The following is a 1,153,433-nucleotide window of genomic DNA, read 5'->3' on the forward strand; positions in this document are numbered from 1 at the left end:
AGAGCTTATCGTGAGAGCACGCAATGATGCCAATCAATGTATCTTGTTGGTTAAACAAACAATGCACGATATGGAACATTTCTGAGAATTAACCGGATGAAAGGGTGAAAGTTTTCCTCTCATACTCTCCCATCAATTACACCAAAGTTATTTACATCTATTATATAATTAAAGGATATTCAAATTGCACTACAATTTATTATCCTTTAATGAGAGTTCTATGTGATTGACAAATAGTTGAGCTAGAGACATGTTGCACCCACTAAAAATCAGAGGGATATTTTTATAAATTAGTATTTTCCGAAACAATAATCATTTCCTTACTTGCCTAGACACTATATATTTACTAACTATTTTTGGAATACAGTAGAGTCTCGCTATAGGCCATCGCTCTATAGTCCACAATTTATCGACCGTTGATTTCAAAACACTGATTTTAAGTTGGGTTATGTTTTTTAGTACGCGACATGAAATGTTGTCATAATTATTTTAATATTTTTGGCAAACTTTATTGAGTAGTTGTGATAATTGTAATCTATAATGAAGAGAGAAAGGACAAGTACCACAATCGCAAAGAAAGTGGAAGCCGTCGAGCAATTTCAATACTTAAAGTCGTTGATAATTTTAAAAAATGACATGGACTATAGTGCGACCCAAGTGTCTTATCTTGAACCAAATATGGACTATAGCGAGACTCTACTGTATTATCCAGATGTATACGGTAAAAACTTTTGTACACTGACCAAAATATTGGAACAAATTTTCTTAGGAACAAATTTGGACCTACAATAGACATTTATTTGTTCAAATTATTTTTTTCACTGTTTTGTTACGAAATATAAGTACTGTTGATCGACTAACAAATGATCAACAGCTGATCAACTTTAGATCAACTGTTGTTCGACTAACAGATAATCAAATTTTGATCAATTTTTAATCAACTGTCGATTAAAATGTGTGTCTATGTAAAGTTGGTCAAAAGTTGATAAAGGTCGATTAATCTGTTGATGATATCGAAAAAAAATATCAAAAAACCAACAGTTGATAGAATTAATCAACTTTTGACCAACTTTACATAAGCTCCGATATATTAACTTGGTAATCAATTTTATGTGAAAAATCAACTTTTTTATCAACTATTTTTCTCTGTGTAGTGAGAATTCCGTTGGAATTTTCTTTGGGAACCGTTTTGATACGGTGGAACCAGTGGAATATCTACAAATTTGAGTCGATTTCGTTTTATATAAATTTATTTCTAAAAGTTGGAATAGAATTTAGACATTTTGTTCCCATTGTCAGGAACAAATTTGAGTAATTTAAAAGACTTCACCCTTTCGTCCAACAGTTGAGGCAGTCAAGGTCTATACTTCAGTCGAGATGGATTTGGGTGCCAAAAGTTTATAAGGAACATCAAATAAAAGTCAACTTACAGTGTTTTATACAGAAGAGTGCATTACAAAATCATATGCGAGTGCTGCCAGTAGGAGGGGAAGGGGGATTCTCGAATTAAAAAAAAAGTGAAAAAAGTGATTTCGGAACAAATTCGTTACTAATCGCTCCGGCACACCTTTTAGATCAGGAAAATTACATGGAAACGAAATTCACATCCTTTTCTTTCTCACAGGCTTTGCATATATCTATCTCATTCCTTCGCACTCCAAATTCGACAGAGCTAAATTGAATTTGTTGTGATGTTTAGAAGAAGAAGAAGAAGAGTGCGAAATAATGAGATAGACATATGCAAATCCTGTGAGAAAGAAAAGGATTCAAATTTCGACTGCACGAAAATTTTCCTGATCTAATAGGTATGCTGAAGCCATAAAAATCAATTTTTAAATATGCCCCAATTGAAAGGTGCCTCACTTCCCCCTAAGTTGAATTAGTGGTACACGGTAAAAAATTTCGGTACATATTTGTTCCAAAAATTAGCTCGTCAACGGACATCCAAATTTTTGACACAAACTTGTTCCTTTTACGAGACTCTGAAAGATACTCAACATTAGTAACGAATTTGTTTCAAACATTTGGTCGTCCATGGACGCCGACAATTTTTGGAACAAGAAGGCACCCAATATTACGCCTGCAGCATATCTTCTGAATCAGGAAAATTTCATGAAATCGAAATTCACAGCAGTGTCCTTCTCAAACTTTTTGTAGTTATCTGTCCCACTCTTTCGCACTCTAAATTGGATTGATCTAAAATGATTTTATTGCGAAGTTTACAAGACTAAGAAAAGTAAGTATACGTATGAGAAAGAGACATATGAAGATTTTGGTTTGATGAAAACAAAATTCATATATCATTCTTTCTCAAAGATTGTCTATGCTTATCCCATTCTTTCGTACTATTTTTCTTTTGAATGTCAGAACAAATTCAATCTAGTTCAATCTAATTCTGAAGGCGAAAGAGTGAGATAAACAAGTGCAAAACGTTAAGGGATGCGAATTTTGATTTCATGAAATTGTCCTGATCCAAAAGCTGTCCTGGAGGTATTATGGCTATACCTAGCTCATTCTTTCGGACTCTTCTTCTTTTTAGAGTCACAATAAGTCTAATTTAATTCAATCCAATTTTATGTGCACAGGAGTGGGATTGACATAATGCAAAATAGATACCGATAAAAATCCCGAAGTCTAAAGCTGCAAATACTAAACTCCCGAAAGATCCACAATCCCTAATTCAACTGTCGTAGCTACACAGCTTTGGAGTTTTGGCTGTCAATGAAGCAAATGTTTGACAGAGTCAGGAATATGCGAATTTTGATTACAAGTAATTATCTTAATCCAAAATGTGTGCCGCGGCTATTTAAACACATTATTTTAATTACAATTGCGTTATGCCATATCCCGGCTTAAATCGTAAGTGAGTCCAGCACATTGTATTTATAGTTTTCTTTTCTTAAAACTAAAAAAAACGAAGATTCTAAGAAAAGCTATAAAGTATGCCAAATTTCGGCCACTTTGAGTGTAACTTCGGCTAAGCAACTAAAATAATTAAAATTATAGATTTCATTATAGAATAGTCAATGATTTTTTTAACCGTCAAATTTTGGGTATAATTTGGATTAAAATTGTGTTATAGGAACTTCGGTGTGGAAAGAGTCTTACAAGAAAAAATGTCACAGACCGCTTGTGTTGCTGGCAGTCTAGTAGTTTGTGGTAAAATGCAAATATTTTCCTTCGATGTTTTGCATTAAAATTGATTAGTCTTTATTAAAGATTGCTTTAGTTCATGTTAATATGGAATTTTTCTTTAGTTTCCGAGGGAAATTTCTCAGCAGGATCATGTATTTCTTGTCACAAAAAAAAGACATTTTGTGAATGTCTCTCCAGTGGGGTTATGTTTATTATTTCGGCCACATCTTTTGCTTCCCCGAAATGTGATTAAATAAAGTAAATTAAATATTAAGCTCGTTCCGTATGACGTTTTGCAATTTTCTATTCGTTGTTTTCTAAAAGGTGGTCACAAACAAGGCGCCCGAAATTCCACTCAAAGTGGCCGGAATACTAGCCAAATCAATGTCTTTATTTTTACTACTTTTTCAATATCTTAGGAACTGGTTTAAAGAAAACAAAAAAATGATAATCTACTTTTCAAGGTTCCAAGCAACCCTCATAAGAAAGATATAACAAAAAATCTTAATATGTATTAAAAATATTGTATTTTACAGGGGCCCATCAAGCTTAATAGTAAAACTGTTTTTCTTTTTTCCTTGTAAAAATGTTGCAGATATTGCACCGCGACTTAAACAAATTTGCTTGTAATTCTTGTATTATATCGGCGAATATTATGAAATATGTGTTTTTAGGTAGCTTTTAATGGACGATTTCGAAATATATCAGACTGATAAGTCAATTCTCTTTAGGAAAACACTTGCCAATAGTCTTCACTGCGTCTACGCAAAAACGTATGGAAAAATGAATTGTCGAGAGGTCCCTGGTATTTCAAATTTGGGACGTTGGTGCTTATTTGTAACTATGCCGAAATTTCGCAGATTTACCCTAAATCGATGTGCGAAAATATGAATGATCAACGACGAACAATAAAAGAAATAAACCTTAATAAACAATAAGCAATTAAAGCAAAATATTTAGCTAAATTTTTAGCTCTTTCTTTTTTTGTCGAAATATGAGAACTTTTCTGGTTTTTCAAAATTGTCAATAAAAATCACTAAATCGTATGAAAGCCTAAAAAAGTACAATTCTTTACAGGGGCATGACATTTGCTATGTTTCCCATGTTTCTAGCGAGCCGAAAAAACTTCTGATTTTATTAGCTGTTTTCTGTTATTGTAGAATGAATTCGCAAAAAATACTAATACAAAATAAAAGCCAATTTAATAACGAAGAAGCAACCGAAAACCCTAAATTGGCAATCAACGTAGTTTTGAAGATATCTCGTGAAATGTGTACGAAAACAGGGAAAAATTTACACTAATATCGGTCGCATTTTTCAGAGCTAATGCGATCGCTATGATGGGCCCTGTATTAAACTTCCCTGCACTTCCCTACACAAATTTTCCATTTGATCTAATAATTCCTCTTTTATTTGCTGTAAAGTCATACAGTGAATATTTTATAGGAAAAAAAACCAGCAGTGTGATGGATATGCCATTTAAATCATTAAACACACTCAAATGAACCTCAAAAGAGATTTATGCAAATTTGTCCCAACCACATGAAGATACAAATTGCAAATGATGTCGAATGCAACAACAAAAAAAAATAATTTTCTGAATGGAAAATAGCAACATTACATGGCATTTTGCATTAATCGGTATTCAAAGTAAGTCATTATTGTGATTGTGAAGGTGTATTTTTCCTTCAATTGTACCTCTTTATCTTTTTTTTCACCGCACAATCTGTCATGAGATACAACCAAGAAGTAGAATTGAAATGTATTTTCCTGAGCCAGCATGAAAAAAAAGGTGGATTCATGTGTTAAATGAAAATTTATGCGCTCACTCTCTTGAGTGTGACAAAATGTTGGCGTTCACTTCAAGATAAACCCACTGACTGGCTATGGATGAAATAATAGAAAAAAGTGCAATAAATTCCATGATAATTTATCAATAGATATAGATTAGCTATAAATGGAGTTAGTCAAGTGTGAAGAAAACCTCCAGAGACGAGCCCAAGTCTTGTGGAAATTACCATTTAGAATCATTTGCGATTGCGCACAGAGCTTTAATTCTCTTCTGAGGTCAATTTTTCCCAAGTCCTCCTACCATAAATAATTTAATAAGATAATTATATTGAGAAATCAATCTCACGTGCTTGGAATCTTCAAAAAGAAAGAATCAAAAAATGATTGAGAAGTTGGCACAAAACTTCTATTTTTTTTCGTATACAAGAAACTTCTCTTGAAAGATTGAACTTAAGAGGCAGGAAATCAATTGTTTAGAGTGATTTAATCGCCTGTGTTTACAAGACAATCTTCTGGCCTATCTAATCCACTCACACACATTCAAAACGAAAAGAAAAACATGTTAGTCATAATGCCAGTCGCTTCTCACGAGGTGGAAATATTCAGAATTTTTTTTTTCTTCGTAACATCCTACAATAATGTCCAATAAATTTGCCGTGGAAATTCGGCTTATTTCCCCACAAAAAGAAAATTATTCTCTATTTCCCCCCAAACTCCCACAAGGAAAAAATAATGCTATATCACTTTGAGGATTTTCTGATTATTTCGCGAAAAGAGAACACTCCGTGGGGAATTTTCACGCTTCTTCTTCTTTTTTTTGCCTTGATACAGAGAAATATTGTGTATGATAGAGGGTCAGAGTAACAAGAATTTAATGTGAAAATCGCGTATTTTTTCCCTTGCACAACACGTGAGGGAAAAAGCATCGTGTTTTGAATAACAGAAGAGCACAATACTCCAAGTGGATGGTAGAGGCAAAGAATGGGAAGCATGAGATTGAGAAATGTTTGCGGGGAGGGTTCTTGGGAGAGAATGTGAAAAGTGTTTCCAATTGGGAAAACTACTAATAAAGTCCTCCCTCAATGAGATAATGTGGTATTGAGTGGTGAAGTTTATCTATTGATGAAAATTTATGTAGCGAGACAGAGAATGTGCGTGGAGGGAAAAAAAAGTTAAGGCTCTGGTTATCGCGCGTCTTCCCAACACATCTGATAAAGTAGAGTTGAAAATATTCCAGATAAGAATCTATTAGAAGTCCTTTTTACCTGAATCATCGAAGTTTCGTTGATTTTGATCAACTGAAAGCATACGCGGTACATACTTCGGAAAGAGCTTTTGCACTTCGTAAGGGAAGTTGGGAAAGTTTCACACAGCTGACCTTTTCAAAGACTCATTTAGGGTAAGTGTGCCAAATTTCGGCATAATTGCATATAAGCACCGAAGTCCTAAGTTTGAAATGCAATATTTTTAATTCATATTGATATTTCTTGTTCCTTTCTTTTCAAGAGGGTTGTGTGGAACCTTGAAAACTAGTTTATCATCTTTGTTTTCTTTAAATTACTTCCTAAAATATTGAAAAATTAATAAAAATGTGGACTTTGCTTTGGGTAGTATTCCGGCCACTTTGAGTAAAATACCGGCCACCATTTTTCTGACCACCTTTTGTGACGCAACGGATAGAAAATTTCAAAACGTCATACGGTACGAGTTTAATATTTAGTTTAATACGTTTATATGACCCAAAAGCCCTGAGATCTTCCGTGTAATTTGTCCTGAAGACCTGAAGAGTAGCATTTCAAATTTACGCCCAGATTCCCGTAGCAGTTTGCCCTTCCTGAACTCTTTCAAGGCCTTTTCCACATAATCTTTTTCATAGAGGGGATGGTTTTTTTCTCTGGACATAGTATAACTCAGAAATTGAAAAAAAAAATAAAATGAATAAAAAATTTAGGAAAGAAAAAGATGTTGCCGGAATAGGCAACATTACATCACCGGAGAGACGCTCACAAAGTATCTACTTTTTTACGCGAAATACAGGATCCAGCTGGGAAATTTTACTAGAAATTTAAAGATTGATTCACTATTAACATAAACAGAGACAATCTTTAATGAAAACTAATAAATTTTCATGAAAAACACCGAAGAAAAACCCTCTGCACTTCACCACAAATCACAAGACTGCTAGAAATACAAGAGGATCTGTCATATTTTTTGTAAGACTCTTTCCACACTGTGTTTTTACAATACAATTTAAATTCCAATTATACCTTAAATTTAACGGTCTTTGTGTTTATACATCCTAAAATTAATAAATATTTAAAAGCAAAATGAATTCATTGACCTTTCGAAGATTACATACATAATTTTAATTAATTTATTTGCTTGGCCGAAATTACACTCAAAGTGGCCGAAATTAGAAGCTGGCCGAAATTTAGCACACTTACCCTAGAAATAGAATATAATTCAAACTTTCAAAATATTTCCAAGATCAAGATCTCAGCGTACACCAAATGCTAACCGACTTCAATTCAGCTGAAGACATATAGGGGAAAGTGCTCTCCCTTCGAACATTAATGCGTTCGAATAATGTGAATTTCTTTTGTTTTTCGTGAGAAAATTTCACTAAATTATCACGGAATTATCAAAAATTGATGATACGCCAACTAATATTTAATAGAAATGTCTAAGTCTCTTAAACTAAAAGAAAACTCACATTATTCGAAGGCATGAACGTTCGAAAGGAGAGTACTTTCCCCTATTAGCACAGGTTAGCACTTTCTGTTCGACAACTGCTAACTGGTCAGCATATTTTTGCTTATAGATTCTGCAGAAATTTGCTGAAAACGTTGCTTTTTTCTGCTAACTGTGTTCGCTGGTATTTCATATTCAAACACAAAGATTTTTAACACTTAACGAGATGTCACTTCTACCAAAAATATTTATTTCCATGCAGAATTTGTTGATATTTCAAGATAAACGAGATGGCAAAGCATCCCAGCTTTGCAGAGTGCTCGAACTCACTACAAAGAGCTCTTCGCGTTAAATATCTTTCCACATGGTTTTCGGGTATACACTGATTTACTACCTATTCTCGGTACTTGACCGATTCATTACCAATGAAGACCGATGCAGCTGGGTTCGAAATTTCAATACCTTTCCAAAAAATACAAATTTAACCAAATCGATTGAAAATTAGCCCCCCAAAGTGGTTGGTCTCTGACCTTCAATTCAAAATTTCGAATTTTTTGGTCATAGGGATGTAAAAAATCGATTGATTCGTTTTCGAAATAAGTTTTTGCAAAGCGTCCCAGCTTTGCGGAATGCTTAAACGATATGTTTGGACGAAATGTTCGCTTGAACTACCCCTAAAACATATTCGAAAATCATAGAAAAAGCTTGGGTCAATTTTGAGAAAACCGGAAAAACATAGTTTTTAAGGAATAGGGGAAAGAAGGGGATAGGGGAAAAAGGAGAAAAGATCTTCGGAGATCATGTCCACTTATGGGGGGATCATCGAAAATCGGAAGTCGATATCTTTTACCGTTTAAGCTCCAGGACGGTGGCAAGTTGAAAAAAATACGATTATATAACTGCTTTCTCTTTGAGTTCGAGCAGTAAAGTTAGAAAAATTTTAATTAAATAATTCATTAAGAAAGAGCAAATTAAAATTTGTAAGCTGTGAACAAACCCTGAAATGTTTGATTTTTTTTCCTTTTTTTAAGTATTGTCAGGGTGTAGTACTCCCAGTATCTCCGAGATGTCCTTTGCATTATTTCAAGAAAACAAGAAATTTGACGTGTTGAGATCGTGAAATATTGGTTACAGAATATCAAATCTTGAAATCCACGCGACCTACACGGTGTAGATCTTAGATTTCAAAATTTTCAAAGACACATTTGACAGATTTGTCATTTATGGATCTGGAGAACTGTGCTCTAATCTGCAATGATTCCTTCTAACTGCGACTTTTCTGAACCGTATGCATATTCAGGGACAATATTGATTCGAAAGGTAAGAACACACTTCACAAACTTTCTACGTAAACGAAAAAATAATTATGACGCTATTCCAATGAAAAATTAAAAGGAGAAACCTTTCTCATGAAAATATTTTTAGTACATAACTGTTCTCAAATACATCTGCATTATCGACTTTTCTTTGTATTGGCTCGCGTCACAACTGTTTTTCCCAGTCTTCTTCATGTTCTAAAACCAACCAATAGTCGTGACAGGAACCAGCCAAAAGAAAAATCGATTATGTAAAAGCGTTTGAACAAATCAAGTTTATTTTTAAAGTTATAAAACAGAGGTGAGCAAGAACAGTTTGTAACAGAACAAACGTCAAATGAAAATTATACGTCAATGGTCAAGTCAAAACGTTACCTTGACAAACTTATTTTGACGTTTATTCGGTTTCCAACGGTTCTTGCTCACCCTTGCTATAAAAGATATTTTTAAAGCATAAACGATTGCCCAGATTATCACACTAGGACAGTTTAGGATCCGGGATTACAGGATCACTTGCCCGTATCCGATCCTTTACTGCCAAATCTTAAGGACTAAATCTTCTCAAGGATCATGGTGAATCTTTTTAATCCCTGAGAGCCAACTTCACAATAAAGAAATATTTCCAATCTCTCTCACTAACTACCTAGAATTGAATGTACAAAACTGCCCCATTCGTGTCCAAATGTGTCCCACTACTAAGCAAATTTATTAAAGGTTTTATACGTTAACTTTAAGAATTGAATACATTTTAATCCTTTTCTAATCTGAACTACCCCGCCCTCCCCTACAGAATTAATAAAAAAATATTGTGTCTAACGATAGTTGATCACGTGAAGAACGAAGACAGATGTGAGAGTGAAAAAATAGCAGAAAATTACTCTCTTTTAGGTTTTTCTTCAGTATTTCTTTTTAGTCTCCGTTCAAGAGCCCCATACCCGTATTTTGTTGGCACCATAAATAATAAATGCCGAGGAACTGATCGATATGTGCCAAACTAGAAAAACGTTGGGATTTTTTTTACTCCACATTGAACCCCCCAAAAAAAAAGTCTCAACGGAGGGTTTTCAATTGATTTGAATTATAAATAGTCTCTTTTAGAGACATAAAAACGTCGTCAAATATTGAACAAGACGCAAAAGGAGAAAAGTCTACTTACATTTTGTGTTGGGATCCTGAACTGGTGGATTTCATGGGTATTCCCCAAGCGAGAATCGTCCTTCCTTCTTTCTCAGAAAATTCCCATGAATTCTGAAAAAGGAAGACAAAAAACAGGCAAGAAAATCAGTGAAAACATTCAAGTTCATTTGGGAACTTGACCAAGAACATGTGTCTAATGCAATTTTCAGCAAGTTCTTGGGTTTCTCAAAAGCCCTATCTAATAAAAAGGTACTGTTGTGTGTAGTAATGGAATAAATAAATTTTTACCTGAATCCTATCAAAGTAGAAAATTGTTTGAAAATGTCCCTCAATGAGGTTTCTAAAGTGAATTGAGTGGAAATTTTCAGTGCAATGCTATTGTGGGATTTCATTTCAATTACATAGTCCCTCCAGAGAAGGTCCTGGCAGGTGATGAAAATTCACATTCACTGCTTTCAATTTGAGCTTTGGAGAAGAATACCGCAAAGCATTGAATTTTGTGAAGAGTTTACTGCAAATTGAGATAATACTAGCTACTAAGAGAAGCAACAACAATTGTTGCTAAATGTTCCCAATTTTATTCTTTGTAGTTGATTTGGGAATTAATCTGATTCCAACGTTTCCAATAATAACGAACTCCAAGGGGGAGATATAACGATCAAAAATAGGGGAGTGCAACTGATAAGAAATGTGTAAAAGCCTTTGGTTGGAAAAGTGGGACCATTTCATGAATTAATTGACCAATTTTTAATAAAAGAAAAGTAAAATAAATTACAGTATTAAAAAGTATATTTGTAAAGTATTACAAGCGTTCGGGCGAACATCCAAAACTTTAAAGCGCAATTACTCCACTTTTCATTTTTACATTGTTACGAAATGACGGTTAAGATTGAGAAAATAAAATGAATAAAACATTATTTTCTTCAAAATTAAATTCTCTTCTAGTTGAACTTAAATGATCCTTGAAAAAAAATTTAATAACTTTTACAGTGTGTTAAAGTCAATATTTCTTTTCAAAATATGCATTTAAAAAAAAAACCCTAAATAAAGTTCTTATTTTACAATATTTTCCATTTTTTTTTTGTTTAAAATTGAAATATTCTTAAGAAAAATTGAAAATATTTTTAGTTTATTTTTTCATGGAGTGCTATGGCAAACTCTTCAGTAAACTACTCATTAGTCTATCATTTTGTAATATTTTTTCTCAAAAAAATAATTTAAGCACTTGAAATACGTATAAATACCGGCAATTTCATAAAGCTTGGTCTTTTCCTTCAGAGAAAATTACGAAAAAGTTTTGGCTTTCTGAATCAGGCTCTCCCTAAAAAAAATTCAATGGAGTCTAAGTCATTTTTTATTGGCTAAAACATTTTTGGTAGGTATTTTGATAAAAACGGTAAGTAAAAAATTTACTTGGTAAGTTAAACATCAAAATTGGTAAGTAAAAAATCAAATTGGTAAGTATAAAAATCAAAAATAGTAAGTAAAAAAATCAAAAATGGTAAGTGTAAAAATCAAAAATGGTCAGTAAAAAATCAAAAATAGTAAATAAGAAAATCAATAGTACAAATGGCACAAGTATATTTTATAACTTCCCAAAAATTCCCCTTCGCCCAGGAAATTTGCATTTGCCCCACAGAGGGTAAAACTAATAATTTCTTACAACACAGAAAATTTCCCTTTGTCCTAGCAGACGATATTGATAACTTACGGAAACATAAAAAATTTCCCTTTCCCGCAAAGGGCGAAACTCATAACTTTCTAAAACATAGAAAATTTCCCTTTGCCCCGAAGGGCACACAACTAATAACTTCCCAAATCACAGAAAATTTCCCTTTGCCCTAACTGGCGATGCTCATAACTTCCTAAAGCAGAGAAAATTTCCCTTTGCCACAGAGGACGAAACTCATAAATTCCCAAAACACAGAAAATTTTCCTTTACGCCAAAGACCGAAACTAATAAATTCCTAAAAGACAGAAAATTTCCTTTTTGCCCCAAAGGGCACAACTAATAATTTCCCAAAACACAGAAAATTTCCCTTTGCCCTAACTGGCGATGCTGATAACTTCCTAAAGCAGAGAAAATTTCCCTTTGCCACAGAGGACGAAACTCATAAATTCCTAAAACACAGAAAATTTTCCTTTACGCCAAAGAGCGAAACTAATAAATTCCTAAAACACAGAAAGTTTCCTTTTTGCCCCAAAGGGCACAACTAATAATTTCCCAAAACACAGAAAATTTCCCTTTGCCCTAACTGACGATGCTGATAACTTCCTAAAGCACAGAAAATTTCCCTTTGGCACAAAGGACGAAACTGAAATTCCCAAAACACTGAAAATTTCCCTTTACGCCAAAGAGCGAAACTAATAAATTCCTAAAACACAGAAAATTTCCCTTTGCCCCGAAGGGCGCACAACTAATAACTTCCCAAAACACAGAAAATATTTCTTTGCCCTAACTGGCGATGCTGATAACTTCCTAAATCACAGAAAATTTCCCTTTGCCTCAACAAGCGATGCAGATAACTTCCCAAAGCACAGAAAATTTCCCTTTGCGCCAACAGGCGATACTGATAAATTCCAAAACACGGAAAATTTTCCATTGTCCTAAGAGTGAAACATTTTACCATTTTTGGTTTTTCACCTACAAATTTTGTTTTTTTTTTATTTACCATTTTAGAATTTTTTACTTGTCAAATGTACATGTACAGTCTCACTATTGTACTAATCTATGTACAGGGACATGAATCAGAAATATATTATTATTATTATTATTATAAATTTGATTTATTTATTTACCAATTTTGATGTTTTACTTACCAGTTTTTATTTTTACATACTAAATTTGCATTTTTTACTTCACTTTTTTGATTTTTTATTTACCATTTTATTAAAATATTTACCATTCTGCTGCAACCCTTTTTATTAGAGCTTATCAACGAAAATGTACATAATCCAAAAAATATGCATTATCCCGGGACCCCCTGTACAAGAAGTCGCCCCAACTGACCTATGTTTTTTTCAGGTAATGTGTAATTTAATGCTAGTTATTAAAATATATTGCCATAGATCCGATTTATTAAAGGAATATGGGACAAATATAAAGTGTTCGAAGGCAAAATATGTGCGAAGCCTGAAAGCCTCTCCATATATCTCCCCCTTGATTAAATTCACTCTAGGAAAAACAGTTGGAATTTTCAAAAGATTGAAAAGGCAGAAAAATTTGGCGGGAAGCCGAGAAGTAGGCAATTTTGCAAAAACGCCCAACTGAACGACAAATTTATTTCGACAATAAAAGTGAGGTTAGGGAGAAACTCCGGTGTTGTGTAAATATTCCCTCTGTGAAAATGAGGATTCCTTCAGTCATCCTGCTTCAGAGGACACCACCACAGAATGAGAAAAAAGTACCCTTCAAGGAGGCTCTGCCGCTGAAGCTGAAAGATCATGTGAGTGGCAAAGGAGGAGCGCAGTCTGATGTTGCCTGCCTCCATGAGATGTCCATCCTCTTTGCCTGCCTCAAGGGAGCTGAATTCAATGAGAGTGCCTGTGTTAAGGAGATAACCAGCCTGAAAAAGTGCTACAAGACCTTCCTAGACACCAAAACTCAGAAAAAGGCAGAAGACAAGGCAGGCGGAATGGTAACAGGGAAGGATCTCAACTACAGACAACTCAATAAATACCTGAGGAACTACCCACAGCCCAAGTGATTTATCCGGATTAATAGTCAATAAATTTATAAATACAAAAAAAAATCTTTTCCTCCGGGGATTTTATTCCCAGTGTCCCTTGTTCCAGCAACCTAAAAAAAAATGTTGAAAATAAATTGCACCACATACCAGTTGAAAATGTTTCCGGAAGTTGCTTCCGGAAGGCTCAGAGCTTGGATTCTGTGAGCCAACCGAAGGTTTGTTGCTTCCTCACGGCACTTGGGCTGATGATCACGTTGATAATTGTTGGTCTGTCAGTCAGTGTGAGGGATTCCTGAACGGCTTTCTGGAGTTCAGGAATCTCCCGGACAAAGTAGCCCTTTTGATTGAACAGTGCCATCATGTTCTCGTACCGGGTTTCGACTGTGAGGGCTGACGGGGGAGTTCTGGAATAAAAATGGGGTTGTGGGATTCGGGAAAGGGTGGAAGCTGCCTTGGGATACTTACACTTGAGTCAAGTCTCCATCGCTGCGGATTGTGTCGTAGCTTTCCTGGTCAAATCCTCCGTAAATGCCTCCATTGTTGACCACAACAATGACAATGGGAAGTCTGTAGCGAACCATTGTCTCAATTTCCATTCCGGAGAACCCAAAAGCCGAATCCCCCTCGACGCAAATCACCTTTTTCCCGGGGAAGTAATCCCGGCAGAACAAAGCAGCTGCAATGGCGAATCCAGGGCCTACTCCCATCGTCCCAAAAGTTCCAGCATCGAGACGATGCCTGGCCAGGGAATTGTGAAGCATGGACCTTCCGATGTCCATGGTATTTGCCCCTTCGCTGACAATTATGGCATCCTTGGGAATGATTTGCTGCAGATGATGGAAGACTGCGTAGTAATTGAGAGGAGTACTAGTGTCCAGAGCCATCTGGGACACAGTCTTTTGATTTTTCATGCACTGTCCCTTGAGTTCCTTCCACCAATCCTTCTCCCCGTTGAAGATGAAGCGCTTCTGGGCCAGCTTCATAAAAAGCCCCTCAGCAAAGGGCAGGATATCCGACTGGACAGCTACCCTGCTGAGGATGCTGTTGTGCATCTCTTCAGGGCACAAATCCACCTGAATGACCTTCACATCGCCCGCAAAGCGAGGAGGTCTCCCAAAGTGCAAGATCCAGTTGAGACGAGCGCCCAGGAGAAGGATAACATCAGCCTTCTGGAGTGCCAGAGTCCTGGCAGAAGCCACACACTGAGGAGCAGTGTCCGGAACAACTCCCTTCCCCATTGGCGTGGCCAGGAATGGCAAATTGGAATTCTGAATGAGCTTCCGGATTGCCCCTTCGGCCCTGGCATAAGCAGCACCCTTCCCAATGATCACAAGAGGACGCTTGGCCAGAGCCAGAAGATTAGCCGCCTCTTGGATACTCTTGGGCTCTGGGTAGCTCAAAGGTGGAGCTGGATGGACATAATAATCCACAGCTGATGCATCAACTTTAGCCTGAAGAATATTCCCCGGGAAATCAAGGTAAGACACCCCCGGACGCCCATAACTGGCCAATCGAACAGCCTTCTCCACATGCTGCCCAATGAGACTTGCACTGTGTGGCCTGGCTGCGTACTTGCAGTACGGACGACTCAGTTCAATCTGTGGACACTCCTGGAATCCCCCAATCCCTTCGTGGTCCACAGAAGTCGACCCAGCAATAACCACCAATGGCCAGCAATTTATCTGGGCATTGGCCATGCCACCAGTGCAGTGCAGCAATCCCGGACCCGAAACAACTAAACACACCCCAGGCTTACCAGTCAAGTACCCAATGGCCTGGGCAGCATAGCAAGCAGACTGCTCATTTCGCATCCCAATGAACTTCAGTCCAGCCGCCTGCATGGCCATCGACAGCTCTATCACGGGAATCCCAATTATCCCAAAGACATACTCAATGCCCTGGAATGAGATTGTTTTATGACTTCCTTGACCTTTGCTCCGGAGAGATTAAGAAGTGAAAACTCATGGTATTTACCTGTTTCTTCAGGGATTCCGCAAGGATTGTATTTCCATCAACTTCCGTCATGACGCTGGAGAACTTTTTCACCTGTAGCAGTGGATGATCAGGCAACTTTTGGGGTTTTTTGGGGCAAAAAAGGGAAAATTTCCGCTTCGGAAGGAGAAAGTCTGACAAGAATGTTTGAATGGGCCGATAACGAGCCATGATGTATTTCTGGAAGATGGCGCCAGAAGTCTGAATCAGCTGACTAGAAAAATCGCTCAATTTTCGCGGGATTTCGCTCATTTGAATTTAAAAAAAGATATGGTGGTTCTTCCGTTACAATAATTTTCAATTTATTTATCCCATATTCTACAGAATTTCCATTTTTCCTTTTTTCTAAAATAGAATAGAAATATGATAATGAAAATATTGAAGTACATTTCAAACAAAATTCTTTAAAATAAAAGCTTTTTTTGATCAGAGCAATTTACAATGCTTTTTAGTTTAGAGTAAAATTGTGTTAAAAAAAGTCTAATAAAAAAGGAATTTATGATAATATAAATTGCTTTAATTGAATTAAATTGACTTCGCTAATCTATATTTTTGCGCTCTAGCATCTAGTCTAGTCGGTTGCTACAATGATAAATTTTATCGATAAGTCAAGAAATCAGTAATTGAAACACCTTGCATTTTAATTTTAAATTAAACATTTTGTAAAATCAGAGGAATATTTTAACTTTGGGAAAGTAAAAAATGTGTACTTCAGTAAACAGCCAAAATTTTTCTTAGATTTGTGAAGCAAAGAATAGTGATTTATATTTTGCAACTATTATTTCATAATTGTTTCTTTTTATCTTAAGGTTTTAGCCAAACCAAATATTAAACCACAGAGTACTAAATTTGGCTTAAAAAGCCTAAGATACACATCAATAAAGCTCTTTAATTATTTCTCACATAAACACCCTGAAGCAACACACAAAAATATCAAAAATATACTTAAAAGTACAGATTTTGTAAAAACTCATACTTAAAAGATTTCCTCATTATTTTGTATCGATTTTCTCCGCATTCAAGTTTTCTTGTCTGTTCTGATTCTGATTATTTTCATTTTTTGTAAATTGTTGTATATAGGGGAAAGTACGCTCCCTTCGAACGTTCATGCCTTCGAATAATATGAATTTACTTTTAGTTTTCCTAAGAGACTTATGTACATTATTAAATTTTATTTAGCTTATCATCAATTATTGATAATTCTGTGATAATCATGTGTAAATCTCTTATAAAAAGTAGAAGAAATTCACATTATTCGAAGGCATGAACGTTCGAAGGGAGAGTACTTTCCCCTAGTCTCTTAAATGTAAAATTGTTTGCTTGGGGCATTAATAAATGTTTTATTATTATTAGCTGAGTTTATTACTGTATTATTTGAATTTTTTTAAATGTTTAGATAAAAAAAATTATAATATTAAAAAAATATGCTAATTTTCTAGATTAAAAACATACTTAAAATATATAATTCATTTTTTAAGGAGTTACCAGGAATCCGTGTTACCCCGAATCTGTCAGGTGCTTATCAAAACTAAAGGAGAATTCTTCGATGAGAACTGAATTTTATGATTTTATTCATGTTTTTTTAAATAAAATAATGAAGTAATAGAAATGAAATTGCAACAATAATAAAAAGTAATTTGAAAAATAATAAAATATATTTGAAAAAGTAGAATTTGGGCTGAAAATTTCAATATTCAAAGAAGAAACCCCTTTCAGAACACATCACACCGGAAACCGACCACAATCCGTACCAAAAATATTCCCTCGGCATTATTTTCAGTTTTTCTGACTCTTAATAATATTTACTAATAGTATTAACTTCATATTAATTAAATGATTATTAAAAGCTTAGATCAGTTTTGGAATGTGCGGCTACTTTTGCATTTTTGCCCATAAAGCTAATTTTTGACTGATCCTCAAATTATAAATTTTTTAGCAAAGGTATTTTCTCATATTTTGTTTAAAACTGTACTTAGGTTTATATATGAAACTATTTCAGTCAATAGAAATGGATATACAGTAGACTCTCTCTCAATCGTGAATATGGGGCAAAATGTCATCCGGTTTAGCGATGGAATTTAGCGTCAAAGCCTTTGTAAATTCCACAAAAAGTGCTCAATTATAAAGAATCACGATAAAATAGGAAGAACTACAGCGAATTTGAGCAAATTAGCTTCATAATTAAGCGTGAAAACTGTCAACAAAATTTGACGCCCGATTGAGAAAGAGCCGATTGAGTGAGAGTCTACTGTAATAGCCAGCGTTTTCCCGGTCTAAACCAGGTGTATTTAAACTTACGAAGGGTGTATTTAATGTTTTGAACGTTAGTGTACCTTTGAAATTTCAATTTTTCACCAATTTATTAAATAAAATTGAGCCCATGAGCCTTATCGTGATAGGTACACAAACAGATTGAGAAACTAAAATATATCACGATAAGGCTCAATTTTATTGAAACATAGGTAAAAAATCCCAATTTCAAAGTTACCCCACTTCCACCTATATGAGAGCCAAAAATAAATATTAAAAATATGTTGTTTTTTTTTAATCTTTGGAACCAACGATCCTTAAGTATCCAAACTACACTACGTGCAGAAAAATAATCAATTAGTGCCATACGTATTCCTCATTCTTACGTTTCCATGATGCTTCCTCGAGAAATTTCTACGTTTTCTTGACGCAAATTATACCTTGAGGAAATTTCGTAGGATCGAAGTAAAAGAAACATCTGGTCGTTAGAGAACGCTTAGAAGGGAGTGCCTATGCTTCGTACGATCCATCGCAAGCTTCGTAATAACTAAATTTTCCTATGTTTCTGAATAAATGTAACTCCGCAATATATTTTAAAAACTAAACACTGTTCCTTAGTTTTTAAAATGCGATGAGTCAGATGTATTGAAAAACATGGGAAAAATTTAGTCTTTACGAGGCTTAGGAACGTACGACGCATAGGCTCCTTCCCTTATTGGCAGTTTCTTAAAAATATCTAAATTGTTTTTAATGTTTCTAATAGAATCCAAGTAATATAATTTTTTCATTAATCTACTTCTTCCGCTTCTTCCTATAAGGATAGGTGTTCAAATTTCATATCCCAAATGGTGCACAACGGGGTGCTAATAGTTCATGACACGATTTTATAAAGTGCGAATAGGTGTACCTTCGACCCTAAGTCCGCTGAGAAAAACTCTCCAAGATTGGCGTTATAATTTTTGTTTAATTCTGATCTTTTTGACGGTTCTGACTTTGGTATTTCAGGTAAAAATACCGTAATATCGAGGTAAGGGAGTAACTAAAGGTCAAAGTAATCCCAATTTTATTTGATGACTAATAACGTTTTTTTACCTAATTCCTACAATTCTGTAAAATATTACTACTCGGGATTTAGGGATAAATAGTCTGAAGGGCGAAAAATGTTGAACAAATTTCAAAAACTATATTTTTGTATAATAAATAAATTAAATAAGAAATAAAAAAATAGTTTAAAAAAATAAATGGGCTTACCGCCACGTGTAACGTGGTGTTCTAAAATTTTCTGCTAAAAAAAATATAACAGTTTTCTGGGGTTTTAGATTTATTTTAGAAATGTTATATACCATTTTTAAAAAATTTTAGGGATGAGAAAAATATATTTTGTAATCTGATCATAGTATCCCTGAATACCAAGTAAGCAGTATTTCCTCAACCGTTCTAGAGACCAAACGGTTAAAGACAGCGACTTATAATTGCAATATTCGGATGACCCCCCCAAAAAGTCAACCCAATAAGCTGGAATACTTTGCCACTTAATTTGTGATGTTCGTTAAATTTTGTTAAAATTCCTCACAATTTAAACAACAATTCGAAAACAAGTATTTCGACAAAAAGTATTAAAAACACTAACTATAATCGAATAAAATAATTTATGTAATGAATCCTATGACATTTAAAATAGCCCAATGAGTCCAATTTTTAAAATTCCTAATTTCTAAAAAAAAAAAACAATTAATTGCAGGAATTTTCAAAATCTGATAAATCAAATCAATTCAGAATAATTAAGCCATAGATAAACCTTAGATCTGAAGACCGTATTACTTGAAGATTTTACCACGAGCAATATTTTTGCACGAAAAATTTGGAAGGTTTGCAGACTGTTGAGGGCTTTTTGCAGCTTCTTAGACTAAGTAATAAAAAAGAATTTTCTTTTAAATATTTGGGAATGCCAGAAAAATAATATTTTTTTACAAACTTATTTTTACCTAATGGCGATAACTCTTTTCCGTCTTTTGAGACTCTGATGAGCACCCAAAGAAAAACATAAATATTTTGAGGAAAAAAAATTTTAGACTATATAATCAGAACTATTAAAAATCAAATTCTTTTGGAATGATAACAAAATATAAGGATGTCTGGGATATTTTTTAATTCTTTGATCTATTTCAATTAATTCTTTGATCAAAAAATTGTGACATTTACTCGCTAAATATGTTCTGGATGGAGTTAGGATTTAATGGACATAAAATAATTTTTTCTTTTGGATATAAAAGACATCTTAGGCACTAAAGTTTTAGTAACATTACCTAATTGATAACAAGTTTAATAAAGCATTATAGTTCAGCCGGAACTCTATAGTTACACTAAACTGAAATTCTTCTACAAAATCTACAAAATAATACTTTTTTAATATATTTTATTAAATTTTTGTTAAAGTCGCACACTGTTCCCAGGAACAATCAAGTGACTTGTGAAAAAATAAAACGGCTCAACTGAAAATTTTCTCCCAAAGTCATTCCTCAAAATTTAGCAGAAATAATGGGATCGAGTAAAGAAAACTGCTAAAAGTTCACGTTATATCTTCCTAAACTCTATTCTAATTTTTTTCAGAAATAAATCTACGTATTTTTATTGGACTTATGGTCTTCCTCATCAGCTTTTACCTGTACATGGTGCGTGTCAATCTCTCCATAGCCATTCTGGCCATGGTGCCGGCCAGAAATGATTCCACTACATCTGACTCGATAGAGGCCAACATTGATGTGAGTTAGCATGAATTTTTGGAAAAGAATTCTAGCTAAAAGTTCGTTTTTTTTGCTTTTTTTTTAGTATGGAGAAAAAATAGATTGGACTTTGAAACAGCAAGGATTGATCCTCGGAGCCTATTTCTGGGGCTACTTCTGCACATCCATGCCAGGAGGATTTCTTAGTCAGTACTTTGGACCAAAAAAAGTTGTTCTGGCAACGATGATCATCTCAATAACCATGACTGTTCTCACTCCCTATGCTGCCAAGTGGAACTTCTTCATTTGCTATGCTGCCCGATTTTTTATAGGATTCGTGGGAGCTCCTGTCTTGCCATGTCTTCACCATTTGATTGCCAATTGGATTCCACCGACGGAAAAAGGAAGGTATCTGACTCTGATTGAGGGTACAACTCTGGCTGTTGTGATAACTTGGCAAGTTGTGGGGGTTCTTATGAAGTACATTGGCTACACTTGGGGAGGATTTCACGTGCCAGCAATCTTTGCCATAATCATAGCTCTCATGTGGCAATACATTGTCTATGATTCTCCTGATCAGCATCCAAGAATCAGGCCAGATGAGAAGGCATTTATTGCAGAGGCACTGAAGGGAAAGGTTACCGGTGCTGGTGGGGTTCCTCCCTTCAAAGCAATTATGACATCCCTGCCATTCCTTGCCCTGATCGGTCTCCACTACGGAAGCCAGTGGACGTTCTTCTTCTACGTCACATCCATCCCAAAATTCATGAGTGAAGTACTGGGTTTCAGTTTATCCACAACTGGACTTCTCTCAGCCATTCCCACGCTAATGAAGGTGGTCTGGGGCATCGTCTTTGCAGCCATTGGAGATGTTTTACGCAAGAAACAGACCATTCCATTGGGGAGAATAAGGAAATACTTTACAATAGTATGTAAGTAAAATTTATTCCTGAATATCCTTTCAAAAATCTAACTCTTTGGGGTCGACTTATAGACAATTAATTCGACTTACGGCGTTATCACACTTGCACATTAAAATTTTAATGTGATTCACATTAATTGTCGCTTGTGAGCGTCGAAATATGTTATTTGTGTCATTGAGTCACTTAATATTTGGGGTTTTTCTATTTATTGATAAAGAAGTGGACTTGGCCTGCAAAAATAAGTTTAAATTTACCTAAAGCATAAATATTTTTCACATTAAAAAATTAAAGAGAAAATCGCACTAATTTTTCGCAATAATGCTATAAATCAATTTATAACAAATTTTGCGGGCCAAGTCTACCTTTTTATTAACAAATAGATCAAATTTTGAATATAAAACGATTCAAACACACAAATTACACATTTTGGACTCTCACCAGCGACAATTAATGTGAATCATATTAAAATTTTAATGTGCAAGTGTGATAACACAGTTAGAGGTAGAGAAATTAATGATTGAGATTTTTAAAATGAAAAATTATTTAAATTATTAAATTGAACTGAATTTATTTTTTTTTATACAAAATTCTTTTTAAAAAAAATCAGTTTTATCGATCACAGAAAGAATAATGCGATGGATCAGTGAAAAACAATTTTTTCTAACAAACTTTTTGATCACAAATGAAGAAAAAACTCCAGATGCAAAAATATGTTTAAATAAATAAAATAAGCTAAACATGACCAGTGAAGTGAAACCTTAATCAGGAGGGTTTATTGGATTCTAAGTACATTTATTTAATTTACAATAAAACCAGAAAAAAGAAATTAGAAGATTGTGCTAAATTAACATTTTTTAGCAATAAATTTTTTCAATTTTAGTTACTCAAAAAAAATATTCTATAAAACATTTTGTAAATATTAGTAAATTCCTGGAGACTTATGACCAGCGCACAATAACTTTTGTTTGTAAACATGTTTTCAAAATTTCCCATGAGAATGAGCGAGATGACTAGATCTATGTTTCATTCACTCTCATCGAAATGTCAAAAACATGTTTACTAAACAAAAGTTATTGTGCGTTAGGCATTACATTAAAAAACTGCTCATGAATAGTACAAGCCACTAAGAGGTTCGTAAAAATTCGTAGAAGTTCATAAAGTTTTGTCTGTACGTCTCTCCATAAACATTATTTAAAAATGAAACATTTTTCATAGAGTTTTCTTATAAGTTCGTAAATTTTAGTTTGTCTGGCAAAACGTTACAAACGAATCACAAAATATCACGTTTCATTTCTCTCTGTTTTCAAGTATTTACGAACAAATCTTTCCAAAAAAAAAAATAAACAAGAATGTATGTTAAGAAATCATTTTTCGAAAAGTACTTGTGAGAAAAGCGCAAACTTTTACGAACTTGTTAGTGGGTTACACGGTTTATGAACATTTTTTAAGTCCCCTCGTTAATAGAATAGAATGAGAACCTACGAATGCTCCTAAATCGTGTAAGCTACAGAAAAGTCTACAAAATTTTGTATTTTTTTCTAAAACTTTGTTCGTAAAATGATTATTTGATGAGCATTTTAAGAACTTTCACAAACATTTGTTCATAAATGTTTGTGAATACCAAGGGGTTACTCATTTTTGGAATACCGACACATTTTTCCGTTAGAATCCATGGAATCCACGGAATTAGAGCGTAAGATTCTGATAGAATATGAAATGATATTCCTTCAAGAATCACTGGATTCAAATGGAATCACAGAATCATTCTTTCCTAAAACTCTGCGACAGATAACGATAAGCTAAAGTAAATACATTACAGATTTCTATGATTTTTTTTTCCAAAGAAGATTAGACATTTTCAAGTAAAACAACAATCGTAGAATATGTCTCATTCGAAAAGAAATACGATTTCTCCCATGGCGGATACAAGATAAAAGACCCAGTTAGCAAATGCGGTTAAAACGGACCCCCAAAATACCAAGAACAAAATTGTGATCGATAAGAAGAGGAGGCTCTCTACGAAGCAGAAATTGTTTTTCGAACGCAAAGAATATGAATTTCTCGAAAATTTGCAAAAATAAGCTTAATTATTAGACTTCGAGATTTCTAAAAATTAAAAAAAAAAAGGAAAAGGAATCCACTTACGACCTGTTTTTCGAGGAAATCACTATGCCGATTTATATGGTTTTGTCGAATTTAGACAGAGGGTACAAAGGCGTTTTCATGGATCTTAGTAGGTTACCAGAAATTGTTTTTTAAAACCTAAGGATCCCAAAACGATATTCTTAGAAACCATAAAGGCTGCTTTTGGATTTTATAAACTTTATATGCTTGAGAAATCAGAATAAATCTTATTTTAATCCGATTTTGATAATTTTAAGTGGTTCAGTTTTAAAAAAAGGAAATTAAAAGCATCTTCCGTTTCTTTTTTTTTACTTTCTTAGGAAGATTTCGACAAGCTTTTTGTTTAAAATTCACATCGTGTTTTCTGATGATATCAAATTATTTTCAAAAGCAAAAACACAAAAAAAAATCGAGTAGAAATTCTGATAAAGAAAAATTATTTTTTAAATGTTTAAAATCAAGAATATAATTTAAATTCAGCAATTTCGAAAGCTGAAAATTTCCTAAAGCCACCAAAAAGACTTTTCCTTGAAGAACATTGCGGGAAATGTTGATCAAAAGTGGACTGAAAAATGTTGTTTTTTAGAATCTTAAATACCTTTTTTTTTTCAAAAATTGAACTCTAATCCCATTTTGATTATTTTGAGGCCTGGTGTGAAAATCTTTATAGCCAGATATTACCTAAAACCTGTTCCATGGTGATATTGTAACTTTTTCTATTATTAAAAAAAAATCTTTCAGGTTCAGAATCACAGAAGAATGGAATAATTGAGAATCACGGAATACCGAATTGAATTATTAAGAGAATCACACATTTAGAATCATTAGAATCACATTGGAATCCCATGGAATAAACGGAATATGGACACAAATTTTCGATCTTGAGTAACCCCTTGGTGAATACACAAAAGTGTTCGTAAAATTTTGTCATTTGTTCGTAAAGTTTTGACAGACTAACAATAACGTACGAACAAATGTTCGTAAGAAAACAAAAAAAGCTCGTAAAGTACTCAAGTTACGAGGAGTATTTGTGGGAAAGGCACAAACTTTTACGAACTTTTTAGTGGGTTATACAATTTAAGAAAATTTCGTAAGTCCCCATTAGGAATTCACAAATGTTTACGAACAATTTTATGAAATATTTGTTTGTGTGATAAAGAATCATACCTGTTTGTAAATAATAACTTAAAATTGACCATTAATTACTTTAAACTTTAAAATAAATCTGAGATTACTAAAAGGGTTCTTTTCATTTTTCTTTTATAAAAAATATATTTCACTATTTTTGGGCATTAAAAAAATAATGAATTCCATTAAGTTGATTTACCTTATCAATTATTATAGTCACTTTCTCATCGCTTTTGGCTTGATATATTATATCAAGCCAAAAGCGATTCTTTCTGACCAAATTTATTAATTTAAAAATAGCCAATCAAAAATCCGATTTATATCAATTACTTAAAGTTTCCATAGAGTTTCTCGCAATGGACATTTGATGCTTACTACCCTTTAATGTTGTCCTGCTCCTAAAATTAACACGAAAATTTGTCATATGACATTGTCATGATGTTACAGAATTCCCCTACTGAACTACTTCCAAGACATATCCAAAAGTAAAAGCAGTCGTAAGACCTGTTTTCGAAAGAAACCAAAAAATGTTTTTTCCTTGGTTGGAGAGGGAAACGGAAAAACGTCTGAAGATAATGTTTTTTATTAGGGGTCACCGAAGACCTGAAGTTGATATCTCTTACCGTTTAAGCTCTAGATTGGTGATAATTTGAAGAAAAAGCGGATTATATAATACATATTGCACTTTCTTTGGGTTCGAGCAGTAAAAAATGAATTCTTTAATGTTTAGATTTTTTTCCTATTAGTAAAATTAACAAAAAAAAAATTTAATTGTTCTTGTTTTATAAAAAAAAATTAACAACAAAAAAATTAAATGCACTTTCTGAATTTGATTAACCCTTTTGCTGACATGGCAGATTCGCTTTACATTAATATTCCTTAACGTACCTTTAGCTTATTTTACTGTTCTTTTTACCAGAATTATATTATTTAAACATTCTTTTTGTTATTACAAATATAATGAGGAACATTTTTATATAAGGAAACAGTGATTTCCAAGACCTCTCCAGCGGTACAAGATTTTCTTTAATCGGTTAAATCATTTAGCAAAAATGGAAAATAATTCAAAAAAAAACGAAACCGACATTTTGATTTTATTAACTCTTTAAGGACGATAGGGTCAAATATTGGGGATCAAAAATATCACTTTTTTTACTTCTTTGAGCAATAAATAACTTTAGAAGGCCGTAGAAATAGAAATCGGTACACAGGTGTTCCGATCGTTTTTAAAGGGTTAAGAGTGATAAAATATCGGAAGCCAATGCGTTTGTTAAGGACAAAGAATAACAATGCCAGGTGTTGTAGAGATGCTTTAGAAGACCTCTTATAATAATTAACACTTTTAAATTTAGGAAGCATTAAAAAAAGTGTAAATTTTATTTAATTTTTTTTCTTTCAGCTCATATTGTACCAGGAACTCTTTTGCTAGTTGTGGGTTTAATTAGCAATCCTGCCCTTTCTGTCACAGTGTGGTCAATCCTTTGTGGATTTGCAGGAGCTTCAACTATGACAAATCTTCAGAATAATCACGATTTAGCACCAAATTATGCTGGAACTCTCTATGGAATAATGAATTCTGTAACAATTACAGCAGGATTCATTTCTCCTCTTGTTGTAACGTACTTTACTGAAGAAGAGGTAAGAGGTATTCCTTTCTTAAACCTAGGCTTGTAACTAACACAGTGCAATTTTTGTATAGAATACTCTGGGAAATTGGATGAAAGTGTTCACAGTTGCTTCTGTTTTATACTATATCACTGCAATAATTTATTTTATCTTTGGATCTGGAGAAATTCAACCGTGGAACGATATTAAGAAAAAAGACGAAACATCCAAGGCTGAAGAAATAGAGAAAATCTCACCTCAAAATTAGGAAACTATTTCAAGGTTTCTGACTCACAGAATTTGCCTCAGAACATCTTTCAATATTACCTATATTGCTTAAATTGAAATCAAGTGTAGAAAACATACTTTATTTATTTGTGGATCTTTTTAAATATGCCACGATAATGGGATTTACACCACATGTGCAAATATTGACATCTTCCAGAGAATATACATAATAATGGTTAAAAAAAAATTCTTCATGGGAAATTCATTATCATTTTTTGTGAATATTCCTTCTTATTCTTATTGCTCGAACTCTAAAAGAGAATAATTAAGTCATCTATCGTTGATGATCCATATGAGCGTTGTCGCTTCTAAAAGCCAAGCGGTTAGAGATAGAGACTTAGGAATATCAAGTACCCCCCTCATAAATCGATCGTACAAAACAAACCATGAGTTTCATTTTGCCCTCACTTACCCTTTGTTTTCATTCTAAGACACATTGTAATCTTGAAAAGCCTAAAGATTTTTTTATTAATTTTTTTTACGATTCTGTTTCCAAAATTCGGGTAATTTTGGTATTTAATAAGATTGTTTTTTTTTAACTTGGTTAAATGCTTGAAAAAAATTTAATTTATCTAAAAATGTCATGAAAATCATGGACAGCTTACTCTGTCTAAATCTTCATTTGAAAGAAAAAAATCAAAATTTTCTTATGGAGACTGCTTCGAAGTATTCTGTCGAATTAAATAGCCCCTATGACTCTATTGTGGTACAAAATAAAAGAAAATGTTAATAAATAAATTCTTTATCTATCTACCCAAGTAGCAAAAATGAATGACCACAAAGTAAATTCTAGTAAGCCTTACGTAATGACTTAGTCATACCTAAGGTCCTTGAAAATGTTGAAAATAGTATTACTGTAAGTTGAAAATCGTAATGAAGAAACGACAATAGTCGTATACCTCTTAGCACTAGAAACTACAATAACAAATACGTAGTTTTTTTTTCATAAAAACGAAAATTATCATACATTGTTTTGTATTGATACACCCCCCCCCCCCGCCCCTTACCCATGATATAGGTCTGAAGCCTATCGATCATTCATTCATAAAAGGCAAAATATACACCGAATCAGACTCTGTTGGACTTTCCAAGGTTAAATGTAAAACGTTTCACAAATTTTGTTTAACGGTTTAATTTTTATTGTTCATTTTCGGTCCGTAAAAAGTGTCTCGTCCTTAAAAAGTTAACCACGTGAAGTTAGCTTACCTTGCACTCGCGATCTTATACTTTCGGTCATTATCCAAATCTCAAGTAGGGGAGAGTAGAAATGAACACAGATTTAAAAACCGATAATTTAGCAGAACGACTAAGCTCGGCCTTCCTCACCACGTTTCTGCTAAGTTCCTTCATTACCGCTAAAACCGGATTGTTGACCGATCCACGACGAGAATTCTGCGTCCATATCGCCATCACTCGTGAATAACACCCGAGATACTTGAACTTCTCAACCAGTTTCATTGACATCCCACTAACATATAGTTAGAGTGCACTTTACAGGCATCGGGAGATCACTATTACTTCCGACTTGACCACGTTCGAAGGTAATGGTTATCTCCCGGCAGCCTGTACAACGCACTCTATCTAAGGCTCTCCATACTGAAACCATGCAGTGATTACGTATGGTTTGGCAACAGCATCGTTGATACGCACAGATTAAAGGAAGCTGTTAATCCTAGAGAGAAGGGTTTTACAGAGGGTCTCGGGATTATGCATATTTTCGGGACCGACAAAAGCGCGCGAAACGGCTTTATGCATATAGAAAATTTACATACTTTCAGGAGACTTCTTTTGAATAAATTACAGAAATGCCATAAAATATGCAAAATATTATTGACGCCAATTTCTTGGGCTATTTTCAGTGCCAACGGTTAATAAGTCACGCATTTAAAATTTTACAACCTCGAAAAAATTGCATACATTTAGGGAACTTTTAAAAATGATTTCACAAATGAACTCCTAGTGATGGACAAAAATGCATAGATGTGTTTGCATAATCCCGATATGCATATCCCGGGTCCCCCTGTACGATGAATTTTTGGACCTCGTTATGATGCAACTACATATCGTCGGTTGCCTCAGCAACTGTGCTAACTGCATTTTGACAACTTTTCAGGAGACCATTTTTTTACTTTAATCACATTTTAATAAAAATCTAACCCCGATTGAGTTATTTTATATTACAAATATCGAAAGACCATCAAGTAATCTGTCTATTAATGCAAAGAAATTGGAAAATAGTAGATTTTGCACACTAAAAATTAAGCATTTCCTAAAAGAATACACAATATGCAATTGTGCTAACTAACATCGTTGTTCAAAAGTCTATCTGCAATGTATGGAATTTTTGCAGATAGCACAATTGTTTATCACAGTCAAAACCTAACAAGGAAAGAATTTTCTTTTTTTTTATTTTATTGACTCCGTGTAGAGCAACATTTTATTGTCATTTAAAATTTACTCCAAAATTTATCTTCCGAGTGTGTTTTCTTTTTATCAACACTATTTTGCTCTCATGGATCTCTACAAAGTCTACAAACGGTTCCTCCTAAAAGTGTTACGTTAATCTGAAAGTGAAATATTTAAGAAAAAACGATCTCTGATATATAAAGAAGAAAGGGGATACTTTCACAAAGCTTAAGGATCACATGAGAATAAGCATGGAAAAAGGAAATTGGCACCAGATATGTGACAGGAATTTATAAAATTGTTCTGGCCATATTGAAAAAAAATATGGCAATTAAAAGTTTATTATTATTATTATTATTATTTATTTTAATCAAAGCTGATAGGGTCCGTTCTAAATGATTATATTAAAAGAATACTTGATTATGAGATATCAATTTTATTTCTGACTTTTCATTTTGTTTATTTTATCCATTTTCAATTTCTGCAAGTAGTATCATCATTTTTTTTTCTTTTGAAAATTCATATAGGGGAGACTGGGGCACATGTAACCATTTTCGATAGATGCGAATTTGAGGTGATTTTCCAAAGACACCGTGATTTTTTGGAAAATCTTTTTTAGCTAATGTTTTACCCTTGGGTATAGGCAATACATCGAAGGTAATGCAGATGCTGGAAAACAATTGAGTTTTCCATAAAAATAAAATTTGTGTCACTGTCGTCACTGTGCATTTTTCTCTTTTCACAAAATACCTGGGGTAGAAGTAAACACTTTCTGGGGAGGATGTAAACACCCTTTTTTCCACCCTTGTAATTAACTTTGCACCACTTTCGATTATTATAATTACTTAAGAGATATATAAAAACTGTATATTTTTCAAAAAATCACGACACTTTTTACAAAGAATAATTAAAATAGCAAAAAAAACTAAAAGCATGCAAATCAAAGACATTTTTCAATGGATTTTCCCCATATTTTGACATCATGTGACTTTTTATTGAACACAGTGCCACCAATTTTTTTCGTAATCTATGAATTATAGATATTTCGCATGAAGGTCAATTTCCCGCTCTTTTACCTACTCATTTTGTGTAATTGAAATTGCCTGTTTACATCTACCCCAAATGCTGTTTTCTGACCAATTATTAATTCTTTTGAAATAATGAGAATCTCAATTTGTCTAGTAAATTCATAAATATAATCCTAAAAGATGTAGGAAAGAACTGGTATTGCTACATTTCGATTATTTTACACAGTTTTTAATTTCCAGGTGGAAATCCAAATGACCAAAATAATTGAAATATCCACATTTTCGGGAAAAATGATTTTTATTTTTAAAGTATTAGGATTTTATTGACCAATTCATCTGTGGACATACATCCCCATGGTATCTATCAATGCTTATGGGTTTTATCCTCTGGAGTCTTAAAATTAATGAAAAAAATCACAGTGTTTACAACTACCCCAGTTTACTACTGCCCCAGTTCCCCCTACACAGAAAAATGAAAAATTCTTAAACAGAAACACCCAGGAATTTAATTTTAAATCCCATTCAATGAATGCCAATGCCCTAATTCTAAATTCTTGATCATTTAGTTTTAGTTGCAATTTGCAAATCTGTAGACATTTTTCATTTTCCAGCTAATGCTGAACATAAGTTCCCGGTGTCTAAGAGCTAGGGATTCTAGCCCATTTCTCTCACTCAGAGCTTCTAAACTTAAACGTCTCGCGGATTCACGTCCAATTTAAGTTCCCAGGTTCTCAAATAAGTTAAGTTCCCAGGTCCTAGTTCATAAATTTAGAGTCAAAATTTTTCTGTGTGTATGAAAATTTTATTTTCCTTCTCCGTTAGCTGTTATTATATTACATTCCAGTTTTCGTGTACTTTATGCGTCGATTTTGGACCCACGATTCTGGACGAGATCTCTTTTTTACACGCTATGTCAAGATTTTCTAAAATAAAAATACTGAAAAAGATCAGAAACAACAGAATGTGATTAGAAATTAAAAAAAAACGCCTGTTTTATTGAAAATTTAATAATAAAAAATCATAGTCATATTCTTACCTTCGGTTAATAAAACATCTGCTGTGAAAATTTCTGCTCCAGGGTGACTATTCAGAGAATTTTGTGATCTATCGTTTAAAATATGTGGCTCATTTTTGACTTCAGGCTGGTCAGATGAACCCTGTTCACTCGTGAACATCTCTTGCGAATTATCGACTACATGAATGAGAGTATGAGGAGATGAATCTGGTTCATCCTGATTATTATTATTAATCGTATCGGGATATGTTTATTACAATTCAGCCAGGTTATCGTATACCCTGTGTTGGAAGAATCTGCCGATCGTAGATCGCCCAAGAACGCCTTCCCCGCAATGTAGATACTTCTTCCATTCCTTCTTGCATTCTTTTGGACGTGGATCAGCTGCTTTATGATTTTTCTTCCTGCGTAACATTTTTCCTGTTTTTTTTTTCTCACAAAATCCGAATTTAGTAAGTAAATTAATAAGCATTTTTACAAAGAAACAAATGAAACGAAGACTTACAATTCCGAAATCACTAATTTGCTTTCACCTGCACAACAATCGCGAAAAACTCAATCACAAATCGCAAACGTTTACCTTGTTTTGATGGAGAGTCGTGATGGATAGAAATGACAAACTGCAAATAGAACAGTTGCTGACAAAAAAAAATTGCGCCTTTTTTCAGTGTATTTTTATGCTAACTGCAGAAAAATTGGTAGATAGCGCAGTTGCAGAGAAATTTTTGTGACTATAGTACAGTTAGAACATTTTCACGGAAAAATATCTCTGTATAGAGAAAATTCCAAACTTTTTAAATAACGTAGTTTAATAGAGAAAATTCAGTAATATCAGAATATGCAAAAACCTGAAAATCGCAAAAATGCAGTTAGCACAGTTGCTGAGGCAACCGACGATATGTAAGAATCCCAAACAAACACAAATTATGACCTATCGTAGCTTTATAGTTAGACCGACATTACTGCTTTCATCCGGTTAAGCATACAGTAGACTCTCTCTCAATAGGGCATTTGGGGCAAAATGTCATCCGGTTTATCGATAGATTTGGGCGTCAAAGCCTTTGTAAATTCCACAAAAAGCGCTCAATTATGTAGAATCACGATAAAATAGGAAGAACTACAGCGAATTTGAGCAAATTAGCTTCATAATTAAACGTGAAAATTGTCAACAAAATTTTTCGCCCGATTGAAAAAGAGCCGATTGAACGAGAGTCTACTGTACTAAGCTGAATCGGTCATATCTCCCATATACCATAGGAAAAGATGCTCACGCAGTCCAGGAAAATCTATAAGCGAAATCCGAATGAAACGGGCAGTAAGGGTCGTCTTCAGACCAGACGGAAAAATAAACTCGGAAAACGCTAGGGTCACTGCTATGCTGATGGCCACTACCGTTGGATTGTGTGGAATGACAAGGCTTCGCTCATAAGACATTATCTCTAAAAATGGACGTAATGACTACTCAGTAAGTATCTAATGTCAAAATTAAAGATTTCTTTTCCCTAGTTGAAGGTTGCCTTGCCTAATCCAATCTTTCCAAAAAATCTTCCGTATTTAAAGATTTAGTTCTTAAAGTGTCAATAGATGTCCCTTTTCGATCTTCTGGTATTTCAATTACTGTCGAACATAGTAAAATATTGGTCAAAATTTGGTAAAAACTACGTCTTCATGACCAAAATGATGTACTTCTTGTCATGGCATGTTTTTTGGGTACAAGAACATAAAAATAGCACTGACCTGTCTTCAACTGCTCGAAATCTACCGAGAAAGCAGTGTTATGTTAGGTAATATATAGATCAATGAATTTGACCATTCCGCGAAGTCTTTTCTCTCTGTCTATTTAGCTATCATCAATTGACTTTGAAGAGGCGTATTGCGATGAGCTTTTTATCATACACCAATTTCTCTGCGGTTGTTCTTGTGTCCCATAACAAATGAATGAAGAGATTAGAGACTATTCAAAAAGCCAATCATATCGGTGGATTGCCGTAAAATTTATACACTAGAATTTTTTATGTCACCTGAACAAGTATTTGGTGCGGGGAAAGGCATAAAAAGTGAAGCAGATCATCATTTTTTCGCAGTGTCTTTTATCATTTGGTTGTGAACGCGGGTGAAGATGGAAAAAAGCCGTGGATTGTTATCATTTATCGCGTAATCAGCGCAATAATGTGGATCATTATTAAGCTCAAAATTTATTATTACTATCTGTTGACTGCCGTTTCATTCAGTCCATCACGGTAATTCGTGCTAATTGTGTCTTGTGTCTGGTATTTCTGCTTTTCCACGTATTTTCCATACACCTGTGGGAGTTTACATAGCATAAATTTCCATAGAAGAATTGAAAAAAAGAAAACCTCTGGAAAATTTCCAGGGGATGTGATTTTCAAATTTTTTAAAGGACAATTAGGTGCATTTAATAAGGAATTTGGATTTAAGTGATAGTATTGAACAATGGTTGAAATCAATGCTTTTCTTGCAAGAGTTTTTAGTGAGTATTATTTTAAAAATAATTGGTTTTTTGTCTTTTAAAATATGCTATAGAAAGTAAAATAAAATTAAGTTAAATCCTCATAAATGACGCAGTTGTGGAAAATTTATTTATCCAAATAGAAACATTCTGAAAGTGAAATATGTTGCTATAGTTTATGAATTAGTGAATAGTTCTACTTTGTGCTTTTGTTATCGGGTGAATTGGTTTATTTGGTGGATCGGTGGAATAGTTGAATTTTCATGGACAGATTGTTGATAACACGATTTAAAAAAAAATCACCCGTTTATTTTAGGACGAGTCCCAGCCCGATTAAACATTGGGTTTATGCTCTTCCTGGGATGCTTCATTACGTACATGGTCCGCGTGAATATGTCCATCAATATCCTGGCCATGGTGGAGCCTCGTGACAATGAAACGCTCCCTGACTATGGAGATCGATATCCCTGGGATGCAGATGATCAGGGACTCCTCCTGGGAGCCTATTTCTGGGGATATCTATTCACATCAATTCCTGGGGCCTATCTGGCTGAGAAATTTGGACCAAAGATCGTGACAGAAGTGGTATTCATTGCAATTGCTGCAATAACTGCCCTCAGTCCTCTGGCAGCAGCTGGAGGATTTGGCACGATGTACGCAGCAAGATTTGTCACTGGAGTCTTCTCCGGACCACTCTATCCCTGCTTCCACAATCTCATCTCCCGCTGGGCACCACCAGATGAGAAGGGGAAGTATGTGGCTAGTCTTCAGGGAGGCACTTTGGGAACTATCTTCACCTGGCAGATGATTGGATTCCTCGTGGAGGCAATTGGATGGGCCTGGGGAGGATTCTATGTACCAACATTTATTATAGTTCTAGCTGTTATCATTTGGTTCGTCCTAACAGCTGATCGTCCAGATACTCATCCTAGGATAACGCCTGAAGAACGGACATACATTGAGAACAGCCTGGGAGACGCAGTGTCCAATGAAAAGGTGTGTTGCATTTCAATCCTTATCAATGTCTAATCTCAAGAGCCTCTCGATAATCGTATCTGTTCTTGAGGTCTTATCATCTTGTCGGATTTCTAATTAAGCTGTCTACACATATGAGCATTTTTTAAAAAAATTCTTTAAAAAAATTTTTAAAAAATAAGAATAGGTAGGTTTTTTTTACAAAATTGCTTACATACTAGGCAAATTTCTGTAAAAAATCCATTTTTTTACAAAAATTTTCACTAGTGTAGAGCCGATTCTTTTTAAAAACCTTTTTAGGGTTATTTTTTAAAGAATTTTTTTAAAAAATGCTCATAGTGTGTAGACAGCCTTAGTGTCTTTCAGTGAATTTTTACGAAAATTTATCACAATTTAATTCATTACTGGACTTAATTTTTTTATTGCTCGATTGCTTAAGATCGTTCACCTAATCTTCTGAAGTGGTTATAGGTTCATTAGGGCAAAACATACTCCATATTTTGCATCCGGTATCGACAATACTCAATTCAGATTCTTAAACATAATCAGATAAAATTTTGGATGATTATGTCACTCTGAGAAAGTGTCTCTGATTAATGAAAAATGGTGTGCTGTCTGAGATAATTGATTATGTCCATGGCTAATTTAGTTTTTTAACTGCTTTTGAACAAATCTTTTTAAAAGCAGGCTTAGGGCAACTGGGGCATCACCGAACATGGGGTAGCTAGGACCTTGATTTTTACTTCTAAACTACTTGGACTATGTCGAACATTTCTTCAGTGGACAAGCATCCCTTACTGCCTATGAATTCATTCAGGCTTCATCTTCGGACGTATAATTACTTAATTGTCTAATAACTCTAAAAAAAATCGCAGTGTTCAGTGATACCCCGTGTTCGGTGATACCCCACTTTCCCCTAACTATGCGTACTTTTAGGTTACGCCCTAGACAGAGACACACTTATGACTTAAGCCGAGAGACAACTTAGTGAAAAATTATGGAAATGAAGTTTAATCATTATGTCGAATATAATTACGTTAAGCCTTCTCTTGGATAATCCTCAGGTCTGTAAAGGCTCTTAGAAAGCAATATTAGCGTCCATCGCTGTCTTAACTCATGAGACAAATATGAAAAACAAAAATTCTGAATATTGTTACAATTCTAGGAGTTGTGTAAAACTTTTTAACATTTCGCAACCACCACAAATTGACTAATGATCTAAGGGACAGCAAAACGAGGTCCCAGATCCAAGAAAAACACCTGATTTTCTCTTATAGACTTCTATTTAACTTCTAATACATTTTACTTTAATTTCCGGAGGCCGGATGGGCCACTTTAGAGACCGAAGATAAGGGAATTCTCTTCCAGAAGATCACCCTCGGACCCCAGAGACTATTATATTATTATTATAATATAATTGAATATGAATTGCTCTCCAGAATTATAGCCTAAAGCGAAAAATGGCTTTGAAACGAAAAATTGCTTTCAAGTGAAAAATTGCATACAAAATCTCGACAATATTATCAGGTAATCAATAAGGAAAACAGTGATAAGTAGATAATTTTGCCTCGATACGTTTTGTAAATTTGTTATCAGGATTCATTTATAAAATATTATTAAGCATTATCAATGTGTTTATTAAATATTAAACCACATAAAATATCTTTGTCACATTGAGTTTTATATTTATCTGGATCAAATAATTTAAAACACTTAAAGCTACTTATAGCTTAAACCCAGACTAATCAAAATTTAATAATACATTCTTTTGAAAGGAAATGAGTAAAAAAAAATGTTAAAGCTTTAGATGATTAAACTTTTCTGATTTTTTCCTATATTTTTTTAAATGAATTAGACACATGTGCGTTTTCAGGAAATGTAAGATTTGGCTTATGTTAAAATATAATACAATTTAATTGAATTTTGAATAAATATTAAAATTATGGATTCATGACCCATTCTTGATTCCTGATTCAATACCGAATCATAACCGATTGGGATTTTTTCAGATTTATTGCAGATTCGAAGACCTTTCCAATGACCCCTAATTTGGTTAAATTGAGTACAATATAAACTATCGATACCCTTTTTAACCTTTAACCTTGAAAAAGGGCTCTTACTAATTAATTGTCAAATCTCAAGTCGTTATCTCTTGGTGAAAAACTGCATACGCTCTAGTGAAAAGCTTCAAAAGTAGGGGAAATTGCCTATGCTTTACATGGTCCCAAGCTTTATAATGACTAAATTTTTCATATATTTTTCAATAAATGTGACTTATCTTTTCTATATTTTAAAATCTAGGAGAAAGTGTCTTGTTTTTGAAATATATTGCGGAATCGTATTTATTCAGAAACATAGAAAAAATTTAGTTATTGTAAAGCTTGGGACCGTGCAAAGCATGGGCACTTCCCCCTACCAATTTTTAGAACTAGATTTTTTAGTACTAAAAATTGTCAATTTGTCAAGTCCTTCAAGGCTTTCGCGCGACATTAAACTAAAATGGGAGTTTAAAAATCTGAATTTATCTAGGGGAGACGGGGTAGAATTAGACGGCCAAAACTTGTTTAAATTAAACTGATAAATATTTCAATAGGAAGTTAGTACTCTAGAAGTTATTACTCTGAATAAACAGTAGTTTGCTCAATATTCTTTTGTATAAACTTATAGAACCCTACTAATTCTATAGGGGGAAGTGGGGCACCTTTGAAATTAAGATTTTCCACCTATTTTTAAATAAAATTGAGCCTTATCGTGATATAATTTAGCTTCTCAATCTGTATGTGTAGCTAAATTATATCACGAAAGGGCCCAATTTTATTTAATAATAGGTAAAAAATTCCAATTTCAAAGGTGCCCCACTTTCAAAGGTGCCCCACTTCCCCCTATATGGCTAACTATGCCCCGGTCTCCCTTTTCAAATTTATTAACCATAAAACTATTCCCTCTTCACCAGATTAAGATTAATCCTCAGTATACATTTAAATATTTAAAAAATATGCTGTATCTTCTTTCCTTATTTTTTTATTTTTATATTTTTTTATTTCTGAAAAACGAATCAGAAGTTAATTTTCTTAAAGATCATTCAAGATTCTATTGCTAGAAGTTTTTCAAAAGAACATCCTTTCAGATAAAATGTAAATAAGCTTTGTCAAATTTTTGAATGCACAGCGTCACAATTTTATTTAGAGTGTTAAACCTTTAGGGTAAGTGTGCCAAATTTCGGCATAGTTGCATGCAAGCGCCAAAGTCTCAAGTTTGAAATGTAATATCTTTAATAGAAATTGATTTTTTTAATTCCTTCTACTTTAGGAGTATTTCTTAGAACCTTGTAGACAGTATATCGTCTTTATTTACTTTAAAATCGGTCTTAATACATTTTAAAATGAATAAAAATGTAGACATAGCTTTGGTGCCCTATTTCGGCCACCTTCATTCCCGTAGTTCCTTGCCCTTCAGGAATTCTTCCAATGCCTTTTTCACGTCATCTCGTTTGTCGAAGCTACATTTTTGGTATTCTTTTGCATTGTATAATATCTAGAGTATGTAAAAACTAAAAATTCATGGAAATTCTAGGAACAAAAAAGGTGGCCGAAATTGCAAGCTGGCCGGAATTTGGCACACTTACCCTATTATTTTTTCAAAGTCATTAAAAATCTTATCTTAAAATTTAATCAGTAAACATTCCGCCATACTAAAAATAGACGTTTTCTATTGGTTGATTTATTTTAATCTGTTTAAAGCACCTAAAAGTTTTAGCTTCAGTTGAATGGAACATAAAATAAATCATTTTAAAATTATGGTTGTACATCAAGGAAGGTTATAAAAATGAAGCACCATCACGTCTCATTTTTTCTATCAGCTTTTATGGTCCAGTGCAAAAAGTCAGGAATTGTTAGCATTATCACGTAATCACAGCACTTTGCATGGTAAGCTGTATTGAAATTTGAAACTATAATTTAAAACACTAGACTTGTTGCTGGATTCAGTTCAAAACAGTAATTCACGCTAAATAGTATCTCTTTTAGTTTCCAAGTAATTTTCAGACGATCGGAAGTCGGAAGTCTTTGTGGTAGCAATTCGTACAAGAAAAAAACCTCTGGAAAAATTCCAGGGGATGTGATATGTTTAATTATTTGAAAATTAGACATCTATTTATTTTCCCATTTAGATTTTAGCGATAGCATTGAACAATGATTGAAATTAATGCTTTTCTTGTGAGAGCTTTTAGTGAGTATTTTTTTTTGTATTTCTGGATATTTACCTAAATTATTATCGGCAAATTAGAAATGTGAGGTGAAATTCACGGGAATGACGCAAGAATTTATTAAAATTCATTTTGCCAAAAAAAAAAACATTCTAAAAGTGAAAAAAATATTGTTAGTTTATGAATGAAGTGAATCTATATTATTGCTATCGTGTGAATAAGTTTATCCGGTGAATTAGTGGAAATTTCGTGAGCAAATTGTTACGATGAAGAGATATCGTGATGCTAAATAAAAATCTTCCCATAATTATTTAATTTTCTTTTTCAAAGCTGTACTGAAGCGTTGTTAAATCCGGTTATTAATTGAATTTTAGGAAGAATACCAGCTCGACTGAATATCGGGTTTATGCTCTTCCTGGGATGCCTTACTACGTACATTGTCCGCGTAAATATATCAATCAGTATTCTGGCCATGGTGCAGCCTAAAAATGCTAATGAGACTCTCCCGGACTTTGGGAAGCGGTATCCATGGAATGCTAGTGAGCAGGGAACTATCATAGGAGCTTTCTTTTGGGGTTACTCAATTATGTCAATTCCTGGAGCCTACCTGGCCGAAAGATTTGGCCCAAAGATCTTGACTATGGTCAGTTTCATAGCAATCATTGTGCTCACAGTCCTTACTCCTCTGGCAGCTGCTGGAGGATTTGTCACAATGTGCGTTGTCAGGTTCCTAACTGGTACCGTCTCAGGACCACACTTTCCCTGCTACCACATTCTCATCTCTCGTTGGGCACCACCAGATGAAAAAGGGAAGTTCATGTCCAGTTTACAGGGAGGAGCATTGGGGACAATTGTTGCATGGCAGATGAGTGGGTTCCTCATTGAGGCTATTGGATGGCCCTGGGGAGGATTCTATGTACCCGCAATTGTCACAATTGTAACTACTTTGCTATGGTTCGTTCTGATATACGATCGTCCAGATACTCATCCCAGGATAACTCCTGAAGAACGGACACATATTGAGAATAGCCTAGGAGACACCGTGTCCAATGAGAAGGTTCGTTGCATTTTAAACTCAATTCTTCCCAATCTTGAGGGCCTTGAGGGCCTCTCAATACTCTCAAGAGTTATCTTTTCGGAATGTTTTATCTCAGATGGATTCCCAATTAATGTTTTTTTCTTGAGAGTGATTAAGCTCAGTACAAGTGGTACTCATTTTGTTTTCGTGCATTAAGTGCGAATCTGAGTGATAAGCTTATAGAAGAAATCCAGATAGGGATTAAAGAGAAGTTTTCTTACCGGTTAAGCAATTTTGATGGAACATAGAACGGTCCGAACGGTCAGACTGAAGTAATTTAAATCAAAAGGCTTCTATTTAAATTCATAATTTGCCAAAATAATTTGATTTTTATTCATATGCGGCAAAATGTACTAAAATCAATTAATTTATGGAAAGAAGAAATAAGCTGTAAGAAGTTAAAAGTGGTCAGCAAAAGATTAAATTTGATCAGGAAATAATTCAAAATGATTAGTAAAAATATTCAATTTTGTCAGTAAAAAGTAAAATTTGGTCAGTATTCGAATCGTTCAGTAGAAATATACGAGTTGATCAGTAAAAAAATTAAAATGATCAGCAAAAAAAAATAAAAATGGTCAGTGACAAGAAAATATGGTCAATATAAAATTGAAAATTAGCAGTAAAAAATAAAAAGTGGTCAGTGAAACATTAAGTCTGATCAGTAGAAATATTTGAATTGATAAGTCAAAAATAAAAGAGCTCAGCAAAAAATTAAAAATAAGCAGTAAAAAATAAAGTGGTCTAGAAAAAATAAAAATTGGTGACTATTTTTTTTTGAATTTTTACTGATCATTTAGAATTTTTTGCTAACTTTGACTCTTTCCCAAAATCCAAAAATCTAATATATCCCGAAAGCCAAAATCCCAAGAAACCAAAATCCCAAACGCTGAAATACCAATGAGTCGTATTCCGAATAGCCAAATACCCGAATGGGTCAAAATCTCAAAAAGTCAAAATTCGAAAAGCCAAAATCTTGAAAGGAAAATTCTGAAAGACGAAATCCTGAATACCAAAATCCCTAAGAAACAAAATCCCGAAAACCCAAAATTCCGAACACAAAAATTCAGAAAGCCAAAATCCGCGAAATCCCGAAAGCCAAAATCCAAAAAAAAACTAATATCCTGAAAGCCAAAATTTCTAAGAGAAAATGCCGAATGGATCATAATCCGAAAAGCCAAAATTTTGAATGGGCCAAAATCTCGGAAATCAAAAATACCGAAAACCAAAATCCAGAAAACCGAAATCCTTGAGAGACGAAATCCCGAATGAGCCGAAATCCCAAATAGCCAAAATTTCGAATGGGTTAAAATCTCGAAAAGCCAAAATCCCGAAAACCAAAATCCTGAAAGTCAAAATCCCAAAAGCCAAAATCGCGAAAGCCAAAATCCCGGAGAGAAAAAAATCCGAATGGGCCACATTTTCCGAAGGCCAAAATCCCAAAGGGGCAGAATTCCGAATGAGACAAAATTTACAAAAGCTAAAATCCGAAAGCCAAAATCCCGAAGGGAAAAAAACCTGAACTTATCAAAACGTCATAGCTACTCCCACGACTGTCCGCGCTTGCTGGAGGCTAAGAGAAATTTACTATATTTTGGGAAAGTATTCTACATTATTATCTTCCATAAGGTTTCATTTCTTTCAGGGAATTTGACAATTCAGAATTTTGGCTTTCCGGATTTCTGTGTTCGAGCTTTTGGCTTTCGGAATTTTAGCATTTAGAATTTTCCCCCATTCGCGATTTTGATCCATTCGGGATTTCGATCCATTTTTTATTTTGACTTTCGGGATTTTGGTCGGCACTGTTTTGGAAATAGCCCAGGCGGAATTTTTCAAATTTAAATCTAAATAACTAAAGAGCAAAAGGGGGAATATTTCACAGTCGGTCAATCTTTAGTAATCCAAATGTGTTGAAAAGACTAACAGGACTTCAACCGATAAAATTTGTCGATAAACTTTCTAAACTTTGTTTTGGCAAACTCACCCTAAGGAAAATTACATTATTAATTGGCATTTATTACGTAAAAGTTACGTTTTTCTATAATACGATAATATTCAATTTACTTGCAAAATGTGTTAAAAAAAAATATGTGTAATTAAATTTTTGTCCAAAAAAATTAAAATTTGATTTTCAGATGATAATTATTATGATTTATGAAGCAGTTTAAAATTATGGAATATCGGTATATAGTCCAAAAAGCCATGGAAAAGGTAGCTGGGACGCTTTGTCATATATATTTTCACTAATTATCGCAATATCATGTAATATATATATTTTTTAAGGTTCGAGATAATAAAAAGTTGCACAGAATTTCTCCTGGCAATTTTCTCCGCGTGAGGGCGCTGTTTTTACTCCCGAATGGCGCTAGCATCTGTTTACAATTTTTATACAGTAGACCAGAGGAGTGCAAGAACCGTTGAAACCGAATAAACGTCAAATGAAACATATACGTCAATGGTCAAAGCGCTACTTGAGCAAACTTATTTTGACGTTAATTCGGTTTCAACGGTTTTTTGCACACCTCTGCAATAGACTCTCGCTCAATCGGTTCTTTTTCAATCGGGCGCAAAATTTTGTTGACAATTTTCACGTTTAATTATGAAGCTAATTTGCTCAAATTCGCTGTATTTCTTCCTATTTTATAGTGATTCTTTATAATTGAGCGCTTTTTGTGGAATTTACAAAGACTTTGACGCCCAAATCTATCGATAAACCGGATGACATTTTGCCTGAAATGTCCAATTGAGAGAGAGTCTACTGTATCTCAAGCTTTCAGTCAAAAGCTTCTGCCAAATTGAACTTTACAATTTTTATATGAATTTAAAAAAAAAATGAATAATAAATAAATCAAAGACTAATTCAAAGTATCTTGTTTTCTTCATGAAGAGAGGACTGACCTTTAGAATTCGAGCAATAAATACTCAACTAAAGGAGAGATTAGAAAGACACCTTTTTTAATCGACTTTTAAAAATGCGCAAAAAATTAGTACAATGTAAGACTTAATTGATTCATGCTCTTAGAAATAATTTAGAAAGAGAGACAATAACTTGAAATTATGCTTTTATTGCGATCTAATTGGCAGATTATTATCTCTAATTAGCTCGTAGAGTGTCTAATTTGATGAAACCCGTTTGCAATGAGCAAAATTCCAATTGTGACCTTTAGGTGAATTCCTTGATCTCCACAGAGAGTGCCACCGTATCTCCAGATGCTCAAATCCGTACCCTTCCTGACCCTAATGGTGCTGCACTATGGGAATCTCTGGGGTCTGTACTTCCTCCTTACAGCCACTCCGAAATTCATGAGTGAGATTCTGGGCTTCAATCTCGGAACAACTGGTGTGCTGTCTTCTCTGCCTCACATCGCCAGGATGCTGTTCAGCTTCGTGTTCGGAAGCATTGGGGATCTGATTAAGAGACGGGGCTGGATGCAAGTGACAGTGATGAGAAAATTCTTCTGTATATTCTGTGAGTTCGGTGACACCGTAAGTTGATTGAGTAACTTTTTATGATACTTTATTGTCTCACCAAACAGCTCACATTGTCCCTGGACTCTTTTTAATTGGCCTCTGTTTCGTTCATGAGCCATACACATGCGTTGCATTGATAACGCTATCGTTGGGCTTCAATGGGGCCTCAGTGCTCACCAATTTGCAGAATAGTCAGGATTTGGCGCCAAATTTTGCAGGAACACTCTACGGCACCATGAATGCCATTGGTACCACCACGGGCTTTCTCACGCCTCTTCTAGTGGCCCATTTTACACGATATGAGGTAAATCAATCAATCTCCCATCCATCCATCCAGCTTCAGCGATTAATTCTGATAAATTTCTATTGATAGAATACTTTCGAAAATTGGCGATATGTCTTCATGATTGGGGCTGGAGCCTACATTGCTCCAGCAATTCTGTACTTCTTCTTTGGCTCTGGTAAAGTTCAGCCATGGAATGCGCTGCCGAAGCCCGCCAAAAGTGAGGAGGAGAGCAAATAGGGCCAGAACATTAAACTAATGTAAACCAAGACAGGTGTGGAGTGTGATTACTGTGAGAACAAAGTCAAATGGAAAAAACGTTCCCGATAAAAAATACCCAGAAATATCGATAGTTAAAATATTTGCAATCACTGCGGGCTTTTTTTCTGGGTCTCTTTCCTCTCTTGTTGTCTTTTCTTAGCCACAAGGCAAATACACTCGGAATTTTTGGCTTGGGGCTATGGAAAAATACGCGCTGCAGAATTGCTAACATTTTCAGCTACTCAAAATTCACATTTCCCATCTATAAATTGCCCAAAAAAAATGCCACTGGAGTTAGGTCTTTGAAACTTTCAGACATTTCGCTGCATCCGAGAGGGAAGAGATTGAATTGAGCTTTTCTCAAATTTATTAATTCAACGGGCAAAAAGCCTAAATTTGTTTTGAAGGTTTGGTTTTTCCGGTGAACTATGAAGTTTCAGCTAGCTGAAACATTTCTCTAGTAATTCTTTGGGATGTTTAAAATTTAATTGAAATTGAACTTTAAAAATATGTTAGTTTTAAGAATATTAGTTTTTTTAATTAATAAATTTTAAATTCTTAAATGTTGTTTTTTTTAGAAAATTGTTGTGTAATCAGAAGATAGATGGATAAAAAGACGTAATTTTAATCATCAAAAATGCTTATGTACGTGAGTTTCAGTTTTTAGCGTCCACCGCTGTCTTATCGTTGATAACATTCTCCAGAGTGGAACGATGGGAACGACATAAAAAGTTCTTTCACAGATTTAACATTCCTAATTCCTTACTGTTCAAATCCAATCAAAAACTAATTTTCTTCTTTGTCTCCGCTTTTACCTAACGCCCTATGCCCTCACCAAGATCTTTGGTTTTATAACGTTCTGAGTATTACATCATGTTGGTAAGACATCATTCTATCATTGAGACAAATCCGAAAAAGTTAAAATAACATTCCGGAAATGTTTATTTTAGCCTGCAGTATTGATCCGAAAACGGTGTAAATATTACGCATTTTAGGTGTCTTTTAGGTTAAAGTTACCCTTCTTTCATTTTGATTTTACCCCTAAAAAGATGTAAAATTAACATTAAAAAATGTTGATATATTTTTACACCTAAAAAGTGTTAAAGTTATGAGGAAAAAATATTTATCGCACCCCCGTTTTTCTCTCAGTGATTAAATTACAGACATATCATATCAATAATGATATCCCAATGTTTATATCGTCCTGATACCACAGAACATTCAGAACTATTCATAACGATTGGCTTCCTAAAATCTTGCAGTATGTTCAATCCTGCAATCAGCATTATAAAACTGAAAATAAATGCATAATTTAGATTTTTTCAAAACCTTTCCAATGATACCAAATTTATCGCAAACGGTTAAGACGTTTTTGCACAAAATTGAAATAGAAAAAAAAAACAAATTTCCTGCTATACCGCCATTTTGATTTGATTTAAAGAAATATAGTCAAGGTACTTTAAGGAAAGGTGGAGTAGTTTCACGTATGTAACTTTCGAAAATAAACATGTTGCTGCTGGAACTCAAATAGAGAGAGCAGTTATCCACTTTTTTTTCAACTTGTGGAATAGCTAGAAGCCAAACGGTAAGAGATATCGACTTCCGGTCTTTGACGACCCACTCATAAGTCAACATTATCTAGGGGCCTTGACAGACCTGAGGATTAGCCGAGAGACGGCTTAGCGTAATTATATTAGAAATAATAATTAAACTAAATTTCCATCATTTTCCACAAAGTCGTCTCTCGGCTTAAGTCGTAAGTGTGTCTAGGGCATAGGACAGTCTTTTTCTCCCCCCCCCCTTCTTCCCCTCCAAAAGCATGTTTTTTGATTCATTTTGAAAACGGCTCCTGCGATTTCTTTCATTTTCTAATATGTTTTAGAGGTAGTGAACATTTCGTCCTTGAACAGCTATGTTCGGAAACCATTTCGATATCGAATTTTCGAACATTTTCTTTGCTTTGCATTAGCAATACGACAAGGTATCGGATCAGAGATACGACAGCATGAAGAATCTTTTTGGTGCCAAATTGACGACCATCTTTTTTCACGAGTTTATCTATTCATTTCCAGAAGTATTATGGGCCTTCTGGGTCCCATTTCTACGATGAAGCATCAGACCACCTAACATCAAAGTTAACCACTTTAGACGGCCTATTTTTCAACCGGTTTGCTTAAATTTGGATTTTTTGAAAGATCTTGAAATTTGCAACCCGACCGCATCGGACTTAATCGGTAGTGAATCGGTAATATACCTATAAAATATTTGCCTTTCTCGGACTTACGTTTTTATTTGTTCGTATGCATGTTACTCGTGCTAAAATATTCTAAAATCAACTTTTCTTAAGCAATTTCTTATTTCGGAATGGTTTTTGAAATTTATCAATCAATTTAATCAGTATAAACACAATAAATTTTGTTTGGAAATATTTTTGTGACATTTCTATGAGAGCGAGTGAGACCTAGATCTATAATCATCTTGCTCATTCTCATAGGATATTTATAAAAATATATTTACAAACAAAAATTATTATGATTATGATCAGTTATCACAATAACTTTTGTTATGTAAATATGTTTTCGGAATTACCTATAAGCTTGAGCGAGATGACTTGATCTAGGTCCCGGGAATATCGACAACATGTTTACAAAATAAAAGTTCTTGTTGGTTGGGCATAAGTCATATTTGGAGTTCAGTTAGATGTGATGTTGTGAGTAATAAGTTTATGATAAAAGATATTCTATCGTGATTATTATTAATCGTATCGGAATACTATATTATGATGTAGTCATCTTTATATTGCTGTGTATTCCGTGATGGAAGAATCCGCTAAGTCCATGTGTAGACCGTCCAGGAGGAGCGCCTTCCCGCAATGTGGATACTTCTTCCATGTCTTTTCCTGACATTCGGTTGCTTGCACCGGACGGGACTTGAACTCACAACTTTGCGAGTCGAGTTAGAGATCTCATCCGCCCAAGACCCAACGGTCTTGCCTATTGTGCCACTGAGATCCCTGTGATAAATATTATGATAAATATGCATAGAAAGTTCCAAAATACATTGTTGCACCTTTCAAAAACGATCAAATGTGATCCAACTATGATTCTTTTATTTTTCCAGTGAATTGGTCGAACTCAAAAGAAGGCATTATGCTCAATGCACAGTAACTTTTGTTTGTAAACATGTTTTCAAAATTTTATATAAGAGAGAAGGAGATGACTAGATCTTTGTTTCATTCACTCTCATTGAAATGTCAAACACATGTTTACAAAACAAAAGTTATTGTGCGTTGGGCATTATGCCTAACGCACAACGACTTTTGTTTGCGAACATGTTTTCAAAATTTCCTATGAAAGAGAGCGAGATAACTAGATCTCGGTTTCATTCACTCTCATTGAAATGTCAAAAACATGTTTACAAAACAAAGGTTATAGTGCATATTGGGCATTATACTCGTTTACAATTAAAAAACATATTTTTCCTGCTCTACAGGTTCAACGGTAAGAGAAATCAACTTTTGATCCCCACTGACCCCTCCCCCCACAAGTGAACATTATCATATCCAGTCTCTAGATCTAAACAGTTTCTTCTTTTTCTTAAGTTCTTTTCCTAAAATTAAATTTTTCATTTTTTATTTTAATTATGATTTACTTTTATTTTTTTATTTTATTTTTTTAACTTATTCTTGATAAGTGAAACATTATTTGAAATAATTGCAATTATTTGTGGTTATTTTTGTTTGAGTTAAGATTTCCAAATATTTTCTTTTTTTTAATCAGATGGATTCCTTTTTGAAATACTTTTTTAAACGAAAAGAAACTTGAATAATTCCCTTCTGGGAAGACCTAGTTTCTTCATGGAATATTGTGCCGGCATTAGTATTATTATTTTTTTTAATTTAATTTAGAATTTGTAGATTTCCATCCCCTTATTTAAACTCAAACTTTAATCGTTCACAAACAACATTATTTTTAATAAAATTATTAGAAAAACTTATATTTAAAAAAACGCACAAAACAGCTTATTTATTTGCTGTAAAAAATACTCCTTTGGGAATTTTTATTGAATTTTGTGTGGAAATATTGCAAGACGCCAATTATTAGAGTTTCCTTAAATTAATTAAAATTACTTTTACAACCATTCTAATTATAAATATACTAGATAGATAAATAGATAATAATGTTTATTTCATGTCATAAGAATTATAATTCTCTAGCTGACCATAATTACTATAGAATGCAACTTTTATCATTTACAAGTTATTCAGATCTATTATTTTATTTTCAATTTTGAGAATTTTATTATTTTCCACGCTTAATTAAATGAGTTATTATGAAATGTCTATAAAAAAAATTTCGCGTGTTTCTGAAGTGACCATGAATTTTATGCTTGAATTTTTCTATGTTAATAGCTCTGAGACTCTGGTATCTTTTTTTTTTTGAAAAAAAAATAAAACTATTTTAAGAGCAAACCGAAAAAATGTCGAGTCATTTAAATAGTCATTCAACTTTTTACGAAGATGAGAGACCGCAAAGAAATTCCATATGCGAAAATTTCCATCCATCTAATGGGGTTTTCCGTATTTGCCATGCTCAAAAAAACTTAAAAAAAAAAACATTCTCGTTTATGTGCGAGCTCAAGAAGCGTTTTATGGCTGAATCAATGCTGCTAAAGTATTCTGAGTCTATCTGTGCCAGCGTTGTTTTGAAATTTATTCTGAAAATTTCACTTTCTTTTAAATCTAACGCGACACTCTCTCGTTTCATGGGCATTTCATGGCATTTTATTTGGTTTTCCTGGAAATTTTTGGCGTGCAAAAATAGCATTTTAATAAATGCCAAAAAGTCAGCTGATTTCGATGGCCAAATTGACGATAAACAGAGCCATTCAATTTCTCTTATCATTCGGTATTCTAATCACAGAGCCATGTATGCTAGAAAAAAAACTATTGGCCATGGTCAGGGTTATTGTGGGTGAGCATAACTGTGGGCACACGCTGCTGGATTTATTGTCATTGACGTGATGTACGATGGAAAAATTCTTACATATCGCCTAGTGAACAATTAATAATGAACAAGTTTTTCAGGTGAAAACACCTCCCGTGAAGCAATCTTCCCATGAAGTGGCGGTCATTCACATCTCCATGAATCTTGCAAAAATAGTCAATTAGAATCATTTTACATTCTGAATAGTTTTGCCACTATGTTTTGCTCTTTTAGCTCTTTTTAATGACACCATACAGCATATTAACATTTTTGGCCATCAAGGGGTTTGTCATATGGAGAAATGGGTGACAATTTTTTGAGAAGGTTTACAGAAACTCGAGAAACTTTAAAATTTATTAGCGAAACACAAGAATACTTTAAAAACGTTTCCTAAAATCTGAGAAAATGTCTGAGGAACATTATGGAAGATGTCGTACTCTTGAAAACTTTGCTCAGGAAGCCAAAGAAGGGGCTTGTGCTGAGTCATTGGCCTTTACGAGGGGTAACTCATTTCGGGGAACTCGAGCCAATCTGGCTGGGGAACCCATACATTTTTTTCAGGAAACCCGGGGAACCCATACATTTTTTTGGGAACCCGAGCCAATCTGATTGTTTATGAATTACCCCTTGGGCCTTTACAGGTTCCTAATTCACCTAACTTTATTTTACATGCGGATGTTCTAGTAAAGAGGACAGTTTGTCCTATTTTGAATTAAATATTTTGAATTAAAATTGAATTGATGATTTCAAAAAGATTTACGAAACCTAAAAACGAAAATAATATTTAGAGAAATCAGAGAAACCATGAAACCGAAAATGGACGGAAAACACTATACCTCTCTTGATTCTCGCAATTTCATTCTTTACGACATTCCAGGGATAAATATCCTCTTCATCAGGTATCGAATTTTCTTGGGAAAGACATGTACAGTGGGGAAATGGTTACACTTTTTGTAAACCATGAAAGTATTTCATGAAACTTTAAAAAAAAACTTCGCTAAGCTCTCAAAATCTTTTCAAAAAATCCCAGAAATTCAAAGTACATTTAAAAAGTTTTCTAAAACCCAGAGAAAATTGGAAAAAACTGCGAAACATGAAACACAATTTCCGTAACAATTTTTCACTATCACAATTTCCTGGACTCTTCAAGAGACTTTCGAAAAAATCCAGAAATTCGAGAAATTTTCAAAAAGTTTTACGAAACACAAAAAACTGAAAAATACATTACAAAATTCTGGAATCTGTGAAAGAAATTATAAAAATAATGAAAACTTATAGTAAAATTGTTATTTAGAATGAAATATTGAGAGCGACCAGTGAAATTTTCACCTCAAATTGCCATTTTGACCAAATTGTGACATTTGCATTTAAGGCTTCTACACAATGTGAGAAATTTTCATCAAAAACTGCATTTTTGACAGAATCTTGATATTTCCGCCTACAGAAATGCAATCGATTTCCTTAAAAAAGCGATATTTAACAAAGATTGTTTCCAATGTGTAGAGACCTTTGTAAGCAATTTCCTTGAAGAAAGATTTTTGTTACGAAAATCTAAAAACCTTTGAAAAGTCAAGGCGTAACTCATAAGCAACCAGAATGGCTCGAGTTCTCGGATTCCCAAAATAAGTCAGTAGACGCTCGCTTATCCGTGGACTCTTCCTCCGGGTGATGTAAAATAATCCGTAAGGCAGTTGAATTTTCAAAATTTTGTTGACATAGTTCACGTTTTGCAGGTTTTGTTAAAGTAAGTGTAATCTAATCTACGATGAATTTTTTTCATTTCTTCTGTTCGGGACCAAGTCCCCTGGGTCAATCAAATTCAAGAGTTAGTGGACTATATTTATTTTTATCAATGGATTACACGCGTGGCGGTCTGAAAGGAATTGATTAAGTATAGCGGACGACAAAATGGCTGATTATTCAATAAATAATTGTCTAATTCAATGCGTTGATGGTCTCTAAAACATATAATCTACATTTTAATTCATTTTTTTAAACAAGATAATTCAGTTCTTACTTTAGCTCAAACGATCTCCGTTTGTTTCCATCAACTTCAAGCTATTTCACGAGTTTAAAACCTGTAATTTAATTAATAAGCTTCATACTATCACCATATTGAATTTCTCTCAATTTTCTACTGACCTACCAAGTTATATAACCCTCTATTCTGACTCAGGACTTAGCTTGATTGTGTTCCAAGGAGTTCAGCCAAACCTATACAACAAATATTACTAAATTAAATAGGCTTTTAACATGAGAAAGTATCCTAACTTACGCAAATTCCTTCCCTAAAAGAATTCTACAATTGCACGTCACGACACGCTTTCTATAAAAAGACTGACAAATGGAAGGGTTTACATAATATATTTTCAAATATATATATCTGACCTTTTTGAACGTATGCAGCCCATTAATTTACTATGTAAACAGAAAAAATCATTGGATTTAAAAAGATTTTATGTTAATCAATCCTAAATCCGTGGGACACTTCAATCCTGTTTTGATGGATAAGCGAAAGTTTACTGTAGGGGGAAGTGGGGCTACTTTAAGCTGTGGGGCAACATTGTTATACAATTTTATTGCACATTTCTAAAGGAAACTTGGTTATAACATGATGCAATTTGGATAGACAAAACAATTGTGGATCTAAATAAAATAATTGTAAAGATTAGCATAACTTAGAACCAGGCGAAAAAATCATATATCAATGTAGCCCCACAGCTCAAAGTAGCCCCACCTCCCCCTATATGGGTTCCCAGAATTCCATTGGGATCCCTGGAAAAAATGTGGGTTCTCCGAGTTTCTTAAAAAATAATACGATTTTTCTGGTTCCCTTGAAAAATGTATGGGTTCCTCGAGAGTTCCCTGAAAAATATATGGATTCCCCGTTGTGAGTTCCTGGTTAGTTTCCTGAAAAATGTATGGGTTTGCCGAATTCCTAGAATTTCTTCGGTTCGTTCCTTGAAAACTATATTCCCCAGGATCCCTGAAAAACGTATAGGTTCCCCGGGTTTCCCATGGGTTCCCTGGATTCCTCGTGGTTTCCCCATGGGTTCCCTATATGGGTTCCTTAGCCACGATAGCTCAAGTTCCCTGAAATGAGTTACCCCTTCTAAAAAGTTGAGTGAAACCCTAGAAACCAGAAGCCGTACTTGACCGTGAAATTTTGAAATGAATAACCCCTTCTTATTGGCCATTAACTTTCAAAGTATGTCAATTTTCCGTGGATCACTGGGAAGAGTTCGAGCCACCTTGGCCGATTTTTATTTCACATTAATTCTATCGTGCATATTTACCCAAATGATTAACAGAAATTGTCTTTCAAAACACATTTCAATTAAATATTTCCATACAACGCGTGGAGGGCAAAAAGTATCTCTTGCTCACATCAAAAGAAGACCCCTTTTGTATTTGTACAAAGTGAAATTTTATTTTTTTAAACAGAAATTTTTTGCATGCGAAAAAAATTTAACCAATTTTGGCGGCAAAATTGATGAATAATCTCTCACATCAGAAAACGCACCTTGGTGCTAAGTTTATTTGCGATGGAGAATCATCGCTTAACTCACGATAAATACCTGATAATGAGATGATGAACAAGGTGATAAGGAAGCTCTCAAGCATGTGCGAAACTCCAAATGGAAAATATGGGAATGGTGTGCGGAAATCTCGGTGAATTTTCCGCCCTCTTTGCTAAGCCAGAAGCTTTGCAATTTCCTAGCATAAAATCCAACGTCACGGGGCAGAAGAAAAGCCACAATTATTGCATTGTCGAAAGATTGCATGTGCCATTGATACTATTGTGTGACAGTAATTGCATCTCTTATTCAAACACCACTTTACCAATCTTGTGCATTTTATATTGAGGAAAATGCAAGCACTAGTCATTTTTTTTTTCAATTCAATTTTCCATTAAGCGTGCAATGCGGGATGGAATTTGAGGGAGAAATTTCAATCAGTTGACTCTTCAGCAATGCTTTAAGTTGTATTATTTTCCATCTACTGCAAATTTTCCACGTGGTATTTAATTGCTTAATTATTTGATGTATATTCTGAAAATCAATGGGGTTCGATACAGAAAAGCAGTGCAAGGTGATTCTGAGAATTATGCATTGCAGAACATGCATGTAATGAATTTAAAGAGAAAAAAAGTATGATTGAAATTTCCCTGTTTATTTTAAAAATTATTTTATTATTAGAAGAGAATGCAACAATGTGTTGTGAATCAAAACAAAATGCACTGCAAGAAATCGTATGATTTGTGAATACGAAATCCAGTAAAATTCTTTGTTTATTAAGTTTAAGTGTTAACTGTCAATGCTGTTACGAATGTTACGTCAAATGGGCCAAATAATTCCCTTTGGCTTTACTTTCTCGCAAATTTTAAGAATTCCATCACTATGTAATAATTTTCACATCTTCAACTTTCAATTTTATTCGGTTGCTTCATAAGTTTTGCTGTCATTTTATCATAAAATTTTTGAAAAAAAAATATCTTAGTTTCAATTAACCCATTCAATCGATGTTCTTGAAATACTTGAGATAGAATGTTTATGTTTTAGAATTAATTAGAAGAAGAATAATGCGAACGAGTTGGATTAAAGGCGTCTACACATTGGGAGCAATTTTCGTCAAAAATTGTGTTTTTGACAGAAATTTGACGTTTCCCCCTACAAAGCTGCAGGGAATTTCCTTCAAAAAAGCAATTTTTGACAAAAATTGCTCCCAGTGTGTAGAGGCCATAATAAATGAATTTTTTGAAAAGAAATGTTTTTATCTATTATGAGGGCGCAAGGAGCCGCTACCAAACACACGTCTTAACGGTCGCTGAATTTAAATTCTGCACATTAATTCATTGCAAACTCTAGTGATTTAGATAGAGTAACTATCCAAGAAAACAAATTAGCAACTAGAATACAAATCAGGAAAGTGAATAATGAAAATTATTATCAAAATCGATGCAATGTCGAACTTTCCGTCCGTCACTTTGAGTAAAAATTCTTGATGACTTTCTGCAAAGCGAAAAAGGAACAATGAATTGTATTTCCAACTCTGTCGGGCTATTTTTTCCAAGTAATTGAAGGACTATAGTTATTGAAAAACCTATTCCCAACAAGAATTCGGATATGAATTACCCAGAAATAAGTCATCAAAAATCACTCAATTGTGATTACCATAGGATGTGTAATCATATGGTAAGGAATGGGTTAAGATATCTAAACCCTTATTTGCAGAAAATTAATAATAATAGTTAAATATCAATTACTAAATGATATTAAGAGAATTTTAGACAAAAAAAGCGCACAATAAAAATATGGAAATAATAGGACTGTCAGATTCTAAACAAACAATTTCAGATAATTTTGCCTATTTAGAAATTGAAAACTGTTGCTAAGAGACTTTATTTTCAATATCTAAGCTAACTGCTTTAAATGAATTAAGTTTTTTACTGAGTTAAATAAAAAATCATATGTGGAAACATTTTTTTAATTTCAAAATGTGAAACCATTCACATGCTTTAAAGTTTAAAGGATCTTTCAATGTGATATTAGCTGAAAATAAAGCATAATACATCAAAAATGTTTACAACGTTTTTACAAAAAATACAAAAATACTGTTGAATCCTTTCTAATAACGATTTTTCAAGGCAAAAGCTTAAAATGACTCTCAAAAGCGTATTTTCCAAACGAAGAGTATAATATTTGGGCTCGTTAGAAAGGTTTTATCAGTCAGAAATCTTGTCCACCCAAGAGCCAACGGTCTTGCCTATTGCGCCACTGAGATCCCCTGTGTTTCAGTTTTAGAAATAAAACAATTATTTTAAATTAAGAAAATGATTTTTACAATTAGTATAACTACTTGAAAATAAACACTTTTTAAGTATTTATTAAAAATGCTTTGGAAATCCTTAATGCAAACTACCTATTTTAGGACTTTTACAAATGCCTTAATTAAGTACTTATTGTTAGGGCTTAGTCATGCCATATTCGTTTCGCTATTTGACACAAGACGCTGACCGCTGACATTTGTCTCATTTTCATATATATTTTTAAGTATTTGGCTTTAAGTTTTACGGTCGTTTACCACCTCATGCCAATTTAGTAACCTTTATCTGAATGACTTTGAGGCTATCTGTTGGTAAGTAAAATATTTGCTCTGTCGCACACTACCCTTTTATGACAACCTAACCATTGTCGTAAATCTTCATCCGCCGAAGTCTGAGAAAAGTAGTCCAGATCGCTAATACAAATACAAAGTCTCCTCTTCCGTCAGACTCTAACTGAAAATTTCGATTAGAGTCCAACAGGGCTCACCGCGTGGAGGTGGAACGTGGAAGTAAAGAATGGCATAGTATTAATAAATACTCTGTCTGAACCCTTAAAGCCACATTTGGATGTTCTACAGCTCTTTAAAATTACACGATTGATTAATTACTTATTATTAAGTACTTGATAGGTACTTAATGTGTTAGCCGGAATGGTAATATTTTAGTCATGATATGGTATTATGTGTGATTCTCAACAATATCACCTACTATTTCTATATGTACATTCTTCATATTACTTATAACGCAATCAAGTTAATAAGTAGAGAAAAATAAATAGGGGAAGGCTTCCAGGCTTCGCACATACTCTGGCCTCGAACACTTCTTATTTTTCCCAGAATCCTTTTATGAATCTGTAAGGGGATTTTGTAATAATATTACAATCCCATATGACAAATTTTAATGATAAATTCAGAAGCAGAATAAGTCATGTGAGCATCGAATAGCCGTTGAAAAACTACTTTAACTACTTAAAAAAAAATTTAAATTTGCCATATGACATTGTCATACTGTTACAGAATTCCCCTACAGGCTCTTTGACAAAATTTATGTCCAGAAGAGAATATGGCAAAAAAATGTGAAGTGTTCGAAGTCAGAGTATACGCAAAGTCTGAAAGCTTTCCCCTGATGGAAAAAATAGTATACTTACCATATGGTAATTTTAAGGTAATTATTACAATAAAGGCATAAAGACCTTATTTTTTTATTTACTTTTACTGCTTTTATCGTGATTTAATTGATACAAACTAAATACTAGTTGGTCACGCACTGTAAATCGTATAACTTCGCTCAAATTTGATATAGTACCCAAGTAGCAAAATTAAGTCAGCATTACTTTTTTTATCCTACAGTCATAGTAATTTTTCAAGGATCCTTGCGTCATTCTAATAATACTTCAACCAAACGATAAAATAACGTTCTGCTGACCACATTTTGCTACTTGGGTACTGTGTATAGGTAAACTGAAACGATTTACAAAATATGAGTTTTTTTTCAATTTCAACTTCAAAATAAATAAAAATCTACCAAAAGTGCATTAAAGGATTGTGCTTACGTCTTATTTTTTCGATATTGCGTTTTATGTTCAACAGGTTTCTACAAATTTATGAGATACTCTGAAGCCCCTGAAGCAATCTCATATTGTGACATTGCTCTAAAATTTAATATTTCTCGGAAACTTGATGATAACGTACAATTAATTTTTTTTTAAATATTTTAAATGACATGTAGAAAAGTTAATTGAACATTACTATAAATTTTTAAAATAAAAAAAATCAGAAATGTAAATAAAAACTTCCTTGATATTTGATCAAGAAATTGAGAGTTGAAGAAAACCCAAACTTGCTAGAATCTTCAATTCTTGTTCTTTTGCATATCATTATGATAATATCGGACTGGAAACATATTATCAAATTAGAAGTTGCAAGTTTCTGTGCTAGAGGTGTAGTGAATCAGTGCAAAAAGTGCGCACGATAAGCAACTATAAGACCTGTTTGCCATGGCATTGAGTGATACAAAATCACTAGTTTGCCGCCTAATCCAACTCCAGGGGTCATGCTTAATGTCTCCCACGAGTAGGAAGACTTTTTGGCACGTTTTTGACCAAAGGTATAGCAGCCGGGGAGGGGGAACGATGGTGATCCCAAAATGCGTCAGAGAGGAAACAATACCACCAGCGCGAGACTTTCTGACCACAACTGATCTCCACCAGCTTCAGGTGAAAAAGCCCATCTCCCAGCACAAAATCCCCCAATCTGTGCACAAAGTCGCACGAGAGAAGGTGTCTGTAGGAACTTTTCCGACTGCACGGCAGTTGCTCGCGGACGGTGCTTTGATCAACATGCTTTCTAAAGCTCAATAGCCATCGAGCATTAAAGTTTATAGTCAGAGAGAAATAATCTGTGCAATTAAAAAAGGTTTTTTTGATATTCACTGAATTAGTAAATTGAATTTTCTGTACAAAGTGAAAAATGGGAAAATTTCGGGCATGATCGCAATGTGCGTCATTTGTGGAAAATGTGAAGAATCAGGAGGAGGAACTCTCCGTCGATTGTGAGAAAAATTTAGCTCAAGTTGGAAAGAAAATTTGTGTGTTGCGTGTCAGTAGACAAAAAGTGCAGATATTTGTGAGAAAAAAAAACGCATCACAATAGGAAAGATAGCATCAATTTGCAAGTGAATTAGCTTTTCTGCGTTTTGAAAAGTCTCAATTTTGTTTTTATTTTACTATTAAAATATTTATTTTTTTTAAGTTTTTTTAGAGTGATTTTTTGTGGTTGGTGCAATTTACAAAGAAAAATCCCACAATGGTGTCCCAAGTGGTGGCAAAAGCCATGGGCAAGATTCTAGGTGAGAAAAGACAGTGTTCTAGGAAATTCATTTTACGACACTTTCAAGAATTTTGCATTAAGAAATATTTCCCACCGAAAGCTTCATTGAAAAATTTAATAAAACATTAATTAAAAATACCTTTATGAGTGCAAAGGTTTTCCAAAGCTATTACCACAATTCTATTTTTTTTTAATTCAATTTTATTAAATTATTTGCACATTTGTTGAGATTCGTTCCGCAAAGCTCTTCATTGTTTGATCAATCTGAACACATTTATTAAAAGCACTAATAGAAAAAAAGAGTTTCCTTTGGAATCATATGTTTTCTAAATCACTTTAAATTGGTTTTCATGTCAAGAATTTTTTACGTGATCGTTGCGGTAGCTTTTTGTAATTAATTTATATAAATTAAATAGCTCACAATCAATTCCAAAATCTATTTGCAATTCATTAGAATTTTTATTGGGCTATTTGAGTGAGTTAGCAGCTAGAGAATACTAAAATCTTATGCATGGGTAAAAACGGGTAAGCGGATAAAACAATAAGGGAAAGTGTCTGAGAGGAAAGCTCAATTTCACACAATTTAATAAAGCTTTGGATGACGGAAGTTCCGTATTTATTCGTATATGCTTCTGTGGGAACTAGATACTACTTTCATGTAAATCTGGGATTTTAAAGTGTCTTAATAACCTCATAAGGACGTTACTGTTACTTGTTTTCTGACTTCCTTGAGCCCGATTAGTAGAAATACTTATATTTGGACAAAAGTCGTTTTTACGTTTTCACGTTTTTTTTGCATTGCAGGGTAAAGTGATATAATTTGGAATTAGTTTTACAAGTTGTACAATTCGCCGGTACAAGTTGGATATGGTTTTTTTCTTGATAAATACAGTACAAAATTTGTTTTTAAGCACCAGGAAGCAAATTATAAAACTAAAGCATTAAAAATATACAAATAAAAATTAAATACTAAAAAAATTATCAAGACAAAAAGCCCTGTCCAAATTGTACCATTGTCCAACTTGTACCACTGTCCAACGTGTACCACTTTACCCTATAATCTTTAGTATATGCAAAAGCTAAAAATTCATGGAAATTTGAGCAACAGAAGACGTGGCCGAAATTGCAAGGTGTCCGAAATTTAGTACAGCTATCCTATCAGAAGGCCTTCGTTCAGTCTTCGGAATTCAGTCTTCGAAGGCCTTCTGATAAGGTAGCTGTACCAAATTTCGGACACCTTGCAATTTCGGCCACGTCTTCTGTTGCTCAATTTTCCATGAATTTTCGCTTTTGCATACACTAAAGATTATACAATGCAGAAAAAAACTTAAAATCTCGCTTCAACGAACAAGATGATGTACAAGAGACTTTGGAAGAATTCTGGAAGGGCGATACCATGAAAATGAAGGTGGCCGAAATATCATCCAAAGCTATGTCTATATTTTTATAAATTTTAAAATATATTGAAAACGGTTTTAGAGAAAACAAAAACGATATACTATCTACAAGGTTCCGAAAAACATTCCTTAAAAAGAAATAACAAAAAATTCAATTTATATCAAAACTATTTCATTACAAACTAAAGGCTTTTTGGCATTTGCATGCAACCATGCCGAAATTTTATGTACTTATTCTACGCACTTTTTGATATGGCTTTGAGCTATTCCGGCGATGCGATCTTTGTCTCCTAAATCATGTCAAAACGTCAGCTTTTCACGGAGGTTTTCAGTTCTAAAAACAGGACAAATTCTATTTCCTGCCACAAAGTTTGCTGCCACACGTTTCATGTCCAAAACATATAAAAATAATTGCATGACATAAGCCATCCATTCAATATAACGAGGACTTTTAAAAAGCTTCTTTAAGTGTAATTCGATAATTTCCAATAAAAAATTTCTTCAGTCTTTTAACGTTTCCATCGGTCTTTAACGAGGATCTCAGTGGCGCAATAGGCAAGACCGTTGGATCTTGGGCGGATGAGATCTCTGACTCGACTCTAACTGCTGTGAGTTCGATTCCCGCCCCGTGCCAGCAACTGAATATGCAGAAAAAACACATATTCAAATGTGATAAAACTGCCCAAAAATTTTGCTTTTAATTCTTTCTTGTTATCACAATTGTAAGAAGGGTGACCCTATTTTTGTGATTAAATAAACTAATAATAATAGGGACGTGTTTGCTGGTTGCATTTACCGTCTTTCCTTCAAATACGTTCTCTGCTCTTTCTGCATCGCTTAGTGATAACAGGATTACCTGGTTACCTGGCCACTCAGTTAACGAGCAGGGTTCGGCTAGGGTTCAGGGATTTCTAGTGCATAGGGCAGAGCAAAACCTTTTTTATAGCACTCTTTTTGTTAAAAAAGTTACCTCGTATAACTCATTTCCCCGTGAGACACGTAGCTCTCTACGGGGAATTCGAAAACATTTCCAATCTGGGCTTTGCTAATTTAGTTTTTTTTAAATGTTTTTTTCTCTAATTTTCTTTGTAATTCTCTAACTTTCTGTGAATTTTTGAAATTAATTAAATTAAATAACCCTGTTGAACCACAAAAGTGAAAAGATTTTTCCCTACTCATAACTAAATACACATTCTTGTAAAATCTTGTTAAAGTATTGTTAAAATCGTATTTTATTTATCACAAATTTCCAATTTTTGAGAGAAAGACATAAAAATGAAAAAGAAAAATATAGGTTTTCAGCTCTATTTATTGGGAAATTCCTTATAAAAATCAGATTTTCACAAAATTTTGACAATAATCTTCAAGATAATCTTGTATAAACATTTATAAAGAAAAATGTATCTGACGATTTCGGTTATTGTTAAATAACGGAAAATCTTGTTACTTTTCCATACTAATTTTGCAGAATAAAGCAGAATAATGAAATGAGCAGCAAAAGTCCAAAATTGAGCAATATTTTATTAAACACGGTCAGTAAAAAATTTAAAATCAGAGCAGTAGATAATTAAAGTGATCAGTAAAATATTGAAAAAATGAGCAGTAAAAATATTCAATTTAATCAGAGAAATAATAATTAAAAATTTCTACAAAACTTATTAATTTGAGGCATTTGGAAAATTTCATGAATATTTCGAAAATGTCCAAAATTTCAAGAAACTTTTCTTGATATTTTAAATCTATTTCCTGTTTGTTGGTTGTTTTTTTGGTAAGATAAGCTAACCCGGTTCTTATTTTTATTAACTGTTTTTTTTTAATTTTTCACTTACCAAATTGAGTATATTTTTACTATTCATCTTTTTTTTTAAATATTATTACTGTTTTTGAATTTTTTCTACTCATTTATTACTTTTACTGCTCATTTTTAGTTTTTTCGTGACAAAATTTTATTTTATTTATTTTTTATTTATTTATATTTATAACAATTGGTTTGACTTCGCTGGTTTTTAGTGATTGAGAATCTTATTTTATCTTACGGACGAACTTTCACTTTTTTGGAAATCTGACCAGTATCAGACCGATATCCGCCCAAGTTCTAAGTCTTCATGTCGATCTAATTCGGTTACATGGTATTGCCATGGATCGTATTCATTAAAGAAAAATACTTGAAAAATAAGAAAAAGTCGAGTAATACGAAACCTCTGTTGTCCGAAGCTTCAAAACCTTCTTCTACTAACTGTCTTTTCCTAATATTTCCCATGCTAATGCAAAATCGCTATCCACAGGACGACTTCCTGTCCGGCTCAATGTAGGAGTAATGATATTTCTATCCTGCATGACCTCCTACATGCTGAGAGTAAATTTCTCCATTGCCATCCTGGCTATGGTAGTACCATCATCACCATCTCTATTGAACGGAACGGATATCACTGGGGTTCTTACAGTGAAAGATGTGAGTTTCCTGAAAAAGCTTCTATTATCTCTGTGATTTCTTTAATGTTTTCTCCCTTAAGTATGGACCCCGCTATCATTGGAGTTCCAGCCAACAAGGATTGCTCCTTGGCTCCTATTTCTGGGGCTATCTCATATCAGCCCTCCCTGGAACATGGTTAGTGGAAAAGTATGGAGGGAAAATTTTAATCACAACAAGTTTTGCACTGAGCGTTGTAGTTACCGCTCTTGCCCCACTTTTTGCCAGCTGGGGTTTCTATGCCATGTACATTTCCCGATTCATCACGGGATTTCTATCGGTGAGTAAATGCCAAGTCATATCTCAATAAGTTTTTTATTAAAAAAAACTAATAATACTCCTATTCCTATAAAAACTATTTGAAGAGTAACTAGCCAATCACTTGCGGATCTTTAGACATAATTTTGTGAAACAGAACTCAGATTAAGCCAAGACGTGCTTAGAGTAAAGTAAATCGAGGTAATGATAAGACTTATATTTTTCTAAAATATTTCTAAAAGTACATAAATAAACTAAAATTACGACAAAAAACATATTTTTAATACAATTATAGAAAGAAAAGAATAAGATTGATTAATTCAATCGATCAGAGATATAAAGGATTAAAGGAAAAATATCCAGTTAGGAGTGTGGCCTATTTATTGAAAACTAAACCCAAGACGCAAAATAGCTGCCTTATAGAACCAAGTATTAGACAAGTCTTTTAGTGTACTTTTAAAAGACTTAAAGTGAAAATTTTCTGTTGAAATTCCCATAGCAGCTCTTAAGATCCTTAAGAGTGCGCCACTTTACTCATAGTAATCTCAGTGATGGAACCAAGAGCGTTATAAGTAAATAAATAGATTTTTGGTTCTATAGTGCCTTTCTTAGGGAATTCTACAAGACTATTTTAAGAAAAAATTGCTGCTTGGGAAGTGATGTGAATTTTGATTTCATCAAGTTCTCCTTATCTAAAAGGAGTGCCGAAGCCATAAAGAGTGTCCACGATAAAATTGTTCCAAATGATTTGTCATTTTTATGACAGATGTCACTAGCTCCACATTTTTACCTTTCTTTTGATGAAACTCTCATCAAATTCTGTTCATTTTTCACTGAGACACGAAATAATAATGGAAAAGAGAAGAGAACTGATCGTGTACACGTATCTAAAAAAAATCCTGGAATCAATTACGCGGACCTTAGAAAACTCTTTCACTCTAATTAAACACTCTAATTGAAATGTCAAAAACGTGTTTAAAAAACAAAAGTTATTGTGCGCTGGCCATAACATTAATAGATCAATTATTTAATAAATAAATAAGAATCAGTGACAATTTTATAGAAATTCACTATCAAACATTCAAATATTGACCACCGGTCGAGTCGAGAAACCGGTCGACTCGAGGGCACTTTACCTTACTTTTCAGATCGGTATAATGTAAAATTTCATAAAATGTGAAGCAAAAAACCGACGTGAGGATAACTATATTGATGAGGAAACCGATAATCGTCTGGAAATGAGATCTCTTAAGCAAAACTCATCAACTTTTCCCAAAGCTTTCGGCTCAGGCTCCGAGCCTTCATCAGTGGTCAAGTCTAGTATTTCTATCTTGACATTCCTTCATAATGGTCAACACTATAAGTACAGTGCATATGGACAATGTGAAGGCACGCTTTTACAATTTTACAACAATTTTTCACGATTTTAGCAACAAATTTACAATTGTTGGGAATGTTAAAGGCTTCTGGGATTTCTCCTTGTTCGCACTGCGAACAGAGTGACCATTATGCTGGCTTGAGACTGGAGGTTTAGCCCATTTCTCGAAGGTCTCAAAAATCTAAATAACTATAGGAATTTTATTGATTTTTGAAAATCTAATGGATCATTTGCGCTTAATATCCAATTCCAAACAACATTTTCCTAAAAAATCATACCTGATAAGGAATTAGAGGAGTTAAGCCAGATGGCTAAAACTTAGGTCTGAAGCCCATATTATGAACGACTCTCAGGGGAGAAATACTAAGTTTGACCACTAATGAAGGCCCGGAGCCTGAGCCGAAAGCTTTGGGAAAAGTTGATGAATTTTCCTTGCGAGATCCCATTTCCCGACGATTTCCGGTTTCTCCATCAAAACATGAAAGCAAAATTCGCGTCCCTTTTCTTCTAAAAATATTTGAATAAGTCTATCTCACTCTTTCGGAATTGAAATTGGACTGAACTAAATTGAAATTGGTGTGATAGTCAAAAGAAGAAGAAGAAGAGTGTGAAAGAGCAGGATAGACATATGCAAAACTTTCAAGAAAAAAAGAAATGGGAATTTAGACTATGAAATTTTCCTGATCTAAAAGATCTGTAGGAGCGTTTACTGACCATTTTGAATTACTTACTGCAGACTTACTAATCAAAAAGGTTTAGTCCGTTTAGCGATGCACTTTTAGAAGCTTTTTTTCAGAAATTTAAGCTCAGTGAAAAGTTAAAGCAAAAGAAAATCCTCAGATCTGACGAAACCATAATTTTATAATGCACTAATTTCGCAGTTTTGGTTCCGATCCCTATAAGCATGAATTATTGAAATTAGGTGCAACATGCAATGGATTTTGCGCAGGAATTTTACAGTGTTTGAGCATTCCAAAGGGGCGTGATAGCAGTAATTTAAATGTTAGGCTTCTGCACATGAAGAATAGCCAATATCTTGTAAGATTTCCCGCGTTTCCCGCACTTGTTTGAGCAAGAAATAAACTCAAAGTCGCTAAATAATAATAGTTGGGATGATGAATAAGCTATTAACTGGAATTTGTCAATCATGACTCTCACTATGTTCAATGTCTTCCCCTCAGGAGTTGTGAAAAAAACGTGTTACAAAAAAATATAGTTATGACTCAGCCCTTACAAAATAAATATTTTAAGTGGGGTTATTGAAAATTGTATAATATTGAATAACTTAGAAATTATGCTACGATCCTCAGTTCGAAGTTGAGTGAGATTCTATACCGATTTCATGAGAATCCGCTTAGAATTTAGATTTATTTACCAGGCAATTATGCAGCAATTGACCTGAATTTCTTCAGCAAGTTTAGCTTAATTGAGATTGAACCAGATTTCAACTGACTTTGTGGAAAATTGAGGAAAATTTTATTGGCTCTTTCAGGGTCCACATTATGCTGCTTTTCACAATATCATTTCCAAATGGGCTCCACCAGAGGAAAAAGGAAAATTTATGGGGAGCCTTATGGGTGGAACTTTCGGCACGGTGAGTGTTGAAGGCAAAAGAACTTTTCACGACGTCCTAACTAATTTTTGTTAATTTGTTTTAGGTGATTACCTTGCCGATTGTTGGTCTTTTGATTGAGAATGTCAGCTGGGCAACTGGTAAGTTTGATAAAAAACGGTCTAATGGCGTTATCACACTTGCACATTAAAATTTTAATGTGATTCAAATTAATTGTCGCTTGTGAGCGTCCAAATATGTTATTTGTGTCTTTGAGTCACTTAATATTTGGGGTTTTTCTATTTATTGATAAAGAACTGGACTTGGCCTGCAAAAATAAGTTTAAATTTACCTAAAGCATAAATATTTTTCACATTAAAAAATTAAAGAGAAAATCGCATTAATTTTTTGCATTAATGCTTCAAATCAATTTATATCAAATTTTGCGGGCCAAGTCTACCTTTTTATCAACAAATAGATCAAATTTTGAATATAAAATGATTGAAACACAAAAAATTACGCATTTGGACTCTCACCAGCGACAATTAATGTGAATCATATTAAAATTTTAATGTGCAAGTGTGATAACACAGTAATAGATCTAATTGAGAAATGACTAACCCCAAACTTCTCTCCCATCAGGCTTCTACATTCCGGCTGTGGTAACCGGGATCATTTGTCTGTTGTGGCATTTAATTGTGGCTGATAAACCCAATGTGCACTCATTCATAAAGCCCGAGGAGAAAGACTATATTGAGAAAGCCCTGGGAACTAGTGTATCCAAGGAAAAGCCCAAACCACCCATTCGACAGATCCTCACATCCATTCCCTTCATAGCTCTTGTCATACTGCATTTCAGCAATCTCTGGGGACTGTTCTTCCTAATGACTGCAGCTCCCAAATTCATGAACGTGGTCCTCAACTTCAACCTCTCCCAGTCTGGATTTCTCTCAGCACTGCCCTACTTGGCTCGTCTCACCTGTGGCATTCTCTTTGGTTACATAGGGGATTTTGTGAGAAACCGGAAATGGCTGAGTGTCACAAACATCCGGAAAGTCTTTACCATTTTCTGTGAGTGTCAAATTCTCATCAAAAAACATTCCTCTAATTCCAAAATATTCTCCTTCCAGCTCACATCCTACCAGGACTCTTTTTGGCTCTCCTGTGCTTCATTACTGAACCCTATGCCTGTGTGGCTGTTATCACAGCTTCTCTGGGCTTCAATGGTGCAGTTTCAATAACAAATTTGCAAAATTCACACGATTTGGCGCCAAATTTCGCGGGTCTTTTGTATGGCATTATGAACTTCGTTGGAACGACACCGGGCTTCATATCACCAATTATTGTATCCTATTTCACAGAAGACGGGGTAAGTGTTAAGAGATTACTGTAACACTTTCTTTCGGTTAATGTTTAATATTAAAATTAGCAGGAAAGAAAATATTTCTCTGTCGGCAAAATTAAACAGATTTTGCGATGTCAATCAATTTGCAATTTGAATTTGCAAGTTTGGCGTGAAGGAAAAACGTTCACAGAAAAAGCATATCTTTTTGTAGGGTGAAAGGAACACCTATTGACACTATAAGAACTCGTGTTAGGACAAATTTGAACATTTACCCTTATCGAAAGACGTAGATTAATGAAAAAATGCCATATTACTTACATTTTATTAGATAGGGTAAGTGTGCTAAATTTCGGCATAGTTGCACACAAGTGCCAAAGTCTTAATTTTGAAATGCAATATTTTTATTACAGTTTTTTTGTTAGTTCTTTTTAAGGAGTGTTGCTTGGAACCTTGTAGACAGTTTATCATCTTTATTTTCTCTAAAATCATTCTTAATACATTTTAAAATGAATAAAAATGTAGACATAGCTTTGGTGGCCTATTTCGGCTACCTTCATTCTCATAGTTCCTTGCCCTTCCGGAATTCTTCCAAAGCCTTTTTCAGATCATCTTGCTCGTCGAAGCTATATTTTTATGTTAGTTTTTTTACATTGTATAATCTCTAGCTAGAGTATGCAAAAACTAAAAATTCATGGGAATTTGAGGAACAAAAAATGTGACCGGAATTGCAAGCTGGCCGGAATTTGGTGCTTTTACCCTACATTAAATAAATTTCAACATTTTGGCAAAAGTGTCAATAGGGGTTCCCTGTCGAAGAGACCCTACAGTACGTCAGGGGCAATTCAATTTATAATCTAGTAAAGATTTAGACAACGTCATCAATATCATAACTAATCGCGTTTATACTGGAATTGAGCCGCTAACGTGAGAGCAAAAGCGGTCTATCGTATCATCATTTTCCTATTTTAACAGCTCACTTTTGCTCTTATCTACACAATTACAACACTCTGTAAATTATTCCCTAAATTTGAGCAAATATTTTAAGCAGAAGTGCATACCCAAGAAACAAAATAGGGCACCTTTGGATTGGATCGGCTTTGAAATTGAGCTTTTGTCTCCTATTTTTAAATTATATGAAGTTAAATTACATTATAATAAGGTCATATTTCATTTAAAAATAGGAGAAAAAGCCCCATTTCCAAGCTGCACCAATTCAAAGGTGCCGCACTTCCCCTAACTACCTTAAAGAACTCCGACTTTGTGTAGTTTTTTAATGTACTTTTTAAAGGCCATTAAAAGGTCATGAAGACGTTATGCGTATACAACTGAATTTGTTTAAAGTAGGCTTGAGCTCTAGCCACTCTCTTACCTCAATACAGTAGACTCTCTCAAATTCGGGCATTTGGGACGGGACCGAAATGTCAACCGAAGTAGAGAGAAATTCGGGCGACAAACTTTTTGAAATGCAACGATTTTTTATTCATCTACATTCACATATTGAGTTTACACACTCATAATATCGTAAATTGCATGAAAATCCCTTAATAATGCAAAATTACATCAAAACTATGACAAAACCATGCCAAATTTGAGCATATTTGATTCATTTGATAATTATAATCAAACTTGAAAAATGACAACAAACTTTTTTCAAATGTAACATGCTGCCCGAATTAAAAAGTAGCCCGATCTTAAAAGAGCCGAATTAGCGAGAGTCTACTGTATTACTTTATTTTGACCTCAAATACTTATGTCAGAATTACCAAAGTCAGTCTCTCGAAAATTTTGCTTAAACTCACGTAACTTCCTCGGTATAAGATTGACTTCAGTAAAACGTTAATTTATTTTTTGGCTATATATTTACCTTCAATCTTTGAGCTTCCTAATTTTTCTTAGAATTAACGATAATCAAAAACATCGTCTGTTTTTCGAAAATATTTCTTAGAGAGCAGACGTAATTTTCTTAAGAAAATATTTAGATTTGAACACGAAACATCGTGGAGCAAGTCAAAAAAGTATGTTCGCTCAGTAAATGACTTTTCTATACATCAAAATGGCTGTTTGGGTATAACTTTATGCTGACTTCAATTTGCTGCTTGGGTATCTTTGTATAATTTTCAAAATGTCAGTTTCTTAAAGACCATGATCTATTTTTTGAGTTTAAGCAATGCTTAAAGTTTTATAAATATGCTGATTTCATGATAAATTTATTATGAAAGAGTAAAATTTGGAAGTCCGGACTACGCGGAATACCGAACAAACGAATTTACAGGCTGGAAAACTCCCTTAAAACTTGAAAAATTAATAATCTTAAAAATAATCTAAAATTGTATTATTACTTCGGCACACTTTTTAGATCAGGAGAATTTCATGAAATAAAAATTCCCCATAGCTTTCTTTCTCACACGTTTCGCATGTGTCTATCTCATTCTTTTGCACTTTAAATTCGATTGATCTAAATTGAACTTGTTGTGATGTTTAAAAGAAGAAGAAGAGTGCGAAAGAGTGAGATAAACATATACAATAGGTTTGAAACAGAAAGAGATACGAATTTCGTCTTCAAGAAATTTTCCTAATCTAAAAGGTGTACTGGAGCCATTCGGAATTCAAAATTTTACCCTAATGCCTCCGACACAGTTTTTAGCTTGGTATAATTTCATTAAATCAAAGTTCGCTTCCTTTTCTTTCTCAAAAGATTTGCATAAGTCTATCCCACTTCTTCGCTCTCAAAATTGGACTGAGCTAAATTGAATTTGTTGTGATATTTAACAGAAGAACAAGAAGAATGAGAAAAAATAAAATAGAGATATGCAAAGCATGTGAGGAAAAAAAGAAATTAAATTTCGACTTCATGAAATATTCCTAATCTAAAAGATGTACCGGAGCCATTATCCTATAAAAACAAAAACATTTTGTAATTTTAATTTTAATCCTTTCGATTGTTCCTTCAAAAATGACCGAAATGAACATATGCCTCTGTGATACTAAATGAGTGATATTCTGTTTTAAAAAATAATTTTTTGCTGACATCTTTTGAATCAGGAAAATTTCATTGAATCAAAATTCACATCTCTTTCTTTCTCAAACGTCTTGCATATATCTATCCTACTGTTTGGGACTGTTCTTCTTCTTTTAAATATCACAACAGATTCAATTTAGTTTAACCCATTCAGTCAATGTACCAGAAATACTTGAGATAGAATGTTCATATTTTGGGATTAGTTTCCTACAGGTTAATAGATGATTTTTTTGAAAAGAAATCATTTTAATCCGCCCTCAAACACGCGTCTTAACGGTCACTGAATTTAAATTCTGTACATTAATTCATTACAAACTCTATTGATTTAGATAGATTAACGATCCAAGAAAACACATTGGCAACCAGAATTCAAATCAGGAAAGAGGATGAAGGTCAATTTTAACAAATTCCACGGGATGTCGCATTTTCCGTCCGCCATTTTGAGTAAAATTTTTGCACGACTTCACGTGAAGCGAGAAAAGAACAACAAAATCTATTCCCATCTCTGTCGGGCTATTTTTTCCAAGTAATTGAAGGACTAAAGTAACTAAAAATCCATTCACGACAGAAACTCGAATATCAATTGCTCTGGAATAAATCATCTAAAATCACTCAATTTGCGTTTGATGTATAATACCATGGTAAGGAATGGGTTAATCTAATTCTGAGTGAAAGGAAGGGCTGTGAATTTTGATTTTATGAAATTTTCATGAAATTTAACATGATCCTATTTTTTTTAAACATTCCAGAACACAATGGCAGAGTGGAGCAATGTCTTTATCGTGGGATGTGTGATCTATGTCCTGCCGGCATTGATATACATGATGTTGGGATCTGGCGAGACACAGCCCTGGAATGAGCCACTTCCTGAGGGAGAGAAGAACAAAGACAAGCAGCAAAACAGCTCAGAAAAGACTGCTTGATGAGGATATCACCTCGATGATCACATGTGATAAAAGGCTTAAGCAAAAACAAAAGTTACCATCCAGCAATTCCATCCCAAAATTCAGGTTGAGATTCCTGCAAACTGCGTCTTGTCTGCATGAATTTCAAATAAATTATTAATGTTAGAACATTTCCTCTTTTACTGCAAAAACTTTGTCATGAGAAATATTTATAGACTTCCATAAGGTATTCCCTTGATCACGCCTCTGTTGCTATTTCGTGCCTTGGGTATCACGGATTCCACGTTAAAAATACCACCAACAACCAAGTAAATGACTTTTTTGAGATTCACCTGAAATTTTTATTACAAAATACAAAATTTACAATCGTCTTCCCATTTATCAATTTTGCAAAAGTATTTCCGTGTCTCTAGGACTGTTTTTTTCTATTTCTTTCAACTTCTGAGAAAATCTAAATCAGAAATTGTTACTGTCTTTTCCTTTGTACAAATGCATTTTCATTAAATACCGTGGGAAAAATACACACCGTTGTTGGGATGGGGTTCGTGCGTGGGAAAAGGAACACCGCGATAGGAAGGATTTCTCACATGGAAAATGGGAATTTCATCAGAAAATGTTGCTTTAGGGGCTGCAACTCTCTCCTTTGTCCCATTTTCCACGAGGAGGTTCCTCAAATGTGCCCTTTCTGAGGAGGGTTTTCGTACGGGTCTCAGATGTGGAACTTCCTGAACAATCTGAGTATTGGGTTGCCTCTGGGAGGTTTGAGGGATAAATTGGGCAGTTTGATAGGGAAGATAGTTGCTGGAAGGGGGATACTGAGAAGTCTGAGGAGGATGGAGGGAATAGGGATAAGTTACAGGAGGATTTCTGGGTTTTTCTGCCTGACGAGGTCGATAGATCACGGAAGATTGGGGTAGGTAGTGAAGTTGACCAGGAGGATACTGGACATAAGAGGCAGCCTGAGATCGTGAGAGAGGATTTCTTCCATCCAAAACGGACATTTGTGGGGCTTGAAGGACATTTTGGGGAATAGATTTCCTAATCTGAACAGCCTCAGGATGCCTTTCATAGTACCTAGCAGGAATGGGATAGTAAGTCACAGGCACCCCCCTGTCAATGTCGTTATTTTAGCAAATTCTCTATAGAGAATTCAAAAATCGAGCGTGAGGGCGGCGCGAGCGGTTGCGCGAAGAACTAGTAGCGAACTACTAGCGAATCTGGCGGAAAAACAATCAAAACCTCTTCTGACAGTTCCCACGCGAAGCAATTTCCTCGAATTAACTTGCGCAGTTCTTGTGGAAAAATCGGGAAAATATTGAAGAAAGTCCCGTAAAACCCAGTGAAAAGGTGTGTAAAAACTCTTGAATATATTTCTTTGTGCTGCAAAGTGAGAAAAAATAGGTGTATTTGTGAAAAATTGCATCAACGGCGACCAGCGAAATTCTCTGGAGGTGTCATTCCACAGGTATTGTGCCAATATGTTTTTTATTAATACGTGCTTACCCTAATGATTTGGCTCATAATACGTCAGATAAATAGGGCTTTTATTGGTATAAGAATTGTAAATGTACACAAAAAATATAGTGAGAGAGAACATGGGAAACTTGGTCAAATTTTGCGAAATCGGCAAAAAGTTTTTTGTGCCCAGAGACGAATTAGGGGTCGCAAGAAGTCTGTTGTATTTTTTAATAGTGATAAACTTTCCTTAATTCATTTTGTGACATTCTTCATTTGTTTCTATTCAGCTTACGTGTAACTTCGATTTAGTCGGGAGCGTGGGGGGGGGGCAAGCAATTCAATTCAAACCCTCGTTAATCAATTTTTTTTCTTTTGCCACTTAAATTACAAATTTATTCATAAACCTTATACGTGAGTTTGTAATATTCAAAATATTAGAAGAGCAAGATTAAAAATCATTTACAGAAATCTGCTTCACAAATAATTAAAGTGTTGTTTTTAGTGATTAGAGAAAAACTACTGGACTAAGATATTAAAAAAATTAAATAATATTAATTCGCCTCAATGTGGATCAAATTAATTAACTCAAAATTAAATTTTTTAGTTTTTCATATATAACAAAAAACATCGATCGACGAAAACATTTTTTCTAAATGTTTTTAGTTCATATTCACTGAAGAGTTTTTATAGTATTTCAAATGGTTTTGTAAGCAACTCGATCGATCAATTAGTTTTTTTTTCTTTTGAGCTTTTCTAGGGCCATACTGAGTTTCTCAGAAGCGTAATTTTGAAAAAATATATAGATATTACTTTAAAATTTGTGATGTACAATTCTAAAGGAAACTATTATCAGTAAGGCCAATAAAATATCGATTTTTGAGCCCTCTCAATCAGGATCTCATCTTTAAGTTTATATATAACGAAGAGTTTTAGTTTTAAAACAAGACTGCTAATTCTTTTGTGAGATAAGTAAGTTTTTAGAAACATTTCGCTTTTACTGAAATTTATTTCTTAAAAATCAATGTTATTGATATTTGTCAAAAATAGACCGTTTGAGTACTTTTTTATATATCCATTCATTTAAAGTGGTAAATTTCTAAATATATATTTAGTAATAGGTGTGATTCCTTCTAATCACACCTATTTTTTATTACAAGAAATAAAAACAATTCGGGTTAAAGAAACTATAAAGAAAAAGGCCGGATTTTTACAAGTTTTTGATTTTTTTTTTTTTTGAAAATTTTCTCTTAGATCTCAGATGCGAGAAGTGTAAGCAAGTCGCCTGAAGCTCTCAGCTTCACTTTTGAACAAAAATAAAGCTATATGCAGCCTCGACGTCTGGCCAGAAGATATTATTTAGGAAAGTGACTCTAAAGTGAAGCCCTCGAAGTACAAGCGTTAAAATTTTCGGTCCTGCTTTTTTAAATAATTACTATCAATCGTCACAGAAGATATAATTTTTACTCCATAATCTTCTCAAATTCATACAATATATATTTAGGTTTGTTTCCGAAAACTATCCACTCAACATGATTGCTTTGTCTCTTTTAAGAATTCCCGAATATAGAAATAGTAGGTGAGATTGTTAAGAACCTCAATTAGACACACCTTTTTCGAACTCCACAGAGAGAAAAGTAAAAACCTGTCCCGCGGGCCATTTTTTCAGACGATTTCCAAGATCAAAGGTCTAAATGGCTCCAGAGAGCATATTTCCCAACCAAAGGGGTTCATGTGAGGGCTCGTTGAAAGTCTTTCAATTTCTGACAAAAAAAACCGGTATCAATTGGTTACATATCGGTAGTACGTAAACCGGTTATGAACCAATAACTCAATAATAACCAATACCCACCAATAACCAATAACACAATTTTATTCGAAATTGTATTGTGTCTCTGTAATTTTTTTTGGGCGACTCTAGGTGCATAATAAATCGGTTGGTTGTAAACTGGTAAATGATCTCAAAGTACTTTTGAGGAATTAGAATCTTAGTCACAAGTTCGAGCTTTTCAGCACTGGAAACTTTGCCACTTTTCTAAAAAGCATTTGGCTTGGAAGTGGTTTTTCTTCTCTCTCAATTATGTCTGGCTTATTTCCAATGCAGCTTTAACAATGACATTGTTGTTTAGTCCTGGAAGCTGGAATAAACGCTAAGACGGCGATGGACGCATGGGAAGGGTAGTAAAAAGACGAAATGAGATGAAATTAAATTGACTTGAATTTAAAAAAAAAAATAAATTGAAAATTGGATAATTCATTATTTTTGGATACTGATTGGAAAATTATTGTAAACAATCTTAAGTTTCCAGGTATGAAACCGCAGCAAAAATTGCTACGGGTCCACACCAGAACATGCTAGAGCACCCTTCATCGCTTATCTCCGGAAGTGAACCCCCATTGCCCATTCAAAAAGAGCCACGAATCTGGCGTCCTCCCCACTTCACTGGTGAAGACCGACTGAGCGATATCGTCACTTGAAGTTAGCTGTGGTTACAACACCTCTCAAAGTTACACCCCAACTGGACAATGATTGGTACTGTTGGCTTAGAAGAGTCTTTGTCGAGACGGGCTTTCTCCCCAACTCCTCTAGGCTCAACAGTCCTACTACAATACATTGGTACCACATCTTTTGATGGAAAGCAATACGCACCACTAATTAAGTGTGATCGTTTCTTTCCTCAGATGTCACGATGAACAGCATCTTTTTATTTCAAGTGGTAACAGACCATCAGAATGGATTGTATGCAATATCATACGGTATAAGAGATCCTGGTAAAAGGCATATGAATATATCATTTGTGTTTTGCTGATTTGTGTTATAGAAACAAATTCTATTAGATGGACTTAAGCTTGAAAGGCATTCAATTGTTCAGAATAATTATAAAAAGCAATGTATTTATTAAAATCTATTTTTAAAATAAATTTACTGTCTATTAGAAAGTCTCTTTTATACCCTACTCAAACCTAATTTTCAAGTTTTTGACAAAATATTTAAATTCTGTGTCATGCTGGATCCACATAATGATTCGTGCTTCAGATTCGCCTAGGTTTTTGCAATTTGACAAAACTTCTGGGTAAATGTAAGTATTTTGATAAACAAACAAACTATGATTCTATCTATCGATTATAATATCACTGATTTTGTACTTCGTTAGCATTACAGTAAACGTAACACTTCATGCTGATATTTAAACTTTGGTTAAAAAGCAATGCCCTATTTTTGTAATTTCATATGCGTTCCATAATAATTTATCGCCACTTTAACCCTCTAACTGGTAAGACCTCTCGAGACGATCTTCACAAAAATCACATTTACTGCGATTACAATTTATTTAAAAGTGCTATAATGTCCTCGGTATACTAACATCTTTTGAAAGTTTGATCTCATTTTGACTTCGTTTAGTTGCTATCCCCAGTTTTGTGTGACACGTCAGAGAAAAGCAACAAAAAATATTTGTACAGAACAAACTCATTTCTAATTCCAAGAAAAATACCGGTTTAAAGTTATCTGAGTAAAATAAATTTATTTTTTACTTAACTCTTTCCGAACCACAACATATCCAGCGAACGAATTTCAGTAAAACTCACTGTATTGTAAGTCTTAGTGATCAAATATGATACTTTTGTAGAGAAAGAATTTTGTCCGCCTCTGGGAAATTGGAAAACTCATGGGTACTCTCGTCCCCAAAAGAGCGAAAAGGAGACAAACTTCAATTTTCCAAAAGCCAATAATATCAATTTTGTGAATTGTTTTTGCGTGTTAAATGACTCCTTTACAATGTTGATCACTAAAACAAGAAGAATTATTGACCAGTATCTTGTGGGATGTCCAGGAAGTGGTCAAGAAGACACCAAGTTTCTGCTTGCCAACAGATTCCTCAAAATATTTCACATAATAACACTTTAAAACACATTTCCTTCAACACGAAGTTATTGTAGACATATTAAGCTTTCTCAAGAGCCAAAAAAACACTTCTTGGACAAACAGAATTCACCAAAATCCGGAAGAATAGGAGAAACTTCCCCGAAAGCAATCTGCCTCGCTGCCAAATGTCAAAATTATCAGCCATATTGGCAAAAAAGTAGTTCCCGCTTGGAATTTTGATAAAAGGTTGGTGTCAAAAAGCAAATGGCAGGCATTGGCGGGATAACCTTACATTTGACCTCTAGAGTTTTGTGGACGAGAGTACCCATAAAGTTTGAACAAGTTTTTTGAAAATTTAAGAAAGAAATATTTTTCGAATTTATGCAATCTGTAATTGCTAGTTATCATACTTATTGGCCCCGAGAGGTTTTTCCTTATTCTGGTCTAGAAATATCAAAAAAGTCACAATATCTGCAAGGAAGCAGAAAATCGAAAATTCACGATTTTTGACCAAAAATATCTAAGCTCAGGAGTTAATTAGGATCCTGCAAAAAATATCCTAGATTTGGACATCTTTATAGTTTGTAATTATCCAGAAGAATCAGATTTTTATCGATTCTAGATAGTCTAAAAAAATTGTTGCTTCCATGGGTACCCATAGTCCCGAAGGAGACGAAAGAGTTAAAGATATGTCATTCTACATTGTATATTTTATTTGAAAAATTTTGAAAAAAGTAAAAATGTGAATTTTAAAAGCAAAAAGAGTTTCATTTTTTTTTTAAATATTTCCTCACCTAGCGTCTAAACTAAAAGAGATAATAAAGAATGGATGATTTTTTTTACTTTATTGGCTCATAAATATCCTAGAAAACATTTCCTTACAACTTTTTTTCGCATATTAAGGATAACACTGTTAGAGGGTTAATAATCCTAAACGAAACAAAGAAAGTGGGAAAATATTCCTAGCAAAATGGAGTCATTTTAGGTTATATTCTAACATAATTCTAATAAACTAAAAACACTGAGTAAAAAAAATTAAGTAAAATTAAATACAAAAATATTTTACCCCTAATTACAACTCTGTTAAAGCGCCATCTCTGATGAATAAGGGGGTACCTTACAGGTACTTAAAAAATAACGAAAATATTTGAAATAAGATTAAAGAAGAACTCACACTGAAACTTCTAAGTCTCGGGGGGGTGGTCACAGGCTTTGGATAGGTGTTGGATTGAACAATAGGAGGATAGGAATAGGATGGGGTATTAGGTGGATTCACAATCCTCGGAATTCCGTTAATTCCGGAAATTGGAGGAGGATAAAATATCGGGACTTCCGATGATTCTTCAGAATTTCTAACTTGAGGATATTGCACGAGGTATCTCAGAGGGATGGGATGATGAAGAGGTTGAGGAGGCTGAAAAGGAGCCTCTTGAGCAGGAATTTCAATTACTCTGGAAATCTCTGTTGGCTTGGATGAGATTTTCTGAGAAGTCTCCCGACGAGAGTAGCGTGATAGGTCAAGAGGGACATCATCACTTACTTCAGTCCTCCTGCTAGGAGCCCTTATGACTTTCGATTTGCTCTTCTGAAGCATGTCTTTCAGGATATTCTTGTTGCGGGTCTTTCGCCTGGATTTCTCGTACTTCAATAGATCTTCCTGGAACGCCTGGTATCTCTTCTTCAGAGGTAGTGATCGGTCTCCAGAAGAACTCTCCTGATAATTCGATATTTCAGGAAGGGACGACACTGCTATAGGGATATTAAAGTGCTTGAGAATCCTACCGTCATCCCTCAGGGCATCCACGGATATCATTAAGGTCTCATCACCAGTCATATTTGGATTGTTTCTTAACACTTCCTGTTTCTGAAATTAATCTTAAATCAGAGTTCTTTTTTGGTAAATATGTATAGTAATTTTACGAAATGCCGTAACTTTTCGTAAGCATCCTTGTGCAGAGAGAAATATAAAACGCCTTTAAAAAAATGTAGTCAATAGGGCAATGTTTGGAATTTCGGACAAACGAATTTAGAGTTCTTTAAACTTGATAAAATCAATCACAATAATCTTTAAAGTTGAACTACCAAATTGATCTGTCCGGAATTCTATATTGTCCGGACGGAGGTAGCCAAAATCCCGAAGGCCAAGATCCCGAAAGCCAAAATCTTGAATTTCGAAATTCAAAATCCTGAAAGATATGAAATTATATGGAGGATAATATGTAGAATAATTTCCCAAGACACTGAAGATTTCCCTTTGCCTCCAGTAACCGCGGATGCTAAAGTGAGAGTAGGTATGACACTTTTAAGAATTTGGGATTTTTACTTTCAGGATTTTGGCTTTCGGAATTTTTGCTTTCGGTATTTTGACCGGGACCTTGTCCGGAATTTCAAATTTTACTCCGAATTGATTTATCTTGAAGAGTACCTACTGTAAAATTTGAAATGTTGGGCAAAATGGAATTTCGAATAACAAGGAATTCCGAACAAACGAATTTAAAGTTCTAACTACTCCTTTAAAACTTGATGAAAATCGGTCACAACAATCTGCAAAGTATTTTGTGAAAGCAAATACTAAATTTTAGAAATAAAATGATCAAAATTGGTTTATCCGAAATTCTGCTACTGTCCGGAATTACAAATTTTACCCTATATTGTTAGGATAATTTTGTATTTTTCCAAATAATTTTCATTTTCTTAATTTTGAGTAGAATTTTAAGTCCTACTTAAAATTGAGTCCTGCTACAAAATTTGGAATATTGAACAAAACAAAATTTTCAACCTTTTTAGAAAAAAAAACAATTTAGATAGAAAGTCAAAAAAAGCTTGAAATTACAAAAGGGAAGCATAACGAAATACAATTATTAAAAATTTATGATAAAAATTAGAATTAAGGTAAAATGCCCTCGCAGGAAATTCACCTCGTCCAACTATATCCAAAAACTCTCATCCGACTTTTAAAAATAGCTATTTTATAATTTGTACCAAATCAAATTAAGAAATTACGAAAAAAATATGCGAAATAAATAAAAATGAAATCCAACAAAGCTTTCCCAAAGTAAAGAGATAAAATATACGGCATTTCGTCATCTTAAAGAGCTGTAATCACATTGACTGTGACTTTTTTCACATTGACTGTGATGATTTTTTTTTTTAATTTAATCTTAACAGTTTTAGACTATTTTAAATATTTTATTTAGATTATTACAAATAATTTTCAAGATATTAAATGTAATTTTGTTAGTGATTCGTAATAACAAATTTATAAAATTGAGAAAAACTGTCACGCTGTAACGATAATGGTAAAAATTCAACGGTCAATGTGATTCAGCCTTAAATTTTCTTCCAATCTCACCTCATTTTCTTTCTGTCTCAGTGTAGTAATTTTCTCAATGAAGCTTTTGGGGTTCTCTTGTTTCTTCTGTGATAAATGAAATTCCTGATAAAAATGTGCAAAATATTAGAAAAACAGTTAAGCTTTAATGCCAGAGCTTAAGACCATAGGAAGGGTTTTAATAAGAGGCGGACTAAATGTGAAATTTTTTAACAAAAGTCCAATTTTAAAAAATCAATAAAACCCTTTAGGACATCAAATATTTGAATATCTTGGGAAAAAAAAACACTTTGGAATAGTTTTATTTATCCATTTCTCCATAGTTTTTGACATTTCTACGAAATTAGACAGATACCTAATAACGTTCTTGTGGATCTGAATAGCTTTTTTTATTTTTTTTATTTCTTAGTTTATTTATTAATTCCATAATTGTACTGCAGACTACTTGATTGTATGAGTAGCATATACACAGCCTATTGAACCAGGGTTTCGGCCGCTTACCTGGGGAGGCCGGTAATGGTAAGGCGGCAGCAGACGCAACCAGGTTACAGAGTGGGAATAAAAATTATCTATCTATCTATCTTTTCTTCGAGGAAATTGCATTTTTGATTAAAAAATAAAGTTTAAAATTAGTCGTAAATCCATTTTCAATATCAGTTTTTATGGCTCAGGCACACCTTTTAGATCAGGAAAATTTCATTAAGTATAATTAAGTATAATAATTTATAAACCGGTAATAAACCTTTTATAAACCGAGTAATAGTAACTTTTGCCCTACAACCAATTTTATTACTCTTAAAACTATTTTGGGGGATCTTTTGAGTGATTTATGAATCGGTTTATATCGGTTGAGAACCGGTAAACGAGGTCGAGCACTTCGCAAAGCCTGGGACGCTTTTACACTGCTTTGATTTATGCTTTTGCTTGTCACTCATGCAAAAACATCCTAAAATGCACTCTTAAGCAATTTTCTATTTTAGTATGAATAAATCGGTATGCACCTAAACTAGGAGAAATATTTCACGGAGAGTTCTTTATCGTGGCCTTGCAACCTTTGCCACCTGTTTTTAATATTACATTTTGTGGATTGTTTCCAAAAGAAAAAATATATATAAATCCATTTTTAATCCAAAGTGAATGATTTTGAACTGAATAAGAAATCTTTATGCCAGTAATAGCGCATTTCTGGGTAATGTCTCTACACTCAGTCCCGGCATTAAGTCCTTCGGGATTATGCACCTGACGGAATTATGCACATACAATTATGCAAGATTGCCTACCATTGGGAATCAATTTATGAAATCATTTTTGAAATACGACTAAATGTATACTATTTTGCGATGCGGGAAATTTGAAAACATTTTGCTACTCTTTTAGAATAAACTTTTAATTTCTTTTATTAGGGTAAATTTTTTTAAAATATTCTATCCATTTATTGCAGAACTCTGGCCAAAAAGTACTGTTCGTTAATGCATATCTATTAAACAGTTTAATCTTTTTTTAACTACTTTTACTCCGCACGAAATTCGTTATATCGATACGTTCTCGGTGCGTAATGCCATTTCGCGCGTTTTTTTTCGGTCCCGTAAATGTGCATAATACCGGGATTGAGTGTAAGTTGAGCTAAATCTTTGCGGTCTTACATCATTTTTAGTTTTTATTATTATTATTTTTAGTTTAACGGCTCCTTCTTGCCTGTCTCCCGCTACGCCCTCGGTGACGTTAATGATTTGACGGTCAATGTGACACTGCCCTAAATGGTTTTTGAATCTTACCTCATTTTCTTTCTGCCTCAGTGTGGATATTTTCTCAAGGATGCTTTTGAGTCTCTTTTGTTTCTTCTGTCTTTGGTTTGATGCATCTTCTTTGGGTATCTTTGGGCAGTTTGTCTTGGAATTCTCAGCATCTGCAGGTGGTTCTTCTGTAGATTTCTCCGGGACAGGAGAAAATGTTGCCCTCAGAGGACTTTCTTCATCTGAATAGATGTCTTCTTCACCTTTAAGATTTTAGGAAAAATGTAGTAAAGAACTCTTTTGGAACCTTGAATAAAATTTTTAAACTCACTTTGAGGTAATTCCGGAGGAGATACTGGCGAAGGAGTTGAAATGAATTCCTCACTTGTATCACTCAAGGATTTCGGTGTCCTAGTTCCTTCAAAATTAAAAAGTCCACTAAATGATCGAAAGGTTTCACATGAATTTTCAGCACTGTCTAGAAAAGTTCTCTCAGAATGTGTCTCTTGGCCAAAGGCACCAGGAAGTGGAAGGTTGTAGTCTTTTTCTGCTTCGAGAACTTCGTCACAGTCTGCATTAAAAAGCAATATATATCGTGCATGAGGCATAAAAATAAAATAATAAAATTAGTAATTTTAGCAAAACGTGCTAATTGTGCATTGGGAAACGTACAAAAAGATATGGGTGATGCGATAAGTGAGGGATATACGTAGTCTGGATTGAGGTGTAGTGTCTGTCGTATGATATCTGGGGATTTCTTCCCAGAAAACGGACACACAACTTCCTGGATATTGCATCGTTCAAAGGCTTGGCGTGCTATATCAAAAGGATCAATGTGCTTCATGCTAAAAAAAAATCGAAAGAAAAAATAAAAAAAAAACAGCAAAGTAAAAAATGGGGAAAAAATCAATTAATCTAATATGTATGATGATTGATAAAAAGCTTTTTAAAGATGCTTTTAATACTGACACAAAAATTACTATTTTGCCCAATGGAGGTGATGATAGATAAAATCACATTTCACATAACAATAAATTATTCACTGAGTTAATATCCAACTCATATTTTCATCACGCGCGTTTTAAACTCCGAATACTGCAGTTTTTATCACTTGATAAAAAGACAAAACAAATAAATAATTCTCCTTAGCCATCAGAACTTTTGTATAAACAAACACTCGCGTTGATCGAAATTTTGTTGAAAGATAATTTAATGCTCCACAGGAAAAATTCCTCTGCAAAAAATAATCTCCAAGTGTTCCCAGAAATTCAGCTCGAGAATTGTGGACAACCGTCCTGTTCAGCAATTTCCCTACAACTGTCTCAATGTGAAAAGTGAGGGATATGTAGTGACCACAATTCATTGGTGCAACTCGCCTTTCGCGGCAGGACTAGTTAGTGATTCCCTCAATCAATCGATATTTACTTGGAAAATATTTATATCACTTAGTTCTATGCAAATTCAGTAAAGGTATTTTGTATTGAATTCTTTATGATGCTTGCATAAAATATTGCAATGGAAATACAATAAATAAAATACACAAATTCATAATATTTACATTAAATATGCCATAGTGAAAGCTTAGTGTGTATTTATTTAGAAAACTATTGCATTTCTAGAACACAAAAAGCAAATAGGGTAACTGTGCCAAATTTCGGCATAGTTGCGTGCCAGCGCCAAAGCCTCAAGTTTGAAATGTAATATTTTTAATACAAATTGATTTTTTTATTCTTTCTTTTTAAGGAGTGTTGCTTGGGACTTTATACGCAGTTTATCATCTTCATTTTCACTCAAATAATTCTTATTCTATTTTAAAATAAATAAAAATGTAGACACAGCTTTGGTGGCCTATTTCGGTCACCTTCAATCTTAAAGTTCCTTGCCTTCCTAGAATTTTTCCAGTGTCATTTTCACATTATCTCGTGTGTCGAAACGACATTTTTGTTATGTTTTTGCATTGTATGATCTCTGAAGTACGCTAAAACTAAAATTCATCGAAATTCGAGGAACAAAAAAAGTGGCCGAAATTGCAAGCCGGCCGGAATTTGGCACACTTACCCTATACTTTGGTTTTATGCTTTGACATTTTTTGGCGAAGTGCATCAGCCAATAGAAATAATCATAAAAAACTGTTACCATTTAAAAATAGGTGGCTTCCTATGGGCTGAAAATTTAACTTCAACAAGAAAATTTTATTGAAATATTTTCATGCTTTTTAAACTAATAAAACACTAAGCTCTGCTAACGAATTTTCCATCGCTTTACTTTGGGAGTTCTACACCAACGCTAAGACGGCGGTGCCCGTAAATAACGAACACCAGGGGAAAGCACGCTACCTTCGGATGACTCAAGCTTCGGACAAATCAATCTAAAAAAAAATGAGTTGTTTGAAGCTTGAATCGTCCGAAGGTAGCGTTCAAGGAGTGAATATGTGACTCTTAGAGTGAATCGTGAGCGGCAAATGGCAAAATTGTGTCGATCTGAAGAAAAAATATTGACAGATTGGCACTATTTTGCTGAAAAATCCACACATTGGCACATTTTGTCTAGAAATCGGCAAATCGGCATGTTGAACGTGCTATGTTCATTCACGAAAATAGGCAAACCGGCACGATTTTACCGAAGAATTGTCGAATTTAAATGTCAGTTCGCTCTTATGAAGTATAACGTTCGTTTAAGCTCATGTAACATTGTAAATTTTTATGTACTGTCAGGTCATGTAAGTGCGACTATTGCAAAACTCGGATGCCGCGACCGATTCAACTCCGATAAATCCACTTAAAATATAATTTATATTTTTATTTCCATAATTAATCACTGCAGTAACATAATATAACTATTCTACATTAAGAAAAATCAAAAATTATATTTTTATCGGTTTAATAAGTGGATGAAACAAATATTTTTCAAACTCGTACCAGCTGGGTTGTGTACTAAAAATTTCATTTCTGAGAAAACGTTCAGTGGTTTTTATTTATTATGAAATATTATTTTCAATCAAAATTATTAATAAAAGTGAAGCTTAGTTATTGATCTACAAGGTGAGTAAGAGTATATTAATGATATATTAATAATTCATACAGAAATAAGTGAATTTGTGAATGTTTACATTTCGACCTAAGTTGGATGCTGTGAATATCATTGTTTTGGTTCAGAAATTGCATTTTTCAGGACTCTTTTTCTGTTTCATATGCCAAAAGGAACAAAAGAAAAGACCCATAAGGACAAGCCCTACTCTAAGGAAGGTCTTAGGAATTCCTTGCGGTGTGTACGAGATGGTTCTACCATAGCATATGCATTCAAAACATTTATTGTCGTAATTTTATTATCGTACTTTTATTAATTTTGTTCAATATATTGCTAAAATACTTTTCTATCATGATTCTAAATGAAACAAAGAATAATTTTATTGATTTGAAATGGGGAAAAAATTTTTCATCAGTCTAAAAACATGCGTTAAAGTCGCACTATGAAAAGCATCGGGATTACCTCTCTTTACTACACTGTACTGGAAACACTAATCTTTTAAACTTACTTCCGGCAGACCGGAACGAGATCGACAGATCGAAACTCTATATTATCTTGTACAATTTTCTTGCTACATGTTTTTCCCTTTATTTTCACAGCGTCCTTGTTACTATTCACAAATTATGCTGACAATTTAAAAAAAATACTTTGAAATTACCTTAATAATTGCCCTAAAAAAAGATAATATGACAACATCTTTGTTAATGTATAATTGTCTTGTATATAAGGGTACTGTGTTAAATTTCGGACAACTTGCAATATCGGACACTTTTTATTTTTCTCAAAATTCCATACATCTGTTCTAGAAAGAGATTCTGTGGAAAAAGTCTTTCAAGAAGGGCAAAAATTTCGAAAAACTTCGCGTCCGATATATCACACAAAGCTTTATTTGTATTTTTATACAATTTAAAAATTTTAGGGATTATTTAATAGATAATTAAGTTTCCAAAAGGTTCTCCTGGAATGGAAGCAAGGAAAATTTTAAATTTATATTAAAAATATGACTTTCAAACTCAGAATATTGATGCTTATGTATTCAAACTGTCCGAAATTTGATACAAATGCCAAAAAGCTTCTTGAAAAATCCAATTTGATTGTAAGATAACGACTTCTTTTTTTATTTAATCAAGTTATTAGAAAATTAGTAATTATAACTTTAGAAATTATATGTTTTATTTAATTGATTTTTGCACAGTTTTAAGGAAACTATCCGAATTTCCAAATTGATTTGTCTGCAATTCCGTATCGTCCGATATTCCAAACTTTACCTTATCCATTTCTATGGGTACTTTTCGTATTTTTATATTTATAAACACGATTAATCTTTTAACATTATTTATCTTCATTGAATATTTTAGTGTCTTTGAGTTTTCTCATTTGAAACTTTGGCCAATCAGAGGACGGGATAGGACTGAAATTTTTTATGGGATTGAATATTTAATTCAATATGTAAGTAATATCTTTTCCAATAGAATTTCAATAAGGAAACCGAGGAAACCTATCCTAACAAAATCGAACACTCACTCAATTCTCTTAGCCTTTGATCTCAATTTTCAATCACTTAAACTCTGTAGTTATGAGTCCGGAGAGTCATTAAAATTTACGCGTATATTTTCACGGAACGCATGGAAACGAAGGAGAAGAAAGAGTGTTAAGAAAAGGAGTAACTTTTAATTGCAATAAATCACATTCTGGTCAAAACAATTCTCCGATACAGCTGAGAATTTAGTTCACAACATTTAAAAGACTCAATCACCTACACCCCCATCGCGATGGGTATGGGTTTCTCTAACCCAGGAATTGCAGATGCAAAGTGTGAATAATTTCAGCAGAAATATAATCCAGTAACATACATAGTGCAATAAAGAGTAGTGTAAATTATAAATAGACATCAACTGGAACGGGAATATTAAATATTCTTTCAATAAAATTTCCTTGCTGATGAAATCAGTGATGGATATTGCGTTCAGGCCAGGAGTCAGCCTTTATTGATTTCCTAGATAAGCGAACCTTAATGCATTACACTCACCTGCATCAATTGAAATTAAACCACTAAATTGCACCTCTTTTTCCAGACGTTTCCTTTTTAAATGAGCCTTTTCATGGTAAAACACAAGTAGTAAATTATAGAGATTATAGTGAAAATTCATGAAAAATTTATGACATAGGAAAGTTTAAGGTAAAGATTGATTAAAATTTAATAGTTTGAAAAAGAAATTAGGATATATTACTCTATTATTTGTTTTATTTTTCAATTATTTAGGAAAAGTTTTTTTTGTCTTTTTAAGAGTTGGATGAATAACTTATTATCAATTTTCATAAATTTCTGGCCTTCAATCAATATGGGTTTCTAAGACGTTACATTTCAAATGTCCAAAAATAATTTTTAAAATACTTTTACAACAATCTTACGGACAACATTTATCTTAAATTATCCATATTTAATTTTTTTTAATGCTAATGAAGTATTCGTGTAAATTACATTAAACACTAACGCACAAAATAAATAATGTTTAATCTATTTATAAAATTGAAATATTTATAATAATATCGAATATTAAATTGACATTTATAAAGTGTCATGATAATCATGACCAACCCTAATTCTAGTAAAAAGCTTCAACTGTATTCGTATTCATATTCTGAGCTTTTGTACTTTCAATGCAATGTAAAATTAATGAATATTAAATTTAGTAAATAAGACCTTTATTAAATGAGGCTATTGGTTTTCTAAATTTTCCTGTATAAAACTTACTGCAGGCCTTAATTGCAAGAAATAGGGTTACACCCGATGAATCCTAGTCAATTCAATATGCATTTTTGTACATAACACAAGTACACAAATTAAATCTTTTTTGAGATCTTACATTTAGATGAAAAGATTATTACAATTTTATAAAAAAAAATAAAAAGAAAATAAAGATTGAGAAAAAGGAAAGTCTTTAATATACGAATTAGTTAGAATATAAGCAAAAAGTATTTTATTTAATTCTTATAACAGTTTTAACCTTTTTAGCTATTAAAAATGTGATTAAAGGAAATACGATAATATTCAAAAATGTTTACGTAACTTTTCTTTGGTAAAATAATCCTTAAATTTATTTTAGTTTAAAAACAAGTAAATCCGCCTTTATCTGTTTTAAAAGTTATCAATAAAACTTGGCTAGCTTCAAGGATAGCGCAATAATAAAATTTTAAACATATTCTTTGTATTTTAGAAACGGTTTTATATCTTTAGCAAAGTTTTCTTCTTATAAACTTTTAAAACGGTTAATTTGATTAATTTAACCCTTTTAAACACAATGATAAAAAATAAATTACATTATAATTTAAAATATAAAATAATTATTAGAAACTTGTCTTTTTATTTTACATAATTTTTTTATAGTTCCTTGATTTCCTATTAGCAATTGTTTAATCCGGTATAAGAACTATAAGGAATATTTATTTATTTTATTTATTTATTTTCAAATACTGCTTTTGAGCTAGAGCTCTTGAAAGCAAAATTTTGGCAGATTACAAAGAATTCAATATTTGTGTGAAAGCGGCTACCGCCGTCTTAGCGTTCGTAACCAACCACCTAAATTTATCTACGTTTTCAGTCCATCCTCTAATTAAATTTAATTAGTAAATTATTAAAATTAAAAGTCTAGTAAATTAATTCATTCATTTAATGACTTTTAGCCATTTTTTCTGTATTAATATGATAGAAGACCTAAAAGGTCCAGACTAGGACTCTATGGATACTTTTCCATGCTTCATTGTCCTTCGCCACTCCAAGAAGGTGTAGAAAAGTTGAGCAGAGATCTAAAAAAAACATTAAAATATTGTTTTTTGCATTAACAATTTGATCTATTTGATAAGCAATATTGATTTAATTTTTTACTTTATTCTTTGATATGAGGTTTATTTAAGATTATAATTTTGTAATAAAAGAAGAATTGTTTAGTTTCCTTAGTTTTTCAAATTTAAGTCATTAAAAAATCCCTTCAAGCTGCATTTTGCAATTTTGAAGTAGAAAAACGATAAAAACAATAGGTTTCTAGTTCTGAAATTATATAGTTCTTATAGACTTACAATTTAAAAGTATGAAATGATTTAAACAGTAAATTAATTATTAAATAATTTAAGATGATTTATAAAATATTCAATTTTTTGTCAGTAAATGACTAAATAAGTGAATAAAATCTCTTTAATTTAATTTAGGGAATCGACGAAAATTACTAATACTACATCAATTATTTATTAAAACTTATTAAAACGATTGTCTTAATAATTTATTGAAAATTCATTAAGAGTTGTGAAATAAATTCTCGGAATTATTGAAACTCCAACTCTCCAACTCTCGAATAAGAACACTCAATTTCCCATTTTAGATCTACCAAATTATTTATAATAATATTTTGATCTAAAATAATTAGATATCAATTTTATTATTATTGTTCCAATGATTTATTAAAATTATTTTATTTATTTGGTAGTTCAATAAATAGGAATAATAGACGAGAAAATCGATTCTATGTATGCCTATTTATTAAATAAAAAGTAATGCAATTGCATTTTATAAAAACTATTTGATAAAAAGGCGAATAATTTTAAAAATTTATTGTATTTTGAAGTTATATAATCCCCCTTGCACTTCTTCATGAAAAGAAACAGAAATGACAAAAGCATATCTAGGCTTTGTAGAATGCTCAACAAAGTCTTGTGCATGCGACTTCAAGCTTTCAGCAAAGTTCTTTTCCATTTCACCATTTTTGTTTATTGGTTTTTACAGAATATAGGTTTTAAGAATAAGAAATAATTACACTATGCAACAATTTTGATCTTTTTTTTTACCTTACATCCGAAGTTTTGAAAGTTTTCTTGAATAATATCCTAAAATTTCTTGAATCTAGGGGAAATGAAATTGGTTTTTACAAACACTGTGATTGATTTTTATAAAACCCATTAGGAACTAATTGGATTGTTTGTATAGCATTTTGAATTTGTATTTATCCGATTGTAGGATGGTTTTTATCCCAGAATGCGATTAAAATTATTCCAAAATGTGATTGATTATATCATATTTTTTGAAATTATTTTTATTCTATTATGAGATGATTTTTATCTCATTTTGGGATTGTTTTATCCCATTTTAGAATTGTTTTTATCCCATTTTGGAATTGTTAATATTGCATTATAGGATTGTCTTTTTTTAATCCAATTTTGGGATTCTTTTTAGCTTACAACACGATTTAATTTATCCAAAAATTTAACTGATTAGACTGCACACAGAAAAATGGAAAATTCTTAAACAAAAACACCCAGGAATTTAATTTCAAATCCCATCCAAATAATGCCAATGCCCTAATTTTAAGTTTTTGATCTTTTAGTTTTAGTTGCAATTTGCAAATCCGTAGACATTTTTCATTTTACAGCTAATGCTGAACTTAAGTTCCCGATCTCTTGACTTGAAAGAGCTAGGGATTCTAGCCCATTTCTTTTGCTCAGAGCTTCTAAACTTAAACGCCTCTGGGATTCACGTCCAATTTAAGTTCCCAGGATCCTATATATATTCTTAAATTTAGAGTCAAAATTTTTCTGTGTGTGTTTTTGTCCCTCAATGCAACAGAATCATTAGCATTTATGGCATAGATTGAATCGTATTATGGGATAATAGTATCAATCGGAAAATGCGATAAAGACAATCACAATATTTTCGAAAAATCTATCTCAAAAACTGGATAAAATCAATCACAAAATGTTCTAAAACTATAGTAAAAAACATGTTTTTATTTTTGGAACACCGGTGTCCCACTCGTCCTTAAAGGGTTAGAGGTGTGCAAAAAACCGTTGAAACCGAATTAACGTCAAAATAAGTTTGTTATACAGTGCTGTCTCGCTATATGCACAGTTTGGGTATTTTTTTGATAGTTCTCTCTCTGAATATGCACAACTTTTTTTGAAATTCCCAACGGTTTTTCTCCTTCTTTTAATAAATTATTATTTTTTTATTATTCTAGAATTTCCCGTGTTATTTTAACTATAATATGAGGCAGAAAAAATAAAATTAAGATAATTAAAAACGAGAAAAATTAATTACCAAGAAAATAATTTTCTTTATTGCTTTGTCAAAATGTAAACAAATTGATTTTGAATGCAACCGACACAAAAGCTGTGCATATAGAGAGTGTGCATATAGAGAGACAGAACTGTAGTAGCGTTTTGACCATTGACTTACATGTTTCATTTGACGTTTATTCGGTTTCAACGGTTCTTGCACGCTTCTGGGTTAAAGGGTTAAGCTGTAATACGGGCTTCAGACTTAAGGGCCTTGACAGACCTGAGGATTAGCCGAGAGACGGCTTAGCGTAATTATATTCGAAATAATGGTTAAACTTCATTTCCATCATTTTCCACTAAGTCGTCTCTCGGCTTAAGTTGTAAGTCTGTCTAGGGCATAAGGCTTAGTCATATGACTTAACTGCTCTAATTTTTTATCACAAACGATTTTTTGGAAAAATCTACCTGACGTTTGGATTATTAAAGGTAAACGACCTATCACTGAGAAAAAAAGAGGGTGCGATTAATTTTTTTTCCTCAGAACTTTAACACTTTTTAGGTGTAAAAGTATATCAACATTTTTTAAAGTTAATTTTACACCTTTTAAAGGGTAAAATTAACATGAAAAATTGTAACTTTAACCCCTAATATACCTGAATATATACCCTAATATACTGCAAGGTAAAATTAACATTTGCAGAATGTTATTTTAACTTTTCGGATTTCTCTCAGTGATGAGGCTATCAAAAAGGAATAAAATTGCTCGCTATTTAAGATTGTGAGATCTTCGGGAACGGGTTAAGCCTTTAGTTTGAGGACCGCTTAACTCTTTCGTGTCATTAGGGTCATATATGACCCGGGGAAAAAACAATTTTTTTGACTATTTACATTAATTGAAATCTATTGGTTTGTGCACGACATCATAATAGAGGGATGTAAGATTCTTGGCTAATTTTCTCAAGACTCCAGATATTCAGGAAAAGAAAATATTTGAGATCAAAAATCACAAATTTCGAACTTTGTGAAATGACTTTTCTTTTTCAAAATTTTTTATATTAATTTATTTTTTTCAGCAAAAAGTTCTTTAGAAACACAAAATAGAATATCCAAAGTTTGTATATTGCATATTTTGATTTAATAAACTAATCTCAATTTTCCAGAAAAGCGTGTAGAATTTTCCGGGTCATATACGACCCTATTGTCCCCAAGGGTAACAGTGTTTTCGTCCCAAACCTATAGCGAAATGTAGTTGGGACATTGTTTTTCTTTGTGAAATGCAGGTGGGACATCTTGCTCCTGGACATTTCATCTTATATCTGATGAATTATAACATATTTTGCAATATTTTAGAGTATTCTGCAAGCGTCTCATATTGTGCAATTTTATTGTGTGTGAATAAATATGTGGATAAGTTTATTTTTGCCAAATACCACTCAAAATATTGTGACAGTGACTGTTCAAGGGATTTCCAGGAAGATTCCTTGAACACCAGGAGTACAGTGTTCATCAAGACAATCCAGTTTGGCATGGTTTTGGCCAAATTACTAACTTCAAGCAAAAAAACTCTTAGAAAGCCCGTGATATAGATTTTGAAAATGGTATGTACACTTCCCTTGAGGACAATAGGGTCATATATAACCCGGGGTTTTTCCGAGTTTTCACGCAATGGAAAATTTTTTTCCTCTCTGAACTATTATATTTGATCATAAAGCATTAGGAAAAACTCTATTTTACATGAATTCATCTGCTGAATAAAAGTGGGACGCGAAAGAGTTAAGAGCCTTGACAGACCTAAGGATTAGCCGAGAGACGGCTTAGCGTAATTATATTTGAAATAATGTTCAAACCATATTTCCATAATTTTCCACTAAGTCGTCTCTCGGCTTAAGTCGTAAGTGTGTTTAGGGCATAAGACTTAGTCATATGGCTTAACTGCTCTAATTTTTTATCACTCACGATTTTTTGGAAAATCTACCTGAAGATTGGATTATTAAAGGTAAATGACCTATTAGGCTATCGAAAAGGAATAAAATTGCTCGCTAATTTTGAGACCTTCGGGAACTGGGTTAAACCTCTCGTCTGAAGATCGCTTAATACCCTGCCCTACATTACAGGCTTACGGCTTAAGCCGAGAGACGACTTAGTGGGAAACTGATGGGAATATAGTCTAATCCTAATCATTTTGACTATAATTGCATTAAGTCGTCTCTCGGCTTAAGCCATAAGTCTGCCTAGGGCATTAGGTTACCCTGGAGTAAGCAAAAGTAAAAGAGAAAGAATTTTCTTCACTCTTATCACGATATTTTATTGAAAATGAAAATATAAAATCTAATTTGTCCGCTTGCATTCAAAGATCCGTGTCCATTGCAAAATTGTTGAGATCAACAGCTGAAGAGTTATTGTTGTCAGCCTCTTCCTCATCCTCCGTGCTGTTGTCCTGTGGAAGCTCCTTCTGGGGCACAATTAGCCTCTGCAGGATCGTTGGTGGCTGCCAGAGAACGAGGGCAGTGCAGGGATTTTCAATTTTGTCGAGGAGAACCTTAGGGATGATTGAGTCAGTCTTCTCGAGATTCTTCACTTGATCACAAATTGTGATCCTCTGAGCATTCCTCAATTTCTGCTCCAGATCCCACTGAGTCATGTTCACCAGATACTGCGACGGCTGTTCACTCTCCAGCTGCATCTCTGCCTCCAGATCGAAGTCTGAGGAATTGCTGTGGGATGTGAAGTCACTGCTTATGTGAAGATTATTGAGATGTGCTGCCATTTTCTCCTCTGTCAGAACCCTCTTGGCTGGCCTGCAATTTTCAAAGGCAATATGAATTCTCCGTGGGGAAGCTGCATTTCCCTGCAAACACTTACACCGTTGGCTCAATATCCGAACGACGTTTCTGTGTCTTCGGAGGAGTTGGAATCACTGGAGTCCCTCTGAATTCCATCAAACTGGGATGAGCAGCATATGTCCATGGATTTGTCCAGGCACCACTCCTTGGCATCCCATAGGGAAAGCCCAAAACTGATCTCCTGTGAAAATTACCAAGGATTTCAGGAGATTCAGGAGAGGAAACATCTAGAATCATCTGGAAACTGTCATCCCTCAACTTACTTTTCTCTGGCATTTTCTGGATTTGTCGAATCATCTGGATACATGATGTTTTCGTAAAATGACATTATCTGCATTCATACACAATACAATAAAATATTTTTGTAAAATTCTCCCTTGCAAATGAGGAAAAATTAAATTTTCCTGCAGCAACAACTTTCTCCGACTTCTTTGTTTATGTTTTGGTGCAACTTTGAGGTTAAATCCGCTCAAAATGTTTCCTGTGCTCACCGGTAAGGGCGCGGAAAATTCAACCGATTGGAATTTCGAAATTGGAGTTCAAAAAATCGGCAGTTGTTTGTTTACAAAAGTGTCAGAGCAAGCGAGGGTGTTTTTGGAGGATTTTTGTCAAGATCCTGCCTGGTTTTCCATGAAAATTCTCTCAATCCATGGAGGAGAATCAATTGGAGTCTCCACGGAAAATACTCGAACGACTGAAAGAGCTGCGAAAGTGGCAGGAAGAACAGGAAAAACTTCTAATAGCTAAGCAATCGCATCAGAGGAAGCTTCTGGCCCAGGAACAGAGTAAATTGTATGAAATGCTGGGATGTCTGTCGCCCAGGAACTCTCAGGTAACTTCCCAGGAGGGCCTGAAGAACAGGGTAAGTGGAGATGGAGAATTCATTGAAAGACTGAGCAGTGATTCGTTGAAAAAGTCTTCTCTGATGGCTAAGCCAAGTCAGGAGGCTCCTAAAAAATCCCCCGTTAACAAGAAACCCTTCCTGAGACGCGGAGAGGGTCTAACTAGTAGATTTCGTGTCAATCCTGACCATTTTAATCTCAAGAATGTCCCTAAGTACAAATATTCCCTTGCTAATAAAAGAGCGATGAAACAGAATAAAGAGAACGTTGAGAAGGTTCCGGAAGACCTTCCTGCGAAGAAAAATGACCGGAAGAGTCCGAAAAAGGATGAATCTTCGGAAGTTCTGAGTAGTAAATCTCCTCAGGCTGAAGGTCCCTCAGAGAGATCTTGGGCAAATTTGCTGGAAGCAATGAATCTCGATCCTGGAAAAGCTTCAGAGCTTTTTCAGGACTTTGTAAAGATGAGACTCAATACTTCCCTGGAGAGCTTCAACAAGGGAAGATGCAATGGCCTGGATGACTTGAGTATCTTTGAATTGTTGGAGGAGAAGCTCCAGAATTCGAGTTTCTCCTCAAATTCCAGCACAGTCCGGAGGCTTCTGAAATACGATGAAGCCAGGACAGAGGAGATCCCTCCCGAAGAGGATCCCAAGCCGATCCCAGAGTCCTCAGATGAGGAATCTGAGGAAGAAATCCCACCCAGGAAGCATCAAGTGAGATTTTGTGAAAAAGTGGAAGTCAATCAGTTCAGTGATTCCTCATCCGAAGATGAAGATCAAGAGGGAAATATGGTGTCCACTCCGCAAAAGGCTGATGATGAATTCTTGGATTTCAAAGTGAATCTCGAGAGGAAACTGGGAAAATTCCCAGACAGTGCCTCAGAAGGGGATTCAAGGGAAGAATTGCTGACCAAGCGAAGCGAAGAGATCAAGGAACGCCTCAGAGAGTTAGAGGAGGAAATTGAGAAGTTCCGGAACCAAAACATTGCCCTGACGAAGGAGAAGCAAGTCCATGAGCTGTCAAAAGTCGATCTGGAAAATCGTCGACTGGAACTGGAGGATCAGATGAATGATGAGCGTATCAAGATGGAGCTCTACTTCCACGATGAACGCATGAAGATAGCCAATGACAAAGCCAGATACGAGAAGCTCCTCAAGGACTTCAAAGTGCCGACAAAGAAGGAGCGCGAGGAGATCAAAAGGCTCAAAGAAAAAGTCGAGGAACTAGAAAAAGAGCTCAAGGATAAGGTAGCCAAGCATGGAGCTGCCCAGAGTCGTCACAGATCCCAAATCCGGGGCCTGGAAAAAGAGATCAAGGAGCAAGGACAAGAAATTGAGCAGCTCAAGAAGGAGAATCGCAAGCTAGAAGCCGAGAACGTGAGACTAAGGAGACAGAGCAACAATAAAACTCTCCAGGAGATCAAGAGAAATATCGCCAAACTAGCTCCTGCAGCAACTTCCAGTCCTCCTGTCCAGGAAACCTCAGAACAGCGCAAGAAAAAATCCTCTCCGGCCAATCAGGCCAAAGGAAAGCGATTGGAAGCTCAAAAAACCATTCACCTGGACGATGATCTCTATTCCTCCGATCTGTCCAGTGAATCCGAGGAGGAGGATGACACCCCAAGAAATGAACTTCCTCCAGAAAAGAGGCTCAGCGGTGGATCTCAAGATTCTGCCCAGAAAATGGATCTCAAAGATCTCAAGCGAGAAATTGTGAATTCTGACGGAAGTCGAGACATTTGGTACCCAAATGGGAATCTCAAGAAGATCTCGTCTGACGGGATGCTGATCAGGATGCTGTACTTCAACAAGGACATCAAGGAGACGGATTTCAATGGCGGAACAGTGAAATATTACTACGCAGAGAGCAATACTTGGCACACGAGCTATCTGGACGGATTGGAGATTTACGAGTATCCCAAGTAAGTTTTTTTCCCCTTTCCCTTTTTTTCCTTTTTTTCAGTGCAAAGTGAAAAGTAAAATGCAAAGTGCAAATTTTTAGTTCGAAAAGAATTTACGCGCTAAAATAGTTCGCGTCGCTTGAATCAACAATTGACCTAACTTAAAATATTTAAAATGAAAACTTTGCAATTTTAGAAACTGAATGCAAATTGCAAAATTCCGAGTAAAAAATTATAAAATTCCAAACGGGTAAGACGATGGACTTAATACCGGATGATTAAGTGTTTTTAAAATACTTCTCAAAATAATTTTTGCTTTCAGTCATCAAAAAACAAAAAATTAATTTATTTTTAAAAGTTGAAAACACACAAAGACTCAAACATTCAAATTTGCAATGCTTTGTTTAAGAATATTTTTTTATTAGTAAATTTTTTAAATAATTTTTTTTTAAATAAAAATGACTCATTGATCAAAATAAAAAAAATACCCAAAAGCTTTTTAAATAAAAGAGACAATCTGAATTTTAAAATTGACCCTTTCTAATTTGAAAAAAAAAAGAGTAAAGCACGTTAGAACAGAATAAGAAAAAAATGACGCTAACTAGAATTGAACCCGCGACTTTGATTAAGTAATCTTAGACGAGCTTTAGACTTCAGATACCTTAGGGCCCAAATACATTCAGGCTGATCCTTGAGAATATTTAGCCTGTAAAATTTGGCAGTATATAAGGAATTAGTGATAGAATCAGTAGAGTACTCGTTCTTGATGCAACTGTCTCGGGTTCGAATCCCCTTAGGTCACTAGGATTTTTTCTGACGTTAAAAGTGTTCGGATTGCCTCCAGTGGGCTTCCACTGAGAGAAATCCGAAAAAGTTAAAATAACATTTCGGAAAAGTTAATTTTACCCTGCAATATTGATCCGAAATCGATATAAATATTATGTTTTTTAGATGTATTATGGGTTAAAGTTACCCTTTTCCATATTAATTTTACCTTTAAAAAGGTGTAAACTTAATATTAAAAAATGTTGATATATTTTTACACCTAAAAAGTGTTAAATTTATGAGGAAAAAAAAATTAATCACACCTCAGTATTTTTCTGTGTCACCGTACTTGATTCCATCCGGAGTGGAGGTAGGAAAAATTCCTGCCTTCTCGTTAACTAGACGAGTTCTCACCAACTGAGCTATAAAAGTCCTTGCTACATGACCCTAAACAATTGCATTGTGCACTTCAATCGTTCACTCTCGAAATTGCGAAATTTGGAAATGGTTATCGTGCATACAATTGCACCAGTAAGCCCCCTACAAAAAAAATTGCGCCATTCCATAGGAAAATCCCCAAGAAGTGTCATCACTTCCTCAGCAACAATTCTCCAACGGGTATGTACTTAGGGAAAAGTAGAGGGAGACCAAGACCAAGTAACAAAGTTGAATTCACATGTAACACAACTTTCCATGGAATGTTCCCCACTTCAGGGAGAAAATTCATAAGGCTCTCCTTGAGAAATCCCCGGTAACATAGCACAGAAAAACGGGGATTTTTTTTATGGAAATCCCAGGGAACTTCCCGAGATTTACTCACTGAGGAAAACTAAGAGATTTTGCCAGAGATATATCCGTGAATTCCCCTGAGAAAATCAGAAATCGGAAAAACTAAGGGACTTTTCTCAAAGAAATCCCCGGGAAGTCTGCGGGAAAGATCGGAAAAACTTGAGGATAATTCTCAGAAAAATTCTTGGGAAAAGCCATTAAAAAATCCTCACATTTTTTCTTTCCTTTTTATTATTTCTTGTCTTTGTATTTCTTTTTTCTTTTAGGTCTTTTCAATTTTTCACCTTTTGCTTAACGTTTTTGTTACTCTGTAAGTATGGTGTTCTTTCACGCGGCTGATTGAATTCCTCTATTCATTTATAAAGTATTCGGTATTCTATATAAACTTTGCAACCAAAAACCATCTCGCCCGAAGTATAAGCTTAACTTTTACAGAATTTTCCCAGGATTTCCCTTGAACTCACCAGGGAATTTTCATGTATCTCCGGAATTAATTTTCCTCTTCCGGGGAGAATTTTCCCCTCGATTTCCCAGGGAAATCTTCGAGAATGGTCTGGAAAATTCGAAGACTTTTCCTCGGGAAATTTATAGGAATCCTCTAGGAATGGACAGGGTCTTTTTCTAATTACTAGGAGGAAATTTCACCTTTAAATTCTGCTCATTCCGTTTTTCGGTGACTGATATAATCTGATTCTAACAAACAGTGTTAGAACCAGATAAGTGTTATGTTCTTATACGAAATAGCCGTTGAATCATTCCTAATAATGGTTTTTCAAAGTCAAAAGATAAAAGGGCTCCAGGGGCTCCAGAGAACGTATTTCTCAACCGAACGGTATCACATTTGGGCTTATTGGAATGGTCTTGGAATTTCCGACAAGACTGAACCGGTTCCAATCGGTTGTAAACTAATTCACAACCGATAAGATTTTAATCGGAAGATCAATTGTATTTACCCCTTAAGCTATTTTGGGTGTTCTTTTGAATGATTCAATGTTCAATAAATCGGTTGTAAACCGGTAGCGGTAAATTATGCGAAAATACTTTTAAAGTATAATCGTATAGTGTCTAAAACTCATGAGTTCGAGCATTCCACGAAGCCTGAAACATTTTGCCACCCCTTTTAAGTATGATTTCAATTAATTTGATAATCTTACCCATTTTATCATTTTAAAACACTGCAATTTTTTTAATTCTTTGTGCTTTGCAAAAAAATTGCAATTTTTTTTTGATTTCTTATTTATTTTTTTAACGGAATTTTTTACATCGATTGAGGATTCCTGAAGAGATTTTTTGGTCTGTTCTTTCAGCGGTGAGACGAAGCACATCCAGAAGGACGGAACTGTTGAGATTCACTTTCCCAATGGAGCTGTGCTGACGAAGAAGCCGCAGCCCGATGGGAGTTTCCAGGAGGAGTGGCAGTATGTGGATGGGACTCAGATCAGCCGGAAGAATGGCGAGAAGATCTTCACGTTTCCCAATGGGCAGCGAGAGATCCACAGCACTGACCACAAGAGGAGAGAGTACCCCGACGGAACAGTGAAGATTGTGTACAACGACGGGAGTCAGGAAACACGATACTCAAATGGCAGGGTGAGACTCAAGGATCCCACCGGGAAGCTCATCATGGATTCAGAGACAAAGTCTTACAAATGTGATAGCTGAGGCCTTTTATTCTACTTTTTCGCCGGGAATTGTATAAATACAGAAAAAAAACAGTTTCTAATGGGAAGGAGTTTTGGTTTGAGGGAGTTTCTGATGGAAGTCAATGGGTTGTCTCCAAGTCTGTGTGTTGAAAATGTCCCTCAAGGAATCTTTTGCTGCCTCTTCTATCGCTATATCTACGTTTTCCCCGAATCCTGTGCCCAGGAGCTTCCGATTGCAATAGATGCCCACGTGATAGGCGGCCAGGATTGTATTCTTGCCGCATTCGCCAATGAGCCTCGGTTCAACTTCCCCGAGATTGTTCCTGGAGCAGTAATCTTGGAGGTACTGCAGGGGATTTTGCACCACCCAAATCTCATCGAGATCCTTCTGATTGAGCTGAGTGAAGACAAAATCCCTCACAAATAAATTCGCCCTCTCGGAATCTGTGGCTTCCAGAGCTGCAACGACAGCTTTGAAGGTATCCGAGAGGGTGGATTGTGTGACGGGAAATTCAGCTGACAGAATGAGATCCTTCGTGCCGATGTAACTGGAGATGTGAGCGAGATTCTCTTCACTCATCAAATACTTCCTCACCGCGATTCTCCCATCGAGAGGGACTTTTGGCAAGAACGTCTCCACGTACTGATCGAGATACTTAGCTATCAGTTCCTCACCTACCTGCACCATCTCCCTATTGTCCAACAGAGCCACATCCGGCTGTTCAATGCCCACTTCCTTCTGCTTCAGCTCTTCCTGAATTATGTAAGAGCGATGCGTGAAAGCCTGCCGGAGGACCTTTTCGTCGAATTTCTCATTCAAACGACTCCCAAAGGCAAACACCTCAGCCTTGTAGTTCCATTCCAAGTGGGATGAACGTGGCCGAAGGGGCTCCGGACCGACTTTTTGCCTCCTTCGACGGAGTTCCTTGAGAGTTGGAGACACCCAGCGTTTCACATCCCTGCCTTTTTTGAGGTTAGATCCCATTAATCTCTCATTTCCTCCGCAATTACTCAATGATTCCCAACTTACTGAACACTTTATTGCTCTCTGTCGATGCCTGAAGGATTTTCACCGGCAATTTCAATGCATTTCTCACCAAAAACATATTAAAAACCGATTTGTTTCCCAAAATGTTTTTATTTTCCGCACGACTATGGCGCCACTGTCTACCGGAAGAACGAAGAAACTCATCCGAATTGAATCGGAAAAGAACCGGTAGAGAATATTTTGTTTCAAACGCCGGCGTTTTATCATCTTTTTATCGTGTTGAAAAGAATCTTGAAAAATCATGGAGATATACAGTGAACTTTATCAGGAAGAGTATGAAACCAAAGCGACTTTTCTAGAGCTCTACAGCCGTTTGATTAGTAAGTATATATTTCATAGAATATATAGGTTTTCATTACATTTTATCTTCGTTGTCTTTCATGGAAATTTATAGTAATTCGTCATTTCCTGGAGGAAGAGGATAATAAGAATATTCCTGCAGACGAAAAAAAAGTCGCAGAATTGGAGGTGGATGCGAATAATTTGGCCGAGAATCTTGAGGCAATTAATCTGGACAGGGAAGAGTAAGTATACTTTTTCGGTTTTAAGAAATTAACCCAAGAAACATTATTTTTTTTAGAAAAAAAATTAAATTAAAAAAAATATATTTTTCTTCATATCAGAATGGTTTTTATTTGAAAATAACTTGCATTACTTTGAAAAAAAAGAACTAGAGAAAAAGTCAGGGGTGGAATGATAACTTTTCGACACTATCGAATCGATAGTATCGATAAATCTGTATCTGTTAGATTAAGTGAATGTCGACTTTTTACGGATTGTTGGGCCATTTATTGTGACATTCTTAAAAGAATGAGACTGTTGATAGACCTCTATATTAGTTACAGAAAGTGCAGTTATCTTTTAAATTTTTCAGAATCGACAGTCGATAATATCGAAAATACAGTGCCCGCTCTCTAATCCGGATCGGCTTAATCCGGACGAGTTATCGACGGTTACATTTAAAATAACTTTGAGGTTATGTATGCATGTGTGTTCAGCAATGAAAATGAATTATCCTGCGATGTTTTTGTTTAATAAATGAAGTATAATAGCATAAAATTCTCTTTATGTCTCTTTAAGCTTCTTTAAAACTTTTATTCTATTTCTACAAAAAGAACCTTGTATATTATATTTTCGAGACGTTGAACAAATTCAAAAAATCCATCCGGATTACGAAGCGGACATCTGTCATTTTGTCTCCCAATCATCCGGATTACAAAGCGGGCACTGTAAGTTATCGTATCACCCCAGGTTTGGTCACAAACCCTTACCCATTCGCAAATTCATATTCAAACTAGACAATGTTGGATAATTTCTTCAATAAAGTGAGAAAAATAGTCCGACAGAAGTACTAATTCATTTTGTTGTCTTTTTCTCGTTTCGCAGAAGTCGTAAAATTTTAGCTCAAAATGACGCAAAGAAAGTTTGACATCGCATCATTTTTGATAATATTTTCTTTTATCCTCTTTCCTGATTTGAATTCTGGTTGACAAATTCTAACCTTAGTTAGATACATTATCTAAATAAATGGAGTTTGTTATTAATTAATGCAAAAAAGTGGTGCTAAAGGGTTTCAGGCTATATACCCCTTAGATGCTATACGTCAAAAGTACTTTCTCATCATTTACCGTTTACTTAAAATTACTCAAAAGATTGCCCAAAATAGCTTATGAGTAATACAATTCGACGGTTCCATTCTACACTATTCTATCTCAGAATGATAACTTTTCAGGAGAGCCATTTAAAGTTGGCGATTTCCTATGCTACCCGTGTAATTTTTTTTCGAAAAAAATTGAATATCTCGTTACCCGAACGCGGGATAACCACCAAATTTTCAACAATTGTTGATCTCGGTTCAAGGAACAACATATCTCTCGGAGTAATATAATTCAAAGTCGACTTAGAATAGTATGGAATGGAGCCGCCGAATTGATCTAATGAAAAAAAACTTATTGGTTATGATTCGGTTTATAACCAATTGGATTTAATCCAAGACCTTTCCAACGAGCTCAAATACGATACCATTCAGTTGAGAAATACGTTCTCTGGATTCCTTTTAACTTTTGACCTTGAAACACTATACATTTGCCCTCCCTGTAGCCGATCGGCCGCAGTTTCACAGTAACAGAAAAGTCCATGGAATTTTTCTCCTATTTTTCCGCGTGAGATTTCGGGGAAATAATCGCTAATATTCCGCTTGGAATTCTGCGGAGTTTTCAGCTTTTTTCGCGTGGATTTCCTTGAAAAAAATTCCGAAGTATTTTCTTGCAATTATCTAAGAAAATTCCCTGGAAATTTTAACAAAATTTCCCTTGAATATTCCGAGTATATTTTTTGATATCTTTCCTGCCAAGACTCCATGGAAGTAAACGCGAAAATTCTTACGAGCTAGACCGACTCAAATGAACGATATGGTAGCAATATTTTCAACTCAAAAGTAGAACAACTGAGTGTTCGTCTGATAGATGAATACTCTCCAAGTTCCAAGTTGCCAATTAGCACTGATCGTCCATTTATTTGTGGAAATTCTATATGAAAATTTAATCAATTTTTGGAATTATTTTGAAGAAAAATATTAAAAAAAATCCACTGGAAAAGTCGTGGAATTCCGTAATATGAAACCACGGAAACCTCTAAGGCCGTTGCATGGCAATTCCAACGGATAATTTCGTGGAAATATAGAGGATTTTTCCGAATTTTTAAAGGGCTGACTGCCGATTATACCGCTAATAATCCATAGTAAATGACGTGGAAATATTCGTGCAAGAAAAGTCCATGGAAACTCGCGGACATTTCTTATTAGACGGTCCTATACGGAGTTCCGCAAACGTCCATGGAACGCTAGGAAGAAATTTAGCGTCAAATTCCATCTCGGAAGCTTACGCGGATTTTGAGCGGTAAAATCCAGGAAACTCCACGCATATTTAAAGCGGTAAAATCAGCGGACATGGCAGAAAAGGCTGCTGGAAATCCAAGTCAACTCGCTCTAGCACCTGTCAATTATGCGTGCTAGCTAGCTCATTCACTCACATTATCAATCTTGGTTTCCTTAGATGCTTCGAGAAATACTCGCTCTAATGAACTCACCTCTCTCCCCTACAAGCTGCGGAACAGCGTGTTTTACTCAGCAAATTATTCAAACTTGTAAAAATCTCTAACCGTTGTGCCTAATTTACAAATAAAAAGCCTACAAATTATAAAAAAAGTGTTATTAGGTCTTTTTTGGAATTTTCGTATACAGAAAAAATGCCCGCCTGAACAACCTTTCATAAATTCCAAAAACGAACAAAAATCGCTCGATGCGTTTTCGGGAAGGAAAGGTGGGGAGAGGCATGTTAATGGTCCCAAGGTTAACTAATGGGAGGATCCCTCGAAGGTCCCAAGTCTGTATCCCAAGGTCCCAAGTTTAAGTTAAATTTTCCAAATTATCTTGACACATAAGGAATTATAAGAGTTAAGCCATATGGTTAGGCCTTAGGACTGAAGCCCGTATTACCGTCCTATAGAAGCTAGCCGCTAAGAACATTGATCTCCTGTCTTCTGGTCTTCTTCACTATAATCGTGATTTTGGTTGGTCCAAAGCGATTTCAATCATTTTCGAATATGTCTAATAAAGTAGTTCATACGGACATTTCGATCATATCTGCGTCAGCGTTAGTATCAGCTATTGTCGTAACTTACTAGTTATTAGTCGTGTAAGTTGTAAGGCATTAAGGAAAGTTGCGGTTCTATTGCAACAGCTACTTCAGCTAATGTTTTGTTTGTGTGGCCGCTGTGTTTGATTTTCAGACGAGAAGATTTGAAGGAGAAAAATAAGATATTAGGCAGAGTGCATAAAGATGAGACTAACATTGCAGCAACTACACAGAAGTTGCAAAGGAATCTTAAAGTGCAGCTAAGTGAGTTGCAGAATGAATTTGAAACGTCTGAAGTTGGGCAAGAACATGTAGTTCGTCGTACCCAATCTTCTCAGACGGACTCGCAAATTTTCACGTTGATGCAAGAGAATTCAGAACTGGAGAACCAGGTCAATACAATCCAAAATGATACTGGTTCTTGCGATGAAAAGTGTCATAGAGAAGGTCATAAATTAGAGCAGGAAATTCAGTTAAAGGAGATTACTATGAAGTCTCTGGTTAAGGAAATGAATTCAACGGATGATACTCTCGTGAATCTTCAGAAAGAGTGCCACAATAAAATGGTACAATTGATGGAAAGGAAGATAGGGACTTCCATTCAATCCAAGGATGAGTCTTATTCGCTAATGGGGTTTTCTAACCCCAATACTATCTCCAAGGGATTGGAAATCAAGAAAAAGGACTATGTACTTTCTGAACTTTTCACAAAGACGCCAATAACAGAGACAAAAGACACAAAGGGTAAGAGGAAGTCATACCCGGAAATCAAGAAGCCTGGTGAAGCAGTTCAAGGAAGTACAAAAGCGGTCTCAGAACCACAAAAACCTCCGAAAAGGCAGAAGAATGAGTCTGCTCGGAAGATTGTTCAGGAAGAGCCTGTTAAAGATGTGAAGGCAGACAAAATGGAGGTGGACTTGAATGAAATGCGTTCAGCATCAAAGACCTCCGCTCAGGTCCCTTCCAATCAACAAAAAACTGTGGCGAAAGAAGAGAAAAAGAAAGCAGAAGAGAAGAAATGTCCAAGGAAGCGTTTGACTTTTGCTGATTTCACGGAATTGGCAGAAAGCAAGAAGGGTGAAGCGAAAAAAATGAAGTCAGAGAAGAAATTCTCCCAGGAAGCTGTAGCTTCTTCCCAGGAAAAGAAGAACGTATCACAGGCAGAAGTTAAGAATGCATCAAAGGAGAAAGTGAAGGCAACTGAGAAGCAGCAGGTTCAAGAGAAGCAAAAACCTTCCGAAAAGCCAAAACCGGAAACAAAGGCTCAAAAGAAGATGAATTTCATGGAGATGGAAGAATCTAAGAAGATATCGGAAGCCAAGAGAGTTAAGGTGCTTGAAAATATTGTGATTAAACCAGCAGTGAATACTCCGGCCAAGTCCCCACCATCTCCATCTGGATCATCTTTCAAGGAGTTCAGTGAGCTAAATTCAATCATGGACATGGGCGATTTGGGTGACTTCGGAACTGACGCTTGCAGCGGCGATTTCAATATTGAATCCGACAATGGGGACTTCAACTTCCAAGATGCTTCCTCTGACAACGCTGAAAAGAATAACTTCGGTTGGTAAATATTTCTTTCGGTATTTATTTCTTTTTAATCATTTTTTAAAACAATTGTAAAATGAATTTATCGTGAGCTTTTCACCACAATGAAATACAGAATAATGAAGTTTTTTAATGAAATTAGAAGTCGTTACATTTAGTTTGTGAGGTACTTCTTGAAGGCTTTGTCTGACTCCAACTTGGGGTCGAGATCATTGATGATCTGTGGAAGTTTGCTGTTCTCCAGCATGGAGATGTGATTGCCCTCGATGAATTTGAGATTCACAGGGCCAGTTGTGTACTTAGATAGCTCGTAGTCCTCATCGATGTCCACAATGGACACTTCGGTGGGACGAACGAGGGTTATGGGACATTTGAGAGGCACAATGTTGGTAATATCTGCTTCCAGGATGACCTTGAGTCTCATGAGCAAGGCATCGGCCATTAATCGTAGGTAGCCCTCGGAATAGACATGCTGATGTTTGCTCAATTCCACCAACTTGTTCACACGATCCTCCCATGTTTTCAGTTCAGATATCCTGGCAAAGAGATCCTCAGCATTCTCGTCGGGGAAGATTATGCGAATGATACCAGAAATCAAGACAATCTGAATTGTTTCGTCGGTGTAGTCTTCGGTCATTTGACCAATGGCAAGACGCTTGAGGAAGGCAGGAGCTCCGTCTATCAAAAGAATTTGTCCAGACATTCCTGATTCCTCGAGCAGTCGGGCAATCTCAAGTGTGATGAAAGCCCCAAAGGAGTATCCGACGAGGTAGAAGAATTCAGATGTTTTCATCACTTCATTCTTGATGTCCTGCAAGAGAAATGAAAGATTTTTTATGTTTCAAGCTAGTTACATTCAGGTGCCGCTAGAGACCCCTGTATCAGTTTAAAACTGATGTAAAAAGTAGAACCGATCAACTTGTTCAGTTTAAAGACTGTTCCTTGAGTTGTTCTGGTTGGTAGCAAAGCTAAGCCAACGGTAGAACTATAGTGAATCAGTTGGTAGAGTAGTGTCTCTATAACTGAGCTTTTAGGTTCGAGACTTGGCAGCTGCAGACTTTGCAACTGTTGTATCAGTCTTGATTTCGTTCAGTGAATGAATGAAAAGTAATGGAAATGACAGTACTACCATTGAACAGACTGTTCGTTCAGTTGTTATAGAGGTTGGTAGCAAAGCTGAGATGGCGATAGAACCTCTGTGTATCAATTGGTAGAGTAGTGTCTCTATGACTGAGGTTTCAGGTTCGAATGTTAACAGTTGCAGGTTTTTAGCAGCAGAAGAATAAATTGTCTAAACAGGAGAGGCTTAGTACAGAAATGAGTTTCGACATGCAGAGTTCTGTAGATACAAATACACATTCACTGCAACTGATCCAGCCAAGGCTGGTTTCCCGTGAAATATAGAAACGGCATTGTGTGTGTACCCTGGCACGCAGAAGCCGAGATATACATTTGGAGGACCTCCTTTGTGGTTAAGATAGAAAGGAGAAATGGGAAATCCCGGAAATCCACAATGGACCCGAATTAGTGGCCATAAAGATTCAGTCGAACTATAGACAAATCTTACTCTTTGTGAAAAGAAACCGAAATATTTCTCAGGTCTACCTGACCTCTTAGGGTCTCCCGGACTATCTCTTTAACTATCTTAAAAAGTTCTCCACGTAATCTTGAGTCACGATTAAAGCTGCTCCTCCTACTAAACTTTACTGTTACTTGAAAGGGACTAATCTGAAACTAAACTGAAAATTGGAAAAAGAACAAGATATCTCTTGTTGGTTAGACTTCCGTGGTAGGGTACCGCAACGATAATAGTCGAACATGGTAGTTAATGTTAAATCACGGAAAGGCGTACACTAGTTTGAGGACCAGTGTATGTTCCGGATCATTCCCAGATGTAAACTGAGAGCTACCCGGTTTTCAAAGTTATTATTTTAAGTTCCACATGATCGTTTTTATTGTGGAACTCGTTTCAAGTATTGAACCCCAGATTTGACATCTTTGACTCTGACTAAGAACTTTGCATGATCGGAACAGTTGCATGGCATTACAAAATTCTAACTTAGCAAAACGCAGACGTATTCAAAAGTCACTTACTTCAATAACTGCTTTTGCGATCTCGGGAATCGATTGGATTCTGATGGTATGGGTGAGTTGCAGAACAAATGCCGGTAGAGAGATATTTGCACTGATGGCATAGAAAGCATTTCCAGCAACACCCTCAATGCCAGGGATCATGAGTGCGCAGGAAACATACTTGACGTTCTCATCGCGACTCTTGACGCGTAAGATTGTCTTCTCGCTGTTCGTTTCATCTCCCAAATTTCGCAAAAGCATCGCCATTCCAACGGGTTTGTCATCATTGGCCAGCTTGAGCTTAACATTCTCACTACCATCTTTATCGCGACTGTCCGCCAATTCTTGGAGCTTCATGAAGGTGAGCGATCGAAGGTCTTGGGGTGTTAGGAACAGTTCAAATTCTCTCTCTAGTGTCTGTTTAATTTCAACAGCCATGAGAGAGTCCATTCCCAGTTCTGACAATGTAGCGTCCATGGAGATGGACTTGATATCGCGAATACTCATTATGTTCATCACGGTTTCAATGATGTTGCCCTTTCCACCACTTCCGGCTCGTTTTTCAGCCACAACCATACTCGCCACGATGGGATCGTCAGTTGTGAGGAGATTGTCGAGTTCTGTGAGGCAGGACGAAATCCTCTGTTGTAGTGTTCCTCCGATCTCCATATCAATCTTGTCTTCCTGCATGTCTGCTACCAATCCTACTTCTCCCACTGCACCCCACTGGATTGCTTTTCCTGGCAATCCATCGGCTACACGCTTCTCTATGATCCTCTCCATAACAGAATTAGCCATTCCGTAGTTACACTGCCCGGCATTTCCTCTGCCACAGGAGACACTCGAGAAGACAACGAATTGTTGAAGATGTGGACACATGGTGCGTGTTAGTTCGTCCAGGTACTTTGTAGCTATAGCTTTGGGTGCCATTGATTCGGTAAATTTCTCTTCATTTTGATTCTCAAGAATGCTATCTCGGAGAACTACAGCCAAGTTGAAGATTCCACCAACGGGACCCAGTTTTGCTGCTTGCTGAATCAACTGCTGGCATCCTTCGCGTGTTGCAATGTTGGCTGTACTGACGACGATTTTGGCACCGTATGTTTCCCAGATCCTGTGTAGAGAATTTTCGGTAGGTCAGAAAAGTATTTTTACAGGGAAGAGAGGTAAGAACTAAATGTGTAAAACGCTAGTGAATGATTTACAGATTTGATGGATTCGAAAGAGTGAAGTGAAAAGTGAAAAATGTGTATAAGAAGGACAACTGACTGAAGCTGACGTCTTATTAATAATGGTAAGTCCGCTTAATGGTTCTTCTTTTTAAAATTCCAAGACTGAACAGTTATAAGAACTCACGAAGAATCTGGTACGACCTCTGGTTCAAGAGTCAAGTTCCTGAAGAACCAGAAGGCCTTCTTCAATGATCTGAACGTAAATGGTTAAAAACGGTCTAAAAGGTCTATAACCCATCCCCAGATGTTAATTGGTCGTTTCGATAAACAATTTACCTTATTCTGTATGCTTGGTACTGCTTTGTAATTCCTCGGCTTGAGCTGAGAACAAGTTTTCTTGCTCCTCTAATAACCAACCAATCTGCCAATTCGAGTCCAAATCCTCCCAAACCTCCCGGAATGATATAAGAGAATTCAAAGTCACAATTAACTCGAGGAGTGATTGTGATAGGATAAGTTAGTTTGTCTTTCTCATTTTCTCGTATCTTCAGCAAAACTTTTCCCATATGCTTTCCACTGGCCAAGAATCTGAAAGCCTTCTCAACGTCTTGAGCTTCGAAAACAGTCGATGGAAGAGGTATAATAATTCCTGAATCGATATCACGACGGATGAGATTGAAGAGGTACTGAAAATAGGTTTCTTTGTTAGTACGAGGTGTATCAGAGAGAAGGGTTTAAAGACCTACCTCTTTGTAATCCGAAGTGGTTTTGAAAAGATTATCTGCGAGAACTGCACAGAAGGAGATTTCTCTGAGAAAGACTCCAAGTCCGAGTTTTGTATCGTTTGCCATGTCAAATTTGCCGATTTCAAGGAATTTTCCACCAATTCCTAAACACCTTACTGAAGCATGAAGTTTGTCATCGGAGAGGGAATTGAGTACGTAGTCAACACCCTTGCCCTTTGTCTGCAACATGATCATCTTTTCGAAAGTAGTGTTACGTGAATTGCCGATGTGACTTTCCTTGAGTTTGGGGAATTTCTCCAGCAGGAACTTTTTCTTCTCTGGTGTGCTTACTGTCGTGTAGACATCCAAACCATATTCAAATGCGGTACGAATGGCTGCCATTCCGACGCCACCAGTTCCAGCGTGGATCAAAATAGATTTGCCCTTTTTAATTGTGGTACTAATGAAGAAAGCAATGTAGACAGTTAGATAAACCACGGGTACTGTGGCGGCTTCTTGAAGAGTCCAGTGATCAGGTACGTTGAATGTGAGCTTCTCGTCGGAAATTAGGTGAGTTCCCAATGCTCCGCAATTTACCATTCCCATAACCCGACGACCTCGATTGTCGATCCCAGAATACTCAAAGCCTAGGACACATTCTTGCTCCAAACGAGTTGATCCAACAACTTCTACGGCTAGTTTTCCAGTAGCCAGCATGATATCGCGGAAATTGAGAGAAGAGTACATGACATGAACGACACCCTCTTCGTCAAAGTAGCGCTCTGAAAGTCCACCATGGAGCCAAGATAACGAGGTGAGGTCTCCACGTGTGAGGACGTTGGCGAAACAATGCTGCTTTGTAGGTGCAGAAGTATGAACTTGTTCAAGCTTCAAATGCCGGTAACTTCCCCAACGACCTCCGCGGCAGACATTGATAGCCAGAGAAAGCTTGAGATGAGCTTTGAAGTAAGGATTGTCGAAGTCAAACGGAGGAGCACTTGAATCGTCCACAAAGACACAACTGATAAGGTATCCATCGGGTTCTTTTCTCAAACAATTCACCAAGCCGATGATTCCGGACGTGGGTTCTCCCTCAGATACCAAAGTTACAGGACCAGTCTTCATTGCAGCTCGGATTTTGTTTAGCCATTCGTACTTAGTATCCTCCATAGAAATCTTAACCACAGTGGGATTTCCAATTAGTTTGCGACGCAAACGATGACACATAACAATAGTCTCATCTTCAGTTGGAATTGACAGAATCAATTGGAAGCCTGGTGGAATTTTAATATCCTCCACATGAAGATCTTTAGACTCTCGAGTTACGAGATATGCGTTTTCTGTTAGACTCACTACAGACTTCTCTACGAAATCAGGATTTGCCAAGCAATCCGAAGCTATAACAAACATACAGTTGGTCTGAGTGGAGAGTTTTCCATTTTCAACATGAACTTCCTGCAGCTCAATTTCCCTTGCTGTTAGGTACATGAGATCTGTGGAAACCAGAGGTAGATCACCCAAAGCTTCTTGGAAAAAGGTGATAATGGGCTCAGTGGACTCATTTGTGTCCACTTCCACTACTTTCACTTTGAAATTGGGATTATTCTCAAGGGCGAGCTGAACACATGTTCGAATAGCATCGATTTTGGACATTTCGGGAGTTGGGAGATGGGGAATGAACTTATATGTCTCGAGAACTGGAACACCAGGTGGACGACGTCGAGCTACAGGACTTGCGTGTAAGCCTACAATCTCAACTCCTCCAGAACTGATTATGTTGAGCTCTTTTGAAACCTTGACGTCAAAATAGGGATTTTCCTCATTGAACATGTTCATGTGGTCTCGTCCGTTGATACGCATCCTCTGAATTCGAGTAGGAAGCATAAGAGATCGAGAATCCTGACCAACTATATGAACCTGCAGAAGACAATCGAGGAAAGGTACCCAGTTCTTCTCGAACTTAACCTTTCCCACCAATCCATCTCCCCTGGCTTCATGTACCGCCCTGAAGAAGCCATTGTATTGATATCCACGCAGACGGAGCTCCTTGTAGAAGTCCTTAGCTTGCAACATGGGATACTTCGATGGGGCAGGATCGGGGAAGCTAATTAAGGATGTTCCTGGTTCCAATTGCTTTATAAGGCCCGTCACAACAGCCGATGATCCCTCTGTAATTTCAAATCGACCAGTTCCCGGTTGGATCATGATGAGAAATTCGATTTCTGTATCCTTGGTCATATTTGTGGCTCTGAGGAAACGCACGTCGGTAAATTCAATTTCCATGTCGAAGAACAAATCTCCCTTCATCATTCCGTAAGTTTCCCAAACAAGATGGAGGTATCCAGTAGCTGGGAAAAGGATTCTTCCTACGAAAAAAAATTCAGAGAGTTTACTAGATACCATGCAACAACTACAATCTTTAATATCTTACCATCAATCGTGTGCCCAGAGATATATTCATAATCGTCCATTGTGAGCTGGACTTTACAACGACGTTCTCCAGATTTAAGGATCTTCAGGGCTTCAAACTTTGTCACATACCAATCCTCACTGTGATCCCATTTGATCAGAGGAGAGATCATGGGAGTTCCCCGAGAAACTGGGAATTGAACTGGAGGATACATTCGATCAATGGGAATATCAACGCCATTCATGTAAATCCTAGACAAGAGAATACAGTTAGCATTTCATTGCTTGAAAAGGAAGGGAGTAAGTGATCGCAAGAGCAATCGTTACTGAACCACTTAGAAACTTACTTTCCAAGAGCTGTGAACAAGAACTGAATATTGTCCTTATTTCCTCGCTGGGCGAGCCCGGTGTGTACAGCATTGGGCATTGATTTCTTAAGGATAGCCTGAAGAAGTCCATGTGGAGCAACTTCAATGGTGATTGCATTGTTGGGCAGCATAGCTGAGGTTTCTTCAAAAAGTACAGAGTTAAGTAGATTGTTGGTGTGATACTGAGCTGAACTGTAGTGATTCTCAGTGTAATCCCATCTCTGCTTAGGAACACTTGTACTGAGCCATCGGGGAGAACGTTTCTTGGGCTCAGGGATCACTTCAGTGAGCAGAGCTTTCAATTTTGGACCCATATCAGCGATGTATCGAGAGTGGTAGGCGATATTGGAGCAAGGAACTTCCTTGGCAAATATCCCCTGACTCTTGAGTTCTGCCACAAACTTCTCAATAGCGTCGGCAGGGCCTGAGATTGTACAAGAATCTGGGCTGTTGTGACAAGCAACTTCAATGCCAGGTGGCAGAAGACTCCGGATTTTCCGGAAACCTAGACCTACAGCGGCCATTGATCCGAAGATCTTTTCAGTCTCTACGCTAACTTTTCCACGACAGTAAGCTGCTAAGATCATTTCTTCAGCTGTAAAGCATCCATCAGCATAAGCACAACCCAATTCTCCCACAGAGTGTCCAATAATGTAATCAGGCTCCAGATCTAGGGACTTTAGAATGTCCACGAGAGCTATTTGAATGGCAGCGATTCCGACAAACGAATGAAGAATGTTGTCGTAGGTTGTGGGATCAGTGGATGTAAGGATACCAATGAGATCGAGTTTTTTCGGCTTCAAGATCTCATGACAGCGTTCGATTGACTTTCTGAACATTGGCATGTTCATGAGGGATGTTCCCATCTCACACCACTGACTGCCCATTCCACTAAATACCCAGACAGCTGGTCTCTTAACTCCAGTATAATGTTGAGCTTCTCGACTCAAGCAAATTGCATTTCCGCCATTAGGATCCTTCCGATAGAGCCCGTAGCTTCGGAAAACATTCCCAGATACACTATCCATTTGGGTACTGTGCAGCAATCCTACGAATTCAGCATCGAGTGGACGCGTTACCATAAAATCGAGCACTTCATTGACAGCTTCTTCTGTTCTTCCTGACCAAATCACCAACCTGGGAAGATCATCTTGTGGCTCGCCATGATTAACTTTGCTTTTGGGATTCGCTTCGAGGAGAGCATGGGCATTAGCACCACCGAATCCAAAGGAATTTACTCCTATCAGTGGTCCATCTAGTTTTGTAGGCTCAGTGACCACTTCCAAACGCCCTTCCAAGAGAGCAGGAATTCCAGGTCGAACAGCCGTAAAGTTAATATTTGGCGGAATGAGATCATTCTCCATCGCGATGATCACTTTAGCAATGCTGCAAGTTCCCGATGCAGACTCCGAATGTCCGATGTTACTCTTCACAGATCCCACGGGTAGAGGTTTTTCCCTGCCGGTGCAGAAGACAGCATCGAGGGCAGAACACTCTTCAGGATCTCCAGCAAGAGTACCAGTACTGTGAGCCTCCATAAAATCAACTTTTCGCGGATCAATACCCACTTCCTGGTAGAATTCCGTAAGGAGTTTTCTCTGCATCTGACCAGATGGGTAGGTGATACCTTCCTCCTTGTACCCATCACAGTTGATTTTGGAGTAGATGATCTTGGCGTAAATTCGCTTGGCGTCTTTGGCCTGTTGCAGAAAGATGCAACAGATAGCCTCGGATCGGGTATATCCCTTACCATCTTTGTCGAAAGGTCGACAGTAGCCATCCATTGAAAGTACACCCAGGCGAGCGAACTGGAGAGTAACGTAAGGATGAAGTAAGAGATTAGCTCCACCGACAATGGCAGCATCACACTCGCCGTTCCTCATGGCACTGAAAGCTATATCGAGGGCTGTCATGGAGCTACTGCAGGCCGTATCAGAGAGCAAAGATGGTCCTTGGAGACCCAATGAATATGAGATCCTGTTGGCCATCATGGCACGACTGCATCTGTTAGTTTCAAAGGAATCATGCAAGAGATTAGATAGAGAACAAAATAGGATACTGGTTTTGTTTGCCTCACTTTCTCACGTACAAGTCTTAGACTTATAACTTATATGTGAACAAGATTATCTTCATTGGAAAAAAAATTTGAATACACAGTCGGCCATAATTTTAAATACGTAAGTTTCGAAGAGGATGCAAATGGAATCGCATATAGTAGAGACCTTACAGAAATATACAAACAGTGCAATTTGAATAAATGAATTAAGTATGAAGACATTTAACTTTCATTCTCTTTTGCGGAAAACAGAAATTTCCCGCTGTAGAGACAATTGAACTTTACGTAAACGAGTTTACTGGAAATTGAAGTTCATAGGCTAAGCCGTTCGACCTCATGATTTCTATTGCTCGAAGTTAAAGAGGAAAAGCAATACAGAGTATCGATATTAATTTTTATAAGGACTTTCTACCCTACAGTGCAGCATTCAGAGGCAAAACGATTAAGACCTTCGGAGCGATACTGAGATTTAGCCTTCCAAACCTTTTCCAACTAACCTTCCCGCCCTTGTTGAAGTTGAATAATGAAATACGGTCATAAAATAAAGGATCTTTCCAACAGATTGTGAGAGAAGTACAAGTTGTGGTGGCACAACAAGATTACTCTTGTTAAGGGTGTGTTGATGTACTCGTAGCTCAGGATAAACTGATGTTCTGTTGAGAGCGTACTAGCGTAAGGCACATAAGCTCTCTGCCTATGACAAGGCACACTGTGTACCCAATTAGTCTTTACGGATTCAGAAGAATGGCAGATACCTTAGCCGCGGAACCGATAAGTCTTACAGGATGGTGTTCCATCCGGCAAATTCAGTACAGGTTCAAGGTGCGACATCGTTCGCGAGTTCCAGGCCTTCCGATAAACCTAAATGTAGGCCTTGTGTTTGAAAGTGTGTGCTAATCAGAAGAGTTAATGAGTTTAAATATCTCGGAGTTTGGTTTCTGCTCGCAAGCTGGGTACTAATAATATCATGGTGTTTTGCTGAGAGCAAGGAAGGAACCTCCACGCGTATTTAGGACTTTTTCGGAACTAAGTCGGTGCTCCTGGACAGTCTCCGGGGACTGACTGATCCTTCCACCAAAAGGCTTAAATTGAGTGTCGAAAAACACGTGAATACCTCAATCACAAAGCTAGTGAATACTCACGGATTCTATCTTTCGGTAATGACTACACTGGTAAAAATAAAAGGATCAAATTGATCCAAATTTGATCCTTTTGCAAAGGATGGATTAAATTTCGAACTCTGAATGCACATTTTGCATAATGGAACTCGTTAATTTGATCCATCCTTTGCAAAAGGATCAATTTGATCCTTTTATTTTTACCAGTGTACACTTAACACAAAAAGGTCCTTTTCAGGACCGGCCCTTACTATCATTTCAATGAATATTGAGGGCCTGTCGACGAGCAAAGAAGATCTTCTTTGTGATGTTTATGTAAAATGTAAATGTGATGTTCTTTGTATTGAGGAGACCCATAGGGGCCCTACGCAACTTCGACCAAGGATTAATGCCATTTGAATTGACATCATAGATGTCTCTCGGAGCGGCGTCGATTTCTCCTAAGAGCGTTCCTAGTTTAAGCCTGTGAGTTGCCCCTTCGAGAGGGGTATCGTAGAGAGGATCAGTATTGTGAGAGTTATTTCATGTCGGATCATCATAGGGAATAGATCATTAGGAGGAACGCTGAAGGGTCTAGTGAAGCCTCTGGCGGCCAAGGCGCTCATCCACGCAATTGCCTTGAACCGCCCTTACAGATTCCATGACGGATCTAACGTTGATTTTTCGGAGGTTTTATCTGTACTTAGAGAACGCAATAGCCTTTTAACTGTGAACTAATTCTAAAAGTACAACGCACACAACATTTTGTAGTTGTTTTTACTGCAAACAGAGTCGAGTAGAGTCGTTCTCTGCAACTTCACTGTGCCAATATCCGTTATATTCGAACCATTCGAACCATAATGGTTCCTTCCGGCCAGCCGCTCCACCACCACCAATGTGCGCTGTAAGTGCCTCTTTTAAGGGGATTTTCGCGGGTCCGGGAATCCGGGAAGGAATGAGGCGCTTCAATCTGTATCACCGGTATCACCGTTCTAAAATCGTTATGCGTAGAAAAATTAGTTGCAGGACAGACTTGCAACTTTGAATGCTGAAAGTTTAAGTGTGAGTCGACGAGTCGAACGATTTTAGCTATTTCTTTCAGAAAATTTCATGAAATCAAAATTCCTATCCCTTTCTTTCTCAAACGTATTACACAGTACTGACTTTTTCGCACTCAAATCTAAATTGAGTTTGTAATGATTAGTACAAAAAGAAAAAGAGTACGAAACAGTGATAGTACATCTAACTTTAAGAAAGACAAGAAAGTAAATTTTTGATTTTACGAAATTTTCCTGATCTTAAGATGTCAAGAGAGTCTATTGTTTCTTTCAATTTTTATTCGCTACAACGTTTCGGGAATAAAATGCCCCCTGATCAGGTCTACAAAAAATTTTGAAACAAAAAAAAACTTACCCCGTGATACCAAATCCTCCAGTTGAGACCTTTTCGTAAAACCAGGTCTTTTCGGATTCTGAGAAACAGGCACCTATGAAGACTCCCGTTCGACTCCCACGGAGTGATTTAGGGTTGATTCCGGCATCGAGAACGGCCTCGTAGGCTCTCTCGACTAGTAGACGTGATTGGGGGTCCATTGTGTGAGCCTGCTTAAAGTGGACACCGAAAAAGGTGGCATCGAATTTCTCAAGATGATTGATCTTTCCCGATCTTTTGGGGATTTCGGCATAAGTATGACGCCAACGTCTCTCATCGTCATCAATGAGATCCACCTTGTTGTACAGATTCTTGGCGAATTCGCTGATATTGTCTGAATTTGGAAATCGTCCGGAAATTCCGGAGATCACAATTTCTTCTTCAGGACACCTTGCATGGGTCCGAGAACGCAAAACCGGAGTTACGTCTTTGTAACTCATTTTTCAATCAACTTTGTTTTCTGTTCCTAAGCAAACACACGTAAGAGACTTTTCTTGAGCACTGGAAAAATCCACAAAAGCCTCTTGTGATCGTTGATCGAGTAGGAAAGAGGTTCACTTAGGGAAATAATTCACTAAATTATTACACCAATAATCCTGATATATAGGGAGTAGAATAATCCAAGGTACACCAAAATAATCCAAAGAATATAATCCAGAGGTGATATCCAGAGTGCACAAAAATCACTGTCACACTAAATTATCTTCCTCAATAAAATAGCACTAATTGTAGGCACAAAAATAGTCCATAAAAAGTAGCACTAGTAAGATGGTAATCCAACAGAGAGATTGTGAATTGTAGCAACTGTTAAAGCACAATTGACCAGAAGTCCAGGGAGTGTTCCTTTTTATAGTGTTAGCCTGGAATAGGCATTAGCATTTGTAATAGGATATGGAAATTTGGTATCACCTGAAGGGGTTACGCCTGATATTAAACTTGGTAATTAAGTCTGACTTCTTAACGGAATACAATTGTACAAGTGCGCGAAATTTAAATATACCATCCAATTGCGTAAGTGAGAAAGAGAGAAGACCTAACCTTCCCATGGATTTTCAACGCTTTTCCCAGCCCTGTGTTTTTTTTTTTAGAATCCCGGGCAGTAGATAATCTCCGGGTGAGTTTTGGTGGTTTCCAAAACATCAATGAAAGCCTTTCAATCTGAATCAAATGATTTTGAGCGATTAGCAATTGAGCATTGAGGGGTTCTCCGTGGGAACAATTGAGAGACCTCTGAGGTCAGAAATTTTCCTAGTGTCGGAAGACGAGAAATAATGCGGTAAGGTATATTCATTTCTTGTGGGGTAAAGTGACCTCATTGGATTAATTGGATCACCTTACTGCATCAATAATGCACAATTAGGGGAAATATTTTTATAAAGCAGTATACAATGCGGAAGAAGGAATTATGGTATTTTTTCTTTTGATTCTTTGATTTTTCATGATAGATGGTACAAGTGTCAAAATACAAAATACATTTAATATACCTTTGATACACTATTTAGATCAGGAAAATTTCATAAAGTCAAAATTCACATCCTTTTTCTTTCTTAAAAACTTTGAATATGTCTATCCTACTCTTTCGCACTCTTCTTCTTCTTTTGAGCATCACATCAAATTAAATTTAGTTCAGTCGTTTTAAAACCGAAAGAGTGGAAAAGACTTATGCAAATTCTATGAGAAAGATCTTATGAGAAACTTGCGTAATCAGATAGAAGAGAATGGGGCAGATTCGGGCAGTTCAAACTTTTTTTATGACTCGTTTATTTAACGTTCATAAACGTTTAACCGTTTAAGGACGACTGGAACATCAATGTCCGAGAGAGAAAAGGATTTTTTCTGAATTCCTAAATTTTTTTTCAAATGTTTGTTCGAATGTTTAATCACAAAATAGGAGGTAGCGTCTACCGCCGGCTTATCATTACCGACCTCACCAGATAAGCGGCAGAAACCCTGGATCATTGACTATAATGGCGATTTTATACGTTTCTGATTACATGCATCAAATTTTACACGCTGCGGAATATTTACCACTTTTTAAGTGACACTGTTCCACTTGAATAGTGGTAAACATTACATGCGGGGCAATCATCTTCCAGATGAACCCCTAATAAAAAAAATACATATTTGAATTACACGCTGAAAATTTTTACACAAAATTTACCATTTTTATAGTGGTAAAAATCAAACTTTACAAATTTTTTAGTGGTAATTTGGAAATTACACGTTATTTTTTTTACACGATTTTTTACTGTGTATATTTACCACTCATATTTTCGATCAAGTAGTTTGATAAATACAAAATTTAAGCAATAAATTTATAAGTATTATCTGATAATCGGATACGGTAGACAGACATAAAGAATCAGATTTGACCTGAAGAGGTATCGGACTAATGAGGAGCACGTATATTGTTGCTATTAAGCACAGCCTAGAAATCAGAGCAGAAAGGAGAGCTACAAAAACGAAAAATGCTACTGTCCAGCATCAAACGGTAATTGATTTCAATTGAACTGAATTAATTAAACCTTAAAATGACACTCGCGAGACAGTGCCATTTCCATATATTTGGCTTGCACTTTTTGTTCGAGAACTGCTGACCGGTCAGCATATTTTTGCTGATGTGTCAATAGGGGTTCCCTGTCGAAAAGACGTTCCTCCGACCCTACATGCAAAATCGATTTGGAATTAAAGATGAGAGATATTACACAGCAATTTGGAATAAAATTACTGAAAAATTGCAAACTTTTTATTTAAATCAAAATATCTAGGTGAAACATATCATGTTGATAAAACTGTTAAAAGCCCTTTTTGTAATAATTTTTAGTTTTCATGCGATGATAACCCAAGTTCACTTACGAATGCGATTTTGGGACAAAACCATCAGGACATAACCAGACTAAACAATAAACATTGTTTTACAATCAAATTTCGGTGGAAAAATCAGTTTTTCCACTGAAAAGCAACACTGTTAGAGGCATAAAGTTCGTTTGGCCTCTAACAACAGAAGAATTTCGACTCTTGGAGTACCTTAAGTGGCAAGTATTGCGGATATATTGACAAATTTGACAATTATCTGAAAGGACCTAGTCATTTTTCTTAGTTTCTAAGATCCATCGCCATCAAAACCTTAATTTTTCCTTTATTTTCGTTGGGGAAACATTTTCCTCACGATATTTGAACAAAAATTAATGTAAAAGTTTATAATATGAAATTTATTTTATTAATTATTATTAAAAATAAAATTAATAAAAGATATTAACTTTTAATTGGTCAAAAGTAATACTCTAGCGCAGAGGTGTGCAAGAACCGTTTGAAACCGAAAAAACGTCAAAAGAAACTTGTACGTCAATGGTCAAAACGCTACTTGAACAAATTTATTCTGGCTATATGGACTATGGACCCGAGTGAGTCCGACAGCCTTACATAAAATAGAAGAAGAAGAAGAACATATTTATTTTGACGTTTATTCGGTTTCAACGGTTCTTGCACACCTCTGCTCTAGCGCTAAATTTATCGAGTGGAATTATACTTATTTCCAGCCTAAAAAACAAAATTCAATTATAAATCTAATCTAAATATACTTATAATAAAAAATCAAAATGTCGATTTTTTATGTTGGCATGAAAGGACGTTATGATACGTATGACTTTTTTTTCGAGACTTCTTTTTTGCTGAGTTTCTTTAAGGATAATGGGGTGGAATTATACTTATTTCCATCACTGTATTCGTGATTAGGAAGTGGCGAAACACACTTTGACCAAGTTTGGGCCCGATCAGCATGTGTGAGTAATAATGAATGTGTGAATCTGCCTCACCCTCCCCTATTTGTTAAAATATTTGCTGAATCCAAATCATTAATTACAAGTTTTATCTGACACATTCGTGAATTTGACCTCAGGTCTGAAGGGGCCTTAATGCCTTATCAGCCTTATCATTATATCACCTTTATCACGCTTTAAGAAATCTTTCTACTTTTTTTCGTAGATGGAACTGTAAGGTGTAGGGTGGACTAACCGCTTATCGCCATGTTTAGGAAGAAGAGGGATTCATTTTATTATAACTTATGAACCCTTCTTATTACAAGATAACTCAAATTTGACATAAAGTTACTTAGATGTATTAGCTCTAGATACGTGAAAACAATAGTCTTACAATTTAATGCTGAACTACTTAAAAAAATAATTTTTATTAACAATGCAAAAATAACCACTTCGTCGCCACTTTTTACCACTTTTCGCCAGTTTTGTAACCACTTCTCGCCACCCACTTGAAAAGGCCCGAAATCGATTTTTTTTAGGCAATGTTATGAAAGGAATATATTCAGCATTTCTTTTTCCTCATGATCACCTTATTATTACTGACTAAATGATTTTTCTTAACTTTTATTTGAGAAATCAAATTATAGGTCTATTGTAAAAGGTAAACAATGCAGATTTGACAACTGAGAATCTGCGAAGTGAAGTTAGCGTCGCCTATTGAAAAGAGATGGCGACAGGTGGTAAAATCAACTCCAGAATATTACCACTTTTCGCCATGCCTCATTTTTATATAAAAATAATGTAAAATGAAATATTAATTAACTTAATACAAATTTCATGTATTCCACAAGTGTAATTAAATATTCAATAGTCAAATTATTTATCCAAAAAGGTATATTTTGCTTGATAAAAATTTGATGATACTTAATATATTATTTGGTAAGTAGTATTGGATTCGATGCATTATTTGCTTAAAATATTGCTCTTAAAAATGCTCAAAATCGTAAATTCAAAACGAATTAATTATTATTTTTCGACTTTATACGTAGCAGCAGTAAAAATACAAATAACTTTGCGGCTCATTTATTTCATAAATCGCGAAAAATAGCGATTTCAATTTAAGTGGTGAAAAGTGGGGCACTGGCGAGAAGTGGTGATTCCACCCTAAGGTAAATTGAGACGCTCAGAGCAAGAATGGTCTCCTTAGTATGCATTTCCCTATTAAAACGGTTCACTCTTGCTCTGAGCGTCTCAATTATGCTCGATTTTTTAACAGTTTTCCTGTTTTTTGATTTTTTTAATATCAGAAAGTTATCTCTGAATATTAATAAGAAAAAAACTTGAAATAAATATTTGCTCAGCTTTATTTATTGTTTTTTTATAAAGTGGCAGAGCTTAATGTTCAATGTGATTCTTATTGGACGACATCGAGCGTCTTATTGGGATTCTGCCTCAAGACTTAAGACCTACCTGTGTACTTGGCATTATTCAAAGTGTTTTAGAATCAGACCCAAATCTCCTCTTCGTGTTCTAGATTTTGCAAACAATTTATAGATTCACAGACGTCCTAAATTGATGAGTTCATCGTCGAAGAGGCTTTCAAGAGAGCGACGAGAGAATGCGTATACGAGCCGAACCAGGCAGAAAAACAAGTCCCATCAATGGAAAGAAATTATTGAGATAAGAAGGCAGAGATAAAGAGCGAAAATACGCTTTTCGATCGGAACTGGAAAGTTTTAGCAGAGTCAAAATAAACCAGGCAGATTTTGTCGTCTCAATTCTTATTCTTTATTCCCTTTCACGGAGATTTACACAAAATTGGGATTAATCAAAAATCAACAAATGAAATTAATAATAATTTCTTGCAATCGAGGAAGGATTTTGGTTGAGAAAATGTGTCTGATGTGGTTTTTTTTTACTTGACGAATTCCTCGCCCTTTTTGATGTTAGCATTGAGCTCAGGGATGGCTTTTTCTAGGAGTTTCTTCTCGTAGTCATTGAGTTTGGGAAGTCCCAGGTTCTTCTCGATTCCATTGCGTCCTAGAACGAGCGGAGTGGAGAAGTACTTGGCCTCTGTCACGTCGGATCTCACGTAGGAGCATTCGACGACATTCTGCTCTCCATTGAGGCCACGGATGAGCGACAGGGCGAATCGGGCACCGGCGTAGGCCATTGAGAGTGTGGCAGATCCAGCGCCAGCTTTAGCCTTGACCACTTCTGTTCCGGCTTCCTGAATCCTGACGGTCAGGGCGTCAATTTTGTCCTGCGGGAAAGTGACTGAGGGCTTTACGGCAGAGAGCACGGGGATGATGGTGACACCGGAATGGCCTCCAATGACGGGGATTTCCACCTTTTGGGGATCAACTCCTGCAGCTTCCCCGATAAAAGCACGGGCACGGACAATGTCCAAGGTGGAGACGCCAAAGACGCGTTTGGGATCATAAGTTCCGGCTTTCTTGAGCACTTCACTGGCAATGGGGACAGCAGAGTTGACGGGATTCGTGATGATGGCCAGGAAGGCTTTTGGGCAGACTTTAGCGGCTGCCTGGGCAAGATCTCTCACGATTCCCGCATTTGTATTGAACAAATCATCGCGAGTCATTCCCTAAAAGTGCGTCCGGATTAGCACGAAGGCTGATAGCACCTTTATGTAATCACTGGGGGATTTAGATCACGAGATTACTTACCGGTTTGCGTGGAACTCCGGCTGGGATGACAACCACGTCAACTCCTGCGACCAAAATTCCAATCCATTAGGAAAACCCTCACAATTCTCCCCGGAATTCACAATCTCACCTGCAAGAATCTCCTCCACATGCTCTGGCCCATTTTTCCCAACGACCTTCGAAGCTGTGTCGATGTGGGACAAATCAGCTGCCACTCCCGGAGTATGAACGATATCATACAGCCGGAGCTCGGTGACGAGGGGGCTCTGCTTCAGTAGCAGCGACAGGGGCTGTCCAATTCCGCCGGAAGCACCACAAACAGCCACTTTGGCATTACACTGTCCATTCCCCAGCAAATACGTGCAAAGGTCAAAGGGGAAAATTGATGAAAAACCTTCCCAGAGAACGTTACGTAAATGGAGAAAATTATCTAAAGTACTCACTTGCGATGTTGTGGATAAATTGCGGGTTGTCTGCTGGAGGGCAACCCTCGCTACACGGAACAACATCTTCAGCTAATTTTCCTCACCACGTCAGATCGCGAGGAGCTGGAGAACAGAGATGAACGAAGCGAAAAAACTCGTCTCAAGTTTCTAGCACACGAAGAAGTGCTAATCCGTCGACCTTCAAATGACAATTCCAATGCTGTCTCGAATGTGGTACTAGATTCAGCAGCGGGAAATAAAAATTCTGCGAAAAATGGAGAAAATCAGGGAAAAAAATTTGTCTTTTCCAAGAGAATCATTTTGAAAGAATAAATGAACCTCACATGATAAATTTTGTAAGTTTTGTGCTTTGTTTTTCCACCAAAAACAATTTCGAAATTTACCGATTCACCCGATTCGTCATTTTTTTTTTCGAATTCCCTCCAAGTTCCGGCAAATTCGTCGTTTTTCAAACGAACGTGGCCGTGTAAACAAAATTTTGAGTGACGCTCTGTGAAAAATCCGTGATTCCTTAGGAATTCTTACTTATTCTCAAGTGATAACTATTAGAAAACATTGTGCTTATTCTCGTGAATAACAAAATCATGTAATATCATAAAGATTGTGTTGGCAATTACCTTTATTTCGTGGAAAAGTGAAGTATGAAGAGAAAAAGTGCTCCTTCTAAATTTTCAAATTTCCTCATTTTCTGATAGTTTCCAAATCTCTGTGAATGTTCTTAGGGAAAAGTGTTTAAACAGCAAGTGATAAGGTGTGAAAATATCTGAAAATCATTGTATAAGAGAGTCTACAAGAGATTTTCCGGTAAGTAATGTTCTTCCAATATGGCTTCCTCCGAATAAGGCGAGAAAAGCGAGAAACTTTGACTCCTATTTGACTTATTTCTTTTTTTTTACATTTTCTGGTTTTCCTATTGTTTTAAATAATTCCTTTAAATAATCTACTTATGCAACTTTTGAAAATGATGATAAGTTTGTTTTATCAAAAAACAGATTTTTCTTCGGTTGCGAGTTTTTTTTTTTGAGTTGTACTTTATTATGCTGCATATGTTTTGCAGCATAAAGCAAAAAAAAATAACTCTTTCCGGACCGCAGCATATGCTGCAAGCCAATTACACATTTTTTTTAATCAAAAATATCTAAGCTCAGGAATTAATTGAGGTCCTACAAAAAATATCTTATATTTGGACATCCTTATAGTTTGTAATCATCCACAAGAATAGGATTTTTATCAGTTCTAAATAATTAAAAACAAATATTTTTCACAGAACATTCATATGCTCCTTTGGGTACTCAGTGTCCCAAAAGAGACGAAAGAGATAAAAAGGCATAAAACAGATTTTTCTCCGGTTGCGAGTTTTTTTTTAGTTATACTTATTATGCTGCATATGCTTTCCAGCATAAAGTAAAGAAATAACTGTAAAATTTGTTCTCACAGATATTGAGAAGCAAACAATAATCTTTACCAGAATTAAGGTTTAATTCCTATTCTCCTTAGAAATCGGATTTTATTTTAAAATGTTTATTTTTAATGCTAAAATATTGGCAAATATTTTCTTATGTTCTGTACACTCAGTCCCGGCATTGAGTCCTTCGGGATTAGGGGAAACTGGGGCACCACCAAACACGGGGTACCACCAAAGAATGCGATTTTTTAATAGGATATTCGACTTCAGAGGATAAGACCTATAGGAATTTATAGGCACTATGGGGATGCTTGTCCACTGAAGGAATGGTCGAGATAGTCCAAGTAGTTTAGAAATAAAAATGAGTGTTTGGTGGTACCCCGTGTTTGGTGGTGCCCCAGTTTCCCCTATGCCCCTGACAAAATTATGCACATAAAATTATGCAAGTTTGCCTACTTTTAGGAGTCAATTTATGAAATCATTTTTGAAATACGCCTAAATACTATGTTGCGACGCGGGAAATTTGAAAATATTGTGCTACTTTTTCAGAATAAAACTTTAATTTCCTTTATAAAGGTAAAAATTTTAAATATTCTAACCATTTATTGAAGAATTTTGGATAAAAAAAACTGTTTGTTAATGCATTTCTATTAAACAGTTGAATCTTTTTTTGAACTACTTTTACTACGCGCGAAATTCGTTCTACAGAGATTTACTCAAAAGAAAGCCTCTGCAGATATGCAAATTTTGTAGTGTATTTTTTGAGTGTATAGACTTTAAGCTCCAAATAGGCTAAGGGCATTGACAGATCTAAGGATTAGCCGAGAGACGGCTTAACATAATTATATTTGAAATAATGGTTAAACTACATTTTCATCATTTTACACTAAGTCGTCTCTCGGCTTAAGTCGTAAGGCTGTCTTGGGCATAAGGCTGATCCTCTAAGTTATTTAGCCTATTTGTTATTTATATTTAGAAATTAGAGAAATTTGAGATCTTAACGAAGCTATATCTCCAAAGCGGTCTTCGGACTAAAGTTTTATACGGGTTTCAGACCTGAGGTTTAGCCATATGGCCTAACTTCAAAATTTTTTATCAGTCCAGAGATTCTCCAGATCTTTGGAAAAGTTTGGCTTAAGATTGGATAGGCAAATCTATTATACCTATATACATTTGATAAAAAAAAAATCTTTATAATGGTTACTTGAAATTTTGAGGCCTTCGGGAACTGTGGTAAACCTTAAAGGGTTAAGGCCGAGAGGATCAAAAATTGAGGGTCAGAAAAAAATATTTTTTTCTGACTTTGTAGAGTAAAACACAACTTTATATGGCCGATTTTTTTTAAATCTTTATCATAGCGTTTTGCAATGCTTCTATCTCTGTATCAAATTATGTCTCGAAACACGAAAAATTTAATTAATGGAAATGTTGAAGGGCTCTAACGTTAAACACTTGAGCATATTTCGTCAAATGTAGCGTAGTCATGCCATTAAGTTTAAGCTCCAATACTGATAAAAAAAATTTCAAAAAATGTTTACAAATGCTTTTATGGGCTTTAAGCTAATGAAATAAACCATCATTATGCACAATATGAGCATAGTGTCACGAGCGGTTTTAAAATTATAGCGATCAGAATTTAGTTGCAATTTAATTAACTCACCCTGTATAATTAATGGTAAATTGCTACAAAAAATTTTAATTTTAAAGTAATAAATTTCTATCGGGCTTTTCTACATAGGTTATACGAGTTTCGGACTTGAAGTTTAGCTCAGTTTTCGAAGATCTAGGTTTTTTAAATAACAAGCAATTAAAAAAAATCAAAATCTAATGGAAGTTTTGTTTTTGTTCTTTAATCCTTCCTATTTTTTTTAAATCCACCTGATAAGAACTTAATCCTTTAAAGATGAGAAAGTCAAACATTGGGATCAGAAAAATGATTTGTTCTGTCTTCTTAGAGAAAAGCATAAAGAAGACCGTAGGAAGAAATTTGTTTTGGCGTCACCGATGACCTAAACCCCTGAGTTGAAGTTGGTGAACAAATGTTATCAAACCTAAGTTTGAAGACTGTCAATTTCTTCTTCGAAAAATAAGAACTTTTTTTAAAGAGCCAAATTTAAGTGTTATTTTGATTCAAAATTCATTTAAGTTTATTTAAATATTTAAATAAAGTGGTGTTTGTTGAAAAGATTTGAAATCAGAATATCTGGCTAAATTTTGTATCTGAAGATGTCTTTATAAGGGTTTCTAGTCATCTCGCTCACTCTCATGGGAAACTTTGAAAACATATTTATAAACAAAAGTTATTGTACGCTGGGCATAATGCCCAAAGTACAATAAATTTTGTTTTGTCAACATGCTTTTGACATTTCAGTGAGAGTGAATGAAATGTAGATCAAGTCATCTCGCTCGCTCTCATAGAAAATTTAGAAAACATGTTTAGAAACAAAAGTTAGTGTGCGCTGGGCGTAAAGAATTGAGAAGTTTATTTGTAAATCCCTTATTTGCTCTTGGAAATATGCTATTCTGCTTCAATAGGGGAAAGTGCCCATGCTTTGTACGGTCTCAAAATTCGTAATGACTAAATTTTTCCTATGTTTCTCAATAAATGTGACTCCGCATTATATTTTAAAAACTGGGCACTTTCCCTAGTTTTAAAATATAAGTGCGACGAGTCCCATTATTGAGAATCATAGAAAAATTTTAGTCATTACGAAGCTTGGTGTCGTACGAAGCATGAGCACTTTCCCCTACTTCTCTGAATAAATGATATATTTTTGCTGAAAATTAAAAATTAAAGACAAACAACAAATAAAATGCAATGCTATTGTTTTATTTTTATGTATATATCATGAATACATTAATAATATTTTAATCCTAATGTTATTTCACTACAAGATAAGTTTAAATTCTCTCTCTTTTTGCTAACTTTACACAAAAATAAAATAAAATAGTTTAACTAAAAGAGTTTTACTTCACATCTAAGTTATTATTTTTTTTTCACAATAAATTACATCACTGAATGAGAAAATATATTCAAATTTACCTAAAAGAGTTTTTTTCCTGTGATTTTATTTATTAAAAATTATAGAGGAAAGCAAAGAATTTTCCTTTGAACGTTAAATAACTTCAGTTTTTTTTATTCACTCTATATCACGGCGGAATGTAAAATTCATTTCCAACTTCCATCAAAAATATTCATTTCATGGTGTAAGAGTATTTTTTTAAGAGAATATTTTTTGTAGTTCTTAACTATTAAATCACTACGATTTTTTTTCTCTGAAATTGGTGCTTTTTTATCTACTTTTCCTACGGTTGTTTTTCTTTTTTTTCGCTACAATGTGCATTTTCTTTATGAATGATTCTCATTTTCAAAATTTTCATTTTTGTTTATTATCATAAATGAAATATTTATATGATTTTATCATAGTCTTATGATTTATTATGAAATAATTAGAATATAACACACATCTAAAAGATGGAATAATTATTCTCAGGGACGATTTGGAATGCATTTATTAAAAAAAGGGAGGATATTTTATTAAAATATTTTTTTTATAAGAGCTAGAGAGAGAGGAAGGGCAGGGAAAATTGTGATTCAATAGCAAGTATTTTTCATTTATTTATATTTGTTTTTTTTTTAGAAAATAAGATCTTATATTGAGAATTATATTATGGACACAAACAGACACTTTTTTAATACCCTAACAAGGTAAATTGTTTTCATTTTATTTAACACTTTTACTTCTTTTCTCTATCTCCACATAGTTTTTTGTTTAATCTTCTCTTTTTTTAAATATATATAAATCACAAATTCAATAATAGTTTTTTTTTCTTTAATATACTCGATAGAATGTCAGATGCAACAATTTTCATGACTCTTTAACGCAGATACTTAGAACTTTTTTTTCTTTTTTCTTTTAAATGTTCTTTGTAATTCATTTAACAAACAAGTTAAAGAGTGTGTACAAAGTGTTTTCATTTTTTTTCTCATTTCATATACAATAATAAAAAAATATATTATAAGTATGAATAAGAATTACTATTAGATTTTACTTCCATTTTTTTTTTACTTGACGTGTTTTCGGGGTGTACTTATCGAGAAATGTACAATCTTCAGTGATTTTTTTTTGTTATTGCCTCTAAGTTGTTACTTTTGTGACAAAAAATTCCAAAGAAAAAGTCTTTATCAATTTTTATAAATAGTTTTAGAATGTTTTAATATGTGTTCTATCGCTTTGCTTTTTGTTTTGTTGTCTCTCTCAAATTAGATTATCATTTTCTGATAATTTTCTTGGACAGTTTTTCATTTTTTTTTTTAAATTTTCTTTTTATTTTCGTGTCTGCAATTATTTGTTAATCTGTGATAAGAAGAATTTAGATAGAAATTTTCACACTAAATTGCAGGTAAATTTGTTTTTTTTTGTTTTAATCATTTAATTGCTACATGTACAATTTCTCTATAGATAGGTGTTTAGGGAAATTTTCATCATCCATTGTTGAAACTGCGTAATGTTGCTTTTTTTTGTGAGCTTTTGTTGTAGGCAAAAAGTCTCAAAATTCTCTATTTTTGTCATTATTGCTAATCACCCGTGTCATCCCACTTTCTTTCCTCCATTATTCGATCGAAACAGTCCGCCAAGAAGGCATGCTGCCATGGGAAATTGAAAAAAAAAAGAAAAGTCATTAGAGTGTTAAGTGATAGGGAATGTATTTGTGTCTCTTTTGCTATGTTGTAATTTATTTTAACACTTAAAAGACTAACAGAAAAATCGGAGTTTTTCGCTGTACTAAAATATAAGATTGGTCTTTCTTAATAAACTCCGCTGCTACTGTTACAAATCTATTTAGAGGCGGGGTTAAAAATTCCCCGCCCTTTAGGCAATAAGCCAGTGTTTTTTCAGAATTTGTTCTTTCAGATGAACCTTCCACGAGGAACAATAGGCCACGCCCCTATAGTATTGGTTATTAAAAAGTCAAAAGTAATTAAGAAACGTCAAGTTTCTTGCAAGTACAGAGAAATGCATGAAATATTCTTACGCATATTTCTAATTTTAACCGGTACATTTTCGTATAGGATACAGAAAATTTTCGAATTTTGGACAGTCTAATTTAAAAGTACAAACTCAGGGGTGCAATTTTGTATATATTGCACCGCGACTTAAACAAATTTGCTCATAGGTCTTGTATTATTTCGACGAACATTATAAAATACGTATTTTAGATAGCTTTTGATGCACAAATTCAAAATATATCAGAGATGAAAGTCAATTCTTTTTTAGAGAAAACTTGCCATTGGGTTTCAGTGTTTCTATGCAAAAACGTATGGAAAAAATAAATATCGAGAGGTCCTTGAACAGACTATTGTAGTAGGACTGTTGATGGCGGTTATCTATTGATAACCTAAATAGTTCCGAAGCAAACTTTCGGACAAATGAAAATAAAATATTTAAGAAAGAGAAGTTAATGTAGCCGGATTGAAAATTTCAACAGTTTTTAAAAAAAGAAAATTAACCAAATCGGTTGCAAAATGGGTTCTACACAATGTTTAAACTTTGACTTTCGAAAATTCGATATGCAAAATTTTTTTCGAAAATTAAAGAGATAAGAGGCATTTTCGAAATTAATCTAGAAAAATATGGTTTTAGAGGGAAGGGAATGGGGTGTGGGAAAAAGAAATAAAACGTCAGGAAATGTTTTTTTTGTTATTAGAAGTCACCGAAGAACGAAAATTACTTTTCGAAAAAAGAAATTCGAAAAGAGTAGATTCCCAAAGAGCACAGTTTCTTGAAAAAGGTAGCGTTTTCAGCATATTTTTGCTGAGTCGATCAGTAAAAATATGCTGACCGGTTAGCAGTTTTCGAACAAAAAGTGCTAACCAATATGGAAAAGATTCTGCCTCGAGAGTTTTAATGTTAGCACGATCCAGCTGAAAATACATATGTTTTCAGATGTTTTTACATATGCTTAAAAGCTGTCAAACGAGGTACTCAGCGTCAGTGAGGAGATTTTATAATGGGAAAGGCATATTATGAGATTCGTTGCTATGATTTTCATCACAGAAAAGTAAAAATTGCACATGCCAACACTCGAAACATTTCTACGAAATTAAAACGTCTATTATTTGGATTTCAAAACCGATCTTCGAATGTCTTCTCTTGGGGAAGTTCTGGCTGTGACTACACGGATACTCACATATTATTTTGTTTTTTTTTATCCGTCTTATTGAGGGCGTGGTCTATTTTTATTTAGGCGGAGCCATTATGGCCCGGTCCACAATTTCAATGGAAAATTAAGAAAAATCTTCAAATTCAAGTGTATCTTATCGCAGAATCGAAGCCCTCACCGTTTTTTCTTCATTTACGTATTTTCATTGGAATTCTTACGAAAATTTTCAATTACCGTATTACCTTGTCTTATACTATGTGGCACTAGATGAAAATAGTAGAAGAAAATTGAAGAAATAAAACGAAAATGCGATAAACGGTGAGCTAAAAAAACTGTACGAGTGATTAATTTTCGTTTTAATTCTTCAATTTTCTTATATTATTTCCATCTAGTGTTACCTAATGTGTGATAAGGTAATACGGTAATTGAGATAAGGTAATATGGTAAGAATTGCAATGAAAATGCCTAAATTAACACTAAACCTACCAACCGTTTTTGGTCGTTTTACGGTCAAATGAAAAACCGCGGTAGGGTAGGATACACAACAAATTTGTGTTGAAAAAGAGCAAAAAAATTAAAATTTAAACACTGAAAAATATGTTATGAGCATATTTTAAGAAATTCATAAAGCTTAATAGTGACATTGTACTGCTTAAATATGTGTTAATTTTAAACCGGTCAATTTGACCGGGTCTTGGTAGGTTTAGTGTTAAGGAAAAACGGTGAGCATTTGAGTGTCAATGTGATTCTGTCCTTAATTCAAATTAAGTCCGTTATAAGTGGTTAGTATCAAAGATAACTTAATTATGCCACGCCCTCTTAGAAGTCACTCCCATTAATGTTAATTGTCACTCTGCAGAAGCTCCACCATGGTCTCTAATTCATATCCATTTTCTCCTTGTCGAAACGTCGAGAAAAGGATAAAGTTAAAAAAATTGAAATTAGTGACTTTATTTTTCCGTCTCTTACCGTGAAATTGATTCATTCGGTGATAAAAAAGTGGACTCGGGTCACAAAAATTGGTTTAAATAAATTAAAATAGGATAAATACGATTGATAATTAATGAGCAAAATAATGAGCAAAATTTGCTCATTAAATTTTCATCGTGTAACACTTTATTGCAGAAGTTTTCGGGTGGTTTCTGCGCCACAATTTTCCCACCAGTTTATTCCTGATTAAATTTTTATAAAAAGTAGTTCCAATACCTATTATTTATCGCGAACGAGATAGAGAAAGAACAAAACGCACGACATAAAAGTAGCGTACAGGAGAACTTCCTCTTCTTCATTGAAATTACTAATTTTCACTCAAATGACCAAAATGCTTCAAAAAAAAATCATTCATTTGACAACCCGCGTGCCATCGTGACATTGAGCAATTCGAGCAATGTGTCCTGACTAAATCAGCAATTTCGAGTGATTCTAGAAGTTTTAATGAGCAACTTTTCATTTTAACTTTAATGTGAAATTTTCTAGTGTGATAACTCCGTTATACTAGAGTTATTAAGGGCGTGGCTTATTTTTCATGAAGTTTATATACCGAATTGTAGTGACATTTTAAAATGATTGTATTAAACATCGAAAATTTTAAAACTTTAAATATGGTAAGTCATAACTTCTTAATGAAACGTTATATAAAATTCGTTTTGGGCGGAGCCTATTCAGAACACACTGATGACTTAAGCTGAGAGACGACTTAACGTAATTATAATCAAAATAATGATTTGACTAAATTCCTATCAGTTTCCGACTGACTAAGCTGTTTCTCAGCTTAAGCCGAGAGACGGTTAAACGGGCTTCTGACCTAAGGCTTAGCCATAAGGCTTAACTTCTCTAGATCTTATCACTCGAAAATTTTGGAAAATTTGAACTTAGAAATGAACTATTAAGAGGAATTAATATATTTGAATCAGAAGAATTATTTAAATTTGTTGTTATTTTGGATTTTGAGACCTTCGGAAACTAGGTTAAACCTCGTGTCTGAAGACGGTCTTAGGTTAAGCCGTCTCGGCTTAAGTCGTAAGTGTATCTAGAGCATTATATTCCATTCTTGTGAAATATGGATTTAAAGAACAATATTGATACTTACATATGGCGTGAATACTTTGACCCACCGCAATGGTTTATCATTGCGACTGTACTGAAAGCAAAATGCCATTGATTCCTCATCACTCTCCCAGCGAGTGATTGTGTCCCATGTGAGTTCTACTGTCTGAGTCTCAAGAGAACCATCTTCCCGACATGCATGCAGTCGGAAGCTCTTCATTCCTGCAGGAATAGAAATTAAATTGTAAAATTCGCTTTGAATTATTAGAATATCCTCTATACGAAGCAACAAATTTATCTTCTTGCTTCATTTCTCTTCCCACGAATTTTATAGAATTTTGTACTCTTGTACCCAAAACCATTGAGTTAATTACCGAAGAGATTAGCCTATGGGGAGTTTACGCAAATCCCTTATCAGCATATTTGACCATCAACAGAAAAACAGGCAATATATAAATATTTTCCAATTTCGTGCCTCAGAGTTTCTTATCGCAATTTTAATTGGCTTTTACCATTCTCCATTGTTAAAATTGTTTTGCCTTTAAGATTCTCATTTAAATAAAATGTGATCTAAAAAAAATATTGGGAAAATTGTCATATTTACTCACCAACGGATGGCACAACATGCCCATCTTTGCGACTGTCACAGGCGCAATGGGGAAAGACAACGTCTCCGTATCCGGGAAGAGTTCTCGCCAGAGCTAGATACTCGGGCGCTCTCTTGGAATCCTGTAGGGCTTTCAGCTCATACAGACGCCCATCGGCGCGAATATTGCCACGATTAACCTCGTCCACGGCCTGATAGAAGATAAACTTGGTGGCTAGCTCCCCAGCGGGAAGGGTGAGCTCGCGATTAATAGAGAACAGCCATCTCCGGACGCACAGACACGTGCTGGAGGCTGTGCTGTAGTTTTGTACATAAAGCTGATGTGGAATTTCATGTGGCTGCAGTTTTCGTTCTGAATGAAAGAAATATAACTCAATGAATCAAACGTGATCTGAGTAATTCAAGATGTTTCTAGCTAAATATCCAATCGTCAAAAAGCTTGGAAATTAATTAGGAATTGAATTAGGAGGAAGTGGGCCGTTTTGAATTGCCGCAGCTTTGAAATTTGGCTTTTTACTCCTACATATTTTTGAGTGGAACTGAGCCTTATCATAATGTAATTTAGCTTCCTAATTGGTTTGTGAAGCTAAGTCATATCATGGTAATATATCAGTCCCGTTGGAAGTTCGTGAATCTAAACCCGCAAATAATCATGAAGAGGACATAAATTTTAAATAAAATTGTATTTCAAACGTTTTGCAATTCTGAAAGTCCATAAAACTACATAAAAATTCATTTGTTTGTAGCAAACGTATACTGTTATTGTTATTATTGGCGGTTGAAGTGTCAAGAATACCGAAAATTCGAAATGGAAAAACAGCCAGCGCTAAAGCGGCGAATATGGGAACTTGCAATTTAGATTTCCGGTTGAATTTCGAATAGGTATGGCTTGGTTCTTGAGTACATTTGTTTCTTCGAAAGGTTATTAATGACGAGAGCCAATCGGTTTGCTTAGTTCACAGCCGAAGTTTTAAAAATTCGAAGATCGGTTTCGAAAATGAAAGCAAAAATGTTTTTAACAGAAAGACATTTTTACTTTGTAGTGGCTTGTCTTTTCAAAAGGTTATTACTGAACATAGTCATTCATTCATACATACAATGTCCGCTTTGTAATCCGGATGGATTTTTTGAATTTATCGTCTCGAAAATATAATACAAGATTTTTTTTGCAAAATTAGAATAAAACTTTTAAAGAAGATTAAAAAGACATAATTGGAGAAGTCTATTCTATTATACTTCATTTATTAAACAAAAACATCACAGGATAGTTCATTTTCATTGCTGAACACGCACGCATACATAACCTCAAAAGTATTTTAAATGTAACTGTCGAGAACTTGTCCGGATTACGGCGATCCGGATTAGAAAGCGGACACTGTATTATTCATTCGAATCTGGAAGTATGAGAAGACCCATCAGAGCTTTGAGTCAATGCAATGGCGTAGCCAGAATTTTAGGAAGAAAGGGACAAAATTTGCAATTACGTCAGCATTTAAAAACAATATTTTTGGATATTATCCCCCAAAGAAAAGTTTTTCATAACGTTTTAAAGAACGCCAAAGAACAAGTTCTCTTGAAAAATCACACAGAAAATTAATTTTTCTAGGATTTGAAATCTTTACATAATCACTTACAAACTGGTTTTTGAGGAAATTCTTTTAATTTTTTATATATTTTTGCACCGATTTTGATTTTTTGACAGATCTAGACAATTGCACAAAAACGTTCTTATGGATGCGAAAAGCTTTTCTTTGAGGAAATTCCGTTTTCAGCTTGGGATTAATAACACAATAATAACAAATTTCAGTTCGATTTTGATAGTTTTAAGTGATTTGACTAGCTATTAAAAGCTTAAATTGCTTTTTCAAAGGGTAAATAGTAGCTTTTTTCTAGTTTCAGGAAAAGGTAGGGAAAGAGCACTTTGGATCGGAATGTTAAGAGTGTAGTGCCGTGGTTTTTTGAAAATTGAAAATTTTTCTCCAAGTACACGTCCACCTCAGGAAATCCTCCAGTCGGATCGGTCCAGCGAATAGTGAATAACACAGGGTGTTGGCACCAAAAGTATTTATTTCACTTATTGAATTACAACCAGTGATCTCAAGAGAAGTCACTGGCAACTGAACAATTATACTAATTTCGGCAGCCCTTTTATACCATAATCTCAGCTATATAAGACACTGTTCTCCAATCATTGAACCCTATTTTTCTTACTGTTGTTTGCGATATGCCCTTTTTTTATTTTACTATTGGTTGTGTGCTATTTTTGTCTCTATTTTTTGTACTGCACCTGCACCCACGAAATGTGGACATCTCATAAACTATGATCGTAAATTATCTCTGCGCGATGGTCTCTTATTTTTTTTGTCATTCTCCAAGTGAGAATTCCTCCATCGAACTCTTTTTATTTCTCTTTGGGTTTGATCTTCGTCAACTCCCATAAATTATCTTCGCAGAGTGATCCATAGAATATGGATCATTACAAATCATCTTAAATTCCGCCCAATATTCTTACAGAGTGATCCATAAGATTTGGATCACTACATTCCTTTCCCCTTAGAAGAAGGAGGTTCAGGTGTTTCTCTGTTTTCTGTTTTAGGGAAAAGTGTCTTTTACATTACAAATATATCCGAGATTACATAATTGTGTTTACAGTTTATATATTTATGGTTGCTGTTACAATCATTTGGTTTACTTTTTTTTATTATTTATATAGAGGTGTTAGTATAATATATTGAAAATGTTGAATATAAAATTTGGTTAGCATATGATTATGTATTTTTGAAGTATAATGTCTTGAAATTAATGTGTCTCTTTTTATAACTGATTATAAGAGTATGGTTTTCCCTGATACATATATTTTATTAGAAGTATGTGATACTATGTAATATGTATCTAAGGAATTTTATGTAGTTACTGCTTTGTAGTTGCAGCAGAGAACTCGTTTCTTTTCGAATTGAAAGACTTTGAATTTCTACCAAAACTTTCGACTATTGGTTTGGGTCTTCCTCGCTGGCAATTACAGTCATCTTACAATTTGAAATTTTGTCTTTAATCTGCTAACAATACACTTTGCTACTTTAACATTTATTTGAGACTTTTTCATTAATTTTAAATTATTTCATAACAAATTTTCACTCTTCGTTATAATGTTTTTGTATAACTGATATTTGATAGTAATATGTGATAATTTGTTTATAATTTGAAATAATATTTAATTATAAAATTTTTGATTATACATTCTTGTGATAAAAATTTTCCTTTATAATTTGTATATATATATATATAAATATGTCCCGGGGGACCTCCTCCCCCCATAAGAAAAGCATTTATGCTTTCACATATCTATATATATATTTACATTTATGTAAATATTACTCCTGTATACTAATGATTTCAACTATCTCCTTTAATTATATTGAGATTTTGTTTTTCTTTTTTCTCTTTTTTGGTCCGAATTTGGGCAGTTTATAGCGCGTCCATGATTAATCCAGATTATATAGAAACAAAATTAAGCGAATACATCGGATAATTAAGCGATTCTTATTTAAAATTATTGAATTTTGAATTTGCGTACAAACAAGCTTTCATTATATTGTTAAGCTGCGTAGCACTACTTTTCTAAGTAGCATTTCTATTGTAATTCTTTTCGAAAATTGTTTTGAAAACTGTTCCCTAGAGATGCTGATTAGTATGTTTACAGTTATTTAACCCTCACGCATCTTTTGGGATTCTGGGTGCCACTGAGTAATAGTGGGAAAATATAGATGTTCTGGGAAAAACATTTTTTCTAATTATTTAGAAATAATTAAATTCTTGTGGATGATTACAAAAGGACGCGCTTAAATTTAAGACCTTTTTTCTAGAATCCGATTAAATTCTGGGCTAAAATAATCTTGATAAAATGATGAAATGGGCATGCAGGATATAACTGCGATCGAGAAGAGTTTAAGCAGCATATAACTGCGAAGAGTTTAAGGAGGATTTAGTGAATTTTATTTCATTTAAGTGTTGGAGAATAATAATAATAATAATAATATATAATGCTGGCACAATATTCCATGAAGGATCTAGGCCTTGCCATAAGGAGATTTATAGACACTTTTATTTTTTTTTTATACGGGTCAGTCTCATGCCCCATGAAATCAAGTGCAGTGTAGCTTACTGGATGCAATTCGAACATTTAATGCCAAGAAAATTCCTGGTGACCTAGGGGACTCGAACCCGGAACACTAGCATCATAGAGTGAGTGCTCTACCACTTGACCCATTGAGTGCCCATTGAAGGTGTGGGAGAATATATGAAGTTAAATGCTATGTTTGAGTTAATATTTTTCGTAGTCAGGGAATTCAGGGGTAGGTTTTGTTTTTTTTTTGTTTAGCAGAAACATTTTTTAAGAACACAAATGACTCGGATAAGCATGTGAGCAATATTCCGATAATGGAAACGACAATAGTTTTATTATTTTTTTTTCTTGGAGGCTTCCATACTTTTGAAAATTCAAAAAGTATTTGGTAAACTTCTTAAGTCGTCAATTTGTTTCTTTAAGATTTTGAGATGCTTTTCTTTTTTACTAAAAGTTATTAGTATCCTTTTATAGGAAAGTCCATGCAGAAGGCTTGTAATCATTTATTTGTTAAATGGTGTAGAAAACGTTAACAGAATTTACAGGGAACAGATGTTAGCGATGGACGTTATCATTAACTGCTTGGCATCTATTTTATGCAGGAATTCTTTACTGGATATGCAATAAGTTTTGTTTTCTGACTGCAGGAATATTGAATTAAAGTATCATCTTTTACGATACACTAAATCTATATCTTGCATCTGAGTCCAGTAATTTCTTTCAAAAGTGTTGAATACACTATCATGGTCATTGGTTAGTTATTATTTCACGAAAGGGTGCGTGACGTGGGTAAACTTTTTTAAATTGTATATACGGGTTTTCTCCAATACAGTACGTTAATTGAACTGTTCTGTCTTCAAGGTAAAAAATAGTAATATTTTCGGGTAACTGATTTCATTTATTAGTTATTGATTAAGATTGAAGCAAAAATTCTTATGTGTTATGTTTTACTGAAATTTTTATATAATTTAAGAATTTTTGTTACATTGTATAATTGCAAACTTAGCTCTTGATCTTGATAGTTTTGAATATTTTCGCAAATATGAGAAATATTTCTGTATAAATGTATTTTTTTTTAGCTTCAGATACGAATCCGGACTTTATATTGAAAATCTTTAATTTTTATATGACTTCATATAATATATGAAAATGAATTTAAAAAGCATTGTACCTTACAGTACTTCCGGTTTTTAAAACAAATAAAAGAAGATGACAAATATTTTCAAATAAAGCTTCACTTTTACAGGTGAACTTTTTTACTGCAATTCAATTTAATATTTTATTATTATTGTTGGAAACGAGAGCGCTAACTGGCGAATGAATTTAAAAGTTTGTTATTGTAATTGTCAGGAGGCGTCGACCTCGATGCAGACCCAGGACAAGGTGGCTGAATTAAATTCAGAATCTTGCTCTGGAGCGCCTTTGGATCGAACCTAAACATCTTCCTGAAGTGGCGCAGGGTCAATTAGTGTGGGCTGCTAAATTGGATGTCATGGACTCGCGACCATAATAGGGATAAGCGGTTGAACATGATGATGTTGATGATTATTATTATTAATTTTTGGATAGGTTTAACTGTTGCTTGGGAGAAGATCTAGCTAAGTCTTTAGTCAGGAAAAAGAGTTATTTGACTTCGTAGGTTAATTTGAAGAATTTCAGTATGGCGATAGAATGAATTTTGTTAACTAAATTACAAGTTGTAAACTCGTAAAATAGCTTGAGATTTGTGGAAGTAAACGGTGTCCATTTGAGATTTAAGTATAAGAATTGAATTATCTAGTCTGAAGAAATGAATTGAAATGTGGGTTTATGTTGTAGTGACAATCAACGCGCAAACTAGTTACTCAGTCATTGAGTCAGTCGCCATTCTGTTTCAAGTCATCGGAGTTCATCACGAGTGAATCCAATAAATCCCTTGATAAAAAAACAAATATAGCTCACTAACTCTTGAATTTATTTGACCCAGAGGACTTGGTCCTTAATAATTTTTATTATTGAAAGAAATGTCACACTTTAGATTTGAAAATACATTTGATCTTAGAACTCTTCTCACAAGAGAGAAATTAAAACGGTATTACTTAAATCTGAAATTCGAATATAAGTTAGCTATAAATAGGAAATTTCTTTTTTTTTTTAAATATACTTTATTAAAATAAAGTGATTGAAGACTTGTGAAGTATCAATTCTTACTCACGGATTGCAAGAGTCTTCGCAACATCCGGACATTTTTGAATGCTTTAATAGTTTTGCTAGTGTTGCTAAAATCTTTGGGAGAGATTTTTTAAAAGTATATTTATTTCAGTTAGAATTAAATAGAGTTCTCGGAAAGGTAAAATGTCTTTAAGTTTTCTGTAACAAGAAGAGGTTTTCAAATGTGAAACTTCTTGAGAGGGTTAGTGTTAAAAATATTGCTTTGGTATTGTTTGATTCCTGATTTGTTCTTAAAATGTTCACTACACCATTGGAAATTATCAATTCTTCCATTTGCGACGGCGGAATTTCCATTTTTCAGACCCGAAACTATCTTTAAAATTCATATTTTTGTAAGGCTTGAGTATTTCTTTTTGATTTTGGCTGTAGAGTTGTTCATGATTATAAGATTTTAATTGATGTGGATTTTTTTGAAAATTTGAATTGGGGTGATCGTAAGAGGACATGTTTAAGTCCTTATTAATTGCATGAATATTGGAAGCTTTAGGTATCTGTTTGAAATTTTCAGTTATGAAAGCATCTTTCATGTGGTTTTCAACCTTTTCAACAAACAAGTTTCTTATGTTTTCAATTGTTTCATTTTCTTCAATTTGTTCCTCTAAGAAATTCTTGTCAAATATTTTCGTAAATGCATTGAATTCTTCGTTATACGTTCTTATTTGCTTAATATTATTCTGTTTTTCTATTTTACGGAGTTTTTCATCAATATTCATTTCATTTTGGATATTAGTTTTCATTTTATTTTTATATTTTGTTTCATAGTTTTCATCTGATAAGAATATCTCAGGTATTTTAAAATTGTCGTTAAACTTAACAATGGTGTTTAAATTTCTGAAGAAAACTTGTCTGTCGTCCATATCTACAATTGCATTTAATTGAGATAGGACATCATACCCAATTATACCATCATATATAATGTTGTGTCCAAAAGGTAGAATATTCACTGTTATATTAAAATCAGGCGAATGATCGTTAAACCACATTGAAAGGTTAGCTGAACCGATTGTTTCAATAGATCCTTCGGTAATTCCAATATATGGAAGTAATCTGGTATTTTCATTTAAACAATCTGCTTTTATAAGAGAAGATCGAGTACCAAGATCAATTAATAAGGTTAGGGGTGCATAATTTCTTGAATCTGTACAATAGACTTCGATGAGTGGTACAGTTTCTGCATTGTTGACTGAAGAGATGGAATTATTAATAAATTTTTCTGGCCGTTCATTTATTCTTGGGCTGTCAACGCTTTCCCAAGCGGCCGGGATGTGTTTAAAGACATCTCTCATTGTAAGGAATAAAGGAAGAATGACAATGATCGTCTTCGAAATATTTTGGTGGGTAATATTCTTCACTCAGATGTTCGAAAGCCATATAAGCCCCTATTGTATTTCTTTTGGGGTTGCTTGGATAGAACGGTGTGTGACACCGTGTTGGGTCTACCTGGCTACTTCTTGGTTGATCATTGTTATAGGGGGATACTCGTTGATTAGAGAGATGGTTTGAAATATTTCTGAACGGAGTTTGTGGAACGAAAGCATGATTGTTTATATTCCCGCTTCTGTAATTGGGTTGATATTGGGACTCAATATTGTTCCCCGTCATTCTTGGTAGGAATGACCTTGGATACATACTTTCAGCGATGTGTGGGTAAGAATTCCGAGTGTAGTTATTATTGTAACGGGTGACTCCAAAATTTGGGGACATATTCTGCCGCGGAATTTCGTTACTTTTGTCAATCTCGTTAATTGAATAACCCGCTCTTCTAAGACGATTCTCAGTTAAAACAATCGCGTGTTGTAAATTATCCGTCTTTTCAGCACGTATTAAAATTCGTATCTCTGGGTCAGCTATTGCATTTGTCAATGTTTCAACTGCAAGAGCATTGAGAGACGTTTTAATTTTCTCCGGGATGTTTTGTTGCCCAAATTCAGACGCATATGCATTGATGGCAATATTGAGACTTTTTTGAATTCGTTGCGTGAATTGCTTGAATGTCTCTTGGGATTCCTTCTTACATGTGTATAAGTTTTCCCTTGCCTCATCTATCCCTATACTTCTATAAATAGTATTCAATATGTAACCTTTGAGTTGGTCATATTTGTCTAACACACTATTATCATTGATTTCATCATATATTTCTACACTCATTTTACTAAGTAATAATGACGTGAAATATTGATCCATTTTTGGATCTTTTTCTATATTGTATAGGGAATAGGTAATGTCCGCGTTCTTAAAGAATAATTGTATCGACTTACGCGTGAGCTCTGGAAAGGCTGCCACACGTTGATCCAGCCGCATGAAGGGTGCTCCGTTCTTGAAGTCTTCCTGCATGTTGGGGCTTGGTGTATGGAACTCTTCTTGAAGAATATCAGTTGTCTGCTTCGACTCTGTAGTTTCTTCAGGAAGAGGGCTCACTGGTTCTTCCAAAGATGACGTTGGAGACTGACAATGTAGCTCTGGCTCTTTCTTTGGAATGGGGGTGCGATACATGCTTCGTCCGGGCTGAATCTCGGAGTATTCCCAGAAGGCGAGTTTTTCAGGAGTTTTTAGTCTCTCCTCCTCAGATTCCTTCTGGTCAGAGGGATTTTCCGCTGGAAGGCTTATCTGGCTGGGAAGTAATTCCTTCTCAGTGCTTCTCTTTCGGTTTTCCTCTGCAAGTTCCTGCTCTTGAACGACGTCACACTCAATATTTCTATTGCGAAGTTCAAGAATTTTTGGCTCAGTGGGCATCTACGTGCTGATGGGCCCTTGGGAGCCTCTGGTCTTCCTGTCTATCGGTTCGTTGTCCTCACGGGAGCGATAAGGTATTTTAATCACTTTAATCACTTCCCGGGCGAAAACACCAATGTAGTGCCGTGGTTTTTTGAAAATTGAAAATTTTTCTCCAAGTACACGTCCACCTCAGGAAATCCTCCAGTCGGATCGGTCCAGCGAATAGTGAATAACACAGGGTGTTGGCACCAAAAGTATTTATTTCACTTATTGAATTACAACCAGTGATCTCAAGAGAAGTCACTGGCAACTGAACAATTATACTAATTTCGGCAGCCCTTTTATACCATAATCTCAGCTATATAAGACACTGTTCTCCAATCATTGAACCCTATTTTTCTTACTGTTGTTTGCGATATGCCCTTTTTTTATTTTACTATTGGTTGTGTGCTATTTTTGTCTCTATTTTTTGTACTGCACCTGCACCCACGAAATGTGGACATCTCATAAACTATGATCGTAAATTATCTCTGCGCGATGGTCTCTTATTTTTTTTGTCATTCTCCAAGTGAGAATTCCTCCATCGAACTCTTTTTATTTCTCTTTGGGTTTGATCTTCGTCAACTCCCATAAATTATCTTCGCAGAGTGATCCATAGAATATGGATCATTACAAATCATCTTAAATTCCGCCCAATATTCTTACAGAGTGATCCATAAGATTTGGATCACTACAAGAGATGTGTTCGATATTTAGTTGAAAGTATAAGCCTCAAAATATTATTTGGTATTTTTGTGTATGCTAATACATTAGTGATCCATTTTACTATATTTGTGCATTTGAGTTTTAAGTTTTTTCAATAAATTAATAAAAAAGTAGATGTAATTGCAACTATGTGCACTTTACCTCGGATCGTCACGAATTCAATCAGGTGTTTCACGGAAAATTGGTTTTATAAATTAAATTTGAACTAATGCACTGCTTTCTTGTAACAGTTAAATGGTAAAAAGTAGCTAATATTTTTTTTAAAATTAATTTGAATTGGTGCAATAATATGATAGTACCCTGACGATCCGAGGAGCACTGCCAATTGCTGGTGCTCTTCCCTTATGCCAAAAGATGCTTGAATTTTCCTGTGAAACTTTCTTCTGAAGGAAAATTACAAGTTTTCGATTTAGTGTCATGCTTTTGTTCCTTAATTTTTTTTAATGTCGTCTAGAGTAGATAGGGTAGCGGCCCCTCCCTAACGCTTCTTCTCTACGTCCTTTATCTAACTTTCCTTTACTAAATCATTGAGTAACTACTGTGGTATCTTTTCAATGTGGTATTTTCTAAGTTCTTAAAATTTCTCGCCAGATTTTTTTCAGTATTCGAAATTAAATTTGATTTTTCGAACATCAATTATAGTTTTTCGAAATAAGAAGCTATGTTTATCCGAAACAATTTAAGATAAGAAAGGAGTAATCACTAGGGGAATTCTGTAATAGTACGACAATGTCATGACAAATATAAAAATTTTCATGGGATAAAGTAGGAAAAAAATGATCGAAAATCAGATTCATATCAGTTAGGTTAAGATGGGGTAATTCGGAATCAAGTCTATTTTGGAATTTTGTGATTTTCTGACTGTTTCGGATGGGAAAAGAGGAAAAGAAAACCACGAAGAAGTACAAGACTTTGTTAGGAAATCTTAAAAGTCCTACCCCGTTTTACTTTTACTAGGAGATTCATAGAGCTCCTTGTGATGAGCATTCGAAATTCGAAAATCACTGGGCTTCATTGAACAGATTAACTCAGTAATATTCATAAACTAAAATGAATGGTGTATTCTTACCAAAATTGTACTCGACAATTTCGAAGAGATAGAAATACTGCTGAATGTAGGATGTGAAGTGAGCTCGTTGCACTAAAATGTCCCAAACAGTCTGTGCATTGGCGGATTTTCTAACGGATACCGTCACCACTTCATGATCTGGCAGCATGACTTTGATGTCGACTGGTGATGCTGACAGATCATCTTCGTTGTCCGTTAGAAATTCCTGAACAGCCTCACTCTCTGCAATCACCCGTACAGCACAAACTTTCTCAAGATACTGCTCCAGGCCACGTCTTCGGGCATCCAATTGTTGTTCACTGAGCTGAAATGGCCATTTACTGGGCAACTTAGGAAAATTGAAGCCTGTGAATTCCTTCTTGAGTGATGTGTGCAAATTCGAAAATTCCCGGTAACGCCGTGAACACAGTTGCCTTCCGGCCATGTGAATGTTGAACACGACAAAGCGTTCACCATTGCGTGTTACCACATTGTAGTCAGGAATACTAATTGGCAGAGAGCGCTTCTCCGAGTAGTCAATATAGGAATATCCACCCGGATCTTCCTGCGGTTCTAGCCTTTCCGCCTCCTGCTGTGTCACCGAAATCACCGTGAGTGTGAGACAGTCTCCTCCTGATTTTATCAGATCCACCACTTGCTTATGTGTTGCTCCCTCAACATTCACATTATTCCTGGTGGAGAAGAGAGAATTTATTAATTTCCTTTCATCCCGAACAGTAGTGTACCTATTGAGGTGCAGGGTGTAATATTGAAAATTTTCTCAACTCATTTTCCTCCTCTTTCTCGTCTTCTATCTCAATCTCCTCTACGAAGTGTGGTACTGGTGTTAATTGAAAGTACGTTGTGAATATACAACGTTGCATTTTGTATTTGATAAAAACACTCAAGAAGAGACTTTTCCCAAGGAGGAAAAATGTTGCACACACCACAAAATCATTCAACAGACTGGAAATTGAATTTTCTAGCCGGATAGAAAATAAAGAAAAAAAAGTCTACATATATCTCACTGTGAGAGACGCCAGGGTGGAAACTGAGGTGATTTTAGAAAATTAGATACAGAGAAGAAAATTATGAGTGTGTTTACTTCTTTTTCCCGGAATATTGTAAATTTATCTGCAGAGACATGAGTGATATCTTGACAATCTTATCTCAATTTACTATTTCTCCATACGGATTTTCTCTTAAGAAATTCTACACACTTTGGCACGGACAAGGTCTTGGGTTACCTGTATTTAAAGTGCCACAGCGACACTGGAGAGTGGTAGAAGACTTTGTTGAATGCTAGACTGGGAGATGAAATTCTCATTAAAATTGCCATAAGTGTTAGGACTTACGTACACTGAGAAAAGTACTTTAAATGAATTAACCTAAAATGAGTGTTGAAACTACTCCGCCCGGAATGATACTTTACCCTCAATTCTTACATTTAGTGTTGAATCAAAGTTCATTTTTTTAAATGAGTGTTATGACAAGTCAGACTAAGGCTTGGCTAAACTTCCATCATGCTTGATGCATATAAGTGTTGGTACAAGCCTCATATTTCTATGACGAGACTAACGCCAACGCTTAAATAAGTGTTCATCGAGCGTTCCATAATCACTCACTGAGAGAAATCCGAAAAAGTTAAAATAATTTATTTTACCCTGCAGTATTGATCCGAAATCGGTGTAAATATTATGCTTTTTTGGTGTATCAGGGGTTAAATTTCCCCTTTTTCATGCAAATTTTACCCTTGAAAAGGTTTAAAATTAACATTAAAAAATGTTGATATATTTTTACACCTAAAAAATGTTTAAGTTATGAGGAAAAAAAGTTAATCGCACCCCCATTTTATCTCAGTGCTTACGAGTGTTGCAGGAACACTTGTGTTTGTGAGTATTCCATGAACATTCGTGAGTGTCTCATGAACACTTGCGAGTGTCCCATGTACACTTATGAGTATTACATGAACACAACACTCATAAATGTTCCATAAACACTCAGGTAGTGAGTGTTCCTTGAACATTTGCAAGTGTTCAATGAACACTATACTGAAGCAAAGCTCAGTGTAGCACTTCACTGTTTATCAATTTCAATGTTAAAATTCATCTCGGCTGAAGTAGATGCTAAAATGTTTTCGATTTAAGGTCCTCGAGCAATTAAGGTCATAAATAAATTTAAAAAACAAAGAAAAAAGTACACAAAATAGTAGTTGTCAAAAAAAGAGAATTTGATGACCATGTCACATATGAGATTAATATTAAGATTAATACTTTCTGAACTGCGAGAATGGCAAAAAAAAGATAGCAATTGTTTTATCTTGCTTCTCTCTCACATTTCCCCTCTGCGTACGAAGTTGGCAGCACTACATAGCTCGAAAACTGACCGAATCACAGTTGGCACGCATGGAAAATTGCTCGTGTGCCTGTAATACGATTCAGAAAGCAATTAATACGAACAGTAATATCTTACTCATCGTATTAATCCACTAGAGTGTACTTTTTCTAACACACGTGATATTCCATTTGAAATTGTGCATATATATACCTCTCTCTCCGGCTTTTCTTAATATTAATATTAATCTTATATGTGACACCACGGTGAAACTCTCCTCTTAATTAAATTCACGTAAATCACATAATATCAAAAAAATAATAAAGAAAGCGGCAGGGAACACAATTTCCACAATAAGGCTTTTATACACACTCAATAAGTGTTGAACTAAGCCTTAGATATTGTAACGAAATTGGCTAAGTGGTAGAACACTCGCTGTATGATGCAAGTGTCCCGGCTTCGAATCCCCTTAAGGTTATCCACGGGGCATGAGACTGACAATCCCGTTCCTGTATAATAAAGAATAATAATGGATGTTTCGAACTCCCCTTGCGAGAAGATCTAAGTTCCTTTGTAGAACGTTGTGCATTATTATTATTATCATTATTATTATTAGTGTTGGAACAAACCTCAAGCGTAATACTAAGCCTTATCTGAGGGTTGGTTAATTCGAGTGGTAATACTCAACCTTCTCTCTTACTCAGTGTGCATATAAATCAAAGAGGGGCAAAGTCTGCCTCTCTGCTGTTCTGGGTACTTTATAGCGAAAAACACGCGTTACTCTCCTGAATTATAGGCTTAAGTGTAAAAGCTTAAACCGAAGCCAATTTCTTGCAAGTTCTCAGTGTCTCAGTTCATTATTAGTAGAAATGAATTCAATGGCTATTCTCCTCAAAATTATTATCCCTGAATCTGGCTACTGAACTTATTGAACTTTGTACAACTGCATGCTATATTAATATATTTTATTTGCCCTGTTTAACCTAGTTTATAACTCGAAATCAAGAGCTTTATGTAAATTGCTTTTTCTCTTTCTCTCTCCCTCACTTTCGCTCTTGCTCTTTAGAATTCGAGCAAAACCAATTTATGAACTCTAACAACACTCATCCTATTTTGAAGTTGTTGTTAAGGGAACATGAATATCATATCCACAATTTATGTTTATTATGAACAAATAGGATGGAGTTCATAAAGAAAAAACTTCATAAAAGAGCTTTTCAAACATTTCACTGTGATTTACTTTTGGATAAACAATTCAGCTTGAGGGAAAGCATGAGTATCATAATTTTTCTGTTACTATTTTTCCTTTCATCTGTTTTTTTTTTTGGGTTTAATCATAAATTACCCTTATAAAACACTCCACTATCAATAATTTCTTATCATTTCTGCGCAAAAGAAGGTCAAAAAAGAAGTGCAGATGGTGCAACAGTTTGTCTAACAATACATTTCTCATCTTTTCAGGTGAAAATCCCTATATCAACATTTTCCAATGTTATTGGAGAAAAAGGATGATGGTGTTGGAAAAATAATTTTCTGGTAAGTTGAATTTTCTTTTACTTTTGGTACCTTCTATTTTGCTGCTCTTGCAATCGATGGATACGTGCTTGAAATTCAAGGCAGTGCATATAATTGTAACCAAGCATTTTCTTGACACTCTCAACAAGATTTTCTTTACGACTAACAAAATTCTTTTAACTCTCACATGCAATAAGTCAACTGAGAAAATAGGTTTCACGTTAAAAGAAAATTGCTTTGAGTAAACTATTGACAGACGTTGATCACTCTAACGACGTTTCACCACAAATGTCTCCTTGTTAATTCTCTCTCACAATTTTTATTTATCGTTCATGAAGGAAGTTATTAAATTATACCGAAAATATATTTATGTACTATCAAAAGTCTTCCATATCAGTCTGTGAGAAATTTTCTTTCCTCTCACAGTATGAAGGCTCTTTTGAGAACATAAGACACGGAGTCACTGTACAGACTATGATGTGGAGCACATTATGAGACTCCCATCACTTTTCTCTCCCTCAGACACACTGTTGTGTCTCCTTTGGTCTTTATCGCATCAACCATGGGTTTATTGAGACAAGACTTTGGGAAGATTGAGGGGTTTTTAAGTGCTCGTTAAGTGTGTGTCGTCTACAAAGTTGGAAAGCCTCAAATTCAATTTATCAATTAAGACAGTAATATTTCCCACATTTACATTAATTTCATGTCAAACACGAATATCACTCAATTTTATCGCAAAATAAAGACACAGGGGCAATTGTTTTAATATTGAACCGAACTCTAGGAAAAATAAAGGAGGAGATATATTTCTTTAGGGAGAATCGACTTATAAGGGGGTGTCATTGAAAATCGAAAAGTGATATCTCCTTACCGTTTAGCTTCTAACACCGTAAGATTCAGTAACGGTTGGGACCGCTACAGATGTTTTTAGAATTTCAATACCTTTCAAATAAGTTCAACTTTGACTAAATCGGTTGAGAAATAAATTTTCTAGTGTGGTTTAACATGTACTCTGAGGGAAAATTTTCAAATAAACGAGTGTAGAAATGAGTGTTGAAACAACCCCACCCGGAATAAGACTCGAGTGTTGAATCAAAGTTCATTTTTTAAAAAAGTGTTGTGATAAATCGCACTGATACTTAGGTAAATTCCCATCATGCTTGAGCTTATGAGTGTTGGTATAAGCCTTATATTTCTATGATGAGGTTAACACCAACGCTCAAATAATTGTTCCAAGAATACTTGTGAGTCTTCACTGAAGCAAATGGGGATCTCATTGGCGCAATAGGCAAGAGTATTGGCTCTTGAGCAGATCAGATCTCTGACTCGACTCTCAAAGTTGTGAGTTCGAGTCCCGCCCGGTGCATGCAACTGAATGTCTGATTTAGACAATTTTCACATTTAACAATAACGTAATATAATGCACTGCCTTCGCCCAACAACTCCGGGAGCATGGAAGAAGCATCCACACCACCGGAAGGCGCTCCTGGGTGGTTTACAATGGACTTAGCCAGATTCTTCCACTACGAGAATTGACATTGTAATTGTACAATATATCTCGATACGATTAATAACTGAAGGAAATTTCAGCGCAGCACTTCACTGTTCCTCAATTTCAATGCAAATTTCGACTCGGCTGAAGTATATCCTTAAATGTATTCAATTTAATAATATACTTCAGTTGAGATGATCTTCGATTGACAATTTTCATACACAATATGTATTCAATTCAATTTCCCAGATGTATTACTAATCCTTCTGGATCTCGTTTCCACGACGAAGTTTCTGACCACCCAATCAAATCTCACCTAATAGAAATGAGCTTAAGAATGTTTCGTGAAAACGAATGCATAATATGTGAATGTCTCGCGATTAAATACCTCGAGTTCAAAATGAAGGAATAAAAGTTAAAATAATTTAAAGAGATTAATAAATATAAAGAAATGAAAAAGGAAATATAGAGAAATTTAAGAAAAAAAAAACAAAATTTGAACAAAAAGGTTTTTATATACACTCAATAAGGGTTGAAACAAGCCTTAGTCATTCATACTCGATGAGGCTTGAGACTAATCTCATGAGTGTTGGAAAAAAGCCTCGAGCGTAATCCCAAGCTTCATCTGAGGGTTGGTCAATTCGAGTTTTGGATTTTAGTTGTTCCAAAATATTTTGAATGATAAGAAATTAGAACAGTTAAGCCATATGGCTAAGCCTTAGGTCTGAAGCCCGTATAAGTCGTCTCTCAGCTCATCGTAAGGTCTGTCAAGGCCCTTAGCCTTTGGGCCCTTTGTTGCTTTCTTGCTAGTTTAGAATCCAGAATACATATAAAGTCACTCTCAACAGAAGTTTCTTTAAGAACTTATTTATAGTTTTCTCTCCCGACGTATATGCTTAAGTTTAAATCTGCTTGAAAGTATAGTTTTTAAGCGTCTTAAGCAAGTGATTGTTTAAGTTATGCTGGGAAAAGCTACAGAGAGGTGTTGAGCTTCAGCTGCAGATGTGTTCTGCACACAAATTAGAATTATCACACGACGAATTTAGTTAGGAGTCAGAGTCATGAGTTAAAATATAACTTTAACAACTCTATGTATAAAGCAAATTTATTCATTTGGAAGCCAGAATACAAACTAAAAGCAATTGGTTTTGACACTATTTTCAGTGATACTTATCTTATATGACTATCTATTAAACACTAATGAATATTGAATTATAATTTATGTTGTCTTTCATGAACTTTGATGCAGTGATTAGCCCCTGGCGAAGAAATTGAAAGTTAGTGTTGACTGTACTTTAAATCTTTCGCAGTTGCACGACACAAAACGGGTTTTTTGAGCTTTGTTTTTCTTATGTTTCTTTTGGTATTTCTCTGTAAAAGTGCAACTCATTGCCCAATTAACAATCCACTCCCACTTCAATGGAGAACATACTGTTTGATATTTCATTGGTGTCATTTATAGCTAAATACTCCATTATAAAACATGCAAAATACATAGCGTCATTATGTAAAGAAAAGTTTGCGAAAATGACTGATGATAATGGCAAAGAAAAAAAATTAAAATATCCCGAAAAAGACCTCAGAGATAGTGATAAAAATGGCAAATGACGCAAATGTCTGAAGTAAAATAACTGAAAAGATTCAGCTTCTTGAAAAAAAAAAAAAAACAGAAATGATGATTAAAATATGGTATAAAATGCATTAAGGTCAGTACTAATTGGAATGCGGAAGAAGTTACTTGAATTGATTTTTACAGACACATTCAACATGTCCTCTAGAACCATCGAACACTAAATTTTTCTTGTTCTTATTAAATTGGATTTCTTAATGTACCTATCGGAGTGTGAAATTAATTCCTTTAGCTATGTTATAGACACTTTCTTAGCAATGAGGAAAGGGATCAGGACCAATGGATACCCAGCATTAAGCTTAAATGTTCACACAAATTACTCGGCTGGCAATTAAAGAGCTACTAAAGAGGTGGCATTAGGAATCTTGAGTTTTTTTTTAGGGAAGGATACTCGGAAATGTTCTTTTTTTTCCTTGATATCATTTAGAATGATTACACTCAAGTGATATTAACTTGTCTTGTTGAAATGAGAGGATAATTTGGGGTTTAAGGTCAGAATTTATCTGCTATCCTTTTACTTACGATCTCTTCTTTTATTGAAGTTTTCGAATGAAGGATAATAAAAGTTTAAAGACTGAGATTAATTTTTAAAAGGACGAGAGAAAACCCTTTTGTATCTTGAAAGAGTATTTTGGTAGATATAGAGAATATAATTTCAATTTGAATAAATAATTCAAGCATGAAATGAATGTTTTATAGCATAGGTTCTTTAAAATTTAAAAGTTCATCCAGAACCATCGCTGCAACTGAAAAGTTCCAAATAGCATATCGCACGTTTGCAATTGTATTCCACATACTAAAAAAATCCACAGGATACGCCATGGAACAATTGATGAAAGATTGATTAGACTTTGTTTCATTTAGCTTAGAGGAAACCGAAATATTTATAATTTTGAGCGATTTATATGAAAGATATTTAGGAGAGCTTTAATAAATTATTTTTGTGAACTTTGAGTCATTTAAACCGAATTTTGAGTGCTGGAAAATAGTCAAAGCTGCTGTAGGGAAAGTACTCTCCCATCGAACGTTCATGCCTTCCAATAATGTGAATTTCTTTTACTTTTCCTAAGAGATTTCCATATGATTTTTACATAATTATCAATAATTGATAATAATCTAACTAATATTTAATAGAAATATGTAGGGGAGACCGGGGAGGTTTGGGACAGGGGTAATGTGGAACAAGGCGATTTTTTCAATTAATTTTTGAAATAAATGGGATTTAACCATTACTGTATCGTAGGCAATATTAAGATGTATCTTGACTAAAACAACATGAACATTTTCATGTTCTATGAACATTTTTTTTTAAAAAATTGATAAAAATCGTATATTTTGACATCTCAGTTTTGCTCTTTGTATTTTATATCAGCGATATATAATCAAAACTTTTTTATTTCATTAGGTAGCAGTGTAATCTGGGAACATATTTTTATAAAAGTTTCAGATATTATACGCTCTTGTTTTTTACATAAAGGTTTTAAATACCAAAACTACACGTGGGGATGTTTGGGACACCTGAAAGGAGATGAATGGGACGTTGATTTTCGACAAGATTGTAGGTGGTATGCAATTGTTTATTGTCAAAATGAAGAGTAATGCCTAGTTTCTACTGGAAATCTCCCTCTTGTGCAAAGTTTACCAGTGGAGCAGATTTCTCTAACTACAGGGACAATTAAACCATCATTGTCTTGGGAATCAATAATTCCTTCTCAGAGGATATTCGATCTTTGCCCAATCTAGTTAAAAACTATTTTTTTCGAAAATTTCTCGAACAAGTTCTCCAGAAAAGGCAAGGCGAGAGATAATTCAGAGAAATAATGAGAAAACAGGTACAATGCAGTTGTCGTAAAATCAAACAGGAATCCATCATTGAGTTCAAAACTAAGAGTTGCAAGAAAATCTACTCGCCTGAGGAATTTGATAATCATGATTCCAATATTTAGAATAAAATAAAGAAAAGAAAGGTAGATGGAAAATAAGAAGAAAATACTTTAAATAATTGATTGACAATAAATGAGTCTATAAATAAAATTGATATTAATTTCTAACACTCAGAAAAGAGCTCTGTAGAAACAGTTCTTAATTTAGCTCTTGAAATAAGAACGGGCATTTGTGTCTTGGGTTAAAGACTATTTTACTTGAACGAAAGCATTTATTTTAAAACATGCTTTGGCTCTAGAACGTATAGTCTTTGAATTTTCAAAGATTAAAAAGAATGTCTCTGAAGGAATTTTAAGCACCGAGCAGGTCTTGGAGCAAAGCATAACGAGCTTTGATTCCAGTATCATATTTTCTCTGCTGTATCGCAACAATGTTGACGTACTCTCACAAATAATAAACGCAATTGAATTTCACGTTTTTTTATTGAACTATCACTGTATGCATTTTTAATCTATTGTATTTCACATTCCCTATTCTTTTTTATTAAAATCTAAGCGAAATTGATCACTTTTTGTCCAAATCAAGACTCACATTTAGAAAACCTTTTTCCATCTGACTATCGATGAGCGAGATGCCCGACATGTTTACAATTTTTTTTTCACCGGAACCATCTTGCAAAAATCTTTTAAATTTTTCACTATATAAGATTTTTAAATAAAAAATCACTGTTGCACAACACTCCAGAGGCTCGAGCGAGCTTGTGAACCACAATGTTTTGTTTTTCAGAAAAAATTTTTTTTGTATTTTTCGAGCAATAATTCACTTAATTTTCACATATTCTTGTCGGCACTGTATTTTTTTGAACCACAAGACACTTCACTACTCGTAAAGGCTTCTTCCACAATTTTCACTATAATTTTATTAAGAAAACTCGCGAAAACAATCACCACTTTACGAATTAATTGCACTGTAAAATATTTTGTCTGCCATTTGACAGCACTGGAAGCCACTGAAAATTTTCTAGTGAGACGGTACTGCGCTGAAGACACGCCAGCTTTTGGTTGATCTGTTTTAGAACACAGCTCTTAATTCAAAGCACGACATGTTTAGGTTGATTCGGCTCTTAAAATATTCTTACAGACAAGAGCTGTATTTTTGCAAATCCCATACAAAGTTAGAACTGCCCTTTTCTGAGTGAAGTGTAAATAAAAGATGAAACATTTTTATTTCTATCAGAAATATTTTTAATCTTGTATTTAAAATTAATTAACGTGTTTCAGTAATACAAATTATTCGAGAAAAAACGCGTCCCAAACATCCCCTTTTGCGTCCCATACTGCCCCATAACGGGGAGGTTTGGGACAAAGCGTCAAGTAAAATGTTTTATCTTCTCCAAGAAAACTCAGTTGTTTTCCAAGTTCTATCGAGTACTTTTTATAAAGTCAATACCCATAAGTATCCTATAGACCGCATAAAATTGTAATACACTATCGTGGTTTTTTGAAATAGTGTCTCAAAGTCAAAATATGAAAAAGTGTCCCAAACCTCCCCGGTCTCCCCTAAGTCTCTTTTGAAAAATAAAAGAAAATTCACATTATTCGAAGGAATGAATGTTCGAAGGGAGGGTACTTTCCCCTATCAATGTTTATGCTAAACGTACAATAATTTTTGTTTTGTAAACATGTTTTTGACATTTCAATTAGAGTGAGCGAGATCTAGATCTAGTCGTATCGCTCACACTCATAGGAAATTTTGGAAACATATTTATAAAAAAGAGTTATTGTGCGCTGGCCATTAGAATGAAATAAATAAATTTTCACTTAGACTTTGATATATAATACTTGAAATTATCTCTGGATAAAATACGTAATTCAATGATCAAGAAAGACGGTTAATCAAGAAAGTTTTAATGGAAAATTGAAAAATGTCTGTCGTGTTGGAAGATTGATTGGATCACTTTGCTGATTGCACATAGAAATTCAATTTTCTTCACTTGCACATCCTAAGAATCAATATATAAAATCTCGTTTTGTGTATTGAGATTCATCTCACAAACTGACCTAACCAACGTACCATCAATTAACATACTCCACTTTGAGCTTCCACGTAAATTGGTTCTCTCTTCACCACCAATCTGACAATTCAATTCTATATACAGCGTACCTAAAAGAATTCTAAACAGTAAAAGACGTCTTGTATCTTTGCTGACAGTGTAAAATTTCCACTGTGAATTGAATATATGGCAAATTTAATAATTTAGAGAAGGCAATGTGAAAATGTTGTCACAATTTCTTGCTAAAATTCCCACGAAGCTCTAACTCTGAGATAGAGAGAGACTTCTAAAAAGAACAGTCAATTAAGTTTTGTTGTGTCTTGGGAAAAGGAAAATTTTGGGTCACAGAAAAAGGCTGAGATTAGATGAGTTTGAATATAAAGTAAAAAAGTTGAAGGTGTTTTTGAGGGGGTGTGAGAAGTTAACAGAATAAAAAAAATCATAACTGAGAGAATGTTCTTGCTAAAATAAGACTTCAAGAGACTTTTCTCGTCAATATTACATGGCAGATGTGCAAAAATATATTTTGCGTTTTTGGCGGAAGGAAAATTCCTCAACTTCCTTCCCCAGTTTTCTCTCCATCATCATTTCCCGCCTCTACAAAGTCTCATGGTAAAGTCTGCATGGGAAGACAAAAAGACATTTTTGTCGCCACTCTTATTTCCTCCTTTACCTCTTGGTCTCCTTTGAAAATTTGAAGATATAACTTTTATTCTCTTTGTCATTCATGGCACGAAAGAAAGGAAAAGTGTTGTATAACTCTCCACTGAAGAAAATAGCTAAAAGAAAATTGTCCAAAAAGGGAGGATTTTTGCAACATTAAAATCATTTTCTGGGGGGATTTAAATGATTTGCAGGAAGAGCACAACATTGTATTATTTTTAGCATTTGAAAAAGTTTTCGTAGAATTGCCAACAATTCGTCAAAATGCGAATGGTTTTTTGTGCCTAACATCTGGGAAATTTATAAAGCCATCGACTGTTTCTAATCTTCTCAAATTTAAAATTTTGCATGAGACAAAGAGATTTTGGGAAATATCCCAGGAAATAAGATTAATTTTATTTTCTCTAATGAAATTTATACTGTGACATTTTTCAGAGATTTACATTCAAAAAGATTTTGTGGAATTATTTGAGAAACATTATGATTGCTTTCTTTCGTTGAGTAATGGGCTGCGCACAGATGATTTTTGATTTCTGTGAAATAGATAATTTGATGTGACGTTACACAGTGCATATGCAATTATCGTATCAGACACTGTTAGAATCAGATTATCAGTCAACAAAATACGAAATGAGCAGAATTTAAGAGCACAGTAGCATTTAACTCTTTCGCGTCTTTAGGGTCATATATGACCCGGGGAAAAAGTTTCTCTTTGGCTATTTACATTAATTGAAATCTAACTGGAGTCTTGAGAAAATGAGCCAAGAATCTTACATCCTTCTATTATGATGTTGTGCACGAACAGATAGATTTCAATTAATGTAAATACCCAAAAAAAACTTTTTTCCCCGAGTCATGACATTACCCTAAAGACGCGAAAGAGTTAAAAGAAGGGGAGGCGAAGCGTCCCGGCTTTGCGCAGTGCTTGAACTCGTGATTTAGGCTGTTTTCATACAGGTTTAGCCCAGTTCCCAAAGGTCTCAAAATCCTGAATAGGCAGCAATTTTATTGCTTTTTGAGAATCTAATAGGTCACTTATCTTTATTAATCCAATCCTAAGTTAAATTGTTCAAAAAAAAAAATCGTGATTGACAAGAAATTAGAGCAGTTAAGCCATGGCTAAGTCTTAGGTCTGAAGCTCGTATTAGATGCCATACCTCAAAAACCGATCCATAAATCACTCAAAAGATCCCCCAAAATAGTTTTAAGAATAATAGAAATGATTTTCTGACGAAAATTACTTTTCGGCTATCGGTTTATTACCGGTTCACAACAGATTTAAACCACTATAAATCACTCAAAACATTGTCCAAAATATAATTCTGGAGTAATACAATTAAATTTTGAATAAAAATTATTCAGCTGTTAAGAATCGGTTCAATACCGGTTAAATGAAAGTTACAGAAACGCCGTGATGTATGCAAAGCTTTTTTAGCACTACACAAACAAAAATGCAAACATTCAGCGTCAACGATTCATTACCCGTTTTCCAAGTCCTCGGTTATGTAGATCTCATAAAAAATTGCATACATTTAGGAGCATTTCTTAAATGATTTGACATATCAGCTCCCTATTTGTAGGCAAACATGCATGTCTGTGTTTCCATAATCCTATTATACATAATCCCTTCATCCCGGTACATGATTAGAATTATGCCCAACGCACAATTACTTTTATTTACAAATATGTTTTCAAAATTTTCTATGAGAGTGAGCAAGATGACTCGAAGCAGATTTCATCAGCCACTGAAATGTCAAAAAGTTGTTTACAAAATAAAACTAATTGTGCGTTAGATATTAGGGTACACAATATGTTTTTCATGAATTGTTTTTTTGTTAATGTCCTACACACAATAACTTTTGTTTTGTAAACATGCCTAGGTGTCTCAGTGAGAGTGAATGAAATCCCGATCTAGTCATCTCGCTCACTCTTATAGGAAATTTCGAAAACATGTTTACAAAACAAAAGGTATTGTGAGTTGGACATTATGCTGCTCGCACAATTATTTTTGTTAAAAAAACTCAATTCTTTTCCTATTGAGCTGAATAGAAAACAAATAATATTTCACAGAAATCATCTGTGTGCTACCCATAATATCCATGTAGCACCTGAATATTAATTTTTCGAGATGCATTTGTATAATTAGAGAGGTACGGTAGATCTGTTGTTCGTGCTTTAATTAAACAACAAATGAATTGTGATTTTGAGAAGAGTGAGAGAGAAAATGCAAATCGAAGCCAAAAGTTGCACAAGTATTTGCATATTTCATTTGCCAATTGTGGAATTTCCATCTACAAACTTATAGTTTGAGAAGCGAAAAGAGTACTATTATCCCAGGTGTTTTACACCGCACCATTGAAAGGAAAAGAGAAATACAAAAGAGAAAATTGAATTTCAGCATCAATTTTGAATGGGTACAGGGAGAAGTTTTATCATATTGAATTTACATTGGACTTGGCTTATGTAAATAGTGGACAGGAATCATCAATTTTATTCCAACATTGTGTGCGGTTTTGGTATATCTATTTGATATATCTCCCTGCTATAGTTTAAAGAGTTGGACAAATTTTGTGATTCATCATTGTTATTTGCGGAATTATGAAAATTAATTGATTATCACGAGTTTTTTGTTTTGTCTCTTCTCGCATCGAGTTGGGTTTATTTTCTTTTGGAAAAAGCCGATTGGAGTGTGTAATGCTTAAGTCTGTTAAGATACTCAAAAATTCGTCTCGAAAGATGAAATAATAAATACTTTATACCCCCCCATCAATTATGTGAAGAATTCTTCATAAAACATTTATGTGTACATTGATTATTTGAACATTTAATCCATTGGAGAGGGGATAATCAATGAAAATAATCGTTAATCGTGTATAACCCAAAAATAACTCTGATAATGCTCGAAAAATTGCCCAAATCACTTCACAATGAATCCCACCTTGTCAAATATAATCAAATTGCAATTGAATTTGTGACCTAATATTTGAATTAGTACAATGGGTGAATCAGTTTGTTGATTGAGAGGTGCTGAAGAGGGTGGACGTATGACGGTTTTATCACGTCCAATTTAGTATATCAAGTCTCGGTCAATATTCCACGTATCTGATAAGCTGAGAAGGGAACAAACGTTAACATTTTATTGAATTAGTGTCGCGTGTCGATTAGAATAAACAACTATTTGCTGGGCTTCTGATCTTTCGTTCTGCCCCTGGGATGATCGATTGGAGAGGAGTACGATGACTCAACTGATTTCGCACGGAGATGATCAAATGAATTTCTCCTTGAAAACTATTCTCGCGAAGAACATTTTGGTATTTAGTACATTTTTAATAGTTCCTGAAACTTTTTTTTGTGGTTGTTTGGGTGCCAATTGGAGAAAATAGACATATAAACCGGCATTGATTTTATATTAGAACATCTAACATGTTGCAATACTTATTAAGAATTGGAATCGTAAGGAATTTTCAGGCCTTTAAACTCAATTTCAAATTTTCAAATTCTCAATTTCGGATTTTCGGTTTGACACTTTAATGGTCAAAAACGTCAACAATCCGTGAACGTTTGTTGCAAAGTGCGAGTTTTTGTGTAGTTTTGTGGAATATCAGGATGGCAGTACGTTTGAATTTTTACTGTTCGAAATTATCCACTTTTTTTAACTTGTGACATGGCCATAGGCTAAACGTTAAGAGATATCGACTTTCGGTCTTCGACGACCTTCCTCCATAAGTCAACATTATCTAAGACAGTCTCTTTTTTTCCCCCACCCGGGTTTTTCCCCGCCAAAACCATGCATTATCGTTTATTTCGAAAACGGCTTCCACAATTTCTTTCATTTTCGAAATGTTTTAAAGACGTTAAAGGCAAATATTTCATCCCTGGACACCTATGTTTGAAGAACCTTTCGATATCAAAGTTTCTAAGGTCAAAGTTCAACCACTTTGGCGAATCTATTTTTCAACCGATTTGCTTAAATTTGGCTTTTTTTGAAAGATCTTAAAATTTCCAACTCGACTGCATTGAACTTAATCGGTCATAGGTCGGTATAGTACCCGTAAATGATTTACCTTTCTCGGATTTACTTTTTTATTTGTTCGTATGCTTGTTACTCATGCTATAATATTCTAAAACCTACTTTTCTTAAGCAATTTCCTATTTCGGAATGTTTTTTTTTTATTTATCAATTAATTTAATCGGTTTTTAATCGGTAAGGCCTTCTTATTGTTTGTTTTTTACCAGAGATATTCTTTATCGAATTAAGAACATCTCCTCTAACAATATGGCCTAGACCTAGACTTATGACAGTTTGTAGTAGATCTCCAAAGAATTTTCAAAGAAATTATTAGACAACACATCTTAATATACCAAATTTAATTTTAAAAAAATCATTAGATATTGAACTTCGGTGTGACTTTCCTAATTAAAAACTTGCGTACATTTAGCACGTAAAGTTACTTAGAATTTGTATTATTGACAAGCCCTTCTCGTTGAAACTGAACACCAGGGAAAATTTTCCCATTAGCGGGTTTTATGGTGAAAGAAAATATTGAATTTTCCAAGAGACATTTCATTATTAATTAATTAGTGAATACAATGTTAAAAGTAAATTCTTCCTAATAATTACCGATTGTGGTAAAGCAAGAAAAAAAACCCGAAACATGTTGAGGGTTTTCGGAGAAAATTTTCTAGGCCACATTTGACTTTTATTTTTAAATAAGGAAAAGCCTTGGGGTATGAAGAAATGCCCTGTAATCTTTCCAAGAGCTTAATCATCTGTCCCTTCCGGGAAGCCATTATTGTAAAAAGATGAGTGTCCAAAAATGCCAAAGATACCAAACGCAGGGATTCCGGCAATTGATTTCCACGAGTCATGAGGCATATGGGTGATTTTGGATAAAAGCAAAATTTATTTAAAGTTTGTGAAAGTGGACTAGGGGATAAGATTTAAAGAGACTTAAAGATTTTAAGTTTGAGAAAGATTTTTTGGGAGCATATGGTGGGCAGATTGTTGGATTGTTATTCATTGTTTTCACCAGTGTCTGACTATGAATAGATAATCACAGAATAGTAGGTGGTTTAGGGTTGGCAGAGAGAGAGAGAGGGTGGATGGGGTAGTAGTGATTCGTGAATGTGGAGAATATGAGAAAAGAGAGACAATGGAGAAGAAATTGTATAGGAAAAGGAAAAATCGATAGATCATGGTGTGACTTTCCATAACGTCATAGAACTTTTTTTTTGGGAGTTTATTGGGTGTGTGTAGAGAGAGAGACTGAGGGTAAATACGAGAAAAAGGGGTAGGTCGTACGTCTAGATAATTAACTTACACTTCGAGAATTCGATCGCCTTTCTTGATGCCTGCCTTCTCGGCGGCTCCATTGTCCAGGACGGCACTGACGTGCTGTAGGGGCGCATACAATTCCCCATTGATTGAGCGCAATTGGCCCCCTTCGCTCACCTGTCCCCGGACATTGAAGCCAAAGCCCGTTTCGGTTTTGTAGATGGTCACGACACGGGGCCCCGAATGATTCTGTGCCGGTGGTTGGTGTTGATTGGGCAAATTTGGGGCACTCTTGGGCTTCTTTGCCATCGAATCCATGGCAAGTTCTTTAAACTTTTTGCACTTCACTCTCTAATACCTTAACTCTTCTACCCTCATGCACTGCCCCGTGTCACGTGCACACCACTCACTATCCACTTGGACTGTGTGTCCACAGTCTCCACATGCACTTCCACCTGCAAATTCGTACTTTTTTTCCTCAACTGCACTCGAGAAAAACCACTGGGAAATTCTCACGTCAATAACAAACTCCTCGCCATATTAAAACAATCGCACACTCACTGACTCTGGGGTTGCCTCATCATCTCCAGCTTCGGCGGTGTCAGTTACCGGATTCAGCCGAAGTCGATGCTGTTTGAAGTTTGCTCTGGACTTGGCTTTTGAATCTCGACAAAAGCTCAACGAATTGTTCAGTATTCAAATTGGGCTTTTCCGTTTGATGTATTGGATTCCGTTTAAGACAGTCTCATTTTGTTAAAACTTTCTTATTTGAATAAAGCGTGCATTGTGAGGAAGGACGGGGTTGTTTTGGACTCTCTTTCTTGTGTTTCGATTTTGAAGCAGTTCCAGAAGAATTTTATTCCTTTTTCCGATTCCATGATTGTTGAAAAATATTTAATATGACTTTTTGTTACGACACTGGGAAGAGAAAGGGGCTATTTCGGACGCATTTTACTTCTGGAACTCAAAAAGAGAGCAGTTTTATAATCCTTTTTTTTCAACTTGTGACACGGCTAAAGGCCAAACGGTAAGAGATCTTCCGAACTTCGACGACCCCCCCAATAAGTCAACTTTATCTGAGACAGCATTTTCCACTCACTCCGATCCTTCCCTTCCAAAACCATGTTTTTTCGGTTTATTTCGAAAACATAGGTAAATATTTTGTTTTCGGACATCTATATTCGAAAAACATTTCGATATCGAATTTTCAAAGGCCAAATTTAATCACTTTGTAGGACCTATTTTTCAACCGATTTGTTTACATTTGGATCTTTTTGAGAAAGATCTTGAAATTTCGAACCCAGCTGAATCGGACTTAACCGGTAATGTACCCGTAAATGATATGCATTTTTCGAATTTACTTTTTTCGGGGCACCCGGTCTGACTGAGTATTCTGACTGACATTTACCAATTAGTCTTTCATTTCAAAAAAAAAAAATAAATAAATAAATAAATAAATAAATAAATAAAAATAAATAAATCCCATATCTCAATGGTAGAGCAGTCGTCTAGATAGCGAAAGGTCTTCAGTTGAAATCCGAGTGGAGGCAGAAATTTTTCCTGTCTCGGATGAGAACTGAGGATCTGGTGTCACTTTTTCTGACTGAAACTGATAACAAAAATACTGTTGCATTTACAAACCAACTTGAACACATGTTTGAAACATTCCAAGTTCTATTTTTTGTGTTCCATGTGAAGTTTTCAAACCGAAATCAATCTCTACTGAAGTATAGGCCTTAACTGTAAGACAAGACCTGTTAACTTACACAAATTTGTTCAAGACAATGGGCACAAAACGACTATATTCGGTATCAATTTTTATGAATTTATTTTCATAAAACGAAATTGAGTCAATTTTTTTTTGATATTCCGCCATATCAAGAACGGTTTCCAAAAGAAACTAACAAAATTGTTACTATATTTCGTGCCAAAACCGAAACTAAGCAGAATTCCAACAAATAAATAAGGGGCCCATAGCAAAAAGGCAACGTAAAAAGCTGCGCTGTAAAAAGGTAGTTCCGAAAAGTGTACAGCAAAAAGGAAACTACTAAATTTGCAAATCTCTATTTCCCTGCTTTCCTTAGAATTAGAGCAGTTTCTGAGGGAAAACCCTCAACGATTTATCTGGCCAAATCTCCATTTCCCTGCTTCCTCCAGAATGGGAGCAGTCTCCGAGTAGACAATCTCAGGAAATTATCTGACCAAAATACCCGAGTTGATGAGAAGATTTCTTCTGCTTCCTCCAGGAAATCAAAGATCTTCTAGGATTTTCTTCTGTATTTTGTGAACAACGCCCAAAATACCTAAGTTGGTCAGAAGATGTATCCTGGTTCCTCCAGGAAATCACAGATCTTCTAGGATTTTCTTCTGTATTTTGTCAAGAATGCCCAAAATACCCAAGTTGGTCAGAAGATTTCTCCTGCTTCCTCCAGGAAATCACAGGTCTTCTGGGATTTTCAATTGATAACACACAAAAAATAGGGTAATTCCCTCTTACAATTTCTTCTGTATTTTGTGAAGAACGCCCAAAATACCCAAGTTGGTCATAAGATTTCTCCTGGTTCCTCCAGGAAATTACAGATCTTCTAGGATTTTCTTTTGTATTTTGTGAAGAACGCCCAAATTATCAAAGTTGGTCAGAAGATTTCTCCTGCTTTCCAGGAAATCACAGATCTTCTAGGATTTTCTTCGGCATGTCTTCTGTGGATACAATTGTGTTCCAAAGAAGTAAAAATTTCACAGAATTATTTATTTTCACTATATAAAATACAATATAAAACCGTCGACATGTCATCCGAATAAATCAGATTGAATAAGAAGGCGGGCACTGTAATTCATTGAACTTCGCATAACTACCCGTTACATATGTCCGCTGCCGGCTTAGCATCTCTTCTGACTACTTACCAAAGCAGAGCAGCACAAAAGCTTCGAATATCCAGACAAAAAATAAACATACATGGGGTAAATGTATGATTATTTTGCATTCGCAGTGTTACTTTCTTCTTTCTTCTCTCGATTAGTGCTCAAAAATTCTCTGTTTTACCCGTCTTATTTATTCGACTATCGAAACGAGTCAGGCTAGATTTCATGGTTTGTGTCTTGGCTAACTAGAATTTCTTGAAACAGTTGCTTTTTTTCGTTCATTTGCAACTAGTTAATTTCATACACCTACAGAATTCATTGGATTCATTAGTTCCAAAAAGTAAGACTACACAACTAATAATAATTCAATTTTTGTTGGATTTAATGTATTTTGAAAAAAATAAATAAATAAATAAATAAATAAAAATAAAAGAAAAATTTATGGCATATTCTTAACAATAGGATTTCTTTTACTGACAAAAAAAGGACACGACGGCGCCGACGGTGAATCTCTTTAAATTTTATTTATTTTTTATTATTAGTTTGATTTAATTTACTTTGATTTAGCATTGCTTATTCAGGACGCTAAATTAATCTTCAATCGTCAAAATCTTTCCATAGTCTTTCAAGAAAACTACTCTGCATCACCTATTGCTATAAAATTAATTTGAGTTAATTAGCAGTTTATTGAAAAAAAAATGCTATGTAGCACTGATTGGTAATTATCCGAAAGCAATTATCAAAATTTAAATTCGAAAATTAAAAATCGATCTCAGTATTTTAAAAGAATTTCACCTAATTGTACCTTATTTACTGTGCTTATCATCGAATTTTACTCACCTATATTTATTAATCCGAAGGATCTGCCGAAAGAATCCGAAAGACGAATTGTCTTTTCGAACTGCATTTCGAAATAAGCGATTTTCGAAAAAGCTCAAAGTATAAGACAAATTCATTATGTTTGCATTAATTATATTTCTTGAATCCGTTTACAACACTATGGAGAATTACATTTATTTATTTTTAAATATTTGAGACATTCTTTTACAATGTTTTTTTTTTTAAATTTGTTTATAACACAATTTTTTCGGACTGTTTTGGTGGCGCATGAAAAAGACTGCTTGAAAATACTTTTTTTCCACATTCAATTTGTGTTTATTATTAAAATTTTTGATGAAAATTCTGAGAAAATGGATTTGTTACTCACTTTTTTTTAATGCTTCTATCAGTTCTATTTTATTAATGTTCTTTATAAATGTGTTGTTACGTAAAGAATGCCTTAAGGAAGATTTATCTACTTAATCATCATTTTCTCTGACAACAAAAATTTGAACATCTTATCACAAAAGAAGTCAGTTTAACAAAAGTGATGATGGAAAATGTTGCAGGCGATGTACAAAAAACAAAGAAGGGGGGGGAGAACAGAATTTCTCACGGTAGAAGTTGCAAAACAACTGATACTTTATTTGTATTTTTATGCGGTTTTTTTGTGGAAATTTTTCAATATAATTTTTGTAATATTTTTCAGTACGGGTGTTTTGTTTTTTTTCTTTTTTTGTTCTATTCTATACAAAAAGAGGAGTTAATTTGTTTGGGATATGAAGGTAAATTTTATTTACTTTCTTATTAATGCTATTTTTCTTTTTTTCTTCTTTTTAATATTTGATTTAGAGTAATAAATAATTCAATATTTAATTTTTTCATCTTTTTTTTCTTATTTGTTGTTTTTGTTATTACAAATCACTTAAATTACACTGTTTTTGTTTTATTCATAATTTTCATCATCTTTTAATTTTTCTTATTATCTAGTATTACTAAAAAATGATTTCTAGTTTTCTTGCGCCTTTGTTCATGTCACTTTCTTTTTCACTGTTTAATTGTATTTATTATTAATTGTTGGTTTTTTTAAGATTAATTTTAGTGACAACTTGATACACTTCATTTTTTGAAGGTTTTTTTTTTTAATGTTTTCTTTCACACAATATTCTGGAATTCTTAGCAATTTCACTATATGTACAAAGTAAATACTTTTTGAATTGTTTTTAATTGTTATATTTTTTAATGTTCCAGAAAAATATGCTAGAATTCGAAGAGAGAAATTTTTTCATTTGTTTCCATGTAAAAATTTTCACTATAAAAATTACAATTTGTTAATTTTTCTTCTTTTTTTTTGTTTTTCTAGCGTTCTAAAGACGGTTTCTAATGCGAATTTTCTACTGAAATCGTAATTTTATTTTCATTCAAGTTTATCTATAGTTTTTTTTCTTTCGATTTTTCTCACCTTATAAAATTGTAAGTTGACATTTAAGAATGATTTTGTTCGTTCCACAGATTTGAGGAATTAATGTACTGATCGGTTTCGAAATTCTAAACTGTGGAAATTGGTTTTCTAAACTTGGCGGAATTTGACAGCCACTGTCAGCCTCATTTACAGTCAAACAAATAAAGGTTTTTGTAAAATCTGTCAATTTTGAGAAACAATCTGACATCTTATTGAGAACTGTCAAAAGTTTTCGAAGTATTACGAAAAATGTCAAAATTCCAGTAATTTCATTCGAAGCTGTCAAAATCTTTGAAGTGTTTAGAATTCGGATTTAACAGTTTAGAATTCGGAAATGAAACTGGTTCAGTTCAGTTTCAGTTAATATTTCCAGTAATGCCATTTAAAAATCCGTGGAATATTTATTATTTCTAGGGGAGAAATGCAGAAATATTTGCTCGTTGCAAAGGATGATTAAACTGTGAATGACAAAACTTAGAAGAAAAATTGTAGGACGGTTTTGTCAGGTAAAAAAGTTCAATTTGAACGGAAAATATCAAAATTTACTTTTTTTCGTTTCCTCTTTTCTTATTCCTTACAAAATTGTTTCTATTAGAACTCAATACTTCCCTAAAGAAAAAAAAACATATTTTTTCTGCCATAAAAGCAGCCGAGATGAGAATGGAACAAGGATAATGATTTATCTTGGTAACTCTGTTTTTTTTAGGCCCATTCATAGCGACGAAATGTGTCTTGTGTACAAGAAAAGCTCAAAAACAAAAATCCGATAAATTCCACAATTTTTTCAGTGTATCAAATTTGTTTTTTTCAATATTTTATCTAAGAAAATTGATTAAATATCTCTCTTCTATATCTTGAACGATTTATTAGAACTTTTCATTTTATTTTTTGCCTATCTTGGTCCGGAGACTGAGTAATGTGAATAAATATGTGTTGTTCTCTCTCCCTCGTACAACGGAGAAATAAGAAAAAAAATAGAGTGATGAGTCAAGAAATATTCTCATAAAAGACTCTCTCATGTTTATAAGAGGTAATTATTACGTTATTTATTCATTTTAGCTAACAAAACTATATATATATAATCTTTTCGATGTTCAAGAAAGGAAAAGAAAATAATGTTAAATGAGGAGGAGGGATAGAAAGAAAAAAGATGATTCAGTGATTCTTGAGAATGCCTAAAAAAAACGATCATTTTCTCTTAAAAAGTATAAAAACAACGATAGTCCTAAACAATGTCACACTCTCTACTCAGACTCCTCGTCGCGATCATCGAAGCCCGCCAAATCGGCCGATTGGAGCATCCCTCTCGACAGAGCATACTCAATCAGGGCCAAATGGCAAAAGACATACTGATCTGGCATCTGGATTGAATATGCACGTTGAGAGCGGATTTTCTCCACAGTGCCTCGTATGTCGGCCGAACCTAAGTCCTCCAGGCGCGATATGCAAATGTCCAGAGTGATAAAAGTGCCTGAAAGAGGATTTTTAGTTGAGTTTTGTGACCGGGAAAAATCCGGAAAGGGTTTAAGCTTACCAGTGCGTCCAATACCGGCACTGCAGTGAACAACAATCGGTGGACCACGCGGATGACCAGCCCATGTGTCTCCCAGAGCTTTCACCATTTTGGCTTGCTGCTCCCGGACACGTTGCAGGAAATTGAGCATCGCCATGGCGGATGCAGGGACGCCATAATCCGGCCAACTTGTGAATTGCCAATGTGATACGTTTCTCGTTTCTTCAGTCTGAACAAATGAAAAGAAAAAAAGAAACACCATAAAATTTTCTGCTTTGAAAGTTGGGTAAAGGGAGTAAAAAAGATTTGTTCAGTAAAACTCTTAAGGCCTCTACACATTCTGCGCAATTTTTGACGAAAATCGTCTGCATTTCTGTGTGGAAACGTCAAAATTCTGTCAAAAATGCAATTTTTGACGAAAATTGCTCCCAATGTGTAGAGGCCTTTATTTCTCTGAAAGTGTCAAATTTCTTTAAGTCTGCATTTTCAAGGACCTTGACAGACCTCCGATTTAAGCCTAGAAACGGCTTAACGTGATTATGATCAAAATAATGATCAGTTTCTCACTAATCCGTCTCTCGGCTTAAACCAACAAACGGCTTGGTTTATGAGAAAGTGACGTTTTTTGGTTTAATCATAATTTTTATTATAATTCTGCTAAGCCGTCTCTCGGCTTAAGCCGTAAGTCTGTTTAGAGCACAACAGGCTTTACAGCAGAGGTGTGCAAAAACCGTTGAAACCGAATTAACGTCAAAATAATTTTGTTATAGTAGCGTTTTGACCATTGACGTATATGTTTTATTTGACGTTTATTTGGTTTCAACGGTTCTTGCACGCTTCTGCTTTACAGTAACGATACTAAAATGACAATGTCAAATTTAATCAAGTTTTCTTCAAGTATCATTAGGTTTAAACTCAAACTAAGAAATGATTAATTTTACCATTAAATTCCCTACACAGAAAAAATGTTTTGTAAAATTGTTTGTAAATGTTTGTAAATTCCTACTGGGGATTTATGAAATGCTCAAAAATCATATAACTGACAAAAAAGTTTGTAAAAGTGCGTACTTTTTTAACAAACATTGTTCGTAACTTGAGCACTTCATGAGCATTTTTTCCTATTTACAAACATTTGTTCTTACATTTTTTGTTCGTCCCGCAAAACTTTACGAACAAACGACAAAATTTTACGAACAGTTTTTGTGTGTTTACGATTATTTACGAACAAATGTTCGTAAAAACAAAAATATGCTCGTCAAGTAATAATATTACGAACAAAGTTTGTGAAAAAGTATAAACTTTTACGAACAGTTTTACGAAATATTTCTTTCTTGTTAATTCAGAGATAAAATGAGCTTAAAAATTTAATTTAAATATTTATTGTCAAAAAAAAATAGTCGAAGGCTATTCTATCCATTCCGATCTTACCAACAAATTTTCTGTATGCAAGGGCTATTCAAGGGGTATCAAGTCATTACGTTTGGTAAATAATTCCGAAAAAAATCATATATATTTGTCAGTAACAAGAATCTTTCCAGACACCATTTGACGTTTTGAAACTTTGAAATATTTGTACTAGAATTGCGAATCTTGAATATCCCAGTAACACGTCCCTCAATAAGTCCGAAGGATAAGTAAATTGTCAAATTCGGTTTTACGTTCTTTCAAAATCGATAAAGGATTTCAACGATTATCCAACTTTTTTATCCTGTGCAAAAAGGAGTCTTTCGAAAACTCCCCAAAATATACCATTAAAGTAAAATCGTTCGACAGTGAACCATCTTTTCGGTAAAAACATTTTTGAATTTTATAGAGGAATTCTGTAAAAGTATGGCAATGTCTTATGACAAATTTAAAAAATTTTGTATAGTAAATTCGGAAAAATTAATCGAAAATCAAATTCGTAAGTTAGTAAGAGCTTTATAGAGCTCTTTTCAATGGTCATTCGATGCTTACTGAGATTTAATGTTATCCTGCTCCTAAATTTACTACGAACATTTGTCATATGACATTGTCATATCATTACAGAATTCCCCTTCTGTTCTTGCGAGTACGGTGACAGTTTTAGCACAAAGCGGGAAAATTCAGTATCTAATGCAGATTTTTCATATTCAAAGTATCGTGTAGGATATTGAGCATATAGTCATACGATATTCTTATGATCTTAGCTAACTCCTTTAATTTCACTTTGGGATTGTTCAAGACAATATTATTGATTTTCGACGTTTTCCGAAATATTGACATTTTTTCGGCGTCCTGTATGGGAATTCTTTAACAGTATGACAATGACTTTAACAGTATAACTATGACAGAATTTATTAACTGAAAAATTCGTCAAACTATTCTAAACTAGCCCGTGGCAAGTTGCCTGAAATTTGAAGCCACTTTCTCATACTTCGATGGAAATTCATATGGGATTTTTTTGCATTCGTGACCGTTACGCTAAATATCTAAAAATTGAGAAGTTTTTTTCGTATTGTAAGACCCCTTACCGCATCGAGGGATAAATATACTAAATTTTTGTTTAAATACATTTTTTCCTCGGAGCACTGTGAACTAAGTCCGAGATCAATTTAGGGAATTGGCTTCAAATAGCTCCATATAAAAAAGTCAACTTGCCACGTGCTTGATTCTAAAGTGTGAAGTGTGACTCATATCAATAATTGAAAGGTACATAGAGCTCGTTGTAATGGCCATCTTACACACTCAGCGGCCTTTAATTTTGAATTTAACCACGAAGATTTGTCTTGTGACATTGTCATATTGTTATAGAATTCACCTGCAGAGCATTCAGCGCCATTTTTGCTTTTGCTTCTACAACAAATATCCGAAAATCAATTCTGAATAATCTTAATTAAAGGTAAAGAGTCTGTTTCTTATTTACGTAGCTTGGATAATTGGATAATTGCGTAAATAATATTTTTCAATCAAAAAATTAACCTTAGAATTCCTACATTAAAAAACAACACTGAGATTTGTTGCTGTAAACTTTCGAAGAGACAGTCACTCTAAAAATCCAAGCCAAACCTATTCGAAAATCTACCGGAAACTTAAAGTGCAAGTTTACGTATTCGCCGCTTTAGCGCTGATTGTTTTGCTATTTCGAATTTCGGTATTCTTGACATTTCAATAGTCAACAATGTCAACAACAGTGTGTAAATTTTAGCTACAAAAATGATGGCAGAACGTTTGAATTGCAGTTTCATTAAAGTAAAGTGTGCCAAATTCCGGCCAGCTTGCAATTTCGGCCACCTTTTTTGTTCCTTGAATTTCCATGGATTTTTATTTGTTACGTACTCTAGAGATTATACAATGCAAAAGAATAACAAAAAATGTAGCTTTGACAAACGAGATGACGTGAAAAAGGCATTGAAGAATTCCGGAAGGGCAAGAAGGAACTATGAGAATGAAGGTGGCCGAAATAGGGCACCAAAGCTATGTCTACATTTTTATTCATTAAGAATGATTTTCAGAGTAAATAAAGACGATAAACTGTCTACAAGGTTCTAAGCAACACTCCTTAAGTAAAAGGAATAAAAAAATTAATTTCTATTAAAGATATTACATTTCAAACTTGAGATTTTGGCGCTTGCATGCAACTATGCCGAAATTTGGCACACTTACTCTAAATATCTTTTAGGTCAACTTGTTCACTTTTGTGTAACTCGTCGGTTTAAACCTTCGAACTTCCAATGGGTTTTTAGGTAAGTTCTCTCTGATGTACCTTCGAATCGGTAAAAGAAAAGCCTCAACCGGAGAGAGTAATCAAATCGTGAAGGTTATTACTGAAGTAGAGGATTCAAGATGTTTTGATACTGACGCCATATATTAGTTACACCGAGAAAAATGTGGATGGTAAAATTTACCATCCTCCATACAAAATTCTAATGGCCGGATAGTAAAAAAGTCACCCAGCAAACGCGATATTAAATTGGACTGTCAAAAATTGTAGAATCTATTGCATGGATAGTAAATTCTAATAGCCGGATGGTAAATTCTAATATCCCCGGATATTAGATTTTACTATCCGGATGGTAAATTTTACTGGCAGGATAGTAAATTTTACTAGCCGGATATTAGAATGAAAAATGTCGGAAAAATTTATTTTTCCTTATTTTCATTGATTTTTGGCCATTGTTTGAGGGCTTGGGGCCCTTCCTGGATGACATTCTCTGTATTTCAAGCCATTTTGATGCGTGAAAATCTTTTTCCAACATTGACGACTCAGCCGAGATTTGAACACGCGACCTTTGTGGTGACAGTCCAGCATCTTCCAGCTGCGCCACGAATTGCTATAATGTATTCAAAGCATATCGGGAACCGTTGCATCAGCACCCACGATATTCCAAAATGACATTCTAACAGCAGGATGGCAAATTTTATTGGCTTGGATAGTAATTTCAATCCAAATTACTATCCTCCGTTAAAATTTACTGTCTTCCAGTTAAATTTTAACATCAAATATGCGGCCAGTAAAATTTACTTCCCGAATATTAGAATCTAAGAGAGGTCAATGTAAAATCTAAAGGAGGATAGTAGATTTTACCATCCGGCTGTTAGAATTTACTATCCATAGGATAGTAAATTTTAAAATGTCAAGATGGTAGATTCTAAAGGAAAGTATCTATGGAGGATGGTATTTTCTACTATCTTTTGAGGCAGTAGAATTTAAAGACACGATTTGTAGAAAATACCATCCAAATTTTTCTCGGTGTACCTACTGACTTCTTGATCCAAGTGTTGTCGCTTTTCCCTATTAAAATACCCCGCACTTGCTCTGAGGACACAATTTAATTATAAAGTGATTAGAAATTATTTCAGAAACTTTCGATCAAGTCTACTTGATTATTAAATAATCTAAAAAAAAAATGTTGCCAAACTTTCCCGCTCCTAACAAAAAAAAAAGAACTAGTGAGGCGTGTCCAACGTCTTAATTTTATCTTATTTTTTCCCTGAGTGTAAATTACTACAGACTGATGATAATTGAAAATATTGAAACTATAATGATTCATTAGAGAAACCAATAATTGAGTGATTTCCCACATGAGATCAATCATTTGCTAATTAATAGACTTTAATACTTTGTTTGTAATCGCACTTATGGGAAGGTTCAAGTGAAAGTTTAACATCAATTTAGAAATTCTAATCAATCCCGGAATTCTCATTTTCTGATGGAAAACAAATGTGATCCTCTTGATTGCTTCTCAAGAATTTCACTCTCGTCTAAAGTTAGAGCTTTACAATATCCTCTATCCGGGTTCAAGGCGGTTCGATATCAAAGGTGAGATTAATTGATTAATATTTTTCCCTCATCTGTCTTGATTGCTGATTAGTGTGATCACGCGATAGTCGCGATTGATTCATTGAATGTATGGGGGGAGCTGTATGACCTTTTGAGGATGTTTTGGCTCACCTTTGTGTTGGTAAGCTCTAGTGATGCTACTAGAGATGGTCAGAATATTTCACGGTGAAATTTCATGGTGAAATTTAACTACATTTAATTAAATTTCATGATGATTAAATTTCACATTAAATTTCATACGCTTATATTCACCACTTTTGGTGAATATAGAATTTGCCAGTGCGCATGCGTCACATGACAGAAGAAGAAGAAGAAGTGGAAGCGTCAGTTGAGTCGAGTGTTTTTTCAGTGTTTATTTCCTGTAAGACAATTAATAGTGATAGTGATAGACAATATAATTAAGTTTTAATGAAAAAGACATTATTTGTGAAGTGATTGAGACGATTTTTCCCAGTAGTGGCTGTGAGAAAGACTGTGATTTCTTTTCTTCTGCAAAACAGAGGCAAGGTAGGTCAATAATTACTTTGAGTGTGCTAAACAGTCAACAGGTAATTCATTTGCGTTCAACGTATTCATTGTTATTTGAAATCTAAGTTCTTGGAGAAAACTACAGACTACTAGTTCTTGGAGAAAACTACAGCATGACAAGTTGTTTTTGTACTCCTTGGCGTCAATGGTGTCAATTTTAACGAAACTGCGCAATATTATTTTGCTTATTTTGCATGTATTACATGATTTTCAAACATTTTCTTTTAGGATATGAAATGAGTGGAGAAGGGGGACGAGGACGATGGGTGGCAAGAAGGCGAAACAAGCCTAAAAGTGTCGTGCATGATTTTTTTGAAAAATTGACGGAGGAAGGAATAGAAAGAGGTGAAGCTGTGGCTTGCAAATTTTGCCAGTGGGACACCGTGCTCAATGCAACCCGGATGAAAAAGCATCTGATAAACGATTGCAAACATGCACCTGAATCTTTGCGTAAGCTTCTTCAAGGAAAAGATAAAGAAAACAGTAAGTCCCAGGCAAAAATAATTGCTAATAGTAATACTAATGCTTGTATTGCTCGAACTTTATTGTCTTTTTCCTGAGAGTAATTTGATAAGAAAATTATTGTCCTTTCTAATCCATTCTTTAATCTCTTCCTCTGCACACCTATCCTTCGTTTTGTTCTTTTTATTTATCTTTAACTTTATTTTTATTTATTTCTTTTCTTCTACTCCTCTGTTAGTGAGAACATTCCAAACTAAATCCTCTGAAAATAAGTGAAGAGTTTGAATTGTGAAATTATGGTATACACTGTGCGACACGTTGTGGGTGTTTTTGACGAGAACGAAAAAACTTGTTAGAGGGTCATTTAAGGATCTCAAATCTGAAATCTGTTTGTCCGGGCCATGTCTAGGTTTTTCTAGATATGCATTTTTAGTTTTTTTTACTGTTTTCTAATTAATTTATATCTTCGATCCTATTTATCCGGTGGTAGTCAAATAATCAAGCTATAATGACGCGTAATTTCATCCTCTGTAACTCATGTAAACATATCAAGAACCTACAATGAAAATAAAATGTATTTTTTTAAGATTTTTTGAAAAGTGCACCCAAAATTGTGCATTTTGCAACACAGAAAAATGCATAATTTTTCGTACACTTTTTTAAAAAATCTTTAAAAAATACACTTTATTTTCGTTGTAGGTTCTTTGTTTACAAGAGTTATACTGGATGAAATTACGCGTCATTTTAGTTTTATGTGAGTACTACCGGATAAATAGAACCTGAGATTTAAATTTTTGAATTTTAGAAAACAGCAAAAAACTAAAAATGCATATCTAAAAAAGACTAGACGTGGCTCGGACAAATAGATTTCAGATTTAAGATCCTTAAACGACCCTTTAACAAGTTTTTGCACTCTCGTCAAAAACACCCACAAAAACCTAAATTTTGTCACACAGTAGTGATATTAGTGCCCGATATCTGAAGTTAAGCAACAGATAACTTCTACTTCTTGCAATAAAGGTTTCAGATTAATGTGAAATATAAAACTTTTATGTTCACAGATTTATTCCTGGAGACAGGCGAACTGACTTTGAGTCAAAACCTACGAAAAGATATGAGAGCAAGTCGAAGCAGGAGTCCTATTCCTGTTCCTGGCCCAAGCAGTACCAGCAATGAATCGAAGCTACACTTGTCAAAATCAGAGGACATGGTATGTTTTCTGTTTATATATTATTCATATTAGAATATACAATGCAATTGCGGTACGGAATGACCTGTTTTTAACTCTCTAACGTCCAACTTTTAAATATGCAAAAAAAATGTATTGTGAATTTTTTCTAGACTAATTACGGTTCAAAAAACTCAAAAATACCGTCCGTTCTTCATTATCTCTTTTAGTTTAGGCTGAAAATGCAAAAATATAAAAAAAATATTGAAACTCTTTTTGCTTCTAAAACTCACATTTTTACTTTTTTCAAATGTTTTATATAAAACACACACAGTAGAATGATATGTCTTTCAGTAAAAAATAAATTTATTTTAGTCAAATTATTTTAAAGCGGTATTTTTCGTGATTTTGGAAATGAGATTTTTTCCAGAAAAAGAAATTCCTACGTTTTCTCTGACATGTCACACAAAACTTTGGATGGCAACTGAACGAAGAGTCAAAATGAGTTTAAATCTTGAATAGATGTTAGCAAGACTATTACCGAGAATACTATAGCAATTTTGAATAAATAAAATCTTTATTGTCGCTGTAAATGCGATTTTTGTGATGGTACTATGCAGTGACTCTCAATCGTTAGAGGGTTAAATATTTTTATAGTTTACTTAGTCTCTGTTTTCTGAACATAGAATGATCATGAAAGTCAAACTTAATCACATTACATTGCGAAAATCAACAATCCATAATGCAAGTTAGTATTTACAAAAACATGAGACTCTGGAGGAAGTTCAGCAGGCCAATAGTGCAAAAAAAAACTTCAAAAAATTAGGATTTTAAGACTTTGCATTAGATACACAAAGGCCTATAACATAGTTCTATGTGTGTATACTATAAAATATTGGCAACAATGTAAATAGGAACAGTGCTTCATAAGCCCTTCTAGGCGGAAAAACTACAGTTGTTATAGATTTATAGATATACTTTTATTCTTTTCTCAAAAGATGAGACTACTAAATCAGAGTAATTTATTCTCTAACGGTGTTATCACACTAGGATTTTTACAATTTAATTTTGAGTTCAATTGAGCATTTAGATTTCTAGAATTTACTTGAAAATTCTCACAGCCAGGGTGTAGAAAAGATTTGCTTCTCCTATGTTGCTCGCTTGGCCTTTAGCCTACCACTGGAGTATTTTAATACGTTTTATCACAAATTCATTTGGTATTTTTTCACTAATTTACTACTATTCAATAAAATCACTATCCAATAAAATTAGAATTGACTCTAAACTTATATTATTATAAAAAAAGAATAGACCGACGATGGATGTGAATTTTATTTCCTTAGGATGGATTGTCCTTCCGGCGAGCATTGAAAACACTTCAAAAATGTAATATACAATATTGCGTCTACTTCAGAGGTTCTTAAGTTGTTTATTTTGAATATTAGTCAAAATTATCTCTAATTTTTCCTACATCAGTGTTTTTTTTATTTATTAGGGGTCCATCTGTAAGAAGATTAAGATGTTAGAAGAGAATTATATTTCTTCATTTATTTACAGCAAAATAATCCTTTTCTAACTATAATTTCAATAACTGATGTAGGAAAAATTAGAGATAATCTTGACTAATATTTAAAAGACAAATTAAAGCCACTGATGATGACGCAATAGGTGTCCAACGCTCTGGAAAATAGTATATTACATTTTTTGGATTGTTCTCAATAACATGAACGCTTACCGAAAAACATTCTGTTCTTCCGGTTGACATTTAACCTTTGCGAAAACCGCTTGTCGATATCCCTTTCCGTTCTCTCTCCAGAAATTGTTATACGTCGGAGTGGAAAGCTATGTTTTGTGGATATCAGTGAATGCTAAGCCTCGTTTGTAGTGTGTCAGAAACTGGCTTGGCTGTAAAAGAGCATAGTCATCTCTGAACTTTTGTCGTAAGCGCCTCTAGGGCAATGATTTAGAAAGGCCTAATTAAATTCTACAACTCTTCAGAAGATCCCAACTTCATACGAATACCATTAGGGGCGTTAAAATCAAAAATCGATTTTCAAAAATTAAATGTCGAATATCTCGAAATCCTCATTTTCGTTTTCGATCAAATTTAAGTATGTTGTAGCTGTGGCCGAGGTTCTCAACAATGGACCGCATTTTGTTCTCACGCTGCTCTGGTTCGACAAGAAACTCGAAAATAATTTAACTGGATTGTATTTTTTGTCGTTTATTAATCGATTTCGTTAAAAATGAAATATGTTGTGTCTGAAATAAAACCCTTTTTAGCGATAAGTTAGAACTAACGATACACACTATATCGAAATTTATCTGACTCTCTCCAATGTTTATTATCCGATGGCTATAATTTTTTTGCGACTTCCTGTACTAACACTATTTAACCCTCTAACAGTGTTTTCTTTAATACGCGAAAAAAAGTTCTAAAACAATGTTTTCTAGGATAATTATGATCCAATAAAGTCGGAAACACCATCCATTCTTCATTATCTCTTTTAGTTTAGGCGCTAGGTGAGAAAACATAAAATTTTTTTTGAAACTCTTTTTGCTCCTAAAGTTCAGATTTTTAGTTTTTTCAATTTTTTTTTTATTAAAATATACAAAGCAGAATGACATATCTTTCAGTAAAAAATAAATTTATTGTAGTCAGATAACTCTAAATCGATATTTTTCTTGAAATTAGAAACGATTTTTTTTGCACAAATATTTTTTGTTGCCTTTTGTCTGACCTATCACACAAAACTGGAGATAGCAACTAAACGAAGATTAGCTCAAACTTTCAAAAGATGTTAGTAAGACTATTATCGAGGACACTATAGCACTTTTAAATAAATAAAAATTTTGTAATTGCAGTAAATGTGATTTTTGTGAAGACCGCCTGGAGGCGGTCTTACCCATTAGATAGTTAAAATGAAAAATGACCATTGATAAGTCCAGATAATTTTATGGTAGGCTGAAATTCTCTACTGGCGACCTCGAAACGCTCGAGGTGCTTGCAACTCGGAACGCGAGAAAATTTGATTTTAATTAGAATCTTGGGGGTAATGGAGTCTACACACTAGAGCAATTTATGTCCGTATTGAAGCAAATTTCTTGTACTTGTGTAGGAAAAACCCTTCAATATGGACATATTTTCCTCTAGTGTGTAGAGGCCATAAAGAAGCGCGTCATGCTAATTTTATCAGTTTCGGCCACCGAGAACAATTTGATTGACTCAAAATTCAACTCACAATCGAATTTTCAAGTATTTCGAGTTGCAAGCATACCGGAGTCGCCTGTACAGAAACTCAGCTATCAAAACCTTATCTGGACTTATCATCACTGGTTTTTTTGGTCATATTCGCAATTAGGATTTAAAATTTATAGTAGTATTAATAGCTGTCTATTCTTTTTTCTTTATTCCAGAAAAAAAGAACTGATGAAAAATGGGCCAGGGCAATATATGCCACAGCGTGCCCCTTTTCCATGTTTGAAAATAAGTACTGGAGAGAAGCCTTAAGGATAGTGAATCCGAATTTTCAACCTCCAACAAGAAAACAACTAGCGGGAAAACTCCTGGAGGAAGAGTACCAGAGGAGACTAAAGACTGTCGATACTAAGATTCAAGAAGCCAATAATCTCTCAATTATGTGTGACGGGTGGTCTAATGTCCGTAATGAGGGTAAGTAATTCCAAAATATTTATTAAGTCAGATTCCTAATCATAAATTCATCTTAAATCTCACCTACTATAATCATAACAAAAACTCATGTCCTCCGATCGGCCCCAAATTTTGCCAGAATGTGTTTTGACACTTCCTGGACACGAATATATGGATGTTTAAAAACCGTTCCCGCCCGTCCGGTCTCTAGAGTAATAGCTCCTAAACTAAAAAAGATATAGACTTGCGGTTTTAGGCAAATGTTATTTATATCGTATGAAAATTGCAACTTTGGTGAATTGACCACCCGCCCCCCACCCCTCCTTCCGCCATTTTGAGTACCCCTTTTTTTGTTTTCTCAATAGCACCGCCCCTATGACATCGATGGGTTCTTATCTTCTTCCTATCGACATCTATGGGTTTTTGGGTTTTCGATCAAAACTAAACTTAAGGTCCCCCCACCCCCCTGATCCAAGCTATAAGGGGTCAAAAAAAGTTCTTCAAATGGCCACAACGAAAGGGCTTACACGAAACATCTCACCAAATGCTACAACATTTAAATTTGCCAGAACATTTAAACTTCGTGGGACCAACACCAGGAGCGCCATAGTCGAAAAACCAATTTTAATATCACATAACCTCAATTATCTCGACTGTCGCTGAACCGATTTTGCTGATTACTCCGACATAATTGTAGAGGACATTTATGTGTATATTTCGTCCATACATCATTTTCCGCTCAGACAACGGTATCTGTCCGATTTTGTCGTTTAGGTGTGAAAAAATTGGTTTTTCCCATAATAACTCTTTTAATCCCATAACCACTCAGATGCCAATTTGACTGCCTCTACACCACCAAGACACTTAAAATAGGGTTTTAAATGAAAAGTATCACAAAATACAATTCTTTGATATAGTTGAAGTTCATCAAATGAACACTTGGGGCGCTCTGGTCGAAAAAACGAGGTCAGAAAGAATCAACCTCGATTATCTCGTCGCTCTCGTTATAAGTTCTCGTTATAAATTCTACGGCAAAATTATAGAGAACATTCTGGTCTACATTTCACCCATTTATCACTTTTCTGCCAGTCCATCCTAATCCTTGATATTTTCGTTTAAATAAAAAGATTGTATAATTTCACGAATTTGATTCAAGATAACTGAATGGTTTCCCCCAATTTCAACTCTAAATCGAATTTTCGTACATTCCGAGTTAGTTCACATTAAGAATCTCACCTACATAAGTCAGTTATTATTATCTGTCCCTTTTCTTTTAGGATATGAATGTGGCTTGTGCTTAATGGCGTCTACACATTACTAATTTTTTTTTAAATGCCTTTTTAAAGAAAATTTATCCTATCCTCATAAGCAGAAACGTCAGAATTTAAAAAAAAGGCATTAAAAAAAATCTACTATTGTGTAGACGCTTTTTATGGACAGTGGAGTGCAAAGTCACCCGCCACGATTGTACGTTATTTAAAATAAGGTTTAAAAGAAAATTAATAAATACAAAATTCAATCATTCTTTGATATTGTTGTAGTTCGCCACATGGACAAAAGGGGTGGTTTCTCAAACTTGTGATGTTATAAAGAGAAGCGGCATTTCATGAGAGCTTTCCAACATGCTCATCAATTCTGACAATTAGAACCGGTTTTTTGTTATAAAAGCTTGGGTGAGGTGGATTAGGGAACCTTAAGTTTAGTATTAATCGAAAACTCTGAGGCCCAGCTATATCATACTAAAATCTGAGTCTGATTGATGTCATAGGGGCGAAGCTTTTAAAAAACAAAAAAAAATGCGAATATTCAAAATTGCGGAAGGAGGGTCGGGGGGAGGGGAGTCAGTGCACCACCACTCGATATTTAACCTTTACCGAAAACCGTAGGTCGATATCTTTCTTAGTTTAGGAGCTATTAAGCTCCAAAGAACGGCCGGCCGGCGGGAACGCTACTTAGCCACCCATATATTCGTGATCATGATGTGATCAAACATTGGAGATGGTCGGAGGACATGAAATTTTATTAGGATTATGAGATTGATATGAATCTCACCTAATATGACACATTGGCTACATGGGCCCCGATCAGGGTATAATCTTGGAGCACATTATGGCTACCAGTTTTCAGCCGAAATTTTGAATTGAACACGTTAAATATTATTTTACTTTATATACTGATAAGTCTATTTGGGGAAACCGAGATACAATTGTGTAGCTCAGAGGCAAAATGGCACATATCCTATGCTTTAGCCAGGGGCATGACATTTCCTATGTTTCCCATATGTTTCTAGCGAGTCGAAAAAACTTTTGAGTTCATTAGCTGTTTTCTGTCATTGTACAATGAATTAGCAAAAAATACTAATACAAAATAAAAGCCAATTTAATAACGAAGAGTCAACCGGAAACCCTAAATTGGCAACCTACGTAGTTTTGGAGATATCTCGTGAAATGTGTACGAAAACAGGGAAAAAATTACACTAAATCCGGTCGCATTTTTCAGAGCTAATGTCACCCCCTGGCTTTAACCATAGGATATGTGCCATTTTGCCTCTGAGTTCCACAATTAGCCAGGGGTAAAATTAGCTAGTTAAAAATCTCCTTTCTTAAACTTATCGCTGTATTTTGATTTACAGGTATTATAAATGTTATAATTACCACTCCAACACCCGTATTCGTAAAATCAGTGCAGACCGGGACTAACAGCCAAACGGCGGATTATATCGCAAATATATTGACGGAAACAATACAAAAATATGGACCAAAAAAATTTTTTTCCGTAGTAACAGACAATTGTTCTGTTAACAAGAAGGCGTGGACACTTATTCAAGCTGAATTCGAACACATAGTGTGCTACGGTTGCATGGCACACTGTTTAAACCTTATACTCACTGACCTTCTAAATCTGTCAAATGTGAACAAATTTGTCGCAAAAGGCAAGAAAGTTGTTGTGGAAGTTAACAATAACCAAATGGTTAAGGCGGAATTACTTAAAAAATCTGGAATCACACTAAAACTTCCTGTTAAAACCCGATGGTTGAGCCTGGGCAATTTTCTGTCCAGCTTATTGCGAAACAAGAAGTCTCTCAAACAAATAATTATTGATGATACTTTCTCAAAAAAAATAAGTCAAAAGTCCAAAGACATAATTATGTCCGACGAATTTTGGGACGGAGTCAAGGATCTCCATGATATCATAAATTTAATCTCTAAACATATAATAAACTTCGAGAGCAATCACTCGAAGATAAGTAATTGCATTCCAGCAATTAACGACATTGAGCACAAAGTCCAAAACATAAATATGTCTTCAATGTTCTTCGAAGACAAACACTCAATAATATCCATTATAGATAAGCGGAAAATATTTTCAATCCAGAAAATACATAAATTGGCCTATTTACTGAACCCAAAACATCAGGGAGACAGTTTAACTCAAGAGGAGTATATGGACACTATCCAATTTTTATTGAAAATATCTGAAGCACACCTGGAAGGGACTTCAAATATATTACAGGAACTCGGCCAATATAAAAGTAAGTCTGGAATGTTTGCTTCAAAATTCGTTTGGGATTTTTGTGCAGAGACCGACGATGTTGTGGCTTGGTGGAAGGTATGCTTCCCGAAGTCTTCTTTGAGTAGCATTGCTCAAAAAGTTTTAATGTCGCCACCAACATCAAGTGCTGTTGAGCGCTCATTTTCCATGCAGAAGGATGTGCATTCTCTTAAGAGAAACCGACTGCAAAACAACACCGTGGCCCAGTTGATGCACATCAAATCAGATTTGCAGGTAAGCTGAATTAATATAATATACTTAGTGATACATATCAACGGAATGTATATCATGTGCAACATTACTGTTCAAAATAACATTTCTTACATTAATAACATGTTGGCCAATATGTTCGTAGACTAAGTAAGACAATTCTATTTGTCAATATACGTTCTTTAAAAGTCGATATGGCATTTTCAACGAATATCCAACTTTTTTTTATCCCGTCCTAAAAGAAGACTTTCGAAGGCTCTCCAAAATAAAACTCTCCAGATCCAGATCATTCAACCTAATTAATGGAGAAGAGTCCGGTTAATAAATTCCTAGCTTCTATTTGGTTTTAGTTACCGTTTCCTTACATAAATAATAATGTTTAATCAAAAAACGAAAATCAGAATTTTTCTTTTTGAAAAAAAACTTAGGTTGTTTGATTCTAACAGCAGTAACTTGAGAACCAATGCCCCGATAGCTGTCAAATTTTGATAAATATCATTTTAAAGATAGCTGATTCGAGATATTCAAGCTTTTTTTAGTGGTTCCATTTATACGTCAATCTACAAACTTACTGGCCGACATGTTACTTTACCAACTTTAACTTAAGTAAATCGTCTTGCTTTAAGGACAAGAATATTTATTTTTATTGACTTAATTAATAGTAAAATAGTTAAAAATATACCACTTTAATTACACAGAGAAAACTAGAATGGTAACAATTACCATAATCCATACAAAATTTTAATAGCCATATATTAAAATTAATATAGAAAATGTTCAGTGATAAAGCCCAGATAAGCTTATGGTAGCTGAGATTCTTTACAGGTCACTTGCATTTTGAGGGTAAAGAATCGCGTCGATCTAACTGTTTTTGTCGGTCGAAATAGATACACTTAGCTCGACGCGATTCTTTACCCCCAAAATTGAACTCAATCGAATTTTCACGCATTTGGAATTGCAAGCACCCCGCGTTGCACGCATTTAGAGGTCATCTGTAAAGAATTTTCTATTTTAAATAGTCTGAATGAGGAAGTCCAACAAAAGAAAAAAAGCTCATTAAAATCGGTTAATAAACATTAGAGATATAAAGTCCGGTCCATCTGAATATAGTAAGGATCGGGGTACAGTGGGTTGGTTTAAAGACGGATGGGACTCATCGATAGAGAGATCTCGATCTCAAATACAATATAGGGGAGAGCTGTTAGGTTAGGGACACTTTTTCATGATTTGACTTTGAGACAGTATTCCAAAAAATCACGATAGTGTATTACAATTTTATGCTGGATTAAAATTAAAAAAATTTAAAAAAATGATATTTTTGGTTTTCTAAGCAAAAGACAACCCCTTAAATCACTATTATTTACTATATGAGAATGCTTTAAATATTTTTTTTAACTTATATGTATTTTTTAATACAATGTACTTCAAAAATACGTTTTCTGCTTTTTAGAAGTTTTTTTTTATGTTTTGTGATTTCTGATAATAAAATTTTCTACTTGTGTAACATAATTGCAGACGACAGATTGTGCAACAGGTTCAAGTGCAAAAATAAACATAAATGCCCTTAACAACGCTTCTGAAAATGAACCAGACTTGTTCTTAGAAACACTGGAAGAAGAAACGTTCGAAACACTGGAAGAAGAAACGTTCGAAACACTGGAAGAAGAAGCACTTGAAACACTGGATGAAGAACCATTTGACACACTGCAAGAAGATACGCTCGAAACCCTCGAAGAAACACTAGAAGAAGATTCGCTCGAAACCATCGAAAAAGAAACACCAGAAGAAGATCCGCTCGAAACTATCGAAAAAGAAACACGAGAAGTAGATCCGCTCGAAACCATCGAAAAAGAAACACCAAAAGAAGAAATACTCGAAGAAAACTGGTTTAGAGGAGAAACAAACATGATCACAGGAATAGAACAGTATGATGATATCATCCAATATGAAGATACTTACGACGAATGAAGTTTTTTTTAAGCAATAAACATAAAAAAAAACAAAAAAAAAATAGAAAAAAAGCACAGAAACTTAAAAAAAAGGTCAAAACACAGAAATAAAAAAAAAAATATAAAAGTGCAAAAATAAATAAAAAATGTGATACTTGAATTACTGTAAATTACCAAATGTTGAATCTGAATTTTTTAAAATTTATTTACGTTCTTTTTTCGTTTTTTTTTTAGAATTTTTGAATTTGATCTGTATATGTGATATTTAAGAAAACTGTTAATTAATTTTAAGAATATTTTTAAAAAGCAATATATAAATCCTGATATTTAAAAAAAATTTATATTTTTGAAGATATATTCTATAAATATACAAAAATAGTAAGACTGTCCATAAGATATAAGAAATACAAGGCTGTAAATTTCTTGATGTTTTATATTGTTATCTTATTATTTTCTACTATTCCAAGTAGTATTTTTGACATGAAATCTATTTATCTGATGTAAAGTGAAAAGCTGGAGCATATAAAATTTAGGGTATTGTGCTAAGCAAGAAAAGGAAATTGAGTTTTTTCCTTCTCTCTTTATATAGACTGTCTTAAAATTCATTTTTTTAGAATCAAGAGCGAAGTTTTAAAATTGATATTAAATATCAGAAAAAAATTCTAAGAATTAGAATAAACTTATACTAGCCATTAATGGCTGCTACACACTTAAGAAATTTATGTCCATATTGAAGCAAATTTCCTAGGATTGTGTAAGAAAAACTTTAATATGGACATCAATTTCTCTAGTGTGTAGATGCCATAACAGACAAAATAAAATATAATCCCTTCGTTGATTATATCTCGTCATAACCAACAATTTTAAGTATGGATTACAAAAAACTTTCGTACACTACATCATTTTCATTCATTCGAAATTGGGAAACTGCTTCTTTAAAACAAAAATTTAATATGCTTTAGGGTAAACAAAGTGAAGAAATAAATTTAAAAAATCAATCATTTTTTCAACATAAAATTTAAATATTTTATTTTTCTACATTCTGTGAAAATCACTTATTATACGAATTAAAAAAAAAGACTGAAATAATTAATTTAAAGTGTTTTTAATATTACAATTAATTTATGATATTTCAAATGTGATTATTTTATTTAAAAAAAAAAGTGAAAAGTCAAAGGATTTTTCTAGTGTATTTTCCTTTATGGCCTCTACTGGAAGCAATTTTTGTCAAAAATTAATTTTTTGAAGGAAATTCCCTGCAGCGTTGTAGGGAGAAACGTCAAATTTCTGTCAAAAACGCAATTTTTGACGAAAATTGCTCCCAATGTGTAGACGCCTTTAGGGGGAAACTGCGGCATTACGATACCCGGAGTAGTTCTAAACATTGCTATTTTCTTAATTAGATATTGAATTTCAGAAGATGAGACCTATATGAATTTATTGATAGTATCGGGATTTTTGTCCACCGAAAAGAAATGGTTCATATAAATTCATGTAGAGTAGACAAAAACATCAGTGTTTACAACTACCCCGTGTTTGCTACTGCCACAGTTTCCCTTAAGTTTAAAACAACAAGAATGCCATCGTTACATATTAAAAGGAAATCGCGTTTATAATATGAAAAGAAAATAATTTGAATCTAATTTTTAAGTCAGTACATGGATATCTCAATCGCAAAACTTTTGTCATTATTGAATTACAAATAATTTACTTATGATAGTTTACTGATCTTTGCCAGTTGATAGTTTTTTTTTTAATTTTAATAAAGTGAATTATTTGAGTATTTATTTTCTTGTTTAAATTTTTTTTACAGATTTTTTTTACAGAACCACCTGTATGAAATTTCCTAAAATAGAACCGGAAAATATAAAGGTTAAACACAAAGTTTTAATTATTCATGGTAATTACTACACAATCCACATGAGTACGTACGTACCCAAGAATTTATAGAACATCAGAATTGAATTAAAGCGGAAGTGTGTCTACTAGGAGAGTATTTTGCAACTCAAATGAAATAAGTCATACAGATTCACATAACTAGATCCTTCTTCCTTGCCTTGCTATCACGAATCCTTCGGGTACATGTGGAAGTGATCAGACAAAGTTTATGACCAGTATTTCATAAAGCGTTTATTAAACGACAAAACGATCTTGGTGCCACTAGGGACTAGGAACTTTATTAGTCTTCTTGATGGGATTGTTTTGTGAACAATATAGCATATTTTTTGGAAGTAATTACAAAGCGTCCATTAATCGCCAATGTTTTTCTCGAAATTGCATACAATGATACATACGAGCATCAATCTGATCCACAGGCATCACATTCTCAAATTACAGATTAGCCTTATGTTTACAGCCATGGAAAAGCATCCATGTGCACATCCCTTGGAGAAAATGCAATGAGAGCGCTACAGTTTAGTTGCAGAATGCAGAAGCAAAACTTGCAGATCAAGTTCCAGATTAAATCTCACACTACACTGAACTAAACCTGAGTGAGATGATTGCATAATTTGGAAAATATTCTTATCCGTGCCCGTGCAATTCATGCCTGTGAATTGCAACAAGTTTCCAGACGTTCAATGCTCGAAAATCAAAAGAAAATTGTCAATGAATTTGGCCACAAATCAACTGTTAAAATGTTGTAATGTTACCAAATTGCCATATTCACTACCTTTTCCCTGAAAAAGGAATGATTTTTCTGAAGAAAACAATTATTTGTTTATTTACATACGAAAATGACAGTGACATTTTCATTTGTGGTGAATACAATTATTCACCACAGTTCCTCACCACCGTGTGAGGCGCCAAATTCAAATGCACAGGATTTGTCCAAAATATTTGTTAAAAACTATAAAAGAATCATTGTTAATACGTTAGAATTACAAAATAAGCATGTATTTAATCATATTTCAGTAATTTAAGTCAAACTGTAACTATCCCAAAAAAATGGTGTGGTGATTTTCTCCCGTGAAATTTAACAGTGAAATTTCACTAAATTTCAAAATTGTGAAATTTCATGAAATTTGCCATCTCTAGATGCTACTGTGTAATCCTCCTTTGTATCTACAGATACTGTTCGAATCCTAAATAGTCCAAATTCATTGGCGTTCCCCTCCGCTGTGTCCCAGTATTGTCCACATTTGATGCGTCCGCGTTCCATAACACGCGTCGTCATCACAATCACAAGACAGTGCTGCTCCCATACCATTCGCCAGAAGTCACTGGCTGTCTTGGGGAGTGGACCCTGTGTTGAGATGTAGGCATTCTTTTGTCGATACCCATCTACAAAATTGGCATTGATGTAGTCCGAGGAGGGATCTTCCTCCTCTTCCTGCGACAGCACGACACGACTGTGATCGTAACAGAGGACATCGGTGTAGCGATTCTTGGCTAGGTTATTTCTCAGACGGGCATTTGTGAAGGTGCCCTCGGGGGCTCTGGATCGGATGTCCAGGTACTCCTGTACCAGTCCCTGACGTCCACGTTCCCTCACCATTTGTACAATTTGTTCTATCGTCTTGGCGTCTCCTTCGGTGCCGGCTAGGCTGTCGTCATCGCTGAAGCCCGAAGAGGCGCTACTGGGTGGATTTTCTGACCAGAGTTCACTGATCTGGCCCGTGGCTCCGTCACTCACGATGCCCTGTGGTTCATTCTGATTTGGACTCTGACCGCATGTGGTGCTGGTGATTGTCGTGAGGTCCGAGGTGGAATTGTGCTGCTGTGGCTGTTGACCACCAATTGGCGTCTGTCCAATGTTGTTTGCCAGAAGTTCGTCCTCACGATTCGTCATCGATGTCTTGAAGCAGTGCAACAACCATGTGGAATGATCAATGCTGAGCGTGCCACCGAGGCGTGTCGGTAGGGATTCTCGAGGGATGTGCAGACTCAGCTGGGGTATGGACACAGTGAACACGCGCTCTCGCAGCTTCTCACGCACGAACAGTCGCAAAATCTTGAAGGGGGCCTTGAACCACAGTGGTGCAGTTACAATTAGCACTTTCTTGAGGCGCGCCGGATAGCCACCCTGGAAAAAGCCACAGAGAAAGCACAGAAATGTTAACTAAAGGCCTTCTTTTGCCATCAAAAATCACCCTTCAACTGAAAATTGCACCCAACACTGAACAATTTCAACCCTCTATAGATGGATGAATTGGAAAATAAAAGGAGACCAAGAACGAGATCATGTTGAATTCCATTTGGGATTGTGTGAGTGGAATCTCTCTTGGTAAAAATGTGTCAGTGAAGTACGGTTTGGAAAGAGGGTCGTTGATACCATTCTTTACTATTGCATTGTTTTTTTTTTGGTCAAGCACGCTCTGTTTGATGGTTTAGCTTGGTGCATTTGGATTTATACTAAAAAATTTGAGGATTTCTTTTGATTGCATTTTATAATGCCATTTTTAATTAGAAAATTATCAAGCAGATTCAAGAATGCAGGTAGACGAGACTGGTTACTGTCAATTATATTTCGTTATTGTTTGATAATAATCATGAATATGAAAAAAAATCAATCAAGTAAATGCTCCTATGCCGTGATACTTTAAAAGTTTCCCCAGCTTATTTAAAGATGTGGCGAATCGCCTATATTGTTTAATAAGCATAATTATTATATATTATATTATTGATTATCGAGTCAGTCAGTCAGTGTCGCTTTATACTTCAACGGAGTAACAACAATAAAAAAGCTAGTGCAAGTGTAACCAGGACTTTTAATCTAACAAAGAGTTTAACACTTAAGCGTATACTTCGGGAGAGAAAACCACATGGAATTAATTAAGTAGAATACTGTCAAGAGAGAAACCATTCCAAGTGAAGCAGTCAGTCATTTCGGACGTGGTTTGCAAAGAATTTCTAAGGCGACGAGTTTTTTTTTAACGGAGAAGTGTCTTTGTGTCTCTGAAGACTTGTCTTTGAGAATAGAAGATGAAAGCTACTTCGAGGAAGGCGATGCTGATCAGCAAGCCCTTGGCTCCAGTCGTATGTCTGACGCAGAAGACGCAGACGGCGATGAATGGATAACAGAAGCCCAAAAAAGTCAAAGCATCCCTGGAAGTCCCTGCCAACTGAACGAGAACAAGCAAGATCTAACAAAAATCACTGTCAAGTGTAAGACCATTGAGACGCATCGGCTACCGCTCACTGGTCTCCGGAAAACAGGAACTTGCCCATTCCACTCATTCTTGGATGAGAAAAAATCATACGAGATTATCCTATCAGGAATATACAGAAGGAAAAGGAGATTAAGGAGCCTCTCATTGTTCAAGATGCAAAATCTCAAAAATGGGGTGAAGTTCACAACGAACCACATTCAAGACAGAACAAGAAACCACTATCTAGCTGGTGTCCCATAAATCGGTGTCGTATGGAAAAGGATAATCTGATGAATGCTTCAACTGTTAGCAATTTAGCCATGTCTCTTTAAAATGTAGGCACAAATCCAGATGTGTTAAATACCTTGCAGATCACCTACGCGATGAGAACCCCGCAACGACCCCCGAATATAAGGAGTACAAGATCCGACAGAAGATGATCCAGAGTACAAAGGACCGCCATCCAAGACAGTGTCTTTATCTTGAATTTCAAGAAAAGGGAACCCATTGTCCAGCTGGCAGTGTGTCAACTGCCAGCAATTAATAAGCTACTGCTATATAGGGCTATGATCCTGTCAGTTCTCACGTATTCGTCTGAGACGTGGGTCCTCAGGAAACAGAATTGCGAACTCTTAGCCACGTTTGAGAGGAGGATTCTGCGACGGATTTTTGACCCCGTCTATGAGGAGGGACGATTCCGAAGCCTATACAACCATAAGGTGTATGAGCGCTACAGAGAGGTAACTGTCGTCAAGCAAATACGCCTCAATAGGCTCCGATGGGCTGGTCATCTGGTACGCAAAGATGAGGACGATCCAGCCTGGAAAGTCTTTAGGAGCGGACTGTATGCTTCGAAGAAACGAGGCTGACCCAGTCTCAGATGGACCGACGGCGTGAACCAGGTCATTAGGGGTGCGGAATTGGAGAACAGTGGAGCGTAAAATGCTCTAATGGCGACGGGTCCTGAGTCAGGCCAAGACCAACAATTGGTTGTAGCGCCGGTTAAGTAAGTAAGTAAGTCAAGATGTGGACACAAATCTAGATATGTTAAATAGCTCGCAGATCACCCACGTGGTGATTGCCTAACAAGGACCCACGAGGGTACTGAAAAATGCGTGAACTGTGAGGGACATTACGACGTCAAATACAAGGGATGCCCTATTGGACCCGCCATATTAGACAACAGCAGAAGTTCATTCAGCCCAGTTTCCTCAATTAGTGAAAATTGAAAATGACCATCTCCATTTCAAAGTGCCAGGAACATTTCGGGAGAGTCTTGTAGTATGCAGCAAGATCATGGGTCGCTCACAGCGTGCAGTTACGAAGACTTTTGTTGAAGTGGCCGTAGCTGCAGAAAAGATTGGGTTCAGGATCAACGAAGAGTAAAGGAAGCACATGCGGACCAGCAAATCAACACTAAGGGTCCGGCAAAATGTCACTATTAACCAATGGAATTTTGAGGTTATAAAGAACTTCAGGTGCCTTAAGTCGGTATAGTCAATGTACAATGACGCCAGGGTAGAGGTTAATGAGAGGCTCGCGGCGGAGGAGAGCAGATGTTTCTATGCTCTCTGATCAATTTTCAAAGATCAATATATACACCACTTTAAGAAGCGAATTCTCCGACTGATAATTGGAGCTGTCTGGGATTTTTCGACGGAAGTATTTCGTACTAGAATAAACCACGAACTGGAGCAACTCTATGGACAACCCGACATGGCTGCCTACATCCAGGTGAAGCAACTGACCTGGTTTGGTAATGTGGTCCTTAAACAACTGGGTATGTTGAAGGACTGGAGGGTTATCGTTTTTCGCCTCGGATAATGGCGAGGGGTGGTGCAAGAGGCCTTGTCTCTCAATGGGACGTAGCGCCATCTAAGTAAGCAAGATGTTCACCCAAGGCCCAGGCCCTGCTACAAATGCTTAGTTCAGAAATGAAACAAGCATGAAATGAAGTAATCCATCGGTGACTCTATCTCATATGGCTTTGCCCTAACCATCTGGCATAGTCTGCTATTTTACGCATTACTATAAAAAAGGAATAAAGAAAGAGAGGGCATGACACATTGATGATTTGCCAAAAAGGATGGTAGAAAAAAAAACATTTGGACAATTGACTGGAGAGCAAATGTGAAGAAGACGAAAGAGGAGCAAGAGCAACAAGGAATTTAATGGTACTATATAGTATACACTCTATACTACATCTATTGTTGCTATTGCAATGGGTATTACCACTAAGCCTTCCGAGTGCGATTGAAATATTTCGAAAGATTCATGCTTCACTGGGTTTTCATCAGAATTTTTTGGGGAAATTTTCCCTCAAATTATCCTCTGTGATACCCAACATAATCCCCCTTTCTGCTGCTGCACCCATAGAAAATCTCACCATGACAAATTGAATTGAAAGTAAATTCGCACACGCTCCGGAGAGGCCAATAAACTCATTTTTCTTCACACCAAAAAGGAAAGAGTGGGTAGCAGCCCCCCAAAAATGCAGCTGCCCAAAAAAACGAACAACATAAGCAATATATTGTTACATTGAATGGAGTCAGGGAGCTTCTACTTTGGTGAGACAAAAAGACCTCCCTATATTATTAAATACAAATTCAGTGGAGGAGAACGAAGGGCAAAAAAGCAAGATATAGAGAACTACCCTCTTAAGCAATATTTTGAGCCCAGGGTTTGTGTACTCTAGAGGGGTGGAAGATTTGTGGAGCTAGTGATTCTTGGGGAATTGCTTTTCAAACGTGCCTCAAGAGTTTTCCCTGGCTTGTGCCTCCTAAACTCAATTTTGATGTTTCGCCACTTCAATCAGTAAATGTTGAGGGTGATAAAAAATACATCATGCTCTTGGGGAATTGATGAAACATGGCTTACCGGTGATATAAAGCCATTCTTGAGACTTTTTATTCAAACCAAATTCATTGAAAATTCATTTGCTCTGATTCATTCATGATGTTGATTCTTGAATTTATTTTTGGCAATTGTGCTATAATATTATTTTTCTAATTATTAATTTCAGCACTCTCTTTGGTGACCATAATCTTTCGTCGCAGTGAGATGGTATTGGACTTCGTGGTAAGTAACAGTCAAAAGTTATTTTTAAGTCGCACCATGTCAGAAGTTATGGGAAAAAATGTCTGTATGTTCAAAAGCCCTAAAAAATAAGCCACGCCCTTCTATATGACCTATTAATATAACTATCTACTCTAAAAAATTCCTTTCTGTTTATGAAAGAATTGTGAACCCTAAGAAAGTTGTATTAATTTTGTAGGCTAGAAAACAGAGAGAGCAAAATAAGGTGAAACGACGCTCATTTTGATGCCCCGCCCAGTACTACACTAAAAATTGCTCTTTTTAAGTGAAAAATAATTAGTGTGAAAAAATGTTGTATTAATTTTGTAGATTAGAAAAGAAAAAGCAAAAGATGAAACCCCGCCCTTTTTCAAGCCCCGCCCACTTTTTAGTGTCCTCTATCAAAACCTCTAGTTTTTTTAGAAACTTCTCTCTAAGATTATTAGGAATATATTAAAAAACAAATATTTTTGAAAAATGTCACTTTAAAAGTACAAGAATTGCATCTTTCGTTGGCTTTCAATCCTAAAAGGGGTGTGGCCTAAATTTATTTTTTTTCTCTGGACCTTATTTTATGAAGTTCGATACAACTTTCTTAGGTTTTGAAAGAAAATTTCAAAGTACCATTTACCATTCATTTTATCATCCCAAAAAATCCAACACTATGTGACTCAACTGACGATTTATTTTATCGTGGATAAGAATCTCCCTCACGTCGTCACATTCCTGCAAAGCCACACAGACACAGAAACGGCAAAAACTTTCCAACCCACTAACGACATTTGCTTGTTGCCCCAACAACCCCCCATTTTCTCTCCCTGGAATAAAAACGAAGGAAAATGAGCCACAACAGCTGAAACTCTCTGTGCCGGAATCTTCCGGTTTTCTGAGGGTTGGGCCCAGTCAAACACTTCAGTCATTTGAAATGTTAATGGAATTAGTCCGGGGAGGGTGCATAAAGACCTATGAAAATTGGAGATTTTCTTGCCCTTAGTTGGAGTATGACGAAGATTTCTCATTTTGTTGACAGAAGTAGCGCGATAAAAAAGTCAGCGAATGGGAAATTTCTCCTTCAATTCTACCTGATAATGAGATTTTCTTATGGCAATTGCCATGGCAATATTCTTTTCTTTATTTATTTTTTGGGTTTTGTTTTCTCTCTTTCGTTGTGAAGAATACCTCTGTAGAATTTTACAGAAGTACAAACCCCCTTAAAAATGCGTGGGAGTAAACAATATGGAAACAGAGTCGAAATGGAGACATTCATTACAAGGATTAAATTACGCGATGTTAAATTACACGGTTTTTAATTTATTACACTGACTTGGCAAAAGGAAAAAACCTCGAAGAAATTAGAAGTAGAAGAAGTATAACTAGGAGGAAAATTTCCAGGACCCTTGAAAAATATTGTGGCGTTCCTAAATAGTAACGACGTTAGAATACTGATAGATTTCTATTAAGGACATTTGTTTAATTGTTAAGTGTTTTGGTCGTAATGGGATCTTGGTCACAATAAGCCGATAGGTTTCAGACCTATATCAAGGGAAAGGAGGGGGGATCAAAAAAAAGGAGGAAAAATCCTAATTTCAAAGCTGCACCAAAACCAAATTCAAAGATGCCCCACTTCCCCCTAGATAGATGTAAGGAAAATTGTGCTGATTATAAGTAGGGTACCGTAGATAAAGGTGACTGCATCCTTGCTTTTTGTAAACTTTTCTTTAATTCTACACTGAGAAAAAAACGGGGGTGCGATTAACTTTTTTCCTCATAACTTTAACACTTTTTAGGTGTAAAAATATATCAACATTTTTTAATGTTAATTTTACACCTTTTTAAGGGTAAAATTAACATGAAAAAAGGTACCTTTAACCCCCAATACACCTAAAAAGGGTAATATTTACACCGATTTTGGATCAATACTGCAGAGTAAAATTAACATTTCCGGAATGTTATTTTAACTTTTTCGGATTTCTCTCAGTGTAGCACTTAAGGACGGTCTGAAGACCATAAGGGCACTTAAGGATGGTCTAAAGATTATCCTTAATTGCTAGAATTAAAGAAAAGCTTACAAAAACAGGGGTGCAAAGTCACTTGCATCTACTTGTCACTTGTCTCGTCCTCGGAAATCTGATATTTAATTAAAAAAATGCAATATTTACAACTACCCCGTGTTTAATGCTGTCCAAATTTCCTCTTCATTTGTAGAACTTTGTGTCAAAGCTAAGCTTTTAGAAATGATTCTATTTTAAATATACTGAATCTACCCTGTAAGGTTGTTTTGAAATCAGTTAAGGGATTGAGGGCAGTTTAACGAAGAGGCATTTTCAATTACTTAGGGGTGTTGTTGGAATAGGTTCGCAATAATATATTTACAGACAGAAACGACTATATGCGTACGTAACTGGTGATCTTTTATCTTTAGTTCTTTCATAATAACAGTTTTCCGATGCTGTTTATGTTTCGTTCAATTAAAGGCTTTGTGTTCCCGATATCTCTTTTATCGAAAATGATCAGGCACAAAATCGGATCTTATTGGTTATAAGTAGACAGAAAAAAAATGTTTCGTAAAATTCCTCGTAAATGTTTGTGAATTCCTACTAGGGCCTTATGAAATGCTCGTAAATTGTATAACCCAATAAATGGTTAGTAAATGTTTGTACGTTTTCACAAACTGTTCGTAACATGATCACTTAACGAGCATTTTTTCACAGACATTTATTCGTATATTTTTACAGATCTAACAAAATTGTACGAATAAATGACAAAATTTTACGAACAGTTTTCTGTATTTACGAAATTTACAAACAAATGTTTGTAAAAGAACAAAAAATTCTCGTCAAATGATCATTTTACGAACAATGTTTGTGAAAAAAGTGCAAATATTTATTGGGGGCAAGCAATTTCTATTCTTAAATCTATGATATTTAGGAGGTGACCTGCTTATGTAATCGATTGGTGTGGGCTCCAGACTGTCGCGAGCTCTCCGCACTATGTCCTATCACTTGTACGACTCAAGACGAATTCACGTCCGTACTCACCGAGATCGTACGATCGGCTAAGCTATTACAGTCGTCTCCACCATCACCAGAGGCGCTGGCCTAGAAAGGAGATATTACGTCTCGAATATTTAGGGTTTGCCTTAGCAGAGCATTTATTGCTATAAGGCGGGAAATTTGAGCTCTACACATTTACGAACTTGTTTGAGCCTTACGAGCATTTCGGAAGTCTTCAGTGTAGAACTTCACAAACGTTTACAAACAATTTCACGAAATATTTTCTTTTGTATAAATTACACACGTAGAAGCCCCTGTGTATAAATACATGCACGATGTAATTTAAAAACAATAATCATGAGGACGGCTCAGTTTCAAATGGGTTTTCATTGACGTCTGTGTGTCTAGTGGGGATTCTCAATGGTTCGTAATGCCGAAAGAGGGTTCTCCCTTGAATTAAGGGATTCCGCAACAACCCATTTTCCCAAAAAAAATACTGCGAGGGTGAAAATTTTAGGTGCCTTCCAAGTGTTATTTGAGTGCAGCGACCTGCGCATCAAATACACTTGTTTGCCTTTCACTCTCTCGCCATTCTTGTGGAAAATTCTTGGCATCCCTCTGCGAAAATGTGCATGTGATGGAGATGACTCATCCATCCAGAGACGGATTCCCTTCTATTCCCTTTTTTACTTCTGTTTCTTGCCAAACAGACATGGGGGAGAAACTGTTGAGGCATTTTTGCCAGGAATGACTCATCCTGGTGAGGAATTTCTCCTGTATCCATGATTTTATCTTTGTCACTTCATGTGATCATTTCTTTCAACACCGAAAATATATATCCTACAGACTGTGTGTGGCATGAGACAGATTTCTGCATCGTGCACATATTTTTACAGCCTCCGGAAGTGGGTCACAAACACCACTGGAGGATGGAAAATGGGAACAAAAGCACTGCGGCTTGTCCTCATTTAACTCTCGGCTGTTTTTATTTTCCACCCCCCTTTCTATTTTTATAAATCCCCGGGAAATTTGTGTCATATAACATTTTAGTGTTCCAAATTAAAATTATAATGGTTTTGTTGGTTAGAAAATGCAAATAGGGTATGGCGAAGTTATTGAAATTCTGCAGAATGGTCGAACCTTTGAATTTAATGCTCATTTAAAAAGTTGAATGGAATTTTGGGAGGGATGAAAAACTTAATTCGTAAGGGATCGATTCTTTATTGATCCATAATCGGTTGGAAGGGGGTTACATTTGTCAGGGAATCAAAGACCTTTCAAATAATCAGTAATTTGTCTAAATCGGTTAAAAAACGAGCTCTATAGAGCATTTTTAACTCTTGAATTTGAAAAATTTATAAGGGAGATAAGGGCAGAATTAGCCAGCAAATGAAAAAGAAGAAGTAGTTGTGGAATAATTACACACATAAGTCACACATTTCCTGAAAAAGTACGTCAGATTCACTAGAGAAATACGCGAAAAATGTGTTTGAATCTAATGTGTGTACGAAGCATGCTAGCCTTCCCCTACAGAATTCTTTTTTGTGAATTTCAGTGAATTTATTGATTAAATAATGCGAGAATCCACCATAAACTCCTAACTAATTAAATTAGTATCGTGAAATCGAAAAGAAATGATAACAAAAAACAATTAAACGGAAGTTCTGAGAATTTTCACATTCATATTTTCATTTTTTTCCCACCCTCTTTTTAGCTTTTCTTTCTCTTCCAGCAAATTGTGACGCACTTTTCGTCGATTGATCAATAGTTGTACATATTTTATTTAGAAAATGTGTAACTTACAGAAAAAAAAGGTTATGAAACGTTCCTTTTGACCTTCAACTGTGCTTGGTTGATGTTTCTTTTTGTTGTTTTGTTTTGTTTTTTTTACAAACCACCCTCACGAATAGTTAATAATGCGCGAGAAGTTGTACAAACAAAAAAAAACCGGGAAATTTCTCAAGAACTCTTGAGTATTAAAGGTTGATAAATTTAATTGTTTAGCATATTTTAGTTCATTGTAGCTGTGACAAAGTTAAAGAGAATTTGTATATGCAATAACAAAAAGGACACAATTTTTTTTCCATCTCTTCTTTCTGTCACCTTCAACCCTCAACGGCTTTGGCACATGGAAAAGGTAAAATTACAGTAAAACACGCGATATCCACTGAATTATTCACCCTGAAAATTCTCCTCCTTTCACTTGGCTCAAATTTCCTTTCTTCTCTCTAGTCCTCTTCATTGGTCACACAAGATAGAATTAAGTGGAAATTAATTATCTTTTAATTGCAATTGAATTTAGTGAAATGGCTCTTTTAGCACATGTCCATCGAGTTAATTTCCAATTAAAGGGATAAATTAAATCAAATCACCATTTGGGACTTTATAACTTTTAATTGAATACAGAAGGGAACTGACTTAGGTGAAAAATAGATAAATGACTTGCATTTGCAATTTACATCAACATCATTTCAGTCAAAGGAAATTAATGGTGATTTACATGCCCGATGAAATTCCAGACAGAATTAAAGTGGTAATGAAATTTGCAAAGATGTACGTAACCGTGGAAACACATCAACATCTGTGATATCTTAATAGTTATTTTATGTCTGACATAGAACGTTATTGTAATTGATTTTGAACCAGTTGAATTCCATTTATCAGTCAGAGAATCCCACATAGAAAGACTTATAAGGAAGAGTAAAGGCGACATTCGAAGAGACAAAGCTACACCAAAGCCAAGCCAATCATGTTCGAAAATCTACCTGAAGCCTAAAGTGCAAGTTCACGTATTCGCCGCTATAGCGTTGATTGTTCTGCCATTTCGAATTTCGATATTCTTAACGATTCAATTGTCAACAATGTTAACAACAGTGTGTAAACGTTTGCTGTAAAAAGAATGGCAGAACGATTGAATTGCAATTTAATTAAAATAAATGTGTTTTTGGTCAACTTGCTCACTTTTGTGTAACTCGTCGGTTTATACGTTCGAATTTCTAACGGATTTTTAGGTAAGTTGTCTCTGATATACCTTCGAGTCGGTACAGAAAAAACCTCAATCGAAGAGAGTTCTCAAATGGGGAAGGTTATTACTGAACGAGAGGAATGAAACTCTCAACACAATTATCAAAACTTGAATTTATCCTTTAAAGCCATAACGATTTTTAAGAAAGGCTCTCTTCTTAAGTTTTAAGATATTTCCCAAATTAGAGATTGTGTGGAATTTAAAGCCGCCTAACGTTAGTATGACGCTTTTTAATTTATCAGTAATGAACGTTCGAAAATGTGACTTGTGTCTGCATTTTGAATCAGTTTATGTTGAGAATTTTGCCTATTTATTGATTAACCCATTCCTTACCATGGTATTATACATCATACGCAAATTGAGTGATTTTAGATGATTTATTCAAGGGCAATTGATATTCGAATTTCTGTCGAGAATGGATTTTTAGTTACTTTAATCCTGGAATACTTGGAAAAAATGGCCCGACAGAGATGGGAATACATTCTGTTGTTCTTTTCTCGCTTCGTGTGAAGTCATGCAAAAATTTTGCTCAAAATGGCGGACGGAAAATTCGACATCCCGTCGAATTTGTTAAAATTGGCCTTCATCCTCTTTCCTGATTTGAATTCTGGTTGCCAATGTGTTTTCTTGGATAGTTGCTCTATCTAAATCAGTAGAGTTTGCAATAAATTAATGTACGGAATTTAAATTCAGTGACCGTTAAGACGCGTGTTTGAGGGCGGCTTCCCGCGCCCCCATAATGGATAAAAAATTTTTCTTTTCAAAAAATTCATCTATTAATCTGTAGGAAACTAATCCCAAAATATGAACATTCTATCTCAAGTATTTCTGGTACATTGACTGAATGGGTTAAAAAATGCTAGGATTAGAGTTCCGACAGACATAAGGATTATCCGAGACTATCGGATAGGGTTATCTCTCGGCTTACTTCGTAAGTGTGTCAAGGACCATAGCCACCAGTATTAATGGTTTTAAGTGACCTCAATCACAAACATGTTTTCATATTAAAAGGGGTGGAAAACTTCCCAGGCTTTGTGAAGTAGCTTGCAAAGTATATCTCAAAAGTACTTTCGCATCATTTACCGTTTACTGATTCTTAACCGATTTATAAATCACTCAAAAGATCCCCCAAAAATAGTTTTTAAGGGTAATAAAATTGATTTTGGACGAAAATAACTTATCGGTTCATAACCGGTTCATTGTCGGTTCACAACTGATTTAACCGATTTATAAATTACTCAAAACATTCTCCAAAAGGTCCATAATATGCCCTAGAAGTATAATATAAAAAAATTTCGCATAAAAATTAGTTATCGGATAGGAACCGATTCCTTTCCGGAATCGGTTCATGGAATGACCTTCAAGAAAACTTGAACCAGCGACCGAGTGCTGAGAAAGAAAGTACCGAAGTGAGTTTAACCCTTTGTGGACCACTGGAACACCGGTGTCCCAAAAACAGAAACATTTCTTTTTGACTAAAGAAAGTTATTTTGTCCTCTAAATAGTCCGAAAAATTTGTTTTTATGTTTGGGATACCGGTGTCCCATTCGTCCTCAAAGGATTAAACTATCTGTATATAACTTCCATACGGGATATGATTAGAAGATACTACTTTAGTTGTTACTACTTGAAATCTGTTTTGCAATGGCATAAAGTTAATGTGATCGATTTCGTATGAAAACAGATGAAGCCTTCAGATTTTCTTGACTTTCGATCCATTCAAAGATTCTGGGTAATTATCAGAAAATGGCTTCGGATACGGGGCAGAGCAATCAATAATGGCCAATAAATGCGTTCACTGAGAAAAAGAGGGTGCGATTAACTTTTTTTTCTCATAACTTTAACACTTTTTAGGTGTAAAAATATATCAACATTTTTTAATGTTCATTTTATACCTTTTTAGGGGTAAAATTAACACAAAAAAGGGTAACTTTAACCCCCAATACATCTAAAAAGGATAATATTTACACCGATTTCGGATCAATACTGCAAGGTAAAATTAACATTTCCGGAATGTTATTTTGACTTTTCGGATTTCTCTCAGTGTTCAAAGTAAAAGAAATATACTGATTTATTTCCAATTGTAGCGTTTAAAATAAAATTTAAACTAATGTTAATGATTGTATTAAAAGAATATTTTATGTATTTTCTATGTTTATGTGTTTCCACCTTTACTTCCGACCCTTCCGATAAACTTTTCTATGATTGATGACTTTGTGCATTACTGCCACAACCTGCCAAGATGTGCATTCTTATCTCTTTCTTCCTCGTTTTCTTACTAATTCTTAAGTAATCTAATAAAAAAGCCACAGGTTTCAGAGTCAAGGAACGTCCTTGTAATTCTTCGTCATTTCGTTGGTTTAATTTGACAAATTATTAATTTAAAATGAGTTAACAACCACTAGTCAGATTTGCGATTCTGATCAAGAGGCCCGAAAGAGGTGTTAAGAAAAAAAGACATACTGCGAATGCTTGAAAAGTAAGCTCAATCTGTATTGAAATTTTATGTCTTCTTCCACCTCAACTCCACTCGAATCACCTCCAACAATTGACTTCCAAATCGAGCTTCTGTGGCATTTTTTTCCTCACTCTTCGTCGACCGCGAAAAAATGCCTAAAAAAATTATTTTCATTGTATAATTTAAGATTCATTGAGAATCCGCATAAATCATCCACGTATAAAACTCTGTGAAATAACTAAGCAAAGAAAAAAAAGAAGAGAAAACATATATTAAAAGCCCACACATTTGCAAAATAAGAAGTGCTCTTTTTTAGAGAAAAAAAAAGAGAGATATCCATCGTATAGAAATTTTTGCCAATAAACACATTTAAAAATTCAATATTTGTCATCAAGAAATTGATACCTGGGATGAAAGAAATAATAAAAGAACAAATAGAAGGGTTTCATCTTCGTCTTTCATGCATTGACACCTTTTTGGAATTTTATATCTTTCAAAAATATAGGGGAGACTGGGGTAAAAAGTCACAGATCGAAAATTTCAAAATTCAATATCATCCAAGATAAATAAGATAGCGGCTTAAAATTTTTACCACAAATAGCTTCCATAAACCTTCGTTGATATTGTATGTTTCTTCGAATTCTAACAAGGAATTTAGAAAATAAAAAATATCAAAATTTTTAGCCCTATTTTTAAAATATTTTCCTTGAAGAATATATCAATTATTACCTACTTATCTTTCAAAATTTATGCACTGATGATTATTTCCTAAATGACTTGGATTCTTTGAATACGAAGCAGCTATCTATTTTAGAATTTTACAAAGATTCTTCTCTCAAGGAATTTTTTTTTAATTAAAAACGACCACTTGGGGTAAAAAGTAACAAAAGGTATGGAGCAAAAAGTAAGAAAAACCGAAATAATTTATGATGTCTCACGGCGAAAAGAAACGTCAATGCCATGTGTCGCTCCTTGTTGTTTGTATTGGTCTAACGATTTGCAGTCTTTTGTGTGTTTTTTTTCCAAAATAGCTTGAAAATCGTTTTTGTCGTTCAGTTAGAAAAAATGGTGTTTTACAAAGGTGTAGAGGAATAAATTTCCTATGAAAATATGTTACCTAGGTATTTTTTTTTAAATTTGCGGAATTCCGTAACAAAGCGAATCAAAATATGATAATACCTCATGCCTGATACTATTTGCCCCAGCATTTTTGAGAATGGTTACAAAATTACCTTTTAAAAAACAGTTCGATAAACGTATTTCCTTACAAAGTAGAGGAAAATTAATTTAACAAAGTTGTAGAGCGGTAAATTTCCTAGAAAACTGCGCTAATTAGAAATTTCTGGGGCGTTCGAGTAGTTTGTAAACAAATAAAATATCCGTTTTGTGACTTTTTGCCCCAGTCTCCCCTACTTTGTAATAGCCGGTCAAATGCCTTATGACCATGTCACATATGAGACGCTCAGAACAAGAGCGGTCTCCTTTGTATGCATTTCCCTATTAAAACGGTCCACTTTTGCTCAGAGCCTCTCATATAAGATTAATGTTAAGATTAATACTTTCTGAACTGCAAAAATACCAAAAAAAAAGATAGCAACTGTTTTATCTTGCCTCTCTCTCGCATTTCGCTCGAAAACTGACCGAATCACAGTTGGCACGCATGGAAAATTGCTCGAATTGCCTGTAGGGGAAAGGCTCATAATTTTGACCAGTTTCTTATTTTGGACACTTTGAGGATAAAATTGGACACGAAAAATAAATTGATTAAAATGATGGATTTTTATTCCAATATTTGATGAACAATGAATTCTATCTAAATTTTTGTTCTTTTTGGAAGATTTTCACACTAAATACGTTAAATTTTGAATATGATTTGAGTTGAAATTGCTTTGTTGAAAATTCAGTGTGAGCAATTGCTTACTAGAAATATGACAGAACTTCGTGGCTTACTTCAGTCTTATTTAGTTTTGGTGAAGTACTAACAATGTTTCTTCGCTTTTCTTGAGTGATAATATTGAATATTCGTTGAAAATTGTGTTGATTCACGTTACTGATGATTTGTACATTTCACCTGAGATTTGCCTTGTGAATTAGATTTTTCGTGTGAAAAATGGGAAATTTTTTAAGACATTCACCAGTGCGGTGATATTCCTTATTTTGGACAGGTGTTTTTCTGACGAAATTTCGTAAAGTTTTAGCTTTTGTGATGACTAGCTTAAAAAAATGCCTGGAGAAACAAATGAGTATCATCTCTAGGAAAGAGATGTAGCGAGAAAAGCCTTGAAAGGCTCCCGGAAAGGCCAGGGAATGAGTGAATCCGCACGTACTTGGAGTACCGAAGTCAACTCACTTTAATGAATGATATGGAAAGTTTCCGGGCTTCTTGTGACATTCTACGTTTCCCTTACATGAACAGGAAGAGGACTTGGTAAGATTGGTTCATGAAATGAAGAACAATGGGCATCCTGTTGAGGCGGATTAGCTGTCCAAATTTACAGCCAAGTTGTCCAAATTAATGACCAAGTTGTCCAAAATAAGAGTCAAATTCACCTCTACATATCAATTCATTTTTAAACGTAATAAAACTAATTTTAGTAAAACTAAGACGATAAATAGCTTGCCAAGTTTCTAATCAACCCTTCTAAAAAGAGAGTAACGAAAAAAGTTAATTAGTATTGAAAATATCGCACTTCAAACTTGGAACATCGATGCTAATAAGCAGACTGTCCAAAATTATGAGCCCTTACCCTAATACTATTCAGAAAGCAATTAATACGAACAGTAATATCTTACTCATCGTATTACTCCATTAGAGTGTACTCTTTCTTACACACGTGATTTTCCATTTGAAATTTTGCATACTATACACCTCTCTTTTCGTTTTTTCTTACTCTTAGTTAGTATAAATATTTTACATCTTTTATATGTGACACCACGGTTAAGCTTCCAGAAAAGATAGAAAAAAAATATTTGTCCGAAACTTCAGTTGTCCGAAGGTAAGCGCGCTTTCCCCTATAACAATCCGAAATTCTTCATAATCAATTTACAACAGTTGCTGATGAAACTGACAATATTTCGAACCAAGTTTTCTGCTGATTTTCAGGTATGAAGCAATTCTTGATTCTTGGGATAATTGAGTGTTTCCTCCCCGAGAAAAAAAAAGACCGGAGAATTGTAATGTTGCGTTTGAGAGACAAGTTAGTTGGTGAGAAGTGATTGTAATTAAAATTAGCGTCAAATACATTCATTTAAGTGAGAGTGAATTGGGTGTATAAAAGTGAGAAAATATATAAGACGCTATAATAGAAAAAAAACCTCTTGACGTCACTCTAAAACAGCTAAAAGACTTGCCAAGAATTTTCTCTCATTTTTTTTTTTTTATAATTCCCAAAACACTGTAAAATCTCTGTGCACGAGAGGGAAAATCCTTAGGAATATTTTCTAACGTTTACCCAGGCAGTAAAAGCCCATACTAATACACACATAGTGGTACATATGAATGAGTTTAAAGAAAATCAACGTGATAAATTCCCTCATTCTCGAGATTGTGGAGAAGGAGAGAATTTTCTAAAACGCAATTTCCATGTTAAATTGTTATTATCAAGTGAAAATCTTGCTTCTATGTGGAAGCATTTTTTTTTCTGCAATATTTGTGGTGGAGGAAAAAAAAGGCAAGGTATTTTGAGTGATTTTTCCGCACTTTTTTTTTACTTTTAAAATCCATGATCTCAAGGGGAGGAAATTTAGAGGAAAATCTGTGTGAATAAGAGGTAGACAAGAACGAAAAAAAAAGAGAAGAGTTATAGAGATGTGATAAAATCCCACCAGTTGGAAAATCTCACCGTTTTATGGATGGAAAAGCACAGGAAATAATCCTCAAATGCAAGATGAAAGTACTCAGGATAGAGAGATGGAAAATGGCTACGAAATTTTCCAATATCGAAAAAGCACTTTGCACTTTGTTTTTTTTTCTTTACTCTTCTGCCAATATTGCACAAAATTTTCCTTTTAATTGCACAGTGTAATTTTTCCCAAGTACACCCTCCACTTTCATTAGATCTACCCTCTTTTGCTTGGTGCAGAGGATATACGTGAGAGGAAAATTGATGGGAAAATCAACTTTTTTTCCAGGCCAACAGATACCGATTATCTTCTCGTCACCCAGACTCTCCTTTTACACTGTGATGCAAATAGATTGAGACACCAGAACACTGGTAGAAATTGGTTGAAAATTGCACAATGCACTTGGTGTTATCTAATCTTCACTGTGTCTCCTATGTACTAAAAAATTTTTCACTTGCAAACTCTGTCTCTGTCTCTATCTCTAGAAAATTGACTCAATAGTGGTGGATTTTCTCAGTGAAAATTTTCTCAACATCAACAACCGTCGACGTTTTCTTCAACACTGAACTTGTGTCACTCAGAATAACTTGTCGCGACTCCTTTTTCGCCCCCGCGCCGTGTCTCTCTAAATTTTATCGCACTTCTCTTTTGGATTTAGTCGAATATGTGCGAGAAAAGTCGCACGGATAAAAGTTGAAGACTTTTCGGGAAAATTTTCCCTCTCTTTTCCTCTCGTTTTCCAAAAAAGGAACAATCGAACCAGACTTTTAATAAAATTGACTAAAGGAAATTTTCACAGACACTTCTGTCCCAATAGACAAATAGGTTGATCCTTTTAGCAAGGATAGACTACACAACAACCACACGACACAGCCGTCAAGTGACTCAATCAACAGCATAAGAACTCCCTTATTCTATATATCTCCCGAAAAGCCACATAGATTGGGCAACATATTTCTATGGATTTTTAGGTATATGTATGAGCAAAAACCGAGGGAGAGTGAATAGGAAGGAAAATCTTCATTAATCGATTGCACCGGAAAATAGCGAGTTTGCGCACAAATAATTTTCCCAAAAAATCGGTTCAGGGAAAATATGCCACACAATTTCCCTCTATAACCGAAAATTCGTCCTTTTGCACCCGATTGCAAATTTTTGCAACGGTTTTTTTTTCTGGTGGTATCATTATCTTAATTGTCTACACAACGAAAGCGAAAATGATCACCTATATATACCATGAAGTAAATAGGGCGTTAAATTGCAGAAATTATATTCAATTAGTTAACAATTTGAACCTTTTGCGCCAAAAATAACAAAAAAAAATGAATGCAAAACATAAAAAATAGCGTAAATAAAACATAAAAGACGATGTAGAATGGAAAACACGATCAATTTGAAAAGTGTGATTCATTTTCAAGTGTTGTGACTGTATTTTTTATGTCGCAAAAATACAAAAACACAAGGTAAGGTCACGCCGTCATCAACACAAATATTGAATCTGCACCAGTGGAGGAGAGTATTGTCGTTTGCATCAACAACTGTCGTGTCTGATTTTTTTACCACTGAATATTCAACATATTCAAGACTGAATTCTGGGGTTGTAATTGGAAGTATTACTGTGTTATTACACTTGCACATTAAAATTTTAATATGATTCACATTAATTGTCGCTGGTGAGAGTCCAAATGTGTAATTTGTGTGTTTGAATCATTTTATATTCAAAATTTGATCTATTTGTTGATAAAAACGTGGACTTGGCCCGCAAAATTTGATATAAATTGATTTATAGCATTAATGCGAAAAATTAATGCGATTTTCTCTTTAATTTTTTAATGTGAAAAATATTTATGCCTTAGGTAAATTTAAACTTATTTTTGCAGGCCAAATCCACCTCTTTATCAATAAATAGAAAATTCCCAAATATTAAGTGACTCAAAGACACAAATAACATATTTGGAAGCTCACAAGCGACAATTAATGTGAATCTCATTAAAATTTTAATGTGCAAGTGTGATAGCGCCGTTAGGGGAAGTGTACCAAATTTCGGCCACTTTTTTGTTCCTCAAATTTTCATGATCTTTTAGGTTTTGCTTCCACTAGAAATTTTACAATGCAAAAAAAGGCGAAAACAGTGTCTCTTCGACGAACGAAATGATGTGGAATTGGAATTGTAAGAATTCCGGAAGCACAATGAACTATGATAATAAAGGTAGCCGAAACCAAGGCTATGTCTCCATTTTTCTTCATTTTAAAATGAATTAAGAATGATTTTAGAGAAAATAAAGAAGATAAACTATCTGCAAGGTTCCAAGCAACACTCCTTATAAAAAAGTAACAATATTCAATTTGCATTAAAAATATTACATTTTAAAATTCTAATTGAGTAAAGAAATATTATATGAACGTTGGATATGTAGATAACTAATTGTAATATCCCTTTTTGTCTCCCTCCTTATTATTAGAATTGTGCTTCCAATGGGAAGATAGGGGCTACATAGTTTCAGAAGAGTTTAGGTAATTCTATTCCATTTCTTACTTCTATTTACGTCCACGCAGTGAGCCCTACTGGATTCTACAGGGAGTCCCGCTTTAAGAGAATTATTCGGGACCGAAAAAAAAACCCGCGAATGTACTCCAGTGTCACAGGAAAATTGCATACCCACAGGAGATATCAGCCTAAAAATGTTTTTATAAATTAGCTCCCAAGAGTAGGCAATTCATATCAATTTCTTTCATACTCTTTTCTCTCAAGATCGGACTCCCTGTATTCAAAAATTTCCGATTAGAGTTAGACAGAAGAGGGCATCTCGTCTTGGCGATCTGAACTATATTTCTTAGATTTCGGCGGAAGAGGATTTGTGGCGATGGTTAGGTCATCACAAAAGGGTGGTATGCGGAAGAACGAGCATTTTATTTGCCAACGGACAGCCCTAAAGCTATTCAGACATGGTTACTAACTTGGTGTCAGGTGGCAACCGGCCGTGAAATTCAAAGCAATTTTTTTCTTGACCTTTGTAGGAGAAAGTGCCCATGCTTTACACGGTCCCAAGCTTCATAATGATTAAATTTTCCGTATGTTTCTCAATAAATGTGACTCATCGCACCCATGTTTTAAAAACTAGGGAAAAGTGTCTTGTGACATAAGACATGAAATCGAAAGATCTCGAAGACTAGGTAACCCTTTTAGATCATTAGGGAGAACCGGGGCACAATTAGTCAGAGGTAGAATTAGACAGCGGACTTTTCTAGTTTACCTTAGAATATACCTTGAGCAAAGTATTATTTGATTAAAGTAGGAACACATCTTCATAATCTCTAAAAATTTATAAGCATTTTTTTTTATAAAATGAATATAAAATTGCTAAAATTGTACACCAAGAGATGGTTAACTGTTACTACAACACGAAATAAGTATTGTCACAACTAAAATCCAAAACTCAAATCAACTAATCCTCAGATGAGGTTTGGTTTTACGCTCGAGGCTTGTCCCAACACTCATGGAGTTATTCTCAAACCTCATCGATTGTGAGGATGACCAAAGCTAGTTTCAACCCATTGTCAATCGAAAAACATCTCGACTAAAGTATATTCCTTAATCGGAAACATTTAAGTATATACTTCAGCCGAGATGAAATTTTACATTGAAATTGAGTATTTTTTCACTAAGATAATGAAGATATATTTTTTTATTTAAATATTTTTTTTTTTTATTTTCTGGGAAGAAAATTTTATTTTTTATTCTGGGCTGAACTTTCCCATCCGACAATCACAGGATTATTGTTTTTGATATACTCCTATGATATAGCCAGTCTTCCTGGGAAGGTTAAAACAACCAATGTTGTTCTATTAATGAGTGATGGCAATATAATGATAAGTAAGCACGAACTCCATTTCCTTTTAATATTAATTTATTGAAAATTTTTCTTGAATTAACCTACGTAATGTGCTACTTTTATGAAATATCTGTGCCAAATCCTGGGAAATATTAAGTGTATTAGACGCATTGAACTAAGAGAATGTGTTTTTCATCAAAACTTTCAAGGTTTTTCTCAACACTCGACAAACGTGAAAAAAATCTGAAAATTATTTCACAGTTTGACAATTCTATAAGGGAATTCTATAACAATATGACAATGTCATATGCCAAATTTGCGTGGACCAAGAGTAAGACCACATTAAAGGCAGGGGAGCATTGAATGGCTATTCCAAAGAGCTCTGAGAAGCTCTGAATGAGTCATATGAATCGCACTTTTGAATACTTTGTCATACTGTTTACAGAATTCTCCTACTGGATTGATATTCAAAAATTAAGAATATTAGTGAGACTTTAGAAAGAAATGCAGTAGAAATAAATATTTTATAAACGAAAATTGTAATAAAAATAAATAGGGGAAGTGCACAACCTTCGGACGATTCAAACTTCGGATAAATCATTTTTTTCTATGTTCCTAATGATTTCAATCTATGACTCTTTTCAGGAAGCTTAAGGCATTGGACTAGATATTAAAATATAATATTACAACGGGTCAAATTCATTAAAAACATATTGAAAAAACTGAGTTGTTCGAAGCCTAAGGCGTCTGAAGGTAACACACTTTCCCCTATTTCAAGCTTATTCCAATATACTTCGTCACTTCGTCACCTAAAACACTCAAATCCTCGAAATGTCATTAATATCGCCTCTGTGCGGGTAAATGTTATTTTTCGTTTTTAAGTAAGGAAGCGCTTAGTTTATTTTTTATGACTATGATTAGGATTTTGAAAAATCAGAAAGCACTTACACTGAGAAAGAAAAGAGGCTACGATTAACTTTTTTCGTCATAACTAACACTTTTCGGGTGTAAAAATATATCAACATTTTTTAATGTTAATTTTACACCTTTTGAGGGTAAAATCAACATGAAAAAAGAATAAGTTTAACCTATAATACACCTAAGAAGCATAATATTTACACCGATTTCGGATCAATACTGCAGGGTAAAATTAAGATTTCCGGAATGTTATTTTGACTTTTTCGGATTTCTCTCAGTGTACGATAAATGGATTTCCACTGTAAAAAATTAATTAAAAGAAAAGTAATGTCCAAAGCCCATAAGAAATGTGTTTTCTAAAAATGCTTTTTTTGTCAATGTTTTTCAAGTAATTTTCTTTTTGCTTTTTGTTTAAAAGTTTCTTCAAAAATATAAAAATAAACGATATGTTGTCATTTCAAAAACAATATCCGGCTACAACACTTGTTGATGTAGACGACAATATGGGAAAAAATCTCTTATAGCAAAAGCATTTTCAAATCCTCACATTGAGCTATATATGCATGCGACAAACGGCAAATATTGTTCTTAACATGCTTTTTGCCATGGCACGATTTTCTACTCAACGTTTTGATTTTTACAATGAAGGAAGGGACATAGTAAGAGGCACCACCGAAATCACACATTATCAATTTCATAAATAAACACTTCTTGAGAAAAATTCATTCAATTGACAGCTCTCAAAATTCAATTGAGATATGTATGACGCGTATAGAGGCCTTTTTTTTCTCTGTACGATGTACATTTTGTTGCGTGTTACCTCTCTTTGCTTATTCAGTTCAAGAACGGGAAATGGAATTTAATGAAATTATTAAAATGGACTTGACAAAAGAGGAACCTACAAAGAGTATCCATCACCTGTCCCCGCCAATGCGTGGTTTCTAAAGCGCGTATCGTTGGCTTTTTGCGTGTTTCTCCAATGAAAACGCACTAAGAAATTTTTATATATATTTTTTTTCATCAATTGATTCCCGAAAAAAAAGCACCTGCCGTCACTGGTCACTCCTCTACTTCGCACTATATATGTGAACGTTTTTATCTACTGTGTGAGTCTACAAATTCCTCCAAAAGTCTTCAATTGGCAACCGAGAGGTTTGTGTTAGAACGTCTTTGAACATTTTTTTTTTGAAATTCAAAAGTCATACAGCAGATGCAAAATTTCGCACTTTTTTCCGCATTTTTCACCTTTGGACAATGTAAAAAATTGCAAATAACTAACTTGACGGGAGGGAAACTGTCGATTTTTCATCACCAGAGAAGACACAAAATAAAACTAAAGACACTCGTAGAAAATTGACAGTCATTGAGCTCTCGGCTCGGACTATGATTAAACTTAATGTTTTTTAACTACACACACTATCTCATTGAATATTTTATTGTACATTTTTTTACTTTATCCAATATGCCACACATGCAAAATTATAGTCACTCCAAAAGTATATATCTTTCCATATTGGCAAAAGTGGATTTTTGTAAGTGTGTAAGCATTGTCGGCTGAATGCTATTAAATTACTCGTAATTTTTCACTATGAAATGTATATTTTAAGTAAGAAACCGTTTTCTTTAGGAAATTTCGCCAAAGCATCTTTAATTGTTTCCAATTCAGTGAAACTTCTTTATTACAAGTTATTCTTCTTTTTACATCAATCAAATAAAGAAATATGTGCTTTTCGGTGCCGGACAATTAATTTGACGGACGATGAAGTTACTAACTGGGGATGAACATATTAATTACCATACAGTTAATTTATATACAACACAACTGTTATTTCAGACAAATTTTCAAGAGGTGAAAACACTCTCAGAACTACACGTGCTAATTTTTAATTTGACTAAAATATTTATCTTAGGATACTCTTGAATTCTACGTGCTTATAATTTTTTCTTCAAGAAGCTTAATTAGATGAATCAATTTGTTTGATTAGATAAAATGCATTTTATGTTTATTAAAGTTGCTTTAAAGATGATCTAATTGATAAATTATTGCGTTTGGGGTAAGTGTACCAAATTTCGGCCAGCTTGCAATTTCGACCACTTGTCTTGTTCCTCAAATTTCCGTGAATTTTTAATTTTAGCATGTTCTAGAGATTATACAATGCAAATAAAATCAAAAAGTATTTCTTTGACGAACAAGAAGATGTGAAAAAGACTTTGACAAAATTCCGGAAGGGCGGAAAGATAATGAAAATGGCCAAAATATTACCCAAAACTATGTCTATATTTTTATTCATTTTAAAATATTTTTGTATTAAAAATATGACATTTCAAACTTAAGATTCACTACTGAGAAAAAAAAGAAGGTGCGATTAATTTTTTTCCTGGTAACTTTAACACTTTTTAGGTGTAAAAATATATGAACATTTTTTAATGTTAATTTTACACCTTTTTAAGGGTAAAATTAACATGAAAAAGTGTAACTTTTACCCCCAATACACCTAATAAGGGTAATATTTACACCGACTTCGGATCAATACTGCAGGGTAAAATTAACATTTCCGGAATGTTATTTTAACTTTTTCGGATTTCTCTCAGTGAAGATGATCGAATAGATAAATTATTGCGTTTGGGGCAAGTGTACCAAATTCCGTCCAGCTTGCAATTTCGGCCACTTGTTTTATTAAATGTTTTTTGATAAATAAAATAAAAAGTATCTCTTTGACGAACAAGAAGATGTGAAAAAGACTTTGGAAAAATTCCGGAAGGGCCGAAAGATAATGAAAATGGCCAAAATATTACCCAAAACTATGTCTATATTTTTATTCATTTTAAAATGTATTAAGAATGATTTAGGAGACAACAAAGATGATGAACTATCTACAAGATTCCAAGCAACACTCCTAAAAAAAGTAAGAAAAAAAAACAATTTGTAATAAAAATATGACATTTCAAACTTTTCAAGATTCACTGACTGAGAGAAATCCGAAAAAGTGAGAAAATCTCAATCGTCCCAAATTGTAAATGGTTCCAAATTATCCCATTTTATACTAGTTCGTTTTTAAAAACGACAAGGTCTTTCGTATTTCATGTATTTAAAAACTAATTCAGATAGATATATCTATCTCAGATGATCTCAACGATCCAGTTTTGTTGATATGTGAGATGTACATTATTGATATATAAACGGAAATCGATCACTATCGATCTACGGTGTCGGTTGATCGTAAAAATTACTTTTGAAAAAAAGATAGGTCTTGCGTTTTCGCCTACTTTATTTGGTAGATCCTGTTGAACCAAAAACTAAAAGGATGTAATAATTCTGGACTTCTCTTGATCCTTACGAAAGCCCAAATCCACCTGTGCATAAGGCTTATTTTGACCATGTCCTCTTTGACTATTTTGACACTTCCAAAAGATCACTTTAAGGAACATCCATCGGCTAACAACTAAGCATCGGCTTAGTTTTTGTTTGTTTCTGAGAAAGAATTCTTTATTTGAAAAATTATTCCGGGAAGCAAATAGAACTGTAAAAACTTGATTCGAATCAAAGAAATCATCTCGTTTTGAGGTGTTTCGTCTGGTTCTTGGCTCCACTGTCTCTTTATCGGATGCAGCGACACCAACGGGAATTTTCCTACTTGTGACTAATTTCATGTCCTCATGCTGTCATACGTTAATCTTGGAAATTAATTGGTTTTGAGTGAAGTGAAATTATTATAAAAAGGAGAAAAGCATCATATATTGTTTTTTCTCACCGCATCTCTAACTCAATATATATTTCACAGGTATATCTCTTGCTATAATTCTCACGGAAATACTTGAGGTTCAGGATCTCATACTTTCATTCTTTCGATAGTAGGCAAATCATAGGAATCATCCTTCACAAGAATAGTCAGATTGGTACTCATGCTTTTATTACTTACTTTCTCAGGTAAATCCTAACACTGGCCTAGGTTGCATTTTTGCCGGTATAGCGGAATGTTCTATTTAGTTAATTGTTTATGTCTTTCTCTCCCGACGTATACGTTTAAGTGCAAATGTTTTTGAAAACCCTATTTTGATGGCACTTTGAAGCTTCATGAAATGTGTAGTATAGTATTATATAGTTATTAAAACATGTATTGCCTTGGATCAGATTTATTAGGGATCGAAGATTAAGTTTATTAAGTTTACAAATTACAATTTCCTGATTCTTTTGAGAATATCCTATATTTTCCGTATTAAATTCTTTAGCATTATCTTATATTTTTTTACACCAACATTTTCCTCTCAGTGTATCTGTAAATTCTCATCACATATGAGTGTAAAAAAATACAAAGTCAAGCACTTCAATGTGTTAGAAATCCCCTCCGAAAAAATATCTACAAGTGTTGGTTGCTGTTTTCATTATCACCTGGCACGAGTTATGACTGTGTCGTGACTTTTTGGCATTAAATTGGTATTTGTAGACTTTTCCATGTGTTCTATTTGAATTTTTTACACAAAGTGGGTGTAAAAATGTCCAGAAAAAAAAGAACTATACCGATTTTCTTCTTCAACGATAACTGCAAACAAGGGTGAGCATTATTGCTTCTGAACATTAAAACCCCATTGCATGGAAAGAAATAATTCCACTGACACATTAGGAGGAAATTTATGGGGTGTAGCATGTGACAAATTTCCTCTATCACTCCCTCAGAGTAAAATTGATTTTCCACGAAAGAAATAACACTGATAATTTAACTGGAAGTCATAGATTAAGCATTAAATCGTGATACAAAACACTGAAACATGAAGATTTATCCGGTAGAGATTCATGAGAAAATTTCCAAAGCCGGAAAAATTGTCTTGAAGAAAAAATGCACGTGCGTACGCCCACAAAATTGTAGAAATATTTCTATTTTGCTGTATCACGTAGTAAAACAACGGGAGAAAAACAAATAAAAGGCAAGAGGGGTGGTAAATGACTTAATTGAAAATTACAAAAAAAAAGAGAAAATACTCAGCAGATGAAGCGAAATAGTGATGTGAAATTTTTCTATTTTGAAGTGATTTAAATTGAATTATTTGTATAAGAATGAAAGTCATTTTTCGGTCTTTTTTTTATTGTGGTGTGAAATTCTAAAGAGACATTAAAAAATAGAGAGCAAATTTTCCCGTCCGAAAAACATTCACTTTGTGACTTCTTGCCTTACTTTTATTGCTCGAACTCTGCGGAGCGGCACAGTATATACCATTCGTAAATTTTTTTATGCTTTTCAACTTCTACTCAAAATCTTCAGGGAGTTTTATTTTGACGTAAATTTGAGAAATTGACGTAAGGCGTTCAATGATTTAACGAAATTTGTTCGTTATGAGATCTAGAAAACCAAACGGTTAATGATACCGACTTGTGGTTTCCGGGAGAACTTATACAAGTGGACGTTAAATGGAACTGCTTACCACTATTTTTTGCTATTTCGAAAACATCTCCAATGATTTTTTGAGTTTTAGAAATGTTTTGCTCAAATGGACATTTTTTCATATTTTAAAAAGGAAACTTTGATAACGATTTTGAAATCACTAGGGCCAATTTTGAATTAAAATAAAAAATGTCATTTTAGATGGGATAAAGCGAGAGAGAAATAGGGGAAAATGCAAAAGAAAATCCAGTTTAAGGTAATGCCCACTTATGGAGGGGGTGGGTCACCGAATAGAGGAAGTCCATGTCTATCACCGTTTGGCATCCAAATCCGCAAAATCGTAGAGTGTAATGGCCTCTACACACGAAAGAAATTTATGTGCATATTGAAAAGTTTTCTTGAACAAGCGTAGGGAATTTGCTACAGTATGGACATAAATTTCTCTACTTTGCAGAGGTCATAAGAAATAAGAATATTTAAATAAAATTGATCAATTTCCAGTACATTACAGATTCATTGCCGATTGAAGCCAATGATGCCGGGTTGGAAATTTCAAGATCTTTCAAAAAGATCCAAATTTAAATAATTCCCTTCAAAACGAAGCCCCCTCGAGAGGTTGATCTATATGAGCTTCGAAAATTAAAAAAAAGGGTGGCAAAGCATCCCAGGCTTTGCGAAATGCCTGAACTCGTGACTTAGGTGCTGTACCTAAAAAGCATTTTCGGATCATTTACCGTTTATCTATTTTAACTAATTCATAAATTACTCAAAATATTTCCCAAAATACACCCCAGGAGTAATTTTATTGAATTTTGAATAAAAATTAGTTATCGGTTATGAACAAGTTCATTACCGGTTTAAAACCGATTGGAACAGGTTCAGTTTTGTCGGAAATTGCAAGACCTTTCCAACGAGCCCAAACATGACAACATTAGATGGATAAATGCGCTCTCTAGGACCTTTTTAACTTTTGACCTTGAAAAATCTTTATTAGGAATGATTCAACGGTAATTTCACACATGATCAATTGTCCGCCTGAGTAATCTCTAAATTATATCCAAAAATGAAAAAAATCGCACGACGCGATTTCCAGCAATCCAAAAAAAATGGTTTTGGAGGGGAAGGTGAGGGGTGGGGGATAAATTAGGGGAATGGTAACGATCCTTGAATCGACTTATGGGGTTCACCCGAAGGTCTCAAGTTGCTATCTCTTACCGTTTGGCCTCTAAAACTGGCAACAGCCGGACAGACAGACGGACAAACAGCCTGACGACATTTCTCAGAAATCGTCTAAAACGTGGAGATTTGTTGACAAAACTGGCAAATTTTCCGGTCAAAGATGTCTATCAAATCCGAAAATGTGTGAAATCGCTATGGCAAATTTATTTTGATTTTTCGCTTTTAGGTTATAATTCTTGCGAGCAACGCAATAATATCAACCACAAAAAGTTCAATATTTCACTCTTGAATTCAGTTGAGAAAGTTTTAAGAGTTGAGTTTGGAGATTTGCGCGGTTTGTCCATGGACGATCTTCGAAAGATCCACCTGGGTTTGTCCGAGGGTGATTTTGTGGGGAAGATCCCCCTTATTCCCGGTTCTGAAATCGCCCATCTGGCCGCTGATCCCTTTGGTCATGAGTCAACAGAGGATAGTTGAGAGGGGTTGATAGGTCATATCGTACCCCAAAAATCATAACAATATGCTGTTCTCTCTTTGATCAGCATATAAACTTTTAAGTCTCCGGCACACCTTTTAGATCAGGAAAATTTCATAAAGTCGAAATTCGCATCCCTTTCTTTCTCAAAACTATTGCATATATCTATTTCACTCTTTTGCACTCTTCTTCTTATTTTAAACATCACAACAAATTCAACTTAGCTCAAACGAATTTGAAGTGCGAGGGAATAAGATAGACATACGCAAAACTTTTAAGAAAGAAAGGGAAGTCAATTTTGATTTCATAAAATTTTACTGATCTAAAAGGTGTGCCGGAGCCATTAACTTCGAAATTTATCAAGTTACAAATTTTTCTTCAAATCTACAAACACTATACTTCTAAATATACTTCAGTGACCTTGAGACATGCCTTTTAACGAACTTTGAAGGTCATAAGTTTAGAAGGGTCTATATGAAAAATAGGTCAGATTTATTAAAGGAATATGGGAAAAATATGAAGTTTTCGAGCGCAGAATGTGTGCGAAGTCTGAAAGCCATCCGCTACAGAAATAAAGTCACGAGTTCGTGTATTCTGCAAAGCTGCGACACTTTGCAATCCCTTTTTCTTCTCACTTCACTTTGACGGAGAAAAATTAATTAAGGCGGAAAAAAAGTAGAAAAAATTAATTTCACATTAAATGAATAGCTGTCTCATATTGCACATTTTTTTTTAGCCAAGTGCGAGTGTGAGAGATGGCGAAGAATGGGTGATTTTTAGTGTTTCTATAAAGGGAAAATATGTAGGTCACTGGAATTACTTGAAGCGCAAAGATTGAAGATCATTACTTTGGCGATAGTATGTTGTGTGTACTATATATTGTATTAAGAAGAAAGAAAAATAATAATTCAAGAGAGTGAGATTTATCAAATCAACTCACTGATTTGCTTTCATTCTGTATCTCTCTTATTTCTGTATTTTTATCACGGAGATTTTCTCCAGAGATTTCAGCCCACTCACTGAGAAAAATGAACCATCAACATTGCACAAGATAATTTTTCCATCATTAAGACTTCTTGTGGGCCTCTCCCAAAGACTTCCATAATTATTTCAAGTGAAATATAAAAATAGAAAATGAACCCATTATGGATTAACAAGCATTTCACTGCCATAATTATATCTGTTTTGAAGAAAGGAAATTCTCTAATGAGGAGAGTTACAACGAAGTCGGTCACTAAATATAGTAGATATATATATATATATTTTTTAATAGAAAAGCAAACTTACCTTCAGCAGAGTTAGAATCTTCTGAGATAGATCATAGTCAAAATTGGAATATTTCGATCCACTCATGTCGTAGATAAATACTAGGCCGGCTTTCTGGGTATCGGCATTCTGAAGGGCTACATCCAATTGGTACACGACGCCTTGAAGGGTGGTTTTGTGGGTCACAGTCAGTGGGTAGTGAAGATTAGCTGTGAAGAGTGCAATGGCAGCACCTGTTGCATCTCGCTGGGGCTGAAAATCACATAATCGTGGTTAAGAATCTCCCTTAAAAGCTCCTTCATGCTGATTTTCTAATTTTGGTACAAAATAATCATGATACAAGAAAACGGAGTCTACAATCATTTTCTAATGTCTCAGTTAGTAACATGCAATTTTAGACAATCTAATGTTTGAAAATTAAAAATTCCTTATCAGTTCATAACCGGTTTATTACCGTTTCATAACCGATTGCAATAGGGTCAGGCATGTTAAGAATTCCAAGACCTTTCCAACGAGCCAAATTTGATTTTATTCGGTTGAGAAATACTATGTCTAGAGCCTTTTTAACATTTGACCTTGGAAAATCGTTATTAGGAAAGATTCACCGGTATAAGGCTGAAATGTCCGCCTGGGTCATCCCGGAGGGGAAGGGGCAGGTGTAAATTAAAATCAACAGCTAAAAATTGGGATCTAAAGAAAATTTTCTAGAACATTGAAAGTTAGTCTGATCACCGCTGTATTAATTTGTTTAAATTTAAATGCACAAAAAGGACTACAAATACTAAAAAAAGGCGATTCAGGGTTAACAAATGCATATTGTAAAAGTTTAGTAAATAATTTTCACTACCAAAATGGTGAATTTTCCCGTCTCCAGTTCACTCCTCAGTGGATCGCACATTGGATCGAAACTGTAGAGGCCCTCCTTTTGACGAATTAATTCATGTTGTTCATAGAGAGCAACAGCTCGTGGCACGTCAAATTTGCGAGCCAGAAGAAATTTTATAGCCGTGGCCGGTGAAACTGCTTTGCGACTGCTCACGGCATCAATAAATTGCTGAACAGCCTGAAAAATGCACAATTGAGGAAAAAAAAATTGTAATTAATAAAAAAAAACGCAAAAGTATGTTTAAATGAATTCAATATACTGCCAGGTGGAAATAATTTTTCAAAGTAAATACACCATGTTCCAAAAGATGTTGAGCATGAAGAAGAAAGACAGAGATGGGGAGTCTTGTACCATGAGAAGCTATCCAACAAGACTCTTCCAAGAAAATTGGTCTTTTTTCTTCTTCTCTGAGCTCTCTGGGTTTCATCATTTGCCTCTTGGATCTTGGTTAGAAATCATCCCAAGGAGCATTTATTCAAAAATGCTTACAGTTGAATAAAAAAGAATTGTTACGGAACTACTATTCGCTTAAAAAATTATTAAGAGTACTTCTAAAGAATTTTTAGTGTTTTTTATAGGTATAGGTGACGTAATTTATTTGAATTGTTCGTTTTCATAACTACGGCGTTCCTGTAACTTCTTCGAGAGAAATACCCTGCGCGTATGCAAATTTTCTAGGTGCATAAAGAACACTAGAACACTAGAAATCACTAAAACATATTTAACACGTCACCGTGAAGATGATGTGTTTGCCAAAATCTTCAAAGCGTTTAGAATCTATTATCAAAATCACTAAAGCGTTTAGAATTCTTTTTATAGTGTTCGGAATTCGTTTTATGGACTTATTCTGGTTTATAGCCACTTAAAATCTTCAAACCGTTTAGAATTGATTGTCAAAATCTAGATAGTGTTTAGAATCTGCTGTCAGAAACATCAAAACGTTTAGAATCAATTATCCGTATCTCCCAAATGTCTAGAATTTACTACCAAGAGTTTCTCTTCTCTTCCCCATAGTAAAATTCCGCGAAAATTCCAGTGGAAAACTAGCGTCCAAATTGCAATAATCCGCGGAATTTGATGCTAAAATTCCACTAAGTTTTTCATGGAATTTCAAGTACGATCAACTGGAATTCCAGCGTTGAATTCCGCAGAGTTCCGCGGAACATTTATATGGAAACTCACACGTGAAACGTCCGCGGGATAAGCTGGAAAAATCCTATGGAAAATTCCACTATCTTTCCATAGGGGTTTCGTTTATTATCTGAAATGTTAATTATTTTTTGCTGGTTTAGTAAAACATATTAAAATCATTGTAATCTTTGGTATTTCTTTAATAATCAGAAGTAAAATCATGAGGTGCATGTGACAACTTCCTCCATTTTTTATAGGTGGAAAAATCCACATAAAATCCACGAACATTTCCATGGATGTATTGCACAGAAAATATCCTCTATAAATCCATGGGAATTTCCTTGGATCCTATCATGGAAAATTCCTATGGAATTTTTTAAGGAAAGATACTGGAAAATTCCGAGGAATTTTTCGCTTGTGATTCATATTTTGCTTTCTTTTGCTATGGGGTTGTTTTAAGTTTTTGGCTGTCAGACTCAATCAGGTCTACATAGCCATTTCGCACACTCTTATTTACATACGAGTTCCATCTGTTTTCTTTTTTTCCCATATGTTTGCTCCTCTCGTCTCTCCCTATCAAATCTTAAATCCTTTTTTCCTCCCTAATATTTTTATCATACTTCCTTCTTGATATTTTTGTATTCAATTTGTAGCTTTTTTTTTCTAAGGACGGTGAAAAACTGTTTTCCAATTATTCAGCGGACGTGCTTCGATCAAGGATCGAACCGAGGGCCTCAGCGTCACAAAGCCAACACTTTGCCCATTGAGCTACCGAGACCCCTTACCAAAAGTTTAAAGCGTTTAGAACTTGTTGTCAAAACTTTTGAAGCGTTTAGAATCAATTGTCAAAATTTTAGTGGCAGCGTTTAGAATTTACCGTTACAATCTTTGAATGGCATAATGTCCTAGACACACTTACGACTTAAGCCGAGAGGCGGCTTAGTGGAAAATGACGAAAATGCACTTAAACCATTATTTCTAATATAATTACGCTAAGCCGTCTCTCGGCTAATCCTCAGGTCTGTCGAGGCCCTAAGATTTTCTGTCACCAATATTTTAAAAATATTTAGAAAATCTGGCGAAATGTATAGAATCAGAGCATGATCTTGACTCGACAATACTCAAGATCAAGCTGTCAACTGTGTACTTCCACAAGTCTAATAGCCGTCTCATTGCCTTCTTATAGGCATTTGTTTCTTAATACATTATTTTCCTTTTGGAAGAAATCGACAGATCGATACTCGAGTGAACCGTGAGAGGCACAGTTATCTACCCCTTGGCAATAACCGTTTGAAACCGAACAAACGTCAAATAAAAATTGTACGTCAATGGTCAAAATGCTAACTGTAGGGTAAAGTGATATAATTTGGAATTAGTGTTACAAGTTGGACAATTCGCCGGTACAAGTTGGATATGGCTTTTTTCTTGACAAATAGAGTACAAAATTTGTTTTTAAGCACAAGGAACCAAATTATAAAACTAAGGCATTAAAAATATACAAATAAAAATGAAGTACTAAATTTATCAAGAAAAAAAGCCCTGTCCAAATTGTATCATTGCCCAACTTGTACCACTTTACCCTAAGATAATTCTGTAAAGGTATAACAATATCATCTGACAAATATAAAATTTTTAAAGTGGTAAATTCGGAAGAGCTAATCATAAATCCGTTTCATATCAGTTACTAAAAGCTTCATAGAATTGTTTACAATGGCAAATCAATGACCACTGGGATTTAAGTTTGTCACACATCTTGAATTTACCATGAAAATTTGTAATATGACATTGTCATATTGTTACAGAATTCCCCTCCTGGACAAACTCATTGTGTCGTTTATTCGATTTCGAATGGTTCTTGCTCGCCCCTGTCTTATAGCGTTATTTTAATTAAACTTTATTTGACCTTTGAAAATTCCTACTTATTGCTACTTGGGATCTTTCTTCCATTTGATCATAATAAAAGATTTCTTGAGTCTTTCGACAAATATTGAGTTCAGTATTTTTCTGAAGCAAAAATCACTTCTTGAGAAATTTTCTCTTGAGAGTCTTCTGCACACAATTTTCTTCTTTTTTTTTATTCTTTTATTTCAATTTATGCTAAATATTTCCAAGAAATGCTTTTTGCCTCAGAAACAGTGTAGGATGAAAAATTATATATGGTAGAAAAAATAGAACACCAACCCTCAGTAACCAATTGAGAACGTAGCGAAAGAAATTGAAACCCTTTCGACGATTCATGGCTGGAAAATCACAATTTTTCACCTTTTCAAATTTTCTTTCACTCTTTTTCACACTTGATTAACCATTTTTTTTTTGCTTGATCTTTGAGACTGTCTCTTTAGCACATTTAGCAGCACATTGCATTGAAGAAAAACACAAGAAATTTCTCTCAATTGGCCTCAAAAATCCATTTGCACATAGTAAAAAATTTTCACATTATTGTTGCAGATAATATTGCTAAAGAAAACAGCAAATATCTTTTTGGTCCAAGTACAGTGAAAATCACTTAAAGTGCTATGGAGTTTCTTCTTTAAAAGAAGAAGCCCAACAACCACAAATGTACAGTTAGAATGTTCAATCTTATGCTTATGCTATTGCCAATATTAAAGGAACTTCTGCCACTCTGATCCAATTTAATCCAAATTCAATTTTCTGAGTACAAGTGAACGTTAACGATGATTTTTCACATTCAATTCTCGCACATCACCAGAAAGATAGAAAAAAAATAGCAGGAAAAGACAAAAAAGATTCAATGATTGAGAGGAAAAGCACAACAAATCGTCTCTTCTGACACTGAAATACTAAAGTACACTTTATATTTTTTGATACTCTCCACATACAATTTCTTTAAGTCTCAGTCTACCTCTCTCTCACACACAATCCCAAAGAGCTCCTAAGAAAATTGTACGACGAATGAACTCTCTTTGGGTAGAAGAAGTACAAGAAAAAAGAAATGCACAAAGTGGAGGAAGAAACATTACACCAGAGATGGATTCAGAGTGTGGAGATTCTAATCAATCGGATGATTTTTTCTCCTCCGGGAAGCTATCCACCCGGCTGACCAACCGCAAACAATTAGTACTTTATGATACACGAAACAAATTCCTAATTTTTTCGGAGATTTCTAAAAGATTTGTTTATGTTACATTCATCATAAAAAATTGACATTTTAGTATTTTGATTATAACATAATCAAGGTTAAAATGTCAAATCTGTCAAATGTTTTGACACTACAATATCAACATAAATTTCTTTTTTATTGAAATTTTTCGAAAACCTCAGAAATTTTTCAAATTCTCAAAATGAAGGCCTCAAGTCTGAGACCAAAATCAAGATCAAGAAAACTTCCAGATTTTCTAGGTATTCTGACATTAGAAAATCAAGACTTGAGATGTCGAATCTGTCTAATGTCTTTGAACCCAATGATTAAAAACACAAACCGTTTGGATTTCAAGATTTCCAATTCTGAAACCAATATTTCAGGATTTCTAGACGTCAAATTTCTAGTTATTGCAAGGAGTTTCCGGAGGTGCTTGGACTTGGAATTATCGAGATATACCAACAATTTGAAGAGCTTTTCTTTAAAATTTTCTCTACATGAGAAATATTTTTGTAATAGAAGGTTCGAAAAGGGTTATAGTGTAAAATTACGGCATTTGGCCTTGATATTTAATGGAAAGGATGCATAGGGTGGCGGCATCACTTGTGGCCTCTGTCTTTACTTATAGTCTGCTAGAAAAAAACTCTACAATGCCACAAAATGATTTCGAAAAACCTCAAAATTAAAAATGCTTGATGTCTTATGATAACACATTATATGTTTTTGGTTTTCCTTATAATTTTCTGACAAAAATCACGCTGATGTAAAGGTGTGTATGTGTATCGAGGCATAAGACCTTGAAAGTACCTCCGGGAGAATCAAGTCTAATGTAACAATGTCAATAATTGGTCAATTTTTTTGCTCTTTCTGTAATAAAAATGATGACCTCTCGTCGAATTCGAATATTAATTTTTCTAATTATTGTAGCGAAATCTCAGCAAATTCTGCAGAAGAATTGAGATGTTTGTCAGAAGTGACGTTTTGTTAAGTCTAAATATGTGACAGTTTGAAATTTTGATCTTGATCTTGGTGTCAGAATTGACGCCCTCAATGATTGGAGGCTTGATTAAGCTCTTTCGTGGATGGAGGTAGACATTTTCGGCAAAACCATTTTGTGGTTAATAAAATGTTCTGTTTTGATCAGTAAAATCGGAAAATTGATCAATCAGAAATCATATTAACTCTTTCGCGTCTTTAGGGTCATATATGACCCGGGGAAAAAAGTTTCTTTTTGGCTATTTGCATTAATTGAAATCTAACTGGAGTCTTGAGAAAATGAGCCAAGAATCTTACATACTTCTATTATGATGTCGTGCACGAACAGATAGATTTCAATTAATGTAAATACCCAAAAAAAACTTTTTCCCCGAGTCATGACATTACCCTAAAGACGCGAAAGAGTTAAACCTTTATTGATATGTCAAGACTGTCATGGTGATTCCTAATTTCCTAATTTTCTTTTTGCTAACCAGATTTCACCAGTTCTTTACATTTTACTGGCTATTTTTATCAATATTTATCCCGATTTACTGGAAATCAAATCTTTTTGTTATTCACAATTCTTTTGTTATTCACAAAATACAAAATTCGTAAAAAAAAGCAAGATCCATAAACAGGTCAGAGATAGTTCTCATTTTTATATTAATGATTGAGAAATCTTTGTTTTATCAATTTTCATGAGCGCTATTCAGTAAATTACCAAATTAAATGTCTAGAGCACAAATATAATATTAAATAAAGAATTAGTAGATTAAGAACACTGCGAGGTCAATATGAAAATAGATTTATAATGTTAACTAACCATTAGATTCGTGTGAATATAAAAAAAACACACATTTTTCCACGATTTTCTTAATACTTTCAGGTTTTATCAAATTCAAAATTTTAGAATAAGGAAATTGTGCTCGATTTTAGGCAGTAAACGAGTTAAACCTTTAAGGACGAGTGGGGCACCGGTGTCCCAAAAATAAAAACAAATTTTTTGGCTATAGAAAATTATTTTATTCTCTACATGGTCCGAAAAATTAGTTTTTATTTTTGGAACACCGGTGTCCCATTCATCCTTAAAGGATTAACTCAACCAAGAACTCTAACATCTAATACTGAATTTAAATTTTAAATTTACCAGTAGGGTAAGATGGGGTAATTCGGAATCGAGTCTGTTTTGGGATTTTAACATTTTCTTACTGTTTCAGATGGTCAAAGTGAAAAAGAAAACCACGAAGAAGTACAAGACTTTACATTCAATTCAATTCATTTCAATTTATTGAAATAATCCACAGGACAATCTATCTTCTGTCCAATAGAAGTACAAAAAGTATAACTTCAAAAAAATAGCTCATGTGGAACACGAGAGTACTTCTTCGCTGATTTTTCCTTTTGCCGTCTAAAACTATTAGGAAATCTCAAAATTCCAAATTCGATATAATTCCAAATTACTCCATCTTACCCTAGTTTTGATCAGAAATTTAATTGTTTCTTAATATCCATATAGCACATTTCTAAAATTGCAAAAGATATCGACTTTAAATAAAGTTCGAAAAATATTGTAAAGGAAATGTCAAAAGTTTTAGAAGAGAACATCACTGACGCCACACAGCGGACTATTCCCTTATCTATAAGTCATTAAAATGTGATTACAAATCCCGCGTCAGTAATGCCCAACGCACAATAACTTTTGTTTAGTAAACATGTTTTTGACATTTCAATGATAGTGAGTGAGATCTAGATCTAGTCATCTCGCTCCCTCTCATAGGAAATTTTGAAAACACGTTTACAAACAAAAGTTATTGTGCGTTGGGCATAAGAACCGCAATAACTGCTGGGCTAATATTGTCAAATCCACGTAATTCTTTAGTTTCTTTTTAAGTCAAACAACAAATATAGGCATTACCAAAATTACTTTCAGGTTGATTTAAAATTAATGCGTGGTCAGCTGGGTTAGTGGGGCCCTGCCATCTCAATCTTCTATGAACTCTGTTCGCCCTGTTCGCTTAAGATTCATGGATTTAATATAAAATGCTTGGTAATTCCACAATATCAATTGCTAATAGTCTCAGAGCAAGCTGATTTCCATCTTAGCATGATCTTGTGCTGTCCAGAAAAGCTCAATTTTGCACTTTCCCCTCGAAATCTCCATCTGGTTTTTGTATTGTCTTAGAGAGGGAACTGATGTGCTGATCTTATTGTACGATTCAGCAATTTTATTGAATATTTCAGAACAATCCTCTGAATCACTCTGCATGTGTAAATCTCTAAATACTTCAACTTTTGCTGATTTTATGACTTCGTCGAAGTGCCATCAAAGTCAGTCATTTACTTTGGCATTTACACTTGAAATAGCTCTATTAGGGTATTCTCTTGTGCAATTTCCGTGCAAAAATACTGTCTGTGCTACTTTCCCAGAATAATATGTCAAATATTTGGCTGAATTCAAACTTTCGAAGTGATAAGGATATCAGGCACTAATAGCGTTGATGCTATCACACGGAAAATTTTCAAAGAAATTCTAAGAAAATTTTAAATATCAAAGACTACGCTAATATTTTCTCAATTGAGATAGTAGAGGAATGTGGGGTACTTTTCGTTTATGTTTTCATACTGAAAAATATTTACATAATAATGAATAAGTTTATTAATAGAAAATCTTATTTTTTGAATAATTTTCGAATATTTCTTGGTGGCTATAGGAATAGGATTTATAATTGTATTTCTTATGATAACCTATTGCTATTTTAGAATTGTTCTGTATGTTTTCAGACAGTGTAAATCAAAATTTAAGAAATAGGACACAGTAAATTTGCATACATTACAAATTAGTAGAGTAAAAGAGAATTAAACTTAATGAAAGTGTGTCCCACTATTCCCTATAAAGTTTCTGAGAAAACTGACGGCACGATGCGTTTTGAATTTACCCAGAACTTAATGGGAAAAGCATTCAATTAGGAGTTATACAATGTAGTCGACTTACAATTTGATTAGCTAATGTTTTCCTAACTAAATGATTTATGATGCAACGTTTGTTCAAAGAAAATATTGTCATATAGTTAATTAGCAATATTTTTTGCAAACACTTGCATAAATGAAGTATTTAAAAATGGCATTGAATAACCGAACAGTATAAAGTGAAATTTGGTTAGCAAAATATTAAAAATAAGCAGTAAAATAATTAAAAATGAGCAGCAAAAGATTAATACCGTGCAGCAAAAAAAAAGATCAGCAAAATATTCAAAAAGAGTCGTAAAATATTAAAAATGAGCGGTAAAAATATTCAATTTTTTCAAATAAGATAATAAATAATCAATAAAATTGGTCAGCAAATTTTGTAATTCTGTTTCACTAATCTTACCCAAAAATTAATCAAATTGAATATTTTTACTGCTCATTTTTAATACTTTACTGCACACTTCGAATTTTTTTTACTGCTCATTCTGAATTTTCTACTGAGCGTTTTTAATAAAGTACCGCTCTTTTTTTTGTATTGTCTTTTTCATTACTTATTTTTGTTTTTTACTTTTTACTGACCATTTGCTACTTTTTTAATGCTCATTTATTTTTGTAACGTAGTAATATTTGCACATTTTAATGTAAAAGTTAAGTAAAATTTAGCGAAAGAATCTGGAGCTTACATGAAAAGAAATTTAAGAAAAAATATTTACTAAGCTATGCAGTAATAATGAATGATCTGCGTTAGTAAAAGTACGTGCATTGAAGGTAATTTTCATAACGTAAAAATGACGTTTTTCTTTCGCCAAGTTTCTAGAAATGTAAGTCCCGTAAGTCTTAGTTTTAAATACATTCTCTCGTAAGAAAATATTATACCGGAACTATGATCAAAAAATTACTCTTAATTAAAATCTTAAACTATTGGGCATGGAGTGCTAACAAGTAAGATAGGGGAGACTGGGGTGTTTGGACACTTTTACTCTTTTTTGACTCTGATGCATTATGCCATGCATTCTGATGTATTTTGATAAGCAATGCAAAAATTATCTTGCTCCACACTAGCCCTCTCTCAAACCTCCCTGGTCTCCCCTACTCGAAAGGATGGTAATTTCTTGTTAGGAAAATGATCGTCATTATTTGGAGTCATTTTCAATTAATTGGCACAATAATCGAAATATTATTCTCTGTTTTCCATAACACTACAATTCGGTAACCGTCGCCGTCGTAGATCTCGTTTTGGACTCCTAAATAAATATATTATTACTTCTGACGATGGTCTCTCTCACAAATACTTCTTGGGTAGGGATGCTTATTCACAAAATGGTCAACACGTCAGTACATTCGAAATATTTTTTTTTCAAATCCTAAATTTTAACGAAAATTGTTCGTAATGTGTGGAAGCCTTAAGGGGTTACGTGGGTCAAGAAGACTTAAAAAAAAAACATATTATAATATTTTCTCTATTTTTTTTTCAACATAATAAGAAAATTATTTTATTCAAACTCTTGGACATATAAAATTACAACATTTTAACTATATTTTCTAAAATTTTTATTTAAACATTTTTAAAATTTAACCATTTAGACCGGGTTGTCAGATTTTATTTTACTTTGAAAATACATACTTTTCGGTGGACAAGATTTCTCGAAATTATTTCATCTGAAAGCCAGAAAAGAACTATTTCCTAGCTGATGAGTTAAACTAGTTACTTGATCACAACTTATTTTACAAGATGAAACGTTGTGTAGGGTAAATGTCCTAATTCAAAACCATTTCCAGACACTTTAATTTTGACAGAAGATTCAACACATTAAGTTCATATATTTTCTGAAGAGAATTACATAAATTTGCTCCTTGACTGTTCTAGAATGTCACTGTTTAGTGAAAATTCTTTAGATATAATCTGAAAACTTCTTAAATACAAGAAAAATACGCGAGTGTAAAATGCTGCTATTGGAATCAAATTAATCCAAATGGAGACAAGGGAAATTTTCTAATTGGAAACAAACAATGCAAGTGAATCCGCGACGAAAGGGTTCCAAAACCTTGTTGAGTTGCTCTTGAGTGCAGGATTTGTTCTTATTCCTGGTCTTTTCTCTTTTACCATCTAAAACAATAAGAAGATCTCTCCAAAAAATCATATTTCCGGGGTTTCCTATTGAAGCATTTGCAGACACTTCAGAAAAACCCTTTTTGTTCACGGAATAGGTAATTATTTCATTTGAAAACTTCACATACTTTTAACAATAAAGATTAACACTTAATTTAAGTAAAATTAGCCAAAAAGAACAATCACCCTATTTTGTTTTTCATTAGAAAACATAGTTGATTGATGAAAAATTCGATAGGTAAAAGGTACACTTTTAATTTTTATGTGAAGTTTATAAACTAAAATTGGTGAATATGAATGGATTTTTACTTTATTTAGAACAAAAATAACCAAATATTGAAACTGAGTTATGGAAAATACGTAAATAAGAATTTAATACTGTATTTATCATGGAAAGAAATGATGTTTCCATTTGGAGTAGTGAAAAGTTTCCATTTGGAGCAGGTTTTGGATTAGCTTAATTTACCTTAAAATGTTTAAAAAAATAATATTTTTGCTTATGAAATTTTCCCAAGAGATCAAATTCTAGTTTTTTCGTTTAAGGACTAATTTGCCTCATCAGCTAACTCATAATATATTCGGTTTTTGGATTTCAAACGAACCTTTTCCGAGAAATCTTTTGCACGGAAAAGTATGCTTTTTTCAAAAAATTATGGAAAATATGCTGTTTTTTTAGTCATGTAGAACCACGTAACCCCTTAAGACCTTTAAACACAAAATCTGTCTTCAACGAAAAAATTTTCCCGACTGGTCCAGAATTCCATCCTGCACTTCAGAGATTTGCCTTATTTTCTCTTCAGTCATTTACAGAACTTCTATTGGCCTTTCTCTATCCCAATTACGCACGTAGATTCATCGATACAGTTGAGGTAAATGGAAATTGCACAAGAACCCATCAACTTTGCTTTACTATCTTTGAGACTTATTTCATGGGCAGATCGCTTGCTCTCTCATGGGTGTCTCCTCCGGCCCGCGCTATTTTGCCGTCAATTAGAATGTAACGGTGAAGATGTGCGTTCAAAATAGCAATTTTCTGAGACACCCGTTTAATTGACACTTTTTGCTTCCTGTCCTAACGTTTTGCCTTTGCACACAGACAATTTTCAGGATGATATAAATTCCAGTAAAGTCAATTTCAATTTCCTCCCCTTTTGCTGTGGAGTATTCTTTCTCATGTCTCATGCTGTCTTCCCTTTTTCTGACGCTGAGATTCCCTCACGTTTTTTCTTCTCTCCAGTCAGTGTATAAGTTTCTTTTTATTATTTATTGGATCACCGGATTTCCGCCAGCAGCAGAATTTATTCTCAGTATATAACTTTCAATTTGCCTTGATTTTAGTGTCACAAAATTTACTCCTTTTCTATCATTTTCCAAAGCACTCTCCAACAGGCTATGAAGGGAAATTTTGTAAGATCCACGCAATTTGCGTGGGAAAATTTTCCAATTACTCCCACATTGAATTTTCCCCAGTGTATCCTAGGCAAATCGAATTTTCCCTTGAAAATTACACTTCTGCATCTGTACACACAGAAAATTTTGTCACACAAATCTTATTACACAGAAAGTTATTAGGATAAATTTGCAAATTTGTTCTGCAACAAAGAGAGAAATAATTCCAGGATTTTTGGAATTTTGGAAAACTTTGGAATTTCTACATTCATACAAGAAACGATTTTTGATAAATAATACCTACCCGTCCGCCTATCTATCTGATCGTTAAGTGTGCTAGAGATCAAACAATTTGAGATAGTGACTTTGAGTTTTTGAGGAACCCCATCATAGATCGATCTTAGAATCATTAATCTTACATACGTTTCTCCCTTATAGACATTTTTTCATATTTCTTTAAAACGATTTCAAAAGTGTACTTTGCGTTTTCGAGAAATGCTTGAAACGTCCTGTCTGACCAGTTAAGCGTGAATTAAAGCCAGAATTAACCACTATCTTTCAAACCTTACTTTTAAGAAGCTCCCATACAAAATATCCATTATCAAATATATGTGAAACAGGGCATAAGAACTAAGAAAATAGTTTATAGAGTAGGGAAAGAGCTCATAATTTTCGAAAGGGTGTTTATAAGCATCAATTTTCTAAGTTTGAAGTGCGGTATTTTCAATACTAATTGCTTTTCTTTCATTACTCTCTTTTCAGAAAGGTTGTCTAGAAACTTGACGAGATGTTTATCGTCTTTGTTTTTACTAAAATTAGTCTTAATACTTTTAAAAATGAATTGATACGTAGAGGTTAATTTGATTCTAATTTTGGACACCTTGCTTGTAAATTTGGACACTTTGCTTGTAAATTTGGACACTTTGCTTGTAATTTCGGACAGCTTAAGAAATTTTATGTAACGTTAGTGAAATTCATGTGTTTTTCTTTTAAATATTTGTGTCACGCTGCGGTATTTGTTAAAAACTGCAATCATTAATTAAATTGCAAAAGGAAAGGGATGGCAAAGCATCCCAGGCTTGTACGTCATATCTCAAAAATACTTTCGCACCATTTACTGTTTACCAGTTCTTAACCGATATTAACCGATTCATAAATTATTCAAAAGATTTCACAAAATAGTTTTTAAGAATAATAGAATTGATTTTCGGACGAAAATTACTAATCGGTTTATAACTGGTTTAACACCAGTTCACACCGATTTGAACTAATTTATAAATCACTCAAACTATTATCTAAAACACACTTTAGAAGTAATATGATAGAATTTTGAATAAAAATTAGTTATCGGCTATGAATTGGGTCATTAGCAGTTCAGAACCGATTTCTGAACTTTTGACTTTTGATTGAAAAATCGTTATTAGGAATGATTCAACGGTATTTTCGTACATGGTTAAATATCCTCCTGTATAATCTCTAAAGCATATCCAAAAATTAAAAAAATCCTACGATGCGTTTTCGAGCAATCCAAAAAAAAAAACGGTTTTGCAGAGGAAGGAGAGGATTGAGGGAAAATGAGGAGCATGTTAAAGATCCTTGAGTCGACTTCTGCGCGGGGGGGGGCAGGTGCCCCTAATACTCTCGCTATCTCTAACTGTTTGGCCTCTAGAGCTGAGGGCAGCCGAACAGACTACTGTTTCGAATTAGAAACAGAAGTTTCTAGAGATAATTTCATTCGTCCGCCATTTACAGGGTGGTGTAACCACTTATCGCCACTTTTAGGAAAAAGTGAAATTAACTGTATTATAACTTTTGACCCCTTATTATTAGATAACTCAAATTTGACACAAAGTTACTTATATATATTTGATCTAGATTCGTCAAAACGATAGTCCTACAATTTAACGCAGGTGTACCTAAAAAACTGATTATTATTAACAATGCAAAAGTAACCACTTCGTCGGCACTTTTTACCACTTTTCGCCAGTTCTGTAACCACTTCTCGCCACCCACTTGGAAAGGTTCAAACTCGATTATTTTGAGCAATATTATGCAAAGAATACATTCAGCATTTCTTTTTTCTCATGATCACCTTATTATTACTCACATTAAATGATTTGTCTTCACTTTTATTTGAGAAATCAAATTATTAGACTATTGCAGAAAGTAAACAAAGTAGATTTGACAACTGAGAATCTATGAAGTGAAGCTAGCGTCGCCTATTGAAAAGCTATGGCGACAGGAGGTGAATCAATTTTAGAATATTACCACTATCCGCCGTGCCTCATTTTTACATAAAATTAAGGTAAATGAGAGTACTTTTCAGCCTATTGGAAGCTGTATGGGATCATTTAAAAGGTCGTAGAGTCCTGCATAAATCTGATCTAGTAATCGGATTTCAATTCAATTATTTTTATGTTTGTTAAAAATGTGTCAAAATTCAGCGAGAAATCCTGAAAAATAATGATCCTGTCGATTTAACTTCTTAATACCAAAAAAAAACCCGAACACCAAACGAAAAGGCATACTCTATGTTCGTTTTTTATGTAACAGACATTTACATTTGCATTCTTACATAATTTTTTTCTGTATGTATCACTATGCTGGTATGTTTGTGCAGAAAATTTCATCCTCGTGGGTGTTTTCAACATTAAATTGTATACCAAATCAATTATTGTTTGTGACATATTTTCCCTCTCTTGGTTTTGTGGGTACCATTTTAGCGGATTTTCCAGAAATAGATGTCCTTTGATGGAACAATCTCGCCCAAGAGAAAATCTAAGAATGAATAGAAAATTCCGCCTACGCAGATGTGTTTGTGTTTACCAAGAAAGTCAGAACAAAAAAAAAAATATAGATAAAAATTTATTATCTTGTCTCTCTAGTCTTTTCTCAATGGATTTACATATAAATAGCATTAGGCGTGCAATCAAGAAATATTAGTTGATGATAAATATAAGTGAAGAAAAAATTGCGCGACTCCTCTGAGACAGAAGATTTCCACGAAAAATTGCGCACGAGATTTAACCCAAAATGAGTGGAAAAGGAAATAAACAAGTATAAATGCGAAAACTCAAAAGTAAACAAAAGCGTGAGTAATAAAAACATATCTCTTTTCACTTTCAATCCCTCCTAACTATTCTAGTTAGAATTGTTGTTGTTTTTATGAAATCATTTTTATGACATAATTTTCTTCTCGTGAAAAAAATCTATTTTCTATCTTTTTTTATTTTTATATGACAAATCAAAAATAAGACAAATCTTCTGTGGAAAATAATCTTTGAGAGAAACCTTAACCAAATGTCAATTCCATTTCAATAAAATTTTATTCTCTATTCGCGCCATTCAGTCTAAAATGTTTTAGCACATGTGTGAAATTTTATGAATCATTTTTCACGTATATTACGTAATTTTTGGTCTCAATATGTTTGCAAAATATTGGAAACAATTTTATACTCATTTTATCAGCTGAGGTGAGCCCTGAGTTAACACTGTTTGTTGTAAATTATAAATGAAAGCTTTTGATTGAATTTGAATTAAATATCGATATATCAAATTTTATTGAGGAAGATTAGCTTAATGTTAATCTTATCTTCAATGCCAATTTTTCCTAGAATAAATATAGAAGAACTGCATTATTTTGCCTACACAGAAAAGAAATATAAATTTTTTGTCAAAGTTTGTAGAAGTTTTGTAAAAGTTTGTACAAGCTATATTAAGATCAACGAAGTGGGTGTTAATACTATCTCCCAAATCTCGGTTCGTAAGGTTGATTTTATCTCCAAAATATGTTAATTTTGTTTATTTGGGTACTTCGAGTACCTCGTGGGTTCCCCAAGTTCCCCGAATTCCCATTTTGGTTGTCTAGCCAAATTCGTTCGAGTTTCCCGAAATGAGTTACCTCTTGGGATAAGGTGTTTATTCAAAATCATTTTGTCTTATGACAATTCTCACAACTGTGATAAATCCACGGAACTCATTATCTAGTCAAGTGAAAAGTGCCTCCCGGGAACTGTTACTAATAATCTTAGTTTAAAAGCTTTCGAATAAGCGCTTTAACAGAACCAGAAGTTCCCAGGGTTAAATTTTGATAGTTTCAGTGACTTTGTCATACGGCGAAATCAAAATTCTTATCGTAGGGTCGGAGGAACGTCTGTTCGACAGGGAGCCCCTATTGACACTTTTGTCAAAATGTTGAAAATAATTTAATGTAGGGGAAAGTGGTCTGCCTTTGAACGTAAAATGATGTTCAAAATTTCAGATTTTTTGCAGAGTAAACTACAACATGAGTTTTACTTTGCACTACACCAAAAAATTCTCTTGTTCATTGAGCTTCTATGCTTACCCCATTCAGGACTCGCAAGTCCTCAGTTTTTCCTGGTGAGGAACTTGAAAATGTGATGTCGATATATTCAAAGGCAGCCTGCATTGTCTGCCTTTGAATGTGGTTAGGCAGCCTTTCAATCTTAATTTTTCACTGAGAATATTAGGTCTGTAACATTAAACGGCCCATAATTGATTAGCATGAACCCTAATGCACTCAATAAAACAATCACTGTAGTCAAGAGTCATTATACAACAACATTTTTTACATTTTTCTGAAGCACTGTTTTTCACTTGAAAATTTGTAATAAAACGCAATTGAAGTTGACAATTGTCAGTTTGAAACATCCTGGCCGGAGCAAGATAGCATTTTATAAGTATTTGTATGACATTCGTCAGACCAAAGTAGGAGTTCTATTCTGCTCCCGGACAGGAAGCTGTCAGATGTTTCAATGCATGGAAAGAGAGGATTCAAAGGCACACAACATTAAGATTCAAAGGCTGCCGCAGAGCAATATTTGCAAACTTTTATCACCCACAAAAATTGTCTCATCTGAATCAAAATGTATTTGGAGAAATGCCATCCAAGAATAACCTTGTATGATTCACAATAGAAGATTTGTTCGAAAAATTATTTTGATAGTGAAAAAACACATGAATTGAGGAACATCAAAATTACAGTTTAGAGCACAGTTTCGTTTTCTTGCCCTAGCACCTAGAAAATAAGAGCTAGGGTCTGCATTTTTTGATGACTTGTGAGGATTATGAATAGCTATCTAATATTTAATAGAAAAGAATTTATGCTTTAAAGAAAAATGAAAAAATTACAATATTCAAAGGCTGCCGCATTCAAAGGCAGACCACTTTCCCCTATCTAGTAAAATATAAGTAATATAACGTTTTCTGTAATATACCTTTAATTATAAACAGAGATGTTCAAATTTCATATCCCAAATAGTACAGAGTAGGGTGTCAATAGGTGCTGACACGAGTTCTTAAAGTGTCAATAGACGTTCCTTTCACCCTAATAGATTTTTAACTTGAGAAAGTCATGAGAAAAATCTGAATCCTTATGTAGTCAGTTATATTCTAGCTCATATGGGTTTCAGATCTAAGGCTCAGTTGACTTAATCCTTTAAGGACGAGTGGGACACCGGTGTCCCAAAAATAAAATTTTTCCTACGGCCATACAAAGTTGAATTTTGCTCTGAAAAAGTCAGAAAAAAAAACGATTTTTCTGACCCTCAATTTTTGACCTTCTCGTCATTAAAGGGTTAACGATTAGATTCTGAAACACCAATTAATTAGGTCCTGGGTTTGAATCTTCTGCAGTGAACTGTAATAAATAATTGCACGGCTGCATAATGTTAGAAACCCCATCCATGATTAATTTTACAGACCAAACGGTAAGAGATAGAGTCTTGAGATATTAGAGGAACCTATCCATAAGTGGATCTAAGAATCGTTAACATACCCCTCATTTTCTGGCTACCACTAACTTTACCATCCAAAACCATGTTTTTTTAGGATCTTACACTTTTTTTTATATTTTAGGTGATGTTTTAGAGCAGAGGTGTGAAAAAACCGTTTGAAACCGAACAAATTTCAAATGAAACTTGTACGTCAATGATCAAACCGCTACAAACTTATTTAGACGTTTATTCGGTTTCAAACTGTTCTTGCACACTCCTGTTTTGGAGTTTGTCCAGGCGGACCTTTCATTCATATACGCAAATACCTTTGAATCCTTCCTAATAATAGTTTTTCAAGGTCATAGATTTAGAAGGCTTTAAAGAGTGTATTTCTCAACCGAATGGTATCATTTTTCAGCTTTTTGGGAAGGTATTTAAATTGAAACGAGTAATGAACCGATTCATTACCGATAAGTAATTTTTATCAAAAAATCAATTGTGTTACTCCTAAGCTGTTTTGGGCGATCTTTTGAGTGATTCCATCTGTTCAATAAATCGGTTGTCAACCAGTAAACGATAAATGATGCGAAAGTACTGCAGTCGTCAAAGTCACGACCATTACATTTTCGAGCTTTTTGCAAAGCTGGGACGCTTTACCACCCCCTTTATAAGTTTTTATTTTTTAAATAATTCTTATGACTTTTGAAACAATTAAATGGTACGATAATAAAAGGCTTACTATTCCTAATTATCATATGAATTCTTTTCCTAGATGCTTGCATTTTCCTCTATTTTTTTATTATTTTTTTTTTTATTTTGAATTGGTACTTGCATTGTCGTATTACCACAAGTTATACTTCTCCAACTTCCTGGAAAATTTTCATGAAAAATTAATAAGAATTTGGTGGATTCTAGGTGTCGTAGGATCACCCGTATGTCTCAAAATTCATTAATGATAATAATTTATTAATTATTTCTCCATAGAGATTATTCAAAGGGTTTAATGTTCCTTTTTATACAACTTCTAGAGGGCGTTTACCCTTAAAGATATTTTTTTTTCATTTCAATTCAAATACATAATGGGTACGAGATAGCCTTACGGCGCTATCACACTTGCTCATTAAAATTTTAATGTGATTCACATTAATTGTCATTTGTGAGCGTCCAAATATGTTATTTGTATCTTTGAGTCACTTAATATTTGGGGTTTTTCTATTTATTGATAAAGCAGTGGACTTGGCCTGCAAAAATAAGTTTAAATTTACCTAAAGCATATTTTTCACATTAAAAAATTAAAGAGAAAATCGCATTAATTTTTCGCATTAATGCTATAAATCAATTTATATCAAATTTTGCGGGCCAAGTCTACCTTTTTATCAACAAATAGATCAAATTTTGAATATAAAATGATTCAAACACACAAATTACACATTTGGACTCTCACCAGCGACAATTAATGTGAATAATATTCAAATTTTAATGTGCAAATGTGATAACACAGTTAGAAATATCCATCTTACGGTTTTTTCTTATAATGTGAAACTAAAATAGATTATTTAGATTTATTAAATTAGTCTAGTCTGTAGTCTAAACATCTTATAACACTTTAGAATGTGTTGTGCGATATATCCTGTTTAGCTCTCTTTCGCATCTATTTTTCACACTTTTAATGAGCTCAAACTCAACAAGAAATTTGGAGTGGATGTAAATTTCCCAATCCCAATCCATCTCTCTGTCCAGATTCCCATTGAGATGTCTGCAAAGTTTGCACGCTTGTTATTTTCCTGTCGATTACCGAGGAGATTTGTGTGATCCCGAATGTATTTGAGAGAGCACACACATTTTCGTGTCTAGAAATTCAACGGTGTGTACCTAAAACGGAAGCAACTGATTTCCGGCCAGACTGTTGCTATGCCAGTATTCTGAAGTAATATCGAAGCCACTATATCTGTGCGCCAAAGTAAAGCCGAAAAGAGAGGCGGCTTTTTGAGCACATTTACTGAGGATTTGCCTCTTCTTGGAGGCACAATCATATTCCCTGTTACTTTGTCGCTCTGCCTTGAGCACTCACCAAATTATACGCATTTCATTATCCATTTCCTAGAAATTTAATTTAACACAAGGATCCTCCCATCTGGTAAGGATGAGAAAGGAGAATGTCTGCGGTCTTATTACGATATTGAAAATCAAATAGAAAAATTCATGAATCCATGATGTTCTTGGTAATATTTTTTTTCTTGAGTTTGTATATGATAACAAGAGCTTGATTGTTGCCATCGAACTGATAAGAAATTAATTTTCCTAACGAGCACAACTGCTAAACCTTTTTTATTTCCCATTCGCATGTCTTTTTTTTTAAACAGGAAAAAAATCCACGAAAGAAAGAGGCTAAAAGTAAAAGATTGACTAGAGCCTAAACCACTCTTAAATTATGCTACATAAAAGAAGAATTAAAATAGCTCGGAAAATAAACAATGTGTCCAGAAACTTTTCCTATATTATAAGTTTTATTTGAAACTGCTACAAGTTAAACAAGAACTTTCGAAGCAGGAGGAGGAGGGATAAATTAGTCCGGGACTGAGTTAGTTGGGCAGTGAAATGTTCTACTTTGTCTTAGGGGGAATATTGGGCAAACCCCTATTTAATCAAAATAGACATATGCGTAGCATTATAATCAAAAAAAAATATTACTCAGGAAAATACCCTTGGATCAATAGTTTTTTTTTATGATTTTTGTAGGTAAAGGGCTACAATTTACATTTGGTGATCAAATTCAGTTTTGATTTTTCGTTGTCATTCAAATGATATTTATTTCATTTTGTGATTAATTCTGTCCCTGTTTGGGATTGGTTTTATCCCATTTTGTGTTTGATTCTAACAATTTTATGATTAATTCTGTTTCAGTTTGGGATTGATTTTATCCCATTTTATAATTAATTCTATTCCATTTTGTGAATAATTCTGTCTTTGTTTGCGATTGATTTTATCCCATTTTGTCATTATGTCAATAATTCTATACCTTTTTGGGATTGGTGTTATCCCATTTTCCGTTTGATTCTAAACCATTTTATCATTAATTCTATTTCATTTTGTAATTAATTTTGCCTCAGTATAGAATTGATTTTACCCTATTTTGCGATTGATTCTAACCCATTTCATCATTAATTCTGCCTTGTTTTGGGATTGATTTTATCAGATTTTGCGATTAATTTTAATCCATTTCATCATTAATTGTGCTTCAGTTTGGGATTGATTTTATTCCATTTTATGATTCATTCTATTCCATTTTGTGATTAATTTTGTCTTTGTTTGCAATTGATTTTATTCAATTTTGCAATTAATTCTAACCAATTATGTGAATAATTCTGTACCTTTTTGGGATTGGTGTTATCCCATTTTGCGTTTAATTTTAAACCATTTTATCATTAAGTCTATTTCATTTTGTAATTAATTTTGCCTCAGTTTGGGATTGATTGTATTCTATTTTGCGATTGATTCCAATCCATATAATCATTAATTCTGCCTTTGTTTGGGATTGATTTTATCCCATTTTGCGATTGATTCTAATTTATTTCATTATTAATTCCGTTTCAGTTTTGAATTGATATTATCCCATTTTGCGATTCATACTATTCCGTTTTGTGATTAATTCTGTCTCTGTTTGGGATTAGTTTTATCCCATTTTGTGTTTGATTCTAACCCACTTTATCATTAATTATATCAGTTTGGGATTGATTTTATCCCATTTTATGATTAATTCTCTTCCATTCTGTTATTAATTCTGTCTCAGTTTGGATTGGTTTTATCCCATTTTATCATTAATTCTGTCCTAGTTTGGGATTGATTTTATCCAACTTTGTGAGCAATTCGTGGGATAAAATCAACAGCAAATTTCTAAAATTAAATCTTATTTTTATATTACCCAAGATTGGAAAAATTTGCAATCGCGTTAGTTCAAAATTGTTCTGTTTGTCCCTCTACACTGGCTGATTTAGCTCAATACCCCTTGCAATAATCTTATCAATCAATTCCTGAAACTTTTCCCGGAAAGTTCATTGATGAATTTAAACTTATTCCTAGTAACATTTATAACATGATAACAAATTGTGTTATTTCATTTGTCAATGAATTGGAAATCACGTGATTATTTTCTGAATAAAAATGTTTGTAATAAACCTGGTGCAATTTATAAATTTCTTAACAAAAAGATCATTCAGTTTAGTCACATTTTTTTAAACACTAAATATCTAAAGACACACCTCCCAATGATTTACAATTTAATTTTGAATTTTTTTATCTATTTCCATAAACATATACAATTTGTTATGCTTATCTATTCTAAAAGGTGGAATAATAAAATTTTACCAAGGTGAAAAATTGCCAAAGGTACAAAAGAAAAATTATTGCAAACTCAATTTCAAAACTCCATAAGGCAATTCATGCATGACAATCTTAATTCAGGTTGTAAAAGAAAATTGGACTAAAATTATAACCAACCATTGCATTTTATAATTACAATACTTAGTTCTGAAGGGGATAATATGCCAGTTCTTCTAGTCGAGAGTTTATTTTATTTACTTTGAATTTAGGGTAATGTGCTTGTAATTAGGAGAACAAGCCCAAGAAGCAAAATAGCTGCCTTATAGAGCCAAGTATTAAACAAGTCTTTTAGTGAGAATTTTCTGTTGAAATACCTATAGAAGCTCTTAAGATCCTTAAAAGTGCGCCACTTAACTTATAGTAATCTTAGTGATGGAACCAAGAGCGTTATAAGCAAATAAAAAGATTTTTGGTTCTATAATGTCTTACTTGGGGAATTCTACAAAACTATATTGAGAAAAAATTGTTTCTTGGGAGTGCATAGAAGCAACAATGTCCTAAGTTGTTTGGAATCTTGAAAAGTAATTTATCGTCTTTGTTATGTTCTAAAATTATTCTTAACACGTTTAAAATGAATAAAAATATCGACAATAATTTGACTGTAATTTTGGACACCTTGCTTGTAATTTTGGACACTTCGCTTGTAATTTTGGACACTGCTTGTAATTTTGGACAGCTAATCCATTGTAATAGGATGACCATTGTTGTCCATTTTAAGAATCTAACTTCCCAAGTCCTCTTGAGAAGGAACCGTATGATCATTTAATATCATTAAGTCATGACAGTATATCTTCTGACGAAATCATAGTACGACAGACTGCCATCATTGCTTTATAACCTTTACTTGTGTTAAATTATTATTTATTCCACTTTTCTCTATGTACCACGAGAATTGTTCTTGGAAAAGTCTATCCGGATAATTTTCAGTGTCTTAAAAAAAATTGTACAGTAGACTCTCACTCAATCGGCTCTTTTTCAATCGGGCGTCAAATTTTGTTGACAATTTTCACGCTTAATTTATTAAGCTAATTCGCTCAAATTCGCTGTAGTTCTTCCTATTTTATCGTGATTCTTTATAATTGAGCACTTTTTGTGGAATTTACAAAGGCTTTGACGGTCAATTCTATCGCTAAACCGGATGACATTTCGCCCCATATTCCCGATTGAGAGAGAGTCTACTGTATCGTGTTCTAAAGACAGACACACTTATGAGATTGTCAATTGACCACCATAACCTCAACTTCTTTTCCTAACCTAATGATTTCGAGGATTTTTATACAACATTTTTGTAGTAGTGTAATATATATGGTTATTCCCCATTACGTGTTTCATTGATGAATTAATGAGGTGGTTTGTGTGAGGGTGGAATCGATTTTTCTGTTGACCACGGGTCTGACATTGTATGCTCAATTGTCCTCAATTCTTAGTGCGCCACAGAAAGACAAACAAACCGGAGTTGTCCTCAGTGAAAAAGTGAAAAAATGGCGGAAAATGTGAGAGTTATTGTTCGTTGTCGTCCGCCAAATTCACGTGAAAATGCCGCCAAAATTGTGGTTCACATGGAAGAGTGTACAGTTAACCTAGAACATGCAACGGATGCTGCAGCTCCAGTAAAACAATTTCGTTTCGACGGTGTCTACGGTCCAGAAATCGCTACTGAAGTTCTCTACAATGACGTCTGCTTCCCTATCGTCGAAGGCTGTCTAGAGGGTTTCAATGGGACAATCTTTGCCTACGGACAGACAGGCTGTGGAAAGAGTTTTACAATGGGTGGAACCGGTGGTCAAAGAGGAGTTATATCCAGGGCACTTGAGCACATATTTGAGGCTACTCTTGCAGCTGACTCAGATACAAAGTATCTCCTTTTGGTGAGTCATGTAAATTAAATTGGGGTTAGAACAAATATAACCTTGAAATATTTGTTGAAAATCGATAGGTGAGCTACCTAGAGATATATAATGACACTATCAGGGATCTTCTGGCACCACAAACTACACCTGGGGGCCTTCAGTTGCGGGAGACGCCCTCTGGTGAAGTCACCGTCAGTTCCTTAACACGTCATGCCGTCCGAAGTCCCGCTGAATGCGAGGAGCTTCTCAATCGTGGTGCTGCAGCTCGAATTGTAGGTGCCACACTTATGAATGCTGCCAGTAGTCGCAGTCACAGTGTCTTCACCATTTGCCTGGAACGAATGCGTGGCCAGGCCATCCACCGAGGGAAACTCAATCTAGTGGACTTAGCAGGTAGCGAACGACAACAACGAACAGGGGCTACGGGAAATCGCCTCAAAGAAGCGACGAAAATCAATTTAAGCCTCGCTGCTCTTGGGAATGTCATCAGTGCTCTGGCCACTGATGCAGCTCCCAAGCATGTACCCTATCGCGATTCCAAATTAACGAGACTGCTGCAGGACTCGCTCGGAGGCAATACCCGAACTCTCATGATAGCCTGCGTAGCTCCATGTTGGCAGGACTATGAGGAAACCCTCTCCACACTCAGGTAACTCCCTCATATGGAACCCTTCCTAACCTCAAAATTCCTGGTTTACTTCCAAAGAAAGGATTTGAGTGTCAACGATTTTAAAATTAAATTGATTGTAGGTATGCATCGCGCGCTAAGCGCATTGCCAATAGACCAAAACTCAACGAGGATCCCAAGGATACCATGCTACGGCAGTACAGGGAGGAGATTGATCGCCTACGTGCAATGGTAGATCAAGGTGATGGAGGTGCCAAGTTGGCAGCCCTGGAAGCTGAACGGGATGCTTTAGCAAGGGATATTGAAGGCCTACGAGGTCTTTTAGTGGCTGGAAAAGCCGATGAGGGTGTTCGCGAGAAACGAAGGGAGCGTCAGGCTGTTGCTAGGCGTCGTCAAGCAGACCTAGAAGCTGCTTTGGCGGCAATTGAAGAGGGAGAAGCCCGTGACGTCATACACAGTCACTACGAGAACATCGAAGTAGAACTGCAAGCCAGTAGGGAAGCCCTAAAACATCGAAAACTCCGGATTAGAGCCCTTCAGCGCGAAATTAATGATCTACATGCGGAATTTCAACTCGATCGCGCAGACTATTTGGAGACAATTCGTCGGCTAGAACGGACAATAAAACTACACGAACAATTGCTTAAAGAAGCAGCACCATCTCTCCGGAAAGATGGTAGACAGTGGGATATGGAAGCCATTAAAGCAAATGCAGTATGGTGCGAAGATGGCGCTCGATGGCAATTACCGCAGGAATTACTGCAGCGTTTGAAATTGCCACCGGCAGAACGATGTGCTTCGGCTCAGGGAACTCCAATGCCACCATCATCGCCTCCACTTGATCCACTTCGGCTGAAACTGCAGCGAAGCGATGGCGCCACCATCGCTGAAACCTATTTCAGACCAAGACGAGCAGCTGAACTGCTACGAGCGCCACGCGAAGCTTGGCACGAAAACAGACGATGGCCAGCTGTCAAAGAGATCTGGACGCCTCACACAAGGTGAAGTGATTTATTTTCTGGTTTATTGGTTTTGTATTTTTAAAAAAAGATACATTGGGCTTCAAAAAATATATCTCTTTCATAATAAATATACATATTTATTTGTTTTGGATAGACTTTTCTTTTTAATTAAAAAGGGACACTTCATAAAGGGACTCAATGGGTTAAGTGGTATATTGCTTGCTATGCGATGCAAATGTCCTGAGTTCAAATCTTCTTTGAATTATCAGACATTTTTTAGCATGAAAGGTGCTTGTCGCTTTCAGTGAGCTTCACAGCATTTCATTTGGACTGACAATCACAATCTTATGCAAAAAAAAGTTGTAATGCAAATTTAGAAATTTATCAAGCGCGAATGTCTAGTTCCTCTTTGGAATTTTACTCCAACCCTACAAAAAATCAACTGAAACTTTATACTGCATCAGTGCGTGCTTTACATAAAACACAAATCGTTTCCATGTGAATTCATGTAAAAAGGATACAAAAAATCACATATTTTTTAATTTTTTTTTTTGCAAATTAGTTATCTGTAATTTGTAGATCTTATATATGTATCAAAAAAATTAATTCTCATAATTCATTTTTTCATAAGCCAAAAGTTTATTTACACATTTCACAAAGTAATTTAAAATAATCAAAATGAGGAAAATGAAAATTTAGTGGCAATTTTTAGGAAGCTGCCCCGATTTACTGAGCTTTGTACAAAATTTGTGTACCTACGTATGCCTCATTTTCACCGTAAACGCTACATCGAACACAAAAATTTTCACATTAGTGTATAGACGGAACTAATGAACTAATAATAAATAAACTTAGAAACTAAGAAAAAGGTAGTAATATTCCTTAATTTTCCACAAAAACACAGAAACAGTTCTCTCTGAGCAAAAGATTTTTACGTAAATATTAACCCTGATCTAGGGGGAGATATTAGGATGAAAGTGTGTACACCACTTCCATCATTTCGGAAGACTCCCGAAAATGCTACAATACTTCCAGCACTTCTTGCACTTCATGCACTTCTCATACTTAGGAATCAATAATTTGTTTAATATTATCAAAAATATAATTAAGAAAACTTAAAAAATTCTTAAAAAATTTATTTTTACATGTATTTGCTTTTAATATTTTTCTTATATTTTGAATTTCTTGCAGCAGATATTCTTGCATACTAACGATATTTTAATATTATCTGTATTTTTTGGCCAAAAGAATTTCTTTCTATAATTTTGTGATGGCCTCTACACACTAGAGAAAAATATGTCCATATTTTAGAGTTTTTCCTACACAAACGTAGGCAATTTGCTTCAATATGGACATAAATTTCTCTAATATCTAGAGGCCATAACAGACCAGTGAAGTTTCTTCTGGAAAAGAAGTCTCAATAAAATGTATTGTCGTTTTTAATTTATTGAAATTGTTTTGGAAAGTCTGTAAGAGTCCAAAAGTACGAGTGCAACAACTAATTTAGCACTTCAGAAGTGCAATATTGGCTAAAAATTTCTTGACGAAGTTATATTCGAGAAATCAGGTGGAAAAATAATTTAAAAAAAAATGCTTTTTAATTTTTTTGTTTTTCCAAATGAGTTGCCTGTAATCATAAATATTATTTATGTATTTAAAAAAAATTATTTAAGATCGTATCCAAAAAAAAAAAAATCTTTCCCAAAAGTTGATCAGTTTTTATCGGCTAAAACTTTCTTCACTGAGAAAAAAGAGGGTGCGATTAACTTTTTTTCCTCAGAACTTTAACACTTTTTAGGTGTAAAAATATATCAACATTTTTTAATGTTAATTTTACACCATTTTAATGGCAAATTTAACATAAAAAAGGGTAACTTTAACGCCTAATACACCTGAAAAGGGTAATATTTACACCGATTTTGGATCAATACTGCAGGGTAAAGTTAACATTTCCGGAATGTTATTTTAGCTTTTTCGGATTTATCTCAGTGTTGTCATATTTGAAAAAGTTACTTAAGTTGCCTTTTAAAATTCTTTTTTGTGAAAGTCCATCATTTAGGCCTCTTAAAAAATTCAACTAACATTAAATACTACAAAGACACCTTTTCGTTCCTTACGTATATTTGCCACTCGAATTTAAAATCTGTGCTAAAAGTAGCGTATAGTCTGTACAATTCGGAATCAAACAGAGTAGACTTTATTTTCGGACACTCCCACTTCCAAAGACTTCCAAGCACTTCATTTTCAGCTATACACCACTTCCGACCCTAATATCTCCCCCTTGACCCAGATAAACCATCCATAACTTGTAATACGGTAACTGTACAAAATTTCGGCATAGTTGCTTGCAAGCGTCAAAGTTTTAAGTTTGAAACGCAATATTTTTAATACAAATTGATTTTTTTGTTTACTTTGTTTTAAGGAGTGTTGCTTGGAACCTTGTAGATAGTATATCATCTTTGTTTTCCCTAAAATCATTCTTAGTTCTCAGAGTTCCTTGCCTTTCTGAAATTCTTCCTTGAGTAAAAAAAATCAGCTACTTTTGATTTTCATAGTAAATTTTACATAAACATGTAATCGTGTGTACTGATACACATTTGTGTAATTTGTACACATTTTGTCTGAAAACTGTGTAACTTGTACAAATTTTGTCTGAAAACTGTGTAATTTTACACGAAATATGTAATAAAATGTATACAACTGTGTAATCATTCGCAGTAGGATACACAGTTTACCATTACATAATATTTAAATTACACACTTGCAGATTACGCATTTTGCACAGTAACTTTACAAGAATAATCATGGTAAAAAGCAAATCAACGATTATCCTTGTAATCTTTTTTTTACTGTGAATCTTCATAGTACGCAAAAACTAAAAATTCATGGATATTTGAGGAGTAAAAGAAATGACCGAAATTGTAAGCTGGCCCAAATTTGGTACAGTTCCCGTAGTTGTTTTTTTCTCCTAAAAGATACTTAAAATAAGATAAAATACCTAGGGAAAATGTGAAGTGTTGAACTAGCTATTTGAATATATGGCCATGGGTTAGATTCATTTAGGGCAAAGTGGTACAATTTGGACAATGGTACAATTTGGACAGGGCTTTTTTTTGATAAATTTAGTATTTCATTTTTATTTGTATACGTTTAATGCTTTAGTTTTATAATTTGATTCCTTTTGGGCAAAAAGCCATGTCTAACTTGTAGCGGTGAATTGTCCAACTTGTAACGCTATGTCCTACTTATATCACTTTACCCTAGTAAAATCTAAAAAAATCAATTTTTATGAAGCTGCAGCTGCAACTCTACGAAGCTGCAATCTAATGAAACTGGCTAAGTTTACTCGATTTTTACAGTGTGCGCGCAATTGAATCAAAAGCAAATTGGGAACAGCTTTGAGAACTATTTTTATGGAATTTGAGAACTAAAAATGCCATGTAATTTTAAGTCTTGTGAATTGCACTTTATAGGGTAAGTATGCCAAATTTCGGCATAGTTGCATGCAAGCGTCAAAGTCTCAAGTTTCAAATGTAATATTTTAAATACAAAGTGATTGTTTTATTCTTTCTTCTGAAAGAGTGTTGCTTGGAACCTTGTAAATAGTTTACCGTCTTTATTTACTCTAAAATCATTCTTAATACATTTTAAAATGAATAAAAATATAGACATAGCTTTGGTACCCTATTTCGGCCACCTTCATTCTCATAGTTCTTGCCCTTCGGAAATTTTTCCAATATCTTTCACGTCATCTCGTTTGTCGTAGCTACATTTTTTGCTATTCTTTTGCATTGTATAATCTCTAGAGTACGTAAAATCTAAAAGTTCATGGAAATTCGAGGAACAAAAAAGGTGGCCGAAATTGCAAGCTGGCCGGAATTAGGCACACTTACCCTAACTGTATTTTTCTTCATCAATATTCTCAAATGGATGATCTCGGAAGATTAAGTTTAAATTTCCCATGTGACCAAGACAAAAGCAACTTCCAAAGTTCATTGGTGTATTTAAATATTTGACTGATTTCTTTGACTTGGCATGAAGTCCCAAATGGGAGACCTTACCACAGAACATAGTTCCATGCAGTTTTTTTTTTGGGGAATCTTAAAATCGATTCTTTTTGGGAAGAATATGCAAGAGAGAGAGCGAGAGTTTGGTATAATTATGAGTTGGAGATTTCGGAGAAAAACCTTCGTGTAAATAAACAAAGACTTGGTTTATTCGCTAAGAGTAAAAGTATTTCCGCTGAGTTTTACGTGGAAAACTCTTACAATATGGGTGAAGAGTGTGCGTGAGTCTTGACTATTTCTCCCTGCTTCATAGAGCGCCCCATAATTATTATGACCAGGAATTTTTTCCGTGAACTCTATGGTTTTCTCACTTTCCGGGGAAGAAGTGGTGAGAAGTATTCTCTGGCCCGATGACTCATATCACTGTCACCCACTAATTGGTGTCTGGGAATATTTTCGATTAGGTGAAGAATGAGTAGGTCGTCTGGGGTCCCTTTGATGTTCCCCCAACTTTGATGTGTCAACGACATTCCATTGCATTCTTATCGCGCGGAATATAGTTATATACTCGGACCGGGGGTATTCCCGTGTTCAAGTGACTTTGGGATCAATTTAATTTTTTTTTCTGTTTCGGCGGAAAAATTCAATAGTCATCTAACTATAATTATCTTCAATATTTCGGGCTTTTTGTGGGATTTTTTAGATAAATTCTCTGGACAATGTTTTTGGGCACAAAGGCACCATCAGAAGTGGGCGAGAACCTAGAGAATTTGCACAAGATATTGAGGATACTTACGTTTGATTCCATGTTGCAGGATGATATGGGTGTATCCAGTGGGTGGAAAATTGATGAATGAACTTGGAATTATCTCTATGTGAAAATTTCGTTTTTGGGTGTCGCACTGAATGATGTTTCCTCCTTCTTTCCCGATAAAAATTCAATGGTGAGAGAGAGTGTGTGAGAATTTTGCTGATTTTCCCACAATTGGCATTATTGTGCACTCACTGGAGCACATGCACTATTGTCCTTGGTACCGACAGTAACATACTTTTGTACACAAAACTACTTTTGCTTGGGTTTTAAACACTTTTTTGGCACGTTTTCATATTTTCAATTTTACTCCCGGAGTGACTTGACAACATGGTACTTTGAACGCCTCTGCCGGGCTTGTGCTGAAGCTTCAATATTCGGCGGAAGAGTCTTTGGTGTGTTCACCACATGGAGCGCTCGTGGTACTGGAGATTTTCCCGCCAAAATAACAAAATCACATAAATTTACAATTAACAATAAAAGTCTTTATTTTATTCATGAAATTCAAGGCATTTGGACTGAGATAAATTGTTTGTAAATGGCAGAATTTATCTTATTGTAAACCAACATAGAGGTTTAATCCCATTTATGAATATCTCTAATGCGAATGCAACAAGTATACTCTCACAAAACTTAATAAACAACCAACCTTCAAGACTCAAAGAGATTCAGGCTGAATCGGCTCAATCCTTGAGAATATTCACCCTGTATTAGGTAAAGAAAAATTTATGCAAAGAATCTTTAATTAAAAGAAAAACAAAAAGAAAGACAAAAAGAAAACTGGGTACTTGAAAGTACTTCTTCGTTGATTTTCCTTCGGCCATCTAAATCCGAGGGGTGAATAAGTTCTTCTTAGAGTGAACCGTGAGTGGCGATCGGAAAAATAGTGCCTATCTGGAACTAAAAACCGGCAGATTGGCACTATTCTGCTGAGAAATCCACAAATCGGCACATTTTGGCCAGAAATCGGCAGTTCGCTATGATATCGGCAGATTAACACGAGATCGACAGATCGGCACCATTTTTGAAAAAAATCGATAGATCGGCACTCAAGTGAACCGTGAGCGGCGCGGTTATCTACCCCTTATCTAACTGTGTTATCACACTTGCACATTAAAATTTTAATGTGATTCACATTAATTGTCGCTGGTGAGAGTCCAAATGTGTAATTTGTGTGTTTGAATCATTTTATATTCAAAATTTGATCTATTTGTTGATAAAAAGGTAGACTTGGCCCGCAAAATTTGATATAAATTGATTTATAGCATTAATGCGAAAAATTAATGCGATTTTCACTTTAATTTTTTAATGTGAAAAATATTTATGCTCTAGGTAAATTTAAACTTATTTTTGCAGGCCAAGTTCACTTCTTTATCAATAAATAGAGAAACCCCAAATATTAAGTGACTCAAAGACACAAATAACATATTTGGACGTTCACAAGCGACAATTAATGTGAATCACATTAGAATTTTAATGTGCAAGTGTGATAATACCGTAAAACTGTTAGGAAATCTCAAAGTTCCAAATTAGACATAATTTCAAATTACCCCATCTTATGCCCTACATATATATACGACTTAAACCGAGAAACAGCCTAACATAATTATAACCAAAACAATGATTTGACTATGTTCCCATTAGTTTATTACTAACTGAGGCGTTTCTCGGGTAAAACCCTGATCGATATTTTGATTATAATTACGTTAATCCGTCCTTCGGCTTAAGTCGTAAGTGTGTCCAAGGCATTACCCTAGTGTATGGCACTTGGGATGATCCTTTACCACCAAATTTTACAGATTAAATATTGAAAAGATCAGCTTGAACCTATTTGGAGGTTTTTACTATACGCTAATGTCAACTTCAGACCTAAAGCGGTCTTCAGATGAGAGGATTATACGGGATTCAGATATAAAGCTTAGCCATATGAATCAACTGCTCTAATTTCTTGTCATTCACGATTTATTGGAAAAATTTTACTTAGGATTGGATTATTAAAGATACAGAAAGCAATAAAATTGCTCACTATTTAAGATTTTGTGACTTTCGGGAAATGGGCTAAATCTCTAGTCTGAAGACCACTTTAGGTTAGTTTCTGAAGGTTTCAGAATTCTAACTAACAAGTATCTTTTATTTTTTATTTTTCAGAATGGTCAATTACCCTTAATATCTAATTCTGAGTCTATATCTTCGAAAAAGCTTTACAGATTATAATTTACAGAAGCTAAGCCATTGGCTAAGTCTTAGGTCTGAAGTATGTATAAGGTTTAATTTCTCTTATTATTTTTCAGACAATATTTTTCAAAAAATTTGATATAAAAGAGCAAATAATTCATTAGATTTTGAAAAACCGTTGAAATTGCTTGTTATTTAGGTTTCAAGATATTTTGGGAACTGGGCTGAATCTCTAGTCTGAAAGTCATATAATCCTGTAACTGTAAAATATTGAAACTAAAATAATGATTTTTCCTACACTTATTAATTTTAACTTATGTTGTAAACATTAACATAATTTTGGAAAGATAAAGAAAATTGATTAATTTATTGCAAGAGTATAAGAGGTTGACGAAGCGTGAAAAAATCAATCGCCTTTATAAAGCTAATAATGTTTTTTTTTCTGAAAAATTCAATTGTTATGAAATTAGAGATATCTATGTGGATAAACCTCAAGTTTGATCATTGCTCAAAGATCTTAGAAGTTAGTTAATTTTATAAGGATATAGCTTAATTGATTTAATAAAAACATTTCAACTAAAGCATTTTCATTCCTCCATCCTACGTACATGGTCACTTTTCTTGCTTTCCTCATACTTTCTGTGCATTTTCCCCAAATTCACCAGAAGTATCGTTAAAATTAGCACCAGCATCACAATTAACAGCTTTCCTATCATGTATCTAATGTGCTTCCACGTGATATCTCTATAAGCTTGACCATCTGTCTGAGTCTGAGTAGCTTTCGAATGGAGAATTTTTGTCCTTTCATCAATGCCCTGATGAATCTCCTGAGGTATTTTTGGTTCATGAAATTTTCCAAGAATCACACGGGATTTCCTATTCCTTTCTTTCATCCTCAACATTGTGTCACCATTCAATTTTTCGTAGTTATTTTTGTCACAAACTCGCCAAGAATCATTTACAATTGATTTTCTCTTGGAATTTGTCATTGTTGGATTTATCACTTGATGCACGTGGGTGGCCGGTAACTGGAAGACGAATACGTTAAATTATAGTTAATACGTTTAATATTGTGAACGATATCTTATTAATACACCCACAGCTAACATGGAGACACTGATACTCCTTGACGATTTCTCGGTAATGACATACTTCTTCCTCGATTGCGCATCCAAACTGTATCTATAGAAAATGTAGAAAATGCCTATAGAGGACAAGGATTTCGGCACATTTTCCAGTCAGTGCCAAATTGGCGCCAATTTCCCCTTTCTCCGCCCAATTCGTGAGATTTTTCTCACGGAATCGGATCAATCCATGAGAGGAATTTTGTAAAAACGTGAACGTTTTAGAAGTTAAAAACAAAGACGTATGTATTTTGACATAGGGTAGAGTGGTACAAGTTGGACCATGGTACAATTTTGACAGGGTTTTTTTTTCTTGATAAATTTAGTACTTCATTTTTATTTGTATATTTTTAATGCTTTAGTCTTATAATTTGATTTCTTGTGCTTAAAAACAAATTTGGTACTGTATTTATCAAGAAAAAAGCCATGTCCAACTTTTACCGGCGAATTGTCCAAATTGTAACACTGTTCAACTTGTATCACTTTACCCTAAAAATCATGTTATTTTGTTAATTTGTTTGTTTTTTTTTACTGTTCGAACTCAAAATGAGAGCAGATGTATAATTCACTTTTTTCAAAATGTGACACGTCTAGGGGCCAAATAGTAAGAGATATCGACTTCCAATCTTCGACGACCCCCCCCCCCCCCATAAGTCAACATTATTTAGTACAGTCTTTTTTCTCTTTCTCCCACTTTTTTCTTCTTTTGTCCTTGGACACCTATGTTCAAAAACCATTTCAATATTGAATTTTCGAAGATCAAAGTTCTTCAAGGGACTATTTTTCAACCGATTTGCTTAAATTTGGATTTGTTTAAGATCTTGAAATTTCCACCTCGACTGCATCGAAGTCATGAGTCGGTATAGTACCCATAATTGATGTATATTTTTTGAATATTTGAAGCAAACCCTTATTATTAGATTCTGAGCTACACAGTAAAAAAATTTACAACCACTATCGTTGGTAATTTCTTCACGAGCGCTATGGTTGTGAAGTTTGTGTATTGGAAATGTTGTGTATTGGCAAAGTTGTGTATTGGCAATTTTATAAAATGGCTTCCTGTCTATAATTTTGATTGTAGAGCAATTTTGTTCGGTTTATGTGCATTATCTGTGAAAAGTCTTTGTATTAAACAAAGAAAAAAAGAAAAAAAAGAAGAAAAAAAGAAAAAACATGAAGAGAGGGTCTGAGAGTTGAACCCATAACCTTTGCGTTGATGGTCTCACGTTTTCCGGCTGCGCCACGAACTTGCTTAATTCTCTTAAGCAGATGGCCAAGATTTGCATCGTCAATTTTTCTAATTTACATGATGCTTCCTCTGTTTTCTGTTATTACATAATTATTCCTCATTTTTTACGACTGAGGCATATTCTAAGAATCCAATGAATGATTCTAGAAGACAATTAGACAGTTAGAAATGCGAAAAATAACTAAAATCTTAGAAAAATTGCAATAGTAAACAATGAAATTTTGACAGTTCTCACACAAATTTTCCCATTACACAAATTTCATTACACAAACTTAATTTTACTAGCATTATGTTAGTATCGTACTACAAATATGATAGTAATTTTACAATTTACAACCAAAATGCTTGTGACAATACACAACTTTTCCCATACACAACTTTATTTCTCACACAATTTTTTACTGTGTAGCTAATGACCAAAGGTACGAAATTTTATGTCATGAAAACGTCATTTGAAAGTATCTAATGCTACGTCAGTAGAACGACTAAAATTTTATTGGTTTGACAGCACTAAAAACAGAGACTTTATCACGAAATTCTGATGTTACGATGACCACTAATTATGATATACGAGGAGTTTGTGCGGCTTCGCGCGGAAAATAATGTCCAAGATTTAAGATTTTTCCTGAATTCCACACAATCCGAATCTATTACTTAAAAATCTCTTACTGGTTAAGTTCACAATTCTATCTCACATAATGTCTGGAAATCCTTATATCGAGCTGTTTTCTAAAAGGTAATTTTGTGACCATTCTCAAAAATGCTGGGGCAAATAGTACCAGGTATAGGATATTATCACATTTTGATTTGCTTTATTACTGACTTTCATAAATTTAAAACAATAGCTAGGTGACATATTTTCATGGGAAATTTATTCCTCTACACCTTTTTAAAACACAGTTTTCTCTATCTGAACGATAAAAACGCTTTTCAAGCTATTTTAGAAGAAAACACACAAGAGACTGCTAATCGTTTGACCAATGCAAAAAAAAAGCGGATAGACGGGGAAATGACGTTTCTTCTCGCCGTGTGACATCAGAAATTGCTTCGGCCTTTATTACTTTTTGCTCCATACCTTTTGTTACTTTTTACCCCAAGTGGTCATTTTTAATAAAAGGATTTCTGGAGAAAAGAATCTTTGTAAAATTCTAAAATAGATAGTGGTTTCATATTCAAAGCATCCAAATCATTTAGGAAATACTTACCAGTGCATCAATTTTGGAAAATAAGTAGGTCAAAATTGGTGTAAGGAAAACATTTCAAAAATAGGGCTAAAAATTTCAATATTTTTTATTTTCTGAATTCCTTGTTCGAATTCTAAGAAATTTAGGACTTTGAAGAAGGTCTATGGAATCCAATTATGGAAAAAATTTTGAGCCGCTATCTCTTTTATCTTGGAAGATATTAAATTTTCAAATTTTTAATTTGTGACTTTTTGCCCCAGTCTCCCCTATACACTATACCAGAGACAAAAATTTGCACATCAGTGTTTAGAAGGAACTTCTATCTACTTGTTTTCACCGTTTATAGGAGACATCATGCGTTTTAAAATCAGTTTTATGCTATTTGTCTAACACATGGTGATAATCTTTGTGAATTTTTCTCCACACACAAGAGCAACCCCTTGCGAGTAAAAGATTTCCCCCTTTTCATTTTTCATTGGAACAGGACCATAAGTCAACAGATGAGACTTACCAAAACTTACCTCATGAGGATCAGTTTTTGCTACTTAGGGTGCTAGTTACATGTTGTAATTTAGCTTAATACAGTAGAGTCTCTCAAATTCGGGCATTTGGGACCAATATGTCACCCGAATGAGAGAGAAATTCGAGCGACAAACTTTTTGAAATGAAACGGTTTTTTTTATTTATCTGCATGCACATATTGAGTTTACGTACTCAAATACATTGTAAATATCATGAAAATCCCTTAATAATGCAAAATCACATCAAAACTAAGTCAATCCATGGAAAATTTGACCATATTTGCTTCATTTGATAATCATAATCAAACTTGAAAAATGTCAACAAACTTTTTTCAAATTTAACTGCTGCCCGAATTAAAAAGTAACCCGATCTTAAAGGAACCGAATTAGCGAGAGTCTACTGTAAATCTGATGGCAAGTTTTTTGTATGAAATATTTTCCAAAATTAATAAAGAAAATCCGCACATTTGTAGAAAACGTAGATGTTTACACAAAACTCACACGATTTTACAAAATTCCGCGCCAGAAGTGAAAGTACAGAGAAAGAGAGTAAAGTCGTTCTTATCATTTAATCTTCCCATAATACAGAAAACAATCATTATTTTGCGATTTAGTCACTTGATTCCTTCTTGATCTTCTTCCTGCGGTAGGCTTTGAGGTAGAAGTCGAAGAAGAGGAGGAACATGAAAACATTCTGCATCATTGCGATAAACAGGAGAATTCTGGGATGAGCACAGTCTGGTTTTCGGATGAGTGGGTGGGCAAAGTGGATGATTAGAACTAGAAACTGCAGCTGGAATTTAAAGAAGAATAGAATTAGGTAATTGCTCTTGTTTGAAGGGTACTGGGAGGACTTACCATTTGGAGTTGGGTGATGTGTTTCTTCCACCAGAGAGAATTCTTTAGGTCGGAATTGAAGGATGTGAGGAAGTAGTAGGTGTACATGATGACATGAATGTAGGCGTTCAGAACACCCAGAAGAGTTGAGTGACTTCCTGCCATGAATTTGGCAAAGATGAATGTTCCCAGAACCATTCCAGCGTGATGATATGTATGCAGGAAAGTTATGTGGTTGTTTTTCTTGCGTAGTACGAAGAATACAGTATCCGCTAGGTCTAAGATCTTGGTCAGGAAGTAGACGTAGCTGACAAACACCAACTGTAGTCTTTCTGGTGTGACGACTGTAAAGTCTATCGGTTGACACTCCCAACTGAAGTCAGGCTGCCAGTAGGAATAGTAGCTTCCCTAAAAACCATAAATAGTTAACGATTTTCGAAATGGTTTTGAAAAATACTTCAAACAAACTTACAAATACAGCTATGTAGACATTTAGTAGAACTTGGATGATGTTGAAGACATTCATGGTTGTTTTTAGTTCAAAAGGAGGTCGATTTTCCATGAGTTTTGGGCCCCATTTTTTCACAGTGTAGAGATAGACGATCATGATCAAGAGGATTTTTGCTAATCCAAAATCTCCCATGAGCGGATAATGCGCTACTCTGGGATCTTTAATCCACAACAATTTTGGGGAATAATTAATATTCGGTTAGTGCGCAAAAAACAAAAAAAATTCGGCGAATTCCGAATTAATTCTCACCTGTGTGCTCCTCGAAGAGAGCGGTAAATCCATTGTAGACTGACCGGACAACGAGGGCCATACTTGGGCAGGAAGGTAAGAAGTGAGAATGGAGGGAAAAACTGTGAGGATCGCGTTTACACTAAAATCAAACGACACTTTGTACGATCGCCAAGAGACTGAGGGCACATTCAATATCAACCCGAGGCACTTCCACTCTAAATCGTTCATGGGCTTTTGCATGCAAAATAACCATTATAATTTATAAGAATTTGCGACAGCATGGACAAGACAGGGACAGAGTTAGAAAATAAAGGAAAGGTCAAGTAAGATGGACTTTGCGATATACTCGAAGTTTTCTCATTCCAATTTTGATGAAATGCAGTAGAAGTAACGCTTTCTAATGTCCAAATCGATCTATAAATAGCTGTCTTTAGGGGCATAATTCTTATCATCTCATGGGGATCTCGTGGTGCAATCGCACGGACATTATGCCCTCGACACTTTTACAACTTAAGCCGGGAGACTGCTTAAGGTAATTATAATCAAAATAATAATTTGTTTAAATTCTCATAAATTTCTAACTAACACTGGTAAAAATAAAAGGATCAAATTGATCCTTTTGCAAAGGATGGATCAAATTAGCATTCTAATATGATAAATGTGCATTCAGAGTTCGAAATTTGATTCATCCTTTTCAAAAGGATCAAATTTGGATTAATTTGATCCTTTTCTTTTTACCAGTGAACTAAGCCATTTCTCAGCTTAAGCCGAAAGACAGATTAGTCAGAAACTGATGGAAATGTAATCTGATCGTTATTTTGATTACAATTACGTTAAGCCGTCTCTCGGCTTAAGTCTTGTATCTAGAGCATTACAACTCTGACAGTGAGATCTCTAGCTCGAACCATACAACTCTAATTGGATCACATTTATTGCAAATCCAAATTAATCGATTTTATCCAAATAGAACTATAAATACGCTATAGTTGTATCTTTGAGTGTATAATTTAAACCTTTTAAAGAATAATGGTGGTATTCCTATAAAAAATTAATATTTTTTTTAGCACTTTACTGTTTTTAAGTGTTTCTACATTACCGACATTACTTTATATTGGCTCTTGTCACGACTGTTAGGTGGTTTTAGGACATGGTGAGGACTGGGGAAAACAGTTAAGACAAGAACCAACAGAATGAAAAGTCGATAATGCAGAAGCATATGGAGAACAGTAAAAACTAAAAAAATATGTTCAGTTTTCTTTGGAATAGCACCATAAACTTATTTATTTGACGTTGTTTTCTTGGTTACAATCCCCTCAATTTTGAGGAAAATCTTTTAGCTGTAGGGGAAAGCTTTCAGGCTACGTACACGCCCTGGCTTCAAACACTTCATATTTTTCCCATTTTCCTATGTGAATAATACAAAGTGATACTATGAATAATACAAAGTGTTCGAAGCCAGAGTGTGTGCGAATTGCAAAGCCTGAAAGCCTTCCACTACAATTGTAAATTGACCTTTTAAAGATTATTCATATTCTTCGATAAAAATCTTTAATTTTATTCGTTTATTAATTTTTAACAGCTCAATTCAAACGGAATCACAGACTTTAATTTCAAAATTCTTTAATTTTATAGTTTATTAGGATTATACAAAAAAAAAAGAAAAACGTTGCTTGAACGCAAAGAACAAAAGTCCTTTGAGCTTTTTTTAGGTTTTAGCTTGAAAATAACTTTATAAAGAAATATTTTTAGGGAAAAGTGAGGCACCTTTGAATTTGGAGCAGCTTTAAAATTGAGATTTTTCTCCTATTTTTAAATAAAATTGAGCTTTATCATTTAATAATGTAATTTAGCTTCACAAAAATATTGAGAAGTTTAATTAGATTATTATATGGCTCAATTCCATTTAAAAATAGAGAAAAGATACCAATTTCAAAGCTAGCCCTAATTCAAAAGTGCCCCACTTCCCCCTAGATCAAAAAAGGCTTTAAACTTAACTTTATAATAAATTGGTATAAATCCTATTTCAATCCGATTTTGATTATTTAAAGTGGTTCGAATATCTCTTAAACCTAGGTGGATATCATTTTCCTTTTTTTTTTGTTTAAGGACGAGGAATATCAAAATTAGCTTGAATTTCCCTTTGAAACTTTCTTCCAAATGCAAAAGTTTTTTGTTTAAAATTCTCTAAAACATTTCTGAATAATAAGTTTTCTTGATGGAAACGCTTTAAAGCTAATCTTGACGAAATCTTACGGACTTCGTAAGCTGAAAACTTGCTAAAGACATCAAGAAGATTTTTCCTTAAAGAAGTAGTCGCAAAAATTGCTAAAAAATTAAATGGAAAATGTTTCTTACAATTTTAAGTTTTAGTTTCAGTTTCTTTCAAAAAATTTCCCCAAAAGTAATTTTTTTGCATAAAAATGAATTATGGATCTTACTTTCGCTTTGGTTTTTGTCTGAAAAACTAATTTTGAAACTATCAAATAGTGTAAAACATGCCATGTTGATTAAACCGTTAAGAGCCTTTTTTGTAATAATTTTTAGTTTTCATGTGAAGATTACCCAAGGTCACTTATTAATGCGATTTTGGGACAAAACAACAAGAATCTTTTTACAATCAAATTTCTGTTGAAAAGTCCTTTTTCCACCGAAAAACCTTCACTTTTAGAGACAAAAAGCTCTTTTGGTCTCTAACAACAGAAGTTTTTGACCATTGAGATACCTTAAGAGGCATGTATGGCGGATATATTGACAAATTTGATAATTATCTGATAGGACCTAGTCATTTTTCTTAGTTTCTAAGATCTATCGCCATTAAAACTTTAATTTTTCCTGTATTTTCGTTCCTTAAATATTTTCCCCATGATATTTGAACAAAAATTAATATAAAAAATGGAATTTAATTTATTAAGTTATTGGTAAAAATAAAATAATTAAATGATATTAACCTAAAATTGATCAAAAATATATACTCTAGTGCTAAATTTATTGAGTAGAATTATACTTATTTCCAGCCTAGGAAACAAAATTTTATTCGACGACTCAAGCTTCGAACAATTCTCTTTTTTTTTTCAATATACTTTTAATTAATTTCACTTATTAATATTTTAATAGCTATTTCAATGCCTCAAATTTTATGAAAAGAGTCTTGATCCTTGATTAGAAAATAGAAAAAAAATTGAGTTGTCCGATGCTTGAGTCGTCCGAAGGTAGCTAGGTTTCCCCTACCGAAGACATAAAAATCAATATTTTTAAGTATCATTTATTAAGGATCTTAAGTCGATCAATCTTCATATTAATAATTTTTATCTAAAAATTTAAAAATCAATTGGTTTGCATTGCTATATCCTTGGAGATCGAGCAATAGATTGCGATTAGGTACTTAATTTAAAAGTCTGACGACAAAGAAAATAAAAAGAATTGTGTCGGTGTTTTCCACTCGTTCTTGGGCAGCAGGAAGACGCCAAGTTTTGAAGGAGTGGGAAAAGGAGAGAAAAAATTCTACATTAATTGCTAGGTAATTCTTATCGTGCAAATGTGTATGGTGTATATAGCTAAGAAAATGCGCGGGAAAATTTGCATAAATGTTTTGTCACTCTGTTCCAAGTTTCTTTTTCTTGTACAACGTTCTTTTTTTTTCGTAATACTGCCTGACGACAATTGCATTTCGTAGAAGAATATTTTCCATGTATTGTGTGGATTAGGATAGAAAATCGGGAGGAAGACAGAAACTTGAGGGAAAATTGTGGCATTTGCTTATGTCGCAATTTGTACGCATTTTCGCACTTTGTGGGTCATGTAAAAATTCTCAGAAGTATTTATACAGCCTGATTCAATTGAGGAAGGATGGAGGTCAGGATTAAAGTCAACAAAATTACAATAGATCTTTACTTCTTCCTCAATTTACTTTTTTCTTCGTAAGATACGCCTTGCGATAGAAATCGGAGAAAAGTAGGAGCATAAAGAGATTCTGGAGGAAACAGATAGCACACATTGCTTGAGGGTAGTCACAGTCCTGCATCACTAGTGGTCGTCCAAAGTGGAAGATTAGGAAGGTGAATTGAATCTGAAATTTAAGAGGACTAATTAAAAATTCTGTAAACTCATTCATGCATAAAGAAAATCATCACCATTTGGACGTGAGTGATGTGCTTCTTCCACCAAGGTGATTTCTTCATATCGGGCTTGAACGAAGAGATTAGGTAGTACATGTACATGATGCAGTGGACGTAGCAATTGACAATTCCCAGCATCGATCCATGGCCAGCAATAACGAATTTTGACGCAATGAACGTACCAAAAGCCATTATAGCATGATGATAGACATGAAGAAAGGTGATTTGATTGTACTTCTTTCGTAATACAAAGAAAACAGTATCAAAGAGATCCACCACTTTGAGCAGGTAATAACAGTAGACCACGAATGCCACTCGATAACCTTGCTCGGTAAAATCTTTCTTTATGGGTTCACAGAAAAAATTCCATCCCCCTCGCCAATATGAATGGTATGTTGCCTGAAAGTAGAAAATGTAATTAAAATCTCCAAGAAATGAAACAGATTGGAGATCTTTCAAGATTTACGATATAATATTTCCAGTACAATCTCTAAATAAAGATCCAAATTTAAAGAAATCGAAATTTCTATCCCTGTTTTTATTGTATTACACGTCTATCCCACTCTTTCCCAATCAAATCTAAATTGAATTTGTTATGATGCTCACGAGAAGATGAACAGTGCGTAATTTAGGCTTCACGAAATTTGTCCAATATTTTGTTAAAAATGTCGGAAAAAAGTTAAAATTTAATCAGTAAAAGACAATTTAGATCAGTATATCAGTAAAATAGTGTGTTACTGTTCATTGGGTTCAGCTAGTCAAACAATGAAATTTGGTCAGTAATGAAATCAATTTTAATGGCTCCGGTACACCTTTTAGATCAGGAAAATTTCATGAAGTCAAAATTCGAATCCCTTTCTCACATACTTTGTATATGTCTATCTTATTCTCTCGCACTCTTCTTCTTTTAAACATCACAACAAATTCAATTTAGCTCAATTGAATTTTGAGTGCATAAGAATAAGATAGACGTATGGAAAACGGGTCAGAAAGAAAGGGATGTGAATTTTGATTTCATGAAATTTTCCTGATCTTAAAGGTGTTCCGAAACCATAACGAAAAAATATGAAATTGAGTTGGTTATATATTTAGTTTTGTTATTATGCATTTGGCTCACCTATTTGTTCGGTATAATTTCGTGAAATTAAAATTCGCGTCCCTTCTCAAAAGATTTGCATAAGTTTATTCCATTTTTTCGGTCTCAAAATTGGACTGAAATAAATTTAAGTTTGTGTGATGTTCAAAAGAAGAGAAAGAGTGCGAAAGAGCAGAACAGATATAATATATTCAATGTTTCTAAGAAAGAAAGGAATGCGAATTTCGACTTCATAAAATTTTCCTGATCTAAAGGATGCACCGGAACCGCTCTGAACTGAATGTTCTAAACTGAGAACTAATTAAAATTGTTTTCTTCTCCTAAAATCTGTGTTTTTATGTTCCAGACAAACCTTTTAGATCAGGGGAATTTCATGAAATCGAAATTCACATAACATTCTTTCTCAAGTTTTGCATAACGTCCATTCCACACATTCTCACTCTTCTTCTTCTTCTTTTGGACATCACAAAAAAATCAATTTAGTTCAATCTAATTTGAGCGTAAAAAGTGGGATAGATCGGAGGTAGCCAAATCTCGAAAATTCGAAATCCTGAAAGGGATGAAAGGGAGGATAATGTGTAGAATAATTTCACAAGACACAGAAAATTTCCCTTTACCTCCAGCAAGCGCAGCTGCAATCGTGGAAGTAGCTATGACACTTTTAAGAATTCGGAATTTTGGATTTCGGGATTTTGGCTTTCAGGATTTTGACCGGGACCCGGAATAAAATATAAATGGTTTTTAAAAATACCCTTTTCTTGAACAATTTTCAACTTCAAGATCGTTTTGTGGTAACTTATAAACAAATTAATCGAAATTAATCTTATAAGCTTCCAAAAAAATTGCCAAAAAGAATTTGAGGAAGAGCTCCTTCTCGGGAGTGGCGGGCGTTCGATCAACTCGCAAAGCCTTGGACGCTTTGCCACCCCTTTTACTGGTCGAATATTATTTTAATTCTTGTTTTACCTGTCAAATCACGATTTATCGATCAGAATTACCATAGATTATCTACGAGATTTTAAAAATTTCAATTTTGAATGAATTTTCTAATTTCAATTTTTCGATTTTGTCATCAACGGACGGTATGGACGATACTTATAGTAATTGCCGCGAGAGGGCAATTGGAACAGACGAAAACGGATGAAAACCAAACGACAGAGCTGTGAGTGGACATCGAAAAAATTAAATTAATATAAAGACAAGTAATGACAGTATGACTCCAGCGGTATTAACCCTTTAAGATTTTTGAACTCCATTGAAAATTTTAAAATATATTTTGGTTAAGAAAGAGTCTGAAACACTTAACTGAGTAGACTAGTAAGATGACTAATAATTTATAGCCGTACCAGGGACCCATCAAGCCTAACTAAAAGTGAAGCTATTTTTCAGTTTTCCTTGTAAAAATTTTGCAGATATTACACGGCGACTTAAACAAATTTGCTCGTAGTTCTTATACTATTCCGGCGAACATGATTAAATATGTATTTTTAGATAGCTTCTAATACAAGATTTCGAAATACATCAGACTTATAAGTCAATTCTCTTTAGGAAAAAACTTGCCAATAGTCTTCAGTGCCCCTATGCAAAAATGTATGGAAAAATGAAATGTCGAGAGGCCCCTGGCCGTACTGTATTAGAAATAAAACAGAATGGTAATTTATCAAAAACGTTGAAAACAAACTTCGTTAGGGCATATTGTGGTGAGGCCTGACAAACCTCGCATTTTCTTGGAATTTTTTGGAAACTTAGAACGGAGCAAAATCTGAGATCATATTTTCGTATTTGAGAGACTAATGTCCAGTGCACAATAACTTTCGTTTTGACATTTCAATGAGAGTGAATGAAATCTAAACCTAGTCATCTCGCTCTCTCTCATAGGAAATTCTGAAAACATGTTTACAAACAAAATTTTTGTGCGTTGCACAATGACTTTTGTTTAGTAAACATATTTTTGCCATTTCAATGAGAGTGAGTGAGATCTAGACCTAGTCATCTCGCTCACTCCTATAGAAAATTTTGAAAACATGTTTACAAATAAATATTATGCTTTGGTCATTTATGTTATTCTAATTTTCAATAATATAAAAAGCAATTAAAACGGAAATACAGTTCAGTTCCTTAAATATGAACGACGGTTGATTCCGAAAAGTAAAATTTGAGGTTATGTGAAGAAAGTTTTACATAGCGTTCTGAATTAGAACCATTTTTCACTGGTGCTTCCTCAATGTTATCGCGACTTGATTTAGGACAATTATCTCGGTAATGTATTTCACATGAATTCCGTTATGTTTTTGAAAACATTGTTGACATTTGAAGATTGAGAAATGTCATTTAAACCCCTAAAGCGTTCAAATTTTGAGGAATTTGATTGTAGGGCACACAGTGAACCTTCAAACTATGCGAATTTTCTCTTTGGTTAGAAAGAGCAAGTGCATTTAAAGCTAGTCGGATCAGCTTTTTAATTCCTCGTCTAAGTTAATTGGTAATTTATACTCATTGATTTATGTTAATTTTAAATCGTACCCTAATGACCTATTTAGAATTATTCTATTCAGTTCAAACGGCCTTGTAGTATTTCTAGCTCGTAATTGTGAGTATTTAAAAGAAAAACAGAAGACGGTGGAATTTATTTTTTTCGCAATGCTCTTAAATGAATTTCCATTTCATTCTACTAGATCAAACATTTTTAAAACATTGTTATATGGAAATATAAGAAAAAATCCGCTATTTGTCTCTTAAATACTTTTGTAAAACTACCAAGATCATTGAGAAAAGAATTATTGAGCCTGTTAAGCTGTGTTTATGTTATTACGGATGCATTCTAAAAACTTTCTTTTATATGGTTTCATCTTTTAATTTGAGAAATAACATTGAAAATACTCAAGGTGCTGTTAAACTGCAATATTTTAATTTCACTTCTGACTCGTTAATTTTTATCTAACGAGACAGTCAAAATTTCAACTCCGGTTTTCACTTTAAAAATCCATTGAGAAACTTTGCCGTATACTTACATAGATTCCTAGCCAGATATTGGCAATAACCTGGAGGCTGTTGTAAAGGATGAGGATAGTTTTAAGTTCATAGGGCTTTCGATTCTCCATAAATCTTGGTCCCCAAACTTTGATGAAATACAGATAGACCCCTATAATGGCTAATACCTTAGGGAGGGTGTGAACTGGAAAATCCTTCGTCCTGGGATCTGAATTTCAAAAAATAAAAATTGCACAATTTCCCATGATATGCACCGACTACTATAAAGCACAAAAGAGATCCAGGGATAAAAGTCTAAAAATAGTCCTTCACCTTGATATTCATTAAAGAGATAATTAATGTTGGTGTAGAGGTATCTTAGAACCAGAGCCATTTTTCTAAAGCCGATGAATTTGTATGGGTATCCTAAATGTTTGAGGAGGTATGATTTCTTTGAGCCACACAGAAAACTTGGGAATTCCAAAACGATTCGTGAATGTTCACAGATCAAACGGGAGTGAATTTTGATTTTTAATGCATTCGTTGCATTGTGTTTAGCTATGCGGCGATATAATGAAATGGTAATTGAAGCTTCTGATGCGCGCAATTAACAGTGACAATGTTGAGGAGTGGAGAAATGATGCCAAGTCATTTGCACATGGGGATTCTACGTAGGCAGTTGACAGGTCATGGGGTCACAAAACGGACTGAGGATTTCTGTAAGTTGTGTCTTCAAACGGGAACTTCTAAATCTAAAAAATAAAACATTATTTACAATATTTTCTCCAAGATATTTATTCCCAAATATATCATCTTTTTTTTCTATTCAAATTGATTTTCGTCGCACAGAAGTCTCTTAACATTTTTTTTCACAGTTCTTCTCTCGATAGATGTATTTTTAAAATAGGGTATTTCTTGTTTTTTTTTTTTAATAATTATCCATTTTCCATTCAATCTTACATAAATCATTTTATCTTTACAATGCTGCATTTTTTCAAATTCCATATTTTGGAAGAAAAAAAAAAGTTAAAAAAGGTCTTTTTGAGTACAAAGTTCTCGGAAACAACTTTAGGCCACGCCCTCTTTTGAGGAATTATTACTGATTGCTTAAAACCCTTAAAACGGTGCACAGAAACAAACTATTTTGTTAAATTGTTCGTAAATGTTTATCAATTTCCACGCAGGACTTACGAAATGTTTTTAAATTGCATAAATCCACTAAAAAGTTTGTAAAAGTTTGTACTTTTCCACGAGCTTTTGTTTCTAAATACAGTGCGACTCCAATAGAGTCAACACATTGATTTTTGTATTTCTGCAATATTCTAAGTTATTATTTATTGTTATTACTATTTCACTCGCTGAAATAATGTCTCAGATTTGTACTTTAAAGGTACTTAAAAGTTTTGAGGTTAACTCTAACGGAGTCATACTAAACACAAAAACACAAAAAAAACGTACGTAAAATGTTATCATTTATTCGTAAAGTTTTATCAGACAAACAAAATTGTGCATACAAATAAATGTTTGCAAAAAACAAAAAATGCTCGTCAAGTGATTATAATTACAAACAATGTTTATGAAAAATTACAAACTTTTACGAACTTTTTAGTGCCTTATACGATTTACGAGCAGTTCATAAGTCCCCAGTGGGAATTCACAAACATTTACGAACAATTTAACGAAATATTTTTATCTTTGTAGGGGACTTACGGAATGTGAATCTCAAAATTCACTAAAAGGTTTGTCAAAGTTTGTACTTATTGCACAAACATTGTTCGGAACATGATCACTTCACGAGTATTTTTTATTCCTTTTCAAACATTCGTTCGTACTTTATTGTTTGTCTGACAAATCTTTACGAACAAATGACAAAATTTTACGAACATTTTTTCTGGGTGTTTATAAACATTTACTTATGCACAAATTCTTTGAAAATAACCAAACATTGCTCGTCAAGTAATCATGTTACGAGAAATGTTTGTGAAAATGGACAAATCCTTAAGTTGTTCGTTAAGTCTTCAGTAGATATCCACAAACATTTACAAACTATTTTGCAAAACATATTTTATGTGTAATAAAAGTATATCATGGCACTTCAAGGTTAGGTTATATCTACAAATTTAACGTTAGGCTGGTTCAAAGGGGTCACGCATTATTTATTCGATTTTACAGGGGCACAAATAGTTATTTTTCTTATTTATTTTGAGATTGTCATGTATTTAAAAATAATTCAAAATATATTTTTAAATAGGGGGAGCTGGGGCTATTTTGAGCTGTGGGGTCACATTCATACCTATGCAATTTTGTAAAGGAAGCTGGACTTTCCATTTATTTAATTTATTTCGAATACTGCTTTTGAGTTAGAGCTCTTAAAAGCAAAGTTTTAACAGATACAAGTGTTCAAGGAATTCAATGTTTGTGTGATAGCGGCCACCGCTGTCTTAGCGTTTCGGTAACCATTCTCGAGAATAAAACGATGGAAAACTATTTCTCAGCTTGTTCCACGATTGTTTTGTAGAACCAAATGGCATTACATTAAAGCACAGCTTTCTTTAAAAATATGCGAAAAAATCGTATAGAGTAAGTACACTTCCTTCGAACGTTCATGCCTTCAAATAATGTGAACTTTCTTTTATTTTTCTTAATAGACTTGCACATTTTTATTAAATATTAGTTAGCTTATCACCAATTATTGATAATTGCGGAATAATTATGTGTAATTCTCTTAGTGAAAATAAAAGAAATTCACATTATTCAAAGGCATGAACGTTTGAAGGGAGAGTACTTTCCTCTATCAATGTAGTTCCACAGTTTAAAATAATCTCACTTCCCCTAATTTGCAAATTAATGAAATCTTTCATGTTGCCTCCTGAAAAATTACTCAAAATAAGTAATAGTTCTATTCCAGTTAAAAATGAAAAGGGAAAATCTTTCTCATGAATATATTTTTAGCACATGATTGTTCCCAATTGCTTCTGCATTATCGGCTTTTCTTTGTGTTGGTTCCTGTCCCGACTGTTTGGTGGTTTGGAACACGACTAGAACTGGGGAAAATATCCATTGAAAAATGAAAAGGGGAAATCTTTATGCTGAACGTTTTGTTTAGTACTTTACTATTCTGAAATGCTTCTTCGCAATCGTCTGTTCTTTGTGTTGGTTCCTGTCATGACTGTTTCGTGTTTTCAGAACACAGTGAGGACTAGGAAAAACAGTCTAGACAAGAACCAAAACAAAAAAAAATCTATTATGCAGAAGCACTTGAGAACACCAATATGCTAAAAAAAACGATCAGGAGAAAGATTTCTCCTTTGCGACGATATGAGATTTGTAAAAAAGAAATGACACGGGGTACTAAGTCTGCAAGATGTTCGAACTTGTCACTTTCGTCCTAAGTCATTCGAAATTCATTCGATGAAGAAAGCTGTTGAGATATCTAATGCTTATACAACAACCATTAGAGATAGAGCTACGTTGAGCCGTGGGGCTAGATTGTTATACGACTTTTCCGCATATTTCTAAATGAAGTTGGTCCTTTTAATTATTTTATTTAGATCCACAATAATTTTGTGTGTCCAAATTACGTCATGTTAAAACCCAGTTTCTAGAAATAAGCGAAAAAATCCTATAACAATGTAGCCCCACCTCCCCCTACTAAAAAATATTCAGGAGGAAGTTTCTCCTTTAGAATTCACATAAATTCGAATCACAAATTCGAATTTCGAATTCAAATCACGAATTCGAATTTCCCGCAAAGTTTTTTCACATCCCAGCGAGCACAGTCAGCTAAAAAACGCTGCATATTCTAGCTGACTGTGCTCACTGGGATTGTAATTTTTTATGCTTTATGATTTTTGTGTATTTACCGATAATTATCACAATATTTGCCAAAAATGAAATAAAAGTGATACACTTGGAGTTGAGAAGAAAATGATGACCTTTTCATTTGAAAGGGGCGTGGCCTAAAGTTATTTTTAGGTAGAGCTGACTTAGAAAAAGCAGTACTATTATCCTGGAAGAAATATGGAATTTTTTAAAGTTACAGCACTAAAAAATTATGTCCTTTTTGTATATACTTTCATTCCAATGTCTTTTTTTTTGTACTAAACACCTATTAAAGATAGATTCAATATTGTGGGATATTAGTAAATTTTATTTCTTCAAATAGTTTCTTTTTTAAACGTCTATTATAATTTATTTCTTCCCAAATTGATTTCATTTCTCACATTTTGTGATATGAAAATAGATTTCTAGCCCTGTTTGGTTGATTTTTTTTTTTTTTGGGTTTTCCAGGAAATTGAGAAATATATATATTTTTTAAACTTTCGTTTTTACGTTTCAATTAAATTGGCATTTCAATTCAGTGGCTAACACTATGATCATTGGCAAAATTAACACAGTATATAATGCACAAATTTACTTAATAAACAGATGTATAAGTTCTAAGAATAAAAAAATAATTCTGTGCTTTAACAATTCACTATATATAGATTTTCTTTTTTTTTTAATTGTATTTTTTTTTCCAACAGCAACATAAATATTCAATTACTTTTTTTTGTTTTTTTCTTATGCTATTTCACAAAAATTTAAAATGGTACAGAAGCATTCTCAATGTATGGAGCGTGGAAAAATCTCTGAGGAATGCCTCTTTTCACTGTGGAAAACTTATAAAAGCGATCCATTGTAAAATGTTTCTTGTTTTTCCTTTTTTTTTGTTTTTTGGTATAGAGGTAACAGTGACATTTAGAGATATAATCAATTATTTTCCTCCTCCACTATGTACAAAACACACTAAAGAAGACTTTCTCAGCTGTCTGGCTGAATTTGTTTTATCATCCACCCTCAATATTGGGCAGGATATTTTCACAGAAGGATGAAAAATTCAATTTTCAATAATGGTCTGAAGTTGAAGTACCAAACTTCTCGCAAGTTTTAGCACCTCACTGGCATTGTGTCTCTCAGCCATTTCTGAAAAGTCACAAATAAAATATTTTCAGTATTTAGAGGCGTTGATAAAATCGCATGAGCTTGTGGGAGCTGTGCTTCCTTTATTTCAAAATCGATTTGACGCTCTTACGGAGCTCAGTTGTAAAAGGAAAATCCTTACTGCCTAGGGGAGAAGGTTAGGGCTTGTCATAAAAATGAACATTAGAATTAATAATTTCAGCCATCGAGTGGGTTAACAATTGTCGAATGGGTCGTACGCTCTACACATTATAAGAATTTTCTTCGTGCTAAACCGGTTAAAATGAGGTTTTAAAAATATACTAAGATAAAAAGGAGTAAGGGGAAAATACGGGGCATATTGACGATCCTTGGGTCGACTTATGAAGGGGTCTACTGAAAGTCCCAAGTCGCTATCTCTTACCGTTTGACCTCTAGAGCTGACAACAGCCGAACGGACAGACGTACAAACAGCGTGACGTCAAAAAAACTCGAAACTTTAAGGATCAATGGTGTAAAATGGATATTTTAAGGATATCACATGTTTTATTTCGCCAAAATCAGGATTTTCAAAACATATCGCAAAATAGCAATAGCTGTGAAAGTGAAAGCTGTGAAATATGAAAGAACCACAGCTAAAACGTAAAAAATTGAATCCCATTAAAAAAAACTCACCATTAAAGAATTTAATGACATCGGTAAAATCCATACTGTTTACGATTATGATGTCTCTGTAGGTTTCCAGGAGAGCAAGGGCCAGGAAAAGGACAAAGTGACCCGATGCGACATGCTTAGCTGCCCAAATTGCCTCCCAAGTGGCAAAAACATCGGCATAAACGAGTTCTCGCTTGAAATCCAGGAGGAACCAGCGGTAGCAGAAGTAGAAGTGAGTGTAATCCCCATGAGCATGCATTAAATCGTACATTTCAGAATCAAGAATCTGAATAAGTGACCTGAAAAATCGATTAAAAAAAAATTGAGAAAAGTGTATTAACTTTTAATGGAACTAAAGTTGCTATACCTCATGTTGGCAAAATGCATGTCCATAGCATCTCCATTGGGGAAATTCTCAATCATTCGCTCCATTAGACGACAGAAGCATCCATAGCTCAAGGATTCGTCGTCCAAAATGACCAAGATTGGGGCTAATAGATCACACATTCCTTGCATGTATCCTACATCTAGATGCTCCCAAACATACCTTGAAATATTTATAATATTTTGAATACCATTCCATAAGATTTATGATAGAGAATGCGCGTTACTTTCGGAGTACTCTAGCTTCGAAAAATTCATGTTTTTTCAATACGTTTTTTTTATAAATTTAACCCATTGTAATATTATATTTTAAGAGCTGGTCGAATTCCTCGAATTTTCTGAAAACAACTCCCTTCTAGTTTACGAGATATTCGCATTTAAAGATTGGCATACAAAATATGCCTAAAATTTTTTTTTTGATGCCAACTTTGGGGGGTCTATCTCTTCTAGTTTACGAGATATTCGCATTTAAAGATTGGCATACAAAATATGCCTAAAAAATGTTTTTTTGATGCCAACTTTGGGGGGTCTATCTCTTCTAGTTTACGAGATATTCGCATTTAAAGATTGGCATACAAAATATGCCTAAAAAAATTTTTTTTGATGCCAACTTTGGGGGGTCTATCTCTTTTAGTTTACGAGATATTCGCATTTAAAGATTGGCATACAAAATATGCCTAAAAAAAATTTTTTTTGATGCCAACTTTGGGGGGTCTATCTCTTCTAGTTTACGAGATATTCGCATTTAAAGATTGGCATACAAAATATGCCTAAAAAATTTTTTTGATGCCAACTTTGGGGGGTCTATCTCTTCTAGTTTACGAGATATTCGCATTTAAAGATTGGCATACAAAATATGCCTAAAAAAAATTTTTTTTGATGCCAACTTTGGGGGGTCTATCTCTTCTAGTTTACGAGATATTCGCATTTAAAGATTGGCATACAAAATATGCCTAAAAAAAATTTTTTTTGATGCCAACTTTGGGGGGTCTATCTCTTCTAGTTTACGAGATATTCGCATTTAAAGATTGGCATACAAAATATGCCTAAAAAATTTTTTTGATGCCAACTTTGGGGGGTCTATCTCTTCTAGTTTACGAGATATTCGCATTTAAAGATTGGCATACAAAATATGCCTAAAAAATTTTTTTGATGCCAACTTTGGGGGGTCTATCTCTTCTAGTTTACGAGATATTCGCATTTAAAGATTGGCATACAAAATATGCCTAAAAAAAATTTTTTTTGATGCCAACTTTGGGGGGTCTATCTCTTCTAGTTTACGAGATATTCGCATTTAAAGATTGGCATACAAAATATGCCTAAAAAAAATTTTTTTTGATGCCAACTTTGGGGGGTCTATCTCTTCTAGTTTACGAGATATTCGCATTTAAAGATTGGCATACAAAATATGCCTAAAAAATTTTTTTGATGCCAACTTTGGGGGGTCTATCTCTTCTAGTTTACGAGATATTCGCATTTAAAGATTGGCATACAAAATATGCCTAAAAAAAATTTTTTTTGATGCCAACTTTGGGGGGTCTATCTCTTCTAGTTTACGAGATATTCGCATTTAAAGATTGGCAAAATATGCCTAAAAAAATTTTTTTTGATGCCAACTTTGGGGGGTCTATCTCTTCTAGTTTACGAAAATTTAAAGATTGGCATACAAAATATGCCTAAAAAATTTTTTTGATGCCAACTTTGGGGGGTCTATCTCTTCTAGTTTACGAGATATTCGCATTTAAAGATTGGCAAAAAAATTTTTTTTGATGCCAACTTTGGGGGGTCTATCTCTTCTAGTTTACGAGATATTCGCATTTAAAGATTGGCATACAAAATATGCCTAAAAAATTTTTTTGATGCCAACTTTGGGGGGTCTATCTCTTCTAGTTTACGAGATATTCGCATTTAAAGATTGGCATACAAAATATGCCTAAAAAAATGCCTTTTTTTTGATGCCAACTTTGGGGGGTCTATCTCTTCTAGTTTACGAGATATTCGCATTTAAAGATTGGCATACAAAATATGCCTAAAAAATTTTTTTGATGCCAACTTTGGGGGGTCTATCTCTTCTAGTTTACGAGATATTCGCATTTAAAGATTGGCATACAAAATATGCCTAAAGAAAAAAAAGTTTACGAGATATTCGCATTTAAAGATTGGCATACAAAATATGCCTTTTTTTTGATGCCAACTTTGGGGGGTCTATCTCTTCTAGTTTACGAGATATTCGCATTTAAAGATTGGCATACAAAATATGCCTAAAAAAAATTTTTTTTGATGCCAACTTTGGGGGGTCTATCTCTTCTAGTTTACGAGATATTCGCATTTAAAGATTGGCATACAAAATATGCCTAAAAAATTTTTTTGATGCCAACTTTGGGGGGTCTATCTCTTCTAGTTTACGAGATATTCGCATTTAAAGATTGGCATACAAAATATGCCTAAAAAAAATTTTTTTTGATGCCAACTTTGGGGGGTCTATCTCTTCTAGTTTACGAGATATTCGCATTTAAAGATTGGCATACAAAATATGCCTAAAAAAATTTTTTTTTGATGCCAACTTTGGGGGGTCTATCTCTTCTAGTTTACGAGATATTCGCATTTAAAGATTGGCATACAAAATACAGTAGAGTCTCTCAAATCTGAATCTCTCAAATTCGAACGACGTTTGGATTCAAAATGTCAATTGTGAGGTTATGTTAGAAAGTTCGTATTCTTGATGAATGAAAATCATATTTATGTGCTTCTTCCTGAATGTTTACATACATTATGGTCGTGTAAAATGAAAAGGAAGTATGTTATCACTAAGACTTGCGAGAAAGTACGGGAATTTGATTCAAAGTACAATTTAATCTCACACAAATTTCGTTAGTTTTGAAAAAATCGTTCGAATTTGGGAGGTGAGAAATGTCAAAAATACCCCCCGAGCGTTCGAATTTAAGAGACTCTACTGTATGCCTAAAAAATTTTTTTTTGATGCTAACTTTGGGGGGTCTATCTCTTCTAGTTTACGAGATATTCGCATTTAAAGATTGGCATACAAAATATGCCTAAAAAAATTTTTTTTTGGTGCCAACTTTGGGGGGTCTATCTCTTCTAGTTTACGAGATATTCGCATTTAAAGATTGGCATACAAAATATGCCTAAAAAAAATTTTTTTTGGTACCAACTTTGGGGGGTCTATCTCTTCTAGTTTACGAGATATTCGCATTTAAAGATTGGCATACAAAATATGCCTAAAAAAAATTTTTTTTGATGCCAACTTTGGGGGGTCTATCTCTTCTAGTTTACGAGATATTCGCATTTAAAGATTGGCATACAAAATATGCCTAAAAAAATTTTTTTTTGGTGCCAACTTTGGGGGGTCTATCTCTTCTAGTTTACGAGATATTCGCATTTAAAGATTGGCATACAAAATATGCCTAAAAAAAATTTTTTTTGGTACCAACTTTGGGGGGTCTATCTCTTCTAGTTTACGAGATATTCGCATTTAAAGATTGGCATACAAAATATGCCTAAAAAAAATTTTTTTTGATGCCAACTTTGGGGGGTCTATCTCTTCTAGTTTACGAGATATTCGCATTTAAAGATTGGCATACAAAATATGCCTAAAAAAAATTTTTTTTGATGCCAACTTTGGGGGGTCTATCTCTTCTAGTTTACGAGATATTCGCATTTAAAGATTGGCATACAAAATATGCCTAAAAAAAATTTTTTTTGATGCCAACTTTGGGGGGTCTATCTCTTCTAGTTTACGAGATATTCGCATTTAAAGATTGGCATACAAAATATGCCTAAAAAAAATTTTTTTTGATGCCAACTTTGGGGGGTCTATCTCTTCTAGTTTACGAGATATTCGCATTTAAAGATTGGCATACAAAATATGCCTAAAAAAATTTTTTTTGATGCCAACTTTGGGGGGTCTATCTCTTCTAGTTTACGAGATATTCGCATTTAAAGATTGGCATACAAAATATGCCTAAAAAAATTTTTTTTTGATGCCAACTTTGGGGGGTCTATCTCTTCTAGTTTACGAGATATTCGCATTTAAAGATTGGCATACAAAATACAGTAGAGTCTCTCAAATCTGAATCTCTCAAATTCGAACGACGTTTGGATTCAAAATGTCAATTGTGAGGTTATGTTAGAAAGTTCGTATTCTTGATGAATGAAAATCATATTTATGTGCTTCTTCCTGAATGTTTACATACATTATGGTCGTGTAAAATGAAAAGGAAGTATGTTATCACTAAGACTTGCGAGAAAGTACGGGAATTTGATTCAAAGTACAATTTAATCTCACACAAATTTCGTTAGTTTTGAAAAAATCGTTCGAATTTGGGAGGTGAGAAATGTCAAAAATACCCCCCGAGCGTTCGAATTTAAGAGACTCTACTGTATGCCTAAAAAATTTTTTTTTGATGCTAACTTTGGGGGGTCTATCTCTTCTAGTTTACGAGATATTCGCATTTAAAGATTGGCATACAAAATATGCCTAAAAAAAATTTTTTTTGATGCCAACTTTGGGGGGTCTATCTCTTCTAGTTTACGAGATATTCGCATTTAAAGATTGGCATACAAAATATGCCTAAAAAAAATTTTTTTTGATGCCAACTTTGGGGGGTCTATCTCTTCTAGTTTACGAGATATTCGCATTTAAAGATTGGCATACAAAATATGCCTAAAAAAAATTTTTTTTGATGCCAACTTTGGGGGTCTATCTCTTCTAGTTTACGAGATATTCGCATTTAAAGATTGGCATACAAAATATGCCTAAAAAAAATTTTTTTTGATGCCAACTTTGGGGGGTCTATCTCTTCTAGTTTACGAGATATTCGCATTTAAAGATTGGCATACAAAATATGCCTAAAAAAATTTTTTTTGATGCCAACTTTGGGGGGTCTATCTCTTCTAGTTTACGAGATATTCGCATTTAAAGATTGGCATACAAAATATGCCTAAAAAAATTTTTTTTTTGATGCCAACTTTGGGGGGTCTATCTCTTCTAGTTTACGAGATATTCGCATTTAAAGATTGGCATACAAAATACAGTAGAGTCTCTCAAATCTGAATCTCTCAAATTCGAACGACGTTTGGATTCAAAATGTCAATTGTGAGGTTATGTTAGAAAGTTCGTATTCTTGATGAATGAAAATCATATTTATGTGCTTCTTCCTGAATGTTTACATACATTATGGTCGTGTAAAATGAAAAGGAAGTATGTTATCACTAAGACTTGCGAGAAAGTACGGGAATTTGATTCAAAGTACAATTTAATCTCACACAAATTTCGTTAGTTTTGAAAAAATCGTTCGAATTTGGGAGGTGAGAAATGTCAAAAATACCCCCCGAGCGTTCGAATTTAAGAGACTCTACTGTATGCCTAAAAAATTTTTTTTTGGTGCCAACTTTGGGGGGTCTATCTCTTCTAGTTTACGAGATATTCGCATTTAAAGATTGGCATACAAAATATGCCTAAAAAAAATTTTTTTTGGTACCAACTTTGGGGGGTCTATCTCTTCTAGTTTACGAGATATTCCCATTTAAAGATTGGCATACAAAATATGCCTAAAAAAATTTTTTTTTGATGCCAACTTTGGGGGGTCTATCTCTTCAAGTTTACGAGATATTCGCATTTAAAGATTGGCATACAAAATATGCCTAAAAAAATTTTTTTTTGATGCCAACTTTGGGGGTCTATCTCTTCTAGTTTACGAGATATTCGCATTTAAAGATTGGCATACAAAATATGCCTAAAAAAATTTTTTTTTGATGCCAACTTTGGGGGTCTATCTCTTCTAGTTTACGAGATATTCGCATTTAAAGATTGGCATACAAAATATGCCTAAAAAATTTTTTTTTGATGCCAACTTTGGGGGGTCTATCTCTTCTAGTTTACGAGATATTCGCATTTAAAGATTGGCATACAAAATCTTTATCTTTAATGTCCTACTCTAAGTAAATATTTTCCAAAAACACTTGACTATTGAAGATTTAGAAAAGTTCAGCCGTAATGAGCCTAAGACCAGCTTCAGACTGGAGGTTTAGCCCAGTTCCCGAAGATCTCAAAATCCTAAATAGCGAGCAATTTTAATACTTTTTGATAACCCTATAGGTCACTTATCTGTAGTAATCCACTCCTAAGTTAAATTTTTCCGAAAAACCGTGATTGATAAAAAATTAGAGCAGATAAGCCATATGGGTAAGTCTTAGAGATTCCCTAAGCAAGATATTGAGTTAAGGGAAGGGGTAAAAATCCTATTGATAAAGTTTGCTTACGTGCAAATGACGTTCCTCAGCTTATCCAGATTCCCAATATTCTCATTGGCGAAGAAATAGTAATTTCGATCACATCTATTGACATCCTTTTCAATCCGATGGAGATTCAGTCCAAAGAGCTCCAGCAATTCACTCTGGAAAATGGAAAAGAAAAAATTAATTCGAAAAACGAAAAAAAATCAATTAGAAATCCTTACACTGTAGATTCCTCCATTGGAACTGGCTGGAGAGACACAGGCGGATTTTGGCTCTTGAAGAGCATCTAGGGAATTTTGACCAGTTTCTTCGGGGAGCGGAGACATGGGATCAGAAGTTTTCTCTTTTTCGGCCAGCCCTTCGGGCAAATTGGCCACATCAATGGAGGCATTTGTGACTATCACATGAGCCGAAGTTTCACCACAAACTGTATCTTCCTCTTCTTCTTTGTCCGTACTGGGACTTTGCAATTTGGACAAATTGGGATCGCTGAATTCGATAAATTCCGCCCCAACAGTTTCATAGGATGAGGCTGTTGGGGAACTCTTGTTGCTCCCTCCAGCACTTTCACCTCCCACTTCCAGCTGCATCACCTTCTTCTCTTCATCTTCCGGCTGGGGTTCAGTGTCACTGGGGGATGTGGGATTCTTGGGATCCAGGGGGAGTTCTTTGATGTGATTAGCATCATTGTCATCGAAACCCTCAACATCGGAGATGTCTGAGTAGACATTCTCCTCGAAGACATCATTCTCCATTTCACCATCGAGATGGACACCCTTTGTCTTGTCCCCACTTCCACTTTCTGAACTCAACTTTGCCACAGCATGGGCAGTCTTTTCCTTGTCCCTCTGCCTCACAATTGCCTCCACAGCCAACCATTCGCTCATGGTAGTCTCGTAGTAATTGTGAGTGGACTGATCCAGCTCAGCCCGTTCCTCAACGGTTGACCCGAAGGAATAGTGACCCAGAAGATAGGGCCACACTTCCTTCCGGATACTGTGTTCCACTCCACCGAAATATACCAATCGGTATACTTCTGTGTCATCGGAAACAACTCCATCTGCATTCATCTCCTCCCAGACGCTCTTGGTCAGGCCCTCTTCAGTTCCGACTGAATCCCAATGAAATTAATAAGATTAGAAAGATAGAAATTTGAACAGTTTCTGGAGGTTCTGGTCGAGAAACTTGGGGAAACTTCATTGAAATTATAGAAGTACCGTAGATACGGGATACTTAAATTCGGAAGGAAAACTTCCGAACAACAATTTAGCAAAGTTACCCGCATCTACGGTAAGTTCTGAACTCACCGTCTGGCGTAATCCTTCCGTTGACCAGACCGGAAAGGTGAGTGCGAACTGTTGAGAGATGACGACAGTAAGCTAGCCAGCCGTAGAAAGCGCGTGAGATGATTTGGCGTCTCATTGTTGAGCATACAAGGGCAATGCTGGCTGTCTGACTCTTTCCCTGAGGACTGGTGTCCGGAGCGGGATTGGTTGAGTCAATGGACATACTCTTGCTAGAGCAGTCACTACTCTCATTGGTGCTGCAGCTACTGAGCTGATGACGACGTGGACTGGTACGTCCGATGTCCAGGATAGAATGAGTGGCCACTGAAAGCAGCGAAGGCACCAATTCTGGACAATCAGGACACATGATATGGATTTCATGCACAATGGAGATCGAGAATACTCACGGAATTCTTCGTGGTTGCTTTTGTTCACCACGCGAAAGACGTAGTCAATGGGAGTTTCCTCGCCCGAAGTTGCAGCTTCGAGGAGTGAGGGAAGGGGACGACGTCGACCACGACTGAGGAGTGGGAAGACTTTCCCGATGCCACGCTGTGACCACAGTGGTGGATCCAATTGACCATGTGGTAGGAGACCAGTCTCCAGGCAACTCAGGAATGAAGCCATGTGTCCACCTTCGGGAAAGTGAATCGGTGGACGCTGAACTCCATCCTGACCAACGAGGATTATTGTGCCACCTGTGTCAGTTCCACGTGCTTGATGGCAATGCACGTAAACAATGTCATCCACGTTGATATTGAGGGCGTAGGCCCAGAAAGAGCTACATGGAAAATTATATATTACTCGCACACTTTTTTCTCAGAAAGATTAATGAAGGGACAATGGAAAAGAGGAAGAAGGGCTTTACCAAGTTCACGAACTCGTGAGTTCAATGCTATTGTGCCATTCAAGTTGCCTTTCGTATTGTGGACTTTTTTGAATTTCAATAAGATAGGAAACTTTATAAAGTCTTCTGGTTATTAATTTCCATTATTGGCTTAGTAATTGTTTATGATGAACTTGAGAGAATAGGTAGGGTATGAGTATTGCAAAGTTTTGAAGCCTAGGATGAAGGAAGTATCGTACCAAGTGATTTATTTCTATGTCCCTTTATGAATCTGAACCATGGGTAAAATTCATTTTTTCCAGTTCGTTATTCCTTCGTAATTTTTTATTTATATTCTATTTTAAAAGTTTAGGATATTGGGTTTTCTGATTCCGTTTTATTCGCAATTTCTTTTGAAAATTCAAAGTTGTGACTTTGCAAATTTAGCTCCTAATTAAGTTTACAAGGACTGTCTAAGATAGATTACTTTAAAATCTTTTCTAGGTTTGGATTGAGTGTTGGTTTAAGATTCTTTAGTATCTCGGCTTCTCTAGTCCTAGGTGAACTCGAGCCAAGCTTTGTCATTCAAATCACGAATATGATACTTAAAATCGAGAATCGTCCTCTTCCCGATCGATACATTCTGCCCGAGAGAACGGAAGAAATATCTGAAAGTTATTTTTGGCAAAAGTTAAATATTGATAGTTACCTAGAAATTGATGCTATTAGATCCATGTCCCTACCTTTTTCCGTCATTTTGGAAAACAACCTAATTTATTTTTCTCTATAACTCAGGTCCTATCACATAGATCGGCTTTAAATTTCAGGATGTTAGAACTGGGCCTATAAGAGGTTTTCTTTCCTAACATATATATATATAAGTATTATTTTGTCGTAGCTCAGATAGTTTCCGAGGTCCTGGACTGTCTGACCTTGCCGGACCATAAGAATTAGGAACCGTCTAGCTACCAGATACCCCGCCAAATCATTAAAATTCCACGGTTCACTTCACATTCTAAATATAAAGAACTCGGCTAATCTGGGAGAAACCCTCCCAGCACCGGCCTTCAAAATAGACGACCTAGTTTAAACTCAAAACATCTGTATACGCCTGGTACTGAACCTCAGAACTACCCCCTACCTACAACATAATGTCATTTTCTTTGATAAAATTATTTAACACTCTTAGCATTTTGCCAGTAAGTCCGTTACACTTTAGTTACTAAAGGGACGAAAACAAATAACATGATCTACATCCATATACTGATTGGATTACAGAATTGAGGGTAACTAATGTCAATCCTTACAAATGAACATTTAAGATTGAGATTTAAGGTTTTTCTATGAGTCGGTTATATTCCTTTCGGAATCGCTGCAGCTAGGCCACTTATCTGGGCCAATTATGCACTCCCCATTCTCCTGTTCAACCCTTCCTCAACCGGTTTATGGATCCGGGCAGTGAATGTGTATTTGCATTCGACTGAACTCTGCATGTCGAAACTTATATCCTATGCCAACTTCTCTTTTTTAAGCGGGACATTTTCAATACATTGGCACGACTTTTCCATTCATTCACTGGACAAATTCAAGACTAGAACAGCTGAAAAATCTCCAGCTGCCTAGTCTCGAACCTGAGACCTCGCAGTCATAGAGCCACTACTCTATCCACTGATCTACTGAGGACACCAAAATGAACTTTTACTTTGGTATGATTGCTAGCTATTCTACTAACTAGCACAATTTCTGTTCTAGAGAATTTTCCACAAGCTCTAAACCACGTTCTAACTCCAACCTTAGGTAAAACAGAATGGCAAAATCTACCTAGCTCTCCAGAATCCTATCTATTCTTCACAGTAAATACAGTACTAAATTATTATATTTATATATTTTCTATACCACAGTTTCATTATTTAGTTAATTTTGCTCCAAATAAAGCGAAAAATCCATTCATATTCACAAATTTTCATTTGTTAATTTCTCAGAAAAATTAAAAGTGTACCTTTTCACCATCGAATTTTTCATCGATCGACCATGTTTTCCAATGAAAAACACAATGAGATGACTGTTGTTTGTTCGTTTTGTTCAACATTTATGTCATATTTCTGGCTAATTTTAGTTAAATTAAGTGCTTATCTTTATTGCTAACGGTACGTGAAGTTTTCAAATGAAATAATTACCTATTTCGTGAACAAAAAGGGTTTTTCTGAAGTGTCTGCAAATGCTTCAATAGAAAACCCTGGAAATATGATTTTTTGGAAAGATTTTCTTATTGTTTTAGATGGAAAAGGAGAAAAGACCAGGAATAAGAATAAATTCTGCGCTCAATAGCAACTCAACAAGGTTTTTGAAGCCTTTCATCGCGGCTTCACTTACACAGTTTGTCTCCAATTAGAAACTTTCCCTTGTCTCCATTTGGATTAATATGTTTCCAATAGAAGCATTTTACGCTCGCGTATTTTTCTTGTATTTAAGAAGTTTTCAAATTATATCTAAAGAATTTTTACTAAACGGTAACATTCTAGAAAAGTCAAGGAGCAAATTTATGTAATTCTCTTCAGAAAAAATATGAACTTAATGTGTTGAATCTGCTGTCAAAGTTGAAGCGTCTGGAAATGGTTTTGAATTAGGACATTTACCCTACATTTAAAACATTTCAACATTTTGACAAAAGTGTCAATAGGGGTTCCCTGTCGAAAAAGTGTTCATTCGACCCTAATCAATAGGAATTTCCTTGCCCGAAGTAAAGTTTAAGAGAAAAATTCGTAATTATGCATCGTTTCCTCAGGCATTGCTAACTTACTATTAGGGTATCGATCTTCAATGCGAAGCAAAACGCTTTTTGGTTTCAAAAATGAATCTTAAATTCGCAATAGCTCCGGTTTTAATTATCAGAAGTTGATTCTGAATCTTGATTTGGAAAGGTCTTGTTATGCTACAACTTTTCAGGATAACGAAACTTCACGGATTCACCGCTAGAGGTACTGAAACCGATTTAATCGATTTTAGAAAATTCGTTTACCAATATTTTTAAGCTAATAAATTCAATTAAATTTTACGTTATTGTAGCTGAGATTGATGTTTTCAACTACCGTGAGCTTATCTGAGCATATTGCAGGTCATTCCTTTTAATCAACTTCTAATCAAACACAGAAATACCAAAAGAAGCTATCGAAGCTATCTGAAAATGTAAGAATTAATTGTTCTCCTTTGCAAGTTCTGGAAAAGTAATAAACTGCTTGAGTAATTCCTGTGGATTTTCTCTAATCCCCGCGGTAATTGCGAGAGATGGAATTTCAAAAGGTCAAAATCAATGTTGGATTCATGCAGAAGACTTATTGAATAGAACTTGGTATATAATATAGTTCTCAGAACAATTTGTGTATAGAGTCTTTTCAAACTGACCTTTTGTCCACTGCTTCTGACTCGGTATATCCATTCATCAATTGATTTGGTGTCCATTTAATTGTGAGGGAGTATGCAGTTTGATGGAGACTCAAGTACCCTGGCATCGGTTCATCTTTAACGTCCTTCTGGAGAGATTCAAATTGATACTTTGATTAAAAGACTATTTTGAAAGAATCACAAATAGTCGAGATGTACTCACAGGAAGGACCAAGACGTTGTTCTTGCCATACAGAAGAGTAGCTCGAGAATTCTGGTGAAGTGATTCCACGTAATCCTTAGCCACAGTTGCTGATGCTGTGGACTTGAATGAGCTACTGCTTCCATCCTCGGAGCTTGTATGGAGACTTCGTTTGAAATTGAGGATTGGTCGTCGACAGGATGGTGGAGTTGGATGACTGGAACTGATTCGGTGACGTTGAACTAGTTCATCTGCTGGTGGATCTGTCCAGAAGTGATCAGCAGTCTTTGTGCGGGAATACTCCAGAGCACATGGACCCACAAGAAGTGAACTCAGAATTGACCCATAATCCGGATCAGCGACTAGAGAATCGCGCTCATAGTAGCGTGGAGCATTTGTCACGAGGTGATCAATGATCCTGGAGAGTTTCTTCTCATACAGCGCCAAACGAATCCACAGATACTTCACTGTAGGCTGAACCGTGGCCGGAGGGGTTGTCGTGGACACAGAATTGCTACTGTTCTTTTTCAGGATTGGCGGTTTGCTAGTGCTATCGCCACTGGAGGAGGATCTCTTGTTGGGATCAGCATGTTCAATCTCCAGGACTTTCTTGCTGATGTAAGCTGCCTCGTTGCAGTGCTAAAGTGTTGGCATAATCTTAGTTTTCGAGGAAATTCGCATAGGGAAGAAACAATCCTCTCATAATGTCATGTCCTTAAATCGGGCTTAAACTTTCCCAAAGTATCTCTCCCCAATTTTAGGACTTTAAATATCAAAACGCAACGACACGAAGCGTGCTTTATGGTACTATTCTAGTAAAAATGGAAAGGGACATTTTTCTCCTGGTCATTTTTTTTAGCACATGACTGTTCTCAAGTCTCTCTCGGCATTATCGACTTTTCTTTTTGTAGGTTCCTGTCATGACTGTTTTGTGGTTTTGGAGACACAAAAAGGACGGGGGAAAACAGTCGAGACGGGAACCAATACATAGATAAGTCGATAATGCAGAAGCACTTGAAAACAGTCATGTACTAAAATGGAATAGCATCATTATTCGCTAAAATCACTTAGTACTTAACTTGAAACTTCCCTGAAGGACTTTGGCATAATTGCACGGAGTATTTGAGTTTACCGGGTCTACATTTCATCAGTAAACTTTCCTGGGAATTTTCTCCGCCTCGGGGGAGAAGATTCCTCAGGCTCTTTTTAAGAAATTCAATAATATTGCACAGGAAAACAAGGATTTTTCTTAAGGAAATTCCGGGAAATTTTTCGAGAATTGTGAGGAAAATTGAGAGATTTTACCAATCGATACTCCTCTGGAAAATTCAAGAGCCGGAAAAACTATGGGACTTTTCTCAAAGAAATCCTTGGGACTCTTCGGGAAAGATCGGAAAAACTTGAGGATAATCCTCAGGAAAATCCTTGGGAAAAGCCATAAAAATCCCCACATTTTTTCTTGCTTTTTTAATTTTTTTTCTTTCATTATTTCTTGTGTATTTCTATTTCTTTTAGGTCTCTTCATTTTTTCCCTTTTTTTACCTTATTCCTTTTGTTACTCAGTTGATGACTCATATGTATAGTATTCCCTCACACTGCTGCTTGAATCAATTCCCCTATTCATTTATAAAATATTCGATGTTGAAATTTACAACCTGAAAACCATCTCGCCCGAAGTATAAGCTTAACTTTTACAGAATTTCCCCCAGGATTTCCCCTAAACTCGCCACGGAATTTTCATGTATCTCCGGAAGGAATTTTTTCCTCGATTTTTCTGGGAAATCTTTGAGAGTGGTCTGGAAAATTCGAAGACTTTTCCTCGGAAAATTTGGAGAAATCCTCTAGAAATGGCCAGGGACTTTTTCCAATCACTAGGAAAAATTTCCCCTTTAAATCCCCAAGAATTCCGGTGAAAACTTCACTATAAAATCTTCCCTTGAATTCATCGGGAATCCAATAGGAGCCAGCCATATTTTCCGAGGGAATTTTTCGAGGGATCTCTTTGGAAACTGTCGACACCTCAGCGGGATAACTTTTCCAGAGATTCCATGTTTTAGGGAGAAAAAACATGACGTAAATATCTAAATTTCGGTGGGAAATCTTAAAGAACGATAAAGAAAATTGCACATAGAAATTTATCAAGGGTTTCCATTGAAATTCCCTAGGAAGTCACCATGTTTTCCGAGAAATTTCCACTCTTCAGTGGGTAATTTCTCAAGCAATTCCACTCGAACTCCTATGATGGGTAATCTTGGAGACTTGTAGAGAAAAATTCCTTTGGTAACCTGGTGAAATATCTATAGAAAATCCCCTGATGAAATTTCCTTCGGGAGGATTTTTTTATGGGGCACACATAATTGACTGTCAGAATGCAGTGCAAAAAAATTTTTTCCAAGTATCACAAAAACATCTCTTAGAAAAATTCCTTAAAAGTAATTGTAAAACGCAAGATATCTCCTGTAAACTATTAAAACAAGTGGCTGAAAGTTCTATCTAAACACTAATGTGAAAATTTTTGTGCCCGGTGTAGTGTTTACGGTGAAAATATAGCGTACATAGGTAGCCAAATTTTGTACGAAACTGACCAAACCGGGGCAGTTTTGTAAAAATTGTCACTAAATTTTCATTTTCCTGTAGAGGAAAATCTAAGGATTTCCAGGAATTTTGTGAAGTGGGATTACGAACCTAATAAGTAAGATTTTTTTTAAATATAGGTATAATTAATTCGGTTTGTGTTGCATTTATTAAATAATCTTGAAACTTAGACATAATTTTCTGTACGAAGCTGCATAGGTTCCCTCTCCTATTACCCTAGTTTAACCCGTTTAACCATAGTTTATGACGAAAAAACAAATGAGCAATAAAATAATAAAAATTAGCAGCAAAAAAATGAAAAAAATATCAGAAAAATCTTAATTCTTGTCCAGTAAAAATCTCTGTCTTTACAAAAATAGGGGAAAGTACTCTCCCTTCGAAAGTTTATGCCTTCGAATAAGGTGAATTTTCGTTTAGTTTTCCTAAGACATTTACACATTTCTGTTACGTATTAGTTAGCTTACCATCAATCGTTGATAATTCTGTGATAATTTAGTGTAATTCTCTTACGAAAAACAAAAGAAATTCACATTATTCGAACACTTTCCCCTAGGTAACACCTAATATTGTTGCAGGTAAATTGAAAATCACTTTAATATCCTTTTGGCAAAATTTGTATGACTAAATAAATTTGATTATTTAATGGTCATTTGTACACTGTACATTACGTTGAGTTCTTGAGAATTTTACATAAATCACGATTCTTTTCCCTTACCTTTCTCACCTGTTTCAACAAGTTCTGGCAGTAATATTGATTAATTTTTTATACTTATACTCAATGAAAAAGAAATTTTTTTTTCTGAACTTCTCATTGAGCTTAAGTTTGCAATTAAACGAATTAAACGCATGGATTTGTTTGCAAAAGTAATGGGTTGCAAAGTCAATTTCCCGTCTGGTATAAGAGAATTATTTCCTGTTGAATGTCAAGGAAGGAAGGTGAAGGACTTTTTATTTGTACCTTTGCGACCTTGTGCAACAAAGCCGTAGTTGATGATGTTTTGAAGAGTCCAAGTGCACGTCTACGAAGTCCTTGACTGAGGCATGCCTCAACGGAAGCACATAGGGAAGTGACTGATCCGGATTCTTCATGGATGAACTTCCTGGTTACAGCTTCTTCCATCACCTGCTTCACTTCTCTCTTCACGGACGCTATGAGGCGCTCCTTGTAGTCATTGGAATCTGCTGGAGCCAGTGCCGCAGACAAGATGGCAATATGGGATGAGAGATGGGAAATCATTACGACTGGGGAGAGCTTCCACGCAGTCTATGACCCGAATTTATTATATGTCGTATTCCCACACCCACAATTTAATTTCTTTGCCATAAAATGTGTGTGCTCTTGTGTCTATTCTATTTGGACGCACTGATAGCAGAAAAATCGATGATATTGGAAATGATTGGCTGGGGGTGGGTGGGAGTTAATATGTATATGGATGGATTAGCGTGAAAACATTTTTTTTTTCGGGGGAAAAATGGGACGCTCAACTCAGGCATATTCACCATTTTTTTTTTGCTTTTTGAGCCATCTTCCATCATCTCACGATACGCACCTGTTTGACCAGACATGTTGAGCACTTTTCCAGCCACTTTCTCCATAATGTTTCAATAAATCTGGGCTTTAGTGGGCCCCGTGCAGCCTCCACAGTCACCAATGTGCGATAAATTCACAGATAACACCACAAAATCACCTTTCATATGTTGGTTGTCGTTGGTGGAAAAACTCCCCAGCCGGAAGAGACGATGAAAAATTTTTCCTTGCTCCTCAGGCACGAATATCATTTGATGTGTGTGAGAAGAGTCTTGGGAGAACACACCCCGGAAAATGATAGAAAAAAAGTCAATTTGGTCGTAGCATTGATGTTTTGGGATGAATGTTGGTGCCTGATGTGAACACGGAAAATCCCTCTGGATGATTTTGCGTCACACAAAACGCCCTTTTCCACCAGATCACAATTTTTTTTCTTCTTCTTGCCTTCACTTTTCCAAGGAATCCAGCCAATTCTCACCACACACTGAATACGGCTAACTCTTGCCTCTGGACACACTCTCTCTCTCAACACTGGAAATCAATATTGCGCCTGACTGTTGAACACTCTATGCTAGGAATTTACAAATGAATTCTCTCCCCTGTGGCCTTCCTCCCAGTTATGTGACATTCTTGTGTCTCACCTTTTGCAATCGACGCGGAAAATGAGGAGTATCAGGGAGACCTCAGAATAGATCAGGAGCATAACTTGAACTCCCAACTCTCCCAAGAATATAGCAACGGAAATTTTTCATTGGATTTTTTTTCAAACGCTTACCCCTATTTGGGTTGCGGGCCTAGGACCGCTCCTCCGATACTCCAGAAAGGTGTTCGGAGTCGATCCCAAAATGACCCAAGGCAAGGTCCTGAATTTGTTTCAGCCATCATGTCCTGGATCTGCCCCGAGGTTGCTTCCTCTTCACTTGTTTTTTTGAATTCATTTTCATTTCATTTCATTTCATTTATTTCAAATACGGCTTTTGAGCTAGAGCTCTTGAAAGCAAAAATTTAGACAGAGATATAAGTGTACAAAGACTTCAATGTTTATGTGATAGCGGCTACCGCCGTCTTAGCGTTGGTAACCAACCTCCAGAGTTAAACGGTGGAAAACTCTTGCTCAGGTTGTATGAGCCATCTGCATCAAAAGACAGAAATAAGATAAGGGAAGAGTACCCCGGATCGGAATGTTAAGAGACATGCTTGATATTTAGTTGAAAATATAATCCTCAAAACATTATTTGGTATTTTTATGTTTGCTAATTGATACATTAGTGATCCCTTTAACTGTATCTGTGCTTTTTAATTTTTAATTTTTACAATAAATTAATAAAAAATATGTGTAATTGCAAACTTGCACTCTGTACCTCGGATCGTCAGGAATTTAATCAGGAGTTTCAGGGAAAATTGGTTTTATAAATTAAGTCTGAGTTAATGAACTGTATTCTTGTGAGACTTAAATGGTAGAAAGTAGCTAATAATTTTAAAAAAAAATCATTTAATTTGGAGCGACAATGTGGTATTAACCTGACGATTCGAGGAACACTGCCGATCGCTGGTGCTCTTCCCTTATACACATATGAGAGTAAGGGAAGGAAAAAAAATAAAAAGCAATCTAAGATGCCGAAAAGGTTTGAATAAGCCGCCGTTTCCTGTCCTTAGGAAGTTCATTTCAGAGAATTAACGTATGGCCAGTGAAATCTGCACAAAGTTCAAACACAATTTTCTAATATTTGTACATAGTTTTATTACAACTTTTTTTTACATGTTTTGAAAGGTATATGTATGAACTTATTTCAGGAAAAAATCCGGTCCGATCCGATGAGCTTTTCGGCACATTCGGGGAACTTCCGCCATTGATGTCGAAAATGTGGATGTTGGCATCTTCTTCAACTCTCGTTTTATTTTTCCCATCAGCGTGACTTCGGTTTTGGGTCGAAAGTTTCGGGCATACACCTTTCACTTAATATTAGCCCAAAATGATTTAATAGGCCCCAATTGGGGGACGTTAGGGGGAGCTTTCTTCCTTCTTGACAACAGGTATGTGAAGTTCCTCCAATGTGTTCATTGTCTTCCTTGAGTAATAGCTGGGTGCTAGGTCTGGCCAGAAGATCACATTGTTCCTTCGATGATACTTATTGATGAAAGCTTCCTTCCAGCTTAGGCAAGCAATCTCTGATATAGACGTCAAAATTTTGCGTTAGACTCTTTGTGAGAAACGCGGGCTCAGACATTCCAGCAGGACTGATTGCAAGCCACAAAAGGACCTTTTTCGGGTACTTAGTATGCTCAACGTACTTATCTTTCTTGTCTACATTGTCGTCACGTGCATAATAATACTGCCCCTGCCACTTACTACCATCCATGGTGAAATAGGACTCATCATCCATGACACAAACAATGTCGTTCTGAGCGTGAAAAACATTTTGGATCAAAAGAGACAAACGAATTTTCTGAGTCTTTTCCTGAGTTTCTGAGACAGCTGGCTTCGGTTTTCTGGTTCTCCTCTTGATTCCCATAGACTCCAGATACTTCTTCACCGTTGTTTTGCTACATTCAAGTTTGTTACCAAGCTCACGGTATGACTTTGCAACTTTATTGGATGTTGACTTCGATTGACTAAGGGTGCTAAAATTTCCAGATCCCTTAGCTCGTGTAGTGATTTTTCGCTTTCCATAGTTCGACAGGATGCTATAAATACTCCTTCGCGATATTCCCATAGTCACAAAATGTTTTACGACTTCAGATTTATTCAATGTGGGATGACTGTCCTGAAAATTACAAACTAATTTTCGTCTATGCTCTTCAGTATTATTTGTGGGAGCCATGTTTCCTAACTAAATCTAGCAAAACTTTTATGTCATGTTAAGAACACATCTGGCAACACTGTAAAGTGGTATAAAAGTGACTGGTATACATTTTAATTTTTTTTTAAGCCTTCAAACTTTTGTGCAGATTTCACTGGCCATACGTTATTACCCTTTTTAGGTGTATTGGCTGTATTGGGTATTAAAGTTACCCTTTTTCATGTTAATTTTACTCTTAAAAAGGTGTAAAATTAACATTAAAAAATGTTGATATATTTTTACACCTAAAAAGTGTTAAAGTTATGAGGAAAAAAAGTTAATCGCACCCTCTTTTTTTTCTCAGTGTAGATACAGCACTTCAACTTTATTTAGAAAATGACAGAGGTTAGAATTAATTTACAGAGCGTCTGAATCTAACAAAGGTTAGCGATATAGATAATGATTAATCATGTAGGCCACTGGCATGAGAGTTTTTTTTAGGGCTGTCAAGTCAGTCAGTGGTGACGGTGGTGGCGCCCTCTAACAAATCGTATAAGTAAGTTCATACTCAAACCTCATTCACACACAATAAGAATCTCACTTACAATAAGCAAATGCAGACTTATCAATTGGTTTTCTTTTGCTCCCCCACAAATTCTCTCTCGCAAAGCTCTCTAAGTGGAAAATTATGAGAAAGTAAGATAAATTCTCTTGCAACAATTTTTTTTTATTTTTCTTTCAAAGAGCTTCTATCTAAATTAAATAATTTCTAATGAGGTTTTATGGGCTTGGAGGCAACCTGGCTGACTTGACCCTGGCTATCGATGCCTCATGTAGTAGTCAATAGCTGTTGAGAATGCCGCAAAGCCAGCAGCTCCAACAATTCCCGCCTTCAGGCCAGCTGCAAGAGAGAATAAGAGAGCATTAGAACATCTTCTGTACTTTGGGCTGATTTACAGAGCTCGTACCTCGTACACCGATTAGGCCACCTGTTATCGCGCCCGCATAGGTACCATTGCGCCAGTCGGATTTCCCACGGCTGGACTCAATTGTGCACTCCACAGCCGAGAAAACAGCCCCGATGAGGGCAAAATTCTTGGCATAGCCGTGAGTTGTTGTGCGCATCTCCCGGAAGATTTCACGGGCTGTTTGCTGCTTTTCAGGAACACCTGGTGTAGCGATATTGGGGTTGACGGAGGAACTGAAGAGACCAATGGCAGCACCCAGACCATATCCTGTAAAAGATAATTCTTTAATATTTCGCTTCCGGTAAATATTTCCCGGGAAAATTTACCCATTACACAAGCCATCACAGATTTAAATGTACAGCTGTCCATAGCATTTTGGACCATTTTTTCCTCATTCGTCATGATTTTCACTGGGCCTAGGTTCTTGGGAATGACCACGTTCTCTCGATATCTGGAAAATACAGCTAAATTGAGAAGATATCCGGAGGATGAATGTGTTCAAGAGTTCCTAACCTCTGCATGTTTCCGATGAAATGCTTGGCCATTGAGTCCAAATCGTCATTGTCGAAGAAGACATTCTTCGAACCACCTTCCTTGGGCTTCACTGCAGCAGGATTCGGCAGCATTTTTCCAAGATTTTATACAAATTTTACAAGAAATTGCACGGAAAACACTTCCCTGCAGGGTTGTTTACTTGACACACCGCCATGCGTCGATGACGTCACAACAGAGGTGAACTTAGGGGAATTTAAAGGGATGATCGCCTCGGGCGTACTAAACATTTATTCATATAAATTGAAAAAGTACTATAAATAAATAAAATCCATCATAATAATGATAGATGGTTTTAATGCATCAGTAATATATATCGCTCCTTGGAAATTACAAGGGGTCAACTCAATCTGAGCCATTTTTCAGGAGACAGCATCAAAGATTCAACTTTGTATAAATAATTATCTCAATTAAGTATGTTAATAAAAATAATTTAATTCATTTCTATTTGTATGAGCATTATTATAAACATCGAAACATACATATTTTTACCTTTTAAAATATGTTTTTTTATGAGTTAGTTCTTTGTCATTCTAAATGATGCGCAAATTTTCATGAAATTAGAATGACAAGGGATCAACTTGCTTGAGTTAGTTCCTTGTTTCACAAAAATTTGAACGATAAATCTATTTTGTGCCCCTTGACTTCAAACAAAACCGCGCAAGCAATCATAAAGAGTAAAATTTTGAAAAACTTTTCTAATAACGAAATTTATTGACTCATACCATCTGAAATTTTATTAAATTCTCTGTCTCAGTGCATTAAAACCTCAAAATCGCCAAAAAGTGAGTTGGTCCCTTGTAATTTCCAAGGAGCGATATAATGAGTAACACAAGAGAGGGAAATTAGTACGTTGTAGTATTTTAGCGACCATCGCCGCCTTAGCGTAGAAGATCAACCGGTTCGTATCTTTAAACAAAAAACTTAGCTTTTGTCAAATTTAACAGATTTATTTAACTGTTTTATGTGGAGCTATGAGGCAAAATTGAACATATCCTATGGCTAAAGCATAGGATATGTTCAATTTTGCTTCTGAGCTCCACTTATAAGGTCTATATTTAGATTTTTTTTCAAATACACGGAGTTCAGCATTTGAAAGAAAATTTCAGGATTCTAAAAAAAAGCCCTCGAATTTACTCCTATGGAACAGGAAAATTGCATACCCGCAGGAGCTATCTTTGAAATAATTTATGAAAGTACCGTTCCATGATGTCTTAAAAAAAAAACATGTTCGGCACCGATTTTTCAGCAATAAAATTATTTATTATTTCTGAGATAATTATTCTTTTCACCTCAAGAAGTATAATATTCCACAATTTTTGCAATAAAATGTGGTGATTCGAAATAACCGTCTCTGAAGCAGCCATTAAATAGCGGGTGTGAGATTCCGCTTACTCGAGACAAATTTTGATAACTTTGGTTAATCGCCGGTACGATCGCTAGTGCGGCTAGCGATTAATGACCCTTAAAAAAGGAAGAAGAAGAAAAATTGCGGAATTGCAGAACGAAGTTTTACTGAGAAGCTGGCGAAAGAGTTACTCAGTGATTATGGAGTAATTAAATAATGGGACAAGAACATTAAGCATCGTTCTTCTTTTTTTTTTACCTCAGAAAACATGTGAAGACCATCACATTTTGACACTGCTTGAGCACTTCGGAATTCAAACAGGATGTACTTGAGCCACCTTGCGAAAGTATCAAGAAGTAAGAGTAATGTCCTGGATACACTTACGACTAAAGTCCAGAGACGACTAAGGTCGTTCATAGCCAAGTCAGTTCCTGACACACAAGGCTTAACATTTTCTGGCACTTACAAAATTTTCGTGGGTTTTTTATGCAGATATTTTTACTGAAATACACTAGTAGTCCTTTGAAAGTGAAACTACTTTTAAATTTACTTCACAATTCAAGTATAACAACAAGAATTAATCATTAGAATCGCCTAAATTGGCTTAAGTCGCGAGTTAGCTTCCACCTCACAAATAGTTGTAATTAACAATAATTATTGGGCGTGTAGTGAGACATGATATTTCAAATAGTTGCATTTTCAGATGAGTATTAGTGCATTTAAGTAGAAATATCTGCATAAAAACCCAGGAAAGTTATGTTTTGTGGTGCTATGCCTCATTTGTAGTGTGTCAGGAACTGACTTGGCTATGAACTAGCTTAGTCGTCTCTGGACTTTAGTTGTAAGTGTGTCCAGGGTATAAGAATGTCTCTTTGTTTGGCTTCAAATAGATCTTCGAATGATAAGAATGGTTCAAATGGTAGAGTACTTGCTCTATGATGCAAGTGTCCCGGGTTCGAATCCCCTTTAGGTGACCAGGAATTTTTCTGGCATTAAAGGTGTTCGAATTGCATCCAGTGAGCTTAATTCTCCTTGCGGAAAGGGCTAAGTTCCTCTATAGAACGTCGTGCCACCATTATTATCCCGGCCGGAACAAATGTTATACAATATTAGATAAATATTACATACTAATAGGGAGAGTAGGCCTACTATAGTCGGGATAGTAGGCCGATTGTAGGCCTACCCTCCATATAAAAGACTGTGTCGTTTTACTAGTGGAAGAGACTTTTTTGTATCATTAGTGTTAGTGTGGAACACGTATACATGTGACCTACGAATAAGCAATTAATATAACATTTTCGTATACAGAAAATATATATGCTTGTAATTAATTATAATGTTCTTAAATACAAACAATATGTGAAAACTCAGAAAAATCAGTCAAAAATACATTTTTTTTTTTTAGAAATTCTCTTATTTTTATTTCAGTCATTTTTGTTGCACTTCATAGACAGTTTGATAATCATATAATATCGCTTGATAAATAAATTTAATTCTAACTTCATATCATAAATTCATCAACGTATCGATTTCTTTTTTTTTTGTCAGACTTACATTAGTGACTTTTTATGCTGCTGCTTCTGGTTAAATCCAGACTTAACCTAAAGTAAAATCATTGTATCCCAGCGGGTCTTCATCGGGATCTTCATCGGGATCTTCATTTTGCTCAATTAGTGGCTCCCGTGTCATCTTCTTCTTTGCTCGACTTTGTTTTGCGTGCGTACGGTTGTGGGAGAGATTAAGTTCTTCTCTCATTTTCCTATCAAACTCTGCATAGTTCATACCAGAGGTCTCTGAAAAATCAAATTATTTTCAGATTATTCTTCATAGTAGTACTGTATAGACTATAAACATACTCTTCCAAACTTGAAAGAATTTTTGATCTCTGAGAGATATTTTCTTCTTTGCTCCAGAAAAGTTCATTTCGAAAATTAGATCATCAGTGGCGATGTCCTTTAGAGTTGAATTGCGTGCAATTTCGATCTATAATTTAAAAACAAAACACTCTATCGTTTCTATTACAAGAGTCAACAATAATTACTTACAAATCCTTGTTTCGCGAGACTTCTGTTTTTAATCAAGTTATTAAATTCCTTGAGTTCTTTTGCTGATTTTAATGGCAGCATGTTAAGCACAGAATCTTTAATATTTTCACGGTTGTTTTGAATCTTGGTCGATTTATGAAGTTTTTTGAGCAGATCATATGTTTTCACCAACAGAGAATGCACATCCGAAATACTTATGTCTTGTCTGTTCTCATTTTCTGAAATTAAATAAAAAAAATTATAGAAATTTAAATAGTTAATCTAGAAAACAACCTACCCCTCTCTTCTGATTCACTTTCCAGAACTTCCTCTATCAGAAGATCGTCTTCGTAATTTTCCATATCGTTCATCTTTGACAATTTTCCTAGCATTAATAACAAAGTAAGTTGCATTTGAAGATAAAAGCATTAGGAATCGTGAATTAAAGGCAAAACAATGAAAGCATCCTGGAACGGTACTCTGACCATTTTGTGTGTAATATCTTGTATTGAAAAAAAATCAGTTTCTTCGTTTAAATCTTTCACGAGGAATATTCCCAGATCAGAAGACTTCAAAGGAGTCTCGAAGAAATTTTGAGGATTTTTATAAGAAAGTCCAAAAACACCCAACTTATTCTTGTTTTCACCAAAACCAGTTATTAATATGATTTTGCCTCCTTTGACTCTGCAGCAACCGTCTTTTTTATTTGCCTTGTATTGAACGTTATTATAAAAACAAGAGCGGTATGCAAAGGAACACCCAATGAACTTCTCATTTTTGAACTTTCCTGAGAGCTCAGGGATATTTGTAACTCTTGATCCAATAGTGCTTTTCAGATATTTTTCTTCTTGCATGCGTTTCACAATTTGAGGCAAGATTGGAGCGGAAACTGCAATTTTACTCTTAAGAGTTTGCATGAAATTTTCATATGGAAAAGCAGAAAATGCCTCCAGGGGTCCATATACCCTTACACATGCAGTTAAGTGAAGCATATTGTGGACTGTAAATGTTACTGAATTAGGTCCATACAAATTAGGATACTGCTGAACAAACACTTGTATCATTCTTTCCGCAATGTCTACGAAACTTGGATTTTCACACAATTTAACCGATGAGAGTATCCTTATCGATATCGATATGAGCATGAAGTGTTCATAACGTTCTTTATCTAATATACTTTTTAATACAACTGGGCCAATATATAACATAAATTGCCGACATTGCGTGGCCTTCCAGCGACCTATGTATGATGTACTCTCAAGACTTCGAGAAAATTCTGATGGCATGAATGATGAGCATTGCATGTGTAACACATTAAGTTTAGTCCTTTGCACTGGTTTCAATGTAAAAAATTTACTTTTTGGTGTAGTCCAAATGACCCCCAATGCCCTCATTAGTCCTAAATGGACAAGGTGCATTGGACATAGTGGAAATGCAGTGATCATGTCAATAGGTAAATCTTCCCAAATGGACACTACTTTATGATGTTCATAATCGCTCCATTCCCTGTATGACTGATCAGTCCGTAAATTTCCAACTTCAGTCTGGAAAACCAATTTCCCTGACTGCGTGTTTCCTTTTTGATCACAGTGACCACAACCATGGATACCTGTGTGGCCAATAACGTTTTTTAAGAATGATCTGGCCTTTGTGTCACATATTATTCCACTAATTTTGAATGGCTTTTTGATTTGTGCCTCTGTGACTAAAATACCATTTAAATATAATGTTCTAGCTTCGTCTACAAATTCTAATAAAAAATCGTTAGAATTTGAAGGATCTTTACTCCCTGAATAAATGCCGATAACAAAGGGAGATATTTCTTTGTGTCCAGGAAAGTACCCTAATATAGGCCACACAGTACGTGGTGGATTTTTACTTACCGGACAACCATCAATTCCAATCTGCAATTCAATCGTCCTTAAATCTCTCAAAAATGAGTTTTTATCGAACTCTTTCAGTGATTCCTCAATCCCTATATGAAGGTATTCGCCAGGTTCAACCCTATGAATTTGGATCTTATTTCTGGGTGTTTTTAAAAGACTATTTCTGGATTTCGGTAGGGTATGATCATAATTATCACGCAGGAACTTCAACAAGTTGTCACACACAGATCTTGGGAGATTATTGTTGATAAGAAATTGCGCAAGTTTTTCCCTCTTACTGAAAGATTCATTGCCACAACTATGCGTTCCTGAACAAGAATCGCTGTCACTGGAAGAGCCAGTACTGCTGTGACAATCAGTACTCTCATGACAAGATTCCGTACTGACATCATAAGATTCAGTACTCTCATCATGAGATTTGCAAGAATAAACAGGTGAATTTGGACTTTCGTTTTGTCGCGTAGGATTTTGATGAAAAAAATTCTCGTCATCGGATAAAGAATCTTCGCTTTTACTACAATTTTCCACACTGCTTGCATCATTTTGTTCCTCAGTGCTAGGGTCTGAGACTGGGAGTTCATCGTCATTTAATTTAATTAATTTGTAAAAATAAGACTTTGAAATTCCAGATTTTCTTTTCATTGCTCCTCTCTAATAGGATGTTGTACCTGGAACTTAGTCTTTAATGGTCAGTCAGTGATGGTAACCTGTATTCTTGGCTTTTGAATAAAAATCCTGGAAGGAATGAAACGCATTGTTTAAAACATGTTTCTTTTTTTACATTATATCTCCACTTCACAATAATTTCACTTAAATTGCACAATATGTACTATTTTTACCTTTTTCCTTAACAAGGAACCCTCCTGCACAGAGACAAATGCAAACTAAAAGATGTCTACTGCGTTTTAATTTGTAGAACAATTTGTGGAACTGTGGGACCATCACTATGGAATGAAGTTGGCAAAGTATCACATATTTGTGTATGACATATATAATATAAATCGGACTCCGATTTTCTTAAAACTAATATCAGATAAATATGTAATAACTCCGATTTTGTTCCGGCCGGGTATTAATAATCCTCGCGAATATTTAGTCTGTAAAATTTGGCAGTAAAGGAAATTGGTAGAGGACCTGTGTTCGATGATCCTAGGTTCTCAGTGTTTGATTGTTTGGGATAAAACTTTACTCGACTTTACTCCCAAATTTTGCAGGCTAAAAATTCTCGAGGATCAACCTGAGTTTATTTGGCCCTTTAGGAGGTCATCGAATACCCCCTATTCCTCGGGCACCGCATAGCCTAAATGCAGCCCTGCATCGCGGGTTATCAGCTGTGTGGTGGGGGAAGTTCTGTTTTGGAAAAAGTTTTTAAATGTCATTGGGAAGATTTTTCCTCCGTGGAATTTTCACACTTTTCGCCAGATCATCTCCATTTTCTCTGTGATTATTGCACAGTGTTGAGTATTTTGCATCAAAGTCAGGCTCTGGGATTTTTTATGTGAGGAGAAAATGGCTGTGTCTCGAGCTAAAGCATTTATGGTGACATCTTCACGGTGACTTTGAGAGATCTGGACCGAGAGGAAGATGAAGGGATTTGCTGATTGTGTTTTGTGCTTTTTAGTGCTCTGTCCACGACAGCGTCCGTCTGGCGCGATGGCAGCGAATCCTGGCTGAGTAAGTTGCTGGTGAGGAAGATTGAGCCGACGAAAGAACCACACAGTCGAATGCTGAGTGATAAGGAGATCATCTTTGCACTTCATACACACAATGTACGTCCGGACTCAATAGGTAAGTACTTGGCCAACTACAAGACCACCGTGGAGCTGATAAATGCCAAGAAGGACATCTCGTGCGATCTGATTGGATCGTGGACGGTTCAAGTGGGCGATATGGATCAGTGTGTTCATCTCTGGCGCTACACTGGAGGCTTTGAGGCCATTGATCAGGCCAAGGATAACCTCTGGCATGACCCAGAGTACCTTAGGTTGATGCAGGAGCGCGGGAACTACCTCAGATCTCGACATCTTCAGTATCTCCTGGCTTTCAGCTACTGGCCACAGATTCAGCTGCGTTCCGGAGAGAAGCACATCTACGAGATGAGATCGTATCGTCTCAAGCCAGGGACCATGATTGAATGGGGCAATAACTGGGCCCGAGCTATCAATTACAGACGCAACAATGATGAGCCCTTTGCAGGATTCTTCTCCCAAATTGGAAGACTCTACAATGTGCACCATATTTGGTGTAAGATTGCATTGCTCCGGCTCCCCACCCTCCCTACTGATCCTCATTCATCTTCTTTCAGGTTACAAGTCCCTTCAGGCCAGGAAGGAGACACGTGAAGCTGCCTGGCGCTCTCCGGGCTGGGATGAGTGCGTAGCTTACACGGTTCCGCTCATCCGGGAGATGCATTGCCGCATTTTGGCACCTACAGAATTCTCTCCAACACAGTAATCCTCCGGGGAGTAGTCAGGATTAAGAAAAAAAACGGAGGAGTGCCCGGGAGTGCTCCGGAAGAGAATGTTTATATTTTTCTATGAGAGATTTTATACGCATATGGCCACATTAAACAAAAAAAGTGTCAGGATTTTTTCTGTTGCAGAACGTTGCTCCAATCTCCATGTATATACCTGGGATTATTTACGCAGAATAAATTGTATATAACTTATTACAATTTCTTTTATTTTTTTAATCCACAGCAGGGATCGAAGTCTCAAATTCTCGATTTATTACCGAGATAAAACCTCGGTAATTTCATAAAATCAAAATTCACATCCTTTTCTTTCTTAAAAGCTTTGCATATGGGTATCCCATTCTTTCACACTCTTCTTCTTCTTCTTTTGAACGTCAGACTAAATTAAATTTAATTCAGTCCAATTTTAAGGCCGAAAGGATGGGATAGACTTATCGAAATTCTTTTGAGAAAAGAAGGGACGCGAATTTTGACTTCATGAAATTATATCGAGGTAGTCGTGGCGAAGGCAAGAATCGGTTTGCATGCTCAATAAAAATTCGAATTTTTATTAATTAAAAAATGAGCGGGAGAAATTTAATTTGATCAGTGGCTCCGGCAACACCTTTTAGATCAAGGAAATTTCATAAAAGTCGAATTTTACATCCTTTTCTTTTTTTAAAGCTTTACATATATCTGTCCTACTCTATCACACTCTTCTTCTTCTTCTTTTGAACATCCTACCAAATTAAATTTAGTTCAGCCCAATTTTGATACCGAAAGAGCAGGACAGACTTATGCTAATCGTTTGAAAAAAAAAGGAACACGAATTTTGATTTCATGAAATTATACCGAGCCAAAAGGTGTGCCGAAGGCATAAATAAATCTAATTCGACTAGTAAATAAATCGATTTTGGTTAGTAATGGCTCCGGCAGACCATTTAGATCGGTAAAATTTCATGGAATCAAAATTCACACTCCTTTCTCTCTCACACTCTTTGCATATGTTTATCCCATTCTTTCGTACTCCAAATTTGATTGAGCTAAATTGAATTTGGAGTGATGTTTAAAAGAAGAAGAAGAGTCTGAAAGAATGAGACAGACATATGCAAACCGTATGAGGCAGAAAGGAATTCGAATTTAGACTTCATGAAATTTTCCTGATCTAAAAAGTGTATCGGAGCCATAAAAAATCAATTTTGATTTGTCTAAAAATCCATTTTGTTTAGTCAAAAAAAAATCGATTTTCATCAGTAAAAATCCATCATTATATTGTGGCACAGGTCACAGTCACTTCAGAATTTTCAGTAATAGTGAAGTCATCATATACTTTAACAAAGAAAAATTAAAAGTTATACTTTTCTTTAGTTTCTAGCATCATCTTAAATGCTAGTTAATATAATTTAGATTAAGTTTTTAATGACCCAAATTGATTTTTTATTGATAAAATATTTCTTTTTTAATAGTTAAAATTTTTTGCTGACCAACTGAAATTTTTTTTTATTTTTTTTTTATTTTTCGTACTGTACAAATAAGCGTTACAAAATTAAATTTGGTAAACCAAAAATCAAATTTGATCAGTTCTAAATTCAAAACTTTTTATCTCCAGCACGCCTTTATGAAAAGACTGCAGCAGATTGTTAAGTATTTTGGTAAAAATTTTAAGTAAAAATGAAAAATGTTAAGTATAAAATCTAAATTGGTAAGTAGTGAAATAGTATTGGCAATCTGAAAATTAAGAGGTTATATGGTACTGGTATAGAGATCAAAAAAATTTCATGAAATCGAATTTGATATTCTTTTCCTTCTCAAATTGTTTGCACAAGTCTATCTTATTCTTTCGCATGCTTCTTCTTTTAAACATCACGCCAAATTCAATTTAGATCAATCTAATTTGGAGTGGGAAGAAGTGAAATAGAGATAAGCATAACGTTTAAGAGAGAAAATGATGTGAATTTTAATTTAATGAAATTTTCCTTACATAAAAAGTGTCGGATCCATTATAAACCATTTTCATATTTTAATTACCAAAATGGATTTTTTTACTTACCAATATAGAATTTTGTTCTTACCAAATTTGGTAATTTATGCCCCCTGCACACCTTTTAGATCGAGAGAATTTTATGTTATCTAAATTTCGATCCTTTTCTTTCTCAAGCCTTTTGCATGTGTCTATCATATTCTTTCATACTCTTTTTCTTCTTTTAAACATCATAACAAATTAAATTTAGGTCAACTGAATTGAAATTGATGTGAATTTTGATTTCATGAAATCTTCCTGATCTAAAAGGTGTGTCGGAGTCATTACTTTTTACATCTCTTAAATCAGTAAAATTACATGAAATCAAATTTTGCGTCCCTTCCATTCTCACGCTTTTGCATTTGCCTATCTCATCCTTTCGAACTCAACATTAGGCTGAACTAAATTTAATTTGGTGTGATGTTCAAAGGAATATTATACAGAATCTTCGAGAAAGAAAGGGATGTGAATTTTAATTTTATGAAATTTTCCCAATCTAAAAAGTTTGTAGGAGTCACTGAATCATTTTTATCTTTATTTGCCCAAATGGATTTTTTTTGCTTAGCAAAATTGAATTTTTTTACTTATAAAATTTACCAAATTCACTAATTAACGTTTAAAAAATGTTTCATGAAAAGAAATCAAAATTTGCATCGTTCCTTTCCTCAATTTTTTCCATGTTTGTCCTAGTTTTTCACGCTAATAATTTGATTGTATTAAAGTTTTTTATTCTGATGTCCAAAAAGAGTGGGTTAGTCTTAGAATGTTTGATGAATAAAGAGTTGTGAATTTTGATTTCACGAAAATTTTGTGATATAAGATGTGTGCCAGAACCAATTGTACAAATTAGAATTATTTTTAGAAGATTATGCCTTCGCACACCTTTGAGATCGATAAAATTTCATTAAATCAAAATTCGCGTCCCTTTCTTTCTCAAGAGATTTGCATAAGTCTTTCACACTATTTCGAACTCAAAATTGGACTAAAATAAAATTTAATTTAGTTTAACGTGACGTCCAAGAGAAGAAAAAGAGTGCGAAAAGAAGAAAGGAATGTGAATTTTGACTTCATGAAGTTTTGTTGATACGGAAAGTGTGACGGAGCAATTACAGTTTACAGGCCAATATTAATTTTTTACTGCACAAATATGAATTATTGTTTTCTCTATTTTTTTCTGACCAAATGAATTATTTTGGCACTGTTCAAAAGGAGTGCTAAAAAAATTAAATTTGGTCGATGAAAAATCAAATTTGATCAGTAGGGTGGATATGGTTCAATTTCATTTAAATTTGAAGGAAAAAACCCAATTTTAAAGTTGCCTCAATTGGAAGGTGCCCCACTTCCCCCTACATTAGCCTAATTTATCAAAACCAGCGATTGTATAAGCTATAAGGAAATTGTATAAAATAATTTTTGGAAAATCCTAAGTCGTTATTTTTTTTAAAAGTTTCATCGATTTTGCAAAGTGGCAGTCGATGGATTTTTTTTGACATTTTCGAAATTGATGGAAGCGCTTTTCGAAGTTGGCGGTGCTATTTTGAACTGTTGCTGCTGTTTCACTCGCACTTACAGAAGTGGAGCATTGGTGGTACTGCTCGCACCAACAGGGAGCAAAATATCGTTCGATTTCTCTTGACAGTGTCGACAGTCATCAAAAAGAGTGGATAAATTGGTGGAAAATATATCAAAATTACGCCTTTCTAGCGGACACGGATCACCGTGAAATGTGCCAGAGTGTGTTGTATAATGGCAAGTGCATCAATTTCTGATGCATTTACCACCGTGCGCCGCAGCACGTTGATAATTTTGCTGAAAATCCGTCGTCGTCTGCTCAATTGAAGTTGCCCCAAGAGGTGAACGCCATTTTGATTTTGGATGGAAGGTCCGTATTAAATAATTCACCAGTTTTCACGTATCTTTGGGGTCTTTTTGGGGATTTGGGAATCCCCTGGGTCCATGGTGGCACCTGATGTCACGGGTGGGAGGGAGTTGTGTGGATTCCGGGGGATTTGTGATGGAGAAAAATGGCCTGAGCGGTGGGTGTGACGCGAATTCTCTTCATTTTTGTCGCAGTCGATTACCCAAAACGCATCCACTGTGGGCTTTTGGTGGTCAGGAAGGTGGCAATTGGGGCAGCAGAAGACATGGGTGAAAGACTATGGTGCCCTAGGGATAGAATTGGGGGATGGGAATTGCCTCAGGGTGGGAGGAGATGGGAGTTTTTCCTTGTCCTTTTTTTTTTGTCCCAAAAGCCTCCACACCTCCAACTCAATTCTTTTTCACCCATTCTCTTCCTCCACCTCTTTTTTCTCTGTCTCTCTTCTTCTCCGCCACATAACATGAAAATTCCCTTCAATTGTTTATTTTGTTTATTGTGTAGCATGTTTTTTTTCTGCACTCTGTGTGAAAAATTGTGCCCAGAGATTCTGTGATGAGAAATCTCATTTTTTTTTACACCTGACAGAGACAATGGTTTTCCACTCCGGAGATCTCTCTCCTGAATCTCCCCGGAGGATGAGACTCAGAGACTTTCCCTTTCTTCATTGCAGGTGTGTCCCCCTTTCCATCCCACGAAGGATGTCTTAAGAGACAATCAGTCTGTGTTATCAGTTGAGGGACTTTCTTTTCCAAAACACACACACAAAAAAAAGTGGAAGTGTCTGTGTCTTCTTTAAGTGTCCGTGAGAAAGAAGCCACCCCACAGAGAGTGGCTCAAAAAATAGTGTTTTTAATTATTTATCAAAAAAAAAATTCAGTGTGAAAAAAGACGGGAGAAAGAAAGAAAAGTTCTTGTATTTTTTTTATTGGAGTGTGAAAAATCAATAAGTGTCCAGTGAAAGTCGCAGGCAGGAGCTTCTGCCAAAGAATAATCATAAATTTCTGTGGTTTTGCACTGCAGACAAGCCACATTGTCAGTGGCAGTGCAAAGTGTGTGAATTTTCCTTCCCCTCGTGAAAACAGAGAAAAAGAAAATTGAAAGGGAAGAGTGAAAAGTGCAAAAAAGAAAAACAACGGCTACACTATTGATAGTGAAATCAATAGACTACCGCTGTCGCGGAATCTGAACAACTTGGTGGATTGTGGGAGGAACAGCAAGATGCCATCGGCAAGGCCTGGCTCACTGAAGGATCCCGAAATAGCGGATTTGTTCAATAAGCATGATCCGGAGAAGATCTTTGAGGATCTCAGAGAGATTGGTCATGGATCCTTTGGTGCAGTCTACTATGCCAGATGCAATCTCACCAGAGAAATTGTGGCCATCAAGAAGATGTCCTACTTGGGAAAGCAGAGCATGGAGAAGTGGCAGGATATTCTCAAAGAAATTCGGTGAGTCTTTATTCTTTTCCCCAAAATTACCCTTTATTTCCTGACAGTAAACTTTGAAGTGAAATAAGGCTCTGTCAAAAATCCCAAAGTGTCTCGGATGGTGTGTTGTACGTGCTAAAAAGGATTGTGTCCATGCTTGAATTTCTTGGTGCAATCAATATTAAATGCTTAGCTTTGTACGGAACAGACGATGGAGTTACATGGGTCAGAAAGTAAAAAAAAGGCATATATGGGAACTTTCGGACAGCTTGCAATTTCGGCCACTCCTTTTCTTTCTCAAATTTCCCTGAATTTTTAGTTTTTGTGTATTCTAAAATTATACAATACCAAAAAACAAAAAGAAAAATAACAAAAAATTGAAGAATGTCTGAAAGGGCAATCAAGCGAATCAAGGAAAATCAAGGTGTCCGAAATTTTACCCAAAGCTATGTCCATATTTTTATTAACTTTAAAACGTAATAAGGATGATTTAAAAGAAAACTAAGATGATAAACCATCGAAAATATTGCAAGCAACACCCCTTAAAAAGTAGTAACGAATAAATTCAATTCAATTTGTATTAAAAATATAACATTTCAAACTTTAGGCTTTGGTGCCTGCATGTAACTATGCCGAAATTTGGTACAGTTACGCTATTTTCTCTGATTCTTTTCAATAGCAATAAATTTCTTTTTTTAGCAATAAATAAAAAAGATAGATTTTCTCTTCTTTGTTCCAAAAATCGTTAAAAGCAAATAAATTTTAACCATTTCTGACCTTAAAATCTGAGAATTATTCATCTCAGGAATTTCTACAATTAGATATTGTTTTAGCTGACATTCTTTACAATCTTAGCTTTTTCTCGCAATGACATAAAAATTCAGCCTGCAATCAAAATTTAAAGGGAATTTGAAAGACAGTTTTCCTAGATTTTTTTTAGGGTGTGCTTAACATAACCTGAAATTGCAAACTAAGCTTTTGAGCAAGTTAAAAGAATAAGGCCAGTTGTGCGAATTACTAAATTATCAAACTGAAATCTCTCTTTTAGTTGTAACCTGAAATTTCACCAAACCGGAAAGGCTCATTCACTTTGCCAATTAATTTTGTAATGAATCAGAATAATGCAAGTAAATACCTAGAATTGATTGATAACTACTTCAGATTGTTGGGTATTTATTCTAACACAAACCAGAACATATCAGTGACTAAATTACACCAAGTACTTCCTATTGAGAATTTTTAATAAAAAATCTATAAGCCCCTAAAGTAATTAATGGGGCTTGATACTCTTTGGATACAGGTTTTCTATGATTTCAGGTTATGTATGACATAACCTTAAAAATGCTGTCTTATATGAGGAAATCTTCAAGGTCAATGTGACATGAAATTTTTACGTTATCAAAACTCTTTAAAAAAAAAGAAAAAAAAAATAGAAAAATACTTCAGAAATATTTTAAAAGCCCAGAACGGTTTTGATGAACCTTCCCAGGGTATGAGTTTTTCACGTGAGAAACTCACGGCTTTTAAATCGTCTTTTGTAAAAGTTTTGTTAAATTTTCATGTAAAGTGTCATGTAATACTCTTACAGCACCTAATGGTGTCTACACACTAGTAGACATATCTTAAAAAAAATGCATTTTTAAAGTTTTCTGACGTTTTTGCCTACAAGGATAGAGGAAATTTTCTTTAAAAAAGCATTTTTAAAGAAATTTCTACTAGTGTGTAGAGGCCATAAGGAAGCACAGTATAGTTTCTACGAAAGCTTCACAAAACGCTTACTAAAGGTGATCTCAGAGCCGTGAATTTCTCATGTGAGTAACTCACGAATCTTAGAATTCATACCCCAGTTTATTATTAGTCTGTTGTTAGCATTTTGCACATTTAAAATTTGAAGAAGTGTCAGATTGGTTAATGTCGTTAATGGCGGCGGACGCCTGATTCATGCCTTATTGCTGCATACTTTTTTTTGTTAATTGTATATGCTTAAGGGTAAAAAATATATAATAATAATAATAATAGTGTTATTGGGACAATATATTCAAAAATTTCTCTACAATACATTCTAAGAAATCCTGTCACACTTAATATATATCTTGAATTTTAAGGTTAGGTTTAACATAACCTTAACATAAAATAATTGAGATATAAAACACATTTTTAAAAGAAGAAAAATTTGGTATGAACAACATTAAAAGTTATGTGACCTGAATTTTTAAAATACTACAAATTTAATTTGTCGAGTACGTTTTTCATTCACCTTATTTAAGGATTTAGAAGTATATTAACCGAATTGTGAGGTTAGGTTAGTTCTAACCTAATGAAATATATTATGTTTATAAAAGTTACTGGAATTACATTTTCTTAAAAACAATATATCAAATGATTCACAAACAAAATGGATTTATTAATAAGGAAAGAAAAGAACAGGGTATATGCCCAAATGTAAACCTTTAAAAACAAAAACCCCTAAGGTAAGTGTGCCAAATTTCGGCATAGTTGCATGCAAGCCCCAAAGTCTTAAGTTAGAAATGCAATATTTTTATTATAAATTGTTTTTTTTTTGTTACTTCTTTTAAATGAGCGTTGCTTGGAACCTTGTAGACGGTTAATCGTCTTTATTTTCTCTAAAATCATTCTTTGATACATTGTAAAATGAATAAAAATGTAGACATAGCTTTGGTGGCCTATTTCGGCCACCTTCATTCTCATTGTTCCTTGCCCTTCCGGAATTCTTCCAAAGTCTTTTTCACAGCATATCATTCGTCGAAGCGATATTTTTTTGTTATTTTTTGCTTTGTATAATCTGTAGAGTATGCAAAAACTAATAAATCATGGAAATTTGAGAAACAAAAACTGTGGCCGGAATTGCAAGATGGCCGGAATTTGGTGCACTTACCCTAAGTATAACTATCAATAAAAGATTATTTAAAATTAAAAACATGTTAGCGTATAAAGAATCGCTCGCAACTAAATTAAAAATATATAATATATACTTTTAAAGAAATATTCTAATAAGAATCTAAAAATTAGGAAATAATCTGAAATTTATCCTTCTGAACTTTGTTCCTTTGACAATCCCTAGCTTCCTTCGGCAACTCAATCATGCCAATACCATTGAGTACAAGGGATGCTACTTGAGGGAGAACACAGCATGGCTCGTGATGGAGTATTGTGTAGGGTCAGCGTCGGACATCATCGAGGTGCATAAGAGGCCTCTGCGTGAGGAAGAGATTTCGGCCATCTGCGAAGGAGTCCTCCGTGGATTGGCGTATCTTCATCACTTGGGTCGGATTCATAGGTGAGCCACTTCCTTCTCTACTGCAAATTTTTGTACTAGGTTCGAAGCGTTAGATGGATTCACTTATTAAATTCAATTCTTATCATTGATAAATTCTAATCGGAGCATCGCACATCCCATTAACAAGTGCCAATGTTGGAATGATTTAGGAAGATTATGAATAACAAAGGGGTCTGATTATAGGTAGATTGAATTCTTTGACCTATTTCGCAGACTTTTGCGCAATGTTTTTTTTCTGTATATTCTTGGGAAATATTTCGTGATAAGACTTGATAGGTTTATCTCAGTTGTGATTCTTTGTTAGCTGATGGGGGATGATAAAGTTATTTTTGCGCCTTTTTTTTATTTCAGACTTGAATTGTAATTGGATTTTTGGTTTTCAATTAAATTGCAAGGTTCCATCTTCAGAGTATTGAAGATACCCAGTAAATGAAGTAGAAGAGGGAGAGGCTAATAGCGTACCTAGTTTTATTTTAGATACATCAAACCTTTATGAAAAATTGAATTAATTTAGTAGAATCAGAACTAGGCTCCACAAGCATGAAATATTTGCAATTGCCTAAATTACGGGCGAGAATGAACCCATACATTTGCAGGGAACTCAGAAAAACCCTTAGATTTTTTTTAGGAAGCCCACGGGGATCCCACGGAAAACCCGGGAACCCATACAATTTATCAAGGACCTCATGGGAAATCAAGGAAACTCGTACCCTAAGATTTTTTTCAGGGAACCTATATAATAGAGTGTTTCAACAAGGAAAAAAATTTGTTGGCACTATTCTCAGGGTGCTGTATTTGATGAGACGAGAAAGTTTTTCTTCTACGACCATATGATCAGACGCTGTTTAGAGGTGGCTGAACGACCCTCTCTGTAGTGTAAAATCAGAAAAATGTTCTACACAGAAAAATTTTCGAAACTGTCGAAGAAAAACATTCTTGTCTCATCAAATACATCACCCTGAGAATAGTGCCAAAGATTTTTTTTCCTTGTTGTAACACCCTACTATATATCAAGGAACCACTAAATTTATCAGAGAACTTACGTGAAAGCAATGGAACCCTTACATTCTTTCAGGAAACCTGGGGAACCCTTACCATCGTTACGGGTGTCTTTGCACTTTTTTTCGCTGTTTTCAACTTTACCCTCTAAAATTGGATAGTTAAAGTGAAGGGAGGGGGGTTTTTGAGTAAAATTATTTGTATTCAGTTGTTAATGAATGGATTTTGTGCCACTAGCACTAATTTTGTAAAATTTTTTGATGTTAAAAAAAATCAAGAAAAAAGGCTTGCACTTGGGATAAGGTGAGGGTGACTTTGAACTTTTTAATAAATACCAAAAAATCAACAATTTCTGATAATAAACAACAACAAAGATCTTCACATCTAAGGGTTAAGATACGCGAGATCTACAAGATGACGTGGTCTCCATCTTGATTTGACGTTTCTGTCCGCCATTTGAATAACTGTCAAAATCTAAAACTGGTCCGATTGGGTTGAAATTTTAGTATGTTGTAGCTGATGTCAAGACCTTTTCAAAACGTATCTATGTTCCAGTCTATGTCAATCATTTACCTAGATACAGATGTTCAAAGTTTAAAATTTTTAAATATTCATATTTGTGCGAACTTTATTTTCTAATCCTGAATTTCAAAACCTTAACAAAATGCCTCAGTAACCATTAAAATTGGTTGAGGCTTTTATTTTACAAATTTATTTATTCTTACATATTAGAAAAAAAACGGAAAATGTATTTATTTATTTTATTTTTTCATCTGCAAAAACAGTTTTTCAGATAATAAAATAATATGCTGTTATAAACAAAAATATTACTTTTCTTTTTGTTTGTTTGTTAAATCTAATCACGTAACGATAGCGCCGTCTTTTTATGTGATGAATTCGATAAAAGAAGTTCCGTGTAGTTCTGTATTGATGAAAATGTTATAATTTTGAACTTGGAGTCCCTGTATCCAGACAATTGCTTGACCTAGGTCGGATTTTATATATGTTCTGAAAAGGCCTTGACATCAGCTAGAACATACTAAAATTTCAGCTCAATCGGATGAAAATTTTGTTTTGACAGTTATTCAGAATGCCGGACAGAAACGTCAAATCAAGATGGCGATCATACCATCTTGCAGATCTCGGTCATTTTATCTTAAGTTCCCAAAAAAATGGATAATTTTTAGCCAAATACTTCTAAAAAAAAAAAAGCTTTAGAAAGACCATTAAATGCAATTCTATAACATAAATCATGCGTTCTTAGGAAGATAATAGTGAAAAAAATTATTTTAATAAAAATAATGAACAAAAACGAAGTATATTATTTTAGGCAGAGAAATTTAGAATAGATTTGGGCAATTTACTACTCTGAAATCGATTTTGGAATTGCACCTTCAGATAACTTTTTCACGGAGCTGTTTTTTGACAAAATACCTATATTTGCATTTCATTGACCATTACTGAAACTACAAGTATCCTTTTGAGGATCATTGTACCTTACTTGGTACATAACATATCCCTATATCTATATTTTGACATGGTAGACCGGATTGGCGAAGTCTATCAATAAGTGCTAGAATTAATGAAAGTCTCACGAACAACAGAGTGCAAAGTCACCCGCAACGACGGTATATATTTTTTTAAGAAACTCACGGGGGCTTTACGGAGAACCTGGGAATCCATAGATTTATCAAGGAACACCTGGGGAATCAAGGGAACCCGTGGTACCCTAAGATTTTTTCAGGGAATTCAAGGGAACCCTTACATTTTTCCAGGGAACTCACCGGAAACCTTGGAACCGATGCAATTTGTCAAAGAACTCACAGGGAACCAAGGGAACCCTTACATTCTTTCAGGGAACCCGTGGTTCTCATAGAGTTTTTCAGGAAACTCACGAGGAACCTAGGAACCTAGACCATTTTTCAAAGTTCTCACGGGGAACTGTTACATTCTTTTTCAGGAAACTCACGGGTAACTAAGGGAACCTTTGCATTCTTTCAGAAAAACCTATATATTCTTTCAAAGAACATGAGGGGCATTTATACATTTTTCAGGGTCCTTAAGGGAACCGCACTGAGAACCTAGAAATCTATTCAGCTTATATATTAGAAACCTACTGGGAATCTTTATGAACTACCCTTTGATACGTTTCGTTTCCTTATGAGCTACCCCTTGCTCAATTCTGAAAAAAACTTCAGCCTATGACTGTCCAATATGATTCAGTCCTAAATCCTAATTTTCAAATTAGCAAAATTTTTGAAGTGTCATACCTGAACTAATTCACTTCCTATAAGCATTCCAATGAGCTACTCTGCAATATGACTCAAATTGGTGCATTAGGGGCAAGAGAATGGGATGTGCGTGATCAAATGGGTGAGAAAAATGCCACAAAAGGTGACTCCATCACAAAAAAAAATTAGCTCTCGAGACTTAGTGTGAATTAATGCATTTGGAACAAACGCAAAAAAAAATAAAGCGATAGGCAACCGGCAAAGAGTTATTTTGAAAGAGAGAGAAAAAGAAAGAAAGAAAAAATAGAGTGTTATCATTAGAATGAAATTTGTCAGAGGAATTTCTGATAACCAAGAAAATTACCCTTCTATCTCTGTCTCACTTTGACTTTTTTTCTGTCTTTTTCCGCGTGGGATAATAAACAAAAAAAAATGAAAATAAAAAAATAAAAAACAGGGATATCAAGGCTGGGAATATTTTGCTGACGGAGCAGGGAATAGTGAAATTGGCAGATTTTGGGAGTGCAGCAATTAAATGTCCGGCCAATAGTTTTGTTGGGACGCCCTATTGGATGGCTCCTGAAGTGATTCTGGCCATGGATGAGGGTCAGTACGATGGTAAAGTTGATGTTTGGTCATTGGGGATTACGTGTATTGAGTTGGCTGAGAGAAAACCACCCTATTTCAATATGAATGCCATGTCAGCTCTCTATCACATTGCCCAGAATGAAGCTCCGACTCTGCAATCGGAAGATTGGTCAGAGACTTTTCGGAGTTTTGTTGAAGTTTGTCTGCGAAAGTCACCCTATGATCGTCCAACATCTTCCAAATTGCTGTCCCATGCTCTCGTGACGCGTCCACGTTCTGGCAATGTTCTGATTGAACTGATTGCCAGGACAAAGGCGGCCGTGCGTGAGTTGGACAATTTGAATTATCGGAAAATGAAGAAGATCCTGATGATTGATTCGTGCGAGACGGAGAGTACGATGGGAGATGCTGAAGATACGCCAGATGAACAAACTGGCGGGGATAGTAGTAAGAGCAATAGTATCACTTCGGAGCATTCGATGCATTCAGTGGGACCAGTTACTGGTCAGGATCTCCATTTTCACTCATCCTCCACCAATTCCATTCACGGTGTCCATTCCCTGGGTCCCGGGGCGGCGGGTGGTGTGTGTTTGGGACAGGGTGGAAGTGGACAGCATGGTGGTATCAATTTGGGTGCCATCACGAGGAATCCTTCGAGGAATCGAATGCCAATGATGCATGCCAATAGCACTCCATCGCCAGTGAATCACACTGGATCGTCCAGTGGACAGATGATGGCGGCTGGAATGTCCAGAGCCAGTGGAATTCATCAGCATGAGCATCCGGGTGTGCAGCAACAGGCCATGGTGAATGCAATGCACGAACATGGACCCAATAACTTTGCCACCATTCGCACCACGAGCATCGTCACGAAGCAGCAGAAGGAGCATATGCAGGTTAGTTATTTCCCTTTTGAAATCTCCTTTTTATTTATTTTTTTTAATATTTTTGAATCCTTGACGAGAAAGTATTACAAATTTTTCTCCATCTGATGTGTTTCTCTCTTGTTTCTATTAAAATCCTCCCCATGAGAAATGACCAAAACGTGAGAGATTCTCAGTGGAGAAATTTTCATTTTTCAGCAAATCCTTCTTCAATGTTTATTGATTTTTTAAGCGGTCGGAATTAAAGTGTCGCAAAATTGTTGTGGGATAGAGAATTAAATGTAAAATCGCATTTTCAGTTCAAATGAATAATGACATGATGCACAAACGCATAAAATGGATTTTATGGAAAGGGAATTGAAGATTCGCTCAATCGATTTTTTTTCAATGTTCCTGAATGAAATTGACACATGGCCCTTTTCAAAAGCATCAAAAAAATAGTTGAATTGCTGCAATCTTAATAATTATGTAAGATTTCCTCTTTAGTCCATTTTAATCCTGGTATTTCGTTTAGTATAAAAAAATGTATACAAACTGCAGGCGTATTGTGATTTAGGAAACTTTATTTTTTAATATTTCGCTTGCAATTTACACTTTGTCTTCGTACTTTTCTTTTTTGAACAATTTATAATCATCGATTTCGTGTTTAAGAATTTCGATTTTGGAATTTTGTTTTTGAACATTTCGTCTTCAATGGCTCCGGCACACCTTTTAGATCAGGGAAATTCATGAAATCAAAATTCACATCATTTTCTTTCTCATACGTTTCGCATATATCTATCTCATTCTTTCGTGCTCGAAAATAGATTAAACTAAATTTAAATTGGTCTGATGTTTAGATGAAGAAGAAGAGTCCGTAAGATTATGATAAATACATGCAAAACGTTTGAGAAAGAAAGATGTGTGAATTTCGATTGCATGAAATTTTCCTGATCTAAAAGGTGTGCCGGAGCTATAAACATTTCGTCTGAATTTAGTTTCTAGTTTTTCCGGTTTTAGGCATTTCGTTTTTAATCGTTCTTGCTTCCTGCAAAGCTTTTTAGATCAAGAAAATTTCATAAAGTCGAATTTTACATCCTTTTCTTTTTTAAAAGCTTTACACATATCTGTCTTACTCTTTCACACTCTTCTTTTTCTTCCTTTTAACATCACACCAAATTAAATTGTTTTGTCTAATTTCGAGTCAGATAGGGTGAAATAGACATATGCAAATGTTTTTTAGAAAGAAAGGGACACCAATTTTGCTTTCATGAAATTTTATCGACCTGGAGAAAAAAAATCATAGAATCGAAATTCACATCCCTTTCTTTCATAAAAGTTTTCATATGTCTATCCTACATGTCTATCCTACATCTTTTTCACTCTTCTTATTCTTTTAAACATCACACTAAATTAAATTTAGTTCAGTCCAATTTTAAGTCGAAAGAGTAGGACAGACTTATGCAAATCTTTTGCGAAAGAAAGAGACGTGAATTTTGATTTCATGAAATTTGAAAGAAAACCAAGGGGTAATTCATAATCAATCAGATTGGCTCGGGTTCCCAAAAAAATGTATGGGTTCCCCGGGTTTCCTGAAAAATATGTATGGGTTCCCCAGCCAGATTGGCTCGAGTTCCCCGAAATGAGTTACCCCTCGAAGAAAACCATGAACACCAAATCTTTTTTTGAATATTTCGTCTTTAATGCCTCGGGTACACCATTTAGATCAGGAAAATTTCGTGAAACCAAAATTCACATCCCTCTCTTTCATTTTCTATTCTCTAAATAGCGAGGAATTTTATTGTTTTTTGAGAGCCTAATAGGTGAATTGTCTTTAATAATCCAATCATACACTCAGAAAAATAAACGAGTAAAACTTACTCGAATCGATGTTAAATTAACTCTTTTTAGCTGTGATTTTCGATTAACTTTATTTTAGAGGTGATTTTACTTCTATTTATGTGTAATATTCCGAAGAGTTGTTTTAACTTTTTTTCCTAAAATTTACATGACAAAAGAGTGTCATGTATTTTAAGAGTTAAAATAACTCGTTTCTAGAGTTAAAAAATCTTTTTTTTAGAGTTAATATAACTCTTTTAAATCCCAAAATGGATGGATTTTGCAATTTTATGTTTCTTTTTTATTTTATCATTTTCTTTATAATTATTTTTTGACCTTAAATTCCTTATGTTCCAAGCGAAATGTCTTCATGAAAACTGTCAGGCATATTTCTAGTTGATGTTCCATATGAACTTTGTCACACGAAAATTTTCTTGACTGAAGTATATTCTTAAAACGAAAACACTTAAGTATATACTTCAGTCGAGATGAAATTTTACATCGAAAAAGAGTAATAATTACATCGATATCCGACGAGTTAATTCAACTCGCACGAAGTGTTGTTTCAATTCTATTTACTAAAATTTACAACGAAAAAGAGTATCAATTGCATCGATATTCTTCGAGTTAATTCAACTAGGCGATAGAGTTATTTCAACCCTACAATTTTTTTCTTAGTGTAAGTTAAAATTTTCCAAAAATTCGTGATTGATAAGGAATGCGAGCAGTTAAGCTATATAACTAAGTCTTAGATCTAAAGCCCGTATTACCGTTTTGTCTTTAATGTAAGAGTTTTTGAACAGACTTCTGTTCACTTGGTACGTAATCACAAGAAATCTTGTGTTTGTGCACAGAGAGACCACAATCAGAACTAGTGATTCCTAACTCACAAATTTAACCCAAATAGAGACAGGAAAAAATTCCTGCCCCCTCCCAGGTTTGAACTGGGGGCATTTTGCTGTCTAGACGAATGCTCTACCATTTAAGCTTTGGGGGTACTGGCTCTAATTAATTTTGCCACTGATCTCAACGAATTGCCATGTGCACTTCAACCCGGTTTGACATACTACTCGTTTTGCATTTAGAGTTTCAAATAGATGTACGAATGATCGGACTTCATTTTATGGATTGGTAAAGAATCGGTTCTGAACTGTTTGACCCGTTTGACCGAATTTTAGTTGTAATTTCTAAGCTATTTTGGATAAACTATTAAGTAATTTAAAAATCGGTTTGAAACGGTTTCGAACAAAGCGGGCATTCCTTATAAATTCAATCGCTTTAATATTTCAATATATTCAGAGAATGCGATACAAGATAAATTTGATAAACGACATTTTAAATACCTCAACCTACATTTCGCGCAGAAGTTATTTAGGGGATTAAAAGCAAACTTCTTCCAAAAGCTAAAAGCATCAAAACAAGATGATAAGAAGTTTATAATGCCACATACATAATTATTGAGTTATGCTGTTTTGAATCTCATTAGAAAATTAGTTGGTAAACATTTGGGAAGGGTAAAGTCTGATGGTGAATTAATGTATACACGGGAAAGGATGAACTTTCCAGACTTCAATTACAGAAGTTTTCTTTTTTCTGACTTGGATGCATTTCAATTTGAAAACTTGTGAATTATCTCTGTGAGACTGTGAATTGTGAGAAATTGCAAGTTTCAGGGTTTCTTGAGTAAACTAAGTGAATTCTTGGATTGATTTTTTATTTAATTTTCATTTGCAAAGAAATTGTGTTAAAGTGCAGATGATGCTCTACAAAAAGGGAGGAGGGTGTTTTTTTGCGAAGACAACAGAGACTGGCGTCTAGGATAATTTGAGACATTAATCATTTTGAGAGAAAATGGAGCAAAATGTCTTTTATTTATTGTACAAAGTATTATGTCTCAGATGTCCTTTCATCTTAAGAGTAAATTAATCTTGAAATTTGATGCATGTCTCTTTTAAAGCAAATGATAGTCAATCCATCATCTTGGAAAATTTAGAAGAAGCTTTAAAAAGCTTTCCATTGAGGAGCTTTTTCGTTCAAAAGAATGTCTCACAGAGTTCCTCTTGACCTTTTTGTGTAACTTGGTGACTTTTTTTTTGGTTTCATTTTCCCGTGTCTCTATTCATATTTTACTTGATTTTGTTTCATCAATATTCCACAGGAAATTCTTTTGTCCATGATTCATGTTTCTATTCAAATGTATTGGTATGATTTTTCAATTGTGAGAGACGGAAATTCAAGGAATTCATACTCAAGTGAATTTTTGTCTTTTCTATTTTGATTGATCACTGACATTTGCTTTGTACAGGAGGAGATGCATGAACAAATGTCGGGATACAAGAGAATGCGACGGGAACATCAGGCTGCTCTGCTGAAGCTGGAAGAGAAGTGCAAAGTGGAAATGGAGGCTCACAAGGCAGCTCTTGATAAAGAATACGATGCCCTTCTGCATAATTTCACCAGAGAACTTGAGAAATTGGCTGTAAGTACTTAAAAAATTATTACTAAAAATTCTCTTTTGAAAATTAAGAATTAGTTTCCAGGTTACAATTTTTCAAGAGATTTAATGGTTAATTTAAAAAATTAAAATTAATTAGTTTAAAAAATTAAAAATTAAATTTTATCCACGGTGTTCCGTGGGAATTCCTTTGGAATTTTCCTCGGAATATCCGCGAAATTTTCGCAAGGAAATACTATGGAAGCCTGCATAACGTAACGCACTTTCCGTGGGAAATTTCAAATGCGATTTCCTAGTTTCTCCATTGGAAATTCCAGGAAAATCTGGTGGATCTTTCCAGTCAGAATTGTTGGAGGATTTTCCCAAGAATTTCATAGTTATTCTAGTGGAAGTTTCCTCGAAAAAGCGGGACAAATGTTGGATATATTCTTCTTTTGACCATGGGAAGTCCATTTGTATTTTCCCTTGGATAATTCCCTTGATGGAAAATTGCTAATATTATTTCCCAAATATTTTTCCCCATTTGAAATATTTCAATGGTTCATTTGTTGAAGCTTCTTTCTGGGTGCTGATAATTTTTTCTTTACGAGAAATTTTTTTTCATAAACTGATTATTTTTCTATTACAAACCAATTAATTTTGATAACTAGATAAAAAAATATTCCATAAGAAGCTAATATTTTATTGATAAAAAATAAAAGCTGATATAAAATCAATTCTTAACACATAATTCTTAATAATGATTGAAAAAAGGATAAAAAATATAAGTATTCCATTGTGTGTAATATCGGACACAAAATTTCTGGATGTTCCTAGCCTTTCTGGAACTTTTTCAAGGCGTTTTGTCTACACTTTTTTTGCTTTAGTGTTGTACAAACTTCTAGCGTATGTGACAAAGAATTAAAAATTAAGAATTGTCAGAAATTTAGTAAGTGTCCGATATTGCAAGCTGTCCGAAATTAACACGGTTTCCTTATGCAATTTTTGAATGGCTAATTGTTTTTTACTAAACGATCTGCTAAATTTTCTTCCAGAAAAGATTTAATCTACTCCATTGAATGTATTGAAAAATATCTCAAACCGAGTTATATTGCTTTTTGCGTTGCAAAATTAAAGGATTTTATTATCTAAAATTTTAGCCACGCCCCTACCAGACAGTAAAAAACACTTCAATGTAGATTTCTATAGAATTTGCATTCTTTTATTGAATATTCATACATTTTAATATATTTCACGTGGCTGATTATAAATATTAAATGCTCTAAATGTGGAACTAATATAAAAAAAATGAACCGAGTGGGCGTGACTTGTTGTTAATATTTTTATCGTGCAATTTATATCTAAATATCCGGGAAAAAATTCATTTTTTTCGAAAGTTTGAGATCGCACAAATTTTGATAAAATTTTTCTTTCATAATCTTTTCTAATTTGGATTCTAAATAATAAATTCTTTTCTTATACTGTTACACAAATTTAAATTCAGTGTCCTTTATGACACATTATTTGATGGCGTCTCTGTCCTTGAAAAGCAGTTTATTAGTTTTGTTTTTTTTTTCTAAAATTAATCTTGATACATTTAAAAATAAATAAAAATATAGACATGAATTTTATTGTACTTTTTGACACATTGCTTGTAATTTTGGACAGCTAATCCGCCTCAATTAGATGCCCAGTGTTCTCCATTTCAAGAACATATCTTACCAAGTGCTCTTCTTGTATATGAGAAGAAACCGTAGAATGTTCCAAGCAGCCCACAAACTTTCTATATATAATTCTTTATAGAGAGTTGACTTCGCCACTCCTACTAAGCGGTGATTTATTCATTTCATTGTTTTTCCGGGACTTTGAATGCTTTTTGCACTTCATTTCGTTCGTAGAGATGATTGTCCTTGATCTTTTTAGGCATTTTTAAAAACTAAGTTATTTCAAAAACTAAAAATTTATAAAAATTTCGAGGAAGAAGACACCTGTCCGAAATAGCGAGCATCACCTGTCGGGTAAATCTTCGACAAAATTGTCCATTTTCTGCAGAGAAAAACAAAAACGTATTTTACAAGACAAACCTCACTCTAGGTCACATGAACAAGTCACTATTAGCGTAAAATAAACCCAAATATTCAATGAATATTTAATAAAAATATCACTTAAAAATATCCAAGAAAAATTATTAGAATATAAAAGTGGCCTGGTTTTGAATGCGGCAGCCTTTGAATGCTTAAATTTTTCTCTTATTACAAAAGCTAAAATTTCATTTTGTTAATCCAAATTAATAGAAAATAGTCAATAGTATTAACTATAGTTCACAAAATAGAATTTTTGCGTTGAGAAATAAGAAAAAAATTGAAACATTCAAAGGCTGCCGCATTCAAAGGCAGAACACTTTCCCCTACACCACAGCTAAATAAGACTTAGTGTTAAAATCTGCCAAAAAGAACAAATATTCAAATAGAATACATAATTCATTAAACATTTGAAGAAAATTCCATAATTTTAATCAATTTATTTGTGGTGTCCAAAATTACCCTCATAGTGTCCAAAGTTACATGCTGTCCCAAATTACAAACAGTTTTAGTAATTGATTTTTTCTCCATCATAATCAACCTCCGTTGAATTATTTCCCACAATTAAATCCTGAAATATATTGGTTTTCGTAACTTTTGTGCCACACATTTATTACTAAAAAAGATTTTCCTTAATTTTCCTGGAATAGACATTTAAAAATCTTTGTTTTAACCCATTCAGTCAATCTACCAGAAATACTTGAGATAGAAAGTTCATATTTTGGGATTAGTTTTCTACAGATTAATAGATGATTTTTTTGAAAAGAATTTTTTTTTAAATCTATTATGGGGGTGCGGGAAGCCCCTGTCAAACACACGTCTTAACGGTCGCTTAATTTAAAATTTGTGCCTTAATTCATTACAAACTTTATTGATTTAGATAGAGTAACTATCCAAGAACACCAATTGGCAACTAGAATTCAAATCAGGAAAGAGGAAAGAGGCAAATTTTAATAAATTCGACGGGATGTTGAATTTTCCGTCCGTCATTTTGAACAAAAATTTTGCATGATCTTTCGCGAAGCAAGAAAACAATAACAAAATGTATTTTCATCTCTGTCGGACCATTTTTCCCAAGTAATTGAAGAACTAAAGTTACTAAAAATCCATTCCCGACAACAATTCGGATAAAAGTTGCCCAGGAATAAATCATCTAAAATCACTCAATTTGCGTATGATGTATAATACCATGGTAAGGAATGGGTTAAAGTTTGAGGATAGTTTATCTCAAAACTTAGGAAAATAAATTTAAAAAAAAAATTATTGATTGTAGCGACTGTAGCTACTGAAACTATAAATTCTAGGTTTAGTATAAGATTTTAATTATTCAGAAAATGAAACCCATTCCAGAGTTTCACAAGAAAAACTATTTTGATCAAATGTTGCAGAGAATAATTATCCAATTTTCTTGGATAAAATAAATGGGAAGACTTTAACCATCCAAAGAGAATTTAATCTATTTTCTTATTGTTCAATTGCTGCTGAAATAGCATTCAATTGAATTACCTTCAAAATGGCATTTTTTCCTTTGCCCAGATAAAGCATCAGCAGGAGATTGAGAAGCGCGTGAAGCAGAACAATGTGGCTGAGAAGAAGCTGTTCAAGGATATCTCCATGAAGCATGAGAATGATCGGAAGGCGTATGAGTTGCATAGGAAAAAGGAGTATAAGTTGAATAAGGAACGATGGAAGCGTGAATTGTCGATGGATGAGTCAACGCCGAAGCGTTTACGTGATGCCACGTTGCAATCGCAGAAGGAGAATCTGAAGCAGGCGGAAGCGCAGGAGGAACAACGACTGCTCAGGGTGCAGAAGAACTACATTGAATTGGAGATGAGGAAGTTCCGGAGGAAAAAGACACAGGTTCTCCATGATCTGGAGAACCAACTACTGAGAGATGTAAGTTCTTTTTTTCTTTCTTCCTTTTTTTTGGATTTCGGGAAAGGAATATTGAGGGGTTTCTTTTGGTAAAAAAAAAATAGGAATTGAGCAAGAAGCAGCAGCAATTGGAGCAAGCACATGGGATGCTACTGAAACACCATGAAAAGACGCAAGAGCTCGAGTATCGACAGCAAAAGAGTGTTCATAATTTGCGTGAGGAGCAAATAACGAAGCAGCACTCGACGGAATTGCAAAACCAAAAGGATTACATGGATCGGGCGGAGAAGGAGTTGATGAGGAAGCATGCTTTGGAATTGAAGCAGCAACCGAAGAGTTTAAAGGTTTGATATCAAATTTTCCCATTTGATTTTGATTTTCTTAATTGTTTCTCTGTGGGCTAAATGGGAAATGTATGTTTGACAGCAAAAAGAACTTCAGATACGTAAACAATTTCGTGAGACATGCAAGACACAAACGAGACAATATAAAGCGCTAAAGGCGCAAATATTGCAGACAACACCCAAGGATGAACAAAAAGCTGTGATAAAACAATTGAAAGAGGAGCAACATCGCAAATTAACTCTTCTTGGTGATCAGGTAAAGTTACAACTTGTTTTTTCTATCATTCTATAGCCATTTAGATGTCTTTGACATTTTCAAAGAATTATCTAGTACTTGTTCTTTTTTCTTCTTACCAACAAAAACTTTTGAAGCTTTTTAAATAGCAAAATGTAATGTGAATGTCTTACGGATCTGATATAGACAATTTTTATGGCATTCTTTCTTTATCACAAGTGGCGTTGAGTAAAATTGTCAATTTGACTATAAAAAAAATGCAGGAAAAAAAAAGAAAACAACGAAAAAATGTGCGTCAAATAATTTAAAGAAAATTTTTATTTTATTAAATAATCAAGTTCGAAGAGCAAAAATCGGAGTTCTCTTTAAGAAAAAAGACATTCGAAAATCGAATTCGAAAATCAAAAAAAAGAACTTTTTACTTCTCGTTTTGTCCGTTTGGTGGTTGAAGTAAGATTTTTTATTCAAATTTCGAAGTGTCTGAAGTCATCCGCAGTTTCCTTTTTTGTGAGTACAAAAATTCGAGATTCTATTTAAACTTTTCGAACATAAACGACATTTTCTTTCCGTACAGAAGTAGATCTTGAAAAATTCGAAAATCTATTTGAAGATCCAAAAAAGAGACTTTCTTACTTCTTAATGCTTTCGCAAGGTGGCGGAGGTTACATCCTGTTCGAATTTCGAAGTGCTCAAGTGTCAAAATGTGTCGATCTTCGCATTGTTGTAAGGAAAAAAACTGAACAACGACGTTTACTGTTCTCTCCCCAGTATTTAATCACTCCATAATCACTGAGTAACTTTTACCAGCTTTTTAGTGTGATATTTCATAAATTTTCCCCACCTTGTTCGAAAATTTAGTATGAAAATTCGAAATTGAATTTGAATTCTTCGAACTTCAACGACTTTTTGTGCAAATAGAATTCCATTTAACTTTTATCCAAGACACTATTGGAGAATCGAAATCAACTTCTGTTTGGGCTCTTTGTGCGTATTGAAAGCTGTTAGATGCAGTAGAATATGATTCTCCAATTGAAAAGTAAATCGACCTGAACTTGTAAAAAAAATCGTTGATGATCGAAGAATTGAAAATGAATTTTGAATTTTCAAACTAATTTTTCGCAAAAAAGTTGGAGAAAATGTATGTAATTTATCAAAGGCGTTTTTGATTGCCGGCGGGATCAGCGATTCTACTCTTCTTTTTCTTTTACCACAATCCTCTCGTGCAGTAATAACCTTCCCAATTTGAGAGCGCTCTTTAGTTGTTTTTCCTCTACCGATTCGAAGGTATATCAGAGAGAACTTATCTAAAAACCCGTTGGAAGTTCGAACGTTTAAACCGACGAGTTACACAAAAGTGAGCAAGTTCATTAAAAGGTAATTTATTTTAATGAAATGGCAATTCAAACGTTCTGCCATCTTTATAATTCCTCAAAACTACACAAAAATTCACTTTTTGCTGTAAACTTTTGCACACTGTTGTTGACATTGTTGATAATTAAAGTGTCAAGAATATCGAAATTCGAAATGGCAGAACAATCAGCGCTAAAGCGGCAGGTACGTGAACTTGCACCTTAGGCTTCTGCTAGATTTTCGAATAGGTTTGGCTTCGCTTCCCAGCAACGATAAAGTTCCCTGTTCGACATGCCGCGACGGTGGCGGCGTCCTAAATGTTCAGAAAATGGTGGCCATCAAAGAGAACTATTGTTTCAACCGCGTTCGCTTTTTCCCAGTCCGTAAGGACGCGTTTGCTGAACGGTGTTCCAACAGGGAATTTTCGTTGCTGGGTTAGGAATTGCTTTGTCTCTTCGAAAGGTTATTATACTGAATGGAGCCATTGTTGACGATTGAAGTGTCAAGAATACCGAAATTCGAAATGGCAGAACAATCAGCGCTTAAAGCGGCGAATACGTGAATATTTGCACTTTAGACTTCCAGTTGATTTTCGAAAAAGATTGGCTTTTGGATTTGGAGTGGCTTTGTCTCTTCGAAAGGTTATTACTGAACGGAACCAATATATAAAACCTCTTAGGAAAATGTTGACGTATAGGTAGGGGTCGTCGAAAAGAAGAATTCGATAACTCGTACCTTTCAGCTTTTTATGGACGAGAGAGAGTCAAAAATTAGGGGTCAGAAAAAATCACTTTCTGACTTCTTAGAGGCATAACTTAACTTTAGAAGGCCGTAGGAAAAAAAAATTGGGACACCGGTGTTCCAATCATCCCTAAAGGGTTAGTCTATGTCCAAAAAAGTCGTACTAAGAAAATTTATATAATTTGAATGAAAAAGATAAAAGGAAATAAATTAACGGTAGATTATCGATTCATTGCCAGATGAGACTGATACAGTCGGACTGGAAATTGGAAGACCTTTCAATTAAATTTAATTTAAACCAAGTTTATTGTGAAATAAAGTGCATCGGAGTTAATGGAGAAGGGCAGAAAAAAATATTCAGATTTTATGCACTTGCTCTCTGAGTTTGAGCAATAATAAAATTTATAAATACATTCCTGAAATGGAGTAAAAATACTTATAAAATAAATTAGATAAAGTTTATCTGGCGCAAATCCATCATAGTTGAAAGTTCACACAGAGTGAAAAATTTCTTGCAGAGCAAAATTACTCTGAAATTTATAAGCCATTAATTTTTGAGGCTGAAAATGTATAATTTTTTAATTTATGACTCGAGAGAGTCGAATAAGTCGCGTCGTTCGGTTTTTTTTTGAGTATTTTCTCACGGTTTCTTTTTCCAATGTTCTTTGCCTCGTTTGTTTTTGGCAGTATGAACAGAGTATTGCAGATATGCTGCAGAAGCAGAGTCTGCGCCTGGATGAGAGTCAGGAGCTTGAGTGTCAGCAGCTGAAGGACAAGTTGATGTATGAATTGGAGATTCTTATGGCCTATCAGAATAAGAATCGTATGCAGGCTCAAGCGCAGAGAGATCGTGAGCGAAAAGAGCTCGAGGATCGTGTGAATGTGAGGAGAGCGCTGCTGGAGAATAAAGTCAGGAATTTTTACGGAGTTTTTTGAGGCTTTTTTGGGGCTTATGGGAATTTTGTTTTGCTTTGCAGATGGAGGCGGAATTGCAGCAGTTCAGTCAGGAGAGAACTGAACGCATCCGGGAGCTCCATGAGAAGCATGAGAAGGCCATGGAGAGCTTCAATGAAGAATCAGCTCGAATGGGATTCAGGTAAGTGGTAGATTTTCCTTGATTGATTTTGTTTTCGGGAAATTGAAGAAGTTGCTGATGAATTTGTTCGGTTGATTAGTGCTCTCGCTCTGGCGGAAGCATCCAAGGAAACGTATCCGGATGAAGAGGGAAGTTTGTCCGGATCAATGATAAGTTTAGCTCATAGCAATAGTTCAACAAGTTTCCCCGCTGGTTCTCTCTAGCAGAGCGACTACAATTCAGATTCATGGAAGAGACGTTCAATGTAGATACAAGTAATTAATATAATTAACACAGAAGAAAATTTCAAAAGTGGAACATTTTCTTTTTTTTTTTTTAATTTAAATTAGCAAAACCACAACGGAAAAAGTAAAATTTATCCGTTTAAAATTTTGTCACAATGGAAACATTTCTCCAAGTTCTTTTGTTTATTTTTTTTGTCTTTAGGTTCCAAAATAAAAATGACATGAATTTTTCTCTGAAAATTTCCAATGGAAAAATATACTTAGTGTTTTTCCACAACACATTCAAATAAATCTAATGAAAAAAAATAATTAAAAAAAAATAGTGTAGAAAGTGAATGAAAAAATTATCGTAGCGTATTTGATGAAAATTTCTCTCCATTCCCCCCAAAAAAGAATTTCTTTTCCCAAAATGAAATACTCAAAAGAAAATTTCAGAAAAAATGGAGCAAATTGTGAGAGAAATTGTACCACTTAGTCCCATCCCAATTAATGAATTACAATCTTTATGCGTAGGAATAGATGAGAAATGAAAATTTGAAAATTAAAAAAAAAAAATTAATGAAAAAGAAACTGTAAATGAACAAGGAAGATGAAATGAGAAAGAAAAACATACACACTAAATAAGTCCTTCAAATATTATTCATAACCAATTAACATGATAATAAAAAAAAAACAAAATATTTTTGTATTCGTAGTAGAAAAGAATATGAAAGGAAAAAAAAATTGAGCGAAGATTTTTTTGTTTGGTAAAAAGACTATCCTTTCCAGAAGTTTCGAAAGAAGATGGAATTATTGAGAAAATGAGGTTAGAAAAAAACTAAAAAAAAATGCATTCATTGAACGAAAAAAAAATTTAATAAATTAATGTTGCTTCATGTTGCAGAAATGGAAAAAAGTACTAAAAGAAAATCTCGAAAAAAATCTTAAACATCAGATGAGAGAAGAAAATTCAGGACACAGTTCACTTTGTTAGACCTTTTTTGATGACTTTTTTATCGTATTTGGCATTGAGGTAGGGTGTCCCCAGGAAAACACGCCACGCCCATAAACTTGAACTAGACACGCCCACTTTGGAATTCAATTCACGAAAGGTAGCAAGAAAGCCCATTTGTGAATTTGAATATCTCGTTGATATTTGGTTGTTGACATTTCAATAAGAGTGAGTGAGATCTAGATCTAGTTATCTCGCTCATTCTCATAGAAAATTTTGAAAACATATTTACAAACAAAAATTATTGTGCGTTGGGCATTATGTCCAACGCACAATAACTTTTGTTTTGTAAACATGTTTTTGACATTTCTATGAGAGTGAGGGAGATCTAGATCTAGTCATCTCGCTCACTCTCATAGGAAATTTTGAAAACATATTTACAAACAAAAGTTATTGTGCGCTGAGCATTAAGATTTTTCTGCGTAATACCTGCGCATTAGATGGTTGTCCTCTTCTCTTCTTTATCTCCGAGTGACCATTGAGGTATTCCAATTCCAAAGAACTTCCTGGGACATCCCACCAAAATGAGGTTTTGCAAATTTCACATAGACACTCCAGGCTGTCCGACACATCTTTATAAGAGGACGCAACTTTTTAGCCCAATTCAACACCCAATCTACCCAGGTCCTTTTCCACTTGCTTTAGGATTACTGCAGAGGCTCCTCTTTGTCTTTCTCCAGGTTTTCTAGGTGTTTTTTCTTAACGCTCTGTCAAACAAAGTGCTTTTTAGAAACTGGAAAGCTTTGGAAGCCTTTCTGCATGGAATTTTCTCCTTAACTCTTTCGCGTCACACTTTTATTCAGAAAGTGAATTCATGTAAAATGGAGTTTTTCCTAATGCTTTATGATCAAATATAATACTTCTGAGAGAACTCGGAAAAACTCCGGGTCATATATGACCCTATTGTCCTCAAGGGAAGTGTACATACCATTTTCAAAATCTGATATCACGGGCTTTCTACGAGTTTTTTTTGCTTGAAGTTATTAATTTGGACAAAACCATGGTAAACTGGATTGTTTTGATGAACACTGTACTCCTGGTGTTCAAGGAATCTTCCTGGTAATCCCTTAAACAGTCACTGTCACAATATTTTGAGTGGTATTTGGCAAAAAAAAAATTAACCACATATTTATTCACACACAATATAATTGCACAATATGAGACGTTTACAGAATATTCTAAAATATTGCAAAATATGTTATAATTCATCAGATATAGGATGAAATGTCCAGGAGCAAGATATTTTTCTTCTGGATTTCACAAAGAAAAACAATGTCCCAACTGTCCCAACTACATTGTTGGCACGAAAACACTTTCATAAACTTTTACCCTTGCCGACAATAGGGTCATATATGACCCGGGAAATTCTACGCGCTTTTCTGGAAAATTGAGAGTAGTTTATTATATCAAAATATGCAATATACAATCTTTGGATATTCTTTTTGAATGCAACACGAAATTAAATCACTTTTCTCTCCTTTTAACTTTATTATTTTACAAATATTTTTTATTAACTTTTTAAGTGAATGTATGTTCTTCGATTTTTATTGCGCACTAATTCACAAATTGTGCCGAAAAATCAAGTAAAACACTTTGATATTTTTTAGCAACTTCCATAAGAAACAGAGAAAATGACAACCACCGTGTTAAGGTTACGAATATCACGCATGCAATACATTTTTCAGATTCTTCTTGTAAGTCACTATTTGATTGTAAAGTAGCGCCTTTTGCATTTTTAACTTCTCAAATAATCACAAAATTAGGATCAATAATCTCTTGATCGGAAATGAAAATAATTAATTGATTTGTTATCAAATTCTGAGGGAGGTGTCCCACATTCCACACTGCTTGGTCCTACTTTCCAAACTGTCCCAATTTCCAAATTTTACCCTAAAATGTTTCAGTGCGATCGTGATTTTAGATCACGTAAGCTTCTAAAATTTATCTAATTTTAGAGCACGGTATAAATAAAATATTTAAATTAATAAAAGAATTTTCAAATTTGTTTACTTTTCGTTTCGTCCGCGTGGTTTTAAATATTTTCTATTTGAATTTCAAAGTGGTTTGAATGTCAGATTTGTGACAGTATTCCATTTATTCTAAGGAAAATCAAAGGAACGGTTTGCGGAATCTTCGTTTTTTCCATTTTGTTTTTTACACTTCTGTTCTTCAGAGTTTGTCTTTGGAAACTTTGTTTATGGAAATCTTGTCTTTCATATATTTTAAACAAGTATAGTTTAATAAATGAAATAATGAAATCACATTGGTTTTTTTTTAAGTGTTTACTTTCGTACTTCACAGCAAAGGGAAATTTTCTGTGTTTTGGGAAATTTTTAGTTTCGTCCTTTGTGTCAAAGGAAATTTTCTGAGAAAAGGGACATTTTTGGAAAGTTATAAAATATGCTTTTGCAAAATGTGTCACGGACAAAATTTCCAAAAATTGTGCAAAATGTATGAAAGACAAGATTTCCAAAGTTTCTAAAAAAAAACAAAAATTACCGAAGACAAAGATTCCAAAGACAAACTGGAAAAAACAAAGATAAGATAAGAAAAAACAAAAGTGTAAAACACAAAATGGAAAAAACGGAGATTTCCGATCCCATTTGATTCATCTGATAATCATAATCGAACTTGAAAAATGTCAATAATTTTTTTTTTCAAATTTAACTGCTGCCCGAATTAAAAAGTAGCCCGATGTTAAAGGAGCCGAATTAGCGTGAGTCTACTGTATACGTAAAGAAAACTTCACTTTCTGTTTAATTTACTCACGGTATCCGAAAGATGGCGTCTGTAGGCAGGGCAGAGAATATTTGTGGGCGGGACTTAGAATTCAAGCTCCACCTCTATGCCAGATGCAAAAACGGTCAAAGTGAACTCTGGCCCAAATGATAGAATCAGTGACAATTTTTCTTAAAAGCTAGTCTTCCTATTTCGTTGTTATTTGCGCTTGTGTTTCAAAGAGAGAAAGAAAAAAAGGCAAGAAAATAGATTAGAAAAAAGTCGCTTTTATTTAATAAAAAAAAAGAGATAAGCATGAAGAAAAATGAAAAAAAAATTAAAATATAGAGCAAAAAGATCACCGTTTTTAACCCACACATATTTGAAAAAGTAAAATAAAACTATTGATAAATAGGTTTTGAAATAATGTATTTAAATGAGCTCTCATGGAGATATTTTAATTGAAAATGCGAGAAAAGTGAGAGAGGGAAGGGCAAAGAAAAGATGTACAGAAAGGAAAATTCTTAGTGCTTGATTATTTAATTTTAGCTAAAGAAAAAAAGAGATAATTTTTATCAATAAAAAAAAATCATGCAAAAAAATCACAAAAGAATGTAAAGAAGTTAAAAAAGAAAATCACATTTTGCAAAAAGAAGCAAAGGGCATAAAAGAATTAACAAAAAAAACACACACACGAAATATTGAGTGAATTACCCTTATGTTAGAGAAACTCCTAAAATTCGTAGGATATTAAATTAATTAATCTTAACAAACTATGATAAAGAAAGAAAATAGCAAAAAAAAAGAAAAATTGAGGGAGATAACGTAAATAAAAGTTCAAGTAGAAGAGAAAAAGAGAGAAATTATTGTAGAAATTGAATTTATCGCGATTTTCTTTTTGTTTATTAGTGTTTTTTTTGTAATACAATTGTTACCTTTTATCTATATTTTTAAAAAGTAATTTTTTTATCTGATTATTTATCAGGTGAATTTATTTTTCGATTGAGAAAGAAGTAAAATGTTTTAGAAAAGGTAAAAATGCGCTGTAAAATTTTTATTTTGTTAAATATTTTATTCGTTATGATTTTATTTCTTTTTCGCCATCCTTTTTCCTTCATCCTTCTTGACTCCTTGTTTTATTATTATTATTTTTTTAAATCTTCTTCCTTTTTCGAACCCTCGATGAATTTATTTATTAGCGAGAAAGGGAAAGAAAAGAAAATTGTGAACGAGAGTTTCTTGATAAGAAGGAAAAAAAAGAGAAAAGTAAATAATTTTATTAGGTGTATAGAACGATGAAAGTCTCTGTTTTTTTAAATTTTAGAGAGAAAAAAGAAAGAAAGAAAAGATGATAATTATTCTAAATATTAATAGAAAGAGCGAGAGAGGCGAGAAAGAAGAAATGCAAGAAAGTGTGTGAAATGAGGTGAAGACATTAGTTATTGCTCTAAATTATTATATAAATTAGTTATTTTTGTTTTGTCAATGTGTCAATTTAAATTAAATTGCGAAAGCGTGAGAATTGTCTTCTAGAAAGAAAAAGAAAAGAAAGAAAAACAGTGAAATATTTTGGAGGGAGGGGGAAGAGTTGTAAAATCTCTGCAAGAAATCGTGAATAAGTATTGTTTTTCTTTTTTAAAAAAGATAAGAGAATGATAAAGAAAACACTCTCTGTCATGGAAATTCCTTTCCCGCAAAGTCTTGCAAAAAGTCTCTACACTTATTCATACCTCATTTGGCACTCTTAATTTTCACTCACGATATTTTTTCAACTATCTTCCATAGCGCTATTATCGATGGAAATGCGCTATGGGGCAATTTATTTGTTGTAATCAGGTTGTTTAATTTATTTTCAGAAGATTTATTTAAAAAAAAAATCACAGCTTTCGGATTCAGTGAAGCTTTGCTTTTGCAGAATGCAAAGTAAAAGGATAAATTTCTAAAGTTGGGCAAGAGGAAAAGTCAGAAAGTTGGTTATAGCCTTACTAAATTGAAGAATGAAATTTCTTCTATTCACTCACAGGTGTCGTGTCACTATCAGGAAAGACATTATCAGTAGGGGAATTCTGTAATTTTCGTGACGCGTGAGTTCGAAACCCGACAATGCCAATCGAGCTTTTTTGTCATATCATATGAGTTCGAAAATGCAATTCACTGAATTTTTAATGAAATCCCTTTACTTGATGATTTTATGAAAATACAGTACGTCTTGGTTGATTTGTTTAACAAAATTCATTGTCATTTGAATTGCCAGAAATCTCAAATATGTGACTTCTGACAATGCCACGTGAGCTGAAATGACAATATCACGGCTACAGAATCGCATTTTCGAAAAAGCTCTCCTAAGATTCGAACCCAATTTGTCATATGGCATTGTCAGAGCGTTACAGAATTCCCCTCCAGGGTTCTGATTACAAAGCCATTTTTGTTTTCCGTTTCGTCCGCCAGAGGACTCTTATGACGAAAATAGGCATAAGTCCTCGAGAATACTCAGCTCGAAAAATTTAGCGGTAAAAGATCAGCCCAAACTATCATACAGTGAGGATTTAGGATCAAGAATTAGCGTTTTCAGTATAAATAACTCGGGTCAGAGAACATCGAGGGAGGAATGCGACCCACCGTTGGAGAGGTCTCGATCTCAGCTACAACATACTAAAATTTAAAGAAAAAGCATCGTCAATTTTTCGAAATATTCGAAATTGAATTTTCGAAAATCGATTTTTCGATCAATCGGACTTTCGATTAAATCGAATGAAACTGGGGTGTCATAAAGGTTGTAGTACTCCACGAGAGCTTTCCAAAACACCAAAATTTTTCGAATTCCGATAATTAGAACCTTAGATATTTCCATTCGAAAAATGAATTTTTAACCCCTTATAGCTCGAGTCAGGGGAGTCGGGATACCTTAAGTTTGGTACTGATCGAAAGCTCTTAGGCCCAGCTACAACATAATAAAATTTGAGATCGATCGATGCCATAGGGGCTGAGTTACTGAAAAAAAAAAACAAAATTTGGTGGTGTTTCAAAATGGCGGAAGGGGGGAGTGGGGAGTGGATCTGACATCACCTACTTCTAGCTGCCCATCGACATTTAAGCTTTGCCGAAAACCGCTTGTCGATATCTCTTTCCGTTATCTCGCTAGAAGTGGTTATACGACGGTTGGGACGGACGGGACGTCCACGAAAATCGATTTTTAGCGTATATGATATTCGTGATCTATGAGTATCAAAACGCGTAAATCCAAAATTTGGGCCCGATCTGACGAGGTCGCATTTCACTTGTGATTACAAAAGCTGAGATTGTAAAGAATCTCAGCTAACACTCAAGTTTCCAGAGCTTTCGACACTGTATCATGTCTTCTTCAGTGGTTCTTAATTTGTCTATTATGTTGGATATTGTCACTATTTTGTCTGATTTTCCACTCATCAGATTTGGAAAACAGTTGGGAGCTATTAATGAAAAATTACAAAATTATCACTAACAATATTTTTCATTAAAAAAACTTTAAAAATTCAAATTATTTTCATTGGTTTCAGGGAAAACCATATGACACCTGTTGTAGGACATATATAAATCCAATAAATTAAAAAAATCTGTCATTTAGCTACCTTTTTAGGACCAAAACAATTTAATAGATGGAGATAAAATATTGCTGTTGTTTAAATTAGGTGAAAAAGCTATTCTTTCACTTGAAATCTAAATATTTTAGTTACACATTTTGCAAATGTCTTTACAAATTGTGTAATTTTGAGGTTACCATAACCTCAAACATAACCTCGTAACGTAAACATTTATCATAAGCTTACTTTCTGATATAACCTCTTGCGCAACTATAAGACATTTCCAAACAACAACAAAAATCCAGAGATTCATTGGCAAAATTCCCTTAAAAAACCTACCCTCAACCCCAACTTCTTCGGAAAACTAAACTGCTGAAAAATATTACATGCATATTTATCTTAAAAAGAAAAAAAAAAGAGATGTTTGCATAAAAGTGAAACATATCTTGTTTTATCATACAGAAAATCGATTTGTAAATAGTTAAATTAATGATTGATTTTTTCTATGTCAGAATGAACAGAAAAAAAGAAAAGAAAGAAAATGATGAAACACAATTAAATTAAACAAAAACAAAAAAAATAAACCTAGAAGCGTTAACTTTCAAAAACTTGACCCAGAATCAAACGTGTGGAATACATGCACGATAAAAAAGGAAAAAAAAATCGTTATAGAAAACGCAAATCACTTTTAATCTAATCAAATAGAACGAAATAATGGAGAAAGTATAAATAATACGAGGAAAAAAAATATACTGTAATACACAATTTAAACCTCAAACAGTGAGAAATTTTTCTGTGGAAAAAGATAACTACATAAAAAATAGTAATGTAATTTATTTAATATTAATGCAAATTGTTGCGTGTTTTTATCTCCAAAAAAAAAAGTACTAGAGACGCGAGAGTAGACGTGGCGTGGAAGAACAAAAATAGGAAATATTCATTTTGAAACCATATGAACATGATGAAAAAATAAAAGAAAAATTCTATAAAAAATAAAACTTTCTTTTATTATTTTCTTCAATCCAATTGAATAATTTCATTTTTAGGAAAAAATTGGCAAAGAGAAATCGGTCAGCCAATAGAATTTCAGCATTATTCCGCCATGTTGGTTATGCTTGCTTCTGATTGGCTGTTGAACTTTCCAGCTAAAATATTTCAAAAGCCCGTTTTAAGGCTGAAGAATGCTTTTGAAACATGAATTCTCTATAAGTTTATTAAGTTTAATATCAGCAATCGTGAGTTATTAAATTTTATTGCATCCATGAACTGTCTGAGCCTTTGTTGGAAGGAAAATTCTTCAAAATTATTTGTGCAAAAGTTTCCAATGAAGTGCAGTGTGTTAATTTTTGCTGCTGCAATTTTTTGCATTGTCCAAAAAATAAATTCTCATGGTTGGTATAAATTGTCCAATTGAAAATAATCAGCTTAAGGCTAAAATAGGGCATCCTTTCAGACGACGAATGCCCTATAATACTTTCAAGATTTCAATGGAGAGCCCAGGAAAGCAATTATGTCTACTATCAGACAATTCCAGTGGATAAAGTCATTATAATTTGGTTGGATGATTTTACCTGCAAAGGCTCTTTTGAGTGCAGACGCGTTGTGAAGAGTTTGCAATACGAACACATTTTCAAGTACAAAATGCCAGATATTGCTTTTAACTTTATTATTGATGACAATGGTTACGTTTACGAGGGAACTGGATGGCACAGAAGAGGATTTCACACCACAGGACACAATAGAAATTCTATAGGGATCGCCTTCATTGGAAGGAAATCAGAAGGTGAGTTCTTAGGCCAAGTGTTAAAGAAGTTATTAAGCATTTATGGTCCGTTAAAGCAGAGGTATTTTGAAATAGGGTAAGGCTTTCAGGTTTCGCACACTCTCTGGCGACACTTGATATTTTTTCCCAATATAGGTATTCATTTAATAGGGGAAGTGCTCATAATTTTGGACACTTTGATCGTAAAATTGGACACTAAAAATAAATTGATTATAATTATAGAATTTTCTCCCAATATTTGATGAATAATGTATTCTACCAAAATATTTGTCATTTTTGGAAGATTTTAACACAATTCGTTAAAAATTGCTTTGCTGAATTTTCAGAGTGAACAGTTGCTTACGAGAAATACAACAGATCTTCGTGTTTACTTCAGTCTTATTTAGCTGAGGTGAAGTACTAACTATATTTCCTCGATATTTTTAAGTGAAATCACTTAAAATCGTGTGTTGATTTACGTTAGTGTTTGGTTCATTTGACCTTAAGTGAGATTTGCCTTGTGTATTACGGTTTTCGTGTGAAAAATGGGTAATTTTCTCAGAGATTCACCAGTGTGAGGTGATACTTCTCATTTTGGACAGGTGTGTTTTCCCAAAATTTCGTGAAATTTTAGCTTTTATGATGACTAGGTTGTATAAATGCCTGGAGAAACAAAAGAGCATCATCTCTACGAACGAGATGTAGTGAGTAAAGCTTTAAAATGTTCCCAGAAAGGCCTGGGAATGCGCGAATCCACGCGTAATTGGAGTGCCGAAGCCAACTCTATTTAATGAATGATATGGAAAGTTTCCAGGCTGTTTGTGACGTTCTATACTATTCCTTCTCATAAACAGGAAGAAGACTTGGTAAGATAAGTTCTTGAAATGAAGAATAATGGACAAGCTATTGCGGCGGAATAGCTGTCCAAAATTACAAGTGAGATGTCCAAAATTACAGTCAATTTCATCTCTACATAATCAAATCATTTTTAACTGTATTAAGACTAATTTTAGTAAAACCAAAGACAATAAACGGTTTTCCAAGTTCCTAAACAACCCTTATGAAAAGAGAGTAACAAATAAATTAATTGGTATTGAAAGTATTGCACTTTAAACTTAGAACATGTAAGCACCCTGTCCAAAATAAGCACTTCCCCTAAATCTGAACATCGAAAAAAAAAATGAAATGTTGGAAGCCAAAGTATGTACTGAGTTAGAATTAGAAATGCGAGAGCGTAAGAGAACCATCTTGGAATTTCTTACAAGTCTGAACCCTGTGAACCGCTTTCAATTGGTTATGAATTGGTTGAAACTAACCGGTAACTAATTTTGATTTGAAATTCGATTATATTACTCCTAAGGTGCATTTTGGGCAATGTTTTGAGGGATTTATAAACCGATTCAAATCAGTTGTGAACCGGTAATGAGCCGGTTGTAAACCGATAAGTAATTTTTGTCCGAAAATCACTTCTATTATTCTTAAAATTATTTTGGGGGATCTTTTGAGTGATTTATAAATCGGTTTAAATCGGTTGAGAACTGGTAAACGGTAAATTATGCGAAAGTACTTTTAAGGTATAGCATCTAAAAGTCACGAGTTCGAGCACTTCGCAAAGCCTGGGATATGTTGCCACCCCTTTTTATTTTACCTCACTGAAACTTGCAAAGGGGTATCCGAATAAAATATTTTGTAAAACTTAGCAAAGGTGTGTCTTGGCTAAAACCGAAAAATCTTGTTATTTGCGATGTAAACTAACGCACTTTAAGGTTTAACCCTTTAAGGACGATTGGAACACCGGTGTCCCAAGAAGAAAATAATTTTTCCTGACTACCTAAAATTATTTTTTTCTTATGTTTGTACGTAATTGCAAAGTAGAAGGTTGAAGGAATCTAGGATATTTTTGTGCAAGTCTCCTGTTATTTGCTATTATAGTAAATATTTAAGCTTAAAAATTACGAATTTTTAAATTCTAATATTGAAAAATGTTTTTATTTTTCATACTTCCATACTATTTTTGAGCAAAACCGTTTTGGAAAAAGAAACTACAATCCTCATACATAATATTTTTCATTAGACTAAAAATTATCATTCATTGGTAATGTTAGAAAATTGATTTTAATTTTTGGGCTATTTTTGTCCCTATCGCTCGTAGAGGTAAAAAATGCACCGAATCAGATTCTGTTGGATTTTCTAAAGTCAGATGTAACACGTTTCATTGATTCTGTTTATCGGTTAAATTTTTATAGTTGATTTTCGGTCCGTAAAAAATGTCTCGTCGTTAAAGGGTTAAGGTCACTGTGGTCACTGTCCGTGCCTAAATTGCTTGGGACTGATCCTGAATTCATTCTAAATAAATTTATAATAAAATCGGTTGGAAATTATTAATATATGATTCTGTTAAAAAACGATAAAAGGTTAAATAAATTCAGTAATGAAAAATAAAAACAGAAATATTATTAATTTTATCAAAGAGAAAATAGTTCTTTTTTTTAAATTTTACCTGCAATTATTTTCATGATCGTTATTTTTTATTCAATTCAAACAATACAAATTTTTAAAGTTTCAGTTTTAAATTTATTTTTTTTTCGTCAAATTGAAATTTATTTTAAATGGTAAAGATTTTTTGCCATTTTTTCTAGATACTGTACCGTCTGAAGAAGCCCTTCATGTCCTTGTTGAATTGCTTGAATGCGGCATTCGCCAGGGAAAAGTCTCCCTGGAATACAAATTGTACGCTCAGCGACAACTCTGCTACCAATCCAACAATCCCAGCGACGCTTTCTACTCCGTCATCCAGGAATTACCTCACTGGACCGGCGATTGAATAAAAACTCTTTTGGAAACTTTTTATTTTCTTTGGGGATTATAATATTCTGCTGAATATCTTTATTAAAAAAAAAAACTGCAATTACAGAAATTTATTGCGTTATATTTTCTATGAAGCAATCGAGGAATGAATTTTTGTTGATGAGCTTTGTTGTGGCCACGATGAATTCCACATTGTTCTCCTCCTGCTGTGCTAGGAATCTCAGTGCTGCCACTTCGGCGAAGGTGCATCCTCCGAGGAAGAAGACCAGAATCGTCCGTGGAATGTCCGATTGGCTGATTTCGCTGGTGAAAGATCCCCTGCGAGTCCCAAATCCCGACGGAGAGGACTGAAAATCATCGAAGGAGGGTCCTGGGAGAGTTGAGAGGACATCATTGAGTCCTTGCCAGCCGGCGGGTTTCAGCAGATGCTCAATCAGGCGCACAGTGAGAGGAGCATAGAAGCTGTGGACGTAGCTGATGTCCTTGGGAGCAACCTCAACAGCATCATCAACGGTGAGATTTAGCATCTTCCGGAGGATGTTGTAGCTGCGATTTCCAGTTTGCGGACGCAGTAGACCAGCTTTCTCGAGATTTCCAATGGTCAGGAGGCACTGGAGCCCATAAACCTGAACCAGTTCTCTCTTGTAGTAGTCCAGGACTTTCTGTTTCAGCCCAGATCCAGCCAAGCATTGCATACAGATCAGCCGAAGGACATTCCGGAGAGGAGCTTGCTTGGCTATCATGTCCTCAATGAAGGAACTGGGCTTGTCCACATCGGCACACATGAGAAATTCCTGCTCACATTCCAGCTCATCCAGGAAGTCAGGGGAATCCGTGACTTCCTTGATGAGCTCAGCGATTGTCGTATGAGTGGCAATGGAGGCTTTATTGGCCAACATATTGGGCAGTCTCTCCACAAATTTCTTCATATCCGACACGGATTTATCTCCATGTCGCTCCTCCAGAGCTGACGAAATACTTTTTGCATGCCTGGCCAGGATCTGTCCAACGGCATTGAAGTTCTTGTCACGGAGCTCTGCATAGAGTTCCTCTCCGGAATTCAGGATAATCTGCTTGGTTTCTGAGGTCGAGAGAGCCGGAAGGGGCTGATCATCGCCCCGCCCAAAGCGATCTGCCGGCAGATGCAACGTTGTGCTACTGATCCCAAAGATCTGATCAATCAATCCCTCGTAAGTCAATTGAGTGGCCAGGACGCTCATGAGATCTATAGAACGATCGAGAATGACCATCTGATCGATGCTGCCCTTCTCGTTGTTCTGACCAATTTGTGAATCATCCCTTCCCATGGATTTTGTCAGTTCCCAAAGTTTCTCAGCATAGATTCCCTTCCCACAGACCCGAGGGATGCGCCCGTAGAGGCGCTGGAGAGTCATCAGAGCCATTGCACTCTGGTACACACACGTGGGATCACCCTCAATGTGCAGCTCCTTAAAGGCATCCTTCTGCTCCATGGACAACAGATCGTTGTCCACGGGGAAGAAGTCGCAGCGAAAGTCACCCACAAAACTCAAACTCCCATATACTCCCTTGTTCTTGAGATGTTTCTCACACAGCAGCGACTTCTTGGGTAGGAAGTACAAGTAGAAGTCCTTCTTGACAGTTGCTGCAAATCCCAGGAACTCACATTACTCCCAGGATCGTTTTTGAGGAAGCCCCGCCCATGCTCATTATCAATTTTATTTATTTATTCTTTCATTTGTGAGACTAGGCCACGCCTTCTTCAGGAAATGTGACCAATGATCATATCGTCAGTTAAATCAGCATATGTCGTAACTTCATTTTTGCGATTTTGAGATATATACATATTTGGAATCAGCGTAATTTTGTTTATTAAACGCACTTGTGAAAAAGAAACTTTTATAAGCCCAAAAAAAATTATTTTAAACAAAAATTATCGTAAGTGCCCTTAATGAATAAAAATTTATCAGAATTTGGCGTAACTTCCATTTTTGGGGAAGTTACGACTCCATACAAAATTTTCTCTAATCAGCATTTGCCGTAACTTCCTTTGCTCGTTTGCGTGGCTTGTAATTTGCAACAAAAATTTAATATTTCTCAATAAAACGTTCACAAACTCTTCCAAATATCCAAAGACACTGTGAATAATGCAACATGAAATCATTTCAATTCAATATTTGTGAGAAAAAAGTAAGAAAAAAATCCCTGCCCATCTGTCATTAATTCAAAACAAAACAAGCGATGCGGCGCACAAAATTTATTCAATAAAATTTATGAAATAAAAGCTTTTAGGGACAGGGATAACAGTATTATTGACTAATTTAGTCAAATAATGGCACTTATTATCACTAAAATAATTCAAATTGATATAATGCATTTTATAAAATTGTCGTAACTTCCAGAATCTCCATACATTGGAAGTTTCGGCTTTATAAATGATGGAAGTTACGATAAAATATTATTGTGTTTCTTCTAACATATTTCTCAATATTGCAACTTTTAAATAATTTTATAAAGATTTTCTCGAGTCAACTTACAGTTTATTAGTGCCACTTTTATTATTTTTACTCAAAAGTATCGCATTCGGGGCTCATTTTTAAGAAAAATAATGCTAAACTGAAAATTTCGTCTCCTGAAAAGTTGTCAAAAGGAAGTTACGACAAATGCTGATTTAACTGACGTAATTATCATGGATTTTTCCGCTTTAGCGCCCTTTGTGGTGATCTTCCAAAGTTTGTTCTGAAAACTTGTATTATTTCGCAAGACCTTTTGATTTGCGTTATCAACTAAATTTTAACAATATTATAAAGGGAGTTATCTAGGGCTCAAAACCAGGATTTCAGTAAGAAGACGGAGAAATTCAAAATTTATATCAACTTTAAGGAGAATTATTTCAAGGATTATTCCTCAGAGAACCATTCTCGAACGCTTAGAGCAAGAGTTTTCTCGAAAAATCGAAAAAAAATCGATTTTTTTTATTCTTTATAAAAGCTGACTTATACGGGCTTCAGACCTAAGGCTTAGCTATATGGCTTAACTTCTGTAATTCCTTATCAGTCAAGATTTGTTGGGAAAATATGACTTAGGATTGGACATTATATATGGGCAAATGATCCGGTTAATTCTGAAAAATCAATAAAATTGGTTGCTATTTTGAAATTTGAGAATTTTTGGGAACTGGGCTAAACCTCAGGTCTGAAGCCGGCATTATAGAAAAATCGATTAAATCCTTTACTAGGACTTTAAGGAAAAAAAACCACTTTAGAATTGTAGAGTTCAAAACGAAAAATGAATTGCTGATTCTAGAATGATGAAATTCCAGGATCCGTTCTGAACAGATTTTGAGTCACAACAAGGGCGTAGCCAGTATTATTAGCCAGAACGTAAAGAAAAATAGTATCCTTGAAAATGAACAAAAAAATAAATCCTATTTTTATGAATTTGAGCTTATTTAAAAATTAATAAAATCATTTTTAGGACTTTTATGGCTCCGGCACATCTTTTAGATCAGGAAAATTTCATAAAGTCAAAATTCACATTCACATCCCTTTCTTTCTTAAAGGTTTTGCATGTGTTTGTCCTCCTGCTTAACCCATTCCTTACCATGGTATTACACATCATACGCAAATTGAGTGATTTTAGATGATTTATTCCTGGGCAATTTTTATCCGAATTGCTGTCAGGAATGGATTTTTAGTTACTTTAGTTTTTCAATTACTTGGGAAAAATAGTCCAACAACGATGGATTACGAGCAACTATCTTTCATACCTTACTTTTAAGAAGGTCCCATACAAAATACCCCTTACCAAATATATGTGAAGGACACTGTTTTGCGTTCATCGTGATGAGCAGCGGAACTACGAAAATTATGTTGCCGACCGTGTTGCTCAGTTGTCAGTGACAAGATGGAATATTTTCCAAGAGATTTTTTTATTTACAAAATTTGTGCAAAGATTTTTAAGTTATTTCAGTGAAATTCGTGTGTTTTTTTAATAATAGTAATTATGCGAGAATGTGATATGTGTAGAGCATAGAGCAGTGATGGTAATAAACAAATTACAAACCTAAATTCGTGTTTTATTTATTTTTCGTGGGTATTTTGTTGGAGACGCAAAACATGAACGCAAAACAGTGTCCTTCACATATATTTAGTAAGGGGTATTTTGTATGGGACCTTCTTAAAAGTAAGGTATGAAAGAGGGGTTAACTCAGGCTATAATCCACGCTTACTTGGTCAGACGGGATGTTCGAAAAGCATTTCGATATCGAATTTTCGAAGGTTAATTAAACCATACTGGAGAGTTCATTTTTCAACCAATTTGCTTAAATTTGGTGTTTTTGAAAGGTCTTGAAATTTCCGATCCGGCTGCATCGGTTCCAATCGGCAATGAACCGGTAAAATGTCCGTAAATGGTATTACCTTTCTAAGATTTATTTTTATTTGTCCGTCTTGTGTTACTCATGCTAAAATATTCTAAAATATGCATTTCTTAAGCACTTTTTTCATTTTGAAATGTTTTTTTTTATTTTATTGAATATTCTCTGTGGAGCAACGGCACTTTCCAGCCCGTCCTTTGCTATTGCTATGTTACGTTAATTTTATGAAAATGAACGTGACATGCTGCATATGCTGCATATTCTCTCTATCGGTCAAAGTTGTTCTAAAAAATTAAGCGCCAAAAATGCACTTGATCGACACTCGGTGGTGGGGGAAATAATTCCTCTGATATCGAGTGATAGGGAGAGATTCTTTCTCTTGCTCTGCAGCCACCGTCCCAGCAACATCATTTTAAGTGTCGTCCGTAAAATTGCTCCGCGTGTCATTGAAATTAAATTTGTAATTAATTATAGAAAAGTGTTTTAGTGTAAAATATAAATTGTTGTCCCTCGTATTAAGTGGTGTTTTAACTGGTGCACGATCCTTGTAGGATCTGGCGCCCAATATAAAAAATTTAGAAAAGTATTTTGCATCAGGTAAGTACGGTGATTTTCTCTTATGCTCGAAGAGAATCACCGCACCGCATCGAGGGATCTTAAAGTTACCCCGTGTATATTGGTAACAGCTACTTGGGAGTTGGTCAAGATTCCTTTATAGACAGCTTTTTCTGGGCAGAGATAGTCAAGTTTTTTTTTAAGATTCAGTAAATCTTCGGTTTTAAAACTTTTTAAAGAAAAAAATCGCCTTTCTCTTTTATATTTAATTCGTTTGCATTTATATGCATTTTTAATTTGCACTTAATATGCGATTGTACATTTGGACAAAAATTGGTAATGGCAGGGCAGTTTTACCTTTCTTGGGTACTTTTAAATACTTGGAAAATGACTTACCTCTTCGCTTCCTCTCCTCGTTGTGGATGTTATCGGCAATGTGATTCATCAGCTTGAGATTGGCCCGGGTTATGAAGATGATGTTCTTCACGTCGATGTCCGGAAGGGGATCCCCACTCAATGGAAACATCTTCGTGACATTGTGTTCCTTCAGGAAGGTGTATTTTGCAACTGGGGAACGAAAATTGATTAAAAATGGCTTCAGGAGGTATACTAGGATCCTTCTTACTCAATCCAACTGGACCAGCTAGGCTCTCATCCCAGATAATCGCCTGAAATTGGGGGAGGATGAGAAACTCTTCTGACAATAACAAAACTTCACAGAATAACCTTTGTTCCTTCGCATTTCTCAAGGATTCCCAGCAATTCCTTCGCGTAGAGCTCCTGGAGTTGTCCTATGTTGACTCTCCATCCCGAAAGATGAGGAAACATTGTGAAAAATCCAGGTGGAAACTTGGAAAACACAACACAAATTCCAGCTGATTTTGAGTTATCTCCGCGAAGCCTTTTAAATGTATTTTAGTTCGTAATGCATTTGACGGGTTTAGGCCCAGAGTACACTGCTTGAAATTTTCCCTCTCTTTTTGTAACCGCCATTGTTGTCAAGACCGCGGGGCTTTTCGCTCGTTTTTTCTCCCGCCCGTTTTCCTCGAAAATTGAAGAAATCCAGGAAAAATCTTGAGAAAATGTCTCAAATTGATTTAACAGAAGAGGAAAGGAGGACCCTGCACAAGTACATGATTGATTTTGTGATTCAGAAGCGGAATATCTTGGATTGCTACGATCTCAAGACTTGGGAGATTTTTAGAAAAATTGTCACGCAATTTCCTCTAACGCCTCAGCAGCTGCAGATTGAATTCCACTGCCAGCTCCTTCCCAATCTCGAGGACTACGATGTAGATGAGTACTACGTGGACTACTTCAATAAGATTCGCTACATGAGCTCTGAAGATAAGAAGCTGTACCTGGAAGCAAATCATGTGGCGCCTTCCCTCAAGCCAATGACAGAACCAGGCCAGGAATCCTCTGGAGGACTCACCAGACGTCAACCACAGTATCTCGGAAGGTCTGGACGCAGCTTGAGTCCCTACTCAGTTGAGAGATCATCCGAAATCCGAGGCTACGACATAAACTTTATGGTGAAGAGCATCCTAAAATTTTCCCGCCAAATCCCTTCCTCACCCTGATCCTTTTAATTTCCAGAGAGATGCACAGATCTACTTCTCCACCATGCCATCATCCTTCAATCCATCCAATCCCTGTGAAAAAATCCTCGGAATCTTCAAACCTTGCTGGGAGATCAAGACACTCCTCAAGTTCTATCCCCAGCAAATGGTGTCGAAGTTCCTCTGGTGGCGCATGAGGAAGAACTATTTCAAGAGCCAGACTCCAAATACTCGAAAACGCCAACTTCCTGAAAGCAAAGACATCCCGGCAAAACGAGCCCGAGGAGAAGAATAAAAACCACAAGAAATTCTTCGTGACTTTTTAATCTTATTTTAATCAATTCTAAATTTTAGTCTTGTGTTAAATTCTCTCTGAATAGTCTACAGATTTTATGTATAATTATTTTCCCAGCGAGGAGTCTCCCTCCTGCCCCCATTTGGGACAGAGAGAAGTTCCTCTAGAATATTCGTCGTTAGCTCGTAAAATAAAAAACACTGACACCAGCACCAAGAGAATAAAATGTGAAATAAAAGAATTTTAGGTAAAGACAAGGAGGGACTTTTGATTTTCTTCTGTCAGAGAAGGGCTATTTAGACTGTGAGAATGGAGTGCTTCCTTCCGGACGATGAGGTAGATGACGTAGCACTGGGCAGGATGACACCCACAACAGCCAAATTGCCATCTCGCAGTGGTGCCAGGAGATGACTATTTCCTGGCACCACAACCAGTGACTCAATTGGAATGTGCAGAGAAATGTCAAAGAAGGGCTTGAGGCCATTGAGGCGACTGATGGTGATGTCTCCAGCATCATCAGACACCACGAGCAGATCATTGATTGTAGCCAGGCTGGTCACTCGACCCGAAACATACTTGGATCCCACGTGGATCCCATTAACTGTGAAAGCATGGACGGAGTAGGAAGTGTCATCGAGAGCCGAGAAAGCCACATGACCCTGATACGAGATTATCACGAAGGATATCTCAATGTTGACTCCAGTACATCCAATTGGGCTGACTGTCCGAATCAACTGGCCACTCTCGATGCTGTAGAGATTCACAGTGCCATCCTGGTCACAAGAAAATACAAAGTTATAAAAAAAATGCAACAAATTGATAAGCTTCACTGATAAAAAAACAGGGGTGCGATTAACATTTTTTCCTCATAACATTAACACTTTTTAAATGTAAAAATATATCAACATTTTTTAATGTTAATTTTACACCTTTTTAAGGGTAAAAGTAACATGAGAAAGGGTAACTTTAACCCCTAATACATCTAAAAAGGGTAATATTTACACCGATTTCGGATCAATACTGCAGGGTAAAATAAACATTTCCGGAATGTTATTTTAACTTTTTCGTATTTCTCTCAGTGTTCTTAATTTAGGGTAAATGTCCTAATTCAAAACCATTTCCATACACTTTAACTTTGACAGAAGGTTCAACAGATTAAGTTCATATTTTTTTCTGAGGAGAATTATATAAATTTGCTCCTTGACTCTTCTGAAATGTTACTGTTTAATGAAAATTCTTTAGATATAATTTGAAAACTTCTTAAATACAAGAAAAATACGCGAGTGTAAAATGCTTCTATTGGAAACATATTAATCCAAATGGAGACAAGGGAAAGTTTCTAATTGGAGACAAACTGTGTAAGTGAAACTGCGACGAAAAGCTTCCAAAACCTTGTTGAGTTGTTCTAGAGTGCAGGATTTGTTCTTATTCCTGGTCTTTTCTCCTTTCCCATCTAAAACAATAAGAAAATCTCTCCAAAAAAATCATATTTTCGGCGTTTCCTATTGAAGCATTTGCAGGCACTTCAGAAAAATCCTTTTTGCTCACGAAATAGATAATTATTTCATCTGAAAACTTCACGTACCGTTAACAATAAAAATTACCATTTAATTTAACTAAAATTAGCCAGAAATATGACATAAATGCTAAACAAAACTAATAAACAAGTCACATTATTATATTTTTCATTGGAAAACATGGTCGATCTATGAAAAATTCAATGTTGAAAAGGTACACTTTTAATTTTTCTGATATATTAACAAATTAAAATTTGTGAATATGAATGGATCTTTGCTTTATTTGGAGCAAAATTGACTAATTAATAAAACTGTGGTATAGAAAATTATATAAATAATAATTTGGTATTGTATTTATCATGGAAAAACTGACGTTTCCATTTGGAGTAGCGAAAAGTTTCCATTTGGAGCAGGTTTTGAATTAGCTTAATTTACCCTAATTCATGCTATTTCCTATAAGTTAATTGAAATTATCTAACGTTAACCTTCCTTAAATTTTACAAAATAAAAATTTATTTATTTTTTTTTACAATAAAAAATGGCAAAGGGTTCCAGCGTTGCGGAATGCTCGAACCTCGAACTTAAGAAATAAGGTATCCGTGAAGTATCGTTTTGCATGTTTTTTTGTTACTGTCGCTCAATCGGCTCTTTTTCAATCGGGCGCAAAATTTTGTTGACAATTTTCACGTTTAATTATGAAGCTAATTCGCTCAAATTCGCTGTAGTTCTTCCTATTTTATCGTGATTCTCTATAATTGAGCGTTTTTTGTGGAATTTACAAAGGCTTTGACACCCAAATCTATCGATAAACCGGATGACATTTTGCCCCAAATGCCCTATTGAGAGAGAGTCTACTGTATTTCCCCATGTTTTAATGGCCTCTACACACTAGAAAAATTGATGTCCATATTGAAGGAAATTGCTCGCGCTTCTATAGGAAAAACTGACAATATGGACATATTTTTCTCTAGTGTATATTGGCCATAACATGATTCTTAAAATTTGAGCGCTTTTTGTAGTGTTTACTCTACGCGATTCTTTACCCCCAAAATTCAACTCACAATCGAATTTTCACGCATTCCGAGTTGCAAGCACCCCGAGTTGCACGCATTTCGAGGTCACCTGTAAAGAATCTCAGCTACCATAAGCTTATCTGGGCTTATCACTGCTCATTTTCTATTTTAAATACTCTGAGTGGGGAAGGCCAACAAAAGAAAAAAAGGTTTATTGAAATCGGTTAATAAACTTTAGAGATAGAGTCCGGTCAATACGGATATAGTAAGGGTCGGGGTACAGTGGGTTCGTGGAGAAACGAATGGGACCCATATTTAGAAATATCTCGATATCAGCTACAATATATACTAAAATTTCGTCAAAATCGCTTCATAAACACCAAAAATATGGTCCGATCAAGATATTTTTGATTATAGCTCGGGTCAAGGAACATCGAGGGAGGAGTGCGACCCACCATTGGAAAGGTCTCGACCTCAGCTACAACATACTAAAATTTAAAGAAAAAGCATAGTCTAGTTTTCACAATATTCGAAATCGATATTTCGAAAATCGATTTTTCAATTAATCGGACCTTCGATTAAATCGAATGAAATTGGGGTATTATAAGGCTTGTAGTACTCCACGAGAGCTTTCCAAAACACCAAAAGTTTTCGCATTCCGATAATTAGAAACGGAGATATGACCATTTGAAATTTTTGACCCCTTCTGAATTAGGACATTTACCCTAAGGGAAAATTAAGGAGTTATCTTGAGGATTTATGATAGTTATGTTTGTAATTTCTCATCAAAATTTGTGTTTCTTTCTGTCGAAAATGGATTATTATATTCACAGTAAAAAATGTGTAAAATTTTACTACTATAATAGTGCAAAATGACCACTTTAGTTGTTTAATTTAAAAATGTTTAAAAAATGCACAACATTTTGGTAATTTATTATCACGTGATTGAAAATTACCACTATTATAGTTGAAAAATTTTCAACAATATTGTTTAATTTGAAAATGTGTAAAATTTTAACACTATAATAGTGTGAAATCGGATAAATTAATTATTTAATTACGATCTGTGTAAAATTTCTCACTGTTATAATCATAAAAATTTCTCAACAATGTTCTGGAATTTAAAACTGTTAAAAAATTCTAAAAATTACCACTATTATAGTATGATTACAGTTTTTCACATTATTAGTGTGAAAAAATACACAACTTTATGGTATTTTTTGTCACATGATCAAAAATTAACACTATTATAGTGTGAAGCATTGTGTATTTCAACCAAATTTGTTGAATTTTTAAACAAAAGTTGTGTAAAAATTGTTGAATTTCCAATTAAGACTTATACTTCAGTCGAGATGCTTTTCATTGGGTAAAAGTCATATAGAACATCAAATATTTATAGGGTAAGTGTGGCAAATTTCGGCATAGTTGCATGCAAGCGTCAAAGTCTCAAGTTTGAAATGTAATATTTTAAATTTAAATTGATTTTTTTTTATTCTTTCTTCTTAAAGAGTGTTGCTTGGAACCTTGTAAAGAGTTTATAGTCTTTATTTACTCTTAAATCATTCTTAATACATTTTAAAATGAATAAAAAGGGACAGATAATCCTAACCGGCTTATGTAGGTGAGATTCTTAACGTGAGCTAACTCCGGAGTGCATGCAAATTCGATTTAGAGCTGAAGTTGGGAGACGCCATTCAGTTATCTTGAATCAAATTCGTGAAATTATACAAATTTTGTATTTAAACCAAAATATCAAGGATTTGGATGAACTGACAGAAAAGTGATATATGGGTGAAATGTAGACCAGAATGTTCTCTATAATTTTCTCATAGAACATGATCTCATCGATTACTCAGAAGCCAAGATAAGCGAGGTTTTTTGTTTCTTAACTCGTTTTTTCATCCAGAGTTCCCCAAGTAGTCATTTGTTGAACTTCGACTATATCAAAGAATTGTTGTATTTTGCGGGACTTTCCATTTAAACCCCTATTTTAAGTGTCTCGGTGGAGTAGAGGCAGTCAAATTGGCATCTGAGTGATTTCAAAGCGTTATTATGGGAAAAATCAATTTTTTCACACTTAAACGGCAAAATCGGAGTGATAGCGTAGTCTGAGTGGAAAATGATGTATGGACGAAATGTAGAGACAAATGTGCTCTACAATTATGTCGAAGTAATCATCAAAATCGGTTCAGCGACAGTCGAGATAATTGAGGTTATGTGATATTGAAATTGGTTTTTCGACTGTGGCGCCCCTGGTGTTGGTCCCACGAAGTTCAAATCTTCTAGAAAGTTGTAGCATTTGGTGAGATCTTTCGTTTAAGCCCTCACTCATCAAAATCGGTCACATAGAACCGGAGATATGATTTTTTGAATTTTGTGAACTTTGACCCCTCATATCTCCGGTTCCGTTTTAACCACAGAGCGCATACGCACCATTTTGGAAACGTCCTAGACTGGACTACAACATACTAAAATTTCATTAACTTGCACAATGCCGTTTTTGAGAAAAGTGACTTTGAATTTCGATGAATTTTGACGCTATCACAGCGCCACCTGTGGTGACTTTTTGAACTTCCATCTGAAAGTGCTCATTGAGACGAAACCAAAAAGGTAAAATTTAGGTCGCTATGTTAATTAGAACCGGAGATAGAGGCCGGTCAATGTTCGAACTTTGACCCCTTATAGCTCGGGTCAGGGGTTTTAGATTGACTTAAAGTTTTTTTTGTTTGATAGGTATAATCAACGGCTATAACATACTAAATTTTCAGCCCGATGCACAATGGAATTTTTGAGTTATTTAACTTTTAAGATTTAAAAATTTTCTTTTTAAAAAAAGCGCCCCTAGCGGTGGTTTTATGAACTTGCGATGTTAGAAGGGGAAGTGGCATTTCACGAGAGCTTTCCAAAAAGCCCTCACTTTTTAAATTCTGACACTTAGAACCGGAGTAATGGCCATTTTAAGAAATTTTTTTTGGACCCTTATAGCTCGGGTCAGGGGGGTCGGGGGACCTTAAGTTTGGTATTGATGGAAAGCTCTAAGGCCCAGCTATAACATACTAAAATTTGAGTCCGCTGAATGCCATAGGGGCGGAGCTATTGGGAAAACAAAAAAGGGGGGTCTTCAAAATGGCGGAAGGAGGGGTGGGGGGTGGGGGGTCTATGCATCAAGTTGCAATTTTCACCCGATATATAACCTTTGCCGAAAACCGCAAGTCGATATCTTTTTTAGTTTAGGAGCTATTAAGCTCCAAAAGCGGCCGGCCGGCCGGCCGGCCGGCCGGCCGGGAACGTAACTTAGCCACATATATATTCGGAATCAGGAAGTGGCGAAACACATTTTGGCCAAATTTGAGGTCGATCGGACGACATGAAATTTTGTTAGGATTATAGTAGGTGAGATTTTGTTAAGAATCTCACCTAATATAGACATAGCTTTGGTGCCCTATTTCGGCCACCTTCATTCTCATAGTTCTTTGCCCTTCGGGAATTCTTCCAATATCTTGTTCACGTCATCTCGTTTGTCGAAGCTACATATTTTGTTATTCTATTGCATTGTATAATCTCTAGAGTACGTAAAATCTAAAAGGTAATGGAAATTCGAGGAACAAAAAAGGTTGCCGAAATTGCAAGCTGGCCGGAATTTGGCACACTTACCCTATTTGTGTTTCTTTCTGTCCAAAATGGATTATTTTATTGACTTCTAAATGGCTTCCTGCAAGATTTTCTGTAAATTCAATAATTTTCAACTTACCAATGATCCAGAGGCCACAGTATCAAATTCCGTCATGATAGCCACTGCCGAAATTGCACTCTCATGCCCATGCAATGATTTCAGAGGCTGCGGAGCCAGGAGACTCGCAGGACCAGCAGCTCCACTCGGAGACGCTGCTGCACTTCCTGAAACTGTCAGAGCCACCAATCCTACGGAGTTCTGTGTGAGATTTGTGTTGGAAATTGACCAGAGAACACACGTACAGTCCCTCGAACCCGTGACCAGATGCATCCCGCTTGAATCAATGGCCAAGCAAGTGATGACATCCGAATGGGCAACCACAGATGCCACAGCTCGTCCTTTGTGGACACTGAACACCTTCAGGCTGCAATCCCATACTCCTCCTGTGTACAGGAGTTTTCCCTCCACATTCAGCGCAAAAAGCTTCCCGGACAACCTTACGGCCGGATGAAAGGCTGCCGAGAGGACTTTGCGCGTCTTAGCGGAGTCTGTGCCAAAGATAAAGCACTTTTCTTTGTCATACGGGATCCAGGTGTGAGTCGAGAGGACACCCGATCGAGTGACAGAGATCAGAACATCAGGTCCTGTCTGCAAGAAGGATCTCTGTGGTGTCCTCGGAATACTCAAGTAAACCACAGGATCTTTCTCTGTAGACAATTCACAGTAGACATTTGACACTCTGTCCAGGTAATTCGTGAATTCCGCCGGGCGTTTCAGCTCATTCCGTAGCAATCGAATGAGGCACTCATCAGCTGTCAGTCGTCGTGGATGAGCTTCCCTGAGGAGCTGCGATGGCGTCTGGCCGAAATTATTGATCATTCCCTCAATAGCTTCACGCTCCTTCGGGTCTGAGAACTTATCCAGATCCACAGCACCCTCGTAGGAGCAGTAGTAGAAGACATTGAGGGCCTCAATGGCTGCCTTGCCCTTCTGCTTGTGCCCAAACACCAAATCGATCCACTTATGGAGATTTGCAGACACATAATCCGATTCCAGGGCTCTGCGATGGATAGCTATGAAGCTTTCCGGACTCTGAGCCCATGGAGGCAGAATAACATCAGTAATTTTCTCTTTGGTCGTCTGCAATTCTCCCAAATCCAGTCCATTGATATTCCGGAGGAAATCAGGCATGTAGAAAAATTCCGGAATTAGTTCTTTCACATCACTCGGCGTATCCATCAATTGCTGCCATGTTTGGGCTATTGAATGAAATTGCCGGTCAGCCACATCGAATCTTCCACTCTGCAGTTCAACATGGAGAGTTGTAAAGGGCTCCAGGCGCAGAAGATAGTGGAGAACATAGGCAGAATTCGAGTAATGTGTCCCATAGTGGAACTTTGGAATCACCCCAGAAGGATCTTCAAAGTTCTCATACTTATTCCTAACCTCAGCTTCATTCTTCGGATTTACCACACCAATTGGCTTGGACAGATCCCTGAAGGAATTGGGATCTGTGAGATCTAGAATTTCACTCGTATAGTCAGCCAAAATCCATGGGAAAATGGGATACTGACTCAAATCATTGTGAGTCCTTCCGGCAATTGTATTGAGATGCATGAGGTAGTCAAAATTGCTAATCTCCCTGTTCACCCATTTTTGTGTCAGTCCAGAAGCTTTTAGCAGCTCACTTGGAGTCCTTCCTGATCCATACTGAATATTTGGTGGTTGCAAACCGAGAATCTTCGAAAATACCTTGTTCCTTGTCTTTGTGGTGAGATTGACAAAGAAACTCCTCTGATCCACGAGAAACATCTCTAGAGCACTTCGCCTGAGATTGTACTTTCTCAGATGGAGTTCCCGGAGTAGAGCAAGGGAGAAGCGAAAGTCATGCTTCATGTCTTGCTGCTGAGACTGAGACTGATCCACAAAAGCTATGGTATTTGCACTAATCTCCAATTTCCCTTTGATCCTAGACATCAACACTATCAATTCACACTCATAACTCACAATAATCTTCTCCCGATCAACTTCCTGACTCTGCGAATCCTCCATTATGGACACTTCCTGAGAGAATCTCAAGTCTTCTTCAAGTACCACAAATCCCTCTTCATCGGTGATATCTAGAGGAGTTGCTGATGGAATAATTGCTGGACCAAAATCCGCTGAAAGTCTTCTATCTTCATCAAGCGTGGTGTTATCCCTCAAACTAGCTGCCATTGTGTGAGGATTGTGATAGAGATTTGGCTCCAGTTTCATCCTCATTCGACTGAGATTTTCCCTATTGAGCAACTTCCAGTAGTCCTGCTTGACCACACTAAAAGAATCAACATAGAAAGGTCAAATAGAGAACATTGCGTTCTTACTGGGTCTAACTTTGTTATCACACTTGCACATTAAAATTTTAATATGATTCACATTAATTGTCGCTGGTGAGAGCCCAAATGTGTAATTTGTGTGTTTGAATCATTCTATATTCAAAATTTGATCTATTTGTTGATAAAAAGGTAGGCACGACCCGCAAAATTTGATATAAATTGATTTATAGCATTAATGCGAAAAATTAATGCAATTTTCTCTTTAATTTTTTAATGTGAAAAATATTTATGCTTTAGGTAAATTTGAACTTATTTTTGCAGGTCAAGTCCACTTCTTTATCAATAAATAGAAAAACCCCAAATATTAAGTGACTCAAAGACACAAATAACATATTTCGACGCTCACAAGCGACAATTAATGTGAATCACATTAAAATTTTAATGTGCAAGTGTGATAACGCCGTAAGGACTATCCCAAGGAAGTTTGAGCTTTCCGCTGAGTACGTTTCTTAACCTACAAGGGCCAGGACTTATCACTGGCGTGTAAGACTCTTCATTTGAGGTACAGATGTAGTAAAGGCTGTAGCGCTGGGCGGGCATTGAGGGGCAATGACCTACCTTAAAACTTCCAATGCCCTACCTTAAAAAAAACCAGACACTAAGATAAAACTAAAAGGCTTCTACAGGAAGCTTGAAGTTTAATTCATTTATATAAGTTAAATCATTCTTAATTCTAAATTATAGCCTAATCTAAACACAGAAACATAACAGATCATGATCATATAAAATGTTTATTATACATAACCCTAAATGGCAGAATGAGGACAATTACTCAAATAAATATAATTGAAGTTTGACTTCAATTATTGGTAAAAAAAAAATAATAAAATGCCATGTCCAAAAACAATAAATATTGACGTACGATAACGCTTCTAAATCACGTAACCTCGAGAATGATCGATTGAAGTGCTTAGTGCAATTGGTTAAAATCGTATAGAAAGCCAAACGATAATTTTGTGAAAAATTTAAATACTTTCTCAAACATCTTAAAAAAAATAGAATATAAGTATATCAATCAATTTGGCATTATTATTAATGAGTTAAAATTGGAATTATTTGATGATAATTTTCACTGGCTTCAGAACACTGCCCGAGAGAAGCGCAGCATAGAAACCCTAGGGCGATGCTGGAAGAAGCCAAAACTCTTGGAATTACTCTCTCCCCGCAATTTAAATTGAAGCGGTACTATGCATCTTAGATTGGGTCCCGCTCACGGGAGTACCCTATTCTCTCACTTTGATTACTCTATGCATAGAAAGAGAATTCCAGGGACCCCCTACAGCTCTGAATACTTGTGAAGCTTCCTTCCTTCCTCCCATACTCTTCACTGGAGTACTACCGAAGTACTTCCGAATTTTAATCCTTTATACCTCAGTCAGAAGAGTTTGAGGAAGAGCATTGGGGAGATCTAGGCATCGTTGGAAAGGTCTTGGTGACAGCTACAACATACTAAAATTTCATCAAAATCCATTGTCGCGTTTTTGAGAAATTCGTACTAATCGAAATTGTGCAAAATCTCCAAAGTAAATCGAAATGAGTTATCTCCGAGCCGTTAAGGGAATCACTCGTTGCGATCGAGTTAAAAACGTAGCCGTAGGAGCTAAGAGTTGAAAAATGAATGAAGAGATGATGTCAGGAAATGGAATTTCAGTCTTCTTCAACTTGTTCTTCTCTTTATTTTATTTTTGTCAACGTTTCGGTCCTTTGGTTGGGACTGTCTCCAGGACATCAAAATTTGGGAGAACTATTGAAGAACTATTTGGGAGAACTAGGCGATGGGTGAACATCAAAAAGTGAAAAGTATTAGAGTAGTGACAGTATTGATTTTCACAAAATTAACAATAGTTCTCCCAAATTTTGATGCCCTGAAGACGGTCCCAACCAAAGGACCGAAACGTTGACAAAAATAAAATAAAGATGAGAAGAAGTTAAAGAAGACTGAAAATCCATTTCCTGACATCATCTATAATCTACATCCACACGGTCGAAACAAATTATCGTATGAATGGAGAGAGGTTCACCAGAAAAGCTATGAGAGTAACCTCCACGTAGGAGTAGACCTAGGACAAGGTGACTGATGGAAATTCAGGATCCTACCTTGGAGCGTCGTGGGAGCTACAGCGAACATCTTCCTGAAGTAGTAGAGGATCTTCAGATATGGGTTACTAACCTAGATGTCCTAACTAAGAGTTGTCCTAGCTAAGAGAGCTAAGAGTTAGATAATCAATGGAGAGGTTTTGGTCACTGAAGAAAGCTCACTGTCGCGTCGAAAGCTTTGGCGAAAAAAAAATTGTTGTTTGGTCTCTGAAAGGATCAGTATCACTGACGCACCCGGAAGGAGGTCATCTCCCTATTGCATTATACATATTCTTCGTTAGTTATTATATTAGAATGGAGAGAGGTTCACCAGAAAACCTCTGAGAGTAACCTCCACGTGGGAGCAGACCTAGGACAAGGCGAAGTAACTTTAGGATCTTGCCTTTTATCGGCTTGGAATCGAACGCGAACATCTTCCTGAATTGCGAAGGATCGTCAGGTCTGGGTTACTAACTTAGATGTCCTGAGTTCGCGATCTAGATTGGATTCGGACAAGCACAACAAAACACATAAAAGCTTCACTAGAAAATATTTATTTTAGAAAATCAACAGGAAGAGAAGTGTTTGGTATGCAATGAAGAAATTTGCTTGACTGGCAGTCTGGGAAGATCCTTGAGAGCAAGAATTGTGAGTTTGTGCATTTTAGGCTACAACAGCTTTGGCTGCTACAATTTTGGCGGGAGCAGCTGGGGCTACAACAGTCTTAGCTGCCACAACAGGAGCCGCTGCTGCCACAGGGACATCCCTCTGGACAACAGCATTGAATCCATTGACGGGATCAGCATAGTATTGAACCACACGTCGAGCACCATCAGGTTCAATCAGAGAATAAGATCCCCTTACAACTTCACCCTCTCGTGTTTCCTCTTGCGTCTTTGAGTCTCCCGTGAGGGTATCCTGGACATTGTAGGCATACTGGTACTGAGGATAAGCATCATCGAATTCAGCACGTGCAACAACAGGCGCAGCGGCCACGACTGGAGCTGTACGGGCAACAACTGGAGCGGGGGCAGCAGCAACAACTGGAGCAGCGCGGGCTACAACAGGAGCTGGAGCTGCAGCAACGACTTTGGCAGCAACGGGGGCAGGAGCAGCGACTAGAGGAGCAGCAGCAGCAACAGGAGCAGCAGCTACATAGGCAGCTGCTGTCCTAGAAGCCACAAACTGAGGCTGATAGACGGCACGAGCCAGAGGAGCAGCTGCATACGCAGCTGGCACTACAGGGGCAGCAGCATAAGCTGCTGATACAGGGGCAGCGGTATAGGCGAGGGATTGTACAGGAGCTGCAACAGGGGCAAATTGAACCACTCCAGCATTCACAGTGCTCACAAGAGCCACGACGCCAAGCTAGAAGATCACATAAAAGATCATTGCACTTAATCCTCTCTGGGTCACTTTTCTTCAACTTACAATAAGCAAACTCATTGCTGTGCTTGATAATAACTCCTCCTGGAGAATGACACTTAGTAAATCACACTTCACTGAGAAGATTCGACACACTGATACTGTCGATAATGTCCATCGGGTGCTTTTATACCCAACAATTTACCCATCAGATCCACCTCCACGACAAAAAAAAAGTCACTCACGGATGGTACTCTTGCAAGAATGGCCAAATATTTCAAAATACCAACGCGAAGCTCTCTCTTGATACCCAAAGCACGTGCTGACAATTCAAAAGCCATTGAGAAGACGCGTTGGATGAACAAACAGAGAATTGGTCAAGATTTTGAGGTCTTGGCATGAAGTTAAAAAAAGCTCACATGGCAGTGATAAGCAAAGCAACATTCTTCAGAAACGAGTCATCCTTTGCTGGCTAAACTTTCCTTAACTTAATCCATAGAATACAAATAAAATATTAATAATAAGAAAAGTTTGTAGATGTTTGCAAAAGTTTGTTTAATAACAAGAACTTTTGTTGAAATTATGTGCTTTATATTCAGTTTTTTTTTTGTTTGCTTCCTGTAAACTTTTTATCAAAGTTTTCCAAACAAATTAAATGTTTGTTTTTAGTTTCATTCAACAAACCTTTAACGCAAAAGTGAACACTTAACCCTCCAACGGAAAATCACCATTTGAAATTCAAAATATTTGAACGCGTTCGGGCAGTTTCTTGCACTTTTGCAGAGGGCGCTAGTATAGCAAATTTACCACTTGCTTGTGGGAATTCCGTCTATTTGCACGATATGTGACAAAAATGTAGCCGCGCTCACTACTATCCGTGCGTGTGCGAGAACTATTTTATGCAAATTTCGTCAAAACTGGTGCGAAAATTAATTAGGTTCGCCACTATTTTTTTAATAAAAACCTAATGAAAATTAAAAAAAAAAACTTTTTTTATATTCTATGCGATCGTCTTTATTCAGAATAACACACTAGCTGTGCAAACAGACGGAATTCCCATAAGAAAGTGGTAAATTTTCTATACTAGTGCCCTCTGCAAAAGTGCAAGAAACTGCCCGAACGCGTTCAAATATTTTGAATTTCAAATGGTGATTTTCCGTTGGAGGGTTAAGTGTTCAATTTTGTGAAATGGTTTTGCATCTCCAACTAAACTATCAAGAATCACTGAATTATTCATTAATGATGTTTTTTGCAGGATGTATAGTATATCTTAGCTACGATACTTTGGTACAAAATATTTAGCAAGATTGTCAGGAAATTCGATCGGTATTGAAAAGATCTCGTTAAAAACAAGCAACATCCAAAATTGCAGTCCAGAAACTGTAATTGAAACTAGTATCACAATTATTTTATATAAGGAATCATAAGATACGCCAATTTACATGTTTCTGCTTCATATATCCAGTTTTACCTTTTAGGGTAAGTGTGCCAAATACCGGCCAGTTTGCAATTTCGGCCACCTTTTTTGTTCCTCGAATTTCCATGAATTTTTAGTTTTTACATACTCTAGAGGTTATACAATGAAAAAGAATAACAAAAAAAATGTAGCTTCGACAAATGAGATGGCGTGAAAAAGATATTGGAAGAATCTCAAAGGGCAAGGAACTATGAGAATGAAGATGGCCGAAATAGGGCACCAAAGCTATGTCTATATTTTTATTCATTTTAAAAGGTATTAAGAATGATTTTAGAGTAAATAAAGACGGTAAACTCTTTACAAGGTTCCCAGCAACACTCTTTCAAAAGAAAGAATAAAAAAAAATCAATTTGTATTTAAAATATTACATTTAAAACTTGAGACTTTGACGCTTGCATGCAACTCTGCCGAAATGTGGCACACTTACCCTATATGAATACGATTCCTGCATAATATTGCGAAATTCTATCTAAAAAATTGATTTTATCCGTTCCAGGGATTTATTTTGATGTATTCTTTTAAAATTTAATTAATATTGAATATGTAATAAAAATAATTTAAAAACATAACATTTTGTATCGCAATTTGATCAACTTCATTGAAATTGAACTGCAATAATGCTCTTTGGGGCAAAAAGCTATCTCCCTCGAGATAGCTTTTTGCTTCCGGAAAATTCCGAAAATTTTGTTTGGAGTGTTTTAGAGCAAATAATATATGAAAAAACTTGTAAGATCTACTATAGTGATTAAAAAATTGATTTTGAAAGCAAATTTGAAAACGAATAATAATATTATAATAATTTTGAAAGTGGTGGAAATAAAATTAGTGTTTGTGGATTGAATTGAATATCCATCATAACGTTTCAGAAGAGGTTTAAATGATTGGAAAGGTAGATTCAAAACAGTTTTTTCAATAAGTTCCAATTTAAAAAAAAATGTAAAGAATATAATAATTTAAATAAATAATAGTAAGAACTGTCGAAGTTCACTGATTAAAGTTACAGCCAGAAACCATATAAACTGCCTTTTCGGATATAAAATATTACTTCAATATTTTTTTTATTGTTTATGAAAGTTTCCTAATTAAATTTCGCTGGGTGTAGTATACTCCCAGCATAGAATCATCATGTGCCACGTTACCGTTGCCGTTAAGCCCAGAGTTGTTCCGGTTGTTCCTTTTCGGCGAAGGTTCAACTTCTTTTTATTTGAAATATACATATACTTCATCGTAAAGCACATAGGAGACATAGGAGGATTTTTATTTCGAAAGTGAGATTTCGAATCAGAATTTTATCGTTTAAATCAGCCTTTAGTGAATCTACTTTTACAGTAGACGTAGATAATATTGATTTGAATCCGGAAATCAAGACGATATGAAACTAGATATTTATAGCTTCTATATCCATGATATTGATGGATTCGAATTTAATTCCCTTTCAATGTCTTTAATTTAGTTGGGAGAAAAGAGGAAGTTTTTAAATATATAAAAAAGAACTTTTAAGTGTCTAATTTCGCACTTGGTTAAATGATACTGTACAATTAATGGGTTATATTTCAAGTTCAAGTGAAAGTGATAGGTGCAGGTTAATTCAATAAAAGTATTGCAAGAAGCTACTGCACTTAAAGGTCAAAGTATTGTGGATAAGTGATCTTTAAAGTTGTTAGAAAGAGTTTATAAATTCTGCAGAAGGTTCCCACTTTCTAACACAAAGAGGTATGATTTTCAAGACGTATCATCTTCCAAGTTCCTCGATCTTACAAGTAGTATTTTCCTATATCATTTAAAAAAAAGAAGTAAAATAAACCACGTGTACTAAATCCATATGATTACCCATTTAAAATCGAAAGCACTGTTTATTTTCTTTTCTTTTCGAGGGAGTTACTTGCCTAAGAGATGAGTTCGAGGAATCCCAAGGTACTTGCACAAGATTACGTGGTGAGAAATACTAAGTTTTTATTCCACCCATAAGTGCTACTTTTATTCACAAAATTCACACGTTCATCAAATCAATCTAAAACTTCTTGGACACCACACGAAGCTTGGATGGCGAAAAAGCAGTCCAATGTGACACTGGGTGATTGCATCGGATGATTAGATAATGGATTACCATGGAGAGAATTTGAAGAAATTTTCACGGTGATTCAAGTGCAAATCCATGTGCATATTAATTATTGTCCAATGAGGCGCAAGTAGAGTAAATTTATGGGCCGCCAATAAATTCATAATTCACTAAAGACTGCATTTGAAATTGATATGGAGTCACCATGAATATTAATTATTCACTCACAAAACATTATGCTATCATTAAGTATTCGATGTAGGACAGATAAAAATACATCATAGGATGGAATAATTACTAAATATTACACTTTATAGTAATTGATCATGGATGGTGGGAATTTGTGTACTCTATAATCAATTGCACGGTGATTTTCTCATAATATGCTAAATATGTTCCAGCTGATCGTCAAATACAAATTGACTTTCAATTCAAAGTATTATTCTCCCTCACACGTAATTTATCTCAAATGTCCCAAAACACTAGACATAATAAATAAATCTAACACGACAAAAGTCAGACAAATGAAACGTGAGTAATTGTTTTTCAACATTAATGCCCATAAGGTTGAAAGCAGAACAGAAGGAAAAGAGACCATTCAACACAATATTGTAATTTTTAAAGGCAATATAAAAAGACTACAAATTGTTATTAATTTAGAAATATTAGTGAATGCTTTAAATGAGTCCCTATAATTTCTAGCTCATCTTAAGAATAATCCCAAGTAGCAAAATCTCACAGTAAAATTAGGTATTGAAAACGTTACTCACACGTCATTTAAATGATCAATAGTTAAATTCTGTAACAGAATGACAATGTCATATGACAAATTTAAAAATTTTGATGTTATGAATACGAAAAAATTATAGAAAGCCAGATTTATTTCAGGTACTAGGAGCTTCATAGTGTTCCTTTGCAATGGCCATTCGATTCTCATTGGGCTTTAATGATATCCTGTTCCTGAATTTACCACAATAATTTGTCATTTGACAATGTCATATCACCTACAGGACAACATTAAGAGCTAGTGAGTATCGAATAGCGATTCCAAAGAGCTCTATGAAACTCTGAGTAATTAATCTGAATCGAATTTTCAAATATTTTCTCAAATTTACGACATTAAAAGTTTTAAATTTGTCATATGACATTGTTATATTATTACAGAATTCCCCTACTGGAAAGGTTTAAATTCAGAAGTTCAAAGGCTATATAATGAGGGGTCTGAGGGATCACTCTTGATATAAATTTGCAGGTCATCTGCATATAGGTGATACGAACACTCTTGTAGTTCAGCTGGAAGGTTATTAATAAAAAAGCGAAGAGATTAAAGGACCAAGAATAAAACCTTGGTCAATGGTCCTTTATTTAAGACAAGAGACGAAGATACCTGGTCAATAAGCTTGAAAAATTGGAAATGTTCACTAAAATTGGAATGGATGACAGTAACCAGGGGCATGACATTTCCTATATTTCCCATATGTTTCTAGCGAGCCAAAAAAACTTTTGAGTTTATTAGCTGTTTTCTATCATTGTAGAATGAATTTGAAAAAATAGTAATACAAAATAAAAGCCAATTTAATAACGAAGCGGCTACCGAAAACCCTAAATTGGCAACCTACTTAGTTTTGGAGATATCTCGTGAAATGTGTACGAAAGCAGGGGAAAAAATTACACTAAAACCGGTCGCATTTTTCAGAGCTAATGTCACTTCCCTGACAGTAACAGTATAGAAGAAGAGATCTAAAAAAAACCTGAATAACTTAAAGCAAAGTAAATCATGGGGAATGCTATCGAACGCCTTGGTTGAGTCAAGTAGGACCAAAACCACAAAGCGGCTTCAATCAACAGCCTCAGAAATGTCATGATTAACTTTTAAAAGAACGGAAATACTGCCGTGTCCACTACGGAAACTCGACTTGAAGACACTAAGGAACTTATGTATTATCCCTTCTTATACTAAAATACCCAATTTCATTATTTTAGAAAAACTTCCTTGAACAATTCAAATTCGTAAGATTTGTGTGTTTAAAATATAAATTTACATAATTAGTTTATTGAATAGTTTTTACATTTAGTTGTGGTACTTGTAATTTGGGACACAATGCAATGATGATGCAACCAATGTCCTAAGTTTAAAACTCAATATTTTTCAATACAAATTGAATTTTTTTGTTACTTGCTTTTCAGGAATATTCTTCAGAACTTTGTAAAGTAGTTAAGAGTCTTTGTTTTCTCTAAAATTAATGTGACTGCAATTTTGGACACATTGCTTGTAATTTTGGACATTTTGCTTGGAATTCCAGACAGCAGGTATTCCTTAATATCTGCTGCGAAATTCGAGTGGGGGCCACACTGTCCTTTTATGGAAGAATAAGAACAAACAATATGGGTTTCATTCGGTTTGTCTAGTTATTTTTCTTATCAGGCATGTTTTTTTAGGTTATTGCAGTTAAAGACTAGTTATTACAAGTAAATAATTCATTATATTTTGGAACATTAGTAAAATTGAATGTTATTCAGGATTTAGAAGCCTTCGGGATCTGGGCTAAGCCCCTGGTCTGAAACCCTTGCTACTCTTTCGGATTTTGCATAGGAGAACACCCCTTAACTGTTGCTTCAAACACTTCATATTTTTCCAGTATATCTTCAATGAATCTTACCAATTCCTTTCAGGAAATTTATGACTTAAGACTAGCTATTAAAATATATTGCCATAGGTAAGTCAAATTCATTGAAAAATATGGGAAAAATATGAAGTGTTTGAAGCCAGAGTGTGTACGAAACCTGAAAATCTACTCCTGCAATTTGTCAATAATGGCTCCGACACACCATTTAGATCAGGAAAATTTCATGAAGTCGAAATTCGAATCCTTTTCTTTCTCACATGCTTTGTATATGTCTGTCTCATTCTCTCGCACTCTTCTTCTTCTTTTAAACATCACTCCAAATTCAATTTAGCTCAATCGAATTTGGTATGCGAAAGAATGAGACAGTAATACGCAAAACACGTGAGAAAGAGAGGGATTCGAATTTCGACTTCATGAAATTTTCCTGATGTAAAAGGTGTGCCGGGGCCATAAACGACTTAATCTTTAATCCTTATTCCAATCCAATCCATATTTCTGATTTTTCGAATTTAGTGTGATAGAATAAATATTAAAAGTATTTTGCGCCTTCAACTACGTAAAATTTTCTTGCGTACTGTAATTTTTCAAAAATTTGTCCACCAACAAGAACGCCTTTGGATTAATATAGACATCGCTTTGGAGCAATTTAATGAGCATTTCAGATCTTTTTGCCTGTGAATTGAATTAAAATGATCTTAGCGAAAGTAAAATCGACCAAGAAAATGTGAGTTGAATTTTAAGTGACTTTTTCTCTCTCACACCTTCTTGTTTTGCTTGAAAAACAACCTTTTTGGTATGCCAATATTCCAGCGAATTTGGCGATATAAATAGATTCTGCTCAAAAAACCATTTTCTTATAAGTCACTTTATTACAAATTACAAAAAAGAGACACACTAGAGTAATAGGATAATTATAATCTATAGAGAGGATCGATAAATTCTCCAAGATCGCTCAAAGATCAGTCAAAGGTTATCCCCGATACAGAGATTACAATCAGCAATTAATGATGAGCGATAGGGCCTCTCTGAACGACAGCATTGAATCCATTGATAGGATCAGCTGTGTAGAAAACCGTTCTAAGTGTCCCATCAGCCTCCACAACTGAATATGATCCCTTAACAACGTCTCCTTCACGAGTCTCTTGCTGACTCTTCTGATCTCCCGTGTAGGCATCTTGAATATTATAGGCGAAAGTATACTGTGGATGAGGATCGTGACTTGTGTCGATGGCCAGAGGAGCATCAACCGGAATGATGCGACTCTCGATCGTCATGGCTCCAAAGATCACCAGAAGCATAAACTGCACAATCTGCACACGAAAGAAAAGTTTGCAAATTTCAACAATTATCCACTGATGATGCACGATCAAAGGAAAAGAAATTGTATATACTCACGTAAAACAAGTCCATCTTTATAAGCAAAAATTCCAATGATCTCGATTGAAGATCCACAAATGAATTGCCGTGAATGAAATAGGTGACTTTTTATAAGATCGCGATCGCAAAATTTCCTTCCACTTTTCTTTTCCACCGCATTTGAAGGGGAAATGCAAATACATTTCCCTACCATTTCTCCTCGCAGGAAGATACACGCAATTTTTATTACAAATTCATTGTACTTCCCACCAAACACCAATTCAAATTCAGCTCTAAATCAGACAGAATGTATGATCATTCGATCATCAAACGTGCGACAAATTGAAAGTGAAATTATATACTCTAAATTTTTTTTAGGTAGATGGGTAAAGTCTTAAAAATTGGCATTCAAGACAAAGAGGAAGACTTTCCGGACCTGTATACATAAAGAAATTTCTTTATGTTTCACGTGTTTCACAATAAATTATGTACAATTTGCTTAATTGATTAACCCTTCATTGGTTTTTACGCAGGTTTAAGATTATTTTTAGCGCGGTATATTCAAAATTTTGGGCGTTCAATCAAGGATCAAAGTCATAGTGGATCTCAGTGGGTTAGTAGATAGAGCATCGGATCAATAGAGATAGAGCATCGGTCAACGCTTCATGCGACGGACCGCAATCAGTGCTTGGAAAAAATGTTCAATTGGTAACATAATTTGAGGCGTATCCTGGTTGAAAATTGTTACTAATCCACAACAAAATTTGATAACAGGAGCACGGAAGAAGCCTTGCTATTAAAAGGTGGCACTCCAGGGTAGTCTACGGAATAGATAGTTCTTAAAGTACGAGTATAAATTGAAAAGAAAATCTTGGCATTCAGGCCCTGGTTTTCACAATTCCAAAAGTTCGGACTTATAGTATTTCAGAGTTTTTGGATTTTGGGGTCCCAGAATATTACGGTTCCTGAATATTTAAGGTTCTGGATTTCAGGATCCCGGGAATTCGAAGTCCCAAATTTTTCAGAACCCTTGGATTTTGGGGTCCTGGGATTTTAGGGTTTTGGGATATACAAGAGTCTCAAAATTTCGAGGTTCCAGGCTTTGAGGTTTTCGGAAATTCGAAGGATTTTCGAAGAAGGTCGGAGTCATTGGATATCACGATCACGGGAGTTTAAGGTCCTAAAATTTAAGGATTCCCAGATTTTGGGGTTCTCGAATTTTAGGGTTCCCGAATATTTAGGTCCCTGGTTTTCAGTATTCCATAAGTTCGGAGTCAAGGTATTTCAGGGTCCTAGATTTTTGGGGGTTCTGAGATTTCAGGGTTCTGGGAAGTTAGGGATCACAGGATTGCAAGATTTTCAAATATTCAAGGTCTCGAGCTTTTAGCAGTTCAGAAATTCAGACTCCTAGGATATCAGGATCCTGGGAGTTTAAGGTCTTAAAATTTCAGGGATTCTGGATTTTGGAGTTCTAGAATTTCAGGGTTTCGAGATATTCTTGGTCCCGGGATTCTTGAGGTCCTGGAATTTCAGAGTTCTCGAATATTTATGTCTCTGGTTTTCAGTATTCCGGGAGTTCGGAGTCAAGGTATTGCAGAGTTCCAGATTTTTAGAGGTCCTGAGATTTCAGGGTTCTGGGAAGTTAAGTCACAAGATTGCAAGGTCTCGAATTTTTAGCATTCCAGAAGTTCACAGTCTTATAATATCAAGATATTGTGAGTTCAAGGTCCAAAAATTTCAGGATTCCTAGATTTTGAGGTCACGGAATTTCAGGGCATCGAGATATTCTGGGTCTCGGGATTTTGGGGTCCTGAGATTTCAGGGTACCGGGAAGTTAGGGGTCACAGAATTTCAAGGTTCCAAGGTATTCAAAGATTTTTAGCCTCCCAGAGGTTAGGAGTCTTGGGATATCAAGATCCACGGAGCTTAAGGTCTTAAAATTTCAGGGTTCCTGAATTTTAGTGTTCCGGAATTTCAAGATCTCATATTTTCGAGACTCAGAATTTTTCCTAGACCCGGGTTTTTTTGAAATACCTGCAAAACTTGGTCCGTAATAATTAATGAAAATAAAAAGTTAATCGATTTTGAGGTGTGCTTGAAAATAATTATTAAAAGACCGACACATGCGCCACTAGTGGCAAACGTACAAGGCTTGTAAGTCCAGGAAAGTCATAAATATCTACCGTGCTTATCCAATACTCCGAAAAGCCGCAACGTATTAGACTACAAAAAGTCTATCGTCTTCTAAAACTTAATCAAAAAGCAATTAAGAGTTAATACAGTTGCAAGACAAAAATCACGCAGTTTCCATCTTGAGGCGACTCTGACTATGGAAAAGCAGTTTCTCTAATTTGTACGATTTTTTTTTCACTTAATAATGCGAAAAAATTGCAAGTTTCCACTCTCAATTAAGCAATCAAAGGCCTAGCGACTCTTACACAAATTCACACTATTTCTCTTTCTTCTCTCCTTGAGATTCAGTCTCTAGGTCAAAGAAAGCAAGACACCGAGAGAGGAAGTTGGGTGATCCATCCAGATGATCTATACCACCTAGTAAATTACATGAAATTTGCATGTTAAGATACATATTTGTGCAATTACAAATTGCTGACTAGTCGCTTTTATGATTTATTGAGCATGTTAGTTATTATGGAAGTTATTCTAAATATTTCATATATAAAAATTAATATTCATGCTGCAATAGATACTTTTGCAAATATTGAATTTGTTGATCACTAAATATATTCATAAATTTTAAAAAATTTCACTGCAAGACGGAAAAAACAGTGAGCAAATTAATTTCCATATCTCTCACGCAAAAGTGATATACATGAAAGAATTTGCTAGAGTGTTATTAGTCAATAAAATGAACGATTAAAAATCACATAAGATCCAATATTTAACAGTCTGGCTGAAATAAAATGCCAAATTTATTTCATCCGCTGTGTCTGTGTCTCCCAATTAAATTCAATTTTCTATTGCTAATTCACAATTCATTGATTATTTACCTTGTTGATTGATTTATTAGTGAATACATTAAAAATCGTGCATATGATTTAGAAAAAAAAAAACGTCCAGATGCAGAAATGTTGTGATCTCATGTCTCTGATTATGTTTGGTAGACTCACGGAGGCGTTTTTAGGTTCATTGTTGGGCACGCTTTTCGCAAATTAATTCCAACACCTAAATTTGCATTTAAAAAAAATCTCTAAGGGGCCATTCAAAAAATTTACATAAAATCATTCTCCAGGCAAGAAAATGCTTTGTAGGGGAGGGTGGGGAAGTTTGATGCATGCATTATTTACGAAAATAAACAAAAAGCACTGTAGAAAATATCACTTTTGTCAACATATCTTCGCATTTCAGAAAGATGTCACGCTGTAGAGGAATTCTGTAATTTTCGTGGCATTGTCACGCATGAGTTCGAAACCTGACAATGCCATTCGAGCTTTTTTTGTCATATCATATGAGTTCGAAAATGCAATTCATTGAATTTTTAATGAAATCCCCTTACTTGATGATTTTATGAAAATACAGTACGTCTTGGTTGATTTGTTTAACAAAATTCATTGTCATTTTAATTGCCAGAAATCTCAAATAGGTGACTTCTGACAATGTCATGTGAGCCGAAATGGCAATGTCACGGCTACAGAATCGCATTTTCGAAAAAGCTCTCCTAAGATTCGAACCCAATTTGTCATATGGCATTGCCAGAGCGTTACAGAATTCCCCTCCAACTATGTTTCTCTACGTCTGTCCGTCTGGTCGTTACCACGCCTAAAGCCCGATCGGTTAAAAATAGAGACTTAAGACGTTCAGGAGGCCCCTCATAAATCGGTTGGCCTTGAGGGCATATTCTGCTATTCGGAAGTTTCTCACATGAGTACGAAAATGGCGAAAGACACGTTAAGTTTATTAAGGAAAAATCTAGTATACGTGAGAAACTCCCGAAGAGCAGAATATGCGCCCTGGAATCAGTAACATGTCCCCCATTTCCCCCACTCCTTCTATTCTCATCCAAAACCCCGTTTTTGGGATTGCTCGAAAACACGTCTTGCGATTTGAAACTATCCAGACGAACATTTCGCCCTTATACGAAAATACCGTTGAATCATTTCAAATATAATAACGATTTTTCAAGGTCAAAGGTTTAAAAGGCTCTACAGGGTGCATTTCACAATCGAATGATAACATTTCTGGAGTCTTGAGAAAGGTCTTGGAATTCCTGACAAGCCTGAATCGATTCCAATCGGTTATAAGACGCTTATAAACCGATAATCAATGTTTGTTCGAAAATCTATTCTATGACTTTTAAAAGTATTTTAGGAGATCTTTTGAGTGATTTATGAATCGGTTCAAATTAGTTTAAAACCTGTAAAAGTGTAAAAAATAAATGATGCGAAAATACTTTTGAGGTATAGCATCTAAGTTACGAATTCGAGCATTTCGCAAAACCAGAGAGCATCGTGGGATGGGGCAGCTTAGAAAAAGATGATTTTTTTTCGAGAGCTTTCGGCTCGGGCTAGAAACCCTTTTCAGTGGTCAAATCTAGATTTTTTTGCTTTGTCAATTGATATAGAGACTCACAGGGCATGGGATTTAGGGCTTCGGACTTTAAATTATTGATATTTCCATTAAAACTAGCCTATCGATCTTTTTTTAGTCGTTTTTCTTTGCAAGCTCGATCAAATGACAGACCGCGATAGGTACGACACTCAACAAATTTTTCTTCGAATAGAGGGAAAAATTAAAGTAGAAAGACTGAAAAATATTATTGCATTCATAATTTAAAGAAATTCTTAAAGTTTAATAACGACATTGTACCCTTTAAATATGTGTTAATTTTGAAAAGTTATTAAACCGGTCAATATTATCGGTCTTTGTGGGTTTAGTGTTAATTCTGGATTAAAACTCTTTAAAAACGATTGGAACAATAGTGTCACAAAAAGAACATTTTTCCTACGACCTTTTGAAGTTATGTTTTAATCTAAGAAGTCAGAAAAAGTGTTCTTTTTTTGACCTCCAATTTTGGACCCTCTCTTTTTGATAGTTTTTTTTCTGAGATCTTTGCGAGTGCAAGCCGAAAACTTTAGGAAAATAGGCTTTTTCCAAGCTACCCCATCTCCCGAAGCTCACCCTATTATTGAGTTAAGTTTCTTACGTCAGATTTATGTCATGGATTTTACCAAAGATTTGTTCGGTATTTAAGAGATCATCAAATTGATCTCTAATTTTTTCGGTTTTAATAAGATATGAAAATTAAGAAATTTGCTAGTGTTGATGAGATTAGAATCAACCCGGAATACAGATTAAACCAAATTCAGTCAGATTCGATATTTCATTATTCAATGAAAAGGTTAAGAAAAAATTAGATAAGCCAAATAACATTTTTTATATTCTATAAATATTATTCAAAACGCTACTTGGGTATATTGTAGCATAAACGTGAAATTAACGTAAGATTTTCGTAAGTATCCTTACCTCGATAAGTTTTTGGTTGGTAAGATAAAGCTTTACAGGTTTTACGTAATTATTGCAAAACTACTTCAAAATTTCAAAAATTATTTTTCAAATAATATTGATATTCTCCTCCTTTGTTACATGGGTTTACTTAACAAATTACTAGATAACTGTCATAATTATTAATTCTAGGAAAAGTAATGGATATTTTTACCTTGTCGTCCCATTCTAATTCTATTACACCGACAATAGTCATCTAGAGTGAAAATTGCTTACGGCCAATCCTTAAATAATTCCATTCATCGACATGTCAATTATTTATATTATTCGGTCAGTAACGATTAAAAAAATACAACTTTATGTCAATAAACTCATTAAACGTAAATCTAGGAATATTTCCTCGAGCTTTTTTTATTACTTCACAGAGTTCTAAAACTCTGTAATTTTCGTATCAGTGTTAGAATATTTCAACTATTATATACAGAGCATTAAAAGCTTCAAATAAAAATTTTCTTCTAATGCATATCACTGAACAAAATGCCTTTTAGCAAGAAAAAAAAACGCATAAATCCGTGTCAGTTAAACTTTACACCAGATTCACCTTGTCTGACTTAATTCTTTGGCATCTTGATGCCATAAGCCATTTCACTACTTTTCCTTATGTATAAATTAAACTGCAATTAATAAATGGCGTTGGAAGGCAAACATTGCTTTGCTCTTGGTTTTATCAACTTCTCTCCATCATTTGCGGAGATCATCAGCAAACACCTTCTATGTACTTCGGTGTACAAAACTCGCTGGATAAAGAGATCTCGTCTAAATTAAAAAAAATCTAACTAAAAACTTCCAAAGAACCGCCTTTATTGCAAAATTCACCAGACACTCACACATTTTCGCTGAGAGGTAATTGCATTTAATTTTGCATTAGAAAGGAGAGCAACGAAAAAAAAACTTGCTAAAATTAATTGAATTAAATGCGACTTAACATGCATGGTGAACGAAATTGAAATTGTTCTCAGGACATAGATTAGGGATTAAAGATTTGATCATTTAGAGTTACCCTAAGGGGATTACTAACATAAATCTTGAGGCACTGTGAAGAACAAAGGGTTAAGATTGATGAGTTCGACCGCTGACTGGGTTAACACTTGTCGAATAGGTCGTACGGTCAATGTTTTATTTTTGAAATGTTTTTTAAACAATAAATTGTCTTTTATAAATTCGTATTCCAAAACTAGCAAAATACATTAAGACACTATTGGACTTGATCTCTCTTCCAATTGAATATCTACCGAGCAAAAATACATGATAGTGATCTCTGATCTATAGATATTTCACACCAATTTTCCCTGCAATTCTACAGGTGGAGCATTGAGAAGAGAGACAGTGAGAAAAGCAGTGCAAGAATGTAATTGACTCTGGGTCAAGGTATGTGAAATAATGTAATAATATTTAAATAGAGATCGATAGACGCATAATTCTGCTGTAATGCACAATATATCAAGACTAGAGACAATTCACATGTGCTATAACCGATTATTTCAATCATTTTGTGATCGTGCATTGTGGCACGAAATAAAAAAAGAGAGTGAAACAAGAAAATAGCAAGATGAATTGAAGTCCAATGAGAGGTGAATTAATTTGATCACCAATTGCCATTTCAAAAGAACTATTGTGTTATACATTGTAAATGGAATTGATACCACAATTCCGTTTGTCTATGAGTAGATATGTAAAAAATGCTGAAAAAATATTGATTTTATTGACCATTTTGTCTATTTGTATCTACTTTTGTTGCTCGAACTTTACACAGGATGTACTATATATCTTTCGATACTTAACTAGAGGCTAAACGGTTTGAGACAGTGACTTTAAGACTACGACGGACCATCCAAAAATCTACTAAAGTTTTATTAACAGGATATTCATTTTACTGCTCGAATTCAAAGAACGACAATTGCTTTTCTCTGGCTGTCACCGTTATGGGGCTCAAACTATAAGAAATAAGAGTCATCATTTTCAGGTTTTCGGTGACCCTCAACAAAAAAAGAATAAACTCGTCCCCTTCACTCCCCTAAAAATAAGTTTTTTTTGGTTCATTTCGAAAGCAACTCTTACGATTTCTTAAATAGGATCCAAAAATCTCTTTTTTGGATTTTTGATAGTTGAAAAACAGCCACTACTCTGGGAGGCTTATTTCTCAACAGATTTGCTCAAATTTGGATTTATTTGTAAGGTCTTGAAATTTCGAATCTCGCTGTTTTGGTCAAATCGCTAACGAAACAGTAAAGTATCCGTAATTACTTTATCTTTCTCAAATATATATTTTTTATTTCGTCAATACGCTTGTTACCGGAATAGGGATCAAACGGTAGGTGATATTGATTTTTGGTTATCGGTGACCTTCCCTCATAAGTCAATATTATGGATATTATGTTATACAATTGCTGAATTTTCATTCTCTAAAAAAAAAAGAAAAATAAATAAATAAACCAACTTCGAAGGAAATATCGAACATTGAAATGTTCAATAAATCGTCAGTTAGATCAGCAATTGTCGTAACTTCTTCATCACCTTGTCAGCACTTCTTCATACAATATAGAAATACGTATAGTTGTATGTATTTATTTTATTACATAAGAAAAGAATTGCATCTTAGGGCTATAATTCTTGGGAGTAATACATATGCAATCACAGTTATAAGCCAGCTATAAGCTTTTGGAGCCAGAGTTTGTAGATTATTTTCAAGACAGAGATAACCTCATTGTGGGATCTCTGGAGATCCGCCTTGGTTTGCCTGTGGGTAATCTTGCCCCTTAATTCCTGTAATTTCATTTTGATTTTAGTAGCCCTTACTGGACCTCTTAAAAAGTAAGATACTAATTGAAATTTAAGGACAGTCTTAAGGTAAAAGTTTTGAGTAGTACAAATGTAGAGGACAGATTGAAAATGACACATTTTCTATGCTCTGGGCTCCACTAATATCTCTTGTATGAACTATTGTTAATGTTCAGTGCTGATATTGGGGTCCTACTGCGATGGTAAGTCGAGGAACCAGTCTTTCCGTGTTTTGTTAAGGATCGATGTAACAATTTATTAAAAAGAGAGCTCTACGGATTTTTTTAGTATGGCTAAATAATGACTTATATTAAAATTAATTTACATTAAAAACAGAATAAGGCTTAGGGTAAGGCTTTCAGGCTTCGCACACACTCCGCCTTTGAACACTCAATATTTATCCCATATTTCTTTAATGATCGTAATCAATTTTGTTTCAGGAATTATGGTGACTTAAGGCTAGCTATTATGGCACTCAATGGGTCAAGTGGTAGAGCACTCGCTCTATGATGCAAGTGTCCCGGGTTCGAATCCCCTTTAGGTCACCAGGAATTTTTCTGGCGTTAAAGGTGTTCGGATTGCATCCAGTGAGCTTCAGTGCACTTGATTCCACGGGCATGGGACTGACAATCTCATCCCGTACAAGAAAAAAAATGCATGAGCTAGGTTTTTCAGGACAATTTTTCCTTTTGGTGAACGTCGAAATCTGTTGATCAAATCCTATGAATCAAACATACAATTTCACCAGGGCTTTCGACACTTATCGTGTCTTCCTCAGTAGTTCTTGGTTGGTTTTTTTCTTTAGGATTTTTGTCACTAATTTATTTACTTTCTTATGTATCAGTTTTTGGAATTTGCTTAGGAACGTATATTCTTCTTTCGCCTGTAATAACTTACAGGCTAACATTAGAAACGGTTTTAGGAGAAATTGGTGCCGCTCCGGGAGACATCTATGATGTCAATTCAAATACCAACGAGAGGTTTAACCTTTGGGGAGAAGCTAGGGCTAACATAACCAAATTAATCAACTGAAGCTAACCTTGAGGGAATAGCAGAAACCTCAAGAGTTCGAGCATCACGCGAAACCTTATCCTCTTCTCGACCACCCTGCATGTGATATAACTTAAAGTACGGCGTCTGTAATCTCCTCCCTTCCTAAATTAATTTTCATTTCGATATACTGGGTACAGGTCAGTTAATGAATTTTAATAGCAGTTAATTTCTTTTGCGAAAACATCTCGTCTGAATTTTTTTTCTCAAAATAACCAACGTCTTTAAGCAATTTCCATTTCGAATTTATATGCAAAGTAGAATAATTAAAAGAAAAATGTGGACATTTATCAAGTGCGTTGGGCTTTCTTGCACGGAACTGTTGAATAATTCACAAGCGTTCCGGCATGTTCCTCTTAAAAAGCCCATTTTTAGTCTCTATATCAAATGGTTTATGCCAACCATCTCATAGATAACTCATCTGACCAGACTCCGCATTCCTCCCTCACCATCTTGTCCAGCCCCAATGGACACCAGGACAGGAGTCTGTCTCTCTTATGGGAGCAACTTTTTCGCACGACGCGCCAAAGCACACAATTTTTGCAGTCTATGGATTTACAATATCAAATATAATATTGAGTGTGTGCCAAGTCAAAGTACCGGCTGCATAAAATTTATCTCCACTTCTCATGTATATCGATTTAGTTGTTCTTCTTAAGGCTCTCCGCATGTTGTGTTACTTGGTGACACCAATTTGATCCACCTTCTTCTCACTCAACTCCACCGGTGGAGAGAATACAAAAGTACCATATACACCAGGGCGTGGCGCTCGATCACTCCACATTTTCCAATTTAACATATATCTCCCAACACACTGGGCAAGAGAGCGAAAGTGAATTCTATGACATGATCGCGAAATATTATGATCACACACATATTTTACCAATAATCACCGTGCGATTGACCTCTTCTCACCTAGTGTACCACGCATCGCAAAAATCATTGAAATGTCCTCACCAACTGTGGGTGATCCTACTTCATCATCTCTAATACTTTCCTATAGCTATAGAGTTTGATGGAGCCCAAAACATAATCCCTTCCCGCTTAATTGATCAATATCACAGAGATTCTAATGTCTATTAAACTATTCTCGCCACACGTTGCATTTAATGGGCAATTAAAGTTGTTCACCGGATACCACGAGACGCCTCGAAGTGTTAGAAATACTCAATGAAATCAGACAGTATGCCAATGGGTGCAAAAGATCATTTGTGAATTAAAATGCAAAAAAGTGGGACGAATTTACTACACATCTAACTATTTAGTAGCAATATTAATTTTTCACGCATTCTTTCTGCATCAACTCCAAATTCCAAAGATGAGAATGACGAAGATTTGTTAGAAAAAAAATACAATCAATGATCTCTTTATCATGTTGCATAGATCTATAACAAAAATTGAGATTGATCTCTGACAGTTAAAATATTTTACCAATTATTCAAAAAAAAAATGAGGCTATCAACTCTCCAATACCAATAAATGTGACAGTAATTGGTGCATTGATTAATTAATATCAGTTTGAGTTGAATTCTTGAAATTTATCTCCCACAAGATCACACGAACATTTAGCGACAAAGTGCACCAAATCAATTTCCAGCCAAATTATCCGAGAACTTGCTGGTAAATTGACAAAATATCTACAGTGCGCTGTGGCGAAGAGAAGCAAACTTCGCTAGATACTCGATCTATTGACTTTAATGAAATGCTCTAAATAAATTGTTATCAAAAAGAGTTCGACTTGGCCGTCTGTTCGTTTATTTTAGCATTCGGGTAAATGAACAAACGGTAAGAGATATCGAACAATGTAATCAGTGACCCCTCCGATTTTATTTTAATATGTAGAGGTCCAGGGTTTGATACTCACATCAAATGCTCGAAAAGTTAATATAGGGGGTCCTGATGGGATTATGCATATTTTCGGGACGGAGAAAAAGCACGCAGCATGACTTATGCATATAGAAGTCTTGCATACTTTCAGGAGACTTTTTTTAAAATAAGTTACGGAAACGCCGTAAAATATGTAAAGTATTGTTGGCGCCAATTTCTCAGACATGTATGGCATCATGTTTAGGCTTGTTATAAACCCGTCAAATAATTTATATTTGGAAATCTGCATAGTCTCCATTGTCTCAACAATAATATTGTTGATTTATCAAGAAACTGTAGAAGTTACAAAGAAAATAGTATGCTCTGCTTAACAAGTATTACCGATTAAACATTTTAGATAAATAAAAAACATGCGAGCAAAAATACTAATTTCTTAAAAATCGCCAATCGAATGATACAAAAACACGAAATTTGGGTCGACACTGTGTTTAAAGTTAACACTTCACTATTCTCTTTATAACACGACTTCGCAGAATTCTTTATTTTATATAAACACTGTGATATCACCAAGAATAACTATTGAATTTTGCAAATTTCAGTGAAAAATATTTAGATATTTATCTTTTCTGACACAGCTGTCTGGAAAGTCTGGAATGTAGAAAAATCTACAGAAAATCGGCAAAATATCTACAGAAATTCGTCAGAGTATGCACCAGGATTCGTCAGAAAATCTGCAAAAATTTCTGACGAATTTTGTCCCAAGCCCAAATAAAATTCGTAGGAATATCTACAGATTTCTCGTCAGATTTTCGGCAGAGGTGTAGATATTTTCTTCAGAAAACTTAAAGATATCTGACGAAATTATTTGACGGGAAGGTCTTGGAATTTCTGACAAGCTTAAGCCAATGTCAATCGGTTATTAACCGGTAATGAACCGATTCATAGCCGATAACTAGATTTTATACGAAATTCAATTATATTACTCCTAAGGCATTTTGGGCATTTGAGTGATTTATAAATCGGTTCAAGTCGATTGTGAACCAGTAATGAACTACAGTGCCCGCTTCGTTGTCCGGATGGATTTTTTGAATTTGTTCAACGTCTTGAAAATATAATACAATGTTTTTTTTTTCTAGAATTAGAATAAAAGTTTAAAAGAAGCTTAAAAAGACATAATTAGAGAATTCTATGCTATTTTACTTCATTTATTAAACATCATAGGATAATTCATTTTCATTGCTGAAGACACATGCATGCATGACCTCAAAATTATTTTAAATGTAACCATCGAGAACTCGTCTGGATTACCCCGATCCGGATTAGAGAGCGGGCACTGTAGTTATGAACGAATAAGTAAATTTGTCCGAAAATGGGAGCAATATTACGCGTATTTAGGGCTTTAAATGGAACTAAATCGTTGCTTTAGTTTCACTGATTTTTCAATGATTTTTGGATATGTTTTAGAGGTAGTCCAGGTGAACATTTCAAAGGTCAACCACTTTCGATTTCGAGGGTTAATTTTTCAACCGATTTGGTTAAATTTGGATTTCTTGGAAAGGTATTGAAATTCTGAATCCGGATGTATCGGACTTTATCGGTAATGAACCGGTTAAGTACCGATTTTGAATAATTTTTTCTGAATTTTTTTTTACTTGACCTTAAATTTGTTCTCGAGCTAGAGGTCAAACGGTAAGAGATATCGACTTCTGTGGTGACATGATAACTTCTTTTCGATAGTATCGACTGTCGATTCTGAAAAATTCAAGCGATAGCTGCACTTTCGGTAACTGATAGGGGAAAGTGGCCTGCCTTTGAATGCGGCAGCCTTAGATTATTTCAATTTTTTTCTTATTTTCCAAAGCAAAAACCCTGTTTTCTAAATTATAGTCAATACAATTAACTATTGTCTATTAACTTCGATTAACAAAATGCAATTTTTGCTTTCGGAAATAAGAGAAAAAAATAAATGTTTAAAGACTACCGCATTCAAAGGCAGTCCACTTTCCCCTATAGATGATTATCAACAGTCTCATTCTTTTAAGAATGTCGTAATGAATAGTCCAACAATCTGTCAAAAGTCGACATTCACATAAACCAACTGATATAGATTTATCGATACTATCGATGTGATAGTGTCGAAAACTTATCATTCCACCCGTGGTCTTCGATGACCCCCAATAAAAAAAAGAATATCTCTAGACGTTTTTCCCCTTTTTCCCCTATTCCTCTCCCCTCCCCTAAAAACATGTTTTTTCGGTTTTTCTCAAAATTGGCCCAAGCTTTTTCAATGATTTTTGGATATGTTTTAGAGCTAGTCCGGGCGAACATTTAGCCCAAACATACCTATGACCAAAAATTTCGCTATTTTGAATTAATGAAGGTCAAAGGTCAACCACTTTCGATGGTTAATTTTTCAACCGATTTGGTTAAATTTGGATTTTGTGGAAAGGTATTGAAATTCTGAACCCGGCTGCATCGGTCTTCATCGGTAATGAGTCGGTTAGGTACCGATTTTTTTGATTTTCAAATGCTTTTGTGATTTATGAATCAATTTGATCTCTTATAAATACCAAAATACATGCAAAAAAACTAATTCACGGTGAGCTCTATCTCGTGTGTTCGAGCATTCTGCAAAGCTGGGACGCTTTGCCATCTCTTTTTTACTCTTATAAATTATTTTATGGAATATTTTGAGTGATTTATGAAACGGTTTAAATCAGTTAAGAACCGGTAAACGGTAAATTATGCGTAAGTATTTTTGAGGTATAGCATCTAGGTCACGATTTCGAGCATTCCTCAAGCCTGAAACGCTTTCTTTCGATCAATATATCTTAGCTCATAGAGTTCCTGCAAAAAATATCCTAGATTTGGACAGCCCTATAGTTTGTAATTGTCCAAAAGAATCGGATTTCTATCGATTCTAAATCATTAAAAAAAAAGGTTTCCCAGAATATCCGTATTTTTCTTTGAGTAACCAGAGATACAAAGGATACAAAAGTTAAGGGTTGATATAAGTAAGTCTATGTAGCAAAATTAATAAATTACAAATATTGCTCTCAATATAACTAAGTGCGAGCAATAAAAGCTACTTCTGATGAAAAATTCACATGCATTTTTGCTATGATTGCACTAAGACACCAAATTGGCAAAAAAAAGGGGGAGAGAGATCACATAGATTTTGCACACGAGATGCATGGATGGTAAGAAGTGGAGGACAGAGAGTCTAGAATTCTGGTGTGCCTGTGGTGGAAATTGTCAGGCAAAAGTGAGCGATAGGCACAAAGTGTCTTTTCGATATAAATATGGGGAAAATCTCGGCAAATCACCCAAACCATTGAGTGACTTCAAAGTGATCAGACATGGCTTCGAAGGTAAGGGGATTATCCATTATTGCACTGCACTTGTTATCATGGAATTTATTTATTTATTTATTTATTTTGTTGACACAATTTTTCAGTTGATTGTCCTTGCTGCCCTCTTGGCAACTGCCACTGCCGTTGCTGTGGCTCCTCTTGGATATCCAGCATACGGACCAGCCTATGGACATGCCTTTGCTCCAGCTGTCGCCAAAGTCGGCCTAGCCGCTCCTATTGCCAAAATCGCTGCTCCCGTGGCCGTAGCCAAAACTGTCGTTGCTGATGACTACGATCCCAATCCTCAATACAGCTACAGCTACGACATTCAGGTATGGCTTATGCTGTGAGGATTTTGTGGAGCTCTATTGACAATTCTTTGGGGTGTTTTCTGTTTTTTATTTTGCAGGATGCTCTCACGGGTGACTCGAAGAATCAACAAGAATCAAGAAATGGGGACGTCGTTCAGGGATCCTATTCCCTTGTGGAGCCCGATGGTACCCGCCGTATTGTGGAGTACACAGCTGATCCCGTGAATGGATTCAATGCCGTCGTTCATCGTGAACCACTGGCCACCAAAGTTGTTGCTGCTGCTCCAGCCGTGGCCAAGATTGCCGCTCCCATCGGTTATGCTCATCCAGCTGTCGCCAGGGTCGGCTATCCCGGTCTCTATCACTAATTCACATTCCTCCACGCACCCAATTCAGCAGGACTGAGAAAAGCTCCCATCAACGCAAAAGTCACACGCTGATGTGAGTTTTTCTCTCGCAATCCTCTCCTCATCCGACGTTGGCTTTTGCACAATTTCTTGCACTGTTTTCGTCCCCAAAACTATGTGTATATATATATATATATATTGCTATATATTGCTATTAAGAACCGATTTCACAAACTCCATCAAAGTGAACAATTAATGAGCGTTTTTTTTTAACAATGTTGAATTAGATTGTGAATAATTTCCTATATTTACGTCTTCCCTGCATTGATCTACATTATTATCTCTTCATTTAAACACATTTCACTCTTTTATCTTCTTCTCTTCTCCTTTTTTTCCACTCATTCTCTCTCCTTATTTGTTTTTTTTTCATGAAGAAATCAATTTATAAAATATTGTCATTCAATTTGTAAAAAAAAAAATGAAGAACAAAGAATGCATCAAATATGTTTATAATGATGAGAAAATAATTAAAATTTATTCATATTTATTATTATTTAAGACTGCAAATGTCCGCAAGAGAATTATACAAAAAAAAAACAGCAAAATAAAATGCAATTGTAACAAAGACACATTAAATGTGTAAATTAATTGCTTCCAACCATCTTCAATTGAGAGAGCATAGAGAAAAGATGATTGGCAGTGGAGTGTGAAGGTGAAAAGAAAATTGTCACTGAATGCATCGTCTTCAATGCATTATACAGACCTTTTATACCTCTTTTCTTCTTTGTCAATTGGACGGAAAAACTCAGCGGAATGCAATCGCGAAAGGGAAATCACAAAACTTATAAATTAACTTTGAAGAAATAATATATTAACTCACCTTTGGCACCAAGGACCACGAGATCCATAGAGACTTCTTCTGAATTGCCTATAGAGACGATCACATCTCATTTCTTCAGCTTTCTGTCCCGTCGTCAGGGCATTTTGCCGATGAATCTCCTCAGTCTGTCGATATCTCCAAGGCAAAATAATTTTTTCCTACAAACAACAACCAAGCCAATAATACCATCAAAGAATCTAAGTTAAAATTCAATTAATGAAAAATGACTATATATAGAAAAAAATTCGTAATATGTCACCCACCTGAAATTTACTACGACTTTCCATTTCAATCTCTTTGCATAATTTACCAGTTGTCTTGCAAGATTCATAGCATTCCGCCCAAAAGGTGTTCAACGGTTCACACAGAGTCACTTCAATTTCCTTTTGATACGCATCATGGAGTGGTTCTATCTGCAAATTGCCAATACAGCACCAAGAAGAAAAATGGAAAAGAAAACAAAACCAATTCAGCAAGTCAACTCCATTTGAAAGGGTAGCGAAAGGTGAGGCAGTTTCAATCAAAAAAAGGGTGGTACAGCATCCCAGCGGTCATACCTTTGTGGAATGCTCGAGCTAGTGACTTAGATAATGCACACAAAAACCATTTCGCATTATTTTGTCTACACTGAAAAAATTACTACGATTATCGTAGAAAGATTTCATAAACCGGACGGTAAATTTTACGATTATCAATTGAAATTATTAAACAGTAAAAACAAGTTGAAATTTCCTAATTTAACTCTGAACAGTAAAAAATGATAATCATTGTAATATTCAATCAGGATAATCATTGTAAATTTAATCTTCTGGCTGAAAAACGAACCTTGAAGGATAACTGTTGAAAATATCACAAAGATTATTGTGTTATACCCTAGACACACGACTTAAGCCGAGAGATGGCTTAACGTATTTATTATCAAAATAATGATCATGCTAAACTTCCATCAGTTACTGACTAATACGTCACTAGACTTAAGCTAAGACACGGCTTAGTTAGTGGGAAACAGACACTGACAAAAACAAAAGGATCAAATTGATCTAATTTTGATCCTATTGCGAAGGATGGATCAAATTTACATGTTCTATTATAATAAATGTGCATTCAAAGTTTGAAATTAGATCAAATTTAGTCAAATAATTATCTTGATCATAATTTCGTTAATCCGTCTCTCGGTTTAAGTCATAAGAGTGTCTAGGTCATTACTTCTACTACACACGATAATAATACTAATTTGTTTTACATCGGAAAATTACTACAATTAGGGTGGAGTAACCACTTATCGCCACTTTTAGGAAAAAGTGAAATTAATTGTATTATAACTTTTGATCCCTTATTATCAGATAACTCAAATTTGACACAAAGCTACTTAGACATATTGGCTGCTGATTCTTCAAAACAATTGTCCTACAATTTAACGTGGGAGTACATAAAAAACTGATTTTTATTAACAATGCAAAAATAACCACTTTGTCGCCACTTTTTACCATTTTTCGCCAGTTCTGTAACCACTTCTCGCCACCCACTTGGAAAAGTTCAAATTCAAACTCGATTATTTTCAGCAATATTATGCAAAGAATACATTCAGCATTTCTTTTTCCTCATTATCACCTTATTATTACTCACATTAAATGATTTTTCTTCACTTTTATTTGAGAAATCAAATTATTAGACTATTGCAGAAAGTAAACTAAGTAGATTTGACAACTGAGAATCTATGAAGTGAAGTTAGCGTCGCCTGTTGAAAAGCTATGGCGACAGGTGGTGAATCAATTTTATAATATTACCACTTTCCGCCATGGCTCATTTTTACATAAAAATAATATAAAATGAAATATTAACTAATTAAATACAAATTTTATGTATTCGTCGAATGTAATTAAATGTACAATAGACAAATTATTGATTCAAAATCGGAAATTTTGTTCGATAAAAGTTTCATGACACTTACTATATTTGGTAAGAAATATTGGATTCGATGCACTTGCTTAAAATATTCCTCCAAAAAATTCTCAAACATTTAAATTCAAAACAAAAAATGAGTGTTTTTCGACTCTATACTTAGCAGCAATAAAAATTCAAGTAACTTTGCGGCTCGTTTATTTCATAAATCGTGAAAAATAGCGATTTCAATATAAGTGGCGATAAGTGGGGCACTGGCGAGAAGTGGTGATTCCACCCTATCCTTTAATTTTTGGGAATTCAAGTAAGGAATTTTTAACTTATTTCCACTGTATAGGTTAATAAAATAATGGGAAAATCATTTTTGGATAGTAAATTAGCAGTTTGGTCAGTAAAAAAAATGTGCTTTGGTCAGTACTAAAGTAAAAATGAGTGACAAAGAAAAGGCGTTCCAAGCTTTGCAGAGTGCTCGAACTCGGGATTTCGGTGCTATTACGGTCTTTAAACTACAGGTTTAGTCCAGTTCCCAAAGGTCTTAGAATCCCAAATGTCGAACAATTTTATGGCTCTTTCAGAACCTCACAGGTCATTTGTCCTTAATAATATATAAATAATTCTAAATTAAATTTTCCAAAGTACCTCGAAGAAATTATAATAGTTAAGTCATATGGCTAAGCCTTAAGTCTAAAGCCCGCAAACACCTCAAAAGTATTTTCGCATCATCTTCCATTTACCGTTTCACAACCGATTTAAAAATCACTTAGAGGATCGCCTAAAAGCCTCTACACGGTAGGAGCGATTTCTTTAAAAAATGTCTTTTTAAAGAAAATTTCCCCTATCCTTGTAGGCAGAAGCGTCAGATTTTTTTTAAAAGGCAATTTTTGACGAAAATTGCTTCTAGTGTGTAGACACCATAAAACAGCTTAGGATTAAAATAATTGTGTTACGGACAAAAATCGCTTAGCGGTTCATAACCGATCGAAATCGGTTCAGGCTTGTCAGGAATTCCAAGACCTTTCCAACGAACCCAATAATGAAAGCATTCGGTTGAGAACTGCGCTCTCTAGAGCCTTTTAAACCTGCGACCCTGAAAATCGTTATTAAGAATGATTCAACGGTATTTTCGTATGTGAATGAAAAGTCTGCCTAGGAAAATTCGAAAGCATATCCAAAAATGAAAAAAAAATCGCAAATGAAAAACACGATTTTGGAGGAATAGAGAACCGGTGCAAAAACAATGAAAGGTTAAATTTCGAACAACTATTATTTTTTGGTTCATTGCAAATTCATTTGAAATCAATTCGGAGGCCTTTATGCAGGGGAAAGTGCTCTCCCTTCGAACGTTCATTCCCTCGAATAATGTGAATTTCTTTTGTTTTTCGTAAGAGATTTACAAAAAATTATCACGGAATTATCAACAATTGATGATAAATCAACTAATATAATAGAAATGTGTAAGTCTCTTAGGAAAACTAAAAGGAAATTCACATTATTCGAAGGCATGAAGGTTCGAAGGGAGAGTATTTTCCCCTATAAGGATAAACTTGTTTTAATCCACTGAGAAATACGTTCTTTGTAGTTTCTATATACGTTTGACATTGAAAGATCGTTGGAAGCGTTAGAAGGGATGATTTAAGGTCGTCCTCACGTGTAATATATCCGAAAATTAAAAAAAAAGAGAATATCGTACAATGCATTTAAATATCAGATAACTCAAAAACGTGTTTTTGAAGAGGATGGAGGGAGTTAAGAAAACGAAAGTCGGTTTATGAGGGTTTTTTGAAGACCACAAGTTAATATCTTTATCTAAGGCCTTCATTTCTGATAACGGCCATATGGAAAAAGGATTATTACATTGCTATATTTACATTTAAAACTGCAAAAATTAGAATGGATTTATTTAAATGAATTTGCGAAATATCAACTTTATGATCGTAGCTATACATTCTATCTGGTTGATTAAAATTATAGATAATTCACATTACACATAAAATTCTCTTCTAAAGGGAAATGCGGGAGATATCGTTCATTTTAATGCCCTTTAATATTAAAAATTTAGGAAAATAGCTTTCCTAACAAATTTAAAGAAATTTGTTAAGAGACGCGAATATTTGTAATGATTTCATTATCTATTTGGAGGCAAAAAATTCAAAACAGAGCGCTGTACATGAAAATTCCACAAATTATCAATACATTAGGGAAATATTTTCACAAAATATAATCAGCCCCACCCTCTCCTATATTTGTATCTTTGACATATATTTCAAAATTTATTCAACACCGAGAAGAAATAGTCGAGATAGTCATGTAATTGGTTCTCAATTGCGAGATAATTGCATTTGAGACTTGAAGAACAGTCTTGTGGGCTGCTGAACCACCATCCACAGAGCTCCACACTCTCTTTGCGTGCACAAGTCCAAAGAGGAGAGTGTGCAAAAAAAGAGGTAGACACATTACCCAGAGAAAAAAAAAGCACCTGAGATAGAATCAACATATGAGACAAGTTTCCAATCAACTCTGTCCTAAATTTTAAAACTTGCGTTTTCGATATCAAGTGTGATATAGAGTTCGAGACGGGAAAATCCTCAGGGTCTTTTGCGAAAAGTGATCAATTGGAAAATTGCCTTAAGGCACTTTCCGTAGAGGTAAGTTTTTCGTGAGAAATTTTAGCCAATTTTTCTGCTTTACTTGGTTCTGGGTTCTTAAGCGGGTAATTTTAGCTTCATTAGGTCACCTTGAATCGCTTTTGGTTATTATTTTAACTGGAAATCCCATAATTACTTTAATTGGAAGTTGTGGTTTTAAGATGCTGATGAGGGTTAAGATCACTTTTACTAGGTTAATTTCAATGATTTATAAAGAGAGTCTTCGAATAAGTTCCCAAAAAACGACCAAGAATAATATCTGAAGAATAATTTAGATCGGATGTTCGCTAATGGTGAATTTCACGATATAATAGTGATAACAATAATATTGCAAGAGCGATCTGGTTTAAAGGAACCAGGCCTTATATAGCAAGAATTATGGCAACATAAGGGCTATTTAAAACCCGGACAGTTGCATCTTAATTCGAGAACACTACCACTTAATTTTTTCCGGACCGTAACACATCTAGCGAGCGAGGCAATTTCATTATTTTTTGATCAAAAATAGGGGAGACTGGGGCAAAAAGTCACAAAACGGATATTTTATTTTTTTATGAGCTACCCGAGCGCCTCAGAAATTTCTAATTGCTATGGGGTCTCTACAACGACGTTTCTTCTCGCCGTGAGACATCAGAAATTTCTTCGGTTTTTGTTACTTTTTGCCCCATATCTTTTATTATTTTTTACCCCAAGTGGTCCTTTTTAATACATGGATTTCTGGAGAAAAGAATCTTTTTTTTTTAGAAAATGCTAAAACAGATAGCGGCTTCGTATTCAAAAATCCAAATCATTTAGGAAATATTCACCATTGCATCGATTTTGGAAAATATATAAAAAAAATTGGTATCTGCCTTAATGAAAATATTTCAAAAACTGCTAAAAATTTCAATACTTTTTTTTTCTAAATTCCTTGTTCGAATTCTAAGAAACGTACGACAATGATGAAGGTCTATAGAGGCTAAACCGCTATCTTTTTTTTATTTTTGAAGATATTGAATTTTGAAATTTTCAATTTGTGACTTTTTGCCCCAGTCTCCCCTACCTGTAGGGGAATTCTACAGTATGACAATTTTAGAATTCCTTTATGTGATAAATTCGGCAAAACTTTTAGAAATCGTGACCCATATCAATAATGGAGAAGTTCAAAGATCTGCTTGATACTCAGTGACCTTTAATGTTGTCCTGTTACTGAATTTAACCATAAAATTTGTCATATGACATTGTCATATTGGTAAAGAATTCTTCTACTGGTGTCCAAAAAATTTGAAACAGTTCAGGGTTAAATAGATAATAAAATAGAGGAAGGTTTCGTATTACTCAAACCTCAAGGAAACGCCATTAAATACCCGTCATAACGATCACTGAATTTAAATTTTTTACATTAATCCATTACAAAAACTATGAATTTAAGCAGTGTAACAATCATACAAAAGAATTTGGCACTCAAAATTCAAATTAGAAAAAATTATGAAGAAAAATATTATCAAAATCGATGCGATGTCTAACTTTCCATGCAAAATTTGTAAATGGAAAGTTGAACATGCAAAATTTCATGCACAAATTTTGCTTAACTTTCTGAGAATCGAGAAAAGAACAATACAATAAAATATCTAAAATCATCCAGTTAGGGTTTAACATAATACGCGATAGTTACGAATGGGATAAAGCTTTAGTTAAAACTTTAACCTCTAAAGTCTAAGGGCTGGAAGTAACAATATGAAGTGTTCGAAGCCAGAGTGTGTGCGAAGCTTTAAAGACTTCCTCTGAATTTGTTAAAAATCCTCGAATTCAAAATAACATAGACTAGAATTTCCAATATTAGAGAGAAAAAGGAAAAGCAATCGATCGTTTTAAGCATCGATCTTCCTCAGTTATTTATTGTGGGAAACCTGAACACTATTGATGTGAGCTTGAACTTGAGGGTAACTATTGTCAATACTTTGTATCCTAATCACAAAGCCTTTCACTTTCATTCACATAATGTTACATCTCTCATTAATTCGAAGCAATCTCATTAATTGCCTGTAAAGACCCTTTGTGAAGAACAAAAGTGAATTGGAAGCATCTCTGCTAGAGCTAAGCGCATAAAGCATCTATTTAAAATGCTGATCGACAGCATTTCACCCAAGAGGAAATTCACATAATTTTACAAAAATGCTGCAATGTGTGAAATTCTTTAGCACACAAATGTCAACCACTGAGAAATTGCACATAGCCATTGGGATGGTATAGGAGATTTCGAAGTAGGGAATCCACTTTCCATACCCATCATCATTTGCAGCCTCCGCGCGATGTTTGGGTCTGGCACAGAGAGAAGACAAAAAAGGTGAAACACAAGAAATTCATGATGAAGAAGCATCCGAAATGGTAGACATGCATGGGAAGTACATTGATCTTCGGCAACATCGTGACTATATGGAGAAGAGGAAAACTTTGTCCCTTCGCCAAACGAGACTTTTGCCATTTTTCCATCAGACCATTAGCAATGAAAGTTAAAGACACTGAAAGTGAATTTTTCAATGGCACAAGCGCTAAAGGTAAAATTTAATACGTTAGAGACAATCCATTCTCATGTTATGGAAGCTTCATGGATATTTTATTTACGTTTTTGCAGTGATTATTTCATTATCACAGCTTCTGTTATCCTATAGTGAGGTGTTTTTAAGTTTAAATTCAAAAGACTCTTAAAAAATACCAGTTAATAAAATTATGTTCAGCAAACTGGTCAAAATATGTATTTTGTTCTTGAGAAAAATAAATAAAAGGAAACTGTAGACAAATTTCGGACAGCTTCCAATATCGGACATTTGTTCTGTTACTCAAAATCCCATTAATTTTTAGTTTTTTTTTATTTTCTAAAGGTTGCATGATACAATGCCAAAGACACAAATGACCACAGTGATAAGGCCAGATCAGCTTATGGTGGCTGAGATTTTCTCCAAGCGACCTCGGTGTGTTTGTAACTCGGAATATCTTCAAATTCGATTGTGAATTGAAACCTGGGGTGGAATGATAACTTATCGACACTATCGAATCGATAGTATAGATAAATCTATATCTGTTAGATTAAGTGAATGTCGACTTATTACGGTTTATTGGGCCATTCCTTGCGACATTCTGAAAACAATGAAATCGTTGATAAACATCTACATTAGTTACAGGAAGTATAGATATCGCTTAAAGTTTTCAGAATCGACAGTCGATTGTATCGAAAAAAAGTTATCATGTCACCCCTGGTTCGACGACACTGTTCTCCACAAAAAAAAACGGATAAAATTTACTTTTGATAAAAGAATCACGACAGATTCCTCTGTTTTGCTTTTGAATAAAAATATGACAGCTTTGCAATATCGGACACTTCCTATGTTCTGATTCTCTAAAATTCCAGAGTTTTTGGGTTTTTTTCATTTTCTAGATGTTTTTTTTTATACAATGCCAAAACACAAAGAAAAAAGATGTCTCTACGAATCAGATACTCTGGGGAAAGTCTTAGAAAAAAAACTTGGGCAAAAACTGCGAGAAACTTACTGTCCGATAATGCGCACAAAACAATGTATATACCTTATACATTTTTTTTAAATGTGCTAAAAATTGGTTTAGAGAAAACAACTATAAATTACTTTGCAAAGTTCTAAGCAACAAGCATGAAAAAAAGTTTTAAAAAAATCAAATTTGTATTAAAATTATAACCCTTCAAACTCAGAGCATAGGGGAAAGTACTCTCCCTTAGAACGCTCATGCCTTCGAATAATGTGAATTTTCTTTTAGTTTTCCTAAGAAACTTACACATTCCTATTAAATATTAGTTGGCTTATCATCAATTGTTGGTAATTCCGCGATAATTTAGTGTAAATCTCTTACGAAAAACAAAAGAAATTTACATTATTCGAAGGCATGAACGTTCGAAGGGAGAGCACTTTCCCCTATATGCTTATATTATAGTCTATGTGCAACTTGTCCGAAATTTAGGAACTTTCCTCTATTCGACTTTGTAGGTCTATATTGAATATTAAAAATAATGATAATTTCACTCAATAAAAAAAATAGATTACTAAAAATTAGAAATTAATTCGAAATAGGAAAAAGTCTCAAAATCTGTATTTTTTAAAAATGAAATGGAAGGTATTTTGAAAAAGAAATAATAAACACTTTTTCCGGTAAGGTAGGATAATGAAACTTTGACAATTAATAGGACTAAGATAGCCTAGCAAAGGTCTTGTTAAAAAATGTCCAATTAATTCTTAGATTGTCCAATACTGCAAACCAAATAATTAGAAAGTTGCAAACTTTTAATACCGGAGCAGGACCCTGGTAATAAGGTAGAAGAAACTGGGGTAGATTTAGGCAGCCGAAGTTTCTTTCAAGATTATTTTTTCAATATTTTTAGTATCGCTTGGGTATTGACTATTTATTTCTAAATATGAAACACATTTCACATACACAGTTCTATCCGATATCTGGCACTTCGATATCGATATCCGGCTGACAGCTGCTAAACACTGACGGTTGATGAATTCAAAACGTTTTTTACGAAACATGCAGGTTGCCCACAGTGAATTAATGTGTCATTGTCATTTTATCAAAGCCTTTGATACTTAATTGTGGTACAAAATGAAACATAAGCGCACCACAAAGAAAATTCTGTCGTTTTTCGACAGAAAATAAATTCACACAGCGCAAAATAAAAAAACTGTTGACCAGATTCAAAAAAATCCCAAATGTCATTTTGTCTCCACGTCAGCCGGATATCCGAAAGAGCTAAGTATATTAATTTTTAATGTAAAAATTTTATATTTTCGAAAGTCATGTATGAACTGGCCCACTCTTCCTTAGTTCTGTCATTATTATACATTTTCTAAATTATTTGTGTATTCTTTTCTTGCTGAAGTTTTGGGTAAAAAAATTCTTGCAATACGTCTATTTGTTGTCAGATCAGAGGATCAAACGGTAAGAGATAGCGACTTGGGGTTTTCGTGAAAATTAAGATTCATATTTCAACCTTGTTTTAATGATTTTTTGACATGCAAATGACATCCTGCCAAGCGAGCACCAAATGCTAACAGATTTCTATTCCCTTACTGTGTTATCACACTTAATATGATCATAATGATTCACATTAATTGTCGCTGGTGAGAGTCCAAATGTGAAATTTGTGTGTTTGACTCATTTCATATTCAAAATTTGATCTATTTGTTGATGAAAAGGTAGACTTGGCCCGCAAAATTTGATATAAATTGATTTATAGCATTAATGCGAAAAATTAATGCGATTTTCTCTTTAATTTTTTTAATGTGAAAAATATTTATGCTTTAGGTAAAATTAAACTTATTTTTGCAGACCAAGTCCACTTCTTTATCAATAAATAGAAAAACCCCAAATATTAAGTGACTCAAAGACACAAATAACATATTTGGACGCTCACAAGCGGCAATTAATGTGAATCACATTAAAATTTTAATATGCAATTGTGATAACGCCGTTACAAAGCAGTGCCATATTCATATATTTGGTTAGCACTTGTTCGAGAACTGCTGACCGGTCAGCATATTTTTGCTGATCGACTCAACGAAAGTTACATAACTTGAGACAAAACGGTTAGGGATATCAACTTCATTTCTTCGTTAGCGCCCTCTATAATTCAAATTTTTAAACGTCAGTGCGTTGTGAATCTAAAAAATCCATTTTCCAATGAAAGAATCACATTTGCAATAAATATAAGAAGCCTATCACAGACTTTTTATGGCTTTGCCAAATGTGTTCAGTGAAGATGACGAAGAATTGCCACCAGAGAAGAGAGCCTATAAATTTCTTTCCTTCTCGCCAATTCAATTGCACCATGGGATTCCCTTCTTGTTGTGCTCGTAAAAGTGCATTGCTAAAGCTCTTGTATGGATTTTTATCAGTTTGGTACCTCCATCAAAGAGTCAATGCCAAGGAGGAAATCCGAAGACAAGTCTTGTTTCTCATCTTTCGTGCTCCCCCTCCTTTCACCAACACCCAGACACATGGCATGAGAATTTATTCATATATCGAACACACCGTGTAGGAAATTGTGGATGGATAAAAAAATTTATAAAAGAAGATATCGCTGGAGAAAATACTTCAGTTGCTCAATAGACTTCCACCTTGAAAGTTCAATGTCAGGCTCTTGCAACGGCATCTTCTTTGGCGTGGATTCTCAGTGAAGCAAGAAAACCAGTGGATTTAGCAATTGAAAGTGGGATTTTAATCCGCAAAATCAAGAAATAACCAACCAAGGAACAGATAAACACATGTGAATTCTCTTTTAAAGTGTAACGTCTCTTTTTGTGGATTTTTTTTCGGAGAAATAAAAAAAAGTGTCAATGGCGCGAGATAGTTAAGTGACCAATATAAAAAAAAATTAAGAAAGTTGAAAAGATCACCCTCAATTGGCGATTTTTCATTTCTGCAGAGGAACAATGACTGTGGCATCATTTTCCATTATAATTGCATCTATGGTAAAAATGAATTTTCCAATCATCTGTCCCAGTTCTTCTTTTCCTCAAAGCAAAACTCATACTCTAGATCTCAATCCGTGTTGTCGTTAAACTGGATTTCCACTTTGAAAAGTCCAATTCTCTCTCTATTTCTCGCAACACCTCCGACAAATCACGTTTACAGAAGTGCAAGAAAATACCAAACAAGAAAGTCTATCAGATTTATAAAGTGAGAATTATTTGATAAACTGGCTTTAATTTTGATTGAAAGTTTCAAAATTTTGCTTCCGGATTTACTAATTGATGATATATAATTTGAATAAGGTGTACGAGACGCAGGAATATTTAAATATTAAATTGTTATAAATTTATTGCAAGAAAACAATATTTTGTGAATAACTTAAAAAATATATCTCATTTTAATTAACTCTAAACCGGCCAACGAAATTTTTTTAAACCAAAATTGCAAAAATCGCTGAATGTCGTTTCAATTCATTGAAAATCGTTTTTTAGTGGAAAGTGCACAACTTTAATAATGTTCTCATATTTTGAGATTCAGAAAATTGACAATCAATGAACACCTTTAAAAGCAAAAACCGACACTAATCGGATTTGTGCCACTCTTAAACCAAAAAGTTTATAGAGAATCCTGAACATCATATAGATTTTTTTGAATATCTAGCACAAAATGAGATAATTTTAGACGTTTTAGACATTAACCTATAGGAGGGATCTCAGTGGCGCAATAGGCAAGATCGTTGGCTCTTGGGCGGATCGATCCTCGGCTTGACTCATAGTGTTGTGAGTTCGAGTCACACCCGGTGCAAAGATTTGTATGTCTAGAAGAAGACATTTTCACTGTGATATAACGTAATAAAAATGCACCGCCTCTGCCCAAAAACTCCGAGAACATGGAAGAAGCATCCACACTACGAGGAAGGGCTTCCTGTGCGATCTACGATCAGCAGATTCTTCTAACACGGGATATACGACAACGTGATTAAATTGTAACAGATATATCCCGATACGATTAATAATAATAACGTAGGAGGACATTTTGTCCTTATACAAAAATCCTCTTGAATCATTCCTAATGACGGTTGTTCAAGATCAAAACTATAAAAGACCCTAGAGAGCATATTTCGCAACCGAATGATATCACGTTTGGGCTTATTGGAAAGGTCTTGGAATTTCTGACAAGTCTAAACCAATGCGAATCGGTTATGAACCCGAAATGCACTCGCTATAAATGGTTAAGTTATTTCTGCCTGAAAATTAGTTTTATTATTCTTCAGTTATTTCGGACGATCTTTTAAATAATTTATCATTCGGTTAAAATCAGTTTGGAATCGGTAAATGGTAAAATATGCAAAGTACTTTTTAAGTATGGCATCCAAGTCACCAATCCGAGCATTTCGATTTTGAATTTAATTTACGTTTTCGTCTGTAATGTACACAGTAAAAAAAGTTTACAGGGATAACCGTTGGTTTGCTTTTTTACCACGATTATTCTTGATTACACAGGTAACAATGATTACACAGTTGTGAATATTTCCTTACATATTTCGTGTAAAATTACACAGTTTTCAGATTAAATGTGTACAAATTACACAAATGTTTATCTGTACACACGATTACATGTTTATGTAAAATTTACAATGAAAATCGTGGTAAAATAGCTGAAAATAGAAACTCTTTCTGGGACTTTTTGGATAAAAAAAACCTTGGGAATTATACTTTGAAGAAATTATGTTCTAGCGTTTTAACGATTTTGATGGATTTAGACAAAGGAGTACAAAAAAGTTCTAGTCAGTGAGTGGCTTTTCTTGGAAGAAATTGCATGCAAGCTTGAGAATATTGTCCCAAAAGTAGTGTTCTAAGATTATAATAAGCTCTGTAGACTTTGCTTCAAAAAACATCGGCATTAATCCTATTGTAATCGGAGTTTGGTTTGGTTTGGTTTGGATTGAATAGCCCATAAAGTGTTTTCATCAGTTTTTCAAAGAATTAGCCTTATTTTTTAAAAGACAGGGTTATCAAATAGGTTCAATATTCTTTGTAAATTTTACAAGCTTTCTACAAGTTATATTCTTCTTAAAATTCACCATAAATCTTTCAAATTATTTGTAATTAACAAGAAAATTTTCACAATAAATTCTTCAGACATATTACGAAATGGCGTCTTGTGTGGAAAATCATTATTCTTTGTTTGACCAAATCTTAATAAATCTGACGTACGTATTTCGTAAGTTTAAAGTTCACCACGAAAACTTTTCCTTCAAGAAGAACCCAAAAATCGACGAAAAATTGATTTAAAAGACTCTAAAGAGTCTCAAAAGCTTTTTGTCTGCAAAGTTTCTTTCATGAATTCTCAAAAATTTCAATGTAAAACCAATTCTGATTACTTTAGGGATATTAGGCAGATTTGGAAGGTTATATGGATTTCCTAAAAGCTCTTATAGAATAACATTGGAGCTTTCCATGAGAAAAATTGAAGAAAACCTTTTCCAAAGTCCTCCTTAAAATCCATTTTTAAACCAAATTGAAGAATTTTGAATTTTTGAAAAGCTCAAAAGAGTCAACAAAGATCTTTCTAAGGACAGTAATACGCGCTTCGGACCTAAGGCTTAGCCATATGACTTAACTGTTATAATTTCTCATCAGTCAAGATATTTTGAAAAAGTTTTGTTTAGGATTGGATTAATAAAAAATAAATGAGCTATAAGGTTCTCAAAAAGCAATAAAATTGATCGGAATTTCAGATTTTGAAACCTTAAGGAACTGGGCTAAACCTCTAGTCTGAATCCCGCTTAATTCCCTAGACCAAGAGTGATCAAGAACCGTTTAAAACTGAATAAATGACAAAGTAAGTTAGTCCAAGTAGCGTATTGACCATTGACGTGCAATTTTCATTTAACGTTTGTTCGGTTTCAAACGGTTCTTGCTTACCTCTAACTTAAACACACTTACGACTGAAGCCGAGCTTAGGCTTAACGTAATTGTAATCAAAATAATTAAGCTTAAGTCGAGAAACGGATTAGTTAGTGGGAAACTGATTGGAATTTAGTCAAATCATTATTCTGATTATAATTACGTTAACTCTTTTCGGACCGCAGCATATGCTGCAAGCCAATTTCACAATTTTTTAATCAAAAATATCTAAGCTCAGGAATTAATTGAGGTCCTACAAAAAATATTTCACATTTGGACATCCTTATAGTATGTAATCATCCACAAGAATCGGATTTTTATCAGTTCTGAATAATTAAAAAACATTGTTTTTCATAGAATATTCATATGCTTCTTTGGGTACTACAGTCCCAAAAGAGACGAAAGAGTTAAGCCGGATCTCGGATTAGGTCGTGATTGTGTTTAGGACATAAAGGTACTTTTCTTTGGGTGAAAATGCGCTTAAGGTGACCTGAATCTTAGAGTTCTCAAAGAATTTATGGTTTATTTTTTTGAATATTTTTTTTTCTGAGAGGCAATGGCCCTTCTCTCCTCCTCGCTACTTTCTAGAGAACTAGTAAAGCTTATAAAACTAACACCAGAGGCGCTGTAGTCTCGAATACGCCAGAAAACTTTGAAAAATTGAATATGTAATTAGTTCGTATCAAGTTAGAAAAAGTGATCAAAAACTTTGCGATATATTGATATTGAAGAAACAAATGCCCTTAGTACATTATCAATCTTGGAATAGTTTTTTTTTAAGAAACTCTGTCTTAAAAATGTCCTTGAAATATTAAAAAGGATTAAAGAATTGTCAAAATTCAGTTATTTGTTGTCGCTCAAGGTTACTAATAGCCCTACAGATTTGGAACTACGTGTGAGAGTTAATTAGAAATAAAAAGCATTGTTGAAATTGTGAAAGCCCTGGACCTTTACTACTTCAGCTCCTCCTACTTGACCATTTGCGAGTTAAACACATTTTAATTAATGCAAAAGAATAAAAATAAATAATGTAAAGTAAATTAAGAAAAAAACTAGTTAGGGCTTACACTAATTTCATTATACAAAATGATGAGTTAAACCATGTTAAATCTTTATCCCATAAATCTTTAAGCTTCATTGAATATTTCAAAAATAAACGACAGCAAAGGGAATTTCACTCTCTGCACTTCACAACTTCTTTTAGGATCATTATCGCGGAACTAATGAAAGTAAAAACAGAGTTTTTAAAACAACTAATTCAGTGAAAAAATTCAATAACTGTAGACGTATGCTCCAGGGAGTCTTATAATTGCATAAAAATGTAGTCAATTAGATTGATAAAGAGCATATTTCGTGACGGAAACTGTTTTTGAACATGCAGAAAGACTCAAGTGTCTGATTTGAAATTTTAAATGCTCCATGATCGGTAAATTAATTCGTTTTCTCACCTCGTTTAGTTTTTGCAAATGGTACACTCCTTATCATAATGTATTGCTTGTATTATTGCCACTTAAAACGATACAGAAATCGATTTCTTCATTAAACGAAACTAAAATAAAGTTTTTAAATGTTTGTTACTTCTTCCACATTTATTGAAAATTAAATTTAACAAATTCACGCTCATTAGAGATGATTTCTTATAGGAAAAAATAATGACGAGGGGATATTCGCAGAGTGCTCGAACTGGATTTACAAAAAAATCTTAGTTGTGCCTTTGAATATATGAGCGATTACCCAGCGTATACCAAATTCTAAGCAATATAAATTCAACTGAAAAAGCTAAAATTTGTGCTTCTTTCTGCTGAATTTAAAGGCCTACTCGCAATAATAGCGGCAATTCGATAAATCTATCTTACGTTTTACGTCTTAAAAGGGACAATACTTTATTATTAATTTAATCCACAAAAGGCTCTCTAAAAATTGGTCAAAATTAGCTCAAATTTTGCTTATATCTGCTGAATTTTAAGCAATACTTCCGATTACAGCGGCGATTTGTCAAAAACTATACAATCTTCTGTTGTACGACTTTCAAGAGGTAGCATCTTAATGTTAAGTTCCTTCAGAGATAAAGTATACTAAAAAAATTTTAAATTCAAAGTTTAAAAGTTCTAAAAATGTAGCTAAGTATTTCGTTTAAATTTGCTGGATCACCTGTTGAATTTTAAAGATTTATGAAACTTTTAAAAATGTGAAATGAGTGGGATAATCTGTCCGCAAAGTGCCCATTTGTCAAAAATATCTGTAATTTAACGAAAATATTGAAAGATCGAACATATGCTAAACCAGCCCTCAAACAGCGAATACTTGAACTTATACTTTAGACTCTTAAATGCGAATTTTTAATAGTGGCGTAGGAACCCGCAATTGTGGAAGCAAAAGGACAGTTTCCGTGTTTTGGAAAATTATTTTACACATTATCTTCCGTATAATTTTGTCTCTTCAAGGATTTTGACTATTCGGGGTTTTGTTTTTCAGATTTTGGTTTTCGAGATTTTGGCTTTTTGGAATTTTGGCTTTTAAAGATTTTGACTTTCGGGATTTGAGCTTTCAGGACTGTTACGTTCGAGATTTTGGTTTTCGAGATTTTGGTTTTACAAGATTTTGGTTTTCGGGATTTGAGCTTTCAGCACTTTTACGTTCGAGATTTTGATATTCGAGTTTTTAGAGATTTTGGCTTTCGGTATGTGCGCTTTCAGGGCTTTTACGTTCGGGATTTTGGTTTTCTATGTTTTACATTTTCGAGATTTTGGCTTTACGAGATTTTGGATTTCGGTATGTAAGCTTTCAGGGCTTTAACGTTCAGAATTTTGGTTTTCTGTGTTTTACCTTTTTGAGATTTTGGTTTTCGAGATATTACCTTTTCGAGATTTTGGTTTTCGGGATTTGAGCTTTTAGGACTTTTTCTTACGTTCGAGATTTTGATTTCCGGGCTTTTACCTTTTCGAGATTTTGTCTTTACGAGATTTTGGTTTTCGGGATCTGAGCTTTCAGCACTTTTACATTTGAGATTTTGTTGTTCGAGATTTTACTTTTTCGAGATTTTGGCTTTCGGGGCTTTTACGTTTGATATTTTGGTTTTCTGGGTTTTACATTTTCGAGATTTTGGCTCTACGAGATTTTTGTTTTCGGGATGTGAGAGCTTTCAGAGCTTTTACGTCCGATATTTTGCTTTTTCGAGATTTTGGATTTCGGTATGTGAGCTTTCAGGGCTTTAACGTTCAGAATTTTGGTTTTCTGTGTTTTACCTTTTCGAGATTTTGGCTCTACGAGATTTTGATTTTCGAGATGTAAGAGCTTTCAAGGCTTTTACGTTCGGGATTTTGGTTTTCGAGATTTTACCTTTTCGAGATTTTGGCTCTATGAGATTTTGTTTTTCGGGATTTTGGCTTTTGAGGATTTTGGCTTTTCGGGATATTGACCCATTCGGGGTTTTGTCTCTTCGGGATTTTGAGTTTGCGGGTTTTTGGCTTTCAGAATTTTGTGTTTTTTTGTTTCTGGCTTTTCGAGATTTTGACCCATTCGGAATTATGTCGCTTCGGACTATTAGCTTTCCTGGATTTTAACGTTGTGAATTTTGGCTTTAAGGATCTTGACGTTTAGGATTTTGGTTTTCGGAATTTTACGTTTTTGGGATTTTGGCTTTTCAGGATTTTAACCCATTCGGGATTTTGGCATTCGAAATTCTGGCTTTCAAGATTTTGACTGGCACCGTTTGTTGTTTTTTTTTTAAATTTTGGGCTAAATGCCAAGATATATCAAAAAAATCGTTCAGATCGTATGAAATGAAGTATTAAGGGAAGGAAAAAGACATCTTTAAATACTTTAAATATTATCAAGTTATGAGAGGGGGGTGAGCAGTTACAAATTTATGGAAAAGAAACGGTCAAAGACCTGCATGTCATTTTTATCAAATTTCCAGATTTGTATAATTATAATAAAATCTGTAACAAAAAATTTTGATATCAAATTTTGCTCTCTCTTTGACTACGAGCAATGAAAAAAAAAACAATGCAATTTAGAGTTTTTGTTGATCTCAGCACAGGAAATTACCCTTTTCCTATAAATATTGATGAATTTTTTTTATTTGCAATATAAAATCACTTTTCTGTCGAGATATCAATCATGTCGGATAAAGCTGTTTTTCTTTGAAATATGCAACTTTTTGAGAGAGTCAATAAATATTTCTGTATCTATGAATAAATTATTGTGATCTCTTGTGTATTTCTTGTCATTGAGCATTAATCCAATGTCCCTTATTTATCTTTTTCTCTCTTTCTCTTTCTGTTTCTTTTATTTAGACAATTTTGGCTTTGGCTTCAAATGAAAGTGCCCAACGCATTTCATCTGCTAATCTTTCACCGTTGGCATCAGGGCCCAGAAATGCATCCACGGTGATTGAAAATAAATCTGTGATTGATCATGCATTCCACACGGTTCACAAGAGATCACTTCGAAGGCAATCTCATCATGTGATTGTGGAACGTCGACCTCTCAGCAGAGGACCGCCACCGAGACGTCGACGTCGTCCTCCAAAGTTTCCTGGGAGTTTTCGTCCCAAAAGTCGCCCAAAACCCATCTACGGACCACCAAATTATCCCCACGGGAAGCCAATTGGATACGTCCTGATGAATCAAAACAACGAAGTTATCCATCAGGGTCAGGACTATGCAGATCTCCCATCGCACTTCTTTGACACTCGCATCCCGGCTAATTTCATAAATGACGGACCACCGCCACCTTACCAGGAAGAACCTGAAATTATCCCTTCAGTTGCCTTTGAATCCCATGCATCCCATCGTCCCAGTTTTAGCAATCACGGACCTGCTCCATCTCTGGCTTCTGAGGAAGTCAGCACATGGACACATTACGAGGAAAAACCCAAAGTCAGACGGAAGAAACCATCAACAACTCCTGAACCTGCTCAGCCATCTGAATTCCCCCGATACTCTTCCCAGTTGAAGCCACAACCGCCCAGCACGAGCTATGGAGTCCCTGTAGCTCCATTCTCAGTCTCCAACTTCAATCCCTGGCTCAGTGGATTCACAAAAACCAGCCAGGAAACCTCTTTCCACAAAACCCCATCATTCCCCACTCCAACACGCCAGAAAACACCTTCCCAGTCCCAACAGTATTCCCACAGTTCCAGTTCCAACTATCCCAGTCAATTTGACCTGGAACAGGATGAAGAGAAAAATCTCTACGAGGGACAAGTATCTTCCTACGATGTTCCTCTGAACTATGTCAGCACAGAACCCAAGCCAACATTCAAGAAGAAACCAGTGACTTCCTATAAATTCCCATCTGAGAATTTTGAGTCAGAATCCTTTGAGAATAATCCCTCAAGCAGCTTCCAAAGTTACCTTCCGCCCCAATTGCCCGAAAGCTACAACGAAGAAGACTTTTCGGGTGCAACCAGAAATCGACATCAAGAGAATCCTGCAGATTACAGTGGAGAGTATGTCAACTCTGAAGAGGCCCTGGAGCAACCTTTGACGTTTTCCTTCAAGAAACCTTCTGCAAATCCCGTCACGCGGAAACCCGTGAAGGTTTTCCGGCAAACAACTTCAGCTCAAGAGGCTTTTGAGAACTTTGTTCGGGAACTTCGTCCCAGTCTTACTACCGCTTCGCCTCCTACAGCCCCATCAACAATGTACCTTCCTCAGCCTACCACGAGGCGTCCTCGATTACCTACTGCATCCCAGCGTCCTCGCCTCCGGCCCACAATTACCCACAATCTAGACACTGATGATCTCCGGGAGGCCTACATTGAGAACAGTGGCAGCCAGGAAGACTACACCTATGACCATGAACCTGTGAACTTTGAATCTATGAGGTATCATCCCTCATCCTCAGACTCTCGTCCATCGGCCAGTGACAAGAAACCCCACAACTTTGTCCTGGTCTCATCAGCCAATCGAGAAAAACACCATACGACCACCACAGAAAATTATCCCAGACATCATCCAGGCTTCCTGGCCAAACCATCAAACATCGACATAATCTCCATCCAACCATCCAAATCAAAGAGTTACTACGCCGGCTCAACGACACCCTCAACCAGACCTCCAAGAACAAATCACAGAGGAAGTCATCGGCAATACACAAAATCCCAAATCTCCCGCCAAGATGACTTTTCCCTCCTCCACGGAGAAAACTACAACTCCAATCCACCTATATCATCACAAAAATTCAATCCTGCCCTCCACTTCACCAAAACCTTCTCCTCCAAAATCACCCAGCCCTACCATTCCAATCACCGCTACCACCAGCAAGTCATGTGGAATGGCCAGGAGCTGCCCAAAAATCACAAAATAACCAATCGTGATACCTAAAAATTCCTAAAAATTCCTAAAATCTTATTCAATAACTCCTAAGTGCAATTTTGTGTGTGAATGTTGAAAAAGGGAGAAAGTCCTAAATTTTTTTGTATTAGAAATAAATGTTTTGAAATTAACTCACCCTCTTTTTGATGAAACTCCTCCATTGCTTATGACCCACGAACATCTGAAAGTCGTGGAAAAAGACCGGACCAGACGTCAGGGGAGGTAGGTCCGGAACATTGACAGATAGCATCAGTATCTGCTCTGATTTTTCCAACAGGGCTTTCATCACGGGAATCAGGAAGGAATATTCCTCTGAATTCCCCACTGAAAGGGAGTAAAATAATTCAATGGTGAAGAAGCTTGAGTCTTCAATCAGAATCTTTGCTTTTTAGATATTTAGAACATCTCATTCAATGAAAAAAAATAGAAAAATGCATCGGGTATGTGTGCCATATTTCGGCCAGCTTTAAATTTCGTCCATTTTGAGTGTAACTTCGGCCAAATAACTTAATTAATTAAAATTGTGGATTTTATGGATTTAAAAACATTTAAAAATAGAAAAAACAGGATATATGTGTGTCATATTTCGGCCAGCTTTCAATTTCGGCCATTTTGACTGTATCCTCGACCAAGCAAAAAAATTAATTAAAATTATGGATTTTATAGGTTTAAAAAAGTAAAAAAAAAATAGAAAACAGTATAGGGGATGTGTGCTATATTTCGGCCAGCTTTCAATTTTGGCCGCTTTGAGTGTAACTTCGGCCAAGTAACTTAATTAATTAAAATTGTAGATTTTATGGATTTAAAAAAGTTTAAAAAAAAAATAGAAAACAGCATAGGGTATGTGTGTCATATTTCGGCCAGCTTTCAATTTCGGCCATTTTGAGTGTACCTTCCGTCAAGCAACTAAATTAATTAAAATTATGGATTTAATGGATTAAAAATATTTAAAAATATAAAAAAAACATAGGGTATACGTGTGTCATATTTCGGCCTGTTTTGAATTTCGGCCATTTTGAGTGTAACTTCGGCCAAGCAACTAAATTAATTAAAATTATGAATTTAAAAAAAATAAAAAATAGAAAAAAGTATAGGTTATATTTCGTATAAGTGCCATATTTCGGCCATCTTTCAATTTCGGCCATTTTGAGTGTACCTTCAGTCGAGCAAATAAATTAATTAAGATTATGCATTTAAAAACATTTAAAAAGGACAGATAATCCTAATCAGACAGATGTAGGTGAGATTCTTAACATAGGCTAACTCGGAATGCATGCAAATTCGATTTAGAGCTGAAGTTGGGAGACGCCATTCAGTTATCTTGAATCAAATTCGTAAAATTATGCAAATTTTATATTTAAACCAAAATATCAAGGATTTGGATGGAGTGATAGAAAAGTGATATATGGGTGAAATCAAGGGCATGACATTTCCTATGTTTCCCATATGCTTCTAGCGAGCCGAAAAAACTTTTGAGTTTAGTAGCTGTTTTCTGTCATTGTAGAATGAATTAGCAAAAAATACTTATACAAGATAAAAGCCAATTTAATAACGAAGAGGCAACCGAAAACCCTAAATTAGCAACCTACGTAGTTTTGTAGATATCTCATGAAATGTGTACGAAAACAGGGAAAAAATTACACTAAAACCGGTCGCATTTTTGAAAGCTTATGTCACCTCCCTGGGTGAAATGTAGACCAGAATATTCGCTATAATTTTGCCGTAGAACTTGATCTCATCGATTACTCAGAAGCCGAGATAATCGAGGTTGTTTGTTTGTGAACTCATTTTTTCGCCCAGAGCGCCCCAAGTGTTCATTTGATGAACTTCAACTATATCAAAGAATTGTTGTATTTTATGAAACTTTGCATTTAAAACCCTATTTTAAGTGTCTTGGTCAAGTAGAAGCAGTCAAATTGGCATCTGAGTGGTTTCAAAGCGTAATTATGGGAGAAATCAATTTTTTCACACTAAACGACAAAATCGGAGAGATAGCGTGGTCTTAGCGGAAAATGATGTATGGTTAAAATATACACAAATGTCCTCTACAATTATGTCGAAGTAATCATCAAAATCGGTTCAGCGACAGTCGAGATAATTGAGGTTATGTGATATTGAAATTGGTTTTTCGGCTGTAGCGCCCCTGGTGTTGGTCCCATTAAGTTAAAATATTCTAGAAAGTTGTAGCATTTTGTGAGATCTTTTGTTTGAGTCCCTACTCGTCAAAATCGGTCAAATAGAACCAGAGATATGGTGTTTTGAATTTTGTGAACTTAGACCCCTCGTATCTTCGGTTTTACTGTAACCACAGCGAACCCACGCCACTTTTTGTAAACTTTATTGCCTAGATTACAATACTCTAAAATTTGATCAAAAAGCCCAATATGGCGTTTTTAAGAAAAATCAGTTTGAATTTTGATGAATTTTGAATCGCAGCACCAACTCCTTTTCAATAATAACGCCCCTAGCGGTGGTTTTATGAATTTCCGATGTAAGAAGGGGAAGTGGTATTTCACGAGAGCTTTTCAAAATGCCCTCACTTTTTAAATTCTGACAATTAGAACCGGAGTTATGGCCATTTTAAGAAATGTTTTTTGACCCTTCACTGGGAAAAATACGAAAAAGTTAAAATAACATTCCGGAAATGTTAATTTTACCCTGCAGTATTGATCCAAAATCGGTGTAAATATTACCCTTTTTTGGTGTATTAGGGGTTAAAGTTACCCTTTTCATGTTAATTTTACCCTTAAAAAGGTGTAAAATTAACATTAAAAAATGTTGATATATTTTTACACATAAAAAATGCTAAAGTTCTGAGGAAAAAAATTTAATCGCACCCTCTTTTTTTTCTCTCGGGTTAGGGACGTCAGAGACTTTAAGTTTCGTATTGATCGGAAGCTCTAAGGCCCATGGGCCTTAGTATGTTATAGCTGCAGCTATAACATACTAAAATTTGAGCCGGATCGATGCCATAGGAGCTGTTGAGAAAATAAAAAAGGGGGGTTTTCAAAATGGCGGAAGGAGGGGTGGGGGGTGGGATATCAATGCACCAAGTTGCAATTTTCACCCGATATATAACCTTTGCCGAAAACCGCAGGTCGATATCTTTTTTAGTTTAAGAGATGTTAAGCTCAAAAGAGCGGCCGCACGGACGACCGGGAACGTTACTTAGCCATCCATTTTGGCCAAGTTTGAGCCCGATCGGAGGACATGAAATTTGGTTAGGATTACAGTAAGTGGAATTGTTAAGAATCTAATCTAATATACACATTTTTGAGTAATATTTCGGCCAACTTTGATTCTCATAGTTCTTTGCCCTTTCCGAATTCTTCCAAAGTGTTTTTAACATAATCTCGTTTGCAGAAACGACATTTTTTGTTTTTTCTTTTGAATTGTGTAATTTTTAGAGCATGCAGAAACTAAGAATTCATGAAAATTTGAGGAAAAAAATAAGTGGACGAAATTGCAAGCTGGCCGAAATTTGATACAGTTACGCTATTGGGCTTAAAAATTCATCTGAAGTTGAACTTGTTCTTAAGTGTCCGGAATTCCAAAATTTACCTGGAAATTGGGTCATTTGTGCTTTAAAATTTTTGGATAAAAATTAAACTTACCGTCTATGGCATTTTCAAGAGCACTGTTGAGCCTAAAGACCAGATAAGCCACTTCCTCTGCATCTTTGGGGTGTCTACATTGGAGGATGTAGTGAAGCTTTGCTGTAGCCATAGCCACAATAGCCGGATCTGAACTGTGAGAGCACTGTAGCAGCAATCCTAGGCTTACTCTCTTCAGCTCCATCCAGTCATCAACTGGATTCCTCTGGAACACCATGAGAGCATCGAGCAGAGCCAAAACACCATCGAGAAGTTTCGTTGAGCACTTCTTGAGGTCTTCCTTGTTCTGATCGAGCACCACCAAATCATAAACCATTCGCAGAACTTGAGCACAGTATTCCTGATGGACGAGATTTTGCGTGCCTCCCTCGCCAATTTCAATGAGGCATGCCTGAACAGTCATTTCCAGAAGTCTCAGCCGGAGGATCAGATGGGAGCAGAAGAGCTCATTTGTGAGAGCTAGGAAATTCACTGCTGCTATTATTTCTCCTTCTGCCTTTGACGATTGCTTTTTGTCGGGAATGCCGCGCCAGAGAATTGTGAAAACAATATTTGTGATATTGTACACTAGCTGTTCATCCTCACTCACTGTACTCTCCATGTCCGGGAGCACTGTGCCCACTGTGGAGGGAGGATCCGATGGAACTCTGGCTGAGAGGGTTGGAGAAGCCAGGGAATGGATATCGCTGACTGTACTGGTTGAATGAAGGCTCAAGTCATCATTTTCAAAGTGTTCCATGGCATCTACGGCTTCTGACAGAGAGAAATTCTCATCGAAGTTAATCTCTCGATTCTCCACAGGAGTCTTATCGTCGAAACTGATAAAGTCCACCTCGGAACTGCCCATATCCATTTTGATAGACTTCTTCACGAGAAGCTTCATAAAAGCCTGCTGCCAGGCCGTTTGCTGGGCAATGAGACTTGGTGAATTTTGCTTCGTGAAGACCGTCGTGATGAGCTTCTTGCTAATCTCCAGCTTCAGGCTCAAATCCCGATACTGAAGATTATTTATTAAGTACACAATGCCACAGTATCCAGATTCAGAATTACTCGAGAGCATCTGTTCTGCCAGACTCAGCAGAATTTCATCTTCAAGCCTCACGGACAAAATGTACGTGAGGAATCCCGGATAGAGACTCTGCCCCTTGACTGACTTATTCTGCAAGGTCAGGTAACTTTTGTGCCTCTGCGAGACCCATTTTGTCGTCAAAAGGCACCAAATCAATTTAAGTACAGCACTATGGAGGTTCACCGAGAACGTCCTCTCCAGGAGCATACAGTACAGCAATTCAGCTGTCTGTGGCTCCAGGATCAACAAAAAAATCTGATCTTTGCAATTTGCCTCCATATGATTCGTCAAAAGTTCCAAAACTTCAATCAGAACCTCCTCATTCTTCCCCGTGGCCAGGAAATTCACAAATATATCCACCTCCTTAATACTAATCTCCTTCTGAATGTAGTACTTTACAATGTCCAGAAGAGCTATTCGAATGGACTTTGCATCGTCCAACGGAATGTTATTCGGTGTGATAAAGTACAATCGGATTGTATCGAGAATAAATTGGATTCCATACTTTTTCCTGCAAACCAAAGATTAGGGCTTTGATAAGTGATTAGTCACTTCTAACGCGTTTTGACTTGTAGCGAGAAAAAAAAATCCCCACTATCTCTTGTCTGTTTGTCTTGAGACAAAATCTACACTCTGGGTCTTTCATTTAAAAAAAAAATCACCCAAACCTAATTATATTCTTGTCTCTTTGCTCAACATAGAGGTGTGTTCACTTTCAATTTATGCTGAAACTTCACAATGAAAAAAAAAGCCAAATGAATAATTAGGTCAGTGCTTCGGAGCTCTGAAGCCACTGGAAGTCAGTATGATTGCAATCACGAATATTTATTTGGTAATTTTGCCAAGCAATTAAAGGGTATTAAAAGTTTGCTGATTCCGGAGAAACTTTCCAGAATTGGGTGGCTTTTAGAGCTCAATGTAATTAAAACAAAACGATTTTAAAAGCAACATTTCAGGGAGAATAAGTTTATTTATTTATTACGCCTTTCCAAAAAGCTTGAATGGCTTTGTACTTCCCAAATGGGAAAATTACTTAACCCTGTATGACCCCTAACTTACTGTAATGTGAACTAAATATGTAGTCCTGGACATATTCAGAACTATAAAAGACCTTAAATAAAAAGAGCTAATGGCTCAAATTTATTAAGAAGAAAAAAATGGCTTGTCCGAAGCTTGAGACTTCCGGAGGCTACCACACTTCCCTATTCCATAATCATGATTTTGAAGGACAAATGGGAATTAATCCCATACTAAAAACACAGAGTTGACTTTTGAGAGGGTGTCTGAAAACGCCAAGTCGCTATCTCGAATCGTTTGGCCTCTAGATCTCATAATACAGGAAGTCCCGGGATTATGCATATAAGGAATTTATATATAATGGGATTATGAAAAGCTAGTGATAAGCTTAGATCAGCTTTTTCAGGTGAGATTCTTAACGTGAGCAAACTCGGACTGTATGCAAAATCGATTTGGAACTAAAGATGAGAGGTTTATACAGAAATTTGGAATAAAATTTCTGAAAAATTGCAAACTTTTTATTTAAATCAAAATATCTAGGATGTAAATATGAAAATTGGTTTTTCGACTGTGGCGCCTCTAGCGTTGGCCCTATGAAGTTAAAATGTTCTAGAAAGTTGTAGTTCTTTGCGGTACCCATTTTGCGCCCTCATACGTCAAAATCGGTCAAATAGAACCGGATATATGGCGTTTTAAATTTCGTGAAATTTGACCCCTCATATCTCCGGTTATATTGTAACCACAGCGAACCCACGCCACTTTTTGTAAAATTCATAAGGTAAGAGAAGCACATATCGATCATGCATCTTGTATCGGACAGCTTGCAGAATATATCGATCACCAAGGTAAAATGAATATTTAAAAATTACTAACTACGTTTTACCAATAATCTGATGCAAAATGTATTGCGTTTGTTCATATGTAATCTTCTGAATAAACTTTTTCGTAGACTTTTTAAGAAAAATCATTCGTCTAATTTATTGAATCACTGTATCGGAGTCTTAATCAAAAAGTAGCCATTTCTCAAATTCTTATGGTTTTATACTGGAATTTCAGTGACACAAAATAAGGAATTATACCTTATTTAAATGATTTACGAATCTGTCTCAATCAAAAAAATACTACTCAATTATTCTACTTTTAGCATCCGAACACTTTTTAATTGTCTCGCTACGTATTATCAGAATTAATTTGTTAATTGAGAACAAGTACGTTTTGTCCCAAGTACAGATCTCATCGGCCATATTTCATCGCATTTCGATGTCATTTTCGCGAGCAGTAGGTTACGTTTTTGTTGGAAAAACGAATATCCCCAATGCAATGTGAATTTTGCATTTTATCAACGTTAAATATCTTGAAGGTTGTCTTAGAAACTGCAATATTCAGAGGAAGGATTGAAAAATGTGCTGGATGCCATGACGGCAGGTGATTTCTTTAAAAAACGTCTGTTAAGTATGATGAAGTGCCCAGAATGATCCTGCATAATAAACTTTCCGGAAGACAATCAAAAGGAAAATCACTGGTAAGCCCGGTAAGCCTTTGAAATTGGGATTTTTCACATATTTTTAAATAAAATTCAGCCTTATCGTGGTATAATTTAGTTGCACAAGCAGATTGGGAAGCTAATATAAATTATAATATGGCTCAGTTCCACTTAAACCTAGGAGAAAAATCTCAATTTCAAAGGTGCCCCACTTCCCCCTATGGCGTTTTTGAGAAAAATGAGTTTGAATTTTGATTAATTTTGAGGCTATCGCAGCGCCACCTGTGGTGACTTTTTGAACTTGCATCTGAAAGTGCTCATCGAGACGAAACTAAAAACCCAAAATTTAAGTTAAAATGTTAATTAGAACCGGAGATAGAGGCTGAGCAATTTTCGAACTTTGACCCCTTATAGCTCGGATCAGGGTTTATCGATCGATTTAAGTATTTTTCGTTCAATAGGTATAATCTGCGGCTACAATATATTAAAATTTCAGCCCGATGCGTAATGGAGTTTTTGAGTTATTTAACCGAATGATATCATATTTGGGCTCGTTGAAAAGGCATTGGAATTCTTGACAAACCTGAACTGATTCCAATCGGTAATGAACAAGTAATAAACCGATAACTCATTTTTATCCGAAATTAAATTGCCTTACCCTTGAGTTGTTTAGGCGATTTCTACAGTCTTTATATAATCCGTTCAAATCGTTTAAATCGGTTGCGCATTTAAAAAATATTGTGATGTCTTTGAATTCATGATCATGATCACTATACTCAACCCAATGAATTGGATATCTAAAGATCTTTAGGTAAATGTTGTAGAACTGCTTTTGGAGTATAGAATCTAAGAAATGAGTTTGAGCATTGCGCAAAGCTGGGACGCTTTGCGCAATGCTCTCTCTCAGTGTTCTTATCCCTTTCTCAATTTACTCAATTTAATTTTTAGTTAAACTGCTTTTACAGTTCCATTGATTTATAAAATCTGAATAGGAGTATACCTCAAAGCACACATAACAAAAATAATATTTACAGCGATAATATTTTTTTAATTGTTTAAAATTGATTTATTGCCCTCATTTATAGTCTACCTGACATTACTTTTCAGAGCACAAATTGGCTAATTGCTGTCGTATAATAATTTTGTGAGAAAAATCAAATGAACAGTAAAAAAATCTGCAAAATTTGCAAGGAAAAATATCGTTGTAAAAGTTGACTGAACTCGGTTCAGGATTCTTAGGAATTCCAAAACCTTTCCAACGTGTCTAAAAATGAAAGGATTCGATTGAGAAATTCGCTCTCTAGAGCCTTTTAAAACTTTTAAAACATTATTTGTTATTTTGATCATAGAGGCGCTAGCTGTATATCAATTTGCATGAAATGTAGCCTACAAAAATTATCTAACTAGAAAGTTGTCAATAGAGGGTTAATGAAATTAAAGAAATTCGTGAAGCACAATTGTATCTTTCCTTTTAACGCACTGGAGACGTATTGAAGTCATTACATTTTCTTCTATGCTCATTCAAGGCTATTTTAGCAATCAGACTTCTTTTCATATTTAATGACGCCCGAAATAAAAAACCCTAAAAAAAAAAAAAATAAATAAAAATAAAACTCACCTCAGGTATTTCCGTTTGGTCTTGACGAGTGTCTGAAGGTACTGCGTATGCCCTATGATGATCTGAAACGAAGCCCTGGACCAGATCCTGAAGTTGAACAGCAAATGCTCGTAGAGGGCATCGAGAATTGGCACACTGTCCCCATCGTGCTTTTGCTGCACTGTTTCAATGAGAATCTGCAGGGCCACGAGAACGTGAACGTCGAGGAGGGTAGGGTCACATTGAGTCACCATGGATCCTGCCAGGGCGATATTCTCAAAATTGTCCTGGAGGCTGTCGCTGGTGACGTAGTAGCGCATGAGAATCAAGAGATAGGCAATGGGATTCTTGAGGTTTTTTGCATCTCCGGGAGATTCAGTCGAGGCTCGATCAGTTTCTTCGGAAATCCAGTCCTGGGACTCCCTGAAGCACTCCAGAAGCGGCAGGAAGTTTTCAATTCCTCCAATGCTTCTGACAGCACTTTGGATTGCTATCACATGGTGGAATTTGGCCACAGTGTGTCCTGTGTACTTCTTCCCCAGGGATAAATCCACGCAGACACTATCACAGCATGCAGATGGGGAGAAGCAGAAGACCACTTTGGAAGTGGCTGCATCGGTAGTTTCACTCTCCTGGGAGAAGATTGAGGTAACTTTTGGTCCAGCTTCCAGGATATTTTTGAGATGGTAGCCAGATTCTGCCAGAAGGGCACATCCCATTTGACCCCGGAGGCAGATCTGACTCCCAAAGACACTTTCCTGGAGTCCCAGGGCTATGCACTTGGTCGTTGGATCTTGCGATGAGAAGCCCTTGAGGGGCAGAGTGAAGTAATTGGGAGCTTGGGTGCGTGCTTTTTCAAAGAGCGAAGGGAAGAGTCCCTTCATGGTGTTGCTGTTATCACGGGAATCTTCGAGTTCCGGAACTGGAGTCTCCTGGAGCTGACTTACTGGGGCTCCAATGGTGCAGAATGTGAATTTTTCATGGTGATTGCCAATTTTCAGGGATGTACTGAGGAGAATCTCCTGATCCCGGTACATGGTGATCTGGAAGTAGGAGAAGGGCCTCTTGGATGGCACAACGGAAACTATCACTGAGTGCCACTGGCCATCGCAGAGTCTAGCCTCATTTGACGTCACCGTGTGGTATTCCTTCTTCGTGAGCGCTGCTAGAGTGAGAGCTCCTGAATGATTGACAAAAATCTCAAAGCCCGTTCCCTGGCTACTCAGTAGACACAGCAAAAATCTCCGATAGGCCTTGGCATTGAGTTCTCCGGGATTATTCTGACCAGAATCACCCTGGAGCCTTTCGAGATTAATGGTGGCGTGGAAGACAAATCCATTGGGTGGATTTGTCACTGACCACGCTTCCACGTCCTGCACAGTGATCCCTTCGTCATTTTTCTGGATATTCCAGAAGTATCTGGTGTCTGATTGATTCCCGGCGCAGTGGACTGAGATGTTGAGCATTGCCTCGAGGAGATCGAATCTCTGGGGGAATTTGAGATCCTCCCGGAGGAGATGGAAAATCTTCTTCACTTCCACCGGGTGAATTGTGTACTTTCCCAATTCCTCAATCATCCGGATCATGTCGGAAATTGCTTCCGGAGAGAGTCTTTGGAATCTCCTTAGGCTTTCGCAAATCCCCTCGATGGTCCGGTTCTCACAGGCCAGGATCTTCCTCGTGGTGTTCTTTGTGCAAATGTCTAGGAGGAGTTTCACAGCGAATTGCTGTTCCTTCTCCCCGAAATCTCCCAGCCATGCGATTATCTCCCGCATGACGTTGCAATTGATAAAGAGCTCATCATTGAGGGCTTCTGTGAAGTCAATCAGCTCAGCTACGAGATCCCGTGAGGGCTTCCCGTTGAGCCGGAGGCCCCGGAAGAGTTTTTCCGTGGCCATTTTGGTGACTCTGTGCTGAGATGCCCAGCAAATGTGCCGCAGGACTCTCACACAGGTCACCATCAAGCCCTGCCTGTCCACATCCCAGGCCTCAATGATATTTGGCACACCAATCAGGATATTGAGGATATTGTTGTCTATCATGATTTTGCAGACATTTACCCGGACAGTGGGCTCCTGGAGCAAGCTCCGGAGATTGTCTATCAAGGCATACAGGGCAGAAACATCAATTGGGGAATCTCCTTCATCAGTGATCTCAAAGACTTCCCCCTGAGACTTCCGGAGGAAGTGTTTGGTCTTGAGGAGGAGCACAATGGATTCATGGTAGTGCTGCATGACTGTGGTCAGTTCAATTTGCCTGGTCTCAGGAGTGGCTTTGAGCAGGACAATAACCATCAAATTGAAACACTTCAGAGCTACTCTCCGGAGGTTCATTTCGCATTCCCAGCTCGAGATCAGGCTCACAATAATCTTCACTGTGGCCGGACAAACAGCCCTCTGGGCATTGGCTTGAGAGCCCCCAATGACTCCACCGAGAATATTCAGGGAATCACTCGTGAGCGTTCCATCCTCAAAGCATCCATAGATAAAGGGGATGATCTCAGAATTGAGCTGGATATTGGGATGATGGGAGATCTCATAGAGATCTGTATTGACAAAGTGCCTCCATGTGAGGAAAGGATCAAAAATCACCTCCAGAAACCCACTGAAGGTTTTAACTAACATCCGGACGCCCCTAACTAACTCATACCCTTCCCTCTTTGACCACTTGAGGACCCCTGAAACAATCTCCACGCCCACAGACACGAAATTCGACCTCGCCACTTGGGCAATATTATCAAAGTGACGACAAATGATGGTCAGACACTCAAAGAGAAGTGTAGTGTCGGAGATTTCATCATCTTGCAGGATTCTCTGTATTCCCGCCCAAAAAAAAAGAAAAAAAGAGAAAACTGACCTTCACGGATAACTTCTCATCGAAGCCACTTCTCTCACCTTCTCGCCATCGCTCTTGGCAATTATGAGGAACTTCTGAATAGCCGGCAGTAGCTCCTCTGGCAGCCTTTTGATATGTGGCCCAGAGTCAGGCTTAATCTCTGACGGAGATGGCATAGACTCCAGCTCCAGGTGAAGCTGTTCCCGCCAAATGGCCACAAATCCACGGATAAATTGCCGAAAGAACACCTCATCGTTCTGGAATGCCACACCGCATTACTTATCTGGTGCCGGGAACCACCGAAATCCCCCCGCGCCACTGGAAAAGCCCCCAAAACTCACCTTTGTTGTGTACTGAATCCAGAGATTGTAGATATCCTTCTTGGTTTCCATCCTGGATCATGGCGCACAATCACTCAAAACACTACAACATTTACCGCGGAAAACTAACAGATTTTCATGTTATTTGCATTCCGCGGAAGGGAGAAAAGTAAGAAAATACAACACTGAAAACACTAAAGAAAAACACCGACAGGTTGAATTTTTTTCACTGAGTCAGCTGACTTTGACGCATTGCCATGGAATTATCCGCTGGAGCTTTCCTCAGACACTTCCACACTGTCCCAATGTCCCAAAGCTCTGTCCCAAAGGGGAAATGCGCGCCAAAACTGCAAGCTCATGCACAATGGAATGCACAAAATCAATAGGCTAATTATTTTTAGAGCAAACATTCTCGCGTGGATAGTGAGAATATATCTGCAATTAGTGGTAATTCTCTCTGGGCTGCCGCTGAACTTTCAGAGGGGGCACTTGGATGAGTGCCAGCAGAGAGAAGTTCATCGTTTGTGTGACACCTGTGGTGGAAAATTAGCCCATGAGGTGCTGAAAAGACCACCCTTGCGAACAGGAAAATGTCGATAGGTCATTTTCAATTCATTTACACTCATCGCCATCGTGTGATGCAGGAGAAATGGACAAGGGAGTGGATCAGATAACCCAAATGCATCTCTCTGATTAATTTTGCACATTTTATCGGATTTTGTTGCACAAACGCTAAAAGGAGAAAGATGAAACTTTGATAAAGGAAATTACAGGAGCAATGTTGCGTTATCAGTCTGCTGAAAGCTCTCAAAGCATAGGGTAAGTGTGCCAAATTCCGGCCAGCTTACAATTCAAGCCACCTTTTTTGTTCCTCGAATTTCCATGAACTTTTAGATTTTACGTACTCTAGAGATTATACAATGCAAAAGAATAACAAAAAATGTAGCTTCGATAAACGAGATAACGTGAAAAAGACATTTGAAGAATTGCCGAAGGGCAAGGAACTATGAGAATGAAGCTGGCCGAAATAGGCCACCAAAGCTATGTCTACATTTTTATTCATTTTAAAATTAAGAATGATTTTAAAGTAAATAAACACAATAAACTGTCTACAAAGTTCTAAGCAACACTCCATAAGTAGAAGGAATGAAAAAATTAATTTCTATTAAAGATATTACATTTCAAACTTGAGACTTTGGTGCTTTCATGCAACTATGCCGAAATTTGGCACACTTACCCTATAAGGCTTGTATTTTGTTTGTAAAAAGTTTGTCAAAATGTCACATCTTAACAGACAATTAGCAAACAATTGCAAAGCTTTTCTGTAAAAAGGACTAAAATCGATGAAAAGTGTAAAAGGAATAAAAATCAAATTGAAATAAATGTTCATAGAGAAATCATAAGCGTAATAATCGTGACGGTCGAGACGCAAGCTTTGCTCCCGTCAGTTAAATCAGCATTTGTCGTAACTTTCTGTTGGCAAGTTTTCAGAAGAAATTTTTATTTCAGTTTTATTTTTCTTTTTATAAAAGGCATTAATAAATTGCCAACATATCTGGAAAATGATTTAAAAGCTAAGATATAGATAAACAAACTAATTTTTCTCTCCCTAAAAGCTTTTATTTACACTGTAGGGGAGACCGGGGGCATTTAGGACACTTTTTCATGTTTTGACTTTGAGACAGTATTCCAAAAAATCACGATAGTGTATTACAATTTTATGCGGTCTATAGGATACTTATGGGTATTGACTTTATAAAAAGTACTCGATAGAACTTGGAAAACAACTGAGTTTTCTTAGAGAAGATAAAACATTTAACTTGACGCTTTGTCCCAAACCTCCCCGGTGCGGGGCAGTATGGGACGCAAAAGTGGATGTTTGGGACGCGTTTTTTACGCGTAATTTGAATTATTGGAGCACGTTAATTAATTTTAAGTACCAGGTTAAAAATATTTCTAATAGAAAAAAATGTTTAATCTTTTTTTCATACTTAGAAATTAATATCAATTTAACTTGTACAGTAGTCATTTATTGTAAATAAATTATTTAAAGTATTTTCTTATTATTTTCCATCTACTTTTCTTTGCTTTTTTATTCTAAGTATTGCAATCATGATCATCAAATTCCTCACACGAGTAGATTTTCTTGCAACTTTTAGTCTTAAACTCATTGACGGATTCTTGTTTGATTTTACGACAATTTTCATAGATAGTACCTGTTTTGCCTTATTTCTCTGAATAAACTCTCGCCTTGTCTTTCTGGAGAACTTATGAGAATTGTAGAGGATATTGCTCGAGAAATTTTCGAGAAAATAGTTTTTAACGGGATTGAGCAAAGGTCGAGTATTCTCTGGAGAATAAAATTTTGATTCCCAAGACATTGATGGTTTAATTGTCCGTATAGACAACTGCTCAACTGGTAAATTTTGCACAAAAGGGAGATTTCCAGTAGAAACTGGGCATTACTCTCCATTTTGACAATAAAAACTTTCACGCCATCTACAATCGTCGAAAATCAACGTCCCATTCATCCTCTTTCAGGTGTCCCAAACATCCCCGCGTGTAGTTTTGGTATTTTAAACATTTAAGTAAAAAATAAGAGTATAATCGGTATAATCTCTGAAACTTTTATAAAAAATATATTTCCAGATTGTACTGCTAGCTAATGAGATAAAAAAGTTTTGATTATATATCGCTGATATAAAATACAGAGAGCAAAACTGAGAAATCAAAAAATACAATTTTTATAACCTTTTAAGAAAGTGTTCATAGAATTAAAACAATAAAACTGAGGATATCCATTATTTTACTCAAGATACACCTTAATATTGCCTGCGATTGTGTAGTGGTTAAATCCCATTTATTTCAAAAATAAATGAAAAAATCGCGTTGTCCCACACTACCCCTGTCCCAAACCTCCCCGGTCTCCCCTATTTGGATATTTGGAAGAGAATTTTAATAATAATCTTAACAATCTTATATTTAACCCAACTCTCAAAATCAACCGTAAAGCTTTAGTTCTAAAACATACATACATAATGATACTTTAAAAAATAAACGTATGAAGTAAAATTTTATTAAGATTTAAAAAAATAATTAAAAAAAATTAAAACTAATAGGGAAAATTGAATAGAATAGTTTCCAAAGGTACATAAATTTCTTTATTTCCATCACCAAAAGTATTATCTTATTTCAAGAAGAAAAATTAAAACTAATAATAATAAATTTATTTTTTGAAAAGATTAAAATTTTATATTGTATTACGAAATCTGGATGTTTAAAAAAATAAAATAAATAAGAAATTTTGAAATAAAATAAAAAAACAATAAAAATACTACCCTTCACAATTTTTTTTTATTTTCTTACTAAGCATATAATGCTTAACAGTCTTGGTACTGTTATGCGCTAGACACACATACGACTTAAGCCGAGTAACGACTTAGTGGAAAATGATGGAAATGTAGTTTGAACCATTGATTCTAATATAATTACGCTAAGTCGTCTCTTGGCTAATCCCCAGGTCTGTCAAGGCCCTTAGGCCGGCTTCAGATCTAAGGTTTAGCCCAGTTCCCGATGATCTCGAAATTCAAAATTGTAATCAATTTTATTGCTTTTTAAAATTTAATGGATCACTTGCCTATGTTGTCCAAACTCAAGTGATAATTTTCCAAGAAATCTTGATTGATAAGAAATTACAGAATTTAAGCCATATGGCTAAGCCTCAGATCTGAAGCCCGTATATGCCTCGAGACTGTTGCTGGCCCAGGGCCTTCATTTCTTCTTACCTCTCTGAACGTCTGAAAAATCCCTTATTATATCATTATGTTCATGATAATACAGAGCTTCTGTTTTTTTTTAATTTTGGATTCGGAAGATATCAAATTTTAAAATTTTGAACTTATTACATTTTGCCCCAGTTGACTCCAGGCTATCCAGGCTATATCTATCCAGGCCAAACGGTTCCAGATACCTACTTGTGATCTTCGATAGACCTCCTCACAAGTGAATTTCCGCCGAAGAATTCTGTTTTTAATCAGAAAATCAAGAAAATTCAAAAACATCTTAAAGCTTTCACGATTTTTATTGTTGTTCTTCTCATTTCATTTTTTTTCATAATAATTTTGAATTTATTCCTTCACTTTTTGCACATTCTCTCATTTTTTTTCTATTATGTATATTTAATAGCAATTAAAAAGCAATTTTTTTCATCATTCAAAATACACACCATTAACAGTTCTTTTCTTGAAATAGTTTTGTTTTTCTTTTAATAATACAAGTCATATTTTCTAAATTGCCTTTCAGTTTAATTAAAGGGATCTCTTTTCGTCAAAGAAATTTGTTTTTTTTTATTTAAAAGTTTTCTCATTCACGTTTAGCTAGACTCTCTTAAAATTCAATATAGTAAAGATTTTTTTTCTCTTTTTTTGCTTTTCATCATTGTTTTTTTTTAAATAGTTCCAATAGTTAATATTTATCTAAAAATGCACGTCAGTTGAATAAATTTTCTTCATTTCTAAATCATCTGCATCTATTTTTTTTTCTTAATTTTTTTTTCGTGGGCGTTGCGTTGGGAAATTCAACAAAAGGTTTTATATTTTCTCACATTTTTTTTTCTTCTTCTTTTGTGGGGGATTTTTCATGAGCTTCATCCATGACTTTTCTATCTTCTGATTTCACTTGATGTGTAGGATGATTTGTAGGAGGATTAAATAAAATTACAAACCTTGGATTGTATATCTATTTCTGAACAACAATTTTCCACTCTGTTCTCCCTCCCTTCTTTTTGAAATAGAACCCCCACAAGTTGAGATTAGATGATATTGAAGTTTTCAAAAGAATTAAAAATGAGTGCTCTACATTTTTTTTCCTCTTTTGTCTTTTCCATTTTCCAAACTTGATTCATTATTGAATGATGAAAGAGAGAACTAAAGTGGAAAAAGCCGATAAATCGATGATGGTGCTTTTCCTCATTCCCAACCCATTTTTCCTGTTCAATTTTCTGTATGGTAATGCTCGAAGGGCAAATTTTCACAATACACATTTTAGTCATGTTAAATTAAACCATTTTTATTTTGTTCTGAAAGGAATTTTTCAATGGTGAATTTTTGGTTGAGAAGGAAATTTAACAATAAACGTCTTTTTCGTTGTGCAAAGTCTTCCTCTTATCCTCCCAATATTTATTCAAAGTATTCGCAAGAAATTTGCCTTATAAGAGATTTGTTTTTTTTTAGAATTAAGAGCTCACTGTTCCAATATTTACATAACTATAATTAATAATTCAATTTTTTGTTAGAGGAATAAATTTGAAATTGAATATTTGCCATTATCTTTTCACCGAGACATTCTTCCGTTTATAACTTTTCCGTTTTTCAGTAATTTTTTCCAATTACTACACTTCCTGCAATTTTCTTAATATACCAATGTTTTTTTTTGTAAGAGGATACCACATAATTCTTGAGTAATAAAATTGTAACTATGTAGGAATGAAAAAGGGCGCAATGAGACAATTGTCTGGAAAAAAGCTTCATGTTCACATTGACTCCAATTCGCCAAAGAACTTTTCTTATAATTTCTTCTGTGTTTTTATTTTCTTCACGCTTTTCCTCTTCATTAAATATAATTTAGTGAAATGTTGCATGGCATAAACACTGATAAATTGCTGCGATTTTTTTCGTGTGAGAATTAAAAGACTTTTGAATGAAAAATCTGGCATCAAATATAAAGTTTTTCACACTCCTTTTCCCCTTTTACAATAAGTTTTATCCAAGAAGCTTCTCACAAAGCTCATGTTTGTTTATTTTTTTTTAATATAGCTTTTTTTTAGAATAAAAATATGTGTGATGACATGAAAATCTTTTTTTTTAATTTTTCACAATTGGTAATTTTTTTTTCTTCAAAAAATTGCGCTTCTTGCTCCAAGGCTCAGCCAAAATTGTGACGCATTGCTCTGGCAAAGTCCTCCACTTGAGCATCTGAAGAATGATTTATTTCTTGCCGTAGTTGAACTTGATGTTGTCAAGCCCATGAACCTGCCTCTTCAGACTGCTGCTATCGGCCCAGGAGGAGTTGAGATACTCGTCGTCATCGTCTTGCTCAAGTTTCTGCAAGATAGACACATAAGATTTGTTTTATTCACAGCACTAATCCCAGATGATGAATCAAGTGTTTGGTCTCAAGAAATCTTTGTTATTGTAATCGTCACAGCATTTCAAGTTCTCTGATCGGGTTGAAACATTAGCAAAGTGTTTTACTTAATTCCTTTACCAAAATGGGAATGTAAAGCTAGAAAAACTATTTTGATTAGGGGAGAGTGGGGCAAAATTTGTCAAAACGAAAATATCAATATTCACTATTTTATAAAATACGAGAGACTGAGGCTTGAAATTTTTATTATAGGTAGAGCCTTCATGAACCTTCTTAAAAAGGTGACAAAGTTTCAAGGGATTCGAGGAAGGATTATGTAAAATAAAAAATAATGAAATTTTGAGCCCTACTTTTGGAATATGGTAAAGTGATATAAGTTAGACATAGTGTTACAAATTGGACAATTCGCCGGTACAAGTTGGACATGGCTTTCTTCTTGATGAATACAGTACAAAATTTGTTTTTAAAGAAAAAAGTAAGTTTTAAAAATGAAGTACTAAATTTATCAAGAAAAAAGCCCTGTCCAACTTGTACCACTTTACCCTATTTGGCTTACAGAAAATATCAATACTGATTAGCTCAATTAAAGCAAATTTCTCGTTAAAATAGAGAAAAATTATCTTCGACAAAGTTGTAGAGGAATAAATTTCTTATTAAAATATGTCTATTTGCGGTGGCGTTCACGTTTGCGAGAGTAAAACGTCACAAATTTTCCGAAAACTGACAAAATTTGCCTCAGTAATTTGGAGAATCTCCACAAAATTGACTTTTAGAAAATGATTCGAAAATCACATTTCTTTCGAGATAGAGGAAAATAGTCTTCTGCAATGTTGTAGAGCAGTAAATTTCCTATAAGAATATGCTCATTATAAAACGTTTAAATTTTCTTAGAGCTCGTGAAAGAATGAAATATGCGTTTTGACAAGTTTTGCCCCAGTCTCTCCTACACAGGATATGGAAAAGGTTTGTAAATTTCCACTACTGGGAATTTAGGAATTGTTCGTGAATCGTATAACCTACTAACATATTCGTAAAAAATCGTAGGGGAGACCGGGAAGTTTGGGACACCGGTAGTATGGGACGAGGCGATTTTTCATTAAATATTAATATAAATTGGATTTAACCACTACTCCATCGTAGGCAATATTAAGATGTGTCTTGACGCTCGGATGTCTGGCTAAGACTTTATACAGTGATTCAATAAATGAGGTAAATAATAAAAATTTTGTTAGAAACTCAACGAGAAAATTGGTTTTATAGAATAAATATGAACCAACATAATGCATTTTGCTTAAGGTCATTGATGAAATGCATCGAATAATTATTAAAAACACATTTTATTTTAGGGATCCGATGCGCGAGATAATACTCTGATCCGAGATACACTGACGATCACTGGTACATTTCCCTTACACAATCAAAACTTTCCTGTGTCATTAGCTAGCTGTGTAATCTCGGAACATATTTTTAAAAAAGTTTCAGAGATTATACACTGTTGTTTTTTTAGTTAGTAGTTTTAACTACCAAAACTATACGCGGGGATGTTTGGGACACCTGAAAGGGGATGAATTTGACGTTGATATTCGGCAATATTCTAGGTGGCGCGCAAGTTTTTGTACTGTCAAAATCAATGGGGCAACTCGCATTGAGAGTAAATTCCCAATTTTTACTGGAAATCTCCCTCTTGTGCAAACTTTACCAATTGAGCAGTTGTCTCTAACTTTGCCCAATCCCGTTAAAAATCCCGTTCTTTAACAAACATTTGTTCGTAAGCGTAACGAAGATTTTTCGTAAAATTTTGGTATTTGTGTCATATCAGTTCAGAGAATCTGTTAGGGCGGGAAACCTTAAGGAGATAGTGTCAATTTTCTTTACTTCTCATTTTTATAATTTCTTAGAATTTGCGGGAATTTATAAAAAAAAGTTATGGGCCGATCACAATGAATAAAAGCTAGGGGAAGGTGCTTCCCCTTCTAACGTTCATGCCTTCGAATAATGTGATTTTTTTTTTGTTTTTCGTAAGAGATTTATACTAAATTATCACAGAATTATCAACAATTGATGATAAACCAACAAATATTTAATAAAAATCTGTCTCTTAGGAAAACTAAAAGAAAGTTCACATTATTCGAAGGCATGAACGTTCGAAGGGAGAGTACTTTCCCCTACTTCTTTTCAGCATAAAATAAAAAAAAGCTTATTCTCTTCAGCACTAAGACAAGGCGTTCCATTGGGTAACTGGGGTAACTCATAATTCAGCCACTTTGTAATATTTTCTTTCAAAAAAAAAAAAAATGGTTTAAGTACTTTAAGTAAACATACACTAAAAATTTAAAGAAGCTTGGTCGTTTCCGTCCCCTCAAAATTCATAAAATAAAATGACAATAATTAGAAACAATAAGAAAATGAAAAAAGTAAAAAAAAAATAATTAAATAAAATTAAAATTACATTAAATCTAAATAAAAATTGAAAAGAAATATAAACCTTGAGTATATTTGAGATATACTAAAAACCTTTGATTATAAACTTGCTTTTTCGAAATTCATTAACCTTAGACACAAGAGTTCAAAGTTCAAAAATGTACTGTATTTTATTTATTTATTTTTTATTATTTTCTATAATATTAAATTATTTAATATTTTCTAAGGGTAATTCGCGTCAAGAGTGATGAAATTTGGGTTTTAGCTTTTTGATTTTTCTTACTTATGACTCCGGCACACCTTTTAGATCAGGAAAATTTCATGAAGTCGAAATTCGAATCCTTTTCTTTCTCACGTGTTTTCCATATGACTATCTCATTCTTTCGCATACCAAATTCGATTCAACTAAATTGAATTTGGAGTGTTGTTTAAAAGAAGAAGAAAAAGAGTACAATAGAATGAGATATATGCAAAACATGTGAGAAAAAAAGGGAGGCGAATTTTGACTTCATGAAATTTTCCTGATCTGAAAGGTGTGCCGAAGCCATTACAAACAATTGTCTTAAGAAGGGTAGGGGATGTGGGGACACTTTGGGCTGTGGGGCTAGATTGTTATTCGACTTTTTAGCATATTTCCAAAGGAGCCTGGGTCTTACAATTATTTTATTTAGTTCCACAATTGTTTTGTAGAGCTAAATTACATTACGTTAAAGCCAAGTTTCGTTTAGAAATAAGCGAAAAAAAAAATCGTATATCAATGTAGTCCCACACAGTTCAAAGTAGCCCCACTTCTCCCTATAGATGGAGAATTGGGTCAGACTAATGTATGTGATTTTTATGGCAGTTTACTCGAAATTCTTTAAACAATTTAATTGATTATTAATTTAAAGATTGCATTTATTCACGAACATGCTGAAATTGTATGGCCTAATTTCCAGCCCAATTCCGAATTCACACGAATTTTTGCTCAATGGAATATTCATTAAGAATCCCACCCATTAGAAGTCGGTTTAGACTTATCATGTACTTTCTAAATGTCTCCTTTTGGCTCTCTTTGACTATCACAAGGCCTTCATTAAGCTTTAAAGAGCAAAAACAGATAACTTTCTAGCCTTCCTAGGATTACAAAAATACCTGGGAGAACCTTGAACATTCACTAAAAAGTTTTTTTGCTGAGACAATTTGTGGACTAAATGATGAAATCTTACAATTTTTTGGCACAAGATCTAATTTTTAGGGACAATCTGCAAAGTTTTCGCAAGACATGCAACAAAGATTTATAACATGAGGACATTTCACGTTCCAGAACACACAATAAACCCCTGAGAATTGTTGGTGAAAAACATATTATTCCATATATAGAGAATTTAATTTAATGTAGCAGAATGACATTAGATAATGTTGGAATGTTTATGGTACTTCTATTGAGTAAATGGTATAACAACAAATTTGCTCTTCATAGAGACAAAACCATAAAATATACATAGTATGTAGAAAACATAATATCCTGCATTTCAAATCCAAATATTTGCTAGCTCAGAATACTTTAGAAGAAGCACATATACACAATTAATGTTGGAAAGGGCTTTGAGTAAATCCAAATACAAAATGCAATTAAATTGTCGAACAAGAGAACCACAATTTCAATTTCTAAGATTCTATTGAGAGCCTTGATGATAATTAAAATATAAAAGAAACATAATCTTATTAGATTTTCTTTTCATTCTACTGAACTGGAATTGACTGGAATTGATGAATTACTATTCTTAGAAATGAAAATCTAATTGAATAATTAATAGTTTTGAATATATAAGATGTTCTTAACCCAATGTCCATAGTTTTTCGTTACGGTTCATTCTCCATGAATTAACAAAATGTTAAATAGAATAGTAAGTTAAAAAAAATGGTGTGAAAAATTGATTAGGATACACTACACACCTACTAAAATGCTTCAGTCACGCAATCAATTTAAGAATTTTATAGCCAAAATTGGTAGAGACATTTCGGGAAATGTAATAAATTCAATGCATGGATATTCCCAATTTTATGATGAACCTTAATTACGAAAATGGGTAAATGTTCTGCAGGAAATTGCAGAAAAATGTTTTAAACAAAAGTACTTTTGCAAATATATAATATAATAAAAGCTTTTTACGAAACACAAAAAAATAATTTACATTTCCAAAATTTAGTGCTAGAGACCCAAGTAGCATTATAGACAATCCGAAAAAGTTCTTGAACGATCTTCAGAGCTTAGGATACGGAAAGTGAAGAATAAATTATGAAGATTATTATAGAAGTCAATTGGCGTCAGAATTACTCTGAAATTCCCCACCGATGACGACTCAAATATGACGCGCGGATTGAGTAGTTTTCAGTGGCTCCCAGTGTTGCTCGGTAATTAAAAAAATTAACCTATTACTAGTACAATATTAATTATGTTTGAGCTTCTTGAAAAGATTTTGGAATTTCCGATAAAACTGGACCGGTTCCTATAGGTTCTGAATCGATACTGAACCGGTTCATAACCGATAATCAATTTTTATCCGAAATTCAATTATATAACTTCTAACGTATTTTGGACAATGTTTTGAGGCGTTTTGAGGGCTTTATATGTCGGTTCAAATGGGTTGTGAACCGGTAATAAACTAGTTATAAGCCGATAATTAATTTTTGATAGAAAATCAGTTTTATTACTCTTAAAACAATTTTGTGGGACCTTTTAGGTGATTTATGAATCGATTTAAATCAGTTGAGAACCGGTAAACGGTAAATTATGCAACAGTACTTTTGATGTACATCCTTTTTTATTTTGATTACTCTTTTTGAGTATTATTTTGATGTACCCTTTTTTAAAGTAGTTTTTTTTTTTTCAAAATAATTGTAGAATTAAGTTATTATATTGAGCCAGTGTAACAATTAATTAAGAAATTTTTACTTTAATTCTCAAAATCTTATTTTTATAATTCCAGATTCTTTTTAAGCTTCTTCTTTTTGCGTTCAATTTTTTGTATTATTTATTGATAGGTAAATGCAAAAATTATAGATAGATTCAAAACGAAACCAAAAGTCTTACTCGATTTTGGACAGACTATTTTTCTAAAATGTTTTTTGATTCATGAAGAAAGATGATAGGAAAAAACATTCTTATAGAATAGAAATTAAATGCAGATAGGTACATAAAGTGCAAAATTTATTTGATTTCAATTCAATTGTTTTTTTGCAAATAAAGCGTGGCCACACGATCAGTTACCTTCTCTTTTCCATTATTATTTCGTATCTCAGTAAAAAATGAACAAAATTTTATGAGAGTTTCACCAAAAAAAAGGTAAAAACAAATGTTACAATGTTTACGTACAACGAAAATGCGGAGTTAGTGACATCTGTCATAAAAATATTAAATCGTTTGGAACAATTTTATCGTGGACGCGCTTTAAATTGAGTGAAAATTTTATTTTAGGCAAAATTCGTTAAAAAATCACATTTCTTTTTTCCGCAATAGTTATTTGAGTATCAAAATATTACTACAGAGTTAAATTAGGTCATTAAAACGTTATTTGTACATCATTGAAATTACTTTATGCAGTCCTGACCTAAGGCCATTCCCTCATTTTAATAATATTTATGATATTATTGGCTGATTGAAAGATATTGTATGAGAATGTCAACAATGCCCAACCGCCTCTCAAATTTGAATTCAGGACTTTAGGCGAGTTTGGGCCACTTTGGCAAATTTCCCCTTCTGGGATTTTTTCCTTCTTGCCAATCTGGCAACTCAGCGATTTTCGCTCTCTTGGATTTTTGCTCTGAAGCATCACGCGTCTCTTTTTCTTAGCTCTAAAGTAATCCGTTTTTATATCAATAATCTTTGCCGCTATCGAAGTGAAAATAAATAGTTATTAAAAAGTAATTTGTGTTTAAATTCATCAAGATCAAATTTCCTCAAAGAAGAAAAGGAGAATAGGGAAAATCGATTCAAACCAGATCATAACCCTATTCTTCCTTACAGGTACTAATTTATCACAGACAAGGTGGGCATTATTGGGCAGGAAATATAAAGGAAAGGTGTTTCATAAACTATTCCAGGTAGTTTATATCACAGTCAGGGATAAGACAGGGAGAGATTGCTAAAGGTTTCTAATTCCAATATTCAGGTAACAAGCTCACACAGATATACCAACAGTTTTTCGTAAGTTTTTCTCAGTGGAGTTACTTGTTGATCTAGTTTTGCTACTTGGGTATGATTCAAAATACTTTAGTTCAAAATAATTGAGTAAAACTATAAAAATATACGAGTTTATGAATAGTAAAAGCATTTTGCTGAAAATCCATAACAAATACGAAAACTATAATGCTTTCCCTATATTTAGGAAGTGTTCAGTATTCCAGAAAATACAAACAGCTAAAAAAAACACGCATTTGAATAGTTTTTCAAAATAAAAGTGTATGGGGTATACTGAAATTAGTAATTTGCATTTATATAGATTTTTTTTGCAACTATTATCAGTGAAAAGTGAGAGAAGTCTGCAAATTGCTAGAACAACGTCAATTTGGTAGAGTTTTGCAATGTTTTAATACAGTTTTTTCTTTGTGAAATATTCATATTGCAGGATTAAAAGCTTTGAAAAAAATTGCCATGAAAATGGTATTAGATTTTGGTTAAATTCAAAACTTTCTAACATTTACTAAATTGAAAAGTTATAAATTTTTAACGGTTAAGTAGTAGAAAATGAGGTTCTAACTGAGAACGCATAAAATTGGTGGTTTTTTGCTGAATTTTTGCGAATTTGTTAATCTGGAAGATTATTGTTCGGTTCAAGGACCTCAAGACTGTTGCTCAGAAGCCAGAAGGAAGTGACCAAAAGTCTGGAATTCAGGACAAGAGGATGGAAAAGAAAGTGCTTGAGCTTTTCGAGAAGCAACTCAATCTTTCCGTGTGAGAAGTTGGGAAAAAGATGGGAATACATTGGAGCTTTGTCCATAAAATCAAGAGGAGGAATGGTTTGTTAACCTACAAAGCTCAGGCTGCTCTCCATCGGACCGACAAACACCGTCAAAATGTTAAAACAAGGTCGCGGAAACTCAACGATCATCTTTTTAAAGGATTCCAAGGCTATCAGAAAGAAGTTTAACATGTCTTGCACTCCAGAAGATTGAGAAATACTGGGAAATTTTGAAGACAAATGTCAGGAAGAATGGTCAGACAGCCGAAAACTTGATGGATTTCGAAATTAAGTGGAAGAAAGCCATCCGATACCGTCGAGACGGGTATGTCAAGCCCTTAATGAAGGGAATTAAGAAGAAGGTGCGAGAAGCCATTAAACTAAAACAGACAAAATCATATAAAAATCCCAATAAAATTATCTTTCAGAAAGTACATTTGTTTTTCCATATATAGGGGAGACTGGGGCAAAAAGTCACAAATCGAAAATTTTAAAATTCAATATTCCAACACGGGCGTGACGTTTCCTATGTTTTCCATATGTTTCTAGCGTTCCGAAAAAACTTTGGAGTTTATTAGCTGTTTTCTGTCATTGTGAAATGAATTAGAATAAATTACAAATATAAAATAAAAGCTAATTTAATACAGAATGGGCAACCGAAAACCCCAAATTGGCAACCTACGTAGTTTCGGAGATATCGCGTGAAATGTGTACGAAAACAGGAAAAAATTTACACTAAAACTGGTCGCATTTTTCAGAGCTAATGTCACCCCCCTGTCTTCCAAGATAAATAAGATAGCGGTTTAAATCTTTTCCATAGATAGCCTCCATAGTTTTTCTTCAATGTCGTAAGTTTGTTAGAATTTGAACAAGGAATTTAGAAAAAAATATCGAAATTTTTAGCCCTATTGTTGAAATATTTTCCGTGCAGAAGATATGAATTATTAGCTAGATATATAGATAGATAATAATGTTTATTTCATGTCATAAGAATATAAATATAAATTATAAGAATATAAATTATTAGCTACTTATATTAAATTTGATGCACTGTTGAATATTTCCCAATTTATCTGGATATTCTTTGAATACGAATCCGCTATCTATTTTAGAATTTTACAAAGATTCTTTTCTCCAGAAATCCTTTTATTAAAAACGACCACTTGGGGTAAAAAGTAACAAAAAGTATGGAGCAAAAAGTAACAAAAACCGATACAATTTCTGATTTCCCACGGTGAAAAGAAACGTCAATGCTATGTGTCGCCGCTTATTGTTTGCATTATTGGTCAAACGATTTGCAGTCTTTTGTGGCTTTTGTAAAATAGCTTAAAATGCGCTTTTCTCGCTCAGATAGAAAAAACGGTGTTTTACAAAAGTTTAGAAGAATAAATTTTCTATTAAAATATGTTATCCAGGATTTTTTTTTTAATTTACGGAATCCCGTAACAAAGCGAATCAAAATGTGATAGTATCTTATGCCTGATACTATTTGCCCCAGCATTTTTGAGAATGATTGATCACAAAATTACCCTTTAGAAAACGGCTCGATAAATATATTTCCTTCCAAAATAGAGGAAAATGACTTTCACAGAATTGTAGAGCGGTAAATTTCCTATCTGCTAATTAAAAATTTTGGAGGTGCTCGGGTAGCTTTTGAGAGCCATTTTTCAATGGTCAAAATTTATGGTATAGCATACACGTTTTATTTAATGGAAAAGTTTGGTCAAATTGATAAATAACATCCTTTTGACAAATTTTTAACAATACCCATTTGTGGACTTAAGAAAACTCTTTTTCCAGATTAGGAGAAGAAAATCTATTTCAAAGTTACCCAACTTCTCCCTATTAAGATGTTAGAAGTAAACTTGTTAGCTTCTTATTGTCACAGAAACTTAGGAGAGTTTTTTTTTTTTTAAAGAAAACCAAAAAGATTAGTTTGAAACTAATTTAAAAGTTTTGGAGATTGCAGATGCAGCTTATAAAGTCTGTTGCCAAATATAATGACTCTAACCACAATCTTGGCACGAAGACTTACCGCATGCTTAAGCAAGGGTAAACTTTGGTGTTAGGGATTAATCAATAGAACCAATAGACATAGAGCCCAAAGAGCTTGAAGGGTTGTACTATCTTGAGATCCTAAAATAAACAGTGACTCAAGGACAGAGATTCTCACCCTTGAAAGCTGGCTGAGTTGGAAAGGAGTCCACCGTCGATGCTCTCACGAGACATCTCATCGGCCATCTTCACTTTGAGCTGGTGTCCGAAGGACGCAATGTCTGTGTTTGAGGACAAAAGGTGTCCTGATGCTGTAAGTGGTGTCGTTCCATTTGGCAGTGATGACGACACACCTTCCCCAGCCGTTCCATTTTCTAATACTACAGCATCCACATCTTCCACGATCCCATCCTCTGCATCCTCCTCCTCGCCAGCCATTCCTTCGGCATTCTTGTCTAATGGAGCTGCTTCCTCGTCCTCATTGTAGATCTTAAAGTATGCTATTGTGAGGTAAATCACGGAGATGATGAAGGAGGGAATCGGAATGGCCATACTGTAGATGAGATTCAGGGTATTCTGCCACATGTCCAGGTGCGTGATGACGAGATTGGGTTTGACCTTTGAGTAGTAGCATGTAAAGTTCGCTCCGATCTGTTTGTATGTCTTCGTCCAGATGGTACAATTGAGTGACGGTGGGTATCCGCAGCCCTTAACGTTGGGATACAGTTCGGCGAAGGTGAAGGACCAATAGTCAGATCTATTGCCATCTTCACCCTGTTCCATGTCAATAATATCTGAGTAGTCCACTTCGATGATCCCAGTGGCAGGATTAACACCTCCATTCATCCCATCTGCACCCTTCTGTTCCTCACTATCGGCATAATCGTACTCCCGGATGGCACGTTTTCGCCGCTGTGCCCTAAGGGCTTCTGGATCAGGCAGTGGCTCGGGCAGTGTAGCCAGATCCAGTCCGGTATAATTTGTATTATTGGGCATAATGCGATAGTTGACACTAATCTGTAGACACTCATAGATATCCTTGGTGCATCCTTCCCGGCAGGATGTCCAGGTGCAATTTTTATTCCCGCGCAAGTACACTGTATCAACTGTTGTACATAGCGCGGGATTTGTGTCGAATTGCATAAAGATTGTGGTAAAGGCAGGATCAATCACAAATGGTACGAGAAAGAGAAATGCAAATAAGCTAAATGTTCCGAGAAGGATGAAAAATGCTGTTGTGTAGAACAATAATTTTTCCTTAAATGTTCTCTCGTCAACTGGCGGTTCGTCAGCCATATCACTAACCTCTTTCTATTCTAATCTTAAGCCCTTTTTTTTGTTGTATTCTTACCTACACCTTTCTCCTGATATTTACACGGGCGAGATTTTTTTTTTTTGTGAAGAAAATCTCTAGAGGTATGGGGCTTTAAGTGGATTTTCTCCCGGAAGAAATTTCCACTTAAGGCTTGGGTTGCTTTCACAGTTGCTTTTTGCTGACCACAAAAAATGAATATTTTCACACGATATCTCGTTCAAGACCTATAGTTGACTTCTAAATCCAATTGAGCTTCTTTACGGGGGTCGTGTTGGGATCGGAGGGCAGAGGGTGGATAATTCTCTGTGAGATAGGCTATCCACCCACGCTTTGGGGGTGTATGATGCGAGCTTTTCAGCTAGCAAAAAACAGGATCATCGGGGGCGCATTTGGCGCACCCCCTTAGCACAGCACCACATTCAAATGACCCCTAAAAATGTCCTCCCGGTCTAATAGTATCCTCTATTTACAGTGTTCTTCCTCCAGGATAGCACACCCTTTCACCAATTGTCACACTTTTAGTGGAACTAGTGCAATTTAAGTGTTCTAACGTTCGTTTTTTTTATTTTTATTTCAGCCTCCCTTAACACACTTTCACGTGACTAAAGTTAGTGTAATTGCACTAAAATCACCATAATTTAATACTTGAGAAGTATAATGGATTTTTTTCACTGGTTTCCCTATTGATTTATGATGCATTTTCTAGCACAACATTCAACACACCGCCCCTTGCGACTCTCCTCGCGACAGCCGCCAACTTTTAAATTCGGAGCAACTTTCACCCCTGGCGCCGTCTGTGGAAATTGTGTGCAATGCTTTGGAATGGGAATAGAAAATTTCCCTATGCTCGCTTTTTCACTTGCAACCTTTGGGGTGGGTTTTCTCCAGTCCCTTCTGCAGCTTTTTTTGTCTTGTTTTTCCCCTTCAAATTTGGATGGATGGCAGAAGACCAGCTTCAATTGTCGCACACATTTTCATCAATGAGAAAAGAAAATCCGCAGCAATTTTCTCCTTAAGCTCTCTGGCACATTTTCCACGCATATCATACCACTTGGTGTTAGATTTATTTGGACCCACTATCGATATATATAGCCAAGCTTTAAGACTTTGGTCTTTTTGTATGGGAAAATGCTGCAAAATCCAATGAATTTTCACTAGTTTTTCCCTTCTCTTTTTTTTTTAAATTTTTCTTCTGAAACTGTATTCAGGAGGTAAAAGCTGTTTTAGCTGCTTCTTTTCTCCTTCGATTTTACTTTAACATTTTTACTAATTTACCATGGGAAATTATGTAATGCTTGGACGGTATAAGAGATTTTCATTTTCAATAGCAACCTTCACTTTTCACACATTCAATCCTCTCTCACCTCTCTCTTTGTCAACAGTTGATAACAATGATAAATTTGTACAAGGCTTTTATTTTCCTACAGCGCCCTTTATGATGATTTTCACGGGTGTTTTTCCTCCTTTTTTTTATCTGCCAAATCAAAAAGCCCAAAAAAACAGTTCAGATTTGCACATAGAACAAGTGAGAAAAGCTCTCAAGAGGAGGACTCCCAAAAGAGGATAAAGAAAGCTTTTTTTTTCCTTCCACGTAAGCAGCAAAAATCACAAATACGACTAAAAATGGCACGAGGTATTAAATTAATTTAGCTATTTTTCCCGATAAGTATCCACAAATTGTGTAAATTCGTCGGAGATGGGTGGTTGAATGTATTGGGCAACTCGTAGCATTTTCCTCATGAGCTTTTTTTTCTCATCAGCTTTTCCACCCCTCTGGAAAATTCACACACACAAATACACCAAACTCTGGGGCACAAAGATGGAAAATTTCACCTCCCTGTGACACTCTTGACTCTGGATTTTCTCGTTGCAATAAAAAATCCAAATGTAATTTTCTTTCGTCTTCCCAGGAGTCCTGAAGGATGGTATCTCTCCCTTCTTCTCAGTCTCCGTTAAATCTTTCCAATCGACCAAGTTTTCCCTCAGATTTTCCAGCAAGAAGCCACTTAATCAGATATTCTGTCTCTTGTGCAAATCACGATTTTCTATCCATTTGATTGCATATACCCCTGAGACGTATACACACCAAAATTCAGAGGGAAAAAGTCAATTTAAGCATATAAATGTTAGAGTGTCATTTGGGTGGTTCATGCGAGCTGGCAGAAATCGATGATGGTGAGTGATTTAATATGAAAATTCCGTCTTTCCATTGTGAATGTCGAACATTTCCCCCGTCAGCCAAAATATCTCCCAGAAGCACGTAATCCACACGAAAAACAACCTTTTATTTCTTCTCCTTTTTCCTGCACAAAATCCTATTCCCTTCAACTCTCTTCCAAGTAAAAATTTTCCTTCATAAGATGGCGATCGAGATTCCGTGCAAATTTTCCTTCATGTCTTTTCATAACTCACACTCACTAGGTCCCAAACACTGCACACCCTACCCCTAACAAAAATATCCAATCCACAAAGAAATGTTCAATTTGTGGCAAAGGAGAAAGTCACACAATGTACTATCCACTTTCTTTTCCTTGTCCTCTGTGGTCACTTCGCGTTAAAACCCTTTTCCTGTCTCCCTTGTACCCACTTTTTTTCCACTTTTTTTTCCCTTGGTACACTCTCCTGTTTATTATGGTGCTCTGCCCACAAGAAGTGTGTGGAGAACACTTTTGGAGTACTGGATGAACAGAAAACACTGGGTGAGCAAAGCCCACGAACAACTGCTACTGGTCTCTGCTCAAGCTCCAACTTCAACCTCACGCGACTCCTGAACAACTTTCATTGAGGAAGGGGTCAGAGAGAGAGAGAAAATTCACGAGAAATGAGTTTTCCACAATTTCCCCTTCAGATTTTCCACGAGAGAATTTGCTTTCATCAAAGCTTTCAGCGTTTAGCGCCTCGAAATGATTTTGCAAATTTCATCAACTAATGACTTTCTAAGTGAGAATGAATTTTATAAAAATTAGAAACTGCGGTTTTGGAGTGACAAAACAACTTACTCTATCTCAAAACCTCTTCCTTTTGACTAGGAGAAAGCAAAGGGACCCACTGAGAAAAATCCGAAAAAATTAAAATAACATTCCGGAAACGTTAATTTTACCCTGCAGTTTTGATCCAAAATCGGTGTAAATATTACCCTTTTTAAGTGTATTAGGGGTTAAAGTTATCCTTTTTCATGTTAATTTCACCCTTAAAAAGGTATTAAATTAACATTAAGAAAGGTTGATATATTTTTACACCTAAAAAGTGTTAAATTTATGAGGAAAAAAAGTTAATCGAACCCTCTTTTTTCTCAGTGGAGTAGTGGACAAAGCACTGACGTTATGACGCAGAGGACACAGGTTCGATCCTCATACACAAAACATTGTAAATTTGTTCGTAAATGATTGTGAATTTATGATTGACAAATTTATAATATTCGACCCTCCTGCACTCTGCACTTGTTGCGATCGTTTTATTTTGCTCTGGGCCAATCTAGACTGAGCTATGGTCTTATTTTTTGGGGAGGAGCCCATGAAATTCATTTAAGGCCGCTTATCACGGCCCAGAAATATGCAATAAGGGCTATGTCGTTTTCTGGATGGAGAGAGCACACTGCACCTCTGTTTGCTCAATGAGAAATATTGTCCCTATCCCACTTATATGTGCTGAGAGTCGCTGGCCTTTATTTCAAGGATACTATAAGTAACCCTCTTCTTTTTAGACAGAACACCCGCTCAACGCGGAGAGGTAAAATACTTGAAGTGCCTAAGCCCTCAACCGCAGCCTTTACAAGATCACTAGTCTATCTTGCTCCATTAGTGATCAATAATCTCCGTAACTACGTTTCCGAATTCACATGGACTACCATTAAGGATTTTTTATCTTCTGCATCCGGAGATCTTGTCAAGGGCCTTCTCAAATCGAGATATCAGTAATTCATATTTTAACTTCCTCTGCTTTTTGTGCATCGATAACTTTTCTTCAATGTGAACAGCCCGTAAGGCTCAACATGTAAAGTATACTCTTTTTGAATTCTATATTCCTAAAGATTGAATAAATGAATTGAATTGAATTGAATTGAATAATTCCTACTGGAAAGTTACGAAATGCTCTTAAGTTGTATAACCCACAAAAGGTTCGTAAAAGTTTGTACTTTTTCACAAACGTTGTTCGTAACATGATCATTTCATAAGTATTTTTGTTCTTTTATAAACATTTTTTCGAATATTTTTGTTTGTGCGGCAAAACTTTACGAACAAATGACACAATTTTACGAACATTTTTGTGTTTTTCGAACATTTAGGGAAATGTTGGCATGGTTCGCACAGAGTGAACTTTTAAACAACGCAAATTTTCTCTTTGTTTGCAAAGAGCTAGTTCGTCATTTCTTAAGCCATTAGATCATTATTATTAAAAGGAATGAAATTATGTGGAGGAAAATGTTTAGAATAATTTCCTAAGACACAGAAGATTTCATCGTTTGAAGATTCACTCTGTGCGAACCATACCTACATTCCCCTACCAACAATTTTTTTTAGAGAGCAAAAAAAATCTCCTCAAGCTAGGATGATAGGCTAACGGATGGAGCTTTTTAATTCATAAATGGTATATTTTTCTTAAATTCTTTATAATTTTTAAATAAACTGAAAAATGTATTAAATGTATTAAATAAACTAAACAAAATATTAAAATTCCATTGACACCAGACGATAAGCACCACTTAGGACTACAATTTTGTTCATCTAAGACATCGCGTTCCGATCACTCTAAATGCTTTATTTGTTAGTTTTTGTTATTTTTCAAAAATATGAAATACATATTTTAGAGCAAATTCCCTAAAGATTACTGAGAAAATTTTAAAACTTACATGAAACACACATAAATTTTGAGATTCTTCTTGAAATCGATCAGGGGACTATCAACATAATTTTCATTTGCATCCCCAATCTTAGATTTTATTATAAGAGGATCAATAAGTGGGACAATATTGAAATTGGGGAAAATTGGATACCTTTGAATTGAGGTACCTCTGTAATAAGGATTTTTTCTTCTATTTTTAAATGGAACTAGAGCCTTACTTAATTGCTCTTAAAAAGGAAAAGTCCTATTTCAAAGGTGCCCCAATTCATAAAGTGCCCCCACTTCCCTCTAGATTGAAGAAAGTGGCTATATTCATTAGGTTCTTAACTTCAATTCAAATACCGCGCGAGTAATTAAAAATATAATAAAATATACTTTAAATTTTTTTTAACCAAGTGAAGAATAAGATTAAAAATTTTGAACTTTTTAATAATTATCAAATAAATTGACAAGAACACTTTGTCTCAAAGTTTTATCTCTGAAGTTAATAAAATGTAAATTTATAATGTTTTAGGGGTAAGTGAAGCAGTTTTGAATTGGTGCACCTTTCAAAAAAAGCTTTTTTCTCATATTTTAAAAGGAATTGAGCCTTGTAGAACCAAATTACATCATATGGTAAAGTTTAGCCCAAAAGATAGCCTTTTTAATGTTTTTTACTTCCTCCTAATAAATTTTAACATTTCAATTTTTTATTCGTAAAATATAAAAGTATTGTAACTCAGTGATTTTTTTTTTATTATTTGAGGAGCTCAGAACAAAAAAACCGTTATTTTAATAGGGGAATGCATACGACTTGGAGTTTTTTTTGCTCTGAGCGCCTCATTTATTATATTATTTTCAATTCAATTCAATTCAATTTATTTTCATCTCATTTCGTCTTATTTTTTTACCCCTTTCCCATGCGTCCATCGCCGTCTTAGCGTTGATTCCAGCCTCCAGGACCAAACGATGGAAATGTCCCTTCGCAGGCTGTATGTTGTTTGTTACAATATCATCGTTACGTTTGCATTGGAAATAGGCCAGACAGAATTGAAAGCTTTCCCTCTTTCAATTCTGTCCGGCCGAACTAAAGGCTGTTTGGAAGGATGGGTGTTTTTTTACATAAAAAAAAACTACAAAAAATTGTATTTTATTCGCATATTTTCAATAAGTTTAAAATTTTCCAAATCTTATATATTTAAAGCGGTGGCAGCCAAAATCCCGAAAGCCAAAATCCCGAAAGCCAAAATAATTTCCCAAGGCACAGAAGATTTCCCTTTGCCTCCAGCAACAGCGAGTGCAATCGTGGGAGTAGTTATGATACTTTTAAGAATTCGGGATTTTGGCTTTCGGGATTTTGGCGTTCGGGATTTTGGCTTTCGGGATTTTGGCTTTCGGGATTTTGGCTTTCGGGATTTTGGCTTTCGGGATTTTGACCGGGACCCATTTAAAGAGCTTTTTATGAGAACTTTAAAGCAATAGAAGAAATAATTATTCTTCTTCACAGCAAATAAAGCAATAGGGTAAGGTGCGGTAATTCGGAATCATGTCTATTTTGGAATTTTTAGATCTCCCAAAAGTTTTAGATGGTCAAAGAGAAAAAGAAAACCACGAAGTAGTACAAGACTTTATATCCGAGAGTACTTCTTCATTGTTTTTTTCCTTTTGCCATAGAAAACTGTTAGGAATTGACAGAGTTTCAAATTACCCCACCTTACCCTATATAGGCTTATTTGCTGTGAATAATAATTATTATTACTTTTTAATAGCTAGTCCCATGCCTCAAATTTCCTGAAAAGAATCATAGGTCAGTTGTCCGAAGCTTGAATCCGCTTTTCTCTATATCCTCTACACTCAGTCCCGGGATTATGCACATTTTCTTTTGAATAAATCGGCCGTAGAACGAATTTCGTGCGGAGTAAAAGTAGTTCAAACAAAAAGATTCAATTGTTTAATAGAAAGGCATTAACAAACAGTACTTTTTGGCCAGAGTTCTTCAATAAATGGTTAGAATATTTAAAAAAAAAATTACCCTAATAAAAGAAATTAAAGTTTTATTCTGAAAAAGTAGCAAAATGTTTTCAAATGTCCCGCGTTGCACAATAGTATACATTCAGGCGTATTTCAAAAATGAGTTCATAAATTGACTACCAAGGGTAGGCAAACTTGCATAATTGTATGTGCATAATTCCGTCAGGTGCATAATCCCGAACGACTTAATGCCGGGACTGAGTGTACTCTGAAAAATTTCACAATAACTTCAAATCCTAATATCCCCGAAAGCTTTTTAATTTATTATGCAATTGGAACAAGATAAAACAACTTTTCGGCAATAGCATCCTAAATTGATATCCCAAAATATCTCCCAATTTCATCAAAAAAACCTTCCATAATTGAGGATGGTTTGTTGTTGATTGTTTTCCAATACAAACTGAATAAGTTTATTATTGATTGAGGGTGCAATTAATAATTTAAGTGAAGGGAAAATGTTCTTTCATGTGCAATTCACTGCTATCGACACGGATGCCTCTTTTTCTCTGCTTTTTTTCCCTGACCAATCACCACGAACGAGAATAAAAACAGATAAATGTTTAATGATTGTGCAATAAATATCAATCATGGCATCTATTGAGGCCAGCAACATAATGGAACATTAGAATCGAATTCAATGGGTATTTGTGGTCGATTTATTCATCTAGTCTGAAATTGGGAAGATTCATTCACAACATTTAACATTTATTGCTCTGAAGTTTTTGGCACTTTTTTTCTTGGTTGGTTTGGTGAATAAAGAGCGGGAAGGTTGGGTAAGTTGGGGAAAAAGGAGCTTTGAGAGCTTTTTTTTTGGTATATAGCAAAAGTTTTTAGAACCCAGCAAAAGGATCATGCGCCAATTTATCGCACCATCTGGAGGGATATTTTTAAAGTTCTGTCCACTAATACTAATTTGGGAGCTTTCTCAATCCATCCTTATTATTCCACACGCAAAGCTATGGTAGTTGACGTAAGAAGTTGGTGTAAATAGAAGTGAGATAGATATATTTGATGTAAGGACATTACACCTACACAACAAGACACCATAAAATTCATTTAGTACTTCTGTGACAATTTCCCGTGTGAAAATCCTCAAATAAACATCCTCTGGAGGACTTGAATTTTACTCTAGTTTCCTTTCATCCATGCACCTTCAGAATAACCACCCTCAGAAGCCATGAGCTTTCAGTCAGTGAAAAGTTAGTGGGAAGTTTAGCCACTCTAAACATTCGATCCCAAGTGAATTGTGAAAATTTTCACGCAATTTTTTGTGGTCTACAGCAAACTGGGGAATATTGGAGAAGAGAGACGATATCACATTTCCCTGTTGACAGTGTGTAAATAGTTAAAAAGTTCACTGAAAGTGAATTAGATGGGTGAATATTGAAGAGCTTAATGGAGCTTCATATTCAATTGACTTTAAATTAGTCAAAAGTTTTTATTAAATTTTTTTTCTATCGAAATAATAGTATCAAATGAATCCTAAGGATATTTAGAATTGCCCAAAAGGAAGATACATTGAAAGCTATAGAAAATTTGAAAAAAAAAGTTTGCCTCTAAAATACAGTAAAAAAAAAGCTCAATGCAGTCAATATAAGTTTGAAAGTCGCCCAAATTGCAGCGAAAAAAAGTGAATAATAAAAAAGTTGTGATGCTAATTAAGTAAAATTTTCTAGTGAATTATTATCAACAATAGAGACAATCCTCGAGTTTAGTCACATCAACGAAAAGCTTTAAAACCAGACAGTCTTTGGGGGCGACTAACAAAAAAAAAAAGAGAGAGTAAGTATGCATAAAATATTCAATTATTGATAGAAATATCAAGACAAAAAATAGAAATGGTGTTTCCCATATCGATTGTTAAGAACAAAAATATAGTATCGCAATTGCCACAGTTTTGCTGTGGAGCACAGAAAGACATTCTCTGTAATTATGCTACTTTCTGCACTTGCATCAACTTTAATGTGACTGCATGCAAATTTCCATATTGCTCTACTTTTCGACATCAACCGCATTCTCGAGGTTATATGCACCCAAATAAATTTGGTATATCCCTAAAGGATATTTCAGGATACCTGAAATATTGGCCTATTTTTAATTTAAAAAAAAAACTGCAGTTTTTGTTTATCTAAATCGCGCTAAATTCTGCTTGAAACTTCGATTGTAGAACATAGAACATTCGGGAAGGCTAGAACTTTCCCAGGAGGAAGAGAGATAATACAAGATACCACAGAGGGATAAGTGGAGGAAATAAGCCAACACCAGTCACCATTATCTGCAGAATGTCTGGGAGAAAAAGCTCCCGTTCCCCCAATCCATTTGACAGGGAGTGCAAATTGCAATCAGAGCTTTTTGCTTGCGCGCGCATTTTTCCACCCATCTCGCCCACTTTCGGTGAGAAGGCACATGCGAAATCGCTGTTCACCCACAAAACGTCCTCTTCTGCAGTGGAGCAATGGAGATTTTTCACTCGTGTGAAAATTTCTAGGAAAAATCTCCTAAAGGCCCCTTTTGTGTTCATTTGAAAAACTTCCCTCATAAAGAAAAAGTGTTTTCAAAGTCTTTTTTGTGGCATCTTTGTGAGCTCCAAGGAGCTTTCAGCGGTAGCTTTTGCACAAAATCCAGTCCCTGGAGGATTGGTGAAAATTATTCTTTGTGGAGTTGTCAGTGTGTAAACTAAGAAAATTCCAGAAGAAGGAAATCCAATTGGAAAAGGAATTGGTGCTTAGAATTGTTAAGGGGCCAAAATTAGCAAAGAAAAGTTCCGTATCATACAATTTTCTGCTTTTCCTTGCAACATTGTTCACTGTGGTATTCTAACCACAATTTTCCCAGAAAGAAAACTTTCACAAAGCAAAAATTCCTACACTCCAGGAATCTTCTGCATTGGGGAAAGCACTAGGAAAAGCTCATGAATAGAGGGGCGCCGGAAAAGTGCTGAAAAATAGGTGTTTAGGTCAGTTTTTTTGCGTGTTTCAGCTGAGTGAAAAGAAAAATCAATATCCCCCCAACAATTTAGTACAATGATTGGCTCTAGAGAAATTTTCATGGATCAATAGTGATACGCTGTGGAATTACTCTGACATTTTCTACCCATCTGACCAAATTTACCACACAAAGGCAAAGAACAAAGGAAGAACCGTGAAAAAATGGGAAAGAAGGTTCCAGTTGAGGATTTAATAATTCCACCACAGGACACCAAAATATGCGGAACAATATGTATATGTCAGATGACCCTTGTCCTAAGCTCAGTGGCTCTAGTATATCTCACAGTTGCCATCTATATGCCCTCGACAAGAGCTTTCAACAGTGGCATCAATGAAGTTCCTGTAATGTGCACCACCACCAGAGCCGTCAACAAGGATGCCTGTGAATGGGGCTCATGCGGAGAATGGTGTCTCAGCAAGACATCAGGAGCCTGCATCCAGATCTACGTTAACCTCCGCAACAATGGCAGTAGCTTAACCCTAGCCAACTGTACGAATTCCGCCAATAAAACATGCTACGGCATAGACCAGGAAAATTCCAAAAAAGCCCGTTGCATAGCTGATGAGTGCAAGAATCTAACCGGAACATTCAATTGCACAGCTGGAGCCTGCATCAATATCACCGATGCCTTTGAGTGCGTCTTCGCCAGTACTGATCCACCGCTAAAATGTTCCGGAAGACGCGGAAAGATTACATGCATAGAAATTTCCGGTCTATTCACCTGCAATCGCGGAACCTGCAGGAAAATACGCACACCCTACAACTGCGATCGACGCTGTGTGGACATCCCAACGCGCAACAAAAACATAGTCCTCCTATCCGGTGACAAGGTCTACCTATCCCAATGTCAGAGCGCCATAGACAAAGCCACGCAAACGGAAGTGTGGAACGAAGAAGAAGACAACGTCATGATGGCTTCCTGCTACAACATCCAGAACACATCAGTTGGTGTCGAAGCCGTTGACTGTATCAATGGATCAACTTTGGACAAAAATGTCCTGACAGACCTAACCAACTTCACCTACTTAAGCTACCTCCATGTAGCTGTAGCCAAGCCCCAAAAGCTCATAGCTCCACTGGAGCAAGAACTCACAATCTGGAATGAATCGAGGCTCATGATAAACCTAGAAGGATGTGTCAATACCCTTCAGGATGAGTGCAAGGATTTCCTCAAAGACTACGGCAAAGATGGGACTGATCACAATGCAAGGGCACGTTTTCCCTGCTTCTTCTCGGACAGCAATAAGGAAGTCGCAGTCGCACGTTTCAATCTCGAAGTCACCTATCGTCAGTTCCTTATAGCTTCAATCCTGCCATCAGTTCTCTTTGTCGTCAGCTGCCTCACCCTTATTCTCTGCCAGAGGAGCGTAGTCGTTGGTGATGACGCTAAGATGCGCTTTAAAGGATGCGTCAGTGCGGATACCATACTACCGCCTGGTAGCAAAAACAACTCACAGCACAATTTGGGTGATGGCGGTGGCGGAGGAACGGATTCTGTTATGGCTCTCTGAGATCCGTCACGTAAGCTCTTATTAAAACCCTGAGTCACCGCTTATCCCTATTGGGGTTGCAGGCCTATTACAACAAGGTTAACAGCCCACAGGAAGATGTTCGAGTTTGATCCCAAGGCGCTCCAAGACAAGATCCTGAATTTGATTCAGCCATCTAGTCCTAGATCTCCCCTGAGTTCGAGGTCTCCTTACAATGGCTTGAATAGTTTTTCAAAATACCGTAGGGTGGAGTCTACACTTATGGATGCTATATACACTTATGGACAACGCAAAAATCTTAAGTTATTACACTAAAAAGATTTCGAAAAATCAAAAAGAGTGTTAATTACATCATAAACTAATAATTTTATAACTTTTCTAAATCTGTTTTACGTAAAAACTTAAAATTTTTTCACGCTGTCCATAAGTGTATAGCATCCATAAGTGTAGACTCCACCGTACATGCGATGACTGCACCTCTGCGCCTCGTAAGCTTTTCTTTAATTTTAACGCTTAAGCATAATCTTTATTGATCAGATTGATGAAGATCATCCTTAAGTGCTAGAATTCAAGAAAAGCTAACTGAAACAAATTCAGGATCTTTTCTCGGATCGTCTCGAAAAAATTTCGATTACCTTCCTAAAATGCCAGAGTCTTACATTGGGAGGCGTGGAATTCTGGCCTAGGTACCTTAGGCTCTCGTCCCCATTGGGTGTAAATGTTTTAAAATAAATTAACATAATAGCGTAAATGAAAGTTCTTGGTACACTCAAAACGTCTAAGGCAAGATGAGGTAATTTGGAATCATATTTAACTTGGAACTTTGAGATTACCAGACAATTCTTGATGGTAAAAAGAAATAACAACGAAGAAGTCTACTTTTTCGTGATTTTCTTTTTCTTTTTGATCATCTGAAACAGTTAGAAAATCTCAAAATTCCAAAATAGACATGATTCCGAATTACCCCATCCGGTTAATTCGGGTTTTCAAGGTCAAAGATTAAAAAAAAAAGTATTTCTCAACAAAATGGTACCTATTATGTTTGGGCTCATTTGAAAGATCTTGGAATTCTTGACAAGGCTGAACCGATTCCCATTGGTTTTGAAACGGTAATGAACAGGTTCAAAACCGATAACTAATTTTTATTCGATATTCAATTATATTACTCCTAAGATATTTAAGTGATATATTTTAAGTGATTTATAAATAAGTTCAAATAGATTGTAAACCGGTTATGAACCGTTTATAAACCGATAAGTAATTTTTATTTACAAATCAATTTTATTACTCTTAGGACTATAATATTTTGTGGGATCTTTTGAGTGAATCATGAATCGGTTTAAATTGGTTGAGAACTGGTAAACGGTAAATGATGTGAAGGAACCTCCTATGTATAACATCTATGTCACGAATTGGACTACTTCGCGGAGTAGGGACGCTTTGCCACCCCTTTAAAAAGAAGATGTCACGGAAAATCTGGTTCTAATGACTGATTTTTTTAAATTTCTTAAATGAGATCTTCTGAAAATATAATTTAAACTTATAGTTTTGAAAATGCTGAAGAGTTTAAATTAAATAACTTAGTTACCCCTTAAGGGCTTCGACTGGCTTATACGGGCTTCAGACCGAAGGCTTAGCCATCTGGCTTAAGTTCTTTAATTCCTTATCAGGCACGATATTTTAGGAAATTGTTGTTTAGGATTTTATATTAATGGCAAATATTCCATTAGATTTTTAAAAATCAATAAAATTGCTTGTTATTTAGATTTTTGAGACCTTCGGGAACTGGGCTAAATCTCCAGTCTGAAGCCGGCATTACGGCTTAAGTCGAGAGACGGCTTAGTGGGAAACTGATGGGAATGTAGTCTAATCATTATTTTGATTATAATTACTCCAAGCTGTCTCTCGGTTTATGCCGTAGGTCTTTCCAGAACATTATACTACATTCCCATTAGTTTCTCACTATGTTGTGTCTCAGCTTAATTCGGAAGTCTTCTGTGTAGGGCATAAGTCTTTTAAATTTACATGTTCTTTAAACTTCGACGATTTTGATTTCTCACATATTTTATAAAAAGACTAAAAATAATTTTTCTTTTTTATAGTACTCTCCTTTATTATTTTTTAAATATCGCTGTAATTTTTCGTGACCGTATATTATTTGTTTGTTTTATTTTAATATTGCGAGGAGGGTGCTTAGAACATTTCAAGTCGATACCTTCAACAGTTTGAATATAAATATTTTTCTGATATTTTTTCTTAACATGGAAAATTACAAAATTCTAGTAAAAATGGATGGATAAAAAACTAACATATCCAAAGGTTTCATACAAAAAATTATATTCTTTGAGATAATATAACAAATTGTTCATTCATTCTTGAGCCATTCCTGGTTCTAGAAATAGATGGCTAAATTAATAAAAAGGCATTGCAAAGACGGTCTTCTTCGACATAAATAGTTCTAGATAGCCATGACTAATTTGGTTTAATCTGAGGGGACTTAATGTCCCAAATTCTGAAAGTTAATCAACCAAGATTTTGAATAATATTTATCCGATTATCTTCATTAGGAGATGAGATATACTACTCTAAAATTAAGCATAAATGTTTGTGAATTCCTACTGGAAACTTACGAAATGCTCATAAATCGTATAATTCACAAACAAGTTCGTAAAAGTTTGTACTTTTTACAAACATTGTTTGCAACATGATCACTTAACGACTATTTTTACTCTCTTACAAACATTCGTTCGTAAATGTTCGCAAACACACAGAAAAGTGTTCGTAAAATTTTGTAATTTGTTGGTAAAGTTTTGCTAGATAGACAAATTAGACGAACAAATGTTTGTAAAAGAACAAAATATGTTTGTTAAGTGCTCATGTTGCAAACAATGTTTCTAGAAAAAGTACAATGTTTTACGAATAATTTTACAAAATAATAATTTCTGTGTAGTGAATCATTTTAAAAATTTCAATTTCTAATACCAATTATTTCTTTCTTGATCTTTTCAGGCATTCCTCTATTGCAAGAAGACCGAGACAGTCCAACACATCATCTATCTGATGACGTTTTCGCTTTAGACAATTAAATTGCCTCACTTTTTAAAATCACACGGAGCAACAAAACAAAAATTTCACTCACAATCACAAATTTTTAAAGAAAATTCTTAGCAAGAAAAAGAAAATACGGAAAGCTGTACATAAATAATGCAAGTGTCTCACTAAAACCCATTTTCTTCTACTAAAATACTACACAAAAGAAGTAAATTTTGAGCGGTCGCACTCTTTGCTAAATTTTTATTCTAATTTCCAATGAAAAATAGTTGAAATTACCTTTCAAATACCGTAAGGAACATTTTTTAGACAACTAGTTTAAACAAATATATTTCTCAATAGAAACAATATTGTGATAATTGCTCGTGAAATTATATATGCAAAATAGTATTTCTATATAAGGAAGATATTTCAATTTAATTTCACTTTTACTTATTCTAAGAGGAATTTTATCGAGAAAATAATTCGTCAATCTTTTGAATTACTGCAATTGGTAGAACAGCAAGAGGGACCCCAGGCAGAGACACTGAAAATTTTGAAAAAAAAATTCACACCAATAACAAATCCAAAATAGATACACCGTAAAAGAAAAATTAAAGTGCTAAAAAGGATTCCAGAGGTACATATAGAAAAGAAAACGATCAGAGATTTATTTTATTTGGGCCAAGTCAGGAGGAATGCGTGAAGAAAGTAAAAGAAAAATTTTTAAAAATTACCAAAAGATACACATATTGAACAAAATTATTCTATAACAAAATTCTTAAGGAAAAAAAATCGTTAGGTTAAATAAATTTAGAGAGAGAAAAAAAATTCGACCGTAGATGCTATATTAAGGACATTCTGAAGAAATATTCACTCGATTTCTTTGTCTTATGTACATAAATAGAATGAGAAATATTGATAAATATTGTAAAGTATTGAGAATTGTCGTGGGAAAATTGCCAGGAAAATTGACCAGATAATCGATATTGCGAGCGACACAAATAGTTAATACACAATAGGGGACAAAACACTTAACAAAAAAAAATAAATCAAAGTAAGAGGCACAGAGGACACCAAAAGGACTATATATGAGAGCTCATTTGTGAAGATTTCCCAAAAAACAAAAAATGAGTACCCATCAGTCAACGCACTCTTCACTACCATCAATTGGTCCTTCGGGTTCACCTACATCACCTACGGCCTCCGAGAGGGGCTTCTCGGGCACGGCCAGCCTGCAAAATAGCAAATTGAGCATTAACTCCAAGCCTCAGTCACCTCAACCGGGCGACGGAGTTGAGGAACCGACTTTCCTGGAAAAAGCGAAATTTTATACATCACTATGTTTAGGTGAGTTTTCAGCGTTATTTCGCACATTTTCAGCCAATTCCCACCACCACCCACTACCATTGTAATACCCTGCACTCTATCACTCTAATTAATTCATGGCAAATTTCTCTCCATTTAATATTGCTTTAGGGAATTTTCAAGAGGATGTCCTCATTTCCTTTTACAGTCTCTTAATTAATTGATGTTCCCCATGGAGTGATTGAAAACAATTTTCCAAGCATTATTCTCCCAGAAGGGATTAAATTCAATAGAATTATCGTTTAGGCGGGCACGAAAATTCCGGTCTGTTAAATTTACATAAGCATTCATTATGAATTTTCGTTTTATAGCACGGAAAATTCACTTTTATCTTATGATTAATCAATTATTCAAAGTAATTAGCGCAAAGTAGGGCTATTTTGTACAATTTGACTTTCTTTTCTTTGAGAGAAAATCGTCTCAGTATTTTAGTTAATTAAATTAATTGAAATAATTGGGGTGCCTTGGACAAGGCGGCTCCCTTAAGACCCACCTCAAACATCTTCCTGACGTGGCGGTGGATCGACAGGCGTAGGCTGCTAACCTGAATGTCCTAGGCCCGCGTCCCCGATAAGGATGAATGGTTGAAAATGATGATAATGTTGATGAATTAATTCAGAAAAGAATGTCGTTTGCGTTTAGTGTTTGTTTAGGGTGGAGTAATCACTTATCGCCACTTTTAGGAAAAACTGAAACTAATTCAATTATAATTTTTAAACCCTTATTATAAAGTAACTGAAATTTGACACAAACTTACTTAGATATGTTGTCTTTAGATATATCAAACTAATAGTCCCTCAATTTAACGGTGGATTACCTAAAATATATATTTTTGTTAAAAAATCAAAAATAACCACTTTTCGCCACCTACTTGAAAAGGCTTAAACTCAATTATTTTGGACAATATTATGGAAAAATATATTCAGCGTTGCTTTTCTCCCTGATATCTCTTTTATTACTCGTATAACATGGTTTTTCTTCGATTTAACTATAGGTGGCGAAAAGTGGGTCACTGGCGAGAAGTGGTGACACCACCCTACATTAATTTTCCTAAAGTTAGATAAATAAAGGTTAATAGCAAATATTTATATAATTTTTTAGATTATTAAGCGTAGCTCTTTCAATCCTTACGAATAATATAAAGACACAACCGTAATAAATTCGTTCTCCTGCTTTTGGACTTTAATATTTTTATTAGTAATAAAATGAATTTATGCAGTAATAATTCATTGGTTTGAATATAATTAAAATGATAAAAATAATACTTAAAAGTTTAAAAATAGTAAGGGGAAGATGGTTAACTTTCGAATATCGTATCGTCAGGCTTAGAGTATTGCAATTGTTTTTTTTTTCTAAAGCAACAAATCTAATCTAACAATTCTTTTTTGTTAATCCTATATTCTATTTTGGTCTATAATAATAAAGCTGACGACTTTTGTAAGCTCACCATTTTCCTCTAAGTAGGGGAAAGTGCCCATGCTTTACACGGTCCCAAGCTTTACAATGACTAAATTTTTCGTATGTTTTTCAATAAATGTGACACACCTTTTCTATATTTTAAAACTAAGGGAAAGTGTCTTGTTTTTAAAATATATTGCGGAGTCGTATTTATTCAGAAACATAGGAAAACTTTAGTCATTGTAAAGCTTGGGACCGTGCAAAGCATGGGCACTTTTCCCTATTCCAGGGAAAGCGAAAATTAAGTATCGCATCGTGGTATTTAATTTATCCCAATCAGCAAAAAAATAGTCTCCAATACATAAACCGTATAAACGAATTAATTAAATTGAAAAAAAAATACCATCTTGATACCCAAGTAGCAAAAACTAGTTATCACAACATAGGCGAATTTTAGTAAGTCTGACGTATAGACATAGTCATCTGAGGTCCTTAAAAGTCATATATACTAGTTCATAAAGTAATTTTTCGTTTTTATCAGTGACAGATAGGAAATTACATGAGAAATACAAAAGATGATTAATTTAAAACTAAACATACCAGAACCGGTCAAATTGACCAGCTTAAAAGCTTTATAAAATAAACATATATTTAAACGGTACAAAGTCACTATCAAACTTAATGAATTTCTAAAAATATGCATGTAATTTATTTTTCAGTGTTTAAATTTTAATTTTTTTCCTCTTTTAAAAACAAAACTAACGAGTGTCTTACCTACCGTGGTCCATCCTTTAACCGAATGCGTTAGGAAAATCGACTAAAAATGGTCGGTAGGTTTAGTGTTAAAGTATCATCCGACGACAGCTAAACATTTTAGACATTTTGTTGTCAATACCTAAACACCGTAATAGTAAAACGAGATATTTTTGGCCCGAAACTCTTGAAGAACCCAAATTTCGACTTCTTCGAAATTGACTAATTATAGTGCAGCCATACCAAGTTCCATTAATCGTACCTAATGATAATCAGAAGAGTCCAGACTCCAAATTCACGAGCGTAACCAGATAAGTTTTTGACTGATTACTAGTTAATCTTGGCATAGTTCACAGTGTCACAGTGCCATTAACCTTTAATGGTTCAACCAACTATAGACTATATTCCTGAATAAATCAGAAGTAATTCGGGCCTTCGGGGTTCCGTTTCAACGCTGAACTATTGGACCACTCAATAATGATTTTTTAATCTTGTCAAAAGATATTAAGTAGGTTCTGTGATAGCGCCATTATAATAATATCATAGTCCTAATTATGTCTTTATAATAATTTAAAACGAATTCAGATGAAATTTCGATAATTTTTATATAAAAAATTTAGGTAATTTTTTGAAATTCATTTGCAATTTTTTGATCATTTGCTTGACACCTTTTTGTAAAAAAAAAAACAAGGAATAAACAATAGAAGAAGAAATATTTCTATGTGTAGTCTGAGTTCATTCACCTTTTCGACATTTCTTTTTTGATAATCGTAAAGCACGTTATAGTAAATAGTCATCCTGACGTCAGCACTTCGACACTAAACACATCAATTTCGATTATTATCAAACTAGGATAATTTGAATAGTTCATCTAACGTAACACTAAAGACATTCAAATTTTATATATACGTATAACTTGTAATTTCGTGCCCTTTCTAGTCATGCAATGCCACTTGGGATGGGTTTAATTGACTTTTCATCATTTTCCTCATTTACTGATAAAAATAGAACAATTTGTTAACTTAAACTGAATTATTTATTAGTCATTTAGAATTTTCAATCGTTTTGTTCTTTTACAGGAACTACAGCAATTTTATCAGTGTTTGCCTTCCTCTTTTTGATACCATTCGTCGTGGATCCGGCAATTTCAACAATTGTTGCTGATTATGATCCCATTCCCGTAACCTGTATCGTGGTAGATCATTCGTATGCAGAGGGACTGAGAAATTGCACGTGGAGCTCATGTCGAGAGGGTTGTACAACAGCCCCACTAAAGTAACCCCAAAAATCCTACTCTAAAACCTTCCATGGTCTTTACAAAACAGCCATATTTGCAGATGTCATCAATTGCTGGTGAATTATACAAAAATTCCATGGCATGAGTGGCAGAAGGAGCCGAGGGATATCACGGAAGTGACATGGGATGTGGGTGACACGAGATTCCTTGTAAATTCCGAGGGATGCGGATATCCACCGCGCGTCAACTGCTCAGAATTTGCCAAACAATTTGGGTAAAATTCATGAAATTCACAATTTTAAGACATTCTCTAACTTCCTTCAATGGCTCCTTTCAGTTTCTCTCACATGGGTGAACCATTTCCGTGTTTCTACAGTCGAGCATATCCGGAAATTGTCATTTCACGCTATTCATGGGAGGACAACCTCAAACATCTAATTCTCTCCCTGATTATCCCCAATGTCCTATTTGCTATTTCCATTGGCGTTCTCAGCTATTGGTATTGTCCGTGCTGTGATAAGGCATGTCACAAGACAACTAGAATCTATGCGGAAAAATTCCCGACCAAAGAAGAGTAAGTACCTTTTACAAAAAGACTAATTGTGATAGAATATCATTTCATTTGTCCGTTTATTATAAATTGTATAATTTCATTTCTAAACCTCTGCAACACACGCCCTGCACTTTTTATAAAATAATTTTTAATAAATTTAAATGATTTTATTTGAAGGTTTTAGTACACAAAAAGATAGTATTTGACCTTCTGAGTAAGTCCCGTTTTTATTTAGATAAAGCCCTCTCAGGGCTTGTTGCTAATAGTAATACATTTTATAAAAGGTTAATAATTTTTTCTAGGAATGAGAACTCATGATATTTAGCCACGCCTATATTTTTTCCTTATGATAGCATTTTATGTTGTAGTAAAATTTATTGGCAAAGGGATGTCCTTAAAAATGTAATACCATTGACCTGGAAAAGAAGTGAAGTAATGTTTCAAGGATATTAGCAAATATGAACGAAATGTCCTTTAGGACAAGTTCCAAAACCAAAGCAAACATGAAGTCCTCATAAGTCGACCCAAGGAACAAAAATTAATCTTACTCTCCAGAGATGCGTTTTTAAAGGTATCTTAAAATTGAACTGATCGAGTACATTTTTAATAATAATAGTACACTGTATTCACAAAAAAAGGATCATCCTTTTTACAATTTTCTATCACAATTGTAAAAGGGATGATCCTATTTTTCTGAATAAAGCATATTATTATTATTATTAAAAATGCACTCGTTCGGTTCAATTTTAAGATACCTTAAAAAACGCATTTCTGGAGAGTAAGATCAATTTTTGGTTCCTTGGGTCGACTTATGAGGGTCTCAATGACATTCTAACCTGTCAATTCTCGTCACTTAGTTAGTGTCTATATCCGAGAAGTGCAATTTTTGAAAAAATCGTTGAGTATGAATAACGGGTATACGAAGTTTTGTTAACAAATTCGATTTCAATTGAGAGATCTTCTCGTAAGATCAATAATGACTTCTGGCTGTTATCATTCGAATAAGGAAATATTACTATAGCATACAAATTGAATCATAATAACAATTTTCGTACGTTATTCATATTATTTGAGACAAGGGTATCTCATTTCGGGGAAATTGAGCCAATTTAACCAAGGAATCCACGGGGATCCTACTGAGAACTCACGGAGATCCGGAGATCCTACCAGGAACCCACGGGAAACCCGGGCAACCCATACATTTATTTCAGGAGACCCGCGGAACTCATACATTTTTTCCGGGAACTCTTGGGGAAACCACTGAGCTCGGAGAACTTATCGGAAGTGCGGGTAATCTTGACACCCGAACTTACGTTACGTTAGCTTACGAACCCCCTGTTTGTAAGCTTTTCTTTATTTTTAGAATTTAAGGATTGTCTCATCGATCAGACATGGTAGATCTGATCGGTAGAGACCGTCCTTAAGTTCTAGAAATAAAGAAAAGCCTATGAACGGGGGGTATCAAAGTTACCCGCATTTACGGTATATATTTCAAGGAACTCTCCGGAATCCGAGAAACTCATATTTTTCAGAGATCTCGGAGAACTCGTATATATTTTTTTTAGAGAACCCTAGGAACTCATACACTTTTCAGGGAACTCACGAGGAATTCATTATTTTAGGACAGAATATCCTTTCGGTGAGCGTCGGTGTATTGAGTGCAATCCAAATGTAAAACATACAATTTACCAGAGCTTTCGACACATATCGTGTCTTTTTCAGTGGTTCTTGATTAGTCTTTTCTTTGGATATTTAGTCACCGGAAGTACATTCTGTCCTAAAATAAAGAGTATCATCCACCGTCGGCTCACCTTTCTCCACGGGGAACTCAGGGAACTCAGAAAATCTATATATGTAGGGGAATGTGGGCATGGTTCGCACTGAGTGAACCTTCAAACGATGCGAATTTTCTCTTTATTTGCAAAGAGCTATAGTTTACAATTTCTCATCTCGTTTTGTGAGGTTAATAATAATCAACTATCGTATTGGTAAGATATGACGACCTAGCTCTTTGCAAACAAAGAGAAAATTCACATCGTTTGAAGGTTCTTTATTCAAATTGTTTATAAATAATCCATTGACTTGAGAGAGCTCTAAGCTCTAGTCACTCTCATACCCTAAAATTACCTTAATTTTACTTAATATAATTACTTCAGAAATAATAAAAAAGAAACCTAAAAAGATAATAGTCAAAAAGACCTAGCTCTTTGCAAACAAAGAGAAAATTCACATCGTTTGAAGGTTTTTTATTCAAATTGTTTATAAATAATCCATTGACTTGAGAAAGCCCTAAGGTCTAGTCACTCTCTTACCTCAAATTTACCTTAATTTTACTTAAAATAATTACGTCAGAAATAATCAAAAAGATACCATAGGTCTTTCGAAAGTTTTACACAGATGATTTATGTAATTTTCTCGAGGTAAGATTTGGGTTAGTTAATGAAATGAAACTTACCAATTGGTAATTTTAACTGATAATATTTGATGGATGTGTGAAGATTAGTTCTAAACTGAAAATATGACGAACTGATGCCGAAATAATTACAATGATCATACGATGAAAGTAACATTCTGACGTCATTTTGCTACTTGGGTACTTTTTTTTGATTATTTTTTAAAATAACCCTTCTATGGGCGTGGCGTATTTTCAAGTGATATTATATAGAGTGGATCTTCGAACTTGTACTGCTATTAATTATCCACAGCTGTTGCAATGGGTGTGATCTAAATTTATTTAAGGACTTACTCAGAAGTTTATTAACACTGCCATGAGAAAAAATGTTTCTTTTTTAAATGAATAAATTTACGCCATAGTTTCGTATCAAATATTTAAATTTTAAAAGCTATATTTTGAGTTCAAATTGACTTTTTCCTTTTAGCAACTACCTTTTATTTCTTTTTTGAATGTTTCTTGAATGGAATTTTTTCAAATTGAATGATGAATCAGCTTATTGATTTACTGTAAAAAAAATTACCCATCTTGTGTTGTTGCTCACGATAATTTTCTTATTCACAAAATTTTATTATACCACTAACCACCAATTAATTTCACGCAATTTTTATCATGAAGCATATCAATTAAACTTATAACCTGTAATAATCACAATATCACTGTAAATTTTGTGACTTGTTCCTTCTTTTCTCTATTTGTATCTTCATAGCAAACTGTTATGTCGCAGTGATGATGAGGATGATGAATTGGATTACTAATAAATTGACTCAAAAAAAAAAATAAGCGCAAAACTCTAAAGCTTTTCATCGATTTTCTCACTCCACCAATTGAGTTTCATTGAATTTTTTCGAATTTAATTCACCTAAACATAAAAGAATAGTAAATAGTGACAAAATGATGGATTTCTATAGATGCAAGATTATACCGCCAAAAAAAATTTTATTAACACCATTCTTCAGTGAACTTTATTCAATATTCATCCACTAATTTTTCGAGTCATTTCATTCTCTCAAATTTATTGTTTTACAAATTCACGTAATTTAATGCAACTGTTGTTGAATGTTTTAATAACAAAAAAAGAGATGTTATTGAAATTAAATTATTTAGTACAAAATATAAAGCAAGATATGCACAAATTTTTATCATCTTAATTTGAATGATAATAATTTTTATCATGCGCCAAATCAATCATGTAAGAGATTCAGTAAGAAATTTGCTAAGTTCACAACTCTGATCCTAGAACGGTTCATTTGCAATGAAGTGTATGTTTTTTTCTTTTTATTTTTTTCTTTCTTGTAGTTACTAATTTTTCGATAAAGTGGAGACTTTCGCTCGTGGATTTCATTAAAAGAAAATAATCAATATTTTCCAAAAACAAAAAGTTGTGAAAATCTTATCAATGTCTCATACACCAGTCTATTTTCTTTTTGTCAGTTTTTCTCTGTTGTACATAATAACACTTATCTCCAGCAATAACATTTGTAGAATACATTTTTTCGCAAAATCAAAAAAAAAATGGGAAGCAATGAATAACTTTTGTAGAAATATTGCTGAAAATATCATAAAATCACAACACAAATTCTTATAAAAAAGTCTTTTCTTTGCAAAATTGTCTTTGTGTTTTTGTCTTTTGTGTTGTTTGTGTTTTTTCTCTAAAAAAATGATTGATAAATTTTCGGTTTTTCTTTTTTTTACCAACATCTTACAACAACAACACACAGGTTTACAGTGGCTTTTTGAGAACATCTTCCCAAAAATGATTTAACTAAGAAAAAAATTCCAAAAATAAAATAGAATGATTAAAGGAAAATCTCGCATTTATACTTCGAGCATAGGACATTAATGAGAAAAAGCTATTTTCCAAAGAAATGCAAGAAGAAACAATCAATTTTTGAGCACTATTAAAATTTCTCCTTGAAAATACCTTTTAAAAAAATATAATGGCATAATGGCTTAGAACATTGATGATCAGTATTTTATTCAATTTGGTCAGTAAATTAAAAATTTTTAGCAGTTAATCTTCGTTGAAAGAAATTTCAAATGAAATTAAAGTTGATCTTATATTTTCTAGACTTTTTTCAAAGAAATAGCTTAGAAATAAAATATCTTGGAAAATGATCGGTAGATTTTCAAGTCTAAATATGTTTTGGAAAGGTCTTAAGTAAGTCCATGTCACACTTAGTAATGAGGATTTTTTTAAATTGTTTTCAAAAATAGTGAAAAAATTCAAAATAATAAGATTAATACTTGCAAAAATTTCGAATATTAAATTTAGATATTTGACGAAGATTTGTAGTGCCAGGATGAAAACCTAATAGTTTTTAAAGGATAATTCCTTGGTACTTAAGGTTTTTGACAACAAATTCCAAACATATTAACTTTAAAGCCCGTAATATTCCATCAATCTTTGATAGTTTCATTCTTAGAAATTCATCTTGGTTTGCAGCTACAGCAGTTTAAGAACTTCAACTTTTTATCCGAATGTATCATTCTCTTTAAAATATTATTAATTTTCACGTGGTCTAAAACTGTGATTAAAAAGCAATTTAGAACAAAATTTCTCATTTTGTAAAAGTCTAGGAAAATTTTTAGTACTTATTTTAATACTTAGGTAGATACTTAGTTAAATTCATTCACTTCCCTTATAGTCTTATTCCAATAAAAATGATAAGAGGAAATCTTTCTCCTTAACATTTTTTAGTACATGAAAGATCTCATGTACTTCTTTCGTAATCGAATTTATTTTTGTATTGAATCCTGTCACGACTGTTTTTCTTAGCCAGAGAGGAACCACAGAAATTAGTTAATACCTTGATAGGGAACTCCACAATCGCTAGGAAAGATTAATCTCTGGATTAATTACTCAGACTGTCTAAAAGTCAAGGGAAACTTTTAGTACTTAGTTGGATTAGTCCTTAGTTAAATTCATCAACTTCTCTTATAGTTGTTTCAATAAAAAGTAAAAGGGAGAAATGCTACACCTGAACATTTTTTTTAGTACATGACTGCCCTCATGTGCTTCTGCATTATCGACCTCTCTTTGTCTTGGATTCTATCACGACTGTTTTTCTTAGTCAGAGTGGAACCACCGACATATAGTCAATATCTTGATAGGGAAATCCAGAAGTCACCGGGGAAGATCAGTGACTCCAGACTTTCTAAAAGTCAAGGGAAACTTTTAGTACTAATTTTAGTTCTTAGTTAGATTAGTATTTGGTTAAATTCATCCATTTCCCTATGGTGTTATTGCAACAAAAAAAGAGGAAATGTTTCCCCTGAACATTTTAATTGCTCGAACTCCAAGAGAGAGCAGTTTTCACAATCTTTTAGTACATGGTTCTCATGTACTTCTGCGTTTTTGACTTTTTTTCTGTTGGTTCCTTTCACGACTGTTAACTTAGTCGGAGATGGACCACGGACATACAGTCAATAACTTAATAGGAAATTCTGGAATTTGTTGTGAAAGATCACTCAGACTTTTTAAAATCAAGGGAAGCTTTTAGTACTTATTTTAGTACTTAGTTAAATTAATACTTAGTCAAATTCAACCATTTCCCTTTGGTGTTATTGCAATAAAAAAGAAAGAGAAGAAATGTTTCTCCTGAAGATGTTTTTTAGTACCTGACTGTTCTCATGTGCTTCTGCGTTTCTGACTTTTCTTTATGTGTGGTGATTTTGAAGACGAGGAGGACTCGGAAGAACTCAATAAGTTGATGTGCTTTCCCTGAGTGATTGATGTTTCTCAACAGACAAAAGTCGATAACGCAGATACACATGAGAGCAGCCATGTACTAAAAAATGTTCTAATGATTTTTTTCTTTGGAATATTACCATTATTCTCGAGATTTTGAAAATATCTACTATTAAGATAATGTTACTGTCCAAATTGAATAAAATACTGCTCAAATAGTTGCAGCCAGAAATAATTGCGGTTTCTGATGAAATTTGCTTTTCAGATTTATAAGAAAATTATTTCTTAATTCTTTTTAAAAATTATACCAACAAAACCAATTTGACTTAAAAACAAATGTAATAAAATAATGATGAAAATATTTCGAGTTGTACATGATGCCTAAATGAATTCTTAGAATAAAATTCATCCAGATGGAAGTAATCTAAATAATAATGAATTTTTCCTCAAATAATTAAATAAATAAGGTGACTAATTGAATAAATTAATAAATTGTGCAAAAATCTTTCAAGAAATTTTCCGTTCTATTTACCACGCAGAACTGTTGATAGTAAATGAGAATAACATTTAAAGTCAAACTTAATTGTTTTTTTCTATTCATGCGAGCTTAAAAAAAGAAAAAAATTATAATTAAAGTTTCCGTTCAATGGTCTTCTTACTCAGTGTGAAAAGAAGCATGATATTGTAACTTTAAAGACATTGTTATGTATGAAAAATTGAGAGAATTAACTAATGTGAAAGAAAAGAGAATTTTTGTATACCATGCGCGTTAATTTTAATGATCCTTTTTGGAAGAGGAGCATATTCAGAGCCATACAACATTTGTTAACTTTGAAATAAAGCGCTGAAATAAATTATTGCTTACGAAATTTTCTGCTTTTTACTTCCCTTTCTCCTTCTGTGGAAAATTTATACAACCCCAGCATTTTATGCTACCACACTTTTCCTGCAATTCATTCCCCTATGGACACCCACCATAGTCAGCCTAGATTATTTATATCCCAACTGACGAAAAAGAGAGCACATAAAATAAATAATACTAAAATATTCAAAAATGCATTAAACAGAATTTTGTCACGCGCCTTTTCTATCAAATTTACTTCGAGACTTTTTTCAGCAAATTGTTTTTTTTTTCGTATTTTCCAAGAGGCGAGACACATTCCTTGGGTTATGTCTTTTCCCATCGCAGTTTTGATGACGAAATACGGCTGAAAAGTATGATTAAATTTGAATTGCTAAAACTTTTATGCGTATACAATGTCAATGATGAGGGGAAAATAAAAGAAAATATTTACGCAGAGGAAAAATTATTAATATAAATTTTATGTATGCTCCCACCAAACGGCTAAAAAAGCACAAAAGCTCCCTGGGAGAGTTCTACATAACACGCAGGAAGAAAAAAAAACTAAACGCAATGGGTGGGTTTTCACATGAAAAATCTCATTGAATTTCAATCCTGAAAATAAAATCCATATTTTTGTTGTGCTTTCGATGGAAAGTTCATCGTGACAAAAGAGATCAAGAGTTCAGTGTCTCGGGAAAAGGTGAAAAATTGGAGAAAATGCAATTTATTGTGCAAAAAAAAATCCCAGGAATTCATCTCAATTTTCTCTTTCTCACCATTCTCGAAATTTCCTCCAAAACTTTCCCGTGAGAGTGAGATTGAGAGTGAGAGTATGAAGAATTTTCCCTCTCACACAAACCATCAGGGAAAAGAACTCATGAGACAATTTTCCACCCTCAGTTGATGAGTGTCGTTCACTGAGAGCACACCAAAGCTCCTTCAGAACTAAATTTTAAGAATAATTTCCATCATATTATTTAAATCACGTTTCAAAAAATAATTTTCTAGTAAAGTCCTTCAGTTATTGATCTCTTTCGAAAGAGAAGAAAGTGGTTATTTTTTTTAAATAAAAGAAAATTTATTTTCTGTTTTTGTTATGATAAACGTGAAGAATTTCCATTGGTGTGTCCGCAAACAAGTTGTGGGGGCAACAAGAAAGCACAGAAATTGTGAAGAGAAAGGGCTGTGGAGGCGCCTGGTGAAAGTGGGTGGAAATAACCATTGACACGAGGGAGAGTGAATAAAATAAAATCATTTGGATTTGTATGCTTTTGGCCCTTCACCCGATAATGTCTCTGAAATAAAGACAGTGTGACACAAAGTTCAGGACAAGCGACAAAACGGACAAATAAAAGTCAAATAGATCAATATAATTTGCAAAGGCGCCAAAATGACGACAAGAATTTTATTAACCCTCCTCTCCCTCCTCTCTGTCCACTGATCATCTAATCAGCGAAATTTGAATCCCATTGAAAAATCACAACACCCCAGGGCGACCTAACACACCTAACAGGTCCTAGAACATCATGGGCAGAAAGTACAAGCAACGAATGATTCCAGAGCAAGATCGTCGGATATGTGGATCAATTTGTTTGTGTCAGCTAACGATCGTCCTATCCTGTGTAGCCATAGTGTACCTAAGTGTGGCTATTTACATGCCATCCTACAAGTAAGTTTTATACTTTATACTTCATTGGCATTGCTGTTCTGAATTTGCACAACCTGTTGATCACCTAAACGCACAAACACAAATTTTTGTTATATGAGAAAAATTAGCGTTGTACAATACCAATTATCTTGTACTTAACACCATTACCCTTTTATCCGAGACATCTACCAGTCGCCTGGAAAAAGGCCGTAGGTTCAATTATAAAGGCAAGAAACAAACAAGCAGAAAAAAATTCAAAATGGGCAGTAAAATACCTAATTATAATCAGTAAAAAGATTAAATCTTTACAAAAATATGTCTAATTATAAATAAGTCTAAATATGTCTAAATGTCTTAAAATTGTTGCAGATGCAATGAAAAGCCCTTTATTTTCCGTTTTTTGCCAATATTTGAACGATAATATCACTTTTATTTTTTTGTTACTGTTCAATTTTAACTTTTTACTGCTCATTTATACAATGCCATTTATAAATAGGGTAAGATAGGGTAATTTGGAATCATGTATAATTTGGAACTCTATCAATTCCTAACAGTTTCAGATGGCAAAAGGAAAAAACAACGAAGAAGTACTCTCAAATGTAAAGTCTTGTACTTCTTCGTGGTTTGCTTTATTTCTCTTTGACCATCTGAAACAATGAGAAACAAAATTCCAAAATAGACGTGATTCCAAATTACTCCATCTTACCCTACTCTGATAAAAAAATTTATTGAACGGACGATCTTGTTCAAATTTTGTCAAAAGGAAGTTGTTTACCAGTTTGACAAAACTTTTTCTCCATTTTATATTGATAAACTTCCTTTTGTCAAACTTTTAACAAGATTGATTTGACTGTGCGTCGATTTGACAAAACTTTCCCATATTCTGTATGGAAGATCATCCTTTCCACAAACTTTTGCTGTTAATTTGAAAAGAATCTTTTTCAGAGTAATCTGAAACAAAAGTTTTGTCAAATTAACAAGAAACGTTTGTTAAAAGGATTTTCTTCTATACAGAAAATTGAAAAAAATGCTAAAATTTCTCAAATTAGTAAACAATGGTCCCTTCGACAAATTTTTTGTCAATGCCATTTGTTCACTTAACAAAACTTTTTGTTCAGAGTAAGACAAAATTTGGAATTTCGGACAACACCGTGTTTCGGAAAAACCAATTTATTATTTCGAACTTTGAAAATTTACTTCAAAATGATTTGTTAAACAGACAAATGGATCTTTTTAAAATTTGTCAAAAGGATATTGTTTCCTGGTGTGACATAACTATATCTCACATTTTTTAAAGGACAAAAACAACCTTTAGCCAAATTTTAACAAAATCCAGTTGACTGTTGATTAAACAAAATTTTTCCATATTCTGCATGGAAGAACATCCATTTGACAAACTTTTTCGTTAATATGACAAAATTTTTATTTAGAGTAGAAATAATTTCGTAATTTCAACCCTTTAATTCTCTGAAAATGATTTAATTTATATTCTTTCTTAACAAGTTTTATGAAAGTCGTCCGAATTCTATATTGATTTGTCCGAAATTCCAGTCAGTGCATTTATCAAATAACGAAATTTTTAATTTTATTCAATTTTTAAGACCTTTGCCAAAAAACGTTAAACGAATTGAAATTTATTCCGATATGGTAAATATGCTAGGATAGACTCCTTCAAAATGAATGGATTTAAGTTTGTTAGCAGAATTTCGAGGCGGTCTATGAGACTTCGAAAGTTTATTAATACCAGGAATCTCCTGAAAAATTCATAGATCTATTTCTCTTTAGAATGGCTCTGCCCCGTAAAAACCTTTTCCGAAGAGACAAAGTCCTCTCGTTCAGTAACAGTCTTTGCGATTTGAGAGCTCGAAAGTATATTAGAGAGAACTTACCTAAAAACACGTTAGAAGTTCGAAAGTTTAAACCGACGAGTTGCACAAAAGTGAGCAAGTTCAGGAAAATGACATTTATTTAATTGAAATTGCAATTCAAACGTTCTGCCATCCTGAAAATCCACAAAGCTACACAAAAATACACTTTTTGCAGCAAAGGTTGTTGACATTGTTGGCGATTGAAGGCTCGAAAATACCGTAATTCGAAATGGTAGAACAATCAGCGCTAAAACGGCGAGCACGTAAACTTGAACTTCAGGCTTCTGGTACATTTTCGAACAGGTTTGTCTTGACTTTGGAGTGGCTTTGTCTCTTCGAAAGGTTTTTACTGAACGAAGCCAGTCACTCCAAAGCCAAGCCAAACATATCCGAAATTCAAACAGAAACCTAAAATTCAAGTTCACATATTTGCCGCTTTTGCGCTGATTGTTCTGAGATTTCAAATTTTCGGTTTTCTTAGCACTTCGAATCGCCCAACTTTAACAACAAACTAACTTTTTGCGTGGAATTTCAGTATGGCATAAGGTTTGAATTTTAATTTCATAAAATTAAATGTCTTTTCAATTACATATTCACCTTTGTGTACAATTAGTTTAAATTTTCGGACGTGAAACGGGGTTTTAGGTAAGTTCTTTCTTACATACCTTTTAATGGTTATAGTATAAATCTCAACCGGATATGGTTCTCAAATCGAATATGCGTTTGGAATACTTCTGGCTCCCTATAGCTATCCAAAATAAATAGATACAACACATTTTACAAATACGATATGAAAAAGCTGATCGAAAATTCATTCATAATGTTCACAAAAATTTGCTCGAAAAAGCAAATTCGAAAATTGGTTTATTTGAATTACGAATTGTGTGAGAAGCAACTCGTGTAAAAGAATTTTATCAGTTTATTTTATTAGTTGCAATTTAGTCATATTATTTTTCAATTAGATTTTCTCTATTTCCATATTTGGCTAAATACAAACATTTCGTAGTCAAACATAATGAAAATTCCTACTTTTCCATCTATTTTTGCCAGAGTTTAAATTATTTTGTACAAAAACAACTTAAGAAAATTGTGAATTTGAAATGAAAATTTAGGAGTTGCTTGTAAGAAAATGAAGAAAAAGTCACCACCTGTTCCACACCAATGCAAAAGCAATTATCATGCTATTTCAATGATTATTTTCAGAGTGGCAATGCCATTGGGGTGTGTTTGTTCAGTAAAATAGAAGAAAAAGAAATATTAGAAGTCACACACCCTGACAGAGCCTCACCCTCGAATTCATTGCAAAATATCCCATTTTTATCTTTTATCTGTCCAGAGCTTTTCAGTCGGGCTTTGAGCCAGAACCCGTCATGTGCCAAACCATCAACACCACAATGGCAAACAATTGTGCCTGGGCGAGCTGTGGTGAATGGTGCTTAACCAGGACCAGTGGGTTCTGTCCACAAATTCACACCGCAGTCCGACGAAATGGAACAGATGTCATCTTTGAGAATTGCACACGATCCACCACAACAAACTGCCCACAGGTGGGTACTTCAAAAGCTTTTTACATCCACTTTTATACAACTAAATTAATGAGATTCAGGAAAGTATCCTTCACCAGAAAAACAAAATTATTCTGTACTTGCTACTCCGCTGTTCATAAAAGCTCAATCATCAGGAGCTCAAAAGTTAAGCAATGTTGTAATGTTATCAGGAAAATTTAACATCATTTCGCATGAAAATGTGATACGACATCCTCATGTTTATTCATCACCCGTCTTCCTTCTGATTACTACCCCAACAAATTCTCCTCATACACTCAATCTTTTCGACATCAACGGAGCTTTCTGTAATTTTCTCCTGAACATAGAACACCTCACAAAATTGTGAAACGTGGAGAAATTATAAAAGAATGGCCTAATAAAGGATACTCGAGTTAATTGAAAGATATTTCATTTTATTGATTTTTTAATTTATTTCTCGTGTAGGAAAAAGTAATATATAAGTGGCATATACAACCTACGAAGGAGCTTTTCCACCGTTTTGCTCTGGAGATTGTGCACCAACGCTGAGACGGCGGTGGCCACAAAGTCAGAAATATGTCACATAAATCTTATTGTAACGTGTTAATGGGACATGGTTGATGAAAATTATCTATCTAATACTACAGACCCTACAGACAGTAGGTTTTTAACTAACTGTACAAGGAAATGTTTGTTAGGCAGAGATTAGACGTAAATTGTTACCAATTCTTCCTACACTGAGAAAAAAAACAGGGGTGCAATTAACTTTTTTTGCTCGTGACTTTAACACTTTTTAGGTGTAAAAATATATCAACATTTTTAATGTTAATTTTACACCTTTTTAAGGGTAAAATTAACATGAAAAAGGGTAACTTTAACCCCTAATACACCTAAAAAGCATAATATTTACACCGATTTCGGATCAATACTACAGGGTAAAATAAACATTTCTGGAATGTTATTTTAACTTTTTCGAATTTCTCTCACTCACTCAGTGTATGTAAGAAAATCAAAAGCTTTTCATCATTTCTAAGTGTACTCGTACACGTATCAGAGAATTGTGAAATAAAATTTTAACACAACAGATGAGATAAATTTCCGACTAAAAGTTTGAGAATTCAAAATTGAGAACAGTTGCCAGCGCCACTCATGGGAAAAAAAGTTCTCACGCGCGAAATAAATTGACTTGATTTATTTTTGAAATGAAAATATTTGCGAAAATGAATCTATTATTCAGTACTTTCGATGTAAATTAATGTAAACTTTTATCCAAAATTGCAAGTTTTTTAAGCTAAATTGATAACTATTAAATTTAAAATTTTGACTTCTCAAATGAACGGACACAAACTTTAAAAGAAAATTAAAATTCGTTTACGGAACTATCTGAGTAAAAAAAGCTAACTAAGACAAAAATCTTTATGGATTCTTGGTAAAATGAAGGATATCATTATATCTGATTGAGAATATTAAAATGCCGAAAATATTTTGTTGACAAGGGGTGAAAAGTGGCTCTCAAGAATGAACTGTGACAGTCGATTGGCAAAATAGTGCCGATCTGGAGCTAAAAATCACCAGATTGGCATAATTTTGCCCAAAATCTGCAGAAAGGCAGATCAGTAGATTGACATGAGATCGGCAGATTAACACAAGATCAGCAGATCGGTACCATTTTTGAAATAAATTAACAGATCGGCGCTCAAGTGAACCGTGAACGGTGATACAGTTGTCTATTCCTTGTTTGTTTATTTCTCTTGCAAATGTTCGTAAAGTCCAGTTGAAATTTAGAAAAAGTTCATGTATCGTTCAAGTCACTAATACATTCGCAAAAGTTTATAATTTTTCACAAAAATTGCTCATAGCATAATCTATTAACACTTAAAAGTTTTTTAAATTATCGCGTTTTAATTTGTTCAACCATATTTAAATGAAATTTATTTAAGCTTCTTTTAATAGAACAATAAAGCCAAATATAATCTTTACATACTCTGATGGATGATGTTTTGTAAAATTAACAAGAAAAGTGTGTCAAAAGGATGTTCTTCCGTACAGAATATGGAAAAATTTTGTCAAATCAGCGCCAAACTATATTTTATTACAGTTTATCTAAAGGATGTTTTTCGATTTAAAATGTTAGAAAATGTTTTGTAAAATTGAGAAGGAAAGTTTGTCAAAAAGATGTTCTGTCATACAGAAAATAGTTTATCAAAACGATGCTTTGTCATATAAAATGTAAAGGCCTTGACTTTGGAAGGAATTTTTGTCAAAAATTGCATTTTTGATACAATTTTGACGTTGACACCTAGAGCACTGCAGGCAATTTTCTTCAAAAACCATTTTTTAACGAAAATTGCTACCAATGTGTAGAGGCCTAAAGAAAAAAATTTGTTAAATTGGTAAACAACATTATTTTGACAAAATTTTAACAAGATTTTGTAGCCCCTTCCGGAACTACTAACCTTACACTCAACAGGCGGTGGTCCTCGTTTGGGATTTACAGGCTCAGCATCCGCACTCTGAGCCTTCCCATGACACACTGACTCCACTCCACCACACATGGCGCCAGGGTGTCATACCACTCACTCTGAAGCAGGTCAGGGAGGCAACCTTGAGATTGCAATAGGGAGGGTTGCCAACGGCGAGGCGCGTAACGACACAATCGCTACTTTGCCGTTGAATGGCGGAAAAACCTTCTACAATTTGCTCGTTCAAGAAAATGCCTTCTTGCACACTACATCTAATCAAATCTATTAAATATTCAAAGTGATTTTTTCTGTCGAAAATTATAAAATATTCATAAACCCCCTTAAAAATGCCACTTTGGCCTTGTGAGTGTTAACGAGAATTTGGGTAAGAAATGTTCCAGCAAAGTTTTGTCATTTTTTGTCATTTGTTTGTAAAACTTTGTTAGACAAAAAATACTAATAAATGGCAAAATGCTACGAAAAATATTGTAAGCTACACGTGAATATTTACAAACAAATGTATTATAGTAAAAACAAAAGTGTTCGGTAAGACATTATGTTAAATTTATAAATAATTGTTGTGATAAAAGTACAAACTTTGACAAACATTTTCAAAAAAAGATCCTGTGTAAAGAACATAAAAATTTCTTCATATTGCAATAATTTAAATGAAAAACTTTTGGTGCCATTCCAATGAAAAATTAGAATGTGTTTTTAAGCACTTTACTGTTCTCAATTGGCTCTGCATTATCGACTTTTCTTTGTGTTGGTTCTTGTCTAAACTCTTTTCCCCATAGTTTCTGTCATGTTCTAAAATTATTAAAGAATCGTGACAGGAAACAACACAAAGAAAAGTTGATAATGCAGAAGGACTTGAGAACAGTCAAGTGCTGAAAGACATTTTCATTTTTTTGTTCCCCCTCATTAATCCCCTTGCTCTGGTCTTAAGCGTTAGGCCTATTTTGATCGATATCCTATCCAATAAAATACCTGAAAAGGATCAATCAGTCAATAACTAAAAAAATAAATATTCAATAAATAACGGAAACGGACTACAACATAGGGGAAAGTGCTCTCCCATCGAACGTTCATGCCTTCGAATAATGTGGATTTCTTTTGTTTTTCGTAAGAGATTTACACTAAATTATCACAGAATTGTCAACAATTGATGATAAGCCAACTAATATTTAATAGAAATGTGTAAGTCTCTTAGGAAAATTAAAAAGAAAATTCACATTATTCGAAGGCATGAACGTTCGAAAGGAGACTACTTTCCCCTACTTAAAATCCACTCCTATGAATATATTCATTTTTCATTGGAATAGCGCTATTGTTCGAAAAATTTTACTAAACACCAAATTTCAGACTAAAAATGATTTTCCAAGTGCGCAAACTAAGTATTTTATCTGTATTAATATCCCCGAGAGGGGACTTTTCCTACAATTAATCAAAAGAAAATATTTTTAAAAATTAATATATTAAATATTGCTTCTACGACGTTGTTCAACTCTCCCCTACTGATGCTGCTTCTGCAAAAAGCTCAACATTTTAACATTATCGATCATTTCCTGGAGACTTTCCACTCCATCATCCGAGAGAATTTCAATTAAAATTCTCATGATGAGCAAAAATCCTAGTAATACTCATTTCATATCCTGATATGGAAAACAAATCAATTCTGAGGGTAGGGATGAAACCCTCAAGATTCCTTATAATTGAAAATCCAACTGAGTTAATTAGCCACATATTACCCTTAAGAGGGTTTGCCAGTCTCTATTTTTCTTGCCACCTGGGGAGCTTTTCTTTTTTAGGACCAAAAGTGTCTAAAGACGAAAGCAACACTCGATTAGACGAGAAATGCGGTTTTCATACGTCTTATTTTCTCGCTGTTGGAATTCTTGGGATTGAATTGGAGATTGAGACGAGAGCTTTGAGAAAATACCACAAACTAAACCACCATCATGCCAGACACTCAATCAGGTGTATCAAATTAGATATTGATTGAGTAATACGTGTCAGAATCCCTGTCAAGATCCATATCACGAACATTGTGTGCTGATGTAGAAAATTTCATGCCAAATTACTTTCAACGATAAATAAGAATTAATTAATCCCTTTCAATTGTCATTGGAAATTATTAAAGCATGAACTCACATCATTTTGTAATAAATCAGGGGATGGAAAAGCATCTCAGTTTCGCAGAATGCTTGAATGTGAATTTAGACGCTATGCTTTGAAAATTGGTATCGCAGGATTTTCTTTTTATTAATTTAATTGTTTTAAAAATGACCTAAATTATCTAAATCAATTCGAGATACAAAGACCTTTCAAAAAAATCCATACTTGTTTAAATCTAATAAAAAAAATATATTTTACAGAACCTTTTGAGGTCCTAACCTTAAAAAAAAATTAAGGCAGCATAATTCAAGGTCATTTGTCAAAGTCATTTTAAAATACATCTGAATACGTCACCTTTCATAAAGTCCTCTTTCTAGAGACCCCAAGTAGCACTCTTTAACCGTTTATCGTAACTGTAACCGTAAATATTTCATTGCAAAATTCCTAACCTTGAAAAAAATGTAAGAAGGCATAATTCAAGGGCATTTGTCAAAGTCATTTTAAAATACATCTTAATAAGTCAACTTTCAAAAAGTCCTCTTTCTAGAGACCCCAAGTAGCACTCTTTAACCGTTTATCGTAACTGTAACCGTAAATATTTCATTGCAAAATTCCTAACCTTGAAAAAAAAATGTAAAAAGGCATAATTCAAGGACATTTGTCAAAGTAATTTTAAAATACATCTTAATACGTCAACTTCCAAAAAGTTCTCTTTCCAGAGACCCCAAGTAGCACTCTCTAACCGTTTATCGTAACTGCAACCGTAAATATTTCATTGCAAAATTCCTCATTAATTGTAAAGACTCAAAATACAGAACCCAAAATCGATAAAATGTAATATTGTTCTTACTCTCTCTGATGGAGTTGGAGCATCAAATGATCCCATCCCACAAATTAATATTCCCTCTTTGATTTCCGATTGGGAAATGATGAGGACAAGATCAGTTTCACGCCAAATTAAACAGAGGGTTGTGGATAAAATGAAGGAAGAAAAAAGTCATAAATACTCATTAAAGTTTCTAAATCAATTTCCTTCTTTATCTTATTTTTCGCATCAATACCTTAATCTTAGAAAAAGCTATATTTCTATTCACCTCACGATTTGCTCTCTTAAAGCACCCACGATATTAAATTTCACGGGAAAAGAAGGACACACCGTGTCAGGCGACAAGGGTTGCGCTATAAATCGATAAGAAAATTTGTGTTCTGTAGAATTAAATTTTTCTGTACATCCCTCTTATTATGCCAAAACAAAACCTCGACTTTTACTTCTATCCTTTTTTTCTTTGTTTTCGCCTCCGTAAAGGCATAAAAATGCTTAACATTTTTTCCTCTTTATTGACAGGGATAAACTTTCAAAGTCAAGGGGTTGCAAAGTTTAAAAAGAAATCACTGACTGGAAGAAAATTTTCCTACTTTATAAGTCTTCCCGAGAATTACCTCACTTTATGAAATTTTCTCGCAATGTAAAGGCTTCATTCAAGTAAAAAGCATTAAATGAGCCATTATAAAGTCATGTAGGGGAAGGCTTTCAAGCTTCGCAAATATTTTGGCTAGGTACTTCATATTTTTCCCATATTCCCTTAAGGAATCTAACCTAATTCATTGAAGAAATATGGCAAAAATATGAAGTCTTCGAAGGCAGAATGTGTTCGAACCATGAAAAGCTTCCTTTGATGTACTGTTTTCAAAGTAGCAATACCTAGTTCTCATGACAAAAATTTAGGTAAGCCTGACGTATTGATTTAGTCAAATCTAAAATCATTAAAAATCATACGATTTCCTAACGGAGACTCTCCTTGAGATCGTTGATTTTAGATGAAATTGACAAATTTTGAAGATGTTGGCGAAGTTCTGTCTGGCGTACCAACCCAGTGAGCACAATTAACTGAAAAAAGGAGCGTTTTCAGCATATATTTTTCTGAGTCAATAAGCTGACCGGTCAGCATTTCCCTAACAAAAAGTGCTAACCAAATATCCCAAGGGCATTTTCAGCTTCGGAAAAATCGGCAATATCCTGGAGAACTATTGATGATTTCTTATGAAAATTTCCTTAATTTATTTCCAAAAGAATTCCCTGGATTTTCCTACGAAATATTTTTTGTTGACTTAGAGAATTTTCCCAATATTCTCCAAAAATTTTCTATCATACACTGAGAAAAAAGAGGCTACGATTAACTTTTTTTCGTCATAACTTTAACACTTTTCGGGTGTAAAAATATATCAACATTTTTTAATGTTAATTTTTTACCTTTTGAGGGTAAAATTAACATGGAAAAGGGTAACTTTAACCCCTAATACACCTTAAAAGCATAATATTTACACCGATTTCGGATCAATACTGCAGGGTAAAATTAACATTTCAGGAATGTTATTTTAACTTTTTCGGATTTCTCTCAGTGTAGAAATTCAAGTGCAATCTGTATAGAAATGTTCTTGGTAAGCTATAGAAATTTCTTGGGAAGGTTTACGAAGATTTGCATAGAAATATTCCCTTAGGTTTTCAGAATTTTTCGAAGTTTCCTCAAGACTTCTTGTGAAAATATTGAGGAAACTTCCTCAATAAGGAGGTATGAAAACTTCAGTAAGTTAAAGATATACTTCGGTCGAGATGTTTTTATTGGAGAAAAAGTCATAAAGAATATCGAGTATTCATGTGAAAATAGTAAAAGTCGCTAATCAGAAGAATCTTAAAAAAATTTGTACGATTTAGATAGATATTTTCATAAATTATCTTAGACTTGGATATCCTTAATCCTATATTGTGATAGCTCATTATAAATTTTCATCTTTTAAAAATGGTTTAGTTAGAATATTTCGTGTTTAATGTTTTTGATATTGTACAAGAAAAGTATATCCTTCGATATTGTTTAGGGGGGATGGGAAAAAATCTTCTGCCTGCATGTTTCATCGATATTAACTCTCAAACAACAAAACACTTCATTAAATATTTAAATAATTATATATTGTTTTTTCCTTGGGTACCCACAGTTGTAAAAGAGACGAAATAGTTAAGAAAAAGTAAGAAACTACAAATTTAGTAGATGTACAACACCCTGTGTGGTGAAATAGTCTGAACATATATTCAATTTTAGGTGAATATATATTCACTTCTAGGTGAATATGTGAATAGTGAGTATTTTTATGTTTCTCTATAAATTTAAATAAATCTCAATGTAATGCGACAATGTAAATGATCTCATTAATTTTTAATTGCCATAAAACTAGTAAAATTTTAGTCATTTGGCTGATGTAGCGTCAAAATCGTTCAGGTGACTTCTTCATGACCTGTGTATATCGTCATAAAGTGCTACTTGGGTAATTTTTGGTCGCAATTGCCTTTATAGTGGGTCATTGACAAGGGATTTCGGATCTCATACTTCCATTTGCATATGTAATTTTTAAAGCCGATAGCAAAGCTAAAACAATTTAAAATAAACGCAAAATGTATCTAATTTGAATATTATTTATTCATATTAAAAAGTTTGTTTTTTAAAATGACATGTAATCCTACTGCCCCACTGTTTTCTACCTAAAAAATGTCACATTGAATTAAATTAGGAATATAATGTTGTAGGGACAATTTTGAATACCCTCCACTATAAAATGTCCAGATTTTATTATTACTTCCATTAGGTTACCCTCACGTCACCGTGAAATAGAACCATTAGGAGACTATTTAAAACAAATCAATAGCAAATGCATTATTAAATGGTATTGTGAAAACAAGTGAGAGAGAAAAATAATTTCATGCAATGTTGGAAAATTATATGCTATATAATTCCTTGCTCAATCTCGACCTCAACCCCTTGGTTTTCCTCTATACTGCATCTCTTTTCAAGAATCACCTCAAGCGAGAAAGGCATAAAGTTTGAAAAGGGCTTTGGAACATAATTCACATCTTATGTCAGTTATTTTTCCCTGATACTGACTTGAGAAAGTACTCTCTGTGGTCTTGTATTTTAAATAAATTAAACAATCGACCAGAAAACACCCTACAGGTATCGCCAGATGACGAGGGGAGAAATTGCGTGACTTGTGCTACTGAATGTGAGAAAGGGGTAGCGGAGTCCTAGCTTTGCAGACCGCTCGCATTCGTAACCTTGATTCTAAGCCCTAAAAGTTGTTTGTATTTAATAGTTTTAAAGAATAAAATTAGCTTATTGTACCCATACATTCAAGTATTTTGTAAAGTTTTTGCTATAATGTTTTTTTTTTTAATATTAACCAGGGGCCTCACAACATTTCATTTTTCCATACTATTTTGCATAGAGGCACTGAAGACTATTGGCAAGTTTTTTCCTAAAGAGAATTGACTTATCAGTCTGATATATTTCGAAATCGTGCATTAAAAGCTATCTAAAAATACATATTTCATAATGTTTGCCGAAATAATACAAGAACTATGAGCAAATTTGTTTAAGTCGCGGTGCAATATCTGCAAAATTTTTACAAGAAAAAGTGAAAAATAGCTTCACTTTTTATTAGGCTTGATGGGCCACTGTATTAACTGTTTTTGATTTTAATCCGTTTTAAACCGATACATAAATCAGTTCAAGATCTCTAAACTGCCCAAAATAGCGAAAAAGTCAAATAATTGACTTTGGAAAGAGATCTCTTTGGGCCTCTAAATCTAATCTTACTTGAATTCTATCACATGAAATTGCCACTAAGTGTTCTTAGCCGAATAGGTGTTCTTTTGACCCTAAATCTCTAATAATATTTTATGTTAACCTTTCAATATTCCTAATTCAGTAATCAGTCCTACAAACGAAGTTATACTATTAAATCTATTGAATTGAATCTAAAGGTCTCTACACATTAAGCACAATTTTCATCAAAAAATGCTTTTTTGGAGGAAATCGTCTCCTCCACTGTAGGTGAAAACGTCAAAATTCTGTCAAAAATACAATTTTTGATGAAAACTGCTCCAAATGTGTAGAGACCTTAACATATTGGGAACAATTTTCGTCAAAAATGGAATTTTTGACAGAATTTTGGCGTTTCCACCTATAGCAGTGCAGACAATTTCCTTAAAAAAGCAATTTTTGATAAAAATTTTTATCAATGTGTAGATGCATTAATCTGTTCAAATTTTCCTTGAATACAAAGAATTTTTAAATGCATTTAAACTTGTCAAAATCGGTTAAGAAGTAATGAGATTTAAATCCACAGGGAACTTGTCATTCTTTCGTGTTTGAAATCGTTTACGAACATAATAGAAAAAATGTATTGAAATAAGGGGGTTCCCCAAAAACTCCAAGTGCTATCTCAAACCGTTTGACCACTAGATCCGAAATGGAAACATCCAAATATTGTATAAGAGAGGAATTATACATTGCTCTCTCCATTGAGTTCGAGCAATAAAAGAGTAAAATGAGGGAAAGTATTTGTGGAAATTGTGGGCAATTTTCATCAAAGATAAATTCAAATGGACTCAATTTTCGTCACATTATTCCTCTGCCACTCTTTTGCAGGTAAATCCACGTGATCTAAAGAAGTACAATTGCAACAATGGAACTGAATGTGCCCAACTCACGGGTGTCTTCAACTGCTCCCTTGGTGAGTATTAATAATTCACCATGGAGAATTGATTGAGAAATGAAACACTCCATAGCCACACCTCAACTTCTGACCCATTGCGTGATTAATTTCAGGTCACTGTGCTAACATGTCTGATCTCTATGAGTGTCACTATGGACGAGCCGATGGAGTCACCATCGATGCCGAGAAGGACAATATGAAACTCAATGGATTCTTCTACTGCAAGGGCTCCAATTGCACCAAGATCAAAAGGGCTTTCTCATGTGATCGCTTTTGCCCAAAAATCACCACACCATCCATCAATGTCTTCATCATGCACAACGACAGCCTAACAACAGCCGATTGCGAAGTGGCCCTGGCAACCAATGAAGCACATGGCCCAGAGCCAGGAGTTCGAATTGATCCCACGAGATTTTGGAATGAGTCCCAAGGAGCAGTTCTCACCAGCTGCCTCGATGCTGTACGCACACAAGATGGACGAATTGAGGCTTTTGACTGCCTCAATGGAACTCTTCTGCCTGAGGAGCAGATTCCTCATCCCTGGATGAACTTCACAGTCTTCTGGAAGATCTATGAGAACAGCTCCATTCCCGTTGATATGGACCAGAGATTCCTGCCACGACAGTCCTCCGTCACCATCTACAATTCTAGCAAACTCTTCATCAACCTTGAGGGATGCGTTAACACCCTCAAGGGTGAGTGCAAGCAATTCCTAGCCACTCACGGAAGCGATGGAGACAATAATACAGCTCAGGTAAATATTTAATTTTAAGTTAAAGAAAATGGGGTGGTTTTTTTTTCAATTAAATACCACCCAGTTATAAATTTGTGTCTGAAAAATATCGATATAGGGGCGACCGGGGTAGAATTAGCCACGCATGGTATTAGGTAGTGGAATGTTATAGCTTGTCTTAGAAGGAATATTAAAGAAACCACTATTTATTCCAAAATTACACTTCCCTTCCTATTTATTGAAGTATTTATCAGCACGATGCAAATATTTTAATACAAATTATACGCAATGTAAAATTTCATTTACTGGCTAATTCTGCCCCGTTCTCCCCTACATAATGTTTTATCAATATATCAATTAAGATAGGGGAAAGTACGGCACCTTTGAATTGGGGCACTTTTAAAATTTGGCAATTTTCTTCTAGTTTTAAATGGAACTGGACCTTAGTGTGATATTATTTAGACATTGTGGTTTTTCGGTAAATATTCTTGAAACTTGGACTATATTTTCGGTACGGTGCTACAGAGATTCCCCCTATGGTGTTTTGACCAATTCAATATTGACTGAGACTAACTTAGACCGGAAAAAATTTCAAGGCCTTTCCAAAAAGCTCAAATTTAAGCCAATCTGTAGAAAAATGAGCCCTCGGGTGCTTAAACTTTAATCTTCAAGATTTCAAAATGGCGAATTTTCTGTTCATAGGTATGTTTAAACGAAAATCATTTAAAAAGCTTGGGTTAATGTTGAGAAAAAGCGAAATCACGATTTTGAAGGTTTGAAAAGGGGGTGTGAAAATGGAAAAAATACCGTCCGAGATAATGTCCACTTATGGGGGGGGGGGGGGGGGGTCACCGTAGACCGAAAGTCGATATCTCTTACGTTTGACCTCTAGGTTGAGAGCAGGTATAAGGTCAAGTAGATAGATAGATAGATAGATAAATTTATTCATCGAAAGTACTTCCGAAGTACAGTTTCGTTGTAATGAAATCCCGTGTACTAGCCCTCGGCGAAGTGTTTTTTTTATATGGAGCTGTTTGAAGCCAACTCACAAATTGATCAGAAACTCAGCTTACACTTCTTAGAACAAGACTGCATTTAGACAGAAATATAGTATATTTATTCCTCTATACAAGGCTGAGAGTCTTGTACACAAGGCTCACCTCAATTTTGACATCGTGTAACGGTCACGAGTGCAGAAAAATTCCCATTACGCATTTGTATGTGAAAGTAAGAAATTGGCTTCAACTTTGAAGGCCACTCGCCGGGGACTAGCCCGTGTAGTTTTCAGTGCCCACCGCCGTCTTAGCGTTGGTGTCCAACCTCCTGAGCAAAACGGTAGGAAAGCTCTTCTCTGGTTGTATATGCCAGTCACGCAAGAACATGTTCGATATCAATAAAAGAAAAACACGAAAAAAAAACAGAAGATTCCTGCTCTGTTGAAACTGCACTGTTTTGGAGCGTTGTGAGAGCTTAAAAAAATAATTTTCGAAAAAGTTGGGTTAAACTTCAAGACCTTTCCGGGAAGTCAAAGTTTAAGCAAATTAGTTATTATATAAGTTCTCCTTTGACCTTCAAAATATTTTTGAAAATAATTAGAAAGCTTAATCCAATCTTGAGAAAAAACCAAAAGATTGAATCTATAGGGGTATGAAGGTGGGGATAATTTTTTTATTAAGAATCACCGAGGACCAAATGTTGATATCTTTTACCGTTTAAGCTCCAAAATCGTGACTAGTTGTAAGAAAAACAGATTATACTGCTCATTCTTCGAGTTTGAGTAGTAAAAAAATATAAAACCGTTTTCAAAATCAGAAAGACATGTTTTTATTAGTGAGAAAACATGGAAAATTTAAAGACATTAATATATTTCCTAAAATTGAAATTTATGAGTAGGGGGTCGTCGAAAACATAAAATTGATACCTTTACCCGTTTGCCTTTTATGCTGGTAATATAAGAAGAATTTCTCCCAAAACGACTTTTCAATGCCAAATGTTGTGATCTACTTAACTGAGAGAAATCCGAAAAAGTTAAAATAACATTCCGGAAATGTTTATTTTACCCTGCAGTATTGATCTGAAATCAGTGTAAATATTATGCTCTTTAGGTGTATTATGGGTTAAAGTTACCCTTTTTCATGTTAATTTTACACTTAAAAAGTTATAAAATTAACATTTAAAAATGTTAATATATTTTTACACCCAAAAAGTGTTAAAATTATAAGGAAGAAAAGTTAATCGCACCCCCTTTTTTTCTCAGTGTTGTTACTTCAAACCAAATAAGGTTACTTCAAAGTTATTTTGAGGTCGAAACTTTCACAAATGCGTACTTTTGAATCAATTTTCTATTTTAAAATAATTTATTGATGGCTTATAAGCCCCAGTTTGAATCCATTACGGTTTGCACCTAAAAAGAACGAAGAAAGCATTTGCAAAGTGCTCTATCACATGGATTCGAACGTTCCGCTTTATCATACTTTGTCACAGTTTTGAGTATGCTTAAAATTACCTATTTTATTTGCGAAATAATTACCTATTTCGTGAAAAAAGTGTTTTTCTGAAGTGTCTGCAAACGCTTCAATAAGAAACCCCGGAAATATGATTTTTTTGGAGAGATTTCCTTATTGTTTTTGATTGAAAAGGAGAAAAGACCAGGAATAAGAACAAATCCTGCGCTCAAGAGCAACTCAACAAGATTTTGGAAGCCTTTCGTCGCGGTTTCACTTACATTGTTTGTCTCCAATTAGAAACTTTCCCTTGCCTCCATTTGCATTAATTTGTTTCAAATCATATCTAAAGAATTTTCACTAAACAGTAACATTTTAGAAGAGTCAAGGAGCAAATTTATGTAATTCTCTTCAGGAAAAATATGAACTTAATGTGTTGAATCTTCTGTCAAAATTAAAGCGCCTGGAAATGGTTTTGAATTAGGACATTTACCCTATTATGTTTTCGAGACGTTGAACAAATTCAAAAAAATCCATCCGGGTTACGAAGCGGACATCTGTCATATTGTCTCCCAATCTTTCGGATTACAAAGCGGGCACTGTATTAGGTTAGCACTTCTTGTTCGAAAACTGCTGAATAGTTAGCATATTTTTTCTGATCAACTCAGCAAGAATATACTGAAAATGTTACTTTTTTCAGTTAGTGCTCGCTGGGCTGAAACAGTGTAGACCAGAGATGTGCAAGAACCGTTTGAAACCGAAAAAACGTCAAAAGAAACTTGTACGTCAGTGGTCAAAACGCTACTTGAAGAAACTTATTTTGACGTTTATTCAGTTTCAACGGTTCTTGCACACCTCTGGTGTAGACATTTGAAAATTCAAAATTAGATTCTGTTCAAAATTACACCACTGTACCCTAATTTGTAAAAAAATCTTTGATGTGTGGCTTACTTTTACTGAAAGTTGTCTCAATATTCTTCTAAGAGAAGACAAACTGGAACATCTCAATAAATATTAAATTCAGCCCCTTTTCCCTTTATTTGTACAACTCAAATTCAAAGGAAAATGACAAAAGGATTTTATATTATACAGCAAACACAAATAGTGCTATCGGCTATTCTTAGTGCAAAAGGGATTGAGTTCAAAGTTCACAGAACATTGCAATTTCTTAAGAGTAAGATCCCTGACTCGTAAATATTGCAGTGCAGTGCATAAAATTCATTTTATTGCTCGAGTTTACCATATTCAAGTCACATACAAAATGTTTAAGGGGTCATGTGAAAGTTCACAATCCCCATTGGAAGTTCAACAACTTGCAGTTTTTTTTTTTACTTATGTCTGCTAAACTTTTCCATATCATCACGAAATAATATTCTTATTCTACGAATTCTTCTCGCAAAGTAATGTATAATTTTCTCAAGAGTATGATTAACTTTCCCTTAATCACAGGCACGATTTCCCTGCTACTACCACAAGAATAGCTCGACCTTTGTGGTGGCACGATTTGATCTGCAGAAGACATGGAAGGAGCTCATGATTGCTGTGATTGTGCCCACATCCCTCTTTGTCATTTCCCTGATAACCCTCTGCATCATCACACAATCCGTCCGAGTGGGCGATGATGCCAAGATGCGATGCAAGTACTGCATCGATGGATCAGATCAGGAGGATTCAGCTGGGATGGCATCAAAGAGGAGATATGCACCAGAAGATGCTCCCAACATGGCTCCATCAGTCTCTCAGCAATCGAATCCAACTGAACTGAATAGCATCTCCTTCGACTGTGGCCAGTCCAGTACGAAATCCCTAATTCCAATGAGTCCTTGCTCCGAGAAGGGATCAAAGAGATTTGCAGAAACACTGGAGAAGTGCTGTGAATCGAGCTTAACTGAGGATCCACCACAGATTTCTGTTGAACAAGTAACACTCGAGGAGGAGAAGCAGAAAGAGGACAAACCACTCATGATTCTCTAATTTCTTTCCCAGACAACAACTCCTAGTCCAATCCCATCTTTAGAGAATTATATTTAGAAAAAAAAAGAGATGTACTAAGTGTGTAAGTGTTATAAAAATTGTAAAAGCTTCAATTTTCTTGTTGCCATGTGGATCAAAATCACAGAAATCATCAAAGAAGAAAGATTAAACTTTCAAAGGGACCATCAATTGCACTCTTAGCCCAATCAAATGCCTTTTCTTCTTCTGGACCAATACGCCATGAGAATGATAAAATCACAAGACTACCAGAGAATGTAATTGAACGAAAATTCGCCTTTCGTGCAAGCAAAAGTATATATCAACTCTACAGGGAATATCCATCCCATCAAGAGATGAATAACCATGAAGAAGACATCAATTATCCCAAAGATTTCTTCTCTTTCAATCCCACCACCTCCAAAGACCAGTGCAATGAAATCTTCTGACCAGGATATAAACCATTATAATAAACGTGTTTGTAAAATTTTGAATGTTAACGTGCCTTCAGTGTAAACTTTTGTGAATATCCGAAAATCAAAGATGTGGATATTTTGTCTCTCTATATATACAAAAAAAACTAAACCAGAAAAGAAATGGATTTAAGAACTTCTATTTAAGAAAAATGTATTCACTTGAGATGAGATTAATTGTAAAAAAAAACTTTGAAAACTTTGCAGGGAGGCGGTATTGGATTCTTTGATTAAGCTCTGGTAAAAAGAATTTTAGACCACGCCCCTTTAGAAATTATAGCGATTAAAGGTGATAATTTTAAGCATTTCAAAGTTACTAACGCTGCAGCTTGGCTTATTTAAAATGCAGTTGCCAATTCAATCATGAGGACCCAGAAGAATAATATACACTAAAAAATAAGCCACGCCCTCTAAAGTCCGAAGAACAAAAATAATAAAAATAGTAATAAATTTTCATACAAACTTTTGTGGAAATTTTTACAAATTGTAATACTAAATGGGCGCGACTTCAGAAAGGGCGTGGCTTAATCTTTTATTTCTTTCTCCTTCTTAATTTTAACAATCTCATAGTATAATATCTTTCAATGGTAACAATGTAAAAGAACATTTTCCATTTTGATTTTTCAGAAACCAAGAAATTGAAAAAATCTTTGGAACATTCTAAAATGCGAAATTGAAATAGTCTTTCCAAAATATTGTAAATTTGACAAGAAATTGAATAAAGAGATTCAGGAATTTTCGGTAAAGAACACAGAGGTCATAGGGGCGTGGCTTATATTTTTAGGAACTTATAATTTCATTAATGAGTGTGGCTGGTCCTGGATGTACCACAATATTCTCTCATTATTTATAGAAACTTGAAGGAAAGCTCATATTGAGCATAATTCTTAAAGGGGGCGTGGTTTAGAATTATTTTTAGGCAGAACTCAATGAAAAAGTCCAACATGCCTCCCTGCAAAGTACTCATCTGAAGGACTCCTAACAAATATCTCACTGTTGAAGCTTTTGACTGTGTTGTGAATCTCTTTGCAACAAAACCACAATGAAAAAAAAACTGATAAAATGTGTTTCTTGTACAAATAAAAGGGAAAATATATACTGAAAACATTACTCTTTCCACTTACCTTGAGTTCTTCTTGACGACGATAGGCTTTTAGCATCAGCTCGCGACGTGTCTCCTCGGAAATGACTGGCTCTCTTCCTGGCTGACCTTCTCCGCACTTTCCCAGCTTCACAATCACCTAATAGACATTTTAACACACCATTAACCTTTACCGAGTATTTTGTTGGAAGTTTATTGCAAAACCCCTAAACACCGCCTATCCGGTTTGAAAATGTGACCACGGAATGCTCTTGGATTTATCGAATTGAGATAAAACTTTTATTGATTGCTTTTATTTGATTTCCTCAAACACTTTCAATTTGTTTCAAAAGCTATGAGGAAAAGAGCAATAGCAATGATAGTAAAATTAGAAATACATATGAAAACTCTACATATTCATATAGAGAAACATTTTGTATTTTCTTTTCCGCGTTTCATGAGACGTTTTCGTGTTTCTTGGATACATTTCTAAACTTCCAAATTCTAAAAACAATTTCGTGTTTCAAGACACACTTTCGTGTTTCATAAGTCCTTTTCTGCGTTTGGAGAAACATTTTGTATTTTCTTTTCCGCGTTTCATGAGACATTTTCGTGTTTCTTGGATACATTTCTGAATTTCTAAATTCTAAAAACAATTTCGTGTTTCAAGACACACTTTCGTGTTTCATAAGTCCTTTTCTGCGTTTGGAGAAATATTTTGTATTTTCTTTTCCGCGTTTCATGAGACATTTTCGTGTTTCTTGGATACATTTCTAAACTTCCAAATTCTAAAAACAATTTCGTGTTTCAAGACACACTTTCGTGTTTCATAAGTCCTTTTCTGCGTTTGGAGAAACATTTTGTATTTTCTTTTCCGCGTTTCATGAGACGTTTTCGTGTTTCATTGATACATTTCTGAATTTCTAAATTCTAAAAACAATTTCGTGTTTCAAGGCACACTTTCGTGTTTCATAAGTCCTTTTCTGCGTTTGGAGAAATATTTTGTATTTTCTTTTCCGCGTTTCATGAGACATTTTCGTGTTTCTTGGATACATTTCTAAACTTCCAAATTCTAAAAACAATTTCGTGTTTCAAGACACACTTTCGTGTTTCATAAGTCCTTTTCTGCGTTTGGAGAAACATTTTGTATTTTCTTTTCCGCGTTTCATGGGACGTTTTCGTGTTTCTTGGATACATTTCTGAATTTCTAAATTCTAAAAACAATTTCGTGTTTCAAGACACACTTTCGTGTTTCATAAGTCCTTTTCTGCGTTTGGAGAAACATTTTGTATTTTCTTTTCCGCGTTTCATGAGACGTTTTCGTGTTTCTTGGATACATTTCTAAACTTCCAAATTCTAAAAACAATTTCGTGTTTCAAGACACACTTTCGTGTTTCATAAGTCCTTTTCTGCGTTTGGAGAAACATTTTGTATTTTCTTTTCCGCGTTTCATGAGACATTTTCGTGTTTCTTGGATACATTTCTGAATTTCTAAATTCTAAAAACAATTTCGTGTTTCAAGACACACTTTCGTGTTTCATAAGTCCTTTTCTGCGTTTGGAGAAATATTTTGTATTTTCTTTTCCGCGTTTCATGAGACATTTTCGTGTTTCTTGGATACATTTCTGAATTTCTAAATTCTAAAAACAATTTCGTGTTTCAAGACACACTTTCGTGTTTCATAAGTCCTTTTCTGCGTTTGGAGAAACATTTTGTATTTTCTTTTCCGCGTTTCATGAGACGTTTTCGTGTTTCATTGATACATTTCTGAATTTCTAAATTCTAAAAACAATTTCGTGTTTCAAGGCACACTTTCGTGTTTCATAAGTCATTTTCTGCGTTTGGAGAAACACTTTGTATTTTCTTTTCCGCGTTTCATGGGACGTTTTCGTGTTTCTTGGATACATTTCTGAATTTCTAAATTCTAAAAACAATTTCGTGTTTCAAGACACACTTTCGTGTTTCATAAGTCCTTTTCTGCGTTTGGAGAAACATTTTGTATTTTCTTTTCCGCGTTTCATGAGACGTTTTCGTGTTTCTTGGATACATTTCTGAATTTCTAAATTCTAAAAACAATTTCGTGTTTCAAGACACACTTTCGTGTTTCATAAGTCCTTTTCTGCGTTTGGAGAAACATTTTGTATTTTCTTTTCCGCGTTTCATGAGACATTTTCGTGTTTCTTGGATACATTTCTGAATTTCTAAATTCTAAAAACAATTTCGTGTTTCAAGACACACTTTCGTGTTTCATAAGTCCTTTTCTGCGTTTGGAGAAATATTTTGTATTTTCTTTTCCGCGTTTCATGAGACATTTTCGTGTTTCTTGGATACATTTCTGAATTTCTAAATTCTAAAAACAATTTCGTGTTTCAAGACACACTTTCGTGTTTCATAAGTCCTTTTCTGCGTTTGGAGAAACATTTTGTATTTTCTTTTCCGCGTTTCATGAGACGTTTTCGTGTTTCATTGATACATTTCTGAATTTCTAAATTCTAAAAACAATTTCGTGTTTCAAGGCACACTTTCGTGTTTCATAAGTCCTTTTCTGCGTTTGGAGAAACATTTTGTATTTTCTTTTCCGCGTTTCATGAGACATTTTCGTGTTTCTTGGATACATTTCTGAATTTCTAAGTTCTAAAAACAATTTCGTGTTTCAAGACACACTTTCGTGTTTCATAAGTCCTTTTCTGCGTTTGGAGAAACATTTTGTATTTTCTTTTCCGCGTTTCATGAGACGTTTTCGTGTTTCTTGGATACATTTCTGAATTTCTAAATTCTAAAAACAATTTCGTGTTTCAAGACACACTTTCGTGTTTCATAAGTCCTTTTCTGCGTTTGGAGAAACATTTTGTATTTTCTTTTCCGCGTTTCATGAGACGTTTTCGTGTTTCATTGATACATTTCTGAATTTCTAAATTCTAAAAACAATTTCGTGTTTCAAGGCACACTTTCGTGTTTCATAAGTCATTTTCTGCGTTTGGAGAAACACTTTGTATTTTCTTTTCCGCGTTTCATGGGACGTTTTCGTGTTTCTTGGATACATTTCTGAATTTCTAAATTCTAAAAACAATTTCGTGTTTCAAGACACACTTTCGTGTTTCATAAGTCCTTTTCTGCGTTTGGAGAAACATTTTGTATTTTCTTTTCCGCGTTTCATGAGACGTTTTCGTGTTTCATTGATACATTTCTGAATTTCTAAATTCTAAAAACAATTTCGTGTTTCAAGGCACACTTTCGTGTTTCATAAGTCCTTTTCTGCGTTTGGAGAAACATTTTGTATTTTCTTTTCCGCGTTTCATGAGACATTTTCGTGTTTCTTGGATACATTTCTGAATTTCTAAATTCTAAAAACAATTTCGTGTTTCAAGACACACTTTCGTGTTTCATAAGTCCTTTTCTGCGTTTGGAGAAACATTTTGTATTTTCTTTTCCGCGTTTCATGAGACGTTTTCGTGTTTCTTGGATACATTTCTGAATTTCTAAATTCTAAAAACAATTTCGTGTTTCAAGACACACTTTCGTGTTTCATAAGTCCTTTTCTGCGTTTGGAGAAACATTTTGTATTTTCTTTTCCGCGTTTCATGAGACGTTTTCGTGTTTCATTGATACATTTCTGAATTTCTAAATTCTAAAAACAATTTCGTGTTTCAAGGCACACTTTCGTGTTTCATAAGTCATTTTCTGCGTTTGGAGAAACACTTTGTATTTTCTTTTCCGCGTTTCATGGGACGTTTTCGTGTTTCTTGGATACATTTCTGAATTTCTAAATTCTAAAAACAATTTCGTGTTTCAAGACACACTTTCGTGTTTCATAAGTCCTTTTCTGCGTTTGGAGAAACATTTTGTATTTTCTTTTCCGCGTTTCATGAGACGTTTTCGTGTTTCTTGGATACATTTCTGAATTTCTAAATTAAAAAATCAATTTCGTGTTTCAAGACACACTTTCGTGTTTCATAAGTCCTTTTCTGCGTTTGGAGAAACATTTTGTATTTTCTTTTCCGCGTTTCATGAGACGTTTTCGTGTTTCTTGGATACATTTCTGAATTTCTAAATTCTAAAAACAATTTCGTGTTTCAAGGCACACTTTCGTGTTTCATAAGTCATTTTCTGCGTTTGGAGAAACACTTTGTATTTTCTTTTCCGCGTTTCATGGGACGTTTTCGTGTTTCTTGGATACATTTCTGAATTTCTAAATTCTAAAAACAATTTCGTGTTTCAAGACACACTTTCGTGTTTCATAAGTCCTTTTCTGCGTTTGGAGAAACATTTTGTATTTTCTTTTCCGCGTTTCATGAGACGTTTTCGTGTTTCTTGGATACATTTCTGAATTTCTAAATTCTAAAAACAATTTCGTGTTTCAAGACACACTTTCGTGTTTCATAAGTCCTTTTCTGCGTTTGGAGAAACATTTTGTATTTTCTTTTCCGCGTTTCATGAGACGTTTTCGTGTTTCTTAGATACATTTCTGAATTTCTAAATTCTAAAAACAATTTCGTGTTTCAAGGCACACTTTCGTGTTTCATAAGTCATTTTCTGCGTTTGGAGAAACACTTTGTATTTTCTTTTCCGCGTTTCATGGGACGTTTTCGTGTTTCTTGGATACATTTCTGAATTTCTAAATTCTAAAAACAATTTCGTGTTTCAAGACACACTTTCGTGTTTCATAAGTCCTTTTCTGCGTTTGGAGAAACATTTTGTATTTTCTTTTCCGCGTTTCATGAGACGTTTTCGTGTTTCTTGGATACATTTCTGAATTTCTAAATTCTAAAAACAATTTCGTGTTTCAAGACACACTTTCGTGTTTCATAAGTCCTTTTCTGCGTTTGGAGAAATATTTTGTATTTTCTTTTCCGCGTTTCATGAGACATTTTCGTGTTTCTTGGATACATTTCTAAACTTCCAAATTCTAAAAACAATTTCGTGTTTCAAGACACACTTTCGTGTTTCATAAGTCCTTTTCTGCGTTTGGAGAAACATTTTGTATTTTCTTTTCCGCGTTTCATGAGACGTTTTCGTGTTTCTTGGATACATTTCTGAATTTCTAAATTCTAAAAACAATTTCGTATTTCAAGACACACTTTCGTGTTTCATAAGTCCATTTCTGCGTTTGGAGAAACATTTTGTATTTTCTTTTTCGCGTTTCATGAGACGTTTTCGTGTTTCTTGGATACATTTCTGAATTTCTAAATTCTAAAAACAATTTCGTGTTTCAAGACACACTTTCGTGTTTCATAAGTCCATTTCTGCGTTTGGAGAAACATTTTGTATTTTCTTTTTCGCGTTTCATGAGACGTTTTCGTGTTTCTTGGATACATTTCTGAATTTCTAAATTCTAAAAACAATTTCGTGTTTCAAGACACACTTTCGTGTTTCATAAGTCCTTTTCTGCGTTTGGAGAAACATTTTGTATTTTCTTTTCCGCGTTTCATGAGACGTTTTCGTGTTTCTTGGATACATTTCTGAATTTCCAAATTCTAAAAACAATTTCGTGTTTCAAGACACACTTTCGTGTTTCATAAGTCATTTTCTGCGTTTGGAGAAACATTTTGTATTTTCTTTCCCGCGTTTCATGAGACGTTTTCGTGTTTCTTGGATACATTTCTGAATTTCTAAATTCTAAAAACAATTTCGTGTTTCAAGACACACTTTCGTGTTTCATAAGTCATTTTCTGCGTTTGGAGAAACATTTTGTATTTTCTTTTCCGCGTTTCATGAGACGTTTTCGTGTTTCTTGGATACATTTCTGAATTTCTAAATTCTAAAAACAATTTCGTCTTTCAAGACACACTTTCGTGTTTCATAAGTCATTTTCTGCGTTTGGAGAAACATTTTGTATTTTCTTTCCCGCGTTTCATGAGACGTTTTCGTGTTTCTTGGATACATTTCTGAATTTCTAAATTCTAAAAACAATTTCGTGTTTCAAGACACACTTTCGTGTTTCATAAGTCATTTTCTGCGTTTGGAGAAACATTTTGTATTTTCTTTTCCGCGTTTCATGAGACGTTTTCGTGTTTCTTGGATACATTTCTGAATTTCTAAATTCTAAAAACAATTTCGTGTTTCAAGACACACTTTCGTGTTTCATAAGTCATTTTCTGCGTTTGGAGAAACATTTTGTATTTTCTTTTCCGCGTTTCATGAGACGTTTTCGTGTTTCTTGGATACATTTCTAAACTTCCAAATTCTAAAAACAATTTCGTGTTTCAAGACACACTTTCGTGTTTCATAAGTCCTTTTCTGCGTTTGGAGAAACATTTTGTATTTTCTTTTCCGCGTTTCATGAGACATTTTCGTGTTTCTTGGATACATTTCTGAATTTCTAAATTCTAAAAACAATTTCGTGTTTCAAGACACACTTTCGTGTTTCATAAGTCCTTTTCTGCGTTTGGAGAAATATTTTGTATTTTCTTTTCCGCGTTTCATGAGACATTTTCGTGTTTCTTGGATACATTTCTAAACTTCCAAATTCTAAAAACAATTTCGTGTTTCAAGACACACTTTCGTGTTTCATAAGTCCTTTTCTGCGTTTGGAGAAACATTTTGTATTTTCTTTTCCGCGTTTCATGAGACGTTTTCGTGTTTCATTGATACATTTCTGAATTTCTAAATTCTAAAAACAATTTCGTGTTTCAAGGCACACTTTCGTGTTTCATAAGTCCTTTTCTGCGTTTGGAGAAATATTTTGTATTTTCTTTTCCGCGTTTCATGAGACATTTTCGTGTTTCTTGGATACATTTCTAAACTTCCAAATTCTAAAAACAATTTCGTGTTTCAAGACACACTTTCGTGTTTCATAAGTCCTTTTCTGCGTTTGGAGAAACATTTTGTATTTTCTTTTCCGCGTTTCATGGGACGTTTTCGTGTTTCTTGGATACATTTCTGAATTTCTAAATTCTAAAAACAATTTCGTGTTTCAAGACACACTTTCGTGTTTCATAAGTCCTTTTCTGCGTTTGGAGAAACATTTTGTATTTTCTTTTCCGCGTTTCATGAGACGTTTTCGTGTTTCTTGGATACATTTCTAAACTTCCAAATTCTAAAAACAATTTCGTGTTTCAAGACACACTTTCGTGTTTCATAAGTCCTTTTCTGCGTTTGGAGAAACATTTTGTATTTTCTTTTCCGCGTTTCATGAGACATTTTCGTGTTTCTTGGATACATTTCTGAATTTCTAAATTCTAAAAACAATTTCGTGTTTCAAGACACACTTTCGTGTTTCATAAGTCCTTTTCTGCGTTTGGAGAAACATTTTGTATTTTCTTTTCCGCGTTTCATGAGACGTTTTCGTGTTTCATTGATACATTTCTGAATTTCTAAATTCTAAAAACAATTTCGTGGTTCAAGGCACACTTTCGTGTTTCATAAGTCATTTTCTGCGTTTGGAGAAACACTTTGTATTTTCTTTTCCGCGTTTCATGGGACGTTTTCGTGTTTCTTGGATACATTTCTGAATTTCTAAATTCTAAAAACAATTTCGTGTTTCAAGACACACTTTCGTGTTTCATAAGTCCTTTTCTGCGTTTGGAGAAACATTTTGTATTTTCTTTTCCGCGTTTCATGAGACGTTTTCGTGTTTCTTGGATACATTTCTGAATTTCTAAATTCTAAAAACAATTTCGTGTTTCAAGACACACTTTCGTGTTTCATAAGTCCTTTTCTGCGTTTGGAGAAACATTTTGTATTTTCTTTTCCGCGTTTCATGAGACATTTTCGTGTTTCTTGGATACATTTCTGAATTTCTAAATTCTAAAAACAATTTCGTGTTTCAAGACACACTTTCGTGTTTCATAAGTCCTTTTCTGCGTTTGGAGAAATATTTTGTATTTTCTTTTCCGCGTTTCATGAGACATTTTCGTGTTTCTTGGATACATTTCTGAATTTCTAAATTCTAAAAACAATTTCGTGTTTCAAGACACACTTTCGTGTTTCATAAGTCCTTTTCTGCGTTTGGAGAAACATTTTGTATTTTCTTTTCCGCGTTTCATGAGACGTTTTCGTGTTTCATTGATACATTTCTGAATTTCTAAATTCTAAAAACAATTTCGTGTTTCAAGGCACACTTTCGTGTTTCATAAGTCCTTTTCTGCGTTTGGAGAAACATTTTGTATTTTCTTTTCCGCGTTTCATGAGACATTTTCGTGTTTCTTGGATACATTTCTGAATTTCTAAATTCTAAAAACAATTTCGTGTTTCAAGACACACTTTCGTGTTTCATAAGTCCTTTTCTGCGTTTGGAGAAACATTTTGTATTTTCTTTTCCGCGTTTCATGAGACGTTTTCGTGTTTCTTGGATACATTTCTGAATTTCTAAATTCTAAAAACAATTTCGTGTTTCAAGACACACTTTCGTGTTTCATAAGTCCTTTTCTGCGTTTGGAGAAACATTTTGTATTTTCTTTTCCGCGTTTCATGAGACGTTTTCGTGTTTCATTGATACATTTCTGAATTTCTAAATTCTAAAAACAATTTCGTGTTTCAAGGCACACTTTCGTGTTTCATAAGTCATTTTCTGCGTTTGGAGAAACACTTTGTATTTTCTTTTCCGCGTTTCATGGGACGTTTTCGTGTTTCTTGGATACATTTCTGAATTTCTAAATTCTAAAAACAATTTCGTGTTTCAAGACACACTTTCGTGTTTCATAAGTCCTTTTCTGCGTTTGGAGAAACATTTTGTATTTTCTTTTCCGCGTTTCATGAGACGTTTTCGTGTTTCATTGATACATTTCTGAATTTCTAAATTCTAAAAACAATTTCGTGTTTCAAGGCACACTTTCGTGTTTCATAAGTCCTTTTCTGCGTTTGGAGAAACATTTTGTATTTTCTTTTCCGCGTTTCATGAGACATTTTCGTGTTTCTTGGATACATTTCTGAATTTCTAAATTCTAAAAACAATTTCGTGTTTCAAGACACACTTTCGTGTTTCATAAGTCCTTTTCTGCGTTTGGAGAAACATTTTGTATTTTCTTTTCCGCGTTTCATGAGACGTTTTCGTGTTTCTTGGATACATTTCTGAATTTCTAAATTCTAAAAACAATTTCGTGTTTCAAGACACACTTTCGTGTTTCATAAGTCCTTTTCTGCGTTTGGAGAAACATTTTGTATTTTCTTTTCCGCGTTTCATGAGACGTTTTCGTGTTTCATTGATACATTTCTGAATTTCTAAATTCTAAAAACAATTTCGTGTTTCAAGGCACACTTTCGTGTTTCATAAGTCATTTTCTGCGTTTGGAGAAACACTTTGTATTTTCTTTTCCGCGTTTCATGGGACGTTTTCGTGTTTCTTGGATACATTTCTGAATTTCTAAATTCTAAAAACAATTTCGTGTTTCAAGACACACTTTCGTGTTTCATAAGTCCTTTTCTGCGTTTGGAGAAACATTTTGTATTTTCTTTTCCGCGTTTCATGAGACGTTTTCGTGTTTCTTGGATACATTTCTGAATTTCTAAATTCTAAAATCAATTTCGTGTTTCAAGACACACTTTCGTGTTTCATAAGTCCTTTTCTGCGTTTGGAGAAACATTTTGTATTTTCTTTTCCGCGTTTCATGAGACGTTTTCGTGTTTCTTGGATACATTTCTGAATTTCTAAATTCTAAAAACAATTTCGTGTTTCAAGGCACACTTTCGTGTTTCATAAGTCATTTTCTGCGTTTGGAGAAACACTTTGTATTTTCTTTTCCGCGTTTCATGGGACGTTTTCGTGTTTCTTGGATACATTTCTGAATTTCTAAATTCTAAAAACAATTTCGTGTTTCAAGACACACTTTCGTGTTTCATAAGTCCTTTTCTGCGTTTGGAGAAACATTTTGTATTTTCTTTTCCGCGTTTCATGAGACGTTTTCGTGTTTCTTGGATACATTTCTGAATTTCTAAATTCTAAAAACAATTTCGTGTTTCAAGACACACTTTCGTGTTTCATAAGTCCTTTTCTGCGTTTGGAGAAACATTTTGTATTTTCTTTTCCGCGTTTCATGAGACGTTTTCGTGTTTCTTAGATACATTTCTGAATTTCTAAATTCTAAAAACAATTTCGTGTTTCAAGGCACACTTTCGTGTTTCATAAGTCATTTTCTGCGTTTGGAGAAACACTTTGTATTTTCTTTTCCGCGTTTCATGGGACGTTTTCGTGTTTCTTGGATACATTTCTGAATTTCTAAATTCTAAAAACAATTTCGTGTTTCAAGACACACTTTCGTGTTTCATAAGTCCTTTTCTGCGTTTGGAGAAACATTTTGTATTTTCTTTTCCGCGTTTCATGAGACGTTTTCGTGTTTCTTGGATACATTTCTGAATTTCTAAATTCTAAAAACAATTTCGTGTTTCAAGACACACTTTCGTGTTTCATAAGTCCTTTTCTGCGTTTGGAGAAATATTTTGTATTTTCTTTTCCGCGTTTCATGAGACATTTTCGTGTTTCTTGGATACATTTCTAAACTTCCAAATTCTAAAAACAATTTCGTGTTTCAAGACACACTTTCGTGTTTCATAAGTCCTTTTCTGCGTTTGGAGAAACATTTTGTATTTTCTTTTCCGCGTTTCATGAGACGTTTTCGTGTTTCTTGGATACATTTCTGAATTTCTAAATTCTAAAAACAATTTCGTATTTCAAGACACACTTTCGTGTTTCATAAGTCCATTTCTGCGTTTGGAGAAACATTTTGTATTTTCTTTTTCGCGTTTCATGAGACGTTTTCGTGTTTCTTGGATACATTTCTGAATTTCTAAATTCTAAAAACAATTTCGTGTTTCAAGACACACTTTCGTGTTTCATAAGTCCATTTCTGCGTTTGGAGAAACATTTTGTATTTTCTTTTTCGCGTTTCATGAGACGTTTTCGTGTTTCTTGGATACATTTCTGAATTTCTAAATTCTAAAAACAATTTCGTGTTTCAAGACACACTTTCGTGTTTCATAAGTCCTTTTCTGCGTTTGGAGAAACATTTTGTATTTTCTTTTCCGCGTTTCATGAGACGTTTTCGTGTTTCTTGGATACATTTCTGAATTTCCAAATTCTAAAAACAATTTCGTGTTTCAAGACACACTTTCGTGTTTCATAAGTCATTTTCTGCGTTTGGAGAAACATTTTGTATTTTCTTTCCCGCGTTTCATGAGACGTTTTCGTGTTTCTTGGATACATTTCTGAATTTCTAAATTCTAAAAACAATTTCGTGTTTCAAGACACACTTTCGTGTTTCATAAGTCATTTTCTGCGTTTGGAGAAACATTTTGTATTTTCTTTTCCGCGTTTCATGAGACGTTTTCGTGTTTCTTGGATACATTTCTGAATTTCTAAATTCTAAAAACAATTTCGTCTTTCAAGACACACTTTCGTGTTTCATAAGTCATTTTCTGCGTTTGGAGAAACATTTTGTATTTTCTTTCCCGCGTTTCATGAGACGTTTTCGTGTTTCTTGGATACATTTCTGAATTTCTAAATTCTAAAAACAATTTCGTGTTTCAAGACACACTTTCGTGTTTCATAAGTCATTTTCTGCGTTTGGAGAAACATTTTGTATTTTCTTTTCCGCGTTTCATGAGACGTTTTCGTGTTTCTTGGATACATTTCTGAATTTCTAAATTCTAAAAACAATTTCGTGTTTCAAGACACACTTTCGTGTTTCATAAGTCATTTTCTGCGTTTGGAGAAACATTTTGTATTTTCTTTTCCGCGTTTCATGAGACGTTTTCGTGTTTCTTGGATACATTTCTAAACTTCCAAATTCTAAAAACAATTTCGTGTTTCAAGACACACTTTCGTGTTTCATAAGTCCTTTTCTGCGTTTGGAGAAACATTTTGTATTTTCTTTTCCGCGTTTCATGAGACATTTTCGTGTTTCTTGGATACATTTCTGAATTTCTAAATTCTAAAAACAATTTCGTGTTTCAAGACACACTTTCGTGTTTCATAAGTCCTTTTCTGCGTTTGGAGAAATATTTTGTATTTTCTTTTCCGCGTTTCATGAGACATTTTCGTGTTTCTTGGATACATTTCTAAACTTCCAAATTCTAAAAACAATTTCGTGTTTCAAGACACACTTTCGTGTTTCATAAGTCCTTTTCTGCGTTTGGAGAAACATTTTGTATTTTCTTTTCCGCGTTTCATGAGACGTTTTCGTGTTTCATTGATACATTTCTGAATTTCTAAATTCTAAAAACAATTTCGTGTTTCAAGGCACACTTTCGTGTTTCATAAGTCCTTTTCTGCGTTTGGAGAAATATTTTGTATTTTCTTTTCCGCGTTTCATGAGACATTTTCGTGTTTCTTGGATACATTTCTAAACTTCCAAATTCTAAAAACAATTTCGTGTTTCAAGACACACTTTCGTGTTTCATAAGTCCTTTTCTGCGTTTGGAGAAACATTTTGTATTTTCTTTTCCGCGTTTCATGGGACGTTTTCGTGTTTCTTGGATACATTTCTGAATTTCTAAATTCTAAAAACAATTTCGTGTTTCAAGACACACTTTCGTGTTTCATAAGTCCTTTTCTGCGTTTGGAGAAACATTTTGTATTTTCTTTTCCGCGTTTCATGAGACGTTTTCGTGTTTCTTGGATACATTTCTAAACTTCCAAATTCTAAAAACAATTTCGTGTTTCAAGACACACTTTCGTGTTTCATAAGTCCTTTTCTGCGTTTGGAGAAACATTTTGTATTTTCTTTTCCGCGTTTCATGAGACATTTTCGTGTTTCTTGGATACATTTCTGAATTTCTAAATTCTAAAAACAATTTCGTGTTTCAAGACACACTTTCGTGTTTCATAAGTCCTTTTCTGCGTTTGGAGAAATATTTTGTATTTTCTTTTCCGCGTTTCATGAGACATTTTCGTGTTTCTTGGATACATTTCTGAATTTCTAAATTCTAAAAACAATTTCGTGTTTCAAGACACACTTTCGTGTTTCATAAGTCCTTTTCTGCGTTTGGAGAAACATTTTGTATTTTCTTTTCCGCGTTTCATGAGACGTTTTCGTGTTTCATTGATACATTTCTGAATTTCTAAATTCTAAAAACAATTTCGTGGTTCAAGGCACACTTTCGTGTTTCATAAGTCATTTTCTGCGTTTGGAGAAACACTTTGTATTTTCTTTTCCGCGTTTCATGGGACGTTTTCGTGTTTCTTGGATACATTTCTGAATTTCTAAATTCTAAAAACAATTTCGTGTTTCAAGACACACTTTCGTGTTTCATAAGTCCTTTTCTGCGTTTGGAGAAACATTTTGTATTTTCTTTTCCGCGTTTCATGAGACGTTTTCGTGTTTCTTGGATACATTTCTGAATTTCTAAATTCTAAAAACAATTTCGTGTTTCAAGACACACTTTCGTGTTTCATAAGTCCTTTTCTGCGTTTGGAGAAACATTTTGTATTTTCTTTTCCGCGTTTCATGAGACATTTTCGTGTTTCTTGGATACATTTCTGAATTTCTAAATTCTAAAAACAATTTCGTGTTTCAAGACACACTTTCGTGTTTCATAAGTCCTTTTCTGCGTTTGGAGAAATATTTTGTATTTTCTTTTCCGCGTTTCATGAGACATTTTCGTGTTTCTTGGATACATTTCTGAATTTCTAAATTCTAAAAACAATTTCGTGTTTCAAGACACACTTTCGTGTTTCATAAGTCCTTTTCTGCGTTTGGAGAAACATTTTGTATTTTCTTTTCCGCGTTTCATGAGACGTTTTCGTGTTTCATTGATACATTTCTGAATTTCTAAATTCTAAAAACAATTTCGTGTTTCAAGGCACACTTTCGTGTTTCATAAGTCCTTTTCTGCGTTTGGAGAAACATTTTGTATTTTCTTTTCCGCGTTTCATGAGACATTTTCGTGTTTCTTGGATACATTTCTGAATTTCTAAATTCTAAAAACAATTTCGTGTTTCAAGACACACTTTCGTGTTTCATAAGTCCTTTTCTGCGTTTGGAGAAACATTTTGTATTTTCTTTTCCGCGTTTCATGAGACGTTTTCGTGTTTCTTGGATACATTTCTGAATTTCTAAATTCTAAAAACAATTTCGTGTTTCAAGACACACTTTCGTGTTTCATAAGTCCTTTTCTGCGTTTGGAGAAACATTTTGTATTTTCTTTTCCGCGTTTCATGAGACGTTTTCGTGTTTCATTGATACATTTCTGAATTTCTAAATTCTAAAAACAATTTCGTGTTTCAAGGCACACTTTCGTGTTTCATAAGTCCTTTTCTGCGTTTGGAGAAACATTTTGTATTTTCTTTTCCGCGTTTCATGAGACATTTTCGTGTTTCTTGGATACATTTCTGAATTTCTAAATTCTAAAAACAATTTCGTGTTTCAAGACACACTTTCGTGTTTCATAAGTCCTTTTCTGCGTTTGGAGAAACATTTTGTATTTTCTTTTCCGCGTTTCATGAGACGTTTTCGTGTTTCTTGGATACATTTCTGAATTTCTAAATTCTAAAAACAATTTCGTGTTTCAAGACACACTTTCGTGTTTCATAAGTCATTTTCTGCGTTTGGAGAAACATTTTGTATTTTCTTTTCCGCGTTTCATGAGACGTTTTCGTGTTTCTTGGATACATTTCTGAATTTCTAAATTCTAAAAACAATTTCGTCTTTCAAGACACACTTTCGTGTTTCATAAGTCATTTTCTGCGTTTGGAGAAACATTTTGTATTTTCTTTCCCGCGTTTCATGAGACGTTTTCGTGTTTCTTGGATACATTTCTGAATTTCTAAATTCTAAAAACAATTTCGTGTTTCAAGACACACTTTCGTGTTTCATAAGTCATTTTCTGCGTTTGGAGAAACATTTTGTATTTTCTTTTCCGCGTTTCATGAGACGTTTTCGTGTTTCTTGGATACATTTCTGAATTTCTAAATTCTAAAAACAATTTCGTGTTTCAAGACACACTTTCGTGTTTCATAAGTCATTTTCTGCGTTTGGAGAAACATTTTGTATTTTCTTTTCCGCGTTTCATGAGACGTTTTCGTGTTTCTTGGATACATTTCTAAACTTCCAAATTCTAAAAACAATTTCGTGTTTCAAGACACACTTTCGTGTTTCATAAGTCCTTTTCTGCGTTTGGAGAAACATTTTGTATTTTCTTTTCCGCGTTTCATGAGACATTTTCGTGTTTCTTGGATACATTTCTGAATTTCTAAATTCTAAAAACAATTTCGTGTTTCAAGACACACTTTCGTGTTTCATAAGTCCTTTTCTGCGTTTGGAGAAACATTTTGTATTTTCTTTTCCGCGTTTCATGAGACGTTTTCGTGTTTCTTGGATACATTTCTAAACTTCCAAATTCTAAAAACAATTTCGTGTTTCAAGACACACTTTCGTGTTTCATAAGTCCTTTTCTGCGTTTGGAGAAACATTTTGTATTTTCTTTTCCGCGTTTCATGAGACATTTTCGTGTTTCTTGGATACATTTCTGAATTTCTAAATTCTAAAAACAATTTCGTGTTTCAAGACACACTTTCGTGTTTCATAAGTCCTTTTCTGCGTTTGGAGAAACATTTTGTATTTTCTTTTCCGCGTTTCATGAGACGTTTTCGTGTTTCTTGGATACATTTCTAAACTTCCAAATTCTAAAAACAATTTCGTGTTTCAAGACACACTTTCGTGTTTCATAAGTCCTTTTCTGCGTTTGGAGAAACATTTTGTATTTTCTTTTCCGCGTTTCATGAGACATTTTCGTGTTTCTTGGATACATTTCTGAATTTCTAAATTCTAAAAACAATTTCGTGTTTCAAGACACACTTTCGTGTTTCATAAGTCCTTTTCTGCGTTTGGAGAAACATTTTGTATTTTCTTTTCCGCGTTTCATGAGACGTTTTCGTGTTTCATTGATACATTTCTGAATTTCTAAATTCTAAAAACAATTTCGTGTTTCAAGGCACACTTTCGTGTTTCATAAGTCCTTTTCTGCGTTTGGAGAAATATTTTGTATTTTCTTTTCCGCGTTTCATGAGACATTTTCGTGTTTCTTGGATACATTTCTAAACTTCCAAATTCTAAAAACAATTTCGTGTTTCAAGACACACTTTCGTGTTTCATAAGTCCTTTTCTGCGTTTGGAGAAACATTTTGTATTTTCTTTTCCGCGTTTCATGGGACGTTTTCGTGTTTCTTGGATACATTTCTGAATTTCTAAATTCTAAAAACAATTTCGTGTTTCAAGACACACTTTCGTGTTTCATAAGTCCTTTTCTGCGTTTGGAGAAACATTTTGTATTTTCTTTTCCGCGTTTCATGAGACATTTTCGTGTTTCTTGGATACATTTCTGAATTTCTAAATTCTAAAAACAATTTCGTGTTTCAAGACACACTTTCGTGTTTCATAAGTCCTTTTCTGCGTTTGGAGAAACATTTTGTATTTTCTTTTCCGCGTTTCATGAGACGTTTTCGTGTTTCATTGATACATTTCTGAATTTCTAAATTCTAAAAACAATTTCGTGTTTCAAGGCACACTTTCGTGTTTCATAAGTCATTTTCTGCGTTTGGAGAAACACTTTGTATTTTCTTTTCCGCGTTTCATGGGACGTTTTCGTGTTTCTTGGATACATTTCTGAATTTCTAAATTCTAAAAACAATTTCGTGTTTCAAGACACACTTTCGTGTTTCATAAGTCCTTTTCTGCGTTTGGAGAAACATTTTGTATTTTCTTTTCCGCGTTTCATGAGACGTTTTCGTGTTTCTTGGATACATTTCTGAATTTCTAAATTCTAAAAACAATTTCGTGTTTCAAGACACACTTTCGTGTTTCATAAGTCCTTTTCTGCGTTTGGAGAAACATTTTGTATTTTCTTTTCCGCGTTTCATGAGACATTTTCGTGTTTCTTGGATACATTTCTGAATTTCTAAATTCTAAAAACAATTTCGTGTTTCAAGACACACTTTCGTGTTTCATAAGTCATTTTCTGCGTTTGGAGAAACATTTTGTATTTTCTTTCCCGCGTTTCATGAGACGTTTTCGTGTTTCTTGGATACATTTCTGAATTTCTAAATTCTAAAAACAATTTCGTGTTTCAAGACACACTTTCGTGTTTCATAAGTCATTTTCTGCGTTTGGAGAAACATTTTGTATTTTCTTTTCCGCGTTTCATGAGACGTTTTCGTGTTTCTTGGATACATTTCTGAATTTCTAAATTCTAAAAACAATTTCGTGTTTCAAGACACACTTTCGTGTTTCATAAGTCATTTTCTGCGTTTGGAGAAACATTTTGTATTTTCTTTTCCGCGTTTCATGAGACGTTTTCGTGTTTCTTGGATACATTTCTAAACTTCCAAATTCTAAAAACAATTTCGTGTTTCAAGACACACTTTCGTGTTTCATAAGTCCTTTTCTGCGTTTGGAGAAACATTTTGTATTTTCTTTCCGCGTTTCATGAGACATTTTCGTGTTTCTTGGATACATTTCTGAATTTCTAAATTCTAAAAACAATTTCGTGTTTCAAGACACACTTTCGTGTTTCATAAGTCCTTTTCTGCGTTTGGAGAAATATTTTGTATTTTCTTTTCCGCGTTTCATGAGACATTTTCGTGTTTCTTGGATACATTTCTAAACTTCCAAATTCTAAAAACAATTTCGTGTTTCAAGACACACTTTCGTGTTTCATAAGTCCTTTTCTGCGTTTGGAGAAACATTTTGTATTTTCTTTTCCGCGTTTCATGAGACGTTTTCGTGTTTCATTGATACATTTCTGAATTTCTAAATTCTAAAAACAATTTCGTGTTTCAAGGCACACTTTCGTGTTTCATAAGTCCTTTTCTGCGTTTGGAGAAATATTTTGTATTTTCTTTTCCGCGTTTCATGAGACATTTTCGTGTTTCTTGGATACATTTCTAAACTTCCAAATTCTAAAAACAATTTCGTGTTTCAAGACACACTTTCGTGTTTCATAAGTCCTTTTCTGCGTTTGGAGAAACATTTTGTATTTTTCTTTTCCGCGTTTCATGGGACGTTTTCGTGTTTCTTGGATACATTTCTGAATTTCTAAATTCTAAAAACAATTTCGTGTTTCAAGACACACTTTCGTGTTTCATAAGTCCTTTTCTGCGTTTGGAGAAACATTTTGTATTTTCTTTTCCGCGTTTCATGAGACGTTTTCGTGTTTCTTGGATACATTTCTAAACTTCCAAATTCTAAAAACAATTTCGTGTTTCAAGACACACTTTCGTGTTTCATAAGTCCTTTTCTGCGTTTGGAGAAACATTTTGTATTTTCTTTTCCGCGTTTCATGAGACATTTTCGTGTTTCTTGGATACATTTCTGAATTTCTAAATTCTAAAAACAATTTCGTGTTTCAAGACACACTTTCGTGTTTCATAAGTCCTTTTCTGCGTTTGGAGAAATATTTTGTATTTTCTTTTCCGCGTTTCATGAGACATTTTCGTGTTTCTTGGATACATTTCTGAATTTCTAAATTCTAAAAACAATTTCGTGTTTCAAGACACACTTTCGTGTTTCATAAGTCCTTTTCTGCGTTTGGAGAAACATTTTGTATTTTCTTTTCCGCGTTTCATGAGACGTTTTCGTGTTTCATTGATACATTTCTGAATTTCTAAATTCTAAAAACAATTTCGTGGTTCAAGGCACACTTTCGTGTTTCATAAGTCATTTTCTGCGTTTGGAGAAACACTTTGTATTTTCTTTTCCGCGTTTCATGGGACGTTTTCGTGTTTCTTGGATACATTTCTGAATTTCTAAATTCTAAAAACAATTTCGTGTTTCAAGACACACTTTCGTGTTTCATAAGTCCTTTTCTGCGTTTGGAGAAACATTTTGTATTTTCTTTTCCGCGTTTCATGAGACGTTTTCGTGTTTCTTGGATACATTTCTGAATTTCTAAATTCTAAAAACAATTTCGTGTTTCAAGACACACTTTCGTGTTTCATAAGTCCTTTTCTGCGTTTGGAGAAACATTTTGTATTTTCTTTTCCGCGTTTCATGAGACATTTTCGTGTTTCTTGGATACATTTCTGAATTTCTAAATTCTAAAAACAATTTCGTGTTTCAAGACACACTTTCGTGTTTCATAAGTCCTTTTCTGCGTTTGGAGAAATATTTTGTATTTTCTTTTCCGCGTTTCATGAGACATTTTCGTGTTTCTTGGATACATTTCTGAATTTCTAAATTCTAAAAACAATTTCGTGTTTCAAGACACACTTTCGTGTTTCATAAGTCCTTTTCTGCGTTTGGAGAAACATTTTGTATTTTCTTTTCCGCGTTTCATGAGACGTTTTCGTGTTTCATTGATACATTTCTGAATTTCTAAATTCTAAAAACAATTTCGTGTTTCAAGGCACACTTTCGTGTTTCATAAGTCCTTTTCTGCGTTTGGAGAAACATTTTGTATTTTCTTTTCCGCGTTTCATGAGACATTTTCGTGTTTCTTGGATACATTTCTGAATTTCTAAATTCTAAAAACAATTTCGTGTTTCAAGACACACTTTCGTGTTTCATAAGTCCTTTTCTGCGTTTGGAGAAACATTTTGTATTTTCTTTTCCGCGTTTCATGAGACGTTTTCGTGTTTCTTGGATACATTTCTGAATTTCTAAATTCTAAAAACAATTTCGTGTTTCAAGACACACTTTCGTGTTTCATAAGTCCTTTTCTGCGTTTGGAGAAACATTTTGTATTTTCTTTTCCGCGTTTCATGAGACGTTTTCGTGTTTCATTGATACATTTCTGAATTTCTAAATTCTAAAAACAATTTCGTGTTTCAAGGCACACTTTCGTGTTTCATAAGTCCTTTTCTGCGTTTGGAGAAACATTTTGTATTTTCTTTTCCGCGTTTCATGAGACATTTTCGTGTTTCTTGGATACATTTCTGAATTTCTAAATTCTAAAACAATTTCGTGTTTCAAGACACACTTTCGTGTTTCATAAGTCCTTTTCTGCGTTTGGAGAAACATTTTGTATTTTCTTTTCCGCGTTTCATGAGACGTTTTCGTGTTTCTTGGATACATTTCTGAATTTCTAAATTCTAAAAACAATTTCGTGTTTCAAGACACACTTTCGTGTTTCATAAGTCATTTTCTGCGTTTGGAGAAACATTTTGTATTTTCTTTTCCGCGTTTCATGAGACGTTTTCGTGTTTCTTGGATACATTTCTGAATTTCTAAATTCTAAAAACAATTTCGTCTTTCAAGACACACTTTCGTGTTTCATAAGTCATTTTCTGCGTTTGGAGAAACATTTTGTATTTTCTTTCCCGCGTTTCATGAGACGTTTTCGTGTTTCTTGGATACATTTCTGAATTTCTAAATTCTAAAAACAATTTCGTGTTTCAAGACACACTTTCGTGTTTCATAAGTCATTTTCTGCGTTTGGAGAAACATTTTGTATTTTCTTTTCCGCGTTTCATGAGACGTTTTCGTGTTTCTTGGATACATTTCTGAATTTCTAAATTCTAAAAACAATTTCGTGTTTCAAGACACACTTTCGTGTTTCATAAGTCATTTTCTGCGTTTGGAGAAACATTTTGTATTTTCTTTTCCGCGTTTCATGAGACGTTTTCGTGTTTCTTGGATACATTTCTAAACTTCCAAATTCTAAAAACAATTTCGTGTTTCAAGACACACTTTCGTGTTTCATAAGTCCTTTTCTGCGTTTGGAGAAACATTTTGTATTTTCTTTTCCGCGTTTCATGAGACATTTTCGTGTTTCTTGGATACATTTCTGAATTTCTAAATTCTAAAAACAATTTCGTGTTTCAAGACACACTTTCGTGTTTCATAAGTCCTTTTCTGCGTTTGGAGAAACATTTTGTATTTTCTTTTCCGCGTTTCATGAGACGTTTTCGTGTTTCTTGGATACATTTCTAAACTTCCAAATTCTAAAAACAATTTCGTGTTTCAAGACACACTTTCGTGTTTCATAAGTCCTTTTCTGCGTTTGGAGAAACATTTTGTATTTTCTTTTCCGCGTTTCATGAGACATTTTCGTGTTTCTTGGATACATTTCTGAATTTCTAAATTCTAAAAACAATTTCGTGTTTCAAGACACACTTTCGTGTTTCATAAGTCCTTTTCTGCGTTTGGAGAAACATTTTGTATTTTCTTTTCCGCGTTTCATGAGACGTTTTCGTGTTTCTTGGATACATTTCTAAACTTCCAAATTCTAAAAACAATTTCGTGTTTCAAGACACACTTTCGTGTTTCATAAGTCCTTTTCTGCGTTTGGAGAAACATTTTGTATTTTCTTTTCCGCGTTTCATGAGACATTTTCGTGTTTCTTGGATACATTTCTGAATTTCTAAATTCTAAAAACAATTTCGTGTTTCAAGACACACTTTCGTGTTTCATAAGTCCTTTTCTGCGTTTGGAGAAACATTTTGTATTTTCTTTTCCGCGTTTCATGAGACGTTTTCGTGTTTCATTGATACATTTCTGAATTTCTAAATTCTAAAAACAATTTCGTGTTTCAAGGCACACTTTCGTGTTTCATAAGTCCTTTTCTGCGTTTGGAGAAATATTTTGTATTTTCTTTTCCGCGTTTCATGAGACATTTTCGTGTTTCTTGGATACATTTCTAAACTTCCAAATTCTAAAAACAATTTCGTGTTTCAAGACACACTTTCGTGTTTCATAAGTCCTTTTCTGCGTTTGGAGAAACATTTTGTATTTTCTTTTCCGCGTTTCATGGGACGTTTTCGTGTTTCTTGGATACATTTCTGAATTTCTAAATTCTAAAAACAATTTCGTGTTTCAAGACACACTTTCGTGTTTCATAAGTCCTTTTCTGCGTTTGGAGAAACATTTTGTATTTTCTTTTCCGCGTTTCATGAGACATTTTCGTGTTTCTTGGATACATTTCTGAATTTCTAAATTCTAAAAACAATTTCGTGTTTCAAGACACACTTTCGTGTTTCATAAGTCCTTTTCTGCGTTTGGAGAAACATTTTGTATTTTCTTTTCCGCGTTTCATGAGACGTTTTCGTGTTTCATTGATACATTTCTGAATTTCTAAATTCTAAAAACAATTTCGTGTTTCAAGGCACACTTTCGTGTTTCATAAGTCATTTTCTGCGTTTGGAGAAACACTTTGTATTTTCTTTTCCGCGTTTCATGGGACGTTTTCGTGTTTCTTGGATACATTTCTGAATTTCTAAATTCTAAAAACAATTTCGTGTTTCAAGACACACTTTCGTGTTTCATAAGTCCTTTTCTGCGTTTGGAGAAACATTTTGTATTTTCTTTTCCGCGTTTCATGAGACGTTTTCGTGTTTCTTGGATACATTTCTGAATTTCTAAATTCTAAAAACAATTTCGTGTTTCAAGACACACTTTCGTGTTTCATAAGTCCTTTTCTGCGTTTGGAGAAACATTTTGTATTTTCTTTTCCGCGTTTCATGAGACATTTTCGTGTTTCTTGGATACATTTCTGAATTTCTAAATTCTAAAAACAATTTCGTGTTTCAAGACACACTTTCGTGTTTCATAAGTCCTTTTCTGCGTTTGGAGAAATATTTTGTATTTTCTTTTCCGCGTTTCATGAGACATTTTCGTGTTTCTTGGATACATTTCTGAATTTCTAAATTCTAAAAACAATTTCGTGTTTCAAGACACACTTTCGTGTTTCATAAGTCCTTTTCTGCGTTTGGAGAAACATTTTGTATTTTCTTTTCCGCGTTTCATGAGACGTTTTCGTGTTTCATTGATACATTTCTGAATTTCTAAATTCTAAAAACAATTTCGTGTTTCAAGGCACACTTTCGTGTTTCATAAGTCCTATTCTGCGTTTGGAGAAACATTTTGTATTTTCTTTTCCGCGTTTCATGAGACATTTTCGTGTTTCTTGGATACATTTCTGAATTTCTAAATTCTAAAAACAATTTCGTGTTTCAAGACACACTTTCGTGTTTCATAAGTCCTTTTCTGCGTTTGGAGAAACATTTTGTATTTTCTTTTCCGCGTTTCATGAGACGTTTTCGTGTTTCTTGGATACATTTCTGAATTTCTAAATTCTAAAAACAATTTCGTGTTTCAAGACACACTTTCGTGTTTCATAAGTCCTTTTCTGCGTTTGGAGAAACATTTTGTATTTTCTTTTCCGCGTTTCATGAGACGTTTTCGTGTTTCATTGATACATTTCTGAATTTCTAAATTCTAAAAACAATTTCGTGTTTCAAGGCACACTTTCGTGTTTCATAAGTCATTTTCTGCGTTTGGAGAAACACTTTGTATTTTCTTTTCCGCGTTTCATGGGACGTTTTCGTGTTTCTTGATACATTTCTGAATTTCTAAATTCTAAAAACAATTTCGTGTTTCAAGACACACTTTCGTGTTTCATAAGTCCTTTTCTGCGTTTGGAGAAACATTTTGTATTTTCTTTTCCGCGTTTCATGAGACGTTTTCGTGTTTCTTGGATACATTTCTGAATTTCTAAATTCTAAAAACAATTTCGTGTTTCAAGGCACACTTTCGTGTTTCATAAGTCATTTTCTGCGTTTGGAGAAACACTTTGTATTTTCTTTTCCGCGTTTCATGGGACGTTTTCGTGTTTCTTGGATACATTTCTGAATTTCTAAATTCTAAAAACAATTTCGTGTTTCAAGACACACTTTCGTGTTTCATAAGTCCTTTTCTGCGTTTGGAGAAACATTTTGTATTTTCTTTTCCGCGTTTCATGAGACGTTTTCGTGTTTCTTGGATACATTTCTGAATTTCTAAATTCTAAAAACAATTTCGTGTTTCAAGACACACTTTCGTGTTTCATAAGTCCTTTTCTGCGTTTGGAGAAACATTTTGTATTTTCTTTTCCGCGTTTCATGAGACGTTTTCGTGTTTCTTAGATACATTTCTGAATTTCTAAATTCTAAAAACAATTTCGTGTTTCAAGGCACACTTTCGTGTTTCATAAGTCATTTTCTGCGTTTGGAGAAACACTTTGTATTTTCTTTTCCGCGTTTCATGGGACGTTTTCGTGTTTCTTGGATACATTTCTGAATTTCTAAATTCTAAAAACAATTTCGTGTTTCAAGACACACTTTCGTGTTTCATAAGTCCTTTTCTGCGTTTGGAGAAACATTTTGTATTTTCTTTTCCGCGTTTCATGAGACGTTTTCGTGTTTCTTGGATACATTTCTGAATTTCTAAATTCTAAAAACAATTTCGTGTTTCAAGACACACTTTCGTGTTTCATAAGTCCTTTTCTGCGTTTGGAGAAATATTTTGTATTTTCTTTTCCGCGTTTCATGAGACATTTTCGTGTTTCTTGGATACATTTCTAAACTTCCAAATTCTAAAAACAATTTCGTGTTTCAAGACACACTTTCGTGTTTCATAAGTCCTTTTCTGCGTTTGGAGAAACATTTTGTATTTTCTTTTCCGCGTTTCATGAGACGTTTTCGTGTTTCTTGGATACATTTCTGAATTTCTAAATTCTAAAAACAATTTCGTATTTCAAGACACACTTTCGTGTTTCATAAGTCCATTTCTGCGTTTGGAGAAACATTTTGTATTTTCTTTTTCGCGTTTCATGAGACGTTTTCGTGTTTCTTGGATACATTTCTGAATTTCTAAATTCTAAAAACAATTTCGTGTTTCAAGACACACTTTCGTGTTTCATAAGTCCATTTCTGCGTTTGGAGAAACATTTTGTATTTTCTTTTTCGCGTTTCATGAGACGTTTTCGTGTTTCTTGGATACATTTCTGAATTTCTAAATTCTAAAAACAATTTCGTGTTTCAAGACACACTTTCGTGTTTCATAAGTCCTTTTCTGCGTTTGGAGAAACATTTTGTATTTTCTTTTCCGCGTTTCATGAGACGTTTTCGTGTTTCTTGGATACATTTCTGAATTTCCAAATTCTAAAAACAATTTCGTGTTTCAAGACACACTTTCGTGTTTCATAAGTCATTTTCTGCGTTTGGAGAAACATTTTGTATTTTCTTTCCCGCGTTTCATGAGACGTTTTCGTGTTTCTTGGATACATTTCTGAATTTCTAAATTCTAAAAACAATTTCGTGTTTCAAGACACACTTTCGTGTTTCATAAGTCATTTTCTGCGTTTGGAGAAACATTTTGTATTTTCTTTTCCGCGTTTCATGAGACGTTTTCGTGTTTCTTGGATACATTTCTGAATTTCTAAATTCTAAAAACAATTTCGTCTTTCAAGACACACTTTCGTGTTTCATAAGTCATTTTCTGCGTTTGGAGAAACATTTTGTATTTTCTTTCCCGCGTTTCATGAGACGTTTTCGTGTTTCTTGGATACATTTCTGAATTTCTAAATTCTAAAAACAATTTCGTGTTTCAAGACACACTTTCGTGTTTCATAAGTCATTTTCTGCGTTTGGAGAAACATTTTGTATTTTCTTTTCCGCGTTTCATGAGACGTTTTCGTGTTTCTTGGATACATTTCTGAATTTCTAAATTCTAAAAACAATTTCGTGTTTCAAGACACACTTTCGTGTTTCATAAGTCATTTTCTGCGTTTGGAGAAACATTTTGTATTTTCTTTTCCGCGTTTCATGAGACGTTTTCGTGTTTCTTGGATACATTTCTAAACTTCCAAATTCTAAAAACAATTTCGTGTTTCAAGACACACTTTCGTGTTTCATAAGTCCTTTTCTGCGTTTGGAGAAACATTTTGTATTTTCTTTTCCGCGTTTCATGAGACATTTTCGTGTTTCTTGGATACATTTCTGAATTTCTAAATTCTAAAAACAATTTCGTGTTTCAAGACACACTTTCGTGTTTCATAAGTCCTTTTCTGCGTTTGGAGAAATATTTTGTATTTTCTTTTCCGCGTTTCATGAGACATTTTCGTGTTTCTTGGATACATTTCTAAACTTCCAAATTCTAAAAACAATTTCGTGTTTCAAGACACACTTTCGTGTTTCATAAGTCCTTTTCTGCGTTTGGAGAAACATTTTGTATTTTCTTTTCCGCGTTTCATGAGACGTTTTCGTGTTTCATTGATACATTTCTGAATTTCTAAATTCTAAAAACAATTTCGTGTTTCAAGGCACACTTTCGTGTTTCATAAGTCCTTTTCTGCGTTTGGAGAAATATTTTGTATTTTCTTTTCCGCGTTTCATGAGACATTTTCGTGTTTCTTGGATACATTTCTAAACTTCCAAATTCTAAAAACAATTTCGTGTTTCAAGACACACTTTCGTGTTTCATAAGTCCTTTTCTGCGTTTGGAGAAACATTTTGTATTTTCTTTTCCGCGTTTCATGGGACGTTTTCGTGTTTCTTGGATACATTTCTGAATTTCTAAATTCTAAAAACAATTTCGTGTTTCAAGACACACTTTCGTGTTTCATAAGTCCTTTTCTGCGTTTGGAGAAACATTTTGTATTTTCTTTTCCGCGTTTCATGAGACGTTTTCGTGTTTCTTGGATACATTTCTAAACTTCCAAATTCTAAAAACAATTTCGTGTTTCAAGACACACTTTCGTGTTTCATAAGTCCTTTTCTGCGTTTGGAGAAACATTTTGTATTTTCTTTTCCGCGTTTCATGAGACATTTTCGTGTTTCTTGGATACATTTCTGAATTTCTAAATTCTAAAAACAATTTCGTGTTTCAAGACACACTTTCGTGTTTCATAAGTCCTTTTCTGCGTTTGGAGAAATATTTTGTATTTTCTTTTCCGCGTTTCATGAGACATTTTCGTGTTTCTTGGATACATTTCTGAATTTCTAAATTCTAAAAACAATTTCGTGTTTCAAGACACACTTTCGTGTTTCATAAGTCCTTTTCTGCGTTTGGAGAAACATTTTGTATTTTCTTTTCCGCGTTTCATGAGACGTTTTCGTGTTTCATTGATACATTTCTGAATTTCTAAATTCTAAAAACAATTTCGTGGTTCAAGGCACACTTTCGTGTTTCATAAGTCATTTTCTGCGTTTGGAGAAACACTTTGTATTTTCTTTTCCGCGTTTCATGGGACGTTTTCGTGTTTCTTGGATACATTTCTGAATTTCTAAATTCTAAAAACAATTTCGTGTTTCAAGACACACTTTCGTGTTTCATAAGTCCTTTTCTGCGTTTGGAGAAACATTTTGTATTTTCTTTTCCGCGTTTCATGAGACGTTTTCGTGTTTCTTGGATACATTTCTGAATTTCTAAATTCTAAAAACAATTTCGTGTTTCAAGACACACTTTCGTGTTTCATAAGTCCTTTTCTGCGTTTGGAGAAACATTTTGTATTTTCTTTTCCGCGTTTCATGAGACATTTTCGTGTTTCTTGGATACATTTCTGAATTTCTAAATTCTAAAAACAATTTCGTGTTTCAAGACACACTTTCGTGTTTCATAAGTCCTTTTCTGCGTTTGGAGAAATATTTTGTATTTTCTTTTCCGCGTTTCATGAGACATTTTCGTGTTTCTTGGATACATTTCTGAATTTCTAAATTCTAAAAACAATTTCGTGTTTCAAGACACACTTTCGTGTTTCATAAGTCCTTTTCTGCGTTTGGAGAAACATTTTGTATTTTCTTTTCCGCGTTTCATGAGACGTTTTCGTGTTTCATTGATACATTTCTGAATTTCTAAATTCTAAAAACAATTTCGTGTTTCAAGGCACACTTTCGTGTTTCATAAGTCCTTTTCTGCGTTTGGAGAAACATTTTGTATTTTCTTTTCCGCGTTTCATGAGACATTTTCGTGTTTCTTGGATACATTTCTGAATTTCTAAATTCTAAAAACAATTTCGTGTTTCAAGACACACTTTCGTGTTTCATAAGTCCTTTTCTGCGTTTGGAGAAACATTTTGTATTTTCTTTTCCGCGTTTCATGAGACGTTTTCGTGTTTCTTGGATACATTTCTGAATTTCTAAATTCTAAAAACAATTTCGTGTTTCAAGACACACTTTCGTGTTTCATAAGTCCTTTTCTGCGTTTGGAGAAACATTTTGTATTTTCTTTTCCGCGTTTCATGAGACGTTTTCGTGTTTCATTGATACATTTCTGAATTTCTAAATTCTAAAAACAATTTCGTGTTTCAAGGCACACTTTCGTGTTTCATAAGTCCTTTTCTGCGTTTGGAGAAACATTTTGTATTTTCTTTTCCGCGTTTCATGAGACATTTTCGTGTTTCTTGGATACATTTCTGAATTTCTAAATTCTAAAAACAATTTCGTGTTTCAAGACACACTTTCGTGTTTCATAAGTCCTTTTCTGCGTTTGGAGAAACATTTTGTATTTTCTTTTCCGCGTTTCATGAGACGTTTTCGTGTTTCTTGGATACATTTCTGAATTTCTAAATTCTAAAAACAATTTCGTGTTTCAAGACACACTTTCGTGTTTCATAAGTCATTTTCTGCGTTTGGAGAAACATTTTGTATTTTCTTTTCCGCGTTTCATGAGACGTTTTCGTGTTTCTTGGATACATTTCTGAATTTCTAAATTCTAAAAACAATTTCGTCTTTCAAGACACACTTTCGTGTTTCATAAGTCATTTTCTGCGTTTGGAGAAACATTTTGTATTTTCTTTCCCGCGTTTCATGAGACGTTTTCGTGTTTCTTGGATACATTTCTGAATTTCTAAATTCTAAAAACAATTTCGTGTTTCAAGACACACTTTCGTGTTTCATAAGTCATTTTCTGCGTTTGGAGAAACATTTTGTATTTTCTTTTCCGCGTTTCATGAGACGTTTTCGTGTTTCTTGGATACATTTCTGAATTTCTAAATTCTAAAAACAATTTCGTGTTTCAAGACACACTTTCGTGTTTCATAAGTCATTTTCTGCGTTTGGAGAAACATTTTGTATTTTCTTTTCCGCGTTTCATGAGACGTTTTCGTGTTTCTTGGATACATTTCTAAACTTCCAAATTCTAAAAACAATTTCGTGTTTCAAGACACACTTTCGTGTTTCATAAGTCCTTTTCTGCGTTTGGAGAAACATTTTGTATTTTCTTTTCCGCGTTTCATGAGACATTTTCGTGTTTCTTGGATACATTTCTGAATTTCTAAATTCTAAAAACAATTTCGTGTTTCAAGACACACTTTCGTGTTTCATAAGTCCTTTTCTGCGTTTGGAGAAACATTTTGTATTTTCTTTTCCGCGTTTCATGAGACGTTTTCGTGTTTCTTGGATACATTTCTAAACTTCCAAATTCTAAAAACAATTTCGTGTTTCAAGACACACTTTCGTGTTTCATAAGTCCTTTTCTGCGTTTGGAGAAACATTTTGTATTTTCTTTTCCGCGTTTCATGAGACATTTTCGTGTTTCTTGGATACATTTCTGAATTTCTAAATTCTAAAAACAATTTCGTGTTTCAAGACACACTTTCGTGTTTCATAAGTCCTTTTCTGCGTTTGGAGAAACATTTTGTATTTTCTTTTCCGCGTTTCATGAGACGTTTTCGTGTTTCTTGGATACATTTCTAAACTTCCAAATTCTAAAAACAATTTCGTGTTTCAAGACACACTTTCGTGTTTCATAAGTCCTTTTCTGCGTTTGGAGAAACATTTTGTATTTTCTTTTCCGCGTTTCATGAGACATTTTCGTGTTTCTTGGATACATTTCTGAATTTCTAAATTCTAAAAACAATTTCGTGTTTCAAGACACACTTTCGTGTTTCATAAGTCCTTTTCTGCGTTTGGAGAAACATTTTGTATTTTCTTTTCCGCGTTTCATGAGACGTTTTCGTGTTTCATTGATACATTTCTGAATTTCTAAATTCTAAAAACAATTTCGTGTTTCAAGGCACACTTTCGTGTTTCATAAGTCCTTTTCTGCGTTTGGAGAAATATTTTGTATTTTCTTTTCCGCGTTTCATGAGACATTTTCGTGTTTCTTGGATACATTTCTAAACTTCCAAATTCTAAAAACAATTTCGTGTTTCAAGACACACTTTCGTGTTTCATAAGTCCTTTTCTGCGTTTGGAGAAACATTTTGTATTTTCTTTTCCGCGTTTCATGGGACGTTTTCGTGTTTCTTGGATACATTTCTGAATTTCTAAATTCTAAAAACAATTTCGTGTTTCAAGACACACTTTCGTGTTTCATAAGTCCTTTTCTGCGTTTGGAGAAACATTTTGTATTTTCTTTTCCGCGTTTCATGAGACATTTTCGTGTTTCTTGGATACATTTCTGAATTTCTAAATTCTAAAAACAATTTCGTGTTTCAAGACACACTTTCGTGTTTCATAAGTCCTTTTCTGCGTTTGGAGAAACATTTTGTATTTTCTTTTCCGCGTTTCATGAGACGTTTTCGTGTTTCATTGATACATTTCTGAATTTCTAAATTCTAAAAACAATTTCGTGTTTCAAGGCACACTTTCGTGTTTCATAAGTCATTTTCTGCGTTTGGAGAAACACTTTGTATTTTCTTTTCCGCGTTTCATGGGACGTTTTCGTGTTTCTTGGATACATTTCTGAATTTCTAAATTCTAAAAACAATTTCGTGTTTCAAGACACACTTTCGTGTTTCATAAGTCCTTTTCTGCGTTTGGAGAAACATTTTGTATTTTCTTTTCCGCGTTTCATGAGACGTTTTCGTGTTTCTTGGATACATTTCTGAATTTCTAAATTCTAAAAACAATTTCGTGTTTCAAGACACACTTTCGTGTTTCATAAGTCCTTTTCTGCGTTTGGAGAAACATTTTGTATTTTCTTTTCCGCGTTTCATGAGACATTTTCGTGTTTCTTGGATACATTTCTGAATTTCTAAATTCTAAAAACAATTTCGTGTTTCAAGACACACTTTCGTGTTTCATAAGTCCTTTTCTGCGTTTGGAGAAATATTTTGTATTTTCTTTTCCGCGTTTCATGAGACATTTTCGTGTTTCTTGGATACATTTCTGAATTTCTAAATTCTAAAAACAATTTCGTGTTTCAAGACACACTTTCGTGTTTCATAAGTCCTTTTCTGCGTTTGGAGAAACATTTTGTATTTTCTTTTCCGCGTTTCATGAGACGTTTTCGTGTTTCATTGATACATTTCTGAATTTCTAAATTCTAAAAACAATTTCGTGTTTCAAGGCACACTTTCGTGTTTCATAAGTCCTATTCTGCGTTTGGAGAAACATTTTGTATTTTCTTTTCCGCGTTTCATGAGACATTTTCGTGTTTCTTGGATACATTTCTGAATTTCTAAATTCTAAAAACAATTTCGTGTTTCAAGACACACTTTCGTGTTTCATAAGTCCTTTTCTGCGTTTGGAGAAACATTTTGTATTTTCTTTTCCGCGTTTCATGAGACGTTTTCGTGTTTCTTGGATACATTTCTGAATTTCTAAATTCTAAAAACAATTTCGTGTTTCAAGACACACTTTCGTGTTTCATAAGTCCTTTTCTGCGTTTGGAGAAACATTTTGTATTTTCTTTTCCGCGTTTCATGAGACGTTTTCGTGTTTCATTGATACATTTCTGAATTTCTAAATTCTAAAAACAATTTCGTGTTTCAAGGCACACTTTCGTGTTTCATAAGTCATTTTCTGCGTTTGGAGAAACACTTTGTATTTTCTTTTCCGCGTTTCATGGGACGTTTTCGTGTTTCTTGGATACATTTCTGAATTTCTAAATTCTAAAAACAATTTCGTGTTTCAAGACACACTTTCGTGTTTCATAAGTCCTTTTCTGCGTTTGGAGAAACATTTTGTATTTTCTTTTCCGCGTTTCATGAGACGTTTTCGTGTTTCTTGGATACATTTCTGAATTTCTAAATTCTAAAAACAATTTCGTGTTTCAAGACACACTTTCGTGTTTCATAAGTCCTTTTCTGCGTTTGGAGAAACATTTTGTATTTTCTTTTCCGCGTTTCATGAGACGTTTTCGTGTTTCTTGGATACATTTCTGAATTTCTAAATTCTAAAAACAATTTCGTGTTTCAAGGCACACTTTCGTGTTTCATAAGTCATTTTCTGCGTTTGGAGAAACACTTTGTATTTTCTTTTCCGCGTTTCATGGGACGTTTTCGTGTTTCTTGGATACATTTCTGAATTTCTAAATTCTAAAAACAATTTCGTGTTTCAAGACACACTTTCGTGTTTCATAAGTCCTTTTCTGCGTTTGGAGAAACATTTTGTATTTTCTTTTCCGCGTTTCATGAGACGTTTTCGTGTTTCTTGGATACATTTCTGAATTTCTAAATTCTAAAAACAATTTCGTGTTTCAAGGCACACTTTCGTGTTTCATAAGTCATTTTCTGCGTTTGGAGAAACACTTTGTATTTTCTTTTCCGCGTTTCATGGGACGTTTTCGTGTTTCTTGGATACATTTCTGAATTTCTAAATTCTAAAAACAATTTCGTGTTTCAAGACACACTTTCGTGTTTCATAAGTCCTTTTCTGCGTTTGGAGAAACATTTTGTATTTTCTTTTCCGCGTTTCATGAGACGTTTTCGTGTTTCTTGGATACATTTCTGAATTTCTAAATTCTAAAAACAATTTCGTGTTTCAAGACACACTTTCGTGTTTCATAAGTCCTTTTCTGCGTTTGGAGAAATATTTTGTATTTTCTTTTCCGCGTTTCATGAGACATTTTCGTGTTTCTTGGATACATTTCTAAACTTCCAAATTCTAAAAACAATTTCGTGTTTCAAGACACACTTTCGTGTTTCATAAGTCCTTTTCTGCGTTTGGAGAAACATTTTGTATTTTCTTTTCCGCGTTTCATGAGACGTTTTCGTGTTTCTTGGATACATTTCTGAATTTCTAAATTCTAAAAACAATTTCGTATTTCAAGACACACTTTCGTGTTTCATAAGTCCATTTCTGCGTTTGGAGAAACATTTTGTATTTTCTTTTTCGCGTTTCATGAGACGTTTTCGTGTTTCTTGGATACATTTCTGAATTTCTAAATTCTAAAAACAATTTCGTGTTTCAAGACACACTTTCGTGTTTCATAAGTCCATTTCTGCGTTTGGAGAAACATTTTGTATTTTCTTTTCCGCGTTTCATGAGACGTTTTCGTGTTTCTTGGATACATTTCTGAATTTCTAAATTCTAAAAACAATTTCGTGTTTCAAGACACACTTTCGTGTTTCATAAGTCCTTTTCTGCGTTTGGAGAAACACTTTGTATTTTCTTTTCCGCGTTTCATGGGACGTTTTCGTGTTTCTTGGATACATTTCTGAATTTCTAAATTCTAAAAACAATTTCGTGTTTCAAGACACACTTTCGTGTTTCATAAGTCCTTTTCTGCGTTTGGAGAAACATTTTGTATTTTCTTTTCCGCGTTTCATGAGACGTTTTCGTGTTTCTTGGATACATTTCTGAATTTCTAAATTCTAAAAACAATTTCGTGTTTCAAGACACACTTTCGTGTTTCATAAGTCCTTTTCTGCGTTTGGAGAAACATTTTGTATTTTCTTTTCCGCGTTTCATGAGACGTTTTCGTGTTTCTTGGATACATTTCTGAATTTCTAAATTCTAAAAACAATTTCGTGTTTCAAGGCACACTTTCGTGTTTCATAAGTCATTTTCTGCGTTTGGAGAAACACTTTGTATTTTCTTTTCCGCGTTTCATGGGACGTTTTCGTGTTTCTTGGATACATTTCTGAATTTCTAAATTCTAAAAACAATTTCGTGTTTCAAGACACACTTTCGTGTTTCATAAGTCCTTTTCTGCGTTTGGAGAAACATTTTGTATTTTCTTTTCCGCGTTTCATGAGACGTTTTCGTGTTTCTTGGATACATTTCTGAATTTCTAAATTCTAAAAACAATTTCGTGTTTCAAGGCACACTTTCGTGTTTCATAAGTCATTTTCTGCGTTTGGAGAAACACTTTGTATTTTCTTTTCCGCGTTTCATGGGACGTTTTCGTGTTTCTTGGATACATTTCTGAATTTCTAAATTCTAAAAACAATTTCGTGTTTCAAGACACACTTTCGTGTTTCATAAGTCCTTTTCTGCGTTTGGAGAAACATTTTGTATTTTCTTTTCCGCGTTTCATGAGACATTTTCGTGTTTCTTGGATACATTTCTGAATTTCTAAATTCTAAAAACAATTTCGTGTTTCAAGACACACTTTCGTGTTTCATAAGTCCTTTTCTGCGTTTGGAGAAATATTTTGTATTTTCTTTTCCGCGTTTCATGAGACATTTTCGTGTTTCTTGGATACATTTCTAAACTTCCAAATTCTAAAAACAATTTCGTGTTTCAAGACACACTTTCGTGTTTCATAAGTCCTTTTCTGCGTTTGGAGAAACATTTTGTATTTTCTTTTCCGCGTTTCATGAGACGTTTTCGTGTTTCTTGGATACATTTCTGAATTTCTAAATTCTAAAAACAATTTCGTATTTCAAGACACACTTTCGTGTTTCATAAGTCCATTTCTGCGTTTGGAGAAACATTTTGTATTTTCTTTTTCGCGTTTCATGAGACGTTTTCGTGTTTCTTGGATACATTTCTGAATTTCTAAATTCTAAAAACAATTTCGTGTTTCAAGACACACTTTCGTGTTTCATAAGTCCATTTCTGCGTTTGGAGAAACATTTTGTATTTTCTTTTTCGCGTTTCATGAGACGTTTTCGTGTTTCTTGGATACATTTCTGAATTTCTAAATTCTAAAAACAATTTCGTGTTTCAAGACACACTTTCGTGTTTCATAAGTCCTTTTCTGCGTTTGGAGAAACATTTTGTATTTTCTTTTCCGCGTTTCATGAGACGTTTTCGTGTTTCTTGGATACATTTCTGAATTTCTAAATTCTAAAAACAATTTCGTGTTTCAAGACACACTTTCGTGTTTCATAAGTCATTTTCTGCGTTTGGAGAAACATTTTGTATTTTCTTTCCCGCGTTTCATGAGACGTTTTCGTGTTTCTTGGATACATTTCTGAATTTCTAAATTCTAAAAACAATTTCGTGTTTCAAGACACACTTTCGTGTTTCATAAGTCATTTTCTGCGTTTGGAGAAACATTTTGTATTTTCTTTCCCGCGTTTCATGAGACGTTTTCGTGTTTCTTGGATACATTTCTGAATTTCTAAATTCTAAAAACAATTTCGTGTTTCAAGACACACTTTCGTGTTTCATAAGTCATTTTCTGCGTTTGGAGAAACATTTTGTATTTTCTTTTCCGCGTTTCATGAGACGTTTTCGTGTTTCTTGGATACATTTCTGAATTTCTAAATTCTAAAAACAATTTCGTGTTTCAAGATACACTTTCGTGTTTCATAAGTCCTTTTCTGCGTTTGGAGAAACATTTTGTATTTTCTTTTCCGCGTTTCATGAGACGTTTTCGTGTTTCTTGGATACATTTCTGAATTTCTAAATTCTAAAAACAATTTCGTGTTTCAAGACACACTTTCGTGTTTCATAAGTCATTTTCTGCGTTTGGAGAAACATTTTGTATTTTCTTTCCCGCGTTTCATGAGACGTTTTCGTGTTTCTTGGATACATTTCTGAATTTCTAAATTCTAAAAACAATTTCGTCTTTCAAGACACACTTTCGTGTTTCATAAGTCATTTTCTGCGTTTGGAGAAACATTTTGTATTTTCTTTTTCGCGTTTCATGAGACGTTTTCGTGTTTCTTGGATACATTTCTGAATTTCTAAATTCTAAAAACAATTTCGTGTTTCAAGACACACTTTCGTGTTTCATAAGTCATTTTCTGCGTTTGGAGAAACATTTTGTATTTTCTTTCCCGCGTTTCATGAGACGTTTTCGTGTTTCTTGGATACATTTCTGAATTTCTAAATTCTAAAAACAATTTCGTGTTTCAAGACACACTTTCGTGTTTCATAAGTCCTTTTCTGCGTTTGGAGAAACATTTTGTATTTTCTTTCCCGCGTTTCATGAGACGTTTTCGTGTTTCTTGGATACATTTCTGAATTTCTAAATTCTAAAAACAATTTCGTGTTTCAAGATACACTTTCGTGTTTCATAAGTCATTTTCTGCGTTTGGAGAAACATTTTGTATTTTCTTTTTCGCGTTTCATGAGACGTTTTCGTGTTTCTTGGATACATTTCTGAATTTCTAAATTCTAAAAACAATTTCGTGTTTCAAGACACACTTTCGTGTTTCATAAGTCATTTTCTGCGTTTGGAGAAACATTTTGTATTTTCTTTCCCGCGTTTCATGAGACGTTTTCGTGTTTCTTGGATACATTTCTGAATTTCTAAATTCTAAAAACAATTTCGTGTTTCAAGATACACTTTCGTGTTTCATAAGTCATTTTCTGCGTTTGGAGAAACATTTTGTATTTTCTTTTCCGCGTTTCATGAGACGTTTTCGTGTTTCTTGGATACATTTCTGAATTTCTAAATTCTAAAAACAATTTCGTGTTTCAAGACACACTTTCGTGTTTCATAAGTCCTTTTCTGCGTTTGGAGAAACATTTTGTATTTTCTTTTCCGCGTTTCATGAGACGTTTTCGTGTTTCTTGGATACATTTCTGAATTTCTAAATTCTAAAAACAATTTCGTGTTTCAAGACACACTTTCGTGTTTCATAAGTCATTTTCTGCGTTTGGAGAAACATTTTGTATTTTCTTTCCCGCGTTTCATGAGACGTTTTCGTGTTTCTTGGATACATTTCTGAATTTCTAAATTCTAAAAACAATTTCGTCTTTCAAGACACACTTTCGTGTTTCATAAGTCATTTTCTGCGTTTGGAGAAACATTTTGTATTTTCTTTCCCGCGTTTCATGAGACGTTTTCGTGTTTCTTGGATACATTTCTGAATTTCTAAATTCTAAAAACAATTTCGTGTTTCAAGACACACTTTCGTGTTTCATAAGTCATTTTCTGCGTTTGGAGAAACATTTTGTATTTTCTTTTCCGCGTTTCATGAGACGTTTTCGTGTTTCTTGGATACATTTCTGAATTTCTAAATTCTAAAAACAATTTCGTGTTTCAAGACACACTTTCGTGTTTCATAAGTCATTTTCTGCGTTTGGAGAAACATTTTGTATTTTCTTTCCCGCGTTTCATGAGACGTTTTCGTGTTTCTTGGATACATTTCTGAATTTCTAAATTCTAAAAACAATTTCGTGTTTCAAGACACACTTTCGTGTTTCATAAGTCATTTTCTGCGTTTGGAGAAACATTTTGTATTTTCTTTCCCGCGTTTCATGAGACGTTTTCGTGTTTCTTGGATACATTTCTGAATTTCTAAATTCTAAAAACAATTTCGTGTTTCAAGACACACTTTCGTGTTTCATAAGTCATTTTCTGCGTTTGGAGAAACATTTTGTATTTTCTTTCCCGCGTTTCATGAGACGTTTTCGTGTTTCTTGGATACATTTCTGAATTTCTAAATTCTAAAAACAATTTCGTGTTTCAAGATACACTTTCGTGTTTCATAAGTCATTTTCTGCGTTTGGAGAAACATTTTGTATTTTCTTTCCCGCGTTTCATGAGACGTTTTCGTGTTTCTTGGATACATTTCTGAATTTCTAAATTCTAAAAACAATTTCGCGTTTCAAGACACACTTTCGTGTTTCATAAGTCCTTTTCTGCATTTCAAGAAACATTTTGTATTTTCTTTTCCGCGTTTCATGAGACATTTTCGTGTTTCTTGGATACATTTCTGAATTTCTAAATTCTAAAAACAATTTCGTGTTTCAAGACACACTTTCGTGTTTCATAAGTCATTTTCTGCGTTTGGAGAAACATTTTGTATTTTCTTTCCCGCGTTTCATGAGACGTTTTCGTGTTTCTTGGATACATTTCTGAATTTCTAAATTCTAAAAACAATTTCGTGTTTCAAGACACACTTTCGTGTTTCATAAGTCATTTTCTGCGTTTGGAGAAACATTTTGTATTTTCTTTTCCGCGTTTCATGAGACGTTTTCGTGTTTCTTGGATACATTTCTGAATTTCTAAATTCTAAAAACAATTTCGTCTTTCAAGACACACTTTCGTGTTTCATAAGTCATTTTCTGCGTTTGGAGAAACATTTTGTATTTTCTTTCCCGCGTTTCATGAGACGTTTTCGTGTTTCTTGGATACATTTCTGAATTTCTAAATTCTAAAAACAATTTCGTGTTTCAAGACACACTTTCGTGTTTCATAAGTCATTTTCTGCGTTTGGAGAAACATTTTGTATTTTCTTTCCCGCGTTTCATGAGACGTTTTCGTGTTTCTTGGATACATTTCTGAATTTCTAAATTCTAAAAACAATTTCGTGTTTCAAGACACACTTTCGTGTTTCATAAGTCATTTTCTGCGTTTGGAGAAACATTTTGTATTTTCTTTTCCGCGTTTCATGAGACGTTTTCGTGTTTCTTGGATACATTTCTGAATTTCTAAATTCTAAAAACAATTTCGTCTTTCAAGACACACTTTCGTGTTTCATAAGTCATTTTCTGCGTTTGGAGAAACATTTTGTATTTTCTTTCCCGCGTTTCATGAGACGTTTTCGTGTTTCTTGGATACATTTCTGAATTTCTAAATTCTAAAAACAATTTCGCGTTTCAAGACACACTTTCGTGTTTCATAAGTCCTTTTCTGCATTTCAAGAAACATTTTGTATTTTCTTTTCCGCGTTTCATGAGACATTTTCGTGTTTCTTGGATACATTTCTGAATTTCTGAATTCTAAAAACAATTTCGCGTTTCAAGACACACTTTCGTGTTTCATAAGTCCATTTCTGCGTTTGGAGAAACATTTTGTATTTTCTTTTCCGCGTTTCATGAGACGTTTTCGTGTTTCTTGGATATGTTTCTGCATTTATAAATGGGATATCCATGGGATATTCGGAATTCTTACCTTGCACTTTTCATTATTCCCAACGTAGATTTTCAGTTGATCTTCTGGAATCATTTGCCTTCCAGCAAACCACAATTGAGCTTTCGTTGGCTCAATCACTTCCAGGGATGCCTGAGTTCCTGATAAATCCTCAGTGTTGTTCAATTCCATCCGGATGGGATCATGAGGAGGCAATTCCATCGGATAAACAATCATTGTGGCTCCTCTGAGAATATCCAAAGCTTGTTGAACGTTTTTTAGCATGAGAATCTTCCCAGAATCCACGAGTTTCTTCGAGATGAGTTCTTTTGCATCAGCCATGGCTTTTTCCAGAACTTTCTGCATATCCGGCATCGGCTGACGTCCACATCTGCGCCGAATGGGATCGGGATTGGGAAGAAATCCTCCAGATGGGATGCACTTCTCAATCCAAGGATCTTCTATTTTGAGCTCAGCAATTTGCTCATCTGTGAGCTCAAGGACTTCCGGGCAATTCATCACTCCGTGCTTCATCAGTTCCTCCATTTCACTGCAAATTCTGCCCACCTTGAGCCGCCCATTGAATATCGGGAGGATTTCTTTGAGGACATCCTCAACTTTTGCCGTGATTTTCGTGTCGTGCAGGAAGAGATTTTCCTCTCCACGTTTTACATGAAGCCGAACCATTGAGGATTTGTGAAAAATGCTGCTTTTCAAGAGGCTATCGCGAAACACTTGACTCACCTGGCTTGTTCGATTTCCTTGACTAAATCGGCAAATAAACAAATAGAAAAATGCTCCTATGGAAACGAGTCATCTTGGGAAAACATTTGCTAAGGAAAAGGGACATTGAAACGAATGTAATTTTTTTTCTGTTAATTCAATCGTGTTTGGTTTCAAAATGTGCCTCTTACATACTCTTTAGTGTATCAAGATAAAAATGGGAAATCCCTAGAGGTATTTACAAAAGAGGATTTGTCTCTAAAATAAATATTTTGTCAAGGAAATGCACAGAAAAAAAATTGCTAGAAAAATCATGTACAAATTTTCAATTGATATCTTTTTCTTCCATTTATATAAGTTCATCTGAATATTTTACCACAGATAATTTTTTTTCACCTAATTAATATTTATCTGACTCCTAGAAAACACACAAATTTGGTTTGTTTCTGCTTTGCGTGAAATTTAACCGTCTTTCACGCACTATCATCTCATTAATTTGCGAAAATGTTCCAATCTGTTGATACTCGTTGATAACCTGAAAAAAAGACAGCACTTATCAATTTCCTGCTGGACTCTGATACTATCAGAGGGAGACTTTTTACCGTCCAAAAGCATTGAAGAGCGATACAATTTCTGTCCGTTTGAGTCTCAATTTTTCCGTATTCTCCTCCTTAGCCACTTCCGTGGCGTTATCGAATTTTCCTGAGAACAGGATTTTCAGAGCTGTTCCCAGTCCCTGTACCTGGAATCCCCGGAAATCTCATTAATTAACAGCGAATGCCTCAAAATTATACAGAAACTCATTTCCTAAAATCTTTTCACCCTTCGAAGAAATTATGTAATTTCAGTTCCTTTTTGAATATAAAGCTATACCCAGCGAGCACACTTAGCTGAAAAAAGTAGCGTTTTCAGCATATTTTTGCTGAATCGACTAGCAAAAATTTGCTGACTGATCAGCAGTTGTCGAACAAAAAGTGCTAACCAAATATATGGAAATGGCACTGAATCGCCAATTTTGTTTCAATGTTAGCAGAATTCAGCTGAAAATACATATGTTTACAGCTGAATTGCAATCGGTTAGCATTTGGTGCTCGCTGGGTAATGAGTTTGAATTGTTTGAAATATTTTTATTCTAAGGCATGTCAAATTCTAACGATTCTAACCTCAAAATCTGAAGGTCTTAATATTTGAGGTTATGTTCTATAAAAATAGTTTTTGCAGATAAATAACCACTAGTGTTTGTCTCTGAAGAACTTAAAATTCTTTAGGGGATTATCAAATTGTTGCAAAGAGAATATTGCAAAAGAACATGTTTTGAGCACTTAGAGATCGACAAAATTAAGGTTATGTACAATTTTAACCTTACAACGTATCAATTTATGAGCGCAAATGTAATGTGAATATCAAAAGAGGATTTTTACTAAAATTTCAAAAGCAGTTTTCGCGTTTGAAGACAAATATTTACAATTTCTCGTCAAAAATGCTCAGTGAAGGATTGAAATATTGGAGGTTATGTTCTATAAATATTAGTTTTTGTGAACTGAATGCCTGTAATATTAGTTTGACGATGTTGAACTGTTCCAAGGAATTGTAGAATTTTTATAAAATTTATTTTGCAATAGAACCTTCAGAAGTATTTAAAATTCAGCTAAATTGAGGTTATGCACAATTCTAACCTTACAATTTATCAATCTATTGACGCAATTAGAATGTAAATTCCAAAACGAAGAGCCTTAGTCAAATTTGAAATGCAGTTTTTGTATTTAAACCTAAAATTTGCAACCTCACGTCCAAATCGCTTACTCAAAAGTTCAAATATTTGAGGTTATGTACGACAATGCTTGGAATATCGGTATAAAACTATTTTGGTCTTCTTTATGTTTTATTTGGCCAAAGAGCAAGAAAGTTTTAGACCGAAATTCCAAACATTGACTTACATCAGATTCTAATGGTCGACTCTCAACCTTGTATTTGAGGTTATGTTCTATAAAAAATAGTTTTTATGGCCAGAGCCCTCTTAGTAGGTATTAATTTGACGAACTTGAACTGTTTCAAGGAGTTGTAGATTTTATGCAAAATAAATGTTGTAAAGGAACCTTATTGATTACTTAAGAATCTACGTAATTGAGGTTATGTATAATTCTAACCTTACAACTCATCATCTCTATTTAACGCAATTGTAATGTGATGCCCAAAAAAGGAAAGTTTATTAAAATTTAAAATGCAGTTTTCGTATTGAAATCCAATAAATTGCAATTTCTACTCCAATTCACTGTAAAGTCGAGGTATTTGAGGTTATCTTTAATACAAATTAGTTTTTGTGACCAGATATCAGTGTATTCCTGTTATTAGTCTGATGACTTTCGGCTGTTTCATGGAATTGTAGAATTTTTGTAAAATGTATTTCGCAAGGGAACCTTCAGGGATATTTAGAAATCAACAAAATTGAGGTTATGTACAATTTTAACCTTACAACTTATCAATTTATAAGCGTAATTGGAATGTGAATGTCAAAAGAGGGTTTTTATTCATATTTGAAAAGCAGTTTCCGCATTCAAACCCAAAAATTTACAATTTCTAGTCAAAACCGCTTACTAAAAGGTTAAGGTGATTGAAGTATTCAAGGTTATGTTCTATTGAAGTTTGTTTTTGTGCACAGAGCGCTCTTGGTATTACTCCGATGATTTTGGACTGTGTGATGTTTGGGATTGAACCTTTTCGATTACTTAGAAACCGATCTTATTGAGGTTATGTACAATTCTAACCTCACAACATTTCAATCTATTAACCTAATTGATATGTGAAGCCTGAAAACATATTTGGGTGTTCTCAAATGGCAGAATAAAACTGACATCATCATCTTGTTGCTATATCTTTCCGTTCTCTCTTCAGAAGCAATTGTACTTCAGAGGAACCGACAGATGGCGCGGAAATACAAATGGGGTTAATCGAAGATCACAAAAGCTTAAATCCATGAAGCTTAAGTCGTTTCTAAAATGATCATTTAAGTTTCACTAAGGGCGTGGCCTATTTTTTGAGCTTGGAAACTCCTAACTTTGCACGCAGCTTCCTGAAATTTGTAGTAAAACTTATAAAGGGGGCGTGGTTTGACCTAAAATCATAAAAGTTTAATAATTCTATAAAACCCCAGCTAAAATGACCATTCAAGCTTCATTGAGGGCGTGGTCCATTTTTTGGGAATGGAAACTTCTAACCTTGCACAGTTTCTAAAATTTCCTGTAATTTTTCTTAAAAAAGGGCGTGGTCTAAAATATTTAAGGGAATTTTTAAAATATTCTTACTTGAAGCTTGCCCCAGAGTTTGCATTTGTCGCATCCGACGCAATCCATGATCTTCGAGATGTTCCTGAATTTCTCCTTGAATTCATGCTTCAGCTTCACTGATCCCACTCCCCCGGAAAACATCGTGCTCTCGTTGAAGTGACTCGGGAAAGTATTAATAATATTGAGGAGGTCTTTAATGGCCTTCCTCACTTCTTCATCCTGATCCGCCTGACCCGTGAAGTATGTTTCATTCCGAAGATACGGCGCAGCCTTTGCCAGAGCCCTCAGTTCGACAATGTAGGCAAAATAGAGATTCTTGAGCCAGTGGGGGCCCTCATTTTCGGTTTCACTGGGACTGAAACGTCGCACAAATTCCTCAATATTCGGACCCCATACTCCACTATCGGACATGAAGCCCTTCTTCTCCGACAGCAAATAATTGGCACAGAGGTGGATATTGATGGATGAATGGATGCCCGAGATCAGTCGATAGAAGACTCGTTCCTCCATGCAAATGCCACTTCCGGAAGCCAATTCGGCGTATGGAATGTAGGGAATGAAAGCCAGGCTCTGTTTGTGTTTCGATGACCTGCAAGAGACATGGCTGTGAACTCTTCTGAAAATAGAACTCGAGTGCCAATTTGATAAATTCGCACTTCATCAATTAAGCCTGACACCACCCCACGCGCGGATTGGGAAAGATGAGCCCTGGAATTTCTTCCATCATTCACTTTAATTGCGCAACGAGGTGAGTAACATGCAAGACATTGTCAATGTGTCAGCTAATGCTTGCTTTCCTTCCTCTAACTCTCTCTTAGTTCAGTTTGAGGTCAGCTGGTGCCTCCCACGCAATCTCCAGGGTCGAACTGGGATTACAAATTAAGGGACAGGGGCTTAGGCTATTCCGGGGACTCGTTTATTGATTATTTTAAATAGCCCCAGTGTTAAGGGAACACAATCTCGGATACACTTCAAGAATGAAAACATTTCTGCTTATCCTTATTTTATTGATAATGATTTAATAAACTTTAAATTTAAATGAAAGAGAACCTATTTTAAAAATTAAAACATTAAAATTTCTGAATTACAAATTTTCAAAATTGAATTTTTGGAATGGAAATTTTTATTAAATTAAAAAAAGTGTAATAAGATGGAATGAAACCCTTTACAGAATTTTGTCATTTCCGCTACAAGTTAATTTTTCAATTTTGATTTTTTTTAACGAGAAATTTTTATTGTCAAATATTAAAAATATTTTTTCTTTTAATAAAAAAAAATACTTTTCGGTATATCGTCAGTTAAATCAGCATTTATCGTAACTTCATTTTTGCGATTTTGAGATATATACATATTTAGAATCAGCGTAATTTTGTTTATTAAACGCACTTGTGAAAAAGAAACTTTTATAAGCCCAATAAAAATTATTTTATACAAAAATTATCGTAAGTGCCCTTAATTAATAAAAATTTATCAGAATTTGTCGTAACTTCCATTTTTGGGGAAGTTACGACAAATTTCCATACAAAATTTTCAATAATCAGCATTTGTCGTAACTTCTTTTGCTCACTTGCGTGGCTTGTAATTTGCAGCAAAAATGTAATATTTCTCACTAAAATGTTCACAAACTCTTCCAAATATCCAAAAACAGTGAGAATAGTGTAACATGAAATCATTTTAATTCAATATTTGCGAGAAAAAAGTGAGAAAAAATCTATTCAATAAAACTTATGAAATAAAAGCTTTTAGGGATCGGTATAAGAGTTTAATTGATTAGTTTAGTCGTTTAAAGGCGATTATTATCATTAGAGTAATTAAAATTTATATTATGCATTTTTGAAAATTATCGTAACTCCAAGAATCTCCATACATTGGAAGTTACGGCTTTATAAACGATGGAAGTTACGATAAAATATTATTGTGTTTCTTCTAACATATTTCTCAATATTTCAGCTTTTAAATAATTTTATAAAGATTTTCTCGAGTTAACTTACAGTTTATTAGTGCCACTTTTATTATTTTGACTCAAAAGTATCGCATTTGGGGCTCATTTTTAAGAAAAATAATGCTGAATTGAAAATTTCGTCTCCTGAAAAGTTGTCAAAAGGAAGTTTCGACAAATGCTGATTTAACTGACGATATCCTGAAATGAAATTGGGAAAAATTTCGTCCATACGACGCGAAAAAAATTAATAATAACTGAGGGACATATCAGTATTTTATCAGTAAATATTTGAATTTAGTTAGTATAAATAAAATCGATTTTCGTCAGTAAAAATTTGAAGATATAAAGTAAAATTTTATGGTCAATTCAATATAATAAGTTTTCACCAGTAGAAACTTTCTTCATCTAAAAGGTGTGCTGTAGCCATAAAGCCACAATATATTAATCAAATTTAATTTTTCATGGCTTCGGTACACATTTCAGATCCGGAAAATTTCATGAAATCAAAATTCATATTCTTTTGTTTTTCAAGTGTTTTACTATGTCTATCCAACTTTCCCGCACTTTTGAGCAAAAAAGGGATAGAACTTTATTTTAATCAAATTTTCCTAATCTAAAAGGTGAAACCAAAATTCATTTTGGTCAAAATAGATTCAATTTCGCTAACTAAATTGAATTAATTTTACTAAATTTTCCTGATCTAAAAGGTGTGCCGCATGAATTTGAATTTTGACCGACTATTTTTACCTAAATACTGCCCATTGCAATGAAACTCATATTTTTAGACGATTGAGAAAAGACAAGCTTACAGGGTGAACGAACCTTTATCAGTAAACGTTCAAGCACTATGAGCAAATTTTCCTTAGTGATTGCTTGTAAGAATTTTTTTTAAAATTATTATTCATCTATTCATTATTTTAATTTATTAAAATTTTTGGTGTTATTCTTTTTGAATATTTCAACTGTTGTCAAGCCTCTTTGTTCGCTTTGGTTGAAAAATTTTCGTGTATTTATATTTTTCACGTCAGTGACCTTTATTCATTTCCTTTAGAGGTTTTTCAATGTCAAAAGTGAATGTCGTCTAAAATTTGTATTTCTCAACCAATTTATCTGAGATTGGTTTCATCTGAAAGGTCTTGGAATTCTGCACAGGTCTGATGTAGTGTATTTGGACATCTCGCAATTTTTCCTAAACCATGATATTTTTACTTCTTGAACTGTACTTCCACTCTCCAGAGACTAAATTTCTCAACAAATCTTCGCGTTTCAGACGATTTCTGAGAAATGTCGTCACACTGTCCATCTGTCCGTCCTGCTGTCTCCAGATTTAGAGGCCAAACAGTAAGAGATAGTGACTTGGGACCTTTGAGTGACCCCCCAAAAATCGATCCTTATTACCTTCCCACAAAATCATTTTTTTTGGATTGTTCGAAAATGCGTCGTGCGATTTTTTTCATTTTTGGATATGTTTTAGAGATTGCCCAGGCGGACAATTGACCTTGTGTGAAAATACCGTTGAATGATTCTTTATAACGTTTTTTCAAGGTCAAAAGTTAAAATGGATATACAGGGCGTATTTCTCAACCGAAATGGGCAATTTTGGACTAGTTGAAAAGGTCTTGGAATTTCCGACAAAACTTAATCGGTTCCAATCGATTCTGAACCGGTAATAAACCGGTTCATAACCAATAACAAATTTTTGACACAAAATTCAATTAAATTACTTCTGAATGTGTATTTTGAGAAATATACTTAAAATATATATCAATAAGTTCAAATCGGTCGTAAACCGGCAATGACCCGGTTTAGAACCGATAAGTAATTTTTCTCCAAAAATTAATCTTATTACTCTTTAAACTATTTTGGGGGATCTTTTGAGGGATTTATGAATCCGTTTAAATCGGTTCAGAACCGGTAAATAGTAAATAAATAAATCTTGGAATTTCCGATAAACGTAAACGATTCCGATCGGTTATAACCGATAACAAACCGGTTCATAACCGATAACTAATTTTTGATACAAATTTCAATTAAATTACTTCTGAGGTGTGTTTTGAGAAATATTTGGAGTGATTTATAAGTCGGTTCAAATCGGTTATGAATCGGTAATGAACCGGCTCTAAACCGATAAGTAATTTTTGTCCGGAAATAGATTTTATCACTCTTTAAACAATTTTGTGGAATCTTTTGACTGATTTATGAATCGGTTTAAATCGGTTCATAACCGGTAAATAGTAAATAAGGGCCTCGACAGACCTGAGGATTAGCCGGAAGACGGCTTAAATGAATTATATTCGAATTAGTGACTATGATTAAACTATATTTCCATAATTTTCCACTAAGTCGTGTCTCGGCTTAAGTCGTAAGTGTGTCTAGGGCATAAGTCTTGGAATTTCCGATAAAACTGAACCGGTTCCGATCGGTTTTGAACCGATAACAAACCGGTTCATAACAGATAAGTATTTTTTATAAAAAATCAATTGTATGACTCCTGAGGTGTATTTTGGGAAATATTTTGAGTGATTTATAAATCGGTTCAAATCGGTTATGAATCGGTAATGAACCGGCTATGAACCGATAAGTAATTTTTGTGCGTAAATTAATTCTATAACTTTTAAAACAATTTTGTGGGATCTTTTGGGTGTCTTATGAATCGGTTTAAATCGGTTGAGAACCGGTAAACGGTAAATTATGCAGAAGTACGAGCACTTCGCCAACCCTGGGATGCTTTGTCACCCATTTTTTTTTAAAGAAACGTAAAATATGTGGGAAAGCTGCAAATTGGAAAACCTTGAGGGGTTGGAGTTTCCCAAATCTTTCAATCTATAATTCGGTTTATTTTGGAAAATGATAAACGACCTTTTTCCCAATACGTGGGAGATTTCTGTGACATTTTTATCTTGCCAAACCCATCTCGTGTTAAGTAATAAATATTAAGTACTCCATGTTCAAGCTAAAAGAAAATCCATTGCAGATCCAGCTGATAAAATACTCTCTTGCACCGCAGCTTCTTATCGCAATTGATTCAGCTGTTTTTTTGCGAGAAGAAAATTACGTAAGAATTTCGCGGGAAGTGAAATCTCAAGTTCGGCTCTGGGGAAGGAGAGAGAAAAACTTTCACGGGCCAAAATGTGACCCAGTTCCGCACTGTACGGAGCGCACAGAGAGTCGTCAACCAATTGAATTTACACACGTTCATGCTGAACTGGAGCGAAAACAATGCCAAAGATAAGGGGATTCCTCCATGAACTTACCCAAAACAATTCTCCAGATAGATTGAGCGCCAAATTCTGTGAGCTGAATCGCCCTTGTAGCCAGTGTACCTTTCCGGATTCAGGGATAAATCCACATATTCAGCTCCTTCTTGATGGTCATCGAGGATGCAGAAGTTGTCCTGGGCTTCATCATGATCGGCCCAGAGTTGAAAGCCCAGATGAGCTTTGTCACTGATGCTGGTGTTCAAGTAGCTGAGTTCAGCATTGAGATCACTGCCACAGTCCACAATTGCACTCTTCTGGGCGTCTTTTGTGTACTGGACCAAAAAAAAAAATTATTAGGAGAGAGGAGGACAAGGGCTCGAAGGTACAATCTTACTTTAAAGGCTGGGGATTCCATGGAGAATCCCTTGATGCCTTCCGGAACATCCCTTTCATCACACGGCTGAACACTGCAGAACTTCATGGCACAGCGACTATCATCTGCCCAGAAGGGGCACTGCTGCTTGAGATTAACCTTGTAGAAGCGGAAGTAATCACTGGACAGCAGGGAATTCAGTCTGGGATAGATCTTCATGTTGTTGAAATGATCCACGGTATCCACATTGCATGTGCAATCATCGATAGTTCCCTCCAGCTGCAGGAAGACATCTCGGTCAGACCAAAAAAAATCTCTCTCCGGAGCTTCCAGGTAGCTCCCGGAAGGGGCGGATCCCCTGACGAAAAACTCACCTGGCAGAAACACAATTTGTCATTGTTTCCGTTGTTCTGGGAGTAAAAATAGGCAAACGTCGACGACCACAAGCAAATAAACACTGCGATTTTCAGCAACAACGACATTGACATTGTAAATTTTTTTTTGCAATTTAATTACTTTTTCGTGAGTATTGTTGATTCATTTTCTTTCTCTCCGGAGCACTTTTCAGGAAATTCGCGGTATGTCTGTATTTGATCCACCGTCGTCTTTTGCGCTCATTTTAATATCCCGCACCTAATTAATCAATTAATTAGCAACACCTGTTCAAGTAGTACATTATCGCAATCGCAGACGAGAGCAACTAATGAACAACGACCACGTATTATCAACTTTTGCAAAATATGTGAAATTTCACGCGATTTTTTATTAAACACTGCCCCTATAAATATCACGTCGGCTCTTCCCATTTTGGATGAATGGAGGGGAAAATTCTTCTTCTTCTTCGGTTTTTACGATTACTTTGTCCATGAATGATTCATTCATAATTTTGGTTTCATTATGAATGGGCGGGAGTAAGACTTATCTTGGCGTTAATTCCCTTTGTCAGAAGTGGGATGTTCCTTTCATTCTTTATTGTACTTTAGGGGGAAGTGGGGCACCTTTGAAATTGGGATTTTCACCTATTTTTAAATAAAACTGAGCCTTATCGTGATATAATTTAGGTACACAAACAGATTGTGAAGATAAATTATAGGGTGAATGGTGGAAAGCGAGACACTTAAGAAAAAAATCAATTTCAAATTCATTTTTAAACTGAATAAATAATTATTTTTTACCATTTTTTTGTATCATGGGATTCTTTGACAAATATTTTAACAGAATATTAACAGGTTATTAAATATTGCAACCGAATAATCGGAAAATTCACGGAAATTAAAAAATAACACATTTTGAAAAGATGGACAAAATTTTGGAAAGTTGGACAAAAATTTTTGGAAAGTTGGACATAGTAATGTTAATGACAAAATATCATACAAAATATGTAGAAAATCAAATGTTGAGGGTTTTCTCTGTATACTTGGACATTTGATGGTTATGCTTATCCCTCCTTTATGTCCGGGTAACAATTGAGGAATGCTAATTACCAAGAACTTCCTGGACGTCCAACCTAAAAGAGGTTCTGTAAATTTCACAGACACCTCACGCTGTCCAGCAGTTATAGTTTTAAAGCGGATGCAATTTTTAGCACATTTCAATTCCCCATCTGCCCAAATCCTTTTCCACTTGCTTTGGGAGTTCTGTAGAGGCTCCTGTTTGTCATTCTCCAGGGGTTTTTGCGATATTTATATTATTATATTATTATTATTATTATATTTATTTACACGATACCCGTGTGGTGGATTTCATCTCCAGGCTTCTTTCCACTGGTAAGCCGCGGTACCTCGCAGAGCTTGTGATTGCTGGATCATCCTACAGGTCTTCGTGTCTCCGTGTGCCCAGTTCAGGGAGTCGTAATTTTCCCAACTCCATTTTTGTAGAGGGTGTCATACTCCGGAACACTTTGCCCAGAGAGCGAAAGAGGGGGCTTATCCTGAATCATGTTGCCTCTGCAGGCTCCTAATTTACCTTACTTTTTGTATAGGGCCACTTTTGTACAGAGGACAGTTTGTCCTATTTTAAATTAAATAAATTGAAAATCGAAAATATTTACTACCCACTCTATCAGTAAAAGTGGTCTTTGGAATCAGGAAATCTTTGCAGCCTTTTCCAGGGGATTTTCTCCTTATCAGCTGCTAACTGCTGTTGCAACTATTTCTCCGGGTACTTAAGGATCTTTGTCGTCCTTGTTAACATGATTTCACTGCACAAAACCACCAAATTCATTCACAAAATCAACTTGTCCAAGATTTCATAAAACTTGTTTTGAAAGCAACGCGAAATTAAATCACTTTTCTATCCTTTTTAAATGTAATATTTCACAAATATTTTTTATTCACCTTTTAAATGGATGTATGTCCTTCGATTTCCACTGCGGACTTAACAATATTTCACAAATTTCACAAACAAAACACTTTGATATTTTCCTATCAACTTCCATAAGAAACAGAGAAAATGACAACTACCGTGTCAAGGTTATGAATATCACGCATGCAATACAATTTTTAAATTCTTCATGCAACCCTTTGATTGTTTTATAACGATTTTTGCATTTTTAACTTCTAAAATAATCATAAAATTAGGTTTAATAATTTTTTTTTATCGAAAATTGATATATTTAAATGATTTATTATCAAGTTTTTAAGGAGGTGTCTCACATTCCACATTGCTTTGTCCAACTTTCCAAACTGTCTCGCTTTAGGTCAATTACCCTATCACGACAAGGTTCAATTTTAAATATTTAACTATCTACCAAAGCTCGTCGGAAAAAACGCACATACAAAACAATTTTACTAGTTTCTTTCCAAAGCTACGTTTGCAGCTCGATCCTAATACTGAATATGAATAACACTTTATACTTAGAATACTTAAATTCCTATGTTTTGCTTATTCGTACGCTTTTTGCTACGAATGGAGTATTATGGTGGGTTACAAGAGTATAAATAAAATTCATTGCTATTCCATTCTATTATTTTACTTTCATAAATACTAATTTAATTCGGATCATTTAAATGTGACTTTAAATCGCTTTTGAATGTATAAATTTATTTGTATTCTGAATATCAGAACTCCTGTCTGAATAATTACGACAAATAAAATAGTCGGACGTTTGACTAAATTGTTATTCAATATTAAATCATATTCGTTATCAAAATAAACAAATGGTAAAAAATATCACATAATAAATCAATATATTAATACGAATTGTGTATTGTAAATTATAACAATATTATTTATTAGCTTCCAATAGAAAGATGTGAGAAAACACAAAAAACACGTAGTAAATTTTGAGCATCATAAAGTAATACGAATTTTACAGAACTACTTGGGTGAATAATAATTTATATAAAATGAAAATAATCTGGAAAAGTAACAGACATTTTGAAGAAATACTTTAGAATAAAGGTATATCATTTGAAAACAGCCTTGGATAGTCTACAGACACTTCTGTGGACTTGAAGATTTTTCCATCAGTAATATGCGCGTTTTCTCTTATGCTTATTTTCTGGGCGATGACAATGCCCAAGAGAGACGGAATGATTCAATTTCTTTAGTTTATCCATCCCTCTCTTTCTCTCACCTTTCTAAAGCTTGAAACTTTTATAGCACAATCGGCAAATTCAAATCCATTTGACCGTTGGAAGCTCTCCCACGTGCACCCACCAAAATCTTCTTATTTACTTTTTCCCACCGAAAATTTCTAAAGAATGAAATTCAGTTCATTGATAGATGTAGAAATTGATTGAAAATGAGAGTGAGAAATTGGTGTCGAAATTTCAGAGGTCCTAATTCAATTAGCGAGGACAGGTGAGAGCAAATGATATCAGCGAATTGAGGTATTTGGACCACAGGTGACCCAGGAACGATTGTAAAGTGCTCTCTCAGTCACTGCTCTCTGGTGTTTCTGACCACAGACGGAAGTACAAGTCATTTGAGTATCTACCTGCTGCCTCGGCAGGAATTTTATGTCTCGTACTTTTCTTTCTCTTTCTCCAACTTACAGAAAAATCGTTACAATTTCATGGTTGAGCTATATGTTTTTAGGGAATTTATTGAATGCGTTGAAATTTATTTTAAGTTATTTTCTGTAGGGGAATTCTATAACACTCTGGAATTGACATATAATAAATTCAAATTCCGTTCGAATTTCAGGAGAGCTTTTTCGAAAATGTGATTCTATATCCGTGACATTGTCATTTCACATGACAATGTCAGAAGTCACATTTTTGAGATTTCTTGAAATTCAAATAGCAATAAATTTTATTAAACAAATTAACCAAGACGGACTGTATTTAAATAATTTAATATTAAGTAAAGCAATTTCATTAAAAAAATCAACGAATTGCATTTTCGAACTAACGTGTGCCCATGCTTCAAAAATTACATAATTTCCCTACTGGAGAAGTTATTAATATATGGGTTAATTATTTATTTACGGCGTTATCACACTTGCACATTAAAATTTTAATGTGATTCACATTAATTGTCGCTTGTGAGCGTCCAAATATGTTATTTGTGTCTTTGAGTCACTTAATATTTGGGGTTTTTCTATTTATTGATAAAGAAGTGGACTTGGCCTGCAAAAATAAGTTTAAATTAACTTAAAGCATAAATATTTTTCACATTAAAAAATTAAAGAGAAAATCGCATTAATTTTTCGCATTAATGCTATAAATCAATTTATATCAAATTTTGCGGGCCAAGTCTACCTTTTTATCAACAAATAGATCAAATTTTGAATATAAAATGATTCAAACACACAAATTACACATTTGGACTCTCACCAGTGTGACAATTAATGTGAATCACATTCAAATTTTAATGCGCAAGTGTGATAACACAGTTAGAAAACCTCAAGTCAGTATCACTAATCGTTTGACTTTCAGCTCAGAGATGGACAAGCACATGATCACTGAATCAAACATTAATCAGATTTTTTTTTTAATAAAAACGGAAAACCACCTTTAAGGATTTATTTCTTTATCAGTTTATCTAGAGTTTAAGTTTATATTCACATTTTATCAACCATTAACTTGTAAAGAATTCCAAGACCTTTCCAACGATACCATATTTGATAAGATTGGTTAAGCCACTCAACGGGAAAAATTAAAATTGAACTCAAAATTAGAAATGATACAAAGAACTACCATCTTGATTTTTATAGCTCATCCACGATATTTTTCGGTATTTTGGACCTAGGAGTAAATAAATGAATATGTTAGAAGACTCTTCATTTTCAGTGCATCTTCAGTAGATTCTCTTGTACCACAAACAGGTTCTCGCGGCGTAAGAAGTTTCACCTTAAGAGCACTCTTTCTCTCACCTCTTCGCCTAACATGAATAATGCTGGAGCATCCACTTGGGCAGTCTGGGAGATATTGCGTTAGTCTTCAGGTGAATTCATTGAGGTGAAGAACGTGAGTCGTCTTCTTAAAGCATCGGCGATAATACCGTTAAACCGTGGCCAATTGATACGTGGTTCTTAAGTGTTTCTTATTCCTGAAAATAGTTGTGTTATTTTGGGAATTTTCCGGGCTAAAGCTGATCAGTTGGCAGAAGATGTCCTTAAGCTAGGAAGAGACTCTCTAAAGGCAAATTTCCTAGCGTAGAAGGTTCTTCACGATCAGCGAGTTCTTAAAGAGGGGCCCCATTGTAACGGTACCCCGATGTCGTGTACCATAAACAGCAACAGAAGCATCAGAGTGGAATTCCAATTGAGCCCCAGTGGTATTTGATTTTGGGCAGGAGAGGATTAATTAATCCTCCAGAGGACATTTACACAAAAAATTGTTAGAATTAGGGAGTGAGATAAGTGAGGACCAAATGCAAAAATCATTGATCTTGTTGCTGATCTGTGCTGGTTTAGCAGCCGGCCAAGATGACTCTCTAGCTGGGAGTTTTCTCTCAGGTATGGATAAAAATTTTTATGACATACAAAACACTTTTATTTTAATTATTTCTCATACTCTTTTTTTATACCTCTTACCACATCACGTCTTTCTGGCCTCAATTCTATTTCCTTCCTTTGCACGAGCCCATAACTGAAATCAATTGTTGATTTATGGAAATAGCAAGAATTCTTCGGGGAATTTCTTGATGGGTGCTTCAGGTGCTTCTCGAGTGTATTTGTAACGGGGATTAAATGGGCAATTTTTGCCACTTTCATATGCAAATCCATTTGAATTTCTCCGGTGCACGCTTATTTTCCATCCACGACCAATGTGCTAACTGCATCCGCAAAGAATTCTTTCTTTTTTTTCTGATCTTCAACATGATAAACATAGCTTCTTGTCCAAAAATAAAGAAAGAAAAAAAGAATTAAATAAATAAGCTCAATGGTAGAAGAATTGAGGTGATTGTTCAAAAAGTATGCATTAAAATTCTATGAACTCATTCGTGATCGTGAGTCTCTAAAGAATTTCAACAATACTATTTTTGAGTGCTCAAAGAAATGTTATTTTCCGCAGAAATTATTTTTTATCCCAAGAAACAAAAAGTCTTTCTTTATAATAATATGAAAAAAAACTGAAAAAATCTTTTCGGATTACTTTAAAAAAAAAAAAAAACAAAAGCTATGTTTAAAATATTTTCCAAAATCAGTGAACACATTTGAAGAAAATCTCTCAGTAAGATGAGTTTCTTTTCAATTAATAAAACATTACTTTATAAAATTTCATGAGTTTTCTAAATTAAATAAAAATTTTCCACACAATTTTAGCCGAGATTCACTTGAAGGATATAACTGACAGTAGGGAAATTCTATCTTAAAAACAAACCATTAGAAATCAATCAAAGTCCTAACAGTGAATAGCATAATGAAGTGAATTTCGAAATAAAAATCTTTTACTAAATTTTATAACTGTTCATTTAGCGCTTATTTTTTAACATTTTATTATAACTCCTCTAACAATGCCACATGACAAATCGAATCCTAGGAGAGCTTTTCGAAATTTTGATTCTGTAGCCGTGACATTGCATTTCAGCTCACGTGGCATTGTCAGAAGTCACATATATTTAAGATATCTGGCAATCCAAAAATGACAATGAATTTTATTTAAAAAAATCGATTAAGGCGGACTGTTTTTGTATCACATTAAAAAAAAACAATTAATTGCAATTTTCGAACTCCGGTGGTATGAGAAATAAGCTCGTTTCGCATTGTTAAAATTTCGAACTAACGGGTGATCATGCTTAAAAAGTTACAGAATTCCCCTACTGGAAAGCTCTTTTTTTTTAATAATTACGAAAATATGTGCTTTTTTGAAGAAAGCCATTAATTAGTTCTAATTAATAAGCAACGCATATACAATTGCAACCATAAGAAAGTGAAATATTTCACTCTGAAGTTGAAATTGAGTTAAGTTGAATTTTTTTCAGTAGACTTTGGAAATCTGGTAGGGGAATTCTGTAATTTTCGTGGCATTGTCACGCGTGAGTTCGAAACCTGACAATGCCAAACGAGCTTTTTTTGTCATATCATATGAGTTCGAAAATGCAATTCATTGATTTTTTAATGAAATCCCTTTACTTGATAATTTTATGAAAATACAGTACGTCTTGATTGATTTGTTTAACAAAATTCATTGCCATTTGAACTGCCAGAAATCTTAAATATGTGACTTCTGACAATGCCACATGAGCTGAAATGGTAATGTCACGGCTACAGAATCGCATTTTCGAAAAAGCTCTCCTAAGATTAAGCGTTACAGAATTCCTCTCCTGGCTTGTCTATGCACGATCCCTGAAAGGTCCACCTCGGTTCGTCCGAAGATGTTTTTGTGGGAGGGAACCCTCTCATCCCCGGTATTTAAGGTAACTCCTCTGGTTCCCAGGAGTCAAAGGAAAATGAAGCGCAATAGTGAACTAGCTTTTTGCAAACAAAGAGAAAATTCGCCTCGTTCGAAGGTTCACTGTGTGTGAACCATGCCTACATTCCCATATGTTTTCCCTAATTTTTTATAAAGTTTTTCAAATTATTTAATTCATATGCTGATTATTAAAATATCACATATTTCTCGAGACTTCATAATATTTTAAAATTAAATAAAAATTTTTCAGACATTTCTCTTTTAGCCGAGACACACTTATACCAGATCGTAGGGAGATTTTGTATAAAAAACAGACCAACAAAGATTTTTTCAAAGATGCCCATTAGGACATACAGGACATAGCACAGCGAAGTTCATTTCGAAATACAGCCAATGATAAATTTCGAAACTATTTCGGAGCTTAAAGTGTAAATTTTAAAGCTCTATGTTAGAAATATTTAGAAAGCCGTAGAATTGGTTGTTCATCAATCTTAAGGGGTTATATCTACCCAATTTTTTTTTGTTTATCATTTTTGTTTTTTGTGCTTGAATGGCGTAAAAACATGTTAATAATGATGTAGGATATGATCTATTCTTGAAACCAATTTTCAAGTGCTTAAAAAACAGAAATTTTTGAATCACGCCGAACTAATACACATATCTTTTCTACAAAATACCAAACAGGTTTTTTCTCGAAACAACGTTTTTATTCGTGTCTATCAGTAAAACTCGAGTACTTTTTATTCGGTTGACATGAAATTTTCACGGTAGCTGCTAGATAGACTCTCTATACAAGTTCATATGATTATTAAGATTGATAATAAACAATTGATTCTTTTATAGGCAAATAAACCCGATTTTTAGTCCAAAAAAACGTGTATTTTCTACAGGTTCTGGTAAAGTTGCAAAAAATCAATATATCTTAAAAATCGTGGCTACTTCTATAGTAAATATATCTTAACTATAGTATACCCTGAAAAATTCAAGTCAATTGAATAAAAATTATTCGAGTTCTACTGCAAGCCGCGGAGTGTCTCAAAACGGAATCGAGCTTCAGTCCGCGTACAGATGCGCAGCCGTTTTGAACTCAAAGTTAAAATAAAAGATATTTTTGTTTTCTTTTTTTAGAACATAAGTTATAATTAACATGTTATAATCATCCCTGAAAATTCCACATAGATCGGTTCATTAGAAAAGTCACAAAAAATGCACGAAAAAAACCGTTGATTTAGGACGTTCAATTAGATATAACCCCATAACACTAAACCTATTGACCGTTTTTGATAATTTTTTTTCATGAAAAAGAGGAAAAAATTAGAATTAAAATTAAACAAAGATGCTTGCATATTTTAAGAAATTCATAAAAGTGTTAAATTTGAAAAGTTTTAAAACCGATCATTTTAACTGATCAGGGTATATTTAGTGTTACAAACATAAAAATGACTTATAGAAAAAAGATTTGTGACAAATGTAAACGTGTAGATCGCCCATGATGAGACTTTATAAGATATAATGGCTATGAATGTATACTTTTTTTATAATTCATACTTTAAAGCAGGGGTGAGCAAGAACCATTTGAAACCAAATAAACGTCAAAATTAGTTTATTCAGGTAGCGTTTTGACCACTGACGGACAATTTTTATTTGACGTTTGTTCGATTTCAAACAGTTTTTGCTTACATCTGCTTTAAAAACTGATATAGTGAATACTCTGAATATTTAAATGAAATTCTGTTTATTGTCCATTTATTTAATTTTGATTGAGTATTAAAGAGATATCTCAAATGGCTTAAGTAGGTTTCAAAGCGATCCATACAAAAAATGATAAAAGAAAAAAACCCTAATGCTTCTCAAACTTTAATAAATTTGGCCAGAAATAATAAAATTTAAAACTTTAACACATCCAGCTCATATGAAATTAAAGAGCTTTAAAGGAAATAACCCTATATCCATTAGTTTTCTCTTTGTAAATAGATTTGGGTTTTTGGCTATTATACTTTAATTATTTTATTTATCTTAAATTAGGAAAAATAAAAAGTCATAATTACTTTTTCTTAAATTAAAGATAGATAAATATTGAAGCAGTTCCGGATAAAGTTAACTTTCGTTGGCTCGAATGGTGATTCTGCAATACGAAATGGACGATAAATTTACGATTTTTAATTAATCGTAGGCCTTGGTCGATGTTGCATGGGGCCTAGGGCGTTTCAACTAGGAAAAAATTTTTTTGGCACTATTCTCACGGTGCTGTATTTGATGAGTGCTGTATTTTAAAGGTGGCTGAACGACCCTCTCTGTAGAACAAATTTCTGAATTTACCGGATTTTACACTACAAAGAGGGTCGTTCAGCCACCTCTAAACAGCGTCTGATCATATGGTCGTAGAAGAAAAACTTTCTTGTCTCATCAAATACAGCACCGTGAGAATAGTGCCAAAAAAATTTTTTCCTAGTTGAAACGCCTTAATGGGGCCCCTGAATGCAAATGACATCACACTCATATTTTATACAAACATCACAAAGAAGATCTTCTTTGCTCGTCGACAGGCCCTCAATATTCATTGAAATGATAAGGACCGGTCCGGAAATAGGACCTTTTTGTGTTGAGTGTAGTCATTACTGCAAAACAGAATCCGCGAGTTGTCACTTGTTTTGTTGTTGAGATATTCGCGTGTTCTTTCGATAATCAATTTAATCCTCGTAGTGGAAGGATCAGTCAGTCCCCGGGGACTGTCCAGGAGCACCGATTTAGTTCCGATCAAAGCCCTAAATAGGTTCCTTCTATGCTCCCAATTTACAATGACTATGAACATGGAGAGATACGCTATCTTCGGACGACTGAAGCTTCGGATAACTCAATTTTTTTCAAGTTCGTAATGGATTTGATCCAATTTTTTCAGATAGCGGCATGAGAAGCTTAGAATGTGGAGGATCTTTTTCTTTTTTTTTCTCTTTATTTTTCTTTTCATTTTTAATTCTTTCTGAACTTTTTTTATTTTCAATATTTTCCTTTTTTTCATTCACAATTGTAAAAGGGATGATCCTATTTTTGTGAATAAAGTATGGTATTATTATTATTATCCATGGCTCTTCTTAGACAAATTCATTAAAGAACGTATTGAAAAATATAAGTTGCTCGAAACTTGAGTTGTCCGAAAGTAGCGAGCCTTCTCCTACAGTAAAAAGGAATATTGAAATGTACTATCGAATATTTACAAAAGGAAAAACTTATTTTTTAATACGCCTCTTAAAATTGTGTAATTATTCTATAATTTAGGAACAACGATTTCAAGTTTAAACGAACATACCAATAAGATTTTTTAAAAATATTTTTTGATATTAATTGTATGAAAATTCTTAACATACCTTTGCCGTTTCTAAGGTGTTTTAGATAACATCAAATCTAATTGTCTTTGAAAAAAATTCTTCAAGACGAAATAGAGAAAAAAAATGTTACTTGGGCTCTGAATAAAATTCTTCAACTTGATATCTTTGGACAAGTTTGCGTGTGAAGATTTCTGGACGATCTATGAACTTTATTTAATTTTTTCTCCAGGTCTCCTAGACACGATCACAAGTACAGCAGATTCAAAAGATTGTCCAGGAGTCTGTGTCCACACACTGGCCACCCTCATTTGCTATGAAGTACTGGAAGATGTGCCCTGTCCATCGCCCAGCATGAGATGTTGCCTGGAGAGTGCTCCAGACGACAGTAAAATCACCGAAGCGCCCAAGACAACATCCACAACCACCACAACCACACAGAGAACCACCACGAAGAGCACAAAGCCCAAGGAGGACAAGAACAATAAGGCCTGTCCGGGTGTCTGTGTGGCTGATCGGATCGCTGAGTACTGCGAGGCCTATCTTAAGACGCCCGATCTCTGTAAAACAGGTTCCAAGTGCTGCGTCTCACGTGATATCTACCCAGATAAACCACCAGCTGATTTATACGTTCCCAGTAATTAGACCTTCTGCTTCTTGCACTCCACCATCTCTCTTCGGCCCCTCAGGCCTCATTGATCTGGTGAAATTTATGGAAGTTTTCTGGAAGAGTGACTCTCTCGAGCCTGAGAGTTAATTCTTGCTAAATGCATTCGTTTAGTGATGAATTAATTTAATGGCAATTACTTAAAGACTTCTTGAATAAGAAATTCACTGATTTGATCCATTTAAAATGCTAAATTTCTTTTCAATCTTCTTTGATGCCTCAAGATCCCTATCTCGATGACTTTTGCAAGATCAAAAAATCACGATCCCAAGCAATAAATCAATTATCAAGTTCATGCTAGAAGAGAGTAACAGAGAACTTTCATAAATTCCAATTGAAATTTTGACCAGACTCAACCCTGGAGTGTTTTGGAATATTAAGCAGAATTTGTCGATTTTTTTTCAGGTCATGTTGTAAAGCCGACCACGGGCAGACCAAATTCTGGCACACACAAAGAATCACAGCAGAAAGTAGGACAAATTCCTTAGAGTCTCCACGAAATGTAAGACTTATTTGTCTTGTGCCATTTTCTTTCAGACCACCACTGAGCCACCGCGGCAGAAGACCAACAGCCCAGTAAAGAACGGAAAGCCACCTGGCAAATATGGAAAACCATCTGGAAATCGTCAGCCAGAGAAGACAGCCTCTTCCACGAAGCCCAAACTCTGCCCTGGGGAATGCGTTAGTGGACTATTTGCCTTGTTCTGCGATGATATCGATGCCGAGGCTTACTGTCCAGGAGAGGGAAGCTGCTGCATCACTAACAGCGGCGAAGATGATCGTGTTCAGACAACTACCCCAAGGATTACTACACCTCCTCCACCGCCAAGATGCCCAGGCTTCTGCCTGCTCAACATTATGGCTGCTTTCTGCGAGAGACCTTCTGTGATCATCCCCAAGACGTCCACATGCAAGCAAGGATCTGTTTGCTGTGACAACACCCGAGCAGCTACAACTTCTCGACCCCGACCACAATCCAGGAGACCAGTAACCCAACCTACAACAACCACAACTACCACAACCCAAGCTCCCGATCCTCGAGAACCCTGTCCAGGATCTTGCATAGTCGGTCTGTTGAGTTTCACCTGCTTCCGCAATGCCGAATTAACGGACTTATTCAAATGCAAGAAGAGCGGTACTCACTGCTGCGCTCCAAAAAGCCGTATCCAGGAAGTTCAGAATGCCCTGGCTAGGAATGAAACCGTAGCTATGTATAACAATGGACAGCAACCGGCCTACCCTCCGCCCTATGGAGCTGCAACTCCAATGCCGCCAAATTATCCTGTCCCTCCGGTTCCTGGTCCTGCAATCGCCACGACGAATAACTACGAGCCTGTGACTACCTCTACGACCACACGACCCCCTATCTACTCCAAGTACGTCTGCGGTGTTAAGGGCACAAGTCGCACTGGTCGGAAAGTAGAAGGACTTAGGACGCAACGACATATCAACGGAACGACCTACATCAGTCACCCTGGGAAGAAGACCGCAGAACGACTACAGCTGGGTCATGATATCACACCTTATCAGATAAGTCAAGACCTAGTCCAATACGCCGATGTCCCTCCAGGAAACTTCACGCGACAGGGAAGAAGGCGAGGACGCGTTGTAGGTGGGGAAGATGGAGACAATGGTGAATGGTGTTGGCAAGTGGCGCTCATTAACTCCCTGAATCAGTACCTCTGCGGAGCGGCTCTTATTGGAACCCAGTGGATCTTGACAGCTGCTCACTGCGTGACCAATATCGTTAGATCAGGTAGGGTTTCCACGGTTTCCACATGGATCCCGACCAAAATCTCGAACGCCGGGAAATTATTCTACACATCTTCCGTATAATTTCATCCCTTTCAGGATTTTGAACATTCGGGATTTTGGGTGTCTCCCCCAAGGAGCATTTATCGCTATAAATGAGTAGAGATGTCTGACATCTATACGAAAATAATGTCGAAGACTTTACAAATTTCTTCTATATAACCGTATAAAAGAGGTCCATATTCGGGTGAATGGGGAATTTTTACATCCAAAATATAACAACTTTTTATTTTATATATAATCACGGCATTATGTACGGCAAAATGTATCGATTATGACTGAACAAAATATAATCACTCAGTAATGTCAGTATTATAACTATCGGCTGAAGAGCTGTCATTTCTTTGGAAGTTTTCTTTAAAACTTACTCAAATATTTTCCTCGAATCAATTATTATTTGTCCTCAACAATTCAGTAACATTTTGTATGCCTCGTGCACTTTTATCGCGTATGAAACTTTAATGCAATGAGTGTTTTCCATTAAGGCCTCTACACACTGGGAGCAATTTTTGTCAAAAATTGCATTTTTTACAGAATTTTGACGTTTCTGCCTACAGCACTGCAGCCAATTTCCTTCAAAAGAGCAATTTTTGACGAAAATTGTGCTCAATGTGTAGACACCTTTAGATAATACAATTTTAGTGAACAATATTACATTCCCGACTTGAAATTCGTAATAGAAAGCTGGGAAATTAAAGAAAATAAAATTGTGTGTTTTATTGCTTTTTTCAGCATATCATTAAAAAAAACTTATAGATCTCAGGTTTTTATTGAGTCTATTGATAGAATACATCACTTTAAACACAATTCTGGACAAATATCGGTGCTCGTCAATGTTTTTTGCATACTTTTTCCATTAAATTGAGTATGTCATCACCTATTTTCTGTAATTTTTCACGCCATAATTCTATTTTAGTTCCAATAAAATAAAATTAAGATATTATAACCTGATAGAGCAAGAAATGCGGAAGAAAATACGTCTTTACATATTTTTGTTATTTTATCTATATTATGTCGTACAGTATATTTACAATACAGATTCTTTACAACAATAATGTAACTTTTTCACTATAATTGGATAACTATAATTGGAACTTTTTCGACATTTCTGGGCACATTTTGTGCAACTCAGTTTTACAACAAATGATTAGAAAAGTGTGTTCTAACGCTTTCACTCCCGCTATACACTGTAATTAAAGAAAGAAATTTTTAGCAAACAAAAACAGTATTAATTGACTATTTATCCGTGAATTTTCCTTATCTTGCTAAATTTTATCACTTCTAACTCAGTACTCCACTCTACTGCTGATATTGATGCACTTTCATACTCTAATTTTGTGAAACACATCACTTTTTTCACAAATCTAAACTCAGAGATGTATCTCTGATTAGTAAATAAAGCAGATTTTGACAAACTAGCAGTGTTATATAAAAAGAACACAAATTGGACATAACTTGTCTCCTTTACGGAACAAATGTAACTAAAATATATCAAAACATTATGTTCATACAATTTAACGACATTATGTGAACATAACAGCAAGAATATGTAAAGTAATTATACTTTCGATATAGATTTACACATTTTCACTCAAAAATGGATTATATTATAACTTATTTATGGATTATAAAAACATGTAGTCATAATTTTAAGGGAAAATACCAATATATTAACTCGAATTTATCAAATAAAACGTATTGTTCATATTAATAGAAAATAACTGATATTTTCTATACATTTTTTAGTTAAGTTATTTTTATAGTATACAACGCACATAATTTTCAGATAATATACCTTCATAATGTTCATACATTATATTTTTTAGTAATAGCTTGATTACGTTGAAAATATGTTGGTTACATTTGAGACATACATTATTTAGATATCAAATGCCGCTTGGGTACATAAACCATAGATTTAAAAATTTTCCGGTTACAGGAGATGCTATTTACGTTCGCGTGGGAGATTATGATCTTACTAGAAAATACGGAAGCCCTGGAGCTCAGACCCTTCGAGTTGCCACAACATACATCCATCACAATCACAATAGCCAGACCCTGGATAATGATATCGCCCTGCTGAAACTCCATGGTCAGGCCGAATTGAGGGATGGGGTGTGTCTGGTGTGCCTTCCAGCTCGAGGAGTAAGTCATGCTGCTGGGAAGCGGTGCACAGTCACAGGATATGGTTACATGGGTGAAGGTACGGTAAAGTCCCTCCCCTTCAAATAGGAAACTAACAGGATATCTTCCCTCAGCTGGACCAATTCCACTAAGGATCCGAGAGGCTGAGATTCCCATTGTGAGTGACGCCGAGTGTATTAGGAAGGTGAATGCAGTCACGGAGAAGATCTTCATTCTTCCCGCCTCTAGTTTCTGTGCCGGCGGAGAGGAGGGCAATGATGCATGTCAGGGAGATGGTGGAGGACCTCTTGTGTGCCAGGTAACGCCTTTTGTATTTCCCACGCCAAAACAATTCTTTCAATTTCAATTTTATTTTTCGAGCAGGACGATGGATTTTTCGAACTGGCTGGATTGGTATCCTGGGGCTTCGGCTGTGGTCGTGTGGATGTCCCTGGAGTTTATGTAAAAGTCTCTTCCTTTATCGGGTGGATCAATCAAATAATCAGTGTGAACAATTTATGATCCACTCGGTACTAAGGTTCCCCCTCGAAACCACCTCTTCTTAGTCTCGAAGATCTGTAAATTGCACCCTTGAGCCCCTTACAATCAAAAGACTTGATATTGAATCTTAATTTAATGATTTATAACTTAACATGTCTTATTTTTCAATAAAACGATTTTTTTACGATAGTATTCAAAAATGCCTTGGTTCCACGCAACTAATTGCATACGACGTCGTACGAGATATCTCTCAATTATTTAGAGATGCTGCATTAAATTCTCATATTCTTGACGAATTACCGTTGCAGCGTGTGCAAGAAGTCCAATGAGAGTGATGTGGATGGTTAAAAAACTCGTGCAATTATTCGCGAAAGGGGAAGTTGGATGAGTTTTTCTGCGACTGTGTTGGGCAAATGCTGCGTGGGGCTGAGTAACATCGTGTTGGGATATGATAGGGGAAAGAAAAAAGACACAGCCCGGCTGATCATTCATTTACCAGAATCATACACTGCATTATTAAGAAAAACTTCGATTAAATAAATATCTTGCAAACAATCATGTAAAATCTTGTTATTTTCAACAAGAGATCATTCTAAATCCAGACCACCAAGATTGTTAATAAAGATTGTCGTAAAATTCTTGTTAAAATTTGAGTTTTATTAGAGTTTCTCAACAGATGGCGATGGACAACACAATGCTTTTTTGTCATTTTTATCTCTTTATCTCATCATCTCAATTTATCTTAGCATCTCAATTAATGCTTGGTTGCGTATGCCGCCGACTTATTACGACCGTTCTCATCAGGTAAACGGCAGAAACAACTGAATGACAGATCATACTTGCCAAGATTTGTATATTCCAACATATTACTTTTAATATTAATTAAATATTAAAACAGCCTCACTCTCCTCTATATAAGAATTACGTCCGTATGTCCGTATGCTTTCTTTAGAAAAAGATTGGATAGAACAGATAGGACTTTAGACATTATTCACTTTTTAATCAATAAAAACAAGATTTTACAAGGTATTTTACAAAATTTTACAAGAACCCTTACAAAATTTTGCAAGATATTTATTTCTTTTAAATATTTCTCACGAACACATAATGTTACTTCCAAAAGGCAAATCGAATGAGAAAGAATTACAGGGGATCCCAGGAATATTGATCATTTTCGGGACCGAAAAGAACCGCGCGATATGGCATTGAATTATACATTTAGAAAATTTGCATACCCGCAAAAGCTTTCTTTCGAATATTTTACAGAAACGCCGTAATATATGCAAATTGAAATTGTTGTCAATCCAAGAACAAATTATGCACGGAACAAAAGTAGGCACAATAAAAATGATTAACTGTTCAAATCAATTTTTTTTTTCAAAATAATATTTTAAGGTATTCCAACAATTTCTCGAAAAATTGAGACAAAAATGAACTTCATTACTTTTACATTTATATAATTTTTTTAAGGAAAGAAAATATTTTAAATTTAGAAAGATATCTCCTGCATGAATGTATATGTAATATTTTATGTTTTTAATTACGAATTAGCACGGGTAATTTAGTCCGGACATCGTTGTGACTCCCGAGGCCCCTTAAAATAGAAACGCTTCCGGCGAAAATAAGGACAACCGTGGCGAAAATAGAAACAAGCGCGGCGAAATTGGAAACACTCACAACAGTTTGAAGAAACTATAAAATTATGTTTTCTCTTTTTCACTTTATTATTGAATATGTGCGACCAATCCCTACGAGATACATTTTCGCAGCGTTCTTGAACATCCAGTATTATTTCGACGGCTCTGAATATAAAACGAATAAGTAGCGAATGGCAGATTTTACAGGATAGTGATTTCAAACTGAGATTTTACATGCTGAGTATAGGATTTTTGAGATTTGAAACCTCTATAACTACAGTGAGAAAAAAACGGGGGTGCGATTAACTTTTTTCTCATAGCTCTAACATTTTTTGGGTGTAAAAACATATCAACATTTTTTAATGTTAATTTCGGATCAATACAGGGGTAAAATTAATATTTCCGGAATATTATTTTAACTTTTTCGGATTTCTCTCAGTATATAGGAATAATTAACTTTCTGGTATAATATTCACAGAGAATGTAGCGGGTATCAAGGAGTACCCGAAAAGTTAAGAAAATGAATTTTGCAAATCGACTTATTTGACTTATATTCTGACAAGTCAATTTGTTAAATATTCTTATTGTACATTGATTCGCATATGTTCAATAAATCTGAGATTTAGCATGAAGAGAAGATTTTCTAGAACATAATACACAGAGCTATTATCCTATATCAGAGGCGTGCAAGAAACGTTTGAAACCGAACAAACGTCAAATGAAACTTGTACAATAAGAGTCAAAACGCTACCTGAACAAACTTATTTTGACGTTTATTCGGTTTCAAACGGTTCTTGCACACCTCTGTCCTATATTATTATAATCTATATTCGGATAATTGGAACCCAAAATGAAACTTAAAAATCTATGTGAGAGAGGGATTTTTTGTCTTTCTCGTATGTTTGACAGCTGTCACTCGAACGCCGTGTGGGGCGGTATATTGTAAAGTAAAGGAACTCGAGCGTATTTCAATAAATAAATAAAAAAAAATAAATAAAAAATATCGATGAGCTGTGTGTAATTTTAGTTATGGTGTTATTTTAACGAAAAATTAAAAAAGGAAAATCTTTGTCCTCAACATTTTTTGGTACTTTACTATTCTCAAGTGCTTCTACATAACCGACTTTTCTTTTTGTTGGTTCCTGTCCCTATTGTTCGGTGCTTTTAGAACGCAACAAAGACTGAGGCAAACAGTCGAGACATGAACCAATACAGAGAAAAGTCGATAATGCAGAAGCACTTGAGAACAGTCATGTAGGGGAAACTGGGAAACTGGGCCATACACTGCAATAGAGACAATACTTATAGAAATGTATCGGCATTATAGGGATGCTTGACCACTGAAGAAATGGTCGAGATAGTCCGAGTAGTTTTTAAATAAAAATTGGTGTTTAGTGCTACCCCGTGTTTGATAATTCCCCAGTTTCCTCTTTTCATTAGGAGATTAACCCTTTAACGACGAGACAGTTTTCACGGACTAAAAATCAGCAATCAAAATTAAACCAATGAACAAAACCAGTGAAAGGCCTTATATCTGGCCTTCGAAAAGTCAACAGAGTCTGATTTGGTGTATTTTTTGTCTCTATGAACGATAGGGACAAAAATAGCCTAAAAATTTAAGTAATTTTTTTGATAATACTAATGAATGATAATTTTCAATCTAATGAAAAATATTATGTTTGAGTATTGTAGTTTCTTTTCCCAAAAAGGTTTTGCTTAAAAAAAATTGGAAGTATAAAAAATATTTATAATTTATTTTCATTATGAGAATTTAAAAATTCGTCATTTTTGAGCTTACAAATTTAATAGAAAATAGCTGGAGTCTTCCAAAACATATCCTAGATTCCTTCAACCTTCTACTTTGCAATTACAAACAAACATTAAGAAAAAATAACTTTAGGTAGGCAGGAAAAATTATTTTCTTTATGGGACACCGGTGTTCCAATCGTCCTTAAAGGGTTAAGGAGAGATTTTTAAATTACAACTCAGTCATAGTGGCTTGCATAATTTCTTTAGGTTTGATCAGCATTATAGGTCAGCCGGGCTAAAACGTGGTCTTGTTGCTCCCTATGAAGCCCAAGCTTTGGCATTCGCATCCAAAGAAGGTCTGACGAAGTGAGGAGATGGAAGAGAATTGGAGAGTTCTGTGTCCAGCGCGCGCATTTTCTCAGTCACATTTGTTCAGTGGTGGCTGGCGAAACTGACCAGGGAGAGTGGAGCAAAAACTGGCCAAGAGGCCAGTGGCGAGAAAAAGTTGTCTGTCGCTGGTGCGTTGTTGCTTTTTGCTGGAGCATGGGGTAAGGATTGTGGCTCCAGTAGTCTCATAATCGTGGCAATAAATGTGAAAAATGGTGCTCATGTCGCTTCGTCGTTTCCTTCCAAGCATCTCTGGACACCCTTTTTTTCTTGCACTCACCCATGCCCACCCATCTTGACACCACAATCTCTGGTATCCTTGCACAATCTCCTTCCCTCATCCCTCCACGGGATGGTTTTTCTTCTTGCCCATAGAGATTCTATCGATTTTTGCTCAAAGTGGATATGCATCTTTTTATTGTTAAAGTTGGCGGAAAACTGGTTGGCAATTATTTCTCGAATTTCTTTTCCTCACGCCATTTCCACACCCCAAGGATCCCTGGGCTGGCTTCCATGAAAGGTGATGGACGTGCAACATCATAAAAGATGATGACATTAAAACATTCCACATGGGAAGATTTACACCATCGAGAAGGTCATCCAATTATCGCAAATCAAAATTTATTCCTCTATCAATCAATTAATAAGTCTCTCGATGGAATCCTGCAATTTTTCAAAATCATCTTCATATATAATCTCATCAGGGGGTAGGTCATTATTGAATCAAAGACCCTTTGGATGAAAAATGCATTGGGAATTACGAAATCTAATTCAAGTATCACAGGATCGTTTTAGAAAAACGGACATGAGCTGTAGAAAGGTTTCTGGTAATCTAGAAACAAAGCTAGAATTGAGACAGCATCTAAACATGTTTCTAAAATCGTAAAGTATATCTACACTGAGAAAAAAGAGGGTGCGATTAACATTTTTTCCTCAGAACTTTAACACTTTTTAGGTGTAAAAATATATCAACATTTTTTAATGGTAATTTTACACCTTTTTAAGGGTAAAACTAACATTAAAAAAGTAACTTTAACCCCTAATACACCTAAAAGGGGTAATATTTACACCGATTTCGGATCTATACTGCAGTACAAAATTAACATTTTCGAAATCTTATTTTAACTCTTTCAAATTTTTGTCAGTGTAGAACTACGAAACTGTCTAAAAATTATCTAATCATGGCTATGTTTGCGGAAGAACAACGAAACATTGCAGGTACAGTAGACTCTCTCTCAATTGGGCATTTGGGGCAAAATGTCATACGGTTTATCGATAGATTTGGGCGTCAAAGCCTTTGTAAATTCCACAAAAAGCACTCAATTATAAAGAATCACGATAAAATAGGAAGTACTGCAGCGAATTTGAGCAAATTAGCTTCATAATTAAATGTGAAAATTGTCAACAAAATTTTTCGCCCGCTTGAAAAAGAGCCGATTGAGCGAGAGTCTACTGTATATGCTTAGAATCGCGAGAGTACATCTAAACATGATAGAAATATGGCTGATGAACGGCAGGAATACATACAAGAAACATAGAAATCTGACTAAAACTACGGATACACATAAAAAAATACCACTACTCTTTTAAAATTCACAGTAACATCCTCAATATCGTAGAAATGCATCAAGAAATTACTGAAACTTGTTTTGTTTTCGTAGAAACGCATCTGAAAATTATCGAAACATATCCAGTTTTCCACCGTTTTCCTCTGGAGTTTGGTTACCAATGTTAAGACGGCGGTGGCCGCTATCACACAAACATTGAAATATCGAAAATTGCTAGATTTACTATTTTCTTAGAAACAGAAACATGAGAAGGAGCATGATTCTAGAAAGATAATTTATTTATTTACATAGGTAGATAGATAATTTTATTCATCACAACGCTTTGCGAACGCAATACAGCTCAGTTGTAATGGGAGATTTGTAAATTTTGCGGCCACCGCCGTCTAAGTGTTGGTGTCCAACCTCCAGAGTGAAAACGGTGGAAAACTCCTTCATATGTTGTATATATTTTCAACAGCTTATCCAAAAGAAGCTGAACCAAAGCATCTGCTCCATGGTCACAAAAAACCAAGAATAAGGCTGAAGTCTCGCAAGAGCTTTTGTCACTCTGTCAAACCACTTGACAAATCTTAAGAGGAGACTATACTCAATCTGTGGAAGGAAGTCTTTCCACCAAATTTTTTCGAATTAAGGGAAGGCCTTCCTCCTGGTGGTGCCCAAGATTTGAAGACATGGAAGTCTCTCAATCATTTGAGAAGCTGCGCAGCGCGCTTGAGAGACAACAGACGGCGATGAGGATGCTTCGAATGTGACATCCTATGTCACTGTGGGGTGATCCGGGTATTCCAAACCACCTCACACTCGTGTGTTTGTCCGTTGTACTCTGCCCAAGCATGTGGCAAGTTCATTTTTTTATATGGAGCTATTTAAAGCCAATTTCCTAAATTGATCTCGGACTCAGCTCACAGTGCTCCGAGGAAAAAATGTATTTAAACAAACATTTAGTATATTTATCCCTCCATACGGTAAGGTATCTTATAATTCGGAAAAACTTCTGACTTTTTAGATATTTAGTGTAACGGTCGCGAGTGCAAAAAATTCCCATATAAATTTAAATCGAAATATGAGAAAGTAGCTTCAAATTTCGGGCAACTTGCCAGGGGAGTGACTCTGCCTCATGAGGAGTAGGGCATTTGATGTCGGCAAGTCAACTTGCCATTGACGTGGTCCGCTTTTGGGCAAGACAAACTTAATTTTAGGCTTCGACACGATTAATAAGAATAGCAGATAGTGGACGGAAAAATAGACCTCTCTTGATTTTTACTCTTTAATTCTTCACGACGTTTCGAGGATGAATGTCCTCTTCATCAGGTTTCGAATTGGAGGATAAATCACGTACAGGTGGGAAAATTTACTGCTGCACTTCACTGGAACTTTTCACAATTTTTCACGGATATATTCACCATCCAAAAGGTTTACAGCACTTTGTCAGCAGATTGTCAGTAAATTTTCCCATCTGATGAAGAGGGAAGATCTGAAACCTGATGAAGAGGACATTCATCCTCGAAACGTCGTGAAGAATTAAAGAGTAAAAATCAAGAGAGGTCTATTTTTCCATCCACTATCTGTTACATCTCATCAGACCGAAAATTCATTCACAATCTTATCCCCATCGAGGTCGCGGACTTGAGACACTCAGGTTACCAGAATACGCCTGTCAATCTTTCGGCACTTCCGAAACACGTTCACAGTCGATCTCAACATGTTCCAAGGCAAGATCCTGAATTTGCTTCAGTCATCTTGCCCTAGGTTTGATCCGAGGTTGACGCCTTGCATAGCTTGCATACTTTTTGTATGGAAACTTTCTTAGAAGAGAGTCCGTGATGCAATTGGTAAGAGCGTTCGGCTCTTGGGCGGTGTGACCCCTGGCTCTACAATTGTGAGTTCGAATCCCGCCCGGTGCAAATTATTAAAGCGTCTGAAGGGACATATTTCCCAAATAGGGGAGACTGGGGCAAAACTTGCCAAAACGCATATTTAATTCTTTCACGAGCTCTAAAAAAACTTAAACGTTTTATAATGAGCATATTCTTATAGAAAATTTACTGCTCTATAACATTGCAGAAGACTATTTTCCTCTATCTCGAAAGAAATGTGATTTTCGAATCATTTTCTAAAAGTCGATTTTGTGGAGATTCTCAAAATTGCTGGGGCAAATTTTGTCAGTCTTCGGATAATTTGTGACATTTTACTCTCGCAAACGTTAAAAATATCAAATAGACATATTTTTATAGGAAATTTATTCCTCTACGACTTTGTCGAAGATACTTTTTGTCTATCTTAACGAGAAATGTGCTTTAATTGAGCTAATCAGTATTGATATTCTCTCTAAACCAAATATTCCAAAAATAGGGCTCAAAATTTCATTATTTTTTATTTTACATAATCCTTTCTCAAATTCCTTGAAACTTTGTAAGTTTAAGAAGGTTCGTGAAGGCTAACTATAATAAAAATTTCAAGCCTCAGACTCTTTTATTTTAGAAAATAGTGAATATTGAAATTTTCGTTTTGACAAATTTTGCCCCAGTCTCCCCTACATTGTAATATGAATAAAAAATTGTGAACTGAGTAATGTAAAAAAAATTCTTAGAAATGGTATTCACATGTCAACATCTTCCAAATATGAATAGCCCCCTACTCCTCGTGGTCTTTTATCACTATCTGTACCAACACTGCACCCATGAGACATCGGATGGAAAAGCGATGAAGGAAGGCCAGGAGGAACAAAAGAAAAAAACGGACAGGGAAGGAGAAGAGCTTGAGAATTGCAACAAAAGGAGGAGAAGAAACTCCGTTTTTGCCTCTGCGAAGTTTCCCTTCTTCTTCAACAAGGGCGGAGTCAAAACGCATGGCTCTCCTCACCACAAGAGATCTCATCCAGGAGACCCAGAGGATTCAGATGTTTGTTCGACTCCGCGGACATAAGAACAAAACTGCGATCGGACATCAACTAAAAAGGCGCCAAAAAACAATCTTTTAATGAGATTCTTGCGTGTGCATCGTGGACAATTGGAACAATTTTCCGTTCGAGTGCATTTTCGAATCACATCAGAGAGACAAAAGCCTCAAGAACATTGTGCTGTGAAGTGATTTAATTGAGGAAGTTCCAGTTAATCCTCTTAGTTAGAATTGTTTCCAACCCTTAAGAACTTCCTCCCAAACTCCCTTGCAATTGATTGATTTTTCTGAGTTTTCGATGCCGTAGAAGCCTCTCCGTGAATCCTTTATAGTCCCAAATCCAAGGATAAGCTGAGAGAATTATGTAGAGTAGATGAGTTTATTAGTGGCAATTAGTAGATTATTTTAGGAGTGACCGTTTGAAACCAGTCGCTTGAAACTCCCATGAGATCTCATTGAATCTGCAGCTTGTGTATTGCTTTGCAAATTGCCTCAAGGGCTTTTTAGGTTTTTAGTAAAGTGCGCAAAATTTGAATGTGCCTCAATTCGTCCCCAATAATGGACCAAACGTCTTCGGGAGCAATTTCTACGACAAGTGGAAGCGTCATAGTGCAACAATTGAGTACCACCAGCAATCCATCCGACGCTGAAGTTAGTCTGGCTGGGATTGCCATCCCTGAGTCTACAAGTCGCGTCACCAGTCATCCACCATCCACCAATCTTCCGGCAACCCAGCAGAGTCCATCGACAGCAGCCACAGCTCTCAGTCCTCCGGGAAAAGTCTTCGGACGCAATTACAACGGAACAAGTAAGTTTTACCATCATCCCTGGCCAAATGCAATCGATTTTATCTGAGATTATTTAAAGTCTTCTAAGTGTTTGTGTTCCATATTGAAATCTCACATTTTATGATCGGGATTAAACTTTGTAGGACTGTGATTTTATACTCAGAAAAATACTATTATCCTGATCGTTTGTCTGTTGAGAGAAAACGGTGCGACTTATCGACTTATGGTTTTTGACATAGTTTACGACAGTGATGTCAGATCCATCGTCTCTTTGTCCTTCAGACATATTATGTTACCTTTTAAAAAAGAATGACTTAGTCTGATGCCCTTGACCCAGGATATAACGTCAATTGAATCAGAAATTGTCGTAAGTTCCTTATCACCTCATCAGCACTTCTTCTAACATTATTCATTTTTATTGCATTATTAACCCATTACTTACCATGGTATTATACATCATACGCAAATTGAGTGATTTTAGATGATTTATTCCTGGACAATTTTTATCCGAATTACTGTCGGGAAAGCATTTTTAGTAACTTTATTTCTTCAATTACTTGGGAAAAATAGTCCGACACAGATGAAAATACATTTTCATATTGTTTTCTTGCTTCGCGGAAAGTCATGCAAAATTTCTGCTCAAAATGGCGGACGGAAAATTCGACATCCCGTCGAATTTGTTAAAATTGGTCTCTTTCCTCTTTCCTCTCTAAACCAATACAGTTTGTAATGAATAAATGCACAGAATTTAAATTCAGTGACCGTTAAAGCATGTGTTTGACAGGGGCTCCCCACGCCCCCATAATAGATATTTTTTTTTCTTTTCAAAAAAATCATCTATTAATCTGTAGGAAATTAATCCCAAAATATGAACATTTCTGGTACATTGACTGAATGGGTTAATATTCTTATATTATAAAAGAACTGCTGATGAGGTGATGAAAGAATTACGACAATTGCTGATCCTACTGCCACTAAAGTATCTTAAAAAAAATCTTTACAATGACCATAACCTCCTATGTAATTGTCCGAATTAGCCCATCTACCCCGCAAATGAAAGGTCTTCGATTACACTACAATCTGCAAAACATCACAGCTTCCCGCAATTACCACTAGGAGCGCTGAGATCGAAAAATCAATTTTCACAATCTAATCTCTGCCTGAGAAGAATCTCATCACCCATAGCCTTATCTAGTCTTACCGCGCAGACTTTTTTTGCGGGAAAAATAAAAATCCTGTGGGTGTTGCTCCCCATCATCCCCAATTTGCCTCCCAGCTTGTATTTGTGTTTCCATCAACCCACCCGGAGAAATTCCAGCAAAAAGCCGGCATCAAGATCGTGTGGCTCCTGCCAGTCTATCGAATGCAATAAAAACCACCCCAATAAGACACATTGCAACTTAGAAGCAGACGAAAGTAGTGAGAGAAAAAAGGCATGAAATAATGGAAAAATGAGGGAGAACTTTGGGGTAGAGGAAGGAAGGACAGCTAAAAAAAACACGTCACTGCTCTATCTTGGCGTCTTCTCTCCAGTACCACCCTCTCCCTGGGCAGAACTTGAGGGTTTGGGGATCTGGTATTGGGAAGAATGTTGCGCACGTTTTGGTCGTTTGGAGCAAAAACAGCAGTCAATGAGTTTCACGTTGTGCTAACATTTTATCCCCGCAGAAGAGGGGGTGGACTTTTCTTGTAAACATGCACAATGCACACCACAAAAAGCAAGAAAATTGCATTTCCCAGGGAGGTTTTTGTACATTTAGGGCCAATTACTCAAAAAAATAAACTAACTCACAAATGCTGTGACTAATCTTTTGATTTTATCAAATCATTTGGCTTTTAGCAAAGCTTTAATTGGTTATGAAAAATTATTATTTCGAGAAAGCAATTTATAATTATTTAATAAATTTTCAACATTATTTTGATAGGGGAACCAGGGCAGAATCAGCCAGGAGTAGAATTACACAGTGGGTTGTGACAGATTGCTTTAAAAGGAATATTGAACAAAACGTTATTTATTCAGAGTAAACACCTTCCTCTTTACACATAAAAAAATTCAAAAGAAATGTTCGTAAATGTTTGTAAAATCCTACTGCACTGGAGATTTACGAAAACCCCGTAAATCGTATTACTCACTAACAAGTTTGTAAAAGTTTGTAATTTTTTTTTACAAACATTGTTCGTAACATTTGACGAGCACTTTACAATATTTATAAACGTTTGTTGGTGTTCGCAAACGCTCAGAAAAATACTCGTAAAATTTTGTCATTTGTTCGTAAACTTTTGCTCGATAAATAAATGTTTGAAGAGGAACAAAAAATGCTCTGGTTGGTTATCAAGTGATTATGTTTCGTTCAATGTTTGCGAAAAATATAGACTTCTAGAAATTCTTAATGGATTATACGATTTTTGAGCGTTTTGTAAATCCTCAGTGGAAATTGACAAACATTTACAACAATTTTGCGAAGTTTTTTAAATACAGTAGAGCCCCGCTATAGTCCATCGCTCTATAGTCCACAATTTATCAACCGTTGATTTCAAAACACTGATTTATAAGTTAGGTTATGTTTCTTAGTACGCGACATGAAATGTTGTCATAATTATTTTAATATTTTGGCAAACTTTATTGAGTAGTTGTGATAATTGTGATCCATAATGAAGAGAGCACAAGAACAAGTACCACAATCATAAAGAAAGTGGAAGCCGTAGAGCAATTTCAATACTAATTGTCGTTGATAATTTTAAAAAATGACATGGACTATAGTGCGACCCAAGTGTCAAATCTGGAACCAAATATGGCCTATAGCGAGGCTTTACTGTAGTTATTTAATTAGAAAAAATTTCATTATTATTTAAAAAATTTTAACAAGTTATAACCCAATGAAAAATTTTATTTGTATTTGTGTAAATCGGATCATTGGGTAATCTACATATAGTGCCATATATATAGCGATATCCACAATATCAATGACCCAATAAGATTTACTTTATAAAAAAAGAAGAACAACAAAAACATAAAAATATTTGTCAAAAGATCTATTATGAAATTCTGAAATAAATTTCAAATCCTTACCATCTAAAATATAACCAATTTTCGTTAGAAGTTTAGATACGAGCTCTAGTAATTTTAAAATATAGTTTAGAGATTCTAAAGTACAGCAAGAAGGATCTTTGTGCTTTTGTTAAGTTAAAAACCAAGTTGAAAACATTTTACGAACATTTTTTATGTGTTTGTTTACGAACATTTATGAGCAAATGTTTGTAAAATACAAAAAATGCTCAATAAATGATCACTTTTTAAACAATGTTTGTGAAAAAGTACAAACTTTTACGAATTTTTAGTGGATTGTAAAATTTCCAAAAATTTCGTAAGTCCCCAATAGGAATTTACAAATATTTCTGAACAATTTTATAATTTTTTTTTGAATTCAAAACTCTCAAAAATTAATTATTTTAAAACTCTCTTTGAATTGATAAGTTTGTTTTGAAAATAAGTGAAATATCTTAAGGTAATCATTGATATTTTTTGGTGTTTTTACAGCAATAGCATTGTTTTTTTGATCTTAAATTCATCTAAAAAAGAATATTTGTGTTTTGTGTCTATATTTATTTTTAGTATTTTCCAAATTGTGAGCTAATTTTGTAACCTTTTTGATAGAAATATTTTGAAGTTTTATTATATTTATTCAAATATATTATATATTTGGAATTAAATTAGTATTTAGTTCTATACAACAATTTGTATACAATTGTAAAATTAAGATTAACAATTTTTTTAATCTATTGTGAATTATCAATTTTTCCATATGCCAAAAATCAGCACTTTTTAGCTCAACTTCACTAACAATTTGGTGTTTGCTTTGGTGAAAGCACGGTGATCGCCTTTGAAAGTAGTAATGTAATTAAATTTTTTGGATATTATGTATGTTAAGTAAAAACATAACAACAAAGGTTATTTCAAAATAAATTATTGTTGAAAAGGGGTGAATAAACGTATATATATTTCTTGTTTTTAAAAAGACGGATTCTAACGTTTTTATTCAGTAAATAGTAAACTATTTTTTAAAGTGAAAACAACAATAGGGGGAACTGGGGCAGTAGTAATCTGGGGTAGTTGTAAACACTGTGATTTTTTTCATTAATTTTAAGACTCCAGAGGATAAAACCCATAAGCATTCATAGATACCATGGGGATGTATGTCCACAGATAAATTGGTCAATAAAATCCTAATATACTTTAAAAATAAAAATCATTTTCCTGAAAATGTTGATATTTCGATTATTTTGATCATTTGGATTTCCACCTGGAAATTAAAAATTGTGTAAAATAATCGAAATGTAGCAATACCAGTTCTTTCCTACATCTTTTAGGATTATATTAATGCATTTACTACAGAAATTGAGATTCTCATTATTTCAAAAGAATTAATAATTGGTCAGAAAACAGCATTTGGGGTAGATGTAAACAGTAGGTAAATTTCACAAAATGAGTAGGTAAAAGAGCGGGAAATTGACCTTCATGCGAAATATCTATAATTCATAGATTACGAAAAAATTGGTGGCGCTGTGTTCAATAAAAAGTCACATGATGTCAAAATATGGGGAAAATCCATTGAAAAATGTCTTTGATATGCATGCTTTTAGTTTTTTTGCTATTTTAATTATTCTTTGTAAAAAGTATCGTGATTTTTTGAAAAATATACAGTCTTTATATATCTCTTAAGTAATTAAAATAATCGAAAGTGGTGCAAAGTTAATTTCAAGGGTGGGAAAAAGGTGTTTACTTCCTCCCCAGAAAGTGGTTACTTCTACCCCAGGTATTTTGTGAAAAGAGAAAAATGCACAGGGACACAAATTTTATTTTTATGGAAAACTCAATTGTTTTCCAGCATCCGCATTACCCTCGACGAATTGCCTATACCCAAGGGTAAAACATGAGCTAAGAAATATTTTCCAAAAAATCACGTTGTCCTTGGAAAATCACCTCAAATTCGCATGTATCGAAAATGATTACATGTGCCCCAGTCTCCCCTACATTTAAATTTGGATTCAAAAAATCATCAAAATACAGTTACGACATCGACTGTTGAATAGGGTTTCCAATACATATTTCGATATTTTGATTACTTTTAGGATCAGTACCAATCCTAGGATTATAGTATTGAATAAAACGGGGGTCCTTATTTCAAGACCCTGATATACTGCAATCCCGAGAATGAATATTCAAGATCCCTGGATATATAGAGTCCCGCGATATTGAGATCCCGAGATATATGAACCTTTGAATTTCGGTCAAGATTTCGAAATCGAAGATCCTAAATATCGGAATTCCGTGACCTTGAAAATCGGGATTTCTGATATTTTTAGATCCCGAATTTTGAAAAACCTCGGGATTTTGGAAATTCTACTGTTGGAAAGGACAACAATTTGTAGAGCAATTGTCAATGGCTTACTCAATTTTGGAATACCGACACATTTTTTCACTAGAATTCCATCAGACTCAAATGCAATCACTTAATACCAAAATTAATTAAGCCTTAATTTCTTAAACTGCTTTAAATTCTTTTTAGAACAAAACAATCAGCGTAGGGGAAGTCATTTAGGTTTCACACCACCCTGGTTTCAAACACTTCATATTTATTTCATATTATTTTAATGAATAAAAGATTTTTAATGCATAAAAATTGGTGGCATTAATTAAAAAAAAAATATGGGAAAAATATGAAGTATTTGAAGCCAAAGTGTGTGCAAAGCTTGAAGGACTTTCCAAACTGAGATTTATTCCACAAAAGTATCGTCTTAAAAACATTATGTAATTTTATTTTTAAATATCCAATAAAGATTCCTTGAAGTAAGTAAAGTCTAAAACATAGTTTAATAAAAAAAACGTCATATAACTTGTATTTTATGAGATAGGGTGGAATATACACTTATGGATGTTATACACTTATGGACAACGTGCAAAAATCTTAAGTCCTTACATAAAACAGATTTCGAAAAGTTATAAAATTATTAGTTTATAATGTAATTAACAATTTCTTTGATTTTTCAAAATCTGTTTAGTGCAATAAATTAAGATTTTTGCGTTGTTCATAAGTGTGTATAACATTCATAAGTGTAGACTCCTCCTACATTAAATAAATTGCTATATTTTGACGAAATTGAAAATAAGTGTTCCTTGCTAAACAGATGCTCCCTTGATCATACTATAAATTTCATATTGTTGTAAAATTTCCCAGGGATTCAGTGATTACTTTTTTAAACACGAAATCCTGTGCAATTCCTTTTAATACTTAATTAGAAAATTTCAAAAACAACCCAACAGTGATACAAAATCTTACCAGTTAGAGTAAGATGGGGTAATTCGGAACAATGTCTATTCTAGAATTTTGACATTTTCTCACTGTTTCAGTCAGTCAAAGAGGTAAAGAAAACCACGAAGAAGTACAAGGTTTTATATTCGAGAGTACTCTTCGTTATTTTTACCTTTTGTTATCTAAACTCTAAACCTGTTACGAAATCTCAAAGTTCCGAATTAGACATAATTCCAAATTACCCAATTTTACACTGTAGATTGGATCAGCAACAGCTAAGTCTATCTTCTAATGCATCTATCGATATATAGACTTCATAAACCTCATTAAACATACAAAGTAGGGTATATCTTTTCTTCATATTTTCCAAATTCCTAAAGCACGGTATTACTAAAAAAAGTTATAGATCCTAAAAATATTTTCTATTCATTATTTTTTTTTATTTTTCTTATTACTATAGGTACATTACCTCAGCGCAAAAATTCCAATATATCATTTAATTATTACCAACTACTGTAGATAATTTATTCAAGTTCTCAACCCCCTGCTCTTCAAAAACTCATCTATTCCTTGAGCCAACTTCAACAGTTGTTGCTTCTGTATTTCCCAAAAAAAAACTGTCCCTCAAAGTTGTCAATCGTAATGAATCCTTCTTGGCACAAAAAAACACTATCACTTCTATGGGAACGGTGAACGTGAGATAAGACAAAAAAGACTGATTTGGTTATTCAAATTAAACATTTGATTTTCCCATCGTGTCCCAGAGACATCTTTCCCACCTTTTTTCCCGAGATGGTGAAAAAACCGATGTTCTGGGTGTGTTGAGGTATACTCCTTTAAGGGAAGACAGGGAAAAAAGGAGCAAAAAGGCCATTTCGGTGCTCTCATCATATTTTCTCATTTATCTCCCGAAAGTATTCCCGCGAGTTTCTTGGTGGCCACAAAAAAAGCGCCCAGCCTAGAATGAACGATATATTGAGAGGTAGACAAAGCCACCGAAGAGGGAGAGTTGAAAATGCATAAGAGATGTTTTATAACAAAAAGTGCTACAGAAAGAATAATAAGATGAAGAGAAAAAACAAGTTAAATACCACGGGAGAGAAAATTTACCTAAAACGCGGACTGCGGTCAGAAAAAACAACGATCCAGCCAAACCCAGAGCCAGATCTCTTCCCTGGCTTCTCATCACATTTTGTACCTTTTCTGCCACGTAGGACCAGGACCATGCAGAAAAAACCAGCCCAGTACACAAAAGGGTTAAGTCGCGAGGGGTAAGAGCGAGAGAGACTCAGGCGAGGGGATCGAATGCGTGAATGAGTTGATGTTGAAAAAAGTTTTTGGTATGAAAAGTGGGTTTTTTTTAGCTCGACCTTACCTTCTTGTATTTATTCCATGAATTAGTGCTGTGGATAGTTTTTTGCCATCCCATGCTAAACAAACCCCACATGCATCATGAAGCCCAGGGAATTAGATAGAAGTCTCCTCTCCTTTTGTACACAGTAAAAAAACAATAGTGAAAGAAAATTCACGGAGTGCTCAAAAACTCATCTAATTTTCCTTTTCTATTAATTTTTAGTCTTATACCAGGCTACAACAGATGTAACCTGGGCTTGAAAACCTATCTCAAAATTGAATAAAAATTTTAGAAACTGAATTATTATTAAAATTCAATTACCGGTTCATTACCGATTTATAACCGATTCATTACCGGTTGGAACTGTTTTACATTTACGCAAAATCTCAAGACCTTTCGAATTAATCCAAGTCTTAATAAAAATTGGTTCGGAAATTCGTATTTTAGAAGGCGATTACCTTTCAAATTGAAGAATGACTATAGTCAGGACACGCTCTGTAAAAATGTCTTGTAAAAGTTTGCAAAAGGAGGTAATTTCTATATGAAAAATGACAAGAAGTTGGTTAATTAGTTCACCAATTGGTTTAATCACCTGGCAAAGTAAAATTGATTTTAACTAGCAGGTTCCTCATTTTATTTAAAATTGACAAACCTCCGACAAAAAGTTTTGGAAAATTTTGTCAAAGGTATTTTCTAATTAAAACCCTATTTGATAAAAAACTTCCACTATTCTGTTGATTGTATTTAATAGCTAATTAATTCAAGCAAAAAGACTTGACGAATTTTGCAAACGTAGAAAATACTGCTAGTGTATTCTAAAATGCAAATCTTGTAAAAAGTTTGTAAAATGGAGGTCATTTCTCTATGGAAAATGACAAAAAATTGGTTAATCAGTTAACTAACTACTTTAATCAACTGGCAAAATAAGATTAATTTTAACAAACAAATTTGTCATATTTAAAATTAGCAAACCTTTGACAAACAACTTTTAAAGGGTTTGCAAGAATTTTAATATTTTCCAATTTAACATCTTTTTAAAAAATTTTCCCTTTTTTTATTTAAGGTTTTTAATTACGAATTTACAAGCCGTAAACTGAACTTTATGAAAGTCTTACCAACGGAACGAAAAAATTATTTCTGGTACACTCTGAAACAAACAAAAAAATTGTAAGAAGTTTGTAAGAAGGGGATCAGTTCTGTACGAAAAATGGTTAATCGGTTCGGCAACTGATTTACTCAACTGGCAATATAAAAGTCAATTTTAACAAACAAGTTTGTCATATCTTGAGACTGGCAAATGTTTGAAAAGAAATTTCTATCAAAGGTTTGATATTTTCTAAATTTTGTTTTTGCGAAAAGTTTGCAAAAAAGAGTCACTTCTGTAGAAAACTTCTGTAGCTGTAGAAAACGTTTGTGAATTACATCATCAAGTGAATATTTCACCTAGAAATTAGTAATTTTGACCAAAGAGTTTGTCATTTCCATAGCAAATCTTGGCAAATGAATTTGTAAAGGTTTGTCAAAATTTTGATTACTCCCAAACTAACATTATTTGGTCACATGAAACATATATCTTTAGAAAAATATATCCAATCTTGCTACTTGTTTGTAAAAGTTTGTTGGAAGTTACTTAATTTGACAAAACAAACAAATATGTAGTATCCATTCAGCTATTTGTAATTTCATATCTTACATAAAAAATTCAACTCCTTTGCATAATTTTTACAAACTTATCCCAGAGTAGAAAAAGACATGTCTTTAACCATTGTAAACCCTTTTCTAACTGTGTACCTTCAGCCATCCAGGCTCATTTGCATACGGACGGACGGACGTCTTGTCTCATACCCAATGTCTTCAGCAATGGCATGGGTTTTTTTTATCAAGCCAAATGAACTCTTCTTGTTGGCTCACAGGAAAAAAAGGCGAATAAATTAGACTTTTTTCTCTCACATCCCATATTCAACACTAAAAACTTTTTTCACACTTTCGATTTTTCGCTGTCTAGGCCACGGAGACTACTAAGAGCGTGTGAATATTCGCCATGAAAGGATTCTCATGCCCGAATAATGATCTTTTTTTTTCATCCTGCCCTGTCTTTCCTTCTTTCGCTCTCAATCGAGTTTTTGTCCTGGCTTTTTTGCATTTCCAAAGCTCCATTAGAGGAGAAATTGAGCATTATCATGTCCTATTTCACCCAGGTCTTCGTGCCACTGGGTCCAGTTCCAGACACGAAAGTACCATGAAGAGTTTATTGACCATCGCCTAGAGTCAATTGGAAAGCCTTTCGGTGGCAAGCCCTTGGGGCTTGAGAGAAAAAAACGCGGGAAATTATAGATTTCTCGTCGTGGGAACTTTCGGAGAAATTTCAACTTGCAAATTTTAACTTCTTTTTAACCCTTTAGCAGCGAAGAGGTTATCATTAATTATATAATTATATTTTTATCGGAACTGTAAGCTACCGTAGATGCGAGTGACTTTGTTCGCCTCCTGTTCGTAAACTTTTCTTGAATTCTAATGTTTAAGAATGATTCTCACCGATCAGACATGGTAGATCGGATCGGTAAAGACCGTTCCTTGAGTTCTAGAAGTAAAGAAAAGCTTACGCACAGGATTAGGTCAGTCACCCGCACTTCCGGTACTGAAAACTACTCAAAATCTGAAAACCTACCTGAGACTAATGGCGGTCTTCTGACTAGAGGTTTAGGCCCTCGACACACTTACGACTTAAGCCGAGAGACGGCTTAGTGGAAAATGATAGTAATGTGGTTTAAAAATTATTTCGAACATAATTACGCTAAGCCGTCTCTCGGATAATCCTCAAGTCTGCCAAGGCCCTTAGACTAGTTTCCTATAGTCTTATTACCCTAATCACCTTATCACCTTATCACCCTAGCAACCAATTCTATCGGTTTTTCAAAATCTAATGGATCGTTTGATTTTAATAACCCAATGCTAAGTCAAAATTTTCCAAAAATCTTGATTGATAAGAAATTAGAGCAGTTATGCCATTTGGCTGAGCCTTTATACGACTTTCAGTCATGACTTAACTACTATAATTTCCTATCAGTCAGGAATTTTTGGAAAAAGAACTTTTGATTAAATGATTAAGAGCAAGTGATCTGTTAGATTCTGAAAATCCAATAAAATTGGTTGTTATTTATGCTTTTAGTTTAGACCTTTGGAAACTGGGCTAAACCTCTAGTCTGAAAACTGCTTAAGGTCTGAATCTGAAGCTCATATAATGGCAGGAAACTTTTAAATCAAATCTTAAATTTAAATTTGAGAATATGGGGGTTTAAATAGTTTATTTCTTTATTTTATATTGTATAAAATTTTGACAAAATTTCAAAATCTTTAAATTTTTCAAAGATTTCTGGGTTCTATACCTATTTCCAGACTATCTCGCTCTTAAACTAAAGACAATTTAAGAAATTTGTGGCATTTGAACGTGAAGACCCAAAGAAATTTTACATTTCAAATATAAAAGCAATTGTCAGGGAATGCAAATAAGTTCAATTTCTTAAAAGCTAAAAAATTTATTCCAGAATTGCAGGATTAAATTTTTAAAACAATCAGTAAAGGTTAAAAATCGGTAAGGTTTAAATAGGAAAGTACTTCATTCTATAAAGAAAAACATCAAATGTAAAACACATTTTTTTTAATACAGTAGAAAGCAATAATAAAATAAAATGCCTAAAAATATTTTTGAAAAACCTAAGAAAACTGATAAAAAAGAATCACATAAGTAATGAGTAATAATTTCCATTGCTAGATTTTCACACTAAAATTCTAAAACTAAAGAGAAAAATAATAAAAGAATTTAAAAAAAAATCAAAGGCCTTAGAAAAAAGAGATTGCCAAACGTCCCAGCTTTGCGGAATGCTCGAACTCACTAGTTGGACTTATTATTGGGAATTATTTTTTAGCTTGATCTTTTAGTGCTTACTGGTGCACTAGCGATTAGATTGATTCACAAAGTCCAAAAGCATTTAAACAATAAAAATGAGTAAAGAAAAGATCATTCTAGATTGCATCAGTTACAAGAATACGAAAAAAAAACAAAAATAAATACGAGAAAGATAAGTTATTTTCGGACATTAACCTGATTTAAAAATCTTTCCAAAAAATCCAAATTAAGTAAATCGATTTTTAGTGATTTTTAGTGTCACAAGTATGTTTGGACGAAATATGCGCCTGGACCACCGCCAAAATATATCCAAAAATAAAAGAAATTGTAGGAGCCGTTTTCGAAAAAAATATCAAAACACATGGTTTTGTGGGGGTTGGACCAGAAGTTAATATCTCTTCTTACCGTTTAAGCTCTAGGACGGTGACAAGTTGAAAAACGTCGATTACATAGGTGCTCTCTTTTTGAGTTCGAGCAATAACAGGAGAGAATTAAAAAAAATGAATTTTTAATAGTTAAATGAAATAATATATAAACTAAATGAATGCGGTGTCGGCCAAAATTTCGAATGCCAAAATCTCGAAAAGTCAAAATTCCGAAAGCCAAAATCCCAAAAAGATAGAATCTACAAAGCCAAAATTCCGAAAACCCTGAATTCCGAAGGCCAGAATCCTGAATGACTAAATCCCGAAATTCAAAATTCTGAAAGGCAAGAACCCCAATGGTAAAAATCCAGACAGGGAGGACATTGTACGGAGGATAGTTTGTAGGATAATTTTCCAAAATAATGAAAATTTCCCGTTGTCGCCAACAAGCGCGGATACGATCGTTAGAGTAGCGATGATATTTTTTAAGATTTCAGGATTTTTTATCTTTTGGGATTTTGGTTTTTCAGGATTTTGGATCATTCGAAATTTTGGCTTTTTTGGATTTCGATCCACCGCACCGTTCGGGATTTCAGCCTTTTTGGGATTTTGACTTTCGGAATTTTGACCCAAAGATTGACCTAGATAGAGGATCTAAGTAAAGGAAAAATCCATATAATTGTATTTTTATCTAGAATTTTTTAAATAAATCTTTGGCCTAATTTAAAATCTTTGCAAAAGTACATTATTTTTGCAGTAGGTTGAATAAATAAAGTAAATAAAATCTAAAAAGTTTATTTTTCTAAAAATATTCATACAAAACCGCCATTAAGGCTTTTTCAGATAGTGATTTATCAAAAAAAATATCCGGAAGAATAATTTATTTATATTCGTGACACTGAATAATAAGCTCATTAAGTTCCTTAGCACAGTGTTAAAGGGTTAACCTTCTTTTTCTCCAACTTATTTTACCCCCAAATCGATCTTTTGCTACCGAAACCCCAAATTCTTGCTTAAAGGATTCCCATCCGACAAAAAATTGGATATCTTTAGCACATTTCGCTACTGGAAATCTCTCCCCTGCTTCTGTGATGAAATTTCTGCATATCATCAACTCTCAATTCCTATCAAGGTCTTTCCGAAAAGAAAATTATGGCAATTCACGTCAATTTATCGGACAAGCATCTTCGCGCTGAAAATTCAATATCATGAACCATCGAGACAATTTTGGTACTCCAGATAAATTAATTATAATTTTTAGTGCATTTAGGGTCTTGTTTTACGTGAATATTTTCATCGATAAGTAAATCGCTTTAGTGCATAAGAATATTGATTGGGAAAGTGTTAAAAGTTGTGTTGATCATAAAACAAAGAGAGGATAATTGGTTGTTTGAGATGTTTTAGTGAACTAAATTTAAAATTTCATTGCGGTAAGATCATTTCAGCAAACACGCTCTTTGAAAAAATAATCACCTGTTGAAGTAGTTAAAAAGTGTTTAATGATCTTTCAATTGTTCGTTTGCAGAAACGTTTGTTAATATTTAATTTAGCAATATACTAATGTTGGCATTTTCGTTGCGATGCCAGTATTATGCCGTAACTGTTTTGATTTTCACCGTAACTGTTCTTAAATTCGTTGTAACTGTTCCGATTTTCGCCGTAACTTTTCCGATTTTCGTAGTAACTGTTCCTATTTTCGCCAAGAAGTACTCTTGAATGCAAAATCTTGTACTTCTTTGTGATTTTCTTTTTCTCTTTGACCATCTCAAACAGTCTCGAAATTCCAAAATAGACATCATTCCAAATTACCCCATCTTACCTTACCACATATGTTTTCAATTTACAGCATGACTTTCGCATTTTATTGCGTGAAAACGCCTGAAATTCTTTTTATTCAGTTTATAATCAAAACAATCACATTTAACTTCATATTTTTCAAAATTATCCACCAATAAAATGATTTTTCTCTCAATTTAATTAATTCAACATATCGATCAGATAAATTCAGTTGGTGATGCCACCAGATAAATCATCTTCTTGCAAATAGAGCCATGAAAATTTAATTGCATCCCATATGAATCCATTGTGGCTCCCCAGAGGAGTGTCTAAAGGCCCAGAAAACACCGAAGAAGGGCCAGAAAGGAAGCAAGAACTGACAAAAACACAGAAAGAAGAACAAGAGAAATAAATAATAAGTAAAAAAAAAAGAGTCGCATCTTAACATTCCAATTGTCCTTCTCTCCTCTCTTTCATGTCATGTTTTACAATTTGCAGAATAAATTTTTTCATCATTTGTGACAAATTTGCAATAATTTTTCGCAGTGTCGAATTTATGCAGTGGACGTTGTCCCGCATGGAAAGAGTTGTATTTGCCCCTAGAAGGGAATTATAAAATCAAATTCGCACGGTGCAAAACCTAATTCTTCATTTTGGGACTTTTCCATCTTCTTGATTTTCGGTGGGAGAGAAGAAATTGCTGGTGAGAGGGTGCAAAAAGAGTTGTTTCTGGTCTATGACCTCGTTTATATACTTGGACAGCTTGGATTGAGTTGAGTTAAGCTTAAATTGTTCAATTTGCCATGACTGTTTCTACTTTCGCCGCAACTGTTCCCATTTTCGCCATAACTGTTCTCAATTCGCCACACGAGTGAATTATCCCACCACGCTGTTAGTAGTTTGCGGAGTGTTCGTTCAATATGGATCTTACGAGATGAGTTTGAAAGCAGTGGTTACGTTTATACTTAATAATCCAGATCGAAAGTGTTGCCAGATATAAGAACAGTTGTGGCACATAGGGGAATTTCAAAGGGTAACTAAGCAATAAGCAATCAGAGTAACTTGAGTTTCGGGTTCCTTGAAAAATATTTGGGTTCTTGAGTTTCCCTGGTAGTTCTTCATCTTCTTCTTCTCTTTTTTTCCAACGAGACGTCATCCGTTGGATGGTTTCCCGTATAAAATCATTTTGTTAGGTTCTCAAGAGATTGCATTGGTTTTTTGGGTTCTTCGGGTTCCGCTATGAAGAAATGTTAGATTTCTCCAGGTTCCCGTTCTCCGAGAAATTGTATCGATATCCAGGTTCCTGGAGTTTCCTGAAAAACGTATCGGCTTCCCGGGATACTTAAAAAAAAGTCTTACGGGTCCCCCGAGTTTCTCGAGGGTTCCCTGAGAAAATGTGTAGGTTCCCTGGATTCTATGAATATGTGAAAGTTCCCCTGTTCCCCTGAAAAAGTGAATAGATAGAGGTTCCTCGAGATCCTTGAAAACATCTATGGGTCCTCTGGGTTTTCCGTGAGTGTCCTGAAAAAATATGAAGGCTTCCCTGGGTTCTATGAACAAATGTTAGATCTCTCCAGGATCCCCAAGAAATTGTATGGATTCCCAGGTTACCCGAGCTTCCTAAAAAATCCATCGGTTTCCCGGGATCTCTGAAAACAATGTATGGGTTCCTCGTGAGTGTCCAGAAAAAAATGGTCTACGAACAAATGTTAGATTTCCCTAGGTTTCCCAAAAAATTGTAGAAATTCCCAAATTCCCTGAGTTTCCTGAAAAATATATCGCTTCCCCGGGATCGTTGGAGAAAATATATAGGTTCCCTGGGTTCTATGACGAAATGTTTAGGTTCCTCAGTTTCCCCAAAAAATTGTATAGATACCGAGGATCCCCGAATTTTCTGAAAAATGCATCGAGTCCTTGGGACCCCTGGAAACAATATGCAGGTTCCCGAGAAAATTGTATGGATTCCTGGGTTCCTCGAGTTACCTGACAAATGTATGGGTTTCCTAGGATCCTTGAAAAAATGTATAGGTTCCCTGAAAAAAATGTGTAGCTTATTTGGATTCCCTGAAGAAATATTAGGGTTCTCTAGGTTTCCCACGAGTTTCCCGAAAAATTGAATGCATTGCTAGGTTCCTCGAGTTCCTTGAAATATGTATGGATTCCTCGGGATTTCTGAAAAATGTGTGGGTTCTCTGGGTTCCCCGTAAGCTCTCTGAAAAAATGTGTAGATTCCTCGGGTTCTACGAAAAAATGTTAGGTTTACCTAGGTTCCCCGACTTTCCTGAGAAATGTATGAGTATCCCGGGATCCCTGAAAACAATGTATGGGTTCGCGAAGATCTCTGTAAAAAATGTGTGTGTTCCCAGGGTTCCCTAAAAAAATGTGTAGGTTCCCTAGGTTCTACGAATTAATACTTGAGTTCCCCAGGATCCCCATGAGTTTCCCGAAAAATTGCATGGATTCCCAGGTTCCCCGAGTTGTCTGAAGAATGTATGAGTTCCCTAGGATCCTTTAAAAATGTATCTAGGTTCCCATTGTTCCCCGAGGATACCCTGGCCATATTGACCCGACTTCCCAAAATGACTTACCCCTTGAGACTTTGGGATTCAGAATCCTTCACTTTGGAATTAGACTTCAACAAATGATTCGTTATTTTGAAATCCATGATTAATTTAGCGTATAAACGTAGTCCATGTGATACCTCGGATGTTCGACCGATTGATGAAATAATGGTTGAAAATTCATCGAGTGTTGAAGAATCAATGTTGCCAGGAAGATACAAAAACACCATCGAGGGCACCCAATTTGATGAGCTGCCGCCCTGATTATTATACAAAGAAGCATCCAAAATGTGGATTTGGCAAGAAGACGCGGGGATGGTTAAAAAATTTCTCGTCTTTAATATTATGAAATTTAACCAGACAATTTTTTGCAATGCTCAACGCCCAACTCAATATGCGATGGAGGTAAAATTCTACCACAAAAGTTTTTCATCTAGCGCTTCACGGAGGAATTCTCGACGTCCAGGAATTTATCGATGTTTTGTGCACACACCACAATCCACAATTTATTCCCCGTCACCACCCTTTTGGCTCCCCGATGCTACACTTCGGCAAATTTCTTTTCTTGAATTCTATTATCAAAACACGTGGAAGATGCAATGAAGGATAATAAATTAATGGATTTCTGTCACATTACCCAGACAAATCATTAACCTCAGCGGAATTTCATCGTGAGAGACAGCTTTTGTCCATCGGATTCCAGTCTTATCAGACACAAAATTTTGGTTTCTTCTGCAGAATTGTCTGACCATAACAAGTCCCTCTTCTTTGGTGCAGATTTATCATTTTTCTGCTTAATGATCCCGGACTGAGTGACTTCTGAAGAGATTCGTCAGTTTTAGTACTTTATCAAAAGTAGAAGCTGTTCTCACGTTAAATTGAGCTCAAGGCGTTAACCCTTCATCGGCGTCTGGATCATAAATAACCAATGAGGAAATGCATATCCTCACATTTCTAATCAATATATTATTCTTTTCTCTTCACGAATAAGAAACAGAATTCGCATATAATTTGAAAAAAGCTTTAGAGCTACCATAACTAACCACCATCTGCTAACTCTGCAAATCCTAAAAATTTATTGGCGGAAATTTATTTTAGGTAGGGACGGTGTACGAAATTTCGGCATAGTTGCATGCAAGCCCAAAGTCTTCAGTTAGAATAATACTTTTTATACAAATTGATTTTTTTACAATCTAAGGATTGTTGCTCGGAATCATGTTTATCGTCTTTGTTTTCTCTAAAATCATTCTTAATACATTTTACAATTAATAAAAATTTATGCAGAGCTTTGTGCAATATTTCGTCCACCTTGATTCTCATAGTTCCTTACCCCTTCCGAATTCTTCCAAAGTCTTTTTTGATCTCTAGATTATGCAAAAATTAAAAATTCATAAAAATTTGAGAAACAAAAGAAATGGCCGAAATTACAAGCTGTCCGAAATTTAATACAGCCACCCTAATAAAAAATCTGCAGGTTAATTTTATTATTTCAAACGGTTTCTAATCACAATAATTCATAATAATTATGAGGAAGAGTTTCCAGAGTGGTATAAAAGCTTTTTATGAAAAAAAATATAGTTTTAACCCCATTTTTTATTTTCACTTCTTGAACTTAGGGAAAAAAAGGCTGAGGCTCTCAATTTTTTTCAGGAAATATGAGGTGTTAAGCAACCTACACAGAAAAAAAAATTTTTGTAAAAGACACTAATCACCAGTCAATTTGTTCGTAAATGTTCGTAAACACACAAAAATGTTTGTAAAATTTTGTCATTTATTTGTAAATTTTTGTTTATCTGATGAATATAACAAAATACCTAATGGTCATGTATATGCATAGTTCTGATGTAATTAGTTCAAATAAAAATAATGGCACTCAATGGGTCAAGTGGTAGAGCACTCGCTCTATGATGCAAGTGCCTCGGGTTCGAATCTTCTTTAGGTCACCAGGGATTTTTCTGGCGTTAAAGGTGTTCGAATTGCATCCAGTGAGCTTTATTGCACTTGATTCCACGGACAAGGGACTAACAACCTCATCCCGTACAAGAAAAAATAATAAAGTATGTCTAGAAATCCCCTTGCGCGAAGGCCTAGTTCCTTCATGGAATGTTGTGCCTGCATTATTATTATTATTAAAAATAACATAATAATAAAGTCAGAAAGTGAATTGCTCAGAGTGGGTTACCCAAAGTCATTTAAATGAAGCGCAAATAACGTTTTCCTAACCACACTTCTACACTCTGATCATATTTTGCTATTTGGGTATTCTATAATTCGCTAAGTAGGAATTTTTAACACCAAAATCGAATAAACATTTTATATATCACCGTGCTATCACACTAGGATTTTTTCAACTTGTAAATTCAATATAATTTTCAGATGAATTGTTCCTATGCGTTATTTTGCGTTAAAAATCATTTCAATAGATAGATTTTCGCTTATTCATTGATATAAAGTTATACTTGGTTCACAAAAACACGTTTAAATATGGTAAAATAGTAGAAATGTAGTTGCTGAATTAAATTTGAATTCAGCAAATTAAAATGTTAAAATTGCTCATTCATTTCAAATTTATTGCAGTTAAACAAGTAGACTTTTGAACTAAATTGTTCTTATTAAATTTATTTACTCGTAAGTAATATTATTTGTGGCCAAAAAAATAAAATAAGTACAGTGATTAGTGATAAACTCGTACGCGATTGAATCTTCAGTATCGGGAGTAATTTGCTAATTCGTCCAAAGCAATTCAAAGGAAATTTTTGTGTCAAAAAATCACAGTTGGAATGACTTCATACAGATTTTCAATAAGGCTGTATGAGAGTCTCTTCATAAGCCCCTTGCCTACAACCCTTTCTTCTGGCTTTGGGGATTCTTCTGCATAACAGATAAGTGACTTAAAAGACATTTAAGTACTATCACACATTTTTCAAGGTCATTCACAAAATGTGTCCTGCCTGCGAGAATTTTCAAGTAAATTCTAGAAATCTTATAATGCTCAATTGGCTCAATTGAATTTAAAATAAATTGTGAAAATTCTAGTGTGATAGTACCTTTAGGACTATTTTACTATTGAAAAGTGGTTGTTCTTCAGATTTTCCTTTTAAGGATTTAGGCTTTAATAGCCCTCTGTATATCCCGCGCTCCTTCTTGATCAAACCATTCAGAAAGCTTAATGTATTTTAAAATTTTACTGGCATGCAATCTGATAGTACCCTTAGGCCTATTTTACTATTGAAAAGCGGTTGTTCTTTAATTTTTTCCTTTATGGATTAATGAAAGAACTTTTCTACAGAATCTACATTCTAAAATCTAAAGACTTATATTTTGTTGAGTTTTCCAAAAGTATTTGTACTTTTCAATACAGAGTTCATCCAAACCAAGTTTCTTTCATCAATTAAATAATTCTGAACAGTATTGATCCTGAAAAAAACTTACATGTAACAACTTATTTAAAATTGCTTGAATTGGCAATAAAATGTAAAAGAACTTCTAGTGTATTCTGTAAAAAAAGCTAATACAAAAAAAATGAAAAGTTAAGAAATTTGTTGTAATCTAAATTATATTATTTTTCTATTTTTTTCTTTTCTTTTCTTGTGGCATCGTGAGTAGCAAGGCAAGATTTTGGGACAAGACTGATCTTCTGGTTTAGATACCACCTCTAAGGTACTTGTCTATGACTGCTAACTTTTAATCCTAAATAAACTTTGCCTGTGGCTCATCTCCATCTTCTTTATCAAACTTGCAAACATTACACTTCTCAAACTAATCGAACCATGTATGTGGTCCAGAGATAAGTTTGGGTTTGCAATAAGTATCAATATCATTGTGAGCACTCCTCGAAGTGTCAACCCTTCTTCCTTCTGTCCATAGCGCTCAGCGTCTTTGATATCTCATCGTGGTTGAATTGAGCGGGAAAAAGGACACAAAAACACCTTCCCGAAATTCAGAAAAGGGGACGGTGTACAAAAGAGCATATGGTCTTGGATGGTTTTTTCCGCGGTGTATCCTCGAGATACCCGACATTCTTCGCTATCGAGAAATCACCGAAAAAAAACCCTTCAAAGAGTTCGTTAATCCTTCCACCCGGACTTTTTTCATCCCAACTTCTGGTAATTATTTTTTTTTTCAGTGTCATCCCGCCTTGGCGGTTTGTTGCACTGGAATGTTTTTCTTGCTGCCCATGGCACAGACAATCTCGCAATAAATCGAGTTTTTCGCACTTTTGGAACTGGGTGCTTAGAAAAAGGGTTTCGTGACATCCATTTTGGATCCTTTCCAGCATCCGGAATGGAAAAATAACGTCTCTCTGGGTATTACAATAAAAATCCTCAGTGTGTCACCATCTCTCTTCCACTTCTGGGACCTCATTTGGTCGATCCTCTCGAGAGTTGGGAATTTTCAGACTGGAGGGTATACGATATTTCCCTCAAAAGAGAGTCCTCCAATCAAAAAATACCTCTGCAGAAGGTAGATGGGCAAAAAAAAGTATGTGAGAGGTGAAAAAATTAGTCGTTACAGAGAGGTGTGGTTTTATCCAGTCTCTAGTAAGGCTCTTTTTTTATCCTCCTTGTCAACAGCAGAATTCGCATGAGAGGAACCCCTCAATAAATCCCTGAACACCTTCCATTGGTGTCTAACGGTCGATTCACCCTTTTTTCTGAAGCTCCTTTCCTCCTTTCCTCACCTTTTGAACTCCCAACAACCCTTAAGATTCAGATAAGGCATAAGAGTTTCCCAGCATCTCATTTACTTTCTTCAATTTTCCCGCGCAAATTAATTCACTTCTTTTCTTTTCAGTGGTGATCACCTCGACGCCCTCCAACGAAGCTGAACTCCAGCTCTACAGAGTCCTCCAGAGAGCCAGTCTTCTCATCTACTATGACACCCTCCTGGAGATGGGTAAGTGCAAGAAGAGTCTTCAGAGCTAAATCACTGATTCAGATGGTCTCTTTTAATTAATTCATTGAATTAATTGATTTAATTAGCAATTAAACAAATTGTCGAGTTAAAGAAGAAACCAAAAACAGTCTTTCATTCTGTTTTTCTTTCATATTGTCTGAAGACGTTTAAGATTCTTCAAGTTCCCAAAAATCATGGGATTCTTTTTTTTTTTGGAAGTTTTTCAATGAAGAAAGAAAATTCTCGGGGTTCTTGTACTTCTAAGAAACGTATAAGCAAACAGAATGGGTTTAAGGCTCGTTAGTATCATGAAGAATCCGATAAAAATGAATTAGTTCTACCTGTAATCAGTTTTAAGGATTAAGTATAAAAGATTGATAAGTTACTATTCGAAGAATTTTGCTATATAGGTCATGGGCGAATTTGCAGATTTATTATCTTGCCATTTTTCTGGTTTTTCTTTTAATTTTATTGAGCGTACAGCCTATTCGACACATGTCAACCCTGTCGACGGCTGTATCCCACTAATCCAAATCCGTTATACCTTTGATACGCTCAACCCTTACCATCTTTATGAATGCTTACCGTTACTTCAATGAGAGAGCATTAATCGCCGTGGTATTTCACTTTCAGGAAGTTGAAATAAGGTTGGCAGTCTCAGTTGCTCATTTTCCCTCTAAAAGTTTTTAATTCGATTTAGGTGAGCCTTATAATGGCTTACAATTTTAATATTCGTCCTACAATTAAATCTTATTACCTAAGTCAGGGTAAGCAAAAACCGTTTGAAATCAAATAAACGTCAAAATAAGTTTGTTCAGGTAGCGTTTTGACTGACACAATTTTCATTTGACGTTTGTTGAAGGTAAACTGAGCAAGTAGTAAACTTGGAGTAGAAACACTGCTATTTTTTGAATTAGAAATTAGACCTCAAAGGCCGAGACCCCTTTGAATTACGTAGATATATCAATCAGTGTTTACAACTACCTCATATAAATTTCTGCCCCAATTTCCCCTAGATCTTTAAATGATTTCGAAGTAATACACTTTCAAGTTTTTCAATTGCTCCTGCGTGGTTTAGTAATCCTACAGTCTCAAAAGTGTATAGTTTATCATAAAATAGTAGTAGCAGTTATATTAAAGTGGCACTACGTTCCTTTGACCATTGTCGGTGATCGGCAGCCCTTATGAGCCAGCATCGTAGCACACTCAGTTCTTTAAGGACATCATCTATTATGTCTTTCTATCTCCTATGATAAAAGCTTTTCTGGACATTCTCTTGTCAGGCATCCAATACACAAAACCGATCTTGCTCATTTTGGTCAAAATCCCGAACGCATCATTTTGACTTTCGGGATTTTGTGTTTCTGGATTTGACATTTTCGGGATTTTGGATTTTCGGGATTTTGACCCATTCGAGGAATTTGGGTTTTCGGGATCTTAGCTTTAGGATTTCGATTTTTCGGGATTTTGACAAATTCGGAATTTCAATCTATTCGGGAATTTGGGGTTTTCGAGATTTTGGCTTCTGGGATTTTGACTTTTCGGAGTTTTGACGAATTCGGCATTTCAACTCATTCAGGATTTTGACTTTTCGAAATTTTTACGTTTCTGGATTTTGACTTTTCGGGATTTTGGGTTTTCGGGATTTTGACCCATTTTCAAATTTGGATTTTCGGGATTTTGGTTTTCGGATTTCGACTTTTCGGGATTTTGACACATTCAGGGTATTGGCTTTTCGGGATTTTGGCGTTTGGGATTTTGGCTTTCGAGATTTCGTCATTCGGGATTTTGACCGGTACCGGGTTTATTCTGAACCTGAATTCCCCCGTTATAGCAACTTTCACGGACTCAAAAATCTCACGTAGGGTCCGTCTCTCGAAACCCAGTAGTGACTTCTCATCTGTGCGGGTCATTGGTACCACTTCAATACCAATCATGCTAATTGTTTTCAAAGTCAAACAATTATTAAATTTAGTGTAACTTTTTTCAATTTCTAAGATTCTAAGTTTAACGTTGCAGATAACTTAAGCGGCGAGTAGCGGGTTGGGAACAATCGTATGGCGAAAATAAGAACAGTAACGGCGAAAATAGGCACAGTTTCTACAATTTCATGAAATTGTGATTTAAAGTCTTAAATAAAACTATTTTATCATTAATTTAAATTTAATTAATTATTAATTTAATTAATTAATTTAATTTATAATTAATTAAAATTTGATTAAACTTATTTTATAAGATGTTTAACTTATAGTAGTTTAATTGAAACGTAACTACTTAATTTTTTTTATAAATTTAATTAATTTGTACAAATAAAAAGATAATGGGATATGTTTGCAATTATTCTACACATTACAAATTTTAAATATCTTCATTAAAAACTCTTTAATGTACTTGAGAGATTATAGAGAGATCATTTTGTGATTAAAAGAACTGGAATTGAGTCATACTTTATTTCAAGGGGTGCATAAGTGGCTCTCAGAGAAAACCGTAAGCGGTGATCGCCAAAATTGTGCGGATCTGGAGCTAAAAATCGACAGATCGGAATTATTTTGCTAAGGATTTAACAGATTGCCACAATTTCGCCAGAAAGTGACAGATTGGCGTGTTCATTAGCAAAAATCGGCAGATTGGCACGATTTTAGCGAAGAATCTGCAGATTTAAGTGATAGTTCCAGTAGTAAAATTTAATGCACTGTACTGGATAATCTGTAGACTTACTCGGCGAACCGGCACGAGATCGACAAATCGGGGCGAGATCGACAAATCGGATCGAGATCGACAAATCGGAGCGAGATCGACAAATCGGAGCGAGATCGACAAAATTCGTGCTATATATCGCAAAATCGGCACGATTTGCAGATTTGCCGTGAACCATGAGTGGCACAGTTATTTACCCCATGGTTTATTTCTTCTTTATGTTGTGTAGAGGTGATGAATAATTTTATTGCTCCCTCTGCAAACTAGTGCTTAGGGACGTTGTGTAGAGAAAAGTGGGGCTACATTGATGTGAGATATTGTCTCTCACATTTCTAAAGGAAACTAAATTCCAACGTAATGTAAATTTGTTCTTATTAATTATTAAGTAGGAATATGCGAAAAATAAGGACCGTCCTTTGGAGTCGCTTTTCTTACTTCATGTTAGAGTAAATTTTAAGCCCGTAAAATAACTAATGAATTACTAACTCAATTTTGAGTAATGCTCTGACTACAATTCGACGCAAATACGACTATTTTTTAAGATTCCAATTAGGAGTAATTTTTTGACCATTTCTTGTACAACAAAACCCAGTCATTTTTGAGTCGGAGTAATTGTTTGCCCATTGGGTATATGAACGTAGTCGCAACTGAAAATATTCCCAAATTCCCCTAAAGAATTGAAATATATTGGGGAATGGGTATCAGTGATATAGACATCAGACATCATCGTAAAAGCGAAAGATTTTATGGAAAAGTTGAGGCCATGCTATGACTTTCTTTTTTTAATTCAGGTGGCGATGATGTTCAGCAGCTGTGTGATGCTGGTGAGGAAGAATTCCTGGAGATCATGGCTCTGGTGGGCATGGCATCAAAGCCATTGCATGTTCGTCGCCTCCAGAAGGCTCTCCAAGAATGGGTGACAAATCCCTCAGCCTTCCAGACTCCTCTGTCCAATACTCCTGATCTTCCAAGGACCATGTACAGCCCTGAGCACACTCAAGGCTCTTCACGGTCTCCCTTCGGATCCGGTATCCATTCCTCCATGTATCCCACTTCAGCTATTTCTTCATCCTCAACTGCATCATCCCTGATAGCTCCCAACACTGGAGGTGGGAATTTGTCTCTCAGCAGCATTGCCAGTGGTCTTGGAGGGCAAATTGGAGCACTATCGAGCACTTCTTCCAGCGCCGGAGGACTGGGATCAGGTGTTCAGCTGACTCCAAGTCTCACAGAGCCACAGATCAATAGAATAACTCAGGCAGCAGAAAGGTAAAAAAAATAGCTAAGCCCTCCTTTTCGGGGAAATTGATTATCCTTTTATTTTTCTCAGGATCGCCCAGAGTCCACGGATATCTCAGCTTGTGCCACGATCTCAGAGTTCCAAGAAGCGGTCTTCGAAGGAGCTAGAAGCCGTCATGGGAATGAGTGAATCCGATCCGAGGAGAATGGATGAAATCCGGAAGTACTCAGCGATCTATGGACGGTTTGATTGCAAGAGACGCCCCGAGAAGCCTCTAACACTCCACGAAGTCTGCGTAAATGAAGCTGCTGCCCAAATCTGTCGGTTTGTACCAGCTCTCCTGACCAGACGCGACGAATTGTTTACACTGGCCAGGCAAGTGGTACGAGCTTCAGGATTTGGGCACTCGGCGGGAATTGCACGATTTGCCATGAGTCAACATATGCCACGAGAAGAGGAGATAGACACCCCATCGGCGCCCAAAAAGGCCAGGCTATCTTCGGGAGGTGGCAGCGATGGCAACCTGGAGCACGGAAAGGTAACAATGTCCCATGGAAGTGGAATTATTCAGGGACACCAGCGAATGACTCACTATGAGTAATGGCTTGAAATGCTTCGTGTCTGAATAGGCACTCGCTTAGCAGGGAGTATCGTAGGGCACTTACCTATCATCCTGCATGGATCCTGCTCCTCCTGCAATCCTCGTAGGCATTCCTTGCGAACTTCTGCATGAAAAACAATTGCTTTATCAAAATCCTCGCTTTCATATTTTCAAATCCTCTTTATTGCAATTAATTTCTCACATAAAATGCTTGAGTATTTTTTAGCAGAAAGGCAGCAAAATAATTCATTAGGCAAAGCTTCTTAGAAAGCTTCAATTGAATCCCTTACTGCTTCATGCTTGAAAGTTGCAGCTTAAGTATCCTCGAGGTAAGCTTTGCAGCTTTAGCTTCTGAGTCATCATTATTTACTTAAAATATATATATTTTTTTAATTGATCGATAAAATGAATTCTAAAAAAAACTTTGTCTGTGCAGGAAATGTCGGAGAACAAGGAGAAGATCCTTTCGATGTATCAGCGAATGGGAAAATCCTTCGATTTGGCAGATTCGGCAAAATTTTCGTAAGTAAATTTGTAAAATGATAAACGTAATAAGGATAGCTAAAAGAATTGAAACAGATTTTTAAATTTTGCCAGATATTCACCATACTCCAGGCCGGAGTTTGATGATGATTCCCAGTTTTCATTCAGCAACTCCAACTCACCCCCGTTGCATGTAAGACAATCATTCTTTAATTAGATTTTTAATAACTTAATTCAAAAAATTAGGGTTATGTTACATTTAACCTAAAATTTATTACTTTTAGTCAAACAACACGGTTTCGTTAATTTGGATTTTTTAATATACCTTTCTAACTTAGGAAATGAAATAGTATATAAATCTAACCTCAAATATTTGGTAAAAATTGCATTAAAATTTGAGGTTATGTCTGACTTAACCTAGAAAAATATGGTCATTTTATAATTTGAAACTTCCAATTTAGATGCAAATTGTTTTTTACTCCTATACTCAAAAATCAATTGATTTCAAAATCTAGCACTCCAGAAACGTTTTAATTATAAATATCCAGAATGTGATTTTTAGGTTAAAATTTGATACATTTAAGTTCAAGGATATTTTGAAATTTGGACTTGTAATCCTGATTAAATTTATCATAGAAAAAATTTCTCCATGTAGCAAATTGAGCGAATCTATTATAAAAATGTTTTGCATTTTTGAGGTTAGGATTAACCTATTGCCAAATAAGAGAATAAGAATAATCATATGAGACAAAATACTTATTTAATTATTTCATTTAGTAGGTCTTTAGGGTCAAATAAATCCGTTTGATTTATTTGTAAAACGATTATGTAGGGTCCGGAGGATTTCTTGAATTTTAAATGAGATGATTTGTTTTTATATAATAGTAATGGTTAGAAGAGGTTAGGATTTCCCAAACTTCTTAATTTGATACCTTGTTTGATACAGTTTTCAAAATTAAATTATCCTAAAATTACCAATTTCTTCATTTTTTCTCTCAATTTGTCAAACCTAATTTCAAAAATAAATTTACGATATTTCAAAAATAAATTTACAAATCATTTTGTCTCGAAAAGAAAGATTTATAAATTTTAAACGTATCAAATTCCAACCTAAAAATTCTAACCTAACTGTTGGCGTATTATCTTTTTAATTCTGAAAGAAGAAAAATGTTATCTGCTTTTTTAAATTAAATTTGAACACTCACTGCCAAGTTTCTCAAATGTTCTAAATATTTTCAAAAAGTTAATGGAATTTTTGTTAATTACACTTAACCTAAATCAAGAAAAATAACGTTAGAAAATTTATAAGGGCCTCTCGACATTTATTTTTCCATACGTTTTGCACAGAGGCACAGTTGTGGCAAGTTTTTTCTTAAAGAGAATTGACTTATCAGTCTGATATTATTCCACAATTCTATATTAAAAGCTATCTAAAAATACAAATTATAGTGTTTCGCCGCAATAATACATGAACTATGAAAAATAGCCTCACTTTTTATTAGATTCGATGGGGGTCTAAGAATTTAGCATTGTCATTTATTGTTAAAAAAAAAAGTAGTATTTGTCGAGGACAATTATTATGCGATAATATTGAGAATGTACCAGAAAAAATTTCGGCCAGAGAATTAATTCGGTCTCTACGCAAAAGTTTCTTCACATAACCTCAAATTTTACATTTTAAATTCAACCATTGCATCGTTCATATTTGAGGAGTCCTTATTTGAGGACTTGACTGTATTTCCTTTATTGAAATTACATTTTTTTTTCGAGGTTAACTTACACATAACCTAAAATTCTAAAATAAACTTTATAAAAAGTAAGTTAATCCGGTTTAGTATTGATTTGATTTTGCTGTTCCCAGCGGGCACATTTTTGCTGAATCGATTAGCAAAAATGTGCTGACCAGTCAGCAGTTCTCGAATAAAAAGTGCTGACCAAATATATGACAATGGCACTGCCTCGAGAGTGCCGTGTTAAAGTTAGTAAAATTCAGTTGAAAATACATATGTTTCAGCTGAATTGAAATCGGTTGGCATTTGATGTTCTTCTTCTTCTTCTTCTTCTCTTTATTAAACGGGACGTCATCCATTGGATGGTTTCCCGTACATTTGATGTTCGCTGAGTTCTTTCACATAACCTCAAATTTTACATTTTGAATTCAACCGTCGCGTCGTTCATATTTAATACATTTGAGAAGGTCATTATTTGAGCACTTGAAAGCATTTCCTTTTCTGAAATAAGTTTTTTCTGCACAGAAAAAAATATTTTGTAAAAATGTTCGTAAATGTTTGTGAATTCCTATGGGGGAGTTATGAAATGCTCGTGAATTGTATAACCCACAAACAAGTTCGTAAAAGTTTGTACTTTTTTTCAGAAACATTGTTGGTAACATGATTCCTTGACGAACGTTTTTTGTACTTTTACAAACATTTCTCCGTAAATATTCATAAACACACGAAAAAAATGCTCGTAAAATTTTGTCATTTGTTTGTAAATGTTTGTTTTCCTGTCGAATATTTTACGAACATTTACGAACAAATTACAAAATTCTACGAACATTTACGAACAAATGTTTGTAAAAGTACAAAAAACGTTCGTCAAGGAATCATGTTACCAACAATGTTTCTGAAAAAAAGTACAAACTTTTACGAACTTGTTTGTGGGTTATATGATTCACGAGCATTTCGTAACTTCCCTATAGGAATTCACAAACATTTACGAATATTTTTACAAAATATTTTTTCTGTGTGAGTAACACAACCTAAAATTCTAGAATAAACTTTATATAAAGTAAGAGAATATGGCTTATTAATGACTTGATTTTGCGGTTTAGGGTAGCAACAATGGAGGAGATATAGATTCAGAACCCCTGAATGCATCAAATGAGAACAACAAGCACGATGACAGCAAAGATCTCCCGCCATCATCGCCGGACTCTCATTCAGATGGTCCGATAGGCATCCAGATCATCTCAGCTTCTGGAGGACATATAATCGCCGTGGCCAATCCGGCTCTTGCCTTGAGCCCAGCTCTGGGAGAGACCATGAGCGTCAAGCGAGAACGCGAAGTCATCTCGCCGGACATCCGATAGAAAGCCCCCAAAGTCCGAAGGGGGTCGATCTCACAAATCGCGCGAGTACCTCATGTTAGTTTAGGAAGGATATATCGTTAGGTAGGTCAGTTTCAAAGCCAGGATTAGCATTAACAGGAACGTTCGGGTGCAATTAAAATTTATTATTTTCGGTTTAGAAGCAAAAATTCGGTGTAATGAAATTTACATTTTTTTCGGTTTAACGTATCTAGTCGAATTCTAAATTGTATTTTGGGAAAATCGTGATTAATTCATTTTTGCAAAAAGACTTGGAAATTTTTTAATTTTTCGCGTGATGTTTTTTTTGGAAAAAAAATTAAAAATAATTTTGGAAGCAAACAAGATTGAATAATGTGCCTCATTGTAGCCTATATTAAGACTTTTAGATTTTTAACAAATTGCTTAGAATTTAGATAAAATGTTTCACATTCTGTCATTTATACAAAACTTTTTAGATGAAAATTTTTTAATTTTTTTACTTTGTTTTTGTTAGAAAACATCAGTCTGATTTGTATCCCTTTCTAATAATACCTTCTGTGATTTTCAAAAAGAAATCTTTAAAAATTCTTATAAAATGGAATGAATCAGAGATTATAGTTAGATTTTAATTGGATGATTTGTGAAAGACAATAAAGAAAATTTTATGATAAAACCTGTCCAGGAAAGGAGAAAATTAGTCTTCTGTATCTCATAAATTAAGATAATATACAATCTTTGCTGGAAAAAATAGAATATTATTGCAATATGACTGATGCGATCGTGTATTTCTGTATTAATTTTCTCTGCGTTCGCCAATAAATCAAAATGAAACGGATGCCACCTTTTAGAGTCAATAAATCTTTTAATAATTTTCTCACTGTAAAAAAATACAAAAGCGTATGATTGGGAACAATGGTAAGTCTCCAAGTTAGACGTTGTTTGAGACTTGTTCCTGAATCCAATTGGAATAGGTCTGGACACTTGTGTAGACTCCAGGAGTACTGGCCCTGGCACATCCGATCCCATAGGATACAACTCCGATCTGGTAGTAGATGAAAGTCCTATCTGTACGAACGGGAATCATCAGAGGACCACCGCTATCACCTGAAGAAAGATTTTTCTTTTAAATGGGATTTTTTCTGGGAAGAAGTAGGATCATACCTTGGCAGGAATCCTTTCCTCCTTGAAGGTATCCAGCGCAGAGAACTCCCTCGTCGAACTGTTTATCACTGATGAGCTTCCGGACATCTCTGTACCGCTCCATGCACTCTTGGTTCTTCAGAATGGGCAGCTGAAGCTCCTGAAGAATAGAGGCAGATTTTCCACCTTCCTGAGTCCTTCCCCATCCAGCTACAAAAGGAGTGTACCCCTCAAAACTTCTTGTGAGAACAGGAGGCTCGAAGGGAACACAAATAGGACTGATTTTAGACGAGAAGGGGATATCCTGCTTCAGTATGATCACAGAAATATCGCTATGTCCATCCTTGGGATCATACTCAGGATGCGATATGGATCTAGCAACTGGAATGTCGTAGTGCTTTGTCTCTGTTTCTATGTCCAGATTGTGTTCACCAACCCGAGCTACTTCCAAACTGGGACGGATGCAATGAGCTGCTGAGAGGACGTGTCGTTTAGTAATGATAGATCCTCCGCATTTGAATCCAATCTCTCCCAAGTTGTTCTTGTATCCTAAGAGTGTCATCCATGGCCATCCTCCCAGTTCAGCATCTACTCCACCAACGACTCGGTTGTGAGTCTTGTTGGAGAATCCACATCCTTCCTCTGGTGTTAACAGACGAATCGGTCCACTGGGACTTACAGGACTACTAGTGGGTCGCGTGACAACAGGAGGAGAAGTGATAGGTGCTGTAACCGGGGATTTAGGACAGCAGATCTGCAATTTCATTTAGTATCAATCCATCTATCAGAAAATCCTATGAATAATGGTGCTATTCCAATGAAAAATGAAAATGGCAATCTTAAGTGCTTCTGCTTAATGAACTTTTTCTTGTATTGGCTCCGAACAGGGGAGGTAAATTCTGTAATTCATGAGTTTTTCACGTGATAAAATCAGAACTCCTAGATCGCCTACTGTGAGTATTTCATGAGCTTTTCATAGAAAGTGTCATGTAAAACACACTCTTAGAAAAATTTGGTCCCAACTACTTCGTATACAGTTATGGAAACTATAAAAAATAGTAAGCATAAGCATAGACCCATCCATATATTTAGCTAGGCTAACTAAATGAAATAGTTGACCAATATTAATTACAGTATCTTTTTCATTTAGTTATTATAACTAAATTAGGTTAGTAACGGGTACTATAACGTAGGAGGAACTGGGGCAGTAGTAAACAGGGGTAGTTGTAAACACTGTGATTTTTTTCATTAATTTTAAGACTCCAGAGGATAAAACCCATAAGCATTCATAGATACCATGGGGATGTATGTCCACAGATGAATTTGTCAATAAAATCCTAATACTTTAAAAATAAAAGTAATTTTTCCTGAAAATGTTGATATTTCGATTATTTTGGTCATTTGGATTTCAACCTGGAAATTAAAAAACTGTGCAAAATAATCGAAATGTAGCAATACCAGTTCTTTCCTACATCTTTTAGGATTATATTAATGCATTTACTAGAGAAATTGAGATTCTCATTATTTTAAAAGAAATAATAATTGGTCAGAAAGCAGCATTTGGGGTAGATGTAAACAGGCAATTTCCCCGCAAAATTGTAGATGTCGCGAGTGTAGAATGAATGGCAAAATATTTTGTCTTCTTCTTCTTCATTTCATTCGTTTGACAGCTGCATCGCATGGTGGGAAATTTTTCGTTGTGTTTAATAAGAAGTCACATGATGCCAAAATATGGAGAAAATCCATTGAAAAATGTCTTTGATTTGCATGCTTTTAGTTTTTTTGTTATTTTAATTAAATCCTTGTAAAAAGTGTAGTGATTTTTTTGAAAAATATACAGTCTTTATGCATCTTTTAAATAATTAAAATAATTGAAAGTGGTGCAAAGTTAATTTCAATGGTGGAAAAAAGGGTGTTTACATCCTCCCCAGAAAGTGTTTACATCTACCCCAGGTATTTTGTGAAAAGAGAAAAATGCACAGTGACACAAATTTTATTTTTATGGAAAACTCAATTGTTTTCCAGCATGCGCATTACCTTCGATGAATTCCCTATACCCAAGGGTAAAACATGAGCTAAGAAATATTTTCCAAAAAGTCACTGTGTGCTTGGAAAATCACCTCAAATTCGCATCTATTGAAAATGTTTACATATGCCCCAGTCTCCCTATTAGTTCCAATGACTAAATAAACGTGGTTGATACTCATCTTATTGACTGTAATAACTATATTATATTAGTTGTGGTTACTATATAGCTCGGAAAAGCTTCAACACATAAGTAAAAAAAACACTCTTTACTATTGAAAAAGTTGTCAGAACCTTATGAAAATATAGGCCCATTTATTTGCATTAGTTGTGAGAACTAAAAGGAATTAGTGACCAATATTAGTTGGGATATCGATTTCATTTAATTAACACAAGCAAATATAATTATATGAAACCATTATGAAATAATTGCCGCAACTTATCCACGTAAATATTGCCTTATGTTCTCACTAATAATAAATTTATTATCAGTAGAATGTTTTAAGATTGTAAGAACTATTTTAAATAGATTTGATAATAATCACCCGATCAACTAATTTTCATTAATATTGATGTCTAAACTTTTCTAAAATTGTGCAGTCACGATATCTTAGAATATACATAATAAATTTTTGTTAGTCGAAACTTTTCGACAAAACGATCTCAGATCAGTGAATTTATCACGTGACAAACTCACAATCTTAGAATTCATACCCAAGACTAATTGATGGTTTCAGTCCACGGAAGACAGTCGTGACAGGAACCAACACAAAGCTAACTCGATTAAGCAGAAACACCTAAGAATTACCATGTAGACCATATAGGGGAATGTATACTCTCCCTTCGAACGCTCATGCTCATGCATTCGAATGATGTGAATTTTCTTTTATTTTTCCAAAGAGACTTACGGATTTCTATAAAATATTAGTTAGCTTATTATCAATTACTGCTAATTATGTGTAAATCTCTTAGGAAAATACAAGAAAATTTGCATTATTCAAAGGCATGGTTCGAAGGGAGGGTACTTTCCCCTACTAACAAATGATTTCCCTTTTCATTGGAATCGTAACTCACATATGGCTGGACATAGTTGCAATTGGCGTTGGATTGTTGAATGTACCGGACGTAGTTAGGGTCATTCTGTTTGGCCAGGAAGTCATTTAGCACTGGAGGGCACTCTTTAATATCTGTGAATTACCGTTGACAAATAAAGTATTTCAATGGAGTTTTCTGAATCACAAACCGCTTAAAATTAGCTTATATATAGACGGTAAATCTTCTTCGAATTCAATTGGAAAAGCTTTGCATTTGGTTTTTCTGAAAACCAATCTTACTTATGCAGAAGACGCAAAGTTCTGTAGAAATATTTAAGGAAGTTATACTCCGATTGTAATGATCATAGCATTAAGTTTATGTGCAGAGTGCAAAGCTTTGGACGCAATTAAAAATTGAATTAGTATCTTGTTTGGAAGCGAAAATATTACTTCTTGATATACCAGATGAATCAGTCAAATGAATAATGATCTCTGACATATCAATTGAAGAAATATCATAGAAATGTAATATATATCATACATCATTATATCATAGAAATGTATTTATTGGCTGTGACCTTACTTCACACTTAAACTTAAGTTTCTATTTAACCCTTTAAGGACGATTGGGTCACCTGTGACACAAAAATGAAATTTTTCTTACGGCTTTCTAAAGCTGTATTTTGCTCTAAAAAGTTTAAAAAAAAAGATTTTTTCTGACCCTCGATTTTTGACCTTCTCGTCCTTAAAGGGTTAATTTGTTAATATTATGGTGTCCTCAGTATCTGTCGAGACTTCTGGTTAGGGGGGCTATCGGCCGGGATTCGGGAACTCATAAATTTATAAAAAATAATTAAAATCAATTATGAATTTGAGAATTTAAAAATTTGCCATTTTTGAGTTTAAATATTTACTACATAGCAAATAGCTAGAGACTCGCAAAAAATATTCTAGATTCTTTCAACCTTCTACTTTACAAATATGTACAGACATAAGAAAAAAATAACTTTAGGTAGTCAGGAAAAATTATTTTCTTTGTGGGACACCGTTGTTCCAATCGTCCTTAAAGGGTTAAGTCGTAAGTATGTCTAGGACATTATTCTCTCAAAACTGTTTCTGAAGACTGAATATTACTTTTGTAAAATTGTTTTTCCAAGAAAACTATAGTGTTTCCAATAAAATTCTTCCACTTCTTTTCGAATAACTAGAAGAATTGCAGCATAAAACATTATACTTACTTAAGCAGACTCCAATGTTTCCTGCCGGATCCCGGCAGCTGGAATCTGTAACAGGATTTTTCTGAGTAGCTGGGATAGTAGGTCTCTGTGTTGTAGGTGGAGGAGGGGGAGGTGGACGAGAAGTCGTGGTCTGTACAGGTGCTCCTCCTCCGGTGCCGCAGCAAACAACAGGATTCCTATTGAAATTCCTGTTGCCACAATTTCTCTGTGATGTTATGAGATAGTTAATGATCAGGGGATTCCCTCGATTAGCGCCATACAGCTGAATGAGCGAAGGACAGTTTGGCAATAGCTGACAAACTCCGCGTGTTCTGTCCGCCGTGACGCATTCTTCACCTGTTGAAAATTCTCCAGCAAATCAGCATCAAAGGTGAATTAATTGATTCAAATTGGACAACACCGAGGACAATCGCCCAAAACTGGTTCTCAAGATACCCGCATTTTTCCAGACACCAACGGTCATTTTCATTCTTCAGTTTCCCCCTCATTCAGCTCAAGAACTTGAACCTATCATGAAGGTCAGTAAAGGAGACCGCCAAAGAGTTCAACGCTGATTCATGAGCTAATTTGCAACTCTGATACTTGGGAAATCGCCTCAGAATTGCTCAAATACCGTGATCACATTTTCAAGGCAGTTCAATGATTTTGCAGCAAAAAAACACTATTTTTGTCAGAAGAATTAGTTTCACTTGAGAGTTTCTAATGTGAGTGGTTTCATTGAGAAAGAAGCCGCAGAAAAATAAACAAGAGATCTTAGAGAAGAATCATCTTGAAAGATTCACAGAACAAATATGTTTTAGTTTGTCGTCATTTAGGTGATATTTCTTAGTAGTTTTTACTTAGTAATCCCCGTATTACACTCACTTATTAAAATTTAAATGCGATTCACATTAATTGTCGCTAATATCCCTTTTAATGTGTGATTTGCGTATTTAAAACACTTAATTATTTAGAGTTTCGTCTATTTATTGTCATGCAAAAATTAGTTTAAGTTGACTTAAAAAGTAAATAAGCCGTCGTGTTAATAAATCACAACCGAAGTCTCCGATATATGATTAGGGGAATTCTCTAATAATATGACAATGTCATATGACAATTTTTCGTGGTAAATTCGGAAGCAGGATAACATTAAAATTCAATGCGAATCGAATGATCATTGCAAGAAACTCTATGAAGCTCTTAATAACTGCTATGAACCGAATTTACCGCATGAAAAATTTCAGATTTGTCGTATGACATTGTCATACTGTTACAGAATCCCCCTACAGGCCCTTTGACAAAATTCCACAGAACAGTGAAGCGTACATTCCCCTCAAATAATTTTTTTCATCATTTTATTATAAATTCCATGAAACTGCTCATTTTTAATTCTTTGCTGATCACTTTTTAACTTTTTACTGATCATCTCGAATATTTCTACTGCTCGTTTTAAATTTTTTCTGACCACTTTTTATTTTTTACTGCTCATTTTTAATATTTTACTGCTTTTTAAAATATTTTTACTGATTATTTTTAATTTTTTGCTGACCAAATTAAATATTTTTACTGCTCATTTTAAATTTTTTTACTGACCACTTTTTATTTCTTACTGACCACTTTTTGTTTTTACTGATCATCTTTTACTTTTTACTGATCATGTTTAATTTTTTGCTGACCACTTTTCATTTTTTACTGACCGCTTTTAATAAAGTACTGCTCTTTTTTAATTGTTTACTGGTTTTTTTAAACTTTTTGCTGCCCTTTTTCATTTTTTACTGACCATTTTTTTATTTTTTACTGATCATTTCGAATTATTTGCTGACCAAATTTGACTTTTAACTGCTCGTTTAATCAATGCCATTAAAAATTGCACATCTTCTTTGCAGACATTACACGGTGGTTAAACTAAGAATCCCACTTCTAATAATCTAATCTAGACTTTACACTACCTTATCAACTTGCATTTTATCCCCAAACAAAAAAAATCCCCGACTTCTGTTTGAACAAAAACGAAAGACTTAGACGACGAACCTGATTTTCAGAGTCACTCACTTTGATTGACCGACAACGCTTTTGCGGACATTTCCTAGGAATCACACTAATGAAACCCCCAGAAAAGGTCACAAAAAATTAATTATTCTACATTTTCATGGTGAAATTACTTGATGTTTTCAGCGCATTCTCCGAGGCAATAAACAACATCTCCGTTAATGATTTGATACGGAATGAGCCAAAAAACCACGGAAGTTATCTCAATTTTGAATCAAAAACGACCAAGATCTTATCACTCTCACCTTGACTGTTGATAAACTCAGCGAAATGGAGCAGAAGAACTGATAACACGATCAATTTCATAATTTAGCACTAACAGTATTCCACTTATGAACGATTAAAGGTAACTTTTATCACACCTCAATCACAGTGAAAATCACACCTGCTTGAACAAACAGAAACTGAGTGAGAGGATTATTTTGCGCGATCTTCTGTTGGCAATGATATCACCGCGACTGAGAGAAACTGACCAAAGCATCAAGACGGGAGCTTTTTAAAGCGCCACAACAGAGAAACCCACCAAAATCGCCGGTAATTCCACCGAGAGAGACCCAAGGAATTCATCGGTTTCTCACACGCGCTCCACTGAGATTTTTGCTCTCACGCCATGGACAAGGTCAACACTCAGACTTACAGCACACTTTTCAACATGTATTTTCGCTTCTTGAGACACATACAACATAATGCTTGGGAGATTTTGCAACTGGTAGAAGATTCAGTCATTTAGGTGCTCATCAATCCACGGAAGAAACGATGTTACGCGTGTGTAGACACCTGGAAATCCGGGAAGGGCACATTCGTAGCCGTAGGATACGATTCCAACACTGCAGATAAAAAAAGAGCATTACAAACTCTCTAAAATCTAGACACTCCTGAGTGAGATTAAGAAAGCTTAAATATTTAAGTTAAATCAAATTTCTTAATAAAAGGCTTCAGTTTTGGGTGATTATCACAATTTCAGTTGAAGATATTTGAGCGAGTAAGGTATTGTTAGTAAACTTAGCTCATTGGCTTTAAGGATTCCATATATTTCTTTCATTCAGATTACATCATTATCATCTATTGACCCTGGGACCAGGATTATAGTCTATAGGGGTCGCATATCCCTTTAAGGACGATTGGAACACCGGTGTCTCATAAAGAAAATAATTTTTCCTGAATACCTAAAGTTATTTTTTCTTAAATTTGTACGTAATTACAAAGTAGAAGGTTAAAGGAATCTAGGGTATTTTTTGCAAGTCTACGGCTATTTGCTATATAAGGGAAAGTCTCATAATTTTGTCCAGTTGCTTATTTTGGACACTTTGAGGATAAAATTGGACACTAAAAATAAATTGATTAAAATGATGGATTTTTATTCCAATATTTGATGAATAATGAATTCTATCTAAATATTTGTTCTTTTTGGAAGATTTTAACATTAAAATTATGAATATGATTTGAGTTAAAATTGCTTTGTTGAAAATTCAGTGTGAGCAATTGCTTACGAGAAATATGACAGAACTTCGTGGCTTACTTCAGTCTTATTTAGCTGTGGTGAAGTACTAACAATGTTTCTTCGCATTTATTGAGTGATATTTTTGAATATTCATTGAATATTGTGTTGATTCACAAAAACAAAAAAAGTCAATTAGTATTGAAAATATCGCACTTCAAACTTAGAACATCGATGCTTATAAGAAGACTGTCCAAAATTATGAGCCCTTACCCTAGTAAATTTTTAAACTCAAAAATTACGAATCTTTAAATTCTCATATTGAAAATTGATTTTAATTATTTTTTTATATTTCTAATTTTTTTAAAGCCAAACCGTTTTGGTAAAAGAAACTATAATACTCAAACAATATTTTTCATTAGAGCGAAATTCATCATTCATTGATATTGTCAGAAAAATTATTTTAATTTTTGGGCTATTTTTGTCTCTATCGTTCATAGACACAAAAAATACACCAAATCAGAATTTGTTGGATTTTCTAAGATTATAGATGTAAGACCTATTACTGATTTTGTTTATCGGTTTCATTTTAATCGCTGATTTTCGGTCAGTGAAAACTGTCTCGTCGTTAAAGGCATATGGACATAGACAGTTTGATAAAAGATCTCTAGGAGGAGAAATTCTACTAAAACCAGGGGCCTGCCTCTCGACATTTCATTTTTCCATACGTTTTTGCATAGATGCATTGAAGACTATTGACAAGTTTTTTCCTAAAGAGAATTGACCTATCAGTCTGATATATTTCAAAATCGTGCATTAAAAGCTATATAAAAATACATATTTCATAATGTTCGCCGAAAAAATACAAGAACTAGGAATAAATTTGTTTCAGTCGTAGTGCAATATCTGCAAAATTTTTACAAGGAAAACTGAAAAATAGCTTCACTTTTTATTAGGCTTGATGAGCCTCTGACTAAAACAATATAATTTTCCAAACACGTTTGATTTTTATTCAGCTTATCAAGAGTTCAATAATCATCAATTAAAAAACGACGAAAATGTTATTGAAATCCTTCTGATCTGTTCTTCTTGGGTCAAATCAAGAAGTAACCCATAGAAACTTTTCGTCACTAAGGATATTGAAATAGTATGTCCGAGGTTTTCTTACTACATCATAATTTGATGATTTTAAGAGAACTTTGTGTTTTCCACACAAATTTAAGCAATATATTGCTAAAGAATTAATTTCCCGACTCTAAAGAATCGAATCTCAAAAATCCCAAGAACAATTTACTGCAAGATAGAATTTTTTATTTTCAAAAATGACTAAGATCAATAAATGAGACATTAAGAGAATTCACAAAACGCGTCTCTATGGTCAAATATATACCCCCAAGGACCCTCTATGTTCTCCCAAAGAGAGCACCGAAATATCGGGTTTAGTTTGTTAATATGATTTTTTTAAAACCTCAGTTTTGGAGATTTTTTAGGAAAACCTCATTATTTCACCCTCAAAGGGGTGGTTTTACAGATTTCATGTATTAATATAAAGTTGTAGGGCAACTCTTCACCTTTCCAACGGATATCTAAAATTTAAATTCCGTTCACTAGAACCGGAGATAGGGGAAGTGCTTATAATTTTGGACAGTCTGCATATAAGCATCGATATCCTAAGTTTGAAGTGCCATATTTTCAATACTAATTGACTTTTCTTGTTACTCTCTTTTCAGAAGGATTGTTTAGAAACTTGGCAAGCTATTTATCATCTCATTTTTACTAAAATTAGTTTTAATACGTTTAAAAATGAATTGATATGTAGAGGTGAATTTGACTCTTATTTTGGACAACTTGGTTATTAATTTTTACAACTTGTCTGTAAATTTGGACAGATAATCCGCCTCAACAGGATGCCCATTGTTCTTCATTTTATGAGCCAATCTTACCAAGTCCTCTTCCTGTTCATGTAAGGGAAACGTAGAATGTCACAGAAGCCCAGAAACTTTCCATATCATTCATTAAAGTGAGTTGACTTCGATACTCCAAGTACGTGCGGATTCGCTCATTCCCTGCCCTTTCCGGGAGCCTTTCAAGGCATTTCTCACTGCATCTCTTTCGTAGAGATGATGCTCCTTTATTTCTCCAGGCATTTGTCCAACCTAGTCATCACAAAAGCTAAAACTTCATGAAATTTCGTGAGAAAAACACCTGTCCAAAATAAGAATCATCACCTCACTGGTGAATGTCTTAAAAAATTTCCCATTTTTCACACGAAAAATATAATTCACAAGGCAAATCTCACTTCAGGTCAAATGTACAAATCATCAGTAACGTGAATCAACACAATATTCAATGAATATTCAATAATATCACTCAAAAACAGCGAACAAACTTTGTTAGTACTTCACCAAAACTAAATAAGACTGAAGTAAGCCACGAAGTTCTGTCATATTTCTCGTAAGCAATTGCTCACACTGAATTTTCAACAAAGCAATTTCAACTCAAATCATATTCAAATTTTAACGTATTTAGTGTTAAAATCTTCCAAAAAGAACAAATATTTAGATAGAATTCATTATTCATCAAATATTGGAATAAAAATCCATCATTTTAATCAATTTATTTTTAGTGTCCAATGTTATCCTCAAAGTGTCCAAAATAAGAAACTGGACAAAATTAGAAGCATTTCCCCTATAATAAATAAAGTAAAACAAAACAGGTAAAAGGCAAAAGTAATAAATTCTCAGAATTGCGATGTGATTGAAAAAAATTAAAGTCATTGTCTAAATCAGCACACTCAATAGCATAATAATCAACTAATACTTCTTAAGGATTCTTTAAAAAAATAATTTTTGTAGACCTATGCAATTAACTAATTATTGTGACTTAGGACTTAGGATAGAATATTGAAAGCAAATGATTCATTAAAATTTTGAAAATTTACCTAAAATGCTTTTTATTTAGAATTTAAAGACTATTAAGAATTGGGGACTAAGCCAAACGTCAAACATGAAACCAGTATTATATATCTATCTTAGGATTTAAGGGAAATGCCATATTATAAAATTTTCATGAGGCAGTTTTAGAAACGCATGACTTTCGAAAACATCAAATTTTGCAGTAATATTTTCGAACAGTGTAACTATCCGGACTCAATTAGGTAGAAGATATTTTATAAACGCCTGACCAATGAGTCTTAAAAAAAAATCAGATTCCTAAAATATCTTCATTCGCCCTGCATTCATTAGGGAAGAGCACCACGGATCGGAATGTTAAGAAAAATTATCCATATTTAATTTAAAATATAAGTCACAAAACTCTTTGGTATTTTAAAGTAAGACAGTTGGTATGTTAGTGAACCTTTAAAAATCTATCCATTTGTAATTTTACGATTTACAAAAAAATAATAATAAAAAAACAAAAACACGTAAAAATTAATTTAAGAAAATCTGATAATATAATAATTACTTATCGGTAATATTATTATTGTTTATCGGTTCATAGTTGTTAGGAATCAGTTCAGACTTGTAGAGAATTCAAAGACCTTTCTAATCAATCAAGATTTAATCCCATTGACTAAAGAATACCACTCTCTAGAGCTCTTTAAGATTCCACCTCGAACAAATCGTTTTCGAAATATACCAAAAACATTATTTTGGTGTGTAAAGGAAACGATGCAGTGAAACTAAAAAGTATTAATAAAATAGTCTAAAACTTTTTAGACTAAATAGAGTCAAAGGAACACCTATTGGCACTTTAACACTAAACTTACCGAGATTTTTATACCTATTCCTACTACCTGGTCAAATTGACCGATACTGAAAAAAGTTATCAAAGACCATATACTATCACCTCCTTTCAGTCTTGGATATTTTAGAGAGTATCCCAGAGACCATTTCATCCATTTACAGCAAAGACGACCCAACCTTCCTTTCCACACCTTGTAAAAATTTGGACAGAAGGGAAGAATTTCTACTGATCAGTTTCTTTGGAAATATCGGGAATACCTCAAAAACTAAACCATCGATTCCTTTCATTTTTGAATATGTTGTCATGACTTATTGGAACCCTCTCCTTTACCATGTGGAATATGAAATTTGAACATCTATCCTCATAGAAAAGTTAGATTAAATAAAAATTATTATTTGGATATATTAAAAAAATTAATATTTGAATGAAATTATCAATAGGTGTTCCCTGCCGAACAGGTGTTCCTTCGACCCTAGTTTACTGTATAAGGAAATTTTTTTTTTATAAATTTAATAAAATGAACGGTCTGTATCGCTTTGTAGACCTTTTTTTTGGATTTTCAACTAATTCTTTCTTTTTGTTTCTTTTTAGAAATCTGTAAATCTTTCTTAACATCAGCAATTTATCAATTTCATAATTATTAAAAAAAAAATCCTTTCGTCTTTAGCTTAAATTTTGTCAAAAGCCTTAAGTCTTTAAATCAAGTTTCATTTTCAGAATTGGAAATTTAAATAAAATTTTAGAGAGGGACTTACATGCTGTAGTAATAGAAGGACTTGTCGGATGAAAGCTGAGGAAGATACAAACCAGCTCCACTGTCCCCAGTGCAGGCATCCTTCCCACCACTCGGCCATCCTGCACAGAGAATCTTCTCATCAAAAACAAGGCTTGGGAAATTCCCTTTGTAGTTTGTTTCGCAATCACTGAGAGGAAGGATCGGAACCTGAGCCTGCTGAAGGACATTTGCCGAAGGACCTTTGTAGGAAGTAGCCCCCCAACCTGTGACAAACGGCTGGTAGTAGGTTATGTCCTTTTGGCGTAAGTTCATCTCTGTTGGGAGACAAACTGGAGATACTCGATCACTCAACGTAGCAGCTTGAGCTAGATGAAGGAGAGCAATATCACTGAAGATGTTTTTGGCTTGAAAATCCTGATGGACTATTTTTCTATCCACCGGAATATCCTGAGTAGCTCCATCAGAAGTTATGGATAAATCATGTTCTCCCAGGCGAACAAGGGTCCTTGAGATATTTCGATCTTTGAGAAAATTTTAACATTTTAAATTTTAAGGACTTACAAGGAATCATCGATACAATGAGCTGCTGTTAGGACATGGCGCTGCGTTATCAGAGATCCTGCACAACTGAATGTGAGACCTCGAGTTGCAGACTGATATCCCAAAAGTGCCATCCATGGCCAGGCTCCAACAGGGGCATCCTCACCACCTACAACCCTTGTAAAAGTGGCATTGAACACGCCACACTGAGAAGCATCTCCAGAATTTCCTTGCTTCAATCCTTGGAATGGATTCTGGGCATATACGTTATATATGGGATATGTAGGATAGCTAGGATAGGTGGGATAGCTTGGATATGTAGGGTAGTTAGGATACGTGTTGTAGTTGGAATCTTGAAAAATTAAAGAATTTGCAGATCCCCCTCCGTAAACAGGGCAACATACGTAGAAAGTATAAGTATTCTGTCCGCAGAAGGAACTTTGAATGTAGGTTGCAATTCTGGAATCATAAGTCTGGTAGTACTGCTGCAGGAGATCCATGAGACTCTGACAAGCTTGAAACGTGACGCAATTCCCTGGACTGAGATTGGGAGTGTAGCAATTGAGGCCTTAAAAAGAGCAATTGCACTCCATCAAAACTCTAGTAAATGCGTCATGGATAGTTTAGCAATCTTTATGTGATGCCACAAAAGGATCAATTAACTTGTCAATCTCAGTGATGTTTAAAATGAAGAACATACATCACAGAGAATAAATTTATCTATTTTTTCTAATACATCCGCAAAGAATTGAGTTGTTAACCCTTTAACGCTAATTGAGATTTTTTCTAAGTGCTTAGAAGAGTGAAAAATCCAAAGAATACCCAGCATCCTGATTTGTTCTGGAAATCTATCAAATATCCTCGTCGTATGCAAAAATATATTTTGAATTAAAATTTACCAAATAAACGAACACCAAATTGAAAGAAGTTTTTTTAAAAATTATTTTTGGCAAATGTGTTAAATGTGTTTAAATTTAAATAAAAATATAGATATTACTCTGTGTGCAATATCAGACACCAAATTTTAGAACTCTTTCAATCCTTTTTTCACAGTATTTTGTTTTTTGAGGCTACTTTTTTTGTTTTTTAACCCTTTGTTTTGAGAAATTTTTAAATTTTGAGAAATAAAATAAGTGTCCGATAATGCAAACTGTTCGAAATTTAACACAAATCAGCTTTTCCCAAAGCTTTTGGCTCGGGCTTCAAGCCTTCCTCAATGGTCCAGTTTGTTCTTTTCTTTCTTACTCATATCGCTCCTTGGAAATTACAAGGGTCAACTTACTTTTTTGCGATTTTGATATTCTAATGGACTTAGAAAGTCAATTTAATAAATTTTCAGATGATATGGGTCATTAAATTTCGTTATTAGAAACGTTTTTCAAAATTTTTATCTTTTTGATTACTTGCATAATTTTGTTTGAAGTAAAGGGGCACAAAATGTATTCATCTTTCGAATTTTTCTGAAACAGGGGACTAACTCAAGCTAGTTGATCCCTTGAAATTCTAATTTCAGCAAAATTTGCACATCATTTAGAACGACAAGGAGCTAACTCTTTAAAAATATATTTTGAAAGGCAAATATATAAAAGTTTCGATGTGTATATTAGTGCGCATTCAAATAGAAAAGAAATAAATTGTTTTTGTTCAGTCATTAAATTGATCTACTTAAGGTAAAGTGCCCTCGACTCGACCGGTGGTCAATATTTTAATGTTTTAAAGGTGAATTTCTATAAAATTGTCACTGATTTGTATTTATTTATGGAATAATTGACCTATTAATGTTAGATCATACGCCAAATATTAGTGCAAATATAAATAAATTGAATAAATAACTCTACCGGTCGAATTGAGGAACCGGTCGACTTGAGGACACTTTACCTCATTTATACAAAGTTGAATCTTTCATGCTGTCTCCTGAAAAATGGCCGAAAATTAGTTGGCCACTTGTAATTTCCAAGGAGCGATACGGTCTCCTTGAGTACTTATTACTACTTGTGGAATTGATAATACTTAAATTACTCGTCGGAAAACACCAACAAACTTTTTAATGTTTATTAAATTTATTATGAAAATAAGTAGGGTATAATAATCTTCAGTTCTTCCGGTGCTCGTCATAGAGTTGTCGCCAGAGCTTTCGGCTCTATGTATGGGCTTTCGCAGAGGGTTATTAAAATTCTTCTATGTATTCTTTACAAATAATCACTAGAATTTTTACTTTTTTTCATAAAATTGGGAATCTTTGGACTTTTTTCTCTCAAAATTTAAATACATTTTTTTCCAAATGTAATCTAAGAAAAATATTTTTCTATAATTTCCTAATAGAATTTCGTCTCGGCGCTAAAGGGTTAAAAACGTTAAAAAATTCCATGCTCTGTAGCACTTTTCCCAAAAGTGTTTTTTTTAAATCAAACGTGACAATTGTACTAAATTGAGCTACTAAAGCATGATTTAGTCAAGATCACTCAATATGTTATTAAACGAGGGACAAATTGATGCAAATAACTCATTACCCAACTCCAATTAATCGCTTCACCTACTTTTTGTGCTGCAAATTCAATGACACGCGGTGTTTCCCGCGAAAAAACTAATATTGAAGTTTTCACATGACATCAATTTAGAAAATATGAATCACAGACTGCAATTATTCACGCACAGAGATGATCAGATACGGAGATTCCCACGACGAATGGCATCGACGATGAGATCGAGGATGGCAATGCGAGGATCGATACAGGGACAACCGTTGGGAAGGGTCTGGGGCTGTCCAGGAGCCGTTGGTGGTGGGCATGTTGGAGGGACGGGATCACAGATGATGGGGATTGCAGTGGTGAGACTGGGGCGCGATGGGATGGGAGTTAGTGGAGGAACTGGAGAGAGTGTTGGTCCAGGCGAAACTGGAGTGAGAGGAGGAGGACTGGGTGGAAAAGTTGTGAGTGGAGGTAGATTTGTTGGGAAAGTTGTTAGCCTGGGAGGAACTGGAGTGAGTATGGGTGGATTGGGTGGAAAAGTTGTAAGTGGCGGGACTGGTGGCAGGAGGGTAGTAAGTCCAGGAGGTACAGGAGTAAGAGTAGGCGGATTTGGCGGAAAAGTCGTGAGTGGAGGAACTGGCGGAAGGGTAGTCAGCCCAGGAGGGACAGGAGTGAGAGGAGGTGGATTTGGTGGGAATGTCGTGAGCGGTGGAACTGGAGGAAGAGTAGTCAGTCCAGGAGGAAGTGGAGCAAGTGTGAGCCGTGGCTGTTCGGTTGTCGTCAGTGGAGGAACAGGAGGAGGAAGGGTTGGAGGGACTGGTGTGAGGGTAATGGGAGGAATCATGGAAGTTGTAATGGGTGGCAGAGTTGTTAAAGGAGGAACGAAAGTCATTGTTGGAGGAACAGGTGTGAGTGTTGGAGGAGGCAAGGTGGGCGTTAAAGGTGGGATCGTTGGGGTTGGCGGAGGTACCGTGGGAATTGGAGGCAAAGTATATGGGGGAGCTAGGGTGATAAAGGGAAATGATGTGGAAGTATATTGCTTCCAGCACAAATTCAGAAGCATCAGCTTCTGGCAGATTTTGTCAAAGTACATCCCCTCAGAATACTTTCACAGATCAGCACTTTGTCCAGAAGATTCTCCAGCAACACTAAAATCATCCGGTGCACGCAATTCAATTTTATTGCAGTCACACACAATAGAGAGCCATCCAAAAGGTGTGAAAAAGCGGTGCGATATCAGAGTTGATGATTCTTGATCATATTTTACAACATTTAACAGTCAAATTAGTCAATCCCAAAATTTGAATTGAGTCATTTTAAGATTGGGACACAGTGCTTAAGAAAGAATCTTATAAGAAATATCAATCCCACTTTGTCTAAATCAATCCCAAAAAATCCTTGTAAAATGGTACTGGAATGGTACTGACTTGAGTACTGGTCAATCAACTCTTAAATGTTGAAAAAACAAATCCCAAACTGGAATAATATCAATCTCAAAAATAAAAACCAATTCCACAATGGGATAATATCAATCCCACAAATAAAAATGAATGAATAATAGAGATCAAGCTTATAATATAACGCTAAAAACCAATTAGAATCAACTCAAAAATACTGAAAACCGATTACAGGTTGAATTTGAATCAACTTTTAAATATTTTGACCATGAATCCCAAAACGGGATGATATTGACGGCTCCATTCCATACTATGCTAAGTCGACTCAGCTTTATATTACTCCGAGAGATATGTTGTTCCTGAGACCGAGATCTATAACTCGTGAAAATTTGGTGGTCATCCGATGTTCGGGTATCGAGATATTTGAGACTTTCGAAAAAAAATTACACGGGCAGTTATAGGAAGTTGCCGACTTCAAATGGCTCTTCTGAAAAGTTGTCATTCTGAGATAGCATAGTATGGAATGGAACCGTCGATATAATTTTTATAAGAGTAAAAATCAATCCCACTAATGTAATAGATCAGTTTCGAAGTTCTTTTCGTCCGCGTCAGACGTGTGCGGTGTGCGATAAAATTTTCAGATTTTAAAATAATGAGTAGCAGGGAAGACCTTTATATGACGCTGGATACACGAGCATGCCCGGAATGTCCGTATATTCCTGTATAACATACGGGCAGCCATATTTCTATGGACACAGGGACCGGTAATCAGACGTATTCCTAATATTATTTGCGGTAACCCCACTGTTCCAACGTACTATACTTTTTAGACTAATTCACCGCAGTCCCAGCACCCGAAAAGGAAAAATAAAAAAGAGAAAGAAACGGACAGGAAGAAAAAAGAGGTGTCTGCCGTAAACAAAATCCCGAAGAAACAATATCCCGAATAGGTCGAAATCCGGAATTCCAAATGGTCAAAATACTGAAAGGGACGAAATTATACGAAGGATAATATGTGAAATAATTTCCCAAAAGACAGAAAATTCTTATTTGTCTATAAAAAGCGCGGATGCAACCAGTGTATGACAGTTTTAAGAATTCGGAATTTTGGCATTCGGGATTTTGGCTTTTGGGATTTTGGAGTTTCGGAATTTCGACTTGTTCTGGATTTTGGTTTTCGGGATTTTGGCGTTTCGGGATTGTGATCCATTCAAGATTTTAGCTTTTCGTTACTTCGACTACTTCGGGATTTTTGGTTTTCGGAATTTTAACTTTCTGGATTTTGGCTTTCATGGTTTTAGACCATTTGGGATTTCAGCTTTCGAGATATTGGCACTTAGAATTTTAATTTTCCAGAATTTTGACTTTCTGAATTGTGACGTTCCAAATTTCGGCTCTCGAAGAAACTTTGGCTTTCATGTCTTTCGGGATTTTGGCGTTTCGGAATTTCGACCTGTTCAGGATTTTGATTTTCATGATTTTGGCGTTTCGGGATTTTGACCCATTAGGGATTTTGGCTTTTCGTTACCTCGATCTCTTCGGGATTTTGTCTCCTCGGGATTTTTGCTGTTTGGAATTTTGACTTTCTCTATTTCGAGATTTTGAGGTTCAGAATTTTGGCTGTCGAGATTTAAGATCTAGGCTTTTCCGGACTTCGACCCATTCAGGATTTTTGCTTTTCGGAATTTTTGGAGTTCGGTATTTTGGCCTACACCGCTAAAAACTAAGTGAAGGCGGACTTAAAAGTTAGAACCAAGTCTAAAATTTTTATAAATTCTTAAAACGATTCCCACAATGTAATAAAATGAAATTTAAGACATCATGGTAATGAATGAATCTTCAAAATTTGTAAAAAGGAAATCCAAACTAGGATGGAATTGAAACCAGAAACTTGGAAGTGAAAATAGAAATCAATAAATCACAACGCGATATTACACTCAGAATTAATACAATCTTCAATCTCAATCCAGGAAAGGTACAAATCATCAACTCTGCTGTGTAAAAGAGGGATAATGTGTAAGAGTTTTTCCAGCAGCTTAATTTCCCTTCCACCGGAAACACTGTGCACGAAAGTGAACGCGTAACATGTGAAAGACAACCGATGAAATGGTGAGATAAGGAACCCAACAATTAAACTCACAGTATCCATGACTCCACAGGAGCATTGAAATAATACCCAAAAGTGACTTCATCGCTGCCGGATCTTCAACTTAATGCATCTCCACCGAAAATATTGCGAAACTGACCAGAATGAGAATGATGATGGTAGCCTAGAGCGCTATACGGTTGCTTTTTCTCACATTAACCAACCGATTAAGTGCAGTGGCAAAAAACATGGCTAATATTTGAATAAGAGACCATAATTGGTTCATGTTTTTTAGCATTTCATTGTGAGGGAATCACTGGATGTCAATATCTCATGGTCATAATTGTTTATCGCGCATTGAATAAAAATTAACTTGACTTTTTATTGCAAGTCCCCTACGTCGAAGCAGCGAAATTTTGTGTGAATAACGATGACTATTATCGCGTATCCCATGCTATTTAGTCTTTTAATTAGGTCCTTTGGCGAATTTCAGTTGTTGCAGAGTGATAAATTTTAATATACGGCTAATTTTGCCTTTAGGCTGTTACATTTAAATGTTCTGTATTAAGTGTTATCCACATGAATAAATATTTAGTACCATTAAATATTTTAGTTAAGCACCGTTCTCTGATTGGCTGAAGCTTTGAGTACTTATAAGTAGAACCAATCAGAGAGAACGATGGGATATTAGTCGTTTTATTTAAAACACATTTTTAAAAAATGAATTGTTCCAAGCTTGAGTTGTCCGAAGGTAGCATACTTTCCCCTGTATTATTAATACATTTTTACTTAAATAATAAATGTATATCGTGGGACCGTGGTATCTTTTCAATTTAAACCTATTTCAATAATAAATATATGTTTAAAAGCTTAGATGCAACAACTAAAGAATTCATCTGAATTAAACTTATTGAATGACCTTTCCCAAGACTAAAGTACTTCATCTTCCGATGTGGCAAATGTCTCTTTAATGTTGCTTTTACGCATGGTCGAAAAAGTTGTAAATATTTATTACTACGAGTGAATATTTTATTTCCTGAATTTATTAATATCAAATAAGAAAACATAATTTAAACCAAATGTTGCCATCAATTTTGTTAGTAAGGCAGACCTTCCCCAACAACAATTCACACTATCCGAGCATTTCATAATTTAAATAGATCAGATACATGAACTCAATGACTTTTACATGAAATGCGCGATGTGAGTAATGCATCGAATAAAAACCTTCAATTGGTGAAATTATAAAGTTTACCTAAATAAACACTGAATTTCCCCGAATGTGATTCATTTTACTGAGAATTTAATCGTTTAGTTTGCTATTGACGCAATATTGACGAAATATATTAGCAAAAAAAAATGGTTTAAAAGGTCCTTGAACTATTAAATAAAGCAGAGAAGAAAAATTCACAGTGCTCACGAGAATTCGATAACTACTGGAACTTACAGATCAAACGGTGAGAGGTATCGACTGCTAATATTTGGCGAGCCCTCCCCAAAGATGTAGCCAAAAGGGGAATTCTGTAAGAGGATGACAAAGTCATATGAGAAATTTAAAATTTCAATTTTAATTTCGAAAAACTAACCGATAATCCGAAAAATCGAAAATTGGTTACCACGAACTTTATACAGTAGACACTCACTCAATCGGCTCTTTCTCAATCGGGCGACAAATTTTGTTGACAATTTTCACGTTTAATTATGAAGCTAATTCGCTCAAATTCGCTATAGTTCTTCCCATTTTATCGTGATTCTTTATAATTGAGCGCTTTTTGTGCAATTTACAAAGGCTTTGACGCTCAATTCTATCGCTAATCCGGATGACATATTGCCCCATATTCCCGATTGAGAGAGAGTCTACTGTAGAGCTCCTTGTAATGCCCATTAAATATTCCATGGGCTTTAGGGCAGAATCACATTGACAGTAAAATGCTCACAGTATTTCGTTAATTTACGCATTTTCATTGTAATTCTTACGCAAATTTTCGATTACCGTATTACCTTATCTCATACATCGGTGACACTAGATGAAAATAATGCAAGAAAATTGAAGAAATAAAACGGAAGTTCGATAAACGGTGAGTAAAAAAAACTGTAAGAGTTATTAATCGTAAAGTTTTTTTTTTGCTCACCGTTTATCGAATTTTCGTTTTATTTCTTCAATTTTCTTATATTATTTTCACCAAGTGCCACCGAGTATGAGATAAGGTAATACGGTATTTGAGAATTTGCGTAAGAATTGCAATGAAAATACGTAAATTAACGAAATACGGTGAGGCTACGACAAGTATTTTATAGTCAATGTGATTCTGCTCTTACTGTTATCCTGTTTCCGAATTTACCATGAAAATTTCTCATATGACATTGTCATATTGTTACAGAATTCCACTAAAGGATTTTAGTAAAAGGGTAGCTAAATGTGAAATTACGTCAATTAATTATTAGAGGAGAATATTTTTGAAGGATTACTCCCACAGAAACGTTTTCAGAAAGCTGAAGAACAAGACTTTTGTTTTGAAAAACTCTAAAAAAAACGAATTGTAGTCTAATCTTAAAAAAAAATTGAGCTTATTGAAAACTAATAATAAAGTCTTTTAATAGGAAATATTTTTTTGAAAAAAATGTGATACTTGATTTATTTTCACACCGATTTTGATGATTTTGAGAGATTATTTAGACAATTGGACAAAAACTTTCCAACGGTCCTGAAAAGGCTTTCTTACAACAACAAAAACGCGTTGTTATCCTGAACAAGGTGGGGTAACTGGATCGTTTTCCGTAGAATGCTATTAAACGCTGGTTTTTGGACTGATGAAATTCTTTTTTATTTCTTCTAAATCCATAGAATTATTCACTGAGGCCATTTAGAAACATAATTTAAAAAAAAATATCAAAAATGTTAAAGAAAATTTATAAAATAATGATAATACTGAAACAAGAAAACTGGATGAAATGGTCTATAATATCCCAAAAAATGTCTTAGATTAAGAAATCAGCATTAATCCTATTTGAGTTCGATTTGAAATCTTAAAATTTAAAGTGTTTTGGATGGCTGTTAAACTTTTTCATTTGCTTTTAAAAGGTGAATATTAGCTTTTTTAATTTTAAGGAAAAGTCATATCAAAAGTAGCTTGAATTTTCCTTCGAAACTTCCTTATAGACAACAAAAAATATTTTGTAAAATTAATAGTAAATGTTTATGAATTCCCACTGAAGACTTACGAAATGCTCGTAAATCGTATAACCCACAAACATATTCGTAAAAATTTGTAATGTTTCACAAACATTGTGCGCAACTGGTCCCGGTCAAAATCCCGAAATCCAAAATCCCGAAAGCCAAAATCCCGAAATTCAAAACCTCGAATTCTTAAAAGCGTCAAAGCTACTCCCATGATTGCATCCGCAATTGCTGGAGGCAAAGGGAAATCTTCTGTGTTTTGGGAAATTATTCTAAAAATTTTCCTCCACATAAATTTGATCAATTTCAGGATTTTGAACATTCGAGATTTTGGCCTTTTCGGGATTTTGGCGTTCGAGATTTTGGCTTTCGGGATTTTTACTGCCACCGGTCAGCAACATGATCACTTAACGAGCATTTTCTGTTCTTTTACAAACATTTAATCTTAAATATTCGCATACAAAATTGATCGTAAAAGTTCGTTATTTGTTCGTAAAATGCGTTTGTCAGACAAACAAAAATGTACGAAAAAATGACAAAATTTTACGAACAGTTTTGTGTGTTTACGAACATTTACGAAAAAATGTGTTGTGGAAATACAAAAAAAAATCTCGTCAAGTGATCATGTTACGAACAATGTTTGTGAAAAAAGTACAAATTTTTGCGAACTTGTTATTATTATTATTTATTGCACCAGAGCATTATCATAAATACAATATTATCTGCAACATTGATAATTTTGATGTGAGTACGTTGTAATTATAGTTTTTTAGCGTCCACCGCCGTCTTAGCGTTGGTGACCAACCTCCATTGCAAAACGGTTGTTTGTGGATTATAGAATTAACGAGCATTTCACAAGCTCCCAAATTCACAAACATTTATGAACAATTTTGCAAAAAAAATTTTTTTTGTGAAGAAGAAAGACCAAAGAAAATAGAGCGGATAGTGGAATGTAAATGACACGTTCCTTCAAGTCAGTTTTGTTCAAGTTCAAAAGAATAAGTCGCGGTTAAATATGCATATCCCTATTAATATGTATCAAATTGATTTTATTTGAAAGGTCTTGAAATATGGAATAAATTTAAATCGGTCCCAACCGGTAGTATTATTATTAATCGTTCAGAGGCCTAAAATTAATGTCTTGCCCAAAAACAGGGGACGTCAATGGCAAGCGGACTTGCCGACGTCAAGTGGGGGGTGGTAACCGGTAATGAATCGATAAAGAACGGACAATAATTGAAGTTTTACTGAAAATTCAACTAATATTGTTTTTAATCCGAAATTAATAGGAAATTTAAGGAATTCGACTTCATAAATTCGAGGAATGTTCAAAGTCGTTTGTCCAAATAACAGAATGCCAGAATATCCAAATAATTCAATATATATTAGTGACAATCTATACATAAACTGTTTGTGGGCTTCATTCTGTCCATGGAGGTAGCAGGAGCATCTGGGAAGTCTTGCCAGGATCTCAATCACCCATTTTCCGACACACTCCTCATCATTTGTCTTCATTTCTGATTGCAATCCACAAGTTTTTGAGCCTCATTCTGGATCATGCGGTATATCAGGAGCACCAGAGAATCCATATTGTCCACAGGAAGACGACTCTCGCTGGCCATGGCTCCTGGAGAGCTATGGACCGAGGGATCACTTCGCTTTCCCCATCCGGGAGTGAAAGTCAGCTGCAAAACCCAATTGTGACACTAGGATCCACCACCTATAAATTCTTTAGGATTTCACTTACTTGAGCATTGACACACATGAGGACAGAGGTCAGAAGGACAGCCAGGATCAGAATTCTCGTCATTGCACTGTTCACTAAAACTCGCTAAATAACTTTTGCTATCACAAAGTACGTCTGCTGAAGCAGAGATGATGCTTGGAATAAATTGTGCAGAAAACTAACTTACAATCCATCGAGGCAGGACATTTTATATAGTGTCCAGTCTTGAGGACTTATGACGACACTCTCGCGCACTTAGGGTTTCTTCCATGGCAAAAAAAACTCCCGCGCTTTCAAGAACAAATTGAAGTGCGACAGAGGAAAAAAGGCGCACAAGAAGCCACAAAAAAGTTGTGCAGAAACAAAATACAATTTCTTCTGAAGATTGTGTAATTAATCAAAAGAAACGAAAACACTGAGATTGTTTCCATCCCTAACCCCTTTAACCTAAAGCCCAACCTCGGAGGAATCTTACGTGGATTGCTTGAGCATCCCTTCTTGGAAATTTGTCACTTTTAGCTGAGGCTTTCCTATGAAAAAGCCAAGGAAAATGTACTTTAGAGAAAGTCTTCTAGACTTTAAAAATCTTTGTGAGTCAAGAATCTTGTGGATTTGTAGAAAATTGACCATCCCAAGAAGCCACAATTGAGTAAAGGGATGATATATTTACATAGTTCTTATCTAATTAATTTCCCTCTAGCCTATTTTTAACGTCGATAACAAAACAGTCTATAAATACAATTTGTTCTTGAAAGAGAACTAATGATGCGTAATGGAAAAATAAGGGATTGTCCAAATTTTCCAAAAGAGCATTCTTACTGTGTTATCACACTAACACATTAAAATTTTAATATGATTCACATTAATTGTCGCTGGTGAGAGTCCAAATGTGTAATTTGTCTGTTTGAATCATTTTATATTCAAAATTTGATCTATTTGTTGATAAAAAGGTAGACTTGGCCCGCAAAATTTGATATATATTGATTTATAGCATTAATGCGAAAAATTAATGCGATTTCCTCTTTAATTTTTTAATGTGAAAAATATTTATGCTTTAGGTAAACTTAAACTTATTTTTGCAGGCTAAGTCCACTTCTTTATCAATAAATAGAAAAACCCCAAATATTAAGTGACTCAAAGACACAAATAACATATTTGGGCGCTCACAAATGACAATTAGGGGAAATGCTTCTAATTTTGTCCAGTTTCTTATTTTGGACACTTTGAGGATAACATTGGACACTAAAAATAAATTGATTAAAATGATGGATTTTTATTCCAATATTTGATGAATAATGAATTCTATCTAAATATTTGTTCTTTTTGGAATATTTTAACACTAAATACGTTAAAATTTGAATATGATTTGAGTTGAAATTGCTTTGTTGAAAATTCAGTGTGAGCAATTGCTTACGAGAAATATGACAGAACTTCGTGGCTTACTTCAGTCTTATTTAGTTTTGGTGAAGTACTAACAAAGTTTGTTCGCTGTTTTTGAGTGATATTATTGAATATTCATTGAATATTGTGTTGATTCACGTTACTGATGATTTGTACATTTGACCTGAAGTGAGATTTGCCTTGTGAATTATATTTTTCGTGTGAAAAATGGGAAATTTTTTAAGACATTCACCAGTGAGGTGATGATTCTTATTTTGGACAGGTGTTTTTCTCACGAAATTTCGTGAAGTTTTAACTTTTGTGATGACTAGGTTGGACAAATGCCTGGAGAAATAAAGGAGCATCATCTCTACGAAAGAGATGCAGTGAGAAATGCCTTGAAAGGCTCCCGGAAAGGGCAGGGAATGAGCGAATCCGCACGTACTTGGAGCACCGAAGTCAACTCACTTTAATGAATGATATGGAAAGTTTCCGGGCTTCTTGTGACATTCTACGTTTCCCTTACATGAACAGGAAGAGGACTTGGTAAGATTGGTTCATAAAATGAAGAACAATGGGCATCCTGTTGAGGCGGATTATCTGTCCAAATTTACAGACAAGTTGTAAAAATTAATAACCAAGTTGTCCAAAATAAGAGTCAAATTCACCTCTACATATCAATTCATTTTTAAACGTATTAAAACTAATTTTAGTAAAAATGAGATGATAAATAGCTTGCCAAGTTTCTAAACAATCCTTCTGAAAAGAGAGTAACAAGAAAAGTCAATTAGTATTGAAAATATGGCACTTCAAACTTAGGATATCGATGCTTATATGCAGACTGTCCAAAATTATAAGCACTTCCCCTAAATGCAAGTGTGATAACGCCGTTAGAGCACCATGGAGCACTACTAATTTCGCCCTATATTTCCAACGGTGAAGCCAGGATATTTACTAAGAACGAAGTCAAAATTGAAATGATGTCAGTTAGTAATGGCTCGGGCACACCTTTTAGATCAGGAAAATATCATGAAATCAAAATTTGCAACCCTTTCAATCTCAAACGCTTTGCATACTTTTCTCATACTTTCGGATTCCAAATTCGATTGAGTTAAATTCAATTTTATTTGATATTTGAAAGAAGAAGAAGAGTGCGAAGGAGTAGGATAGACATATGCAAAGCTTTTAAGAACAAAAGGGATGTGAATTTTGATTTCAAGAAACTCTCCTGATCTAAAATTTTCGACCAAAAAAAATTTCACAAAGTCAAAATTTATATCCCTTTCTTTCTTAAAAGCTTTGCATATGTCTATCCTACTCTTTCGCATTCTTCTTCTTCTTCTTTTGAACATCCACACGATATTAAATTTAATTCAGTTAAATTTTGAGACCGAAAGACTGGTGAAGTAAATTTCACCACCGAAAGTGAAGTAAATTTCAATTACATGAAATTATACCGATCTAAAAGGTGTGCCGAGTGCATAATGCTTCCGGCACACCTTTTAGATCAGTAAAATTTTAATGAAATCAAAATTTACATCCCTTTCTCTCTCAAATATCTTGCGTATGTCTATCTCATTCTTTCGAGCTTCAAATTCGATCGAGCTAAATTTAATTTGTTATGATGTTTAAAAGAAGAGGAAAAGTGCGAAAAAAATGGGATAGACGATAGACTGATGCAATAAATTTGAGAGTGAAAGGGATGCAAATTTCGACTTTATAAAATTTTCCTGATCTAAAAGATGTGCCGGAGACATAACAATTTGTCAAGGCAAAAAAAATAATCCAATTTTAACGAATTTTACTCTATTAAAAGATTAATAAAATCCTTTACTAAGACCTTATATCTTTAGATATTTTGAATAAAAGTCTCCACTGAGGGACTGTTCTTCAAGGAATTTCTGTTCTTTGATCCATTTCAAAACCGATTTTGATTATTTTATCCCTTTAGACAAATGTACAAAAACGTTCTCATGGATCTAAGCAGCTGTTCTTGGTTTAATCTTTAGAATTATGTCCCATTAACTAAAACGGATTTAGGGCAGAATCACATTGACAATAAAATGCTCACCGTATTTCGTTAATTTACGCATTTTCATTGCAATTCTTACGAAAAATTCTCGATTACCGTATTACCTTATCTCATACTCGGTGACACTAGGTGAGAATATAGTATAAGAAAATTTAATAAATAAAACGAAAATTCGATTAAAAAAACTAGGATTTTTTTGCTACAGTTTTTGGTACAGTTTCTTTCCTCACCGTTTATCGTATTTTCGCCGCAGATACAAATCGAAAACAAAATATGTACTGCGCTTTTAAGTCATTAATGATGAAATAAATATCTATCTATCTATCTATTTTCATTTTATTTCTTCAATTTTCTTATATTATTTTCACCTAGTGCCACCGAGTATGAGATAAGGTAAGACGGTAATTGAGAATTTGCGTAAGCCTTGCAATGAAAATGCGTAAATTATCTAAGTAAATACGGTGAGGCTTTCATGGTGAGCATTTTATTGTCAATGTGATTCTGTCCTTAATCTTAACTTGAAAAATCAGCATAAGTCCTTTTTTCTTAATCCGAGACTTTATACACATTTTAATATCCCTCTTCAAGAATTCAATATCAAAATATGACCCAAACCAACAAGAATTTACTAAATTCTTGCTGACTGATTGCATGTTTTGTTTTACCATTGCCAAGTGACCCAATTTAATCATTAAACAATTTCTTATAAAAATTATTTAAAATTTAAATGCTATGTATCCATGTTCATCTTTGAACAGAGAGCCTTCCAAAACACCGAATTTTTTCGAATTCTGGCAATTAGAAAGGGAGATATGGCCGATATGGCCATGTTATTATTGAATTTTGACTCCTTCTAGTTTAGGTCAGGAGGGTCCGGGGGCTTAATTTTTTTTAAATCAAAAGGTATTAGGCACAGCTATAACATACCAAAATTTGAGATCGATCGATAAGCGGTTGAGTTATTTTCAAAACAAAATTTGGAGGTATTCCAAAATGGCGGAAGGGAACGTGGGGGAGTGGACCTGACATCACCTACCTCTAGCGGTATATCGACATTTAACCTTTGCCGAAAACCACTTGCCAATATCTCTCTCCGTTCTCTCTCCAGAAGTGCTTATACGACAGACAGACATCAAAATCAATTTTTAGCTCAAATCCCAAATTTGAGCCCAATCTGACGAGGTCGGATTTCACCGCGAGCCACAGAAGCTCAGATTGTAAAGAATCTCGGATAACCAATAGCAGTTACGATTAAAAATCTGCAATAAATTATGATTCCTTCATGCGACACTAGCGCCACTGATGGCAGGTAGGCGAACTTCGAATGTTGTGAAAAGTCAATAAAGCAATTGGGTAAAATTTCCTGTGCTGAAAAAGAATTGATGAGTAGCAAATCTTTAAAAGGAGGAGCAACAGTAGAAAAATGAAAAATAATTTACCATTTATTAACATCAAAATATTATTTATTGTTAAAAGATCTTCACGTTCTTGTCGACTACAATTTGTTTCCTTTTGACATTGCAGCATTAAAGCTTAAGAAATTATCGTTTGTAAATAGAAAAAGTTATGTCGCAGTGTTACTTAAAAGTATAACATTTATTCGAAAAAAAAACTATGAGGAAGAAATATTGTGCAATTGCAATTAAAATTATTTTTTTCTCCTTACGAAATCACTTTGAAAATTTTTCTATGCTTAAGAAGGAAGAATATAGCAAATTATGCCACAATTTCTATTTGCTCACGGCGCACAATTAATGTCTCAATATCCTTTTGTTCTTCTCTTTTCTCTTAAAATAATAATAATAATAGAAGAAAACATTACAAAAAGAACACTTTGAATTTTGAATTGAAAAAGGAGAGTAAAAATGATTCCACGTACGCGTGTAATATTGCAGTAATTCGAAGTGAGGGATGCACTTTGTAGCATCCGTTGTATATTTAGAATATTAATTAAGCACCTGTTTGTATTTTTTTTCTCATTCTTAATAAGTTAAGACTTTTTTTCTTTCTGCTAAAAATTTGAGAGAAAAAAAAAGTTCGCTTGTGCGTCAGTTATTTCATCAAAAATTAGAGAATGCAACACTTTCGTTTGTTTCTCCTTTTGTACTTCTCCTCGAAGAATGGCCTTTCAGCCTCCTGGAATTTCCTCACGATCCTCACGAGCTCGTGAAAGGCCTGATCCACGTTGATTCGGTGCTTGGCACTGCACTCGATGTACGGAATTCCCAGCTGACGACACAGTTGCTGAGCCTCCTCCAGGGAGACCTTAAAAAGGGTCAATCACGGAAATCACCCTCAATTTCATTTTCTTTTTTAGTTACAAAGCGTTCCAACATCAATGAAATTTTAAAATTATTTTAAAATTTACTTTAGAACAAATTTGAAAAGAGGAAATTTCTTCTGAACATTTTTTTGATACATAACTGTTCTCAAGTGCTTCTGCATTATCGACTTTTCTTTGTATTGGTTCTTGTCACGACTACTCTCCCCTCCCCTGTCCTCGTCGTGTTCTAAAATCAACAAACAGTCGTGAAAGGAACCGACACAAAGATGAGTCAATAATGCAGAAACACTTGAGAACAGTAAAGTGCTAAAAAAACATGTTCATTTTTCATTAAAATTACATCGTTAATCCTTTCTGACATTTATTTTCCTTAAAAACAGATCAAGGGTTAATAAAAATTATAATGTAGATTTGAAGAAGATTGAATTATCAAAATTCTTTTTACCATACTATTATTATTAGATTTAGAAACAAAATATGAAAAAAAAATCTCCCTAAAAAATGTTTAGAACAGAGACAAAATTCTTATCGTAATCCATCCAACGAAAACTAATTATCTCGGATAACACTTCATTTTGTATTAATCCGAGACACTTTCCCTTCATTGAAGCAGTGAAACAAAATTACAGTATCGGCCATAAGTTTCTTGACAAAGCTTTGTTCGAGAAACCAGGTGGAAAAAGTTACAGAAGACATAACATTTTTAAATTTTTCTTTTTGCAAATGAGTTGCCTGTAATCCATAGATGTTATTAATGTATTTAAAAAATTTAATTCTTTTATTTTATATTCAAAAAATATTTATTTTCCCAAAACCGAGCATTTTTCATCGGCCAAAAGTTTCTTGTCACACTTGTAAAACCTACTCAAAATGGTGAAATACGTGCAACTACTTCTTTTAACCCACTTATATTATAAATCAAGCAAAATTTTTGCATGAAGCTACGCACGGAAAGTTTGACATTGAACCCATTTTGATAATATTTTCCTACATTACCTTGTCTGATTTTAATTCTGGCTGGAAAATTCTTTTCTTAAATCGTTACACTATGTAAATAAATAGTGTTTGAAAGAATTTAATGTCAAGGATTTAATTTAGAGACCGTTAAGACACGTTTTCTTGATAGCCTCTCCCCAATATATTTTTGTTTCTTTTACAATGATCATCTATTAATCTTTACCAAGTCACAAGTCGTTATCTATAACCGTTTGGCCTTAGAGCTGGCGACAGCCAGACGAACAGACGAGAAAACAGCGTAACACCATTTCTTAGAATCTAAAACGCAAAGATTTGTTAAGAAAAGTGGTCTCGTGGGAGAGAAAGGTGGAAATTTTGGGAGGTGGAAAAATTTGTTAAGTTCGAGCAGTAAAATTCAGTAAAAATTGAAGTTATCACTTTACTATTATCTACACAAAACGCAGCGTCGCATAATTAATAAATATTATAGGTAACACAGAAATGACTAAGATCTTTGCATAAAATTTGCGAGCAAAATAATTAATCTATTTTGTAGCGCCACAAACATTTTCTAGCAGGAAAGCGAAGGTAGTGGAATTTTCCGTGGAATTATTCCTTTGATTTTTGTCAGGAAACAACCAGGAATTTTTCTATAAGAAAGGAGGCGTGTTGCGGTAAAATCCATGGAAAATACATAGGAAATCTTCTGGAACATTCCATGGAAAATTCCATTAGAATCCGCGGACGTTTCACATTTGGCTTTCCATACTGACGTAACAAGAAGAGTGAAAGGCAGAGTTTGGGAGGTGACTGACTATAAATTTATTTGAGTCGAGGCTTATATTACAAATGTCCTCAACGGGACCCTACCGTTGCATGACACTCATCGAATATACTTCAATATACTTCCACTAGAAAGTGACGCTAGATTTCCATGGAATGCTGTTCAAATGTTCCATGGAAAAATTCCATGGAAGACTTTGCAGAAATTTAGCGTCCAAATTCCATGGAATGAGCGAAATTTGACGCAAAATTTCCAATGGAATTTCCGCGGAAGTTTACTATGGGGATTATTCCTTGGATTTTCGCTAGGAAATAAGTAGGAATTTTTCCTACAAGAAAGGGACATATTGCGGTAAAATAGATGGAAAATTCATAGGAAAACTTCTGGAATTTTCCATAGAATATTCCGGGGACGTTTCACATTTGATTTTCCATACAAATGAGCGGAATTTTATGCTAAATTTCTAATGGAATTTCCGCGCCCGAAAAAAATCATTTCAATCGAAAAAAAATTCTAAACCATAATTTTACGCTAAATAGAGCATTAAAAATAATTGTAATAAAAACCTCATTTATTTCTCACTTTTCATACAATTAAAGTGCGTTTGCTTTTTAATTTATGAAAAATTACTTTTTCGCTGATCCCAGTGGCATGTGAAAAATTTCGGAACCCGAAAAATGGTTGTTGCCAGGACTATCAGTCGCTGATCACAGCGACCATTTTACACAGAATTGTATTAGAATCAATCGTTCTTCAGTTCTGTTCGGGAAAACTAAGAATTATTTTAATTTTTCGTTCTTAGCTTCGAATTTATTTTTTTATTTACTTTTTTGTTTATTTCGAACACTGTTTTTAAGCTAGAGCTCTTGAAAGCAAAATTTTGACGGATATAGGTGCGTTCAAGGAATTCAATGATTGTGTAATAACGGCCACTGCCGTCTTATCGTTTGTAACCAACCAATGCTTTTTTTTTAAATTAAAATATTTAAAAGGAAGCGAAAATCAGACAAGGATCTCTCAGCTTATTTTAGAAAGAATTAAGAGTAAGCTGAGTTAATTCATTTTTATTAGACCTTCATTTGCTGTATGAACAGCCCCGATCTCCCCTATTTTTCTGATTGAAAGGTGATTGAACTTCACGCGGAAGTTTTTCTTCGGATTGGAAGAAAGTAAGAAACCAATTGGAAAGCACTTACCCGTCGCTGAGCCTCGAGATCTGACTTGTTGCCCACAAGGATCATCGGAAATTCATCGCGATCCTTGACACGGAGTATTTGCTTCTGGAATTTGGCGATTTCCATGAAACTCGAGTGATCCGTGAGGGAAAAGACTAAAAGGAATCCCTCCCCTGACCTCATATACTGCTCCCTCATGGCACTAAATTCCTCCTGACCAGCTGTGTCGAGAACTGAAACAGAGCAAGAGCAGAGAGATTCAAGGACAGCTCCCAGGTAAATCCTTGAGCATCAACTCACTGTCCAGCTTTGCCGGAACATCATCAATCACACACTGCTTCGTGTAGGAGTCCTCAATGGTGGGATCGTAGTCAGTGACGAAGTAGCTCTACGAGAAAAAAGCCCCAATCAAATGTCTGGAAGATTCTTGACCCGACAAATTGGCCAGATGGTGGAATGTCGAGTGTTTTAATTATTCACATCACGATATTACACAATTGTCTTGCTATTTTTGCTTAATAATTCGTGCACATGTGTGCGTCTCGAGTGGGATTTGCAACTCCGGCACCTCCCAAGTGACTCAGAAATCTCACTTCCGGCCGAGATTCACATCAATCATCCTCAGAGCTCCACAGAGATGCATCTCTCGCCAATGCTAATGCTCCATCCTGATGAATTTGCCTCACCTTCCGGGTGTCTCTCGACATTGCCCGCCACGGTTTGGCTATTTTTGGATGCGCGGGGGCGCGTTCGAGGTTCAAAATGCTCGTGATTCTCATGTATTTCAGGCTCAATTGTATTAGTTCGTCGCTCTCTCCACTCTCACTCTCTTTCACGGGGGCATCTTATGGGAAGCTTTTGCCCAATTTCACCCATCCGGCCCCAATTTTTCCATCAAATTACCCACCCAGGTGATGCCCAGGGGTGCAATAAAGCCAAAATAGCCAAAATACGCAAGGGAAATTGATAAATTACCTGAATAAATTGGATTGTTAGAGCGGATTTTCCAACTCCGCCCCCGCCGACAACGACTAATTTGTAATGAGACATTTTCCCAATGGCACTGAATTTTCACGGCACAAGAACACAATATTGGCACGATTGGGATGGGTTTTCACGCAATATTTACTCAAGAAATGCCACAAATTGTCTGTGGAAAAATGTTTACAGGAAAAGTTGCAAAAACAAACACACGCACACTGCGAATGACAATTCGCCCCATTAAAAAATTAGCAGCAGAAACTTGCGGATTTTGTCCGAAGGAATGGTGGAATATCTGAGGAAATGTCCAATTGAAATCTTGTTTGCAGGGACTAGCAACTAGATGGCGCTGAATACTTCAGCATCCCGCTAAATTCAAATATCCAGTAACTGAAATTAACCCTTTAAGGACGATTGGAACACCGGTGTCCCATAAAGAAAATAATTTTTCCTGACTACCTAAAGTAATTTTTTTCTTATGTCTGTACATATTTGTAAAGAATAAGGTTGAAGGAATCTACTATATTTTTTTGCAAATCTCTAGCTATTTGCTATGTAGTAAATATTTAAGCTCAAAAATGACGAATTTTTAAATTCTCAAATTCATAATTGATTTTAGTTATTTTTATACTTCCAATTTTTTTTTAAGTAAAACACTTTTGGCAAAAAAAACTTACTCATACGTAATATTTTTTATTAAAGCGAAAAATATTATTCATTGGTATTGTCAGAAAAATTACTTAAATTTTTGGGCTATTTTTGTCCCTATCGTTCATAGAAGCACAAAATATACCAGATCAGACTCTGTTGGACTTTCCAAGGTTAGATGTAAGACTTATCATTGATTATGTTCCTCAGTTTAATTTTTATTGTTGATTTTCAGTCCATAAAAAGTGTCTCGTCGTTAAAGGGTTAATTAAATCATACAGTAGACTCTCGCAAATTCGGCTCTTTTAAGATCGGGCTACTTTTTAATTCGGGCAGCGGTTAAATTTGAAAAAAGTTTGTGTCATTTTTCAAGTTTTATTATGATTATCAAATGAATCAAATATGCTCAAATTTGGCATGGTTTGTCTTAGTTTTGATGTGATTTTGCATTATTAAGGGATTTTCATGCAATTTACGTTATATATGAGTGTGTAAACTCAATATCTATATGCACATGAATAAAAAATCGTTGCATTTCAAAAAGTTTGTCGCCCGAATTTCTGTCTAATTCGGCTGACATTTCGGTCCCATATGCCCGAATTTGAGAGAGTCTACTGTACATTTTAATTAGAAAAAATCACTATTTAATTAAATCATTCTTAAATTTCCAAGATGATTCATAAAGAATTTTCTCTTCACCAAGAGTGTATGTTTTCCCCAAGTTCCCCAAAATTTACCAAAGGTTAATTCCGGCCCCGGAATCGCCACGAACGGGCCCTGTGGTATAATAGCTAGGAATTGGCTAGCAATTGGTATAGCTAGGAAAGATTGGAACTTCTATTCTGGGCGTTCTGGGAACAATTTCAATAAAAACTTCTAAAAATTTCCAAGAAAAACTATTTCTCAAAAGGGAGAATGATCAATTATATTATTTATCATCATTTTTATATACATATATTTACTATTGACAACTTTAAAAATGTACAAACCCACTATTTGCCTCTCAAATGACATAAACTCATAATGCAATCGGTTTACATTAAGTTGGTTGCATGTTTTGATCATTTTGAATTAGTTTTTTAAATGAGGCAACAAACTTTTGACTTTTCAAAAATGACCAACTTTTAGAAAACAATTATTTTTGATATGAAATAAAATTAACTATTTTTTTGAAAAATATAAATAATATCTCTGGATCACAGGGAACTCATCTGCAAAAAGGAAAAAATTGAATAAGTATTTTTTTTCTATCATTTTTTCACTTGTTTTCTCAAACATGCATTAGGCAACAAACTATTGACACCATTGACACCCACTGTATATGATTTTTGAGATTTAAAATTTCTCTATAACATTGAAAATAATTATCTTCCAAGTATAATATTCACAGGGAAGGTAGATGGTATAAAGAAGTATTCAAAAAACGAATAAAACGATTTTTGCAAAAAATCGAATTATTCGACTCATATATTCTGAGGGTCGATATGAGTGCTGGTTCAGCTTTATAAAAAAGCGAGAGTAGGTGCTTTTTATAGGTAACTGACATAAAATTTAAAAAAAAAATTGCCGGCACCCAGGACGATAAACGGTGAGATTTCTTGTAAAAAAGCCTTTACATTATTCGGATAAATCGATATGTTGAAAACGAATTACGCAAGAACTGCTAAAACGATTTTAATGTAATTCTGTACAAGGTCAGTGTATGACTTGAACTTTTTGTCCATGCATACCATCATCTCCCCCACTCTCCATTCTAATAGCCCCCATACGAAAAGAGAACATTTTACTTTTAACTAATAACGTTATCAATAATTTTCTAAATTTTTAGATGCACTTATATAGGATTCCTTTTTTATATTTCACTTTTCGCCTCATTCAGATCTGTTGGAACGTGAAAGAAAGATAAATATCCTCATTATCAGTACGATTTTTTTTGTGTCATGAATAATTGGTGAATTATTATTTGCATTAGTGCGGTGAGTTTTTTTTTTTTTGATATTGTAATCAAATTTTTGAAGATGATTCTCAATTCTTTGTCTACAGAAGTTGTACTAATAATATGTAATTCAGTGCATCAATAACTATATTTGTGCGAAGGAATTCTTTCTATATTGGGATTATTAAACAGATGGATGGGGGAAGGAATGGTATATGCAGTTAAAGAGTGTTTCCTAATGGCCTCGTTTACATCGTTTACATTTTTTGGGTCAACAGTGATCCAATTGTCCTGAAATGGTCAAGTAAAAAATCTGTCCTATACATTCTATTTTAGCCGAGACACGCTTGGGGGAATTATAACAGGCGATAGGGAGATTCTGTCGATTCTGTCTTAAAAACTAACCAATAGGAGAAATATCACAAAACTCAACATAACTTACCTCTGTCCACAGTCCCAAATCTATCCTTCTGCGAGAAGCTTTTCTAAAGACAGAAAATTCTGGCAAATGAACTCAGCTCAGACACACTCCATTTTCCCAAAAAACTAAAAAATAATAACTCATTTCTATTGAATATTTGTATTATGAAACTTAATAAAAAGAGAACAAGAACACATTTCTTGGGGCATTATAAATCAATGTCGATGTTTTGTGCTTTTATAGCTTTTGGTGCTTGGAAACCGTGGAAATTGCTGCTTTGGCGTTATCCTATGCTAAGAAGCAATTCCACTTCCTTCATCACTATGATCTACCTACGTTAACTTGAGAATATACTCTCAGGCCATTTGATGCTTCTTAGTCATCCAGCTTCATGCGAATAATGTCTGGAGGAAGCATAAAGTTGTTCTTCCGCATTGGAATCTCACTCAATTGCTGATCAATTGGAGAACGCATATCGTACAGCGAAGGACTCTGGAAGATTATCCCCAATGTCCCGCCAATGCAGGAGAGGGTGAACACCCAAAGGAAGAATCTGTCGAGAACCATAGACACGAACTTCCAATCTTCTACAATCTGAAAAGGAAATTCCGCAAAATGATCTTATCAAATATTCAGAAGAACTTTTTTGCGCCAATACATCGATTCCTCAAGGGATTTTACTTGCAGGAATTCTACCATCAGGATTAACTATTCACATCCACAATCGACAAATGGTCTCTACGGGGTTCTCTACCGCCTGAAAGAAATAAATCTCTCACCTCGTTGTCTTTATCGGCATCCTTAATGTGCTGAGCAATAAAACGGACACTCTTCATTGCCTGCATCAATTCGGGAGTAATTTGGCGAGGGAACATCTGCTCAGACTCCACTAGAATCCAAGAAAAGTTAATATTTCAGGAAGGGCAGGAAAAATTAGGAAATCTACCTGAGGAATGGGCATGATGCCCGAGATTGTCGCAGCTTCCATCAGTGTTTTCCTTATACTCTCCTGGAAAATCGCTGATACTGTCCCTGACGTCGATTTCGTTGGTGTAGCCATTGCTGGGAGTAGTATCATCGTAGTCCGGGAGGCTGTAGTGGGTCCTGCGCATCATCATGAGCTTTGGCATAAATTGCAGGAAGACACGTCGCATAATCGGAGACATATTGTGAGTGGAAGGCGATCTGGAAGTAACAAAATGCATCATGTTCATGATAAGGATTTTTAATACTTTTCAAGATCGGATCTTGATCTAGTTCAAATTCAAAATTCAAGCACAAGAACAGTATTTTTGCTCGTCTTTGCGTCTGTCCGTCTGTCCGTGCGGCCGCTACTATGCTTATAGCCCAAACGGTTAGAGATAGAGACTTGGGACTTTAGGAGGACCATTAAAATTAACATTGCCCTCATGTTTCATCAGCCTTCCCCTCGAAAATCATTTTTATAGTCATTTTTCAAAAGTTCATTACTCACCTGAAATGGATGTTGAGGACGCAGACAGTTGTCCAGACGGATAGTGAGACAAGGATCATGGTGAAGAGAAGGTACTTCCCGAGGAGTGGGATTGCAAGACTCGTCGGAGGAATAATCTCAGCGAGAAGAAGGAAGAAGACAGTGAGCGAGACGAGGATCGAGATGCAGAGGGTAACCTTCTCCCCAGAATCACTGGGAAGGTAAAAGACCAGCACAGTGAGGAATGTGAGAGCAATGATTGGGATAATCAGGTTGACAGTATAGAAGAGTGTTTTGCGTCTCATGGTCATCTTGAAGGTAATATCAGAGAAAGGTTCAGTACAGCAAGGATAGTATTCCTCATTCCTACTGGCTGGCACTTCCAGGATATCCCACTCTACAGAGAGATAGAACTCTGACAAGTCAATACCAATCAGCACAAGGTTGCTCCCTTGCACCTGATCCAAGTGCTTCAGCTCAACCTGGGCACCATTATAGGTCCAGGACCCGAACTTCATGAAGCACGTCTGCTCATCGTAAGGAAAGTACTCAACGTTAATCTCACAAGAGGACTTGTAGATGGCCGGAGGTTCCCAGAAAACCTCCCCAGTGTATTTTAGAGTAGCTTTTGTCATGAGGGTCACCTCATAATTCCCATCCCAATTATTATAGAGGACAATATCCGGTAGCCAGATTTGTTCACTCGGAACATATAGCATCTCCACTCCACCGTACTCCTCGGGATCCCAGCGAAGCTTGTAGTCAAACCATTTCTGCTTCACCCAGAGATTTGTTGTCATCACCTGGTTCTTCAGATTCACCTCAATCAGCTGCGACAGTTTCAGGCCTAGCCAAACCGTCAGAGTCTCCGTATTGTTGACTACAGGACGAATTAAACGATTGTAGTTACTAAGAAGATCATCATACAGCCTCTTGGCATCCGGATTCGCTTCCATCTGCTCAATATCTTTGCAGAAAAAAACATTTTAAATTTTTTTCCATCCGCCCTACAATCCCTTTTCATCACTCACCAAAACGCCCACGAACATTTTCACTGAGAACCAGAAGTGCAACAAAACAGAACACAAATCTCCCGCCAAACATAATTCACAGCACCTCAAGGAAGCCCAGAGAATCCCCGCCGGAAGCACAGGAAAACTTGTGCACAAGAGAATGAAGAAAATTCACTCCCAACTTCAGTGATTCTCAATCGATATCCTTTCCACGGAAAATCCGTTTGATGTGCGCATGCATAGTGCATTCCATCCCAATTCTCCTGCTCCACGCGCCAGATGCTGCGAAAGCTCTCGAGAGGGGTGGAAAGCTCCGCTGAGCTTTTTCCCGCCACAAAAAAAAAGACAGATTTGCTATGAAAATTGTTTATATCAAAAAAATCAGAAAATATCTGCAACATTTGGAAGGAATTCTTTGCGGAATGCAGCTAACAATCACAAGCAGATTTTGGTGTCGAAGAACGACAGGACTTTCACCATCTCCGGACGATCTTCAGCCCTGTCTGCGGTGCAGAAACGTCCGAGATTAATCATCATTGAGCACGCCTTTTTCGTGTCTCCATCCGCTGGGACGGTTTTGTCCAGTAATTGATCTAAAGAAAAAAGAAAAGTTCTACTGGAGAATGGGCCAGGAAGTTCTGGTTAATCTTCTTGCCCAATAATTTAGTATTTTTATATTATTAGATAAAGTTTTTCATTAAACTTTCCATCGAGATCAAATTTACAAATCGCATTTTAGTGCGTTAGGCAGTCTTCATTGGTTTAGCCTAGTTGCCGAAGGTCTCAAAATTCTGAATAGCGAGCAATTTTATTGCTTTTTGAGAGGCTAATATGTTAATTATCTTTAATAGTTTAATCCTAAGTTATTTTTTTTCCAAAAAATCGTACTTGATAAGAAATTAGAGCAGTTAACCCATATAGCTAAGTCTTAGGTCTGAAACCCGTATTAGAGCAACTTTGTTTCCTAATTCTAATTATTTCTTCAATTATCCTGATAGTCTTTTCTTCCGCATGAGGGCACTGTTTTTTCCCGTGAGTGGCGCTGTCAAAATTTCTCGATTGGTAATTCTTAACATCTCGGGATCTCAAACTCGTTGAATTTATTAAAAATCAACGAAAACTTTCTTTCCTCATGGTGCTTTTCCAATGAAAAATGAAAAGGGAAATCTTCCTCTTGCTTGAATATCTTTTTTTTTTAGCACTTTACCGTTCTCAAGTGCTTCTGCATTATCAATTTTTCTTTATAATGGTTCCTGTCACGACTGTCTTCTTAACCCTCTAACAGTGTTTTCTTTAATATGCGAATAAAAGTTCTAAAACTATGTTTTCTAGGATAGGATCCAATAAAGTTGATAACACCATCCATTCTACATTATCTCTTTTAGTTTAGGCGCTAAGTAAGAAGATATAAAAAGTTTTTGAAACTCTTTGCTTCTAAAATTCACATTTTTACTTGTTTCAATTTTTTTAAATAAAATATACAAAGTAGAATGACATATCTTTTAGTAAAAAATAAATATATTTTTGGTCAGATAACTTTAAGTCGGTATTTTTATGGAAATTGGAAATGAGTTTTTTTGCACAAATATTTTTTGTTGTTTGTTCTCTGACCTGTCACACAAAACTGGGAATAGCAACAAAACGAAGAGTCAAAATGAGTTCAAACTTTCAAAAGATGTTAGTAAGACTATTACCGAGGACACTATAGCACTTTTAAATACATAAAAACTTTGTAATCGCAGTAAATGTGATTTTTGTGAAGACTATCTTGAGACGGTCTTGTCTGTTGTTATAAGGGTTAAGCCATGTTATAAAACCACGAAATAGTCGTGACAGGAACCAATACAAAGAAGAAGCCGATAATGCAGAAGCACTTGAGAACAGTAAAATGCTAAAAAAATGTTCAGCCGTAGGTTCCCCATCTTCATCATTGAGCACACTTTTTTCGTGTCTACTATTTGAAAAAAGTATTGAAAGTATTGATTTTTCCTATGATTATGAGCTTGGAAGATTAAGCAAGAAGAATTTACAGACGGAATTATAGCAAGCAATTTTATTTTAAAAGAAAATCGTTTTCTCTCCCGAGTATTAAAATAAAATCTAGTATATTTTATAAAGAGCCTAGGATGATTAACTAACGGATGGAATATTAGGTGAGATTCTTAACAATCTCACCTACTATAATCCTAACAAAATTTCATGTCGTCCGATCGACCTCAAATTTGGCCAAAATGTGTTTCAGCACTTCCTGATCACGAATATATACATATGTGGCTATTTTACGTTCCCGGCCGGCCGGCCGGCCGCTCTTTGGAGCTTAATAGCTCCTAAACTAAAAAAGATATCGACTTGCGGTTTTCGGCAAAGGTTATATATCGGGTGAAAATTGCAACTTGGTGCATAGACCCCCCACCCCCCACCCCTCCTTCCGCCATTTTGGAGACCCCCCTTTTTTTGTTTTCTCAATAGCTCCGCCCCTATGGCATTCAGCGGACTCAAATTTCAGTATGTTATAGCTGGGCCTTAGAGCTTTCCATCAATATCAAACTTAAGGTCCCCCGACCCCCCTGACCCGAGCTATAAGGGTCCAAAAAAAATTTCTTAAAATGGCCATAACTCCGGTTCTAATTGTCAGAATTTAAAAAGTGAGGGCTTTTTGGAAAGCTCTCGTGAAATGCCACTTCCCCTTCTAACATCGCAAGTTCATAAAACCACCGCTAGGGGCGCTTTTTTTAAAAAGAAAATTTTTAAATCTTAAAAGTTAAATAACTCAAAAATTCCATTGTGCATCGGGCTGAAAATTTAGTATGTTGTAGCCGTTGATTATACCTATCAAACAAAAAAAAACCTTAAGTCGATCCATAACCCCTGACCCGAGCTATAAGGGGTCAAAGTTCGAACATTGACCGGCCTCTATCTCCGGTTCTAATTAACACAGCGACCTAAATTTTACCTTTTTGGTTTCGTCTCGATGAGCACTTTCAGATGGAAGTTCAAAAAGTCACCACAGGTGGCGCTGTGATAGCGTCAAAATTCATCGAAATTCAAAGTCACTTTTCTCAAAAACGGCATTGTGCAAGTTAATGAAATTTTAGTATGTTGTAGTCCAGTCTAGGACGTTTCCAAAATGGTGCGTATGCGCGCTGTGGTTTCAATAGAACCGGAGATATGAGGGGTCAAAGTTCACGAAATTCAAAAAATCATATCTCCGGTTCTATGTGACCGATTTTGATGAGTGAGGGCTTAAACGAAAGATCTCACCAAATTCTATAACTTTCTAGAATATTTGAACTTCGTGGGACCAACACCAGGGGCGCCACAGTCGAAAAACCAATTTCAATATCACATAACCTCAATTATATCGACTGTCGCTGAACCGATTTTGATGATTACTTCAACATAATTGTAGAGCACATTTGTCTCTACATTTCGTCCATACATCATTTTCCGCTCAGACTACGCTATCACTCCGATTTTGCCGTTTAAGTGTGAAAAAATTGATTTTTCCCATAATAACGCTTTGAAATCACTCAGATGCCAATTTGACTGCCTCTACTCCACCAAGACACTTAAAATAGGGGTTTAAATGGAAAGTCCCACAAAATACAACAATTCTTTGATATAGTTGAAGTTCAACAAATGACTACTTGGGGCACTCTGGTCGAAAAAACGAGTTAAGAAACAAAAAACCTCGCTTATCTTGGCTTCTGAGTAGTCGATGAGTTCAAGTTCTACGGCAAAATTATAGAGAACATTCTGGTCTACATTTCACCCATATAACACTTTTCTGTCAGTTCATCCAAATCCTTGACATTTTGGTTTAAATACAAAACTTGTATAATTTCACGAATTTGATTCAAGATAACTGAATGGCGTCTCCCTACTTCAGCATCAAATCGAATTTGCATGCACTCCGAGTTAGCTCACGTTAAGAATCTCACCTACATAAGCCGGTTAGGATTATCTGTCCCTTTTAATTCAGAAATGGTACATTTTTCTTAAATTCTTTATAATTTTTGAATCTTAGATCCCACAAAAATAAATATAACACGAAATGGTAGGCACATAGAGAATATATTTTTATTGAATTTAAAATGTTCCTGGTGTTACAAAGAGAAACTTTGTCAGAAAAATTCAAAAAATTGCGAATTTTACGTCTTTTTTTGTATAGGTTTTAGGAATTGTTATAAATTTTATTTATTTATTGTTATAAATTATAAATTTTGACCCAATAACATAACATTAGATACTCTTTCATTTGGTAAAAGTTTTAAAATGATTGCATTTGGTTTTATACTAAAACTGAAAAATCACTTAAGAAAAAATATACCATACTTTTGCACGGAATATGTATGAGAATGCTCCGCTCTGATTTTAGCCAAGACACACTTGAGGTGTTATAACAGACGAAAGAAGATTTTATCTTCGGCATGCTACATCAAGGGAGATTTTCCATAACATAACAGTGCATTATTACAGTGGGTAGCATTTAACATTTTATTTTGTCGTTTAGATTCTTTTTCCTGTTCATTCCTCTTGTTTTTTTTTTTATTTTTTTTTATTTATCAAATCAAAGAGAGAGTCGTTATACAATCGACTTTTTTTCATCTTATCACGGTCCTGGAGTTTAACCGGAAAGAGATATCAATTTTCGGTCTTTGGTGACCCCCAATAAAAAATCAAAATCCAGTAGGAGAATTCTGTAATTTTCGTGGCATTGTCACGCGTGAGTTCGAAACCTGACAATGCCATTCGAGCTTTTTTTGTCATATCATATGAGTTCGAAAATGCAATTCATTGAATTTTTAATGAAATCCCTTCACTTGATGAATTTATGAAAATACAGTACGTCTTGGTTGATTTGTTTAACAAAATTCATTGTCATTTGAATTGCCAAGAATCTTAAATATGTGACTTCTGACAATGCCACGTGAGCTGAAATGGCATTGTCACGGCTACAGAATCGCATTTTCGAAAAAAAACTCTCCTAAGATTCGAACCCCATTTTTCATATGACATTGCCAGAGCGTTACAGAATTCCCCTCTAGATGTATTTCTCACATTTTTTTCCATATTCTCAAATTCTCATCACAGGCATGATAAATTACATTACATTACAATCAAATTACACTACAAACTGTCATACTTTCTATTTTAGCTAAGACACAATTGGGGGAATTATAACAGGCGAGAGGGATTTTATCTTAAGAACGAACCAATAGGAAAAATAACATAAGATCCACAATTAAATCTGTTAAAGACAGAAATGAACCGGTCCAAGTTTCCGGGATTCTTTAAAGGAATTCCCCGAATGGTGAGGATGAAGAATAGCGTTATACAAGATGACTCCTTCGATGACAAACTTAAATGTTGATGAAGAGTTGAACTAAAAGAGCCGCAAAGAAAAATTCTTAAAACGTTCTTTGAAGATCGATGATTCTGTATATCTCTAAACATAGAATTTCATTATGCTACAAAAGTCGATGGGATCAGTAGACACCAGAAGACTCTCTCGAATTTCCCAAAACCCAGTAAAAACAATTGCGTTCTTCCATTGAACATTTATATTATGAAACTTAATAAAAGAAGAACAAGAATACATTTCTTTGAGGAATTGTAAATTAATGTCGATGTTTTGTACTTTGAGAACTTTTGTACTAGAACTGCTGTTTAGGAGTTGTCCTATGCTCCATAACTATGAACTACGTTAACTTGAGGATATATTGAGGCCATTTGATGTTCCTCAGTCATCCGGTTGCATATGTAAAAGGTCTGGAGGAAGCTTTCACAATCTCCCTGTCAATTGGAGAACGCATGTCATACAGCGAAGGACTCTGGAAGATTATCCCCAATGTCCCGCCAATGCAGGAAAGAGTGAATACCCAGAGGAAGAATCTGTCGAGAACCATAGACGCAAATTTCCAATCTTCTACAATCTGGAAAAGGAAATTACCACAAAATGATCTTATCAAATATTCAAACGGACTTTTTCGCGCCAATACATCGACTCCTCAGGGGATTTTACTTGCAGGAATTCTACCATCAGGATTAAACTATTCACATCCACAATCGACAAATGGTCTCTACGGGGTTCTCTACCGCCTGAAAGAAATAAATCTCTCACCTCGTTGTCTTTATCGGCATCCTTAATGTGCTGAGCAATGAAACGGACACTCTTCATTGCCTGCATCAATTCGGGAGTAATTTGGCGAGGGAACATCTGCTCAGACTCCACTAGAATCCAAGAAAAGTTAATATTTCAGGAAGGGCGGGGAAAATGAGGAAATCTACCTGAGGAATGGGCATGATGTCCGAGATTGTCGCAGCTTCCATCAGTGTTTTCCTTATACTCTCCTGGAAAATCGCTGATACTGTCCCTGACGTCGATTTCGTTGGTGTAGCCGTTGCTGGGAGTAGTATCATCGTAGTCCGGGAGGCTGTAGTGGGTCCTGCGCATCATCATGAGCTTTGGCATAAATTGCAGGAAGACACGTCGCATAATCGGAGACATATTGTGGGTGGAAGGCGATCTGGAAGTAAATTTAAAATGCATGATGTGCATGATAAAGATTTTTAATCCTTTAATCAAGATCTAAGGATCTTGATCCTTTAGGTTTAAATTCAAAATTCAAGCACAATCAGTCTTTTTGTTCGTTTGTCCGTCCGTCCGTTACTACGCATAGAGCCCAAACGGTTAGAGATAGAGACTTGGGATTTTAGGAGGACCATTAAAATTAACATGACCCACATGTTTCCCTCATCCTTCCCCTACGAAACCATTTTTTATAGTCATTTATTATTTTTTTAATAGTAAAAGGAACAAAATGCATGGTAAGTATTTTTAAGTCTTTATTGAAGAGTTTATTAAGTTACTGAAAAATCATATCTCCTGCGACTTAAGCCGAATGACAGCTTAACGTAATCATAATCAAAATAATGATTAGACTACATTCCGTTCAGATTCCCAATAAGCGGTTTTTCGGCCTAAGTTGTAAGTCTGTCTAAGAGGCATTACAAGGGTTTCTCAGATTGGAGGCTCTTACGTGCTTCAGGCTTAACTCTTTCGTCTCTTTTGGGACTCTGAGTACCCAAAGCAGCATATGAATATTCAGTGAAAAACAATGTTTTTTAATTATTCAGGACTGATAAAATTACGATTCTTGTGGATGATTACAAACTATAAGGATGTCCAAATATAAGATATGTTTTGTAGGACCTCAATTAATTCCTGGAGCTGAGAAATTTTTGATTAAAAAATGGCGCATTGGTCTTGAAGCATATGCTGCGGTCCGGAAAGAGTTAAGGTTTAGCGAGTTGGCTGAGCTAATCTAATTTTTCCATCAAGAATGATTTTTGAGAAAACTTCAATTGATATTTACTTGATGTTTAATATTTCGAGACATCCAGAAACCGGACTAAACCTCCAGTCTAAACCCCCTATTACACTAGTTCCCGAAAATCTCGAAATCCTAAATAACGAGAAATTTTAAGAGGTATTTCAAATTCGCCTAATATCTAGTCCTAAGCCAATTTATTGCGAAATTCTTATTAAAAGGATACTTCTATTAAATTAATAAAACCACATGGTTAAAACTTTAGTCTGAAGCCCGTATTAGGATAGTAGAATAACTTCTTCTCCAGAAGAAATTATTCTTGAAATTCTAAGATTAAAAAAATAAAATTGTAAGTTTAGGCTCTAGGCCTTTTTTTAATTTTTTTCAACTATGCAATCAGGATTACGGACCCAGGATACCCAGGTTAGCAGCCAGCTCACACCTGTCTATCCTCCACTTCATAAAGATATTCGGATTCGATCTCAAGGCTCTCCAAGGCAAGATCCTGAGTTTGAATTAGCCACCTTGTCGTATGTCTGCCTCTAGGCAGCCTACTCACAATGGTTTGCATAGCTTTTCTGGGGAATCTATCTAAGTTTAGACCTTATTTTAGATGATTAATTTTTTTTGTCACAGTCGAATAATAATGATTTACATCAAAAGCTCGTCTTAAAAATTTCAGCTTAAAAATTTTATTAAAAGATCCTTACAATCATCTTCGAAATTAAAAGGAACCTAATACGAATGGGTTTTTAAAGAGCCTGATTTAAAGAGTCGAAGCTAAAAGTTTAGGTCTTTTTTCGTTTCTTGTCAACCGTTTTTTTCCAATTGGGGTTGCGAGCCCAGGACACCAAAGTTAGAAGCCCACGCCTGTCGACCTTTCGCCGCTTCAGGAAGATATTTGCGATCGATACCAAGGAACTCTAAGGCAACATCCTGAATTTTATTCAGTCATCTGCTCAATAGCTTGCAGATAGCTTTTCTGGGGTATTTTTAGTATATAGTATAGGCCTTATTTTAGAAATTAAAGAATTTTTTTGATACTTAGTTAAAGGATAATGATTTACATCAAAAGCTCGTCTTAAAAGCTTCAGGTTAAAAGTTTAATTGAAAGGTCCTTACGATCCTTACGATCATCTTCGAAGGTAAAAAAAGAACCTAATACGAATAAGCTTTTAAAGCCTAATTTAAAGTGTCGACGGTAAAAGCTTCATCTCAGATCTTATACGGGCTTCAGACCTAAGGCTTAGCCATATGGGTTAACTGCTGTAATTTCTTATCCATCACGATTTTAAAAAAAAATATAACTTAGGATTAGATTATTAAAGATAAGCGACCTATTAGGTTCTCAAAAATCAATACAATTACACGCTATTTAGGATTTTGAGACCTTCGGAACTAGGCTAAATTTCTAGTCTGAAGATCGCTTTAGGATCTTTTAGGTCTAAATTCAAAATTCAAGTATAAGATCATTTTTTTGTTCGTCTGTGCGTCTGTCCATCTGTCCGTGAGGCCGTTACTATGCCTACAGCCCAAACGGTTAGAGATAGAGACTTGGGACTTAAGGAGGACCATTAACATTAACATGACCCTCATGTTTCCCTCACCCTTTCCCTCCAAAACCATTTTTATATTCATTTTTCTAAAGTTCATTACTCACCTGAAATGGATGTTGAGGACGCAGACAGTTGTCCAGACGGATAGTGAGACAAGGATCATGGTGAAGAGAAGGTACTTCCCGAGGAGTGGGATTGCGAGACTCGTCGGAGGAATAATCTCAGCGAGAAGAAGGAAGAAGACAGTGAGCGAGACGAGGATCGAGATGCAGAGGGTAACCTTCTCCCCAGAATCACTGGGAAGGTAAAAGACCAGCACAGTGAGGAATGTAAGAGCAATGATTGGGATAATCAGGTTGACAGTATAGAAGAGTGTTTTGCGCCTCATGGTCATCTTGAAGGTAATATCAGAGAAAGGTTCAGTACAGCAAGGATAGTATTCCTCATTCCTACTGGCTGGCACTTCCAGGATATCCCACTCTACAGAGAGATAGAACTCTGACAAGTCAATACCAATCAGCACAAGGTTGCTCCCTTGCACCTGATCCAAATGCTTCAGCTCAACCTGGGCACCATTGTAGGTCCAGGACCCAAACTTCATGAAGCACGTCTGCTCATCGTAAGGGAAGAACTCGACGTTCATCTCGCAAGTAGACTTGTAGATGGCCGGAGGTTCCCAGAAAACTTCCCCAGTGTATTTTAGAGTGGCCTTTGTCATGAGAGTCACCTCATAATTCCCATCCCAATTATTATAGAGGACAATATCCGGTAGCCATATCTGTTCACTCGGAACATAGAGCATTTCCACTCCACCGTACTCCTCGGGATCCCATCGAAGCTTGTAGTCAAACCATTTCTGCTTCACCCAGAGATTTGTTGTCATCACCTGGTTCTTCAGATTCACCTCAATCAGCTGCGACAGCTTCAGGCCTAGCCAAACCGTCAGAGTCTCCGTGTGATTCACCACAGGACGAATCAAACGATTGTAGTTACTCAGGATATCATCATAGAGCCTTTTAGCGTCTGGATTGGCTTCTATTTGTTCAATATCTATTCAGAAAAAATACTTCAAGAACTCTTCCCTCTACCCTTTGCGCCTTTTTACGCACTCACCAAAATGCCCACAAACATTTTCACTGAGAACCAGAAGTGCAACAAAACAGAACACAAATCTCCCGCCAAACATACTTCACAGCACCTCAAGGAAGCCCAGAGAATCCCCGCCGGAAGCACAGGAAAACTTGTGCCACAAGAGAATGAAGAAAATTCACTCCCAACTTCAGTGATTCTCAATCGATATCCTTTCCACGGAGAATCCGTTTGATGTGCGCATGCATAGTGCATTCCATCCCAATTCTCCTGCTCCACGCGCCAGATGCTGCGAAAGCTCTCGAGAGGGGTGGAAAGCTCCGCTGAGCTTTTTCCCGCCACAGAAAAAAAGACAGATTTGCTATGAAAATTGTTTATATCAAAAAAATCAGAAAATATCTGCAACATTTGGAAGGAATTCTTTGCGGAATGCAGTTAACAATCACAAGCAGATTTTGGTGTCGAAGAACGACAGCACTTTCACCATCTCCGGACGATCTTCAGCCCTGTCTGCGGTGCAGAAACGTCCGAGATTAATCATCATTGAGCACGCCTTTTTCGTGTCTCCATCCGCTGGGACGGTTTTGTCAAGTAATTGATCTAAAGAAAAAAAGTTCTACTGAAGAATGGGCCAGGAAGTTCTGGTTAATCTTTATGCCCAATATTTTAATTATCTCCCGTGAGTGGCGCTGGCAACCGTTCTCGATTGTTAATTCCTAAACTTTCCAGATCTCAAACTCGACCGAATTTAATAAAAATGGTGCTTTTCCAGTAAAAATTAAAAGGGGAAAACTACCTCTTTTAGACTTTTTTTTTGCACTTTACTGTTTTCAAGTGCTTCTGCATTATCGACTTTTCATTGTGTTGGTTCCTGTCTCGACTGGTTTCCCACCTTGTTCTAAAACCACCAAACAGTTGTGATAGGAACCAACATATAGGACTATCGATAATGGAGATGCAATTGAAAACAGTAAAGTGCTAAAAAAAATGTTTAGGAAATGATTCCTAATTTTCATTTTTAATTGGAATAGCACTATTATGCATTTGAAACCCATTTAGATTTCTATTAACGAATTTGTTGACACAGCAAAGGAACCTTATCTTTTCCAAAATTACTTGATAGAATTTTCTAAAAACAAATTGACTGTTACTTTGAGAACGGACTAGCCAAGACACACATCGCAAAACCTTGTTGTCTGCGCTATTTAGATAGCCATGCTGCAGTAAATACGAAATATTTTGTAAAAACAAAGAAAAGTGGAATGTAAATCGCATAAAAATAAATCTATGTATAAAATGAACTGAAATAAATTTATTATCACAACACATTTTTGTCCATCAGTTATGTGTCTCTGCTAAACTTTCTTATGATCGCATTCACTAGAAGTATGCGAACTCTAAGATTTCTCATTAAAAAAAAAAAGTCAGTAAATAAGATGAAAAACAATTTAAAGTATCTGCGATAAATGGGATCGAGAATCTTCGTTTTTTCCATTTTATTTTTTTTCACTTTTGTTTTTCCCAGTTTGTCTTTGGAATCTTTGTTTTCGGTAATTTTTGTTTTTTGGAAACTTTGTCTTTGGAAATTTTGTCTTTCATACATTTTGCACAATTTTCGTAAATTTTGTCTGTGACACATTTTGCACAGGTATATTTTATAACTTTCCAAAAATTTCCCTTTTTTCAGAAAATTTCCATTTGCCCCAAAAGACGAAACCAAAAACTTCCCAAAACACAGAGAATTTCCCTTTGCCCCAAAGGACGAAACTAAAAATTTCCCAGAACACAGAAAATTTCCCTGGACGAAACCAAAAACTTCCCAAAACACAGAAAATTTCCCTTTGCCCCAAAGGACGAAACTAAAAATTTCCCAAAACACAGAAAATTTCCCTTTGCCCCAAATGACGAAACTAAAAATGTCCCAGAACACAGAAAATTTCCCTTTGCCCCAAAGGACGAAACCAAAAACTTCCCAAAACACAGAGAATTTCCCTTTGCCCCAAAGGACGAAACCAAAAACTTCCCAAAACACAGAAAATTTCCCTTTGCCCCAAAGGACGAAACTAAAAATTTCCCAAAACACAGAGAATTTCCCTTTGCCCCAAATGACGAGACTAAAAATGTCCCAGAACACAGAAAATTTCCCTTTGCCCCAAAGGACGAAACTAAAAACAGCCCAAAACACAGAAAATTTCCCTTAACCCAAAATGACGAAATTAAAATTTCCCAAAACACAGAATATTTCCCTTTGCCCCAAAGGACGAAACTAAAAATTTCCCAGAAAGTAGAAAATTTCCCTTTGCCCCAAATGACGAAACCAAAAACTTCCTCGAACGCAGAAAATTTCCCTTTGCCCTAAAGGACGAAACTAAAAACTTCAAAAAAAAACCATTGTAATATCATTATTTTATTTAATAAAATATATTTGTTTAAAATATATGAAAGACAAGATTTCCAAAGACGTTTCCAAAAAACAAAAATTACCGAAGACAACGATTCCAAAGAAAAACTGGGAAAAACTGAATCGTACTAAAACGATTTCATGTTTTTTACGTAGTTCTGGTTTGTGTCTTGGCTTATCTTTTTTACTTTTTATGGATTGGAAAAAAACATGTTCTCTGTTCGATCGCGAATTATTATTATTATTATTATTTATTTTGAGTTTTCATGGTAAAATTAAATCCTGATCAAAAAAAGAAGATTTCCAGAAAATATACTTGTGATTTTTAAGGACGTGTGGTGTGTTTCTCTGCTAATTTTTTTTAAATTTTTGTGGTTTTTGTATGTTTTTTTCTGGAAAAATCTTCCCCTGGCCAGGGAAACAAGGCAAAATTTCCAACGTGATTATCCCTGTGGAAAAAAAGTAATAAAGCACTTACCTATGGACACATTTTCTGCACACGCGGACATGATATGCTTGGTGAGAAATTTGTGGGTCCTCTTGTGATCATAAGCCCTTAATCCCGTCACCAGCTCAAAGAGCACAACGCCGAAGCTGAAAGTATCAACTTTGGTGCTGAGGCTGCGATAGCCCAGGAATTCTGCCGGAAGATAGGGTTTAGTCCCGTAGACACGAGAAACCTCCATGGCGGTATTGACTGCATTAGGACCCTCCCTGGCCAGCCCAAAGTCCCCGATCCTTGGCTGACAGCACGGATCGAGGAGGATATTGGCAGGTTTGATGTCTCCATGAATCAGAGGCTTCTCCTTGAATGTGTGCAAATACTGAAGACCCCTAAAACCGAGCACAATAAAAAATTCCCCATTTGAATCTCAGTTGCCGTATTGGACAATGTCCAGAAGGCCAGGAAACGAGCTAAACAGCCTCAATGCGCAATTTCTTCGTCTTTTACGCGAAATCGAGAAGTTTTCTCATGTTCTGAAGCCAAATGAGAGACAACGTTTGAAAGCTTGGGTGGATAAATTGAAAAGTCCAACGGCTCAGAGGAACATTATTGAGGCAGAAGCACGAAACGGTTTGACAAAATTCCTTCTGATTTGCCTTAAGGAGACTAAACAACTCCTCCAGCCGTTCAACAGAAATCCCCGGGCGACGGAAACACTCCTGAATGTGCTAAATTCTATTGTGAGAATAATTTTCACGGGGTTTTCCCAATCACATAAACCTGACCCTGTTTTTTTTCTCTGGCTCTGCAGAAAGCAGCCACTGAGAGAATTTCACCGCGGAAATCCCCAGCGAGACGTCCGAGCGTCGAAGAAATTCGCCAGAGGCAGCAAGAAATGTTGGATAATTCTCCAGATGGTGGGAATTTCCTCAAGAATTTGCCCCTCCCACGTGCTGGTGTCTTCTGCTACATGGCCATCGTGAATAAGAGTCAACCCAAATCGCCTAAATAAATTTATTAGTATATGCCTAAATTCACGTTTTTGTCAGAGTCATTGATCCGAAGAAGCATATTCTTTCGCTGAATATTTAGAAATATTCAAAGGCATTTTTTGGCGGCTACTGCAAATACGATTTTTGCCAATATTTTACTTATTTCCTTTTTGGAGGCTAAGTTATGTAATATAATTAATTAAAGAATCAACAGACCTATCACATTACCTACTAGAATATTATTCAAATTCCAATCCCAAAAACTTACAAATCCTAACCTCAAAAATATTTTTAGGTTAAGAATTTGTTGAATTACCGATTTTTGGATCAAAACTTTTAGCTTTTGTGGCTAAAAAAGCTTAAAAATTGATAATTTGAAACTTTTTTAGGAACCCCTCTCTCATAATTGTAATTCTAACCTCAAAATTTTTGAAGGTTAGGATTCGTAAGATATGACAAAATACAATATTTTAATCCTCAGAAAGTTAAAGAAATATTTAAATTGAATAGCACTTTAAAACATTTTCACTTTTGTGCTATAGTTAAACCTTTTCTTAGATTTATAACCAAAATGACTTCACATTTATAACCTAAAAACGGGATGCATAACGGGTCCAAACGGAGGCCTAAATGTACCGGGCGAGTTGGCAAGGACATGAAACACGAGAAAATTAGAGCGACTGAAGCTGTATGAGCGCCACTTGGTGCCCCCAAAATGAATATATCACCTTAACCTCACATTTTATAATCTCTTTGACAATTAAGTAAATAAATTTCACTGTTGAACTGAGGTGGGGATTAATTAAAAAATTCTCACACTGATTTATTTACCACTATCCTGTTTTTAACCTCAATATTTAAAACAAATTTATAACTGGAGAAATTCTGTAAATTTGGGGTTATAATTCAATTACTTTCACTATTCAATTATTCCTGTTTTCCCTATTTCTCTAATGAATTCTTACTTGAAGTGATATTTTCTAAATGAACCTCCTAAACTCTTTTATTCTATCAAGTAGCTATTCTTGTATTTGCGGTTTTTTTCTAACCTAACCTCAAAGAGAGATTCTTCTACTAAACATAATCGTGAAATACAATGAAACATACAATTTTCTCCCATAATTTAAAAAAAATCTTAAAATTTGTTTTAGAATTTGATAAATTAATTCAAAAATATTTTATATAACCACAATTTGGTGTTTTTGAGGTTAGAAATGCTACATTCAAAGTTTTGAAGGAAAATTTCTTATGTGTTCTTATGTGCAAATATTTCGAATATTTTGGAAATAGAAATAAAATTTCGGGACTATCTCGACTGTAAAAAATTTTCTACCAATTTTTTTATAATGACTCAATTATTGATCCAGAGTTTCTCTTACTGAGAGCAGGGCGGACTAATAAAATCAGATCATAAAAAATACATTTTTAATTATTTAGGTTAGGATTAACATAACCTAAAACTCTCCGATTTTATCCAATAGTCCAATAAGACAATTAGATGTCTTATTGAAAATATTTTTCATGATTTATGATATTCAGAATTTCTAATGAATTTTCATATTTCGATAAATTTCATAGCTATAATATTTTTAATTGTTCGTATTTCTAATATTTCGTTCTTTTTAATATTTTTTATTTATTTTATCTTGTAAAAAATTCCAATTGCCAAATAATCTGGATATTTTGTGAATATTCCAATTATTTCAAAAATATTTTAAATATGTACCGAATATTTTGTGAATATTGCAAATATTGCGAATAATGTTTTATTTATTTTTTAATTTATTTTCTAAAAAAATGATTTTTTTTGCAAATATTTCGAATATTTTGGAAATAGAAATAAAATTTCGGGACTATCTCGACTGTAAAAAATTTTCTACCAATTTTTAACTATCCTATAATAAACTCTTCGTTACACTTAAAGTTCACCCAAGAACCGCTAGTGGCGTTAGGGGCAATGGCATGCATAGCATACTAAAACCACAAAAATTCAGGCTGTTTCTTTATGTTTTTTGTAAGGATAGTCGAGGGTTGAAAGATCTCTGAGACTTACCTTGCAGTCCCTTTGGCGATGTTGATCCTCTGTGACCAGGATAGTGGTTCCTGGGCTTTGCTGAAGAGTCTCTGTTCCAGAGATCCTCCAGTCATGAGCTGATACACCAAACAGGGCTCATCCCCATTGATGCTGTACCCGTAGAGAGGCAGGATGTTGTCATGCCGGCAGGAATTGAGATACCTCAGCTCATTGAGACTCTGCTGCATCTGTATCTTATTGGCTTCGGCATTTCCCGTTCCGCGATACTGAATCTTTTTTATAGCCACCGCTGTGAACTTCCACGTGCCCTTGTACACAGTTCCAAAGCCCCCCTTGCCCAGAATGCTCTTATCACACCAGTTATTTGTGGCTTCCACAAGTTCCTGATACTCAATTTGAGGAATTGTACTGGCATAGTCTGTGAAATTCTTAATGTCCATCCCTGCCGATGAGGCACCCTCCTGCTCCTCATTATTCTCATTGCTGACTAGACTTTGTGGACAATTGAGGATTTTGGCATTGGACTTTCCAGCTCCATTTCGTTCCTCTGTCGCCGGAGTCTTATCCTCTAATTTTTGATTCTTAAGCAAAAGGGAAATGTCTGGCTGACCGCTGTAAATGAGCCGATGATATTGGCGAGAAACCAGATCCTTGATCGCTGTCATGGCCACGTACTGTTGCATTCTATCAAATTTATTTTGTGAGTCAGAGAAACCTCCAAAACTCAAGAGCATTTTAGAAGCTTAATCATTCTATTGAATGAGATTGATATTCGTACATTTCACCTATTTTGTATTCGACTAAAATAATGAAAGTCATAGGATTGGGCTTGAAACTCGAGAGGAGCGCGAATAAAGTCCCCAATGATCATAAAAATGACAGGTGTCAAAAATGTACTGATCGTAAAGTATAAACGCGGTAATAGTTAATGACTTGATGGTTTTATTGCTATTACAGTAGACTCTCTCTCAATCGGGCATGGGGCAAAATGTCATCCATATATCGAGATATTTCGACGTCATAGTATTTGTAAATTCCACAAAAACCGCTCAATTATAAAGAATCACGATAAAACAAGAAGAACTACAGCGAATTTGAACAAATTTGTTTTAAAATCAAACGTGAAAATTGTTTACGAAATTTTGCGCCCGATTAAAAAAGAGCCGAATAAGCGAGAGTCTACTGTAACTCAAATAAAATGCTGGGACTTAAGTTGCTTTAAACTTGTTTCATGAAGACCTCTACACATTTCGGAACAATTTTCATCAACAATTGCTATTTTGACCTCTACAGAATATCTGCAGATAATATCTGTAGATATTCTTACGAATTTTATTTGGGCTTGGGACAAAATTCGTCAGAATATTTGCAGATTTTCTGACGAATCTCTGACGAATTTCTGTAGATATTCTGCCGATTTTCTGTAGATTTTTTCTACATTCCAGACTTTCCAGACAAGATGTGTCAGAAGAGATATTTTTCACTGAAGTTTGCAAAATTCAATAGAGTTATTTTTTGTGATATCACGGTGTTTATATAAAATAAAGAATTCTGCGACGCCGTGTTACAAGTAGAGAAAAGTGAAGTGAAAACTTTAAACAGATCTTGTAACACGGCGTCGCAGAATTCTTTATTTTATATAAACACCGTGATATCACAAAAAATAACTCTATTGAATTTTGCAAACTTCAGTGAAAAATTTTTCCATCTCTTCTGACACATCTTGTCTGGAAAGTCTGGAATGTAGAAAAAATCTACAGAAAATCGGCAGAATATCTACAGAAATTCGTCAGAGATTCGTCAGAAAATCTGCCGAAATATTCTGACGAATTTTGTCCCAAGCCCAAATAAAATTCGTAAGAATATCTACAGATATTATCTGCAGATATTCTGTAGAGGTGTAGATTTTCTCTACAGAAATCTTAAAGATATCTGCAGATATTATTTGACGGGTGCAATATGGATTGTCAAAGGTGTAAATCGCAGGATCCTGTGTAATTACTATACTTTAATTCTTTTTAAACATGACAAATTCACGTAACCATTCGAACCATTCGCTAGAGAAGCAAGGGTCGAAAAATCTATTTTTAAAATTCTTAATGTTGAATTGCTTAAAAACAGGATTATAAAAAAAAATTATTTTTCTGCTCCCCGTCCCTTCCAATAAAGTGTTTTTTTTTTTCGATTTATCAAAATTCGTTATGTAATCTCTTTAATACGGTAACATTTGAATGATTAAAAAGCTCTAGATAGTTTATTCCTCATAGGAATTGATCAAATTTAGGTTGGTTGCAAACGTCTTGGAAACCCTCATAATTCTAAATTGCTTCCAATCGGTTATGAATCGGTAATAAATTTTTAACCGAAATTCAATTGTACTATTTATTATAATTCTAAGTTGTTTTTGGGCGCCATTTTGAATATTTACATACCGTTCCTTAATTGATTATTTAATTAAAATTCCAGTCGATAGATTATGAACCGGTAATGAACCGGAGAATAAAGCGTGAAAATTATCAACAAAATTCCAGGCCTGATTGAAAAAGACCGTATTGAGCGAGAGTCTACTGTAAAACGACAATTGGTAGACTATGAACCGATAACACGGCGCAACAAAATGACTCTTTTTTTCTTGGGATGGAAAATAATGAGTAGTTTCTTGTTCCTTGGTATGTCATGAACATTTCCCCCGAAGAAACTTGTGGTCCATCACCTCAAGTTTCTCAGATATCTTAAGAAAAAAATCTTTAAGAAATTTTTCGAAATATTTGAAAAAAGTTGTTTATAATTAATAACGGTACATCCTAGGATGTTGGTATCAAAGGATAACTCAAGGATGTGTAGAGGAGGATTTAAGGACAATTTTCCTGGAACATCGCATATCCCTATCAATTCATTTTTTTAGATTTGTTTCATAAACCTCTAAATATCCTCCAAATCCATGAAAATGTTGCGTGGGCCGACTTGAATCCTTTACAAACATAGTCTCCTGAATATCATAAGGTCGTAAAGTATACCGTTATCCACAAATTACGTATTTGAATGACTTATGAACCACAGAATTTTCTCTCAAAAATTCATTATTTTATTTCATATTTTAACAACATGAACTATAAGTCGATATGGCATAGATCGGACTCAAATTTTAATATGTTTTAGCTGGGCCTTAGATATTTCGATCAATACCAAACTTAACTCTTTCGTCTCTTTTGGGACTCTAGTACCCAAAGAAGCATATGCATTTTCTATGAAAAACAATGTTTTTTTAATTATTCAGAGTTGATAAAAATCCGATTCTTGTGGATGATTACAAACTATAAGGTTGTCCAAATGTAAGATATTTTTTGTAGGACCTCAATTAATTCCTGAGCTTAGATATTTTTGATTAAAAATTGTGAAATTGGCTTGCAGCATATGCTGCGGTCCGGAAAGAGTTAAGGTGCTCAGACCCCCCTGACCCGAGCTATAAGGGTCAAAAAAAAATTTTTTAAAATTGCCATAGCTCTGGTTCTAATTGTCAGAATTTAAAAAGTAAGGGCGTTTTGGAAAGCTCTAGTGAAATGCCACTTTCCTATTGATATCGGAAGTTCGTAAAACCACCGCTAGAAGCGCTATTATAAAAAGAAAATTTTTCAATTTCTTAAGTTAAACAACTCAAAAATTCCTTTGCACATAGGCCTCAAATTTTAGTATGTTGTATCCACAGATTATACCTGTCAAACAAAAAAATATTTAAGTCGATCCATAACCCCTGACCCGAGCTATAAGGGGTCAAAGTTCAAAAATTGACCGGCCTCTATTTCCGGTTCTAATTAACATTTTGACCTAAATTTTGGTGTTTTGGTTTCGTCTCGATGACCACTCAAGGTCAAAAAGTCACCACAGGTGGCGCTGCGATAGTCAAAATTCAAACTCATTTTTCTCAAAAACGGCATTGTGCAAGTTAATCAAATTTTATCGTGTTGTAGCATAGGCCATAAAGTTTAAAAAAGTTCCGTGGGTTCACTGTGGTTACAATAGAATCAAAGATATGAGGGGTCAAAATTTACGAAATTCAAAATGTCATATCTCCGGTTCTATTCGACCTATTCGACCGATTTTGACGAGTGATGGCGTAAATTAAAGGTCTCGAAAAGCGATACAATTTTATAGAACATTTCGCTCCTTGGAAATTACAAGGGGCCAAATCAATCTGAGCCATTTTTCAGGAGACAGCATGAAAGATTAAAGTTTTTATAAATAATTATCTCATTTATGTATGTTATTAAAAACAATTTAATTCTTTTCTATTTGTATGAGCACTATTATAAACATAGAAACATACATATTTTTACCTTTCAAAATATGTTTTTTTATGAGTTAGCTCTTTGTCATTCTAAATGATGTGCAAATTTTGCTGAAATTAGAATGACACGGGATCAACTTGCTTGAGTTAGTCCCTTGTTTCACAAAAATTTGAACGATAAATCTATTTTGTGCCCCTTGACTTAAAACAAAACCGCGCAAGCAATCATAGAGTAAAATTTTGAAAAACTTTTCTAATAACGAAATTTATTGACTCCATCTTAAATTTTATTAAATTCTCTGTCTGAGTGCACAGAACCTAGGAGCGATTTGAACTTCGTAGAATCAACGCTAAGCGCGCCACAGTCGAAAAATCAAATTTTATAATATGTTCTGGTCTATATTCCTAATCATCTATCTGTCAGTTCATTTACTTCCTAGATATTTTGATTTAAATAAAAGGTTTTTCAATTTCTCAGAAATTTTATTCCAAATTGCTGTATAATACCTCTCATCTTTAGTTCCAAATCGAATTTGCATGCAGTTCGAGTATTGCTCACGTTAAGAATCTCACTTACAATAAACTGATCTAGGCTTATCACTAGCTTTTTTTTTCAAATAATGTTAATTTTCTACGTGCGGAAATTGTCAAGCAATTTTGGCAAATGGGGTAAGATGAAAAGGTAATCTAAAGCTCTGCAACTTTTCAGTACATCAGAAGTTCGTGTACCTGCCGCTAGTGGCTAAAAATCGTGTTTTTTTCGCGGTGAAATGTAGAAATAATGCATGATGCATATGCTGCATGCTCATGATGCATACGCTTTTGATAAAAATTCAACTGACTTCAGCGATTCCAAGAAGAAAAGCCCAGAGATTCATTGACTCTCAATCCTCCCAATGCTCGAATTTACTAAATTTTCTTAAGAAAACTACAGGGAAGCATGAAATAATCTCACTTCACATAAGCTCAATAAAAATATTTGTGGTTCTAATTACCAGACTTCCTGGAGATTCTTACCTGGAAAGGAGGACAAATAGCTCAGTCACCGTATGATTCTGATCGCCCCACATCGTCAGCAACTCATCTGCTGGGGAATTCCCAAGTTGCATTTGCCGTTTGATTTCCTAAAATAGCAGAAAAAGTGAAAGTTTTTTGTGAGATGATGAAATTGGCGCCACTTTCTCCTAACCAAAGATTTCCTGACCCTGGCTCAGAGGATGCATTGTCTTCAGGACAAAGAGGATTTTTTCTTCTCACCTGGAGATCAGTTTTTGTGTATCCCATGTGATTCAGGGCTAAATCTCTCCATACATCATTTTCATCGAGTATCCGGCAGAGAAGTTCTCGTTCCTGGGCAGGCATCTCGTAGAGATAAATGTCTGAATTAACTCCACTGGAGCTAGAGGAGCCCCTTGTAATCTTTTCATCACGCTTCTGCATTACTGTACTTGGACCGGGAGATTTCACTCAAAAGACGCACTTTTTTTGCATTTGTCCGGAGGTCAGGAAGATTGCAATCCGACCGGTTGGAAGGTTTTGCAATGACTGATCCACTCACGTTTGGCTTGACTGAGACGTGCCTCCCGGGAAACCGACGATGACTAAGAGCGAGAGTCCCAGGAATTTCGGATTTTATGCAAAAGAAGTGGGGACGTGACTTCACCAGACAACTGTTGGATTCCCCAGTGACGTCAGGGCATTTCTCTGACAGCATCAGCTGTCACTGGAGGAGCGTCCATGTTTGTTTATGTACTTAAAACACGCGTTTTTGCTCCACTTTCTGCCCCAAATTGCTCCTCAATTGCCCAATTACTGCGGCAATTGAGCATTAGTGTGTGCTCTAGGACAGGTACGGAGTCAGAAAATACACCTGGGCACCGTGTATGCTTTTCCGGTTGACTACAAATTCCACCAGAAAGTTGTTCAAATCCTTGCGACCTCAAAGGATGCACCAGTTGCCCAATAATTCCTCCTCCGAGGCCAGTAGAACAACCTGGACACCTGAAAACTACCTCACAGCCTCAAAACTTAAGGAGCAACTCTATGCTGTGATAATTCTCAATCGGCCCATCCATTTGGACCAGGATTTTGTGATTGAAATGTGGAATTCGGGTAAGTGGAACAATAAATTCAATGTGGCTTTTTCCCCGCTGATTCCTTGGATCGCTCCAGCCCAGTTTCGGCACACCGTTGACGGTGGAACAGACAGATGGTTGACATTCCTGGAGGGCAATCCTGAGGCTAATATCCTCCATCCAGACATGATAACAGGAGATTTTGACTCAGTCAAACCTGACACACTTTCCCACTTCGAGAGCCTCAATTGCGAGGTGATCCGGACACAAGACCAGAATGAGACTGACTTTACCAAGGCCCTGAGACAGCTGGCTCCTCGACTGAGCCTCCGTGGAGTGGAAACTGTCATTGTCCTGGCAGATACATCGGGGAGATTGGATCAAATTATGGCTAACATAAATACACTTTTCAAAGCCCAGAACTTTGCTCCTGACCTCAAAATCTTCATAATGTCAAGCAATTCTCTCAGTTGGCTCCTGCCACCCGGACATCACACCATCGACATCCCTCCCAATGTCCTGGAACAGAAAGTCTGGTGCTCTCTCATCCCAATTGGTCACAAATGCGTTCTGAGCACGAGAGGACTCAAGTGGGACATGACTAACAAGACTACCCAGTTTGGTGGCCTTGTCAGCACTTCCAACACTTACAGTGGCTCCCCAGCCGTGGACATTACCACTGGGGATCATGTCCTCTGGTGCATGGGCACCAGAAAGGAAAAGGACTAGCGAATGTCTTGAGTTCCTCTCCTGCAACACTGTCTCTTTTAGCATAGATTCCGTCTAAGAAATGACACACTGTAATAGCTTTTTAGCCTGTTTTTGCTTGTTGAGAATAAATTTTAAGTAGGGAAGTTGGGCAGTTTTTCTGGGGATTATAGAGACCACGTGGCTTGAAGGTTAGAGTTTGGAAATTTGCGCCAAGATTAGATAGAGAGAATAGGGGAGACCGGGGCTAATTAACTTAGGTGGCTACAACGTCCTTTTAATTTAAGAGACCTCCTCCACTACTTCTATTGCTTTTCTGGGGCGACTTCGTCAGTTAAATCAGCATTTGTCGTAACTTCATTTTTGCGATTTTGGGATATATACATATTTAGAATCGGCGTAATTTTGTTTTTTAACACTTCGTAGAACGCTAACTAAAAGTGTCACGGAAGGACCAAGTGGCAGCCGCTGCCATTTGTCGAATTTTACATAATATTTTGATATTTTTACTTATATTTAAACACTCGAAGCTTTAGTCAGTTCTTTTCTGGTGTCTGAACCAGAAATTTCATCTCATTGGGTACTGTATCTAAAGATTTTTAACCATTCGATGTTTTCATCTTTATCAGAATCATGGAGTCAGGGAAAGTGGTGTGCCTTTTAATACGGCAGCCTTTGAATTTTTAATTTTTCTCTTATTTTTCAAAGGAAAAATTCTACTTTATAAACAATAGTTAATACTACAGTAGACTCTTCGATATCCGGCTAACTGGGGGACAAAATGACATTTAGGTTTTTTGAATGATCAACAGTTTTTCTATTTTGTGCAGTGTGAATTTATTTTCTGTCTGACAAAGAAAAAGAGAATTTTCTTCATGGTGTGCTTATGTTTCATTTTTTATCACAATTATGTATTAAAAACTTCGATACAATGTTAATAATACTTTAATTCACTCTGGACAAACTTCATGTTTAGTGAAAATAATTTTGAATATACAGTGCCCGCTTCGTAATCCGGATGATTGGGAGACAATTTGACAGATGTCCGCTTCGTAATCCGGATGGATTTTTTGAATTTGTTCAACGTCTTGAAAATATTGAGGTGTATGTGTAAGTTGAAGGTGCATTATGATTGTGAATTGTGAGCAAAGAAGAGAATAAACTAGACAGTGCATGGGAGTGGACGTCTTTTATTAATTGGGCTCCCAAAAATCCCCAAGTCCCAACACTTCATGGCGATCCTGCCACATCTGGAGACTAGTGTATGGTGAAAAAAAAGGATAAATAGTGAAAAAATAAATTATGGACAAAAAATAATCAAAACAAGTAAAAGAAAAGTTTTAAAGAAAAAGTGAAAACGTGTAAATTTTAACAAAGAGGAAAATGATAGCCTGCACCGGACGTTACCATCGCAGAAGAATTCAGCTCCAGGATGATGTAGTGGAAGCAGAAGTTAAACCGCAAACCTGCAGTACCAAGGATCAAGCAACGGAGATAGCCCAGCATCTGAATTTAAGTTATATTGAGATTGCTCTCACAACACTTTTAACTCTTATAGCAGTCTACGTGATTTGGAAGTTGCTGGAAAAGGGATATAACAAGTGGAAAATGAGCATCGAAAGATCTGCCAGACTCCGACAGATGGGACTTGAATTGGACCAACGTCAACGATCGAATTTAAACGTGGCAAATTCTGAGCCATAAGCCAGCATGGGTCAGTAGCGGTCATCGCGAAAGGTGCAAAGTACAGTGAACATCATCATTGCTGAGACATCAATTAATACAGCCCAAGCAACACCGCAGCACGTATACCATGGAGGGCACTGATCTTCAATGCAATTGCGTCATCGGACAACAGAAGAAAAGCAACGTCGGAAAATGCAACGCAGCATTTCGGAAGTGAATATGGGTCAACATAAGGAAAAATATGATGACAGATGAGTATATAGATCATAAGTAAACAAAAACAAATGGAACTTAACACAATAGAAGAATTAATTGACTATTTGAGAAAATTTATAAGTAATCTTAAAAAAGATAATCAAGAGAGACGATCGGATTTGAGAGTAAATAAAACTTATCTTGATACGTTAGATGCACTAAGAATTAAAAGAAAGGATATTGAAAAAACAATTGACTTAGAGCGAGACTTAGAAAAATTTGGTCTATTAAAAGAATTCGTAAATGATTGGAAATTAATAAGAGCTCACATTGAAGACAGAATTGAAAACATTATAAAGTCAAAGAAACATAATAAAGATCAACTTACAAGTGAAGGAAATAGTAGACGATTGAGTGAAGAAACACTAGCAAATACAAACGAAAGTAATATTGAGGAAGATCAGTATAATACAGAAGAAAATACAATGTCGAATTTTGATTTAAAAACCGCCTTAAATTTAATTACAAAACTTGACGGAAAGAATGAATCATTAGAAGAATTGATCGGAAATTTAGAGTATTACGATTCAATATTAATTGAAGGGGAGAAACGAAAACTCATAGAGTTTGTTTTAAATCAGCGTCTTTCAAGACAACAACGATTGAAATTACGCTCAACTTATCCTACCGCGAAAGATCTAATAACAGATATTAGGAAATTTTTGTTGCCAACACCAACTCCTCAGGTCTTGAATAGACGTATTACCGTAGCACGCCAAGGGAATAGGTCAATTGCAGATTACGGTAGATACTTAGAGAGATTGCTAGACCAAATGACTTTAGCACAGTCAGGCGCAGAGGAAGAAAATCAAAGAATTATTCGAGAAGTCAATGAACCTAATACCGTAGTTGCCTTTGTCGAAGGATTAAACGATTCAGAAGTAAGAAATGCGGTAAGAGCGCGTAATATTGCGGATTTACGCGAAGCCATACAAACAGCAATTGAACAAGACATGATCCAATCTGGACATCGACATGAAAAAGTATATTACTATAAACGTGGTAGAGGCAATAACCATCGTGGAGGACGAGGTGGTAATAGAGGAAGTCATCGAGGACATGGAAATGGATCACTAGGTAATAATAACGGACATCGTGGTTCTCGAGGTAGTGGAAATCGCGGAGGTTGGAGAAGCTCTAACGGTTATAATAGAGGATCGTACAGTAATAGAGGTCGCGGAAACAATCAAGGATATCAAGGAAATGGGCAAGGATACCAAGACCAGCATGTACATCATGCACAAGCAGATAGAGAGGTAATTTCTGAAGGTCAAGATTCAGGTCAGAACAGTAGACATTTTGAACAAATTGGATTTTTTAATCGTTTCTAATATTGATAATAATTAAAATGGAGTCAATTAAAGGAATTCGCTTAAGAATTAATGGAGAAGTAAGATGTTTGATGATTGATACGGGAGCAAGTATCAGCATCCTAAAGAGAGAAAAAATTCCGATAAATAGTAAGATAGATAGTAGCTATAGGTTAAATATTAATGGAATTATTGGGAATATTAACGTAAAGGGTAGAATAACGGCCGATTTAGAAATTAAGGACATATACGTTAAACACAATTTTATTATCATGGAGAAGTTCATGTCTAATTTCGACGGAATATTAGGAATGGATTTTTTAAGCAGATATAGAGCTGTAGTTGACTACAAAAGTTCAAAGCTATTCATAGAAATAAACGGAAAAGAATATTTCAGCTACTTAATGGATGAAAAAATAAATACAATAACTATTTCGCCAAGATGTCAAGTCATAAAATTTTTCGAAGTTGATGAAACGGATGATTGTGTAGTTGAGGGAGAAGAAATTGTAGAAGGAGTTATGGTAGCTCATACAATAGCAAGACCGATTAATGGAAAAATACCAATAAGGATAATGAACGTTACGTCGGAAGATCGAAGCATTGAGGGATACAAGCCTAAAGTTAAAAAGCTAACAAATTTTCATACTGTGAATTTTTATGGAGAAAACCAGAACGCGAAAAGAGTCGAAGAAGTTCTAAATAAACTTGATTTAAAACATTTAAATTCGGAAGAAAAAGACGAAATTCAGAGAATATGCGGGAAATATTCTGATATATTTTATCTTGAAGGAGATCGATTAACTACTACAAATGTTATGAAACAGGCAATTTATTTAAAACCAAACGCGACACCAGTGTACACTAAGCCTTATAGATTGCCATACTCACAAAAAACCGAGATAAATAGGCAAGTCCAAGAAATGCTAGCTAATGGACAAGCTGAAGAAACTCGAAGTGATTGGTCGAGTCCTTTATTGCTAGTACCGAAGAAAATAGATCGAGACGGTAAACAAAAATTTAGACTTGTAATCGATTATCGCAAAGTAAACGAACGTATTCAGGACGATAAGTTTCCGTTACCGTGCATAACCGATATCTTAGATTCGTTAGGTGGAGCGGTATACTTTTCTCATTTGGATATGTCTCAAGGATATCACCAGGTTCCTTTAGAAGAAAGTTGCAGAAACATAACTGCGTTTAGTACAGATAAAGGGCAGTATCAGTTATGCAGACTGCCCATGGGATTAAAAATTTCCCCTAGCGCTTTCACACGTTTTATGACAGTTGCAATGTCAGGACTAAATTATATTTCATGCTTCATTTATTTAGACGATTTAATAGTTTTCGGTAAAAATTTACAAGAGCATAATAGAAATTTAATAAAAGTTTTTGAAAGGCTGCGACAAACAAATTTAAAATTAAATCCAATCAAGTGTGAATTTTTGTGCAAGCAAATCAATTATTTAGGCCATATGATTAGTAAAGATGGAATTTCGCCAGATTTAACCAAAATTAATACTTTAATTGATTATCCTGTCCCAACGAACTCAAAAGAATGTAAAAGATTTACAGCATTTGCGAATTACTACAGAAGACACATTCCAAATTTTGCGGAGATTGCGAGACCATTACACAGACTTAGTAAAAAATCAGTTGAATTTAAATGGTCATCGGAATGCGAGAATGCATTTAATATCTTAAAACAACGATTAACAACTACACCAGTTCTTGATTTTCCAAATTTTGATCAATCAAACATTTTTACTTTGAGAACCGATGCATCTGGGTACGCATTAGGAGCTGTTTTATCTAATTCAAACGGAAAACCAGTTGCCTACGCAAGCAGAGTATTAAATAAATCAGAATTAAATTATTGCACGATAGAAAAAGAACTTTTGGCTATAGTCTGGGCCACAAAACATTTTAGACCTTACCTATTTGGAAGACATTTTCGAATTTTAACAGACCATAAACCTTTAATTTATTTATTCGGAATGGCAAACCCTTCAAGTCGTCTTATTAAATTTCGATTAGCCATGGAAGAATATGATTTTGAAGTCGAATATGTTAAGGGCGCATCGAATGTTACAGCAGACGCACTTTCACGAATAACAATAGAAAACCTTAAAGATTTGAATAAAAATGTTGTAAATGTAGTAACTCGTAGTATGACAAAGCAAATACGCAAAAATCAAAATCAGAATGACAATAATTTCGAAAGTAATAACGTGGATGAACCAAAAATTGTCGAATTATTAAGCAAACCTCGAAATACACCAGAATTAAAATTGGTTTTTGACACACTGAATGCAAAAGAAAAAGGACAAAAGAAAATAAAAATTATAATGGAAGAAAATATTATATATGTCAAGAGTCTAGAGTCAGATTTAGATTTATATTCAATTCTGAAAGAGCTTGATATATTTTGCAAAACGAGAAATATAGACAAAGTGATATTAAGAAGAAATGAGGAAACACAAGAAATAATAAATAAATTGAAAAATAAGAAGTATCGCGATATATTAAAGACTATAAAGATTATTGTCTTATCAAGTCCTAAAGAAATAAAAGAATTAAAAGAACGATTGATCATACTTAACGATTTTCACATGCTTCCCACAGGAGGTCATGCCGGTATTAGCCGAATGTATAGAACCATGTGTAAAAAGTTCGTATGGAACAATTTGATGGAAGATATTAAAAAATTTGTCAGTAATTGTAAAGCATGTCAGTTGTGCAAACAGTCAAAATATACTAAAGAACCAATGATTTTAACAACTACCCCAAAAACTGTTTTTCAGAGAATTTCACTAGACTTAGTAGGACCTCTTCCTATTGACAGTCATGAAAACAGATACGTCTTAACAATTCAGGATGAATTATCTAAATTTATAGAAGCATATCCGATTAAGAGCAAAGACTCGCTAACTGTTGCAAAAAGCTTTATTCAAAATTTTATTTTACGTTTCGGAATTCCTAGAGAAATATTAACGGATAGAGGTAAAGAATTCACATCTGAATTATTCAAAAATGTTTGTCAAACCTTAAATATTGAAAAATTTCAGTCAGTTGCATATCATCATGAGACTTTAGGAAGTCTTGAAAATACACACAAGAATTTAAATGAATTTCTCAGGATAAGAGTAAAGCCTGATAAGCCTTGGAGTGAATGGATTTCTTTTTGGTGTTTTGCTTTCAATAACACAGTCCACAGTTCTACTAAATATACACCATATGAAATTGTATTTGGACGTAAATGTAATGTACCAAGCAATTTTCCAAATGAAGATGAAGAAGAAATTTTTGGAGACTATGTAAAAGAGTTACAATATAGAGTCAAAGTTGCAGAGAAAGAAGTGATTGAAAATCTTGAAAGATCCAAAGAAGTAAGAAAATCCAAATATGACAAGAAATTGAAGCCAATTACTTATATGCCAAATCAAAAATTGGTTGTGAAAAGAGAAATAGGGAATAAATTAAATCCTATTTACGAAGGTCCATTTGAGATAGTTATAGATTTACATCCTAATGTATTAATTAAGAAAAACAATAAATTAGAATTAATTCATAAGAATAGAACAAAGATCTACAAATCAGATAATTAGAAATAGTAATGGGATTTTTTTTTAGGAAACGATAAGTTATCAATAAGTCGAAAAGCATTTATCAAGATCTTGAACAAAAAAAAAAATAGTAAAATTAACAAAAAATCAAATAAAAACAGAAAAATTCTTCGTCTAGAAGACAAAAATTTTTTTCCCCCTGTTAAGGAGATGAGGTGTATGTGTAAGTTGAAGGTGCATTATGATTGTGAATTGTGAGCAAAGAAGAGAATAAACTAGACAGTGCATGGGAGTGGACGTCTTTTATTAATTGGGCTCCCAAAAATCCCCAAGTCCCAACACTTCAATATAATACAAGGTTTTTTTCCGAGAATTAGAATAAAAGTTTTAAAGAAGTTTAAAAGGACAAAATTAGAGAATTCTATGCTATTATACTTCATTTATTGAACAAAAACTTCACAGGATAATTCATTCTCATTGCTGAACACATATGCATACATAACATCAAAATTATTTTAAAGGTAACCGTCGATAACTCGTCCGGATTACGGCGATCCGGATTAGAGAGCGGGCACTGTATCAACCGCCAGTGTTTGGCAGCCCGACATATCGAAGTGCTGGATATCGAAGAGTCTACTGTATTAACTATTTTCTATTAACTTCGCTTAACAAAATGGATTTTTAGCTTTGGGAAATAAGGAAAAAATTTAAGCATTCAAAAACTGACGCATTCAAAGGCATGTCACTTTTCCCCATAATTCTTCTCAATAATTTGCAAAAACACTTTCAAACTGTTCTATTAGGGCTTTTAAACATTAATAATCAAGAAAATAACATCTGCAGAACGTAAAACTCCCATATAAAATGCATATGGCAGCAACTGCCACTTGCGGTCCTTCTGAGTGCAGTTTTTTGTTTTTGCAATATATTTACATTATTATTTAATTTTTATTAAAAATTTTATGACGAAAAAATAGCCAGATAAATTCTGCACGCATTCAATCAGGCCTCCAGGCGAAATGATATATTCTTCACTATAAAAAATTAAATTGAAAACTAAATTGGCAGCGGCTGCCACTAGGGTCCTTCCAAGTGTTAAATAATTCACAATATCTTTACTAATATTTATCAAATATTAATAAAAAATAAAAGTAAATACATATTAATAAAATATTTAAATAAAAACACGATTAAAAATTTGATGTATGCGGATTATTGCTTAAATTTCAAGGAAGCAGTCTGACATTTTATTTATCTCAATTTTATATTATGAAACTTCAATTTTAATTCATTCCTGAGGGTAAAATCGACGCTAAGACAGCGATGGCCGCACGGGCGGTGGGGAAAACAGAGAACTAAATAAATCAAATAAAAAATCTGGCAACGGGGCGCCTGATCGCTCGCTTGGTGCTTTGTCTCTCCCAATCCCATATGCTTTTAGGGTGTCTTCTGCCTAATAATTTATAAATACTACTTCCTTATGAATTTAATGAAATTCCTTTTTCTACGCTTTCTTTACGTAAATGATATTCTATTTTCCCTCGTTATTTTTCCTATTAATGTGTTTATCACAATTCCTCTTGCATTTTAGTTAAATCGTCTTTTATATTATATATATTTTTCCCTATTCTATAGTTCCTTTTTGACTCGTCGGCAGCGACACGAACTCCTTCACGGAGTCCAGCTGCTGATCTCCTCTCCATTTGTTCGCCACGATGACTGTCAATGTTTGCTGTATTTTTTACAATTTGTTAATGCTATGTAAACTTTAATTTGTTTTACACTGTTATAGTTATTTTGTTATGTCACTTATTGTAATATCATCAGCGGCTTATACGACTAGTGATCCGGGGTTTTCTGCCGTCTTACCCGGTGAAGTCGGTTTTGAAGTCGGCGGCAGTCGCAAAAAATGGAGATTGGCAATAAATTATTATTATTATTATAAAACCAAAGATCAATAAATTTTAGAAGCTTGCAAAAATGGTTTCCGAAGCTTTCGCAAAATGGTTTCAAAAAGCTCGGAAAATAATCTCCCCTGGCTATGTGGTCATATCAGTGATAATGATGATATGTATAGTAGTAAGCAGACGATAGACGTTTCCCAAAGTGAAAGATTCCAATTGACTGAGTAGTTAAGAAAAATTTCTAAAAAGAACCTATTTCTCAGCTCACTGAGGTAGATCTGGATCCATACCAAGTGTCGAAAGCTCTGGAAAAATTTTATTATTTTTATTTTGAGAAGAAGTAACCGCTGACGAACACTTGAAGATCTGAATTCTACATAAATGTTTATCCGCTAAACTAAAACATAAAAAATGGTAGAGTAAAACGAGTGAAACTTTCTGTGGAGTTCGAATTATAAAAATGTAATTAAAACCAAAAATTATTTACAGAAATATTTCTTTTTGAAAAATCTCACACTATACACGGATCCTAAATCTCTTAGTTCCCTCTGCTTGATCCTGGCAGTGGCATAAGTTGAAAAGCTGAGAAAAATATTGCTAATCAGCATCAAAATCAATAGAAAATCAATAAAAATGCAACTTACGTCGCGGAGCCTTCTTGCCTCCTTTTGGGGTCGTGGCAGCCGTTCTAGCCATCTTCTTCTTGGGCGATCCCTTTCTGGGAGATCTCTTCTTGCCAACTCTCTTCCTCGGAGTTCCTCCTTTTGTAGTTTTCCTACCTGTTCTTTTGTAACGCCTTTTCGGAGCACTTCCTCCTCCCCAAGACCTCTTCCTTTTGGCCCCGAGATCCTGCTTTGCCAGCACAGACCAATTTGTTCCGTCATCATCATCAGGATTCTCCTCAAATTGCTCTTCTTCCTTGGCATCCAACATAATTGCTGAAAGAGAAAGTTTGAAGTTTGAAATAAACTTCGAAATTTATCCTTCGCATAGAGCTCTTCGATATTCAACTGACAGCTACAAAACACACAGGAAAATGTCAAAAAATACCGCTGTCATTTTTTGACGAATGTCAAAGAACTCAGTGTATTCCAAATAACTCACATAGTTTGTGTGCTGCATAGTTCTGCGTAATGTCCAGCAATTGCTGTCCGAATTTCTCAAAATTGGCCGCTGTGATGTGAGGCAGTTTCATCATTTCCTCCTTAGTAGCCGGCATAACCCTGGACATCTCCCTGATGGTCTGTATATTGATGAGACTGGAAATATGAGCATTGCGTTCTCCTGCCAGTGTCCTCATTTTCTCCAGCAGATCATTGTGGCATTTCTCCTCGAGCTCCTTGAGTTCCTTGCCCAATTCAGAATCTGCTTTAGGCATCATCAGGACCTCCTCCTGTTTCGATCGATCCTTCTTAGCAGCATCCTTCTGATGCAGAGCAAACATGATACGAATTCCTCCCTGCATCAGATTCTCAATGGCTGATCCAATTCTGACGTAAGCTTGCGGGATGTCATTGATGAAGATGATTTGTTCACGCAGATAGTTGTCGAGAACCATTTTGTGTAGGAGTCGTTTGATGTCGGCCTTCTCCCATTGTGCCAAACGCGAATGATACTTTGTGTTGTGGTGATTGTTATCCTTGATCTTCTTCGTCTCGCTACCCTTGAAAAGATCCACAAGATGCAGTAAAGTAAAGCTCTTGGTTCCACTACAGAGATCCCTAACGCACTTGGCCATTTCCTTGGCTATATCCGTTGCGTCAATTGTTTCATATTCGCCTCTCTTTAAGCAATTGTCGCAAGCTGTTGACCTATTTTCCAAACACTGTTCCCTGGTGAAATGTTCAGCAAAATAGTTCAGTTGCTGAGATCTCCGACAATCCGTCACATTTTCGCAATAGTCAACCATCCTTGTCAAATTCTGCATGTGAACTTGCCTGACGTCATACGAAAGCGTTCGATCCATATCCATCATTTTCTTGTACCTCATCATATCCGTATAGTTGTAGTAGAGGATACATGTAGCTGGATCACCATCTCTTCCCGCCCTTCCAGATTCCTGATAGTAGCCTTCGATTGATTTGGGCATGGAATAGTGAATAACATATCTGACATCCGGCTTATCAATTCCCATCCCAAAAGCTATTGTTGCACAGACAACTTGCAACTTTTCTGTGATCCATTCCTGTTGTACAGTATCTCTTATATTGTCACTAAGTCCAGCATGATAACTCTTTGCCAGAATTCCTCCTGATGACAACTTCTGAGCTATTTGTTCGCATTCCTTCCTTGACAAACAGTAAACAATTCCACTGGCTCGAGGGTACTTACTTCTAATTAACTGAATGATCTCTCCAATGGTCGAAACACCCTTCTTCGGTGCCACAATATACTTAAGATTCGGCCTGTTGAAACTACATAAAAACCACTTGCAATTGGTCAAATTGAGCTGATTCAGGATATCAATGCGAACCCGTGGAGTTGCTGTAGCTGTCAAAGCAATTATCGGAACATTTGGAAAGTTACAACGCAACAGACTGAGTTTTTTGTAGTCCGGACGAAAATCATGACCCCACTGAGATACACAGTGAGCCTCATCAATGACAAACCTAGCAATATAGCCACGTTCATAGAGTTTTCCCAGTACCGTCCTTATTCGGTCTGAGGCACAAATCTTTTCTGGTGTCACATACAGGAGCTTAATTAAAGGTGGACAACATTCAAGTTCCATGAAAATTGAACGATGCTTCTCAAGACTAACTTCCCCCGATAGATGTTGGGCATTTATCTATAGTCAATTCAAACTTAGTCATAAGACAATCTGAGAGAGACTTACAATGATAACCGTACTTACATCTAGAGAAGAGAGTTTGACGCACTGATCGTAGATCAGAGACTTCAAAGGGCTGATCACAATGGTTACTCCCTCTGCCATGACAGCAGGAAGTTGATAACAAAGAGATTTTCCTCCTCCAGTTGGCATTAGCACAAAGCAATCCTCTCCGAGGAGGGTAGCATTAATCACCTGAGGAAAACCATTCGGAAAACTATTACTTCTTAAGCTTACGAAATACATGGCGGAATTGGACGTAATAGTGATATCTCGACAGCTTGAACTATAACGCAAAGCTCATTGAAGCAGCTGGAACTTCAAGTAACTCGGTAGTAGGTTCTAGTATTCATACATTACGGTGATATAGACGTAGAACTCACGATACGCAGTACTTAAGCTTCTGCACTAATGAGGGAGCGTGGCAAAAGCGTGGTGAGGAAGACAGAGTAAATAATCGATTTTCAAAGCTGTGTTTATCCGTAATAAGATCATGAATGCAAGGCTATTGAAATAAAGTTACTCCGTAAGTACGGTCATTCGGCATCCCGAACAAATTGATTAGACTGACTAGGATGACCATTACCGATGTGAGGAGCAAAGTAAAGGCGAACGGATCGCTGTCACGAGAGTTTCGCGTGAACAACGGACTCAGACAGGGAGACGGACTATCGTGCGTCCTCTTTAATCTGGCAATGGAGAAAGCGATCCGTGACTCCGGCGTGACGCGTGAGCATGAGGGGAGTCATACTCAATAAGTCCACGCAGCTATTAGCCTATGCTGACGATATTGACATTATGGGGCGCAATCCCAGAGCTGTACAAGAGGCCTTCATTCAGATTGAACATGCGGCACGAAATCTGGGGCTACAAATAAACGAAAGCAAAACAAAGTACATGGTGGCCTCGTCAGCAGCAACTCCGGCAACATCCACGGAGAGTATCGATCAAACAGGGTTCCCGATGGGGGACTACAACTTTGAAGTTGTCAACTCCTTCGTGTACCTTGGGTCAACAATCACAGCCGACAACAACATCTCAACAGAAGTCCGCGCACGGCTGCTGAAAGCCAACAAGGCCTATTTCAGTCTATCAAGAGTTTTCCGGTCCAGAACCTTAAGCATAAAGACTAAGCTACTGCTGTATAGGACTATGATCCTGCCAGTTCTCACGTATTCGTCTGAGACGTGGGTCCTTAGAAAACAGAATTGCGAATTGTTAGCCGCGTTTGAGAGGAGGATACTACGACGGATTTTTGGCCCCATATGTGAGGAGGGACGATTCCGGAGCCTATACAACCATGAGGTGTATTAGCGCTATCGAAAGGTAACTGTCGTGAAGCAAATACGCCTCAATAGGCTCCGGTGGGCTGGTCATCTGGTGCGCAAGGATGAGGACGACCCAGCCTGGAAATTCTTTAGGGGCGGACTCTATGCTTCGAGGAGACGAGGCCGACCCAGCCTCAGATGGACCGACGGCGTGGACCAGGACGCCAAGTCATTAGGGGTGCGTAATTGGATAACAGTGGCGCGTAACAAGCTCAAGTGGCGACGGGTCCTGACCCTGAGTCAGGCCAAGACCAGTAATTTGTTGTAGCGCCGTTTAAGTAAGTAAGTACGTACGGTCACGGGAATCACTCACAAAGATCGAGAAAGCTATTGAGGATCAAGCAGCTGCTTCTTTGTGTTTGGAGATTAGAAATTCGATGGTATGGTCATACTTAGAGCATAAACGAAGAAATATTACCCATAAGAACTTGGGGTAGACCTAGGACATGCGCTAGATCAAGAAATCATTATCTTGCCCAAATACATCTCGGAATTCATTCCCAAAAGTCGTGTCCTAAATCCACGACTCCATAAAAGAGATACTTATGAAATTGAAAACGAAAAACCAACATGAACTAACTCTTATTATATAAACATCGGCACTTGGTCCAATGGAGCTTAGCCGGACTGCCCGGTTTTTTGTGGCCCGGTTGTCTATTATAACTGAGCGTGGCTCAGTCCCCTTAGTCTTGACCCTCCTAAAGCTTCAATGCTCGGTGGATAAGAAATACAAAGTAAAATTCTCCGCAGTATCACAGTAAGATATCACAGATCTGGAGGTTATCACAGTTTAATAACTTATAAATTTAAAACAAAATGGACGTCTAAAATTAATTAAAAATATCCTTGAAAAGTCGGGGTATACATATAACAGTCGGAGACGCATCAAACATTTACATACGACTTTGGAGGTGGCCTCAGGATTAACTTTCCCGGGGCCATAGATATCAATGGATCTACGATACCAAACTGAACGAGACTTTCTGAGAGCGAAATAGACTCAGGGTGCTCATCTAGAATATTTAAAGGTGTGCAAGAACCGTTGAAACCGAATAAACGTCAAACGAAACATGTACGTCATGGTCAAAACGCTACCAGAACAAACTTATTTTGACGTTTATTCGGTTTCAACGGTTCTTGCACACCTCTAACTTGTACAATTTGGCAGTTAGGGATTAATAATAATAATAATAGTAATGCTGGAACAACATTCCATGAAGGAACAAGGCCTTCCCGCAAGGGGATTTCTAGACATGCATTATTATTTTTTTCTTGTACGGGATGAGGTTGTCAGTCCCATGCCCGTGGAATCAAGGACAGGTAAAGGAAATTGATGTATGCAAAGGACCTCTTAATTAATTATCCGAAGCCCTCGGTGAATGACAAATTAGGATAAATTTTTATTGCCAAATGTTACAGACTGAGGATCGGAGTATATTCAGACCCTTAGGCACAATAGTCTTGCAGTAATCGTTGGACTATATAAAAACCTACTAGCAGACCTTCAGAGAAATTTATTAAGGTTAGAAATTTGTCGCTACTTTGAGTGTTAGTCAATCAAGAGTGGATTGCAATGGATTGAAATGCCCCTCCACTCTCATGAATCGTACTACATTCCCTCCTAAAGAATAATTACGCCAATGAATCGTGACGTTAACAACGATTAGATATTCATGGTGACATAACCATGTTTCTTAACACTTTAACTTAATGACAGTAAAAATCGTGATAGAATCACCAAATGGCGTAACAAACCTTAATTCTTAATTGAATTGCAAAAGACCTATGCAATGAACATCAAAAGGATTCAATAAAGAATTTTAACACGCAACTCTATTGCCTCATAGTTACTACAGTATACTTCTCTGAAGATTTTCAGTTAGTTTTCCGTGAATGTTCGCCATAATGCCACAAAAAGGTCTCCGAGAAGAATGTTGGAACACTTTTAAACAACTAAGTGACATTGTCCGATTCATTGGATGTAACGCTATGGATGTTGACCATAGAAGACCGCCAAATATTTTTACTTATATTACAATTTTCCTAGTAATCGTGTGCAATACAATGGGTTTTACATCCATTTACCTTTTCTCAAACAGTTTAGAAAAAATGGCTGAGGCAATTTTCACTGTTGTTATTGGAATTCAGGCGGGAGCGAAGGTCTACATGGTAGTCCACAATTACAATATATTTCGTGAAGTAGCAAATCAAGCATCGGATTTTGTTGCTAAATACCACACAGTAAAAAAATGTGTAAAATTTTACTACTATAATAGTGCAAAATCGACGATTTTAGTTGTTTAAATTAAAAATGTTTAAAAAATACACAACATTTCGGTAATTTTTTGTCACGTGATTGAAAATTACCACTATTATAGTTCCAAATTTTCAACAATATTGTTTAATTCGAAAATGTTGAAAATTTGACACCATTATAGTGGTAATTTTTGACATTTTACTACTATAATAGTGGTAAAAAAATTTTAACAATGTTTTTTGTGCAGTAAAAGTGTTGAAAAATTCTAAAAATTACCACTATTATAGTGTGAAAAAATACACAACTTTATGGTATTTTTTGTCACATGATCAAAAATTAACACTATTATAGTATAATTTTTCACACTATTATAGTGTGAAGCCGTGTGTATTTCAACCAAAGTTGTTGAATATTTAAACAAAAGTTGTTGAATTTTTAAACAAAAGTTATGTAAAAATTGTTGAATTTCCATTTAAGACTTATACTTCAGTCGAGATGCATTTCGATGGGCAAAGGTCATATAGAACATCAAATATTTATAAATATAATAAATATATCGTAAAGATTCGAGCATCAGATGTAAGCATCTCGCATTAGGGGGGATCCTGAGACAGCAAAAAACATTCCATATGTCTAAAAAAGCAAAAATTCAACATATATGTAGAATTCAACAATTTTTGAGTTTACACACAAAAATTCAACAATTTTTAAATTCACCAACTCCAAATTCAACAACTTGAAATTCAACAACTTTAAATTAAACAATTTTTAATTAAACATTTTTTCCAAATTTAACACTATAATAGTGGTGTGAAAGGTTACACACTATAATAGTGGTAATTTTTTTTACTGTGCAGGATAAGCCTAATGTTTGCTCTATTTTTCGACGATATATCAAATCTTGCAATGAATTCAGAAGATACATGGCCTGGATGTACACCAGCTTAAGCTGTCTACACATATGAGCATTTTTTAAAAAAATTCTTTAAAAAAATTTTTAAAAAATAAAAATGGGTCGGTTTTTTTTACAAAATTGCTTACATACTAGGCAAATTTCTGCAAAAAATCCATTTTTTTTACAAAAATTTTCACTAGTGTAGAGCCGATTCTTTTTAAAAACCTTTTTAGGGTTATTTTTTAAAGAATTTTTTTAAAAAATGCTCATAGTGTGTAGACAGCCTTAGCAACAACTTTACTTATTGTTTGTATATCATTGCCTGTTGTAACCAGAACTAAAGTATTGCCATTTGGCGGAGTTTTACCGATTTTGGACCACGAAAGTGATTATGGATACCTTATCAACCTTGTAACCTACCTGATCATTATAACTTATGGAGCGTTCGGGTTCTTTACCAGTGACTATTTCTATCTAAACGCAATGTTTATGGCTTGTGGACAAATTGATACGATTAGTGTAATTTGTCAAGACCTAACAGAATATTTGGAAGAATATGAATCTCATGAAATTCAAAAGATTAACGGTTTAATCGCCATGATTGTTAAGACACAACAAAGGCATTCCAAGTACATGGCGATCCTCGATGAACAATTCAGTCTACATTCTTTCGTAATAATCTTGAGCAGCATGATGGGAATAGCCATTTCGATGTTTCTCCTCATTAAGAATGGATGGATACATGGAATAGTTATGATAATTCTGTTTTTCTGGGAGATATTTACACTGTGTTTGATGGGTGGAATCTATCTTATTAAATTGGATGAAGCTGAGATTCAAATGAATGAAACAAAATGGTATCTTCTGCCTGAGAAGAAACAGAGAATGTTCGTCTGCATTATCCAATATATGCAGAATATTAGCGAACCTCAAGCATTATCATATGTTCCGCTGAATTTTAACACTTTCGTTACCGTAAGAACGCTTTTGCAAAAGTCACATTTTATTAAAAAAAAAAAAAAAAAAACTAATTCTATTTCATTCTAGTGTTTGAAGTCTATGTATCAACTATTGATGGTTCTTCTCAACGTGTCTACATAAGACGCAGTATAAAGGATCAATCTTATTGCATGATATAAAATATTTAGCGCATTCGCCACTTTAGCAGCACTCATCACTTTGAAGTGTAAAAGGAGGAATGGGTGGAATATCTTAAAGGATAATTTCTTTTGAGTCAAGCCTTGTGAAACGTGAAAGGAAAAAAAAACTTCACACGCTATTGCAACAAGTTTCTTTTGTTAACTGTATAAGAAAGATCAATAAAAACATAATGGCTTCATAAGAATGACTCAAGTAGTTTCTAAAAAAAAAATACTTGCTCCATTAAATCCATTAAAATTACTTCGGGTACTAGGTTAGACTTCTAGTCTAAAACCCGTGTCAGAAGTGGGATTATTGATTCCACATCTACAAAACTCTCCCTCTACGATATTCGTGTGATTATGGAACCGAAAACGACAAATAAAAACCCCCGACAAAGGGAATTTCTTTTTAACTTTCGGCCTCAAATGCAAGACCGCCGAACGCTTTTCATGAAAAGCATTCGTAAAGCGTGTCCCAAATTTAAATGTCATTTTTTCGACATGAAGTTAGTCACAATAGGAATAGAGTTTTGTTTTGATTTTTTTTTAAGTTTGAAGAGAATTTTGTCAGCTTTTCATTTCTGAAAAAAAAAATTGAATAAGGTTGTGTTTTGGTTGAGAAAAGTGATAAAAATGGAGAACCTGCGCAAATTGATTGTGGACACGTACCTAAAGAATCCAAAAGCGAGCTTTTATGAAATCGGAAAGATCACTGGAAAGTGAATTTGAGTCACAATGAAATACCTTTTCAAGAAATATAAATAGTATTTTTATATGTACATTTCACATATTCCCTCTCATTTTAGTTGTCTAGCAAAGTCCTAGATATTCTATAGTGCTTTTTCTCAAATATTTCTCTGCGGAGAATTACAATGAGAGAAATTATTGCACATTCCCACACGAATATATGTGAAATCGAACTCCTACTTTTCTCTGACGAACGTCATACAAATACTTATAACCTGCTATCTTGCTCCGGCCGGGATGTTTCAAGTTGACAATTGTCAACTTCAATGGCTTTTTCTTCCAAATTTTCAAGTGCAAAACAGTGCTTCAGAAAAATGTGAAGAAAAGGTATTGTGTAATGTCTTTTGACTGCAGTGATGATTTTAGTGAGTGCGTTAGGCTTCAACTTAATCATTTATAGCCCATTTAGTTTTATTGATTCAATATTCTCAGTGAAAAAAAAAAACATTTAAAGGCAGCTGCCTCGCGTTTAAAGGCAGACTATGCCAGCTACCTTCATACAAATCGACATCACTTTTTTAATTTCCTCAGAAGGAAAAACTGAGGACTTGTAAGTGCTAAATGAGGTAAGCATATAAGGTAAAGCACCCTGTAGTCGGCCGGTTTCTCAACTCGGCCAGTGCGACTATTTATTCAATTTACTTAGATTTGTTATAATATGGTCTTACCGATTTAACATTATAAGGTGTATTATATTATATAAAACGTAAATCAGTGAAAATTTCTTAGAAGTTGACTATAAAACGTTAAAAAATTGGTTGAATAATTCAACTGGCCGAGTTGAGAAACCGGCCGACTAGAGGGTACTTTACCTTACGCTGAATGAACAAGAGAATTTTTTTGGTGTAGTAGAAAATAAAATCCATTTTGTGGATTCTTCAGAAAAAAAATCTTAAATTTGGAACTCCATTTTTCGTTTGAAGGCAGACGACCTTCCCCTAATCATTTTTCCTGTAAGCATTTAATTATGATTTCGGAGCGGGAAATCAGTATTTGGAAATAAAGAAGACGTCTTTCTTCTTTCGACGTCCACTTTATTCTCTCTTCTTCCTATTGATACATGATATTTATATGTATGCTCTCCCTTCGATCTTCTTTGTCTTTTATGAGATATCTATTTTTACAATTTTAAAAATTCAGTGATTATGAAGCTTGGTACCGTCTAAAGCATGGGCACTTTCCCTTACATTGTAAATATGTTGGAGAGCAAATAAATAATAATAATAATAATAATAAAGTGGTACTGGTTCCCCTTAAGAGCGCTCCTAATGTTAGAACGAGATCAACTCGTCAGAGAGGAGTATCGTAGAGAGGTTAGCCGAGGAGGTTTCAGTTCGTGTTAGATCGTCAGGAGGTAAATACGCAGGCTCACGATAAAAACTTTTGGATACTGACTAAAATATTGGAACAAGTTTTCCTTGAAACAATTTTTTTTTTTGGAATCAATTTGTACCTAAAGATATTTGTTTGTTCCAAAAAGTTTTCTTTACACTTTTGTTACGAAATATACACTCAGCTCTTCGATATCCGGGTGACAGCTGCCAAACACTGGCGGTTGATGTATTCAAAAATTATTTTTACTAAACATGAAGTTTGTCCAGAGTGAATTAAAGTATTATTAACATTGTATCGAAGTTTTTAATACATAATTGTGATAAAAAAATGAAACATAAGCACACCACGAAGAAAATTCTCTTTTTCTTTGTCAGACAGAAAATAAATTCACACGGCACAAAATAGAAAAACCGTTGATCATTCAAAAAACCTAAATGTCGTTTTGTCCCCCAATCAGCCGGATAACGAAGAGTCTACTGTAGTTACAATTTTGTTAGTTAGAGTTTTCTTTTGGAACCGTTTTGATACGGTGGAATGTCCACAAATTTGATTTGATTTCGTTTTATACAAATCTGTTCCTGAAAGTTGGGGTAGAATTTGTTTCCCTCGGCTGTTTTGTTCCCACTGTCAGGAACAAATTGGTACACTTTTTCATAACAATATTATTCCTACATCTGTAACATATTTGTTCCAAAAATTTTCAGTGTCCGTGGACGAGCTAATTTTTGGAACAAATATATGCCGAAATTTTTTACCGTGAGGAGGAGCTCTGAGGGTTCTAGGACAATCTCTTGTGACCAAGGCACATATCACTTCCCTGACATTTCTAACAATATGTTTTAGAAGTTGTCTAGATAGACATTTCGTACTTATACGAAAACACCGTTGAATCATTCTTAATAATGTGTTAGCACTAGCTTCTCGGAACGGCGTCGATTTCTCCTAAGAGCGTTCCTTGTGTTAGCCTGTGAGTTATTAGTATTGTTAGTCTGTGAGTTATTAGTAATTCTAGCAAGAAAAAAATTGAGGAAAATCGATAATTTATATGGATTGTAATCGAAAGATTATGAAAACTGCTCTCTCTTGGAGTTCGAGCAATTAAAATATTAAGGAAAAAAGTCTGGCGCGCCTAGCTGACCCACAGCCGATTGCTTCAGCTGGCGCGCCGGCGCGCAGCCAGCCGCCGACAATTTTCAAATGTTAGCCACCGCTGAAATTATCTCGGCGCACATCCCTAATTAGTTCATGTTGGATCGTCGTAGGGAATAGATCGTTGAGAGGAATACTGACGGTTCTGGAGAAAGCTACGGCGACCAAGGCGCTCATACACGCAATTGCTTTAATGGCTCCGCCCTTACAGATTCCTTAACGGATCTAACAAATGGTTTTTCAAGGTCGAAGATTAAAAAGGATCTAGAGGGCGTATTTCTCAACCGACTTGGGCAATTTTGGACTCGTTGAAAAGGTCTTGGAATTCCTGAGAAGACTGAATCGGTTTCAATCGGGTATAAACCGGTAATGAACCGATAAGCAATTTTTGATCAACAAATGATACAAAAATATAAAGACTGACCTGCAGTTGGTTTGGACGATACTCCTTGAGGCCAAACACTTCCCGGAATTTTTGTTGCATCTCCGCTGAGTGGCTGTAAGACCTCGAATCGAATTCCCCGGTGACGCCATCATTCCTCACGCCAGCATGGAAGTTTCCCATGGCATTGTTGGATTTGATGGAAGATTTTGTCTTGGTCTGCGTAGGACTTGGACAGGTATCAATGATATATTGGGTCTCTGCCTCTTGATGCATCTTCTGCTGGGCACTCATGAAGCCATTCTTCCTCGCAGGAACTGTAGCCTTGCTCGTACTTGGCTGTTCTGTGAAGTCCTCAATGGAATACTTCTGCCAGCCATCTTCGTCAACTTCCGTGAAGGAATCATCAATCCACTGAGTTCCTGTGGGCTTTGCCGGAGGATCGAAATCACTGATTCTCTTCTCGTTGTAGATTGAGAAGCGTCCTTCATTTTTCAGGGATTCCTCACGGACTTGCCCCAGGAGATCATCAATTTCATCGTCATCCGGAAAACCACTGGACTTCTTCACTGGGCTCTCTTCAATGGAAATGACGGAGTTGGACAGCAAAAGTCCACTTTTTTGAGTTTTTGCCACGAATTTCTTTTTACTGGGAGTCACAAGTGATTCATCAGGATCAAGAGTCTCATTCAACTCGTAGAAAGGTTCTGGAACTGAATTGCTTCGATAGGAAGATGAAGTTCCTGGAATTGAGGCTTCAGGAGGCATTTCTGCATGATCCTCGGAGGAAGCTTGAGAAGTCTGGGAGGAGATTTTCTCCCGGAACTTGCCCTGAATCTTATGCCTCAGAGCTTTGAGCTTTGCAAAAGTCACTGAATGAAAGCCCTCAATCGCTTTAAAATGTGGCAGTGGAAGCTTATCAATGATCCCACAATATCTCTCCATTGTCTCAATGTAAATATCTTTGAGCTTCTCAGGATCCCTGACTGAATCTTCAGTCACTTCCCGGGAGTTCTTTGTGCGCTCAACAAAGTCATCGAGACTGGGATCAAAGAGGATTTTCGGTTGGGATTTTGGCACTGCTGGAGCTGCAGAGGGAGGAGTTGGGGTCATACAGAGCAGATCCAGTTCATCTATTACTGGAGATCTCCCCCGCTTACCCTCAAAGCTGTCCATCTGGAGGCTTCTCTTCACCGTTGCATGCTTCAAATCGTCGCTTTTGTGGACTTTGGGAGAGAATTTGACCTTCTCCGAGGATAATCTCATGAGATTCTCCTCCACTTTCTTCACGGCTGACGCATACTTTTCGTCTCTGTTCATCAGATCGTCAGAGAGCTTCTCCAGGGATTTTGAGACATCGATTTTCGGAGAGGATTTTTCAGGAGTTATGAGTTTTTTCTTCGGACTATTTGAGTATTTGGCCAGAAGGCTCTCGAGCTGTTCCTCAGGAGGAATTTTGGAACTTGACTGAGGGGAGGAATCACTGTGATTCCCGTAAATGTTTTGCAGAACAGAACTGGGTTTAGGAGACCTCCTCATCGGAGTCTCAAACTCATCATCGCTGATCTCTATGCAATCCATTCTCTTCCTGGCCTTTTTTGGCTGGAACTACAGAAATATCCCTTGGATAAAAATCTAGAGGGGAACTGATCTCACAAGTGGACTCCCGGGACTCCCAATAAAACACCTAAAAATTTAAAAGGGGCACACGGGGACTTTTCTTCATTCGGATTCAAGATTCCAGGCATTTTATAAAAGCCTGGTACTTCGAGGGTATCTCGCTTCTCGCCCCTTAAACAAATTGCCCCACATTCCCCTAACAGATAAAAAAGGCTCAACCTTGGAGCCTAGCAAAGGAATTGGATTCAAGATGACTAGAATATCTTGACAAGCCTTAAATAAATCCCAGGGGGCTTCCGAAAACCAAAAACACGTGAAAATAAGCCAGGAAAATAGTGCCTTACCTTCTTGAGAGGCTTCTTGCTCAGAAGACTCGGAGAGCCTTCATCAGTTGCTTCCTTTGAATTATTCAGCACTTCCAGATTCTCCTTCAGTACACTTCGGTTAATTAGACCATTGAGGCCTGATTGAATGGATGTGTCTAGAATCCTGAAGCAAAGAAATCCAATATAAGAGAAAAACCTCCAGTTTCACAACATTCAGCAATTTTCTTACTTATTTTCCGGAGAAGCTTTGGGAATTCGCTTGATAAAATCCGTTAACTGAGGTTGTCTGCCTTTTGTCTTACTGCTAGGTGCTTTGATATTCACTCTTGTGGTCATTTTCACATTTTCCCACCAGTTTTTCACGGGGAAAACTGCGAAAAATTGAGAAACCTAAAGAGAAAACAAAAGAACCTAACCAAACTTTTCACTGACTTGTTTTGACATCGCGCGCTCCCATCAGCACTACATGCGGTGGGTTCTGGAACTAAAATCAAAATGACCGTTTTGGTGCGCGCTCTTTCTGCGACTTTTCTGCAAGCTTTTCTGTTTTCCAGCCCCAAAAGGGTATTTTTCTGTCGGAAAAACCCTCACATTAACTCCAAACTTGTTAATAAATCATCCAGCGAAATCCCTGATGAAATATGATGAGAAATTTACAATTATATTCGAAGGTTTTCATTTTCATACAAATCAGCATGTCGCACTTCTGCGATTTGAGTGGCATTCGAGGAATTCCTACACTCAATCCCGGTATTATGCACACAGTAAAGAAAATTAACACTATTATAGTGTGTAATCTTATTATGCATATAAATATTTGATGTTCTATAGGGTAAGTGTGCCAAATTCCGGCCAGCTTGCAATTCTGGCCACCTTTTTTGTTCCTCAAATTGCCATGAATTTTTACTTTTTACATAATCCAGAGTTTATACATTACAAAAGAATAACAAAAAATGTAACTTCGACAAACGAGATAACGTGAAAAAGACATTTGAAGAATTCCCGAAGGGCAAGAACTATGAGAATGAAGATGCACGAATTAGACCACCAAAGCTATGTCTACATTTTTATTCATTTTAAAATGTATTAAGAATGATTTTAAAGTAAATAAAGACGATAAACTGTCTATAAGATTCTAAGCGACACTCCTTATAGAAGGAATGAAAAAAATTAATTTCTATTAAAGATATGACATTTCAAACTTGAAACCTTGGCGCTTGCATGCAACTATGCCGAAATTTGGCACACTTACCTATGACTTTTTCCCAATGAAAAGCATCTCGACTGAAGAAATGTCTTAAATAGAAATTCAATAATTTTTACACAACTTTTGTTTAAAAATTCAACAACTTATGTCTGATAATTGAACAACTTTTGTTTAAAAAATCAACAACTTTGGTTGAAATGGTTGAAATACACAAGGCTTCACACTATAATAGTGTGAAAAATTATGATCAAACTGTAATAGTGTTAATTTTTAATCATCTGACAAAAATACCATAAAGTTGTGTATTTTTTCACACTATAATAATGTGACAAACTATAAACATACTATAATAGTGGTTATTTTTAGCATTTTTCAACAGTTTTAAATTACAAAACATTGTTGAAGATTTTTTATGACTATAATAGTGAGAAATTTTACACAGATTGCAATTAAATAATTAATTTATCCGATTTCTCACTATTATAGTGTTAAAATTTTACACATTTTCAAATTAAACAACGTTGTTGAAAATTTTTCAACCATAATAGTGGTAATTTTCAATCACGTGACAATAAATTACCAAATTATTGTGCATTTGTTAAACATTTTTAAATTAAACAACTAAATTGGTCGATTTTGTACTATTGTAGTATTAAAATTTTACACATTTTTTTACTGTGCACATTTTCGGGACCAAGAAAAACTCGCAAAATGGCATTACGCATCGAGAAAATTTGTATAGGGTGGCGGAATTATTTATGGTCACCTCGCAGATATCTTCAAATTTTTCCCACAAATTTATTTCGAAGAACCACAAAATTAGGAATATTTGATATGCTACACTACAGTGCTGTCTCTCTATATGCACACTCTCTATATGCACAGCTTTTGTGTCGGTTGTATTCAAAATCTATTTGTTTACATTTTGACAAAGTAATGTTCAACGCACAATTGCTTTTCTTTATAAACATGTTTTCAAAATTTTATTTGAGAGTGAGCGAGATGACTAGATTTAGGTTTCACTCCCTCTCATTGAAATGTCAAAAGTATGTTTACAAAACAAATGTTATTGTGCGCTGGGCATAATAAAGAAAATTATTTTCTTGGTAACTAATTTTTCTTGTTTTTAATTTCCTTAATTTTATTTTTTCTGTCTCATATTATATTTAAAATAACACGGGAAATTCTAGAATCTAGAACAATAAAAAAAATGATAATTTATTAAAAGAAAGAAAAAAACCGTTGGGAATTTCAAAAAAAAGTTGTGCATATTCAGAGAGAGAACTGTCAAAAAAAGTATCCAAACTGTGCATATAGAAGAGAGACAGCACTGTATCATTAAATGAAACTTTTAAACTAATTTACTTTTATATTTCGGTAGAATTTTCATGGTTTGTGGGATTCATATCACTACTGATGCGATAAACGAGATTGTTACGTCAAATTTTTAAGATATTTAGTAACAATCTCACAAGATTTAATGACTAAATTTTTTATCTTCAATCAAAAATATTTAATACTATTTTTCAAAACTTGTTTTCCTAGCGACTAATATTTTCTTTTACCACTTGATTTTGATGATTTTTTAAATAAAATATGTAAAATAATGACAAGGCCATAAGTTATGACCAATTTGAGAAGATTTATTAACTTGTGGCCACGGCCACAGTATTTGACGCATGGCGCGCTCACAGATATTTAGCGAGTTGTCACTCGTGTAATTTCATTTAGTGAATCTGAGTTTTCTAGCAAAAACTTAATAAAATTAAAGGTAAGTGTGGAAAACATAAAATTGTTTATAAGAGTGATATAAGTTGGACATAGTGTAGACCTAGACACACTTACGACTAAAGTCCAGAGACGACTAAGCTAGTTCATAGCCAAATCAGTTCCCGACACACTACGAACGAGGATTAGCATTTACTGGCATCCACAAAACATAACTTTCATAGGTTTTTATGCAGATATTTCTACTGAAATGCACTAATACTCCTCTGAAAATGAAACTACTTTTAAATTTACTTCACAATTCACGTATAACAACAAGAATTATTCACAAGAATCGCCGTAATACGGCGTAATACGGCGTACGTAATAGTATTACATCATAATTTTAATGCATAATTTCAGATTCCATTTATATTATATGAATAACTCCCTCGAGTAGTACTAAATGACATCAAAAGGAATTGATTTACTAAACAAATTAACACGCAATACTAATTTCTCATTGCAACTACGTAAACCTTGTTTTAAGATTTTCAGTAGTTTTCCGTGAACGTCGCAACTATGTCGCAACAATCTCTCTCGGAAGCGTGTTGGGATACTTTTAAACAATTGAGCGATACCGTCCGGTTCATTGGCTGCAATGGCTTAGACTTTGATCATAGGAAGCCCCCGAATATTTTCACCTACATAACAATTTTCCTTGTAATTTTATTGCATATAATGGGACTGACATCCATGTACCTTTTCTCGGACAGTTTAGAAAAAATGGCAGAGGCCATTTTTACTGTTGTTATAGCAGCTCAGGCAGGAGCGAAGGTCTATATGGTAGCCCGAGATTTTACTATATTTCATGAGTTGGTTAACCAAGCAACGGGTTTTGTGACTGAATATCTGGAAAATCCTAATGTTTGCTCTATTTTTCGACGATACATCAACGCGTGTAACATCTTCAGAAGATATATAGCTCGATTGTACACTTTTGTTGGCATAGGTCTTATTGGTGGAAGTATTTCTATTCCGATTTTAACTAAAACCAAAATCTTGCCATATGGCGGAGTTTTACCGATTTTGGACCACGAAAGTGATTATGGATACCTCATCAACCTTGTAACCTACATGTTCATTATAATTTATGGAGTATTTGGTTTCTTTGTCAGTGACTATTTCTATCTAAATGCAATGTTTATGGCTTGTGGACAAATTGAAACAATTGATGTAATTTGTCAAGATCTCACAACCTACTTGGAAAAACATGAATCTCATGAAATTCGAAAGATTGACAGTTTAATCGCCATGATTGTTAAGACCCAACAAAGACACACCAAGTACATGGCGGTCTTTGACGAACAATTCAGTTTACATTCTTTTGTAATAATCATGAGCAGCATGATGGGAATAGCCATTTCAATGTTCCTGTTTATTAAGAAGGGTTGGATAAATGGAGTTCTTATGATGATTGTATTTTTCTGGGAGATATTTACACTCTGTTTGATGGGTGGAATCTATCTTATAAAATTGGAAAAAGCTGAGATTGAATTGTATGAAACGAAATGGTATCTCCTGCCTGAGAAGAAACAGAGAATGTTCGTCTGCATTATCCAATACATGCAGGCTATAAAGGAACCAGAGGCGTTATCATATGTTCCGCTGAACTTTAACACTTTCGTTAATGTAAGCTTGTATAAGTATCTTCATTTATGACAGAGGTGTCCAAGAAAACCGTTTGAAACCGAATAAATGTCAAACTAAGTTTATTCAGGTAGCGTTTTGACGGTTTTGACCATCGACGTACATGTTTCATTTGACGTTTTTCGGTTTCAAACGGTTCTTGCACGCCTCTGATTTATGATAAATTACCAATTTTAATTTTTTTTGTAGTGCTTGAAACTAATGTATCAACTATTGATGGTCCTGCTAAACATGTCTACATAAGACGCAGTATAAAGGATCAATCTTATTGCATGAAATAAAATATTTACAGCATTCGCCACTCTAGTAGCACTCATCACTTTGAAGTGTAAAAGGAGGAATGGGTGGAATATCTCAAAGGATAATTTCTTTTGAGTGAAGCCTTATGAAATGTGAAAGGAAAAAAACTTCACACGCTATTGCAACAAGTTTCTTTTGTTAATTGTACAAGAAAGATCAATAAAAACCTAATGGCTTCATAAGAATGACTATATAGGTACTTATGTATGATTTTTTTTCGACATTTTCTGTTTTTGTTGAGTTTCTTTAAGGATTAAGGGGTGGAATTACACTTATTTCCACCACTGTATTCCACTTAGAATTCCGCGAAGTTATCAGTTGTTTTTCGCGTGGATTTGCTTGTATTTTCTTGCAATATATCTGAGAGCATTCCCTGGAAATTGATTAAAAAATTCCTTAGAATATTTCGAGTATAATTTCCTTTGCATTTCCGACTAAGAATCCATGGAAGTAAACGCTAAAATTCCGCACTTACTTTTCGCCCTAACGATATAATTCTTGCGAGCTATACATACATACTCAAATGTACGATATGGTAGCAATCGGAGCAATATTTTCAACTCAAAAGTAGAACAACTGAGTGTTTGTATGATAGATGAATGCTCTCCAAATTCCAAGATACCAATTATCACAGATCCTCCATTTATTTGTGGATGTTTTTATTGTAGAAATTTTGTATGAAAATTCCACGCCATTTTTAATAAATTTTAGAAATTATTTTAAAGAAAAATATTTAAAAAAAAACCACTGGAATAGTCGTGGAATTCCGTAATACAGTAGACTCCCTCAAATTCGGGCATATGGGACCGAAATGTCAGCCGAATTAGACAGAAATTCGGGCGACAAAGTTTTTGAAATGCAACGATTTTTTATTCATGTGCATATAGATATTGAGTTTACACACTCATATTTAACGTAAATTGCATGAAAATCTCTCAATAATGCAAAATCACATTAAAACTAAAGGTGTCTACACGGTGAACAATTTTCGTCAAAAATTACTTTTTTGAAGGAAATTAGCTGCAGTGCTGTAGGCAGAAACGTCAAAATTCTGTCAAAAATGCAATTTTTGACGAAAATTGCTTCCAATGTGTAGAGGCCTTAAGACAAACCATGTCAAATTTGAGCATATTTGATTCATTTGATAATCATAATCAAACTTGAAAAATGACAACAAAATTTTCAAATGTAACCGCTGCCCGAATTAAAAAGTAGCCCGATCTTAAAAGAGCCGAATTATAGCAAGAGTCTACTTGTACTAACACTTTAAAAAAACCCAAAGTGGAATTTTACTCCAATTTTAAGTTTGGAGCTTTATAGTACAAATTCCATTCAATATTATACTAAAGTGATAATACAGAGAATTTAATTCGCTTTCGTTTAGTAGAAAAAAAACTTAATAACTTGTTTATTATTTAAAAAATTGGGAAAAAACTAAAAAATGGGTGTAGAATACCAAATTGGTGTAAAATGCCACTTTTTATATATGGAGTTGGCATCCGAAATGGACATTTGAATGGCCTATAATACATAACATAAAAAATGTTAATATTTTTGAGTTTTGTTACGATTCGAAAAAATCGCAAAAAATACGTGAAAATGTTAAAATAATTATTAAAAATTAAGTAATATAAGACCTAATGGTAAATTAAAAAAAAATAAGGTGAAAATTCACTTTTCGCTTTGTTTTTCCTTTTCCATTCCTGGTTGGAAAAGCACAAACTGTACATGAGAATTTGAAAATTTTACAGGAAAATATATAGATATGATTTCTAAGATTCTTGCCAAATTGCTAGGAAAAGAGAAATTCAATAGAAATTGCCTTTTTGCTACAAAAATCTGTAAAAAATCACTTTAGCATTTGTTGTCAATTTTCACAAAATTTATATAAAAATGACAATAAAAATGGGAAACTATTTATTAAAAAAATAATTTATAAGTCCTAGAACCTAGAACTGCTGTAGAAGTCTTACGGAACGAAAATCTATTGAAAAATTGCTTTTTTGTGGAGAATATCTGCACTGGCATTTTATGCCAGTTTGGTATTTTTCGTGATATTTTAGCTCGGGTTTTAAAGTGTTAAACCATGGAAGTTTCTAAGGCCGTTGCATGGAAAATTCCGCGGAGAATTTCATGGAAATAAAGAGGATTTTTCCGAATTTTCAAATGGCTGACTGCGGAGTTCTATAATAATCCATAGGAAAAGTCAGTCATAGCAAACTCTTTAATTAAGAACTTTTAGATAGTTCTTAATTAAGTACTTAGCATTAAGGTTAAGGTAAGTCATGTCATCATCATTAATTAGGGCGTTTTGGTAAGTGCTTAATGTGCTAGCCGGGATGTTTCTTCTTGATGGATTTGTTAAGAAAACTGCTCATGAAACCCCTTAAGAAAATTAAATGAAAAACAAATCTAAGTCAGTTAAATTAATTAAATTTATTACCAATGTACATTTTTTGGAGAATAGAGTAACAAATTGGAAAGTAACACTGATACAAAAATAAAAATTTCCCAGAGGTTTGAGGCTGAGGACTCTGGGTTTGCCGGGCGGTTTTCTACTCTCGTCTCAGATTGTCCAGACGAGCTTGGAGATCAGCATCTGCATCAGACACGGGTGAAGAGGTTCCTCCACCACCACCTGTGGCCCCACCAGCCGCTCCAACGGCCGCAGCCTGAGGTTGTTTCATGCCAGACACGGAAAGAGATCCGGAAGCCTTGAAAAAAAAAAATGCCCGTGAGTTTTCGGTTTGTTTTTCACCAAGAATTCCTACCTGAGGCAGTCCTGAGAGTTGATCGTTGAGTTGAAGGCCCAGTTCATCAAGGACTTGAGCTACAACAGCATCAGATTCCTCCTCGTCTCCTTCATCTTCCATTGCATCGTCTATCGCGTCGTTGATCATCTCCTCCTTCATGTCCATCATCTCGGATTGCCTCTCGAAATCATGGAGAATTTTCTGAATCTGTGGCAGATTTAGCTGCTTATTCATGTTCTGCATGGCCCTGGTGACACCCTTCATCGCCTGGGCCATTGTGTTCTGGGACTTGAGCGTCTGAATCTTGAGGGACACTGCCTGAATGTTTGCTTTCATCAACATGAATTTCTTCACGTACCGGCGAGTCCTGACCAGATCTTTAGCCATGATCTTGACAGCATCCATTTGACCTTCCTTGGCCAGTTTCTTGATGTCAGCAATTACTTTCTTCTCCTGCTGCTCCATCTTCATCTTTTCCCTGTCCAGATCTCTCATGGCTTTATTTAAGGCACGCTGATTTTTCCGCAGCATCTCCTCAGGGGTCATCCTCTTCCCGAACAGCCACTCCATTTTCAATGCTTTTCCCCGGAACACAGTCAAGAAAAAGGAAAATTTCACTAAACTTCTTCACAAGATTGGTGACTCACTTTTATTGTTTTTGCATTACAGCAGGGTTGCACAAAATTGACAGAAATTATCAAAGGCGCGAAATTTAAAAACAAAACTTCCTGGCAATAAAATTCGAACATAATTTACACAAAAATTATTGAAGTAACTATTATCACTATTATTGATAAATAGTACCCAGTTCAATATAAAACGCTTTTCTTAAAGCTAAAATTAGGAAAATAATGATCTCAGCTGTTTTTTAAAGTTCTGAGTACGACCCTGGAGCCCCTCAAAAAGATTGACAGCACCGTCATCGAATTTCGGATATCCCAGTGGACAACCTACTGCTTACTTTACCCAGACCTGAGCTAAAAGAACTTTCCAGTTCAAACCTTTGAAGTGTGAACATCGTTATTTTTTCAGTGCAAGAAAACTATTGTGGTTTTTGTGTTTAAATTAAGATAAAACAGTTTTTAATCAGCTTTATATATTAATTAGTGAATTTTTGATCTTTTATAGTAAAATAGTGTGAATAATTTAGAACATTACAAAAGGCAGTGGAATAAAGAAAGCCCTCCTTGGAGGGCAAAGAAAACTCTGGGGAAAAATGAAATCTCATAAAAAAGGAAAGGAAAAAGTTGCAAATTCATCCCCGAAAAATCACCCCCTACCCAAAGAAGCGCGTAAACCATATTCGAGACAAGAAAAATCAGAGGACATCATGCCGCATAAAAAGACAAAGATATCACCAGAAGACGAAGAGATGAATTTCCAAAAAATTCATGAAGTGATAGGAGTTTCACCAGTGAAGACAATAAACACCCAAAACGAGATGACTCATGAAGATGCAGAAATGGAAATTGCAGCTGAACAAACATCTGGAAAAAGGGTTAGCAATGAAAAAAAAACCGAGGCGCCGACAAAAGAGCTAAAGTACAAACATACGGATAGAGGTCCGTTTGTGATTGTTCTGAGGAAAGAAGACACACCGTACACAGAACTCGCAAAAACTATTTTAAAAATTGTTGGAAAACAAAAAATAGAAAAGATCATAAAAATGGATGAAAACAGCATCAAGGCAACCCTCAAAGACCCCGAATCGGCCAATAAAATCCTAAAAGATACTGGAATAGCAAGACTGCAGAAAATCCAAGTATCAGTCCCAGCGATGTATCTTACATCAATTGGGGTAATTGACGATGTGTCAACAGAACACTCAGATGAAGAATTATTCGACTCACTGGAAGCTGATGAAGCCATCACCAAAATTGAGAGGATCTCAAAATGGGATGAAACAAAGAAGAAAGCATCACCCACAAATAAGATAAAAATTTTTTTCCGATGTTTCACTCTCCCGAAGGAAGTGAAACTATTTATGATACCCTATAAAGTGCGCTTCTTTTTCCAAAAACCTACCTTTTGTTCCAACTGTCTCAGCTATGGTCATTTTAAAAAAATATGCAAAAAAAAATGAAAAGAAATGCCAAATATGCACCAAAAACGAAACTCCCAATCACGAATGTTCGACGTTCTGTAAGTTCTGCCAAACTGGGGACCACAAAACGAATGATATCACCTGTGTTGAGAGGAAAAGACAATATAAAATCAAGGAAATAATGGTGAAGCAGAAGAAAACATACAGGGAGGCTTTAGAGGAACTCAACAATGGAGGAGATTTTCCAAGACTACCAAAAACTGATTTTTCAACCGAATACTCTCAAATTAGAGATTTATCTGTTAAGAATGCTGGTCTCATTGAGGCACTAGACAAAATCAAGGACTTAGTGCGCGAAATCTGCACTAACGTCACATCGGAGGAGAGCTACAAAAATGAGGTATTAGTGATTAGTAGATTGAGAGACATTTTAAAACACAACCAAAAAATCTTTGTTTAAATGATCAAATTAACTCAAATTAATATTAGAAGTTTGAAAAGAAACAAAGAAGAACTTTTATATTATGTTAATGATATTAAAAGTGATATCATATTATTAAGTGAAACTTTTACAAAAAAAGATGAAATAGTTAAAATACCAGGTTTTAAACTATTTTTAAACAGTAGACTTGTTGGATGGGGTGGTGTGGGAATTGCAATTAGAAATCAGTTTGATGCAAATGCATGCATACAAAACTCATTTCAATATAATGCCATCGAAGTTGTAGAAGTTAAACTAAGAACGAAAGATAAAACCTACAATGTAATATCTTGTTACATCCCACCTGATTCAAATAACGAAATAGTTAAACAAGACTTTCAAAAATTAATAGATACATATAACAATAAAGAAAATGTCATTATAGGTGGAGACTTAAATGGTCACCATGAAATGTGGGAAGACAATTCAAAGAATGATAGTAGAGGAATAATTTTAGCAGATATTATTACTGAATCAAATCTTATTTGTTTGAACAATGGATCTCACACTTACGTTAATATACATAAAAATTATAGTTCAGCAATTGATATAACATGCGTTTCCCAAGATCTAATCACTAATACGAGTTGGTTAGTCGATAATTCACATTTAATTTCTGATCATTATGCGATTTCTATAGATATTCACAGTAATGACACCACTTATCACAATAGTATCAAACAGAAAATAAATCATAAAGGTATTGAAAGTCAGTTACAAGAAATTAATTTTGAACATAATCCCAATTTACAAGAAATAGAGAATTGCCTTAAAACTATTATCCAGCAAAATACAGTAAATATTAATATACAAAACAACAAATATATCCCGAAAATCTGGTGGAATGAATACCTCACAAATCTTTGGAAAATCAAAAGAGCCAAATTAAGGATATATAGAAGAACAAAAAATCTCTTCACGCTGATTGAACTCAAAAAAATAACATGTAAATTAAAAATAGAAATAAGAAAAGCTAAAAAGAAAGCCTGGATAGAATTTCTAAACAGTATAAATCCAAATCATGATATAAAAACTATCTGGAATAAAGTAAATAAGTTCAATACCAAAAAATATAAGGGGAATAATAGTATCTTAAATAATGAAGAAATGGGTAAAAAATTCTTATCGAATAATTATGTAGACGAAGATGAACTTATTTTTCCCATCGAAAAAGTAGAGATTAATTATGACTTCTGCCAACTGCAAGAAATAGACCTCATAATAAAAAATAGCAATAAATCAGCTCCAGGTATAAACAAAATTTCCAATAATATTTTAAAAATGCTACCTCCAAATCTTTTAAGAAATCTCGTTAACAGTTTTAATGAAGTATGGAAAAGACAAGCACTCCCAAAAGACTGGAAAGAAATAAAAATCATAGGCATCCCGAAACCCAACAAAGACCCATCTAATATAGAAAACTATAGACCAATCTCATTAATAAATAACATTGCTAAATTGTTTCACACTATTCTAAAACAAAAATTAGAGAAAATATTAGAAGAGAATAATTTAATTCATAAGAATGTTTACGGTTTCCGTAAAAATAAAAACATAACAGATTACATAATTAAACTAATTGAAATAGTACAATATAACAAAAGGAATAATAAAAAAACCATGATTATTATAACAGATCTAAACAAAGCATTTGACAGAGTAAACGTCTTCATCCTAATTGAAATATTGAAGGACATGAATATTCCTATTGAAATAAGAGAGTGGATCAAACAATTTTTAGTTAACAGAAAAGTCACTTTAGAATCAAATGATTACAGTTTAATAGTTAATACAAGTGCAGGCCTCCCCCAAGGGTCAAAACTAAGCCCAACTCTTTTCAATATTTATACATCAAATTTACACAAATTAAATGGAGAGCATTGTGAGATCATGCAATTTGCAGATGACATTAGCTTAATTATCTCAGGAAATACGTCACAAGAACTATTTTTTAATGCCAATACAATTCTTAGTAAATTTAATGAAGCCATTAACAGATTAAGACTGAAATTAAATCCTGAAAAATGTTCCTTTATGATATTTGATAATAGCCGTACACATGATAATCAAAATGTAGTTTTAAATTATGTAAGTTTAGAAAGAGTTAAAAAGCAAAAAATTTTAGGAATAATAGTTGATGATAGATTAAGGTTTACTGCACATATAAGACAAGTGAAAGAAAACTGTAAAACTTATATAAATATGTTAAAAATCTTCTGTAAATACCATGGAGGAGCTCATCCTAAAACTCTACTCAACGTTTATAACGCCCTAGTTAAATCTAGAATTTTATTTGGAGTACCAGCATTTTTCAACAAGGACCAAGACTGGATAAAAAATCCTTTTCAAGTGATCGCCAACCAAGCACTGAGAGGAATTATGGGATACACCAAATCAACTCCAATCAACGCTATTTTAGCAGATTCAGGCGAATTACCAATCCAAATGGAAATGGAATCAACAACTGCCAAGTACATCGCAAAAAAGATGTCCTTGGGACAAAGAATACCCAACTTACCGCAAATTAAACAAATTAAAAACGTACATAATTATCTCGAAGACATTGCTATAGTAACAAAAGAACAAAATATGCCAGTTAACCTTAAAATCAACAAAAGTTTAATAAGAGGCTGTGCTAATAAAAGACAATTAAATAATGTAATATTAAAACAAAGTGCACTAGAAACTATCAACCATTTTAAAGACTATGAAAGCATTTATACGGACGGTTCTCTAGCCAATGGCAAAAGAGGCCTAAGTATATTCTTTAAAAATAGTGGAGAGATATATAAAGCAAAAATTAATCAAAAAGTGTCAATTAAAGAAGTCGAATTAGTGGCAATTTATTTAGCAATAAAATTCAGTGTAACTATGAAAAAATCCAAAATAATAATATACAGTGACTCTAAAAGCGCGTGTGAAAGCTTAATAAACAAAAGTAATAAATTTTACGAAAATAAAATAAAAAATCTTGTAAGTGAAAATAATATCTATGTGATTATACAATGGCTGCCAGGCCATATAGGAATAGAAGGAAATGAAATAGCAGATAGAGAAGCAAAAAAAGCGTTAGACGAAGGAGAAGAAACAAACATTAAAATAACGTTTAAAGAAAGTCATAAAATAAGAAAAGATACAATGTGGGACATATGGAAAGAAAAATGGACAGCAATAAGTGAAATTAAAGGAAAATTTAACTATGAAGTGAGAAAAGGTTTGCTAGAACCAAAACCGTGGTTTAGTGAAATAAACTTATCAACAAAAGAAATTAAAACTTTATCAAGAATCCGAACTGGACATTGCTTTGACAAAAAATTCCTCAACCTAATGAAAATAGAACAAACTAATTTATGCGAAAATTGCAATGAAGTAGAAGATATAAACCATTTAATAATCAAATGTGAAAAATATAAAATGATAAGAGATAACTATATCTCAATTAAAAAAGAAAAAGAAGACATCAAAAAAATACTAAATCCTATTAACCATAAAACCTATAAAGACATTTGTGCGTTTGTAACAAGTATCAAAGCTTCCATATAAACCAGTAAATAGTTGAACAGTTGAACAGTTAATATTCATGTGAATTCAAATGTTACCAAAAAGATCCTGATAAACTCACAAGGGTTGCTTATTTCGACTTATCCTTAGGTCTGTAGCAACCCTGTAGAAAAAGATTTACAATGATCTTTAATCCATTGGCAACACACAGAAAACATTGATTAAAAAATATATATATAAAATTGATATCATGATCATCAACATCAACATTATAGCAGCGAAGACACACTGAAGAATTCAACACACATCAACAATTCAACGAACTCAAGTGGCTATATGGACCTTTGCTGAGTCTGACAGCCGTACAAATTAAAAGAAGAAGAAGAAGAAGAAGAGCTAAAAGAAAAGCCGAAGAGAATTCAGTGGTGCCATCAGTTGGTATTCTTCGAAATGCCGCGAAAATTCACGTTGAAAAAATGAGAGGTTTTTAATGTGAAAATTGTTTAATTCCTTAGAGTTAAGTCATTTTCACAAGAAAATCCTTTTAATAATTTTTTTTTGAATACAGTTACTTTGGGTTAATTGTGAGTAATTGTCGATATTACAACAAAAACATTGGGATGAAATTTTGTGCTGGAAGACTCATCTGTCTCAAAATTCAGGATTGGTTTGAGAAAAATCCTTTGGTACAACATTATTTTGGTTAATGAGGAATGCAAAAGTACATATTTAAAGAAGGTACACGACCTGCTAATAAGCATAAAATAGAGAAGAAAATATTTTGTGGCATTTCAGAGATTTTTTGCAACCGCAGCGCCGCCAGACGTTTGTCAAGTGAGTTCTTTGTATCTCTATCTCTCTCTCGAGTTGAATTGCGCGCGATTTAGGATGCTTGTCATTTGAAATGATATTTTCTTTAAATTTCTTCATATTTTCGCAAGATTCAAGTAAAAGGGTGTTTAGTGAACAGCTATCCGTCTTCCGACAAAGATGTCAAGAAGACAATTTATTTTTATGAGAGTTTTTCTTTCTTATTATGTCTTTTTGTCGCAAAAATATTCATCATGGCACCGTGAATAAGCGGGATTAGTGTTACCACCATGTCAATCTGCAATTTCCATTAGAACTATCAACACAAAATTTCCGATACTACACGACTTTTAATAAGTACAGGTCTGCTTTACACATACGACACATACTATGCCTTAGTTAGAGGCAATGCATTACATTACAACATAATGTTTTATTTAACTTATCTTCTTCTTTATTTTAATTTGTACGGCTGTCGGATTCAAAAATATCTATATTTCCGAACGGTTACAAAACTGTACAAAATTTCATGTTTTCTTTTGATTCATCTTGTTTGCTTATTTTCTAACAATTTTTATGTTTCTTTCATTTTATTGGTTTTACTGTAAATACGTATTAAAGTTCGCACAGTTCTTTTTCTACAATGAAATTACAGACCTATATAAATAAGTCGAAAAATAATTTCAATAAATTCTTGTTCTTAGTTCTTATTATTTTCGATTTTGTTTTTGTTTGTAGTTTCAGTTTTATTTTAAAATTTAGATCATGGTTACTTTGAATATGTTTTAATTATTTTCCTTATGATTTTTTTAAATTTGTCTTTAATTTTTTTTTGCTTTTTCGTTGTTTTTTTATGTTTAAATTGTGTGTATTTCTCGCAACTTCAAAATCCCCATTTGTGCTTTGAGTTTTGGACACAAAATGGCGCACGCCACGACTTTTCTCTATTAAACATAGTCCTTTAAAAATTCCAATACTTCCAAGAAACTTTCACCAAATTTGAACTAGTTTTAAATCTAACTGACCGCCATTTCAAAATGATTAATTCTAGCAACAGAAAAATTGTTTCACCGTGCTTTCCATCGTAACCTGTGCATTGCTACGCACTTTTGTTTTTAAATCAGTTAAACAAATCAGTCAAATTCCTGAATTGACCCCAAAATCTAAAAGTCGTCTGAAAAAATTATTTGACGAGTTTCCCAGAGCAAACAATACCTTATCAATTCCTTACAAATCAGTGTCTAATATGTCTTACGCTTTTACGCCTTACAAATTGCCAGAATCGCCGGACAGACGGGACAGACAAACCTTTGGGTTGACCACTGGGTAGATTCGGAAAAGTTTGCCATCGGTTTTCGAAATTTGGGAAGATGACGGGAAAGAAGCCCAGTAACGAAAGAGTTTTGGGTTCGAAAAATTTTGACGGTGGCGACCCCCCAATTTCTTCAGAGCATGGTGGTCACCATCAAAAACTAATTTAATTCTGTGCGGTGGCCACCAATGCGGCGGCGCTACGGTATTTTCCCCACATTCACCACCAAAAGTTCGGTGTTTGTACAGTAGTACGACGTGTAGGACTCTGTATAGTACTTGTGTTATGGAAAATTTGTACAGCGTGACACAAGACGTTCCTGGAACTTTGTTCCGGATTCGTCTGTCAGATGGCTGAATCCTCAGAGTTGTGATTTTTTTATTAGTGAAAAATGATAAATTAGTGTTTTTTCAAGCAATTGACCAGCAGGATTCCAGAGAGCAGTACAGGTACGTGATAATTTGATTGCAGTTCTGTAGAGTTTTTCATTTTTTAGGTCTTAAAAACACTGAAATATAAAAGTGACGCTTAGTGAGCGTCCTTTGGTTTTTGGGGCTCCCAAGGCAATTTTTTTTTATAAAATATTCTTGAAGAGCCCCAAATTCAAGTTAGTAGTGTTATTTAATAAGAAAAAAAAATATCTGGGCAGTAGATGAAAAAAAGGTTGCATTAGGAAGCTATAACCTCATTCTAATTCATTTTCCATCCGGAAGCCTTTTTTGAGCCCCACATTCAATTTATAATAAGGTGTGAGAATTTCCTCAATCTCCATGGATAAGTGTATTGGGTTTAAAAAGGATTTCTTTGATAGGATTTTTCTTTAATTTTTTTAGGGTAATTTAGGGCAACATGTTTTCATTTCTCAAACACTTTCTTTCCGGAAGTATCTTTTCTAGGGTTTCAGATCGTAATTAAGGATGAAATAATCGTATTTCCTCAATCCTTGTGGATCTGCGTGTTAGGTTTAACCCTTTAAGGACGAAATACTTTTTACTGACCGAAAATGAACAATGAAAATGAAATCGATAATCAAAATCAGTGACACGTTTTACATCTAACCTTGTAAAATCCAACAGTCTGATTCGGTGCATTTTTTACCTCTACTCTACATGATAGGGACAAAAATAACCTAAAAAATCAAGAAATTTTTCTGACGATACCAATGAATGATAATTGTCACTCTAATGAAAAATATAATGTATATGAGCGTAGTAACTTTCTATTCACAAAAGGGTTTTGCTTAAAAAAATTGGAATATAAAAAAAGTAATTTGAAAATTGCTCAATTTTGAGCTTAAATATAGCAAATAGCTGGACATTTGTGTGGGAATGAATTTGGAATGATTTCACTGGGAACGTAGTACCCGATCAGTAGAACAAATAGTATTATAGAGTTCTGTTCAAGGGAGGAGACGTGATGAAGTTGCATAGTACTGAATTAAACCATTTATTAAATTAAAAGGAGAGTTTTCCCTCGACATCCCCCTTTCCCAAATCCTACATTTGTAAAAAATATCCTAAATTCCTACAACTACGGTGCGCTTCCATTATTGAAACCATCACAAAAAGACAGCACTATTGTTAGAAGATGTGGTCTAACAAACAAAGAAAAAGAAAAGTAACGTTTTTGCTTATAACAGCAAATTATTTGAGGATCTGAAAAGCTATTGTCGCAAAGATTAAAAAATAAAAAATATAAATATTTGAATTTTTCGTTTATATCTTTTCAATTATGTAAAAGTAAATAAATATTTAAAATAAAAGTCTTCACCATTTTTAATTATTACTGAGATATTTTATTTAGGTCTCAAATAATTAAGACTAAAAAATAAAGGCCGCCAAAATATGAATATTTCAAAATTTAAAACTGTTAGCCTAGGTAAATGCTTGACGTAGACTGAAACATAGATACGTTCTGAAAAGGTCTTGACATCAGCTACAACATAGTAAAATTTCAGCCCAATCGGATGAGTTACAGGTGATCTTATAGATCTCATGCATCTTACCCTTAGATTGAAGATCTTCAATGTCGTTTATTATTAAAAATTGTTGATTTTTTTAATATTTATCAGAAAGTGCAGTCACCTGCACCTTATCTCAAATGTAAGCTTTTTTCTTAATTTTTTACATAGTAAAATTTTATAAAATAAATTCTAATGAAACAAAATCCATTCACTAACAACTGAATACAAATAATTTTACCCGTGACATTAGCTCTGAAAAATACGACCGATTTTAGTGTAAATTTTTCCCTGATTTCGTACACATTTCACGAGATATCTCCAAAACTACGTAGGTTGCCAATTTGGGGTTTTCGGTTGCCTATTCAATATTAAGTTGGCTTTTATTTTGGATTTATATTTTTTGCTAATTCATTCTACATTGACAGGAAACAGCTAATAAACCCAAAATTTTTTTCGGCACGCTAGAAACATATGGGAAACATAGGAAGTGTCATGCCTCTGATTTTACCCATTCACTCCCCTCCTTTCATTTTAACTTTTGAAGAGTAAAGTTAAGAAATAGCGAAAAAAAGGGCACAAACATTAAAAAGAAATAACTTTAGGTAGTCAGGAAAAAATATTTTATCTACGGGTCACACGGGTGACCCAATCGTCTTTAAAATGTTAAAAATAATTTATTTGATACTTTTTTCGTTATTTACTTTTAATAAGAAAATATTTTCATATGGGATTTTTAAAACTATTTTGTATAATCGTTACAGAAACACTGGAGTGCACCGAGTTAACACTTATTGAGAGCCAGCAACTATAAACTTACGTCAAATGACGAGAAGGACGGACATAAGCGGTTAGGAAAACATCGGCAGAAAACATAATTTCTAATTAATTTTAATAAATTTTTCAAATTTTCTCGATTTTGTATGGTATTCGCACTTTCACGATTTAAGTAGCACATTTTGCATTTGGGTATATTGAGATGGCAACCCTAAAACATAATACTTTTTTCGTATTTTAATAATTATTTCAAGTGGAACTTTTTACAAGTGATTTATGATGTTGGAGTTAGATTGGACTGCTCATATTTAACACATAACTTTCGTTCTAAAATATTTATTTTTTTGTTTTTATTTCTATAAGTAACTTAATTGCCGTAACTTGTTGAGATATAGAAATGTCATTTCCTGGACATATTTTCTGTCTTTCATTTTTTCATCTTTCATTTTAAATGTAAATAATTTTATATTATACAACTTTCTAAAACATAAGAAAAAACAGTTTCTATATTTGAGAAAAAAATGAATCTTTGATGCAAAACATGTTATTTTTGCGCGATACGCCACTCTTATTCTTAGAAAATACCAGTATTACACATAATATTTCTGGAGATTTGACTCAGATTTTTCACAAATGTGACACTTTGCATGGATTAATACAAGAACACTTTTTTTTAATAAAATATTAATCAATAGTTAATTATTATTGAAAGAAATAGTTTTTTGTGCCTAATTATCATTTAATTTTTATCACTAGAATGAATGAAACGCCACTCTTTAATAATCTTTTTAAGAAAATCAGCAAAAAATATTTATGAAAATTTAAAATTAAAGAAAATGTTCAGTATAAACCTTTTTAAGATAAAACCGGATTTAAAATGTACACAATTTTCTATCTAATTATGTAATGAAAAATTAAAAAATCCCAAAAATGCTCAAAATGCCACTAAAATCGCGAAAATACGATATATAAATAACATAAAAAATTGTAATTAAATTAATTAATTGTATTTTATAAATTTAAATGCAAATAAATTTAATTTTAGTATATATTTTAGATTTATTATTAAAAATACGGTTAAAACCGGTAAAAAACCGTTGGTCAGTTGAAATTAAAAAAATGTCGTTATTTTAAAATTCAAAAATTGCGAATTCCCCACAGCATTTTCACCACTCAACCCCGAACAAAGTTCCTGGAACGTCTTGTGTCACGGTCATTAAAATTTCCATAAGGCAAGTACTATACAGAGTACTACTTGTCGTACTACTGTACAAACACCGAATTTGCGTTACTGGGAGATGGCCAAGGTGGCTGTGATTGTGATTACAAATATTTGCATTTTGGCTGAATTTATCTGGAAATACTTCTTATAAGTGTATCAAAAACATTGGAGCGTGATGGCAACAACAGCATACAAAAGATCCTCATCGGAAATTTACCAAACTATTCAGGTACAGTACTGTCTACGTAGACTCTTCGATATCCAGCACTTCGATGTCAGCCGGATATCGAAGAGTCTACTGTAACTCAAAAATTCCCCGGAACTGGAAAGTGAGGTTATGAAGCTGTATTTTTATTGTTTATTTTTGTTTATTTTTTGAAGGAAATCTCAAGGAATCGCAACCAGAAGAGGCTGAGATTGATTGTGAAGAAACCTGCAATTTCCACATCTATTACTATCTTCACTGGATTGCTCGAAAGTGCCAGCAGCAGCAACGATGCCTTGCAGATTCTCATCAAAATTTCTGATGCTCTGCAATTTGAGGAGCCGGAGATGACTGAGGCTGTCCGGAAGCTCTCTGAGCACTACAAAAGGGAGCAGGAGAGTGCAGTGAGAGTGAAGATTTTGGCGCTGTTTGGGGATTTTGCTGCAGAAACGTGCTACGACGGGACGTTGCTTGCTGATGAAGTTCTTGGTCTGCTGAAGAGTGAAACCTCACCGAAAGTGATCTGTCAGGGACTTCACAGTCTTCATAAGATTGGAGTCAGTCAATCCCTGCCGCCGATTCATGTGACAAAGGTCGTCCTTGCCGCCAGGAATAGCCTGACTTCGCAGAGTCACAATGTCCAGAGGCATGCTCTTCTGCTCCTGGGAGCTTTTGTGTCCGTTGAGGATAATTCAGTTGATGAAGAAGTTGAATTGATTGGGAGGTACACAGACTCCCAGGATTCTCGGGTTAGAGCCCAGGCATTCCGATCAATTCTGACCTTGGGAAGTCGTGGAGTTGATCTCACGCCAAAGCTCTATTCCCGGGCCACGGATGCGCTCAAGGATGATTATGAGTGTGTCCGGAAGGAGGCTCTGCAACTGGTTTATGAGCTTGGCATTCGTCATCCGGAACATATGATCCTCGTCCCGGACTCGGACATGGAAATGCGTCTGGTGGATGCGGCTTTTGGGAACGTCTGTTCAGCCATGTGCGATCTCTCAATGCAGGTAAGCCAGATCCTCCCTTTTGCACTTTACATTTTGAAAAATTGAATACTCATTCACTTGGAATCGATAAAAATCCAATTCTTGGGAATTATTGCAAACCACAAGAATGGCCAAATCTGGGATATTTTTTGTAAGACCCTAAATGATTCCCAAGATAAGATATTTTCGTTCGGGAAATCGCAAAATTGGTTTTCTGGATACGTAACGGCCCAAAAGAGTTAAGGGTACCTAAGGAAAGCGTTTTTATTGGCTTACGGGGAACCTACACCTTTTCCTGGGAACTCACGGGGACCCCGAGGAATTTACATATTTTTCAAGAACCCCGGGGAATCTTGGAAATCCAATTATTTTTTCAGGAAACCCAGGGAACCCATACAAATTTCCAAGGAACCCTGGGAACCCGGGGAACCTATAGATTTTTTTTTCAAGATATCCAGGGAACCCATATACTTTTCCAAGGCTCTCAGGGAATTCATACATTTCTTCCAAGGAACCCGGGGACCCTGGGGTGCCCATACATTTTTCAGAGAACTCACGGAGAACTCAGGGAACCCACATGCTTTTTTAGGGAACCGGAGGAATCCGAGGAACCCATATATTATTCAGAGAACCCGGAGAATCCATAGATTTTTCCAGGAACCCCGGGGAACCCATACACATTTTCAAGGCTCCCAGAAAACCCATAAATTTTTCCAAGGAACCGGGGGAACCTTTCAGGAAACTCGGGAAACCCAATTCACTTTTTCAAGGATCTCGGGGACCCATGCACTTTTCCAAGCATCTCGGGCAACCCATAACTTTTCCAAGGCTCCCAGGGAACCCATAAATTTTTTAAGGTACCCGGAGAACCCCTCGGGGTACCCGGGGAACCCATGGATTTTTCAGGAAACTCACGGGGAACCCTTAGATTTTTCCAAGAACCTCGGGGAACCCATAAACTTTTCTAAGGATCCCAGGGAACCCAAAATTTTTTCCAAGGAACCCGTAGAACCCTTCAGGAAACCCGGGGAACCCATAGATTTTTCCAAGAACCCCAGGGAACCCATACAATTTTCCATGGCTCCCAGAAACCCATAAATTTTTTCAAGGTACCCGGAGAACCGTTCAGGGAACCCGGGAAATCCATAGATTTTTCCAAGAACCTCGAGGAACCCATACACTTTTCTAAGGATCCCAGGGAGCCCATACATTTTTTCAAGGATCCCAGGGAACCCAAAATTTTTTTCCGAGGAACCCGGAGAACCCTTCAGAGCACCTGGGGAACTCACAGATTTTCAGGAAACTCGGGGAACCCATATTTTCCAAGAACCCCGAGGAACCTATACACTTTTTCAAGGCTCCCAGGGACCTCATAAATTTTTTCAAGGAACCCGGAGAACCATCCAGGGTACCCGGGGAACCCATACACTTTTTCAAGGATCTCAGGCAACCCATAAATTTTTCCAAGGAACCGGGGGAACTTTTCAGGAAACCCGGTGAACCCATAAATTTTTCCAAGAACCCCAGGGAACCCATAAGTATTTTCAAGGTACCCGGAGAACCCCTCAGGGTACCCGGGGAACCCATAGATTTTTCAGGAAACTCACGGGGAACCCATAGATTTTTCCAAGAACCCCGGGGAACCCATACACATTTTCAAGGCTCCCAGGAAACCCATAAATTTTTCCAAGGAACCCGGAGAACCGCTCAGGGAACCCGGGGAACCCATAGATTTTTCCAAGAACCCCGGGGAACCCATAATTTTTTCAAGGATCTCAGGGAACCCATAATTCTTTTCAAGGTACCCGGAGAACCCTTCAGGGAACCCGGGGAACCCATAGGTTTTTCCAAGAACCCCGGGGAACCCATAGATTTTTCCAAGAACCCCGGGGAACCCATACACATTTTCAAGGCTCCCAGGAAACCCATAAATATTTCCATGGAACCCGGAGAACCCCTCAGGGAACTCGGGGAACCCATACATTTTTTCAAGGATCCCAGGGAACCCATAAATTTTTCAAAGGAACCCGGAGAACCCCTCAGGGAACCCGGGGAACCCATAGATTTTTCAGGGAAGTCACAGGGAATCTATACATTTTTTAGGGAACTCGGGGAACCCATACAATTTCAAGGATCCCAGGGAACCCATAATTCTTTTCAAGGTACCCGGAGAACCCTTCAGGGAACCCGGGGAACCCATACACATTATCAAGGCTCCCTGGAAACCCATAAATTTTTCCAAGGAACCCGTAGAACCCTTCAGAAAACCCAGGGTACCCATACAGTTTTCATGGATCTCAGGGGAATCTATTCATTATTCCAAGGAACTCGTGGAATTGATACATTCTTCCTGGAAACCCACGGACTTCTCGGGGAAGCTATATATTTTTTGGGGAACTGGGAACTCGAATCACTCTAATTACCAGGTCTAGAGGCCAAACGGTTGCTGATTGAGACTTGGGACTCTCGGGGACCCCCCCATAAATCGATCCTGGGTTGAGGTCACGAGTTTTCAAGGTCAAAAGTTAAAAAGGCTCTGGAGAGCGTATTTCTCAACCGAATAAAGAAATTTTGGGTTCGTTGAAAAGGTCTTGGAATCCCTGAACCGGTTTTAAGCGGTCTTTTGGGGTATAGAATTTCTTCTCTGAAGAGAATACCCTTTGCAGGTGAGGACTCAAGCTGCTGAGCTTCTGGGTGGAATGACGGCTGTTGGGAGTGAATTTCTCAATCAGACACTGGACAAGAAGCTAATGAGTAATTTGAGGCGGAAGAAGAGTCTGCATGAGAGGAATCTGGAGAATTTTACGAGTGGGGAATGGTCATCGGGGAAAAAATGGGCTGATGATGCTCCCAAGGAATTCCTCAATGCAGCTTCGATTTCATTGATTGCAACTGGAGCCTGTGGGGCTCTGGTTCATGGGTTGGAAGATGAGTTTCTTGAGGTTAGAACAGCGTCGGTTGATTCCATGTGTCGTTTGGCTTTGATTCATCCTCCCTTTGCCAGTACTTCCCTGGATTTCTTGGTTGATATGTTCAATGATGAAATTGAGAGTGTTAGGCTCAAGGCAATTTACAGCTTGACGAAAATCAGTAAGCATATTACGCTGAGGGAGGATCAACTGGAGACGATGCTGAGTAGTTTGGAAGATTATTCCGTGGAAGTCCGGGAAGGGCTTCATTTGATGCTGGGAGCTTGCAAAGTGTCCACTCAGGCTTGTTTGAAGTTGGTGGTGCAGAAGGTTCTTGATGTCCTTTCGAAGTATCCGCAGGATAAGGAGTCGGCTTTTGGGTGTTTGCAGAGAGTTGGTCAGAAGCATCCTGATCTCTGTATGGCTCTGACGCCGCAACTTCTGCAGGATCATCCGTTTTTTGACAGTGCAGAACGGGATGTTGAGGATCCTGCTTATGTCTGTATCCTGGTTATGTTGTTCAATGCTGCACAGCATCGTCCTCCTATGCTTTCGCTCTTTCCGGAAACCACAATTCGGCATTATGGGTATTTGAGGGATACAATGCCCAATTTCGTGCCGCATCTTATGCTGAGGACTGTGGTTGATCAGACGCAGATTACAGGAGCTACGGGGTCTAAGCAATTCCTCGAGACTCTCCTGAACAACATTGATGCTGCGTATTCGGCCCCAAGGGCACGTCAGGCTCTCCTGGAAGCTGCTCAGACAAATCTCGATCGTCTGGCTGAAATTGATCCGGCACTTTCGGGCACGGCTAATTTTACGGCAATGTTCCTGGGAGCACAGCTCCTTATCCATCAGCTTCAGAGCTGCATTGCCCCGAAGCAGAATAAGACACCATCCCGGGAATCGTTGAATCTTCTAATGAGGAAGTGTCTGAAACTGCAAAATCTCTTCTCAAACCTCACAAAAGATGATTGGCTCCTCGTGAAACAGATCAGTTTGAGAGCGAGTGCTCTGCATCTCGTGATTGTCGTTAAGGATCGTTCACAATCCGCTCTGGCTCCTTGTCAGCTCCTTCTGCACATCGCTGCGGACATCAGCGTCTTTCTCCAGGATAATCCTGAGATTGCGGCAGATAAGTTTTCCACCTCAATTCTCCAAGCTCTGGCGGCTATTAGTGACCCAAAACCCGGAAGAGTATTCTGGGAAATCCTCCCAATTGTCCAATCGGCAACTCCAGTGGTCACTCCCAGGGTCAATGTGGACATTAGAATGTGCACAGCCAGAATCCTGGAACCGTGCTTCGCGGCATCTCTTGAGAATCAAGTTAAAGTCACCGCGGGCTTAATTGCAGCAGTTCCTCTTGTCGCGGACATCGAGAACCTCCAGGAATTCCAACGACAAGATCTCCGGATTCGAGTAAAATACCCAGATCAAAATATTCATACAGTTGTACCGAGACTCCGGGATGTCAAGAGAATCCTCACGGAATCAGGAGAAGAAGTCAACAATTGGAGACTGAGGACAACAATCCTCCTTAGCCATGGAGTATGGACGGAAGCAACTCATGTGGAAATCTTCGTATGTCTCTCAGTTCGTCCGGGAACTGAACTGGAACTCTGCAAATCTGTCAAAATTATGTTTGCCCCAAAACCAGTAAAGAGGGGCATCTAAAGGCGTCTACATCTACACATTGGGAGCAATTTTCGTCAAAAATTGCGTTTTTGACAGAAATTTGACGTTTCTGCCTACAGCACTGCAGCCAATTTCCTTCAAAAAGCAATTTTTGACAGAATTTTAACGTTTCTGCCTACAGCACTGCAGCCAATTTCCTTCAAAAAAGCAATTTTTGACAGAATTTTAACGTTTCTGCCTACAGCACTGCAGCCAATTTCCTTCAAAAAAGCAATTTTTGACAGAATTTTAACGTTTCTGCCTAAAACACTGCAGCCAATTTCCTTCAAAAAAGCAATTTTTGACGAAAATTGTGCTCAATGTGTAGAGACACCTTAAGACAAAAAAGAAAACCAGGAATGTTCAATGCATTTGGGGGAACTTTTTATTTCGTTCAATAAATCATTTCAATAAAAAAAAATTCGAGTAAAAAAATGCTTAACACAAAAGTTTCAACTTTACAAAAAAATAAAACACTATTAATACACAAATGATATATAAAATATATTGGCAACTTTTTCCGATAAATAAATTAATAACATTTAATAATTATACGTTTTTTTTTCTTATTTAAAAGATTTTATGACAGGTTTTTCTCTTGTTTAATTTTGTGAAAACATCAATAAATTATATTTGTAAAATCATTCGAAATATTTGAAAAAATATATACTTTGGAGTATTATTTAGAAAGGAGAATTATAAGTTCATTTGAAGGTTGATTTACATGGAATTAAATATTTGGTTGAATAAAATATTTGAGTGACGTCGCATTGTGTGATTGGCTGGAACTTTGAAGACTTTACTGCTGTCAAAATTCAGCCAATCGGAAATCCCGCAGAGACCGAAAGATTTTACAGTAGACTCTCTCTCAATAGGACATTGGGGCAAAATGTCATCCGGTTTATCGATAGATTTGGGCGTCAAAGTCTCTGTAAATTCCACAAAAAGCGCTCAATTATAAAGAATCACGATAAAATAGGAAGAACTACACCGAATTTGAGCGAATTAGCTTCATAATTAAACGTGAAAATTGTCAACAAAATTTTTCGCCCGATTGAAAAAGAGCCGATTGAGCGAGAGTCGACTGCATCTTACTAAATATTTCATTACAGATTCTACCGTCAAAATTTATCTGAAGATTTTTTTATTTCGAAAATAATCAGTTTCCGTCCCTCATTGTCGTATCAACAGTTTGAAATTTCTGCTCATTCCGAGCGTTTGCAACCAGAATTTTCCCAATAGAAAGGACGAAGATCGGCTGAAGGCTGAAGTATTTTCTATCCGAATTTCGATATATCCCGATTGTCAATATTTCGTCGAAAAGATTAGCAATCGGGCTGACTTTGTATTGTGACTTCTCGTTGCAAACGACGCATCGTTGCGTAGCGTTGTTGGCCCAATCGACGATTTGTTAGTCTTCAGTTTATTGTGGCAAAAACCCAAAGAAAAAGTATTCGAAGATCAGTTTCGGAAGCCAAAGAAACACGTTTAATATGTATTGATTCCGAAAGCCAATGTAAGGACATTTACTGATTGGTTTCGAAAGCCGAAGAAAAGACATTTTAAAATCAATTTCAAAGGGCAAAGATAAGGCCCTCGACGCACTTACGACTTAGGCCGAAAGACGGCTTAGTGGAAAATGATAGAAATATGGTTTAACCATTATTTCGAATATATTTACCCTAAGCCGTCTCTCGGATTAATCCTAAGGTCTGTCAAGACCCTAAGACATTTAATATTCGATTTGTAAAGTTTAAGAAAAGACGTTCGAAAATCGGTTTCAAAAGTCAAAGGAAAGACATTCAAAGTTCGGTTTCGAAAGCTTAAGATAATACATTCAAAGATCGGCTTCAAAAGCTAAGAAAAGATATATTCAAAGATCGATTTTGAAAGCCAGAAAAAAGATATTCGAAAACCGTTTTCGAAAACCAAAGATAACACGTTCAAAGATCAGTTTCGAAAGCCAAAGGAAAAACATTCAATAAACAATTTTGAAAGACATTCAAAGTTCCATTTCGAAAGCTCAAGAAAAGACTTACGAAGGTCGGTTTCAAGAGGTAAGAAAAGACGTTCGAAAATCGACTTTGAAGAAAGAAAAAAGATCGGATTCGAAAGCCAAAGAAAAGACGTTCAATGATCAATTTTGAAAGTCAATGTAAAGACATTAAATTATGGTTTTCGAAGACCAAAGACGAAACATTCGTAGATCAAGTTCAAAATTCAAAAACATAGATATTTAATCCTCGGTTTACAAAGCTTAAAAAACACGTTCAAAGATCGGTTTCAAAAGTTAATGACTCCAGCACACCTTTTAGATCAGGAAAATTTCATGAAGTCGAAATTCGAATCCCTTTCTTTCTCACATGTTTTGCATATGACTATCTCATTCTTTCGCATACCAAATTCGATTGAACTAAATTTAATTTGGAGTGATGTTTAAAAGAAGAAGAAGAGTACAAGAGAATGAGATAGACATATTCAAAGCATGTGAGAAAGAAAGAAATTCGAACTTCGACTTCATGAAATTTAGCTGATCTAAAAGGTGTGCCGGAGCCATAAGAAAAGACATTCAAAGATCGGTTTCGAATGCCTAAGAAAAACAACATTCAATGATTAATTTTGAAAGCCAATGAAAAGCCATTAAATGACCGTATTCGCAAGCCAAAGGCAAGATATTCAAAATTAATTTTCGAAAACTAAGAAATATATTCGAAAATCGATTTTGAAGCCAGATAAGACGTTCAAAGACTGGTTTCGAAAGCTTAACAAAAAATTTAATCAATGATGATGAACTGGCGCAGGAACTTTTCCAGTGTTCGCCAGTGTATAAGGTCACCCTAAGATGAAAACACTTCTTTGAACTTCACGATCACTAAGAAAAATTGTGAGAAGATTATTTAGTTGAGTGACTGTTCGAAATTGTCCAAAAATTGATGAATTTCGATTTCATGAAATTTTTCTGATCCAAAAGGTGTACCAGATTTATTTATTATTATTCTGGCACATTATTCAGATCAAGAAAATATCATGAAATTGGAATTTCCACACTTTTTTGGACTTAGATCTAAATTGAATTTGTCTAAAAGTAAAGGTGATCTAAGATGGAAAGTTTAATTGAAAAATTGAAGAAATGAGCAGTAAGAAATCAATTTGGTAAGTAAAATGGTATTTTTTGATCAATAAGAAACCGACATGTTTACAAAAAAGGGTCTAATCCGTCTAATCTAATTCATAATATTAACTTCTAAGAAAATTCCGGGAAAATGGAAAAAAAACTTTTATTTGACATGTGTCAAAATTAGTATAAATAATTTTACAAATTTAATGATTCCGGCACACCTTTTAGGTCAGTAAAATTTCATGAAATCAAAATTTGCGTCAATTTCTTTCTCAAAAGATAAGTCTCTCTCGCTCTTTCAGACTCAAAATTGAACCAAACTAAATTTAATTTGGTGTGATGTTCAGAAGAAGAAGGAGAGAGCGAAACTTTTGAGAAAGGGATGTGAATGATGACACCTTTTGATCAGGAAAATTTCATGCAGTCGAAATACAAATCCCTTTCTTTCTCACACGCTTTTTTGCATATGTCTGTCTCATACTTTCGCACTCTTCTTCTTCTTTTAAACATGACAACAAATTCAATTTAGCTCCATCGAATTTGGTGTGTGTAAACAATAAAAAAATCAATGTGAATTTTGATTTTATGAAATTTTCCTGGTCTGTGTTATCACATTGCACATTAAAATTTTAATATGATTCACATTAATTGTCGCTGGTGAGAGTCCAAATGTGTAATTTGTGTGTTTGAATCATTTTATATTCAAAATTTGATCTATTTGTTATTAAAAAGGTGGACTTGGCCCGCAAAATTTGATATAAATTGATTTATAGCATTAATGCGAAAAATTAATGCGATTTTCTCTTTAATTTTTTAATGTGAAAAATATTTATGCTTCAGGTAAATTTAAACTTATTTTTGCAGGCTAAGTCCACTTCTTTATCAATAAATAGAAAAACCCCAAATATTAAGTGACTCAAAGACACAAGTAACATATCTGGACGCTCACAAGCGACAATTAATGTGAATCACATTAAAATTTTAATGTGAAAGTGTGATAACACCTGGTGTCTAGTTTACACACTAGAAACAATTTTTGTCAAAAATTGCCTTTAAAAAAATCTGAGGTTTCTGCCTACAAGGATAGAGAAAATTTTCTTTAAAATGGATTCTTTTAAAGAAATTGATCCTACTGTGTAGGGGCCATTAAAGGTGTTCCGGAGCCATTACTGCTCAATTGTACAGTGTCATTTTGATTTCATGAATTTTTTTTCAATCTAAAAGAAAGGTAGGGACAGCAATGGAAATAAAATAAATTATACCAATTTTTGATTTTTTTCTCAACTCATAAATTCAAGCATCCTCGCAAAAATGATCAAACTGGTCATACGACAATATCGGATTCAAGCGACGGATAATCCAAACACTTCCTTAACTGCAAATTTGAACGCTTCAAATGAACTACAATTTCTGGTTTAAAATAAAAAAGGATAACACTTGCAAAACACTTGTTCGTTGCAACAGTAAAAAAATAATTTATAAAAAATAATTTCGAAATTTGGAGTATTCAAATGATGAGGTACATTTTTTGTGGCTTTTTTGAGGGTAAATTTACAAAGTTCAGAAACAAATAACTTACACAAAATTAACATTTTCTCGGCTATTGCCTAACAATTTTTCTATAATTTGTTCTTCTTTTTTTTTCTCATAATAATAACTAAAATATTGGTCTATAAAAGTAAACTAATAGAAATTAAATTAAAAAAAACTCTAAAGAGTACAATAAAAAGTATTTTCTGTAACTTGCTCTCGTTGTCTTTCTATGTTGATAGAAGAAATAGTGACTATGCCTCTATTTCTAGTGGTAATCAAATTGGTTTTTTTTTAAGGAATTAAATTAGAAAACTGTATCAAATTAATTAATTGAGAGATTTACACGTAATTCTAAAACAAAAGTATTTTGAAGATATAAAAAAATCAAAAATATAAGGTGTGTAGGGGAGAGCGGGGCTAAATTAGCTAGGAAATGTTGCCTTTTTTTCTTTATGAACAATTTGTGAAAAAGATTATTGCACTGATAATGATTTCAGTGAACATATTGAGGATATTACTTCCTTTTTTTTAATAGAACTTTGTTAAATTTCCCTTCTGCGATAACCTAGAACATTCCCCTGGCCAATTGAGCCCCGCTTTCCCTTTATAGAAATTTGTCATCTTAATTACACAGAAATCTTATAATTAGAGGAAACATTAATACAATTTATAAACTTGTTCTGAATTCGACTGTGCAAAAAAATGGTTTTTGCTAAAATTTTAAATAATTAATACATCAGAGTGTGAAAAAAATGGATGAAAAGTGATATAGAGGCAAATTGCAATTGAAAAAATGTAGGAAGCGATTTTTCTTATCTTTCTTTCTTTTCTTTTTTAGAAACATTTCATCACATTGCAACATTTCTTAACGTTTTTTTTTCATCTAATTCAACATTTTGTGAAAAAATAATTATTTTCTTCTAATAATCTCTCTGTTTACAAATTTTATAAAATCATTACCTAAGATTTTTTTTAATACATGGAGATATTTGCTTGTTTAACAAAAAAAATGGCAAGAGCGGACAGGTGATGTTCCTTCATCTTCTTGGACAGTGTTAAGTGATCACAGCACTTCTTTTTCATCATTCTATAAACAAATTGTTAGGGCGATAGATTAAATTGCAAAAAATAATTTTTTCAAATGCATAATTTGGCCAGTTTTTGGGAACTCAATCATTTCAAGATGTTTCTCGAAGAATATTTCCAAGAAAATTACAAAAATATGGTTTTCTTCATATTTTCAGCACAATATTTTCAGTTTTCTTTCAATGAAACCGTTAATTATTTTTTAAACCTACGTACAAACTAACCAAGAATAATTTTTTTCGTATACTTTAGCGTGAAAGCTTGATAATTAGAAAAGAAAACCTTTGTAAAATTAGTGTATAACACAATTTCATCACCCAAAATATATCACATTTGAAAATTTCAGAAGAAAATTAAAAAAAGAAAAAAAATTTCTAAAAATGTTGTGCTTCAAAAAAGTTATAAAAATGGGTAAGGGAAAAATTCGAATTTAGTTGCATGCAATTTCTTAATAAACAATTGCAGCGTCAAATTTTCGAATCGCACGCAACGCGATTTTATTATCGCAAAACGAAATTAATCATTTTGTTTCTTAAAATCCAAGTACTCATAGCTAAAGTTTTCCCAAAATTCGAAGATCACTTTCGAAAGTCAAAGGCAAGCCATTCAAAGATCGGTTTCGAAAACCAGTTGCGAAATATCGGATTCGAAATTGAAGACATATTCAAAATACCAGTTTTGAAAACCAAATAAAAGACAATCAAAGATTGATTTTCAAAACCAGAAAAATGATATTCGAAGATAGGTTTCGAAACCAAAAACAAGACATGCAAATTTCGGTTTCAGAAGCTTATGAAAAGACGTTCAATCCTAATGTTCAGTAAAGTGGTCTTCAGTCTAGATGTCTAGCCCAGTTCACGGAAGTTTCAAATTCCTAAATGGTAATCAATTTTTTCAGTTTTTGAAAATCTCATGGATCATTTACACTCAATATCTAATCCTAAATCAAAATTTTCCTAAAAAGCTTTACCAATAACTAGTTAGAGAAGTTAAGCCATTTGGCTAAGCATTAGGTCTGAAGCCTGTATGATAAATTTCCCGATACAAGAGCTTATTCCGGGTTCAGATTTAAACTGTACGAATTCAAAGTTCGAATATTTAAACCGACAAGTTTCACAAAAGTGAATAAGTTCATGAAAAGGACATTTATTTGGACGGAATTGAAATTCAAACGTTCTGCCATCCTGAAATTCCATTATACTATATAAAAAATCACTTTTTGCAGCAGACTTTTACGCACTGTTGTTATTGACGATTGGCAAGCCATATTCGTAAAATATTCGCAATATTCGCATTATTGGCGATATTCGCAATATTCGCGATATTCACGAAATATTCAGCAAATATTCGCAATATTCACGAAAAAATTCCAATATTCGCGATATTCACAAGGTAGATGTCGTAGATTCGCGAGTTGTTTCCCCTCCGCAATGTAAGAACAGTCAGCGCTAAAGCGATGAATCAGTGAACTTGCACTTTAGACTTCCGATTTATATTCGAATAGTATTGCCATGGGGCTTTGGAGTGGCTTTGTCTTTTGTAAAGGTTTTTACTGAACAGATTCAGAAAAGACATTCGAAGATCAATTTCGAAAGCCAACGACAATAGTTCAAAGATCGGCTTTGAAAAATAAAAACAAAACATTCGAAGATCGGTTTTGAAAATCAGAGAAAAAAACATTCGAAATTTTAGTTTCAAATTTTTAGGAAAAAACGTTCGAAGATCAGTTTCAAAAGCTAATGGCCAATCAATATAGTGAAATTCAATCGATTCAAATTTTACTTCTTACTCTTTCAAACTAAAATAAGATATATTTGTCTCGTTCTGTCAAATGAAAATTGGAATTTCAATTTCAATTTTAATTTTCATTTGACAGCAAGCGAAAATTTCAATCGATTGAATTTCACTCAATTGTTAAGGTGCGCTAGTGCCATAAGAAAAGGTATTCAATGATCAATTTTGAAAGTCACCGAAAAACATTGACTGATCGGTTTCGAAAGCCTAAATAAAAAATTCAAAGTTCGGATTCAATAGCATAAGAAAACACATTTGAACATCGGTTTCGAAGGTCCACGTTAAAACGTCCAAGATCGTTAACAAAAGCCAAGGACAGACATTCGAAGATCGGTTTCGAAAGCCAAAGAAGTAACACTTGAAGAACTATTTAGAAGGCCAAGAATCAAAAGAATAAAAAAATTCAAAAATCGGTTTCGAAAACCAGAGAAGACATATTAGTTTTAAATTCTAAGAAGTCACGTTCGAATATCGATTTCAAAAGCTAAGACAAAAATCCCAGCGAACACACTTTGCCGAACTCTTTGCTGACTTTACCGTCTCAAAAATCCATACATTTAGGGGTATTTCTAAAATGATTTCCAAAATTAGCTCCTATAATGATAGGCAAATATGTATAAGCGTTTTTACATAATCCCGATATACATCATTCCGGCATCCCCTGTATTTCGGTTTCGGAAACCAAAGAGAAGATATTCGAATATCGACTCCAAAAGCCAGAAAACAGAGATTTTTATTTTTCTTTTAGATCGCATGATGGCTGAATAATTTTCTGTTCGAATTTCGAAATAATGCAAGTGGTAACATTTGTCAGTCTTTACTTTTTTGTGGGAAAAATCAAATAGGCTTCTAATATTCCTGTCTAATCAAATCCTTTTATAATCACGGAGTAACTCTCTTAACAGCTTCTTGAAGTTTGAAATTTCGAAATTCAGTTTGAATTTTCGAAACATCAACTTATACTTACCATCCACAAGTAGACATTGCAAAATTCTAAAATCTATTTGAAAATCCAAAAAAGAGACTTTCTTACTTCTTGATAATTCCGCAAGGTGACTAAGGTACAGTAGAGTCTCGCTATAGTCCATATTTGGTTCCAGATTTGACACTTGTATAGTCCATGTAATTTTTTTAAAATTATCAACGACTTTTAGTATTGAAATTGCTCGACGGCTTCCACTTTCTTTGCGATTGTGGTACTTGTCCTTGCTCTCTTCATTATGGATCACAATTATCACAACTAATCAATAAAGTTTGCCAAAAATATTAAAATAATTATGGCAACATTGCATGTCGCGTACTAAAAAACATAACCTCAGTGATTTGAAATCAACGGTCGATAAATTGTGGACTATAGAGCGATGGCCTATAGCGGGACTCTACTGTACATCCTCTTCGAATTTCGAAGTGTTCAAGTGTCAAAATGTGTCGGTCTTCACGTTTTTGTGAGGAAAAAAACAGCGATTCTTACTGTTCTTGTCTCATTATTTAATCACTCCATAATCACTGAGTAAATCTTTTGCCAGCTTTCTAGTGTGATATATTATAAATTTTCCCCACCTTGTTCGAAAATATAGTATGAAAATTCGAAATTAAATTTGAATTCTTCGAACATCAACGACTTTTTGTGCAAATAGAGTTCCATTTACAGTGCCTGCTCTCTAATCCGGATCGGCGTAATCCGGACGAGTTATCGACGGTTACATTTAAAATCATTTTGAGGTTATGTATGCATGTGTGTTCAGCAATGAAAATGAATTATCCTGTGATGTTTTTGTTTAATAAATTAAGTACAATAGTATAGAATTCTATAATTATGTCTTTTTGATCTTCTTTAAAACTTTTATTCTACTTCTACAAAAAAAACTTGTATTATATTTTCGAGACGTTGAACAAATTCAAAAAATCCATCCGGATTACGAACCGGACATCTGTCATATTGTCTCCCAATCATCCGGATTACGAAGCGAGCACTGTACCTTTTATCCAAGACACTATTGGAGAACCAAAATCTACTTGTGTTTACACCCATTTGCTTTTTAGCTGAGACACTTTTTGAGAATCGAACTCTAGCTATGAGCAGGTCGAATTGGAAAAATGTTATTTGGAAAATATTTGTTGGAAATGCTTCTTCAATAAATCTCATAAAAATCCCCAAAAAGGCCAATATTAATTTCAACAAGTTCCATGTAGAATCTCATTCATGCTAAAATGCATCGGGTAAGGAAACTGCCTACAGGAATCACAGGCAGTTCTTTCGGTTAAAATGCACTAGGGTCTTGTCCGCAAATGGGGCAGGGATCGAGTGAGTCGGGGACTTATCTGATGGGGGCGCCGTTGGTGGGTGTTGAGGAGAGGCCCTGTTGCTGGGCTGCTGCAGCTGCAGCTGCAGCGGCTGCCGCAGCAGCGGCCTTGGAATTCTTCACGACACCTCCGGTGTTCTTCTGCGCAAGATGTGTCTGGTAGTGCTTGGCCAGGTGAGCCTTCTGGCGAAAACTCTTCCCACACAGTGAGCACGCAAATGGCTTCTCGCCGGTGTGGGTACGGATATGCACATTGACAGAGTACTTATCCTTGAAGCCCTTGGAACAGATGGTACAGTAGTGGAGGCTGCGCTCCTTCCGCTGCCCATTGCACGCCGGTGGACTCGAGGTGGCGGCATTTAGGCTGCCCGTTGAACTCGATGGGGCGCCACTCGAGAGGCGTTTGTACTTTTTTGTTGATTTTGCGGGGCTGGTTGTTGTTGTAGATGGAGCCTGACTCGTGGTGGACACCTCGACGACACCGGGGCGCGCTTTGGAAACACCCGAGCCAGGTGGAATGGCAGTATTGGTGGCAATTATAACTTCGGAAAAATTGTCCGTTGTCGTGCAAAACTGTTGCACTTCCGATGCAATCCGCTTTAGTTTCTCGAAGTCATCCGTGAAGGCAGAGTCGAGTGTGAGGAACATATCATCCACCACCTGACCACCTCCCGATGAACTCTGTCCACTCTGTTGCTGTGGCGAACTCACGGTGGAATCTTCGAACAGGGGATTCGTGAGCGTTGAATCAGCAAAACCAATCGCTTCCTGTACAACAAAAAAATCAGTTATACCCTGAATTTTTTAAAAAAAAATCTTAATGAATTTTATTCACACATCACCTGATCAGGTGAAAAGAGCGCTCTCCGGAGCTCTTCATCGCTCTTTGCCACGTTCCCAGCCTGAATTATTGTGATGCCATTTTGGACTTGCAGCCCCTTAGCGTAGCCTTTTCCCTGGAGCGCACTGCGCAGTAGTGATTCCGGAGAATCCTGCAATAATTCAAAATATCTTGAAATATCTTGAATTACCTCAAGAAAATATTTATTTCATAAAATATGGCTTAAAAGTTGCACGCAACTTGATAAGTATTTCATTTGAATTGCAAAGAACTAAAATTTCGAATTTGCTCATCTTAACTTTCACTTTAGGTTGCAAAATTATTTTCTTGGCCCACACTGATTTAATAAACTTTTGAGCACGTGACTATAACGATAATTGCATCAGCTAAAAAAAACTTTCATCAGTTATTAGCAAAATTAGAGCCTTTGTGATTTTGTCATTTAGAAAAAGCATCTTGCGAACAATTTTCCTAAATTGGCCTCAATTTTTGGGATAAAAATCAAGAAAACATTAGGATTCTACTAAAAGACAAGTGCTGTAATTGAAATTGTTTGATTCGAATTAGAATTACGAAATCTCATTCAATTAGGGAATATTGGGGCAATTTGGAATCTAACTGAAATTGGTTTCTTCGCAACGCCAAATGGGATCATATAATTTCTTACTTAGTGAAAACGGTATTAAACTTTAAAATTTTTTAAATTCATTCATCTTAAATCTAAAAACAAATTTTTTACCACAAGTAGTTGCAGTAGGGAGAGGACGGGTTACTTTGAAAATATTATATTTTCGCATATTTCAAAAGGAAGCTAGATCTAGCCATAATTTAATTTAGATCCATCAAAGTTACATTACGTTTAAGATCAGCTTCCTTAGTAAATATGCAAAAAAATAGTACAGTAGAGTCTCCCAAATTCGAACGCTCGGGGGGTATTTTTGACATTTCTCACCTCCCAAATTCGAACGAATTTTTCAAAACTAACGAAATTTGTGTGAGATTAAATTGTATTTTGAATCAAATTCTCGTACTTTCTCGCAAGTTTTAGTGGTAACATACTTCCTTTTCATTTTATACGATTATAATGTATGTAAACATACAGGAAGAAGCACATAAATGTGATTTTCATTCACCAAGAATACGAACTTTCTAACATAACCTCACAATTGACATTTTGAATCCAAACGGCGTTCGAATTTGAGAGATTCAGATTTGAGAGACTCTACTGTATTTTCAATGTAAACCTACCTTCATCTAGGGGAAACTGGGGCACCACCAAACACGGGGTAGCACCAAACACTAATTTTTACTTCTAAACTATTTGGCCTATCTCGACCATTTCTTCGGTGGACAAGCATCCCTATAATGCGTAAAAATTTCTATAAGTCTTGTTCTCTGAAGTCGAATATTAAAAAATTGCATTGTTTGGTGCTACGCCGTGTTTGGTGGTGCCCCAGTTTCCCCTACACGTTATTTTTTGTTTATCCGATTTTTTGATATTTTTTCGGTTTCTTTTGCAAATTTTCAATAAAAAAAATGTTTATCTTTATTGTAAATCGTAAGTAATGTTATTTTATTAATAATATCTCCTAATTTTGATATAAATCTTTACGTGTAAAATCTTTAAATCTATCCTTCACGGTTGGTTCATATTCTATAATAATGTTTTTTTATTTTAAAATGTCATTTTCTTTAACCTTTAAGACTTAAAACTTCTAACAATAAAACGCGCTTCAGACCTAAAGCTTTTAGCTATATAGCTTAATTGCTGTAATTTCTTATTAATCACGATTTTTTGGATAAATTTAATTAAGGATTGAAACAATAATTGCTTGCTATTTAGGTTTTTGCGATCTTCGGGAACTGGGCTAAACCTCTAGTCTGAAGATCGCTTAACGAAGCTGAAAAGTAAATTTTAAACTCCTTTAAAATTTATTTAATTTTAAAGCTAGTCCGGAAAACTTTCTAAACGTTCTAAACCGATAAAAAATGTAGAAAATTTTAGAGCAAAATTGGAATAAATGAAGCAACATTAGGGTAATTAATATAAATTACCTCAAATATTCATAGTATTTTCATAAAATTGAGAGTAAATGAGTCAGTTCGGAACCCCAAGATGCGAACATAATTGGACAATTTTCCAGTGGAAAAATGGAAAAAAAGAAGTTCCTATTTGGGAATTCAGTACCAATATGCGAAAGTCATATGACAAATTTCAAGATTTTTATTGCGTAAATTCGTGAAAACTACTCAAAAATACGATTCATATCAATCACTGAGAGCTTTATAAAAGCTCTTTGCAATGGCCATTTGATGCTAACCAACTACTACTTAGGAATCATAAAATGAAAATTTGTCATAACTGGGCTATAACGTAATGTAATTTCGACCGCTCAGAATAAGAAACCAACAACTATCAGTAGGCAAATTTTACAGGAGAGCGATTTTTGAGATTTAAAATCTCTATGACTTTGAAAATAATTATCTTCCAAGTATAATATTCACAGGAAGGTAGAGTATAAAGAAGTATCCAAAAAGCGAATAAAACGATTTTTGTATAAAATCGGGTTGCTCGACTTATATTTTGAGTGGTCGATTTAGCCCAACTAAATACAGAACCCATCCATACATTCTTATGACCGAAAAATTTTCGCTCATAGGTAGATAGACCCATTTTGGAGAGTCCAGTTGTCAACTGATTTACTTAAATTAGGATTTTTTGGAAAGATCTTGATTCCAATCCGGTTGCATTGGTACCAATCGACAATGAATCGGTATCTTTCTGTAAATTTTATTTTTATTTGTCTGACAATTTTTTACCGAGCTAGTGGTCAAACGATAAGAGATATCAACTCTCGTTCTTCGGAAATTATTTCAGAATCAAATCGAAAAATTTGCAACATCAAATTTTCGGAAGTTTACATGTTTAAGAACCCCAAAATTATTTCAGAACTTAGCATGGATAAAACTTATTGGTTTAAAGGTCATATTTTTAAACATATTTGCAATTTTACCGGTTAACCAAAATTGACCGGTTTAAAAATTTGATTTAGAAGAAGTAAAAAAGAATTTCATCAGTCCAAAAACAAGCGTTTAAGTATCAAAACGATCTAGTTACCCCACCTTACTATATACTTCAGCCACCTTTTGCTTAGGTTTGACCAGGGGGCAAATTCTGCTATTCGGGAATTTCTCACGTGAGTACAAAAATCGAGAAACACTCAAAGTTTACTAAGGAAAAATCGAGTCGACCACTCTAAAGTATTGTGCATTTCTCGATTTTTGTACTCACGCGAGAAATTCCCGAATAGGAGAATTTGCCCCCAGAGGTCAACACCCCTTTAAAATTGCTTGTATGAAATATTTTTTGTCAATCTTTCTTCATTGACAAGCTTTTTGTGTTGCTTTGCAAAATTCTTAAGCAAATTTACTGAGAGATTTATAAATAGAAAAGAAATTTGCGTATAGGATCAAAAGTAGGATAAGCACCTAGATATCTCAAATAACTTTCCACATTTGCTATTAATTATTTCACCATGCAAACACGAAGAGATTTTGCAAATCTATTAGTTTCACTTGCATAATATTTCATCTCTCTGGCTTTAATTCTCAATTTGATGGCAAATCTGCCTGCATAATGCTGCTGATGAGTTAATTTAGTATAAACTCACCTGTTCTGTGTTGTTGTGATCAGCCATCTGCCAGTCGTTGTTGTTATTCTGGAAGGCCGCCGTCACGACGCTATTGCCCCCATTTGTACTATTCACGGTAACTGAACCAGAGACCGATGGCTGTGTGGGCTGCTGGAGGAGGAGATCGTCTGTCTTTTCGGTTCCAAAACCACTATCTTCATACGAATATTCGGATTTAATGTATCCCGGAAAACTACCAAGGAGGGTGTCCAGATCCAGTGGCTGGGTGGGTGGTGGATCCTGTGTGGATTCCTTTCGCAGCCAAGATTCCGAATTATTTAATACTGTTAAGGTGTAAATCTGCAAGAAAGTTTATCACATTGTACTGGAGAAATCCTTTTAAAAGTATCACTGAATTGATCTCCTATTCCTCTATTACTAAAGTAGGAGAAGGCTTTCAGGCTTCGCACACTTTCTCTGGCTTTGAACACTTCATATTTTTCCCATATTCCTTTATTGAATCTGAATTTATTAAAGGTATATCGGATAAATATGAAGTGCACGAAGCTAGAATGTGTGCGAAGCCAGGAACTCTTCCCTTATGGATTTAATTTAGAAAATATTTACTAACTTGTCCGTCAGTGTTTGTGATGGAATTCGACGTGCTGGACATATTGTTGCCTTGTTGATTCCAATAGAATCGATTGAGGTCTTCAAAAATGGCTGGATCCAATCGATTGGGATCCTTATCTGTGCCCCAGAACTAGAAAAAAAAACAAGAGATTCTTATTAAATTCGCATTTATTATTTAATCAAAAAATAGGGCGAAAATGGAATGTGGGCTTGCGAAGAATGAGCAGGAAATTTATGGAGAACTGCTCTTGAATACCTCCAACAGTAATTGACCGAGCTGATTTTGTAACGATCGTTTTGTTGCACGACAATTCTATCCGCCTTCGCGGTCATTCTTTTGCGTGACACTTTGAAGGAGTTCATGCTATAGGGGAGACTGGGGACATTTATTATAGAAATAGTTTTGTTTAAAATAATTGAAATATAACTATTGTAAGTGTTTTCAAGTCAGCCTTAGGATCTTAACCCTTTCAGTCAATGTACTAGAAATGCTTGATATTTTGAAATTAGCTCCTTGCAAATTAGGATGACTTTTTTAAAGGAAAAAAATAACTATACAGGGTTGTAGGGCACCGCTGTCAAACACGGAATTTATATTCTTTACATTAATTCATTACAAACTCAATTTAGGAAATTCATTTAATTCATTACAAACTCAATTACAATCTTTGACCCACTGAGAAAGACCCACACCGAGGGTTGAAAGCATTGGAGAAAAAAATAGTCTTTTTGGTTTGAGAAGAAGATAATCCTCTGACGAACACCGGAAGAAACTGAAGAGAATATACAACTACGTCAGATACAATATTCGAATATAGTTTCAAATATCACCTACAGTGTTGGCCAAAAGTTTCTTGACAAAGTTATGTTCGAGAAATCAGGTGGAAAAAATGATAAAAATGACTTTTTTACATAAAATAATGTTGGATGCACGTATTTGACCATTTGAATATCTTTTTCAAATGTGTAAAGAAACTTTTGGCCGATAAAAAATGATTAACTTTTGGAAAAAAATTATTTTTGATATGAAATAAAATAATTTTTTTTTTTGAAATGCATAAATAACATCTATGGACTACAGGCAATTCATTTGCAAAAAGAAAAATATCTCTTTTTTTTACCATTTTTTGTAACATAACTTCGTCAAGAAACTTTTGGCGGATACTGAATGTTCTATTGAATGCCTTAAGTCAGTAAATAAAAAAGTGTCTCATCATCCCGGTTCTCCCCTATGCACTGTGTTTTTTTTTAAGTCAAAAAGAAAGATGCCTTGAAAACCCCGGCGTCCCCTATTATTAGTCAAATCCTCCAAAGCGTCTGTCCTCTGACACAAACCGGAATCGTTACTCGTTGACAAAATAAACGTTTTCAGAATAAAAAAAAAATTCTTCTAAATTTGTATGCTATGCATTTTAAGAAGAATTTAATTATCTTGCAGCCTAAGAGAGAAAGAATCATTGAATTCTGGCAATGAATCAGAAATTTTGTTGTAGGAATTTAAATAAATTTGCTATTAAACCAAATTTTAATTTTTTTGTCAATTTAATATTCCCAGATTGAAAATTATGAAATTTTGCTTAAAATTACATATTTTCCTCATCCTAACTTGAGCAAGAAGGAAAAATAAATGCAAAAAGAGCATGAGACGAGAGTTTGAAATAGTACGTTGAAGTTGCATCGCGGTTGTTGATGAGATGAAAACTACTCTCGAGCCACACGATCGTGTCTCTTGTGCAGGAATCAATTAACAACCGGCTTTCTGGGTGATTCTTGCAAACTCTAATGATGTTGACTTGTGTGCACTATTGACACTTGTTTGCTCTCAACAAAAAATCAAAACCGAACAAATATAGAGAGAACCTCCGCTAGGACGCTGTGCTTTTACGCGAAAGCGATCAATTAGCACAGGTGAATCTCAGGTAAATCAATTTGTGTGGCTTTTAGCTCACAATTAGAAATAAAATTTAATTTACAACTCTACGATTTCAGATGGAATGCAATAGCCATATCATTCCCTTTTTTTTCTTTTATAAGCATTCAATGTGCGGCATATTTAAAGAAAGGAAATTTAATTGTTCTATTTCTACAATTGTATTTGCACAATTGCTTAACTTTTACTCTGCTATATTTAAAAAAAAATCATTATACAATAGTGATTTTGTGTCTGGGTTCTTAGGTTGGTTTTTTTATTGCTTGATTTTAATGAATTACAAAAAATGCTTATCATTTTGATTTTACTTTGCTTTTTGCTCCCGTGATCTAGGCTAAACCATTATGGCTGTTTTTTAATCCTTACTGAGAGACAGTCGAAGATTTTGAATTTATCAACAATTTTTTAGAACCTCGAAAGTCCGTAAAACCAACGGAAAAACTTAACCTTAGAACAATTTGGAATTTTAAATTTTTCTATCTTTTTTTTTCACTTAGTTTCTCTAATATAGATTAGGCAACACACTATTGACACCCACTGTATCCTCGTCAAGGTTGGGCAATTTTTTTATATTTTACATAATTCTTTACATATTAAAAAGAAGTTTTCTTTCCATGCTATAATTTTTACGTGTAAAATTAAAATGTAAAAAATGGAAAATTAATTATTTATTTAATTTAATAAAAAAAGCATTTTACATTTTTTTCAATATTGAAAGTATGAAGCAACAAGAATATTATTATTATTTTTATTTATTCGCTCTTCAACATATTTACAATGTACGTACAGCCATTAATAGATAAATAAAAAGTAAGATGTTCATTCATCGACAAATGCTTACAGAAAAAGTGATTACTTTTCATTCTGTTGCGTACACCGCCGTCTTAGCGTTGGTGACCAACCTCCAGAGGCAAACGGTGGAAATCCTCCTTCATAGGTTGTATAAGCCGTTGCAGAAAAATCTGCTTTTTTACGTTAGATTTGTCTAAAATATAAATTTAGGAATGCTAAATCTCAAAACATTCCATATATGATATTATTTTTTTTTAATTTTGCTTCAATGTTAAACATTTTTTTATGAAATTTCTTTACTTTCATCAGTGTTATGAAAAAGAAATTCTTCGCATCCTGATATTTTTAACATAAATAAAGATTTATCAGGGGCAATCTATAGCACTATAGGGGGAAGTGGGGCACCTTTGAAATTGGGATTTTTCACTTATTTTTAAATAAAATTGAACCTTATCGTGATATAATTTAGCTTTTCAATCTGATTGTGCAGCTACGTTATACCTATTGATTTAAATCAGAATAAATAGAAATATCAAACATTTCTTTAAGTTTCTTGACTTTAATATGATCTAATAAGTCAAAATCGTAAAAAAAACAATTTTAACCCTGATGTGAGTTTGCCGAATTATAATTCCATAGAATGCGCGCAACATAATATGCAATATTATTTAGAACTTAAAAAAAGCTCCCAAAATGCCTATTTTTTTAAATTTTAATATTTTTTTTTAACGTATTTTTAACATTTTTACCTATTCTTGCATGTAAAATGTTAAAAAAAAGCATTTTTTATCGATTAAGACACAATACTGATCTTCGTTTAAAGTTGCTTAAAAATGCTATATATCGTTCTTTTTGACACATTTTGAACTACAGCGCCTCTGGTGTCGGTTTTACGAACTTCGCCTATTCTAAAGGGTTGTCGGCAATTTTAAGGCTGTAGTAAAGTATACTCGCAGTTGAGTTGAAGGCCAGTACGTTCAGTAGAATTGAAGATATAGTCGTTTATTTACTAAAAATTGCAAAAATGATTTGCCCACATTCCTGGCGCAAAACAGTTTTGAATCAAATGCTATGGGAGGCCCAAACAGCATTTTTTTCTTAAAATAGTCTTGTAGAATTCCCTAAGTAAGGCACTATAGAACCAAAAATCTATTTATTTACTTATAACGCTCTTGCTTCCATCACTGAGATTACTATAAGTAAAGTGGCGCACTCTTAAGGATCTTAAGAGCTGCTATAGAAATTCCAACAGAAAATTTTCACTTTAAGTCTTTTAAAAGTGCACTAAAAGACTTGTCTAATACTTGGTTCTATAAGGCAGCTATTTTGCTTCTTGGGGGGTGTGCTAGGTACTCCACGTAATTGAACTTTTTTATAAAGATTTATTTGCTAAACAAATATGAACAATTTTCAAACTAAGTCTGATGAGAGTCTCTTTGGTATAGGCTTTCTGAAAATATACAACACAAATCGTCGGCGAAACTGCCCCATTCTCCTCTAATAATTTTCGTAAATCATTGATCATAAGAAATTGGAAAAGTATCATGAGAACCTTGTTATAAAAATAGTTTTTTTTTTAAATCGTTGCGTATAGAGTTACAGATTATAAACGACAAGCTTACATTTAATTAATTTTCTTTTTCAAAATTTGAGATAAGAAACTGGGTGAGATAAAAATGAGCTTATTTCCATTGCCTAATAGAATTTTATTAGGATTTATTGGGAATTTATTTGGCAATTTCCAACAAGAACAAATAATTCAGTAGAAAATCAAAAGACTTCAATGCTTCAAACAGAAACGAACCCGATCTCTATAATCCCATAAAATTCTATTTATTTCAAAAATTCACAGTACAAAAGAAAACGACATCCATAACTCTGAAAGTATAAAATATGAAAAGAATTATAATTGGAAAAATATTGAAGAATATTTTCACAATTTTCATTGAAAAAAAGAATTTTACGATCATTATTTGCCATAAAGTGTCTTTTGAATAATTTATTATACATGAGCAATTAAAAATCATGAAGTGATTTTTATTGGGTTGCGCAAAAGTTGTCGATGAATAAAAATATAATGCAATATTTAGTGCGGAATTTTAAAGAATGAACTTTTTATTGATCTACCACCAGAAGTTTAATTGGATTTTTATTAATTGTGGTATTGGTCGATATTCTTGCAAATTCTTTCTGAAGCACAATGCTTGGTATTAAAAATATTTTATATATTAAAAATAAAAACGAAAGACAATTTTGAGGAATAATTGGGAATAATTTATAGAGAAGGATTGGTATTGCCTTGATAACTTGTTCAACTCTAACATCAACGCATTCACGTGCGGGATTTCTCTGGTGATTTATGCTGAAGATAAATTCTCCTAATGAAGTGACATAGGCAATCTATGCGTGTTTTGATCAGAATCAGTGTCATTTGATAGCTCAGTTAAAAGATCACTTCTGCTTCACACAATTAACTCCCAACAATAAAAATAATTAAATGGCAATCTAATGTCATTTTGAAATTGTCATTTAACGCTTTTTAAATGAACCATCTCGTAGAATTTACTGTGGCGTTTCTAATTTCATTAGAAGTTAGATAGAGGTGAAATTATTGGAAAATCGCCCAGCTAATTAATAAAATATTTTATACTAACATTCACCAATCAGTTGGAAAGTAATTGATTCTTCGTAAAAGTGTACACCAAGGCTTAATTTATTCGCCATATTAATCGTTCGCCAAAATGGAATTATAATTGCTGGGATAAATAATTATTGGGAGTTACAGTTAATATTATACCTCATTGGTTTAACCAGAATCACTGCGGTGTTGTTGGGTTTAAATCAATGAAACATTTGCGGTATTTGCCTTAACAAATGCTCAATGTTGAACATTTTTCTTAATACCAGCCATAAATTTAACTTGGAATGGAGTCAATTTATAGATTCCGCTCCAATATTCCGAAACACAAAATGCGTCAGTCCACCCCCAAAAGCCACCAAAGTGTACATTTTGATCCACTCCGCGCGGTGTTTTTCGCCTCGGGAAATATTTTACCCAAATGGAAAAGCCGCCAGCGATCTCAGCAAAGACAATAGAACAATGCTGAGCTTTAAAAACCAATGTTATACCTTTCCACCAGAGTCTCTAAAAATCATTTCGGCTAATATCCGATAATGGGGTACATTGCTATTTGCAATGAGAACTTATAGAGCAAAGTGTTGTAATATTTTTAGGTTTAAGCTTCATGGGCAACGCACCAAATTATTAAGCCATTATCGTTAAACACGAGCAGTGCGTCAAGAGTTCAGGTCCACACAGAATATAAGATTCAGGTTGGAAGATAAAGAAGCCATTTGGTGCTTCATTAATCATTTGCCTCATCAAATGTAGGAGGGGTTGAGAAAAATGCTCTAAATTCTTTCCATGGACTTTTGCTCTACCTACTACTTCTTTTTTTTTGTCTCAGTTGGAAGCATATACGCTATGTTCTCGTGATACAAAAATAAATCAGCACACTGGACGTCCAATTGCGATAGAATTTCTCTTCTTATAAAAGAGCAATTGAGGAAGTCAAAATTTTTGAGCATGAAGCTCTATCGGACTTTCATATTGTCTTGCTGATCTGCCAATCAAGTTGCTTTCAACACCTAATCCATATTGTTTATAAAAATTGGGTTATCGCAATTTTTTTCATTTGATCTATTATAAATTATACAAAGATCAAATTTTTGTTCATTTTATTGTAGAATTCATTCGATTTTATTCTCAAGCATTTCTCACTGCTGTTTTTGTTATTGAAAATAACAACTTCTTTCTAAACGTGATTAAAGTTCTTCTTTTTTTTGTAGAAGAAGAATATATCGTAAAAGAACACAACACAGGCCAACGTCTCATTCAATTTATCATAAATCACTGGCTTCCATAATACCTAAGAGGTTTGTGAGCAGAACTTTTACAGAACTTTTACATGTTAAACCATTTTATTAAAGTTGATTTCGTGGTAAAATGCTTTTATATGTGAAAAATTTTCAATTGATATGTTTTCATTGGAAATAGAGGAAGGTTTTCAGACTTCATACACACTTTGGCTTCGAATATTACTTTAACCCTTTAACGACGAGTCATTTTTGACGGACCGAAAATCAACAATAAAAATTAAACCGATAAACAAAATTTGTGAAACGTTTTACATCTAACTTTGGAAAGTTCAACAGAGTCTTATTCGGTGCATTTTTTACCTCTACGTGCGATAGGGACAAAAATAGCCCAAATCTTTATGTAATTTTCCTAACAATCATAAAGATTAATAATAATCAGTCTATTGAAAAATATTACGTATGAGTAATGTAGTTTTTATTCCCAAAAGGGTTTTGCTTAAAAAAAAAATGGAAGTATAAAAAATAATTAAAATCATTTTTCAATATGAGAACTTAAAAATTCGCCATTTTTAAACTTAAATGTAAAGTCTCGTACTTCTTCGTGGTTTTATTTTCCTCTTTGACCATCTGAAACAGTGAGAAAACCTCAAAATTCTAAAATTGACATGATTCCGAATTATCCCATCTTACCCTATTGGCGACATATTAGTAGCTAGTCTTAAGTTATTCATTTCCTGAAAAAAAAAAATGTTACGTACATTAAAGGGATAGGATTGAAGGAGATTCACGAAGGCTATTACTAAAACGGTATTAGGATTGAGAAGTATCCTGAAGACCGCTAAGCTTTCCTGATAATGAATTGCTTTTTACAAAACGATTTTGGAGAGAGTACTTAACCCACTTAACCCCTTAAGGACGATTGGGTCACCGGTGACCCAAAAACATTTTTTTCCTACGGACTTATACAGCTATGATTCGATCTAAAAAATCAGAAAAACGATTTTTGTTGCCCCCAATTTTTGACTCTCTCGTCTATAAAGGGTTAAAAGACTTAAGTAGCCAATCCTGGAATAAGATTGTTCATGGAGAAGCAATGCACGCGGGGCTGAAGCTAGTACTTCGACAAAATGCGTGTCAATCATCCCCTTTTGTGAGCTACCCTTCTCCACATAAGGGATAGGGTAAACTGGGGCACCACCGAACATGGGGTTAAACTGAATATTGATTTTATTTCTAAAGTATACTTGGATTATGACAACCATTTCTACAATGGACAAACATCCCTGTAGTATCTATGAATTCATAAAGGTCTGGTCCTCTGAAGTCTAATACCTAATTAAAAACTCACAGTGTTCGGTGCTGCCCTGTATTCTTTGGTGCCCCAGTTTCCCTTATTAGGAACAAAATGGCAGATTCTTACAATTTACAAGTGGAGTTTGAAAAATTTGAAGATCTATTTGGAAAGCCAAAAAATACTTAATGTTCGAATTTCGAAGTACTGAAAATTCGAAAATATGCCGAAAGGCAAACTCTCAAAGGCAGCTTCTTTTTCTCAATAGTAAAAAAAATAAATTTTTCTCCAAAGCTTTTGACCCTTCGTATGTGTCTTCTACATTGAGCTGGTAAATGTTTTATTATGTTTTAAAAAGCTGGTTCTTCACCTCATGCACTACTATATCCCGAAGGCCTCCAGGTTAGGGACATATGTATTAGCTAGCACTGTGTTTCGAGCACAAGCTGACGGGACCTTTGATATTGATAGCCAGGTTTGTTAAGAGGAATTGCATTCAAAAATGTTTTAAAAGAGTGTAGATTACAGATTTGTGTTATGTTATTTATTTATTTTTATTTAAGTAGTTGTGAGTTAGTGACAGTTGTTTCACCGTGTAGGTTTTCGGTCATGACAGACCTAAAAAAATAAACACCAAATCCAACATAATCTGTAAATTTTCCTCACCTTGTGCGAGAATTTTACTTAGAAAATTCGAAATTGCGTTTGAATTTCAAATATTGACGACATTTTGTGCAAATAGAGTTTCATTAACTTTATGTTTGGAGAATCAGCCTCTCCTTGTCTGTCCACCAATTAATTATTTACTCACTTTTCGGAAACGTGGAATAATTTTCTCAATTCGGAATTTAAAAATAAACCTAATTTAGTGTCAAAATAAATGATTTACGATTCTTAACTAAAGGCTAATGAATCTACTTCAATTTTTCCTCCAATTTTTTTTGTGTTTATGAAGATTTAAAATGTTTAAAATGTCCTCCCAAACAGCTTTGAAATTGAAAGAAAGTATGGTTTAACATTTTGACAGAATTTTGACAACTTAAAATAATAGATCTTTAGCGAAAGCCATGAATGAGTTTTTAAAAGCCAATTAAAATATTTAACACTTAAAGACTTATCTTAGAATTGATAGGACTCAAAATTAAAACACAGAAGTGTGTCTCAAATTGCCCCGTTGTCCCCTAATTGTCGTAAATTTGCTGTTACTATATAGATATTTAATATTTTTAATTTAAAAATATTACTGAAAATAAAATATTTATATTTTCCAAATTAAAATAACTCCCGTGGAAATATTTTATATGGAAATGTAAGGACGAGAAATCAGTGATAGTGGAAGTGGGGAACTTCTGAACTGGGTCTTCTTTTTAAATAGGTCTTTTTTCTGCAATATTAAAACGGAATTCAGCTCTATTATGATATAATTAAGCTTCATAAACCAATTGTGAAGTAAAATTTCATTATGAAAAGGCTCAGTTCCATTTAAAAAGCTCCATTTCAAAGGTTCCCCAATTCAAAGGTATCTCGGATGTCCCGCTTTTTCATTGTTCCCTCAATTCCTTTAATCATTTTTAAGTTATATCTTAAGACGGGTACACTGAGAGAAATCAGAAAAAGTTAAAATAACATTCCGGAAATGTTAATTTTACCCTGCAGTATTGGTCTGAAATCGGTGTAAATATTACCCTTTTTAGGTATATTAGGGGTTGAAGTTACCCTTTTTCATGTTAATTTTACCCTTAAAAAGGTGTAAAATTAACATTAAAAAATGTTGATATATTTTTATTTTACACCTAAAAAGTGTTAAAGTTATGAGGAAAAAAAGTTAATCGCACCCTCTTTTTTCTCAGTGTAATATATAATTGATAAAAAATAATAGAATTAGCAAAATTAATTTTCCAATAGATCAAAAACAAAAAACAAACCGTAGATTCATCCGGATGTAAATATAATATAATGATTCATCAATAACTTGAAATATTTCTGTATTTTAATTTATGAAAAGAATTCTAATTTTCAAATGAAAGAAAATTTTGAAAAAACAATAACTTTTACACACAAATACAAATTGAAAGTGATTTTTTAAAATTGTGAAAAAAACAATCATTGCTTGAGTATGCAATTACATCCAATTGATATCCCGTTCTTTGGTGCAAAGCAAAAATAATAGGCACATTTTCCCGGACTTAGAGAAATATAGAATATGATATATTTGTTTTTGGAACACCCTTGAAGTAGGTAATTTCATTGAAAACTGTAGAATAATTGAACTGATTTATTGTCTGAAATAATTGATTACCTGTTGTGCAAGAATTTTTCTCGTCATTACTTTTTGAAATTAGTTAATTGATCAAAGTGACGGATTAATTAGATTTCATTGGGATTATAATTGTTTTGTAAAACAAAAAACAATTTAAGAAATGAAAGAAAATGAAAGAAATTCTTGGGAATTTGACTTACTTGATCGTATCCTTGTAGAGGCGGGTGTTCTCCACTGCTACCGTTCGTATCAACACCTGGAGGCCTGTCCACACCCACTCCGATGCCCATCTGTGGTGTGGATGCTGAGACAAAGTCGAAGAAGTCAGTTTTCGACAAATCCTCCGGTCTGAAGGTTTCACTAATATCCATACTCGTGGAAGACATCACATTCGTGAGCAACTCTTCGACTTCTGCCCCTCCGTCCTGCGGTGGCCATCCATAGACAACCAACTTCGGAGGCCTTGTCTTTCACTCTGAATTTTTTTCAATGGAGACTCCTTGACCACTTAAACTACCCTTTTTCCCCGATGGCACATCTGCATTTAGTCTGAAAATGAAAGAAAAGGTCATTGTAAATAGAAGGTTTTTTTAAAGAATTATTCTTCTGTTAACCTTAAAAATTAGATAGAATCGAAATTCCCTGTGCTTAAAATTGATAAATAAGTATAGTCAGCGAGTAAACCGTAAATGACAGATCGACCGATCTGTCATTTCAAAATCTTAAGTCAAAGTCAAGACCGATCTTTAGTCAAAATTTGAATTTAAATTTATTATGATGTTTAAAAGAAGAAGAAGAGTTCGAAAGAGTGAGACAGACATATACAAAATACTTGAGAAAGAAAGGGATTACAATTTTGATCTAATAAAATTTTCCTGATCTAAAATATGAGCCCAGAGGCATTAGTGAATAATTCTAAAAGTGATTTTGAATAATAATTATAGACATAAAACACTACCCACTCGGGATTCAATCAATGTTTTACTTGATTTATGAGCGATATAATATTTGTTTATTTCAGTCATAATTGATTTAGTTTAATGATCGACCGATATGTCCACGGTTATAACATTTTGCTCAAAGAACTTTCTGCGTCAAAAGGTATATTAATAATAATAATAAAAAAGACAATTTCTGAAATTCAATGCAGAAGCTTTAGACATTTCTCGAGCTTCCATTGGTATTTTCCCACTGTGGCGTGGAAGAAGAAAGTTAATGGAATTTGGCACTCTTTCCCCCAACATCATTGCTATACATCAGGTAATATGTGAAGCCTCAGCAAAGGTGGTAAAAAAGACGAAACTACAAATGTTTGCTCAAAAATTATGATTGATTGCATTTCACATGAGTTCGCATCGAGGGGGAGATTGCGAAGAAATTCGATATTTGGGCTTTTTGTCTCATGTCGAATCTCTTCCACGACTTGGGCGCAAGATTCGCTAAAATGCAACGTGACAGCCATTCATGTTGGACATGAGAGGAGTTTCGATATTGGGCCGCTTGTAATATATAGAGAGATTGGTGGGATAAAAGTGGAAAAATAAAAGAGTCAATGAGTTGCACCGTACCGTGCAATTAATAATCCCCAGCCAATATTCATGCGGTGCTCTAAAGAGTGACAAGGTGTCAGTTCAGCGGACGAATTCGCTCCGCGACTGGGATTTGGCGCAATGGTGCGTTTTTCACAAGATATATATATAATATATATATATTTATATTATATATATATATGCCTTTTTTTTATCGCAGGCGCGTAAAACATATTGGTTGGAAAGTGGGTCGAGTCATGAGAGGGAGAGAATGTGCAATTTTGCGGTGTGTGGTGAGAGCCGCCCTGTTCATGGCGAAGCAATTAATGCCTCACAAGTTCGCCACGGTTTTCGCTGCAAACGCAGTCCTATGAGAGACTTGGTGAACCATTTCCCATTTGAGAAATCCAGAAATTCAATAAGGGTTTTTCAAATCATCAGTAACTGCAGTTTTCGAGGACCCACAGCCAGAGTTTCCTCAAGAAACAAGATATTCGAAGATCGGTTTCGAAAACCAGAGAAAAGACATTCGAAGATCGATTTTGTCCGACAAAGACAAGGCATTCGAAGATTTGTTTCGAACACCAAAAACAGAATATTCGAAGATCGGTTACAAAACATAGAAACAAGACATTTGAAGATTGGTTTCGAAAACCAAAGACAAAACACTCAAAGATCGGTTTCGAAAGACAAAGGCAAAGCACTCAAAGATAGGTTTCTAAAGACAAAGACAAGGTATTTGTAGATCGGTTTCGAAAGCCAAAGACAAAGCATTTAAAGATCGGTTTCGATGACAAAAGATAAGAGATTTGAAGATCGGTTTCAAAAGCCAAACACTCACACAGCCAGATACTCGAAGATCGGTTTCGAAAGACAAAGGCAAAACATTCGAAGATCGGTTTCGATAGCCAAAGCGGCCAAAGCCAAGACATTCGAAGATCATGTTCTAAAAAACTAAAACAAGACATTCGAAGATCGGTTTCGACAGACGAAGACAAAAAGTCGAAGATCGGTTTCGAAAGCCAAAGACAAAACAAGCCAAGATCGATTTCGGAAGCTAAAGATAAATTATTCAAAAATCGGTTTCTAGACAAAGACAAGACATTTCAAGATCGGTTTCGATAGCCAAAGCTAAGAGATTCAAAGATACTGTTCTAAAAAACTAAAGCAAAACATTCAACGATCGGTTTCGACAAACGAAGACAAAGACAGGTATTCGGAAATCGGCTTCGAGAAATAAAGACAAAACATTTGAAAATCAGCTTCGAAAGCCAGAGGAAAGAATTTGATGGCTGAAGTATTTAATATAAAGTATTTCTTTGTTCGAATTCCGAAGTGCTTCGAGTATTAATATGTCAATCAGCACTTTGTTGTGGGGAAAAACTTAGGGCAACGTTATAATGGACAACATTATCTATTTAGTTACCTTAGTTGTAAACTTTTGCCAAACTGGTTAAAAAAATCGAGCTGTCTTAAACTGCCCCACTCTCCCTTACTGAGTTTTTAGTATTTTCCCCCATTGGAAATGACTGTCCACAGGTTTTTGGATTTGAATTATCACGTATTTCTTTTCAATTGATTTTGAAGATTTGATACCCGGCAATTTTGTATGGACAAGTGATTTTTTATTGTAAATTTTTCGTAGTATTATAACCATATCAATGTGTAAAATTCTTAAGAGGACTTATTAAGCGTCGTCGGTTGAAATTGATTGTGAACTTGCAAATATAAAAAAGAATACAACTTGATGAAATTGGTCAAAATCGTGAGTAAGATGCTGTACCCCATTATTCGGATTACAGTACAAACTTTATTCATCCAAACAAATAATGCGAAATTGATTTAAAAAAAAATACTTTAAAAGAATTTCTGTTCTATATTCATATAGCGAACAAATAACAAAAATTTCACTTTATTTTCCAAATGAGTTTGCACAAATATTTTCTACACATGGCTGTATCTAGTGGATTATGTGGTAGATTTATCGATATAACTCCCACCGCGATCGAGGATTGCACACAAATCGATGCGTCCTCCACCTCAAAATACCCTACAGTACATGAAATAGTTTAAAAAATTTTGTGTTGGATTAATGTAGAACTAAACGTAGTTAATAGTTTCAAATTAATATCTGTGCTGGTGGTCGATGATTAATAGTTGTTCGCTGCCGTTGGCCCCATACCGGCTAAATACAATGTGCGATGGAACAGTCAGCAGCTGAATTCGACAGCCATGAGACTTCTTCAAGCCCCAATCTAGTCAAATTGTAGGGCAATCAAGGCACTGCCTGAGTAAATCTTTTCACAATTGATTGAGTTCCGGACTCAATCACAGAATCCATTCAATTAATTCTTCGACGTCTATTCCTCGCTGTCCCCTTGGCTCGGCCAATGGATTAGACATAACAATTCGAATGATAAGTCTAATTCAGGTTATTCTAGATCAGAATATTCCATGTGACCTAAGTCGGTGTATATGCAAATATACACTTTGCATTTGCAATTCGGATACGCAATGGAAGTTCTTAATTTATTTTAAAGCTACTGATAATATTGCAAACGCTTATGATAGATGTGATTCTTTTTTGAAAATTCAATTTGTGTAAAAACAACATATATAAAAAAATTAAAGAAGACGATTAAAAATTTATACACTGGCTTCCAAAATAATAAAGATAATGTGAAAAAAATAAAAACGTTCTTTTTTCAATATAAAAAACGATAAAACTTCTTCAGAATACAATTAAGATAAAGATCAAGCTAAAAGTTAAAAAGCTAATATGTTTGAAACAAATTATTTTAAATCGAAGGTAAATGTTAGAGTCAGCTAGATCGGATTACGGTGACTGATCATTTTCAAATATTCGAAAGGTAACGTTAACCTCCGATTGTCTTGGTTGTAATAGTGATTTCACGAGAACACTCATAGCTGAAAACAGACATTCGAGGATCGATTTCAAAAATCAAAGATCAGTTTCGAAACTCAAAGGCAAGATATTCGAAGATCAATTTTGAAAGTCAGGGAAAAACACTCGAACTTCGGTTTCGGAAGACAGAGACAAGACAATCTAAGATCGGTTTTGAAAGCCAAAAACAAGATGAAATTCCAAAATCAGTTTCGACAGCCAAAGGCAAGACATTCGAACATCGATTTCGAAGGCCAAAGACAAAACAAGCGAAGATCGATTTCGAAAGCTAAAGATAAAACATTGAAAAATCGGTTTCTAAAGACAAAGCCAAGACATTCGAAGATCGGTTTTAAAAGCCAAAACAGGAAATTCTAAAATCGATTTCGAAAGCCAAAGGCAAAACATTCGAACATCGATTTCGAAAGCCAAAGACAAAACAAGCGAAGATCGATTTCGAAAGCTAAAGATAAAACATTGAAAAATCGGTTTCTAAAGACAAAGACAAGACAATCGAAGATTATGTTCTAGAAAACTAAAACAAGACATTTGAAGATCGATTTCGAAATCTAAAAACAAAGGCAAACATTCTCAAATCGGTTTCGAATGCCAAAGAAAAGACATTCCAAGATCGACCTTAAAAGCCAGAGAAGATATGTTTACTTCTCGTTTCGTTGCCGTGATGGCTGAAGCACTGCCTGTTCGAATTTTGAATTTTGAAGTTAATATGTGTCAGTCTTCAGACTTGTAATATTCCGCGATATATGGTAAGGAAGCTCATTAAATTCCTGGCCCATTATTACAGTTTTTTCTCCTAACAGTCTGTGGCTGCTTCATAGATTTTTCCTTTCGCGAATTTCGAAATTTTGTTTGAATTTTTCGAACATCAACGATAATTTAGAGAATCAATATCAATCTTGGAGCACACTGAACTGTTCACATCTTCATGATCAGGAAATCATGTCTAATACTTTAGTAAAGTTTGAGTCCAATCCAAAAGTAAAACATCTCGTAACGATTGCAAGAGATGAGATTACTTTTAAAAGCTCTCTAAATCCCATTCAATCAACATCACAGTGATTTTGAGCTTGATCATTTAGGGAATTGGAGATTTCTCTCTCGCATCTCACAAATAACCACGACAAGCATTTAATTAAGTTAATGCGAAAATTTTTTTAGTGCTTTGTAATGAAAAATATGTCTCCGAAAGACTTAATTTTTATTGACAAGACACTGAAATTCTTCCAATGCTATACTCATGATTTCTCACTATTTCTTCACCTTCCAATCAACACAAAGTAACAGAAAAAAAACTATAAATTTATATTATTGTCAGGCCTTTAAAAGCCTTTTTTTGGATATTCATTCCACTAATTTGTCTATAAATACGCTTCTTTTGGTTTGTCATCGCGGGGAAGAAGGTAAGAATTACAGGTATTTGATAGGTTCCTAAAAGACGCTTTGATATTAATTAATGACACTTTCGTTCATTGTTAAATACACGCGGTGTTTTCAACTTAAAATTTCTCAAATTAATTTTTATTTATTCACTTGTGAATAAAATAGAAAACACATAAATTATATCTGGGGAAAATACTTAAACTGTAGAAATTACCTAATTATATAAATTTGTCTGATTTTTAAAGTATGAGAAAATTTAATTCAGTGTAAATCTGTGTATTATTTGGGGACTATGTACGTAGACTTATTCAAGTCGAGGCCAAGAGATGTGCGACTAATTTAAATAAGAAAATTTTATTGTTGAACACTTCATATTAAATGGTCAATTTTCTCAAATTGATCTTGATAATCTACTCTGGATTTTTACCCATTCATATTATTCTGATTAACTAATAATAAAAAGCTCGTAACCTTCTGTATCTGTACACAGAAAAAATATTTGTAAATGTTTGTAAAATCCTATAGGGGAATAACGATGTGCTCATAAATCATATAACCCACAAAATAGTTCGTTAAAGTTTGCAATTTTTCACAAACATTGTTTGTAACATGATCACTTAACGAGCATTTTTTGTTCATTTTACAAACATTTGTTCGTACATTTTTGTTTGTCGAAACTTTACGAACAAATGACAAAATTTTACGAAAATTTTTCCTATCTTAACGAACATTTACGAACAAATGTTTGTAAAAGGACAAAAACGCTCGTGAAAAGATCATGTTATGAACAATATTTGTGAAAAGTAGAAACTTTTACGAACCTTTTAGTTGGTTAAACGATTTTTTCAAGCCTTTCATAAGTTTCCAGTCGGAATTCACAAACATTTACGAGTAATTACGATTTTTTTTCTTAAAATTGAAAAAAAAAATCAAAAAAAGCAACAAAAATTTTTATAAAAAGACAAATAAAAACGTTGGTTTTTCTTTGCTTTGCGAAAAAGTTTTATTAATAAGCGAACGAATGGATTTTATTAAAATTTTGTCAAAACTCAAAGGCAGAATGTGTGCGAAGCCTCCAAGCCTTCCTTCTATTCCCATTTAGACTTGAGGAAATTTCCCTTTGAAGCAGACTTTTAATTAGGCTACACTTTGTTTATCTACCGCTGTCTCAATATTCTAAAAATACTTCGCAAATTTATTAAAGAAAAATAATTGATGGAAAAAAATCACTATTGTTAAATCAATATGAAATTGACAGAATTGGCACAATAAATCTTGTTTCGAGACTTTTTCTGCAAGCTTTTTTTAAGTGTACCGACAAAAATTAATACCCCAAAAAATTTATGAGTCTTATCAGTTTTCGGTGCAAATTAAAATGTGAATATATGTAATTAAGACTTAATGAAAAAAAAATCTCCAAATATTTTCATCATCTTGCAGTTCCATCTCAGTGAACATAATTATCTCAATGATGTCGTCGAGGATAGTTGATTTCTGGTTTCACTAAGTGAAATCTCACATTAAAGTTGTTAATTAATTCATTATTGATTTTTCCGTTGTATTTCAGAATAAAATTCTTTAGTCATAATTGCCGCTCATTAGCAATGTTCTTTCTGCGGATGCACTCTCACCAAAGCAAACTCTACACGGTGAATATTTTTGGTTTTTATATTGAGTATTATGCTAAAGATATTAAATACAATTCACACAACGTTGTAAGTTTATGTAAAATAATTTTAACAATATGATTAATCGGTACAATTGGTACAAAAGGATAATGTCAAACAGTGGAATCGAACTTAAAATGGAATTTTGCTATTTGAAGATTTTGTGAGTAGGGGAAGGCTTTCAGATTTCACACACACTCTGGCTTCGAACACTTTATATTAGGTGAGATTCTTAACAATCTCACCTACTATAATCCTAACAAAATTTCATGTCGTCCGATCGACCTCAAATTTGGCCAAAATGTGTTTCAGCACTTCCTGATCACGAATATATATGTGGCTAATTTACGTTCCCGGCCGGCCGGCCGGCCGGCCGCTCTTTGGAGCTTAATAGCTCCTAAACTAAAAAAGATATCGACTTGCGGTTTTCGGCAAAGGTTATATATCGGGTGAAAATTGCAACTTGGTGCATAGACCCCCCACCCCCCACCCCTCCTTCCGCCATTTTGAAGACCCCCCTTTTTTTGTTTTCTCAATAGCTCCGCCCCTATGGCATTCAGCGGACTCAAATTTTAGTATGTTATAGCTGGGCCTTAGAGCTTTCCATCAATACCAAACTTAAGGTCCCCCGACCCCCCTGACCCGAGCTATAAGGGTCCAAAAAAAATTTCTTAAAATGGCCATAACTCCGGTTCTAATTATCAGAATTTAAAAAGTGAGGGCTTTTTGGAAAGCTCTCGTGAAATGCCACTTCCCCTTCTAACATCGCAAGTTCATAAAACCACCGCTAGGGGCGCTTTTTTTAAAAAGAAAATTTTTAAATCTTAAAAGTTAAATAACTCAAAAATTCCATTGTGCATCGGGCTGAAAATTTAGTATGTTGTAACCGTTGATTATACCTATCAAACAAAAAAAACCTTAAGTCGATCCATAACCCCTGACCCGAGCTATAAGGAGTCAAAGTTCGAACATTGACCGGCCTCTATCTCCGGTTCTAATTAACATATCGACATAAATTTTACCTTTTTGGTTTCGTCTCGATGAGCACTTTCAGATGGAAGTTCAAAAAGTCACCACAGGTGGCGCTGTGATAGCGTCAAAATTCATCGAAATTCAAAGACATTTTTTCTCAAAAACGGCATTGTGCAAGTTAATGAAATTTTAGTATGTTGTAGTCCAGTCTAGGACGTTTCCAAAATGGTGCGTATGTGCGCTGTGGTTTCAATAGAACCGGAGATATGAGGGGTCAAAGTTCACAAAATTCAAAAAATCATATCTCCGGTTCTATGTGACCGATTTTGATGAATGAGGGCTTAAACGAAAGATCTTACCAAATGCTACAACTTTCTAGAATATTTGAACTTCGTGGGACCAACACCAGGGGCGCCACAGTCGAAAAACCAATTTCAATATCACATAACCTCAATTATCTCGACTGTCGCTGAACCGATTTTGATGATTACTTCGACACAATTGTAGAGCACATTTGTCTCTACATTTCGTCCATACATCATTTTCCACTCAGACCACGCTATCACTCCGATTTTGCCGTTTAAGTGTGAAAAAATTGATTTTTCCCATAATAACGCTTTGAATTCACTCAGATGCCAATTTGACTGCCTCTACTCCACCAAGACACTTAAAATAGGGTTTTAAATGGAAAGTCCCACAAAATACAACAATTCTTTGATATCGTTGAAGTTCAACAAATGATTACTTGGGGAACTCTGGATGAAAAAACGAGTTAAGAAACAAAAAACCTCGCTTAACTTGGCTTCTGAGTAATCGATGAGATCATGTTCTATGGGAAAATTATAGAGAACATTCTGGTCTACATTTCACCCATATATCACTTTTCTGTCAGTTCATCCAAATCCTTGATATTTTGGTTTAAATACAAAATTTGTATAATTTCACGAATTTGATTCAAGATAACTGAATGGCGTCTCCCAACTTCAGCTCTAAATCGAATTTGCATGCATTCCGAGTTAGCTCACATTAAGAATCTCACCTACATAAGCCGGTTAGGATTATCTGTCCCTTTTACTCTGCAGTATTGATCCGAAATCGGTGTAAATATTATACTTTTAAGGTGTATTAGGGGTTAAAGTTACCCTTTTCCATGTTAATTTTACCCTTAAAAAGGTGTAAAATTAACATTAAAAAGGTTGATATATTTTTACACCTATAAAGTGTTAAAATTATGAGGAAACAAAGTTAATCGCACCCCCGTTTTTTTTCAGTGTCGCATGACATTTGCCCCCTGTTTTGGACGATAAGCCTGGTTAATTCCGTCGGAAAGAGAGACAATCTATCTGGAAGTATCGAAGCCATTGTCTCCTTTCCTGGTTGACAAGTTTGCATGTAATAGATGCGACCACAGGATGTCCCTACCGGGTGCTAGAGTCTAATTAGCACACGGGATGCGTCGACCTCGGGGTAGACCTAGCTAGGACAAGGTGGTTGAATCAAATTCAGATTCCGCAGCGGAGGATTCCAGGCATGGGCTGCTGAACTGGATGTCATGGACTCGCGGCCCTTATACCAAAAATAGACACAGACTGATCCTGGAGAATACTCAGCTCGAAAAATTTGGCGGTAAAGGGTCAGCCCAAACTACACTGAGGATTTAGTATCAAGGATTAACGTTTTCAGCGTAAATTTCTATTAAATCTCCACATTTTGATTGCTGAAGGACTTCTTAAGAGCATTATCAATGGCTTTTTCGTACAGGAAAGAGCACTCTGATCTTCCCATTACGCCAATATTTTAATGAATTTTAAAATTTTGCGACATTGTGTACCATTACTCTCCATCTCCATGTTTTTTCACCCAATTGACATATCGAAAAGCACCCAAAAACACCCAAAGTGAAGCCTTTTATTTTCAGGACTGGCACTGATGTCGACTAATCCCCGTAATTTCACTAGACCTCATGAATTTAGAAGATCAGCTTGATCCTCCAAATTATGGGCTGATCCGTGAGTGTATCGACACCAATCCTAATTTTTCGGGCTGATCCTTAAGCCGATCCCTGTGTCTATTTTGGGCTGTAGGGCCTTGACAGATCTGAGGATTAGCCGATAGACGGCTTAGCGTAATTATATTAGAAATAATGTTCAAAGTACATTTCCATCATTAAGTCGTCTCTCGGCTTAAGTCGTAAGTGTGTCTAGGGCAAAATAGGGATAAGCGGCTGAAAATGATGCGAGTGATTAATTAATTAATTGAACCGCATCGGTCGGTCGGTCGTGCGAATTTGAGAGATCAATTTAGATTTGAGTGACTCTACTGCAGGGTAAAATCGGGTAATTTGGAATCATGTTCTATTTGGCACTGTGAGATTTCCTAACAGTTCTATATGGGAAAAGCAAAAACAACCACGAAGAATTACTCTCGAAAGGAAAGTCTTGTACTTCTTCGTGGTTTTCTTTTTCGGTCTGTGACCATCTGACAAAGTGAGAAAATTTCAAAATTCCTTGATTCCAAATTACTCCAACTTACCCTATATGACAAATCTTTGCTGCCAAATTTTACAGACTAAGTATTCTCAAGGATCAGCCTGAGCTTATTTAGGTTCTAAGGCTTATACGGGCTTTAGACCTGAGGCTTAGCCATATGGCTGAATTCGTCTATTTTCTTATTCGGCAAGATATTTGAGGAAATTGTCGCTTAGAATTGGATATTAAGGATAAATAATCCATTAGCTTTTGAAAAATCGACAAAATTGTTTGCTATTTAGATTTTTGAGACCTTCGGGAACTGGGCTAAACCTCCAGTTTGACGCCAGTATTAGGTTTGAAACTCGTATAATGCTTTCTATCGTTAACAAATCCAAGTGATAAACACGCTGGGAACTCTAAATAACACCCCAAGACATTTTCAGAAGAGACAATCTCGACCTCGTAATCTTTCTCCAACTTCTTTATCGTTGCTGTGGTCAGAGTGTCTGGATATTTAAAAATTAATATGCATGAATTGTAGTGGCATGAGTTGCGTGCAATGTTCTTATGCGTCACAAATCGCCTGCAATCAATATTTTTCAGCGATCTACTGACTCTTGCTGAATTTGCGATCCTCTAAGAAAATGGTGTGGGACTTCGCCACGCCCAAATGAAAGAAGTTTGTCTCTAGGCAATTTTAATTCTCCTAAAAAGCTTATTTCTTATAGTCTCGCACCTCCAAGTGCGACGTGAGAGAAATTTTCCAATTTCATCTTAATTTAATTATGTATCGCAAGGCTCTAGCCACATCGAAGAAGTCAATTATCTTCCCATGGAATGTGTTGTGCGCCTCTTTGGAAGAGGGAGGCTGACACCCAGCAATACTCATATGCCAATTTATCATTTCATCTAATTGAATTTTAATTATTTGTTCCTCTTCAATCACCACAGCCAGATGGAATCTTCTCAAACATTTTCTACAACTTCTATTTGCAATTTTCAACCCAATTTTCTTCTCCTGTTGGCCTGAGAAGAAGTTTCAAAAAAAAAAACATCCCAGACAAAGAAAATTTCTGCTTTGACTGATGAATGTGCGATGACAAGACCGTAATTAGAAAATTCGACAGGAAAGTCAAGAGGTCAGAAGGCATGGGTTGACCTACAGATGAATTGACCAAACAAAGGCTATACAAATAAATTCTGGTAATTTATCTATTCTCAACCAGACAATTGCTAAAATATTCTCAAAAGTCTCAGACGTGGGAAGAGTTGAAAATTTCATAGATAAGAGATTTGGCACTTATCTTCAGACTCAAATGTGTTAATGAAGTTTGAAGATGATAGATGAAGTGTTGCGGAAATTATTTTTTTGAAGATAAATGAAGATTTATTTGGACCTTGTTTACACTTCTCTTCATATTGTTTGCATTGATATTGATCGAGTAAAATCAATTGCCTAATTGCTATTAATTTTAATTGGTTTATTGAAATAATCGTTAAATGAAGATTAATTAAGACACACTGATAGAAACCCTGAAGGAAATAAAACGCTCTTAAAATGCGGAAAAAATTAAAAATTGCTATTCTTAAACACTAAAGCGAGAAAATATTTAACTGCTTCAAATATTAATATCGCATAAAACTCTTATGAATCACTAAAGGTGCGAAAGCAATTATATCTGCAGCTTATGTATTTTTATTGACTATTCTAAATGGAATTAAAATAGTTTTACTGTGAGATACTTCTCAGAGCTATTTCAAATCTTTCAAATAGTTTTCCCTAAAAGTTGCTAATTTAGGTGTAGCAATATTTTCAGCAAAACGATCACCGCTTTGTATTCCACTTTTGAATCTCGAGATGTACACCGGCATTATTTCAATTCTTATTGATAAAAAAAGAAGATTTTTGGTAATTTATCCATCAACTTCAAAAAATTTCTTTTCTTTTTTTATGATGCCAAACAACACAAAGTGGCCAATCTTAAAGTTTCATACAAAGAAGAGAAGTTATACATGCATAAACATGAGAAAAAAAGGAACCATAAATGATAGGCGTAAATTAGTGAATATATCTGACGATGACTCTGCGAATCTTGGTGGTTCTTCAATGGTAAAAGAACATTTTTGTCAGATTGGTAGATTTCATTAGGTGATAATCCTGCTAACTAAAGCGCATCATACAACCAAAAATCTCTTAAGACATTTTATTGAATATGTCTTAGATGCATTTATTAATCTTCCAATGATGGATGGGCGTGATACAATAGTTTTGAGGTATTAACAAAAAATTACAAAAAAAATTTCAATCAAAAATATATCGTTCTTTAAAAATTATCAAAGTATGAAACACGATAAGTACTTATTAAGTACTTTATAAGTACTTATTAAGTACTTTATAAGTACTTAATTCAATGCAATTACTTAATTATTGTGATCATAGTTATAGAACGGCAAAAAACAAACGAGCAGTAAAAAATTCAAAATGGGCAGTAAAAAATTAAAAATGAGCAGTAAAATATCTGATTATGGTCAGTAAAAAACTTAAATTTTTACAAAAATGGGTCTATTTTATATATTTAACATTTAAAATAGTTCCATATAGAGTGAAAAGCCCTTTATTTTCCCTTTGCCAAAATTTGGACGATAATATCACTGTTTCAAAATTTTTTGTTACTGATCAATTTTAACTTTTTTACTGCTCATTTATTCAATGCCTTATAGAACTACTAACTTCTTATTAAAGGAATGTGTTAGAAGGGGTATCAATTCCCGTCTGACCTGATAAGCGCGAATTATAGCTTGAATTAACTCCTGCCTTTCACGCCTTTCATACCTTACTTTTAAGAAGCTCTCATAGAATACCCTTTAGAAAATATATGCAAAGGACACTGTTACCACTAACAAGATAGAATATTTTCCAAGAGATTTTATTTGTTTTTAAAATCAATGCAAAGATTTTGTGCAATAATTAACAAATTGCAAATTTGTTTAGGAAGTTATTTATTTTACAATTTTTTTACACGGTGAATTTTTCTTTTCTTAGTGTTAAATTATTAACACATGAAATATATTACGATCCTTGTAACTCCTATCGTTTCTGCAATATTCGAAAGTAAGAACAGGAGGTTCCAGAGACAATTTTATTCGTCCGCCAGTAATCTTCGTTGAAAAATCGAGTCCTATATTAAGTCCTATCATTCAAATCTTAGCGTTAAGGCCCCGAATAATGCTTAAAGCTAGATGTTATTTTAGACTTTAGCGCTAGTCCTCCTTCAGCCTGTGTCGGACGGGTTATTTAAAGAATATGACAATTCGACTTCTTAAATTGTGCAATATTGGTAAAATGCATACACTGTAAGAGAAATCCGAAAAAGTCAAAATAACATTTCGGAAATGTTAATTTTACCCTGCAGTATTAATCCAAAATCGGTGCAAATATTACCCTTTTTAGGTGTATTGGGGGTTAAAGTTACCTTTTCTATGTTAATTTTACCTTTAAGAAGGTGTAAAATTAACATTAAAAAATGTTGATATATTTTTACACCTAAAAAGTGTTAAAGTTATGAGGAAAAAAAGTTAATCGCACCCTCTTTTTCTCTCAGTGTACAGCAGTTTATCTCTATTTTATCCCGAAAAACAGGAAATCTTATCTAATAGCTTCTAAAAGAGTTGGGCATTCATTTTGGTTTACCAAATTCCTAATAAGGATGAGCATAAAGGCCCCTTTTAATAGGCCTTTAATAGGTACCTTTAATAGGCTTATAATAAAGGAAAATATCCTTTGATAAGCCCTGGCAGAGTTAGAAATTCACTTTAATCAACTCAATTCCTTGGGAAGATGACCATCAAGACCTTCTTATAATATTCTTTTAAAAAAATTACGTAGAAAATATCGTGCTTTGTACGGTATTTTCCGAGAAAAGAGACATGAATTTCAAAAGGAGCCTTTCTGATGTACAAGTACAATAGGCAGACGTTTTGTTTCTTGGTTGCTGACCTATCATCACGATCATCCCGTGCTCCAGTAGTCTCAAAACTCTAATACCGTCTTCAGGCTAGAGGCTTAGCCGAGTTATGTCGCCACCCTACTAATACTAATTAAAAATTTTCCAAAGCAATGATTTTAGAAAAGTTATAAAGGCTTAGGAATGAAGTTATAAATATATAAACCCTAGTAATAAAGTCCGAAATCCATATAACGTAGTCTTTAACACATATTCTTTGCGGTTCGCGGAAACCTCGTATTTTACATTTCGTATTTTACATCTTCGTATTGCACATTTCGTATTGCGGAAACTTCGTATTTCAGCACATTTCGTATTTTACCATTTCGTATTTCACATTTCGTCTTTCATACATTTTGTACAAAAATTGAACATTTCGTCTGCCATACATTTCATACAAGCATATCAACCAATAAAATAATAGAATTGTAGTTTTATAAGGTCAAGGGCGCTATGCGCCTCGGGTCTAAGTTTGAAGTCGAACATTATGCTTTTTAATTATTCATTTATTTAAAATTTTTATGTACATTTCCAACTGCTTCAGCAAATATTTCAAATTTTACCACCAAGTCTGAGAAATATTGGTAAATGTTTACAATATGCTCTTAAAACCCATTTGAGCCTTTTATTCATAACTTTATCAAGACATTAGATGGAGATTTTATAAAAGGGAAACGTGACCATTAAAATGGATTTTATAATAATTCCTTAAGTTTTTTTTTTGTAGATATATCTTGTGTAGCCAGGCTTTTGCCCTGAAAGATTCTTTATGGAGACCAAAGCTTTTCGCGGCCAATTGCCCAGCACCGCCCAGGCTCTGTGCCTCCATCCGATCTCTTTCAGGCCATGTTACCGACTGACTGACAGTTATCTCTTGTCTTATCTCCTGTTATCCTGTTAACCAAGGCCAAGCTCATAGACGACGAGCAACCGAACCAGTAAAAGGCCTTGCTTGGAGCGGGAGGCGGGAAATATGAAGTTGCTGCGAACAGGGAAGGGATAGCCGAGCCATTGCCGCTCTGTATTATTATTATTGGATATGAGATGGAGGTAGTCCAAGTGAACATTTCGTCCTGTGACACCGTGTATTTTGATTTCGTTAAAACTATTAAATATTGACTAGATTTCGAGCAAAAATCACTGAAGACTAAATTGGACATGAATCACAGAATTTTCGAAGCAAAATATAGGAGTCCATTTGACATTTCAAAATTTAGGTTATGTTTCGTTCTTTTAGCGATTTTAATCATTTCTTGGACTGTTTTCACTAGTTTTTCATCACTATATGTTAAAAAATTACTTGTTTTAAGGAATTTGTGTGGTGGTTCCCCCGACACCTAAAGCTTAAAATCTCCCGCTTGTGGCATTCTTCCGTTTCGTGATGTTATCATCGCCGGCTAGCGCCGCTTGCTCGGTTCGATCCTCGCTCACCCTCAGTGTTAGTCGATCACTAGACAGCGAGAGAAGAAGACATTCTCTCCAAAAGTTCGAGAAAGGAGTTATCTTACTGCCCATTCAGTCAGATTAGTTTCGGGAACAAGCGAAGAGGGGTTGCGAGCAAGCGAGAGCAAGCCCCAGTTCTGCCTACACGGCGGGCAAAAGTGGATTTTACCTCCACATTTGAATGTTATTTTTTCACCAAAACTTAAGAAATTATCGAAAAACTAAGAAAATGTGGGAGCATTTCGCATGCAAACAACTGAGCATTCTCAAAGTCGCACACTAACACAGCTATCATCAGCAGGCTGTCATACACGCTCACTTCCCTATCCTTATTCAGAGCGGCAATGGCCGAGCTCAATTTCGCTATCAGGAGGAAAGTTTCTCTAACACTTAAAAATTTCTATTTTTTATCACATAAAACTGCAACCTATTTATATATTACGTTTTTTTTGCCAAACATTTTTTTTTAATGAAATCCGTACAAGAAAAAGTATGCTGATCTATAATTAAATTTTTGCGCGGAATTTCTCAAAATTTTCAGTTTTCACTATCTTAGCAATAAAATTTTTCTATATAAAGTAAAATTTACGAATTTTATTTTCTTTCAACTTCGTCGTATTCCACATTCAGATATGAAAAAACCAAAGGCACGGAAACAAAAATATAGAAAAATAAAACGAAAGAAATAAAAAGAATATAAAATAAAAATAAATAAATAAAAACGACACGTCTGACACAGGGTAAGGGGACCCAGCATTGAGCCATTAATTAACGCACTGGTTTAGGATCTATTTCAGCCCTAATCGGCAAGGTCTGAGCGGCCCAGCAACGAAAGAGTTCCCTGTTCTACATTTCCCGACGGTCACGGTCTCCCAAATGTTCAGAAAGTGGTGGCCACCAAGGAGAACTATTGCTTCAACCGCGTTCGTTTTTTCCCACGCCGTAAGGATTTACATTGAAGCGAACCCTGTTCCGAACGCGTTTGCTGAATGGTGTTCAAACAGGGAACTTTCGTTGCTGGGGGTAGGCCCGAATTAAGGGCAATGGCTCGGCTATCCCTTCCCTTTTCGCAGCAACTTCATATTTCCCGCCTCCCGCTCCAAGCAAGGCCTTTTACTGGTTCGGTTGCTCGTCGTCTGTGAGCTTGGCCTTGGTTAACAGGATAACAGGAGATAAGACAAGAGATAACTGTCAGTCAGTCGGTAACATGGCCTGAAAGAGATCGGATGGAGGCACAGAGCCTGGGCGGTGCTGGGCAATTGGCCGCGAAAAGCTTTGGTCTCCATAAAGAATCTTTCAGGGCAAAAGCCTGGCTACACAAGATATATCTACAAAAAAAAAACTTAAGGAATTATTATAAAATCCATTTTAATGGTCACGTTTCCCTTTTATAAAATCTCCATCTAATGTCTTGATAAAGTTATGAATAAAAGGCTCAAATGGGTTTTAAGAGCATATTGTAAACATTTACCAATATTTCTCAGACTTGGTGGTAAAATTTGAAATATTTGCTGAAGCAGTTGGAAATGTACATAAAAATTTTAAATAAATGAATAATTAAAAAGCATAATGTTCGACTTCAAACTTAGACCCGAGGCGCATAGCGCCCTTGACCTTATAAAACTACAATTCTATTATTTTATTGGTTGATATGCTTGTATGAAATGTATGGCAGACGAAATGTTCAATTTTTGTACAAAATGTATGAAAGACGAAATGTGAAATACGAAATGGTAAAATACGAAATGTGCTGAAATACGAAGTTTCCGCAATACGAAATGTGCAATACGAAGATGTAAAATACGAAATGTAAAATACGAGGTTTCCCAATCCCATTCTTTGCATTTCTACATGTTGCAATTTGACCCTAGTTCCAAAATCGCATGACAATACGATTTTGTTATTTTTCAGACACTAAAAATGAATTTAAGCTTCTGATAAATTGACGTGATACACAGAAGAAAATATTTCGTAAAATTGCTAGTAGGGTAAGTGTGCCAAATTTCGGCATAGTTGCATGCAAGCGCCAAAGTCTCAAGTTTGAAATGTAATATCTTTAATAGAAATTGATCTTTTTCATTCCTTCTACTTTAGGAGTGTTGCTTAGAACCTTGTAGACAGTTTATTGTCTTTATTTACTTTGAAATCGTTCTTAATACATTTTAAAATGAATAAAAATATAGACATAGCTTTGGTGGCCTATTTCGGCCACCTTCATTCTCATAGTTCCTTGCCCTTCGGGAATTCTTCCAATGTCTTTTTCACGTCATCTCGTTTGTTAAAGCCACATTTTTTGTTATTCTTTTGCATTGTATAATCTCTAGAGTATGTAAAAACTAAAAAATCATGGAAATTCGAGGAACAAAAAAGATGGCCGGGATTGCAAGCTGGCCGGAATTTGGCACACTTACCCCAAATGTTTGTGAATTTCTACTGGGAACTTACGAAATGTTCTTAAATTGTATAGCTCAGTAAAAAGTTGGTAAAAGTTTATACTTTTTCGCAAATATTATTTGTAACCGGAGGCAGCAAAAATTCCTAAAGCCAAAGTCCCGACCCGAATGTTCAAAAATCTGAAAGGGAAGAAATGGTGTAGAATAATTGGCAAGGGTTTCTCAATATGAGTTACCCCTTGGCAGTGATTGTTCTTTAATGATCGTAGAATTTTAACCAATCCAAATTCATATCTCTAACCGTTTGACCTGGAATCATTATAACGTCATCTAAATACTTAACACTTTTAGTGTGTAATCATAAGTTTCCTTGGAAGAATAAAATATAGAAATGAATAAATAAATAGGTGTATGAAGCTCTCTCCTTTGAGTTCAAGCAATAAAATTTGAAACACGTTATTTCGTCTTTCTTACTCGTCGTCTTTTCTATTGCATTTATTAATATATGAAGACGATCATTAAAAAGATTCCAATTTAATTTGGATTTAGATTTTCTCTGCATAACATTGAAATTTTAGTCTATTTTCAGCTTTTATATTTCGCCTTAAAATTTAAATTTATTCCTCAAATCTTATTTCCGCTAAACTAGCTATCTGATTAATCATTTTGTAATTTGGTGCTCTATATTTCTTGCCGGAGGATTATTTTAAGAATTTGTCACTTTAACATTTATTGATCGTAAGCACCATGATACTTTTATTTGATTCAACCATTTAGCTCGATCAAATAGCATCATATAAATCCCATATCTTCATTTTCTAAAAGAGACATTAAAGTATCAAGCGAGACGGAAAATAAAATAGGAATTAGATTAATTTAATGATATACTTTTTCGGAGAATCTTCATAATTGGTTCTGGGCGAAGTTTAAAAAGACGTCATATCGTAAAAAAAAACAGAAAGAAGAGCATCTTCTGACTGTTGAGGCGCCATGGTTTTCTCTATTAAAGGAAAATAGAAAATTGGATTAAATTCATTTTGACTCGGTTGCACTAAATATTTCACTAGAAAGGTGAATTTATTGATTCACGTGCTAATGATCATTGATTCAAAATTGAAATAAATCCAGTTTAATCCTGTTTCCACAGTCATAAAATTTTATTGCAGTACAAAAATATTTATTTCGAGTACTTAAATGCAGTTAAATTTGATTCCGTAAATCGTAAACGTAAACGCACAACCTCTAGATCTTCCCTCGCTATGCAATTAGTATATATATTAAATTATATAAGGTTTATGTGACCTTCTTAGCAAAATTGAGAGCATTTCATTGATTTAAATTTCTAAAAAAACAGCTTTTGGATGATAAAGTTGCATTGCAAAATCTCGTACAATTGCAATGCAACCATATCACGACATAAGAATTTTTAATGTTTAAGAATGATGCGCATGAAGTGATTTAGAGAGAAATAATTGTATACTCGCCTCCACAACCGGAAGTTAAAATTTTGTAAATCTTTCAGGAATGTCCCTACAAGATGCTTTAGTACATTCAAGTAGGTGTCTTGTTAGGAATCTAAAATATTGTCAACTATTGAGACAGTGGAGAATTCTTCGTGATAACGCGAATTCGTGCAAATTTTATTCAAATTGTGTGATCCACTGTAAATTGGCAAAGATTTCTATTTCTTTTTAGATTACATCTGTTTGCAGCTCGAATTCAAGGAGAGAATAGTATAACTTGGGTAATGGTCAAACTGAAAGAGATATCAACTTTTGATCTTCAATGACCCCTCATAAAAAACCATGCTTCTGAGGTAATTAGGTTTATTTTGAAAACCAGGAGATTTGAAGCTGAGGTTGGGAGATGCTAGACTAACAGGGGATTTGGGTTTTTCGGGATTTTAATTCAAGATTTCGACACATATAAGGTTTCAACCCATTCGGATTTTCGAATCATTTGAGGTTTCGACACAATCGGGAATTCGAAACATTTGGGATTTCGACACATTCGGGATTTCGACGCGTTCGAGATTTCGAGCCATTCAGGATTTCGACAAATTCGGGACTTCGAGTCTTTCGATATTTCGAGCCATTTGGAATTTGACCCAATAGGAACTTCAAACCATTCTGGATTTTAACACATTCGGGATTTCGACTTATTCGGGATTTCGACACATTCAAGATTTCAATATATTCAGGACTTTAAGCCGTTCGGGATTTCGAGCCATTCCGGATTTCGACCAATTCGTTATTTCCACCCATTTGGCTTTTGGAATTATTCAAGTTTTCGACATATTCTGGATTTTGATTCATTCGGGATTTCGACTTATTCGGGATTTCGACATATTCAGGATTTCAACATATTCAGGATTTTAACGTTCGGAATTCCGAGCCATTTAGGATTTCGACCTATTCGGGATTTCGACCTGTGCGGCTTTTTGAATCATTCAAGTTTTCGACACATTCCGGATTTTGACTCATTCGGGATTTCTACTTATTCGGGATTTCGAGCCATTCAGAATTTCGATACAAACGGGATTTTGGGCCATTCAGGATTTCGACACAGTCGGTATTTCGAATCATTCGAGATTTCGACATTAGAGCTTACTAGGAATTTCGACACATACGGGATTTCGACCTATTAGGAATTTCGATCCCTGTTATTAGGTGAGATTCTTAACAATCTCACCTACTATAATCCTAACAAAATTTCATGTCCTCCGATCGCGCTCAAACTTGGCCAAAATGTGTTTCGCCACTTCCTGATCACGAATATATGGGGGGCTAAGTTACGTTCCCGGCCGGCCGTCCGGCCGGCCGGCCGTCCGGCCGCTCTTTGGAGCTTAATAGCTCCTAAACTAAAAAAGATATCGACTTGCGGTTTTCGGCAAAGGTTAAATATCGTATGAAAATTGCAACATGGTGCATAGACCCCCCACCCCCCACCCCTCCTTCCGCCATTTTGAAGACCCCCCTTTTTTTGTTTTCTCAATAGCTCCGGCCCTATGGCATCGAGCGGGCTCAAATTTTAGTATGTTATAGCTGGGCCTTAGAGCTTTCCATCAATACCAAACTTAAGGTCCCCCGACCCCCCTGACCCGAGCTATAAGGGTCCAAAAAAATTTTCTTAAAATGGCCATAACTCCGGTTCTAATTGTCAGAATTTAAAAAATGAGGGCTTTTTGGAAAGCTCTCGTGAAATGCCACTTCCTCTTCTAACATCGCAAGTTCATAAAACCACCGCTAGGGGCGCTATTATTAAAAAGAAAATTTTTAAATCTTAAAAGTTAAATAACTCAAAAATTCCTTATGCAATCGGGCTGAAATTTTAGTATGTTGTAGCCGTTGATTATACCTATCAAACAAAAAAAACCTTAAGTCGATCCATAACCCCTGACCCGAGCTATAAGGGGTCAAAGTTCGAACATTGACCGGCCTCTATCTCCGGTTCTAATTAACATATCGACATAAATTTTACCTTTTTGGTTTCGTCTCGATGAGCACTTTCAGATGGAAGTTCAAAAAGTCACTACAGGTGGCGCTGTGATAGCGTCAAAATTCATCGAAATTCAAAGTCATTTTTCTCAAAAACGGCATTGTGCAAGTTAATGAAATTTTAGTATGTTGTAGTCCAGTCTAGGACGTTTCCAAAATGGTGCGTATGTGCGCTGTGGTTTCAATAGAACCGGAGATATGAGGGGTCAAAGTTCACAAAATTTAAAAAATCATATCTCCGGTTCTATGTGACCGATTTTGATGAATGAGGGCTTAAACGAAAGATCTCACCAAATACTACAACTTTATAGAATATTTAAACTTCGTGGGACCAACACCAGGGGCGCCACAGTCAAAAAACGAATTTCAATATCACATAACCTCAATTATCTCGACACGTGCTTAACCGATTTTGATGATTACTTCGACATAATTGTAGAGGACATTTGTCTCTACATTTCGTCCATACATCATTTTCCGCTCAGACTACGCTATCACTCCGATTTTGCCGTTTAAGTGTGAAAAAATTGATTTTTCCAATAATAACGCTTTGAAATCACTCAGATGCCAATTTGACTGCCTCTACTCCACCAAGACACTTAAAATAGGGTTTTAAATGGAAAGTCCCACAGAATACAACAATTCTTTGATATAGTTGAAGTTCAACAAATGACTACTTGGGGCACTCTGGATGAAAAAACGAGTTAAGAAACAAAAAACCTCGCTTCTCTTGGCTTCTGAGTAATCGATGAGTTCAAGTTCTACGGGAAAATTATAGAGAACATTCTGGTCTACATTTCACCCATATAACACTTTTCTGTCAGTTCATCCAAATCCTTGATATTTTGGTTTAAATACAAAATTTGTATAATTTCACGAATTTTATTCAAGATAACTGAATGGCGTCTCCCAACTTCAGCTCTAAATCGAATTTGCATGCACTCCGAGTTAGCTCACGTTAAGAATCTCACCTACATAAGCCGGTTAGGATTATCTGTCCCTTTCTTTTCTGTGTAGCCGTGAGCTTATTACCTATCTCGTAATTTCGAGCATTTCGCAAAGCTAGAATGCTTTGTAATTTCTTTCATGTAATTCTGAGGTATTTAGACTAAAATTGTGCCTGTTAGGTGCCATTAATCCCTCGTAAGTTTATTGCTGGTGACAACAATACGACATGCGCATGTTGTGATTACGCACAAGTCAAATGAAGTTATTAATGAAATTTATTTGAGACTTATTTTGAATTAAAGCCAGCTTTCAAAGTTGCGCCAACCGGTCTAGAGATATTCAGTAGTTCAAGTAGCCCCAAAGTAACCAAGTGTTTGCAAGCATTGCATAAAAATTTATTAATCGACTGTCAATTCGATTACCAACAACCTCTCTTCCATCTAAGCTTCACTTTTTCATAAAATACATTTACAATTTCAAATTAGTCACCATACGATGATGTCTTGAGCTCTCTCACTCTGGTTCAATTCAGATTATGTGGAGACAGAGCTGAGATTTATATCTGATTGTCGTATTTATCATAAAAAAGAGGTCAATCAAATTCGCAACCGATAATTTAGAATTAAAACATCAAATCCGCATTTATCGTCAAAAGCATGAATAAAACATAATTTCTCCGTAACAATTCAAAAAACATACTATTTCTCTTTTGATAAAACACTTCATCACATCGCACCTCGATGGTTTTTGTGTGATAATCGACACCCGTGGAATTTAAATTTTGCATCTCTCTCCGCTGAACAAATAAAGATGCGAAGTAGTTTTTGGTGAGAAAATCCATGTATTCTCCAGAAACATTTTGAAAATTTATGTTTCTAAAAATTCCAAAAGAGGTGAGGATGTTTTTCAAAATTCTTGATGATCTTTTTTATTGCTCAAGCATCATTCCGAACTATGGTAAGCAAAATTTTATTTTTAATAGATGTGCCACTGTTGACATTGATTGGTTTTATGTCCTGGTCAGAATTTGCGAGTAACGAAATATATTTCTTTTAATTAAATAAAATATTTCTTCGCTTGTACACTTTTATAAATTATGAAATTTATATGCCAAACAGTAAGGTGCAGCAATGTAAATCTTCCTAAACTCCCTCATAAGTGGATCTTGGACGTCTTGGATCGTTAATATGATTTATTATTTATTAACATCAATTTAATGGATATCGCTTGATAGAAACATAAACATGGTATGTTGTTTATACAGGCAATATTAAAAAAAGTTTTGAAATATCCTTCAAATGGAAAAATCAATCGTTTTGCTACAAAAGATTTTGTGTCCTTTACCATTCCTGAGGGAAGCGCTAAAACCTTTTATGGTCCGTCTGTTCGGCCGTTACCACGCCTAAAGGCCAAACGGTTAGAGATAGAGACTTGGGACTTTTTAAGAACCCTTCCATAAGTCGACCCTGGCGTTATTAACAAACCGCTCAGATGATCCGGTTCAAATCGATTGTAAAACTATAATAAATCGATAAATAATTCTTATTCGAAATCAATTTTATCACTCCTAAGCCTCCAAAGCCATGTTGGGTGATCTTTTGAGTGGTTTATGAATCCGTTTAAATCGACTGACAACCTTTAAACGATAAATGTTCCGGAAATATTTGTGAAGTATAGCATCTGAGTCAAGAGTTCGAGTCTTTCTTAAAGCCTGGTACACTTTGCCACTCCTTTTTAAATCTTGCAACTGATTTGATAGGTTCAGTTAATTCTGAAGTCTTGTAATTATTTATCAAAGTAATATAATTGCTATAATGTTCTGGTGATTTGTGATAATAATAATTAAAATGTTAAAAATACAAGTGGGGAAATTTATTAGAGACCCTTGGGGCAGTTTAATGCATCTTTGGTATGGGCTCTTTTTGTAATTTTGTCACAAGAGGCGCTGCATGCGCTGAATGTTTATATTTTGCATTTGACAATTATGGAATTCAGTGAAAAGAAATCATGCAAAAATTTGTAGCTTAATCTTTGATTTATAAAATCCAAGTTCCTTTCAAAGCAGTAAACAAAAGATGGTACTATGTTTTCCGCAAGAGGCGCTATATTCTTTAAGTTCTAAGAAATGTCACAAACGGTCCATGACAGTATGTTAGTGAATTCTGTTTTGATTATAAGAAGTTCTACTTGAAATTATGCTTTTGTATTATTTCAGGTATATAATTGATAAAATTTCAATCAGGGACATGACGTTTCATATGTTTCCCATATGTTTCTAGCGTGCCGAAAAAACTTTTGAGTGTATTAGCTGTTTTTTGTCATTGTGGAATGAATTAGCAAATAATACTAATACAAAATTAAAACCGATTTAATAACGTAAATGCAACTGAAAACTCCAAATTGGCAACCTACGTAGTTTTGGAGATATCTCGTGAAATGTGTACAAAAACAGGAATAATTTACACTAAAACTGGTCGCATTTTTCATAGCTAATGTCACCCCCGTGATTTCAATAATCTGAAGAATTCTTTGTAATAAAAGTTGAATTATCCATATGAGACAAAATTTATCAATTTTAATTTGAAGTTCTTAAAGGATATTCCTTCAAATAAATTTTCAATAAACTACCCCATTTTTGCGTCAAATTGCCCCGTCTTAGAAAAGTTTTACTGATTCCACAATTAGGGTAAGATGGGGTCATTTGGAATCATGTCTGTTTTGGAATTTTGAGATTTCCTCATTGTTTCAGGTGGTCAAAGAGGAAAAGAAAACAACGAAGAAGTATAACACTTAATTGTTATTTGTGAGAAAAAATCAAAGTTCCAAATTAGACAAGATTCCAAATTGCTTCATCTTACCCTAAAGTACAATTAAATATTTAAAAAAAAATAATGAAAACCCAAAAATCCTGACAGAGTTCGATGCAACCGACGATATATGTTTTCTGTCCTATAAACAAATAGTACTTAAATTCTGTATAAAACTCTTTGTCTTTTTTACTATATTTTTTATATTTTGAAAACTTAGAAAGTCTCAAAATAAATAATTTAAATATATTCTGGTATTGCATGTTTCAAATAAATGCAAAATTTTATTTCTTGCTTTGAAACTTCCCCATTTTTGCATGACATTGCCCCACATTGGGGACTTTCACGCATTGTGTCTTCCTGGCAACAGACCAATGCATTAGGATTATTGAAATACTGTACTTATTTTTATTAACCATAAACTCAACTGTAACGTACAGGATATGCTAAGTTTTACCTCTGTTTATCATGTTTTAGTAAAACGGTTTTCAAAATCCAATTTGCAATTCATGGTTAAAACTGCCCCACCTTCCCCTGTATGCAAAAGTTGATGGGAGAGGAATTTTGAAGTGTTTGTCGCCAGGGCGAGTCATTAAATCGTGATCTAAACGTTACTCTATATAGACCGTGAAGCCCCCCAATAGGCCTCTCAACACAAATCGCGCCCCTTTATAGTCCCGCGGCGATAACAATTCTACAGAGCAAAAAAAAACAACTAACAATAAAATATTTCTCCAGTTGCGTAACTAAATGCCGTCAATTTTTTTTTGTATGACAAAGATGACAAATCTATATAGTTCTTTTTTAGTTCAGTCCGCACTTGGAGTCTTGTTTTCTTGTACGACGGTGTCTCTTTTAGTATTAAGTATGTACCTTGGAGGTCTTTTGGGACAGCATTTTGAGCAAATGTAAATTGGTGTATTTGTATTTGTGTGCATTTGACTTTATTTTATTATTTTATAGTACGGTACATTTATTGAAAAGACTTTAAATGTCACAACAGACATCATAAATATCTCTGTTGCGGGTTCATGGATTTGTTAGAAGTGTGTTTCACCATAGAAACAGGCACTTTTTTGTCCTCTCTTCGTCTAGAGAAGCCTAAAGCAGCAGCAATTCAGTCAGAGTTTCTCTCTCTTTCACGTGGAAATTAAAAGAGTTCACAATATACACCTCGTGAATTGTAAATATATGACCAATTGAACTCATTCAATAAGATAAATAAGATCCCAAGTTGCATCAACCAGCACAAGAATGCAATGAAGAGATCAAATAGAGATTTTTTTTTGCAAAAACTATTACACTTTCAATGATGATCGTTAGGTAATCAAAATAAAGTAGTTTAAAACAAATTTAAATGCAAATATTATTATCATGAGCAATTTAGTAAGTTTGATCTCTTGTTTTCTTTCACCTCACACCAATATGTAGGGGAACGTGGGGGAGTTTCACGCAGAAATCACACCTACAACATTGTAAGGTGTAATGGGGTAATTTGGAACAGTACCTCAATTTGATTTTTTGGGGTTTCACACCTTTTATAAAAGGGCGAAGAGAAGACAATGAAGAAGTAGGGGAAGGTTTTCAGGCTTAGAAAGTTTTTTTTCTATATTCCTTTGATGAATTTCACCTATTTATAGGAAGAGTAAGGTAGGTAAGTGCACCAAACTTCGGCCAGCTTGCAATTCCGGCCACTGTTATTGTTCCTCAAATTTCTATGAATTTTTAGTTTTTGCATAAGGTATAGATGCTGGTCTTACCAAAACACTCCTAATTTTGATCAAGCGATGCTTGTAATATCGATTTCTCTTCCAATTGATGAATAAAAAAAATAATTTTTCTAAATGAACTTTAATTATAATATGATTGTTTGATTATTTTATGTTTCACGATGTCAAATAACGAATTGCACATTTTTTTCGATAATATTTGGACAATAAAAGTGATTTTTAAAAATGTGTACACAAAATTACAATAGTAGCCATTCCAAAAATTCATTTTGCTGCCATTTGTCTTAAGCAAATATAGTCAATTTTGTCAGTGAATTGAAGAGTTTGTTTGCTTCTTATCGATACAATTGGTATAGATATTGGAAACCAATTAACGATTGAAGTTTATATGTGAAGATTTCATATGTAGATATTGTTAGTTGAGCGTAATAAGAGATTTTCTGCGATCGATATTCTCAAATTTTGATATATGGAATATCGATCACTTTTTTCTTCAATAAAAACATGGCAAAAACACCAAAAAAAACGTCTTCAATACCGGGATGATGAAATGGCAAAAGCCCTTGAGGACGCCAGGAATGGACTTAGAATTAGAGAGGTAGCTCGAACATACAATGTGCCGTACGGAACACTGTATGGGAAGTTGAAGGGAACCAGTCCGGAAGAAAGACGTATCGGAGCTTCTGCAGTCCTTTCAAGAGAACACGAGTATTCTCTGGAAGCTTGGGTCCTTTCACGGGCTACTGTGGATCATCCAATCACCAAGGATGAACTTCTCGACAGTGTGCAAATGATGTGCAGGAAGTTGAAAATTCCAAACAATTTTGTGATGTATTAAATTATTTTGATTGTTTCCATTAGAAATTAAAGCTTAATATTTGAATTATCTATTTTTTTTTATTTTATTGGAAAATATAAAATACATATTCACATTCCCTGATGGTACGTGTAAAACCCATATTTTCCTTGATCGATACTACAAGCATCGACTGATCGATAATACCATCAGCTGATCGATATTACATGCAAATGCATTTCGAAAAGATTTCGTGTTTTAAACTACTCCAAAATAAATATTTCAAGAATGTGAGTGATCGATCTTCTAGAGGACATCTGCAAGATTGACTGTAACAAGTTTTCACTTCAAAAATTCGAATATATATATGGTTTTTTTTGTTTGTTAAAGTTGATCATTTCTTTAACTGAGCGATAATACCCCCGTCTACCCTACTCTAGAGATTATACAATGCAAAAAATAACAAGAAATGTCACTTCGACGAACGAGATGATGTGAAAAAGTCATTGGAAGAATTCCGGAAGGCCAAGGAACTATGAGAATGAAGGTGGCCGAAATAGGCCACCAAAGGTATGACTAAATTTTTTCACTTAAAAATATATAATATTAAGAATGATTTTAGAGAACATAAAGACGATAAACTGTCTACAAGGTTCCAAGCAACACTCCTTAAAAAGAAGTATCAAAAAAATTCAATTTTTATTAAAAATATTACATTTTAAACTTGAAATTTTGGTGCTTGGATGCAATTATACCGGGATTTGGCACACTTACCCTAAGTGTGCTAAATTTCGGCATAGTTGCAGGTAAGCGCCAAAGTTTCAAGTTTGAAATGTAATATTTCTAATACAAATTTAATTTTTTTGTTATTTCTTTATAAGTAGTGTTGTATGGAATCTTGTAAACAGTTTATGTTCTTTATTTTCTCTAAAATAATTCTTAACACATTGTAATATGAATAAAAATGTAGGCACAGCTTTTGTGGCATATTTCGGCCACTTTCATTCTCATAGTTCCTTGCGCTTCCGGAATTCTTGCAAAGTCTTTTTCACATCATCTCTAGAGTATGCAAAAACTAAAAATTAATGGAAATTTCACGAACAAAAAAAGTAGCCGAAATTGCAAGCTGGCCGGTATTTGGTACACTTACCCAATATCAACAATAATGCAGTATTTTGTGGGATTTCATGAAGTTTTGGGTTTATAGAGATTATTCCCTTCATGTCTCAGACGGATGGTTAAATTTGAGTGTCAATCAAGCGTCTGTTGCAGATTGAGAGATGAATCTCGATGGTGAAACAAAAAACGATAAAAGATGATTTACACCACGAGGAGTCAGACAAAAGCGATCGACGGTGCAAAAACCACGACGGCAATAATACAAAATTAATTTTATACACTTCCAAGCTGTGTATTGCATCATACATGGCACAAGAAGAAATATAGTGTAGAAGTAGAAGAATCTCATCACTCTTATTTTCATTAGCAGCTCACACAGTGTAGATTTTCCGCGCGATGTGCATGCGAAACGACTTTGCTTCAGTGATTCTCATAAAATGCGATCTAAGCGAAAAAAAAAATTGGGCTCTGCATGTAGTATCCCTTCCGGATGAATTTCTGTTCATTTTTTTTTATCAATTTTACATCTATTTAAATTTTCCACATGAGTTGCAATGCTATAAATTTTGTGTGCTGAAATAAAGTGGACAAAAAAAGCACTCCCATGCAAGGAGAATGCGTGAAAAACGAAAGACTTCAATACTGTGATGAAGCGACGAACCTCATCTTGTCTCTCACCGGGATGGATGATGGGTGCTTTAAAAATGAATTTATTAACAACACACGAACTCTATAAATCTCCAACACTGTCATAATCGTAATTAGTTGCTGTCATTCATGTGAAAAATTGTAAAATTAATAATTAAAAGAAAAAGGTAATTTGTTGCTTTGCTATAAATAACATAATTTCTTCTTCACTTGGGTAATGCGTCAAATGTTTCACCGTATAAATTGTATTGGTGATGGGAGAAAGGGGGTGGTGGAAGGCCCTCCTGGAGCTTTCAATTCCACTATTTGTTATTCGTGAAGTTTTTCATCAGCATATCTATTGGAATACGTCTTATACGTCCCTTCTTCACACAATGTTTTAATTGTTTTTTTTATTGCTCGAACTCTATTGAGACACTGATGTATAATCCATTGATTTAGAATGATCTATATACATTGACTTCTAAACGGCAAAAAATGTCAAATTTTGGCCTTCGTCGATCGTGTATTATAGTACTATTCCACGGAAAAATGAAAAGAGATTCTCTTCCTTAACATTTTTTCAGTACATGGCTGTTCCATGTGCTTCAAATGTGTCCTATGAGCAGTTTATATAAAAACTGATAATTTAGGTGCCGTACCGATTGTAAGCCCTGATGAAGCTCACCTAAATAGTTTTATTGTAATGCAAAATTCTCGCAGAATATCCCCAAAGATGCCACCTAAAGTTCTACATATAGTGTAATGGCAAGGAAAAGACAAGAAAATAAGGAATTTACACTTAAGAATAAAATTCATGCGAGCAACCGATATAGCGCACGTAACAGCTCATGCTGAATGAACTTGCCTGAATGAGTTGCTCATTCTCAATCTCGCCTATACAGGGGGCAATGGCAAAACTCGCAAAGTCGTCCTCATGTTAGTGACTTTGCCCTTTCCTCTGTCTTTGGTTATTAGAGCATTCCGAAGCACGGAAATAGCTGATGCTATCAATAGCTCCCAAAAGGTCCTTTTTCTGGCACCCTAAATACTGGTCCTGAAGCATTATGAAGTATAGCAATAGTTCGCGCTCCTAATCGCTCCCACTATTGCTTTCTCTGTTTTTCCAATGGATAGATCGAGGCGCTCGTTGATGAGCGACCAGCTATTGCAATCAGTAAACCTCTTGGATTGCTCTGGAACTTGGTGAGCGGATTCTCGGCCCACAAAAAGAAACTGGTTCTGTAGCATTCGATAGCCTGGTTTTGTACCTAGCGCACCCAATCTCTCAATCTCCTCTCTTGTCGGACTAATGATATACCTACCAGTTCCCTTCACAAATGAACGAGTAGTGTCACGCCCAAGAAACAATTTTTCCTAATATAGTGTTGCAGAATTCTTTAAGTAAGGTACTATAGAACCAAAAATATTTTTATTTACTTATAACGCTCTTGGTCCCATTATTGAGATTACTATAAGTAAAGTGGCGCACTCTTAAAGATCTTAAGGGCTCCTATAGGAATTTCTACAGAAAATTCTCACTTTAAGTCTTTTAAAAGTGCACTAAAAGATTTGTTTAATACTTGGTTCTATAAGGCAGCTATTTTGCTTCTTGGGCGAGCAGTGTATGCCTAGTATTTTACGCGTTGTGTGGTCATATTCGTTTTGAGAATGTCCTCGCTAAGGACCGCTAATGAAGTTTCTCAACGAACGGCTGTAAGATGTCTCATTCTATTGCTAGAGCTCCCTTTGCAGTGAAAACGCGCCCTTCTTTTACGCTGGATGCCATCCCTTCATCATAACCTTTATAACCGTCACACCATGTAACGTTCTGCAGATAGGGACCCCATTTAGGAGAGTCCTGCTGACCTAGTCTCCACACAAACCTACTTCGCGCCCAATAGGAAAGTCGATGTCACTCGAGAGGATAGCTAGTCCCTAGTCTTTTCCTCCCTCTCGGAAGGTTGTAAAAAGTCCTATTCTTAACCCATTCCTTACCATGGTATTATACATCATACGCAAATTGAATGATTTGTGATGATTTATTCCTGGGCAATTTTTATCCGAATTGCTGTTGGGAATGGATTTTTAGTAACTTTAGTTCTTCAGTTACTTGGGAAAAATAGTCTGACAGAGATGTAAATACATTTTGTTATTGTTTTCTTGCTTCGCGGAAGGTCATGCAAAATTTTTGCTCAAAATGGCGAACGGAAAATTCGACATCCCATCGAATTTGTTAAAATTGGCCTCTTTTCTCTTTCCTAGTTTGAATTCTAGTTGCCAATTTGTTTTCTTGGATAGTTACTCTATCTAAACAAATAGAGTTTGTAATGAATTAATGTACAGAATTTAAACCGAGTTACTTTTACAGAGTGACCGATAAGACGTGTGTTTGACAGGGGCTCCCCGCGCCCCAATAATATATTAAAAATTTTTCTTTTCAAAAAATTCATCTATTAATCTATAGGAAACTAATCCCAAAATATGAACATGCTATCTCAAGTATTTCTGGTACATTGACTGAATGGGTTAATAACATTATAACTAAAAGGAAAATAGGGAACTTGCCATCCACCTTTCATCTTTCTTCAAGTTCGGAGACGATTGACTAGAACAAAAGCCTCAGCAACCTACAGGTACAATGAAGGATTAGGATTGGTGGGTTTGGTCGGCGGTCGACTGGGTTAACAACTGTCAAATAGTTCGTACTGTAGCAAGAATTGCTATATGTCCACACTAGAACATGCTGGAGCATTCCTTCAGCATGAATCTGGCGTCCTCCTCGCTTCACTGGTGAAGACCAACTGAAGAACCGATTCGATTGTGCCCTTCGGAATAATTTGTCAAACACTCACAACCCTATCTAGCAGGACTAGGGTGAAGTCTACACTTATGGATGCTATACACTTATGGACAGCGTGAAAAAATCTTGAGTTTTTACGTAAAACAGAATTTGAAAAGTTATAAAATTATTAATATATGATGTAATTAACACTTTTTTGATTTTTCGAAATCTGTTTAGTGTAATAACTTAAGATTTTTGCGTTGTCCATAAGTGTATATAACATCCATAAGTGTAGATTCCACCCTATAGCGATATCTTAACTTGAAGTTAGTCGCCGTTATAGCACCCCTTAGAGTTACCACCCCAGCTGAACAGTAATTGGTATCGTTGGGTTAGATGAGTTTTCGTCAGGACGAGCTTTCTCTTTTCAACTCCTCTAGGTTTAACAGTCCTAACAAAACATATTAATCGGAAAAAATATTATGTCGAATTTACCCCTGAAAGGGGTTAAATTTACACTCTTCTCGTTGTTAATGTAAGCTAACTGTTATTCACCCCGGTAAGTTCGAGCATTTTGCAGAGTTAAGATGCTTTGTCACTGTTTTTACTACAAAACTTTCTTAGAAAAGTTTTTTTTCTTTGTCTTGCTGGGATGTCACATTGCAATAACCTCTAAGAACGAAAAAAAAGGTTTTGATGTGATGTACATATACCTAAAATTAACTCTGAACTTTAACCTAAATTTCGTGCGGCATAAATATGTTTAATGAGTATAGTTTTTGCTAATTAAAAAAGTTTCTTTTTGTGGACGAAAGAGTCGCTCAGGTGCGTTTGTGTTTTTGGGCATTGCACATCCCCTCCTGCTTCTTCGGTCTGACCACTAAATCTCCAAGATTTCGCGCTGAGTGGTTTTGGTGTCTTTTTTTTCTCATTATACCATCGTGTTCCTCGTCCATGTGGCTGTGCACAGAATTTTCAAGTGGCACCAACTCATTAAAGATGAATTATTTGGGCCACTGGTGTTTTTGTCGCGGCACCCAATTTCAATTTAAAGGCACAGAGGATTTTCTTTTAAATAAAAAATAACACAATCCACCCATATGAGATGGTGATGGATTGCGGTGTGAGCTCACACTTCTTTCGGCTCCAAAGAAATAAAGCAGAGACCGAATCACGAGAGGGAAGAAAATGTTTGGAAGAGAGCTTGGAAGCCGGAATCAAATATTCGGATGGAGCTTAATGGATTATGTGATCACTGATGATGATGAGAGATGCTGGACTCAGTAAAAAAAAAAAGACCCAGCCAGCTTCTGACGAAATATGGGGGCTGACTTGACATACTTTCGTGAGATCTGGGAAATTTTTCATATTCTCCATCTCATCTCTTTTTTTTTCCTCCATCCAGCACATTCCACCTCCTTTTGCGTCTAACTAAAAGCACGACGATCTTTTGTGCCATTTTCTGACGCCATTGATTCGGATTAAAATATGATGGTGATATGCAATAGCTGAATGAGGTATTTTCTCTTTGTTCAATGTCTTTGCTCACTTTAAGAACACTGTGGTCTATATATTTTTGAGATAATTCACATTATGGAGCATTTTGGAGGCTTAATCACTTTTGACTATCGAAAAATAACACACGTCGCTTGGAAAAAGATATATTTGGTAAATTTATTACCAGAGTCTCAAGAAGTGTAAAAGATGAAAAAAATAAGAATTAGATAAACTTTATTTGGCCACATAGCAAATAACCTGTTGAACCAGCACGAATGCAAATAGTCTCAAAATGATGTTGCTTAACTGAGTTTTTTTTTCTAAATTTTACAGCGACTTAATACTCGATATTTCAGTATTTAAATATAATACGCCCTCTACCCCGACAAATACTTATTTTCAATTAATTTGATGATTTTCAAGTTTTAAGATAAATCACGACAGGGGCTTTTCATTGTCTATCAATTGACAACTTTAAAAATGTTTTGTTAAGTTAACAAAAAAGTTTGCTCATTTAATATTCTAATTTAATACTCTATTTAATATTCTTTATTGCAGAATATGAAAAAGTTTTGTTTAATCGATGGCTAACTGAATCTTGACAAAAAGTTTGTTAAAATAATGTAAGAAAGAGTTTTTTTCAAATTGGGAAATAACATCCCTTTGACAAAACTTTAACAAAAACATTGGTCGCCTTACACACTTTTCTACCAGAATGCTGTGAGAGAGCAAGGAAGGAACCTCTATGCGTACACTGAGAGAAATCCGAAAAAGTTAAAATAACATTCCCGAAATGTTAATTTTACCCTACGGTATTGATCCGAAAACGGTGTAAATATTACCCTTTTTAGGTGTATTATGGGTTAAATTTACTTTTCCTTCATGTTAATTTTACCGTTAAAAGGTGTAAAATTAACATTAAAAAATGTTGATATATTTCTATACCCAAAAAGTGTTAAAGTTATGACGCAAAAAAGTTAATAGCAGCTTCTTTTTTATCAGTGTACACTGAGAAAAAAACTGGGGTGCCATTAACTTTTTTTCCTCATAACTTTTACATTTTTTAGGTGTAAATATATATCAACATTTTTTAATGTTAATTTTACACCTTTTTAAGGGTAAAATTAACATGAAAAAGTGTAACTTTAACCCCTAATACACTTGAAAAGCATAATATTTACACCGATTTCGGATCAATACTGCAGAGTAAAATAAACATTTCCGGAATGTTATTTTAACTTTTTCGGATTGCTCTCATGTCAGTGTATTTAGGGCTATAGTTAAATCTAAATCGGTGATCCTGGACAATCTTAGAAGACTCCAAAGGAAGCAAGACTCGACTTATAGAGGTGCTCGTTTTCTTCAAATTTTGTCGAGTAAAAGAAAATCTTCCTTTGTCTGAGGAGCGGCGTAACGATTAAAGAATAACAGGAAGATATGGGGTTTCCTGGATGGTAATGTCACTTGTGACTGTGGGGAGGATATAGACTACCTCAAAATTGTGTAAATACTCACTGATACTGCCCTATATCCCCGACGCTCATCGGTTTCTTCACAATACAAATATTCCGTCGGTAACCACATAAGAAAGACTCACTGATTCCTTCTCCTTGTGAAATTAGGGATCTTTCAATTGCAAATTCAAATACACTTGATGTAATCCGCTACTTTGCAAGACACTTGTGGTTTTTTTTTTAAAATACCTCGACACGAATGATAATAATACAGTGTTCTGAAAGGATCTCGTATGAAACCGTAAGTAACAATAAAATTTGTTGAATATTTGTTATTTTTTTTAAATTTATTTTATGAGAAAAAGGTGTGGCAAATTGGCAAAGAAATCCTTTTCAGAAAATCTCAACAAGATCATTGGACGTTTTGCAGAGCCTCCCTTTTAGAATATTCTGAAAGAAGAAGCAGTAAGGATATGAAAGGCTTCGCCAATATTTTATTTTATTTTATTTATTTACTTCCCAAAAATGTGCTTAATTTGCGTCTGCCGCCGACTTTGCATTACCGACCTTCCCACGTAAACGAGAGCTACTTGCCTATTGCGCCATTGAGATCCCCAAAATAAGTATTATGTATTTCAGAAAAGTCATTACTGAGTCAGAGTAAGGGCCTTGACAGACCTGAGGATTAGCCGAGAGGCAGCTTAGCGTAATTATATTCGAAATAATGGCCAAACTACATTTCCATCATTTTCTATTAAGCCGTCTCTCGGCTTAAGTCGTAGGTCTGTCAAGGCCATAAGGACGCAAATAGACTCAGACCAATATTTGAGAATATTCGATCTATAAAAATTAAAAGAAAAGATTTATCTCAAACTGTAAGTCACTGAGGGCTTAGGAACATCGAGTAGATGTCCTTTGCATAAATTTTTTTTACCTAAACCTTTACTGCCAAATTTTATAGAGTACATTCTAGAGAATCAGCCTGAGTGTATTGGGCTCTAATAAATTAGTCGCTTGGGTACTAAATTATCATAAATTTGATTAAAACCTAAATTTGATTATAGCACATGTTTTTGCCGGTGGCAGCCCAAATACCGAAAGCCAAAATCCCGAATGTTCAAAATCCTAAAAGGGATGAAATTATATAGGGGGAAATGTTTAGAATAATTTTCCAAGACACAGAAGATTTCCCTTCGCCTCCAGCAAGCGCGGGTGCAATCGTGGGAGTAGCTATGACACTTTTAAGAATTTGGGATTTTGGCTTTCGGCATTTTGGCTTTCGGGATTTTCACCGGGACCCCTATGGATTGAATTTTCAATTTTTAAAATGGAAAATCCTACAAATGGAAAGCGCCAATTTTTTTGCTCATTTGTTTTTATTTTTGTGAATCGTTTGTTAATTTTTTTGGGTACTTTGTCAATTTACCAAGTTTTTTTTTAAAAAGCAAAGGATGCATTTTTTAAAACCACATCCTTTTAACAAATTTTTTAAAAGATATTATATTGATTCTTTTATTAATACATAGATACACTGAAAAAAGTATTACAACAAAAATAGTTTGTCAAAAAGATGTTTCCTCATACAGAACATGGAGAAGATTTGTCAAATTAGCGACCAGAGTTTTGTTAAAAGTTTATCAAAAGGATGTTTCTCCAAATAAAATGTAAAATGTAAGGCTCGTTAGAAAGGTCTTGAAATTTCCGATAAAACTTAATCGGTTCCAATTAATTTTGAACCAGTAATAAATCGGTTCATAACCGATAACTAATTTTTATCCGAAATTCAATTTCTGAGTTGTAATTTTCGGCAATGCTTTGAATGATTTACAAATCAGTTTTAATCGGTTGTGAACCGCTAAGTATTTTTCGTTCGAAAATTAATTCTATTAGTCTTGAAACTATTTTGTGGAATCTTTTGTGTGATTTATGATTAGGTTTAAATCGTTTGAGAACCGCTAAACTGTGAATCATGCGAAAGTACTTTTGAGTTACGAGTTCGAGCACTTCGCAAAGCTTGGAATGCTTTGCCATGGCTTATCAGACTAGCAACACTAAATTTTTGGAAATTTCAAAAATTCAATCGGTTCTCAATTTTACTTCACTTTATAATAAATTTCACTTCATAAGGTAAGGGAAGTTATGGGAAAATCTAGCAAGTCATTCTTGGATAATCAGAATCGTCTTTTGGAGGAAAGACAGTTGAATCCTACTCTTGGGCATTAAATTAATTTATCATTTTAATTTTTGTAAGATCATGCTGTGAATTAAAACTTTGGAGGTATAAGAACTTTGTCAGGAAGGAATGAGAAGTATATTTCGTGAATTTCGAGCGAAAGGGTCATCCAGTTAATTGATCCTGATAGAACACAGAAAAAATTATTTCGTAAGATTATTCGTAAATATTTGTGAATTCCTACTGGGAATTTATGAAATGATCGTAAATCGTATAACTCACAAAAAGTTTGTAAAAATGTGTACTTCTTCCCAAAGAATATCTGCAAGATATTAATTTAACGAACATATTTTCCTTTTTTTACAAACATTTGTTAGTAATTTTTGTTTGTCTGACAAAACTTTACGAACAAATAACAAAAATTTTCGAACATTTATGAACAAATGTTTGTAAAAGTACAAAATTTTACGAAAATTTTAGTGGGTTTTACGGTTTACGAGTGTTTTTTACGCATTTTCCTACTGGACGCATTCGTTCGTCAATTCACAAACATTGACGAACAATTTTATAAAACATTTTTTTCTGTGTATTTTAAAGATTTTTATGTTTGAGTAAAGGCGGACATTGCTGAATATTGTAAAATCTTCATTTCATAATAAAATCAATTATCACAATTAATTATAGGGGAAAGTGTCCATGCTTTGTACCTTCTATTTTTCCTATGTTTCTGAATAAATGTATGGAAAAATTTAGTCACAACGAAGCTTGAGATCGTACGAAGCATGGACACTTTCCGCTACTAATTCAATCTGATCACAATTACCATAAGCTGTCCATATTATGTGTCCCAATAATATCTTCTTTTTCATTCATATAGCGAGTTTAAGATCAAGTTAATTCAATGGAGAACCTCCTAGTGTGAGACTTATGGGATTTTACAAATTCAAAATACAAAATTGCAGGAAACCGGAAGCAATTTAACGGAAAAGCAAAGATGTTTACATGAAGATTAAAAGTCTGGTGCATAAATTGGTAAATTAGCCAAAATGTGTCAGTGGCGGGTGGTTTTTCTATCTGCGTCTAATGAAAGGATTATATTAATCAGACGAAAAAAAAATCTATAGATAAAGTAGGGGAAATCATCAATCTTTCACTATCCATCATTTCTCTCCCAATCAATCACATTGAGAGAAATGAATCTCTGTGTGATGCCTTCATCAAATATTCTTCCATGGTTTTGTAGTATTCCAAATCGACTGTTGCAGCAACTGTTTAGTCAGATTTGACGAGCAATAAATTTAATTCCAATTAATGACTGATGATAAATAGTGACTTCAATGCGAAATTAATGGAGGAACATTGCAAAATTGACTATTTTTCAATTAAAACATTTTATCATTGTCTTGTTTTTGAACTCTTTTCTTTTATTGTTTTAATGGTTTTTTCGGTAACTTTTTTTATTTTGAATTTAAAATTCAGAAAAATTACGTAATTTATTATTACACGTTGTTGGAGCCCAGATTCCAACTGACAAGAAATTGAAAAAGAAAGTTAGCTAACTTCATGTTTTTCTATTCTTCTTCTTCTTGTTCTTTCTTTCTCTACTATGAAGTAGTAGGAATAAACTTTCTGTTTCGTAGCACTTTTATCTAATTTTATCATAAAAAAATATGATTCTTAATACTAGGGGAAGGATTTTATGCTTCGCACTCTGGTTTCAAACACTTCATATCTTCCCATATTCCTTTAATGAATCTGACATAAGTTTTTCAGGAAATGCGTAGCTAAATAGTAACTACTAAAATATACTACCATAAGGTCCGATAAGTGTTCAAATCCAAAGCCTGTGCGAAGCCTCAAACCCTTCCCCTAAAAATTTTTAAAATCCTTCTCCAAATAGATCCGTTGATATTTCCATATAAAAGAAAATCTTAAGTAACTATCACCTTGGTGAATAAATAATAGTGAATAACTACAGAGCAATAAAAATGTAACAAATAGCTTTAACGGTCACATGTGGTATATCTTTTATAAAAAAAAACATTACGCTTTTTTCCCATAAAGGAAGAGACCCACACTGTGCGAAAAAAAACTCATTTGTTAATGTTTGGGCGGAGAGAATAAGCAAGTGTGTAGAAATTCCTTGAAAAAAAAATCTGAGATAAGATACAGAGTCAGAAAAAAAGAGAATTTAATAGGCAACAGGTTGAAGAAGACCTAGAAATCTCCTCTTCTTCAAAATAAATAAATATTCATGATTTTTTCCTTAGATATTTGCTACATATATGGTGTATTAACATTTTTTTGCCACTCATACCTCTTTATACATACGCTCAGAGCATCATATATATATATATATAGTATACTAAATTACTTATTATGATATATTTGTACACCATCCATACGAGATATTAATGGAGGAATAATCAAGTGATTAATATCTTTTTGTATTTTTGAATACATAATTAAATATTCACGCTCTCACTTGCACAGATGCGCTAACCGATGAGAAAAAGACACTTGAGATGATTTGGTAGTAATTTGCGGTCATAAATCGCATAGAAATGTTACACCTTTTCTCACTCTTTATCATGCTCTTTCTCTGCACACTCTTTTATTTCAAAAGATGATCTACAGAAGAGACCTTTGTGCACGCATAATTTTAATACTGAACAATGTCATGTGCTTAGCGGACAATGGGGCTTTCAAAGATTTTTTTCTTGCATACAGAATTAGTTTTCTTGAAGTTGAAAACCTCATAAAAAATTCGATAATGTGTAAGATTGAAATCAAATGCTTACAATACTACTATTAGCATAGTTTATTGCGAGAAGAGCACTCAATGGGTCAAGTGGAATAGACTAATCGTTCTAGGATGCAAGTGTTCCGGATTTAAATCCCCTTTACGTCATTAGGGAGGAATTCTATAACTTGCGGTAGCTTTGCGTAAAAGGATCACTTTGAGGTTATGTGTTTCAGTTGTCAATTTTTCAGTGAAGATGATGTTATCACTCGGTGAAGCTAGTGAAAAATCTTTCCATATTCAGCTTAAAAAATAACATTAACATGAAAAGTTACAGAACAACTTTTCTAGCAGTCGTGAAGGTAAGCTCTTGAACCTTTCACTAGTGAAGCGTTAGGAGAATTCCTACCAAGAAATCTGGCATTAAAGGTGTTTTTGAAGTGTATCCAGTGAGCTTCACTGCACTTGATTCAACGGAAAATGAATTTGACCATCCTATCCCTGTGTAATAAAACATAATAATGTAGGTTTTGAATCCACCTTGCCGAAAAGTCTACATCCTCTATTGAACGTTATGCCCCAACGTACAATAACTTTTGTTTAGTAAGCATGTTTTTGACATCTCAATGAGAGTGAGTGAGATCTACATCTAGTCATCTTGCTCATTCTCATGGGAAATTTTAAAAACATCATATTACAAACAAAAGTTGTTGTGTGCTGGTCATGATGCTCGCATTATTATTTTCATTAGCTTTTAGGTAGAATTTTAGAAAATTGAAGTTTGTAGCAAAATTCAATTCCGATTCTTGATCGTTTTTACTTCATCAATCCGGATATATACTGAACTTCATATTGGATATTTCTGAACTGCAATAATGCCGGAAAAAGATAGCAAGTGTTTTATCTTGGCTTAAGATAAAACACTAGTGATCTTTTTAGAGAGGATTAAAAATGATCCATCCTTTTGAAAAGGATCACAAATGACTCAATATGATCCTTTCATTTTTACCACACTAAGAGAAATCCGAAAAAGTCAAAATAACATTCCGAAAATGTTTATTTTACCCTGCAGTATTGATCCGAAAACGATGTAAATATTACCATTTTTGAGTGTATTACGGGTTAAAGTTAACCTTCTTTCATGATGATTTTACCCTTGAAAGGTGTACAATTAACATTAAAAAATGTTGATATATTTTTTCACCCAAAAAGTGTTAAAGTTATGACGAAAAAAAGTTAATCGCAGCCTCTTTTTTTCTCAGTGCAGTGTAACAATTATGAGATGCTGTGTTTCGTGTAAATGATAGTTTAGTAATAACTTAAACAGATTACATTATGGTTTTTGCTTTTCCAAAGTGTTAAATCGTGGTGAAATCAAAAAGTTCGTTTGGCAGTTTCATTTGCCCGACATTAATGTACGTGTATGTGGCTAAATCCAGTCCGTACGGCCTACCATTCAGATCTTACCGATAAGGCCTAAAGCTGGGTAGCAATTGAAGTCTTAACGCTGAGCTCCTCTTATTGAATTGAATTGAATTGAATTGAATTCTTTTATTCATTTATGCCTATATACACAAGGTGCATGGTAGGACTACACGTATTTTTTTTACGTTGAAAAGAAAAATGAGAAAAAAACTTTTTGACCATTTAAAAGTATCATTCAAACTAACAATATGTGAACAAGGAATAGGCAATAGTGATATTTTTATAATTTAATTAAAAATAATGTTTTTTAAATAAATATAGATCTTTACACAATTTTCAGACAGATGTGGTAATATTTTATCCAGTATCGAGGAGATTAAACTCAAATTTGAACCAGTAAAAAGTTCTTTAAAATTATAAGAAAGTATCAAAGAGGACATTTAGAAATCATATAAGGATGAATTGACCAGGTACTCCGAGCCGGATGAATAATAGTTCATTTTACTCCTATTTGAATTTGGTCCTTCAACCCGGATGTGTTGAAATTTGTCAGTACAAGCAGAAACCAAATTATTTACTGAGATAAGCTTTCAGAGTTTAATTTCAAGATAGCAAGTATTCGTATCTACAAAACTTGATATTTTGTTAAATATTGAAATGTGTGATTTACAAAGATGTTCCTCGAGAAAAGTTCGTCATACTTTATTGTTGTTAAATTAAATAGAAAAAATGAAATTCTAATCTTTTTTTTCTGTAAGTTATGATTTAGTGTAATTTTATTGAAAAGTTTAAAAGCAAGCTAAACATCCTCGACCAAACATTTTTAGAGATAAAAATCTTTTTTTCTTATTCTGTGAAAACAAACTAAGAACCCTTCTAAGTCTGACAACATTGATCAGCAAATAATTTTATATCCAGATTATGCATTTCCAGATTTAGTGTATTTTGCAAAATTATTTTTCGTACGGGTAAAGTAAAGCCCATTCGATGAGTAAATTATCCGATTTTTGATTTTATTTTGTTATGAAAAACTATATATATTTCCTTCAACAAGAAATTAATAATTATATTTATCCAACTCTTGGTGTAAAAACTTTTAATAAACTTAGAAAATATCAATACAATGCAATGCGATGCTCCGACATTTAAAAAGAAAATCAAACATTTCGCGGTTAACACATTATGTGCTTATTAACCCTTTAACGACGAGACAGCTTTCGCTGACCAAAAATCAGCAATAGAAATGAAACCGATAAACAAAACTTGTGAAACGTCTTATATTTAACCTTGGAAAAGCCAACAGAGCCTGATTTTGTGTATTTTTGTCTCTATGAACGACAGGAACAAAAATAGCCTAAAAGTTTAAGTAATTTTCCTGTCGATACTAATGACTGATAATTTTCACTCTAATGAAAAATTATTATGTTTGAGAATTGTAGTTTCGTTTTGCAAAGCGGTTTTGCTTTAAAAAAACTGAAAGTATAAAAAATTAAAATCAATTTTCAATATGAAAATTTAAAAATTCACCATTTTTGAACTTAAAATTTACTATATAGAAAATAGCTGGGAACAGGGAGGTGACATTAGCTCTGAAAAATGCGACCAGTTTTAGTGTAATTTTTTCCCTGTTTTCGTACACATTTCAGGAGATATCTCCAAAACTACGTAGGTTGCCAATTTCGGGTTTTCGGTTGCATCTTCGTTATTAAATTGGCTTTTATCTTGTATTAGTATTTTTTGCTAATCCATTCTACAATGACAGAAAACAGCTAATAAACTCAAAAGTTTTTTCGGCTCGCTAGAAACATATGGGAAGCATAGGAAATGTCATGCTCCTGGCTGGGAACTTTTAAAAAATATCCTAAACTCCTTCAAACTTCTACTTTGCAATTAAATACGTATAAACATTAGAAAAAATAGCTTAAGGTAGTCAGGAAAAAATATTTTCTTTATGGGACACCGGTGTTCCAATCGTCCTTAAAGAGTTAAGTACTTAATTTCGACGGCTCAGAATATAAAACGAATAAGTCGCGAAGACCAACTTTACAGGAGAGTGATTTCAAGCTGAGGTTTTACATGCCGAGTATAGGATTTTTAAGATTTGAAACCCCAATAACTTTGGGAATAATTAACTTTTCGGTATAATATTCACAGGGAAGGTATATGTTGTCAAGGAATATTCGAAAAACGAATTTAGCAGAAAACCGACTTATTCGACTTATATTCTGACAAGTCGATTTAATCCAATTCTTAATTTTAAATAGTTGTAGAGCAACTAACTGCTTATCAAGTATGGAAATGAGACATTTCGAGTAACGCCTTACATTCTGTTGCCCGGGATCTCCAGATTCTTTTGGCGGAAAGTTCTGCCCTCGGGCGGTGGCCACACGAAACACACTGATTAATTTAATCATTACAACACAGCTTTCTAACGTAATTTTCTGAGTTTGAGTATAGTTTTTCTGATTTATTAATCAATAGTTTAATAAATCAGCTGGTTTCTTGTACATAATTTATCATGTTAAATAGTCAAAAAAAATTATATAATTTGCATTTTTTGGTTCTGTGAAAAAAAATGGTATTATAATGACTTTGAGAAATAAAAGCAAGAATCTTCGGTGTAGTATGAAGAAAGTCACTCAAGAATGAATGAAAAATATATATCGTACAGTATCAATTTTCAAAAGATTAATTGTGTGGATTTATAGCTCAAAGCAAAAGTTGAATGCTCCAGGTGATAGCAAAACGGGAGAAGTGGAGTCTGCACTGAGATCATCATCGGATACTCTTTTAGTACCTTTATTGCGGCAAGAGTGTGCAATTTATTGCAGCTTTTGGCCAATTTATAACCCACTATGGACATTTAATCGATTGACAAAGCGATCACCCACAACTTGTTACCTAGACACTTAATCACTGTCAGTCTTTGATCTCACAGTATTAATCTCCTAAGACTAACCGAAACCTGCCTGTCTTACGCAAATCACAGAAAAGTTGCAAGAAGCAATGGAAAAGGGGAGTTTTCCTACACTGAGCAATTTGTCACATTTATGGTCAGAAACTTTGGTATTAAATCTTAAACAGACATAGGTTTTTGATCGAGTATACCGAAGTTGTTGGATAAAAATTTGAGCGCACCCTCATTAATAACTCACAGTGTCGATGGATGGATGATGTTTAAATTGTGACAAAGAGCAAGGTGTGAAGTGACACATTGTCGTCATTTGCACAGCGAGTCATTGATTATATCAAATTAATTCCATGAGAAATATTCCAGGGAATATTGAATATCACACCAGTCTTTTCAGCTTTTGAATTTTTTCTGAAGGAATATACAAAGAACCGCAAAATTGATAAAAATACCTTAAGAAAGTTATCGTTTAAGTTGCAATAAGAGGATGAAGAGTGATTGATCCTGACTAAGTGGGAAAATGCTGAAATTATGAATCTGTGGGTGGTCTCTGGTATGAATAATTTATGTTTATTGACGTTCAAATTTCCATTTTGTAACTCATCATAGCTCTTGCTGATGGCCACTTTATTTAAGGGGTTGTTAAAATCACTGCAACATTGTCATGATCGTCAGCATTAAAGACCAACATGATCGTTTCATGTGCTACTTTTTAGCCGTAAAAACTTACTCCTCATTCCAATTGCAATTTTACGAACTTGAATTGTTGAAAAATTGTAATGGGATCGAAGTTCTATTTAGTGTCTCACTAAGGCACAATGATGAGGTGATGATCACGATGGAAGAGATGAAAATGAAGGAATGACATTTTACAAGCCAAGATAATTGACATGAAATATCTGTAAATTGTCACGCTCAATCATCGTCCTGGATAATTGTGAACAATGAGTAAATAGTTTGATTTGTGGGTGCGCTCCTTGAGAGAGCATCCCATGAAGATCATCAAATGAATTCACCATCCACCTAATACCTAATGGCATTTCTTTTGCACCATGCGAGATCGTCAAACAAATAAAGATGAATTATTGAGGGAGAAGTGAGTCATTTGTGGTAAAAATGGGTGATTAAGGTGGCTGATAAATTCATATTGTTTGCAATCAATACATCAATGAAAATAAATGAAGATAAGTGTATGTTTATGGAAGGAGTTTCTTATGATCTTCGTGAACAAGTTATTGCAAGGAAAATGCCAGACATCGTTTGTTCTCTCCCACTGTCAATGCTAAAAATCTTAAGAAAGATTGTCTGATTTTTCCGCGGTATTCTTCTCACAATGTGGCTTGAGCTTTTGTATTTAAAATTGTGGTGTATATATGCGAAAAAGTCAAGGTGTATCTCATTCATTCAATTCATTCACGAGAGAAACTTCCATGTGAGAGCTTTGTTACTCTCTATGGCACAATGAGATTGAAAAAAGTATTTTTTTTATAATTACGGGATAGAGGGGCAATTCATACCACTTTAACTTCTTTTCACGATCTTTACTTTGAAATAAGAGGTTCTTAAATTGAAGAAAACTTTCTTTGATTGTCTTCTGGATCTTCAGTAATAGCTAACTTATGTAGAGGACAGTGGGGCACCTTTGAATGTGAGCTTTTTCTTCTATTTTTAAATGGAACCGATCCAAGAAGCATTTTTTTCTTAATATAGTCTTGTAGGATTCCTTAAGTAAGGCACTATAGACCAAAATTTTTTTTATTTGCTTATAACGCTCTTGGTTCCATCACTGAGATTACTATAAGTACAGTGGCACGCTCTTAAGGATCTTAAAAGCTTCTATAGGAATTTCAAAAGAAAATTCGCACTTTAAGTCTTTTAAAAGTGCACTAAAAGACTTGTTTAATATTTGGTTCTATAAGGCAGCTATTTTGCTTTTTGGGGAGCCATATCACAATGTAATTTAGCTTCTGAATTTATTTGTGCACCTAGGGTAAATGTCCTAATTCAAACCCATTTCCAGACGCTTTAACTTTGACAGATGATTAAACACATTAAGTTTAAATTTTTTCTGAAGAAAATTACATAAATTTGCTCCTTGAATTTTCTAGAATGTTACTGCTTAGTGAAAATTCTTTAAATATAATTTGAAAACTTCTTAAATACAAGAAAAATACACAAATGCAAAATGCTTCTATTGGAAACAAATTAATCCAAATGGAGACAAGGAAAATTTCTAATTGGAGACAAACAGTGTAAGTGAAACCGCGACGAAAGGCTTCCAAAACCTTGTTGAGTTGCTCTTGAGTGCAGGATTTGTACTACATTTTCCCATCTAAAACAATTAGAAAATCTCTCCAAAGGAATCGTATTTTCGGGGTTTCCTATTGAAACATTTGCAGACACTTCAGAAAAACCCTTTTTGTTCACGAAATAGGTAATTATTTCATTTAAAAACTTCATGTATCGTTAACAATAAAGATTAGCACTTAATATAACTAAAATTAGCCAGAAATATGACATAAATATTAAACAAAACGAATAAACAACAGTCACCTCATTGTGTTTTTCACTGGAAAACAAGGTCGATCGATGAAAAATTCGATGGTGAAAAGGTACACTTTTAATTTTTCTGAGAAATTAACAAATTAAAATTTGTGAATTTGAATAGATTTTCGCTTTATTTGGAGCAAAATTAACTAAATAATGAAACTGTGGTAAAGAAAATAAATAAATATAATAATTTAGTACTATTATTTATCATGAAAACAATGACGTTTCCATTTGGAATAGAGAAATATTTCCATTTGGAGCAGGTTTTGAATTAGCTTAATTGACCCTAAATTATCTCAAAGTATCAATTTTATTTAAAAATAGGTGAAAAATCCCAATTTCAAAGCTGTCTTACATTAAAAAGTACCCCACTTCCCCCTATTTTTAAATTGAGAATGGTATGTTTAATAATAAGTAAATAACTATAAATCAATCTTTAAATTTTATGTTAAGCTGAAGTTAGTGCACAAAAATTACACTAATAATATAAAAGGGGTGGCAAAACATTCCAGACTTTGCAAAGTGCTTCGTGACTTAGATGCTATCCCTCAAAACCTGTGTTTGAAACCCCTGTGATTGTTTTTATTTCATAAAGACAGAATTTGATTGAAAATTATTTTTTAGGAGATTTTAAAATCACATTTATAACTGTTTCTTCACATTTAAGTTTTGATCTGATAACTTAGCTCAGGATGTCTTAGACAATGTCGATTTAGGGGGGGGGGGGGGGTCATCGAAGACCGGAAGTCGATATCTCTTACCGTTGACCTCTAGCCGTGTCACAAATTAAAAAAGTAGATTATCTAGCTGCTGTCTCTTTGAGTTCAAGCAGCAGAAAGGAAAAAAAGAGTAACAAAGGGTGGTGATAGATTCTTATTTTAACTAACAATTGTATCTATATGATTTTAAAGGGTTTCATGAAACATTTTTCGAACAATTGACAAGGGTTTCGCCATATGAATCACCCCTCAATAAGTAAAAAATAGCATGTCAAGAATTCAAATCGATGATGTATTGTTCTTATCTGTTTAATTCCTTGTTCGCTTGAAGAACAGCCTCATCATGAATTCGTATGCTCCCCGATCATAGAATATGATGTCACTCAGATCGTGATCTTGACTGCTATTTCCAGTGATCACGTGGAATGCAAGGAATCTAATTTCTTATTCGCAGACCATTGTATCTACAAAATAATTCCAATGATTTATACGCTTTCGCGGAAGAAATCAAATTACAATTAAATGATTTTGATACTGGTATTTTCCTCTGCAAATTAGGCAGCATTTGAAGATCAAAGCGACATACCATGGAGATCACCCAGATGAAGAAAAATGTAATTTACCGTGTATTGATCACATCTTGAGCACGCACCAGCTAAATGGGTCAGGTTTTTGTCCATAGCTCACCTCCAACATCACCAGTCTAAGAACTAGAAAGCTTATTAATGAGATTTGGTATTTGTGTCTGGTGGAATGTGTCTGGCAAAGAGTAACAAAGATGAAAAAGATTGGTCTATAATTGATTGAGCTATCGTCGTGTACACTTCGGAGTGTGTGACTAAAATTGCAACATACTCTGACCTTCCTTTGGATTTTCTTTAATGTCGATGAAATTGATTTGACAATGCGATGAATTCTTCCTATTATATTGCCTTATTAATTTTCGATACTTTACTATACAATATATTAAATTTACTAATGCAAATTTCACGTAAAATTAGGGTCATTGGTGTGTAAACAAAATATTGGCAGATTAATTTTTTTAATTATGTAGGAAAGTTAAAAATAAAAGAAAAATAGAATAAAACCGATAAAATTTCGTGCTGCAATGAGTACTTAAATCAATCAATCCCAATTTGACTAAATCCAATACGGATTTTAGACTGAAGGGCTTGTCCAGTTCCCGAAGGTTTAGAAATCCTAATTAACTATCATTTTTAATGTGCTTTATTTTTTATTAAAAGAAAATTAAATGATTTTTATATTATATAAAAATTAAATAGCGAAAACAACTAAAAAGCTATTTTTCTGTCAGTTCCTTAGGTCCTAATGGCGCTGGCATACCTTTTCAATTAATTCTTATGGGATCTTCAGACTTGAGGTTTAGCTGTTCAATATTTTCAAATAGGCGAGTTTTATAGAGTTTATATAACTAAAAATAATCGATGAATAGAAGGACTTAAGTCGAGGGACGGCTTAACTTAACTAAACGTGCGGTATGTTAAATTGAATGTTCTGGGTCCGCAATCCCAAAAAGGATAAGCGGTTCAAAATATTGATGATGACTTCCCCTCTGTGGAATGGGATCAAGAGGGAGGGTTCGTGGACAGAGGAGCTGGTCTCGTTGGTTTTATCGAGTCGACGGGAGCATGGAGCTCCGTATCCTGGATCTTAAGGAGTGGATAATTAGTCATCTCAGGGTCGCAGCATCCGGACGGATATTTTCTCCGAATAACCCCACTATCTCTTTAAAAGTCTTTAAGGTTAGGCTCTATTCTTCAAGGAGACGAGACCTAGCCAGTCTCCAATGGACCGACGACGTGGACCATAATGCCAACACTTTAGGAAGGTAGAATACGAATTTCAAAACAGTGACACGTAACAGGATCGAGTAGCAACGGATCCTGAATCAGGTCAAGATCAGAAATTGGTAACATCGGTTAAGTAAGTGGGTAAATAAGGTCTGCTTAAGTTCCTGTTTAAATTTCACAATAAAACTCCTATTTTGAAACTTATAGAACTTTATAGCCACATGTCTTTGATTCTCTGTTGATTTGCAATGCTCAACTAAATGTTATGTAGAGAAGGTGGAGCCGATTGTTGCACATAAGACTAAGATAAAAAAATCCAAGAAGAATGATTATTCTTCTTGATTATTATTAATTTGGGGGGTGTGTGCAAATAAGGACAGTCTAGACCAATTACAAAGAGCACAAAATAAAGCTATAAAAGCCATTTATAATCTAAATAGTCTCACAAGTTCAGACATCCTTTATAAAAAATTAGAGATAAATAATCTAGAACAAACTTTAAAATTAAAACAACTGACACTAATCTTCAAGATCCATAATAAAATTATTCATTCCAATCAAAGTTTAAAAATAGAACCTAATCCTAAAAACACTAGAAAATGTAACACAATAGCCATTTCCAAACCAGTTACAACAAAATATGGATTAAACTCAGTAACATTCTCCGCAGTATCACTTTACAACAAATTTCAAGCAAAACTTCACTTAAATGATCATTTAAATATTAATAATCTTAAAATGTTAATTAATAATAATCTAAAACACTTGTAACTTTTTTTTTCTCTCGATTTCTCATCCGCTACTATTTTTCCGAATTAAATACAAACTCAATTTATTAAGACAACATTTATAATATAGTCCTATGTAAGTACTCTGTATTTTTGGGCATGAATAAATTCAAATTCAAATTCAAATTAATTAGTAGTGGGATCATTTGAGGGGCACTGCACACACAAATCTTCAGCATAAAGGTTCACATGTCAAATTTGCCTTGGACAAAATAAATATTTGTGGCAACATTGGAAGATGTTAAGCCCATTCGTAGACCAATAAGCCATGTTAATAAATGGCTCAGTGCACTGAAAACACTGAAGATGATACAATGTTTGGTGGAAAATTTGTAGTTTGTTAAATTTGTGAGATGTGTAGTGAATATTCATCTCTATCATCATCATCTGTTTATCATACAGTGCCATATTAATTATTTATAAATGCAGTTGAAGTTGGAGTAAAATTATTGCACTTTTCTCTATACATACATTTTATATGACTCGGCTAATTTATTTGTAGACACACACTAAGCAGTATCCAGTTTGAAAATTATAGAATTTCTCATATTATAGATTGCGTGAGCTCCCAACAAGTCACGGATTTCTGTTTCAAAATCGTGCAATTGTCTGTCACACTCTGGAGGAGCATCGGCAGAAAATCCCATTTGGTTATACCTTCGTCTTTGTACCCCTAAAACTCTCATCCTCCATTCCAGACCATCTTCATCAGTACACACATTTCTTTTGCAATTATTCTTCCCAAGTGGTAAAGGATTTACACACGATCTCACACAAAATATTTCATTTGCGGAAATTATTGAGTGGAAATTCTAACTAAAGTTTAATGTTGTTCGATGTTGGTGTATGTGATATTGTTTTTCTCACAAAATAAGGAGAGAACGATTGGAGCCCAAAGAAGCCAATTAAAATGGAAAAATTGTCGAGAAGATTGAGTAAAATTGTTGCACGCGGTAGATGAATGAAGTTATGTTCGACCTTTTGACCCTATTTCATATACAATTCAGCATACCAAGCAATGTTATGATTGAAAGAACAAATATGAGGAGTTGCAGAAGAAAATTAATTACTGGCATGCATCTCAAGGGAATTAAGATTTACCACATGAATCCTCCTTTTAAAGTCTATTTTCAGCGATGATTTGTTTCGTAAAATTTTAGTAACTCTCAAGTTATTTCTCTCTGCACTAATTAAACAGATCAACGGGTAAGTTATGTTATATGAACTCTGACTTAGTTTTTTCCCCCTTGCATACAAGAAAATAGAAAAATGTCTTTTATGGAAGCACGCTATATGCGAAGAACCTGAAAAGCTAATTTAACAAAAAAAGCATTAGATCTCTGGGGGGGTCAGAGATGTTTCTATGGGTGGTTTGTGACACGATAAAAGTGCATCGTACTAGAGGGGAGTAAAAATAAATCGGCACAATTGCCGTCGATAAATTAACAATGAGTAAGCACCACAAACACTATTATTATTAATTAATCAATTCTCAACAATTTGTGGGCACACACCTTGTTCGCTCTCAATCTCTTCGTGCAACTTCTTTATGCCTGAAAATTGATCACTCACGATCTTCAAGCCTAACAACATACATATTTTCCACAACCACATGACTTGTGGAGTGGCTTAGCGGCTGTATAGCTAAAGTCAAAGGGGACGCAAAAAGACACCAAAAGATGATGTGCCTACATGATATGTGGAGGTTTTGGTGCTTTTTACCATGATTGATTTGCCTTTTCGAAATTTTGCAAGTCGCTCTTGATGTGCTGAAAAATTACTCATATATATGAAATTATAACTCATCTCTTGGCTGAGGTGAAATCTTCCCAAAAATTTTCTGGGAGAATGATACTTTCTTATATGCCTCCATATCTCCTTTTTGGTGTCTCAATTATGATGTTGAGTTTCCAACTTTGCGTGCAACTTACTAAGAATTTTAGCATGATCGTGCGCCTCTCTTTGCAAGATATTCGCCCTTGATGAGTGCCAAAAGCCGACCGATTATGGACGTCACAAAAGTGATGGAAAGGCGTCAAAAATTGAATAAGCACCGGAAGAATTTTCACATGAACCATTGTGAAGCTTTTCTAAAATTGTTTTATTAATACAACACAAAAAGTAGAATTGATGTCTAAATCATGTTAAAATTGATAATTGCTAGACGTTAGATCTAAAAACGAAAACTAGTCTGATGTAAGACAGTTTGTACGTGAGAAGTCGGTCTGGATGGAGCTAATGTCTATGAGACTTCAACACCAAAATACAAATATTAGGGCTTTGAAATCTATTTGAAAGAGTCAGTTAATGCGGAACCGAAAATGAGAGCAAAAAGGCCTAAAAAAATCCAAGTCAAAAGTTTCCAAATTTGATTCATTAAATAGGATAAGGTAAGGCCATCAGGGTTGTTTATGGTCAAAAAAATGGTCAAAAGGGGAAACTGAGGCAGTATTGATTAGATATTAAACTCCAGAGGACGAGACCTGGATTAATAGGTATTATAGAGATCCTTATTCAGTGAAAATATATCCGACACTAATCCAAATTAGTGTAGATATAATAATTTGTGTTTTTGACTGTTCCAACTTTACTACTACCCCAATTTCCCCTAAATATTTCGTGAAATTGTTCGTAATTGTTTGTGATTCCCCACTGAAGATTTACGAAATGCTCGTAAATCGTATAACCCAGGAAAAGTTCGTCAATTCAGGGGCCTATCAATCCTAATAAAAAGTGAAGCTATTTTTCACTTTTTCTTGTAAAAATTTTGTAGCTATTGCACCGCGACTTAAACAAATTTTCTCGTAGTTCTTGTATTATTTCGGCGAACATTATGAAATAAGTATTTTTAGATAGCTTTTAATGCACTATTTCGAAATATATCAGACTGATAAGTCAATTCTCTTTAGGAAAAAACTTGCCAATAGTCTTCAGTGCCTCTATGCAAAACCGTATGGAAAAATTAAATGTCGAGAGGCCCCTGGTCAATTTCTTCTTTTTTTACAAACTTAGTTCGCAACATAAACACTTCAGTTCACAAAAAATCTTCGTCAAAAGCTCATGTTATGACAAAATATTTGTGAAAATACACAAACTTCTACGAATCATTTTGTAAGTTATACGATTTACGAACATATTGTAAGTCCTTAATAGAAATTCACAAACATTTACGAACAATTTTAGGAAATATTTTTTTCTATGTAGGGTACACAACACATTGAAGATTCTTTTATAAAAAAGAACATGTTACATTTTTACGATCAAGGTCTAACAAATAAAAATAACATAACCTAATTGTTTTAAATTATTTATAATGTTCATTCTTTTTCTCATGCTTTCGAATTTCGTAATCACTTTAGGTATTTTTTTGCCGTTTTATATTTTTTAAGCACAAAACTGAATTCACTTTAAATTAAGAAAAAGAATCACAATTTTTAATAGTTCCTAATCAAAAATTTCTCAAAAAAAAAAACAAATAAGAAAGTTTTACCATAAGGGGAAGTGGGCACCTTTGAATTGAGGCACTTTACAAATAATGGAACTGGACCTTACTACGATATAATTCATCTCTACAAACCAATTTTGTTCTTTTACAAATATTTTTTTTTTGTAAATTATTGATTGACAAAACATTACGAACAAATGACAAAATTTTACGAACATTTGTGTGATTAAGAATATTTATGAACAAATGTTTGTAAAAGAAAAAAAGTCTCGTTAAGTGATTATGTTACGAACAATGTTTGTGAAAAAATACAAACTTTTACGAACTTTTTAGTGGGTTATATGATTTACAAATATTTTCTAAATCCCTAATAAAAATTCACAAACATTTACGAAAAATTTTGCTATATATTTTTTTCTGTGTGATAAAATATTTAATAAATAATTTGTGAACCGTTGAAATTCATATCGGATTTTTAACTCTTATCGCTTACTCTACGAGTTGAAAATACATGTTCAGGTCCGATACGGCAAAAAATTCCATGAGCAATAAAAAAATTAATCAGTAGAAAATAAAATAAGGTCAGTAAAAATTGGAATTTAGTGAGCAGATTATAATTGATCTGTTATGGCGCTAGTACACCTTTTAAATTATATGAAATTTAATCGATCGAAATTTTACATCTTACACTTTGAAAGCAAAATTCGGAGGGAACTGTCTCTTTCTGTCAAATAAAAATTAAAGTAAAAATTTTATTTTTTATTTAACAGAAAGATACAGTTTCTTGATGGAATTTCAAGAATGTAAATATTGTTTTTAGGTGAGATTCTTTACAATCTCAGTTTGAAATTTTCTTATTCTAAAATATGTGTCGGAACGGTCGGAGTACCTACTGGCAAATTTTAATTTTTATAGTACCTCATGTTTTCACTTGAGTGAAATTGAATCAATTGAATTATTAATTCTTACTGTTTCAAACCGAAATCAGATATTACTGTCAAATTATTGTCAATTGAAATCGAAATTTCAATTTTCATTTGTCAGAAAGAGACAGTTATAGACTGAATTTCGGTTTCAAAGATGTTCAATTGATTGATTTTTATTCGATCAACAAAGTGAGCCAGCGCTATTAAAATTTAAATTTGTCAGTAATGGGTCCGACACACCTTTTGGGTTAAGAGAATTTCATCAAATCAAAATTGACATCCTCTCTTTCTCAAACGTTTTGAGTATATATATGCCACTTTTTGGCACTCTAAAATAAATTAAACAAAATCGAATTTGTTATTGATGCCGTAGAGTGCGAGAAAGTGAAACAAGAAATGCAAAACAGTTGAAAAAGAAAGCATGAAAATTTTGATTTCGTGAAATTTTCCTGATCTAAAATATTTACTGATGTCAAAAAATGTTAAATTGTCATGAGTAAAAATCTGAGTCTCTAGAAAAAGAAAAGTTTTGGCAGAGGGAAAAAGGACTAACAATCATTTTAGATGTCAATTCCCCTCCATAGCACATCTTTTAGATTAGGAAAATTTCATGAAGTCGAAATTGAAATCCCTTTCCTTCTCAAACGTTTACCATGACAATCCCTTCTTTTGCATTCTTCTTATTCTTTTGAACATCATGACAAATTTAATTAAGTTCAATCCAATTTTGAATGCAAAAAAGTGGGCAAAACGTTTGAGAAAAGAAGAGTTCTGAGAGAATTTTGATTTCATGAAATTTGGCTGATCTAAAAGGTATGCTGGAGGCATTAAGATCTGAGATAGTTGCAAGTTCCGTTTTTCTTTGCCAAACGTTTTATGAAAATTTTATTGCTTTAAAGTTCTAAATTGGGTGCTGATCAAATTTAGTTTTTTTTTTATCTTAGAAAGATCCAATCCAATAGAGGATAAGGAGAACCTCCTTATCCTCTGTCTCAAGAATGAACCATCCAAACCAGGGTATTAAGGTAAAATGTCGTAATGAATTTTTCCTGAACCTAAGAGCTCTTCTCGACATTCCTCTATAATCATGAGTCAATTGAGGAAGGTTGCAAGGGTATGACAGGTTTTACCGTACCCTTAGAATAGTAACAATAGTAAATTCAACAGTCAAGAAGCAACCCCATGAAAATTTGATAATCCTGATCAGTTCCAAATCTAGGGGTAGGCTTTCAGGCTTCGCACACAATCTGGCTTTGAACACTTCATATTTTCCCATATTCCTTTAATGAATCTGACCTAGTGACAATATGTCTCATCAGCTAGAAGTCACATATTCCCTGAAAAAAAAAAATGAAGTGTTCGAAGGCAGAGTCTGTGCAAAGTCTGAAAGCCTTCCCCTACTACCTTAGTCTTCTAATATGAGAACAATTCAAAACAAATGAAGATTAAATTTGTTCAGATCGTACCTAAAGGAAGTTGTACTGATATGCCTTTCAAATGTTAAGAAATCTCGTGAATAACTTTTGAGGAAACATTGGTTCATCGCACCATAGGTGGAGGATCGTGAGGACACCTTCATGCTCCTCCGCAGAAGAATGACAAAACAGAACATCCAAAGCAATTTCTAGAAGATGTTACACAAACACTTAGGATGGTGCAATTAAATTGTGCTTCTGCAATTTTGCTCTCTGGTTTCTCAAAATTATGTATCTGAGAAATACTTGGAGTAATGCACATTTATCAGTTCACGACTTAATTTCACTTATTTACAATTTACTAAATTCTGCACCGCGCGCCATGTTTTTAGTACAATGCAATAGCAATTCCTGATTGTCTCGCTAAGACGTGATTTTATTTGAACGTTTTTGTAAATGGAAAAAAAAAGATAAATTTGGCATTGAAGATCTCGTCTAGATCTCATTGGTAAAATCACTCTCACATGGGTGAAATCGCAATTTATGAGGTCTTCATCTCAAACAGCATCAATCTTATAGCAAATGGTCAAAAAATTAATTGTACCGCATTTAGGAGACTTCATGACAAGATCAAGCCGTGATGCTTAGAAGGACTTTTGTAGTGATCATGGTGAGATGTTGCGTAAAGGGGTAATTATATCAGTCAGTGGGAAGATCGATACAAATAGTGGTTAATTAGAGAAGCTGAGTGGCAAAAATGTGGTTTGGCAGATTGAAGCCAATGGCCAATCTTTTGCTATTGAGATAAACGACTAACGAGCTGCTATATGTTAAATCACCACGGAGGCATCAATGGAAGCTATATACTGTTTGGCGATTGAGAGAAGAGCAAAAGGTGCTGCAAGGTAACTCACCATTCTTCGTCACAATCGAAATCTCATCTGAGTGCAAATCAATTTACTAAAAGCATCACTGACTCAAGGAGGAAGCAATGTTGTATTTAAGTAATTAAATTACAAAAATTTTTGTATTTAAAAATTTGAGAAATTTAAGGTAGTGTATGATGTTTCGTGTAGCACGAGGATTAAAAATTATTTGCAGAGAACGGTTAGATGTGATTCTTTATAATTATATCTATTTAAAAATTATTAATAATTTATATACCTCGTGGGAAAAGGGTGGCAAATAGAGATGGCCAGAATATTTCACGGTGAAATTTCAAGACGAAATTTCATGAAATTTCATAATGATGAAATTTCGTAGTCTATTTTTCACCTAGAGATGGTAAAATTTCAGAAATTTCACGGTGGCCGCCATCTACAATAGGCGGGAAAACTTGAAATTTCTTGAAATTTGTCATCTCTATTTTCACAAGTGGTGCATATGATTCGAAAATGAATTATATTTATTCGTTATTGACAAAGCTTTACAGTTTTGACAAATGCCCGACCTCGTGACTAAGATCTTATACTCCAAAGAAGTAGTAAGAGATTTTGTTTTTTTTTTCATTAATCAATTTTTTTTAAGTTTACTGAATCACAACTGATTGGAACCGATTTATAAATCACTGAAAATTTGCCTACAATGGCTTAGATATAATACAATTTTATTTCTAATAAAATTTGTTATCGTCTCATAACCAATCCGCAATCGATTTATAACCGATTGGAACAGGTTCAGCCTGGTCAGAGATTCTAAGATCATTTCAAAGGAGTCAAACTTGCCCATATTTAAATTAGAAATACGCTTTTGAGAGCATTTAAGCTGGGACTACATCGATATACGAACAGGGCTTTAACGTAATATTATCTTATGGAACTAAAGAAAATTATGGTAAGGCCCACTTTTTTAATCAGCTTTGTAGCTTCAGCTCAATGTATCCTCAACTTGCTCTTACCTGCCTAAATGTTTTTGATTTAAAAATATACTTCAGTTGAGAAGGCTTTCGCTTGGAAAATTTCATAAATAGTATTAATAAAATTAGAAGTATTTTGAAGAGTTCGATTAAAAGGAGAGAACAATTTGAATAAATGAAAAAAATAAATAAGAAAAGAAGAATTAAACAAAATTGCAAAATGCTGTAATTTTTCTTTTTTCATGTAAATTTTACGATTAATAAAGTAATAGTCTGCAAAAATTTGTAATGACTTTTCTAAATATCACAGCGAAATTTAAGTAATGAACTTTAAAAAGATGGCTAAAAATATTTGCAGAAAGCTCGCACTCACGAGTTAGAGTTACCCGTGAATCATCTTTTTGCATGTTTTTATTAACGGTTATTAACGGTTATATTCGTTAATAAATCGGAAAACATTTCTGAACTAGGAACTTAAACAAGATTGTTCTTGTTATTAGTAACATGCTTAAGCTTAAATAATAAGGAATATTCGAGAAAAATAAATCAATTTCCAGAAAACCCAAATTTAATCAAATCGGTTTAAAAATGAACCCTTTAAAGTGATTGACATCTGACCTTAAATAATCCAAAATGGAGATTTTCCGGTCGCTCGCTTAGGCTACCTCTAAAACATTTCCGAAAATAAATAGTAACGTTTTCAAAATAAACCAAAAAGCATCGTTTTGGAGGATATGGAGGGCGTTGGTTGAGGGGAAAAAGAAAAAAGCGTCTGGACATAATGTTTTTTTTATAGTGGGGGTCACCGAAAACTGTAAGTTAATATCTCTTACGATTTACTCTCTAGACCAAGTTGAAATAAAAACCTGATTATACAATAGGGGCAAGCGCGCTACCTTCGGACGATTTATCCTTCTCACAAATAATTTTTTTCAATGTCTTATAAATGAATTTGACCCATTATAATATTATATTTTAATAGCTAGTCCAATGTTTCAAATTTTCAGAAAAGAGCTTTTGGGTGAAATCTATAAGGAACACAGAAAAAATGGAATTGTCCGAAGCTTGAGTCGTCCAAAAGTAGCGCGCTTTCCCCTATCGGCCATAAGTTTCTTGACAAAGTTGTATTCGGGAAAACAAGTGGAAAAAATTATAGGAAAAATAACTTTTTAATTTGTTTCTTTTTGCAAATAAGTTACCTGTAATTCTTAGATGTTATTTATGTATTTAAAAAAAATTATTTCATATCAAAGATAATTCTTTTCTCAAATTTGAGCATTTTTCATCGGCCAAAAGTTTGTTGGCAAATTTGAAAAAATAGCTCAGAATGGTAAAATACGTGCAATAAACAACCTGTTAAAAGTTATATTATGAAGTTATGTTATTTGAGAGGAGAATAGTCTGTCTGGACATTTATAAAGATTTCAATGGTCAATATATGCATATAAAGCTATGATAAATAATTTATTTTTTGTTAGTGTGTAGTTTAGATTAAAATGGCAAGTTTCAAAAACTTGAGAAAAGGGAAATCATCTAGAGATACCGCCGGAAGGAATCTGCGTTATTAATTTCTAAATTTGAGGGAAAATTCTTACAGTAAGGGAAAGTGGTACAAATTGGACAATGGTTCAATTTGGACAGGGTTTTTTGTCTTGATAAATTTAGTACTTCATTTTTATTTGTATATTTTTAATGCTTTAGTTTTATAATTTGGTTCCTTGTTCTTTAAAACAAATTTTGTAAAGAAGAAAAAAGTCATGTCCAACTTATACCGGCGAATTGTCCAACTTGTAACACTAATTCCAAATTATATCACTTTACCCTACTCTTCCTTCGAACGTCCATTTCTAAGAATAACGTAAATTTTCTTTTATTTTTCCTAAGAGACTTACACATTTCTATAAAATATAGTGAGCTTGTTATCAATTATTGATAATTATGAGATAATTATGTATAGGTCTCTTAGGAAAAGTAAATGAAATTCACTTTATTCGAAGGCACGAACATTCGAAGGGAGAGTACCTTCCCCTAGATACATAAAATCGTCAATATTTATAGTGACAAGGCACTAGTAATCGGAATAGAATTAGCCACCAAATGAAATTTTTCATTGCGCATAATTTTAATAAAAAATGTTTGTATGAGGTTGATAAATATTTCAATGAATAGTAAGAGAAGTATATATTTAGAATAAAGAGTGGTTTTCTCAATATTCCTTTGAAGGCAAATTATAAGATACCACTACCTAATACAATACGTGTCTAATTCTGCCCTGGTCTCTCCTACACGTGAAAAACGTTACTGGCAGACCCAGGGTTTCGACTTAGAGGGTTGGTAACTGCATTGTAGTATCTCTGATACTGACCCCAATGATATCTGCTCCAAAATTTCAGTGTTCGTTGGTTGTTCAAGGAAAGCAGATCCCAAATATTATAAAAAATCGAACTCAAATTGTGGAAAGTTGTGAAAATGAGTGTATCACTCCTTGGATTTCATGAGTAAGCAACTCGCTATCTCTAACCGTTTGTCCTCTAAAAGAAAATTTCATATTTTCTAAATTCTACCAAAGTACGACGCTTGAAATCCATGAATTACATCTACTGCTCTCTCGGTGGAGATCGATCAGTGAAGAGTAAATCAGAAGATCTTCAGCTAAAATAAATATATATCCCCCTTTTATGGCACCAACACTTCCAGGAGAGAGCGAGCATTGGGGACACGAAAGAAGTTCATTTTTTGTCATCATTCTATTCCAATAGCGCAGCATGAAAATCGCTACACACAGCATAGTGAACAGATCAGTTGCGCAACTAATTACTCAGCATTATTTTGATCGTTTTTGGAGTCTATATGGCTTTGCCGGAGAGGCATTTTTCCCTCCGGGGTTGGAGGCCGCCGCATCATTCATTTCCCCACCAAAAATCACCAAGATGAGACGAACTCCTCAATTGCCGAATCATTAGTTTATTAATGTTGCTTCATTTCTCCAAATGATCTCAGTTTTTTTTCTCCATCTTCATTGAAATTTTGCGACTGTAATAACTGGCTTTTTTCCCCCTCGAGATCTTAAGTTACCAGACACACTTATTAGCATATATTTGAGTAGCAACAGGATGATGATTGCAAAAGATGAACTCAGCGGTAGATTAATTAATTCAAATCAATTTTCGTGCTCATCGTGTACGATTAATTTACAATTAAATTGCGTTCAGTGTGATCCATTTTTGGGGCAGTCTCTGCGTAAAGTGTGTGAAAAATACCAAGTTGGGGTTCTTGCACAATTTTATCCACCTTTTCGTCTCACTCCGTGAGACTCCCTGTCGTATATGTGATTTATATGCTTCTTGTATAGTCACACATTGAATTTCTACTGGAGATACAATTTATTCCAATTTAAATGGATCAGAGTCGATTATGCGAGAAAATATTGTAAAATTGTAAGCTAAAGTTGTGTTATACACAGATAATTTCCATAAATGTAAATAATTTGATCTCGAATCAGTGCCAATTTTAATGCGTCTTTAATGGGTATATCTTGGGAAAAACCTCAACAATGCATCGCGACTCGCGACTGAGATATGTATCTGTATCAAGTATTAGGATGATGTTTCTTTTTTCTACGCTGACTCCCCTCTGTTGATAGTCCCATGATCATTTTATTGGTCCAACTCAAAGGGAGAACAATATTTATTGTGATCCATCAATCTTTAGTTATATATTGCTACGATTTTCTGTGTATATGCCACAAAGAGACGATTTTTGGTTCCTCCTAAAGCGTGTCCACGACAAGATTGCACCAAATGATTTGATATTTTTATGACAGATGTCACTAGTTCTGTATTTTCTTTGTATGTAAACATTGTAACACGTGTTTTTACCTTTCTTTTGGTGAAACTCTCATCAAATTCTGTTCATTTTTCACTGAGATACCAAATAATAATGGAAAAGAGAAAGGAGCCGATCGTGTACACGTATATAAAAAATCCAGGAATAACGCAGACTTTGGAAAACTCACAAATACCTCACGCCAAACCGTCCGGAAGGTGATTCTTCGATTCCTCGACAGTAAAAACACTGCCCAGAAACCTGGATGTGGACAAAATCGGGGTATTGGAGATCGATATTTGGAGAAAAAGGTGATCATGCGCTACAAGAACAATCTTTCGACATCTGTGAGGGATATTGGATATGACTAAAAAACTTAAATGATCTCCCAGTCTTGTGCATAAAATCAAACAGAGGAATGGACTGAAGACTTTTAAGACCCAAGCAGCCTCTCATCACACGGATGCACAAAGTCAGTCAGCTAAAACACGAGCTCGAAGGCTGCACGATAAGATGATGTCTGGCTTTAGTTTAGTACATACGTAAAAGGAGACTTCAAACAATTACCAGGACAGCAATATTACACCGAAAAGTCTCGCACAGGTTGTAAGAAAAAGTACAGGTACAAAAATTATGAAAAGTTTCCAAAAAATACATGGTTTGGATGGCGATTTGCTCATATGGACGTCAGAGCAAGGCGTTCTTCATGCAGGGCAACACGAACTCGTCAATTTACATCACGGAGTGCCTCCAAAAACGCCTGTTGCCTCTGTACAGATGCCATGACATACCCCCGATCTTCTGGCCAGATTTGGCTTAGTGCCATTACTCAAAAGCAACCAAAGAATGGTACGAGGAAAACGACGTTCGTTATGTACCCAAGAAGATGAATCTGCCAAACACTCCATATTTCCGTCCAGTTGAAACATATTGGGCTTTTATCAAATACGATCTGCAGAAAAAGCCTAAACGCGTCGAGAACATCGTGGACTTCAAGAAAAAATGGAATGAAATAACCAAGAACCGCAGTGATGATCTTGTACAGACCTTGATGGGAGACTCAAGAAGAAGATTCGAGATTTCGCCAAACAAATACTTGAATAAAAAAACTAATATATCTAATAAATCTACAATGAATTAAAGTTTCAAAAAATATTTTTCTTTTTTTTAATATTATGTAGACTTCATTTTTAAAGCATTATTCTTGGGTGCAATTTTAACGTGCACACGTTTTATTAGGCTGTCCAGTTCAGTGCCCGCTTCGTAATCCGGATGATTGGGAGACAATATGACAGATATCCGCTTCGTAATCCGGATGGATTTTTTGAATTTGTTCAACGTCTCGAAAATATAATACAAGATCTTTTTGTAGAATTAGTATAAAAGTTTTAAAGAAGATTAAAAAGACTTAATTAGAGAATTCTATGCTATTATACTTCATTTGTTAAACAAAAACGTCACAAGATAATTAATTTTCATTGGTGAACAGACATGCATACATAACCTCAAAATTATTTTATATGTAATCGTCGAGAACTCGTCCGGATTACGTCGATCCGGATTAGAGAGAGGGCACTGTAGAGGAATTCTTGGGAATTCTATACCAGTATGACAATGTCATATGACAAATTCAATTTTTTTATATGGTAAGTTCAGAAGAACTAATCGAAAATCCGATTCATATCAATTACTAAGAGCTCCATAGTCTAAGTAGTTTAGTAATAAAAATCAGTGTTTAGTGTTACCCTATGTTCCGTGGTGCCCCAGTTTCCCCTATTGGTCATCTTAAATGACCGATTCCAAGGATCGTTGATACAGATGTTGGGAAATCTTATCACAATTCCTGATCCAAGCGATGACATATAGCCCCTATTTTTATTATGTCGATTGTAGAACAGCGCTCAACGGTTCTGTTTGAATTTGAATATAGTCCCCTATAGAGTAGTATTACAGTCACCCTCGTATCTGTGCTCGCTGGGATAGAAGTCGTTACTTTAGGTGTAACGTCTTGAGGAGGGCTATGCGCATGTCTACTCCTTTCAGTCTTTCGTGAACAGTCACCGAGTGCGTTTGGGTTGCGCAGGGGTTAGCCCTCCAATAGGTAAAGACAAGTCTCCCGCGAGTTCTAGAATAAGCGAGTTGGTGGCTCGTCGCGGAATAAATAAGAATAATCCCTCGGTTAAATTAAATTATCTTCACGATTAAGAGAATTATTTGAAAATTAATTGTGATCCAGATTATGCTAATAGGGAGATGTGGGGCTTCTTTGAGCTGTGGGGCTACATTGTTATACGATTTTTTGCATATTTATAAAGAAAACTGGGTTTTAACATGATTTAATTTAAAGACATTAATTTGACCTGATTCATTTAGGAATAAATGAAAAAATAATAGAGGGGAAAGCGTCGTACTTTCGAACGACTCAAGCTTCGAACAACTAATTTTTTTAATAGCTAATCCGATGCTTCAAATTTCATCAAAGAAGGTATGTGTCAAATCCATTAGAAACATAGGGGAAAGCGCGCTACCTTCGGACGACTAAAGTTTCGGATAACTCAATTTTTTTCTATGTTTTGAATAGATTTCACCTGTAGCTCTTTTAAAGAAAATTTGAAGCACAGGATCAGACTTTAAAATATAATATTAAAATGGGCCAAATTAATTTAAAACACATTGAAAAAAATGAATTGTTTGAAGCTTTAGTCGTCCGAAAGTAGCGAACTTTCCCCTATCAATGTAGCCCCACTTCCCCCTATTGTGCGAAAATTTTAGCTTTTCTAGCCTTCAGACGCAAACTTAAAAAAACACGTAATGAATATTAAACTAATTAAATTAAATGTCGTTACAAAAAAAAAGTGTTCTATAAATAACAAAGTCCTTGTAATGTCACATTTTTGACAATATCGTGCTTAATGCACTTCTTTCAGGGAAGCCTGGCTTCAAATTGGAATTCGTGTGGATTGAGAAATTTCCCACCTTGGAGAATTATTGAGATGTCTGGTATCTTGTGGATTTTCTTCATCACAATCGCACTGTATGGTCGCTGAGATGGCAAATAATTGACAGCACCCTGAAGAATATTATGCTCATAGTTTGAACATGTCTGTGGTATTTTCTCTTGGTCTTGTCTCATGACTGGCATTAGGTATATACATATATAATATAGAGCACCATTGAGTCTGTGCATTGCAAGCGTGATTTATACCTTTTTCCGATGTTGGACGATTTTATGTCAATTATTATGCAACCTGTCAATTTCGATTTGTGCTCCAATTTTCAAAGATAACTGCCATCGAAGAACTTGGCAGTCTTTATGGACTGAATCTGGAGAGATGGACAGGTTGATGGAATAAGGAATATAAAGCTCTGGAAGATTGAAGTCTCTCAGTCTCCGATAACTGAAAGATTTATTTTGAAGATGATTTAGCAAATGTCTCATGATGAATACCCGTCGTTAACCGTGCAGTTTTTGTCTATATGGAGAGTACTTCGGAATGGAGACAATTAAAATTCCAATCTATTGAGAAAGATATTCAGTAGCGCCTCGTTTCGTGCAGAACCAGATGATTTTCTAGAAATTTTGCAGTGTCTGGAACAGTACTATCATCTGTAGGGTAAGATGGGGTAATTTGGAATCATGTCTAATTCGGAACTTTGAGATTTTCTTAGAGTTTTTGATGGCAAAAGCGAAAAACAACGAAGATTCTCGGAGGTAAAGTCTTATAGGGGAAAGCGTCCTACCTTCGGACAACTCAAGCTTCGAACTACTCCTTTTTTAATAGCTAGTCCGATGCCTTAAATTTTCCGAAATGAATCTACGTTACATTAATTATTTTCTTTTTAACGATCTAAAACAGTGAGAAGTTCCAAAATTGCAAAATAGACATGTTCCAATTTACCCCATCTTACCCTACGAATCAAAACGATACAGAGATCAGGAAAAGTTGCGGCATCTTCAGTGTTCGTAAATAGAGAGTTGTCAGAGGGAGATAAAGGAGAGGCACGCGAAAAGTGCTGCAAAACCAAAAGACAAGCTGAAGAACATTTTGCGTAACTCATCTTCAAGTAAAAATCTCTGGGCTTCGTGAGCCTATTTTTCTACCCTCGACCAAAGAGAGCTTCAAATAGGCTTTTTTTTTCCACGATGCAGAAATCCCATTGAGTGTTGCAGAGATTCACTTCCCCAGATCATTCGTGCGCACTTCTTCACATCTCTTGTGCAAATTGTACACTCAATGCTTGTCGCTTTTCGCTTCTTTATGTGCACAAGTCTTATAAATTAGTTGCAATATTATTTAATGGCAAATTATAGTTTAACATGAAGAGAATTCTTCAGTCTGGGAAGATTTGTGCAATTGGATGCAGTGATTTTTTTTTGTGCGCGCGCGCAACTTTTGCGTGATTCGCGATGGGATTTATGGATACTGATGGTGGTCTACTTCTGCAGAGCATCAAGCGATACTACCGTGAATGATGGTGGTGGATTCTCTTTTGAATTGCGGATGACTATTTAATTGCAATTGCATCCCAAGCCTATAATATTCATAAGAGCAGTGTCCATTCATTTTTGCACACTCTTTAGTCTTGTGTCACTTAAACAACTACTGGGTATTACATTTTGAGATAATCTTTACAATTAGTGCTGTATGTGAATTAACCCCATTTTTGCGCACATATAAAATTTAAAAAAAATCATTTAAATTTATATTCTATTCGAAAAGTAAATATATACATAAGTATAGTATATATCAAGAAGCCATTCTTTTCGGTGAGCACTTAGGCATCAAATGTGATAACCTGACACTCTCAGTCTCATCATTAAAATACCATTTAAAAGTGAGGGAAAATATTTTTAAGCAAAGAGGTCTCCTCAAGCTATCGAAGATGATGATAAGCGATCATTAACATGCCATACTGTCTTCATGTGAGACTCTCGCAAGACATCTCTTGGCGGGCGTACCATATTTTCCTCTTGAAGCTTGCTTTTTCTCAGCCAAATAACAGTGACCAACACAATATCGCACGCATAGTGTTTCATAAGATGAATAAAATTGTGAGAAAAATAATTTGTCGTTGCCTTTATTAGTCGTAAAATTAAGATTTTATAGGAAAACCGCGGAACTAGCAAATTAACTTCTTTATGAAACCAAAAATTTGAAATGATCATATACACCTGACAAAGAAATTAGTAAATAATGATGTAGGGAAGGGCTTTAAGGCTTCGCACACACTCTGGCTTCGAACACTTCATATTTTTCTCTTAATCGTTTAACTCTTTCGTCTCTTTTGGGACTCTGAGTACCCAAAGCAGCATATGAATGTTCTGTGAAAAACAATGTTTTTGAATTATTCAGAGATAAAAAATCACTAATTTCGAACTTTGTGAAATGACTTTTCTTTCTCAAAATTTTTTATATTAATTTATTTTTTTTCAGCAAAAAGTTCTTTAGAAACACAAAATAGAATATCCAAAGATTGTATATTGCATATTTTGATATAAAAACTACTCTGAATTTTCCAGAAAAGCGTGTAGAATTTTCCGTGTCATATATGACCCTATTGTCCCCAAGGGTAACAGTGTTTTCGTCCCAAACCTATAGCGAAATGTAGTTGGGACATTGTTTTTCTTTGTGAAATGCAGGTGGAACATCTTGCTCCTGGACATTTCATCTTATATCTAATGAATTATAACATATTTTGCAATATTTTAGAGTATTCTACAAGCGTCTCATGTTGTGCAATTGTATTGTGTGTGAATAAATATGTGGATAAGTTTATTTTTGCCAAATACCACTCAAAAAGGACAGATAATCCTAACCGGCTTATGTAGGTGAGATTCTTAACGTGAGCTAACTCGGAGTGCATGCAAATTCGATTTGGAGCTGAAGTTGGGAGACGCCATTCAGTTATCTTGAATCAAATTCGTGAAATTATACAAATTTTGTATTTAAACCAAAATATCAAGGATTTGGATGAACTGACAGAAAAGTGTTATATGGGTGAAATGTAGACCAGAATGTTCTCTATAATTTTGCCGTAGAACTTGAACTCATCGATTACTCAGAAGCCAAGATAAGCGAGGTTTTTTGTTTCTTAACTCGTTTTTTCATCCAGAGTGCCCCAAGTAGTCATTTGTTGAACTTCCACTATATCAAAGAATTGTTGTATTTTGCGGGACTTTCCATTTAAACCCCTATTTTAAGTGTCTTGGTGGAGTAGAGGCAGTCAAATTGGCATCTGAGTGATTTCAAAGCGTTATTATTGGAAAAATCAATTTTTTCACACTTAAACGGCAAAATCGGAGTGATAGCGTAGTCTGAGTGGAAAATGATGTATGGACGAAATGTAGAGACAAATGTGCTCTACAATTATGTTGAAATAATCATCAAAATCGGTTCAGCGACAGTCGAGATAATTGAGGTTATGTGATATTGAAATTAGTTTCTTGACTGTGGCGCCCCTGGTGTTGGTCCCACGAAGTTCAAATATTCTAGAAAGTTGTAGCATTTGATGAGATCTTTCGTTTAAGCCCTCATTCATCAAAATCGGTTACATAGAACCGGAGATATGATTTTTTGAATTTCGTGAACTTTGACCCCTCATATCTCCGGTTCTATTAAAACCACAGCGCGCATACGCACCATTTTGGAAACGTCCTAGACTGGACTACAACATACTGAAATTTCATTAACTTGCACAATGCCGTTTTTGAGAAAAGTGACTTTGAATTTCGATGAATTTTGACGCTATCACAGCGCCACCTGTGGTGACTTTTTGAACTTCCATCTGAAAGTGCTCATCGAGACGAAACCAAAAAGGTAAAATTTAGGTCGCTATGTTAATTAGAACCGGAGATAGAGGCCGGTCAATGTTCGAACTTTGACCCCTTATAGCTCGGGTCAGGGGTTTTAGATCGACTTAAGGTTTTTTTTGTTTGATAGGTATAATCAACGGCTACAACATACTAAATTTTCAGCCCGATGCACAATGGAATTTTTGAGTTATTTAACTTTTAAGATTTAAAAATTTTCTTTTTAAAAAAAGCGCCCCTAGCGGTGGTTTTATGAACTTGCGATGTTAGAAGAGGAAGTGGAATTTCACGAGAGCTTTCCAAAAAGCCCTCACTTTTTAAATTCTGACAATTAGAACCGGAGTTATGGCCATTTTAAGAAATTTTTTTTGGACCCTTATAGCTCGGGTCAGGGGGGTCGGGGGACCTTAAGTTTGGTATTGATGGAAAGCTCTAAGGCCCAGCTATAACATACTAAAATTTGAGTCCGCTGAATGCCATAGGGGCGGAGCTATTGAGAAAACAAAAAAAGGGGGGTCTTCAAAATGGCGGAAGGAGGGGTGGGGGGTGGGGGGTCAATGCACCAAGTTGCAATTTTCACCCGATATATAACCTTTGCCGAAAACCGCAAGTCGATATCTTTTTTAGTTTAGGAGCTATTAAGCTCCAAAGAGCGGCCGGCCGGCCGGGAACGTAACTTAGCCACATATATATTCGGAATCAGGAAGTGCTGAAACACATTTTGGCCAAATTTGAGGTCGATCGGACGACATGAAATTTTGTTAGGATTATAGTAGGTGAGATTGTTAAGAATCTCACCTAATATTGTGACAGTGACTGTTCAAGGGATTACCAGGAAGATTCCTTGAACACCAGGAGTACAGTGTTCATCAAGACAATCCAGTTTGCCATGGTTTTGGCCAAATTAATAACTTCAAGCAAAAAAAAACTCTTAAAAACCCGTGATATAGATTTTGAAAATGGTATGTATGTACACTTCCCTTGCCGACAATAGGGTCATATATGACCCGGGGTTTTTCCGAGTTTTCACGCAATGGAAATTTTTTTCCTCTCTGAACTATTATATTTGATCATAAACCATTAGCAAAAACTCAATTTTACATGAATTCATCTACTGAATAAAAGTGTGACGCGAAAGAGTTAAGGGCAATTGATCTATCAGTTTTTAAGAAAGCACCAGAATAGCTTATTTTATGATCAAATTCTAGAATTTTAGGATTTGGGCTAAGCCACTGTTCTGAAGCCCGGCCCGTGTAACCTTTGCAAAAATGGTATGCTATTATGAAGGAGTGATTGTCTGTACCGGTCATGCGTGGGTCTACGTATGGGATTCATCAGTTTTTTTTCATGTTCAGACTGAATGAATCTTAAGGAAGCATCTTTTTATTTTTTGTTTTCTTTTTTTTTGCCCCTTGTGTTTTTCTTTTTAACTCTTTATCTTCTTTTGTTGTATTTCTTTTCATTTTTTTCTCTTAATCACGATTATAAGAGGAATGAACCCTACTTTGTGATTTAGTAAGTATTCAAATACTCATAATTATACGAGCCTTAAATCTAATGTCCTAGGCGTACTTATGATTTAAGCCGAGAGACGACTTAACATAAGGCCGGCTTCAGACCTGAGGTTTAGCCCAGTTCCTAAAGGTCTCAAATTTCAAAAGAGTAACCAATTTTATTGATTTTTCAGAATTAACCAGATGATTTATTCATAATATTCAATCTTGTCATATTTTCCCAAAAAATCTTGACTGATAAGAAAAAAGAGAAGTTAAGCCATATGGCTAAGCCTTAGATCTGAAGTCCGTATACTTATAATCAAAATAATGATTAGACTAAATTCGCATCAGTTTTCCATTAAACTGTCTTTCGGCTTAAGTAGTAGTGCTAGGGCATAAGGCTTATGTGCTGAACACATCTATGACTTAAGTCCAGAGGCGGCTTAACCTTATTATAATCAAAATAATGATTAGACTATATTATTCAATTTCCGACTGAGCTCACTCCTGTATTAAGTCGATAATCCGTGTAGGGCATTAGCCAAGTGGAATAACTTCTCTAGAGTCTCATCAGTCAAGATTTTCTGGAAAATTTTGACTTAGAATTGGATTGTAGGCAAATTACTTTAACCCTTCTGTAACTGAGCTAAAATTGTATTTTGAAGACCCCTTTAAGGGCTTTAAAGTGCTCAGGGAGATTTTTTAAGCACAATTAGCAAGAAAATTAAAGCATCTTATGTGAAATATTGAAAAACAATGTAACTTATTTATTTATTGTTTTGAATTTTGAGACACAAATTTCTTGAAAGCATAGTATGGTAGCATACGAAAGTGAAAAGAAATCACAAGCGTCCACTGCCGTCTTAGAATTGCTGACCAACCTCCAGAAAAGCTCTGAGAGAATTAAGATGCATGCAATATGTAACCAACTTCTTCTAATTTCCCTATAAATTGGGAATAAATTAACTGGCTAAATGTGTACTCAATCTAACAGGGGGAGTAGTCCGGCACGCTTTGGCTGTATTGGACCCTCAGCCATTAGGGGTCTCTTTGGCTCAATGTACAGATAATTTGTTTATAGCTCGAAAGTCAAACATCCTTATAGACTTGGCTCCAGGCATCTCTGTTTCTCTGTAGATACTTTATCGTTTTTGTTTTCTCTAAAATCATTCTTAATGCAATTTTAAAACTGTTTTCAAAATATAGACATAGCTTTGCGTAATATTTCGGACACCTTGATTCTCATAGTTCCTTACCATACCAGTCTTTTTCACATCATATCGTTCGTTGAAGGATTTTTTTCTTTTTATCGCATTACATAATCTCTAGAGTATGTAAAAACTAAAAATTCATGGAAATTTGAGGGACTAAAGAAGTGACCAAAATTACAAGCTGTCCGAAATTTGATTTCTTGAGAAATGCTTCAATTTATGGTAATTATGACTATTTCAGAAGTTCTACAAGCATTATTTTAGACAATCTTGGTTCTATATGCCTTACTTTTAAAATCTTGGGCATGTTCCGAATCAAATGCACATAACATAAAGTGCCCTAAGGGCGACCGGTGGTATTATTTATTCAAATTTTGAATGTTCTGTAGTTGATTTCTGTGAAATTCTCACTAATTGTACATTATTTATGAAATAATTGACAAGTTAATGTTAGACCATTCATTAAATAATACAGAAAATGTAAATAAATTGAATAAATAAGTCATTTGGTCCACCTGGGGAACCAGTCGACTTTAGGGCACTTTAGCTTACCTTGACTAATTAAATATTCATAGGTAAATATTGTAAATATAATGGTTATGCTCATAATAATTGTATGCACACGAAAGCTTTTAATATGCCAACATGTTCTTTTTTTCTAAATGTGAGGATATGAGCGAGTTTATTAGAATTAGAACTCTCACTGAAATTGTGAAACCCATATATCTTGCACATAATGCTCAACTCACATTAACCTTTATTTTGTAAACATGTTTTTGACATTCCAGTGAGAGTGACGGAAATCTAGATATAGTTATCTCGCTTACTCTCATAGACAATCTCGAAAACATTTTTAAAAAACAAAAGTTATTTGAGAAATAAGAAAAATATGGAAAATTGAAAATATAATGTTTTATAGACATCAGGGTAACTACTTAAAATATGCTTAGTCAAATGTTCTTATTTAAACACTTAGTGAAAATATTCTTCATGTCTTTAATACAAAGTACTTGAGCCTCAAGTAGGTCAGTGGATAGAGTAGTAGCTCTACGACTGTGAGATCTCGGGTTCAAAGCTGAGCAGCAGCTGAAAAAGATTTCTCATGCCATATCGGCTTTAAATTCGTCCAGTGAATGAATGATTGGTCAATGGTGGCACATTAGCAAAAAAGTGAACCGCCTAAAAACAATAGAGGCTGGTACGATAGTGGGTTTCGACATGAAAGTGGTACTTCAGTTGATACAAATATTCACTGTCACTGATCCCAAACACATAGAGATAAGATAGAATAGGAGTGGGAAAGCATAAGGGGCCCAATTGTAGCCTGGATGAATCGGTAATCCGAAATTGAGAACTGATCCCTGGCAAAATTTTATCTTAATACAAACTACTTAATTAAGGACTTTTACAAAGGCTTTAATTAAGTACTTAGTGTTAAGATTAAGTCATGCTATATTAGTCTATCTATTAGCTACTAAGTGTTTGGCTCATTTTCATACATTTTTTAAGAAGTTGAATGTTCTACAATTCCTTAAAATTAAGACATTAAGTTAAGAACTTACTAACTCCTTAATAATTACTTAATGTGTCAGCCGGATTAAGGCTGGCTATTAAAGTATATTGCGATAGATAGGTCGGATTCATTAAATTAATACGGAAAAAATTATGAAGTATTCCAAGGCAGAGTCTGTGCGAAGCCTGAGAGCCTTCCAATAAATTCCTAATAACAAATTAAAATATATAGTTATTTTTTTACGTTTCAGTACACCTTCTGCTTGAATAATTTTGCCACGTAGTGTATTTATAATGGTTTCTATTACAAGAAGTCAGCGATATTAAATTTTGCAGCACAATAAATATAGCGTAGAGCTTCTCAATCAACACTCAAAGCACCAAAGAGACATTTCTCAAGTAGCTATGTAGAAGCTGGTGTAATACTCAATTGATACCTAATTACCATGGGAAAATCTATCTAGCAGCGTACTGAACTAAACATTTTGTAGCTTCCAGTCAAATATATCTTTCACATGAATTAGTTTTACATTGCAAACTGGTAGTTTTCCTATGATTCTAATTTTAGAGGGTACCAGGGACAAACCGATCATGATGTAACCCAAGAGACTTCTGCAGAGAGTGACACTTTCACCCGGAGAGGGAGTTTCAGGATGAATACTGAAGGAGAGAGAGATCACTGAAAAAACACCTAATCAGACGTAAAATGAGCATAGAAGTTAATAAATGGATGGCCAAGGCAATTTTCCATTAAGGTGGTGATGCGGAGGAAACAAAAACACCCACCACTTTCTAAATGGCCCTCGGCCATCATCATCCACGCCGAGACTTGGCTTAATCGTCAATCAGCAATGAGTTGAGGTAATTTAGTGATTTACACCTCATTGAACAAAAAGTGCAGAAGCCACTAAATAAAGTAAAATGGTGTTCTGAGGAAGCACATTTGGACCACAATCTTCTGCAGAAATCACGTACCATCCGAAAATTGTGTCTTTCATCTCGCGCACATTCCAACTTGGGTATTTTCATTATGAGAAGTTATTTCATAAAACACTGTGTAAGTGATTTTAATGATGTCTCTTCAAGTTTTGCCCTCCCCAATGAACAAACTCTTTTTTTTTGTTTCCTTATTCCCGAACACTCTCTCACCTTAAGATGAATAACTGCAAGATGAAGTACCATTTTGGGTTTATTAACATTCCAAAGAGACACAGGCAGACATAAAGAATGAACCAGAGCAACATTGAAATAAATTTAATGAATTGGAGACAAATCGACAAAATGATTATTAGTGCAAGTTTTGCGGTTTTGTCCTCGAAACCAGAGACCACAATTTATGTTTACCATTGAGGATTACTGGTTTCATTGCTGCGTAAAAGTCACAATATACGTCTCATCCCATTACCAAGGAATTTTAGTGTAGAACCACTTAGGTAATTTACAATGTATTACCTCTGTATTATTAAATTGATCCTGAAATCCTACAAATAATTGTATGAGTATATTCACGTTAGGTAATAGGATTGTAAAACGTTTTAGCACCGACGAAAACTCCAACCCATGTATATAGTTTAGGGTTATTCAAAACTATTTTAAATCCATTCATATTATTTAAAAAAATTTCCCAAATAGAAATGAAGTCGAAATAGGGAAAACCGGGGCAGAATTAGCCAGCAAATAAAATTTTCATTTTGCGTTTGATTTATACAGAAATATGTTTATCAATTTGATTTCAGTGAATAGGAAGGGAGATGTTTATTTCGAATAAACAAAGACTTCCTCAATATTCCTTCTAAGGTAAACTATAATATCCTACTATCTCATACTGTCCGTGGATAATTCAGCTCCGATCTCCCCTACGTATTTAAATTAATTATTAATTTATGACAGGTTGCAACCGGTTAAGGCTTGTAAGGAATTCGAAGACCTTTCTGAGGAACTTAAACGTGACTCAATCGATTGATCACTGCACTTTTCAGAGCTTTTTCAAAATGTTACTTTGAAAAACCGTTTTTAGCGACTCAACATAATTTCAGTTTATGAACGAAAGATAAGTGAATAATATTGTGTTAGGGCAGAATCACATTGACAGTAAAATGCTCACCGGATTTCGTTAATTTACGCATTTTTATTGCAATTCTTACGCAAATTTTCCATTTCCGTATTACCTTATCTCATACTCGGTGGCACCAGGTGAAAATAATATAAGAAAATTGAAGAAATAAAACGAATATTCGATAAACGGTGAGCAAAAAACTGTACGATTAATTTCTCTTACAGTTTTTTTGCTCACCGTTTATCGCATTTTCGTTTTATTTCTTCAATTTTCTTATATTATTTTCACCTAGGGCCACCGAGTATGAGATAAGGTAATACGGTAATCGAGAATTTGCGTAAGAATTGCAATGAAAATGCGTAAATTAACGAAATACGGTGAGGCTACGGCGAACATTTTATTGTGAATGTGATTCTGCCCTATGTCGAGCCAGGGAATCGATCCGCCCAACAGCCAACGGTCTTGCCTATTGCGCCACTGATTCCCCAGAACAAGTCAGCATTTTAAATTAGAAGTTAAGATAATGTGTTACGTACCCTAGATGTGGGTGACTTTGCACCCCTGCTTTTCGTAAGATTTTTTTGTAATTCAAAATGGTCTAAACTCTAAGATGATTTAAACTTTAAAGGCCAAAGGGATGCTCTGGGATGGTCTAAAAAACTTCTCTGGTGGTTTCTTTTACTTGGCTTTTTTTTAATTTTCTTGTCTTACTTAATATCTTTGTTTTTTTTTCTTTATATTTTTACCACGTCACAAATTTATGAGAGAAAAATATCTCACATTTTGTGTGCGAATAAATTGAATTGAATTAAAGGCCAAACGGTTAGAGATAGCGACTTGGGGCCATATTTTTGGGATTGTTCGAAAAAGCCCAATTTCAAAACTGCCCCAAGTCAAAGGTGCCCTACTACCCCCTAAGTAATGAGTCCACCCTATTTGATAGCATTTTCTCCCGTTATTGGACTTCGGACGAATTAAGTTTCGGACAACTAATCTTTTTATGTTTTTAATTGGTGTGACCTACATTATGTCCTTTTCGAAAAATTTTAAGCATTGGACTAGCTATTAAAAGATAATATTATAACGGATTGAGTTAATAAAAACATGGAGAAAATGAATTGTTCGAAGCAAGAGTCGTCTGGAGGTAATACGCTATCTTCTAGGGTAAATGTGCCAAATTTCGGCATAGTTGCATGCAACCGCCAAAGTCTCAAGTTTGAAATGTAATATTTTTAATGGAAATTGATTTTTTTTGTTACTTTTTAATAAGGAGTGTTTCTTGGAACCGAGTAGACAGTTTATCGTCTTTATTTACTCTAAAATCATTCTTAATACATTTTAAAATAAATAAAAATGTTGACATAGCTTTGGTGCTTTATTTCGGCCACCTTCATTCTCATAGTTCTTTGCCCATTAGGAATTCTTCAAATGTATTTTTCACGTCATCTTGCTTGTCAAAGCTACATTTTTTGTTATTCTTTTGCATTGTATAATACCTAGAGTACGTAAAAACTAAAAGTTCATGAAAATTCGAGGAACAAAAAATGTGGCCGAAATTGCAAACTGGCCGGAATTTGGCACACTTACCCTATATCTATTGATATGCAAAGAGCAAAATCCAAAATATGAAAATATGATCATTGCACTGTTTTAATGGGTTAAGAAATTGAGTTTTAGTATATCATTTGGCACAGTCTTTCCTATCAAATACGCCTTGAATAGGGAGTCTATTGGGATGGAGGGAATTAAGATAGAAAATAATAAATGTGAAATGAAATTTATTCGTTTGTAGATGGTTATATGTTGATTATGGAATATTTTCCATGTCTGTATTCATCAAGTTGAATTGTTGTGAAAAAGGAAGAGAGAATTTCACTTGAGAATGTTTCTCATCACCATCGAGTATCGTGGAAAGGCATTAGGGAAGATAGATAGGAGATGGTGTAATTACTTAAAAATCCATAAAGTCCGCTTTGGAAATGGATACCCCGTTGAATTGGTCTGTAATGTAGAAATGGTAATAAATTGACGTTACGAATGGCTTGAAATTCAATCGGTAAGTTAAAATGTCATTTTGGCGGGAGAGTGAAGAGATCATGAGAAATTATGACTGCTGATAAAATTGGCAATTGTAGTAATCGTCCAACGAGATCTTTAGATGATGACTCTACCAGGATGATCACCAAATGGTACTCTGGACAAATTGCGACGCCCAGAAAGGAGCGTCGCTTCTTTGTCTCCATTGTGCCCCTGGTCTGGGGATTATAAGAAGACATGGATGATGGTAATTTATGTGAATTGTCTCTATGTGAGGTTTCACTTGTGGATTGTGGGCGAAATGTGGAAGCAATTTAAGCTTCTTTCCAGTGGTAGTTCAATTTATGATCACCATCCTCTTGACAGACAATGTTTCCTTTCTGTCAATACAACATCTCATATGCATCATCATCAACGTGAATTGCTATTGCGATGAGCACGCAAAAGCAATTGATGTCTTCGACGTACTCAGAGGCTCATGAAAAAAAAGCGAATTACATCTATACACAATAATTAGTGGCAATAAATGACAATGAGAGCACCAAAATTTCTCCACAAAAATGAACGATATGAGGCGGAAGATCTCCTTTATGCGGGATGATAGCCCTTGCGAAATCACCACAATTGCCCTCTTTAGAATGAGCCTCCTCAAATTGGGCATCTCCGTGGGCCCTTGTTTGTGTGGCAATTGTCAAGAAAAAAAAATCACTAATTTAAATTAATTTCCCATGGAATACATGACTTCTTCGCACATGGGAATACCCACAATGTGAAGATGGCAAATGAGAGTGATATCAATTTGCCCCAGTGAGGAGTCACAAAAAGGCGCGGACTGGAGGAAGAAACTCGCGAAACCAGCAGCCAGCAATCGCGCAGACAATAATAACGGATCAGTTTCTTTTATTGATCTCCCTTCTTCAGTTCAGCTTGGCAATTTGCGAGTTGATTGGCAACCCCGAGCCGGGTTGTTACTTGCTATAACCATTAAAATTTATTTTATCATTCATTAATACATTTTTCGGCCAATTAAGTGGAGAAGTTCGCGTTTTTTTTGTTGCTTTAAAGCTCTTCTCCAGCTTCCAATCTCGCCTTTGGTATGTGCTTCTCTTGCACATGGCTATCTCAACTTTTTGCCCTGACCAGCATCATGCGCTTATCAGCTGCACCCAAGAACTCCGCGACTTACCATCTGAATTTTTGACAATGATTCCTCAGACAGAAAAGTTGAATTTCGCGTCTTGGAGGAAAAACACCAACAGTATATCAGGCATTATCGAGTATTATTTGAAGCACGTACATGTAAAATAAGTGAAACAATGCATTTCTTGTACAACTCACGAATCACCTCGTTAACCAAACCTTTATTTGGCCATTTCGTCGGGAAATGCACATCAATGATTGGGACTTAATTCGTACAGAGACTTGACCCATCAATGTGAAGATTTTAATTACCTTTCTCATATATCTTTGTAACAGACAAAGAGGAAAAGTGCAATAGAGGAAACTGGGGCACCACCAAACACTGTGATTTTTTAATCGGATATTGGATATCAGAGGATAAGTCCGATAGGAATGTATAGGCACTATAGGGATACTTGTCCACTGAAGGAATGATCGAGATAGTCCAAGTAGTTTAGAAATAAAAACTACTGTTTGGTGGTACCCCGTGTTTGGTGGTGCCCCAGTTTCCCCTAATCAGTTAATAAACGTATAGTCTCAGTTTCACCAAAATGTCTATCTGAATTTTTATTAGAACTTATAGGGGAAAGTGCGGTACCTTCGGACCGTGCAAGTTTCAGATAATCGGATTTTTTGTGCTTCGTACGATCCCAAGATTTGTAATGACGTTTCTCAGTAAATGTGACTTATCGCACCCATATTTTAAAAACTATGAAAAACGATCTAGCGATTACGAAGCTTAAGATCATACAAGGTTGCCATCACTTTTATACGAATAAGGGCAGAATCACATTGACAATAAAATAATCGCCGTAGCCTTACCGTATTTCGTTAATTTACGCATTTTCATTGCAATTCTTACGCAAATTTTCCATTACCGTATTACCTTATCTCATACTCGGTGGCACTTGGTGAAAATATTATAATAAAATTGAAGAAATAAAAAGAACATTCGATAAACGATGAGCAAAAAAACTGTACGAGAAATTAAGCATATAGTCAGGGGCCTATCAAGCCTAATAAAAAGTGAAGCTATTTTTCACTTTTCCTTGTAAAAATTTTGCAGATATTGCACAGCGACTTAAACAAATTTGCTCGCAGTTCTTGTATAATTTTGGCGAACATTATGAAATATGTATTTTTAGATAGCTTTTAGTGCACGATTTCTAAATATATCAGACTGATAAGTTAATTCTCTTTAGGAAAAAACTTGCCAATAGTCTTCAGTGCCTCTATGCAACAATGTATGGAAAAATGAAATGTCGAGAGGCCCATGCGTACAGTTTTTTTGCACACCGTTTATCGCATTTTCGATTTATTTTTTCAATTTTCTTATATTATTTTCACCTAGTGCCACCGAGTATGAGATAAGGTAATACGGTAATGGAAAATTTGCATAAGAATTGCAATGAAAATGCGTAAATTAACGAATTACGGTGAGCATTTTACTGCCAATGTGATTCTGCCCTAACTCAAAGCGTGTACCTTCGAACGACTCAAGCTTCGAACAACTCAATTTTTGATTCTTTATTTTATTAGGGGAATGTAGACATGGTTCGCATACAGTGAACCTTCAAACGGTGCGAATTTTCTCTTTCTTTGCAAAGAGCTAATTCATCATTTCTTAAACCTCATGGGACGAGATGAGAAGTGGTAAACTAGCTATTTGCAAACAAGGAGAAAATTCGGATTGTTTGAAAGTTCACTGTGAACGAACCATGCCAATATTTCCCTATAATTAAACAGCTAATACAATGCCACAAATTTCCTAAAAAGACCCATTCTATTGAAAACATAGAAAAAAATCGAGTTGTCCAAAACTTAATTCGTCCGAAGGTACCGCATTTTCCCCTTCGGGCGATACCTTCGGACAGTGGAAGTTTTAGATAACACATTTTTTCTATATGTTTTTAATGAATTTTGTCCATTATAATATTATATTTTAAAAGCTAGTCCAGAGTTTAAATTTCCTGAAAAGAAGTACCATGGGTCAACCTTATTAAAAAGACGAGAAAAGAATTGAGTTGTCCGAAGCTTGAGTCGGCTGAAGGTAGCTATATTTTGCACGTTTGATAGTTCATTTTATTAACTACAAGGCCACGAAAGCATTTGCAATTTTTTTTGAACAAAGAACTACTACTACTGTAAAGAATAAAAGTATTATATTGTTATTATTTTACACCGTACATTGCGGCCATCGCCGACTTAGCATTGGTGACAAACCTCAAATGGTGAAAACGACGGAACACCACAACGGTTTACATTTTCTACGTTTTTCATACTTACTCATGTGGTTGTTCATCAGTACCTAAGTTATAGGCCTAGCTATACTAGCTGTTTGGTCAGTGTGCAGCAAGATATTGCAATAAAAGATAAAATCAACACCGTAAAGCTGACCGTAGAGATCGTAAAATTTAAGTAATGCCTCCGCATGGTAATATACAAACTATAAGGACCAATTTAAACCACAGTATTTTGACTTGAATTCTCCTTTTTCAGTAAAATAATTCACTGAGATTAACCTCGGTTTAATTATGCTTATCTTTTGGCACCAAGGAGTCAAAAACTGAATCTTAATATGGTAATAATTTCCGTTCAAATTGACAGAATTTGACAATTTTAAATGATCTGGAAAGGCCTTGTGAAATACTAGATCTTTTCATAACTTAGCATACCATGCACTTAATTTTACGAGTGATTTAATTTTAAAAAAATCAATTTTTGAGCATTTACTTTCGAATATCTCTAAATTCTTACTTTTAATTCCGGTGAAATTTTAGTATATCGGAACTTAAGTCAAGATCTTTCTAAAGATGGGTCGAATTTCTACCTAAACCCAGATTAGACTGGAGCTGTAAACAAATTTTGACTGAACTATAATAAGGTATTCCATCATCTTTATTCATTTCGGTTGCCGAACCTTAACCTCTAAAATTCAACTCAATTGAATCTGCATGCCTTCCGGAGTTGTAAGCACTCCTAGGGGAAGTGGGGCACCTTTGAAATTGGGATTTTTCTACTATGTTTAAGTGGAACTGAGCCATATCATAATGTAATTTAGCTTCTTATTCTCTTTGTGCAGTTAAATTATATCACGATAAGGCTCAATTTTATTTAAAAATAGGTGAAAAATCCTAATTTTAAAGGTGCCCCACTTTCAAAGCTTCCCCCTAGCTCGTCTATAAAGAATCTCAGCTACCATAAGATTACATGGACTTTTTGCAACATGTTTTTACCATCTGCCCCACAATTTTCATTTAAGTTCTCTTAAAGATTTTGCTCACGAGATGCAATTTTCGGTTGAAATGTCTTTAAGAAACACATTAAGAAGAAGCACTTTATACAATTAATTACAATTAAAGTTTTGGAGCAAGACGATTCTGTTTATCGATTTATTTAAATTTATCTTCAATACATTTGTAATAGCCAAACGAGTTTTTTTTTATGTTTTATCTCATTCGATTTCTTCTTAATCTCACTACGTAGGATTTTCATGTAATTACACAAATATTGAAAAGAAGATGGGCGAAGCTGAAAAGACTGAGCGGAATGCTGGAGCTTGTAAGTTCTATAGTTCGATATCTTTAACTTTCTGTACATGTTTTTAAGATTTTAATAAAATATTTGAAAAGGAATTGGGAAAGTGTTTCAATGCGTAGGAGGCAGAGAGGATAGTGTTAGAGTATTTCGATCCGATTAATCAATCGATATATCAGTGCGATAGATATGCAGTATATCGATGGAACTGTATGAATGGACCTTTCGTATACGCACTTCAAGATAATATAAAGTCCATACTGGCGCTTTTCACTGAAGTTATACTCAATGCAGTGGGCACTTAATAGGCGCGAAAGACTCAATGGCTTTTGACAATGACGATGTTTAAATTGCATGCAAATATGCAAATGTTACTGCTTTTTATTCGCACTCAATTGCCACAGTGGACTCATCCATGAAATCACCACGGTATTGAAATGCACAAGAGCCACCAAATTGCATCTTCAATGGTTTACAGCTTCCTCATATGAATCACTTTTAGCATCATTCTGGGGTAGTGCTTTTGTGTGGCGCTCGAATGCTTTTCAGTTTTCCTGCACTGTCATCGAGATATTTTCTCACAATATTTCTGTCAAAAGCTTCCTCACTCGGAGCAGTGTTACATTAATACCAATTGTTTGCGAAGTAGAAGGTATACTTTATATCTTTACAATGATTTAAGATGAGAACTTGTCATCCTTATCATCTGTACTATGATGGGACTATCCGATGAAAATGAAATCAATTTTGGCATTTTCGATATTAATGGCTCCAGCCCACCTGATCGGTCAAATTTCTTGAAATCAAAATTCGCGTTCCTTTCTTTTTCAGGAGATTTGTATATAAGGCTATTTCACTCTATCGGACCCCAAATTATACTGAACTAAATATAATTTGGTGTGATGTTCAAAAGAAGAATAAGAGTGCAAAAGAAGAGGATAGACATATGTTAAAACTTTAAGAAGGAAAGGGATGTGAATTTTGATTTTAGGAAATTTTCCTAATCTAAAAGGTGTGCCGGAGCCATACACTAAAAAAAACGGGGGTGCGATTAACTTTTTTTGCTCATAAATTTAACACTTTTTAGGTGTAAAAATATATCAATATTTTTAATGTTAATTTTACACCTTTTTAAGGGTAAAATTAACGTGAAAAGGTGTAACTTTAACCCCTAATACACTTAAAAAGCATAATATTTACACCGATTTCGGATCAATACTGCAGGGTAAAATAAACATTTCCGGAATGCTATTTTAACTTTTTCGGATTTCTCTCATTGTAATTGCTGGGGCACACTTTTTGTATACGTATATTTCATTCTTTCGTATTTCAAATTCGACTGAGCTAAATTGAATTTTTTGTGATGTTTAAAATAAGAAGAAGAGTGCGAAAGAGTGAGATGGATATATGCAAAGGGTTTGAGAAAAAAGGGATGTGAATTTCGACTTCATGAAATTTTCCTGATCTAAAAGGTGTGGCGGAGCTATAAACCCCAAAGTTCGATCGGCAGTCGATCCATAAACGATGGGTTACGAGAAACAATTTGTCAAAGTGTGAGCCAGATCAAGAGTCAAAGAGATATCGTTAAGATAGCAATAAAAGAGAGTATTCAGAAGTATATTTATGTTATATGTATTAGGACGCGTATTACAAGTATTTAGATAAAGCGAAGCTATCATTATTGCGCTATCATTGGATTAAATTGCAAATAAACTTAATTAATTTAATATTTTCAACATACCTTTCTTTCCTTCCCCACGGATTATCTGAAAAGAGATATAAAACAAGAAATTATTATCAACATTGTACACATCTAATCTTAGTAATTAATTAGTTGATAATAATAATAATAATGATAATAACAATAAAAATATATTTTCCTGCACATATCTTAGTACAGTAACGCTGAACATTATTTCTTATCAAGAAATATGTCGCATTTCGATTTTTTTTAAAAAAAGGTCTAAATTAATTCCCATGATCATCTTCAGGCGGGCTAGACCCCTGGTAGGCCTGGTACACATAGGTGAGTGATAGAAGATTGAGCAACCAAACCCAGTGGGAAGTCACGAACCTGAGTCTAACGAGCCAGAGTTAGTCCTTCTAGAAAAGATTAGGCGAGGGGCTAACAACCCCTCCCCGTAAAAGCAAGATTGTTACCTATGCTACGTACAAATGGCATGTGATTTGGATCATGGAATCTACTGCCCAGAAAGCTACTAAACAGACAGCTGTCACTCGAACGAAGACAGGTGTTCCAACTCAAAAAAATCTAACAATAAAAATATTTAGCGTACAGTGATCATTGACCATAGAGAAGTATCAGCGAAGATCAGTTTCAGTGCTTCTGAAATATCGAATTTGACGCAGAGGACCGAAGGACCAAAAACAATTGTCGGCGCCGATCTGGAAGCTCGACTGGATGAATATGATAAGATTAGCCTGCGGGGCCATTAAATGTGACTCGGCAAGGTATGTTTACGTATTTTCATGTGCCTAATACTAGACTATAATGCAATAAATGACTTCCGAAGTCTTGCCTTTTCGTTACTAAAGAAAGAATTTCCAGTATCGAATTGGTACAGGTGATGAGAAATGACTATTTTCCGAGCACCCCAAACCCAAAACGTCTTAGCGGTCTTAGCTTAATCTGGTGAAGCATCAAAATTGATATATTGGCTAAATATCTTTCAAGTAGAAGAAAATGTTTTACGTTTGGTGAGACTAATACCCTAGACACACTTGCGACTTAAGCCGAGAGACGACTTAGTGAAAAATGTTGGAAATGAAGTTTCACCATTATTTCGAATATAATTACGATAAGCCGCCTCTCGGCTAATCCTCAAGTCTGTCAAGGCCCTTATGCCGGCTTCAGACTGAAGGGTTTAGCCCAGTTCCCGAAGGTCTCAAAAACTTTAATAACAAGCAATTTTTATTGATTTTTCAAAATCTAACGAATCATTTGCCCTTAATATTCAATCCTAAACAACAATTTCCTGAAAAAATCATGTTTGATGAGGAATTAGAGACGTTAAGCCAGATATCTAAGCCTTAGGTCTGAAGCCCGTATTACGGTAAGCTTCGTAAGCTTGTCTTTAATTCTAGCACTTAAGGTCTTCACTGGCAGTCACCTCCAGAAGACAAAGTCACTCGCATCTACGATGATTATCTTCCATGGTTTAAACTGTCTTCAGACTAAAGATTTAGCCCAGTTCGCGAAGATCTCAAACCCCTAAATAACGGCCATTTGTCTTCAATAATCCAAGTCTAATTTCAGTTGCTTTCCAAAAAAAAATCATGATTGATAAGAAATTAGAGCAGTTAAGCCATATGGCTAAGCCTTAGGTCTGAAGCCCGTATTAGACTAGTAACTGGGCTAACTGGGCTAAACGTATTTATTTTGTGTCTGCATTCAAAGCAATTGCACTTAGCCCAGTTTCTGGTCCAGCCGACGATTTGAAGTGGTTCAGTGAGATAAGTTATGCGAATTTTCTTAAGTTAACACGAGAAAAAACGTTAGGTCTTCAAGGAACTTGTGGTCCATTTATGAGAATGTACAACGCACCATGTTAAAATTTACAATTAATATTATGATGGCTCTGTGAAAGAGGTATGGAAACATTTGACACGTCTTGAAGAAGTCTGATTAGGAAAAGCATGTGAGTGGCCATAAAGCCATAAGTTGATGGAATGTATGGGAATTGATCACAAATTGCTTTACAGATGGATCGGTTGGAAAAGTGTGATTCCCTGGGTGTTTGCTAAAAGTCTTCACATAGAAAACACGATTTTAATTCTATTGGAAGAGAGTATCTTGTGTATAAATCAGCATGCCATCTGGAATAATCATTTCATAGAGGCAGCCCACAAATGAAGTATTTTCGGTATAAATCACACCATACGATAGCACAATTCACCTATTCACTAATTCAAAATTAACACGCAATGCACATGATAAAGTATACTTAAGTGGCAAATAGAAAGATATTGTAAGATTGAAAGAAAAAAAAGTGTGAGTAATGTGCAATGAACGCCAGGTTTCATCTTCTGCGTGATCGCGTCATCAAGGTGAGATTGGTTGGAAAAGAAATATTTTCACACTGCAATAGATTGAGCCTTTTCTTCATTTCACATCCCAAGTCGTTATTTCTATGTTAATGAAGTGTTGTACGATCTTGGGGATACATTTGCAATTATGGTGCTGAGGGAATTTGTGTGCATCATGTACTCAATTGAGGATCAATCTCGTGTACGATACCAGATGAATGGCACAACCACCTCGAGATCATGCTGTGAACATTGCTAAAGTGTTAATGGTAAAAATAAATAATTTTGTCCATGAGGTACACTATTTCCGTTCTAAGGCACCCCTTGCTTTCTTTCCCAATTCCCAATTCGTATACGATCATACACCAAGTTCAAGGTATAAAATCATATTAAATTAATGCTCGAAGTGATGCTTCAGTGAAATCACATGGTTCAGGCTATTTACATCGTCCCCATGTGGAGTTCTCAGATGGTGATTCATGGTGATCGCTTTATGAGCTTCCACATCCCATCCACAATGTAGCACCGAGAGAAATGTGAATAAAAATGTGTACAAGAAACCTCCCACGGACTGTTAGCATTTTCAACCCGCATTTGATGATCAATTTTTCCACAACACACTTTATTGTGGTGCCGATCGACGCCAAGTCGCACCACAGGAGAGTTGGATGATGGTGTGGAGAGACCATCGATCAATTGACCCATATAACCAGAGCTTTACCAGGAGGGAATCATCCGACGTGACTAAAAAAATGTCACTCAGTGTCGTGGGTGTCATCTTAATGTCTCTCTTTCGCGCTCAGACCTTTAAACAAAGATCCACCGCAACATCGAGCTATTAAGAATCTAGTTTAGTCCAGTAGTCATCAATTTTATCATAATTTTTACTGTAGATTTACATAAATGTGTAATTTATGTGTAATATTTACACAATATGTGTAATATGGTAATTCTCTAAAAGTCGGACAGCGCTCAATATCGGACACACTGAAAGTCGGACATTTAGGGTAAGCTGTTGCTTGGGAATCCGCTTTTCCAAATTTCACACTGATGGTTTTCTCTGATGGTTTCACACTAATCCTGATGGTTTTCTCAGTTTCTTCTGTTTATGAAAATTTCATTAATTTTTATGACAACTCTGTAGAACGTTAATTTTTTTTCGTCTTGTTAAACATCTGTTTGTATACTTTTTGTTGTAAACATATCTGTCTTTTTATATTAAAAATGTATAATATTGTATAGTCCAAACTTGTTACATTCAACCCGGGCATTAATCACCAAATAAATATTCTGTTCTATATTCTACGGGAATTCTTCAGTTTTGCAAAAATTCTCCGAGTTCTCAAAGGTTTTTGTAGCATTTCCATGAGTTCCAGAGCCCTCCTGGATTTTAGGAACTCCTAGGAATTTTCCGAATTAACAGTGATTATCTAAAGTACGGCCTATAAATTGCCCAGTGTAAACATGATACAGTACTCGATGAATACGCAACGGCCGAAATTGCAAGCTGTCCGAATTTGCAAACTGGCCGAAATTTGATATTAATTGTTCATCATTGTTGAAAATACCCTTAAAAAATCTGTCAAAAGAATGCCAGATATATTCCATAGCACGAAAAGCCTATATTAATTGAATAACGCCAGATCGCGTATTTCCAACAAAAATGTGTCAAACAAAATTAGGTTGTGGCACAAAAGAATGGTCATGCCATTGATCATGAGATTGGACTGGAGCACTAATGCTACAGACCCCATACCAGAACATGCTGGAGCACCCGTCATCGCTAGCCTCCCGGAAATGATCGCTATTGCCCATTCCAAGACAGCCAGGAATCTGGCGTCTTGCTTGCTTCTCTGGTGACTGCCTGAAAACCAATTCGCTTGCCCAAGGAGCAAAATAGCTGCCTTATAGATCCAAGTATTAGACAAGTCTTTTAGTGTACTTTTAAAAGACTTAAAGTGGGAATTTTCTGTGGAAATTCCTATAGAAGCTCTTATGATCCTTATGAGTGCGCCACTTTACTTATAGTAATCTCAGTGATGGAACCAAGGCCATTATAGGCAATTAAAAAGATTTTTAGTTCTATAGTGCCTTACTTAGGGAATTCTACAAGACTATATTAAGAAAAAATTGCTTCTTGGGTGTGCCCTTCGGAATAACTCATCGAGCACTGACAACTCTATCTAGCGGAACTATATCGACATTATTACTTGAAGTTAGCCGCCGCTATAGCACCCCTCAAAGTTACCAGCCAGCTAAACAGTGATTGGTACCACTGGCTTAGAAGAGTACTCATCAGGAAGGGCTTTCTTCCCCCAACTCCTCTAGGCTTAACAGTCTTACTACAAGATTAATTTATACTCGGATTTAATTTTGGATTTCCTGAAGACCTTAAGTCGCTATCTCTCACCACTTGATCAGGTTTATTAAACCTAGAGTCGAATGAACACCTCTTCGACGTTGAAATTTATTTAATATATCTAATAAAATATAAGTAATATAGAGTTTTTCCATAATTCCAAGTTTTTCGATAAGGATAAGTATTCAAATTTCGTACTCCAAATGGTACAGAGTAGGGTGCCAATAAGTTCTGACGCGAGTTCTTAAAGTGTCAATAGGTATTCCTTTCACCCTACTTGTAGCAATATATGCTACTGACTCACACCGGAATATTCTGGCGTGCTCTCCATCGCCAGCTTCCCGGAGTAGAGCCCCTATTGCCCATTCCCGGGAGCTACGAATCAAGCTCCCTCAAAGCTTCACGGTTGTAGGCCGCCTGAGGAACCGATTCGCTTGTGCCTTCGGGACGATCCATCGGACGCTCTCCACTCCATCTATCGGCGACATATTACTCTCTTATGTTACCCGTTATAGTACCCCTCAGAGTCACTACACGAACTGAACAGTTGACGAGCTTTCTAGAAAGCTTGTCTAGGAAGCTGATACTTCCTTTACTAATTTTGTTGTTGCTATGGATACCACGAAGGCAGGACACTACTGTCCCTGAAGCTTCAGTGGAGATCAACAGTGGAAAACTGAGAGAGTTTTTCTTTCAGTGGGAATTGATCTCCACTGATGCTTCCGGAAAGGGCATTTATGTTTTATCTTCGTATTATCTCCACGCTAACTTAACGCTTTAGCACTTAAGTGTTCTCAAATGAATCTGCATTATCGATTTTTTTTGTGTAGGTTCCTGTGTTGACTGTTTGTCCCAGTCCTCGCCGTGTTCTAAAAACACCAAACAGTCGTGACAGAAACCAATACAATGAAAAGTCGATAATGCAGAAACACTTGAGAACAGTAAAGTGTTAAAAAGCAACTCTATTAGAACTATCAACTCTATCAAGTTTAGCTCAATCGAAGGGGGTTTACAGAATCACAAAATAACAGAAGCTGTGATTATAAAGAAACGCATCAAAACCACCTCTTGTATACGTGATATTCTACTTCGATCGTCATCATAAGATTATTTGCATAAATGTGAGACCAAGTCATAGAACATAATGCTCCTCATGTAAACTGCTATTACGATGGTAATTTTCATGTACACCAGAATTGCATTCGAGGATGTCAAGTTACAAGGAATATGGGAGAGCAATCGTGAGGATTGTATTTACGGTTACACTTTATGAGTGCAATTGTCATAACTTAGCCACTGGCTACGAATAGTTCAGAAGAAAATCTACACAGTCTCCCTACATCTCTGCTTAAAGGCATAACTAATTTAATTGATTTCTCAGCCACACGGAAGAGGATTTCTTGTGAGGACTTCTTTAAAGGAGAGTTACCATTGAAGTCGTTAACTCCCTGTCCCATAAACATGATGCGAGGATGTTTGGGGTATGTGCAAGGAAGGCAAAAAAAAAGGGAAAACTAACGTGAGAATGACGGCAAAATGGCAATTAGAGATTTTTCATGTGAGATAAATAGTGATCATCTTAAGGTGCAGCAAAGACATAGAACATGAAATTGTACAACTATGTTGCTCCAGTTTCTCTTTCATTCCCTTGGAATATTATTTACTTTTCTCCACCCTACATTCATACCTCAGAGAGACCAGAAGACAGACTAATTGATCGAGTGTCTTAAGACTCTTGAGACTATTGATTTATTGAATTTCTACAAAGAAACCACATATTCCTGGGGCGGTTTCTTCATTATTTTACAAATAAAAATATACTTCTCTAGCGCTTCTTGCAATTTACACACAGAATACACAACAATTTAAATAAAGCTCCTTTTTCAGGGTATAACCGGTATAATCGTAATTTTAAACCAGGTGAACGAAAATTGTCACTGCGGAAAAGATAAGAGCAAGAGAATAAGAATGATGGTACTGAGATAGCATCGATAAAGAAAAAAACATCAATACAAAACTTGTTGAGTTATACACGCATAGGTACGTGAGATTTTACAGCGGGACGACTTGAGAGATTCAAATAATTAATTGCCTGTTGATTTTACTAATGTTTACTCTCAAACACACCGAGTACAATTATTGAATTTATGTTATTGCACGAAGACGATGCAAACTGCACAATTATTTCACCATATACACTCATGTAATAATTAATAATTATGGCTTCTATAGGAAAACTGTCCTTCTTTTGCTCACCTGTGGAATCCACCGTGATAGTATGTACTAGGTGGTTCAAAAAGTCTGGAATAATTCAATGAAATGACGTTACTATATACACTAAGATTATACACCGAACTCTCAGATGTCCGGATGACAATGGGGTGAAAATGACAACTATTTGACAGCTATCATCCGGATATCGGAGAATAGAACATCGAATAAGTTCATCGGGGGAGCTGAGCGTATTGTTAATATACTAGCCATACTTGTTTACGCATTTCTGAGTACCAGCAGTAAGAAGTAACTACTAACCTAAATGCTTCTTTAAAATCAGAAAAAAATAATTGTGCTTCGGTAAAACACTATTATTCATACACGAACACGATAGCCTAGTCCAGGGGTGTGCAAGAACCGTTTAAAATCGAATATACGTCAAAATAAGTTTGTTCAAGTAGTGTTTTGACCATTAACGTAAAAGTTTCATTTGACGTTTGTTCGGTTTCAAAAGTTTCAAACTTTGCACACATGCACACCTCTGGCTTAGTCGAAAGCTAAGACAGATAAGTATTATCCGTACTGTGTGCCGTCGATGAAGATGATTCAAAAGTGGTATTAAATTATTAAATTAAATTATTACGGCGCTTGGTATTGTAGAGCGTAAGGGCCTTGACAGACTTGAAGATTAACCGAGAGACGGCTTAGAGTAATTATATTTGAAATAATCGTTAAACTGGTTAAACCATATTTCTATAATTTTCCACTAAGCCGTTTCTCGGCTTAAATCTTAAGTTTGTTAAGGATCTAAGGCAGAGGCGTGCAAGAACCGTTGTAACCGAATAAACGTCAAATGAAACATGAAGGTCAATGGTCAAAACGGCCAAAACGCTACCAGAACAAACTTATTTTGACGTTTATTCGGTTTCAACGATTCTTGCACACCTCTGATCTAAGGCTCTTTCGACAACTTCAATTCAGTTCCGTTCAGTTCATTTTCATCTCATTTTGTCTTTCTACTTCACTTCAAAAGCAGGCCATCACCGTCTTAGCGTTGATACCACCCTCCGGGATGAAAACTGAAAACGATGAAAAATCGCTTCACTGGTTGTATCTTTTTTGTTACGCTGTCAATTTTTACAATTACAATGGGAATAGGCTAGACCATTGCTGCTCTCAAAATGGATAGGGGAGTGAGCGCTCACTTTCCTAATCCATATTCAGAGCGGCAATGGCTAGACTGATAAATGAGAGAGGAGAAAACCACTTCCGAACGAAAGGGCCCAAATAAGCTTAGGTTGATCCTTTAGAATATTGAGCCTGTAAAATTTGGCAGTAAAGGATTAAGTAAAAGAAATTTATGTAAAGTGCCTCTAATCAACGATCCTTAACTAAATAGGTGGCTTAGCTAAATATTCTTAGGCATCAGGCTAAATCTATTTGGAACTAAATGCTTTTTGGAAAGTGACATATGCCCTAGACATACTTACGATTTAACTCTTTCGCGTCTTTAGGGTAATGTCATGACTCGGCGAAAAAAGTTTTTTTTAAATGTAAATATTAATTGAAATCTATCTGTTCGTGCACGACATCATAATAGAAGGATATAAGATTCTTGGCTCATTTTCTCAAGACTCCAGTTAGATTTCAATTAATGTAAATAGCCAAAAAGAAACTTTTTTCCCCGGGTCATATATGACCCTAGAGACGCGAAAGAGTTAAGCCGAGAGACGACTTAGTGGAAAATGATGGAAATGTAGTTTAACAATTATTTCTAATATAATTACGCTAAGCCATCTCTTGGCTAATCTTCAGGTCTGTCAAGGCCCATTACCCTCCCCTGATCCCAGGGTAAATACATGCTGAAGATTATTGGGGCTTTTGTTTGACAATCGTTCTTGTATTTTAGTGGGGAATAGTAGTCGCAGCGGACGGTTCTTTTCGAAATAAAAAATGGATGGCACCTGCAGCTTCCCATTAATCACTTATGAATTTGCAATACTATTATTTAGATGAGCTTCATCAGAGCTTACATGACACCGTGTTATTCCAAATGATTCCAATGTAAAATTGGATGATCTAGCTAAGATCAGAAAGATATGTTCAACATCATACTTGATACTTTGGGTTCGCAGAAACCCTAGGAATGATGGCTATCTGAGTTGCTCATAAAGGACCAAAGACGAATTCATGTTACGCAATCAAAATTACACAAAATGGGATTTGAACTAAACCGTATGCATCAGACCTAGATCCCAGTGACTTCTACTTGTTTTCAAACCTAAAAAGGTGGGTCTATGGTAAACGATTTTTCTTCTTAACTGAAATTGAGGCCTATTTCAAAGAACTTTTTGAAGGACAACTTTCCGGACGAGATAAAAAGGTTTTGGTGCACTAACTTACAAGGAACAGATTAAAAAGTAATACTGAATCCTTAAAGCGTCTCCTTTCCATGACGTGCATTTGTTCACTTCGTCAATCTTCGTCCAAAATTTTGTAACTACGTAGCGTCTTTTTTGACCGTTAACCATATTTGTTTGACTTATACCACACAGTAAAAAATAATTACTACGATTATCGCGTGTAATGGGAGTAAATCGATTATCGTAGTAGTTTTCGCTGAATATCTCTAGTTGAATTTAACCCGCTGATTTTTTTTTAAGTTGAAAATTTTTAGTTTAATATTTCTAAAGTTGAATTTAACGGGCTGAAATTTTTTTCCGCTTAATTTAGCTTAGTTGAATTGATTGAGTTGATTTTTTTTCGTTGAATTTTCTTTTAGCTGAATTTTTTTTAAGTTGAATTTCCTTTTGGTTTGTTTCTTTAATATAAATTATAAATAAAACAAATTTGAATAAATTCAAGTATTTTTTTTTATTATTTTCTTCTTTGGGAACATAATAATAATTGAACATGTTGAACGATGTAATATCCACTGAAAACGCTCCTTACAAGCATTTTGTATGGATTAGTGGCCCGTTGTCCATACAAATATAACGTATTCACAAATGTCCTTGTCTAAAAAAGAATAAAAATTGTAAAGAAAAAAGTAAGATATGGGAAAAGTTATGTAGTCATGTTACAAGCATTATAGTTATATCTTAAAATAACTATTTTATTTTAAGGGCTTACGTGGGTCGCGCATTCTTGGAAAAAACAGCATATTATTCTTTGACGTCTTTCTTCAACATAATAAACAGAAAAATAATTCGAGCTCATAAGCATAAAAATGTATAACATTTTATCTATATTTTCTGAAATTTGCAATTAAAAATCTTTAAAATTCACCTATTGGGACCTGATTTTCGGAGACTTATTTTGAAAAAACATGCTTTTCCGTGGACAAGATTTCTCAGAGTACATTCATCAGAAATAAAAAAAAACTAAATATTTCCTGTTAGCTTATGAGTTAAGCTCGTACTTGAACGATAGTATTTTTCATCTTGATCACAACTTATTATATAAGAGAAAACGTGGTATAAAATACGACAAAAATTGTATTTTTTTAATCTAAAATTCTACCAATAATACAAATTTTATTTCAAAAAATCTACCATTCAAGTACGAGTTTACTCGTCAGCTAATAGGAAATATTTCGTCGGTTCCGAAGAAGACTATTGTAAGTCTACTTACAATAGTATAAAAAGATGGTATCATTGGATGCAGAAACCTTAGATCTATATCCCCACAAAATTTTATGTTGATTAAGATATTTCTGCAATAGTTACAAGAAAAAAACTTAAAATCAGCGTGCCCAATTATTGAGTTTTTTGCCCACAATTTTGCTATAATTAATTTAAAAGTAGTGTTAACTAGAAGATATTCAATGCGTATAAGTATGATAAAATAGTTTCAAAAGCTGAAAGTATACTAATTGCAGTGAAATTAATGAAAATAAATTTTAGCTGTCAAACTTTAAACCTCTTTCCTGTAAAGTTTACATTTTGGACTTACAATAGTCTTCTTCGGAACCGACGATTTATCTTTTTGATTTCTGATAAATACACTCTGAGAAATCTTGTCCACGGAAAAGCATGTTTTTTTTCAAAATAAGTATCCAGAAATCTGGTCTCAACAGCGGAATTTTAAAGATTTTTAATTTAAAATTTCAGAAAATATTGTTTAAATATTGTAATTTTATATGCTTAACAACTTAAATATATATAATAAATATTTTAATATCGAAAAAAATTACAGAAAATATGGTATTTTGTAATCTTTTTGGCTCATCTACTCTCTTAAGTGTAATATTAGCAGATTGTTAGCATAATTTATGTCTGTGTTTGGAATTTTACGTGAAATTTTTAAAATTACAGTGCCATACTACTAAAATGCATTTACGATTCTTATAAAGCAAAATTCAGTGATTACTTATGTCTCAAAACGATTTTAATACCAAGGAAAAATTATGCACAAATTTAAATTAATTCATATCAATAACTCATATCTCTACAAACATAATGCTTGTAAAATTTTGATTCTGCAAACTTACCTAATATTTGTCTGGATGGTGGCTCACTCCTAAAGATAAATATTTTTAATATCCGTCCCCGCCTGTGAATTAAAAGGGACAGATAATCCTAACCGGCTTATGTAGGTGAGATTCTTAACGTGAGCTAACTCGGAGTGCATGCAAATTCGATTTAGAGCTGAAGTTGGGAGACGCCATTCAGTTATCTTGAATCAAATTCGTGAAATTATACAAATTTTGTATTTAAACCAAAATATCAAGGATTTGGATGAACTGACAGAAAAGTGTTATATGGGTGAAATGTAGACCAGAATGTTCTCTATAATTTTCCCATAGAACATGATCTCATCGATTACTCAGAAGTCAAGATAAGCGAGGTTTTTTGTTTCTTAACTCGTTTTTTCATCCAGAGTGCCCCAAGTAGTCATTTGTTGAACTTCAACTATATCAAAGAATTGTTGTATTTTGCGGGACTTTCCATTTAAACCCCTATTTTAAGTGTCTTGGTGGAGTAGAGGCAGTCAAATTGGCATCTGAGTGATTTCAAAGCGTTATTATTGGAAAAATCAATTTTTTCACACTTAAACGGCAAAATCGGAGTGATAGCGTGGTCTGAGTGGAAAATGATGTATGGACGAAATATAGAGACAAATGTGCTCTACAATTATGTCGAAGTAATCATCAAAATCGGTTAAGCGACAGTCGAGATAATTGAGGTTATGTGATATTGAAATTGGTTTTTCGACTGTGGCGCCCCTGGTGTTGGTCCCACGAAGTTCAAATATTCTAGAAAGTTGTAGCATTTGGTGAGATCTTTCGTTTCAGCCCTCATTCATCAAAATCGGTCACATAGAACCGGAGATATGATTTTTTGAATTTCGTGAACTTTGACCCCTCATATCTCCGGTTCTGTTTTAACCACAGCGCACATTTGCACCATTTTGGAAACGTCCTAGACTGGATTACAACATACTAAAATTTCATTAACTTGCACAATGCCGTTTTTGAGAAAAGTGACTTTGAATTTCGATGAATTTTGACGCTATCACAGCGCCACCTGTGGTGACTTTTTGAACTTCCATCTGAAAGTTCTCATCGAGACGAAACCAAAAAGGTAAAATTTAGGCCGCTATGTTAATTAGAACCGGAGATAGAGGCCGGTCAATGTTCGAACTTTGACCCCTTATAGCTCGGGTCAGGGGTTATGGATCGACTTAAGGTTTTTTTTGTTTGATAGGTATAATCAACGGCTACAACATACTAAAATTTCAGCCCGATCGCATAAGGAATTTTTGAGTTATTTAACTTTTAAGATTTAAAAATTTTCTTTTTAATAATAGCGCCCCTAGCGGTGGTTTTATGAACTTGCGATGTTAGAAGAGGAAGTGGAATTTCACGAGAGCTTTCCAAAAAGCCCTCATTTTTTAAATTCTGACAATTAGAACCGGAGTTATGGCCATTTTAAGAAAATTTTTTTGGACCCTTATAGCTCGGGTCAGGGGGGTCGGGGGACCTTAAGTTTGGTATTGATGGAAAGCTCTAAGGCCCAGCTATAACATACTAAAATTTGAGCCCGCTCGATGCCATAGGGGCGGAGCTATTGAGAAAACAAAAAAAGGGGGGTCTTCAAAATGGCGGAAGGAGGGGTGGGGGGTGGGGGGTCAATGCACCATGTTGCAATTTTCATACGATATTTAACCTTTGCCGAAAACCGCAAGTCGATATCTTTTTTAGTTTAGGAGCTATTAAGCTCCAAAGAGCGGCCGGACGGCCGGCCGGCCGGCCGGCCGGCCGGGAACGTAACTTAGCCCCCCATATATTCGTGATCAGGAAGTGGCGAAACACATTTTGGCCAAGTTTGAGCGCGATCGGAGGACATGAAATTTTGTTAGGATTATAGTAGGTGAGATTGTTAAGAATCTCACCTAATAAATTAAAAAAAAATAAAACTAATACCCTATGTTGATATCTGAATAATAAAATATGGATGGCAAAGCGTTCTAGATTTGCGGAATGCTCGATTCGCGAAATACATATTTCCTTGAATATTTTCATTTTACATGGCTTGATACATACCGACTTAATACAGATTGAATTAATTATTAAATTGCAAAAAACAACAAAGAGCAGTAAAAAAAATTTTGGATGGCAATTAATTAAATTTAGTTAAAATTTAAAAATGGATAAACCTGAGAGAACTTTTCACAATAACTTTAATTCTTAATTTTTTTTTATATAAGACACGAGGTCGAACATTTCGCAAAGCTAGTGCGCTTTGTTTCCCTGTTTTGCTCTCTCAGGAAAAAAATATGTTTTGCATACTTTTTGTCTCCCTTAACTCCATTTTGAGGCTTAAGGGAGATATGTTTGGAGCACTAGAGTTTTCTTTTGGCTGGATTTGTTTATTTTGGGAGCTCAGACAGTCAGATTCAGATTTCCATGCGTGGAGCTGATTGATGTCGAATGATTCAAAGAAATCCTCAGCTTTTGAGAAATTCGTGAATTTCTCAATTTTCTGGAAATCTATCTGACTTCCTGTGTCCCTGGGTTTAGGAAAATTGTCAAAAACTTACCGTAAAATAGTGAAAAACTGTTGAGATTGTCAGCTTCCTTTTGCACTTGTGCTGCACAATGACACCTTTGTGAACTTCTAACGCCGCCGCCGCAGTGGGCTTTTCATTACAACGATAATTGGTTGAAAATTCAGGTAAAGTTGAATTTTACAACAATAATCGTTGAAAAGTTCAACTCAAGGTTTTAAATTGCCACAATAATCAGATGAAAATTTCAACTTTCAGTTGAATATTCAACTAAAGTTAAATATTCAACTGGTAGTTTAATTTTCAAGTAAAAGTTGAATTTTACAGCAGTAATCGTTTGAAATTTCAACTTTTTGTTCTAATATTACTACGATTATCGGTTTAATGTCGGGAATTCAACTAGAAAAATTCATCTTGTTTTTACTGTGCACTTATCCCAAAACTTTTTGATCTACCTAGTACGGCTAGGTGCGAAATCGTAATTTTCCAAGTCTTACTCCCATCTTTCGCATTTCTGCATAGTCGCTGGGAAAAAGATCACGAATGGACTGAGTTTGCATTCATCTTCACGGAGGGTGTACGGTTTGACTACATGGTAAAAAAACGAATAGTTAAACGACACACTTGACGCAGATGATGATGAATTGTTGAGAGTCTCGAATGCTTCCTCAAAGTGCACGCAATAGAAGCACAAATGAGTTTCTTTTGCTCAAGCCATTGGACAGCTGATTGGAAATGCATTAAAATGCTCATATTTACAAGTAAATCGTTTATATAACGTAATACTATAATTGCTTACGATCCTCTTAAGCAACCTTGGAACATCTTCATGAATGAGCAATTTGTTGTTAATTTTATAGACACCAAGAAGGTTCTTTTGAATAGAATAGAGCCTTGCTTTTATTCTCAATATATGGCCAATTAATGCTTTACGTGAATTAATACTGACTTAGCAATCTTTAGTAATTTTGAGATTTTTTTTATTTTGAAAGAACGATTTCTTTGAGAATTTTTACGATTTTTACGATTTGCTTAAGTTTTGATATACAAGATGCTTTGGCTTTCAAAAAACATTTTGTAGAAGTTTAATGAAAAAAGCCAAGAGTGAAGATATTATCTTATACTTCTATCTCATCTGCAGGTAAGATACTCATCGTATAAATCCACTTGCTTTTAAAATGAAACCAATGTTGCATTTTCTAATATTGTTTATTATAGTCTCAAACATTATAAGTATCTATTTCTCTATCTGTGTGGGATGAAAAATTATTGATTTATGTATATGTATATGATAGTACAAAGAAATAAGCTATATGAATCGTCTGTTTCATGACAAAGATTAAAAAAATATCAAAAGAGGTGACCAAGTGAACAACATATCGCGGAATGCTTGAAGTTTTGACTGAGACTTTCATATGTATGAACAAGTTTGTCTAAAGCTCCAAATCACGGGGAAAGCTACTGGCCTTATGCTTCTGAGTATTTTGCAAAGTTTTCTCCTTTTAGTATTTTTTCTATATTTACCAGATCGCAAAATAAATAGCGGAAATTTTGACATAGGGGACCTGTACGAAATTTCGGACAATTTGCAATTTCGGACACTTATTATGTTTCTAAGAATTGCATAAATTTTTAGTTTTTAAAGGTTTACGATGTCAAAGAAATAAAAATCGAAGTTTTTACAAACAAATTGCTATGTATAGAGCCTGGGAAGAGCCCTTCCAGAAGGGCAAGAAATTTTCTGTCCGATATTGCACACAAGGAACTATCTATCTTGTTTTTAAATTATAATTAATTTTAAAATGTATTAGAAATTGTTTCAAAAAAACATAAAGACAAATAAAAATAGTAAAATGGAATTGATATCCTCCGGTAACTGGATCACCGATACATGGACATATAAGGATGACAGCGCTATCGAGTCTTTTGTCAATAAGTATATGAAAGCTGTCAAATATAAGACAAATTCAAAAATACTCTTCCACATATCGTTGCTCGGATCAGAAATATCCGTAACTTACTAAACTCTTAAATCAGAAATTCTCACAACTGAGATGCACTGTTTATACGAGAAAGAAAATAAAATAATTAAATATGTACTACAAATGTGACAATTCAAACATATAGAAAAATATTTTATAAAATATTTCGCAAATGTTTGTGAATCCCAACTGGGGACTTATGAAATGCTCGTATTTTATATAACCTCCAAAAAGGTTCGTAAAATGTTGTACATTTTTACAAACATTGTTTGTAACACAATCAAGCATTGTTTGTTCATTTACAAAATTTGTTCGTAAATGTTCGTCAACATACAAAAAATCTCACAAACATTTGTTATTTGTTAGTAAATGTTTGACAGAAAAACAAAAATCTATCAACAATTTTTTTTTAAAGAACAAAAAATGTTCGTAAAAGAGATCATGTTACGAGCAATGTTTGTAAAAAAAATACAAACTTTTACGAACTTTTTAGAGGGTTAGGGTAAGTGTACCAAATTTCGGCATAGTTGCATGCAAGCGCCAAAGTCTTAAATTTGAAATGTAATATCTTTAATAGAAATTGATTTTTTTTCATTCCTTCTACATAAGGAGTGTTGCTTAGAACCTTGTAGAAAGTTTATCGTTTTTATTTACTTTAAAATCATTCTTAATACATTTTAAAATGAATTAAAATGTAGACATAGCTTTTGTACCCTATTTCGGCCACCTTCATTCTCATAGTTCCTTGCCCTTCGGGAATTCTTCCAATGTCTTTTTCACGTCATCTCGTTTGTCGAAGCTACATTTTTTGTTATTCTTTTGCATTGTATAATCTCTAGAGTATGTAAAAACTAAAAATCATGGAAATTCGAGGAATAAAAAAGGTGGCCGCAATTGCAAGCTGGCCGGAATTTGGTACACTTACCCTATGTAATTTACTAGCATTTTGTAAGTTCACAATAGGAATTCATAAACATTTACGAAGAATTTTACACAATTTTTTTTCTGGTCAGAAAATATTGGTGCTTTTAATGCAACCTGTCGGATATTTGACGCAGTTCCCTTAGTAGAGAAGAGCGAGATTATATTCATTGATTGTACTCTCTATAATGTTTTAAGCTAACTGATCAAGTCCAGCAGAGTTAAAGTCCTTTCTGATGGGGAAATATGTGCATGATATGTTGTGTGAGTAGGGTAAAGTGGTACAAGTTGGACAGTGGTACAAGTTGGACAATGGTATAATTTGGACAGGGCTTTTCGTCTTGATAAATTTACTACTTCATTTTTATTTGTATATTTTTAATGCTTTAGTTTTATAATTTGGTTTCTTGTGCTTAGAAACAAATTTTGTATTGTATTTATCAAGAAAAAAGCCATGTCCAACTTGTACCGGCGAATTGTCCAACTTATATCACTAATTCCAAATTATACACTTTACCCTATATGAATTGAATTTTGGAGCAATCACGGAGGAGGAATTATATGGTGAATGTTGTCCAAATGGGCGGAAATCGAAAATGCACTTGTTTTGCCCAAGTCAAATCCACCTTCTTGACTGTTTAAGACAAAAATTCTGAGAAACAGAGAAACTAAAGAAAAAAATTGCCCCGAGAAATGGTACTGAAATGCTACAATTGCCTCACCTTTCAATTGATACACATATTTTTTTTTTGTAATCTTCCGCCGTCGAACTCATGAATTGACTTTCGTGTCCATTTAGTGGTGAAAATTAAGGTAATTATTGGACATGTGAGAGACATGCCGTGAGTATCAATTGATGATGATGAGGAGAAGTCGCTAAATTTCCACAGAATCATCCATCAGTGTCCCACATATGGGAATTTTGTGATGATGGTTTTCAATTTGCAGCTAAATGAGAATTAATTTCATCAAGTAGCTGAACTGACTGCCAATCTGATCGTCTATCTCTCTCTCCAAAAATTCCTTCGATACGACCATCATCAATTATTTCTATTGAAGAAATAACACACCGAGAGAATTCTTATATAACTGTTGAACTTAATTTCTTCTGCATGCACCGAGAAAAATGTGGATGGTAAAATTTACCATCCTCCATACAAAATTCTAATGGCCGGATAGTAAAAAAGTCACCCAGCAAACGCGATATTAAATTGGACTGTCAAAAATTGTAGAATCTATTGCATGGATAGTAAATTCTAATAGCCGGATGGTAAATTCTAATATCCCCGGATATTAGATTTTACTATCCGGATGGTAAATTTTACTGGCAGGATAGTAAATTTTACTAAGCCGGATATTAGAATGAAAAATGTCGGAAAAATTAATTTTTCCTTATTTTCATTGATTTTTGGCCATTGTTTGAGGGCTTGGGGCCCTTCCTGGATGACATTCTCTGTATTTCAAGCCATTTTGATGCGTGAAAATCTTTTTCCAACATTGACGACTCAGCCGAGATTTGAACACGCGACCTTTGTGATGACAGTCCAGCATCTTCCAGCTGCGCCACGAATTGCTATAATGTATTCAAAGCATATCGGGAACCGTTGCATCGGCACCCACGATATTCCAAAATGACATTCTAACAGTAGGATGGCAAATTTTATTGGCTTGGATAGTAATTTCAATCCAAATTACTATCCTCCGTTAAAATTTACTGTCTTCCAGTTAAATTTTAACATCAAATATGCGGCCAGTAAAATTTACTTCCCGGATATTAGAATCTAAGAGAGGTCAATGTAAAATCTAAAGGAGGATAGTAGATTTTACCATCCGGCTGTTAGAATTTACTATCCATAGGATAGTAAATTTTAAAATGTCAAGATGGTAGATTCTAAAGGAAAGTATCTATGGAGGATGGTATTTTCTACTATCTTTTGAGGCAGTAGAATTTAAAGACACGATTTGTAGAAAATACCATCCAAATTTTTCTCGGTGTGGTATAGAAGAGCTCTAATAAGTCCAAAAGCACATTAAATACAAAACGTGGGGAGATCCCAAAAAACATACTCACTGGGTGATTTTGATTGTAAGGAAAAATAAACTCACTGTGTCTGTTTTTTTTTTCTGCCGGATCAGATCAAGGTACTCTGACATTATACCAAGACGCAATTGTTCTTTAGACATGCTTTTTGGAAATTTAAACCACATCTTATTGCTGAAATTCACTCACTCAAGTCTCTTATATTCAGATGATTGATGATGAAAATGATAAGGAAAATGCCATATAGTTGCTAGAAATAGCAATTGTAGTAACATACTCGTCACCAAAATCAATAGCTTGTATAAAATTTTCATATCTTCTTAGTTACGACAATTGCTGATCCAAGCAACAATATGTGCAAGAGATATTTTGATTTTTTTTCGAGTATTTAAAAGAGTGTTTAAAGTATCGAAAAATTAGATATACATATTCATTTTCACTGAACTACTCTTCATAAAATTTACCAAACATACCACTAACCGAAAAGAACCCTAAAAGAAATCCAATCTCTGATATAGTAATACGAAAGCATAATTAAAGTAACACAATTTGATCCATCTTTATTTTATAACGAAAATAATAATTGATTTCGAATACAATTTAAATAAAAGAAAACACTTCTGATACATGGTAAGATGGCCTTAGCTTTAGGATCTTAAATAATTTTCAGTTATAAAAGTTATTTATAGGGTAAAATGGGGTAATTCAGAATCATATATATTTTTTTTAATTTTGAGGTTTTCTTACTGTTTCAGATGGCCAAAAAGAAAAAGAAAAAGAAAACCACGATGAAATACAAGAATATAAAATTCAAGAGTATGTTATTTTTCCTTTTGCCATCTAAAACGGTTGGAAAATCTCAAAGTTCTAAATTAGACATGATTCCAAATTACCCTATCTTACCCTAGTTATTTATTTTACTGTTCGAACTCAAAGAGACAGTAGTTATAATACATTTCTTTTAACGTGTGAAACAGCTAGAGATCAAATGATAAGATATATCGACTTCGTCTTCGTCGACCCCCATATTATCTAGGACAGTTTTTTTCATTTTCCCCTTACACCCCCTTCGGCCCCTCTAAAAGCATGATTTTTGGTTTATTTCGAAAACGGCCCCTACATTTTTTTTTATTTTCGAGTATGTTTTGGACCGGTCCCGGTCAAAATCCCGAACGCCAAAATCCCGAAAGCCAAAATCACGAATTCGTAAATGTGTCATAGCTACTCCCACGATTGCACCCATGCATGCTGGAGACAAAGGGAAATTTTTTGTGTCTTGGAAAATTATTCTAAACATTTTCCCCCATATAATTTCATCCCTTTCAGGATTTTGAACATTCGGGATTTTGCCTTTCGGGATTTTTGCTGCCACCGGTTTTGGACATAGTCAAGGTGACTATTTTGTCCAAAGAAACCTATGCTCGAAAAAAATTAAGAAACTTAGCATTTCGATATCGAATTTTCGAAGGGTAATTTTTATACGAAACCGGATAACTAATTTTTATTCGAAATTTAATTATATAGTCCTATGTCATTTTGGGCAATGTTTTGAGCGATTTATAAATCCGGTATTGAACAGGTTATGAACCGATAAGTAAGTTTTGCCCGAAAATCAATTTTACTACGCTTAATATTATTTTGTGGGACTTTTCTAGTTATTTACAAATCGGTTTAAATCAGTTGAGAACCGGAAAATGATAAATGATGCGAAAAATTTTACTTTTGCATGCTTAAAAACTTAAATAAAAATAAAAATATATTATGTTAAAAAAATTAAAGAAAATATCGCTCCTTGGAAATTACAAGGAGCCAACACATTTTCATCTATTTTTGAGGAGACAACATGAAATATTCAACTATATATAAACTATATATAATAGCTATATTCAATATATAGATAATTTATTCTTTTAATGACTGAATAACAACAAATTATTTCTTTTCTATTTGTATGATCATTAATAGAAACATCGAAACATACTTATTTTTATATTTCAAACCTTTTGAGTTAGTTCCTGTTTCACAAAAAATTATTTTGTGCCCCTTTACTTCAAACAGAAATGCTCAAGCAATCAAAAAGAGTAAAATTTTGAAAAATATTTCTAATAACGAAATTTAATGACTTATATCACCCGAAAAATTATTAAATGCTATTTCTAAGTGTATTAAAATCTCAAAATCTAAAAGTTAAAGGTTCGGACGTTCAAGGTAAGGCATGAAAGTCAGGGCTTGATTCAGGCATTAATTAAGGGCTACCTATACACAGGTAAAGGTAAAAGGGTAAAATTGATCCTTTTCTCAGGGATGGACCATATTTGAACCTTTGAAAGGATCACTAGTGTCTCTTGAAATTTTGTATGCAAATTTATCACGTTAGATTATGTTTTATCACGAACTTATTACTGATACCATATTTCTCTCATCTGAGCGAATACCAAAGATGACTTTATCACAGTTTTTGTTCGTTTATTCTTTAGATTAATAAGTGTCAAAATAGAGATACTTTCAAAGGATCCTCGGTGATCCTTTCATTTTGATCAATTGGATCAATTTGACGCTTTTATTTTTCCCAGTGTAACAATACAACAACTTTTCCTGGTAAATTCGGAAGTAGTAAAACGTTGAATTATCAAATGACCATTGCAAAGAAGTTTACGGAGCTCACATTAATTAATACAGAATTCCTCTAATGGTCAGACGGACAGGATGTGTATCTTCTCCAACTACCTTGAGTGGGCAAAACGTCGTGAAGTCCGCAACAAGAACATTACGGGACTTCTAGTCACTCTCCCCAAACTCTAAAAATCTAAAAGACCAATAAAAAAATGCACAATGCGGTGTTCCAGAAAGAAAAATCAATAAAAATGAATCAAAATCATTCTTGTACGATACACTGAAAGATTTCATTTAAAAAGAGTGAAAGAAGAAAAAGAACACTTTACCAGAGAGTAGATTTGGTGCGTAATTAATAATGGAATCGTGAGTTTTGGAAGTGAATGTCTCGTACCGTGTAATGATGGAAAACTAAGTCGAAGTCATTGTAATTCTAACATGAATGAGAAGGCGATCCAAAAGAGTCAACCACAGCTATGTGAGAAATGATCTGTTCATTTTAAATATGAGATCGACACCCACGCGATCGCGGAATGTCGCTCATGGTTTAACCTCATCTTGTGGCAAAGGGGCACGCGACTTAGCGGCTTTCTTCAGGTGCGTTCCTCCAGATCAAAATCCATCATCGTGCTTAGGAAAGAAGTTTTCTCTTTGGGGAGATGTTACGAGAATGAACACACATGAAATCATCTTTTCATCTAAACGCGCTCACTTAACACCTCCGTCGGCGAATCACACCAATAAGCATATCTTTTAGATAAAAAAAAATTGCGGAAAAGAAAGATATTTGAGGGTATAATTGGATGAATGAATGTATCACTTATGAGAAATTTATGGTGATTTTACTATCACCTCCGAACCACTCAAACGGAGATGTTTCATGATTAAATATTCTACAGCTAATTTTCACATGGCCCATAAGTGAGCTTTTTAATACCCATATTAAATGCGTGAGCTTGTATATTCTCCCATCTGACGCATTAATGTAACCAACTATCAAAATATTAATTTTTATGATATTGAAATTAAATTGAACCACTAGAAAAATTGCTGAAAAATTGTGGGGATATCTTTTTTTTAAAAAGTACAGCTAAGAAAGATACCTTGTATATAATTTTTGTCTGGGTCTAAATTAATTGACGTAACGTCATTATTTTTATTGTAATCAGTACCTTACACTCTGTAATTTTGCATCCAATCGACGGGATTAACTTACATCTTTCCTATGATTTTGACTAAGAAAGGAAATAAATAAAAATGATCACTGTTCAGTTGCTCGTGAAATTCAACCGTACGAACTAAGACAATTTAGTTATTAGGAAGAATCATCTCGTCATTTCGAGACTTTGTGTTAGAACAAAGAAATACAATAATTGTAAACCAAAAAGCATTATGATAATCTGTATTATTTTAAATTTATGACTCTGACACATTTTTCAGATCGGGAAAAATTCATCAAGTCTAATGTCATTGCCTTTGCTTTCTTGAACATTTTGCAAATGTCTATGACACTTCTCTTCACTCTTCTTCTTCTATTGAAATTCAATTTAGTTAAAATCGATTCCTGATTTTAGATCAGGAAAATTTCGTGTAATCGAAATTCACGTCTCTTTCTTTTTGAAAGGCTTTGCATATGTCTATCTCACTCTTTCGGACTCTTCTTCCTTTGAATGTCATAACAAATTCAATTTGGTTCAAACTAAACTTGAGACCAAAAGAGTTGAATAGACTTATGCAAATTCTTTGAGAAAGATACGGACGCGAATTTTGAATTGATGAAATTATGAAAAGAAATGAGTAATAAAAAATAAATAAATAATAAATATAAATCTTAAATAATAATAAAAATAGGTCAATTGATCAGTTAAAATTTAAATTTAGTCAATAATGACTTCGGCAGGTATTTATGGCTCCGGCATAGGGTAAAGTGATATAATTTGGAATTAGTGGTTCTCAAGTTGGACAATTCGGCGGTACAAGTTGGACATGGCTTTTTTCTTGATAAATACAGTACAAAATTTGTTTTTAAGCACAAGGAACCAAATTATAAAACTAAAGCATTAAAAATATACAAATAAAAATGAAGTACTAAATTTATCAAGATAAAAAACCCTGTCCAAATTGTACATTGTCCAACTTGTACCACTGTCCAACTTGTACCACTTTACCCTACTTTTTAGTTCAGGAAAATTTAATGGAATCAAAATTCACATCCCTGTCTCTCTCACGTTTTACATATGCCTATCACATTTTTTTCGCAGTCCAAATTCGATTGGGCTAAATTTAATTTGTAATGATGCTTAATAAAAGAAGAAGAGTGCAAAAGAGTGAGATAGACATATTCAATCTGTTTGAGAAAGAAATGTGTGCGAATTTCGACTTCATGAAATTTTCCTGATCTGAAAGGTGTAAGATTAAGAGAATTTTATGAAATCAAAATTCACATCCCGTCCTTTCTCAAACAATTTTTTTGATATAAAATTTGTGCTGAAGGCTTAAAATATTGTATTCTAATCGTTTTCGAGTAATACAAGAAATTAATAAAAAGATAATTTTTCAACATAATTAGAAATATTATTCATTAAAAAATATTTTTTCTTCTAAAAAAAACATGCTATAGCGCATGCATCCGTGTACTACAAAACATCTTTAGAAATCATGAGAAACATGTTTATAAATGTAATTTGTTTGCCAGTAAGCATCACTGTTTAACCGAGGCACTGATTATGGAAACTATCAGTATTAATTTGGATTAGTACACGAATTGCGATTGATATCTAAGATTAAGACACGGGAAATTTTCACCTTCAACGTATTGCCTATTAATCATTTGTGGTAATTCAAAGTTTGATAGGTAACTGTCTGCTTTCGCTTTTACACACAAAATCGTCGTCGTTAGATATTCACGCAAAGTCAACAACAAAGTAAGTAATTGCAATTAATTCATGTGTGGCTATGTCAATGAATGACTAAGAATTATAATCTCTATGATACATTATGATACATTTATCTCTGGGGTATACAAACTGTGATTATGTATTAAAAAGTATACTCTACAGAATGTGATATATTTCGTTCTGTAAGGAAAGGTGAGGCAGTTTTACGCAGTTTAATTCGAGATTTATTTACTACACAGAAAAAAATATTTTGTAAAATTATTCGTAATTGTTTGTGAATTTTCTCTGAGAGTTTACGAAATGATTGTATATCGGATAACTCACAAAAAGTTCGTGAAAGTTTGAAATTTTTCGGAAACGTTGTTCATAACATGATCACTTAACGAGCAATTCTTGGTCTTTTGTAAAAACTTGTTCGTAAATGTTTGGAAACACACAAAACATATTCGTGACAGGGACAAGGATCCCTAAAGAATCTATGAACAATTATACGTCTTGTCCTACAAAGTCTAAGATCTAATTTTAAAAAATCATAGTGTTTATAACTACCCCATGTCTACTAATGCCCTAGCACCGCGAAGCCCTAACAGTTTTCTTGGGAATAGACTATCCGAAAACTTACAACACAATTCCTAGATAATCCATTATCGAAAAATTTGTAATTTCCAAAGGAATTCATGTCTCAAACTACCGAATCCTCCCTTATGTTCTGGATTGACAAGGAATGCATTGAAATTGAGATCAAACTTCTTAACGAAATTGCGTATCTGGGCATGCTTTCGGGCTTCGCACGTACACATTCTGGCTCTCTGGCACTCTTCATATTTTTCAAATATTCGTTTAATGAATCTGATCCAATTTTTCACGAAGAAGATGAAATCCAGGAGAAAAAGATTTGTAGAATAGTCGGCTTTTCGGTATTTTCAGGATTTTGGCTGTTCGGGATTTAGGCTTTTTGATGTTTTGGATTTTCGGGATCTCGACCCATTTAGGAATTTGGCTTATTCGGGATTCTGGCTTTTCGGTATTTTATTTTTTTTTTCGGAATTTCGACACTTTCGGGATTTTGACCAATTCGAGATTGTAGTTTTTCGGTATTTTGGCTTTTCGGTATTTTGGCTTCTCGGGATTTCGGAAGATTTCGATCCATTTAAGATTTACGCTCATTCGGGTTTTTGGCTTTTCGGTATTTTGCTTTTTCGGAATTTCGACACTTTCGGGATTTTGACCAATTCGAGATTTTAGTTTTTCGATATTTTTTCGAGAATTTGGCTCTTCGGTTTTTAGACTTTTCGATGTTTTGGCCTTTCGGAATTTCGACTCATTCTGGATTTTTGGCTTTCGGAATTTTGCCCCATTCGGGATTTTGTCCCTTTGGGATTTTGACTTTCAGGATTTTGGCTTTTCGGGATTTTAGCGTTCGGGATTTTGACTAGCACCGGAAAGAAATATAAAGTATTTGAGGCCAGAGTGTGTGCAATGCCTGAAATTCTTCCTTTAACTTTTTTTTATTTTTAAGAAATTAATTACAGCCGTGGTTCAGAATTTTGAAATACAATGAAAGTGAGTAAATTTTAAAGAATACAGTTTATCCTGTACAAGGTCAGAAAGGTTAAAAATTGTGTTTTTCGAGTGTAGGCGTTAAATAGACAGAAATAGAGGCTTATGCCCTAGACACATTTACGACTTAAGCCGAGAAACGACTTAGTGGAAAATGATGAAAATTATGTCTAACCATTATTTCGAATATAATTACGCTAAGCCGTCTCTCGGGTAATCATCAGGTCTATCAAGGCCCTTACGGTGTTTCCTCGAATCCCTACATAACTTAACCCTGGGAATGAAAACATTGTTACAGAGTATAAGTTAGACCGAAAAAGACACTTTTCAAACATTTTTGACCTTGGAGAGAAAAAAAGAAATGCTTCAAGGTCATTAGTTTGTATGAACGAAAGTTTCACTCGGGTCTTAAAGCATATTCAAAACTGAACTCGTGTGGCACTTACGGCTCATTTTTGAGAACCAAAAATAACCTTGAAGAGCAACTATATCTAACTTAAAAGTGCATAGCAAGATTCAAAGGCCAAGGAGTGAGGCAGTGAACAGTTTAGTAATTTTAATAAAAGTTAAAGCGATTTAGCACAATATTCTACTTCACGATCTACTCCGTAATTGAAGTAGATCAAGAAAAACAGTAAATATGGCTTTAAATTGTGTTTTCTTGTTACACAATATTTAGAATTTCTAATTTGGAATTAACACTTTTTTGCTTTTATTTGTTTTTGCTGAAGAGGTGGACATAGGAATTTTGTAATGGATAGAAATGAATCTGCGAATAAAAAATGTTTTAACTAATTTATAGACGATTTATAATTGTGTGACTCCTCAAATGATACACACAATTTCAGATATCAGAAATTCCATAAGATTTATGGACTGAGGAGCGTCCAAAAGGTGGAATGAATAATAAGCTCATCTCACGACAAAATTAATGTTCATTGAAATATTGAACGCTGTTTGAGAAGCTTCAAGGGGCCACATCTCTAATGTGACATCATTTGTTTTCTGTTGCTCATAAATGCCATAGTTAGCTTAATCTTTTGATAAAATTGTGACACTCTGGATAATTTTAAGTAAATAGAAAATTTGATAAACGCATTGTAAAATAACTCAAAGTTTAATCGAAATTCAGGTGTACCGGTTTTAGACCTAAGGCTTACCCATATACGGCTTACTCTGATTTCTGATCAATTAAGATTCTTGTGGAAAATCTAAAAATCAATAAAATTAGTTGTTATTTAGGATCTTGAGACCTTTGGAAACTGGGCTAAACCTCAAGTCTGATGACCCTTTAAGAATTTCTATCTTCAACAGTTCAGTAGGTCAAGGTCAATTTTAAATAAAACGCTACGTTAACTTTACAACTTCATAATAAAAAACTTTTTATTCCCTCGTCCTCTAATTTATTATTTTATTCTTTAACAAAATTAAGTCCATAATTTGAATTATATCTACCATAGCTGTATTGTAAGACAAAGAAAAGCGAATTTCTTCCCATTATTCTTCATTCAACCTTTCAAAATTCACCTTCGATCGTAGCATAAGATGCATAATTTCCCACAAACGATCACAATGAACTTGCGTGATGATCTTTTTCTCCATATACACCTGATCTTCTTTCACTCTCCCTCTCTCACTCCCTCTCATTCTCTCATGATAGTGCATTTGTGAATGACTTAGAGGTGCTTGGTTAATTCTTTCAACAGGCCACGTGTGTAAATTTGTACTTTTTGGATTAAGACGACCTAAACACAAAAACTAATTCTCACAAAGTTTATTCACAAATTTTAAAGTGACAGGTTACAGCTCTACCACTACAGAAAACTTAGTGTTTAATACAGAGGTTTATCATTTAAGTATTTAAGTCTTTGGACATCTGAACTGATTCTGCTATCTGTAGGGGAATTCTGTATAATACTCTGGCAATGCCATATGACAAATTTCGTTCGAATCTCTGTAAAGTTTTTTTTCGAAGATGTGATTCTCTTAACGTGACATTGTCAGAAGTCCCATATTTGTGATTTCTGGCAATTCAAAATAACAAAGAATTTTATCAAGTAAATCAACCAAAACAGACTGTATTTGCATCACATCATTAAGTAAAGAGATTTCTAAAAATCGAATACAGTACGACTCCGATAGAGTCAACCCCTAAAATTTTAAAACCTTTAAAGGGCATACAAAAATTCCAGGTTATATTTAGAGACATATTTTAAAGAGTGAAATTGTAACTAGAACATATATCAACTAGGAATATTGCAGAAACACAAATATCAATGTGTTGACTCTATCGGAGTCGCACTGTAATTGCATTTTTGAACTCGTATGATATGACAAAAAAAGCTCAAATGGCATTCTCATTTTTCGAATTCACGCGTAACAATGCCACAAGAGTTACAGAATTTCCCTCCTGGAAATAGAAAAGACATCATCAGTTTGATCAGCAACTGTGATAACTGAATTTTCTTAGTATCCAAGTGTTACAATGACTATGCAGAAATGCGGTGTTCGCAACAAATATACGAACAAAAAAAATGCAGTTAGCATAATTGCTGATCCCAGTGATGATATCGCAACTGATCTGTATCCTTAAAAATTTAAGCCATATTTGGAATAAAGGATTAATTTGACTTTGGGTACTTTTGGAATAGGGCTTTTTATCCTATTTTTAAATGGAATTGAGCCATTTCATATTGAAATTTATCTTCAAAATTGGTTTATAAAGCTAAATTACATCATCGTAAGGTCGTTTTCCATTTAGAAATAGAAGAAAAAGGTCCGTTTCAGAAGTGCCTCAATTCAAAAGTGCCCCACTTTCCCATAATAGTGAAATTTTCTTATTTGTCTTTTTCAGTAGCAATTATTAAAAAAAACTGTTATGATTTCTTCTTTAATTTGAAGTAAAATAAATTTTATCCTTAAAAATACTAAAGGCCTTAAAAAATATCTAAAGTGCTTACTAAATTCTGAAATACGAGAATAAATTCAACATTTATGAATTAAAAATAAAATTGAAAAATATTGGGTAATGTTATTTCTATTTGTTTGGTCTTATCAAAAAAAATCTGAGATGTTTTTTTTGCTGTTTTTAAAAGAATCTTCAATAAGTAACCTGTATCAAGAAATTTTCTACCATAGTATTTTAGTAAACTCAAAATCTAATTTAAGTACTAAATTCTGGAACTTTGTACAGAAATTTTATGTTATTGTATGTAAGATCAAAAATTAGGTAGTATTTTGGAAAATAGCGTTCCGGATGATCTTGATTTTTTTATAAAGTGAATTTTTGACAATTGAAGGCATGAACTAAGAAGTGCCTTAGTACGAATTCAGCCTCAAATATGTTAAACTGGAAAATATAAAAAGGAAAATGCGGCCTACAAATAAAAAAAACTTATAGAGTTAAACCGCTATTGAAAAACTCAAATTAATTAATTCGAAATTTTAGGCTTTTAAATTTGAATTGTAATTCAGTTTCACTTAAACACTAACCAATACTTGTTGATATTAATAGTAAAATCTAAACGTATTTTTAGTATTTAAAAAGATCATAATACTGTAGGGAAAAATCGGGTAGCTTTGTGCAGCTGAATTTGTGGGACTTAGAGGACACTGGGGCAGTAGTAAACTTGGGGTGGTTATAAACACTGTGATTTTTTTCTAAATAAATATTAAAATTTAGAGGATGAGACATATTCATTGGTAGGGGAGACTGGGGCAAAAAGTCACAAATTGAAAATTTGAAAATTCAATATCTTCCAAGATAAAAGAGATAGCGGCTTAAAATTTTTTCCATAGATGGCCTCCATAGACCTTCTTCAAACTCGTAAGAACTGATTCTGTCAAATTCGAGCATTTGGAACTGAAGTGTCACCCGAATTAGTCACCTGAGAAAGACTGCTAAAGAGTTTTACTTCGGCGGTGAGATACTTAAGTCAACTGTCACAGTTGTAAGTGCGAATCCTGACCAATGTAAAAGGCTAAAGCTTCTGATGGGACATATCCCAGAAATTACACTTTTAGCTGAAAAAAAAAACAGCGTTTTCAACATATTTTTGCTGAATTCATCAGCCAAAATTTTCTAACCGATCAGCAGTTTTCGAACAAAAAGTGCTAACCAACTTTTCTAAGAAATATGCTACTTAGGGTAAGTGTGCTAAATTTCGGCATAGTTGCATGCAAGCGCCAAAGTCTTAAGTTTGAAATGTGATATTTTTAATAGAAATTGATTTTTTTCATTCCTTCTACTTTAGGAGTGTTGCTTAGAACCTTGTAGACAGTTTATCGTCTTTATTTACTTTAAAATCATTCTTAATACATTTTAAAATGAATAAAAATGTAGACATAGCTTTGGTGCCTTATTTCGACCACCTTCATTCTCATAGTTCCTTGCCCTTCGGGAATTCTTCCAATGTCTTTTTCACGTCATCTCGTTTGTCAAAGCTACATTTTTTGTTATTCTTTTGTATTGTATAATCTCTAGAGTATGTAAAAACTAAAAAATCATGAAAATTCGAGGAAAAAAAAGGTGGCCGGAATTGCAAGCTGACCGGAATTTGGCACACTTACCCTAGTACTGGCTATAAAAATATATTTTTATAGGTCGGATTCATTGAAGGAATATGGAAGAAATATAAGGTATTCGAAGCCAAATTGTGAGCGAAGCTTGAAAGCCTTCCGCTGCAACTGATTTACTCCTTAGTGGTACTATGATGCTCACATAAGGTATAGGAGTAAATGGAAATTTCACAAAAATGGAGAGTAAAGAGTATCCTGCCCTAGACCTAGACACGATCATCCCCTAGGCGGTATGTGCCCAAAACCCAGGTTTGCAACAATGCTCCTGTTCATAAGCTTTTCTTTATTTTTAGAACTTAAGGGTGGCCTTTACCGATCCGATCTACCATGCCTGATCGGTGAGAACCGTTCTTAAACATTAGAATTAAAGAAAAGCTTACGAACAGAAGGTGATCAAAGTCATCCGTATCTACGGTATTATATTTGACCATACTTTTGTCCATTTATCCGATACCAAAGCTACGCGAAACGTTAAGTCATAATGTCCTTAGGGGAAAGTACTCTCCCTTCGAACGTTCATGCCTTCGAATAATGTAAATTTTCTTTTGTTTTTCCTAAAAGAGTTACACATTTCTATTAAATATTAATTAGACTATCATAAATTATTGATAATTAGAAGATAATTATGTGTAGATCTCTTAGGAAAATAAAAGAAAATTCACATTATTCGAAGGCATGAACGTTCTAAGGCAGAATACTTTCCCTTATAGGCTTTTCCAAATCATTAAAAAAAAAGATAACATCAAAACAACGAGATCGAGCATTACGCAAAGTTTTTTCCCAATTCTTCATTTTTCTCTCGGTGAAAAAAGTAATGACCATTTTGAGCTATAAATTAATAAATTTTCTCGTCGGTGCTTTGCCAAAAAGATGACAAGAGAATATAAATATATCTCGCAATAGCATCGAAGAGCAAACCTTGCATCATATAAGACTTTAGTTCCACAATGGCAGTGATCTTTTTGAAGCACACCGCTTTTGCTCTCAATTGCAAATGCATTTGATGATTTTAATAACAAAGAGATCAATGTGGAATTCACTTAATTGCAGACGATTGCATTTGAAGTATTATGCAACTTTTAATCTTCGTTCCATTTCATGGCTTTTGTGGAATTAGTTTCTTAAGCCCACGATGTGCGAAGGTGTTATTATTTCACCAAAGGGAAAAGAGAGTACCATCTCACCTCCATGCACTTCCGGCTCTATTGCATATTTCTTGTCGCACAATGCATTGTTATTTGATTAGGCCATCGTTGGTGACAGACGCAGGAAAAAAAAGTGCACTAACTTCTTGGAAAGATGATGAATACGTCTTGAATTTTACGCTCTAATTACTTTGTGGTATTTCTTCGCATGGAAATTGAAGATTTGAGCTTACTTTTATTTTTATAACTCTTGCTAAAACCTCATCATATGTAACACTTTGTGGTAACTCTTTTTTTGGGGGGAAGAGGAATTTTTAATTTTAGGAAACCTGAAGAATACCACGATAAAATATTAATAAGCACAAAGAATAGAGAATATTTTTCAGCGCTATAGAAGTCAAAACATAATTATCATAAGATATTTAAGCTATTCTTTGCCCTCTTTTAACGCAAATAATTTTGAAAACGAGACACACCGCACAAAAATAACACGATACAGCCTCTTATGAACCTCGATTCCGATGTCAATGAGTCTCTCTTGAAAAATGTCAATTTTATTTATCCACTATTTTATATAATTTTATTAATATTGTTATACATTTTAAATGGAAAGAAAAGAGGTGCAGGAGAAAAATTAAATTACAGTTGAAGGAAGAACAACATCTCTTTTCGGGTGACGTTCATGGACCTTGACATTTTAGCAAGATGAGGAAAGACAAGACAAAATCCGCCATCTAAATGGTAATCTCATTATGATCACACTGATCTGCGCACGAGGAGGAAGTTTTTTTTTAAAGAGATTTTTCTCCTCATCTGAATCGGCTTTTTTTGGTGGATAAAAAAACACTTGACTAAAGAAAAAATCGGTCAAAAAAAGCTTATTGGAATGTATGTCAAGAATTCAATATTTGCAAGTGGATCTTTGGTCCATGAAAACAAAAACTTGTGTCAAAGTTTCCTCAAGTGGATAAAAAGCTATAATACGTGTGACAAAAACATAATACTACCAACAAAAAAATAAGGAATTTCTTATATGCAATTTCTCGATCATGGCTATCAAAGAGACGAAAGCAACAAACGAAAATAAAAAAAAAATAGAAAAAGTGTTGAAGACAAAAAAAAATAGATAAAATGTTTAGTGAAATTTAAGAAAAGACCAGAGAAATTAAAGCGAATAATGATGTGGTGCTACATATCGTCTACCAAATTCTTGGCTCAAGAGACGCCGCCTTAGGGAGCTTTAGCCAAGACAATGTAAAGTGTATTTCATGTGGTTTTCATCTCTATATACAGCATGTATATAACACCGCTAAAGTATTAGATTAACATAAATAAATAAATCTGCATAATATAATTTTACAATGATAAATTTTTGCCTACGGGGCAGCATTTTCAAAGCACACCACACATCAAAAAGAGGAGAAAGTTTAGCTATATATCCACTTCGGGCTTTGTGGCTTGCAAAAAGAGCAAAAGAGACGACGCACGATTGCAACTTCCCTCTCAATTTGGTTTTTATTCATAATAGAAAAAATAAAAAATAGAAAAAAAACTTCTCGAGAGCAAATTTCATTCATTTTCAAAACAAATTTCACGATGAGTGCTATGCAGATTTGTATACATAGCACTAAGGCCATGCCAGCCGTTGTGGTTTAAAGAGTGCAAGACAAAATGCTATATTTGTAAAGCAATTTTAGTCAATGGTTGTTGGTGCATACAATTCCCCTGTAATCGTTTACCAACAGGTTTTAGGAAGATAATACGGACTTTCTTATGTCGTTTGCAAAAAAAGAACTATGCACTTAGTGCGATCACAACCGGAGTTTCATGCTTCAAAAGTGTCTTGGCTATAAAGTTAATTAGCCTGCTCACAAGTAGATTTTGATTCTCCAATAGTGTCTTGGATGAAAGATAAATGGAACTCTATTTGCACAAAAAGTCGTTGAAGTTCGAAGAATTCAAATTCAATTTCGAATTTTCATAATAAATTTTCGAACAAGTTGGGGAAAATTTATCAAATATCACATTAAAAAGCTCGCAAAGGAGTTACTCAGTGATTATGGAGTGATTAAATACTGGGGCGAGAACAGTAAACGTCGTTGTTCAGTTTTTTTCCTTACAACAATGTGAAGACCGACACATTTTGACACTTGAGCACTTCGAAATTCGAACAGGATGTAACTTACGCCACCTTGCGAAAGTATTAAGAAGTAAGAAAGTCTCTTTTTTGGATCTTCAAATAGATTTTCGAATTTTTTAAGATCTACTTCTGTACGGAAAGAATGAGTCCAAACATAAGTAGATTTTGATTCTCCAATAGTGTCTTGGATAAAACGTAAATAGAACTTCGAAATTTTCATACTAAATTTTCGAACAAGATGGGGAAAATTTATCAAATATCATACTAAAAAGCTGGCAAAAGAGTTACTCAGTCATTATGGAGTGATTAAATACTGGGGCAACAACAGTAAGCGTCGTTGTTCTGGTTTTTTCCTCATAACAATGTGAAGACCGACACGTTTTGATACTTGAGCACTTCGAAATTAGAACAGGATTTACATTAGTCACCTTGCGGAATCATCAAGAAGTAAGAAAGTCTCTTTTTCGCATCTTCAAATAGATTTTCGAATTTTTCAAGATCTACTTGTGGATGGTAAGAATGAGTGCAAACATAAGTAAAGTTTGATTCTCCAATAGTGTCTTGGATAAAAGGTAAATGAAACTTTATTTGCACAAAAACTCGTTGATGTTCGAAAATTCAAATTTAATTTCGAATTTTTATACTAAATTTTCGAACAAGGTAGGGAAAATTTTATGCAGCATCACGCTAAAAATCTCGCAAAGGAGTTACTCAGTTATTATGGAGCGATTAAATAGTGGAACAGAAGCAGTAAACGTCTTTTCATTGTGTTTTTCCTCGCAACAAAGTGAAGACTAGTAAATATCAAGAAGTTAAGAATATCTATTTTTTAGCTTTTCAAATAGATCTTAGAATTTTTCAAACTCTACTGGTGAGATGTAAGAATAATTCTATATTTGCACAAAATGTCGCTTGTGTTCGAAAAATTCAACCAGAATTTCGAACGTAGTTAATTTCACGCAAGTTTATCAAAAATTTAAGAAATTTAGCAAAAAGCTGTCAAAGATGATACCGAATTAAGACTGACACATACACACTAAAGAGACTATTAACCTAGACACACTTACTACTTAATCCGAAAGATGGTTTAACGTAATTATAATCAAAATAATCGTTTGACTAAATTCCCATCAGTTTCCCACTAACTAAACCATTTTTTGGCTTAAACTAAGAAACGGATTAGTCATAAACATTACGTTAAGCCGTCTCTTGGCTTAGGTAGTAAGTGTGTCTAGGGCATAAAAATCTTTGCTTTTTTAATTGTTTTTCGAAGAAGCAATGGAAATATCATTATGATGCCTGCATTGATTTCGAATGTAGAACTCAGTGATCACAGCGCCTCTAGTGCAGAAAAAATGTTAAAGATGGCAATTATTTTCAGATCTTCGAAAGTATTATACTTCAATAATTCACATGTTTTGTCTTGTTATTTTTAAATTTTTTTCAAAGTATAAAAATGCAATGAAAGCGTCAAAGCGTAAAGTAGCCAGTCTGTTTGCCTGTGATATTGACATTCGAAACGCTTCGAAATTCGAACAAGAACCACCTTAGTCACCATACGGGTGAAAGGAGAAGTAAAAATGGCTTTCTTTGGCTTTGTAATCGATCTTTGTACAGATTCATCCAAATTCCTCAAAATGTGTTTTAATTCAGGAGATTTAATTAAAAGGGCTCAATAAGGCTATTTCCCTAGGTAGACTTACGGTTTAAACCGAGAGACGGCTTTTAGTGGGAAACTGATGTGAATGTAGATCAATCATGATTTTGATTATAATTACGTTAAGCCGTCTTTCGGTTTAAGCCGTAGGGTAAATTAAGCTTTTTTAAAACCTGATCCAAATGAAAATTTTTCGCTACTCCAAATGGAAACGTCATTGTTTTTACGATAAATACAGTACTAAATTATTATATTTATATATTTTCTATGCCACAGTTTCATTATTTAGTTCATTTTGCTCTAAAAAAAGCGAAAATCCATTCATATTCACAAATTTTAATTTGTTAATTTCTCAGAACCATGTTTTTCAATGAAAAACACAATGAGGTGACTGTTGTTAATTCGTTTTGTATAACATTTATGTCATATTTTTGGCTAATTTTAGTTAAATTAAGTGCTAATCTTTATTGTTAACGGTACGCGAAGCTTTCAAATGAAATAATATTTCGTGAGCAAAAAGAGTTTTTCTAAAGTATCTGGAAATGGTATTGAATTAGGACATTTACTCTATGTGTTAAATTGCAAAAGTGCACAATTCAAACGTCCACTTCCTCCCACCTTTACTTAAAAAAATCATCATAAATGCTTTATTTTTAGGGCAATATTAGGCTCAAAATTTGTTAATTTTATACTGCAATAGGGAAATGAAAAAATAACAATTTACCGGCCGTACTATGCGTCCGCCGCTGTCTCAGTGTTGGTGATCAGACTCCAAAGCCAAATGGCGGAAATATACTTATTTTACTCGTAAAAAAGTCATTGATTTCAACCTTTAAGGCACACGGATGCGAGATGAGGTTTAAAGAGTTAGGTTTAAGAGTCAAGTTAGGGAAGTGATGGTAGATTTATAGAGGGTCATCTCAAAATGTATTTCACTATCTCAAATGATAGAGACAAACGCATTGTGATTCTTTCAAAATGCATTAATGAATTTTTAAGATTTAAGATCATATATTATTCTTTTCAAAGTTCGAAGTAAAACCATGAAAATTAGTTTACCAAATCGTGATAGTAAATTGATAATTTATCCAATTGAACAATACGAGATCATGAGTTCGAGCATTCTTTAAAAAGTGTTGTTCACTTCATCGTATCTTCCAGTGCAAAACCTGGATCATTTTGACTTTCTCACACGAAATGTGTTGAAAGAGATTTATTTGAATTTAATATATTGTGCAGTAGTGACAATTGCGAAAAGTATTAAGTGGTTTATTAGCTGGGTGCATTGAATTCGTGGCGACGGCACGACAAATTCGCTTGTCTGGAAGATGAAATCTCTGTAATCAGACTATTTGGTAATTTTAGGTGACATGGAGTCTTAAAGCACAAATAGACTGAGACTGATCTTCTTGAATATTTAGTGCTTGAATTTATTTTGGTAGAATTCTTTGATCAAAAATTATTCTTAAGGATCAACTTGATTCTATTTGGAGAATTAGACGATCTTTAGACTCTTTAGACTTAAAGTTTAGCTAGGGGAAAGTGCTCTATTTTCGGATGACTGAAGCTTCGGACATTGATTTTTTCAAATGTGTTTTAAATAAATTTGGTTCATTATAATATTATATTTTAATGACTAGTCCAATGCCTAAAATTTCAAATAGTCAAATCCATTAAGAACATGGAAAGAAATTGAGTTGTTCGAAACTTGAGTCGTCCGAAGGAGTTACGTTTTTTTTCGATTTTGAAAATTGGGCTAAACCTTCAGTGTAAAACCTCTGTTAGATGACAAATTGCAGAACTTGATACACCAAGTTCGATGATTTTAGATGAATCCCATTTGATAATTGCCGCATAACTGAGCTCTCCCATTTTATTCAAACTTCTTATGGTGCATGTATGCTATGTGTGTGGCAAGGGCAAGCACGATTTGAGCATTTCGTAATGAATTTTCTGCACTTTGTCTTTTTCTTCTATCAAAGATTTCTTACCTTCCATGCAAAATGAATTCCGTGAAGAGTTTGAGAAGGTTGGAAAAAAGACACAAGACACACATGTTAGAGAAGAAAAATCTCCACATATTATTATTGCTTTGGGTATATTAGATCGCTCTGCAAGGTTTAATACCAAAGACTTGTATAGTAGTGCAAAAAGAGAAAAAAAAACTTTTTTTGAGGTGTGTTTCTTTGTATCGAATTAAATAGTCGTGGAACTCTACAAGTTGCCAGTACATGAGATAATAATAAAAATTGTTTGACTATATGGCGAATTAATTCCGACCAAGATAAAGGTAACTAGCCATAAGAATGCATTATACAATTGTGTCTTGTTTGGTGTTTAACACCTTTATCTTGTTTAATTAATCAGGAATGAGAATTATAAGAAATACTCAACCCAATGGCGTATTTTGCTTCTCGACCCATTGAGAATTTCTATTGCATTTTCCATGAATATACCATCATTTTCATTCCGGGCGTCCCATATCACACAGAAGGTCTATATAATAAAATGAATAAGCATTGCGGAATTATTGTTTCAAAGAAAATCTAGCTAGAATGCAGCAAAAAACCGAACAAATCTCACTCAAAGTTTATTCTTTTTTACCACCAATAAAATCCAGTAGAAAAAAATAATAATGACAGAGGCTGAAGCCAAATATCTTTGGGTGTGTTTCGAATAAGGAAATCTGGTATAGTGTTTGCAAATCCCATTAAATTGAGAGCAAAGATATTCCGCATAAACAAAAACAGAAATTAAAATTTGCGCCTACCACCGCTTTAGCCATGGTGACCAACATCCAGAGCAAAACGGTGGAAATACTCTTTCATAACATATATCTACATACTATATATATCACTAAGAATTATGTTCCATTTATGCTTCATAAAGCTTGCTTAATAAATTAAAAGAACCACCATCTCTTTACATAAACAGTTCAAAATTACAATGTTTGAAGAAGTGTCTTCTAAATCAAGGGAAAAATTTAATGCGAGGTTGTTTCCTTAACTCTGGTCATTTTGAAAGAAAGGTGAAAGATTATTATAAAGAAAGATGAAGACAAAAATATTATATATAATTATATTATTATTATATATTATATATATATTATATTTAAGAAATTTGTATCAATAGAAAGAAAGAAATAATTTGGAAAAAGAAAAATAAGAAAAAAAGGAAAACGAATAAGGTAAACAGACATTACCTTAGACCGGCTTCAGACTAGAGGTTTAGCCCAGTTCCAAAGATCTCAAAATCCTAAATAGCGAGCAACTTTAATGCTTTTTTATAACCCTATAAGTCATTTATCTGTAATAATCCACTCCTAAGTGAAATTTTTCCGAAAAATCGCGATTCCTAGGTCTGAAGTCCGTATTACTCTCTTCTACATATCGAAATAATGATTTAAAAAAAAACATGCTAAGTACATAAAATAAGCACTTATTAAAGTCCTTAATATTAAGGCATTTTTAAGGTGAAACTCATGTTTCGGGACTCTAGCTTTACCAAGCTCCAATATTCTGTTCTAACAGATTTTTATAGATGTTCGAATTCCAGATGTGTCTGAAATTTCACCAACAAATTTGCACCAAAAATTTAAAACAAGAAATTTCGGATGAGCAGTAGACATGGAAGTGATGTTTATTGAAGAAAATAGAGATGGCAAAGCGTCCCAGCTTTGCAGAATGCTCGAAATTACGAGAGAGAGTTCTCCGTGAATTAGTTTTTTACATGATCTTTTGGTAGTTACTGGTCTACTAGAGATAAAATTGATTCAAAAATCACAAAAACATTTGAAAAGCAGAAAATTGGTACTAAACCGATTTGAAATTTTGGTTTGCGGAAACTTCGTATTTTACATTTCGTATTTTACATGTTCGTAGTGCACATTTCGTATTGCAGAAACTTCGTATTCTAGTACATTTCGTATTTCACATTTCGTCTCATAAATTTTGTACAAAAATTGAACAGGCGCTACTGATAACTTCCCAAAGCACAGAAAATTTCCCTTTGCCTCAACAGGTGCTTAACGTTAAATTTCGCTTAACGTTGAAATAGACTCTGATTTTTGGGAAAACTTAACTATATGCAAAGAACCTCTAGTCCCTGATCGTACTCTTTTAGCACATTATGCCCTAGACACACTTACTACTTAAGTCGAGAGACGACTTAGTGGAAAATGATGGAAATCCACTTTAATCATTATTTCGAATATAATTACGCTAAGCCGTCTCTCGACTAATCCTCATGTCGAGGCCCTTATCGAAGTTCAGCCTGTATCTATTCGGGAACTTACATCGTCCGATACCGAATTTAACAGCTTTTGAATCTTATGCAATTGCACTGTTTTTGCTGGTGTGTATTGTAGACATAGTCTAGTCTAGGTCATTAAGTGAAAGGCACACCGGAAAGGTCAAGTGATGTTGCCGTTATCACAGAATTAAATTAGTTACAAGTAAACGGTCTCGCGAAGTTTGAACTTGACCTTAGAAAATGGAATTGCGTTACGAATTGGAACTGGAATTATTTGCAAAACGTCCAAATCGCGCTACCTTCGTACAAATCCATTTTTTCTATGTTCCAAATGGGTTTGTTTCATGGTTTGTTTCAGGAAATTTAGGGCATTGAACTAGCTGTTAAAAAACGGGTCAAATTCATAATTAACATATTGAAAAAATGAGTAGTTCAAGTCGTCCGAGGGTAATAACCTAGACACACTTACGACTTAACCCTTTAAGGACGATTGGAACACCGGTGTTCCATAAAGAAAATAATTTTTCCTGACTACCTGAAATTATTTTTTTCTTATGTTTGTACATAATTGTAAAGTAGAAGGTTGAAGGAATCTAGAATATTTTTTTGCAAGTCTCTAGCTATATGCTGTGTAGTAAATATTTAAGCTCAAAAATGGCGAATTTTTAAATTCTCAAATTCATAACTGATTTTATTTATTTTTTATATTTCCAATTTTTTTTAAGCAAAACCTTTTTGGCAATAAAAACTACAATACTCATACGTAATATTTTTCATTAAAGCGAAAAATATTATTCATTGGTATTGTCAGAAAAATTACTTAAATTTTTGGGCTATTTTTGTCCCTATCGTTCATAGAAGCACAAAATACACCGAATAAGATTCTTTTGGACTTTCCAAGGTTAGATGTAAAACTTATCATTGATTATGTTTCTCAGTTTAATTTTTATTGTTGTTTTTCAGATCGTAAAAGTGTCTCGTCGTTAAAAGGTTAAGCCGAGAATCGGCTTAAACTAATTATAATCAAAATAATGATTAGATTACATTTCTATTAGTTTCCTACTAATCCGTGTCTCGGCTTAAGTCGGGAAACGGTTTGTTTGCGGGAAACTGATGGAGATTTAGGCAAACCATAATTTTGATTATAATTACGTTAAGCCGTCTTTCGGTTTAAGTTGTAATTGTGTCTAGGGTATAAGGCGCATTCCCGTAATTGCTACTAACCCTATAAATTGTTTAAAATTGTTTAAATTGCATTTCTTTCACCTTTGTGAACGCAGGGAACGTAGGGGCAACCCCAGGCATGTAAACTCCAAAGGCCGATGGTAAATTGAGTTGGAAGTTGCAAGTCCGAAAATATTGTTGATGCACCCAAACATGCATTTTGGAGGCGGTCTCCAGCAAGAAAACGTTTAATAAAGTTGTAACACATCGTAAATTCACCGGCGTTTCTTCATACGCACTGGTGAGATGTTTTCTGTCCCTGTTTCTCTTACTTCCAGGATCTCACCATGGTATTATCTCTCCTCCTTCCACCCAGCATTAATGCTGAATTCCAATAAATTTTCGGCGCTCTGTGGAGCTAAAAGACGCCCCATGAGAGTGGGCAAAAATCATAAATTGACACCTGAGAAACATCTCTCCGACTTTGGTCGCACACAACAACAATAAATTATGATTGTGATATTGCCTTTTAATAATTTCTTTGAGATTGAGATAAATTTTCTATATCGAGAATTTTGTTCAAAATGGGAACAATGAGACTCGCAATCTCCTTCGATAGTGGATTGAAGATTATGGATGGAAATTCATGGCAGTTAATGCATTTGGTTAAAAGTTTTAAAAGGCTTTGTTGACCATCTCGATGCGAGGCAACAAATCTCTTGCGCAAAGTTGAGAAGAATTAAAATCGATTTTAATCGAATTGTATGCCAACAGCCAATTTATTTTGCCACAATAATGTGCCAGTAAATCATTGAGATAACTCATTTACGCACAAAAATCTCCTTTTCTCTTCCGCTCCCCAATTGAATTAAACTTCTGTGGTTTTTCCTTTTTCTTTTCTTTTTTTTTTTTGGTCTTGTGTGGAATATTTTTGGCCTTTCTTATGCCAACCACCAGAAACACCCCAAGAATTCACAAGAGTACGATTTAACCCAAAAGCACTTCACCAAGGTGAACATACAAATCCAACTCACGATTGAGATGTCATGAGATCAATGATTAAAAAAATAAAAACCATGTTTAAAATGCATTTTGGTATTTTTTTTCTCCACTTTCTGTGTTATATGCCTTGTAAATTCTTTCATTTACTATTGACCATCATTTGTGTAAACATAAGCCCAAAAGAAAAGACCAAGAATGATACAATGGGCAAGATTGAATCCCAGAAATTTCTGAGATACTGTCGATGGTACTCTTTCCCCTGGTAAGCCTTTACTGTTTAGAAGACAAACGTCTAAGGCAACATGAGAGTTGCAATAAGTTGACAATGTTATAGAGAGACTAAATAAATGATTAACAATCTGAGATACATGACGGGAAATTTGTTAGACTCTTGAGCCTCCTGCTCTCGTATAAATTAGTCAACAAACATTCACATTTTCTCACTCCTGAAATTCTTTCTTGTCCACCTTTGGCCAATATTGAATCTTTGAGATCTCAGAAGTTCAACATGGTCTGTGTTCTCTCCATTACGCAATGGTAAATGGACAATTCGTGTCTCGACGATTAAGAGTGGCAGTACCCCACTAAAGTGGCGTATTATTAATGTACTGAATCAATTGGTGGTTTCATCCGAATCCTCTTGCTTTGCATCGTTTATAAAAAAGAATAAGTTGTGCCTCAAACCACCTTGTTTCAATAATATGAGCAGTACTTAAACTTAAAGGTATCTAGGGTAACTGTATCTAATTTCGGCCAGCTTGCAATAATTCTACCGGGCGAATTTAGGAACTGGTCGACTTTAGGGTACCATACCCTATGCCAGAGGTGTGCAAGAAACCGTTGAAACCGAATTAACGTCAAAATAAGTTTGTTATATAGTAGCGTTTTGACCATTGACGTACATGTTTCATTTGACGTTAATTCGGTTTCAACGGTTTCTTGCACACCTCTGCCCTATGCGCTTTTAATACTAAACCAACAGCCCTTTTTTGGTGGTTTTTCCTAGCGCGCTCGGTTAAATGACAGACCGCCGTAGGTAAGGTACTCAACAAATTTTTCTTGGAAGACAGGAAAAATTAAAATTTAAACACTGAAAAATATATTAAAAGAAAGAAACTCATAAACTTCGATTGCGATATTACATCTTGTAGAATTCTAAATGTAGGGCATATAAGGTAAAGTACTCTCTAGTCGGCCGGTTTCTCAACTCGGCCAGTTGAATTATTTAACCAATTTATTAACGTTTTATAGTCAACTTCTATGAAATTTTCACTGATTTACGTTATATATAATATAATACACCTTATAATGTTAAATCGGTAAGACCATATTATAACAAATCTAAGTAAATTGAATAAATAGTCGCACTGGCCGAGTTGAGAAACCGGCCGACTACAGGGTACTTTACCTTAGTACCCATATTGTCTGAAATAATCCTTGGAGCACTTCTGAAATAAACATGATAGCCTATACTGAAGCGTTCTAAAAGAAAATCCTATAGGGCTACTGTATCAAATTTCGGCAAGCTTGCAATTTCGGACACTTCTTTTTCCCCAAATTTCCATGAATTTTTAGTTTAGAAGAATTCTATAAGGGTAAGGAACATTGAGAATCAAACTGCCCGAAATATAACTTGAAGCTATGTCTATATTTTTATGCATTTTTTAAAATTGTATTAAGAACAATTTTAGAGAAAGCAAAGACGACAAACTATCTGCAAGGTCTCAATCAACACCCCTAAAAAAGAAGAAACAAAAAATCAATTTTTTGCCTTTCAAGCTTGAGACCCAGAATCCTCTTCGTTATCAAAGATCAAACATGATGGTGTAAGAAGAATATAATGGAAAAAATTAAAATTCTCAACTGTTCAGAGTGGTTCCTTATGAAGACCAGTAGCATTTAAAGTCATCATGGGAATGCAGAAAAAAATTAACACTAATTATCTTGTTTTTATTGCATTAGAGACAGAATGTAATACAATGAAAAAAATATTCATGGTCGCGAACTGCTATTCTGGCATCTTTATGATTTTATGGAATTCGGAATTCGGCTAGAGTCAGTCCAAGGCAATTCTAGCTCCAAGAAGTTTTATAGAAGAAAAACAAACTAGATATAGGGGAAAGTGGGGCACCTTTGAAAGTGGAGCATCTCTCAAGTCAGGATTTTTCACATATTCTTAAATAAGATTGAGCCTTATTGTGATATAATTTAGCTACACAAAGAGATTGAGAAGCTAAATTATATCACGATCACGGTAAGGTTCAATTTTATTTAAAAATAAATGAAAAATCCCAATTTCAAAGGTGCCCTACTTTCAAAGACGCCCCACTTCCCCCTACCTTTTGAAGATATACCCTGCAGTGCCATAGGGGGAACTAAGGCACCTTTAAATTGGGTCAGTTTTGAAATAAAACCTATTTTCAAAGGAAACAGAACCTTATCATGAAATTATTTAACTTCACAAATCAATTGCGAAGCTGAATTACATTATAACAAGGCTCAACTCCTCTTAAACCCCTATGTAGAATTAATTGTCTAGCCGTAAATGCTTATCTTTTCATTAATAAATGACTCCTAAATATTCATTAAGAATTATTAATTCTTTTTCAAAAATATTTTTATAAAAATTGGTATCATGTCATCCCATGCTTTTCAAAATACTTTCGCAGTTTTTTTTTTTGATACATATCAATTCAAAACCGATTTCAATTAGTTCATAAATTATTAAAAGACAATATTAAAATTGAAAATTAATTGAGGCAATGGTATTTTCAAAATTATTCAACTTTTACCTTGAGGCTACCTCGATAAATATTTGTTTTGATATAATCTCAGAAAATTGTACTAATATTTTACCGGTTTATTACCGATTGGGATGGATGTATTCGGGTTTGGAATTTCAAGACCTTGCCGAAAGATTTAAATTACGGAAAAGCAATTGCAAAATAGGGCTTTAAGGCTTTAATCCTTTGATATTTCATAATTAAAATTAACGATTTAATCGGGCACAGAATGTCTATGTGTAAAATATTCACCTGAACTAGCCACAAAACCTATACTAAAATCATTAAAAACAGCTTTGACTAATTAGATAGACCTATAGATGTTTCATTCATCAACGGTAATTGCTTTTCTTTCTATTGCGTCCACCGCCGTCTTAGCGTTGGTGTCCAACCTTCAGAGGAAAACGGTGGAGAACCTCCTTTACAGATAATTTTTAGATAAGGAAAAAAAGAAACTGTATTTAGAGGAGGCTATAGGAGAATAGGAAATGTTTGGGTAACAATGAGGGGAAAGTCACGAGATTAGTCACGAGATAATGTTACTTTAGGAGGGGTCATTCAAGACTGGAAATCGATAATCATATTTCTCAACCGAGTGGTATCATATTTGGGGTCGTTGTAAAGGTTCTCGAATGTCCGATAAAATTGAACCGGTTCCAATTGGTTATGAAGCGGTTATAAAGCGGTAATGAACCGGTTCATAACCGATACCTCATTTTAATATTATATTCAATTAATATTATTCCTAAGGTATTTTGGGCAATGTTTTGAGTGATTTATAAATCGGTTCTAATCGGTTGGGAACAGGTAAATGGTAAATGGTATCAAAGCTGTCAAAGTATTTTTGAGGTATAGCATTTAAGGCCGGAATCAAACTTAAGGTTTAGCCCAGTTCCCGATGATTTCGAAATTCCAAATAGCAAACAATTTTATTGCAATTTTTAAAATTTAATGAATCATTTGCCCATGTTGTCCAATCTTAAGTGATAATTTTCCAATAAATCTTGATTGATGAGAAATTAGAGAAGTGAAGCCATATGGCTAAGCCTTAAGTCTGAAGCCCGTATAAGTCACGAATTGATTACTAACTTAACTATCTTAAGCATAGAAGAGCAATATTTAAAGAATATTTTCTGAAATTTTCATTTTAAAATTTTACTTTTATGGCGCTGGCACACATTTTAGATCTAGAAAATTTCATGAAATCTAAATCCACAATCTTTTCTTTTTCAAATTGTTTGGATAGGTCTATTCTACTCTTTCGCACTCTTCTTCTTCTTTTGAACATCACAACAAATTTAATTTAGTTCAATCTAATTTTAAGTGAGAATGAATGAGATAGACATTAAGAAAACGTTTGAGATTAAAAAAAATATGAATTTGAATTTGCGGGAGCCATTAAGATCTAATTTTTAAAAACCATTATTTGAAGTGAAAAACCAAAATATTCTCAGTGGGTTTGAAAGTCAATTTAGGCGTTTTATACGTGGCAGAAAGTCTTTTAAGCTTTGTTAAAATCAGTTTCCCTTAGGATAGGAACGATCAATGTATCACTTGTGATGTTATGCATTTAGGTTAACGAACGCTGCGTAAGTCCTTGTGTGGGTCGCGATATGTTTATGAAGACGAGGTGAATTAATCTGAGCGGTTAGTAGCTAATTATATTAGTAATTGTGGCTTTTGTAAATTAATTAGGAGTCTGTGGTATGCCTTTGGCAAGTCATCGCTGTAGACTCAACTTATATTATAACCCCAATTAACATTTCACATTATATATCTTCAACATTTTTCCGCCACTGTATAAGCGTCAATGTACAGCTTCGTACATTATGCGAAAAGTGTCTTTTAGAGCACTGATTAAAATTTATAAATTGATATTTATATGTGTGCAAGAAATCAAAAGATCGTTATCAATGTTGATTTATCTGTTTGCACCTCAAGGAATTGTAATATACGTACAGCACAGTGTGTGGATTATACCTTTTATTCCATCTTCTTGTCTCCTGCACCTCAGCCATAATCAATGTAACTTTATTGTATATCCATAGGCAAGATGACAAAAATGTGCGCAAGAGGCGTACATAGCCAGTCTTGTTGGTACAGATTTCGGTGTTTCACATAATACTTAATTAAATTAATTAAATTGAACATAAATTATGTGCACTTTTCATGAAAGTTATACTTCTTAAAGAGAGAAGAGATTAAAAATAGTGCCCATACTCTTGTACAAATTTCAACAGATTACCATCTTATGCGATTTAGGAGAAGTTTTCACCTCAGACAAATTTACAATAAGTGTGACCTAATTTTTTTTCACCTGACCATTTCTTTTATTTATGTGTCATTAGCTATAATATGTATTGCAAAGAAAATAATGGTGAGGAAAATGTTTCTCATTTTAGTATCAAAAAAAAAAAAAAAAATAAGACACCATGGCAATTTTGTGAAACACCAAACTCGCGTGAAATTTAACATGGAAATTAATTTAAGATAAAAGAAAGGAAGAAGTTGATAATTTGTATGCAAACGACCAACATTATCTCACTCTATACGTCATCACCAATTCTGTAGTTTCATCCACACTTCTTTACTGTTTTTTTTTTAAATATTTATTAAACAAGTCACAATGTTATTAAAAATGAATTCACATGAGACATTGCTTGGAGCTATTGAGAACATTGAAAATTTTGGCGTGTGTTTTCTCACTTTGGTTATATTTTGTACCAGCATTTTACATGTCCATAAATTAACCGTATTCGTTGATAGAAATGAGATTAAAGAGCGAATTGAGGTGAATTTCGAGTACAAAAAACTGACCACTTTAAATTTATGGTGTTCCTGATCACTTAATCTCTGCCATTTCAAGTGCTTATACATATGTACCGCCCCCCTCCCTCCTAAACGCACAAAATTTCATAACCCTCTTTTGGAGGCCATTTGCAAGTCTTGGGGAAGCAGACAGCATTTTTTTTCCTCGTCACCATAAGAAGAAATTTCCATGATATACACTTTTAAACTTTTAAAGCAATTAATCCTCGTGCTGCTAAGAATTATCACTTTCCCAAGTCTCGAAGCGCTATGTAAAGATCGTTTTTTTTTTTCATTTAAGTTGGATTTAAAAAGAATTTAAATACCCGTCTGACCAGGGAGGCCTTAATTAATGCCTGAATTAAGCCTTATCGTTCATGCCTTACCCTTAAGAGGCGCACATAGAAAATACTCCTTACAAAATGTACGTGAAGGACACTGTTTAGAATTTGTAGCGGAAAGTAATGGAAGTAAAAAAACCCAGATAAGCTTATGGGGTGCTTGCAAGTTGCAACTGGGAATGCGTGAAAATTATTTTGTGAATTGAATTTTGAGGGTAAAGAATCGGGTTTAGTAAACTGTCGAGTAAACGCGATTCTTAACCCGATTCTTTGTTCGAAATATTCGAAATCAAAATTTCGAAAATCGATTTTTCGATTAATCGGGCCTTCGATTAAATTGGTTAAAATTGGACTATTGGAGTGACACAAGGGTTAGTACTCCACGAGAGCTTTCAAAACAGTAATTTTTTCAAATTCTGATAATCCTAACCATGTCTATCTAAAAATTGAATTTTTGACTCCTTCTAGCTCGGGTCATGGGGGTCGGGGGCTTAAAATTTTCTTTATTCGAAAGCTCTTGGACCCAGCTATAACATACTACAATTTGAGATCGATCAATCCCATAGGGGCTAAGTTATTGAGAAAACAAAATTTGTGATGTTCCAAAACGGTGGTACTGTGAAAACATGTAAATCCTAAAATTTAAGCTCGATCTGACGAGGTCGGATTTCACCTAGGATCACAAAAGCTGAGAATGTAAAAAATCTCAGCTAAAAAATAGTGTTGCCATGTGTGTTACTGAGCTGTTACTACAGAAAATACAGGAAGTTCCGGCTTAAGTGAAAACGGATTGAAAGAATTTTATGTGAAATGCCTACTAGGGAAAACGCGCTACCTTCGGACGATTTATGCTTCGAACAATTAATGTTTTTCAATGTATTATAAATAGATTTGGCCCATTATTTTAATACAGTGCCCGCTCTCTAATCTGGATCGCCGTAATCCGGACGAGTTATCGACGGTTACATTTAAAATCATTTTGAGGTTATGTATGCACGAGTATTCAGCAATGAAAATGAATTATCCTGTGATGTTTTTGTTTAATAAATGAAGTATAATAGCATAGAATTGTCTAATTATGTCCTTTTAAACTTCTTTAAAACTTTTATACAAATTCTACAAAAAAAATCTTGTATTATATTTTCGAGACGTTGAACAAATTCAAAAAATCTATCCGGATTACGAAGCGGACATCTGTCATATTGTCTCTCAATCATCCGGATTACGATGCGGGCACTGTAACTAGTCCAATGCCTCAAACCTTCAGAAAAGAGCTATGGGTGGAATCCATAAGGCACATAGAGAAAAAATTGAATTGTTCGAAGCTTGAGTCGTCTGAAAGTAGGACGCTTTCCTTTACTGGAAGCACATTTATAAATAATTTTTGAAATTCCCCTAAATGTATGCAATTTTTTTCACGAGGTAAATGTGAAATGCATTTCTTATGAACCGTTGACGCTGAAAACATACCAAAACATTGGCGCTTAAAATGTTTTTCACACATCATGGCGTTTCCGTATTTTATTATAAAGATATCTCCTGTAGGTATGCAAGTTTTCTGTGTCACTAAATCATCGATTCCCCGGCTTGACTTACTGTTGTGAGTTCGAGTCCCGCCCGGTGCAAAGATCTGAATGTCTAATTTAGGCAATTTTCATATGTTAATAACGTAATATAATGCACCGCCTACGCCCAACATCTCCGGGAGCATGGAAGAAGCATCCACAATGCGGGGAAGGCGCTCCTGGGCGAGTCTACAAACGGACTCGCAGATTCTTCTAACACGGGATATGGACATTGTAAAAATGATTACCATTGTAATTAATATATCTCGATACGATTAATAATAATAATGTGTCACTAAAGTGAATTCACGGTTTTTTTTTCAGTCCCAAAAATTTCTTTCAAAGCGGAACTTCCTGTACAGTCAAATTCCTCAAAGACGAGCTACTCAAATTCGAACGATGGTGACGGTTGTATATGAGACCACAGAGCCTCTGGTGTCAGTTTTACAAAGTTCATCTGTCCAGAGAATTATCGGACATATACAGGAGAACAACTTTTCCTTTATCAAGAAATAAATCGGTTAAGTACACTGAAGTGATTTAGACTCAATACGTTTATATCACGTTTATTCGAGGAGGAAGCCATTACCATACTAAAGATTTTACAAAGCAAAGTTCACATTGAACCACCTACCGACTGCAGCGCCAATCCGTACTCTACAGAATTCCCAAATCAAAACAACGGTCACTACAGTCTTCCCCCCTAAATCTAAGCTAATTTAAACTTTGTACATCATAAAAAAAACTAACCTAAGGTCAATGTGAACTTTAAAGGCAACAACTTAAAGATTTAAGCGGATTGGAGGTTTCCTTAGTCTAGTTGATCTACGCAATATTTGATTGTCATCCGTCTGAGATCCATTCTCTTTTCCACTGCCTCCGTCTTCTGTATTCGTCGAGAAATCCTCAACCGCGTCTTCGAACGTGTCATCATCACACTCATCATCGTCGTTATCATCGATTCTCGGGTCTGGAATATCATTCTTGTTTTCTTCAATGTCCCAATAGGACGGCATCACAATCTCGTTCCTTTGAGCACTTTCCTCTATGTCTATTTTTTCACCTATCTTTCGCATTTGGTTTACGTGTCTTTTCCACGTGCGACCATCATCCAGTTGCACTAAATAATGAAGTTTGCCCAATCTTCTAAAGACTCGACCAAATTTCCACTTTAGACCATGAATCGCGTAATTTCTCGCGGCTACTCGACTATTTACTTCAAACTCCCTCTTCACACAACACTGATTCCCCTCCTCCTTAATCGATTCTTCATCCGGACGAATAAAATCGAGACATGTTCGTATCTGCCTATTCATGAGTCTAATGCTTGGGGTTACTCCTGTCATGGCATGCGGAGTGGTACGATAAATCATGAGCAAACTACAGAGCTTCCTCTCTAAGTCTTGCTCTTCAACCTCCCTCAGAATCTCCAACTTCTCTTTAAAAGTCCTCACAAAACGTTCAGCCTGACCATTGGTGGCCGGATGATACGGGCTTCCGGTTTTATGAACGATTCCATTTAACTTGCAAAATTGTTGGAATTCCTGACTCATAAATTGACGTCCCTGATCAGATACTAAGACTTTCGGTAATCCGTGGGTGGAAAATATTTCCCTTAGCTTTTTAATCGTAGTATCCGTTAACATATTTCCCACTACTTTGACTTCCGGCCATTTTGAATAAGCATCAACAAGAATTAGTAAGTATTTCCCTTGAATTGGCCCAGCAAAATCAACATGGACTCTCTCGAATGGTACCCTAGTCTCTTCCCAAATGTGCGTATTATCTTGCACTGGATCTGCCTTCCTTGCTTGACACGGAGAACAATTACTTGCCTTTTGTTCTATATCATTATCAATGCTGGGCCACCAACAATAATTCCTGGCCAATGCCTTCATCCTGGATACTCCAAAATGACCTTCATGCAATTCAGTCAAAATTCTGCTGCGCAACGGTTTAGGAATATATACCCTCATTCCCTTTACCAAACATTCATGTTCCAAACCAAATTCTCTCTGATTAATGTTAAACCGGTGAACACGATTAACCGCGAACCCCTTTTTAAGTCCCTCAATTAATTTGGTCACATCTTGATCATTTTCTATCTCTTTCCTAATCTCCGAAAACGTTACCGGTAATGCTTCCATAAAATTAATATGCAATGCATCAACTTCGTCCATTTCAAAACCTGAAGTTTCTTTCACAGGCAACCGCGACAAACAATCTGCATTACCGTGCTCTTCAGATTTCTTACATTGTACATTAAACTGAAAAGCTTGAAGAAATGCAGCATAATGCTGCATTCTCATGGCTGTATACAAGGGAATCCCCTTTTTCGGATTCAAAATTTGAGCGAGAGGTTTATTGTCAGTTATAAGCGTGAACTTTCTCCCAAACAAATACGGATAAAATTTTTTTATTCCGAAAATGATCGCATACGCTTCCCGATCAATCTGAGAATAATTTCGCTGAGTTTTTGTGAGTGATTGCGAAGCATATTGCAACGGTTTCTCTGTTCCGTCCGGGTACTTTTGGCTCAAACACGCCCCAACCCCAACCGGACTGGCATCTGTAGCCAGTATGAGTTCCAATTTCGGGTTATAATGATCCAGAAAATCATTAGAAAACATTTCCTTCCGGATTTTGTTCCATGACTTCTCGCACTCCTTGTCCCATTTAAAAACTTCATTTTCTTTCTTGAGCAAATCATAAATGGGATGCAGAATAGTACTGAGATTTTTAAAAAACCTCCCATAATAATTGACGAATCCAAGAAATGCTCTGACTTCATCTTGATTCGTAGGACGCGGCATGTTATGTAAAGCCTCGATCTTTTTCTCATCCTTGTGAATACCCCTCTTATCAATAACATATCCCAAGTATTCAATTTTCTCCTTAAAGAACTCGCATTTATTTAAATTCACGCGCATATTCCTTTTAGCTAACCTTTTCAATACTTCTTTCAATCTTTCGAAATGAGTTTGATCATCCGGACCCGTTATTTTTATATCATCCAAAAATACTTTAACTCCAGGGATATCTTTGAGCTCATTATCCATGAGTCTTTGCCACACTGCCACGGCAGGAGCCACCCCGTACATCAGTCTTGTAGGCTCATAAAGTCCCAAATGCGTGCTTAAAGTAAGCATTTCACGATCCTTTTCCCTAACTTCTAACTGTAAGTAGGCTTGAGAGAGATCCAGTTTCGTGAAACGTTCCCCCCCAGCCATATCCGCGAACAACTCATCAATTGTAGGCAACGGATGTTTATCAATTACAAGTTCCGGATTGACTGTAACACTGTAGTCACCACAAAGCCTCACTCCCCCCGAGGACTTAAAAATAGCCACAATCGGCGTAGCCCAATTGCTTTGGTTCACTTTCCTCAATACCCCATCATTTTCCAACTTCCTAATCTCATCTTCAACCACTTTCTTCTTGCTAAAAGCTACGCTTCTCGCTTTAATGAAAACCGGCTTCGCGTTATCTTTCAATTTCAATTCTGCTTGAATACCTTCAATCTTCCCCCGAGACTCTTCGAAAACATTAGCATACTCTGTCTTGAGTTCTTCAATCATTTGTTCAATTTTTCTCTGCTTTTTAATTTCTTCTGATTTATTAATTTCAAGAATTTTATTCCAATCAACCCATTTCAACTTTTTAATCCATTCGCGCCCGAGAAGGGGTCGCTTTGAAGATTCCTCAGACAAATACAAGTTGACATTATGCAGCACTCGCCCTCTGATTTCCGGAGAAATCCGAATGAATCCCAGAACGTTTATACCTTTCCCTCCGTAACTTACGAATTTTCGCGATGTTTCTGAAATTTGAACGTCAGGGAAATACTTATCTCTGAAATCAATTCCCGCGATAGAAATCGCCGATCCGCTGTCCATCTCAAATTGTAACAATTTATCATTTACTTTTACATCCATCATTACCTTGTCAACATGGTCTTCCTCCATTTTGAAAATTCCCTCGATGCCCTGTACCTCTTTAGTCGCTTTTTCATCCTTCTTCTTCCTAGGCTGATTACAGACTCTCTGAAGATGTCCAGTTTTTCCACAGTTACGGCACACAGTCTTGATATGGAAACAATTGTTTGCCGAATGATAAAGTAATCCACAACGGAAACATCTGATCTCCGTTTTACCGCCTCCCGCGACCTTCTGAACATCCCCTTCTGTCTTTTCGACTTCCTGGACTTCGGCTTGTGCTTCAGCTTGTTTCACTGGATGACTCGCGATGATTTTCGTGGTCTTCTCAGAGGCCTCCATTGCTGTGGCAAGCTCCAACGCCTTCTCTACGGTGAGATCATGCTTCTCCAAAAGTCTGTTCTGCATTGCACGACTCTTCAGTCCCATTATGAATTGATTTCGCAGTGTTTTTGACAGATTGTCGCAATGCTCGCATCCAAAACTGCAGTTCTTAGCCAACTTCCTGAGCACTCCCATGTATTCGGTGACAGATTCATTTTCAGTTTGCTTCCTTGAGTGAAAATTGAAGCATTCAGCAACCTCCACCGGCTTTGGATCATAGTACGCCTGCAATTTTGCTACAATCTGTGCATACGTCATCTCTTCTGGTTCCTTTGGATGGATGATGTCACTCAATTTCTCATAACTCTCCATTCCCATGTAGTGAATCACCATGTTTCTCATTTCTTCCTCTCCAGTAATGTTGAATAGTTTGCAGGCAATCTCCAACCTTTTTACCCATCTCATCCATTTGCCCTTTTCCGGCGAAAATTTCTCAATTGATGTCGGCAGTGATACTTGCATCATTTTCTTGTCTTCCTTGTCATTTTTTCCCAATGTGAGTATCTGCTCTGCCTCACCAAGGCTTTCTTCTACTTCCTTCTTAACTTTTTTATCCATTTGGTATTATCCTCGAACGCCACTGAAGTGATTTAGACTCAATACGTTTATATCACGTTTATTCGAGGAGGAAGCCATTACCATACTAAAGATTTTACAAAGCAAAGTTCACATTGAACCACCTACCGACTGCAGCGCCAATCCGTACTCTACAGAATTCCCAAATCAAAACAACGGTCACTACATACACTAATAGGAAAACGGGGGTGCGATTAATATTTTTCATCATAACTTTAACACTTTTTAGGTGTAAAAATATATCAACATTTTTTAATGTTAATTTTACACCTTTTTAAGGGTAGAAATAACATGAAAAAGGGTAAATTTAACCCATAATACACCTAAGAAGCATAATATTTACACCGATTTCGGATCAATACTACAGGGTAAAATTAACATTTTCGGAATGTTATTTTAACGTTTTCGGATTGCTCTCACTCAGTATAGGATTGGAAATATAGGCACCCAAGTATCAGAAAAGCATTTTGCCTAGATTCCAGGGCAAAAAAAAAATAAAATCAATATGATAAGTGTTTTCATAGATCATTTGACATAAGCAATTGAAAAAAGTAGCATAAGAACCCAAAGACAAAATCGTTCTTGCATTAGTGTAATTAATTCTTTAATGGCGTCTATCTCAAAACACCTAAATGCTAAAAGTTCCACTTTAATCCCGGAAGTGCCACATGATTCATGAAACAAGGATAATGATACATACATATTTTAGTACGTTTCTTAAGAATCAATCAAATCGTTTTGAGAATAGAATAAAAACAGAAACAACCACGAGAATACTGGCTACAAGTAAAAGACCATCCTGCAATCGGATAATTTCTGGGCAAAAGATCTTTACTCGATACGATACCAAAAGTGTATTGGCACTTACAAGAATGTTATATCGAAGAAAGTTTATTGAGTATTTTGATTGAGTCAAAAACACGCAATCAATCGGAAATTGTATGAGATTTCTAATAATCTAAAACCAAAGCAAGATCACCTTCTCTACTGATAGAAAATTCTCAGACTCACCCACTACAGCTGAATTATATGAATTAAAGTGATTTCTAACGATGAGTTGATGGAAAAGATAGTATACAGTATTTTGATATCGCGATAGAGTTCGATAGTGTTAAATTGCGAAATTCCTCACTCGCCTAAGAAAAAAAAGAGAATTGCCCGTGGCAATCTATTTAACGCCCAATAATCAATCTCTATAATGCTGACCGGATCAATTCCACCCCCGATGATTGTAAAACGTTCAAGAGTCCTTTACCATGATGAGGGCTGCCATTCAGCAAAATTGCACCCACAATTTCGAGATTTAACGCGATATTGTTAAATCTATCAAATCTATTAGGTCTCTGTTGGAAATTAATCAACTTCTGCAGTGTGGAAGCCCATAAAAGCCACCCACCTCTTGACCTCAGTCATCGCACTTCATTATAGACACCATATAGAGACGGAATTGGTTCAATATCTCTCTGGTGTGTCTAAAATAAAATACCACTTTGTTACCATTTAATTTCGAAGCACTTTTCCACCTCATATTCTGCGCATCATGTTCGTATTATATTTCACCTCATCAGTGAGTCCATTCAACTTTTCCTCATACTCCCGTACCAATGAAGAGGAAGAAACTTACCAAGAACTCTGTAAAAGGTCATTTTTAAAAGTCTTGAAAAATATGTCTCACAAATTTACTATTTTTATGAAAAAATGACCCTAATTGGAGACAAATCTAAGTTTTAAATGGGACAATTATTCATATTCAAGTAAAGTCGACATATTTTAATCTTTCAAAACTATGAATTGGAGCAATAAGTTCAGGTTTTACCTTACTCATTGCTTGATATCTCTACATTTCTTAAGTATTTGCATCCAATAAACCTTAGAGAAAATACTACGAGTATTCAACTAATTGAGAGAGAGATCCGTGCCAAAATAAGCTAAAATAGGCAACAGTATATTAGTGAGGTGGTAAAAAAAATTCTGTGTACAAAATATGTGTCTCTCCATGATCAAGTTGAGCAGAGCCAATTACACCGAAAAAAGCTGTAATATGTATAATTTGCATTTTTCCGTCTATCCGTCAAAATTGACTACCTACCACTCAATATCGTACGATTACAAAGGCCTTAAAAGAGCGAAGAATTAAGTATATTTATTTGTATTCATCGAGTCATGATTGCAAATCCTGATTATTTCATTGGAAATTTGGATTAATGAATGATTACCATCGCGCTTTTAGTATTACAGAGGCGTATATCGATTTTGAATTTTTTTCTAAAGACATTTTTTAAAAAATTAAATTTTTAAATTATATTTTACAAGTTACATTGCTTATTATTTAAGTTTTTCTTATAATTTTTTCTTATTATTAATATATGAATCAAGATTATTAAATAATTTTGTTAATTAATTTTATTAATTAATTAACCGATTGACTCCGGAGGTAGGCCACCAATGCTAAGACGGCGGTGGACGCAACAGAAAGCAAACATTGCTTTCTGACAAGTTTTTATATTTTTATGCATGTACTGTCAAGTGTGCTAATCTGGGCGCTTCGCTATGTGGATCGTTATAACTACGCTAACTAGGTGAAATCCACTTAAAATAATATTTTTATTTTTATTTCCGTAATATAGTCACTACAGTAACATAATAAAACTATTCAACTTTGAGGAAAAGCAAAAATAAGATTTTTATCCATTAAATAAGTGAGTGTAATCGACTCATTTCAAACTTGTGCCAGCTTAATTCTGTAATATAAACTTTTTTTAGCGACATTTTTGCTAATGACAGCTGAGGGCGAATTATTGAAATCATACTCGCACCCGTTAGCTCTTTAGTGGCCAAAAGAAATCCACTTGCATACCCCGCAAATTCTTGAGTACATGCAACGATTACTTTACATTATAAAGGAGTCGTTACACAAGGATTTAAATCTGTGAGGTGTTGGATAGTGGATTTCTCTCGGCCACTAAAGGGCTGACGGATATGAGTACGTATTCAATAATTTGCTCTCTGGTTGATTGAAGACATTTTTTTGTTTTTTCCTTGTGAAAAAAATATTTTAAATCCAAAGGTTTAATTAAAAGTAAAGTGCAATCATTCCCCTATAAGGTGAGTAAATTGATTTTTATGAAATAATAATATTTTATAACGAAAATAGTGTGATTGTGGCTGTTTACATTTTGCTCTAAAACGGGCGCTTCGCAAATCAATAATTTCTTTCCGGGAATCTCATTGTTCAGCACTGGTTTACTATTTCAGATGCCGAAGACAACACAGAAAAAGATTCCTAAGAACAAACCTTATTCTAAGGAAGTTCTAAAAATTGCCTTGAAGTGTGTACAAAATGGTTTTACCATAACCTATGTATCCAAAACATTTGATGCACCAAGAGCGACAGTGTACAACAAATCATCTGGCAGATACCCGGAAGAGGGCCGAAGGAACACGATTTGCTGACCATTTCACCAGACCGGGTTTTTAATTTCGACGAAAGTGCGTTTTTCTTGACACAAGATGGAAATGTATTAAAAATTCTGGACCGAAGGAATGTGCCACAACAATCTTCATGATGTCTTCTACTTGCCAACTTCTTTCTTAAATGGTTGTTCATAAAACTGATATTACACCAAAGATTGCCGTTTACATTGAATATTAAATGAAATAATCCAATAAAAATTTTAAAAAAAGCAATAAAAAATTATTTTCTCATTTTAGTATGCTTGTAAATTGAGTCAGCCAATTAAAAGACCATTTGACCCAATTACCGAAGAGGTGATCCACTTAGTAAACGCTAACTTATTTCAGTATTATCATTATTTTATAAATTTACTTTAAAATTTTTAATAATTTTTTTTATATTAAGTTTCTTAATGAAACAGTGAATAATATCAGGGGCATAACGTTTCTTATGTTTCCCATATGTTTCTAGCGTGCCGGAAAAACTTTTGAGTTTATTAGCTGTTTTCTGTCATTGTATAATGAATTAGTAAATAATACAAATACAAAATAAAAGCCAACTTAATATTGAATAGGCAACCGAAAACCCTAAATTGGCAATCTACGTAGTTTCGGAGATATCTCGTGAAATATGTACGAAAACGGGGAAAAAATTACACTAAAACTGGTCGCATTTTTGGAGATAATGTTACCCCCTTAAATAATTCTATGGATTCAGAAGAAGTAAAAAAGAATTTCATCAGTCCAAAAAAAAAAAACGTTTAAGTATAACTCTACGGAAAACGATCCGATTATCGCACCTTACTATATTTTTTTTGATTTCCAGAGCACCTGCTCAAAAGCCAGGGGCCCATCAAGCCTAATAAAAAGTGAAGCTATTTATCATTTTTTCTTGTAATAATTTTGCAGATATTGCACCGCGACTTAAACAAATTTGCTCTTAGTTCTTGTATTATTTCGGCGAACATTATGAAATATGTATTTTTAGATAGCTTTTAATGTACGAATACGAAATATATCAGACTGATAAGCCAATTCTCTTTAGGAAAAAACATTCCAATAATCTTCAGTGCCTCTATGCAAAAATGTATAGAAAACTGAAATGTCGAGAGGCCCCTGTCAAATGCATTGATTTTTAATAAATTGAAATTGAAATTTTAAAAAATGTTTTATTTTTCGTATTAACTCTTGAAATAGTATAGCACTACTCGGGCAACACGAGAAAAAGTATTACTAAATTTATTTAATTTTCATACAATTGGCAAAGTTGTTCTACAACTACTGAAAGTAAAGGCATTAAGTAAGTACTTATTAAGTACTTAATAAGTACTTAACGAATCCAATATGTTAGCCGGGTTGTGTGTTTTATGAAACTCATAAAACAGTGTAGTATAAGGCTAAATTGATGCTTGAAGAGAGCATCCTGCCATTACCATGTCACTTTTCTCCCAACTATATCTCGAACATGATTGAAATTGTCAGTGTTTATCATGAGTGGATGGCTACAATGGCATCTTTTTACCCCAAAGTTTTTTAGTTTGTACCAAATTCCAGCAAAAAAAAAAATACAGTGACTCATTGAAATGTCAGAAATGTTAAAATTTTGATTGTATTCGTGGGATATTTACAGCAAAATTACTGTCATTATTTTATTCCGGAAAAAGGTGTTGTATCTTCTAAATACCCTGGAATATTTACAAATAATGTGTTGATGTTTCAAACACCAACTATATTTTTTTTTGTCAAGAAAGGTAAATATCACTTCTAACTGGAATTAAGACAAAAAAAGAATTAAGACGAAAAAAAATTAATAACTTTTTTATTAGAAAAATAAAACTGAAAGTGTCATGATACTTTTATCAAAAAGAAAAATCTCCAAATATATCGACTGTAGATCAATTCTGAAGATTATCAGGTATAAGAAAAAAACTGTATTAATCGCAATCTTGCCAAGGTGGTCTTAATTGGGCTAATGTTTGCTCCATGTCAAATTAATTCATTACGTCCGGAAATAGAAAAGTGCTGTTATTGCTTCAAGCGCAATATATCGATTATTAGGAAGAAAAATATCTTCTGGGGATTTACGTGTGTGACCGCATATCACAAAAATCGACCACAAAGCGAAAGAGGTAATACCTCAAAGAGAAAAAGCACATCTAAAGAGATCAATGAATCGATCAATTGATCGTTTTAATTTAAAGTTAAATAAATAATAAATTGAATTCAGTTCAAAAAATGTGCATTCGGTCGGGGGATTAGAATAAAACAAAAATCATTTGACCCAATTTCTCTGCGATGACGTTTTTATAATGGCAAAATACCTATGATACTTTGAAATATCGTTATATATTTTGCTGTATGAATATATTTGTGTTTTGTGTACTCGAGGAGCTAGATAAATTTTAGACCTGCCGTTTGTCCGATTGTAATCACGAAAAGTGCTCTTTTTTCCAAAACGTATACCTCAATGACTGTAATATTTAGTGTCTATGTGCTATGTGCTGAGCAACAATGCGATCGGTTAGTGGTGATCGCGCGCGCCATTAACTGCTGATCGAAGAGCTTTAAGCCAAGGGGCACAGCAAATTCAACAACAAGATACTCTCAATTTTGTAGAACCAGAACAATTGTAGGCCTAATTTTACCACACAGAAAAAAAATATTTCGGAAAATTGTTTGTGAATATTTGTGAATTCCTTTTGGGGACTTAGGAAATGTTTGTAAATCGTATAACCCACAAACAAGTTCGTAGAAGTTTGTATCTTTTTCACAAACATTGTTCGTAAGATGATCATTTCTTCAGAAGCATTTTTTGTACTTTTACAGACATTTGTTTGTAAGTGTTCGTAAACACACAAAAAAAATGTTCGTAAAATGTTGTCATTAGTTCACTGAGAGAAAAACGGGGGTGCGATTAACATTTTTTCCTCATAACTTTAACACTTTTTAGGTGTAAAAATATATCAATATTTTTTAATGTTAATTTTACATCTTTTCAAGGGTAAAATTAATATTAAAAAGGGTAACTTTAACCCCTAATACACCTAAAAAGCATAATATTTACACCGATTTCGGATCAATAGTGCAGGGTAAAATAAAGATTTCCGGAATGTTATTTTAACTTTTCAGATTTTTCTCAGTGTTCGTACATTTTTGGTTGTCTGGCAAAACACAAGAAACTTGGGAATTAAAGGGGACCCCCCTATAAGTTGCCAAAACCATGTTTTTGGGATTGCTGGAAAATGCGTGGTGCGATTTTTTTCATTTTTGGATATGCTTAGAGATTACACAGGCGGACAATTGCCCTTGTGAAAATACCGTTAAATCATTCCTAATAACGATTTTTCAAGGTCAAAAATTAAAAAAACGCTAAAATTTTCAGGCGAATTATTCGCCTCAAATCTTAGCTGCGCCCTTGGGCGAATGGGGGATATTTTTGGGCTCGTTGGAAAGGTCTTGGAATTTTTGACAAAACTGACCCGTTTCCAATCGGTTTTGAATCGGTTCATAACCGATAACAAATTTTTACTCGAAATTTAATTATATTAGTCTTGAATTATTTTGGGCAATGTTTTGAGTGATTTGTAAATCCGCTCAAATCGATTTTGAACCAGTAATGAAACGGTTATGAACCGGTAAGTAATTTTTGTCTGAAAATCAATTTTATTACTCTGTAAATTATTTTGTGAGATATTTTGAGTGATTCACAAATCGGCTTAAATCGGTTGAGAACCGGTAAATGGTAAATGATGCGAAAGTATTTTTTATTGATACCATCTAAGTCACGAGTGCGAGCACTTCGCAAAGCTACTTCACAACTTCAAATGTTTTCGTTATGACGAAAACATTCAGTCGTACCCTCTTTTTTCACAGTATTCTGCTAGAGGGACCACCAAGAACCGTAAATTGATATCTTCTATCGTTTGGTTTCTAAGCCTAACTAAGATTTATTACAAAATGTATTTGATGACTGTATTTCTCTAATTCATTATTATTTGGAATCGCAACAGTCAGGTTGAGTATTTTTTTCAAATAAATTTAACCACGATTCGATCTGTTAATACGACCATATCTTTTAAATGTAATCCTAAAATATCGATGCCAAAGAACAACTCGGTCTTAGGCTAGATATAAAAAAAACCATACAACTAAAGAACCATAAACCATAAATTAAAAAACCATAAAACAAAAAAAACTGTTTTTTTATGGGTAAGACGGGAAGGGACTGAAAAATCTCTACATAATCCGGTCATAATCTGAGTTTTCCAAGATCGCAGATCGTTTTCGAAAGCCAAAAAATCATTTTTGTTTCTCGTTTCGTCCGCGTGGTGGCTGAACTATTTTCTATTTGAATTTCGAAATATATTGAGTGTCAAAATGTGTCGATCTTCACCTTATTGTCGTGAAATTTTAAACAATGACGCTCATAATATACTTGTCGCAATATGAAATCCCTTCACAATATCTGACTTACTACTTTCAGCGAATTTTTAAAATCAAATTTCAAAATTATGTTTAAATTTTTCGGACATTAACGACATTTTGTGAAAGCAAAATTATCATTCATAAGTAGATCTTGAAAAATTCGAAGATCTTATTTGAAAAGCCAAAAGAGAGATATTTTTACTTCTTGATACTTTCGCAAGGTGGCTGAAGTACATCCTGTTCGAATTTCGAAGTGCTCAAATGTCAAAATGTGTTGGCCTTCACTTTGTTGTGAGGAAAAACAGAAAGCAACGACATTTATTGCTTCTGTTCTATTATTCAATCACTCCATAATCACATAGTAAGTCTTTTGCGACCTTTTAGTGCAATATTTCATACATTTTTCCCACCTTGTTCGAAAATTAGTATGAAAATTCGAAATAATGTTTGAATTTTTCGAACATCAACGACATTTTGTGCAAACAGAGTGACATTTACCTTTTAGCAGAGACACAAATTTGGGAATCAGACTCCGGCAGTTGGTTAGCACTTACCTGTAAATAAAATTGTAATATTAAAAAGTTATAGAATTATAAATATTTTAATGAATAGATTTTTAATATGAAAAGAAATGTGAATTAAAATCACGCATAATGAATCAATATTCCAGTAAAAAGACATTTAAATGAAACATTCCTTTAGCATTGTCCATCCATTGAGATTTTAGTGGCACAATTCCAAGTAGGGTGATCAGAAAAAAAAAGAATTAGATCTTTAGGAAAATGCAATTCATTCAGCAATAATACAATTGAAAGTTGAGGGTGTGAAGATTACCTTTTCTTTTTTCTTAATCGTAAGTTCAGAAGAAGAAGAACATGTTCGAATAAAAAAGTTAGTTTCCTCGAAATGTGCGATTGTGATCTTTCAAAATGAAATTTATACTTTTTGATTTGATTTTAGCACTTTACACAACCAATAGAAGATAATAACATGGATGGTTATCTAAAAGCAACAAATCTTTTACTTTATGAAAATGCCCAGACCACAAAAGAATACAAGCAATTGTATTGGGGGAACCAAAAGAGAGCCAAGATAAATGTCGATCGATTATTGCTATTTATATTGTTAGACAGAAGAGACGCCAGAGATTTGAGGAGGATAAAATAATGTGCGACTGTGAGCTAGAAAGAGATAATCAAATTGAATATAAATTAAATCTAACGTATTATTTCATCTAAAGACAAGTGGGGGACGTTTGGAAAATCGAAGAGCTATATACTATGAATTGATCATCGAAGAGACGTGATCCGGTTTTATATATTTATCGATTTACGATTAAGATCGAATACATTAAGAGATCAATAAATCAAAACGATGCGATTCAGAAGTGGTTTTATGTCACACACCATCGTCATTTAATTGTTAGCAATCGACCCTAGTGATCTTGGGATTTCTGTGCGGAGGATGAAAAGGAGGCTGTGCATTAGATGTCATTTATCGTTGATACCATGCCGACTGACTATTCATCCATTCCATGAATTATTTCACTCCATTTTTAGCCATTCTTTATTATCTGATATCACAGCTTTTGTGATTCTACAGGTCAATAAACCTTCTACGATCGAATTGATTTTAGATTCTTGGACCTCTTAAGTATCCGTTCCTTAATTTCGCGAAAACTGATCAATCGGTTAATTAACAATAGGTTCGCCAAATTGTAACAAAAATAAAATTTGAAATAAACCACAAAATCGAATTTGCAACAAAAGAATCACCGTTCCCATAAGCTATACCAAGCATATCACTTGTACACTTTGCAGATGTTTATGTAACACCGTGCCATGCACCTCAAAGGCACTCCTAACTGACCTCGAACAGAAACACCGCAATAATGATTTATGTGATGACAACGATTCGATTTCTTCGTCTGATCATTCCTTAATTTTTCCCTAGTGATGCTCTAGAATTCATCTCAAGACTCTCTCTATCCTGCTCTCTCAGTATTATGGAAATTCTACTGATGTTTTCACCTCGTGCTATTGTAAGTGAGACTCGTGTATGGTGAAAACGGACGTCGCATGATGGCGTGATCTGAGAATAGATTTGGTGCTTCAATAAGAATTCCAATTGCACAATAATCTTCGTGTTGCATTTTGCAAAATACGAGAAGCTCTCCTTCTATTTCTTCGGCATTGCAGGTCAAATTTGGAAAAAATTCTTTAACGAACATTTGCTATTTGTAGGAAATACAAATATTTTAATTATTTTATACCAAAATTAACCGGAGAATACTGATACGAAGGATGAGTCAAATCCTTAATGAATAATCGTTCGGCCGACCAGTCTTACGAGCTTAATAACTCGGAATCCCAAGTTACGGGAAGGGTTTAATCCAGAGGTGTGCAAGAACCGTTGGAAACCGAATAAACGTCAAAATAAGTTTGTTTTGGTAACGTTTTGACCATTGACGTACATGTTTCATTTGACGTTTATTCGGTTTCAACGGTTCTTGCACGCCTCTGGTTTAATCCTTCGCACACAATCTGGCTTCGAATACTTCATATTGTTCCCATATTCCTTTAATGAATCTGACCTAATGGCCATATATTTTGATAGCTAATTAAAGGAATATGAGAAAAACATGACGTGTTCCGTGTCTCCGCAGATAGAAGGAGTAGTGAGCGGCCGACGGAATATTACGAAGGCGCATACGAATCGACTTTCTCAGTCGGCCTTCACCAGTGAAGCTGGGAGGAAGCCGGATTCGTGAGCTCTCGAGGAAGAGCAATAGATGCTCTATTCCGGGAGTCTACGATGAAGGGACGCTCCAGCATGTTCCGGTGTTAGGTCTGTTGCCTTCTTGCTACAATATGACCCACGCTAGGTGTGCCTTTACTCGAAAAACCAATTTGAATAACACAAAACCTCAATTATCTCTATTCCATCTTAACCGATTTTGATGATTGGTTTGGCATAATTGTAGAAGGCATTCACTTCTGCATTTTGTTCACTTTATTACCACTCAAATTACCCCATCTGTCCGATTCTGTTGTGTTAGTGTGACAAAAAAAATGATTTCTTGCCATTAATGTTCTCTAAGAACGAAAGTGTCGATATGACCGCTTGTTAACCGAATCTGATTATGAACTGAGAAAAAGAATAAAGAGGACCACGAAAAAGTACAACCTAGACTCTAGACTTGAGTACTTCTTCGTCGATTTTTCTTATTGCCTATCTGAAACAGAGAGAAAATCTCAAAGTTCAAGATCAGATTCAGTTCACAATTAACGTATTATACCATACAAAAGGTGTAAAAGGACGGTCTCACAAAATTCAGCAATACTCTGACATGGGGAAGTGCTCATAATTTGGGAAAGCTTGTAATTTTGGACACTTTGAGGGTAGTTTTGGACACCAAAAATAAATTGATTCAAATTATGGAATTTTCTTCCAATATTTATGGAATAATGTATTCTATCTAAATATGTATTCATTGGATATTGTGTTAATTCACGTTAATAGTGATTTAAATTTCATTTTTTGTGTGAAAAATGGTCAATTTTGTCAGACATTCACCGAGTGAGGTGATGCCTGCTCTAGTAAAATACATTTTAGGCAGATGTCTTTTATTCTCGAAATTTTGTAAAAATTTAATATTCGTGATGTTTATGTTGTAGAAATACCAGAAGAAACAAAGGATCATCATTGCTACGAAAGAGATACAATGCAAAAAGCGTTAAAAGAGTCCCGGAAAGGCAAAGAAATTCATGAATCCACGTGTGTTTGGAATGTCGAAGTCAACTGTATTAAATGAATTATATGGAACGTTTCCTGGATCTTTAGAATACTAAACCTTCTCATACACAGAAAGAGAACTTGGAAAGTTAGCGGTTTGAAATCGATAATAATAGGTTTCCTAATGAGGTGGATTGGCTGTACAAAATTACAAACAAAGTGTTCAAAATTACAAACAAAGTGTCCAAAATTGCAGTCAGATTCGTCTCTGGATATTTATTTATTTTTAAGCGTATTAAGATTAATTTAAGAACAAGAAAAGAAGATTAATTGCTTTCCAAGATTTCAAACAACACTTCTTCAACAGAAGTAAAAAAATGATTTTGTATTTAAAATATCGTACTTCAAATTTAGAATATTAATGCTTATATGCACTCTGTTCCAAAGTATGAGCATTTCCTTCTAATCATAGTTTGTCAAATTGACATAAGGAGCGGTGATGAAAAAATATGTTGTACAAAAGATAAATTGAATTATGGTGCTATTCCATTGAAAAATGTCTTTTTTTTAACACTTTACTGTTCTCAAGTACTTCTGCATTATCGACTTTTTGTGTTGGTTACTGACTCGACTGTTTTCACCAGTTCTTGCCGTGTACTAATACCAGCACATATTTGTGACAGAAACCAAAATAAAGAAGCGCTCCAGAACAGTAAAGTACTACAAAAATTGTTCATTTTTCATTGGAATAGAACCATTATCTCAACTCCAGAGTAACAGATAAAATTAAGTTCTTTGGTAAAATGATAGGGGACATTCTGGTCTACATTTTACCCATAGGGGCGACATCGGGGCAGATGATATTTTTCAATGCATAAAATTTGTGAAAAACGTGTTAGAAGCAGACTGATAAATATTTTATTGAATAAGTTAGGGAGGTAAATAATTAGATTAATTAGCATTTTGCACAATATTCTTTTTAAGCGAAACTCTAACACTCCACTGTATAATTCTACCCCTGACTAATTCTGCCCCGGTCACCCCTAAATTTTCCATTTATTTTACGAGTTTGACTGGAAATTATTGTATTACGAAAACTCCCGCTCTAAATTAGATCCACATTCACGTTAAGAATCTCATCTACAATAAGTTGATCTAGGTTTAGTATTAGTTTGTTCAATATGGGAATGCATAATGCCTAGAAGACTCCTTTTACTTTGAACGTTTCAATTTTAATTGTAAATTGTAAATTTTATAAGAGTGTTGTAATAGTTATATTAGGTTTTTTGATTAGAATTCAAGCAGTCAATTAATATATTTTCTAATGGTTATTACCAGCCATTAAAATTTGATGAAGACTTTAATTTGTCATCAAAAAGCTTTTGCTCTGTGAGACTTTTCTTGCCTTTCGGTATGGACTTTTATATAGATTATGGTTGTGATGAAAATACTTGGCAATATGGGGAGATGGAGTAGTGCATATACTTGGAAAAATGCAAAAAGATATAACTGCTTACAAATATTATAGCACGCTGGTTGGCAAAGAAATGGACGTTTTACTTAAAATGGGTTGTATAATATGCAATCTCTAACAAAGTATTGAAGTGCAGGTGTATGGCCTTATTTTATATGCATGTAGCGAGATTTGTATAAAATATATATTCGATTTTCAAAACCACCTAAAGTCTTGAAGCATTCGTAGAAGTGGTCTCGTGTGATCTCTTTTTGCATCTCCCTGGTTTCCCTCTTGCTTCAATTTACCAAGATATCCATTTGCCGTATCTCTTTTAGATCAATTTATTGCTGAATAACTATTATACGAAATTCATTTTTTTTTCAAAAATACTTATTATATAAAAAAAAATCAATGGGGTTTAATTGAGGTACTAAAAAGCCCCTTCTTGAACTGCATTGAAATCCAATCCTAACCCAACTATATAGTGTCTGTTGTAAGTTTTAGTGTTTCTTTAGTGAATGCATTTGTGGTGAACATAAAATTTCCACGTGCAATTGAGAGAAAATTTGCCGTATATATACATTCCATTTAAAATTCATCCGAAAAAAAAAGAAGCATATAGGGGACAGATTTTGGCGGCAAATATCCATCGAGAGAGCTAACGTAACACAAAATAAATGTGCAGATGATTCCACAACTAATTTATGGTTATTTTTATTGTATTAAAGTGAAAAAAGGAGAATAATAAAAAAGACTTTTTCGTAAATATAAATTTTTACTTAATCACTTTTTTTTCTCTCTCTGATATGTAAGAAGCTGGACAAACCGATAAGACTTTATACTCTCAAGTTGATCTGAGTCAGGAGTTTCACTTCAAATTTCACCATTATTGCCTTCACCACAAGTATTGGCTATTAACTTAATTTTCTTATCCCAGTCCCAGGCTATGAAGTTGTTTTAAACCCTACTCGTACTTGCAGTATATTTATAGCATTTCCTATTTACGTATCCCTCATACCTTTAATTGCTTCCTTGGAGACACAGAAAGCCTCCAGAGACATTTATTGACGATCATTTTACGTGTGTGTACAAATAAATTCGTAACTTCAAGTCTCATGTTATTTCTTATGTTTTCTTTTCTGTTTTGAAAAAAAAACTCAGTTGGTAAATGCTTCTTCAGCTCCAACTCCTCTCTGTTGGTATCTCACTCAATGTTGATTCGTTAATTCGTGGACATAATGGATGCCTTTTTTGCTCACCAATCAACTGAGTGGGAATTTTTGCTCCAAATTTCTCACATGAGACTTGTTAATTGCAATTTTTGGTCAATAATTGCACCAATTTGGGTGAGCTTAATGATCCGCGAAAGCACCAAAAAAAAATCCGTAAGATTTACAGACATGTCGCATTTTTTACTCTACCACGGAAATTGTATTTCACACAATTTCGAAAATTTGTCTCTGCAAAGTTTCTTTTTTGTGATCTAGTGCCAAATCTCTATGCTATCGTAGGAGAAGGTGGGGAAGTTTCATGCATGAAGCGGATATATTCTGTGATCAGTATATTTTAATAACTGCTACAATTCTGCCTTACTAATGAGCCTTTGATGAACTTGAAATGAGCATAATTGGTCAAGCTTTTTTGATCAAATTTGAATTTTGACTCAAATAGTTTCATTATAGATGGCGCTGATGTAGAGAAATTGTTTTCTACTTGTCAAACGACTTGAAGTTGAAGAAGAATTGAGTTTAAAGGCCTCTACACATTGGGAGCAATTTTTGTCAAAAATTACATTTTTGACAGAATTTTGACGTTTCTGTCTACAGCATTGCAGCCAATTTCCTTCAAAAAAGCAATTTTTGACGAAAATTGTGCTCAATGTGTAGACACCTTAAGAGAGTGCCTTAGTTACTTGGCATTCTCGCCGATATTTTTATCAAGGAGCGTCTCTCAGTCAACAAAGACCAAAAACTACATAATTAGGGTAAAATGAGGTAATTTGGAACCATTTACAATTTGGGACATTTGAGATTTTCTCACGGTTTTACGGCGTTATCACACTTGCACATTAAAATTTTAATGTGATTCACATTAATTGTCGTTTGTGAGCGTCCAAATATGTTATTTGTGTCTTTGAGTCACTTAATATTTGGGGTTTTTCTATTTATTGATAAAGAAGTGGACTTGGCCTGCAAAAATAAGTTTAAACTTACCTAAAGCATAAATATTTTTCACATTAAAAAATTAAAGAGAAAATCGCATTAATTTTTCGCATTAATGCTATAAATCAATTTATATCAAATTTTGCGGGCCAAGTCTACCTTTTTATCAACAAATATGAAGTGTAGTGTGCGACGGTTGGTGGAAAACTCTCTTTATTTTTCACTCTTCATACAATATTTAACATAATTATAAAGCCAAATACATTCATATAAAATTTTGGTCAGCAATTTCTCTAGTTCTTCTTTTAACTTAAAAGACTCTTATGTTAAGGTTCACTACAAATAGATCAAATTTTGAAAATAAAATGATTCAAACACACAAATTACACATTTGGACTCTCACCAGCGACAATTAATGTGAATCATATTAAAATTTTAATGTGCAAGTGTGATAACACAGTTACGGTGCTATCACACTAGGATTTTCACAATTTAAATTTAAATTCAATTGCGCCAATTGAGCATTATAAGATTTCTAGAATTTACTTGAAAATTCTCACAGCCAGGACACATTTTGCAAGAAATTTGCACAATTTTAAGTAGTGCCGCGAGATTTTTAATTGTGAATGACTCCGGAAGATGTGTGATAGTACTTTAAATGTCTTATAAGTCACTTATCTGTTATTTAGAAGGATCTCCAAAGCCAGAAGTAAGATTTGTAGGGTAAGAGCTAATGAAGTGACTCTCATACATCTTGTTGAAAATCTGTGTGAAGTCATATAAACAGGAGATTTCTTGACACAATAATGACATTGGAGGAAATTAGCAAATTACTCCCGATACTGATGCTTCACTCGCGTACAAATTTATCACTAAATTACTGTACTTATCTTATTTTTTGGCCACAAATAATAATTATTACGAGTAAATAAATTTAATAAGAACAATTTGGTTCAAAAGACTACTTGTTTAACTGCAATAAAATTGAAATTAATGAGCAATTTTAGCATTTTAATTTGCTGAATTCAAATTTAATTGAGCAACCACATTTATACTATTTTAGCATGTTTAAACATGTTTTGGTGGGCCAAGTATTAGTTTATATCAATAAATGAGCGAAAATGTATAAATTCAAATGATTTTTAATGCAAAATAATGCATAGGAACAATTCATCTGAAAATTAAATTGAATTTACAAATTGAAAAAATCCTAGTGTGATAGCTGTCTTGGCTAAAAGGTAAATTAACTCCAATTTACACAAAAAATCATTAATCTTCGAAAAATTCTATCTGAGTTTCGAATTTTCACACTAAATTTTCGCACAAGGTGTGGAAAATTTATGAAATATCACACTAAACAGGTGGCAAAAGTGTTCCTCAGTGTTTATGAGGTGATTTAATAGTTGATCAGTAGGGGTATTCTGTAACGATATGACAATGTCATATGACAAATTTTCGTGATAAATTCGAGAACAGGACAGCATTAAATTTCAATGTGTACCTAATGGTCATTACAAGGAGCTATATAAAGCCCTTAGTAAGTGAACTGAAACTGATTTTCAATGATTTTTTTTTTGAATTTTCCATATAAAAATTTTAAAATTTGTCATATGACATTGTCATACTGTTACAGAATTCCCCTACAGGAATACTGAGCGTCATTTTTTTTTTGTTTTTTCTTCGCAACAATGAATGTGAAAACCAACACATTTCGACACTTGAGCACTTCGAAATTCGAAAAGGGAGTACTTGAGCCACCTTTCGGAATTAACAAGAAGTAAGAATCTCTATTTTTTGACTTTTCAAGGATCTTCGAATTTTCCGAACTCTACCTATTGTATTTTTATTACACCAGAAACTATTTGAAGATAGTTATATTGAGCATAGTTCATATACCTTTGGCGAATGAGTTCTGACTTAACTTTCAGCTTCTTGAACTACCCCTATACACCCTTACTTGTTTGTTTAATCAGAACCTATTTGATCATTTTAGATATCATTTTATTGTCTAAAAAAATAACATCTGCAGTGCCAAGATGCATATTAAATTGCAAAAAAATGCCGAAAAGTTAATTTTTATTTTCTTCAAAAATGAAGCCATTATCCGCGAGAATGCACAACATAAATATGCAATTAGCACAGTTGATGAAACAAGCGGCAAAAGTTTACTTGCTTCAATCAAAAATTGCGGAAACGTCTCATCAAGGTTTTAAAGAAATGTTTCTGCCACGAATCAAAATCCTCGAATTCAATTTGTAAATTAATTTGATGTGTCGTCCAAGAAACTGGGTAATTTCTTGTCAGAAATTTCGAATAATCTACAACAGTCATTCCGTGCGAAATTCACCTCCATCTACTTTTTATTTTTTCTTTACTTCTTACGGGTACTGTCATGCAAAGGGAGGCTGATACAAGGTCTCCTGATTTTGTTTTTTTCGATATATGTAGTGACTTGTGTAGGAAAGATGATGAGAAAGACAGCGCGAGGTAAGAGAGAAAAATGAAAAGTGTCTTGACGTTGACTGGTTGTAGTTGTACCCGTGGAAGGACTGGAGGCGGCAAGTAAAGTGCAGCGTTGGTGCAAGTAGCTAAGAAAGGGCAGTCCAATATGATTCAAGATGAAAGTACCGCTATCTCAAGAGGCATATCTTTTTTTTTCTTGCTTAAGCTCCACGAAGAGAGCAACATATATAATCTCTCTATTGTTTAATATCTCGAAATTTCCGCTCCACCCCTTAGAGTTCTTTCTTTTTCAGGTGAGATTTTTTTTACATTCTCACCTTCTACTTGTAATCCTAACAAAATTTCATGTCCCCCGGGTGAGTGCTCAATTTTGACTTAAACCTAAATACAGGGCGTTTTATAAAAATATCTGACGCGAAAGTTATTTAGGTAAAGACAAATTGTCTATCGAACGCTAAAGACAGAGTAGAGTTCGAAAAATTCGAAGATCTATTTGCAAATCCGAAAAGAGACATTCTTACTTCTTGATAATACCGCAAGGTGACTCAAGTACATCCTGTTCGAATTTCCAAGTGCCCAAGTATCAAAATATATATGTTGCTCTTCACTTTATTGTGGAGAAAAATACAAATAGCGATCTTTACAATTTCTATCATATCATTTAATACTCCATAATCCCTTGATACACTTATGGCTTAAACCGAGAGACGACTTAACGTAATTATACTCAAAATAATTAACAGATTGTTTTTCATCCGTTTTTCGGTTTAAACCGAGAAATGGCTTAGTGGGAAACTGATGGGAATTTAGTCAAATCCTTATTTTGATTATAATTACGTGAAGTCGTCTCTCGGCTTAAGCTGTAAATGTGTCTAGAGTATAACTTTTTGCGAACCTTTTAGTGCGATATTTGATAAATTCTACCCACCTTGTACGAGAATTTAGTGTAAAAATTCGAAACTGAGATTGAATTCTTCGACATCGACGAGTTTTTATGTAAATAGAATTCGATTTACCTTTTTAGCCAAGACACTATTGGAGAATCAAACTCTAGTATTTGCAATCAGTATTCTCGAATTCGGAGTTTGATTCTACAAAAGTATCTTAGATAAAAGTAAAATAAAACTCTATTTCCACAAAAAGTCGTTGATGTGCGAAGAATTTAAATTCAATTTCGAATTTTCATATTGAATTTTCTAACAAGAAAGCAAATTTATATAATATCACACTAAAAGGCTGCAAAAGGGTTACTCAGTGATTATGTATTTATTAAATAATGGGACAGGAATTGTAAGTATCCTTGAATTGATTATTTTTCTACTCACAAAAAAATGAAGATCAAGAAACTATGACACTTGAGCACTTCGAAATTCGAACAGGAAGTACTTCAGTAACCTTTCGGAATTATCAATAAGTAAGGATGACTATTTTTTTGACTGTTCAAATAGATCTTCGAATTTTTCGAACTCTACCTTTGAATGGTAAGAATAGCTTTCTATTCGCACGAAATTGTGGTTGATGTTTGAAAAATTCAAAGCCAAATATTTCAATTTTGGCTCAGTAAAGAATAAAATCGGTCCAATAAAACCGGATTTCTTCTCATTTGCATTTTTCACCAAAAGTATTTTGGATAAGAGGTAAAAGGAACTCTATTTGCACAAAATTTCATTAATGTTCAAAGAAATTAAACTCAGTTTCGGTTTCGAAATGTTCAAACTTAATTTTCGCGTAAAAAAATAATTTTTCTTTTTGGAAAAACAAATTTTTAAATTAAAAAATTAAAATGTTTGTTTCAAGTTATCAATTACTTGTCTTCGGTAAAATGCCCTTAAACTGTTTTTTCGGTATTTCCTTTTAGAAATTAGAATATCATTTTCCTAATAAAATAATACAACACGTAATTTTTCGCATTTGAGCCGAAGAACTCTAACACTCAATGAATTTATAATCAGTTGCAGAGGAAAACTTCAATAAAATTATGAAATTCACACCAAATTATTCCTCAATATTTTTGCATATATTATACTTTCCAAGCACCTAAATCAAAAAACAACTCATCTCCTAAATATCACCATAAATGCATGGGTATGACTCTGAGATCAAGTTTCTTCATCCGGCATACGCCAAGAGAGGAGCAAGATAATGAAACAGGCGAACAACGCAACAAGCACTTCCTTTTATATGACCGGTTTTTCATTTGAGAAATTTATGTGTCATAGAAATTTAAGAATGCTGCCACTTTTGCATATTTATGGAAAATAGCTGCGAGTACATGAGCATTTTCTGTTTATTCAATGTTTCGCTTATTAGAAATATGCAATACACACGTATTTGAACTCTTAATGAACCGTCAAATGGTTAACTCAGCAATATTTATATTATTTATTTGTTTATTTAATCTATTTCCTATTAATATTTTGAAAATTTTTCACAGAAAAAAGGCCCATTTATCATATAAACAGGATTATATGAAAAATTTAAATCAAGAACTCAATATCAGGTACACCCATCTCACAAGGTGCTATTGTAAAGGAAGCGCAGGAGGGATCGAAACTGAAGATAGTAATATGACTCCAAATTAAAATCACTTTATTTTCGAAAATTATTTGTGGCTTTGTACGAATTGTCATTATCATTATTAGGCCAAAAACTTCTACCAAGGATTTCTCTTACGCTGTTCTTACAAATATTAGCCTATACCTTTGGTAATGAACGGAAAGACAAACAGCGTAACTTTAGACCTAATAACTTGATATATTACCTATACATATGGTCAGTCATATAAACATTTATCGTATCTTCCTTTTGATAACTTTTCAAAAGACAAAATTTCCAGATTAACTCTTTAGTAATGTTAAAAATGAGTCCTATAGAGGAAATTCCGTAACACTCTGGCAATGCCATAATGACAAATTATGTACGAATCTCAGGAGAACTTTGTCGAAAAAGTGATTCTGTTACCGCGACTTTGACATATGACATTGTCAGAGGTCACATATTTAATATTTCTGAAAATTCAAATGACATTGAATTTTATTATACAAGTTAATGAAGACAGACTGTATTTTCATAATATCATTAAAAAAAGAAATTTCATTAAAAAATTAATTACATATTTGCATTTTCGAACTTGTGTTATATGACAAAAAGATATGGCAAAGCGTCCCAGCTTTGCAGAGTGCTCGAATTCACGAGAAAAATCGATCTATGTGTTATCTTTTGCATGACTTTTGGGCCCATACCGGTTTACTCCCGATTAAAGTGATTCATAAATTTAAAAAAAAATGATTTCGAAAACATTGGTTATGTAAATCAAAATTCTAGAATATTTCAGCGTGAATAAAGAAATTAATTCGAGAAAGGTATATCATTTACGGGTAAATTACCGATTCATTACCGATTAAATTCGATACAGTCGGGTTAGAAATTTCAAGATTAAAAAAAATATTTCAAACTTAAGCCAATTGATTGAAAAGTAGAACCTCTAAAGTTTAACCCTCAAAAATTCGATATCGAAATATTTTTCGAACATAGATTTCTAAAGATGAAACATGCACCGGAATCGGGAATCTTCGTTTTTTCCGTTTTATTTTTTACACTTTTATTTTTTCCCAGATTGTATTTGAAATCTTTGTCTTCGGTAATCCTTGATTTTTTTGGAAGCTTTGTCTTTGGAAATTTTGTCTTTCATACATTTTGTAGAAGTAACGGAAATTTTATCTATCATACATTTTGCACAAGTATATTTTATAACTTCCCAAAAATTTCCCTGTGCCCCAAAAGGCGATAATTATAACATCCTAAAATATAGAAAATTTCCCTTTTCCCCTAAGAGCGAAACTAATAACTTCAAAAAAACAAATATTGGCTTTAATTCTGAGACCAAGATCAAGATCAAGATCAAGAAAATTTGAAGATTTTGGTTTTCTAAAATCAAGAAATCAAGATCAAGATGTCAAATCTGTCAAATGTCTTGAAAATTTGAAATCCAAGACACAAACCATGTGGATATCAAGATTAGCTATTCTAGAACCAATATTTCAAGATTTCGAGATGTCAAATTTCTTGTTTTCTTGAAATAATTCCAAGAAGCTCTCGGAGGTGCTTGAAATTTTCAAGATTGTAACAATTTGGAAAAGTTTCATATGGAAATGACTATTGATGAGGAGTATTTCTATAAGACATGGTACAAAAAGAGAATTACTTTGAAAAATACTGTGAAAAAAAATGCTTCGAAGTACAATACCCTGAGGATACCTACATAATAATCATATCCTGCATAAGCATTTCTTGGTTTATTACAGGTCACAAGTTGGGTTTGCGCTTCCTTTACTCCCGTTTATGGCCTCTCATTTATTCTTTAAAACATACTATAATTAATTTTTCTAATTAATATGACGAAATTGCGGCAATTTCGACAGATAAATGAAGATATTTGTCAGAAGTTACGTTTCGTTAAATGTGGAAAATCTCGAAATCTTGGTTCTTAGCTAAGACATTTTGAGTTCCATAATTACTTCGCGTCAGAATACGAAATCTTCATTTTGAAAATATTTGACAGCTTGGAATTTTGATCTTGATTTTGATCTCGTAGCATGATCACTTGACGAGTATCTTTGTAATCGTTTAAAATAGAGGCGAGCAAGAATCGTTTGAAACCGAATAGGTGTCAATGGAAATTGTACGTCAATGATCAAAACGCTACCTGTCAAACTTATTTTGACGTTTAGTTAGATTAAACCGGTAGTTGCTCACCCCTGTTTCACAAACATTTGTTCGCGAATGTTGGTAAAAACATAGAAAAATGTTTGTAAAATTTTGTCAATTATTCTTAAAGCTTTGTCAGACAAATTAAAATGTACAAACAAATAAAAGAGCAAAAAATTTCCGTATGTTAGAAACAATGTTTATGAGAAAAGTACAAACTTTTACGAACTTTTACAAGCAATTTTACGAAATATTTTTTTCTTATTTATTTGAAAAAAGCTTTATCGATCTAATGAAAAACTTCGGATTTTTTTGAAGAAATTTCGAAAATAAGTAAATAAAGGGATGTATAGGGTAAGATGGAGTAATTCGGAACTATGTCTATTTTAAAATTTTGAGATTTTTTCACTGTTTTAGATGGTCAAGGAGAAAAAGAAAACCACAAAGAAGTATAAGACTTTACATTGGAGAGCACTAATTAAATTAAAAAATTGTATATGATCCCAAATTACCCCATCTTCCCCTAAGATTTCCTATTGTAAGTCCATTGCAATGGAATCATTAAAAATACCGCACGAACTTACGAAATCACCCAATATACATAAAAAGAAATTACAAATATATATATTTCTTACACTATGGAGTTCCGAACAATAAAAGCAATAAAAGAGAAAATAGAGTTAATTTAGTTCATGAGCTCCTAAAATGTTTCGTGTATTCGCACGTTTCGATCTCAATTAAATAACACAGAATTTATAGCTTAATCTATAATATTAAAATCGTAATAATAATACACCTTACAGAAAATTCCAAATGCACTGAAATTACAAAGGTGATGTTCTAATTTTTGATTTTTTATTTTTAGTATCCATGAAATATTAGAGCATTCTTTGTAAATTTCAGTCCAAATAGAAAAAAGATGTATCAGAGATTAATAGACTGTCGTTGGGGAAATAAAAAGGAAATATAAAAACGCAGCATGAGATACAATTTTTTTGGAGAAGTTTATTTAACTGACCACTTAAGAAGATATAAATTTCTGTGTGTCTTTTCGTGGCAACACCGGCTGAACTATTAAACCTAAAATCAGATGCAAAATTTAAAAATTGATTGTGATGTTCATAGTCTAATTGCCACAGTGTGTCGTCTGTAAAAGATTTTGTGGAGATGGAGTTTTGGAGCCTGAGATGATTCAAGCAGGGGGCCCAACACAAAGGTAAGAGACGCCAAATATGCGCCACGTGAAGAAGATACAATCGTAATTAGCATATTTACTGACAGCCCCAAACTTTTCGTACACATTGTCTGGCTAATTAGCGTTTTATGAAATTTTTTGACTCTAAAACCATCAGCGAAGCGACTGAGGAAATTTTTGCTAATACAAAAGACAGAAAACAATTCAGCGATACGGTTGTGGCGGAAAAAAATATGATTTTTGCTGAATATACAGAGTATTATAAAAAAAAAGAGTATTAAGAGGGCGCAAGAAAATGATGAAGATGAAAAAGAAAAAGTGAAATACTTATTTCCGCTTCAGTCGAGAGCTTCGGGTAATCAGTCGCAAGCTACTTGGGACCGGAATATGGAGAATCATTTGGTGTGACCCAAATTTTTAATTAGACGGAAATCAGAGTATATTATTTATTTTATTCCCCAAGTCTTCTTTGAGAAAATTTGCCCGGTATACCCACCACATGGCATTTCACATTTTGTTATTCAATGCCACTTTTTGACAAAAAACATAATTTTTCCAAGTTTAGCAAAACATTGAAAAAAACAATTGAAAGAATACAAATATAAATACAAACTTTCTTATAAACAATAGTTTTTTGCATCATCGAGGGGTCAGTTAATACAAATGAAAAGCCAATAGCTATAAGCATAGTCATTTATAATAATTTATTTATTTTCTAAAAATTACAAATTCTAAATATTTTGCATTTCATGTGATGTAGGTATTAAATTTGAAAGTAAATTACCCGATTCTGCAGTCAATTAAATTTCTTATGGAATTATGTTAATCAACAACAGACAATGAGTCTGGCAACGTTATTTTTTTATTGGTTAGAAAATCCATTGATCATGTGCCGAGTGAAAAATATAAGCTGTCGTATCATAATCTTCATTCCAAATTTACATAAATGTGTAATTTTTGTGTATTGCTACACATTTGTGTATACCCAAAATAATTCATTTGCTTTTCTACCACAAATAGTGTGCTAAATTAACACGAATATGTACTGCAGGAAATTGTGTAGTCCGAAAATGTGTAACATAAATTTTATTTAATGTAGAATTGTTAAATAAGACGGAAAAATGAGCAACTTATTACACAATTGTTTATATATTGTTACACATTTTGTGTAAAATTACACAGATTCTTACGCATTCTCTTGTTAAAGGAATCGTTCTCTGGAATGGATTGCCTCGCGATTGGAATAGAGCTCTTATCCTTAGATTTGTGACTGTAATGCATTACTCGTGTTCCGAATTAGTTGTCATTTTGAAAATACACAATTTTTTGTTTTATATTTCCATTGTACAGAAAACAGATTGTCCTGTGATTGTCCTATGATTTATTAATAAATTGAAATTGAAATCTTCACGTGTAATAAAAAATTGTGTAATTTATTAATAATTTGTGCAAAATCTGTGTAATTTTACACAAAACGTGTAACAAAATATACACTACTGTGTAATAAATTGCTATTTTTTTCGCCTCAATCAACAATTAAACATTAAATAAGATTTATCTTACATATTTTCAGATTACACAAATTCCTGAAGTACACAATTGTGTAGCTTTCGAACATTAATTGTGGTAAAAAAGCAAACAAACGATATTTAATCATTCTCTACCCAGTGAGCTTCAAAATCAAATTGCGAATTTTTATAAATTTTAATTCGTTTTATTTAAACACTAATAAATCCAAAGATATTTCCTAACAAATCAAAATTGTCAAAGGTTAGATTACTGTGCCACTCACGGTTTACGAAAAATCTGCAAATTGTGCCGATTTTCTGATTTCGCAAGAATTTTGTCGATTTCGTTCCGGTTTGCCGAGTGTTTACAAGATAAGTGTTCTCAGTACAGTACGTTAAAATTTACCACTACTGGAATTGTCTGTAGGAAATTTCAACATTTAAACTACATTTAAATTGATTAGTTTTTGCTAAAATCGAAGAGATCCGCCGATTTTTGTTAATGAACATGACGATCTGTCACTTTTTGGCCAAATTTTGCCGATCTCTTGAATTCTCAGCAATGTATTTTGCCGTTCCGGCGAATTTTAGCTCCAGATCGGCACAATTTTGCTGATCGCAGCTCACGTTTCACTCTGAAAGCCACTTATTCACCCCTTAAAAATAGTGTAAATTACAACGGTAGCCAACGTAAAGTTACACAAATATTTACTTCAAGATAATATGTGATCCAAAAGGTAAAATATAATAAGTGTATAAAACTGACTAATTTTGTTGTCTAATTTACACGCATAACCATTAAATAAAATTAATCTTACACATTTTCAGATAACACAATTTCCTGACTTCGTCACTTTTTTACAATAATTGTGGTTAAAATTTCACAAACGATTTTTAATCTTTCTTTCATCTGTTAGGTTAGGATATTTCTTGTTAAATAGTTTCTTAAAATATTTTTTATTATTTTAATTTTTTAATTTTTATTATTCAAAAAATAAAAAAAAACCTTTTGGGAAGTTTAGAAAATACTAATAAATTCATGCAATTTTCTGACAAATCGAAATTGTGTAAATTACAATGATAGCTAAAGTAAAGTTACACTATGTGACTAAAATGCGTCTAAAACATTTTAAGTGTATAAAAATCGCTAATTTTGCCGCCTGATTAACATAGTTGACCATAAAATTTATCTTAGACATTTTCAAATTACACAATGTCCCGAAGTGCACATCTGTCTAACTTAAGAGCAGTAGATATGGTAAAACAGCAATTAAATAGTAAAAAAAAGAAAGATTTGTAATCTTTCTTCACTGTGTGATTTAAAATTGATTTATGAAGTCCTTTACATATTTTCATATTTTTGTTTAATTTTTTCTGAACAATATATTAATAACTGTGTAATTGAAATTGTGTAAGTTATAACAATAGCGAACGAAAATGTACACAAATATCTACTTTTGGATAATGAGTAATTCAAAGTGTGTAAAATATGCTTGACATAATGTTAAACTGTGTAATCAGGTACCAAAATTAATAAATATATACATAGTTGTGTAGATTATTCTACACATATTGTGTAATTTGTTTTTAAATAAACAAAACTTGTTCAAAATACGCAAAAATTAAATATTTGTGTAAATTTTCAACAAAAATCATACACTTTTTACATCATTTAGTTGTTTTTCAATAAAACTATTGAGACACTGACCCCTTGATATATTTTGCCATTTCCAATACTATTTTTATATTCACCTTTTGACTAATATTTCTAACACCAAAAACAACTTTAGAGACTCTCTTGCTATTTTTTGCTTCATCTTGAGGCATTTCTTCGAGTGTGTTTGCATTAGAAATTATCACAAATGACTAATGGGTTGGGAATACTATATGAGCTGCTCAAAAGATAACAAATCAAGTTGAGTGATTTGAATTATCATTAATTTGTTATGTAAATATAATTGTTGGATGAGTATGAGTATACTATTCCAAGTGTACAGAAATTTTGTTGTGCTTTTTTTTCTTCCAAAAAAAGCGGAATGGTCAGGCTAAAGATGATGACTTCGAGTATTTACTTGACACTGATGCATGTTCACGAACATTTTATTTATTTATGTTTTTTTTCTTTACTTCTAAGTAACCAAAAGTAGTTTGGAGATTTTCCGCACACGCACCTAATTGATGAGACACTGCTCGAAATTCTGGTCATGAATCTCTTCCGTACCAGGATAGGGCTTGTACACAAAAAGCGATCTCAATTCTCGTAAATCTAAAAGATAATTTCATATCACATAAACGCCAATGATTTGTGACTTTAAAAAAAATCTGCAATAATATTCTTTTATAGCCAAACTTATTATACGCTACAGAGGATGTTTCATATGAGAAGAGATGATCGGAGGGAATCATTGACAGTAATTGGACTTTTTATTTGCAACACACACTTGCTTTTCTTTACAGTATATATAATTTTCATGGGAATAAGAATACAGATCCGTCCGATATCATTTGATACAGGATTTGTGTTTTTATTTTCAATTTTACTGCCCGAATTTAAGGAGACAGCAGTGCATATAATCAGCAGTTTTTCAATTTGTTACCGGACTGGAGGTCAAGCGGGAAGAGATATCAACTATCGGCCTTCGATTACCCACCATTAAGAACGTCATCTCGAAGCGTTCTTTTTTAAAAATATATTATGCATACGGTATAGTAAGGGTCAAAGTGTTATGGGGAGAATGTGACCTATCATTGGAAAGGCTTTGATTTCAGGTATAACCTATAAAAATTTCATCGAAAAGCATCGACTAGTTTTTGAAATATTCGTCAATTAATCAGACTTTCGATTAAATCACATGAAATTGGAGTGCTATGAAGAGTTGTAGCATTTAACGAGAGGTTTCCAAATTACCCAAGATGATCAAATTTTAACAATTAGAATCGAAATACCTTCGGAGAGTTAGTTCAACTTGATGAGGATTTAAACACGGATTAAAGAAAGGTTTTCAGGCATCGCACACACTTTGGCTTCGAACACTCCATATTTGTTTACCATATTCCTTTAATGAATGTGACCTAATAGCAATGCATGTTGATAGCTAGTCTTAAGTCACACATTTCCTGAAAAACTATGTCAGATTCATTAAAGAAATGTGGGAAAAATATAAAGTCTTCGAAGTATTTATTTTGAAGATTCACGCTAAATAGTTAGAGATAGAGACTTGCGGTCTTCGGAGGGTTCTCGTAAGTCGACTTAAAGTACACTAATATGATCGCGCCTCTATTTTCAATCCAAAATCATGTTTTTTATGTGTTTTCAAGCATACAAGCATCCCGTCTAACCAATAAAAGTTTACTCCTAATGACCTGAAATAATGCCTAGACATGAGGAATATTTAAGGCCTTAACTATAAGGTCTAAATGACAAACGAATGAAGTTGTCTCATGCACTTCTGCTGTTAAATCTGAATCTGTCAAATTCGAATGACAACGCTTAAATTCAAAATGTCAATGTTAAAAAAATCCTTTAATGAATAATTGAAAACCATATTACTCTGCTTCTTTTCAAGTATTCTCATATCAATATGATCGTATAATATAAACAGGAACTACGTCCTCAAGAAGGTTTGTGAGAAGGCACGGGAATTTGATTTAAGTTACAATTTAATCTCACAAAAATTCTGTTAATTTCGAATAAGAGATGCAAGATATGTCATTCTTACCTCCCGAGCGTTCGAATTTGGAAGACTCCACTGTATTACTAATAACACCACTTAAATACCACTAAAATTACTTATTAGAATCTTTGCATAAATTTGCAAATAAAGCAAATTTTATGCTATCACAGACAGCTGAATAACACACGCAGCAACATTATTTTTTTAGTTCTGGTGTTCTCCGCTACGAACGCAAAACCTGTTACTTACATATAACGTTAGGGTTATTTCTTAAAGAATCTTTTCTAGATCAGGCAAGAAATGCAGGGGTTTATTCTGTCTTAAATAGTTTCATTGTTCTTTTTTCAATTGCAATACAAAAATTATTGCCTGTTTGACATCTTTCTTTTCGTTTCAAACCATAATTTGCTTCTTCATTAAGAATATGCTTAAATAAAGGCTCATTCACATGATGAAAAGGTACCTAAGAAAAAATGCATAAAGGAAATAGAGCCCCCTAATGGTCTGAGGCTTATGCATTTTTGGATAGAACTTTTTCATAAAAGACGGCTGTAGTTCTTAATTTAATTCTCAACTGTTCCCAATTTCGTTTAAATTAAGTGCGCACGAATGTATTGGCTGTCAAATCAGCTGTGCAGTGCGTGAAGCAATTGTTTATGTTTTCTTTCGTGAAAATTTGTGAAAAAATGTAAAGAAAATACGTGTCAGAAGGTGTTCTAAATCTGCCATCGAACGTAAGGTGCACTGTCAACCCAATTGGTGGATCAGACAGCAGTACCAAAAGAGAAAAGACTACTCTATCACTTTACATTTACAACTTAATGTGCTGAACGTTCTGACACATATTTTTTCACATATTTTTTAAAAATTTTCACAAAAGAAAACATAAAAAAATATTTCGCGCTGCATAACTAATTTGACAGCAGTTTCATTCGCGTGCTCTTGATTTAAACGAAATTGAGAACAATTGGCAATTAAATTGAGAACTATACTAAATAAAATTTTTTACGCACATTTTCATCACGTGAATCTAGCTTAAGAATTATGTCACATTACAAAAGGCACAATTTTGACATCTGTCAAATATCAAAATAACGATATTAAAAAAAATAACTGCAGCAAGATGTGCGATACAGCTCTGTAGTATCGTACATTTAATGAAAAAAAATTTCATGGTTCATGAAATGCATGGCCCAAAATATTGCACTGATGCAGATGAAATTTTTTAAAACAAAATTCACAATTTTATGCCTCAGAAATTACAATATAAAATATTTTAGAGCAGCCATAAATAACTGACTTTATTTTATTATTTCAATTCGTATAAAATGGAAACTTCAGACGAGTCTGCATATTTTTTATCGTCATGTTATTTTGGCTCGATTGACTTGGTGAAATACTAACGTAAGATCTCTTTTTTTCACTTTTGATCAAGTTTTGTTTTTTGGTGAGACTCACGAGGTGGTGCACTAAATCGGTGTAAGAAATTCTGTAAAATTTATTTGCTAACATTAAATTTTAGTAATGTTTCTCTTTGTATAAAACATAGTACAGGTGATATCCCTATTCTGAGATTGAACTTTAAGTTACATTATGTAGATTTCCAAAAAAAAAAATGGATTGATCGGTATCCTGTTTGGTATGTGCTTTCAAATCATGGCAATAACATTGAGTGAAAAGTTGACGTAAAAAAATGTGGTTCCAGTTTGAAATGAATTTGGTTTTTTTTTTTTAAGATCGGTCATGCTATTCTATTTTAGTGGTTGATGTATGAAACCAAAAAGACAGCCTTTGGCACCAAATATTGTGATAACCAGCGTCTTACGCCCCGAAGAGATGAGGGGATAAGAAAACATGAGCCAGAAGCAATGCGGTTGTCGTGAACCAAGATCAAGTTCCTGGTGCCAAACGAGTCTCTTATAGTGCTCTCAAACGCCAATGCTCAAGCAATATTGGAGACATTGTATCGCGTGGTGTGAGATAGATTAACGTCATCGTGTCTTGAGAATCAATCGACCTTGGTATCTTAAATGCTACATAAGAAAATGATCTGGAAAATCATACTATATGTGATTCTTTGTCTCCTCGAACCGCGTGAGACTATAAATAAAATTATTAAATGTTTTCATGTTAAGTCTATATAGAAAAAAAGAGCCATATAAAAAACAATTACGACTATTTCTAACACATACAAAATCGTAATGATAATGTTCACTTTAAGAGTCTGTGGGATATATTTAGTTAATTAGTATTCTTTACTCGTTTAGCAATTTCCATCTAAATCATGCGATTCTCTTGTGCTTTTTTTTTCTCGCCCAACATGCCAAACTCACGCGCAAGTACAACTGAAGTGATCACCGCCAATAGCGTCCAGAACCCATGCACAATTTTCAATTGGAGTATAAACTTTAGTGTACACACCGACAGGAAAAGACGTCATTATGTGGATTGAGTTTAAGAAACAGAACAACAAGATTCAAACAATTGATTGTTGTGTAAAAGAGCGAGATCCGGCATAGTCAATTCTTATAAGTAACATTTTGTACCACACTTGAGCTGCATTTGGCGCAAGATCGTGACTTGATCGTAAGGTATTTAGCGCGGGGGGTCAATCGTGGATTAGGGGAGGCCTCAAGGACGACAAACTAACGGTCCACGTGCGTTCAAAGTGCTGACAGTCTATCCGCGCCCCGTATACCGATCATACATACAGACCTTAAAAGCCTCTTGTCTGCTGACCACAATTTGATTTAATTCACCAAAAAAAAAACGTATCTTTTGGGTCACTATTGATCGCGTATTTTTCTGTCTTCCTGTTTATCTTTTCTCTATCTTTTTGTCCAAACCTTTCTTCAGCATTTATCTCTTTCACGATGGACTTCATGATCCATTTCACGGATATAAAAGCATCATTGACTGTAGCAATTAGCTTGATTTGGCTGTTACTTCTCTCACTTTATTCCCGAATGAGAACGTGAAATTGATTTTGAGTCAATCCATAGTTAAGGTCAAGGTTCAACAGGGCGGCAAAATGACCGACAATAGTTTCATATACTTAGCCTTTGGTTAAAACCACATACCGTATTTATTAATTAAATTTCTAATTAGAATAAATGTGGAATAAGAGCTTCCTCAATTCTAAGATATAAAGGTTTCCAATTATCAAATGCACAGCTTAACATTTTCAATGCAGTTTAGAGAGTTTATTCCTGATTAGCTTAAAGGCTTATAGAAATTTCACACTTTAAAAATAATGATATCATTTGCAGAAAATAAATCAGTTTTAAATGTCAAATTTAATGTTAAATGTTAAATTTGTGTGAATCTAACCTGACATAGAAGTACCAAGACCCTAATCCATGATCTCCCTTAGTTTTCTGTTAAATGAATGTATCTTTGAGAAAGGAAGAATCTAGGATTATCCGGAATAAGGTGACCGGATTCCCTTCTTCCTTGCTCAATTAATCACTAAATAGAATATAACAAATTTACATTAAAAAATTACTTTTTTTGAGGATTAGGGGAAACTGGGGCACCACCAAAAACGGGGTAGCACCAAACACTGCAATTTCTTATTAGGATATTCGACTTCAGAGGACAAGACTTTTAGAAATTTTTAGGCTTTATAAGAATGCTTGTGCACTGAAGAAATGGTCGAGATAGTCCAAGTAGTTTAGAAATAAAAATTAGTATTTGGTGCAACCCCGTGTTTGATGGTGCCCCAGTTTTCCCTATGCAATCGGCGTGGCTTCTCTTAGTGATAACCTGAAAGAATGTGAAAAAAATGATGACGGATTTGTATTTAAGATTGTCCTTGGTATTGCCCGATCGCACCTACTTTTCGTTTTAAGCAGAAGAGGCGCTTCACGCTGTAACAACTTAGACCGGCTTCAGAGGCTTCAGACCTAAGGTTTAGCCCAGTTCCCGATGGTCTCGAAATTCAAAATAGCAACCAATATTATTGATTTTTCAAAATCAAATGGATCACTTGCCCAGCCCATGTTGTTCAATCTTAAATGATAATTTTCCAAAAAATCTTGGTTAAGAAGAAATTAGAGAATTTGAGCCATATTGCTAAGCCTAATATCTGAATTTGAAACCCGTATTAAACTAGGTTTAAATATTTCGAAAAACAAGGGATAGTGCTTTTTCTCACATGGTAACCCCATATTTTGGCCTTTCTAGAATGCCAGTAAAGGCAATGCCAACAATTTTTTCATTTATTTCAGCGATTTTCATGACTATTTGTTAAAATTTGTTAATCTTAAATTACTAGACTTTCAAAAATTACCCCAATGACAAAGCATTGAAGTTAAGGCCGGCTTTAGACCTAAGGCCTAGCCATAAAAAATTAATTTAGGATTGGATTATTAAACATAAATGAAGTATCAGGCTCTCAAACAGTAATAAAATTGCCCGTTATTTAGTATTTTGATAACTTTATAAGCTATAAGCTATATAGCTAAGCCTCCTAAGCTTTAAATCTGAAGCCGGTATATAAGTTTCCAAATTTTAAGTCTTAGCCACAACCCAATCTTTTAAGACTACACCTTAAGCGCTAAGTCTCAGCCATAAGTCTTTAGTTTGTTTGAAACCCGTATATAGCTATGGCGGATGTTTCTTGTTTTTCAGGGAAAATTGACAATTAAAGAATTCGTAAATAGAATTGAGCCTTAACTTTTTTTTGTTAAATCCAATAAAATGTGGATCATGTCAAAGGCTTAGCCAAATGGCTTAACTTGTCTAATTGAGTGTTGATCAAGGTTTTTGGGAAAATTTTGATTTAGGATTAAATAAGTTAAATTGCTTTCGCTCGACCGGTAGATTTATTTATTCAATTTATTTATATTTGCTATAGTATTTCGTCTATACATCATTTTCCACTCAGACTACGCTATCACTCCGATTTTGCCGTTTAAGTGTGAAAAAATTGATTTTTCCAATAATAACGCTTTGAAATCACTCAGATGCCAATTTGACTGCCTCTACTCCACCAAGACACTTAAAATAGGGTTTTAAATGGAAAGTCCCGCAAAATACAACAATTCTTTGATATAGTTGAAGTTCAACAAATGACTACTTGGGGCACTCTGGATGAAAAAACGAGTTAAGAAACAAAAAACCTCGCTTATCTTGGCTTCTGAGTAATCGATGAGTTCAAGTTCTACGGCAAAATTATAGAGAACATTCTGGTCTACATTTCACCCATATAACACTTTTCTGTCAGTTCATCCAAATCCTTGATATTTTGGTTTAAATACAAAATTTGTATAATTTCACGAATTTGATTCAAGATAACTGAATGGCGTCTCCCAACTTCAGCTCCAAATCGAATTTGCATGCACTCCGAGTTAGCTCACGTTTTTGCGTATGATCTAACATTAATAGGTCAATTATTCCATGAATAATACGAACCAGTGACAAATTCGTAGAAATTGACCATCAAACCGATCAGACATTCAAAAATTGACCCAACCGGTCGAATCGAGGAACGCGATCGAGTGAGGTATTTTCTATTATTGAAAGCAAATGATCAATGATATTTTCAAATACCAGTAAAAGTGACTGTGCTATTGAGGATTTTGAAACCTTCGAGAACTGGGCTAAACCTGTAGTCTGAAGACCATTTTACCCTATGTGAAGGACACATTTTGCGTTCGTAGCGGAGAGCACCGGAACTACAAAAGATAGTAGTGCCGCGCGTGTTGCTCAGCTGTCACTAAGAACATGAAATATTTTCTAAGATATTGTTTTGTTTGCAAATTTATGCAAATATCTTATTATAATGGTATTCAAGCGATATTAATAATAACACTGTGCAACAATTTTAAACTTTTCTTTGTGTCCCTGGGTTTTCATGCTATTTTTTTTCTGTTCCTAGGGTAAAATGATTTACGAAAATACTTATCATTTTGATTTCATTTTGTTTTTGCGCCTGGAATCTAGGCAAAACCGTTTTTTGATACTTAGGTGTCTATATCTCCGATTCTGCTAAACCGATTTATTTCTTAATATAGGAAAATTTTTTCTCCTTTAGATCCCGATAATCCTTTGGACATATTAAGTTCGTACTACTGACACCAGGGGCGCTGTAGTCTAATAAATGTCAGAAAACATGGAAAAATCGAACTTTTTAGCAACTTTAATCAAAAATATCTCGAAAACTAGGACTGCTCCTAACAGTGAGTATTTTTTGGAAATTATATTTCTACATAAAGCTTTTTGTGATTTTTTTTATAAAGTACTTAAGCGTTATTGGTTAAACGTAACACATTACTTTACTTGTAATTGTATTATTTCTACAATATTCAAAAGTAAAATTAGGAGATGATTGAGAGAAATTCATTTATCCGCCATTAATGTAGAAGGATGGTCGGGTAGTTTTACACATGATTTTTGGAAACACACATTTTTGGGATAATAAATGATTATTTAGCTAGTAACCCATTTTAAAAATAAGCCTTAAATAAACCTTCAACTGTGTGGAACCGTCGCATCCTTCCCTAATGCCCTAGACACATTTAGGAATTAAGTTGAGAGACGACTTTACGAAATTATAATCAAAATAGTGATCAGAAAACATTTTCGTCTATTTCTGACTAATCCATCTCTTGGCTTAAGCCGAGAAACGGCTAAGTTAGTGGGAATCTGATGGGAATGTAGTCTAACAATTATTCTGAATATAATTACTTTAAACCGTAATGCCCTAGGCGCACTTACGACTTAAGCCGAGAGACGATTTAGTGAAAATGATGGAAATGAAGTTTAACCAATATATCGAATATAACTACCTAGTCCCCGGCGAGTGGCCTCCAAAGTTGAAGCCAATTTCTTACTTTCACATACAAATGCGTATGGGAATTTTTCTGCACTCGTGATCGTTATGCTAAATATTTAAAAAGTGAGAAGTTTTTCAGTATTATAAGATCCCTTTCCGTATGAAGGGATAAATATACTAAATTTTTGTTTAAATAAATTTTTTCCTTGGAGCACTGTGAGCTGAGTCCGAGAGCAATTTAGGAATTGGCTTCAAATAGTTCCATGTAAAAAGGCCAACTTTCCAGGCGCTTGATAATTACATTAAGCCGTCTCTCGGCTAATCCACAAGTTTGTCAAGGCCCTGTAGGGCATACCATCTCGATCTCGCTAACAAGGTTTGAAATAACCCCTATATCCGGGTAATATTTGAGATCTTAGCGCTAAGATCCCCTTACCCTGAGTCAGACGGGATGCCATAAAAACATTTTTAGAAAAAATCCGTTACTTTGACCACTAAACTTCTTTTCTTCATTTCAATTTATAATTAAAACAGTGCACATTTTTTTCTGTCAAAGTCGCACACTTCCATTAATGAAGTGTGAAATAACACATCTAAATAAGGTTTTGATCATGTCTTTCGGAATTACCGTGATGTCCATCGACATTTGTGAGAAGCTTGAAGTTAAAAAAAAAACGTTTTAAAGGAATGCTGAATTTACAGGCAGGCAATCTGAGTGAAGTCGTGCATTTAGCGTTCATCTTCATTTGATGCCCAACCTTACAATCCATTATGCAGCGAGAGTGCACTTTAAGGGGACCATCGCTTCAAATGACGGTCAATTAGAAATGACCTTTAGACGTCGCCAGGGAACTCTTTGTTAGATCAATTGCACTCTCTTAATGTTGGAAAAATTACAGTGAAGTATTTTTGCAGATCACTGATGGATTTGTGCGAACCTTGCTTAATATAAATATAACATTCTGCATAATAGTCGACCCCCCCCCCCATACTCCAATCTCACTTTGCTGCAGCAATATTATTATTTCCGACTTAAAAAGCGACACAATAGATCACCTCTCTCAGCCAGACCATAATTTCTGCTCCTCTGAAAAATTCTCTGTATGTACAATTTTATAATTTCTCGATCATGTCTTAATTGAAAATCAACTTCAATGTGCCAGCCCACAAATCGCAAATCACATACCAAAAGAGCAATCTCTAAAAGCAATCGCTTGCAATTGATTGATTGTCTTTCAATTTGCTATGGTACAATCTTCCCTTTGATTTTTCTCTGGCAACAATTATTATTATAAAGTAGCGACATAGCAATCAAATGGACCAATTCTAACGAGATCATCGACCACGTACACCCAATTACAATTAGATTCTCTGTCAAGAGTTGGGTGGAAGATTTTGTCTTCGGGCAAGAAGAAGGAAATGGAAGTGATAGGACTCCAATGTGGATAAGTAATTGTGCCCTTTTCTACAATATTAAACTCCCTCAGAAATACATCTCATTTGGAATTGAGCCTATCTGGCAGTATTATTTGCCAGTGAAACCATTTAATGGGATCGTGGGTCGATTGATTGCAATCTTGGCGGTGATGGCAGTGAAAGAGATTGGAGAGGTCATGGGTTTATTTAATTGGTTTTTGGATCTCAACATGAATAAATTTTTATTCACTACTCAACCATCTCAAGGTACAACCGAAACAGAAGTTACAATTAAATTGACTCTTACACACACGAAGAGATCAAGGTTCTCCTTGTGTCTGGGAGACCACAGCTTGTCATGCAATTCTGTACCGGAGACTTCCAAAGGCCCAGGGGATACCGCGCACAGACCCAAGAGACACACCACGGACGGAGAAGAAAGAAGTGAAAAGTGCACGGATACAAAATAGAAGAAGCTGTCTCATATTTCATCGAGAGTATCTTGCAATAGAATCAGACAGACAATTCTCACTGGAGATGGTTGAGATGAGTTCAAGCTGCTATTCATATAAATTCACCTGGTGCTCTCGCGAAAAAAAAAGGAGTGAATTGGATACAAACTAACAAGCAAAGCGTGAAAAACGTCGCACATTTTCTTTCTACATTGCATAAGATTTACTATAGTGATTATTTAAATATATACAGGTACGATGTACTCAGAGAAATTTATACAGACTGACCCTAAATTTACCATGAAATCCTAAACGAAAAAGTAAATCATCAAAATCGGTCTGCGACTGAGGCGCCCCCAGTGTTGCCTCAACGAGGTCTAATGTTTTAGAAAGTTGTAGTACAGTGCCCGCTTTATATTCCGGATGATTGGGAGACAAAATGACAGATGTCCTCTTCGTAATCCGGATGGATTTTTTGAATTTGTTCAACGTCTCGAAAATATAATACAAGATTTTTTTTGTAGAATTAGAATAAAAGTTTTAAAGAAGATTAAAAAGACATAATTAGAGAATTCTATGCTATTATACTTCATTTATTAAACAAAAACATCACAAGATAATTCATTTTCATTCGTGAACAGACATGCATACATGACCTCAAAATGTTTTTAAATGTAACCGTCGAGAACTCGTCCGGATTACGCAGATTCGGATTAGGAAGCGGGCACTGTATTGAAGTTTTTCATTCCCGCTCTGTCATCAAATTCGGTCCAATAGAACCAGAGATATGAAGTTTAAATAGTATTTCATAAACACTATTTTTAAAACAATACTTAAAATTAATTTGGAATCTCTGTTATAGTGTTTAACTTTAAATATAAAGGCTAAACAAGAGTTGTACCGCCTTGAAACCTTTGGGGGAACACGCAATAAGTTGAGTCAAGGACCATTAACATGTCCTTCAATCTTTCCCCAATATTTGTTCACGCGGACATTTAAGTCAGTCCATAAACGAAAATACCGTTGAATTATTTCTAAAACCGTAGACCCTTAAGGCTAGCACTTAAGGGTGGTCTTCATAGATCAGAAACCGTAAATCGAATAAAAGCGAATTAAGAGAAAACCGATAACAGTCCATAAACCGTTTTCAACGAACATCCAACTTTTTTTTTAAACCGAAAGTAGTATTTCGAAAATCATTAAAAATATGCCATAATTTTAGATTTTAATTTGTCATTTAAATAAAATTGCTATAATCTGTTAACCTTTTTTTCGGGTAAGGCTACCTTGCGTCCTGGTCTTCCGAACATATTGGCTGAAGGACCAGTTCAAATCTAATTTCATACAACTTTGCATTATTTTTGGTTTTTCGGTTTTGGTCTAAAGTGAGATAAAGTGGCTTTCATTGTGGTAAGAATTTTGTCATAACCAAAATATCGTGAACTTACCTAAAAACCCGTATGAAGTCCGAAAATTTAAAACGATAAGTTAAACAAAAGTGAAAAGATTATAGAAAAAAAACAATATCTTTTAAGGAAATTGAAATTCACAAGTTTTGCTATCTTGAGATTTTACAAACGTATGAAAAATTCACTTTTGCAACAAACGTTTACATAGTTTTGTCAATATTGTTGACAAATGAAGTGTCAAGAATACCGAAAACTCGAAATGGAAAAACCGCCAGCGCTAAAGCGGTGAATATGTGAACTTGTATTTCAGAATTCTGCTCGATTTTCGAATAAGTTTGACTTGGCTTTGTATCTTTGAAATCTTTAAAATGTTGTTATTGATCAGTGCCATTTTGTTTTTCTTAACTTTCGATAAATCTATCTTAAATTTATTGTGCTATAAGGATAATTTTTCAAAGGCTCAAAATTTGAATATTAGACATTTTTAAAAGAAATTTTCAAAAAATATTCATTTAATGCTACTCTTTTACGTCTTTTATATATTTCAGGATTTTGAATTAAAAACTAAAACTCATGTAAGCTTGTAATGTAGATAAATTTTGCAAAAAAGAAAAATTTTAAAAAAGTTTTAAAAAAGATTAAAAATACATAATTAGAGAATTCTATGCAATTATACTTCATTTATTAAACAAAAACTTCACGAGATAATTCATTTTCATTGGTGGGCACACATGCATTCATAACGTCAAAATTATTTTATATGTAACCATCAAGAACTCGTCCGGATTACGCCGATCCGGATTAGTGAACGGGTACTGTATATTTTTAAATTAGATAACGAATTTTGAACGGACAAATAGATTAAAGATAAAAATTGTTTCTGATGTATAAGGAGTCCCGGTATTATGCACATTTTCGGGACCAAAAAAACTACGCGAAATTTCATTATTTATCCAGAAAATCTGCATACCCGTAGGGGATTTCTATTAAATAAGGGCAAAAAACAAACGAACAGTAAAAAATTCAAAATGGCAGTAAAAAATTAAAAATGAGCAGTAAAATATCTTATTACGGTCAGTAAAAAAAATTTAACCTTTACAGAAATGGTTCTAATTTGCATATTTAATATTTTAAATTGTTGAAGATAGAATGAAAAGCCCTTTATTTTCCCTTTGACAAAATTTGGACGATAATATCACTGTTTCATTTTTTTTTTGTTACTAAAATCAGCTGTTCAAAAGAAATAAATTATAAGTAGTACTTTTATGCCTCAGTTTTTCAGTAAATTTCTAAAATATTCAAAAAATACCGTAATAAAAGTAATTGTTTTTTTTAATAAATGACCAAATAGTGAATTATTTCAAGAATTGGCTCCCAATGGTACTCTGAAAAAAATGTCTTGTTAAACCTACAAATGGATCTTATTCAAATTTTGCCAAAAAGAGGCTGTTTACCAGTTTGACAAAAATTTGTCTTACATTTTATATGGAAAAACATCCCTTTGACAAATTTTTAGCAAAGTCAAGTTGATCCTTGGCTGACGATTTGATAAAACTTTTTCGTATTCTGTATGGAAGGACATTCTTTTCACAAACTTTTCTTATTAATTTGACAAAACATTATTTTTATCAGAGTAGGCAGAAATGCATAATTTTGTGTGTATAATCCCGTCAGATACATAATCCCGAAGTGCGTAATCCCGAGATCCCCTGTATTATACGAGCTTCAGACCTAAGGCTTAGCCATGTGGCTTATCTTCTCTAATAACTTATCAGTCAAGATTTTTTGGAAAATTTTGACTTAGATTGGATTATGAATGCCAAATTACCTATTAGAATTTGGAAAATCAATAAAATCGGTAGTTGTTTAAGGTTTTGAAACCCTCGGAAACTGGGCTAAACCTCTAGTTTGAAGACAGTATCCGATTTTCTTACAAAGGTTAGGCCCAATTCGACAAGATGGGAGTCCACTCCGGAGTCCGGACCTCTAAAAGGATTCTAAAGCAACTCAATTAACACTAAACCTACCAACACCCTGTCAAATTGACAGGTTTATAATTAGGACATACTTAAACAGTACAATGTCGCTATCAAACTTTATGAATTTCTTACAATTTGCATGTAATATATTTTTCAGTGTTCAAATTTTAATTTTTCGCTCTTTTCCGAGACAAATTTGTTGAGTATCCTACCCTACGGCGGTTTGTTATCTGACCGAAAAACGAACAAAAACGGTCGGTAGTATAATAATATGAAAATATAAATTTCTCAACTCATAATAACTCGAAGATTCTTCATTTTAATGACAAAAATATTGTGAAATGGAAAAGTCGAAATATGTAATAAACGGACAAGTACGGTTTCGATTGAAAAACGGACCGAAGAATGCTTATAAAAGATGAAGAAAACATTCTAAAGAAGGCTATTCCAGTGTAAGTTATTTATGACAAGACTCACACAAGGCATAAGTTTTCTCTCTACTGCGCACATGTTAAGTTTGATTTACATAATCTTAGTTAAGCTACATCATAAACATCTATGCAAGGTGGTTGGAATAGTGGAGTGAAATTACTGAAACAATCTCTTGACATTTGAGACATTTAGGTGATGGGGTCATCAAACTAACAAATAGAATCCTCCAAGTACCTCTTCTTTCAAATCGCACTTTGTCTCTTACTGAGCTATATGTTGGATTATATTTCCAACCCAAGTATCTCTCAATGGGCTAGTCATCATCTTGCCCGCTCCCTTCGTTTTGCTATTTCTCAGATCAAAAACCATGTTGATGAGCGTAAAATCTATATCTTTTATTTATTGGCTTGGCTTTGACAAAACTCGTGAAAATGTTTCACTTGCTGGGACAATTTTCACGCCCAGATATATTGCAAGTTTCAAAAAATCATTAATGATCTGTACGGTTTTGGATATCCGGATTTAGAATTTATTTTATTTGGAGACTTTTTTTTTATAATGGCCTTCATAGTTATTTTCTTTGGAATTCCAGAAGACAATGAACAATAAATTTGTTCACAGCTTATGTATTTACCAAGTCTTCCTATGCGTTGATTCTCAATTAATACCTCAACTGGTCAACATACTTAAATTCTCAAAGAAGATTTATGGCACAGAAGAACAACTTCCTTCTCTGCGTGAATATTCTCAAGTGCATACAGTGGATAACTTATATCTTAATCTAAGCAAAATTTCTAATTAACTTTTCCTGTAATTTTGCAACGCAAGTGATTTAGAAGTTCTTTTATTGTTAATTCATCCCGTTCATGCGACGCCATTAATATTGCGACGGTTATTGTTTTTCAGAGTAAATAAATGACCCGCAAGTTGACTTAAAAAAGTAAAAAGGATAGAAAAGCTTTTCGAATTTAAAGAATATATATTTATCTTAAGAATTCTTTTGTGACTTTAATTAAATTTGAAAAAATAATCTAGGAGAAGCCTATGCTTCGTAAGATCTCAAGCTTCGTAATGACTAACCTGAGCATTTTCCATTAGTTTATAAAATATGGCTGCGATGAGTCACTTTTTTTGAGAAACATAGGGAAAATTTAGTCATTACGAAGCTTGGGATCGTACGAAACATTGACACTTTCCCCTACATTTTTATATTTATTTATAACAATTTCATTTTACCGACTCATCCTATTGGATACGGTTTATACTTATCAAAGATTCCAAGACCTTTCCAACGAACCGAAACCCGCCTCAATCGATTGAGAAAAACGCTCTCTAGAGTTGTTCAAACAATTTTTCTTGAAAAATTATTATTATGCCTTTTGCACACCTTTTAGGTTTGTGAAATTTCATGTAATCAAAATTCACGTCCTTTTCTTTCTCAGATGATTTACATAAGTGTATTCTATTCTATCGCACCCAAAATTGGATTGAATTAAATTTAATTTAGTGTGATGTTCAAAAGAAGAAGAAGAGTGAGAAAGAATGGGATAGACATATGCAGAACTTTTGACAAAAAAGAGATGTGAAATTTAACTTCAAAAGAATTTTCTAGACAGCTTCTAAGACCACAAGTTGATAATCTCTAACCGTTTGACCTCAAATCCATGATACCCTCCCGGACGAAAAGACCGATAGACAATTGAAACAGTTGATGTTGAAAAAATTCAATTGGTAGTTGAAAATTTTAAGGGATCTTAAATAGAAGAATTATGTACATATCTCTCTGTGGAGTTGGAGCAATAAAAGATTGAAAAACATAACAAGCAGAAGGCACTATATTTCAAGTTTATGGGAGTCTCCGTCAATTGAAATACCACCATGTGCGAGTTTTCGCTATTTAATACCGTGAGAGAGCCCTCGAGATTATTGTGAATGAAAACCATTAGCATACAAGAGGCCTCCGGCAGCATGTGGGACTCCGGGGTGAGATCTAAGGAGAGGCACAAAAAAAAATCATCATCGAATGCAATTTAGACGAAGACAAAAAAAAAACAAAAGCGTGGGTGTATATTTTCACTTCAACGTGTGACCCAGTAGCTTTAAAAAAAAAAGAATCTACTCAGAAGATTTGAATCGCTCCACAATCATTAAAATAAGTCCACTAAATTTTTTTAAACAGACCAATTTGTTCGATATTCCACTTTGTCCGGAATTTCACTCAATATGGATATAGATTTAATTTACGACTCTGCGGAATGAAATCCGTAACAAAGGCTCACAAGAGACAACCGGTCAAAAAATCTCGCAAAATCGTGTCAACGTGATTTTCATAAAAAGAATTGACTTCTTTGTATCCAAAACACTTTCTTCCAATTACACCAATTTTGGTTTTGCTTAAAGATCTAATGGGCTGGCATAAGCACTACGCGTCTATTGATAATGCTTGTGGAAAACTGGTTAGTAACGAGTCTTGGGAAACACGCAATTAACGCATAAGAACCATTAGAAACCCAAAAGAAATTGGTGACAAAAAAATAGATTGGACACTAAAAGAGCTTATGATTGTGTCGTATTCTCATGAAGCAAATTTATGTGGTATTATAAAACCCATGTAAAAAGAGTTAAAATAAAAAAAATGAGTCAAATATGTCAAAGCTTAAAAATGATAAGAATACTTCGCTTCGCCATCTATCGAGTTTCTCAAAGTCACAATATTTTAACATGAAAACGAGGTTTTTGGTTTTCGGTTAAAATAAGCCAATAGGTCAATTGGCTTCAGATTGTTTATAAGGGGTAAGGAAAAGAACAAAAAAAATAGGAGTGGGTTGGAATTGACGCCAACGCTAAGACGGCGATGGCCGCACGGAGGTTTGGTCAAAATAGAATACGAATTTTCTTGTTAACAGTTGAAATTTGTTAAGTCCTGTACCTAAATATCATAATGTAAACCTACTTCCAATGAAATTGTTTACGTTTGCAAAAACTCTGGAAGTTATAAACGTTACTATTCAAATTGGTTCCTAGATCGTTTTTAAGCCGTTGTGGTATCATTGCTTTCTGGGTCTTTGTCACTGTACCTGTAAATTGGAGGGCCTATAGAGTCAGTCCGGTCTAGAATGTCAGAAACGATTAAGGACGTATGGACCTGCATCTCTCTGGAATGTCTGGCTGGGTGCTAAAAAGGTGTAACGGCTAGTTACCCTAAGAGAGCCCATTTCCTCTCAATCTTTCCAAACTGAGGTCGGCTTCAGACCCAAGGCTGATAGGGGAGACTGGGGCAAAACTTGTCAAGACGGATATTTAATACTTTCACGAGCTCTGAGAAAACTTAAACGTTTTATAATGAGCACATTCTTATAGGAAATTTACTGCTCTACAACATTGCAGTAAAGTATTTCCCTCTATCTCGAAAGAAATGTAATTTTCGATTCATTTTCTAAAAGTCGATTTTGTGTAGATTCCAAAAATTGCTGGGGCAAATTTTGTCAGTCTTCGGATAATTTGTGGCGTTTTATTCTCGCAAACGTTAAAAATATCAAATAGACATATCTTTATAGGAAATTTATTACTCTACAACTTTGTCGAAGATAATTTTTCTCTATCTTAACGAGAAATGTGCTTAAATTGAGCTAATCAGTATTGATATTTTCTGTAAGCCAAATATTCCAAAAATAGGGCTCAAAATTTCATTATTTTTTATTTTATATAATGCTTCCTCGAATCCCTTGAAACTTTGTAAGTTTAAGAAGGTTCATGAAGGCTATCTATAATAAAAATTTCAAGCGTCAGTTCCTTTAATTTTAGAAAATAGTTAATATTGAAATTTTCGTTTTGACAAATTTTGCCCCAGTCTCCCCTACCAGTTTTTCGCTAAGATGGCTTTGTTGGTGTCTGAGGATGAGTCAGAAACCTTTTCAGACCTAAATTGAGACTAAATGTGTCGATTCTGACAGGTCGAGAGAGTCAGTCCGGTCTAGAACGCCAGAGAAGAAGTACGTGTAGACTTGTATGTTTCGGGGAAATCTGTTTGGATTGGATGCTAGAAAATGTGGCGGTTAGTTGACTAGAGAGAGCCTATTCCCTTTCAATCCTTCCAACCTATGAATCCGACTCGTAGTTTGCACTATGACAACCCCAATTGATGAACTCTGCTATGACATTTGTGAAACAAAAACAACACTGGTAAAAATAAAAGGGTCAAATTGACCCTTTTCCAAAGGATGGATCATATTTGACTCTTTGAAAGGGTCACCAGGAACCCTTCGAAAGGGTCACGGTTTTGACATCTATTTAATTCCGGAATAAACGAATAAAAAAACAATGAAAAAGTGATCTTTGGTGTTCGCTCAGATGAGAGAAATATGATTTCAGTAATAAGTTTACAATAAAACATGATTATTCGTGATAAATGTGCATACTAAATTTCAAGTGATACAAAAGTGAACCTTTCAAAGGGTCAAATACGATCCATCCTTTTGAAAAGGGTCAATTTGACCCTTTTATTTTTACCAGTGAAACTTAAAGGCCCTTACACATTGAAATTAATTTTTGAAAGAAATCGTCCGCACTAATATAGGCGTAAACGTCAAAAGTTTGCTCAAAATTGCTCAAAATGTATAGAGGTCTTACGAGATTGCAAGGGTTATGACAAAACTGAAAATATTTAACCAAATTCCTGTTCTTAATTGACAAACTGTTCCTTTTAATTACGAAAATATAAAAGTTTACTAGGGTTTAAAGTGAATATCTGAGCGAAAAACTTCGACAGATTGAAATTGACATTGATCTATTGACAATCGAATTTTACTTTGAAATTGAAATTCACCAAATCGGAAAGATATACGAGCACCATAATGAACTAAACTCAGTAAGATAACCGTACCAAATTTCGGCATAGTTGCATGCAAGTGCCAAAGTCATAAGTCTGAAATGGAATATTCTTAATGCAACTTGTTTTTTGTCATTTATTTTTCAGGAATGTTGTTTAACATTTTGTAGATAGTTTGTTGTAGGGAGATGGGCCACTCCGGCAACCCTAATATCGATGGTTCCTTGCCCTCCGGAATTCTTCCAAAGTCCTTTTCGTATCACCTCGTTCGTAAAAGCGACATTTTTTGTTTCTTTTTGCATTGTATAAATCTCTAGAGTATGCATAACTAAAAATCATGGAATTTTGAGGAACAAAAAAGTGGGCGAAATTGTAAGCTGTCCGGAATTTGACACATTTCTTCTAATGACTAATTTATATAAATATTTAAGAATAAACGAATAGTAGAATTAAAATATCAAACGTGTAAAATTCTATAGTACAGTAGACTCTCTCAAAATTGGGCATTTGGGACCGAAATATCACCCGAATTAGAGAGAAATTCGTGCAACAAACTGTTTAAAACGCAACGATTTTTTTCTTCATCTGCATACTCATACTAATACTAAGTTTACATACTCGTATTATATGGAAAATTTAGTGAAAACTCCTTAATAATGTAAAATCACATTATGACTAAGACAAACCATGGCAAATTTGAGCATGTTTGCTTCATTTGACAATCATAAATCAAACTTGAAAAATAACAACAAACATTTTTCAAATGTAACTGCTGCCCGAATTAAAAAATAGCCCGATCTTAAAAGAGCCGAATTAGCGAGAGTCTACTGTAATTGATCTTCGTAATGTAAGTCAACTTTTTAAGTCATAAGATTGCTATGAGCATCACCTAAAATGATGATAGTCAATTGAACAAAAGACATTAAGTCAAAGCAAAGAAATATTTTCGAATTTCCAATTATTCAATAGTTAGCCTACTTGATTTGCTACGGCAACTGACTGCTCAGTGGCGAAAAAAAATCCATCACTTTTCTACGTCATGACGTTAGCGATTCTATTATTGGATGGCAATGTTTGAATATTGTCTCTGTTCAATTGAGTTCCGGTTGTGTAGGGCACTTAGAGGTGCTTCAATACTCGAGGCAATTCGTCAGGGTATTTACATCAATTGACTTGAGAGACAAATATGATGCACCAAATTCACAATTCACCCTGGAAACATTAACGTTTTTGGGAGATGTCAAACATCCTGTAAAAGTGAACTATAATGTTTTTCACCAAAAAAAAAAACACTGTTGTCACGTAAAAGTAGTCAAACAATCTTCTGTGACTTGTTCAATGACCCTGAGTTCGATATTTGGTCAAGGTGGTGGATGCAAAGTGAACAAATAAATATTATTAGCGCAACAGCATCTTGGCCCATGCAGGCTATTTACCCAAGTAATTTGCCATTTGGCAAAAAATATATAGCTAAAAATTATCCTAATCTCTAAATGACACATTTTTTTTCCTGCACACTACCTCAGTGTTTGGTGCTCTAAGATACTTTTCACGACTTTTTCGCGCTTTTTTGTACACTAAAGAGATAAATACTATTTTTTTCCATGGCTGCAGATAGGAGTAAAAACCACTGTCATTATACCTAATAATCGATGAGCAATTAGCTTTTGGTACGCGGCAATTAAGGAGATTACTGAAGTAAAAACTTTCTAATTTTCATCTGGAAAAATCCCGAAAAATTGTCAGAATTTTGTCAGAATGACGTTGTACACGAAATTTCGAGTAAAGAATTTCATAGAGATATTCAGATTAGCAATGAGCATAAATTCCTAAATTACCAATTAGTATCTTTTTCTTTAAAGGCGATTAATTTGACAATTCTCATGAGATTTTCAGCACAGATTAAAGATTTAACTCGATTTAATGATTCTTTTTGCAACATTTCCACTAAAAATATCATCAGGCAGCATCCTCATAAAGTCTGTCGCTTTCTTTTACGCAACTCAACTCAGATTTTCAATAGATTCACATGAAATTGTTGCACGCAATCAAGGCGATATTACCAAAAGATATTCACAATCTTGAGGTGTGCTTAGGACGGATATTATGTGGTTGTGCCTAGTTGATGCTTTTCTGATTGTACAATAATTGTTTGCACACCATAATTATTTTCTTTCATCTGAGTAAATATTCGAGGTGGTTAATTAATTAAGTCCCGTTAAAAGCATAAATTGACAATATTTTAACGCTATACGGCATCCCCAAGCTCTTCCTTTTCAATGTTCATCTTGAGATAGACACCTCAAGCTCCATTGTCCAATGAAACCGTGTCTAATTGTCAATTAACGTCATATTAACTGGATTAAATAACATTTTCAATTGAAAAAAAGCTCTTTCTTGCACATACATCGTAGTCATATATCACGAGAAGTCGAGAAAGCTGAGATATATGATCAATTTTTTCTACCATAAAAAGCCTAATGTGAATGAATATTCCAATTATGATTTGCAATGCATCATGCAAATAAACATCTGTTTCACATTGTGTTTTTGTTGATCTTGATTCTTTTCCCACCTGTAGCTCAAATGTGCTAAACAAATGAAGCGTAAAGTCTTCTTAAGTTTATGGGACTTGTGATTCTTCCGTTTTAATAACTGTTCAACGGGTTAAATAACCTTGTTTATCCTGCAAAAGTTTCCTATTAAGTTACTGACAGGTTGCACCCAAGGGGTGAATGAGTGGCTCTAAAAGTACACTGAGAAAAAAAGAGGGTGCGATTAACTTTTTTTCCTCATAACTTTAACACTTTTTAGGTGTAAACATATATCAACATTTTTTAATGTTAATTTTACACCTTTTTAAGCGCAAAAAATACTGTAGGGTAAAATTGACATTTCCGGAATGTTATTTTAACTTTTTCGGATTTCTCTCAGTGCAAACCGGAAGCAGCAATCGGTAAAATTCTGCCGATCTCGAACTAAAAATCGACAGATCGACACTATTTTGCAGAAATTCTACGGAAATACTGGAGAAATTCTTCTGAATCGACAAACCGGCACGAGATCAACAAATCCGTGCGTAATTGGCACAATTTTTGCAAAAGATCGGTAGATTGATACTCGAATGAACCTCTGCAAAGAAGACGTCATATGAACATAATAATAATAATAATAATAATAAATACTCCGAAAGAACTCCATAAAGAATTTCCAAACTGGATTCACTTCGGACGGAAATTCCGAAAAGATTTTCCGGACAGAAATCCCCATTAAGAACTGTCAAATTTTTCCCGTTTTCTCTATTCGGTTCCTGGGATCACAGTGGCGCAATATGCAAGACCATATGTTCTTGGGCGGTGAGATCCCCGGCTTGACTTTCAGTTGTGAGTTCGAGTCCCGCCCGATGCAAACATAATGTCAGAAAAGGACATTTTGACTGTAATATAACGTAATAAAAATGTATCGCCTCTGACCAAAAACTGCGGGAATAAAGAAAAAGCATCCAAATTACGAGGAAGGTGTTCCTGGGCGATCTATGATCAGCAGATTCTTCCAACACGGGATATACGATTATAGGGATGCTTGTCCACCGAAGAAATGGTCGAGATAGTCCAAATAGTTTAGAAATAAAAATTAGTATTTGGTGCTACGCCGTTTTTGGTAATGCCCCAGTTTCCGCTAGTAGAAAAATTATTTGGATATTTTCCATAGAATATTCCAACGAAAAATTTCTAGCCCTGTAAATTAGTCATACTATAACCTATATTTAAGTGAATAATTATGTTAATATATTGTAGTGAAACTGTATGCAAATTATATTTTAATATATTCTAGTTACATTTTTTTTATAAATGAGTTAAGTTATATACAAATAATGTTCTTTGGTAAGACGCCAGTGGATTATTAAATTCTGCTTCGCTTACGAAACAATGGAAAAATTCCGCAAAAAACAACAATAAACCATATTTATGTTAGTCTAGAAAGTTCATTATTAGATCTATAAAATTAGAAAAAAAAACTGAAATACATATTTCTTTTTAATGATATGTTGAAAAGAATATTAAAACATTAAATTTTATCTTTTTTTATTTCCCAGCCTTATCTTTGAAATTTCAAGTCAAGAATGAGATTTTGTGCACTACTATTGCTTTCCCTAATGTAAAACTTCATTACATTAAATTTTGAATTACATTGAATCTTTTAAAGAATATTTTAGCTCATAATAAAAAAAGCGACAGATCGAACAACATGCCAAAATTAAAATAATTTAAAATTGCAATCGTTTAAAAATGGTTTAAAAAATGTGTTGCATTAGACTAAATTCCAAACCTTAAAACAAACAGCGAGTAATTTTGAAAAATTCATTTTATTTTTGAGTAGGAGAACTGTGCCAAATTTCGGCCAGCTTACAATATCGTCCACATGTTTTGTTCCTCAACTTTTTATTAATTTTTACTTTTTGCATACTTCAGAGATTCTACAATGCGAAAAAATAACTAAACATAGCCCTTCTAAGAACGAGATGATGTGAAAAAGACTTTGTAAGAACTCCGGAAGGACAAGGAACATTGAGAATCAAAGTGGCCGAATATTACCCAAAGCTACGTCTATATTCAATGATTTTCAGATATGTTTTAGAGGCAGTTCAGGGGGTAAATTCTCTAATTTTCGTGAGTTGGTCACCAGTGACACTCACAAAAAAAATCGATCAATTTGTTCTCCGAATTATTTTTGAGTCACTGAGCTATCATTCTGTGAGAAGTGTCACGAAAATAACGTGAGAAATGTCACAAAGATGGGCACGGAAAATCACACTTGAGTGACAAATTTTGGTATTTTCTCATTTTTAGCACTTCTCATGTTCTCACAAAGTGACAGAATTTATCCCCAGGAGAACATTTCGTCCAAACCGTGTTGGTCCAAACATACCTATAACCGGGAAATTCGCCATTTTGATTTATTTAAGGTCAAAGTCAATGACAAAACCGATTGAATTTGGATTTTTTGGACAGGTATTGAAATTTCGAACCCGGCTGCATAGGTCTTCATCGGTAATGAATCGGTTAAGTACCAATTTTTTGATTTTCAAATGCTTTTTTATTCATTTTTTAAAAATGTATTAAAAATATTTCAGAGGAAATAAATACGATAAATTATCTGCAAGGTTCTAAGCAACACTCCTTAAAAGGAACTTAAAGAAAATCAAATTGGCGCTTAGGGTCGAATGACAGGGAATTCTTTGACACTTTTGTCAAAATGTTGAAATTTATTCAATGTATCTAATAAAATGTAAGTAATATGATGTTTTTTCACTAATATACTTCTTCGATAAGGATAAGTGTTCAAATTTCGTATTTCAAATGGTAGAAAGTAGGGTGTCAATAGGTGCTAAGACGAATTCTTAAAGTGTCAATAATTAGTGTTCCTTTCACTCTACGTGCAACCCATGTTACGTCCGTAATATGATGTATGCCTAAATTTGATAGAGTTACCCTAATGATTTCAGTGTTGATCCCTTCATCGTTTCCCTTACTTAAAAGTTTTCCTAACTCAAGTTTTCCATAAATAGCTTTAGAATAAGATGGGGTAATTCGGAATCATGTCAAATTTGGAATTTTGAGATTTTCTCACTGTTTCAGAAGGTCAAAACAAGAAAAGAAAACCAAGAAGAAGTACAAGACTTTTTATTCGAGAGTAACCTCTTCGTCGTTTTTTCTTTTTACCATTTAAATCTGATAGGAAATCTTAAAGTTCCGAATTAGACATGATTCCAAATTACCTCATCTTAGCCTAAATCATTTTAAATAGTTTTTAGAATAATGAAAACCAATTTTTCAACATTTCACGATAAATAATTATTGCCATTGTAACTAAAAATAAGGCATTTGTCTCTTTGCCTTTCAACGGATGAATAAACTATTTGAATTGTCTACCAAAAATTGAGTTAATGCACAACCTTGAGAAGCATACAAATTATATTTATTTGGCATCAATGCAGAAACGATGCACAAAAAAAAGTGTGAAAGAATTATGATTGAGAGAAATAAATAAATTTAACATGGGAAATATTCAAGGTATACACACCCGGTATTATTTGCTGAGGTGAGAGATATTTGTGCAAAGTAAAAAGAAAAATAAAGAAAAAACTACTACAAAGAATTGGCATGATTCTTGCATTTTGCATCGAAAGTTCTTCATATAGTAAACACACCTGTTCATGTTGAATGAAGAAACACTCTCGAGTTCTCATCTTCCATGCACATTTAATTTATGTGCACCAACCAAGTGAATTATTAATGCAGTTCTGTGTTTTTTTTTCTCTTTCTTGATAATTGTTGCAAATACCAAATACAGAAATTCCAATGAAGATATTGAAAATTACCGAGAGTGAGATGAATTCCCGGATTTTCACTGACATTTTCAACATTTTCTTGTAACACACCAAAAATAGATGCGTGAATTAATCCATAATTTTTACCATTAACTATTTTGTATTTTATAAGTAATTATAAATTACTGTTTCAGAGATTCCACAAATTGACACATGCTACATATTTGATACAATGATTTTTTACCGCTTTCCCCTTGCTCCTCAATATTTACCTTTTTTAATAATTTATAAATTAAGTTATGTATGAGTATTAAGAAAATGTCGCCAAACACGTTAAGCGGATTTCCACCAAATGATCAAGTCTGGTTTGGTTCGTATGTGCGTAATTATACTAATCGCGTGTGCAACTCTTTTTACTCATATTCCCTCTATATTGATTTTTTTTTTAATCAAATGCATTCACAATTCTAAAATGCTATATACTCGGTGGTAAATATAATGCGTACCCGAACGCAAGGCGCTAGAGAAACTTTAAGTGTATTAAACTAAAAGAAAAAAAAGTACCGAGACAGCGGCATTGGATAGATATTGCATAATAGCCTATTGGTGTAGGTACAGGAATAAATTAATCAGCAGAATATCGACGAATTTAATCTAAAATTTTAAATTTTTCACGCTCTGCGTGAAATATTGCAAGTGTGAATGAAGCAAGTTCCGCATTTTCTTCAGCCACTGTGCTACTTTAGAGAAAATTTTCCAAAGAGGTGGAGGTTTGAGACTATCAATTTTATCGATTAGAAAATATAATTGATTTTAACCGATTTGTAAATTACTCAAAATATCGGTTTAAATATTTTAAAAGTAATGCAATTGGATTTTAGATTAAAAAAAACCGATTCGTTATCGGTTCATAACCGATTGAAAAAGGTTTAAAGGTGTCTGAAATTCCAAGACCTTTCCAACAAACCCAAACATAACCCCAATCGTTCAAGAAATATGATCTCTAAAAACGATTTAAAATCTTATTTTGAAAAAATGTTATTAGGACCATTAGGACAGATTCAACGATATTTTCGTTTATTCTCATAAAAACAAGAAAATGTTCTTTAAAAATAAAATCATTATAAAGCTCTAAACTTTGTAGAGGAAAGCACGTTACCTTCGGACGATTTGTGCTTCGTACAAATCATTTTTTTCAATGTGTTATAAAAGAATTTGGCCCATTATAATATTATATTTTAATACCTTATCCAATTCCTCAAATTTTCAGAAAAGAGCTTTAGGTGAAATTCATAAGGAACATAGAGAAAAAATTGTCCGAAGCTTCACTGAGAAAAAAAAGAGGGTGCGATTAACATTTTTTCCTCATAACTTTAACACTTTTTAGGTATAAAAATATATCAACATTTTTTAATGTTAATTTTACACCTTTTTAAGGATAAAATTAAAATGAAAAAGGACTAATTTAACCCCTAATACACCTAAAAAGGGTAATACTTAGGGTAAAATTAACATTTCCGGAATGTTATTTTAACTTTTTCAGATTTCTCTGTGTTGAGTCATCCGAAATGTATAGCGGCTAACCCCTATTTAATTCTTTTTTTTTAATTATGGAATACTTCACGATCCTATGATTTTCAGTTGTCAGATTTACGATATTTTTAACGAGAATATCTATTTCGTAAAGTGAAGATTTTGTAGTGTATTCGATGAGCTCTTGAATGAAAAGCTCACTAACTTGATTTTTCCAGTTCTGAAACCAACTCTCTTCCTGAGATAAGACGATGCATTCAAAAGGACTCATAATAATAAGTTCTGACAGAGAGCATCTCCAACAAAGTCGATAATGTGAGCCACTTGAGAACAGTGAAGTGCAAAAAAATGTTCATTTTTCATTAGAATATCACCATAAATCGTTAACAGGAATGCTGAGAGCTCTGGGAAAATCCCTGGTTACTAAAGCCCTCATTCTTCGCAATTTTCTAACTGGAGCTAAAAGATCCATCTTATTTAAATCAGTTTATCTCTATAGAATATTTGTAGGCTTGAGTCATCTTGGTAGTGAAAAAGGGTGTATGATGTAGATTAAGTGAGAACTAGAGTCCAAAATTCGTATCAGTATTCCACTATGTGATTCCAAATGATTCAAATGTATTCCAAATCAACCGTTCTGTTCCATATTATTCTACCTTAGCAGAACAACTTTTCAGGAAAACCATTTAAAGTTGGCAAATTCCTATGCTGCATTTGCATTTTTTTTTTGTTGAAAAAATTGAACATATTGTCACCCGAATAGTATGGAGTAGAACTGTCACAAAATCTGATTCTTTTTCCAACACGATATCCTATTTGGCCCAATTATTCCATTTGCGATTCTGTTTATTCCTGTGTTCGAATTTTAAATATTGCATTGGCATATTTAGTCGAATGTAAGCACTCGGCCGTCGATAACTGATCGGTCGTAGGTAATTCTAGTGCCATCTATACCACTGTGATGGACAATTGATATTGTGATTCCATGTGATTCTGATTCTATTCAATTGATTCTCTTCGAGCTTCTAATAGTATCTTTTGATTGATTCTATGGATTCTATGGACTCTGACATAAAATGTGTCAGTTCCAACTTGGGTAACTCTTTGGAAATCGGGGATATATAATGTAATGGGGTAATTTGTTACAGAATCTGAATTTTAATTTCGACTAATCGTCACTATGTCAAATGGTCAAAGAGAAAAAGAAGACCCCGAAGAAGTGCAAATCCTAACAATAAAGAGTATTACTTCACAGTTAATGCACTTCAAAGTTTAAATTTAAATTCCGTTTAAAACTATCCCATAACTCAAAATCTGTCATATTTGATAGAATTTAACTAGAATATGTTATTCGATTGATTTAAATTTCCTTTAAAGAAGGGTGGCTGAAGTAGGCAAGAGGGTTAAGGTCAAAATATGTGTCCATTTGATTCAAATGTATTCAAAACGTATAAGTTAAAGTGCCCTCAAGTCGACTGGTTCCTCAATTCGACCTGTAGAGTTATTTATTCAATTTATTTATATTAGCACTAATATTTGGCGTATGATCTAACATTAATAGGTCAATTATTCCTTGAATAATACGAATCAGTGAAAATTTTATAGAAATTCACCATTAAAATATTCAAATATTGACCACAGGTCAAGTCGAGGAACCAGTCGACTCGAGGGCACTTTACCCTAATTTTTTTTATCCCGTATTTCCCAATTATTCCATTAATTGTTCTTTTTATTTTAGTACTCGAATTCCGAGAATTTTAAACTTAGTCGATGACTGATCGGTCGTAGGCGACTACAGCCTATATGTAGTTGCAGAACGGATGTTGGATTCTGCCATTATATTTAATTTTAAGGTTTCTATTAATGACTCTATTTGAATTCCTAATAGAATCTTGTGAGTGATTCAATGGATTCGATGGATTATAGCAGAAAAATGTGTCGATATTGACTTGGATAGCTCTTTGGCAGTAGGGGATGCATACTAGACTATGCATCCCCTACAATGAGATAATTTGTAACAGAATATAAGTTTGAACTTCGAAATGTCCACACTGTTTCAGATGGACAGAATACGGGAATTAGGATAAAATGTATCGATATAGAAAAATGTATCGATCACAACTTGGGTAATCCTTCAGAAGTAGGGGATGTATACTAGGCATAAATTTTGTGAACCTGTATAAGATACCTTTCCTAAAGAGTGCAATGGGGTAATTTGTAACAGAATCCAAGTTAAACTTCGATATTTCCGCACTGTTTCAGATAGACAGAATACGGGTAGTATTCTGTCGATCGGAATGTATCGATCGGGAAAAGTATATCAATCACAAATTGGATAACCCTTCGGAAATAGGGGATGCATACTAAGCACAAATGATTTGAACTATTATATTATTCCTAAAGGGTGTAATGGGGCAATTTGTAACAGAATCTAATTTTGAAGTTCGATATTTCCGCACTGTTTCAGATAGACAGGAAACGTGTAGTATCAATCACAACTTGGATTACTCTTCGGAAGTAGGGGATGCATACTACGAATAAATTATTTGAACTAAGATATTATTCCTAAAGGGTGCAATGGGGCAATTTGTAACAAAATCTGCCTTTGAACTCTGTATTTCTGAACCGTTTCAGATAAACAGGATACGGGTACTAGGGTACGATGTATCGTTAGGGAAAAAAGTATCGATCACAACTTGGATAATTCCTTGGAAGTAAGAGATGCATACTAGGCGTAAATGATTTAAATCTGTACAAGATACCATTACTAAAGGGCATAATGGGGTAATTTGTAACAGAATATATTTAAGTTTGAACTTCGATAGTTCCGCACTGTTTCAGATGGACAGAATACGGGTAGTAGAGACCCAATTGAATAAGATCAGTTTATTTTCTGAATACAGAAGTTGGAATTACAGAAAAATCCAGCTAATTCTTATGACATTCTCAGGCATTCCCCAATTTCAGTTCCGCATAAAATTTGAACATATTCCACGTTGGCTCACGCTAAAACTCTCACCTATCATTAACTCAAAAAAATGTACTATACCATTTTTTCTATTGCTAGATCACATAACTGTCTGTTGCCTTAACATGAAATACCCTTCGTGTTTTCATATACTTTGAATATTGAATTTTTTTTCAAACTTTTCAACTGTTTCTTTTTTATTGAGTTTCATCACTTTTTCCTTGACAAGGCAGTCTACCAAGTTGGTACGACATCTTGGCAATCTTCTGCACAGCACTTTGAGATAAAATAAACGAGAGAAAAGATCGTAATTAGTGATTCATTGCTTGCATTTTCATGTTCCAGGTATAAGAAGTGCATCATAAGTATTTGGAAAACGCACGTTGGAAGATATTCAGCGCACTTACAAATCACTGTGGTGCCACCGACCAGTAGGATGCTGGAAGATGATAGTTACGGTGAATGAGAAATAATGTCACAGCGGAGATGCGGCAAAAAAGTCCACCAGGTGAGTGATATTATCGATATTATTAATTATTTTCACCAGCGACATTGAGGATTTGAACTTTATGGAAAATTGCAGTTAGCAATTTGCAAGTAAAAAAAAAAAAAAGAAAACGCATCTTCGCAAATGCTGTCAATCGTTTTGCAAAAGTATTCAAAGAGACAACGACGCGAATATCAATAATGAGAAATGCATGCATCCATCTCATTCAGGGGGAAAGTGATAAACAAGAATGTCCATTGGCATTCTATCTATGTTCGTCGCATATGGAAGAGACTCCACAAAGATATTTGCAATAGAGAAATATCTTCGATGACAAGGTGGAAGGGAAAATAAGAAGAAAAAAAAACACTCACCGATTTTCTACCGATGGTAAACCAGAAGTTGATACCAACTGTTGAAAATGTTGTCTAGTTGCATGCAACTTTTGTGAATAACCCAAAAAAACCAGCTTCAATCCAGTTCAATCACATGCAATCCTTAACTCCTTTTTCCTGATCAAACAATCAGCATAGCACAGCACACTAAAAATTTGCAAAAATCCTGGGATTTTCAAAAATTCCTTTTTTTTTCCTCTTGCACAGTTCACAAAATCCGAAGAAAGTCTCACTATTTAGTATCGTTCTAGAGATTGCAAATAGTTATTCAGTCACAATTGCCACTAATTTTTAGCTATCACTGAGAGAAAATTTGTTTTTGAAATCGTAATGTGTTTTAAACTATGTCTGTTTCTCTATATTTTTTATTATGGAAGACTTTCACATTTTTTTTTAAATACAAAATTCGTCTATGAGAATTTCTGTTTTAGAGGAATTTTTCGATATATTTTTTTTCACAAAAATCACATAATTTACTAAACCAAAGTTGCTGTCTTCAAAAGTAAAATAGAAAAAAGCACTAGTGCAATTTAACACAAACACATTGGCTTTACGATGGGAGCAATAAATGTTTCAACTTAAAAAAAAAACTTAGTGAAGTAACAGAGGAATTTTCAATTATTGCAATTTGTAGTGAAAAATTCAGTATTAGACTTTATGCAGAAAAAGAAACAACACCAATCAGTTCACAAATTAAAAAAAAAATAAATAAATAAGAAAATATTCTTCTGGGATGCAATCTACGCAATCGATTGACGGAAGAGTCTGGATGGTAGGTACAGTGGCTGCTTCCGGAAATGGGTTGGCAGTGATCGTGGCTGGATTCTCACGGAAACACACACTCCGCACAGCTTAGAGCTTCACACAACACTCTGCGATCGCTGGGTACCGACGATTGCTGGAGTACCTCCAAACCGACTGACCGAGTAATACAGTCAACCAAGAGTGCTGAGCTCCACCGAAGCTCTTGCCAATATTTCCAACACCTGGAGGAGCTCCATATACTCTGTGGCGGAACCCGAACTGCGGCCGCAGATGCGATTGTGTGAGACATTCAAGTACTAAGAGTGGCGGTGGGCAACCAACCAGCGCCAAGATCTCCATTCCACCTCAATTTGGCGAGCCCGGGGTCCGTGGCTGAGACAGAAACTTAATCCATGAACCAACACACTTTTGTATATGTTCGGAACAACTGTTTGTAGCGTGGGACACACACGGCCAAAGATCACCGGGCGATTCCTCACCTTCCCGGCTAACACTTTAAGTACTTATTATGTTTTTAATAAGTTCCTAATTCAATACCTTAATTTTAAGGTGTTTTACAACATCCGACTAATTAAAAAAAATGTGAAAATGAGTCAAACATTAGCGCTTTTTAGGGAATACCCAAAATACCCAAAATAATATAGCATGCTTTAGCCTTAACACTAATGGCCTCTACACATTGGGAGTATTTTTTTTTTATCAAAAATTGCTTTTTTGAAGGAAATTCCCTGCAGCGTTGTAGGGGGAAACGTCAAATTTCTGTCAAAAACGCAATTTTTGACGAAAATTGCTTCCAATGTGTAGACGCCTTAAGTACTTAATTAAGGCCTTTCAGTCCTGTATTTCAATCGTATGTACATTAACTCAAGTCAAAGTGGAAAATTCGGTCTAATCCTTTGTTCTTCAATTTGACTATATTTGAGGTCTTGAAGAAGATCCCATCCAGGATCAAAACGTTGGCAAAATAAAATCAAATTGAAGAACAAAAGATTAGAGCGAATTTCCCACTTTGACTATTTATGGCTTCGGCACACATTTTAGATCAGGAAAATTTCATAAAGTCTGAATTCAAATCCATTTGTTTCTCACACGCTTTGCAATATGTCTATCTCATTCTTTCACACTCTTCTTCTTCTTTTAAACATCACTCAAAATTAAATTTACCTTAATCGAATTTGGAGTGTGAAAGAATGAGAATTTTCTCGATCTAAAAGATGTGCCAGAGCCATTAGTTTAGTAGTTAAAGACATTTAACTACTAAACATTTTTGGTAGGTTTGATAAGCAAAATTGGTAAATTTGGAAGGAGCAAAATTCCAATTAGTAAGTAAAATAGAAAGTTAGTAAGTAAAAAGTTCAATTGGGGTAAATAAAAAATCAATTTTGGAAAATAATACCTCTAGCACACGTTTTAGATCAGTAAAATTGCATGAAATCAAAATTCGCGTCCTGTTCTTTATCAAAGGATTTGCATAAGTGTATCTTACTCGTTCAAATGTGAAATTGGGCTGAACTAAATTTAATTTGGTGTAATGTTCAAAAGAAGAAGAATGTCAAAGAGTAAGATAGACATATTCACATCTTTACAAAAAGAAGGGGATGTGAATTTCGATCACTTGAAATTTTCCTGATCTAAAAGGTATGCCGGCGGGGGCTTAAATTCCTATGGCTCCGGCACACATTTTAGATCAGGAAAATTTCATGAAGTTAAAATTTGAATCCTTTTCTTTCTCACACGCTTTTCATATGTCTATATTATTCTTTCGCACTCTTCTTATTCTTTCAAACATCACGCCAAAAAAAGGCACTTATTTCATGAAAACATCTAAAGATGGCTGCCATTGGATTTCCCTTTGACAATAATATTTCACTATTTACAAATTTTTGTTTTTTTAATTACATTTTTCATTTTTACATACCATATTTACCAAAGATACTTATCAATTTGTTTCTGAACGATAATCCGGTGATCATTGGGCGGGAGCAGACTAGCCCAGAATAAAAGTCTTTTCTTCCCAGATCTTTTGGTGCACGAATTTTATTGCTAACAATCTGCTACAGCCCTTATACCGGCTTCAATCTTAAGGCTTAACCATATGGCTTAACCGTTATAATTTCTTATCAGTCAAGACATTTTGGAAAACTTAATTTAAGCTTGAATTATTAAAGACAAATAAATTATTAGATTCTGAAAAAGCAATAAAATTGGCTGCCATTTATGATTCTGAGATCTTTGGGAACTGGGCTAAACCTCTAGTCTGAAGACCGCTTTACAGGGGTGTCGGGATTATACATATTTTCAGGACCATCAAGAGAATCCGCGCGAATTGACTATATGCATATAGAAAATTTTCACAAGCGTAAATCAGATAAACATACTAAATCAAAATTGCCTTGATAGATTTCCATAATTTTTACTTTTAAAAGATTAATCACTAAATGAGTAAAAATCTTCCGAATTACATCTTACGAATGTTACTTGATTATTTTTTGAGGTTAGGGTAAGTGTGCCAAATTTCGGCATAGTTGCATGCAAGCGCCAAAGTCTCAAGTTTGAAATGTAATATCTTTAAAATGAAATTGATTTTTTTCATTCCTTCTACTTAAGGAGTGTTGCTTAGAACATTGTAGAAAGTTTATCGTCTTTATTTACTTTAAAATCATTCTTAATACATTTTAAAATGAATAAAAATGTAGACATAGCTTTGGTGCCCTATTTCGGCCACCTACATTCTTATAGTTCCTTGCCCTTCGGGAATTCTTCCAATGTCTTTTTCACGTCATCTCGTTTGTCGAAGTTACATTTTTTGTTATTCTTTTGCATTGTATAATCTCTGGAGTATATAAAAACTAAAAATTCATAAAAATTCGAGGAACAAAAAAGGTGGCCAAAATTGCAAGCTGCCCGGAATTTGGCACACTTACCCTATGTGTTTTTAAAATGTCATATTGATCCATCTCTTTCTATCCAGTGGTGTGTATCCATCGTATTCTCTATCCTAGTTTCGATTTTTTGCCAAGAGATGTCACCACAGCCCAAACAAATCCTTAATTAAGTACTTATTAAGGACTTATTTTAAGCACTTGGATAAGCTTTTATGTATGAGCATGGGTAATCGCACTAGTAAGAGCTTGTGCCAGCCGGGTTCCTCCCTGAACTCCCAATCAATTTTCCACAATTTCCATTAACCAAAGTACATAAATGCGATTTGTAGCCCTATTTCAATCAGCCACTACATTACCCATTATGCCCATTATCATTGTTTCCCCCTCAAAAACAACTTATAAAACACTTTAGTACTACCCTGTGGCGTAGATTGTTTTGTAAGAAATATACAAGAGCAAAATATCTTCCTCCAATTCTGAGGCAACGGTTCTTATAGTATTCCTTGATGCTTGAAGACCGGTTCTTTTAGCATCTCAGCAATTTCACATACTCTCGTAGATAATAGAAGAGTATCTCTTCATCCAACATACCGAATGGCTGTACAAGAGCCAAGAGCCAAATACAAACATAACTCATAGAAATTTCCATGCATACAAGTGGACGAGGAAAAGAGTAGTATAACTAGTTGGAGGTAAAAAAAAATATCCAACGAAATCAATTCCCCTTGAGCGATACAAATACAAATAGAGTATAAGAGAAGACTTTTTTTTTGTGTGTACCATAGTTTTACTATCACTACAATTATGATTATTGCTATAGGAAATGTTGTTAAAATAATTTTAATTTCTTTTGCTGTACCCATAACTTTGGATGATAGTGAGAAGTCGGGAAACACAAGGTAAGATGTTACTCAAATTGTATCAATTTCAAACATTTAGTAAGTAGTTAGTTGTTTTACAACTACCTTAAATTAAGCTATTTCATTAAACTAAGTACTTATTAAGTGCTTATTATGTACTTAATTTATTGGCCGGAAGGAACATATTCAAATTGACTAGAAGGTTCTGAAAGCAGACGTTAAGAAGAATAATATTCAAAGTATTACAGTCTCCCTTAATTTAAATGCACTTGGTCCAATGACTACAGTACTGCTATTCCATGTTGCTATTGCTTTTCCATTCGACTTAAACTCCACGGAGTTTTTCGGGTTTTTGATAGATGTCGCTGAGAGCTAAATCTAGCGAGTAGGAGGATTTTGGCTAGCACATTAAGTACTTATTAAGCGCTTAATAAGTACTTAATTTAATGCAATGAATTGTACGAGGATCAGCAATTAGTTTTAGTACAAACACATGAAAAAACATGGATTTTTTTATCAATTTCTGGATAGTACAGGTGCTCTCGGTCAAAAAACCTAATACAAAAAATAACCTTAATTATTTGCTATTCTGGGCAACCTTATGCTCAGGTTCTTCGTAAAATTCTGATCTACATGTCACCCATATCGTCTTTCTGTCAATCTATCAGAATTTTACATTATTTTATTTTAAATAGAACATTTGCATTATTTAACGAATTTTACTTGAACTTATCGTATATTGTATGCCCCGAAATTTAGCTCTAAATCGAATTACAAAAGGTTGATTTAAGCATACACAGTAGAAAAAGATTACAAGGATAATCATTGGTTTGCGTTTAACCACGATTATTCTAGTAAAGTTACTCAAATATGTATTTCAGCAAAACACGTAATCTGAAAATGTGTAATTTAAATTTTACGTAATGGTAAATTGTGTAATCAACTGCGAATAATTACACAATTATGTACATTCTGTTACATATTTCGTGTAAAATTACACAGTTTTCAAACAAGATGTGTACAAATTACACAATTTTTAGACAAAATATGTACAAATTACACAAATGTATATCAGTACACACAATTACATGTTTGTGTAAAATTTTCAATTAAAATCATGGTAAAGTAGCCAGAATTTTTTTTACTGTGACACTAAAACATTTTTAGCTACTTTACCATGATTTTCACTGTAAATTGTACATAATAATAATAATAAAATTAATAATAATAATAATAATAATAATAATAATAATAATAATAATATACATTTATTTGTGCCCCAAGCAAAGCATTTTACAATTAAGGGACTGTATACAAAAACAATGATCCTTGTTTTAAAATACAATCAAAATAAAAATTACTAAACAGAAACAGAAACAGAAATGCGGAGGTGATTAAAACAAACATATAGATGTAATCGGGTGTACTGATACACATTTGTGTAATTTGTACACATTTCGTCTGAAAACTGCTTAATTTGTACAAATTTTGTCTTAAAATATATACAAAATTTATTTTCGGTTCCTTATTTACAATATATACATACATATGGTTATTTTTTTTTAATATCAATACTTCCAAAAAAAAATTGTTTTTGTTTATATTGGTATGTTCAAAGATCTATAGTTTTTCTTATTATTTATGTACATCTTGTTTTTAGTTTTATTTTATATTTGTCGTGTCTTTATTTTATATCACTGTTATCTTTAAATTGTTTTATAAACCCACCCACCCTTTGTATTTTAACATTTGTTTTTGTTTCTACTCTTCTGTAGAATTGACTCTTAAGGTACTTTTATATGTTTTAAGTCTGTAATTATACGTGTTATTAACAATTAAATTATTTGTAATTTGTCTTAAAAATCCTGTAATTTCTACACATTTTGTTTGAAAACTGTGTAATCTTACACTAAATATGTATGAAAATGTACACAACTGTGTAATCATTCGCAATTGATTACACAGTTTAGTATTACATAAAATTTAAATTACACATTTTCAGATTAGGCGTTTTGGCTGAAATACATACTTCAGTACCTTTACAAGAACAATTACTGTAAGAAGGCAAAACAACGATTATCTTTGTAAACTATTTTTACTGTGTAGGCTTAGGTTTTCTAATCAAATAATTTGAATATCGACAATTTTTATTAAATTTTTATTTATACTGGAATCAATGTAAGATACTTAGTTCAGTCGCTCTTGCTCTACAGAATTTAAAAAATTAGGAAAAGCACATAGGGGATACTAGGGTAGCACTAAACACTGATTTTTATACCTAAACTACTTGGACTATGTTGATCATTTCTTCAGTGGACAAGCATCCCTGAAATATTTATGAATTCATACAGATCTCGTCGAAGTGTTCGGTGCTACCCCGTGTTCGCTGATGCCCTAGTTTCCCCTAAACAAAAAAATCATCCCTGCCAATTGATGTTCATTTGTAAAATAAATATTAGTAATAAAGCCAAAGAAATCACTTATGATTGCTGAAAAGAGTAGTTATTCCAAAAACGAAAGATTTGAATGCAACCAACAACGAACCTCATTAGGCAACTTTGACTCCGGAACGCATTTCTCGAACACATTCAGCCCATTTAGCTTCTATGCTCCGCACACATGGCACACACACATATTAATGATAGATGTGCGTTCAAATGATGTATTTAAATTAATTAACTTGATTTTCGCGTCTTTTTTTTTGCATTTATAGTCTCAAGGGAAAAGAGCTCACGATATACATAGACACAGAGCTTGATGATGTGATTCTAGTGTCCATGAATCTTAGACGTGTCGTGATTATTTATTACATCACCAATCGCCGCATAGTTTGCATATCAAAATGTAGATCAATTATAGAAAAAATTTACATAAATAACCCTCCTCCAGGCACTTATACACACGCAAACTGACACATACACTGACTAACATACTCGATAACATTACTTTGTGCAATCCAAGATTAGTGATTGATTAAAATCTCCAAATTACAAAATATACAAAAAATATAAAATAAAATTATTGGAATATTTTTTTGTAATACAGTGAATTTAAAAAAAAAAAACTGCATTTTGCTTATTTTTAATGCATACATTTAAAGTTATTTGATCATTGTGAAACTTTCCTAACAATCATGCTTCATTTTACATTGCTCAAACTTAACGCAGTTTATATAATCCATTGAGATTGAATTTTTGGTATAATTTCAATTCCTCATATCTGAAGGATTGTTCAAATTTGATTCTTCAAAAGTGTCTCGGCTAAATTGTTTGCTATTTGCAAGAACCAAGTCTTTGATGTTTGACAAAATTGAAACTCAATGCATTCACTCACAAATGGAGTTAGGAGAAAGAAAATGTCATTCGAAGATTGGATTCGAAAGCCTAAGAAGAGATATTTTTACTTCTCATTTCGTCCGTGTGGTGGCTGAAGTACTTCCTGATCGAATTTGGAATTCGAAATGTCTCGAGCGTCAACATGTGTCACTTTGTTGAGAGGAAAATCAAAGCAACGAGGCTTCTAATATACCTGATTCATTATAAGATCCCTTTAAAATCAGTGTTTAACCCCTTCTTAGTGTGATATTCAATAATTTTCTAAATTCTTGTGCGAAGGTTTTCTTAGAAAATTCAATCTTTCGTACAGAAGTAGGAGTTTGGTAAAGAGAAAAGCCATTCGAAAATCTATTTGAAAAGCCAAAAAAGTGACTTTCTTACTCCTTGATACTTTCGCAAGATGGCTGAAGAACATCCTGTCCGAATTTCGAAGTGCTCAAGTGTCAAAATGTGACAGTATTCACATTATTGTCAGGAAAAATACAGAACAACGACGTTTACTGTTCTTTTTAGTGCGATATTTGATAAATTTTTCCCATTTTGTTCGAAAATTGACTATGAAAATTCGAAATTGAATTTAAATCTTCGAACATCAACGACATTTTGTGCAAATAGAGTTCCGATAATCCATTAGCCAAGGCACTACTGGTGTAGTCGACATTTTCACTCCAAGCAAGACCTTTTACTCTGGCGGTATAGGTCTGTTGTCCGCTATGTGGGGAATTGGCTTATAGTCAGTCGGTACCATGGCCTGAAAGTGTTCGGATTGGGCACAAAGCTGGGTCTCTACCGGGCAATTGGCCGCAATAAGCCTTGGTCTTCCTGAGGAATCTTTCAGGGCAAAAGCCCGACAACACTGGGAAATCTAACTCCAGCTGCGAATAAACAGAATTACGAATTTTCACCTTTCTTGGTCTTTCGAAACCGATCTTCGAATGTCACTCTTTTGGAATTCTTGCTGTGGTAAAATATGAATAGTAATAGTAATAGTAATATTTATTCAATCACAAAAATAAGGTTCATCCCTCTTACAATTGTGATAAAGAAAAAAGAAAGAAAAACAAGTTAAAAAACAGCAGCAAAAAAAGGAAAAAGAAAAATAAAAGAACGATTTACAATAGTATAAGAAAGGTAAATGAAAATTAAATAATAAAAAAAAGTCCAATAAGTGTTCTCTTAAGATTCAGCCTGAAAAAAGCGTCAAATAGAGTCGTCAAATAGTGTAAAAGAGATGTTTTTTTCATTATTTTTTCTATTTTTATTTCCTTATCCAAAATCTTTTTCTTGTTTTTTGAAAATTACTAACAATTTCTTCCTTTTCGAATATCTTTTGGAGGAAGTACAATGCGAACTTTTTGCCCATAGATGTCTAGGACCGAAAAATCCCCCTTTAACTTTTTTAAAGGTTTATTTAAATCGCTTTAGGGATCTTGTTTCTTAACCTATTTTATCAAGATTAAGTTTACTTAAAATCTCTTAAAATTTCCTGGTAAAACATTATTTGTGGGAATTTTTGTGCGAAGCCTAAAAGCCTTCCCCTATACCAGTATGCACCCACTTTGGAAAAGAAAAAAGAAAAAAATGGGTTATCTCGTGGCTTCAAACATCCCAGAAAGCTGTAAGGTTTTATTACTGATTTTTTAAATAAAATCAGTGATTTTTGATAAGTCACTTAATTGGACACATTGGTCATTTTGTTCAGAAAAAATAGTGTTCAACTGGAAAGCTTGGTACTTTTCAAATGAACAAATGTACATTTTAAAAATGTGCCAGTTAATAGGGAAGTTCATCTACGATAGATCATGTGTCCACAAAAGTACCGTAGATGTCCTCCGTGGCTGACTTTGCCCCCCCCCCTACTGTTCGTAAACTTTTCTTTAATTCTTATTGTGTAAGAATGGTCCTCGCCGATCATCCTTAAGTTCTAGAAGTAAAGAAAAGTTTAGGAACAGGATGGGGGCAAAGTCTCCCACGCTGGACAAAATCACCCGCATCTACGGTATTAAAGAATTAGAATATTTTAATTATCCAAGAGCAATCCATTATAGTTTCGTTATTTTAACCTACTTTGCCAAAAGGCACACGTTAAATCCAGTACCTCTAATCGTGTTCGACTTATAAAATATCATCAAAAAATATAAATTAAAGTGAGATTTGATTTGAACAAATAACAAATGGGGTTTTTGTACTTGTTACTCACAGTGCGAGATCACAATTTCTTGTAATACCCTTGGTCGAACAATGTGTGAACAACATGCCGCAAAATTCGACAAATTGCCAAACATTTTCTGTACGGCGGTAACGTGGCTGAAAAACCGCTCTGGAAGTTACTTTTGTGTGCCAAAAGAATTAAGAACACCGTCAATTCATGCGAATGCCACAGTTGAAATTATTATTGTTGGCAATTATTGACACTATACCACGAATGTTAAATTGCGTTCGCGAGTTTTAAACCCCCCAAATTATGCCACTTTAAAATTCAATTGTGCGTTTCTCGCAATGGTACTTTTCTCAGTTCATCCACTTTTTATGGATGGACACCATCTCAAAATTGCAGGGATAAATGATTATCTTCGACCACTGTAAAAAATTCTTACTCTTCTGGTCCTTCTGGTATCTGGTATAGTCAACTGATTCTGTAAATGCATTTGTGGAAATTATTGTAACTTATATATTATGTATATTATTGGCGCTACGAACCCAGGGCCCGTCAAACTGAACATGCCAGAAATATGATTAAATATTGTAGACCGTGTGGCCTATTCGACATTCATTCGACCCAATTATAAAGGGCCCAAAAAGTCAGAATGCCCTTTAAAGCAGAGGTGTGCAAGAATCGTTTGAAACCGAATAAACGTCAAATGAAACTTGTACGTCAATGGTCAAAACGCCACCTGAACAAACTTATTTTGACGTTTATTCGGTTTCAAACGGTTCTTACGCCCCCTTGCTTTAAAGCGTTCCCTTACATATCGGAAATGAAAGTTTAAATCAAAATATTAATTAGATTAAACGATACAATCCGTTTAATTTTAAACTTTATACTAATAATACTAAAGTTTTAACCCAATTTATGTCATATGATATTTAAATTAATTAACTTAAAAAATATTAAAGTTTTTATGTAAAATTTCAAAAGTTAGGACAAGTCATTTTCGTTTATAGCTCGACTAATCACATACGAAAATTTCATCGTATTCGGAAATGAGGATTTCGAGATATTCAAGATAATCAAAATAAAATTTTTGAAAATCGATTTATCGATTACATTGTCCGTAAGATTATTCACACGAAGTTTCTATGTTCTGAAAATTGAAATATTTTACAAGACCCTCAAGGCCGTTCCAAGAGTAATATAACCTTTCGAAGAAACAAAACCACTTCAAAGCCAAGTCAAACCTATTCGAAAATCTACCGGAAGCCTTAAGTGTAAGTTCACGTGCTCGCCGCTTTAGCGCTGATAGTTCTACTACAGGAGTGTTCCAATATAGGCCATCGCTCTATAGTCCACAATTTATCGACCGTTGATTTCAAAACACTGATTTTAAGTAAGGTTATGTTTCTTAGTACGCGACATGCAATGTAGTCATAATTATTTTAATATTTTTGGCAAACTTTATTGAGTAATTGTGATAATTGTGATCCAAAATGAAGAGAGCGAGGACAAGTAACACAATCGCAAAGAAAGTGGAAGCCGTCGAGAAATTTCAATATTAAAGTCGTTGATAATTTAAAAAAAAAATGACGTGGACTAGTGCAACCCAAGTGTCAAATCTGGAACCGAATATGGACTATAGCGGAACTCTACTGTATTTAGAAACTTGGCATTCTTGACACTTCAATTGACAACAATGTCAACAACAGTGTGTAAATTTGAGGATGGCAGAACTTTTGAATTTCAATTTCATTAAAATAAATGTCTTTTTCATAAACTTAACTTATTTTTGTGAAAATCTTCGGTCTAAACTTTCGAACTTCCAACACGGTTTTAGGTAAGTTCTCTCGGATATACTTTCGAATCGGTACAGAAAAATCTCATCCAGAGAGAGTTCTTAAATTAGAAAGGTTATGTTACTGAACGTAGAGATTATGTCAAGTAATTTTATAATAGAAAGCTCGAAGTGTCCTAATAGACTTAGGCTGATCCTCAAGAATATTTCGACGTAATGGTAGATAAAGAAAATTTATTCAAAGGACATTTAAACGGTTATCCTAAGCCCTCAATGTATGACAGTTTGTGGTGAATTTTAACTGTCAAATTTTAGAGGTTAAATATTCTTAAAGGTTAGCCTAATAGCCAGACTTATGCCCTAGACACACACTTACGACTTAAGCCGAGAGACGACTTAGTGGAAAATGATGGAAATGTAGTTTAAGCATTATTTCTAATATAATTACGCTAAGCCGTCTCTCGGCTAATCCTCAGGTCTGTCAAGACCCTTACGGCTTAAACCGAGAGGCGGCTTAGTGGTAAACTGAAGGGAATGCAGCCTAATTATTATTTTAAGACTATTTGTGCCTAATACCCTATCCACACTTATTACTTAAGCCGAGAGACAGCTTAGCGTAATTATAATCAAAATAATAATAGACTAAATTCCATCAGTTTCACAGTAAGCTCTTTCTCAACTTCAGCCGAGAGACGAATTAATCAGAAACTGATGAAAATGTAGTGTGATCATTATTTTGATTACAATTACGTTAAGCCGTCTCTCGGTTTAATCCGTAAATGTATCTATGGCATAAAGGCTTAGCTGTAACATGCTTAAATTTAAGTCTGATCCATATCATAGGGGTGAAGGGTAAGGTTAAGGCTTTTGAACAATGCATCAAGCTGCAATTTTTATCTGTCATAAACCTCCGCCTAAAGGTAATTTATGTCCCCGTATCATAGTTATAAATAAAATTTTATTTTTTGATAACTTTAAGGAAGTTATAGAGACTGAATTCAAATTCCAAATACATAAATGAGCAATGAAAATTTGAATGAGAGCTACATATTTATACATATGATTTTTATGCATTTTGGAATCATAACATGGAAAGTTGCGTGTGTAATTGCGACGCATTTATTTCATAAAAAATACCCTTTTTTCTTAAATTTGGCATTTCTTTGTGTATTTATTTTAATTTACTTTTCTCGCGGCAAGTTATTAACTTTTTTAGCCTTATTTTCTTTACACCTTTCATGACGACAGGATATGTCAATAAGGAATAGACTTCACGAAACACTCGAAATTACAGAATTATAAAAATATGTAATCTTAGATTAAATAAGAATCTTAATTATAGAGGAAGGCTCTCAGGCTTCGAACGCTTCTTAATTTTTCCCATATTCCTTTACTGACTCTGACCTAATGCAATATATGTTAATAGCTAGTCTGAAGTCAAAATTTTCGAGAAGAACTAGGTCAGTTCGAAGCCGGAGTACTTATGTGCGAAGCCTGAAAGCCATCCCCTATACAAAAAATTACAAGATAGAGAAGTCTCGCTGAGGTGCTGAAATACTATCTGGAGTTTCCCCAGAAGAAAATATATTCGAAGATCAATTTCGAAAACCAGAAAAAAGGCATTTTACTTCTCGTTTCGCCCCTGTGGCAGTATAAGTACTTTCTCATCGAATTTCTAAGTGCCCATTTAATTTGTTGTTAGGAAAATTAATGAAACGATAGTCATAATATTCCTGCCCCATTACAAAGTCTTTCTATATCATTAAATGAGTTGTTCCAATTCAGTTTACCAGCTTACGCCTGTCGATCCTGCGCCACTTCAGGAAGATGTTCGTGTTCGATCTAAAGGTGTTCCAAGGCAAGATTCTGAATTTGATTCAGCCACCTTGTCCTCTAGGTCTGTCCCGAGGTCGAGGTTTATTCATAATGGCTTGCATAGTTTTTCTGGGCACTCTTTCTTGTTTTATTACACCCCTTTAACCCTACTCGAATTTTTAAAAGGAGAATTCGAAAATCTCTTGGAATTTTTCGGAAATCAACGACATTTTATGCAAATGAAAAGTTATTTACCTTTCAGTCGAGACACTTCTCGTGAATAAAACTCCAGCTGTGAATACACCGATTAATTGAATTTGTGTTGTGGCACTTTGCCATCCCCTTAGTTTATTAAGTTCAAAACTATTTTTTAATATAATCTTGGAGCCCTGTAAAATTGAATGAAAAGTATATTACTCTCTCTTTGAGTGCGAGCAATAAAAATACATAAATTGAAAATAAGTCTTCAAGGTAGAGATGCAGTAATGAAGAAACAGTGGCCAAAACACCCTGCCGTGACGATGTGAAATAACAATATTTTTAATAATGTGTCAAAATGCACGGCAACATCACACCACGAATCCATCGAATACGGAATTATTTCGACAATTTCTTAATATACGTTAATTATACAGGCGGCATTAAATTGTCGTATTTCGCGCATTTGTCTTGGACCTTTCCTCATTCTCTATCTGGCCTCTTGTCTATCCAACTCACCAAAAAGATACCATCGCACTATTTGCAATTTTCTTCACATTTCTGTGAGGAAAAATCCAATAGAAAAATTTTATTGCCCATTTTATTGCTTGAACTCAAAGAGAGAAAGTAATATGCATAATCACATGATTTTTCATCCACCTACAAGTAATAAATTTTTAAAGATCAAAAGCGTATTTCTTTATCAATCTTTGTCAGGTTTGGAATCATTTAAAAAATCTAAAAATTATAAAGAAATCTAAATGAAGTCGTTGGGTAACACTAGGTAAGATGTCGCTGAGATTGTCTCATTTTAATATAATTAGTAAGTAGGGGAAGGCTTTTAGGCTTCGCAAACGTTTTAGCTTCGAACACTTCATAACCGTGAGTGGAAGATCGGCAGAACGCGCCGATCAGTCTCCAAGATCGCGCTGCTTGCGCGAAAAGTCTCCAGAATTGCGCTGATCGCGCGATTAGTCTCCATAATTTCACTGATCGCGACGATCAGTCTCCAAGATTGCACTAATTGCACTGATCGCGATGATCAGTGTCCATGATTGCACTGATCGCAACAGTCAGTCTCCAATATTGCACTGATTGCACTAATTGAGAGGGTCAGTCTCCAAGACTGTACGGAGTGCACTGATCGCGAGGATCAGTCCAAGATTACACTGATCGTACTCATCGCAAGGATCAGTCTTCAAAATTACACTGATTGCACTGATCGCGACGGTCAATCTCCAAGAATGCACTGATTGCGACGTCAGTCTCCAGGATTGCAGTGATCGCAACGGTCAGTCTCCAAGACTGTACGGATCGCACTGATCGCGAGGGTCAGTATCCAAGAATGCACTGATCGCGAGAGTCACTCTCCAAGATTGTACTGATTGCACTGATCACGACGATCTGTCTCCATTATTGCTTTGATCGTGACGGTTAGTCTCCAAGATTAAACTGATCGCGATGGTCAGTCTCCAAGATTGCACTGATCGCGAGGGTCACTCTCCAAGATTGCACTGATTGCACTAATCACGACGATCTGTCTCCATTATTGCACTAATCGCGACGATCGTCTCCATTATTGCAGTGATCGCGATGGTCAGTCTCCAAGAATGCACTGATCGCAAGAGTCACTCTCCAAGATTGTACTGATTGCACTGATCACGACGATCTGTCTCCATTATTGCTTTGATCGTGACGGTTAGTCTCCAAGATTAAACTGATCGCGAGGGTCACTCTCCAAGATTGCACTGATTGCACTAATCACGACGATCTGTCTCCATTATTGCACTAATCGCGACGATCGTCTCCATTATTGCAGTGATCGCGATGGTCAGTCTCCAAGAATGCACTGATCGCAAGAGTCACTCTCCAAGATTGTACTGATTGCACTGATCACGACGATCTGTCTCCATTATTGCTTTGATCGTGACGGTTAGTCTCCAAGACTGTACGGATTGCACTGATCGTGAGGGTCAGTCTCCAAGAATGCGCTGATCGCGAGAGTCACTCTCCAAGATTATACTGATTGCACTAATCGCGACAATCAGTCTCCAACATCGCGCTGGTTGCGTGAAAAGTCTCCAGGATTGCGTTGATCACGCGATCAGTCTACAGGATCACGCTGATCAGCACTCAAAGTGAACCGTGAATGGCAGACTTGTTTACCACCTGATTCGAAGCCAGAGTGTGTGCGAAGCCTGAAACCCTTCCCCTACATACTAAGTGCTTAATGAGTACTTAATGTGCTAGTCGGATCCTTGCAATACTAAAGAAGATTCACGGATTGCTCGAAATCTCATGCATTTGAACACTTAACTAATTTTCCATTGCCATTGTTTCGTTTTTATTAATTTTTTTAACGAGTACAACTTGAACTCAATGTGAAATATTCATTTGAATAGTGAAAAAAAAGAAGACTTTAAATAAAGTGAAACACGAAATTCACTTTGGATGAAAATAAAATCTGCATCAGAAACGCTATATCTTCATCGAATGTTCTGCAAGAAAACGAAGTCAGAGAAATGCCGCAGTGTTTTTTTTTAATAAATAATTAAATCCCAATCCCATAGTTTTAAGACAGTAGTAGTACCTTCAGAAATGCCTTTGTTCGATGGCTGCAGTGCTCAAATTGTGGGAATAACATCATACACCGCGTGAAAGACATTTTTCCCTCAGCATCTTGACAACATGAATTTTTTCAATAGATTTTCAGATTCTCAACTTTGTCTCAGCCCGAGCACATCTTGAACCCAATTTTTGGATTCGCACTACGCTGAGAAGAGAACCTTGATTTAGTGTATTAATCCATACAAGAATGGCGTACAGGTGTTGCATATAAAGCCGTACGTACTATTCACATCACTGAATTTCGCGATTTTATCGCAAGAAAAGAAAATTGTATATTTTTTTTATGAATTTGTAGCAAATTTAATTAAATATACTCACTACTTTTCACATCAAAAAGACTTGTGAATTTATTGTTAATATACTTTTCACTTCGGTTTTTTATTGATACATTTCCCTAACTTAAATACAATTAATGATACAATGGATGTTTTTGCTTGAAATATATGTTAGCAGATAAAATATTTAGCACTTATTACCAAAAAAATCAAAATATTAAGTGCAAATTGACCTAAAACGACACTTCCTTGTTTTATTTGTATCCAATTGCTTTTAACTTTTGAGATCAATAAAGGAAATTACTTATAATTACATAGATTACAAATGGTCAGTTGGTTGAAAATCACTCTAAACGACCAATCGGCCACTCTTGCGATGGAATTCACCTGATTGATAGCCTGACTTTTGACTTTAACTAAACGGTGTCTATCATCAATTTTTTTTACAACTTTCCCACAACTTGAGAGATTAGTCTGAGACATCGGCATATTTTTGTATTACATATATTTGTTCTCTTGAGATCGATTTTTTCTAGGTAATAGCTAGCTATTGTCTTCCCATTTATTTATTTGAGAGATGCGTCAAAAATCCATTAATTCATCATGAAAATTTTAAAGGGTGAGTAATTTTAGAGATTCGCGTGCATTATTTTCCATTTTAACTTTTGAATTTTTTTAATCGTTTTACAAGAAAATCTTAAAAATTAATATTTCTTCTATTTCATCCAATGACAAATAAAAGAAGACTTTTAAGCTTCGCACACACTCTGGCTTTGAACACTTCATATTTTTCCCATATTCCTTTAATAAAAAGATTCCCCAGAAAAGCTATGCAAGCCATTGTGAGGAAGCGTCGACCTCGGAGCAGACCTAGGGGAAAGGCTCATAATTTTGTCCAGTTTCTTATTTTGGACACTTTGAGGATAAAATTGGACACTAAAAATAAATTGATTAAAATGATGGATTTTTATTCCAATATTTGAAGAATAATGAATTCTATCTAAATATTTGTTCTTTTTGGAAGATTTTAACACAAAATACGTTAAATTTTTAATATGATTTGAGTTGAAATTGCTTTGTTGAAAATTTAGTGTGAGCAATTGCTTACGAGAAATATGCCAGAACTTCGTGTTTACTTCAGTCTTATTTAGCTGTGGTGAAGTACTAACAATGTTTCTTCGCTTTTTTTTTTGAGTGATATTATTGAATATTCATTGAATATTGTGTTGATTCACGTTAGTGGTGATTTGTACATTTGACCTGAAGTGAGATTTGCCTTGTGAATTAGATTTTTCGTTTGAAAAATGGGAAATTTTTTAAGACATTTACCAATGAGGTGATACTCCTTATTTTGGACAGGTGTTTTTCTCACGAAATTTCGTGAAGTTTTAGCTTTTGTGATAACTAGGTTGGACAAATACATGGAGAAACAAAGGAGCATCATCTCTACGAAAGAGATGTAGCGAGAAATGCTTTGAAAGGCTCCCGGAAAGGCCATGGAATGCGCGAATCCGCGTGTACTTAGAGTACCGAACTCAACGTACTTTAATGAATGATATGGAAAGTTTCCTGGCTTCTTGTGACATTCTACAAGGTACCGGGACCTACCGGTGCAAACAAGTCGGGAGATAAAGCCCACCACGTCGTACGAATCGTTATCGATCATTTATGAACGAATCTATGATCTTGTCTGTAGGATCGGAGAGTCGGACATTATGCCTAGTGATTGGAGACTGGCGGTGATAGTCCCAATCTACAAGATAGGTGACCGTTTGGAGTGCACAACTATAGTGGGATCGCACTACTAGACATCGTGTACAACATTCTATCTCAAGTAATCTTGAAGATACTAAAACCATATGCTTAGAAGGTCATCAGTAAATCAATGGCTCACAGCTCAGTAAGAGCTAGCCATTTTTCTCTCACAATGCTTGTTAGGGCACTATTATACAGAGCAGTATTAACTGTTTTTAATCTTTTTCTCAACATGATTCATTGTAAATTTGAAATAAATATTGTATAAACTTATACATCCTATGGATGATTGGCATATACAACCTGTGATGGAGTTTTCCACCGTTTTCACTCCTGAGGTTGGTCATTAACGCTAAGACAGCGGTGGCCGCTAATAATTACTATGTACTTGTGAAGTTGCCTATAAGCATTCCTGATGAATAAATATCTATCTATCAATTCATTACAAACTCCATTGATTTAGATAGTGTAACTATCCAAGAAAATAAATTAGCAACCTAAATTCAAATCCGAAAAGGGAATGAAGAGAAATATTATCAAAATCGATGCACTGTTAAACTTTCCGTCCATCACTGAGCAAAAATTCTGCATGACTTTCTGCAAATCAAGAAAAGAACAGTGATTTGTTCTTCCATCTCTGTTTGGTTATTTTTTTTTAATTAATTAAAGGACTAAAGTAACTAAATTTCGGGTTAAATGGGTAAATTGAGATCAACAGAATTTCAAAAATAAAAAATATCCTAAACACAAAAACTTAAATTGAATACCCCTTTTCGATCATCACTGGTATACCGTATCAAAGGAAGCAGAAGGAAATGATAGTGTGTTATGTTTTCTTGGACTAACACGAATATCCCAGAGATTACATTTTAACATGTGACGTCTCAGACATTTTTGATTTTATTGAATATGTCGAGAAAAGGAAAATGGTGAGAACAAAAATGAAGAGTTATAATAACTGTAATTATAGCTTAGGTTAACAACATGAAAAATGTTTTTAAATGTGAAAATTGATTTCACTCAAAATTTTGGATGTCAACCACCTTGCTCACTACAAATTTTGAAGAATTGTCCACTAAAATGCATTTTGATTGAGTTTCTTTGCATGACGCTCTGCAAAATAATTTGAGCATTATTTTAACTGCGCCCCATTGAAGCATGAATTTTATGATAAACAGCAGATGGTGGATAAATTGTAGCATTGGATTCCTTTTCAATTGGTCAAAGAGGGCGCACAATGTATAATTAGCCCAGAAAATGAGTGACGGATTAACTTGGATTTATTTTGGCATGCACATTAAAATTCCAAAGCTCCAAATGTACCATGTGATTTCTCATGGCAAACAGACCGCGACATTTTTTGGCAGCTTCTGAATGGATATCATTTATGATTCTGTCGAGTTTTTATGCCATCAGTATAGATGGGTACCCTGACAGGGGAATTTAGCGATAACTAAATAAGCTAAATAACTTAGAAGCATTTGGGACAGTCTTTAGGTAGACAATAATCATAGATTACATACCCTAACCTAATAGGTTCTTCGAATTTAAAGATTAGTTTCTGTTGATGTTTAAGGTGCAATTATACTATCATTTTTTTACAGGAGTCATGCCTTAGGACTTTCTTTACGAAGCTATGAGCTCTGAAAATTCAATACTTAATCTTTCTCCATAGGGTAGATAGGGGTAATTCTGAATCTAAATAGAGAAACTAATATAGTATAACCTAGTCTTAAAACTAAGCATCTAATTATATCCTTCACAGAAGTCCCTAATTAAGTCCTTTGGAAAAGTCCTTAATTAAGTAGTTTCCACTAAGGGTATAAAAAGTATTTTAACTAAGTACTTAATTAAGGACTTTCGACTAGGCCTTTTTTAATTGGTTACCCGAATACCTAAAAAAGAACATATAGGGTAAGTGTGCCAAATTTCGGCATAGTTGCAAATACGCACCGAAGTCCTAAGTTTGAAATGCAATATTTTTAATTCATATTGAAATTTATTGTTACTTCCTTTTCGGGAAGGTTGAATGGAACCTTGAAATTTAGTTTATCATCTTTGTTTTCTTTAAATCAGTTCCTAGAATATTGAATAATTAATAAAACTATAGACATTGCTTTGGGTAGTATTCCGGCCACTTTGAGTGTAATACCGGCCACATTGTTTGTGACCACATTTTGTGAAGCTACGGATAGAAAATTTCAAAATGTCATAGGGAACGAGTTTAAAAATATTTACTTAAATACGTTTGAATGACCCACAAACCACGAGATCTTCCATGCAATTTGTCGTGAAAACCTGAATTGTTTATCTTGGGATTCCAAATTTTCGCGCAGATTCCCGTAGCAGTTTGCCCTTCCTGAACTCTTCCAAGTCCTATTGCACATCATCTTTTTCATAGAGAGGATGCTTTTTTCTATAGGCATTGTAGAACTCAGGAATTGAAAAAAAAAATAAAATGGATAAGAAATTTAGGAAAGCCAAAGATGTTGCCGAAATAGGCAACATTACCTCTCCGGAGAGACGCTCACAAAATATCTACTTTTTTACGCGAAATACAGGATCCAGCCGGGAAATTTTACTAGAAATTTAAAGAATGATTCACTGTTAACTTAATCTGAAAGAATCTTTAATGAAAACTAATCAATTTTCATGAAAAATATCAAAGAAAAACTTTTTGGACTTCACCATAAATCACAAGACTGCTAGAAACACAAGCGATCTGTCACATTTTTTATATTCAACAACACAATTTAAATTCAAATTTTTATCTAAAATTTAACGATTTTTGTGTTAATACATCCTAAAATGAATAAATATTTAAAAGCGAAATAAATTCATTGACTATTCGAATAACAAATTCATAATTGTAATTCATTTAATTGCTGTGCCGAAATTACATTCAAAGTGGCCGAAATATGAAACTGGCCGAAATTTGGCACACTTACCCTAGTTTAATTTTTCATATTTTTTTTCTAATTTCTCGAAGAAAAATTAAAAAAAAACACCTGTCTAATCTGAAAGCCGATGACGTTGCTACCAGATCAGTCAGATTCACAAAGAATTTGCACTGAACATTAAAATTCTAGGAAGATCAAGGAGTAAAAAATTTGTGCATGTTCTCGAGAAAAGAAATTATATGTATTGGATCATGTGCCAGAGCTTAAGCCTCTTGGAAATGATTCAATGCTTACCCAAGGTACCCTATATACCGCTCAAGTCCAACATAACAGTCACACTATAAACTCTCGAATTTTTATTAATAATTTAATAAGCACTTGTTTATGTTTCGAGCAGCCAAAATTAATTCTCCAGTTGATGCTTAAGCACAACAGTTGGTGTAAAAAAAAGGCATCGGTCAGAAAAGGTATATTTTTTTTTTGTTTTCTTAAAGGTATATTCTTCTTCTGAAAATTTGTGGGCTGTTTTCTGTGCACACAATTCCACCCAGCAGCATAAAATATCGTTTATAATACAAAAATTATATCTGTTCTCATCCTCTTCGTGATTTTTGCATGAGTGTCTCAATCATCTGTGGAGGTACAGCATTTTAAAAAAGAATAAATTTAAAAAAAAAAGAAGAACTTGAAGGAAGAGGCACTTGGGGCAGGGAAGATGACGACGGGTGAAAATTTATACGGTGTGTGATTATTTGTCATTAAAAAGTAATTTCTTAATTTTTGATTTTAATCAGGTACTTGCCCTTATTTGCCGGGAACGGCATATTCATTCCACCTCATGGTGATTAATAAATCAAGCGAAATGACGAAAATATGCAAACAGTGAAAAAATAAGTGCGACAAAAAGCTAACAAAATGTGTTATTAATGATCCCTCAGTGACGATCGATGCCCATCTACCAGCAAGTACCCATCCTCCGCCTCCACTGACCCAAAGTGAATCTTTCCTGGGTCCATCGATGATCAAATCTTGCCGGCGGGATGCTGATGATGATGATAATGGTGATTAATTCGTACAGCCAGAGAACCATCGTGAATATGCTGTTTGCACTCCATATCCGCCCCGAAAGAAGGCGAAATTGCCCATGAGATTGAGCTCACGAGACGCACCAACAACTTAATATGCGCCTGGAAAATGCCATAGCAGCCTCTACCCCACACCACCAAGTCCCATACCCCAAACATCCTAAATACTCACTTGCAGTGGCTTTATTTTCACATAACACGCATTTTATTATGTGCCCGTATAAGTGGTATGTGGATAACGACGCAGTCATTAAATACGCATAATAATTATGCTTGCAAGTATAAAACCATTAAAAAGTCCAGATTAGCTTATGGTAGCTGTGATTCCCTCAGTTCGTACTATGTGACTTTAAGAATCTCTGCTACCATAAGCTTTTGGGTTTATAATTCGTCATTGTCTATTTCAAATAACTTGAGTATAGAAGCCTAACAAAAGAAAATTAAGTTCGTGGAAATTGGTTAATAAATGTCAAAGGCAGAGTCCGGTCAATTTCGGTGTAGTAAGGGACTAAGGGTTAAGATACAATGGGGTTGTGTGAGGGACAATGCGACCTATCATTGGAAAGGTCCACTGGTAAAAATAAAAGGATGAAATTGATCCTTTTGCAAAGGATGGATCAAATTCACATCCATTATGAGAAATGTGCATTCATATGACCGGATCTCTCGCACTAACCTCCTCTAGTCCTGACGACTCTCCGTCAGCTCGCTCCAGAAACGTAGCATAGGTCGCTATCGTAAAGTCGGTACTATCTTGCAACTCTCTCTACATTCTGGTAAAAACAAAAGGGTCAAATTGACCCTTCTCAACAAAAATGGATCATATTTGATCATTTGAAAGGTTCTCTTGAATCTTTTGATATTTTGTATGCACATTTATCACAATACATTACGTTTTATCGTAAATTCATTACTCCTATCATATTTCTTTCATCTGAGCGAATACCAAAGATGACTTTTTCATTGCTTTCGTTTATTCTGGAATTAAATAAGTGTCAAGACAGTGACCCTTTCAAAGGATCATCAGTAACCCTTTCATTTTCACCAGTGTAGAAGAACCAGATCCCTTGTTAGTGAGCCTCAGGTTCGTGAGTTTCCACTGAGGTTGATTACCCTGTCCAATCTCGTATCACTCACCTGAGTGTACCGGAGCCTACCAGGCATCTAGCCTTATTGGAGGTGAACATAATAATTGAGGGTAAGAGTCTATATGTCGCATTACCCCCTTCCCTCCATTTAGACCCCTCAAAAGTACATTATATAACTTTAAGTTACAACTGCAATTCTGCGACCACTGCCGTCTTAGTGTTAATAACCAACCTACTCCAGACACCGTCGTTGCTTTCCGAGATGCTCCACTAGCGCTTGTTAACATTTACTTCAGATACAACCAGTGCAACATATCAAAACTTCATCGAAAAGCATCGTCTGGTTTTTGAAATATTCGACATAGAGTTTTCGAAAATCGATTTGTCTATTAATAGAACTTTCGATTAAATCGTATGAAGTTGGGGTTTTCTGGTGAGCTCGTTTTAACAAGGGCTTTCCAAATTACCCAAATGACCCAAATGATAAAATTCTAACAGTTAGAATCGGAATATTTTCGGCTAGTAATTTGATAAGGGTTTTAAACACGAATTAGGGGAAGGCTTGTTGCGTGTGCAACATTTTCTCAGAGTGTATCGGTGGTGTTTTGCTGTCGAGGCGATGAGATCGCTGGCTGCGTAGGAATGAGAAGGAAAAAGAGTCAGCCATCTCTACCACCATGGACCGCTGATGGAGCAACATCGCTTATCAGCTCCTCCACCATCGGCCACCCAATGCTACTTCCAGCATCACAACCCTGAACATCATGAGCCACCCAGGAGTCCAACCCCAATGCTCCAGAGCTTTCTGGACGTTCTCCAGGCATCTTAAGCATTTCTATGTCCCATGCACCCCAACCACCGTTGGAGTACCCTCACCGGAGGATACAGGGGAACGTGGGACAAAGTCCCTGCCCCCGACGGAAGGACCCTTAGAAGGAAGGAAGGAAGTCTGGGATTGAGGAGAGGAAATCTTGAAAATAAATGATTTTCGTGTTCGTCTTTCAGGCTTCGAACATTTCATATTTTTTCATATCTCTTTGTCACAATTGTAAGAGGGATGAACCTTATTTTGTGAGTAAAAATAAATATTCTATTCTATCTTTACCAATAAAATATTAAGTGTTCGAAGCCAGAGTATGTGTGAAATCCGAGAGCCTTCCCATATGACCTGGATTTGGATTTTTTCTCCTCTCACTCCACACTGTTCGAACATGGAAGATATAGTCCGTGCAAGTTATTTACGTTTAGGTCCGATTAAAGGTTGAGGCAGTGCACCCCCTAAATAAAAAATAAGGATTTCGAAGTATTTCACTTCGAATTTTTGATGATCGATTTTTCTATTAAATCGTCCGTATCGCCCGAAAGCATTCGCATGATTCTTCGATGTTCGGAAGCGTTATAGCTTCTTGCAAGACCTTTCATTTGCACTACCGAATACCAAATTTCAACAATTAGAAAAGGAGTTGAGGCCATTTCGTCCGCTCAGAATACAAAACTAAATATAAATATAAATAGTCGCAAATGGTCAACTATACAGGAGGGCGATTTCAAGCCAAGATTTTATATACTCAGCACAGCATATTTAAGATTTAAAACCCCTATAACCATGGGCGTACCCAGCTAGGGGCAGGGGGGGGGGGGGCAGCTGCCCCCCCCTAGAAGCTTCAAAGAAGACAAAAACAAATGAAAAGTAAAAAATATATATTTGGTCAGCAAAAATTAATAATTTTGTTCAGTAAAAAAAAAACAAATCTTTCCAAAAATGGGCTTAATTTTTCGATCCATAAAGATCGAAACTTTAATGAAAATTCTACTTCTTTTAAAAGTTGTAAATTTAGTCACTTTTCAAATTTAGTGTTTTACTGCTCGTTTGTCAATACAAAAATGAGCTAAAAAAACAATTAAAAGCCCAATCGGGGAGGGGGGGGCAGAGCAAGGCTGTTGCCCCCACTGCACTACATTCAAAAATTTAAAAGAAGTGTAAAAATGGGCAAATATTTAGTAATTATTTTTACTTTCTTTTTATAACGTAATTTCAGTAATATATTATATTTTTCGAAAAGGAGGAAGTTGTCACGTAATGTTTTTTTTTTACAGAATTAAAGGATATTTAAGGATTTATAACGAAAATTTAAAAAGCCACGGAGAAAGTAAAAGCATAGGGTTAGAATTTGTTTTATAAAAGTCGTCATTGAGTTCTCTAAAGATCGCTTTTAGCACCAACAATTTACCTATACTGTTATTGAAAAGTAAGCTAGTTTCTTCTGAACATAATAAAAATTTTATTTAATTCAAGCTCCTAAGCATATAAAAGCATAACATATAAACTATATTTTTGACATGTTTATTTAAAAAAAAAATAAAAATTCGGCCGTTAGGACCTGATTGTCGGAAACGTTTATTGAAAAAACTTATTTTTCGTTAATACCTAACGATTACTAGAGTAGATTCATCTGATCTCAGAAAAACCAATTATTCCCTGTTAGCAGATGAGTTAAACCCGTTCTTAAACTTGAGGATTTAAAAAAAAACAAAATTAGGTCTTTTTTTGATAATTTAATACAAAAATACGATTCTCGGCGTATTTTGCACCACGTTTTGTCTTAAAAAATAAATCGTTATCAAAGCAACAAAAAATCCATGGTTCAAGTTAGTTTAACTCATCTTCTAATAGGAAATAATTTTTTTTACGTTAGATTAATCTACACTGAGTAATCGCGGCTACCGAAAAGTAAATTTAATTTCAAAAAGACATTTCCAAAAATTAGGTACCAAGTTACAAGAGCTAAACTTTTAAAGTTATTAATGAAAATTTAAAAAAATGCAGCTCAACTGTTGTATTTTTACATACTTAAGAGCTTATATTGAATTAATTATGTCACGTTGACAAAAAAGAAAGGAAACATGCTGTTTTTAGGCTGCGTGATCCATGTGACCCTTTAAGAAGGGGAGACGTGGGTCAAAATATACTAAAAACAGCATAATTTTCTCTAATATTTTTACATCGGAATAAAAAGTTTATTTAACCCTTTAAGGACGATAGGAACACCGGTGTCCCATAAAGAGTATAATTTTTCGTGACTACCTAAAGTTATTTTTTACTTATGTTTATACGTAATTGCAAAATAGAAGTTTGAAGGAATCTAGGATATTTTTTGCAAGTCTCCAACTATTTGCAATAATAGTAAATTTTTAAGCTAAAAAATGACACGAATTTTTAAATTCTTATAATGAAAATTGATTTTAATTATTTTTTATACTTCCAATTTTTTTTAAGCAAAACCGTTTTAGAACAAGATACTACAATACTCAAACATAATATTTTTTTTTTAGAGTGAAAATTATCTGTCATTGGTATCGTCAGAAAAATTACTTAAATTATTGAGCTATTTTTGTCCCTATTGTTCATAGAGACAAAAAATACGCCAAATCAGATTCTATTGGCTTTTCGAAGGCCAGATATAAGACGTATCACAAGTTTTGTTTATCAGTTTCAACTTTATTGCTGATTTTCGGTCAGCGAAAACTGTCTCGTCGTTAAAGGGTTAATTCGAGCTCTTAGGAATTTAAAAGTACAACATTTAAAGTATATGTTCTGAAATTTTCTTTTAAAAATTCAGTTGTAGAGATCTGACTTTTGGAATTCGGAGACCTTTTTGAAAAAAAAAAAAAGTTTTCGATGGACAATATTTCTTGAAATAAGTTCATCTGAAATCCAAAAGCCAAATATTTCCTGTTAACTAATGAGTTAAACCAGTACTTGATGATCATCAGCATTATCATTTTTAACCGCTTCTCCCTATTGGGGTCACGTCCTTGAACGAAGGATTTTTGAAAAAAATTATATTTGAATTTTTTGAAGACTATTCTATAAGAATAGCATTTTTGAAGTATTTTACAGATTTTACACCACGTTTCGTCTTAGCTTAGAGAATAAGTTATGATCAAGTAAACATAAAATCCTTCGTTCAAGGACTAGTTTAATTCATTACCTAACAGGAAATATTTACGTTTTTGATATCAGAAAATATAGCACAATGGCTGAATTTTGAAAATTTTTAAATTAAAATCCAGAAAATATAATTTAAATCTTGTTATTTTTATGCCTAAGAGCTTGAATTAATTTTTTTTATTATGATAGAACAGAAATTTGGAAAAAAATCTGTTTTTAGTCTTCTTGACCCTCGAAGTCGTAACCCCTTAAGTCAATTTTCGTTAAATAAAAATGTCAAAGCTGGAAATTTTCAGAAGCATATCATTAATTCTATATGATAGTCCTTTTTGCCTTGAAGGGTATCACGAAACGAAATGTTAAGACCTCCATATTAAATTTAAGAAAAATATATAAGCTCCAAAACATTTTGATGTTTTTGTATATGACAATTGGTATATTAATGATTCGTTTTACTATATCTAAATTTGCGCATTTATTATCAGAAATGAATAAATATAGGTGTAATTGTAAAAATGCATCGTGTTCTGCGGATCGGAAGGGACTTAATCAAACGTTTCTCGGATAGTTGGTTCTATAGATTAAATATGAACTAAAAGGAATGTCTTACTTACTGTAGTAATTTGCTAAAAAGTAGCGAATAATTTCTAAAAATTATTTTATTTTTAGCCAATAATATGGGAGAGAGTGTACTGGTCCGAGGAACTCTTACGATTGTTCCTTACCAATACCTACAAATTAAGCATAGGTTAATCTATGCTGAAAAGTAGGGGACCTGCTTTATTATCCCATTTTATTTTTTTTACGTTTTTTTTTTTCAAAATAAAAATTATGTACCCCCCCCCCTCGCCAACAAATTTTGAGATTTAGCCCCCCCCTAACCGAAATCCTGGGTACGCCCTTGCCTATAACCTTGGAAATAATTAATTTTCCGGTGAAATATTCTTTTGCAAATAATAATCAACTTATTCGACTTACTGTGTTATCACACTTGCACATTAAAATTTTAATATGATTCACATTAATTGTCGCTGGTGAGAGTCCAAATGTGTAATTTGTGTGTTTGAATCAGTTTTTATTCAAAATTTGATCTATTTGTTGATAAAAAAGGTAGACTTGGCCCGCAAAATTTGATATAAATTGATTTATAGCATTAATGCGAAAAATTAATGCAATTTTCTCTTTAATTTTTTAATGTGAAAAATATTTATGCTTTAGGTAAATTTGAACTTATTTTTGCAGGCCAAGTCCACTTCTTTATCAATAAATAGAAAACCCCTAAATATTAAGTGACTCAAAGACACAAATAATAACATATTTGGACTCTCACCAGCGACAATTAATGTGAATCACATTAAAATTTTAATGTGCAAGTGTGATAATGCCGTTATATTCTGAGAAGTTCATTTTAAGAAATATTTTTAGCTCGCACCAGCAAAATGAAAGGTCACATTTTTAGTTTGTTATGATGAGACCCAGCTATTTAAAGAGTGTGATCCATAGAAGCTGAATTATTGGAAAAACAAATTTTTGCGGATGGGGGGATTGTGTCTGGCATTACCATCTCATGTCGTCGTTCACTTTTTAACCTTTACTGAGAACCGCTTATCGATATCTCTCTCCGTTCTTTCTCTTTTTATACACAAAAAAATTTTTTTTATTAGATATATTTTCTTACTAGTAACCTATGAGTACCATGAGTACTGTACCAGTTTTACACAAAGTTTGAGCCCGATTTGATAAGATCATGGTTGAGTTTAAACCACAGAAGCAGAGATTGTGAAAAACCTCAGCTAATTCGCGTCTCTTCATCATCGCAGAAAGGCAAAAGATGTGTTCTTCGAAATCGCGGGGTGATGAAGAAATATTGCAAGAGATCGGTGTACTAAAAAAGTCATAAGAGAACCAGGAAGGATCCTCAACATAAATAGAGTCATTTAAGACACCATCTCAACGGTGTACTTATTATTATTTTATTATTATACCTTATTGTATTTTTTTAAAACTCGCTGATTAACTGAAATATCTCATCTGGTGGATCAGTGTAAAAGTTTGGCTGAGAAAAGAATGAGGAAATGGTCAAGACATAAACAAAATTCTTTCCAACTAGGATATTTTTTCATAACGTTTTAAAGGATTAATAGCGACATATATTAAGAGCAACTAAACTAACACAAAAAAAAAACTTCTACGATTTTAGGAAATGTGTCACTTAAAACTTGCTATCAAAATATATTGCCAGAGGTCAGATTCATTAAAGATTTATGGGAAAAATATTAAATGTTCGACATAGTGTGTGCGAAGCCTGAAGGCCTTCCCCTAATTCTATTACTTTTTTGCATTATTGTAATATGAAAATCAATGGATTAGCTTTATTGCGCTGTCTCTCTTTTGAGCTCGAGAAATAAAAATTTTGTCAGCAGTGAACATCAAAGGTGATTTTAGGCAGTATTCTCATCATTTTTCATTTGTCATTATTATTTTTTGTTGTTGTTGATGGCGCAAAAAGCAGAATAAAGTGGTGACAGATTACTACAGAAAATCACAAAAAGAGATAAATTTGATTGTAATCCATGCAGCGAGAACCGTGAATTTTCCTCTTTCCGGTCTTCATAATTTACAGCTGAATGTTAGATGAAGAATAGTCTTAGTTGTACCACAGATTAGTGTTATTCAATGGTTTGATATATTTGTTCGTATGCCAGAAAATGTGACACAACATTCGAGTTAATTCATTTCTATTTAATGGAAAACGTCTTTCGCGACAAATTAAAGCTCAAGACACAATAATTTACTCTATTTTTTCATATTTTTGGGTAGAATTTTACTAGACTTTTTTTACAGATGCGCAGCATTCATGTCCATAGATGGAATTATGTAAGGTGGAGTCATTGTTCTGGCCACTTAAGTATGCCTATATAGCTTTAGTATGTTCTGCTCAATTTAGATACTATATAATTTTGTCTATAATTTTTTAAACTCGCAAAAATCATTTCCTCTTTCCATATAAAATTCTTAACTTGTGACCACTTAGGCTTCACGCATCATTTATTGCCAATATGAAGACTTATTTTAATCTTCTTTGGCACCATTATTCCTAATCGGGCTTTTTTTAGAGTTAAATAAGGAAAAAACTATGTTATTCACACAAAATCTGTCCTGTTTTCTTTAAATGAATTAAATTGAAGTGAAAAAGTTAATGATAAGGCAAGATAAGCTTATGTAGGTGAGTTTCTTAACATGAGGCGGCTTGGAATGCTATTAAATTCGATTTATGCTAAAGATAGGGGGCGTTAATCTAAATTACATTATATACATAATTTGAATCTAAATTACATTATGATAAGCCTCAAATTCTTTTAAAAATAAGAGAGAAAACCCAATTACAAAGCTGCCCCAATTCAAAGTTGCCCCATTTTCCCCAAATTCGAATCGCCACGATATGAATTTTTGCTTACGCTGTTAGGGATTTGCAAGAAAGCAAAGTTATTCGGATACTCACTTTTATAACTGGTAAATTATATTAAAAATTTTTTGCGATATATCTACCAATATCTAAGGATACGTGGGAGATCATTTGTAAAAAGTGAGATCAAAATCTGCCTCAATATGGACCCCTGAGAAACTCCATGAGTAAGAGCAAGAGCAGAGGACGAACTCTCAAAAAATTGAAGCTCCTCCTTCGTTAAAAAATTGCCCCACGCTCCCCTACTCTTTTGAATTATTTTATGTCAAGATAAGGTAAAGTATCCTCGTGTCGACCGCCTCTCGATTCGACCATCCTGGGTTCCTCAAGTCGATCGGTTGAAATATTTATTCAATTTATTTACATTTACAATAATATTTAGCGAATGGTTTAACATCATAGAGTCGATTATTTCATAAATTATTCAAATCAATGAAAATATCATAGAAATTGCACATAAAACACTGAAAAGAATCATGAAAAGACGAAGCGTTAAAGTATTTCTTAAATAAAAATTCGCAATTTTTCATCAAATTATGGCATACTTTTTGATATTCTTGACTTTTTTCCTAAGGAGTTATTTCAATTGTTACCCTTACAAAATACTTGAGAATTCAAATTTTGAGTCTAATCGCAAGTTGAGAACTTTATCTTTATAACTGTTTATTTTAGTTCCATGACTAAGCTAAAGATTAATTTAATGTATTAAAATTGAAAGTGCATTTCAAATATAATGTTCCACAATTCGACCGGTCGACTCATAACAAGTGAAGCTTTTACTGCTCGAATTCAAAGAGAGAACAGATATATAATCGTCTTTTTTCAACTTTTCACTGTTCTGGAGCTTAAAAGGTAAGAGATATCGACTTCTTCTATGACCCCCAATAAAAGACAATATTTTCGAAATAATTTCGAACCCGGCTACATCGGTCTTCATCGGTAATGAACTGGTTAAGTACCGATTTTGAATCATTTTTTCGGAATTTTTTTTAACTTGACCTTAAATTTGTTCTCGAGCTAGAGGTCAAACGGTAATAGATATCGACTTTCGGTCTTCGATGACCCCCAATAAAAAAACAATATTCTCTCTTTTCCCATATTCCCCTCTCCTCCCTTAAAAACATGTTTTTTTGGTTTTTCTCAAAATTGGCTGAAGCTTTTTCAATGATTTTTGGATACGTTTTAGAGCTAGTCCAGGCGCATATTTCACCCAAACCTACTTAAGGTAAAGTACCCTCTAGTCGGCCGGTTTCTCAACTCGGCCAGTTGAATTATTTAACCAATTTTTTAACGTTTCATAGTCAATTTCTATGACATTTTCACTGATTTACGTTATAATATAATACACCTTCTAATGTTAAATCGGTAAGACCATATTATAACAAATCTAAGTAAATTGAATAACCGCACTGGCCGAGTTGAGAAACCGGCCGACTACAGGGTACTTTACCTTATGACCGGAAAATTCGCCATTTTGAATTATTGAAAGTCAAAGGTCAACCACTTTGGAAGGGTAATTTTTCACCCCATTTGGTTAAATTTGGATTTTTTGGAAAGGTATTGAAATTTTGAACCCGGCTGCATCGGTCGTCATCGGAAATGAACCGGCTAAGTCGGTATTTTTTTGATTTTCAAATGCTTTTGTGATTTATGAATCAATTTGATCTCTAGTAGATCAGTAATACGAAAAGAACATGAAAAAAACTAATTCACGGTGAGCTCTATCTCGTGAGTTTGAGCATTCCGCAAAGCTGGGACGCTTTGCCATCTCTTTTTTCACTTGAATATTGTTCTACTTCTGAATGAATTCATAAAAGTGTGTTTCCCTACTTATTTTAATGATTAACTAAATTTTTCAAGCAAGCCAAAGTTAAATCCGTGACTTTATAGTTTTGTGGTTTATTTAATTTTAAGAAAAAATGGGTGGTCGAGTAGAAGAACACTTCGCATTTTTGACACATTTTAACTTTTTTATAATTTAACATTATGCCCTTGACACACTTACGACTAAAGTCCAGAGAGAACTAAGCTCGTTTATAGCCAAGTCAGTTCCTGACACATTACAAACGAGGCTTAGCATTCACTGGTATCCACAAAAGATAGAATTTGTGGGTTTTTATTCAGATATTTTTATTGTAATATACATGTACTCTATTTAAAATGAAAATGTTTGTTAATTTGTATCTCAGTTCACGTGCAATAATTATTGTTAATTACAATTATTTGTGAGGTGGAAGCTATCTCCCGACTTAAGCCAATTTCCGCGATTCTAGTGAATAATTCTTCTTGTTATGCGTGAATTGTGAAATAAATTTAAAAGTAGTTTCATTTTCAAAGGATTACTAGTGCATTTTAGTAGAAATATCTGCATAAAAACCCACGAAAGTTATGTTTTGTTAGTGCCAGAAAATTTTAAGTCTCGTTTGTAAGTATGTCATGAACTGACTTAGCTATGAAAGAGCTTAGTCGTCTCTGGACTTTAGTCGTAAGTATGTCTAGGGCATTATGTTGTTATAACTAAACGAAGTTCACAATTAGATAGATAAGGATCACAAAATCTATCCTGAAGTGGTCGTCATAGGGTACTTTACCTTATTTGAAAACTGTTGTAAGGTTCGGTTTGTTTTTAAATATTTTAAGTCTGTAGATAAATTGAATTTGGAGTGAAGGAATCATAGCTCCTAGAAGATCATCTAAGATAATAACTACAGTATTATTCACAAGTATTAGAAGTAATTTGTATATACGCTTTTTCCATGTAAAATCGACATTTGTTACATTTGTGACATATTTACAATGACAATATCATCTTTAACAATTTCTTGATATGTTCTTATAGTTTTGAATCTTGTATTACGTAAACATTGCTTCCAAATTTAGGTTATTGTTCTTATTATTGTACTTGATTTAGTGGTCAATTTAACTTAAAATCACAAGAAGCACAATATCGCCACCCATATCAGGACATTCTAGCAGTCCCATATAAAAGTCGAAGCTCAGAAACTGACCGATTTTGTGTGTGTTTCTCATCGACAATTTGGTACTTTTCTCGTTTTAATTGGCTTCTCATGTTAAGTCCCATATTTTTATTCTCTTTTCACCATGGTGTCTCTTTATCAACTTTTTTCGGTGTCTCTGTCCTTTTTCTCTCGTTCTTGGTTGGAGGAAGTAAAATCAGTATAAAAAAAAAATAATCCAAAATTGAATCAGGCTTCGCTTTCTGTGGTGCTACATTTTTTTTCACCGGGTTATATCGTCCAGATTCTGCTTTGTACACTGCGGAAGCACAATAAAAAGAAACCACACTCCACCATATAAAAGAAATTGCATGAAGTTTTACAGCACAACAGAAAATATTTAAATTACATTTTATTCCATGTTGTATATTTTTAAACTAAAATGTATACGCGGAGTTGGAGGTCGTGGGGAAAATGCCAATTCTCAAATGTGTTATATCGCCAAGAAATACGAGTGAAGAGTTAACAGCCAAAAGGATGAAAGTTTTTGTGATTTCATTTTTTTTTATAACTATTTATTTCATCTTCATGATTCTCGTGATGTTTTTACACAAGTATTTATTATTCGCCGCTAGTGTGCGAAGTGATCTTTTGTATGGCCAGATACCTAATTATGACTCAATCATAAATTTTTATCATAAAAAGTCGCGTGACGACAAAATGCCCTAATGCAGAATCTGTGAGAAAAAAAAATATTGTTTCCACCTTGGCTCCGAAAAAGAGTGTGTTACCAGAGGAATTCACATCAGCATAAAAACAAAACAAAAAGAGAGCATCCTAAAGAAGAGTAATAGCCAGAGATATTGAAGAGGAGAGTCTAATGAAGTAATTAATAAATTAAATAATTAATATTTGATGGAACAATTTTGTGGTGGCAGTGTCACAAAGATCGATTGAATGATGGGTGATTTCGGAGATGAAAATTGTAGGTTAGCTCTCGATGCCAATACATTGACGGGTAATTAATTTTAATTGGCCACGGTAAATCCCTTTCGCACCAAAAGAAAATTCCAACAATCCCGACAATAATGCAAAGGGGGGAAGATGAAAGAATTCATCATACTTTCAGCTTTTGCCAATTTGAGCGACGCATAATTTGAAAATTTATCATCAATTCCCTTCTTTTGGCTTCATCTTCGTTGATTTATTCCCTTGGAAAGTTATAAAGGCTGGGAGAGAGACTGGAGTACCGGACAAGTCCACGTGATATGGTGATCGTGATTTCGTGTCCGAAAATAAAAAACTTGGGACACTGATTGGAGGTGTATGATAAAAATTGTGGATCACGTCACACTGTACTTTTTTTCTTGTACTTTCGTAATGGTGAAAGAAATTGGTTTTGTCTTGAAAAACAGATCAAACAATGACCAAGCACGAAATTCTTCATCTACATCTCTTTATGTTTAATTTTCTTCAAGTTCAGCCTAATGGAAGTTTCTTTATACACCTCGTGGTGCTCTTTTGTGGCGATTCTTGTGGTTTCTGGAGCACCGCCATATCATGCCAATATGCCTATATATATATAGAAATAAAAGACTAAAGAGAATGCTCAAAGTGTGCAGGTTGATTTGTATTATTCTTGGACTTTTTGATTACAGACTTCTTATATAGGTACTTTGAAAGTCGCGTCAGTGACCTAAATATTTGCAGTAGTGCTTTTTTCCGGATGATGACAATTTTTTTTTGAAAGGAAAATTCCGTGTGCAATTTCAAAAAAAAAATCTTTAGTGCCATTGACAAGATGCATTTTGACCTCCCAAAGGACGTATAGAGCCAAATGAGTGCAATTCTTTAAAAGACAGAAAAAAAATAAAGAATTTCAAGATCACGAAAACCTTCACACTATCTCAGTTCCGGCCACCGTGAACAGCCTCCAGTTGTATTCATTGTTCGAGCCAATGAACTAAGATAATCGTATGGGTCTGCCAAATTGCAATTCAGTGTATATTTTTTTACAGCCGTTGTAAACTTCATTAAGTTGACAAGGTTATGTTCTGAAAGAGTTTAACATTGTTATAGCTACCAGAAGTCAAATTTCATTTAACCAAGAATTTCGGTACACTCTTAGAAAAGTTTAACTCTGATTACTATAATGGAAAAAAAAATTCAACGAGTAATTATTACCAGTTCAATTTTAAATTGGTATCTGTAGGGGAGACTGGGGTAAAAAGTCACAAATTTGAAATTTGAAAATTCAATATCTTGCAAGATAAAAAAGATAGCGACTTGAAATTTTTTCCATAGATGGCCTCCATAGACCTTCTTCAAAGTCCTAAATTTCTTGGAATTAGAACAAGGAAATCAGAAAATAAAAAATATTAAAATTTTTAGCCCTATTTTTGAAATGTTTTCCTTGCAGCATCAACTTTTACCTATTTCGTCAGTTAAATCAGCATTTGTCGTAACTTCCTTTTGACAACTTTTCAGAAGACGAAATTTTCAGTTCAATATTATTTTTCTTAAAAATGAGCCCCGTATGCGATACTTTTGAGTCAAAATAATAAAAGTGGCACTAATAAACTGTAAGTTAACTCGAGAAAATCTTTATAAAATTATTAAACACAATAATATTTTATTGTAACTTCCATCATTTATCAAGCCGTAACTTCCAATGTATGAAGATTCTGGAAGTTACGACAATTTTCTAAAATGCATTATATCAATTTGAATTATTCTAGTGATAATAAGCGCCATTATTTGACTAAATTAGTCAATAATACTGTTATCCCTGTCCCTAAAAGCTTTTATTTCATAAGTTTTATTGAATAAATTTTGTGCGCCGCGTCGCTTGTTTTTTTTTTTTTTTTTTTTTTGAATTAATGACAGATGGGCAGGGATTTTTTCTCACTTTTTTCTCGCAAATATTGAATTAAAATGATTTAATGTTACACTATTCGGACTATCTTTCGATATTTGGAAGAGTTTATAAACGTTTTATTGAGAAATATTGCGATTTTGCTGCAAATTACAAGCCACGCAAGTAAGCAAAAGCAGTTACGGCAAATGCTGATTATTGAAAATTTTGTATGGAAATTTGTCGTAATTTCCCCAAAAATGGAAGTTACTACAAATTCTGATAAATTTTTGTTAATTAAGGGCACTTACGACAATTTTTTTTTTAAATAATTTTTATTGGGCTTATAAAAGTTTCTTTTTCTCAAATGCGTTTAATAAACAAAATTACGCTGATTCCAAATATGTATATATCTCAAAATCGCAAAAATGAAGTTACGATAAATGCTGATTTAACTGACGAATTTATTTTCCAAAATTGATGCACTGGTAAATATTTCCTAAATGATTTGGATTCTTTGAATACGAAACCACTATCTATTTTAGAATTTTACAAAGATTCTTTTCTCCAGAAATCCTTTTATTAAAAATTACCACTTGGGGTAAACAGTAACAAAGACCGAAACAATTTCTGATGTCTCACGGCGCGAAAAAACATCATTTTCGCATGTCGCCGCTTTTTGTTTTCATTGGTCAAACGATTAGCGTCTCTTGTCTTGTGTTTTTTTTGTAAAATACCTTGAATATCTCGTTCAGATAGAGAAAACTGTGTTTCAAAAAGGTGTAGAAGAATAAATTTCCTATGAAAATATGTCACCTAGCTATTTTTTTTTATTTCCGAAAGCTCGTAATAAAGCAAATCAAAATATGATAATATCCCATACCTGTTACTATTTGCCCCAGCATTTTTGAGAATCGTCACAAAATTACCTTTTGGAAAACAGCTCGATAAATGTATTTCCTTACAAAACAGAGGAAAATGACTTTCACAGAGTTGTAGAGCAGTAAATTTCCTATAAAACTGCACTAATTAGAAATTTCTGGGGCGCTAGGCTAGCTTGTAAATAAAAAAATAAAATATCCGTTTTGTTACTTTTTGCCCCAGTCTCCCCTAACGATAAAATTATCCTCTGAAATTAATTGAAAATGAGAACTAAAGGTCTAAAAACCTTTTCACTAGTTTCAAGAAATATTAGGGGAAAGTGCTTCTGTTTCGTACGATCCCAAGCTTCGGAATGACTAATTTTTTCATTGCTGTTTTCCGACGGTTGATTCAAGTATTCTCAATTCCGGTAAGCGTCGAGGGATGGGACAGCTTATGGAAAACATAAATTTTTTCTTGGCTGCCCCATCCCCCGACGCTTACCGGAATTGATAATACTAATTTTTTCCTATCTTTCTGTTTGTTCCTAAATTCTCTTCTGTGTTTCATTCTATTCTACTAAAGTGAAATCTATGACTGTTCTAGTCGAGTAGGGGAAAGTGCTCTCCCTTCGTACGTTCATGCCTTCGAATAATGTGAGTTTCCTTTGTTTTTCGTAAGACATTTACACTAAATTATCACGTAATTATCAACAATTGATGATAAACCAACTTATACTTAATAGAAATGTGTGAGTCTCTTAGGAAAACTAAAAGAAAATTGACACTATTCGAAGGCATGAACGTTCGAAGGGAGAGTACTTTCCCCTAATTTGGATATAATTGACAAAAATAAATCAAAAATTTTGGAATATTACATAAAAAGAACTAAATATCAACAGCATTTAAACGCTCAAAAAAATGCAGAAACTTTTAACAACTTTATTTTACTGCATAAAAAATTAATAAATTAAAAATAAAGATTAATAAATCTCTCATGAGACACTGTTGTATGAGACGTAATCTCATCTTCCCAAGATATTTAACATTTTCACTCTTAATCCTCTTGATTACAATAAGAGAGATATCTTATGAATTTCAATCTGACCGATTATTGATTATATTATTGTGTTGAATAGAGACACGATTAACTTGATGATTGTTTACAACACATTGTTATTAATGTGTTACCTGAGTTTTGCGTCAAAAACTTATAACTGATTGGCAATTTGTGGATGAAATCAATTTATTAAAACTATAAATCACATAACAAAATTTTCAGCGCCCAAAAAAATATGACAATCTCAGTATTGGTTTTTAAGGAGGAAGTCTTATTTATAGAAATGAAAAAAGTGTTTGAAAAAAGTGTTTCTTTTATATAAAATTAAAATATATTCATGAATATGGCACTCAATGGACAAAGTGGTAGAGTACTTGCTGTATGATGGAAGTATCTTGGGTTTGAGTATTTTTCAGGGCAGCAGGACTTTTTCTGGCATTAAAGACGTTCTCAAACTTATTCAATGTTTAATCTCGTTAAGAGTGATACAAAAAAATGTTTCCTCTTAATAGTCAGAAAATACGACCTCTTTTAGTACTCTCGTCCTTAAAGGGTTAAAAAATCGTGTATCTGCGTCAAATTTCGGACAGATTGTACAAAATGTTTCAGTAGTATTGAATGTTACCTTGGTAACGCAATTTGTCATCTTTTCCTTTAAATATTTTTTAAAAGTATTTAAAAATGATTAAAAATATAGGAATTACATTGTGTGAAATATCGGACAAAAGTTTTGTCTCAATTTTCAGCGCTTCCGGAACTCTTCCAAGTATTTTCTGTTGCATTTCGTTAGTAGAATTACTGCATTTTTCGTTCTTTAGCGTTGTAAAAAACTTTCATTGAAACAAACACTTAAAATTTTAGGAATTTTGGGAAATGAAAAAGGTGTCCGATATTGTAAGCTTTGCAAAATTTGACTATGTTCTTCTTTTGCAGCAGGAAATAGCCGGAAACACTGAATCTTTCTTGATTTTCAAAATTTTATTCTCAACGACGTTTCGAGGATGGATGTCCTCTTCATTAGGTATCGAATATGCTAGGGAAAATCACGTATAAGTGGGAGTTGTTACACTGCACTTGAACTTGGATCACAACTTGATCCGCAATGTCCACCATTCGACTGACTGACACAGAATACAATGGATTCTTTTGCTTTGAAAATTGAAATAAGGAATTTTAAAAAGTATCTTCTCAAATAAATTAATTTACCCCGGTCTCTTCTATTCATAATTTCTATGGTAAAAAGAAAATTTCGAGTATTTTCCCAAATATTCGTAATATTCAAAGATTTTTACAAATATTCGAGATGTTCACGATATTTAATAAATATTCCCCAAAATTCACAAAAAAAAGTTCCAATATTCGCAAACGCTCCCTTAAGGGGTGACGTGATCAAGAAGACTAAAAAATAGCATATTTTCTTTAAATATTTTGTTCAACATCATTAAAAAAAAAAATTGTTCCCAAGCCCTTAAATGCGCATAAAAGTACAACATTTAAACTATATTTTCTATAATTTACATTTAATTTCTTTTTAATTTAGTCTTTGGAATTTGATTTTTGGGTAGTTTTTTGAAAAAAATTATGTAATCGTAAAACTTATGTCGTGATAGTCAAGAAAAGAAATATTTCCTGTTAGTTAATGGAGTTAAAGTCATACTTAGGCGAGGGATTTTTGAAAAAATGAAACTTTTGTTTTTGGGAGAATTTAATATAAAAAAACATCGTTTTCGGCGTATTTTACATTACGTTTTGTTTCTTGAATGAAGTTGTAAATAATGAAACAAAAAGTCTTCGTTTAAGTAGAAGTTTAGCTCAACTGCTAACAGGAAATATTTCCTTTTTTTTGAGTTCAGCTTAACTTACTCTGAGTAATCCTTACTACCCTTACTACCTCAATTTTCAAAAAAACGGCCGCAATTTTTTTTTAATTAAAAATTCTAGAAACTATAGTTCAAATGTTCTACTTTTACATGCTTAAAAGCTTGAATTATATATTTTTTATTACGTTGAAAAAAAAATTAGAAAATATATTGTTTTTAGTCTTCATGACCAACGTAACCCCTTAATCGCACTGACTCTATGAATATTTCCGCTTTTGGAGTTTTAATTTCTCACTTTCTCACAGTCTCAACAATTTTTTCATCAACAGATTTGCTAAATGCATATAAACTTAATGACTCTTTTATAGATTATTTTAATCCGTTCCTTTAGCTGTGATTTTTATCAAAGCAGATTTTTCCATTTCAAATTCAAACCAATTGGTTCTAAATTGGCTTCTAAATTTTGATCCTTTTATCTTAAAACCAGAATATAATGCTCTAAAAATTAATTACAACTATCAACTAAAACAATAGATATGCAAAAGTTTACAAAAATATAATGTTATCTAGATAAGAAATCGATATTTTTATCAATAGATTCTTCAATAAGCATAGGAGAATGTGAGGCCAGTTACAAATTTTCATTTGTCGCTTCACAAAAATAAATTTTTGAATAAGAAGTTTCTATTTTATATTTTATTACATTCTATTATTTTATTTTATTTTTTCTGCTCGAGCTATTATCGAGTTATTATTATTATTATTCTGCTCGAGTTATTATAATCGACTTTTTTTAATATTGTCACCGCTCTGGAGCTTGAACGGTAAAAGATATCAACTTCCGGTCTTCGGTGACCCTCATTAAAAACACTTTATCTCCAGACTTTTTTTTCTTTATTTTACAAAATTAATTACTATTCAAACTTAAAGAGGGAGCAGTATATATAATCTGTATTTTTTCAAAAAAGATTTCCTAGAAAAGCTATGCAGTCATTGTAAGGAGGCGTCAACCTCGAGGCAGACTTAGCACAAGGTGAATAAATCAAATTCAGGATTTTACCCTAAAGGGTCTTGAGATCGAACCCGAACATCTCCCTGAAATAGCGGAGAATCGACAGGCGTAGGCTGCTAAACTTGATGTCACGGGCCCGCGACCCCTATAGGGATAAGAGGTTGCAAATGATGATGATAATATATTTTTCAACTTATCACCGGTCTAAAGCACAAACAAAGTTTTTCAGATGAATATTTCGTCAATACATAACATTGACATGAACAACTTCGTTTTTGAAGTTTCGAAAGTCAAAGTTCAACCACTCCGGAGAGCTTATTTATCAACCCATTTGGTCAAATTTGGATTTACTGGAAAGGTCTTGAAATTTTCAAGCTGGTTACGTCGGTCTCAATCGGTAACGAATCGGTAAAGTAACCTGTACTAGCCACTACAAATCAAAAGGTATTAGATATCGACTTCTGGTCTTTAGTGACCCCCCCCCCCTTTCTTTTGTGCATTTATAGAGATTCCAAAGATTCCAGAGATTCAATTATTAGAATAATTGAGTGATAAATGGTGTCAATGAGATAAATCTGTAGAAGACGGGAAAATCAAAAATCAGAGGTGAATTAATTGGAAAATGATGTACATATGTATATATTTATATATACATGAATGGAATGACCCATTACAAATATTGCCTGGAGCCCAGAGAGCAATCCATACGGAGATCTCCACTTCAAACCTCCCATCGATTTATAATGACTTCATTCGGGTGCGCTTCACATTTCTCATTCTGATAGAGGCACATTGGGTGAATCTCTGGGGTACCACTGATTAAACACTTTGGTAGTGAGAGATGACCAGAGAGACCTCATGATTACCAATCGCACTGCCCTGGCCCTAATTGCGCGATAATTTCTCTCCGGATGCGCATTTTTCACTCCTTTAATTATATTTCTCTGGTTGTTTCTCTGATTGTGGCGTCTTCGTGATCTGTACATCCGTCCCACCAATAGCACTTAGTGCAGTCAATACTTATTATCATGGGTCCAGGATCAGTTTTTTGGGCAACTTTCCATTCAGACCGCGCGAAAAGTCAATTGTTGAAATTGAGACATTAAATATATGGTATATCAAGAACATCTTGTTTTCTTATGCGCGCCTTTTGAGATCTGCGGACAGATCGAGGCTATCAAAGATCGTTTCATTTTTAAGTATTCTAATTATTTCCTTTATTTAAAAATCTAGACAGATACCCGAAAGAGACACAGAAAATTTTACAGGTTTTCCTATCATTATACCGGAATCGCTGATTTTGTTGACGATATGTTAATTTGCAATTGCGGCGGGTTTTTTTTTTACTAAATATACTCTGATATGCTTGGGTTCATCCATAATGTAAAATGCAGCCATTAAGGTGGAGAAGATGATGTGTGAAGCATATAAAAATCTCCTCTGCTGTACGGACTGCATAATTTATGAAGAATATTGGTAAAGAATTTATGGGGTTCTCCATCATATCGTGTTAACATTGTAGATTTTTTGATTTTTTTTTATCTTCTTATCTCTTACACCATTTATTTGTACCTTCTCACCTTGCCAAAGATGGTTTGATGGATCCAAGGGACGTCCACATATTTATACTTAATGACAATTTGGATACTCCATAAACCATTTTCAACTCCCATCGGTACAGCTACCACTCTATGGTGAAGTACTATGGTCAGATACTTCAAGTATTTAATTAAGAGGAGCCCTACAGTGCCATTGGGGAAATTTATGTGCCTTAATATACGTAGCATTTTATAATTTTAAAGTGTAACCGTTAACCTGTAATTTGGCATTTTACACACAAATATTATTTGCCGTGTGATCACATGCAATCGATTGCGGCACTTGCTTTTCATGCAACATTTCGCATGATGAAGCGAAAGTCTTTCTCTCCGGACATCTCTTCATCTCCATCCTCGGTCTTCCCTTTGGTGCTCACCATGATCACGGTGCGATCATTTTGGCACTAGCTGACATCCAAAGTGGTTGTTAAATTGCTAAGAGATGTCAAGTTTAATCAATACGGGCAAAACGACGTTATTTATGTTGGTGAAGGAAGAAAAACCCCTCAGTATTTTTTGGGCAGCATCTCTTCCTGTCTCTTCTCCCCATCTTCAGTTCACCATCTTTCTTGTCCATCATGAGAGTCAGGCATTAAAATTCCTTTCGAAAATTGTATCTCATCGTCGTGGTTTATTAGTTCTCTTTCTTACTTTATCAACTTTGGCTCCTTTTGTTTGTAAATTTTCTGTATACATTTGACTAGAATTTACCCTCCAATTCTACATATAGGGGCACCTGGGAAAAATTTTCATAAATCGTAAATTTGAAGGTTAGATAGGGTAAATGCCCGAAATTTCGACCAGCTTGCAATTTCGACCAATTCTTTTATTCCTCAAATTGCCACGAATTTTTAGTTTTTACATACAGAGATTAAACAATGCAAAAAAATGAAAAATGTCATTCCGTTTTACGAGATGATGTGAAAAAGCCTTTCGGATGAATTCCGAGAATTAATTTTCTAAATTAAATTTACTTCGACTTTTCAATTAACTCAGGTCTGTCCTAAATAAAGGAGTAGCGAAACATCCCAACTTTGCGAAATGCTCAAGCTCGCATATGACTTAATTTCTCTAGTCCTACTTCGAACGACATTTTTGCTGAATCAATCAGCAAAATTATGCTGACCAGTCAGCAGTTCTCGAACAAAAAGTGCTAACCAAATGGGAATGGCACTGCCTCACGAGTTTTGTTTTAAAGTTAGTTCGCTTTAAAGTTAAAATCGGTTAGTATTTGGTGCTATTTGGGTAATGTCAATTGCTTGATTTAATTTTGAAAACTAGAGGAAGGTTTCCAGCTAACACCAAATGTCAACTGATTTAAATTCAGGTGAAAACATATATATTTTCAGCTCAATTCTGCTAACCTTAAAACGACAATCGTGAGGCATTGTCATTTCCATACATCTGGAAATAGCATCTGGAATCAGCACTTTGTGGGGAATATTCCAGGTGACCAACTCCAACAACAAACCTATCCGCAGGAGAAAGACCGCCTTCCTCTCAAACTTTGTTCTCCTGGCTGCAACGGGCTTCCTCAGGTGTTTATTCAAGCACAAAAAGGGCACTAAAAGGGCACTAAAACTTATTTATTTAGCAAGATTTATTGGATTAAAAAAGAATGACGCTCTAGTTGCGTTTGTTTTTAAACAGAGAGTAATGCCCTAGACACACTTAGGACTTAAGCCGAGAGACGACTTAGTGGAAAATGATGGAAATGTAGTTTTTACCATTATTTCTAATATAATTACGCTAAGCCGTCTCTCGGCTAATCCTCTAGTCTGTCAAGGCCCTAAGGTTATGTAGTTTTAATTTCGAAATGGCGGAGAATTCCGAAAGTGCCATAAAATTAAAAAATTATTCCATTGTTTTCCGAAGACACTTTTTGTCAGAGAACTGCTGACTGCCCGTCAAATCATTGCTCTACCTGCCGATTTTGCTCGGAGGTTGTTTGAATTGTAACGGTATATTTTAGTACATGTAGAGAAATTCTGTAGATTTTCGGCAGAATTTCTACCTAGAATATCTGTAGATTTTCAGCAGAAATTCTTCCAAAAATCTGTAGATTCTCGGCAGAATTTTTGCATAAGAAATCTACATAGTCTCCATTGTCTCAACAAAAATATTGTTGATTTATCAAGAAACTGTAGAAGTTACAAAGAAAATAGTATACTCTACTTAACAAGCATTACCGATTAAACATTTTAGATGAGGAGAAAGATTCAAGACAAAAATATTAATTTCTTAAAAATCGCCCATGAAATGATACAAAAACACGAAATTTAGGTCGACACTCTGTTTAAAGTTTTCACTTCACTATTCTCTATTTTGTCCCAAGCCCAAACAAAATTCGTAGGAATATCTACCGATTTCTCGGCAGATTTTCAGCAGAGGTGTAGATATTTTCTGCAGAAATCTAAAACATATCTGACGAAATTATCTGATGGGTGGTCAACTGATCGACTTTGCAAAAATGTGCTGAAACGCTGTTCTTTTTAGCTAACTTTGTTCTCTGGGTGTTTAGGCTTCGCACACACTCTGCCTTCGAACAGTTCATATTGTGACGAACTTGCCTCATTATTGCCAGGAGGTGGTGAATTATTCACAAGAGACATCCTCCCCTGTCTCCACAATGCACCCATGGATCTTCCATAGCCTCACGTACCTGTTTTGGGGCGAACATTGCAGCATATTTGCTTGAGTACAATTTTTACACTTAAGCGTAAACTTCGGGAGAGCGTAGAGAGAAAGAGAGGAGCTTTAAACTGCCCCTTTATGACCCAATCAATTTATTGCCTGTGGTACCAATCATAGTTCATGGCAAGTCACCTGCTGTGTGAATGAGGAAGCTCCAGGGTTTACAATAGCCGTGTCAACCCTCAACAGGCCCACGCACCCCTTGTTCCTGTAAATGGAGTCTCTACAATTCCGCGATTCAGGTTTAATCCGTCTGCTGTGAGAGCATTTAGCCAGATGAGTCGACTTTTGCCTCATTTGAAGTCGAAATGCAGAAGCTTTCTATAAGGGGATGTAACCTGAGGACCACTCCTTAAACTCTGAGGACACTGAAGATACAGATATAAGTTAGGAAATTAATCATCAGTAAGGGTGGGTGCTAATTCGTAACAATATTTTTATCATCTTTTAATAAAACTGACCAGTCTTAAGCCATATACTTCCTTGTAAAAGCATTTATGTTTTGTTATTTTTTGACTCAAGAACTTTCAGAACATTTCAAAACATCATACCGATTGGAAATGATTGAACTACTTGAAAAATTACAATAGGTGTGATTATTAAAAGATCATACCTTTAAAGTGGTCAAAAGGGAAATTCTGAGAGTTGAAAAATTGAGAAATTATCAGGGATAAGGGTAAATATTGAGCAGTAAAAGGACACAAAAAATGAGTAATATGCAAGATACTTCAGTGAAAATGGTGATATTCAGATCATTAAAGGAGTTTTCCATGTGGACTGTGGCCATTGATCAAAGAATAAGTTTGCCTGCGGTATTTCCTTCATATGGAAATTATCGCAAACGACATTTTGGGCCCCCTTTCATTCGCAAAACCACATGTCTTTGGTCCACCCATTTTGTCTCTCTCAATTAAGAATGAAAGTTTAATGTTTTTCCGTGGCCACATTTTGGGTCTCCCTCTCTTTTTGATTTTAACTGTCCCACCATACATAACCATGGTCACTTTTACCTGATCACCATGAACTCGCCATGAATCGCACTAGAATAACGCATACACTTTATATATGCAAGAATGGGCTGTTGCGCAAGAAGAAGGAGGAAAGGTATCGCAGTACTTGGAAAGAAAAATTAGTTTGAAGAAAAAAGAGGTCCATGGACACAAAAGCATCTCAGATTTCTGGCAAAACGGCGCTTTTGAACACGACACAACTCTGCAATTACTGTCAAAAAATTCACATTGAGAAGGTAGGAAAACCATCACAGGATGAGAAAGATAAAGAATGAGCAACGAAATTGGGTTTGAAAAATTTTCATTGAGGGATAGATAAAATTTAGTTCTCGGGTTTACACGTTGTTTATTCGACGGTATTAGGGGAGAGCGGGGATATTTAGAACACCTTTTTTGTATTTTGCCTCAGGGAATTATCAATAATATTTATTCATCGACTAATGCTTCAAAAGCGCTTCAATTTACAGAAACGGCGATTGCTTTTCTTTTTATTGAGTCCACCGCCGTCTTAGCGTTGTTAACCAGCCTCCAGAGGCAAACGTTATCCATAGTATATCCACTGGTATTATCCATATTAAAAGACCTTAATGGAGCTTGGCAAATTAAATATTTTTTTCAAGAAGAGAAAAATATTAATCTGTGGTTCTGTCTGAATAACTTCACTCTGTGGTATAGTGGGACAAAAAAAGGGGATGTTTGGTACATGGATTTTTCTACATGTGCTACATTTTTGACATGTAAAGTTAAAATGTATAAATGTAAAATTGATCGATACCCATCAAATATCAAGTTCAATTTTTTTTTATTTTTTACTCAAAGTTTTCGCTGTAATCAGTAAAAATTTTGCGGCTTTTTGCTGTAAAGCTTGTCGTCTAAAATGCATGATGAAATTTACTGGCAATCCTAATTTAAATTTTCTACTACAGGGTTGAACCAATATTAGTAACCATCTATACTCTAAACGTTTAATAATTTTTGAACTTTTATACCCAAGAAACAAAATAGCTGCCTTATAGAACCAAGTATTAAACAAGTCTTTTAGTATACTTTTACAAGACTTAAAGTGAGAATTTTCTGTTAAAATTCCTATAGAAGTTATTAAGATAATTAAGAGTGCGCCACTTTACTTATAGTAATCTCAATGATGGAATAAAGAGCATTATAAGTAAATAAAAAGATTTTTGGTTCTATAGTTCCTTACTTAAGGAATTCTACAAGATTATATTAAGAAAAAATTGCTGCTTGGGTATCTACATGCTCAGGGAGTTTTTCAAATGAGGCGCTCGGAGCAAAAAAAACTCTAAGTCGTATGCATTTCCCTATTAAAATAGCGTTTTTTTTGCTCTAAGCTCCTCAAATGTCCTGTGGTTTCTGCTAATCATCAATATTGTAAAAATCATTTAAATTAAGATTAATTTCCTGCTCTATTAATAACGATATTTTTTGGGAATTTTGCTATATACCTTGTCCAAAACATCATATTCCAGAAAACAATGTTCATGAAGAGGATCAGTGTCTCCTTGCTATCCATTGTTCTTTATTTATTAAAATGAGACTAACGTATTCAACAAAAATTCACACAGAAATTATGATATTATATCTATTTTTAATAAAATCTGCACAGAATCCGAGTAAAAACGACCTAAATTTGCTAAGCGTTTCGTTCGAAAGCTGTGAGGATTTTATACTCTATTTTAACCGTTTTGTGCTGCAACTGTGCGCTCCTTATTTGCAATTTTAACCGTTTACCAATTTTAACCACAAAATCCTTAATTTTTTCTGCCCTCCTGGAGTTTTAATTGGCTTTTTCAATACACAAAAACAGCTTAATAATTCTTGATCAACATTTCAATTTGAAGGACTTTCTTTTAGTTTGAATTTCTGAACAAATGATAATCAATAATGTAGAAAATATATCACTGTATTATATTTACATTACAATTATTGCAAATGTTGCAAATACACTAAATTTCAAGTTCTTTTACGTGTCATTATATCAAAGTGTAATATATTACTATAATAAATTATTTAAAAAAATATTTTTTTTAGATTTAAAAATTGATTGATCATACTATTTCCCTATTTGCGAATAGTGGAAAAATTGTATTTTTATGTCTCATTGTTTTGAATGTTTACTAACAATATTAATTTTGGTTCCATTTTGCGTTAAAGGTTAAAAAATCAACATGTTGAGGATTTATTATAGACAACATTCTGAAATACCTATCTGTGGAAGAAGAACGATTAATTGGAAAATAGTAACGTTATTTTACCAGAGAGAGTATGCTTTATGTGTACAAAATCGTTGACTTAATACGCATCAATAGGTTTTCATGACAAAATTTTGTTCATGGCTTTTCCAAGAATTTTTTCTTGATATTCTTCGCAAGCAATATTGATATTATATCAATAATGATATTGCTTACAGGAAATGTTTAAAAGATTCAAAAATGTTTAATTTTCCTTTTTTGTATTTTACATATTTTTTTACATTTTTACATATTTTTTACTATGTAAAGGCACAACCCTGGCTGTAAAAAGAAAATTCTAATCATAACAAAGAACTTTTGTACTTTATTGATTGTTTAAAATACCTAGGGGGAAGTGGGGCACCGTTGAAATGGAACAGCTTTATAATTGGGCTTTTTTCTCTTATTTTTAAATAGAATTGAGCCTTATCATGATTTAATTTAGCTTTGCAATTCGTTTGTGGAGCTAAATTATATCGTGGTAAAGTCCAGTTTCCAAACTGCCCCAATACAAATGTGCCCCACTTCCCCCTAATGTAAGATTAAACATTTCTAAAACCTAAAACTATTCTACTTGTTCAGACTCCGTTCTTCACTACGCATTACGCTCTAAATTCCTCGACAATTTTCCTTACTTCTTGCTGTTTTTTGGATGACCATGGTGTTTTTGTGAACAAGAAAAAAAGGAGAATTGACCGGTTTATAAAAGCGAAAAAAATAAAAATGAATAAAGTAGCAAAGTCAAAACACGGTAAAATTTTAAAAGAACGGGGCGTTTTCGGGGCTTTTGTGAAGCCAAAGAGAAGAAAACTTATTATCCCCTTCCTAAATAGCCTTCCTGAGTACACAATCCATCACACGAAGAAGTGGAAAGGTATATATATATATATATATATGTACAAAGTGTAAGAAGACCAGAAGTTTATCGACCGCCTTAAAGTCGCGATAAAGTAGCCAAATTTGAAAATTATTGTAATATCATAAAGGAGCGAAAGAGGGTGGAAGATTAAAATTTTAACCCTTGGAACGAGAGATAGTTTAGGGCATAATTAACTTACAAAGTATACTCCCTTGTAGATTTCTCTCCTCATTTTTGTGTACTTTTTTTTTCTGTCCACTTCGGACCAGATTGAAAGCACTTAAGAAATTCTTCTTCTTGCAACACTCTTTCTTTGTCTTCCGTCAATTCCGCACGCGGTGGTTCGTTGCCGAAATTTATGGTGCTTCTTATGAGCCACTCGACGGTGGATTTTTATGCAACGACGTGCAAAAAGGCGCCGCTCTTGTGTGGTCCACCAATCTTTGAATTTTCTCATAATGTGACTTCTTCTCACTCCACCAAGCTTTTTAGACTTCGTCATATTCTTTGTCAGAGATAAAAAAAAACTTTCTTTATCAGTAATTGAAGAGAATAAAGCTTTCACAACTTAATGAATATTTTCTCAATTTATGCTCAATTGTTCCACCTCTGAACTTCTGAATTTTGCGTAATTTAAACTTTTACTCCTGAAACTTGAACATTTTTTTTTCAATTTCTTGTAGTGAAAATTTTCTGTAATACAATGCAAATTCGAATGTAAAATGAATTCAAAATAGAACCATTTGCATAGTTTATCTATTCATCTTCATGAAAACACTATGATTCTACAGGAAAACAGAAAACGAATAAGGGTAGGCTTTCAGGCTTTGTACACAATCTGGCCTCGAACACATCATACAGTTTCCCTTTATTCCCTTCTTAATCAATATGACGTGATATCAATACCTTTAAATATCCAACCTTAAGTCACATATTTCCTGAAAAACCCAGTTCAGATTCATTAAAATAATAAGAGAAAAATATAAAACGTTCGAAGCCAGAGTTAGTATGTGCGAAGCTTGAAAGTCCTGTTCTTGTTTTATTATGAAAAAGACTGGTAAAGCGTCTTAGCTTTAGCTTTTGCACACGTAATTTGAATGCTCTACCCCTAAAGTTATTTATTGTTATTCTCCTATAGATAATTAATAAAGTTATGCAGAAGTCGAATGACCAATTCATCAAAACCAACATAAAAAATAAAACAATATAAGAAAAAACAATTATCGGTTCCCATAAGCGGTTCGTTAACGGTTTAGACCCTAACCTGCTATCTAAAACTACCTTCAAACTAAAGGTTTAGCTCAGTTCTCGAAGATTTGAAATTCCTATTCTTAGCAAGTGATTTTATTGACTTTCTAAGTCTAAGACTTAAGGCTGAGCCTTAAGTCTAAACTGAACCTAGTAAAACAGTTTGGTCTCCAACTTCGGTGACAGTCAATACAGACAAACGGACAAACAGCGTTCTGAAATCATTTGATTCTTAAAGATATTTACTCAGTGCAGTTTCAAATGAACGCTAAGAAATATCAACTCACTTATTACAGATAGTTCATCCATTCGCCATTGCCGAAAATACATTAAGACCCAAATAGATTCAGGATAATTTTCGAGAATATTTAGCCTGTTAAATGTGGCAGAAAAGATTTATCCCAAACTGTTAGACAAGGAAGTATTAGGATCATCGATTAGAGAACCTTTGTGTAAAGTTTCTTTCCCTAATCCTTTACCGGTGCTTCCCAAAATCATAAACGCCAAAATCTCGGAAAGCTAAAATCCTGAATGTCAAAATCCTGAATGCCAAAATCCCAAATGGGTCGAAATTTCGAAAACCCAAAATCCCTAAGGGTCCAAATTCTGAAAGCCAAAGTTCCGAAAGTCAAAATCTCAAAAATCCGATGGGTAATGATTAAAATAACTTCCCAAAACAGCAAATTTTCTTTTACCTCCAACAAGCTCGGATGCCATCGTGGGACTAGGTAGAACACTTTTAAAAAATCTAAATTATGATCCTTTCCGGATTTTGGTATTCGGGATTTTCAATATTTTCAAAATCGGTTCAATATTTTGATTTTTCGAATTTTGGCTTTGCGAGATTTTCGTTTTCCGGGATTTTAATAAGAAGTTAGAGTAGTTAAGCCATATGGCTAAGTCTTAGGTCTGAAGCTTGCACTAGGGTAACGGGATTAAAATTTTAGTTTGAATCCCATTTAACTATAAGTGAGGAATCAATGAGATACATGATTGAAAAAAAAATTTATCGAAATCAAATACAATTAACATTATTGGAGATATAAGTTCGATCAAGATGATTTTTTATATCTCGGCTAAACTAGACAGATCCAAGCCTTCATTACAATAATGAATATTACAATAATAATTTCAATGAAGTTGTTTTTTTTTTTAAATCCTTGAATTAGTCATACGAAGTTACAGCGTTCAGTTGTAAAGAATCTTATACGGTCTTCAGACCTAAGGCTTAGCCATATGGCTTACTTTCTCTAATTTCCTGTCATTCAAGATTTTTAGGACAATTCTGATTTAGCCCTGAATATTAACAACAAATGACCCATAAGACACTGAAAAAATCAATAAAATTGGTTGCGATTTAGGTTTTTGAGACTTTCGGAAACTGGGTTAAACCCTTAGTCTGAAGACCACCTTAGTGAATTGTAACGGGGATTTACTTATTTATTTATTTCTTCAGCAATTACAGTAAAGGCCACCTATTACAACGTCAAATGACCGATAGTTTTTGATGTACTTAAAGTTATTCAAGATGCTTTATAACGATGAAATATCATGATATCAGTATAACCAATCCACCCCGCATTTAGTGCTATATACATACATTCTTCAGATTAAGAGTGTGAGAGAGAGTTTAAAAAAATATTTTCATCGTGAAATCGACACAAATTGGGGAAAATAAACAATTATAACCGTTATAACCTATTTTATTAGTCATTTATGGAAGAACATGTGTAAAAAGTTCACTATACTTTTAGCAGAGCAATTCAAATAATAATGTTCTAAAGCCATTATCTTTGAGGCATCTCTCTATATATGAGAGCGAGCTAGAATCATCTAACGATGTTTAATAAAAACATAAACACGGTGAAACTAAAATACAACTATTTCTTGAGGAATAAAGTCGTTTATATGATTTTTATTGTCATCGATTTGTCACATTAATCTGGACCTAAAACCTGTGATAAGTCAAGATCATATTAGGGCCCAAATGGACTCAGGCTTGCCCTCGAGAATATTAGGGGGCTTATGATCATCATGCACTGAGAAAAAAAGAGGGTGCGATTAACTTTTTTCTTCGCAACTTAACATTTTTTAGGTGTAAAAATATATCAACATTTTTTAATGTTAATTTTACACCCTTTTAAGCGTAAAATTAACAAAAAAGGGTAACTTTAACCCCTAATACACCTAAAAAGCATAATATTTACACCGATTTCGGATCAATACTGCAGGGTAAAATTAACATTTCGGGAATGTTATTTTAACTTTTTCGGATTTCTCTCACTCAGTGTGCATACATTTCCTTTAATCCTTTACAGCCAAATTTTACAAGTCAAATATTTTCAAGCATTAGCCTGAGTCTATTTGTGCCCTTAGACTGATTCAGTGCCCTTGCTGCGGGAATTGATATCTTCAAATGTGGCTCGGCTAAAAGGAAATGATTGATGTTCGAAATTTGGAATAAGTATCAAATTCTAAATTATATTACGATAGTGAAAAAATATTCCCAATTAGATTAAGGTGAAATAAAATTTTAATAAATTCGAACTGAATTTTACATAACAGAAGATAAAGTTTATTTAAAATTCTGCAATACAAACGTGTCTCCATCAAAAGGTAAGGCGGTACATTACAAAAGTTCACAGATCCACCGGAAAAGTCCAAAATAAGAGTGTGATAATCGGACGTATTAGAATGTAAACAGAGCGTTTTTTCTAAAGTGTGTGTTTTGATAGAAGAAAAAGACGTTGAAATTTAATTGGCAGGAAACTTAACTCGTGAGAGTCATAATGAGATGTATCTGGGCAGATGATACTTTTTTTTGCTTTACATTTAAATAATTAATCGATCAACACCCAAAATTAGCTTATCGGAAATTACTGTGACATTTTTTCGCGCACACAAATTTGTAATTTTAGCAAATTTTGTATTATTAAGTTGAAACTTATTTAATGCGTGATCAACGTTTAACTTGAGCAGCGGAGAAGAAGAAAAAGAATTATCATCGTTATGAACCTGTTCTAATTGGATCCCAATTACACCAAAATAGCCATATGAAAGGCACATTGTGGAACTCAATCACAATTCAATCTCCAATAAACAAGAACAAGATGATGAGAAGCGATTTGCAAAATATTTCTTCAGAAACTATATTAGGTTAGATTTATTGATGTGTTTATAAAATATATACAGTCATCCTCAAAAATACTAGGTAATATTCCTTACAAAAATTCATGTCTTCCTATTGGGTTCAAACATTCCCAAGACATTTCTTGCAACTCTCTATTAAACGAATGCATATGGCTTTTTTATTAATTGTGATGTAGTTCTAAGGAACTTTGATTTAAAAATAAAGAAAATCTTTTGAAGTATTTTGGAAAATTATAAGAAAAACATGGTTTTTAAAGAGATATAGAAACCAAAAAGAAAACAAAAAATCTCTTGAGAGTATTAACCTTTGGTGGAGTCAGAGAATACCGGATGTATATATCTCTTTCCGTTTGACTTCAACATATGAAAAATCAATATAATCAGTTGTGATAAATTGGCTAAATGTTCATTCACAGGGATTTTTCCAATGTTCGCCAATGAAAAAGGTCACAATTTTTCGTCTTGCACAGAGATCCCAATGTGAACCTTTTTCGGTCATTGCAGTAGAGCACAGAAGAAAGTCCACGTCGGGACCGGAAGCTCTGGGAAAGACGAAAAACGTATTTTCATCTTAGGATGATCTTTTTACTGGGAAACACTAAAAAGAATCCTATGAAAATCAATATTCGGACAAAAAATCAATTACTAGTACTTTATCGATCCATTATAGATTTGGACCACTACAGTCGGATTGAGTATTTCAAGGATCGTTGAGAATTAGCCTATTCAAAGTGGTTTAAATTTAATATTGAAAAGTAAGATTTTAATATTTTTTCGCTAATATGCATCTATGTACGAATAATCATATGAACTACCTCTAAAACATATCCGAAAATGAAAGAAGTCTTTTGAACCGTTTTAAAAATAAACCGAAAGACATAGTATTAAAAAGAAATAGGAGGAATTAGAGGATTTACCATTAGTGGCGCTGCAATAGCGTAAAAATTCAAATTTATTTTTTCTCAAAAATACCATTATACATTTTGATCAAATTTTAAATTGTTGTAATATAGTTCTAGGTTATGAAGTTTCCAAAAAGTGACATGGGTTCCCCATAGCAGAAAGCGGAATAAGGAATCACAAAGAAAAATTCCTCGGAATTTTCTAGTATTTTTCCTTGATAAATTCCACGGAAATTTCCCATGGTATATTCCCAAGGAAATTATCATGGATTTATAGTGGATTTTTTGTGTTAAATATTTCCCAGGAAATTAACGTGGATTGAATATGGATTTTTTCACCGAAGAAAATGAAGAATAAATGACGCTGCTTCCTGCATCTCATATTTTCATTTCCCTATATTAAAAAAATAGTAAATTTCACGAGGATTTTGACATGTTTTATTAAATCAGCGACAAGGAATTTACACTTTAGATAAGAAAAAGCTATCATGCAAAAAAAATCCTAAAAAAATAAATTCCATGAAAGAAAACCCATAGCAAACTTCCGCAGAAATTCCATTGGAAATTTTGCATCAAATTCCGCTCATTCCATGGAATTTTGACGCTAAATTTCCGCAAAGTTAAACATCAGCGAAACATTCCTTGGAAATCCAGCGTCACTTTCTATTGGAAGTCCATGGAAAATTTATATGAAAAATTAAACGTGAAACGTCCGCGGATTCCACTGGAATTTTCCATGGAATATTCCAGAAGTTTTCCTATGGATCTTCCATGGATTTTACTGCAACACGCCCCCTTTTTGTAGAAAAATTCCTGCTTATTTCCTGGGGAAAATCCAAGGAATAACTCTACGGAAAATTCCATTACCTTTCCACAATTATTTTCCTAAGAAAATACCACACGTTTGTTTCTTCGCTTTACCGCTAGAAAATGTTTGTGGCGCTACAAAATAGATGAATTATTTTGCTCGCAAATTTTATGCAAAGATCTTAGTAATTTCTTTGTTACATATAATATTATGAATTATGCGACGTTGCGTTTTGTGTAGATCAGAGGCGTGCAAGAACCGTTAAAACCGAATAAACGTCAAATGCAACATGTACGTCAATAGTCAAAACGCTACTAGAACAAACTTCTTTTGACGTTGATTCAGTTTTTAGCGATTCTTGAACACCTCTGGTGTAGATAACAGTGAAGTGATAACATTAAACAGACTGCGGACCTAAAATATAGGTGTGTTTATTTCATGGAATGTACGCTGTGGTTACAACAGAACTGGTAATATGCAGGGGTCAAAGTTTACGAAATTCTAAACACCTTATCTCTGATTGTACTGGACCGAATTTTATTAATGAGAGCGCAAATGATAGCTCTCGCAAAGCGCTACAAGTTTCTGGAACCTTTGAATATGGTTGGACTATCAGTAGGGACGCCAGAGTCGGAAAAATAATTTTCATAGCACATAACTTTAATTATCTTAATGGCCTCTACACACTGCGAATCAATTTTCATCAAAAATTGCTTTTTTGTAGAAAATTGCGTGCAGCTCTGTTGGTAGAAAAAAAATACTTCCAATGTGTAGAGGCCTTAACACTTTCTTAACCGATCTTGATGATTACTTCGTCATAATTGTAGAGGACATCATGCCATCATCGGTCCGACATTGCCGTTCCAGTGTAAAAAAATCCTAACGCTGTGGAAGTACACAGATACTGACATAACCGTATTCAAGGGGGTGACATTAGCTCTGAAAAATGCGACCAGTTTTAGTGTAAATTTTTCCCCGTTTTTGTACACATTTCACACGATATCTCCAAAACTACGTAGGTTGCCAATTTGGGGTTTTCGGTTGCCTATTCTATATTAAATTGGCTTTTATTTTGTGTTTGTATTATTTGCTAATTCATTCTACAATGACAGAAAACAGCTAATAAACTCAAAAGTTTTTTCAGCACGCTAGAAACATATGGGAAACATAGGTAACGTCATACCTTTGACCGTATTTATTCAACCACGTTTTTTGAAATGAAGTTCAAAAGAACAAACGATAAGACAAGATCGTCTCCAAAATAATACAGGATATTCTGGTTTATATTTCACCCATAAATCCTTCTGTCAGTTGATGAAAATCCTAGATATTTTGCGAAAAATATCAAAATTAATGAATAACATCCTAAACTTTAGGTTCAAATCATATTTGCCTGCAATACGAGTTTGCTCACATCAAAAATATCACCTACTATTCATTTACTTTATACAATTTATCACATCATTGTATAGTATGTGCATTCTGATCTCTTAGATTTAAACAAAATCACCCTGATACAAACTTGTTCTTGAAATTTAGTGTTTTACCAAAATCGTTAAGATTACAGAGATATTTTAGCCTGTTTAAATCTGATGAAGTTGAGGAAATTGGTGCAACAAATATAAGACCAAGACATATAAGAAAATTAAAATTAATTCAATACACAACCAACTCCTCTAAATTGACTCTTATTTTTCAACTTGATTTACAACTAAAAGTAATTAATGTCATTCAGTGATTTATCTTTAGCTGAAATCTTTTCAGCAATTCCACATTTTCAGTGACGAAAAACACTTAGTAACAAGATGGTGAGATGGTGTGGAAAAAATTAAACTGCTCTGGAGCAGATAATGGGAGAAAAATGTGTTGCAGTGTAACAGAAAAAAGGATTAAATCTCAAATTGTATAGTTTATTTTTTTTATTATTCTTATCTATGATAAAAAAATTATAGCTCTTTTTTATTTTCATATTTTGCGAAAATATTTGCTATAATCAGTTTGTTCAGATAAATTTGTCCTCCAGTGTACGTTTTTTTTTTCCGATCATCTGAATCGGTTGTTGGAGCACAATGTGTCTCTGCTGTATCGATGGAGACGCCTGGTGCTTGAGTAAAGTAGTTCATCAAACTGGACAGACTCCGGGATGAGATTGCACAGATTCGGCGTCGGTATAAATTTTAAAGGAACGGTTGGGATTGTTGAAAATGTGATAGTGATCGAGATTATTAAGCTGAAGATTCATAGTATTTGGTGTAATGTGTGGGGTGCTTGGTATTGCTTCTGAAACAATGAATTTGAGAATAAATTGTGGAAATATATTTTTCTTTAAAACTTACGAATTGTGTGATAGATTTCCGACGGGGATTGATAAACTTCTTCTGGTCGATCGGAAGTTGGAGATGGAAAGGGGGTCTCAATGGGGATGACTTCGTTAAATTTTGAATAATCCACTTCGTAAACGCGACTCTCAGCACTAAAATTTACAATCTCTTGGAATCGATATCCCCAGAGAATTTCAGTATTTAAGTAACTGGTTCGAGCTTGAGTGCTCTGTCCTGTGGATTCGATTGTACCCTCAAGGAAGACAAGAATCTCAAATTGATCCTGCATGATGTCATAGGGTGAGAGCCCATAGAGCGGTGAATCAATTGTAATCTTATGCATAACAACCACTGGCCAAATTAGGAACAGATTAGAGTCACAGTCATTCATTTTTAGTTCAAGTTCCGTGTGATACTGATTGATTTTTTCCCCTTCTGGAGATACTTTTGTCTGGATCAATTGGGCTCGAATATTGGCACCGATTATGTGGCTCTTTTCCCTCATATCCCCAACCCTGAACATCAGACGTAGTTCTCCATCCCTCTGACCAATGATAGCATTCTTGGAGAAGAGAAGAGTCTGGCAGCGACTCTTTGGCCGAGTGAGCTTGGCAAAAACAATGCCCGCCATGAAAGCTTGAACCAAAACTCCACAGATTGCTTGCATGCACGTGACAAAAACCGCTTCCGGACACTCTTCCGTTGTAGCCCTAACACCGTACCCAATAGTATGTTGTGATTCCAGAGAAAAGAGAAAGCAGGAAGTGAAGGAATAAATATTGAGGACACAGGGCTTCCAGCCATTGATTTCTTGCATTGGCGGGAGATGTAGTTCATCAAGATCCCCATGAGTCAGTGCGATCAGCCAGAACATGAAGGCAAAGAATAACCAGGACAACAGAAAACTCAAAGCGAAGATCAACAGGACTAACCGCCACTGAAGATCCACGAGAGTGGTAAAGATATCCTGAAGGAATTTTAGCTGATGCCGACTGAGATTGTGCTGAAGGACATTGCAGTCTCCCGACTTCAGAATAGCCCTTGGTCTCTGCCTTCGAATGGCTACAGATGGCCTATGCCCCTTATAATTCAGAAGATTCACTTCTTGATCTCTTTGGCTGGATTTATCACTTTTCCAACTTTTACTCATCTCACTAACCACTTTTAATTAATATCCCAATGGCAAAAAGAAAGAAAATCCAAGACGATCTTCTTTTTAACTCAACGGAAAAGATACTGATACCGAGCATCATGTTTCTGAAAAAAAAAATCGGCCATTGCAAGGGATTAGCGAATGATCTTCTTCACCTTATCTCTCCTCGACAGACTAATTTATAGCGACGATGAAGCACATGGGCTGAAGACAGTGACTAGATTGAGTGTGTTTATTGAAGTTATGATCACAAGATTATCAAGAGAGATGACGTTGCTTCTGTTATTCTGGATGCGATCTTATGGAGTCTGTATCAAAATGGCGAGTCCTGTGCAGGAAATTGTGCGACTGAGAATATTTCGGATTGGGAAGAAGTTGGTGCTTCCAGTTCTCCAGCAGAAACGGTAGTCGGGGCTTTTGTGCAAAGATCGGTGATGCTCCTCCAATATCGTAATGGAAGTCTGGATTGGGACAAAAGCAAAAACGTAAGTTGCAATTCAGTGTGATCATTTCGATTTTACATAAATTAGAATAAGGGCGTAGCTAGGAAGAAATATAATCGGTAGGATAGGTCTGTTGCCCATCCCCTACTACACAATATTCATTTCATTACAAAAAAAATAATAAACTAAAAATAGTTCAAGAACGTTGAGATTTAATTCGCCTTATGCTTCTATTCCAATTAAACATGAACATGTTTTTATAGATTTGTATTCTCGGTATTTTGTGGATAATTTGGAATCAAGAAACACGGTTACTTACTTAGAAAAGGAAACAGAGAAGTTTTAAGAAAGATTTAGGGTAAAGTGATATAATTTGGAATTAGTGTTACGAGTTGGACAATTCGCCGGTACAAGTTGGACATGGCTTTTTTTCTTGATAAATACAGTACAAAATTTGTTTTTAAGCACAAGGAACCAAATTATAAAACTAAAACATTAAAAATATACAAATAAAAATGAAGTACTAAATTTATCAAGATAAAAAGCCCTGTCCAAATTGTACCATTGTCCAACTTGTACCACTTTACCCTATACCGTGCTTATTGACTCTAAATGTTTTTATAGCACTCTACTGTTCTCAAGCGCTTCTGCATTATCGACTTTTCTTTGCTTTGGTTCCTAACTCGACTGCTTTTTACAGTTCTTTCCGTATTATAAAACCACCAAATGCACCAAATAATCCAAACTTTAACCAATACAAAGAAAAATCGGTAATGTAGAAGCACTTAAGAACAGTAAAGAGATAAAAAAAAAGCATGTTCATTTTTCATTGGAATAATGGAAATAGCACCATTATGATACTATTCTAATGGAAAATCAAAAAGGAAAATCTTTCTCCTGAACATATTTTTAGTACACGACTGTTTACATGTGCTTCTGCATAATCGACTGTTCTTTGTGTTACTTATTGTCTCGATTGTTCTCCCCTGTCCGCGTTGTGTACCGAAACTACAAAGCAATCGTGATACACTGACTGAGAGAAATCTGAAAAAGTTAAAAAAAAAACGTTCCAGAAATGTTAATTTTACCCTGCAGTATTGATCCAAAATCGGTGTAAATATTACACTTTTCAGGTTTACTGGGGGTTAAAGTTACCCTTTTTTATGTTAATTTTCCCCTTAAATAGGTGTAAAATTAACATTAAAAAATGTTGATATATTTTTACAACTAAAAAGTGTTAAAGTTCTGAGAAAAAAAAGTTAATCGCACCCTCTTTTTTTCTCAGTATAGGAACCTACACAAAAAAGGTTAATAATACGAAAACATTTGAGAACGGTCATGTACTAAAAAATGTTCAGTATATGAGAGTTCTGTAACAAATGACAATGTCATGTGACAAATTTTCATGATAAATTCGGAAGCAAAATAACATTAGAGCCCAGTGAGCATTGAATAGTCATTGGAAAGATATCTATAAAGCTCTTAGCAATTGATTTAAATCGGTTATTCGATTAGTTCTTCCGAATTAGGCACTTGAAAATTTTTGAATTTTCCATATGACATTGTCATATTGTTGCTCCCTTGCAGGAGAAAGGATTCCTCTAGAGACAGACTTTTAAAGATTTTTTAAATGACTTTTGTTGAGTCTTCTTAGCTTCTCAAAAACGCTAAAATCATTCAATTTGAATTAAAAATAAGCTTATAATGCTTTTTTTAAAAGAAACATTCCACAAAACTTAATGGGAAGAACTTTAAATGGACTTTTAGGAAGACTTCAAGAAAGCTTTTGATCAACTTTTCTTATATACTGACTTTTTATAGCGGTCTTCAGACTAGATGTTTAGTCCAGTTCCAGAAGGTTTCAAAACCCGAATTAGCAACCAATTTTATTGATTTTTCAGAGTCTAATAGATCATTTACATTGAATAATTCAATACTGAGTTAAAATTTACCAGAAGTTCTTGACTGATAAGAAATTAGAAAAGGTAAACCATGTGGATAAGCCTTAAGTCTAAAACCCGTATAAGGGTAAAAGTTCCATTTCTAAAAAAAAACCTTCTTATTTAGGATTTCAAGACCTTCAAGAACTGGGATAAATGTCCAGTCTGAACATCGTTTCCAAGAAAGCTACAAAAGAACCCAAGAAGCATTTTTTTCTTAATAATAGTCTTGTAGAATTCCCTAAGTAAGGCATTATAGAACCAAAAATCTTTTTAAATGCTTATAACGTTCTTGGTTCCATCACTGAGAATACTATAAGTAAAGTGGCGCACTCTTAAGGATCTTAAGAGCTTCTATAGGAATTAAAACAGAAAATTCTCACTTTAAGTCTTTTAAAAATGCACTAAAAGACTTGTCTAATACTTGGTTCTATAAGGCAGATATTTTGCTTCTTGGGAGGAGCTTTCAAAGAATCTCTCAAGCTTTCTACATTTGCCCAAAATAATCAAAATCGTTTTGGCATTGAATCTTTTAGCGAATTATTGAAAAAATTACTTTTTGTTTTGCTTTGTGTAGAAAAAATGTTTCTTTTAAGGTAAGGAAAAATTTGTAATTCCGAACGATTCGAAATTCCGAACAAATCAATCTGGAATTTGGAAAGCTACCAAATTGCTTTATTCGGAATTTCAAATTTTAGCCTATAACCATCCAAAAATCTTCCGCTCAAATAGGGGAAGGCCTTCAAGCTTCGCACTTACTCTGGCTTCGAACACTTCATACTTTTTCCCATATTCCTTTTTTAATCTGACTTAATAGCAATATATTTCAATAGCCAGCCTTATAACCTCTTAAGGTGTCTACACATTGGGAGCAATTTTCGTCAAAAATTGCGTTTTTGACAGAAATTTGACGGTTCCCCCTACAACGTTGCAGGGAATTTCCTTCAAAAAAGCAATTTTTGACAAAATTGCTCCCAATGTGTAGAGGTCATTAAAGAAGAATGGAACACCAGTGTCCCAAAAATAAAAACTAATTTTTCGGACATTTTGTAGAACAAAACAACTTATAGTCAAAAAAAATGTTTTTGTTTTTCTAACACCGGTGTCCCACTCGTCCTTAAAGGGTTAATTCACACATTTCCAGAAAGCTTAGGTCAGATTCATTAAGGAAACATAGGAGAAGTATGAAATGTTCGAATCCTGAAAGCCTTGCCCAATCAGCTGATATAATTTCGAATTTAGCCCCCTCTTACTTAAGTCCTTGATACGCCCTTAATTAAGAATGATTGGAAATTGAGGAATAACAAGCCCAAATCACTGTTACCCAAGCCATTTACATAGTCTCTAAGTTAAGGAAGCTAAGCATCCATCTGATCTGTCGGATGTCCCAAATGAAAGCGTGGTCCCTCTGTCGTAAGCAAAAAAAGAAAAAAAAACAACACAAATTGACACAAACACAAAACGTAAATTATTCTATCATCTCACCCTTTACTGCTGAAGTCAAGTCGTCCTGGTACTTGCAGATCTCTTGGAGTTCTTTGGCTGAACACAGGGGAGTGTCCACTTGAACAGTTTCATTGAACCTCCTGTAATCGACTTCGTAACTTTGGCGCTCCTTATTGTATGACACCACAGATTCGAATCGATGTCCCCAAAGGATTTCTGTATTCAAGTAACTTGATCGAGTTTGCGTACTCTGCCCCGTAGACTCAACAGTTCCTTCTAGAATTACAACAATCTCAAATCGTTCTTGCAGCATGTCAGATGCTGACATGGTATAAAATGGTGATTCCTCATTGATCTTGTGTACCACAATCATTGGCCAGATGAAGAACAGATCTGAAGCACAGCCATCTGTACTTACAGCCAGTTCTGTCTGGAATTGTTGGAAGAATTCACCTTCCTTCGTGGTACGGCACTTTATCAGATTGGCCCTAATATTCGCCCCAATTATGTGACTCTTTCTAATATCTCCAACCCTAAACATAAGGCACAGTTCCCCATCTCTCTGACAAATTACGGCATTCTTGGAAAAGAGCAGAGTCTGGGATCTATGCTTGGGACGAGTCATCTTCGCAAAGACAATTCCCACCATAAAAGCCTGGGTCATTACTCCGTAAATTGACTGCATGCACATCATGAAAATTGCTTCAGGACATTCTTCTGTAGTCGTCCTAAATCCATATCCAATGGTGTGTTGTGTCTCAATTGAAAAGAGAAAGCATGACGCAAAGGAAAATATGTTGTACACACATGGAGTCCAGTTATTTTCTTCTAAAATTGGTAAATGATAACATTTTAAATTAGTAGATTCTTTGAATATTTTAAAATGTTTGACAGCTGTCAACCGCTTGTCCGATATCTGGGTGACAGCTGTCAAACACATGTCATTTTCTCTGTCATTTTCATCTCCAAAAATACGAAAAATCAGAGACTTGAGGGTAAATAAGTTTACCTTGCAACGGTGGTAAGTGAGACGCTTCGAGGTCCCCATGTGTAAAACAAATGAGCCACCAAATAACTGCAAATCCTAACCAGGACAGTATGAAACTCAGTGCAAAAATCAAGAGAGTCCATCTCCACTGAGTATCCACAAGAGTTGTAAAAATATCCTGAAGGAATCTTAGCTTTCTTTTGTTCAATTTAGACTGTATCACATTTACTTCTCCATGCTTGAACACAGCTCGCCTACGAAAGCGCCTTGTTGTTCCTGGACGAAAATTGCGGCTTCTGAAATCAGAATAAGACCACTATATTAAGTATCTTAGAATAAATTAGATGAAATGTGAGCTGTTTTAATGTAAAAATTATTTTAAAATAGGCCCTTTTTGCTCTGACAGTGTCATTTTTAACATCTTCGACTTTGAAAAACGTGTAATTTTTTGAGTGTGTAATCTTATGTGTGTAAAATTCGAACGAGCAGTCTACATAGTGTAATTTAAAAATCGTGTAATTTCAAGAACTTTCACACTTTATTTAAAAAATGAAATCTTTGTGTGAAATACAAGTTTAAAGGCTACATCGCTGAATTATTCCAGCGGACAGCAGACTTTAAAACAGCAGACTTTATCAGCTTTCCTGCATCCGGAACCTTACCGTCAATTTACGTCCATTCATGTCTGAAATTGAAAAGAAAAATAATGTGTGAAATTGAATTGACGTAGAGGACATAACTGACAGAGACTTGGATTCCGGAAGAACTTTGATTCCGGAATTTAATATTTTTTTAATTAAATGTTTTGGAGTATAAAATACAAAAAACAGACTCAAAATACTCAAAATACTCACAGACGTGCGGGTGTTTTTAGCAAATGTCGAAATTACACATTTTTCAATTACACACACAAAATTTTATCACTTTTAGAGGAATGTTGGCATGGTTCGCACAGAGTGAACCTTCGAACAACGCAAATTTTCTCTTTGTTTGCAAAGAGCTAGTTCGTCATTTCTTAGCCATAAGATAGATCATTATTAAGCCCACGAAACGAGATGAGAAATGGTAGGTCAGCTCTTTGCAAACAAAGAGAAAATTCACATCGTTAGAAGGTTCACTCTGTGCGAAGCATGCCTACATTCCCCTATAGTGGTACAAATTACACTTTGAGAATTACGCAATAAAAATTTTACACTCTATGAAATATTTATCACTTTTATAGGTTGAAAAATTACACTTTAAGTCTTAAACATTATTCATTTTAAAAGAATTCCCTTTTACACCAAATTTTCCATTCTTCGAGCGCTAAAAACCGAAACTTTAAAACAAGAATAACGAAGTTCGAAAAATTACACGTTATTTTTTTTTAACCTTTTTTCCTGTGATCTTACTCGTTATCCAAAAGTTCAGTAACATTGCTCAAATTTATTCTCATTTTGAACGAAATGATTTCATCGACATATCACACAATACTGCGGAAATTTATCAAGGAAGACCAATGACTTCGAAGAAGGTGCCTTAAAAATGTGTTTGTGTGATTTTAGTGATTAATGAGATAGTGATACCATTATGCTATGGAAATACTCAAAATTCTTTTGAAAATTACGATAAAGAAAATAAGTAAAACTTATATGTGATTTATCTGTGGAAGATTACAAGTAATATTCAATGATACATTCAAAGTGTGAATAAATTCAAAGAGAGTTTCAGGGCCTCCCGGTGCCCAAATGCCTGAATAAACGTGTATACTCAGGTGTGATAAGACTTTCGCGGTCGTCGCGATAAGATAGTAAATACTAATACTTTGTCACCTTCAAGACAAAAAAAAAAATAAAAATAAGATAATTTTTTCAACTCTGGCCTATGACGGAGTCAGAGTGATTTTTGTTCAAGAAGCTAGAGAAAAGATGCAATAGAAGAATGCAAATGTTTGGAATGCTTCCGGAAGCAATGCAGTGGCTTATATTGTGTGTGGGTAAAATATGCAAATGAGATGCATTGCAGACTCTCAATAACCAAGGTTGAAATAATTCTATCATATGCAAATTGGCTTCAAGTGACTTGTTTCCATGTTTAATACCTTCTGATGGAACCATTGGGGGTCCTACATGGACTGTTTGGGGTGCCTGGAGATAGGGAACAGGGTGAGGATGGTATTACATCCCCAAGATCTCTCTGAGTTGAAATCACAATATGAGGCGGATGATCCCATGGCGATGAGAGCAGTGATTGATCACTATCTTTTTTAACACTCATAACTACACAATGATTTTTTGCGAGCCACACTCTTCACAGAATTTCCTGATAATCTCCTGATATCGCGAATTATTCAGGCATTATCGGCTACTCGACACCACGCAAATAACCGTGTGAAAAAGTCAAGAGAACCTAATAGAGAGAAGTCTCTGCGAGTCAATGGTTTGAAGCAAACTGATTGACAGGTGTGCGGTTCAGAAGTTGGATGTAGACCCAGGAGTTGATCTCCCAGCCACACACTGTGGGCTTTCTACCGGGCGTAAAACAGCACCGCGTGCTTAAGGGGCGACCGCGTGATTCCGTACTCTGCAACAAGGTGCTAATTACATATAATGCGCTATTGAGACCATCCATCCTCGACTTCCTCGCACCCGTGGGAGAAAATAAATCTGTTTAGCGATCATATTGGCATCCCGCTGTGACCAAAACAATTTCATGCAAATTCACAACGTAAACAATTTATTTGTTGTATTCTTTCACTATTCTCGAAAAATGAGGCATTCTTAAATATAAATCTCTAGGGTAGATTGGGGTAATTTGGAATTAATTTATTCATTCATTTTTAACTGTTTGCAAGACCGTTCCAATCGGGATCGCAGGCCTAGGACATCCATGTTAACAACCCGCTTCATTGATCCTCCGCTACTTCAGGAAGATGTTCGCTGTCAATCCCCAAGCGTTCTAAGACCAAATCCTGAATTTGATTCAGCCACTTTGTCCTAGGGTCCTAGGTCACCCCCTAGGTCGAGGTTCCTCACCGCGGTGTCACATATAAGTTTAATACAAAGAGTAAGAAAAAACGGAAAGAGAGGTGTATAGTATGCAAAATTTCAAATGGAAAAACATGTGTGTTAGAAAGAGTACACTCTAGTGGAGTAATACTATTAGTAAGATATTACTGTTCGTATTAATTGTTTTCTGAATTGTATTAATTGTATCAATTTTCCATGCGTACCAACAGTGATTCGATCAGATTTCGAGCGAAACGCGAGAGAGAGGCAAGATAAAACATTTGCTATCTTTCGTGGCATTCTCGCATTTCAGAAAGTATTAATCTTATATGTGGCATGGTCATCAGAGACAATTTGGAATCATAGATAATAATTTGGGAACATAAATTTGTCCCTTGACTCTTCTAGAATTCAACTGTTTATAATTTCGGCACAGCATTTAGATCGGTAAAATTTTATGAAACCACAATTCGCGTCCCTATCTTTCTTATGATCTGCATGAGTGTCTCTCATTGTTTCAGGCTCTAAATTGAATCAAACAAAAATTTAATTTGGTGTGATGTTGAAAAGAAGAAAAAGAGTTCGAACGAGTAGGATAGACATATGCAAAGCTTTTAAGAAAGAAAGGGATATGAATTTTGATTTTATGAATTTTCCTGTTCTAAAAGGCGTGCCGGAACCATTAGTTACTATTTCTTTAAATAAAATTTGAAGGGGTTAAAAAAGTAGGAGAGACTGAGGCAAAATTTGTCAAAACGAAAATTTCAATATTCACTATTTTCTAAAATAAAAGAGACTGAGGCTTGAAATTTGTATTATATAGCCTTCATGAACCTTCTTAAACTTACAAAGTTTCAAGGGATTCGAGGAAGGATTATGTAAAATAAAAAATAACGAAATTTTGAGCCCTATTTTTGGAATATTTGGCTTGCAAAAAATATCAATACTGATTAGCTCAATTTAAGCACATCTCTCGTTAAGATAGAGAAAAATTATAGAAAAGTTGTAGAGGAATAAATTTCCTATAAAAATATGTCTATTTGATATTTTTAACGTTTGCGAGAGTAAAACGTCACAAATTATCCGAAGACTGACAAAATTTGCCCCAGCAATTTTGAGAATCTCCACAAAATCGACTTTTAGAAAATGATTCGAAAGTCACGTTTCTTTCTAGATAGTGGAGAATAGTTTTCTGCAATGCTGTAGAGCAGTAAATTTCCTATAAGAATATGCTCATTATAAAACGTTTAAGTTTTCTCAGAGCTCGTGAAAGAATTCAATATGCGTTTTGACAAGTTTTTCCCCAGTCTCCCCTATTCAAAGCGTCGGAACTTTTCGCAACGGAAGGTTTCCAGGATGATCCCTAGTGAGAAAGAACTCGTCAATTCAAGGCATTAACTCCGTCCATAATTTGATGACTAGTTCAAAAAGTCTATCAATATTAGTTTCCAAATGACTTCAAAATACCTCAAAATGACGCTACTTATAGCCCTATGGCCAAACCGAAATGACTTATGGGGCTTAAAGGGTTACGTTGGTCAAAAAGACTGGAAAAGATTATACTTTTCCAATTTTTTTTTCAAAATAATAAATTTTTATTTTTATTTAAGTTTTTAAGCATATAAAAGGACAACATTAAAGCTCTATTTTTGGAAATTTTCCGTTAAAATTCTTAAAAATTCAGCCGTTGAGATCTGATTTTCGAAGACCTTTTTTGAAAAAACATACTTTTCGATGGACAAGATTTCTCAGAGTATATTCGTCTGCCGACCAAAAAAAACTTAATATTTCCTTTTAGCTGATGAGCTAAACTCGTACCTGAATCGTATATTTTTTTTTAATGAAATTGGATTTTTGGTAGAATTTTATACAAAAAAGTAGAATATTCATCGTATTTTACGCTAATATTTTATACACTAAAATAATTTGTGATCAAGGTGAGATAAAACAACCGTTCAAATGCTAACAGAAAATATTAATTTTTTTTGACGTCAGTTGAATACTACTCTGAGAAATCTTGTCTACCGAAAAGTTTTTTTTAAACTGTCTCCGAAAAACAGGTCCTAATGGCTGAATTTTTAAAATTTTGAAATGAAAATTTCAGAAAACTAAGTAAATTACGAAAATTTAATTAAAAAACTAAGTAAGAAGTTACGACAACTGTTGATTTAACTGACGAATTTTCGACATATGTATACATATATTTCAAATTTTAAATTAATTTTTTCTCACAAAAAAAAAAACAAAATGGTAGGCTAATGAGTGGTTCACTAAAGCGCCTCGTCACAGCACTTCCTAATTGAATAGATACATAGATAGATAGATAAATTTATTCATCAAAAATGTTTTCGAAGTACAGTTTCGTTTTAATGAGATGCATGTAGTTTTCAGCGTCCACCGCCGCCTTAGCGTTGTTGTTCAACCTCCCGAGCAAAACGGTGGAAAAGCTCTTTCTCATATTGTATATTCCAATCATATAAGAACATGTTCGAAGTTCGAATATTTTGAATCCACAAAATCCCAATCAAAGAAGAACAAAAAAGAAAAAGCAGAAGCTTCTTCTCTGTTGCAACTGTACCTCACTGGCGGGAAATCTAAAGCTCGTATTTCTTGTTTGAGCAAGAAAATCTAAAAAGTTTTTTAATTTTATGAAGGTTTTTTCGTAGTAAAAGACGTTTCGTTAGTAAAACGCTGCATAAAAGATATTAAAAAAAAACTTTTTTTTTTTTCAAATATCACAGAGGTTCAATTAGAAGAGAATTTAATTATGAAAAGAATAAGCCTTTATTTCTTTCATACCATTTATAAGTCTTTCTTAATCTTTCCCAACTATTCCAAGGAAATGTGGAAATTAGAAGTGGAAAAAACGTGCTTCAAAGTTTTGGATGTTCGTCCAAACACTTTCAAGTCTGTTCAGCGCTCCTTTGCTTTCGTCCCTGTATCTTCGGAAATATTTCAAATCCACCTTTAAATTTTTTTTGGGATATTCTATGATAGTTTATCTATCTATTTAAACAATGAAAAATTCAACCAATTTTTGACTTTGTAATTCAGGCTTCCCCCTTAAGGAGGTTGCCTGAATTGCAAAGTCAAATATATCAATTTTTATTGCACAAATTGATAAACTAAAGAGTATGAAAGATATTAGGAATCAATCCGAAAAAATATTTTCAAAGATACAAAAACAGAAGTAAAAGAGCACTAAGCAGATTTGTAAGCGTTCATGCGAATATTGAAAACTTTAAATCGCGTAGTATGCGTAGTACAAAGAAAACTAATTGACCGATAAAAACGAATAAAGGCATGTTATCTTCAAACTCAAACTCTATGGAAGAAATATAAAGTGTGCGGAGACAGAGTGTGTGCGAAGCCTGAAAGCCTTCCCCTACTGTATAGATTGAGGAAGAAATTCTCCGTTCCAATTTATGGTTACAAAAAAAATCGATTTAGACCAGATTCCAAATTACCCCAATCTACTCTATTGGAATCTTTGTGTTAAGCATCGTTTATAAGCTAAGGAAGTTGTCGATATCTTTTGCAGAACAAAGAGGTGTCTCTACCTCAAAGGTCTCATTGAATCTTGAATAATCAACATCATAGCATTGATAATCCCGATTATAGAAGAGTATTGAGTCAAAACGATGTCCCCAGAGTATTTCGCTGTTCAGGAAACTGGTGCGTGTTTGCGTGCTTAGACCTGTTGACTCAATTGTGGCTTCAAAGAGAATTATTATCTCAAAATTATCTTGCATTAGTGATGTTGGTGACAGATTGTAAAGTGGTGATGTACAATCAATACGATGAAACACTATAGCTGGCCACACAAGGAATACATCTGAAGGATTACATTCGTCTATCTGCACTTTCAGTTCCTCCTGAAAATGCTCCAATTTTTCTCCCTCAGCAGTGGTCCGGGTGTGTATCAGTCTTGCCCTAATATTCACACCAGTCATACGACTCTGACGAGTATCTCCTACTCGGAACATAAGGCATAGGTCGCCCTCCCTCTGGCTGATTACTGCGAACTTGGAGAATTGCAAAATGTGAGAGCAATTGCCTCTATAAGCCATTTTGGCAAACGCTACTCCAACCATAAAAGCCTGGGTCATGACCCCGTAGATCGACTGAAGGCACATTAGAAAAATAGCTTCAGGACATTCCTCTGTTGTCGTTCTAACCCCATAGCCAATTGTAGTCTGGGTTTCGATTGAAAATAGGAAACAGGATATGAAGTCATTGATGTTGTATACACATGGAGTCCATTTGAATTCTTCTGCACAACAAAAGGATAATTTAAAAAAAAAATGGTTGCAAATCAATTTTGAAGGAAAGGCTTTCAGGTTTCGCACACAATCTGCCTTCGAACCCTTAATATTTTTTTACTATTAAGGTCAAATTCATTAAGGGAATATGAGAAAAATATGAATTGTTCGAAGCCAGGGTATGTGCGAAACCTAAGGGCCTCGACAGACATGAGGATCAGCCAAGAGATGGCTTAGCGCAATTGTATTCGCAATAATGGTTAAACTATTTCTCCATAATTTTCCACTAAGCCGTCTCTCGGCTTAAGTCGTAAGTCTGTCTAGAGCATAAGAGACTTCCTATCCATCCTACCTTGATTGGATGGAAGGTTGTAGCTTTCAAAATCTCCATGGGTATAGGCAATCAACCACCAGAGTACGGCGAAACCCATCCAAGAACAAATAAAGCTCATCGAGAAAATGAATAGTGTCCATCGCCAATTGGATTCCACAAGAGTCGTAAATATGTCCCTAAGAAACTTTTCCTTTCGCCTCTGTATGTGCGAGAAAGTCACATTGCAGTTTCCATTCTTAAAGACAAAACGCTTCTTTGTGGCCTTAAAGTCTCCAAGGCGGAAGTGACACCTACAAAAATGATAGCTCAACCCTTCAGCATGAACTACGAATGATAGTTTCCTCACCGTCGTAGAACTGTGCCATCAGGCGTTCTCAGAGTTGAGTAGATGTGATTACTAGGCGATAAGGAAGCTTCCTTGTTGAAGGGTATAGGCTTCTTGCACTTAAATTCGCTTGACGGCAATAAATTTCGATTTTCACCCTCGGGACTATCAACTGCAGCCTCCACAACGCAACTCATTCTAAACCACAACTGCTGATGAAGATGAAAATGACTCCATGGCACCCGAAAAAGTTCCTCGAATTTTATTTGAGGCTCTTATTAGCGCCCAAAATCCCCCATTGGAACAGAAGGTGTGAAATTTTTAGAGAAGAATAGGGTACAAGAACCATTAATAGCCTCTTTTGGAATACGTTCGAGACACTGAAAGATAATTCAAATCAAGAAATGATTTGAATTACCCAATCAAATTATTCCATTTGAAATTGGTGCCGGCCAAAATCTCTAAAAGCCAAAATCCCAAAGAGACAAAATCCGGAATGGATCGAAATTACAAAAAGTCAAAATTTCGAATGATCAAAATCCTGAGAGACAAAATTTTACGGAGAATGTGTCGAATAAATTCCCAAAACATAATAAATTTATATTCGTCTCCAACAAGTACGGACAAGTAGGTATGACACCTTTAATAATTCGAGATTTTAACTTCCGGAATTTTGACTTTTCGGGATTTTAGCTTTTCGGGATTTTAGCTTTTCGGGATTTTAGCTTTTCGGGATTTGGCGTTCGGGATTGCGACTTAATCAGAATTTTGGCTCTCGGGATTTTGACCGGGGTCCCTTATTCTAGTTATTTTTAAAAATTCTACTACTAAAAACCCCCAATCAATTCTAAATGAGACAGAATTTAGAAGAGAACTTGATTAATTTTAAAAACAACTGGTACTGAGTTTAGGAAATTTGAAGATATAAATCATGAAAACAGTTTTCAAAATAAATACATAAATAAATATAAATAAATAAATAAAAGTATTTAAATTTTAATTGAATTAAATACTTAATTTTATCTTTCCGTAATGTCAATATCAATATTGGAGTAATATTGGTTCTGCACAGTAATAACAGTGATAAAGCCACTTCGAAAATCGACTGGAAGTCTAAACTGCAAGTTCACATATCCGCCGCTTTAGCGCTATCTGTTCTTCTGTTTCGAATTTTCGGTATTCTGTAGGGGAATTCCGTAATTTTCGTGGCATTGTCACGCATGAGTTCGAAATCTGGAAGTGCCATTCGAGCTTTTTTTGTCATATCATATGAGTTAGAAAATGCAACAGAATCGCATTTTCGGAAAATCTCTCCTAAGATTCGAACCCAATTTGTCATATGACATTGCCAGAGCGTTACAGGATTCCCCTCCTGGACACTTCAAAAGTGAAATCCTGTGTAGTTTTGTCGAATTTCAGGAAGGCCGAACGTTTTAATTTCGATTCCAATAAAATAAATGTCCTTTTAATGAGCTTATTATTTTTGTACGACTCATCGGTTTAATTTTTATTAAAACTGACAATAATGGTTTTAGAATCAGTACAGCATTAACCTCAACTGGAGAAAGTCAGCAAATAAAGAAAGTTTATTAAGATTCTTAATTTAAAAAGTCTAGGTTTCATTTTAGAAATTTTGTAGAATCATTTCTAGATATCCTCCAATTCATTTTAAGAAATGTTCATATTTGATTTTATAAATTTTGTGTTATCAGTTCTGGAAGTTCTCTCTGATATACCAAATCGGAACAGAAAAACCTCAACCGGAGAGATGTTTGAAATCGGGAAGGTTTTTACTGAGCGAGGGGATTCAGTACCGAAAGCTCTGGGCAAGATTGAGCTTTTCTTTGTGAGATGACTTAAAAAACTCTGATCATCACCGGAGAGTCCCCTAAATCCATCCCAGAATCTGAGCCTCGGCTCAGATTTAATTTCAATGTATCCATTCAATTCAGAAGTAATTTCAATGTATCCCATATGCATTATTCTTTCAATAATTCAACACAGTATTTCGTGATTCCAAACTAAATTATTCCATTTGTGATTCTGAAACATTTTCTAACGGATAGCATTGCCACACTCAGCCGAATTTGAGCGTCGATAAAGTGATCAGTCGTAGACAAATCTAGCGCTGTCTACGGATGACGGATGCGTAACCGAATTTGAATTCTGTGATTCTTTTTTATTCAACACAAAAAATTCTCCTTAAATGTTCGTAAACACACAAAAAAATTCGTAAGATTTTGTAATTTGTTCGTAAATTTTTGCCAAACAAACAAAAATATACGAACAAATGTTTGTAAAAGTACAAAAAATGCTCGTCAAATGATCATTATACCGAACAATGTTTGTGAAAAAGGTACAAACTTTTACGAACTTGTTTGTCAGTTATACGATTTACGAGCATTTCGATAGTTTCCATTAGGAATTCACAAACATTTACGAACAATTTTACGAAATATTTTTTTCTGCGTATAAGTGCTTTATTTGAGATTCTATAAGAATATTTCGAGTGATTCGAGAGTCTAGCTAGAAAATGTGTTGATTTAACCTTAATGTTGCCCCGGAATTGCACGGAATGCTTCTTTTAGTGACAGAGCAGAGTACTACTTTCCATCTAAGGGCCATCTGGCCATGAAAGAAATTTTAATGAATCTTTTGGATAATACCATTGTTTATCAATCCTTTTTAGGTTTTCTATTTCATAAAATCATAACGACGACTCAGAATATAAGTCGAACAACTTGTTTTTTTTTTACAAAAATCGTTTTATTAGATTTTTGGGTACTTCTTTATTCCCTCTACCTTCCCTGTGAATATCATGCTTGCAAGATAATTATTTTCAAAGTTATAGAGATTTTAAATCTCAAAAAATCATATAATCTACAATATCTCAGCTTCAAATCGCTCTCCTGTAAAATGTGCTCATTGCGAGTTATTCGTTTCTTATTCTGAGCGGTCGATAAGTGATATTGAATGATATTTTCCTGGAACTTACCTGAACGTCCCACGAACTTTCTATTTTAGTAAGGACACACTTAGGGAAGTTATAATAGGGTAAAATAGTACAAGTTGGACCATGGTACAAGTTGCACTGGGCTTTTTTCCTTGATAAATTTACTACTTCATTTTTATTTGTATATTTTTAATGTTTTAGTTTTATAATTTGGTTCCTTGTGTGCAAATTTTGTTGTATTTATCAAGAAAAAAGCCATGTCCAACTTGTACCGGCGAATTGTCCAACTTGTAACACTATGTTCCAATTGTATCACTTTACCCTAGAAAGCGGGGGGAATTTATTACGGAAACACACCACTAGTAGAGGTTTTCCGACTTGTCAGAAAGAATATAAGTCGAATAAGTCGATTTTTGAAAAAAATCGTTTTTTTTTTTCACTTTCAGGTACAACTTTACACCCTCCATCTTCCCTGTGAATATTACACCGGGAAGTTAATTATTTCCACGGTTATAAGGGTATTAAATCCTGAAAATGATATACAGTGAGACCTCGATAGAGTCAACTAATTATTTCCAGGCCTGTTGACTCTATTGGAGATTGACTCTATCGGGTGTTGACTCTATCGAGGTTCCACTATACTCAGCATGTTAAATCCCAGCTTAAAGTCGCTCTCCTGAAAAGTTGCCCATTCGCGGCTTATTCCTTTTTATATTCTGAGCCGTCGATATTCGAACAAACCATTTCATAAGTTTTCATTTGATATGGCGCTATTTAAAAAAAAAAGGGGAGTTTCTTTGTTGCCATCATCTTACTTACTTGTGGCTTCCACAGCGACTGAGTCTGCTTAATCCACTTGCATGCGTAGGCACAATGGTTAGGGGCAAAAGTGAAGGATTGCTGATGACACTTTCTAAGGAGTCCGGTTCCTCTTCAATCACGCCCACAGGAGCAGAAAATGTCCTCTTGGGCGTTCGTTGTTTAGTCGTAAGATCCGGATTCGGGCTCTTATCTTCATGATTGAACTTCAAGGAGTCAACGAATAATTTCACCTCCATTGCCACACGCCTCTCATGCCACTCAATTGACCCAAAGCTGACACCAACTTCTCGCACAAAATTAATTAACTGCACCAATTAATATGTCCAAATATTTCGCAATTTATTCTCTCACATAAGACTCTTTTTCTAATCTTAATTAGTAAGATATAAAAATGGCAAAAAAATATTTTTTTTCTACACTTTAGCTAGTTCATTTTTTTTTAAACGGTAATTATTTAAATCTTTACACACTATGGGCTATCGATTTATTTTCTCATATAATTTATTTGCTGGAATAAAAACTAATTGTTAACTAAAATCCATCGTTTGACAACCCTTTCAGAGTAGATCAAATTAAATGGTTTATCAGCATAATTCCTAGTAAATTCTTTTCAAATTGAATCACATTTTTTTTGAGAAGAAAGTGTTTAACTCTTTCAGCACGCGTTCTATTGATTATACTTTTCCCACGAAGGAAATTCACACTAAGTCACCACCTGGTTGGAAAATTGGTCTCAATCTTACATCTGAAAAGTAAACGGTAGAGAGAAAGAAAAGTTTATTACCGACTTTAAGTTTATGTCCCGAGCTTGACGTGCAACAAACGACTGGAGTGTGCTCCCTAATAGAACTCAATGATGAGCCTCAAATGGAACAAGTCCATTTTTTTTTTATTATTATTTCAAATTCAGATGTGATCAACCTTTGAGGTCAATCTTACACTCTTCCAGAGTATTCACGCTAAATTTTTCCACCCACACTTCAGCCACTCTGGCAGCTCTGGCTCACTCAAAAATTGCCAATTTGTCGCCTCAGAGTATCAATAATTTTGTAGGACAATAACACTATGAATTGATAAACCCTGTCCACGTTATGATGATAGAGCATTTTTGCATTTGTACAATCTTCTGAATTGGCGTTGCATGGGAAGTATAAATTATCCAAATTGTTCCCCAACGCGTAACCTAATTTTATCATAGTTGTGGGTACGCTCGGATGCATGAATGAAAAGGAAGAGAATGAAAATGAACTAAAATTCACCTAGACCTTGATTTACATCTTCGCTGACGCGTAAAAAATTAATTAATAATTATCTAGATAATTAACTGTGTGACAATCACAGAATTGCACGTTTTATTCTAACGTGCTCAGAATTTTCCCGCCAATATCATTGTTTATTGCAAAATTGCGCAATTATAAACAGTTGATTCAATTCAAAACTGTTTATTTGTGAATGATTATGGAGTTTCCAAAAGATAGTTTAGCAGAAAATCAATGATAAGACGAGACATGCTTATGATAGCTGAGATTCTTTGCAGGTAACCTCTTGAATACATGAAAATTCGATCTGAAAAAGATAGCAAAAAAGACTTTGCGGAGTGCTCGAATCAATGGCTTAGATGTCATACCTCAAAATTACTCTCAGATCATTTACCACTTATTAGTTCACAACCGATTTAAACCGATTTATGAATCACTTTAAAAGATCAAACAAAATAGCTTAGGATTATATAGTTAATTTTAGGATAAAAATCGATTATCGGTGCATAACCGGTTCATAACCGATTAGAACCTATTCAGACCGGTAACAAATTTCAAGACCTTTCTAACAAGCAAAAACATGGTATCATTCGGATGAGAGATACGCTCTCTAGAGCCTTTTTAACATCTAACCTTGAATAGAAATGATGAGCAGAAAACACAGTAATGATTCAACGGGATTTTTGTATAAGGACAACATGTCCGAAACCAAGCGCCTGGCAAGTTGGCCTTTTTATATGGAGCTATTTGAAGCCAATTCCTAAATTGATCTCGGACTCAGCTCACAGTGCTCCAAAGAAAAAAAATAATTTAAACAAAAATTTAGTATATTTATCCATCCATACGGAAAGGTATCTTATAATACGGAAGAACTTCTCACTTTTTAAATATTTAGCATAACGATCACGAGTGCAGAAAAATTTCCATACGCATTTGTATGTCAAAGTAAGAAATTGGCTTCAACTTTAAAGGCCACTCGCCGGGGACTAGTCCGAAACTGTTCTTCGAAAACGTGGTTAATGAATAAATTTATCTAATCTATTGTAAATATCTACTGGATCACACTCGGGATACACCTCTGGTCCTCTCAAAAACCTAAAACAGACTGTTCTAGTTCTTTCAAGACTTCTCCCCTGTTAGCGCCATCTATCTAGTAATTGTATCGACCGAGTCAAAGTTACAGACATTCTGCATAACGTTTACACTACCTTTCTATCCAAAAATGAAGTAAAATCATACGACGCATTTCCGAGCAATCCCAAAAACATGGTTTTGGAGAAGAAGGAGAGAAATGGGGAAAATAAGCGGTGTATTAATGATAGCAGAGTCGACTTATGAGAGGGTCCCTAAAGGTTCCAAGTCACTATGTCTAACGGTTTGAGTTCTAGGTGTGGTAACGTCTGGACGGACAAACAGACAAACAGCGTGGCAATGGATCACATATACTGCTTTTTCTACGGAGTTCGAGCAATAAAAAATCTCTCATAAAAATCTTGTAAAATCTTGTTGCCCCACATAGAAAAGTATCGAGACGTTTGGCTATTCCAGTCGCAATCTTGTAAAATTATTGCCTCGCGTTTTTATTCATCAAAATTTGAGAGAATTTGATCATTATCTACAAAAAATATATCAGCGAATAATTTGTACGAATAATAAATATCATGACAATCTTGATTATCATTTCCACCAAATTGACAAATATCAGAAAAAAATATTCCAAGTCCATTTTGACAGAAACAGATAAAAATGAAAAAGAAAAACTGTGTTTTCAAGCGCCATGTATTAAGAAATTCCAATAAAATTCATATTTTGAGAAGAACTTTACACAAATCTTGTTGAGAACAACAAGATTTTACAAGACTCAAAATGGCATGGCGTCAAGGGTAGCCAAACACCTAAACTTTTTATACGAATCAATTCAATTTGCAAGATTGTTTTACAAAATATTTTTGCGAAGTTTATGAGTTTATTTAAAAACCCTTTCCCTTGGGCGCCCTTGACCCAACTGTAAAAAGTCAAACTTCAAAAATTGACTAGCCTATGTCTTCCAGTTTAATTAATATTTTGAATCAAAACTTTACAATTGACTGTTCAAAAATTCTCGATCGGTACAGCTGAGATCGCTGAGATAGACTAAAAATTCGAGTTTGTTCTTCTCCAAAATCAGTATTGTGAGGTATTGCAGCCAAGACTAACATTTTCCTAATAAAAGCATTTCTTAAGAAAACCGGAGATATGTATGTTCTGTCAAAAATCACGAAATTAAATTTAAAAAAAACTATGTCTTCGGTTCCATTTGACCGAATTTGATGACAAAAGCCGCAAGTGAAAGGTCTCACAAAACACTACAATTTTCTAGAATATTTTAACTTCGTAGAACCAACGCTAGGGGCCCCTTTGTTGCAAAACCAATTATCATAAGACATAACCTCAATTATCTCTATTCCCTCTTAATATGATTTTGCAGAATACTTCGGCATAATTAGAAAAGACATTTTTGTCGACGCTATTTATCCGATTTTGTCGTTTTGATGTAAAATATTTATTTATATTTATTTCTGATGTACTGGGCTATTTCTGCCATTTTGAACATTGTTCAGTTTACAAATTTATTACTCAGTTTACAATGTTACGTGAAAAATGTCGATTCAAGACGATTCAATCATTTGCACCGGGCGGGACTCGAACTCACAACTGTAACAGTCGAGCCGAGTGTCACACCGCCCAAGAGCCGAACGCTCTTACCAATTGCACCACGGACCTCCTTGATGCAAAATGAATTTATATTAAATTAGTGAACACCCTCCTTCCTCCCAAATCTTTAGAACTAAACCGAATTCGTTATATTCCGAATTATTTTGAGTTCAAGTCATAAAATTTACAAATTCAAGTGATAAAAATATTCAGAAGTATGTTGAGTAATAATGCAATTACAATGAAATATGAACATGTTTTTTAGCGCTTTACTGCTCTTAAGTGCTTCTGCATTATCAATTTTTCTTTGTGTTGATTCCTGTATCGACTGTTTTCCACAGTCCTCGCCGTTTTTTAAAACCATCAAATAGCCGTGACAGGAACCATTAGAAAAGTCGATTATATAGAAGCACTTGGGAACAGTTGAAGTGCTAAAAAAAACATGTTCATTTTCCACTGTAATAGCACCATAATGCAAGACAAGGCAGAATATTTTTTGTCCATACATAAAGTACTAACCTAATCCGATTTTGATCAAATATCAGCACATTGAATCCACTGGAAGTGCTTCTTGCTTGATGGACAGACGTCGTCCAGATTGTGTCTTTTTCTGTCCATTAATTTTATGATGCAAAGCCTCTGCGACCGGAATACCATTGGGCACAGAACACGATCGAATCTGCAAGCGACCAGAATCACCAGATTCTTCACTGGCTGGATCCAGGGATGCTGCCGATGACACACGCGGCAGGAGGCCCGATGAACAAAGTCGTTCTGTTGTTTTTTTTTTTAATGCCATTTAGAGTCAAATGAGATTAAATAAGCTCACGTGTTAATATCGATTCAATCTCCAGCAGTCATACCTAATCCATTTGGTGAGTTCAACTCGGCACGGAGTTCATCGAGCTGCTTAGCACTGCACAGGGGTGTATCCACCTCATAGGTGTTGTTAAAGAGTGTGTAATCCACCTGATTAATTAATTAATTAATTACATTTCTTATTAATTTGTTTGGCAAATATAAAATAATTTGTTATTATTTTATGTATTTATTTTTGCGTTCTCCTTATAATAATAATTAATTTTTTAAAAGTTAAGCTTCTTATTAGTAACATACCGCACCGCACAGTGGCGATTTTAGTGGCGTGAGAATTTTTCGATTTTGCAACTAATTTTTTTTTCAATTCAATTCATTTTATTTTCATCTTTTTGCCCTCTTCCCATGCGGCCATCGCCGTCTTAACGTCGTTTACAACCATCGACGGAAAATCCTTTTCTATAGATTTTTCTCTAAATAGAGAATTTTACAAATTAGAAATTTGAAGGCTAGTCTTAAAAATTAATTTAAGATTAATTATAATATTTACTAATAATAATATTATAATAATATAATTTATAATTATTATTATTAATTTATAATTTATATAATTATATAATAATATAATTTACTAATAATATTACTAATATTTATATTAGTTCCATTAGACTATTTGAAGTCAACAGAGATACCTATAGAGCTCATTATAATTATTTAATTTTAATGAGAACCCTTTTCGATATCAGGGATTGGTCCAAATAGCCGTTAAACAAAATAAGGAACTGGAATTCAAGATTTAAGAGCTTTTATCTCCAAAAACACTCAAATGATCACAACGCCATGAAAACCGCTGTAGTGCTAAGTAAAAGTATAAAGAAAATCTTGAAAAAAAATTTTATCAGGAAGAAACGGGTTAGAAAATCTAAAATCTTTAAGAGAAACCTTTAAAGGTAAAACCAAATTTGAATTATATATAAAGCCATAAAAATCTAAAAATCAAAAAAAAAATACAGAAGGCATTTTGCAAACCACTCCTTGGAAATTACAAGGGGTCAACTCACTTTTTACGATTTTGAGATTCTAACGTTCTTAGAAAGACAATTTAATAAATTTTCAGATGATATAAGTTATTAAATTTCGTTATTAGAAAAGTTTTTCAAAATTTTAATCTTTTTGGTTACTTGCATAATTTTGTTTAAAGTAAAGGAGCACAAAATATATTCATCTTTCAAATTTTTGTGAAACAGGGGACTAACTCAAGCAAGTTGATCCTTTGTCATTCCAATTTCAGCAAAATTTGCACATCATTTAGAATGACAAGGAGCTAACTCATTAAAAAAACATATTTTGAAAAGTAGAAATATAAAAGTTTCGATGTTTATATTAGTGCTCATACAAATAGAAAAGAAATAAATTGTTTTTGTTCAGTCATTAAATTGAGATACTTATGTACACAAAGTTGAATCTTTCATGCTGTCTCCTGAAAAATGGCCGAAAATTAGTTAGTCCCTTGTAATTTCCAAGGAGTGAAATGATCAATAAAAAAATAATTTTGGTCAGCAAAAAAAGATTTTATTCAGAACTTAATTAAAAACTTCAAAATGAGTGAAATATTTTCATGAAAGTTTTGAGAAATAAAAATAAATAGGTTTTCCTTTAACCTGAAACAATCTTAATTGTTAATATACATCCTTTTCTTTCTCAAAAGTTTTGCATATATCTATCCCATGCTTTCAGACTCTTCTTCTTCTTATTTTGAACGTCATTAAATTAAATTGGCATTGTATAAATGAGCAGTAAAAAGTTAAAATCGAGTAGTAACAAAAAAATTGAAACAGTGATATTATCGTCCAAATTTTGGCAATGGGAAAATAAAAGGCTTTTCATTCTATCTGCAACAATTCTGGATGCTAAAGGGTCTCTTTTAGATGTTAAAGAGGCTAAAACGTGTGCCATGGGCATAAAGAACAAGATAGACATATCGTTGGCTCCAACTAACACTATTGTAAATCTAAAATTCAACTTTTCGGGAGAGTTTGACAGTTCATATTGATTTTCATTAATTTCACTGCAATTAGTAGACTTTTAACAATCAAAATTATTTTATCATATCCATTGAATATCTCCTGATCCACTCTATTTTTGAACAATTTACATTAAATATTTATTAAACATTAAAATGCAATAACTCAATCAATATAAAATTTTGTGGGGATGTAGATTTAAGATTTCTGGACCCTGTGATACAATCATTTGATGCTAGTGTAAGTAGACTTGGAGGTTGGAAGTTGAAATTGGAATCCTTTTCTTTCTCACACGCTTTGCATATGTCTATCTCATTCTTACGCAATATTCTTCTTCTTCTTTTAAACATCATAACAAATTCAATTTAGGTCAATTAAATTTAGAGTGTGAAAGAATGAGATAAACATATGCAAAACGTATGAGAAAGGAACGGATATGAATTTTGATTTTATAATATCGACCGCTCGGAATAAGAAACGAATAACTCGCAGTAGGTAAATTTTACAGGAGAGCGATTTGAAGCTTAGATTTTACAAGCAGAGTAGGGTAAAGTGGTACAAGTTGGACAATGGTAAAATTTGGACAGGGCTTTTCTTCTTGCTATATTTAGTACTTAATTTTTATTTGCATATTTTTAATGCTTTAGTTTTATAATTTGGTTCCTTGTGCTTAAAGACAAATTTTGTACAGTATTTATCAAGAAAAAAACTATGTCCAACTGTATCACTTTACCCTATAAGATTTTTTTAGATTTAAAATCTCTATAACTTTGAAAATAATTATTAATTATTATTAAATAATAATAATTATTGAAAATAAGCATAATATTCATAGGGAAGGTAGAGGGTATAAAAAAGTATCAAAAAGCGAACAAAACGATTTTTGTAAAAAAAAATCGAGGTGCTCGACTTATATTCTGAGTCATCGAAATTTTCCTAATCTAAGAGGTGTGCAAGTGCTATTAATATTCAAATTTAATTTTAGCTGCTTATTTAATTTTTGTCATTCTCAAACGCCACTAAAATCTCCATAGTGCGATGTGCTTTATTTTATTTCATTCCATTGCAATTAATCGACTCAGTGCGTGCTTTATTTAGAAAAGACAGACATCCTTACCTCATACTCTCCCGTTTCTTTACGAAAAGAAACCACGTGTTCAAAGCGATGTCCCCAGAGAATCTCTGAAGGGAGGTAACTACTTCGAGCCTGTGTGGTCATTCCAGTTGACTCCACAACTCCCTCGAGCATTACAACAATCTCAAAACGCTCCTTCAGCATATCCTGCGCTGACAGTGCATACAGAGGACTATGCTTATCAATTTTGTGGACGATTGTTGTTGGCCAAATAAACATCAGCCTGTCTTCCTTGCCATCAGCTCCCACTTCGAGCTCTTGCTGATAAAACGGCAGAACTTCGTTTTCTTTGGTCACCTTCAATAGCAAAAATTGTATGATTAATCGCCGGTAAATAGGCAAAATGTGTTATTCTATAAATAAGAGAACACTGTATCTTAAAACTTGATTCGTTTACCTTCTTCCTGATAATTTGTGCCCTGACATGCGCCTCGATTATGTGGCTTTTCCTCATATCGCCAACACGGAACATAAGACATGGTATACCATCTCGATGGCATATCACAGCATTTCGCGAGAAAAGAAGTGTCTGCAAAGGAATGCAACATAAATATTAAGTCTTAAGCAAATTTCTTAAGCAAAATTTTCATTTCTATCAATCGCAACGTTTGATATAGATAAAAACAATCACCTGGGCACGTTTTTTGGGCCTAGAGAGCTTAGCAAAGACAATGCCAACCATAAATGCTTGAATAAAAACACCCATAATACTCTGGAGACACATTATGAAGATCGCTTCTGGACATTCTTCAGTGATGTACCGATTTCCATAGCCGATCGTGTGCTGCGTCTCCACTGAAAACAGGAAGCAGCTTGTGAAGCCATATATTTCTGTTACACATGGATTTGTTGATTTATTGTGGATGAGGCGCACATGTGGATCTTGAGGTTCAAGAGCATCCAGATCACCGTGTGTGTAAGCAATGAGCCACCAAATTATCCCAAATGCCGTCCAAGATAGCAGAAAACTCAGTGCAAATACTAGCAAAGTCCATCGCCACTGAGCATCAACCAGCGTTGTGAAAATGTCCTGAGAATACAAACTGGGCTATTTACATATAAAAAAGTCACACAACTTTTTTATGGATCAAGTAGTACTGAGATATTAGAACCACTTGACATAATCATTACAAATAAAATTAAAGATCAAAGAATATTTTTTGAATTGATGTAGAGGAAAGCTTCTAAGCCAGAGTCTGTGCGAAGCCTGAAAACCTTCCCCTACCTTTATCTTAGAATTGAGGAGAATCTCTTCTATATCACTTAATTTTCCTTGTGCTCAATTCCTTTTTGTTGAACAGAAGCCAACCTTTACTAACCTGCATATACCGTCGTCTACGCTTAGCCACATTTCCCTGCACAACATTACAATCTCCATGTTTGAAAATTACACGTTTCCTCACCCGCCTCGATGAAAATCTTGTCTGACGATATCTGAAAATAGAATAATTTTCACACATCTCGTATATGATTAGGTGCAAAGTAAAATTTCTATAACATTTTACAGTATACATTCTCGCTTATCCATTATTTTCGATTTCGCAACTTCCTTATCCGGATGGCAATTCAGTTTGAAAAGTCTGATTACGTTAATCGTATGGAACAAATGTACACAAATTTGTTAAGGTTTTTCTCTGTTTTGTTGTTGTTCTTTCTCATTATAGCTTTTTTTTGTAAAATTCTTAATGATATAGGGTCGAAGGAACACGTATCGGCACTTTAAGAAAGCGTATCCTGACCTAGTGGCATTTACCATAATTTGGGCTATTAAATTTGGATACCTATCCTTATATAAAAGAGAAGATTAATAGCAAGCGGTGGCAGCCAAAATCCCGAAAGCCAAAATCCCGAAAGCCAAAATCCCGAACGCCAAAATCCCGAAAAGGCCAAAATCCCGAAAACCAAATTCCCGAAAGACAAAATCCTGAAAGGGATGAAATTATATGGAGGAACATGTTTAAAATAATTTCATAAGACACAGAAGATTTCCCTTTGCCTCCAGCAAGCGCGCGTACAATCGTGGGAGTAGCTATGATACTTTTAAGAATTCGGGATTTTGGCTTTCTGGATTTTGGCCCATTCGGGATTTTGACCGGGACCCAATAACAACACGTCATATTACTAGCATTTTATTAGATACACTAACTAAAATTCAATACTTTGACGAAATTACCGAAAAGTTGATAATTCGAATTTACGTAAACCTGAATTTAATTAAATCCAGAATACGGATGACATATACGTAAGCACGGATAAGCGGAAGTCTTCTACAGTAATGCATTTTTACATTTAAAAAAAACATTCTCAAATAAAAGGGATGGCGAAGCGTCCGAGACTTTGCGAGCTGCTCTAATTCCCGAGAAGAAGCCCAGCCTTATATTCGTTTTCGGTTTTTATATTCATAGGGGAACTGCTCATAATGTTGGACACTGTGAGGGTAAAATTGAACACTAAAAATATCGCTGGCTCCAAAGAAGAGTACTGTAAGTCTAAAATGTAAACTTAATAGGCCAGAGGTTTAAAGTTTGACAGCTGAAATTTTTTTTTATTAATTTTACTGCAATTAGTATATTTTCAGCTTTTAAAACTATATTTTATCATACTTACGCATCTTATGGTTAACGCTACTTTTAAGTTATTTGCAGTAAAATTGTGGGCAAAAAACTCAATAATTTGGCACGCGGATGTTCAGTTTTTTTTTCTTGTAACTTTTGCTGGAATATCTTAATTAACATAAAATTTCGTGGGAATGTAGATCTAAGGTTTCTGTATCCAATGATACCATCTTTTTATTTTTTTTTTTTAAACAATTTTAACAATTTTTATAGATTGTAACAATAAATTCGTTAAATTTTGACGATGATTTGAATCAGTGTGAGCAGTTGCTTAAAAGAAATATTACAGAACTTCGTGTTTACTTCTGTCTTATTTACCTGTGGTGAAGTTCTAATAATCTTTACTCGATATTTTAAAGTGATGTTATTAAATATTCCTTGAATATTGTGTTGATTAATGTCGACAGTGATTTGTTCATTTGACCTGAAGTGAAATTTGCCTTGTGAATTATGTTTTTCGTGTGAAAAATGGACAATTTTCTCAAATATTCACCAGAGAGGTGATACTTTAAGTTAAGTTTATAGGCTTTTGTGTTGACTAGGTTATATAAATGACTGAAGAAACAAAGAAACATCATCTCCACCAATGAGATATAGTGAGAAAATCCTTAAAAAGCTCCCGCAAAGGCCAAGGATTACGCGAATCCGCGCGCACTTCGATTGTCGAAGTCAACTCACTTTAATGAATGATATTGAAAGTTTCCGAACTTCTTGTGACATTCTACGATTCCTTCTCATAACCAGTAAGAAAACTTGGTAAGATAGGCTATTGAAATAGAGAACAATTAGCATTCTGTTGAGGTTTTATAGCTGTCCAAAATTACAACCAAAGTGTCCAAATTTACAACCAAGTTGTCCAAAATTTGAGTCAAATTCACCTCTACAGATCAATTCATTTTTAAACGTTTTAAGACTAATTTTAGTATAAACAAAAAAAATAAACAGTTTGCCAAGTTTCTCAAAAATCTTCCTTGTAATAAAAAATCGATTAGAGTAATAAAAAATCAATTAGTATTGAAAATATCGCCCTTCAAACTTAGAACATTATGAGAACTCAAAATTATGAGCACTTCCTCTATAAGATTAATGTCGATTTTAATTGCTCGTTAGTAATAAAATATATATAGGGGAAATTGCGGCACCACCAAACACGGGGTAGCACCCAACGCTAGTTTTTATTCCTAAACTACTTGTACTATCTATAGCATTTCTTCAGTGGACAAGCATCCTTATAATGCCTATAAATTTCTATAAGTCTTGTCCTCTGAAGTCAAATATCTGATTAAAAATCGCAGTGTTTGGTGCTACCCCATGTTTGGTGGTGCCCCAGTTTCCCCTAAAACATTAATTTAAGAATACAGAACAGTTCTAGAAAAATATCGGTAATTTAACCCTTTAAAGACGAGAAGGTTTAAAATTGGGGATCAGAAAAAATCGTTTTCTAATCATTTTATTTTTTTTTATAAAAGCATTTCAAAATCAAAAATTCGTAAATAAATAATCATTCTAGAATGTTCTGGCATGAGTTACAAGAATACGGACAAACAAAAAATGTAAATATGAGAAAGATAAGTCAATTACGGATATTTAACCGGTTTATTGCTGATCTCAAAACGTTTCCAAAAGATCGAAGTTTAACCAAATCGATTGAATATTAGGCCCTCTAGACTGGTTAAAACGTGTACTTTAAAAATTCAAGATGGCAATTTTTAAGGTCACAGTTATATTTAAACGAAATGTTCGCCTGAACCACCTCTAAAATATTTTCAAAAGGATATATATATTGGAGGGATAGGAGAAAAGCAAACAGACCGTCCGAGATACAATGTCCACTTATGGGGGAGGAGGGTCATCGAAGACCGGAATAGATATCTCTTACCGTTTGATCTCTAGCTCGAGAACAAACTTAAGGTCAAGTAAAAAAATAATAATTTCAAGTAAAAGTTATGTAAGGGGAAAGTGCGCTACCTTCGGGCAGTTCAGGCTTCGAACTATACATTTTTTTTCAATATGTTTCTTAAAGAATTTAACCCATTATAATATTACATTTTTAATAGCTAGTACAATGCCTCAAATTTCCAGAAAAGAGCTATAAGTGTAATCCCTTAGGAATATAGAAGAAATTCAGTTGTCCGAAGCTTACAGTTATTCGAAGGCAGAATTTATTTATCAATGCTCTTATAAAAAGATACATATTGTATTATCCATTCAACAAGTGATACAAAGAATGAAACTAAATATGTTAATTTCGAGATAAAGACTTCGTTCTAATTCTGTACTTTCATCTTGACACGCACTCACGTACATCTACACTCCGCAGTTTAACCATTATTGTTGTGGGATGGAAATTTAATTACTGATTTCCTACACAACATCAGTAATTGTTTCATATGTAGGAAGATTCGCTGGCAAAATTGTAAAAGGTTACAAGTAACCACCCTTGAGGAATTGTATTATGTGTTGACTGATATGAGATAATTGAGAACTTTAAGCAAAATATTTCCCTATGATTATTTAACAATTTTTCTTTGAAAAGAAAAACATTTTGTGGAACTGAAAAAAAGTGAATAATGGCTTCGAATTCTTTGTCAATAACCATCGTGTTGTGAGAAAAATATCAATCCTATTTTTAAACTCCTTTCCCATAATATGTATATCAAACCAGAGAGGCCCGCATGAAACCTTCTGATATTTTTGTACATATGAAAGATGTTGAGACAATATTTGCTGTAAAAATTATGTCTGTAAAGGAAGGACGGGTATTATCAGTGTTGAGATCAAAAGACCAATTGTGATTGCCCAAATATCCCAGAAATGCAAATGTTCGATTTTGGCACTGAAATGAATTTAGAACTCTTAAATCACTTTATCATTTTATCATTACGAATTACGAAAATACGTGCGAGCACCATAAAATGTTAAATTGATCAGGAAAATATTGTAGGGGAAAGTGTACATGCTTTGTACGATTCCAAGCCTTTTAATAAGTATATTTTTCAAAACAAATACCCTGTAATAAAAAGATCGAGCACAGATAATTAGAAAACTAAGAACATGACGTGGAAAATCATTTGATTTCTCGGAAATCTAAATTAAAAAGTTACTTTTTGAAATATGCTGCACTAATTACAACAAATTCCAAAGTTACGTAATTGAAAAAACTGGTCACTCTAGAATTGTACATTAAATGGCAGTGAGATATTCTTTTAGCAATACCGTGACAAAAGTGGAGAAAAAGCATACGAATATGATAAGAAAATTTCTTGTTGAACTAATACTGATGAGAATCGTGTATATTTTGTTCTTGTTTAAAAATAACTCACGAAGTATTTCGCTAAGAATTGTTGAGGTGATAGGAGAAAAGACAAAAAAATATTAGTCTTCAAAATCACCAGACAACAAGTACACAAAAATTTAGAAGAAGCTGATAAAATCTTTATTAAACTTTGTGTACATTTTTTTTTCTTTTCGATTGCAAGTGGTATGATTCTATGTTGAATTAGCAAAAGATATCATTTATTTTATTAATATTAAAATTAAATTTTTGTGTTCCCTTTAAAAACGAAACAAAGCGATTCACATTTTTCGATATACAATTTTCCTTAAATTACGTTTTAGAAGTCTTTGGAATCAATTCCGGTTTACTAATAAAATTTAAATTAGTTCATAAATTATCAGAAAACCATTTCAAAATCTAAAATTGACAAAAAGGACAGATGATAAACAGAAAAAATATATTTCGTAAAATTGTTTGTAAATTTTTGTGAATTCCTTGGGAATTTTTTTGGGAATTATGGACCAACAAATATTTGTTTGTTAACAAAGCCAAAGTCCCGGATGGATCAAAATACCGAACGCTAAAATCTCAAACACAAAAATTCTGAAAAGTCAAAATCCCGAAAAGCCAAAATTTCAAAAAAAAAAAATCTCGGAAAGACAAAATTTCGAAAAGCTAAAATCTCTAAAAGCCAAAATTCCAAAAGTGAAAGTCCCAAAAGCCAAAATCCCGAAAAGCCAAAATTCCGAAAAAGCAATATTCCAAAAGAGAAAATTCCCAAAGAGATAATCCAAAAAGTCAGAATCTCGAAAGGCCAAAATCCCAAAAAGCTAAAGTTCCAAAAGAGAAAATTCCGAAAAGCCATAGCCCCGGAGAGCCAAAGCCTCGAAAAGCCAAAATCCTAAAATGGCCGAAATCCTGAACACTAAAATCCCTACAGCCAATATCCTTAAAGTCAAAATTCCAAAAAGCCAATATTCCTAAAGCCAAAACTCTGAAAGCTAAAATCGCGAAAGGCCAAAATCTGGAATTATTGGAAGTGTCACAGCTACTCCCATGATTAGACTCGCACTTACTGGAGGAAATGGAAAATTTTCTGTATTTTGGGAAATTATTTTACACATTACTCTGTATAATTTCGTCCCTTTCAGGATTTTGACCATTCGAGATTTTGGCTTTCGAGATTTAGCTTTGAGGATTTTTGCTTTCGGGATTTTGGGTTTCGAAATTTGGGCTTTTCGAGATATTGGTTTTTCGGGATTATGGCTTTCGGGATTTTAGCTTTCCCAATTTTGGCTTTCGAGATTTTGGCCGACAATGGGGACAATTTACCGTTAGGGTGTTTGATAAAAAGTCCTTAGAATGACTTGAAAAATAGATCTCATGAATTCTAATGAAATCGGCTTCTTTTTGAGGTTCCGCTTTTCAAATCCCAAAAAGTTGAGAGTCTGTGTACCCAAATGCTATTCAATCTGATCTTCGCAATCATAGAGAATTTATGAGCAAGGGAGATGTTCGTGTCTGGTAAGGGTTGACACAGATATTGCAGTCCTTAAGGGAAACTGAAGCAGTTGTAAACACTGAAATTTTTTTAAAGTAGACTTTACACTTTAAACTAACTAAAGAAATGGTCGACATATATCCACATAGTGTAGAAAAAATCAGTGTTAAGTACTGTCTCAGTGGGTCCCTTTATAATCAAAGGCATATGTATTAGCCTCCTGAAGTATAGGCTCAAGTGTAAAACTTTGTCTCTCAATCGATGTCTGTCAATTTTCCTAAAATGTGCATCCTAGCTGGACGTTTTCCTAAAATATCCGCAGCAAAGTCAATTTAAATCAGAATTACTCAAAAAAATTTTTTTAATATTTCTAAATATACTCCTATCGATAATCTTGCACAGAGATGAGTGCGGCATATTTTATCAATGTCTACACGTTGTTGAGCATGGCAAAGTGTCAAGTTAGAAAGAGAAATCAATTTGCAGGAATTGCAAATGAGATAAAATTATATATAGGCGTGAACAATTAAAGATTGTTGATGACGTGCAGAGCGAACAGCTGATTAATAACACAATGAATTAATAAACGATTTATTATAGAATTCTTTTTTACTTTAAGCACTCTTCGCGCCAGGCTGACTCCCCTGAGGATTCCGCACGAAACACAATCATGGACAGTTGGCTAAGACATCTCTTCAATGTAGACATTTTGCTCTTGAGAATCACCAGCACCATCAAATTACACTTAATAGTATTTTCTTGAAAAACTCGAATTACTTATTTCGCGACGCCTTATTCTTAGCACTTTGGTAGATAAATACGAATCTTTTATAAATTTGATTGATTCATTTCTTACTTTCTTACAATTTGACACACAATAAAAACGGCGCTTGTCCCAACACCATTCTGTACCAAACTAATTTTAGTTTAAACACTCTAAAAGAGCGATGGTATATTATTATGCATTATAATAGTGTACTGCTATAAATGTATTCTGCTCGCACTTGATGATGAAGTGCACATGAGGACCTTTACAAGTAAAAATAGTCATAATTTTCTTACGTCTGCGCCTTTTTTACGTATCGTACACTAAAACTTAATTACAATTAACGCTAATAATATTATTTCACGCGACAGCAATTTTTAAAAAATATGGGATAAAGTAAAAAAAATAATTATTCATAAGATTTTGGCCAATATAAAAAACAAGATTGCACAAAAAATGTTTCAATCGGGAGGAAATAATGAGATTTCTCAACTGGAGAAATAATTTACGTGAATCTAAAAATATCTTTTGAATTACAAATATTTGACTGAGGAAAATATTTGTGATTTTTTTTTATAAATAAATACTTTTGTGTAACTAAAAAAGAGATTGCAAGGGACTCATGCACAAAGCTGCAATTTTTTCCAAGAAATAATTCATTTCTCCTTGAAATTTTCTCGATTTTTCTTGAGCCCATGTTTGGGCACAGAGAAAAATTCTGTCACGATATTTCACTTTTAATTCTAGTTTTTATTGCTCGAACTCTTCTGAGAGAGTAGGAGAAAGTGCTCATACTTTGTACGATCTCAAGCTTCGTACACTAAAAGAAATCCGAAAAAGTTAAAATAACATTCCGGAAATGTTTATTTTACCCTGTAGTATTGATCCGAAATCAGTGTAAATATTATGCTTTTTAGGTGTATTAGGGGTTAAAGTTACCCTTTTCATATTAATTTTACCCTTAAAAAGGTGTAAAATTAACATTAAAAATGTTGATATATTTTTACATCTAAGTGTTAAAATTATGAGGAAAAAAAATTAATCGCACCTTCTTTTTTTTCTCAGTGTTGTCAAACTTATTGAGAAACATAAGAAAAGTTAGTCATTACACTAAGAAAAAAACAGGGGTGCGATTAACTTTTTTCCTCATAATTTTTCCACTTTTTAGGTGTAAAAATATATCAACATTTTTTAATGGTTATTTTACAGATTTTTAAGGGTGAAATTAATATGAAAAAGGGTAACTTTTACCCCCAATACACCTAAAAAGGGTAATATTTACACCGATTTCGAATCAATACTGCAGGGTAAAATTAACATTTCCGGAATGTTATTTTAACTTTTTCGGATTTCTCTCAGTGAACGCAATGTATTTTAAAAACTGGGCATTTTCCTCTAGTTTTTAAGATATGTCTGCGATGAGTCACATTAATTGAGAAACATAGGAAAAATTTAGTCATTACGAAGCTTGCGATCGTACGAAGCATGGGCACTTTCCCCTAGTACAATCTCTTGATTTTTCGACTCTCAAAATTTGCACCATTTGCCATGATGATCACGCTGCTTTACCGTCTGATCCATCTGACCGTTCGGTTGACATCAGATCTACAGACCAAACGCTTGTAGATAGTGAATTCGTATCTTCGAGAGGCCCCCTATAATTCAAACCAAGGACAATTCACTTGACCATTAGGCGTAGAGGAGTTAGAAAATCCAAAAGTTCAAAGACATTATCACGATTTACCTCACTGATGAAGGCGCATTATGCTCTTCCAGATACACTTACGACTTTAGCCGAGTGATACGGCTTAAGGTATTATAATCAAAATAATGCTCAGGATGCATTTCCATCAGTTTCTGACTAATCCGGCTCACGGCTTAAGCAGAGAAACGGCTTAACTTGTTCAAAACTATTGAAAATTTAGTCAAATATTATTTTGATTATAATTACGTTAAGCCGTACCGGTTATAGCACCGAAAGCTTTGGGAAACTATTTGTGTGTTTCTGTCGGAAAGGATAAACACCCCTGACGCAATGGAAGGAGTGTATGTTCTTATTTTGTATAATATATTTACTCAATAGATTTACAATATTTTTGAAGCTTTCCTATGCAGATATTTCTCACATTTACGAAAATACAGTTCAATCACTTTAAAGGGCATTTTTCAAGGTCAAAGATTAAAAGACTCCAGGAAGCGTATTTCTCAAACGACTGGGGTCATTTTTGGAATCGTTGGAAAGGTTTTGGAATCTCTTACAAGTCTGAAGCCTTTTCGATCAGTTCTAAACTACCAAAGAACTGCTAGCTAATCAGTTGCGTGAACTGGTAAACCGATAAACTAAAAGCAAATTACACAGTGGAAAATACTGCAAAATCCTCGAAATTGTAAACATTATGTTTTTCCCCATTAATTGAACCTCTATGATAGAGTTACTCAAACTGAGGACCTTTCGCTATCTAGACGACTGCTCTAACACTGAGCCTAGATAGTGAAAGGCCCTGACTTCGAATCCGAGTGGAGGCAGGAATTTTTCCTGTCTCAGATGAGAACTGAGGATTGGGTGCCACTCTTTCTGACTGACACTAGTAAACAAAATAATCTTGGGCATACACACCAAGTTAAACACATGATCATAACGCTCCAATATTTTTTTTATAGCTAGTATTAAATTACTTTAAATTACTGTTGGTTCTACTAGGTCCTCGGTAAGCTATTTTGAGTTTGAAACACTCGAACCATAACCTTTTTTCCCTTATTTGTACTAATTCGATGCTAAAAGCTGTTTCTTTCATATCACAGAGACAAAACTTCAAAAGATCATTTCTGATTTTTTTTTGTCTTTCAGATAAACGATAAAGCTTCCATTTTTCTCCATTTGGATCTATCCTATGGTGCGTGAAAACTTGAAAACACCTTTGCGAATCATGTATAATGCTCCCGTAAGCTAAACTTATGATCTTCATCCAGTTACTCTTGCAGATAGGCGCAATCAATTGTTTTTGGTCCTTCGGTCCTCTCCGTTGAAATAGCCATTTCTGAAGCATTTAAACTGATTTTCAGGTATTTTACTGTGGTGGATGTTCGATGTAAGCCTTTTTAACCATATGACATACTTTACTTGATTTTTTATTCAAGTTAAAGTGCAAATGAACCATTCCCAGCAGATACTGGTTTTTAGTACTAAACTCAAAAGATCGATTGCGATATCTAGTAGTTGCGTTATCTACAGATATTGTAATTGATTATTGTTTACAGATGACTGACTTATGAAAAAAATAATCTTTGGACATGTGTGCCAACTATATGTGTCGTAAGGGTCGTAAGCATCACTTATGTCTCATTTATAGGTAGAAACCTAGGAGACTTTTTCATATTAAGGATTTTTCTCACAACACAATTTTAATCTAAAAAACCAATTTAAAATAATTAAAAAGCACTAATTTTGAAAAGTCTCCTGAGACGAATATAATTCAAAATTTTCCCAAAATGTGTAAGAAGGTGTTATTTACGAATTTTTCACAATACGTCATATCCCCATTTTTTTACAATGACTATCGACTGGCAAATAGTGAAATGCTTGTGTTTAAATACGCCTTTGTGTTTACAGTCGTTAAAGAAATCATTGTGAGCAGCATATAGAGAAATTCAACATAGAGACATACATACTTTAGATTTATTTGTAGCAACGTTTATCCTGAATTGTGCGTTTAGAAAACATTTATAGCATTATTCTATTGTTGGTATCGGTCAATTTGTTGGTATAAATAGAATCATTTCAGCACAAGACATTCGATCTTAATACTCTTAAGCGGCCTTTTGTGTTAAATTCATTTTTTTTAAATCAATAGTCCTTTCTGGAGGAAAAAATTTTCCACAATTATGGGACAGCCTCCATTGAGAGAGACGTTAAACTGTGTGTGTTTTATTTTTCTTCAAAAGCAATGACAAAAAAGTAATTAAAAATTATTTCAATCATTAACTCTCCGGGTGTTATTATAATTGCAAATTCGTATCCTCGGACCAAATAGCTGAACAAATATGAGGAGTGCAAAGTGGTGCGAAGGGACAAATAAACGATTAAAAACCCAATTAAGTCAATTTTTATCTCATCAGCATTGGGCAGCTTATTAGTTTATGGCCGAGAACCTTGCTCCAATAAAGTAATTTTCTCTATGCAATTAATTGTTCAGCTTTAAGTCTCTTTTTTTTGCACAACACGTGAATATGTTGCTTCAGCTGATAGGAAATTTGTGATGAAATTACCTGGATCCCCAATTGATTTGTGTAGAGATACTCATTAAGCAAAGGCAGTTATGTGATTATGCAAAAGAGCTTTGATCATCTCATTATACCTTGTACTACTACCTTGGATTTTGTTGTGAACTTGTCATTAGCCTTTAACTCATCAGTATTGGAAATCATTTTTGATACTAAATATTTAACTTGAACCTTTAAGATTTGTTTATCTCAATACCGAGGGGTTTTGAACAGAAAAATATCAGAACTTTCCGGTTGTTTATGGTTCGATCTCTTATGATTTTTCTACTCGAACTCAAAAAAAAGAGCATGATAATTAATACGCTTTTATCAACTTATTACCGGCTTATTAGACTAATGGTATACAGTACATTATGCAAAAGATAATTCGTAAAAAACTACGAATAATTATCGAAAAACCATTTTATTTTAGAATGATGATTCAACTTTCTGCATAGATCGTTCCTCCTCTTCCTTTGCCTGAAAAAATTGCTCAAATTGATCTTTTCAAAGTTTATGCTCCATAAAATCCAGCGAGCAACTAATTCCAACTGATTTTATTATTTTTTTGTATATACAGCTGAATCCTGCTAATCTTAAAACGACACTCGCAAGGCAGTGCCATTTTCCGCTCCTTGGAAATTACAAGGGGTCAACTCACTTTTTTGCGATTTTGAGATTCTAATGTACTTAGAAAGGCAATTTAATAAATTTTCAGATGATATAAGTCATTAAATTTCGTTATTAGAAAAGATTTTCAAAATTTTAATCTTTTTGATTACTTGCATAATTTTGTTTGATGTAAAGGGCACAAAATATATTCATCGTTCAAATTTTTGTGAAACAGAAGACTAACTCAAACAAGTTGATCCCTTGTCATTCCAATTTCAGCAAAATTTGCACATCATTTAGCACGACAAGGAGCTAACTCATTAAAAAACATATTTTGAAAGGTAAAAATATAAAAGTTTCGATGTTTATATTAGTGCTCATACAAATAGAAAAGAAATACAGTAAAGTCTCGCTATAGGCCATCGCTCTATAGTCCACAATTTATCGACCGTTGATTTCAAAACACTGATTTTAAGTCAGGTTTTGTTTTTTGTAGTATGCGACATGCATAATTATTTTAATATTTTTGGCAAACTTTATTAAGTAGTTGTGATAATTGTGATCCACAATGAAGAGAGCGAAGACAAGTACCACAATCGCAAAGAAAGTGGAAACCGTCGAGCAATTTCAATACTAAAAATCGTTGATAATTTTAAAAAATTACATGGACTATAGTGCGACCCAAGTGTCAAATTTGAAACCAAATATGAGCTATAGCGAGACTCTACTGTAAATTGTTTTTGTTCAGTCATTAAATTGAGATACTTATGTACACAAAGTTGAATCTTTCATGCTGTCTCGTGAAAAATGCTCGAAAATTAGTTGGCCCCTTGTAATTTCCAAGGAGCGATATATTTGGTTACCACTTTTTGTTCGAAAACTGTTGATCAGTAGGGGAAAGCGCGCTACCTCCGGACGACTCAAGCTTCGGACGCTTCGGACAAATCAATTTTTTCCTAAGTTCTTAATGGATTTGACCTATGGCTCTTTTCTGGAAATTTGTGGCGTTAGGGGCGTTAGACTATCTATTAAAATATAATATTATAATTGGTGAAATTAATTAAAAACATATTGAAAAAAATGAGTTGTGCGAAGCTTGAATCGTCCGAAGTTAGCGCGCCTTCCCCTAAGCATTTTTTTGTTGGTCAACTCAGTGCTTATTTCTCACCGGGATTGGTTAAATTTAAATTTTTTGGAAAAGTTTTGAAATTTCCAACACTGCTGGATCGGTTGCAATCGATAATGAATCGGTAAAGTACTTCTAATTTATTAATCTTTCTTGAATATTTCTTTTTCTACTTGTTCTACTGGCAAAGCCTAACCGATAGGAGATATCGACATCCGGTCTTTAATGACACCCTCCTATCCGAGAAGTCTATATTATCTCTAAATTTGTTTTTTTCCTTTTCCCTCACTGCTCCTTTTTCTTTCAAAAATCATGTTTTATCAACTGGGACTCGTTACTCATTACGAGGTACTCGAAACAATCTGGTTAAGGAACCTACGGGGATCCCAGGGAACCTAAGAGAAACCCATATATTTTTTAGGAAACTCTCGAGGAACCCAGGATACTCATACATTTTTCCAAGAAACTTGGGGAACTCATATATTTTTTTGGAGAACCGTAAACTCGAGCCACTCTAATTTTTTTATAAATCACCCCTTGTGTTTTATGTTTTATATTGAGAACGGCTCCAACGATTTCTTTTATTTTCTGATATGATTAAAGATCTGTCTAGACGAAGATTTTATCTATTTTGAAGAGTCGGAAAAAAACTCGAATAACTCGCAAATTACAAGTTTTCTAGGAAACAGATTTCAAGCTGAGATTTTACATGTCGTACAAAGATGTTTTATTTATTTATTTATTTATTTATTTTGACTTAAAAAGCATACAACTTTAAAGTATTATACTCACAAGGAAGGTATAGGGTACTAAGGAGTATCGAAAGAGCGAGAAAAATAAATTTTATATAAATTCGAGTTGTTGGAGTCTTATTCTGAGCCGTCGATGCCAAAGACCTCAGTTCATTTCGACGACTCACAATATAAGTCAAACAACTTGATTTTTTACAAAAATCGTTTTAATCGCTTTTTGGATACTTCTTTATACTCACTACCTTCCCTGTGAATATTATAGTTGCAAGTTAATTATTTTCAAATCGCTCTCCTTTAAAATTTGCCTACTGCGAGTTATTCGTTTCTTATTCTAAGTGATCGATTTCTTCTAATGATTTTCCATAATGATTAAGTACTCTAAAAACTGCACATGGATTAAGATTGTTTCAATCGTATTTCATCAAAAATTTTAAGTTTCGGAATAATTTTTTGATAATTCATGAAACAGATAAAATAATATTAAAATAATAAAATATTTAATAGTGTCCCAAGCATTAAAAAAGACTAGAATTTAAAAACTATATTATATTCAATTACGTTAAGAAATATAAGAAAAAAAATTGAATATGGATGATAGAAAGTATATTTTATTTAATTATTAATATTAGAATTTATAATTTTTAGAAGATTTGTGATATTTATGTTGTAGCGAAGTATTTTTGAGCGAAATAATTAAAAAGGCTTTATTGAGCTATATATTTTAAACATTAATAAAACAAATTTAGTAGTGTATGACTTAATGTTTTGTAGATAATTAAAAGTATCGTAGGTGCGGGTAAATTTTCATCCCTACTTTTCGTGAGCTTTTCTTGAATTCTAGCACTTAACCCTTTAAAGACTAGAGGGACATCAGTGTCCCAAAAACAAAAACATATTTTTGGTTATAGAATGTTATTTTGTCCTCTAAATAGGCCGAAAAATTAGTTTTTTATTGTTGGGACACCGGTGTCCCTTTCCTTCTTAAAGGGTTAAGAACAATATTTGCCGATCGGACATTTAATATATCGGATCGATAAAGACCATCCCTAATGTACTAGAATTTAAGAAAAGCTTCGGAAAAGCAGGGGTCCAGGGTGCAATCACCCGTATCTACGGTGAATATTGGATTCTTCTGTCGTCTTACAGTGCCCGCTTTCTAATCCGGATCGCCGTAATCCGGATAAATTCTCGACGGTTACATTTAAAATACTTTTGAGGTTATGTATGCATGAGTGCTCAGCAATGAAAATGAACTATCCTGTGATGTTTTTGTTTAATAAATGAAGTATAATACAATAGACTTGTCCAATTATGTCTTTTAATCTTCTTTAAAAGTCTTATTCTAATTCTACAAAAAAAATCTTGTATTATATTTTCGAGACGTTGAACAAATTCAAAAAATCCATCCGGATTACGAAGCGGACATCTGTCATTTTGTCTCCCAATCATCCGGATTACAAAGCGGGCACTGTATTTCGAAATATGTAATAAATGGTTCTGTAGGAGGATTCTGTAACACTCTGGCAAGGTCATATGACCAAGGGGCAATTCATTTCCTTTTTTTTTGACAAATTGAGTTTCTCGAGTTTCGTGATACAAAGAGTCCAAAGAGAAGGTTTCGCGATGAAATTTTTGAGTCTCTTTGGTTTTGAGATGCAATTTTTGGGTTTCGTGAAGCGTTTCATCGGACAATTGACAAAAGAATCTCAAAAAATTAGCCATTTTATTTGACAAATTGCGCTCGAACCTTAGAAGAGCTCCTTCGAAAAAGTGATTCTGTAACTGTGACATTGTCATGTGGCATCTTCACAAGTCCCATATTTCAGATTTATGGCAATTTAATTAACGAAAACGGACTGTATTTGCACAATATCACTAAACAAAGAGATTCTATTAAAAAATCAATGAACTGCATCCTCGAAGTCATGTGATATGATAAAAAATCTCGATTAGCATTATCAGTTTTCAAACTCACGTGTAACTACTAGAAAAAATTGGAGATTTTTTTTTGATGTAAGGTTGAAGGAACACCTCTTCGACAGGGAACCCCTATTGACACTTTTCTCAAAATGTTGAAATTTATTTAATGAATCCAATAAATTCTAAGTAAAGGAAATTTATGAGTTAAGACTACTTATTAATACGGGAAGATTATGAAAAGTTCGAAGCCGGAATGTTTACGAAGCCTGAAAGCCTTCTCCTACGTTAGAATCATCTTAAAAAGCAACAGTAAAATTTTTCCCAGCATAACTTATTTGTTTGTTTGTTTATGAACTTTGAATAAGTGTATGAACATAAACATTTTGGATTACCTGGTAATTGGTCCTGGAGAATCACTAACAGCTTTAAGAGATAGTCGTATTTGTCGCTGAAATGCTCCAAGAATTGACTGTCTTCGACCTTCTATTTGTGGCGTATCTGACGATGTGGGGCTTTCTTTTTGTAAACTGTCATCAATTTTCACAATCACTGGTCCTGATGAGCTATTTTCGTCCAACAACTTCGTCCATGCTAAATCTCCCGGAGACTCTGGAGGTCGTCGTTCATCCATAATCTTCGTCATCTGCAAAAGTGAATTACCCAGCTTAGCATAAATGGCAGACTATTTGTTACCTCATGAACCTGAAATTTCATCGCGGTCATCACGTTGATTTATTGACTCATGGGATTGTTTATTTGTCTCCGTGGTACCGCACTTCTTTTTAAAAGCAAAACGATCTTTAAATTGTGTTTTGTTGTTGCAGAGACTCTCTGCCAGAGAGTGAACAAAATTCTCAAGTACCGTGAAAGAGTGTGTAAAAAGATGGTTCTTGAGATGATCAATTAACAATTTTCACGACGTCGTTAATCACGAGCAGATGATCTTAAGTATTTGATGTTTTAAGAACCAATGTCAAGCGCCTTTTTTTCTCAGTGCCTAAGTATTCAATTTAATTCACGGCGCCTCATGATTATAATATTATCGAAAAGGATCATGCGATCATGTGGAATAAAAATTCCCCGCATGATTTACTTTACAAAGAAGTCTAAATTTCCTCATATTACTCAATTTAAATTAGCCTAATATTTTTGTTACCTTAACACACTTCAATAGTCCTCACGCATTGATTTCACAATAAACGATTGAAGACCTTGGCTCCAACGAACGCGAGATTCTTTTAATTCTTCATTTAAATAACTACTTATCAAGAATTCCCTTGACTTTACTAAGTTTTGTATTTTAACGATAGAAAGAGTCGAGGAAAATAAATAAAATCTTGAATGGGAAAATGTTAGATTTTTATTGCAGAAAATCTTTTAACTGTTCGCCTTTACCGAAAGAACAGTACAGTACGACTCCAATAGTGCCAACGCGCTTTATTTTTATATATTTCTGTAATTTTGTAAAGTTTTTCTAATTACTAATAAATCATTTAAAGTTGTCGTAGAAAACTTATCCTGTAAAAGAATTCTGTAAGAGTATGACAATGTCATATGACAAATTTTTGTGGTAACATTCAGGAGTAGGAGAATATTAAAGCCCAGTGAGCATCTAATAGCCATTGTAAGCTGCTCTGTGAAGGTCTCAGTAACTGATATGGGTCGAATTTTTAATTAATTCTTTCGAATTTCCCACATAAAACAATTTAATTTATCATGACATTGTCATACATTGTTATGAGATTGTCATTGTCAAATCCTGAAAAGCCAAAATTCCGAAAAGCTAACATCCCAAACATTAAAATCCCGAAAACCAAAATTTCAAAAGAGAAAATCCCAAAAGCCAAAATCCCGAAAAGCTACAATCTCGAAAAGCTAATATTCCAAAAAAAAATCCCAAATAAGCAAAATCCTGAAAAGCCAAAATTCCAAAAGAAAAAATCCCAAATAAACAAAATCCTGAAAAGCCAAAATCCCAAAACATAAAATCCCAAAAGCCAAAGTCCCGAAATGCCAAAATCCAAAAGAAACAATCCCAAAGGCCAAAATCCTGAAAAGCCAAAATCCCGAAGGCCAAAATTCCTAAAGAGACAATCCCAAAAGCCAAAATCCTGAAAAGCCAAAATTTCAGAAGAACAAATCCAAAAGGCCAAAATTCCAAAAGAAAAAACCCCGAAAAGTTAAGATACCAAAAACAGAAAATCCCGAAAGCCGAAATAGCAAAAATTCAAAATCCCGAAAAGCCAAAATCCCGAAAATTCCAAAAAAAATGCGAAAACCAGAATCCCAAAACGCCAAAATCCCATAAAGCTAAAATTTCAAAAGAGAAATTCCAAAAACCATAATCCCGAAAAGCCAAAATCAAGAAAAACCAAACTTTCCAAAAGAGAAAATCCTGAAAAGCCACAGTTCCGGAGAACCAAAATCTCGAAAAGCCAAAATCCCAAAAAGTCAAAATTCCTAAAGCCAAAAACCTGAAAAGCCAAAACTCCGAAACCTAAAATCGTCAAAGGCCAAAATCCCGAACTTGCACTTACTGGAGGCAAAAGGAAATTTTCTGTATTTTGGGAAATTATTTTACACATTATATACTCTGTATAATTTCGTCCCTTTCAGGATTTTGATCACTCCGGATTTTGGATTTTAGGATTTTGGCTTTTCGGAATTTTCCATTTAGGATTTTGTCATTTCCTTTTTTTTGGATTTCGGGATTTCACCCTAAACCCTTCTAAAATATATCCAAAAATGAAATAGATCGATGATCTGGTTATTGAGATATGAGTATTCCCAAAAGAACAGTTTCTGGCATTTGTATTTCTTAAATTAACTTACAGGAGAGGGAGGTGCTTAGACCACTCTAAGTCCATTTCTTCATCAGTTTGTCCAAAACATGGGTCAGAAGGATTTTTGTATTTTTTGGATTATATATCTGGCAGAGTTGTATGCAGTCGCAGCTCTTCCGGTGTTCGTCAGAGAATTCGTTCTTTCCAAATCAAAAAACACCGAATTTTTGCCGAATTTTGGAAAAAATTCCGAGTCTTTTGATTTGAAAAGAACGATTTCTCTGGCGAACACCGGAGGATCTGCGACTGAATTTTTGTATTATTCTTCGCGAGTATGATGATTACCAAATTCTTGAAAAAGTGGATGAATAAAGAAATGTAAGATGTCCAAAAAGATTTCCTTCCCCTAAAGATCATATCTATTCTTGTCCCAGTATCGAGAACCGCTTCTGGTTCCAGTAGATTTCCAAAAATAGTATTGCAAATATTGACACAAATTGTTCTGGATAACAATGATTTTATCTGAGCAGAACAAAATAATATACCATGGTACCAGATTCCGAAAAGTGATGAACCAAGCTTTCCTACAATAAATCATTCGTTTAATCATCTTGATGCGAAGCTTCGATATATCACTCTAAACTTTGGCCTCTAAAACTGACAATGAATTTACCTAGGGGGACGTGGGGAACCTTTGAAATGGGACAGCTTTGAAATAGGATTTTTTTCTCCTATTTTGAAATATTTGTTTAATTTTACCATGATATAATTTAGCTCGACAAGTCAATTGTGATGCTCAATAACTTTATGATAAGCCTTAATATACTTTAAAATTAGGAGAAAAAAGTCGAATTTCCAAGGTATCACGATTTAAAGGTGACCTACTTCCCCCTAATATCAAATATTTTAAATATCTAAAATTACTAGAACATTTTAAAAATCACTCTTCCGTCCATTATCGTTTTATAAATTAAATGTAGACTAATTAACTTCCCCAGAGTTCCCAAGTATCTTGTCTTGAGAAAAAAAACCACTGAAAATGTTTAATATGTTGCAGAATTTCACGATTTAACCTTCAACAGAAGGAAAATAAATAATTCAAAGTACTTAATTGATTCGAGTAATTTTAATTATATTATTGTAAAAAAAAGAGGCATTTTTTGTTGCTAGCTATCCATTATCAATCCCGAGGCGAGCAATTTGAGAATATCTTGTTAATGTAATTGAAAGAAATTATCTAATTATTTAATCACACTTGCAACGCATTGTTTAATTAATTCCTCTTAAAATACGAGATGTACGAACAATTAGGGTTAATCTCACGTGATAGTCTATTCAAATAAGAACCACTAAGTCTCGTTTAAATTGTGTGCAATATTTGCTGAACATTTGATTGCACTGCAAAAATATAAAATAATTCTTTTTTTTGTCTGTCTTTACAACACTATCGCGCTAGATTTTGCTCTAAGCATCACTCTCTGTTGATTTATTAAAAATCTAAAGCAGACGCATTGTTTTTTTTATTCGTATTTATCTCATTCTGAAGCCTGATAATGGGATTTTTTTTCTGTCATGTAGTCTTTTTCTTGATCTTGGTTAATGGACAGCCTCTTCAGCTTTCGTTTATTTGCCTAGATTTATGTGGTTAATTCTGGTTTATAGATAGACATTTCTGTGAGTCGATATAGTCTCTCACTCTCAGATGAAAGTCACTTTGTTAAAAGCACAGGGGATCTCCGGATTAACAATATTGGTATGAACGATAAAAAATGGCTCTAGGTCAAAATCCGTGTTTCTTATCATTTAAAAATGGCTTTTGCCGACTGTTAGGAGAAAATTTACAAAATTACTTCATTTGTAAATGTAAGTCTTATAGGAAAGACTGGGTTAACAACTGTCAAATGGGCCACACGCTCTATATCAAGAATTCCAAAAATAAAAAAAAATAAAACATTTCCCAGTTCACTAAGAAAGACCCAATCCAAGAGCCAAAAGCTCTGGAAAAAGATTAAGTTCTTTTATTTGAAAGAAAAAACCATGCTACTGATAAACACCGAAAGATCTAAATTCAAAATAAATCCGTTAGATAACCAGCCCAAAGGATACAGTACACTCTCTCAAATTTGGACATGAAACAATTCAAAATCCGAAGATTTTTTTGTCAAACGACATATTAATGTTTCCATGAGAATCCGACAAATATGAAAAATTACAATAAATAACAAATAAATTGAATTAAGTAAATAAACTGGAAAAATTTCGAAAATTAAACTTTTTTTGCAAATTTAACAGCTGCCCGTTAAATAAAACCGAATTAGTGAGTGTCTTAAACGGTATTCAGACTAGAAGTTTAGCCTAGTTCCTGAAGGTCTCAAAATCCCAAATATCAACCAATTTTTTTGCTTTTTCAAAATTTAATAGGTCACCTGTCCTTAATAATTCAATTCCAAGTTATTTTTTTTTTCCAAAAAATCTTGATTGATAGGAATTTAGAGCAGTTAAGCCATATGGCTATCTATTATATCTGAAGTCCGTATTACTGTTACCTCTGCTGTTATATTATGCTGATACTTTACTAATTAATAATAATAATTAATTAATTATTAAATTTATTAATCACAAAAATAGGATCATCCCTCTTACAATTGTGAAAAGAAGTAAAGAAAAATTCAGAGAAAAAAAACAAAGTAATAAAAGTAAAGAAAATAGGCAAAAAGTAAAAGATAAAGAAAAAAATAAATAAAACATAAAGAGTTTCTAGAACTCAGCCTGGAAATAACACGAAATTTTACACTTTACAAATTGATCCTGAAAATGTGTTTAAACCTGAGACCCCCTGTATAAAGCGATAATCAATATTGAACTGATAATGAATTTAATAGGAAATATTAAAGAAAAAGAATCAAAAAATGTTTTATCAACATCATAGTAGAAAGTCACAATGTAACAACTTTCGCACTATTGATACTGATCACAAAAAAGAAGTTACAAAACGTCCCAGTTTTGTGGAATGTTCAGACTCGTGACTTATGGCCTCTAGACATTGGACGCATTTTTCGTCAAAAATTGCGTTAAAAAATGTTCTTTTTTATAAAAATTGGTCCCAGTGTGTATGGGCCTTTAGTTGCTACTACCCAAAAGTAGTATGGCATTTTTTTTTATATTTGTATTAATAAAGTTTCTTATAGCAATGCAACTGATGGGGAAAAACCTCATAATCACGAGTTTGATTATTTTGCAGTGTTTTTTCCTTTATGTAATTTGTTTTTTAAAGCTTACCGGTTATATAAAGTTAACCGGTTTATGAAATATGTAAAAGATTTATTATAGCAATTTATTGTCGGTTTTTTAATAGTACATTACCGTTTTATAACAGATTTGAACCGGTTTAGATATATCAAAAATTCAAAGACCTCTCGAACGATATCAAACATGACCTCAATCGATTGACAAATGCGTGCCCTATACCCTTTTTATGATTTAACCTTGAAAAATCATTATCAGGAATGATTTAATGGTGTTTTCATGGACGAAGGAAAGCCGAAAAAGTCAAGATCATGTCAATACCGTCAAGGTCGATTTACGGAAAAGGTCGTCGTAGATCATATGTTGCTATCTCTAACCATGTGGCCTAGGTATGACTACGACCAGAGCAGTTAGACGAACCAGATGGTCGAGCTCGAGCAGTGAATTTTTTTTAAAGAAATTTATAATGTTCTATCTTCAGGTAAAATATATCAATAAACCAATGATAAGTCCAGATCTAGATCGGTATAGTCGTTGAGGTACCTCAAGAAAGTCAATTCGAGTAGTTTTGTGTAAAATTTAAGAATAAACAGAATTATCACAATGAAACCTAAATATTTCGGTTTTGGGTAGACCAACAAAAAATTAATAAATAGGCAAAATGTAAGCGGAGCAGCGCCGGATTAGTCAGGGGAAATATTAGTCCCTATGATATTGTAGTAAGCCTCACAAAAAATATTGAGCAAACCATATTTATTCAGAATAAGAACCTCCCTGAAAGTAAAATTTCATTTACTGACTAATTCTGCCCGGTCTTCCCTAGGCCTTAGTTTTATCAATAACTTAGGAACTGAGATATTTGAGAATTGTTAAACCTGGTATTTTTAACTAGGTTAGAATAGCCTAATCTCCTTAATAAATACATTACAACATTTTTATTTGATCTATATTAAGGTCAAATAAAATGTTCTGAGCCCTTTTCGCTAGATGTCTTTAGATGATATAATACTGGACTCTCCGATATTCGGGCGATTGCCCGTCAAATAATTTCGTCAGATATCTTTAAGTTTTCTGCAGAAAATATCTACACCTCTGCCGAAAATCTGCCGAGAAATCTGTAGATATTCCTACGAATTTTATTTTGGGCTTGGGACAAAATTCGTCAGAAATTTTTGCAGATTTTCTGACGAATCCTGGTGCATACTCTGACGAATTTCTGTAGATATTTTGCCGATTTTCTGTAGATTTTTCTACATTCCAGACTTTCCAGACAGCTGTATTTGAAAAGATGGAATATTTTTCACTGAAGTTTGCAAAAATCAATAGAGTGATTCTCTTGGGGATTTCACAGTGTTTATATAAAATAAAGAATTCTGCGACGCCGTGGTATAAGTAGAGAATAGTAAAGTGAAAACTTTAAAGAGAGTGTCGACCAAAATTTCGTGTTTTTGTATCATTCGATTGGCGATTTTTAAGAAATTAGTATTTTTGTGTACTCGGTAATGCTTGTTAAGCAGAGCATACCATTTTCTTTATAACATCTACAGTTTCTTCATAAATCAACAATATTTTTGTGAAGTAATGAAGGTTATGCAGATTTTCTAGGGAGAAATTCTGCCGAGAATCTGCAGATTTTCGGCAGAATTTCTGCCGAAAATTTACAGATATTCTACGCAGAAATTCTGCCGAAAATCTACAGATTTTCTCTGAATGTACTAGAATATATCGTTAAAATTCAAAAAAACTTCCGAGTAAAATCGGCAGGTAGAGCAATGATTTGGCGGGATGTACAGTAGACTCTCTCAAATTCAGGCATATGGGACCGAAATGTCTACCGAATTAGACAGAAATTCGGGCGTCAAAGTGTTTTAAATGCAACGATTTTTTATTCATCTGCATATAGATATTGAGTTTACACACTAATATATATCGTAAATTTCATGAAAATCCCTTAATAATGCAAAATCACATCAGAACTAAGACAAACCATGCCAAATTTGAGCATATTTGATTCATTTGATAATCGTAATCAAACTTGAAAAATGACAACAAATGTTTTTCAAATGTAACCGCTGCACGAATTAAAAAGTATCTCGATCTTAAAAGAGCCGAATTAGCGAGAGTCTACTGTACGTCAATGGTCAAAACGCTACCACAGCAAACTTATTTTGACGTTTATTCGGTTTCAACGGTTCTTGTACGCCTCTGTGTGTTTGACCACAAAGTCTAGACCTGGCACCAAGTGATTATCATCTAATCAAGTTTTTCACCAGTAGGGACGATGACTTCTTCAATCTTGGAATTATGAAATTGCCATCAAAATGGGCGAAAGTTATCGAATAAGATAGAGCTTAAAAGGGCTCAGAACTTTTTACTTCACCTAATTTTTGAATCCGTGGTGGTCTAGGTAAACTGAAAATCACTTATAATATATTACTTATAATATTTTTTTTTTAACTTAAAAAATCCCATTTGGAGAAGGTTCTGAATTAAACTATCCTACTACTTTGGAACACTTTTAGTGTTAATTTAACGAATTTAAATTATTTCGAAGAATTGTTGAATTTTATGTGAATGTTCTTCTTAGCCTTATCGTACGTAATTTGATCATCTAAAAGCAGTCATATTGGGCATTTATGCTTTCACAGCATTATTATAGGAAAAATCGTTTTTCTCGCTAAACCAGCAAAATCAGACACAAGTTGTGCAATAGATCTTTTTGTTATTGAATTTAATGAACTCACAATAACTAAAATTTATTTAAGGAAAAAAATGATACATACGTCGATATTGAGATTTAAATGCCCCTGCAATGGTTTTGAGGTATTATTTATTCACTTGCAATACTCGTGATACTCTCAGTCTTTTTTTTCTCAGCACTTCTTCCACCAGTAACACTTTTTTCTGCAATTGTAATTCACTGATGTAGAAAAAAAGAAGCAAATTAATTATAAAATAATTGCAGATAAATAGCACACAGACCACCACGATTAGCAGACTTGTTTATACACTTAAATAAATATTTTAAGTCACATTTCATTATTTTATGAACAACTTGTTCATAACCAAAATTTTATTATATCTTTTGCATTTCATGGATTAACACTTATACACACTTAAAATCTTGCACTATTTTAAGCAGTCTGCAGATGTATTTTCCGTTTAAAGTCTAATGTCGATATTTTCGGCTTTAAAACGAGTATTTAAGAATAAACATTTGTCATATCTTGATTGACAAGAATTCAATTTTCAGGCTGTTTTTTTTAAACTTAAATGAGTGATTTTGATGTTCTTATGAGGGGAGCACTGAAATCACGACTGTTTGCTTAACGTTTTAAGAATAAACTGAGCATTCGCAGTGTGGCTTAAAACATATAAAGCCCCTTCGGAAACAGAGAGCTGCCTCGAATGAGACGCGACGAATAAACAAAGTCAAGCAACTAGTTGCTCAAAATGAGATTCCTGCAATAGCACACGGCTAGTAGACAACATGACTATGTAATGTGATGAGTCGACTGCATCAACGAGACAGTAGCTTCATCTATTTAGCGAAATTAAATTGATTCATCAACCCATAACGTGATATAAGTTCAGTGAGCATGGGATTGATCCTTGATGGGAAGTTGCATGAAACTCACAATACACCTTGACTACCTTAACTATCTTACCCTTCTCTCAGAATCTACTTTTCCTTAAAGGCAATTATTTTTGCGTCAGCAATTGTGATTCAGTGAGGAGAACCCTATTTCTTTCACCCGATTAATGAATGTATTTTACAACACAAAAGACTCAAGCAATGGAAAAACACACACAGAGAACCCCAGATAAACCATCGCGCAAAAGAAATCAAGTTTTTTTTTCTCCACTGCCATTCATTTTTATTGCTTTTTAGTACAGTATTTTAAATGGATTTTTGAAATTATTTATTCCAAATATTCACCCAAGAAAGACATGGCACACAGCCGTATGGAAATCCAATGTGATTCAGTATCAACTAGTTAAAATTGGTTCATCCGAACGATTGGACGCAATCATGCCCTCAAAGTAAACGCTGAAAGAAAACATAATGATCCGTGGGATGCAAACAGGTTGGATTTTCTAATATGAATCACTCTCAACATTTTATGCAAAAGGGTGTGAGGAAGACGAATAAATTGGCGCCAAAAATACTGCCCCTATATTGCGTGGACATAATTGCAAATATTTTGTATAATTTGCATGTTCACTAAAAAACGGAGAGTATCGCATAAAAAAGAAGGTAATCGAAAAAAAAAACAGTGGAAAGAGTGTCAGCTTTGCTGGATGCTCGAACTCTCGAAATGAAATACTTTGAGATTTTTTACCTACACTGAAGTAATCTTAATTCGCATTAGCTGTGAAATAATTTTAGAGAACTTCAACATTTGACATTGAAAAAAACATAATGAGCAAAATGAGATCATTGACGCATATCAACGATATTGTGACGAACTTTAGTTTTATAATGTCTAGTTTTGCTTATTTTTTAAATCTGAAATAAATCTAACCCTTTGAAATATTATTAGTGACGAAAAAATCAGAATTTACATTTAAGACTATAATTCATACGCGCAACACTTATAGCCTGGGTACAAAAAAGCATAGCAAAATCAACATTCAGATTCATGATTATTTTTCCAAATGGAAAATAAAAATAAATGCCGCTAAAACGGAAGCCATAGTTTTCTGCCGTAAGGCAAAATCCAGAAAGAACATCATGAAAAGGTCCATCACCATTAACCGTCATGCGATAGACTGGGGTAAGACAGTTAAATATCTTGGAGTCAACATTGACCACAAGATGACATTTTCAAGTCATATAAAGACCATCCACGCGAAGGCTAGGAATTCAGTAGGTGCTTTAATGCATCTTATGAATCCTAGCTCTGCCCTTAGTAAAAAGAACAAACTTCTTTTATACAAAGCCATAATTCGGCCGAAAATGACATATGGTTCCATTACCTGGAGACATGGGTGCTCCACCCACCTCCATAGCCTTCAGCGTATCCAAAACAAATGCCTCCGGATGGCCTTCAGCCTTCCTAGAGACACAAGGATAGTAGATCTACATCGGGATTGTGACATTCCAATGTTAAACAAGTTTATCAGAAAGCTAAATACCAAGTTATTATAATAAAAATATTATAATTATTATTTATTTTATTTATTATTATTATTATTATATTTTTATTTTATTTATTATTATTATTATCATAAAAATCCACTAATTAGCCGAATTAAAAAGGCTAAAAATAATTTAGGACTCCCAAAGCTCGATATTCGAGCGTAGTCTTGTGATAGTAGGTTAAGTTAGTTAAGCATTCGTTAAGGTAGTTAAGTTAGATTTAAGTACAAAAAATCCAAGAAGAAATGCAGGTTTTATAAAATTTTCCTGTGGAAACTAAAATCCCAAGACTCATTAAAAACCGTCATAGTAAATACTTAGCTAATAGCATGTCACATCAAAAATGCGCTAAAGGTTTATATAATGTTCCTTGCATATAGCAATAAGAAAATATCCATCTTTTGTTAGAAATAAGATCATAGACGAATAAAGATATTTGAAATCGAAAAAATCAACATTCAGATCGATTCCAAATGAAGCAGTCGGTTACTTCAGACGTGTTTTGCAAAGAATTGTTAAAGCGACGAGTTGTTTTCTGTTAGAAACTGTTTTTGTATCTCTGAAGACTTGTTTACGACAAGTTTACGACTGGGTTGTCCGAAGCTTCAGTCGTCCGAAGGTAGCACCCTTTCTCCTATATCAAAATAAATAAAGGATGTTTACAAGAACAAAAGATGTAAGCTACTTGCTAATCTGCTAGCCTTCAGTTTCACTTCAAGTTTTTCGGATACGGAGACAAGTTCGGCCATAATAGGGCTACAAAATAAGGAGCCCAGGAGTCCCCACTCCCCAGGCTCAATTTGCAAGCAATCTATTAGATCAAGATAATTAAGTTATCAGGTTTTTAAAATTAATTTCCTATGAAGGTATTCTCATAGTCAAGTTCAATTTAAATTCAATTAAATGTCATTACAGCCAAGGCAGCCAAGTATTTGGTTCAAGTTTGTAATAGTTTAAGTTACAGATTTGTTCTGTTCGTGTAATTCTGGTGATCCCTTTTTGTCTGCCATTACATCTTTCAGCAGATCTCTTGGTTTACGGTACACGGGTACACTTTCCTACCTGGTTAAGATACTGTATAATGCAGGAGCGGTTGGGCTTTAATAGGCTATGGTGAAATAATCCGCCTGCTCTCTCATCCTTGTCCATTGATGGTTCACTTTGCAAATCACGCCTGCCCTAGCACCATGGTATACAGTCCAATGCAGTCTCATCAATGGTATCCTGTCGAAGATTCAGACCAAACCTACATCCCCAATTATTCTTCCCCCTACTTCGCTTCGATCGTTAAGGAACTTCAAGAAAATCGGATTACACTAGGTAGGGGAAAGTGCCCATGCTTTGTACGACTCCAAGCTTCGTAATGACTATTAGGTGAGATTCTTAACAATCTCACCTACTATAATCCTAACAAAATTTCATGTCGTCCGATCGACCTCAAATTTGGCCAAAATGTGTTTCAGCACTTCCTGATCACGAATATATATGTGGCTAATTTACGTTCCCGGCCGGCCGGCCGGCCGGCCGCTCTTTGGAGCTTAATAGCTCCTAAACTAAAAAAGATATCGACTTGCGGTTTTCGGCAAAGGTTAAATATCATATGAAAATTGCAACATGGTGCATTGACCCCCCACCCCCCACCCCTCCTTCCGCCATTTTGAAGACCCCCCTTTTTTTGTTTTCTCAATAGCTCTGCTCCTATGGCATCGAGCGGGCTCAAATTTTAGTATGTTATAGCTGGGCCTTAGAGCTTTCCATCAATACCAAACTTAAGGTCCCCCGACCCCCCTGACCCGAGCTATAAGGGTCCAAAAAAAAATTCTTAAAATGGCCATAACTCCGGTTCTAATTGTCAGAATTTAAAAAGTGAGGGCTTTTTGGAAAGCTCTCGTGAAATGCCACTTCTCCTTCTAACATCGCAAGTTCATAAAACCACCGCTAGGGGCGCTTTTTTTAAAAAGAAAATTTTTAAATCTTAAAAGTTAAATAACTCAAAAATTCCATTGTGCATCGGACTGAAAATTTAGTATGTTGTAGCCGTTGATTATACCTATCAAACAAAAAAAACCTTAAGTCGATTCATAACCCCTGACCCGAGCTATAAGGGGTCAAAGTTCGAACATTGACCGGCCTCTATCTCCGGTTCTAATTAACATAGCGACCTAAATTTTACCTTTTTGGTTTCGTCTCGATGAGCACTTTCAGATGGAAGTTCAAAAAGTCACCACAGGTGGCGCTGTGATAGCGTCAAAATTCATCGAAATTCAAAGTCACTTTTCTCAAAAACGGCATTGTGCAAGTTAATGAAATTTTAGTATGTTGTAGTCCAGTCTAGGACGTTTCCAAAATGGTGCGTATGTGCGCTGTGGTTTCAATAGAACCAGAGATATGAGGGGTCAAAGTTCACGAAATTCAAAAAATCATATCTCCGGTTCTATGTGACCGATTTTGATGAATAAGGGCTTAAACGAAAGATCTCACCAAATGCTACAACTTTCTAGAATGTTTGAACTTCATGGGACCAACACCAGGGGCGCCACAGTCGAAAAACCAATTTCAATATCACATAACCTCAATTATCTCGACTGTCGCTGAACCGATTTTGATGATTACTTCAACATAATTGTAGAGCACATTTGTCTCTACATTTCGTCCATACATCATTTTCCGCTCAGACTAAGCTATCGCTCCGATTTTGCCGTTTAAGTGTGAAAAAATTGATTTTTCCAATAATAACGCTTTGAAATCACTCAGATGCCAATTTGACTGCCTCTACTCCACCAAGACACTTAAAATAGGGTTTTAAATGGAAAGTCCCGCAAAATACAACAATTCTTTGATTTAGTTGAAGTTCAACAAATGAACACTTGGGGCACTCTGGATGAAAAAACGAGTTAAGAAACAAAAAACCTCGCTTATCTTGGCTTCTGAGTAATCGATGAGTTCAAGTTCTACGGCAAAATTATAGAGAACATTCTGGTCTACATTTCACCCATATAACACTTTTCTGTCAGTTCATCCAAATCCTTGACATTTTGGTTCAAATACAAAACTTGTATAATTTCACGAATTTGATTCAAGATAACTGAATGGCGTCTCCCTACTTCAGCATCAAATCGAATTTGCATGCACTCCGAGTTAGCTCACGTTAAGAATCTCACCTACATAAGCCGGTTAGGATTATCTGTCCTTTTTTCATATTTTTCTGAATAAATGTAATTTCGCAACAGTTTAAGCTTCAAGCCTTTAACAAATTGAACAAATTGTGTTTTTTTTACATGTTACATTCTCTTTGAGTTCGAGCAATGAAAGACGCCTTTAAATTGCAGAATGGAAATATGAACTATTTGTGAGGGAAATTTTATAATTTGATGATTTCACTGGAAATCCACACTTAATTTTCATTGCTTCTCAAATTCGACACCGGCATATATTGCTTTTAAAGTAAACATTAATGATTTCGTAACGCAATTGGTAAAAATCTCAAACCACAATGATTTTTTCATGTCCAAAAACTAAAATAATAATCACCTTATTTGAGACGCTCAGAGTAGAAGTGGACTATTTTAATATGGAAATATATACAAAGAGGACCACTTCTGCTCTGAGCGTCTCATTTGTATCAATTAAAAATCGTAATTATTAGTTTTAATTTTATGTGAAAAGCGCATGGTCCAGATTTCGAAATATAATTGGTTCTATATCGCAAAAATGGTTTCTTTTTTTCCGGGAATAGAGTTGTTGAGCTCATGGAGCAAAGCATTTTGTCCTTTATATTTTATGACTTTTCATAAATTCAATAAAATATCATTCACATATTTAATTACATTCAACACCTTTTCCATGAGCACTAAATGTGCAGAAAAAATATAGGGGCTTCAAACCTAATGCCCTAGACACACTTACGACTTAAGCCAAAAGACAGCTTAGCGTAATTATAATGAAAATAATGATTCGATTACATTTCCATCAGTGTCTGACTAATCCGTCTCTCGGCTTAAGTCAAGAAACATTTTAGTTAGTGCGAAACAGACGAAAATTCAGTGAAATACTTATTTTGATTATAACTACGTTATCGTCTCTCGGCTTAAGTTGTAAGTGTGTTCAGGGTATAAGAATGTCCAGCACATTAAGGTGCATGATGCAATTAAATTCTGAAAAACTACTAAAAATACTTGAATTAGAGATTTTCGGGAACTGGACTAAACCTCTAGTTTCTAGTCTGAAGACCGCCTTACCGTGATTTGTTGATATTTCGTTTTCCGTAACCTTTCGCGGAATTTTATGAAATTTCCAAAGAATTTCATATGAAAAATTTGCTTGAAAATGTTGAAATTACATGGAAAGCAAAAAAAATCCAATGCATTTTCCTAGACAAAATCTCATGGAACTATTTCTGGAAATTTATGGCTTTAATACACCATTTAGATCAGGAAAATTTCATAAAATCAAAATTCACATCCTTTTCATTCTCATTCATTTCGAATATATCTATCCCATTCTTTCGCACCTCAAATTAGATTGATCTTATGGCCTCTACACATTGGGAGCAATTTTTGTCAAAAATTGCTTTTTTGAAGGAAATTCCCTGCAGCGTTGTAGGGGGAAACGTCAAATTTCTGTCAAAAACGCAATTTTTGACGAAAATTTCTCCCAATGTGTAGACGCCTTTAATTGAATTTTGTGTGATATTTAGAAGAAGAAGAAGAAGAAGAGTGCGAAAGAATGTGATAGACATATGCAAATTAATCGAGAAAGAAAGGGATGTGAATTTTGAGTCCTTGAAATTTCCCTGATCGAAAAAGTGTATTGAAAATATTAACATCAAATTTCACAGAATATCTACATTCCACACAAAATTTCCAATGGAATTTCCATCAATTTTTGTTTGAGATTTTTTGTTTGATAATCTTAGGATAGATGCTTAGTAATTTTTATATAAATAACATTATTATGAATTATTTGACGTTGCATTTTGTGTAGATAATAGTGAAGTAATAACATTAAACAAATTGCAAATCAAGGGGTAACTCATTTCCATTTTTTCTGACAAGGGTTTCTGGTTTCTCGGGTTTCGCGATGCAGACACTGGGTTTCTCGGGTTTCGCGATGCAGAAATTCGGTTTCTCGGGTTTCGCGATGCAGAAATTGGGTTTCTCAGGTATCGCGAAGCGTTTCTCGGACAATTGACGAGGGTTTCTCAATATGAGTTACCCTTGTTGCAAATTTAAAATACTCATGTCTTTAATTTCGTTTAATGAGCGTTTTCTGGAAATATTATTTTTCAGATGATACTTTTTGATTAATTCGCTATCACTAGTTTAATAAAACATATCAAAATCCTCGTGACTTCTTCTTTCTTTAATATTTGGAAATAAAAGCAGGAGATACATGTGACAAGTTCATTTGTTCTCCTTTTAGATGGAAGAATCCTTTATAAATCCATAGGAATTTCCTTAGAAATATTAGGGAAAAGTGCCCATGCTTCGTACGACCTCAAATTTCGTAATGACTAAATTTTTCCTGTCTTTCTGAATAAATGAGACTCAGCAATAAATTTTAAAAACTGGACACTTTCCCCTAAATGGGAAGATTTTTGTAGAATTTCTCGGGAAAAGAACTGGAAATAACTGGGAACCTCAGCTAGGAAAAAAATGAAAACACAGAGACAAAGCTATAGACATCAATTTGCTTTTTCCTCTCGTTATTACATTTATTATGATAATTGCATGATTATAAAACGCGCACTTTTTACAATTCTCATTTATTCTATATTTTCTCCAAAATTCTTTATAATTTTTGATAAAATATAATTCATTCTTCGATCTGGTTATACATTCACTCTCTTATTCTAATTTCATTTGTAACACTTTTCCTTCTAAATATTATTTTGATTTTTTTTTAATGCAAGGCATGCAAGAAATTGGAATCTAGCAGATGGCCACAAGGTTTACAATTTTTTAGTTGATAGATTTTGGTTGATAGAGATGGGTTCCCTAATGGCCTCTACACATTGGGAGCAATTTTTGTCAAAAATTGCTTTTTTGAAGGAAATTCCCTGCAGCGTTGTAGGAGGAAACGTCAAATTTCTGTCAAAAACGCAATTTTTGACGAAAATTGCTCCCAATGTGTAGAGGCCCTTAGTAATTTTTACTATTGGTAAAAAATGAGAGAAAAAATAACTTTATTAAAAAATTGTCTCACAAATAACCTATGACTATGAAAATGCATTGCACACTCTTCGTTTGTAGGTCCTGGTTTTAAGTAAAGTTAGCTAAATAATGTAGAAAATCATAACTTTTTCAGAGAAATTTTTTGACCATTGACCCATCTCATCGGGATACTCCAAACCTCACACAAAAGAGTGACCGGAGCTAAGCAGCAAATGAACTATTATTTTGCTTATAATTTTTAAAAAACTTTAAAGACTGAACTTTAATTGAAGACTGAACAATATGCTCGAATTGTATTGTATTGTACTGAATTCCGCCTAAAGTCGTCATTGGAGCAAATTTCATCAAAATTTATTTGAAGAGTAATTATTTTTGAAGAAAAACACCTCCACATTGGGGTTAATTTACTTCAAAGATTTTGATAATTCACTATCATTTCGCTTACAATTCATTTATCTTTCACTATTAGAAAAAGCGAGAAGTGTTTGTGAAAGTTTCTTGATATAGTATTTAGTATTTACGCAAGGAACTTCCACAAAATCTTTTCTAAATTTTCCAGTAGGGAAACGACAATTTTTCATGAAAATTAATCTCGAATCATGCTGATTTTTTTTTCAAAAATTCCATCAAAAATGACTTTGATGTATAGGGCCGATCCATCTCAAGACGACCGAGAAAATCGCAAATCGCGGGTTCATGGTCTTAGATGTTTTTGAATTTTACATATGTTAAAGTACACGATAAAATAATATAGGGTAAGTGTGCCAAATTCCGACCAGCTTGCAATTTCGGCCACCTTTTTTGTTCCTCGAATTTCCATGATTTTTTAGTTTCTACATACTCTAGAGATTATACAATGCAAAAGAATAACAAAAAAATGTAGTTTCGACAAACGAGATGACGTGAAAAAGATATTGGAAGAATTCCCGAAGGGCAAGGAACTATGAGAATGAAGGTGGCCGAAATAGGGCACCAAAGCTATGTCTATATTTTTATTTATTTTAAAATGTATTAAGAATGATTTTAGAGTAAATAAAGACGGTAAACTCTTTACAAGGTTCCAAGCAACACTCTTACAAAAGAAAGAATAAAAAAAATCAATTTGTATTTAAAATATTACATTTCAAACTTAAGACTTTGACGCTTGCATGCAACTATGCCGAAATTTGCCACACTTACCCTACCCCTATTTTTTTTTCGCCCAAAAAAAATTCCTGGCCGGAGACACATGGCGTCAAAGATGGCGTCTCGCGCTTCATTCATCAATTGAGATTTTTGGCAAATATTTCAAAATGCTCTATTTCGCGAACGGGTTGAGATTTCTTCTTACTCTTTTTTTTATTTGAAAGATAATTTTATACTCTTTAACACGATATACTAGTTTTCGTATTATCTGCTCAAGTGTTTTTGTAACCGTCTTTTATTTTTTTTTTTAATTTAAAAATTAATTTTTCTCGAAAACCCCATTCTCAAAAATTTTCATTTTTTTTACTGTTGATTAGTAACATTGAGTACCGTCGTTGCGGGTGACTTTGCACTCTGCTGTTCGTGAGACTTTGAACAATTCTAACACTTATTGATAGTCTTTGCCGATCCGGTCTACCATGTCAAAGTATATAAGGATATGTTAAGTACCAAGTAAGGTACAATGATCCTCAAAAGGATCCTTGTAGTTTCAGTAATAGTCAATGAAATCCTTGTATAGGTATTTTGTCAAAAAACGACTCCGCGAAAAAGTTATCTGAAGATGCAATTCCAAAATCGATTTCAGAGAAGTAAATTGCCCAAATCTATTCTAAATTTATCTGGCTAGAATAATCCACTTCGATTTTGTTGATTATTTTTAGTAAATTCCTTTTTTTCACTATAGTCTTCCTAAGAACGCATGATTTATATTATAAAATTGCATATAATGGACTTTCTTAAGCTTTATTATAGAAGTATTTGGCCAAAAATTATCCAATTTTTTTATAACTTAAGATAAAATGACCGAGATCTACAAGATGGTGTGGTCGCCATCTTGATTTGACAATTCTGTCCGCCATTTTGAATAACTATCAAAACAAAAAACTTATCCGATTGAGCTGAAATTTTAGTATGTTCTGGCCGATGTCAAGACCTTTTCAGAACATATATAAAATCCGACCTAGGTCAAGCGATTGTCTGGATATTGGGGCTCTAAGTTCAAAATTTTGACATTTTCATTAATACAGAACTACAGAGAGCTTCTTTTATCGAAACCATCACAAAAAAGGCAGTGCTATCGTTAGGCGATGAGATCTAAATAACAAACAAAAAGAAAAGTAATGTTTTTCTTTATAACAGCATATTATTTGAAGATCTGAAAAACTTTTGCAAAGATGAAAAAATAAAAAAAAATAAATAAATGCACTTTTTATTTATTTTTTAAAAATGTTAGAGTAAATAAACATATAAAATAAAAGCCTCAACCGTTTCTAATGGTTACTGAGGCATTTCGTTTAGGTTTTAAAATTCAGGATTAGAAAATAAAGATCGCCAAAATATGAATATTTCAAATTTTTAAACTTTGAGCCTCTGTATCAAGGTAAATACTTGACGTAGACCGGAACATAGATACGTTCTGAAAAGGTCTTGATATCAGCTAGAACATACTAAAATTTCAACTCAATCGAACCTGTTTTAGATTTTGACAGTTATTCAAAATGGCGGACAGAAACGTCAAATCAAGATGGCGATCATGTCATCTTGTAGATCTCGTGCATCTTACCCTTAGATGTGAAGATCTTCATTGTCGTTTATTATCAGAAATTGTTGATTTTTTAGTATTTATTAAAAAGTGCAAAGTCACCCGCACCTTATCCCCAGTGCAAGCCTTTTTTCTTGATTTTTTTAAACATAGTAAAATTTTATAAAATTAATGCTAGTGGCACAAAATCTATTCATTAACAACTGAATACAAATAATTTTACTTAAAAACCCCCCTCCCTTCACTTTAACTATCCACTTTTAGAGGGCAAAGTTGAAAAACAGCGAAAAAACGTGCAAAGTCACCCGCAACGACGGTACTACATTCCATGAAAAGGTGGGCTTCCACTTTTGCGCTTATTTTTTTAAAAAAATATTCAAATTTTAACAATATTTTCAAAAAAGGAAAAATACCAGTTAAACTCAAAATTTTGAGTTCAATTTTTCAGTGAATAATATTTTTCGCTTTAATGAAAAATATTACGTAAGAGTATTGTAGTTTTTATTACCAAAAGGGTTTTGCTTAAAAAAAATTGGAAGTATAAAAAATAAATAAAATCAATTATGAATTTGAAAATTTGAAAATTCGCCATTTTTGAGCTTAAATATTTACTGCATTGCAAATAGCTAGAGACTTGCAAAAAATATTTTAGATTCCTTCAACCTTCTACTTTACAATTATGTACAGACATAAGAAAAAAATGACTTTAGGTAGTCAGGAAAAATTATTTTCTTTATGGGACACCGGTGTTCCAATCGTCCTTAAAGGGTTAAACGAAACTCGCCAGGCAGTGCCATATTTTCATATATTTGGTTAGAACTTTTTGTTCGAGAACTGCTAAACGGTCAACATATTTTTTCTGACCAACTCTGACTGAGTTTCCGTACGAGTTCCTTCAAAAATCAGCTCCAAAAGGCTAATTTTTTTTTAATTTTTAAACGAAAATTCAAGAAATATTGTTTAAATGTTGTACTAGTCTTTGTGATCCACATAACCCCTTAAACCAAACTAGAACATCTCATTGTAAGATTCAATCTCTGAAAATATTAGCTCCGGTTCACTCTGTACAATTAATACGCAAAAATCGATCTACAATTTATTTTAAAGTGTTTTATTTTACCAATTTTTTCGAATTTAGTGTTCTCAATCCTTATTTTTGTGAAGGCTATTAGTGTAAAAACAGCTCTGAAAAATAAATTTTCTTGCCTCGCCTTGCTCTTTTTTAAGCAAATACTTTCAATTGATCTTTCCTTCCATTCGTCAAGTTATTTTTTTATTAAATAAAAAATCAGAAATTTAAGTGATATTTCAGATTCTTATCGTTCTTTTACAAAGGAACTTTCCTCCACTGGAGTTTTCTTTTTGTAGATATTTATTACTTTAAAAAAAATATCACTGTTAAATTATTTTATAGAAAAAAAAAGATTCCAGGGTATTAGTTTAAAAAATAATTGATTGTAGCTGTTTTTTTTGTAGAGCTACTGGGTGTAGGTGTAATTAAGATTAGCAATTAGTCAGCCTCAATAAATTATAATATCGCTTATTCGAAATTACAGGGACACAAATTTGACTTTCAAGTTTACTTTGAGTGAAGAGCTTAGAATTTCTTGCTGTGCTGTCCAAACTAAAATTCTGGGTGGATTTAAGCCTCTATAACTTTGAATAAGTGATATACATCTTTTAACTTTAACAATTTTCATTACAATTAAATCTCAGCCATCATTTCCCACTTTATACACTTCAGCTTATTTATATCATTTCTAAACATTAACACTAAGAAAATAATTATTTTACTTCTATTTTTGAAAATAAAAAATCTATTTTTTTTTTATTTACTCAAATTCCAATATATTTTGATAACGTCTTCAATTCGTTTCGGGATTCATTTGACCAACTTCACTTCTTTTAAAAAAAATTGTTATCATAGCAAGAGTGATCAGACTAAATTACGAAAGCTGTTTTACTGAGCTCTGTGAAAAAAAAATTACCTTGTGAGTATTGTAAATAAATATTTGTTTGAGAATTCGGTTATGCGGTATTTCCCAAAAGGTTCTGAAAAATAAAATTTTATGGTAAAATCCTGAAAATCAGTAACTCTGCAGCTTTAAATTTAATAAATTTTTTTTTTAAAAAAAATGAACAGAATTGGGTGGAATTTTTACGTTTGAATCAGTATTGTCAATTGGGCTCAATAAACTCTTATCCTTTCAGCTGTCGCTAGTATTTACATTCACTCAACAGTTTTTATCCTAATCTCAATTGGTATTCCTTCATTAGGTGATTGGGTGTACACACTGCCAATTGCAAAGAAGAGGGCTAAACAAAATTGTTACCAAATGGCCGATTTAGTCGGGTCGATAGATCGGTATCTTGGGTATAAACTCTATGAGCAGGACATATTCCATCATTGAATTGGAGTCGCACTGTTGCTTTGTGAGACGCCAAAAGAGGCCTAATTTCTGGTACAAGTGACTGTTTTCCCATTCAAGGAGTTTGTCCAAAGTGTTTTGCGTACGTTTGCTCAGACATATCACAGGCCATAAGGAGCATCCTAGTGTACAGCAGCAGCAGATGCAGCCGCAAAAGAGCCATTTCACATTCATTGGTAGGGTCTTTTTTAACACAGCATTGATACGCGAGATAGTAGCCTTGAACTCCTCTGGCGCCACCCTGGACACCAATCCAGACGGAAATTCACTGTTGAAGCGATTGCTCAGGCCAAATCTGAATATTAAAGTGTCAATGTTAAACAAGTTTAGGAAACACAAAAAAAATGCAAAATTTTTCATATTTTTCCTATTTGTGCCAAATTTCGGACAGCTTGCAATATCGGACACTTCTTTTGGTTCACAAAATTTTATAAATTTTTAAAAATTGTTGCCAAAAAAAACAAAAGAGCATAGCTTTTGGGTGATTTCAATTATAAGGATCCCATGAGCATCAGAGGATTGGGGCACTGAAAAATCGACTTTTCCTAAAGCGGTCTTCAGACTAGAGGCTTAGCCCAGTTCCTGAAAGTTTCAAAATCCTAAATAGCAATTATTTTTATTGGTTTTTCAAAATGTAATTGATCATTTGTCCATAATAATCCAATCTAAAATCCCAATTTGCCAAAAAATCTTGATTGATAAGAAATTAAAGAAGTTAAACTATATGACTAAGCCTTAGGGCCTAAATAGACTCAGGCTGATCCTCGAGAATATTTAGCCTGTAAAATGCGATGGTAAAGGAAATGTATGCAAAGGGCTTCTAATCGATGTTCCTAAGCCCTCAGTGTATAACAGTTTTGGATAAATCTTTACTGTCAAATTTTACAGGCTAAATATTCTCGAGGATCAGCCTTGGTCTATTTGGGCCGTTACGTCTGAAGCCCGTATAAACTACTCCATCCTCAGACGCTTACGGGTTCCGTATCATTAAGCAGATGCAGATGGCTCATACAACCTGAGAAATAGTTTTCACCGTTTCACTCTGAAGGTTGGTTACCAACGCTAAGACGGCGGTGGCCGCTATCTCACAAACATTGAATTTCTTGAACACTTACATCTGTCAAAATTTTGTTTTCAAGAGCTCTAGCTCAAAAACGAAATAAAATAAAAATATTAATGAAAGTGGCATAAAATAGTCAAAGACCGCGGTAATGATCTTGCAAAGGTCTTGATGAGAAGAATCAAAAAGCTGCAAAATTTTGCTACTTAAGGACTTGAATAAAAAACAACAGCCCGTCTGACACAGGGTAAGGGTTCCCAGCGTTGAGCCATTAATTAACACCACAGCATTAGGCACTTTTTTAGGCCTCATCGGAAAGATCTTGAGTGGTAGGCTCGATTTAAGGGCTGGATTTTGCCACGTACACAGTAAAAAAATGTGTAAAATTTTACTACTATAATAGTGCAAAATCGACGATTTTAGTTGTTTAAATTAAAAATGTTTAAAAAATACACAACATTTCGGTAATTTTTTGTCACGTGATTGAAAATTACCACTATTATAGTTCCAAATTTTCAACAATATTGTTTAATTCGAAAATGTTGAAAATTTGACACCATTATAGTGGTAATTTTTGACATTTTACTACTATAATAGTGGTAAAAAAATTTTAACAATGTTTTTTGTGCAGTAAAAGTGTTGAAAAATTCTAAAAATTACCACTATTATAGTGTGAAAAAATACACAACTTTATGGTATTTTTTGTCACATGATCAAAAATTAACACTATTATAGTATAATTTTTCACACTATTATAGTGTGAAGCCGTGTGTATTTCAACCAAAGTTGTTGAATATTTAAACAAAAGTTGTTGAATTTTTAAACAAAAGTTATGTAAAAATTGTTGAATTTCCATTTAAGACTTATACTTCAGTCGAGATGCATTTCGATGGGCAAAGGTCATATAGAACATCAAATATTTATAAATATAATAAATATATCGTAAAGATTCGAGCATCAGATGTAAGCATCTCGCATTAGGGGGGATCCTGAGACAGCAAAAAACATTCCATATGTCTAAAAAAGCAAAAATTCAACATATATGTAGAATTCAACAATTTTTGAGTTTACACACAAAAATTCAACAATTTTTAAATTCACCAACTCCAAATTCAACAACTTGAAATTCAACAACTTTAAATTAAACAATTTTTAATTAAACATTTTTTCCAAATTTAACACTATAATAGTGGTGTGAAAGGTTACACACTATAATAGTGGTAATTTTTTTTACTGTGTACATCAATGGCGGGCGAGTGAAACTGTCAAATGCACCTCATGATTTCACTTCCGAATATCATACAAACGGAACAAGCCACAATGATAATGATATGTTTTATTTAACAGATATTACCGATTTAACACTTTAAAAAAGAAAAAAAGCTTTGCATAAAAAATTGTCTCCTAAAAATATCCACGAAAAAGAAATAAAAACACGTATTTTAGAGTTATAATCGGTTCACTATAATCACTACACTTTTCCCTACCCGAAATACAATGTCGCATATTTATTATTATTATTATTAAAATCACTCAAATCGCGCAAAATAACTAAGAATCTTTGAATTAATTTCAAAACAAATAAAATGATTTGGAAAATATTCCATATTGTCACTGTCAGCTGAGCAACACGGCCGGCAACATAATTTTCGTAGTTCCGCTGCTCACCACCATGAACGCAAAACAGTGTCCTTCACATATATTTAGTAAGGGGTATTTTGTATGGGACCTTCTTAAAAGTAAGGTATGAAAGATAGGGGTTAATTGAGGCTATAATCCACGCTTACCTGGTCAGACGGGAGTGTAAAACCAGTTTAAAAAAATTAAAAAGAACGTAGCCTCTACGAGCGAGATGCTGTGGAAAAATTCTTGAAATAATAATAATAATATTTATTATTTATTTATTTATATTTATTTTCCCAATCAAAGCCATGATTGAGTCTGCCGCCGTCTTACCATAACCGGTCACATCAGGTAAACGGCAGAAACCCATGGTGTATTGACCGTATAAGCCAGCTCATATAATCGAGCTTCAAATGCAGATCTTTTTTTGTAATAATAATAATAATAAATTTATTTCTCTTTCGCGGCTGCCGCCGACTTCACAACCGACCTCATCGGACAAGACGGCAGAAAATCCCAAATCATTGGTCGTATAAGCCATTACATAAATTTTTACAAAATTTAAAAATCTTTACAATTTTAATATTCAAAAAAATGACAGTTTTCAAATAACAAACTATAAAATAGACAGTGAATAAGTCCGAAAGGATAAGAAATTTTCAGAAACTTCCTGTCCGATATTACACACAAAGCAATATTTATCTTTTTATTCACTTTTAAATTTATTAAAAATATTTTAGAAAAAAAACCAAGTCGATAAACTACAAGGTTTCAAGCAACACTCCTGAAATGTGGCAATAAATATTTCAATTTGTATTGAAAATATAACGATTAAAACACAAAACATATGTGCTTTTATGCAAACTGTCCGAAATTTGACACAGTCCCTAACATAATTAAGAATCAACGTGAAATGAATTATAAAAAAAAATAATAGCATATAAGAGACAATAATATAGATTTTTTTAAAAATATTTTTGCTGATTTTATTCATTACTATCTTCTAAGAATGGGTGTTATTTATCAAATCATTAATTTTTCACATTTTTATCATCCTTCCTTCAATTTGGAAGAGCAAAAATTAAAAAAAAAAGAACGTTTATCTTTCCGTCCACTACCTGGTACAATGCATCAGATAGGAACATAAGTTAATTTCAGTGGCAGCCGAACCGAAATCCCGAAAGCTCAAATCACGAATGTCTAATTAATTATTATTACCCTTTTTTCATACATAAAAAATTTCACTTTTACTCCAACTGTAAAATTAATAATTTCGCAAGACAGAAAATTTCTATTCGTCCCTACAAACGAAACCAATAATTTCCCAAAACAGAAAATTTACCTTTTCCTCTACAAACGAAACTATAATGCCCAACGCACAATAACTTTTGTTTAGTTAACATGTTTTTGACATTTCAATGAGAGTGAGATCTAGATCTAGTCATCTCGCTCATTCTCATGGAAAATTTTAAAAATATGTTTACAAACAAAAATTATTGTGCGTTGGTCATAATTCTTAAAGCACAGAAAATTTCCCTTTGCTTCTAGCACTTAAAATTCCGTATCGTAAAAAAAATCACTTTTGCTCCTGTTAGTAAAAATAATAATTTTCCAAAAACACAAAAATTTTCCGTTTTCTCTAGTAAGTGAAATTAATAATTTTCCAGAACAAAAAATATCTCTTTGCGTCTACAAAAGAAACTAATAATTTCCCAAAACAATGAAAATTTCTCTTTGCCTCTACAAACAAAACTATAATTCCTAGAGCACAGAAAATAATTTCCCAAATCCTTTGCTAGCAAGTAAAAATAATTTCCCAAAACGCAAAAAAAAACTTCCCTTTTGTTCAAGCTAGTAAAAATAATTTCCCAAACGCAAAAATATCCCTTTTGCTCTAGCAACTGAAAATAATAATTTCCTATAACAGAAAAAAATCACTTTGTTCTAGCACGTGAAAGTAATAATTTCCCAAAACAGAAAATTCCTCTTTTTGCCTCTACAAACGAAACAAATAATTTCCCAAACCAATGAAAATTTCCCTTTGTTGTAGCAATCGAAACTAATAATTTCCAAAAAGCACAGAAAATTTCCTTTTACTCCAACAAGCGAAATTAATAATTTCCCAAGTTTTAGGCTTTCAAAATTTTAGCCCATTCGGGATTTTAATCTGGAATTAGGAAATTTATTGCTCAATTTTTCTGACATTAGGTAGGGGAGGCTCGGGCAAAATTTGTCAAAACGGATATTTTATTTTTTCAAAAGCTCTCCAAAAATTTAATAAATTTATGAAGGGTAAATTCTTATAGGTAATTTACTGTTCTACAACTTTTCTGAAGACCATTCTTTTCAATCACAAAGGAAAATGTGCTTTTCGACGCGTTTTCTAAAAGTTAATTTTGTGGAGATTTGAATTTCCAACAAAACTGAACCGGCTCAAATCGGTTATGAACCAATAAAAGTCACTTTTGTCTGAAAATCAATTTTATTACTCTTAAAATTGTTTTGCGGGATATTTCCAGATTTACAAAAATCGGTTTAGAACCGATAAACGGTAAATTATGTAAAAATACTTTTAAAGTTTACAATTATTTTTATTTTGTGAGGTTACGGATGATACCGGATGACCCCATGAAATATTTTACATGACAAAACCAACACGAAAGTACATGAAGATCGACTCGAAGTCAGGAATTTGATCACCCATTCTTTTTGTCAAATTTGACACAGAAGGAAAACGTAGACGTAGAGCGCCCCTGTTTTAAAGGATAGAATCTAAGTCACGAGAGTTCGAGCACTTCGCAAAGCGTGGGATGCTTTGCCACTCTTTTGAATAGTTTTCCTAAATTTGCGGCTTCAAAATTTTTAATTTGTCATATGACATTGTCATACTGTTACTGAATTCTCCTAATGGTCTGAGTTATTAGGGGTTGGAAAATAAATCTTGAAATGGTCAAAGCTTCTGTTAAAAATGTCAGAATTTAATCATCTTCAGTGATTTGGAAAGGTCTCGCGTAGTGCTACAACTTTTCAGATTATTGAAACTTCATACGATCGCTGCTATATGTGTAATTTAATTGAAAATTCGATTTTCGAAAATTCAATGTCAAATATCTCGAATTCCTCAATATCAATTTCGATGAAATTTTTATATGTTGTAGCTGAGGCCAAGACCTTTCCAACTGTAGGTCTTACTTCTGTTTTGTGTATTGCGAAGTTACAAAACCTTCCCCTAAAAAGTTACTCCTTCTCTTTCGAATTACTTTATTATGTTCAAACATTAAAAAATGGAAACGAATACGCGAATTATCTCAATACTTCGTTTAACACGTGCTGTTGTTTATGAAATATGCTTTTTAATATATATTTTTACAATTTTAAATTGTTGTCCAATTGCCTAGCATAAGTTGGAGTGCTCTGAAGCGAGGAGAAATCAAGAGATACTTACACTGTCATATTGCCCGCACCACGTATAACAATTGGTTCCGGAACGAGAGTCACATGCATCTGATCTTCCAGGTTCTCATCAATGATCTCCTCCTCGTAGATCGCATCGAAATCAGCCATTTTAGGGATTTATTGGACGTCTTTTGTGACTCCTCAGGCGAATAAACAAAAAAAAGATGAAGTTGCTTTTGGGGAAATGTTGTCACTTTGAGCACTACACAAAGGCCATGTTGTTCGAAAGTACCCCAATCCCAATTGGCCTCCAATCTCAGTCTCCTACCAGGACGCCTTCCGAGGGCGTCTCTGGCTACTTCCCGAAGGGATTTTCAAAGAGGGCACTGAAGGTTTCTGGAGAATTTCAATGAATCCACAGAATCTCTCGCACTGAAGCAGAAGATGTCAACAAAGAGCAAAGATGGAGAATGAAGACGAAGTTTTTCCACAATTTTTCACAGTTTTCACGTAGTCCTCAAGGGAGATTCCTCACAATTACACAACATCGCAATCAGAATTGTCTCTCAGGAGGTCTGTGATTCCTTTGTCACCATTTTATCACGGGCCCCTTGCACAAAAGCAAATTGCAAAACTTTTACCTCACTGAATGTTGCACCATAAAACGATTACTCAAGAAAAACCAAAATATAGCAGTTCAAATTGACCGTTAGTACACTATAAAAAATTTGTCCGCAGTTTGATACACACAGATATTAAAAATTTCAAGCGTAAATTTCTAAAATACATAATTAACATAAAATATATATTTAATTATAAATATTTATTTAGATTTTCAATGAAATGTGGAAATGTAAGAAATATTTCTAAGTTCTTCCATGGGAGCCTTTATGAAAGTTACTTTACAGAGCCTGGTAGGAAAAATCCATGGAAATTCCATTGGAAACTTTTCAGAATTTTCTAAATGGAAAGAACTCTTTCTTTTAGGAGAGGTTTCAGTTTCTTTTCTTGAGAAAGTCTAGGAATATATTTATTTTCACTTAATTTGTTTATTTATTTATTTTTGTATCTGTAAGATTATAGTAATTAAAAGGTGGGGTTTCATCTAATTATCATAATAATTATATGATTTTACATATTTAAATTTACTACTATTTGTCCCATAAGAATTCCTTGGAAAAGATAAAAGTTTCTTTTACCCTTTTTCATTAATGTATTATGTTTTATGATAGACTATTTTTCCTCGCAGAAACTCATTCATGGTACCAAAAAATAATGTTGTCGGGCGTTATTTAACTGTCTCTGACAACATTGTTTTCTTTTTTTTTACATATTTAAGCACATACATTTAATATTTTTTGTGATAATAATAAGGCTGCAGTATATTAGGCAGTAATGACATTTTGATCCCAAATGCCCGAATTTGAGAGAGTCTACTTTATATCTTAATGGCCTCTACACATTGGGAGCAATTTTTGTCAAAAATTGCTTTTTTGAAGGAAATTCCCTGCAGCGTTGTAGGGGGAAACGTCAAATTTCTGTCAAAAACGCAATTTTTGACGAAAATTGCTCCCAATGTGTAGACGCCTTAACACTTTAAAACCCGAGCCAAAAAATCACATAAAATACCAAACTGGCATAAAATGTCAGTGTAGATATTCTCAGCAAAAAAGCATTTTTACAATAGTTTTTCGTTCTGTAAGACTTCTATAGCAGTTCTAGGACTCATAAATTCATTTTCCAATAAATATTTTTCCATTTTCTTGTAATTTTGATATAAATTTTATGAAAATTGACAAAAAATGCCAAAGTGATTTTTTACAGATTCTCGTAGCAACATTCCAATTTCCACTGAATTTTATTTTTCCTATCAAATTGGCAAGGACTTTAAGACCCCATATCAATATATTTTCTTGTAAAATTTTCAACAGTTTGCGTTTTGTTTAAGTAAATTTTATGTGAAATTTATTTGTTATTTATGTGAATTTTATTTTTGGGTTTTTTCCAATTTTTTTTTAAATATTAGAAAAGTTATTAACTATTTTTTCTACTAAACGAAAGCTAATTAAGGTAAATGTACCAGCGATCGTCAGTGTTCTTCGGATCCGAAGGTTGTCTCGCGTATCGGCACCCCAAAATAAAATGTACTTTTGAAAATTATTCTAATTTATTGAATCACTGTATCAGAGTCTTAGCAAAAAATCCGCCATTCATCACTTTCTTAATATTTCACGCGAGAATTTGTCTGCAAGAATATGAGGAATTATGTTTGATTAAAATGATTTACAAATCTGTGTTAATTAAAAAATGAATATTCAGTGACTCTAATTTCACTATCAATACACTTTTTTAATTATTTCGGCAAGGAATATTGAAAATAAATTATTTTTTGCAAACAAGTACGTTTCTTTCATCTATTCCTCGAATCAGCAATCGTGGAAAATTGCGCTCAGCGCGCTCAGCTTTCACAGCCATTATTAGATTTTTTGTTGTGATAGAACAATTTACCAGTAATGAAAGTTTCATTAAGTTTAACAATTTTAGATGTTGTATCGTGTGAATACACACAGTACATGTGAGTACACAGTGTAAGGATGACAAAGAAGCTTCAATATGAAGCTTTATAGAGTGATTTAAATGCCAAGAAAGCAAGAGAATCCACATCAAAAACATCTGCCGATCCGTGGAACACATTGTATCCTTACAATTACACCTATATATTCCTAATTTCCGTAATTAGCAAAAGCGTCAATACACGAAAATGATTAAATGGATCACTAATATATCAATTGACATGTAAAAAAATACCAAATATTGTTTTGGAACTCATATATTCAACTAAATATCGAGCACGTCTCTTAACATTCCGATCCGTGGTACACTTACCTTAAATTCTCTATACATTCGTCTTATCACTTTAGCGTAATATTGAATAGAATTCCTACTATGAAGTTCCAAACTTAAAATTAGAGTAAAATGCCACTTTAGGTTTTGTAATGTTAAGCAGAGCATACCATTTTCTTTATAACTCCTACAGTGGACTCTCTCAAATTCGGGCATTTGGTATCGAAATGTCACACAAATTAGAGAGAAATTCGGGTGTCAAACTGTTTGAAGTGCAACGATTTTTTGTTCATCTGCATGCATATATTAAGTTTGTATTGTATACTCATATTTATTGTAAATTTCATGAAAATCCATTAAAAATGCAAAATCACATCATAACTAAGACAAACCATAGCAAATTTAAGGATATTTGCTTCATTCGATAATCATAGTCAAACTTAAAAAATGTCAACAATTTTTTTTTCGAATTTAACTGCCGCCCGAATTAGAAAGTAGTCCGATCTTAAAAGAGCCGATTTAGCGAGAGTCTACTGTACAGTTTCTTCATAAATCAACAATATTTTTGTGAAGTAATGGACACTATACAGATTTTCTAGGCAGAAATTCTGCCGAAAATCTACAGATTTTCTCTGAATATACTGGAATATACCGTTGAAATTCAAAAAACCTCCGAGTAAAATCGGCGGGTATAGAGTAGATTTGACGAATTGACGAGTTTTTATGGAAAAAAAGCTGAACTCCTAAAAAGTTGTCAAAAGGAAGTTACGACAAATGCTGATTTAATTGACGATTTGTGGAACTTTTGACTGTATTCAGTAGAAAACTTCCCTGGAATTCCCCCAGAAAATGTAGTGGATTATTCCGCGGAATTACCCACTTGCTGTCCCCATTCCACTTTGGTTATAGGGCAGGCTTCGTGCTATAAAATTTTATAGTTTCTTGCGGATGGTTCAGCGTTATGACAATCAGTTCTGCCAACATCACAGCCGCCATTATCCGCGGAAGCAGCGTAGCTTGGTAAAAAATGCATTTTTCATAAAGAAATACTGAGAATTTTGCTGAAATTCCGAGTGAAATTTGTGTATTGTAGTGTAGAGAGGGAAATTGTGGTGAAAATTTCAATCTATCGAGTATACTTTGTTGTGAAAAGTTGAGAAAACAATTGTGTGTCTGCTGGGGGAGCGCCATAGCACGATTGTCACTTTTTTCTCGTGGAATTTTTCCTGCAAATTTTACGCCAATTTTCTCAATGTAAGACACCTTTTTGCCTTGCTGGGACTCGGATGGGGGCGGAAATTGTGCAATTGTTGTGTTTTTATTGGGTTTTGGGGTGTATTTTGTGTTGTTTTTCCTTGAGCGTCCTCTGCTTGCGCGCGATTAATTGAACGGCCATTGTGAAAACATTGACTTGACCGCATCCAAATTCTCTTTTTTCGGGGGAAATGTGTGGACATTTCAGATGATTTTTCGGGAGATAAATTGTTGTTTTTGGGGATTTTCAGATTGTTCAATGCAATTATTATCTGTTAGAGCTTGAAGAGAGATAATGGAAAAACCAGAGGGTGAAGCAGAACCTGTTCCACAAGAGCCAGAACCAATCAACAATGTTGACGGGAAGCACAATGATGAGCCTCATGAGGACGATGGTTTGCCGGAAAGAGAGGAAAAGGCAAATAATGAGGAATCTAGGGTGGAAGAGGAAGTGTTTCCTGCCAAAAGTGATGCTGTGGAATCTGTGGAGAGTGCAGTTGGTGAGAGTGAGACCTCCCAGACATTTCCGGCAGAGCCAGAGCCGCCAAATGACGTCGAGATGAAGAATGTGAGTGAAGAGGCTCAGGAAACGGACGTCCAAGAAGCAGAGGTTCAAGAAACAGATGTCCAAGAGACAGATGTCCAAGAGACAGATGTCCAAGACACGGATGCCCAAGAAACGGATGCCCAAGAAACAGATGTCCAGGAGTCTGAGGAAGTCAATGTGGACGAAGGAGTGCCTCAGACAGAAGAGGAAAAAGCTGAGCAATTGAGGCAACTGTCGGAACCTGATCCATTCGCATCGGCTGAACCGGAAGAAGAGCCCATGGATACCACAGATAACGTAAGCGTAGACGGTGCAAGCCAGTCTCCTGGCCCTCAGGAAGAAGAAATGGAGGAAGATGTGAGCAAAAATGATGAGGATACGACGGAAGGTGTCCAAGAAGACAAACAAGAAGAGGAACCAGAAGAAAATCCTGATAAATCCCAGGAAGAAGAGCAAACAGAAGAGATTCCAGCTGAAAGCCAGGCAGCCGAGGAGCCAAACAATCAACAGGATGACTCAATGGAGGAAACACGAGAGCCAGAACAGGACCAGAGCAATGATCTTTTCGATTCCCTGAGGAATGACAGTCAAAATGACATCAGGAAATCACCTCAACGAAATCTTCCGGAAAGTGTCCAAGCCCTTGACTCAGACGACGACGACGATCACCACGCTGCTGATGTAACAGCTCCAGAAGAGCCAGAGGAAGACGTCCAGGAGCAGCCAGAGGACAGACAAGACGACGTTCAAACTGAAAATCCTCCTGAAGAAATCCCCGAAGAAGCAGAACGAAGAGAAGACGTTGGAGCAGATGATGACGTCTGCCTAATCCCTGACGAAGAACGTGAGATCTCAGAAGCAGAACGGGAAGCTCTCCTGGCCCAGGAAGCTGCAGAGAAAGACAAAGACACTCGAGCTGACGGTAAGGCACAAGAGGAATTTTTTCCCCGTCCAAGTTCCTTCAGAGAAAAAATCCTTGCAGATTCCGAGGTGCATAGTGAGCAGCGTCAAGAGGACACCACAATGGAAGGACCGTCGGAAGTGGGACACGATGAGAATGACGTGTCTCATGATACTTCCGCCCAGCAGGATGTGAGCATGGAGACTCAGGATAGCATCATCCTGGCTCCCAATGAGATCCGGGAAGAGACTCAGGCCACAAAGGAGCCCGTGGAGTGCATGCAATGCAGAAAGGTCGTCAATTGCGTCTTCACGGTCCTTCAGGAGGGCGAAGTGAAAAATCTGTGCAGCATGGAGTGCACGGAGGCCTTCAGGAGGAGCAATTCCGGAATGGAATACACACTGAGCCTCCAGAAACTCTCCATTTACATCATTCTGGAGACAGGAAAGTGCTGTGTCCAATGCAGCACCATCAAACTCTGCAAGTGAGTACTCATTCCATTTCTCTATCTATCGCTCCCATATTTTTATTTAACCCATTCCTTACCATGGTATTATACATCATACGCAAATTGAGTGATTTTAGATGATTTATTCCTGGACATCTTTTAACAGAATTGGTGTCGGGAATGGATTTTTAGTAACCTTAGTTCTTCAATTACTTGGGAAAAATAGTCCGACAGAGATAGAAATGCATTTTGTTGTTCTTTTTTCGCTTCGCGGAAGGTCATGCAAAATTTTTGCTCAAAATGGACGAAAAATGCGTCATCCCGTCGAATTTGTTAAAATTGGCCTCTTTTCTCTTTCCTGATTTGAATTCTAATTGCCAATTTGTTTTCTTGGATAGTTACTCTATCTAAAACAATAGAGTTTGTAATGAATTAATGCACAGAATTTAAATTCAGTGACCGTTAAGACGTGTGTTTGACAGGGGCTCCCCGCACCCCCATATGAGATAAAAATTTTTTCTTTTCAAAAAAATCATCTATTAATCTGTAGGAAACTAATCCCAAAATATGAACATTCTATCTCAAGTATTTCTGGTACATTGACTGAATGGGTTAATTAGGGTAAAATGAGGTAATTTGGAACCATTTACAATTTGGAACATTTGAGATTTTCTCACTGTTTTAGAGATTCTAAAGGAAGAAAATATGTTTTCTCTGTGCTCATCTGAAACAATGAGAAAATCTCAAATGTCCCAAATTGTAAATCGTTCCAAATGACCTCATTTTGCCCTAATTAATTTTTTTTCATCATTTTGACATTCCGAAAAGTCAAAAAAAACTCCGAAAATTTAAATATATTTATTCCGAGTGTTCGTAGCCGAGACTAACCAAAAGAAAAGACATTCGAAGATCGGTTTCGAAAGTCGAAAGAAGGGATTTTTACTTCTCGTTTTGACCGCGTGATGACTAAAGTACTTTTTGTCCGAATTTCGAAATTTCTCTAGTGTCAACACGTTTCATGTTTTTTTTTTATTTGGGAAAATTTAGTTTAAAAATTCGAAACCTTGATTTGAAACTTCGAAACGATATTTTGTGAAAATCTAATGCCCTAGATCGTACTTACAATTTAAACCCAGAGGCGGCTTAAAGTAATTAGGGTGCAGGCATCACTTATGGCCACATTAAGGACATCTGTCTATAGTTGTTGATCTTTTGACCAATTAAAAGCAATATTTTAAGAGTAATTTCTTTCATGTAGTGTCTTTCAATATATTCAAAAGAATTAACTAGGAATATCCCTCAAACCCCGGAAAATATGTGATTTTCCCAACCATCTAATATTCATAACGTGTGGTCTCTTTTACGAACATATGGCCACAATTTAAAATGATATAAAACAAACTTAGTAATAAACTAATTTTATTAGAAAAGAAAAGGAAATCATTTTAAGCACTTTCATGGGTTTTTATTATATTTCTTAACAAGTTTTTCATAGTTTTTCAAATATTTTACTCATAATTGTAGGATTTGGGAAAGGGGGATATCGAGGGAAAACTCTCCTTTTAATTTAATAAATGGTTTAATTCAGTACTGTGTAACTTCAGTACGTCTCCTCCCTTGAACAGAACTTTATAATATTATTTGTTCTACTAATCGGGTACTACGTTCCCAGTGAAATCATTCCAAATTCCAAATTCATTCCCACATAATAGTAGCAGACTACTAACACTGATTCTGCGCACAGTGACCAGTATCGCCAGTAGCATTGTCTTTGTTTTTGATCCAAAGACAATGCAACAAGTTAATAATCTTATCAAATTGGTCATCATAACTTATGGCCTTGTCTTTATTTCACAGTTTTTGCTTAAAAAATCCTTAAAATCAAGTGGTAAAAGAAAATATAGTTCCAAAGAAAACAAGTTTTGAAAAATAGTACTAAATATTTTTGATTGAAGATATAAAATTTAGTCATTAAAAATTGTGAGATCATTAGTAAATTTCTTAATGATTTGACGCATATTTGACCGTTGCGCGCATCAGTGAAATGAAAAATGAAAAAATAGTGAACAAATAGTGAAATAAATGAATTTTAAATTTTAAACGTTTTTTATGGATGAATGTTGTATTATTATCGAAGAAATGATAATTTTTAGGAAAAAAAGCGTTTATAATTTGTATAATTAGACGTTAATGAAGCTCAAGGTATGGCAATAAGACCGATTTTAAATGAATAAGTCACAGGCTAAGTAAGAAAACGTCATCTTCTTGTATAATTTGAAGGTCCTTTGAAATACATTGTTCATTTTCGGGTTTTATTTCACGATCTGGGGAATTTAAGGACGAATTAGGGAATTCATTATCACTGTTGAAGTCTGCTTCTTTATCAATTTCGGTTAATTCGCAGAAATCGACCATTTTACTCATTCTGGACAGTCTTCGTGTGATCTCAATTGTTTTTCATGATAATATATTGCATAATAATAATATATTTTACTAGAACAACTAAAACAATTAAATAAAAATATCGGTAATTTTTAAAAATTTTACACCTGAACCGATAAGACCGCCCACAGGCGGTCTTCCTTTTTGTATTCTTACACTCAAACTTCAAGTTTTTTCACATTTATCAATCGAAATATACAAACTAGAACAGCATATCTTTCAGAAAATAATATTCTTATTACAGTTAGATTACTTTAAAACAATCTTTTTTGCACTTGAAAACGAAAAATGTTGCGAACGATATTTTGTTGTTTTTTCTCTGACCTGTCACACAAAAGTGAAGATTCTAATCAAACGAAAGGTCAAAATGAGTTCATATCTTCAGAAAATATGTTAGCAAGACTATAACTGAGGACACTGTAGATGTTTTAACTTCAAATAAGTAATATTACCGCAGTAAATACGATTTATAGAATGACCGCCTGGAGGCGGTCTTACCCGTTAGAGGGTTAATGATAGCACATCAAATATTCCTAATTTTGTGGTTCTTCGAAATTAATATGTGAGGAAAAAATTGAAGATATCTGCGAAGTGGCCACAAGTATAGAATGGCCATAAGTAATGCCGCCACCCTATTATCAAAATAATGATTTCACTAAATTTTCATCAGTTTCATGTGAATTTTCATGAAATAAAAACGCAAACGCACTTGACTTAAAAAGAAATTAATTAGGTAATAATATTTTTAATCAAAGGAATTAATTTTAATGCAATTTTGTATAGAAGATTGCATTAGAATTAATTTTTTCCCTTGAAAAAAAAAATTTTTCGGGCGCGTCGATGTGATTAGAGATAGATAGCCAAGACAGCAACCGTTTTTCGACTCAGTCGCTGTGATCCACGGCAGAATTTTTCGGATGTCATTGGGATAAGGGATAAAGTAATAATTTCAACAAATAAAAATTGAAACGCGCTTGAATTAAATAGAGAAATTATGTTTTAAATCAAAAGAATTAATTATAATGTAATTTTGTGTATACAAATTTATTAGAGTATTCTTTCAGTTGAAATATTTCTTTCGGTTGAGTCACTGAGATCAGCGCCCGAAAATTTTCGTGTGTCGCTGTGATCACAGATAAAAGTGATCTCGAAACAAATAAAGTAAAAAAGCGTTTGAATCAAAAGAAAATTAAGAAATAATAAAAAAAAATACACTTATCGTTAAATTTAGTTTCTTGGCGATTGGGTTTCTTTTGCAAGGAAAAATAACGGAAAGGCCTATTCATTAGCCAAAACACCCACAATTTTTCGGGTCTTGCGCTTTTTGCATAGCCAAGACAAAAACCATTTGTCGGCTTATATACTTTCGGGTGAGCCAAGACACAAACCTTTTTTCGGGTGGATTTCGGCTAACTTCAACTACTTAATATAATTATCAAATTACATGTCCATCAGCTTCTGACTAATCCGTCTCTTGGTTTAAGCCGAGAAACGGTTTTGTTAGTGGGAAACTGGTGGGAATTTAGTCAAGGCAAGGCATTGTTCTAATTCTTTCCGTACAGAAGTAGATTTTGAAAAATTCGAAAATCTATTTGAAGATCCAAAGAAGAGACTTTCTTACTTCTTGATAATTCCGCAAGGTGGCGGAAGTTACATCCTGTTCGAATTTGGAAGTGCTCAAGTGTCAAAATGTGACGGTCTTCACATTGTTGTGAACAACGACGCTTACTGTTCTTGTTCCATTATTTAATCACTCCATAATCACTGAGTAACTCTTATGCGAGCTTTTTAGTGTAATATTTAATAATTTTTTCCCACCTTGTTCGAAAATTTAATATGAAAATTCGAAATTGAATTTGAATTCTTTGAACTTCAACGACTTTTTGTACAAATTGAGTTCGATTTACCTTTTATCTGAGACACTTATTTGAGAATCAAAATCTACTTGTGTTTACACCCTCTGCTAGACTTTTTATCTAGGACACACTTGGGTAGATTATAACAGAGAGAATTTTACTGCTCTATGTGAAATTTTCAAAGACTTCACCTGTGCATAACATAGAGCAGTGCATTTCGAAATTCCCTCGCATAAAAACCTTTAGATGATTCCTTCAATACTCTTTGGAGGATCAATCGATCACCAGTGACCCAAAGAATATTTTCCGTGTATTCTGAGGAAAAATAACTTTAAATTATAACATTCCAGTGTCTCTAATTCTTTCCAAGTCTCCATTAAAAAAATCCCAGTGGGCTACCGGTGACCCCATTAATCCTCTAAAGGACATCCCGTACTCACGCTTCTTCCTATTCTATTAAATGCAATTCTCAATGGCTCAAACGTCGTGTATTTTGTATTTATTTCGGGTGGAAATTTCTTAATTTTCTCTACAGATACCGCTTTAGGAAAACAGCTAATGCTGAATATAGCTACTTGTGTGACCAACCATGTCTCAATAATTACATTCAGTTGCAAACGCAGCAAAAGTGCGTGGTTATCAGGAGGAAGTATCTGATTGAAGATGTTGCTGGGGGAGCAGCTGAAGAGGAGATGCGAAAGTGCTATCAGTGCACTGATGATAAAATTTGTAAATTTGTCTTTCGCCAAGATGAAGATGAGTTCTTCCTCTGTCAGGAGGATTGTGTAAATTTGCTGCTTCTGGAGCAGCCAGATCGCTTCCGGCTGAAGAGGCGCACTGTCAGGGTTAGGGATTTGCCCAAAGAGAGTGGTGGGTCAGCTACGGTGATCACAAATACTTCAAGTGGAAGTGGAGTGAGTGATTTGGAGACATTTGGTCCGGATTCATCGCAATTGGTGGCCAGGACACCGGAAGAGGTGGAACAGGCTCGAATTGAGCGTGAACAGAGCTTCTTGAGGGTTTGTGTTCAGTGTTTCAATCAAATAACGCCAAATGAGAAAAATATAATTTGGGAGACGATGGACTACTGCAATGAGACTTGCCTGCAGAGCTATCAAACGATGATGCTGGCAACGTGCAGTTTGTGTGGTTTGAGTACACCAGCCACGAGCATTGGGAAGTACTGTGTGAGATTTGGCTATCAGATACGCCAATTCTGTCAGACTTCGTGTCTGGCGGTGTTCAAGAAAGGTCTCAAAATGTGCTCATTCTGCCATGAGAATATGGTGGATAAAACGGGCATTTTGGCAGCAATTGGTCCGACACAATTCAAGGATTTCTGCTCGAATGAGTGCAAAGATGGCTTCTTAACGGTTGTCATGGGCAAGAAACGCCACACAGTGGCTGACTGCGGAGTTTGTCGGAATAAGAAACCCGTGCGGAAGGAAGTCATAATGGATGGAGTGACATTTAAACTGTGCTGCAATGCATGCTTTTCAGCTTTTAGTTTTGTGAATAACCTAACGGCTGATCAGTGCAAACTCTGCAACAAATACTTTGAACGCAAAGGCAATTCATCATTTACAATCTACGAAGATATGATGCCAAATATCTTCTGCTCCAAAATCTGCTTCAATCTCTACATCGTGCAGAATCGTAAGATTGTCCCGTGTGCATGGTGCAAGGTGAAAAAATACAATTTTGACATGCTTAAACGCGGAGCCGGGGGCAAAACTAGCCTCTTTTGTTCGACATCGTGCCTGGCGATGTACGACATGCCCAAGATCACTCTGCCGAGTCAGAAGGGACTCTGTGACAATTGTGGATCGAAGAATCCATCGCAGTACCATCTGACAATGTCAGATGGCTCTATGAGGAATTTCTGCACGTATCAGTGTGTCATGGCGTTCCAGAGTCAATTCGGCAAGAGGCCATTGACCCTCAATTCGCCGGACGATGATTCGAGGCCCGTTCCGGCGGGATTGCCGAAACGCGTGAAAAATGTACAAGTGTCATCTGTGCAGAAGAAATCAGTAGAACCATCAGGTCCACTTCCTACAGCGGCTCCGGCTCCGCCTCCCAAAGCAGCAGCACCTAAACCGCGCGAAAGTGCACCGCCGAAGAATACACAACCATCTGTACCTGTCATTTCTAAGGTAAGATCATTTTTTTAGGCTAGAAGACTGAATTATATTTCTAAAGGAAATTTTTATAAGGTTTGAGGTGTAATAAGCAGCCTTGAAATTTAATTAATGAACAAAATTTATTTCAAGAAATTATTATATAATGGGAGTTTAACGGGACTCGAATTGAAACTGAACTGATTACATAATTCAAGATGGTGGAGCTTTCTCTCCGACAGTGGCTCCATCCTACGGTCAATCCTACATTTCCAAAAACTCAAAATAATCCCCTACCCTTTGAGACTCTGAGCCATAGGCTCGGGATCTGCCTTGAGACAAAAAGCAAAAGGATCCAGCGGGACAATGATGTTCATGATCTCATCACGGACGAAGTGACGCGAAAGGTTCCAGGGTCAATGCTCTCCAAAGAGCAGGCCTTCACTCTCCCCAGGAAAAACCCAGAAAGGGATCTTCGCGGTCGACGTAACATTTCGCCACGAAGCGGACCGTTACGTCGAAACGGACGACCGTCCGCGAGGCGTACGAAAGCAGCCTTCGCGGAGTAACTGCCCATCGTAATGGGCACCAGGGGAGCAATCCCCCGGGACCGGTGACGGGTTTAAAGAACCTGAGTGTTTACACCCGGAAGCTCGAAGCCACCGTCTCCATGATCGTTCTCCGTTGCTCCATTGAGTTGTATTATCGTTATGTGGAGAGGCTTGTCCTCGGTCCCTTGTGACGTCCTATCTGTTTCGTCCCCATAAAAAGATCTGTGATACGACGGCCTGTGATACGAAGAGCGTGTTTGTGCTGTACACACGGCTCTTCGTTATCCGGCACTTCATTATCCGGGTGACAGCTGCCAAACGCTGGCGGTTGATGTACTCAAAACGATCTTTTTACGAAGCATGCAGTTTGTCCAGAGTGAATTAATTAGAATACTGAAAATCAGAAAACTCTCCGGAGCTTTGGTGCAATAATCGCGGACAGTGCCGGATTTAGGTGGGTTCCCTGAGGCAACGGCACCAGGACCCACATTTTAGGGGCCTCCACCACATTTAAAAAGTTTACTTTGGTCACAAAATTTGAATTATTACAAAAAAAAAGAAAAGAGCTTTTACCATTCCATTTTTAATCAATTCCCCGTAATTTTGGTCAAAGAAAATTTTTTTCTTGGTGGCTTTGCAAGGTTTTAGCTTACGAAATCCTCCGAAAGATTGGATTTGATTAATGTTTTTAATTTTAAATGCACAAAAGAACATATTTTCTTTATCGGAATTACCATTCAAGAATCCTGTATTATCCTCGCATTTTCTGTTTAACTTTTTTAAAGTAAGAATAATATGGTAGTAAATACATCGAAATTTTAGAATACTATTGGTTTTGTTCAGTACAATCTTATTTTGACTTGACTATGGTCTTAAGTCTGTCAGAAAATGTATTGTAGTTTGCACGAATGCCAGCCTTCCGAATGCCCTGCCATTTACGACGAAGGGCTGTCTTCAGCTTATCGACATTTCGCTACTTTTTAGTCCTAACCTTGACCAACAAAATGTCCCTCTTGGAGAAGTCAAGCAGTTTTGCATCCGGGAATCATTGAGGTCATTGTGCTCCAAAATCGAAAAGCTAAATGTTGTTTTTTAGCCAAATCTTATTTGAAGCGTGATTTCTGCAACGGTTTCGAGCAGGGTTTCAAGTCTTGTTCGAACTTCCAGAATAATTTATCGAAATTTTTGTATGCCCACGGCTTCAGGGGTCCTTCCGAGATAATTTTCAAATACACATTGGCATTAATATTGACGCTGCGGTCTAAAAATCCCAGTGGAAATCGATAATTTACCATCGCGGACGTCCAGGCCTTCAAATACGGTGGTCTTTGACTTCCAGTGGCCATTCGAATGTCCAAATTATCGTGAGATTCTCCCTTCAGGTAGACACAATCATTTTGTTTGCTGATCAATTGGTTAATTGGAAAATTTTTCTCATAAAAAAATTCTATATTCTTCAACTAGCCTTAAACATGAAAGCCATAAGGTACTTTTTCGCTCTAATGTATATCTGTTTTTCAAGGATCGATAAAATCTTGTCGTTTTTGGGATTTTTAAGACTTCACATGGAGGTCTTTTTCCACTGGAGAATACGTTTTAATTTTAAACGTTTCAGATTTTTTTTTTGCGTAAATGTTCTCTTCTAGGTCTTCCACTCTGTAGCTACAACTGTGATTCATAGGCAAAAAATTCAAGGGATTGTACTGTTTTTTTTTTTCGATAGAGTTTGAGTCGGTTATTCGAGTAGTAAAAGCAAGGTCTCAGGTCGCAGTTTAAATTTATCTGTAGCACGGAATACCGTTATTTTATATAAAATGTTAAAGCTACGATCTGTTGGAAATCGTCTGATCTTTGGGGCCCCCACAAATGGGCATTGGGCTTTCACATTTCTAAATCCGGCCCTGATCGCGGATGGGAAAGCTCTAGAGAAGTGGTTCGAGAGCAAGTGGATAACGCTAATTCACGATGCAAATCCTAATCACATCTTTCAAGATGGTAAGCTAGTAGTAAGCTTCCGCAAGGCTGATTGGAGAATTGTCTGTCCACTAAAGAGTTTGATCTGATGTCGGAGTACTTTCGAGATCTCGAAGTAGATCCTTTTAGTGATGCTTCGATAGAGCTTGGTAGTGCACTAGCCAATTCTGTTGCGAGGAGACGTCGGGAGCGCTGGGTGTCGACTGTCGAAGGTCTCAGCCGCACTCACAGTAGCCATCAGGCTTGGAGGTTGATACGACACCTCGGCAACGACCCCACCGCCGACATGACTTCCACAATTCACTGCGAATCAGACTGCTGATCAATTGGTCTTGCAGGGTAAAGTTTGCAAACAGAATTTCGGTCATTTACAGACCGCAGATTCTTTGTTGAGTTCCGTGATCAGAAAAGCAGATGGAGACTACAAAAAAACACGACCTACGCCAAGGTAGTGTCCTGGCTCTTACTTCGTTTAATATCTCCACCAATGATCAGTCACTGCCACCTTGTACGCTGATGACCAGGAGGGGAATTCTGTAACGCTCTGGCAATGCCATATGACAAATTGGGTTCGAATCTTAGGAGAGTTTTTTAGAAAATGCGGTTCTGTAGCCGTGACATTGCCATTTCAGCTCACGTGGCATTGTCAAAAGTCACATATTTGAGATTAATGGCAATTCAAATGACAATGAATTTTGTTAAACAAATCAACCAAGACGTACTGTATATTCATAAAATCATCAAGTAAAAGGGATTCTATTAAAAATTCAATGAATTGCATTTTCGAACTCATATGACATGAGAAAAAAGCTCGATTGACATTGTCACGTTTCGAACTCACGCGTGACAATGCCACGAAAATTACATAATTCCCCTACTGATCATAGCTGTTAAGGAAAACACGTTTCACGGCGTGAAGTTCCTGCTTGAAAGTTGCTTTTTAGAATTTTCCAAATTGTAAAGGAAAAACAAGAAAAGCAACTAAAATCAATTCCCTCTAAAATTGAGGTAAGATGTTTTCATCTGCGTCATAGGTTTTTCGTCGCAGGGAAGGACATTTTCTATAGCAAAATCACACGACCAATTATCTTGGAGTCACTATAGACGGAACTCTTACATACAAGATCCACTGTAGCACAGCCAAAGCTCCTGTGTACACCTCCTTTTGCCTTGTAATTTTCTCTAGGAGAGTACGTTACTGAGGCATGGGAGAGATTCGCGTATCCCAATCTCACGCCAGTTGTTGCTCTTAATGATACCGCCCGTGTAGTAAAAGAGTACTCTATAAGTACTCCGGTGGACAAACTTTATCCTTTAGGAGGAATTTGTCTCATCATGCGTGAGGAGACAAATTATCTCCAACAGAGAGATGTGTAATGCCCTAGACACACTTACGACTAAAGTCCAGAGACGACTAAGCTCGTTCATAGCCAAGTCTGTTTCTGACACACTACGAACTAGGCTTAACATTTTCTGGTACTCATAAAACATAACTTTCGTGGGTTTTTATGCAGATATTTCCACTGAATTGCACTAATACTCTTCTGAAAATGAAACTATTTGTAAATTCATGTCTCAGTATACGTGCAATAATTTTTGGTAATTACAATTATTTCTGAGGTGGAAGCTAACTCGCGACTTAAGCCAATTTAGGCGATTCTAGTGATTAATTCTTGTTGTTATGCGTGAATTGTGAAGTAAATTGAAAAGTAGTTTCATTTTCAATGGACTACTAGTGCATTTCAGTAGAAATATCTGCATAAAAACCCACGAAAGTTATGTTTTGTGGATACCAGTAAAGGCTAAGCCTAATTTGTAATGTGTCAGGAACTGACTTGGCTATGAACGAGCTTAGTCGTCTCTGGACTTTAGTCGTAAGTGTGTCCAGGACATAAGGTTCTTACTGATTTAAAGCCATGATTACAAAAAACCAAGAGCAAGGCTGAAGTCTAGCAAGAGCTTTTGCCACTTTTTCAAACCACTTGACCAATCTCCGGAGGAGGCTAGACTCAATCTGTGGAAGGAAGTCTTTTTACCAGATTTTGTCGAACTAAAGGAGAGCCTTCCTCCTGGTGGTGACTAAGACTGGAAGACATGGAAGTCTCTCAATTGTTTGAGAAGCGGCGTAGCACGCTCGAAAGACAATAAACTGCGATGGGGCTTCTCGGAATGTGACGTCCTTTGTGACTGGGGTGAACCATCCCCCAATTGTGTGTTCGCTTGCCATTGACGTGGCCCGTTTTTAGGCAAGACATAAATTTTAGGCCTCGACACGATCAATAAGTTTGACTTCGAATACGAAATAAACCAGGGAGCGCACGAAACTCGCCAGGCAGTGCCATTTTGATTTGGTTAGCACTTTTTGTTAGAGAACTGCTGACCGGTTAGCATATTTTCGCTATTATATACTAGCCCTGGAAAAAGCTTTTCACCGTTTTGGCTCAGGGGGGTTGGTCACCAACCCTAAGACGGCGATGGACGCATTGTGCTTTCGAGTCATATCATTGAATGATTTTTCAGGTCACATCTCTCTCTCCGATGGTAACTCGTACTCGTGGCAGACCGAAAAGTGGAACTGCTACGGATTCACCGTTGGGAAATTCATCAGATTTCTCCAGATTTATGGATGCACAACCTCGAGTTGTACTCCAACGCACTGAATTGTCCCATTTGCGTCCTCCATCGCCACCACCTGCCCCAGTAGCAGCACCACCACCCCCACCACCCACAACACGTCAAACCCAACCACCACCACCAACACGCCAATCACGGCCAACAATCCGTGTATCCTCATCATCGAAGTCAGTCCAGACGGTGGCTCAGCCTCCGCCACCGCCACGAGTTGAGCACAAGACCCAAGTCGTTACGGTGGCTCCACCACCCAAACCAGTGGCTAATATGTCAACATCTTGCAAACCCCTTACCGTTTCAAAAGGTATTACGTGTCGTCCAAAAACTGAAGAAGCTGAATGTCAAACGGAGGATCATCTACAGAGGAAAATTGTTATTCCAATTCCGGTGCCGATGTATGTTCCTGCTCCAATGCACATGTACTCCATGCCCATACCCATACCAGTTCCCATTCCCATTCCAATTCCCGTGCCCATCTTCGTGCCAACAACACGAAATTCAGCGTCGGGTATTATGAAGGAAATCAAGAAGATTCAGGACAAAATGCCAACGGATCCCTTCGAGGCAGAACTTCTCATGATGGCCGAAATGGTGGCTGGGGACAAGAAGAAGGCCGAAAGTGACTCAGAATCAGATGCAGATGATGCAGAAGACACCAGCTTTGCCCCAGAAGCCATTGAAACGGGAAATGCTTTTGGGGAAGATATGCTTCAGATGGCACTAAAAATGGCAACAGAATACGAAGAACCGGCTGTTGATTTGGAATCTGCGATGCAGGCCAATACAATTACACCAGGAGCTAATCCCCATCTTGGGGACAGTGTCATTGAGCAGCATAACACACTTCATCAGCATCATCTCATGTTGATGGAGCAACAAAGGTGAGTGTCTTTACTCTTTTTTTAAGTGAAAGGGGGTTGAATCTTTGCTAATATATATATATTTTTTTAACGCAAGTAGACAAGCTGAAATTGCAGTTGGAAGGGGTCGAAAACGTGCAACACCTGCAAGAAATACAAGGCCAGCACCTGTGAAGCGTCAGAGGAGGAATGAGAATGTGGTGGTATCTCCTCCACAGCCAGAACCACCAAGAGAGCCAGCTGAGAAGCCAGATGCTAATATGTGCTTGAAGGTTTGTCTTTTGAATTGGTTAACAATTCGATTTACTATAAACCTAACAAAATCTCCTGTGCTCCGAATGGGGTCAAACTTTGCCAAAGTGGGCGTGGCCAGAAAGAGATTGCGTTTTTCGGCAAATGTTGTCAGGTGGAAGGGTGGTTAGGGTAAGGGTTAACAGGGTAGGGATTGGTCCTTCAATGTTGCAACTGTCTAGTAACCTGCAAAGAGTGCTAAGTGTTTATGATGCGTCCTCCGTGAGAGAATGTCCAGGAAACTGTATGAGCGAAATCCTAAAAGGGCGTTCCCGGACGATATGGAAAAACATAGTGGACGATGTTCTTAAAACCCTGGGGGTGGATTATGTAAGTAAGTGAACCCGGTGAATGATTCAATTGACAGATCAAAGTGAACATTTCACTAGTGAACCGCTAAAATGCGATTATGAAGGCGGTGAACGATTCACTTCACTCAGTTTTTTGAGGTTAGGTTTTTCACCATCATTCGATGCGACGCTGGCTTTGGATCGTGTGGAATGGCGAGATGTTGTGCAGGAAGCCTTGTCTCTTAATCCGGGACTCAGGGTGACCTAAGGTGGGGTTGGGGGGAAACGGTGGAGGGCTAAGAGGGAGAGAAGGGACAGGGCATCATCGACAGGAAGAGTCCCAGTCAAAAGGGTACCCCATGGAGTAAAGGCTTTCAGAATGACGGCGTTGGCCCATGTCAGACAAACCTAACCTATACGTTTATGGACAAAAAGAGGCAGAAAGCCTAAAAAAGGACTCCATTAGAATGATTCAGTAGGGTAAATATCCTAATTCAAAACCAGTTCCAGGCGCTTTAACTTTGACAGAAGATTCAACATATTAAGTTCATATTTTTCTGAAGAGAATTACATAAATTTGCACCTTGACTCTTCTAGAATGTTACTGTTTAGTGAAAATTATTTAGATATATTTTGAAAACTTTTTAAATACAAAAAAATTACGCGAGTGTAAAATGCTTTTATTGGAAACAAATTAATCTAAATGGAGACAAGGGAAAGTTTCTAATTGGAGACAAACAGTGTAAGTGAAACCGAGTCGAAAGGCTTCAAAACCTTGTTGAGTTGCTCTTGAGTGCAGAATTTGTTCTTATTCCTGGTCTTTTCTCCTTTCCCATCTAAAACAATAAGAAAATCTCTCCAAAAGAATTATATTCCCGGGGTTTCCCATTGAAGCATTTGCACACACTTCAGAAAAAACCTTTTTGTTCACGAAATAGGTAATTATTTCATTTGAAAACTTCACGTACCGTTAACAATAAAGATTAGCACTTAATATAACTAAAATTACCCAGAAATATGACATAATTTTTAAACAAAACAAATAAACAACAGTCACCTCATTGTGTTTTTCAATGGAAACATGGTCGATCGATGAAAAATTCGATGGTGAAAAGGTACACTTTTAATTTTTCTGAGAAATGCACAAATTAAAATTTGTGAATATGAATGGATTTTTGCTTTATTTGGAGCAAAATTAACGAAATAGTGAAACTGTGGTATAGAAAATATATAAATTAAGCAATTTAGTACAGTATTTATCATGAAAACAATGACGTTTCCATTTGGAGTTGCGAAAAATTTCCATTTGGAGCAGGTTTTGAATTAGCTTAATTTACCCTAGATTTGTATTTTTCTTCTCGACGCCGGCTTCCAGCCAGTGCAGTGGCGTGTCTAGACACTTATGCGGGAGGTACGGTGGTACGCGAAGGTGCCCTTACCACGGTAAAAATTGTTCGAGCGAGGGGGAGGGGGATGGGAGCGTCACCAAAAAACACATATTTAACCTATATTATTTGTTCTCATCTTCAACTTATAACCTTTACGTTTTTTTTTAAGTTATTCATCTTTGTATCCATTCAGTATATAATAACTTTGACTAATTGCCGCTGCGATTGCTAGTGTCACTTCAAGGTTAGCAGAACTCAGCTGAAAATATATATTTTTTCAGCTGATTTGAAAAGACTTAGCATTTGGTGCTCGCTGGGCGCGCCGATTTTTTAAACTCAACTTTCGGGTCCATATGAGACTACCGGTCTCACGACAGTTTTGTATATCTATGGAATGAATTTTGAACTGGAAAAGACGTCTTCAGCTGAAAAAGGATCTTATAGCCCCGTTAATACGGCTTATGAATCAAAATGCCAAGGTATTAGGATAGGCAGTCTGTAAATGAATTGTGTAAGACTGTCCGGTTCCACGGCTAAAGTCCTGCCGTTATTATGAATCCCCAAAGTTTGACTGGGTACACAATGTGACTTGTCCCTAGCATTAACCTTCTGTGAACATGCTTTCCAATGTGCCTAAGACCATGGGTATGGAGCACTCATGCCTTTCGATGGTATACTGTTCTTGCAGACACTCAGTTAACGCTGGTTGTCGACCGTATGCGTATTCAAGGCAAGTCATCAAATTGAAAAAGAGAACCTAGACCGAACTCCCGCCTTGACTTGCTTTGACTTGCCTTGACATTGTAGTTGTACAGAGGAAAATGTGGGTGGCGTAATTTTTATTCAGTCCTTCCATCATTGATTCCCTGTCGAGTTTCAGTATACTGCGCGCTCACTCAAAAAGGAGTTATTATGAAAATAGTCCTGTTTTTATATGGGGCCTATTAGAAGGAGGGATAGGAAGTGGGTCTTATAAACATGAATAAAATGCAGAAGTCTTTCAGTGACCCCATAGTGAATTTTATCAAGATTGCTTCAGCCGTTTTTGTGTAATTAGTGGTCAACATTTCGGATTTTCGAAAGGATAGAGGCTCTTTTTTTACAAAGTCGAACCAGGACGTAGACTTATCACTCCAGGGGTACTAAATCGTTTAGAGCTTTCATCGGAATTCAATCGGTGCTCCTGGACAGTCCCCGGGAACAGGGGATTTGATGTTGGGAAGTCCGTTTGCCATTGACGTGGCCCCTTAATTTTACGCCTCGATACGATTATTAACTAGCTTTTCTGACTACTGTCCATTCTTTTTTTTTAGTACACATTTGGTGTAAATGCTTGGAAGCAATGGGTAATGTCGAAAAATGCAGATTTGGAGAAGAGTACACTCAGACGAAAACCATTCAAGTCGGATTTGCTTCAGTTAACTGCTGATGAATTGAACTATTCACTGTGTTTATTTGTCAAAGAAGTACGAAAGCCCAATGGAAGTGAATATGCACCGGATACAATTTACTATCTCGTCCTTGGTATTCAGCAGTATCTTTATGAAAATAATCGAATTGACAACATCTTCACTGATCCGTACTATGAGAAATTCACAGATTGTCTCGACGAGGTCGCGAGGAAATTTTCAGTTCTCTACAATGATTCTCGTAAGTGATGATGACTTTGGGCAAATGGTCGTTGGGTTTTTTTTTCTCAAAGATCTTTTTGATTTTGCAGAATATATAGTGACTCGCGTAGAGGAAGAACATTTGTGGGAGTGCAAGCAATTGGGTGCACATTCGCCCCATGTCCTTTTGAGCACTCTCATGTTCTTCAATACGAAACATTTTAATCTCACAACGGTGGAAGAACATATGGAATTGTCCTTTTCGCACATTATGAAACACTGGAAGAGGAATCCAAATAATCCCGGGGCAGCTAAATTGCCTGGATCCAGGAATGTCCTACTGAGGTTCTATCCGCCTCAAGCAAATGGTTAGAATGATTTTTGAAGGAATATTTATTTGGAATTAATGGAAAAAAAATCCTTTTGCAGATGGTAACAATCGCAAGAAGAGAGTCTATGAACAGCAGGAAAATGAACAAAATCCATTGCGATGTCCGGTGAAACTCTACGAATTCTACTTATCTAAATGGTGAAATCTCTTTTAAGGTATTTTCTAGATTTTCAGTGAATAAATCGAGATTGACTTTTCTTTCTAGCCCTGAGAGTGTGAAAACGCGAAATGACATCTTCTACCTGCAGCCTGAACGTTCGTGTGTCCCAGATTCTCCTGTTTGGTACTCAACTCAAGCTTTGGGCCGAGAGGCACTCACCAAGATGCTGCATCGTGTGAAAATGGTCAAAGAGATCAATATTGCCCTTCTCACTAGCTAAGCAGTATTCCTAATAAGATTTGTGCATGATGGAGGGAGGGAGATCTCTCGTGTGCAGGAAACATGCGGGGCACTCGATAGACGAAAAATATCGAACAGTCAGTTGATTGTGTTTTGTGCAAGATAAAATGATTTTTAGCCATATTTCAAAGTAGAATTCACTTTTGCTTTCCAATCAAATGACGCAGAGACAAGCACAGAATTTTTAAAAAAAAAAAGAAAATGGGAAAATGAAAGATGAATATTAAAAAGAGAGAAGTCTGGAATATTTTAAATGTTGTAAAACAAAACAAAAAACAGACAAGGACGTCAGGAAGATTCATGAAATTGTGTGAAAGAGTGGTAAGATTTAGGATGTGGGGAGGAAGAAAAAAAACACTTTCATTATACAATTTAATATGTAAGGAAGTTGAATTAATAATTTCAATTTAATAATAAAAAATTAAACAGTGATTCAGGTGTAAAATATTTGTTCTAATTTGAACGAAATATTTGTGTCTTGGCTTCCAGAAAGGCTATTCAGCGCAATCAATGCGAATTTGATTTGGTGTGTGACGTCACGACTACCCTGGATAATTGAAAGCCAACTGAACGAAGGTTTGTATCTTGGCTACATTTAAAACCATTTTATGCCTAAGTGAACCCTAGCGAATAGGCCTTTTCCCCTGTGATTTCTATACTTAAAACACTGAGGAAAATATCGTCAGTTAAATCAGCATTTGTCGTAACTTCATTTTTGCGATTTTGAGATATATACATATTTAGAATCAGCGTAATTTTGTTTATTAAACGCACTTGAGAAAAAGAAACTTTTATAAGCCCAGTTAGAATTATTTTTAAATTACGATAAAATCTTATTGTGTTTCTTCCGACATAGGGTAGAGTAAGTACTTTTGGCCACTTTAAGGTTTCATGCGCTTGTAATTTTTATAATCTTTATTTAAATAAAATGAAATTTTGTACAAAGATACCTTAAAGCCGTTTCTTCCTAATAATCCAAGAGAATTCCCAAAATCTTTTGGACATTTTAGTGAAAAATGCATTTTATGCAACTATGCATGTTTCAGTACTTTTGGCCACTTTGTAAGCACTTTTGGCCACTTGTTTCCAATAGAATTTTAATAAAATAACAGAAGAAATAGCTTTCGAAAACTTTCACAAATACACAACACAAGTCCTATATTCTTATTTAACACCAATTTTATGTGATTATTAGATTATTTTAAACGACTTTTTGTACATTTTCTATTTTATGTAAAAATCAGTCAAAAGTCACGATTGTTTTTACTGGAATCCGCGAGGTGCGCCACGTGTAAAATGTATGGGAAAATGAATGGCCAAAAGTACTTACACGTCCAAAAAAAGTAAGCTCTTTTAGCCACATCTGATTTTCATTTAATTTGTTAGAAAATCTTATTAGGGATGTTATCACAATAAAATTTAGTTAATTAAGAAATGGACTTTCATTGAATAACATCAAATATTTTCATCAATAATGTCATCAATGAAATAATGCAAAACAATTTCTCTTAACATTAACAAGTTTCTTAAGAATCCCATGTTTTTTTAGTGATTGTTTACCTTGTCGAGAATTTCTTTCAATAACTTAGAATTAATCAAGTCGATGCAAAATCCAATATGGTTTTCTGATTCGTTAGATCAGAGTCATGGGTCACTCTGATGGGTCAGAGAAATAAGACCCATTTTCCTGTTCTAAATAAACGCATAATTGCCTTACAATGTGATTTTACTTTAGGTGGCCAAAAGTGCTTACATGGCCAAAAGGGCTGACTCTACCCTATATCTCAATATCTCAGCTTTTAAATCATTTTATAAAGACTTTCTCGAGTTAACTTACAGTTTATTATTGCCACTTTAATTATTTTAACTCAAAAGTATCGCATACGGGGCTCATTTTTAAGAAAAAAAGAGATGGCAAAGCGTCCCAGCTTAGCGGAATGCTCGAACTCACGAGATAGAGCTCACCGTGAATTAGCTTTTTCCATAATCTTTTGGAATAACTGATCTACTAGAGATAAAATTGATTCATAAATCACAAAAGTATTTCAAAATCAAAAAAATCTAATTTGCAATACTTTTCTAAAAAATCCAAATTTAACCAAAAAGAAAAATGAGTCTTCCAAAGTATTTCACCTTTGACCTTCAATATTTCAAAATGGCGAATTTTCCGGTCATAGGTATGTTTGGGCGAAATGTTCGCCAGGACCAGCTCTAAAACATATCCAAAAATCATTGAAAAAGCTTGGGCCAATTTTTTGCAAAATTGGAAAAACCTCATTTTTTACCTATTTTTGAGGGATAGGGAACGTACGAAAGGAGAGGGGGAAAGTAAAGAGATTGGGTACGAGATAATGTCATTTGAGGATGGGTCATCGAAGACCGGAAGTCAATATCTCTTACCGTTTAAACTCCAGAACCTCCAGAACAGTTAGAAGTTGAAAAAAAGTCGATTATATAACTGCTCTCTCTTTGAGTTCGAGCAGTAATAAAGCTGAACTGAAAATTTCGTCTCCTGAAAAGTTGTCAAAAGATAGTTACGACAAATGCTGATTTAACTGACGATATTCAGACATGAGATGTGAAGCAAGAAAAATAATGAAAACAACGTAAATTAACCCAGCCAGACAATGTATACAAGAGATAGAATATTCATATTTTGGAATTAGCTCCTTACAGATTAATAGATAATTACTGCGAAAAAGAAGAACTTAACTCGTAGCTTAAATGCTATAACCTGAAAAGCACTTTCACAGTATTTACCGTTTAATGTTTGCAAACGATTTAAACCGATTCATAAATCACTCAAAAGATGCTCCAAACTAGCTTAAAAGCAATAGAATTGATTTTTGGTTTAAAGTTACTTATCGGTTCATATCCTATCGGAACTGCTTCAGTCTTGTCAGGAATTCCAAGACCTTTCTAACAGACCCAAATATGGATAGCGTTTAACTGAAAAATATACTTTCTAGGACCTTTTTAGACCTTTCAATGGTATATTAGATTATGGACCAAATGTCCACACCACATCTCTATGGACGTGGACTTTGATCAGTAAAATTATCTGTCACGGGGGTACAGGGAGCCCCTGTTAATCAGACCTCTTAACGATTACTCAATTTAAAGTCTTTCAAAAATTTGAGTAGAGAAACTGTGTAAGAAAAGAATATCCGGCTCGAAGGACCAAAGTATAGACAGACTTGTTTGTAAATATACAAATGGAAAATATGATTTCCTTTCCATCCGATGCCCATGGATCAAAAATTTCCTGGTGAGATGGTGCTCTCGGGAATCTTTGACGGTTTTCTTCCAGCACCACACAATCTTCACAAATTTCTTACTGCGGAGCAACAACACTATAATTGACGCATTGAAAAACACTTTATTTGCGTGAATTTTAGCTTTTATTTTAATATTCTCACGGAGAGGAAAAAACCACTTGCTTTCACAAAGAGTGTCCACAGGAAGTTGAATTTATTGATGTCAAATTGACAAATGTGGCCGCTATAGGCCTTTTTGTTGGCATGTTAGTACTGCCTCTTCGTTATCCGGCTGACTGGGGGACAAAATGACATTTAGGTTTTTGAATGATCAACGGTTTTTATATTTTGTGCTGTGTGAATTTATTATCTGTCTGAGAAGAGAACAAGAGAATTTTTTTCATGGTTTGCTTATGCTTCATTTGTTATCATAATTATGTATTAAAAATTTCGATATAATGATAAATAATACTTTAATTCACACTGATGAAACTTTATGTTTAGTAAAAATAATTTTGAATACATCAACCGCCAGTGTTTGGCAGCTGTCACCCGGATAGCCGGATAACGAAGAGCCGTGAGTACTCATTTACAGCACCAGAAAAGAATTCGCTCCTAACCTATTTCAAGAAATTGATGTGGCAAAAAGTAGACCAAAACTTGAGTAAATATCGAAAGAAAAGCCAAACCAAGGGTACCAAGGTATTTAGATAAATAAAAAGGTTTATTAGTCCTAACCAGCTTTGTTGGTTCTCTTGTAAAATTGGGATACTCTTTAAATTATTGAAAATAATTTTACCGACTTCAGCGCCAACTTGCGAATATTACTCGAAGCTGCTATGTTTTAAAAAGTTAAATTTTCATTAGACTTAGTAATTAGCATTTTTGATTTCCTCAAGATAGTTATTCTTCCCTTTTTAACGCATATAAATCGCTTTTAAAGGACAAAATAATGAAAATTGCGATAAAGATATTGAAAATAGTCGACATTGATTATTTGCATGAGGGTCGCTTACCACGAACACGTGGGGTTTAGGCTTAGTGTTTGCCTGTGGATTTGATTCTTATCTCACTTATTTGTTCATTATATTCAATTGTTGGACCAAAATAACACCAAATATGAAGTGCAGAATATCATAAATCTATTCATCTATCACATCGATAGACACCACGTAGGGAAATATTTTTTGAGACACGAGGGAAAAACGCACCTGTCGACTTACCAGGGAGCATTTCAAAGAGAAAAATCTTTAATATTTAAAGCAATTCTAAATGCAAATCCAGGAAAAAAATAAAGAAACTAACCTGAGTTGAAGGCATCGCAGGTGTTAATTTTTCTATAGACTCCCTCCTCGTTCCATCCTTGTCAATATTGATTTCTCGCGATAATTGCACCAAAAGTGGCGGCGGAACTTTGCCATAAGAGGCAAGTGTCCCGCTTCCCATCGAAGTTCCCCCAGGCAGCCACAGAAACTCCTGGACAGCGATGGGAATCGGCGGAAATCGGTGTCGTGGTCAATTTAACATGCACCAGGTGCAATTGTCCAGTAATTGCATTTTAACCCCTCGAACCGGGAGTATGTCACGCCGACAAATTGCCATGAAGTGACCATCTTCCAGTTCAGGTGGGTGATTTATAGTGAACGGTAGGATTGGAAGGCACATTCCTGAAAATCCAAAAAGGAAAAAGTCGCTGAAAAAATACACGCCATCAAAGGTTCTGAATATGAAAAAGAAGGAAAAAATGGGGAGAAAGCAGTGCAGAAAATGTCTAAACAGGTGCGAAGGATTTAAATTTTCCCACTCATTTTCCGGGGAGAAATTAAAGCTGACGAAAGGTGTAGGAAATATTTGAAATATTTCCTCATATTGGGTGTGATTCTCTCATTGAATAAAAAGGTTATTCCAGTATAATTTGGGTAAGAAATTAGATGATAAACTTACGTTTTGCTGACTTAAATCTTACCTGCAGAAAATTATCAAGATGCTGCCTAAGAACTTTGTAAAAATTGACATCTTTTTGGTCGGTAAGACAAGCTAAAGCTGAAGGATACCACAGGTAATTTCAATAACGTACAAATATCGTTTTCATGAGCTAATTATGTAAGTAAAGATATTAAAATGTCACCAAAAACAAAAAATTTTCTAGAGGGCAGATTAAGAGATTCTGTCGCGCAAATTTTTGAATCAAATTTTTGAGCTTAAAACTAACATAACCTAAAACTTTTAAGAGTAACCCATATGCCGAATACAAGAATGAGATCGATTGCACAGTTATTAATTCTTTGAAATTTTCTAGTGTCTTTATGAAGTTATAAAAGTAGGGTTAATTAGCAATGGTTTTAGGTTAGATGTCCCATTACACGCGTTGTACATAACCACAACGTGAAAGGATCAAATACTAGCAATTGATGAAAAATGTAATATTTTATGTAATTTAGATACTGGAAAAATAAAAGGATCATATTTTTGAACATCTTTTCGAAAGGTCTACTTTTGTCTCTTGAAATTTTTTATGCACATTTATCACGATAAAATGTGTTATGTTGTGAATTCTTTATTCATAACATAATGCTCTCATCTGAGCGGACTCCAAAGATGACTTTTTCTTTGTTTCTATTCGTTTATTATGTATTTATACAGCTCAAAAAATTGATACTTTCAAATAATCTTTGATGATTCTTTTAATTTTACCAGTAGAAATTTTCTAACTTGATAAGGGAAGAGCACCCCGGATCGAAATGTTAAGAGGCATGGTCGATATTTAGTAGAAAATATGCATAAAGTAACAATTACAAGTTCAAAAACCAGTTTTAGATTTATTTCGACGATAATCACGTTATTATGAGGTTAAAATTGTAGGATAGTAGATAAATGCAGGAAAATTTTTTAAAGAATTATAAAAAGAAATTTATTTAGAAAAAAGATTTTTTGCAAAGTTTTCCATATGTAACTGGTATGTAAAAGGTAAAATAGATACTTATTGATTCTAAAACGTAAATTTAACAAGTAATATTCTTTGAAATATTTAATATTTAGAATTTTACAATATGCAGTTAATATGCCTTTTTTGTAATAGTCTTTTGAGATTGAAATAACACTGAAATCTTACTGAAGATATTGTTTGAGTTATTACTTTGTATTATATCTAAACTCATTTTATAATGCAATAAGTATTAATAAAGTCCTACAATTATAAGAAAAGTAAAAATAATAATATGGGTTATCTAAACTTAAAAAGAAAAAGTCAAAATGTGCGAAATAGTTAAGTTTTTCTTTAGTTGGCTGAGTGCTTGTTTTTCGTTTGAACCTGAATATCGAGGTTAAAAAACAATCTGAGAGAAAAGTTGTACATGGACGAAAATGTAGCTGATTAAATTCTCTATCAAACTCACAAAACAGATTGTTAGGGACAGTCCTAGTTTTCGAGATATTTTTGATCAAAGTTGCTAAAAAGTTCGATTTTCCATGTTTTCTGACATTTATGAGACTACAGCGCCCCTGGTGTCAGTTGTACAAACTTCATCTGTTCAGAGGATTTATCGGGCATGTAAAGGACAACAAATTATTCCATAGTGAAAAATATATCAGTTCAGCAGAATCGGTGATATAGGCACCCAAGTATCAAAAAACGGCAAAAACGATTTGCCTATATTCCAGGCGCAAAATCCAAATGAAATCAAAATGATAAGTATTTTCGTAAATCATTTGACCCTAGCAATAGAAAAAATAGCATGAGAACCCAGGGACAAAAAAAAAGTTCAAAATTGTTGCACAGTGTAATAATAAATCTTTTTGACAGAAATTGCTTTGGAAATATTATTAATAACGTCAAAATTACCTTAGGCATAGGTGGGTCTACATTGAAAGCACTATATTTTCGCATAATTCCAATGAAAGATGGACTTGGACCTAACTCTAGCTTAATTAACTCTCTTATTGTGTTGTCCATCTAAACTATTGCGTTAAAGCCCAACTTATTTTAGAAGTACCCACGAAAAAACAACGTTTTTAATGTCGCCCCAACTCAATATAGCCCCACTTCCCCCTACTCAGAGAATAAACTGCAACTTTGGCAATGAGAGCGAATTGTATATGAAATTATTCTAACAAATAATTTCTTTACAAAGATCTCAAAAATTATTTTCATCTAATTTGTCAATTAAATTTTATGGTAGATAAACTTCATAAATTTCTACTGAAATGAAAATTCGATAGTTCTTGACATAAAAGAGAAAATTTACAAAAGTACTCGAACATACTCAAAGCAACTTGGAACAATCTTCATGGAAAATTTCCCAGATGTGATAAGAGATTGTAAAGATTTATAAAAAAAATATAGTTAGGCTCCGGCGAGATTCGAACTCACGATCTCCTGTTTACTAGACAGGCGCTTTAACCAACTAAGCCACGGCGCCATGGAATATTTTAAAGTTTTACTTTAATTTTATTATTTAATAAATAAAGAAATAAATTAAGTAATTGGAAAAATTGATTGAAAAAAAATATTTAGGCTCCGGCGAGATTCGAACTCACGATCTCCTGTTTACTAGACAGGCGCTTTAACCAACTAAGCCACGGCGCCATGGAATATTTAAATGTTTTAATTACTTTTATGTGGCTGAAAAATACTTCCAAATTATCAAACAACTCATTATTTATTTTCTCTCCAATTCTGACGTGTATTTGCTTTATCTGCTTTGTGACTTTGCCTCTTGCGTGAGATAAACTCCAATCAATTGAACGAAATTGCTTTCAAGGCAGTTATTTTGAATTATGTGAATCATCAGAATGTGAAGAGAGAATAATTGAAAATTTGCATTATTTTTCCAAATATTCCGCTGTTTTAAGAGCATCATAAAAGCATTTTCTGCGTAAGTGACATCAGCGCCTCTGGTGGTTGATTTACAAACATTATTTGTTCTAGAAACTCTTTGTATATTTTAATACCTTTCTTTTGCATCCAGAATAATTAAAATTGATCTATTAAAACCTGAGCAATGGCTAATTAAATATCAAAAAGATGAAAAATAAATTTGTCTAACTACGGGCACATAAGAAAATTCTAGGCATTAAAGTCAGCATTGTCTTAAAGTATTGATCGGAACTGTTGCATTTCCAATGCAAAAAATGCATTGTAAATAAAATAAGGAACTGGTCAAGAATTTAAAGACCTTTGAGGACGTAAAAGAAAACGTCGGAAAAGAGCATGGAAAAGTTTTCCTTTCAATTGAAATCAAGTAAAATTCATTTCTAATGTTGCTTTGGAAAATGACAAATGGCGTAAATTTCTATCGATTTTCCCCACAATTTCCCGACTTTTCCTCCCTCTTGGCAACCAATGGGCGGTCAGGAAAATTCCCATTTTGTTCTTCATTGGTCGGAACACCCTTTAGCATGCCCCTCCCATCGAGGAGGGTGAGATTAAACTCACCCTCCTGAGTTCTCTCTCCCGGGGTCTATTTGCCATCCGATCATCCTAGGGACTTCAGTTCTGACAATGCCGAGGCGCGAATGAGCCACCAGATTTTGCGGCTCATCCCAAGTGAAAGACACAATTGTGGTGCTAATAGTTGGCACGTTTTACCACTTGTCCGGGAATCAAAATCGTTCACTTCCCGCCGTTCCGGGAGTGTGTTAGTGCTCAAACATAATCTCTGATTGTGGACACGTGCAATGGTGGGAATAGGAGTGAATATTAAGTGAACAATCAACCCCGGGAAAATAAAGTCAATTCCGATGATGTTCTCAATGGATCCCTTTGACTTCGATGCCGCCATGACGCGCCATCTCTTCGAGGCGACACACCATCATTCGAGTCTGACCAATTCAGGTTCTCCCAGTTCCTCGGACTTCTTCCTCTGTGACGACAACTCCACAGACACAGACTCCTGCGGCGGATACAACAGTGACCAGGAAAATACCGCTGAGAAAATGTACTAGGAAATTTCTTCTAAATCCCAGGGAATCCTATTTGCACTGATCCCTCTGAATCTTGCAGTTTCCGGACACAGAAAGTCAGAAGGGTCAAGTGCGCCTCCCAACAAGCCCAGCAGAGACAGGCGGCAAATCTCCGGGAAAGACGTCGAATGCAGAGCATCAATGAAGCCTTCGAGGGACTCCGATCCCACATTCCCACCCTCCCCTATGAAAAACGTCTCAGCAAAGTGGACACCCTCAAACTAGCCATCAGCTACATCACCTTCCTGGGCGAAATGGTACGAAAGGATCGCAATGGAAATGAACCAGGACTCAATGGACTCCAGCGGAATACAAACAGGGAACCACCAAAGAAAATCATCCTCAGAGGTAGGTGTCCTCCCCATTTGATTGATTGTCTCATTGGGAAACATTTCCATGTCACACGCAAAATACAAAATACCATTCGTTTTCCCTGAACCTACTGCACACGTGTTCTAATCACTGGGTAACGATTTCTAATCAAATATGAATATGTCCCTGAATGCTAATGATAATGTTTAGATGAAGTGGAAAGCAATGAGTATACAAAAGGGAAAATACAACCATGAAAGGTGGAAATGAAAGGCTAGAAAACAAATAGGGAGGCATTAGAAAGATAATTAAAAATTAAATTCTCAGTAAGATTTCTGATTGTTTAATACTTAATTATTACCACAAAAAATGTAGAAGGAAAATTCGTTGAACACTTGAATAATTATTTTTTTTATTTATCGGTTTATTTAGATCTAAAACGTTTAATCGTTTATTTATTCATTTATTTTATTTTAAAACGTTAAGCTTAGAAATTACATCTATTACATTTATTATATTTCTTTTATTACATTTATTGTTACATACAAAAAAAGAGCAGTAAAAATTCAAATTGTTCAGTAAGAATTAAATTTGATAAAAGGAATAACTAAATTTTGGTTAGTAACAAACCTTAATATTTAGTTCAATTACTTTACTTTGACGATTTTAAATATATAGAACCTGTAGGGATTTTCCGGATTTTCCAAAAAATTAAACAATTACCGACATAGATTCGTTCCGGAAGTATCTTTGAAAGATTTCCCTACTCCCAAGTTTTTATTTCTTGCTATTTTAAGTAAAAATACAAATTAATGAAAAAAAAACAGTATTTCTTATTATTTAGCATGACATCGTGGATACATATACCGTTGTATCTGCATTACTTTTGTGTCAACATTTAATACAATAGGCGTTGTTTATACTAATGTTTATATCGTCGATTGCACCAAATGCAGATACTATTGAGATTTAATTTAATTCAAGTGGAGTGAGGATTGATCCAATAAAAACGCTTTATTATATGAACTTTTTTTTGCACATTAAACCATTTGAAAATTCCAAAATTTGTTTTCATTGAACAACTGACCCAAGAGCATACTCAGAAGCTTTAGGTCCTTGACAGATCTGAGGATTAGCCGAGACACGGCTTAGCGTAATTATATTAGAAATAATGATTAAACTATATTTCCATAATTTTCCATAAGGTCGTCTCTCGGCTTAAGTCGTAAGTGTGTCTAGGGCATTAGGTTTGCATAAATTCTGTTTTGCGTTTCATTGAGTGAGAATAGGTCTTCAAACAAAGAAATAAATGTGGAAATGAGTGTTGAAACACGTGTTGAACCAAACCACACCAAACCTCATCTCACTCGATGAGGCTTCATTTAACCCATTAGTGATGGAACAAGCCTAAAGCGGAATACCAAGTCTGATCTGAGGGTTGGGTTGGTTGATACGAGTGTTGGATTTTACTTATGACAACACTCATTTCGTGTCCTGGTAACACTCAACCTTCTCTCAATGCAAGTCTAGGAATTGATTTTACAATTTAGCGTATTTGATTTTGGTCAGCTCGACTATGAACCCTTGAACTAGGGCTCTCCAAAACCCTAATTAAATTCGCCCAAAATTGCACAAGTTCATCGATTAAGTTCCAATTTAATTTACGAGTGGTGCTGGCAACTGTTCCAGCGATAAATCATTTATCGATAAAATAAGCCTTCAAAATTGAATATTTTGAAACTGATGAATTATTTTAACCCCTCATAAGGTTTATTTCAACACTCGCGAAGTTTTACTTAAATAGGTTTGTAAAAGAATTTCGGTCACTGTCAGATATTAAGATTCTCGTAAAAACCAAGGGGTGATTCGTAAGCAATTAGAGTGAGTCGAGTTTCTAGTTTCCCCAAAAAATAAAGGGTGAAAGGAACACCTATTGACACTGTAAAGAAGTCGTGTCAGAAAACGTAGACTAAGGAAAAAACATTATATTATTTCAATTTTATTTGATTCTTTAACGTGTTATCACACTTGCACATTAAAATTTTAATATGATTCACATTAATTGTCACTGGTGAGAGTCCAAATGTGTAATTTGTGTGTTTGAATCATTTTATATTCAAAATTTGAGCTATTTGTTGATAAAAAGGTAGACTTGCCCCGCAAAATTTTATATAAATTGATTTATAGCATTAATGCGAAAAATTAATGCGATTTTCTCTTTAATTTTTTACTGTGAAAAATATTTATGCTTTAGGTAAATTTAAACTTATTTTTGCAGGCGAAGTCCACTTCTTTATCAACAAATAGAAAAACCCCAAATATTAAGTGACTCAAAGACACAAATAACATATTTGGACGCTCACAAGCGACAATTAATGTGAATCACATTAAAATTTTAATGTGCAAGTGTGATAACGCCGTTAAATAAATTTCAAGATTTTGACAAAAGTGTTAATAGGAGTTTCCTGTCGAAGAGGTGTTCCTTCAACCCTATGAGTTCCTTGAATTCCCTAAAAAATATTTGGGTTACTCATGTTCCCTGAAAAATGTATGGGTTCCCTTAGGTTTTCCGTGGGCTCCCTGAAAAATGCATCGGGGTTCCTGGGTTCCACATGAGTTTCTTTTAATTTTTATGGGTTCTCTAGATTCTACGTGAGTTCCCTGACAAAATGTAAGTGTTCCCCGTGTTCCCCGACCCCGGGTTCCCTGAAAAATTATATGGGTTCCTCGGGTTCCATGAAAAATGTATGGGTTTCCTAGATTCCCTGTGTGTGTCTGATAAAATGCATGGGTTCCCCGAATTCCCCATGGGTCCCCTGGCCAGATTGGCTTGAGTTCCCCGAAATGAGTTAAACCCCTTGAAATTCCCATCCTCTCCCTTTGCTATCCAAATGAAAATTGCAAAGAAATTATTTTTCCAGTCGGCAGACTCTACATCATAAATATTTCAAGTGAGAAAAAAACCACCTCGCGTTGAAAGGTGGGATTTTCCAACTAATCCTCTTCATTGTCGTGTCCTTCGATTGACTCAGGGCTTAAGGGAAAATCCTCCACACTCACAGAGCCATCAAGAAAGAAAGAAGCGTGGAGAGAAATTGTCACTGGGAAACACCATCGAGATCGAGAGGGATGAATTTCTGTGTCACTCAACCCTCTGCATTTTCGTGGGAAATTCGTTCCGGGTGTGCAGATGCAATGCTTTTGGGGTTCCCGCGTCCGTATCTCTCTCCCGGAGATGTTTATTCTCACTCCACAAACCCTGTGGATTTCTGTTTGTTGTACAAATAAATTAGGAGCGAATGGAGAGATCTCCGGGTGTTTCACTAATGGATTTTTGAGCTATGCTCTCCTGCTTCCCACCTCTAACAAATTTGCCACTTTACCCACCCACACCATTGATACACCGATTGGGAAAATTCTCAAGTATCAATTTGCACACACGCGAGAATACTCTGACCCTGGAGGAAGATCTTCCATCCAGACTCCTCCGCCAGGGTACCAAAAAAATATATATTCCACCGTGGCAATTGAAGCATAACCGGAACTAAAGACTAACCAAGAAGGGTGTCACAGAAAATTACACTCAAAGGGAGCAAAAACCGTGAAGAATGCGATTCATAAATGCTCTGACCTGCCATTAATGAAGTTCATGCCATCCCCTGCAATCGACTCCATCCCAGCACATTCCACAGATTCCAGATGTTCTAACCAGACGCCCTCCTCTGCAAAAAACCAGTGTGTGGAGAACAATATTTCAGAAATGAAGCACAACGAATTAATTGTTTCAAATTTTCACATCACGCAATTCTGCGGCAACTGTAATTTACGAATTTATCTCATAATTTTAATTTTAATCATTTTAACACGAAATTCGTGCCTAGGATTCATCGGAGATTCTAGGAATAATTTAGAATTCAGATTTAAGATACAAATTCAACCAAAACATCACTGAAATCAAATTTTTAGAAATATTTATTTAAATGTAAAACAAATAAAATTCATTTTATTTAAAAAAAAATAGTTTTTTGTAAAATTTATTACAGATATTGTCTAGAGTACATTCTAGATTGATGTCTAGAAGAAACTGATCAGTAATTACTCTGGCATACATTTTAGATTAAGAAAATTTCATGAAATCAAAATTGATATTTCTTTCTCTGTTTAACATTTTGAATATGTCTATTTCACTCGCTCGCACTTCGTACTTTTCTTCTTCTTCTTTTCTACATCAAAACAAATTCAATTTCGTTCAAATCAATTTGAGTGTGAAAGAGTGTTATGCGAGGAATATGAATTTTGATTTAATTAAATTTTCCTGATCTAAAAGGTATTCCGGTGACATAATAATTTAATTTGATATGAAACGTATAGAATAGGGAATATAACGTGGAATATGGAAAAAATCGTAAATTTTTTAAGCTTAACACTAAACCTACCGACCGTTTTTTGGTCGTTTTTTGGTCAAATGACAAACCGCGGTAGGGTAGGATACTCGACAAATTTGTCTTGGAAAATAGCAAAAAAAATTAAAATTGAATGCCTCACAACTTTTAGATCGGTAAAATTTCATGAAAACAAAGTATCCCTTTCTTTCTTAAAAGATTTGCATAGGTCTATCCTACTCTTTCTGTCTCTAAATTGGACTGAACATAATTTAATTTGGTGAGATGTGCAAAAGAAGAAGAAGAGTGCGAAAGAGTAGGATAGACATACGCAAAACTTTTGAGAAAGAAAAGGATGTGGATTTGGATTTTATGAAATTTTCCTGATCTAAAAGATGTGCCGAAGCCATAAACACTGAAAAATATATTATACATGCATGCATATTTTAAGAAATACATAAAGTTAGATAGTGATATTGTATACTGTTTAAATATGTGTTAATTTTAAACCGGCCAATCTGACCGGGTCTTGGTAGGTTTACTGTTAAAAATTATTAATAATTTTCATGGGAAAGAGAAATTAGAAACTTATGCTTCTACCACATCTTTTGGGTCAGGAAAATTCCACGAAATTAGAATTTCCGTCCTTTCATTCTAAAAAATATTGAAAATCTCTTTTCCACTCTTTCGCAGTCTTCTTCTTCTTATTTTGTGCGTCAAACTAAATTCAATTTAGTTTTGAGGGATAGATATATTCATAATATTATATCTTTGAGAAACAAATGGCAATTTTGGTTTCATGAAATGTTCTAGATCTAAAAGATCTACCGGAGTCATTATAAACCATCTTGTCATATCACATGCTTAAATTTAGTTTAAAATTATTTCTGTTTGATTTTATGAATTATTGATGCCATGACATCTAACCAAAAATCAACTTTAATTTTTAATTGTTGTGGCTCTGGCACTTTTAGATCAGAAAAATTTCAAAAAGTCAAAATTGACATCCTTTTCTTTCTTAAAAGCTTTACATATGTCTATCCCACTCTTTCGCACTCTTCTTCTTTTTTTTGAACGTGACACTAAATTTAATTTAATTCAATCCAATATTAAGGCCGAAAGAATGGGATACAATTATGCAAATCTTTTGAGAAAGAAAAGGATGTGAATTTTGACTTCATGAAATTATACCAAGATAAAAGGTGTAGCGAAGGCATTCGTTTTTAGTTATTTTTCAGTTTTAGTTAATTTAATTTCAAATATTAGGAAGATATCTAATTATTGAAAAACTTTTCAAAATATTCGAAGACAATCAAACGCCGCTATAAGAACTTTATGTATTTCATGTTTTTAACAGCATTTATTATTTACTGAAGCTCAAAAATAAACTTCATGCTCAAAAAATGAAAGGTTTTAGAAATATTTTAGGGGTTAATCGGTTCATTAAGAAGTGGTTCTGTTTAGAAATTGCATCATCTTTAACATTTATTTGAGGTTATGATGATTTTCGTTCATTTAGGTTAGATTCATTGTATTACTGTTATGAAAGGGATACTTTTAATAATTTTACTCATTGAAAGGCCTTTTTTAAAATTTTTTTTAAGTGTATAATAAAAATTCGGATATTAGTACATTGAATTCGATTTTTCAATTGGTTATCTGGTACATTACATATTGACATGATAGTGTAAAGCTTTTATGTGCAAGCATATACTTAAATGTATACTCCCTAAGCCTAAAGACATTTTAAGGCTGAAAAATACATAACAAATTTTTCAAAATATTATACTTCAGAATGTGAATTTATGGTTAGAATAGAATATAACCTTAAATTTAAGACGTATTCATCCAAATTCAAAATATAACCTATTCGAATGTAATTTTATTATTTCGCAATTCGAAATGAGAAATAAAACAACCGTGATTATTTATTTTCCCCAACGATAAAAAAATCTAACCTCAAAAATAGTTTCTTATGACCTCTTACTTTTTCAAACTAAAATAAGATATATTTTAGATATATTTTATATATTTTAGATATATTTATATCTGTCAAATGAAAATTGAAATTTCAATTTCATTTTCTATTTCAATTTTTATTTGACACAAAGGGACAGCTACATATGATTTCAGTGAGGTAATATTTCAATCGATTGAATTTCACTCAATTGAAAAGGTGTGCCAGCGCCATTAGGTTAGGAATTGAAAGTATTTCAAATAATAAAGAATATTTAATATTATCATAAATTAAAAAAAAATATTCGCTTATTTATCTTACAGCATTTTTAGCGAATATTAGGAGTTTTTGTAACAAATATCGTATACGTCGTTATTTTTTTTAGGTTAGATTTAACATAACCCCAAATTGCAAATGTTCTTTTATCTCCTTTAACTTCAATAAAAACACTTTTATGAGTTATTTATTATTAAAACAGATTAGGGAAGTATCAAAACATATTTTCTACAAATATAGAATCTTATAAAGGACTAGTGTTTAGGGGAAAGCTTTCAGGCTTCGCATATGCTCTGACTTCGAACACTTAATATTTCCCATATATTTTAAAAGTCCGTATCAAGTCGCACTCTTTCTAAAAAAAATATTAAGAAAATGTGGAAAAAATATGAAATTTTCGAAGCCAAAATGTGTGCGTAGTCTGAAAGAGTTTGTAACTCATAGTTTCGCCTTTTTCAATATCTTTCCAGGAAGTGGAATGTCTCATTCACTTTCGTGGCATCGAAAAGGTGATAGAGTTCCAGGAGCACGTCTCTTTGCACGTGTCTGGACACCGGAGGATCCTCGAGCAGCCCAACGAAATGGCTCAGCAGGACCCTCCTACATCAATCATCATTCAGCCTGAAATAATCTTCCCTTTGCTGTAAATAATCTCCAAAACGCGAAAAAGCAACGCATCTAGTCATACTGCAAGTCATATTTCTTCAACAATTGTGAATTATATTTTATTTATTAATCCTTTTTATACAACAAAATGATAATTTTAGAGAGAATAAGAGTGCAGTATAGAAATGGTGAATTTCTGTGAGAAATACGTTATTTGAATTTCATGTAATGTGGAATAAAACCTATTCTGTTCGCAATTCTACTAGTTTTTTTCTTCTCTTAGTTGAGGGGTTTAGAGGTGCTGATAAGAGAAATGATGCTTTTATTTATTTAGTGTCGTTAGATTAATTCTGATAAATTAACTCGGAAGTATGAAGAAATTTTCAATGAAACTATAAAATCGTTAGTTGGGTAACCCTATAACCAATCGAAGTGAAATACGATTTCCATCGGAAAGTTCTGATTTTTTCCCATAGGCTGACATTTTAAGTCTTCTGCAAGAAATTTCTTCGATATTTTGCGATAAATTTGTCAAAACTTCATGCAGAGATATAATTTGTAGAAAAGGAGTTCAAATTTTTTAATCCTCATAGTTCTACTCCTCAAGTTTATTAAAAGTTTTATATATTATCAGGTAAATTTGTATATTGGCTCTATCATAAATCAAATAGGTTTGATTGGCTTCTAGCTTTGGAGGTAAAGGTTTGTTGCCCATTAGAAACTTTTACAAACATGACAAATATTTTTTGCTCTAAAGTTTGTAATTGTACAAACTTTAATTTATAATAATTGGTCAAAATTACAATCTTTTGTATCGAACTCTGAAAAAAATTAATTTCCACTTTATTTGTCAAAAGTTTGTCAAAAGGATGTTCGTTTACACAGATTGCAAAAAAAAATTCGTCAAATTGAGGAGTAACAACCTTTTGACAAATTTTTAACAAGATCCCATTGGTCACTCTGTAATCCTTTTTTTCAGTGTACAAGTCTTTAACTTTGATATTCATCAAGTTTACTTTCAAATCTACAAATATTTGACAAACTTTTTCTCTGAGCATATGAAACCTAGTGTCGAGATATGTATATTCCTTGGAACTATTAGAATTTTACGATAAATTTCCTGTAGATTTTCCACTTCTATTGGCAACGGTACGTGCATGGAATTTTCAACTAAATCAAGTAATGTTTTATTTTCAATAAAAGTTACTAAGAAAAAATATATCGTAAAATTGTTCGTAAATATTTGTGAATTCTTACCGGAGACTTACGAAATGTTCGTAAAGTATATAACCCTCTAAAAAGTTCATAAAAGTTTGTACTATTTTACAATACATTTCGTAGAATGAACACTCAACGAACAGTTCTTGGCCCCTTCACAAACATTTGTTCGTAAATTTTTGTACGTAGGGCGAAAAATTACGAATAAGTGACAAAATTTTACTAACATTTTTTCTGTGTACCGAACATTTACAAATAAACAAACATTGTACATAACATGATTACTTGACGAGCATTTTTCTACAAACATTTGTTCATAAATGTTTGTAAACACGCAGAAAAATGTTCGTAAAATTTTGTCTTTTGTTCGTAAAGTTTCCCAAGGCAAACAAATGTTTGTAAAGAAACAAAAAATGCGCGTTGATCATGCTGCGACCAAAGTTTGTTAAAAAGTACAAACTTTTACGAACTTTTTAGCGAGTTATACGATTTACAAACACTTCGTAGGTCCTCAATAGGAATTCAAAAACATTTATAAATAATTCTTACGTAATATTTTTTGTAGGAAAAAGAAACAGCTTGGCAGTGATTCCCATTTTTCGGAAATCCCATGGAATATTCCTAGGAATCTTACCGGGAAATGTAGTGGAATTCCACGGACATTTCGTACAATATTGGTAATTTAGCATAATAAATTCCGCGGAATGAGAAGAATTTTACACCAATTTTCCAATGGAAATTCGCTTCTTTTGGATATGTGGAAGATTGGGCTGATGGTCTCATCATAAAATCAACCCCATCGCCGGTGAAGCGACCAGGAAATGTTCATAAAGAGGGAACCATGGCTGTTTATACAGCTGCATCAATTAAAGGGCCATCGGGAATCAAACTTTCAGTGTTATTTGGTATTAAAATCAACAAACGCAGATTATTTTTACACTCATTGTTCAGTTCATTTTTTTTTAAATCCTGCCACTCACTAAATCCGCAGGGAGAGGAAAAGACACTTTCCACACTAATCCCGAGGACCACATAATAATTCTTTGAGTAAATATAAAATTTAAATTTAAATTTGAACCGCCGCTAAAACAATTTCCGTGTGTTCAGGAGGAATTCGCTCAGGATAGGGCACTCCAACCTTTTTAAGATCTGCCACAGGGAATCTGTCCAAAGGGACAAATCCTAAATTAGCTCCAATCCTTGCTGAATATTTAGAAGTCCAAATTGCAAAGACAACTTTAGGAATTTTTCCAATAAGTCCCTTATCAATTGTCTCAGGATACTTTCCTGCTGCAATTTCTCTGGCCAACTCTACTGTACACTCCACGAGACAGTGAGCAATCTTCCTGCCCCGGAATTCTGGAAGTGTAGCCAATAAGACGCACTCAAGGAAGCACTCAGTATTGTACTTGTCGAAGAGATTAATTTTTCCATCGGCAAATTCAATGAAACTAATAATATCACGAGATTCCTGAACATGACAGTGCTTATTCCGGAACTCTTTGAGAAATGAGGGAGTTTCTGGATTTGGTCTTGAGTGGATTTTGTTGAAAGCAAATCCCACAATTTGGTCTGAAGGCAAATGCCGAGCCACAATAGAAATTCCATCACTAAGATTGGCCTGGGCCAGTTTTTCCAGATCTCTGTGACCCTGGACAGCTTCGGGATTGCTGAGTCCAACAGCTATTGAGATACTTTCACTGGGAATAAATCCTTCCCTCAGAGCCTTCATTGAGCCCTCAAGATCCGTGTCTGGATTGTACAGCTCAATGGAAATTTGGCCTAAGGTAGTCACATTCTTAATAAAAATCGTCTTAAAATTAAATGAATTCTTCCACAAACAGCTTACCATTATCAATAATCCTGAACGTTTTCATCTTTTCTTTTTAATTACTTAAAAAAATGATAACAACCGATGTGTTAACCCCGGGAAAGCTGTTAAGCAACTGACTCGAAGTTTACAGACAAACACTTGAAATGAAGATCAAGTTCAATGAAAATGTCGTATATAATGTCTGTTATATAAATAATGGAGAACATCGCTCTCAAGCAGACTTTTACATAACAATTGACCTCATCAATTGTCGCGTGAAATTGTTGAATGAAAAATTGTGCACTGGGAATATTATTGTAATTTTCTGGTAAATGGTTAAAGAATTTTCCAACATTTCATGCTCGAAGAATCAATTGACGAAAAAAACTCTTTTCTGCTCAACCCAAGTAGCAAAATTTTGCTATAGTGGTGCAAATTATGTCATGAAGACGTTATTTACACGTCATTTAAACTACTCGGGATTGATATGTCCCCTAGCCACTCTCTTACCCAAATATTACCTTATTTTTACCTTAAGCAATTACGTCAGGATGGCCAAAGGATGACCATTTCGAAACCTGACAATGCCAATTGAGTTTTTTTTGCCATATCATATGAGTTCGAAAATGCAATTCATTGAATTTTTAATGAAATCCCTTTACTTGATGATTTTATAAAAATACAATAGGGTAAGTGTGCCAAATTTCGGCATAGTTGCATGCAAGCGCCAAAGTCACCAGTTTGAAATGTAATATGTTTAATAGAAATTGATTTTTTCATTCCTTCTACTTAAGGAGTGTTCCTTAGAATCTTGTAGACAGTTTATCGTCTTTATTTACTTTAAAATCGTTCTTAATACATTTTAAAATGAGTAAAAATGTAGACATAGCTTTGGTGCCCTACTTCGGGAGTTCTTCCAATGTTTTTTTCACGTCATCTCGTTTGTCAAAGCTACATTTTTAGTTATTCTTTTGCATTGTATAATCTCTAGAGTATGTAAAAACTAAGAATTCATGGAAATTCGAGGAACAAAAAAGGTGGCCGAAATTGCAAGCTGGCCGGAATTTGGCACACTTACCCTACGTCTTGGTTGATTTGAATGAACAAAATTCATTGTCATTTGTCAATGAGAAATTATCATTTGTCAGAAATCTCAAATATGTGACTTCTGACAATGCCACGTGAACTGAAATGGCAATGTTACGGCTACAGAATCGCATTTTCGAAAAAACTCTCCTAAGATTCGAACCCAATTTGTCATATGGCATTGCCAGAACGTTATAGAATTCCCCTCCTGGACTTGGGTAATTTTCCTTCAGGTAAGATTTACGTCAGTAAAACGTAAGTTTCTGTGATCTTTCTACAATTACGCCACAATTACACCATTACGTAGTACATTCAAGACACAAAATTTAGTAAAATTTATAGGCTGTTTTTTTTCAGATTAGTGTTTTGTTTTCAGTTGTTCTTAACAATCATGAAAGCAAAGATTTGTAACTCTATTTGTCAAAGGATTACCAAAAAGATGTTCTTCCATTTATTTAAAGTGACAATAAGTTTTGTTAAATCTTGGCCAACAATTGGTCATTGATTATAACGATTGCAACAAAATAGGGTGGAAACACGGGCAAAACGTCCTAGGCTTTGTGAAGTGTTCAAACTCGTGACTTAGAATTCATATCCGATTTTAACCGATTTATAAATCACTCAAAACATTACCCAAAATAATTTAGGAGTAATATAATTGCGGGCTGTCAATGGGTTAAGTGGTAGAACACTCGCTCTATGATGCAAGAGTCCCGGGTTCGAATCCCCTTTAGATCACCAAGAATTTTTCTGGCGTTAAAGGTGTTAGGATTGCATCCAGTGAGCCTCACTGTCCTTAATTCCACGGGCATGGGACTGACAATCTCATCCCGTACAAGAAAAAATAATAATGCATGTCTAGAAATCTCCTTGTGGGAAGGCCTTGTTCCTTCATAGAATGTTGTGCCAGCATTATTCGGATAAAAATTAATTATCCGTTATGTACCGGTTCGTAACCGTTTCATAACCGATTAAAACCGTTTCAGTTTTACCGAAAATTCCGATACCTTTCCAACGGGATGCTCTGTCATCCATTTTAACCTTGAAAATCCGTTGTTAGTGATAAAGCGCGTTGTGATAAAACGCGATTTTCGTATAAGGGCAAATTGTGTCCAAAAATGAAAAAAATCGCACGTAGAGTTTTCGAGAAATCCCAAAATAGCATGGTTTTGGAAGGGAAAGGGAGAAGTGGATTGACTTATGGGGGCCCCTGAAGATCCCAAGTCGCTATCTCTTACCGTTTTGCCTCTAAAGCTGAAGACAGACGGACGAACAAACGGACAAACAGCATGACGTCGAAAACCTCGAAACTTCGGATTTCAAAATTTTACTAAAATACAGGGAATTTCGCTTTGAAAGAATTTTTCGGGATCGAAAAAACGCCCGCGAATTAACTCCAGAGTGACACCGTAAAATTGCATATCTTCAGGAGATATTTTAGAAATAGAAATAAGTTATGGAAACGCCGTGATGTATGCAAGACATTTTCGGCGTCAATTTTTCAGCCCATTTTCAGCGCCAACGGTTCATAAGAAATGTATTTCAAATTTACTGCGTAAAAAATATTTGCATACATTTAGGGGCATTTCAAAAATTATTTTATAAATGAGCTCCCAATAGTAGGGAATTCATATAAAATTGAAACAGTAAAAAACTAAGTAAAGCTCATATTTTGTAAGAAATTCGTTAAGAAAACATAATACCGTGTTAAATGACCAAAGGTTTTGTCAAATACTTGGCGAACAAATCTCTAATGACTGTTAATGAAATTTCTTGAACTGTTTTGCTAAAAGTTTGTCAAAGGGAGTTCTTCAATGGAAAACTTCAAAAAGATTTGTTGAATCATTGGCCAATAAATGTTTGATAATTATAAAAAAAAATAAATTGAGTAAAGCTAATTTGTAAAAGGTTTTGTTGGGGACCAAGTCCCCTGGGTCAAACAAATCAAGAGATAGTGGACTGTATTTATTTTTATTAACTCAATTTCCCCGTGGCGGACTGCAAGGACTTGATTACTTTGGCGATGACTAAATGGCTGATTACAAATGAATAAATGAATGTTGGTGGTCCCTAAAATAAATATACACTTCAATTCATTTCTTTAATTCAAACAATTCAATCCTTACTTTAATCTCAAACGGCCTCCGTTTGCTTCCACCAACCTCAAGCTTTTTGAAAGTTTACAACCTGTAATTCAATTAATAATTTTTATCCTGACGCCATTTTAAATTTCTTTCAATCGTTTATCGAACCTACCAAGTTATATAACTCTTTTTCCTGACTCAGGACTTAGCTTGATCGTCTCCCAAGGAGTTCAGCCAAATCTAACCAATAAATATTACTAAATTAAATAGATTTTTAACATGAGGAAATATCCTAACTTACGCAAATTCTTTTCCTATGAAAATTCACAAATGCACGTCACGCCACGCTTTCTACAAAAAGACTGACAAATGTGCCGGAAGGGCTTACATAATAAATCTTCAAATATTTCCGCCAGTTAGCGCTCGCGTTTCCAACATTTTCCCCTCTGGTGCTCCTGCACCCACCTACTCCACGTCCAGCACAGCAAGCTTTGCAACTGGTCTCTTGTATAGGCCGTAGCGAGTTCTTACCATCGCTGAACGAATTTTCCCATCAGGGGCAGGAAATACTTCTTCCACTCGACCCAAGGGCCACTGGTTGCGAGGTAACTGTTCATCGCACACAACAACGACATCTCCAATCTTGATAGTTTTAGTGGTAGAATACCACTTAGTTCGTCTTGTCAACTCGGGAAGGTACTCACGCATCCATCTACGCCAAAAATGGTCTGCGTAATACTGAGCTCGTCTCCATGCTTTGCGGAGGAACAAATCGCTGTCATCAAAGGTCCCAATCGGTCGGTTCTCTCCAGATCTTCCAATCAAGAAATGATTGGGAGTGATGGCAGTCTCGTCATCAGGATCAATCGACACATAAGTTAAAGGCCGGTTATTTAGAATATACTCCACTTCAATAAAGAATGTGTGCAACTCCTCATCAGTGGGATGCCGTGTCCTCATGACCTCTTTCAATACAACTTTGACGGAACGGACAAGTCTTTCCCAAACACCGCCCATATGTGGTGCGGCTGGTGGATTAAAGTGAAATTCCACACGCTTTTCGGAGAAGGTTTCCTGAATCTTCTTTTCATCTACGGCTGCATAAAGTCGTCGAAATTCGTTATCAGCTCCTCGAAGATTTGTTCCATTATCACAGAACATATCAGTTATAGATCCGCGTCGATTCATGAAACGTCTAATTGCCATGATGGCACTGTCTGTCGTCAGGGAGTGTGCGACTTCCAAGTGCACAGCACGAGTCGCTAGGCAAGTGAAGATTACTCCCCATCTTTTCTCCACACGACGACCCACCTTCACTTCTAATGGTCCAAAATAATCCATTCCACTCTTTACAAAGGGATACACTGAATCATTAACTCTTGCGGATGGAAGCACGGCCATTTCAGGAATCAAAGGTTGGGCGCGTTTGTTTTTGCAAATTTGACACTCATGCCAAGCCCTCTTGACTGCCACTCTCACTCTTGGAATATAAAATCTTTCACGAACGTTGTTTACAACTTGTTCTCGTCCTTGGTGATGATTCCGAACATGAAATTCACTAATAATCAACTTTGTCCCCACGTGCTTCGGCGGAAGAATAATGGGGCACTTTACTCGCACTTCACTATTTTGCAAACGTGATCTCATTTTCAATAATCCATCAGAATCCATAAACGGCGTCAAATGATACAAATCACTTTCTTTGGGAATTACTTTTCCCTCTTGGAGACACTGTATTTCTCTTCTGTACACTGACTGTATTTCCTGAAGCAACACTTTTTCTGCTTCTATCAAATCACTCACTTTGAGTCCGGGTAATTCACTTGTTTTTAGATTTTCTTTCGCTTTACGCCACTTTTCCAACCAAAACTGCGCACAATTTTTCACTTGAGCAGTCGCTCTGACAAGTCGATTCCAGCGGGAAAAACGACTCATCTCTGGAATCAGACGATTTCCAATAAACCTTTCAACGTTCACTAACACTTGAAACACCTCAATGTCTCCATTGTCTGCAACTTTTTGTTTTTTATCATCTTGAGGCCATTGTTCCTCCTCCAATTTCAGGAAGGGCGCCCCAGTGAACCATTTAGAGGACGCACTGAAATCACACGGCTTTCTACGCGTGGCCAAATCAGCTGGATTCTGTGTAGTCGAAATCCATCTCCATTGATGAATCTCTGTCAGTTGGTCAATTTCACTTATTCTGTGTCCAACAAACTGCTTGTATCTACGAGAATCACTTTTGATCCACCCCATCACCGTTAGGGAATCCGTCCACAAAACCACTCGATCAAATTCAAGATCCAAAGATGATTTTACCGCAACGCTAACTCGCGCACTAAGCACTGCAGCTTGTAACTCAAGTCTTGGGATACTGGTAGCTTTCAATGGAGCAACTTTAGTTCTAGCACACACAAAAGCCACTTCAACACTATTTTCACTTTCAATCCGTAAATATGCAACTGATGCATAGGCACTCTCGCTGGCGTCTCCAAAGACGTGTAGCTGGATTGAAGTTGCTTCCGGAAGTTTCGGAGAATAACATCTCGGTATCTTCACTGTGTCAATCATTTTTAGCTCCTTGATGAATGCTTGCCACTGCTCCAAAGCCACACCATAAATGATGTCGTCCCATCCAATTTTCTGACGCCAAATCTCTTGGAGAATCATCTTTCCTTTCACCGAAAACATAGCCAAAAATCCCAATGGATCGAAGATTGACATTACCAGCCGTAATACTTCTCTCATTGTGGGTATCTTCTCTCCAGACAGAATATCAGATGCGACGCGATGGAATGTGGTCTTGAAAGTGAAGACATCTTCAGAAGAGTCCCACCACAAGCCAAGAATTCTTTCAGGTTCATCCTTCGCATTCAAACTTTTCATCGTGTCACTCACACAATTAAGAATTCTGCTGTCATTGGCTGTCCAGTTCACTATATCAAAGCCACCGGCTTTATGAACCTGAACAATATCCTTGATCAATCCGCGAGACTCCTCAATGGTATCTGCACATCCCAGATAATCGTCACAGTATGTATTGTGTAGTATTCCCTTCACTGCCTCTGGGAATTCTTCGGCATATTCTTGGGCATTTAGATTCTTCACATATGACGCTAGAGTGGGAGAACAAGATGCCCCAAATGTCATCACATTCATCTTGTACTCTTCTGGCTCATTTTTCCTATCCATTCCTCTCCATAGGATTCTTTGATAGTTGGTATCTTCTGCCCTAACATAAACTCTATGAAACATCTCCTTGATGTCTCCAGTGAATGCGAATTTACCCTTTCTGAAGTTTTCCAACACTGCCGGAAGTGATTTCAATAAGTCTGGCCCGCTCATCAGCAGATCGTTAAGTGATACATTCCCTGACTTAGCCGCACAGTCAAATACCACTCGAATTTTTCCCTTAGCCGGGTGAAAAACCGCAAAGTGTGGAAGATACCAAGTATTTCCAGTAGGAGTCATCCTATCTTCTTCTATGAGCTTTATCAAGTATCCCTTCTCAAGATGATCACTTATCTTGGCACAGTAAGCCTCGGCCAATGCCGGATCTCTGTCTAGTTTCCTCTCCATGGTGTACAAGCGCTTGACAGCTACATCTCTTGACTCTGGCACAATTGGTTGATGACCTTGCTTCCACAGCAATCCAGTCTCGAAACGCCCATCACTCGTCCTACGGGTGGTGCGCTTCATGATTTCAAGAGCTCTCTTATCTTCACGAGAGAGTACCTTCTCTTGACCTTCAGTACCAAAGCCCTCCAAGGAAAAGGAATTCTTCACCATTTCATACAGCTCATCTTTGCGTTCCACAATAGAGTAGGAGTAGGTCTTTACCTCACATGAGGTTTGATTATTCAATTTTCCCATTACTACCCAGCCTAACCAAGTTAAAGCCAGATAGGGAGCGTTCCACGGTCCGTGGATAATCTCCCGTGACACAATCAAGGGAGTGTTGTCCAGCCCTATCAGCAGATCGGGCTCTGCATCCACCATGGATTCAGAATGACCATCGGCCATATGTTTCCAGTCCCGTGACAGTGCTTCCATATCCACTGTCTGCCTAGGGAGACTTAACTCACAGACAGTCCTAACTTTCTGCATTAAATACTCCTTGGCTTTGGGATGAGTACCTCTGATTCTACAGTTGACAACAGTCGATGTCAGATCAGTACATGCTGTCGGTCCAGCTCCTTGCCACGTCAGAGGGCACTTTGGTCCACTAAGCCCCAATTTCTCTGCTAGAGATGCCTTCATCATTGTCAGCATGGAGCCCTCATCCAAAAAGGCGTAGACCTTCAAGGTACCTTTCGGTCCAGTAACATACACCGGAAGTATCTTCATGAGAATCTTATTACTCGTATTGGCATGAGCCACTGTGGCTCCAGTCATCACAATTCCCCTCTGTGGGGAAATTTCATCTTCCTGATCCGAGTCCTGATCAGTCTCAGTAGGGAAATCTGAAGCATCTAGCTTCTCCTCATCTTCTCTCTGAGCTAGAGAGAACATTTGCTGCTTGTCATCTCTGTGGAGAAGATTGTGGTGTTTCTGACCACAACCAGGTTTTGGACATTTTCCGTTATCACTGCAAGTTGAGAGAGAATGATTTGGCTTCAAGCATCTGAAACAAACTCCCTTTTCTCTCACAATCTTCCATCTGTCGCTTATTTTGAGCTTCTTAAAAGTCTCACAATTTTGTGGGGCATGTTTTCCCTTGCAAAAGCTGCATGCCGCCATTTCGGCTCTCAGCTCGGTCAATTCATTGACAGTTGCCACGGTTTTGCCTTTGACAGGTTTCTGCTCAATTTTCGCTGAGTCCCTAACCTGTACACGATAATTCGCCGCCCTGGCCTTTACCGCAATCCAGTCACACAAGGTTTTCACTGTCACGTAGCTCTTGGTCACCTGGAATTCTGACCAAGAAATCTGCATTGACATCGGGAGCTTTAGCACAAGCTCATCCAGCAGCTGGGGATTATCAATGTAGCACATTCGGTTGAATTCCTCAATCGCTGCTACCATGTTCACCATCATAGTGGAAAATTCAACCAAGCTCTCCGGCTTGTCTACTCTTACAGGTGGGTAAGCCTTCACCTGTGCAATCATGGTGCGAATCAGATGTTCAGGTTGTCCATATCGCTCTTCCAGTGACGACAAAGCCTTGTTCACATTCGATGCTGAGTAGAGAAGAAATCTGACTGTTTCTTTGGCTTCTCCAGTGAGACACCTCTGAAGCAGGTTGAGTCTCTCAACATCCGTATATCCACACGTCTGGGTAGTGTTCTCGTACCAAGCACGGAACAACGGCCATTCCTTCACACTCCCATCAAACTTTTGTACATCTGTTCCAAAAGATTGGCGTACAAGAAAACGCTCCATAACCTCCAAAACATCCGATGACGTTTTTGAGTGTTTGTCCACATCATTAGTGGCATTTTGCTTCACTTTGGAGCCAGTAAGTTTGGTGTCAATTTCTCTCTCTTTAGCCTTCACAGCTTCCTGAATTGCCGAATGGAACTGATCATTTGTCATTGTGAGAACTTCCTTCTTCGGGGCTGCGTCGTCAATCAGTTTCTTCTGGAACTCTGCAAACCTGTCAACGATCACGTCCAGATTCACTGGTGCCTCTTCATCATCAGACACGACATTTCCCCTCGTAACCAGAGGGTTGAAAAGTTCAACTTTCTTGCGTGAATTCGATGAAAAAGGTGTTGAGGTCCTTGGAATATCCCCCTGGACATCCCCCAGAATTGTTGGTGAATTCATCCGCTTAGATTTCATCATACTTTGGCGCAACTCAAGTTCCTTTTCCCGCAATGACAAAAACTCCATTTCCTTACGAGTTCTCTCAATCTTAGCCTGAGTGAGAGTCAGTTCAAGGTCGTTATCCTCCTCATCAAAGCCATAACGAGTTGGAGGTCGACCTTTTGTTGCCCTTTGGCTCTTGCGAGGCATCGTGCTATTCGTCTGGAAAGCCCTCACAAATCAAGAATCACAATCGCGACAATCGCGGTCCTTTCCGGACAGAACAATCAAATCCTCTGCAGTCCGTTGCAGTCACTGATCCACGGTGAGAAGGACCACTTGTTGGGGACCAAGTCCCCTGGGTCAAACAAATCAAGAGATAGTGGACTGTATTTATTTTTATTAACTCAATTTCCCCGTGGCGGACTGCAAGGACTTGATTACTTTGGCGATGACTAAATGGCTGATTACAAATGAATAAATGAATGTTGGTGGTCCCTAAAATAAATATACACTTCAATTCATTTCTTTAATTCAAACAATTCAATCCTTACTTTAATCTCAAACGGCCTCCGTTTGCTTCCACCAACCTCAAGCTTTTTGAAAGTTTACAACCTGTAATTCAATTAATAATTTTTATCCTGACGCCATTTTAAATTTCTTTCAATCGTTTATCGAACCTACCAAGTTATATAACTCTTTTTCCTGACTCAGGACTTAGCTTGATCGTCTCCCAAGGAGTTCAGCCAAATCTAACCAATAAATATTACTAAATTAAATAGATTTTTAACATGAGGAAATATCCTAACTTACGCAAATTCTTTTCCTATGAAAATTCACAAATGCACGTCACGCCACGCTTTCTACAAAAAGACTGACAAATGTGCCGGAAGGGCTTACATAATAAATCTTCAAATATTTCCGCCAGTTAGCGCTCGCGTTTCCAACAGGTTTGTTAAGAAGACTTTGCATCGTGTAGAACAGCAAAAAAAAGTTAAAGGGCTGGTTTGATCTAAAAAGTTAGTTAAAACTTTTTTGTTAGATAAATGTCTAATTGTATGTTAATTTTAAATAGGGTTATAAAGGTTTTTCTTTCTAATACAGTCAAAAGAACGTTTTACCGTGTAAAATAGTAAAGAGTTTTGATAAATTCGTAGCCAACAGATGTTTGTTGCATCTAAAAAAAAGTTTGTCAAGCTGTTTTGTTAAAGATTAATCAAAAGTAATGTAAACATTATTTTATGTAAAATAGACGACTTTCATCAAATTTTTTTGCAAGAAGCTTGTTAAAAACATGTATTAACCTTTAAAATAGGATAAATTTCTGTCAAATAAGTGGTTAACAAATGTGTCTTGATTTTAAAAAGTTTGCAAAGCTCTTTTGTTGAAAGTTTGTCAAAAGGATGTTTAACCAATGAAATTAGAAATTGTTTTTTGTGCTCATTTGTAAAAAGTTTATCAAAATGAAAGCCTTCCATGTAAAATGTCGAAAGATTTTGTCAAATACTTGTCTAAAAAAATGTTCGTTAATTGTAAATACATTGAGCAAAGCTCTTTTGCAAAAAGTTTGTTAATAGGACGCTATATTGTGTAAAATGTAAAGAAAATTTCTCAAACACTAAAGGCCTCTACACATTGGGAGCAATTTTCGTCAAAAATTGCTTTTTTTTACAGAATTTTGACATTTCCGTCTACAGCACTGTATGCAATTTCCTTCAAAAAAGCAATTTTTTGATAAAAATTGTTCCCAATGTGTAGAGGCCTTAAGTGACAAATGTTTGTTCCAAAAAGTTTGTTAAAGATGTTTTGTTGGAAGTTTGTCAACAGAGAGTTTTTGACGAATCATTGGCCAAAAAAAGGTTTGTATTTTTTTTCTTTCAAGCAAAATATCAAATAACTTTCTTAAATTTCCAAAAAAAGAACCAAACTTTTACCAAATTCTCTTCTATTAATTCTGCATTACCGTCAAAGTTAAAGAAAATGTTTTTTAATTAATTTATTAGCAACAAATATCTCAATTTGTAAAATTTCAGTCACAAAACGAGATTTTGAAATACTTAAATTCATTCTAAATTCTCAGTACTGAAGAAATGTTGTGAGAATGTTCAGGTGGAAGTTTCTTGGAGCAGGGAATACCATTGACTTTGACATCGGAGAATGCAGTTGCCTTCACAACGACAAATCCTAGATTTTCAGCAATTTTTGCAGAATACTTCGAACTCCAACTTCCGTAGACAATCTTTGGGATTTTTCCATGAAAATCTTCAATCATTGTTTCAGGATACTTTCCGGCTGCAATTTCCTTGGCCAGCTCAACTGAACACTGAACAAGATGATGAGCTATTCTCCTTCCCCGGAAGTCCGGAAGAGTTGCCAAATAGACACATTCGAAGAAACATTCGGTGTTGAAATTTTCAAATAAATTGATAAATTTATCTGTGGCTAATCTAAAATTAATCATATCTTTGAGTTGTTGGCAGTTAATTCTGTCCTTAAACTCCTCAAACAGCGTCAGTTGTCCAACTTCAGGACGTGACTGAATGATATTGACTGTGAATCCAGCAATTCTATTTGAAGGTAAGTGACGAGCTACTAAGGATATTCCCGCTCTCAGCAGAGCCAGAATGAAGTTCTCAAATTCCAGACGACCCTGATGAGCTTCCGATTTGTTCATCTCAAAAGCGATAAAAGTATTAGCATCTTTCATAAAAGCCTGCTCCAGAACTTTGAGCACTTCCTGGAGGTCTGTATGTGGATTGTACAACTGAAGTGCAATTTCTCCTAAAATCACTCAATTTTCATCAATTTTCCTTAAATATTTGTTTTATTAATCACTTTACACACCATCATTTATTGTCTTGATGATTCCTTTGGCGATCATTTGGCCGAATTTACAGAAAATCACGGATAACTTTACGGAAGCACTCACTTTAAAGGACTGATAATGAACACTTAGCTCGTTCTTAAATAAATAGCCTCATTAGAGGTCAGTTAAAAGTATAAGTGGCAGTTTTATGAGAATCAAATTAGCAAAAACCTATTATATAGATCTCGAGCAAAAAATTTATTAGAATGTTACTGTAAAATAAACACAGGTGATGATTGTATTTCTTTTTTTTTTCAAATTACATCCTGAATTGAGATTAAGGAGAAAGGTTTTGTAGTACGAACATTTTTGAACGGCGTTTTATATTAGAAATCCGAATATTCGATTTATGCAGGGGCTTCTCGACATTTCATTTTTCATACGTTTTTGCATAGAAGCACTGAAGACTATAGGCAAGTTTTCTCCTAAAGAGAATTGACTTATCAGTTTGATATATTTAGAAATCGTGCATTAAAAGCTATCTAAAAATACATATTTCATAATGTTCGCCGAAATAATACAAGAACTACGAGCAAATTTTTTTAAGTCGCGGTGCAATGGCTGCAAAATTTTTACAAGGAAAAGTGAAAAATAGCTTCACTTTTTATTACGATTGATGGGCCCCTGATTTATGCTTCTGATCGGTAGCAGAGGTAGAGGCCAAACGGTTTTCAAGAACCGCTCCCTTCCATAAGGAAACGCTCACATAATTAAAAATTTGTTATCACTTTCCGATTTTTTTAAGTTTGGAGAGGTTAAACGGATTCTGAAAACATATTTCTTTACCAATTGGGATAAGTTTAGATAGGGTCGGAGGAACGTCTGTTCGACAGGGAACCCCTTTTGACACTTTTGTCAAAATGTAGAAATTTATTTAATGTATCTAGTAAAATATAAGTAATATAACGTTTTTTCTGTAATATACCTTTTACTATAAACAAAGTTGTTCAAATTTCGTATCCCAAATGGTACAGAGTAGGGTGTCAATAGGTGCTGACACGAGTTCTTAAAGTGTCAATAGACGTTCCTTTCACCCTACATTCGAACGGTTTTTGAATCTGTGACAGGTCTCATACAGTTTAAAGCAATATTTCTAGTTCGAAACTTGGAATAAAACGTCACAAGCTGAAAATTTCAAATTTTTATATCTTCCGAAATAAAAAAAAACTGGCTTGAATTTATTTTACTGTTTAAACTCAAAGAGAGAGCTGTTATATACTCCACTTTTTTAACTTGTGAAACGACTAGACGCCAAACGGTAAGAGATATCGATTTCCGGTCTTCGATGACCATTTCCTCCCATCCCCATCCTTCTCCTTCAAGATCATATTTTTTGGTTCATTTCGAAAACGGCTCCTAGAATTTTTTTTCATTTTTGAATATGTTATTGGAGGTAGTCAAGGTGAATATTTCGTCCTTAGACACCTATCTTCGAAAAGCATTTCGATATCGAATTTTAGAAAATTTGTTTTGTTTAGTATTTAATTTGATGTATCAGTTCCATTTAAAAATAGGAGAAAAAACCAAATTTTAAAGCTGCCCCATCTCAAAAGTGCCCCATCTCTCCCTATATATAATTTAATGTATGAAATAACCAAAAAGAACTATGAAATTTACTTGTCCTAACACGTAATACACATAAAACACCTGCTCTCATAAAATCCCGCTAAAAAAGTTTATGAAAAGTACTTCTAATTCAGTTACCTAATATTAAAAAATATTCTGTAGAAGAAAAAATTAAATCTGCTTCAATCCAGAAAGCGTGAGATAGGGTTACAGGTAAATCTTTATTTGTAAATTTCAGTGAACAAATAATGAACATAAAGTAATATTCCAAGGGGAAAAAAAATCCAATAAGAAGTTATGAAGATGTTCTTATTATAGTATTAAGGAAGTTCATTCATCTTTACCAAAATTTCACTATATTTCTTTTGAATACTTGTTTTTAGAGTATACAATAAACTGGCATACAAAAAACACGTCTAAGCTTCGACCTTTGTTTTATATATTCATTTTTTTTTGTTTTAGATTTCATTTAGGCTCTACAGTAAAAGATTGTTTGATTCGTTTTACCATAAAATTTTCTTTTACCCTATAACAATTAAATTTCTTCTTATAATATTTAACAATCTCATTCCCTTTTTCCCCAATAAAACCATTTTTTTTTTGTCAAAAAAAAAACTTTAAATTTTTTCGCATTCTGAATGTCTTACGACATTTTTTTCGTTATAGAGAAAAATAGTCTTCCGCAATGTTGTAGAGCAGGAAATTTCATATAAGAATATGCTCATTATAAAACGTTTAAGTTTTCTCAGAGCTAATGAAAGAATTAAATATGCGTTTTGACAAGTTTTGCCCCAGTCTCCCCTATTTTGTAATATTTCAAAGGTGAATATTTAAACCTTAGACATCTATGCCCGAAAAACATATCGATATCGAATTTTTGAAGGTCAAAGTTTAACCGCTTTAGAGGGCATATTTCTTAACCGATTTTATTAAGTTTGGATTTTTTTGAAAGGTCTTGAAATTTCCAACCCGACTGCATCGGACTTAATCGGTAAAGTAAAATATTTTTCAAGAATTTGTTTTATTATTATATTTCGAAAGTTTATAATATGGCTAGAAGGACTTTAAGAGATATCAATATCCGATCTCCGGTAACCCCCCGCTCCTCATAAGTCAATATTATAATCGTGTTTTTGGATGTATTTCGAAAACGGTATATTTTTTCATGGTGAATATTTCCACCTTAGACACCTATGACCGAAAAGCGTTTCTATATCGAATTTTCAATAACCACCTTTGAGGGTCTATTTCTTGACCGATTTACGTAAATTTGATTTTTTTGAAGGCCTTGAAATTTCTGTCGCGGCTACATCGAACTTAATCGATGAAGTACCCGTAAACGATATATTTTTGTCGAATTTACTTTTTTATTTGTTGTTAATTATGAATCAATTTAATGGGTAGTAAACCAGTATACACCCAAAAGTACTTCGCAAAACTACACTGTGAGAGAAATTTGAAAAAGTCAAAATAACATTCCGGAAATGTTAATTTTACCCTGCAGTATTAATCCTAAATCGGTGTAAATATTATGCTTTTTAGGTGTAATATTGGTAATTTTACACTTAGAAAAGTGTAAAATTAACATTAAAAAATGTTAATATATTTTTACACCTAAAAAATGTTAAGTTGCGAAGAAAAAAGTTAATCGCACCCTAGTTTTTTCTCAGTGTAGAATGCTGTGTCATCTTTTTTAAGAGACAAAATTATTTTTCCTTCACTTTTAATTATTGTATTTATCCGTTTGCTTTGACAATTTAATGAAAAAAAAATTGGATTATTTAATTTTTTGTAAGAATTTTAGTTAAAAATACAAAACCCTTCAATTTCAAAGTAAATAAATGCCTGATGTGTCATGGCTACTTTTTCAATTCGCGGAATCTGCCGTTCTACTCAGATTCTTCTAAATTCTTAAATCCTACATCATTGTATCAGAAATTGGAATTATTTATTGGAAAGATTTTTCCTAAAAGTAATGAGTTGAAACACCTTAATTTCAAGGTTAAAACCTTTCAAATGTTATGGACACCCTGGACACCTTTCATTATGAAACAGATGAAAATTATAGTTTTTTCTCAGGATTTAGAGTTCAAAAAATTCTAAATGTAATCAATTTTGACTTTAAACCTAGAAAAGCATTTTTTTCAAATTTTCCTTAGCATTTCTTCGCTACAGGCTTTTTGTATCCTCTTTAAAGGGTTGAAATTTAGACCAGAAAGGAATCTTTTTACTTAATCTTGAGGTAACATAACTTCCGCGCACCTAAACAAAAGGCTGTTGATAACCCTTTCTCCCTGGAAATCCTCCTGGACATTTTCCAGCCGACATCCAGCTGTGAATGTGGCCAGAAGAGTCCGCAATTGGCGTGATTATTCAATAAAGTATAAACCCCTCGAGTCGGTCTCAATTAAATTGAGGATTTAAACCGATCCTCTCGATTGCATTATGACACTCACATCATTTTCCGATGCTCACCAGTGATAAAAATTAATTCCCCCATCCTCCTGGAACTGGGAATCAATTGAAATCACCCCAAGCGTGATCTTGGAATCTTATTTAATTTTTTTTTCTGTTGAGAAATTTTTCAAACACCATTGTAAACAGGATCGTCAAAATAATCGTAAAATAACAAACCCGGGGGATGAAATGAGAAGGGTGCAATTTTAGGAGTCCCCGGACATTGGGATCTTCCTCGCACCCTTCCGAGAACACATCTGAGGTTGCCCTTTCTGCAATTTTTTTTCCTCCCAGCCCATTGTGTGAACATTAAGCCCAATATCACCACTTCATTCTACCCTCCTGAGACTTTGTTATTCACTCTCCTAGATGCTCAATTGTGCAATTTAGAGGTAATTATGTTAACTCTTTCGTCTCCTTTGGGACTCTGGGTACCCATGGAAAAAATAATTTTTTTAGACTATTTAGAATCGATAAAATTCCGATTCTTGTGGATGATTACAAACTATAAGGATGTCCAAATCTAGGATATTTTTTGCAGGATCCCAATTAACTCCTGAGCTAAGATATTCTTGGTCAAAAATCGTGAATTTTCGATTTTCTGCTTCCTTGCAGATATTGTGACTTTTTTCATATTTCTAGACCCGAATAAGGAAAAACCTCTCGGGATCAATAAGTATGATAACTAACAATTACAGATAGCATAAATTCGAAAAACAATTTTTTCATAAATTTTCAAAAAACTTGTTCAAAGTTGATGGGTACTCTCGTCCCCAAAAATCTAGAGGTCAAATGTAAGGTTATCCCGCCAGTACCCGCCATTTGCTTTTTGACACCAACCTTGTAAGAAAATTCAAGCGGGAGCGAAATTTTTGTCAATATAGCCGATAATTTTGACATTTGGCAGCGAAGGAGATTGAGGGGTCTCGGTAGCTCAATGGGCAAAGTGTTGGCTTTGTGACGCAGAGGCCCTCGGTTCGATCCTTGATCGAAGCGCGTCCGGTGAATAATTGGAAAACAGTTTTTCACCGTCCTTAAAAGCTACAAACTGAACGCAAAAATATCAAGAAGGAAGTATGATAAAAGATAAGGGAGCAAAAAAAAAAGGATTTGTGATGGAGCAAAAAGAAAAATGATAAGGAGAGATGAAGTAAATAAGAGTGAGCGAAATGGCTATATGGACCTGATTGAGTCTGACAGCCAAAAACATAAAAAGAAGAGAGAGAGAGAAGGAGATTGCTTTCGGGGAAGTTTTTCCTATTCTTCCAGATTTTGGTGAATTCTGATTGTCCAGGAAGTGTTTTTTTGGCTCTTGAGAAAGCTTAATGTGTCTGCAATAACATCCTGTTGAGAGAAATGTGTGTTAAAGTGTTATTCTGTGAAATATTTTGAGGAATCAGTTGGCAAGCAGGAGCTGGGTGTCCTTTTCAGCACTTCCTGGACATCCCACAAGATACTGGTCAATAATTCTTCTTGTTTTAGTGATCAACATTGTAAAGGAGTCATTTGACATGCAAAAATAATTCACAAAATTGATATTATTGGCTTTTGGAAAATTGAAGTTTGTCCAAGTTTCTATCTTTTGCGTTCTTTAGGGGACGAGAGTTCCCATGAGTTTTCCAATTTCCCAGAAGGCGTAAAGAGTGAAAATTTCTGTATTGCAGTTTAGTATCGATCGCCAAGAAGAGAATCCAAAGAAAATTCTATATGAAAATGCGATTTTATTTGGAAAAACTCACCTTTTCTCTGCAGGAAAACCAACCATCTTTCTTGGCGCTTTTTTTGCCACTCTCACTTTATCGACTGCAGCGCCAGCGGCAATCCATGCAGTTAGAACTTGTTTTCGGGTATTTGCCACGTGGCGGCGCTTGGCTGGCTCGCGCTGTTTACTGACGTGTCCCTAACCTACAAAATAAACAACACATCCCAGTAGAATAATGTGGATTTCTGCTGAATTTTCATCATTTCTGTCTACAACCAGGTGAATAGATAAGTGATAAGTGAAGTGTGAAACAGGTGCAAAGTGTCTCATAACATCCGGACTTGCTAAAGTGAATAAAAATGAGTGAAAAGGACAAGACTAAATTCATCATCTACGCCTTAGGAATTTTCTTTTGCTATTTTTATTTTGGAATTTTGCAAGAGAAAATCACAAGGGGACGATATGGGGATGAGGAAAATGATGATGGAACCCGTGGGGAGAGATTTACATTTGCCCTGGCCCTTGTTGGTGTACAGTGCATTGTTAATTGGCTTTTTGCCAAAGGGATGCTTCTTGTGAAGCCACAGAAAAAGGATGAGACTCATCCGGGATACTATGCCAGTTGCTCCCTGACCTACCTTCTGGCCATGGTGAGCTCCAACATGGCCCTCAGATGGGTACCATATCCCACACAGGTTGTGGGCAAAGCTGCAAAACCCATTCCTGTGATGATCCTGGCTGTCCTGATCGGGCGCAAGTCATATCCTCTGTCCAGGTACCTCTGCGTCCTCACCATCGTCCTGGGCGTGGTACTGTTCATGTACAAAGACGGTAAAACCAGCTCAGTGGACGAGGAACACTCGGGATTGGGAGAATTGCTCCTGGTGCTGAGTCTGGCGATGGATGGTCTTACTGGGGCCATCCAGGAACGCATGAGGTCTTCCAGTGCTCCCTCGGCACAGCAAATGATGCTGGCCATGAATGGCTGGAGCAGTGCAATGGTCGGAGTGGCTCTGATTGTGTCAGGAGAGGCTGCATCTTTCATGCAATTCACTCTCAGGCATCCTGAACTCTTCTGGCACCTCACCACCCTCGCTCTCACCGGAGCCCTTGGACAGCTCTTCATCTTCCTCATGGTGAGTCTACTGAAAATATTAGATTTTATTTATTTTAAAAATAAAAAAAAGACTTGAAAAATATTAATTAAGGGGTATGTCATAAAACGAAACGCAGTACATTCCTATTGGTTTCTTGTAGCAATCTAGTTCGCACTATTTTTAGTCGAAGGAAGTTTATTAAATTGTGTTTTCTCTAATGGCGTCTACACACAAGTAGAATTTTTTTAAAAAATGCCTTTTTTTTAAAGAAAAATTCTGACGTTTCTGCCTATAAGGATAGCAAAAATTTTCTTTAAAAATGCATTTTTTAAAGAAATTTTTACCAGTATGTAGACGCCATAAAGGCGTTCACACATTGAGAGCAATTTTCATCAAAAATTGCATTTTTGACAGAATTTTGACGTTTTCGCATAGAGCAATGCAAGAAATTTTCTTCAAAAAAGCACTTTTTAACGAAAATTGTTCCCAAATGTTTAGACACCTTAATTCAGTTATTTTTTTAAATCATTTTCTTGCTGATTTAATAATTTCTTCTGTTTGCTTTTGCATTAGATTTTATTTTAAAGTAATTTTTGTTAAGTTTTTTTATTTCCTCATTTATTTACTTCAATTTTTTGTTTGTAATGGCTTCGCTTACTTTTTAGCGATAGTTTTTGGTAGATTCCGGGCTTAAAAGCTTACAGTTTCATTTACCAGATTTTTTGTCAAATTTATTTAATCGCTAAATCTTTGTTTTTCATTCCAACTCTATGATTTATTCGTTTAGTAAGTGTTCGTTGGGGAACTGAGCTTTTCTGCATTATTTGTTCTGAGTAAGTGTACAAAGTTCAAGCTCAATCCAAATCTGAAAACTATAAATCAGAGGTTTGCAAGAACCGTTAAAACCGAATAAACGTCAAAATAAGTTTGTTCAGGTAGCGTTTTGACCATTGATGTACACTTTTCATTTGACGTTTGTTCAGTTTCAAACGGTTCTTTCACACCTCTGCTATAAATATTTGAAGAATTTCTATTCTGCGGTCTTGCATAAAAAGTTTAATAATGCCATTGGGAATTTGGCGCCTGGAATTCAGCAATAAAGCCCATTCTTTTTGCTCTTAATTTCTGCAGAACTCCGTAAAAAGTGTCCTTATTCTAAGAGCGCAAAGGATAACAGTATAACCGCAATGTATAGTTCTTAATCTTGACCTGAAATTTGAGAAATATTCAAAATTGACTTCTTCAAATGTTAAATGCACAACCCACTAAGTACCTCTGCATTTCATTTGATCAGTATCTTTTCATTTGATTTGGCTCATCACAAAATTGCCAGTAATTAACAAAATTGAGCTAAAAGGCGCTTGGTGTTAGCTGGAAATGCTCGACCGGTTTGAATGTAAAATCAGTTTCTACTTCACCGTTTAATTTAATGCCCAACGCATAAGAAACCTTTGCTTTGTAAATATGTTTTTGACATTCCAATAAGAGTGAAGTAGATCTGAATCTAGACATCTCGATCACTCTCATAAGCTATTTCGAAAACATTTTTACAAAATAAGAGTAATTCTGCCTAAGGAATAAGACTTTTAACATACTTTTCATCAAGAAGACATCTTTTTGTACACAATTGCTCAATAGTGTGCAAAATTAGGAGATGTTCAATATAAAATAAAGTTTGAAAACCTTCAATTAAAGCTAAAATAAACACCTCACAGCACCTAGAGACCATCTTTGAAACCTAGAACGCAGAATATCAAGTCCACAATTATTTTTGTCCAAGTCAAGAATTAAAACATTTGAATAGTACACTCTCAGTTCTCCCGTATCCGGTTAATAGCTGTCACACATTCAACAAATTCAAAAAGTCTCTCTTGAAAGATCAGGTGATAGAGACGATGGTATAGAAAAAAACGTTTACTTTTAATAATTATAATTGAAAACTTTACAATTTGCAATAATTTTTCATTTTTAACCGCATCGTATAAATGAACAGTTGAAAAATAAGCACTAAAAAATTAAGAAATAGCAGTATTTTATTAAAAAGAGTGAGCCAAAAATAAATATTAACAGTAAGATATTCAAAAAGAGTAGCAATGAGCAGTAAAAATACTTAATTTGATCGCTGAAAAATTAAAAAAATTGTCAGCAAAAACAAATGTGACCAATAAAATATTATTATTAGCAGTGAAAGTAATGCAATTCGTTAAATGAAAAATTAAGGAAATGGCCAAGAAATACAAAAATCGGTCAGCAAATTTTACATTTCTGTTTCACTTTCCTCAGAAACTAATTAAACGGTAAAGCAACTTTAAATTTTAAGAAAAGTTACATGAAAATGTAGACTTTTTAGAAATATTTATAAAGTTTTCTAAATTCACTTAAACGTTAAAGCGTGTAGACGAAAATATTTTTCATTTGAAAAATGGCTCTCAAATATTAACCACATTATCTATTTAAAAAATAATTTTTTAGAAAGATATTTTTATTGGGATTTTCTAGATTTTTGTTTTTTTTTTTTTTAAATCATCACTCGTATTTGGATTCTTGAGATGAGTGTCAACTTTCGCAATTACTCAGTCAAATAAATTTCTATTTTTTAACAAGAATTTTACCAACAGAAAGCTAAAACCACAACGAAGAAATAAAATAAACTCCAAGGCTTACTACGATTAACTTCGTGAGAAGGTAATGGGAAATATTTTCGTCTACATGCTTAACCCTTTAACGACGAGACAGTTTTCGCTGTTCGAAAATCAGCAGTAAAAATGAAACGGATAAACAAAACGTCTTACATCTAACTTTTAAAAAGTCAATAGAGTTTTATTTGGTGTATTTTTTGTCTCCATGAATGATAGGAACAAAAATAGCCGAAAAATTTAAGTAATTTTTCTAACGATACCAATGACAGATAATTTTCATTCTAATGAAAAATATTATGTTTGAGTGCTGTAGTTTCTTTTTCGAAAACGGTTTTGTTTAAAAAATAATTGGAAGTATAGAAAATAATTAAAATCAATTTACAATATGAGAATTTAAAAATTCGTAATTTTTGAGGTTAAAAATGTACTATATTACAAATAGCTGGAGACTTGCAAAAAATATTCTAGATTCTTCCAACCTTATATTTCGCATTTATGTACATAGGAAAATAATAACTTTAGGTAGTCAGGAAAAATTATTTTCTTTATGGGACTCCGGTGTTCCAATCGTCCTTGAAGGGTTATTGAGAAAAGCCCAACATTTGATGAAAAGTCTCATGAAAATTTTGAAAATATTCATGAAAATTTTTAAATTTTTGGGAAATTTTTAATTAGCTGGAGCAAAGGAACATTTTCTGTATATTGGTAGATTTATTACTCACTTTTTATTTCTTTGTTCAAATTGCATTTTATACTGCTCATTTTTATTTTTTACTGGTAACTTTCAATTTTTTTGCTGGCTAGATTTTAGATTTTATTGCTCATTTATTTTTTCTACCATTTTTGACAGACAAGTTGGTTTTTTTTTAGATTACTTTTAACTTTTTTTTTAGATTTTCCAAAGAATTCTTTTTGCTTCTGAATTTATCAAGAAAATCTGAAAGAATGAAGATGCAAATTAAATAAACAATTTCTGGTGCAAATTAAAGGGTTTTGAAGCATCGAAAACATTCTAAAATATGCAAAGTTTGTGAAACTAACAACAGATGGCGCAGTTGGTACACACGATACAGTGTTCATTTCTATTAGTTTTTTTTATATTTTCTTAATTATGTTTTAAATAAACATGGGAATTTTTGTACTTCACCTCTTCAATGACAAACCCTTTCAGCTGCCTCTCGCTGGACAAAAAAAAAAGCCAAGTAATCAATTTCTGGAGCAACAAACTGATGCTTCTGATGACGAGGCGTAAGTTTATCTGCTCCACATTCGATGAGATCAGAAAAACATCCTGAAACTGCGACAGAGATTGCAATATTTACCTCAAGATCTCTGACTCAATAGCCTGGAAAAAATTCCGGGGAAACTGATATTTGTTCCAGAGATTGCTTTGAGAATTGATCAGAATGCCAAATAGAGAGAGAAAGTTTCTCCTTTGAAGGCTTCCGCCCACGAAATTTATTGCCCTTTTGCCCAATGAAACTTTAATGTGGATTATTGACCTCAGAAAATGACTGTTGAAGCTCTATTTCCGGATTTTCATGCGTGTGTGGCTTTAATGAGAAATTATTCATATTTCAGGTGTCCGGCTTTGGTCCTCTGGCTTGTTCTGTGGTCACCACAACCAGGAAATTCTTCACCGTTCTGTGTTCTGTGCTGATCTTTGGGAATTCTCTGATTCCGCGACAGTGGTATGGAGCAGTGATGGTATTTGCGGGACTCTTTGGGGATATGCTGATCAACAAGAAGCCCTCGGCAGCTCCACAGGCAGCCAAGAAGCCTCTGCTGAAGGAGGAGCACAATTCTCAGTAGATCAATTACTCTAGAAAAGAGCTCTTATCACGAAAATATTGCACGACATTTTTTATTTTAGCTATTTTATAAATTAAATAGTGATATGCCTTCCACAAAAAAAACCATCAGGAAAATATTTCAATAGATTATTTTTTATGATAAATTCTAGGAGTGTTTTATTTGGAGTTTGAGAGGAGGTCCAAAACTTTCTGAAGTTTTTTTGTTCGTGAAAAAAAATGTAAGATTCTAATGATCTCCAAAGGGTGATTCATTTAAAATCTTGCTGCCACTGACAAAGTTTTTGAGAAAAGTTCGAAGTGCTTCACGAAACATGAAGATATCTCGGGTTTCACGTTTCACGAAATCTGAAAAATTTCTCGTTAATGTTTCACCTGTTTTACGAGGTTTTAGGTGTTTCACGAATCTCAGAAGGTTTCTCGGGTTTCGCACTGATTGAAAAGTTTCACGGGTTTCGTGAAGATTTAATTAGTTTTCCCTTGTTTAACGAAACGTAAATATTTCTCGGGTTTCTTAAATTCTGAAAGATTTTTTTGGGTGAAACGTGTTTCCTTTGTTAAACGAATGGTTAATGTTTCACCCGTTTCACCTGTTTTACGAAGTTTTAGGTGTTTTATAGATCTTAGCAGGTATGGGAGGTTTCGCATTGCTTGAAAAGTTTCACTTGAAGATCTAAATTGCCCTCCCTTGTTTAACGAAACGTTAATGTTTCTAGAATTTCTTAAATTCTGAAAGATTTCTCGTGTAAAACGTGTTTCCTTTGTTAAATGAATCGTTAATGTTTCTCATGTTTTACGAAGTTTTAAGTGTTTCACCAATCTCACCAAATTTCGCGGGTTTCGCATTGGTTGAAAAGTTTCACGGGTTTCGTGAAGATTTAAACAGCTTTCCCTTGTTTAACGAAACAGAAATATTTCGTGAAACGTGTTTCCTTTAAGGAATCGTTAATGTTTCACCTGTTTTACGAACTTTTAGGTGTTTTATAGATCTTAGCAGGTATGAGACCTTTCGCATTGGTTGAAAAGTTTCACAAGTTTCGTGAAGATCTAAATTGCTTTTCCTTGTGTAACGAAACGTTAATGTTTCTTAAATTCTGAAAGATTTCTCATGTGAAACGTTAGTTCCTTGTTTGACGATCCGTTAATGTTTCATGCGTTTTAAGGGTGTCATAAGTCATAAATCTCAAGAAAGTGCTCTGGTTTCGTGAAAGTTTAATCAAAGTTTTCTCTAGTTTTGCGGAATTTAAAAAAAATATAGCGTTTCATGGATCTTAATACCTCTACACATTGGGACCAATTTTCGTCAAAAATTGCGTTTTTGACAGAAATTTGACGTTTCTACCCACAGCACTTCATTTCATTTCAACAGAATTTCATTCAAAAAACGCAAAAAACCAATTTTTGATAAAACTTACTCCCAATGTGTAGAGGCCTTTAGCTTTTTTCCCGAATTTGGCATAAGTTGAAAAGCCTCATACTGCTTCGTTAAGCTTTAAATCGTTTCTCAAAACGTTAAGGTCATTCGGGTTTCACAATCACAAAGTTTAAAAGATTTATCGTGTGATATGTGTTTTCTTTGTTCAACGATCCGTTCCACGCGATTTTATGGGTTTCACGAATATCAGCAAGCTTTTCTTAGATTTAGTAAAACTTTGGATCAGTAGGGCTTTTTGTTTTCACAAAGATTTAAGTTTTCCTCTTTCCGTTTCCGTTTTTCGTTAATGTTCTCAAGATTGACGAAGTATTAGAAATTTCTGGGTGTTTCACAAATCTAAGCAGCTTTCACGGAACTTTAAAATTTAAAGATTTTTCGAATTTTAAGAAATTTAAGTGAGTTTTCAAATTGCGTTGTTTCATAAACCTCAGCAAATTTCTTTTAGAATTTGCGAAGTTTTAAATGTTTTTTTGGTTTCGTGAAACTATGATAAATAGTGTTTTGTTTTAACGAAACGTTAATGTTTCTCGGTTTCTTGAAATTTGAAAAATTTCTCGTCTTTTTGTGAAATCTGTTCCTCTTGTTTTACAAATCGTTAATGTTTCACGAAGTTTTAAGGGTTTTACACAGGAGTTCAACAAGCTTTTAGGTTTCGTTACTTCGAAAACTTCCTGGGTTTCACACATCTTAGCAGAGTTTTGCGATTTTGAGAAGATAGAGTTCTCCCGGTGTTTAATATGACGGTTAATGTTTCTTAAATTTCTCGATATTTTGAATGTTTCACAAGTCTGAGAATGTTTCTTTCAGGTTTCCCGAAACTTTTAAAGTTTTCGGGTTTCACGGAATTTAGGAGGATTGTCGAGTTTCATAAATCTTAGTATGTTTCTTGTTTCTTGGGTTTCGTGTTCTCAAAAAGCAATAAAATGGCTCGCTATTTAAAATTTTGAGACCTTCGGGAAATGTGCTAAGCCTCTGGACTGAAGGCCGCTTTAAAGGCTTTAAAGGCTTTAAAGGCCGCTTTAAAAAAAGGTTAAAGAAAAAAAAAACAGTTATACTCTTCCTTAAGTTTCACGAAGTTTTTAAAGGTTTCTCGATGAGTTATCCGATCTTTCCAAGTTTTTGGACGTTGCGAAACTTTAGAAAGAACTCTCACGTTTTACAAAGTTTAAAATGTATTCTATATTTCGAATGTATTGTGTTTTCATTATTCACTATCTGCTAGATTTGCTTCATTCTATCAAATCATCTTCATTCAAAAAATTTAGGGTTATGTAAGACCTAACCTCGAAAAAATCGCCATTTCTGCTGGAAATTTCTAAGAGCAGTATATCATGAAATGTTATCCTGTGAATACACCTGGAAAACTTTTTTTTAGATTCAGATACTTCAGCAATATTTAAATAGCGAGGATTCTGTTTAATTTTTAGGGTTAGGATTTGATAAAATTAAAATTAGTCAACTGTTTCAGTATATTTTTTGTCGGAATTAAATCACAGATAATAAATTCTCTGAATATGGATTATAAAGCGATTTTGCCACGTGTTTTCTTGCAATTTTGAGGTTAGGTTTAATATAACCTTAAATTTTTTCGAACTAAAAACCGTTAATTATTATTAGTTTAGTAGGTTTTAAATAAAAAAGGACCCCTATTTTATGAAATATTTTTGCTCATTAGTTCCATTATACCGGCTTTAGATTGGAGATTTAGCCCAGTTCCTAAAGGTCTCAAAAATTTAAATAACAAACAATTTTGTTGATTTTTCGAAATAAAATGGATAATTTTCCCTTAATCTGTAATCCGAAGCAACAATTCAAGAATCTTGCATGATAAGGAATTAAAAGAATTTAAGTCATATGGCTAAGCCTTATGCCCTAGACAGACTTACGACTTAAGCCGCGAGGACTTAGTGGAAAATTATGGAAATGTACTTTAATCATTATTTCAAATATAATTACGCTAAGTCGTCTCTTGACTAATCCTCAGGTCTGTCGAGGCCCTTAGGTCTGAAGCCCGTATAAATCTCCTGTTGTTGCATTTAATCCTTTCGTTTATTTATTGATCGAAAAATATTATTAGACTTTTTAATAAAAGCTCTCGAAAATTCAGGAGCATTCCGGCAATGTCCACAAACCTCTAATTCCTGAGGATTTAAATGACGGAATGCAGCAATTCAAATCTTGATGTCCTTAAGACCCAAAATTAGATCCTCTTGGATTTCTAAATCCTCAACAAATGCGCTAGATTGGGGGGCTTTGGGGTTGATGCAGGAAGTGCCAGGAGGAATGGGAAAATCCGTGGTGGATCGTTGAGGTGTGGAATCAGCTGTTTGGCAATTTCTGCGTCGTGGCGCTCGATGATGGGGACGCTTGCGCTCAAGAGAAGCGCCGAACTGTCGCGATAGCCACCCACACGAACTTCGCGGATTCTGCGCCCTCCCGGAAGCCCCATCGCATTGACTGTTCTTCTTGGGCGAACTTCAGTGCACCAAGAACGCCGTTACACGAAGGCGCGGTGGAGCTTTTTTTTGTAATCACATCCTCCTGGGACAAGTGAAAAAGGGAAACCCAAGAGAGTCCCCCGGAAAATCGCGCATCGGCGGGATTTTTCTCCCAGAACAAAATCGTACACCAAAAGTGGCTTCAGAGGTGTGAAAGTAGTCCCGAGGCGAATTGAGTGAAAAAAAAATTCCGTGGCTGTGATAGAGACCAAAGAGAGAGGAAAATTCTAGTGGAAAATTGTGCGCTGCGGCTTTTTCCTGCCTATAAATATCCCTCTCGATCGTGTTCGGGAGAAGTTTTGTGAAGAGCTAATAAGTAGAAAAAAAAAGTGCCGAGATTCGCCAGTGAATCTTGAAGCCCCAAGTGATTGTTGGACGGTGAGCTGAAGGGCTGGGGAATTTCCGCGGGGGACCAGAGTGTCTGCCAGGGAAAATCTGCACGGTGTTGTCCCCAATTTTGATCGGCTTTTGAGAGCTCCCTCTCTTTTCATTGCATAATGCGCGTTTTGGTCGCAGCAAAAATCGACTTTCGCGCTGAGTGATGAACTCTGAGGTGGCCAGAACTTTCTGCCCTTGAATCCGAGATTATTGAGGGGGGCCAAATGATGTGTGTCCAATGGGCAGAAATTTGGCGAGCTCACAAACCCGCCACAATTAAACTCGAAACGGAATTTCGCTGCTGACGTTCATCATTTTTTTATTGCTCGAACTTAAAAGGAAAGCAATATACGTAATTCATCGGTTTTGAGATATGTTATACGTATTGACCCTCCCTTAAGAATCCGGTGAATTTTTGGAATTCTGAAGTTTCGAGAAAAATGGCGTCACGCTATATTTGTCTTCTTTTGTTTCACTATTTTCACTGTTGACGGTCTAAATCTAAAGACAAGGACGAATCGATAGGTGATATCGACCTATGGTTTTTGGTTGAACACTTAATGATCAGAGAAAGGTCGTTGCCCCCTACACAATGTTAGACAAAAGTATAAAATAATTTAAGAATACAAAGATTTAGCTTGCCAGGACATTTTCACAAAAGAAAAGCGCCTTTATTGGCTCCAAAAGTCTTTTATTGAATCTTATGAGCTTTCCAAGAGAACCAAAATCGTTCATTCTGGATTAAAAATGGATTTCTGGGTTTATTCCAATAAAAAATTAACATGATTTTTAGCACTTTACAGTTCTCATGTGCTTCTACATTATCGACTTTTCTTTATATTGCGTCCTATCACGACTGTTTCGTGGTTTTAGAACACGGAGAGAACTAGGGAAAACAGTCGAGATAGGAACCAATACAAAGAACAGTCGATAATGTAGTAGCATTTGAGAACAGTAAAGAAATCTTACACAAAATCCTAATACAGTAGACTCTCTCTCAATCGTGAATATGGGGCAAAATGTCATCCGGTTTAGCGATAGAATTTAGCGTCAAAGCCTTTGTAAATTCCACAAAAAGTGCTCAATTATAAAGAATCACGATAAAATAGGAAGAACTACAGCGAATTTGAGCAAATTAGCTTCATAATTAAGCGTGAAAACTGTCAACAAAATTTGACGCCCGATTGAAAAAGAGCCGATTGAGAGAGAGTCTACTGTACAGTGCCCGCTCTCTAATCCGGATCGGCGTAATCTGGACGAGTTATCGACGGTTACATTCAAAATAATTTTGAGGTTGTGTATGCATGTGTATTCAGCAATGAAAATAAATTCTCCTGTGATGTTGTTTAATAAATGAAGTATGTATAATAGCACTGAATTCTCTAATTATGTCTTTTTAAGCTTCTTTAAAACTTTTATTTTAATTCTAGAAAAAAACTTGTATTATATTTTCGAGACGTTGAACAAATTCAAAAAAACATCCGGATTACGAAGCGGACATCTGTCATATTGTCTCCGAATCATCCGGATTAGAAAGCGGGCACTGTATTTAAAACTTCAAATTTTTTTTTTGGGCCAAGATTTGGGAAGATTTTAATCAGCTTTTAATGGATTAAGCTGCAATGATGTATTTGAAGAGCTTTAATGAATCCTCAAGCTTTCTACACTTTCTCCAAAATAATCAAAATCGGTGCAGTATATTTCATTTTTTGACGAATTTTTTAAAGAAGCTTGACAGAAAAATATTTAAGACTCTAAAAAAGAAAGTATTTTTCATTTAATTTTTTGGTTTAATTGAGATTTTAAAACACATGAAAGGTCATTTTTCTTAATTGGAATTGCTATTAAGACAAGCTCATCTTTTAGTAATAGTTTAGAAAGTTTTAAACCGAAAACTTGCAATTTTTTTTCGGAAGACAGTTTTTAAGGAAAATTAGTTAATTTTAATATCCCCCTTTTCCTGAAACTACAGAAAATCTAATATTCACCCCTTGAAAAACTAATAACACAAAGGTTTAACAGCTATCCGAACCACTTTTAATAAACAAAATCGGATTAAAATAGGATTCATGCGGTTTTTTTTTGTTTTTAAATTTAAGAACTTTTCTTTTGAGATATTATTCCCAAGTTCAAACCACTAGGAAAGCTTTTCATATACATAAGAACGTATTTGTACGTTTGTCTAAATCCGTAAAAATCATCAAAATCGATGCAAAAATTTCATCAAATTTCAGATTTTCCTCAAAATAAAAAACAGTTCTCAAGTTGTTATGTAAAGGTTTAAAGTCCCAAAGGATTTTATAGTGAGTTCTCAATAAACTCAAATTCATTTAAATTGAACTAAAATTAGTTTTTTGTTCGATAATTCTCCAAAAATGTTCTTTTCAAATATCAACTTACATAATTTATAAATTGACCCCTTTCTTACTAAAATCCTGGCTACGCTTTTGACATTAACTATGAAGTTTCTTGGTATTGAACGTTAAATCGTATTAGTCAATGTAAGTTCTATTGGTTAAGGAAAGGTTTTAAGAATTTTCTTTAATCTCAGACTCATTACATTACAGTACAGGCGCCTATCGCTTTTTTCTGGGGTGAGCCTTGTATCCAATTTTAGTAAGACTTTGATACACGGCAACATCCTGATTAATTGTGGCCTCTCATCATTTCTTCGTCTAAGAACAATTTAATCACTTTGGAAATCGCCATCTTTATTTTTCAAAATTAAACCCAAAACCACTCTAGCGGATTTATTTCTCAACAGATTTAATCGAGATTGGATTCGCATGAAAGGTCTTAAAATTCTAAACAAGCTTCAAACTTATTCTACGAGTAACTAAACCAAATATAATTGAAGGATAATTCAAGGAGTTCTCAAGCCGATGAGTTCAAGCACTCAGCGAATTTCCCTTCGCCACTGTTTCCTCACCCACAATCGAGTTCTGCTTTGTGTGAATTTTTCTTCAATGTGGCCCCCCTTTTTATTTATTTTCCCAATCCTCCTTCGAGGATGACTCTCCTCGCTCATAAAAACTTTCATCAATGGCGCCAAAGTGGAGAGGGGAGTGCAAATGGGGCTGCAATCTCAGAAGGGAGAATAAAGAGAAAGAGCTTTCCAAGTGCATATTTGAATTTAATTAAATTTGTTTATCAAACTGTGACGCATTTTTTTTCAAGCTTCTTTCTTACAAACTTGGACAAACGTAGATGCAATTTGCTAAATATTTCAAACAAATCTGTAGATAAAAGTAAATGAGATGAAATGAGATATTCATTTTGTAAGACTTCTACAGAATATCATTGTAAAATTCCAATCATAGCAGAAAATTGAACAAGGAAATACTCAGTTACGAGACTTTTCTTAATTTTTAGAGGTTAGGTCATACATAACCTTAAATTCTACAATAACTCTTTATCAAGTATATCCAAAATGCCAAAAAAGGACCCTAAAGTTAATTTTAAGTCATTGGATTCTTATTTTTTGAATAGCCGGTGTAGCCTATTGGCTTAATTCGAAAAGTTTTAGGTTATGCTAAGCCTGACCTTTAAAATTCAAATCCTATTTTCTACAAGAATATTTTGATTTGTAATTCGTGATCTTGAGGAATTCTTGAACACTAGCCAGATTTTTTTTAAATATCCTAAACAAAATCTAACCTTAAAAACAACAGTTCTTTTCTATTTAAATAGCTTTGGATTTTGTATCCAAAATTATAAAAAGGAAAGTCGCAGATTCTTCTAATAGAAAAAAATTGCTTGATGTTCTCCTAGTTATAAGATAGCTCTCAAAACCTTAATTAATTTTCGATTTTAGTTTATACATAACCACAAATTCAAAATTAATCTCCTAACCAAATAAATGAATTAGACTCGAAAGGTAACAGCGGACTAATTTCTCTTTTATAAAATGTAACTAAGATGTCATTTTTGATATATAAGAATATACACCAAAGCTTGATATAATCCTCTTAAACCCCATTTCAATTTGAAGCCGAATGAAACTTCAAATTTTCCAGAATAATTTGTACATCTTATACATTTTTAAACACAAGTCAGTTATTTTGAAATGTAATTTACATTTTTTAAAGCTTTTAAATTTTCCTTTTTTCAAATAATATTGTATTCTAACGATTCTAACCTTCAAGGTGTATATTTTTATAATTATTGAGGAAATATATCTATATTTGTTCATTTATTTGAGGTTATGGTGAATATTTTTAAATTCCTACCGCAAGAAAAGTTAAAATTGTTTTATTTTAAGAAATTTAAACTTTTTATGTAGATGCGAATAAAGTGCCCGCTCTCTAATCCAGATCGGCGTAATCCGGACGAGTTCTCAACGGTTGTATTTAAAATAATTTTGAGGTTATGTATTCATGTGTGTTCAGCAATGTAAATGAATTATCCTGTGATGTTTTTGTTAGTATAATACCATAGAATTCTCTAATTATATCTTTTTAATCTTTCTTAAAACTTTTATTCTACTTCTACAAAAAAAATCAAAAAAAATCTTGTATTATATTTTCGAAACGTTGAACAAATTCAAAAAATCCATCCGAATAAGGAACCGGACATCCGTCATTTTGTTTCCCAATCATCCGAGTAACAAAGCGGGCATTGTAGATCGATTTCAGAATTGAGCAGACTTTAAATTTTTCAAAATTCATGACTTTTTCGAACAGACATTAAATATTAAGAAAAATATTAGTAAAATTATTTTCACTATCATTATTATTAATCGTGTCAATTAAAATAAGGATCAGTCAATCCCAAGGAATTGTCCATGAGCACAGATTTATCTCAGAAAAAATCCCTCAATTCACGTAGAGGTTTCTTCCTTTGCCTTCTTGTTTTAAGTTAATTTGTACATGTTAACTCTTTCGTCTCTTTTGGGACTGTAGTACCCAAAGAAGCATATGCATTTTCTATGAAAAACAATGTTTTTTAATTATTTAGAACTGATAAAAATCCGATTCTTGTGGATGATTACAAACTATAAGGATGTCCAAATGTAAGATATTTTTTGTAGGACCTCAATTAATTCCTGAGCTTAGATATTTTTGATTAAAAAAGATGAAATTGGCTTGCAGCATATGCTGCGGTCCGGAAAGAGTTAAAAAAACAATTAATTCTAACCTTAAAATTCCTAAATCTTCATCTTCATAACTGTTTTATTCGTTTTATTCATAGTTAAATAACTATTCTAAAATATGAGGTTATATCAAATCTAACCTTAAAAAACATTGAAATTTCGTAAGAAACTAACTTAAATTGTTTCTTAATTACAAATTTGTATATTTCAGAGACAAACAAATCATTTTAAATGTATTTCAGCAGATTTTTTATTTATTGTTTTAATCTTTTTATTACAAAAAAAAGATATAAAAATTCTAACCTCACATTGTACTCTGCAGCGCAGCGAAATTAGAAAATAAAGCACAATAATTGAATAAAAATATTTATATTCTTTCTCCAGGGAGTTAAAGATCTTTTTAAAAGTTTTTTTTTAAATTTAAATCCTGGCCTTAGATGTCGTATTTAGCACGCCTGAAAAGCTCTTTCTCTTGCTCCGAGAAATCGATAGTTTTTGCGCCGGTTTATCCATCATTAACCCATAGAATGCAAGCTCATGGTGCCGCAATCTCCTCCCCAGACTTTCTCACCTTGCTCCACATGGGGAGTCCACCCTCTGAAACATAAACGCGTGGCTGCCACCCCTTTCTTTTTGTTGCAAAAGTCCACGCGCGTCAATTTGCGCGCCAATTCTGCATGCTCCATGAATTTTTCCAAGTTAAATTTCTCGGAAATAGGACTCCCCAGACCCCCCAGACCCCTTAGACCATTCTCCTGAAGGTCATTCAACTCAGAGGAGCATCGTGAGCACCAATTAAAAATCCCCCATGTATAAATCGTTTGCTTTTTGCGTTGGATTTTTCCCTTGGCTGGACACTGATGGGGTTGTTTATTCCAATAATGCAGGATAATTGCAAAGGCAAATGCGTAAATAAGTTTTAGTGCTACAGGGAATAAGAGGACAGGGAGTAGAGGAGTCTTTAAGAGTGATTTTGTTAAAGTGTCTTTCAAGATTGCCCAGCAGAAGCCAACGTGGCGATCACACGTTTCAGGTGAGTGTCCTAATTTGTTGTTCAGGTACTTTTTCAGTTAAAGAGGGGTTTGTAGGCCCCCCGGGGGAGGGGCATATAAACAAAATGAGACAAATGGGTGCTTCTCAGCCGAGGCAACACGCAAAGAAGCGTAGAAAATTTGTGGATAATCGTAAAAAGTAAAAATAGAAGAAAAATTGGGTTGGGGGAGCTTCATTCGCAGAGTTTGTGGTTAAATATTGCAAACAAAGAGCAAAAATAAATCAGGAAAAAAGTCATTCAGACATTTAGAAGATTTTATGAAGATTTCCGTACAGAAATCATGCGAAATACCTGAAAATTTACAAGCAAATTCAGCAGGAAAATTTATCGTTTCCCGCGTAAATCAACATAACCTCAGAAGCATTATTTCCCGGCTACCTTGAGACATTGGCCAATACGGGATAAATTTCAATAAATTCCTTCAACACTAATTCCCCCCCAGCATTTGGTCAGTGGCCAAGTAGTGATTCAGCGTGAGATTCTCGAGATTCATGGCATTTCACGTGACTACTCTTTTGCAGATGTGACAGAGGCAGATTATGAGGATACGGCGATGGAGGAGGACGCTGCATCGGGAACAAGACGCGGGAGGTTCAGGATAAGCTCAGCAGGGCCACCTGAAACCACCCTTGGACGCTTCCGGCTCATCCCTCAAGGTTTTCCCAGAGCTTTCTTTTCTTTCTTGGAGGGAAATTCTAAATTTGATTTTTTGCAGGATCCAACTATGGACCCACTTCGCCGTGCCTCCAGCGCGGAAGATTTGCTGTAATTCCCGAAGAGCCTCATGCTGGATCTCCTGCTCAAGGAACCCCCATCTCCGATAGGCCTCCGTCGCCAACAATTGAATGGGATTTCGATGAGAAAGATAAATCGGTAAATATTTTCCAGTCAAGAGAGTAAAAAGCGCGCGCTATTTTTGGCGCCATTCCCGTACCGATTCGCTCACCCGATTGACCATCTTGAAGTTCACACAGAGCTTGACATTGCGTTTGGGTAGACAAAAGTTGGGTAAAAAATTCAAAGGAATCTCTGAATCAGTCAGTCACTTTCGACCCGGTCGACGAGTTGGTGTTGTCACGCTATCTGACCATTTTTCTCTGTTTCCACCCCATTTGCCAGCCTTCCGCGCCACAAAAGTACCCCGTGGGGCCAGAAAAGTGTCTCTGTGTCCATCTGGAAGTGTTTGTGATTGGTGTTTGAGGGCCAGAAGGGCTCAATGGGGGCAAAAAAGTGATTTGAGGAAGTTGTGACTTGTGCAATGTGTCAAAAGTAGCGACATCTTGGTCGGCTGCATGTGTGTGTGAGCCCAAACAAAAGAATTTCCACCAATTTTCCACGCCAGCAAATCCATCACAGGCTTCTCTCTTCCTGGGCAGCCCCATCCGATGGCTCCCTGGAAAATATTTCATTCGATCAAACTATCCCAGAAATCTAAGTTTCCTTGGATTCAGTGAATTTGTTCGAAGCAATCCGTCAGTTTTTCACGGATTCCGCTCTCTTGCCAGGCCAGATTGTGCAGGAGCGTTTCACATGAATAGTTCCTGCCCTCGAGATGACGAGAGAGAGCCAGAGAGTAGCTTATATCGTGAGAGAGGCATAAATTGGGTGAAAAAGTGAAACGAGACTTGTGTAGATTTCCATTGATTGTTTCCGGAAGTTTCTGCATTGGCAGAGACTCCGCGGGAAGTTGCAGGGATTGAGGGTGGGGGGACTGCATCTCGCGGCAACTGCGAAGAAAATACTTCAAAATTTTCCCAAGCCAAAAGCGTGAGGAGAATGCGAAAGCTTCCATGGAAATTTACTGCAATCTCTTAAATTATTTATTGCAAACTGCAGTTGATAAATATCAAGAGAACGACGGAATATTCCGGTGAAGTGGGTGAAGTAAAATGCATTTTGGTAAGATGAATCTTGAAATTATCCTACTAGATCCCCTTCTACTAATCGTGCATATAGGTTATGTTTAAAATTTTAGCTGAGTTTAAGGTTATGTTGAGTCTAACCTCAAATATTAAAGACTTTGGGATTAAAAAGCTCAAAAATTTTTGAATTAAGAAAGAGTTTCCTGGTACACTGAATTTGGGCATCAGAATCATGTCCAATAAGCCTAATGTTTCTTATTTAGCCAAGAAATTACTTAAAATGTGAGGTTATTTTGGGCCTTACTTTAAATTTTTAAGGGTTTTTTTTTAAAGAGCTTTAAAATTTACGAATTAACAAAAGGTTTCTTGGTAGATTTAATTTTGACATCTGTAACATGTTCTCTTATTTCACAAAGAACTTCTGAACCTAACCTCTAAAATGCTATGAGAACTTTAAATGAAACAAATTTTAAAAGTTGTCTAAATTTGAGGGACCTATTTTACATATTCATTTAAAGGATAGCTGTATAACGATTTTTCATTTCATTTTCAACTGCTTATCCCTATTGGGGTCGCGGGAGACGAAGAACGATTTAAAATTTAATTTAGGTTATTTTTAATAAAAAACAAATTTTTATAAATATTTTTTTTATTGGAATATGAGAATGATGACCCTTACACAGAAATTTACAATAAGAGTGGAACAAAATTGCATAAAATTTCGAAGAGATCTTATTTTTAAGAGAGGATCATTCTGTGACTGTTTTAGTTTAAAACCTTTTAAAAAAACTTTTTAGCTGATAATAATAATAATAATAAATTTATTCAAGCTCTACATTTCCCCCCTTACTATGCGTCTGCCGCCGTCTTAGCGTTGTTGAACAACCGTTGTTGACCAACCTTTTAAGTTTTTTTTAATTTTTCTTGTCTAATTTTCTAATTTCTAATTCTGATTTCTTTTCTAATTTGAAAACATCTTTCAATTTAATTCGTACTGGTGTTTTTTTCTAATTTGATTACTTATAGGATTTTTTTGTTCGAAAATTATTTTATTCACAAAACTCGAAAATCCTAAATCTTTATAAGAATAAGAAAAACTTCATTAGATGATTTTTTTAAAAAGTGAAATGCGCAGAAATTTATCACACATCGACCTAAAAAAATATTACTATATTTTTGATTTTACTATGCTTTAAATTGGAAGGATATCTTAATATTCGACTGAACCCTTAGACAGAAAGATGTCTATTTCTCTTATAATGTTTTACAAAGTGTAATTATTTTTTATATTTCTATTTTTTGAAGGTAAAATATCTAATAAAATAAATATAATAAAATATCTGAATGATGAATGTTTTCCTAAATTAAGACTTCTTTTAAGATGTTCAAAAATTGTTTTTTACTTTATCTTTAATTAAGACATATTAAAAAAAATAAAACTAACATTTATAATTTTCTATCTTTTTTTGTAAACTCTGAAATCCATCAATATTTTTCATTTTGTTGGTGTCAAATCTTTTGTGATTTGTGGCCGTATCCGACCTCTTATGTTGTTCGAAACTTTAATAAAAAAATGAATACTTGAACCGAAAACTCTTAACTGCTGAGTATTTACCATATTTACTTATGTTTGAGCAAGGCTTTGAAGAAAGATAATTCTCTCAATATCAGTCTATTCTTTGTTATTTTACAGATGCGTTGTTATCTTTAAAAATTAAAGCTATGTACTCACCTCTTATTTTGTTCGAAATCTCTCAAAGCTTTCAGACTCTTAGGGCTCTTTTTTTTTTAAATTTTAAATGAAATCTGTAAAGTTCGGTTTTCTCTTAATATGAGTCAACTTTTCGTTTATAGGAAGGGTATTTAAGAATTCTTAAAATCAAATCTAATTAGCAGAAATCTTTTATTTTGTCCGAAAACTCTTATACTTCTGAGTATTTTGTAATTCATGAGTATGTCTGAAGTATTATTTTCTTCTGACGTCGGTCTATTGTAGTTTTTGTTTTTTGTCTTCTTAATTTAATCATGCTTCATGTAAATTTTTTTTTAATAGTTTTGAGACCTGAAGCTATGTACAGACCTCTTATTTTGTTCGAAATATCTCAGTGTTCAAAGCTCTTTTCTAATTTTAAAGAAAATCTCTGTAAGGGTCCGTTTTTTAACGCCACTCAACCTTTCGATATTAGAAAGTCTCCTCAAGAATTTGCGAAATTTAATCTAATTAGCAGAGATCTCTTATTTTCTCCGAAAACTCTTACCGGTTGAGTACTTACTAATTTAGGAGCAAGGCTTTGAATAACGATATTCTTTTAACCTTCGTATATTTTTTTTAGTAGTTTTAAAAATAAAAGCTATGTAACCACCTCTTATTTCGTTCGAAATCTCTTAAAGCTCTGAATTATCAATATAGATCTATTCCTCTAAGCGTAAGTCATCCTTTTACACTTTTAACAAGTTCTTTGACTTTTTCGAAATTTCACAATAACTGGTATAGACCTCTTATTTTGTTCGACAACTCAGTATTCTCAAAAACCTTCGATAAATTTGTTAACAATTGACTTGCAATCATTCAAGATCATCTTTCTGTTTAGACGTTTTCTCAATTGGACTGAAAATTTCCCAAAATCTCAAGAGAGCGCTTCACTATCTCTCAGGTATCTCAATAATTTTTCCCACATGAACCCTCAAGAATGGAACAAATTTTCTAGTCATGCCGTAGTTTCAAACATTCCTCTGAAATTATCGATAATTTCACAAAAAAAAAAATCCAACTGCGAGGAAAAGTATATTCTCAAATATCCGATAAGAAAATTGTCCATTTTATCAGACTGAAAATGCGTCACTTTTTCTGCCCTTTTCCGCACTTCGTACAGTATTCATGACAAAGTTGCTCGAGTTTTTAGACTTCGTGAGAGTCCAACTAACAAACTGTCTCGAGATTAACTCAACCAGTTATCATGATGAACGCAATTTGGATTAGTACAGAAAATGTGAGGAAATTTCCACAATAGCGTAAAACAACAGAAAATCAAACAAGATTCTTTCAATATTTCATTAAATTATTTACATTGTGTGAAATACACAAAGACGACAATCCCATTAAATCCCAAACCCGGGGGAAAATTGAAAGGGAGCCAAGAAATGGAGTGTCACGTGTCAAAGTGGGAGAATAAAGAAGATCCCCCTGAGTTTAGTTGAAATCACTGAAGTCGATTATTCCCAGACAGACAGGCTTTTTCGCTAATGAAGTCAAATGTGGTCCAAATTTTAATTAAATTATATAGAAAATGGTTTTTTGGAGTAAAGATATCCTCAAAAATCGTCTTCGGACATGATCGGTTTCTATCGACTGTCATCAAAACGTCAGATTCAAATTTAAATTTTCCCTAACGAAATATCAAATTACAAATGCATTCCATTATCAAAACAAAGCCACTCAAAATGTTGCTCAAGAAACACAAAAAAGAAAGCTTTTTAGTGCTTCTGTTGCTCAACTTATCAGAGTTCTTGTAATGAAATCTTAAGTTTTTTTTTGTATTCATTCTTTCTTCATGCAATCACTGTCGCCTGTTATCGCTTCAAATGCGTTGGAACTTATATATTATTTTTCAGAGAGACTTTTTTTCTACTCAAATGAGCAAACAAGAGTCACATAACAGGGATTTTAATTCAACACTGTGGGTATCACTTCTAAAATTACCCACGTCTCACGTTATTTAGAATATTCTTCATTAAGCGTTATATTTGTGGATATATCTAACCATTTCGTGCTAAAATTTATTGTCACCTCACCTTTTAGGGTGTTCCCCAAATAGTCCAGAAGAGAGACAAAAAGACCAGTTAATTGTCTGCAAACGCTTCAAATTGATCGAATTGAATTGGCAAAAACAAAAATTGTTTGAAACTTTAAACACTTCTAAAGCAAAGATTCTATTATGAACCAATTGGGAATGATTGTATAGATGAATTATTGGGTGTTTCTTGTGATTTTAGGATTAAGATAAGGAATATGTAATTTGAATTTCAAATTTTCGGACAAAATAAGAGGTTTTAGGTATTTGAAACTTTATGATCTCTTTAACAAAAAATTGAGAATCAAAGGAAATGTTAGCAGAAAAAGTTTAAGGAGAAATTCTGTGAAATTACAAGATATTCGAAAAAAAAACTCTTAGAATTTCGAACATAATAAGAGTTACTTAACAATGAGTTAGTTGATTTATAAAAAATAGATATGAAAAATTTATAAAAACTGATATTAAAAAAAATACAGAGCCTAACCAAATCCAGGGTTCTCAATTAACCTCAATATGCATATTTTTCTCATTTAAGAGAGCTCTTAATATGGTCGAAAATTGTTTTTTCTTTTCTCTCTTTATATAAGATGTATTAAACAAATATTAAACTTTAACTCTTACAATTCTCTATCTTTTGTAAACTCTGAAATCTATGAATGTTTTTCATATTTTTGGTGTTGGTTTTTTTGTGATTTGTCACCGTATCAGACCTCTTATGTTATTCGAAATCTTATAAGAACTGAATGTTTTTTCTTGTTGTCAAAAAATGCTTTTATAGATGCATAACTTTTTTATATTAATCATATTATTTTTCTGTTTACATTCATAAATCGTCTTAAAACTATCTCTACAATCAGCTTGGACCTCTTATTTTGTTCGAAATCTCTCAAACTCCTCAAGATCTTTTTTAATTTCAGAGGACATTTGTCAAAGTCCGTTTTTTCTTAAAATCAGTCAACCTTTCAAATTTTAGGTAGTGTGTCTAAAAATCATCATTTGTATAATTTTTTTTAATAGTTTTGAAACTTACAGCAAAGGTGAGCAAGAACCGTTTAAAATCGAATAAACGTCAAATCAAAATTGTACGTCAATGGCCAAAACGCTACCTAGACAAACTGACGTTTATTCGGTTTCATTGTTTTTACTCATCCCTGCTTTAAGTTATGAACCCACCTCTTATTTTGCTTGATCCTTTAAACTTTGAAAAGTAATTTAAAATGTTAGATTTTGGCGAAAATTCCTTACAATAAGTAGAGGATCCTAATTACTAATTGGAAAAATGAAGTTATTCTAAACAAACTACAGTCAATTTTTTTGACAAATGTTTTCTAAAGTCTAAAGAACATTATGAATAGTATAAGACTTTTTGAACATAGTAAGAGATTTGCTTAACCATGAAATTTTGAAGAAGAAATATTCGTGTTTCTTAATAGACATTTTTTGGACATGTACGCGTCAATATAGTACAGACAATAAAGTACTCAATTTGAATAAAAATTTCTCGTGGAAAATCATGCAGTTTTTGATCAAAATGGCGAACAAAAATTTTGACATGCCGTCAATTTTGATCATATTTTCCTTCATTCTCTTTCCTGATTTGAGTTCTGCTTGCCTATTTGTTTTGCTGGACAGTTACTCTATCTAAATCAATAGAGTTTGTAATGAATTAATGTAAGGAATCAGTGACCGGTAAGACACGTGTTTGACAGCAGCTCTCTGCGCCTCCATAATAGTTTTTTTTCTTTTCAAAAAAAAAAAATTATCTAATCTGTAAAGGTCTCTGCACATTGGGAGCAATTTTCGTACAGGAATGCTTTTTTCAAAGACATTGCTAGCAATACTGTAAGTGGAAACGTCAAAATTTTGTCAAAGATGCCATTTTTAACAAAAAATGCTCCCAATTTATAGAGGCTTTAAGAAACTAATTCCAAAATACGGACATCCTATTTGTAGTATTTCTGTAGACTAAATGGGTTAACACGGTTAAAACACAATTATAATTCAAAAGAACAGTATAAGGGTATAAGATTTTTCGAACATAATAAGAGTTTTAACAGTGACGAAATTTCGAAGAAGAAATTTTCATAAACTTCAACAAATGAGGAATATGTTTAGCTTTTTCAGTCTTTGAGTAAAATATTATGCTCTAAATTAAAAATGTTGATAACAAATAATAATTTGATTAATACCAATTTTCCATTTTCGAAAATCATTTAAAGAGTCTATAAAGCTGATAAGATGCTTTAAAATCAGATTTTAATTTAAAAAATTTTCGAACAAAATAAGAGATTGTTAGAATATTACAGGAACTTTTTAAATAGAAATTTTAGAAAGGTACTAAGCACCATACTGTTTGTTTCTTTTTTTTATTAATCGTTTTGGGGCTTATTTTTTGACGGTAATTTAGTGTTAGGCTTAAGTTGAAACCTTGGGGGGGGGGGGGGATGATTTACTTGGAGAGTGCCTTATTCCGAAAATAGACACCGTCTGATCCTGGAGAATATTCAGTTCGAAAAATTTGGCGGTAAAGCATCAAACCAAACTATCATACACTGAGGATTTAGGATTGTAGTGCACTTCCTAAGTGCAATATCAAGGGTTTTTTCGTACAAAAAGGAGAACTCTGATTCTGATCTTCCCATTACTCCAATTTTAGTGCATTTTAAGATTTTGCAACATTGCGTACCATTTACTCTCCATGTTTATTTCACCCAATTGACGCCTAATCCCCATAATTTCACTAGACCTCATGAATTTAGAAGCTCAGCCTTATCCTTCAAATTATGGGCTGATCCGTGAGTGTATCGACACCAATCCTCATTTTTCGGGCTGATCCCTAAGCCGATCCCGAGGTCTATTTTCGGCTTTAGGCTAAGGTGAGGTAATTTGGAATCAATTCCAATTTGGATTTTTTGATATTTTCTCACTATTTTAGTTGTGTAAAAGAAAAAAAACTACGAAGAAACGCTTTTCCTATTCTTTGTAGTCGTCCTCTTCTATTTTGTAGTTTCCTTTTTATATTTGTCAAATCGAAAATACACTGAGGAAATCTCAAACGTTCCAAAATCGAAATAGTTCTAAATTACTTTTATTACTGTATTTTATACTTTTTCCTTTAAAAATAGGGTTTTAGTGAAGTTTGTAATGCTCTTTGACGCTTTTCTTTAACACCTCTATACATTTTTGGAGGAATTTTCGTCAAAAATTGATTTTTTGAACGAAATTGTCTGCAATGGTTTAGGTGAAAACGTCAAAATTCCGTCAAAAATGCAATTTTTGACGAAAAATGGCCGAAATGTGTAGAGGCATTTATACCAAAAGAATTGCGGGAAATTTCCTTCAAAAAAGCGTTTTTTGACGAAAAGTGTTCTCCATGTGTAGAAGCCTACCAAAAAAATGTGTTCTCTTGATAAAATTCTAGTAAAAGCATTGCAAGCCTTCTTTTGTTCCAGAACAAGAGGAGTTCCAAGAGAAGTTCCTAATTAAAGAATATTTCAAAGTCAACGATTGAGGTGTCTTTTTCAATTTCAAGAGCTGTGAGTTCTTTTTTGAGAGAATCAATGCTAAAAAAATCCCAATTATCACTTCCGAGAAAGTGAGTTGAGTGGTCCATTGGGGGGTTTTTGGTGTGAAGGCTGAAGGTAGTTCCTGGTGTTTCTCTGGATTTAGCCAAAAAGTCTGTAGTTGAGGAGTTAAAAGCGTGAAGAATAGGCAATAGAAAATGTTTTAAAAATTTGTTTTGCTATAGCTCACCAGTTCGTCATCAATCAAGTCACTCTCTTTTGTGAATAAAGCGATCGCGCGAGCTATTTTGTGTTGGACGAGACGCGATCGCTGTTCAACATAGAAATTACACTATGTATAATTGAAATGGAAAACACATGATCACATGGAATTAATATTGAAGAAGAAAAAAAAATATAAGCTCTGTACTTGAAGAGAGCTACATTTAAAGCCCCATAGAGCCCAGACTTTTGCGTTTCGCTGGAAAATGGTGGATTTGCTGACAGAAATAATCCACACTCGATCATCACACGGAAGATCGTGCTAAAATCTGCAAAATATCGTTCTGTATTTTCTCAATTTAGGATTTTAGAATACATTATACATATTATTTGTGTATCTTGGGGGAGGTGGAGGAGATTTTCTCACTCCGTGAAAAGGTTTTAAAAAGAGAAGAAATAGAGGAGTTTATGTGTAATTTTGTTTTTCTGCTAGACCAGAAGAAAATGTCGATTTGAGGCCACTTTTTGCATAATGATCACACTCTTTAAGCTACAATGTTTTACTCCTCCTCGCCATTGAAGTGGATTTTTCGCTTCTCTTATTCTCTAAATTCCAACACAGCAACAAATCCAGCTGATTCCGTAGAAAACGTAACTTTTTTTCTCTCTCTATTCTACTGTGAGTCACAAACACGCAAAAATAACACCACACGGACATATGGCTAAGAAAAATAAAGAAATTATACTTAAAGGTGGCATGATGTAAAAGTATAGCATGATGCGAAAGTAAAAGAGACTTTATGCTCTTTCCTCTCTCACTTTGCCTTCTCAATCTCATGATCATCCGATGATTGACTTGCGGATTTGAACACTATTTCTTTTTTTATTTAAAGTTTCTTAACCCTCTCAAGATCTTTATTGAATGAATAAATATCTTCAGGTGAAATCTTTCTCCTGAACATTTTTTTAGTACATGACTGTTCTTATGTGCTTCTGCATTATCGACTTTTTTGTGTTGGTTCGTGTCATGACTGTTTGGTGGTTTTAGAACACCATGAGAAATAGGGAAAACAGTCGTGACAAGAACCAACACAAAGAAAAGTCAATAACACAAGAGCACATGACAGCGGTCATGTGCTAAAAAATGTACAAGAGAACGATTTATATTTCTTTTAGTACATGGCTGTTCTCAAGTGCTTTTGCATTATTGACTTTTCTTTCTGCTGGTTCCTCTCATGACTGGTAGTTTTAGAACACCTGGTTAGTTTTAGAACCAACACAGAGAAAACGTCGGTTGCGTGTACCTCTGTCGTATCTGCATTTCTTTTGTGTCAGCATTTCACGCAAGAGGGGACGTCTGTATTGTAGCTTGCACCGAATGCAGATACAAAACAAATGCAGATACGACAGAGGTAGACGCAACCGACGAAAAGTAGATAACGCAAAAGCATATTAGAACAGTCATGTACTAAAAAAATGTTCAAGTGAAAGATTTCCCCTTTTAATTTTTGATTGCAATAGCACCATTTCGCAGGGTCATAAATCTTTTCAAAACCAGTTTAAAAAAGCTTCACAGTCAAAGAATTTAGTTTCAATTTTTGAAAAACACATATCAGTACATTTGGGATCCTTTACTGGTTCACAATCGGTTGAAATCGGTTTAAATTTTCCGTGATTCAAAGGCCTTTCTAACGAATTCGTACCCGCATCAATCGCTAAAATAATGAATACTCCAGAGCCTTTATACTGTTTTTTTCTTGAACGAAATGTTCGTGTGGATAATTTTCTTAACGGATACCAGAAAAGGAAATAATGGTCATGCTTCTAAATCGCTATCTCTTACCGTTTTTCCCCAAGATCACAAAATTAAAATTTCTATTTTTTGAAGAAAGAAGAATAATACACTACTGTCACTATTGTTATTTAGTGTGTCATCATTGAGAGGGTTATCTAGTGTGTTTGTCATGTTCTAAAATCGTCAAAACAGTCGTGACAGGGACCAATATAAAGAAAAATCGATAATGTAAACGCACTTGAGAATATTTAAGTGCTGAAAAAACGTTCATTTTTCGTTGGAATAGCACTAAAAGGGAGTTTTCCCACAAAATCAACTTTTGATTATCCCGGTCGAATCTCTAGAAGTTCCAAGACGAGTGTCGAATTCTCTCGGATTCAAACTTAAACTGACGAGTGCAATACTCCATGAAGAGCTCCCAGTTGCAATTGCATAGAGGTTGCTCTCAAGAATTATAGCCGCAAGGTGAAAAAAATATTATCTTTTGAGAAAACGCATATGAAATAGCAAAATATTAAAAAGACTCAAAAAAATAGAAAGATACGGCTCCTTGTACTAAACTTTTTACATTTTTACATTTATTGATAAAACAGTAGGGCATGCCCTCTTATACAAGAAAAGTGTACATAATAAAAGAATACAAAAATACAAATTAACAACAGGAAAATAAAACGAAAAAGGAAAAACAGATCTTACTTACCTAACTTGTACTAAAAGCTAGAACACTTTATGTTTAAATTCATCCACTTTACCAGATCACTAACGCCGCAGAAAATAAGGTCTTTGCACCCATCCTAAGTTACTTTTATTTTGCAAATATAGCAGGAAATCGTTCTTAATTGGACTATTTTTTTTTAGAAAACAGATACTTCAAATTGTTGTATTGGATTGAATTCATTGATGAAAATGGCCTTTTTTCGTTGTAATATTGTATGAACGTAGTGTATTGCTCTCCTTGTGGAGTGCGAGCGTTGAAATTCTGCCGATTTTTGGATATATCCAGACATTATATGCTGAAACCATATTGCTTGTGTGGGTTCTGAAAAGAAATAGAACCAGCTTGATCGTCGAAAGATCACTTGATCAATTGATCTTTAAGTTGAAAAAAATCACGTTCAAGGGACTCGGAAGAGTTTCTCAATATTCTTCTGTGAGATATTATTTATAGATAGAAATGTTGAGGCGAGTTTGATTGTGAATTCTGACTCGATGGCGAAATCATAAAGTAATTCCAGTATTAATTAATCCACTCTACGCCCTGCTATTGTTATAAAGTGAACAAAATGGGACACTTGGTGGAGTTTTAATTAATTAAATGCTATACAGTAAAATTGTTTGGGATAGGATTTATAAATGAATTCACAGCTCCTGAAATTTGATTAGCAGACTTTGAAGACTGCATTGTACAAAAAAGTCGTATCAAAGATTATAAATATTGTTCTAAAATGTTTTAGAACAATGCAGAATTATTTATTCAATCTTTGTATAGCATTTTTTGAGAAATGTTTACAAAATTGAATTGAAAACAAATTAAAAAGACAGCTTTAGTAGATCATTTAGCACAGATATGTACTAAATATAATTTTTGACTTAATTGGAAAGTTTTTGTGTTTGATTAACTTACACAAAAATTACTGTCAAATCAAACTTTAAAAGAAAGCAGTATATATTTTATTACTCACGTGCACTAAAAGAGCTAAAAGAGGTTATAATTCAAGTGTTCCATAACGATTTGTTTTTAGTACAGAATTTTCAAGTAAAATATTTTAGTATAATGCTGTGTCAAATGATGTCCTCTTCATTAATGATGATGCTTCTTAAATTGAATTCGTTTACAATTGCTTAATTATATATTTTTTTAAGTTAGAAAGATTTTTCTGAATTTGTAATTTTAGTACAAGCATTAGGCATAGTAATAACGGATCCTAACTTAAATTTTTGATTTTTTTCTTTCATAGTTAAACTAATTTGTTTATAATTTAGTGTTTTTTTTTTAAATCACACGTTAATTTCGTTTTGGTACACGCCTGTACTAAAAATCTAACTATAATTCCCATTCACGATTCAAAATTGAACCTCTCAAATGATTTAAAAATAAAAAATTAGAAATTAACCAATTTTTTTCATTGACAGATTAATTGTAAATAAATCATAATATTTGTGGTTCACGAAAAAATTGCTTTACCAAAAGACTTTTATCTATTTTTTCGCAGAAAGTCTAACTTTTCCCCAAGACATAATAAACAAGTAGAATTTAATGTCTTTGGGAGTAATTGTTTTCACTTTACGCTGAATGGCCAAAAAGATGAATCATTCTGTTGAACTCATGAATTATTTCGAGAATTTTAAAGTTTGCCGTGTCGAAATAAAAAGCAAAGAAGAACAAGTCAGGAGAAAGAGAATGAAACATAATTCACAAAAATACATTCTTAGGAAAATTTGAAGAAAAAAAATCAGCGGTTTCCCCAGCAAGAAATTCACATGTCTGTTTTTTTTTGATTGTCTATCTTTGGGAAAGATGCACAGAGTCAGAGGTTATTTGTAACATGTGAGGCGAGTCTTATCGGCAAATAAAACAATGCATAAACAAATTGTATTTATCGTCTCAATGAGAGGGTTAAAAATCGCTGCAGTATGCTGCTCACGCAAAAGTGCTCTTTGAAGCATGTTTCAGTATAGCGAAATAGTTCAAAACAATTGAGATAGAATTTTTTTTTCTTCAATGCGCATAGACGATTTGTCGATTAAAATGCTAATGTTGGGAAATGACGCAAAAATTCTCTTTTTTTTGCTCGAAGTCAATGGGAGAGAAAGGTATACAATCGCACGATTTTGGAGTCTCAATATTGCTTGGTGTACCTGTTAGTGCGTTGTGAACATAGCGGCAAAACGGTTAGAGATATCGACTTTTGGTTTTCTTGGCTCTCACCAAAAATTTTTTTTGTTTACTAATCGTTCTTAGAACAAGTTACTTTCAGGTTTCGCACAGGCTCTGGCTTCGAACACTTCATATTATTCCCATATTCTTTTAATGAAGTTGACCTAACCTTTTCAGGAAATGAGTGATTCAAAGGTCAGATTTATTAAAGGAATATGGGATAAATATGAAGTGTTCGAAGCCAGAGTGTGTGCGAAGTCTCCCTTACGTTTTCTAGGTCAAAATTTGAATATACCCTGAAAGCCTAGATCTTTACTAATTTTAGGAAATTGTGTTTGCTAGAAATATTTTAAAATCAACCTGGGCATATTGCGAACAGTTGTAATTGAAAACCATATGTATTCTAAACATATAGAAGACAAATCAGCCAAATGGTCTAAGATATGAACATTAATTCTTCGAAGAACCCACCACAAATTGCCATTTATTATTTTCTCGTGCATTAAACTGATTAATACTTTTTTTTACCGCTTAAACTCAAAGAGAGAGTAGTTATATAATCCACTTGTTTTTCAACCTGTGAAACGGCTAGAGGCCAAACGGGAAGAGATATCGACTTTCGGTCTTTGGCGACCTTCCCCATAAGTCAACATTATCTAGGACAGGCTTTTCTTCTTTTCTCCCCACCCTCTCCTTCCACTAAAATCCATGTTTTTTGGTTTATTTAGAAAACGGCTCCTACGATTTCTTTCATTTTCGAATATGTTTTAGAATATGTCATTTTAGTAATGCAACTAAAAGTTAAATTGTTAGATATACTGTTAGAGTAACTTTCAAGCTACATTAAGATGGATTTTTTTAATAGTGCTAGAAAACTTTGCTTAGAATTTTCAAGCATTTTGTTCTATACAAAAAATATATTTCGTATAATTGTTCGTGAATGTTTGTGAATTCCTTTTGGGGACTTACGAAATGTTTGTAAATCTTATAACACATACACAAGTTCGTAAAAGTTTGTACTTTTTCACAAACATTGTTTGTAATATTATCACTTGATGAGCATTTTTGTTCTTTTGCAAATATTTTTTTGTAAATGTTTGTATACAGAGAAAAGTGTTTGGAAAATTTTGTCATTTGTTCGTAAAGATTTACCAGACAAACAAAAATATAAAAAAATATTTATAAATTAACAAAAAAAAATGCTCGTGAAGAAATCAGGGGTGACATGATCACTTATTTTCGATACTATCGACTATCGATTCTGAAAACTTTAAACGATAGCTGTACTTCCTGTAACTAATATAGATGTTTATCAAATCAACAGTCTCATTCTTTTAAGAATATCAAAATGAATGGCCCAACAATCCGTAAAAAGTCGACATTCACTTAATCTAACAGATATAGATTTATCGATACTATCGATTCGATATTGTCGAAAAGTTATCATTCCACCCCAGCTGACGAACAAAGTGGCTATACGATTTACGAACATTTTGTAAGTCTCAAATAGGAATTCACGGACATTTACGAACAATTTTACGATTTTTTTTTTGTGTGTAGCACTAATTAATGTCAATTACGGCTTTATCTTTATCTTTTATCTCTAAGATCACTGAAACTGAGGGGCTAATTAATGGATGCCCTGCCCATTGTGATTCATTGTGTATTTAATTGAATTTTCTTCACACTACGCTCCTAATGCTCCTAATATACTCGGTTCTGATGATTCTTAAAAATGTTAAAGGATGCCAAAATTTCCGTTGAAATAAATATAAAATTCGTACTACTAAATTGGGGGCGTGGTCTATTTTTTTGTAGTGGGCAGGAGACTGTGAAACTAAGCCTTAATCGACGTTAAGCTTCCATGAAGCTGCAAAGTAGAATTATTACTCATTGAAAATAGGAAAAAAGATAGTTCTCCGTAAGGTAACCTTGTATCGGGGCGTGTCCAAAAATTATTAATGGGCGGAGCTTATTTTTTAAGGTATACCAATTGAGTTTTGAATTAATTCGAATGATTAGCGAGGAAAGAATTCTTATTTTGTGCGGATTTTTGCGAATTTGAGCACACTGCGAATTTTCTTTTGCTATTTTATCAGCTAATGTGTATTGGGTTTGTGTGTGAATTGAAAAATTTTCATATGAATTCCAATAATTGATATTGTGCCTATTGCAAGTCACCTTGTGCCTCTTTTTTCCCCATTTTTTTTACATGCTCTCTTCGCGCACACAACACAAAGTAGAAAATTTTCTCTTGTGATTGCATATGATTTGACTCACCCAGTTTTTGATATTATTTGTATTTGTGAAATTTTCCTCTTTCAATGTGTCATGACGTCATTTGGTGCTTTTTTTCTTTCTTTGACATTTTTTTTTCAAGCAATCTTATGCCACATTGTCAATGAATGTCTGTGGGGGCAATTAAAGTCGCGCGATAACTAATCATTATCATTATATTTACGATGGTGTTAAATTTCTCTCGCATCATGTTCGAATGTTAAGGGGGAATCCTTGAATTTCTCTCTCTCTAATATACTCCTTATCTATCGTAACACCGACAAGAAACATTAGTCGTCATAAGATCGACAAGTTGTTTAGTGCATAAGATTAAAGCAAGTGATATTGCAAATACGTTAAGTTTACATCTTTTTTTGTTTTTAGTAAAAAAAAACCGTATCAAACACTTATAGAATTTGCCATAAATAACAAATTTAATCGATGTAAATACCTCAAAAGGTCACATTTTAAAACAAAGATAACAATATTACTTACATTTAAAAGATTTTAATCTATATAGCAATTATAAATTCACAAATGAATCCATTGCAATTAGAAACAATTAGCAGAATTATTATTTAAAATTGAAAAAAAAGAAAAGAAACGAAAAATGCTTCACGTTTGACCTCCAAATTCGCCATTGAGGAATATTTCAATGTCATAGACATGTAATTAAGTAACTTATTTGGTTCAATATAAAATTGACATGCTCCCTCAATTTCTTTTTTTTTTTTGAGGAAAAATATTCATTTTCCAATGTGTGCTAAATTTGTAGACAAACAATTAAAAATGTGGTAAAATTTTAATGCTTTAGCCGTAAAGTCAAATCAGCTAAATTGGGTGGCTTTTGAACCGTGCTGTGTTAAAAATAATACAGCAATTTAGCACGTTTGGAATTTTAATTAGAACTATTCAAAAGCAAATTATTCAATCAACTGTAGACTTTGTTTGTCAATCTATAAATATACATGATTTTGGATTATTTCTAAAAGAGAAAAACAAATATTTAGTTCAATTGTTGATGTGTCAGATTATTTTTTACATGAAACATTTTCTATTAAAAGAATTCGGTATTTTATTAGTCTAATTTAGTTTTGAAACTTTTGAGAGGCATTTCAATTCAATTTCAATTCAATTCAATCATATATTTCTCCTCAATTATGCTTTGTTGCGTCTGCCGCCGACTTACCGCTACCGATTTCATCAGGTAAACGGCAGAAACCCTGATGACCATGTCACATAAGATTAATACTTTGTGAACTGCAAGAATGTCAAAAAAAAGATAGCAAGTGTTTTATCATTTCTCTCTCTCTCGAATTTCCCCACTGTGTACAAAGTTGGCAGCCATACAATCGCTCGAAAATCGACCGAATCACAGTTGTCACGCATGGAAAATTGCTCGAATTGCCTGCAATTCAATTTCAAACTTTCTTAATGAGTATGCAAACTCAATATGTGTATGCAGATGAATAAAAAGTCGTTGTATTTCAAAAAGTTTGTCGACCGAAGGGTGACGCATTGGTGCCAAATGCTTGATCTTGAGAGAGTCTACTGTAACTAAAAAAAAAAGAAATAAATGCAATTTTCGTTTATTTTTTTAATTATGTAAGAATAAATAAATATATAAAATAAAAGCCTCAACCATCTATAATGGTTACTGAGGCATTTCGTTTAGGTTTTAAAATTCAGGATTAGAAAATTAAGACCGCCAAAATATGAATATATCAAAATTGTAAACTTTATGCCTCCGTATTTAGATAATTGTTCGACCTGAGTCAGAACAAAGATACATTTTGAAAAGGTATTTACATGAGCTACAACATACTAAAATTTAGCTAAATTGGACAATTTTTAGGTTTTGACAGTTATTCAAAATAACGGACAGAAACGTCATATCAAAATGGCGACCCCGTCATCTTGTAGATCTCGTGAATCTTACCCTTATGCCGAAAATAGACACAAGCTGATCCTGGAGAATACTCAGCTCGTGAAATTTGGCGGTAAACGATCAGACCAAATTTCAGCGTAAATTTCTATTAAATCTCCACACTTTGATTGCTGAAAGGCTTCTTAAGTGCAACATCAATTGATTTTTCGTACAGTAAGGAGCACTCTGATCTTCTTTTTACTCCAATCTTAATGAATATTAAGATTTTGCGATATTGCGTAAAATTGTTCTCCATGTTTTTTTACCCAATTGACATTTCGAAAAGCATCCAAAAACCCCCAAAGTTAAGCTTTTTATTTTCAGCACTGGCGCTGATGTCCCCAAATCCCCGTAATTTCACTAGACCTCATGAATTTAGAAGATCAGCCTGATACTCCAAATTATGGGCTGATCCGTGAGTATCGACACCAATCCTCATTTTTTGGGCTGATCCCTAAGCCGATCCCTGTCTCTATTTCGGCCTTTAGATGTAAAGATGAAAGAAGTATACCCCGAAATTCTCGCAAAAGTTCGTCTCCTGGCCCAGATCGAGAAATACGTAGAGTATTTAGATCCCGGCAAAGTGATGAGAAGTGATCACCGATCCCTTTCTTAATCATCCTGTTTACCTCTTTTTGGTTAAGTTCTAATTTTCAAGCTGCTGGAGTTACCTGATGGGTGTGCGAACCATAATACATTCAGTGATTGAACCTACATGCAGTGTAATATATGCAAATTTTTCCCCAGAAATTTATTTAATTCCGAAAATTAATTTAACTACGAGAAATCAGATGAAATATGTTCCATCAGAATTGTTTTAATTTTGCATTTGTGATCTTTGCAGTAAAGATGAGGTTTATTACTGCCTAGCTTATGAATAAGAAATTTCCCGACCTTGTTTGAAAATTTAGTATGAAAATTCGAAATTGAATTTGAATTCTTCGAACTTCTACGACTTTTTGTGCAAATAGAGTTCCATTTACCTTTCATCCAAGACACTATTGGAGAATCAAAATTTACTTCTGTTTGGGCTCAGTAAATGTGTTCAGGAAATCCCATTTTTACATTAATATTTTACCGAAAATAAGTATAAGGGCAGTTTAGGAATAAAGCTGATAAAATGACTTTACTCACGGGGTGCCCCAAGGCTCCATTTTTGATCCAATCCTCTTCTTCTACTTCATCAATGACGTGCTTAAATTTCATATAGGGGAAACTGGGGTACCACCAAACACTTTTGAAAGATGCGATTTTGACTCAATTTCCTAAGAAAACTGTGAATTTTAGAAAAATGTTGCTTACCCCATGTTATACTCTTGGGTATAGGCTGCATATTAATGTATACAAGGATGATGTGAAGCACTTCAATTTTCCGTAAAAAGGAAAATTGTGTCACCATGCATTTTTCGATTTTTTCCAACCACCCGGGGTACCAATAAACACTTTCTGGGGCACCAAAAAACATCTCATTTTCTCACCCATTGAAGTTATTTTGGGCATTCACCCCAATTCCTAATTATAAAGAATGTATTGAAAATGTAAATAATTCTCAAAAAAGCACTGCAAAATTTAGAATTAGTGACCAAAATAGCAAAAAACTAAAGCACAGCACACCGAACATATTTGTCAATAGATTTTTCATCATTTTGACATCATTCGACTTCTGACTGGAAAGCAGCGCCACTAAAATCGTGGCAAACACTATACCTAAAGTTCAAATTTTACGCGCTCTTCTTATTATTTGTAATAAAATCGAGAAATCATTCGTCAATCCTTGATTAAAATCACTTAAGAATCATTAAGAATCATTTAATACAAAATTGGGTTCTTGAAACTATATTTCTCTTGAGTCTTGAATGAAAATCCTATGAATGGATATAAATTTCTGAAATCGAACAAAGAGGGAGATGAAGAGTAAGAAAGATACGCGACATCTGTAATTGTGAGAAATTTGCCTGTTTGTTGGTGCCCCAAACTCTGTTTTGTGATGGATTTTATATTCTTTTAAAAAATGTGAACATTAATTTCTTTAGTAAATACATAAATATTATCCCAAAACATGTGGGAAAGTACTGGTGTAGTGAAATTTGATGTAACTTATTTCAGTTTTATTTTCCAGGTAGATATATAAATGACTAAAATTATCAAAATCTCACAATTTTGCGAAAAAAGATTCTTATTTCTGAACTACTTGAATTATGTGGATCATTCTTTCTCTGGACAAGCATCCCTATAGTATCTATGATTTCATGTAAGTCTCATTCTCTGAAGTCTTATACCTATTGAAAAAATCGCAGTGTTTGGTGGTACCCCTGTTTGGTGGTGCCCCAGTTTCCCCTATTGTTGCAGTGATCTCATTTAGGGTAAATGTGCCAAATTTCGGCATAGTTGCATGGAAGCGTCAAAGTCTAAAGTTTGAAATGTATAATTTTAAATTCAAATTGATTTTTTTTATTCTTTCTTTTTAAAACGTGTTTCTTGGAACCTTGTAAAGAGTTTACCGTCTTTGTTTACTCTAAAATTATTCTTAATACATTTTAAAATGAATAAAAATATAGACATAGCTTTGGTACCCTATTTCGGCTACCTTCATTCTCATAGTTCCTTGCCCTTCGAAAATTCCTACAATATCTTTTTCATGTCATATCGTTTGTCGAAGCTACATTTTTGTTATTCTTTTGCATTGTATACTCTCTAGAGTACGTAAAATTTAAAAGTTCATGGAAATTTGAGGAACAAGAAAGGTAGCCGAAATTGCAAGCTGGCCGGAATTTGGCACACTTACCCTATTAGTATTTCAAGCTTGCTCTAACGTTATGTGTTACTAGTGAAAAATTGGACTTAAAATATTATTATTCCAAAAAAGAAACTGTAATTCAATATTTGAGTGCTTAACCTAAAATTCTAACCTTAAAATCTTAACCTTAAAAACGTAAAATTCTCAATGTGACACTAAAATTTCCACAGGGCGATATGTCGATCAAGATTCAGAAATGTCGATGTGTCGATCGAAATTCTGTAAAAACGTTACTCGATTCGTAATAATTTCAAGAGTGCGCCATTATTTTCAACATTACTCTGTTATTATTCATGGAAATGTTTGTCTGTGGAAGTGTTTTGTGGCACGATGCTAAAATCGCAAAAAAATTATGCATCTTATATCGTGAGGAGAAGGCGATAAAGTGCAAGCAGCTGTCTCGAAGAGTTCTTTTTCTTGCTTTTTTTGCTGCCTCCAAAGCACATGAGAATATTCCAAACAGCTGATTTCTTGCTTCAAAGTCTCGCGAATATTGAGAGACAGAGAGAGAGAGAGAAACTCAAGTAAACATTTTTATTTAAGTTCCTCCTTACTTTAGCCTCAATCGCCAACTCTAAACACTGACTGGTTTAAATGCCACATACTATGAGACCCACATAGACATTTTATGAATGTGTCTTACTTCTCAATATATTTAATTGATAAAATGTGATAATTTTTCCCATCGCCCTCACATGCAATTCAAATGCACAATAAATGAATGTCTTTTGATGTCCGTTAATGATTGCTAATTGCCACGTCCAATTAGTTGATACACTTCAATTGAGCCGTATGAAATTTCTCATCAGATAGAATATGTCACATTCCTGGACATTTTCTAACTTGTGCTCAAGTTCGTTTTTTTTTCACGTGTTTTTTATTGAATTTTTCTGATTAAAAAGATTCAATTGACTTTTTTAGTGTTCGTTTTTTTTTCGTTGTTGAATTGAACGTGTGTCTTCTTTTGTGTTTCTAAACTTCCAATCGTGTGCAAAAAAGACACTAATTAGCATTATAATACAAATTCATTGTCAATTTATGATGTATTGGAAGAGAGATAAGAAAAGAAGCACAAATATTCTTAAATTGTGAAAACACTGTTTTAATCACTTTTGATGCGAAAAAAAATCAAGAGAAGAATATTTGTATTTTAATAAAACAATGGCGAAGGAAAATAGCAGAATACTTGAAATCTAGTCGAATCTGAAGTATACAGATTACAGATAGAGCATAAACGGGTAGAGAGAAATAGGGAGTTTAGGTCTAACAAACACAATTTTAGAAGGGTTTCTAATTTTCGTCCTTGAATTATTCTGCTTAATGTTTTTTTCAAGGTCAAATAAAAAACTGTTCTATAGGACGTATTTTTTAACCTTTTGAGATCAGTTCGGATTTATTTGAAATGTCCTGGAATTACGGATAACTTCGAATTGCTTATGAATCATTACATTAGGGTAAAGTGCCTATGCTTTGTACGATCCCAAGCAAGCCTTGTAATGACTAAACTGAGCACTTTTCCCTAGTTTTAAAAATATGGATGCGATGAGTTACCTATATTTTGAAAGATAGGAAAAATTAGTCATTATGAAGCTTGATACCGTGTAAAGCATGGGCACTTTCCCCCTATCAATATTTGATTTTTATTTAAAATAAAATCGTATTCAACGGAATTTTTAAAAGTAAATTGTGGCTTCGGAATGCAGTCAAAGAGATGAAACTGCATTCTCAACCGAAATTGCAATGTATTCCGAATCCCAAATTTATTCTACGACTTTCATCTTTCAAGATAATTTAGCAGTGTAATCGATCATAATACAGACCGATTTTGAACCGTCTCTAAAAGTACTCAAAATATAGGAAAAATACAACCCTATTTTAGAATTTATACCATGGTTTTTATCTCGGTTTAGAATTGATTATCTCGCAATATGGCACTGATTTTATTCCATTTTGGGATTGATTTTATTCCGTTTTGGGATTGATTTTCCCGCGTTTTGGGATTGATTCTATTCTGTTCTGAGATTGATTTAAGATTCTATTCCATTACGAGGCTAATTCTTTATTTCATTTTGCAATTCAATTTATTCCGATTTGAAATTGACTTTATATTTCATTTGAGGATTGATTATATTCTATTTTGGGATTGATATTTCGTTTTAAGATTGACTTTATATTTCATTTTAGTTTTGATTCATTTTGGGATTGATTCTATTCCACTTTGGGACTGGTTTTATTGCTTCCTGGGATTGATTTAATTCTATTTTTTATTGATTAGCTCTTATATTTCATTTAAGATTTCTTTTCTATTCCATTTTGTGAGGGATTGATTTTCTGTATTGGGATTGATTTTATTAAGATTTTAGACTGAATCTTTATTTTATTTTGAGATTGATTCTCTTTCATTTTGGGATTGATTCCATCTCATCTCTTGGTTGTTCCTATTACATTTTGGGATTGATAATATTCATATTGGGATTGCTGATTGATTTTATTCCATTTTGGGATAGATTCAATCTCATTTCTTGATTGTTCCTACTTCATATTGGGATTGATAGTTTTCATATTGGGATTGGTCATTGATTTTAATGCATTTTGGGATTGATTTTATTCCATTTTAGGATTTATATTTCGTTTTAAGATTAACTTTATATTTCATTTTAGTTTCGATTCATTTTGGGATTGATTCCATTCCATTTTGGGACTGGTTTTATTCCTTTCTGGGATTGCATTTAATTCTGTTTTTTTTTTTGATTGGCTCTTATCTTTCATTTAGGAATTGATTCTATTTCATTTTGTGACGGATTGATTTTCTGTTTTGAGATTGATTTTATTCATATTTTAGACTGAATCTTTATTCTACTTTGATATTGATTCTCTTTCATTTTGGGATTGATTCCATCTCATCTCTTGGTTGTTCCTACTTCATTTTGGGATTCATAATATTCATATTGGGATTGCTGATTGATTCTATTCCATTTTGGGATAGATTCAATCTCATTTCTTGATTGTTCCTACTTCATATTGGGATTGGTCATTGATTCTAATGCATTTTGGGATAGATTTTATTCCATTTTGGGATTTATATTTCGTTTTAAGATTAACTTTATATTTCATTTTAGTTTCGATTCATTTTGGGATTGATTCCATTCTATTTTGGGACTAGTTTTATTCCTTCCTAGGATTGATTTAATTCTATTTTTTGTTGATTAGCTCTTATATTTCATTTAATAATTGATTCAATTCCATTTTGGGATTGATTCCATCTCATTTCTTGATTGTTCCTACTTCATTTTAGGATTCATAATATTCATATTGGGATTGCTGATTGATTCTAATCCATTTTGGGGTTGATTGCATTTTGGTCTATTGGCATTTTGGGATTGATTCCGTCTCATTTCTTGTTTGTTCCTACTTCATTTTGGGATTGATAATATTCATATTGGGATTGCTGATTGTTTCTAATCCGTTTTGGGATTGATGATTGATTCTATTCCATTTTGGGATTGATTCCATCTCATTTCTTGATTTTTCCTACTTCATTTTGGGATTGATAATTTTCATTTTGGGATTGGTGATTGATTCTAATCCATTTTGGGATTGCTTTTATTCTGTTTTGGGATTTATTCTCTTCTCTTTCTTGATTCCATTTTGGTATTGATACTTTCCGATTTTCGTATTGATTCTTTTCGATTTTGGTATTGATTCTATTCCATTTTTCAATTTTATCCTCATCTAGGCTTTGAACTGTCAAACTATTCCATTTAACGTTACTAGTAAGAGCATTTAGTAACTCTGGAATACTTTGTCGTCTCTTTTTTTATTAATTTTCTTTTTTTCTCTTTATCTGACCATTTGGTATATATTTTTGTACAGAAGGAAACTGAAAAAATATATTACATGAGTAGGAGGGGGGGGGTCATCGAAAACTCAAAGATTTTGTTTTTATTTGGCTTTGTGCAAAAATAAAAATCATTAACAATGTTTGTCACAATTTAAAATACACCAGAAAATGTAGGTCTTTTTTTTGAGTTTGAGCAATAAAAAAATGATGTTCGTTTGTCCAGTGGAAAGGTCAATTGTGAAATGAATGTTTAAAAGATCATTCGAGATTTTTTAGGCAATTTTGTTCCAAGGGATTTTATATTTCAAATTATGTCACTTTCAAGATCATCTTGAAATATTCAATGAGCAATGCATTTTTTGGCCGGAGTTCATGGGGCTCTGTCTATAAAATCAATCAATAAGCCTGATGGAAATGTATGGAGTGCATTTGGGTGGAATTTGAGTGGAAATTCCAGTAGAAATAAAAATAAATTGAAGAACCATCAATTCTTTTTCGAAGAGAAAGAATGTTAATGTTATTGATGACAGGGAAAAATTTATGAACTTTTCTTGATCATCAATAAAAAAAAAGAATTGTGGAAAAAGCTGCAGGTCTTGAGAAAGTTGAGTATATTTTTCTTGTAGATTTGATGAAAGTGTAAAAAGTTTATGAGGGAGGAAGAATAGACAGAAAATTGTGCAAAAATAAAATTAAAAGTGATATAAAAGTGATTTTAAGTGAACTGAAAAGTGCTTTGAAAGAAAAAAGGTGACATTCAAGAGGATTTCTTGTATGATTGCTGTGTACCAGGTGATTGTAGGTGTTGGGAAGAAGTGTCTGGGAAGCTGATGCTGGTGACAGTGTTATGGAGATGTCGAAGAAGCAGTTGATAGAGGGAGATGTGCAAGTGAATGAGGAGAAGACGAATGGGAGACTTGGGCCAGGAACCAATGGTTCAGTGGCCAAGCATGGTATGTCCAGCAATATTCTGATGGAATCCCAGAAGTTTGAGGAGCAAATTGAAGCGTATATGAATACCCTGGAAGAGGATGATATTCTCTTCAAGTCTGACGATGATGAAGAGAATATCCGGAATATAAGTGAGGAAATTTCTCTGGGATTGCGAAAGAAAGTTCGACTGCCACGAAATAAGCGCACACAGAGATCTTCTGCTGAGACTCTGTCCACATCTTCCTCAGAGGCTTCCGATGATGAAGATATTGTGGCTGTGGTGAATCAGAAGAGTCCTCTGAGGACACCAGAGGCACTCAATCATCACCAATTAACTTATCCCATTCCACAAATTCCACGTCCCTTCATTTTTACCATTGAACGACGTCGTCTGTCGCAGTGCAAGGAGGAAGAAGAAGAGGACAATCCAGATAAGACACAGAGTGTCTCGCCCACCGCTGTATCCATTCCTGCTGCATCAGCATCGAGTCCTCCGGCCGAAGGGACCATCGTAAATAGGTTTACAGTGACCAAAGCTGAGCAGGATATTGTGCCAAAGGCTGAGGATGACAAAAAGGAGCAGCAGCCACCTAAAGAGGAAGAAAAAGAGATTCCCAAGCCAAATCTTCCGCGACCTGAGATGGAAAGCCTCCGGAGTTACACCAAACAGCAAAATTCCCAGACAATTCACTTTCCCTGCTCCTCGCCAACGGTTAAACCAAATCTCCAGTCAATTTTCTCACCATTGAATCCTCATCTGGACAAGAAATTTTTCGATACCAGCCTCATTGAGATACGACCAATCACTGAGAGTACAAAGTCCCTCAATCAAGAGGATAGCATTGATTCGCCGCATGAAGTATGGGTTCGGCGTACTGATGAGCCCAAACGTCCGCCAAAATCCGTAAGTTCACAGCTCCAATACTCACTAAAATTCTCTCTTATCACACTCCCGACATGTCTCACAGAGCTCTATAGACCCCAACCTCAACCATGCCCAAATTGATAAGGAAGAGTCTCATAGAACCATTTGCTTGTCTAACACGATACTTTATGGCATTTTTATTCTCGAATTTATTTGAATATTTCTTACGGGAAATATTCGCAAAGTGAATTTTGAGAGATTTTCCGTAAGACTGATTAATTTACTAATCTTTAATTCCGAATTAATTACTATGCTGAGATTTTATTAAAAAGAAGACTAAATTTGCAGTGCCGGCCAAAATCCTGAAAGCCAAAATTTTGAAGAGACTAAAATCCGAAAGCCGAAACCTTGAAAGACAAAATTACGAATGCGTCAAAATTCTGAAATCCATAATTCCGAAAATAAACATCCCGAAAGTCTAAATCTCTAAAAGTCGAATTCTCGAAAAGCGAAAACACGAAAAACCAAAATTTCAAAAGCCAAATCTCAAAAAGTCAAAATTTTAAACGCTAAAATTCCAAAGAGCTGAAATCCCGAAAGCCAAAATTTTGAAAGCCAAAATCTCGAAAAGTCAAAATAGAGAAAATCAATATTTCGGAAGCCCATATCCGGAATGGGTTAAAATCCCTAAAACCTGAATTCCAAAGAATCCAAAATCTTTAACGCCAAAATCTCGAAAAGCGAAAACCCGGAAAGCCAAGATCCCAAATGCCAAAATCTCGAAAAATCATAATTTTAAACGGCAAAATTCCAAATAGCTGAAATCCTGAAAACCAAAATTTCGAAAGCCAAAATCCCGAAAGTCAATATTTCGGAAGCCCAAATCCCGAATGGGTCAAAACTCCTAAAACCAAAATCCCAAAAACCAAAATCATGAACGCCAAATTCTCGAAAAGCGAAAATCCCAAACGCCAAAATCCCGAATGGTCAAAACCCCTTAAACCTAAAGCCCATAAAGCCAAAATAATGGAAGCTAAATTCTCGAAAAGCGAGAGCCCGAAAAGCCAAAATCCCAAACGCCAAAATCACGGAAAAAACAAAATCCTAATATGTCAAAATCTTAAATGCCAAAATCCCGAATGTATCAAAATCCCGAAAAGCTGAAATCCTAAATTGATAAAAGTACTTAGGATTTTGGCTTTCGGAATTTTAGCTTTGAGGATTTTGGCTTTCGGGATTTGAACTGGCGGCGCCCCAAAATTTGAAATTACGTACTTTGGTTTAAGAAGAATATTTTTAGTGGGTTATCCTCTAAAAGAAAACGTTTTTTAACGCAAAGAACAAGAATTTTCTCGAAGAATCTGACTGAAAACAATTTTTGTAAAATCATTATGAATTTGAGCTTTTTAAAATATCAATAAAATCCTTTACTTAGCATCTTAAATACTTATATATTTTTGGAAAACAACACTTAAGAGCTGTTCTTTGGGGAAATTCCTTTCTTTGATTCATTATTTCACCGATTTTAAGATTTTGACTGATTTAGAACAAATAAACAACTTTTTTTTTTAGGAAATTGCGTTTATTTTTGAGTATAATGTCCCAAAAGAAATGTTTTTAGACCTTAACGGTTTTGGATTTTTTTCTTGTAAAACCGGCATAAGATATTTAATCTGATTTTGATGATTTTAAGTAGTTCTGAAAATCTGTAACACTTTTCATTGGTTTCTGAAAGAGTGAATATTGGCTTTTCATGGAAAATGGTTTAAAGGTATTGTTAGGATTTTGGGGGTAAGGTAAAAGCTTTTAATCACTTGAAACCACCTTCAATCACTCGCGACCGAAGGGATCGCAAGATGTGCTCCCAGGTCCAGGAAAAATACCATTCATTAATTCATTTTTACTTAACTTTTCTTTAATTCCCGGGGGCTGCATGGGCCACTTTGGAAACTGAAGATAAGAGATTTCTATCCCACTGGATCACTGTCTGACAAATTGGGGTGGATCTTTCTGAGATTGTCTACAAACTAACCGGGGCAGACCTAAAAAGTTTTGCGCTCCCAAATTCCAAATAACGAGTGAAATATTTCAATCTGTTACAGTTGAAATTGTATATGCATTTCTCGCAAGAATTATAGCCTAAAGGCGAAAAACTGTTTCCTGTGGAAAGTTGCATACAAAAACGAAACAGTCTCTTCTATTTTCCTTTGAAACTTAATTTGGACATTTTTTATACTCTTTTTGTTTAAAATTTTCTTCAAATTTGATTTTATGTTCCCAAATTTAATTGTAATACCTCAGTAAAATTGAACTAAACTGAATTTAGAGTGATGTTTAAAAGAAGAAGAAGAAGAGTGCGAAAGAGTGAGATAGACATATGCAATCCGTTTGATAAAGAATGGAATGCGAATTTTGATTTCATGAAATTTTCTTGATCTAAAATGTGTGCCGGAGACATAAATGTAAATTTTCAAATTTCTTTTTCATACAAGATATCCCGATAAAGAAAAAAATAATTTTTTATGTGTTTAAAAATCTAATTGACATCCAATTTTGATGAATCTGGTGGAAAGAAACTTTTCTTGAAGAGAATGCTGGAAAATGGATCGAAGATTGTATGAATAATGCTCTGTATAGACCATTTCCATTGATTAATTTCGTAACAAATTTGTTAGAAAATTCTCAATTCCATAATGAAAAAGAGTGCTTTATAAGAAAAAGTTCAATTTGGTTGAACTTTTTCGCATAAGACCTTAAAAATAAAAATTTGGAACAGTTTTCCGCGCTGTTCCCATTCAGAATAGCGCCATCTATTGAGTGTTCATCATGACACTTTCATGCCAGTGAGTTGTCAGCTACTGTCAAAAAACCATTTTCAAGTTTTAAAAATTAGATTTTTGGACATTGTCTTTTAAAAAATACACCTGTAATCCATTTTTAATCGAGTTGGATAATATTATTAGGCGTTTTGGAAAGCTTATAAGCTTGAACAAAACACCTTTTAGCCTTTTAAGGACGAGTGGGACACCGGTGTCCCACAAACGAAAATAATCTTTTCTGATTATTTAGAGAACAAAAATAACTTTCTACATTAAGAAAAGTTCTTTTTTTGTTTTTGGGACACCGGTGTCCCAGTCGTCCTTAAAGGGTTAACTTTTTCGTCTCTTCTGGGATTCTGAGTACCCAAAGCAGCATATGAATGTTCTGTGAAAAATAATGTTTTTTAATTATTCAGAACTGATTCAGAACTGAAACTTCTTGTGGATGATTACAAACTATAAGGATGTCCAAATGTAAGATATTTTTTGTAAGACCTCAATTAACTCCTGAGCTTAGATATTTTTGATTAAAAAATTGTGAAATTGGCTTGCAGCATATGCTGCGGTCCGGAAAGAGTTAAAATTTTCTATATTAATTTATGAATTATTTTTAGTTTTTATGTCAACGAGCTCTCCCTGCCCCTACTTTGCTAGATCCTTGAGAGTACCTCTCGTGGTGATATTTGAAACTTTCTATGACAAGAAAAGTCGTGGGACTCCCAAAACCTTTTGAAAATGTCCAATTTTGTCCAAATCGATCCATAAATGCAAAAGTTATACAAGAAACTTCATTCGAAAACGGTGAAAAACTGTGCGGTTTTTAAAGGATCATACCAAGGTCCTCGGGATCAGAAAGTCAGCTTACTTCATTTTGGCCTTCTTTTTCGTTGTAGTACTTTTTCTGTGGGAGTATTTTCCTAAGATTTCAAGAATATCCACCCTGGAGCTAGAAATTGGATATTTAGCATTTATTTCGGGAACGGCACGTGCCTCAATTTTTTGTTGTTTTTTTTTCTTCTGACTGAAATCCCCAATTGAACAAATGAGCTAGAAATATCTTCCCAATTGTCCCAATATTTGCTCCAAAATCGACACTATCAGTTGTTTATTTTTGACTCACAACACCCGAAGAGTTCAATGGAAATTTCTGATAAATTTTTTACAATGAAAATCTTCCATATTTATGAGATTTTCCGAGAGAGAATCTTTCAACAAGGTGACTATTAATTTTTATGATGGCTCTTTCACAGCCAGAAATCCCAAAAAATCTACCCCGTAAAGTTTTGCAAACAGCATGAAAAGTGCAATAAAGAGATTTTTATTCATCAACTTGATCGTTAAGTCTCAAAAGATAGAGAGAATATGTAATGCTTTGAAAATGTATTTTTGGGTGACAGTTGAGTAGCGGAAATAATATCTCACCCACACGCTAAATTTTATTTTTATGGCAATTACACTTCAGTTTATTGGGACTTAATGTTCTGGGTATTTTAAATGATTATTATTTTGGGTGATGCATTTAACTCGATTTACTTGGCATTAAAAGAAAATTCAAAATTCTATTTTTGGGCTGTAATTTACTGAGAAAATTTCAATCTAAATGGATTTTCTTCAAATTAATTGAAATGAGTGAAATATGTTTGGGAAATTATTGTAAGAACATAAAAAGGGGAAGATACTGTAGAAGAGGACACTTTTCTAAAATTTCAAAGTTAAGCCAAGACACACACCAGAGAAGATAAGAATTTGGTTTATTGTGTGTATTTCCAAATTTATTCTTTCGAATATCGTGATTTGTGCTGCGAAAAACATTAAATGCTGATGATATTTGCGTTTTAAAATCAAAAACTAATCATAAAAAAATTATTTTGTGTGTGTCTTCGCTAATAGTTCTCTAATTTTTATGAATAATGTGCTTTTGTTCTGACAATTATTAAAGGCAAAGCATAAAATCAAGTCATTACAGTGCTGTTCTTTGTATACCTCATTAAAATAACTATATTTCATTGCCGTACAACAAAATAATTTTAGGCCACGCCCCTTTTAAGACATGTAGTTAGATGTAGCTTACATATTTTTTTTTGTATTTTCTATGAGTAACTAATAATGGTATTCTACGTCAGTCGAGATAAAGTACAAGCACTGATTCAATTTGTCCTGTAGTTCAAAGTACTTATAAGAATTTAGACCACGCCCCTTATAGAACTTGTGTGTTAAAACGAAAATTGTGTAATTTTCTAGAAGTTATCCGAGAGCTTCTGCATTTCGTAGTGCTTTCAACAATTTTATGGGACTGATTATAAATATTACAGGCTTAGATTGTGGAAAACGTAACCAAGTGGGCGGGACTTAAGGAGCGTTGTATCATTTCATTAATTTACATTGCTCTTTAATTTTTAATGAACAAGATTTAATGCAATTTTATTGCTAGAACTCCACAGAAAGAACACTTCACTTCATTTTTTGACGTCATTTTTTGAACGTCTGTCCGTTTGTTCGTCCTGTTGTCGCTAACTTTAGCGGCCAAACGGTATGAGATAGAGACCTGTGACCTTCGAGGGTCCCTTCATAAGTCGACCATGGGGCCATTGCCATGCCCCGTATTTTGACCCCATTCCTCCCCTTTTACGATATTTTTCATATTTCGACATGTTTTAGAGATTACATAGGCGGACGTTTCGTCCTTATACGAAAACACCGTTCAATAATTCCTAATAATGGTTTTTCAAGGTCAGAAGTTTAAAATGCTCTAGGGAGCGCGTTTTTCAACTGGATGGGATCATGTTAGGGCTCGTTGGAAAGGTCTTGGAATTTCCTATAAGCCTGAACCGGTTCCAATCTGTTCTGAACTTGTAATAAACCGGTTCATAACTGATAACTAATTTTTATTCGAAGTTCCATTATATTACTCCCGAGGTATGTGTTCGGGAAATGTTTTGAGTGATTTATAAATCACTTCAAGTCAGTTGTGAACCGGTAATGAACCGGTTATGAACCGATAAGTAATTTTTGGGAAAAATAATAAAAATTAATTCTATTATTCTTAAAACTATTTTGTGGGATTTTTTGAGTAATTTATGTTTCGGTTCAAATCGGTTAAAGCCGGAAAACGGTTAGTGATGCGAAAGACTTTTGAGGGATAGCATCTAAGTCACGAGTTCGACTACTTCTCAAAGCCTGGGGCGCTTTGCCACCCCTTTTTACACTAAAACAGATAAATTTTACTGTGGTAATCTTTAATGTGAGAATTTGCCAACTTTTTGTTCAATATTAATTGTATTTGAGTTCAGAGAATCGTCAATCAGAGCAAGAGACACTCAAATCATCCAGTTTTCTCCGGAGTGGAGTTAAGAAAAATTCCTGCCTCCACCCAGGATTGAACTGGAGACCTCTCGTTAATTAAACGAGTGCTCTACTAAATGAGCTATTAGAGGCCACATGCTTGTTTTCAAATCTCGTAATTGATGTCGTGTTCGATTGAAGTACAAAATGCAGTTGGTTAAGGTCGTGTAGCAAGTCCAGAAAAGCTTGTGGCCTCTAATAGGTCAGTTGGTAGAGCACTAGTCTAGTTGACGAGAGGTCTCCAGTTCGATCCTGGGTGGAGGCACGAATTTTTTCTATCTCCGTTCCGGAGAAAACTGGATAATTTGAGTGCCTCTTGCTCTGATTGACGATTCTCTGTAATCTTTAATTTTTAATTTACCATTTTTAATGTAGTTATTTCTATTAATAAATTCTATTCTGGGCGTGGCTTGATTTATTTATGATAGGGCACTTCTAGTCCCAACCAAAATTAGTAGTATGGCTTCTTCTGAATATCCCGCGTTATCTATTCTTTTCTCAAACTTTGAAAATCAAAGATCAACTGCAATTACCCATAATACCATAAGGGGGCGTGGCCTAAAATAACTTTTAGGCGGGGCTTAAATTAAATTCTTGTAAAGGGCTCCTGAATTTATTTGTGATGTTCTCTAATATTGTGAGCCTCTATCGCTAAAATTTTGAGGTTATGTACTCAAAAGTATGAAATTAGTTGGTGTCTTGGATAAATTAATGCATTGCCACTTAACACATTGCATTTCAAAGCGTGAAACCTCTCTGGTTTTTTTTTGCTTCAAATATTTTGGGATAGAACTGTATCTTGTGAAACATATTTGCTTATTGTTATCAGAATGTTTAAAAATAGTATAAATCTCTTGATGAAAATAAGTCACCATCCAACAAGAAGGCATAAAGTTTAATTTGAAGTCCTAAAATCTTTTACAGCAACCGTATTATTTACTCAAGAAAGAAAATTAGCAGAGAATTCCAATAGAATAAAAATAAAAAAAAATGTTGGCAATTTAGCAAAGTCAGAGATGATACTGTGTAAAGTATAGAAGTTCCTTTAGGCTTCCCAAATAAAAAAAAGAAGATGGGAATCTTTCCTGAAAAACTGGTTGACTTCAAGAAGAGGTATCGTGTGTTATGTTATTCAATCGAAAAAAAAAAGACCCATAAGTTGTGCAGAGAAGTGTGACGCGATAGTTTGCGCAATAGCTGAAGCACAGCATGGATGAAACGCGTCACTGTTTACTAAAAACTTTGCCTTATGGCTGAATGGAAGGTACTCTCAATATATCGTATATTTTTATTTTCTTCTGGCCCCGGGATGAGTTTAATAACTTAGAGAGAGAGAGAGATTATTCCGACACATTTGTAGCACACGATTTCAGAGGCAAAAATGCTCATGATGAGCTTAAGGCTTATCATGATGATCTCTCGTAATAAGATGTGGAATAATGAAAATTAAAATGCGAATGTCTTGCTGTGAGTTGTGAATTAAAGACCGGAGATTGCAGCAAAATGCAATTACAATATTACTCGTTTTATCTAGTTTGAAGTGATTTAAAAGTGCAAACACTTGCAGAAAGCTTCTTGGCTCACGAGATTATTATTCTTGTTAAATGATATTGGTGTATTACCTACTTTTGAGTCTCTTTATCTGTTGCCAATTTTTTTTTTTTCAAAAACTTATTTCAGCCGGTGAAAATACTCTATGAGCACGTGCCCTAACGTGATATGCGGCAATTTATTTGAAATGTTAGTGGTAAACACGTTTTCTCACTCACACAAATTATTTTTTTCTCACTTAAAAAAGTTGAGGAAAATGAATGAAAAAAAATGCAACAAGGAAAATGAGTTTTCAAACCTAGTAATTAATTTTTTTGATTTCGATTGAGATAATAAGAGAAAAGGTATAATTTTTGCACTTGCCTATACATTGCTGAGAAAAAATAATTAAAAATGAAAGTAAAAGTAGCGGAGGTTGGGACAGTTTCATATAAAAATTTCGAATAAGGCTTTATATGACTCAGACTTCGAATTTTTCGAACATTAACGGAAGTTTGTGGGAATTGAAAATCATTTACCTTTTTAGCCAAGACACTTTTGGGGAGTCAAACTTCCTCTGTGAGCACTTAAGAATTGAACCCTCATAGTCTAAATTTCGCCAAGAGAAAAGACATTCGAAGATCGGTTTCGAAAACCAAGAAAAACTTATTTTTACTTCTAAATTTCGCGCATGATGGCTGAAAGTTCTTCCTGTTCGAATTTCCAAGATTAAATGTCAACAAAAGAACGATTCTCATTATTTAATCTCTTTTTAATCACAGAGTAACTCCTTTGACACCTTCTTAACCCTTACGTTCAGTATAATAATCTTCCCAATTCGAAGGTAACAGAAAGAAAGAACTTACTTAAAAACCGTTGGAAGTTCGAAAATTTAAATCTACGAGTTGCGCAAAACGTTCTGCCATTTTAAAACTACACAAAAATTCTATTTTTGCTGTTAACATTTTTGCTGTCTTTTCGACGTTGTTGGCGATTGAAAGTATCAAGAATATTGAAAATTCGAAATGTAAGACAGGCCAGAGCCAAAGCGGCGAATTCGTGAACTTACACTTTAGAATACCAATCGATTTTCGAATAGCTTTAGCTTGAATTTGGAGTGACTTTGTCTCTTTGAATGGTTATTACTAAACAGAGTCAATCTTATCATTCGCAAGGAGAGCTCAAATAGTTCGAAAATCTATTTGAAAAGCCGAGAAAGATATTCTTACTTCTTGATGGGTGTCGAAATGTGTTGGTCTTCACTATGTTATAATGAAAAAAAAAAACAAAGCAACGATGCTTTCTATTCAAAATTGCATTAAAATCTTCGAACATTAACGACATTTTATGCAGAGTTTCATTTACCTTTTAGTTGTAGAATCAAACTCTATTTGTCTGTGCACTCAATGTAATATTTCATAAATTTTTATTTTTTTTGCTTTTCTAGTTCGAAAGTTCGAATACAATTTTTAAATTTCGAATATCTACAACTTTTTGACTAATAGAAAGCTATTCTTACCATTCACAAGTAGAAATTAAATAATTTAAATATCCATTTGAAAAGCCAAAAATGAGACATTCTTCCAAATTTCCCAAGGTGGCTGTTCGAATTTCGAAGTGATCAATTTTCAAAATATGTTGATCTTTATTAGGTGCAAACACAAGTAGGTTTTGATTCTCCAATAGTTTCTTGGATAAAAGGTATATAGAACTCTTTTTGCACAAAAAGTCAGTGATGTTCGAAGAATTCTTATTCAATTTCGAATTTTCATATTAAATTTTCGAACAAGGTGGGGAAATTTATTAAATGTCATACTAAAAAGCTGACACAAGAGTTACTCAGTGATGGTCCTGACACATTTTGACCCTTGAGCACTTCGAAATTCGAACAGAATGTACTTCAGCCACCTTCCGGAATTATCGAGAAGTAAGAAAGTCTCTTTTTTGGATCTTCAAATAGATTTTTGAATTTTTCAAGATCTACTTGTGAATAATAAGATTCTTTCCATCTACAAGTAGATCTTGAAATATTCGAAAATCTATTTGAAGATCCAAAAAAGAGACATTCTTACTTCTTGATAATTGCTCAAGGTGGCTGAGGTACACATCCTGTTCGAATTTCGAAGTGCTCAAGTGACAAAATGTGACAGTCTTCACATTGTTGCGAGGAAAAAAAAAACAGAATAACGACGTTTACTGTTCTTGCCCCAGCTGTTTTTGCCAGCTTTTTAGTGTGATAATTTCTTAAAATTCTTCCTTATTGTGCCAAAATTTAGAGGGAAAATTCGAAACTGAGTTTGAATTCTTCGAATATTAACGACATTTTGTGAAAATAGAGTTCCATTTACATTTTAGCCAAGACACCCATTTACTTTTTAGTAGAGACACATTTATCCGCGGCTATAATGATCTAGTGCATAGAAAATATCTTTTCTTTGGCTTTCAAAACCAGTAGCTGTAGCTTCCACTGTGAGCAAACACTGCGTACTCACAACCATTTAAGTGCACAACATTTAAGTTTCGTTTTTGTAAGAAATTTGAAATTTCTCACAAAAGTGAAGATTGACATGAGTTGTCAATTGTGACACTTCGAAATTGAGAGAGGAAATTACATGAGCCACCTAGCGGAATTATTAAGAAGTTAAAATATTTTTCTCTGTCTTTTCAAAGTGAGCGCAAATAATTGTCCTTTCAAAATTAATGATGACGCTGTACGAGAACTTAGAAATAGTATTGTCCGAGGTAAATTGTCTGAGATAACGCCATCTAACGGTTACTTGAAGAAACTTA

At 34.6% G+C, this 1,153,433-nt stretch overlaps 60 protein-coding genes and 2 non-coding genes across 95 annotated transcripts in view; 23 read left to right on the top strand and 39 right to left on the bottom strand.

Annotated features, from left to right (window-relative positions):
• Positions 1-13,341: 13,341 nt before the first annotated feature.
• Positions 13,342-13,845, top strand: LOC129799178 (coiled-coil-helix-coiled-coil-helix domain-containing protein 1). Its single transcript, XM_055842857.1, has one exon. It carries the CDS (start codon positions 13,418-13,420, stop codon positions 13,775-13,777), a length of 360 nt encoding a protein of 119 aa, XP_055698832.1. The 5' UTR covers positions 13,342-13,417; the 3' UTR covers positions 13,778-13,845.
• On the bottom strand, positions 13,748-15,924 carry LOC129799177 (2-hydroxyacyl-CoA lyase 1). The gene is made up of 3 exons (XM_055842856.1): positions 15,734-15,924; positions 14,225-15,657; positions 13,748-14,163 (listed from the first exon to the last, which is right to left on the bottom strand). The coding sequence occupies exons 1-3, from the start codon at positions 15,920-15,922 to the stop codon at positions 13,944-13,946; spliced, it is 1,842 nt and encodes a 613-aa protein (XP_055698831.1). The 5' UTR covers positions 15,923-15,924; the 3' UTR covers positions 13,748-13,943.
• A 4,517-nt stretch (positions 15,925-20,441) lies between these two features.
• Positions 20,442-26,865, top strand: LOC129799179 (vesicular glutamate transporter 1-like). Its single transcript, XM_055842858.1, has 5 exons — positions 20,442-20,549; positions 20,612-20,763; positions 20,831-21,656; positions 26,299-26,537; positions 26,599-26,865. The coding sequence occupies exons 1-5, from the start codon at positions 20,540-20,542 to the stop codon at positions 26,770-26,772; spliced, it is 1,401 nt and encodes a 466-aa protein (XP_055698833.1). The 5' UTR covers positions 20,442-20,539; the 3' UTR covers positions 26,773-26,865.
• A 6,439-nt stretch (positions 26,866-33,304) lies between these two features.
• On the top strand, positions 33,305-44,543 carry LOC129799180 (sialin). 2 transcript variants are annotated; one of them, XM_055842860.1, is made up of 5 exons: positions 33,305-33,732; positions 34,028-34,707; positions 43,155-43,434; positions 43,502-43,740; positions 43,810-44,543. In XM_055842860.1, exons 1-5 carry the CDS (start codon positions 33,696-33,698, stop codon positions 43,957-43,959), a joined length of 1,386 nt encoding a protein of 461 aa, XP_055698835.1. In that variant the 5' UTR covers positions 33,305-33,695; the 3' UTR covers positions 43,960-44,543. The 2 variants fall into 2 exon arrangements, with proteins under 2 accessions (XP_055698835.1, XP_055698834.1); XM_055842859.1 differs by lacking the exons at positions 33,305-33,732; positions 34,028-34,707 and adding exons at positions 38,660-38,913; positions 39,265-39,947.
• Positions 44,544-57,019: 12,476 nt separating this feature from the next.
• Positions 57,020-70,112, top strand: LOC129799181 (sialin-like). Its single transcript, XM_055842861.1, has 9 exons — positions 57,020-57,465; positions 57,543-57,639; positions 61,303-61,469; positions 61,531-61,767; positions 64,616-64,717; positions 64,782-64,836; positions 65,318-65,746; positions 65,806-66,044; positions 69,789-70,112. Exons 2-9 carry the CDS (start codon positions 57,597-57,599, stop codon positions 69,960-69,962), a joined length of 1,446 nt encoding a protein of 481 aa, XP_055698836.1. The 5' UTR covers positions 57,020-57,465; positions 57,543-57,596; the 3' UTR covers positions 69,963-70,112.
• A 155-nt stretch (positions 70,113-70,267) lies between these two features.
• On the bottom strand, positions 70,268-81,658 carry LOC129799182 (uncharacterized). The gene is made up of 6 exons (XM_055842862.1): positions 81,001-81,658; positions 80,660-80,899; positions 80,371-80,591; positions 78,617-78,700; positions 76,474-77,128; positions 70,268-71,046 (listed from the first exon to the last, which is right to left on the bottom strand). Exons 1-6 carry the CDS (start codon positions 81,170-81,172, stop codon positions 70,445-70,447), a joined length of 1,974 nt encoding a protein of 657 aa, XP_055698837.1. The 5' UTR covers positions 81,173-81,658; the 3' UTR covers positions 70,268-70,444.
• Positions 81,659-91,679: 10,021 nt separating this feature from the next.
• Positions 91,680-92,721, bottom strand: LOC129799184 (uncharacterized). Its single transcript, XM_055842863.1, has 3 exons — positions 92,507-92,721; positions 92,263-92,424; positions 91,680-92,198 (listed from the first exon to the last, which is right to left on the bottom strand). Exons 1-3 carry the CDS (start codon positions 92,578-92,580, stop codon positions 91,748-91,750), a joined length of 687 nt encoding a protein of 228 aa, XP_055698838.1. The 5' UTR covers positions 92,581-92,721; the 3' UTR covers positions 91,680-91,747.
• Positions 92,722-92,792: 71 nt separating this feature from the next.
• On the top strand, positions 92,793-98,268 carry LOC129799185 (centromere protein J). The gene is made up of 2 exons (XM_055842864.1): positions 92,793-95,006; positions 97,847-98,268. Exons 1-2 carry the CDS (start codon positions 92,893-92,895, stop codon positions 98,199-98,201), a joined length of 2,469 nt encoding a protein of 822 aa, XP_055698839.1. The 5' UTR covers positions 92,793-92,892; the 3' UTR covers positions 98,202-98,268.
• LOC129799186 (39S ribosomal protein L44, mitochondrial) lies at positions 98,190-99,355 on the bottom strand. Its single transcript, XM_055842865.1, has 2 exons — positions 99,213-99,355; positions 98,190-99,145 (listed from the first exon to the last, which is right to left on the bottom strand). The coding sequence occupies exons 1-2, from the start codon at positions 99,286-99,288 to the stop codon at positions 98,259-98,261; spliced, it is 963 nt and encodes a 320-aa protein (XP_055698840.1). The 5' UTR covers positions 99,289-99,355; the 3' UTR covers positions 98,190-98,258.
• A 29-nt stretch (positions 99,356-99,384) lies between these two features.
• LOC129799188 (uncharacterized) lies at positions 99,385-104,551 on the top strand. Its single transcript, XM_055842868.1, has 3 exons — positions 99,385-99,550; positions 99,625-99,754; positions 103,020-104,551. The coding sequence occupies exons 1-3, from the start codon at positions 99,472-99,474 to the stop codon at positions 104,434-104,436; spliced, it is 1,626 nt and encodes a 541-aa protein (XP_055698843.1). The 5' UTR covers positions 99,385-99,471; the 3' UTR covers positions 104,437-104,551.
• LOC129799187 (fatty acid synthase) lies at positions 104,434-116,568 on the bottom strand. Its single transcript, XM_055842867.1, has 7 exons — positions 115,727-116,568; positions 111,140-113,164; positions 110,815-111,044; positions 108,405-110,749; positions 107,995-108,344; positions 106,508-107,600; positions 104,434-105,224 (listed from the first exon to the last, which is right to left on the bottom strand). The coding sequence occupies exons 1-7, from the start codon at positions 116,182-116,184 to the stop codon at positions 104,568-104,570; spliced, it is 7,158 nt and encodes a 2,385-aa protein (XP_055698842.1). The 5' UTR covers positions 116,185-116,568; the 3' UTR covers positions 104,434-104,567.
• Positions 116,569-121,266: 4,698 nt separating this feature from the next.
• On the bottom strand, positions 121,267-122,996 carry LOC129799189 (malate dehydrogenase, mitochondrial). Its single transcript, XM_055842869.1, has 4 exons — positions 122,612-122,996; positions 122,299-122,506; positions 122,190-122,233; positions 121,267-122,107 (listed from the first exon to the last, which is right to left on the bottom strand). Exons 1-4 carry the CDS (start codon positions 122,675-122,677, stop codon positions 121,418-121,420), a joined length of 1,008 nt encoding a protein of 335 aa, XP_055698844.1. The 5' UTR covers positions 122,678-122,996; the 3' UTR covers positions 121,267-121,417.
• A 3,837-nt stretch (positions 122,997-126,833) lies between these two features.
• Positions 126,834-161,134, bottom strand: LOC129799190 (sorting nexin-27). Its single transcript, XM_055842870.1, has 5 exons — positions 160,592-161,134; positions 143,721-144,391; positions 132,839-133,189; positions 132,274-132,452; positions 126,834-128,667 (listed from the first exon to the last, which is right to left on the bottom strand). The coding sequence occupies exons 1-5, from the start codon at positions 160,861-160,863 to the stop codon at positions 128,599-128,601; spliced, it is 1,542 nt and encodes a 513-aa protein (XP_055698845.1). The 5' UTR covers positions 160,864-161,134; the 3' UTR covers positions 126,834-128,598.
• A 3,228-nt stretch (positions 161,135-164,362) lies between these two features.
• Positions 164,363-248,850, bottom strand: LOC129799192 (tyrosine-protein phosphatase non-receptor type 9). Its single transcript, XM_055842873.1, has 7 exons — positions 248,477-248,850; positions 218,405-218,620; positions 217,579-217,809; positions 187,060-188,048; positions 172,615-172,636; positions 167,223-167,430; positions 164,363-167,159 (listed from the first exon to the last, which is right to left on the bottom strand). The coding sequence occupies exons 1-7, from the start codon at positions 248,486-248,488 to the stop codon at positions 166,933-166,935; spliced, it is 1,905 nt and encodes a 634-aa protein (XP_055698848.1). The 5' UTR covers positions 248,489-248,850; the 3' UTR covers positions 164,363-166,932.
• Positions 172,643-185,809, top strand: LOC129799191 (uncharacterized). Of its 2 annotated transcripts, XM_055842872.1 has the most exons (6): positions 172,719-173,010; positions 173,260-173,514; positions 174,555-174,703; positions 178,079-178,334; positions 180,946-182,099; positions 183,591-185,809. In XM_055842872.1, exons 2-6 carry the CDS (start codon positions 173,268-173,270, stop codon positions 184,041-184,043), a joined length of 2,259 nt encoding a protein of 752 aa, XP_055698847.1. In that variant the 5' UTR covers positions 172,719-173,010; positions 173,260-173,267; the 3' UTR covers positions 184,044-185,809. The 2 variants fall into 2 exon arrangements, with proteins under 2 accessions (XP_055698846.1, XP_055698847.1); XM_055842871.1 differs by having other exon boundaries at positions 172,643-173,514.
• On the top strand, positions 241,580-243,801 carry LOC129799194 (osmotic avoidance abnormal protein 3-like). Its single transcript, XM_055842875.1, has 3 exons — positions 241,580-242,101; positions 242,170-242,732; positions 242,834-243,801. The coding sequence occupies exons 1-3, from the start codon at positions 241,715-241,717 to the stop codon at positions 243,714-243,716; spliced, it is 1,833 nt and encodes a 610-aa protein (XP_055698850.1). The 5' UTR covers positions 241,580-241,714; the 3' UTR covers positions 243,717-243,801.
• Positions 248,851-255,298: 6,448 nt separating the features above from the next.
• On the bottom strand, positions 255,299-256,532 carry LOC129799195 (elongation of very long chain fatty acids protein AAEL008004-like). The gene is made up of 4 exons (XM_055842876.1): positions 256,342-256,532; positions 256,054-256,250; positions 255,603-255,989; positions 255,299-255,537 (listed from the first exon to the last, which is right to left on the bottom strand). The coding sequence occupies exons 1-4, from the start codon at positions 256,400-256,402 to the stop codon at positions 255,355-255,357; spliced, it is 828 nt and encodes a 275-aa protein (XP_055698851.1). The 5' UTR covers positions 256,403-256,532; the 3' UTR covers positions 255,299-255,354.
• Positions 256,533-259,569: 3,037 nt separating this feature from the next.
• On the bottom strand, positions 259,570-265,017 carry LOC129799196 (elongation of very long chain fatty acids protein 7-like). Its single transcript, XM_055842877.1, has 4 exons — positions 264,838-265,017; positions 264,546-264,733; positions 260,454-260,837; positions 259,570-260,389 (listed from the first exon to the last, which is right to left on the bottom strand). The coding sequence occupies exons 1-4, from the start codon at positions 264,896-264,898 to the stop codon at positions 260,222-260,224; spliced, it is 801 nt and encodes a 266-aa protein (XP_055698852.1). The 5' UTR covers positions 264,899-265,017; the 3' UTR covers positions 259,570-260,221.
• Positions 265,018-265,274: 257 nt separating this feature from the next.
• LOC129799197 (small G protein signaling modulator 2-like) lies at positions 265,275-287,104 on the bottom strand. 8 transcript variants are annotated; one of them, XM_055842884.1, is made up of 11 exons: positions 286,582-287,104; positions 285,990-286,210; positions 282,458-283,075; positions 282,256-282,404; positions 278,435-278,808; positions 278,049-278,351; positions 276,963-277,852; positions 276,766-276,899; positions 270,467-270,646; positions 270,121-270,398; positions 265,275-269,469 (listed from the first exon to the last, which is right to left on the bottom strand). In XM_055842884.1, the coding sequence occupies exons 1-11, from the start codon at positions 286,625-286,627 to the stop codon at positions 269,384-269,386; spliced, it is 3,279 nt and encodes a 1,092-aa protein (XP_055698859.1). In that variant the 5' UTR covers positions 286,628-287,104; the 3' UTR covers positions 265,275-269,383. The 8 variants fall into 8 exon arrangements, with proteins under 8 accessions (XP_055698859.1, XP_055698855.1, XP_055698860.1 ...); XM_055842880.1 differs by having other exon boundaries at positions 278,049-278,375; XM_055842885.1 differs by having other exon boundaries at positions 282,256-282,383; positions 285,990-286,213.
• A 2,941-nt stretch (positions 287,105-290,045) lies between these two features.
• On the bottom strand, positions 290,046-291,048 carry LOC129799198 (mitochondrial import inner membrane translocase subunit Tim22). Its single transcript, XM_055842887.1, has 4 exons — positions 290,821-291,048; positions 290,634-290,758; positions 290,308-290,574; positions 290,046-290,240 (listed from the first exon to the last, which is right to left on the bottom strand). Exons 1-4 carry the CDS (start codon positions 290,931-290,933, stop codon positions 290,158-290,160), a joined length of 588 nt encoding a protein of 195 aa, XP_055698862.1. The 5' UTR covers positions 290,934-291,048; the 3' UTR covers positions 290,046-290,157.
• A 2,581-nt stretch (positions 291,049-293,629) lies between these two features.
• LOC129799200 (uncharacterized) lies at positions 293,630-297,056 on the bottom strand. 2 transcript variants are annotated; one of them, XM_055842888.1, is made up of 4 exons: positions 294,530-297,056; positions 294,253-294,470; positions 294,064-294,190; positions 293,630-294,000 (listed from the first exon to the last, which is right to left on the bottom strand). In XM_055842888.1, the coding sequence occupies exons 1-4, from the start codon at positions 294,642-294,644 to the stop codon at positions 293,804-293,806; spliced, it is 657 nt and encodes a 218-aa protein (XP_055698863.1). In that variant the 5' UTR covers positions 294,645-297,056; the 3' UTR covers positions 293,630-293,803. Both variants share the same exon structure in this region; 1 of them encodes a protein (XP_055698863.1).
• Positions 297,057-297,427: 371 nt separating this feature from the next.
• On the top strand, positions 297,428-298,785 carry LOC129799201 (protein NipSnap). The gene is made up of 3 exons (XM_055842889.1): positions 297,428-297,670; positions 297,739-298,361; positions 298,423-298,785. Exons 1-3 carry the CDS (start codon positions 297,627-297,629, stop codon positions 298,569-298,571), a joined length of 816 nt encoding a protein of 271 aa, XP_055698864.1. The 5' UTR covers positions 297,428-297,626; the 3' UTR covers positions 298,572-298,785.
• Positions 298,786-302,203: 3,418 nt separating this feature from the next.
• On the top strand, positions 302,204-331,978 carry LOC129799204 (serine/threonine-protein kinase Tao). The gene is made up of 11 exons (XM_055842893.1): positions 302,204-302,471; positions 303,139-303,916; positions 306,978-307,193; positions 310,881-311,907; positions 316,019-316,192; positions 319,765-320,127; positions 320,211-320,450; positions 320,533-320,706; positions 323,464-323,685; positions 323,754-323,872; positions 323,952-331,978. Exons 2-11 carry the CDS (start codon positions 303,687-303,689, stop codon positions 324,073-324,075), a joined length of 2,889 nt encoding a protein of 962 aa, XP_055698868.1. The 5' UTR covers positions 302,204-302,471; positions 303,139-303,686; the 3' UTR covers positions 324,076-331,978.
• Positions 331,979-332,400: 422 nt separating this feature from the next.
• On the top strand, positions 332,401-335,987 carry LOC129799225 (peptidoglycan-recognition protein SA-like). The gene is made up of 3 exons (XM_055842922.1): positions 332,401-332,756; positions 332,819-333,148; positions 335,767-335,987. Exons 1-3 carry the CDS (start codon positions 332,627-332,629, stop codon positions 335,949-335,951), a joined length of 645 nt encoding a protein of 214 aa, XP_055698897.1. The 5' UTR covers positions 332,401-332,626; the 3' UTR covers positions 335,952-335,987.
• Positions 335,972-468,703, bottom strand: LOC129799208 (vacuolar protein sorting-associated protein 33A). The gene is made up of 5 exons (XM_055842897.1): positions 468,700-468,703; positions 341,574-341,708; positions 341,473-341,515; positions 341,244-341,414; positions 335,972-337,559 (listed from the first exon to the last, which is right to left on the bottom strand). The coding sequence occupies exons 2-5, from the start codon at positions 341,673-341,675 to the stop codon at positions 336,046-336,048; spliced, it is 1,830 nt and encodes a 609-aa protein (XP_055698872.1). The 5' UTR covers positions 341,676-341,708; positions 468,700-468,703; the 3' UTR covers positions 335,972-336,045.
• On the bottom strand, positions 342,718-410,761 carry LOC129799202 (neurobeachin-like protein 1). The gene is made up of 9 exons (XM_055842890.1): positions 410,524-410,761; positions 410,242-410,439; positions 407,369-410,160; positions 402,182-403,761; positions 398,704-398,891; positions 378,572-378,721; positions 378,309-378,466; positions 348,986-351,221; positions 342,718-343,477 (listed from the first exon to the last, which is right to left on the bottom strand). The coding sequence occupies exons 1-9, from the start codon at positions 410,572-410,574 to the stop codon at positions 343,001-343,003; spliced, it is 7,830 nt and encodes a 2,609-aa protein (XP_055698865.1). The 5' UTR covers positions 410,575-410,761; the 3' UTR covers positions 342,718-343,000.
• Positions 353,897-354,880, bottom strand: LOC129799223 (cuticle protein 18.6). Its single transcript, XM_055842920.1, has 2 exons — positions 354,790-354,880; positions 353,897-354,726 (listed from the first exon to the last, which is right to left on the bottom strand). Exons 1-2 carry the CDS (start codon positions 354,802-354,804, stop codon positions 354,022-354,024), a joined length of 720 nt encoding a protein of 239 aa, XP_055698895.1. The 5' UTR covers positions 354,805-354,880; the 3' UTR covers positions 353,897-354,021.
• On the bottom strand, positions 361,868-362,222 carry LOC129799227 (cuticle protein 21-like). The gene has a single exon (XM_055842924.1). It carries the CDS (start codon positions 362,182-362,184, stop codon positions 361,888-361,890), a length of 297 nt encoding a protein of 98 aa, XP_055698899.1. The 5' UTR covers positions 362,185-362,222; the 3' UTR covers positions 361,868-361,887.
• LOC129799222 (larval cuticle protein A3A-like) lies at positions 376,507-378,057 on the top strand. 2 transcript variants are annotated; one of them, XM_055842918.1, is made up of 3 exons: positions 376,731-376,788; positions 376,875-377,102; positions 377,180-378,057. In XM_055842918.1, the coding sequence occupies exons 1-3, from the start codon at positions 376,777-376,779 to the stop codon at positions 377,447-377,449; spliced, it is 510 nt and encodes a 169-aa protein (XP_055698893.1). In that variant the 5' UTR covers positions 376,731-376,776; the 3' UTR covers positions 377,450-378,057. The 2 variants fall into 2 exon arrangements, with proteins under 2 accessions (XP_055698892.1, XP_055698893.1); XM_055842917.1 differs by having other exon boundaries at positions 376,507-377,102.
• Positions 388,960-398,698, top strand: LOC129799207 (uncharacterized). The gene is made up of 2 exons (XM_055842896.1): positions 388,960-389,334; positions 396,543-398,698. The coding sequence occupies exons 1-2, from the start codon at positions 389,296-389,298 to the stop codon at positions 398,574-398,576; spliced, it is 2,073 nt and encodes a 690-aa protein (XP_055698871.1). The 5' UTR covers positions 388,960-389,295; the 3' UTR covers positions 398,577-398,698.
• LOC129799219 (protein tipE) lies at positions 414,568-430,057 on the bottom strand. Its single transcript, XM_055842914.1, has 2 exons — positions 426,184-430,057; positions 414,568-416,603 (listed from the first exon to the last, which is right to left on the bottom strand). Exons 1-2 carry the CDS (start codon positions 427,299-427,301, stop codon positions 416,540-416,542), a joined length of 1,182 nt encoding a protein of 393 aa, XP_055698889.1. The 5' UTR covers positions 427,302-430,057; the 3' UTR covers positions 414,568-416,539.
• LOC129799217 (protein tipE-like) lies at positions 435,168-451,655 on the top strand. 4 transcript variants are annotated; one of them, XM_055842908.1, is made up of 6 exons: positions 435,168-435,954; positions 441,660-443,030; positions 446,279-446,474; positions 446,537-446,710; positions 446,774-447,010; positions 450,151-451,655. In XM_055842908.1, exons 2-6 carry the CDS (start codon positions 442,811-442,813, stop codon positions 450,197-450,199), a joined length of 876 nt encoding a protein of 291 aa, XP_055698883.1. In that variant the 5' UTR covers positions 435,168-435,954; positions 441,660-442,810; the 3' UTR covers positions 450,200-451,655. The 4 variants fall into 4 exon arrangements, with proteins under 4 accessions (XP_055698883.1, XP_055698882.1, XP_055698884.1 ...); XM_055842909.1 differs by lacking the exon at positions 435,168-435,954 and adding an exon at positions 437,762-438,681; XM_055842910.1 differs by lacking the exon at positions 435,168-435,954 and adding an exon at positions 438,389-438,681 and having other exon boundaries at positions 450,741-451,655.
• LOC129799205 (integrator complex subunit 4) lies at positions 437,323-690,183 on the top strand. The gene is made up of 4 exons (XM_055842894.1): positions 437,323-437,333; positions 683,790-683,942; positions 684,095-684,928; positions 687,574-690,183. The coding sequence occupies exons 2-4, from the start codon at positions 683,889-683,891 to the stop codon at positions 689,491-689,493; spliced, it is 2,808 nt and encodes a 935-aa protein (XP_055698869.1). The 5' UTR covers positions 437,323-437,333; positions 683,790-683,888; the 3' UTR covers positions 689,494-690,183.
• On the top strand, positions 454,875-475,868 carry LOC129799210 (uncharacterized). Its single transcript, XM_055842901.1, has 5 exons — positions 454,875-455,645; positions 458,829-459,039; positions 469,076-469,160; positions 469,256-469,896; positions 473,769-475,868. The coding sequence occupies exons 1-5, from the start codon at positions 455,503-455,505 to the stop codon at positions 474,291-474,293; spliced, it is 1,605 nt and encodes a 534-aa protein (XP_055698876.1). The 5' UTR covers positions 454,875-455,502; the 3' UTR covers positions 474,294-475,868.
• On the bottom strand, positions 474,971-515,152 carry LOC129799220 (cilia- and flagella-associated protein 298). Its single transcript, XM_055842915.1, has 2 exons — positions 514,433-515,152; positions 474,971-476,004 (listed from the first exon to the last, which is right to left on the bottom strand). Exons 1-2 carry the CDS (start codon positions 515,075-515,077, stop codon positions 475,690-475,692), a joined length of 960 nt encoding a protein of 319 aa, XP_055698890.1. The 5' UTR covers positions 515,078-515,152; the 3' UTR covers positions 474,971-475,689.
• Positions 515,311-524,725, bottom strand: LOC129799215 (ero1-like protein). The gene is made up of 6 exons (XM_055842906.1): positions 524,287-524,725; positions 523,934-524,191; positions 523,594-523,871; positions 518,416-518,986; positions 515,716-515,855; positions 515,311-515,648 (listed from the first exon to the last, which is right to left on the bottom strand). The coding sequence occupies exons 1-6, from the start codon at positions 524,398-524,400 to the stop codon at positions 515,597-515,599; spliced, it is 1,413 nt and encodes a 470-aa protein (XP_055698881.1). The 5' UTR covers positions 524,401-524,725; the 3' UTR covers positions 515,311-515,596.
• LOC129799206 (protein masquerade) lies at positions 529,231-540,336 on the top strand. Its single transcript, XM_055842895.1, has 7 exons — positions 529,231-529,817; positions 535,273-535,677; positions 536,113-536,177; positions 536,245-537,463; positions 539,459-539,722; positions 539,778-539,962; positions 540,028-540,336. Exons 1-7 carry the CDS (start codon positions 529,733-529,735, stop codon positions 540,163-540,165), a joined length of 2,361 nt encoding a protein of 786 aa, XP_055698870.1. The 5' UTR covers positions 529,231-529,732; the 3' UTR covers positions 540,166-540,336.
• On the top strand, positions 544,014-579,290 carry LOC129799209 (NGFI-A-binding protein homolog). Of its 2 annotated transcripts, none has more exons than XM_055842898.1 (8): positions 544,014-544,078; positions 548,116-549,191; positions 570,240-570,341; positions 573,830-574,307; positions 574,369-574,816; positions 575,316-575,401; positions 575,459-575,555; positions 578,196-579,290. In XM_055842898.1, the coding sequence occupies exons 2-8, from the start codon at positions 548,918-548,920 to the stop codon at positions 578,451-578,453; spliced, it is 1,743 nt and encodes a 580-aa protein (XP_055698873.1). In that variant the 5' UTR covers positions 544,014-544,078; positions 548,116-548,917; the 3' UTR covers positions 578,454-579,290. The 2 variants fall into 2 exon arrangements, with proteins under 2 accessions (XP_055698873.1, XP_055698875.1); XM_055842900.1 differs by having other exon boundaries at positions 575,477-575,555.
• LOC129799214 (venom serine protease Bi-VSP) lies at positions 579,275-586,462 on the bottom strand. The gene is made up of 5 exons (XM_055842905.1): positions 586,143-586,462; positions 583,870-584,205; positions 582,672-582,784; positions 579,594-580,326; positions 579,275-579,536 (listed from the first exon to the last, which is right to left on the bottom strand). Exons 1-5 carry the CDS (start codon positions 586,201-586,203, stop codon positions 579,361-579,363), a joined length of 1,419 nt encoding a protein of 472 aa, XP_055698880.1. The 5' UTR covers positions 586,204-586,462; the 3' UTR covers positions 579,275-579,360.
• Positions 586,531-598,445, bottom strand: LOC129799218 (venom protease). 2 transcript variants are annotated; one of them, XM_055842912.1, is made up of 4 exons: positions 598,364-598,445; positions 592,380-592,926; positions 591,838-592,323; positions 586,531-586,724 (listed from the first exon to the last, which is right to left on the bottom strand). In XM_055842912.1, the coding sequence occupies exons 1-4, from the start codon at positions 598,413-598,415 to the stop codon at positions 586,616-586,618; spliced, it is 1,194 nt and encodes a 397-aa protein (XP_055698887.1). In that variant the 5' UTR covers positions 598,416-598,445; the 3' UTR covers positions 586,531-586,615. The 2 variants fall into 2 exon arrangements, with proteins under 2 accessions (XP_055698887.1, XP_055698888.1); XM_055842913.1 differs by lacking the exon at positions 598,364-598,445 and adding an exon at positions 594,896-596,082.
• LOC129799228 (hypertrehalosaemic prohormone) lies at positions 602,853-603,387 on the bottom strand. The gene is made up of 2 exons (XM_055842925.1): positions 603,235-603,387; positions 602,853-603,172 (listed from the first exon to the last, which is right to left on the bottom strand). The coding sequence occupies exons 1-2, from the start codon at positions 603,295-603,297 to the stop codon at positions 602,999-603,001; spliced, it is 237 nt and encodes a 78-aa protein (XP_055698900.1). The 5' UTR covers positions 603,298-603,387; the 3' UTR covers positions 602,853-602,998.
• On the bottom strand, positions 608,067-613,059 carry LOC129799226 (ras-like protein 2). The gene is made up of 4 exons (XM_055842923.1): positions 612,801-613,059; positions 612,126-612,213; positions 611,847-612,058; positions 608,067-608,890 (listed from the first exon to the last, which is right to left on the bottom strand). Exons 1-4 carry the CDS (start codon positions 612,873-612,875, stop codon positions 608,693-608,695), a joined length of 573 nt encoding a protein of 190 aa, XP_055698898.1. The 5' UTR covers positions 612,876-613,059; the 3' UTR covers positions 608,067-608,692.
• On the bottom strand, positions 615,955-618,510 carry LOC129799211 (acetylcholine receptor subunit beta-like 2). The gene is made up of 5 exons (XM_055842902.1): positions 618,296-618,510; positions 617,286-618,231; positions 616,758-616,996; positions 616,591-616,700; positions 615,955-616,405 (listed from the first exon to the last, which is right to left on the bottom strand). Exons 1-5 carry the CDS (start codon positions 618,366-618,368, stop codon positions 616,187-616,189), a joined length of 1,587 nt encoding a protein of 528 aa, XP_055698877.1. The 5' UTR covers positions 618,369-618,510; the 3' UTR covers positions 615,955-616,186.
• LOC129799212 (acetylcholine receptor subunit beta-like 2) lies at positions 623,824-628,496 on the bottom strand. Its single transcript, XM_055842903.1, has 5 exons — positions 628,281-628,496; positions 627,272-628,217; positions 624,569-624,807; positions 624,402-624,511; positions 623,824-624,213 (listed from the first exon to the last, which is right to left on the bottom strand). Exons 1-5 carry the CDS (start codon positions 628,351-628,353, stop codon positions 624,025-624,027), a joined length of 1,557 nt encoding a protein of 518 aa, XP_055698878.1. The 5' UTR covers positions 628,354-628,496; the 3' UTR covers positions 623,824-624,024.
• On the bottom strand, positions 628,614-639,855 carry LOC129799213 (serine/threonine-protein kinase pelle). The gene is made up of 5 exons (XM_055842904.1): positions 639,672-639,855; positions 639,432-639,538; positions 634,148-634,813; positions 631,136-631,491; positions 628,614-628,856 (listed from the first exon to the last, which is right to left on the bottom strand). The coding sequence occupies exons 1-5, from the start codon at positions 639,852-639,854 to the stop codon at positions 628,699-628,701; spliced, it is 1,470 nt and encodes a 489-aa protein (XP_055698879.1). The 5' UTR covers position 639,855; the 3' UTR covers positions 628,614-628,698.
• Positions 640,298-641,343, top strand: LOC129799221 (thiamin pyrophosphokinase 1). The gene is made up of 2 exons (XM_055842916.1): positions 640,298-640,526; positions 640,587-641,343. The coding sequence occupies exons 1-2, from the start codon at positions 640,298-640,300 to the stop codon at positions 641,216-641,218; spliced, it is 861 nt and encodes a 286-aa protein (XP_055698891.1). The 3' UTR covers positions 641,219-641,343.
• Positions 650,360-664,381, bottom strand: LOC129799203 (recQ-like DNA helicase Blm). The gene is made up of 7 exons (XM_055842892.1): positions 664,159-664,381; positions 663,948-664,092; positions 662,026-663,591; positions 652,773-652,943; positions 651,023-652,706; positions 650,563-650,856; positions 650,360-650,500 (listed from the first exon to the last, which is right to left on the bottom strand). Exons 1-7 carry the CDS (start codon positions 664,263-664,265, stop codon positions 650,457-650,459), a joined length of 4,011 nt encoding a protein of 1,336 aa, XP_055698867.1. The 5' UTR covers positions 664,266-664,381; the 3' UTR covers positions 650,360-650,456.
• On the bottom strand, positions 671,271-672,358 carry LOC129799224 (charged multivesicular body protein 2a). Its single transcript, XM_055842921.1, has 2 exons — positions 671,625-672,358; positions 671,271-671,567 (listed from the first exon to the last, which is right to left on the bottom strand). Exons 1-2 carry the CDS (start codon positions 672,174-672,176, stop codon positions 671,409-671,411), a joined length of 711 nt encoding a protein of 236 aa, XP_055698896.1. The 5' UTR covers positions 672,177-672,358; the 3' UTR covers positions 671,271-671,408.
• A 7,828-nt stretch (positions 690,184-698,011) lies between the features above and the next one.
• Positions 698,012-911,791, bottom strand: LOC129799229 (zinc finger and BTB domain-containing protein 20). The gene is made up of 7 exons (XM_055842926.1): positions 910,795-911,791; positions 798,797-798,821; positions 714,786-715,134; positions 704,432-704,563; positions 703,840-704,160; positions 700,170-700,319; positions 698,012-700,095 (listed from the first exon to the last, which is right to left on the bottom strand). Exons 3-7 carry the CDS (start codon positions 714,969-714,971, stop codon positions 699,343-699,345), a joined length of 1,542 nt encoding a protein of 513 aa, XP_055698901.1. The 5' UTR covers positions 714,972-715,134; positions 798,797-798,821; positions 910,795-911,791; the 3' UTR covers positions 698,012-699,342.
• Positions 911,792-968,742: 56,951 nt separating this feature from the next.
• LOC129799232 (G protein-activated inward rectifier potassium channel 3-like) lies at positions 968,743-970,518 on the bottom strand. The gene is made up of 2 exons (XM_055842944.1): positions 969,190-970,518; positions 968,743-969,133 (listed from the first exon to the last, which is right to left on the bottom strand). The coding sequence occupies exons 1-2, from the start codon at positions 970,322-970,324 to the stop codon at positions 968,976-968,978; spliced, it is 1,293 nt and encodes a 430-aa protein (XP_055698919.1). The 5' UTR covers positions 970,325-970,518; the 3' UTR covers positions 968,743-968,975.
• Positions 970,519-970,545: 27 nt separating this feature from the next.
• On the bottom strand, positions 970,546-987,063 carry LOC129799231 (G protein-activated inward rectifier potassium channel 3-like). 6 transcript variants are annotated; one of them, XM_055842941.1, is made up of 5 exons: positions 986,825-987,063; positions 975,166-975,440; positions 974,196-974,984; positions 974,048-974,118; positions 970,722-970,788 (listed from the first exon to the last, which is right to left on the bottom strand). In XM_055842941.1, the coding sequence occupies exons 1-4, from the start codon at positions 987,061-987,063 to the stop codon at positions 974,069-974,071; spliced, it is 1,353 nt and encodes a 450-aa protein (XP_055698916.1). In that variant the 3' UTR covers positions 970,722-970,788; positions 974,048-974,068. The 6 variants fall into 6 exon arrangements, with proteins under 6 accessions (XP_055698913.1, XP_055698914.1, XP_055698918.1 ...); XM_055842940.1 differs by having other exon boundaries at positions 970,723-970,788; positions 974,035-974,118; XM_055842942.1 differs by lacking the exon at positions 986,825-987,063 and adding an exon at positions 977,225-977,637 and having other exon boundaries at positions 970,723-970,788; positions 974,035-974,118.
• Positions 987,064-987,141: 78 nt separating this feature from the next.
• On the bottom strand, positions 987,142-1,021,124 carry LOC129799230 (G protein-activated inward rectifier potassium channel 3). 9 transcript variants are annotated; one of them, XM_055842932.1, is made up of 10 exons: positions 1,020,596-1,021,019; positions 1,020,397-1,020,533; positions 1,011,977-1,012,227; positions 996,075-996,189; positions 995,387-995,785; positions 995,153-995,284; positions 994,738-995,052; positions 991,644-991,749; positions 991,300-991,554; positions 987,142-987,572 (listed from the first exon to the last, which is right to left on the bottom strand). In XM_055842932.1, exons 3-9 carry the CDS (start codon positions 1,012,225-1,012,227, stop codon positions 991,322-991,324), a joined length of 1,551 nt encoding a protein of 516 aa, XP_055698907.1. In that variant the 5' UTR covers positions 1,020,397-1,020,533; positions 1,020,596-1,021,019; the 3' UTR covers positions 987,142-987,572; positions 991,300-991,321. The 9 variants fall into 9 exon arrangements, with proteins under 9 accessions (XP_055698907.1, XP_055698904.1, XP_055698903.1 ...); XM_055842929.1 differs by having other exon boundaries at positions 995,387-995,803; positions 1,020,397-1,020,517; positions 1,020,596-1,020,966; XM_055842928.1 differs by having other exon boundaries at positions 995,387-995,803; positions 1,020,596-1,020,966.
• Positions 1,021,125-1,032,766: 11,642 nt separating this feature from the next.
• LOC129799233 (cysteine-rich hydrophobic domain-containing protein 2) lies at positions 1,032,767-1,040,844 on the bottom strand. Its single transcript, XM_055842945.1, has 2 exons — positions 1,040,215-1,040,844; positions 1,032,767-1,034,381 (listed from the first exon to the last, which is right to left on the bottom strand). Exons 1-2 carry the CDS (start codon positions 1,040,331-1,040,333, stop codon positions 1,034,003-1,034,005), a joined length of 498 nt encoding a protein of 165 aa, XP_055698920.1. The 5' UTR covers positions 1,040,334-1,040,844; the 3' UTR covers positions 1,032,767-1,034,002.
• Positions 1,040,845-1,043,969: 3,125 nt separating this feature from the next.
• LOC129799234 (uncharacterized) lies at positions 1,043,970-1,063,408 on the top strand. 5 transcript variants are annotated; one of them, XM_055842947.1, is made up of 10 exons: positions 1,043,970-1,044,029; positions 1,044,515-1,045,732; positions 1,045,793-1,046,195; positions 1,050,993-1,052,613; positions 1,057,623-1,058,614; positions 1,058,691-1,058,865; positions 1,061,876-1,062,212; positions 1,062,283-1,062,540; positions 1,062,602-1,062,701; positions 1,062,769-1,063,408. In XM_055842947.1, exons 2-10 carry the CDS (start codon positions 1,044,559-1,044,561, stop codon positions 1,062,941-1,062,943), a joined length of 5,235 nt encoding a protein of 1,744 aa, XP_055698922.1. In that variant the 5' UTR covers positions 1,043,970-1,044,029; positions 1,044,515-1,044,558; the 3' UTR covers positions 1,062,944-1,063,408. The 5 variants fall into 5 exon arrangements, with proteins under 5 accessions (XP_055698922.1, XP_055698921.1, XP_055698924.1 ...); XM_055842946.1 differs by having other exon boundaries at positions 1,043,978-1,044,263; XM_055842949.1 differs by having other exon boundaries at positions 1,043,978-1,044,263; positions 1,058,694-1,058,865.
• A 7,156-nt stretch (positions 1,063,409-1,070,564) lies between these two features.
• Trnat-agu (transfer RNA threonine (anticodon AGU)) lies at positions 1,070,565-1,070,638 on the bottom strand. The gene has a single exon. It is a non-coding gene; the product is annotated as a tRNA-Thr (tRNA).
• Positions 1,070,639-1,070,731: 93 nt separating this feature from the next.
• Trnat-agu (transfer RNA threonine (anticodon AGU)) lies at positions 1,070,732-1,070,805 on the bottom strand. Its single transcript has one exon. It is a non-coding gene; the product is annotated as a tRNA-Thr (tRNA).
• Positions 1,070,806-1,071,718: 913 nt separating this feature from the next.
• LOC129799242 (pancreas transcription factor 1 subunit alpha) lies at positions 1,071,719-1,079,739 on the top strand. Its single transcript, XM_055842958.1, has 3 exons — positions 1,071,719-1,072,156; positions 1,072,222-1,072,529; positions 1,079,579-1,079,739. The coding sequence occupies exons 1-3, from the start codon at positions 1,071,960-1,071,962 to the stop codon at positions 1,079,731-1,079,733; spliced, it is 660 nt and encodes a 219-aa protein (XP_055698933.1). The 5' UTR covers positions 1,071,719-1,071,959; the 3' UTR covers positions 1,079,734-1,079,739.
• A 68-nt stretch (positions 1,079,740-1,079,807) lies between these two features.
• On the bottom strand, positions 1,079,808-1,082,922 carry LOC129799240 (uncharacterized). The gene is made up of 2 exons (XM_055842956.1): positions 1,082,782-1,082,922; positions 1,079,808-1,082,714 (listed from the first exon to the last, which is right to left on the bottom strand). The coding sequence occupies exons 1-2, from the start codon at positions 1,082,807-1,082,809 to the stop codon at positions 1,081,999-1,082,001; spliced, it is 744 nt and encodes a 247-aa protein (XP_055698931.1). The 5' UTR covers positions 1,082,810-1,082,922; the 3' UTR covers positions 1,079,808-1,081,998.
• Positions 1,082,923-1,086,380: 3,458 nt separating this feature from the next.
• LOC129810007 (uncharacterized) lies at positions 1,086,381-1,091,873 on the bottom strand. Its single transcript, XM_055860193.1, has one exon. It carries the CDS (start codon positions 1,091,871-1,091,873, stop codon positions 1,086,381-1,086,383), a length of 5,493 nt encoding a protein of 1,830 aa, XP_055716168.1.
• Positions 1,091,874-1,093,634: 1,761 nt separating this feature from the next.
• LOC129799239 (uncharacterized) lies at positions 1,093,635-1,094,612 on the bottom strand. Its single transcript, XM_055842955.1, has 2 exons — positions 1,094,508-1,094,612; positions 1,093,635-1,094,444 (listed from the first exon to the last, which is right to left on the bottom strand). Exons 1-2 carry the CDS (start codon positions 1,094,542-1,094,544, stop codon positions 1,093,732-1,093,734), a joined length of 750 nt encoding a protein of 249 aa, XP_055698930.1. The 5' UTR covers positions 1,094,545-1,094,612; the 3' UTR covers positions 1,093,635-1,093,731.
• A 5,790-nt stretch (positions 1,094,613-1,100,402) lies between these two features.
• Positions 1,100,403-1,105,947, top strand: LOC129799238 (solute carrier family 35 member B1 homolog). Its single transcript, XM_055842954.1, has 2 exons — positions 1,100,403-1,101,390; positions 1,105,572-1,105,947. The coding sequence occupies exons 1-2, from the start codon at positions 1,100,614-1,100,616 to the stop codon at positions 1,105,800-1,105,802; spliced, it is 1,008 nt and encodes a 335-aa protein (XP_055698929.1). The 5' UTR covers positions 1,100,403-1,100,613; the 3' UTR covers positions 1,105,803-1,105,947.
• An 11,338-nt stretch (positions 1,105,948-1,117,285) lies between these two features.
• Positions 1,117,286-1,153,433, top strand: part of LOC129799236 (uncharacterized) — a 144,223-nt gene continuing 108,075 nt past the window's right edge. The window contains exons 1-2 of the mRNA XM_055842952.1: positions 1,117,286-1,117,552; positions 1,141,781-1,142,991. Of these exons, the coding sequence (XP_055698927.1) occupies positions 1,142,002-1,142,991 (990 nt within the window). The 5' untranslated portion in view covers positions 1,117,286-1,117,552; positions 1,141,781-1,142,001. The remainder of the gene's footprint in view (positions 1,117,553-1,141,780; positions 1,142,992-1,153,433) is intronic.

This window comes from Phlebotomus papatasi, chromosome 1, assembly GCF_024763615.1.
Source record: "Phlebotomus papatasi isolate M1 chromosome 1, Ppap_2.1, whole genome shotgun sequence".
NCBI lineage: Eukaryota > Metazoa > Arthropoda > Insecta > Diptera > Psychodidae > Phlebotomus > Phlebotomus papatasi.

Bases quoted from the DNA above. Each gene is read 5' to 3' on its own strand.
- LOC129799188 (XM_055842868.1), top strand. From the start codon at position 99,472: ATGGAGATATACAGTGAACTTTATCAGGAAGAGTATGAAACCAAAGCG. The intron at 99,551-99,624 runs GTAAGTATATAT...GGAAATTTATAG, and splicing joins GCTCTACAGCCGTTTGATTA to TAATTCGTCATTTCCTGGAG. The intron at 99,755-103,019 runs GTAAGTATACTT...TTTGATTTTCAG, and splicing joins ATTAATCTGGACAGGGAAGA to ACGAGAAGATTTGAAGGAGA.
- LOC129799240 (XM_055842956.1), bottom strand. From the start codon at position 1,082,809: ATGAAAACGTTCAGGATTATTGATAATG. The intron at 1,082,715-1,082,781 runs GTAAGCTGTTTG...TGACTACCTTAG, and splicing joins GTTCAGGATTATTGATAATG to GCCAAATTTCCATTGAGCTG.
- LOC129799187 (XM_055842867.1), bottom strand. From the start codon at position 116,184: ATGAGTTACAAAGACGTAACTCCGGTTTTGCGTTCTCGGACCCATGCA. The intron at 113,165-115,726 runs GTAAGTTTTTTT...TGAAACTAACAG, and splicing joins GGAGGATTTGGTATCACGGG to ATGCAGTCGTGCCATGATGG. The intron at 107,601-107,994 runs GTAAATTGTTTA...TTCTCTACACAG, and splicing joins TACCAAGCATACAGAATAAG to GATCTGGGAAACATACGGTG.
- LOC129799195 (XM_055842876.1), bottom strand. From the start codon at position 256,402: ATGGCCCTCGTTGTCCGGTCAGTCTACAATGGATTTACCGCTCTCTTC. The intron at 256,251-256,341 runs GTGAGAATTAAT...TGTGGATTAAAG, and splicing joins TCTCTTCGAGGAGCACACAG to ATCCCAGAGTAGCGCATTAT. The intron at 255,538-255,602 runs GTAAGTCCTCCC...TTTAAATTCCAG, and splicing joins ACATCACCCAACTCCAAATG to CTGCAGTTTCTAGTTCTAAT.
- LOC129799239 (XM_055842955.1), bottom strand. From the start codon at position 1,094,544: ATGATCGCCAAAGGAATCATCAAGACAATAAATGATG. The intron at 1,094,445-1,094,507 runs GTGTGTAAAGTG...GAGTGATTTTAG, and splicing joins CATCAAGACAATAAATGATG to GAGAAATTGCACTTCAGTTG.
- LOC129799177 (XM_055842856.1), bottom strand. From the start codon at position 15,922: ATGGCTCGTTATCGGCCCATTCAAACATTCTTGTCAGACTTTCTCCTT. The intron at 15,658-15,733 runs GTAAATACCATG...ATCTCATTCCAG, and splicing joins CGGAATCCCTGAAGAAACAG to GGCATTGAGTATGTCTTTGG. The intron at 14,164-14,224 runs GTAAGTATCCCA...TTTTTATTCCAG, and splicing joins GATGGAGACTTGACTCAAGT to AACTCCCCCGTCAGCCCTCA.
- LOC129799185 (XM_055842864.1), top strand. From the start codon at position 92,893: ATGGAGGAGAATCAATTGGAGTCTCCACGGAAAATACTCGAACGACTG. The intron at 95,007-97,846 runs GTAAGTTTTTTT...CTGTTCTTTCAG, and splicing joins GAGATTTACGAGTATCCCAA to CGGTGAGACGAAGCACATCC.
- LOC129799209 (XM_055842898.1), top strand. From the start codon at position 548,918: ATGTGCCTCAATTCGTCCCCAATAATGGACCAAACGTCTTCGGGAGCA. The intron at 574,308-574,368 runs GTAAAAAAAATA...TATTTTTCTCAG, and splicing joins ATAACTCAGGCAGCAGAAAG to GATCGCCCAGAGTCCACGGA. The intron at 574,817-575,315 runs GTAACAATGTCC...TTGTCTGTGCAG, and splicing joins GCAACCTGGAGCACGGAAAG to GAAATGTCGGAGAACAAGGA.
- LOC129799207 (XM_055842896.1), top strand. From the start codon at position 389,296: ATGACTGTGGCATCATTTTCCATTATAATTGCATCTATG. The intron at 389,335-396,542 runs GTAAAAATGAAT...TCTTTTATTTAG, and splicing joins CCATTATAATTGCATCTATG to ACAATTTTGGCTTTGGCTTC.
- LOC129799217 (XM_055842907.1), top strand. From the start codon at position 437,322: ATGGGAAAGAAGGTTCCAGTTGAGGATTTAATAATTCCACCACAGGAC.
- LOC129799205 (XM_055842894.1), top strand. From the start codon at position 683,889: ATGGCAACAACAGCATACAAAAGATCCTCATCGGAAATTTACCAAACT. The intron at 683,943-684,094 runs GTACAGTACTGT...TATTTTTTGAAG, and splicing joins AAATTTACCAAACTATTCAG to GAAATCTCAAGGAATCGCAA. The intron at 684,929-687,573 runs GTAAGCCAGATC...TACCCTTTGCAG, and splicing joins TGTGCGATCTCTCAATGCAG to GTGAGGACTCAAGCTGCTGA.
- LOC129799197 (XM_055842879.1), bottom strand. From the start codon at position 286,627: ATGGAGAAAGTGGCTGGAAAAGTGCTCAACATGTCTGGTCAAACAG. The intron at 283,076-285,989 runs GTACAAATAAAA...CCAACACTTTAG, and splicing joins TGTTGCACAAGGTCGCAAAG to CACTGCAACGAGGCAGCTTA. The intron at 278,809-282,255 runs GTCAGTTTGAAA...TTTTCCATGTAG, and splicing joins TCAGAAGCAGTGGACAAAAG to CTCTTTCTGGGCCTACGCCC.
- LOC129799215 (XM_055842906.1), bottom strand. From the start codon at position 524,400: ATGTCAATGTCGTTGTTGCTGAAAATCGCAGTGTTTATTTGCTTGTGG. The intron at 524,192-524,286 runs GTGAGTTTTTCG...GTCTTCCTGCAG, and splicing joins ACAAATTGTGTTTCTGCCAG to CTGGAGGGAACTATCGATGA. The intron at 515,649-515,715 runs GTAAAAAGTCTC...TCTTTTTTTCAG, and splicing joins CTCTTCAATGCTTTTGGACG to GTTATCAACGAGTATCAACA.
- LOC129799201 (XM_055842889.1), top strand. From the start codon at position 297,627: ATGGCTGTGTCTCGAGCTAAAGCATTTATGGTGACATCTTCACG. The intron at 297,671-297,738 runs GTGACTTTGAGA...TGTGCTTTTTAG, and splicing joins TTTATGGTGACATCTTCACG to TGCTCTGTCCACGACAGCGT. The intron at 298,362-298,422 runs GTAAGATTGCAT...ATCTTCTTTCAG, and splicing joins CAATGTGCACCATATTTGGT to GTTACAAGTCCCTTCAGGCC.
- LOC129799181 (XM_055842861.1), top strand. From the start codon at position 57,597: ATGGTGTCCCAAGTGGTGGCAAAAGCCATGGGCAAGATTCTAG. The intron at 61,470-61,530 runs GTGAGTTTCCTG...TTCTCCCTTAAG, and splicing joins GGGTTCTTACAGTGAAAGAT to TATGGACCCCGCTATCATTG. The intron at 64,837-65,317 runs GTAAGTTTGATA...CTCTCCCATCAG, and splicing joins GAATGTCAGCTGGGCAACTG to GCTTCTACATTCCGGCTGTG.
- LOC129799190 (XM_055842870.1), bottom strand. From the start codon at position 160,863: ATGGATTCGATGGCAAAGAAGCCCAAGAGTGCCCCAAATTTGCCCAAT. The intron at 133,190-143,720 runs GTAAGAATACAC...TCTTTCATTCAG, and splicing joins AATTGTCGAGTACAATTTTG to AACGAAAACTGCAGCCACAT. The intron at 128,668-132,273 runs GTAAGTATCAAT...TTCCCATGGCAG, and splicing joins TCAAAGTATTCACGCCATAT to CATGCCTTCTTGGCGGACTG.
- LOC129799227 (XM_055842924.1), bottom strand. From the start codon at position 362,184: ATGCTTCTGGTGATCTTTGGAGCCATGACGATCGAGAGTCGCATCATT.
- LOC129799198 (XM_055842887.1), bottom strand. From the start codon at position 290,933: ATGCTGCCGAATCCTGCTGCAGTGAAGCCCAAGGAAGGTGGTTCGAAG. The intron at 290,759-290,820 runs GTTAGGAACTCT...TGTATTTTCCAG, and splicing joins TTCATCGGAAACATGCAGAG to ATATCGAGAGAACGTGGTCA. The intron at 290,575-290,633 runs GTAAATTTTCCC...TATCTTTTACAG, and splicing joins TGTGATGGCTTGTGTAATGG to GATATGGTCTGGGTGCTGCC.
- LOC129799242 (XM_055842958.1), top strand. From the start codon at position 1,071,960: ATGATGTTCTCAATGGATCCCTTTGACTTCGATGCCGCCATGACGCGC. The intron at 1,072,157-1,072,221 runs GTACTAGGAAAT...TGAATCTTGCAG, and splicing joins GAAAATACCGCTGAGAAAAT to TTTCCGGACACAGAAAGTCA. The intron at 1,072,530-1,079,578 runs GTAGGTGTCCTC...ATATCTTTCCAG, and splicing joins AAAGAAAATCATCCTCAGAG to GAAGTGGAATGTCTCATTCA.
- LOC129799228 (XM_055842925.1), bottom strand. From the start codon at position 603,297: ATGACGAGAATTCTGATCCTGGCTGTCCTTCTGACCTCTGTCCTCATG. The intron at 603,173-603,234 runs GTAAGTGAAATC...TGGGTTTTGCAG, and splicing joins TCATGTGTGTCAATGCTCAA to CTGACTTTCACTCCCGGATG.
- LOC129799213 (XM_055842904.1), bottom strand. From the start codon at position 639,854: ATGCAGAAGCGTGATGAAAAGATTACAAGGGGCTCCTCTAGCTCCAGT. The intron at 639,539-639,671 runs GTGAGAAGAAAA...CTGCTATTTTAG, and splicing joins ACACAAAAACTGATCTCCAG to GAAATCAAACGGCAAATGCA. The intron at 628,857-631,135 runs GTAAGTGCTTTA...TTTTTTCTTTAG, and splicing joins TGCAGAAAATGTGTCCATAG to ATCAATTACTTGACAAAACC.
- LOC129799196 (XM_055842877.1), bottom strand. From the start codon at position 264,898: ATGGCTCTGGTTCTAAGATACCTCTACACCAACATTAATTATCTCTTT. The intron at 260,838-264,545 runs GTAAGTATACGG...TTCTACTTTCAG, and splicing joins ATATCTGGCTAGGAATCTAT to GCAACATACCATTCATATTG. The intron at 260,390-260,453 runs GTGATGATTTTC...CTTAAATTTCAG, and splicing joins ACATCACTCACGTCCAAATG to ATTCAATTCACCTTCCTAAT.
- LOC129799231 (XM_055842938.1), bottom strand. From the start codon at position 987,063: ATGGAGGTGAAATTATTCGTTGACTCCTTGAAGTTCAATCATGAAGAT. The intron at 975,441-986,824 runs GTAAGTAAGATG...TTCTGATTTCAG, and splicing joins AGTCGCTGTGGAAGCCACAA to AAGCCGCAATTTTCGTCCAG. The intron at 970,789-974,195 runs GTGAGATGATAG...GTCCCAATCCAG, and splicing joins CTTGACTTCAGCAGTAAAGG to ACTTCCATTACGATATTGGA.
- LOC129799222 (XM_055842917.1), top strand. From the start codon at position 376,611: ATGGATGGTAAGAAGTGGAGGACAGAGAGTCTAGAATTCTGGTGTGCC. The intron at 377,103-377,179 runs GTATGGCTTATG...TTTATTTTGCAG, and splicing joins GCTACAGCTACGACATTCAG to GATGCTCTCACGGGTGACTC.
- LOC129799191 (XM_055842871.1), top strand. From the start codon at position 173,226: ATGTATTACATGATTTTCAAACATTTTCTTTTAGGATATGAAATGAGT. The intron at 178,335-180,945 runs GTAAGTAATTCC...TTTGATTTACAG, and splicing joins GTCTAATGTCCGTAATGAGG to GTATTATAAATGTTATAATT. The intron at 182,100-183,590 runs GTAAGCTGAATT...ACATAATTGCAG, and splicing joins ACATCAAATCAGATTTGCAG to ACGACAGATTGTGCAACAGG.
- LOC129799234 (XM_055842947.1), top strand. From the start codon at position 1,044,559: ATGGAAAAACCAGAGGGTGAAGCAGAACCTGTTCCACAAGAGCCAGAA. The intron at 1,052,614-1,057,622 runs GTAAGATCATTT...ATGATTTTTCAG, and splicing joins CTGTACCTGTCATTTCTAAG to GTCACATCTCTCTCTCCGAT. The intron at 1,062,702-1,062,768 runs GTGAAATCTCTT...TTTTCTTTCTAG, and splicing joins GAATTCTACTTATCTAAATG to CCCTGAGAGTGTGAAAACGC.
- LOC129799219 (XM_055842914.1), bottom strand. From the start codon at position 427,301: ATGGCTGACGAACCGCCAGTTGACGAGAGAACATTTAAGGAAAAATTA. The intron at 416,604-426,183 runs GTGAGAATCTCT...TCTATCTTGCAG, and splicing joins AACTCAGCCAGCTTTCAAGG to AAACTTGAGCAAGACGATGA.
- LOC129799220 (XM_055842915.1), bottom strand. From the start codon at position 515,077: ATGGTTCGGCTTCATGTAAAACGTGGAGAGGAAAATCTCTTCCTGCAC. The intron at 476,005-514,432 runs GTAAGAATTCCG...AATGTCTATTAG, and splicing joins GGAATAATGAAAAGTGCAAG to GTGATTGTGAAGCTGGGAAA.
- LOC129799182 (XM_055842862.1), bottom strand. From the start codon at position 81,172: ATGAAGCACATTGATCCTTTTGATATAGCACGCCAAGCCTTTGAACGA. The intron at 78,701-80,370 runs GTAAGATTCAAA...CATTTTTATCAG, and splicing joins TGAGGCAGAAAGAAAATGAG to GAATTTCATTTATCACAGAA. The intron at 71,047-76,473 runs CTGTGACCACCC...ACAGGGGGGTGC, and splicing joins ATCCAACACCTATCCAAAGC to CTGTGACTTACTATCCCATT.
- LOC129799203 (XM_055842892.1), bottom strand. From the start codon at position 664,265: ATGACCACAAGAGTGAATATCAAAGCACCTAGCAGTAAGACAAAAGGC. The intron at 663,592-663,947 runs GTAAGGCACTAT...ATATTTCTGTAG, and splicing joins GCAAGAAGCCTCTCAAGAAG to TTCCAGCCAAAAAAGGCCAG. The intron at 650,501-650,562 runs GTAAGTTGCATT...TATTTTTCTCAG, and splicing joins AGGCAAGAAGGCTCCGCGAC to CTTTTCAACTTATGCCACTG.
- LOC129799226 (XM_055842923.1), bottom strand. From the start codon at position 612,875: ATGTCTCATTACAAATTAGTCGTTGTCGGCGGGGGCGGAGTTGGAAAA. The intron at 612,214-612,800 runs GTAATTTATCAA...TTTTTCTCGTAG, and splicing joins TAACAATCCAATTTATTCAG to AGCTACTTCGTCACTGACTA. The intron at 612,059-612,125 runs GTGAGTTGATGC...GCTCTGTTTCAG, and splicing joins TGTTCCGGCAAAGCTGGACA to TTCTCGACACAGCTGGTCAG.
- LOC129799224 (XM_055842921.1), bottom strand. From the start codon at position 672,176: ATGGAGTGGCTGTTCGGGAAGAGGATGACCCCTGAGGAGATGCTGCGG. The intron at 671,568-671,624 runs GTAGGAATTCTT...TTTTTTTTCAAG, and splicing joins AACTCTCAGGACTGCCTCAG to GCTTCCGGATCTCTTTCCGT.
- LOC129799210 (XM_055842901.1), top strand. From the start codon at position 455,503: ATGGGCAGAAAGTACAAGCAACGAATGATTCCAGAGCAAGATCGTCGG. The intron at 455,646-458,828 runs GTAAGTTTTATA...TTATCTGTCCAG, and splicing joins ATTTACATGCCATCCTACAA to AGCTTTTCAGTCGGGCTTTG. The intron at 469,161-469,255 runs GTGAGTATTAAT...GATTAATTTCAG, and splicing joins TGTCTTCAACTGCTCCCTTG to GTCACTGTGCTAACATGTCT.
- LOC129799232 (XM_055842944.1), bottom strand. From the start codon at position 970,324: ATGAGTAAAAGTTGGAAAAGTGATAAATCCAGCCAAAGAGATCAAGAA. The intron at 969,134-969,189 runs GTAAGTTTTAAA...TCATTGTTTCAG, and splicing joins GGAAATCTATCACACAATTC to AAGCAATACCAAGCACCCCA.
- LOC129799189 (XM_055842869.1), bottom strand. From the start codon at position 122,677: ATGTTGTTCCGTGTAGCGAGGGTTGCCCTCCAGCAGACAACCCGCAAT. The intron at 122,234-122,298 runs GTGAGATTGTGA...TTTTGGTCGCAG, and splicing joins TGTGGAGGAGATTCTTGCAG to GAGTTGACGTGGTTGTCATC. The intron at 122,108-122,189 runs GTAAGTAATCTC...ACGCACTTTTAG, and splicing joins CCGGAGTTCCACGCAAACCG to GGAATGACTCGCGATGATTT.
- LOC129799202 (XM_055842890.1), bottom strand. From the start codon at position 410,574: ATGGAAACCAAGAAGGATATCTACAATCTCTGGATTCAGTACACAACA. The intron at 378,467-378,571 runs GTGGGTGACATA...TGTTGTTTGTAG, and splicing joins AAAGTCGTAGTAAATTTCAG to GAAAAAATTATTTTGCCTTG. The intron at 343,478-348,985 runs GTAAGTTGAAAA...TCTTGTGACCAG, and splicing joins CTGTGGCCTCTGGATCATTG to GATGGCACTGTGAATCTCTA.
- LOC129810007 (XM_055860193.1), bottom strand. From the start codon at position 1,091,873: ATGCCTCGCAAGAGCCAAAGGGCAACAAAAGGTCGACCTCCAACTCGT.
- LOC129799208 (XM_055842897.1), bottom strand. From the start codon at position 341,675: ATGTTTCCTCATCTTTCGGGATGGAGAGTCAACATAGGACAACTCCAG. The intron at 341,516-341,573 runs GTTATTCTGTGA...CCCCAATTTCAG, and splicing joins AGAAATGCGAAGGAACAAAG to GCGATTATCTGGGATGAGAG. The intron at 337,560-341,243 runs GTAAGTCATTTT...TGGGATTTGCAG, and splicing joins CGAGGAGAGGAAGCGAAGAG to CAACTGTCAAGAAGGACTTC.
- LOC129799204 (XM_055842893.1), top strand. From the start codon at position 303,687: ATGCCATCGGCAAGGCCTGGCTCACTGAAGGATCCCGAAATAGCGGAT. The intron at 303,917-306,977 runs GTGAGTCTTTAT...GACAATCCCTAG, and splicing joins GATATTCTCAAAGAAATTCG to CTTCCTTCGGCAACTCAATC. The intron at 323,686-323,753 runs GTCAGGAATTTT...TTTGCTTTGCAG, and splicing joins GAGCGCTGCTGGAGAATAAA to ATGGAGGCGGAATTGCAGCA.
- LOC129799233 (XM_055842945.1), bottom strand. From the start codon at position 1,040,333: ATGGCTGATTTCGATGCGATCTACGAGGAGGAGATCATTGATGAGAAC. The intron at 1,034,382-1,040,214 runs GTAAGTATCTCT...TTTAATATTCAG, and splicing joins GGTGCGGGCAATATGACAGT to ATTTGGCCTGAGCAATCGCT.
- LOC129799206 (XM_055842895.1), top strand. From the start codon at position 529,733: ATGCAAAAATCATTGATCTTGTTGCTGATCTGTGCTGGTTTAGCAGCC. The intron at 529,818-535,272 runs GTATGGATAAAA...TTTTTTCTCCAG, and splicing joins AGCTGGGAGTTTTCTCTCAG to GTCTCCTAGACACGATCACA. The intron at 539,963-540,027 runs GTAACGCCTTTT...TTTTTCGAGCAG, and splicing joins GAGGACCTCTTGTGTGCCAG to GACGATGGATTTTTCGAACT.
- LOC129799211 (XM_055842902.1), bottom strand. From the start codon at position 618,368: ATGTTTGGCGGGAGATTTGTGTTCTGTTTTGTTGCACTTCTGGTTCTC. The intron at 616,997-617,285 runs GTGAGTAATGAA...TGTTACTTCCAG, and splicing joins GTCCTCAACATCCATTTCAG to ATCGCCTTCCACTCACAATA. The intron at 616,406-616,590 runs GTGAGAGATTTA...TTTCCTTTTCAG, and splicing joins ATGCCGATAAAGACAACGAG to ATTGTAGAAGATTGGAAGTT.
- LOC129799180 (XM_055842859.1), top strand. From the start codon at position 38,877: ATGATTGAAATTAATGCTTTTCTTGTGAGAGCTTTTA. The intron at 39,948-43,154 runs GTTCGTTGCATT...TGATCTCCACAG, and splicing joins ACACCGTGTCCAATGAGAAG to AGAGTGCCACCGTATCTCCA. The intron at 43,435-43,501 runs GTGAGTTCGGTG...CTCACCAAACAG, and splicing joins AAAATTCTTCTGTATATTCT to CTCACATTGTCCCTGGACTC.
- LOC129799192 (XM_055842873.1), bottom strand. The intron at 172,637-187,059 runs TAGAGATGGCAA...TCTAGTAGCATC, and splicing joins GAGGATTACACAGTAGCATC to ACTAGAGCTTACCAACACAA. The intron at 167,160-167,222 runs GTAAGCTTAAAC...ATCCTCTTTCAG, and splicing joins TGCCGGTATTGGACGCACTG to GCACTTTTATCACTCTGGAC.
- LOC129799184 (XM_055842863.1), bottom strand. From the start codon at position 92,580: ATGCAGATAATGTCATTTTACGAAAACATCATGTATCCAGATGATTCG. The intron at 92,425-92,506 runs GTAAGTTGAGGG...TAATTTTCACAG, and splicing joins CCAGAAAATGCCAGAGAAAA to GAGATCAGTTTTGGGCTTTC. The intron at 92,199-92,262 runs GTAAGTGTTTGC...TGAAAATTGCAG, and splicing joins TCGGATATTGAGCCAACGGT to GCCAGCCAAGAGGGTTCTGA.
- LOC129799229 (XM_055842926.1), bottom strand. From the start codon at position 714,971: ATGTCTTCCACGAGTATGGATATTAGTGAAACCTTCAGACCGGAGGAT. The intron at 704,564-714,785 runs GTAAGTCAAATT...TTTTTTTTCTAG, and splicing joins CTCTACAAGGATACGATCAA to TTCTGGGGCACAGATAAGGA. The intron at 704,161-704,431 runs GTTAGTAAATAT...ACTTTCTTGCAG, and splicing joins TCACAAACACTGACGGACAA to ATTTACACCTTAACAGTATT.
- LOC129799225 (XM_055842922.1), top strand. From the start codon at position 332,627: ATGAACTGTCTGAGCCTTTGTTGGAAGGAAAATTCTTCAAAATTATTT. The intron at 332,757-332,818 runs GTTGGTATAAAT...GCATCCTTTCAG, and splicing joins CCAAAAAATAAATTCTCATG to ACGACGAATGCCCTATAATA. The intron at 333,149-335,766 runs GTGAGTTCTTAG...CATTTTTTCTAG, and splicing joins CATTGGAAGGAAATCAGAAG to ATACTGTACCGTCTGAAGAA.
- LOC129799218 (XM_055842912.1), bottom strand. From the start codon at position 598,415: ATGAAGTCACTTTTGGGTATTATTTCAATGCTCCTGTGGAGTCATGGA. The intron at 592,927-598,363 runs GTGAGTTTAATT...GCTCTTTTTAAG, and splicing joins CCTGTGGAGTCATGGATACT to GCCTCAATTGCTACACTCCC. The intron at 592,324-592,379 runs GTAAGTCCTTAA...AAATATCTCAAG, and splicing joins CATTGTATCGATGATTCCTT to GACCCTTGTTCGCCTGGGAG.
- LOC129799178 (XM_055842857.1), top strand. From the start codon at position 13,418: ATGAGGATTCCTTCAGTCATCCTGCTTCAGAGGACACCACCACAGAAT.
- LOC129799186 (XM_055842865.1), bottom strand. From the start codon at position 99,288: ATGTTTTTGGTGAGAAATGCATTGAAATTGCCGGTGAAAATCCTTCAG. The intron at 99,146-99,212 runs GTAAGTTGGGAA...ACCTCAAAAAAG, and splicing joins AGAGAGCAATAAAGTGTTCA to GCAGGGATGTGAAACGCTGG.
- LOC129799194 (XM_055842875.1), top strand. From the start codon at position 241,715: ATGGCGGAAAATGTGAGAGTTATTGTTCGTTGTCGTCCGCCAAATTCA. The intron at 242,102-242,169 runs GTGAGTCATGTA...GAAAATCGATAG, and splicing joins ATACAAAGTATCTCCTTTTG to GTGAGCTACCTAGAGATATA. The intron at 242,733-242,833 runs GTAACTCCCTCA...AATTGATTGTAG, and splicing joins GAAACCCTCTCCACACTCAG to GTATGCATCGCGCGCTAAGC.
- LOC129799221 (XM_055842916.1), top strand. From the start codon at position 640,298: ATGCTTTTCCGGTTGACTACAAATTCCACCAGAAAGTTGTTCAAATCC. The intron at 640,527-640,586 runs GTAAGTGGAACA...GGATCGCTCCAG, and splicing joins GATTGAAATGTGGAATTCGG to CCCAGTTTCGGCACACCGTT.
- LOC129799214 (XM_055842905.1), bottom strand. From the start codon at position 586,203: ATGAAATTGATCGTGTTATCAGTTCTTCTGCTCCATTTCGCTGAGTTT. The intron at 582,785-583,869 runs GTAAGTATAATG...GGTAATTCACAG, and splicing joins AAACATTGGAGTCTGCTTAA to ATATTAAAGAGTGCCCTCCA. The intron at 579,537-579,593 runs GTATGATCCTAC...ATCTTTCTTCAG, and splicing joins AGGAAAGGATTCCTGCCAAG to GTGATAGCGGTGGTCCTCTG.
- LOC129799212 (XM_055842903.1), bottom strand. From the start codon at position 628,353: ATGTTTGGCGGGAGATTTGTGTTCTGTTTTGTTGCACTTCTGGTTCTC. The intron at 628,218-628,280 runs GTGAGTGCGTAA...TTTTCTGAATAG, and splicing joins AAATGTTTGTGGGCATTTTG to ATATTGAACAAATAGAAGCC. The intron at 624,808-627,271 runs GTGAGTAATGAA...ATTTACTTCCAG, and splicing joins GTCCTCAACATCCATTTCAG to ATCGCCTTCCACCCACAATA.
- LOC129799230 (XM_055842929.1), bottom strand. From the start codon at position 1,012,227: ATGACGAAGATTATGGATGAACGACGACCTCCAGAGTCTCCGGGAGAT. The intron at 995,804-996,074 runs GTTAGTAAAGGT...ATATGTAAATAG, and splicing joins GTAGACGACGGTATATGCAG to CCCAGTTTGTATTCTCAGGA. The intron at 995,285-995,386 runs GTGATTGTTTTT...ATTCCTTTGCAG, and splicing joins GGCCCAAAAAACGTGCCCAG to ACACTTCTTTTCTCGCGAAA.
- LOC129799200 (XM_055842888.1), bottom strand. From the start codon at position 294,644: ATGCAACTTACTTTGTTATTAATGCTAGGAAAATTGTCAAAGATGAAC. The intron at 294,191-294,252 runs GTAAGTAATTAT...TTTAAATTATAG, and splicing joins GTCTCGCGAAACAAGGATTT to ATCGAAATTGCACGCAATTC. The intron at 294,001-294,063 runs GTATGTTTATAG...TTGATTTTTCAG, and splicing joins ATTCTTTCAAGTTTGGAAGA to AGACCTCTGGTATGAACTAT.
- LOC129799238 (XM_055842954.1), top strand. From the start codon at position 1,100,614: ATGAGTGAAAAGGACAAGACTAAATTCATCATCTACGCCTTAGGAATT. The intron at 1,101,391-1,105,571 runs GTGAGTCTACTG...TTCATATTTCAG, and splicing joins AGCTCTTCATCTTCCTCATG to GTGTCCGGCTTTGGTCCTCT.
- LOC129799179 (XM_055842858.1), top strand. The intron at 20,764-20,830 runs GTGAGTTAGCAT...CTTTTTTTTTAG, and splicing joins CGATAGAGGCCAACATTGAT to TATGGAGAAAAAATAGATTG. The intron at 21,657-26,298 runs GTAAGTAAAATT...TTTTTCTTTCAG, and splicing joins GAAATACTTTACAATAGTAT to CTCATATTGTACCAGGAACT.